Source organism: Melanotaenia boesemani, chromosome 15 (assembly GCF_017639745.1).
Source record: "Melanotaenia boesemani isolate fMelBoe1 chromosome 15, fMelBoe1.pri, whole genome shotgun sequence".
Classification (NCBI taxonomy): Eukaryota; Metazoa; Chordata; class Actinopteri; order Atheriniformes; family Melanotaeniidae; genus Melanotaenia; species Melanotaenia boesemani.
Genome location: NC_055696.1, coordinates 21,508,276 through 22,351,119, shown reverse-complemented (window position 1 = coordinate 22,351,119; position 842,844 = coordinate 21,508,276). Strand labels below are relative to the sequence as shown.

The 842,844-nt window shown below is 38.4% G+C and overlaps 12 protein-coding genes and 1 long non-coding RNA gene across 26 annotated transcripts; 5 read left to right on the top strand and 8 right to left on the bottom strand.

Moving 5' to 3' along the window:
* Window positions 1-57,624: 57,624 nt before the first annotated feature.
* ntm (neurotrimin) lies at window positions 57,625-605,394 on the bottom strand. 4 transcript variants are annotated; one of them, XM_042008016.1, is made up of 9 exons: window positions 605,223-605,394; window positions 217,591-217,681; window positions 110,570-110,802; window positions 88,854-88,979; window positions 68,363-68,491; window positions 64,597-64,717; window positions 64,316-64,467; window positions 62,402-62,437; window positions 57,625-59,218 (listed from the first exon to the last, which is right to left on the bottom strand). In XM_042008016.1, exons 1-9 carry the CDS (start codon window positions 605,281-605,283, stop codon window positions 59,118-59,120), a joined length of 1,050 nt encoding a protein of 349 aa, XP_041863950.1. In that variant the 5' UTR covers window positions 605,284-605,394; the 3' UTR covers window positions 57,625-59,117. The 4 variants fall into 4 exon arrangements, with proteins under 4 accessions (XP_041863950.1, XP_041863947.1, XP_041863948.1 ...); XM_042008013.1 differs by lacking the exon at window positions 605,223-605,394 and having other exon boundaries at window positions 217,591-217,950; XM_042008014.1 differs by lacking the exon at window positions 605,223-605,394 and having other exon boundaries at window positions 57,625-59,206; window positions 217,591-217,950.
* Window positions 407,698-410,044, top strand: LOC121654110. Its single transcript, XR_006012906.1, has 2 exons — window positions 407,698-408,235; window positions 409,784-410,044. It is a non-coding gene; the product is annotated as an uncharacterized LOC121654110 (long non-coding RNA).
* Window positions 605,395-684,357: 78,963 nt separating the features above from the next.
* lim2.1 (lens intrinsic membrane protein 2.1) lies at window positions 684,358-688,324 on the top strand. Its single transcript, XM_042007877.1, has 4 exons — window positions 684,358-684,532; window positions 686,059-686,208; window positions 686,604-686,738; window positions 688,263-688,324. The coding sequence occupies exons 1-4, from the start codon at window positions 684,358-684,360 to the stop codon at window positions 688,322-688,324; spliced, it is 522 nt and encodes a 173-aa protein (XP_041863811.1).
* Window positions 688,325-690,616: 2,292 nt separating this feature from the next.
* Window positions 690,617-692,219, top strand: bsx (brain-specific homeobox). The gene is made up of 3 exons (XM_042007876.1): window positions 690,617-690,975; window positions 691,449-691,639; window positions 691,895-692,219. The coding sequence occupies exons 1-3, from the start codon at window positions 690,735-690,737 to the stop codon at window positions 692,135-692,137; spliced, it is 675 nt and encodes a 224-aa protein (XP_041863810.1). The 5' UTR covers window positions 690,617-690,734; the 3' UTR covers window positions 692,138-692,219.
* A 6,528-nt stretch (window positions 692,220-698,747) lies between these two features.
* On the bottom strand, window positions 698,748-724,579 carry jhy (junctional cadherin complex regulator). The gene is made up of 9 exons (XM_042008850.1): window positions 724,511-724,579; window positions 723,522-723,872; window positions 718,795-719,425; window positions 714,266-714,352; window positions 712,104-712,459; window positions 710,369-710,666; window positions 706,970-707,062; window positions 704,124-704,246; window positions 698,748-699,224 (listed from the first exon to the last, which is right to left on the bottom strand). Exons 2-9 carry the CDS (start codon window positions 723,836-723,838, stop codon window positions 699,015-699,017), a joined length of 2,115 nt encoding a protein of 704 aa, XP_041864784.1. The 5' UTR covers window positions 723,839-723,872; window positions 724,511-724,579; the 3' UTR covers window positions 698,748-699,014.
* A 1,729-nt stretch (window positions 724,580-726,308) lies between these two features.
* Window positions 726,309-730,154, bottom strand: LOC121654029 (heat shock cognate 71 kDa protein-like). The gene is given in 10 exon segments (XM_042007871.1): window positions 726,309-726,631; window positions 726,633-726,737; window positions 726,828-727,060; window positions 727,132-727,330; window positions 727,531-727,733; window positions 727,821-728,376; window positions 728,470-728,622; window positions 728,716-728,921; window positions 729,061-729,274; window positions 730,070-730,154. Coding segments are annotated over 9 exon segments (1,980 nt in total). The 5' UTR covers window positions 729,266-729,274; window positions 730,070-730,154; the 3' UTR covers window positions 726,309-726,511.
* Window positions 730,155-731,273: 1,119 nt separating this feature from the next.
* On the bottom strand, window positions 731,274-741,399 carry LOC121654030 (cytotoxic and regulatory T-cell molecule). 4 transcript variants are annotated; one of them, XM_042007872.1, is made up of 11 exons: window positions 741,268-741,399; window positions 738,886-739,041; window positions 738,612-738,764; window positions 738,327-738,446; window positions 736,921-737,076; window positions 736,223-736,480; window positions 734,340-734,417; window positions 733,954-734,022; window positions 733,694-733,840; window positions 733,426-733,527; window positions 731,274-731,960 (listed from the first exon to the last, which is right to left on the bottom strand). In XM_042007872.1, exons 1-11 carry the CDS (start codon window positions 741,311-741,313, stop codon window positions 731,785-731,787), a joined length of 1,461 nt encoding a protein of 486 aa, XP_041863806.1. In that variant the 5' UTR covers window positions 741,314-741,399; the 3' UTR covers window positions 731,274-731,784. The 4 variants fall into 4 exon arrangements, with proteins under 4 accessions (XP_041863806.1, XP_041863807.1, XP_041863808.1 ...); XM_042007873.1 differs by having other exon boundaries at window positions 733,426-733,512; XM_042007874.1 differs by having other exon boundaries at window positions 738,904-739,041.
* A 5,878-nt stretch (window positions 741,400-747,277) lies between these two features.
* LOC121654035 (heat shock cognate 71 kDa protein) lies at window positions 747,278-752,106 on the top strand. Its single transcript, XM_042007879.1, has 8 exons — window positions 747,278-747,489; window positions 747,623-747,828; window positions 748,640-748,792; window positions 748,886-749,441; window positions 749,529-749,731; window positions 749,932-750,130; window positions 750,202-750,434; window positions 751,918-752,106. Exons 1-8 carry the CDS (start codon window positions 747,285-747,287, stop codon window positions 752,089-752,091), a joined length of 1,929 nt encoding a protein of 642 aa, XP_041863813.1. The 5' UTR covers window positions 747,278-747,284; the 3' UTR covers window positions 752,092-752,106.
* Window positions 752,107-752,869: 763 nt separating this feature from the next.
* Window positions 752,870-753,883, bottom strand: LOC121654033 (histone H2A). The gene has a single exon (XM_042007878.1). It carries the CDS (start codon window positions 753,621-753,623, stop codon window positions 753,237-753,239), a length of 387 nt encoding a protein of 128 aa, XP_041863812.1. The 5' UTR covers window positions 753,624-753,883; the 3' UTR covers window positions 752,870-753,236.
* A 4,515-nt stretch (window positions 753,884-758,398) lies between these two features.
* On the top strand, window positions 758,399-766,158 carry si:ch73-261i21.5 (zona pellucida-like domain-containing protein 1). Its single transcript, XM_042008849.1, has 10 exons — window positions 758,399-758,492; window positions 759,723-759,949; window positions 760,027-760,211; window positions 760,484-760,556; window positions 762,909-763,006; window positions 763,180-763,260; window positions 763,849-764,020; window positions 764,273-764,387; window positions 764,485-764,505; window positions 766,001-766,158. The coding sequence occupies exons 1-10, from the start codon at window positions 758,399-758,401 to the stop codon at window positions 766,156-766,158; spliced, it is 1,224 nt and encodes a 407-aa protein (XP_041864783.1).
* Window positions 766,159-770,241: 4,083 nt separating this feature from the next.
* hyou1 (hypoxia up-regulated 1) lies at window positions 770,242-788,858 on the bottom strand. 2 transcript variants are annotated; one of them, XM_042007867.1, is made up of 24 exons: window positions 788,664-788,858; window positions 785,884-785,967; window positions 785,549-785,642; window positions 785,394-785,472; window positions 785,116-785,270; window positions 781,953-782,029; window positions 781,668-781,849; window positions 781,095-781,210; window positions 780,784-780,970; window positions 780,322-780,456; window positions 780,072-780,154; window positions 779,639-779,771; window positions 778,768-778,952; window positions 778,536-778,674; window positions 778,179-778,236; window positions 777,435-777,511; window positions 777,174-777,332; window positions 776,931-777,082; window positions 776,764-776,851; window positions 775,193-775,449; window positions 774,355-774,439; window positions 774,010-774,274; window positions 772,606-772,716; window positions 770,242-771,043 (listed from the first exon to the last, which is right to left on the bottom strand). In XM_042007867.1, the coding sequence occupies exons 2-24, from the start codon at window positions 785,951-785,953 to the stop codon at window positions 770,994-770,996; spliced, it is 2,937 nt and encodes a 978-aa protein (XP_041863801.1). In that variant the 5' UTR covers window positions 785,954-785,967; window positions 788,664-788,858; the 3' UTR covers window positions 770,242-770,993. The 2 variants fall into 2 exon arrangements, with proteins under 2 accessions (XP_041863801.1, XP_041863802.1); XM_042007868.1 differs by having other exon boundaries at window positions 772,606-772,713.
* Window positions 788,859-791,056: 2,198 nt separating this feature from the next.
* On the bottom strand, window positions 791,057-802,361 carry vps11 (VPS11 core subunit of CORVET and HOPS complexes). Its single transcript, XM_042007869.1, has 16 exons — window positions 802,164-802,361; window positions 800,677-800,825; window positions 799,167-799,302; window positions 798,901-799,064; window positions 797,957-798,204; window positions 797,614-797,815; window positions 797,013-797,164; window positions 796,594-796,780; window positions 796,292-796,435; window positions 795,164-795,361; window positions 794,376-794,537; window positions 794,101-794,234; window positions 793,771-793,973; window positions 791,904-792,075; window positions 791,598-791,820; window positions 791,057-791,487 (listed from the first exon to the last, which is right to left on the bottom strand). The coding sequence occupies exons 1-16, from the start codon at window positions 802,345-802,347 to the stop codon at window positions 791,323-791,325; spliced, it is 2,823 nt and encodes a 940-aa protein (XP_041863803.1). The 5' UTR covers window positions 802,348-802,361; the 3' UTR covers window positions 791,057-791,322.
* A 6,454-nt stretch (window positions 802,362-808,815) lies between these two features.
* Window positions 808,816-840,432, bottom strand: LOC121653839 (HMG box transcription factor BBX). Of its 7 annotated transcripts, none has more exons than XM_042007526.1 (15): window positions 840,346-840,432; window positions 836,562-836,638; window positions 829,963-830,134; window positions 829,621-829,878; window positions 827,747-827,948; window positions 827,600-827,667; window positions 827,410-827,484; window positions 826,889-826,969; window positions 826,519-826,584; window positions 821,217-822,060; window positions 821,001-821,127; window positions 820,391-820,542; window positions 819,321-819,515; window positions 817,050-817,248; window positions 808,816-815,432 (listed from the first exon to the last, which is right to left on the bottom strand). In XM_042007526.1, the coding sequence occupies exons 3-15, from the start codon at window positions 830,119-830,121 to the stop codon at window positions 815,354-815,356; spliced, it is 2,505 nt and encodes an 834-aa protein (XP_041863460.1). In that variant the 5' UTR covers window positions 830,122-830,134; window positions 836,562-836,638; window positions 840,346-840,432; the 3' UTR covers window positions 808,816-815,353. The 7 variants fall into 7 exon arrangements, with proteins under 7 accessions (XP_041863460.1, XP_041863458.1, XP_041863464.1 ...); XM_042007524.1 differs by lacking the exon at window positions 840,346-840,432 and adding an exon at window positions 837,952-838,061; XM_042007530.1 differs by lacking the exon at window positions 840,346-840,432 and adding an exon at window positions 837,952-838,061 and having other exon boundaries at window positions 829,621-829,875.
* Between the last annotated feature and the right edge of the window lie 2,412 nt (window positions 840,433-842,844).

Sequence of the window (842,844 nt, the reverse complement as noted above, 5' to 3'; positions counted from 1 at the left end):
TATGAGAGAGGGTTTCCACAATTTGGAATACTAACTGTTTGACAACATTTATGAGTTATATATTCTTATATAGCAGCTAAACATTTAGTGGCATGTACACAGGTTTTTTTGTTTTTTTTTTTTGTTTTTTTGCAACTTTTTTTCAATTGAGATAAAGACAACTTAAAAAAGAACTGTTCTATTTGAGCTGTTAAGACAACATTATCTGAAACCCTTCTCCGAGGCGCATGCCTTCACCTGTTTTCCAACTGGCAATAAACCTGCCCAGATGTCTATCACTGCAGGTGGTGGTGGTACATAATTTCTGCCGCCACATGGCCCCAAGGATGATGGCCAAGACACCAGACACCGGATGTATAAAACTGTCTTTCATTACTAAAACTGTGTAAGCATCAAGGCAGAAATGTGGATGTATAGACTTTAATCAGATGTATATTGTGTACATCTGCCTGAACCTGATTTCCACTCCCATCTTTAGCCATGATTATAACCAGGAACTCCCTAATCTAATCATTTCCATTTAGAAAATATTTGACACCACAAAAAGGTCTAAAAAGACTTAAAAGTCCTGGCTATGAACGCATTGCGTGTATATAACAACCCCCCCAATGGAGATGACTGGGGGAGGCTGATTTATACAAGGAGCGTGCTATGTTGGCTGCTTTCTTAGTAAATCTCTGGAAGCCTAAAGCAGCTCATGAGTCACATGAACGTCAACATCAAAATGCTTTCCCAATGCTCATTGTTTTTATACAATCCTACAAGATGTTAACATCTTAACAACCATTATGTACAACCATGATGCACAGCTGTAGTGATTTGTAAGGAATGATAAATGTACTCTCATAGTTGGTGGAGATTCCTTCAGTTCCTTTAGCTAAACAATGGAATAATAATTTTGAATAGCTCCAAATCATGAAAGATATCTGGTGTGTTTTCATCACAAGATTTGGATAATAGACCTGACCATCTGCAAGGTTACATCAAGTGTACAAGACAAAATACCTCCCATGGTCAGTACAGCTAGTTCACCACAAGAAAGACGTCATGCAAGAGAAACTCAGAGATAAGAATCACTATAATAAAGCAATCATATAGACAATATTCGCCATAAAGACTAGCAGCATTTATGATAACTTGGCAGCATTTATATATTTCTTTTCTATTCTTGCTGATCATTTATAAAGGCTTCTTTTTTCCTCCTCTAATATATGAATAGTAATGAACACGCAAGGCATTGCTGCTTTGGCAAACATTTATAGTAAATAGAAAAATACAATGTTTCTGGAAGGCTGATTGCAGTTTGTTATTTATTTATTTAGTTTTTAATGAGGTGGTCATGTTTTTCTTTCAACATTTACATTTGTATTTGATGTTTTTTGGTACAGTTATTTGGAAATTTAACAAACTAACTTTGGAAAAATAATATTTAGCTGCCAAATTATTCTCTTTATGTGAGTATCCAAACAATGTGATTAAAGTAGAGCCGTTCTTTATTGATTTTAAAGAAAAAGAACATGGGGTCACCATTCAGACTGCTAGTTAACCAGCTAAGCTAGCTGCTAGTGGTGTTAGCATTCCGCATTTCTTGACAATTTGCCCAATCAATTGCTTTGTTTGACTGTATTCAAACAAAGTGATTGACTTCTTTGTAGAGATGCTGTAGATGTCTGTAGGTAAAATTTGAGCCTTCATATTCTGCTAAACTTTAATGTGCATTAATTTGATTATAAGTATTAGCAAAGTCGGACACAATGCATGTGTATGAGTTAATGGGAAAATATTGCCCTGGTGAGAATTATTGGCACCCATGAATTTAAACCCTTTGAGCTCTGTGCCTTTTCTTTTTATTTAGGCCTCTGCACATCCATAATAAAATGACTATATCTCCTTAACCACAAAGTCTACATGAATACTCTTGGAGTCAAGTAAAGGGAATGCTTGTGAGATTTGTTAAGATGTGTGTATGTTGTTGTGGAAAACTGAAGCTCTTTTAGAACAAAAGAGAGACTCAGTGTGCAGACAATCCTAGCAGCAGAAAGACCCTGTCAGAGTATTTTATTTATTAGGTAATATCAAAGTACAACATCCACTGAGGTCCTCCATCCTGCCTCCAGTCCCATGTTTTATAGAGTTTTAAAAACCCTTAGACCAAAGCCCTATTCTTACCCACTTTCCTATTAACGTGTCTGATCGAGGTCCCACCTGATCTGATGATAGCAGTGTATATTTTTACAATAGTTAATGCACCTCATGATCACTGACCATCCAATGAACTTGTGATTTTATATCATGTTAATCCAGCCTTATGAAGCATGCATATCTGCTTTGTCTTTAGGCTAGCACTATGATCTCACAACTATATCAGTATGTGTGTTACTGATGAAGAATAAATTAAAAAGGCACATCTTAAGGTTAAATAAAAACACTTTTTAATAATAATCTCTGCAAGGGCCTACTCTGATAAAGTGAAGTGGAACAAAATTAATCAGGTTTTAGTAAAGACACATGAGGCAAGGTCTCCCAAATGCCTTTTTTTCTAACACAGTTTGGCCATCTGTTCTCAAAGCCCCCCAACTGGGGCACCTCAGGTTTTAAAAAGTAATAAATCTAGAAAAAGAAATTAAATTCTTGTCACAATTGTGTGTCTTTGCAGACACAAACTGGTAGAAAAAAAATTATATATATATATATAAATGGCTAAAAACAACTGACAAGGACAAACAGAAAAAAATATTGTTTGTGTTTATGAAGAACAGAATTTTCATTTCATGCAAGCATTTATGTGTCAGAGTGGCAGAAAAGTTAAGATTAGAGGCTCTGCTGAAGCTGTTTGTCGGTATCAGCCTTGGATGAACAGGTAGCATGTTCATGATCCTTCTCCACAGTTAGTAGGTTGATCAACATCTGAACTGCATTTGAGCAAGACTCTCAACCTCACACTAGCCCTCATGATCATCAGTGAGACTTTATGGTACATAGCGTAAGCAAGGTTTCACTTAGTGTGGCTTTTTTATATGAGTAATTTTGCTGCTCCTGTAACATGTAATTGTCACCACAATTAGTTTCAAAGGATGGTAAAATAAATGCACTTGAGGCATTCTGGCTTTTTTCATGACTTTTATCTAACTTGCAGCAGGGATGTCCTGATTTATAGATTAAGCTTAACAAAACACACACTTCAGCTGTATGTAGCTTATCTCTGGTTTAAAGCAGAATAAGTGACAGTGTGAGTAAGCAGTGATGATGGTAGGCAGGACTAAAGTGGAAAGAAAAATTCTTCTTTTAGTATATTTTGACTTTAATTAAACTATCCCTGTTGTAAAAAGTTGTTTCATTTGCATCTATTCCTGAAAATATTTTGAATTCTGTAATTAAATGTAGAGAATAATCCTGAGCAGAAATGGCATAACATAGACTCCACACTGCTTCACGTGTGATCCGCCTCACAGCCCACACGCTTTATGTTAAATGTTCCCTTCCTATCTGAGCAGTCAAAGCTGAAAAGTTCCTGTCACTCTCTGTTAAATCTGTGCTGCTTCTGTTGTTGCTGCCCACTCCACTCTGCATGTTGCCTGCTTTTTCTTTTCAGCTTCCCACCAACCCAGCATCAGCCTGCAGGTTCTGAGAGCAAAAGCTCACTCATCAGTCCAATATCACACAGAGAAAATGTGTTTTTATTGGATTGATGGGATTGGAGTCTAGAAGCCACACTCTAAAAATCGCCCGGAACTTGACTTTACCATGGCTTGTCCTTGAAGGTCATCATTACTTTAGACTGTCTAGTCTGGAGTTTGAAACTCTCTGCTGCTATTCTTGCCCACTGTCCTATTAAGGTAACGTTGGCAGTGTCTATCATGATCCATCACTGTATATTTGAAAAAAAAAAAAAATTAAAAGCACACAAAAAAGTTTTACATCCAGAATAAGATCAGGATAACTAACTATAACCTGATGACTGATAATACATGATAGAATGCACTGTGCTATTCTTTATTTGACAATAAGCAAAAATGCAGAGGCAGAGTGTGAAAGACAAGGTTGATCCTTACTGCTTCCATCCATCCATCTTGTAATGTTTATGTGAGGGCAGGTTGCAGGGGGGAACAGCTTAAGCAGGAAAGCCCAGCCTTTCTTTTTCCCTTCTACTTCTTCCAGCTTGTCCAAGTGGACATAGTCCCATCAGCATGCCCTAGGTCTTCCACAGGACCTCCTCCCAGAACACCTCAACAGAGAGGCATCTAGGAGACTCATCTGGCTTATCTCGATGCGAAAGAGCAGCAGCTCTACTTTGAGCACCAGATAATAATAATTATTCAGATCCATATGTTGCTTTTCAAGGCACCAAAAGCACTTTGCAGTGATTCCATTATTCATTTAAACCACATCCATACTTGGTGATGGTAAAGCTACATGTGTAATTTTGCCCAAGCACATAACCACAGATTGTTTAGGATGAGTGGGATTCCACTTGCCAATCTTACTGTTATTGTAAGATCTTAGGCAGTGCCCAGACACCCATGCGGAGGAAACTCATTTTCAGTACCAAAATCTTGTTCTTCTGGTCACCACTCACAGCTTGTGGTCATAGGTGAGGGTAGGAATGTAGATGGACCAATAACTTCTTCACCATGACAGATCAACTCAGAGCCCTTACTGCTTCCATAGGAAATAAGAAAGTCAGTAGTACTTTTATAAAAGCAGATGTTTTGGCAGTTTGATGGTAGGGACGATTCAGGTGCGCGTTAACATGACTACATGACTTCAGGAAAAAATGTCTTTTAGACTGACAAGACCAAAATGGAAAGGATCGGTCATAATATGTTAGATAAAAAAAAAAAAAAACATATTATGTTCTATTTTAATTCAGTTTCTTTTTACAGCACCAGTTAACAATTAAATTTATCGTAAGACATTTTCATAAAACCAAATTCAAATTGTAAGCTCGTGAAATCTAATTGGGTTAGAATTTGATTATACAATTGGATTTAATTAGTTTATAATTGGATTGATTTGCATGGTTTTTTAAAGTGCCTTGCGATACCTTTTGTTTAGTCCAATTTAAAATTTTTGGGTGTCAGTGCCAAAGGCATTAAGCCACACTAATTCCTATTGCTTATAATTATTCCGCTTTTTACTAAGATTCTGTTTCCATCCCAAAATTCTGAGCATAAGTCATTGCGTAGCATTAAGGCAAAAGATTTGGTGTGCTAAGACTTTTGGTAGCCATTTAAGTTTACGAAAATAGATAAAAAGCAGTTAAATGTGTCCCCTAGATATACATGATATTGATATTTTTACAGTTTTAGTATGATTTGTATTTTATGTTTCATGAAATTTAAAGATTTTACATAATGATCACACTAAAGTGCAATGATGTCACGTACATTTTAGCCCTGAATTTTAAATTTTTTTCTTTTTAAAATTTTTTTGCACCTGGAGTTTCTCCTGTTCATGTACATATTATACATCAAAACGTAGGCTTTTTTTTTCCTGCTTCAACCCACTGTGAACGTAGCTGCAATAAACCATATGTTTTTCTATCAAATTGCCTCATAGCTCAGAGTCTCCACTCTAATTCTCATGGACTCCAATTGGGTTTGACCTAAGATTTTTCTTTTCAGATCAGGAGGTGAAGGGTCCTTTTAACCTGACATAAAATTACATATTAGATGGTACAATCATAGAAATTGCATCTATGTGTTTAAGATACATTTCTGATGCTCACAATCAGTGGCACAGCTCGACATTTATACATGAAGTATAATAAAATGAAACACCTTTACATTAGTAATATGGATCACAGGGTGGAAATATTTCCAAGAAGTTCAAAAAGTTCTATAGAAAAGTAATAAGGGTCTACCAGTTGGTCCCCTTTAACAGTAAAAGCTAGCAGTTCTGGTTTACTGGCTGGTGGGCAGTGGCAGACTCATTGGATCTTTGTGTCTGAGCACAATGACTTGCGTGGCTAGCTCCATGTAGCGATGGTGTGATGAAGCCCCAAACATCTAATTTGGGTGTTCTAACATCTGCTGGTTTGTTTATGTACTGCTTTCCTGTGATGTTACATTAATAATACATACCAATGGATCTGTAAACATAATGATGCATGTCAGAATACCCATATTGAGTATTGTAAAGTTAGATCATTGTGCTGAACATTGTGGTATCAATATATCAGTCATGGTACACCATATAATAAGATTGGTACTTCTATGTAGCTTCATACTAACATTAGTTTATATCTTTAAAGAATGACAAATTAGGTGTAAAACATTTGAGGTCCATGCATTTTCCTCCTCCAGTGACCTGAGGTGTCCATCAGATATGAGATGTGGCCAATGCTACCCCTCTAGCTACACCCTTGTCTAAGATTCATAATTTTTTTCTTTCATAACTTATATTACACTTGATATAGTGACTGTTTGTTTTAGGGGAAATACCTGGATCTCACCTCTACTTTTCTATGCTTCAGACAGCTTTTCTGAATGTTGCCCGTTCAGAAAACTGAACATGTTGGGGGTTGTGGGGGGGGCTTGCAGTCAAAGCATGTCATGGGATCAGCTCCTCAACCTAATATATGTTTATCAGACTGGGGAGATCTTTTTCCCCACAGTACTTCCTGTCAGGCAGCTATCATACAAAAGCTTGTTAATTCAACAGACTGTGAAGGCTTGTGTTCTCTGACTAACCAAAAGATCTGATTTAAGTACAGCCATTCTTTATTGATTTTGAAGGGGAAAAAAAGCGACATGACTGAATGCTCTTAATCCGTGGCTCCGACTGCAAGTTAAGCTGCTAGCTATGCTAGCTGCTATCACCATTAGCATTCCCCTCTTCCTGCCATTGTGACAATGAAGTGAAAGACCTCCCATCCCCTTATCCTATTTTCCAATTTGAACACACTATAGACATTTGACTCCTCTTTTTGTGTCTTTGTTTCTCGCGCAAGAAATGTGTTCAGAGTAATTGAGGACAAACATGGTGAAAGAGGATATGAGGTAAGACATAAGATGTTCTTACATCAGAGCATCATTTTTAACCATTTTCAGCTGAATATGGTATCTATTTTTAAGAAAAGGCTTCACTTTATTGGCAACATAATTTTATAATTATTGTTAACATTCCCTAAAAGCTAAACTTATGAAACACAGATAAGGAGAGGAAGGTAAAAATCTGAATTTGATGCCAGCAAAGAAAATTAATGAATAAATTAAACAAATTGTGATGCTTGTAACTAGTTCTGTAAATTGGCAGTATGTCCTCTCACAGAAAATCTGCAGGGAACTACATTCCCTACATTTAGCAAAACATTCCATATGGCCTCCTTATTGTTTTATTGCTATATAATATATTCTGCACTGGGGTGTAAAAGCTCTTATATTGTTTGCTGTATCCATCTGTACAGCTGTAAATATTTTTAAACTGTGTTTTATTTGCAGAGCTACAGTAAAGGCATCTAAAATTCTGTGCACATTTAAAATAACTACAACATGACTCCTGTCACAACTACTGGTGATTACACCTGTTGCCTTCTGAGTCAAAACAGCTGTAAACTGGAACTCTAAAAAAATCTGGTCCACAAAAATATATTTGAGTGCAGTCTTTCAATTTTTGAGAGGAAGCAGAGCAAATCTGTGAGTGTACCTGTCTGAAAGCCTATTCGTCTAAAGCCGTGATTAACGAAGTGTACCTGAACGCCCCATCACGTGAACTGTGCCTGACGAGTGCATGCAGAGCACCTCCGTTTTGACATGTGGGTATTATGAGAGCAGACACGGAGGAAAACCGTTCTTTGTTCGTGTGCGTTTTATGAACAACAAGTAAGTTGTATGTTACATGTTTAGGTACTTTACATGACTATTTGTAATTTTATTTGTTAACTTTACTTTAGTCTTTTCCCTAATTTCTTATTGATTAATAAGAGGCTGTATTTTGCTAGCTTGTGAAACGTGCTCACTGTGTACAATGGGTAGCTCGCTAAAGTAAGCTAATCCCTATTTGTTGTGTATTTGTACACATTTAGTGTATAACTGTTTATATTTACCGTGTTCACTAGCTTGAAAACTGCACTCCTGTAGTAGTTATGCTTGTTGATTAATGAAGAATTATAGGGTGATTTGAGGAGGCATTTCTTGTAGTAATGCCAGTTCTGTATTGTTTCAAAGCAATTTATCATCAGTCACACAAGTTATTTGCATTATTAACAAGTGTTATTACTTGCTCATTTGTTTATTGGCAAACAATATTCTAATTGTATTATCCTGTTTATCTTTCTGTTTAGACCACACACACATACACCCTCATCAACAAGCATTCTTATACTTAAGCATCTAACCTGCCAGAACCAACCTGTATCTGCTGCAATTGATGACCAGAATAATAAAGCTGATGAAGGATTCTCTGGCCGGAATCTGTCCATTGTGCTCCCATCCCAAAGTGAACCATTAATCCATATTTTACATTGGTCCTTCGAGCCGGATTGGGATCCCACAGACACTATGGAGTCAGCATCTGATGATGTGCAGAACCAGACGTCAGTCCGACCTAAGAGAGATCATCGTCCACCCCAGCATTTGGCCTCCTATGATGTCACGCTCCTTCCCTCTCAACAGCCTGTTGCCCAAGCCTCCTCAACCCCTGTAGGACAACCCGGCCAGGTTCAATTAAGCAGAGCTAGGAGTGTGGCTAGTCACTGGTCATCTGTACGTTCACGACGGTCCTCTCAGTCATCATATGGACCTCACCTGTTTAAGAGTACATCTGATGTCCAAGCAGCTGCGCTGGAAGAACAGATAATGGGGTTGGAGCTCGCTGAGCTACAACAGGAGATAGAGGAGGAAAGGAAAGCAGACTTGGAAGCTGCAGCATTGGATGCACAAGCCAGAGAGGGACAGCGGTTGCAGGAGGAAGCTCATCTGGCTAAAGAGAGAATGGCTAGAGAAATGACACGCCGGAGACGCTTGAAGAAGCTAGAGAAGGAGGTACACATTGCCGTTCTAGTTAAATCTTACCTATCCGAGGCAGATGAGGGTGACGCCTTGTCAACAGTGTCAGCTCCAGCCACATTTTCTCGTACGGAACTATTACAACATCATGAGCCATCTGTCCTCACTCAGCATCCACCAGTGCAACTGTCGAATCCCAGTCAGGCTCATGCACCCCCTCCGCCTCCTGCATCTTCAGCTCAGGTATTAGCACCACATGCTAATCCAGTCAGAAGTGTCCCGAACAGTGCTCCTGGTACTGCAGCACTTACAACAGCCCCAGTTTTAATCCTACCACCTACACCTGTCTTGGCTACAAGTCAAATGGTCCCTACTCTTCCCTCATCCATGATAACCATACAGGCAACTGGAACGCAACCGACTGCAGGATCCGCTGCCACCAACACTCTTCATTACTCAAGGGTCCCGGTCCCAGGCACAGACCTCCGTGTCCCCCCACAGCCAGCTACTGTTGCTCAGCCACCTCCAGCAGGACAGTACATTCCCCCCAGTTTGCCAGCTACAGTCCAGGTACCGGTAGCACCACCCTGGCCCTATCCTGGCCTGGAGACTCTGATTGCCACATCTTATGGCATCCCCAAACCGTCGCTCCCTTTCTTTGAGAGTGGTAAAGAAAGCGACTTTGCGCTTCTGAAAATGGCGCTCGACAACTTGATGAACAGCCACCCTCATCTTAGCGAGCACTATAAATACCAAGTTCTCCTGGGTCAGCTTAAACTCCGGAGTGCTCTGCAACTGGCCAAATCATACATGTATGACCCAGCACCCTACACAGCTGCGTTGGGAGCTCTGCAGGACGAATATGGTCAACCTAGACAACTGGTGCAAAGTGAATTGGGAGCAATACTTAATTCACCGGCCATCAAGTCAGGAGATGCTGAAGCATTTGATTCCTTTGCCTTGTCTGTTCAGTCACTAGTTGGCATGCTGAGAACCTTGGAGGGACCTGTTGGCTTTGAGCTGAAGTGTGGCTCCCACGTGGACCGTCTCCTTAGCAAAATGTCTCCTGCTCACAGAGATGGATTTGTGGAATATTGTCTGGTCCGTGGCATTCTTCAGCCAGGTACTGAGCTTACTTACACCCTGCCCGACCTTGCGGCATGGCTTCAGATGAAAGCTCAAGCCAAGCGACTTGCCAGCCGAGCTACTCTCTACTACGACCCCACCGGGCCTTCCCTGTCTAAAAGAGAGCAGTGTAATTCAAAACCTAAGGATAAGACGGCATCGGTCTTCCTCTGCTCGGGGGAGATGGCCACCAGCAAGGAGCCCACTCCGCCTAAATCTCAACCATTCAAACCCAGTCCATATTGTCCGTTCTGCAACAATAAGGAGCATTATCTCAATGCCTGCCCAAGCTTTAAGGAACTGACAACTGGAGATATTAAGAAATGGATTCAGGAAGGTGACCGATGTTGGAGATGCGGACGTGGACATAAAGCTACTGCCTGCACGCTGAAACGTCCATGCAAGAAATGCAAAGAGAAACATCTCACAATTCTGCATGATGCAATCCAAGAGTCAGCTCATCGAGTGCTAATGGTGAATGACAGGAAGCCCACTGTCTACATTGAACATCCCCGGAGCCCTCAGAGGGTATTGCTAAAGATTGCAAAAGTGCTCCTACATCATGGAGATTGTGCTCTGGAAACCTTCGCAGTGCTCGATGATGGTTCTGAGAGGACAATTATCCTGCCACAAGCAGTAGAACGTTTACAACTTGCCCAGCAGCCAGAAACGCTTCACCTGAGAACCGTACAGCAAGAGATTAAGGAGCTGAGAGGTTCGTCAGTCTGCATGTGTCATCTATCTTCAAGCCAAACAAGAAGTATTGGATTGAACATGCCTTCACTGCAGACGGCCTGAGTTTTACTGAACACACGTATCCAGTGGCAGCTCTCCAGAAACGGTATGAGCATCTCAAAGGACTTCCTTTGCCGCTGATCCACAGAGCTCAACCACTTCTCCTCATTGGCTCAGATATGCCGCACCTCCTCACTCCGACTCAGCCGGTTAAAGCAGGACTATCAGGTGGTCCAGTAGCCATTTGTACAAGGCTAGGTTGGTCTCTACAAGGTCCTACGGACATCATTCCAGCTTCCTCTCACCAGCCTTCCTGTCTGCACATCGCCACTGAGTCTTCATACACGGAGCTTCTAAAGAATGTGGAACGCCTTTGGCACATCGACACACTCCCATATGTTAGTGAGAAGACTGCATCTCGTTGTAAGCAAGACCAGCAGGCGCTGACACTTCTTCAGTCAGCTTCTGAACGTGTCACTGTCGATGGAGTCCAACGCTACGCAACTCCACTCTTACGTCGCCAACCAGTCGTCACACTACAGGCTCAGCAAGATGCAGTGTTAACCAATCTACGCAGCACTGAACGCAGATTGGTTAAGGACAGTACTCGAGCAGCTTCGTACAGCAAGGAGATTGACAAACTCATCCAGTCTGACTACGTTACTGAAATCTCTGCAGAGGAGGCATCAGAATCAGCAGAGTCGTGGTTTGTACCTCATCATATGGTACACCACAACGGAAAGAACAGAGTAGTCTTCAACTGTTCATTCTCCTTCAACGGTCTCTCCCTCAATGACCAGCTCCTGCCTGGACCCACCTTAGGTCCAACCATGATTGGAGTTCTGATGCGTTTCCGCTGTCATGCTGTGGCCATAAGTGGCGATATCAAGTCTATGTTCCACCAGATCCGCTTACTGCCAAATGACAAACCACTACTTCGATTTCTGTGGCGGGACATACAGAGGACATCAGCACCACGCATCTTCCAGTGGGAAGTGTTACCGTTTGGAACGACGTGCAGCCCCTGCTGCGCTGTTTATGTGCTGCAGCAGCACGTCAGGGACCACGAACCACCAGATTCTCTGCTCATCCGGGTGGTTGAGAACTCGTTCTATGTCGACAATTGCCTCCACAGTGTGAGTAAAGCTGAAGATGCTAAGGCCCTGATCGACAATCTACGAGCTCTTCTAAGTAAGGGAGGCTTTGAGATCCGGCAGTGGGCTTGCAATGTGCCGGAAGTAGTCGAACACTTACCTCCGGAGGCACAGTCAGCTAGCAGTGAGCTATGGCTATCCAAAGCTAGTGACAACCTCAATGAGCCCACACTTGGACTATGCTGGGACTGTTTGACTGACACCTTAAGCTACAAGCCTAGCCATCCTGAACCAGCAGATGCCACTCTCCGACATGTTTACAGTGTTCTGGCAAAACTCTATGACCCTTTGGGCTACATTGTTCCTTTCACGACGAGATGCAAAGTGTTGATCCAGGACATGTGGAAGTCCAACATTGGCTGGGATGATAAGATCCACCCTGCTGAGCTTCTGGCAAAATGGATGAGCTGGGTGCAGGAAATTCCCATTCTGCAACATCTCAAGCTGCCTCGTTCTTACACACCAGCCGCAGTTAACAGCGCCACGGCAACCAGTCGTATCCACATATTCTGCGATGCCTCGGAACGAGCGTACGGGTCAGTTGCTTACCTGCAGACAGTAGATGACAACCAGCATGTCTATGTCGCCTTTGTGATTGCCAGATCCAGAGTGGCGCCGCGAAAGCAGCTGTCTATCCCACGCTTGGAGCTCAGTGCCGCACTAACAGGCGCACAATTGGCCAAAGTAATCGAGACCGAGCTTGAAATACCTCCAGAGCTCATTACTCTTTGGTCAGACTCCACAACCGTGTTACACTGGATTAAGTCAGAATCCAGCCGCTTCAAAGTGTTTGTGGGGACACGTGTTGGGGAAATCCAGAACCTGACCGATCCCACACAATGGAGATATGTTGACACGCTGAGCAATCCAGCAGACGATATTACACGCGGGCTTTCTCTACAGGACATGGTCCGTGATCATCGCTGGAACAAAGGTCCACCTTTCCTCTACCTGCCTGATAGGGAGTGGCCCGCTATTCCCACATCTGACACTGAGCCAGACATCACAGAATTAAGAAAGTCTGTTTTCGTTGGAGCCACTTCCTGCTCCTTTCCAAGTCATCTTCCTGACCCCTGCACTTTCTCCACCTGGAAAGACCTTCTGCGGGAGACAGCTCGCTCCCTTCACGGGGCGGCTGATGACAATGCTACACTGACCAATTCAGTGGCTGACCATCTGCAAGCAGAGAAACTGGTGTTACAAAAGGTTCAGAATGACTGTTTTGCTGAAGAACAGAGAGCTCTCATGGCTGGACATGCTCTACCATCAGACAGTCGGCTTCTATCCCTGTCACCAGAATATGATGGAGCCACAAAGCTACTCAGAGTTGGTGGGAGGTTGCGGCATGCTGAAGGACTAGCTCTGGACACCATCCACCCTGTCATCCTGGATCCAAGCCACCCTGTGACAAAGCTTATCATAAAAGACATTGATGAGTCGCTACTGCACCCTGGGCCAGAAAGAGTCCTTGCTGAGCTCAGACGCCGGTTTTGGGTCCTACGGGGCAGAGAGGCCATTCGGAAACACCAGCATTCATGTCTGGAGTGTCAACGATGGAAAGCAAAACCTGCTATACCAAAGATGGCCGATTACCCCCCTGCTCGACTTCGGCTCCATAAGCCACCGTTTTATTCAACCGGAGTCGACTGCTTTGGACCTTTCCAAGTGAGGATTGGTCGCCGCACTGAAAAAAGGTGGGGCATCATCTATAAGTGCATGACAACTCGCTCAGTGCATCTGGAACTGCTGGAGAGCCTTGACTCAGATGCTTTCCTGTTATCACTGAGAAGGTTCATCTCCAGACGTGGCAAACCTTACGAACTCCTTTTGGATAATGGCACCAACTTCGTTGGGGGAGAGAGGGAGTTGCGTGAGGCAGTTGCTGCTATGGCACCTGAGTTGAGGGATCAACTTGCAGAGCAACAGATATCCTTTCAGTTTAATCCTCCAGGTGCACCTCACTTTGGGGGCACATGGGAAAGGGAAGTAAAATCCATTAAGACTGCTCTGCGTGTTGTGCTCAAAGACCAGACTGTTCCTGAACCGGTTCTGCTTACCACCCTGGTGGAGATCGAAGGCATAATGAATGCAAAACCTCTTGGCTACCTGTCTGCTGACGCCTCTGATCCAGACCCAGTCACGCCTAACCTCCTCCTAATGGGCCGTCATGACTCATCACTTCCTCAAGCAATCTATGACCCCAGTGATCTTGGAAGAAGGCGCTGGAGGCACAGCCAAGCCATCGCTGATCACTTCTGGTCATCGTTCACTAGTCATTATCTGCCAGCTCTGCAAGAGCGCAGCAAGTGGAAAACGGACCATGGTCAGAAGCCCTCAGCAGGTGATGTTGTCTTAATAGTGGATCCTCAACTCCCTCGAGCATCATGGCCTGTTGGCCGTATTTCTCAGACACATCCAGGACGAGACGGACGGGTCCGCACTGCGACTGTTCAAGTAAAGGACCGCACGTATGTTCGTCCTGTTGCCCGACTCATACTACTTCCAGCATTCGACGACGAGGATGAAGAAGAGCCCTCGAAATAGGCTTTCTGTGACTCTTTCAACTGCCATGCGGACAGTTGGGGGCGGCCTTGTCTGAAAGCCTATTCGTCTAAAGCCGTGATTAACGAAGTGTACCTGAACGCCCCATCACGTGAACTGTGCCTGACGAGTGCATGCAGAGCACCTCCTTTTTGACATGTGGGTATTATGAGAGCAGACACGGAGGAAAACCGTTCTTTGTTCGTGTGCGTTTTATGAACAACAAGTAAGTTGTATGTTACATGTTTAGGTACTTTACATGACTATTTGTAATTTTATTTGTTAACTTTACTTTAGTCTTTTCCCTAAATTTCTTATTGATTAATAAGAGGCTGTATTTTGCTAGCTTGTGAAACGTGCTCACTGTGTACAATGGGTAGCTCGCTAAAGTAAGCTAATCCCTATTTGTTGTGTATTTGTACACATTTAGTGTATAACTGTTTATATTTACCGTGTTCACTAGCTTGAAAACTGCACTCCTGTAGTAGTTATGCTTGTTGATTAATGAAGAATTATAGGGTGATTTGAGGAGGCATTTCTTGTAGTAATGCCAGTTCTGTATTGTTTCAAAGCAATTTATCATCAGTCACACAAGTTATTTGCATTATTAACAAGTGTTATTACTTGCTCATTTGTTTATTGGCAAACAATATTCTAATTGTATTATCCTGTTTATCTTTCTGTTTAGACCACACACACATACACGCTCATCAACAAGCATTCTTATACTTAAGCATCTAACCTGCCAGAACCAACCTGTATCTGCTGCAATTGATGACCAGAATAATAAAGCTGATGAAGGATTCTCTGGCCGGAATCTGTCCATTGTGCTCCCATCCCAAAGTGAACCATTAATCCATATTTTACAGTACCAAAGATAAAGGTCTTAAACCTCAGCTCAGGACATCTGTGCAAGTGATACTATATCTGTGGAGACAGTTTTGAATGTGAGAGGGAATATTCGAATATGGGGGGAAAGCAAATATGAGGGGAAATTGAAAAGAGTAGGATCTTGAATGAAAATAGAAAACAAAGTGTTCTTCAAAGATGACAGCCACTAAGTGTTGTTTCAACAACAACAACGCTGCACCTTAGCATGCATCTTATTTATGTGTAAAAACAACAATGAAAGCATTAAAGAGAGAAAGGGGAATTTACATGCAACATTTGCAGTCGATCTTTTAAATTTGTCACAATATATGAAGAAATCATCTTGTTATAATTACACATCAGTACCCTAAGCTGCTTAACTATAGATGCTTTGTAGTTAATGTTAGGATCTCAAACATCTGACAAGCTATAACTTAAGTAAAACAAACAATCCCATTGCATGAATTATTACTAGAACTTTGAACTTTACAAGCACATTTAGATTACAAAAATAGGTTCACTTGCTCAAGGCTACATCCCAGTTGGTATGCATCTAAACGCACAGAGTTGCAAAATAACTCAGACACAGCTCAATAACACACACAGATGAGAGCAAACTATGTGAAGAGAAACTGCTGATTGACCGAACAAGCACAGTTCTGGGGACAGCATGCCAGTTCTTTACAGGACTCGCATTGACTCGCTCATATGTGGCCAATCTGCTGCCTGACTTGGGTGGGTTGCGAGGAAGCAGGTGAGTCTGCAGATTTGTTATCATACTGTGAGACTTTTTTTTTGTAAAAAAAGTCATTAAATGGGCGTTTTATATATATATATATATAAAAAAAAAAAGAAATAAAAACATTTACCTTTTAAAATCTAAAATAGTTTCAGACTGGTTCTCAGGTTATTAGGATGACTTGATACTGCCTTTGTTTTTGTAGCAAACCTAACATTAGCAGCCTTGGCATCTTTGACGGAATGGTTGAATAGTCTATTGTGCTTTGAAAGGTTTCCAACTGGATTTAACTGCCTTTAAGTATCGAAACAGCAGCCATGATAAGACCTGGGAAGAAAGGAGCTCTGATGCTAGCTTTAGAATGTCCTTTAGCACAGAATACACCAGACAGGATTTAATGAAAGACAGAAGTTAAAGAAACTGTGGCAGCAACCTCTGTGGTAAATCTTTATTATGATTATTGTTGCTGTTGTAGGCAAATATAAGGGCAGTAGGGTAATTTACCTTTGGTGACTTTATTTTATCTTCAAATTTTCTGACTTTACATGCCTTTACATCCCTCATACCCCGTTTTCTGGGTGCCACCATGGGCAGGCAGAGGGAGGTGGTTGACCCATGGGCTTGGTCCAGGTTGGCTGCGCTGATCGGGGGCTGCTAGCCCTAGGGGCATACCCAGTCTGTAATTCTGGGCCCTGGATTGCCGGTGCCTGGCGGGGTTGGCAACTGCCGATTTTGGCGTGCTGGGGCCTGTGCCCTGTGTTCGCAGGGGGTCTGACTGGGGCCTTCGTCTGCCAACCTCTGGGTGGGTCCGGGGTTGTCTCCATGATGGGGTGGCTTGAGTTCGAGCTCCATGATTGCCGCATGTCGCCCAGGTCTCTGGGTTGCCTTAGTCTGCCTCTAGCCTATTGTAAATTTCATGTACAAGACACATAAAATATTAAAAACATTATGGATGGTGGAAAGAAAGCATTTAAAAGTAGTTAAAGGCAGCAACAAATTGCAAAAAATCCCAATAAAATAATAAAATCATAAATTGAATTAAGGCTGCTGCTCACATTGCTGAAAGAAATTAAAAGATCACCTGCATCATTTGGAATTTTTAATTTATTAATCGAATCAATTAAACAATGTTGACAAATTAATGCTGTTCTTTGTACGTAACATCAAGAACCTTATAAAAAATAAAATGTAAACTGAATGTGGGCTATTTTTAGAGCTTCCCCTTAGAGTTTCAGCTGAATATCTTTAGGGGAGCTCCTCTGCTTTTCAGTCAATCCCCCTTTAGCTCCCCTGTAATTTGAACGATATTCCTTCCAAATTTTTCCTACTGCCTTTCCTTAAGGCTTGACGTTTTCCAATGAAGTCAAGGAAAAGAGCAGGGAAATACAATAAAGTGCAGTGAACAAATAAGTTAGTGAGGAGCAGAAAACACATTCAGATATGATTTTAGAGGCTGAATCTACAATTTGTGCATAAAAACTACAACTCCTCAGACCAAGCTAGAAATATATTATGGCATTTGATAAAACTGACATATAATGTCAACTTTGCATTCTGTTTACAACCTATAATCTGCAGCACTTACAGACGTGTTCTTCTGTTTTGTCTGACAGCTCTAATGGATGCTGCAATAATGAACAAGAGCAGAAAGCGTGGATAATAAAACACACAGAGGGAGAGTGAAATCTTTTATAAAAAATGCAATTATGATGCTGATTAAAACTGATCTTAATTATTGCTTATTAAAAATCTACCAGCAGCACACTTTATAGACAAGAAACACAACTTGTAAAAGTAAATTCATTGGCTACAACCTCTAAAATAGAAACATGAGATAAAGGCTGGCCTTGATTGTGTCTTGCATTGTGTGAATTCTGATATAACATGATTGAAATCCAGCTCTTTACAATTAGAAAATTCAAAGGATATGTTTTCATAATCTTTATTTTCTGTCCCTCACATTTAATTACAATCAATTAAATATTGCCAGCCTCTCAGCTTTTAGTTTTTTAACCATAGCCTTCCTTTTTTAATAAATAAATAAAAAAAATCTTGCATGCACTGTTTTTGTACAATTTTTCATAATAGACATATTTATAATCATGTACACAGAACCTTAAGAGTGATGCAAAGATGTCATCAATTTTATTTACTCTAAAATTGCCACACAAAATACAATTATTATCACAGACAGATCGGAATTGGGCTGCTCAAACGATTACAGCTATCTTTTCTTTGGTCTCTTGCTAAATTTGGTTAAAAACAAAGACAGTTCAAGGATAAAGCTAGAAGGTTGAGATAGATAAATGTCCTGCACTAATTCTTATGTTCCCCAGTCGACCATATAGCTTTTTTCTCCCTGTATCATCGGCAAATTACGCTGTGTGCAAAGACAGCTGTCCCATCTTGAAGAAGGCTGCTTATGATCTTTGTCATTTTCCTCTCTGACATGAGCAAAATGGTGGGTGAGGTAGTGTAGGCCAATGCAGACAGGAGGTGTTCTACTGAAAATCATCCCAGTCATTTGTGCAAGCAGGTTATTATAACCTGTTATTACATTTTATTGCTAGTTGATGCCAAATATTCCAGCCATCCATCCATCCATCCATTTTCTGCCGCTTATCCGGAGTCGGTCATGGGGGTAGCTGCCTAAGCAGGGAAACTCAGACTTCCCTCTCCCCGGCCACATTCACCAGCTCATCTGGAGGGATTCCGAGACATTCCCAGGCCAGCCGAGAGATGTAGTCCGTCCAGCGTGTCCTAGGTCTTCCCCGGGGCCTCTTTCTGGTGGGATGTGCCCAGAACACCTCACCAGGGAGGCGTCCAGGAGGCATCTTAACTAGATGCCCAAACCACCTCATCTGGCTCCTCTCGATGCAGAGGAGCAGCGACTCTACTCTGAGCCCTTCCCGGATCACCAAGCTTCTCACCCTATCTCTAAGGGAGAGCCCGGCCACCCTGCAGAGAAAACTCATTTCGACCGCTTGTCTGTGTAAGGTTTAAGCAGTTTCACTAACCCCAACACGTGTTTACTTTTATTTCAGATTTTATTTGGTGTTTACGTTTGTGCCAATAAAACAAGATCTTTCACACCTGTCCCAACGTAATTTTATGTTGCGCCCAGTCATGCCCCTGATATGGGTCGTAACATAATGGGGGCTCATCCGAGAGATTTTCTTTCAGGTAGGGGGTAGACTCTCCTTTTTTACATCGCCTAGAAAGGTCCCTGGGTTGTTGTCACGTTGTGGGTTAGTTGGCCGTTTTGTCATGGATGTGGACACGAGTAAAATCTGTTATTTTGAAGGGCTTCCTTCCGGCGGTATCCTGTGCGGACCGTCAGGCTGGTCTCCTGGGGAGTGGGGAGTTCATTCTTTGTGTTTCGGGAGTTGGCACTCGGATATTGAGATGGCTCCATTGGAGGTGTGTGGGGTGGTGTTTCAGAACCTGTTGTCGTTGCAGCTATGAATGGGCGCTCTGGCCTAGGGGCGACCCAGTGTGTTTAGAGGGAAAATCCTCTTCGTCTGTCGGGTGTGAGCAGCAGGAGGAGTGCCTGCCTATCCTCCCCTGATTCGCACTGCTTTCCTTTTGTTGGATATCCCTGGAAGGGTGTAGAAAAGTTGGTGTTGCTGTTGACAAGCTGTGTGAGTTCGGACACCCCTCCCCCTTCGGCGGCTGTTGGCAGCGTTCGTTCACTTCTTTGTTGTGTTGCATCTTGAAGTGTCTGACTTCAGGGATGCAGAGATGAACTCGCCATCAGCTGTTTTGTGGATTTTGTGGTGGCCTGATGATTTAGGCAACTTATGTTTCATCCCTCTTTGTTTCTGTGGGGATGGCCGCTTTAGTGCTTATGTGCTTTGAGCACTTTGTAATAGTGGCCGTGTGTGTTTCCCTACCTTTGGTGAGGCAGAGGGATTCATATTAAGCCCTCGTAGAGGGATTCGTGAGGCTAAGAGGAGTTTTATATGCGTTGTGCACTTTGTGTGGGAGTGAATGGACTGATATGTTTTTGTTTCAAAATCCTTGAGAGAGGATTTTGAAACTTTAGGGGGGTCGTGTTATGAGTGCCACTCATTACAGACAGCTGGGGCTTGTTGTACATGCAAATCCCTGGCCCTCACATCCATTCTGAGTGTTTGGATCGGAGGCACTTCAGTCTCCTCCCCATTGATTGGCTCCATGCTCGACAAATAACTGCAGCTTCCTGGATAACCAGGAAATAAAGGGCTGCTGCAGTGTTGAGTCGGGAGGGAGAAGTGGGCGGCACTGGCTGTTTCCCCTCACTTTGTATGGGAGAGGCCGGTTAGCACAGACGGTCTCATCTCTCGGTTTGGCTGAATGGCAGCGATGCTTTTCTGGGTGTTTGTTGTGCTTAGTGGTAGTCCTTTTGGTATTGCACCATTTTTTTTTGTATTTACAGCGGGGTTACTCCTGGCTGTTCAGGATCTGTTAGCAGATTTAGTTGTGGTCTGTTTGGTTTGGGCTCACCTTTGTTGTTCACCCAATTTCTGTTCAGGCCTCGCTCTGCTTTAGTTTGTTTTCAGCCATGTTGTTATCTTTTGTTAGTTTGTGTTGGGTTGGTTAGGCTTTTGTTTGGGACGGACGTCTCTTAGTCTATGGGAACTGCTGCACCTTTGTTTTTAATTAAGTTTGCCAGTTTAAGTGCTCTTTTTTGTTTATTTTAGTTTGGTTAAACCGGCAGATTTTGTGTAAGGTTTTAATAATAACATTTTGACTTTTCTTTCAGCAGTTTCACTAACCCCAACACGCGTTTACTTTTGTTTCAGATTTTATTTGGTGTTTAGGTTTGTGCCAATAAAATGAGCTGTTTTCAACTTTCACACCTGTCCCAACGTGCTTTTATGTTGCGCCCAGTCATGCCCCTGATATGGGTCGTAACATCACGATCTTGTTCTTTCGGTCACTACCCATAGCTCATGACCATAGGTGACGGTGGGAACGTAGATTGAACGTAAATCGAGAGCTTTGCCTTTTGGCTCAGCTCCCTCTTCACCACGACAGACCGATGCAGAGTCCGCATCACTGCAGATGCCGCACCGATCCGCCTGTCGATCTCCCGCTCCATCTTTCCCTCACTTGTGAACAAGACCCCGTGATACGTGAACTCCTCCACTTGGTGCAGGACCCTACTGCAGACCCGGAGCGAGCACTCCACCCTTTTCCGGCTGAGGACCATGGTCTCGGACTTGGAGGTGCTGATTCTCATCCCAGCCGCTTCACACTCAGCTGTGAATCGCTCCAGTGAGAGCTGAAAATCACGGCCCGATGAGGCCAACAGAACCACATCATCCGCAAAGAGCAGAGACCCAATCCTGAGGCCACCAAACCAGATCCCCTCAACACTTCGGCTGCGCCTAGAAATTCTGTCCATAAAGGTTATGAACAGAATTGGTGACAGAGGGCAGCCTTGGAGGAGTCCAACCCGCACTGGACACGATTCTGATTTACTGCCGGCAATGCCGATCAAGCTGTGACAGGGAACAGACGGCTCTAACAAGCGAGTCCGGCACTCCATACTCCCTGAGTACCCCCCACAGGAGTCCCTGGGGAACACGGTCAAATGCCTTCTCCAAGTCCACAAAACACATGTAGATTGGTTGGGCAAACTCCCATGCCCCCTCAAAGACCCCGAAGATGGTGTAGAGCTGGTCCACTGTTCCATGACCGGGACGAAAACCACACTGCTCCTTCTCAATCCGAGGGTCAACTATCCAACGGACCCTCCTCTCAAGCACCCCTGAAAAGACCTTGCCGGGGAGGCTGAGGAGTGTGATCCCCCTGTAGTTAGAGCACACCCTCCGGTCCCCCTTTTTGAAGAGGGGGACCACCACCTCAGTCTGCCAGTCCACGTGATGCTGCAGAGGCGTGTCAACCAAGACAGCCCTACAGCATCCAGAGCCTTAAGAAACTCTGGGTGGACCTCATCTACCCCGGGACCTTGCCACCTAGGAGCTTTTTAACCACCTCAACGACCTCATCCCCAGAGATAGGAGAGCCAGCACCAGCTACACCAGACTCTGCATCCCCACTGTACAGTGTTGACGGAGCACTGCTTTCCCCTCCTGAGCCGCCGGATGGTGGACCAGAATCTCCAGAACGAGGGAGTCCCCGGAAGGAGTGCTCTCTAACACCCCCTCCAAGGACTCCAAAAAGGGTGGGTACTCTGAACTGCTATTTGCTTCATAAGCACAAACAACAGTCAGGACCTGTCCCCCCACCTGAAGGCGGAGGAAGGCTACCCTTTCCTCCACCGGGGTAAACCCCAACGTACAGGAGCCAAGTCAGGGGGCAATGAACATGCCCACACCTGCTCGGTGCCTCTCATCGGGAGCAACTCCAGAATGGAAGAGGGTCCAGCCCCTCTCAAGGACAGTGGTTCCAGAGCCCAAGCCGTGTGTTGAGGTGAGTCCAACTATATCTAGCCGGAACAGCTCAACCTCGCGCACCAGCTCAGGCTCCTTCCCCACCAGAGAGGTGACATTCCATGTCCCTAGATCTAGCGTTTGCAGTCGAGGATCAGACTGCCAGGGTCCCCGCCTCTGGCAGCCGCCCAGCTCATAATGCACCCGACCCCTATGGCCCCTCCTGCAGGGGGTGAGCCCACGGGAGGAGAGGCCCATGTCACCCTTTGGGCTGAGCCCGACCGGGCCCAATGGGCAATGGGCAAAGGCCCGGCCACCAAGCGCTCGCCTCAGTACCCCGCCTCCAGGCCTGGCTCCAGAAGGGGGCTCCGGTGACCCACATCCGGGCAAGGGAAACCTTGGTCCTTGCTTTCTCATCATCATAGGGGTGATTTGAGCCGCACTTCGTCTGGTCCCTCCCCTAGACACCTGTTTGCCATGGGTGACCCTACCAGGGGCATGAGCCCCCAACAACATAGCCGCTAGGATCGTCAGGATGTACAAACTCCTCCACCGCAATAATGTGGTAAACTGGTAACATTCTGATCATCCATCCATCCATTATCTACCGCTTATCCAGAGTCGGGTTGCAGGGGCAGCTGCCTAAGCAGAGAAACCCAGACTTTCCTCTCATCGGCCACATTTGCCAGCTCATCCGGGGGATCCCAAGGTGTTCCCAGGCCAGCCGCAAGATGCATTCTGATCAGACTGCATCATATAAAGTTTCTAAAGCGGGTCTAGTTCTCTGGATGAAGGGGTACATAGCAGAAGTGCTGGGCTAGCAAAGTGAAGTTTTGGCCAGTCTGCTGACACAATCTGAAGTCTGCGTTCTTCTAGAGCTGCTACCTCTGGGTGCACCAACATTGTTAGTCCTAGAACAGGCCTAGTTCCTGAAGCTAGCTACTTTTGTGGTACAGCAGACACTCTGATAACTTCTGGTTTAGCCTAGTTCCCAGCCCTTTTAATGCAGTGGTCCAAGTACTACCTGCAAGCACATAGCTAATTGACAACAGCTGGTGCACAACTTAAATATATTTGATATTTTGTGCTTTAACATCTGTGTCCTGAGGGTACAGCTATGTCTATATGAAAACTGACAGCATTTTATAATTCTTACAGCACAACCTTTCACAATCAGATGTGGTTGCTCACTTCAAATAATAGCTTTGGTGCTTCTCAGATTGTCTGCATTTTTTTTTCCTGTTGATGCAATTTCAGCATATTTTGGTAGGATGAAACAAGACACACAAACCACTAACAGCAATGTTATCCAGAGTTGATCCGTCTGTCCCTTACTAGTATCAAGGGAAAGTCAACTCAAACCCCAGAGAAATGAATTTGCCAGTCAGCTGCTGGCCTTTACTGATGCTACCCCACTTGAAGATGAGAGCAGAAGCAAGGGCAGAGAAATGACTGCACATATGGGATGTCTGAGTGGCTGGTGACTCAGTAGCTAAAAGGGAGAAATAATCATGATGCAGCAAGAAAAATGCTCTATTCTAAGATTTCATGTCCATTTTAATATTTATACATTTCTCACTAACACACAAAGTATAACATAATCTAACTTTTTATTTATAGTATTTCTTTTAATTCCAAATGTGATCCATTTAAACATTTGTGCAGTAAGAATTTAAAGGTTTTTAAAACAAAAGTCAAACAGTTCACATCTTCAAGGAGCTAAAATCTTGACAGTTTTTTCCACACCAAAGTAGGGTTTGAACTTAGTGTTTGTTTCACTAATTGTTTTTGTAAATTGTAAAATTTTACATTTTAATCACCTTTAAGCTGCAGTTTTGATTGGAATTAATGTTAGAAAAGCTGCTGTGAATACATTTTAAATGCATATGCACTTGACATGCCTTGTCAGTTTTTATCATACTCCGTGCAGAAACTTGCACATAAATATATGTTAAGTACTACTGCGTCACCGGCAATGCAAAATATTTGTCACTCTTTTTTTTTTTTTTTTTTTGGCCATTTTTTTATTTGAACAGTAAAAAACACACTTATATATTACATATTATAGCAGTTAAAGGGTTCCATTTAAGCAGCATGGTGCAGTAAGGCATACTCACAGGCTTTTTTGTACATGCATACTGTGATTTTTCACAGATCCACACTGTATTTGCTGAAGCTAACACTCCTCACAGTGCAGAGGTGTTCTATTCCCAACAATCCATCCCTGTAGTGCAGTGATAACACCTCTTCTGCTCCCTCCCACTCAGCATTGATTTGATGTCAAATTGAGCAACATAAATAAAAGAGTATGCACTGCATATGAATTAACATTTGACGCACATGTACTTGCTGGTACTATATGAACCAACATAATGTGTTAAATATGTGCAATAAAAAGTCTTAACTATATGTAACTGATGCATAAATTTGGTCCATCTCAGATCTCAGTGGACTCAAAGACAGTAAAAAGTTTGTTTTATGCACATGGTCGCCCATGACACAGATGACTGGACAGAGTATGCTTACTGCTTCTAGTCAGAGAACACTTTATGTGAACAGTGTTAAATTATGGACTGATAAAATACAGCCACCATGGCTGTGAACTCCATCTGGATATGACCATAAGCGAAAGACAGTTCCTTATAATGAAACCATGCTAGTACTTAATGGTTCTGTAAGTCAGCGAGTAGTTTTGCATCAAACTGAAATTTTCTTTTGGTCCATTTTCACATTTCAGTAAGGTATTTAGATCTTTCTTAGAACTTAAAAGTTAGAGAGGAAAAGATTACATAGTTAATGTAAAATTCATCTCGATGAAACAGAAAGCAGTTACATCCCAGCAGAGTGTATAGTGGCTTAGAATACTTAATGCATAATTATGCCTTATGTCACAGTTATTTCTCACTCTTATCCACAGAAATCTCAACCCTATGCAATTAAAACTCCTCGGATGGGTTTATTTGCATTTGTTTACCCCCGTATACAAGAGCTTTGCTTTGTAACTGTGTCATTGCAGCATATTTTGCTAAGGGGGATGGTTCCTTTGATATTACAAAAATACATGTGCACACAAAAGACAGCTGTTTGAATTTCTTTTCAGACTCACACTGGGAGGTGTAACCATTTCTAAGACTTTGTCTTTTGTTGCTGAAAGCACATTTATTGGCCTTGGATGAAAGCGGTGAAGACTGTGAAGGTTGATGTCTGTCAGCTCATTAATCATATTTTCAGGGGGAGGGTCGTCATGGTAGCTGCTTCACTATTCTGGCATGTCTTCCCACAAAGTAAATACACTGCCTGATACTGTGTGCACACATGGTAGACCAGCTGATTTTAGTTGATTAGATTAGATTGGTTTTTTTGTTTGTTTTTTTTTTTTTTTTGGTTTGTTTGTTTGTTTTTTTTCCTATTGCCTCTCCTGATTGAAGAATAGGTGATTCATGATTGTCTCTGCAACTCAGCAGGCTTGGGGACCAATTTGGCCAGAGCCCCAGAGAGTATTACTGAATGACATCTTACATAATAGAACTTTCTTAGTGAATCATAACCATCTCAGCTATGAAAGTGAAAGGGAAGGCTTGGTTGGTAACTGTAGATTCTTTTTTTCTTTTCTTTTTTTTTTTTGTAAATTAATTTTTATTTGACCATTCTTTAATCTCCAATATGGCAATTATTTCCCACAAATGATATTGTCTTTTACACAATAGCGTGTCATAAGCCGCTATGCATATAAGCAATTCAAGAAGAGAAGATAAAGGAGTATACATTACTGATGATGATCTACGTAAAAAAAAAAAAAAAAAAAAAAAAAAAAAAAACAATAACTATAACTACAACAACCAAGTAAACAAAAGGCTGTTAAATGATAAAATTTTTTAATGATATTAATCACAGCTTACAAATTAATCATGATTAATCACTATTCGAGACTATGCCTGATATGTATCAACAGAACAAGCCAATGCTACAAATATTTAGTGTTAACTGACCTTTCCTTCTATATGTTGTTCTAACTCATCTCCACCATGTTCTAAATCATAATTCAGAATTCACATATAATCCCACCAACCATCTCCATGGTGATAATTTCTGTAATCAAACCAGCAGATGTGACGACTAAAGTTTAACAGCCAACACTGATGAAGAAACTCTGACAAAAATAATGATCTGGAAAAAACAAAACAAAAAACAAAACAAAAAAAAAAAAAACATGTTTCCTGTCACAGTCTGTCCTGCCACTCCTCCAGCACTCCTCTGATCCTCCACACCTGTCCCTGATCCCAGCTCTCCAATCAACCCAACCTGTCACACCTGTCCCCCATTGACTCACCAGCCCTTATATACAGCAGCACCACAGTCACTCCCTGTCAGACCTTAAACCTGCATAATACATGGACACACCCCTTCTTCGTTCCTGGTTCCCGTCCTTCCTTCAGTCCTGTCTGAGTAAGCCCTTTACCTTGTGTTCCGTCTTAATAATAAAGTATTGTTAACCTGCGCTTGTCTCTGTGGAGTCCATATGTAACAGAAGGTCAGACCAACCAGCTCCTCTGCATTTCCTTTTATCATTGAAGTGTAGGTGTTTGTGCAGAAGCGATAAAAGCCCTACAGCAGCACCACCCAAAGTAAACAGCTGTAGATAAAATAGATCATTGGCTGTTTTACTTAAGTTTTTTTTTTCACTTTTTACATTAGTTGATCACATTAGTTGTAATAATCAGTTCAATATTTCATAAAATCTAGACCTAAAAGAAATGTGTGCCCCCCTTTTCCTGGTCAGTGCTCCTGCCTGGTCCCCCATCAGAACTTTTCTGGACCCGTTCCTGCATTGCTGAAGTATAAACCCTGTCTACCACCAGCCAGCTACTGTGTTAAAGAAGGTCCTGCCAAAAACAATATTTTGGGGTGAATATGTGACAGTGTGAACCATGAACTGCTAGTTTCCTCTTTCTCAGCTGAACGATAAACAAACACAACAAGAGAAAAAGCCAATCAGCTGATCACTGACAGCCATCATGTTTCATGGGACAACCTGAGAGGAGAGGGAGGAAGCAATTGCTGCACAGAGATGACCAGAGAGCCACTAGCGCAGACATGTTGGTGCAAAACGTTGGTGCAGGATAAGTTTAAAAAAAGATTGCAGGAAAAGTGCCGCTGTGGCTTATCTTTTCCATCTTGCCTCTCTGCATCCAGCCGTCATAACAGAGAAATAACGGATGCATGGGGCTTGTCATTTTTGACAATATATATATATATATATATATATACATATTACTGCCTGATACTGCGTGCACACATGGCAGACCAGCTGATTTTAATTGATTAGATCTGATTCTTTTTTTTTGTTTTTCTTTTTTCTTTCTCTCTTACTGCCTCACCTGATTGAAAAATAGGTGATTCATGATTGACTCTGCAACTCTGCAGACTTGAGGACCAATTTGGCCATATATATATATTAGGGCTGCAACTAATGACTATTCTGATTTTTGATTAGTCATCAACTATTAAAATGACTAGTCGACCAATCGGATTACATATCTCATAATTATTAAATGGCTCTTATTTCACTTTTCAGCTTTGAAATCTTGCATCAGGTTGTTTTGTAAGTCCGATGTGCCTCCTCTTTAAATGTTCAAGCATTGCAGACGTACTTCCATGGTATGCAAGGTCCACTTTACAAATCTCACATGTATTTAATTTATTTTATTAGTTTAACGTTAAGTTATCCCAGACTTTTGACGTCCTCTGCCGCCGTTTCCTTCCCTGGTCAGTTGCCATAGTTTAACTCTGGCTGACTTTACTGCACATGTGCAACTCTCATAAGAGAAAGGAAATAAGACAATGTCTCATTCTGTAGGTATTTCCCTTTTTTTCTTTTTTCTTTCTCTTTCTTTCTTTCTTTCTCTTTCTTTTTTTTTTTTTTTTTTTTTTTTGCCGACGGGTAAATTCGCTGTCGACTATTTTTTATTGTCGACTGTTGTTGACAACTTTGACTAGCCCTAATATAAATACATATATATATATATATTAGGGCCTCCATTACCCTTACCATCCGTCTATAAGGTAACTATGACTACTTACTAAAAAGTCATAGTAAATTACTAAATAGTCATTTTCTTTGCCTAATAACTAAAGTGACATTATTTTATCTTTCATACTAATTATGGAAAAAAGTAAGAATACGCAGCACCAAAGCAGAACTTTTGACATGGAGGCAGCTGTGTTACGGGTTGTTTTGCCGTGAGGGCTTCCACCCAACTCACAGATGCAAGCTGTGTCCCAATTAAGGGTCTGCACACTTCGGAGTGTGTAGACTACGTAGACCTGTGGTCAAGTAAAAATTCATTTTTTTTCCGGTAGACGTAAATGCATCACGCCCAGCCCCTGTTCAATAAGAACCCTTCACGAGCCCCAGATGTAAAGCAGAATTGAACAGAGGCGATTAGAAGTGTTTTCCATGTAAACCTCAATTCTGAAATACTATTTATATTAAAACGCTAAGGAGAATAATTTAATTCTGAATTGTTCGATTCTGAATAATTAATTCCAAGGGTAATGTCTGAAGCTGGGGTATGGCAGTCTTCTAATAACACACATTTTGTGATGTGCAACATCTCATTAGTCCTTCTCTGTGAAGGGCCATGTACAGCTTTGCTATGCAACCTTAAACACCATTTTTGAGAAGCAGAAATTAATGCATGCTTCTGTTCTAAACTTACTGAGTAAGGCCCACTAAAATCTGACAGGATAGTCACAGAGCTTAGCTGGTCACAGTGGAGTTCACTATTGCTGCAGAAAATAAACATAAAATACAAACAGGAGAGTATTTTTTTTTTTTTAATGATCTGCCCATTGACTCAAGGAAGCATGTAACCAGTACATCTGGCTGCTTTGTATTGTGGGTGTGATGCAAGCATGGATCATCTTAATCAATAATTAAGCCTAAAAATAGATTTTTTTCCCCCCAACAATTAGTAGCTGTGACAGGAAATGGAAGAAATGTTTTTTACAGAAAAACATACCAAATTTATTCTTCCACTCCCCACCCCTCACTACTGACAATCACAAGGAGCAACGGGCAGCCATGTTCTGGTTCCCTGGCCTTAGGGTTGTTACATAGTCTTGTAACATCATTTTGTATATATATATTAATAGTTTTTTGTAAGTCATTTTGTTTAAATACAAGATCACGAATTCATCAAACAATTTCATCTTGGGCATAAGTGCACACAGCTTCTTCAGTACTTTGTTGATCCAAAGAGCTAGACAAATCTTTCTAACTCAGTTAAGCTAAGTGCGTAAATGCTCCTTAAACAACTGAGTCTTTAGCTTGCTTTTAAAAGTGGGTAAGGACTCTATGGATCAGACGGAGTTCCACCACCGGGGAACAACAGAGGAGACTAGGCGTTTTTCGCTGGCAGAGCGTAACTGTCGAGAGGGAGTGTAGCTCTGGATTAAGGAGGGAAGGTAGACAGGAGCCGTTTGGGTTATTGTTTTGTAAGCCAGAAGCAGAGCACTGAATTTGATGCGTGCTGCAACTGGAAGCCAGTGAAGAACGATTAGCAGTGGAGTGACATGAGCTCTTTTGGGCTGGTTGAAGACCAGACGTGCTGCTGCGTTCTGGATCATCTGCAGAGGTTTAACTGAGCATGCAGGCAGGCCAGCCAGTAAGGAGTTGCAGTAGTCAATGCGTGAAATGACCAGAGCTGGACCAGGAGCTGTGCCATGTGTTCAGTCAGGTAGGGTCTGATCCTCCTGATGTTGTAGAGAGCAAATCAGCAAGATTGAGCAATGAGGCAACATCGTCCTTATAGGTCAGCTGGTTGTCTATGATGACACCAAGATTCTTGCTAGAAGACATAGGCACAAGCGTGATAGAGTCAAGCTGCACGCTTATCTGTGGCGGTAAGGAAGGATTGCCATTTCTGATTTTCCGCTGATGCCAAAGATGTAAGATGTAAAGTATGAAAATGTGAACTGCAGCAGTTCACATGTGTTTTTAAGAGCTACATTTTGGATTTTTTAAGTCAACATTTCCTGATGGCAGAAATCCAGTGACTTTTTCAGGCCATCAATTTGGATTGTTTTGTAATTAACGGCTTCGTATTTTGTAGCTCGTATAGAGACGGCTGGTCTTGTGAGTTTTTCCACTATATTTGCTTTGCTCTTTTTAGTTGGGTGCTTCACTGGTGTGTTCGGAGAGGAAGTGTACTGTTCCCTGGAGTTGATTTTGCAGGCATAAAAATGCATCTCCCAACATTTCACTTTTCTTTAAGATTACATTCCATAGTTTCCATCTGGGACAGTTCAGCATTATCCGAGTTTTCCATTGCTAACTTGTGGCCAATGCTGTATCCCCTTTGCTTGGTTATAATGTGGTTGCTGATGTAAATAGTAATAACGTTTTGTTGGTTATACGAAGGTTTCTTTAAACTTCCAGAAGCGTTTCCTCACGTTGAATGACAATAAATGATGTTCTGAAGACATTTTGGGCAGTAATTTCTACAATAATCTGCAAGTTCCTTAACGGTCGTCTAGATCTGTTGCCATCTTGAATCAACCGCCACCTGCGTAACTGACCTGACAGCCCAACATTTTTTAATAATAAAGGGAAAATATCTTTGCTTTAAATGAAGTAGTGTTCCTTTGGTTTGCAGATGACTCCAGCCACTGTGGTACACTACGTAAACATCCACCGGTAATTGTGAATCTTTCCAGAGCCTTGCAAGGGACCATGCAGGATGTTTTACACAACTGTGGAACTCTCCCCAGTTTCAGGCTCTGGTGGAACACCTGACCTGCTATCCCACACTGGTCTTCACAGGTCTTGAGAAGCCTTGAGCTGATTCCATCTGGACCTGCAGCCTTTCTTGCCTTGATCCTCCTGAGCTCTTTCCTCAGTTTGGTTTGTTGTGAGGGACAGGTACAGGCAGGGTGCAGGGGGTTGTAGGAGGAGGGGTGGCAAGCTGGACAGGAAGTGTAGCAGATGTGCAGGGTGGCTGTGGACTGAGGTTTGTGGTAAAGGAGGTGGAGGAGGGGGAAGAGCAGTATACAGTATACATTTGAATGAATTAAACCTCTGGTCTAGAGTTTGTTGGGTTTTGAGGTTGTTCATCATTAGTTAGATTGAGCTCCTTTAGACTCCTGGCTGCTAAGGACTGTGAATTGTCTCTTGAATGGATCCATGTTGTTATGCTAATGAAAACTCCAAACTAATGAAAAATACAAAACTATTATAACCTTGCTCTGGGCTGTATTATTGTATTTTGTAGTTCAATAAGTAATGTGAGATTTAGAATTAGAATTCTATTAGAATTAGAATCTGTGACCACAGGAGGTACGAGAGCATACATTTCTCTTCATGTACGTCTTAGACTACTATTTAAGTCTGAGTTCATTATAATGCTGGTACACATTCTGATGGCGATCTAAAATTGTGACCTAGATCACTCCTCCTATAGTCTGGATTCCTCTAACATAATATCCGATATTGTGGACAGCTGAGAGAATCAGAGGGGCCTCATAACAGGAGCAGGACAAGCCCCAATAAGCAACTACACTCAGAAAAAAAGACAAGCCCAAAAACCTGCTACTGACAATACTTTCAAGAGACTTAACAGAAAAACAAGCCCAACATCGCTGATACCAGGAAGATCTGCTGCCTCTCCAGTACAGTCGTCTTTATCCCTGCTTTGTTTGATCTTGCGGGCAGTTAACCGCCGCACCGGGAGCCTCACACACTGATTTGCTGAGTGCATCACGTGGGACGGCCTAACTCGCATGCAATTGGTCCACGTGTTTCCTTTCCGTTACCGTGAAGACTGCAAAAGTTGCGCCAGTCAGATTTATATAATAACTTATATAATTAGAGATAATGACAAAAATGACAATTTAATAATAATAATGAAAAACTATTAGGACAGAAAAGAAAAATAATAACCTAAAGCAAAAAAAACCCCAAAAAACAAGAAGCAAATAAATGTATACTTGTGTACCGTCACACCTGTCCTGACAACAGTCCAGGAGTACATGTCCAGTACAAGCAGTCCAGCAACAAGGAAAGACACTGCAAGACACCCCAAATGCTCCGGCCACAAATACCATCATCCCAGCAAGGCCACCACCAAGATGCCCATCCTAATCTACATGCTAATATTCCGTTAATAATAGTCTGTTAATAATGTTAATGTATAGTGCTGGGTGGAAGACTGCAGGTGGCATGGTCCAAGTGGTGTTCAGACCTCCATCATCTCTATGCCAAACAACCTGGACTGACAGTCACACGCCACCCTTGACCACTTCTATATTTGTGTGTCCCCCCCCCCCTCCACTCTCTCTCTCTCTCTTTGTGACCAGATTAATCTGACGCATTAAAAAGATACTCTAGTATGGTGACTGTCTGCACATTATGCAAAATATGGCAAGTTTTTAATTTTACACAACAGAAGCAGGCATATAATTATTTTGGAACCATGAAAATGTCACAATTTTTTCACTTTTTCTTTAGCCTATATTGTTTTGTGATATTTTGTGCTGTGATCCAACATACTCATTAGTCATTCTGATGTGAGATTGAAATAATACATCCTGTGATTTTCCACTCAACTGTAGACAGATTACTATTATTATTTTTTTATTTCATTGAAACTATAGTATGAAGAAAACATCCTTTTGGGGACTTGCTGCTTGTGTGAAGTCATGTCAGATTGGTACATAATCCTTTCAGTTTATATTTAAACTCTTACAAGAATCTAAGTGTTCCAGATTCCCCATGAATGCAGCCTGGACCACAAGTGTGAACATACAATTCATGAACTGTATGTTCCAAAAAAGGTCACTATCTTCCAAACATGCTTAATCTCTGAGGCCAGAGATGATCATCCTCAGTTTTAGCGTCACAGACAGATGCCCCATGATAGCTTTCTTGTGTTTCATTCCCTGTCTGCTATGATGAGTTTAGTTGTGCTGCTATGCAGCAATGGTTTGTGTGCAGTGGTCATGTGACTGCAAAGCTACATCTGATTGGTGAAACACAACAAGCAATTCTATGCGGTAAAAAGGTGCGTTTGAGTAAAAACTAGGACTGTCAAAAATAACGCGTTAATGGTGGTAACTAATTTATATAATTAATTGCATTAATATTTTTAACGCAATTAAAGCATGCACGGCATAAGAGGCCCAATACATCTGTCATTTCTCCGTTATGATGGCGGGACATGGAGGTGACGAGAGGCAAGATAAAAAAAGATGAGCCAGCTGTATCTATGGATGGATAAGAACATTGATGGAACAACACATGGGGGTCGCCCCATGGAGGATGACAGTGTTTTAACACACTTTTCTCGTTGAGAGGGTTTTCACCAGCACCAGTCTGGCTCTACATCATGAAAAAAAAACATGGTTTTATCCTGTAGGAGGCGTTATAAGCCATTTTTACCCACAAAATCCTGTAAAAAAAATAAATAAATAAAAAAAAAATATCAACAGTATAGGTGGTTTTCATCACAATTAAGTAAAACTGTTGTTTACACAAAAACACATTTTTGGGTTCACTACCTCTTCAAGGCAGCTAAGCCATGGTGCAACTAAGGTACAGCTGGACATTGCTATAGCTAGAGTTATTGAACTAGTGTGACAAAGGGGCTGAGACAGACTTGCATGAACTAAATTCAAAACAACATTCAAAACAATAAGATGACCACCATACAAAGTATAAACTAGGTCTTAGTCCTTCTTAATAAAGTTTATTTTATTTTGTTGCTTTAGCTTACAACCAGAAAGGAAATCACATTCTAGGTTTGATAAAACAAAAACTGCTAAAATGATCTGACTCATTCTTCATCCTTCTGTCATGTATACATCAGTATAGTTAATGTAATGAATGCTTTACGGCTTCTGTTTACTCTCTTATCAATTTTTCAAACTGAATTCTTTTAAAGAAGTCATGCCTAAATGATTGCCCCAAAAATAATTAATCTGGTTGCTTAATGTGTAAATGGACTAGTAGCAGATGAGAAATTTGTATGAGCTTACTTGTTCCCATGTACCTGTAGGTTCACTGCTTCCTCTTGTTCAGATCCAGTCAGATGTGTTGAAGTTGACCATCAACAATGGCTAAAAACATTCTGCAGAAGACGTCTATTCTGAAATGGCTTAGTAACTTTTCTGATAGAGCAGAAAGAACCACAAGCAAATAACAGATGAAGATGGTTGAAAACAAGGTAGTGCAAAGCATCACATTTTTTTATGAGTGACGTCAGGGATGGAAAAGAAACTCTTTCAGCCCTGGAAGGCTTGACAGATGGGGAAAAAAGTTTTATATTGGCAACTTTATTTTGGACATTTAAACAAAATCCAACAAAGTTTTGTCTGTAAAAATGTCAAATTGTAAACAACTTTTTAAGATCATTTTTGATTATGCAAGTGGTCCAGAAACTAGCAGAACATGTATCAAATATGATGCTTTTGTTCTCATGGGGTAATAAAGCCAACTGTAATTTTTAACATGCATTTTTTTCTTTTTTTTCTTTTTTATCTTTTTTTTTTTAAATTAAAAAGGTGTTTTTATAAAAAGCTTTTATTAAGTCTTATACCCTTTCCAAATTATGTAAACAGTAAGACTGAGCAAGTTAATGCCCTGAAGATTAATTAATGAACACATTAATTAACAGAAACATGTTATACCCATAGGTTTAGCACATTATTGTGCTGTTGGTTGGCTCTGAATGCACATGCAAACAAAGCATGGGTCATGGGGCTGGGGGTGGTAGTAATGACCTAGGATGGGCATCACTGCACATCTCAACTGTAGTGGAACCCCTAAGCCAGACCCATAAGACCTTAGGATTTATGACCTAAAACCCAAAACCTCCCATTCCCTCAACAGATGGTCAAAGTGCTGTTCAGGAAGATTTTCTCTGTCTGGTACCATCAGGTTCTGTCCTCTAAATAGGATTATGTCCAGATGCTAAGCGGCACTTCATCATATTAGAATACACAAAGGTTTGAAATACAAAGAGACCTCTGAATTTCAAGGGTCTTTCTGTCCTCTTTTGAAGACTAAAGCACTGCGTCTCCCATCACCCTTTTCTGACCCCTGCTGAGAAGATAAGATTTAAACAACCACTCCTAAGGTCCAGGCGGGGTTTTATTAACAAGACATACCAAGAAAGAACTTTTTTCTCTAAAACAGTGGTTTAAATACTGTGTGCTTAAACTAAAATTTAGTGGTTTCCTCATATTAACCTTGTTAAGTTGTTCTTTTCCTCAGAAAATACAAGTAGGAACTTCATTCACGATTCTGAGACAACTGTGATAGATGCAAGAGAGTAAATCCTGAAGGTAGTTAGAGTGCCTCCAAGTGGACAAGTCCTCCAGAGTCTTTGGTGTTATAAATGTACTTAACTTGCAATAAAAATAAAGAAATGTACATTTTTCAGGCATCAAGAAACCATCCTAATCATGGACTAAAAGAAAATATTCTGGTTTAAGTTTGCTATTCTTTTCAGGTTCTCGAACGACAGAACACTTTTACATGTGGAAAAATACTCAAATGTTTTTAACGAATGAATTAATGTTCTTTCACTGTTTGATGTTAACCATGTTGTCCTTGATCTACAGCTAAAGTCAAGAGTTGTTAATCATTTTCATAAGTATATGTGTGCTATATGATATTCTTAAAGGTTGAAGGAATGGAAGAGTTTAGTATTAAACTTACAGGTGCCATTCATTACATTTCTGCCCTTAAAAGTAAGGTCTACCTCCATTCCAAAATCCTTGTGGTTTGATTGGACAAAAGGCGTAAAGTCTACCCTGAGCCCAAAAGTATACTTAAACAGAAGAACAAAGATATCATGAAGAAGAAACACCGTAAAGTTCTTGTCTTGTTTTTATCTTGTCCATTGGTGCCTTGTCTTTGTTTATCGTCTTAGTTGTGTAAGTCTTTACTTTTCCCTCACCCCTTAAACCAGGAAGCCGTTGCTAAGCAACTGACACAAACTCTTTTCTTGTCAGCACGAGATATTCTGTTTTTGACTTTTTGTTTTTCTTTTTTTTCCATTTTGAGCAAACTTTGGCAAACCAGCCCAAAGTCTGCCAACCAGAGAAAGTGAAGTTAGAAGCATTTGGCCAGAAAATCTAAACTTTTAGTGACGGACTACCAGACCAGATGGAGAAGCAGCATTTAGCTGTTATGCTGCAAACAAGTGGAACAAAGTGCCAGTGGAGATTAAACTTTCCTCAAATGTAGCCACTTTTAAATCCAGGTAAATCCACCTATGGATGAAATATGCACGCTAGTGTTTTAACTTATCATTTTAATGTAATTTATCATTTTAGTGTGGATCTTGCTATTTGTTGCTGCCCTTTACTATTTCTTAATATCTTTAATGCTTTCAATGTTTTATGTAAAGCACTTTGAATTGTCCTGTACATATAATGTGCTATACAAATAAACTGCCTTGTCTTACCCACAAAATCACTCTGGTAAGAATCACAACTTGGAATTACTGCTTTACTGTAACCCCGTGCAGTCTCTCTTGGTGAGGAAAAAGGAGCGAGAACTGGGTCTCGGTTTTCCTTGAGACATCGAACCGAGACCCAGTTCCCTGCGGTGTTAACCAGAGAGAGAAGACCACCTTGATCTCTCCTTTTGACGACACCTCCAGTAACCCTAGCTTGCCCGGGCCTGCGTCCAACGACGCAAAGTAGGACTTTCCACAGCCTCTCTGCTAATTGCTTCTCTGCTTGATCATAGATGGTGTCTTAACAGTAGTTCACTAAACTTGTTTTTTAGTTAGAGTCCAAACCAATCCAAGTTAGATTCATCTCTTTAACTACTAATTGGCCAAATCTAAATTTCTAGGATAAAGTCTCTTAGTGTCACATTAGTCTTGGTCGGCTCTTAGCTAAATTTACAGAATAACTTAGTTCAAACTTTCCCATATTTTAAACTTTATCAGCGAATTCTTCTCTTCTTTGAAGTTATTCCCCTTCAAGTCTGCTGCAGAAGTTCCGCTGGTTACCGTCAAGTGCCGCAGAAGTATTGCCATACTTTTCCTTTTATACTGATGTCCTGTTAATATTTGATTAACAAGGTTTAATAAATTGTGGCATATCTTAATTTGTTGTTGTTTGTGTGGTTATTATGGAAGAGAAATGTTCCTTCAAACAAGAACTCACTAAATGTAGTGTTTAAATACTGATTTATTAAATATGTATCGGCCTGTTCCCTTTTGCAGTTTTATATATTTTAGAAGGGTGGTGTCCCCACATGAGTTTTATTCATTTTAATCATAATTCATTTTGAATATTAATATTTCATATGAATGTTGAGGTGCTATATTGCTACGCAGCCATTAAAAGCATTTGGGGTGAGCTCATGTAAACTGGTCTTTTAGAGGTCTGTTCGTCCACATGGAGGGAGGGAGAAGCGTGTGCTCGCTGGAGTGCTGTGCTCATGGAATTACTATGGAAAGTATAAAGCCCAATAATTCTATATTGCTACAGCATTTGATTTTACTTTAGGGTGTTACGCTTTTAAAAAACGAGAAACAAAAACAATTTTTTTCATGTTTTCAACAAACCTCTCATATACACAAAATTTTTATGAGGATTTAAAAGTTTTCACTTTGAAAGCAACATGTCATCACCTTGTTACTGATCATAATCAGGTTTTCTCCTACTGCTTAAGACACATTTATGTTCAACGCAGAATATATGCAGAAGACAGATACACAGTAGATGGACTGTTTTGTCATATGTCACTGCCATCATACTTCCACGTGTCTTTTATGTTTCCACGGGTAATAAGTCAGTTTATCCACAAGTGGGCAGTGCCGAGTTCAGAGTTCACTTCCGCATTTTGACCCCTGTTGGTGGCGGTAATGCGCCGCTATAAAGGTGTTTACAACTGCCCCAAAACACCAAAAGAAGAATAAGAAGAAAACCATGAAGAAGAAGCTGGTCGAATCCCAAATGGAACACTTGAGCACTCCTGCACTCACGGGCGCGCTCCCGCGAGGGGCTCAAGGGTTCAGTGGTATTCCAATTGGAATTGTGTGAGTGATCAAGGGATGATGGCGGACATTTTTGAGCCCTTTCTGCCCCCTTTCCATAAGTCAGCATCGATGCCAACTTTCGCTAAGGAATTACCCATAAATCACTGCGATGTCACGTGAAACACGGAGTTTACCGAGAGAAGCCGACGTGTGAAACATGTTCTTCAGTATTGTGGCGCTGGGTCGTTATATTTTTCGCCGTTTAATTTCCCCACGGCGGCGTTTACAGGAGCTTCCTGACCTCAACATCCTAGCGGAATGGGGTGGACGACAGGTAATTACTGTCAGATTGTGTATTTCTTTTATCCTGTTTATGTGCTGCTGATTAACTCATTGGTCATATCACCTTGAAATTTCAGAAATGTGACTTGAGGTGAATAAAGCTGCTACACAAAGATATTTATCAAGATCCAACATTTAAGATAATATTGCCCTCATGATTACCATGTGTGCTGTTCATGAAAGGTGCTTAAATAATGCTCAGGCCCATCTAAACAGTCATGTGCACAGACATTTAGGTGGAGGGAAGAGATGCAATGGTCATACACACAAATTTAATATAATTCAGAAGAAAGTCATTTATCCTCAAAGACACAACAGAAAGGCGAACTAAGTTGTTCACAGGCACACACAAACAATATATATATATATATGTATATATATATATATATATATATATATATATATGTGTGTATATATATATGTGTGTGTATATATATATATATATATATATATATATGTGTGTAAATATTTATATATATACAACAACCAACCCCCTGGGGGAAGCTGCTCAAATGAGGAGAATCCTGGTGGCCTTTCTCAAGCCTCAAATTAGTCAGAGATGGTGGAGAGGGATGTCAGAGGAAGGCCAATGATCTTGGAGCACAGCTTCCCCACACCAGACAACCGGTTTCTGCCACCTATACACTGCAAATGTGTCCATCTCAACCTTTATCATTATTATGATGTTATGAGAATTATTCGGCACATTTACATTTTCAGGTTGAGTGTTTGTTAGAATTGGTACAATAAATATCCTGTAAAATCCTCCTTTGTCCATTGCAATTACTTTGTTGCTTTTTTGTTCCAGGTCATCCGCTACGCTCGGCTTAATGTCAGGGTGCCTGTCCTCCGGGTCTACATGGATCCGGAGCAGGACATGAGGCCAAGCTTCAGGCTGACCAGGCGGTCGTTTAATGCCCTGCTGGCCATCCTTAATCAGGAGAGGGACCATGGTTGGGGCCATAGGCTGGAGGTCCTCATTTTTATCTACTGGCTGGCCCATGGTACCTCTTATCGGGTGACAGCTGAGGCATTTGACATCCCAAAATCCACCATCCACAGGGTTGTTCACCGCATTGGAAGGGAGATCAGAAAGGCCAGATCCAAGGTCATTTTCTTTCCCAGCCATGACACCTTGGATGAGGTTGGCCGTGGGTTTGGTGTGCTGGCTCAGCATTGTGCTTTCAATAAAGCAGTGGGGGCCATAGATGGCTGCCACATCAGGATCAAACCACCCAAACACAATAAACCGGATTACTTTAATTACAAGCAGTTTTATTCCATTCAACTCCAAGCTGTCTGTGATTCAGCCGGACGATTTCTGGACATTTTTGTTGGCTACGGCGGCTCTGTGCACGACACCCGCATTCTCAGAAACAGCCCCATTTATGTTCAGGCCTTGTACCCCCCACCTGGTTATTTTCTTTTGGGAGACGGAGGTTACCCCTGCCTTGAGGGGCCCATTGCTATTATTACCCCCTACCGACACCCCTTGCATGGAAGGATGCAGGAGCGCTTCAACCAGGCGCACAGCCGGGCCCGCTCCATTACTGAGCGGGCCTTTGGCATGATGAAGGCACGGTGGCGGGCCACCCTCTTCAAGGCCCTGGAGGTGAGGCCCCGCTTCTGCTCTGAAGTTGCCCTGGCATGTGCAGTCCTGCACAATTTGTGTCTGGCCCAAGGTGATGTTGTCGAAGAGCCAGAGCAGCAGCCACATGGCCCTGACCTCCCACCCCCACCACCCCCTCCCGAAGACCTCCAGGGGAGCAGTGGGTCCCACATCAGGGATAGGATCTCCGCCTGTCTCTCAGCACCCTCACATCTTGAGGCACCATTACAGGACCATAATTATTCATCTTTATGATATTTTTTTGGGCCTGTTCATTTGCATCAATGCCTGAGGAAGGCACAAGAATGTTTCATTTTTGCATCCTATTTTGTAGTTTTTAAGAATGCATGAGTGCCTTTTTAGTTTTGACTGACACATTGATGGTTGCCAGGATGGCTCATTTCAGTTTACATTCTTTTTGTTTTTACAGGCATACTACTTTCTCTGCCCCTAATGGATCACCACCTCATCGTGGTGGGGCAGTTTGTGTGTCTCCATGACCTTGAGAGCTATGTCGGCTGGAGTTTATACTCCTGGTAGGGACACCCATGCTGTATTGGTTGAAGGGTAGAGACCAGACGAAGAGTGATCCCATCACAATCATCCTTGGAAGATTTTCTCAGCTGGTTGACAATTCATTCTGTGGTAATAAAAATACTACATGTACTGCCTGTGACCTGTTTGCATGCATTTGTGTTACCACACATTGGTCTGCTGATTAAATGAAAACACTGTCAGTAACTTGTGTAAGACAATAGAGTGCAATTTGTCAACATGCATATGTGCAGCACAAACACCAACTTGCTAGTAAGTGGACTGTTTACCTTAATGAATATGGCAATGCATAAGTTGAAATTCAAAATGTTTTAATATCAGAGACCCAGGGGGTAGTGCTTAAACCTGCACTGTAATGACTGAATAAAAATAAAATAAAGTTAAAAAAAAAGTGTATAAAATAAAGACCTCAGAAAAAACAAATAGGCGGTCTATTTTTTGGCCGTCTGACTGTCGACAAGTTTCTCAAATACTCCCAAGAGCCGGTCCATTTGGGCCAGGTTTCTGGCCTCCCTGGCCTCCTCCCGGGCATCCATTTGGAGGTTCCTGGCCTCTCGTTTGGCAGCATCTTCTTTGAGGAACTCCAGGATGTCGCTGCTGCTGCTCTTCCTCCTCCTCTTCCTCCCTTTCCCTCCACCCTCTGGATTGTTGGAGAGTGGAGAGTGGGTAGAGGGTTCTGGTGGCTCTCCACTGGACCCCCAGGCAGTGCTGGTGGACGGCATTGCGCTGGTGGACGCGCCATTGTTGGGGTGTCTGGGACTCTCATCAGTATCCTCCTCAGCCTCTGTATCCACTGCAGTGGCTATGAGGCTGAGGGGCCTGATGGAGTCCCTCGCCCCCATGGCATCATGCATGGCCTCAAAAAAGGGCCATGTTGCAGCAGTGACCTGCCCACCCTCTGTGCCTGCACCAGTTCGTGGCAAGATGAGATCCTACAAGAAGAGCACATGACATCAGATTCACACATTCAATGTAGTGATACATAATTGCTGATATCTAATAAGACTGGAGAAAGCTCAGGAAGAGTCACCGTTGGTGTCAATTGAACCCACAGAACAACATCCAACATGTCACCCAGCAACCCATGTGCATAAACATTAAACAGGTTAACCCTATATTTCTTCTTTAAGTTTTCCCATTTCTTTGCAGCCTGGCTGGGGGTCACAACCTTCTGCAGACCCATTTCTGCAATGATAACACTATACACATACGCACACAGACACAAATGCTGCTCATCAACACTGGTTTTCTTTTGTTTTCAGCCCATTTACTTTTATATGGATTACAAGAACTCAACACTTACTCAAATCCTTGTAAGGACGCGTTGCGGAAGCCCGTAAATAGCGCTTCATGTTTTATCCTGAGACAAATTAATTTTTTGGTTTGGTCTTCAGACCCTGTTGATGGAGATATTACGTTGATATTAGCCACATTCTTTCAGACATTCATGACAATAAATCATGGCTGCAGTGTTTTATACTTACAGACAAATCGTCGCTGCAGCAACTTCTCTTCTGTCATTTTTTTTTTTTTTTTTAAAGAATTGTAATCCTCTCGTTTTGGCGTCTCTCTCCTTGCAGTGCAGGTCTCAAAGTGCTGTCCCAATCCTATTCAAAGCATTTCGAGCCCTTGTGGCCTGTCACCCTCGACTCCTCACGCAGGTGATGTCATTTAGTCATCAGGGGCTCAGGGCGAGTGCTCAAGTTTTCGGTTTGGGATTGGGGGGCTGTTTCTCTCAACTTCTTCTTCTTCTGGTGCTTTTTATTTGGTAGTTCTGTGTCATCCTCTTCTTCTCTGGTTTGTTCTTTTCACTGGTTGCGCGTAAGCTCAACACTGATTTCCAGTGCTATTGCTCCATCTTCGTAGAAGACAGTCGAAACTGTCCGTCAGTCTGCATATCCATCCTCTGCGTTGAGCATAAATGGGCCTTTATATGTCATGGCAGGACTTGTAGGAAAAAATGCTGAAAAAAAATAATTTTTTTTTTACAAGTTTAAGAGCATTTTCTTTCTGTTTTTTTTTTTTTTTTTTGCTTTCAAGCATCTCTATCATATATTCTGTGAGACTCTAATCCTGCTTTTTGTCTGTTCCAGAAGGGAAACACACCAGATGGCTGGAAACAGATCCCGCTTTGTTCAAAAGGAAGGCAGCTTCTCACAGCTTGTTACCTTTTACCAAACAAAACGTGATACAATATATATTGTATTCTGTTATATTATTGCTTAAGTTGGGATTTACAAGAAAAAAAAATTAACTGCTACTGTATTAAAGCAATATTGCCTTTAAAAAGCAACTTATTTGTTTCAAGTGTTTGAAAACAAAATGTTACAGCACAAACACTACTGGATTGACTATTGAATTCTGCACATAACAGTGTCATTAGTCATAATTAATTGCAGAAAATTACGTGATTAATCATGACTAAACATGTGTTTGTATGAATAACTATGTAAATAATATTCTTGATAACATATATATTAATTTTATTGAGTGTGACTTATTACTTTTGCATTTGCTGCAAAAACATGCAGTTTTCCCCAATGTAAGATTAATAAATCTGATTTTACCTTTGAAAAATATAGCAGTGACAAAACATACATTCATTACTGATTTATGCATTTACTCTTTCACTCAATTATTTAGACTAATGGCAGTTTTGGTCCCCCATTCTAAAGACTACAGGTATGTCACATGTTTAATTAACACTGCCATGTTCCTTGTACCTTGAGGTACCGTTTTTCTAAAGACCTTTGTATCTAATTTTAAGCCTTAATCTTTCTTTTTGTAAAAATTCAGACACATCTTGATTAGGGACCAAACCATTCTACATAAAAACATATTCCTTTAACATAATGACATCTAAAGACTTAAATTTTATTGGTTTATTCTTGCAAAATGTGCACAGAAGTGATGATAAAGTTGGACCACTTATCCAAGCTCTACCTCAGTGTAAGGACCCTTACAGCAGGCAGCTATTTCTATGCAATCATGTTAGCTCATTATGAGGTCTAATTCCCACTCAAAACTTCTTTCAGACTGCTGGACTCTCACTTACTTGCAATTAAACTTTCTGTGGACTTTGTATGGTGTCATTTCATCTAATCAGGGACATTAATTATAAATCGTTAAATAGCCACCCATGATTTCTCTCAAAGACATTGTAATATTGAACTTTGACAGATGCAAGGAAACAGAAGACTTCACATATATAAAAAAAGAGCCATGCCTTAAATAACATCAATCAAAATGACTATTTTCCTACTTTTAATAAAAAGTTTTTAGCTGGTTGAATCTCTTCATAAATTCTTAATACACATTATAGTGTTATATAATTAGAAAAATCAGACAATTAAGAGTTTAAATAGACTGTGGTGTAAAACATTCTTTTCGAAGGTATATTTAATCATGTATTCACTGAATAAGTTCTCTTCAACATTTCTTTTTAAATAGGCAAAACTTGTTGAATGAATCCTTCACAGCTGCCCTTTTACATTATCACTTGACTGTGCAGTGAGCAGTGCTTTCCAATGTGCTAATGCCACAAATCACTGAATTTAAAATGTAGTTTCTTCTGAATTTGCATGCATTAAGCTGCAGCCATTTTTCTGCACAGATGTCACCCTTGTTGGCTGTGAGTTTTGTCTGGTTCCTCTTCAGTTCCACTCAGCAGTATATCTTGCAAATCCTGTGCCAATCCAGAGACGTTTATCAGTCAATAAGATTGTCCACTCTGATAAGAGAAATAAAGAGAGTAAAAGGAGTAATCGTCAGCTATGATAAAAGATTATTAATTTATTCCAAAATTACTCCACAAGGTTAAAAATGTCAGTTTTGGGCCTTGAAGTTGATGCTGGAGCACAAATGCTGTTCTGTCTGGCAGCATTTACACAATGTTCTGTCACTGCAGGTGTCAAAATATGCTAACACTTTGGCATTCAATTACAACCAGTTTTATTTTTAAATACAAATTATAAATTAACTTAATTGCTGCTTAAATTGCATTTTCACCAGTTAATTTGAATCAAACCATTGCTAGCCTTTATTTTCTTCCTTTATATCTAATTATTCTATTTAATTTATTTATTTGCTTTCATTCACGCTTATGTGTTTGTTTCTATATTTTTTTCATTTATTGTTAACCATTATTTATAAATTATTTATTTAATATCAAATTAAATTTTATTTTATTTTTCCAGATTTTATTACCTGTATGTATTTATTTATTTTTTTTTCCTTTTTTCATGTAAATAAATTCAGACATTAGGGGTTAATTACAAAGCTAGCAAGCTGGATAATACTGATGGATCATCAGCACGATGACATGTCAGGGTGCTGGTTTTTACTACCAATTCTGTCCAATGGCAAAATTGATCCATTTTTATTTAAAACTATTTATTTATTAAAATACAGAGAAACAGGGTCTGATCAAAGAAACAAAACAAACAAAAAAAAAAAAAAACAGCACTTGGAGGTGAGGTGTGGATAGGTGTGAAGACACATGAGTGCTGTGCTGAAGACCGGGGCTCAAAGATCTGTAATGACCGCTGATATTTTACAGCGACTTCTGTATCTCCAGCTGCTCATCCACTGCTGAGCAGGTTGTCCAATGACCGGAAAGTTGGCAGTTCGAATCCTGCTTAATCCTAGTCAGTCTGCCACTCTGACCTTCACCCTTCTTGCCTCCAGTGTTGGCATCACTGTGTGGCAGTGGTCGGAGAGGCCGTTGCCATGGATTGGCTGCCCAAGACAGCTGTGGCAACACATGTACTTTTACAATCACCATTAAGTAGAGCGAATGAATAATGGATTCACTGTAAGGTACTTTGGGTGCTTTGAAAAGAGCTTTAGAAATCTAATCCATAAGTATTAATATTACCTACTGCAGAGGTCATAATGATGTTTCCAGAGGAGAGAGGGACTCGAGCTGTAATCACACAGGAAGGGTTATAATGGAGTAAATAGACTATGGGTCAGTTTTACCTTAACTCATTTAATCTAAAGTGTAGTTAAATGAAGTAAATTCTACATTTAAACATGTGGTTTGGAGAAATGAGGGATTAAACTACCAATCTTTCCATTAAGATCTACTGAGCCACAACTTCTACTACCATTGGACATTTTTCCCTTGTCTGAAACGAATGTATTTTGTTTGGCCCTGCACCCTCCTCAGAGAACCATCAATAATATTTAATGAACAAAGAAATGCATCAGAATTATGTGCATTATTTAGAAAGCTGGCGGCGTGACATACAATAGAGCAAACCAATTCTCTGCTCTTTAGTGAATGTTGAAGTCACTACAATATACATTATACAAGAGTTTGTGAGGATTTGTGTCTTTTTCTTTGCGTGTTGTATTTTTCTTGTGAGCATTTGTCCTGTGAGCATGTGTCATGGAGTCACTAACAACAGAACTATATCCTCAGGCTTCTGTGCAGGCAGCCACCAGATTTAGAGACCAAGCAATCAGGTTAATCTTCCTCTAACTGTTTTAATCAAAGAATAGAAAAATAGAAATGATCAGAATGACAGAATCACTTTAATTTGAACTGTTTTAGAAATTCCTCAGTAATAAATTAAAGGTTTTCTGGCCATAACCATGGGGATTTTTTTTTTTCTTTTATTTCAACTTAACATCTTTTATGTTTTCAGTGTCTTAGCTTCCCCGGTATGGCTAGTGAGGACGGCGCTTCTAGAGACACAATTTCATGCACATGTGTGTCAGTGTGTGAGTGCGTGTGTTGCATGTTGTGTATATGTGTGATCTGTGGGGTAGTTATCTGGGGATTTGATGGGTAAAAATGTTTGTTGTCTATTTTTTACTTTGTTTATTATGTTTTTAATGTAAAGCACTTTGCATTCCCTTTTTTTGTTGTTGTATGAAATGTGCTTTATAAATAAAGATTTATTGATTGATTGAAGTAGTCCAGTAAATACAAATATTGATTTTCTCTATTCTTCCTCCTCTTCCTTGTGGAATTTCTATTATCAATTATTCATGTACAGGAGAAGTGTTTTCTGTTTGGCCTTTAGGAAGAAAGAGACAGACACTGAAAGTCCTACGGCTAAGAAAAAGTTTTATCAGTGAAAGTTATAGATATTACTAAAAAAAAAACATGCAATAAATAAAGAAAAACATCTATTACGATGATCTTAAGGAGCTTATGCTTCCTTATCAGAGTGCTTTTCATGCTGAGGTTTCAAAGCTCACCCTACATTTTTAATGCATTCATTTAGTCTTTAGTTCAGGGGTTCAAATTTAAGAAAGTTACATGGACAAGTTTTGGTTAAAACTAAGATATAATGGTATGAAACTAAGAAATGTCTGCTTGATATTGAGAACATACCTATGCAGAGCTTGCATGGTTCTATATGCCCTTGAGTTTTGACTAGAGTAAAAGAAAGTTTAATTCCTCGCATATATTTCACTTTTATCAGTTACAACAACAGTTACAAGTTCAGGTTAAAAAAGAAGAAAGAAAACAAACCAAAACCAAAAAAGAAAAAAAAAAGAAAAAGAAAATAAAACAAAACAAAACTAAAGGAAAACTAAAGAAAAAACTACAAAAAACCTGGCATTCAAGCCTGCCGCAACACAGACTGATAAGCACTCCTTTCAGTTTGGCCTTGGAGTGGGAATGCACAGAACTTTAAACAACTTAAAAATGTGTATGAGACAATTATATAGAATAGTGCAGCATCTGTCATCAATATGACGTTTTTTTTAAATGAAAATGCTTTCAGCAAAGACTTTATCAACTTTTAGCTTTGTATCTTTGTAGAGAAGAGGTCAAGCATTCTTTAGAGAAATGAGATACAGCAGTATGACATGCTTTGGTTCATTGCTGTGCTATAAAGGCATTGGTTATTTGGAGAGAAACGGGCTTTGAATGACTTCTGAATGACTTTTTTCATGTTTGTTTAGAATTGCCCAGGAGTGAGCAGCTAGATTTGTTCTTTAAACTATAACACTGGGAGACAAAAGGTGTACCTAAACTCCTGCCTATCCTACTTCACCCACCACAACAAGAACTAAAATTACACATTTTTGGTCTAATATTTTTATATATATATATATATATATGCTGTATACAAAAAAGAAAAAAAAAATAGCAGCAATTAACACATCTTGCATCCTCTCTCTTCTCTTAGCCTTATGCAGTCAGTAAAAATCTGTCCAATGTTGACTCTTGTTCTGTCACTTTGTCTTTCCTTGAGTAATGTCCTCATTTCTTTGCTGTATTTTATGCTTTCATTCATCTGTTTCAGATGTGCAATACTTTGTTTCAGCTGTGACCGTTGTTAAAGCATTTGATAAATAGATCTTGATGAATAAGCCATGGTTCACGTTCAAAACAGCCTTTGTGTTGATATGCAGTTGCTGGCATTTGATGCAGTACTTTAAAGCAAAAAGCAGCTGTCACGTAATGAAGTGCGTACTCTCAGTCTTGGGGAACTGTGGGGCAATGATGGCTTTAGGAATGTGCATAATAAATGTCAGCGTGGCATCAAAATTAGTCAGAAGCACTGAGTTTTAAGGTTGGAAAATACATTTTCTGAGACTGTCCTTCCCAAACATGTCCATGTGGTGCATATGCATGCAGGTGTAATAGGAGTTAAAGTGGTTCACATTAAAATGAAAATGTCTGCTGGTAGGCAAATGAATCTGCATCAATTAATGAACTTGGCAAAAGATCTATGAATGTCTGTTAACAACAAAAAAAGGAAGCTAACAAAGAGATGAGGCAATGTCTTAGTATCCATGTGGAGACTGTTGCAGCACATTTCTCTTCACCCTTGTTAAATGTCTTCAGCTGTATTATTAACCTGTCAATGTTTGTTCATGCTGGGTTTTGGACCAGGGACTGGTTAATTGTGAAGGTAAAGTTTTGTGATACATTGCCAATGGAAACTAGCCATAACCAGTGGTAGCTTCTGGCCACTAAGTTTGCAGCTACATGCTACATGTAGAGTAACCAGATGCTCTCTTTTACTCAGACATGTCCTCTTTTTGAGAGCTAAAAAATGTATCTGGCAGGAATTTCTGGAATCTTCTGGGATTTTGCTCTATTTCTGTCTCTTATGTTATGTTTGCACTGAATTTGCATTGCATTTCACTCCCCTCGCTTTTGTATTATACACTTTCTCACAGCTGGTGTCATGTTTCAAGGAGCAACATTTAGGTCTAAACTTTATTTAACCTTTGGCCAGAAAAAAAAAAAGAAAGGAAAACGGAAAAAAAAAAAATATGTAGGCTATATAGATTGATTTAAAAAGTTCAAAAGCTCAGAGCAAAGTATAGGCCCAATGGCCAAAATGTTCATAAAGGTGAGTAAAGCTCATTGACATAGCACAGCACTTACTCCAATCTGGCCACCCTGCTTCCTGAGGGTTTACCCATGCTTTTTATGAATGAAGTATGAATGGTAAACTGTCCAAATGCCTGCCTAGAACACTTTAAAGAGTATTTCAAATCTTCATAATAATATCTTAGTGAGAAACAATGTTAGAAAAGGGTGTTCATTATTATTATTTTTTTAAATAGCATCACTGTATTCATTCTCTGGTGGAATAAGCAACACTCCATTGCAGAGAAAAGATGTATGCATGAATTAAAAATTTATCTAATGTTGCTGAAGAGCTGTAAACTGGTGCACTATCTACTGCTGAGCCATTTGACTGTCACAGCTTAAAAACAGCAATAAAAATGACAAAATATGAATTTCTGAACACACCATGGACACAGTTTTACATTATCTATCACACCACAGAGCACTGAAAGCATTGCTCCAGGTCACAGGCATCACCACCAAAGATAACTTACTGAGAAGCACAGGAAATCTCACTAAAGGAAATTACTTTTATGTGGTGTTACAGTACTGTGCTCAATTAGAATTCATGGAGGAGGAAGAGAAACAGATTCAGTGTTATGTTAGACCTCCTAGTGTGGTTGTACATAATTGATGTACCGGAACCCCTAAAATACAGAGCGTTCAGGCTGGGAGACACGTTGGTGTCATTTAGAGAACTGCAGTCAGTGGTTGCTGGTAATGTAGCGGACAGACCACAATGAGCTCAGCCCAAGGTCAGGACTTCTTAGGAAGAGGAAAATCAATAAGGTTGTCGTGTCCTGGATGGATGGCACAACATGGTACTCTGCAGCATATGATGGTAAAATAAAAATAAAAAACATTTGCAATAGATAAAACACACACAAAAAAAATGAGAACACAAGAGTGTAAGATACAACATTTTATTATTATCAGTCTTAAATATAAGCACACACTTTTCATCAAGAAAATACATATAAACCAACAATCCTTTACAATGTAGTGAGTTAAATAGCATGGTGTCCCTTACCACACTGGGAGCAAGCCAATCTCTAGAAGAGTCCTGTGAACTAGTAGCCAGGCAAAGGGCAGAGTTTTGGTTCTGTGAATTAAATCCCAACAGATTGTGAGTTTATGTCATGCCTCTGCTAAATTAACCTACTGGCAGCTGAGACAAAGGTTCACATCAAGGAATGATCTCTTCCAGACTCCAATGCAAATCACACAAATATCACAAAACACTTCAAATTAACAGCAATATCTGGTAGGTGCAATATAAATTCAGTTTTCTGGAATGGTGTGTCATTTTTCTTCAAAGACTGATTTCTGACTTTGAACATATGGAGGAAAAAAAAAAAAAAAAAAAAAAAATATATATATATATATATATATATATATATATATATATATATATATATATATATATATATAATATATATATATATAGCCGTAGCTCTTCATTTTCTTTACTCAGCCCAACTGGATCTAGGTTTACTTAGGCAGAGAGGAAGAATGACTTCTGCAATACTTCTGCAGTCCTCAAACAGACGATGGAATTGCTCATATCAACATAAATATACAACGCTACAGCCAAAATATAAGCCTTCATGGGCTGTGATTCAGAATTGGCTGGCTGGAGTCAGACAGAAAAAGTTGTGTGCAGCAATGCCTTTTCACTGCAGTTTCATAGATAAACTTTTGTTGAGGATCAGAAATATTTTATTAGTGTGTTTCCAAGATTCTTTCTCCAGTTTGCTAGACTTTATCATTATAAGTTTGGTTTGAATGGGACTTGCATATCCTTTTTAAAAGTCATGCTTGGTGGGAGTCGGAAACATTTGCATTTACTCTAACAAGTCGATGCAGAGTTTGACTTTGTAAATGCCATGCAGAAAGAGACTTCACCATGACTGTCTACTTTTTTCAATCTCCCTCTCTCTATGAGATGATGGATTATTTTCAATTACTATTTTGCTTATTTCCGTGCCATGTCAGCTCTTTAGATATTGAGATGTTGATGTGCAGCTGTTGCAAACACACATCCTGGACAAACATGATTAATTAATGTTAAGTTTCATAAACACACCGTTACTGCATTTAGAAAGAGTTTTAAAGAACATTCTCAACTGATTTATTTATTAGAATCTCTTTAAATAAGTGAGCCACAGCATGGCAAATAGTCACAGTTAAATTTCTCACCAAACATAAAGCAGATATGTTGCTTCTTTAACTATTTTTCTTTTTTTAACACTGAGGCAATGTAACTGAGAACACTGGTGGTAATGCAAGACATTATGTCATTAAACAAACAAACAACAACAAAAAAAAAGCCTTTAAAAAGGCAGTTTGTAAAGATTTTCTCCACATTGTTCTTTAAAAAAAGAAATTTCTATTAGCAGGCGTTTAAGGGCGCATTCACACCAGGATAGTCCGGACGACTCGATCTGATTTGGCAGGAAATTCAGAAAAATTTTACACCTTTGTTTAGTTTTGTTTGTTTCCACGCTGCACGTGAACAAACAACATAAAAACATTAGGTAGTTACAACAACTGCTTACAAGAACTGATATTACCTGAAACGGTCACTGACCTATAAGAAAGAAAAAAAATCTGGCTAATCGATAGGCAAGGACAGAAAATGGCTAGTTCACCGCAAACAAGCAATAAATTTATGCAGTTTTTTACTCTGATTTTACTCTGATATTCAAACAGTCTCGACCCAGGTAAATGGTCTGTATTTATGTAGCGTTTTTCTATACCTGGAATGATACCCAAAGCGCTTTACATTATACGTCACATTCACCCATTCACACACATTCACACACTGACGGGGGAAGCTGCCATGCAAGGCGCTAACCACGACCGGTCAGGAGCAGTTTGGGGTTTGGTGTCTTGCTCAAGGAAACCTCGGCATGAGCTTTACAGGCAGAAGATCGAACTGACAAGTTTCAGGCTACAAGACGACCACTCTACCCACTGAGCCACGCCATGGGTCGTGTGGGTCAGAATCCTTGACAAGAACGGAAATGAGGCAGATTTTCAACCAACTATAGCAACAGTATTTATAAAAAAATATAGAAATGCCCAACAAAACAAAGATATGAGGTGAGAGTAGGTAGTATCACTTTGTTGGCAGATGGATGAGTGTTAGATTGTGTCATGTAGTGATGAAAGTGCAACTGTGACCCATGGCCAGCCAAACAAACAGAAGGAAGGAAGGGAGGCAAAGATGTTCCATCAGCTGGTATTTAAAGATTGTTGGGAGAACTGGCCAGGTGCTCCTGATCACCCTAACTGACTCCAGCCACCAATCCCTACAAAAGAAAGCAAAACAAAAAAACAAAGCAAAGCCTGGCCCACCCAATAAGAGAGGTTCATCACAAAACAGTAAAAGCAACAGGATAGGCGACAAGCTTATCCAGCATGTTATACTAAGACACATCCTACATCACTTCCTCTCTTTGATTCACTGGATGGTCTGTTTGCTTTCACACTGCAGACAACTGCCCCAGGGTTCACTTGCAAATGAAGCAGACCAGAGTTTGCTTCTTTGGTCCAAACTAGCATGTGAATGCGCAATGATGCTACTCCAAATGAATTGTACTATCTGTGGAAGTGGACCGGTGTTCGTTTAAAGCAGAAAAAACTGTACCAGTGTGAATACGCCCTGAAAGCTCAGTTCCAACCAAAGACTGAAGCATTGTGAAAGCAAAGTGGAGTGGCTATACCGAGCTTTTGGCTGGGCGACCTGTCCCACCAGCAGTGTTTCAGAGCAGAGTGTCTATCATGGCTGGATTCTCCAATTCACTTGATTATGCAAGGATTACAACATTGCGCAATAGCTAGTGCACTTGTGGGCATTTAAAAAGAACAATAAACCAGCAAAAGGTTATTTAGCCACTCTGACCCATGTCTCATGTGTTTTATAGTCACATCTTTGTGTACAAAATGGTGTGATTATCCATCTTCAAGATAAACGTCTTGTTGTCCATAGTGTCAAGTATTATGTGAGACCCTCTCTCACCGGACGGCTTCATGCCCATGCTGTCGGTTCTGATGTAACGTTGATGTTTCAGAGTAAAATATGATCCAAAGCCTGCATGGTGTTTCATTTTTAAAATCAACCACGTCCACTTTGCTTTTCAACGACTGACTTCCTGCCTGAATGATCCGCTTTGTTCTAAAGTGACTAAGTTTCCAAGTGGAGAGCGTCAAAAATAAACAATTATCAGGGTTCTGAAATACCACCATAGGAATAGCTTGCAGTAATCCACCATCTTATGCCCGTGCACACGATTATTAGTATATTGCACTCCTCATTACATTAAGTAAAGTCTAAATGCAAAAGAAAAAGTATTTTGATAAGCGGCCCCCTGCCTGTGCTCTGACACTTAAAAGATACATCACACCAGTTTTGAAATCTTTACACTGGCTTCCAGTCAGTCACAGAATAGATTTTAAAACCCTTCTGATTGTTTACAAATCCCAGAATGGTTTAGGCCCAGAATACATCTGTAATATGTTCAGAGAATATAAACCTAGCAGAGCTCTTAGATCCAAAGACTCTGGTCAAGTAGTCCAGACCAGAGTCCAGACTAAACATGGAGAAGCAGCATTTAGCTGTTATGCTGCAAACAAGTGGAACAAACTGCCAGTGGAGATTAAACTTTCCCCAAATGTAGACATTTTTAAATCCAGGTTAAAAACATTTTTCTCATGCGCCTATGCATGAAATCTGCATGTTAACTTTTTTAACTTGCTTTTAATCATTTTAATGTAATTTATTATTTTATTGTGATTATGTGTTGACACCTTTTACTATTTCTAAATATCTGTAATGCTTTCGTTTTATGTAAAGCACTTTGAAATGTCCTGTACATGAAATGTGCTGTACAAATAAACTGCCTTGCCTTTAGAAGTAGGTGTGCTTGCCACTGTCTTGCATTTGATCTAAGGTAAAGCATAATCAATAATAATTACAAATCCAGCCTTGCATGAATTAAGACAAATCTGTCTGTTTATAAACCTGCAAATTGCTGTGATACTCCAGAAATACTGCAGTGCGGGTCCTCATTTTTTTTTTTTTAACCTCACACAAATGCACAAGGAGCTCTAAATTTTACATTATGGTGGTAATTTCTGCACCATTAAAATAAGTGAACAAACTGTTGAGCAGCTACTCAGAGGTAGTAATTATGACATAAATGAGCCTGTTTAAACGTGTGCCTTATGTTCTACAAAAGAAATGTAGGCAGTAATACTGTTTACAATAAAATGATACACCTACAGTTTGTGTGTTTAGTGTTTAGTGTGACAGAAAGAGAAGAAGTGATGTTTGTTGATATTTTCAGGTAACTATTAAGTAAGGTTTGTGCCCATGTTAACTCTGTTTTACCCTTTAAGGTGAACTGAAAGAGGTGAGGTTGTGGTTGCTTGTGCATACCAACAGCAGCTGCTTGATGTGAATTCTCCAATTTAAATATAAATATAAAGAGTACATAATTAAAATGTATGAAAAGAATTGTCTGAATGGTTAAGAAAATAGAGGCATCTGCTGGATGTATTTGTGTTTTAAGAATCTACTGTTGATGAGGCTGTCCTGTTCGTTTAGAAATGAGGATGGGGTAGGAGTTAATAAGATTAATTCTTCTTCCTACTCCAATTCTCTCTGTTTTTTTGTTTTTTTGTGTTTTTTTTTTTTTTTTCTCTCTTTCTATGGAATGTATTACAATTGTTGTATTTAAATTATTGTAATTATGAAATGTTTTGTTTTGAATTTGATGCATTAACGTGGGAAGAGGGGAAAGGAGAAGGGGGAAAGAAAGGAAAAAAAAAAAGGAGAAAAAAAAAGAAGAGAGAATAAATAAATAAAAGAAAGAAAGAAAAAAAAAGAACCCCGCCAAAGGGATCCCAGTTCAGACCTCCCTGGGAGGCGATCTAACTTCGCTTCATCTTTAATGTGGTTAATCGTGTGGCAGAATGACTGTGTGGGAAAGACGTAAGATCGTTTCCATCGTTCAAGCCAGGATGGAATAATTACCATGTCATTTCCAAACATCACTGTGAGATGATGATGATGAGCCTCTCTCTCTCTCTCTTCACGAGTGGAAACAAACCATGATTAGCCTGTCAGATTATGTTGATGATTACCCCGATCAATTTCAATAATGGCCCTATCTGTTTCATGCCTTTTTGATTTGGATAGGGGTTCGGTTTGTTACATCAAGGAGCACAAAGCTTGTTATTAATGTCACAAGGGGCCTGAGCTTAAAACAAAAAGAAAGTGGCCCATAGATGATGAACTAGCAGACTTGAGGGATGCCAGCTGAAAGATCAGGGTTTTACCTTCAGAGTTCAAACTGGGCATGAACGGTCCTATTTCATGCTGTTTCTTCACCCTTTCGGTTTAATTTCAGAAAAAACGTGAAAATGGAGTGGTGTCCTCGGGCAATGTACTTTCAGGCAGGTCACTGATTACATGTCTAAAGCTGCATTGAACTCATTGGATCATTTTATATATTAACAGGATGTCTCATATCAGCCCAACTACTTGGTAGCCAAGTATACAGGTGTAAACAAATATACTTCCTATACAACACAAGATCATTTTTCCATTATGTCAATGTAAATGCAAAACAAAGTCAGGAAATATTTCATTCTGTATGTCTTCATCGTGGAGAGCTTTGGATGGACGTGGAGCCAAAGCAGCCCACACGGAACAAAGATCATTTCTGAGTCACTTGTCTCACATCAAAGAAACAAATCAAATCTACGCGCTCATCATCTGTTTCCTCCATCTTCATTCTGAGAACATCAGAAAATAGATACTGGTTTGTTGCCTTTTTTTTAAATTTTGGTTTCGGAAACAGGAAAAATATATATTTGTTTTTTTCTGTTCTTTCATTGCCTGAAAATTAAGAAACCATACTCACTGCCACTGTTGCCTCAAAGGCGGATGATTCCTGGTTGGAAACTTATGGAGAGGCCTTTGATTTTGCTGTTTGTGTGTTCTTATTATGTCTGTGAGGGTTTCCTCACAGCTGGGCTGGGAATTGAAATTCAATTCTAATTGGGAATCAATAATTATGATCAATCAATACTTCCAGCTCATACATGTAAAAAGGGTTTAATTTCTTATTAATTACTGAGTCCAACAGAAGACCAGGAACAGGGTAATGCAGGTTCTACAACTCCATACTGATTCACCTTGTTCTCATAAATAAGTACTTTTTGCTCACCAAGTTATGTTGCATGCTAATAATAAGTCATTTTGTATTAGGGCACATCATTTACTGCCATGAGCTGACGCCCTGTGTTGACTTTGTAAAAAGAGACAGCTAAAGTTTAAACTTTAAGATTCATTAGGACTTGAGTAGGTGATGATATGCACCACTCTTAATAGTTATATAAATTCTGATTTATGTGAGGAGGTTCTCTATTATTGCAAAACAAACACTGAGTTTGAATGCTTGGAATAAACATTTAATTGGAATTGATATTCATGTTCTAATAATCCTCAATCCAACCTCTCATGGACCAAAGAACATGCCTATGTTGCATACTCTCATAACCCTGACCAGGAGAAATATGGTCCAGGTAATAAATGCAGAAAACAAACTCAAATATTTAAAAAGAGAAACACTTCATCACAAGTTAGACACACACCAACTAATCAAATAGTCCTGTTTGTGATGTAATTTAATGAATTCGCTCAAATGCAAGAAGATACAGAGTGTAGCTCTCTCAGTAAGGTCTGAATGCAGCTTCTCTGTCGTTGTCACTCAGCGCTACTCCACTGCTGGAGGGTTGGCTGACTGCCGGCTAACAGATGAAGATGAATTACCAGGTTTAATTCTGGCTGTCGTACTGTGAGAGGTTACTGATTTTTGCATAAAATTCTTACTCTCATAACAAAATGGAGTAAAGATCTGTGTCTTCTTCTGTTCCTCGAATATCACATCTGACACTGCCTGCACTGATCTTCCTGCAAGAACAAAAGAGACAGAATTCTTCTGTTTTTTTCTTTTTCTCATCTCTGATCGATCTCAGATGTGATGATTGGCTTACATGATGTACAGTAGCTCCTGTAATATCTTTGTTCTCAGTAAAATCCTTAAATGTCATGTAGAGGTGGACGTCTGACAATCCAACTTATACTCTGAATAGAGATGCACGATACCATCAGCACAATATCGGCCGATATCGGCATCAAAATAAAATATTGGACATCGGCTGTTGCAATGATACAAAAAAACAGGCCCTGGGAGAATATAATCTGTTTTAAGCAGGATAAGAAGCACATAAATTACTTGTTTTATTTAAAAACAATTTTCACGATTAAATTTGACATGTACATAATCCAAGTTGAAAAACTTTCATTTTGCACAAGAAGTGAATATGACATCATCATCCAGCGTTTGTTGATGTCTACATTTGCCAACAGGCCAACATGACAAAGAGTAGACAGAATAACACTGTATTTTAATTCCACAATAAAGGAAACTTGATCATTTCTTCAAATAAATGTGTGTGTGTGAAGGGGGGGGGGGGGGGGATTTGTCTCAGTATCAATATCAGTATCAGTATCGGTATCAGTATCGATCAAATGAGTAGTAAAAATATTGGCATATCTGATATCGGCCAAAAATCTAATATCGTGCATCCCTACTCTGAACATTTTGCCACCTCTTGTTTAGGAGAAAAAAACTTTTCAAAACAGAACAAAAAATACTTTGTTTTGTAAGAACTGTTTAAGTCTTTGGGTTATTTGTGTCTAAGTACATGCAAACACGTTTATTTTCTGTTAACAGGCTCTAACTGATCGGACTCAAACCCTCAAATGCCAGTTTAAAACATGAACAGGTTTTTTTTTTTCGTTTTTTTTTTTTTTTTTAAACAAGATGTCAAACAAGTAGCAACGGCATTAATTCATTTGCATTACTTTAGTTAACCTTTTCCCACTAGTTTAAATCTAACAGAATTATTTTCAACACCTTTGTTTTTTCTTTTTTGTGTACAACTGGTGCCGGTGAAGAAAAATCAAAAGACAACAAAGACAGAAAACTAGATAGTTTGTAAATAATTACAACTTCATATTTTCCCTTCCCAAACATATTTAAAACTAAATATATTTGAAAAATTAAAGTGAGAAAGATTAGCATAACACAACTTCAAATATATTACTATGACGTTGAGAAGGAAAATACTTTACGGTCAAAAACAGTTCTGCCTTTATCAAACAGACTGAATGATAATTATTATACATTAAAATATGCTAATACCAGGCTTTCAGTCTCAGGGTAACCTCAATTCCCTCTGCTTCACTGTCTTAGTCTGACTTTGAGGTTTTTCACATTCACCTCACACATTTGCAGTAAATTTGTCTTTTTCTTGGAGTTGAAATGACTATGTAACATGGTTCAAAGTAAGACATATCCATTTGAATACATTTGAATCATTAAGTCCACATTTAAAAAATATTTTGTATTTTGATATGTTCAGGATAACATTATTTTGAGGAGGATTTTGACAAATAAATTCAATTAAAGGGAGAAACATTCTTAAAATCTAGAAAGACAGAAACAATAGAAACGTATTCTGTACTTATTTAGTGGGTCAACATCAATGCAGGATGTTGCATGATGCTTCAGGATGCTTCATGCACTCACTGTGCATCAGTTCATGTTTCCGGTTCAAGAAAAAAAAAAAAAAAAAAAGAATCACACACACGCACTCACACTCCTGCACACAAACACTTGCACACAAAATACTGCTTTTCAAATCCAATCCTCTTCAAAACCAGAGCAGGAAGGGGATGAAGGCAATGAGGAGGAGACAGGTGTGAGAGTACACTCCCACTGCGCCACCGCTGCCATCCTGAACTGCTCTCGGTCCTGACAGGAAAAATAAAACAGGTAAGTTTCACCGCTGATAACAGCCTCTTCCTGTGTGTTACAACTTCCTGTCTGCAGTTAACAGTATAGCTTCACATGACATGTGACTAAAAATAGCCCTTAAATAAAAAGTGGTATGACTTACACAGTGGTTAATGATTGGCAAAATGTTATATTTATATGCTAAAATCTTTTCGCATCAAAGTGGGATGGCCAACTGTAACTATTAGAAATGAATTTAGGTGATAAAAGCTCATTTTCATGCTCACCTTCATCATCTTAGGATCTCAAGAAAACAAAGCTTGTAATTATGTCATTATTTTTTGGAATGGCTGATTTCTCAAATCAACGAGAAAATTTAACTTAAGTAAAAACGACCTCAATTATCTAAATAAAATGGCATCAAATCTAAAATAATTGCAGGATAGCCTCTCTTGGTTTCCGTAAAATGGGTTAATATGAGGTTTATAATATTTAAACCATAGACTACAAACTATAGACCTCTTGTCCTGCAGGTTTTCACTGCATCCCTGCTGCAACACATCTGGTTTAGTTGTATTTCAGGAGTTGGTGAGCCCTGATTTAAACTGTCATGCTGGCTAGAAAGTTAATCTACTGCTTCTACACTACAGAGTTCAGCTAGTTTGAGGCTAAATTCAAACAGTCATTGTGCATTGTGCAAACACAGGTCATTTTAATAACTTGACTTTTGTTTTTTTGCATTCTGTGTGCAACTTTTTTTTTTTTTTTTGTCCAGGACTGACAGGCGATCTTGTGACAGTATCCTGCCATTTAATGTAGAGGCAGAGCAGCTCAGTCAAATTTGATGGTGAGGTCCTGTGTGAAAATCCCCCCGACCTCAAAATGACCCCCCAAACCAGATGTTTGTCATTTAATGTAGCTGTGGACCCTGAAACATGTTCTGATCTATGAGTAAGTGGGTGGCAGTACATTTATCTGCAATCAATTAAAAAGTCCTGCTAGCAAGGTTAGCACCAGTGCTAATTAGCTAAGTTATCCATGTAAACACAGGGAAAATGTCACAAAAAAAAAAAAACCCAAACAAACTAACAAAAAAAAAAAGAAAAACATCCACTGTGTCCACCTGATGTTACAGTAAATATAAGTAAAAGTCCTCACCATGGAAGGTGTTTCCTAAAATGTTCAGTTTCAGTATGTAGACGACAGCTAATCTGCGGTTATTAAAAAGCCTGTGTTTGTAGCTCAGAGAAAATGACAGATAAATTACTTTTGCTTGCATTCAACTTAATTTTTAATTTAATGTTATGATTTAATGTCATGTGTTGTTCATATATTTCCTCAATGTCCAGAGATATTAAACAATACAACTAAAAATTATGCCCCTTTGTATACATGAACAAATATTATGCCATTTACTAAATACTTCTTTTTTTTTTCATGTTGTCAGTTCTTGTTTTCTCCAGCAGACCTGGCTGAATAGAAACAAATGTGTCACATTGGTTGATCATCGGATATGAAATCCTGGTGTGGAAGTGCGAGTATAATGAAAACCAAATTTACAGTAAACGCTGCCTTCCCTTAGGTAGCAGATACCAGCTGGTTTTGTTGAAAATGACAAGTTCTGCTACAATAACTGCAACACTGAGGTTTAAAGGGATTAAACTGAACTTATTATTAGTGACTTACAGATGGCTGCTTTTCTTCAGCAAGGACTTTGTCTCTAAAACTAATCAGCATGTTTAAATACAATCATTTTACTTCCAATTTGTGTTACTTTCAGGTTTTATTAGGCTTTAATCTCAGTATTGTTTCATGAACATTTGTTTGTACCCAGTAGTCTACAATATAATGCTTAATATTAATAAATATAGTAAATACTGTGTGAGCTTATGATATAAAATTATTTGATTGGAGAGATGTCGGGAAAATATTTTATAGCTACTTCAATAGAACATTAATTGGTTAAATTCTCTAAAGTTTTGTGCTTTAACCTTTTAAAGGCTTAACTCATGTTTCTTTTTATGCTAGTTTTGCTTGTATTTGTTGTTGTGTCTTCACGGTTGTGTGCTGGTGTAAGCTGCTGCCTAACTTGGCCAGTAAATGTTTAGAAAAGAGATTTTGAATCACAAGAATTTTATGAAGAAAATGAATATTATTGAAACAGGACATGAGGGATCTACATTAAAATTACATATTAAAACCATCTGTTTAGACTTATTTGGTTTTGGTAAAACCAAAAACAAATAAGTCTGGAAATTTCCAGTCATGTTAACTTTATGACATGACTGGAAATTTCCATCAAGCTCTGAATGAAAGTGCTTTGTCCATATTAAGGCCATTTTCTGTATGTTTTAACCTTGTACTTTGAAGCTTGTGTCAGTTACTTCTCATTTCTCTTCAATTTCTATGAGTTCACCAGAGTTTCCGTTGGGGCATCTCTGCAATTACTGTACCACAGTGGATTATCCCTAATCCTGCATATGGCTTATTAGAATAATTACATTTGCTCGTCGTCAAAATTAAAGCCATTAATACAGTTCTGCTGTCTTAATGAAGTGGGTTTGCTTACAAGATGTTGCAACCAGCAGTCACAAGGACACGCTGAATCACAAGGTGGTTGAGGTGTTTAGCTCGGCACTATTGCCACAACTTCATGTTTGTCAGTTCTAAAAACATCTGCAGGGTTACTATCTGTTTCAAATAAAACCAATTAATCTGCAAAATTGTCATTACAGGATGTACAGTTGAAATACTACAATATAAGTACAGGTACAACGAGTCACACAAATACAAACTATAGTAATGAAAGCTGATGAATACTTACATTAGGGGAAAGAGCATGCAAAAAATCAAAATGAAGCCAACGTCACACAGAGAGGCAGTTAGGTTTGCAAAGGAGAAAGACGAAACATGGTTAACAAAAACAAGTTGCATTTATCATTTTCACAAAGATTCAGTTTCCATTCTTTTTCTAAAGAGACAAATGTCAATCACTAAAACATGTTCATTCATAAAGCAAACCAAGGCTGGAAACACTGTAATTTTGACAGAAAGAAAGCCAAAGGATGATTATAAATTACAGCAGTGACGATGCAGCCAAGCTATCAGTTTGTGAAAATGACCATGTTTGATGTGTTACAGCATGCACTCAATGTTTTCACTCCACGGTAGTTGAAACGCATGCAGGGGGAGAATACTAACCTTGCAATAGTGTTGAGCTAGTGGGTTCAATTACCACTACACCGGGAAACAAATGGAACAGAGCAACAAGTCGGAAACAGACCAGCAACACATCAGTGGCAACACTTGAGAAAAGCATGAAAAGTAGCTGCTGAGTGGAATTTTAATATTGTAGATACACATTTTCATATTGGATGGTTCAAACTAAACCCTGAAATTACAGGTGATGTCAGAGGGCAAACCTACAAGCTGAACAACACTCATTACTACTCTCTCGATAAAATGATTATTCTATTATTTCAGTACCACCTTTCGTATTATGTGGTGGTGGGCTGTTGATGGAATCCGACTGGGAAATCGTAACTCATTCATGCACAGGTTGTGTATTCATGATGTTATTCAGACATAATAGGTTCGGAGTAGTTATTCAAATAACTGACAAGCCCCATAAATTATAGATTTTTACAAATGTATCATTGTTTTGAGAATTCTGATGCTTTTTAGAAATAAAGATCTGATGTAACCAAACTTCTGCCATTGCATTGTTAGTAAATTTACTTTATTATCTTTAATAACATCCTCTTTACTATAATGTGTCCATCTTCCCCTGCATACTGCTGAAGGGTTTATATAAATATGATTCTATCCAGCTCGGCAAACTTGGGCAAAATTTAGAAAATGTCCGGCCTGATGGCAAATTTTCAGTTTGAATTTGAATGTTTCTTGCAGTGGTTCCCAAACCTAAATCCAAACCCTAACCCCCCGTATCCCAAAGACAATTAGATTTATGGAGCTTCATGGCTTGCTTCTGTTGCGCAACTTTACGGACTTTAAAATATGAGTTGAATATTAATAATTTGCAATGGTTAGCAGAGTTAAAGATAAAGCTAAACACATCACCGCAGCATGGTGTTGTTTACGAGCAGCTGCTCGCTCTAAACCAAGTGGTGTGCAGAACGTAAAAGAATGGTGATATTTTGCAATCATACAAAAACCAAACTACAGGAACTGAGAACATTAAGAGTTGCACAGATTCAGATGGGAGTTAGGAAGGACTTTTTAGTTAAGATTATTGTTTGCTGTTTTTTATTTTTTTTACTTTGATACATCTTTGACTTCTGTTCAAATATTACAAAATGCTGGATGGCCAAAATTCTTTTTGTTATTAAAGTAATGATGTAAAAACTCCACTAAACTGAAGTTAAAAGTAAATCATTTTTCAAACAAACAATGTTATTTCTGCATTGACAAAATTCAGTTGTTTGGTATTTTCATAAAAAAGAAAGTCAAAAATTATTTAACATTTACAATTAAATACACTTATAATCTGGATTATTTGCCCTAAAAATGGGCTACTAGAAATACTCATTAGATGATATGTTTAGGACTGTAACAGTCACATGTGCTGGTGATTAAATAAAACAAAAATCCAAGCCCTGATGTCTAAATCTTTACATCTATTCACGTTACACCAACAGCTCATGTTAAGGCCACATGATTTCCACTCCTTCAACTTCAACTGCTCTTCAGGTGCAAATGATTCTGAGTAACCAATTGCCTTTAATTCATCTCCAACCACTTGAAACCATAAAGAACTCTTGGATAAGAAGTAAAATGTCACCAATAACTGCAAAGAAGTCTAGCTGCCTTCTCTTAAAGCATTTAGGATTATGATAATCTGGAGGATGGTGAATCTACATAGAATGGCAGTGCTGATGATGGGGTACTGTGGAGGTTGGGAACCACTGCGTTATAGCCTCAAACTATGGAAGCTGAAATACTGTTTTTTTTTTTTTTTCATACATTCATGATTTTATATTCTAAGTGCAGATCTCTAAACTGTACATGAGAGTCATAACACATGAATATGAAAGCATACTTTGCCTATGGCACTGAAGTTTTACTCCCTCTTTGTTCATGCAAAAATATACTCACCATACAGAAGAAAGTTTGTGTTTGAGCTCCCAAGTTTATTTATGGCGACACAGGTGTAGTTTCCATAATCGGCATCAGTCACATTAAAAAATGTGAGCTTTGACAGCGATCCAGTGTTGGCAATCTCCATGCCATCCAGACCACTGAAGATTCTAAATGAGAGGGGAAAAAATGCTAAATTTCTTAACAATTTATTAAATTCCTGACAAATATTAAGTCCTGTAAAACTGGCAAAACACTTTCATTTGCATACTTGAAAATGTATATGTAAAATCTATTACCTTCTGTCATCTTTGTACCATTCAAAATCTGCCTCAGGCACTGCATCGGCCTCACACTCCAGCACTCCTCTCTGGCCCAGAGTCACTCCAACATCTCTGCCCTCTGACACAGTTGGAGCATCTACAAGCAGACAGCAATAAACACAAGCTCTGTGTTTAGGCCTGCAAGGCAACATGAGTCAAGAGGTTGTAGCATTATCCCCTCGTGGGCCTCCACTTAGATTCAAAAAGTGACCTACACCACCACCTCAAGTGAGCAGAAATTATGAGTTCAATTTATGTGCAGTATTTATCACAATGGTGAAGTTTAGTGGTCTCTGGAAACAATGATGAGAAATTAACTGCAAGCTGTGATAAAAGTGCCTCTTTTTTCTTTCTCCTGCAGCAAGGACACACTATTAAACAGATTGGTACTGTTAGCAGTTTGGGGTAAATGTATGCACTTGTTGAGCATTCAGCGGTCAGGGCCATTACATACTAACATATTTCTCAGGGTGGGTGTAGCTATGATAAAATGGTAACAACAAAACCCTTTTTTAAAATTCTCAATCAGCTGATAACTGCTTATGAACTGATTTATGGCTTTTACTATAAAATATGATTTCTCCATTAAAAAATTATCATAATGTATTTTACGCCTTTCTATCCACTCTATAACATCCCACAATTTCATCTGTTTGCTTATTTACAAGACTTCTTGCAAATAAATTTCTCATACAACAAATTCAGAAATTTGCTTACAGTTTTAACTCATCTTTATATCTTTATGAGTTAAACTGTAGTGGAGATTATGTTTACCCTCATAAGCGACTTTATCAGGTCCACCTTGCTAGTACCGGGTTGGACCAGTTTTCCTCCAGAACTGCCTTAATTTTTGGTGTCATAGATTCAACAAGGTGTTGGAAACGTTCCTCTGAGATTTTTCTCCATACTAACATGACAGCATCACACAGTTGCTGCAGGTTTGTCGGCTGCATCCATGATGAGAATCTTCCGTTCCACCACATCCCAAAGCTGCTTTGCTGGACTGAGATCTGGTGACTGTGGATCCCGTTGGAGTCCAGTGAACTTATTGTGATGTTCGAGAAAGCATTTGGGGATGTTTTGAGCTTTGTGACATGGTGCATTATCCTGCTGGAAGTAGTCATCAGAAGATGCTACACTGTGGTTAGAAAGAGATGGACATGGTCAGCAGCAATACTCAGGTAGGCTGTGGTGGTTCAACCATGCCATATTCATACTAAATGATGCAAAGTGGGGCAAAAAAACATGCTCCACCATGTCAACTCAGTAAGGGGCCCTTACTTTTCTAATCTAGCAGCTAAACAGAAAAACAGGCTCAGAATTTCCACCAAATTCTGACCCTGCCATCTGAATGTTGCAGCTGAAATGGAGACTCATCAGACCAGGCAACATTTTTCTATCTTCTATTGCACTTAATTCAGTCCTACAAGGACCACAATCCTACAGGTTATCAATGTTTCCTGCTGCAACACACCTGACTCAAATTAAATGGACAACAGCCTATGAAGATCTGCACAATGACTCATTAATTTGAGTCAGGTGTGTTGGAGCAGGGAGACATTGAAATCCTGCAGAGCTGCAGCCTGAATAGAGTAGCCCTGATCTATTGTCCAGTGTTGGTGAGTCTGTGTGAATTGTAGCCTCAGTGTCCTGGTCTTAGCTGACAGGAGGCACCCGGTGTGGTCTTCTGCTGCTGTAGCCCATCTGCTTCAAGGTTGGACGTGTTGTGTGTTCAGAGATGATGTTCTGCAGACTTTGGTTGGAACCAGTGCTGATCTGACTTCCTGTTGCCTTTCTATCATCTCCAACCAGTCTGCCCATTCTCCTCTGACCTCTGACATCATGAAGACCTTCTGGTCCAGACAACTGATGCTCTGGATATTTTCTCTTCTTCAGACTATTGTTTGTAAACCCTAGAGATGGTTGTGTGTGAAAATCCCAGTAGATTAGCAGTTTCTGAAATACTCAGACCACCTAGCTGCATTCAATGTAACTTAAAGTTTCTTTCCTCCTCATTCTAAAGCTCAGTTTGAACTTCAGCAAGTCGTCTATTTGGAGAAATATATTGAGGTACTTTCATGTAAAAGCGCATCATCCCCAGCTTGAATGTTACATGGAAAGGCTGGATCATGGATGTTGGTGGGTAGAGAGGCTGGTCTGAGTTATTTTCACATCTCTGATCTCCTGGACTTTACCACTTAGTAAACAAGTTTAGTAAGAACTGCGTTATAAACTAAAACAAGTGAGATTTAGGTGGGTTGTTCATGAGCGGACGGAAGAAAATGACCCCACAATTTCAACTCTGCTGAACAGAACAGATGATCTCTCTTTCTCACTTTTTTTTCTTTATCTCTCACTCACTCAGGGGAACACCTTGTAGGTTTCACCTCTGACAGCCTAGAACAGACATCTGAGGCTTTGCTGTGCAGGTACACTAAAACTGGACAGTTACTGGACAGGAAAATGTAACCTGGTCTGATGACTCTGTGTCTGCAGAGGCTGCAGATAGTTGACTGCAGCTTGGCATCAGCCACATGATCCAAACCTGGTCTAATAATAGAGAGCAAGGTTTTATTTTGGCACACCTTGGCTCCTTTAACAGCAATCTGTTATGGTTTGAAAGCCACAGCTTTTAGACGGCATCTTAAAAAAAAAAAAAAATTCTTAAACTGGTTTCATGAACAAGGCAGTGAGATAACTTTAGAAGCCTCCATAGTCACCAGACTGTGTCCATAGCAGCTCCTCTGAGATGTGAAGGAACAGGAAATTGGCAGCATGTATTTGCAGTGATGTTAAGATGCATAGAGAAGAGTCTCCAGGACGAGACACCAAGAACAGAGATTATCTGAGGGAATCCACCTGAAGCTAGCGGCTCCTTTGGAAGTGGCTCTTAAATTTATAGTCTCCTCAGAAATGAGTCAAGCTTGATGGCTCAGTAAGGGTTAATGGGATTTTGTAAAAGTAAATATTTCATCTGATGGGGAAAATGCTGGTTTTGGTTTTAGACTAAATATTAAAGTTTACAAAATATCCTGGTTTACAAATAAAAATCTTATTCTTTCAGTTTTTTGTATGATGTTTGATATGAACATTTTAATACTGTTTTTTGTTCAAAGAAGAAATTCTTTTTCATTTAAATGTCTGATTGCAAAAATCAGATTTTGAAATTTTAGTTTTTATGAATTAACATGAATGAATCAGCATGTGATATTGTCTGATATTGAGCGCTGGATCCTAAATCGAATCCAAACAAAACTGTAACGTAAATTGTACAGAAACTGGCTGTAAAATGGCATAAAATATCTTTTTTTTCACATCTTTTAATGTTATTACTATTATTTTTTTTTTATCTTAAGTAATATATCAATATATTCAGAATGCACAAATAAAACATTAAATAAACTTAGCACAAAAAGAAAGGAAATTTCTGTTTAATTAATAAATTGGTAAATACATCATTTGAAAGCCTGACTAGTCACCTTTACAATGAGGTATAACTTTTAAGGATTGTGTTTTTGAGGAATGAGCAATGAAGCAAAACATTTAGGTAAAAAATGTACCAAAATCCTCTGAAATATTCTCCTGCTGGTATTCAATCTGCTTTAAAGTTTCTTGGATGACTGGATCCTCACCATCCTTACAAGTTATACCTCACTTTAAAGGTGACTAATCTGGCTTTCAAAATATATATATTGGTATTAGATTAGTCAGAAGTGACATTTCCAGCTGCAAATGAACTCACAGTTGACGGTGATGTCTACAGTCTGCACATCTGTGTCGATTTCATTGACAGCTGTGCATTCATACGTCCCTGCTCGCTGTCTGGAGATAGATGGGATTTCCAGGAACTCATCGTCTGACATCAGGTCCCCTGTGAAAGATCACATGCACAGAGTGGGAGAAAGTGGAGAGGGTCATTTAGAGTTAATGAGATGAGTCAACAGCTGTGGCCTCCTTGGGTGTTTTCAAACACTGCATCCCTGCATGGCCTCTCATCAACACTGCTGGATGAGAGCAAGTAGGAAGGTGTTGATTATGAGGGCTAATGGATGCTTCATAAAATCATAATTCATTTAATTCTTGGGGGAGTGCATGTTTTAGATGCAGAGCAGCCACAATTGTTCCAGTCTTTGTAAAATAAAGATCATTTAATTTAAGAGGATTTAGGTTTAGAAAGAGGAGTGGAAACATTTCTGTAAAGAAGGTACTATAATAACCTGATCGAGGGTGACACAAGGTATTTACACAGCAGCACGTATACGAAACAGAAAATCAACATTAATTTTAAGGTTTTATATCAAGCAAAATAAAAACAATCTCATTCTTAAAAGTCTTATAAATAGATGAATTCAACCTCAGATGAGCATCACCCAAACACAGAGGCAGTGTGTGAACAACATCTAACAGCATTAACTTGAAGTTATCATAATTTTGGAGGAATTTTGGTCCAATCTTCTTAACAATGTTTCTTCACTTCAGTGAGGTTTGCAGCATTTGTTTCTGCACATCTCTCTGAAGGCCCCACATAATTTCAGTCATGCTAAGTTCTGGACTTTGACTGGACCATGTAAACACCTTGATTCTTCTCTCTTTTAGTCATTCTATTGTAGATTTACTGCTGTGTTTGGAATCATTGTCCTGTTGCATGAATCAATTACAGCTAAGCTTTAGCAGCCAGACAGATGGACTCACATCTGACTCAAGAATACTTTGGTTTACAGATGGTCCACTCAATAACTGCAAGGTGTCCAGTTCCTGTGGCTGCAAGACAAGCATCCACCATGCTTGACAGCTGGTAAGTCTTTGCACAGATATGCTGTATTTGGTTTTCTCCAAACATGCGGCTGTGCACGCTGACCTACATGTCCACTTTGCTCTGCTTTGTCCAAATGACATTGCCCCAGAAGTCTTCAAGTTTGTTCAGATGCAACTTTGCAAACATAAGCTCTGCTTCCATGTTCTTTTTCGAGAGAAAAGGCTTCCTCCTGCAGTTCTTCCAAACAGGACATACTTGTTCAGTCTTTTTCTAATTATACTGTCACATACGTTATCATTTAAGATGCTATCTGAGGCCTGGAGAGTCTTACGGTTTTCTTTAGTTTCTCTTCACATTACACAGTGTGACCTTAGGATGAACTTCCAGGAAGACCGACAGCTGTCTCGAATGTTTTCCACTGTCGAAGAATGAACTCAGCATAGTTTGTAAATCACCTTATTGCCATTTTTTTAGATTGATGGGCAGCAATGGTTACATCTCTGCTGATGTCTTTCCTCCTTGGCAATGAACACTGCAAACCAGCACCGTGATAAATCTTCTGCTTTTGTCGAGGCGCTCACATTGATGATGGCCAGTTAGTCACGTGTTCGATTAACAGCTGCTTTGCTCCACTTTATTCCCAAAATTCCAATGAAAGCTGTAAGGTTGTAGCCTACTTGGTTTTTATTGATTCGCAGTATTTGCACTTTTAACCCTTAAATGTTCGAACTAAAAATAGCAACATGCAAATTATTCTTTGCATTTTTTCTTTTATTTTGGACAATAATAAAAAGAATAAACTTTGTCTACCAAATGGTTGTGATAACAGTTATTAAAATAGCAACAATAATTAAATGGTAAACACTTGAAACAGTAACAAACACTTAATGTCTGGTATTACATGCTCAAACCAGGTGGTAGATATGACTCAGGCAGATTTATTTTAACGCATTTTTTGAAAAGATTCATTGTAGTCGCTGACCAAAGTGCTCTACTAAATAGAAGGCAGTTAAAGTGTTCATTTCTAATGAAGCAGTAGAAATGTGCTTTGTTTCTTAGGCGCTACTTCTGCATTTTGGTTTAGTTTTTATTAAATTAATAGTAACACTGTGCATTTTGTCATCTGTTGTTGTTCATCGGAGGTTATTTCAACTTAATTAGAAAGAAAAAATAAAAGAAACAACCTGAAGAGGACCAAGTCATTGTTTTAAAGCAAGTACGGATACATAAAACCTTAGACCTTAGGTCCACTTTCTTTTTCACATGACTGAATATACTTGTCAGAACTTTCACTTGTAAACGTCATGTCATGGGTCTGATTATGTCTACCTCTCATGCTTGTGCATTGTTTCTTTCAGCATATAAAAGGCAGGTTCGTGAGCGCCGTGACATTTTCAGAAAATGTTACAACACTTGGTAAATAGTGCTTTGTTCAGCCCCCACTCATTATCATTTGTCTGTCAGATATTCCATATTTTGCTTGCTTTTTTCTTTCTTTTTTTGTCTGACTTTCAAACCTACAAGCCTTACAGGTCTGCTACTGAGATATGAGAACATGAACAGGGCAAAATGCCAGCCTCGCTTCTTTTCCTTGTATCAATATGACACGCTTGACAGAGGCACTTAATACAGCATTCAACATGCAGAACAAAAGACATAATTGACTTCAAGCCTCCTCCCAAGATGTCAGAAGGTGACAGTAATAAATTGCACGTGGATTTGCTTTGCTGGGTTTGGGCATATTACTGAATTGCACCTGGGAAGCTTATCATGGAGAAAAGTCCTAACTGAGACACCGATCACCTGATGAGGGGTATCAGGAGGGCTCGTATAGGTGTACAGGTTCTTTTTTCTGCTTGGATTTCTCTCAAAAGAGGATGCTTCAAGTTTCAAACAGAAACCACAGTGTCAGTTAAAGAGGCAGTGTAAAAATCCTCTGAGGAGAGCTAATCATGATGAGGCTGCCAGCTGATGTGCTCACATCATATTTCTGGCAGGTGGCTTCACATCAGCAGCAGAAGCAGCTGTTCCTCAGACTAATGCATGACGTCCACCTATCAGCAATGTGAGCGGCTTTAAAGGTTTATAGATCATAGAGAAATACAGTTATTGTGATACAAAATATTTTCTCCTGTATTTAGCATTTTACGAAAAAAAAAAAAATGCACTCAGTAACTGGCGTATGATTCCACAGGCAAGATAATTATTTACATATACGTAGATGCTTGAGTTATACATGAAGTTTTCTCTACTTGATTAAAGGAGTGGAGAAAGTAGGAACATGTCTCAGGTAATTTTATTCATCCAGCTCCAATCTTTTTGCACTGCCTTAAAGAAGAGGAATTATAGGCTTGTGATTTTTCTAAAATGAGTAACAAACTCCAGGAAGCCAGTTCAGTGAAACTTATTCACCTCATTTTTCTCTTTTTGCTTTTCTTTAATGAGTGTGAGCAGTAAGAAACCTTAAAAGGGGATAAAAATGAAAAAAAAAAAAAACTCAAAGGAAACGTATGTTTCCCCCAAAGCAGAAAACATAGATAACTGATGATATAATTGCTCTAATGAAGGTTTTTTGAATATGGCAGGGATCACACATCAAACAGACGTTGTTTCAGATATGCACAGAGGATAAACATATCATGTGAGGATTATAAAGGAAGCTAATCTGTAAAGATTAAAGCCAAAGATTACACTTGAGCAACACTATATGGATGTACAGTGGAAGCACATGATGGGAGGAATAAAGTTTCAGTTTCACAAAGTCCAAGTGTTCACAAAGAGATATTCAACTTTCTCATTAAATTTATACAAAAAAGAAAAGTAGATGGATATTTAAGTAGAATCATGCAGTGTTAATTCCTTTGTTAAAACATACTTTTACACACACATATATATATATATATATATATATATATATATATATATATATATACATACATATATACATATATATACATGAATATATATATATACACTACCGTTCAAAAGTTTGGGGTCACTTTGCCATGGGATTCAAAAGGGAAGTGACCCCAAACTTTTGAACAGTAGTGTATATATACATATATATATATATATATATATATATATATATATATATATATATATATATATATATATATATATAAATTATTAAAAACAATACCTCTATTTTAAAAACATTGCAAAACCTGTGGGTTTGAAAACACCTTAAACAAATAAACTGCTTTCCTTTCCACAGCATCAGTTAAAATATTTCTTTTTAAAAAAATCTGTGATAAAATTAACTATGTATGATAAAGAAGGATGAACATTTCAGGATTTATTTGTTTAAAGTAACGGAGCAGTGTGAATTTCAGTGTAACTGCCTTTCGGGTCTAATAACCATTTTCGTGACCATTGAAACTGCAGCTAGAGTTCCCTCCATATTCATTTAGAAAGTAAATTCTTCTTTTCTGCCTTTAATAATGGCTTAGAGTGTTTTTTGAGGTGGTTGTTGAGTGATGAAGGTCTTTGGTATTTGAAGTCAATCATATTTTTACATAACATAATCATAATTATTTAATATGGAATCTAAAGCTCATATTTTTGTGCTTATGGTTCCCTTTCCATGACCCTTAATTAGTCAACAGAAAAAAAGGAAGGATGATTTGGAAAATAAATAAAAAAACTGAGTCTTTGCTGAAAAACAGTATAAACCCATAATTTCATGATTCCTGCATTAACGCCTGGCTGTTTCTGTATTTCAGACCTGTAACATATGAATAAAAAAGTTGTATGGGAGCAAGTTAAAGCTAATAAGGAGGTGAAAATACGACAATAACGATAATGACCTTATTAAGAGAGCTGATTGGAGGTAGTAGAAATGTAGACTCCACAAATGGAAAAATTTTGGATCAAAGCTGGACAGAAGATTGATTTTCCTCTCTATGGGGAATTATATCTTTTTAAAGAATCAAAGGCTCTTCAGGAATCTTAGTGTATACTGGGAAAGATAGCAAGCCCCGACTGGAAACCTGTGAACTCTGATCCTTCAGGCAGCATCATTCATAGCAGCACCACCCCTCTCCTTAACGTATGTTTGCAGGTAGAATGGGACAAAACTAGACGTGAAATGCTTTATCGCTTGGTGCCTCTTATGTCTTATTAATATGAGTGACAACATTACAATTTAGTAAAAGCTTCACTGACTTAAGCTTTTACAATCTGTTGCCAAAATGGATATTATATTTTTCCACATAGTCCCAACCTCTTCTTTCATATAAGATGCTGAATTCATTTTCTCTCTCCATTTCTGTACATATGGGTTGTTGTTACACTTCACTTTCCACGCATTCAGGCATTAAAAACAGCACTGATGTTGGAGATTTCTATACCAACATAGTCATTAGTCAACTTATGGCTGATGTTTGGTTTAATACATTTTTTGTTTAAAAAAGAAAGTCAGCAGTTTACAGCACAATCTTCTTCAAATCATCAGTGTATCATGAAGTCAATCACTTCCCTATATTTCCAAACCAGTCATGCACCATTTCTCCATGCTTACTTCAGAGTCATGTAAAATATTTTAGTTTTTTTTTTCTTTAAACCCTCCATCTATCCATGTGATGGAGAGATACCTTATTAATCCAAATCAGGATTTCCTGGAGCCTTTTTTTGAGTTGGGGTACACCTCCATTTCAGTGCTCACAGAGAGATGTGGCTAACCACACACTGTCCCACTCAATTCCCAACACTATTCCACAACAGATTAAGATCTTACTGGAAAATCAACTATTTATTATTATTATTATTATTATTATTATTATTATTGTGGTTTTTTTTTAACTACCGCCACAAATCAAAGCTTTAACAGGCTCAACATCAGGTTACACCTCTTCAGCTTCATTATTAATCTCATTTATGGTGCTAAAAGATCAGATCGGACTTTTACATCACCTGGAACTGCGTTAGGTGTTTATATGTCTGCAAAAACTGCCTATATAACTAAGTCTTACATTTTATAATGAGCCAAAAAGTCTTTATGATCATGTTTTGTGTGCCTTTGTGTGTGTGTGTGTGTGTGTGTGTGTGTGTGTGTGTGTGTGTGTGTGTGTGTGTGTGTGAGAGAGAGATAAAAGAAAGTATGGTTGAATGCTTATGTTTCCTGAATTCTTCGAACTTGATGGCTTGTGTTTTTAACTTTCAAAACATTTAATTTGTTGTGAAAAGCAATTTGTGCTTCCTCTATGAAAAGTGTTTTATAAATAAAGTTAGATTTGATTTGAGAGTAATTTACTTGGCACAAGCAGAATGTGTAAGATCATTAATCTTGTTGTGAGAGTATATGTCTTGTTTCTTGCTGTAACTGGATCTTAAAATTGGTTAGTTTACATGCATATTAAGTTACATTTTCTCACTGTGATCACATTGTATTCAACACACCCAAATTTAGCTGTAAAAACATGTTTCAAGACCTCCCAGCATCAACTCACACACACAGATTTCCTGAAAAAAAAGAAACAAATCTAGACTTTAGACAAACACTTATGTCCTTCATTAAGTGAAAAAAAAATCCAGCCTGTCAAAGCTTTGTTTGAGTGTTGCTTTTTCCTCACAAAAAAGATAAAAATAAGAGCAACTAAACAGGAATTTAAAGTGTCCCCAATAGCAGAAATCAACCCAGGATTTTTCACAAACCCCTTTATTGATTTTAAATTGATCCTCTCAGATCAGCTTCTGCCAGAAACAAGCAGAATGAGACTCTTCCGCCCTGAGCCCCACCTCCTCCTGATGCAGGCTACCTCTGATTGGTCAACCACCGAGATTAGTTGTCGGGGGCGTGCATGTCTTTTTTTTTTAACTTGTCCTGTCCAGCATCACAGCAAGCAAAATGATAATCTGGTTGCTGTATCGTGCTGAACAAATTTGCTCTGCCAAGGGGAGGCCTATGGGTAAGGCTCCTCTTGATAATCTGATTCATTTATTTATTTATTTACTTTGAATCACGGAATCTATGTAATCTTGCTGGACCTGACCGGAGGGGACAGAAAAAGATGGAAAATAGCAAAAAGAGCAAAAGGGAAAGAAGAAAGGAGACAAAAAGATCACAGACAGAAGGAAACGACCCTTCAATCCACACCATAACCAGCCAACAAACTGTTACACCTGTACATGAACACACCAGAAAATGTCCTACAACTTTTACAAAAACAAAAACAGAAAGACACACACAGAAAAAACAGAGCTGCTATCATTAAAAGTTCTTTAAATAATAACCAAATCAAAAAGACATAACAGCGACCAGATACTCACAGGAAAAATTAAAAAATAAAAAAAATAAATTATCGCTTAGTATTAAAACCCACTGGACAACTCAGTGACTGTGTCAGCATGCAGAGCATGAGAAACAAGGAGTGATCAGTGATGAAGAGTGGTGAGTGAGATCATGCAAATGCGACCACGCCTCCACTGAGGCCAGAGGCAGACCAGGGCCAGAGGCCCGGGCCCTCAGCAGCAGACCCGGAGCACCAACCCAAGCCACCCCACCACGAAGACGACTCCAGCCCCACCCGAAGGGCGGCAGAGGAGAGCCCCAGCAAGAGCCCCCTGTTACATCCCTAGGAACGTGAGACAACTGGTGATCATTGCCGACAGCTGGGGCTCGTTCAGCCTGAAAAGGCTGGGCCCTGATGTCTCCTCGGACTGGCTAGTTCAGATGTCCATCAATCTCCTTCCTGCTGATTGGCTCTACAACCAGCCAACCACCTTGCAGCTCAGAGGAGTCCATGGAATATAGGACAGCTGCAGGGATCATTCAGGAGGGAGAGGCCAGGCCATGCGGGTGGCTTCCCCTCACATTCGGAGGGAGAGGCAGGACTGTGTGGCCTGTCTCCCCTCACGTTCGGAGGGAGAGGCAGGACTGTGTGGCCTGTCTACCCTCAAATTCGGAGGGAGAGGCAAGACTGTGTGGCTTGTCTCCCCTCACATTCGGAGGGAGAGGCTGGGCCATGTGGGCTGCCTCCCCTCACCTTTGGAGGGTGCTGTTTCCCCTCACCTCAGACCATCTGGGCAGACGTAGCTGGGTGTGTGCCAGCTGTGCTAATAGGTAGCCTTTTGTGTGTGGGACTATTTGAGCGTATGTAGCAGGATGACACCCCCATGATCCCGGGGCACAGGTCCCAGTGGGCCAAGATCAGCAGCCGCCGGCCCCGCCAGGGACTGGCCACCCAGGGCAGCCCAAGCGAAGGGCCCAGGGCCCCAGGAGCCCAGAGGCGGCCGCCCCACCCCCCAAAGGCAGAGTGCCCGCAACATGCCTAGGAGGACCTGGCCCCCCCAGACAGCCACCCGGCGTAGGCCAGCACACACCCCGATGTCCCAGCAGCACAGTGTGCATGGTTTTTGCCATTTAAACACCAGCAGAACTTGTAAACAAACCGAAGAAATATGAATACTCCGGAAACGTCAACACAAAACATATAGCCATACATGTTTTAGCCCGAATCGGACTCGAAATTGAGCGTGAACAACTCAGCAACCTGCAGCGACTCAGCAACACGCAGCGACTCAGCAACCTGCAGCAACTCAGCAAGACGCAATGACTCAGCAGTCTGCAGCGACTCAGCAACCTGAAGCGACTCTGCAACTTGCAGCGACTCAGCAACACGCAGCGACTTTGCAACCTGCAGCAGTGAATGCAGCAGGACGTATCTCTTTGGTAAATACCCTGCTTACCAGCTATAGTAGGATATAACGTTGTTTGCTATCCTTCAATTGCTTTATACAGTATCTCACAGAAGTGAGTACACCCTTTACATTTTTGCTAATATAAAATATTTGCATAAACGGGAGGGGTGTACTCACTTCTGTGAGATACTGTATTTGTACACGCCCCCGTTAATAGGTGTACATGTGGCAAATGTACCACGATGCCAACAGAGGTGGAAAACGTCTGCTGCCAAGAAATAGATAAGGTAATTATGCTATTTGCAAACACTTTCATGCATTGTTAAACTATAGTTAGCTGTATTTCTAGTCACTCCATGTACATCTAGTTTTTCACGTGGCTTATCAGCTGGATGTTTTTAACCTGGTTTAGCTAACTTTCTGGTCATCGTCTGGTAGAGATCAGGTAAAGTAAGTGTGGGTTAATTACTTTAGTTTGACCACTGCTCACACTTACTATCAAAACAAAGCAGAAAACTTGTTCGGTTTTACTCACTGCCTGTGGCTCAGGATCGGAAACGCGGTCCTTGATTGTAGGAACAGACCCTCCTTTCAGCTAAAGCCTGGTAGCAAATCCCTCGTGAATGTTAAGACACACTGGAAAACTTAAACATGCGTTTATGTGATAAAAGCTCAGAAAAGTCGAAATGGCATAGGGCCCCTCTAAGAGTTGGTAACAGGGCAGTGCACACACAGTAGTTGGTGGCAGTGACTCAGGTGGTATAGCGGGTTGTCTGGTAAACAGAGAGTTGGTCCTCCTGACAGATGGAACGTGGAATTTAGTTTTGCTTTGCTTTTGAGAGAGAATTGATATTCTCAAATAAATAAGTATCATTTTGTTTGAAGATTAGAAGAAACAACACTAAAAGGAAGCATCATCAGGATGGTGTTAAGGTTTTTTTCCACTTTATAAGGGACTTGAAATCAGTATTTTATAACTTGTTTTAAGATATTTCTCACTTGTCTATATATTTTTTCTTGCATCAGGAAATCGTGCAAAGTCTAGTTATCTTACTGGACAGATAATTTCACTTCATTATAGTCTGTATCTTCTCAATTAAATGTGTTTTTTTTTTATGTTATTTTTATATATATTAAGAAAATATACATATACATTAAGAACGCTCCGTTTTGCAGTGTGACTGGCTAATAATCTTTTGTGGATATTTTCTGATCCATGCAAACTGTTTTAAGTGTCTATCACTGAATCACAGGAGATGTAAGAAAACAAAAAAAAAGGTGAAGATTCCAGCTTCAGCAGCTTCAGGCAAGTTGGTACAGCTAGCAGCAATCACTGCCATTTCTGTAAAATTTCACTTTCCAGTGGGCGATTATTGTGTTGTCGGTCTACTTTCTGGTGTCCCACTGCTGTGTCTCTTCATGTGCTGCTGCTGTCATTTTGAACCCCATTCAGCCAACTGTGTGCGCACAGTCACTGAAAACAGCAGGCAGGAACTGACTGTACATATACAAGAGACAACAAACACCATCTTAGCAAAAGTGAGAGGTTCAAGGTTCACTTTAGTGCCCATGACACGGTCCAAACTCAGAAAACCACAACTCATAAAAGCATTTTAGAGTTTTGATGGGTAGATTTTCCAAAGACCAAACCGACATGACTTCTAAATCTGTTCTTTTTTAGGTTGCAGCCCAAGATAAAGTGTGTTAACTGTGCAACTGACTTCCAAAGTCTGATTTTTTGTTAAACAGGACTGCTGGGTTTGTGACCTAGTCATTAGTGAGATAGTACTGTGTCCAGCAGTGCCATCAAAGTGACATGGCAGGTCATCAGGGAGACTACGCAGAGGAAGGTGGTCATGAGAAGAAAGCGAAGAGAGGCAGGAAGTCTCTGGAGAGGCTGGGCAGAAGATAATGTACCCTTTCTGTGTCCCTGAAATGCCATGTTCAAACTCAAGGGCAAAGAAGAAACCGGGGTAGAAAATGGAAAGCGACAAAGATATTTGTGTGCAGGGCAAGGTGAACAACTTGGTAGGAGAAGAAAGAAAAAAAAGACAGTAGAGCAGATGCTTGAGGGATAGAGACATTTCAGGAAAGGGAACAAAGGGATACGGGGAGGTTGGATTTTAAATTGATGAATTCAAGCAGGCGGGGAAAAGAAATAGAAGCGGGGTGGCAGATAGGGTCTGTTAACAGACAGAATAACACACATAACCAAAGACAGAGTGGGAGCAGAGATGCTCTAACCAGTTCCTTCATAAAAAAAAGAAGTTGGAGGGAAATGTGTTGAAGAAGAGGCAGCAAAGCCGTCATTATTCAGACAAGCGCCGAGCGAGAACGCTTATTCAAATGATGTTCAAAAAGACAATGAAAAGGAAAGTACGGTAAAAACTCTTAAACTGCCCCTGTTAATGCTGCTGTATGGGCTAAATATATAGATACTTTTCCACTGATTATCAGCCTTTGGCATATGGAATTTTCTAATGTGCCAAGCTTCCTTTGATGCAACATCTTCTTTGAAGCAACCAAACATGAAAAGGGTGCCTAAAAAAATAGAATCATAGAAATATAGTGGCTCAGGGTTTTATGCATCACCAGCACAGCAGCTTCTATCCGATCGCAGATGTTTTCCAGTAAAAAGATTCTGTTGTGAATGTAGATTTGACCTGAGCATGTTTGTTATTGAGAATGAAAAAATGTAAGCCCTTTGCTCCATCTATAAACACTTTTTTAAATCTTGATTATACTTCAGGAGAATTCCTTTCATAGCCAGGGCCACTACTAGCCATTTAAGTGACCTAAGCACAACTGCATTGAGGTGCCCCCCATTTTTTAAAATCCAATAGCTATTACTAAATATAATTATACATTCTGTGATGTTTGGGTTTCCTTTTGAGAAATATTTGTATATAAGTTTTAATGTTCACCACTAAAATCAGTCCCATGACCGACCTATGCATTAAAAAAAAAAAAAATGAATGAAAAACCTTCTTATACGAAAAAGTAAATAAATAAATATGGCTATATGCACTAACACAGCCAAAATAAAAACCTGATTTAAAGGGGAAATTTGACTAAATGGATAAAATTGTTCAGTGATGCATAATTTAATGTTCTCCTAAAGCTCTCAAAGTAGAGTTTTAGATCCAGTCAGACCAGTAGCGCCAGTATAATAAAATCACACCAAACAAGATAAAATCCTAATAAATTAACAAAGCTACTTTTGATAAATAAAATACACAGAAAATTACAACAATAGTGAGCAACAAGAACAGGTTTTATCTTAAGCTATTAAATACCTTTTGCCTGTAAGACGAGTTTTAGACAGACATGATGACATTTATTCCAGGGAGAGTTGAAGGAATCACATGTGAACTTAACTTACGGTGCAGAACACACATCTGTTTGTTTTTGCCGTTGCCGCCCACGCCAGTCTGCGTCTTCCTATTAGTACATCGTCAACACCACTGGATCACACTTCGCCTTTCAGAGAGCTGTAAAATTTGTAACTTCAAATAAGCCATGATTATAACTGATCATGAGCCCGATTATTTTGGTGCCCCGCGGGAACTTGGTGCCCTACAAGCAGCGAGTGATGCATGTGGTGGGAGCGGCGGCATATGTATGAAAACTGTCAATGTGCAAGAATAAATCATATTGATTTATCTCTATACTTTATTATTACAAATGAAAAAATAAAAAAAACTATTAAATAAAAGCCCCACCTTAAATGTTGAACATTAAAAAAACTTTGTTAAAAGCTTGATAACTCCCATTGAGTTACATTCAGGTAAATCTATAAATCACTGATTTATGTTCTCTTTCCTTAGCAGCTACTGAATCTTTTATTAGTCTTGATTGTATTTTTAAGTGCCGACATGTTTGCCACTTAATCTTTTACAACTTTTTTTTTAATACCAGACGGCATCAAAAATACCAGACTGCTTTTATTAATACTAATGCAATGTTTCAACCCATTAGAGAATATGAAAAATCAATATTTAAGTCATGCACAGTCTTTTAATTCTGCTATTTGGTCTATATTAATCATCTCGATGCCATTTTTTTGCTGCATTGATCGCTTGTAGGAATAATAAGCATCACATTTATTCACATATTTGCATTAGTTTTAATAAAAATGAGTATTTCCTTACAATTTCAGCATCAACAAGCCAGGGTGAATATTTAAATTAGGTCATACACTTTAAAAATAGAACAGAAATAGCTGCCATCCATGCAGAATAAAAACCTTAACAACTCATTTAACATTTATTTTATTAGACAATTAATGGTTTATGTTGATATTTTAAAACCATTTGGGGGATCTTGGTAACAGACGGTGCCAACTTTGACCGTTTTGGAGACCTTGTCTGAACTATCTGTATGAAAACCTTGTTTATTTAGTTTTGATTCACTTTATCAGAGTCAACCTTTGCATAGATAATGTCCACATGCTGCGTTATGATCTAAAAGAGGTTTGGAGCTACAGCTGCATCATCCCAAAGGGATACTCATCCAAAAAAGGATTTTTATTTTTGTTTGTTTTATAGGCAAGCCTAATTTTTTTTCATTTGTGCTATGTGCCATCCTCCTTTATTCTCCAACAGTAACTCAGTCATGACGAGTAGCAGGGCCAGATTGTGAAGATGCTGTTTACTGAGGGAGGATTAAAGTAGTAATTAGAGATTTTCAGAAGCCTTCAGAAGAATATCAATAAATTCAATTTGATATCCTTGTTCTTGCACATGATAAACTCCCCCTGATACTGCCTTGCAAATGAAAGCTTTAATTGATTTCAGTTGTGCTCATCAGACTCTTCCTTTGCTGCAGTTCAGATGGAAATTAAAACTCTTTTCTTATGTAAAGATAGATCAGGAGGTTATATTGCTGATTTGGTTTAGTAATATTGACAGAATGTGTCAGAAGGGTTGAGGCTACTTGTAGTATGTTCTCTCATTTTTACTGAGGCTTCAAAAGTTAATTTATTATTGTGCTTGTTGATGATCTAGAATATTAGAGATGACATAACACATTTCTCTCTGTGCATTTTTGTTTCTGTAGATAAATGGTGTGAAAACTGCCCTCGAGCATCACCCTGGTGGGTGGAGGAGGAAAATGAAGAGTCTACAGATCTGCTCAATATGTCATTATTGGTTGGTTTGTTTATCTACATAAAACAACATTAGAACTGATGCAGGCCATTAACAGCAATTGAGGATAAAGTGAAGTTGCCATAACGACCCACAGGGGAAGTTTACTGTTGCTTTTCTAGCATGGGATATATTGAGTGCTCTTCAAGCTAAACAGCATAGCTAGATCAACTTTTCACAGAGCAAACAGAACTGACTGATGATAAGAAGGATAGGAGTAGGAGGATTTTTTGGAGCTAGCAATTTGTAAGAGATTTCTTTTTTTCTTCTCTTTTTAGCTTGCTGCTATAAAAATTCCAGAACATCCCTTTGGGAAAATTTCTAAGGTAGTGAACGAAAAACCAGACTTCAGATTCTGAATACCTGATATCAAACTTACCACTTCTTTTTTAAATAAAAAGCTGAACAAATGAACAAAACTTAGACATATTGATTCTGTTCACTAAGAACTGATCCACGTTCCCTCTGCCAGGAGCACTGAGACCCACATATTTGGGATCTTTGCTTTCAGTTTAAGAAAAATGAAAATAATGCCTCCAGCAAAGAATGTCTTCAATATAGGTTTGTGGAAGGAGATATTCTATACTACATCTAAACCAAGGACGAGGCTATTTGTATGGGTCTCACATGTGATTATATAGGTTTTACATGGAAATGTACATAGGGCTGGGAACTGACTCACATGCTACTGAATGGTGGACTACCACTCTATCACCTGAGCCACAGGAGCAAGAGCAGGACTGAAGTCCCCTCTCTAACCTTTAAAAGGTCAAAAACTTCATCTGCTACAACTTTAAATGAATCTTTCCAAGCAACTGGTGCTGTGCTAATACATTGCTCCCTGGCCAAACTCAATCTGTGCATGCTCATTCAGGCTGCCTTAATGTAGCCGGTGTCTGCTGGCCACCTGAGCAGGCAAACTTTGCAGTCAGGTTGTGTGGTCTGTGAGAGAAACCAAGAATCACTTCTGATCCACTACAAGCCCCTAAAGCCATCTATCTATCAAGGGTGAGGGGGGAGCTGGGTCATGGCTGTGTAAGAGCCCTGGCCTCAGTCTGAAATCATCCGTCACACACACACACACACACACACACACACACGTGCACACACACACACACACACACACACAGGGAGGTTATTTATTAAATTCAGTATTTTTTAACACCCTGGAGTACTTGCACTACCGAGGCCCACACTGGATAGCTTCAGGCTGGGAAAGAGTTGCACAGCAGCTTGGAGATACTGAAGCAGAATTTTGGACTTTAGCAAGACTGTGGATATTTTCTGCAGAGCAGCTCCAGAAAGTAAACTGAGTATTGTGTATTCCTGCAAAAACTACCTTGAAGAGCCTTCAGTTTGAAGCAGATAGAGAGAAAGTTAGCTAAACAAAGCAAGGCAACTTCATTTGCATAGAGCATCATGCACAAGACATTTCAAAGTGCTTTACATAAAACATTAAAAACATTACAGCAAGGGGCAAAAGACACATTAAAAATAGAAGAAATGAAAAGGAGAAATTAAAAAGCAAAACAAAATATGTCCATCTTGGCAGAAATTCCACACAGTGAAATCCTCCAGTGTCAAACATAAATCTCTCAAACTGGGCCTTCTAATGTTTTTATCATCACATTTACCACTTCATTTTTCTTTTCTTTCTATACACATATTTACCATTTCTGTTCTCCATCTGAACACAAACGTATTGTTCCTCATCTAAAGTTTTATTAAAACACAGATAAATGACTTTATTCATGCACATCAGTTGCAACAACAAAGAGCAACACATTCCGACAATACTTAAGCAATTAAATAGTTTCACCATGTTCAAGTGAAAATATTGAAATCACCACCAGACTTAAGCATCACATTGCTTTCCCCATGGTAACCATTGTCCATTTGCACTGGTACCAGCATGTGGCGAAGTTTTCCTTTGTTGCACTTACCTGGTGGTTGGCAAACAGCTTGACAAATTGATGTCACTTTGAGGTGGTAGTAACTCATTAGTAACAGGTGATGGTTAAAACAAGACAGTCACATTTAAAGATGATAGTCATAAAAGATTAAATTTACTACAATTAAATGCCTATTTGAATATCATTATGTTTTGGTCACACTGGTGTCATAAAGATGCACCACTGACTCAAACAGATGCTCTTCTGGGTCCAGTACAGACATGACATGAAGGAGTTTTGTTATCTGTGCAACAGCTGGACAGCTGCACATCCATACCACATTACAAACCCCTACATTTCCACAGATTTGCCCAAGAAAAGAGTCAGATTTGACATTTTAGGATTTTTTAATCAGAACAATAAAAAATAAATAATTTGACTTTACTATCATAGACTATTTTATTAAATGGTAAGTCTGCAAGACCAAGAGACTCCATATGTATAGCATGCTGACAAGAACAATATTGCTTCAACCAACTTGTGTTTCCATGGAAAATTGTAAAGCAATTAAAATAAAAGCATCAAAGAGCCAACAACCATACCAGCACACAAAACAAACCTCCCTGTCTGTCCATACACTCATGTGGAAACTGTAGTACAGGGATGAAACCAGCAAAGAGCGATGAACCATACCAGCACACAATCCAGGCTTCCTTTTCAGAAACCTGGATATAACTTAGAATACAGAAGGGAAACCAGCATGACAACAAATGACTCTGCCAAATAAACAAACATTATCCTGTATTTTGCACTTGCACGAAAGGTTAAAACATAACTATGCAACATTTGCTGAGCAGTGGAAACAATGGCTTCTGTGGCTACAAATCCTAATTACTGGATTCTTGTGCAGCTGCATGCTGGGAAAGGTTCTGGATCACAGCGTACAGCATAAACTACCAATGCAACAAATAAATTCACCATCACAATACGCAAAATTGGCCAATACATGAATTTGTAACATCTTTTTTCTTTCTTTTTTTTCCATTTCCCGGTGTGTGAAACTTAGTTTTAAAAAAGAAAGTAAAAAAAAAAAAAAAATTGTGCTGGCATTGGCCAGTTTAGTTGGCAGTTTACTGTATTTGCACCATGCCTCCCTCTTTACTCCAAACCAATGCCTGTTTCTTTTACTCCTCGTTAAACAACTCCACTGCACTTTACCTGACAATTCTTTGTTTTTAAGACTGTTCTAAATGTTGGACTTCGGTTTATATGGATTTAGATTTAATTTCATAATCTTTCTTTACATTTTAAATTTGCCAGCCACATTTTCAAACAATTCAGATTGTGATCACAAGCAAAATCTAACCTCCATTCAAGACGAATGGAACACCTGTCTGACTGTTCCAGCCTTCCTCTGTGTTCACAGAGCAGAAACCTTAAAACACAGTAGAGATGAAGTAAGACTCCATCCATCCCACATTAGCTGATATAAAGTGGATGGGAATACTGGGCCTCATTCACCAATTTCTTCTTACAAATTGTCTTAAATTTCTTCTTATGTTGTACTTATATATATTTCTTACTTATGTATGTATATATATATATATATATATATATATATATATATATACATATATATATATATATATACTGTATATACAAATTTTGGCTTAAGCATCACATGAAGACTGATTGAATTTGTTTTGTAAACCCTGGTTTGCTCTTCCTGCCGGTCGGGGTTACATGTGGAGTGTTTAACTATTTCACTTGATCATTGTCAAGTAATGATCTGCATTAAGAAGCATAATCAAAAAATGAAGAATATCTACAACTGAAGTCCATTCCAACAAGATTCTAAACATACATATTACTATATTTTCTCCTGAATGTAGCAGAAGAAGCCAAAGCCTGGGGAAAGTTTAATGCAGCTTTGGCACCAAAAATTCACTATCAGTCTACTTGTTTGTCCTATAAAAGGTAAAAACAATGAGTTGTTCATTTTATTGCTATATCAGCCTAGTATTAACAAATGACAGAAGATTCAAATGGCACAATAGTTAATGTAAGACTTTGATCTGACTGCGTTGTCCAGCTTTAAGTTGCATCTCCGATGGGACACCAAAGAGTCAAATCAATCATTTGTGGATTAAAACTTAAACTTTTGATAAGAAAGGGAATCACGTTTAATTCCAGTTAGCCACCCTTCACAACTTTAGAAAGAAGCCTCCAGGATTTCCTTCACTCTGTCTCTTTTCTGAATTACCTCCAACAAGGTAACATCTCTTTCTCTTTTAAATGAAAAACTTCTCCAGGCCTCCCCGGAGGACAAAACCTGGCAACTTCAGTTTGCTCTCCAACACCTTCAGGTCAGCCTGCCACAGGCAGCCATTCTTTTTCTGTTCTGTTTTGCAGCAGCAGCTCAGAATCTACAGAAAACTCCCATTCAAAGGGTTTTCCCTTCAAGAGAGCCGCATGGTTAACTTGCCTCCTAACCTCACCTGACCAAGAAGAAGGGACCAGTCTCCTTCTTCTGAAGAGCACACAACTAAACACAGGAGACACAACTGGATATAACTGGACCTTAGATGGACCAGCTCCCTTTTTTCTTTTTGAGGTTTGCTTTTAAATGTACTATTAATGTTTCTTCTGCACCCTGCTGTAAAGCTTTAAATGTTTTAAGCACTTTGAATTGTCTTCTACATGAAGTGTGCTATAAAAATAAACTTGCCTTGTCTCCTCTTCAAAGGCCAGCTGTTTACAACAGACTGGTAACAAAGACATGGGCTTTAACAGTTAGAATCCGTACCAGCATTAGCTAAACACAGCTAAAGAGCTAAACACAGAATTTCCCTTAAGGGCCATTTATGCTCCCTTTATGTAAATAGGTACAGAGAGTAGAGTTCACCAGTTTCAACAGCAAACATGGCGTCGGTGGAGGAGATCATTATAATGTACATTCTCAGAAACAAACATAGAAAGAGGCAGCAGTCAACAGTGGTGGTTGCAGTGATCTGTGCAGCCATTAGTTACATCCTGGCTTCTTCTTCTTTTTTTTTTTTTTTTTTTTTTGCGAGTCACTACTTAAAGCTACTTAAAGCTACAAGCTACTTAAAGCTTCCCCCATGGTTCACGGTGGTACTACCTCATTTGCTCCATCATGGTACCCATCTTAAAGGGCTCTTGTAACCAAATTATGCACGTACATGATGCAGAAGATGGAGAAAATGCTCCACATGCATCTTTAGCGCAAAGCATAAATATTACACCCACACATACTGAGTCATCGTCACACCAGCTCAGGGGATTTTTTTTTTCACTGTATATTTCCTAACATAATTGTACATAACATGACAGAACTACACTATAGTATGTATTAATTTCCATACCACTGATTAATAGTCATTGTTGGTACTTTAATAAATACAGATGTTCTATTTTTAAGAAGTTGTTTAGGATTCTTGTGTACGTGTGTTGTGATAACTGCTGGTTGTGAAGGTCAGTGCTCAGATTCATAGCCTTCATTGTGTTCTCTGTATGTCATATCCACCCATGATTCACACAAACAGACAGACCCTCCAGACTGGTATCAGTGTTTAGTTATTACTTTCCAAGAGTTCCTCCTTGGTGTTGCCCTGCAATTAACTTTTTACATGAATAATTTTTATTGAATATTAATAACTGTCCTTGGACACTTATTAATACTAACTGATGAGCAGAGTGGCTCCAACTCAACCCCAATGGAATTGAGCATGAGAAGTCCACTTACTGTTTATTTTAGCCTTTTTAGTCAATGTGCAATGTGTTGTGTTGTGGACCAAAGAAGCTTTTACACATTCTGTCATCATGAATTGTTGTTTATCTAAAGCTCTCTGGTTGCCTGAAGACAAACACAGACAGGAGTCTCACTGTGAACTGTGGCCTATGTTGTGAGAGTTAAGCATTGGTCTCCAAGCTCATGAAGTGAATCTTGCACTTCAGTCATTTCTGAGAAAATAAAAATAAAAACCTTTCAAGTAATCCAGCCGACCATTACAGCGCACCTGAATATAAGTGGGAAAAACAATTGACTCTAATTTCCAGGAGACAGGGTTGGCACAGGGGTGTTTGTACAGGCATGGAGTATTTCACAAACAGAAGCAACCCTTGTCCTTTCTCTGTGCTTATCTCCTTACAGACAGGTCAGTCACACTTTTCCATGTTACGATATCAATTCCCCAAATCCCAGCATCAACAAAGGACAGCAGGGAAGCTTGGGCCCTTGAACGAATATGAATGCGCACGTTTGGCCTGATTAAGCAAAGCATGGCTACACAGGCGTACATAAACACATTGTTTCCTTCAGTCTCCAGGAAGCAATAAAGGAATAATGCCATTGAGAATAAACAAAGCAGAAAGACACAGTTTTGGACATATTTGGCATAGCATGCTAGTCTTGTGCATAATTATTCTCGCTGTGTTAATCTTCACTGCATTAATCCTGCCATTCAAAGGGCCTCCACAACATTTACATCCATTCAATTATTCTAATTAATTACTCCAATTACAACAGGGTAACTTTATTTTCCTGTGAACAATCCTATTGCAAATGACAATCCAGATCCAGGTAATGATGGTTAATAAGTGGAGCAAGAAATCCATCAGGGGTCAAACAAAGTCACTGATAGGTGTGATAAACAGAGGGAGGGAGGGGAAGAGAAAGCTGTAAAGAGAGAGTGAAGCATAGCAAAAGTCTGATGCATTTAAGGAGCCAGAAAACTTCTCTGCAGGTTTACCCACTTTTGCAGACTAACAGCTTACCTAAATTGGAGATGAGTTTCCAGCTGACAGAAGGTTCTGGTTTGCCACTGGCTTGGCACAGCAGGGTGATGTTGGAGCCTTCGTTTACCACGATATCTCTGGACAGGTTGATGATTTTTGGTGGCACTGAATGAGAAGGAGACGAAAAATATCACATGAGATGAATATACTTAACCAAAATTAGAACTCATCTGAGGCCCAGTTTACTTACAAGCTGTTGCATTTGGCATGCAAATTTAAAAAAATATATATATTTTTGCATTTTTTTTTATGTTATTTTAAAATATTTTAATTTCACAATTTTAAAAAAAGGAGAAGAAAAAGATAAGATAGTATTTCAGAAACTGTAAGATACCTAACTTTCTTATAAAAAGACATACTGTGGTCTGTGTTCCATCTATTCTGTTATGCTCTTTGTATTATTTATCTTTTGGGAACTTTTTTAGGTGTAAACAATAACTACATCTCATGTGTGCTATGTACAAGTAGAAAAAGAAATGCTGGCCGTAGCAGCTAAAGCGATCCAGGAATTGCTGTACGAAATTCCTCTGGGAAAGGTTTTCAGTACAAGCCCAGCTTTAGGAATCTGCAGCAGAGATGTCTTACATTTTTAACTCTGAATAGACATACTCACTATGTAAAGTGTACACTAGATATAGTCTGATACAGTTTTTGACAGTAAAATATGAAAAATGGTGGCATTCCTATGTTTTTTTTTTTTTGTCAATGCAACTAATACATATCACTTTTAGATAAAGGCAAAGGTCAGAAAGCATCATAGCCCATACAACAAGAAGACACAGTTACAATATATTGTGTAATATATCCAAAACACTTTCCCATTAAATACAATGGAAAAGCGTGTCCAAACTTTTTACTGGTACTGTATATCCTTTTTAAAGTTTAATGCCTGCAGACTCAGACTTTGAACCCTTTGGTTCAAAAAGTATTGGAGACCTGAACTAGACCCCTGACCGACTTACATTATTTAGAAAGTGTTGGATGGTACAAAAAACACAGGTTTGTGCAGTTAAAAAGTTTTATGTTCCCTGATTCTTTCATGTTTTTCGAGAAGAAAAGAAGATTACAGTTTTGAAAGGCTGGGGAAAAAAAGACATGAAGGAGATGTTTCCAGAAATGTTGGAGGAATATATACCAGGCAAATAGTTCTCAAATGGCGGTACGAATATCACTGGTGGAGATTGGGCTCCCTCTAGTGGTACTCCAAAAAATATGCTCTGAGTATTCTATTAATTATGGATAATATTATCAATGTCAAACCATCGCATCTCTGGTTTTCCACAGTCCATCAATGTCAACATCAAATGGGAGAGAATTTTAGTTCCGAACTTTGGAGTGAAGATGAGAAGTTCAAGTGACCCAGTTTTTTTTTTGCTAAAGTGATGTGAAAATGTCACGTGGTCCAGTCATGCTGGCATGATCACAGACCCAAAGATAATGTCTTCCCTCACACACTGCATAATCCGTAAATTGCAAGACTGCCATAAAGGCTTCTCAAAAATGAAACAGAATCAGGCATCAGATATCAGGACTGTCTGTGTTCACAGAAGTAGGAGTATCCTTCTTATCTAATATCTTGACTCACTGACTTGCTGGTCAACTTAACATGATTTTTAAGCAAACAGATAAATAGCTACATTAGTTGTATATATAATAATGCGTTTTCAAATATTGTTCAATATCCCTTACATATGTCAATAGGGACATATGTCGTCGTCCTCATTCTTCCATTTGTCTTTTTTATAGCCAAGAATCAATTCCTCCACTAGTGGGCGGTGCTGAGTTTAGCGCTCACCCCTGGGAGCCGATGTCAGTTTCAGACATCATTTGGCAGCGATAATGCATCCTTACAAAGTTTTTTTCCAACTGCCCAACATGCCCTAAACATATAGTCTTTTTCAAAAGCTCACTGAATTTCTACAGTTGTGCTCGTTTTCATTCTTCTTCCGCTTTTTGTTCCTTTCCTGATCTTCTTCTCTGGTTCGTTTTGTTTTGCTGTTTGCCTGTCAGCACTGCCCCCGCAGTTTCTGGTGGTATTGCTTTGTTTTCTTTGTCAAGCAATGGACAGCTAAGCTTCCATGAAAATGGACCAAATCATGCATGTAACCGTTGCAAAAAAACGGACGAAATTGTGAAATCCGTCTTTTGCATCGAGCATAAAAGGGCCTTAAGAGGGCAGCGACAGCATGATTGGATCATGTGACATTTTTAAAGCACCATAACAAAAGAACTAGATCATCTGGAGAGCTGCTATCAGCTTCACTGGAAAGTGCAGATCTTAAACACTCCCCTAGTTTTTGTTTTACATTATTAGACCGTATAAAACTGAAGATAAGATAGTTCGAATTTAAAAATGGAAAAACATTTATTTGAGCATAAAACTGGGATACACAGGTGTTGTGTTTCTTTTAAACATAGCCATCATTTAAAAAAAATATATGCTTGTTGGTTTAATTGTAATAAATAACACTTTTTTAAAGAATTTCATTAGATGATTTTTTGTGTTTTTGGGTCCAGTATGTTAATGAAATAAACTTTAATGACAGTTATAATGAATATTGTATTAATATCAAAATGAATATCAGGTGAGATTGTGCTATAATAACATAATAACAGGGATACCATACATGGCTATGGTATACTTTAACTTTTTTTATGGGGTAAATAGAGACAAAATCAAAAGTATTCAAACAACAAAGATAGTCTCAGATCCCTCAGGATTAGAAGGACTTTGATCAACTGTGTGATAAAGTTTAAATGTCATTTCTGGTGATAAACCTCTATTACAATGCTAGCTGTTTGTAACGTGCTTGAGTGGAAAAGGGTAGGTCTCTACTATATTTTAATGTCAGTTATAAAGGTGGTACTTTGGAAAGCCTGATATTTTCTCAGGTGGTACTAAACATAAAAAAATGGAGAACCATAAATGCTGTGCAGTTTTCCAGAGGGTTGCAGTACAGTACTTTGCATCTGGTTGGAATTAAACTTCAAGTAGGAAAAAAACAACTGTAGTGAACATCCACAAAAAGAAAAGGGAGATTATTTTTGTAGGTGTTACTTAATGTCAAATCTGGGCACTCGGTGTGGAAACAGGTGGTCATTTTAATCGTCGTTAATTAAATGTGATTTGTTTTTAGTTTCCACCCACCCTGAGGCTGGGTTCACAGTAGGAGCATGATCTGTGCACAGGATGTGTGAAATGTGATGATTTTCATGTCATCCATGGCTGAGGTGTGAGCTGTGCATCTTCACTGGAAAACATCTAGAGTTTTGACAAAGTGCTGACAAAGAGATTTTCTGCAGGACATCCAACACTAAAATACAGCTTCTGACTGATGATGATTATGATGTTTAATTGATTTCAGCTAGAGAATGTGACGTAGTAATACAAGTCATGGATGACAAAAATCTCAGTGTATTAATAGTCATCAGGGCTGAAAGTAAGCTGATACGGTCCGGTACTCCGTACCACCAAGAGATTCACTGGCGGTAAGCAGTACCAGGAAGATGGGAGAGTGGTTGCCTGCTATAAAGGCCAGAACCAGTCACGACTGCATTCTGGGTCACACAATCCATTAGCAACATGCAGTTTTGAAAACCACTTTGTGTGTTTAAAAATTCCTTCATTCCGAATTGTTTCTGAACTGTCGGTGCTGACCGGGCAGCTCCCCCCCGCCCCCTCGGAGACAGCCCAGTGGCCTCCTCTGCGCCCAGCCTTCAAAACGTGAACCACACCTTATGTCTTTATGTTTCTTGCTGAATGCTCCGATTAAAATCAATAGTAAGGAGTTGTGTTTCATTTTTTTTTTTTGTTTTTTTTTTTTTTTTTTTATTTTTAACGGCACAGAACAAAAGTGCTTAATGACCAGAGATTTCACTGCTCATGCGCAACTGCTTCCTAAACACAGACAATGCTATGGAGATAAGTGTGTTCAATTTAATGCACTGGGACGTTTTCCACAATTGGTCAACAGACGTCAAGAGACGCTGCTTGTGCCGAAACAGGACAAATAATAAATTACACCAACGAAATTTCAACAAAATTTAAATATCTACAAGTTATCATTTACAGACATTTTAAATAAAAATGTACTCTCCATGTTTATTGTTTAAATTAAAATAAATAGTTCAACATATTGTCAAGTGTTTTTAATTTTTCCCTACACCATAGGCCTACATGTAGCCTACAGTAAAATATTGAAATGTTTTTGTTTCAGTTTTGAGTTTGTTATTTTAAAATGCATGAAGTGAGAAAGAGAGATAAAGGTTTTGGAAATAGTACCGGCAAGAATTTAAAACTACTTTCACCCCTGATAGTCATTCTTAGAAGCATGCTTAGAAGTAATGCATCAACACCGCAGCAGAAAGATTGTTTATGTGGATACACAGACACACACTTGCAACCCAGCGGTCTAGAAAAACTCATGCATTGCTCTTGGTATGAACACAGCATAATACACACAACATTTTCTTTAATAGGGCCTATACAGGGTGACATTTAGCTCAACTGGTTGAGCGGCAGTCTCATGTAGAGGCCATAGCTCCCAGACAAGGTCAGCCCATGTTAAAATCCAGGCCTGGGGCCTTTTGCTGACCCCTTTTTTATGGCAATGATCCAATAAAAATACACTCCTTGAAAAACAAAAACAGGGCAAAACATCTTTAAGAAAGTATGAAAATGCTTGCATTAGAGTAATTTTTATATGTTTAAGTAAGTATCTACAGATAAGATAGCTTGCAGTTAACTCAGGAGTTTACAGAGGAAAAAAAGCTAATCTTGATGCAGAGGTTAGAGTTTATTTATACCTTAGGCCATGAGAGGGTAGAGAATACATGTCCATGAACAAGCTGAGTTTACAATCAAGGACTGTGCTGAACAGTGAACTAATAATGATGTTTATTGTAATGGTTGGTCACTGGAAGCTTCAAATATAGAATGGGTAAAATGAGTCTGAGCTACAGTACAGCCATTTACTTTCAGGTGGATTTACAAGAAGATAAAGGGCTGAGATGGGAATTGTAGCTCAAAAGATATTTATAAAAAAAGTGATAATAGCAGTCATTATAGCAGTGAGGGCACTGCTACATTTACTGGTAGGTTCCTGGCAGGGACTTTTCATGTATACCTCCATATGGCCAAACCTATAACTACAAATACTTTCCCATCCACAGAAACATGCCAGGAGACTGTGAGCTTCCTTTTTACTTCAGAGCACCTCTCATTAAGTTCTGATCACACTCTCTTTAAACTTCAAACCTTCCTGTTTCTTAACAGAAATAATCTCTAAATAGCTTGGGATGGTTTCCAACACTGCTTCACCCATTAAAAAACAGGATTACAGAACTCCTGGTCAATTACTGACAAAGAAAAAATGCTAAAGCATTGAACTATTTTGTTTTTTCCAATGTCTGCTTTATAAGACAGAGCTACAAAAACGTATTGATTACTGAGGAGCCAGACAATTACATGGCTTTTTCTCACGAAAGACTGCTTAATCAAGCGGTCTTCTAAATGAGTTGTTGGACAAGGATCCTCCCAGACAACCACCTAAACTATCCCCAGTTCCTTAATCACAAAGCAGGAGGATAAGCAGTGCAGTCTCTTAGTAACTAAAGTTTGTGTGGTGGATCTCTGAGAGACAGCAGATCGTATTTTTAGCTTCTTGTCAAAAGCTCTCTATAATCAAGCTCCATTGTATTTTTTTTTTTACTGTAAAGCACTTTATTTATCTTTTGGTTGTTGTCAAGTGCTATGTAAATAAAAGTTGATTGATTTATTGTATTATAGAGATCTCATCGGTCCAAACTTACCCAACAGAGCGCCTCTCACTAAACTGCAGGTTTCCTTGTGGTTACAAGATACTTTAAAACTAAAATAGGAGGCAGAAGCTTCGATGATCAGCCCCCTCTCAGTGAAGCCACCAGTAACCAGACATCTTCTTTACCTTTAGAATTAGGCTTCAAATTTTCCTTATAACTTTCCTTATAAGTGATAACACTTCTACTTAGAGCTGGCTTGGTGACCCTTTGTTTTACCTTTATTTATGCAGCCATAGGCTGCATAAATAGCACCTCCCTGTATTTTTCTCTAATTGCTCTTTACTCCTCTCAAGTGTAAATATGTGACGTTGTTGTCATGTCAAATGTCAAATCAACAGTTTTGCAAACATCTGCTGTGAAGCTGTGGTAAGTGGTAGTGGTAAGATGTTTTCTTTTTTTTTTTTCACATGGGAACAAACTAATCTCTGATACAGACCTATGTAGAGTCTTTAGTGTGGGTTTTCAATATTTACAGATCTATTTGAAAAAACCCTAATTTGCTCTAACAAGATGACAGATTTAGTAATAAACAAAAAGTCCATTCACAGAAATGTAAATTATATGGCAAATATGTCAATTTAATGATAACGAAGCAGACCTGGGTCTACAGTAAACTCAGAATGATCATTTCTGCAAAGCTAGCTAATAATAACTAATGTATTTCAGCTGAAATGTGAGAATAACCATAAATCATCTTTTGAACACTTTTCTGGGGCAAAATTGCTGGTTATGCCTTTGTTGTGCAAGTCACTGACACTCATTAACATCATGGTGCAGTCAATACGCTCGTCTTTGATGTTTGTTTGTTTCAGTGAATCCGATCTTCACAGCTGACTCCAATCACAGCTGCAGTATGAGCACCAGGGTCCCCAGCAGAGTTCTTACACAATAAGAGGGGTTCAAAATGCAACATCCAAGTGTTGCTTCAGTCCCTGCTCTCTCATTTCTAGACTCCAGCCAAGGAAGCGCTGCAAAAAAAACACCCCACAATTTTCATATTTTTCTGTGTATGTTAATGATGTTTAAGCTCCACCACAAACTTGAAATGCTGATATATATCAGACATGACCTCATCTTCATTTGGAGGTGAAACTAAATTACACCACGCCTCTGAAGAACATTTTGCAGTGGAAATCTTCTATATCACCATGTCAGGAGCAGCCTTTGTCACCAAAATGGACATTTTTCATTAGGCTCAGCACACTAAAGCCAAGGTATCAATCCCACTGGAGAACCCTATCATGATCAACCAAACACCTCATTATCTGCACACCTGTTACAAAAAGGTGGATCAAATCGTTGTTTGTGCAAACTTTTCCTACACAAACACTTTTGTTAAAGTCAGACCTACAATATATATATATATATATATATATATATATATATATATATATATATATAATCTCATCTCTCACATATGACATTTGGGACTTTTTTTCCCCATATGGACCCATATTGTTTCGCACAAGCTCCCAAAATCATTTTGTATTTTTCACACTATGATGTCATATCAGACAAGGTGAAAACCATTTTCTGAAGCATAACTCAACACTGAAATCCCAACAGGTTTTCTGTGGAGATTTACAGATTTCAGTTGTCCATTTTACACATTTAAAGCCATTTATGTGATAAATTTAGTAACAAGGACTACAAATTGAATTATTTCAAGCAATAGTTTAGGGTTTGTTAAAAAAACACAAACATTGAAAGAAAATCTTGTGGCGCCATGTGATATGAATGTAGTGTATTCTCTGTTGTATCTTTTGGAATTTTAAGTCCGGTACACTTCATAGGTGTTAATGTTGTGTATGGTGGAAAAGCTAAATGAGCTATGCAAAATCCAAGTTATGACAACAATAATAATCAGCCTCCACTTAAAAAATATCACAAAAAGACACGGAACAAAAAAAGAGAGCAAGCAGACGCTAATCAAGTATCAGTCTGGAATGTGAAACTAGTTTCATTAACCTGCACACATTTAATACTTATGCACAAATTCTGTTATGAATAAAAAATGATTGCGTGCACTGATTTGTAAACCATGAAATCAGGTGTAGGCCAAGAATACTCTTGTTTTTTAACCTTGCATTTATGCATTCAACCTGCTTTGTCGTGAGCACAATTGCTCAAATATATACAATTGTTATTGGAGGATTGAAGAACTCTGACCAGAGCTAAATTTGTCGGGTGTGAACAAGAAAATAAGCATGGCCACAAAAGAGGAGGTTGGTATTTGACTAATTTTAAGATCATGGCAGAAAAAAACACAGTAGTGCTATTTTCAATGTTGGGAAAGTTCAGTTTGTACATGAACTAGTTCAAAGTTCAGTTCACACATTTTAAAATGAACTACTTCAGTTTATAGTTCATAATTCAAATGTTTGAGCTAAGTTCAAAGTTCTAAAAATGAACTAGTTATTTTAATGAAATACTTATTTCTTTCCCAACATGTTGCTGCAAGCTACTACCCTCAGAATACTGGCATTTTCCTATTGTTGCCACCCATTCAGTCCACGCTCATAGCCAGCAGCAGCTTTCACGCCCACAGTATAAAAACATGAGGAAAAACTTGCTTGAATGGTCTTTTTTTAATGAGGAAGTATTACGCTATCTGAGGTAGAAACCAGGCTGCGGTAGGAAACAAAGGATGTACATCAACATGCAAAACATTTAAACATTATTTATCTTTTCATTAAGTCACTTTTTAGTTTTTTGTAAATGTTTTTTTTTTTTTTACTTGTTTGTCCAAAGAAAACTTTTAAAACTTGGGTCATAAAAGTGCAATATTCAGCCCAAATAAATAAGTAAAAAACAAAACAAAAAAGACATTCAAGTCTTGCATTTATCAAGATTATGAAAGCTGAGGGTTTCGTTTCCCTCAAAGGCTGCAGGTCTCCAACAAAACTGCAAAAAGTTTTCCAGCTGCGGCTGGAGGGTTAGGAGCTGCTTCTTCTGTACGCCGTTATTTAGTTTTGGCTGGTAGAGGATCTGCTTTAGCACAACGTTGCCAAGTCTTTAGATTGTTGTTGTTGAAATGTAGTTCACATACCTTGGAAGGCGAGCCGGGTGCTTTATTTCAATCTACTGTTTCAGGTTTGCTGTTGATGTTGTTGATGTCTGGAGTTGCTTCTTGACACATGGCAGGCAAAGTTTACACAAAAAGGCCTCCTGGATCATCACTAACCTTTTAAAAAAAATTATTTTAAATGATGATATGAAGATGCTGTAGTGATCATTGGAGCAGAGTTGGTGTGGCTTTTTTTTGGATTTTGCCTCCATGTTTTGCAATTTGATGGTGCATGCGCGGTGCGGCCCTGTGGTGGCTGTGGTTGTCAGATTTAATGTTTTTCACCTATACATTAATGCCTGTTTACGATGTGTTTTAGCCAGGATTTTGCCTCGAAGGCTCCATGGCACTCTCTTAAACAAAGTTCAACTGTAGGAGAACGCCGTTCACAAATGCCAGAATGACCGCGTTCACAATAACGTTTATGTTCACTGAAAATATGAATGAGTTCATGAACAATCGTTCAATGAGTTTGTTCAGGTACAACACTGGCTATGGTAGATGGTATATAAGCCCCATAAAAAAGCATGCTGTGTCTTTTTAAAACCTTCCATAATTTTTACCACCCTTGATCATCTGATCTTATCTGCAGTATAATTATTCCTGACACTGCCCCCTAGTGGTTTCTATGCACATTGCAGCTTGTGAACATGTAAGGTTCATTTTTAAGGAAGTACACAAAAAGGCTGCAAACAAGCGCAAACTATACGAAGCATCCATGATAAACATGTATACGCAATTTACAGGGTCAGAGTAAAGTATGTGTTTTATAAAACAAAGCAATTTAATGCGACCACCCAAACGCCAACATTAAAATTGAGTGTGTTAAAAACCATAGTTGTGACTCATAAAACATATCTGAAGTTGTCATGACATGTAAACATAAATCACAGGGGAAGATATAGTTGATGGCTGTGTCACTGCAATGACTCATCTTCTAGAAACCCTGTACTTTTTTTAAAAAAATCTCTCTGTTTAAATTTATTTTACTCCTGACAGATCTGTCCAACAAAACATTAAGTCATTTCCATTTCAAAGCAAAAAAACATTTCTTTAAACATTTGAAAATCATTTGTGTATGAATAGTGTGCCACTAGTGCTTTGAGTTGTTTAGTCACATCAGACATAATTGTAATACAAAATATCTATGAATAACTTATTGGATGTCAGCTTAATCCCCATTTACCCTTTCAAAGTGACAAAAGCACAAAGCAAATGTGTCAGTAGCTTCTATTTAGTATTGGTTCAGGAGGCCAGTGATTCTCTATTTTCTAAAATAAATAACAAACACAAGCTGTCAGGTTATTAAACATCAAAACATTTTTGGCCTATTATCACTGATTCTAGTCGGCTGCAATGCAAGCAGTTTTTCATCTTTATAACTGACAGATCAGGGATTTGATTTGAATAAAACACAACTTAAAAAAGAAAAACTAATGCTCTGCAGGTGAAATGATGCACAGGATGTAAAGTATTATAGAACAGAATTTTAAATAAAACATGGCATACATGGGGATTTACTGATGATGCAGTGAAAAATATGTCTGCAAAAAATCATCCAAAAAGCTGAATTTGTTGGAATAATCCCTTATTGTACTGAACACTGTTTTAACAGCCAATGTGTTACAAAAGGACATATTTATACAGTAAATGCTTGTTTGTGTTGTACACAAATCTGTACAGAGAATGTACTTGCAATCATCAGACATGTAGCTGTACCATAAAAAAGATGCCCAGCCTAATGACTTGCAGTGCTTCACCAGGTGGAGAACACAAGATAAAATGATAAGGGGATGAGGGGACTCCACTTGACAGATGCCAGAAAAAAAGGGTTATCTTTATATAAACTTTTAAAAAGAGAAAACAGTGAAATGTGTTTCTGGAATTCATGAAGACAACTGCAATCCAGGTTCACAAACATGGATTTGCAGTGTAAATTGTGCATCAGTTATCTTAGATTTTTGGGTGAAAATTAAGAAAAAATTTGGACTATGTATATATATATATATATATATATTAATATATATAATAATTGATATACTAAAAGTTTTAATCAGATTAATCACAGCTCTCAAATTTATCACAAATTTCAAATAATTTCAAAATGATTAATCACAGCTTACAAATCAATCATGATTATTCACCATTCATTTTTTATATGCCTAAAATTTGCCCCTTTGTATTGTATTGTATCAACACAACGAGCCGATGCTACAAATATTTACTCATAACTGACCTTCTCTTGGGTAAATGTGAAATGTCCGAGGGTCAGTAAATGCAACATGTGATGTACTTCTATATGCTGTTCTAATGCAGAATTCATATATCATCATCTCACCAACCGTCCCCATGGTGATAAGTTCTGTCATAAAACCACTTGATGTGATGACTGAAGTTTAGCAGCCAGCATTGATGAAGAAACTCAAAACTTGAAACTCTGATAAAACTGATGATCTGGAGAAAAACATGCTTTTCCTTTTATCATTGAAGTGTCAATGTTTGTGCAGCAGTGATAAAAGTCCTACGGCGGCATCACCCAAAGTAAACACCTGTTGATAAAATAGATCGATGGCTGTTTATTTTACACATTTTCTAGACTTTTTTTTTCTGGCCAGTGCTCCTGCCTGGCACCCATCAGCACTTTTCTAGACCCGCCCCTGCAAAGCTGAAATATAAATCCTTTTTTTCAGCTACATCTTTTCTTCAGCCACTGTGTTTGAGAAGGTCCTGCCAAAAACATCACTTTGGGGTGAATATGTTACAGTATGAACCATGTTTTGCTAGTTTCCTCCTTCTCTGCTGAACTATAAACACGTCCAACGAGAGAGAAGCCGATCAGCTGATCACCGACAGCCTTCGCCACACAGAGACGACCAGAGATCCTCTAGAGCAGACATGTTGGTGCAAAACGCAGCTAGGCTGTCGCAAGTTTAAAAAATAATGCAGGAAAAGTGCGGGTGTAAAATCTTCTTAAAGAGTGTGTGTTAAAACACCCCCATTTTCCAAAGAAGTGACGTCCATGGGTTGCTCCATTAACACTGTGTTTATTCTCAAGTCCATTCGCCACCTGGCTCATTTTTCCATCGTGCTTCTCCACATCCCACCATCAGAGAAATGATGGTGTGGTGTGTGTGTGTGTGTGTGTGTGTGTGTGTGTGTGTGTGCGCGCAAGTTTGTTTCTTTATATCATGCACATTTGTAAATGTTGGACTTATATTCTACCCAACTGGTTGTGTTGTACACTGTGAAAATTTAATTTGATTTGGAGCTGAGTACATTGTTCAGCTAAATCCATTACTGTTTACAGTTTTACTGTTTACAGATCGTAGAGCCGAAGATGTTTTTATTTACTGGTGTAATTCTAAAATGTTAATAATGTAGTTTTTTGACACGGTATGCAACTGTTCATGCATTTACTCTGATTACCTTTTTTTTTCCCCTTTGGATATTTGTAGTTACACTGATGACAAAATGCTAATGCTGGTGGCAAATCTAACAAGCAGAAACTGAATTCAAATGAGTTTCTAGCAAAGGTTGGTCGAGACCAGAGAAAAGCCCACAGAAAAATAAAAATTTGAAATGTGCAGGGTAAGTATATATTCGGTACATGCAGCATTTCCCAAAAACTAGCATTGGAAAGTCTACTCATTACAGAGGATATAGTTGCATCATCTGTGTCAAATCTGGTCCAGCGGAGAAAAAAAAAAGAAAAAAAAAACAAATAGAAAACTTCCTCAGACAGAGCTTCACCAACACAATGAAAAAAAACAAAAAGAAGAAAAAACGACTGCAGTAACACTGTCAGTGTGGGAGTGATTTCTTAAAATTCAATCTTCATGAAACTCAGGGACACAGTTTATTTTCTGTCAGGGCTGTTCCAGCACACTGACTTTAGCAGAGAGTCTATTACAAATGAGTATAGCACTGAACTAATGAACCGATGACAAGAAAACCCTCGGGACTGTCCTTCTCTCCAAAACATGCCCATGGGTCATAAGTGCATGCAGCCAGATATGACCTATAATTACATTAGAAGAGTATTTGACCTCTAGTGATTGTAAGAAAAACCACATGTGAAATTGTGTATGTGTGTGACAATTTATATATATATGTGTGTGTGTGTGTGTGTGTGTGTGTGTGTGTGTGTGTGTGTGTGTGTGTGTGTGTGTACATCAGGCAACAGAATTAATGGCAAAGCACTGTTTAAATGATTTTTCTCTATTGTTCAAGACCAATCAGGTACAAACACAGATTTGACTTTAATAAAGGCTATAAATAAATAAAAAAAATACTATCTGTGATCGTAAAACCAGTAGAAACCTGAAAAAAGACTGCTTCTTCTCAACTATTTTAATCCACACAATAAGCTTTAATTTACATTAGGATGGTTTATATTAAAGATAAGAACAACATAACAGTGTTAAAATTTTCTGCTTAACTTTAAATTCCTGCCACTGTATTTACTCTGTAGGCATTCTGTAATATACTGTAGTTATTTTTCTAGAATGTAATTAGTAGACCATAAGAGACATGCAAACAACCCACAGAACAAAAGGCCCTTTTGGAAAAAAAAACCTGAAACAACCCTAAATTCGATTAAAACACATTTCCTGGCACCATAAAATAAAATAAAATGAAATAAAACTGTGCACTTTGTTTTTGGTGCATATTTGTCTGACACTACTGTGCTAACCTGCCTTTACTGCTTCCTGGGATTTCTTCTATTTATTTAAAACGTGTAAAAATTCAGCATTTTCTTCACATTCCAAATGATCTCTAGTAAATATTTGTTGATATGCAGCTGTCGGGTTGAGATTATGTGAGAAACATGTGGATATGTGCCTTTACAGCGAATAGACCTGGAGGCATCAGAATGTGCTGTTTGTGCAATCTGAGAAGATGATCTGCAAGGACAGTAACAGGGAAAAAGAAAATGACCTCAACATAAGCTCGTCTGAGAGGCAGAAACTAATACAACCAACCACGGAGAGGTCCCTCAAGGCTGCAAAGAGCGTCACAAATGATCACATTATTTTTGGATGTTTGTTTTACGGAAAAAGGCGATTACATTGTAAATTACTTGCTATTCTTTCAATTATATCCAGTCACAGTTCACTAACTTTTTCATCCTTTTTTGTGGAAGCTGCTAACAAACTGTCATGACAGCGAAACCAGTTGTGTATACTGTGACCTGTAGGGATGCAGCATAACCTCTTTCACCAGGACACACGAGTTATGGTCCACTGGGGGACATAGTTACATCGACGTTGTGTGCAATGAATAATGGATCTAAATTACCAATGAAACATCCACCCAGGGGTTAGAGAAAAATATCTGATTTTGAACACAGGTCATTTCTTCTACATTTCAATCCTAATTTGTTTAATATTTAACAAGACAATGAGTTCATGCACCATGCAGGTCTGCTAAGCAGCTCTGCTGGTGCTAAATAAAACTAAATCCAGTGTTTATGAAAACAATGTGGCTATGCACATATGAAGCTGCATATGCTTGAATATTAGCATTTAGTAGTTAGAACTTAACCATAATGCAGCTTTGTTTTATAGATATAGAGCAGAAATAAAATGAAATGGTTATGTGTAACTTTTCCAGTTGGGCGGAAACACAGGAGGCAACATCGTTCCTGTGGAACTTGTGCGATGAGGCGAATATCGCTGCCCTCCTCCAGCCAAGCGACAGGCGTGCATGTGAAAGGCTGCTTTCGTTCACGCAGACGTGCACACGCGGGCTTGCGACATGGCACAAGAAAGTAGAAAAATGTTCAATTTTTGTCACTGTTGCCTGGCACTACAACCAACCAGCGAGGGGAGACTGCACAGTCTACGAACACTTTCACCATGAAGGAACAGATCATTTTAGCATGTCCAACTTTCCCAGGCTTTACCATACTTCACGCAAACATTATAGAGATGTAAATAAAAGGCAGTCGCGTGGCGCCAGGGTGAATTTGTCCAAATGTAGGTCCTGGATTTCTTTGGATCAGCCTTGAGGTCCGCCATCAAATGATGATATTCACCATGCCGTTTCCTTGTTTGTAAAATAAAATGAACCCAGGGGTGTCTTTATCTTTTGTACAATAGAGTCAATAGTTAGATTTCTGTCAGTTCCAGCAAAATCTTCAGACTCTTCATCCTTCATGCCTTGTCTGTCATGGACTGCTTTGAAAATGTCAAAATTCCCTCCGATATCACAACCAATCAAATTTCTTGGAGAAAAGCAATCCAAGAACGCGATGCGCGACACTGCCGCTGTTGCTGCTGTTTGTCGCGTCCCGTGTGTTTGGTTTCACCTGGGTGGCGATGAGTTTCTCCTGTCGCTGTCGTTGGTCGCCTCCCGTGTGTCGACCCCATAAGACTTTGTACGCAATGGGAACTTCAAATAAATTTTTATTTAAAGGGCCAGAAAAGTTGGAAACATCGGGTCAGCATGGTTATCAACAATATTCTGGTAAGCTGTGGTGTTTAAATGGTGTTTAGCTGGTACTATCGGCCTAACACACACACACACATACACACACACACACACACTGCTGTGATAACTGTGGTTATTAGAGACATGAGAAATAAAACATCTTTACATTACTTTTCTCAGTAACTAAGTCTAAAATTTGGCGAATATTTGCAACAACTTAGTGAATTGGTTGTTTTTGGGAGCAGAATATGAAGCTTGGTGTGGTAGCAGGGGATCACTGACTTCTCTCTGAAGCAGTTCTGGTTTGCTGTGTGGTGATGGTGGTAGACTGGATCCTCCAATGCAGCTCCAGTGTGAAAAATCTTGAGTAGCTGAGCTGATATGTAGTCCCTAAATAAATTTACTGAAAATTAAATATGGCATGGTTTTCCCACATTATCTTAAAAGTAATCTCTGCATGAAAATCCCAGCAGATCAGCAGTTCCTGAAATACTCAGACGAACCTGTATGGTACCAACAACCATGGATCACTTCATGTATATAGTCACTGTGTTTACTTTTGGTGTACATACTTATTTTTACCCTTTATTTATTTATTTATTTATTTTACCCAACATCACTTTAGTTAATTTAATTACATTTCACTTGATTTCTTTTTATATATTTAGCTTGTTTTCTGTATTTGTTACTGGTGATTTTATGCTGCTGAGTCACCACATTTCATTTGGGATCATTTATGCATGTATGTACAAGTATCTATCTATTTATCTAAATACATGACTAAATGCATCTGTAAAAGCTATTAGAGGGAAAAACCTGCAGCAGACTGTCCAGAGGGTCCTGTTTCTTCCCCCCCCCCCTGCACTGTCTGCATCATTGATGAAGCACAAGAAGATAGGCATCTTTCAGGTGGTAAATTCTTTCATTCCCTGTGTTTGTGAGGTAGAAAGAGGCTGCAGCAGCACAGTGACCCCACACCTTGTATTGTGACTGGCCTTTACTGTTCAAGTGTTTTTCAGCTGCCTCAGTGAACTCAGTACTCTCCTACTTTTGGCTGTTGCCAAGGCAACAGTGAGTTAGCGATATGCTCAAGTTTTGGTTTTAAGTCAAAGTTGAAAGCTCATGCCACATTTGTGAGAAAAGGAAGCAGTAAAGAACATGTGCTCATACAATGCTGTGTGTATGTAACACTGCAAATCACTTGCTTCTGTGCATGTTTAAATGCAGTTAAACATTCTCAGATATTTGCATGAACAATGTTTTATATTTACAGTAGATGCTTAAAGGTCAAAGAACTAATTTGGACTAAATTAGTTGAACCATTTAACTGGCTAGACAAAGTATTCACACACTTGGCATTCTTTGTATGCTCTTGTATTACAACGTGGAATTAAAATGTTTGTTAGTTCTATCCTATTTATTTAGTTGCATAATTAGTAAAATAAAGTCTGCCCCTGTGCAAGTCTTTAAAGCCACAAATGTAGAGGTACCACCTACAAAGCAACACCAACGTCAAAAGCTCTCCTGACAGGTCAAGGTCCAAGTTGTACATAATAGCAGCCATATTTGTGCCACCACTTTTTAGGACAAAGTCTCTGAATAGACACACAACTCTGTGTGTTCAGTGAGAACCCTCTGAGCTTTAAAACTGCAGCACCAGGTTTGTTTGATAAGTGCTAAAGCACCATTTTGGATAAGTAACGCCTTAACACTTGAAGTCCCACAGCCACCTGGACACTGGTGTTACACGAAAATCTGTCACCCATCGGAATCTATCACCACAGGGGGCGACAGTGTACATTTCTCAGCATGTACGTTAGACGAGCAAAGTTTTGAAAACGCTTGTATTGAAGTCTAATACCGGTACAGTAAAGTCACACATTCTGATGGTGGCCTCTGTGATCCTGACTATTTGAGGGTCACATATTATGTTAGAAGAGAACACACTATAAAAGGAGTGACACAAGTAATTTTTGATAGCCATCAGAATTTAGATCCAGTGGTACAATAACCCTGAATGTACTGTAAAAGCAACATTTGAGTGTTTTAGGGAAACATATCATTGTGGTGGAATGGCCTCATCACAGCCGAGACGTCAGTCCAACTGAGAATCTGTGGCATGACTTGCAGACTGCTGTGTGGACACAAATTCCAGTGGCGTCCAGTGTACCAAACTAGTAGAGATTTACAGCTGTAATTGCTGCACAGAGGTGGCTCTATAAAGAATTTTTTTTTTTTTTAACTCAATTTTGAGAATTTTTTTGTAGTTTATTTCTAAATTGATTTTAGGGTTTTAACATAAAAAATTCCTTTTCCACAAAAAAACCCATTTGATTTACAGGTTGCCACATGACAAAACAGGAAAAATGCCAAGAGATTTAGCAAGAATTAATGTTTTTGCATTCCACTGTTATTAAATATATAAGCAGATATGAATGACTGAGTTAAAACGACTTCAGCTGTGCTGCTTATTCAGTTGACTTATTTAAGATCTTGTGTTTTTATGTAATTATCAATCATAAAAATTGTATTAAGTGAATTAATATATAATCTTTCGTGGATAAAGGCTAAAGACAGTGATGTAATGAGGATCTGAAGCACCCAAGTTCAAGGCTCTCCAGATGGCAAGTGCTGAGATATTCTGTGTTATTAAATAATTTATAATTCATCTGATCCAGATACCGCTGATTGACATCAGATGACTGCTTATAGCACGGTCGGTAAGACAGCCGTCAAGATGTTCTGATAAAATATTCCAACTGAGTAAACGAGAGGAGCTAGTTTTACATAATGCACTCTTTGTAAAACCACAAACAAAACTGACTCTCACTGTGCTCATAAAGCTACTCACATTGATCATATCATTAGCATTCCAGGCTTTTTTACACCGTAAACACAGTATACCGTTAGCATGGCTGTGAATGAATATGCATATATTAACATGGGAATGAAGTAAATGTCTAAGGTTGAAACTTTAGATTTTTCTTGAGAATCTTGTGTAAATAACCAAGTAAATGTTGTTAATCTGGCTGCATGGTGGTTAGATTTGCCTCACAGTAAGAAGGTCACTGGTTCAAGCCTTGGCTGGGGGGGAGGTTTGAACAGAGACCTTTCTGTGTGGAGTTTGTGAGATCTCCCCGTGTATGCGTGGGTTCTCTCCAGGTACTCTGGCTTCCTCCCACCATCCAAAGACATGCATGTTAGGTTTATTGGTCATTCTAAATTCTCCTAAGAGCAAGTGTGAGTGGTTGTTTGTCTTTCTGTGTTGACCTTGCAATGGACTAAGGTGTCCCCTGCCTAGGGTGTCTCCTGCCTCTCGCCTGTTAATTCCTGGGATAGGCTCTGGCTTCCCCGTGACCCTTAATTGGATGAAGCGGTACAGGAAATGAATGGATGAATGTCTTTAACCTGCAAGTATATTTATAACACTGTTTACTTTCTTATAAACAGTTAGGTAATCCAACACAGCTACTAATAACAGACATATATTGCAACACTAAAGCCATTTATGATGTTATTTTAGGCTGAAAGACTAGCGTAAAAAAACCTGAGACAATGAGACTAATACAATATTTAAATATACTTTAGATTGAACATGAAAAAGCATATTTTTAATACTGGTATCCATGGAGACAGACAAGAGAATGGTTGCACTGTTGGTTGAAGATACTGATGAAGCTTTGACCTGCAGGGTGACATCTACACCCTGCAGCATATGTGCTCATTCCTGCTCCTCAATCTACATCTACACACACTGTATATCGTTATTGCAGTTCTTTAGAAAATAAACACTTTATTAGAAATTACACTGCAATTGAGTTTTTTTTATTCATATTTTAACTGACTGAATTTTTTAAAGGTTTTTAAACAGTTTCTAAAATGTGTAAGTGGTTGAAATATTAGGAATTAGAAGTGAATGAGAATATAACTTGATAGGTAACCCAAGTCTCCTGCTCACCCTCAGTTTTACCTGATAGCCTCATGCAGATTCCCCAGCAGCACAGATTGAACTCAAGGGATGAACTGCAGAAATATCAGGTGACTCTGTAATTGTGGGGTGTGTCAGTGATGGATAAGAAGCTGAGTTGGACAGCCACTATGTGGCTTGTTGTGGAAACAATCACCTCATCTTACATTTAGGAAATATTTATAGATTTTGAGGACCAGGAATAAATCAAGGACAATTTCAATCATGAGAGAGGAGGATGTTGGGGAGTAGTACAAATACAATGGTGTACATCTCAGACTAAACTGGAAACATAACATTGAGTCTGTTTACATGAAGTGACAAAGCATTCTCTACTTCTTGAGTAAGTCAAGTTCCATCAATGTTTGCGGAATCAGCTGAATATTTTCTAAAAGCCTGTGGTGGCGAACGCAATCTTCTTTGCAGCCCTCTGTTAGGGCAGCAGCATCAGAGCAGAGACTTAAAGAAACCGAACAAACCGAACAAGAAGGATGGCTGAGGACAATTTTGGAGCTGCTAGAACAGATTGTGTAACGAATTGGGCACATGTTTTGAACATAATGGACATTCTTGGCACCCAATGATTTAAATTACTTTAAACATGGTATGGTTGTTGGTGCCAGACTGATGGCTTTCAGTATTTTTCAAAAGCTGCTGATCTACTGGGATTTTCACACACAACCATCTCTAGGCTTTATGGAGAATGGTCTGAAGAAGAGAAATTATGCAGTGAGTAGCAGTTGTTTGGACGAAAATGCCTTGTTGATGTCAGAAGAGAATGGGCACTGGTTCGAGATGAAAGCCAACAAAGTCAGATCAGCTCTTGTTCCAACCATGGTCTGTAGAATACCATCTCTGAATGTGCAACACGTCCAACTTTGAAGCAGATGGAGCTAAGTCCAGTGGTAAAGGACAGAGCATTTGTCAGTTTGAGCTAATGATCTATACAGTTGCTAAATATTGGTAGACAAAGGGTGAGTATGTATCTTAAATACTTTGGATATTATATTGCAGTGTCTAAAGCAGACCAGATGGCATGTGTTGCATGGCAGATAGCTCATTGCATCTAGCAGTGACTTGTGCATTGACTTGGACTTGGAAAAGAAGACTTGTGAACATCTCTGATTTGGTGTAAACACCATGAAAACATGGATCCATCCTGCCTTGTATCAACAGTTCAGGCTCCTGGTGGTATAATGGTGTGGGAGACATTTTCTTGTCACACTTTGGCTCCCTTAGTACAAACATGGCCTGGTTTAACCACCACAGCCTACCTGAGTATTGTTGCTGACCAAATCTCTGAGGAAGGTTTCCAACACTTTGTTGAATCTATGACACCAAGAATTAAGGCAGTTCTGAAGGGAAGAGGGTCCAACATGGTACAAGCAGAGTTGACTTCATAAAAAGGCTGGTGAAAATATAGTCATGAAATGTATGAAGTTATAGTTTATATATATATATATATATATATATATATATATATATATATATATATATATATATATAAAGTGTGTGCAGAATATAAGTGTAAGTAAATTTTTTTTAATAACATGTCTTTTTAAGAGAAGCTGTTAAAAAAGAACCTTAAAACACAACTTTGCTTGGAAATGCAGATGCTGTTGGATTATCCTCCTTTAATTGTCCTTGTCTGGTATTATCATTATGTAATAGAGAACACTAAAAATGATCCTGCCCACTCCTATTTAGACTTGAAGATTGCAAGTTCTGAGGAGCTCTCTAGTCTACATGGATCTGCATGTCAAACTGCCAGCCTTGAACTGCCTATTATCCTCCGTGCACAAAGCACTACAACCTGCATTTCTTCAAGACACTATCACAACTCCACACATCATTATAACATAAGCATCTTAACTTGTATTCTCAACTGACCTTCCATAACGTTGTGAATCAGGTCCAAATTTTCCTCCCCCTCCCTGAACAAGGCATTTAGGCTCTGATTGCTCCAGTGGTGCAACGAATGAGGAAATGAGATTTAGAAAAAGGCATCAGATGTGTGTTTTGATTCTCTGGCATGTTTGCTAAGGTTCTTATATGATTGCACTCTTGAATAAAGTGTGTAGACAAGCAGAAAAGGGGTAAAAAACATGTCTTGTGTGTGGAAGACAGCAATCTATCATCATTTGCAGTGATTTGCAAGGAAGAGTGGTGGAAAATTGCTCAGATTTATTTGCAGTGTTTGTAAGCTATGAAACCTATTTTAACAGTTGGGTACGCAAACGTGTGCACATGAAACTTTTTTCACATGCCACAATTAGTTACATTTTGTTGATTGACTTTTTAGCCAGAAAAACAATTAGAAAATCATGCAGCTGTTCACTCAAACTTCTTATTTGAGTTGCCATTAATACTACCAGTAGCAGTGACTGTTGTTTCTTCATCTTTAATTACCTTGGACAAGGATGTGAACTGAGGTTGTTCTTGGTCGACTGCTTGTCTGGACTGCGCACACATACTGCCCTTCATCTGTCATGTCCACGTTTTCAATCTTGATTGTAAACTCCTCCTGATTAAGGGTCACCAGACTCACTCTGGGATCCACGGACCACTTCTCTTCTCCGGCAAACAGTATACTCGACCGGTTTAGCCATGCTGTGTGCGTGACAACATCCTCCTGTTCACACCTGTGAAGAAATGAAAATAAAGTTGAAAACGCATCCTTTGCATCTCTTTTTTTTTTTTTTGCCTATTGTGTACAATCAAGCCTAGTATTTACTTCAATTACACACCTTCTTTACAGAACCAAAGGGCTTTAATATCAAATCTCTGGGATGAACAATCATTCCACTGATTAGCAACATTTCAAGAGGAGGAATAAACAGTGAAAATAGCTGGTGTTGTATCTAGTTACATGGGAAAAAGCAAGTCTTTGACTTTTATAGGATATTAGTTATGTTATTGCAATTTTATAAGATGTGAGATAATACGGGTCTTTGTAGCAGATTCATTACAAAAATGGAGGAGATTCTAAGGTAATATGAAATACATGTAAACTGCTAATATTAATAACAATCAGGGTTTGAGCACCATGTAGACCTGCTTGGAACACTGACAATTTTTTAATAATCATTGTAATGAAACACATTGTGTGTATGCAAATGCAACTCTTGAGCTGCCTTCAGGTCTCTTTGTTCATCAGCCCACACACTTGCGTTTGTGACATTTAAAACTGATTGAGAGAATGAGGACTACTGTGCCCTGTTGCAATCAAATTAAATTAATTTCTCCAGTCACATTGGTACAAGAAGCTCTGTCACTGATCTTTGACTCTTCTGACACAACTACACATTTGCTGTAGTTTCATAACTCATGTTTTAGTCAAAGTAATGCAGCCAGAAGTAAATCTTAGGAAGATATGCCTACATTGCATAAAAAGATCTCCTGTATAAAAAATAAACATGTTTAATCGCAGTTCAACTATGCGTAATGTTTGTTAGTGCACGAGTTCCTGGTATACCGATTTAACACACACATCAGCGCTTGGCTTACAACTCAGTAACTCTAGTGAGTTTTCAGACCTCTTTAGTGACTGTATATAAAAGGAATCGACTATCAACAAATCTAGCGACTTTTTCTGGTGTTATTAGGGACTTTTGGAGACTGACATGGAAGCACATATAGTTTACTCTTCTCAGGGAGTCACAGGCTCTGCTGCAGGCCCCTTGTGCATTTCTTGGTCATCATCTTAGATAGCTCATCCTTGTCTGATCTCTATGCTATAAACCTGCTCACATATCTGTCTTTGCCCATGTGGTATAAAAACTTATACATTAATTGCTGTAATTTGTTGACTCTGAGCTGCATCTGTACTTTGTGTCATTTTGGTGGCTCTTCTCTTCATGCTCTGTTCTGTATTTGATTTTACTATTTTACAAGCTTGATTTTACTGTAAGTTCCAGTGAAATCAAACTTGTCTTGGGGAGGGCACTGGTGAAGTTTGTGTTATTCAATGAATTTTAATCCTCTTTGTGCTGAATCCATGTTCAAACAATTTCAGATTTCCTTAACAGTGTTATTTTAATCTGATTATCATCTGTACATCTTAATGAGTTACTTAGTGTTACTTACAGTGGAATCATCTATTATTAAAGACAAGACTTGCAGCACAGCTTTGTTAATATCTTTTACACGTGTGGCTGTAACTGCTTGGTGCATTCTGGCAGACCTTTTTTTTTTATCCATGTAGCTATATATATATATATATATATATATATATATATATACACATATAATCTCCTGCTTCTCTGTCATATATATATATATATACATAAATGTATATATAGGACAGACAAGCAGGAGATGTGAGCGGCTTTGAATGGTGGCAGTGTAACAGGAGCTCAACACGGTGCAACTGAATGACTCTCAGCTCCATTTACGCCGCCACAGCTTTTGTTAAACCATCAGTCTCTTCCACTTCAGTGGCAGCAGAGGGGTCAATGACATCCTTGGGGCATTTGTGATGTTATGGCAGAGAGAAAACATTCATACACACTCCCAATCCCCCACAAAAAAGGGGGGAAAAAAAGGAAAGAAATGTATTATTCTTTTTTCATCATTTCTTATAGCTATAAAAACATGTGTTTAGCTGAGCTTTAAATGTATTTCACACTCTATACACAGTGCTAATGGTTAACCTTTAAAAACAATACCAACTAAAGCATCAGGGTTTGAACTGTGCTTTTACTAGAAGTGCCTGCTAAAGTGGCCAGAAAAAGTATAATAAATTAATTTGTCCATTTGTTTTAAGCTTAACAGCTTCACACTGAAACTTCTGCTACGTCTCCCTTGGCTGTTGTTTTCTTTAGGGCGGATTTCACCTGTTATGATGGATAAACTGCATCACAAGAATATCAAAGTGTACAAGCCTTGACCATGCCAGTTTCTTTAACTGGTTAAGTCTTTTTCTGTCATACAGACAAAACCATGCACATTATCATATCCATTAACATTTGACACTAAACATCCACAGGTGAGCGTGCTCTAGAAATGTAAGGAGTCAGAAGGAATAGGGGAGTAAAAATGAGCTGGGGACACTGCAGGAAGAGATTCAGATCAGGGACGTAAAGATCTCTAGCATAGGGTGTTTTTCCATTACAGTATGGTAAAGTATTCAACAGCACGACTAAGTATGGTTTTGTTTTCTACTATAAACAGTATCATCAACCAATCAACTGTTTAGTGTCTGAAGGGGCAGAAACAGAAACTAGATGTAAAATTTGCCCGTGCGTGTATTTATGACATGGCAAGTCTTTTATCCAAAGCAACTTAAATTTAATATTTAATTTAAAATTTTTTTAGCTGATTGGACCGTTGTTCTCAGATGCCACACAAGATAAAGGTTCTGCTCGGGTTGTCATGGACTCTGGGACTCTGGACTCTAGTGTCCGCCCTTCTGTTATTTTCCTTCTTTCCCCCATGTGTGTGTGTGGGCGTGGTGTTTCCTCAGACAGGTTCCTGCGGCACAGTTGCCATTCATCTAATCATCACAGCTTCCAGTCATCTACTCATCCACCAGCAGTGTATTTAGACCGCATCCTTCCTTCACTTGATGCCAGAGCGTCAAACTACCAACACTTGGTATCTGGTCTCCTGTATTTGAGAAATTTTGTCTTGCTCATGTTTCCTGGTTTAAAATCTGCATTGTCTTCCAGAGAATCCTGTTTAAGGCTCGTGACATTCCTAACCTGTTGGACTTACCACACTTCTGATCCAGAGCCATGCCTGCATAACTCTGCCCCAAGGATCAGCTGTCTGCCTGCTTGCTGTTTCCACCAGCTCACAAGACGCTTTTGGTCATTAAATAAACCTTTTTGTTCTCAGCCCTAGGACTCTGTCTCTTTGGGTCCACCATCTTGCCACCGTGACACGGGTGGTGTATCAGGAACAAGCTACAAGAACTCTCAAACCAGGGCGAGAACTTAATGACGTCATTAAATTTTTGCCCCCGCAAAAAATATTAACAAAGTTCCCTGTTCTTGTACATTCCATTGAAGGAAGTGAGTTGGTCTGTGCAGCTGTAGAGTTGTTTATATCCTCTGACCAATTAATGCTTTGCTGTGTTGGCATCATTGTATAGTATCAGGTTGCTTTGAACCTCTGCTGAGAAGGTACCAGAAAGGCAGTGGACATTATCAGCTACATGACACTCACTACACTGGAAAACAAACAAACAAACAAAGGAAGCCATACAGTACTTTAACTTATTGCTCTAGGCAGTGCAGAAGCAATAATCTAGTACCCTGCTATCATCTCCATCCTCCACATTCAAATTTCTGGCAAAGTGAACTCCAGAAACACAAAGGAAGTGGACTTCACCACGTATTAAGAGACAAGATGTCAATAAACTGACAAATTAAAGTTTAAGTTGTATCTCTGTACAGTAGGAACAAGATAACAATCTTCATTGTGGATCACTGTAGATATTTAACATTCTTACAAGCCTTAAGGAGACATTTTTAATTTCATTTAATTTAGCTTTATTTATATTGCGCTAATTCACAACAACCTCAAGTCAATTTAAACACAATTCAGTTTAAGCCAATTCACTGTGACCCAATTAAAACAAATCTATGTTAGTCCAGTCTATAGTAACAAGCCAATTAATAATAAATAATAATAATAAACAAAAAATTACAACTTGCAATCTAAAAAAACCTGGAACTTCTGTGAAACAGTGGAGACTTGGTGAGCTTCCAAAGCTCCTCATCCTATAAATCTTAAGGAATTAATCAATTCCTGTTTGCTGTCTTTAAGGTTGAGGCTGTGGTCAGTGCCTCCTGCGGAAATGTAGCTGTCACTGTTTTTCATTTCATTTAAGAGGGTCAGTGACACAGTTAACAGTTTCCTGGCACTGTGTTTACACTGACTACCAATTTCCCTTTCAGAAGAATCTGCAGTCGCATTGTTTGAGTGGGACTGCTGCTGCTTTGAGTGCGATAAAAGAGTACAAAGGAGGTTGTACGATATGGGAATGCAGCTGCTGGTTCGTTGGATAGTCATTAAATGAGGAGGAAAAAGGAAGAAAGATCCAGTGGCTCTATTGTTGAGTTGTGCAGTGCACACTCTACAAACAAAGTTTCTCATTCTTTTCATGCAAAATTGAATGAAACCTTGTGTTTAATCCACAACACCAGCTCTTTTACATCACAAGTGAAGATGCTCAGTGGGTTTGTGAAATGATCCTCTTCCATGTATTTTTAAAACTTTATTGGGAAAAAAAATCTGCTTTGGCTTGGGTTGTTATTATCATTATATACCTTACCAGCTAAATCCTTCAGAGAGCAACAAGCAGGAAATGAAGGGATAAATATTTTACATACCATATATACTACTCTTATCACCTCTGCACAGATGGTAAACACAATTTAATCCCAGTAAATTGCAGTCCTCTTAAAAGCACAAGCATAAGGGAGGTAAGGGGAGATGAGGGTTTGGGAAGTGAAACTGAATCCATCAGAAAACCAGCTCATACACTCGCCTCCCTGTGTGCTATAGGGTAATTATTAGGTCATTTAAAATACACACACCTGTTGTTCCTCAATTAGAAGTTGCCAGAAGACTTCGTTGACATCAGATCAGCTGATTTCATACTAAACTTACTGTTAGCAATAGCTTTGCTACCTAGAAGCCTCATCTGATTCCTCAAGACAGGAAAATAATCTCAAAATAAAGATGCTTGTAGAAATATGGCAACAAAAGAAAGAGAATACCTGTTTTTCTATAAAAAAAATAAAAAAAACTGGAATTATGCCCATAAGAAATGCTGATGTTTTTTTAATCAGTGACGTTTTATTTATGTATCTCTTCTCAAAGAAATATGCAGCTGACAGCACTTAACCACTAAATTGAAGAAACAAGCAAGGGCTCAAATAAAATACAAAATAATGTAAAAGTATGATGAAAACAAATTTGCAGATAAAGGGAAAATATAAATAAAATCAGCAAAAATGAATAAAACAGGCAAACTGATTAAAAGCTTGAAAGAAAAATGCATGCACAGACATACACCCATGTAATGTACAAAAGTCCAGTGAGTTAAACTTCAACTTCTTCACATAAAATTTGACATTTTCTTGTAGATTGTATCACACACTCCAAAAAGTGAAACTGGATGGAGTCTAAGATGTAATTTAAACAAAACATTGTCATGTTTCCAAATGGAAAATGATTAAATTCATATGCAATTTGCATGAACGTCAACAACTCAACACTTGTTAGATTCAGTCATGTTGCGATAACCTGATTTAACTAGCCATGACCAGAACGCTGGTCATGTGCCTTTATGACAGAAAGTCTTACCACATCTCAGAAAGAAGGCAGCAAACCGTAACAAAATAAATTTGACGGCATGTCTAAATGAAAGTTAAATTATGTGCACAAAGTCATCCCCAGTTTGTACTTAATTTTAAACGACATGTGTTCACAAGTTAATATGTTAATTGTACTTAATAAGCAGACTTATTTTTTTCAATGTTAGCTAGCTAACATGTGCACGGAAGGAAAACATTTTACATACTAAAGAAAATAATTTTCATTCAATTAAATTACTTTCTTTTAGAATAAAGCCATTTTCTTTTACTAACGTCAATTAACATGAGTAGGACTAACTGCATTTTTAGGAATATAACTGTATTATTAAAAAATAAGTATTAGCAACTATATTAAACTAAATTAGGACCAAAAACTTACAAGACTGAATTGGACCAAATTATTTGAAAAAGGATTAACTAAAGTTTATTAAATTAAGTCAAGTGGAAATATATAATTTCAATCATTATTTTTTAATGAAGTAGGTTTGATCCATGTACATTAAGTTGGAGTAACAGGGTTTAGTGTTAAAATAAAACAATACTTGTTTTATCAATACTGTAAATATTGCAAGAAAACACTTCATTAAAAAATTAAATGTGTCTGCACTGATTATAATAGGTCAGTTTTTTTCTGATAATAAAAAAAAATCAGAGCTTTAGCACAAGAAAGTCAGCTCCTGTCAGTCAGGAGATAAAAAGGTCCCTTTTTCACTCAGAAGCAGGGCTGCAGCATATGATTATCAACATAATTAAGTATTTAAATTGGTTATGAATTAATCAAGTAATTGTAAAAGAAATGTTTTTGCCTTTTTAAAGAGCAATAACTATTCAAAACAGGAAAAGGGTCTGAATGAGCCAATCTTTGGTTCCTTTTAGATAAAATGCAACAAATTACATTTTTGCATGGCCTTTTAAAAGAATAAAACCAATAAGTGCAGTTTGGCGACTTATTAACACAGTTTCTAAAACAAAACATTTTGTCTTCAAATCAGAAATCTTAGTAACTTGAAACAAGATTTTTCACTACGTTGTCGTATAACACTGTTGTTGGTGATGACTTTGTATTGACTGTGTTTGAACCTTCTTGTTGAATGACTGAGAATATTAGTTCACAATTAAAGTTTAGGCTGAAGCTATGCTAGCGGGTAAAAAAAAAAAAAAAATTAGGCTCCAACTTACCAGCACAAGTTACTTCTTTTGTTAACGTATGCAACAGAAATGAAGAAGTTGCTGCGCTTCCTGAACCAAGACTTAGCTAACATGTTTTTTTTTTTTTTTACCAACATCAACCACAATAAATAAAAAAAACTGATTTGAATTAATATAATAACATAAAACAATGGCTTGCATATGCTTTGCTCTGAGGACTAGATGTGAAAACTGGTTGCTTTCTGTAATGCAGTAAGCTAATTTTGTCTGAAACTGACCCAAACTTTACCTTGAGATACTTGGCACCTTTTTCTCTGACTTTGCTTCTTATTTCCTCTCATTTCCTTCAAATCTGCTGTAAATGCTAAGCTGCACATAAGAACATTGTGCAACAGTCATAATGGTGTGATCACTAAGAAAAAATATATTTCTGAAGCTAAAATGACGCATTAAAGCAGGCGTGTCCAAAGTCGGTCCTCGAGGGCCGCTGTACTGAAGGTTTTCAGTGTTTCCTGCTTCAACACACCTGACTCAAATAAAATGGCTCCAACAGCCAATTCAGTTTTGCACAATGACTCTTCAATTTGAGTCAGGAGGTTTTGGAGCAGGGACACAACGAAAACCTGCAGGATTGTGGCCCTCGAGAACCGGAGCTAGACACCCCTGCATTAAAACAAATGAATTGCATTGAATTTCTTGAGCTCCATTTGAAAGATCACTGAATCCATCCACAGCTTGACAGTCTACATGTCGACGTCCTCTTCACCATGAAGTACTTTGGATAAAAGCATTGGCTAGAAGTAAATACTGTAAAATTTTAGTAAAAATCTCATGTTTGTCTTCAGTTTTATGTCACTTTTTTCATAGAATCCCTTTTTAGAACATGGGTAAAGTTACAAAAAAGTCCCCATTTGGTCATTTACTGAAAGTAGATGATTAAAAAAAAAAACAAAAAAAAAACAGAGCAGCAAGACTTTATTCCCTGCTCTGATAAACTACTTCAGCCAAGCACCAACACTGATTACTACTCTGCCCACATGCAGATTTTCCTCCAACATCAGAGTCAGCACCTGGACAGGAGGCGTGCTCTGTGCTGCACTGCAGCTTTTACCCGACCACACTCCATCAGCCGAGCCACAGCTGCCCCATAACTGAGAGTTTGAAGAGTCCAAATTGCTGACAAACAACAAGAGCTTTGTTACCTCAGCGAGACAAAGACTGACTGAAGCCTTTCTGTATGAAGCGTACATGAATTCCCTGTGCACATATTTGCTCCAGCTTCCTTATGTCAGGTCCACTGCTGATTCTAAATTGGCCTTTCGCAGGTTTAAATGTACGCGTGCATGTTTGTCTGTGTGAGCTTGTGATGGTCTGACAGTCAGTCCAGAACAGAGCTCTCCTCTCCCTGAATATAAGTGGGGTATAAGTTTAGGAGTATAGGTATATGTAATTTTTCTGTAACAATTGATCAACAAGAACTAAGAAATAAAAGTCCAGTTGACTTCATTCAAGCTTGTACAATCATCGTGACTTGGACGACTGACAATCTACCAACATTCTGTATTCTTAGTTTTTCTCTGACTTTCAGTTCAGTTTCATTCAGCTTGGTTCGCATCATGCAACTTTAAAACATAGTGACCTCAAGGTACATTTAACTATACAGTCCAATCCAAATATTAACCAATTCCAATAATTCAATCAGAGTTCAATCAAATCAAATTATATAATTGTATGGTGACAATTAGTTCAATTCATAATAACATTTTTGATATAAGCAAATATATATGGACATAAAAAATCTGATTTGATTCTGAAGAATCTTCTTAATTCAAAGCCCTTCAAAGGAAATCTCAGAGTTTATTTAACCAAAATAACAATAAATTAGGATGAAATTTGAGTTACATTATTATTTAAAATTTTTAGAAATATGTAGGAATCAAAGCCGCAACTTAAAACTCGCTTATTGAATTGATTTATTTATGATGTTCATTTACATATGAAGAACTAAAGTCTGGTTCACACTACAAGACTCATTAATTAAATTCTATGTGAGGACTATAGGTAGGACTGGCTAACCAGTTTGATATCCTCAGTTAACAGGGGAAAAGTTGGAGAGTAAAGGCTCATTTATGCTCCCTTATGTATGTAAATAGCAACATCCGTTTCAAACGTCATACGTTATCGTCCTCACACCACTATACATCTTTTGTGTTGCCATGGTTGTTAAGTCAAATCCTCCACTAGTGGGCAGTGCTAAGTTCAGAGTTCACTCCCGTGAGCCAACGTCAGATTCAGACACCATTTAGCAGCAGTAATGCGTTGCTATGAAGTTGTTTTAAACCACCCAGCACACCCTAAACACTCACATATGGTCTTTCTTCAAAAGCTTGTGCAATTTTTACAGTTGTTATCCTCGTCATAATTCTTCTTCTGCATTTTTCCCCTTCCAGATCCTTTTCTTCTTCTCTGGTTTGTTTCTTTTGCTGGGCGCAGATTTTCTGCTCAACACCGCCCCCTGCAATTTCCGGTGGAATTGCTCCGTCTTCTGAGTGATGGATGGCTAAGCTCTGTGAAAACGGACCAAATTACGTGTGCAGAAGACAGACAAAACTGTCCATCCGTCTGCATATCCGTCATCTCTGCCGAGCATACATGGGCCTTAAAGATCTACAACAGGGATGGGCCAAATCCTGCAGGTTTTGGATGTTTCCTGCTGCAGCACCTGAATCAGATTAATGGGTCAACATGCTTGGACAGAACTTTACAATAAGCTGTTGAGGAGAGTCATTTAGTTTGAGTCAGGTGTGTTGGAGCAAGGAAACATCTAAAACCTGCAGGACTGTGGCCCTTGAGGACCGGAGCTGCCCATCACTGCCTATTGGAAAACTGGGAAAATGAAAATAACAAACACAAACTCAGGAAACTAAGCATAAATTGCTCAAAAGTTGGTGAAGACATCCATGCATTCCTTATGTTTCCTGCACGAAGTATCTAGACAAACTCCAGGTATTTCACGAACATTCAGGAACCAGGTGAGGGAAAACAGACTGACTCACCAGGACATACTTATATCATACTGCAACATTGATGATCAAAGAGGATTTGTTCCCAACACAGCTACAACTCAGCTCTGTGTGACACACCACTGCAAATTACACGAGGAGTATGCCATGTAATGACAACAAAACAACTCACTGGAACTGACAATATTCTTGCATGAAGTTGGTTTTCTAAATTATCCTCCCAAACCAGCATACCTACATTGAAAATAAATACACATAAACACTACTGTTTCTGTTCCAGACTGGAAATGTTCCAAAGACATATTTAATTAGTCTTGTTCATTAACTAATAAATGCATTAGATTAACAATCTGATTTATAAATATATTCCAACAAATAGGTCAAACTGACACTTATATCAGAAATTATTCCAGTATTGATTTTCTCCTTGTGAGTGGCAGTCTGTCGCTTCTCTGGGTTTAGTTCTTGTACCATGAGTGATCATTCCTGATTTCAACGTCTGTGTTGAACAAAGGAAAAAAAAAAAAAACAACCGAAAAGAAGCTCTGTCACAACTTGAAGGAAACGGAGCCACTCGGGCTGCCTAAAGTCTCACAATGATATATTAAGCCTAACCAGTAAAACTGACTGGGCCATTAATTTATCTGATCGACACATTTGTTGGGAACATGGCTTTGTCAACATCTTGGTGTGGGCACAACATGTGGGTGGAATAAATCTACTCTGTGAACGGTGAAGGACTCCTGTGATATTTGCATCAGAAAGGCTCTAACATGTAGCAACCACTTCAGGAAAGATGCAGAAATATCTCACAGCATAGGAACAAGCATCATGGAAATATCATAGGCATGAATATATAATTAATCCGGCTGGTTTAAGTGAGTTTTAAGTGATTTAAGCTGTTTTTATTAAGTCATATATTTCAAACTAATAATTAAATGCACTCCTGTTAAAAAAAGAAACAAAAAAAGACAAAAAACAAAGTTAGTAAAAATATTTCTAAGACTGTGTGAGCTGTCACATTGGTTAAAATTTGTCTAATTTATGTTCTGCTGATCAATGGCTCGTTTAACTTCACCCGACTGGATCAAGGTAGACCCACCTGGATAAAGACATTTAATCAACATCAAATCAAGCTGCATCTGTGGGACTAGTTGACAGCAGTTGGAAGCACAAATGACAACAAATTAGTGATGCTAACATTAGCATTTATTATCATACATTAAAAGAGGAAACAGTCAGGGTTATCTTGATTATGCTAAAAAAGAGAAAAGGTGCACAGCAGTTAATAAAATTGTCACTAAATATGATCTACTGATTCCTAATGTATTTAGCATTATTATCAATTTTTTAGACTTTCTTTTTTTGAGCTTGCCACAAAAAACGCTGTTAAAAACCATGAAATATATTAATAATACAGTATTAAAAGGACAAATCACAAGAAATAAGAAGACTGATATAATGAGGCAAATACATAATTTCCATTATATATCATTTCTGATCCAAGTAGTGCTGTACAGAGAGCTATGCAACCTTGAACCTTAACTTTGTATTCTACAGGACTTAAAGGTTGCATTTTATGCAAAATTCACTTTCTAAAGGTTTTCTAACAGTCATATATGTCCTCATAGCCTGTGTATGAGGCGCTAAAATGAGAAAATTATGTCTCCTCTCTCACTTGCTTGCTCCACTTTTTAGAAAGTACGTGCTCAAACTAGTGAGTCTGAGATCTTTCCCTTTGTGACCTCACGAAGGGAAATAACCACTACCCCCACTAACGGATACTGTCATTGACCAGCCCCCCGGTTAGCTGAGCCTGACCTCTAAAATCACTGAGAGGGCACCAGCAAAAGTCAGATCCTCTCCCAGAGAGGGGCGTGGAGGGGGCGTGGACAGGCACCACTCATGAACACTAAAAGGTTTAGAGACAGAAACAACCTGTTCTCAGTAGCGCTCACTAGAGCTACTTTTGGAACGGCTGGAATTAGGGGCCAAGGCTGAATTTGGCGTAACACACTTTGAAATCAATGTTGTTGGACTCTGACACCCATATGAAATACTTGAACAAAATGTATAGTGCAGGACCTCTAAATACCTTAAATGGATAAACAACACTGTTCTGAAAAAAATTCAACAACCTACAGTAAATGCCACTGTAATAAAAAATCCAACAAATCGTTAGGTGTCATCCTCCGATCTACTCCCTCAGCCCTACCATGTACCACTTACACCTAGGGGTGTGTTCACCCATCTTGCTCAAAAACCCTCCAACTGGTCAAACCTGCAAACCTGCTCAGAGCCACAGCAGAAAACTCTCCCCACAGGTCTGCTGATCATTTATATTCAGGTGTGTACAAAATAGTTTTTCGTGATTTTCTTTTTAACAGCAGTGATATGAAACATCAACCAACTAGAAAAAAAACCAGCCAGCTTGCTGAATGCAAAGCAGCAATACTTTCATTGCACTCTGAGCTCTGACTTATTGCCAAATGGTTGAGATGGATAACAGCAAAGCAACGAGGCGAAAGCAGAAAAACATGTTTTAACTTCACATGGACATGCATCATTCATCTATTTCTATACGTGCTTTAGCCTGCTCAGGGCAGCAGGTAGGCTGATGTCTATCAAAGCGTTTTAGCAATCATTTAATGGATAAACATCAAGGAGGAAAAAGAGTCTAATATTTGCTCACATAGGACTTTACAATCATCTACAGGGTCACAACCTTACTCTAACTAATAAAAATATAAGTCATGAGCATTGGTTCAGTTTAATTTCCTGCAGCTGAACAAAGGTTTAATCAAAAAATGAAAATAATGCTTAATATATATTTCAATAAATGGACATTACTGAACTTTATGTCAACATAACTTACCTTTCTCATTATCTCAAGATAAGATGTTTTCTAGAGATAACAGGTGAATTATTGTAGCCCACTCCCCCTGTGCGCCAGCTCACTGGGACACCTCTCTGCACCCCCTTGGGCTCTGCATTTTTTGTGTGAAGAAGTGGAGGCACTAGACACAGGACTGTGAATTGTGGATGAGACTTTGTGGTTTATTAATTCACAACTGCACTTCACTGCTGCACACCTCCGGGTAGTAAAAGTTGCCTCTTATAAGAAACATTCAGTTCCAAACGAGAGTAAAAGAATATACACTGCCTGGTCAAAAACAAAAGTAGCCACCTGGATTTAACTAAGCCGGGATTAATACTGGAATCCTAGAGTTGAATTTACTACCTTTTCTCTAATATATCTTTTACTACCAACAGGACATCGAGCAGCAGCTCAGGGTGGATGCACAGCAAGGTTATTATAGTTAACGAAAAAACGAAAACTAAAATTAAAAAAACATTCTCGTTAACTGAAATAAAAATAAAAACGAGAGTTTTTAAAAAAAACGAAAACTAACTGAAACTGTATTATGTGTTTACAAAACGAACTAAAATTAGAGCAAAAATGTCCTTCATTTTCGTTTGTTGTAAATTTATTTCATACATAAGGCCTCGGGGTTGATATGAAATCTGTCTACCCTTCTGCCGGATTTACGCCAGGTGTCTGCGTCGTACGGCCGTGACGTCACGTGTCAACAGCATGTCCGCCAGCGCCGCTAGCGTGATGCTACGGAGAAAGTTAGGAGAAAGCGAGGAGAGTCCTATTTGGGATTTCTTTCGTTATGACCATGTCAAAGATAAAGTGTCTTGTAGAAGAAGCAGGTGGTAAAATATGTGGAAGGAAAAACCACGAATCTGAAAGTTCATTTGAAAAGCTGCACATGAAGGCTAACCAGGAGTCCCTGGACCAGGTAGCCTTTCTGCCCCCCTCCACGGATTGATAAGCTTCAGCTAGGCCAAGCAGCATGGGGAGGGAACGTGAGTCACAGACACACTCTCAGTTACACACACACAGAGTCTCGCACACACACACGCGTGCAAAAACAGACCTACACACACAGTCACCTACACACACAGTCACCTACACACACAGTCACCTACAAAATCTTGAAAAGCTGAATTTGAGAGGCTTAAATTAGTTTTTGTTTACAATGTTGGACAGTAGGTTATGTATGTTTAGCAAAGAAGGAAAGGTAGTTTATTTGTACAGCACATTTCCTGTACAGGACAATTCAAAGTACTTTACATAAAACAAAAGCATTACAGATATTTAGAAGTAATAAAAGACAGGAACACATGGCAAGAATCACAATAAAATCATAAATTATATTAAAATGATTAAAAGCAAGATGACTTAAAAAAGTTAAGGGTAGATTTCATGCATAGGCGCATGAGAAAAGAAATGTTTTTTAACCTGGATTTAAAAATGTCTACATTTGGTGAAAGTTTAATCTCCACTGGCAGTTTGTTCCACTTGTTTGCAGCATAACAGCTAAATGCTGCTTCTCCATGTTTAGTCTGGACTCTGGTCTGGACCCTGGTCGGGACTCTGGTCTGGACTCTGGTCGGGACTCTGGTCGGGACTCTGGTTTGGACTAGTTGATCAGAGTCTTTGGATCTAAGAGCTCTGCTAGGTTTATATTCTCTGAACATATCATAGATGTATTCTGGGCCTAAACCATTCTGGGATTTGTAAACAATCAGAAGGGTTTTAAAATCTATTCTGTGACTGACAGGAAACCAGTATAAACTGGAAACCAGTGTAAAGATTTTAAAACTGGTGTGATGTGTCTCTTAGTCCTGGTTAAAACTCTAGCAGCAGCATTTTGGATGAGCTGCGAGTGTTTAATGCTCTTTTTAGGAAGTCCTGTACAGGAAGACCAGTACAGTAATCCAGCCTACTGGAGATGGATTCATGGATGATTTTCTCTTGGTCTTTCTGGGAGACTAAACTTTTAATTCTGAAAAGAAAAGCACATCAGCATCCAGCTGAGATAGACGAGTATCTTAACCAGCTGCTGGCTCTGTGTTCTATCAGACACGTTCACTTTCAGTGTGTAAAATATTCACTGCTTTATCATGTCCAGTATAACATGTGAGGTCCTGTACTGATAATCAGCTGCAGTGATTTGTACTAAAGCTGCTGCACCTTTAGTGCAATTCTTTATGTAGTTAATTGTGAATTGTTTCATCTGAATGCATTAAACCCCTGGTCTAGAGTTTGTTGGGTTTGTTGGGTTTTTCAGGTTGTTCATGATTAGTCAGATTTATCTCCTTTAGACTCCTGGCTGCCAAGAACTGTAAACTGTCTCTTGACTGGATTCATGTTATGTTGTTGTGTGTCTTTAGTATGTTGGTTATGTTGAGTTTTAGCTAGCACACTATCTCAGAAGCAGCATTGCACACATTAAGGCTGTTATCTTATGGGCTGTTGTATTTGATTTGTTGTTGGCTGTTCATGTTTTCTCCAGATACAGTTTTTAAAAATTGTATCTTAAGTTTTTATTATACAGTGCTTATTCTGATTATTTTGAATTTTGCACTTGGCAAATACTCTAATTTAGAAAAAACAAACAAAAAACTAAAACTAACACTAAAACTAATAAAAACTAAACTAAAACTAAGCATTTTTAAAAAACGAAAACTAATAAAAACTAGAAAACTTGCTCTAAAAACTAATTCAAACTAACTGAATTTGAAAAGAAAAAGTCAAAATGAAATAAAAACTAAAACTAATAAAAAATCCAAACCTATTATAGCCTTGATGCACAGCAATGACCCATGCGCAATGATCGCCCATCCCTCGCCCTAGACAAAACATTATCGCGCTTACTTGAAGGTATAATTGTGACGCTGTCTTGACTAAGACATCACACACATGACAAATATTTCAAACCAAATTCTAGAAGACTTGGGACATTTGGTTCTTTAAGGATATAAACAAAATGCTAATAAACATGTTTTGGAAAACCTCCCTGATACATTATTGGAAGAGTATGAGCAGGGCCGGACTGGGACAAAGAGTCAGTCCGGGAGTTGCACACTCATTCAGGTCGCTTTAACTCATTTACCGCACACATCGTTACACCTGCACCAAGCTCTGCCAGGGACACACCCACTCCTGCCAGGCTTCACCACAGTCAATCTCCAGAGTTCTGATTGATCACACCTGCATCCAATTCCCTACCTGGCCTCATATACCCCTGCTTCACACTCACACCTAATCGGACCACCTATCAGCAACGCTGGACCGTCCTCCTTCCTCTTTCCTGGCTCTGACTCATCTGGCTGTTATCTGAACTTCCAAGTTTATTCCCTCCTTTGCCTCCATCATACGCTGCCTGTTAATATCCAAGCTTGTAATTAAAATCCTGATTGAACCTGATCTGTCACAGAAAGGTCCTTCGTTACACACATATGCTCATATACTCAAGTACATACATGCATGTGCGCACACACACACGTACACACACACACACACACACACAAATTAATCACCAAAGCTCAATATTCTATATAGACCGACATTCACACTCAACTATAAGCCACCTGTTTGGAGCTTTTCTCGCTCCTACTCTCATCAAAAGACTCAACAGAGTCATGGCAGGACTCCATTATTAATATCATGATATTACGTTCATCTGAAACATGATTGAGTCATTTTGTCAGCACATAACTAAGATGCTGGTTTACAATTATTATTACATGTTAACATCAGTATTCTCTGCAGCAGTCAAAACAAGAAGTGGTCAACAGCAGCTTCACCTGATGTGATTCAACTAACATTAGAAAATGCAAAAGTTGGATCAAGTCAGATAAGAGACTGTCCAAACTTAAGAGGGGTTCCCAGACTTTTCCATGCAGCAGTCACCTGCGGAGGTATGCTTGGTCCAGCAGGACCCATCAAACATTTCATGCAGTAAAAAAAGCCAACAAGCATAAAATGCTGCAAACACATCATTTGCAACCAGATAAACACAAATCCCATATAGGACCTCCTGTATGTCCAAGGTAGGAATAACCATAAGTTTTTATGTTTGGGCTGATGAGCGATGTAACAGTACGGCAACAAACCACAGCAACATTAACAACAGAATAAAGTTTTGACAACATGTTTACCAAGATCGGTTGTTACAGCAGTAGTACCAGGGTCATTCTTACAGCTAGAATCTCAAATACTCATTATGTTATGTTCAGATGAAAGTTCGTAGCTTGTAACACACCAGCTGTCTCTCCTCTTTCACTCATTTATTAAACAATGAACTCAGGTGATGTCGCTGCTGCTGATTTGAAAATATCACAAACTTTCCAACACTTGCCTCCTTCTCCTCATCTGTCTTCCCTCTTTTATTTTTTTAATTACCATTTTGCCACCATGTTAGAGGTGATAACAGAATCTTACAGTATAGTAATGTTTCTTGATTTTTCTGCAATTTTTGCAGGCATTAAAATATAATTCAGTATGAACAATAAATTGTGATTGTTAATGACTAAAACACATGTTTTTGTCTCTGGTTTTTACTCTCGGGATGTAAATGTAAGCTAAAGATGCATTATGTAATTTTTTTTACCTTAAAACTTTGTATTCTGTACTCATCTGATGTCACTAGCCTGAGACATCAGAGAAGCTAGCTCTCTAAATTATTTTTATTCTTTAAAAATGACTCAGATCATACCTTCTCAAATTAGCATTAGACTTACAACACCTTTCTAATATGCTGTTCTTACTTACAGCTATTATCAACATTTCTGGAGCCGTCGCTGCTCAGCAGCATCCCAAGGCTGACAATACACACTATATAACGTTTTCATCTAGGAGGTCATGTGGCATTGCAGCCAAATTTTGCTTTACGCACCGCGTCACATGCTAGCAAGCAGATATAAACACACTGCCAACTGAAAGCACACCATGGCTGATTCAGCAAAAAATTGCAAGAAAGAGAAGATGGAACACACCAAGAGCTAAGACAAGTCAAGATAAGACTTTTACATGCTGGAGAGAGCTTACAGTAAAGGTCGGACCTTGGATGTCAAATTAGCCATAGATAGAGAAAATTGCAAAAGTTCTGCATCTTTAAAAAAGAAGCAGTCAGTCACCTTTCATGTGCCGTGGTTTCCTGCTCTGTGACTTCCAGTAATAAGATAATGTCAGACACTGTACAGCTGAGCTGAAGTAGATTGTATTATGGGTGTGTGTGTGTGTGTGTGTGTGTGTGTGTGTGTGTGTGTGTGTGTGTGTGTGTGTGTGTGTGTGTGTGTGAAGGTCAGGCAGTGTGAGATACATTAGAAAAATTGCCTAAATTGTTCCTGACTCGCTGCCAGCCGCTAACTGGGCATTAACAGGACAACCATGGTGTTAGAGGTCTCTGGACCACCTTAAAACTGCAGAGCTGTGTAGTCAAGGTGGAAATAGCGGGCATAACAAATAAAAATATGTTTTTTTCTTGTCCTTTATTTCTCAGCCTTTAGTGGATATATTCAGAACCATCTAAAAATCTAATTACACAAATATCTGGTTGTTACTGTAGTCCTCACTGTCCTAATAATTCATTCTATGCATATTTTGGGGAGATAAATAATGAAAATAGGGTTGTAAATTGCACCAAAGTCCTCTCATAGTTGGAATGAATCAATACAAAAACAGATTAAAGTCCTGACATTCGATGAGTGCTGATTACTTTAGCAGTGTCACAACCCAAAATAATGAAATTAGAAATAATGTTTTTAGAGGAAAATAAACTAAAAACTATTTAAATCTTCATGATAGTTCCTAAAAGTTGTCCTTCAATGCATTTCTATAAAGATTGAAAGTGACTGAAAAAATGTTTCTAAACAAGTAAAGCAAACAAGTATGTATTTATTTTTGTAGTTTTTCATACAAAACTATGCAGCTCAATGTGCCTGACAAAAAATGGCACATACATTTAACATAAATTATCTCAATATCTTTATTTCAATTATTTTTATTACAGGAAGTCTTTAGTAAAGCTGCAGTAGACACTTGCTGTGTTCTTGGAGTCACATAATTACAAAAAGCTTTATCTTTGTTCATTTAAGAGCTTTGTATGGAAGTAAAAGGACTTTAAAATCAGTTCAGAAACACAGGAAGCCAAAGTAGAGCTGCTAAATCTGGACTAATGGACTTTTTCCTTGGTTCTGGTTAGTGAGTGGGTTGCAGAGTTAAAAATCAGTTTGGAAGGCCCATAAAGAGTGAAGTGCAGAAGTCAAGTTGGCTTGACACAAATGCATAAAACAGTTCTTGTGTAATGTTTGAGTCCTAAGTGGCCAATATTTTGCCATATTTTTACAGTGAGGGAATGGTGACAGCTCCAATCTGAGTCTAAAACAATACCCAGAGGGAGATGGTAAAGACATATCAATATCAAACATAAATGTTTGATACAGCTCCACAATCAGACAAATATGGCAACTACAAGAGAAGCATTTTTCTAAATATAATTTTCATGTCATGAATTATAAGTAAATCTTTATGAGACTGAATCTGTCCATTTTATGTAGAACTGTTTAAATATAAGCAGTGATTGGACTTAGGGTGGAATAGCTGGCATGCAATATATAGAAACTCAGATTTTCTTATGAACAAAGTACTTTGTTTCCTTTTGCTCCTTTTTACAAAGTGAGGGGTAGAACATAAACCATATTGCGTAAAACTATTTTAATAGAGTCTCCTTAGCGTTTCAAGACCCAAACAACCTCCTCATCATTATTAAAAGCAGCTTCCAACTTCAATTTTCATACTGGAGTCTTAATGCATCAAAAATTTTGCAACTTAATTGCGTATGTGAGCTCTTAAACTTCATGTTTATTCCACCTTTAAGCAGAAGTGGCTGCCTTCCAAGCAGCAAGTCTTCTCCTTTATATATTTATTTAACCTAAGCAGGAATGATTAAGAACCACAGCACACAAGAGCAATAAATACTGTAGTTGTAATATATACGCTCGGGCATCTTCCAGGGTATATTACTCCATCAGACAGTCAACTCATCAATGCTGCACAGCATCCTTAATGTAACTGCCGAGCTGTTTGCCTAACAGTCCCATGTTGCCATTTACCATAGATTTGTAGTTATCCAGACATGTCAGTTCAGCTTAAAAAATGATAAACAGAGGCAGAATGTGAAAGGATGTATGCTGCTGAACATGATAACAAGACTGAATTACCCTTTTTTGGCACCGTTTGGTGACACTATTATAAAAATATTGAAGTGCTCATCGAGGAGAAGTCTTGGAAAGACATGTAGCAGTGCAGGAAGTGTGTTTTTTCTCATGCTAATTTCTGAATATGTGTGGTACTTCTGCAAGAAACAAACAAGAAAATACAACAATCGGCATTATTTGGTGGAACTCCACAATATTTTTATTTATTTATTTATTTTTATTGAAGCACAGTTTTACTAATAAGCATTGTGTAATGATAACCAAAGGTTTAACTTCGCATGATGAAAGCACAGGCTTATAGGCAGGAGCCTAGGGTGTAACGGGGAGCAGGTTATTGGTTGAACGTAGCCAAATCCCCATTGAATCAATCTGGTAAATAACAAAACATCTCAAATTGCCAACTGCCTGCAAACAACAGCAGAAGAACAATCCATCAAGACCAAAGACAGAGAAGCTAAAACATCAGAAAGAAAGACAAATAAAAAAAAAAACATATGAAACATCATGTGGTAAAGGTCTAGTCAAGTCAAGTGAAAAGACTTTAGCCAAGTTGGTGCGACAATACTTCACAACTATTCCACTCAGGTCAGACTGATGTAGTCTGATGCCACCACAACTCCAAAAATTATGATGGAACCTGCTACAGAAGAGGGAATACCAGGTAGTCAAAATCCTATTATCTCTGGGATTAAAACGGGACCTCGGGGGTTGGTTTAGCTCAACTAGTTGAGTGGCCACCCCACATGCAGAAACTACAGCTTCTTGGTGCAGCCAGCCCAGTACTGGCCTGGGGCCCTGTACTGCATGTCATTCCTCACTTTCTCTGACCCCCTTTCCTGTTGCGCTACTGTTAAATAAAGTCAACTAGAGCCCAAAAAATCCTTAAAAAAACTGAAAAAAGAACCCAACGCTTATCAGAAGGAAGATGCGAATAATACCAATTCAAAAAAAAAAAAGAACTGGTTAAAAAGAAACTGCCAGATGATGACACTATTAAGTAAAAAATTAAGCTACTGGCCCACGACTACCTTATCCACCCCTAGTTAGAATTCTCATTCCCCGAACTAAGATGGTGAACATGATCTTCAAACTTCTTTCTTGGTGCTTTATCTTGTTTTCCTGTACCTACATTTATTATTCTCTGTAATAGCCAAAAAAAAAAGAAAAAGAAAAAGAAAAAAAGATCAATAATGAAATACTGGTGCAGCTGCTAATTTTCATAGTTTGAACTTGATACAACTTTGAGTTTTGTACAATATACTACAGCACTTAGAGATGCAAGACACCCTCTGAGACATAAAACGCAATCAAAGCACCATGTAGCTATAAAAAAAAAGCCTCATATGTCAAGATAAGTATTATCTTGTTGTTTTTCATGGGCTGCTGCCAGGAGAAGAAGGCAGATAAGCTGTTGTGTTGATTAGAGATGCGCTTGGAGTTCAATACTGTGAGCCCTTATATAAAACAAACACTAAAGTGAAGATGGAAACACTGACAGGAGAACTCTCGTAAACAGGTTATGAGCACATTTGATTATCCACTCATGTTTGCCAAAAAAGCTGCAACAGAATTAAAAGTTCAGGCTGAAATTCTTTACCTGCAAACCAATGGCAAGTTATATTTACAGCCAATCTATTCAGATGTGTTGTAATGTAATGTAGGACCTCCACAGTTTGAATCTTCAGCTGAAGCTTTGAGGATACAGATTAAAAATGAATGTTAAAAATAAAAACAGCGGAGGCTGAGATAGCCTTCCGCAATGTGAATCCAGGCAGAACATCCTGTCTCAAACTGATGCAGAAAAAACTTCCCCATGTGTTTGTTATTTCAAGGTTTGAGTAATATCATTTCTTATTATTGAGAAAAGGTCTCAGAAAAGCCTCCAACTGGTTCAATATGCTGCAGCGAGAGTTCTGAAAGGAAGTAACAAGAGAGATCACATTTATCCAATCTCTTCAGCGTTTACAATCCTCGTCCTTGCATGTGAAGCTATTGATGACTAAGTTTTATTTTATTCCAACAGAGAGCTTTTTCTGAGTGCACTAACTTTTATTCCGCCCCCAGTTTAGTTTCTGGAGGAAGACACTGACATTACTTCAAACGCTAAGCAAAAAGAAATAAATACAATTTTAGATAGATCTTATAGTTAACCTGGACCATCCCTTAGTTCTCTTAGTTATCTTCAGCCACTCATTTAAACCCATAAACTATCCTCCTTAACTGACTGCTTGATCAACATCAGTGGTTAAATGTCAGTTACCTGACAGTAAAATCTGTCAGATTAAACATTATATTGGAGCATTAAGCCCATTTGTCCAGCCAAGCCTCGGGAATTTAGGAGACATTTTTTATTCAGCCGTGTGCCTGAAAACTCATTCCAGACATCTTGTCAGGAACTGCTTCTGTCCGCTGAGAAACATAGCAAAGCTGAGAACTTTGGTGTCAAAGACTGAACTTGAGATGGTGCTCCATGCTTTTATTTCTTCCCATTTGGAATACTGTAGCAGCCTTTTTACTTGTTTAAATAAGAAAGAGCTAAACTGTCTTCAGGCTGTACAATACAGTACTTTTGTGTACTGCAGCACTGCTTTCAACTCGCTCTCAAAAGAGAGTACATATCACCACGGTTTTAACATCTCTTCAGTGGTTACCTGTCCATTTTAGAAGGGTGTTATATAAATAGAATTTCATTCTTCCTTCCTTCCATTTTCGCGTGTGATTCATAAAGCATTAGTGGTTTCATCCATTAATGAAATTGATGGCATTCACTCATTTAGATGCTGGTCACTTTTCACTTTTCTAATGCTTCCTTCAGACATACCTGTGAAAATTATGAGTCAAGATGTGCACATAAAATTCCCAGTTCATGCAAGACGGGACAAGACTTAGATGCAGACATAATATAATATAACACTCTTTAACCCTTTAACCCTACACTAAGAAATAAGCAACGGTATTGTTTTCTTTGCATCACTTTTCATTATCTTGGGAATCTGGGACCACACACAGAAATTTGCTGGTGAATTTTATATATATATATACATATATATATATATGTATATATATATATATGTATATACTGTATTTATATATTTTTACACTGGAGCATTCACTTACAGGGTTAAAGAATGAAAGTTTTCTCATAACACCAGTTTATATAACCATAAAAATTAATGTTACCATGCTGACCAAGCAGTGGTTGAGTAAAACATTGTGTCATTGAAATGAAATGGATGAAAAAAATTACTTTTTTACATGTTTAAGATTGTTGAACAGTCAACTTTACAATAGTTAAGTGAAATTCAGCCCTTCATGGAGTATGTGGTTTTTAGTTACTAATGTATATGGACAGACATGTAATGTCTAAAAATCTAATAATATAGAAGAGCTGATGCTCACTTGAACAGCAAATTCCTGAAAGTTAACTTCAGCCAGTCAACTGATTTCATAACAAAAAGGAAATAGCACCAAAAATGGACTCTATTGACTGGGTTTTACTCTGTCGCAAAACAGCTTTGTCCACTTTGTGTTCAGTGTTTTTCATGGCAGAGCAAAGCTAAAGCAACAACACATCCATATTCATCCACAAATTTCAGATGTTTGCCTTCCAAGTGGCTGAATTGTGTTTAGAAATGTAGAAATACCTCCAATGTTTATTAATAGTACACAAAAGCACCAGGGGGGTAATTAAATATAATTCCGATTTGTCCAGTTGGCATCACATTGATGCAAATCAGAGCATCTGTGAAGGGGACTTTAGTAAGTCTGTCCCCAAGTCAGAACCCACATCTTCTCTTTGTGGTTCTTGAGTGGAAAGTAGCAAACCACAATTTGCGGGGATTTGGTAAATAAAAGCAGCCCATGATTACTTTACAAACCTAACAGGAAGAGAAGTCATTACAAGAATTCAAGCCCACTGTTTCTAAGATTTATCATCTGGAGCAGCTCGCTGTCTGAGGGGCGGAGCTGCAGAACTGTTTTGTAAAATGTAGGCATTGTGTGGGTCTAATGGAAAGCAGAAAATCACAGTGAGGATCTGGTTCTGCCAGAGGTGTACATCTATGTTGTAAAGTAATGGGAACAGATCTCAAGGGGATGATTTAATGTTTGCATGCATTCATTTTATTGCCTTAAAAGTTTGGAAACAGCCAGTGGATCTATGGACTATATTCTGGTCAAATATTTAATATTGATATTAAAGAATAACTTAAATTATACAAATGTTGTTGTAATTTATCTCCTATACATTATTCAGCTGTAGAATGCAAGTTAATGTAAGTCATTGACATTTTGCACAAATGGACATAATTATAAGTGTTCCACATGGCTACGCATTAGAAACACAGTAGATGGACTCTTCTTGTAAAATGCTTATAATTAAGACATAAAGCAAAGTATTAATATTCAATTTTAATTTACAGAATTTCTTATTATTATCTAAATCACATATCATAAAAGAAAATTAACTAAACACTGGCTAAGATAAAGAAAATGTGCTTTTTAAATGTGGAACTGAAACTGAACTACACTGTCAAATATCTTGAATATTTTGTAAAGGCCAACGGCTGGATAAAAGGAGGCTAAAGGGTGTTGGACTTGCATTTTTAGGGTTCAGACATGCCCAGGGGTCCATTGTCTCTTAATTGGTCCATGACCACAGTGCTGCTCCATTTTATCTTCCACTAGCTTGGAGAGGGCACTCATGGGTCATGTAGCAGAGTCAGATTTGGCTCCCTTCCTTGGGGAGGCCCTTAAATAAGAGGAAACACTTGCTTGGAGAGTAAAAGGATTTGTCCCAGTGGAGTTGAAGTAGAAACAGAGCAATTGACATGGCCAAGAATTATCCACACACAGGCACCCAATGTTTCCTGCTGTGTCCCACACTGGCACATGAAAATAGGCCAGTTAGCCACCGATATCCCATCCCTACCCGCCTCCTGCCCTTCTGTTTTCACAAAGTTAAAAGAAAGAGAAGATACAAGCTGGTGGGACAAGGCCACTGGCTCCTCTAATGCTAATCAAGGCTCAGTGTTTACAAAAGCTTTGCTTAATTAAGCTGGACACAAAGCTTAGCTGGGAATAAAAGTACCCCATGTAAATATCATCAGTGCTTTCAGTTCCACACATCAGGACTAATTTGTTGGAGCACTTGTGTTTGCACAGTGTACAGTAAATGCAGTAAATCAGATGACACAAACTCCATCCCCACCCCCGCCCCCACTGCAAAACTGTCAGACATTAAAGGGGTTCACTTAAGTGTTATGTTTGCTAATGGACAGATTATGTCAGGCCTTTTTCACTTCCACAGGATTCTCTTAGAGGCCCGTTTTACAGGAATTATTCAGTTCATTTATCAGCCCACTGCAGCCAAATTTCATTACAGGCTCATATTCTTATCTATTAGATAATTTAGCCTTGTCTGATGAAGTGGAACAAAACTGCAAAAATGCTCCATTAAGACAAGAGTCTAACCTTGTCATTAAAGAAAATGAAAATCCTGCCTATGCAAAGGCAGTAAAAATAACTTACATTGTCTCATTAAAAGGAGAAAATGCCTAATAGATTTTTTTTTATATATATTCTACAACTTTTAGAAATCATTGGAGTTCAAAAATTTAATATAAATAAATGTAAAGAATAAATGAAGATGGTACATAGCACTAATGAAATAAAGTTTCAGGATCAACTAAATAAGACAAAAAAAAAAAAACTTTCAGGATGAATATAAAGATCTTCTTGGAATGACACGACTAAAGTAGAATATGTTAAAATTTTCTATGCAAAGGCAAACTGATGAGGTGAAGCAGGATGAAATTAGAGAGGTTTTAGTACAGATAGTTCAGAGGAGATCTCCAAAATTTTAGCACAGTTTGGTCATCTGCTCTTAATATCCGCTGGTTGGGAGACTTCAGGCTTTAAAAGGTTAAAAAACTAGAGAAAACTGCATTTAACCCATAAGAGCTCGACGTGACATATTTGTCACATACAGTTTATGAGACATTTTGCTTCAATTTACGGTATAAACTTTGCTCAAAATCCTGTTGAACACAATCTGATACTCGTCTTCTGTCCACTAATAGACACCCAGAAGCTGAAAACCGCATTATAATATTTTTAATATATCACATGGTAATAAATGTTAGAAAAAAAACATGATTTGTGGCAACAAAAATAACAGTGTCACCAGATTCCGTCAACTTGCACGTCTGCAAAGCTGAAGAGCCGAGTTCGAGTCCTGTTTGAGTAAAACTAATGTCTCCAAGGAGAACAGTCAAATGGGGGAAAAAAATTATTATAATGTTTTGCTACTTTCTTTTTCTTTACTTTACACAATTACTATATCATATTAGTATGTTCAGATATATTATGAAATATTACTTAAAGGTTCATTAGAAGGGAAATAAAGAGGCAGTAAAGTTGAAAGTATCAGGCTGTTCACATTCACTCTGCTGTCCTCAGATTTATCCACATGAATCACATTTAGCATAACTGGATAAACACGATGCAAACTTTTTAAAACTAAATACTAAGAAGACAAAAGATTATCGATTTTAGGAGGAAGAAAGAGAATTCCTAATTAATTTTCATTAAAGGTCATCACCATGGGGTGGTTGAATCATACAAGTACTTTGGTGTTCTTCTGGATGATAAATTGCATTTTAAAACGAACACAGAGGTAGTTTCCAAGAAGGCTGAGACAAGCCTCGTCTTTATGGGGAAACTCAGATCTTTTAACTTGAGCAGAAACATGTGAAATGTCAGGGAATTTTCTATGCTGTGCTGCGCTGGGGGAGCAGCATTTGTGTAGATGACAAAAACAAGTTGATTAAAACAGCTGTGGCTGTGATCACACCAGACTCTCTGGACTTCACTCTGGCAAAAAGAAGGAGGTCCAAATTGAGAAGAATTCTATTCCTTGAAAACCATGATGTTTTTAAATGTCTTAAAAGCTGTTTTAGTGACCGTCTTGTCATGCCTCAGTGTTCTACTGAACGCTGCAGAAGGTCTTTTGTTCCTGTATGAATGAACAATTTTTTATGTTTCCATTATGAATGTATGTGATGTTTGATGGCAAAAAAATTTCCCATCTAGGGGATGAATAAAGCTTATCTACCTATCTTTGATCCCCATGACCCTTGATTGGAATAAGTGGGTATAGTTATCTATGGATGGATAAACATGATTGATCATCCCTTTGAAAGTTGTTGCAAAGAATTGTGGAATGAAGTTATCTCCTTTCCTTCCTTAAGGATGGTCTGGTGCATCCAAGGTGATAATAAAAGAAGCATCAAAGCTGCTTTTCTTAGTATTTGAAGAATTTAAACATGACCATAGAGCAATTAGCAACTAACAGTGTTTCCTGTTAAACTGTTACTTCTTATTTTCTCAAATTTTACACATTATAAACTATTTGATTATCCAAGGCACTTTAAAAATTATTATTATTAATATTTTTTTTTACTTTTTAAGGATAAAAGTACACATTTAAGGTTTGGAAAACAAGGCTTGTGTTAAACAGATGCCTTCAATAACACATTGGACCAAAACATATTTTTTTCTGGTATCACACTGACAGGCTGTGAAAAGACTGACTGACCTGTAATTTTCCATACAGTACTGCAGTGTGAAAGGAAATAATTACATATTTGGTTCACATACTAATCAAAAAAGACTTTAGCATGGAAGCTGATTGGCTAGCACTGTGGATCAGTGAATAAGAATAATAACAGCAGCCTAAAAAATCCCTGACAAATAAAATGGTATGTTACTGATATAACATTTTAACATCTATAAGTTACTTTAATATTAATTTATAGTGGTATAGCACCATTAAAGTTTTCAGAAATTACTTTAGAAATGAATTAGCTTGACCTTTATTAACAATGATTTAGTGTAATGTGGTTATATTGAGATGAGTGGGTATGATATGCTTCACACAAATGTGTCGGGCTAATGTTATCAGGGCTGCAGCTGGAGGTACATTCAGTGCACTACAGTGAAGAGCAGATTACTTATAATTTTCTGTTAAAGGTCGACCAGCTATCAAAATGTGGTCTGAATATTGACTGAAACAAAAGTATTTATTTCTTTTTCTCCGCATCACTGCAGTGTGTGTACAGTCTGTAAAGACAACCATTAAGCTGCTAGCTCAGCTAGAATCCATTTATTTAGTTTAAAACTAAAAGTCCAATTATGGTCAGAGACCAAAAACCTGGAAAAGCTACAGTATTCAGCAAGTTCTGATGATGGAAATGCAAACATGAGCTTTCTGGGTGGTAATGTGGCCATTATGTCTCTCAGATGCTAACAGAGTCATGACCGGCTTTAGTGATGGTGATGCTGTGTGTTTGACCTATAATATAGTTAACTGATTCAAAGAATTTAGAACAACTTTAATTCAAGTGGTATTGAGTAAAAACTGCAGTGGTACAATATCACTATAAACTCATCTGCCTTTTAGGACCGGGTAGAACCCCCTTCTCCTTTTTAACTGTCTTAATACTTTGTTACAAAGATTTAACAAGGTGTTGAAAACATTCCTCAGAGGTTTTGCTCCATATTGACATGACAGCATCACACAGTTGCTGCACATCCATGATGAGAATCTCCTGTTCCACCACATCCTAAAGCTGCTCTATTGGATTGAGATCTGGTGAGTGTGGAGGCCATTGGAGTCCAGTGAACTCATTGTCCTGTTCTAGAAAGCAGGTGGAGATGATCTGACCTTTGTGACATGGTGCATTATCCTGCTGGAAGTAGCCATCAGAAGATGCTACACTGTGGTCTTTCATGCGGTTTCCACCAAATTCCACCATCAGAATGTTGCAGCTGCAATGGAAACTCATCAGACCAGCTTTTCTAATCTTCTGTAGTCTAGTTTTGGTGCATTCGTGTGAACTGTAGCCTTAGCTTTTGGACCATTCTCTGTAAAGAGATGGTTGTGTGGGAAAATCCCAGTAGATCAGCAGTTTCTGATATACCCAGACCGACAACCATGCCACGTTCAAAGTCACTTAAATCCCCTTTCTTCCTCATTCTGATGCTCAGTTTGAAGTCATCTTCACTGTGTCTACATGACTAAATGCATTGAGTTGCTGCCATGTGATTGGTTGATTAGACATTTGTGTTGACAAGAGGCCTTAACAGGTGTATCTAATAAAGTGGGTGATAAATGTATATTATTGTATTAATGGTACCACGTTATAAGAGCAAGTATTAACACATGACACATATCTGAACATGTAATTTCATTGTAAATAATAATAATAATGATAAAGCAGCCGTATAATGTAATTTCCCTCTTTTCAGACACTTAAACTTTAAACATCCCATTAAACAGGCTGCTGAGACAATTGGCTCCATATTTATAAGGATCCTGCAGAAAAGAAAAAAAAAAAGCTAGGAAAGCTGGATCCTGCCCAAAATATCTGCTTCGTTTTAATTAGTCAACTTTACCAGCTTGAACTGGCACCAACTGCTATCTAAATCAATTTCAATCTAACTGGAAATTCTAGGAAATTAACTAAGTCAGGATGTATCATCCATCACTCCTTGATGTGAGTTATTCCAGTTAGCTATCTGAGATATTTTCCATAAAGACAACTGCATTAGCGTTCACACATAAAGACACACACTCACTACAAAGTGACATTTTTATTGCTTTGAAAAAGAATCTTTTGAACCTGAAACTGCTTCCAGCACCACGATGTTTGCTCAGTAATTCTCCTCTGTCAAAACCAAATCTTGTCTCTTTAGTCACTATCAGCAAAACACACACTGTTAGTGTCATTTCAGCATATTCACCATGTGGATGACCTCAGTTTCACACCAGCAGAAGGAAACATCAGATTAATGCCTCAGTCTCCAAATACACCAGAGTCTTGACATACAGAAAGACACATGCAAATCAAAATGGCTTTTGTCAATCATGCACACCAGCCTTTAATCAACTGGTGCAGTTACAGACTTCATGCCAGCATCTTTCAGACTGTAAAAGTTGAAATATGGCCTCAGCCATCTGTCAGAGTTACATCTCAAGTACTATATTACTGTTCATCTGTGTCTGCTGCTATCTAATCTGTGCTCTTTTGTCCTAAACTCGACATTTTGCTGAAATCATGTTTCTATACACCTTTCAAAAGAATATAAATAAGTATATAGATAACACTATTTAAGTCTAAAAGACTAAAACTATGCTCTCCACTCACTCGCTCTATTGTTCCTGAGACCAGTGCAGTACAGCAAATTCCTCATGGGTATCGGTCTGCTGAAGAAAGTAAACAGAGCAAATGCAATAAAAACTTCTTGACCTTTTAAGAGTCATTAGGTCATAAGCATGCAGCACTCCTCGCCTTACATCTTAGAAAAAATGTTTGTTGTAAGCAGATTTATCTTCTACTGTCTGTGTTCCTCTAATGGCTGTTTTTTAATTATTAATGATAGAAACCAGGCTGCATTCTAAACTAAACCTTGTACACTTGATCTGTAGAGGATCAGTTTGTCCTCTAGATGCATTTTAAATGCCAGCAGGTGGTATGAGAAATATTAAGAGTGCCCTGTATTTGTTTTGCTCTGTGAATAATAGCCCCTTAGAAAGTCTTAGTTTTGCACTGCTTACTTTGTTTGTGGTAGCTGTACAAGCAGGGATATAAGTACTTCCTCTGAAATTGATTGGCAATTTGTTTTGTGACTCAGATTTAGTTTAATAACTTTTGTTGTCTGTTTTAATGCTTCTTTCTTAAGAAATTATTCTTTTATTAAGTATAATAATTATTGTTCTTTTATTAATTAGAATAAATTGTTCTTTTAGAAAACAATCTTTCTTTCTTTTTTCTAAAATAAGATGTAAAGCCTGTCAGATTTGTAGAGAGGAATCTGGCAGGTGTTTTGTGTGTTGCACCACTGCTGTGTCGGTGATTCTTAAATACCTTTTCTGCTACAGCCTGCCGACATAGTGACATGGCTGACTGGACTGACAATGCGAGTCACGGGTCCACTTTACTGACAAAGGTATCTTATCTGGCAATCTCAAAGTTGTTGGTTTTCATATTAGTTAGACATCAGAGCAGTAATAGAAAGTATGCTTCATTTTACAGAAACTGATTTTAACACACTTGAAAATAAAACTTGAATATAAATCTTGTTCTAATTATCAAAATCTGGTAAAGGAATAACTTTAATCTTTTGCAAAGGCTGACAATTTTCCATTTTGTCCAATATGTGATATAATTGCGTTAGTCAGCAACATCTGTTGATGTTAATGACTCAATTTTTATTTTCTGATCACTACGGTGCCTTGATAAGAACAAATAATGTTACATTTCAAAATATCTATCAAATAAGTAATTCACTCTCTGCAACATCACAACTCCTTGTCTTTTAGTCCATTAACATTTACTATCATATCAAATTACCTGCTGCACTACGTTACGCTTGACAGCAACATGGTTGCTGCTGTTAAGCAGTTTTTCTTCTGGGGGTTATCATCATATTAATATAATTATTAATAATAAAAATAATAATTAGTTTGATTTATATAGTGTTTTTCAAGGCACCCAAAGCAGTTTACCACTGTGCCAATCTGCACCAACAGTTTTTGAGTAAAAAAAAAGTAGAACAGTCATTCAGATTCAAACACCAGCAATGCCAAAACTGGACACACCGACAGATTGACTGGGGAGGCGTGATTCGAACCAACACCACAGTCACTGGACGACATGCTCTACCACCTGAGCAGTTGCTGTCGAGGACATGTCATACTACCTGACCTACCCCAGAATGCCAAGTTAAAGGAATCACATAAGTCCTTTCAGAGTTATTGGACATCCTTAAGAAAATAGTATATATTCTCTTTTTTTCTGCTCTGACATGCAGAAAAATGCCAATGCAGCAATGGTGAAGGGTCTATTTTTCCTCGGATTCATCTGTTGATCTTGTGCAACATTCATCCATTCACCCATCCACCCATCAATCAAACTATCCATCCATCCTTCCACCCACTCATCCATCAATGGTCATCAGCAGCTATTATGTGAGAGGCAGAGTACACCCTGGACAGGTTGCCAGTCCATCACAGGTCTTCATGCAACGAGTCAGATGCAATAACAACTGAAGCTCATGCCATCAAGTAAAGGGGGAGGGAGGGGTGATGAGTTTCGCCTGTCATTGGTTGCCCCCATAAATGTGGGCCCGTGTCTGACATTGCCAGTCCAGTGTGTTTTTACATTAGTATTTTCGTGCAAAACATAATACAACACTGTTTAAAAAAAAAAAATAACAAGCTTCGGTTTGATTAATTTGATTAATTTCAATAATTATACTAATTTGTATTACTAATACTAAGTGAAGAGGCATTTGGGGGCTGAAAGGGCCGGCTCTTTCTGCTGATCTGAGCCAAATGAGCTTGTTCAGAATCCCATCACTACTTTATATGTGCCTCAGCAATTTGCAGCTCTGTGTGAAGCATTTTAATTGCACACAGTGTGTTGTGTTTATTTGTGCCCCTGTTTGCTTCAACATCCAGGTGGGGCAAGTAGATCACAAACACTGCAGCCCAGAGTAAATTTAGTGTGGATGGAGATAAATGAAATGAATGATTTCTACAATATAGGCTGGCTCACCATCCTCAATCTCCAGTTCTCTCTCGTCTGGCACACAGGAACAGTCAGTGGCAAAGGCTAAGTGGATAGTTGGGTCTAATGGCCTGGTGATCCTATAAATAATAGCTACACAGTCCCTCCTGATACCAGGGGTTGGTGTATGTTGCAGCTGACCTACGAGCACGCCTGGCTGCCTTTGCCTCCACATGCTTCTGCTGCATGATCTATCAAACTTGGCGCCTATACACCCCAAGAAATGACACAGCCTAATTGGCTACTATGAGAGGCCCATCATTTAAGGCTACTACAGATGTGGGAGGAAAGGACTGACTCTGGACAAGGTTAACTAACTCCACAGTTACATCTCTGGCCTTGAAAAGTTTCTTGGTTTAAGAAAGTGTGAACAAAGTCGAATTAGGACTTTAAAATAGGAAGTTCAGGCTCAATACAATTGAGGGCACTGAGTGACTTTCATTAAACTAGACTGCAAAGTTCATCAGAGGACTTAAGGTGTTTTTTTCTTTCTCTTTCATTTTTTTCTTTAAATCTGACATGTTAATTTGCTCACAGGGGTCAAAGACCCTCCACAAATCTATCTGAGGTGTGTTGATTTGCATTTAGAAATCACAGAGGTTGAGGAGACAGAAGGGCAAAGGCTGCATCATCATCTTAAGTACCGCAGCTTCTGCACTTTACAGCTGGGAGGGCTTCACTTCAGTAGGGATTTCAAACTGAAAAAGTGAAGCATAGTATGATACATCCACTCAGCTGTATCAGACATAACAGAAATAGGAAAAGATAGGCTTTAAGATATCATAAATTTGGGGTATCTTTTTTTTTTTTTTTTCAATGGCAGCTCAGTGGGAGTTAACTTGCCATGAATTTGTTTAAACGTACCCTTTGAGCAAAAGTTTTAAATGTGCAGGGTATTGATTTACTGGGCATGTCACATGTGGCATTGTTATAAGTGCATAAATGTTCTACAATGTGCAAATATATACTGTGCTTGCATTAAAATATGATACAATGCATCTAAAAACCCATCTCATGTAACATATAAATGTCTCAAATCCTAAAAGGACTATCTTACCACATAGCTGCATTTCCACTGGTAAACAATCAGATCAGGTATATGTGTTTGTGAAATTTTGGAATGACAGCTTATAAGAGAGGTCCATCGTCTTCAACAGAAACCTGGAGGTTTTCTATGACTGATTTAGAGAACTGATCCTCAGCTCTACCGATTCCTATAGATTTGGTGATTCTCTTAACTCTCTTAAGGCTGACGATGTCTCCTGACTTCTTGGCTGATAAACTGGGTGGGCTGCGATGAAGACACAAAGTAGATTAGGTTGAATGAGGCTTCATGTCTCTATTTTCTTTTTTGTCAGTCAGATGAGAAAAAATGTTTTTTACCTGGACATGTTTCGACTACATCTGGCAAGAGCGCAAAAAAAAAAAAAACAGCTGATGTAACAGCTGATAAGACACGTCACAGTAACATCATGTGACCTTTCTGAAGACTACAGATGTAGAAACATGTCAAGGTTAAAATAAAATAAAACTTTTTTTTTTTCTTATGTGTCTGAAAAAGACAAAAGAAAGAAAAAAAGAAAGATAGATAGAAAGAAAGAATAGAAAAAGAGGACTTGATCATTGAGGAGACAGTTGAACCTAATCGGACTGAATGCAGCTTATTTTGTTTCTGAAAGTGGGCGTGCCAGCGATCCCATCTGGATTTCCATTGTTCCTGATGCTGAGCATGCTGGCAATCTCATGAGACGTGCCAGCGCACCCGATATCAGGAGCAAATTTAGCACCATTGGTCTTGAAGGTTAAGGCCTTAACATCTGTAATTGTTGGCATAAACTGTCAGCATCAACATAGCTATGTTACAAATTTTCTTCATCTTTGTTTTTTTTTATTGGTGGTTTTCTGACAGTGCCAGAAATTCACAGATAAATAACAACAAACACTAACGTTGTGTAAAAATGTAGACTGAGGTAATGGGGGTATCCTTTGATGAAACTTAAAATTGAGAAACTTCCAAGTCTATCCATCAATCCATTTTCTATACCTGATTTTCAGCCTCTCTGTAGGTCACAGAGAGGCTGGAGCCTAGCCCAGCAGCTACTAGACAAGAGGCAGGGTACACCCTGGACTGGTCACCAGTCTCTCACTAAGTCATCACAGAGAGACAAACTTGCATGACATCAGATACCCATCAACCTAGTAAGTATTATTTTCTTTAAGGTGTGAAAGGAAGCTAGAGTATCCACACATACACAAGAAGGACATGCAAACTCCACACAAAAAGGCGCCAGCTAAGGTTTGAACCAGGAACCTGCTGCAGACCCAGCTCCCAACTCTAGGATTTTAATATTTTTGTTTTGCAGGCACTGTTTAGGCTTGTATCCCTATTTGGTTATCTTTAGCCAAAACAATCACTCTGGTCATTTCTGGCAAATAAATGGACGCCAATGCCTGGAATAGTTGATTTCTCCGTTGCCACATTTACGTCAGTCTGCCCCAGGAAAGCTCAAATTTTCACTGTTAAATATGGTGAGAATGGATTGCATTATGTCTAACGTTTCATGTTCAATGTCACAGATCGGTCAGCTTTTATAGCTGTTAAAAACACAAAGTGTTCAGGACAACAGAAAAAAAAAAATTAATTTTTGAAATGTTTGTTAACACAAACATCTAATCTTCCAATCACATGGCAGCAACTCAATGCATTTATACATGTAGACAAACCGAGCATCATAATAGGGAAGAAAAGGGATTTAATTGACTTTTAAAGGCCCCAAAAAGAGAAAATATTCGCTAAGTGGCAGTTCTCTGGATTAAAAAAAATGCCTCTTTGATGTCAGAGGTCTGATGAGAATGGAAAGACTGGTTGGAGATGATGTGGTGGAACGGAAGAGTCTCATCATGGATGTGCAGCAACTGTGTGACGCTATCATATCACGGAGCAAAATCTCTGAGGAATGTTTCCAACACTTCCAATCTATGACATGTTCTGAAGGCAAAAGGGGGTCCAACCTGGTTCTAGTTACCTTTACTCAATAAAGTGGCTGATGCGTGAATAAGCTTTTAACTATCATGATGGCAGCTTTAAAAAAATCCGAGTTTCATAAGTCATTTGCTTAAATATCTGTCTACCTGCAGAATGTAAACAAAGACCAAACCAATTGATGCTACTGCAGAGCTGACACAAACCAGCAACATAGTTTCAACACCTGACTACACCTCATTTAAGATTTATTTCTAAGAAAAAAATCAAGGACACATTCTAACTTTTTAAAATCTCAGGTGCTACACTGTCCCAAAAGTGTCAACGTCACTGCAGCAATGAAGGGTCTTAATTTAGAGGCTTTGGTCCATTAAAATGTGATGCCAACTAATTTCACATTTCCCACTGAAAACAATGTGGTTTAAACTTTTGCTGTACTTTTCTGATTTTTTCAACAATCTCTGCAGAGATTTCTTTAAATCATCACAACTATAATTATTTAAATATCTCATAGGCATCTTTATTCACAATATCAGTCATTAAAATGCTCGAACTTCTTTTTATGAACTGCATTGTCAAACTTCCCAAAGTACGACTATGAATGATAATTTAAAGTACACAATACACTGACAATGAAGTCAGCTTACAATATATTATCACTAAACCATAAAAAGGGTTTGCTTTCCTGTTTATCCCATTTCCTTTCAATCCTTTATTAAGATACTAAGATTTCAAGGTATTAGAAAGGTACTGTATATCCTCTTTTTATGTAGTATAAATGTGAAGATGAGCATAAATAAAAGATTTCAGTCTAGTTGTAGTTTAAGAAAAAGTAGTTTAATACGCTTAAAATGAAAAAAAAAAAACTATTGAATGTCACAACAAACAACAGATTTGGTTTCCTGCTGATAGAATAAATATTTTTTCACCTTTAATAAGTATATTTATGGAGGAGATGGTTTTAAATAGTTACACCCACAGAATATCTCTTGCATTGTTTGTCCACAGGGCATTCCTAATGGTTGGCTCTCCATTAAGTGACTCAGTCAACAGATGATAATGGAAGCCTGTTTTAATAAATAACTGTATTTGGTTTCACCTTGCAAGTCTTTTTAAAGTGATGTAACATGGCATTCATGGAACAATTCTTCAGCATCACAGAAACTTACATTGCAATATTTAAGAGTAAAGAAAAATTTTAATTAGTTAGTAATTCATATTGTTTAGTATTGCCTTTTAAGGTTTCACGATGCAAGATTCTTCATTATTTACATGCAAATAAACAAGTACACTGCCACTGTTCCATTTTGTGCATGATAAAAATACTAATAAAGTAAGATAAAAGATTAAAAAACAATGAAAAAGAAATCTAAATATTGATGCCCTATCCACTCAAATATAATAAATACAATCAGATTGTCCTACATTTGTCTTGGTGCGCACACAGGGGTGGAGCTAGAGAGGTGGCCAAGGTGGCAGTGGCCAACTCTGAAATCTGACTGGACACCTCAGGTGACATTTTACTGGATAAGTACAGGGCTGTCTTTCCTGTAATGTATGGATAACTAATGCCATTACACCAGTTTGAAGTAAATTTAAGCGATTTCCTAATGCATATACATATACAACTACTAATGTTATGGAGAATAAGTCTCTTACCCTAATGTTAGCTTGAAGCTACATAGCAATGCTAATCTGGTTCTTCAGAAGCACTCAATAAATTTTATTTTAATGTACAGAATCCATCACATATTTTTTTAGTGAGTGTATTTAGAGATTGCACATCAAATCAAGATTTTTACATTAGGCTGAACATATACCTGTATATTGGCAACTAACTCAGGTTTAAATGTAGAGGTAAAAAAAAAAAAAAATCACTACAGACACTCCTGCTGTCTTTACTGCAACAATACACAACAGTTTCTGTTGTGGCACTGCAAGTGCATGCTTTGACAAGACCCAGGAACCTTTTAGGAGAATACTCTAGTCTGTTTTGGCATTCTGAAGAATGATCAGAAGATGTATGCAAGTCTTTTCTACTTTGACAGGCCATAGTCCACTATTAGGGGGAGTGGTAGGCTAGTGGTTACAAAGGTGGGTTTGGGTCTGAAGAACCAGGGTCCCCAGAGTGCCAACAAAGGTGAACCACTGTGGGCCCTTGAGCAATGCCTTTCACCCCCCACAACTGCCCCCCAGGTGCAGTAACATGGCAGCCCACTGCTCTCTAGTGCTAGAGATGAGTTAACTACTCAGCTGAATTTCCAAATTAGGATTAATAAAGTAAACTGTTGTTACTATCATTATTAGAAGGATTAGGTAAACTACTGAATGCCAGATTTCATCCTATGACAATAAAATAGATATTTATGGCAGAATTTACCTGGAAAACAACTGCACAGCAATATTTCAGCATCTTATTTTATCCTGAAACATATTTATAATATAAAATACATGAAAAGACTGCAAATAAACATTGATAAAAATTGCTACAAAAATATAAAAAAAACATCGCTGATTTCTTTTTATCAGACAGCCAACAGTGAGCTGGTAAATCAGCCTTCACAGCCCAAGCAAATGACCTCTCTCCTCCTCTTGCAACATTTGCAGCAGGAGTTGTGTGTTCCATTTTGATTGCATTCTCCTCATGCCTGGCACCGCTTCTGTTGTGGTGTGTCCTGTGGTGCTCACTTCTGCTGCAGACTGGGACCTCATGCCAAGTGCCACGCTGCCCTTTTCCCCTCCATGAGCTCCCCTCAACTCCTCTGCCAGCTGCTGCATGAACTTCCTCCAGGTTTTCCTGCCATTGAGTCACTTTTTTAAACTTGTGGCAACTGATCCAAGTCATACAAAGGAAGTAATGGACTACTTCTTTGCCATAATATCAAGGATATCTGTGCCTACTTGATGTAATTATCAAGTATCAAAAGCTCTGATTTTGACCCATTGTTGATGCCATCTTTTATGTGTATATTGCTCAAAATCCACACTTTCTTTCTGGTAGAAGGTGAAGGTTAGTTATTAGACATTTAAGCCCCTTTGTGATCAACAGCTCTACATGCTCCTAAAGGAGAGGAGTAACTCTTGCTTTATTTCCCTCGATATGCCAACATAGCTTCTCTTTCTTCCTTACAAGGCTGTTGAGGTTTGGGAGAAGTGAGTAAATTATTGCAATATATCTTCCCTGCTCCAGTAAAATCTCCGCCAGTTCCAGCACTACAATCTCTCCTTCCAGCTGACCAATACTCAGTGTTTTCTTTCCAATATTCAAAGGCTTGTTAAGCCTTGTATTTTGATATCCACAGCCAGCCAAAGCTTTATGCCAAATTTGTCATGCTTATTCCTAATGTGCTGACTAAATTTGAACTGGATCAAGGTGTCAAAACGCTGCTCATTTATTTCAATGCTGGCACTGGGATTGCAGCAGGATATGCTCTACTGGACAATCTTGTTCCAAATTGGCCAAAACCAGGGTTACTGAGTAGTCAATTTAGTCTAATAATGTTGCCTTCATATGTTACCAAATTAGAAAAGTGATATCAATGGTGACAAAAATAAATAAAATAAATAGGGTATTGAAACCTCAAAAGTATGTTAAAGTAATAACCTCTACGGCCTACAACTACTCTGAACTACTTATTTCTAAGTATGTAAACATGTAATTGTATTTGAACACTAAAAACAAATCAAAGATTGTTTTAAGGCGTTTAATCTGCTTTTTTTTTTACAAAAAACAAAAAAGATGTCCCCCTGTATTGCTGCAGCTATGACAGTTGTCATTTATTAATAAATACATAAAAAATCTGTTTTGTGCTTCTTATATTGTGCAGCAAAGTACATGAATTTATCAGTAGCAATTACTACAATTATTCTATGTGCTTTGAAAGAAAGAGCAAGACCTTTTAATAGCAAGCCCTTTTGTACTGATTGTGTGCTCCCCTCTGAGGTCAGAGGGGGGCACACAATCTAAAGGTTTGCATATTACTGCAAGATTTTTGATAAAACCTTGTAGTTTAGTTATGCTGCTATAAGCTTAAGTCTAATTTATGCTCCCTTTATGTATGTAAATAGGTATGTTCGAGTCAAACTTCGTCCAGATTTGAGCATGTGTCTTTTCTGTGGGCATTACATCCACTAGAGGGCAGCGCAGAGTAAAATGCCAGTTAAGTGGACAATATTATGATAATGTATTTACTCAGAAAAAGACAAAAAGCGGAAGCACAGTAGACAGTAATCTGTGTGGCCATTGCAGCTTCTACTTCTTCTCTGTTCCCTTGGCTGGTCCAACGTGAGCTATACTACCTAACGTTGTCCCCACAGTTTCCAGTGTTACTGCTCTGTCTGGAGACGCATCCACAAGTACTGTGAAAATGGAGTGGACAACACATAAAAGACAGAGAAGATGACAGAAGGTTCCATCTGTGTGCATGTATGCATGTTAAATATGCACATACATTTATAACATAGAGCTTAAATGATGTTTTAGGCCGCTGGGGGACATCCACCATGAAATGAGCCCATCTCTGCACACTCCATGTACACACATTTGACATTACTCTTGTCATCAACTTGGGTTTCTCTTTTTCTTTCTCAGCAGGTATCCTTGGCCTAGAAATATGATGCTTGTTGACCTCTTTGCCCTGTCTTTCTCACTCTCAACTAGTGGAAGCAGATGGCCACCCTTCCTCAGTCTGGTTCTTCTCGAGGATTTCTTACTAACTAAAAGGAAGGTTTTTCTGCTTCATGGTCACCATCACAGGATGAGGGATAAAATCGAAGAGACAAATAGATCAGTCTTTATTTCTTATGCAAGGCTTTGTTTATTTTATTTAATTAATTGGATTTTATAGGAACACTGTTATGGCTTGTATAATTTAGTTGATTTGTTTGGATTACCTATTTCATCTACTTGGACTGAATGACTATATTTTAAAGTGGCTTGAAATGACTTGGTTATGAAGATAACAAAAAAAATCTGAAAAGAACTGATCTGAATATAGAAATAATCACGTAATTTAATCAGGATACACTGAATTGCAGCATCTTTTTAGTTCATGGTAGAAATAAAAGAAGAAAGAAAGTTGGCATGAAAAGTAAGGCAATGGGTCAAACATTCAGCTCAGAAAAAAACTAAAGTGTACTGATGTCAGACTAGAAACTAAAATAAAAACGTACTAAAACAACAGTTCAGTTAATCAAATATCATGGCAAAAAATGTGATGCCTTATCATACATTAACCCCTGCTAAAAAGCATTCATGGTCTGACAACACAAATATTGAATTGAAGCACCTCTAACTTTTTCAACTCTCAGAAAGTCCAAATATTGACAACGTCCCCACCAATACCGAGTTTGACAACATGGAGACACAGAAAAGGCAATAAATGTTGTTTGTCTGCATTCATCCTTTTATTCTACATCATGACCTCATTACCCAGCAGTCCATTATGGAGGAAGAGTTCAAACAAACAAGCGAGCAAGCAAACAAAAGGGCTGCTGGCAAATCGTTTTGTCAGGGATACCACAATCCTCTGTTGTCATTATCCAGCTTTCGGGGGATTCTCACACATGGCTCCGCCTATCAGCTGCCTGAGCCAACACACTGAATAGCAATGCTGAATCTGGGTCAGTACCGGGTGTATCAATAATGCCATATGCCGTTTAAATTAGTCTGCATGGATGCTAATCAATAGCATGCAATTACCAGGCCTTTACAGTCACCCCTGGCCCCTGCTGATGAACATTGATTCAGACTTAAGTGGACCTAAAAGCCATAGGGAGAAGAGGAATGGGTGTCTGGGGCGGGTAAACAAAAGTCCCAGAGTGTAAACATGGCAAGACTGGGAAGAGTTTTTGTATTTATCTGTTTTACACCAGTGTGTTCCATTATAATGAGAATCAAAGGAAAGAAGACGGTTGTAGTGAGGGGCAGCAGGAAGCTTTTTGAGCCACCAAAGACATACAAAAGATGTTCATATGGGTCCTTTGTTCACTGAGTTTCTTTAAATTTGGATAATTAGTTACCTTATCAGTCAAAGACAGATACTAATTCAGCGACAAGTCAGCGGTGAAAGCAGAATGAAATGAGTGATACACAATGAAAGAAAGAGATTCCATGTGTGAATTTTATTATGCCTGTACTTTATCAACTCTCTCTTCTGACAGATCACGCACAGCCATGTGTCCCTGATCTTTTTTCCAATCACGTTTATCAAAAGGCATGCTCGTACTGCCAACAACTTGCTTTGTTGGCTGGTGTTTGGCAATTCTTAGTGTCTATCCTTGAAAGTTTTATGTGAAATTCCTTCCTTCTCAGCACAACGGAGAAGGCAAACAATGCTTTCGGAAAGATAAGACATTTGAGAAAAATCAACAGAAACATTTTAAAATAACACTGGCATTGTAATAGTCGATATTTTGGAAGGATTATTATTTGAAATATATTCTAAATTAGAAAATGAAAAAGAAAAAAAAAACCCTGTGGTTCATCTATATAAGGAGTGGGGAGTGTCAGGATGCATTTGGGGTAACTGAGGTAGCTGGTATATCAACTCATGTAACAGCCCTGGTAGAGAGGTACTATTTGGTCATTATAATCTCAGGGGTAAGGACATTTCTAAATGTCAACCATTATCTGCATTTTATTTCCACGTTGCTCTTTAAGGCTACCTTCAGCTTAATTCCGATTTTTTTGCCATATGTGACTTATTGGATTTTTTTAATGAAAACCTGGACAATACAAAATCACTTTTTTATTTATTTATTTTTTTTTTTCTTTTTCTCTGACCCAGGTCACTCTCTTATTTGTGGTCCTAAATCTAATACATATCCTAACTGTCTCAAAATGACCTCGGTCTGAACGGTCATGTCGCATTTCATCTTTCATTGAAGTGCGACAGACATCACAAATCTGCGCTGGAGGAGGTGGGACACGGTAAGATCAAATGTGAACAAGGGACGGAGTAATGCTAACAATGTTAATTTTTTGGGGGGCTCTCACTGAACAGCAACCTCGAAACTGATACATGCACGTTACAGAGTGTAGCATCTATATTTACCTCAGTAAGCACAGCCCGCTGTGTGAGAAGTTTTGTTTTCCTCTAGGCATGCAGGTAAATCATCAAATCATCAAACTAAACTGTGATGAAGGTCACACTGGAATGTTAATGTGATTAACCACAAAAACAGTTGGATTTCCATAAAAAATAAAGGATTTAAGCACTAAGACCTGCATCGTTAACGTAGCCTAAGTGAGCTCAAGTTTAACATCCACAATAGCCCATAAAATGTGGTAACTTTAAAGTTGTAAAGTTGACCATCATAAATGATCACCACAAGGGGGCATAGTTTTAACAAATTAGATGTGAGTTTTCATTTTTTTTCTTCAACGTCCATTTACACATGTGTTTTTACTACAACAGTTCAAATCACTCTGATTTTCATCAACCGTCTCCACCCACTGTGTACTAGTGATGGGCAAACTGATCTAAATATCAATGATATCGATTCCAACATTGGTATCGACAACGCTTGATACTAGTGTAATAACATTGTACTTTAATGGAAGGCTTAAAAACCTTTAAAATCTTCATGAATAAGGAAGATATGTGGTTTTTGGGAGATTCAGTTCACCTCATGAGATGGCACCTATGCGCCCAAAATCAAATTCTCTCATCAAGATAATGCCAAATTTAGATTTTATGGTGTGAGTAAAAACTTTGTTGCTCATGCATTGATCCATTAAGAAATTAAGGATTATTTCCACAGAATATTCATTTTGCATTGATGTGCTAATTCTGACATCCCTATTAAAATGTATCTGTATCAGTATCGACAACACTGGAACTTTTTTACAAGGTATCGTCGATACCAAATCTTGCAGTATCGCACTCCCCTAACATTTGATGCCACCTTGTTAATTTGCTACTTCCTGTTGTTTACCTTTTGGCACTATGGACATATTTAACACTGCAGTGACTCACATTTCATCTAGTGGTACAAATTAGTAACACTATTTTATTTATTTATCTAATGTTACAGGTATGGCATTTTTTATGAGTCTTGTTGAATTTAAAATATTTTTTCTACAAGAACCCCCCTTAAGTTGGACTGCAACTGGACAGCTGCCATTTGTAAACACAACAGTCAATCTCAAACATGCATGCCATCATCAGCCAACCGAGCATCACGAGTTGTGGTGGTGGACATCCAAATCAATGAGAGAAAACTCAGACTATGGAGGAAAGTAGTGATATCAGAGCTCTAAAGTCAAGGTAGAATTTGAGAGCCAGAATCCCTGGAAATGTATAACAGGAACAGATTTAGAGTAAATATAAATGAAATGGACTTCCTTGTTTAAATGCTGTGGGCTGTTACACATGTGTAGTGTTGACACTTAAATAAGGATCATTGGGGATGAGTGACATACCCAAGTGGACTTTATTGGCCTAATCTACACTCTGTCTTAGACTTTCGCAGAAATGTAAAATGCTCAGGACTTAAATGACCTTTAAGTTTAAATATAGCTTTACAGTGATGAAAAGCACATCTGCATGCCTGGATGTCTTAGCCTGTTACATACTCCACAAGAAGCGCAAACTTTTTTCTTGTTCTTGAGGCCATAAGAAACAGAATATGTTATATTTGTTTTCAGTCCCCTTTCTTCCTAATTCTGATGCTCAGTTTGAACTTCAGCAAGTTGTCTTAACTATGTCCACATGTTTAATTATATTAAGTTACTGCCATGTGATGGCTAATTAGCAATTTGTGTTTATAAACAACTGAACAAATACCTAATAAAGTGGCTAGAGAGTGTGTATCAATTATAAATTATATTTATAATGAAAGCCTTATAATATATTTTTCTTTCAGGGATTTTTTTTTATTTTATTATTATTATTTAAAAAGTTTTTTTTTTATTGTTATTTCACACATCCCATAAAATTGCTGCACAAACAGAAATTAGCATTAAATTTCTAAAACTTTAAAATGTGATGATGTACCACTACCATTGCTATCCCAGTCGAGACAGAGTCTTTCTGGATGCTGGCTGCTGGTGTTACTCATTTAACCAGGATGACAGTAAAGCAACTGTTCCTTCATGACTCACTCTGGCAAGCAGAAGCTCAACAATTGGCAATGTCATTTATACTGTTAGCATGAGTAACTTCTTGATCTGTTTTCAGAATGCCAAGTCTTTGCTTTTTGATAAGTGAACAATACATTTCTATGTGGCTTTTTTCATAAAAATAAGACACTCCATATCCCACGTGTCCTAGGGTACAACAGTCACCTTGAAGGATTTATTTTAATATGGTGGTAAGTTACACTCAGTGCCTCAGGGTCATTGAATGCACTCATAAAGAAAAAGCTGCCGTTCTGGCAATTGAGTTTGGCAATGGGAATTGGTCAAGAGGGCCAACGTGTGCAGAGAGCTGATAGTGTGCAGCAGAGTGAAGAAGAAGAGAAAAATGTCATCACTAGTCAAAATAAGAGAAACATGGGAAGGTCCTTGAATACATCTTTAAAAATTTGTTTACTTTTTTAATCATCTGAAGGAAAAAAAAAAAATAAATAAATATATATATATATATATTGCTGTTTTTGTTTTTAATTTATTTATTTATTTTTTTAAGCTAACTAGTATAAGTGCTGAGGTTGCTAGCTTGAAAGCTATCTGAATGTTATGAATTGCATAGTAAAAATTAAAGCATGCTTTTCAATAATATGGCCCAGACGACCTAAACCAGGATATGGAAGGACTTTGTCACTGCCAAGAGTAACATGGCTCATATCCCAATATTAAATAACTTGACATCTGGCAAACATCATTGATCTACCTAAACTGTGACAGAGCACCACACATCCCAGATGCAAACAGAGTCCTCCATTTGTCCCTGGAGCCTGCTATGCTGTATCACGGTATGCTTATCAATTTGTGTTGGAGCCAGATCTCTGCAGAGATGTGTTCACAAATAGCTTGATTCCCAGTTGCTGCATCTGATCCCATCCACTCCATATTCCTGTGACCGAAAATCTGGTGATAGGCTGGATAGAGGAATAGCCCCAAGTCAAGGCTGACTTAGCTCAACCCTTATGCTGGCTTGTTTTGAGACTGTCCTCCTCAAAATGTGCCCATGTGGTGTCAGTAAGGCAAAGATTAACTAAGAGCCATCGCATTTGTGGGGGCAAAAGTAGCTACAGCAATTGTGATAGTCATGTTTTAAAATCCCTTTTGTAATCCTGACCTAGTCATTTTTAAATCTGACCATAACGCAGTGATGATACAGCCTAAATCCAATCAGGAAATTATATTTCTACTGGTCTCGTTATATTTTATCTAATGCCATCAGGCAGTGATATATGTGTTTTGGTAGTATTTTTATACCACTGTGAGACCACACACACACATACACTTCAAACACTTTTGCTCTGATGTGAAAACACAGAACTGAGTTGTATATATTCGTCTTGCCAATAATAGAGGTGGTACTTTAAAGCAGTGTCTCTCAGTCCTGGTCCTCAGGGACCACTGCCCTGCATGTTTTAGTTCTTTCAAACTCCAGCACACCTGCCGAGTTCTTTGCAAGCCTGCTAATGATTGGATAATTCATTGGAGTCAGGTGTGTTAAGGTATGGACACCTCTATAACATGGAGGGCAGTGGTCCCCAAGGACCAGGAATGAGAAACAGTGTTGTAAAGGGTTAAATTATTACCTGTATTAAAGGTTATTAAAGAAACTACAGATATTATGATTTCAGTTGGACAACTTGTTGTTTCCTGGCCACTCTTTCTGGTTCAATCGCTTTTCATGCTGTGATGTTGGGCTGACCTGGCTGGCCAATCAAAGTGCCATGAAAGCTATAATCATCTGGGGCTCCGATGGATTTAATTCAATCCACTTGTGCTACCTCTTTCAACACTGGCAGATTTATTCCTGTCTCAGGTAATCATAAGTAATATGTGTGTCAGTACAAAATTAAAACAACAATGAGGCAAAAAAGCAGATCCATACACTGCACCTAACACTGCATTTGGATGTCTGGCCGTTACCATGGTATCATGCTATTATTCTTTATTTATTGCAGTATCACTTAAGTTCATTTTTGGAGTTGAGCCACCTCTGTAGTAAATTCTTCTATTTGACCACATGCACTCCATAGCATGTGGTCACCTGTGTCCCTAGACGCCCCTACCCCCCCAACAGGTGAATTGTGATAATGTCTGGAGGACTCATGGCAATAGGCTAAGCAACTAATCACACCAGTCAATAAAAAAAATAATAAAATAAAAATCCAAAATGAAACCATTATCAATAACACAACAACATACCCTATGACTAAAATTACTGTTCTTAAATCCTCTCAGACTGGTAAAAAACACAAGAAAAAGTATAAACTCAATGCTGCAGGAAGAAATCATCATATCTCCACAAACGTCATAACAAAGTAGCAAAAGGCAGCTGTGACAGCTTGACAACCATGAATTTTCTGTCAATCCGCTGAGTTTGTGAAAGGTTTGTAAAAGCCCAAGAGGTCAACGCACCTTCTGAGCCCACAGAGTGTCTACACATCAGCAAGCTCGCAAGCCACATTTTCTGCTGTAGCTGGAAAGTTTCTTTAAAATTTCCTATATAGTCAGTTTATGTTGGATTACAACCACTATGGCAAAAAGTGTCTTTATTACTCTCATTTACAGAAGTTTAAGTATGGTCTGGGTACGGAGTGTTGATGTTTGTGTAGCGATTACGTCAAACTGGTCACAGCAGTATATGCATACATGCATACATGGAAAAAAAATGAATACATTATTATATCTAGTGTCTTAGTTTGAATAATCAGGAAACAAATTCCAGTGGGAGAGGTAATGTGAAATCTATGCAGACTTAGGAATATAGAATTGTTCATTTTCCATCATGTCACTTCTGAATCAAACAAATATTTGTTTTATCGCCACATTTTCTCAACTGCAGAAATCCTGTTGCAATATGGTCTGCAACACCATGTGGCAAAATGGACTACATCACATGGATAGTTTGTGTGAATGCTTCATGCAGCCGTGCAAAAATCCACAATAAGATCAATTCAAACCTCATTGACATCTTTGAGGTTTAGATGACATAAAACTCCCCTTTTAGATGGTCCCATTCTAAAGAGGTTTTGCCTGGTTCGCCCATCAGGGAACAATTCTCCACACTGAAAAAGCTCTGACCTCTGTCTGCTGCAGGTAAAACATTAAATACTGAAACCATGAAATCACTTTAATAAAAAACTATGATAAAACTATGTAAAGTATACCTGTCTATTGTTGCTGGTCTGCATCCCCATATGGCTACAGTTTACCAACAATCTCATGCCTACTTTCAGCATGAAACTGCATCATGTCACAAAGCAGAAGCCATCTCAGGCTGGTTTCATCACCACACCCGTGAGTTGATTGAATTTCACTGGCCTCCTGTGGAAGTATGAATTGACTGAAATTATATGATGCAATCATGGCAACAGAGAGCAGAATCTCAAAGAAATATTTCCAAGAAGTGGCAAAACACCAGAAACCGAAGCTGTTCCAGAGGAAAGGAAGGTCTTACCTAATATTAATATTTTTTCTTTCTTACATAGTTCAAGTTTCATTAAATTCAAGGTAAGCTTGTGGAAGATAATGTAACACTTACTGATATCTGATACTTTTAATACATAAGAGGGAACGGCCTGTGCAGAAATATTCAGCTCAGTACAAAATATTAATACAATCTGAGAGGTTCAGGTAAACGTCTTGAGAATTAAGACATAATTTAATACAGTATCAAGAAGAGTGCAAAGTCTTCCTGTAGAGAGACATTGCTGAGGTTTGGATGTCAAAGTCAACTCAGTCAACACTGATATTTCCATGCTAGTCTGCTTATTTGAGAAAAGTCTGCTTCATTTTGTTGTGAGGTGGTTATGCAGCTACAGCAAGACATTTGACAGCAGCTCCACAATAAGATAAAGAGAGAAAGGAGAACATGTGGGAAGAGGCAGGCAGAGAAAAACATCTTACAGCCTGAGCTTGAAATATTGCATTACTGATGCCTTTATTGATATGCAACACTGTGCCTCCTACATTTTCCTGTTGCAAAGTCCTGGTGCTGTGTGCTATAATGGCACACAGAGTGTTTTAACTTTTCCTCTCTGTGACCTATCACTACCAGCTATGCATTTATCTCTTTGACCCACTGCCACAGTCTGTGGCCTATAAATGTGCAATTTCGCTGACTGTTCCATTGACTCCTGTTTCCCAGTGTTATGTATCTACCTACTACTGAATTTCAGAAAATGAGATGGAAAACAAATTGGTTTGCAATTACTAGTGTATAAGCTTGGCAGGGTTTTCTGTTTCCCTGGAAATGGTTAAGATTCAAGAACTGAAATGTGATGTTGTGTTTATGAGCTTTGGAAGAACTCACTCAAAAGGGTCCCCCACTATGATCATAATTGAATCGCTACCCCTGTCATGTGGATAGTTTATCTGCCTGTGGGGATACCAGTTCTAACATCCATTTTACTACATGTCATTTGCCACTGGCTGATTGTGGGATTAAATTAAGACATAATCAAATTATGATTGCTTGTATACTGAACTCACAAACCCCAACAAAACATGATCACACAGGCACAGCACGACGATTTACAGAGAAGCATCAATTTAGCAAAATACTGATCCTTCTCTTCCTTAAGAACATCTAAAAATGATGTCTATTGGCATAAGGCAGAATTAAAGTGTGCTATATGGGAAGGTATCTGGATTCAGTCTGCATGCTGAGAGGTGGTGGTAGAAGTGAGATAATACTTGAGACAAGTTCTGCATTTGGTTTTCAGAATGACAGTCAAAATCCATCTAAGGTGAACTGAATTAAACTGAATTTAATCATACCTGATCAAGCCTTAAAGGGACATTGTATAGCTGAAGCATAAACAAAGTTATTGGATATGATTATTACTGTGGATTGACCTGTTCTGTTGTTTGATGTAGCATAGCTGAAGAAGCCTCTGACTGAACACACTGTTGTTAAATCAGCATAGTCTATGATGTTTAGTAGCTGTGTACAACTTTAAAATCCCTGAAGGGAGTGTTTTTCTGCTTAGGATATCAAAGCTAAAGAGTATTTCTTTGCTGAAAGAAAAGTTGTTTTCCCCTTTCTTTCATGTTTTGTCGGAAGTTTTAGCCTCTTGATCTGATTAGTTTAAAGCCTTATTTATGCTCTATGTTAAAAATGCTAACGCAAATCAATGGAGTCGTCTATCCACTTTGTGTGTCTTTTTTGTGCATATTTCAGTCTGTGTTCGTAGAGCTTGCAGGTGCATGCCAAGACTTAGCAAATGAAGTAATGCCACAAGAAACAACAGATAGAAGTTTTGCATAGTATAGTGAGCAGTGAAAAGAAGAAAAAAATGAAGCTGAAATTTATTTAACTCTGTAAGACCAATGATCTCACAATAGCACTAGATAATGTTTAGACCTTAAAAATATATGTTTCTGAATTGTTTTGATGGCACAATGGCATTTATTTCTAGAGCCTTCATTGCCCTGTAGCAGGCTGAGGCTGAAAAACCATGCTTTGCTTTTGTATTCCAACCTTATGTTCGCTTTACGCACTGCATCACACTGGCTGTTTTGAATATGTACCATGGACTGACTTTTACTGACTGGAGAGAGCTCAGAGTACATGTAGGATGAAAGGTAGATGATGAATTAGTCGTCATTAAGGTTGCCTTAACCAAACAAAAAAAAAAAGAAAAAAAGAAAACAATGCAAAAGTAACACTTCTTTGAAGTCGCTCTTGACATCAGGGGTACTGGCAGTCACTGACTCTAGTATAGGACTCCATGTCATTTTGAAATGCTTTGATAGCCCTTCCCAGATTGATGGGCAGCAACAATTGCTTCTTTCAGATCACTGCTGATGTCTTATCGTCCTTAGCATAGAGTTAACAGACTCATGAGTGCCACCAGCAAACTGCCAAAACATCTGCTTTTACATGCTAATGATGAACAGTATTTTAAGTGTGTTTGATTTGCAGAAGCTAGCTGCTACTTACCCTCAATTCCTATAGAAACAGCAAGGGTTTCACCTTCTTCTACATTTTGTCTCACTTGTTTGTCTGTTGTGTTTCATATCATTTGTAACTGTTCACAGGAGGTTATTTAAAGATCGGTTGATGGGCAGTTTCAAAAACTACAATAATTCTGTTCTAGACTTTAGAAAGAGCCTCTCACAACAAGGGGAGCTCACAAATCAACCCACACCTACAGAAGAGAACATTCCTCCTATTAGCATTATGGAGTGATGCCTGCAAGCTAGTGGAAGCAGTCAGCTCAAACTACTCTGCTGCTTCACACGTGATCTGCCTCAGATTCCACATGCTATAAATCAAGCGTAACCCCTTCCAGTCTGGGTGGTCTATTTAAGCTGTGAAATTCCTATCTTAGTCTTTGTCTTATCTGTGCCACTACCGTTGCTATACTGCCTCCTCCACTCTGCATGCTGTCTGCCTTTTCTTCCACCACTCCTGCCTCCACCTGCAGGCTTTCCAGGGCAGAAATTCACTCATGGCTCCAACATCATATTGAGAACATTTGTTTATATGGAGCAAAGGGATCAGGGAACTCCAATTATATTCTGCAATAAAGACAAGACATATGAGTATCTTAAACTGAGTTGTCTGGCTGATTCTTTGAATGTCTTCAAAGAATCATGAAAACTTCCATGAACATGATCTGCAGGAGATGATACACAGCAGCTTCAGTGACAGATAGCATCCAGCCCACTCTGCATAAGTAGAGGAAACATCACAAAAAAGAGAAATGAAGTAAAAAAAGTAAGGCCAACGGTAGTTGCATGGTATCACTTTGATGTGGTCAAAAAATATTAATTTCCCAATGCGTTAACAGAGCCAGTCAAATTAATTTGTGCTGGAAGACAAACACAATTAAAATGTATTTACTTTATCTTTCTAAGGGATTTATATTGAAAATAAAGGTTGACAAGTTTTATCATGAGTGCTACAAATAATGAGTCACTTGAGCAAAGTGAAATTTAAAGTCATTAGAGCCTTGAACATGCACAAGAATAATAACAACTGTTTGTTACTTAAATTGCTTGCGGGCTGGCACGGAGGCTCAGTGTAGACACAGTGCACTGAAGTAAAGCTCCTAGGGAAGCTGTTTGCTTCAAGTACATTAGAAAACATTGATTTTAAATTGATGCATTTTAGATTTAAGCCTGGAAGAGGATATGTTTCTTTCATTTTCTAATTTAGACTAATCATTTTATTTAAAAATTTGATATAGTTTGATTTGAGCTGAAATAAATGTGTATTGTACAGTTTCAACGGGTTCAGGAGTGAGGAATGGGTTAATTTAGGCTTTAAGGAAACAGATAAACAGGGAACGTGCTTGACACAGTCCAGGTTTGAAGGTAACTTCAGCTGCCCTCCTCTGCAGTAATTTCACAGAGGATTGTCTCCACATGCTAATTCTACCCTTTAATTCTCTCCCTCACTTTCATCCCTCTATTTAATAAGCTTGAAATTAAAATGGCAGCACATGCTGGCCCATTTTACTGAAGAAATGATAAGGCCCAACAATGTGAAGAGAATGAAGCGAGTCAGGGGGTTTCATCAAACAACAGTTATATCAAAGTAAAAAGGTATCAAGGCACAAACTGTGAGCGTGAGGACTGAACTTCAGGTTACCAAGATGCTGTTTCCATCTTTCCCTGTTCGAAATATCTCTTTTGTATTACATTATGTTTCACTCTAGCTGCAGCATCTTCAGTTATAACGGCACGCTTCCCAGGGAATATATTTATAATTCATGCCTGAACACAAATGTCAGCCAATGGTGGCTGGCCAGTAGACGGCACACATGCTTAATTCAGTATGCATAATAAATCACTTCATTATATAAGTAATTTAATTAATCTTCAAATTATATTCTAGTGGATGAAATCAGCTGCAGAAAATATATACTTTGCATTTTCAATTCTGTTGGAAACTTTAATGCTTTTTCATTAGTAGGTGCAGAAGCTTCACAAAAGACGGCTCCTAAAAGAAGGGAATTACTTATGAGTGATTTAAAAAGCAACTAATAAAGACTACACATAAGGAAGCTCAATGTTGACTTGCCTTCTGCACATCTCCAATGAGCTAGATGTTAATATTGGATGCTGCAGCACAGGAGCAAAATCTCAGATCAAAACAAACCCTTTTTCTGTTAGTCCATGGACGTAAAGGCAAAAAAATGTTCTAGCAGGTGTCATGGCTCTTTCTTAGTAGCCTTATGTGATGGGGAATGTTTATATGCAAGAGCGAAGCTTTATCCAACTCTACCTTGATTAAATAAAATGCTTTGTAAGACAAAAACTATATACAAAAAACTAAACAAAATCACAAAAATACAAAGAGAAACATTGATAATTTGGCTGCAGATAGGGGCAGTGCAACTGTAGCTGTGAATGCAAATTTCCATACAGTATTATGGAAACTAGGAGACTATTGGGTTAAAAAGAGAAAAAAAAAACATATTTATGAACATAACGAAGGTGAATCTAATGAATAAGATAAGGAATGCATTATGGAAAATTTGACGAACTGCCTGATACTATGATTGGACCTCTGAAAATAAATTAGCATTTTAATGAATGAAAATACAAAATACAAAAAGATCTGATAAAAAACGGAAAAAATCTGGAAGTTAGGTCTTTTAGAGTAGACATTGACATTGGAAGCAAGATGGTGCCAGTGTACATTGCTGCTCGTCTGTTGCTCTCCCTTTGGTTTGTGTTTTTGCTGATTTTATTCCTGGGCTCCCCGCTGTCGGAGTCTCTGTTGATGTATAATCGTCAGTCTCTTCTAGAATTTCAGTACAATGCTGGAGTTCCATCAACATTCTGCTATAGCCATCGTACAACTCTCCCCCCTGTAGCTAACGGGCATTCTGACTTACCTGTTCAGGACGTCAGAAACACCCCTGCAAACGTGGTGGTCATCTGGTGAGGCTGAAGGCATCCATTGCTCGTTCCTCATCGTTTTCCCAACTGGGATCTGGATCCTACATGGTGCCCTGGCATTCACTGGATCCTCCTGAGGTCTGCCTTGTACCTGTCGCTGGCTTTGGGGGCCAACCCTGCCACTCCTGTTCTCCTCGACTCCATTGGCATGGGGTGAATCCCAGGAATCTAAGGATTTGCCATGCCGTTGATCATGCTGTGTTAGCCAGCCTGGTTAGGTCGGTTAACCCTGTCACCACATTTAACTTTGGTGTGCTCAACATCCGTTGTCTTATGAACAAGGGGGAACTCATCCAGGATCTTATCTCAGACTGTAAGTTGGATTTTATCTGTTTAACTGAAACATGGAAACAGCCCAATGACTTTATTCATCTCAACGCATCCGCTCCACCTGAGTTTGTTTACATGTCTAAAGATTGCGGGTCTGGTAGGGGGGGTGGTCTTGCGATGATTACCACCAGGAGTAGAAAGTAAAGCAGCTTGAGGCTCTGGCACTTAATTCATTTGAATATATGGTCTCACAACTCTCTGTTTCAACTTCCAATATTGTGTACCAACCACATAAACCTAATAAGGACTTTTTGAATAACTTTGCAGCTCTTCTGGCTCACTCTCTCCAAATCTGATAATACTTTGTGACTTCAACATTCATATGGACAAGAACAAAATCCTCTTTTCTGAGACTTTGGATCCTGTCTAAACAGTTTTGGACTACAACAATACATACATTTCTCTACTCACTCCAAAAATCATATTCTGGACTTGGTTTGCTGCTCTGGTGTAATTCTTACTAATTCTATAGCCCATCACATTCACTTCTCAGTTCATAAATTAATCTCATTCAAATTAAGTGTGTCTCTTTATAAAACCCACCCTCCCCATTTCATTTCCTTCAGGAAAATCAAGGATATCAATCTCAACACATTTTCATCTGCCATAAATAACCTCCCCACTCCTTGCAATTATTTCCACTCCCAATAATTTAGTTTTTCACTACAACAATAACCTCAACAACCTTCTTAACATCTATGCTCCCCTGAAACACAGATGTGTTTCCTTCTCCCGCTCTGCTCCATGGTTCACTCCAGCTCTGCGCCAACTTAAAGCCAAAGGACGCCGGCTTGAACACCTTGCCAAGAAAACTGGACTCACCATTCATAAGGACATGTACAATAGCCACATTCTTCTATATAAGGACTGTATTGCTTCAGCAAAATCCACATACTATTCAGGCTTAATCTGTTCTAATTAAGGAAATTCTAAATCTCTCTTTTCACTGTTCAATTATAACGCAAAACCTCTGGACACGTTCCTCATCTTTACTCAGTTGACTTCTGCAATTCTCTTTTGTCCTTCTTTACCTCAAAAATCTCAAATATTCTTCAACAGCCTGCCACTGGAGGAGCTGCTGTCTCCATCACAGACCCTCTACCTCCATTTCTTTCCACACCCGTTCGTCACTCTTCCATCCCCAAATGATATTTCTGAACTGATTCAGAAATCCAAACCTTCCACCTGCCTGCTTGACCCTCTCCCTACAGTCCTAGTAAAAGCTTGTCTCCCTTCACTGGTTCCTCACATCACTGCCATTATTCATTCCTCCCTCAACACCGGATATGTTCCACTAGCCTTCAAGACTGCTGCTGTCCCTCCGATCATCAAAAAACCTGGTGCTGATCCGTCTGACTTCAATAACCTTCGTCCCATTTCTAATCTTCCCTTCATCTCCAAAATTCTCAAAAAGGTTGTTGCCTCTCAGCTCCACAAACACCTCACTAATAATAACCTTTAAGAACAATTCCAGTCTGGCTTCCATCCCTTTTACAGTACAGAATCTACTCTGTTAAAAATCACCAGCGACCTGTTGATGGCAGCTGACTCCAGTCTTCTCACAATCCTCATCCTCGTAGATCTCAGTGCAGCATTCGACACCATCTCACACAGCATCCTCCTAAATAGACTGGCGACCCTTGGTATTTCTCATACTCCTCTCACTTGGTTTTCCTTGTATCTCTCCAACCCCACACAGTTTATTCAACTCAAGGCCCACACTTCAGAGTCACTCCCCGTCTCGGCTGGTGTACCCCAGGGATCAGTCCTGGGCCCCATTCCGTTCATCACTTATCTTCTCCCCCTTGGCTACATTTTCCGTAAATATAATATCAACTTCCATTCCTATGCAGACGACACCCAGCTCTACATCTCCTCCAAACCGTACTCTTCTCTTCCACCTTCCTCTCTCTCTGACTGTCTCCAGGAAATCAAAGCATGGTTCTCCTCCAATTTTCTCAAACTCAACAGAAGAAAAACTGAGGTTCTACTTGTCGGCACGCCCTCCACTCTAACCAAGTCTCACAGTTTCTCCATCAACATTGACAGTTCTACCATTTTCCCCTCCCCTCAGGTCAAGAGGGTTCATTCTTGACAGCACCCTATCTTTTTAAGCCCACATCAATAGCATTACTCGGTCTGCTTACTTCCACCTTTGTAATATCAACCATCTGCGCTCATCACTCACTCCGCATGCTACTGCAATCCTTATCAATAGTCTTGTCACATCCCGCATTTACTACATGTGACTCCTCTTCGGTCTTCCCAATAAATCATTTCAAAAACTGCAGCTTCTCCAGAACTCTGCTGCTCGTATCCTGACTCACACCTCTTCCTTTAAACATATTTCCCCTGTACTTCAACAGCACCACTGGCGCCCAATAAAATATCGAATCAACTATAAATTACTGGTCCTCACTTTCAAAGGTATTAACAATCTGGCCCCTCCTTATCTATCTGATCTCCTCCATATTGCCACTCCCTCCCATGCTATCAGGTTATCCTCCTCCATTCACCTTACTGTTCCCCCGGCCCGTCTCTCTACCATGGGGAGCAGAGCAGCTCTGCTCCCCAGCTCTGGAACTCACTCCCATTCGAGATTTGGAACATCAATTCTCTTCCATCATTCACATCTGCACTCAAAACCCACCTGTTTAAACTGGTCTTCACCCTATAAATCATGTCACTGACTGTTTTATGTCATTTTTATCTCAGTGTCTTTTAATCTGTTTTTAACTCTTATGTACTTTTTATTTTATTTATTTATTCATTTATTTTTTATGTACGGTGACCTTGGGTGTAGAAAGGTGCCAAAAAAAATTAAATAAATAATAATAATAATAATGATAATAATAATATTAACAACCACAACAACAACAATAATAATAATTATCATTATTAATATTATTTAGGGCAATGGATCTTTAACTCAACTATACTTTAAATCTGTTTACAAAAAAAAAACACCTTTGGTAAAAGACTTTACCAGAGACGTTTTGTGTAAATTAATGACATGTGCTGCACGTTCCAAGGAGACTTTTGATTTGACATTTTCTTTATGCCAAAATAGGTTAGAATGAAAATCTGTCAGCTTTACAGCGGATTTGATTGCAAGTTCTGATATTTTTACACTCAATCATTTCTTATTCTTTCATAAAATAGATTTTACATAATTGATTTCTTTTTCAGGACTCACTCAACAAGCAGTGCAAATTTTATTTATTTCTTATGTTTCTTATGATGGGGGTTGCATCAGCTGAATTCTCTTTTCTGTGAAAAGACGATGTTTTGGTCGAGGATATAAATATGAATTGTTGGAATTCAACAGCAAGATCAGTACTACCAATCAAAATTTCCTTTGACTTTCTTTTAAAAAATGTTCATTTTGTGGGACTTTACTATTAGATTAGAATGTGCTTTTACACACATAAATAAAAATTATAAATAAAACAATCCATTTCAATACTTTTAACAAGTAAGACATAAAAGTTATGCAAAAAAAAATAATTAAGGACATATTGGCCAACACATTTAGATCTTTTAACGAAAAAAGCCTAAAAACACACACATATTTATAAATAGACCATATGTCCCCAATCTTATCAAAACTTATCAGATCCATTTGAAATAACATGGATCCAGATCAACATATATTAACTTTTTGGAGGAAACCATCCATAAAAGATAGACTTTTAAGATTTGCTTGGCCCTAAACAAACAACATTGCTATGCAAAGAACTTTTAGGGACTTTCAAGTGTGGTGCAAACAAGCTATTGTGAGAATATCATTCAAAGTGGGACATTCTGTGATTTATAAACACATAAAGAATATAAGATCAGTGCCTTCATCAACTATAACTATACAAATGTTGTGTACCATTGTTTATGTCCCTGTAGGTTCGATTAAGTAGGACAAAAAGTAAACTTTGCTGAACATAAATAAGCAATTTGAACCAATGACAAAGACTACATTGCGCTAAAAGTGAATAAGTAACAGTAAATCTTAAGAAAACAGCACATTTAAAATGTGACAGATTAAAGGTTAATTTCAATGTACATGTAAGAGAATCATTGGAGATGATGAGGAGGTGTTGCATAGGAAGAACATGAATAAGGAAGAACAGAAGGTGAACATATTTTAAGAAGAGGGACAACCATAGGGTGACACTAAGTGGAGAAAGCTGCACAGGTGGCCAAACGTAATGCAGAAGGCTCAATCTAAAGAAGATAGATGACTGCAAGGTGGTGTCAGGAGAGATTGTGGCCAGGCAGCATAAGATGGCAGTATGTAGGATGACTTTGGCAAAGCAGAATAAGAACAAGTGAGTGAAGGCAGAGCTTCGGATTAAATGGTGGAATTTAAAGAAGGAAGAATGTTGCGCAGAGTTGGGCAGAGAGAAGTTAAAAAATATGCTGTGGGTGGTGGAGAAAAGCTGCCAAATGACAGAAGAAATACAATTGAAGGGATGACAGAGACTGCCAAGAAGGTATTTGCTGAACATCTGGGCACACGGATGAAGAAGAAAGGGGTTCTTGTTAGGATAAAGAAATACAGGAAAGCAAGAGGGTTGCAAAGGAAAAAAATGTGGGAAAAAGAAAGAAGACATGAGTGCTAAGAGGCTAGACATAAGGCCAAGCTTAGACAAGCTGATGAATGAAGAAATAAGAGAGAAGAGAAGATGGACTGAATGAAGGTAGTGAATTGGGAAGTGCAGTAAGTTTATAAGGGGGGAGTAAGTGCAGCTAGGATAAGGATAAAGGGTGGAAAGGTACTGGTCCAGATGACATGTGTGGAGGTATGGAGATGTCTAGGAGAGAGATCTCTAGACCTTTTAACAAAATTGTTTAACACAGTCTTGGAGAGCAAGGGGATACCTGATGAAAAGAGCTGTAATGGCATCACTTTTCAAGGGAAGGAACTGATGTGCAGAGCTGAAGGGTAAGCAGAGGTAAGAAGTTAATGAGCTATGCCACAAAGACGTTTAAACAAAAGGTTGAAAGTAGGATAAGAGGAGAGGTGACGATTAGCAAACAGACTGTATAGCTTTATCACAAAAAAGTATCTAATAGAGCGATGTTTGATCGGAAAAGGATGATGGAGAGAAACAGGGACGGGCAGATGACAATTCCTTTGTGGATTCAGATTCGACCAACAGAATTCTCATTCACAAGACTTGCATCAGTTTTCAATGCACAGGCTACTGCTCTTTAAAGCTATCGCCCTGTTGCTGTAAATTATAAGTGTCAAACTTCCACTAGGACTGCTATCCTGCAGGTTTTTGTTGTTTCCCTGCTCCAACACAGTTGACTGAAATTAATGGGTCATTATGAAGAAGTTGACTTGTGCTGGACTTGTTTGATGGCACAGTGACATCTTTTAAAAATTGCATTAAAAGTTATTGGTTAAGATTAGAAGACAAAAAAAATATACTTGAGAATAAAAGCTTTGCCAATATTTTCCATGTCACCATGATGATTTTTCTTGCTCCTGTCATGTTACCAGCCCAGGAAACCAGGCATGTCCAAAAGTCATATTTCGGGAATATGTACCCTGTAAATTCAAAAGGCTTCTGACCAAACATTTGCATTTGAGTGAAACAGCTTTAGAAAGCTTATTTAGAGATGACAAGCAAGCTGGTACTGTATAACAACACTATGAATGGTAGAGATGTATGCAAGGTGGTGTAGGACATGCAGGAGGACAGCCAGGTACTAGTGAGATGTGTGGCTGGAGTGACAGATAAGGTTCAAGGTGGGGGCAGGACTACATTATAGATCAGCTTTGAGCCCCTTCTTGTTTGCAGTGGTGATGGACAGGTTGACAGATGTGGTCAGGCGGGAGCCTCCGTGGACTATGATGCTCACAGATGACACGGTGATCTGCAGCAAGAGCAGGTGGACGAGAGCCTGTGGAAGTGGTGGTATGCGATGGACAAAATGTAATTCAGCAGAAGCAAAACAGAATGCACACATGTTGATAAAAGAGAGGCAGGTGGAATGGTAACATAGATGGGATAGATGTCAAGAGGGTGAATTTCTTGGGTTAACCATCCAAAGCAATGAACAGTGCACAGGAGAGCTGAAGAATGTGGCAGAGTGAAAAAGGTGGACATGAGCGTTGTAAAAAAAGTCACTGTTATTCTGACAAAATTCCATATCCCAGCATTCCTTGCAGTCAAGTGCCAGTAGTGCAGATTGCTGCCACTGTCTGTAGATTGGCTCATTATGCAGCAGCGAGTATTTATGTTGCATTTGGTTTATGTTGCACTGCTTATGATATGAGTCAGTTCAAGTTGTTGATCAAGTTACTAAGCTGTCATGATCATTATAATTAGCCACATGTTTGGTAATTTCTCCTTGCATGGCTGATATGTAGCAGCATTTCTCATCTTTAATCTGCCATTGAATGTTTTTATTTTTTTTTTACGCCAAAGTAAAGTCTAACTCCATATTATTTAAGTCCATCAATGGTAGGGACAGCCCCACTGGTTAGCTGCAAAAGTATAGAGTGGATTCTTTCTCTTGGAGTGCCATGTAGTGTCATTTTGAGGAAGCAGTCTTATTTAGATGACGGTCTGACACTGTAAATTGATTATAATATGGTTGTTTTGTATTGATTCTGATTAATATGTTCAATTCCTTTTAATTGATTAGAAAACCACACAAAAATCTCTTTAATGCTGCTGTTGTATGGTAAATAAACCTGTAATATACAGTATAACTCTCTGAATGTGAGTCTCCTTCTGACAGAGGACACTGCAGCAGAAAGTTCCACCAGCTACCAGATGTGCATCATTCTCTACAAGTGTTGAGATGGACGGACAGCAGCAAGAGTTAAAAGTAGGGTTTACAAGATGGTTGTGAAACCAGCTTTGAAGTGTGTTGTTGAGATAGTAGCACTGACAAAGGTGGCAAAGTTGAAGACACAAAGATTTTCATTGGGAGTGACCAGGATGAAAATTACAAATGAGAATATATGGATGGGCAGCTGAGGTTGAACAGTTTAGAATGAATGAATGGACATATCAGAAAATAGATATTAGATATAATGGGCAAAGGATGTGGCTGTTGATAAAACAAAGCAAAGTGCTTTGTAGAACCTAGAAACATTATCAGGTTTGAAATGAAGATCAGTTTGACAGCTGTCTGTCATTTTTTAATTCAAATGACATTAATCATAGTTAATTCTTTGCAAAACACTAAATTTCTCCACATACTTAACATTGTTTTGTTAAAACACCACTTTCAAGTGAACGCAGGTTACTGAACCACTCTCCTGCTGTGTTCGGAATAATGTCATTTAGTCTTTTTTTCCAGCTCTTTGTTTTGGACACACAAATATTTTAACAGATTTTTGCTCCAAAAAATTTGTTCCAGGAAGAAGTTTAGTGAATTATGCCATTAATGATAAAATAAATAGATATTAATTTTACTCCCACCTCAAGTTTTCATGTTTAATCTAAATGTCCACTAGCTGTTAAGGTATGTGTGAAGCCTCTAAAATACTGAAAATAATTAACTAATTTTTATTTTGTTTTAAACATGAACTAACAGACAATATTACAACCAGTGGAAATAACTTGAGAGTTTAAGATACATTATAAAAACAGCTGAAAGTCAAACTCAAACATTTGCCCAAAAACAAACAATAATTACATTAAAACTATCCATCCATCCATCCATCCATCATTTATCTGAGATTGGGTCACAGGGCAGCTGTTTAAGCAGGGAAGTCCAGACTACCCTTGCCACGGCCAACTTCTTTCAGCTTTTCTATGGGGGATCCTCAGGCATTCTCAGGCTAGCTGAGAGACACAGTGACTCCAGCATGTCCTGGGTCTTCCCTGGGTCCTCCTCCTGATGGGACAGGCCAGGAAAAACTCACCAGGGAGGCATCCAGGGGGGCATCTAATCAGATGCCTGAGTCACCTCTCCTTGCTCCTCTTGATGCAGAGATTCTACTCTGAGTCCTTCTGGGATGACAGAGCTTCTCATCCTATCTCTAAGGAAGAGCCCAGACACCTTGTGAAAGAAACTCATTTTGGCCACTTGTATCTGTGACCATGTTCTATCAGTCACTACCCACAGCTCATGACCATAAATGAGGGTAGTAATGTAGATTGCTGGTAAATAAGAGAGCTTTGCCTTTTGGCTCAGTTCCTTTATCATCACAACAGACTGATGCAGAACTTGCATCACTGCGGACACTGCAATGATCTACCTGTCAATGCTTCATTCCCGAGTTACCTGAACACCTCCACACGGGGCAGGATCTGATTCCTGACCTGATGAACCACTGGCAGGTAAATAACATAGCACAGCTCATTTTACAGTACAATTTTCTGTTGGAAAACCCAGCATTCTCATATTCATATGGATGATAACATTTTTGTACTCTAATCACCCCTTGTGAGCCTGGAAATACTGTTTAGTAATGTCTAAAAGATTGTAAAAAGAGCTTAAGGTGTTCCTCTACCTTCAGACTGATTGCATTTGTAATAAGTAAAACCCATTCATAAATATCCCACCCTATAACCCATGGGACTAAAAGGATCTATTACAAACATCTTGGTTTCAGATACTCCAGGACATCCTCAGATGTTCTTTATACATGTCCTGACTGGTCGGAGCTCCTCTGGGATGGGCAGTCATAATGTTATGACGAGCAGTGGTTTCTAAAACAGAACAGATCAGATTTCTGCTCCAAAACCTTATAATTCATGGTTTAGGGTCCAATGACTGGCAAACGTAATTGAGCTGTGTAATAAGAAGCAGCTGCTAACATGATTTGTGGCTGCTGGGTAAAAAAAGAAAAAAAAAGCACCAATGATTATCAGGAATATATATTTTTTTCTAATTTTGCATGACTGCTCCAAAACTTATTTTCTATGTGAATGACAGGAGGTTAATGAAAGAGTCAATCTTTTCTGCCATGAAAGGTATCACTTCTAACAAAGTATGATAATGAAAACTCAGACAAGCAGGTGAAACCCACATAACCTCCTTACTACTTTTCTTTTCTTTTTTATTTTATTACCGGCACTGTGGTAAATGTCACATCGTTACAGCAGAGAGAGCAGACTGGCAGAGCCTGCCAGAATAAAACCACCTGAGAAATACAACACATCCAAGTCTTTACTGTTAACTGCCATCAGTTCCCTAAAAATGAAATTATTATACATCTTTGTTGGCTGCCTTTCACATTCCAGCGCAGTCTATCTGCTTAAACAGGTGCCAACATAGTTGAAATGATCCAGCTCATCAGACTGAGAGATTAACAGCAAAGCCAGGTTGTATACTTGAAAAAAATAAATCCTACTTGTGTTACTACACACAGTTATAGCTTTATTCCTTATAAGGCACCACATTGATAAACCTCTAAAATGTCTCATAATACCTCTAGTCTATAGTGCTTTTAAGAAGCCCTATAAATTCTAGGTGGATACCTCCCCAATCGCCTGGCTTTTTAGTTACTTAACAAACAGACCAGTTTGTGAGACTGAAAAGTTGAGTGTCTGAGATGGTCAGCAGCTCTGGAGCATCACAAGGGACTGTATCTGTTATCTGCTGAAATACCCTGTGAGGGGTGTATCAGTGATGGACCAGAAGCTGAGTACGGAGAACTGGGCAATTAGTTTGGGAGATGGTGTAAAAACGATCATCTCATCTTAAACACAAAATGAATAAATAAATAAATAAATAAAACAAAAGAGATGATTGTTGACTCCAGGAGCAACATGAGCAAGCAAAGCATTGTTTACATCATAGGAGAAATGGTAAAGGAGGTGGAAGAATTCAAGGAGTTCAGCTGGACAACAGACTGGACTGGAAATGCAGCATAGAATCATCTACAAGAAAGGACAAAGCAGATTACTTTTTAAGGAAGCTGATATCATTTAATGTCAGCACCAAGATGTTGCATATCTTCCATTAGTCTTGTGTGAATAGTATCATCAGCTTTGCAGCATTTGCAGAGCCAGAAACTTAAAGAAGAGAAATAAATGAATAAACTCTGGAGCTACTAAGGCTGATTGTTCAGAGAAGAATGATGCAAAAGCTGCTGAACATAATGGACAATTGTTCATACTCTCCACAAAACAGGGTGAGGAAACAACAGTGTTCAGCAGAAGCTTCTTATGCTGCAAGGCAGAAAGGTGAAGGAGATCGTTCCAGGCCTTGGAAAAAAGATTTTGACTGCCAAGTAATTATTAATTATTTCCAACAAAAAAAGAAGAAGAAAACCTACCAAATTACAATTTCCCTTGATTTCACTTGATTCACCAGTTCCTTGTAGTCACTGGGTCTTTTCCCAGTGTAGATACATAGCTTGCCATTTCATTTACTCATGGTGGGGTAACACTTGGCTGATGCAACTCAGAGTCTGATTTTAATGTGAAAAACGGTAATAGTGTTTTAAAAACCCTGGATGAAGTAGCTGGGATGCAGTCTGATCTTTGATGGTTCTATGAGTTCATGGACTAGCATGCAAAGGCATTTTGAATGTTCACTGAAGAGTGGTTCTTTGCCCAATAAAGGGTTCAAGTTGTATATTTAAACTACAGTCTTTGATGCAATGACCAAAGTTGTTAAAAGAAACTCCAACTCTTAAGCAAGGAGGTAGATCAATCATGATTTTGTATTGTGCTGCAGCCAATGGAACGAGCTGGATTCAGTTAAATCCGAGCAGATTCTAGAAGAAAACATCACAGTCATGCCCTCTGTTTTGACCTCCCTTTCTTTCCTAGCCAGGAGGCTCACTTTTCTTTATATGTGTCTTGCTATGTGCACTCATGTGCAACTGTAACCGACGACGGCTGACTTAATGCTTGACGTGAGCTTCAGGGAAGAAGTCTAAAAGGCCTCCAGCCAGAAAGAAATGTATCATCTTTAATTTAATCCTCTCAGGAAATCAGGTTATCCTATACTAAATATTCACAGCAACAGACGTTTCAACCAAAACTTTGTATGCTGCTGTATTCTGTGACTACAAATCAAAACTGTGGTGTACGCCTGTGCAGGAAATTAAATTGTAAATTCGTGTACTGTTCCCAGCACAGTGTTAATCAAAGCTAAATACACATGAAACAACCTGTAGCCCCTGATATAAAGTAATTTGCATTTGTCATGGAAAAAAAAGAAAAACTGAGGCAGAGCATTTATCAAAGGGAAGCATAACGAAGCGTAACATTTCACATTTACAGTTATTTGATTATCTCTCTAGCTCCTTCATGACTGTTATGCATTGCCGGGATTTTGCACAGCCACTGTGGCAGAACAAGCTCTATTTCAGATAGGTGGTACAGAACTAATGTGAAACTAATGACACTGCTCTAAAAATATTCTGATTTAAAAAGACCCTCAGACTCAGCCACATTACAAAGTTCAGAAGCAATTTATTCTTAAAATAACATAACTTTCAAATGCTATCCATTTTTTTGTCAGGTTTTGTGTCCTTTATTGTATAAAGTTTGACTCTTAGGATATACAGTACTGCATAAAAGTTTTGAGCAAGATCTAATTTATTTGGCCAAGAAAGAGCAAATACATGCAGCGATGGATTAAAACATACTAGCATACATAAATGGGCATATTGTACAAATGTAATGGGGTTGAAAGGGAAAATTTGGTCTGGGCAGCTTTATTCTTCAACACAGTCTGAACCTTCTTAGAGAAACTTTCTTTAAATTACTTTAACTGTAATTCCTTTAAGTAGTTTTCTTTCGGACGTTTCAGCCATTTTTTTTGTTCTCTGTCCAGATGATTCCACTCTGCTTCAATGATGTTGAGGTCCAGTCTCTGGGGAGGATTAATCCTCCATCAGACCTGTTGCCACTGTTTTTCAGTCCGGTCCATGGCATGTGACATACCCCAGCCTATTCTCCCTGCTTCCCTTCCTTGAGAAAGTTTTTTTGACAGCCACCCTTCCATGGAGACCATTTCTAATGAGGCTATAGCCAACCATAGATGGATCAGCTGAAGATCCAGACACATCTCCCAGGTCCTGTCAGGTCATTGCTGGATTTGTTCCTATTTCTTGAGGACATCAACTTCCACATCCTGTTTATTTGCTGTAGATAGTTCTTTCTTTATGCGTTGACACTTTTGTCCTCCACTTGTCCAGCTTCTTCAAATGTTTTAAGAACACACTGCACATCATGTGCTAGGTTTTCAGGTAATAGAGCTTTGAGAATCTCCTTTATTTTAAAAATACTGTTTTCTGTCAAACTGTGGTATCTTTGGTATTTTTCACCAACTGAACTAAAGAAATTGAGAACAAGTGATGTGCTTTTGTGACAGGCTGCTAGCAACAAAGTACCGAAAGATCCAATTCAAAATGGGTTCTTTGCTAAGTTGCCTTTCATTTCTAATTTATTGTCATTTAGCAGATGTGAAGATGGTTAGGCAGTAGCATTGAAGGACCCAACTGCAAGATGTTAATATTCAAACTCAGGTCCCTTGCAAGGGAAACAGATGGCCTGCTAACTGAGCTATACAGCTGCTCATTGGCAGAGACAACACTGATATCATCCCTTGGCCAAGGTGCATTTTCTATACTTGAACGATTCACAGGTCATGTTTAAGTTCCTTAACTAAACAAACAAAAGAACATTCATTTGAAAATGGTTATACAAGGAGTGGATTTACAATTAAAGTAAAAAATTCAATATCTAAAGTAAAGCATTGAAAATCTTTCATAAAGCCTGGGAAACCATGCTCAAGACCACTTTAAAGCATTATGAGAAAGTTCAGCTGATTAAAAGCAAAATACAAAAGCAATGAGTGTCGGATCAACTTTTCACACCGTTCTAAAATATACAAGTCCAAGTCCATGAGAGGATCTGAAGAGCTGCTGTCCTCAAACTACACTTCAAAACAAGTATCTATTATCTTAGGCCGAAATCCACTTGAGTTACTGTTGAAGAGGAAAGGGAATGTTTAGGTATCAGCAGAGAGTGCACGATTACTTTAAATGAGCAGTAGACTGAAAACAACGTTACACTTTACAAAAAATTATCTCAGTTTCTCTTTGCAGGTGAGAATCTTGTGTTTTACTTGCTGATAACCAAATAATATTTGATGTTCATTGCTCCTGTGCTACTTGTGACTGTATTTTAATATCAAGAAAAATGGTCAAAAATAAAGGAGAGTTTCAGTAAGTCTTTGAATTCATTTTACCTTTATTTGGCATTGCTTGCCATTACTAATACCAGTGCTTACTGATATCCATGTCTTCTTATTCATGCCAAGGTGGTATGCAGTATGTATATACTATGTTTTCATGTGGTGGTCAAGCACCAAATTTAGTTTCTGAACCTCCATGTCTCTATGATTCAGTGTTTGTGTTTGCTTAACATGAATAATGTCAGAATCCTGCAAGACACTGGATAAACTATTAGTCATAGTTATTTTGTGCCTTCAATGATGTAAATGTAATAATAATAATAATAAAAAAAAAAAAACAACTACAGACATTGGCTCAATCCTAAACTGCCCCCCACAAACTACCCCTTCACTCCCAATGTAGTCACACTCGCAGCTGTGGAGGGAACTTTAATTGGAGGGCAAGGGTGTGAATATGATGGACAGGAATGGGATGCCTTCTTCCCTTCACCGGAAAAGGAAAGCACCCAATTCTATGGTAACACAAAGATGCACTGACTTTCTTTTTTTAGTAAAAGAGCCATTGTATAAATTTTGAAGCAGCACGAGGATGCCTTGTTTTGCCTCTGCCCCTGAAACATCATAAATTCAGCAACCATTACAACGACAGAAGCCACATTATGTTTAAATTACATTTAAGTAATTCCACAAGTCAAATAAATAAATAAATGCTGCTAAATGTGCTCACATAAAATCAAAGATCTGCATAGAGTAAAATTTGCTAGTTTTGGTTTATCTTTCTAAACCTTTTGTGATTTTCTGACAAACCTGCAGGACACATGCGGAACTCACATTTTAAGGCTGTTTCCTCCATTTTGCTGTCGCACCAGCTGAAAAATTTGTTGCGAGTGTGAAACGTTGCAGACTTGCTATTTGAGGGTTGAACAGTCCACTCGCCTCCCCATGCTACATGGTTTGGGATGGCCCTTAATATGGCAGAGCTTCTGTGACAATGCACAAACAGAGGGTTAGTGTGCAAGGGTAGTGTGGGGGGGCAGGTTTGGGATTGAGCCATGGACTCAGCCCAGGTGGGTTAAATGACCATGCCTTAGACAGTTTAGCTCAATCCTCAGACCTCTCGGGTCGGAAAGATGAAAGGAAGAAAATTTTATTTATACAGCACCTTTCACAGATAAGAACCACAAAGTGCTCGGAATAATAAACATAAAATGCATAAAAAGACAACAAAAAAAAAAACACAGAAGAATACATACAACCAGTCATAAAATTTCTTGTTTAGCTAAAAAGACTTCTTGAAAAAAAATGTTTTTTTTTTAAAGAATCGACAGAATTGAAACGTAAAAGACATGCAGCACGTTCCATGGATAACATTTTACCTCTGCACTACATATGCACACCTCCACAGGACTTCTGGGAGCTAGATTGCCCTCATTCATGGTAAAATTATCACTGATTTGCGGCTATTGACTGGTAGAAATCCCAACACCATGCAGAAACATTTCAGCCATTATGAGCTCTGGTGGTCCTTTATTTCCCTACTTGCTTCTAAAGCCAAGAAGCAATCTGCTCCGAATCTGTGCTCTAAATCCATTTTATGACTTACTGAAAAGGGTCTATTACACATGGAATAAAGATTAATTCTTACAGTCCTGTTTGGGACTCTGAAATGTTAATAAAAACCTAAAAGTATGCAACGGTTTGTAAATTATTCTTGTAATGCTGTAGACAAGTGTTAGAAGGAGATGCTGAAAATTCAATACAAAATTATGATAAAAGGGTTTAAAGTGAGTAAACACTGCTAAACAATTCTTGTATATATTTACTTTAAAATATTTGAATGTGTATTGCATTTTCTATTAAAAATATATAGAGTCTATATCTGTAGAGGCTCTTTTATTAAGAAGTTTTCTGTTCATTGCAACAGAAATCTCAACATTAGTACAACCTACACGTAGTAAACCTTTCAGTTCTATATTTCCAAGGTCTTTTCCGAGAGAGCTGTTCATTCATCATTCATAGCCTAATTTTTTCCCCTTAAAACACTTTTTTTCTGGCTGTTTGCAGTATTTTCTGATTTATGGAATAATAAACAGAGATCTATAAACCCCCCCCCTGTAAAAATCTTTCCCTCCAAATATGTCAACAAACTATAACGAGAATTCAAAATGATTTTTAACCAAAGTTCACATTTTTGTTTGGAAACGATCATGCTAACTAGAGCAAACACCATTTGCATACTTTAACACAGAATTTCAGGAACCTACAATAAGTCTGTGTTTATATGTTTTATGGTAAGCTGCAGGGATCAAAGACATTACTGCTGTCAACAGCCATCTCAGGGACACCACCTTCAGATTGCTGTGTTAGGAATGATTATGAAAGCTTTGCCACAAACATGCTCAGAGTGTTAACACAACACTGCCTTGTTTCAAAAGAAAATGGGGACAATCTGCTGCTCTACAGATCACTAACAAATCTGTCCCACATTAATCTGCAATAAGATTAACTATTCATGATTGTCTTTTTGTTTTTTGTTTGTTTACTATTAAAAATTAGATTCAGAATTTTTTTATAGTTCCGAGTTTTATTGTAAAGGGCTGATGCTTCTTTAATGGCATTCCTATTGTTTTAATTTGACTGTATTTATTTGTTTACATGCAGATGGAAATTAGCATGTGGCCAAATCTGGTACAATGCATCGTTTCTCTTCTGAGATTAATGTTTTTTTGTTTTTTTTTTTTTGTTGTTGTTGTTTTTTTTGTGAATGGTCCCAGGCAAATAATCTCTTATATATATATATATATATAAGAAAAGATAAGATATGTTATTAGAACATAAAATATCAGTCAAGTCTGAAAACAAATGTTTGTTGTGGTTGTCTTAAAGTCCCAAGAAAGAAATGACCCCAATCTCTGCTGTTACAGCGCTTTCATTTAGCCTTGTTTTGCCTTTAGGGTTAAATTTGGCAACAGGCAACATCTGATGGTGTCCACAATGCAGTTGCGGTGGCTGGGTTGGCTGAGTGTCCATCTTCTTTGTGGGAGACCAGAGCTCAAATCCCACATGGCACGAAAATGAACTCTTTCCAGTTCTGTCTTTGGGCAAGACCCTTATTGCTACTGCCTAACCACTGTAAGTTGCTTTGGATGAACGTCTCTGCTATATTAATGTAATAAATTCCTATAAAATAAAATGTAATTCAATATAATTGAGGAACAGGTACACATACATGGTTGTGTGTCTGGGTATGGAACACATCCACCTCTTATTCTCTTGTTATTTGAAAACAGGCCGACGCAGTGGCTGTGCATGGACCTGGTTGTGGATATTATTGCACTACATGTTCATAGACGGACACTCTGTGTCTGGGTATGACAGAATCATTTTACACCATACAGAATAGTGTACATTGTTTTCTATCTGGAAAATTCAGGAAGGAAAAAATGTAAAATATCTAATGTCAGTCCAATGTTACTACTGCTATTAGTATTACTCCTTATGGAGAATGTATGCAGGTGTTTAAATGCGTTTCAGTTATTTAAATTTCCCTGATGTGGTGTGATTATTGTGAAATGCATGAATGTAGATTGCATTAAAAAATCGGGACAGCACACATACTGTAAGCGTTCTTGCTTCAACCTACTCCTCAGTTGTTTAATGTTATGAATTTTGCACTGGATGATGATGTGAACTAAACTAAACTAAACTAAACTAAACTTAAACGGCATCACATACCACTTTGTGATGTTTTCAGTTCAGATCAGCTTCAGTGCTCCAAGTTTACAAATCATCATTCTGGAGGTGTGATCACAACTCAAAAATATAACTGTTCAGTGGAAAGCGATATAATGTTGGCTGATGTTGCATTTTCTGCCACGATATAACTTTGATCTGATTTTTGTTCAGGAGCCAGTGATCCATAGGTGACCATATAACATGCTGAGTTAATACAATCACCTGGATGGAAGAATCTTTTTTAGCAAACTGAAATGAGAATTTTTGATTGTTAGAACAAAGAAAATGGAACCAATTCCACATGCTTTCTGAAGCATAACTTACAAATGATTGCTGTTCTGATTTTTAATTGATACTTTCAGCTTGGATAGATGCTTTTGGAACAATGATAGATGAATCAATGTACTGATGTAAGTCAGTGTATTGGTTCACCCCTCCTTCTTAGGACATGCAGTCATTTACTGAGACTTCTTTACAAAAGCCGCTTTTCCACCACCGGAACAAACCTTGGTGTATTTCCACCAACATTACCCAGGTTAAAAAAACTTTCCCTTACCCCCCAACATTCCCTGAAAGAAAAGCACCTAGTAGAGGTGTAGGACTTTTTGCGAGGCGTGGCTGTGTGCTGAGGACTGTGATCATAGCTGCAGTGTTCCACACATCCACACATGAGCTGATGTGCGACAGCAAACAGATTTATTTTACTTCTACCAACTTAATTCCATGTTTTGATTGTTTGACGATGAGGTCCAGGCTCTTCTGAACGTATTTACTGAGGTCGAGTCAGCAACTTATAGGACAGAATTTCTGGAAGAAAAGCTGACAAGCTGGCAGAAGAGAATGAAGAGGACACACATGAATAAATTCAAGAAGAGTTAAAGAAACTGAAACACGACTAAAGAAGCCAGAAGAACCACTACAGCCGAAGCTGGTCTGACCGCCATACCAGCAAGTATCAGGCTGATTAGAATAAATCATCTAGGACTTTGCGGTGTGGTGGAAATGTAAACCAGGAATTATTTTACCCTGGTAATTAAATTTCCAGGTAATAAAAATTCCCGGAAATGATGGTGGAAACCCGTTTAAGGATGGAGGAGTGGAGTCATGACTATTTCTTTTTAATATTGATTCTTATAGACCTAAACTTGCTTCACATAAGCTCCAACTCTGGTTTTATTGACACTGAGCTGGTCACTTCACACCATACACAGACTGTTAGATCCAGAGTTTCCATAGTTTTCATTTCTATTGGAAAATATCTGACTACCAATCATAATTATTGTTTCTGAGTCCAGTATTCAGTTGTTGCATGATGCTCCAGCATTTACAGCTTATTTGCAGTTGTTTGAGTTTGATTGAGGAGACGACACTGACTGCAGAGCAGAAAACAACAATCAGCATTCTGATGTTGGACTTGTTATTGTTTAATGTAGTTCTTATTTTGGCCATGAAGTCAGAGTGGAGACTGGAGGGCGGGGGCGATGGCATCCTCCAAGGATCTGCTGGACCTGAATGCAAACTCCCAATAAACACAAAGTTTATGTCCAACCATGTGGGGTGACGAGTTAAGACCTTGCATTAAAAGAGTATTGATTCGTCTGTCTGGAGCACTTTGAATTTAATTTTATTACTTTTAAAAATGGTCAGACAACCTCATTTTAACAGTGGTTCCAACAATAGACTGCAATGTGTATGTGAAACCACCATCTACCATCTGTTTTCTTTAAATGTGTGTTTTACTTGAACTATTTTATTCATGTTTTATTTGCTAAAGTCTTGAGCCACCACTTTTTTCTTCAGGTATTGACAAGAAAATAGTAAATAAAAGCAGTAAACTGAATATATATATATATTTATATATATATATATATATAGAAATAAAGCACAAACAGTTTGTAAAATTAAACCTTGAAAGTTAATATTTGGTCTAAGCTGTTTTATTCTTCAACAAAGCCTGAACCCTCTTCAGTTTCTTTAAGTTTTACATTTCCAAAATTCCTGAATAACTTTTAGAGATCTTCTTTGGATTTTTTTTCTGCCTTTTGTTCCATTCTCTGTCTAGATGATCCTGCACTGCTTCAATAATGATGAGGTCCAGACTCTGGGGAGGATCCATCCCTCCATCAGAGCTGTTACCACTGATTTTAAGTCTAGTTCTACTGTTATTTTGCATACTCCAGACTTTTCTCTCAGTTTCCCCTCTTTAAAAATGGCTTGTTGTCACTATGGGGACCTCCAAGAAGCCATGGAGACCATTCCTGATGACACATCAGACAACAGTAGATGGCCCAACTGAAGGTCCAGATGTCCCGACACTTATTTTGTTTGCCACTGGTCCAGTTTCCTTAAATAATTTAAGGGCACGCTGCACACCATGCTGAGATATGCCAAATTTTCAGCTACAAGCTCTGTGGGAATCACCTCAATGCTGCAAAAATCCTATTTTCTGTCTGTCAAATTGTGTTATCTTTGCTGTTTTACATAGATGCAACAAAAGAAATGGGAACAAATAGTGAGTCTTGACGACAGGCAGCTAAGAACAAAGTGCCAACATATCTGATTTAGACTAGGGGCTAAGTTGTCTGCTATGTGCAGACATAATGCTGGTTCATCCCTTAAATAAGAAGCCTATTTTTATTTCTGTATTTTTTTTATTTTTTGTTTTTTATTTTTTATATATATATTAGTGAGTCATATCTGTGTTATGTGGCATAACAAACAAAAGAATTTTTTTTTTCTTTCTTTTTCTTTTTTCTCTTTATGTACAATATTCCTGTGGCTCGAAATAAAAAAAAGAAACCAAATATGTTCCTTTGGACTGGTCAAGTATGAGGACTGGACTGAAAATGAGTGAAAAATAAGCCAATGTCCAAGGAAAAAATGATTAAAAATGCAGAAAGTTTAAAAAAAGTCTGGAAAATATTACTCAAGACCACTTTAATAGATTACAAGAAAATTTCAATTATAAATTATAAAAATGATAAAAAAGAGGAGTGAATCTAGACAGTGTATCTCACAATGCAAAATTACAGATTCTGACATGTTAACATATAAATTAATTAACTATTTATTGTTTTGTTACATGGACCTTGTTATGTTGCTGATGTTTTGGGCCAATTTCACAGGAAAATCTCCCTGTCACACAAACTATAAAGATGAATATAATTTATACTTTATATAATTGTGTGCATATAAATATACCTAAAAACTGTGCATGTGTATATATTTTTTATGAATGTATTTCATAAAACCCAAATAACAGAAAAAGGAGAGAAAATGGCCACAATGCTGTTGCAGAGCTGTCAGCACTATTCACAGAAAGTAGCATGTATCGAGCCACATTATACAGAATCTGATCTTTGTGTGTGTGTGTGTGTGTGTGTGTGTGTGTGTAGGAAAACAAACTGCAAGCAGATTTTACTTAAAAGTAGACAGACTAGAACTTGACCACTGGGGTGACATCAGGTTATGCCTCTGATAAAGAAATGTCAACAAGTTGGACTTCACTCCCCACCAGCCACAGTCCTGCACACCATGTTCTCACTGGGCTTGAAGCACATCTACCTGAATTACCTTCCAGCTGAAATATGGTCCCACTGTAAAGAACTGAAACTGCAGGTTTGGAAAACAATGGGAAAAAATAACTAACAAAGACAGATGCCTCATACATATTTAAATACAGGCAGAACAAAAGGTGAGAGCTAACCCCCTGGTGGAGCCCAAATTATACTGCTTTGAGGCTGCTGATCAGAAAATATTTAGTTAGTGAAAGGTGGGGTATGCATGAGCTGTTACAGAGCAGACTACAAAAACACTTTTTTGCACTTACATATTCCCTACAGCCATGTTTTCTTTACCGTTTTTACAAACCAGCATTCAGAACTCAATTTTAAAAAGCATCTTATGGCTCTGCTAAAAATCAAAAAGTTTCATTCATTACAGATGCCTTATGGTCCTGGTTAGCAATCACAATCAAGTGTTTGCCTTTCTTGTAGTCTCATCACATATCCCTTAGATTTTACAAGAAAATAAACTGTTAACGTATAGAAAGGCATTAGGACACAGTATTTTAACACACAAGTTGAGCTTCTGAAAGACTTCTCCTGCATTCTAGTCATGTTTTTACCAACCACATGCCAGAGTCTCTCGAGTTGACATGATCAAAGAATTCAAGTGCAGCTCTGTAAATGTTGAAATTCGAATGCTTTAATTTCTATCCTCTGTGGCAAAGCTGTTGGGTGCAAAAATCTTCAGACCATGGGAAAACCTAACCCTTTTACTGAAAACGGGAAATCCCTCAGTACTATTTATTGCAGAACAACTATTTTAATTGTTTGAAACAAACCAGAAAATATATCTTTCCTTCCTTTAACTTGCAATAATTTTCTTAAGGAAAGGAGTATGTCCTTTACCATGTACAGTTAAATTATTTCATAGCACCTGACATGACCTACACAATGTATTATACTACAAGATGAACAAAGTTCCTAAGTTAAACAAGGCATATTGGTTATTTGTACATATCCTTAAATATGACTCATAATGATGTCCTGTAAAATACACCCCTTACAAGCAATCAATGGAAAATATGACTCAAATGAGCTTTTTCACATCAGACGTCATTAAACATTTTCTTTAACAAGCCACTCAGGCCCCACAAGGTGTAATAGATGGATGGATGGATGGCAGGGTTAGCATGTTCAATCTTTAATCTTTTATAAAAGAAAATTGCATTATTCTGTACACTTCCAGGGGTTAGGCAACAGCATCACATGGTTAGAGTTGGAAGCTGAAACTATTTGATAGGATTAGAAAACCATCATGGTTTGGGGTAAAATCCATTCTTTTAATAAAGTATTATCACGCTCATGGATACCATTATGATGGTTGCCTTGGTTACTTGTAAACGCCATATAACATGACAAAACCTTCTGGTTAGTTTTAGGCTGTATCATCACTTTGTTAGGATTAAATATGGATCATGATTATGGGTAAAATACATTTCTTTTACAACACACCATCGCCCCCGCTGACATGTGCACAGTTCACACGACAACCACTAGAGGTCACTATCCTGTCCTAATTAGGTCAGTTTGGCTTACTTGAACTCTCCTCCCATGGTTCATGAGTGGATGACCCATGGGAGGAGAGCTTCATCAAACAAGTTTTTATAAACAAATTAATGAAGAAAAAAATCACCGTGCAATGAAGTACCGTGCTTAGTAAAGTAGTGCAAATTGTCTCACTTTGTGAATCATAGTGTGAAATAGAAAAACATCAATCAGGAAATAACCAGTTAAAAAATAACCAATAATTATTGTGACCATGCCAACAGACCAACTGAGATGCTGTAGCCAACACGTTCATACAAAACAGAACTTATGTCTATACCACAGATTGTGCTAGACTTTTTCACTTAAAAATTTTAACTGACAGGGTCATAAAATCCTGTCATAGTCTATTTTTACTGTTCACTTTCATTTTTTTTATATGATGATAATTTAATATTCAATAGCATTTCATTTTCATTCATTTTTAATTGGTATTCAGTCCGAACAAGCTGAACAGAAGATCCACACTGTGCCATCATACATCAAGCAGACAAATACATGGAACTTTTTCTCCGTAGTGACAAAAACCACTGACTGTGGCCGCAGTAGCTACATATGACCAATGAAATTTAACCATTGCACTTAAAATAGGAACAGTTCACCTGCTGTGGCCAGAACATCTCACACCTTCCTCCTGGTCTGCATGGACTTAAAACAGCACTCTCGCTTGTGAATGTCCAAATTTTGCTAAATCTGGATTGCTGCAGAGGCTGTTGTCATGAGATTGTGGCCTTTTGCCTCGGACCAACGACCTCTCATGTCTGTTTTCATGTTCTGAAAGCTGAATCTGAGCTGTGCTGCAACACTGGAGATTGGAGTTAGAAGCACCACCTCAACCAGAGTTTTGAAATCAGGGAGCATTTCTCCAAGTGAAGTGATCAGAAGTCGGCAAGGCTCTCAGAACAATGGGTTTCCTGATCCTGCAAGCTCTCGCTTCAGCGGAAGGAAATCCTGCAGCATGCACTCCCTCTGCACCGGTGGTTCAACTGCAATGGCCTGGGACCCTCAGAGGTCATTTTTCCAAGTGAAGCCAATGGGGTCATGCATCAAGAGAGATTATTGCTAATTATTACGCCCACTCGCTAAGAAGTGGTCAGGTGTGTATTGTAATCTGTCAAAATGACAGATGGCCTTCAGATTTTTCTGCCACAGTTTTAAAAAAATGGTCAACAATGGAAAAATTTCAATCATGCAACCCCTGGTCTATAGTCACGCCAGTTGTTGCTACTTTTAAGGTGACTTTTAAGTTGTTTCTTTACCCAGGAAACTCACCTGTCAGTCTCTTCTCATTCCTCTAATTTATGCCTCCATGTTTTTGTCTTCATGTGCCCTTCTGCTAGTGGCCTGGAGGTAAAAATCCTCAAAACATTTAAAAGAATTTCTCAATTTTTAAAATACACCTAAAGGAGACAGGAACCAGCAGAAAAGAGGCTTCTGGAGGAGCTATAAATGTGGAAGTTCGGGTGAACTGTCCTGACAACACTAGCAGAAGAAAAATGGCTTTTTATAGCAAAGTAATAAGAAACAGGACAGAATGCTCCACTGTTCCGGGTGTCAGTGATTAGAGACGTTCTGTTGGGCCTATCATCGTTTTTCATCAAATGTGTGTTTTGTGACCGTCTCAAGAGCTTCTGTGAAGAAAAACTGCTTGACAGATTTTTCTTTTGTCTGTCAACACTCTTCACACTGCTTCTTTCATAGAAGATGTTAGACATGAATTATAACTTAGATCTGAGATCTTTATTTGCAGACAGGGTCAATAAAAATGTACTTAGCTAACTGTGTTGAGAATTATTAAGTTAATTTTAGGTGCCATTGCTTTTCACAGTTTGAAGAGTGAGAATACCAAGGAAGGGCTTTTTACTGACTTGAAGGATTGAAATTAAAATGTACATCTTTTGACATTAGATTAACGGTTCCACATAAAATAAAAAATGAGTATTTATGCTCCCATGTCATAAAGAGAGACCAGTGGCACAGCATCCCAAATTCAATTAAGCATAAACAGCAATGACCTTGTTAGAAAATTGAACTGTGTAGGCAAACAAAAAGCAGATTTGCAAGGACTTTTTTTTAACCGGCAACCCTCTGGCTTCAAGATGACCACTCTACCTACTGAGCTCTACCTACTGAGCTCTACCCACTGAGGTGACAGTAGATTTTAGGAGTAGTAAGAATAAATGTAACACTTTACCCAAAGATCTGGTAGAGCTAACCAAATCAGACAAGATTAAATTCAAATCATCCATTCATCCACCTTTACATCCATTTTCTATCTGATTAATCAAATCAATTCCCAAAGAGCCATTCACTTCTGGTATATTTGCACTTATTGTGAAGTATGACTCAGCCCATTTTTGGTTAATTATCTAAAGATTTTGTAAGACAGTAATGTAATCTGTAATCAGGGATAAAAACAAAACAGCAACAAAAATATTTCGAAGGTCACAAAAAGCGTGTATCTGTATTTCTTTCTTAGAAAATGGTCATTTATCTATGTTTAAAAGCATGCCAGCAACTATAACACGGTCAACAACGTTTATAAGGACAGAGGGTGGATGGTTGGGTTTCTCCAGACTGCTATAGAACCAAGTTCAAGCCCCATCAGACCCAGTATCAGCACATGAATTTTCAGTCAGTGACAAAAAAAAAAAAAAAAAATAGAGAAAAGAATTTCAAAGTCAGCTTGTCTCAGGCTCTTGACTTTCACAAGGAGCACTGAATGACAGGTACCGCCATCAGAGACATGCCTCAACTCCACTGACAGCTCATCAAACTGGAGACCAGGCCTGAGAGAACACACCTTTCATTCAGTTTAGCATGCAAAACTATTGAGTCAGAAATGTGCTATATCAGGCAGTACTGACAGCAACCCTGATCTGATCTCTGACCTATCATGTGGAAAGTTTTTTTTTTATCAATTATCAATGTATTCATTGTGAAAAAAGAGAAATATGTGTAACAGTACTTGAAAACGTGGAGTGGCAGCCTGCATGTTATATTTTGTGTGTAGCTCCAGCACAAAATATGACTTCAGTTGTTCTCTCAGGATAAAATCTAGTGATTTGAGATTGAAATAAAACCTGACTAAGAATATTTACCAGGTATTATAATGCCCAGCCACAGATAAGTAAATAAATATCACGCACTCCAATATTTTGTTGGACCGCCCTTAGGAGAGGCCAAAATCCCACAAACAGGAGGACTAGAGAAGCTATCGGCACCTCCACACAAAAACAAATAGACACAATTCTGATTGGGGACTCTATAACACAGCACGTCAGGATGGCAAAGACGGAAAATTTAACACTTTTTGATACATCAGTCAGGGAACTGACAGAGATGTTGCCGACCATTCTGTCTTCACATCCAGATGGTATGAAGATTATTGTCCACACAGGGTCTTTTGATATTCTGAGGAGGAAAATTGGCTCTGAGATCCTTAAAAAAGACTTTTCTCTGCTGTTGGAGAGACTGTGTCAGTTGGGAGCACACCATGTTTACATTTCAGGACCCATTCCTACAGCGGGTAAAGGAATTGAACTTTTCAGTAGGCTTCTTGGCCTGAACACATGGTTATCAAACGCATGTATCACCCATGGGATAAAGTTCATTGATAACTTCAATATCTTTTGGAACTGTAAGGAGCGATTCAGACCCGATGGTGTGCATCCAAATCTAACTGGATGCAGATTACTTGGTGCACACTTGCGTCATGCTGTTGGGACGGCAAACCCAAACATGAGTGTACAGATAAGAGCGAAGGACACAGCAGAGAAGCGATCAACTGCCAGCTCTCCCCCCTCACCAGACCCTCTTCTCCACATCACCCAAGGTCTTAAAAGGATGTCTCTATCCAGGTCTGAACCCCAGCGACCACCATCTATCAAGAAATACAGGGCTCCCCCTCCTCCCCCTCCTCATCCTCCTATTAGATCATCTGTCCTGACCGAGCAGGGCATGGGAGGAGGTTCCCAGAGCAGCAGAATTCACAACAAAGATAACATGCCATGATGCGTTCAGGGTCCTTGCTGTAGTTTTGCTACTACTGACAGCTGTTCTGAGATCAAGCCTGGACCCAGTAGGATTCCTGTGTTAGTTAGTAAAATAAGGAATCGAACACGGTCAGCTTGTGGGGTGAATCGATCTAATCTGTTAACTGTACCTTGTATAACTCAGAATACAACAGAGACCAGTGTAAACTTCATAAACCTAGCTGTACTAAATGTTAGATCTCTGTCCAACAAGTCACTGTTAGTTAATGACTTCATCATTTCTCACAGTTTAGATTTTCTTTTTCTGACAGAAACATGGTTAACAGAAGACACAAGTGCTACAGTTCTTAATGAAACAGCACCCCCTCATTTTAGTTTCATGAATAAATGTCGAAACGGGAGGAAAGGGGGAGGAGAAGCTGCCTTATTTAAAGATTCATTCCAGTGTAAAGAAATGTCATTTGGTGATTTTACTTCTTTTGAATATCTTAGTTTTATTTTAAGGGGCATTCCTAAAATCCTATTTCTAATCATCTACAGACATCCAGGACACTGTGTAAATTTTATTGATGAATTTTCTGAATTATTGTCGGTTATCTCTACTGATTTTAACCATTTCATCTTAACTGGGGATTTTAACATTCACATAGATAACATGACGGATGGTAATGTCAAGGAATTTTGTTCCATATTGGACATGTTTGGTTTGTGGCAACATGTTAAACAACCGACCCACATTCGAGGTCACATTCTGGACCTGGTTATTTCAAAGGGTGTTGATATTTCTTCTGTTGCGGTCACTGACTTGGCCTTGTCTGACCATTTTTGTATTTTGTTTGATTTACTGATCACTCAGAATGTTCAACCAACCTGCTTCTCCGTTAGGAAGAGGTACATTAATGAAAGAACAAGTGCTAAGTTTGTGGAGGCCATAGCTATGTTACCAACAACCAGTGCAGAGTCAGTTGATAGACTCCTGGATAATTTCAATCTGAAAATCTTGAATGTAATGGATGCTGTTGCACCGATAAGAATCAAGAGCAACTTGAGCAAACAGAAAACACCATGGAGAAACACCACTGTGGTTACCAGCCTAAAAAGAGAATGCAGAAAAACTGAGCGGAAATGGCGGAAAAATAAACTTCAAATTTACTATGAGCTGTACAAACAAAGCCTGCGTAACTATAACAATGAGTTGTGCAAGGCCAGAGAGCTGCATTTATCTGAAATGATTAACAGGAATATCAACAATTCTCGCACTCTGTTTGCTATGATTGAAAAACTTACAAATCCTCCTAAACAGATAAGCCCAGAGCTCCTTTCCACTGAGAAATGCAACCAATTTGCAAACTTTTTTAGCCAAAAAATTAAAACAATTAGGCAAAATATTAATTCCACACAGTCAAACAAGAAAATTAGTCTGTGTCTAAAACCCGGAAATAATTCTGATGTCATGTCACAATTTAAAATGGTGAATTTAAAAGTCCTACAAGAAACAGTTTGGCATTTGAAATCAACAACATGCACTCTGGACATGATACCATCCGACTTTTTAAAAACAGTTTTTACCTCAGTAGAAAGTGATCTCCTACTGATAGTTAACAGCTCGCTGGCATCAGGCATTTTTCCCAAGTCACTAAAGATAGCTGCTATTAAGCCACTCCTAAAGAAAAGGACTCTAGACGCCTCTATAATGAACAACTATAGACCTGTCTCTAACCTCTCTTTTATTTCCAAGATTATTGAAAAAGTTGTATTTCACCAGCTTCATGACTTTTTAAATGAAAGTGGAAATCTTGATAAATTTCAGTCCGGCTTCCGACCTCATCACAGCACTGAAACAGCTCTGGTCAAAGTGTTAAATGACATTAGGTTGAATACCGATTCTGGTCAAGTATCAGTCCTGGTTCTGTTGGATCTCAGTGCTGCGTTTGATACTGTAGATCACAGAATCCTGTTGCACAGGCTGGAAAACTGGGTTGGACTTTCTGGAGCGGTCCTTAACTGGTTCAGGTCCTATTTAGAAGGCCGGAGTTATTTTGTCACGATCGGCAGCTATGAATCCGAGCGAGTGGCCATGACTTGTGGAGTCCCCCAGGGGTCAGTCCTTGGACCTCTTCTGTTCAACTTGTATATGCTCCCTTTGGGTAAAATATTACAAAACTATAGCATTAGTTATCAAAGTTATGCAGATGATACACAACTTTATGTGTCTCTGTCACCAGATGACTGCAGTCCAATAGACTTAATGTGTCAGTGTCTGGAGCAAATAAACACCTGGATGAGGGAGAATTTCCTACAATTAAATGAAGACAAAACTGAGATTATTCTGTTTGGTAGCAAAGAGAAGAGGGTCAGCATTGGCAAACACCTGGAGACTCGGGCTCTTAAAATTACCAACCAAGTTCGTAACCTGGGAGTGTTGATAGACTCAGATCTGACTTTCAGCAGCCACATCAAAGCTGTCACTAAGACAGCTTTTTACCAGCTCAGAAACATCAACAGAATTAAAAGTTTAGTCTCCCAGAAAGACCAAGAGAAACTCATCCATGCATTCATCTCCAGTAGACTGGATTACTGTAATGGTCTTTTAACAGGACTTCCTAAAAAGAGCATTAAACATCTGCAGCTCATCCAGAACGCTGCTGCTAGAGTTTTAACCAGGACTAAGAGATCTGAACACATCACACCAGTTTTAAAATCTTTACACTGGCTTCCAGTCAGTCACAGAATAGATTTTAAAACCCTTCTGATCATTTACAAATCCCAGAATGGTTTAGGCCCAGAATACATCTGTGATATGTTCAGAGAATATAAACCTAGCAGAGCTCTTAGATCCAAAGACTCTGGTCAACTAGTCCAGGCCAGAGTCCAGACTAAACATGGAGAAGCAGCATTTAGCTGTTATGCTGCAAACAAATGGAACAAACTGCCAGTGGAGATTAAACTTTCCCCAAATGTAGACATTTTTAAATCCAGGTTAAAAACTTTTCTTTTCTCATGCGCCTATGCATGAAATCTGCACGGTAACTTTTTTTTAACTTATCTTGCTTTTAATCATTTTAATGTAATTTATTATTTTATTGTGATTATGTGTTGATTATGTGTTGATGCCTTTTACTATTCTAAATATCTGTAATGTCTTTGTTTTATGTAAAGCACTTTGAATTGTCCTGTACATGAAATGTGCTATACAAATAAACTGCCTTGCCTTGCCTTGCCCTTGCCTTAGCTTTGATTAAAGCACACAAACATTGTGGCATCATTTCAATAAGCTCACATCAGTTGTTTCCATCCTGAGCTGCATTCCTATTTTTAGCCACAATCTCATATTGATGATGGGAGAGCATGAGGTCATTGCTTCTCACCATTGATGGTGAGTTTTGCATGACTCCAGTCCTGCCTGTAAGAGCCTGTTTCCAAATGGTTTTGCTGTGCACTTCACCCAGTCTCAGTTTGCTACTGTGTTAGATGGTCACTTCATCTCAGCCTATGTTTCCTGAATGATAAGTTTGTGGTCACCCCTTTCAGTTCAAAGTTGTTTTCACCCTCACAGTAGTGCTGCAAACACACAACAGACTCACTACACGCCACTAACTTCTTAAACACAGTGCATTCAAAATTTTCTTAGGTCATGTCTCTGGTCTTTAATTTGTATATTTTTGCTCTGGTCTTGACATGTTTTTCAGTTTAATTTAAAAAAGAGATGTAATTTATATCAAAGCATTTGGAGAGGTTTTCTTTTTTCTTTTACTAAAATGAGATACTTGCCATTGAGATTTGAAAAAAAAGACAAAGTGCTAACATATTCAGCAATAAGTGAACTTACTGCAGTAGCATTTCATTTTCATACTGGCTGACATGCAGAAAAAGGAAGATATGTACCAGTGGTGAATAAAGCAAGCTGAACTAAACGCTGCTCTCTACAACTGTCAGTACGTCATTTCATACTGTGTTACAGGAATAAACAGAAACACCAGGAGTGATTTTCCTTTTGGAAGAATAAGAAACTGCAGCACGACACTCACATCAGTCCTGCATGTTGTGTTACACAATGATCCAGATTCTCTTAGACATGTAGAAAAATCTCTGGGAACAAAAGTAGTGGTAAGCACCACCATGCCTGCCTTCCATATATATATATATATATATATATATATATATATATATATATATATATATATATATATATATATATATATATATATGCATTAAAGATGTGAAGTTGCTTAATCTTTATCAGACTGATCTCACTATGGAATCAGGCATCTGAGAACTTTAGGTAAATGAGGTGAAATGCTGCTCAGGGGAAGATAATCTACTTTGAATTCCACCGGATTTCTATTTATTCTAAGAGAAATAACTCTGCTTCTCTGGTTAGCTTCACAGTGATGCCCAGGAGGAAACATACAATACGCTTTTATGTAAATTGACTTGTAGCTCATGACATATCAGACTTATAAACTGCTTTAAATAGGCTACGATAAGCTGTGGTGTTGTACTACTGGAAATAGGATGTAAGCACATACAGTTAATTACATAAATACAGTATCAACACTGAAACAACTTTTGTTGTTTTTGCTCTTTGGAAACACAAAAAAAAAATAGAAAAAGAGTTCAGAATTTTATCTCTTTTGTGGCTAGCCCTTTTTCAGGAGTTCAAATGCTTTCAAACAGTTTCCTCAAAAGCTTTTTAATAATCATCTGTGATATAGTCTTTTATTTATTTCTAAAGCAAAGAAATGTAAAGTGTCCTTAAATGAAATGAAGTTAAGTAAAGAACTCTACTGAGCTCAACAAACCTTATAAAAAAAGGTCTGATTGGCCCCAACAAGCAGGTGGTGGATTATCTCAGAAGTCCTTTCAGGAAAATACATCTGTAACCTCCTGCCAAATGAACATCTCAGCATGCCACAGATAGTGGAAACATTTCAGTCCTGGTACTGCTAGATCTCAGTGCTGCATTTGACACTGTCGACCATAACATCTTACTTGACTGGCTGAAAAACTGAGTAGGACTTTTTGGCACTGCAATTAATTGGTTTAAGTCCTATTAAAAAGAAAGGAACTACTTTGTTTCTATAGATAACTATAAATATGAGCGAACCAAAATAACCCGTGGAGTTCCCCAAGGCTCCATCTTGGGCCCGCTGTGGTTCAACATCTACATGCTGCCACTCGCTCAAATTATGAAAAACAATTAAATATGTTACCACAGTTTCAATGATGACACACAAATCTACTTAACCATCTCACCAGGAGACTACAGTCCAACCAAGCCAGAAATCTGAGTGTAGTCATGGACTCAGACCTGAATTTTATCACTTAAACAACATATCAATGTTTAAAGGACTGATGGCTCAGCAGGATTAAAAATAAATAAATAAATAAATTAATTGCCCATGCATTTATCTTCAGTAGACTGGACTACTGTAATGCTATCCTATCCTTGCAGGTCTCCCTAAAAAGTCCATCAGACAGCTGCAGTTAGTCATTTTATTTTAGTTTTTTGCCTTTATTTAATTTCTTTGATTTTTATTAAAGTTAGTTTTAATTTACTTTTCAATCAGTCCTTGCTGTAATGCTTTTAATGTTGTAAGCACTTAGAATTGTCTTATGCATGTCTTGCAAAATGTACCATACAAATAAACTTGCCTTGCTTTAAGAAATGACAGACCTCACTAGATTTTGTGAAAGAAGAAGAAGAAGAAAGACAGACCAATCACGGAGCAACATTACTTGGATAGATGAAGTGAAATTTAACTCGAACTACAAAGCAAAGAAAAATAGAAAGGCCTCCAACTTGCAATGATCCAAAGAACTAAATCATGTCTTCTAAATCAAGTGGAGAGGCATGTGAGGCATGCAAGGCTCCCAATGTAACTTTAAGTGGTTCTGGACAATGTGATAGAACACAGCAGTCAGATGAATTTACTGTATTTTTTTTTTTTATTTTTATTATTTTTTTTTTTGGAATAAAAATGGCCGGTCAGATTCAACTTCCTGCAGCAAAGTTGGTGCAACTTTTCCGAACAGATGAATGCCAAACTAAAACTCAATGTAAAACCATCCAACCAAGAAGAAGATGGGAGAAATTCTCTGGAGGATGGGTTGGTCATCTGATTTTAACCTGAGTTAATTGCATTTTACCAGCAGAAAACAAAAACAAGAGTAGTTATCTGCAATGCAATGAACGCCTGGCAGAGCATCACAAAACATTCAACAGTCTCTGATGTTGTCTAAGCAACACAGACTTCAAGAATTTGTTTAGCAATGATTCTCAATTTTTAAATTTAATTAGAATTTTTTTCATTGTTTTATTATTACTAATGAGCTTTCTTGCAAGGACCGTGTAAACAAATCTTCATGAAATTTGCTCCAGCCGGGAGCTCTGATGCACCAAGGACACCACGGGCTTCGACAAAACAAAAGCATTTGACATCATAGGAATGAGAACAGGTTACATTATATTAGGAATGCAGTTAGAATGGACTCAGAAAAACAATTTAAACTTGATATCACTGTGGTTGCAAAGATGCACTCTTTCCCATGGTTCAATATAAAATTCTGACTTTCAAAGCAAGAGAGACATAAAGCAGCAAAGAGCCTCTCCATTATTGGCCTGTCTTACAGGAAATTCATCCTTCCCTTCCCATAAAGTCCTCCCACTCTGTCTCCATATTTTGATAACACTCCAAGTCCTGAAATTTCAACTGTGCCATAGATTGGCTGAAAAAGTGGAGTTTGCTCAATCTGGACTCATGACTTAATATGGCCTTTAACAATGAAATAACACTTTTTCTCAGTCAACTACATTAAAGTATAATATATCAATTCAGCGACATCACGAAGAAAACTAATTTCTTATCTGGTTATGGTGAAACCCCATCGATAAAATCAGCTTGGACACATTTGGAGCAAGTCAGGGACACACGGCAGTCGGAGCTCAGAGAAACATACAGTAAATCACACCGTGAAGAAAGATGTGCAGCCTATCATAACAGTGCACTGACCCTTGTTAGCTAATCTGTATATTAAATTTCTCTTCAATTCTAGAGCCAAATGAGATAACAAAAGCAAAATTTGGTAGTGTGTGTAAAACTAAACACAGTACAATATTACTGTGGATCCTCAGTGGAAACAAACCAGTCCAAGTAAAGGCTCAAAAATTGTAAAAACGACATTGTGGCATGTCAGCTTCACATTTTCAGTCTTAACTGTACCACTAATATGTTTGGTTCTGTAGACAAAATTGGCTATCCCATTCAGTTCAACTCAGCTTTACTTGTACAGTGCAAATTCACAACAAAGTCATCTGAAAGCACTTTGCAGACATAATCAACGTCCAGTTAAAATGAATCAAAATTATTTCAATTTATAATCACTGAGAAAAACAAACTTAATTCTTCGATCAAGAGTGATCTTGTTGAGCCCATGGTTGTATTGTACTAAATGTTCATGGACATCCAAACTAAACAGGGTTAAGATTATATATAAACTCTTTAAAAGTAGTTTGGAAATGATCATTCAGTCAATTATCTCACCATTTTAATAATATATATTGGAGTTGCATTATATACTATCAGAAAGCCTGATAAGTCTCCTTTACAAAATGGTATGAATTGTAATGATTGTCCTTCTATGGAATGAGCCACACACATGGGGGGGGGGGGGTAGTGCTGCTCAAAAATGGACCAAAATCTTATTCAATATCCACCATATTTCTGTGTAAGGTAATATAGCCTTAGTGACATACCTGTACAGGTGTAATTTAATATTCTGGTTATATTGCATGCTAGTGCATCACAAATAACCTATAATAAATAATCCAATAACCTGTCAAATAAATCTGCATGCGTATTGTATACAATATACATTTCATGTGATTTCATGTGAGGGACTTCTTCATATCCAACTTTTCCACTTATTACTGAGGTCAAATTAAAGAAGAGCTGCACTGAAGGAAGTACTACTAATGGATGCCTTAATTTAAGAGTGTAACTGCAGAAGGATGTGAAGGAAGGAGTACAATTCAGCAAATAAGCTGAACAAAATCATTCTATAGAAAAAAAGATTATTCAACCACTTACCAGGATTCAAGGTGAAGCTCTGGGAGCTATCGCACATTTATCATGTGGTCAGTGTGTGAGAAGTAGATGAGTAGCCATCATGGATTATTATAGTTATCAGAGTTTTAGTATCTGTGCCTGATAATTCCACATCCTGTTGTAAACCTGGCAAACCATTTAAAGTCATGCTAACCCTCATTCAAATCATAATCATTACATTATCTTTCAGAGAACAGATCTTAATCCCAAACTATAACCTCCTTTTTGTCTATTTTTTTAACATTTTGTAGGTTCTGGTGGCCTTTATTGTACAGTAGATAACAGAAGTGGGTCATGGAAAGAAGGGATGACATGCAGCAAAGGGATCCAGATTCAAACCAGGGCTGGTTTTTTCCACAAGCTGTAGCTTCTGTAAGGGACATCTGCTCTACTAGGTGGCAATGCTGAAAATACTTAACCTCTTCTTGACCACAGCCACATGTACAGGGGGTCAGCATGGGATACATGCAGTACATATGATCTTTGCACATACTAGAAAGTCCCAATCCAACATGCAGCATACCAAAATCACAAGGAGTTAAAAGACTCCATCACACATTGCTGTCAGAATGAAACACAGTTCAAACCCAAAGCAACTATACGGGAATGCAAGAAAAACATGAAAACAACACTGACCACTTTAGAGCTTCTGCTAATTTCTCCACTTCAAACAAACCACACAAACAAAGCAGAGACTCTGCTGATTACAAAGATGTCTGTCTCATCACTGTGGGACAAAAACTCTGGGAGCTAGCAGCCAGAATTCATAAATTATGTCTTACTTTTGCTGTTTTGTGGTCAAAAGTTGGTTCTAGCTCTAAAACCTCTGCTAATGTATTTTTCTTTGACTCTGGCTTTGTTTGAAATGGCTCATGAAGGTTCTGCTAGTTTCCATGGAGATGAAGGGAGTATCAAAGTGAAACAATCACTTTTCCTACGATTTATCTTGGGATTCACTTCTTACTGATTTTCCCTGAAAGTGATGTGCTTTTCCTTTCGTTGGTGATAACCATTTAAATTTTCTACTGTGTTCCAGGTAAATTTACTCTAACACATATCGTGATTCTCATGCGTCTCAGCTTTTTTAAAGACCAATACTATACATACAGCCCTTGTAGTTGTGAAGATAAACTTTATTTATATAATTTTTGGCGGGAAGCAGAAAAATACTCCTCATCAAGTGAAAAAATACCCTACATCAGAGGGTTACTATGATGCTGGAGGCTGTTTGCTGAACAAAAAGAGGAAAATCCCCCAAACGAGAACAAAAAGACGTTTAACTGTCAACAAAAAGTGTTTACAAGCAACAACCAGGGCTGTTAGCCACAACTGCCCATGCACAGAGCCCAAGTTTTTGCTTCAGGGCACTTTCCTTTTAAAATTATTAAAGAAGGAAACACAAAACTCATGCGGCTTGAAATAATCAAGAATGATGTCATTTTATAACCATTTATTTTCATTATCAGGTCATAGTTTGAAGACAGTAATGGAAACTTTATACTTCTGCATTACTGTAAGAACTGTATACTGTAAGAATAAAGATATCATCACCACCAGCAAATAAAACCTGAATACAAGAGAAAATTCTCTCTCACGCATGCACACACACACACACACACACACAGACACGTAGCAGTTTCTGATCAGTCATGGAGTGTGTTGGAGCTTTGCCTGGAGCCCTTTCTGTTCTGACTCTACTTCCTTCGTCTCTCTACTTTGAAATGGTAAGTCAGCTAAACTTTTTTTTTTTTTTTTTTTTTTTCCTGAGGACCAGTTTTTAGAGAGAATTATATCTAAAATAAATAAATAAAGCCGGCTTTTGGATGAAGTAAACTCTAAGGGTTTCTGTGTTCATTCAGTCGTTTGTTGTCACTAGCTGCTGATTGGAGGAGATAGACTCTGCAGTTTCATACGTTTACCTCTGGTGCTGCAGTGTATCATCACATCTGTGGGAACCCTTTAAAGATACGAGGACATGCTGTTAACTGGAAGAAGTCAGCTTGCTCATTTTCAGAACTGTTTGACATTTGGCGTCAAGGTACTGCAAAATTATCCATCCATCCATACAGGATGTCACATCTGCCTTATTATTTTGTGTAACATGAAGTGGTGGTCAGCTTTGCTCACTGCAGAGTGTGTGTGGTGAATGTGTTCTTGAATGCTGGAAAATGTCTTGTGTTTGTCATTTTTGGCCTTTCAAGTCATTCAAATCATGAAACTGATCAAACTTAGGGGTGGACAAAGAAAGGATTTTATTAAAAGACATTGAGAAAAGTAGCTCGCTAATCCTTTCTTGGAATCAAAAGGGGCTGAGTCAAAGAGTCACTGCAAAATTACAGAATTCTATTTAATAAGAGCCTCTGCTGTTAGATGTGATGAAGACTGCAGTTGCCAGCTGAAACATGTCAAGTTAAAACAAACATCTTCCACCTTAAACTTGTCTGAAAAAAGAAACTGTTAATACATTTTAAAAAGAAGAAAAAATGAACCTTTCTGAGCTATAAGACTACGGCTCTTTTACCATGTGACTAATATTATTGACAGTGAATCAAACACATCGATAAGCATCAGGTGACAGGAAGTAATGGTGCTAGCTTACCTGAAATGCAGAGAAATGCATAAAGATAATTACTGGCAACAGAATCTAAACTATAATATTCTTTTGTCCTCCAATAGGTCACATGTCCAACACCCCAACACTATGTCAAATATGGTATAAATAAGAAGCTAAAAGTAATCACTACTGCCAAACTTTTAAAGGATGTGTGGTATTTAAAATAAAAAATGATGGGATTAGTATTTTAGTTGCTGATTAACTTAAAGTGTTGTGGATTCTGCACTAGCCCACCAAAGCAGTTGAGAGATATATCCATAACTAATCCATGTTTTGGCAAAAAGCACGTCTGTCCGTGTAGGTGTGCATGAGCACTGTGCCCTGCAGTTTGCTGTCTTGGCAAGAAAGACAAGGTGGATTTTGTTTTTCTTTTCTTTTTTTTTTCTTCTAAGTACATAATCCTGAGCACTCCAACTCTCTCTCATCCATCTTCACTTAGATAGTGCTGGAGCCCTGCTTAAGTCAACAAGATGCTGCAGCTAAACCACATTTGAAGCTGCCCTTGGGCTAATCATACACTACACTGTTTACTCTGCAATAACACACTGAAGTTTTTATTAGCGTAATCCATCCATACACTATATATATATATATATATATATATATATTTGGAAAAAATAAACATGTTCCAAATCTAGCAACTGATTTTTTAACATCTAAGTATGCCTCCTGTCCAAAATGACATGCCCAAAATAAATGAGTAACATCTTCTAAACAACAAGGGCTGTATGTATGCTCCTGGTCTGTACAGAAAGCTGAGACATGTCAGATTACTACAGAAGTGTCAGAATCAAGATATGTGTTCCTGTGTCAGAGTAATATCACCTGGAACATAGTAGAATAGTTATCTCTAAAGAAAAAAAAAACTTTAAGGAATTAGTAATGTCTTATGAGGAACTGTGCAAACCTGAGCAGTTTTACAGGTGTGTAATATAAGTGTCACACAGATAAATATCTCAGAAAGCCATCAGCTAGTGTTGACATGCCACACACCTCTATCAATGATCAGAGTCAGGAAAATCCAGGGACAGTCCCTACACTCACCTTAAGCCAGGTACACACATGAAGATTATCGGGCTGTTTCTGTCCTGATTTTGCCTCCTTCCGACCAAGGAGAGCAAACACCTGATTATCGTGAGTCTTATGAGATTTCCCTGTACAATTATCTTTTGGTCTGAAGTGTGTTATGTGCAGATTTGTCCCGATAATCGGCTCCAAAACGGGTCATAGCCGAGAATGGGAAATATTGAACATTTACGACCCGACATCTTTATATATGTGTGGAAAGCCGACAACTCATGAATTGTGACTGTGTGAATGGTGACATGGTACAATCAGAGAGCGAGCTGACTGGGTAGCAAGAAAGGATATAAAATGTTCACACTGTCTCCAGTCTGTTGTTTTTATTTATTTATTTTAGGCCTGGCTTTGTCTGTTAACAATAGTTCCAAGTCCACCATCATTCCCTCGTTGTGTTTTCCAATTGTTACTATGTTTCTTCTTTGTTTTTGCCGGTTGTTGCTATGGTTCTTCTTCTACATTTCGATGTTGGTCTGGCTCGGAGGACTAGATTGTTGATCAGTTTTTTATCTTCACGTGTGAGGTCTCAACCAGATAAAAAATCTCATAACATTAAAAAATCCTTATGTGTGTACCAGGCGTGAGAAACACCATGAGGATCCCCAAGATAGTACAGAGGTAAAACATCAATAAAAAAAAAAAAACAAAAAAAAAACTTTATCTTATTGTAAACTAGAAGGACCATCATGGTTTATTTCAAAGTGGACAGTGCTGTTCTTGTGTTTTTGTTTCCCGTTTGACTGCTTGGGGTTGGAATTGTGTTTTATCTGTGTGTCAATCCTTATTTGGGTATTTTAGTTGAGGGGTTTCTGTTATTTTGGTATGCTGCATGTAACGATTGCTGCTTGCTAGCGAGCATGCGCAAAGATCATCTGTACTGCATGAGCCTTATTTGCTAACGCAATTGCAAAAGAAAACAAATACAAACATGATATTAAATACTCTGAGATATCATATAATCAAAAACCCAAGCTTTTTGGGGTAGGTCATATTTCAGTGTGGCTGCAGAGGTTTTCAGATGATGAAATAACCCATTTTTTAAGTGGAATATCATTTGTGATTAGGAGATAGGTCTGTCTGAAATGACTAAAATAGCTCTATGCAAAAGGTTTTCAACTCAAGAAAATTGGTATGAGGAAGCTTCAAATTGCTGCAGGATGGTTAGGATTATAAAAATACATCTTCACAATCAACCTTCCCAGTACTTGTCTCCAAATTCCTAAACAGCCATGAATGTTAACGCAAAGACATTTGTCAAATCAGTCACGCTTCATTACAGTGGCTTTGTCATTTCCAGGACAGCATTCAAGTCTGAATTAAATCACTTCAAAGAAATACCAATGTAAGAGGGGAAAGAGAGAGAAAAAGAAAAAGAAAAAAAAAAACATATATCTCCAAGAAATGACAAAAGATGAACCACTGCTGTTTCACAGTTCGGCAAGTCCTCACTCTCTAATCCACTGGAGATATGAGATTATTCTCATCAGTAATACAGAAAGATTGTGAATGTAGGCCAAGCTGTTTCCCAGAGCATCTCCACGAGTTAAAGTCATGAAATCCAACCCCACACGATTCCTCTTCGGTCCTATTAATTAACATTTGTGACTGAAATCTGATTGCAGAACCTGCAATGACCTGACAGTTTAAGCGTCGTGCACTTTAGCTGCTGGATTTCATACATTTTTATGAGGCTTTTCCAACTTTCAATTCTTTTAACTTGCTCAAGTTAGCACATGATTTCTTTAATGAGAGCCACATCACAAAACCAGGAAGAAATACTTAGATATAGCAAAATGAAATGAACTGTATTTCATTAAATGTGTCCCCTCATGGGATGTGGTGCATTCAAATGCCCATATTTGTGAGCAAAGTCCTGGTCCTGCTCTTGGAGAGGACAGAAGGAGAGAAAGATATCTGAGGTTGAAAAAAGTATGATGACTTTCATAGAGAAGCCAGGATTCATCCAAACATTAAGTGTGAAATTATAATTTTTTGATGCTATCAGCCTCTTACATTGTTGTGGAAGGATTTTGGCCGACTATTGTTTACAACTTTGCTCCAGCCCATTACAGTTTGAGATCATAATAAACTCCCTTAAGGGCCCTCCACAGCATTCTGGATGAGTTGAGGTCTGCACTTTAACTGGGCCATCACAAAGCCTTCATTATTTTATGTTTTTTGTCATTTTCTTGTTTGGGATCTTTGTCCTGTTGCATGACCTGATTTCAGCCAAGCTTCAGCTGTCAGACTTACATTTGACACTAGAAAATTATGGTATCAAGAGGAGTTCGTGGCCCAAACCATGATCCCTCCACCACTGTGCATTTATAGATGTAAAACATCCACAGCTGTTCATGTTCATTTAGTTATTCTTAGTTCCTGTTCCCAGGAAAAGGGACCTTTTTGTCAACAGAAAGTCCTGATTAGATACAGCCACACAAAGTCCCAAAGTTACCTACAATGAGAAAGGTTTTTGCTGAGTAAGTTTGCTTGTAGATACACGTGAGACAAGTAATTATTGACAGCTGTGTGAATAATTTTTTTTTTGCTACTACAACATTAAGTCATGGATTATGATCAGAATAAAAGAAACAGGAATCTGAAACAGAAAAGAAGCACCAGTTTATGTAAAAGCTAGGTGTTTTTTTCAGGTTATCCATGCACCTCACCTCCTCTGGATGTGGACTAAGTGTACCTCTGTAACGTTGCCACCTGAGTTTCTGCTTTACTGTTGTCCAGATTTCTGTAGCCATTTGAAAAAGCTGTCTGAAAGAAGCATACCTATGAGTCATAGTAAACTGCTTACAGGTTGCCATAGCTCTGCAACAGAGTGGTTGTAATGAGACAGTCTGATCCCTGGCTTTCCCATTTCACTTGCTAAGAGGAAAGACACTGGACCCCATTCTTCCTGTGATTGGTGTGTGAATGATGGAGATTAAGTTTTGTATTAAGACTACATATACCAAGTGCTGTGGGTGAATATGTCAAAAAGACCAGAAAAGCACAACATGGATGCAGTCTTTTTATCATTCCATTTACTGTATGTAGTGTGCTTCATAACCCTTTCCTGAAAACACCAATCACCCACAGTGTTAAAGTTTTCATTATAATGCAACAGTCTGCTAGTACACTTCTTAATCCTAATATCTGAATGGATGCTATCATCACAGGTACCTTTTCAGGGGGTGTGTCTGCCCCCCATTGCTTTTTAACTGCTTAGGACAGGGTTGTGCCCAAGTTCAGTGTTCAAAAGCTATCCTACAACTTTTAGATGCATCCCTTGTCCTCCAGGGGGCTCTACTGCCCTTTATTGTTCAGCAAGTAGATGAGAAAGTGGGCCAGGGAGACGTCTGGCTGCGCTTATGGGGCAGCCTCTTTGCCGGGTGAGCTAAACACATTGCCACAGAAACAACAAAAGCTACTTTCCCTATCTTTCCTTCTGGTATTTTTGCTCCTGAAGCAACATTTCTAAGGGTTTAGTCTGGTCTGTTGCCTTCAATTTTGGTGAAAACGCAGACAAAAACTGCTAAACTTTCCTGCTTCTCCCTCCAAACTGAGGTAGGGAGGCAGAGAAGAGGTGATTCCTCCTAGCTGAAGCTGCAGCTAGCCTCAGGGTTAGCTCCCTTCACTTTACCCAGCAGTGGTGAAGCAGACACGGGACTGTGCTGGAACTAGCAGAGCTGTGTGGTGTTTATTTCTAAAGCTTGTAGCAAAAAATTCACCACTAAACAGCAAATTTCTCACAGCTAAATGCATGTTACACCCGGAACAGGTTGTCGGTCCTTTGCAAGGCCAAAACACAGAAATAAACAACCTCTCACACTCATACTCACTCCTGTAGGGGTAATTTAGAAAGACCTAATGACCTAGCATGGCTGTCTTTGAACTGTGGGAGGAAACTCTGAAGGAAGCTGAAGTATCTGCAGGGAGAACTTGTGCATACACAGGGAGAACATGCAGACTCCAAACAAAAAGTCCCAGCTCGGACCAGGAACCTTGTTGCTATGAGGCAACGGTGCTAACCACCATGCAACCGTGGAGCACAGGTTGTATAACATCACTTAACACATATCAATTTTAAGTTTGCCACAAGCAATATAAACAGCAAACTTAGGTCAGATTTGTCATGGACATCTGGGGAATTACCATCTATTGATTTCATATGATCAGAAGAGATTTTCATACAGAAACCAAATACAGTCAAAAAGGAACATCCATGCAAGTTTAAACAATGCATGAAGGGCAGACAAGCAAAAACGTAACAAAACAAAAAAATAAAACAAAAATAAAAAATCACTATAGATGATCTGAGTACTTATCAATACTAACGAAAGCTGACAACCACAACAATCAGACTGTAATTGCCTTACCCAATGTGAAAATGTGGTTGGTACATCACAAAAATACATAGGAACAAAAGCTGAGGTATTGATTCAGCCTCTAAATTCCCCTACATCCCAGTCTTGTCAAAGACATGTGTGATGCAACAGAACAACCCTAACTCATGGAGGCCACACGCTGAGACCTGAAGGACCCAAAGGATCAGCTTCCAGAGCTTCAATGCCACACATCACACATCCCAACAGGTCCCATGTAAATACCCCAAAAAGAAAACCTGCACATTATTACACACTGGTTTAAATGTTTCATCTGAAAAGTTTTCCAATAGTACAGGAAAGAATAAAAGGTTAGAAGTGGTCAAAAACAATTTATCCAACTAACTTATAGTGAAATCAATATTTCATCCTAAAATCTATTCATACCGACAACTGAGAGAAGGAATCCATCACGTCAGGGCTGTGCATGTTTGTGCTGATTTTACTGACATCACAGGCTTATTTTCATCCTGCTCTGATAAACTGATGGTGAAAGTTTAAAAAGCCATCTTCTGATGCTTAATTAAATGAGAAACTGCTTCTAGCTGCAAGTCGATTAAAATAGCTTCAAATTAAATGGGGTGATGAAATTGTACAGTAATCCTGTTCTGCTGCCGTTCTCACCACCATAGTCTCGTTATTTTGATGGTGAAAAGCTTATTCTGGGTTGGTAACACTGGAAAGACAAAGGGTGGAAATGAATGCTAGTTAATTTAAGGGTAAAATAAAGTGGAATTACTGTACAGTCAGAATTGCTAGCATCTTGAAATGATGTGAAATGAAATGATGTGCTTTCCCATCATGGTATGACATATCAGCAATAAAAAGAATGCCCTCGGAAAGAAAGTATCAACAAGTGATGAGGACTGGATGAAAAGCCTTGCTGACAGTCATGCTTCGACCCTGATATGGCTAACATGTAAAGAAAACAAATTCAGAAATGTACTGAGGAAACATTTCTGCAAGCGAGCTAAATATCAAGGCAAAAATAAGCATCTCGCTGTTGGGAACAAAGCCTTGACATGACACATTTATCCTGAATGCCAGATGGATGATCAGGCAGCAAAGAGAGAAATAAATAAATGTTAACATGGTATGGCTGTAACACCAGCACGGTCTGTGCAGGTAGATAAGCGTCTCAGAGGGTTGTCAGCCATCCTTGGGCGCATTCATTAATCGCAGTCTCGGGAGACATTTTGTCTCTTTCTTAGTCTGGTTGAGGATGCAAAAAAAAAAAAAAGAAAAAAATCACCTCTGATTGAGTCCAGCTATTGTCTGCTTCATGTAAAGCAGAGTGCTTCAGTGCTACATGGTGTTGCAGCTACAAGTCCCTGACACAAAGCATAAAGCATAGTTCACCTATACAATGGTCTGAATTTGGTGGAGGAAAAAGAAAAAAAAAAAAAAAAAAATTTCATTACATTCATCATCTGTGCACTGAACTACAGTCCTTATATTTAATATAGATTGGACAGCATATTGGTCATAAATGGAGTTTTTTTTTTTAACAGCTTAGAAAAAAGCAGAAGAGGACAAAGAATGAAAAAAAAGAAAACTTAAATAAAACTAACTTTCCAGTTATCTAACAATGTAGAGGCTAATTTAAGGTGTAAGTTCAAGAATTTCATTTGTCACTTGCACAGAAAACCAGGGAGAAACATGCAGAGAAACAAAGCAATAAAAGCAAGAAGGAATGTAAGAAACTGGAATTTTAAAATAAAGTTTAGCAAAGAAAAAAAAGAGAAAACACGTAGAATCAAAAAGGAACAAAGTAGACGTAGGCAGCAGGGCTACAGTGGTGCAATAATATCAGATGAAAGTGTTGATTGCTGCAAAGACTAACAAATGAAAATGCTCTGACTAATGTAAGAAACAGGAGTTGAATGTTTTTCCTTTGTTTTTTAACTGTTGAAGTGTGTGTGTCGGAGTATCTGGATGGTCTGTGGATAAAAACTTATTCTCAAGGTCTCAGTGTGCCTGACCTCAGCAGCCTGAACACACCCTCGTGATGCGACATGTCCCAGATGATGTAGGGCTCAGTGATTTTTATGATGTGGAAAACAAAGCCGGCATCACAGAATCTGACAATGCAAAATAACATGGAGTTTGGTAATATGTGGGTGTGATCTGCTTCCCTGTTAAAGAGGGTTTTTTTTGTTTGTTTGTTTGTTTGTTTGTTTATTGTTGTTTTTGTGGCGTCTGCGCCAAATGAAAGAAAAGCTTGATGAGGGCCAAATATATTTTGACCACTGAGCCCCGTCTGTGTGATGAGACCTGCACTAACTGAGCTCAGGTTTCCTACAGAAGGTCAGCGATGGCTAAGATGCTGGCAGAAACACCTCCATTTTTCAAGATATTAAGAACTCTAACACTAAGTAGCTCAGTGTCTGTTTCTGGTGAAATGAAAGCAGCCTTTGTTAAACTTACTGACCCTTTGCATTTAAGCCACAGCGTGAGGCTACCCTGCAGGAATTGCATAAAAAATATCAGTTGTTGACTAGATTACTGATATGAATTGGAATTAATTCAAAAGAATTAGAATATTTAGGTTACATCCTATTGAAATTAATTAATATCCAAGTGATTATAGATGGAAGTACTGATGGGAGCAGAGCTTTAAGTTCTGGCAGGTTCAGGGTGAATACATGGTTTCTGCATCTGCATGCAAGAATCTGAGTCTACAGAACCACAGCTGTGCTAAAGCTTAAGATGCATATAGTGCATAGTATAGTGGTTCCTGTTCCTAAGAAGTCATCTCCATCTGGCCTCAGTGATTACCGTCCAGTTGCCCTTACATCACATGTGATGAAGGTGCTGGAGAGGCTGGTGTTGGCCCACCTGAGGCCGCTGGTGAAACCTTCTCTCGACCCTCTGCAGTTTGCCTACCGGCCACGTGTGGGGGTGGATGATGCTGTCATCTATCTGCTGCAGCGAGCTCACTCGCACCTGGATGGTAGTGGAGGCATTGTGAGAGTCACATTCTTTGACTTCTCCAGTGCCTTCAACACCATCCAGCCTTCTTTACTGAGTGGGAAGCTGCGGCTGATGGGTGTCGGCGGGTCCTCTGTCTCCTGGATCGCTGATTACCTGACGGACAGGCCGCAGTTTGTCCGGCTGGGCGGTGTCCTGTCTGATGTGGTGATGAGTGATGTAGGAGCCCCGCAGGGCACTGTGCTCTCTCCATTCCTGTTCACCTTATACACCACAGACTTTCAGTACAACTCAGAGTCATGTCACCTTCAGAAATATTCTGACGACTCTGCAGTTGTTGGGTGTATAAGTGGTGGACGGGAGGAGGAGTACAGGGGGCTGGTGGACGGATTTGTGGAGTGGGCGGGTAAGAATCGCCTGCTGCTTAATGTGGACAAGACCAAAGAGATGGTGTTAGACTTCAGGAAGAAGGGATCAGCTCCACAGCCCCTCTGCATCCTGGGTAGTGATGTGGACACGGTTGAGGAATATAAATACCTGGGAGTGACTATTGATAACAGACTGAGCTGGAAGACCAACAGCACAGCTGTGTACAAGAAGGCCTGCAGCAGACTCTACTTCCTGAGGAAGCTGCGGTCGTTCAACGTGTGCAGCAAGATGCTGGAAATCTTTTACCAGTCTGTTGTGGCCGGTGCCCTGTTCTCATCTGTGGTCTGCTGGGGGGGCAGCATTGCAGCCAGTGACACCAACAGACTGAACAAACTGATCAGGAAGGCTGGCTCTGTCATTGGCTGCAGACAGGACACTTTAGAAGCAGTGATGGAGAGGAGGACACTGAACAAACTGTTATCTATCTTGGATAACCCGGACCACCCTCTCCACCCTGTGCTGGACAGACAGCGGAGCTCCTTTTCCAAAAGGCTCAGACAGCTTCGCTGTCTCAAGGACCGCTTCAGGAAATCTTTCCTGCCACACGCAATAAGACTGTTTAACTCATCATCATGGTCTCAGAGATAACAATATGAGTGACTGTTGTAACTGGTGAATCCTTGCACTGACTGGATCAACCTTGCACAGTTAAACTCCTCATCTTCACTACTAATCATTGCACTGGACTATATTATTCGCTGGCTATTCTCACTCTTACTGTGTATAGATAAATACCTAATTGTATAAGTCTTGTAAATATTGAAATTTTTATACTGTTTTTCTTTTTTTTTTTTGCTACCTTAAGAAGCACAACTGCTAAATGACTGTACCGCTGCAACACCTAAATTTCCCAGCTTGGGATGAATAAAGTACTTCTATTCTATTCTATTCTATTCTATTCTATATAGGTGTGAAGAATAGTAATTATCCTGTAAAGTCACTATATTGCCCATCTGTTCCTCATGTTGATTTTCTAACAGGAGATTTATATAGATGTATATCAACTCAGCCTGTGGAGTTGCAAATATTTGTGGTGCATGTTAGTGCCAGCACGGGACTGTTTTGTTAATCCTGCTCCCACTGGATTTCTGATAGTTACCACACATTCTCATGTCATGGGTCCTGCGAGACTAGATCTCAATCCCAGCACAGCCCTCTAGTGGGAATCCTCTAAGAGCAGCTTTTTATAGCAACACAATGCAGCAGCAATAATAACAAAAAGGCACAGAATTATCTGCATTTATGCAATCAGGCCTTCAGATAACCTGATTTAGCACTAGCATAAAGCCACTGTTAGCAATATAAGTTTTGTTAGCTTTCTTAATTGCATGCAAGCAAAAGGAATCATTCAGTAAAGTAAAACAAAAAGCAAAATAATACTCAACAATATACTTAACATATATCAATACAAGAAAATAATAAGTTATGAACAACCACTGAAATAAGACGGGGAAGAGAGTTGTTTCTCCGGTTCTGCTTTTAGCTTAACACTGTGGTTAAAGCTAACCTGCTTGCTCCACTGCAACATTCACACAGTCAGCTTCTGTGAGATTTGCCTCAGGTCCTTCTGATTCTGCAGGACCTGCAAAATCTCAATCTGACTCCTGTACTTGAGTGCACGTGATCAACGACAGAGGGACACAATGGATTTCCCCTAACTGGTGAGAACAACTATATTTACATCACACATACTTACTGCACACACAGGCATGGAAACTGTGAATTGCTTCTTAGAAATCCCTCAACCCTAAGATTAAGGCTCAACTCTGGCCCACAAAGCCCCAGCTGCCTTTATGGAATTAACTGTAAGTTTGTAAGAGACAGGGAGAGGCGTTCTATCACTGGGCAGATTGGGGGATGTCCTATATATTACACAAAAGCAAACACAATAAAGTTTAAATGGTTGCCTCCAAACTTTTGACTGCTAATATACAATTTTTAAACCTTATTACAGCAGTAAACAATATAATCTACCTCCCTGTGAGCATGTCTTATTCCTTGCCAATGAATTATGTGTTGTGGCATCCAGTGTGGCCACGTATGCATAGTAAGTGCAGTACAGTGAATTCCATCCCATAGATAAACCCTGGACCTCCATCCAGGCTCAAACTTTGAGTCATTTTTAACACTGACTTATTAATGACTTATCCACTGATCCTGTTTTGCTCTCATAAAATCTTGATTTTATAACTGAAGCATCATCAGACAAGATGACAATCCAAATAAACTTAAGCCAATATCAGCTCCTATATATATGATAATCTTTCAAGATAGAAAGTTGGCAGCATCAGGACAGCTCATGCTTTATCACAGTCAGCTGCCTTATAAAACACCAAAAGGTCAGCACTAGGCATGTGCGAGTCACTTTCTGAGAGCTGCCTTTTGCAGGGCAGCAATGAACGCCTCTCCCTGCCTCAATCCAAATGATATGTTCCTTGTTCATGCTTTTAGATAATTATATATGGCTGAGAAAGTCTAAAAAAATTGTTAAATCTGCTGACAAAATGACAAGAGTTAGCAGCACTGACGGTGTCACTCTCTGCTTTTATATGCTCCATCAATGCATGATGCAAAAAAAGGTGCGAGGAGTGCGAATTGTGTCAGAGTTGCATTCAGTGTGCGAGATTTAAGAGCTCTTGATAAGACCATAGTCAGCTACAGTCTGGGATACAATGACCTGCCGGCTGCTTGAAGAGATCTCTTTTCTTTTTTAATATTTTTATACTCGAATTCTGCTGATTTTGTGCGTAATTCAGTCATATGTGGGATCTTTGCATAAATATTGGTTTTATATTCAGTGTGTATCTACAATATGTACTCATTTCACAGACACATTTCAGTTAGGAGGTTACAGCCAAGTCTAATTTAGACATCATCTCCAAAAATCAGGTTACAGAGCTGAAAATGAACAGAGACACAAGGGAAAATGGCACCTCTGACTTAGGGGAATTTAAAAAACAAGGAGCTTGCCAGCATTTGGGTTAGAGAAATGCAATATTATAATATTTCTTAAGGACTCTTAAGAGTCTTAAGGCAACATAAAATTAATTTAGCTGAAGGGATGGAAACACTCATGCTACTGCCTTTCCCTTGGGAAGCCAGTTAACGATATACTAACAGTGAGCAGGACTCTGCAGTGCATGTTGATGTGATGCTTGTTAGAAGCTGTCCTGGATGAGAGCAAAACAGAACCCAGTCTGGACTCGGGCTGGCAGGCAGCCGTATCGTACCAACTGTCCTACTTACAAAAGTGGTCAGGGATAAATGAAAGAAAAGCACAACTAGCCATTGTAAACTCACAAACAATGCTGAAAGAACTCCAAAATTTGATCAACATGATGTAGGTTAAGCTGAAAAAAGAGCTTTTTAAGGTTATCAAGAGTTTGATAAAAGTAGAAGTTCAGCATTAGAACAATATATAATAAGCCTTTTGTTACAACCCTGATTCCAAAAAAAGTTTAGTCGCTGTGTAAATTAAATTAGAAAATCAGAATGCAATGATTAAAAATTTAATAAACCCAAATTTTGTTCCTGATAGAACATAAGCTTCCACATGTGGAAACTACATCTTACTATTTCAGACATTTACCATTTTATCATATATTCATATCAGTTAACTTCCATTTTAACATTGGGGTGGGGGCAAGTGGTGGCCTAGTAGTCAGGGGTGTGGCAGCCTATAGGTGGGCTTGGGTCTGGACCTGTGTTCAAGTTCCTGGTGTGCAAACAGAGGTGAATGAACCACTCTGGGTCCCTGAGGCCTTTAAAGCCTTTAACCTGACTGCTCCCCAGGGACCATCGCCAAGTACGACACCTCGGTTGTGGGGCTCATGTCTGAGGGGATGAGTCTGCATAAAGGGCTGAGGTGGAGCAGCTGTGACTGGGTGGTACAGAGAGAACAGCCTGTTCATTAACAAATCAAAGACAAATGAGATTTTCATAGACTTTAGGGGGAAAAAAAACAGACATTCTACCACTATTCATCAGTGGGGACTGTGTGGAGAGGGTGGAGGACTTTTTGGGAATCCATATCGAGGAGGACCTGACCTGGACTGTGAACACCTCTGAGCTAATGACCCAGGAGAGACTGCACTTCTTAAGGATGGTCAAGATGAATAACATCACTCAGAGGCTGCTGGTATCCTTCTACAGGTGCACTAAGGAGAGCATCGTGGTGTACAAAATGTGTGTGTGGTACACCAGCTGCACGGTGGCTCAGAGGACATCACAGCAAAGGGTCATAAACACGGCCCAAAAGACCATTGGCTGCCCTCTCCTCACACTGGAAGAACTGCACTGTTCCTGCTGCCTCTGGAAGGCTGGCAGACTTATCCAGGACTCCTCTCAGCCTGGTCACCACATGTTTGATCTGTTACCATCAGGCAGGTGGTACAGATCAATCACTGCAAGGACAAACCGGTTCAGGAACAGCTTTTACCCAACAAGAGCCCTGAACAAATGGTTAATGAGTACTTGAAATTCCAACTCCTGTGCCTTAGTATGCTACATCATGTGTTTTTTATATTGCACTTAACACCTGTGCCTTAACTAAAATAAGGGGGCGTTGCAATAACTATATTATATATTATACATTATATATATTATACATTATACCCTGGCAGCTATTTTTTATCGTATTTTATCTTATTTTTTATTCATTGAATTCTGTCTTATTTATTATGTTGTTGCAATTATTCTATTTTCTTATTCTGTTTTGCACTGACTGGAGGGCTTTATAATTTCATTGCACTTTTGTTGCAATGACAATAAAGTTCTATTCTATTCTAAAACATGGTATGCAAGGAACAAAAGATGGTTAAAATGCAGAGGCTAATTTCCTAATTAGGATTAATAAAGTAAAAATTGTTGTTATTAGCATTTTATGGAAAACATGAGCTCATTTTGAATTGATGGCAATAACAAAAAGCTGCCAATCTATGGTGTGGGCAGCTTCTACATCTGTGAAGCTCCATCAATGCTGAAAAGTACATGGACGGTTTAGAGCAACATCTGCTCCCATCCAGACGATGTTTCTTTCAGGGAAGGCCTTACAGATTTTAGCAAGACACTCCTCAATCCCTCACAACAGCATGGCTTCACAGGAGAAGAGTTTGGTTGCTAAACTCCAGACCTTTCACCAATACTAAACATTTGGAGCATCACAAAAGCAAAATCCAGCGATGAAGGTCCAGGATTGTTTAGCAGCTAGAATCCTGCATCAGACCAGAATGGGACAACATTCCTCTCCTAAAACTCCAGCAGCTGGTCTCCTCACTTCCCAGACGTTTACAGACCATTGTTAAAAGAAGAGGGGATGCTTCACAACGATAAACACACTGGAGCTACTTTTTACAGACATGCTGCTGCCATCAGATTCAAAATGAGCTCACATAATAAAATGTCTCAGTTTCAACATCTGATATGTTGTTTATGTTCTACTGCAAATTAAATATGGGTTGATGGAATATGCTGATCATTACATTCTCCAAGACAAAAGAACACACACTGAAACTTTCATAACAGCTCAGCCTAGAGAACTGTTGCACATCTTTACAACTTCCCAGTCCAACCAACATGTGCGGGGCTGAGCACTGAATACTGTGGCTGCATACCAATTTATAGAAATGGGAGCAAAAAAAGAAAAAAAGGTCTGCTTACATTTAATTTAATTAATTTATTTTTTTATTTTATTTTGTTTTATTTTATGGTGTAACAAAACCAGGAAATATGGAAATGTTTCAAACATTTACCGGTGAGAGCCAAGACGCTGTCCATGGTGCTGAAGTGGGTCAGCAGGTCAGGCGCTTATCAAGGGTTCATTATAAATGATCCCAATGTAAAAAATGCAGTGCAAATAAACATGTTTGATTCATTGAAATGTAATAATAAACATCAACATTTTTTTTATCCTTACACCTTCTTTCAAGCCTGTCAAACCAAACCATAGAGAACGCCAAACTCCAAGTTTTAAGTCCCTATGTGAAAGTTAATAGCTTAATAGTTAATAGTCAACTGACCTTTAACTTTATTTATTTTTTACATTTTAAAGAGCCCATCTGTATACTTATGTGAATTTGATTTAGTCTTGCATGCTGAGCTGTTGTTGTGAAGCGTGTGAGCTAACGGTAGAGTCGCGTGAACTGATGCAAAAGAATGTTATTAGAAGTATTTGCTCAAAAGTAACTTTTGACGAATTCTCATATGACTTTCTGGACTTTTTTTTTTTTATCACTTTTTAGGACTTCTGAGAAGTTGCAATGCATGAAGAAAAAATGTCATCTGACATTTGGATGTTCAACCATGGCATCCCTACATGCCAAAGTGTCTTTGTGTAAGATCTGAACTCCCTGTGTCCTCTGATGTGCTCATCCAAAAGTGATAGTAAAAGCACAACGTAAGCTAAAACTAGGAGAAATATAACCTGTAGTGTACAAATGCACTGACAGATCAAAAAAGTGCTATATAAATAGCTACAGTCTGTTTACCATTCACTTCTTTCACAAATGTATTTTCTAATATTATTAGTTTGTTTGACTTGGATAATTTATAGCATTTAATTAGCTAAAAGCATATTTATAAATAATAAACGGTTGGACATTATTTCCTTTTAGCTTTGCTAAAACTAGCTGTCAAGCTAGGCTACATGGATACAGGTAAGATGTTTAGAAAAGCACATCCCTGCATTTCAGCAACAGTTAAACCGTCAACTGGCAGACAGGCACAATTCTGAACTAAATTTACTTCCCTGGACGTTTTGCTGTTGATGTCACGCTGGACTTTCCTGACTGCACTTGAAGGCAACTTAAATCTGTGTCCAGTAAGCCTTGGATGGGACAGAGGGAAAAGGTCAGCTCTGACAGTCTCCCGACCCGATGAACTGCCTGTCAATCTGTAATGACCGCAGGTTCTTTTCCCTCTTTCTCTCTCTATTTTTATTTTTTTATTTTTGTTTGCGCTCTTTTCCCACCTGCATCATCATCCCTCGGTCCAGAAACAAAATAGGTTACTTGACAACAGTTTTTTTGCTGTCTCCCTCTTTCTCTCGCTTTAGTTCTGCATCGCCAGGCAACAATTAACCACAAAGTCTCTAGTTAACGGCTGCAGAAGATTAGTAGAGTATCGCTTCTGAAGTTTGTGTTTTTCAGTCTAATCCGATGGAAATCCTCCCACCTTCCCTCCCAGTGATTTAACGGCATTTCCTACATGATAAAACAGAAAACTCTCGACTCATGCCCTCGTTAAATACTTCAATTACAGAAAAAGAAAAGAAAATATCAAAGGCAGAGCTCAAGTTAAGGAGCAGAACCCAGAAACAGAAGCCTGAAGCAAACAAACCATATGAATACAGATAAATGCATGTTGACTCACCTGAGAAAGACCGTTTCTCCTTGTCGGACGGTGATATTGTCCATCACTTTGTTGTCAGACTGAGAATCCCCTTGGCTGCGGACCGGCAACCCTGCAGGCATAAGAAGCAAAATCCTCAGAGAGACAAGAACTGTGCATTTGGAAAAAGCGACAAAGTATCTCCGGACAGGCATCGTCTGTTGTCCTCAGACGCGTGACAAGAAAAAAAAATCCCTCAGCGAGACAATGAGACGTCTCGTAAACACTCCCGTGGAGATTATTTTACCCCCAGTTCATTAGTCTTAATCCAAATCTTCTGACCAGGTAGTCGCGGTGTGCAAAGGACAGACACCCGACTCTATCTGGCTGTCACTGTCTCAATATTCACTGTTGACTGGTATAAAAAGAAATAAATAAAGGTAATAATTTAAAATATATATATATCACTCCCGCGCTGGTGGTGACTCTACTCCAGATTGCTTTTCCCCTCTCAACATAAAAGCACACATCTCTTTATGTTTAAACACTGCCGGACAGTTAAGGCGACCAATAAAAAGAGGCAGGAGTCATTTTAAAGGACAGGAAGGGAGATGCCAGGTTTGTTATTTGCATGAGTTGTCGGAGTTTGTTTCTCTCTCTCCCTCTTTCTCTCACTCTCTCTCACCCTCTCTCTCTTTCGTGTTATTTGTAGTTACTTTAGAGACTGATAGTAGGATAAGTGGTGGGAACATTAAATTCCGACTAACCTTCATAAAATGAAAAGGTTTTTGGTTTCCAATTATGTGCTTGTAATTTTAATTTAAAAAAATTGTCCTTTTTGTGACTTGTGGCAATATATCATACAAGCTGTATATATTTTACATTGTTTTGGTATTTAATTTATTTATCAGGTTTTAGTTTTTATATTTGTATCCTGTACAAAACTTGACATTTCTAATGTCTTTTCATAACTAGTGTATTTGTACAATTATATGGAGCAAATAAAGAGTCTTCAGTTTTGAATCCTTAGTCCAACCTTTAGTGATGTTGCAAATGCCAAGCCCATTAAAGTAGCACTATGTAGCTTTTTGACCCTAAAATTGTGTATTTGTGACTTGTTTTGATGGCAAAGTGACATTTATTATGTAGATTCCTGGAGTGTGTTCTGAGGCTGAGAAGCAGCCCTTCACAACTTTATATTCCAGCTTGGAACATCATGATGTGAGCTCTGCGTCACATGCTAGCAACTAGATATCAACACATTGGATGTTTTGAACGTGCACTGGGGCTGATTCAACAAAGAAATGCAAAGGACATTAGCAGAGGAAGAGAGGAAAAGAAAGAGAACGATTCAATTTAAAATAAAATAAGTAAAATAAAATAAGATAAAATAGGACACAGGAAAAATTAAATGGTAAAAATAGTATAAAAGACAAGAGTTAAATATTAAATCAAGTTCATTAATTATGTGGAAATAATGTGTTAAAAATAATTACAAAATAAAAATGGTAAAACACAAACACAAAATAATAAAACCAAATTTAACATGACACTTGGAGAGAAATAAATGCATTTAAAACAGAAATTATAAACACTAAAAAGATATCCAATTTAAAACTTTACTAAAAAGATAAGTCTTAAGTTTTAAAAAATATTAACATACTAATTTAATTATCATTCATTCATTTATTAATTTGAGTGTTCTGTTGGGAAGCCCTAAAAACTGTTGTTCACGTTTCTTGACACTTCTAACCGGCCCACGTCTTTCTGCAGAGCGGTCATGTTGCATCTCCTCCAGCAGCAGCTTCGCTCAGCAGGACAGCAGCACATCCAGCAGAAACAGCTTAGAAATGGTTCAAAGAACACAACAAAGTGTCTGAGGTGTTCAACCGGCCTCCAAATTCCCCAGATGCCAATCTGATGGGATCCGTGGGAAGCGAGCTCAATCCACAAAGATCTGACTCTACAACCCACATAGCCCAAAGAAAACCATTTCTAATGTCCCAGAAACTTTTCACATCAATTTCAGCCTTACAAAAGCAAATCCAGAGATCTGCATGTGAGCATGTTACATGTTGGCATGTTAAATATAATGTTGGGGAGTTGAGTTGTTACACACAGGCAGGTATTAAAGATAAGCAAAAGTCAACCCTTCCCCTATCCCCAGCATGTGAACAACAGGCCTGCGACAACATGTTAGCCTGCAACAAGCTAGTCAATAAAGTCTAAAAGAGAAGAAAATAATGTTCCTCCATGGCTGGAATAAAGCCAAGAAGAAGTTTATGATGCACTGCGGTGCCAGAATCAAGCTGAGCTGGAGTTGGTTTAGTAAGGATAGCAGGTAAATAGTAGCATCAATGACTGGAAATGAGGAAAAAGTGTAAATAAGTAAATAGTTTCTGTTGTGTGTTTGTTTCAATGCCAACATCTTTTCTCCTGGAAGCCAAGACTTGAGAGAATGACATGCAGATGAGAAAAGGCTTGGTCACTGTTGATCTGCGTGTTATTATTATTATTATTATTATTATTATTGGGAGGGCTTTAGTGGGGCTACAGTATATCTGTCTATATCCTTAAAAAGATTGAGGTTCTACATGCATTTTTACATTAAAAAAGCAGACTGACCAAAAATATAAAAATTAATAGCTTTGAGTTTTCAGGGTTAAGATAAATAGTGGATAAACCAGAGCAGCCATTAACGTCAAAGTGCTTTTTCAGGGAGGCGAGTGACCCACAGTTGAATTGAATTTATCACTGGGCACTTAAATACAATGAAATAAAAAAAAGAGAGAGAATGCAAATAATCTCAAGCATTGCATAGCTGTGGCTCATTTACACAGCCCATGCCTATATTCTATTTCAGTTCATGTTCAATCTGAAGACACACTGGCAGTAATACAGACACATGAATATGTGCAAATGCTGGCTGAGAATTCACCATATGCCACCTTGTGCTTAACATTTACAGTCTCATTTGTTTTCTCTTAAATCAGCTGGGCTGTGTGCACTTTGCATCAGGGCCAATCTGACTCTCTGAGTGCAATCAATGCTTTATTACTGGGATTTCATTTTTAACAACCTCTAAACATTCTGCTATTCATGGTTCATCATGTGCACAATAAAAGACCCTGACAGTGAAATAAGGTCTTACGTTTGGTTAGGGACGACTGCGACAGTGAGCAAATAAATGCTAATGTTCATCGTGACCCGTCTTTATTCTATAGTAAGAGACATATATGTCTATATAAACCCAAGGATACACAAAAAGTACAAAGAAAGTTATGATTTCTCCCATCCATCCATCCATCCATTTTCTGCCGCTTCTCCAGAGTCGGGTCGCGGGGGCAGCTGCCTAAGCAGGGAAACCCAGACTTCCCTCTCCCCGGACACATTCACCAGCTCATCCAGAGGGATCCAGAGGTGTCCCCATGCCAGCCGAGAGATGTAGTCCATCCAATGCATCCTAGGTCTTCCCAGCGGTCTCTTTCCGGTGGAACATGCCCAGAACACCTCACCAGGGAGGTGTCCAGGAGGCATCTTAACCAGATGCCCGAGCCACCTCATCTGGCTCCTCTCCATGTGGAGGAGCAGCGGCTCTACTCTGAGCCAATTCCCGGATCACCGAGCTTCTCACCCTATCTTTAAGGGAGAGCCCAGCCAACCTGCGGAAAAAACTCATTTCGGTAGTTTGTACTCGCGATCGTGTTCTTTCGGTCACTACCCACAGCTCATGACCATAGGTGAGGGTAGGAACGTAGATCGACCGGTAAATCGAGAGCTTTGCCTTTTGGCTCAGCTCCCTCTTCACCACGACAGACCGATGCAGAGTCCACATCACTGCAGATGCCGCACCAATCTGCCTGTCGATCTCCCGCTCCATCCTTCCCTCACTCGTGAACAAGACCCAGAGATACGTGAACTCCTCCACTTGGGCCAGGACCCTATTGCAGACCCGGAGAGAGCACTCCACCCTTTTCCGGCTGAGAACCATGGTCTCAGACCTGGAGGTGCTGATTCTCCTCCCAGCCGCTTCACACTCGGCTGCGAATCGCTCCAGTGAGAGCTGAAGATCATGGCCCGATGAAGCCAACAGAACCACATCACCTGCCAAGAGCAGAGACCCAATCCTGAGGACACCGAACCGGATCCCCTCAATGCCTAGGCTGCGCCTAGAAATTCTGTCCATAAAGGCTATGAAGAGGGGGACCACCACCCCAGTCTGCCAGTCCAGGGGAACTGACCCCGATGTCCACACGATGCTGCAAAGGCGTGTCAGCTAAGACAGCCCTACAGCATCCAGAGCCTAAAGGAACTCTGGGCGGACCTCATCCACCCCCGGGGCCTTGCCACCGAGGAGCTTTTTAACCACCTCAGCAACCTCAGCCCCAGAAATAGGAGAGCCAGCACCAGCTACCCCAGACTCTGCTTCCTCATCGGAAGACGTGTTGGTGGGATTGACAAGGTCCTTGAAGTATTCCTTCCACCGCCTCACAACGTCCCGAGTCGAGGTCAGCATCCCCCCCATTGATGGAGCACTGCTTTCCCCTCCTGAGCCGCCGGATGGTGGACCAGAATCTCCTCGAAGCCGTCCAGAAGTCATTCTCCATGGCCTCTCCAAACTCCTCCCATGCCCGAGTTTTTGCCTTAGCAACTGCCAAAGCTGCGCTCCGCTTTGCCCGCCGATACCTATCAGCTGCCTCTGGAGTCCCACAGGCCAAAAAGGCCTGATAGGACTCCTTCTTTGGCTTGACAGCATCCCTTACTGTCGGTGTCCACCAACAAGTTCAGGCACCGGCGACCTTACGATCACAGCTGCGGCTGGCCGCCTCGACAATAGAGGCACGGAACACAGCCCATTCGGACTCAATGTCCCCCGCCTCACCTGGGACATGGTTGAAGCTCTGCCGGAGATGGAAGTTGAAACTCTTTCTGACAGGGAACTCTGCCAGACGTTCCCAGCAGACCCTCACAACATGCTTGGGTCTGCCAGGCCTGATCGGCATCCTCCCCCACCATCTGAGCCAACTCACCACCAGGTGGTAATCAGTTGACAGCTCCGCCCCTCTCTTCACCAGAGTGTCCAGAACCTGCGGCCGCAAGTCCGACGACACGACTACAAAGTTGATCATTGAACAGCGGCCTATATTGTCCTGGTGCCAAGTGCAGATGTGGACACTCCTTTGTCTGAATAAGGTGTTCGTTATGGACAGTTCATGATGAGCACAGAAGTCCAACAACAAAACACCACTCGGATTTAGATTAGGGGGGCTGTTCCTCCCAATCACGCCCCTCCAGGTCTCGCTGTCATCGCCCACGTGAGCATTGAAGTCCCCCAGCAGAACGAGGGAGTCCCCGGAAGGAGTGCTCTCCAACACCCCCTCCAAGGACTCCAAAAAGAGTGGGTACGCTGAACTGCTATTTGGTGCATAAGCACAAACAACAGTAAGGATCTGTCCCCCCACCCAAAGGCGGAAGGAGACTACCCTTTCATCCACCGGGCTAAACTCCAACGTACAGGCGCCAAGTCGGGGGGCAATGAGCATGCCCACACCTGCTTGGCGCCTCTCACAGAGAGCAATTCCAGAATGGAACAGGGTCCAGCCCCTCTCAAGGACAGTGGTTCCAGAGTCCAAGCCGTGCGTCGACGTGAGTCCAACTATATCTAGCCGGAACCGCTCAACCTTGCGCACCAGCTCAGGCTCCTTCCCCCCAGAGAGGTGACATTCCACGTTCCTAGAGCTAGCTTTTGCAGCCGAGGATCAGTCCGCCAGGGTCCCCGCCTCTGGCAGCCACCCAGCTCACAATGTACCCGACCCCAATGGCCCCTCCTGCAGGTGGTGAGCCCACGGGAGGAGAGGCCCATGTCACCCTTTCGGGCTGAGCCTGACCGGGCCCCATGGGCAGAGGCCACCAGGCGCTCACCTCCATGCCCCACCTCCAAGCCTGGCTCCAGAGGGGGGCTCCAGTGACCCATGTCCGGGCAAGGGAACCCTTGGACCTTGCTTTCTCATCATCATAGGGGTGATTTGAGCCGGGTGACCCTACCAGGGGCATGAGCCCCCGACAACATAGCCGCTAGGATCGTCAGGACGCACAAACCCCTCCACCACGATAAGGTGGTGGCTCAGGGAGGATGATTTCTCCCTTAAAAGTTAAATGGAACATTTTATTGAATTTAATTTTATCATTTTAATGAATTATTTCACCTGGAAAATAATTTAAATTTAGACTAAATAGATTTGAGATTGGCACAGAGGAGCAAGAAAAGAGAGAGAATGCTACAATGGTTGTCATAGCATGTGTTGGGTATAATTGCAGTGGAGAAGTGAGGTGAGGTGCTTAATTATACTTTATCTAAGATTAGTAACCAACCTCAACAGTGAAGCAGGGAACATGACAAAGAGGCACCTGGTGCAATGTCTGACTTATAGCCATGCAGACTGCTATAAGCCAATGAGCCTGGCACCCCATATGGGTTATTTATATCCTGCTGTACAATATAGCCAGTTTCAGTCACAAAATTTCACAGAAGTTGGGAGGCTTGCATTGGCTAGTTGAGCAAAATATGATCAAGTCTGGCTGCAATAGAAAAAGTATGGGGATGACCTGAAGTTACAACTTGGGTTTTACATAATGAATTCACCCTGATTTTGGGTCACTGGCAAAACACTTGTTGCATCTCTTGTTTACAAAAAATAACAAAAGTAATAATTTGTAAGACATGTTTAAAACATTACATAAAAGAAACAACATGTCATTGAAAATAACTTCTGTGAACATATGTTGACATTTATACTGCAATCTAGTGATGCAACAAGAAACCTTTTTTATTGTTAAAATTCTACTTACATTTCCATAAAAAAAATAAATAAAATAATAATAATAATAATAATAATAATAATGTGTGTGTGTGTGTGTGTGGGGGGGGGGGGGGGGGGGGGGTATAATTATTTTACACTTAATATTGCTTATTATTAAACCAACTATTTATGGAGCACTGGATTGAAAGGAATTTAAATCTGGCTATAAAGTGTTTCATCTGTGGCAGATCTTCACATATAACAGTTTTCTCTTTATTTTCTTTTAATTCAGATTTTTTTCCACATACAGCACATGGCTGAATTGATGGTTGCCATGTCTTCATATTCCCAAGGCCGGTGTTATCAGAAAGTTACACGGACTGGGTTGGTGTAACATGGTCCATGGTGCCACAAGGGGCTTGCAGCCCTGTTCATGTTGAAACACAGATGTTCAGCACTTGAGAGAGTGTGGTGATAGAGTAAACTGTCTGATGAAGAAATGATGTAAAAACCCGCAATATAGTTCATGCTCAAGCCACTATGAAATTTTTCAGAAGGCCTCAGCCTCCCTGCTGAGGCAATTTTGGCTTGACTCAGCTGTCAGAATTTATTTCTGATTCTAAAGTTTCTGACTGCTGTGTACTACAAGTAAAATGCTGACTACTCATGGATATTTAATACATACAATATATATATATATATATATATATATATATATATATATATATATAGTAGCTATGTGGAGATTTGTTTGCTGAGGATAATGGGTTAGTACATTTGGTTAATAAGGCTAAGTAGAATCTCTTTTCATTGTAATTAGATTACAACAGATTAGATTGAAGCAGAATTGGTTATCTGGCCACAAACACTGCTGTTAATGCTCAAGAGCAAAATCTCACTGTTCTAGATCCTCCACAGCCACCATGAAGGAAACAATGAACCATGAAACTAGATGTTACCACAGGAAATATCCTTTTTCAAGCTCACCATCACCATCTCAAGTTCTTTAGAAAACAAAAGGCCATTTTGTTGAGATTACAAGGTAAATAAAGTAATCTCAGAAAAATGAGAGCTGTTATCCTGAGAAAACAGAAGAATGAAATAGTCATCTGGAGATGATGGCATCAGGTACAGTTTGTAAAAATGACTGTCACCTAGTGGTAAAGGTGAGCATAGAAATTACTTTAAATGCCAAACAGTTATGAATGGATGGTTACCATCAGTGACTCAAATTCTTCCAAACATGTTTTTATCTGAGTGGATCCAGTGTCTTCAGGTGCAGCAATTCCTGCACTACAGGGAACTACCTCAACATTGTGTATATGTTTACAGCCTTCTTCTAAGGTCCTTTTAAGGCGTTACTTATCCTAAATGGTGCCTGAGCACCTTAAAAGGTCAGAAGGTTCTCATTTCACACACAGAGTTGTTTGTCCATTCAGAGACACCATAGTAAAAATGGCAATATGGCAGCTTCTTTGTATGTGGACCCACAACAAGTAGACATAAATGGTTCATTCTGAGACAATAAAAACACAAGAGCCATTTCAAGTGATTAAATACAGTTTTTAATGATACAGTGGTCCTTCGCCATTTCGCGGTTTATCTTCTGTGGTCTCGCTGTTTTTTTTTTGTATGCAGCTCTGCATATTAAAGTATATGTAAATCCTATTTCAATCATTCTATATCCAAATTTTACTGTAGGAATCAGCCCACTGTGCTTTGTTTCTTGATTGGGTCGGTAAACAATAATGCGCTGTGCTCTGTGTCTTGATTGGCAGCAGAGAAGCTGTAATATATTTTACGGGGTGAGTAAGTATTTAAAAATTCACGTTGTTAAATATATGTAGGTTTCTGAGCGTGTATAAAGCATATGAGAATGTTGAAAATGTTCATTATAGTTTGGGAAAGATCTAGAAACACTCCGAGGAGGGATAATTAGGCCTTAACATGCATTTGAATTGTGAAAAATGAATAAAGTCATCATTTCGCAGATTTCATTTATCACATTGCATCTTTATTTTTTTATCATTATATAAAGAAGTTATAAGGTTAACTAGTTTGACCGTGGATTCAATATAAAGCAGCACAAGTTTGATCGATACAGCTCCAGATCCCGATGAATGTGCTTCAAGAACCCCAGGTCCAGCTACCACAAAGTAGTCCCTAAGATGCTGAACACATCCTTTAAAAGGTAAGAGCTGACTGTTAAAATGATATTAGGGAATATATTAGGAATATTAGCATTGATGTGGCTCTCTGGTGCAATGAAACACTAGATAATAAAACTTTCTCTATAGATAAACTAGGTGTGTTTCCACTTTAGAAAAAGTACCAGCCATTGGCTGTAAATATTGGTACAATTAGTCTGCTAAGATTTGCATTCTTTTCAACTTCAAACCTTTCCTTCTGAAACCAGTCACATGGAGTTCAGTTTGATGTTTGCAATGCTCATCTGTCTTTATTACTGTGATGCTCACTCATGTAAATACATAATGAAAAAAGTACGTAGTTTTGTTTACTTATTTTTAAAACATTCTTCCCACTGATAAATAAACTGGCTATATGTCTCATTGATGATACTGTTAGTCTTGACAAGAAAATCATTTTAGGTGGAAAAAGAAAGACAATTTTGTATTTAGCCATGGGTTATCAAACAGCGGTCGTAGGTCAGCAGCTGTCTCCAGTATATGTCAGTGAAATGAAATTTTTAGCTGGAAACCATTGGCCAGATGTGCATGAAAAGATTCATGCTGGTGCTTTGCACAGCAAGCTAAATGGTTATCTCCACCTCTCTGCACTGTGATCCCTCTTGATGACTTCCAGATGGCCATCCTCCATCTTTAAGAACCACTTTGACCACAAGGGATGCTCAGGTAATGGGATCTTAGTCATTGGCATTAGTGAAATATCACCTTACAGTTGGAAGAGAGCACCACAGTGAGAGGATCACAGCTCAAAGTCAGCTGGACACTTTCAGCTACTGTGTGTTGCCAGAACACCCCTGGACATATCTTTAGATGCTTAAAAAATTGCAGTAAAACAATTTAACATTTAATCCCACACATTTTTCCCAGTGCAAGTTATCAAGAGTCTCTGCTGGGAAATAATATGACAATTTAAATGTGTTTTTGCAAGATTTCCCCCCAGTATGCAAGTGATTGCATGTCTAAGTAATTACGCTGGAGTACTTACAGATGTGTGGACTGGAAGCACTTGACTTGGGGTTTTTTGGTGCTTTGAGAAAAACAATCATTAAGAGTAAACAAACACTGAGGATAACAGCTCCAGGAGAGGCTTTGTTTAGAAATGGCCATGGGGATGGCTGGTTGCTGTCCAGAAGATGCTTCCAGCTAGCTCCCATTCACAGGATTACTAACTCTGAAGCATTCATCAAGATTTTAATACGAGCAATCAATACCTAAACCATTTGGGGTTAGATATCCACAAATGAAAGTAGACATTTTTCTATACACTCAAGGAAATAATTAATTAAACGAACTTAAAAAAAAAAATGGAACTGATTTCTACACAATAACTTTACTGTTCTGTGACATTAAGCAGTTTTGTAGTTTTAATCCAATATAGTTCACTGGGGTCAACCTACTGTATTTGAAATCTCTCTCTCTCTCTCTCTCTCTCTCTCTCTCTCTCTCTCTCTCTATATATATATATATATATATATATATATATATATATATATATATATTGACACAGTTTAATTACACTGAAAAAAATATGAACACTTTTATGAATACTTTTGTTTATACTCTCATATTTAATGAGCTGAACTCAAAGATCTAAGACTTTTTCTATAAACACAAAAGGGGATCAGAAACCCAGTCAAACCAGTTAGTTGGTGTGACCACCATTTGCCTCACGCTGTGCAACACATCTCCTTCACATAGAGTGGATCAGGCTTTGGATTGCAGTCTGTGGGATGTTGATCCACTCCTCTTCAATGGCTGTTCAAAGTTGCTGGTATGGCAGGAACTGGAACGCGCTGCCGTATACGCTGATCCAGAGCATCCCGAACATGCTCAATGGGTGACATGCCTGGTGAGTACGCTGGCCATTCAAGGACTGGAATGTTTTCAGTTTCCAGGAATTATGTACAGATCCTAGCAACATGGGGCCGTGCATCATCATGCTGCAACATGAGGTGATGGTCATGGATGAATGACACAACAATGGACCTCAGGATCTTGTCACAGTATCTCTGTAAATTAAAAATACCATCAATAAAATGTACATGTGTTCGTTAACTCTACTGCCACCACGGGCCACTCGATTTACAACACCAGCATCAGCAAATAGCTCAACAACACAACACCATACTTCTGCCATCTGCCCTGTACAGTGAAAACTGGGATTCATCCATGAAGAGAACACCTCTGCAAAGTGCCAGATGTCATAGAATGTGAGTGTTTGCCCACTTAAGTCTGATGACAAATTGCAGTCAGGTTCAGAGGATGACGAGCATGTAGATGAGTTTCCCTGAGATGCTTTCTGACAGTTCTTGCAAAGGTTCTTTGGTTATGCAAAGCTATTGTTGCAGCGGCTGTCCATGTGGCTGGTCTCAGACGATCTTAGATGTGAAGATGCTGGATGTGGAGGTCCTGAGCTGGTGTGATTATACTTGATTGGACGACAGCTCTGGTGGACATTCCTACAGTCAGCATGCCAACATCTGTGGCATTGTGCTGTGTGATAAAACTGTACAATTTAAAGAGGCTTTTTTACTGTGGACAGCCTAAGGCACACCTGTGCAATAATCTTGCTGTCTAACCAGCATCTTGATATGCCACGCCTGAGGAGGATGGAATATCTCTAACATAGATTCAGACAGATTTGTGAACAATATTTGAGAGAAACAGGCCTTTTGTGTCAATAGAAAAATGGGAGCAAAAACAAAAATGTTGCGTTTATATTTTTGTTCAGTGTATATATTTGATGTGTTTTGCTTCAGGCAGTGAACAGACTAATTCACATAGGTCAAAGGCTCAGATGCACAATATAAAGAAAGCTTTTATCTTCAGGAGAGCTGTGGTGGAACGTAGTAATTTTTGACAGCAATTATGTGAGCTTGATTGTTCATTCATCTCATACCCCCTCACACAGCAGCTGTCTTAAGAGAACTCGCTCCCTGCACAAGCACACGCGCACACAAACAACTACCCTCAAATATAACCTACTGCGTTAAGTTCTTTCTTAACTAAAGTTTTACAAATGTGCCAGCTCAAGACAGGAAGGTGCACACATCTAATTATTTTGGTCGTTATCTTATTTTTCTGGACAAAAAGCGAGTTTCCTTAAGCACTGCTTTGGGAATGAAAAGAGGAGCTTACTTCACAAAGAAATAGTAGAAGTCTTGCGGTCAAGTAGATTAAGCACCTTTATCAGGCTGGATTTTCAGCAGTCTGTAAAAATGTTTAAAAGGATCTGTTACTGACAAATATTATAAGATTGTCTTAATTCTTTTACTGTAGTTGTTTAAAAAAAAAGAAGTAAAGAACATCCTTTTTCAGTTTTATAGTTTAGCAGGACAAAATAATATAATAATAATAATTTTATAATATTGTAATCTAAAAATAAAATACAAACTTAGATCAACTTGTACAAGTGGTGGAGACTTGATATTCTTTTTGACAAGATATGGAGCATCATGCAACAAACAAAAGGGAGAACACTGTAACATACGCCACAGAGAAACCTGCACACATTTGCGGAAGCTCAGAGCTAAAACTCATCTACATTGACCATTACTGATCTGTGTTTATACGAGTCACTCACTAAAGAGAATCAGAAGTTTAGTCATTTGAGTCTCTCAGTCTTAACTTAAAAAAATCTGATTGTTTTTCCACATGTGACAAAAATTTATTTTCCAAAGTTTATTTTAATAACTTGAAGTCAAAGGGCACATTGAGGGTACAGCACTTGGTGGATCAATAGAACTTAGGCATTAATTAAAAAATAAAATAAAAAAAGATGGTTATGCTCCTCGACGCAGCAGCTGTCTTCTTCTAAAAAAGATTTTTATTTTGGCTCCAGAGATCTTTATGATACACTTACTTGACAGGAAAGGGGGTCAAAGACATGGGAGGAGACCTGCAGCAAAGGCCTCCAGGCTGGGATTTGAACCTGCAGCAGCTGCATTGATGAGAATAAATATCTTTCTTTTTTCTTGTTTTCAATTATTATTGTTATTACCTCCGGCAAGGCTGAGGTGGTCTTTATGTTAACATCATAATTAAAAAAGTTATGGATGGATTTTTGATAAAATTTTCTGGAAATCTTGGAACTGGAATAAAGAATAAGTATTAGATTTTGTCCGGTGACTCGGCTCACCGCCTGGATCTGGTCAAGTCAAAAGTATGATGCAGTAAAATTACTCTTAGTGGTCATTATTTTTTCCATAAAAACTTACTCAAATTAATGTAATGGAGTGAAATAAATTCTTACTACCCACCTCTTCTCACAAGTCAGTAAAATGACTTGAGTTTGGAACATTTTGTTTAGGACTGAGACATCACTATCCATCATTTTCCCCTCAATGCCTGAATTTATTTACAATTACATTTAAACACAACAAACACAAGAAAAAAATCAGTAAAAAAATTTTTGTGAAAGAAAAAGAATGGGAAAAATAAAGTACAATTAAATATTTAATAAATTAATAATAAAGATAAATAAAAATAAATACATAAATGAGAGAAAATAAAATCAAAGAAATTAATTAAATAATTAATTAAGTTAGTTAAAAAGAAAAAACAATAAATGAAGGCCAGAAGTGGTTTGTTGCAAACTTATGAGAACAGGCATCAGGCGGTTAATGATGGACCGGCTGGGATTAAAGTTTTCATATTTTTCAAGCTGTGTCGATGAGTTTAAACCCGTTTTGATTGGTTGTAGCTCTGACCTCATTTTCTTCTTTGTGACAAGAGACTGGGATAAGAATTTGGGTATTTTTTGCTTTATTAACTACTGCAGTACAATAAAAACTGTGGATTCTTTAGTCCAGTCTGAAGAGACACTGTAAACTCTAAATGTAATGACCCATCAAATCAAATCAAAATCAGTGTCTCATGATTCAGCACTGACGATGTAAATCTCCGTAAATCTTTTTTTTTTTTTTAAATGCTGCAAAGACATTTTTGGAGCAGTGATGTCAAGACAGAAGAAACAACGTTGAAACAACTCTGATAAAAAATAACTAAAAACCAGTGACAGCTTTTCTCAACCACATACACAGACAAGCGCACAAATCCCAGACAGTTCTGGGTTACTCATCAATTTCCTTCTATCTAAAAATGATACAGCTGCTGTGTTGCTTGCATCTCGTGGATGGCAGGCGGAGGGGTCATTGAGATTAAATGCCAAGTTCAGACCTGCCTCTTTGCTGATGAGGCCTGTCAAGGCGGTGAGGGAGTGACGGGTTGGGTTGCAATTGGAGCACCAGCGCGTGAGATATTCTCAGTGTGACAAGAAACTGTGCAGCTTTGTGGTCTGAGCTGATGGCAGACATTTTGTCTGTATGTCAGACTTGACAGCAGCACATAGGTACTGAGAAGGATTAGGTAGTTAATTAAACTGGAAGTACTTTGTTTAAGGGGCTTCGAATCAATAAGTATCTTTAATCAATCCCTGTTGGGGAAAGGGTGTTCTCACATAAATCCACAAACTGCAGGTTTTATTTACAAATACTTTACTTTTCTTTTTATAAAAAGGTGGAATGGCAGCAAAATAAATAAATAAGTAAAATTATGTCACTCCTACACTTTCTGTTTGGGACAGATCAGAAGTGGAGGAACAATGCCCTGGTCTACCTCAGCCTTTTGTGATGAGTAAAGAATGTGGTTTTGAAGTGTCTTGTTGGAAAATGCATGGACGTCCCTGCTGCACATGGCAACTCGAAGGCAGCATAGCTGCTTTAAATCTCAATGACATTTTCTGCATTAATGCTGCCATCACAGAAGTAAGACAGATGAGTGACGCAACCAGATACAACCCCAATACCATCACAGAGACTGGACTTAATGCTAATGACAGTCTAAATGGTCCTTTTATTTGCTGGCCAAAATGTCCATCCATCCATCCATATATATATATATATATATATATATATATATATATATATATATATATATATATATACACATCAATTCAGGGTTATAAATGACTAAATAACTTATATGTAAAAGTTGGCTTGTATGAATAAGTCAGTCTTCGACATGTTTACTTCTTTACACATGCTCCCTCAACAGTATTTAAGGATTGTCACCCCATCCCCCCCTTTTTGCTGTGTCAGCAAACTGTCACAAAGCATGCCGCCCCTCCCCCCGAACACCCCCTGAAATAATCCTCTTGTTCAGTCAAGCAGTGAAGGGCAACTGGACATTGCCCGGGCAGCCGAGTTGGAGCGTGTTTGTTTTTGTCCTTCCTCTGTACAACAGAAGCTTAGAGAGTTTACTCAGTCTTTAGTCTGCCAAAACTAAAGGTGCATTTCCAACCTTATTTTCCAATGATGAAAGATTTTACTGTATTTAGTGGACAATGCCACCAAAACGGTCAGAGCAATGTCACAATGTTAAAACTCCTATTTAATACTGTCTGTTCACAGAGTGCCTCTAAAGTACTGCTGAGGCCACAAGTTTTATTTGGTCGTAAATTTAAAAAAAAGGCTGAATAAACCGAAATCTCAACCTGATGGTGGTGGTGGAGGAGAAAAAAGAAAGAAGGCTCACTAAGATTATAAGAAGATGGATTGCTGTAGATGAGTAAAACTACCCACATTAAAATAAATCCAAAATTATATAACTCAATGAATAAATTAACATACCAATAAATACCACAAAAAATGGCAGAATTTGGACAATATCTGAGATGAAAGATAAAATACTAGATATTTGAGCTTTAATTTTCATTAACCTCTGTGTTAGTCATTAATGTCTGCTTTGTTAGTTAAAGCTAGATATGTTGTAGCTCTCATGGTATATTAAACTGGAAAAACCCCTCAGCTAATCCTTAACTTCCCTACTCTATGTACCAAATATTTTTTTCTGTGTGTTCTAAAGTGTATAACTTTTTATCAGTAATACTTACAGTGATTCTGATTGCTGTGGGTGAAACTAGAGAGTGTTACCTTTACAAAGAGCCCAAGGCTGTACTTACAATCTAGAGGGTTCAATAACAGCACTAATTCTAATTTGGAGAGGTCATATTACAGGCGTTTTTGCCAAAATGACCCCGCTTGATAAGGGGTTAAGGAGAGATCAAGGTTACTGAGAAGCTGGATATATTTTTTTCTCATATCCTTAAAAAAGGGTAGTCATAGCATTGCTTATATCAGATGAAGGTCTTTAAATTCATGCTAGAAACTTTGCGGAAATGTTCTAACCTTTGTTCATTATTTCACTTTTTGCCTTAAATGCCATTTACACCATTGCTGTATAGGAGAACGAACAGAACCACAACTATCTGGGCAAAATATCAGATTTGTTATTATTATTATTATTATTCCTTTTTTGTGTAGACTGATCACTTGTGTGATGTGTGAATCTGCTATAAAAAATCTGTTATAAGACTGAAAATGGGCAGATAGCAAAAAAAAAAAAAAAAAAAAAAAGATACCTTTAAATGAAGAACCTTCAATTTTATTTGCACATTAATGAATGCTCCCAGCTTACTTGACATTTACTTTGTGAAAACATTTTTTGTTTGCAAGATATTATCAATATAGCCATAGAGACAAAGGGCAGCACCTTGTTTGGTGACATTTTCTTTCAAACTAACCAAAGGTGACCCAGCGCCTGCTGATAGCACCGCAGTTAAATCTAAACAATAACTAACTGAACACCACAAACAAGTCTGCTTCATGCAAAACACTGCTTCTACACAGCAAAGAGATCATTTCTGTTACACGTATAGAATATTTCAACAAAGCTTCACACAATCATTTCAGAAGTTTGTATATTTTATATCTTGGGTTGGTGACTGTACAACACTCCAGCAGAAAATCATGCATTTTGCAAACAACTGTTGAAAAGGTCAAACCCGAGAGCTGCAGCAACAAGAAACACCTCCTGTGTTACATATATGCTCCAACTAAACAAAAAACAATGGCGAGGCAAGCAGAGACTTGAGTTAACATAGTTTTCTTAAATAATAGAAGTAGTAGCTTTCAGTAATTACCTGATTTGCTGCCACTTTTGATTGACCTGTCATCTTCTGATACATTAAGCACTATGATTGGCTGAGACAGCTGTCCTAATGCTTTAACTGTTTTCTCTTTCATCATCTTTAATGGGCTCTAAATTTGTGTGAGCTGTTTGGTGTCCTTGAGTGTTCACACACCATCTGAGAGAAACAACAAAGCCTGCTTTAAATGGCATTTCAGAAAAAAACAAAACCAAAAAAACAAAAACCATAAATAAATAAATAAAACACAGGCTCATCCAGTTGTTACACTTTTACAGCTTATTTCCTCACTTAAGTCAACAGGAACAAGACGTGCTTTAAATGATGCTTCCCCTAGGCAAAAGATGCAGTAAATGTTACCTTTTATCCACAATTTAAATGGTCCCGTGGGTCACCGAGTGCAATTTCATAGAAATCACAGCTGCTGATTTCAGGCGTGTTAAATATCAACAACTAAAGAAAAAAAAAAATTGTTCTTCCTGTGAATTACATCAATGGTGGAGCTAGGGTGTGAGAAATAAAATATCCTTACATTAACAATCTGGATCATTAAGTGGAAATATTTACAACATCTTTAAAAAGGTCCATAGCAGGTAAGTTGGTCCTTTTGGGGTGCAGCATGTGAAGCTTAATGTGGTAGTAGGGAGAGCGATGACTTCTCCCTGAAGCAGTTCTGGTTTACTGTCTGGTGGTGGTAGTAAACTGGATCCTTATGTCTGACCACAGTGAATTGTGTGGCTAGCTCGGCATTGGGAGCTGTTGGGCTGCTGATACTGAGGCTGGGGTCTGGGTTCCTATTAAAAAATCAGACTGTTTGCATGATATATTTCTTAACATTTTCACACTGTAGTTTACTTTAAAATCAACTAGCAGCCTTGCTAACCTCCTGTTTAAATGATCATGTAGCTCTAGTTTAGACAGTGCTAAGTAACGTGGATACTGAGGTACTCTTTGAACATCTTTACAGTTTATTTTTAGCTACAATGTGAAAAACTTGATTAACAGAGTTGACGTGTAGTCCCTAAATACACTCACCAAAAACTAAATATGACCTGGTTTCCCCACATTATCTTAAAACTAATCGAGTGCTACCATATAACTAGATTAGCACTGTTATGTAGCATCAGGCTAACATTAGGTTAATAGCCTTACATAATATCAGTAGTCGTACTTGCACAGGGACAAAATCTCCTCTATAAATGTGTAGCCAAAGGTAAATATTTTTAAGTTCTCTTTTACATGCAAAATGCAAATATTTTTCTTTTGCAAAGAGGACCAGAAACGATGTAGTGCACATACCAGGCCTCTAGTGGGCAGTGAAACTTTGCAACGACACACAGCATCCTCATAAGACCACAAAACACAACACAACCACAGAAGTGTTACACGTCAAGTGCTGGCACATGTAACCTTTGGGTCTTTGCTGACAGCATAAATACTCTACCAGAAGCAGGTTTTGCTTCAACAGACCAAATAAATTAAATAGATGTAGCGGCACAAACATAACATAGATGTCCACAATTGTTGTTGTGCTTTTTGCGGGTTGAGTGCGGGGTCTGAGTGCATTGTCAAATCTTTGCAGTTTTATCCATCTAAAACTCTGTTGCCATGTAAACGAGAGAGATGATTAATTAGGAAATTCATAGCACTACTTAAACTACATTACAACCTTAAAACTTCATGCTTCTGACTAATTTGTACACTATTATTTGGTATGTACATTCCTGGAGCTGTCATTGCCCTGCACCAAAGACTGAGAACAGCACATCAAAACTTTTTCCCATCTCAGGGCATCATGTGACATGTTATACAGCAGCAAATAAACATAAACACATTAGCCATTTTGGATGTACACTGGCTGATTTAGCAAAGAAATTCAAGAAGACATAATCTAAGGGAGCAAGTAAAAGAAGGGGAGAAAGTGAGCAAGACATAAGACAAGAGTCATCATCTGACTGATTTTACTGGCTGGAGAGGTCTCAGAGAAGAGACAGGCTGCAGGACAAATGGCGAATTAACATTTGCTAGCAAGCTCCAGTTTGCAAAAATCTACCAAAGTCCATTAGTGCTGCTTTTTTACAAATCGCTAAGCAACTCAATACTGGCAGAATGGCTGGAAATGATAGAAAAGCAACAAGAAGTCCAATAAGCACTGGTTCCAACCAAGGTATGCAGAATAGCATCTCTGAACACACAACATGTCCAACCTTGAAGCAGATGGGCTGCAGCAGCAGAAGACCACACCGGGTGCGTCCTGTCTGCTAAGAACAGGAAACTGAGGCTACAATTCACACAGACTCACCAACACTGGACAATAGAAGATGGAAAATGTTGCTGGTCTGATGAGTCTCCATTTTGTCTCCACATTCAGATGGCAGACTCAGAATTTGGCATAAACAACATAAAATCATGGCCCATCCTGTCTTGTACTCATGCGCCAGGACGTCAATCCTGTATTGTCACAAACCATCATGTCTTTTTCTTCTGGGTCAGATTCAACCAAAAAGCTTTCATAAACACGAGGAGCAGGGTTATGGCACAACTGAAGTTTGTTTTTTTTTTTTTGTTTTTTTTTTTTTTTTAAAATTTAGCTGTCGAAGCAGTAACATCAGCGTAACCCCTTCATAATGAAGGTCTCAGAGAGAACTAAACAAAAAAAAAGATGTTTTATGCTTTAGTTAATTCATGTTATTTAATCAAAAACAGACAGCTGAGCTTTAGCCATTTCAAAACTTTTGTACAAAGAGTGAAGAGCACTTCATTGTAAAGGAGTTCATTTTACTTGGAATTAGACTGAATTTTTCTTTGCTAGGGTAAGTGGTCACATTCACAGTGACGCTGGATTCTTAGGTGTGATTCACTTCCGGTTAGATAAAGAAATCAATCCTCACTCACCTATTCTAACATTTTTCTGGAGCTACTCTATGTTTTGTGGCATCCACAGAAAAAAATGACATACCAAAATGTCCAGCACGGTGGAAAATTACAAATCCAGCAGTTGAAAGGTTTTTACTAGGGCAGCTATAGTCCTACACTTTAACTAAAGCTTCTGCAGAGATTTTTTAAGCTTTCTCAGAGCTTAAAGATAAAGTCAATTTCATTCAGGTTTTCTTTAAGCACAACAGGTTGACCTGAACAACTAATGCAATAGAAGTCAAAGTGTTAATTAATTTTAATTACATTATGAAACATAAAAATGAGGTTTTATTCTGTTACAACCACTTAGAATTATAAAGATCTGCAGGTGGGTTCAAATGGCCATTTAAACATGAATTGGGTAGGAGAATTATTTACTAATAAAGTAATATCAGGTCTTATCATTAGACACTATTTACTTAACATAATTTGGCATCTTATACTTTAAAACTGCTCTTTCCTTTCTCAAAACTCCACACTGTTTAGATGTGTCGGAAAACTGCTTTTAACCAGAATTCCCAATGAGGGAGATTCCATGTGTCCAAAACTCCAAATACCCTTCCAATGTCAATAAAAAGCATCCTCTCTATAAACTGTTTTAAAACATAGCTAAAGACATATTTGTTCTCCTTGACTTTGAACTGCATTTAACACATATTTTTATGCTAATTCTTCATTTGGACCCATTTTAGATAGAAAGTGGAAGATGGAAAATTCTGGTGTGTTTGTACACACATATTTTATATATATATATATATATATATATATATATATATATATATATACATATACACAAAGTTATTTTTCCTACTTAAAACCATATATCTGATGAAGTACTGACACTTTAATTAATTTTGCATCCCCATAAACTGGTTATATTAATGCTAATTATCGCCTAGCATTACCTTTCTGATAATTCTGCAGCTTTAAAGGTTGTTGTTCTCTGTTTTTGTCCTTTGATGCCATGCAGTAGCTACTGCACTGACTCTTGACTCAAACTGCACCCTGTTGGACTGGAGCTAGAAACAGTAGTCCCTGTTCTACTGACTCCTAGCAAACAGGAGAGCCAATCCAAGCAGAACCTGCAGCAGGTGGAGAACTACATCATGCGTTCTACTCATTGAGGCTACAAAGCAAGAGGCAACCAGTGTCAGTTGCAGTCCAAGACAGTGGAGATGGTGTCGGTCCACTGGAGCAAACACTCGAGGGAGAGGGAGCTGAATGACATCAAGAAAAGGCACCACAGGGATCCAGCAAGCACCTTTCAATTATATGGTAGGAAATGCTCTGCGACAAAAGGCCACAAATAAGGCTCCTTTTAAGTTCCCCTCCTAATCACAGGAATCCATGACAACAGAGCAGAGAACTGTTCAGCTTTAATGAGCTCCAACAGTAACATTTGCAGCTTATAGAGAAACGTCATCAAACATTTTCTCCAAGACAGTTGGAAAACAAAATCTATTGCACTATTACCACTCCCAAAAGAAAACAGGACTGCTGTAATTATTCTATTTCATTTGCATCCTTCCTGACTTTCCTTTTACCCCTTACAGATTGTTCATGCAGCCCCCTCCATCCACACTTGCAACCCTAGCATCGTTAGGAAGCTTGTTTGAAAACTGCACTGCTGTAAGGATGTAAAAACAGTCACTGTGATTAATTTTTTTACTGTAGACAATGTTATGAATCATATCCACAAGCAGCTCCTTGTTTTCATCTTAATAACTCACTGCAGGTTTGCTGGGAAATGCCAAATCTTTTTAATAAGCTTATGTGTTACGATAGAGGAGGTGAGGACACTCCTCTCCACCTCAAGTCAATCTTTTCTTATCTGTAGTATGTGCTGCACATCGAGTACAGGTTAACATGTGATGGGGCGGTTTAATGATTGCAGCCCGTGACTGGCAGTGGATACTCTAAAACACAGACATCAGCCCAGGAACATTGTTAGAAACACTATGAGTCCGATATGCATGTAGCACCGATGAACTGGGGGAGCTTTTACTACAGCATGTAATTAAATTCTCCCAGTGCAAAATAAAGATAAGGATTCCATTAGCCCCTTAAAGCATTCTGGGATAATGGATTTTTGTGGTTGATGGAGCACCTCATGTGGGACAGGTGGGATTTACTCCCAGGCCCGACTCAGGCAAACAGACAAGCGCCGCATCCAACCGCAGGAGCCGGCGCCGACATTTGATGCACCATTGGCACCAGAGGCAAATGAGATTACAGCACAGGGAATGGAACTGACTCTTTCCCTGACAGATTTACAGATCCCCACAGGATAGAATACAGGCGAAAAGGCTGTAAAACCCATCATCTGTGGGGTGAATTACACACAGCTTGGAACAACTTGTTTGGTTTGGGAAATCCACACAACAATCTCTTCTGATTTACCTGCACCCCCAACACTCTGCCACCCACTCTCCCATAACTTCTCATAGCATCCGGGAAGCATGCATGGATGGAGGTGTTTGGCTGTGGCTGTGATTCAAAGGGGATCTCATCTTTTCATCAGTTTGTTTCATCGCTGTGTGAAAGCATCCTTGGCCTTTGATCTGTTAGATGCTGAGAATGGAATAATTCCACCCTGTATTAATAACAGTACATTGCAGGAGGTGTAAGACGATCGATTTCTCTGTTATCCAAATAGATGGAATCTGAATATGAGCAACTAAGACTGTTGCCAGGTCCCTGGACAATAACATGTGAATGTCAAATACTGCTGCAGTCAATTCCGCAATAAAAAAAAATGTCTTTCATTCACATTGGAAATTGAAGGACCAGCCACAAAAGCTGGGAAGGAAAAGTTTAATTATCTCATCTTATAGCTGGTGTACACTTTTATCTTAATAAGATCCACCTGATTTATTTTTTTCAAACACTCAAAGATTTTATTAGTGTAGCATAAACAATACTTTATTAATTTTAGACTAATATATTATTATGTTATAGGAAGTCCTTCATGTTGTGCTACACTAGCTGGCCTCTATATCAGTCCCACCTTGCTAGTACCGCGTTGGACCCCTTTAAACTTTCAGAACTGCCTTAATCCAATAAGGTAATATAAATATTCCTCAGAGATTTTGCTCTATGTTGACATGACAGCATCACACAGTTGCTGCAGATTTGTCACTTGCATCCATGATGAGAATCTCCTGTTCCACCACATCCCAAAGCTGCTTTACTGGATTGAGTTCTGGTGACTGTGGAGGCTATTAGAGTCCAGTGAACTCATTGTCATGTTCAAAAAGTAGTTGGAAATAATTTGAGCTTTGTGACATGGTGCATTATCCTGCTGGAAGTAGCTATCAGAAGATGCTACACTGTGGTCATAAAGGGATGGACATGGTCAGCAACAGTACTCAGGTAGGCTGTGGTGGTTAAACCAGGCCATATTAGTCCTAAGGAGCCCAAACTGTGGCAAGAAAATATCCCTCACACCATTCCACCACCAGCAACCTGCAGCTTTGCTCTGAGGCAGGATGTTGTTTCCACCAAATTCTGACCCTATTATCTGAATGTGAAGCAGAGAAAAACATAGGACAGTAGGCCCATGTGATTGGCAAATTTGAGCAATTATTTGTGCTAGCAAAATTGGCCTTAATAAAGTGGCCAATGAGTGCTTAATTTTACACCTAAAGGAAAATTTACTTTATGAAAAATATCTTGTGTTTGTGTAGTTGAGAAGCTGTTGTCGCTCAGTCCATATTGTCATCCAGAACAAAGAAGACTATAAAAGAGCAGTCTTGCTTTTCTCTGCACAGCAAGCTTCACGCAAATGAGTTCACATTTCATTCACCAGAGATGATAGAAAGTCAACATGCTGTATTCAGCGATAAGAGGGTTGTGGTTGTGGTATAATGTGACTTGGAGGTTTCTCAGACACTTTGTGAAGGATCATCAGATCTGCTTCAAACAGTGAAATCAGATAAATGAATATAAAACCTATGCTACCTCAATGCCAAAATGACCCAATATAAACCTCAGTGTGATTGTAGTGACTTTTATTAAAAAAGAAAAAAATAGATTTCTTATTTTATTTGATCAAACAGAATGCTTAAATTAGTGAGGTTTTTCATCAGATGTACTTAGGGAACAACAGAACAAAGAGGAGGCAGCAGCAGTAATCAACAAAACAATGACAAATTGTTGTCATTTTCAGAGACAATTATGATTCATAGAATGCCGTATTCATATGGATACACTCATTACAATTACATTCCTGTCAGAATTTTTTCAATTCAGTGGATTTTCAACAAAGGGCCACATGATTTCTGAAATGATATCTTGCCTAAACAAATTTGAGGTGTGAAAAAATAGCCTTTAAAAAGCAAAAATGTTGGAGAAAAAAATTACTATTAGACGAAATAGAAACTTTGCTGAAAACTTCACACAAGTCAGGCAATTGTAAACAATGAAAATGTGACAAGGCAAACAGTCGACAACCCAATGTGCTGTACATGATCAAGGAAAACAGACAAGGGAACACGTACAGTAAGTTACCCATGGAACAAATACACATCACTGGGAAATACATCATGTTACACATCATCATCTTCATCATCACCATCAAGACCATTATCACTGTCATTATCATCATTACAATTAACATGTCATGGTAGGGCTGGGCAATTAATCGAAAATGAATAAAAACCGATATTTAGAACCAATAATCAATATTATCGTTTAAATAATCGCTTAGATATATTAAAAAAATATTCATTAAATGACGATATATATATATATATAGTAAAACTGTGTTGCTTTCCTTCACTTACATGATTATAAAATCAATATCTACTTTTCTATTATGAAAATATTTGCACCAAAAACGTTCAGTTAGCTATGAGGGCTAAAAATAAAACTATGCTAAAATAATTGCTAATTAATTGTAATTGAATTAACACGTTTAATTAATTGAGATATAGATTTGAGGTCATGTCACCCAGCCCTACGTCATTGTCATTGTCATTATCATCATCCCTCATCATTCTATTATAAACACCAGCATCTTCATTCTCATCATCATCATCATCAATGTTATCATCATAATAATCATCGCTATAATCATCACCATTAACATGTCATTGTCACTATCATCATCCCCATTATCAACACCACCATATTCATTGTCATCATTGCCAACACCATCATCATCATCTACAGCTTCTTTATTGTCATCATCATCATCTGCACCATCAACACCATCATCATCGTCATCATCAACACCGTGTTGTCATCATCATCATCATTAACTTCATCAATACCATGAATAGCATCATCATTTATAATTATTTCCATCAATGGCATCATCATCATCGCCATCAACGGCCTCATTGCAGATCATTATCATCATCATCACTATTACCATCGACACCTTTTTTTTAGGTCGAAAATGTACTTTAATCCCTAACGCATCATCATTTATAAACTTTCTGAGACTTTATGCATCAACACGTGATAAAAACTTCTCAAGTCCCTATTGTACACAATCTATCTATCTATCTATCTATCTATCTATCTATCTATCTATCTATCTATCTATCTATCTATCTATCTATCTATCTATCTGTCTGTCTGTCTGTCTGTCTGTCTGTCTGTCTGTCTGTCTGTGTATGTCTTTCTTTTGTAATAAAACTGGCCTCTACTCCTGAGGCTTCACAATGCACATAATGTATCATGATATCAATCACATCTGTTTCTACTAGGTAGAGTCATTTTCTCTTTTTCTTCTTTTTTTTTTACTGTAATAAAGTTAACCTTTTTTTTCTTCAAGTGCACTTCACTCAGCTTGGATATGTTTCAGTGACCCAGCTGGTCTCTGATTCTTTATAACAGTGAGAAGCAAAGTGCTGAAATGGATCCAGTAATGGCGACTGTAGCTTGTCAGTCAAGAGTTTGCTCAAGCTGTTCCAGTTCACACTAGAGCTGTTGCTGTGGTCTCTTATAGTCTTCACATTACCGCCTGAAAACACCGAAGTCTACATTTTCATATGTCATTTAATATTAGCTTGTGTCTTTTCTACCTCTGTTTTCTTTTCTGTGTTCATCCATGCTTGTGTTTCCTCTGAGTGTCATATTATCTCAGTGGGGTTCTTTATTAAAACATGGTTGTGCTGTGGCTTGCTTGCAGTTTTTAAATCTTCCATCAGGGCCAGATGTAGGTGGATTTAGCTTTATTTGCTGTACAGTACACTGCAGAGAAAGATCTGCCTTTAGATTTCTGTGCCTTGTATTGATTCAGCACATTTTCTTGTAATATTCAGACGAGGGATAAAAGCCGACAGTGCTTTACAGAGATGAAAAAGCTGCCAATTGCAGCAATCATCTTGTTTGTTTACAGGGGTAAAATGAAAAACGGGGGGAGTTTTGAAATGTCACACAAGGGCATTTGCAACCATAAACAGCTTTTATTAGAAGAAAACGTATGGATTTTTTTTTCTCTAAGAACAATAAAGAGAATACTTGTGTTTAAGTGGGTTAAAAGCAAAGCAAAAGCAAAAATAAATAAATAAATAAAATAGACAACATCTGCCTGCTGACATTACTTCAATTGTGCAGGCTCTTATGTGAAAGTGAACTTCAACATTTTCCCAGCTGAACTGATTTTATGTATGGATTTTTTTCAGTTGGGTTTACAAAGTACTTATTCACAACAATATCATGTCCAAGCCAATAATAATTCAACCCAATTCACTCTAATCCAATTATAATCCCAATAAAATTAGTTCATTACATCATCTGCATTAGTACGATTTATTAAAAATATTTATTCTTCCCTTCAATTCAGTCCCCCATCATTAACTCCACAGGTGGAGGGGAATAACTTCACCTCCAACACAACCAGAAGCAATTAGATGCCGTAATTACTATTTCATATAAAGATATTAAAACTAACCAACAGGTTACAACCTTGTCTAGGTAGTTTTTAATGCTTAAAGGTTATGTATGCTCCTTTACATACAGAAATAGGTGAGTCCATGAAGCAAACTCAATTAAGGAATGCATCTGTCAATGTTCCTCTACAGAAACAGTCTAGTTAAAGTTTAAATCTCATCCACAATGCAGACCAAATAGAAAGCTGTTTCTACACAAATCAAACTAAGTTTAATGCACAGATTAGAAATGGAAGATGCAGAGTAACCTAAAGCACAATTTATGCTCCCTTTACGCACATAAAAAGATTAGTCTGTCTCAAACGCTGTTAAACATCACTGTCCACCCATGCATGCTTTACATTGTCATGGTTATTAAGCTATACAACCACTAGAGGACAGTGCAGAGGACAGAGATCCCTTCTGACTTCCAAAATCAGTTTTATAGCAATAGGCTATATATGGCGACTGTGGAAGAGATCATGATAATGCACATTCTTATGGCCACAACACACGGGAGGCATTGTTGCTCCTTCATTTCCTATAGAACTTGTGCAATGAGGTGAAAATCGCTGCCCTCCTTGAGCCAAGCGACAGCTGACATTCTGCATGTGAAATGTTGTGCTCATTCACCTGGACATGCACACGGGTGCTTGCGATGCGACACAAGAAAATAGAAAAATTTTCAATTTTTGTTGCTATTGCATGGCACTACAACCAGTCAGCGAGGGTTTCATTGACTGACCGATAAGCTGGCAGGCTTAATGGCAGGCTAGACAGTGCAGTCTGCAAACACTTTCAACATGGAGGAACAGATCATTTAGCTGTGTCTGACATTCCCATACTTTACAATACGTCATTCAAAGATTATAGAGATGTAAATAAGAAGGCAGCCGCATGGCAGGGTGAATTTGTCCGAACGTAGGTTCTGGATTTATCTGGATCAGCCTTGAGGTTTGCCATCAGATACTGAAATTCACCATGCTGTTTCCTTGTAAAATAGGACGAACCCAGATTTGTCTTTTTCTTTTGTACAAAAGAGTGGACAGCAAGATTTCTGTCAATTCAAGCAACATCTCCTTCATCCTTCATGCCTTGTCTGTCATGGAGTGCTTTGAAAATGTCTAAATTCCCCCCAATATCATAACCAGTCAGATTTCTTGGACAAAAGCAATCCAAGAACGCAATGAAAGACACTTCAACCGTCGCTGCTGTTTGTCGTGTTCCATGTGTTGGGTTTCACCTGGGTGGCGGTGAGTTTCTCCTGTCGCTGGCATTGGTCGCCCTCCATATGTCGAGCCCATAATAGACATAAAAAGAGGCAGCACAGCAAACAGCGAGCTGTCTGTGTGACCACGAAAATTATCACCATCTTCTTCTTTGTTCATTTTGCTGGTTGCACATGCTTTTAGTTAGATTAGGGTTCTCTTGAGTGTGTGTATTTATATAGTTATATGTGTTTTATTGTATTTTATGTCTCTTGTTATGCATTTTTTTCTTATGTTAAGTAAAGCACGTTGTGGCTTTTATCTGTGAAAGTCAAATAAATAAACGGACAAAATAAACATTCCTTCTTTCATGAGCTATACTGCACAACACTGCCCCCACAATGTTTCTGGTGGTACTGCTCTATTTAACCACACATCTGCAAGCTATCCAAAAACAGACTAAAATACATTTGAAATGAAAGCGGAAGACGAACAGAAGGCTCTGTTCCTATGCATATTTAATGTTGAGCATGATTGAGCCTTAAAGATAACTTGGTTTTGTCTGTTTAAACCTAAGCCGTCACTACTGTAGCCTAATTTTCATTATAACATTTCTGTACTGACAAAATGAGGCCTGAAAGAGGAATGTGCAGCTGTTCTTGTAATATTTAGAATCAGTAAAGTCAACAGTCAATAACTGCATCCACTTTTGATCCATAAACAGAGCAAATATTTCCTGTTTGCATTGATGATGAAGAATAAATTAAGCTAGATTTGAGAAAATAAATGTAAGATCCAATCACATATTTACTTATTTCCATGTCACCGATTACAAATCTACTTATTGAGAAAAAATTAGCAGTGTAATTTTGCCGTAATTCTTCCTTGTGCACTTTCAACTGCCATCTCAAATAAATCAAAACCCATTTAATATTTGAGCAGCACTGTCTCGTCATCACATCTTTCACCTCGTGAACTCCTCCTGAACCTGCACAGAGCTTTGAAAAATGTTCAGATGATTCTGGGATGGAGCAGGAATCCAACCACACTAATACAACCATTAGATGGAAAAACCTTATCCAAATACTGGTGACAGTGACAGTGATGCTCTCTTATAAGAATCCTTTAAATTAATATAACAGTTGAAAGATTTTGTCACCCTTCATACCCTCACTTATCAAGCAATTAAACAATTCTCTTCCAAGGAATGTCTCCTATTGGCAAAGAGCTGAAAGCAGGAAAGGGTCATTAGTGTTAGAAAATAAGGCCAAGCTAATGAGGGTTAGTCAAATATCACTGCAGTCCCCTATACAAGACCTTGGTTTGAAGTTTTGAGGGTGCAACGTCTCCTGGAGATATTTCTGTCAAATATACATGAGGAGATAGAAAATGAGGTTTCCATGACTGCTGTTAAATTAGCTTAAACATAAACACAAATATACATAATATGCTTAGTACTCTAACTACTTTGTAATAATAGTCTCTATTTGGAATTTCTACCAAAAAACTAACATACTGGCCACAGACTGCATTAGCACGAGTGATGTTTCCAAGCCTGGATTCCAGTTCTTTCAGTGAACTTCAACTATCTGTTGGGCTCGCTTACGTTTTCTTTTAATTTGTAGAAGGGTAAATTGTTTTAGATATTTGGTTCAGTTCCTTGTGTTTTTAGAAAAACTAGAAAAAGTTACTCAAGCAATTATTTTAGGACGGTATGTGTATTTACCACAACTCTGTACAGTTATTTAAGAGCAGTCAATGGCTAGTATTAGATGTGAAGAAAAAATAGGAGACCTTATCTTAAAGATTATAGATCTTTTCCATGTTTGATGGAATTTGAGTTTTCAATTGCATCAAAGGGAAAAAAATAGAATAAGACTTAAGTAACTATGATTCTGTAGGTGAGCTGTGCACTCAGTGAGTATTGAAAAGCTGTCGCTCAACTCAGATTCATGGACAGCTCTTACGATAAAGTTTTATGCAGCCATCATGTCCTTATGTACTCAGCTGAAAAGTCCAACATGCTGTTCTGCAGATCAAAGCCATGAGAGAGGGGGATGCTGCTGAAAACTTGTATGCTTTTTAAGGCAGCTGAGCACTGGTCCTCCACATCCTGCTCGATGGGGTTCATTTTCTTAGCTAATAAATTTTAAGAATTGGTTTGTAATGAACTGTCACCATGAACTGAACTCATGAATTTAATTGTACAGTGATGATTGTACTGTGTAAATTGGTGAAATAGAATAGAATAGAAATACTTCATTAATCCCTTTGGAGAGTCCTCAGGGAAATTTGGGTATACACTTCATGAGTACATATAGCTTCCTGTTATCTTCTGGTCAGTCTATTTATTTCTTCTTAAAAATAACAGAAAAAAACAAATGTTTTAAAGACAAAAAAGTACACTGTGTCAGAAAGAGTGCAACTTTTAGCTGTAAAATGTCTGGAGATGACCTCATTTGTGCTGTACTACCATACAAAATCAGCTAGAAATATGAAAAGTGTGGGAAACAAAGTCAGAAAAAGTAAAAGAAACATGTCCTCTTCATTCCCAGAGGAATTTGCTTTCATTTATAAAAGAAAAAACAACCTAACAGTGAAAAACAGAGCTTGTGCTACAGCAGCTGAATGCAGCTGAACACAAAGTCCTATATATTTGTTCTGTGCTTGCACACTCTAGATTTTTTTCTTTGCATTTACCAAAATGGTTCCCAAATAATCACCAATGTTTTTTCTCATTCTCACCCACCTCTTCATAACAATTAACTTTGCAAACAATAATTAACTAAACACACAGACGGGCATCTTAGTTAAATCGTATGCACACATTTCTCCTTACATAGTGAGGCAGAGTGTTGGATATGACAGAAAACCAAATCAATTCTCATTAGTAATGCCATTTCAGTCTCCAGAGGCCACCCTCAGGTATGCCTTAATGCATATCTCTGTTTTAAAGTTCAAACAAAGCACTTCCAGTGACCTCCCACTGGACTATACTGTATTCTGATGAATCACAGAGCTTCCCAATGAGCTGCTAACCTTGGTTTTTCAAGAACAGAAAGGTACATGCTGATGCACTGAGCTGTGTCGGCGCTTATTGCAAAGCCGGGGTCAGGGCTGAGCATTTTCACTGAATAGCAGAATAGCTTCCTGCTGAATGAAATGAAATGAAATCACATCCAAGACCTCAGAATTAGAGATAAATGCCAACACAACAAAGCAGCAATAGCTTTTTTTTTTTATTTTTTAAGAATCACGATTAACAACACAACATGTCAAGAATACATTCAGGACAAAATGTGATTCCTTCTAATTCAGCAGCTCATAAAAGCAAAATCAATTGTGACACCATCAACCACAGAGCAAACCAATTTCCCTTTCCCACCAGTAACAAGCTCACATTTCATACCAGACTGGGGTCAGAAGAGCCTGCCCACTCTCATTGCATGTTGTTGATAAGCAGCTTTAAATATCTCCAGCAGGGAGAAATGTTACTCTTGCTTTTCCTAGCATCTGCTCAAATTGATCAGGCAGCTCAAGGTGGCAGGATGATCAAGTGGCTCGTTAAGCAGAGGAGGAATAAGGTCTGAGTGTGACAGATAGGAGAAAGTCCTAGTTTCCCCCACGGGCATCTGTGTGGTTTCCCTTTGCATGACATCTGTGCTTGTCCCCTGAAAATCGGGGCATCTTTCCTTAAAAACTGCCCCAGTGAAGGGGTTTGCACTCATTATGTTTGTACAGAGAAATAATATTTGAGCTTAGCATCTGAAGAAAGATACAATTTAAGATTAAAAAGGAAGCTTTTGAATTACTTAGTATAATTTATTTAAACAGACTATTGTTGCAATATCCTGCATTTAAGGACCCCTTTCCATGTCAACAATTGCTTCATAGGATGAGGTTAAATGAGAAACAGAAACATACTGTGGAGGGAAGGGAGGATTATTGTAGGATTAATACCAAGCTGCCCTGCAGGTCAGAGGTCTACTGCACCCTCTGTAAGACTCTCTGAGCTCAATCTCGAGGAGAAAGCTTTTCCAACATCCCCATTCAGGGTATCCATTATTTCTCCTCTTGCTGTTATTGGTAGTATTAACTGTGTGGATGATATTGGCTGCTGCTGCTGCTGCATCTCCTAACATCAATACTGGAACAAATTCTCTCAGCAATAAAAACATGACAGAGACTTAAACTTCTTTCAGTGCAACAACTTCCAGACCAATTGTACGTCTATGATACCTAGAGTAATATGAAGAGGAAGAGTGCTGTTGCAGAAATGCTACACAGGGAAGGTACTTTGTCAAGCAGCCTGAACTCGCTCTGATTCCCAGGGCATGAATTAATAACGTCCTATCAAATCTCCTTGGTATTTTTGAGATGTGAACAACATGTCACTTATGGACTGGCTGCAGCAAGAGTAAACAGAGACTGCAAACTTTTGTTTGGAAATTTTACTCTTAAAAAAGTCATTATGAGGATTATTGGGAATTGGGAAGTCTACAGACCTGATGAACTGAACTTAGTGATGGGACGTACTGTGGCAATACTTCGAAGCATGTGTTGATATATTAGGAAAGTGTTTAGCATTGATGCTTGTATTGTGTACATTGAACATTTTAAGAACTCGTAAGGAATTTATGTGACTATCAATGCTGTACATCAAACGAAAGCAGATTTTGTCCAATTCTAACAAGCTTGAATGTTACAATTTGGACTGAGAATGTCATCATCCATGATCAGAGATGAGGAGGATGGATCGATACACAGGACTATGATGAAGGAACCAGGATTTATTCAAAGGAAGTTAAATCAAGAAAATTAATAAGTATAACCAATAAAGTATGACTAGGAAATCCAAAGGTACAGATGTTCAATTACTTATTAACACAAAATGCTAATCCGCCAATCACATGGCAGCAACTTAATGCCTTTAGACATGTAGACATTGTCAAGATGACTTGCTGAAGTAAAAAAAAATGAGTATCAGAATAGGAAAGCAAAGACATGTGAGTGACTTTGAACGTGGAATGGTTACTGGTCTGACTGGGATTTTCACACACAACCATCTCTAGGGTTTACAGAGAATGGTCTGAAGAAGAGAAAATACCCAAGGAGCTGGACCAAAATGTCTTGTTGATGTCAGAGGTCAGAGGAAAATGGGCAGACAAAGTTCAATAAGCACTGGTTCCAACCAAGGTCTGCAGAATAGAATCTCTGAACACACAACACGTCCAAGCAGATGGGCTACAGCAGCAGAAGACCACACTGGGTGCCTCCTTTCAGCTAAGAACAGGAAACTGAGGCTACAATTCACACAGACTCACCAACACTGGCCAATAGAAGATGGAGAAATGCTACCTGGTTTGATGAGTTTCCATTTCAACTCCACATTCAGATGGTAGGGTCAGAATTTGGTATAAACGTGAAAAGATGGATTCATTCTGCCATGTATCCACACTTCATGTTGTTGGTGGTGTAATGTTGTGGAGGATATTTTCTTGGCACACGTTGGGCCACTTAGTAACAACGTGGCCTGGTTTACCCACAACAGCCTACCTGAGTATTGTTGCTAATAATGCACCATGTCACAAAGCTCATATGGTCTCAAAATTATTTCAGTCCAATAGAGCACCTCTTAGGTGGAGCGGAAGACTGTCATCAAAAAAATTTAGTCCATAAATCTGCAGTAACTCTGTGATACTATCATGTCAATATGGCCCAAAACCTTGGAGGAATCTTTTCAACAACTCGTTGAATCAATGCCATGAAGAATTTAGGCAGTGCTGAATGCAAAAGGGAGTTGAACCCATTACTAGCAAGGTGGCCCTAATAAAGTAGCCAATGAATCTATATAACAAATAAACTCATTGGTTTCTCTTTGAAGTGAGCTCATCTTGGCACCAACTATGACACATACTCATGAGAAAAAGAGGGCAGACAGTGTGGATCTAACTTCTCTCAGATATGGACACAGAAGCAGGAGGACAGCCAGCAGAGCCTGGTGCACTGTCATTCTCACTGTGACAACATGACTGATGTTTGCCCAAGATGTACAAAGGGTGGAGAGGCTCAATTCCTCAGGAGATGGGAAAAAATCAATTCTTCAAGCAAAAAGCTGTTGTTTTACAGAAGTTATACAACCTGTGAAGTGACCAAAATAGTTTGGATATGGAAGATATTGATTTCTGTAGCAGATTAAGTAACCCAAATTTTTCACTTATTCTTAAAAAAAAAAACAAAAAAAAAACTCTGAATAACAAAGTTTGTGTGCAATTTAATAGACTTTTTTTCCCCATTTGTGGGAAAAGCCATATTGTGTCCTGACTTGATTAAACAATTTTTAAAAAGAGTTTAAAGTGAATTAGTTACCTCAACAGAAAACATCCCATGGAAATCAGCATCCAAAATTTGCCTTATGTCAGGCTATGTTTAAATGAAGCAGGTTTAATCCAAGCTATGTGCTTTATGTTATCAGAACAGAATCTGAATGGGTTTAGGCAAGGCAAGGCAGTTTATTTGTATAGCACATTTCATGTACAGGGCAATTCAAAGTGCTTTACATAAAACATTAAAAGCATTACAGATCTTAAGAAAAATTAAAAGGCAGCAACAAATAGCAAGGATCACAATAAAATCATAAATTACATTAAATCATTAAAAGCAAAATAAGTAAAAAAGTTAGCGTGGAGATTTCATGCATAGGAGCATGAGAAATATTTTTTACCTGGATTTAAAAGTGTCTACATTTGGTGAAAGTTTAATCTCCACTGGCAGTTTGTTCCACTTGTTTGCAGCATAACAGCTAAATGCTGCTTCTCCATGTTTAATCTGGACTCTGGTTTGGACTAGTTGACCAGAGTCTTTGGATCTAAGAGCTCTGCTAGGTTTATATTCTCTGGACATATCACAGATGTATTCTGGGCCTAAACCATTCTGAGATTTATAAACGATCAGAAGGGTTTTAAAATCTATTCTGTGACTGACTGGAAGCCAGTGTAAAGATTTCAAAACTAGTGTGATGTGTTCAGATCTCTTAGTCCTGGTTAAAACTCTAGCAATAGCATTCTGGATGAGCTGTTTAATGTCCTTCTTAGTAAGCCCTGTTAAAAGATCGTGACAGTAATCCAGCCTACTGGAGATGAATACATGGATGAGTTTCTCCTGGTCTTTCTGGGAGACTAAACTTTTAATTCTGTTGATGTTTCTGAGCTGGTAAAAAGCTTTTTAGTGACAGCTTTGATGTGGCTGCTGAAAGTCAGGTCTGAGTCTATCAACACCCCAAGGTTACGAACTTGGCCGGTGATTTTAAGAGCCAGAGTCTCCAGGTGTTTGCCAATGCTGACCCTCTTCTCTTTGCTACCAAACAGAATAATCTCAGTTTTGTCTTCATTTAATTGTAGAAAATTCTCCCTCATCCAGGTGTTTATTTGCTCCAGACACTGACACAATAAGTCTATTGGGCTTCAGTTGTCTGGTGACAGAGACACACAAAGTTGTGTATCATCAGCATAACTGTAACAATTACTGCTGGAGTTCTGTAATACTTGACCCAAAGGTAGCATATACAAATTGAACAGAAGAGGTCCAAGGACTGACCCCTGGGGGACTCCACAAGTCATGGCCACTCGCTCAGATTCATAGCTGCCAATCATAACAAAATCACTCTGGCCTTCTAAATAGGACCTGAACCAGTTAAGGACTGCTCCAAAACGTCCAACCCAGTTTTCCAGCCTGTGCAACAGGATTCTGTGATCTACAGTATCAAATGCAGCACTGAGATCCAGCGGAACCAAGATTGATACTTGACCAGAATCAGTATTCAACCTAATGTCATTTAACACTTTGACCAGAGCTGTTTCAGTGCTGTGATGAGGTCGGAAGCCGGACTGAAATTTAGCAATATTTCCACTTTCATTTAAAAAGTCATTAAGCTGGTGAAATATAACTTTTTCAATAATCTTGGAAATAAAAGAGAGGTTAGAGACAGGTCTATAGTTGTTCATTATAGAGGCATCTAGAGTCCTTTTCTTTAGGAGTGGCTTAATAGCAGCTATCTTTAGTGACTTCAGAAAAATGCCTGATGCCAGTGAGCTGTTAACTACAAGTAGGAGATCACTTTCTACTGAGGTAAGTCAGACGGTATCATGTCCGGAGTGCATGTTCTTGATTTCAGATGCCAAACTATTTCTTGTAAGATTTTTAAATCGGTCATATTAAACTGTGACATCAAAATTATTTCCAGGTTTTAGACACAGATGAGTTTTCTTGTTTGACTGCGTGGAATTCATATTTTGCCTAATTGTTTTTTTTTTTTTTTTTTTTTTTTTTTTTGGCCAAAACATTTGGCAAATTGGTCGCATATCTCAGTGGAAAGGAGCTCTGGGCTTATTTGTATAGAAGAATTTGTACATTTTTCAATCATAACAGACAGAGTGCAAGAATCTTTTTATGTTCATTTGAATTATTTCAGATAAATGCAGCTCTCTGGCCTTCAGTCATTATTATAGTTATGCAGGCTTTTTTTGTATAGCTCAGGTTGAATTTGAAGTTTATTTTCAGCCATTTTCCTGCATTCTCTTATTAGGCTGGTGACCACAGTGGTGTTTCTCCATGGTGTTTACTCAAGGTGTTCTTGATTCTTATCAGTGCCACAGCATCCATTACATTCAAGATTTTCAGACTGAAATGATCCAGGAGTCCATCATCTGACTGCAGTGGTTGTTGGTACCATAGCTATGGCTTCCACGTACTTAGCACTTGTTCTTTCATTAATGTACCTCTTCCTAAATGAGTAGCAGGTTGTTTGGACATTCTAAGTGGTCAGTAAATCGAACAAAATTCAAAAATGGTCAGACAAGGCCAAGTGTGACCGCAGCAGAAGAAATATCAACACCTTTTGAAATACAAATTCCTTAAGATTACCATCCATCATATTATCTATGTGAATGTTAAAATCCCCAGTTACGATAAAATGGTTAAAATCAGTAGAGATAACTGACAATAATTCAGAAAATTCATTAATAAAATTTGCACAGTGTCCTGGATGCCACTCAGATTCCATTGCATGGGTTTAGGGGTTGTGATCTAGCCTTTGGAGAAACATTTCTGTGCATTGACCACAATATGTTACTATAGGTGGGATCCGATTGATACTGAATCATTCTTGCACATTCATCTGTTATTTGCAAGCTGAGTGTAAGTTAGCACTAGTATTGCATTTCAATATAAATCGGCCTCCAGTCAGATGGCTGGATAGGATGAAACACTGCTGCATGTGAAGAGGAGAGATTGTAGATATTCTTCCATTTATTTTTAAAGGTCTGACCTTTGTTAATGTCATTTCATTTTTCAAATATAAAACTGTGCAGTGGCAAGTTTGATTAATTTTAGCATGTCCGCTCTTATTCACTAAACTCACCACGTGGCCAGATTCAGCTGCTGAATGAACCCTTTTCTTTTGGTAGAGGCATATTCTCCAGCACTATACTCATAATGAAAGTTTTAAAAACCCATATAATGGTGCAAAGAATTAATTATATTTAATAAGTCACTGGAACATGATATAACATGTGGAAATAGCCCTCAGAGTGAATATTTGAAAGGTTACTGGAGACCCAGAAACAGAAAATAATTTTCAACTAAATTTAGCAGGTTATTGTATAAATTGCTTGGCAGCTTGAAAACTATACATTGCAAAGATCATTTTTATTTAAAGGACTGAGATTTCTACTAAACTGACACAACAGGCAGATAATTTCTAATATTAAATTTCTATCTATATTTTCTTCAGAGTCCAGCCACCATGAATCATTCTATGCCATGATTTGCTTCATAGCCATGCTATGTAAATTTCTACTGCATGGGATTGCTTGATCTCAAATGACTGGACATAATTAGAATAAAATAAATCATCACACTGACTATAAATAAAGGATGTTGCCACATCAACATTATGATTGGCTTTCTGTCTGAACTAAATAAATGACACAGCTCAGGGGTAGTGCAGTTAAAAGGGCATCATGAGCTGCTACAGGTATCTGTAGTAGTTATTTAAAAATATAACAGGCAAAAGAGATATTTTAAAAAGATGAAAGTTGGGAAAACGGGGCAGTTGCAGCAATCACCCTTATTCAAATAAACTACAAAAAAATAAATAAATAAAAACAAAGATCAGATCAGTGTGCATTAGATATATGAGATAAAGAGGAAGCAAATTTATTCTGTCAAAAACAACACACATGCATGTGGCAAATTATCAAAGATGCATTTCAACGAAGCAAACATACCCATCATCAGCAGTCATTACAGGGTCAATTTCCAGAGGGAGGTCACACAAGGAGCAGAGATAACAAGCTCTGCTCGCTGTCCTCAGTAGTAATAATGAATAAACCCTGATACATCTTCCTCTGGGAAGTGCAACAGATACCTGGCACCAGGCTTTGTATCTCCAGCTTTAGTAGAAAAAGGCAAAGCAATTCCCATTTGACAAGGAAACCGGCTTTGCCTGTCAAAGCTCAATAGCATTTCACATGTTACATTTATCTTTTATTACTTGCAGTGAGAAGAGAGAAGATAACTTTTCTGTGTCTTTCCCCAACATTATCATTATGCCAAATGTCCCTTTTCCAATAACCTTGGCCCATTTTTTTTTTTTTTTTCCATTGAATTGGCTTTGCTGGCTTCTGGCATTTCCAGCTGGGTGAGAGGTCGTACTAGTTCTCAATTATAAATATGAAGTTATGTGCAATCTCTCCACAATCGATCTGAAAACAAAGTCGACTCAAGGTGACAAACAACACCCTGCAGGCGTGTTTCGTAACTATTTTTTTCTGAACTGATCACAGCTACTTCTGAGTCACTGACCAGGTATGATCCCTGTCAATGAGAACAGTATCCTTTTGCTGCAAATTTTAAACAATTCAATATCTTCCACTTTCTTTTACAAGGACCCATTTAACCTCCCTGCTTACTCCATTTAAGTATCTTTTCATTATCAGAGGTTGTTTTCTGGTGCATCACTTCAATGAAAAATCCCTTGCATAGGGAATGTTGAGGGTATCTTTGAAGGGGGTGGTTGAGCATGCAAGCCTTGGTGTCTTGATGAATCACAAGGGCTTGGGGGCACGTTTTTCCCCTCCAGACACATCCTAGCAACACAGTCATGCCTCAGCAACTAATTGAATTTGATGTCCCTTCCTTGGTAAAGGTTTCCTGCTGCTGATAGATGGCAGTGAAAGAAGCTGGACTTGTATCTAAGCTCAGAGGAGGAGCCTATTTACATGATGCAGCCCCCCCCCCCACCGCCACCACTGTACATGGTTATTAGACAATTTGCAGAATGGAGGTGACTCAGTCAAGGTGACAGAAAGAGAATTACACATTCAGGGTGTATAGCAAGACAGAAACAGGCAGCCCCTTTTTGCAGATGAAGAACTTCTTGCATATCAGAAAGTCATCAGGGGCTGTTGCTGCTGCCGCAATGGATAGCTGCACGCAGTCATGCAGAGGAAAGTCACCTGCACTGCGAAACTAATCCAGGAGCTCCAAAGGTCACATGGGAGTAAGTGCATATCAGCAAGGCAAGCTGGATGAGAGGCTTCAGTTTAACCTTCTCTTTTAACCAAGATCTGGGTTCTTAAGAAATAAGAAGCTAAAAAGGCAGTAGTTAAAACAGTTTAATCATGCCAGGAAATGAAAAGAAATATGAAATATCATTTAGAATATTAAATGTGGCTGGAAATATTGATATAATAGAGAATAACTGGGCATCGTGAGCTCTTTCTGTATTAAAGGATTTCCCTTTTGGATTTTGAATCAGGATGGTGCCTCACACTCACACACAAAATATCCTACAATAACAAATTAATACTCTGTGACATTTGCTCTTTTTTCCTATTTGGGCAACAGCAGATCATTTTGTACCACTGTTCAACAATAATTACAGTAAAACCATCCAGCTAAATGAAAGCAAGAGCCCTGGGGCATTGTGTCTTTGTTCAAAATCTACATAACAGCTCCTCATTACAATGTCCAAAAGCAAATTAGAAATTCCTTGTGTCTACAAAGACCACAGTCACTGTGAAATCCATCAACACCCTGCAGCTTGCTGTACTATCACTGCTTTTTTGCTTCCAAACAAATATTTAATAATGAAAAAAGAACCATCATATGACACAGTGGACTGCCACTGTCTGCCCCATACATCATCTGTGATCATTTCAAATGTCCTGTTTAATTCATAGATCTCGAAGATCCACTGGCTCAGCCAAATGCGTTATTTTAGTCTCTTAGTACAAAAATCCCTGCACACTGAACTGGTTTTCTTAATAGTTTCCCCTCATCATTAGCCTAATCTTGAAATGTTAAAGTATTTCTGGAAAAGCATCAGTGGGAAGAATCTCTCCACAAAGGAAACTGGGTTTACAGAATGGCTCAAACCAAATATTTTAATAGCTTCTACGATCTTTTGTAGTTTTTAAATGGCCATAGACTGATACTTGCTGACATCTGGATTATAGCTTCATTCTCATAGTTTTGTCCCAAAAAGTATGAAAACATCAATCACGTAGTTGATATACATCCATCCAAAGGGTAAGCAGTGATTCTAGGACCACTTTCAACACACCCACATAATACAGCTCTTCCAGGGGGACATCAAGGGGTTTTCTTTGGAAATTAAGAGGTCAAATCCTCCAAGGGAGTCCTGCACCTGCCCTGAGATTTCTATCTGGTGGAACATTTTTCCAGCATCTCCCATGGGAAGTGTCCGGAAGGCAACAGATGCTCAAACCATCTCAAATGACTCTTTTCACCTTTCCCAAATCCCCCCCATTCGTAAGGGTGAGCCCATACAGTCATTTAGGTACTTGCATTTGCAGACTTATTCTTTAACTCCCTACCAACAGTTTTTCATCATATTTCAAGGCTGAACTATTCATTTTCTGGTAAATCATCTCTATCTCTGCCATGGATTACAAGAATGCTGCTCCAATCTGCTTATTATCGTCTAATGTTCTGTTCTACATCTTGTCATGAACAAGATCCCAAGATATAGTAAACTTCTAGCCTTGTGGCAGTAACTTGCTCCCAAGCCTATTACAATGAGGGCCCTTAAAGTAAAAGGAAATCAAATAAGAGTAAATTAAATCCATTTTAAACCCAAAAGGAAGGCAAATAACGCAATCAGCTAAACTATGAGACACTTTGACATGGACCGTTTGAATTTATAATGTATTGTTGTTTGTACAGTTTGGGGTAAACATTGTTTACAATGCACTCAGAAAATCTATTGGCTTAAACAGTGTTGTTGGTTTGCTTCAGCTTGGGATTTTTCTAGAATTCTCTCCAGGTTTGGTTCGATTTGTTGTTTTTCTGTCTTGACCTTACTTTATGTTACAAAGCTTAAAGTAAGGCTAGGAGTTTGGAAGGGTTCGTGCAGGAGAGAGGAACTTTAGCCCCTCTCACAAACAACAGGACTGGCTGACTAATCCTAACACTAAATAAACCATAGATGACTTATAACTACTATATATAACCCATCCAATTAATGTGCCTCTAAACAATTCTGAGGTTATGAGAACTAATAAGAATGACTAAAGGATATAACCTTCAAATTTCTCATATTACATGACTATATGACGATTTCATTTTCTTTAAAGACATTACCAGGTATTAGTTATTTGGAAGTTAGAAGCTATCAGTACTAAACGTATATTTATAAAAAGCTAAAAGTGGCATGGAAATACATAGACATGGTTTCTATTTGCCCAAACCAGAACACACCAAGACATACATTACACACACACACACAAAATACATGGTCGGAGCTCAGAGTGTGCACAGGTGCCGGACATCCCGCTTCCATACAGTGTTTGTGACAGTGACATGACAGCATTCTTTTATGACTCCCTTACACTCTGCTGCAGTGACAGCAGAGGAATGGAGAGAGCTGCCTGAATCATGGAGAGGAATCCCTGTCAAGCATCACCCCGAGGCTTCCCCTCCCTCGTGTCAAGATAGATAACCAGTAGAACCTCATGGGAGGTAAGGAGATAAAGAAAGGGAGACAGAAGCAGAAAGAAAGAGAAAAACAGAGCTGTACAAAAAAAAAAAAAAAGAAAGCCATGAAAGGTAATTTCAAGGAAGGTTCAGTTTTTCCTTTAGATAGTCTAAAAGTAAGTGCAAAAGGCAACAAGAAATGTACATATATATATACATATCATGATGCATCCTTGAATTGATCAAATCTGATCATTGAAAAGATAATCGCGATCAAATCAAATCGTGAGATCAATGAAAATGCACATCCCTATTACACTGCAATAAATATTAGCACACATAATACGAATTAAATTCACACACCAACACAGTTTGCAAAGCTTCATAAAACTAATAAAAGATAATCAGCACAGTAAGGAACCTTTCTCCAGTGTGTATGAGAATATTCATATTAAAGCCTTGGGCAAGATTTAGTCTAATTCCATATCTGTAAGGAAAAAAATCCACAATTTAAAGTAACAAAAAGTGGATTTTATGTTTTTGTCTATTATGGTTGATTTGATCAGAACATTGCAATCTACATGTCAACTGCAAAATCTGCAGACATAAGAGAGGTGGGGTGCACTGACAGGCTGGGACTGGATCTTAATCCGTCATGGTTGATTACACACCAAAGATGGGATAACCACCTAAGATTGATAGGATATAGAGTCCTCATTGTGTGATGATAATTTCACACAAACATTGAAGAAAATATGTTTCAACAAGGTTTATTTAGTTTAATTTTGAATATGCATAAAAACCCAAGCAAAAGACAAAAAGCAGAAAACAGTCCACCACATGCAAAACATAACGAACAGGAAAAACCAACCCAACCCATAAAATTTTATTTCATGTTCTTAGAAGAAATGGGAAGGAGTCTAAACTTATTATACTCCCATCCCCTCCACATCGACACAATTTACCAGTCAGTCAGCTTCCTGTTGAAAAAACCCAACATATACTGTATTTATTATTACATGTATAAGAAAAAATGTTAGAATCCACACCGTTGACTCACCAAGTAATCCTGGTAAACAGGTATTTGTACAGTCGTTACCACAAAACCAAGCAATTGGTTTCACTTACATCACCCTTAGCAGCAGATTAGCGCCATCTGAATATCACATGGATCAACAGGAACAATCCATTCACTTTGCCTCCACACTTGTTGCCAAACACTGAATGGGTCAATAACCCATCATTATAGAGCGTCGCACTTCACTGGCTGCAAACTGACTGCCTGAAGGATTAACGGGAAAGGCAATGACGCCAAACCTGGAAATGAGAGTGTTGCTCATCTTCTCTACCTCTTAAAAAAAGGAAAGGAAAAAAGCATCAGGGTACTCTGAAAACACAGTAGCTCAGATACAGCTAGAGAACATAATCCCATCACTATTAGTGATGTTAATAAAATGTGAAGGCACTTCATGATAAAGGGCTAGGGATTTGAACTGTGTTATGCTGATAATAGACCCTTATATGTTTCTTTTATTTCTCACTTAATATGCACTTTCAAGAACCATTGATCGTACTTAACCTGACATCATCTCAATAAATATTTTTCTTGTATTTTTGCAAGACATTCATATCTACCCTCAGAGAATAATAGAAAATTGTTAGCTGTTCCTCTACTATGAAATCACAGTTCTGATTCCATGGTACTCAAAGTATTCATATGTGCTCATGATTAAAGACATTTTGATCCTCACATCGTAGGATAAAAAGACAACCACCCATCAAATATGCAATGTCGGAGTGCAGCTGACAGCTGTGTGATGATGTCTGTGCAAAACCTGTGATTACATATCTAAGCTTGGCTTTTTTTTTCCTCTAACCATATAGAAAAGCAGCTTGTGTGAGGGGGAAGAAGCAGAAATATTTCATTTGGAGGGGGAAATATGACAGGACAGAGGAAAAAAGTAATGTCAGTCAATGTTGGTTTGATACAGCAGAATATCCCTGGGGGAGTCAGAGGGAGTGGCAGTGGTTGGAGCTGTTGTGTTCGCTGATACGATTTTATTATCTCTTTGAGTCCAGAACAAGGTGCTGACTGGCTGGCTGGATGGCTGGCTGGATGGCTGGGCTGTCTGGTGGTGTAGCCAGGGCTGATGGGGCTAATGGAATTCGAATGGCGGGGCCTCATCTCTCTGTTGTGATGGCTTGGTGACAGGCACTGATGGATCGCTGGAGCTGAAGGTTCGGCTGACAGTCACGCTTGGTTGATGAATTGTGAAATGAGACAGACATACAAAAGCTGTGGGCAGCCCAGACCTGATCTGAGCCCCCAATTCATACCCCTCTCCCCCTCTCCTTGGTCAACCAGTATGCTCTATATGACATTAAGAGCTGAAACACTTCCATCCATCTTCCTTGCAGACTTGTTGCTTTGGGAATGTGGGTACTGCTGCTTAGGGAATGGAGACACAGGGACCAGCCTTGGGACCCGACCGAGTTTTGAAGTCTTTTTCTGATGGACTTTAGGGATCTATCATGCCGACATTTCTCCTGAAATCCCTCCTGGAAGGATCAAATTATGTACTCCACATTACCACTTACATCAGCGTTGATACCCATGTGGATGGGGTTTATATCTTCTTTGAAGGCATGCTGATGGGCTGAAGAGCCTTTTTTCCCTTAAATAATCAGCCTATACTAAATTTTACCACTTGATTAAAAAAAAAAATAATAAATCTTTCTGATAATCTTCAAATCTAAATCATGTTTTGGACTGCATCTTCGTACTTTTCAGAGGTCAGTCAGAATTGTATCCTTTTGTCTGTAGGAGCCTTTTAAGCTGCTTGTTTATTGAATGGAGGGAAATCTGGAGGGTTGATGGGTCCTGACTGATTTAAGAGTTTTCAGAGTTTTTTAAAAGAAAATGACTAGTTAACGTTCAGTGTTCACCACAGAGTTCAGTTAATTTAATTTTTAAGTTAGAACTGAAAATGAAAGACTAAACTTGAGAAACTGCTAACTAACCGACTAACCTGTTGCTGGGACGTCATACCCCTGAAGGCTGCAGGCAGTGTGATCTGGGCGTTTGGGACTGTTTGCAGAGGGTCTTGCCCTTTCCTAATGGCTTTTTATTTTAATGGCGAGGACTTCATAATGAATCATTAGATCCTAATCAGGAATTAAAATAAGGTAAATAAAACCTCAGCTGAACAATGCATTTTATATTAGAGCATATTCTTATCTATTTAACATAAGCTAAGCTTGTAGGGCTACTTAAGCAGCAATAACTTGAAGCAACTGTTTCTATATGATAAGATAACATAGATGCTGGTGTAGATTCTCATTCATATAGGTCATGGTAATCCTAATCAGTTGCATTTGCCACATGGTTGATGCTTAGCCTCTTAATCCTTAATTTCTTCCATATGATTTAACTTAGTTTTTCCTCACACTGGTTCTACATTTCGGCCCAGTTTTTTTCTAAATATGTAATGACACATTGTGTGTTGTAAGACCTGAGAAGGAACCAGATGATTTATTTATCATTTCCTCATACTTAACATCTCAGAACTGAAGAGAGATTGTCTTTGTTTTCTCATGACCAAAGGTCTTAGAGTCTGTGAAACTAAAGAAAACTAGAGAATTCAAAAACAATCATTAAGCTTATCAAAAGGAATATTTTATCCATAATCTTCCAACTGTAAGCCTTTTTCTCTTCCTCTCAGGCGTTATTTAAAATATGACTAGAACAATGGAAGAAACAGTTTTTTGAAGAGTATCACTTAGCTGTGGAGGATGATCTTATTGCAAATAGAGGCCTTAGGAAAAAAAAATTTGAAAGCTCACATTCCTACAACACAGACACAGAAAGCTCTGAAGTTTTCTAGACATGTTCAAGAGGAGATGCATGTAAGAATGAAAATGCATGTACTATACACCCCTGCAGCTTACTGGTTATAAGTACTATAAGTCCACTATAAGTACTGGTTATAAAACTATTGATTGCGTATTCTGATAACACTTGCTGCTTTATAACATATTTAAATTGTGTACTATTTGAACAATGCCATGTGGTATACCATGAGCATCACTCCAGAGTATTTTCAAATGTTCATACACATTTCATGCAGAGAATGAGGTGTTTGTATATAAACACTGCAGAATATGTTCACACATGTTGAAAATGAGCTCTCTCATTGGAAGAGGATATAAAAAAGCTAACGAAGTATTTCATTTTAAGCACTGATGAGAGTGATGGGACTGAGTCAACCAGAGGGCTGTAGACAGAACTAATGTGCCTTCACAATCGTAAAAAGGCATCGTTTAACTGTTTGATGGTTTTGCTTTTATTAGCCAATATGCACAGATGGCAGCTAAGTATCCCAGATGTGTTTGTGTTTTCTTTCCTATTCTTCTCTTTTTTCTTTACTGTTCTTGATTAGGATGAATGGAAATACTTTAGAGAGCTGGAGATGTTGGCATCATAGCGTTGTGGGCATTTATTGGAAGGTATATTATGTTTCATTATTCACATGTTTGCATAACTGCCTGTTTTAACCAACTACACACTGGCACCTTTGGTGTGAATGTGACCTATACCCTGGTTTAGCTACTTTTTTAAAGATGTGACGTTCTTGAACGAATTGATTCTTTTGAACGGCTCTTTTAAATGAACGATGAGAACTGAGTCACAGTTGTGAGCTGTTCTTTTGCAAACCATTCTTTTTTGTCGCTTAGGTTTATTTTTTAATATTTTTACTGTATTTTTCTGTATTTGTTTTTATCTTGTATAGTAGATTTTATACAAGTACAGATTCATTATTATTTATTATTCTTACACACCTGACATTACTAAAATGTTCTTATGTGGAAAATTAAAAATTGTTCAGATTGGTTTGCATGGAAGTTAATTGTAGCTGTTTCGTTTTTGTTGTGCCACAAAGGTTTTTGGTGGGGATATGGAGCCAGCTTTTGGAACCGTTACAATAACAACACAAGTCAAATGAAATTATAATCAATATTTCAGAAAACGGAGTTGACATTGGTCAGGTGTGTAAGTTTGAATTATTCTGAGCCAAATCTTTCCTTATAATTGCTATTAGTGATTATTTCCTTGATAAAAATGAGTAACCCCTGACTGAATTATAAAATGAATAATAAATAAATAAGAACGAGTCAGTCTTTTGAATGGCTCCTTGAAAGGAACAGTTCCTCAAGTTCCTGCTCTTTTTAAAGAGCTATGAATCCCATCTCCATTATGTGTCCTAATTATAAAGTCCTCCTCTGACTAGTAAACAAGGCCTTTACAGAGCAGAGTAACATAGTAGTCCTACAGGGTAAGGGTTAGGAACCATTAAAGGGTTTTTATTTATTTAATTGGTTAGTTAGATTCTTTTAGCTTGGTGCATATGAAAATTATTGTTCTTCTACTGTTTTTTCTTTTCAATAAAAACTGTCTTGAAAGTTTTTTGTTTCTCTTTAGACAGCAGTACAGAAATATCCTTTGATTCCATATGTGTGGAAGGCTCAGCAACTTGCTGGGTTGAAATTTTTTCGGATCAATGATCTAATCACATTTTAATCACCTATGTGAGGTCTGTACATCTGCTTTGCTTCGACTTCTATTTGAACTGTAATTTATTAATCCCGCTCAAAAGCTCAGGTGAGGCGTTTACTGATGCTCGAGAAGAGTTTAACAGATGTTTCTAATTAAAAAAAAATGCATTTCCAAGGCTTTTTCATGATGCAAACCAAATTTTTAAAGACTGAGAGCGACCTTGGAAATGCTTCAGTGGAGCATCTGGGAACTAATTATTTGAGCCACTCCTGATTTCCGGATGTTTTGCAATGAAGATGTTGTTCTTTCCTAAATCTTTCTGTATAGATATATCTCTGGCTTATTGATCGTGTCAGATTCTCTTTTTATGTTTGAATAACTAATTGGTCAATGTAAAGTGGCTAAACAAATAATGCTTTTAAAAGGTACAGTACAAGAAAGGAACTTTAAAGAATGAAAAAAGAAGCTTATAGAAAAACTGTGGAAGACCTTCAGAAATCCTGTAGAATTATTACTCAAGATCTCTTTGAAAGATTACAACAAAGGGACAGCTAGGAAGAAAAGTAAAAAAGCATGAGACTTCTGCACAACACTGTAAAAAAGGATGAACATTTGCTTGAGGTAGCGACATAATAATGTCCTAAATAGGCGCCTGGAAGACAGAGGACTCTTTTGGAATTTTGACAGATGTTTATTTGGAATATTATGTTATTAAGCAGATGGGAAATCTGAACAAGCAGAAATATGCTATTTAAGGACATGAAATTAACCACTTAAATTAATTAACTTCCTGAAATCTTGAAGTAAAATGTGCTCATTAAAAGAAAAATTACAAACACGGTGTTAAACGTGGTTACGGTCCATCATCAGCCTTAAAGTTGTGATCATTTCGAAAGAAAAAAAAAAGTCTCACCACAGTTGTTTAGACTTTGTAATAATAGTGAATGTTGATTTTTACATCATTATCAGAAAACATGTTAAATTATTATGATGCATTTTTTGAAGGAATGAAATGATCAAGCAGCAGTGAAAGTGAGGCATTGGTGGTTCTGAGGTGGTTTAGAGGGGACCCCTTGGTAAATTCCGCTGAAAGCTCTGCTGATCTTTAAGCCGTTTGTTAATGAATAATGCTAAAGAAAAGTCATGATTTGCTGTCCCTACAGTTCTCTGCCCACAAAACGCCTGAAGTCACAATGTTCTCAGAAAAGATGAGCCGTCTGAGATGCAAGCATTACCTGCTGCTTGGTTTTGTCAAGAGTAGGGCACGCTTATTTTACTGAGATGAGTGTGATCTGACATAATTAATGCATTTACAAACCACACCATGTACTTTTTATCTATATAACTTGTAACATATGCAGGAGAATAACTGACTACCCAAAGACAAGCTAAACTCCTTGTCAAAAAATTCAGATTCTGCCTTTGTATCATTTTATCACCCTAAATTGATCTCCTGCAGCAGCTGCTTGTTAAACTGTTTCCTTCAGGTGTCATCCAGTCTCTGATCCCACTGCACAGAACAGCTGTGATCTGTCTTAAGGAGTAACTAAGCAGCAGAATCGGCTTTAAAAGGCAGGAAGTGACTTAAAAATCAGGTGGGCTGTCATTCCCTCACATTGAAAGGTCGAGTGCCTTGATCTCTGCTGAACTGCTCTTTCATCAGCATGCTGCCTTCATCTGATAAAACATGGCTGTAGATCATGTTCACTGTCAACCAAGTCCTCAACAGCATTCAAGTCAGCTGAGTAAATGAAGACAGGAAATAACTCCCTGCCTGAGCTGATGAAAATTTCATGAAATATATAAGAAAGAGGAATACAAGAAGAGGGCTAGGCAGTTTAGACGACAGTTCAATTATTGTAGTTGATGGGATGGCAACCTGACCCTTCATCTGCATGCCAGCGAGACCGTATTGATGGTGATCGCCATACCTCATGTGTCAGGTCCTGGGAAAAAATGCTCAGCCAAGGATATTTATCATTTATTACAGCTCATCCACTCTGCCTGTCCTAGTTTCACTGCTGCTTTCTCCTGATCAATGCAGGGTTCGTATAAGGCAGGAAGAATCAGACTTCGATGTCTAATGCGAACAGTGGTTAGGATAGGATGGTGGGAGAATGATATCTTTATAAGAGGATTTGTCAGATTGGCTTTTTCAGTGTGAGGACAGGAGAGACTGCAAAGACATATGCCCTCTATTCAGACACTTTAATGAGGATCATCTGCTCTCAAAGAGTCCAGAGACAAGGATGAGGACATGTAATACCCCAGAGGAAAAGTCTCCGATGATGAGTCATGGTCAGGTTGGAAGGCACACAAAATCCAGGAGCAAGTAATTCAGAATCAGACATTCATGTTGCTCCAAAAGCAAAACAAAGAACAAATGAAAGTCTACATTATGTTATTTTAAATTTAATTTATATGATTAAATTGTAATTGCTCAAGTTGTTCCATTCATTTCTGTCATGAATTGTAGGATAATGAAGATTTGTATTTAGTTGAATGAGGAGGTTTTTAGCTCAGTGTAACATTGCAATTCATTTTGAAACCTTTAACTTGATATTTTTGTTTATTTCTGCTTGTTACGGCAAATAAAAAGTGTTGGAATTTTAAACAAACAAATTAAACAACAGAAAAAAAATTAAAGCTACTATAAAATGTGAAAAGGAGCAGCCGGAAGTAAAAACCTGTAGGGTGAAATGAAAATTATTATTATGGAGTAATATGTAAAAAGAAACAAATTAAAAAATAACATCATTTTATGGCTTCCTTGACAACCTTTGCCTTCAGAGGTTTTCCTTTTTTTTTTTTTTTTTTTTTAGCAAAACAGACACTTAAACATGTTTTTGGTCACCATATTGAGCTAATGTCAACAATAATCCACCTTTTTACCACAGGTGGATGATAAAAATGATTGATTTTTCAGTTCTTATTTGCAGTGTCATTTGACTGGGAATCCCTGTGTTTGAAACAATTAAACTGGTAGCTGCTGCACCAAGACAGAAAAAACACTGCTAATTTAAGTTCTACCAACTCAAAATATTCCATCTACCTGTACTCAGTTACTCAAGTTAACAAAACTTCTTTTTTGTTTTGTTTTTTGCATCTTGTTTTAAGTAGAGCCACGTCAGATTTCAAAGTGCGTTTGTTACACATGGTAGATTCATTTTGTGAAGGATCTGCATCGCAACGTGGAGGTCAGATCAGTCTAGAACTCAGGGGTCTGGAGTAATTATGATAAACTGACAAAGAATAGACTGATTTTCTGTAGAGAGAAGTAAAAAGTTACAGATCATGACCAACACCTGTTATTTTTTTCCACCTTCTACTTAAAGTTTTATTGGAAACAAATGGTTGATTGATGAATGTACTGGTAGGTAAGCTGCTTTTCTCATGCTTTGAATGTTTTTGATAACTTAGCCCAAAGCTAATAGGCAATCATAATACTTTATACCAGCTGCATTTTTTTTTTTCCACATCTAAGCACCTCGCATAGGGCAAAACCATAGACTGTATATAAAAGATGGACGGAGCCTCCGTGACTTCATCCGTAGATTTCTGAGCAGCAAAAGTAAAGCTTGTTGGGTTGTTTCCACCGTTGCCATCTTGGTAGCGTCACACATGCCGTCGCTCCCAGAAAATACAAAAATGAGCAAAGTGGCGTAGCGGAGAGGGGCGCTGTGAACGTGGGGGTGGATGATTGACATCAAACTCCGAGCTGCCCGTAGCTAAGAGCTAACTGAACCAACTCGAATCTAAAGTGAGCTAACCTGATAATAAATGTAGGTGGGCTAAAGCTAAGGCGCACTGTTAGCCGGCTAAAAAAACACGTTTATGCTACACTCTCCCTTCTTTTCACGGATATTGGATACATGTCAGTCTAAAGGACACGCCCCTAATTATGCCAAATATTAAAATTAAATAACATCCAAACGGATGAGTTAGAAAAAACTTCACCCCCCTCACTGTTGTCATGAAGGTAAACTTGACCTATTAATCCTAAAATGGATTTTTGTACCAGGCGTTAAATATGTTTATTTCTGTTGTGAAGTTGGTCTTTTTAACATGGGAGTCTATAGAGATGTGCACTGTTTTGGCGCCAGCTCCTGGTGGACGAGGGGTGAACTGCAATTTTTTTGCACTTCCGCATAGGCTTCATATTTTACCGCCGGAGGTTGCCGCTTGGGCAAAACTTGCTGATTGCCCTGTTGTGTGGTTCATTTAAGCTAATCTGGGATATATCCATCAGTGTTTGAAATACATATGTCTTCAGAGTTTCAAAGCAGGAAAAAAATGGTCATTTTCATATGCTTCTGAAATGGCATTTTATTTACCGGGCGACTGTTTCAACCATTTATGCCTAGCTTGTTAATAAATTTTTTCTCTCTGCTTTTCTGATGTTTTAAGAACAAACCAGATCTTGTTTACTCCAGAAAGCTGAGTGTATGCAGAACACTTCTTTGCAAGTAAATACACCAAATATCCTGATCCATGTGCTAACACTACTCAGATGACAATGAAAACATCCAATCTGTCACAGAGTTTCTGCAGTGTGGCTGCACGAATGTCTATGCAAAACCAATTAAAGCTGCCTAAAGTGCTTAGTCTGCTTAGAAATCACAGGATCGAAGTTCATACCATTATGTTGCTAAGTCTCCCTTAACTTTGAGTTTACAAGCCCAAAGGGATCAATTAAAAACTTGATGTATAATCTGTCAGAGCATAAACAGAAAACACTGGATATTCATAAAGGGAACTAATGAGTGGGGTGTTGATGGTAGGTGGTAATGGGTGAAATCTTCTGGCTTTTGCTGTTTTGTTTCCTGATGTTGAGAGGGGGTAAACCAATTGGGCTCCATTTCATTTGCAAACTAGTCCTAAACAGACTTTTTCTACATAAAACGCTAATTAAATATTTTTTTATCCACCACAGAGGAGGGACTTATCCCTTACCTTTTCAGTTTTTATAACAACTACCTTCAGTTGTGCTTTGTCAGACGACCCTTTGGAAAGACGAGCTGTGATCAACTCGATCTGTTAGCTTGCCTCAACAGAGCATAGCCACTGGCAACGTCTTTAAGCAGCTGCTGCTGTCAAACCGGAGGTTTTCAAGACCCACTCAGTGCTGCATTACTTAAGAGAGAAATGACTAGCCACATTCAATTGGAGCAAAGCGTGCAATGCATGAAGAGCTTTTGTGATTTCACAGTTGTTCAGATAAGTGAGTGGAAATTCACACAAAGTGTCAGAACTTGCATCGTTTGAGGATACTTAGGCTGGCTTCAAGAAGCCCTGTCAAGACAGATTTGACTGTAGTAAACAACAGCACAGAGCAGGGATGTGACTAATTTGAGGAATCAGACAACACCTCCTATGTGTGGACAAACACTGAGCCTGAGCTGAATATTTCCAGATGTTTTACATGGACATTGTGCATTATATTAAAGCATCATAAAATTGATTCACTTATTGATTATAACAAAATCAATCAGTGTATAACCGTATGGTTATAAATGGCACAATTAATAATCTTAGTCTTAAGTCCTAGTTTGTCAGCTTTCAGAGAGATTTTGTTAACTACACTGTGAAAAATAAATGATTAAAGCAATCATTACCTAAAAAAAACTTCTTTGAGACATCATGGGGTTTTAGGCTAAAGACTGGTGAACCACAATGATTACAGATACAGCAGATATTTAAGATTTTCTTTTAGCTGTACACTAATTTATCAGCTTTGTCAAAATGTGCCAATTATATTCTGGTGGTAGGGACGCTGCTCAGAGGAAACAGCGGCCATAGATCTGCAGTGTGAGAACACCAGAGGGGTATGGAGACTTAATCTTCATGTTGTAGTATAGATTGATCCTTTGTCATTTTTATGCATCACATAAAAATGAAATTGTTTTACACAGCCACTGCTCAGTATTCAGACCACAATAAAAACCATAAAAATTATAATAAAAGTTTGTAAAACTTTTCCTAAAATTATCTTAAGCACAGTCTGTTTTTACAGTTTGCATTCTGTTGTTTATTAACATGACTTCTGTAGAAAAGAAGCTCTGAGTTGATCTTGTTGTGTTGTTTCTGTACCTTTTCCCTTGCTGCATTATTTTGTGCTTGCCATGAATAGGAGTAGACTAGAGAGTACTCTATGATGCTGTCTGCTCTGTGCAGATGTCCTGCAGATTCTGTAGTGAGGCACCAATGATTTTTTTAGCAGTTCTCACTGTCACGTTGAGCTTGTCCTTGCTCAGCTGTGCTGTTGCCAAACCAGGAGGTGATACATACAGGAAGTGAGAAAAGCTCTTAACTGCACCTTTGAAAAAGACAAATCTTTTAATTTAAATTTAAATACTTTTAATAACAGCAGTGGTACCGTCTCTGGAGGTCTACTCATCCATCAGATGTAACCCCAGGAACTTGGTAGTTTGGACCTGTTTTACCTCTGAATCAAACACAGTTAGTTTAGGATTGTACTGGTAGATCCATTAACATCTCCTTGGTGTTATTGGTGTTGAGGTCAAGACTATGTGTGCTAAACACAGGCTACCACTTGCTCAACCTCTTTTGTTGTATGCCAACTTGTTCTTGTTTGCAACAAGGCCAACAACAGCGGTGTCATCTGCTATCTTTATGATGTAATTGCCATAGAAACTAGAAGAGTAGTCATGCCTCTGGTGTAAACAGTAAAGGGTTTAAAAGTGAACCTGTGCTCAATGTAGTCATTTAAGATCTGATGCTGCCAACTCTGGCTGGCTGCCGTCTCTCCATCAGAAAATTCATTATCCACCAAAACATATATGGACCCACATCCAGCAGCAAGGGCTTCAACACCTGATAATCACAACTGTCTTTGGTAAAACCTTGTAAAAGTAACAGGCAGAAAAAAAGGCAGGCATTGGTAATGATCTTCAGCCGGCTATCACCATGGATTTATGAATTAACACAGAATCAATCCTCTGTACTACATCTGGCTATAGTTACTCCTAAAAATTCAGATATCATGATAGGTGTGCAGCACTCTGACCTCAGCTGTGGGGTGCTTGCTCTTGACAAATTTAATCCATGTGTAACTCCAGAATGTGTGCAGTCTCTTAAAACTGCAGATGACTAACTTAGTCCCTCAATCCCCTGAGCTATATCTGATTGTCTCCTACTTATCAGATACATGATTAGCTAGTTTAAGTGCCATGGATTGTATTAAGCCTGTTTGTGATGTGACAGTTTTAGAGGTGCAGTTTGCTTTTCCTTACCTTGAATACCCCCTCTATCATGGTGTGGTCTGTTTGTTTACCTCTAAGTCCAAAGCAGAAAATAAAAAAAAAAAAAAGTTTAACTGCTGTACTCCAGGATTCAGATCAAGATAAATCTTAGCCATATAACATATTTTAAGGAGCTGTTATCTAACATTTGTAACATGTGTCCATGCAAATCCTTTAATTTCCTTTTTGTTGACTTTATTTATCAAGGAGATAGAGGTTAGCAAAAGTAATCGTTCTGTGAGGGAGATGCAGACACCCCCTCACTAAGCAGGTCACACACATTTACACCCCATATACACCCTGATGTCATTTATATATGTATTTATTTTGTTAATGTATTGAGCCACTAAAGACGGTTGATTGATACATTGATTTGTTTATATTCAGTATATGTTTTGGTTTGCCTCTAATCTCTGTCTCTCTCTCTGGGGTGATTTTGGAGATCAGCACTATCATGGAGGTGCGCCCAGGTGTTGCTAACCAGGGACTGGTGTGTTTAATTAGCTGGAATGGCACTAACCAATTGGCCGGAGGTGAGGGGGGAAGATTGGGGAAGTTGTGGTTATATTTTCTTCTGTTGCTTTATTAGTTGTTTTGATTTAAGTAGATGGTTAAAGAGTGATGTAATTTTGAATTTTGTGCGATGGTGATTAAAGCTAATTTGTAGTGAATGTTTTTAATGGATCACAACTGTAAATACGCCCATATTTTTAATGACTGGTTCTGGCTGTAGTCTTTATATACTTGTTGAGAAAGAGAAATGAGAGACTATACTGGATGTACATGGACAGTGATGTGAGTAAAAACCTGAGCTCAATCAAGACTGGAGTTGGATGTGGTTTTTTCCCTTTTTGGTTGTATACCTCAGTGGACGTTGGCATTCTGCAATTCTTAAGGTTTAAACCTTACACTTTCCAATAGAGTATGCAGCAAGGCTCTTTGTGATGTGACCAAAGCATTTTTTATAAAGATGTCAATGATGTAAACATGTTTGATTTTTTTTCTGTTAATAGCACAATCATGTAAATGCACTTCAACTAAATGTTCAACAAAATCATGACTGTTTAAAAAGACTGAAACAGATTTTTGCTAAAATAAAGATGTGTTTGCAAGCTGTCCATTCTGAAATACCCTCCCACTGACCTCCGATGTCCACAACCATCATTTTCAGATTCATTCCTCAGTGATATTTAGCTAAGTCTTTCCCACTGCCCTTCCCCAAATCTGGGTGCTGCTGACTCGTAAAGCCATAATAAAGAACAGCTTGTTGATGTTTAAGCACAGCACCAGTAGGTTTTACAATTGTGTGGACAGCATGAAACAGAAACAGAATACAGGTGATGTTGCAGTAAACTGCATCATCAGGCATATGTTGGCTATTCCCCTAAGATACCATTTGGATCCCCAGGAGCTCTGGCAAGCTGATCTGCTGTGGAAGAGTTGGCCAGCTGTGGCTCAGCCATATGTTTTCATGTCATTAGAGGGACTGCCCTGGATATACTTTATGTAGTACACAGCTAGCATTTCATCCCAGCACTCACTATAAACTAGTTCATATTTCAGATGAAGGTTGTGGTTCTGAATCTAAAATTAATTTAAATAAGTCAGAAATGTCCAGTCTTGTATGGCACTTTTTCTATGAGTCAGACAGAAGTGTGACATTCACTGGTGTGTGCTTACTGTATGGTCTATTATGATTTGGGCTTGTGCTGTGGCATCAATTCAGTATACTGCCAATTCTTTTTAGCTTCTGAAAGCTAAAGATATGGACGACCCTCAGAGGCACAAAATGAAGGTCTGGCCTCAGTTCCTGCACTTAAACATGGCCGCAAATCTATGGATGCGCCTTATAAGAAATCTGTGTATGTAAAATGACCCAGGAAACGTACAGAACTGAACCTCATGTAGGGATTTGTGCACAAATATCCTGCATACTAAAAAAAAAAAAAAAAAAGAAATACTAGAAGAAAAGTAAAGTATCTTTATTATTCCTGCAAAAAAGGAATTGAAAGACCAGCCACTTTCATGATGAGTTACAATAACTAAACAGGTCGAGAGCTACTTGATGCTGTTTACCTCTTACTTATCATTTCATTAATGTGCATAAACTTCTATGTGGTTGACAAACAATTCTTTTCTGTTTAGAAGATGTTTTTTTTACATTTTATAAAAGATATTCTCTATGCACTGACAAAGATTGCATTCAGTGCTATTGTCCATTCATTGTCCAGGTAGAATGTCATAAACTGATTAAATTTTATCCAATATTTGTTAGTAGACCTTAAAATTAATCTTTTTGCAGGTATTCGTGCAGTTTCATCGTCAAACATTTGTACTCTGGCAGAAAGACGTCGTTAGAATTAAAATGGGACATTTTCCATGTTTATAATATTAAATTAGCAAATCAAGGACATGGCCATCAAAACTATTATTTGAATTGTACAGATAATTACAACAACTGGAAATTCAAAGCTGCATTTCATCTCAGAATAAACCCTTTTACATCTATAACTGTTGTGTCAGAAATAATGGAAGGAAATATTCAGTGGGGGAAATTACACTATAAACACATAAATGCAACATTCATGGTTTATTATCGACCTAAAGATATGCACAACTAATTGATCAGTAAGAAATGTGCACAAAGTATTTTTGAGAGTCAATTTTTATTTGGAGCAGGAGGAAATATGTTTCACTACGCAGCGATAGGGAACTAATGTTTACAGCATTGTTACTGCTGCAGTTTACACCTAAAGCTGAAGCAACAGACTCAACTGGACAACAACGTGGAATCCACATTTTGCAGGATGAAGCTAGCTTCGCACGGTTCTACCAGCGCAATGAGGACTCTCTTACGTAACTTTTGCAAAAATGTTTAAGAGCAACAAGACCAGACGGAACGATGATGAAAAACTGGAATTTTTTATTTGAACAAAATCCATTAAGCTCACCTGGTGGAAAAGCCGCCTCATATACAGAGACTACAACTCCTCGACACAGCTGGCCCAGGTTTAAATCCAGGCCGAAATACAGCAAAGTCTCTAAGACGCCCCCCCCCCCCCCACTTATCTATCTACTGCACAATTAAGGCCACTACAGCCCACAGAACAAACTGTTATTTTATTAATTTTATTAATGTTATTTTTTAATATTTAAATAGCTTCGAATTTGTTTACAGAAATCTAGAAAAAAAAGTCTTTGTGGAACAAGTTTGACTTTCTTCTGATTGTGCATGTTAAAAACATGAAGAACCAAAACTGTTACCCAGATCCACACAATAAATACCGAAAAGCATAAATGAAATGAAAATGAAATACACTGCCATAAATGTTTAATATGCATAAAAATGTAGACGTTTCTGACTTTTTTCATCCATAACGTGATCACACTGCTGTACACATGTAAGGCATTTTCTTTTATTTTTGGTAGATAATGAGGATCCGGTTTTAACCACCTCCGGAGCCCAGCAGTCAAGTTAACGACACCGCTGACATTTCACAAAGACCTGTTTTCGAATTTTCTCCCTTGAGGTGTCACTGGCCACTGCAAGACTTCGGCTTGTGCAACATTGTCTGGAGAAGGTGGGGAATTTAGAGTTGCTTCATCAGCAAATATGTGGTGTGTCCATCATAGCTTCCTATATATAAAACACCTCTGTAGGTAGGTGTAAAGCCCCATAGGTATATGTCTGCAGCCTCGACTGAGCACCACAGAAAGATTATTAATCTTCAGAGATGTAAATGCTCTCAACTGGTCCCTGAGCCGATTGGCCGGGATCAAATTGCCTCCACTGTTTAGTATGCAGAGGCTGATACGCATGTTGTTAGTGGAGTGAAAAGCTCTTCTCTGTCTCACGCTGTCTCTGTCTTGGCTAATTGACTGTAAAGAAATGGCTGAGGATAATCATGAGAACACTCCTAATTGATAAAAGGATTCATGAAAATGAAAATAAAAAAGAAAAGGAGAGAAAAAAAGAAGGTGACAGGATGCGGAGGCTTTTGTAGAATCCTGATGACATTTCTCTCTATCTTTGTGAAAATAATTGCATCTGCCTCTGTGCATATGAGATTGGAGGTGTTGAGGGGTGGTGGTGACGGTGAGGTGGTTGGTGTTGGCTGTAGGGGAGTGGTGGTGGTGTGTGTGTGTGTGTTCCAAAATCTGCTTTGACAAACAGAAAGTGTTTTAAACAAACAGCAAGCTTTCAGCCACAAGTAAATGAAAGCTGTTTATCTTACAGTACAAGAGCTCTTGTTACTCGTGTCAAGCGATTATCACTGGTATCTGTCAAAAACATGTTTTCATGCAGACTGGGAGGGAAACTGTAAAGCAATATCACATTTCTGCCACAAGAAGAGATAAGCTTGGTTTAATTAATCTTAACCATATTGTCTTAGAAAATATATTTATTAATAATTGATTTAGCAGTCAAAGTAAAACCTTGAAACTATTGTTAAACCAGTCTGGTTCTAGTATGACTGGTACAATCCTTCCATCCATCCATCCATCCATCCATCCATCCATTAATTAATTAATTCATTTACTTATGTTTTAACTTGGATGTTTTGGAGCCCATAAATATTTTTAAATAGATTAATACAGAAAAATAAGATAAAATATATATTTTAAAAAATATATATTTTTAAAAATATATAAAACGCAAATATTTCTTTTTAAAAAATATAAATATGTACATACATAAATGAAAAACTACATATGACAAGTAAGTTAAAAATACATGTTAAAGCTTTTATGTTCAGTAATTTTTTTATTAAATAATTAATTTATTAATTATCTTGTCTTTTACTAATTTATTAATTTAATTGTGTATTTCTAGACCTCCTTTCATTGTGGACCATTGAAAACAAAACATTAAAAACCTAATACTGAACAAGGTCTGTCACTTGCCAAGTTGCCATGGTTACTATCACTTGACATAGGTTCATAGGTATGTATGTAACACTAGTGTTATTAACACCTACCGAACACTGGCACTGTTTAGATAAATCCGGTTGCTCACAGAAATTATTCTCATAAATAAAAGCTATCCAAAGATAAATGAAATCATTAGCACATTGGTGATGTATAAACCACTCCCCTATCTATAACAGGTCTTTTTTTTAGATATATTTTATGTTATAGGAAATTTTTCCTCAACAACCATCTCTCAACTCCAGAGGGTATCCCAACTCGCAGATCCCTGAACTTCTCTACCTCATCCTCAGTCCTCAGTAGCCCTGTTAAACAGGTACGGTGATGGCTGCAGCCTCCTACTTTACTCTGGCCGGGTGATCACTTGAATAAGGTCAACACAAAGAGCTCGGAGCTGCCAATGCGGTGGCTGCAGGAACATCTGTGATGGGAAGCCATCGCAGTTGGCAGGGGCCGGTGCCAGCTGTGTAGACCCAAGAATCCGACTGTCCCCTCGGAGCGCCGGGCCACAATGCTGCAGAACTGCAACGCGAGCCGACTGTCATCTCATCAGAATATCACTCTGCTGCCATGCAAGCTGCTCTATGCCAACACCTGAGCTCCTCTGTGCTCAGGGAATAAAGGGAAGAAGAAACACAACCATGGCAGCCAAAAGCAGCTTCAAGCGAGCCAAGTGGACCCCGGGAAAAGTTTGGAATGTCGCTCTCCCTTGCCTGACAGTACAGCTGCTTGGTAACACAGAATAAAGCAGTTTTAAGGGGTTATTAAGGCCAAGAGCACAGACAGTTGATCAATTTGTGCATTCTGACAAGCACTAACATATAATTATATATTAGAAAGACCACTTGAGCCCTCCAGTCACTGTTTTAGTTATTGCTTTAAAGAAAAAAAAATTCTGAGAAGGTGAGGATGCTGATTAGTCAGACGTGGGATATTCCTTCTCACAGCAGTTCAAAAACTCATCAACACTCGACTATCAACCCTCAATTCATCACAGCCTCCCTGAGAGTAAAGTGTGATGGCTCACCTTAGAGGCTATTACACGCAGTAAGTGATTGCCACCCGGAAGTCATTCATTTTCAACGAGAAATGAACGGGCGGGGGAAGCGCTGCAGGCAACGTGGTTTATAAAGCCGGGCTCACTCATCAAACAGCGACAGAAGCACCGTGGCGTTAGTATAAATGCCTTTTACTTTTGGTCTTGGAAGAAAAGTGGAAGCTCATTGTGCAGCTTCTGTGAGTCTCAGCAAATATTTTAGTAGCCAGGATGCAGATTTTAGAGTTCAGCCTCAGTCATGACTCTGTTAGCAGTTGCTAAACGAAAACTAAAGGCAACAGCTGACTTGACTTTAAATGTGAGACTCAACTCATAAACACCCTCCTGAGGTGAGAATTTCTCAAACAGATAAATAATGTCCATTATGCAATCTATCCAGGATTTTATACTGCTCAGGCCCATGCCCTTCATCGGTAATGACATTAAGCTACAGAAGAAAATGCACCTGAGGGAAAATTTGCCTTGAAGTGCTTCTGTGAAGATGAGTCTCCTGCCAGTGTTTTGCCTTAGACAGAGTTTATAACTCACTTTGGGACACTTGACTCAGGCCTGGTGAAATCACAGTACACGGGGAAAACTATTCAGCCGTTTGGTAGAGCAGATGTGAATCAAAGTCTTCTTAAAATGTGCTGGAAGTAAATCTGCTAAGCTATACACACTGTCACATTTTAAACAATTTGCTTAGAATAAAAAAAAAACTAAAACTAATTCCAAGAAATTAAAGCTGTGCAACAATTTGCGGTTTTCTCTGTAAGTATTAAATACTTGAAGCAACCTATTCGTGTGTCTCCATGCTGTAAGAAAATAAAACATCATCAGTGTGATTGAACTGCTCATCAAATGTGCTCAAGAGTGAATGTAAAATACTGATTTTAACGCATGAGTGAGGGCCTACTTATTTATATAGATGAGAAGCTCTTCATTGTTTCTGATGTCTCTAACAAAAAAGATACGAGTGGGAGACAATGAAGCTGGCCGGGGACAAATTTCTTTATTAGAACATATGCTTTAATGCTGTGGCAACAAGGTCGCACAGCTTGCAGAGATGTAGGACAAAGAAAGAGAAGGTAGCATCTTCAGGTATTGACAAGTAGATCCCTAAAGAACAAAAAGACAAAGTCTGTCAGATATTTTGGCACCTGGTTGTCACGTAGGTAAACACCTTTTAAGCTCTAGAAAGTACCTCAGATTAGCACCATATAGTGAAATAATTTGGTTTATAGAATTTTAAAAACTATTACTGCATGTTTTCCTTAGAGAATGTGTTGGCTGAGAAAAAAAACTGCATTCCTGACTAAAATTACACTGACCTAAAGTGGCATGCATCTCTTGGTGCGGTTACTACACATAGCTTGGGATTCCCCAGAGGTGAACTGTAATGTTAATTTACCATCATGTAAGGTGGTAAAAGGCAAAAACACCAAAGGGAAAGACTGCAAAAAGAAAACACGACACATTCAGGCACTGGTCTGTTCCACTGGTTAGTTTTTGACTAAAGAAAAGGAGTGTTAAAGGATGCTAGTTAGAGTGATGGAAATGGCTTTGTGATCCTCCATTATCAGTCTTCCTTTCTTCATAATATACCTTTCCCTCTGCCCCATCGATTGCGGCCACTGGATGTTGTCATTAAATCAATTCTTCCCAGAAGAGAAATGGTTTGTGTATGAACAGTCCTTGCCCTTACTATCAATGACAGCAGTGGCAGCAGCGCAGAAATGAATAAGGATGAAACCAGAAACAACCAGTGTGCACAGAGCAGGAAATTTATTTTTGGCTTGCTCGAGCTGTTCTATTAGGCATGCACGCTTGTTTCCAAATAGGACGGCATACACGTGAGCCACTATGCACAATACTTCCTGACAGTCACTTATTCTTCCCCCTTTTCAAGGATGAAAGTTATATAGAGAGGAAAACATACCCCCCCAAACATAAAATCCACTGAGGAAAGACTTTCAGTTTGTTTGTGAAACGACAAACACAAACTTTGAAGTGGCTCAAGAAATGTTAACACTAATTATCAACTCCTGCTTTTTATAGTGGCTTAAATAAGAGATCCTTAAACGTCAAAATGTATGAATTATATGACATATATTACATAAAGCCTTCAGTAATGGAGAGATACTTTTAACTCCCAAGCATCATTACTGCAATCATGCTATTGGCTTCAAGTCCTTAATGGATCTGCTATAAGTTTCATTTCAAAGGTACGTTAGAATTAGCTGCTGCCATTACCTCTCCACTTGAAGTACCTTAAGGATTAATTAAGGAAGTGATATTCACAATAATTCAGACACAAGCACTCACAGAATACCTTCATGGAGAGAAAATGCCATTCTAGGCATACCAGCAGTTTTGCTTCTATGGTTTTCTAACATCTTGTCATGTAATCCCAACAGGAAGATTTTTGTTTTTATCCTCTGCAAGAAACTTCAGCTTATTTGACATAATAAAAAAAGCAAAGTGGGTACACCAGTCTGAGCCCAACCTTTGTCTCCCTGTTTTAGTGGTGCATTGTTTCTTTTTCCCACCCAGAGAGACGTACCATCCAGTAGAACTCTTCTGCCACCAAGTGGACAAATACATTAAGGCTCAGATGATCTCACACATGCCTTTGATAGACACATAAAGAGAAACATAATTTGGCAGGATCATTGTGCAAAATCATCCTTTTTAAGTTTTAATATAGCCAGAGGTAAGATATATCTGCTGCACCCGCTGAAGGTGCAAAAGAGCCACACAAAGTCTTGAAACAGAAGCAGCAACATTAGCCAGGCTTTTATTTTACCATGAAAACCTAAAGGTTTCACTGACTGTGTGCAATCTGCCGACTCCCCCCTTGCTTTTAATTAGTGCATCTCGAGGGGACCCTTATCAGTATTAGACTGGGCTCTAAATGAGGCTGTTATGAAGTTGTTTTCTCCGGGGTTGATAGACTCGCCATCACCTATGGCATGTAGGCTGATAATACCGAACCTCATTTAATTCCAGCTCCTTTTTTTTCTTTTTCTAAACTGGAGTTTTTTTGTTTTTTTTTTTCTCTTTCCTTTATTTCCCATGGCCAAACTGCACCAGGCAAATAGCCACATTTTCAGAAGAGTGGGAAGTTGTGTGGGAAAAAAAATCTATAAGAATAATAGCCGGGGAGAAGTAATGAGTTTCTTCCCCTCCTTTGCACTGTTCATGTATGGGAGGAGATTTTGTTCTGATAGCTGAAGAAGAGGAAGCTCAGTTTGGCTCACTTGGCCTTTCAGAGACCCGGCTTCCTGGCTCACGGGTGGTATGATCTGCTCTAATGAACAGCACTTGAAGTGACTGGGTGCTTCCAATGATTTATGGTGGGAGGGCTTCTACCTCTCGGTCAAAGTGCTGGGGCTAGAAGTAAAAACAGATCGACCCACCTAATACGGCTACATTCTGACCTCATCTAGGTTTTACAAAGAGCTATATGACCTGGTTCTTCTCATATATTTGCTTATTATACATTTGAAATTGTACAAATCTCATTTAGTATTTAGTTTATTTTTGTATTTTTAGTCCACTTGTCCATTAAATTCCACTCCATTGGATAAGCACAACTTATTGGCTGGTTACCAGCTACACTGTAAAAAGAAAAAATTTAAACCAATTTAAATTCATTTCTTAAATTGGTAACAAGTGACTGAATTAAGTTAATCCAAATTCAGTTAAGTTCTATTTTATTTTGCCAACTTTATTTTTATTCCCATATTTTTATTTATTTCCACAGCAATTTATTATTTTTACACTTGTTTTTTATTTTCAGGTTTTTTTTTTATTTCCACATTTATTTTTTTTTTCCTATGTCCCTTTTCTTAATTCTTCACCCAATCATTTTATTACCTGTTTATTTATTTATGCATTTATTTTTACCTTCCTACATTTCCACTTTTCCTAATGCACACATTTACTTTGCCTCACTCCTCCACATTTTTACTTTTCATCACGTATTATTCCCTTAAGTGTATGCTGATGAGGTGGGAGTTTCTAACCTCTGTGTCAACCAATCAGCTCTCATGCTCTGCTCTGTGTCCTTGCGTAAACCTGCCCGCTGAATCAAGCTAACTTTGGTACACTAGCTTGGAGTGATTCCGTGATCTTTGGTGACTGTGGTTGTAAGCGCTGCCAAGAATGGTTGCAACTTCTCCGACCGTGGTTGCAAACACTCTCTGAGAGGTCAGAACAACACAACCTTCAGTGTGAGGTGGTGATGGTCGTCTCTCTCTGCACTGTCCTTTATACTTACAGTGCCAACTTTTTGAACTTTTAAACAGAACAAAGGATCCCAACTGCATTTTATAAATGCAAACATAACAGAGACAGTAAAGAGCATTACTCAAATTTATAGGTTATAATTAGCTAAAGGTTAAATTTCCAATGAATGTTCATTTACCACAAGTCTTTGTGGTCTTTGCACAATTGGTACTAAATTATTTGAGAGGGTCTGGCTGTTGCATTGAACTAACTTTATTGATTAAGCTGGATGAAGTCTATTCAATCAATTGTTACAAAATGAAGCAATTCATTTAAATTGGTTCAACAATTTTCTTTATTTCAAGTTAACTGAATCAACAACAAGGACTTTTTTTATCACTAAGCAACTGAGTTAAGTGGGATTCATTTGAAAAGTGCTTTAGGTCACCTACAACCCAAACCTTTTTTTTTTTTAAATGTAAAGCAAACATATCAGGTTAATGCATTATTCAGTCTATATGCGATACTTTTTTTCTCTACATTCAGAAATATAGAAGCATTTAGGGAAACATAGGGATTCTCAGTCTCGGCCATGCACACTTCAACAAAAGAAAGCGCGGTTGATTGAAACATCAATCTTCCAGCTGGAAGACAACCACTCTTCCACCTGTGCCTGAGAAGGTTGTGTTACAATAGAGCAGATTACAGTATTTCTATATAACCCCAGTGAGCTGTAGGCTATGTGAAACATCTGTCCACAAATCTCTTAACAACAGCTAAATCATACTGAACAACCTTGGGCTCGCTGGACAAAATACACCTGGGATTATTTCTAATATAATATGTCTCTTTATCATTTTCACCAGGCAAGAGTAGGATTTGAACAACTGCAGCAAAAACAGATGTCTCTGCTTTAGTCTAATCAAAACTGTAAATCAGAGAGCAAATAACACTCAAGTGATGTAATGGAAACTGCTTTAAAAATATATTCTCAACTATAAGGCCGCCACATCTATTGCATCAGAAATTAAGCATCTCTGGAGTACACAGGGAATTTGCTTTAATTGGAAACTTTTGTGAAAAGGGACTGGGTATGTTTTCATCAGAAAGTACAGCAGATAAGAGTCGCCAAATGGACAAATACTATGGAGTATTGTTCAACGTAATGTGTGTGAAATGAAGTCAAGTCAGCTTTGGACTTTTCAGATGTCTTTGAATATTGATTCCCTCATGGCACTAAATAATTCAACAATTTTATTACTGATAGGCTTATATAGATATATCAGGACATATCAGGGGAGAAAAATGCTGAAGTGATTATTGGTTTATCAGCCAATTGTCCTGAATTTAATCCCAGGATGCAGTGACACTGCATAATAGCATCAGAGGAAACTTTATATAGAACATAAATACAGTGAATAAACAAGCAGGCTTGCAATGCACAACCAATTTTTATCAAAGATTGTCATTGTTGCCTGCTGAGACAGTTTGTTCATGCTGCAGAGAAGTTTAAAAAATTATAACTTGCAGATTGTGGACAGAGAAAAGAATGCTCTATTTAGTCTATCAGACATCAAAAAAAGAAGCCACCGGGCATGCATCGCTAGTATGGCTTGACTGATTAATTGGTTCATCTGAGATTAAAAAAAAAATCTTTCTGCTGGCAGTCTTCACCTCTTCCACACGACTGCTCTCAGTAAACATAACACCACTGCTGGCACATAGTTCAGTCTGATGTCATTACTGTGGACCACACACCTGCTAAAGGGCAGCTGGCGTGTTTGCAAAATAGATGAGATGGTGTCTGTAAAGAGGTCCATTTTTAAAGACATTCTGCAGTCCACCGGTGTGGAAGCAAAAGGTCTTCCAGCTGGTACAGCCGGCATGGAATGAGATTATTGCAACAACTGGAACGCTGCAGAAAAATGTGTAAAACCACCATTGTGAAGGTTTTAAACATTAACCATATTTATTGTGTTTAAAAAAAATTACATACACACACACAATATATTTATCTATCTATCTATCTATCTATCTATCTATCTATCTATCTATCTATCTATCTATCTATCTATATATATATATATATATATATATATATATATATATATATAGACACACATATAAGCAATGGGAATCGATTATAAAATAAATTGAAATTAATACATTTTTTTTATGTTAGATGGATTTTTGTGGATGACTGTTTATGGATGACAGTAGTAAAAAAAATAAAATACTTTGGGTAACTAGCAGCTCCAGCTGTTCTCTAATTAAGAGTTTACCACATGTTACAGTACTTCTAACTTTTTAAATGTTCTCCAATAACACCAGAGAAATGTTTTAAGATTTGTCGCTGCTCGCTTCTTTAAAATAAAATCACTAGATGGGTCTGAAAACACGCTAAATATAGCGCCAGAGTTTTAGCTGAGCTTTGACGTGTGTCTCAGTTTAATCTTTGTACGGAAATCATCAAATCAAATCACATCAATTTTGTGCTTTACACAACAAAAACAAAACAACAACAAAAACAACAAACAACAAAATATCTGGCTTGATGCTGCTGTGGGGAAACGATGTCTTGGGGATCCGATCACACCAGGAGCCCCCCCCCCCCCCCATGTCCACAGATGCCTGCTACAGCAACCAACCACACAAGGGTAGTCCAGAGGTCCACACCACAGCCGTAGGGCTGCAGTGCAGGACCCAATCATTGGTGATAGCCGTGGCAACGACCTCCAGACTGAGCATATATATATATATATATATATATAATATATTCAAAAGTTTGGGGTCACTTTGCCATGGGATTCAATAGGGAAGTGACCCCAAACTTTTGAACAGTAGTGTAAATATATACATATATATATATATATATATATGTATATATTTACATATATGTGTGTGTGTGTTTTTAAAAAGAGGCTTAAGCTACTTTTTGCATGAAAAGTGCTTTATAAATAAAGGTTGAGATAGATAGATAGATAGATAGATAGATAGATAGATAGATAGATAGATAGATAGATAGATAGATAGATAGATAGATAGATAGATAGATAGATAGATAGATAGATAGAAACTACATCCTGATCAGGTCCAAAATTAGCTAATTCATGCTAATTCAGGTCTGTGTTAAGTATTTCTTTAGACTAATTCTATCACAGCAAACCTGGATCACAACAAATCCATGCAAAAAAATCCCATCTCATTCACCATGTTTAGGTAATGCAATGTTAACTGCGAGGCTGACAGAGCTTACACTCAGCTGATAGATCTCTATTTACACAAATACCTAGAAATGTTTGATTTACTGTCTTTCCATGTTAGTGCATGAATAAAATGATATGATATTGATCTTTCACGGATTAATGGAATACTAAAACCAGACTGACAGCAAAATAACATCCATTTTTCATGCTGTGATCCTAGACAGCTGCATTTTTTTGTTTTTTTTGGTTTTTGTTTTTCTTTTTTTTTTGGCTCATGGAAGGAAATCAGAAGAACTGCTTTTACCAGGCAGAGACAGAGGATGGGGCTGCTGCTCTGTGTGAATCCTCCCTTCTCTCAGACATGTTTCTAGCAGCTTTTCTGCAGGGTTTGTAATAGTATGTGCTTGTCTTTTAGGCCATAGCTATCAATCAAAGCTCAAGTGTGTCTCTAACCAGCAATAAGAATTTGCAGACTACAATCGATGGTTTCTTTAAAGAAAAAATGCTCGGTTCACCCTGTCATTGGATAAATGTACACAGACAAGCAGCTTTCATTCTCAGGGTCAAATAGCTGTAAGGGACTGGGGTGTGTGCTCCAATCCAACACCTAACACCCTCTTCTATGTAAATTCTATGAATAAAAGAATAAGTGTGTGCTCGTTTGCTCTGACTTTTTTTTTTCAAAGGCAGACAAACTGCATTTATTAACATGAAATTCAGCTGAAGCACTGTGCTCTGCAGAAAGTCCTGAATAATATCAGCCTTGAATAAACAACATTTTGGAGTTTTAAATACATGGAAGCAATATGATGACCAAAAGAAGAGAGAGAGAGAAAATTAGTGCCCAATTAGCATTAGCAGTGTCCATGATGGGCATGATCCTGTGAAAACGACAAATCTGGGTTTCTTCATCTATAATATAAACAAAATAATCAAAATAATCGAATAAAAAAAATTTCAGTACTTCTGCTTAAGTACTTTTTACATAGTTGTTGCTTTCTGCTTCATGAAATTTCATAGCAGCTGTGAATGTAAAGCTTCTTCATCTGCCCATATCCTCAAACAAACAGCTAATTTTCCTTGAAGATTTCAGATTTACATGCTATGTAGTCTTTTATTTGCCACTCAACGTTCATTAAACACTCACAGACTTCAACAGAACTGATTTGATATTTGATTGAATAATTTCATTATAAAAAACAAACAAAATAAACGTACATCAGTAAAGTACACATTAGCATCTTCTAACGTTCATATTCGCCCCATTGTAATAGGTCCCCCTGTGGGATTTTAACCTGGGTCTCCCACCTGAAAGAGTGATGCCTTGCAAAACTGAGCTATCCCGCTGTAATGACTAGAATTCAACCCCAAATCTAGATGAGTGGAAGTGATGTTGTGGATGTAGAGTGGGATCAAAATGGACAGCGAAGAGGAGAAACCACCTATTCTCTTAAAAAATGTGAGATTACAAAAAAAAAAAAAGGTGGATGAGCGCTAAATGACGAGGTTACAACAGGATTATCAGAAATGCAGGATTTCCCTGATACATGAATATCTTAGATGCCTTTCCGTTAGGCAGACAGCAACTGCAGATGGAGTGGTACGAATAAAGGAGGAGGAACTGCAGTACTTGGAAGATAAAGGAAAGATGATGTTGTGGAAATACATATAAAATAAACTTTTCGTGTGACATTAATAGATTATTTTAACTTTTTTGGTTATTTTGGGCAAATTTGGGGGCTTATTTTACACCATTAAAATAAGCAGCCTAATGCTGAAGTTAAAGTCCAGGGAAGGACCATCAGCAGATGTTGGATATAGCATATTAAACTACAAAACGCATGTTTATAGCACAGGAACTGACTTATAATACAAAAACTAGGGCTATAAATCAATCATTTGATAATGATACAAGATTATATCAGCTAAATGTACGATTTAGTGTTTGCAGATATCAAAATTTCTCAGACATTTAAATGAAAAACAATCTGTTTGTTCAGGAAAAATAAATAATGATATTCTGTATATTGAGCTTTCAAATGTGTTGCACAAATGTTAGATTGATATTTTCATTTGGAGCTGGCTCATTGATAGTTAAATTGATGCAACAATGTAGATTGATGCACTGCTGCATGCCAGGCAATAAGAACACTTTTTGACATGACTAGATTGTAAATTGAAGGAAGGAGCCTGTCTCCACCTTAGATACTGAGCTGTTAGATGAAAGTGAAAGGTTTGGACACACTGTCTCTTTAATTTTTATGAGAAAGTGTCTAAACTTTTCATTGGTGCTGTGAGTTTCTGTCCATGTTGTCTATTGAGAGAGTTGACCTGAGTTTGCTGCTGATGCTTGAACTCATCACCAGCTCGGTTGTTGCCAGGCTACAAACACAACTCTGTGCTGTGTTTACTGACATCTCTGGATATTTCAATAACACTTCTCTCGGCCAAACTTCCAATTTTCTAACAGTCTGGCAAGTCTTTTTTTGTTTTTCATTACACAGTCATTTTTCTGCATAAAAGGTAAATAATCCCCCTTTAAGGAAATAAAAAAATTAATTCAATTATATATAAGTCATTTAAATTAATGTCAATTCAAAACAAGGCACAGTCACATTTTAAGTCAATCCTTTTTTAAGGACATTTACCAGAAAATTTAAAAAAGTTGGGTTTACATTTTTTCTTAACAGTTGAGGGACAGATTGTCATTTTTAGTGTTAATACCTGATTCTGTGACTTTATAAGTCTTATTTCATTATTTGGTTCAGCATGTATTCAGTTATGATTTTATGTGTTATAAAAAATTGAAAACCTGAATGAGCCATCACCAGCATTTAGTTTACATATGTAAAGCTATGCATATGCATCTGTCACGCCAGTATCTAAACTTTACCATGAAGCATCACATTTATAACTCTTGAGAAAAATATTAAACTTTATCATTTGCTCAAGAAAATTAAGAAAATGTCAAGAAACATGTTTATATGACTTTTTTCTCTGGGACTTCCATGATAGTTTAGCTTATGAATGTTTTTTTTTTTTTTTTTTTTTTACTTTAATGAAACCCTTGAAATAAATCTAGTTTATTATGGAGCTAAATGAAACTACTTTTTTCTGCTTTCAGATGAACCTGAGTCATTTAAAGCAACATCACTGTTTTAATCACATTTTATATCCCTACAACTCAAATCTCGGCAACCGTGTCAAACGACTTTAGATTTCAACAAATTCCAATTTCCACGAATTCTGGGAAGAGACAGTGGCACATTCAGTGCATATTCAACTTCATCCCCTTTAGTCCTGCCGCAGGGCTACAACCCAGAGCTTTCTGAGTTATTTAAATTGGAAGAGTTGCTTTTACTGCACCACTGGAAAGTGAAAAGCACTGATGGAAATGGATTTACGAAAGAGAGGAAAATGTTCCTGCGATGCCTCTGGCAAAACTATCTTCCTCTAACATCTTTTATTACCTACATGCCAGTCAGTCAAAACAGACCTCTACCTAATCTCAAGCATTGGTAGTCCATTTTCATACATTTGAGTCAAAGTTTATCAGCCGGGCCTTTTTAGATTTTCCTTGTGGACTGTGGGGTGCATATTGGGATTGACCTTATCACTGCTTCTGCAGATGTAGCCAGTGGAAGCTATGGTGATTGCAAATCTCTATGGCAAGAATTATCTTCCCTTCCTTTGTGACAAAAATTAGCATATTGTTCCTTTTGTTTGTTTCCCTGTCACGGAGAAATCCCACTGGGAGATACTGAAAGAGAAAAAGAGAGTTTCTGAGTGGGGGAAGAGACATGACACATATTACAATGCAATCCAGCAGCATTAAAATGCACATTGTGAGAATGTCTGGTCCCAAACTTTGCTTGCTGCACACCCACTCCTGGAGCACTTCAGAAAAGAGGGGAGGGAAGCACACCCTGGCTAAAGAAGTAATAGGAGGCTGCCAACACTAATGCACCTGGATTTTCACACTTTTAGCCTTTGTGTCTCACACTCTGCTCTCTGAACCGAGTGATAACACACTTAAAAAAGGACAACATGTTTTGGGAAAAGTGACAAAAAAGACAATAAAAACTGATCTGATAAAACAGAAAAGCTTGAACAAGGTTGTCATTTACTTTGAGAGGGCGAGAAGACAACTTGCGGTCCTCGATACATAGAAATGAAATCACTGCTTGGTAAAATGTTCCACTCTTAACAAAGGCCTGCTTTTTTGGATTTACAGAATTATATGATGATGCCTCTTTTTGATGGTCTACATAAAACACCACTTACACTATTAATATCTTGACCTAAAATCATTTCTCCCTTATTCTTTGAATACAATTTCTAAGAACAATAAAAGGAATTATAGTGCTTTTGATCTTTTTTTTTTTTTTTTTTTTTACTTTATCTGCCATTGTCTCACATCAGAATATGAAATAGCTAGGTCGATTTACAGCACAAATCAGAATAGAGGCTCTAAATTAGTGATATTTCACATCTGGGCAACAATATCATTACAAGGTCACATTCGCAGACTTTTGAGGTTTTCTGCACCATTATTTTCTTCCAACATGTTAGCACTCCCTGAAAACATTCACCTCAGACACTAAAGGAGGCCTCTAAAGATAGTCCACTGTTAGGTTATAATTAATTTTATTTTCCATAAAGTCTCTAATGTTTAAATTAAATGAATGCTTTAATTTGTCAGCGTTGTGTGTTTATTCATTTAATACACTACGTTTTCGAATAATGCATGTGATTCATTGCATTTATTTAATCACCTGAACCGTAGTTTTACTTGTTAGTTGTGCACCGTGAGCTGCCCAACCAGCGACCGCTTTATTTGTTGCTTTTTGTGGTGAACTTTACATCCCTACATGAGATATTTCTTAATGTGTCAGCAGCATACAGTAGCAGAATGTTTTTTGAGAGTCACGCTGATTTTGACCATGCTAATGAGCACCAATATGTGCTTGCACATGACTTGCAAAGTAGCAATGTAGACCTGAAAATAAGGTTCCTCAAAAACCCTTTTGTAAACCGGGCCATGCTGTGGAGGCCATTGGAGTAGAGTGAACTTTTTGTGATGTTCAAGAAAGCAGTTGGAGATGATCTGAGCTTTGTGACATGGCGCATTATCCTGCTGGAAGTATCCATCAGAAGATGCTACACAGTGGTCATAAAGGTCAGCAACAAAACTCAGGCGTTTACATGACGCCCTCATTGGTTCTATGGAGTCCAAGGTATACCAATAAAATAACCCCCACACCATTACACCACAACCAGCAAGCTGAACTGTTGATATAAGGCAAGATAAATCCATGCTTTCATGTTGTTTCCATCAAATTCCGATCCTACCATCCAAATGTTGCAGCTGAAAAGGAGACTCATCAGAACAGGACATGTTTTTCCAATGAGCCTGTGTTAAATGTAGCCTCAGTTTCCTGTTCTTTGCAGACGGGAGTAGTCCTTCTTCGTAGTCTTCATAGTCCTCCTGCTGTAGCCAAGCTGCATATCTTGTTTGTAACAAGTAGTTATTTGAGTTCCTGTTGCCTTTATATAATCTCCAACCATATAAACCTTAGAGATGGCTGTGTGTGAAAATCCCAGTAGATCAGATGTTTCTGAAATACTCAACAACCATGCCATGTTCAAAGTCACTTAAATGCCCCTTTGTCCTCATTCTCATGCTTGGTTTGGACTTCACTAAGTCATATTGGTCATGTCTACATGTCAAAAGGCATAGAGTTCCTGGGCATCTCATTAGCTTGATTAGATAATGTTAACAAGCAGTTACACAGGTGTACCTAAAAAAGTGACTTCAGATAGTATTTTAAATCAAAACATTTTAAACTTATTATATTATACACAAGAATTTTGTTTAATAGACTGACTTAATGAGTTCAGTTTAAGTCCTATGAGGCTATGAAGTTTAAAATTGATCTGTAAGGACTTCAACTAAATGACTCTGAGATAACGGAGAATGGAGATGAATAGAGGAAGATCTAAAAATCCTTTTTTTTTGCTTTACATAACCTAAACTTCATCACTCACAAAACGACATTGATTACAATTCAATGTTTTCTCTGTGAAGCCGTCAGTGTGCAGAATGTTCTATTCAAGGAAAGCTCTCTACAGAAACAACACTTTCTGACAGCAGCAGAGAGTATAGCACTCTGAAAACACTGCTTAGAAACAGCAAAGGGAAATCACAAAGAGCCCAAGGCTTCAAGATGGCCTCCAAATTCTAAATATCCCGATCTGATTGAACATCTGTGGGATAATGCCCTGAATGTGCAACTCAGCCCCTACAAATCCGAGGCCAAAGGAAAAAGGTGGAACACTTCCTCTGGAACAGGGATGAGTCTCTGCCTCAAGCAGAGGAGTTTAAACATGTCAGGATCTTGTCAATGAGTGAAGAGGGGAAGGAGCAAGAGATGGACAGATGGATTGGTGCTTTGTTAGCAGTAATGAGGGTGTTGCATCAGCCCATTGTGGTGAAGAGGGAGCTGAGCAAAAAGGGCAAACTTTCAATTTACAGATCCATTTTTGTTGCATTGCTCACCAAGAACTTGATGGTGAGTGAAAGAATGAGATTACTGATACAAGCAACTGAATTACAATCAGCCTAAGAGAAGCTTGTACATCCACACGAGTTTTAAATAGAACCACGGTTCCTCCACATCAAAAAATGGAGTCAGATCAGTTGGTCAAAACATCAGGCTAGGACACCTTGTGATTACGTCCCTTTAAAGCTTTTTTTGTAGCAAAATGAACTGTGAGGAGACCCTATGGCTACTTTCCTAAACCCATGCATTACCCCTTTAATTTTTGTAGACTAGACTACTGTAACGCTTTCCTTACAGGTCTTCGTAAACAGTCCATCAGACAGCTCCAGTTAGTCCAGAACACTGTGGCTCGAGTCCTCACTAAAACCAAGAAAGTGGATCATATAACTCCAGTCCTGAGATCTTTACACTGGCTTCCTGTCTGTCAAACAACTGACTCTAAAATTGTTACTTTACAAAGAACTGAATGGTTGAGGGCCAAAATACAGTCAAGATCTTCTGGTTTGTTATGAACCAAATGGTAAATGGTCTGTACTAATATAGCGCTTTTATCCAAAGCGCTTTATACGTCACATTCACCCATTCACACACGTTTACACACTGATGCTGCAAGGTGCTCAACCATAACCAATCAGGAGCAAGTAGGGGTTCGGTGTCTTGCTCAGGGACACCTCGACATGAGCTCTCCGGGCCGGGATCAAACCGTCAACCCGTGGGCTACAGGACGACCACTCTACCCACTGAGCCATACAGCCCCTATACCAACCAGATAATTCTCTATAACGACCTGATTTTCATTTCAAAATCATTTGGTAATAATTTCAATAATAAAACAAAATTTCTAGAAGCTAAGCCACCTCTTACTGATATTTAAAGATAGCCACTTTCAGCTGCTATCATTGGTGACCTCCCCGTTTCCCTGTGGAAAATGTGGATCAAACAGAGCCTGCAGCAGTTTCTACCTAACAGAGAGCAAAACAAGCAGGAGCCCCACTGAGCAGACGACCTGATCAAATGGCAGCATTTACCACAGCCTCAGGAATAAGGTCTCTCACTAGCTTCTCACCTGCAAACACAGCAAATTGCTGAAATGGACCACTGCTGGGAGCTGGATCTGGGGCTCTGCAGGTGACTTTTCTTTCTGCTTGCCCATGACCAAAGTCATTGTGTCGCTCAGAAACCACTCCCTCCCCATGCTGTACATGAACATGAATATATGGATGTGATATAGTGATCCTATGATATCCACAAAATGTTAATTATTTAATGATCTTGCAATTTTTTACCTGACTCTTCCATTTCTTGCATTTCCTTTTTTCCTCTGTTTGCAAGAATGACAGCATTTTTTCAGTTTTCCTCATGTCGTCACCTGCTGTATTGAATGTTATTTAGAATATAATCCACTAATGCATTAGAGAGCAGGGAAGGGACAGGGAGAAAACTATTCTTAATACTTATTTTTACTGTTTTCACTGCGTTTATTGTCTTTTGCTGAAACACTTTGAGCTACAATCAGTATTGTAAGAGACGTCTTATACAAATAAAGTCTGATTAACTGTTTATTTGCCTACATGCTTTGTAAGGCTGACAAGAAATATTACAACACAAAGCTCAGCAAATATACTGATGTTGGCTAGAACATGGTGGCATTATAGTGGCTTCTTGTTTTTTTCACTTGTAACTGTAAGAGTAAACTTCAGCACCCAGTTGCTGCTGAAAGCATCTCTATGAAGTAACAACAGTGAATTTTAGAGAAATAACTTTATCTTTGTTCTGTTCCCACAAATGACTGATGATATTTAGCAGCTGGCACAAAAACAAATAGATTTTATTAGGAAACAAACATGAACACACAACATGAACTCCACATGCTGAGCTAGTCATAAAACATAAAGTTTACATTCTTGAATAAATGCTTGTAGGCATTTTAGTTAAATTACTACTTCAAAGGGATGTTTTGAGCATGAATGCTCTTCACCAAACACCTCTGAGAAATTTTAATCCAAGTAGGTTCAATGACAATCAAACCAATACTTCATGTTTTTAAATAAAAAAATAATTGAAAGTCCCAAAAAAATGCACAATATGTACAAACAGTTTGAATTACAGGGGAACTAAAGGGAGCTTGACTCCCCTAAAAAGCAGATTAACTCTCCTGAAAGGAGGGAGCTCTATAAAACGTCCACTTCCAGGTTTCATTGACGGTTTGTTGCTTTTTGTCTTTAGTGTTTTTGTCTCCTCTTTCTGCTTTCCCTTTTACTTCTTTTTGCTATCTTCCTTCTTTGTCTGTCCCCTTCGTTTAGGGAGATAGATTCCATGATTCAATATAAACAAATAAATAAATGAATGAATCAGATTATCAGGAGGAGCCTTATACCCATAAGCCTCCCCTTGGCAAAGCAAACAAGGCTTTATCTTCAACAGCAAACTGTAAGCGGTCTTAAAATTCATCTCGTATTTATAATTTCTCACTGACTCCATGATGTAAGTGTCATTAAGTGACAAATACACAATTAAACTGTGACGAAATTAGCGAGACAATAACAAGCAGATACATGTGGGAGCTTGAGACTCTATATGGTGGTCCATTAAGTCACCCCCCCACTTCCAAACACCCCCCACCCCTTTCAGCCTATATCCCTACAGCTCTGATCCACTTAGCCAGGCTGTTGCTAAGCTACAAAGGCTATGAGAGGCTTTGAGGCAGAGGCGGTAAGTAGCATTGTTCTGCAAAGTCTCGTCCATTGATCTGTCAGAGAATTTGACATAAACTGCACATACTTTCAATGTGTCTTAAATTAGCAGAAAGATAAAGGCTCTGAGCTTATAGAGCTGCTATTTATAATATAAAGGAGAGACATAAAACACTTTTGGAGACAAAAAAGAATGAAAAATAAAAAAATAAAAAGACAGAAATGAAAAAGTTTTTGCTGCAAAGAAAAGTGCTCATGAAAAGTTTGGTTTCACGTACTCCTTCATGTAGGCCATCCAGGTGTGTTCAAAACTCTGCATGTTTTCTAAAAGATAAATGAACATCAGTCACAGCCCAACTGTTTGAGCTAGCACGTCTCTGACCTCTGTCAGCTGGAATTACCAGCCTGCCATGACACATGTAAAATGATTGAATCTGGTCCATCTCAAACCTGCAGGACAGTAATAAAAATATACGCAAGTCTTTTCAGATCATGTACACAAATAGTCTTAATCACCAAGGACACAATGCTTTAAAAAGACACTTTCTTTACATCTAGATGATTCCCAGTTCGAACTAATAATTAAAAGTCTTTGCAGCCTGATTAACAGTCCCTCTCTGAGATTCACATGGGCTGTCATGCTGCTGATAGGTTGTGATGTACCTTGTTCTCCTCTAGAGGACGGTAGAGTTGCAAATAATTTAATCCTTAAGACTGCCAAGTGCAAGAGTTCACCATAAAAAAAAAAAAAGTATCTCGTCACTTTTTGCTTACTCACCCCAAACTTGAGTGTTTATCAGTCGGTTTCAGATTTTGCCCTTGAATCCTTGTGATTGGCTGTGCATGTTATCATTTGGATTTCCTGTCATTTTATCTGCAATGACATTAAATATGTATGGGCGGCATCAGCCAACTAATGTTGCAACTAAATCCTCAGATGTCAAGCTGTGTTGATGTGTTTAAGAAGATCAACATAAGCAAAGAGGGAAGCTAAAACTGACTCATGTTCAAAGCAGCTTCCAAAACTCTGTGTTGTCCTCTGTTTACCTCAACATGCTTGACAGTATTAGTGAGATTTTTTATGTCGAGCAACTAGTTTTCCATTAATCCAAACTATAACAGCGAGACAAGGCCATTGGTCTAAAGTTTCCCAGACTCTGTTTCTCTGCTGTCTTCTAATCAAGAGGATTAATGCCAAGGTTACAGTGAGTCTGGTATACATTCATTCAACTCTCAACCACAGAAGGGTTAGAAAAAGAAAAAAAAGCTGTTTTCCACACACTTTTATTCCTTCAAAAGACAAAAAAATAGGAAAGCTCAAGGGATGCATTTGTTCACTGACAGTGGAGAAAGCCAAGACAAAGGAACAAGGGGATCAATTTTCTCCCCTAAGACCTGTGTGGTGTCCCCAGTTTAATGCAGAGAGATTGTTAGAGTGCAAGGGTGGAATAGCTGTGTTTTGCCATCTTAGAGTGGGGTGGATTGCAGGGTCTGTTGCAGCTTAAGTATGGATATTCACCTTGAAAGAAGAGGAGCAGACATAAGCAGAGCATCATTTGTGCAGCACAAAGCCAAAGAGGCGAAAGTCAGAGATTCATCGAGATTCTTCAGGGCTTCTCACATCAAACAATTCCATCTATTCTCAGCTGAATAACCTGCTTTATCGACCTTTCACTGTCTTTTGCTTACATGAGGCCAATATGTGTTGAAATACTTACATCTTATTCAGTAAAACTAAGATAAATGAATAAATAAATAATGTTGCCACTTGATTTATTCGGAATAGGTCATCTTCATTTTACTCTAATGAAGCTGATACAGAGAGGCACATCTTTGACTCTCAATGGGTTTTAAATATCAGAACAAAATTTTTAAAAAATTGCTGGATGTTCACACAAAAACAAACCTGATACATCACACGTTTATTTACATAAACAAGCATGGAAGAGACAGGAAATATGTTGTTTACTTGATGAAGATCTGATACTGAAATGTTGCAAATGTGTGTGTTTTTTTTTTAACTTAGAGAAAATTACCAAGTCTTTAATTAAGTAAATACAACTTCTGATAAACAGGATCACTTCAGATTACAGTGTCTGTATTTATTAAGGAAACCCTACAACAACTTGCAGTAGAAGTGTGTAAATCAAATCTCATGATTTAATCCCAGTTAAAACCAATTTTAGAAACAGAACTTATCTCATCATGTTCCGCATGAAATTATCTGAACCTTCGCCCACTGTGGGGCCGAATTTCCATCCTCCTTCTTATTTACATTGTTGTTTTGGTCCTTTGAGGTTTGCAGCATTAGTCTTCGTACAGCCTTCTGAGGGTTCTTCCACAGAGTTTTAGTTTAGTTGCAAGTCTGAACTTTGACTGGATCATGTGTTTGGTTTTCTGCAGACATGCAGCTGTGCATTCTGACCAAACATTTCCACTTCAGCCTGCTCTGTCCAAAGGACATCGGATCTTACTCACCTACTGCTCTTATGGGCAAAGTTGTTGTCAAGTCCTGCTTTCAATTTGTAAGATGGAGCAGAAACAATCACCTCATCTTGAACACAAACAAAACAAAAGAGATGATAGTTGACTTTAGGAGGAACAGGAGTAAACAAAACACTGGTTGCATCCTGGGAGAAGAGGTGGAGGAATACAAGTACCTCAAAGATCAGCTGGACAAGAGACTAGACAGGAAATGCTACACAGACGCATCCACAAAAAGGGACAGAGCAGACTCTACTTCTTTAGGAAACTGAGATCCTTCAACGTCTGCACCAAGATGTTGCATATCTTCTAAGTGCAATCAGCTTTGCAGCATCTGTTGGCGCAGCAGCATCACAGCCAGATATTAAAAGAAGCTGAACAAACTCAAGAAGGCTGGCTCTGTGCTGGGGATAATTCTGGAGCGGATGTCTAGAACAGAATGCTGCGCAAGCTGCTGAAGATAATGGACGATTCTTCACATCCTCGACACAATACAGTGATGAAGCAACAGTGTGTGTTCAGTGTGAAGCTTTGTCAAGTCCAATCCAAAACAGAAAGATATCGGAGATCCTTTTTTGGGAGCTAAAAAATGCATCTGGTCAGAATTTCAAAACCATCCGGGCTTCTGCTCTATCTCAGCCTCGGTTGTGTTTATTCATTCCCCCTAATTGCTTATTTTTGTTATCCAGTTTCTCAGACAACCAGCAACTGGAGATTGAGGGGAAGAGGAGGGAGCCACAGCACAGAGATGACAGAGTAAGTTGGTGTTTGTGCAGAAGTGCAGAGAAAGTGTGTGACTTTCCCTCCTCATATAGTCTGGGATGGGTTTTGCACCCGTGGGGGATGCAAAGCCATTCAAACTTTTCCCGGTGAGAGGTTTCCACTCCACTTTCTCCGTCGTTTTGCACAAACACCTTAATAAGACGAATTGAAGACGAGGTTTATGTTTTGCACTGTTGGCTTTGACAGCTTGAGTGAAGAGGCTGTTCAGGAATTTTAGATCTGAGTGTCCAGTAAAGCTAGAAAAAGCACAAACGTAAATGTAAATTCATGGATGAACTACAGACAAAATCCCATTTTCATCTTGGTGGTGATGCATGGGAAGCTCAGTGGATGACATGCAAAGCAGTTTGCTGGAGGCTCACATCAGTTCTGCATGAAGACAAGTTTCCTTTTTTTCTGTTTGTGTGTGTTTATATATATATTTATTACATTATTGCTTTATAAAAGGACAAAAACCCACCAGAAAGACAGTCGGTTGAAATTTATTTTCTCCACCACACTGAAAGTGGACTGAATGCCACAGGATTTGTTTCACACATTTAGGCCTGCGCTTTATTAAATCTTTGAGAAAAAAATTGTTTTAGTTTTACGCAGACAATATAAATTCAGTAAAAAATGTCAAAGGATCAGTGCAAGGTAGCCCACTGGCTACAGTGTCCTTATGGGTGAATTAAGCTCTTCATCATATTGTAGCCTTGAATCTGGATACATTTGTATTTATTGACACAATCATGATGACACATACGATAAACTACACTAAACCCAAAGAAACTATTTTCATCTCTAAGCTCATAAGCACTTACTTGACTTTGCTGTCTGTAAAAAAAACTAAATCAAAAAATAGTAGCAGCTATACATAAAACACTTGTGTGTTTTATTGGTGCTTTTTTTATTTTGATTTATGCAGATGTATCGGGTGTGAACCCAGCCATCACGTAAAATGATAACTGAGCCAAACACTAAAGTTTACTGCAGTACTTCAATTAAAAGCCTTAAATATCTCCATTATAAAAAAGATAATTACACAGGTCCTGACATAAACACGGAGCATATTAATGACAGATGCTTGCTTAATAAAAACACTGTTTTGCTGAAGAAACATGTGGTTGCACACGTTCACTGTGTTTTCTGTATAAATGTCTGCCGACCTTGATAAATTAATCCCACTGTGCCTGTTTTCTACATCTAGATGGAAAGCAGGTAACTGCATCACTCCAATATACAATGAGTCTACTGTACTGTTAACACAATAGGACTGAATGGTGGTGGGAGTTTATGTACAGACAGAACAAAATGTAAATGTTATGAATGTCTATCAAGAACACAGACAATAGCGCATTTTCTACTTTAATCTCAGAGTTAATGTCATGAGTAATGTACCTTTAATTAGCTTATTATCCTAATAAAATAGGTAATGGAATAGTGTGTGGTGTGAACACTTATTTTACTTTAAGTATAATAAAAGTGAGTGGAGAGAGTCTGCAAAGCTTGTTTAAGTATATTGACACTTGATAGTGAAGAAAGCTACAAAGATCTTATTAAAAGAAACTTCTCATCATTGGCTGTGTTTCCATTACCCCTAGAATTGCATAAAACCTAAATATCGCGATAAAAAAATGATAATGGTAAACGTCTCAATTTCAAAAAACCTCTCAAATATCACCACCAAATTTTTACACTCTCATAAAGTGGTTTTTCAGACGTGTCTAAATAGAAGTAAAAGTGTAACAGAAACACTTTTTACACGTCACTGAACATGACGTAGTGGGTCATGTGACCAGATCACTTCAAATAAAGATGGTGCGGTATGTATGCTCGAAGGAGGAGGAAATCTTTTGAGAAATAATTAAAGAGAAAAATATAACCAAAATATGACGTACATAAATGTAACCGCCATCCATTCATCTGTCCACCCCCATACATACTTTGCCTCTGAACTATTACCTGTTATTTCGTCTACTGATGAGGACAGCGGCAACAGCAGCCAAAATATCTGCTCCAAAATACTCAATGTTTTGTATCTCCATCCTCATCGTGGGGCTAGATTTTACGAGAATTACAGCTTATGCGCTCAACACTGCTCAATGGGAACACATCACACCAGTTTTGAAATCTTTACACTGGCTTCCTGTCAGTCACAGAATAGATTTTAAAACCCTTCTGATTGTTTACAAATCCCAGAATGGTTTAGGCCCAGAATCCATCTATGATATGTTCAGAGAATATAAACCTAGCAGAGCTCTTAGATCCAAAGACTCTGGTCAACTAGTCCAGACCAGAGTCCAGACCAGAGTCCCGACCAGGGTCCAGACTAAACATGGAGAAGCAGCATTTAGCTGTTATGCCGCAAACAAGTGGAACAAACTGCCAGTGGAGATTAAACTTTCCCCAAATGTAGACATTTTTAAATCCAGGTTAAAAACATTTTTCTCATGCGCCTATGCATGAAATCTGAATGTTAACTTTTTTAACTTATCTTGCTTATAATCATTTTAATGTAATTTATTACTTTATTGTGATTATATGTTGATACCTTTTACTATTTCCAAATATCTGTAATGCCTTTCTTTTATGTAAAGCACTTTGAATTGTCCTGTACATGAAATGTGCTATGCAAATAAACTGCCTTGCCTTTGTCAAAATTTAAGAAATATCGCTTTTATTTTGCAAAAAACTAATGAAAATACAGCTACTATTTTCCAAGCAAGAGATGCGTCTTCCAGTTTTTTGTTTTCCACCCAATTTTTCTTTTCCTTTTTATTTCAACTTGCATTGAATTCCTTCACTTTACTGCTGCAGCCTATGACTTCATTAGGCCCTGAAAGTACTTGGTAAAGATCAGAGAGGCGTTGAAAGACTCAATGAGATACATCTGATTGCAAAAAGTTTCATCATTTTGCCATGGTGACACATCCTGCAAATGTTTAGTTACTAGCTCGGAAAACCCAGCATGCCCCACCAATTCATGATCAGCACAGACTCCTGCATCGATCGGGGTGAGGATGGGTTCTGATTTCATTTTAAGTAGGAAAATCTTTATAGTTTTTACAAACCAGTAGCAGTAAACCAGCTGGTTGAGTGGGGTACTCTAGTCCTTTGCCAAGAAAAAAGAAAAACAAATGTTGTGAAATTCAGAAGTTGCCAGTTCGGAGTTAAAATAAAAGCCTAAATTCAAAGTAAATAAGCTAAATCTGGGCTACTAATAAAACACTATGATATAAAAAATGCTACTATAATAGTGAGCTAAAAGCCATTTAACTAAAATCTCTAAACAACCACCCATTCTGTACTATTTTCAGTGCAATGGTAGCAAAGGCACAAACACAATCTTTAGTTCAAACAACAATAAATGTTTGAAGCTCTGATAGCTGCTCACAGAAAAACGAGACAAACAGAAAGTAAACACCATGTTGGGTGACTGCTGATGTCTCTTGTTAACAGAGTTGAATAAACGTCTATGACTTCTTACTTAAACTCTTCAAAGGCTGAAATTTTTATGAAGTTGTTTATTCTTTCTGCATCTCGATTGAGATGCTTTTTTATCCACTGATTAATCTTCTTTTTGTTTGTTTTTTTTTTTTAATACAGCTCTCACTAAAACTGAGCACTGTGAAAGTGCCACATAAAAACAAATATCTTTATTTTAAAAAATCTATTTCTCTAAGGATTAAAAATGTAATGTAATAAATAAATGAGACATGGACATTTCCCAAACGTGCATGTTGTGTCAGAGAGTGCGATGGAGATCTGAGGTGATTTCAGTGCAATAAATAAAAACAGAAGGGGGGATATTTATCATTTCTAAAAGGTCTGGAAGCCACTAGAATTTTTTTTCGGTGTCACAGTAACATATGTTTATTACTAAACACGATGGAACATAGCAGCTTCAGCTTACTATAGAAATGATAAAGTCCCAGTATACTGGAAAAAAGCCATTTAGGTTGTCTTCAGTTTATGTTGATGAATCGACTAAGAGACACTGTAAATAAGTACTTTGCAGCAGTAGCAGAGGTTCTGTTTATCAATCTGCAGCCATCTTAAGGTTGGTAGCAGAAACCTGTGTATATGTTTCTTTATGTATTGCCACAAAAATGAAAACTGGGTGCAGTGATTTATTAAAATAAGTGCATAAATTAAATTATATGGACAGTGCATGAGGTAAAAACAGAGTTTGGAGAAGTCTAACATGAGTGAAAGTCAGCATTGGTACAGAGCCGTTGAATTCTTCACCACAGTCTGAACCCTCTTAGACTTTACGTAGTCTTCAGGAATAGTTCTCCAAGCTTCTTAAAGGACTTTCCAAAGCTCTTCTTTAGAAGTTTGTATCTGTTGTATTGTTGTCTTTCCAGATGATCCCACACTGCTTCAGTAATGTTGAGGTCTGGGTTCTGGGAAGGATCCATCCCTCCATCAGACCTGTTGCCACTGATTTTCAGTCCAATTCTTGTGTCATTTACCTCAGCTTTGCCAAATTCTATAAATCCACTCTCATTTCTTAGTATCTGATCAGTTATGCAAATACAAAGGTACAAATTATGAGTATTTACCTGAACAGCCATTATTAATGTTCTACTTCTTTTTTCCCTAAGGAAGCATTGTTACTAAGAGTTTCCCCTTCTGTATTAGTAAAGTATTCTCATTTCTCCCCATTTCCCTTCCTTAAGAACGGCTTCTTGACAGCTTCCATTTTTCCATGGAGACCATTTCTAATGAGGCGTTAGCCAACAGTAGATGGATCAGCTGAAGGTCCAGATGCATCTCTCAGGTTGTGGTTCAGGTCTTTGCTGGATTTGTTCCTATTTCTTCAGGATCCTATTCTTTCAGATCTGTATAGTTGTTTTTTCCAGCTATATCTTCTTTTTTTCCCTCCACTTGTCCAGTTTCAGTTAAATCTCTTTTTGAAAAGCACACTGCACACAACTAAAATACTTACAACACTGACCGGGTAAAAATACTGTTTTTTGTCTGTCAAACTGTTATCTTTAGTGTTTTTTTTTTTTTTTTTGTGCAGACAAAAATAAAGAAATTGGAACAAATTATATTCTTGTAACAGGCTGCTGGAAATAAAGTTACTAAATATCCAATTTAAACTGGTTTGCTTGCTAAGTTGTCTGTTATGTGTTGACACAGCACTGGTTCGTATAGGGTTGGGAGCTTTCTTTATGCTTGACTAACAGAAAATGCTACATAAACAGAACAAAACACAAAAAAGAAGAACAAGAAAAATGAAAAGGTGCAATGACTGGAATAAAAATGAAAAAAGCAGACAGATATCAAAGGACAAATGTTAAAGTCCATCAGATAGCCTGGAGAAGTATTACTCAGCATTAAATGGCAGATGACAAGAAAGACTGGCTCATTACCTGAAAGCAAAATATAATGAAGTTAAGACTCGTCCTAATTTCCTTGTCATGTTGTTGCAAAATAGTGAATGCAAAGATTTTACCATTCCAACCACATACATGGCAAACTGAGCAACATAAGGAGCAGAAATGTTATGCTGCCAGGGATCATTACTTCGGTTCTGGGGGGGAGACAGGTTGGTGGTCTCAGCATTGGAAAGCTGTCAGACCACAACAGAGAAAACCCCGGCCGGGCTGAGCATGCCTTGGGAACAAGCCATGAAAGAACAGAGTGAAAAGCAAACATCTATTTATTTGTGTCATCCCCTCTTGGGGTGTACAGAGTTACCTCCAACAGAGATGCAGCTCTGGCCTAAACTGTCTACTGTGAGCAGGACATTCCCAGCAGAGCACCTTGGATCAATTCCACGCTCAGGTGAGTTAAACATCAATTGATTTTTGGTCGGAGAATTTCTTTTCCCTTCCTCATCGAAATAGTTGCAAAGAGGAAGGCAGACAGTGATCCTTAAATCAGTACGTTTAATTTTTCTTAAGTCTTGAAGTTCCGGCAAGCTGGAAATTTTATTAAAAAACCTGAGTTAAATGAAATGATTTGACAAGTAAATAACCTTTAACAGTGCAGCAAGGCTTCATCTTCTCACAGCCCAAGAAGGAAAGTTTTATTCTCTCTTCAAATATACCATCACTACACATCTTATGAGGAGTGTTTTGAGAGAAATTATGTCAAAGATTCTGTATAAGAGCTTCACATACACACTTAAATCTACATTTTATATGATCTGTTGATATAATTATGAGTTTTGAGGCCAGTAAATGATCCAATGTCCTGGTTTGACTTTCTTATTCTGCCCTTTAACATTTTGTTTGCATGTGCAAATGTTGGGCACTGCTGCTGCTGATGATGATCACACTGTGACATACATATCTTAGTATTCTCTCTAAGAGACAGGAAGAGCTGGAAGTGACTTAAAAATTAACCACCATCAGCCACAAGAACAATCCTGGAACAGATGTTCTGGCCCCAACAGAACCCAGAAAACAACATCATGTAGACATAATAATGACAGAGCTCAACAAACAATAGTCAGGCTGTTTTCAGGAAGCGCATTTCAAGCAAACCGCTAAGAGGTATTCAACCATTCTTCCAGTAGCTCACCTACTGTATCATCTCTTGATGGGACTGTAGACTCAGGCTCAGCTGATTCCATCAAACTTCCAAAGCCTTCACCTTCAAACAAACTGATGGGAAGCAGGTTTTTAGCTATCATCTTTGACATGAGGTCCGCTGTTTGCTCTACAAGTCTAACACTAAGCTAACACTAAGCTAACACTAAGCTAGCTTTGACCGCTGATTTGTAGATGGACCTCCTGTTGGATGCAGTTTAATGATTGTTCATAATCATGGTAGAATTAAAATGTGCTAGCTTTACCTGGAAGAGGTTGCACTGGACCTCACTTTCATTGATTTCCTAGATAGAATTTTTGCTGGTTGTCATGCTCTTTATGTCTGTTCTCTACTTGGTATCAAATCTCACAGCACGACACACTTTGTATCAGAGCCTGGCAACAGTGAAGTATCCTCCTCTTGTTTCTTTCATCTTGGAAGATGGCAAACAGCTTGGTATCCTGTGCCGATAGTAAGACTTTCCTACTAGTAGCTGGTTAGAAGAAAACAGTGACAGATTGAGATGATGGTCACATAAACTATTTAATTTCTCATAATTAAATGACTATTTGAAAAAAAAAATATGGAATCATTACTCATTCCTAAGGCTGTCTTTGGTTTTATATCTGATTAGACAAGGATTTTAAACTCATTTAGGCTGTCCAGGGTCTTGGGCAGCAACTCCATTATACAGTAGAGTTGGCCAAATGGCAAAAACACCTTGTTTGCCAAGGATTGCCTTTTAAATTAATATACTACACATAAAAAGCAACACATAAAATAGATGTTCTTGAGGTATTTATAACAGCCTAAAACGATGGCTTGATATCAAATTTATGATTAGCTACATTAGGTTCAAATGTTGTATTAAAGTTAAGTGACTGAACAAAAGCAGAGTGAGACAGAGCAGGTTTTTCCTGCAAAAGACGGCAGTCAATGTCAGACATTATTTCATTTCAGTTAAAAACTTTAATATCTCATCTACACATGTTCTTTTTTTTGCTTTTCTTTTATTATCTTTAACTTGTCCTGCAGACATGTACTGTTATGTTGGGTCAAACAGGGATATGCAAAAGAAATGCACATGTTTAATGCCACATGCAGGCAAAGCGTGACAAATTGGCCCAATTTAGTCTGTTTATTAAAAATACAATTGCAGCTGGTCATTGTCATCCATCTTAGATGCAGTGTTGACTGTAAAACCCACCTTAAGGCATGTCTCTTCCAGCCTTAAGACATTAACAAAAGAAGAAAATTATACCAGCATGTTTCCAGATTCCCTGAGAAAATAAATTAATGTGCATGAATGCAGGATTCCCTCTGTGGGCTCCAACTGTGGCACCAAAAAATTCTGTTTAAAGGAAAGACAACTTTTTGTTATTAAAATGACACAATAATAACAATAGATTATTTATGTGAGCTTTAAGGATTAAATATAATAATTTCAAGGAAAATATATTTTTTTAGAAAAAAAGAAATTCATTTTATTTTGAGTAGACTGTATGTTTTATTTATTTACAACACCTTACAACACCTTAAAAATCTGTGTAATCTATAATCCAAATTGTTAAACATCAATTACTTTTTTCTAAAATGTTCATTTTTACATGAAAATATCTTATATTTTGCAAGATATATATTATTGTACGTTACCTAAATAAACAAATATTTTTAATTTGTCTTTTATTTTGTTACAAACCTTAAATCTTAATTAAAGACTAAACAGCAAGTCAGATATTTGTTTGTTTATAAAAGTGTCTTCTTTAAAGAGTGAAAGTGGAATTAGATGCAACTTTTTAAGATTACTGAAAGTATCCAGCTGAAGTAAAAAATGGACCAGCGCAGAGGCCTGGTACCTGTTTCCTGATGAAGGTGCAACCTACTGCAGGGCAGCACTGCAGAAGGTCAAACTCATCCCAGCAGGTGTAAATGCAGAATTAACCCCCTACTAGACTTCATCAGCATCAAAATGAAACAAAAGCCCAAAGTAAGAAAGACCAACAGAGAGGTACAATAAGGACAAAGAATTTGTATCTTTTCTAATATATTGTTTTTGTTTTCTCTCTTTAAATCACTGTCAGTAGAAGCACATGGACTATACCACAGATAGAATTGAATAAATATATTTAATAAATAAATCAACAAGAAAAAAAATAGATACATATAAAAAAATAATATGATAAACAAGTGACAATATATAATAAAAACAGATAAAAATATTAATATTAAAATGTTGTTTATTGTGTTTATTAATTCTTAATTAATTATTAATTCATTCAGTCTCTGCACCGGTTAGTCCATTACGGGTCACAGGTTGGCTGGGGCCTATCCCAGCATTTAACAGGTGAGACCTTAGATTGGTCACCAGTCCAACACAGATAGAGACAAACAACCATTCGCGCACACACTCACTCCTAGGGAGAATTTAGAGTGACTATTTAACCTAACATTCATGTCTTTGGATGGTGGGAGGAAGCCGGAGAACCCGAAGAGAACCTAAGCATACATGGGGAGAACATGCAAACTCTGCACAGAAAGGCCGCCACCCCCTCCAGGTTCGAACCTCCCCCCAGCTGAGGCTCGAACCAGCAACCTTTGTGCTGTGAGGCTGTGATACTAACCACCACACCACCAAGCAGCCCTATAAATAAATTAATTGTTCATTTTTTGTTCATTTTTGCAGTCTGTTGTTTAAAGTGTTTTAAAGTGCTTTACATAAAACATTAAAAGCATTACAGATGATGTAAAGAAAGCATTAAAAACAGTAAACGGAAGCTAAAAATATCAAAAGTCGCGACAGAGTCATAGAATCATAATAAATCACAATAGAATCATAATAAATTATTAATCATAATAAATTAAATATGTGTATTTTATGCTTATGAAGCATGTTTTGTTTATTTAATTTATTTAATTTTTGATGCTATAGCTAAACTCAGCTGCTATAATACATATTCACTAATATGTTTGTTTAACTGAAGTTAAAATGTGAGATAAAAATCACAAAAGATCTATTTCTAGTGTTCTAATTATGCTTAAATGCTATTCCCTGTGTTTGCTCCTATTTTTACGTCTTCATTTTAAAATCACTTATTCTGTACGTAGATGGCTTCAGTTTATTAGGAAAGCTAATACAGAGAACTGAATTTATTATACTTTTAAACCACTTCATAATCTCATCATGCCCCCATTAAGTAGTATTTCCTGCTTTGAAATGTCAATACTGTAAATATTTAATAATAATATATATAATATATGCTGCACCTCATGCCTTTTAAATTGCCCCTCAGGGATAATAAAGTGTTGAAATAAAATATTAGTTGAAATACTGTTGAACAGTTATCCTCAGTAAAACAGTGAAAACATATATTTTTTTCTAAATAATATAAGTATTATTAAATAAAGAATAGTTATAGCTTGTGTTTGAACAACTATAATCTAAAAACTCTGTTTCTTTATTTAAAAACACCAACTCAGGGGCACAGCACCGATGTTTGGCATCTAACATACGCACTCTTCACCTGTTAAACACTTGTGACAGTTTGATATTCAAACTAAGCGCTCCAGTCTGACGGCCCATCCACCTTGTGCAGCAGAGTGCAGCTGACGACAATACTGAGCCAAACTAAAGCAGACTGGAACACGGCTTTAACCTCAAACCTCGCTGTAGCAATCTGCAGTCATAGTGCTGCAGCATGGAAACAGGACACATCAAACTGCACCTTCCCTTGTGCTGCTTAGAGTTTGTAGATCAACATGTCCTTGTCAGCAGATAAAACTAGCAGCGTGAGTAAAGCTCATGAATATAATTATGAGTTCGTGTGAGGTAAAAGAGAATACAGGGAACAATAACCTGCACATCCAGATGATCAGAAAGAGGATCTTGAAAAAGGTGGCCTCTTTTTTTCAAGACGAAAATAGGAATATGGACTTTAGGAGGACTATGAATAAGCCAAATGCTATCTCAAAACATGGGCAAAGAGGTCCAGGTCTACAGATAACTGTTTCTATGTGAACAACAGACTAGACTGGAAATGCAACTCTGAGGCAGAAGAGGGGGCAGAACTTGTCCTCTTAAGGATGTATATGTCATTCAGTGTTTGCAAGAAGATCCTGCATATTGTCGCTATCGGGCACAAACCTCCTATGTCCAAAATTTGTGATATATATATATTTTTCCTTCATAAATCAGTACTATCGGTCACCATTTATGTCTGTCTAAAACCATACAGTTTTATTCATTTCTTGGAAAATAACAGTTTTGGACATAGGAGGTTTGTGCCCAACAGCAGCGATATCTTCTTAAGATCTGTTGAGGAGAGTAAAATCTACTTTGCAGCTCTGTTGGTGCAGCAGCTTTAGAGTCGGTGACTAAAAGAAACCAAACAGACTAATAAAGTGGGTTGGCTCAGTGCTGAGGAATTATCTGTAGGGCTTCTTTTGAGTTTCTGAAGCCGATGGAAACAAGGATGCTGCAACATAATGGACATTTCTTCACACCCTCTGCACAACATAGTGAGTAAAGCGTGTTCAGTCAGAGGCTTCTTCAGTTTGGATGGAGCAGTGAACGGTATAGGAAGCCATTCCTGCCCAAATCGCTGACTGACACAAACAATAATTAATGGTTATTGTTTGTGTATTTAGACAGCACCATAATAAACCTTTTTGGGATTATAAAGCATCACTCAGTATTACTCAGTGTAATACTGAAACACGGAGTTGACAGAATTTTAGTTGCAGTACTACTTTCGGTTTACTTTGGTTAAAGTAAATATACTCTGACACATACAAGAGCCATTCAGATCAAAACTAATGGAACATACTCACTGGCGACTTCATTATGTGCAAGTACTTAGTAACTGAGCATCAGTATAAGGAAGAAAAGGGATTTAAGTGACTTAGAACATAGCATGGTTGTTTTTCTGAATATTCACTGGGACTTTCACACACATCCATCTTTAGGGTTTACAGAGAATGGTCTGAAGAAGAGAAAATATCCAGTGAGCAGCAGTTGTCTGGACCAGAATGTCTGGTTGATGTCAGTGGTCAGAGGAGAATGAGCAAACTGGTTGGAGATGATAGAAAGACAATAGGAAGTCCAATAAGCACTGGTTCCAACCAAGGTATATGCAGAATAGCGTCTCTGAACACACAATTCGTCCAACCTTGAAGCAGATGGATAGATAGAACTTTATTCATCTCCAAAGGTAAATTCAAATTGTCTGGCATTTCAATAAAACACTCACTCTTCTATCTTTCTTAAATTAGTACTTAAAACTAAATAAATAAATAAATGAATTGAACAAGCATGAGTTTAAATCTTAATAAAATCACAACAAATAAAAAAATAAATAAATAATAAGCAATGAACTACACATAAACAAACTTTCCCTGAGATGATGTGTGTACATGTTAAATTCAGGAGATGTTATTAAATAGTCTAATAGCCGTGAGGATAAAAGCTCTCCTAAAATGCGTTGTTCTGCAGCAGACCACACATTTCAGTGAAGAACCGGAAACTGAGCCTACAATTCACACAGATGCACCAAATTTGACAACATAGTTTTGGAAAAACATGTCCTGGTCGGATGAGTCTTGACTTCAGCTGCTATGTACAGATAGTAGGGTCAGAATTTGGCATAAAGAACATGAAAGCATGAATCCATCTTGCCTTGTAACGTAATGGGCTGCTCGGGGTGTAATAGTGAGGGATATATTTTATTTTATTTCATTTATTATTTTTTTTTTTTCTTAAGCCAGTGATGACAAAAGTGCAAGAGTGCTTCTGATTTAATAGCACACACTGTTACCATGTAGGGCACATGTGTCAAACTCAAGGCCTCGGGGCCACATCCAGCCCGTGAAGTCATTATTTTTTACTGATAGAGTGCATTCACCACAATAATACTACAAGTCCCACAATGCTCTACCAGTGCGTTAATCATGGCCCGTGAGCGCGTACTTCACTCATTCTCTAGCAGCCTGACGGAGCTACTCATCTTTGTCAACGACCCCTCTCCCAAAAAAAAAAAATGGAGAAAATGGAAAACAGGAAAAGTGGACTTTGTAAACAGAGTTTATATTTATGGATGTAAAGAACAAAGCTGCGAGTTTTAAAGTTTTTAAGGGAAACTGTAGGTGAAAAAAAAAAATGTTGAATGTGAACCTTTGGCTGTTGTTTGCCTGTAGAAAATGTTTTCCATTGCAATTTACTCTCAAAAGGAAAAATGCATATAGAGCCATAAGAAGTAAATACAACAGATTTGAACACTTTTTTATGTATTTAATGATTAATGTTGTTTTATAGGCAATAACTAACAGGCTTTGTTAGTTCCGGGTGCAATATGTGCAATAAGGTCATTTTAAAAAACTTTTTAATAAACATTGAACCAGTCCGGCCCTCAACTTGTTCCAATTTTTTTCATTTTGGCCTGCTGCGTATTTAGGTTTGACACCCCTGGTGTAGAGAATGATTTATAAAAGGTAAGTTGGCGTGAGTTGACCATCTGCGGTGATTACTGTAAAGTAAATATAATGAAGGTTTTAGCAGAAACAAAAGCAGATTTACAAAAAAATGGGTTTGTTTTACCGATAATTAAAGTCAGGTGCCAGAGTAGTCTACCATCTGGCCATTTGTTTTTATAGAAATTGGTGGGGGGAAAAAATATAATTTCCCCATGTGAAAATGGGGCATTTCATAGATCCAAATCATATATACTTTAGGCTTTGCAATTACCAACAATTTCTGCACCACCAAAACAAGTCTCATCCATCAGCAGCGTCTACAGAGGCAAAGATTAATCACTGAGGAAGAAAAATGAGCCCCACATTTCCACATTCTCCGTTACAGAATGTGTACTCTATTCTTGGACAAGTCTAAATTAACGGACAAATGAGCCTAATTTATTCATATTAAGTGTGTCTAAGCGTGGGAGGGGGAGGACTTGCCATATGGCAGTTGGGTAAATGTGACATGAAGTGCAGAGACACTGTACACACAGTCATGTTCAAGTACAGAGGCAGACACTCACCTGGTTGGTTCCCTCTGACAACATGAATGTGCTTCATTTACTTTGAAAAGCAAGTGCTTGCACTGGCTGTGATGTATAATGCATATATGTAAGTGTGTGCTTAATTTTCTTTTTTTTTATCATATTGCCTAAAATTTAAGAATATTGATTTGCTTTACAGATACTGAGATTTTATGTTAAGTCAACATATGTGCAAATTTGTTCTGAATACACACACACACACACAAACACACACACAGACACAGACATATAGATATATATATAGTCACTCATGAATGCTTAAGTTGCATATTTAGAAACTAATAAATATACAGACTTGATTGTTAATATTTCTATCAATACTAAATTAATCTACAGCTACACTAACAAAAAGACTTAGGTGGTACCCTTAAAGGTACTGTTATTGTACCCTCGATAGTAGTAGTTTTTTGTGCACTAGTAGTTTGTACCTTTTAAAGAGCATTGAGTCTCTGGTGGTCACCGTGTATCCTAATTTGAAAGCAGAAAAAATCTGTATCATTCTACAGGTCAAAAAGTAGATCAGACATTTTATTTCTCTATCAGACACATTCACATGCCAAGAAACGCATCAGAGCTTCAGTATCTTGGCCAAGGACATTTTGACATGTTGTCTGGGAAAAACTGGGCTGAAACCACCAACCTTCTGACTGGCATATGGCTGCTCTTCCCACTGAGCTACAGTCAAGATGTGGATACAAATGCAGACTTTTGAATGAAATAGAATTGTAAAGCCTTCAAAACAATGAGTAAACCTTCTTCTTTAACTATTTCTTTTTTTTTTAACCAACACACACTCTTAATATTGCACGCTGACATTTAGAGGAAACTGTAAATCATTAACCTCAATATTTTGTCCAAATTGTGACATCCGCCTAACTCCACTGTCCTAACATTGTGATTACCTATGTATTATTATTTCTGAAAACATTTAAATATGACTTAAGTATTTAAGCTATGAGGCTAACGATATATATGTACCATTTAGTACTTATGAACATAAATGTAAAGGTCCAGTAAAGGGTAGATTTAAGCCCCGTTTCTAGCAACAGGTCTGCGTCAGTACACATTTGTTTGTTATGCCACAAGGAAAAAGTAGAACATTGATCTTTCTGTTGGCGCCCCAATCCCATCGATTCAACCCTAAAGGGTATAGCACACTACACTCTGGTGATTGGTAGAAAAAAATCACAGTGTGACTCAAAAATAAAAACAAAGCGGGAACAACATTGTGTTTGAATATATTTTTGCTAGATCCCTTGGTGGAAACGGGGCTAGAGTTACCTTGAGGTCCATATATACGCCATATTGTGTACAAACATCCAGATTGTACTTTAAGGTACATAAATGTATTCCTACTCCCCTTTTTACTTGAAAAAGATGGGTAGCAAGTCTGGATACAAGCCTAAACACTGGTATTAATCATTTATACTAGTATATTATTCAGTTTTATCTCTACCACAGATTCTCTCCACCATCTTTATTCATACTAACTCAAGATTTAAACCATCTCTGACCTCTGCAGGAGGGAACCTCAAAAGTTGGCATTACTTGACTTGAATGAAATTAGAAAGAAAATTCCAGACCAATAACTGTCATAGGTGATCTAGTTATATCTGCTCTGTGTACTTTTCAGGTAAGAAAAAAGAACACGAGAAACTGCTTTTAGAGGAACCCTAATTTTACTTAATAGGCTGCTATTAATTTAGAGATTAATGCAAGATTTTTTCCAACATGTGTGCACATCCATGCCTTTAGCTGTTAAGGCTGTGCCAGAATGCCTGGCAGGGTATACAAACTTCAGATTTGTGCAAACAGTTCTTGAAGATTTCTGAAGGTGTTTAAGGACACACTCATACCAATCTTTTGGATTCAAATCCTAGTCCGTTTGCTCGGAAAGTCCACTTTTTGAGGGGTATTGTGATTGTGCAAACAAATGCTGATTTGAATCAAAGAAGCGGACATGGTCCGCTTACAAACGCAGGTCTTGCTCCTTTCAAAAGGACCAAATACATTAAGTGGACTACAAAACAAAATGCATTATGGGTTCAGCGCATGGTATCATAGGTAAACACAACCTAAACATACATGCCTGTAGGGTGAAAGGCTGCTCTGGGTCAAAGAGATGACTCACGATCAGATGTGGAAGAATTCTAATCAACCCAAGACCGCTAGGATCTGATGCAGCTGCACATTTATCTCTTATGTACTAGAAACCAATGTTTTTTTGCATTGAGTAAAAGATGAAGAGTTTTCTTCTTCATTGTGTGTCTCGTCTTCTCTTTCAGTACAAATCCCACAATGATTTAGGCCCGACACTTTTAAATCCAGGTTAAAATAATTTCTTTGCTAATGCGCCTATGCATGAAATCTGCACAGTAACCTTTTAATTTATCTTGCATTTAATCATTTTAATGTAATTTATGGTTTTATTGTGATTCTTGCTATGTGTTGCTGCCTTTTACTATTTCTTAATATCTGCAATGCTTTTGTTTTATGTAAAGCACTTTGAGTTGTCCTGTACATGAAATGTGCTATACAAATAAACTGCCTTGCCTTGCCTTCAGTAAATTTTGGTGCAGTGCTGCCTCTGGCGAAGGGTGGAACATGCTATTTAAAAGGTAGAATATTGCACCCCCAAACTGAACCAAATCCCCAATCAAACAGAGTCTAGCAGACTTTGTTGGTGTGAATGTACCCTCAAAGCTTCTTCTTTTTTTTTTTTTTTTTTAACACTTTTTCATTCATTTTTAGTCTAATCCTTGTACCTGATCATTTTGCTAAAAAATAAAAACAAAAACAACAAAACACAATATTGACCCATGACTCATTGAGTATAACACTTTTGCCTGTTCAGTCAAGCCCTCAAATGCTGCAACATGTCAAACACTCAACTCAGAAGTGTGCAGTGCACAAACAGACACAGGAAGCTAAGAGCCTGTGAGTTCAGGACATGCAGAACATTAACAGACTTTGTCATCTGCTCTGCTTCCCTGTTGTCTCCATGAGATATGCCCACTCACTCTCTCTTCAGCTTCGACCTTGACAAATCTTCCACTCTCACAAGTAAATGAGCAAGAGTGTGAGTGGACGTGTGTGTGTGTGTGAAAATTAATTTCCTCGTACATTACGCCAGCGAGTTCGATGGCAAAAGAAGAAAAGCACTCCTCGCATAATTTGCCAGGAGAATCTGCCTTCGTTGTTATCTGTGATTGGAAAGGAGGATCACATGGCACTCGTTAGAAGATAGATTGCTCCGATGAAGTCACAGTGGCAGCCCTGCCGGTTGTTTAAAGGGCCATTCGAATGCAATCTGAGGAATTTCAGCCTGGATTTATGCATCCCCTGATGCTGAGGCTCCTCACTTCCAAGCTATGGTAAATGGGAAAGAATTATAGTGCCAGGAAGCAGACGTCCCCTTCTCACTCTTCTAGCTAATGTGGACCTGAGCGAGCAGCCGAGCTTGTGCATTTCATTAACACTCTGCAGCACTTCACTTGCAGGTTTGACTCCCATTAACACTGACATTAGAGGAGCTCGGTTTGTGTCATGTTGAGGCCAGATGTGTCCCCTTAACAGAGAAAACAGACAAAGGGACATTTATTTGTTGAGATTGATCCCATTTGTTGTGCCACTTGTAGTTATTAAAAAAAACAAACAAAAAAAAAAACTGCTCAGTGCTCACTTCAATGTGGACTTAAAAATGAACATGGGATGCCAAATAATAATATTTATCATAGTACAAACATTAGTTTTATGACAGTATCTGGCTTGCCAAGCTAAGATGGGCAGTAATCCAAAGCAACTTACTGGAGGATCGTTATTGGTTTTGGAATTTGTTGCATGAGTTAGAAACTGTTTAAGTCCAGTAAGTACCCAGGTTCAATGGGATGCAAATTCAGCCAAGAGCAAGGTCAAGCACAAACAGAGCTATAGTAAAAAGTGCCTTTGGGCATCTTTTAAATCGGTACATAGCAGCAGCATCCTTGTGTGAATTTGCTCTCCTGCAGTGCTCACTTGAGAAACACTCAACCAAAACAGTGATAAAAAGACAGCAATCATAGCTTCCAACAAAGAAAATCACTTTCAGTGTTCACAGAAGTTTACAATAAACAAATACTAAAAGGGCAGGAAGGACCAAAAACAGGATTTTTAGAAAATCTGGCCTTGAGTCACCATCTGACATCAAATGTTGCACAAAGCACACCTGATGACACAACACCTCAGAAAAATGCCAAGTGATATTTTCTTCAAAGCATATATGTCTGTTCACTTTTCCACTGGTGACTGCCCTGAAAAACAAACAAACAAAAAAAAGATCTCCTAATTAAAGGAAACAATTGGGCTCAGCAAGAGGTGTTGTCAAGTTCCCTGCAAAACAGAAAGGTACAGGAGCAAAAGCTCCACCAGAGCAAAAAGGGGCTAAAGGCATCTCTATCAATGGAAAGATGAAAGAAACTGGTATTTTATTGTCCACCCCTCTATTATAACTATGACGATCTTGCACAGAAAAAGTTAGAAATGGTGGTATGTCTTCCAACATTCTCTCACACAGTCCACATCATTACAGTACAAAGCATACTCAAACGAAAAACTTAATTTCTTTACTCTGCATATAGCGGGACAAGGATGGTGGTGGAACTCCAACTGTAACTCAACTCAACAGGGTATATAACTACACTGCTTCTGGTGTGAGTCTGCTGCATGTTTACCATGCATCACCCCCAACCAGTCAAACTAGATGGATTAGATTAAAAGGGAGCTTTGCCTCTCTGTGGCCTTCTGCACACTAAGGATAGTTGATTGAAGAGAAGATTCAAAATGATCCACTGATTTCTTTACTTGGCAGCTGTTACATACGCCAAGACAGAGGTTGTGTTTTTGGCAGCGTTGGTTTGTCTGTCTGTTAGCAACATAATTTAAAAAGTTATGAACAGATTTGAATTAAATGCTCAGAAATGGAATAATATTCCAGAAATTAGATTTTAGGGATGATCTGGATTATCACATGGATCCAGAAATTTTTTTTTAAAGCATTTTTTACTATGGGGAGATTGGGATAATTTTGCCATTAGAGCCTCTAATTCTAACTAAAAAATATTGCCCACAATCAGATAAAGAAAGAAAGAAAGAAAGAAAGAAAGAAAGAAAGAAAGAAAGAAAGAAAGAAAGAAAGAAAGAACCGCACGAATAAAGGGTCACAGGTAAGAGTACAGAACTCAGTCTTTTCTATATATTTCATAATACATAACCATCTACATAGTGGTATTTGCATTGCTTGTTTATTTGCACTTTTACAAACCTCTACTTTCCCTGGGGATCATATTGCAATTTGCATAAATCGGCTGAAGAAAGGCACCAGGTTTAACACCTTCATGTTCATATTTGCTCCTGGCCCAGTGAAATGCCCGCAATTTATATAAAGTAAAAATTGAAGATGTATTTGGGCATAACTACATTAAAAAAAATGTTAAATAGCTCATTTTTATTCATATCAAATTCAAAACTACATGACTTAGGCTTGGAAACATAGCTCTTCATTACATGGAAGATGACCCTAAGAAACCTCACCAGCACTGCATCTCATCTTATTTGTCATATCATTTGTTAGTTTGATACCCCCATACTGATGTTAAAGAAGACAGTAAACAAAAGACAATATTTTTCAATCTTTCCTTAAGACACCAAGCAGTCCACCTCCAACCATCCTTATTATCAGCGAGAAACTGAGAATGTAATACATTTCACACTTGCAGAAGTTTGAGAAATACCAGCTCTGTTTGACTTGGCATCACTGAGGAGTTGTGTATGCACTGTAATACTGTTTCAAGAAGCCAAAATGTGCTCAGAACTGAATTCAGATGTCCACACTATTAAAGGCTTTGCTTGCAAATCACACAAGATGGAATGAAAATGATGCCTGCTGGAGTGAGACCATAAAATGACATCCTGCAGCACTCTGCAATCACTCCATCTCCTCCAAAAACACAATGTCAGTGCAAAGCTTTGAGAGGGACCCCTGCTGAGAAACCAATGCCTTGTGCTCCACTGTATTTTACTCTGAAGAGGCAAACATAAGCACACTAAAAGGCTGTCATCATTTCTTTATGAGCCGTGAATTTAGGTACATTTATGACCCTAAAATTCTGCCCCTCGCCCCAGTTAAGATGATTGACTTATAGATGTGGAAACCTTTCATAAATCCCATACCTACCTTTTAAATCTCAATAATATGTCCTGACAGATATATTAACTAAAAAAAAGAAGCATTGAATGCCTGTTTGTCGCAGAATTTGAGTATTAGATTTTTATCCGAATGTCTGTATAAAAATGTAGTCATCATTCCAGTCGATGAAAAAATCTAAAGCCATCCAATGCTACAAATCAAATTAGATGACAGTAATTAATCACATTTCATGGTTGTTGCAAATAAAGAGTCTCTAAAAAGCATGCTCTCTGCTAATATTGATTACAGGAAAATGTTTTTCTCTACACCTTTTGCTTTCCAGAGATTACAACATAGTTTTGGGTCTGTGCTGGCTCATTTTCCCTCATGAACACCAAGCTTAAAGTATTATGGCGTATTAATTAAGCTGATAAAACAATATGACGGCATGCACTAAATGCATATCCCTGAACTTCATTATAAACTCTGCCACAGCCATTCTAATCAAAGATTTACTGATGCTTCATTCTGGGAAGCTTCCTAAGGGGCTCAGTGTAATTGTACCATCAACTGCACTAAGCCATCCAACCCAGAGTTTCTCTCTACCACATGGGGAGCATTCCAAGCTCAGCTCAGATAAGGGCAAGCCCCTTTGTGAATGAAGCTGAAAAAACACTGATCTAGAAACTGCTAAGGGGGACGAGCTGCAGCTGGGCGGTTTAATCTCAACACAAGTGTGAGCTAAATCAGAGTAAAACAAATATTGCTCATAAACACATCATGCTTATTGTTTTGTGGTTAATTATTATGACAACTCATTTAAATGAGAAATGAAAAGGACTAATCTTCTAAAGCAAGAAAATAAACAAACACTGAATCCACGTCACTTTCTGCTCCCTTCAGAAAAGGACTGGAAACGTGACTGCAATGTGTCTACATCTCCGACATGAATGCAAATGAACAATTCTGCAAAGCCTGAGGTGCTTCTGTTGAGTACCTGGTAGAGCATGCACACCCTACAGAGGATGACATCCCTGCTGCATACTCTGATAGGTAGCCAAAAAACTGTGCAAAAGTATTGCGGCATACTTTATTTCTTTATGTTTTTTTTGTGAAGAAATGAGGAATGACTCCTTGGCCTCTTCCATAGAGGATCTCTGCTTGTAATCTTTGAAAGACTTACAAAAAGTCTTGAAAAATATTGCTGAAAACCACAAGAAGGTTTTCTTTGGGTATTGGCTGTATTTTTTTTTTTACTGATTTTTAGTCCAGTCCTTTTACCTGACCATTTTCAAAATAATTTGTTTATTGCCACTTAACGCTGACCTAGAAATCATCCAAACACAAATAACACTTTGAACTAAAGGGAGTTGTATTGGCATTGGCATCAACAATACTAGTCCTTTATTTACTTGGTATGTGATCAATAAACAATCTTGCAGTTTTGCACACCCCTACTAACAACGATGCCGACGTTAAAGGACACATGAAAGTATGACAGCATTGAGGTTTGAAACGGATGTTTTCAGGGGAGATTGCTTTTTAGGGGAGGTGAACTCCCTTGGATTTCCCCGTAATTTTAACCATAGTCTCCAGGGAACAGAAATCCTTTGCTTACCCTTAAGGAAGGGAAATAGGGAGAAAAAGGTTGAAGTATGTCAAGTTATACAAGAACTGTACTGAAAGTCAGACCAAATTTAGAATTTCAAATGTACTAGAGTTGTAAAAAACTCTGCTTTTACTATATATATTAAAGTCACCGGCACACCATTTGTGTGTTATCATGTTTTGATAAATTGCTGGACTTTTTTCATGTTTTATTGAAAACATAAAAAAATAAGGATTAGCTCAGGATGTCTGCACAGTGCTGTAAGTCGTTCTGTTTTGACTTACTTTAAAATGTGCTTGCTGCAGTTGCATGAAAAGTTGGAAGTGCTTCTAAATGGTGATGGGGGAAATTATCCAATATTTTACATAATTTCTGACATATTGCAAAGAATTATGGTTGAAACTGGAGAAAGCTAACAGCTATGTGTGTCTTCAACCACTGGGTTTAGCCAATCAAATGACAGGAGCAGAGTCTGTGGGCAAATTCTCAAAAGTCAGTCAAGGGAAGAGTGAAAACATGTTTTACCCAGAAAAGTCTTTGCACTATCATTAATGAAGGACCCTTCAGTCAGGAGGGTTGCAGAATATGAGAGTGCATATTGTCTTTAAATCAGGCTGGAGTTAAATTGTGAAAACGGCATTAAATAAAAGAGATTTTTGTGGTTGTGTTTTTTTTTTTAACTATTTCAAAACCCAGTAATGGTTGGTCTTTACACCAACCCTAATATGACCAAATTTTGGGGTAAGCCATGTGTGATCCACTATCAAAATTTGATTAAGGCCATTTAGTTTTTAAACAGTAAGTTAAATCAGAATGACTGATTACCTTTTGTTTCTTTTAGTCAATGAGTGTATATTCATTCGGAAAATGCTAACAAGCTGCTGACAGTATGTAAAACAGTAGTGGCCTTTTCAATTATTTCAGAGTAAATAGATGCAATTTCATTCATTCCTTTATTCATTTATGCATTCAGTGCGACATTAGCGGTTAGTGTGCGGCTCTTGGGAAGATATATTACTGTAGAGGTGCATATTTTCAGCTAAGCTGCTGCATTTTAAAGTCTAAAGCACTGGAACATGTTCTCGGTTTAACCCTTTAAACCCTGTGCTCATTTTCTAAGCCTTTGCTTGAAGGTTGTATACCGATAATTGAGTATTTCTCTGTAACTAAAAAGTATATCTGAAAACTTTTAGAGTCATGTAAAGGAAAAACTTGAGAGAGTTGTAAGTAAATGAAAATGGCACATAGCACAAATGAAAAACATTTTAGTCTTGCCTAAAAATGGCAAACACTTTCAGGATGAATATGAATATTCCTTTAGAATGATGCGCTAAACACCTATAAACCATTGTACAATATGGAAACATAATCACTATGAATGCTGACTTTTATAAAGTAAAGCAGAACTAAATTTGAGAGGTTTTAGTGCAGGCAGTTCAGTCGAGATCTCCAAATTGGCTGTTTTTGGCACAGTTTGGCCCACTGTTTTCAGCATTCTCCAGTTGGGGACCTCAGGTTTTAAATGGGTAATTCAGCAGTTGCCATTGCTCTTAATTCAAAACAGGCTGCAATGTCATCAAATAACAAATAAGTTACACTCAACCCAGAACAAGCTACCAATGCTAAGCAAATTCTGACTCTAGCTCCATTTATAAACAAAAAGCAGACATTGTCTTCTAGCACAATAACTCAAACAAGTAGCTAAAGATAAAACTTATAAATCATGGTAAACAATAAACACAGACATCGCTTACAGGTGAAATGTTGCTTTTCTTGTGAATCTGTATTCACCCCTATCAGCCTGTGAAGCTAAATCAGTGTAAGCTGCTATTTAACTGCCGTTTGTCCCTTTCTGTCCATTTAATTATCTGTCATTGATTTGTGTTGAGTGGCAGAGGTTTATGTGACTCTTTTCCACCTATAATTTCACCATGTTTCCACCTAAAACAGAAGAAGAAATGTAGCTCTGTCAAAACACAGAGAGCTGCTTTTTAAAAAGATTTCCAAGTAGAGTTAGCATGCCCTGTGAGCCACAGCGTGCCCCAAACATAGGGTAAACAATTCTAAACCCATCAAGTTAGCTTTACTAATGATAGGTCTTTAGCAGGGAAAACATTTTTAATTAATGATTTTATCACTGAGCACTACCTTGATTTTATGTTGTTAACTGAAACTTGGTTAAACCGAAATAACAGTGCAGCCACTCTTATCGAATCAACCCCCCCAACTTTAGTTTTATCATTGAGGTCAGACTGAGTAAGAGAGGAGGGGGGTTGCAGTTTTATTTAATGAATAATTTCAGCAACAGTTTAAAAGTTTAAAAGCAATTATCTCTTGGAAGTTTTCCTCTTTTAACACCTGCCCTGTCAGGGGGTTCAGTCAATGAGCTTGTCACTAGTGTTAGTGCTAAAATGTTAAATATTATGGATGCCATTGCTCCTATTAAGGCGAAGGCTGTCTCTGGAAGGAACAAGTCTCCATGGAGAAATTCCACACTGGTCAAAAACGAAAAATGAGAGTGTAGGACAGCCAAGGGCAGATGGTAAAAAACAGATCTACAGATTCATTATGACATGTATAAAGAGAAACTTCACTCTTATAATTTACAAGTTAGGAATGCAAGCAAGTATTATTTCTCTGACATTAATAGCAAAACCTATCATAATGCTTGGGCCTTATTCACTGCTGTCGAGAGGATAACAAACCGTCCTGTGTCAGTAGCACCTGAACTTTGTTCCACCAAGGCCTGCAATGAGTTTGCCAAATGTTTCACAGAAAAAATCCAGAATATCAGACAAGCAGCTGGTTCATCAACAGCAGGTTCAAGAGACATACTGTGTCCAATGAAAACCAGTTTTAACAACATGACACAGTTTAATGTCAGCTGAACTCCTCTGTTTTGGACATCCTGCCCTCAGGTTTTGTCAAAAAGGTCTCAAAGACTCTGGCGCCAGATCTGTTACAGATTGTGAACTTGTCTTTAATTTACGGTATCTTTCAAGAACTTCTAAAAACAGCTGTAATCAAGTCTCTGCTAAAAAGGGACGATCTAGACAAGACAAAAATTACAAACTACAGGCCAATCTCAAATCGTCATTTTCTAAGTAGGATCATCAAAAAAGCCGTTTTTCATCAGCTAAATGACTTTTTAATGCAAAACAACTGCTATATCTTCCAGTCAGATTTTAGACAGCACCACAGCACTGAGACTGCTCTGACCACAGTCATTAATGACGTGTGAATACAGACGATGGAAAAATGTCAGTCTTAGTATTACTGAACCTCGGCTGCATTTGATACAGTCAACCACAATATATTGCTTAAAAGACTGGAGAACTGGGTTGGCCTCTCTGGCACTGCACTGGTTAAAATCTTATTTAGAGAACAGAAAGTACTTTGTGTCAATAGGTACCTTTACAAATGAGCAGACAAAAATTACATGTGGAGTTCCCCAAGGTTCCATCCTGCGGCCTCGTTTGTTTAACATCTACATGCCCTGATTGGCACAGGTCATAAAGAAAAAATTAGTTACCATAGCTATGCAGATGACACGCAAATATATATCACGATGTCACCAGGAGACCGAGGCCCCATACAGTCTCTTGGTAAAAGCATTAAGGAGATTAATTACTGAATGTAGCTGAACTTTCTTTAGTTAGACAGAAACTTAGATTATTGGAACTCCTGCACGTTTGTTATCTAGATAAGTACGCCGGTTTATGTTCACTCTTTTGTTTGTGTAATCTTGGTTTTGTTTAACCGGCAGGTTTTGAGTTTAGGCATTAGTGATAACATTTTGTTTTTCAGCAGTTTCACAAACCCCAACACTGGTTTGTGTTTGCCACCTATTAGTTTCATCTCTATTTTTGCTCACAACAATAAAAACAGGTTTATTTAACTTTAAAACCTGTCCACCGCTTGCTTTTTTGTTACGCCCTCCCACACCCCAAAGTGGGACGTAACAGGTCTATACACCTAAAAACCACCAACCAGGCCAGAAATCTGGGTGTATTGATGGACTCAGACCTAAAATGTGAAAAACACATTAAGAGTATCATAAAGTCAGCCTACTATCACCTTAAGAATATATCAAGGGTAAAAGATCTTGTATCTCAGCAAGACCTGGAAAAACTAGTCCCTGCTTTCCTCTTTAGTCCCAGAAAGCCTCAGATCACCTGAAACGCTCAGTTTATTTAAATCCAAATTAAAGACCCACCGGCTCTCTGCTGCTTTTCAATAGTTTTTATTTAGAAGTCCAAATTTGCATGTGTTTCTTTTAAGCTTGATCATGTTTTAATACTGTTTTTAATCCAGTGTTCTGTCTTTTTTTCTCTTGTTTTTAATATTAAATTATGCTTCTTGTATTCTGTAAAGCACTTTGAATCACCCTGTCATTGAATTGTATTATACAGATAAACTTGCCTTAACTGCCATGATGCACTCTAAAAAATAATTGTACATTTAAGGGTCATTCTCTCCCACTGTGGAGGTTTATTTTGATTTCCACTAAACTCACCCTGGACTGATGCATACTGCCAATTATTTTCATTAGCAAAAGCCGGGCGGTGTGTGCATGGCACCATGCCCTCTTGATTGGATATCCTGTTAAGATTAAGTTATTGGATTGCTGGAGATTTGTCAATGCTTTCCATTGCCCAGAAAATTACATGTAATTTCCATCTTGGTTTTCTGATGGAAGATTTGCAATTTCCAAGAAAATGAAGCATTAGCCTATCAGCATGAGGATATCATATACTTACTGCACAGTAAGTTGGCAAGCTGTTTTGACAATGCTAACAGATTATCAGCCCTTTACATCAAACAGCTCAATAATTAGAAAAATGTATTACTCTCAGACCTGGGCAGATTTGTTGTCGGTGGAGTCTCTAAACCCCTGGATGAGGTCTGATGAGCATGTAGATATGATTGTGCAACCAACAGTAAACAACAGTTTAGATTTTAAGAGAAAATACCTACCTATTACTGTGTGTTTTTTTCAACTCAGTTATTAGAATGGTATGTTTAGAACACTCATAGTACGCCAGGAATTGGCCTTTCTGTACTAGTTAAACTGGCACATTTAAAAAGCTTTCCTGATCCCACTTTAATGTTGTTTCACTTAGTCTGAGTCTGTGCAGTCCTGGATTAAGCTGCTTGTGGTGATAAAAATCCAGAAGGGGGTCAAAAACAACATTAAACTATTGTGAATCCAAAGTTAAAACCATGGCAAAAAAATCAAAAATCAAAATAAGTCTTAAAAAACTGTAGTAACTATAAAAAGTTGTTATTTCCACAAATTGTGTTAAACTATGTAATTATTGAAAGTAAAAACTATAGAAAAAAGCAGCTGGGCAGAAATTAGTTCTTAACAACTTCAGGTAAGTCACTTTATCTATTCCATACTTATATACTTATATATTATACTATGACATCATTTCCATTAAATTATACCTGCCTTTAAAGATTTGGTGTATGAAACTGAAGCTGGCATTAAAAGAGGGAAAGGCAGAAATCAGAAGAGAGCAATTTGATACTGGTGGTGGACCACCAAGACAAAACTACTGATGAATCACTCAAAGGATTCAAACCCAAGTTCTCCAGACCCAAGCCCACCTCTGTAACCACTAGACTACCACTCCTCTAATGGCACAATTCCTGTGTTGCAGCTGTGTCATGTGGTTTCTTTTCTCTTTTGAGATGGGAGTTTCTGGTAGTCCAGTTTTTGGCTTTGGTTCTTTAGGTTTGGTTTGGACTTTATTTTATTTGTTTTGTTTTTTTTTACATTAAACTTCTTTTGCTGCTTGTTGGTGGTCCTATATGCTATGGTCTCTTTTGTATCAAGCTGAGTTTTCATTCAGAGAAACAACTGTAAACAGAAAGATGACAGGAATCTGTATTACTGAGACAGAATTATACCATAAATTATTTTATTTCAGCTCATTTGAGATCTTGGGGCTTTGTACATCTACAGTCCTCCTGCAGCCTTTGTTGCAGTAAGTCCTTCATGCAGTTATTTGAAAAAACATCCCAAAGAAGTCCAAAACAAGTACATTTCATAAAAACATTTATTAACGTTTATTGTGGTTCGCTCTGTCATGGCTAAGAGTCCCTCCTGTGCACAAGTTCAGTTTTCTTTGTTGAATTCTAATCACTTGTTAAAGATAAGGCAGCAGCAGCGACCAGTACAGCTGCACAACTGATGGAACTGGAGTTTAAATCTAATTAATTAATCCTTGAAGGTAATGAGTCATACGGCTGAGTGGCAGACTCTTGTAACATAGATGATTGTGTTACAAGGTGATAATAATGTAGAGTATAATTGCTGGTAATTTACAAGATTTTTTTCTTTAACACTTTGTCATCAATTCACATAATATGAAGCCCTATCAACAAATAAATCCCATGAAACATACATACCATAAAATTCTGTTCAACAAACTAGGGAAAGCCCCTCATGCAAAATAAGAATATAAATTAGGACCTTAATTAAATATTTGATTATGAGTCAATTAGTTGAGTGAAGTGGTACAGGGCTATGGAAGCTGCCTTTCATGCTGCAGGTGATATAATAAAGCCCCTCTCCTAATGCAGCAGTCTGTAAACTGTGCATCTTCCAAGTAATTTTTTCATTCTCTAATGAGCCCTTTCAAAAAGCAATGACAAGTTTTCATAACTTGTACTACTCCAGACGTTCCAGAAAATGAGTCATTTGTTCATTTGTCCACTTATCTGATATGTGGTAGGGCCTAGTGGGTGCACACTGTCAGATGGTAACACCCCATTTCCCTAAGACAATGCTCGGAAGCTCTTATGTAACATGATTGGAATCCTACTACATGAATCCAAAATGTGCAAACTGTAGCTCCACCTCATGTAGCTCTCTGCAACTATATAACCATGTATTTAATTTGTTTTCAGATCTGAACTTTTTCTGTTAGGCCCCCTTTTCATTGACAAAAATAATATCAAGCCCTCCAAATCCCACTATCACATGCACCCCAATGCTTACAGAAAAATGAACAATGAAATGTGCCACAAAATGGTCTTTTGTTTATAAGCTGCTACTTCATTAATTATAGTTTAAACAATGTCAGTGGCAGAAGGAATGATCAATTCCCCTGATAGTGTGAGGCATTCAAGCCACAAAACTGCAAACTACTTCAGGTAAGTTGAACATTTCACAACACAGATTTAGTAATTTAGTACTGTGTTTTAGTAAAATAACTGCTATTTAAAGCAGTAAAGTCATTTATTTCTAAAGTTATTTGTGTTCAGGCTAAGAAGGTCCCAAGTGGGGTTGTAACTTATTTGGCTTCATACTGTCAGATTCTGATATTTTCAGACAATCAACGAACTGTGGTCTCTCTTGATCACCCATGTTTTCTCCTTCTTTTTATTCAGTTTTAGTTTTTAATTTTTTTTTTCATTCTTTTTTTTGTTTTTGTTTTTTGTTTTGGTAGTTGAAATGTCTGTTGTTAATTCATCATTTTTTTGCCCATTGGTACTTTCACAAATGTGTCCATATTTTACTGGCAGTGCAAAACCTATAGGTTTCATTTAGCCTTGCAGTAACAAACTAACCATAGGCTTTTGTTTGGGTGGAGTTCAGTCTCTTTTAGGACAAGGATTTAACATGTCTTCAAATCAAAACCTCTATCTGTACTATACTTTATGGTTTTGTAATTAAACAGGTAAAATTATCATTTCTTTTGAAGAAAGAAAATAAGTTCACAGTTTCTTGTGGACTTTTTATTCATGTTATGTAATTTTATGTATTTTTTGCTCCAGCAACCATGAGCTAAGGGGATTGCAATACAATGTACTAATTTATTCAAATACACTTGACACAAAATGCTTATTTAGAGAATCACATGGGCCCAAGGCAAACAATCCAAGAGTATGTTAGATAAGTCATCACAACCACAATGATGTCAATGAAAAAAATGTCACAAATGCAAACAGATGTGTGTTTGGGAGATGCGTGTGGAAGATGGATGCTGGTTGGAGGGGCTCCCCGTGAAATATTGCCAAGGGCCCCAAGAGCCTCTGGGATCACCTCTGATTACTTAGTTCACCACATAATGGTGATGAAAAAATATGGACAGACAGACAGGAGCAGCAAACAAAACAAAAAAAGACATGCAAGACCACATGTCTGCATTTGTTAGGTTTATGAAAGCTGAGGGTTCCTCTTTCCTCAAAGGGTGCAGGTCTCCAACAAAATACTGCAAAAGGTTTTCCAGCTGCGGCTGGAGATGAAGACAACAGAGCTGCTGCTACTGTACGCCGTTACTTAGTTTTAGCTGGTAGTGAATCTGCTTTAGTACAACGTTGACAAGTCTTTAGATTGTTTGTAGCGTCATTTAGTTCACATACCTTGGAAGGCGAGCCGGGTGCTTTATTTCAATATGCTGTTTCAGGTTTGCCGTTGACGTTGTTGATGTCCGGAGTTGCTTCTTGACACCCGGCAGGCAAAGTTTACCCAAATAGGCACTGACCTTTTCAGAAAATTATTTTAAGTGATTATTATTTGATGATGCATGCGCTGAGCGGCTCTGTGGTGGCTGGTGTTGCCAGAACTGGCGTTTTTCTCTGATATATTCAGGCCTGTTCATGATGTGTTTTAGCCAAGAATTTGCCTGGAAGACTCCATGGAAATCTGGCACTCTTTTGAACAAATTACTAACTGTACAGCACTAACTCTATGTATTGTTGTCTTTTATGTATCTCCTTAATCGTTCTAAAGCCACATCTCACACACCATAATTATACAATTTTGAGATAGGAATGGAATGCCGTATAATGTCAAAGGCCTCCTTTAAATCAATAAAAACACTGACTGAATATTTTTTTATATTTTAGTTATTCTGTTATTTTCAATAACGCCATGGTTGTGGACCTGTTGTTTCGAAAACCATACTGACTCTTACTTAGCAGGTTCTTATTGTCTATAAACTTTTCTAATTTCTTGGAAAACAGTTTCTCAAGTACTTTTGAAAACTGTCCATAATTATTGAATTCTTATTTATCACCTGCTTTAAAAGTGGAATGACCTTTGCTGTTTCAATCCTCACAGGTAAAGCCCCTGTGCAACAGGGATCCAAGTAAAACACCTAAACACAGCCGACTAGCTTGGTTAGTTAAAGCAGAGAAAGGGTATAAAATGATCTAAAAGAACAGGCTAAGCTAGGGGTGGGATGAACCAGAAGACGGCTGACTGAGAAATATTATTTCTAATATAAATTACTTTTCCAGTGAAGAAAGAAAGAACATTTTCACAGTTAATGTCTGGTAAGATGGGAACAGCAGGTGAAGCAGGGAAACAACATGACTGTGTTAAATAGCACCTTGGGGTTACCCCTGCTTTTAGCAACCAGGTTGGAGAAGTAGGCCCTCACTTCTCTAACAGAATTATTAAAAGGTGTCAAAAGATCTTTAAAATAAATTAAATGCACCTGTTATTGACTTTTCAACAAGAATGCTTTAAAGAGCGGATCAGTGTCATTAATCCACAGCGAGGATTTTAAAACATAAACTAATCTTGTTTTAAAAGGGCAGATTTAAAAAAGAAAGGCAATAGCTATTAAAATGATTAGTAAAGATATTTGCGTCACTAGAGGGACATAACAGAGGAGTTTAAGCGAGAGTTGACCCCACAGCGAGCAGATGACTCATGCAGCCAGAGATAACAATAACGATTCATGTACTTCTTCATTTAAAAAAAATTCAAGTGTATTTTTATTTTATGCTCATTGTTTATTTATTTACCCAGTCATTCACAATTACAGCTGACAGTAAAATAGACGAGTGAAAAATTATTCAACAATATCACTTTAACTTGTTTTAACATGTAATAGGTTCACACTCCAGGAACAGCTTTGTTCCTGCCGCTGCTTTGTGCACGTTTTAGTCTTTTACATAAATATTTTCTGATTGATTAATTAATTACAGTTTGACTTCTTCTTTGTCCTTTTATCTTATGTTAACTTATTGTGATCAAGCTTTTATAATAGCCTTTTTAATGGTTTAATGTTTTTTTTAAAGTGTTTTGAAAGTTATTTTATTGTTTTTCTGGTCTTTCATGCACTTACTCCCAAGCCTCAGTGGAGTACTTTCTGTTTGTGTGCATTTTGGATTGTCTTTCTGTGTTTGGTTTTATTTCTGGTTTAATAGGTTTTTGTTTGTTTGTTTTCATTGTTGCTGTTTGCAATGGATGGCCCTCCAATTTTACTGCAGAACAAACAGCAAATTTTCAGTTATTAATTAAGTTACTTTGACATTTAGCAGATGAGAAATACCACATATTGACAATTTAATGCAATTAACATTTTAAGCATGTCAGAGCTTGTTGTATCAATATTATTTATAGCCCAGAAAGTGCAGTATACTTACCAAATGTTGAGCCTTTTTGTGGAATTGCAGATTAGTTTATTTTTATTTATTTTTTGCATAAATTATTCTTCATAAATCTAACTAAAATTGCTAAAACATATGCCAGATTTATTTAGATTTTTCCCTAATAATCTGTTTAGCAACAGTAATTTTTGTTCTTGTAATTTATTTGTTAGTGCATTTCTTTTCTAATACCATATTTGATATTACACACTAAAACTAAAATATATATTCTTGTCCTCAGTGTTAAACACTGTTTTCAAAAAAGGCTAAATGTGTTAAAACTAGATGCTGAAAGTATTCTGTTCTATTATACAGTCATTTATCAAACGCTTTATCCAAAGCGACTTACATTTGAGAGTAAGAACAACACAAACAAGAATTCCAACAAGATGGAACATCATAATTAAGTGATAGTCAGACTGCTGTGAGTCCAGCTGGACCGAGGTGCTGTCATGTAGTGCTAGAGGCAGTGATGAGTGCACGCAGCTTATTCAGTACTGAGTTGAGCCAAAGAGCTGGACAAATCTTTCTAACTCATTCCGACAAGTAGAAGTGTTGAGCTAAGTGTGGAAATGTTCCGTAAACAACTGAGTCTTTAGTTTGCTCATAAAAGTGGATAAGGACTCTGCGGATCGGACAGAGTTCAGTAGATCGTTCCACCGCTGGGGACGTTGTGGTGGGAGTACTAGGCGTCTTTCACTGGCAGAGTGAAACTGAAACTAAAGCTCTGGATTAAGGATTGAAGGTAGACAGGAGCCGTTTAGGGTATTGTTTTGTAAGCCAGAAGCAGCACTTTGAATTTGATGCACTCTGCAACTGGAAGTGAGTGAAGATTGATTAACAGCGAAGTGACATGAACTCTTTTGGGCTGGTTGAAGACCAGACATGCCAGTGCATTCTGAATCATTTGCAGAGGTTTAACTGAACATGCAGGCAGGCCTGCCAGTAAGGAGTTGCAGTAGTCAATGCGTGAAATGACCTGAGCCTGGACCAGAAGCTGTGCCATGTGTTCTGTCAGGTAGGGTCTAATCCTCCTGATGTTGTAGAGAGCAAATCGGCAAGACCGAGCAACGAGGCAACATGGTCCTTAAAGGTCAGCTGGTTGTCTACCATGACACCAAGATTCCTGGTAGAAGACGTAGGCACAAGGGTGATAGAGTCAAGCTGCACGCTTATCTGTGGCGGTAAGGAAGGATTGGCTGGAAAGACAATAAGCTTGGTCTTGGACAAATTTAGCTGGAGGTGGCGATCCTTCATCCGTGCTGAGGGATCAGCAAGGCATGCTGATATCCGCATTGAGACAGTTGTGTCATCAGGTGGGAAGGAAAAGAAAATCTGAGTGTCATCTGCATAACAATGGTAGGAGAAACCATAAGAGCTAATGACTGCACCGAATGAGGAGGTGTATAGTGAAAAGAGAAGAGGGGCACGCACTAAGCCCTGAGGCACCCCTGGCATCAGCCCATGTGATCTGGACACTACTCCCTGCCAAGATACTCTAAAGGATCTTCCTGTGAGGTAGGACATAAACCACGAGAGGACAGACCCTGATATGCCAACCCCGAGAGTATGGGGAAGAGGATCTGATGGTTGATCTTGTCAAAGGCAGCGTCCTGCAGTATAAGGATTTAGGATTGACCAGCAGATCTGGCAAGCTGTAGGGAATCAGCAACTGACAGGAGAGCAGTTTCAGGGGAGTGGCCTTGTCTAAATCTAGACTAATATGGATTGAACAGGGTGTTGTCTTTGAGAACTGTGAGACCTGAAGAAGGCACACTCTAGTAGTTTAGACATGAACGGAAGCAGTGAGATTGGCCAGTAGTTGAAACTGTTTTTTCAAAATATCCTAGATAGGAATTAAACTTATAACGTCTTCATGTCCGTACAGTTTAAAAAGTTTTTGTGTCTCAGTTTGTGGAACAGATGGAGTCAAATGTGCATATGTATTTGTAAATAAGCATAGATTATGGTTAGTTTACTGGGTTTACACATATACACACACACACACACACACACACACACACACACATATATATATATATATATTAGTGCTGGGCACTTTAATGCATTAATTGCACGTTAACACTTAATTAACGGCGTTCATTTTTTTTTTGTTTGTTGTGTGTTTTGTTTTTTTTGTTTTTTTTGCTGGCCGCTAGCTTTAATCACAGAAACATGACGTCCATGTCTCCCTGCCCTGCTGCAGTGGTGCGTCTAATGTAATCACGAGAGAGTGGGTTTATCAAAATGAAGAGACGTGTTCTGTCTGGACCTTAAGAAAGAAGAAAAAGAACCAACAATTCTCTTTGACTGTCAAAACTCATACAGATGGACAGAACGTCGTGATTTTTGGACGGGAAACTTTTTATTTATTATTGTTTTTTTAATAAATGCAGTTTTAATTTAGGCAAGACAGCAAAGGTAAGACATGTTTTCTGACTTTTACAAATGTAAAGCATAAATCGGGTCTTCTTCTGCTTATGGTTTGGTGAAACTTCCAGCTGTGGAATCTGTGAGATGTGAGCTTTCAGTAGGGGAGCCGTTTGTCCATGTTCATGCCGTCAGGTGGACATGGGGAGACATCATCTCTGACTTTTTACCTTTTAGTTAGTAAATCCTAATCATTTCATATTTGATTTTATAAATATATATATGAATAAATATTTTAATTGTTGCTGTTTAAAGAGAAAACTGCTGCTAAATCTGTTTGTGTTTAGTGCAGGGGTCTGCACCCTTTCCAATCCAAAGAGCCATTTTTCCCTCAGCCAGCTAAATAAAACATCTTTAGAGATGCAAATGTTACGAGACCTTTTGGAAAAGGCAACTTTATATATATATATATATATATATATATATATATATATATATATATATATATATATATATATTAATAAAGAGCAACCATAGGATATTTGTTATTTTTGAAGAACCACATTTTTATTTCCATTTTTAGGTTTTAAAATAAAGAAAAACATAAAACCTTTATATAAAGAGGATAAACAGACTTTATTCTAACGGATGCAGATATTTTATGGAAAATTATGTAAAAGAAAAAAAAAGTCCCTGGTTTCCAACCTAATGACAAAAAAGATAGATTTAAAAAATATTTTAGCCACGTATTTAGAGACAATGTGGAAGGTCCAGAGAGCCACTTGCGGCTCCAGAGTCGCAGGTTGAACACCCCTGATGTAGTGTTTGTAAACCTAAATTTACTGCATTTTCTTTATAAAGCCATAGGCCTTCTTTTAAAGGAAAGAGACAGTTTGCGCATAACAATGCGATTAATCTTGATTAATTGCAGCATGCGATTAATTGTGATTAAAAATTTTAATTGTTGCCCAGCACTATTATACACACAAATATTTGTTAACAAATAAATTAAAGAACTTATAAAAGTTTGCTCTATATTATAATATATATTGGGCAAAACTGTTATTGTCTTAAAATAATCTGAGGACTAAGATTGCTGGATAAAATGCCAATTTTATATTGGAATTCTAAGCTTATGAGAAATAATGTTTGGTTTTCTTTTTCAAGAAATATCTTTTGAAAGTCATTTTTGTTTAATATATATATATATATATATATATATATATATATATATATATATATATATATATATATATATATGTTACGTCCCGTTATAGGGGTACGAGTGGGACGCAACACAAGAGACAAAAGCAGACAGTTGTGAAGGTGGAAAACATCATTTTATTGTGGAGGGAATAAAACAAAGGGGTAAAACAGGAAGTTAACTGAAATCCGAGTGTTGGGGTTAGCGGGACTGCTGAAAGAAACAAACAAAACATTAAAAGTAGCAAACCATAGACAAAGAACCACCAAGTAAACCATCTCAAATGAAACAAACAAAAGGGTGCCCTCAACTTGGTTAGATAACCTACTAGCAAAAGGCAGCAGTCCCATTAAACTAAGTGCGAACAAAAACACATGACCTAACTAGCTCAACACAAACACACCCGAACTTCAACTCAAAAGAACTAAAGGACTAAAGGGCAGAGCACACACAAATGGGTAACGTTGCTTAAAACCTAGCCTGCGCCTTAAATGTTCCCCACAGGGAAACACAGAGGTAAGCCAAACCTTCGATGACTATTTTACCGTCCCCGACTAGGGACAACAATCCGGTAGGAGTCATCCTGCTACATACGCTCAAATAGTCCAGCAAACAAAAGGCTACCTATTAGCACAGCTGGCACACAACCAGCAACACCCCCATACGTCTGCCCAGATGGTCTGAGGTGAGGGGAAACAGCACCCTCCAAAAGTGAGGGGAGGCAGCCCACATGGCCCAGCCTCTCCCTCCAAAAGTGAGGGGAGGCAGCCCACACGGCCCAGCCTCTCCCTCCAAATGTGAGGGGAAGCCACCCGCATGGCCCGGCCTCTCCCTCCAGAATGATCCCTGCAGCTGTCCTTTATTTCATGGACTTCTGAGCTGCAAGGTGATTGGCAGGTTGTAGAGCCAATCAGCAGGAAGGAGATTGATGGACATCTGAACTAGCCAGTCCGAGGAGACATCAGGGCCCAGCCTTTTCACGCTGAACGAGCCCCAGCTGTCGGCAATGATCACCAGTTGTCTCACGTTCCTAGGGACGTAACAATACATATATATAACATCTTCCTATGCCAGTATTTTCTTTTACTTCAGAAGCTCTCAATACAAAATAGATAATTCAGATATTTCACACAAACTCTTACATATACAGTGCTACACATGCACACACACACACACACACACACACACAACATACACTCAACTCATTAAAAGTCTATACGGAGAGAAGAGAAGCCTAACTTTGTTATACTGTGATCAGCTCAGAAATTGTCAGCACTTTTGCAGTAAACTTGTATCAGCTGTGGCTTGCTTTTCACTTCTCCTCTGAGCTAAATTGATCCATTAGTGTAACCAATTGGTCGGAGAATGCAGTCATTCATCGCTCTGGGCTGTGCCTCTTTTTCAAGGCCTGAAAAAGCAACAAAATAAACATCACTCCACACTCTAAGGACCACGCTAACTCATTCTGGCACCTTGTATTTTCTCTTGCATATAAGTGTTAAAACTGCTGCACCTAATTCTGTCAAGCACGTCTGGGCAAAGCTGAGGGCAAATTTACCTTGAGTTGGATCCTGTAAGCAAGAAAACACTTTTTTCTGCAGATGCATTGTATTAGCTTAATATCCAGCATAATGCATCACTGAAGAGGCGCTGGAGTGCAGCTTGTGAGAAGAAGTTTTCATTGAAAAGAATGAAGGCTGCATATTTTAGTCAAATCTTTAACTGCTTCAACAACAAAGATAAAATAAAACAAAATGCACACAAATGTATGAAAAAGTCAGTAACTCAGAAACAGGGAAGATCAGTCAGTTAGAGTGATATACATTACAGGAATTGGATCAAATAAGAATAAACAGTACAGTCTGAAGAATGCAAGAAGCACAAAAGACACTATGTAATGATGTGCTGTAATGGTTTCACAACATTTATATCTTGATGAAATATGGAAGTAAGTGGCAATATAAATAATTATTTACTTGAAACATGCAAATGTATATTTTTGAGTGAAATATAATACAACCTGTGCTTGCTGCTCTCTATAAAAGAATACTTGTAAGGTTAGGGTAAGGAGGAATGGTGATACCATCATGGTTTTGCAGTAATTACGAAGTATAATTAAGATCAATATATAAGACGTATGAAAGAAATATCACAAAGAAATGTGCAAGTACAGGTATATTCATCTGTGTTGAATATCAATTAGAGGAATTATATGCACATGTATGTACAGTATATATATGAATAACATGCATAATGAATATGTGCATGTTAAGCAACCGACTAGTATGCACAGCTATAGAAGTGGAATGCAGCCTTTGTTAAAAAAAAAAAAAAAAAAAAAAAACATATTCAAGTATTTATATTAAAAATCATATTGCCATCAAAATTTTCAACAATTATGATGAATTATTTCCTAACTGCAGGTATTCAATCATGGGACTTTTTGAGGTTTACATCCTTCCAATGAACAAAGTGGTGGTAAAGCAAGTCAAAATGGCAAATGTGCAACATTTGCATGTGAGTTCATGCAGAAAATAATATGGGAAGGAAAAAAGGTTATACCTGTGTCATATTTGATTTTCAAGTTGCTTAGAAACTTTTGTTATTCCAGATCTTGTCACTGCAGTGGTTGACAAGGTTTAGTTAATGTTCTCCTAACTTCTTAGTGCAGAAAATATCAATTTAGTGTCAATGTTTAAAGCAGGGGTCCCCAATCCTGGTCCTCAAGGCCCACTATCCTGCAGGTCTTAGATGTCTCCCTGCTCCAACATACCTGATTCAAATTAATGGAATCATTAGCAGACTTGTGCAGAGCTTGTCAGAGAGCTGTTTAATTTGAATCAGGTGTGTTGGAGCAGGGAGACATCTAAGACCTGCAGCATAGTGGGCCTTGAGGACCAGGGTTGGGGACATCTTGATTAGAGGATGTATAACTTGCATAAAATGGGTAAGATACCTTTGTTTTCTTTCACTCTTTGGAATTATAGAATCAAAACCTGTTGCTAGTCTCCTAATGAAGCATCTCATTGGGGTAAAACCACACGAAACACATACAGCTCTACAGCTGAATGCCTCTTTTCACTTTCATAACACTGTAATATGTGTTACAGAATGTATGTTCTTCTTTCACCCACTTCCACAACACTTTTGACTATTACCGCCCACACTTGTCACGTCTTTATTTTCTACCCACTCCCGCAAACATCTGAACCTTTCTTACAATGGTTCCATTGATTTGTGCGCCTTTGCTTACCATCTGTTTAATGTGATTGACATGTTCACAACAGAATAATTTGTCCAGATGTGGGATGTCACTTGCTTTGCTGCATTCTTCCGTAAAGCCCTGGGTTGATGCTCTGCTTGAGTTAATTTGTTTCCTCAAATTCTGTGTCTAAAGCTAACTAATTGCAGGTTAACCTGTGATTGCCCAGCCCTAACCTAAGCAATACTAAAGGATTATGCTCTAGCAATATTTTGGAGGCATCTTCATGTTCCTGTAAAGGCAAATCACTGTATCCAAGACCTCAAACTGCTGTTGTTATTGTTTTTAAGTACAATCTCAAGTGAGGTTCCAGGGGAGATATACCAATACTACACAGTGACTTTGGCTGGGGATTGGTTGGTCAGATAGAGTACCACCAGGGGGTGTAAATATGTCTGCAAATCTATTTTTTTAATAAAGTCTTTGGAGACAAGCAGGTTACATATTTTGTGAACAGCTAATGAATACATGAAAATGTTTATCAATCACGAGTACAAAATGATATACTTACAAACTTTTTTTCCACACTACAGACAGGTGATCCTGCCCATATTGACGGGATATTAATAAAACTGCAATGGGAAGTGAAACATCAAAACATCAAGTCATAAGTTGAACCATGAAAGGCTTGAAGAAACTTTCTGTTCATATTATCAACCCGAGGAGTAAATGTTTGCCTTTGGTAGCGGTTTACACCCCGCCTAATGCTACTGCTGATACCACATATGATGCCATTAGGTCAGTAGCTGCGTACATTAAACCTGTTGCATTGAAATTGGTTGTGCAAGGAAGAACACTGCACAAGCACCTCAGTGTAATCAACACTACGCACACTTGTGTAACTCATGTTGATACTTATGCCACTATGTCGGTGGTTCTTGTGTAGCCAATAGCATGCTCATGTATGGGGTCAATCAGTGTTCAATATACTGATATATTAACATTTCTCTATGTTTATTGTATTATGTGTCACTTGCAAATTGCTTATCTTTGGGCCTCCCTGTGTTGCGTGTGACACTGAGAAGAAACTGTAACCTTTGGTGAATGAAGGGTGATTGTGTCAGCTGTGCACTGGGTACTATGTGAAACTGAATTGCCTTTTAGGGATAAACAATGTTGTCTGAATTGAACTGAACTGAACCCTGTACATCATATACTTGCCAAACAACAATGTTGTTTTTCTGTTAGGAGTCTCTTTTATCTCCTCTGCAATAAGTACCAGCTTTACCTGCCTTCTACATACCCAGTAATAGAAAATATGCTAATCAGACAATAATTTAGTACAGGGTTACTGACGACCCAAGACTTAAGTCTTGTGTTGTTGCAAACTATTTATGCTCTTGGTGTTGAACAATGACAATAATCAAGTGTTTTGAGTATATGCTTACCTTCATCACAGCTTTAATAAAAAAATAAAAAAATCTAATACTTCTATGATACTGGTAAAGAGTTCAGTTTGTCCTTGACTCTCATATAGTCAGTTTCAAGGTAATCTTATTAAGCTACTCTATATTCTCTGTTTCAGTCTGAGCAATTTGTCCTCTGAGCTGTACTATGGTGTTCCAAAAAAGCAGACTGCATTGATCCGGATTCATGTCAGGTTAGACATCTCTCATCTCTCATTCAGTGATGTTTAATAAAGCATTTGACAAAAGGAAAATGTTCTAGCATCCATTAATTTGTGGGTGTTATTTAATTCAAATTTAAATGTTTGAGGTTTATGCTGTACTTGTAGAAAGCCTTCTTGTGTTGTTTTCTTTTGGGGTGTTTATAATTTTGATAAGGTAAATATATTTTAAAAAGAAAAAATATAGAGGATTTTAAACTTCATACTTTTTCCCTCAGTTTCACAAACTATTTGAAATTGAAAAGCTGGTTTGAATGCTGTCTCCCTCTTCATGCTGTATAAAAGGCTGCCTCAGACGCTGTCAAATTTGTAAGGTAATAGAACACCGGATAATCCAAGTAGTTGGCCGCTTTTGGCAGTGTTGCATTTTAAATCGAAGGCAAAACTACTGTTCACTTGTCACGGATCATTGATGTAAAAGATTATGAAAGCACCAGAGACAGCCTGAGAACAAATTTCAGCCCTGACATGTCTGGTCTGGACTAGATCCAACTTTTAATAAAAATATAGAGGTACATTTAATTATATTTGTTGTTCTAGAAACTACGAAGAACTACTACGATCGCTTCTCTCTTTTGCTCCCCAGAGTTTCACCTCTTACTGGGGGAATTTTCCATCTATGCTTCCTTTGCTGGGTTTTGTAAAGCCCTAGCATATCTTATCTAAAATGATCTTTCCCCATAGCAAAGGTGACAGTTAACTCCACTATCCTCTGCAACTGGCCTTTATTACATAAATATGCAACTATTAAAATATGTAAATATTACATATGGATGCACCTTATTCCTTAACTCTGTCTGCTTTGATTTGATTACTCACTACTAGTCTTTGATATTACCATCGATTGATCCACATAATGGGTGGGGCAAGGTAATTTCAGCAGTTACTGCATTTATAACATCACATGGACACTGTATTGGACTCAGGTCAGCGGTTGCCATGTCAAGATAGCTGAAAAAATGGCAATAGAGCACGTTGTCCAATAACTGGAAGGATGGTGTTTGGAATCCTGCTTCATCTCCTCTGTCTTTGTCTTCATGGCCAATGTCCTTGAGCATCACCAACACTGAAGGTGGTGGTTGGCAAGGATTGGATGTGCCAGGGCACCTGTGGCTACTTGTAGCCTTACCATCATTCTTGATGAGTATGAATGTGGTGTGAATGAATAATGGATTTACTTTGAAACACTTTGGATGCTATGAAAAGTGCTTTATAAATTTAATCCATAATTATTATAAAAAACTTGGCTGATTTTTCAACTTTTTTTTTCTGCATATTGCTGGTGGAGATTTGGACCACTGTGTTGTCGTGATGGCATATGTAAAAACTCTTCGATTGCCAGTTATAGTCTTGACAAGATGGTGTTTTCAGAAATCTGCAATGAGAACTAGAGCCAATTCAGACATTAGCCTTCAATTCTAACAGTTTATGAAAAGCAGTGAATTTATCAGAAGCAATAATTTCCTGCAATTGCACATTTAATGTGGCAAGTCCTCATCTTCTGTTTCCTCAAAATCACTCTCTTCCTGATCCCCTGGTCTTGTCAATAAATTGCCACAGTAATCCGTTGAGCTGTAGACCACACAAGCCAAGGTCGTTTAGAACTGGGGTTCTTAGCCTTTTTCACACCTTTCTAATACAAAGTGGTCTGGGGCCCATTCAAATATTAACATGGTTTTGGTTTGATTGATCTAACTTTTAGTTAAATTTGTATTTAAAAACTAAACCAAATCCACTGCAGTTTAACATCTAAAACCTTGTAAAATATGAAACGATGAAAAATATCTAAGAAAGAAAAAAGTCATGATAGATTCATGACATTTATATGTCATGAACAAATTTAAAAGCTTGAGTACTTATAGACAAAATCTACTAAATATTAGGTTTTACTACAGCAACAGAAGGATGGACTTGGAAAAACTAATGGAAAAAGACAGACATTTAATCAATAAAATGATGCAGTGATAAAATACATTTAAATTAATTAAAGGTTTAAATTAAATAAATAAAAGTGGAAAAAAGTATAGTTTATCTAGATATTTAAATAGCATTTCTGTAAATTATTTATTTATTAAACTTTTATATGTTTTCTTTTTTTATTTGTCAGACATGACAGGCATTTTCTGCATCTGTAGCTCTTTCTTTCTTTTTCTCATTGTCTTTCTTTCTTTCTTTCTTTGTACTACATATTTCACTGGTTTTCCCATAAGGGTTGGATGATTGGCTGCTAGATGCTGATTTTGTGTTGAAGGCTTTAGAGCTTAAGTGATGGCTAGCTTTAGCTAACACTCCATACAGATCTCTCTGCTTTGCCTTCATACCTCTGTTTAAAAAACTGTACTTAATTAATTCATTGTTCTTATGCAATATTTTGCCTTTTAGGAGGAGTTGGCACCTTTTTTTCCTCCTTTTTTGTTGTTTTAAATGCATTGTCATAACTTTCACTACAGCCTAACAGTTAGCTAAGTGTCTTCCTCTGCTTATTGGAGTTTACTGAACTGACACAAAACCACCACCAAGTGGTAGGAAGCTGCACTGAAACCAAGCTTATCATGGATTGCAGCGATATCTCTTGTGTCCTCAGCTGAAAAATTACACAGTCCCACGGCCCTCACGGCCCACAGGCGCAAATTTGAAAGTATTTTTGGCTCTCTAGGTGGCGCTCCAGGCCCAAACATGGGTCACAGCTCCATGGTCAAGAATCACTGGTTTAGAAAGCAATCACAAGATGAAGGATGATGCTATCCGGTTTAATTTTTCTGTCAAAATAGCACAGGTCCCTATGCCTTAATACCAAAATAGGTTACTTAGTAGAGTAAAAACTGGTGAAAATACTATTTAAAACCTTGGGTAATACATTGGACTACATGGGACATGCACACATGATTAGAAGTAGACAGTAGGGCCTGCGAGGGACTTCCGCTTCTGGTAGTATAATGTAAGAAGACAAACTACCTAAAAAAAACTCCTTTAATGGTATCAAAGGGGACAAAAATTAAGAAGAGCTGATGAAAACACAACAGGGTGGGAAAAGTAAAAAGTGTACAAAGATGAAAGAGGCGCGTGAAGAGGTTTGAGGGCCACAGCTGGAGGTAAACCCGGAGAGTAGCCAGCCACAGCAAGGCGAGCTGGACTTACTGGGCGAGATACGCTCCCTCAGACAAGAACATAAACAAGCAGCGATGGAGTACAAGCAAGGAATAACGAGTGGAAAAAAGTATTAAAGAGATTATTAATCAAATGTCCGCGGTGGAAACATGAATGACTGAGTTGGAGGAACAAGTGGGACATACTGAAGAACGGGAAGAACGGGTGACCTTAAATAAAATTTTGCTTGAATATGGGAATATTTCAGGTTATGTAAACAATGAATCAAAGTCAGTAGCTATGGTTATTTCAGGGAAATGTCCATCAGACATAAAAGAAAAAGTGAAATTTAAATGGACAGAAGAGGGATTTAGATACTTGGGCATTACTATAACACTAAAACCATAACATCTATTTGCATCTAATTATATAAAGGTAATAGATGAAATTGGTAAAGATTTGATAAGATGGGATATACTCCTCCTGACATTAATGGGACAAATAGAAGTGATAAGGATGAATGTTTTACCAAGGTTATTGTTTTTGTTTCAGTATCTTTTATTCTGCTCTCAAAAGAAACTTTTACGAAAATAAACAAAATTATATCAAAATTTATTTGGAGACACAAAAAACCAAGAATAACGTATACATTACTTTAAAGCCCTAAAGAAAAGGGTGATTTAAATCTACCAAATATAAAGAAATATTATTGGGCATCACATTTAAAAGCTCTAAAAGTATGGCTAGATAAAGATGATGAGACTGGATTGAAGGAAATGGAACAAAATTCATGCCCTAAGATACCATTAGAAACATTGCCATTTGTAACAAAGAAAACTTAAAACAATTTAAAAATTACAAATGAATGGGTTAAAGGAACATTGAATATATGGGAAACAGTTAGAAGAAAATTAAATATGTCTACTTCAATTTGTAGGGCCACTAGAATAGCCTTAAACCCAGACTTTACACCTTCAATGGAAGGGGGATTCCAGAAATGGAAAGAGAAGGGATTAATATACATTGGACAGCTTTTTGAAAATGAAAATATGAAATCTTTTGAACAATAAAAAAAATAACTTAATTTAACTGTACAAGATTTTTATAAATTTCTACAAATAAGAATATATTTGGCCAAGCAAAGAGAATGGGAATACATTTGTAAAAGACCAAACTCTTTGGAAGAACTACTAATGACAAATTCAGGTACCAATAAAAGTTCATTTCAAAAATGTATAAAACCATGCAGATGAAAGTAGATAACAGTTGGGATATAAAAGATAAATGGGAGAAAGAGAGCGATATAAAGATCTTGGGAGAGAGTTGGGAGGAATCCTGTAAAACTGGACATACAATGTTGCATAGTGTTTCATGGTGAGAGTTTGAATGGAAATCTAAAATGTGATACTTCATTGTCCCAACTAATACATCAAAAGACAGTAAAATGTCTGACAAGTGCTGGAGAGGTTGTGGCCAATCAGGAGACTATACACATATATTTTGGGATTGTCCCATAATCAAAGAATATTGGGGTAAGGAGAAAGATTGAAAACATGTGTAAGGAAAAACAAAATGCAGACATTCTTATTGGGAATTATACCAAAAACTGTGTTAACCAAAAATAAGAAAATAATTCAAATACTGATTACAATTGCAAAAAAATTAATAACAGTCTCTTGGCTAAAACCACAATCCCCTAGCAAAAATCTTTGGTGGGAAAGGGTGAAATATGTGATTTGAATGGAAAAAATAACAGCAAAATTACAGTTTAAAGATAAAACATTTCAAGAAACATGGACACCGGTACTTCAGGAAATAGAAAAACTACAACTACCCTAGAGCTTACATATATATGTATATATTTAATTGTTTGGATATGTAGGTATATGGGTGTATGTATGGGTCACTTTGCCATGGGATTCAATAGGAAAGTGACCCCAAACTTTTGAATGGTAGTGTATATATATATATATATATATATACCCTTTCTGGGTTAAAAAAAATTTATATTTTTCTGGGGGGGGGGAGTCATGGTGTCTCTGATTTTGAGAGTGTCATTTGTTGTTTATGTAAATAAATGTTGTGTTATGAAAATAAAAAAATAAAAATAAAAAAGAAGACCTGAGACAAACAAAATAAGACCTTGGTTTTTATCCATGACTACCTTTGTTTAGAGACAGATGATGAGCTATGATGGAGACTTTAGATTTTTAAAAACCGAATTCAGTTTAAACACAAAACTCTAACTTCAAAAGAAAAGATTGGCACTGAGGAAAAAAAAGAAAGAAAACAAAAAACCTACTGACTCCAATAAGAGTTTTACCAAAAAATAAATTATTGATTTTTTATGCTTTTCAAAAAAAGAGCTTGTTTTTTTTTCTTTTTTAATCTGATTTGATCTGTCTTTTCAATAACAATTGCCAGATTTTATTCTTTCCTTCACATAACTTTGTTGTTGACAGTTGCTTTTTAGAGACAGGAATTTTAGCTTTCACTTCTTTGCTGAGGAAAGCACTGTTCTCCAAAACAGAGAGCATAGCACCACCCAAGGTTCACTTTGAAGCAACTCCCAAAACATTCTTACAACAATGGCTCCCATAACTTCACCTCAAACTTCTTTTGAAACCATTTGTTCATTTGTACATTTATTTTTCTGTGAGCTTGGGTAGGCCTTGAATTAATTCATGAGGTGTTGGACCGTGAGGCTGCCAAATATTCTGCGCTGAAACTATCCAGAGAACAGAAGCCATAGAAGGGTTGGACACCGTGACACTTAGCTAGGAATTATGAGTTAGCATTAATTAGCATCAGCGCTTATTCTGAGATCTCAGTTTAATCAAACTCTTTAGAATTATTTGAGTTATTTTTTTAAGTAAAACCATTAATTTTCAGTCATTTTAATTCACTTCCGTTTTGTTTTGAGTCTTTTTTATGTAAATATCAAAAGTTATGTCCTGTGACCAGGGTGCTCTTTTTTTAATAGCACTGTCTTAAAGCGAGAGGAAAACACAGAAGACAATTAAGGCTTTATTGATCCTATACTCAAAGAGGAAATTCTGGCTTTATTTTTGATGAAGGCCTGCCAGATGACCGTAAAGGCCCATTTATGCTTATCTCCTTCCATAAACAGGTATATCTGTTAACCTGTCATTGCTCAAATAGTTCCATGTGTCCTTTACATTGGCATAGTTGTTAGGCAATACATCCAACAGAGGGAAGGGCAGAGTTTAGAGCTCACCTCTGAGTTTCAACATCAGTTTTAGTCAATATTAAACATAATGACAGAGGATGAGATCATGGTAATGCACACTGTCAGAAAGAGGCATAAAGAGGCAGCACAGTGTCAGGTGGTCTGTGCAGTCATTAAGTACATTGCAGCTTCTTTTTCTTTGTTCCTTTCACCAGCCTCATGTAAGCTATACTGTTCTACATTGTCCCAGTGATTTCCATGATAATACTTTATTTGCTTTGTCAGAGAATGGATCTGAAAGAACCCCAAAAACGTTCCAAAGCACACATGTAAACGATATAGAAGATGGATGAAAACCTCTGTATCTGTCTTTTGCATAAAGTATATATGGGCCTTCATACTAATTCAACAGTCCTATCTGCAATACAGTATTTTAACAGCCTGGGGAGGTTTATGGCATGTGCCCAAATAAAAGGATTGACACCTACTATCCATACAGTAGTAGCGGTTTAAAAGTTCCCATCCAAGCTGAAAGCCAGCCGAATACCTGCCGGCTTCCAGCCCAGTTCCATTCCAGTTCCAGCCAGCTGCCTTCCAACTTCCAGCCGCCAGAGAGGCCCCCTCCTTCTCCTGGGAGTGTCGATGTTTTAATCAAACTCCACCCATTCCTTGTAATATAGGGTAGACCCAGAAGATGGCGCTTCTCTCACAGACTTCTCATCGCCCGTAGTCTGTCAGATTTTATCTGAATTTACACTGACCGGCAGAGGCGCCACTCAAAGCACCTCTGATGGCCAGTCACAATTCATAAAAATGCATAAAACTTAATACATAATCATCGTTTGACGTGGAATGTGAAATTGTAACATGCTTGTGCGCTGCCAATTGTTTTATTCAGAAATGAATGCTAGTAGGTTAATAAAACCTTTCAAATACTGGATCACAGCCCCTAGCTCTATTCTCAATAGGATGTATTTATCATACTGATTAATCTTTTAATATTAGCATTATTAACATAGACAAATCAGATTTGGATCAAGCAACACAGAATCTGTTTGAGGTAGCTAGGAAGGGTTATTTTATTCTCATATTATTTATTTCACATCCATAAGAAGACAGGGCGACAGATAAAAGCCCCACGCAGGATCGGAGATAATTTCTTCCACTTCAATGTGTCTAATCGCGGGGGGACATCCAACACTCGCTGTGCTGCGACTTCCTGCTCGCCGGGAATCCCGATTACGTCACCCCTCCAGGTGGGCTATTCCCCGACACGCTCTGATTACCATTCCAAAAGGTACTGTATGCAGCCCCCAACTTGAACATGCGCCTTCTTCAACATTCGCACTTGCTCCAGAAAATTACCATCTCTTAGGCTCCTCCACCACCACTTTGACTGTGGATTGATACGTAAATGAGCCGCAATGAGGCAGCTGAACAAGTGACCCAGTTTTGTGATTGTTGCACATTGGGTAAGAGTGGTAGTCAAACGAGTCCAGTTTGTGTTGTCATGCTACCAGAAATTCAGTATGGCTAGTCGGTCCTAATGCAGTGAATTTCCATGTTAATGTTGCCAAATTCAATAGCATAGCAAGAGATGAAAAAAGAAACAACGATATTTCTTCAACATGTTAACCAAAATATTTACCTCTTAAAGCATAAACCAAGTATTTACAACAAGCAGTGTGCTTTTTAACGTTAACGTGTGCCATAGCCTACTGCACCGCTGTTCCTCCTTCCAAGTCTTCTTTTTTATTATATTGTTGTTTTATCATCTGAATATACTACAACAACACAGAGAAAATATATGAAAGTTTATTTTACGCTGGTATTTGCGCAGCAGAGTTTTCTGCCGCCGGATTTGTAGTCCAGGAACGGAGAACACAGCTGCTGCCAGGAAAGGTGGATTACATTTTGTTAAAGCACAGCAATCTCCGAGTAGCCTATTATAAATACCCTCTCAGTGGCAAAATAAAACACACTGGTCTGGTTTAGTCTTCACTCTGAAATGGTTCAGTCAGAGGAATATAAAGCTGTTTTAAAAATGTTGAGCAAGCTTAAAATAAACATTCATAGGCTATCTATGTGTTTTAGATTAACACAATGATAAAACAACAATAGGCTATAATAATGGAAAAGAAGCGGTGCAGCATGGCAATGATGCGTTAATGGCTCAGGTCGCGGGTTAAACATCAGTCTGGTTCGGATTTAAATGGAATAAATACATTGGTGACGAGTCAGGTTCGGGAGTCATTCTAACGGGTTAGAGCAGGTATGCGTAGCAAAACGGAACCGTGCAGGACTCTGCTCTAAGCAGTTCGGACTTGGTTGACCTGGAACCATTTGACAATAAAATCTGGAGCCATCCTGCAACGCGCTCGCTTAGGCGTCCAGTTAAACCGTGTTTATTCAACCAGTCCCTACTTCATTGCATTCATTCTTTCCTCATAGCCTACGTGCACATTTTTTTCAAGATTGTTTATGTCAGTTTTGTTTTGGAAAATGAAAAAGGAGTCTTTGCGCAGAACTTATAACATTATTCTAATCTTACCACTTGCCTATTTTATTATTGTGTATTTTTGTAATAACATGTAAATTCACTGCATAGGAACCAACTAGTCTACTGAATTTTGTGTGACAACACTAACAGAACTGTTTTGACAATGCAACAATTACAAAACTGCGGCTCATTTACTTATCAATCCATAGTCAAAGTGGTGGTGGAGGAGCCTTGGAGATGGTAATTTTATGGAGCAAGTGCGAATGTTGAGGAATTTAGCCTTTGTTCAAGTTGTGGGCTGCATACCTTTCAGAATGATAATAAACAGAACAAGACACACCAAACCAGGAGCTAAGACCACGAAGTTCAGCATCATGCTTATCTATCTTTGGCGTTTTTACACCAACATTTTTATACACTGGATAATGATAATAATTATCGATTAAAGTCACGGATAAAACTGCTGTTGTTAAAACACACCCATCTCTTACAAAATCTAAAATGTAAAACAAAAAAAACAACAAACAAAAAATCTGGATCACTGTAGAAATATCTTTATTCATTGCTGATCATCTGGCCATTGAAGCGTTTTTATTTGGAATTGGGAACAAATATTTTCCACCCTGTTATATTCTGTTCCACTCTGTTATGTTCCATTCCACCCTGTTAGTAAGGTGTTTTTTAATTCTTTTTTTTTTTACTAAAAACATTGAGGACTGTGAACCTTGTTGCACCATATTAGGAAGTGAGGAACATTAAATTGATTTTGCTTTTCTGTTCCCAGGTCAAAAGGAATGTAATTATCTCTCATTTGAAATACTTGATTATGCTTTCCTTTTGGCCTTTGTGGAAACAGAAACGTGATAATCTCTCACTTGAAAGCAAGCTGGGCGTACAATAGTGTGATGACGATGAAAACTCACATGACCAATGCTCAATAAAGGGTACATGAAAATGTGAGAAATGGTCAAAAGCACAAATACCGTTTGTGGTGAGTGAAACTATACAGCACAGTCCACAAGGCTCTTTTCAAGCACACTCCTCCCCCCAAGGAGTATGCTTGAACAGCTAACGGCAGGTAATGGCTGTGTTTACAAATGTAAAGGTGCTAATTGTTGGCCATTGAATTGTTAATTTCAAACCGGGCAGCCTTTTGGTTGTACTCTGGGCATGGTAGAGGGATAAGAAATCTCTGGGTTTTCTAGTGTTAAACACTGGAAGCGTCGCCAGCGGTCTTTTGATGACCGCCAGTCACGCTACCATGCTTATAGTGTATTAAAAACTAAACGGCTGAACCTGGTATTTTAGGACTTTTATTATATAGTTGTTGTCTATAGTTTTACCTGCTTACTTGTTTGGAAAAGTAAACACATCAATATTTACGAGCAGTTTAGCACGTCTAAACTTCCACAGAGCCGCTCAGGGAGACTCTTTCTCAGCCAAACTGTCGTATATCACGGCTATGGAGTTGTAATAAATGGCCGCCCTACTCTGCTTCTGATTGGCTGTAAGATCACAAACCCTGTGTGATGATAGGCTGCTGGTTCCTGTCATTCCTACCAGCCTTTGCGCATGTGCCTGCTTCAGACAGCGGGCAGGCAGCTGTCCCACCGCTGAGACACAGTTGTATGACGTTTTATCACGTTTTATCACTAGATCGCTATGAATAAAATCCAGGGACACTTCATTTCACAGTATAAACCATTTATTTACTTATCTACTTAGGATAATAGCACTTTGAGGCCTAATTCAGAATATAGGTTGGGCTGGGTCCGGACTTTTGTGATCCCTGCTTTACACATTATCAGTATTATGTTATTTTTACCTGCCGTTATTACGTTATGATTTTGTCAATATTCAGTTATGCAGCAGCTGTATCAACCCCCACTGTGAATAACTTACGTTGCAGTCAAATGACCGCTGGCAGCGCTCCTCGGGATGTTTAGAAAGCTCGCTGCTAGTGACATTCACCACTTAGCCGACTTGAGGAGGTTGTGCTTTGCCTCATAACACCATTAGCTACACATGTCGGCTTTTTTGATACATTTATTTGACGCCATTTTCAAATCAAATCATTTTTTAAATGTTGGCAAAAATGCAACAAATGAGCGACACAGCTCATTATAAACTGTTTAGAGAGCAGCAAGATCAAATCACTGCTCCTCCCCGTGGACAAAAGAGGGATTGCAGCTGTTTTTTCACTTGGGCTGCTTAGGGGCAGAGCCTCGCTGACGACGTCATTGCGGGGGATTACATTACCCCCACAGACCTGTGAAGGATCGGCCAAGGATCAGTCAAGGACCAGTCAAGGACCAGTCAAGAACCAGTCAAGGACCCATCATGGAAACAGGGGAACTTTTAAACCGCTACTACTGTAGCAGAACTGCAAACAAGGGAGACCCAAGTACTTTGTATGTGGCAATGTGAGCTTTGATGGTTGTGTGCTAGTGCGAGGTGTCAGGCTATTCTTTGTTTGTTCCCTCATGTAGCTGAAAGTCTGGCTCTTTTTGAAGATTTGCCTTTTTCAGTTGACAAATGCCTCTATCCAATGTCCTTTCTTTTTCCTTTTTCTTCTACTTTTAATGTTAAATTATGCTTCTTGTATTCTGTAAAACACTTTGAATCACCCTATCATTAAATTGTGGTATACAAATCCGTTTTCAGACTACCTTAGCTTTGATGAATATTGGTAAACAACTTTTTTGTTGTTTGTTTCATAAAATGTCTATTTTTAATGCTTTTTTTAATTAAAAAAGTATTGTTACAATTTAATATTTTAATCAAACCTTTAAATGAAATGAACATAGAAAAAAAAAAAAAAAATCAAATAAATAAAAGCCAACGTCGGAACATTATGAAACTTTAGATTAATTTAGGGATAAAAGATAGGGAAAAAAGGAAATGAGATGCAAAAAAACTTTCAGATTTATAAAAGAGTGCACACACATATCCCACATCTGTTTCTGTTTATCAATCAGAATCTACTCTAAAGTTAGTGCATGTGAGGGAGCCCCTTGCCACGCCCACATGGTGGCTTTAAAAGGTCAGGTGTAAGCCTGTAATAAATATTCATCACATCACATTATAGCACAGGAGGGGAAAAGAGGGAAGAAGTGGATTTTTTTGGAATGTGAGACTGAGATATTTATAGACTATGTTGAAAAACGTAAAAAGGTTTTATTTGGTGGGCATAGCGTGGGCATTACCAGTGTCAGAAAGGCAGAGGAGGACAGCAGGTGGGAGATGCTGTCAACACTGTGTCAGAAGGCAAGACACGCCAGAGTCATTGGATGGTGCGGCTGGCTATCTCAGTTGGCAGGGCATCCATCTCCCATGCAGCAGAGCAAAGTTCAAGTCTAACATATTAACACCTTCCAGTTGGGGCCGTTGGCCCCACTACAGCCCATGATAAATTGTTTTGGAGAAAAGCATCTGCTATATGACAGTAATGATGCTGGTAATTTAATAATTTGTTTAAATTTATAAAAAATAAATATGTACAGATACACCTGAGATTGGCTGCAGTTTATTTAATGTTAAATAATAATTCTTTATAGTTCCTGGGTGTTCCAGCTGGGTCGGCAGTGCTGCATCTATGGTTGGAGAGGGTGAGGCTAGAGACTCCACGCAGCACCGCAGGTGCAGAGGGACACAATCACTGCTATTAATGAGGTGGCTAAGAAGTTGCGGGAAATAGATACTGTCTGGACAGCATTATGTATGAATATATCAATAAAAGAAAATCCACCTTTTGTGTTTCATAAGCGTTACATCACTCCATGCTCCAGCTTCCAGTCTGCGTCCCACTCTGCATTCTTGCATTTTCTTTTACTGATTGGTACTTGTTGGTAGCAGACTGTCCACCTTTTTTAGCTGAGTGTATTTTATGACATGTAAGTTTTGTTTCACAATGACAGAACATATTTTAGTGGTTAAGGTTCTTAATAATATCATCTTCCTTTCTCTTGTAAATCCTGTTTTGTTTCTGAGCATGTACTCTTAGGAGTTTTAATATCGAATGTGCCTCTTTATTAATTTTTACAAACAGCTTTAATATATAACATATGGTGTGAAAAAAGTAGTATTTCTCACCTTTCACGTCATTGCCTTGATTTTTCGTTTCTGTACCATTGGTGTCACAGTTTCCTGTTTTTCCCAGCAAGTTTGGCTTTTATTCATCCCAGAAGTTGACTATAATTTGGAGTATGCTGGTTTTTGTGTCTAAGCCAGCTTTATAAATGAGGCCCGTGGTCAGTACACTAGACTTCCTGTCCTGAGGATCTGCCCTCTTCCTTTCTTTACATAATGGTATAATCATAGTCTTTCCTTGCATGTGATTGGCCACATTTTTTTTTTTTTCTTTATGTTCAAATAAACTTAATTTAACAATAATAGCATTAACAAGTATACAACAAGTATACAACACAAGGGAGTATGAGGTATACAACATTATGAACAAAATTACATTAAGATTACCTGGGGTGAAGAGAAAAAGATTAAAAAAGAAAAAAAAAATTATAAAAGCAAATAAAGAGATTTACATATATAAATGGTTTTCAAAGCCTTCTTGTTATTTGAGTCTGATATTGACTTGATATACTTTTTTATGTCTTCAAAGTAATAAGTGAAAAATGGCACTTTACAAGTAAATTTACATTTATGTATGAAAAATTTTGCTAACAAAATTAAAAGGTTTATAAAAAAGAAATATTTGTCATCCTTTTTGGGAATATTATAGAAACAGAACAACACATTTTCCCATTGCAGTGAAAAGTTCTTAAAAAGATGATCAATGATGAATCTGCTGAATTCTTGCATTTGACGTGTTTACTGTGGTAATGCCGACTAGTTTCTTTCCACCAGGTCCCCATAGCTATTGTTTGTCTCAGACCAGCAGCTATGTTCCGCCTGGTGTGATCTGGAAAAAAATAGTCTGGAGACATTTTGTTTTCACGTTGAAATCCACGTCAATAAAATGTAGTGCGACATTTCTATATGGCTCTGGTGCGGCTTTACCACAGGTCCGTAGCGGTGGCGAAACACCGGACTGTCGCCACGTCTTTTACAACACCTTCACTACACTCATCATACAGGGCAGAGAAAGACACTCCACTAAAATGGTGTTGAGCGGTGATGCCGTTTGTCCAACGTGTTGATGAGTTTCTTAAATCCCGGATTGTTCACTGTGTTAACTGAGAAAAAAGTTCTGTTTGTTTATAACGTTTGTCTCTCTGTGACTCTGGGAGCTGGTGTATTATTTAGTTGCGACTCACAAAAGTTGAACATTTTTCTATTTTTTTTTTTGTGTTGCGTCACAAGCCCCCGTGTGCACGTCTGCGTGCACGAACGCAACATTTTACATGCACGACTGTCGCCTGTCGCTTGGCTGGAGGAGGGCAGCGATTTTCGCTTCCGAGCACAAGTTTACATAGAAAATGATGGGGAAGGAGCGGCGCCGCCTCCCGTGTGTCCAGGGGTCTGCAACTCGTTCTGAATTAAACTAAATCGGTCGGGGCTGTGGGAGGAGTCTGCAGCAAAGCACTGCAATGACAGCTGCACTTGATTTGAAAACAGCACAAATCGAAGGACAAAAAAAAATCGGACCATTTCATTTTTATGATTGTTGAAAACTACTAATTGCGATTAAAATTTGATTAATTGCCCAGCCCTAACCTGAAGGTATGGCATTAAGTACAAATGAAAATTCTTTGGGGCTGACCGTAAAGTTATAAAGTGACAGGAACTCATTGTACGTGAGAAGTTGTCCGTCGTTGTTAATCAACTGACCCACCAGTATAATCCCATTCTTAACCCAGTTTTCAATAAAAAGTGATGTATTTCTAAATAAGATGTCTCTGTTGTTCCAGATGAGGTATTTATGCGGTGAAAAATTATGCTTATAAATCAGGGACCATGCTAAAAGGACCTGCTTATGGAAGTAAGAAAACTTCACAGGAAGTTTGTCAACATTATAATTGCAATTCAAAATAAAGTTAAAGCCAACAAAACGAGAGAAAATGAAATGTGGTATAAAGTTCCAGATAGAAGAAGGATTTTTTAGAAAATGTTTGGCCCAAGTAATTTTAAATGTGTTATTTAAAGTGGTGAAGTCTAGAAAGTTAAGCCCACCTGATTCATAATTATTAATTACAATAGCTTTCCTTATGTAATGAGTTCGGTTTTTCCATATAAAGTTAAATAGCATACGCTCAATGTCTTTATTAATTTTTTTATCAACATGTAGAGAGAAAGCAGCATATGTTAGACGGGATTTATAGCTTTTTAAATGAGGTCCGTGGTCTGTACACTAGACTTCCTTTCCTGAGGATCTGCCCTCTTCCTTTCTTTACATAATGGTATAATCATAGTCTTTCCTTGCATGTGATTGTCCACATGGTGTGCCCATTAAAATAAAGTCCTGGCCCTGTTGAAGATCCAGTTTTTCCAAATGGGAGTCGGCTTTTCGTTCACTGCAAAGAATCGGCTCTTAGAGCCGGGTTGTTCTTAAGCAACACATCTAGTACACCATGGAGAGGAAAGGAATGGGATGAAGTGGCTCCAAAACAAATAGACACCCAGTCAGCCATGTCACAGTAATTGGAAAAGCTTGAATAAAGGTAACTGGACCTCTTTTTCTTTAAAATGTTTTCAGCTTTAATGGTAAAATTTGTGTTATTGTACAACCTTCCAGTTGAATAACACATTTCACATAAATTTAATTAAAAATGAAACTGTGTCAGCTTCAGAGAAACAAGTACAAGAAAAATGGACTTTTGACCTTTTGCCTCAGCTCAACATACAATAGCAGGAAGCCTAAATTGATTAATGGGGTTTGAGTTTATATTTATTAGTTTGAACATATTTGATTCACTTCTGTTTTTTTTTTTTTTTTGTTTGCTTTTTTTTTACACATAAAATAATATTATTCTAGTTTGCCACTGTTGTCTTGCAAATTCTGCAATCTCTCATTATACACCCTGATCAAACAGGCTTTATAAAGGGCAGATATTCCACTGTTAACATGCGGAGACTAATTAATATAACAGATTATTCTACCATCAATAACCTGGAAACAATAATAGTTTCTTTAGATGCAGAGAAAGCTTTTGATCGTGTTAACTGGAAATATTTACTAGCTACTCTAAACAGATTCGGCTTTGGCCCATCTTTCATTAACTGGATTAAAATCTTATACAGTTCTCCTAATGCGAGTGTTAGAACAAACGACCAGACCTCTCCAAGTTTTAATCTACAAAGGGGTACCAGACAAGGTTGTCCACTATCTCCCTCACTTTTTGCTATATTTATTAAACCGCTAGCCGCTGCAATTAGACAAAATAAAGCTATTAAAGGCATTCAGTCAAAAAATATATTTCATAAAATAAGTCTTTATGCTGGTGACGTTTTACTATTCCTCCAGAACTCACAAACCTCTCTATCTGAAACAATCTCACTAATTAATAAATTCTCATCACTGTCGGACTACTCCGTTAACTGGTCTAAGAGTACAGTTCTACCCATCAACTGTAGCTTTCAAAATCTACCCAGCATCACCTTAAAATCAGGTAACATTAGATACCTGGGTGTAAATATTCCCTCCAGGCTCTCAGAACTAACAAAACTTAATCACACTCACCTTCTTAAGACTATAGAAGATGATCTTGCTCGCTGGAAATCTCTACCCATTTCACTCATGGGGAGAGTCGCCACCATAAAAATGATGGTTCTACCCAAAATCAACTATTTGTTTTCTATGATTCCTATGAAACCCCCCTCTACCTGGTTTAAATCGCTAGAATCACACATCTCCCGATTTCTCTGGAAAAATAAACCACCCCGGATCAGTTTAAAAACTTTACAGAAGCCGAAAGATAGAGGAGGATTAGACTTGCCTAACTTTCAACATTACTTCCTAGCTAATAGATTGCAATATGTCCTAAAATGGCTCAAACCTAGTCCACTAGATGACATGTGGATAGACATAGAACAAACATTTTGTGACAATTTGGAAATTTCTGATCTTCCTTTTTTCAGCTTAAGTATAAAAAAGCAAAAGTGCTTTAAAAGTGTCAACATCAGCACTTCTCTGACAGCCTGGTGGGAATTTCTCAATGAAACCAACTCCTCAATAATACCATGTAAACTCACACCCATCTGGAACAATCCTGATATTCTACTAAACAAAAATATGCTAAACTTTAACCAATGGATTAACCAAGGAATTAAATACTTTGAACATATTATCCATAATAGAAACATGTTATCTTTTAATACACTCTCATCACAATATGGGATTAACAGCAACAGATTCTTAGAATATCAACAGCTCAAAACCGTAATACACACAAAATTCCCCCTTCACCGAACAGATCTGGAACTTCCTCCAATAGTAGCAGATTTTATGGACCTCTGTACCCCCAAATTACTTTCAAAAATATACAGATTAATGTTAAAAATAGATGACTCAAATTCCCTACCTACTTCAAAATGGGAGATAGATTTATCCATCAATCCTAGTCAACCATTTTGGTTACAAATATGTCTTAATGCCTTTAATATGACAGACAGCCCAAATTTACAACTCATACAATACAAAGTCCTCCATAGAACGCATTATACAGGACAAAGGATGTTCAAGATTGGTCTTAATCACTCCGATATCTGCACACAGTGCACAGGTAACACAGCAGATGATTACTTACACGCTTTATGGCTTTGTGCACCTGTCCAGAAGTTCTGGAATAAGGTCTGTGAGGATTTATCAACATGGGTTAGATGTAACATTCCTGCATGTCCAAAACTTTGTTTACTGGGTGACCTAAGTGACATTAATATAGACACTAACAAAGCACATATGGTCCTCACGGCCTTATGTATCGCAAAGAAAACTATTCTAGTGAACTGGAAGTCTAAAAACAATCTAAATATTAACCAGTACAGAAATCTCCTGTTGGATCACATCAGTCTAGAGTCTGTATCGGCATCCATTAAACACCAATCAGTTAACTCTCAGTCTTCCTGGACCCCGCTGATTAGTCACATCACGTAGTGGGAAGGGGTGCTGGGGTCTAGTCGTTCTGTGGGGGTCAGGGGTGGGGCTGGCTGGGGGGCCTTGGGGGTCCATCGGCCCTGGCCGTTTCTCTGGGTCGGTGGTCGGGGGGCCATTGAGTAGGGGACGGTGTGGCTGACTGGCTCCGGGGCCTTGGGGCCTGGGGGCTGGTGCTCACTGGGGGCGGGCCGGGGGGCGACTGGGGGTCCGGGGCGGTTGGGGGGCTGGCCTGGGGCTGGGCGGCCGGGTTGCTGGGGTGGGGGCCGGGCGGGGGGCGGGTGCCCCGGGGTCTGGGGGCTGCCTCCCTCCAGCTCGGTGGGCCCTTCCTGGGCCTCGGGGGGGCTTGGTCGCCCTGGGCATGCCATCGGGGTCGGGCTGATCCGATGCCGGGCAGGTACCCTTGGGATTACAATGTGTCCGTTGGGTCTAAGGGAGGGGTAGGGGGAAGGGGGGCGGCGGGAGTCCTGGTGGGCAGTGGGGATGGAGTCTGCTCTCCTTCTTGCTCTCTCCCCTCCCGCCGGGGGCTCCTTCGGGGAGGATGGGGGCGCTGTGCCTTGGACCCGACCAGGATGCGTGTGTGCGGCCTGGGGTTCTCTGGTCCCCTGGTGTGGTGGCGTGGGCTGCCGTGGGTGGGTGGGCGTCCGGGGCGCTCGTGCGCTGGGCTCTTGGCGGGGCCGGGCCTTTGCCCCTCTTCCCTCGGGTGGTCTTGGGGGGGGCGGGGGCGCCTACAGCGGCCAGCTGGGGAGTTGGCTGCCTGGGACGGGGATCTCTCTCCCAGTTGTGCCCCTCCCCGAGCCCCTCTCCTCCCCCGCCACCCCACATCACACACACTACACATAGGGCACTGTGGGGCAGGTGGAGGCGGTGGGTTTGGCTGGGGGGTCCCCATTGCGGGATCCCCCGGTGGACCCCTGTGACTGCCCGCCCCACTAGATTTTAATCACAACCTAGACATCAATATACATTTAGGGCCTCGGGGGGATGGGCACATGGGCTATGGGTGGGCGGAAAGGAGCCACCGAGGTGGCCCTTCCTCCATCCCCTCCCTTTGTGACCTCTCTCCCCCCGATTTTATTTACATGTTAGACACTACCACATTTAACAGTACTGCACTACACACATAACACACACTCACACACACTGAGGGAGTCCTGAGGGGGTCCTGCTGCCTGGCAGCAGTGGGACCCATCACCATCTCATGGCTCCTTCCAGTTTTTAATTGCATTATAAATAGCCCATACTCATGCACACACAACTCAGGCTGGGGGGCAGGGGGGCCGGGGTCTTCCTATGCCCTCGTGTCCCGGGATGCACTCGGGGCTGCGGGGGGGTGGAGGTTCGGTGCCTGCCTGGAGTCCTGTGTGGGGTGCTGCTGGGCACCATCTGCCCTGGGGGCTGCCCTCGGTGCCGCATCGGGGGGCTGGTGAGACCCCAGGGAGAATGTATGTGGTTGTGTGGGTGTGTGTATGTGGAGAGGGTCGGGTCTGGGGCGGGGGGACCTGCGGACATGTTCTTGTCCCTGGGGTGCCTAGCCTTGGTGTTGGGTTGGCGTGGCCCACGGTGGTTTTGCCTGGGGCGGTCGGGCCCCGTCGGTTCCTGGGTGGGGCTTTGCTGGGGGGAAAGGGTGGCCCTTGGGCCTGTGGGGCGCCTGCCCTCCGTGTGGCCCGCGCCGCAGCGCCCGGCGCCCGCTGGGCCTGCTCGCCATTGCCCTGGGCTGCCCGGTGCCCCTGCCCCGTCGCGCCGGGGGTTCAGGTCTGCGGACCCCTCTGCTCTGGTCCGGGTGGGCCGCTGCTCTGTCTGCTTTGGCTGTCCCGGGCTTGGTACTCTGTGGATCTGCTTGGCCTTTGGGGCCTCGGGCTCCCCCCGTCCCCCGCTGATGCTTCGGGGTGCGGCGTGATCGCAGCCCCCTTGCGGGTACACATTTCCTCCCTGTTGCATGGCCACACATGCATATTAACACGTGCATGCTCACAAACGTGCTCGTCTCTCCATCTGCTTCTCACTAGATGTAGCTGATGTTTGTGTGTTGGTACGTTCATCTGCAGGTACGTTTGATGACTATTGTAATTTTTTATATTATCACCATTCTATCTTTCTTTCGGTATCATGTAGTACTGTGGTAGTTTATGTTGTTGTTTTTTTTTTTTGTGATATGTTCTGGGCAGCATAGACAACTGTTATTTCCACATTTTAATCCTGTCCTTTTCTCCCTTTTTTTTTTTCTCTCTCTCTCTCTTCCTCTATCTCCCTGTCAGGTTCGGCACTGACATATAAGACTAAAGAAAATGAGATTACAATAAAAATAATAAAAATATCAAGGGCAGCCATGTATATAACATGTCTCCCTTGGTAGAGCAAATCTGTCAAGCAAAATATGGCACACAGACCACCGTTCTGTATGTTAGGATGCTGGACAGGACAGGGTAAAAAAAAAAAAAATAAAAAATTCTGCAATCTGAATAGAGCCTTTATGGACATGCACACTTTGGATTATCATGCCAAAAAAGACTTTATTCAGTTCTTCACTTTGATCTTTGCTGAATCAGGCAGCTGCAAATATTTAGAGCAGGAATTTGCAACGTTTACTTGCCTATTTCAGCTGCTATGGCAGCAATCATCCAGCTGCAGACTTTCATTTTGCTACATTCACACCCTTCCTCCCTGACATTTTGTGTGATTTCAGCAGAAAATATGAACTTTCACCGCATCATGTTTTACTTGGCTGAACCATACCTATTGTATTCCATTAAAGCTGATGTATCCATTTCCTAGCTCAGCCCCAGGTGAGTTACACAGGGCTGTTATTGAAGCCGATGTGCTGAAACACATGGCTGACTCCTCATTACATTAGAGACATATTTGTGTAGTGAGTGTAGGGATGACTCTACAGGTATGCCTTGTATTTTACACTGAGTGACAGCACAGGGGTACATACATTATATGCTAATGTGACATTATCCACAGCTACTCTGTTTAAAAAAAAAAAAAAAAAAAAAAAAATCACACTCACACATCCAGAGAAGGGTGGAGAGGTGATGAAACTGTTACTGATTAATTTTTCTGTCTGCCTCTACCAGTGACATTCTGTCAGGCAAAAACACATATTTTTGTTCTATGTAATTACTTAATCAGTCACTCTCTACTCTAAAAACCCAAACTGTCTACAGCTCATACTCTCTTGTGTTGTCTTTTAAAACATAAGCAGTAGGTTTTTTGTAACAGATAGTCATGATAATAATAAAGATAATACATAATCTGTTGTTAATATTATAATGTGTAAAATAAACAATATATGTTTTAAGACAGGATGAAATAAGATAATACTTTATTCATCTCATAGACGAATGCAAAAGCAGAGAAGAAAAAAATTATTAATCTTGTGTTACCTGTCAACATTACTTAATGCTAATTAGCATATCAATACAAATAGTAAATGGACTTGTACTTATATAGCCCTTTTCCAGTCAGACCACTCAATGGTTTACACTATCTGTCACATTCACACACACACACACACACACACTCGTACCCCGATAGGCACATCGGGAGGAAAATGGGGTTAAGTGTCTTGCTCAATGAGAGAGCATGTTTCAGTAAAGCTTGTAACACAGGTAGACTCCGACCTACAACTTCTACCGCCTCATTCCCTTGTTTTCTCAGGCACAATTGCATGATGTGGATGATATCGGTGTTGCAGAAAGAAAGAAAAGAAATTATTATGTGAAATGTGATTTAGAGAGGGTGTTTTGCTTTGATGATTCAACTGACTTAATATATATATAATTTTTTTTCCAACCTACCTCTTGTGTTTTGTGCAGCTCAACTTAGGGCTGGGCGATTAATCAAATGTTAATCTCAGTTACAATCTGGGTTTTCAACAATCATAAAAATGAAATGATCCGATTTTTTGCTCCTTCTCAGTTTACTCTTGTGCTGTTTTTTGTTTGTTTGTAAATCGAGCACCACTGGCGTTGCAGCGCTCTGCTGCGGACTCCTCCCACAGCCCCAACTGCTTTGGTGTCGCAAACACCTCTCAAGATAGACTGAAAAGTTGCGACTAAATAATCCACCAGCCCTCAGAGACACAAAGAGATAACAAATGTTATACATAAACATAACTTTTTTTTCTCACCAAAGACCAGTGGTCAATTAACACAGTGAACAACCCGGGATTTAAGAAACTCATCAACACTTGGGACAATTGGTATCCCTGCTATGTTGTCACCATTTTAATGGAGTGTCTCTCCCTGCCCTGTATGATGAATGTCATGAGGGTATTGTGAAGGACGTGGCTACAGTCCATTGTTTCACCACCACTACGGACATGTAGTCAAGCCGCATATGCTACATGCTACATTTTATTGACGTGGATTTCAAGGTGAAAACAAAATGTCTCCAGACTATTTTTTCCAGATCACACCGGGCAGAACTGGTCTGAGACAAACAATAGCTACGTGGGACCTGGTTGCAAAGAAAATAGTCTGTATTACCACAGACACTGGCTGGCTCTCTCTCTGTCTATCTCTCTTGCGAGATAGATAGACAGACAGACAGACAGACAGACAGACAGACAGACAGACAGACAGATAGATAGATAGATAGATAGATAGATAGATAGATAGATAGATAGATAGATAGATAGATAGATAGATAGATAGATAGACAGACAGAGACAGACAGACAGACAGATCGATAGATAGTAGCATTTACAATGGGACAGGTGTGTCACAACACATTTGGATGGCAGACTATATGTGCAGTTTTAATGCCTAGACTATTTAGACAACAAATTAGCTCTAAGTATTTTCAGCGTATAGTAATTTATTCATATTGTTCTTACTTGCCTGTAGATGAGTTTCATCCCCTCTGTACCTTTACATTTGGAATTTCGTGCATGAGCAAAATTAGCCATCTAAGTTTAAGTACAAAACTCTACAACAGGATATTAGCCTTCCTCAAAAAGACCTCAGAGAGTTAAGAGAGGTAAGACAGCTAAGACCCTCATCATCATGTGGATTACAAGCAGTGATGAAACTAAAAAATCAACTAAATCAGAGAGCTGATCAGCTTTTAGATAGAAATAAGAAGATGAAGATACACCACCCTGCTTTACATTAGTGGAGCTGAGGTGGGGCAGGAGATCAGTTTTAGGGTCTCTCTTTGTGAATAAGCATATAGAGAAACTGATCACACATTTCCACTGGTAACAACAACATTTCCTCTGGAACTAAAATGACTAAATTCCAATGTAAACTGTATGATAGCAACTAGGTTGGGTTAAATGCAAAGAAAGAATTTCTGTTGGACTAATAAAGGATGATGATGATGATGATGATTGTTATTATTATTATTATTATAACCTCTAGATGCCTTCAATTTGTACCAATTGAAGGCATCTAAGATAGAAACATCATAAACTGATATTAGATGCACACGGTACAAGGTGGCAGGTGATTTAACCTGCCCAAAACATAATCTGTACCCACCACAATCAGAGATATCCATGAGATATAGGTGCATCCTGCTTTGTATTTGCACTTCTGAAACAACAAACAGGGTTTATTACATTTGAATAAGAGTCATTCTCAAACCTGAGCCTATCGAGACGTTTTATGGCTGGTAATTATCTCTGCATGGACTTCATAGCTGCTGCTTCTGCTCTGCTTCATCTTTCCAATGATAACTCTCTAATAATTTCCCAAAATTAACCACTGCTAGGCCAGATTACCATTAAGGCATTGAAATTACCATTAAAATTAATACAATTTATTCCCTATTTTGTCCTATACCGTCTCAAGGTAAAACTAATCTGCCTTTGTACAGCAGCTTTATAAATGCCTTTGACTTGTATAGAATTCCTTCTTGATGTGTGTGTGTGAGAGAGTGAGTGACACACTTGGTTTGACTGTTGTGCTGCATTTCCACTGAAAGGGCTGCTCAGTATTCATGTCTTTTTTTTCATGTATTATGTTTTTCTTTTTCCATTGGCCATCCCAGAGTCAATTCCACTCTTAGATCTTGTCTTTCACAGAGCTGTGAGCACATGTGCAGCACTGTTGCTCTAAATGGAGTGTCTGTCGCAGGTAGAGACACCTTGGCAATGCATTTGTGAAATGGACACATGTTTGAAAGAATCAGACCGAGACTTCTGCTGGATGATTTACCACAGTTGGCAATTTGGCAAGAATTCACTCAATTAATTTCTACTCATTATACCAACAAATCATTTCAACAGCATTGCCTTCCACATTAGCTTAATGACAATCCCAATGGAGCATAATGTATTAGAAAGGAATTATTATATTATTATTATATTATCATGTACTCAAATAGTCTTCTTATTGCTTGTTACTATGGGGATTTTCATCTTTATATCCATATTTAATCATGAAGCAAAAATTTCATGTTAGGACCTCTGGAAACCACATCTACTGCTTTGGTAAGAGCAATGAAGCCTGGGCTACAATGCTTCCTTTGTGTTCTGCAGCAGAGGCTTCTGAGTCATGCCTCAATCGTGTTGTGATGCTGATATAAAGCAAAACAAAGTGCTCTCATTGTGTGGCCAGCGGCAGAGCCAACGCAACCTCTTTGTCGGGGGAGGTCATAATGCCTCAGAGAAAACAGAAGCACACCAATATGAGAGGCTGATAAAAGACAGAAAACAGAAACGCCTAACAGAAGTGAAACAGTGATATGTTTTCCATGGCAGACATATTCTGTTTCTCCGTAGATTTAAAATTCAAACATTTCGGAGTCTGCTAGCATAGCATTGCATTGGATTTTCCATTTGAGAACACTGCTGTTTGTATACAAGCCATTTCCAAAAATAATTAAGATGTTATGTGAAGCATAAATAAAGAAAAGGGCAATGTACTAATATGCAACTCCTTTGACCTCTTGGTGGTGATGAGTACTACTGGCGTTGGCTGTTCTCAGATCTTAACAGCTTATAGAACCACAAGGTGCAAACATTACTTCACATAAAGGAATGAATTCACATTATCCTGCATTCATAATAGTAAAGCTACAAATCCTTACATGCTGGACCAGTAGATCAAAACAAGAAAAAACTCAATTTGCAAAAGTGCAGAAATTCATTAACTGAAATCCATTTGATGGGAAATAATGAGGAGACCACAAGCAAACTATCCCTCTGTCTCAAATGACCAAGCTGAGGAGAGTTATCAAGAGCTTGAATCAGTGGTTGGGTAATGACCAAATACTTGGGAGACTTGTCTCCACATGCCCTCACAAGACAAACTCGAATCCTCCATTAATTGCATTGATTGGTAGCTTATATTCAATTTGAACTTGATTATGCTGTATGACACACTGCAGTGGTGGGGGACAGTAAAATAGCAAATACAGGGGCTTCACCTCAGAGCCTATGGGTATTGACTGAGAGATGACTTTGGAAGCACATGCACTCAGTGGTTGGCAATTATAGGAAAGTAATTAGAAGAGGTCAAGGCTCAAAATAAAGGAGTCTAGTTTTGAATATTGCAGTGATCCATTATTCCATACTAATTATTTAAAAACGAATGCCACTTTGGACTGCACCTTTATTAAAGCCAAGATAGTCTGGGTTCGAATCTGTGGGAATTCCAAAAAGTTTTGCACCTTCCTTTGGATTTGGTTTGCTTTTGCACACCACTTTATTCAAGCGGACCAAACCACTTGGACAGCAAAAAGCAGCTGCAACATGTCCTTGCTAGGAGTGATATTCCCCAAAACAACCACCGACCAAGAAGAAAGTACAAAATCTGGCAAAATTGCTTGTGCACTAGAAGTAAACAATGGAGCCACAATAAATTTATACAGTCTTGAGGTTTCTTTTTTACTTTAGTGTTCAAGTCTCATGCAGTTATACAAGAAGCTGTCCAGTGCAAGCAGCAGAAGAGGCAGTCAGATATCCAGCATGGTGTACTGAGACATATCTTCACACATAACTTCCTTTCTTTGGTTCACCGGATGGTCAGTTTGCTTTCACATTGTAAGCGAACCACATCTGGGGGAAAACTGGAAACTGGAAAACTGCCACTGCGTGGCTGATTAATGTAGCGTTTGTTTACAATCTATTTTATGCTAACGTAAATGAGCGCATGAAATTAGCGCTAGCATTGCAAAGCATAGCAACTTACTGTGTGTGTGTGAATCATCTTCGCTCGTCATCATGATGTTTGCTAACGCTATGTTCTCCGTCCTTCATAGACTTTATATAAAAGTGTGTCCTCTCACAAACTGGCAACCTCGTGAAACTCTCCGAGGGGGAGGGGGGAAGAACGCTCTCCGTGTTTTTCTCTTTCAACTGCAGTTCTGATTTGAAGCACTAGGTGTCAATGCTACTTATTTTGCCTTTAAAGTTCTGCTGATGGTCTATAAAGCTCTGAATGATGTAGGACCAAAATACATCAGTGACCTCTTGACCTAGTATGAACCTACCAGAACCCTCAGGTTGTCTGGATGCAGTTTCTGCTCAGTTCCCAGAGTCAGAACCAGACATCCAGGTTATCCATGGTTCCAGGTTAAAGACCCACCTGTTCTCTGCTGCATTTCAGTAGTTTTAACTTAGAAGTCCAAATCTGCAGCTGGTTCTTTTAAGCTTAAATTTCTAAACTTAAATCATGTTTCAATACTGTTTTATCCAATGTTCTTTTTCCTTTTTTTTTTAATGTTATAAAACACAAAATGATGCTTCTTCTATTCTGTAAAGCACTTTGAATCACCCTTTTGATGAATTGTGCTACAAATAAACTTGCCTTGCCATATGTGCGCCACAGCATGTGGTTGTATGTGGTTGCACGTGGTTTTGGAACATTTTCATGTGATCATGTGAAGTACATGTGGACCACATTTTCATGCCAATGTGAACCACGTGGTCTACAAGTGTTTCACCTTTAGTTTACATGTGCTAAACATGTTTTTAATATGGTTGATACACATGGTTTACATGTGGTTCACATGTTACACATGGTGTTTTTGTTTTTCACATGTGGTCCACATGTGGAATGTGTGGTCACATTTGTTCACATGAACAACATGTGATCATTTGTGGTTTGCATGTGTTTTTCTGTGAGGGTGTCTGGTAAACAAAGTGGCTAAAAGTTTAAATTAGCTTAACTCACACGCTGTTGTCCACTTCTTAACTTAGCAATTGTAACCTTGGAGAATCAGACAAGGAACAGCAACAGCTCCATGAGTTTTAATTTACCCTCAACATAGTGGAAGCTACCAGAGAAAGACTCTAAGCAACTAAAGTGATTTACAAATATCTAACAAAGTGATCCCAGCAAATGCTGAGATGCTTCTTGCAATGCGAATAAAACCTTCCTCAAACCACTTTTTTCAACCTCTTTTTGTAAAATCCCTTGCTCTCCCTCATTCGTGGCTTCACTGGGGACCCCAAAGTAACCTCAAACAATTTCATAATTTAAACAAATGGAACAACTGAAAACAATTCAAATATTTTCAAGCAATCCAGAACACATTCTCCACACACTCTGGTCTACAATGAATTAGGCTGTCCCCCACTTTTACACAGGTAATGAGGCAGATGTGACATCACCATTTTTATGGCTGCAGTGATAAAGACACATTAGAGGAGTTATGAAATCATTTACAGTACAGTACACAGAGCAAATGTTTAGAAAATGCTATACTTTTTTGTTTAACCTTGAATCTCCTCATTTTTATAACACACAAAAGAATATATATCCTGCAAGTGTTCAATGCCTCATCTGAATGCACAAGTTGCACAACATAAAAGTCAGGCAACTGATTATTTAGACTATTTTGCACCTTTTCTTCTTCAGTCTTCACTGAATCACAACAAAAAAGCAGATTCGCTGCATGATCTGCACAGCAGCTGTTTTGAGCCATAAAGGAAAAAATGCTTGAATTTCATCACATATCTCCAAATAACCCCAATTTTGCAATCAAAATGTGCCAAAAAAAAAAAAAAAAAAAAAAACTGTCTATAACATTCTGCCATTTGATTTGCAGCCAGTTTGTTAACTGGGAAAAACAATAGACTGCATCAGTATGAAGGCTGAGTACTGTACCAGAGCACGGTGAGATGTTGAATGTGACACCCCAAGGCAGTCCACTTTCAATCAGCTTGAACAATTTGTTTCACTTACCTAGAGAGAGAGTGAGAAAAGAGAAATAACAAACAATTATATCATTCATTCAGAGAGTATGCTGCTTTAGCTCAAGGAGTGGATTCATTTATTGGTGCTCTACGTTCTTCTCTGCCACTGACTGGCCAAAGGGGACGTACAATTTGATTAAAGTGAAATATCATTCAGAATGTGGTGGTATGTGACACACCGCTATTTGAATCTGAATAAATGAAGCTACAGTACTCTGCATGGCAGTTCAGCTGCTTGAGAATGCAACATAGCATGCAGAAGAATGTATTCTTCCGCACCTCTGTCAAGGTCATGAATTCATTTATTTGCGATAAAACCATAGGTACACATATCATTAAATGAATTTAAAGCAATTGTGATCTATAACTGTCTTATTAAAAGAATGATAGCAGAAATGTTAAAGCCGTAGGAAGCAAAGCAGCAATGCCTTTTCGGTCAGGAAACATTGGAAATTTTTTTATTATCATACAGCCTGTAGGGGCATCCTCAGAGCTAACACTCAATGAGGTGCCAGGAAGGGAACTTGGTTCATCTAACACATTGCTCCTGGATTATGTTGGGTCACTACACCCTACTGAAACAACACTTTACTGAAGAACCTAAGTTAAATGTCACTTCAGAGTTGAGTTCAGGGCCAGGGTTGTCCAAGTTCAGTCCTTGAGGGCCACTGCCCTACAGGTTTTAGCTTTTCTCTACTCTTACACACCTAATCAAATTAAATTGTTCTCCTCAATAATTTGTCCTAAATTCTATACAAGCCTGTTAATGAGCAAATAATATGAGTAAACTGAATGAAAGTTCGGAAACACCTAAAACCTGCAGGGAAATGGCCTTTAAGGAATCTACTCTAGAGTCGTAACATGTGTGAGAGCCTTGTACTGCATGGGCCTGATCTGCTAAACGTTTGCATGTATATAAACATGTGCAAACTTGGTGGCACATGCATTAACATGTTGCAGTTGATCTACTAACCAGGCGCACCGAGGATTGCGTCTGTTCAATGGACAAAATAATGCCCGCAATCCATTTAGTGTGTTAGCCCTAGATGAATATGCAATATGAGCATCTCTGCCAGAAAGCACAAAATATTAAGAGGAGCAGATGCAAATAGATCAATGTGGCACACACAATGTGATTTACCAAACATGAAACTGATTGCACTGGCTAATTTAGCATCTATATTTAGCACTCTGAAAAGGAACTGGCACAACTTTACGCACAAATAGCTGCAGGTATTGTTGCAAGGAGGAGGCTAGACGGATCAAAGGTGATGGAGAGACCACATCTTTTCTGATTGTGTAAATATTTTTACACAATCACAAAAGGCAAAGATTACTGAAACGTGGCTGTGTTGCTGTGTTGAGTGCTATGTTACGCAGGATGGGCTGTTGCTGCTGCGCTCTGGGTCTGCTGGCATTCAGAGCCCTCACCACCGCCTGTACCCCATCTTCCATCCCTCTCTTAAGGGCAATACTGACCATCATCAGCCCAGATACGGCACTGACCAGAAGCGTGTGCATAATAAACAGTGTCACAGGAGGCATGTTTATTAGATCAATATGTCTTGGGCTTTTATTTCATCAATAAAAACTATTGTTTTATCTCTGCAGTCAGCTCTAGTTCGTCATGCCTGGGATTTGCTAAATATTGGTCAGAGGCATCTCCTATGCCGGCCCCCACCTGTCTTATTATAAGCAATTTGTTTTAGAACTTCATCCTATATCTCGTCACCTCCTCTTAACCTCATCTGGTGTTCATGGGGTTTTACCAACTGCATTTACTGTTTAGCAAATACTCTTCCATGTTGAAGTGATTCTGGTGAAGTTTAGATGTCTTTGGCAGAGCTCAGCAATATTTTTATTTGCCTTATCTACTAGAATCAGTATCTCCATCGGGTTGAATTTCATTTTGTGTTTGTGACCTTCCTGCTCTGCTTCTAAACTCTCCATGGCAACACCACAACACAGGCTAAATCCTCATTTAAATACTGCTGTTTGTGCCTGTTATCAATGACACCAACATTCTTGGTTGATCACACGCAAATCATAAACAACACTGCAATCTATTTGTGTGTGCACACAATTTAGCGCTCTGTATCAGGGATCTTAGTAAATCAGGCCCTATGTGTGGTGTGGTAAGGGTGTCTTTTTCTGAACTATTGTGGGAACTGACTTCTGTGATTGGCTAACTGGCACTATTCATTCAGATTTGAAACACCTGGAGCCTTAGGATATAAAGCTCCAGCATTTCAGGCAATTCTCTCTGCTCTCTGTGACCAGGGGCCTTATTTATCAAACTGTGTGTAGCAAAGCAGACAACAGGTGGAGTCTGCTGCACAAAAAGCATATGCTGCGCACTTCTACTTTCAGATTTATCAAAGCGTGCGCACGCACATCCTACACCTGTTTCCATCATAAATCAAAATCAACTCTAATGCGAGCACACGTGAGGGAACAACTTCCCACGCCCACATGGTGGCTATAAATGGTCAGGTGGACGCCTGTAATACATATTCATCACATTATTTGCATGATGGCTCGGGACGTAAAGAGAGTTAAGTGGACATTTTCGAGGCGTGAGACTGAGATCCTGATGGACCATGTTGACAAACGTAAAAATGTTTAATTGGTGGGTACGGCGTGGGTATTACTTGTGTCAGAAAGGCATAATAGTGGTAGCAGGTGGCAGATGCTGTCATCACAGAGTCAGAAAACAAGACACCAGAGGCATCAGAACATGCAGCTGGATTTCTCAGTCGGTAGATCATCCGTCTCCCATTCGGGAGATCGAAGTTCGAATCCCACAGGGGTGAATTGCTTTGGAGAACAGTGTCTGCTAAATGACAGTAATGATGTCGGTAATTTAGTCATTTGTTTTATTTAAAAATAAATATGTACAGATACATCTGAGATTGGTAGAAGTTTATTTGGTGTTAAATAATATTTCTTTCTAGTTGCTGGGTGTTCCAGCTGGGTGGGCGGTGCAGACGGACACAATCACCTCTATTAATGAGGTGGACAAGGACTTGCGGGAAATAAAATCCATCTGGACAGAAATTGGGACAACAATAAAAAAAGCATTGTGTAAAAATAAATAAATAAAAGGAAATCCACCTCTTGTGTGTTTCATTAGTGTTGCATCACTTCTAGACCTCCAGCCTCCAGCCTGTGTCCTGCTCTGAATGACCAAAGCTACTTTTCTCACTGGTTGCTACATGCTGGCAGCAGACTGTCCACCTTATTTAGCTGGACGGAGCTTTGTTTCAAAATGACAGAACATATTTTAGTGGTTGAGTTTCTTGTTTATATCATCTCCCTTTTTCCTGAAAGTCCGTTTTTTTACCCCCGAGCATGCGCTCTCAGATTAAATATCGAATATTTGTTCATTTATTTATTTGAATCCCCATTAGCACAGCAAAGCTGTAGCTATTCTTCCTGGGGTCCAGAAAAAGAGTTACACCTTTAAAATGACATGATCAAAATAATTATACAACACATTGCATACATTTCATTGCCATGCACAAATAATGTAAAACGATACTCAGCAATATTAAAACCATATTCTTACAATAATAAACCTCATATCATTTTTAAATAACAATTTTCACATTCATTATTAAAATATTTATAATAATAAAAAAAATACATTTTCAATCATAGGTCAGTCTGGACAATTGTGCTAATGATTCACTTGAATTTTGTAGAATTAACTTTTTTAATTGAATCTTGAAATTCAGTCTGTTTTCTATTTGTGTTATTTGTTTAGGGAGTAAGTTCCATTCCTACATTGCTCTATAACTGAATGTTTTCTTTCAATAATTTGTTTCTACTTTGGGTAAAATAAATTTATTTACGGAGGCATGTCTAGTATCATACTTATGTATGTCTACACTAAACCGTAGATTTTGGTAGAGGATCTGAGAAGTTTTAGTGACCGAAATATTCCTAACAAATGTCAACAATGAATATAAAAGTCTGTCATAAACCAACAGCCAGTTTAATTTCTCATGCATGAGTTTTACACTGGTGTAATAGTCACAATGAAGAACCATTCTTGCTGCTCTGTTCTGCATTATTTGTAATTTTCTTATCTTTTCAGCTGTTGCATTTGACCATACAGTTGGGCAATAGTCGAGATTTGACAATATTAGTGCTTGTGAAATTACTTTGAATGTTTTAAATGTTAAAAACTTTGAACATCTTTTAATTATTGTTACTGCCCTACCCATTTTGGCACACATGCTATCTATATGTTTTGACCAAGATAACCTATCATCTACTATGATTCCTAAAAGCTTAGTCTCGTAGACTTGTTCAATATGGGTTTCTTGGACATTTATATTCAGGGATTGATTTTTGATTTATTGTATAGTTAGAACCAAACATCATGCATTGTGTGTTTAATAAATTTAGAATTAAATGGTTCTTATTAATCCAATCCACCATAGCATTTAACTCCGTTTGTAGGACCGGATTTAGCTCATGCATGGTCGTTGCTGATGCATAGATTGTTGAGTCATCAGCGTACATTACTGTTTTTGTCTTTGTCAAAACAAGTGGTAAATCGTTAGTGTAAATATATAAAGGACCAAGGCTGCTTCCTTGGGGAACTCCACAAGTCACAAAATGTGCGTCTTTATTTCTGCAAACAGCTTTAATTTGTTACATGTGGTGTGAAAGGTAATAGTGGATTGTGCACAAATGTCTCACATTTCACAGCATTTCCTCAATTAGTTTCTGTACCGTTGGTGTCGCCGTTTCCCATTTTCCCAGATTCTGTGCGTATGCCTGAGTCAGAATTGACGTATAGGAACATTTTCCTGTCAAGTCTGGTTTTTATAAATTCCAAAAGTTGACTATATCTGGCATACGGTGGTTTTTGTTCCTATGCCAGCTTTATAAACAAGGCCCCAGGGTACGATACTTGCACTCATACATCTTTACATTGCTGAATTTACTGACCATCCACATTTGTTTGTTTTGTTTTTTGCTTTAATAAATTTATTTATTGATTGGCTTTTGGCATCCATTCTTGTTTTTGTCAGGCAGATTTCTGATTGCCTTGGTGATATTTAAATTTGATAACACCATAAAAAAGTCAAAACACGTTTCTCTATTGGCAGTAACATCACCTGCTGTGGGTTAAGTTCGAAAAACATCATGGCCTGCCTGACCACTAAAAATGCCACAGACTCAAATTTTTTTGGACCATGTTTATGTGTGAATGCAGCCTACATTTACTGTAGCATCATTCGGATCAGATTATCTAGCGTATCCCCTCTCCTGTCACCAAGTTATTGTCGAATACATGTAAAGTCATCTCAAACATACTGCAAAAATTCTTAAAGGGGTTGAGGTCTGGACTGAATGTTGGGTTAGTGTGTAACAATGATGTCTCCGAACTACTTTTTAACCATTTAATTCCAATGAATCCTGGTGTCATTTTAAGGGATGCCTTGATTAAAAAAATAAAAAATAGAAAAAAAAAAGTCTACTGATTGACAAAACTCAGTATATTCAGGTGATCAGCTGAACTGAGCTCATTTTATGGGCAACTGCCACAATAAAAGATCATTTAAGTTAATCTTCTTAAACAGGAGGTCCCTCAGTTAGGGACATTGAGAACATAAGGCCAAAATGGGCCAAAATGACCATTTTGGAGATCTCACGTTAACTGTCTGTATTAAATTTTCTAATTTTGCTCTGCTTTACTTTGTCAATGTTCAGATATATTAATAGAGGTTTAGATCTGTGTGATTCCAATGAGATATTCATATTCATCCTATTTTTTCTTTGTTTTCTTTGTTTTCTTTTTTTATTCAGGCAAGCCTAAAACTTTTTCAGTTTGTGCTGTGTGCCATCTTCATTTATTCATCACCAGGAACACATTTACAGATATTTACACATCTTCACAAGCAAGTGTTCCCTTTACTATGATTCTAAAACTATTTAAATAGACCCTGTGGTTGTAGGGTTTTATTAATTTCATTATGGGGATGCAATTTTCAAACAGAATCCTAAAAATGGTTTTAAATAATTTCATATTGTATTATTTGATTCTTTTCATCTTTATTTTTTAAACTTTATTTGCTTATTTTAATTTATTGCTTGATGAGGCAGGCAGAACAGATTCTTTGTAGTGTCCTCATTTTAGCATCGCCGTGTATCTGAAACTACACATGCAGTTGTCGACAATCGAAGATGCATATTCTCTAAATATAAATAAAACCTGTTATGTTACTGTTGCTGGCGTAAACAAAAGACCCGTGAGGTCACATTTATGAGGACGACTAACTAAATGACATTCAGAATGGAAATGTCTCGAGGAACATTATAAAGAAGCCAAAACATCCACTTGCCTCTGAACTTTTCATGTCCAATTTACTAAATGTCCTACATCAACATCCTGTAAGACAGGGATCTGATGGGGATATGATGTCCCATCTTGTTTGAATTCTTGCTTGTGTTGTTCTTACTCTCAAATATAAGTCGCTTTGGATAAAAGCATCTGCTAAATGACTGTAGAATAGAATAGAATAGAATAGAATCTTCTGTGGCTGATCTTCTGTATGTTGTGATTAATATTTCCCATCCCTTTTGATAGACATGGTGGAAAGTCACACCTCTATTTTAACACCCCACAAAGCATGCTGACTGGTGTTTCACTGACAGCAGGTCATTCATCTGTTCTTAAAAGATATTATGTGAATTATTCTAAACTAAATTTCTGAAATTGCTTTTTGCTTTATGTGCCCATATCTCTAGAGCCAATAAAGATAAGTTTAATACAATAGATTTAAATGTCAAACAATCTCTAACCTTTCTACTTTTGCTTTGCGACCTCTTTATTTGGTGATTCAATCTTCATATTTCTTGTGCTATTACTCTACTTTCTGTGTTACACACAAATATACAGCACAACCACACAAGCTGTAATGATAACCCGATCCACCGTGGGCTCATGCTGGAGGCAGCCCTGAGGCTTTGTTGCGCATCCTGATGTTGTGACTTTTTTGTACTCTGCAATAAACAGATTTTTTTTAATTACGTGCAAAGGTGGTTATTTAAACAAGCACAGTTCCAGCAGCAGCCAGTTTCTCTTCTCTGTGTGGAAATAAAAGCTGTTGATCTGATCTTGTTTAAAGGAAGAGCAGGAAATGTACCTGGATATAAACACTTCATTTGTTTCTGACGCCCTCTGTAACTTCTTTGCCATTTAGGCTGTTAATGTCTTTTTTTTTCTTTATTTTAAACCAACAGGTCCATGCTAACATAGTAATACCATAATTTGTTCAACAGTATGAATGAGGGTTCCAGTCCTCCCCTTCCTGTGATTAACAAAGCTGACAACTGCATCATTCCATTGAAAGCAAAACTATTCTACTATTAATAATTTAGTATTCATTAAACGTATTGAACTGCAAATATCAGAAGTAAAACAAACCCTTAAAAAGTTTGGATTAATTCGGATTGCCCTTTTTATTCTTCACGGTGGCTGGGTCCAGTGCTTGTCTGGGAGACCAAATGCACAGTAAAGTAAAAATACCACTTCTACGGTACATTGAACGTTGCACAAAGTGGGAGTTAAAGAGGTGTGGCAACCCAACAACATCTAGAAATTCAATAATTAACAATCCAGTAGCAGTGCTCCATCTAAAATGTTAATTAAACACAGATACATAAATCTTGCTAAGGAAAGAAAATGTGGAATTCTGTCAACCCAACTATTTTTGTTGTTGTTGTTGTTTATTTATTTATTTAATTAAAGAGAAAAATGTTGATATCCAATGGTGCAGTGCATAAGTCTATAAAGTCAGACTGTACTACTTCGGTTATTAAAACTAAATTCTACAAATATTTGGTTTGAGACCTCAAATATGAATAAGATTTACTCTCATTGCTTTAACAAAAGGAAATGCATTCTGTTTTTATTTCATGATGTAAACATCTCAAAGCTCAACATATAAAATTAAACAGTATATTTTTGTAAAAAAAAGAGAGAGATTTTTATTTAAATGTCTAATTAAGCTCAGAAATAAAATACTATGACATTTTAGTTACATTTTGTACTTTGAGGTGAATGAAGTGATTGTGTTAAATCAACATATGACGCTGTCTCATATTGATCGCTGGCTCTTCAATCATATTGTGGCAGAATTTGATCATATCTGCAACACTGAATCATCGTCCACTGAATCCATGTAACACTGCAACCTGATCAACAATGTGCTCTGGACCCTTAATAATACAATGGCCGCCCTCAGCTCCGGTTTATTGCTTAACTATTAACAACTTTATTGAAAAACAGCAACACAGGTCACTTGAAAGAAGAAAAACATGAGCTAAAATGGTCCAAAGGTGCTTTTTTTTAATAAATTAAAAAAAGGAAGGATTAAAAGAACTCAAAGTTTTGGATGCTAGATCCAAATAGATCGAATGTGGCTGCAGTTATTTCATTTCTTTGCAAACATTTGAAATCATGCTTTTATGATAATGATTTTACTTTAAAAAAAGCATTTAAAAGAATTAAAATACATAATTTTTATAGTTTTTAGATATATGTAGTGAGATTCTTTTGTTCTCCAAGCAGCTCTTAACTTCCACTTCATGGCAAGATTTATAGTTTAGGTTTTAGTTTTTAATAAATATGGCTGAAGCATTACTTAGAGGCTACTTTGCAAACAAAACATGCTTATAAAATATTGCTTTACTTCACTTAACTCTCTGAAACAACACAGATCAATCATAAGGTACTTTACTCAAGCCTTTCCTTATTATCAGTTTTGGGCCATAATTTAGAAATCGAACCCCACCATTCTGCATCAAGAAACATTTGAAGTCAAAAACCCAACTGAGGATAAGAAGCATTTTCTCATGGACATCTTTTTGAACAGCTTGGCTCAAAATTACAAATGATTATGGATAATGCTATGGATTGAGCTATTACTGCATACTGGGCAGAAATTATCCAAAGTCTGTCATTGATCGTCTGATTTGCATGTGAAAAAGAACCAACGCCACTGAATTCCAAGTAGTCAATTTTAACTTGAAAGATTTTCTAAATCTTTGACTTTAAATCAAACTCATTGTCTGGGTCCATGTAGATTGTCAGATTACTGAACCACTTGATGACTACTTGATGGTTTTGTTGAGCAGAAGCAGGAAAAATAAGAAAAAAAAAACCTCCTCCTACCTTCTGTTGCTTCACACACTTAAAAGGTTGTAATGATACATGTTGGAGGTAAAAGCATCATTATGCTGACAGTATTAACCATTCCAGCTCTTTTTCATAATGACAGTGTAATTAGATGGGAATTCAGTGTAATGAAATTTGCAAAAGCTGATTCTATTGTTACAAAAAGGCCTCGAGTGAACTTTCACTTCTCCCAACACAGAGGTCACCAGTGGATTATTACATAACACATTGTGTTCTCCAATGGTATATGATAATTACAAACCTAATGCAGTTTGCAGAGGTGCAATTTGAAGGGTCAGAAAGAAATCCTGTGTGTTCAATTAAAAAATATTGCAGGCTGTAATAATGCCCACGAGATGACAACAAGAGCAGCTACTGATATGTGTTTTTTCCACACACATATGGCATGGTAGCCCATGAGTGGATGTTATATCATGTGCATTGAACAAGCATTTTTAAATCCCCCCGTCTGTTCATTGGTGGCATTAACTTACTTGAGTAAACACTGTTTATGCAGATAGTATGCAGACCATATGTGCGAGCAGGTGTTGATGCATATCCTAAACACATGACGTAACAGGTCAAGTAAAGGCATCACGCAGGAAGTGCAATGAGCTGATATTAAAACATAGCTGCTTTACACCTCGTTTTCTTCACCAGTACTGAAGGGATGGCTAGACACGGCAGCAGCAGCAGTCCTGCAGGCTGGGTATGTGGTCAGACTCAAACCATGAAGCAAGCTGGGCACCACATCACTTCAGCTGCAAGAGCTCCAGGAAAAATTTGCATTTTATGTGAAAGACATTATGATTCAGGGCACAAAGATGGAGGCTTTTCTGGGTAACTATTCTCAATAGTTTATTAGTCAGATCTAGAGAAAATAATTAAACCATTATCAACATGTGATAAAACTACTGAAGAAGAACAACAAATAATTATTTGACAACTTCCACACTGATTCTATAGAAATTAGATGAGGAAAGCAAACTGTATCCTGGTCTGACTCTTACTAGAGACAGCTATGGAATATTCACAAACGAAACATGAGGGAGGTAGATAATGTAGATTAAAGGGGCTTTCACATAGGATGCAGTGGGCTCTGAGCTCTGCTTCCAAAACCATTCATGTCTGCGTGTTGAAGGAAACAAGGATAAAACTGCACAGCACTCAGTAGGTGCAATGCAAGGTCAGGTCCACCTTCTGTGTGCTGAAGTTAATATAATTTGAATATGGGTGCAGTGATTATAAAAACGCATTAAAAAAAAAGGGCAGATCTTTGCAAATCACCCGTCTCGGACAAACTGCCAGACAAATTAGGAGTCTATGTGCAATTCTCCCCAACAGGCTGTGATGGGAATTAGTTTCACAACTGTCATAAACCAAAGCACTAAATAGAAATTTAAAATGATCTCTTTTCATCTCAAGGGGACACATGTCAAATTGTCAAATTAGAAAATGTCATGACAAATAAATGCATCCAATAGGTGATGGGCGATGATAGCGTTGATGGTGATTCAAATAATGACTAATGACAGATTCTCACTCAGGGACACGGGAAGATATGAAAAATATTTAAACAAAAAATTTTTAAAAAATCAACGAATTGCTATTTTTTTCATCTTCAGTTCTTCATTACAATACAGTTTGTTTTGTGAAAGGCAGGTGAGGATGAAATACCATACCTGTCATACTCTGGGAGGCGTTAAGTATCACAACACTATATGGCGATTAGTCAAAGCTTGTTTCAGACAGCACCAACCATTTCATCGTTCTTGTGACTATTTTTGGAAATTCTCTACTGTGAAACGACTGCGTGATGATTGCTCATAACAATGTAATCAAGCTGTGATTGTAAAGACAATATAATGCTACAGTAATTGTTTGAACATACAAGCACTACTTTGGAATCTACCAGTACACAAATATGAAACAAAACATAGAAGAACAGATGGAAAACAGGGTTTTATTGTGTCTACACATTGACAGGGATTGCAACGTAATAATTACATTATGTTACTTAAGCATTTCTCTCTGCAGAGGATATGCAATAACAGAAAACACACACGCACATTACCCAAAATTGGTATCAACGGTTTACGTCAGGGGTGCCCCAGTCCAGTCCTAGAGAGCCATTTATTCAATTCAAGTGCATTGGAGACGGGATGCACAAGAGTTGCAGGATAGTAGCTCTTGATGTCTGGACTGGGGCACCCCTGGTGTATGTTATGTTTGTGCAGCTAAAGTTTATATTTGTACTGTTTCTGTTTTAAAGACATTAAAGAAGGTTTAGGGTCAAAAAGTCAACCAGCCACTCGCATCTCCCAAATAAAAAAAATGGTGTCAAATGTCCTGGCTTGTTTTTGCCACCTTAATTTAAAATATATTAAAGTTTAAAAGTTCTTGAAAGGTTCAAAGCCTTTGAGTAGCAGCAAATTATTGGCTGTATGTAGTGCAAGTCAAGAAACCTGACCAATCAGTTGTTGAATACAGCAGTGAATATAAAATATATATTACACACACACACACACACACATACATATACATATACATACATTTATATATATATATATATATATATATATATAACAATAAAACAAAACTTTTAGTCAACACTAAATAAACATCTAACAACAGAAATATAGCACATTTATCATATTTAAGTAATTTGATGACTTTAATGATCCAACCTTCAACTTTTATTAATATCTTCCAAACGATAACAGTTCAAACAGAAATCTTAGCTACTCAAACACTGCACATTTGACTGATACCAATTTTGTTTGTTTGGGAAATGTGGGAGGGCTCGTTGGCCTTTCGACCTTTGAACTTTCATACAGAAGCAGCACAAGCATAAACTTCACCCACACAAAGATGCACAAACTTACCACAAACTGTTCACACCAGATTTGTTTGATTTGAAGAATGTTTAGGGGCCAACTTCACTCAAGTCCCCATTCGCCATATTCTTTCAGAGAACCCCGAAGTTGTTTGGAGCGAGCATTTATCAGAAACATCGATCATGTCTAATTACTTCCACAGTCAGTGAAATTGCTACTAGAAGAAGTAGACCCCACAGTCCAAATATTGGTGTTTCTGTTTAATAGTGCATTAAAGTCAAGATATTTGCATCATGAACTTAGAGGGGGGAAAAAAAAGAAAAGAACAAATTTAAAAAGCAGAGGATGATGATTCATAGTCAAGCCAAACACGCAGAGTGGCAGTAGACATGTTGGACATGTGTTCTGTTACCACACATGATGATCATGAAAGAAAAATCAAGTGACAAATCCCTGCTGTGGATGACAGATCATCACTACAGTGAATACTAGCTTTCCTACATGAGTCGCTCTCCATACACTGTCTGGAAAATTAATTTTATGCCTGATTTAGTGCATATTTGCGCTTGAATGCACCTGTGGTAGATATCAACATCCAGTCCACTTCATCTTATATTCCCAATGTGACACAGGAAATAACAGTTTTGTTTGTTTGTTTTTTTTAAGAATACATGGAGACCGTTGCTAAGCTGAGCAACAGGTGCAACATTTCTCAGAAGGTGATTGGTCTTACTGAGACATGACGTTTCTACATTGTGAGTGTTCGAAGAAGCTTTCATATTGACGTGATTGTTAAAGGAATGGCTGTCCTGTATCACCACCTGTATTTTTAGTGAACTATATTCAGCTCATCTCTGAACCTTAAGTTCCTCTGGAGGAAGTTTGGATTTCTTGTCAGCACAAGATAGAAAACTAACTTCATTTTTCTGTCTGTGTATAAGAAAACAGGTCATAGATCTTACCAGAGAAACTGAGAAATTGTCAGTCATCTTATTCCTCTTGTATTCATGTCAGATGAAGACTGACTTTCCTCTGCAGTTTTAGGGCTTCGTCACTATAATACTCTAAGTTTACACATTAAAATTCAGAGAGAGTATAACCCTCTTAGAATTAAGGGATCTGAGCCATCAATAAAAAATGGTTGAACCTCATGGGGATGTAAAGCTACTCATGACAGATTAGGCCGAGTTTCAAACATCATTTGCAGTCAGTCAAGCAAATCTATGGATGAGAGGTTAAGTCATGACAGGTATATTTCCCTCTTCTGTTTCTCCATAGCTCCACTTGGAACGAGTGTTATGGGTGTTCAGTGTGATTTGGGAGGGGATGTCTTCTTTTAGCTTCAGGCTGGGTTTTGTACACAATGCACCTCATACCAAATTAATAAAAACATGTTTGTTTTTACTTTATAGCATTACGGAGCAGAAAACATATGTTATAATGTTCACAATTAATTTAATAATCACCAGTGTGAGACCTCTCTGCATTGTGTTTTCACTTTTCTAAAAGACAATCCAAGAAGAGCATGTCAAAGTTCAGTCTATCACATTAATCATTTCTGGAAGTAAGCTTGTTGTTCCATTTAGGAGGCTACAGTTTTATTATTTATTTAATATCAGGGAATAAACCTGTAAGAACAGGATCACTGATCTTTGATACAAACCCAACAAACACGTCCGTGCAAAGCATTTTGGCCTATCCCTACCTCAGAGAAAGTATAGGCAACTCTAGGAAGTTTGCCTCAGAGCCAAGGTTAAACAGAATTGAACATCCACAGCAGGTGATTAATGCAAAGAATAAATGTCAGGCTAACTTATTGGCCAGTCAAGAAATAATATGAACCTTTAAGATGAAGGATGAGCCCATTCAGCTAATGCTACATAATAATGGCTTGCATGTGCGCTCTGTAGAGCTGACTGGAAAAGGTCTGGATGGGAAAAAAGTACTTTCTCCTCTAGGTGTAAGCCAGCACTTGGGCTTACTTTGCAAATTCCCATTGCATTCCAGTGCATGCTGTTTCTCAAGCATGTCTAACAATGTACTACTGTGTGTATGTTTGAATGATATTTCCTATTTGGATTGATATTATTATTATTATCGATGTTATCAATGTAGACTAATGTGTTGTTAACACTGCTACTGTGAATGTACAGCACATTTGTTCTAAGAAGACAGTTTGTAACTTATGATGGACTGAGGGAAAATTCAGATCTGATCACTGAGGCCACGTAAAGAAAAAAAAAGATGCTTATGCCCACATGTCTTTAGCACATTGAAGTGTATGTGTCCTGGGACACACTGAAGGATACTGTGATCTGCTGAGCTAACATGACACCAGACAGCAATGTTTTCTGTTCTTCTTGAAAGTCAGCTTGCTGGCCTTGACCTGAACAAATGCCATAGGCCTATTATAATGCAATTATGAATGTTTTCCCACTAAATGAACTGCTTATTTGGCAGCTATAAAATGCCCCAAAAGTCATTAATTTTAAGAGTTACTGAAGTGGGTGTGGCCACATGGCAGCCCCTCCCACTACTTTCATTTACAAGTATGACACTTTGTACACATGCAGAACTTTCCACAACCAACAAAAAGCCTTGTGAAGTGTGCAGAAAATCAGCCCTTCTGGTTCAAAAATGCTGTTTTAGCATTTCTAATAGGCATTCAGCCACTGCAGGCCCCCAAAGTTGGATTTCCCAAAAAAGAAAATTAATATAAGTCCTACATACAACAACCAGTCTGCACCAAATTCAGCATGCTTGATGACAGTCCCATTCTGACATCTTCATGTCAAGATTTTGTGCGCTGGCAGCAGGAAGTCATATATTTCACTTACTAACTTATTTTTCTTGTTGAAATGTGGTCAGTAAGCAGAAAACACATTTCTTCATTGTGAAAACTGACTTTGTGGCGTGGTAAAACAGAATTTCTAAATTATGCCATGACATCAAAACTCTCACAAATTACTAATATTTCCTCTGAGCCCTCTTATTTATCCGACTTGCTTTTAAATTATGAAACCTCGTGGACTCTGAGGTCTTCTGGTACCAACCTTTTAGGCGTTCCAAGAGTGAGGAGCAAGATACATGGCGAGGCCGCTTTCCATAGTTATGGCCCTCTTCTGTGGAGCAGCCTGCCAGAGAAACTCAGGGCTGCAGAGACCATTGATGTTTTTAAAAAGAGGCTTAAGACCTTTCTTTTTAGTTTAGCTTTTAACAAAATTTTATTTGATCTGAATTTATATTACATCATTTTATTTAACTTTTTTTTATTTTCATTTTACTCAACTGTATCACTTTTATTTATTTTTTTTTATTTATCCATCCATCCATCCATCCATCCATTTATTCATTCAGAGCTGTTCTTATTGTTTCTTAAGGTTATTTGATCTTTGTTTTAACTCCAATGTTTTTCCTCATGGGGGATCCTTCACGCTAGGGGTTTTGCTTGTTTGGTCTTGGGGTTGTTGCCGCGGGGATCGCCCTTGTCCTGGTGGTTGGGGCCCTGTACTGCAGCCTTATGGCTGTGGAGTGGGCCCCAGTCTGCCCTGATCGGGGTGGTTGCTGTGGCGGCCTCTGTGGACATGGGTGGACTGGCTCCTGTTGTAGATGGATCCCCACAATATTGTTTCCTCACAGCAGCATCAAGCCAGATGTTTATCACTTTTAGTGTTTAACACCTACCTACATTCAGTTTGGATACAGAAATTAGAGTCATGTTTGTACAGAATTGGAGGGAGGGGGCTGCTTTGTGTACGTGTATGCATGTGTATACATGTGTGTGTATTTTGATGTGTGTAAAGGCTTGTTTTCATTTGATTTGATTTGAAGTTTACACTGTTCAATCAGGGTCCCACCTTAAACACATCTTCATGACTTGATGTTGTCAACACCCTAGCCCCGCCCACTGCTGCATTCAGAGTTAGGCACCGCAGAGACTGAACACCAGCTTCCATGAGCTGTGATGCATTTTGTTCCGCTTCCCTCAGGGTGTGTTTTATTAATGCTTGATCTACTGTACTTTAATTAAGCAGTTAAACTGATTTTCTATTTGAATACATTCAATGAAGTCACACTCTGAGGACTCTAAATTTGGCTCCATACAATCATTGATGTATGTTAAGCAAATTGTTTTGATATTTCATTTTTGGCCTTAATAATAGAAGAGTCTCAAAAAGTTAGGTAACACTGTATATTATCATTCCAAGTTAGAAGAATCTTTGATTTCATATTTTTTTTAAACTTTGTTCTGCCCTTAAAATTTTCTGCTGGTTAACGTAATTTCCCAAAAGAAACTAAATTAACTGCCATTAGTGGCCATTAGCATTTTAATATTCAACAGCTCATGATGAAAAGTCAGTTTCAAAAAGAAGGGAGCAACATGACTGCAATTTGTGCCTCAGTATGTTACGAGCTCTAATGTGGTGTTCTGCTGTCACAGCCAGGCAATGTGGGCTTTTCAAGTCGCAGCCCAGCTGTTAAACTGATCCAACACAAAGAGTTCTTTCAATCCTTTGTTTAATTGGTCTCCACACTTATTTATATTTTTTAAATAAAATTTTAATGCAGCTATCCAAAATCTAAGCGAATTAATTAACATTAACTAACATGATAAATCTAAGAACAGAAACTTATTCTTTAACTTCTGTGTCTGCATTCTTGGTTGATATGATTTTAATAGGGAGCTTTACATTTTGAACAAATCTATCTCAATTTTCAAAACATATGACAATGTACTAAAAACCCTTCAGGTGGAAATATGATTTATGGCAAAGTCGTAGGTGGATTATTAATCACCCTATGCTTTAGAAATGGAGAGTGCTCTGCTCTTTATGAATGAGTTATATTGGCCAGGTTTCTGGGCTCGTGATCATGTGGGTTAGATTGTTTGTCTTCTTATAGACTATTTTCAAGATTCACTTTATTGTTATTTCATGTGAAAACTACTTTAGTTGTCATATGGGTCCAAACCTTAAGATTAAAAGAAATAATAATAAAAAAAAAAAAAAAAAAAAAAAAAAACTTGCCATGAGCTTGATCTTGCATTTCTTTCACCATCAGCTCCCAATACACCCGTTCTACTGCCTTGCAAAGTTTTACTCAACATCTTCACTAAAGTCTGTCTTCCTCTGGTTTCTGGCTTTCTGTCTATTAAATTAGAGTTAATACATTTGGTCACACAACAAGAGCAGAAACTCTTGCGACCTGAGTTGACAAATGAAAATTTAAATAATGACTTTCATGAATGTTAAGGTTCAAACTTCTTCAGTGTTTTACTTGCTGGTAAATGGCTAATAATTATAGTGTTATAATAATCATTATACTCATACTGTTTTAATTTAATTTAATTACAAATTATGCAAATGTCATAAAAAAAAATCCAAAGAATCGTGCTTTGGATTAAGCCCTAACCATTCCTAGATCCCCCGGCCCTTAGAACGTTAGTTAAGAATCCAAATTAGGAAGTTTGAAAGTGTTTAATGTTTAAAAAATATAAAAAGGTAAATATATTTATGTAATAATAAGAATAATAATGGATTAGATTTGTATAGCACTTTTTCAAGGCACTCAAAGCTCTTTACATTGTATCCATTATTCATCCACTCCTCACTCATACCTGGTGATGGTAAGCTACATGTGTAGCCACAGCTGCCCTGGGACAGACTGACGGAAATGTGGCAGCCAATCCGCCTCTCTGACCACCACATTCATCCTCATTCATTCACGAGCAATGCCAACACTTGAGGCAAGGAGGGTGAAGTGTCTTGCCCAAGGACACAAGAACAGATGACTGGGGAAGTGGGAATCGAACCGTTAACCTTACGGTTGTTTGACAACCCACTCTACCGCCTAAACCACTGCCGGCCAGGTCATTTCCTGTCATTTCTATATGATCTTTATTGAAATATAATTAAAATATAATATAATTAAAATCAAGACAAGAGTCAAGAGTTATATAATTTGTCATTTTAAGAGTATGTGAGCTAAACTTATTGGACAGAGAAAGTACACTCAAAGAAAATGGTTAAAAGGGTGTTATATTAAATTGGAAATGTATAAGAGCTTTCCTACTGATGAGGCTGTTTGTAGTACCATTCGCCTGCTGAGACAGGATTTGTGTTATTTTAGTGTATTAAATCTCACTTTGTGTTGCTCTGCTGGAATTAAACTGCAGACAACCAAAAAAAAGGGACTGAGAAAAAAAAAATCATCAGTGACTGGCATTTTCAGCTTGTGCATCAGAAACCAACCTGCTGCATTTCCTAACAGAGCTTAAGAAGAAACTGCATTATTTAGTGCACAAGTGTTTTGTGTCAGTTTTGGCTGACCTCAATCTTTTTCCTTTTCTTTCGCAAGAACAGTGCCTTTCATCTAAGTTTCCTTATCTTCAGTGTGAAGCTGCAAACTGTACAATATGTGTTATTATCCCACATGCTAGGTATATATATAAAAAAAGTGCAACCAGCCACATCAGTGGAAACCATGTAAATATGATTCATTTAATTAGGTCACATTTACAGTGGAGGCTTTTTTTTTTTTTTTTTTTCGGCATAGTGAAAGTAGGCAGGGTGTAGACAGAAGCTAGTAGCTTATAAAATGCCTACCCATTACTAAAACAATGTTACCAATTTACCATAATCAACTAAACTAACATTGAAACAAGATTTACATCATCACCACAATTGGTAGTAAGAGCAACATGTAAAAATTACCCACACAATCTTTTGTATGTCATTTATCATGATACTTCATTATTATATCATTTATGTACTTTCTTTTAAGTGATTTCAAAGTAGAACTCATTTTTAAGTCATCAGAACAACTGTTCCACAGTTTGACACCAGTGACAGATATACAGTGAAACTTTACATTTGTCCGTACCTTGGGTTTGCTAAACATTTAATTTCCTCTAAGTTCATAACATTTCTCCCTCTTTGTAAACAGCCCCTGGATACATAGTGGCAATTGATTAGTATTAACTTTATATATCATTTGAATTGTGTTGTAATCTACTAGATTTCTAAATTTCAGTATGTGTAACTGAATGAATAGTGGATTTGTTGGTTCACAAAACTTTTTTTTTTTTTTTTTTTTTTTACAAATTATACGAATGGCCTTTTTTTGCAGTAAGAAAACTGAATTTATGTTTGTGTGATAAGTGTTTCCCCAAATCCCTACACATGTCAGGATTGTGTTTTACTGTTATGTTGTCATATATTCTTTTTGTACCTTGTAAGTCAGAGATCCCACTGGGCATGGTGGTGTTAATTGGAGATTCTCCTCACCTGGCAGTAATGGGAGATGCCACGCACCTGCTGCTGTCTGGCCTTACCAGCCTATTTAAGAGCCAGTCTGCAGTCTACTCGTTGCCAGATCGTTGCCTTACCTAGTGGTACAACACCGGCCATTAAGAGATTTATTGACTGTTGTATGCAGTGTCGTTCGTAACAGTTTTTTGTCTTGTTTCCCTACCCTACAGTGGAATGCTGTTTTCTCCAGTTGGAAGGACCTACCACAAGCTCTTCATTCTGGCCTGCTGCCCTGCAACCACCCTCTGCCTCAGTGACTTTCAAGGACTCTGTGACAACCCAAAATAAACTTGTTACTGCTTAACTAACTCCACCATCTGCTCCATCCTGGTTCCTGCCTGTCTTCCCACAAACCTTAACAACACAATAGGTCATATATGAAACAATCAATGAATTATATAGAATAAAAAGTGATTTCTGACACAGACAATCCTTTACTTTATACAGTATTGCTATAGATTTTGACATCTTGGTTTTAACATAATTTATATGTGATTTCCAGTTTAGATTATGGTCTACAATAACACCTAAAAACTTAATTTCTGTAACTATGTCAATTTCATGATTTATTATTTTAATTTTTTCGTAACTATTTGATGTACGTTTTGCAAATATAATACATTTTGTTTTCCCAAAGTGAATAGATAATTTGTTGACAACAAACCATTGGTAAATAAACTCAAACTCATTTTTCACTGTGTCTAAAAGCTGCACTTTAATAACTTGGAAACAAGACACAAATCATTTATAAACAGTATAAACAATAAAGGGCCTAGTACAGAGCCCTGTGGTACCCCACCTGTAATAACTCAGAATCCATATTATTTACATGTACAAATTGATATTGGTTCTCTAAATAACTCCGTAACCATTCAAGTGTAACACCTCTGATTCCATACACACAAAAAAATGTTGGGTTATTTTTTTAACCCAACAGCTGGGTTGAGACTGTTAGGTAGTTTAATTGGGTTGTTTTCATTAAGTTGGGTAATCTAAGAACCCAACTTGCCGGGTTATTGTTGTTGGTAGTTGAGTTATTAGCTGTTGGGTTGAATTTCCCATTATACTGTGTTGGGTCATTTGGGACTACCAAACATGTTGGGTCGATGTTCGCGCATGCGCGACAAACAGTACCGTTACCCCACCGGTTGCAGCCGTTTGGCCAGAGTCCTGGGTGAAGGGAAGGAGAAGCCCGAGAATATCTTACCGGAGCGACACTACTTTACACAGCGAGGTTTGTTACATTTTCACTATTGTTTCATGTATATTAATCATATGTATAAAGTTTATTTTAGTAACCGTGTATATTTGTAATATGAACGTCTGTAGCAGTGATTGTTAGCTCTCGGTCATTTGTAGTTAGCGATAGCTTGTGAGAAACGTTTTTTAACGGTTAGCACGCGCCGCATTAGCCAGCTTGAGTTTGCCAGAGGCAAACGGAAACTTTCTAATTTGCTCAAGTCGAAGTTAAAGACCGTAGAGAAGTTAAATGATAATTTCTTTTTTTTTTTAAACCTGGGGTCTGTTGTCATCCTTCCTTTCATACATGTGAACGTGATGAGCAGCCTAGCTCAAGTATTGGGAAACTCGCTCTGCATCTCAGTTCGCCCTAAAACATGCTTGTTTTCCACACTGAAGTGCTCTGATGGTCTCAACGAGTGTCCGACAACGTACTAGAGAGGGGAAATGAATGAGTTGCCCAATACTTATCATAAGCTGGCCTGCTAGCTGCGTGCCCAGCTAAACAGTGGAGCGATCTTGAACATTCCTTACCTCATCACGTTCACATTTATGAAATGACAGCTGACAACAGACCCCCAGGTTAAAAAAAAAGCGAGATTCTGCTTTAATTGGCTTTATGCACAGCTCTGCTACTTCCTGAACTCATAGCAGCCTCTTTGTGTTCCGTCTTTAATTACTGGACGAACTGATCAATCCAAGTGTGCCCATCGTCAGTAACGGCAATGGCAACGGCCAGTCACACCTGGATTAATCAGGTTGACTGTAATGAAAGACGGGAAACAAAGGAGCTACCTTAAGTTCAGTAAGTAGTTTCAACATTTTTACAACATTGAAAATACCTTTTTGGTTTAACGTTACTGAATGAGTAATTTATGATACGTTTGTTTTATTTTAATTCTTTGTGTGTGTTTTGCAGCTTGATTCTCATGGATGACTTTGTCAAGTCCAAGTTAGTTGAGTGGCAGCTTCCACATCTTATTGACAGGTTTAGTGGTAAGTCAATGTTAGTTGTTTCCATGTCACATTATTTTATTATTAGTAACGTGGTAGCTACTACTATTATAAATAAATTGGGATAATTATTTACTGAGCCTTATCTGCTAAAGGACCACTTTTTTCCCATATTAATTTTAAGGAAGAAAATATTTTGATTGTTGTACCCGATAGATACGCTATCAACCTCAGTGAAATTAAGTTGTCAGCTCCTCGTTTTTTTTCTTTGCCTCTGTGTGCATAATGTCTGTTTTTTATGGTTGGTTAAATTTCAAAATTATAACTACTGATGGAAAAATACCTTGAAGCTAAATCTGGGATGTTTACAACAATTTTGTCCCTTAAATTTGAACATTTTACAATATTTCTACTGCAGTGAAATGTGTACAATAAAACAGAATGTCTGTAACACCTGCAGGTGCCATGGCCATATCATAACAGGTCCATATTAGATAATGAAACCAGGTGCAAGGCATGAATAGCAAGGAACACACAAGCATTAAAAATATTATGGTGTGTTGATTTTGTTTTTTTCTGTGTTTCAGAAGAGGCAATTGATGAAGAGAGCTTTGGCTACCTTGATCTTCCAACCATCGCCACCTTAATTCCCAGAATAGGCGACAGGCTCAAGTTCATTAAAAAACATAATGAATTTGTAAGTTATGCAGTTGAATGAACATAGTCACCACATCCTAAATCAAGACAAAGTGATCAACACAAAACTTTACTCTTTCGACCGCTTTTCTTTTTAGAGTATATACAAACCATGGGATTCAATTGCTTTAGATGTAAAGCTCGAATTCCTGGGGATGTGAGAAGTCTTTTTATTCATTTACGTGCCGTGCATCATGTTAGTCATGCTGCAAACTACTTTCAGTGTTGTGAACATGGCTGTGGAAGAACATTTAGCTACATACGATCATTTAGAAGACACTTACAGCAGCATGAAAATGTTGAGGATGTGCCTCCTGTACTTGCTCAAGATCCTGTCCAGCCAGAATTCATTAATGCTGAAGACCAGTCGGCAGAGGAAGTTGAAGAGTGGGATGAGATTGAGCCAGAGGATATTACAAATCGAGTAGCCACATTCCTGGCTCATTTGAAGTCTGTTCCTTCACAAACCTGGTCCGGCATTCGTTTCTTTGTTGAACAGACCTCTAGTTTAGTTTCTGACATTGTGGGAGGGCTACAATCAAAGACCATGGCAATTTTCAGTCGTTTAGGACATGATCAAAGACTAGAGGTACAACAACTCATGGTGGAGTTCCAAAGCTGTGCTGAGCTCTTCCGAGATTTGGAAACTGAATATAAACAAAAGCAATATTTTGTGAAATCTGGAGGGTTCATTGAACCTGTACAGGAAACTTTTTCTGGGGATTCTTATGTCCAGCAGAGGGACTCTGCCACTGGCACTGTCAAACAAGTCGCAGTTCTCGACTCTTTTCAACGTATTCCTCTTAAATTTCTTTTGGAAAAGGTCCTTCAAATGCCTGGCGTCTTACAGAAAATCATTGATTGGCAGCAAAGAACAGATGGTGGAGTTCTTAAGGATGTCTTTGATGGGGAGTACTGCAAAACACATCCGCTCTTCCTGAAAGAGACTTCTATCCCACTTCTTCTTTACAATGATGACTGTGAAACAGTCAACCCCCTTGGATCGAAGACTGGAACACACAAGCTAGGGTTTATTTACCTTCAAATCAAGAGCCTACCACCAGATCTGCTGTCCAGTTTAAGGTCACACTTCCTGCTTGCAGTGTACAAGTCAGATGATGCCAAAACATATGGCCTTGATGTTGTTCTGCGCCCCATTGTTGAAGAGCTGCAGTTGCTAGAGAAAGAAGGCCTCCCTCTTCAGATCCCTACATTTCAAGGTGTTGTGAAGTTCTCTGTTCTGCAAGTAGTTGGGGACAATTTGGGCTTAAATGCAATCCTTGGTTACTCTGAAAGTTTCGCAGCTAACCATATGTGCCGGTGGTGCAAAGTGCATAAACGAGTCTCGGCGCAGCAAACATTGGAAGATCCAGCACAACTGCGTAATGCTCACACCCATCAGGCAGATCTGCAACTTGCAAGCATTTCAGACACAGGGTTGAAGAGAAACAGTGAGTTAAATAACCTCTCTTTCTATCATATCACTGACAATGTGGCACCAGACATTATGCACGACATTTTAGAAGGAGTTGGTCCTTACGAGATAAAACTTGTTTTGAGCTCTCTGATTGAGCAAAAACATGTCACACTTGACCAGATAAACTACAGGATCACAAGCTTCGATTACGGCTTTTGTGACAAGGCTAACAAGCCCTCTGTCATTACCAAAAATGACTTGAGAAACCCTGAAACATCTATGCGACAGTCAGCAGCTCAAATGTGGTGCCTTATTAGGCTACTCCCAACCATGATAGGTGACCTGATCCCTGAGGGAAACAAAGAATGGGAACTTCTCCTCTTGTTGCTGCTGTGCATGGAGTTCATTTTCTCTCCCTCTATTACTGTCGCTGGAACACTGTTTTTGGCCAAGATCATTGAGGAGCATCACTCCCTCTTCCTTGAACTTTTTCCAACTTTACACTTGTGTCCCAAGCACCACTTCATGGTTCATTATCCAAGAGCTATCAGAAAACTAGGACCCTTGGTGCATTTTTGGTCAATGCGGTTTGAAGCAAAACACAACTTCTTTAAAAATGTCAGTCACATCACATGCAATTTTCGCAATATTTGTAAGACAATGGCTTATCGCCATCAGATGCAACTTTGTTACAACTTGCGCTCTGGCACTGTGTTCAGTCAGAATACAGAGGTTGGCCCAGGGCAAAGCTTCTTTCTTTCAACCATTGATGGATATAAAGAAATCCAAAAAGATCTTTCAGATTTCCCTGCCTTCAGTGAGATTCTTGTGCCATCTTGGGTCACCTTCAAGGGCACAAAATACAGACCAGGCATGACGTTGTTCCTCTCTTATGACCCTGATGGTGAACCCCAGTTTGGCCTCATTAAGTCCATCATACTTCTTGATCTGATGACAAACACTCCAACAATCAAGTTTGTTGTACAGAGTTGGGAAACACAAGGGTTTGAAAGACATTTTCATGCCTACAGTGTGATCCAGACGCAAACTTTGGCAGCTGTTGATCCAAGCAAACTGGTTGACCATCATCCATTACATGCTGTAAAACCATACAAAGAACATTCTGACTATTTATACATTTCTCTTCGCTACAGAGTATTCTAGGGGGTGGAGTCAGTGGGGGTGGTTTCAGATCTGCCCTGATGCTTTAATGCTAGTTATATTTAACTCTGGGCCATCTTCCAGTTTTTTTCCACTTATTTTGATACCCTGCAGGACCACACAATTTGCTTATTACTGCAGAATCATTTTACTAGATTTGATTAGGGATGTAGTAGGCTGCATAGAAGTTAAAATGTTCAAGCTTTATCAACTAATAAGTTCAGCTTAAAGCTACGAAGAACTGCCCTGTACAGGTTGGGCAAATGGTGTGCTCACAAGCCACACCCCCAGGACCCCAATTGCCACCTTCATCCAATGACCTCCAAGAAATGACTGCACCTGCACCCACAGAGATGACTGCAAATTCAACCCCTGAGATGATTGCACCTCCAAGCACAATTGTGCTTCAGACAGTTCCAACATTTGTAAGTAATCTCTAAATAAATTACCTTTGTGTTGGTGTCCTCTTTAGCACTGAAGCTGGACAATAGCGATGCATTTAGTATATTTGCCTACTTTGTCCGTATTCTTTCAGGATATCCGCACTATCCTTTCAGACGTTGTTGAGGGCAGGGCCATTGTTCAAAGCCTGGACACGGACCAGTTGATAACAATTAAACAGAGGCGTGCCATGGTCAGAATTTTGGTGTCCCACCTTATTGAAAAGTGTGGAGAAACGTGAGTAAAATCTGATGAAAGTTGTTGTGGGTTTTTTATGTTTCTATCCTGACCTTGAGACGTCATATGTTTGATTCCTGACCAAATAATACCATAGACTTTTAAAAAGGGTACCTGATATGTCCCTGCTCTTGTTCAGAATAAATGGCAGGATTTTTAGATAAAGTACATACAGAGGAAATCAGCCCCTGGCCAAAGATCGCAATATTTGATCGTGATTGAGGAAGAGAATCTGTGAATGCAATGCTGTAGGTATAGTTTGAGAAATGGTAAACCACTATACCAATGAAATTATTTTTTTCAGAAAGTTGATTATAAAAAAGTGAAGCTCAATATGATAAATCATTAACCATTTTAGATAATGCTAGTTGTCTTATCACTGTAAATGGAATTTCACTACATTTATAAGTGACAAAAAGCAAATAATTTAGTTTTTCACAGTGTGACAACTTATATTATTTGTATATGTTTGCCATTTTCAGACCATCAGCTGTGACAAAAACTGCCATGAGTTCAGCTTTGATCAATTCCTTCCCCTGCTTAAAAGATGCAAGTACCAGTGGTTTTGTGAGTATTTTGTGTGGCGTTAAACCAAATGCATCCTAAAAGATTAAGATTTTTGTAATTTAAATTAAATGTCAGAGTCAAGAAGATGTTTAGGCTTACGGACTTAAATGTTTATTTTTATCTTGTAAGGATACGTGGTACACCCATGGGCGCTCTAAGTACCCAGCCACTGGGTTTCTGGAGGAGAGGCTCAGGAACATAAGAAAGCGACTGCGGAGCTCGGGCGGGCCCAGGCCACAGATGTCTCTGCCTCCCTCTGTGCCAAGGACAACAGTAATACCAGGTAATACAATGTCTTTGCCTGATTTTTCATGTAAGATGTGTGTTGAAGTGTGAAGGTATTGTCTGTGACATCACATTGATGATGCAGCTTGTAGTGCTGCATCGTCCTGTCTGTGCAGGAGTCAGAGATAATATTCTGATAGTTGTATTTTCTGTGAAACCATCTTATTGGACATGTTTTAAATCTTCTTGTGCAGGCCACCCAAGTTAAGTCTATTTAGGGGAAATGCTTAACATCACCGGGGATGCATTGTATAATTAAACATAAATGTTAACAGTGTGAATTTTATGTTTTACAGCCCCCGCCATTCCGGAGGAGCGGGCGGTGCAGTGTGCGGAGTGGCTAAAAAATAACACCCAGCCAATCACCCAGGTGAATGAGTACATGAGAGATACTTGCAGCTTCAGGGCAGCCTGGATAAGGGCCGACCATTCAAAGACTGTCGATGAGGTTCTGGCTCAGTTCCCCAGACTTCTGACCCCAGGCATGGTATGTCAAAACTCAGAGGGAGCGACACTTGTGCCCACTAAGCTTTCAACAGTTATTTATAAAATCTTGTAAACACCTTATATCATTTTCATCTCTCCTCACGTGTTTTTTTTGTTTGTATTCAAACTGCCATTTATTCATTTAAAGTATGTACGAAGCAGCCTACCACTTCTCTGAAGTAGACGAGCTAGTCTCTATTTATTCCTGTGAACAATTTCTAATGTATTGTCACAAGAGTAAAGTTATGAATTCAAAAATGCCTAAAGCTTGGCATTGCCTAAATTTTACTTTCATTAACTAAGCATTTTTTTAAATTTTAAAGCACAGCCATTGTAGTTTTTGTTGTTATTGTTCTTCTTTTTTTTAAATCAGCCAAAATGAGTCTATTTTTTTGTCCTCTTTAACAGTTGTTTCATTTTTGGTCAGGAAAATTTTCTTTTTTGTTTTGGACAAGAAATGTGGGTATACTGACATATTGTTTAAATGACTTTGTTTTTCAATGTCACCATCTTGTAGATTGCGCAGGACTTTGCGATCCTTCATGGTGAGGCTGCCCCAAAGTTCTTTGAGAAGTGGGTTCCTCTTTATGCCGACAAAATAATAAATCTTGCCAAACGCGAAGGGAAATTCACCGACGTGGATGAACGGAGAACTCAGGGTAATTTTATATGTTGTGCAAATATCAGATTTCATACCATGATTTTCTTGTAACCTAATGATACTTAAAAGAACAGAAATTACTTCAGCATTGTTACGGCCCCTGGCCTTTTGGATTGGCCTCCAGCCTGTCACTCCAGACTTGGATATGCAAATGCTGCTGAGCCAGTGCTGCTTCGGGATTGGCTGTGGACCAGAAGCTGCAGTTCCTCCCCTTCGCCTCACCGATTGGTCGCTACTGCTCCCGCTCATCCCAGCTGGAAATCATTGAGAGATGCCTCGCCCTTAAATAGGAGGACCTGTCATTATTCATGGCAGCTGTGTCACTAGGACGCAGTTCGCCTCGTGTTGGGTTCTCTGAATAGTTTGTACGTTGTGTGGTTTCTTGAGCTGTTTGTATGGGTTATGTGTCTGAGGACACTTGGTGGCTCTTGAACCTTTAGAATTCTGACTGGACTGTTCAACAGACGGATTGCAATTTCAGTAATTATAGTGATTGAGTGTTTGGGAGTTTTCTCATTAGGAGAAACTCCCCTCCTTTTGTTATTTAGGATTATTTGTTAAGTTATATGGATTTTTGTTTGACTCTATAGTTTCTTGTTTGGTTAAGTTTCCTTTGTGTTTTTTGTAAGCGAGTTATTTGCCGCCGGTTAGCGTGCGTTTTCCTTTTATAGGTCATCTTTTGTTTATTATTGTTGTAAGTTACCTGATAAGGACACTTTAAGTTTTTGTAAATATAGAACATTTGTGTAAATAAATTATTGTTATTTCTGATAACACCGGCTTGTTGTGTTACTCAACCCCTTCCACCCCTAGACCAGAAGGGGTCCGTAACAAGCATACCTTGTTTCACGGGTGCGTCGGAGTGAGGTGCCACCTATACTGAATCAAAAGTAGACATAATTTTTACTCCCTTCAGTTGATTGTCATGATGACACTTCCCTGTTTTATCATATTTAAATAACTTGTACGTAGTTATTTATTTTTCCATTTCTCTGCTTTTGTATTTTCTTCCATTTTTAATTTTAATGTATGTGTACAAAGAAGTAGCCATTGGAATCAGCTGAACTGATCCCATTGGCTGTATTCATTGTACTGTACTGTGTGTGTGTGTGTGTGAAAGTTGCCCGTGTAAACTGCAGAAGAAAGGAAAAAGAGAGGGGGATGCTCAGATGATTGTTGCAAGTTAGCTTGATGGGATTTTATTTTATTTATAGATGGATATGAATGGCAATTGCTGCCAATTTGGAGGCATTTTGACTTTATTTTTAATTGTATTTTGTTCTCCTATAGAGGTCGCAGCCCTGGCACTGCTGCCAACATTGCTCCCTCCACCAGTGTACAAAAAAGGCAGACGACTGGTCCGGGCCAGCATTGAAGAATCGAGGAGAGCATTCATGGATGTGCAGCCTGTAAGTAAATCACCTTTGAGCATAAATCAAAACATAAATACATTTAAAAACAACCACCGTTGTTTAAAAAATTGAAGAGAAACATTCAGTTTTATATAGCAAAGGCCCGGTGAAAATGTTACATCCTTGGAATGAGTCTCAGTGCAACATTAGAAAATGTTACCTAATTTCACAAAGCACAATTCTTAAAAGTTAAACTCACAGAAGACTGCACATGCCAGATGATTTCATTATTAAAGACACTACGACAAACATATTTTTGCTTATTAAATAAGTCGTGTGGATGAGTCTCTGTTATCCACACTTATCAAAGTGCCTTGTGAAAGTATTGATACCCCTTGAACTTATCCGCCCCTTGTCACGTTACACCCAAGTTTCCTGTATTTTGTTTTATTCGCGCTTCATGTCAGGATGTCTGCCAAGTCTGTCAAGTTTATTTCAGAGTTTAGAGGAGATGAACAGTCACTTAAACCAAATATGTACTAACTGCTTGATGCTAGAGTAATTATGTTAAAAGGAGTGGGATCATCAGATCGTTTTCCCTTCTTTCTTGCTTCTTTTATATATAAACATGAGATCGTTTTTTTCCACAATAATATAAAACACAACTCCTTCATACTCCCAGTTAAAATAAGTAAAGCTAAACAAGCTAACTAACCTGAACACCATCATGTTGAGCTGATTCCAGCCAGGTGAGCTTACCTTTGCAGTGACTACGTGTTGTCCCGTCCCGCGGTGGACATGTGGACAGATCTGCATCCAGCCTTCATCAAGTGTCCATGAGCTTTACACATTTATAGTTTCTGAACTCTCCACATGTGTAAAGCGCTGGTTCCATACACAGTTTGTTCTGTCCAGCCATGAGGTGGAGGCAGTCATGTGGAGTCCGAGCTGCAGTCTCAGTCCGACCTCTCTGTGTTTCTGACTGACTGCAGTTTAGCCGAATCCCGATCCCTGGCCTCTCTGATAAGTTTGTCCCTGTACAGTATCCTCCCATCCTTCCTTTCCTCTGCAGATTGGCAGCTGAGTACAGTTAAAACGGTTAAAAAACTCACTAACTAATCAATCCTCCAGCTCAGTTTTGTTTACATCTGCGGCGCGGCCACTATGGTGCTGAGGCTGTGACCGCTAGCTAAAACACGCAGCTGATCAAGCTGGATCGTATTTATCTAAGCATCCATCTATTCATCCATGTTGAAAGCCAGCCAAGATTATGTATATGAATTAAATGTACTTACCAAAATAAAATGAAGGTTGAACTTTTACAGAAAGCATATTTCACACTTTGAAATAACTGAAGAAAATCCAGATGACCCAGCTTTCCACAGCACTTAAACGCACCATCTACGCAGAAATCTTTCTAGCTTGCAGACGTGTGAAAAGAGTCTCACTACCACTCAAGCGCATTTAAACCAGTTTGTGTGTAAATAGAGGTTTGTTTATGTGCATCAGGGGATTCGTGCACACGTATTTAAGGATTTGAAAATGCGTAAGAGCCTTTTTGAACACACAGCCACTGGGTTTGAGAGGTGGAAGGTAAAATATTTGTGTGTAAAATATTAATCTGTGTGCATTTTTGTAATTTGTGAATGTGTAAATATATTTTGTGTGTATAATTTGTTAGTATTTGTGAATGCATTTGAACACGCATTTGCAAGTACTTAAATTTACACACAAAATGGTTTACACAGTTTACAAATCATGTATTGCACACACACAATTCAAATGAGACCATTTTCTCTCCATGTTACCTTGTGTTTGTTGATCACTGACAACCCCAATAAAAAAATATTTTAGTTTGTGAACAGACAAAAATGCAGTGTATAGATTTACAAAGCTGGAGATGCCCCAGAATACTTGTGATGTAACTTCAGTGGAAGGGGTTTCATCAAAGTTTGTGAAGGAATGGGTTGAAAGAGCTTGAGTTGTTTGTTGCTTTGTCCCTGTAGAGATATTTACCTACTTTCATTTCTCATCATAGGTCGGAATCAACATGGTTGAATACTTGGACCAGGCAAAAACATCAAGATCCTGCCCCTATGTCCTCCTGCTGGACAGCGGGACGCAGTATTCCCAAGCGTTCTCGGTTATCTTGGGGAGGACAATTGAGGCAGAAACAGCTCTTGCAGCAGTCGATACCTGTTTCAAAAGTTTTTATGTACTGGACTTGCACTACCCAAAAGAGTGCACGCCAACATGGCAGTTCCTCCAAATGGAGATTTTTGAAATGGAGGGAACTGTTTCGCCAGCAGTAGGCTTTCTCAGGAGCCAGCTGCAAACACTGGCCTCCACTTAGGACAAAACACCCCTTTTTTTCTGGAGATATTGTGTTTAGATAGTATAGTTTTTTTGTTCTGAAAAGATTAAGTACCTGTTCCCCTGTTTTTAGATAGAAATTACTTAGTGTTATGATAAGATATATGTGTATTACAATTTAAGATATTTATAAGAAAATATCCAATGTTTTAAAATATTTAATGTTAATAAGTTTGTGGTATTTATTGGGTTAAGTATTCACTGTTCTCTATTTTAATAGAAAATTTTGTTGCTTAAAATATTTTGTGGACTCTAAAGTTTAATAAAAAAAAAATGAATTTTTTGTGTCAATATATTTAATCAATATATAATGACCATAATATTTAATTATATTGATTAGAAATTGGCAACCCAAATGATTGGGTAGAAAGAACCCAGCAGTAAAGTCAAATTGACCCTATGGTTGGGTTATTAGAACAACCCAACTGTTGGTTTAGGGAAACCAACTCAACTTGTTGGGTCAAAATAACCCAGCATGTGTTCTGTCCAATATTTAACCAGTGTTGGGTTAAAAAATAACCCATTTTGGGTTGTTTTTAACCCAACATTTTTTAGTGTGTAGCCATGTAATTTATCAAGAAGTAAATTATGATCAACCGTATCAAACGCCTTCTGCAAATCCAAAAATACACCAACTGTATATTCTCTTCTATATATTATTTTCTTCTTCTGTATATTCCCTGAGGGCTCTCCGAAGGGATTAATAAAGTATTTCTATTCTATTCTATCAATTGCATCTGTTATCTGTTCAATAAATTTCATTAACGCCAGTGAAGTGTTCCAATTTTTTTCTAAAACCATGTTGTTGTTCACACAGTAAACTGTACTTATCAACGAAGTCATTAAGTCTTATGGAAAATATTTTTTCCAGTATTTTAGAAAATTGAGGTAACAAGGATATGGGTCTATAATTCAGCAGCAAATGTTTATCACCAGTTTTATATAAGGGAATGACTTTTGCTATTTTCATTTTTTCTGGGAATTTCCCAGCAGTTAGTGACAGGAACATACTGTGATCATTCCAATCTGCTGATTTTTTATTCTTGAATTTATCAACAATATTAATAATTTCCTGCTTATCAGTTTGTTTGATGAACATTGAGTTTTCATTCCTGCTAACTATGTTTTTAACCACATCAGCATTGGCTGGAGCTTCAGTGGAGTCAGATATCTCTTTACCAATATTAACAAAATATTCATTAAATTTGTTAGAAATCATACTACTTTCAGTTATGACATCATTTCCAGAATATAAATAAGGGATAGAATTACAATTTGATTCACCATTTGTTGGAATATCTTTTAACACCTTCCATGTATTATTCATATTGTTTGTTATTTTCTAATAATTTACTGTAATACTTTTTTGTTTCATATCTTAATATACTTGTGAGTTGGTTTTATATTTCTGGTACTTGTTTTCAGCCTCCACTGTTCTTTGTTTGAGAAACATTTTATACAATGAATTTTTCTTTTTACAAGCAATCTTTACACCATTGGTCAACCAAGGCTTGTCTCTGTGTTTGGTTTTACCCATTTTAATCAACAAAGGGCAATTTGTATTATATAAATTGGATAATATGGATATAAAGTCCTCATATGCATTGTCAATGTTATCAACATAAATTTTACCCCAATCTTGAGTTTCCAAACCATTTTTAAGTTGGTTTATAGAAGTTTCTGTTACATTACTGGTAAAATACATTGAGTCTGTTTCAGGTGTTTGTTTTCAGCAAACATCTGCAGAAATAAAAACTGGCAGATGATCACTCAATCATTTATGATGAGACCAGCTGTTATATTCCTCCCAATAACGTTTGTGAAGATATTGTCAATAAGTGTAGTAGAATGTGTAGTTATCCTACTAGGGTACGTTATGGAGGGCTACAGTACCATACAAAACATAGAATTAATAAACTCAGTTATTTGTATTTGATCATGAGGATTTAAAAGATCGATATTAAAAGTCTCCACAAATGAAAAATAACTTATTACTGATTGAACTGAATATTTCAGACAATTTCTCTTTAAATATTTCAATGTTTGTACCTGGAGCCCTATAAACACAACTTATAATGATGTTTTTTTGTGTTTTTAGTAGCTATTTTCACAGTAACACATTCCATTACATTTTCAATTTCAAAAGACATATTTTCTAGGATTTGACTCTGATAACTTGACCTAATATACAAAGCAACCCCACCGCCTCTCTTCTTGGACCTATTGGTGGTATACAGATCATAACCACTCATTTGCACCATGTTAACTTGATCATCATTTAACCATGTTTCAGAAACTGCAACAGCAGAAAATTTTGTTCTATATTGTTGCAAACAGTTTTGGATTTTTAAAAAAAAATTGTAATAAGACTTCTACTTTTGAAATGTATCATTGATAGTGTTTGTTCAGGAATATTTTTACTTGGTCACCATTATAGTACTGGCTATCATGTTTTATGTTGTAAAAAAAAAATGGTTTTCAGGATCAATGTCATTTTCTGTACTGTTTGGTCTGTGCTCTGTGTATTCAAATCCTTTAAAACGTAAATCATTTTCCATAATGTCACTTTCATGATCAATTATACTATGCTCTATAGCTGTGTTGGTTGTAATCATTCTGTCATTCATCATACACAATAAACCCTTTACAGGACACCATCCTGACTGGTTAGATAACCAGTTTCATGTAGAAGGTTATCACTGGTATTTTTCCAGTCCTGTTATCTCTCTGATGACTAGAATCTTTGCCTGCTCTGGAGCCCCATTCAGTGTAATGTATACCTTAAAATCTGAAGTCTATGTTGACTGCATTTTTTTCTGTTTTCTCATTAGCCGTGCCTGTCTTGCGATGTCTGTATTTTTTTTTATGAGGTGTTCATTAACATAAACATTAGTTCCTTTCAGCTTTCTTCCCTGTTTGAGCGCTTTTTTTTTTTTGTTTGTTTGTTTTCTGTTAGTGAAGCGGCTAATGATAGCTGGTTTTTCATTTTTGTTTTTTTCTTGGAAGAGGGTAACATGCCTCTATATCCTTACTTTCCACCTTTATGCCCTTGCTGTCAAAGTAGGCAATAACTTGTTGTTCTAAAGAGAGTTGTTCTTGCTCTGGTGGGTCCCCAGTTTCCGTTGCAGTTACCCTTGCATATGACCGGTGTGTGGTTTCCAGACCACTGATTATCACATAATTTATTCCGGAGTACTGTTCCAGTTCTGACACTCAAAATTCCAGGAAGGCAATTTTTTTATCCTTTTCATCATTTTGGCTTTTCAGGTCTTTTATTTCTCCCATTTGATTCATAATCACTTTTTGTTGTTTTGAAATTGTTGATATTTCTTGAGACATAGAGTTATGAGACTTTTTTATTTCTTCAATTTCCTCATCAGTGACATTTCTTTTAGGTGGCATATTGAAAACAAACTCACCAGTGGTACAGGAGACCAGGTGGCTGTAAGCTGATGTAAACCTAGCCTAATGGCTAATACCCATTAGTCTCAGCCAGGCTCCTCTTGGTGGACCCAGTGGCTAGTGGTGGTACCTGGGCCTGATGGCTGCTGATCCCTCCTGGGACTGTTGGCTGCTGGTAGCTCCCAGGCCTGGTGGCTGCTGATCCCTCCTGGGCCTGGTGACTGCTGGTAGCTCCTGGGCCTGGTGGTTGCTTATCCCTCCTGAGACTGTTGGCTGCTGGTAGCTACCAGGCCTCCAACTTCTGAACCAGGAAATCAGGTCACCAAATCTGAACCTTTTGAAACTATCCTCTTAGTTTCCTCTCAAAACCTGAAGTCCCCTCCATGTGTAGCAGGTTAAGTAGTGCTTCAGGAACTGGACATCCATGGCAATAACCATTAACTGAAACCAGTAATAGTCCCAGTGATTTGTTTTCAATAATTTTCAATTGATTTCAATCTTTCTAGTGTTCCTGAATGTGCTATTGTTAGTTTATCTTCTTAATAAGCACAATTTATGCTCATCTGGAGAATTTTCTAGTTGAAAATGCTTTGATGTGTTTTCATAAGGTAACTGAGAGATGCAAGACTTGAAGGAGCCCAACAAAGTGAGCTAAAGCTTGATTTTTGCTTCCATGCTAGATCAGCATACAGCCAAGTGCATAGACAGGCATGTATCATAGCAATGCTGGACCCTGATGTGCACATCCACAGAAGTCAGAGCCATCACTGGCTGTGCATAAAGTGCATTTGCAGAGGGCCTTGCACTTCATGGGGCCCCACATTTAGCCGACTCTCATCACATCTTAATGTGAGGATGTAAACAAACCCGATATCGTTCATAAAATTAGGATAATTAAATGATTATTTTAAAAAGCCCCTCTAATTTTCCTCATAACATTTCTCTCTCCCTAACTTTGACATTCTCTCAAGATCCATCACTGACTGTAACAGTAACCATGGTAACCAAGCTACTCAAAGCTGAAACCTATTAACCAACATTTGTGCATCTCAGACCATGTGGCATTGCTTTTTTCTCAGTTTAAAGACCCTGCATTAAATTTAAATCTTAGAATTTAAGCTGAGTTTGGCCTGTAAGGATGAAGATATTCACTTTTTTTTTCTTTGAAATACAATACAGAGCATAGGCAGTGTTTATCATGTATGTTTGTCATGAAGAACCCAAATGCAGGAAAAGTAGACGGACAGTTTACAGAACTGAAGACTTAAATGACACAAACCAAAGATGCTACTGCGGCAAAGGAATCCAAAAACTGAACTCCAAACACACTGGTGTATAGCAGCTATGAAAGACCTTAAAAAGTAAAATGAAATCCAAGGAATAGAAATACTGATGGATATAACAAGTAATGCACAGCAGGCTTGGCAATTAGCCACAGAAACCAGGTGTGACTCAAGGGAAGGAAGCAAAACTGACAGCACTGAGCAAAGGAAGCACAAAACTGATGAGAGTATATTAAACACGGCAAAAGTGAAATAACTGAACAGAGACGGGAGCAAGGTGAGAGTTGATCACTGAACAAAACCCAGTCTGAATAAACTAGACTGAATTAATACAAAATAATGAATTCATGAAACCAAAAAAAAACATCTTTTTAAGGAAATTAAAACAGAAACTCAAAGACTGATGCGGTATAATTTACTGACAGGCTATAAATGCAACCAAGTCATAATGATAAGTCTGAATTCAAGCTTTAGACTTGCGACACTCAGCATGTCAAAGCAACATGTAATGAGAGAATGTAATTGAGAGCAAAGTTGTAGTAGGATTTGCTTTTATTTAGCTAATTTACGCTGTTGACTTCTTTTTTTTTTTTTAAACAATTGTGTGATAAAAGGGGAAAACCGCATTTTATTATTTACATTGTTGATGTTTTATATTGTTTACACACAAAAAAGCCTAAATTCTTAAGTCTCAGTTCTGCCATTTAGTTTGTTAATAAAAATGTTTTATTTGACAAAAATTATTTTATTCTGATCATATATTATCATTAAAGGCAAAATCATTAAATGATAGGGAAATTTCAACCAAAAAGTATCTATATTGGTGATACTTGCCCTGGATTTACTTAGGCCCAGCTTCATTTTCAAAACACATGACGATTTAAAGTTCACCTTAAAGTAACCGATAGACTCAAAATTGTCGTTCCTTTGCAACAGGAATTTGCTGTGGGCGGGTTTCTGCTAAAATTATCGTCAGACCACAGACGTCTTTGTGACGGTGCATTAGCTGCCTGGATTACTGGTTTTAAACACAGGGACGACCGGTAACTGGAGGGCAGTCACGTGGCAATACCAATTTATTGATCCCTCATTTTAATCATCAATCATCATTCTAACAGGTAAAGTTTATTTTCATGTATAGATCATGCCGTCTATACGGGAGGCTAGAACATGTTTTCCTCTCAGTTTAGCTGAAAACTAAATAAATATTTAAACCAAGTAAAAAAATAAAAACAAATAAAGTATTTTCAAAAATGTCATTTCAGCTATTACTAATCTGCAAAAGTAAAAGTGTAAGGTATCATTGTGGGAAATTCTGCTCCCATATGCTTACCCTAATTACACTCAGTCAACTTAAGTACACACATATTTTCAACATTCTACCCTCCAAAGTTTGTATAACTTATTTGTTTATTTTTTATTTATTTGAAGTATTTGACAGGAACATTGCATTTTTACAAAGTCACAAAACTTTGCCATGCAGAGTTTTTAGCCAAAGCTAGTTCTCAACTCTTGTCCCTGGTTGGGCCTTTCTACAGTACACTACATTAAGATTAGTATTACTAACAACTAAATTAAAATAAAGCATATCCACTAGATATATTTTATTAAAACTAACAGATGATCCTGTGATTTTCTACATAATGAACTGTACTGAAATCAGCAGAACATGTTACTGTGACTCATTCACAGACGTGCGTTCCAGCAAATGCCCTGAATCTCTGTGCAGGGCATTGTTCTCCAACTCCTGATAGAAAACTCAGTATGTGTTGATGGAAAATAGAAATAACAGACTGATCAGCTTTATATGCTGTATTTAGAAGGAATGGTCTTTTTCTCACTTATAATACATGAATACAAGTTTCTGTCATCACTGTGTCAAGCTTGTCCACATTGTTAGCACATCAGTGTGAGTAATAGCTGTTCTTTTGTTGTTAAACACTCACAAATATGATTTTACACACAGATCCATCTCTTCTGTCAGCCTTATTGTCTGTATGCAGCAGTTTAAGTTAAATTAACTGTTCAATGATACGCTAAGTTAATTAGCTCTCCTCATAATCTTCTATAGGCTTTCAGCTTAGTTGTCATATTTATTCTCGACCCATTGGTCAAATACAGACATTTTTCACCTGATTAAATAGCTTATTAAACTGTGACTAAAACAAATGGTAAACAGCATCTTTAAAAAAAAAAAAACTATATAAGGATAAAAAAGGATATCCCAAAACTGGTTACATGTTTCTGCTCTCACATCAGAAATCCTAGTTTCTTCTTTTAAGCTTATAAAAGACGGTATTGTCATTTTTGGAAAGCTAAAGAATACAAAAATAAATTTCTGTTGGCATTTAACGTTGCAGCAGCTGGTGCATCCAGGCGTCAACGCCAAAGGACACCTTGTGTATTTATAAGATTTCACAGGCTAAGAAAAAAGAAATTTAGTATAGCTGGTTATAAAGTTCTGACTGACCATTGAGAAAGATTAAAACGTGTAATATTGTGTAATGTTGCAAGAGCTTATTTGGAATAAAAGTATTTCTAGAATTTTTTTGTAATATTTAAAAAGAAGATACGTAGTAAATATAAACAACTAAAGCCGCCTAAAATATCACAACCCTGTCTCTTTGTTTGGGTCCAGCAAGGTTCAAACCTCACATTCAAGAGCTGTTCAGCTGGTAATCTTATGTCACTATATCAACTTAGAGTACAATCACCCAGCCTCTAAATCTTTATCTACACCTGCAACCTGCTACAACCAGAAGTCACATCTTTATCTTTTGTTTACAGCCTACACTCATCAGCTGCTCTCAAGAAGAACTTCAACAACAATTATTTGCCAACTTTTAATCAGAAGTGATTCTGTCAAAAGTAGGAAAATAAAATGCAAGCTAGGTTCCCATTAGCTTGTTTGAAGCAAATAAATAAATAAGTAGCATCAGCAGAGGGTGGTGGTTTAAAATGTGTTTTCAGTAGCTGTAATTCAGTATAAGAAATAGTTAAAAATAGAAACAACCTTACTGTTTGTGAAAATCTGAAGTTGATATCCACAAAAAGAAAATAGGGAGTTACAGTGCATTGATTTTTGGGAATATCTGGAATATTTGAGCAAGTCTGATTGATTCATTTGAGTTTATTTAGTTGGAAACGGTTAATTAGTTACATAATTCCAATTTTTTCCAGGTTAAACGTGATTGGCCAAAGTCATTTTCATTATTACACACCTGTGGCTCACACCAACCTAAAAAATGACCACACAGTTGCATCAACCCTCTTCCATTAGGCATTCAAATAAAGCCAACAACAAGGGTAGATCTTAATAAAATGTTCATATAACTAAAACACAGTCATTTATATTCAAAATTAATGAGATAAATTGCAGCTGGAGGGCTTTTATTTCTTTTTTCTAAATCCACCACAAGATTACAGCAAAACTAGAAGGTGACACTACCCACAGCCTTTTTTTTTGTTTTTTCCAGAAGCAGATGAGGTAATCCGTCTTCACAGCATATCAAATCTATACCTCAGAAAGAAAAGAACTGGTGCTGCTGTTTCTCCATACCTGCAGGTGTAATACTGTTCACCAATCTACACTTCGACACTTTGTTCCCCCAAGAGTCATGGCTGTATGACACCTGGTGTGCCATCGTTAAACTGAAGGCTTCATGTATGTTCTTCTTTACAGGTTATTCTTTCTGTCACATAGTTTTCATTCTCATGGAGCAGAAACAGTGAGTTGAAAATGAATGAGCTCCCTCTTCCAGGCAGAATACATCAACACTTTAATCCAATTTTTTGAATTCCTTCAGGAGCCCAGATTTTATTGCAAGGAAGAATTGTTGGGGAAAAATATATAGGTAAAATATTTTCTGCAACAGTAAGAAAATTGCACTGAAAACAAAGTTATTTTGTGCCCAGCATGCAAGTGTCTTTTTAAGAAGCTATAAAATATAAGTTAACAGTCAACAGGGAATGGGGAGGTCGATCTATATTAGCCAGGAGGTGCTGGAAAAACAACTTGACATTTATGTATCCAAATTAGCTGACTTCTCAGCTCTGTTAGTCACATTAATATTTACGCATTTCCTGAACAGCCTGAATTCTTCTAATTCATCATTTCTGTGCTATAACACAGATGAGACTAGATTCAAACATGCACAAAACTGTGACAAACAAAAGGAAACCAACATAATGAATGTTGTGTTGCTCAGAAACAGATTGCGTCTCAAAGATTGATTCTATTGTAAGGACATCTTGAGGTTCAAGGGCCATGTACTCACATTAGACACTAAAAGTCCTTAATGAATGAAGTTATTCATTTGAACAGCACAAGTAAAGACTGAAAAGATGTCATTATCCAACAATTTTAGATTAAATAATGAGGAACTGACTTTACCAGTTTGGTTTACAATTCTAATTTCTGTACTTGAACCAGAAATTCAAACTTCACATTTGCATGGAGGCTCAAACCTAATTCCAACCTTGAGTCCCTGACCACAAAGAGTTTAGGTGATCTGCTTCAGTTGTTTATCATTTGGACTTTTTTTCCACAATGAACCCGCATTGTGGGAGTCCAAAACTGTGGCTCATTAACAAAAGAGAATAGCTTTGCAAATGCCACCTTTCTCTGTTCTGTGTGTACAACCTAGACACATCTTTTTTTAATCGGTCCAGTTTAGCCAAATGCAACTAAACTTCCTGATTTTTTATTTTCTCCTTTCTGTAGAATTTATTTTTGTATATTTCATTCTCATTTATTTGCTCTGTTTTGCAAAATAATTTTCTTTATTAGATTATTTATATGTCTGTCAAGTATGTTTTGTCAGTCTTTTACTTTAATGGTTAAAACTATGGGCACTCGCATCCGATTGGCTGGGGGAAGTAGATCCCGCCTCCTTACATGGATGAGGCTGCAGCAGATCGAGTGAGGTTGAGCAAGCATATGCCCATTGCTGAGGAGAAAGTTGTCCAGAGGGAAATAGTGTGTCCTGTAACCGAGGATTTGGTTCAGGAGGAAAAGGGAACGAGCAAGACGACCAGGGATTGTTAAGTCCTGAGTTTTCTTACATCTCACCATCCTGGTGAGTTAAGTGAAAGTTAGCGCAGCTAGCTTAAGTAGCAAGAATGGCAGCCATGCTCCATTTCCCCTAGTGTCTGTGTTTGTATCACACATGCATGGACTAAGTTGTCAAAACAAAATGTTTTGGATTATTTAATTGTTATTTAATTAAGATTTTGAGAGTATCTTTTATGTTTAACACAACAGTGTAATGTTACAACTTAAGCAAAAGCTATTTATTATTTTCTTTTTCTCCCTGATGATTTAATAACACCGACCATGTCGGCGCCGACAGATGTTTACATGCGTTGTTCTAACTACCGTAATTCCTAGACCATTTGTGCTATAAAAATCATTCAAACAGTTCCTGAAAGTAGAGAGAATGGCCTTTGCACTCATATAAGGCTTATTACAGTAGGCTGCTGCAATCGCGAGATACGACAGGTCAAACACAGACGAGACTTTACTTTGCTGAGTCACACAGCGCAACAGCGGAAAAGAGCAGAAAGAGGACAAAAGAGGACAAAAGAGGACGAAACGAGTGGACTTTTGGAGAACTTTTTCAACAATAAGATCTTATTTGTGAGAGAAAATGTCAAGAAAATCATCTAGGGTTATAAAAACCCCCAAAAGGTTGATTGAGGACGATCGTGACCACAATGGCGCATTTTCATCCGAAGCAGAGTAAGTAATAAGTTGTGTACAAGCAATATGTCTTAGTAAACCTACAGTGGATGTTTATATGGCTAAAAGTGAAATTTTATGTCTTTATTACTTTTAGCATTCCTTCTGGTGATGGGCCACCCACACAGTCAGTACCAGGCAGCAGTTACAGTCGGGACCGTAGTAACTTTCTCTGCCGTGGTCCGGGCCACGGAGGTGCTGGTGATGCCTTTCGTTGTCGGTCACCATTACGTCCAACTACAAGTGGATGGAAAACGGAAGAAGACCCAGATGTAGTTCCTCCACCACTAAGGTTTACCCCAAAACGACATCCTGGTGTTCAACCCCCCCTAAATGTTGGTAAACCATCACCACTTGATATATTTTCACATTTTTTTGATTTGGAAGTCCTCAAAATCTTGTCTGCAAACACTAACAAGAATGCAGCTAAAAAATTGGATAAAGAAATGAAATTCACCTGGAGAGAAGTCACCACACAAGAAATGCAGAAGTACCTGGGCATGTTGCTGTATGTGGCAGTGATGAACCTTCCAAAGATTACAGACTTCTGGAGGAGAAAAACAAATTTTCATGTTTCCTTTCCCTCCACTGTTATGCCCAGAGATCGTTTCCTGGCAATTTCTGCTAATTTGCACATAAGTGATCCATCAGAAGATCCAAAAAATGACCAAAAAAGGGGCACAGAGGACTATGACCCACTCCATCGGGTCAGACCTCTCTTAGACATCATGAGGAACCGCTGCATGACCATTTACCATCCAAAACAGCACATTTCAGTTGAAGAGAGGATGGTTGCTACCAAGGCCAGGTTATCATTCAAGCAGTACATGAAGGCCAAACCCACCAAGTGGGGACTAAAATTTTTTGTGCTGGCTGATGTAAATGGTTACACGGTTGACTTCAAGCTCTACACAGGGAAATCTAAATTCACATCAGGGCAGGGGCTCTCCTATGATGTGGTGACATCCCTTGTCAGCAAAGCCTTCCTGGGGTCGGGCTACATCGTGTACTGTGACAACTTCTACACAAGCCCCCTCCTCTTCCGACACTTGGGCCAGCAGGGATTTGGGGCTTGTGGGACATACAGGCAGGGAAGAGTTGGTGTTCCATCCACTGAAGAAAATGCTTTAGATAAAAAGTCACCAAGAGGCTCAATTCGCTGGATCAGGGACAGTGATCTTTTATTTGTGAAGTGGATGGACACCAGAGAAGTCTCCATTTGTACCAACATCCACTCTGTGTACAGTGGGGAGACAGTGTTGAGCTGGCAGAAGACTGATGACGGGCATCAGAAGATCCCTGTCCCCAGACCTACGGCAGTAGGAGAATATAACAAATACATGGGAGGAGTGGACACATCGGATCAAATGCTGGGTACCAATTCAGTCCACCGCAAAACCAGAAGATGGTACATTACTGTTTTCCAGCATTTTCTGGACATTGCTGTAACTAACAGTTACATAATTCACAAAGAATTATGTGCCAGCCAGAAGCAGAAGCACATGAGTCGCCAGGACTTCCAGGAAGAGCTCTCCGCACAGCTTCTAGGAGTACCATTGGATGCCAAGCCTGAGGTGACCGCCTGTCATGACCACTTCCCTGTTCCTACAAGCAGTGGTCATGAAACATCACAGAGAGCCAGTATGGGGCGGCGACAATGTACTCTCTGCAAAAGGAGCACTCCCTGGCAGTGTGAGGAGTGCAATGTGGGCCTGTGTCTGCAGCTACAGAGGAACTGCTTCAGGGAGTACCACAAAGGCCAAAAAACGCCTGGACTTTCTTAAAGAAAATGGATTATAAAACAAAAACTTAAAGTCCAAGGCTCCCAAACTTTCTGGGGCAGATGTATAATAGTTGAACTTTCACATTTGACATGTGTAACCTTTTGTCTAATGGCATTCAGAGTTTCTCATTTCATAAAAACCTTGAAAATCTAGTTTCGTTTTTGTTTTTTTCCCTATTTGAATTCTTATTACACACTGACAATATGCAGTAATGTTAAACAACTGCCAGATATTGAAAGCAGAGGTAATCCTGGAAAAAGGTGTAAAAGCATTTATTTATAGCACATTTTCTGACACATTTACAGCCAAAACAACTAAATATATCCAGGCGGCCTGTTTGAGGCTTAGGTGTTAAAGGGTTAAGTGGTTAAATTTGATTGTAAATTGAGTTTTAATTCATGATTCAACAAGACTTGGAAGATACTTCTCTGATCAGAATTCACAAATGATGGTTAAAAACATTCCATTTGCACTGAGAAGATGAAAATTTACCAGACCATTGTGTTAAATGCAGTGTAGAAAAATTAAGGGTGCACCTGATATATATATATATATATATACATATATATATATATATGTATATATATTTCTTCTCTCTTGTCTGAGAGCAAGCTACTCGATAAGACATTGTTTTTTGACTTTTTGACTTGAGACACTTGAACAATTGACTTGACACCTCTGGGATATTCAAAGACAGTGCACACAGGTTATCTGTTTAAGCTCTTGATTGTTTTGCTGGCTATTGTCTGTTATTAGTGTTCTATTGTCTGTTGTTAGTCTTCTAATTGTTATTAATATGCAGCACTCTCTTCACGTCGTCTGTCTCCCGCCAGTTATTTACAAGTTGTTACATTGCCTCACAAATCTAGAGCTGGTCCACAGGAGGCTACATTGAGGCCCCAGTTACACCAGTCTTGCCTATTTATGCTCCCTTTACATACATTAATAGATACGTCCATGTCAAAGGTCACTGCCTTCACTCTTTCATGTTTTCCTTTCATAAGCATGATTGTTCGCCAATACAACCACCAGAGGACAGCGTTCACCTCAGAGCTCTGATGTCAATTTCAGATAATAGTAAACATGGCGATGGTGGAAGAGATAATGATAATGACCATTCTCAGAGAGAGACATAAAAGGAGGGCACGCAGTAGAAAGCACTAGTCTCTTCAGCCATTAAATCCACTGTGGTGGCAATGTCTTCTTTGTTTATTCCGCAGGATGCATGTAAGCTATACTGCTCAGAGCTGCCCCCGTGGTTTTACCCTGGTACTACTCAGTTTGCTCCATCAGGATATGCATCCTCAAGGGCACAGATCCAAAAACTGTATGTAAATAACACAGAAGACGAACAACATGCTCTGTATCCGTCTTTTGTGTAGAACATAAATGGGTCTTTAGAAAATACAGAGCTTCCTCTTCTTCTTTTACTTCTTTAATGCGGTTGCTGCGGAGGCTCCACGTCTTCTCAGTTTTTGGTTCATTTATGTGGTAGTGTTATAGCACCACTTACAGGCCTGGCGTTGATAATACAGCATTTTTAGTGGAATTGAGTGTACACAAACCTATCTGGAAAAGCTTCTATTTGTACAAAGCACTTTCTAAAAAACAAATTAGTTTAGTCTGTGTGGATATGGCCATAGTCATACCCTTCAATTTTGTAGAATTGAGGTTTCCTTTCTCTTCTAAGAAATAAGGATTGGTAATAATCCAGCTCTTCATTGGGCATTAGGGGCAGTTTAAGTGCTTTTATGGTCACTGCTTCTCAAGTTCTAAAAGAAGCAGCCATACTTTCTACAGAAATTAAAAAATGGAAGGGTAGGACCAATGGCGAGCAACCACTCAGGCTGTGGCAAAGACTCAATCAAATCCCTTCTCATGGCTCTACTCCTGTTTTGGTCATATAGCCACTGTATCTCATTAGCTTTCACCACCCTGGCTAAAGGGCTAGATGTCTACTACCCCTTGATCCTTAAAATGAAGAATTGGAGGGGGAAAGCCAAGTGGTAGAGGAATTAGGATGGAGCTTTATGGGCTTATGCTTTGAACCATGATACGGTATGTGAATTTGTTTCTCTTTCCGAGGGTGTGGAAGTAGGTTCTGAGGAATCAAGACGTTGAAAGCATTCCCTTAGGACTCAGTTTAGACCTTCAGCTGAGTAACAGGTTTACAGTTGATTGCCTCTTCACTTTGGTCAACATCAAGTCCCACATCATTAAAACTGATAGTAACTGACCATAACAGCTGGCCAAAAGAAAGCAATCAGACTTAGTGGAGCAAGACATAACCTTTAAAAACACCACACGTTTTGAACTGTGCTTTAAAGACAGAATGCATGTGTGGGAGAGCAATTTGTTTTCAATCATCAGGGTCTGAACGCAGGACAGAAAACTCACGACAATATTCAAAGGAATTTTTCATCTGCTCCCTCACTAGCTTAATGTCATCACACCGCTTTCTCTATTTTAACTGTAAATATAGATACATATAAGGCAAGATGAAACAAAAGAGAAGGCTTCTCCTCCTTCTCCTCATGTAGCATTGACCATTTCACATCCTCTGCTGTAAGCCACCTGACCTTGACTTCTGTGCCACTTCTCTCTACAGGCAGCCTTTGTGATAGTAGGCTGAAAGTGCTTAAGAAACGCTCGGAGTACCATACAAGGAAAACCAGGTGTTTTAGAGACTTTGTTCTGCACACTGTGTGGTCCATAACTTTTTTTCCATGTGTCCAAACTAGACTCTGATCAGTAAATGAACATTTCTATAACCCTTTCCCAATTTCATTAACAATCTGAGCCTTTGTTTTATAAATTATTAAAAATAAAGAAATGGATCATTATGCAGAATTAGGGGCCTTTTGTTTAAAGAACAGATCTGCTTTAATTTCATGCTTGTGTCTCTGGGACAAGAGTTTTGCATTAACAAATCCTGGACATCAGAATTTAAACTCTAAGATAATTTGCAATGCCTGTCCTGAGATGGGCTTTGCATGCTATCAAGTTCATAGTTGCGTCCTTTAACCCAGCGGTTCCTGACCTATTTTTCTTCAAGACCCACATTCATGTAACTACAAAAAAGCTTCTGCTGAGATTGAAGAACTGTTGTTACTTCTTATCTGGTGTATTCTTGTCTCTTCTTTTTTCCTTCTTCTCTTCACTTATTTGTTTACTTTCTCCTGTCCCTTGAAGACCCCCAGTGTCTTTGGGGGCCCCCTTCATGTATCAGGGACCCCATGTTGGGAAACACTACTTCAACTTAAAGCCCCCTACATGAGGCTGGAGGGGAAATATGAGTCATATAAGCATCTCCATCAGGGCAAATGTAATTCTTAAGAGGTTCCTTTTACAAGCCAATAACTGGGATGAAAGGTGCAATAACTGGCAGTTTTTAGGACACATGTTTAAATAAAAACTTAACTTCTGAGTTATGTCAAAAACTTAACAATTTCTTTTTGGTTTAAACAATATACTTAATAGCAGTTGAAAATTATCACGACTGGGGCTAAAATACCTTTATGCCACTTTTAGGGATGTCATTTTGATACATTTTATAAATGCAGTTTCCCTCACCATCACTTGAGATCACCTATATTCTGAATGTAATTATAAATCAGTAATGTGTGCATGAACAACTGACATGTGGGGTTGTTAGTTTGGAAGGACGGTTGCTTTCAGTTATATAAAACTTAAATGATTATTATCTTTTTTTTTTTCTTCAGTTTATTTCTTTCCTGTAGAATTTTACTTTCAGCTCTTTAATCACATCTTTAGCTCCATGATTGTTTCACACCTTTGTTTGGTTAGTTGTTGACCCTCCAGCTCACAGTTCTATTTGTTAATTATCATGTCATATTAACTCCACTTTTTTCTGTTCTGCCTGTTCTTGGGATTTATTATTTTAGACTTTTAAGATTTCCTCAATTGTAGCACCCCCCCCCCCAAGTTCTTGAGGTTAATTTCATTCATTATCTGTCTGCCTCTTGGGTGTGTGTCCACACTTGGTCCTTAACTCCATGCACAGTGATAAAAAAAAAGGCCATGTCTGAGGCTGGAACTGTTTTAAAATGTGATAAAATGTTACATGAAGGTCTTGCTGATGTTGGCTGAACACTGGTCCACTTTCTGTACATTTACATTGAATAAATGACAAAGCAATCAGTGCTCTGTGGTGACTGATCTTAGCCAAGAAATGAGCAATAGCTCAATTTCCCCCTTTTTGGGACGCAAACATCACATCAAGAATGTGACCTTCAAGATGGCGAGATTATGCTAAATTTTTTAAAAAAAAAACCTCTTCAATTATTCATGAAACTTTGCTCTCAAACATTTTCCTCACCAGGTTTTTTTCTGATAGGTAGCTAGGTTCACTGGAAGCCTTTATAAACTTGTTGTATTATTCATCAAAGGATGTCCCCATCCACATCGTAATGCTGCTCGACACAGCCCCGATGCAATTACATGACAAATACCTTAATATGTACTTGGCATAGCTTGGACTGCATGCTCAGACACAAACTTCCCAACACATACACACCAGTATATTATGCCTGTTTGTTGCACCCATTTTCTGCAAGACTTGAGGGAAATATGAAGCTATTATGCTTTGACAGCCCATGTGAAAGTGTGAGAACGTGGCAATACAAAGAAACCCGTGCATGCACATATGTCTTCATTCTGAATACACAAGAGCTTCACTGCCACTCAGTCGTGTCAAAGATGCCACCTCTTTGGTTTCCTCTTCTGCTTTTCATTTAAAGCTTACCTTGAGCAATGGGAAAATTATTGTTATTTTCTAGCAGATGGAAACCCATCACAGACAAGCAAAATCCTTGTTTCTTGCTGTGACAGAATTTGATAGTAAGCTGTCACTGATGTGGTGATTGTGCATTGCATTTTCAAGAGCTCATCTTTCAGCCAAACAATGTGTCCATTGATGTTATGTATTTTTGAAAGGGATTTTCTATTTTTTTATACATACTTACCCTATTGAGGTTTAAACAAACCAGCAAGGATTTTTTTTCCACTGGTGAATGTTTACTCTGTTTTGTGCAAAGATGAACAAAATCGACAGAGTGGCATACACATCTTTTACAATTATTACCTCCGGTAAGGCGCATCATGGCAGATAAAAGAATGACAGCAGCGGTACTGTACATTGTATATAAGGTCTCTAAACCAAGTCTACCATGTCTGTCACTGTCGACCCCTTACATCTGGTCAAATTAGTCCCAACACTGACCCAACAGGTTACTTGTATATTGCAGCTTGTGAAGGCGTAGCATTAATGTCTAAGGACATGCAAAAACAACACTTCAAACAAGCAAAAAATACACAAAGCAGCTATAATAAACATGCATAATTAAAAGCCAGGTTTATTGTCAGCTTTAAGGTTCTTACAAACAACTTCCTTCCTTCATTTTGCCATCTTGTATTTACTCCTTAACGTGGATTTGGCGTGATCATTTCCACTAATCTTTGGTACCTGTTGAACATACACTGCAAAAGACCATCATTCAGTGAGATGCTTTACTCATGTTGTTAAAGTAAATAAATCCATCAATGTCACCAAAATGACATTTCTTTTCATGCATGGTTATCCAAGATAGCCATATGTCTGGGGAACAGTGACAGAATGACAGAGTGCCCTGAAATATAGTTTCTATTTTTCTATTTACTTAATACTCAATCACTCGTTTTTGTGTCTTCATTTCTGACTGAAACAAAGGTGCCCAAATTCATCTTCAGACTGTTTTGTGACAGCATCACATAAGACAATGCCAACGCATTGCTGGACCACAACCATCTTCAAAGCTGACCCTCATATCAAAGTTCTGTGAATGCATCTTCTACAGCTGAAACACACTTTTTTTTTGACAAGATCCGATCAGACAGACATCCAAGTCGACAAATGGCACTGCATAACCACCTCCGTCATGGTTTCTGCTACAGTAGGTTTCTCCAGAACTACTTTGTGCTCACAAGGCAAAACCAATACCAGTCCGAACGTGTAAGGTCATGCTCAAAAACCTTGGGCTTGGTGGATGAGACATTTGAGAAAACTTTTAAATTCTGTACATCCCTCTGTGTAAAACAGTAAAGATGTCAATTTTGACTTTTGCCAGACACATTGAAAGTGGTGGTGAAGTAGAACTGGAGGAATTGAAGCTGAAATAAGAAAGATGAGTGGTAGCTCAAGGAAAGTTACCTCAGGTATCAACATTGAAGGAGACCAACTGTGGACAAGCAAAGATTGAACCCAAATTGGTTTTATACCTCAAACATTGCCTGTTTTTGCACTAGACTAGCTGCTTTATTCATTTTCAAAACACAATGAAAAATAATTATAACTCCAGCAAACTGCCATCCCATCTGCTTCATCTTTGTATGCTTTCATGGTTTTTGTCACAAGGTATGAAGACAGTTGTAGGGAAAATACTTTGCAAATTACACCATAAATAAGAAAAAGTAATAATGAACTAATTTATATTCAACAAAACTCAAAACTCTACATTCACGGGTTTTTATGGGTCAGTGTGCATAGAGTTGTTATATTCACCAAGGAATAAATCTATCCGAGTAACAGTTGTAACGCATCAGTTAAATAAGAGCAACAACCTAAAATTTAATTAGCTAATTAGCACAAAAATATTGCATTTTTTAAGCAAAATGATCAATGTTCAGTACTTCTAAGTTTTAAAGTAAAATTGTGTGTTGTTAATGTTGCTTCCTTATGACTGTTAGGATGTTTTGCACTGTCATTTCAAAATGTCACTTTACACTGTAAATTGTTTTTATATTTTACAATCCTTTAAAGTGTTTCTCAAAACCTCTGAGCTCATTTTTCTTAAATATAAGTTTGTTTTACATATCTTTTCCAAAACTACACATACAGGGCATGCAGTAGACTGTAGTATGATGAAGATCCACCTTGACTAGAAAGCTACCACGCAACTAGTTACAGAAATAAAGGGTTAAATCGAGAGGCACCCAACTGCAGTTATAATGGGGGACAACAGCGCTGCCATACCTCAACTCTATTCCGGAATGCAAGGAGACCTCGACACCGGAAAGTTTTCTTCTTTGTGGGGCAGCAACACGCGCTTGCGTCCAGAACCCAACGAAGATGTTCTTCTTCTACTGGCAGTAAGACGTGACGGAGAAAGAACGTACGTAAAAGAGTATTTTGATTATCATCTAACAAGTGGTATCGTCTCTAACATGCATTTTTTTGCTATCTACAAATACAATATATAAAATTTTTAGAGGTCATTAGCTGCTGTTTCTCCGCCAAGTCCGCCTTTGACATTTATGCAACAATGCGGGTTAACGTTAGCTTTGCTAAGAAGCTGTCCTTTTAATCAGAAGCGTGGCAACATTGTATGGGAATTTAATATGCCTTTTGGTGCATTGCGGTGTAAAATATATTTGTGCCCAGTCTCTTCCAGTACCTGACCCTAATCGGTGTAAACAAATAGCATAACAGTCACTGCTAATGGCAGTTTTAATAATTTTGTGGATACACAGAGTTGTAATTCCTCCTCCATTTGCTTTCTATATTGGTAAAGGATTCTCAACCTGTCAGCTTGTATTACAAGTCTTCTGTTGACCTTCTCTTGTCCAGATGACCCCTCTGGAGTGAAACCTATTGTCTGGGTTTGGGTGTCCTCTATGTCTGCAAGTGATGGGGTGATCGAGAGGCGCTTAAGGAACCACACTGCTACTGCAGTAAATTTCCAGGGTATGTTGATAAGGAATATCTGTTTCTGGTCTTTTACATTTACATGTATCTGTTATGTTGAATTGGTATATTTGTTATTGCTTGTGTAAGGCTGTCATATTTTAACTGTTGTTATTGCTTTGAGTTCTAAGCTTGCTATTCTAATCACCACAGATTAAAAACAAACCAGGTGTCCTCATTTAGTCCCACTTACCTTACTCCAGGACTCCACAGTCAAGACTAACTCAACCAAATCTAAACTATATTTATGAAAACCAGTTAAACATTCCACTTTAAATAGTTTGAATTAAGTACTACTCATGTTTTAAAGTCCCTTTTGTGCAAGATGTCAGTAATATAAACATGTTTAAGACAAATTACTTTACTTTTACAGAAAACGTCATCTGCAGGTGCAATTTGTCCTGCCGAGTTGGAGGTCACTTCCATTGTGCTTTTTGTGACAAGACTGTAATACGTAAGGATGACACAACATTACATCTGATGGAATGTAAATAAAAAACCTCTTGCTTTAACATTATTGCAACAGAAAGGACAGTTGCCTGTGTTGCCATTAAAATGAAGTGCTTTCAAACTGACTCTTCTCAGTTTTTATTCAGTTATTGCTTTTGACAGATTTGTCATTGTTTACACTGAGCTTGCTGTGCAAGCATAACAATGTATTGTGTATGTGTGTTTAATTTCAAAATCATAAATTGCTCTTTCTTTTTATGTGGTTAGACTGCTGTACCCAGATGTGGAGTCTCTGGAGTGACTGCAGTGCCAAAAGTGCAAGGGCTGGCTGCACAAAGATTGTGCAGGAAAATGTCACAAACTATAAAAAAAATGAGCCATTTATCTGGATGCGCAGATTCCAGTGACAGGACAAGGAACAACACCATTTTCTTGTTAATGTCTTTGGTGTCACATCAGAATAACAGAAGCAAAAAGCAGCAAAAGATGAACATTTTGCTGGTGTACTGCACTTCTTTAAGAAAATCTGAATGAATGTTGATTGAAACATAGTAAAATGCCAGCTTGGGAGCATTACTAATCCTAAATCCTTGTCATCTTTACAAAAAAAAGTGTCTTTCAGTTGTCTAAAACCTTGTCTTTTCAAGACAGTCATTAAACATAAAATAATTTGGAGGTATTGTAAATCTGATATGAGCATTAGTCAATTTTGAAAAACACGAAAACCAGTATTATCTGTTAGTACTATAAAATTACATTTAAAAAAAAATGACTGGCCATGTAGTTTATAAAGTCACTACAGTCATGTAATCTTTCATTTTTGCACGTGCAGCCTGAAATTCTTTTTTTTAAATATATATATCATTATTGTTTGCAGGATTGTAGATACCGTTGAGAGAGGAGGGGTTCTGGCAGTGTTTTCCCAGGATCAGATAAAGGTAATTATTAAACATATTTCGCTGTTAATAATTACATCATCTTTCACTGATTACATGTTCACCTTTTACTTTTTTCTTTCAGACATTGCATGACGATCTGATGAATGGAAAGACGCATTCGACCAGACTGTATCTGTGGCAGAATCCATCTACCTCTCTCCAGCTAAAACAGCACCTAAACCTAAGGGCGCTGAATTTAAGTGGCCAGCTGGTATATGAAAATGTTATCAGTGACGTGTACACATGTGTGTTTACATTTATAATGTATTTAAAGATGGATTTTTTTGTTTTGCACTTTTCCCCAACAGATCTTTGAGCTTCTGAGGGTGATAGAGGAGGTCACGGGTCTGGGAGCCAGGATAAGGAAAGGGGAGATCAAACTTCTAGGCTTCGTGTTTGATGTCATGCATCCCAGAGGTAATATGGTCAGTTTTGCTGGCTTGGAAAATGAGAGCAAATTATTGGTTGAGTTTGGTCAATATTTTATAAGAAAAAAACAAAGAAGTGAATTTTTTAGAGCACCACAAGGTACGATTGGATCATTTAACTGTTCTTCAGATCCTTATAAGCATCCTGAACGATGAAGGACTGACCCAGCTACAAACTCGGTTCATAATGGCCAGTGGCAGACTTCTTTAAGTGCAAACCTCCATTTTTTTTATTCATTGCTCATTTTTGACTCCTAATTTTGGAATATTCAGTTTTATTTGCTCATCATTTTTGTTTAAGCTTTTGCCTTTTTTTTCTTTGTTCTTAAAAGATTTAGTGATGGAAAATAAAGTTAATTCTAAGTCAATTTCTTAATGGTACCAGTGTGATGGTGTCAACAAAATACTTCATTAATTTCAAAAAGTCACTTCAATGTTGTGACAGGGTGTTTGTTTTGTTAAGGAAGCAATTATGACGATGATTAATTACTTAATCTAGAGGACGATGGCTACTGGCTGTAATGATCTCTTATACTTTTCTGCGTTCAAGCAAACCCGAAGAAGATTGAACATACTGTTTCCTCAGTGTTGTGTAGAGGGTGTGTAGTTGTCCTTTATGTCCAGCAGCTTATGCAGTATTTTCCTCTGGACAGTCATATCAGCAGAACTAATCGGGTTGATCACTTTCTTTAGGGCTCAGGTTCTGGTTCTGCTGCCCCAGCAGATGCTGGAAAGCAGATTGCACTTTCTACAACAGACTTACAGAAGACATAAAACAATCAGACATCGAATGATTTTAGCTTCCTTAAGACGTACGCTCAGTCCCTTCCTCTAGACAACTTTACTGTAGGCTACTTAATTTGGGCCCACAAGGGACACAGCCTTGCAGGGTTTCAATGTCTCCATAATTGAATCAGCTGTTTTGGAGCAGGGAATCCAGGGAGGTATCTTCCTGGAGTTTATGGACCTTCTCACAACAGAGCAGCTGAATTTTATCAAAAGCTATTGAGAAACTGAAAAATATGATCCTCAAAGTGCTGCCTGATTGGTTCAGGTGAGAGTGGGCTCTGAAGCAGGTAGATGATGGCGTCTTCAACACCAAGAACAGTACGATAGGCAAACTGTAATCAGTCCTGAAAGTTGTTGACTTGCTTGGAGGTGAGTTTATAAAAGCCCTAAGGAGTGATATGCTGTCAAGTTGAGTTTAACTGGATTATAGGAATAACAGGCTAATAATATGAAAATGCAATGGTTACCTGGATACCATGTCTCGTATATATGCATATATACATACTATTCACTAGTTAGGAATATTCAACTTTCTGGTGAAAGTGACACAAACTGTCTGTAGTTCACAAAACAATGATATCTCATGAATGTAGGATATTTAAGTACAACCCAAAATGGTAATTTCTTCAAAACAATTTATAGATAGAACAGTTAACAGTGGTGGGTATATGCTACATAAACAGTGTCATGGGTTGGGTGTTGCCTGGTCTGACGGTGTCTAAATATACTGTTTACATACAAGCTGACCCAGAATATTTTCTGGTCCATTCATGGTTCAGACACTTCTTTTGGTTTATTTGTGGTTAATAATCTTAATTAAGATAATTAATTAAGATCTTAATTAATTAAGATTGTGCAATAAATACATAAGTTTATTAATAAAGGTTATAGTGCAACACAGACACATTCTGACATCAAAATTCAAATATCCTTAATTTGTAAGTTTATTTCTTTTAATGTTGTGTAAATATTGGAATGTTTTAATATTTGAATAAGCACATTGGCGATCAGTAAAGATACACGTGCTCATTAAATGTCAGTTTTGAAGCATTTCAAGAGTATTAGAGTAATGACAGTCAACTCTAACCGTTTCATGTTTGATTCCAGATGAATTACATTCTCTTATGGGTGCAATGGTGTATGAAAAGTGTTTTGCTGCTTAATTTAAGCAGGCCTTTTAAATCTGAGAAATATAATGATTATGTTAATAATAGGCCTAATAATAATTATCTTTAGTATTAAACGGACAACCACATCTACTTTTGATTGAAACATTGATTTTTTTTTTCCATTCATTATGTAATCAACTTACTGTAAAACACTGTTGAACATCTGTCTGTGATTATTATTGAACAATTACATAGCAGTTGTTTATTTTTTCCACCATAAATTTGAAAATGACAAAGAAAACAACAAACAAACCCAGTCAGCTACAAAATTCATAAACATTTTATCCCATTTTAATGCCACAACTGTCCACTGCTCTCTTGCCATGACCAATATGGCAGACGCATCGATCGTATCGTATCAATGGGCCGAAGCTGCATCTGTTTTTGCCGAAGAAGAACAATTTCCAGTGGCGAGGTCAGGTGACTTCCGGAATAGAGTTTAGATGTGGCGGCGCTGTTTTCAGCCATCTTAACTGCAGTTGGGTACGCTTGGTTAAATCTACAATATTTCACTCAAAGATTTGATCCGGAAACCACTTCTAGATTGCAACTGAGTAGTTTTAACATCTCTTTCATGTCTGCTACATTACACCCTCCAGAGATACATCTCCCAATAACTGAAATCATTCATTTTAATTTTTACTATTAAAAAGATGTTTGTTGGAAGCAAACAGGGCTCTGAATGGACTTTTCTGATCATCAGCCAATGTGGCTAGTTAATCTTTCATTTTACCAGCTAATCAGAGTTACCACTAGCCAAAGTTTTTCACAGGTAAAATAATCCAGATTAGTGCAGCTGTGTGCATTTATTAATAAATGTTTCTCTTTTTTTTTTTCTTTGACTTTCATTGACATTGAAAATGCAAAAAAAAAAAAAAAAAAAAATCTCTAAAAAATTTTGTTTTCCAGCAAGGAACAAAGTAGCTTACCAGTCACTTAATAACCAGCCTAGTTATTTCTACCACACAGCCAATGCAGTGTTTATGGGAAATGCTGTGATTTGCTTCAGTCATCATATTGATTTGAGGTCCGGCTCGTTTCAAACATTCAGCTCCTTGACAAGAGCTGGCTCTTCCAGCTCCCAAATGGCTTTTCATTTGGTCTCAGGAGCTTCTATTTTTGCCTAATAAAGTTACCATTGCTACAATCTCATCCTTAAATCAACGGCTGATCAATAAGCAACAACAACAAAATCAAAGACCAAAGTGTAAACATTCTCACACACGATAGATGAGTTTCAGGAAGACTTGAACAATGGCGGCAGCCCCATTATATAATTCCTCCCAACTAGTAGGCACTGTGCATGTCAAAACTGATCAGATCACTTTGTCTAGTGCCCATGTAAACATGAGAGCAGGAATCTCTGATCAGATTGTTTTCAGATAGATAAAATATTTGTCCACGTAAATGTAGCTAGTGTCTTCAGAGCATCTTCCCTTTTCCTTCTTTCAAGTCCCACCCCCGCCTTCTGAGTAACAGTGGCTGAGCATTTGGCTCTACATCACTAGTAAGATTTTAATTATACAGGTCAAACCCACATTCTGCAGGTTTGCAGGCTTTAATTTAGAGCGCTAGAGAGAAAGTCCAAAGTTGAACTGATGTATTGCTTCTATATTTGCACATGAGCAAATCTTGAGGTTATGGCTCCGTCTGGAGAGACGGGTCTTTGTTACCTGAGTTTGTCTGTTAAACATACCAATATGCTTCAGGCTAATTTAGAGGGTAGAGGGGTAAGGCTGCAATTTTACTTTGCACTAGGTGCATCCATGAATGTTTCTGGGAAACGCTTAGGCAGATTACATCTAAGTAGTTCCAAGCATAGGCATCTTGGTGATTTACAAGGCACATTTGTATTTCTAGTATTTAATCGTGAGAAATGTTTTTGCTGCCCCATTGGTCCAGAATAGCAGAAGGAAATTAACTGATGATTCAAAAAGAAAAAAAGACAATACAGTAAACCTCACACCTTACTAGAAAAAAAAAGAATAAATAAATAAATGAATAAATAAATTGTCACCACAGACTCCTCCACAGCTTTCTTTCGTGGTAAGTGGAAAGATACTGGAACAAGTGGCAAGACTGAGCACGAAGAAAAGCTGAGATCAATGGACGACTTCTGAGACACATCTGCGCTGCATCCCTCTGAGACAATCACATTAATTTCAGTCTACAGACTGAGCACTGCCAACTGTGACAATCCTTTTTCCCAATAATCAAATCACGAGAATCGAGATCAAACAAGTAAATATTCTCATTTCACCCCCCCCAAATCCTCCCTGCTCACCCTCTCCTCTACCATCGGTCTGCCCTGAAACCTTGTTGATCTAACGTTTGACATAATAAGCTTCATCGCTGGTGGATCCTGTGATCATGACAATGATAATACTAGTGGTAATATGGTTTTATGAAGCCTCTCATCCTCCCATCTGCTCACTTCTTTTCCCCCAGCTCTGGGTGCTCAGGACTCCATCTAAACTCCCTCTCTCAGCCATCTGGCCTCTTTGGCTAATCCCTTCATCAGTTTGTCTCCTTATTGTTCCCTGTTAACCCTCCAACTCCACTCTACTCTAAGAAAAAAAAGAAAAGAAAAACTGACTTGGGTCTTAATGAAGTCATTCCGTGGTAGTGTTGCTTTAGATTTTATTTATTATATGACTAATGTGTGCTCAGTGAATAGGATGGATGGATGGATGGATGGATGGGTGGGTGGGTTCATGGAGGGATGAATAGAAAGATGGAAATAACCCCAAAGCTTTATTTCATTTTCTAAGAACTACACATATTGAGGTTGCTATTAATCATGCAATATGTTGAGTTTCTACATACAATAGAGGGATTCATTGATTTAATTTTAGTTTTTTTTTTATCATGCTTTTTAAATCTGATCAATTTTCCACTCTTTATTTGGTCTACATAGCTTGCTTTTGCTTAGAAACCCATTTACCTCAGCAATAACAATTCAACTGTGGCAGGGGATGTTTTAATGAGCAACTTGCAAGATGTGAAGGGGGGTGGGGGTGGTGGGGCTGCAGGAAAAAAAAAACAAAAAACTGGGCTGTACTACAGATGGCAAACCATGTATGGAATGACTTCATTAAGAGCTGAGCCGAGTTACGGCTTGCAAAAGTTCGTTAATGTCTTTAATGAGAGTGGAAATACACCTCCAACAGTATTGACATAATGAGTGATGGCCGCTCCCATAGGCAAACAAGTGGAGCATCTCAAATGGCTCAAACATTTGCAAATGTAGCGGCTCTATCCTGCATGTTGGGGTAAATGAGAGAAAGAAGTGAGGTTGGTTAAATAAATAAATTTAAAAAAAAGAAAAAAATGCAAATCCTTCTCTTTATATTCTAGATTATGGAAAATTTATGTAAGTAGACTCGTAAAATGTCACAAATCTTTATAATCACTGCCACACTTGCTGGTTCAAGTCTACAAATTTTCTGTAACAAGATTATTTTCATAGCTATGGAGGACAGGAACTAAAGAAATAAGCAAGACACATCTTGTCGGTTTAGGACATCTGAGTCTAAACACTAAGGGGAAAAAAAATCCCCATAGGAGGCAGAAACAACCAATATTGTTCAAATAATATGTAAACTCTTACAGATGTTATTGAAACTGCATGTAAAAATGCCATCCATTAATGTGACCACAGTAAGAATAAATACAGCATTTCCGTTCTAACTACAGTGTTTCTCAACCTTAAACAGTTCATGATTTCTACACGCTACACAGAGCAGGGCAAACTAAGCTAATGTTTCACCATCTTAAACAACTCTAAACAATTTCATGATGCCAAGGATCAAATATTAGGATATTTACTAGCTGAGGGGTTTTAACACATTCATTGCAATTAATTAATTACAAGAAAAAAAAATACAGCATTAAAAAATAGTTTGGAGCTTGGCTAAGACAGTGTCAACAGCTTAACGAGTTTGGTGGTAGAGTTTTCAGACCCCTCCATTGACTTTATTAAAAAAAAAAAGAATCAAATAGCAACAAATCTAGTGACTGTTTTTGGTGTTATTGGAGACTTTAGGAGACTGACGCGAAAGCATGTATTATTTTACTTCTTCTGCAGCGGGTGCTGCCGCAAGCCCCTCCCCCATCCATAGGCGCTCACTAGTGCCTCGGTCCTCATGCAGCTTCAGCACCCAGTTTCCAGCTGCATTCAGACCTCCATGACCAGACTGAAAATGGAACATGCAAAGTTTCCACTGGCTGATCCTGCCTTAGCTTACAGTCAGATACTATGAAGGGTGTAAATGACTACATTTAAAAAGTTAAAAGCACTCTAACATGTTTTAGACTTTTAATTACAGAACAGCCGGAGCTGTTAGTTAAATTACTTAAAATGGCACTTTAACATCAGGTCTGTACAGTTTTGGTCAGGGATATTTTCTATTTATTTTTCTCCTGTTTTGAATTGACATACAATTAAATGCATTTTTTCCATTACTAGAGCCTAATTTTACACTATTAATGTCTGAGTCTATTACTTGAATTAGTCGTCCACTAAAATCCATTAAAATTAAATAATGTTGCTTTTGGGGGCAAATATTGTTATGCAAATAAAATGTGATTAATTGAGATTAATTAATTACAAAGCCTCTAATTAATTAGATTTTTTTTTTTTTTATTTGAGTCCCACCCATAAGATTTACATCTTATCACTTCTGCATCGAAGTTGTTCACATCCTGTAACGTTGTAATATTGCGGTGCGTTTAAAATAAAACCTGTTGAATTATGTTCCATGGCCTCAGTACTTGCACCTGCGAAAGAAGTGTTGCACAATATAGCTCTTTCTTAATCTTTCCCTTTCTCTGAAAGTTTACAGTTCATGCTGTTTTAGTTGGATAAAAATGTATTTCTTAAGAAATAACTTTTTGCATGAGCTTGCTGTCAGGACTCCATCTTGTTGTGCAAAAAGAGTGTGCTCAGACTGCAGGTAAAATACTGATTAAATCTCCGTTCAAAGAGATGAATAAATGTTCCATTTATTTGATTTGATAAGGGAACTTCAAAGATTGGGCATGCATTTTAAAATTTTCTTTTTTAAAGGTCCAGGTACACTCATCAAGATATGGTGCTGCCACAAACAGAGCAAAACTCCCACAAACATATCTGATAAGCTCACTGTTTAAAGCTAAGGAAAATTCCAACATACCATTGAGCCTTTCCCCCCCAATCTCTGATATAATAAACACTCGAAATGCTTGTCAGCTCCGTGCACACAGCCAGCATGAAGCTGATCAGCATGCATGGTATGAGTGTGCTGTGTTGCAAGAATCACACCTTAAAATGTTGGCTTCACTGTGAAGTGGGGTTGCACTTTCATCCTAAAGAATCTAGGTAAATAGAGCAAAAAGAGTCTGACTAAAATGCAAAAAGACTTGCTGTTTTACTTTTCAGAAATCTTGACTCATAATGGGAGGTAATTGATAAGCCTTCTTTAACTGTAGGAACACAGTTTACAGCCTAACAAGAAACATTAGTATGTCATGCCATTCCCCTCAAAAGCCAAAAATCAACCTGTTCAGTCAAAGGTCAGGCATTCCAATCAGCTAACCCTGAGAACTGTCAGACAACATTCTCCATGAACTGATGAGGCTGCACTTGAGCTGGACAGAACCACAGTTTGTTTTCTTAATGGCTCCAGTCATGAGAAGAAAGACTATTTAGCATGTTGTTTTGACATTAACCATCAACCGAGCAGCTCAACAGAAAACAGAGCGTGATTAGAGCTTTATTTGTAGTACATAACATGTCAGTGTCACTTATGGCATCTCAGAGTGAAACACTGCATGGGCGAGTGAGATTAAAGCAAACATCTGATGACAGGTGAAGATGGGATTTGCATGAACAAATTCACGCCTGCTTTAAAAAGTAAAGGAGCTGATGCACAGCAGAGGTAGGGAAGTACTGTGATAATGCTAATAAATAAAACAAAGACCTCTTGAATCTAGATAGACATTTTCTGAGAGCCTGAAAATAAGACAAATACACCGTTTACAAAACGACTCAAATAAAGTGCCCGGCAAACACGCTAGGTCTTGGTCACACAGTAGTCTAATAATAATGATAATAATAATAATAATAATAATAATAATAATAATAATAATAATAATAATAATAATAATAATAATAATAATCAGTGATGACTGGAGGCCTTTAAACAATATAAGACTTTTTAACTTTGTTACTGAACTAATAATTAGCTGTATTTGCACCCTGTCACCACGTGTTTTTAGCTCTCTGCTGCATGTCAGTTTATTTAACCACGGCAAAAACATCCCTATTCCATCAAGACGCAGCCATTTTTGTTTAAGACATAGAATAATAGATGGATGCTGCAGCCAGGTTATATAAAAACTATCTGTGAGTATGTTTGGTTGTATGGATGGTCTGGTACCACAGAGACCTGATCTTAACATGACAAAGTCAAGTCGAGAATCATATGAATAGACGGGTTTATTGTTGTAAATGCAGTAACAATGTGGGACAGTTATGAGCGACTCGTAACGTTGTCTGCCTGCAGGTAGTAAAACCGTGCGCGCATGTGTGTAATACTCTTGAGCATGAACCACGGGGAGAATAAAGTTGCCACCGTGTCTGATAGAAGGTTCCAGTGTCAACATTATCACCGCATCATCCAAAAGTAACAGCAGAATGTGTCACGTTCTAACATTAAAACGTACCACATAAATTTTATACTTTTACAATAGTCAAGAAATAAGCAGTATCAAGCAGAAAATGACCCGATTCTCTTCAGAATTACTTATGACATACATACAAGTGCCACCGCAAAAATGGCGGACGGTCTGCTTCCAGTATTTGCTCGGGTTAGTCTATACATTGGACTCTTTCAAGACCTGTTCTAAAAGTATCCATAGCAACAAGAAAGTTGTTAACAGCAGAATCAACCGCTTAAGCTCGCCAACCAAATGAATAAATGAGCGAGATAACACACCAAATCCAAAACGAGTTAAACAGGAAATGAAGAGGTTGCCGGGATGGAGTAAAGCAGAGAGAAAAACTTTTCCAATGGGTAAAATGAGATTCTAAATGAATAAATGGGATGAGCTCAAATTACTGAGACGGTCTCAAAGAGAATACAGTGAAAGCAAATGTGTTTCAAATGTGTCTGTACACTGCCTAAAGACTAAACATGCAGACCATGACAATAAAGTTAGCGGAAAGCTAAAGGAAAGTGGAACTGCAGTGCTTTTTAACCACTGTTGGTGCCATCCTGGACATATCACTGTACAGGAGATCTGCACACACGGCATTGAACTGTTAGCTCCATATCATTTACCATGGAGCTGATTTTCCAGACAAGATGCTGCAAAAGCTGCTGAACATAATGGAAAATTCTTCACATCCTCTCAACAGCGTAGGAAACAACAAGGCAAGGCAAGTCTGTATAGCACATTTCATGCACAATTAAAAGTTCTTTACATAAAACAAAAACATGACAGCAGGGTGCAAAGGAAGCATTTAAAAAGTACATAGTATACAGAAAACAAAGTGTGTTCAGACAGAAGCATCCTTAAGACAGAAAAGTACAGGAATCATTCCTGCCAGTAACCTTCGGAACAAGACATTTACTGTTAATTATTAATTATAATATATTATCATTCGCTTAAGAAAAAAAAAAACATGTCAACATTAATTTTCATTTCATGTCATTTAAAAAATAACTGCTCATGGTTTTGTTTTGAAATTGTTCTCATTTCATTTTGTTCTGCTCATACTTTCTGCTCAGCTCTAAATAATTTTTGGCACAAACAAAATGAAATGAAACTGTTTAACTGCCACCTTTTTTATTGCAAGTGTACAGTGTGGAAAAAATGTTACTTAACATGCTCTATATATAATATTATAATCACAACTATAATTACTTCCTTTACTATATTAATTTATAAATTGTATTTACACTGATTGTTACTATATTACACTTTTTTACATTGTACATTTTTACTCATCATGCTCTTATTTTAAGGTTTATTCTCTTCATATACATGCTGTGTTAAAAAGTTGACTACAAGGGTAAGATGACCTTTATCTGGTCCTGCCCCAGACTTTAGTCAGACTGGTTCTGGTGGAGACACAACTATGTGAGGTTGTTTTGACACCAGCTCTTGGAGTTGTGTGTCCACCCAAGGTCTTCAGGAAGGAGGATTCTTTCTACAGAAAATTATAACTATTGTTTTTCCTCTTGCCTCCCCAGAGTCTCTCTCGACTTCACGCGAGTCGGGCCGACCACTCTCATTACTTGCAAGTAATTCTGTATTCAATAATTCTCCTGTAAAAAACTTTTTTTTATACTTTTACTCATTCCAGACTCTTGGTAATTTTTCTACAACAACAGAATTTCCTGAGGTCTGTGACATGCATTGGTCCAATTACCACAGAAAGTGGTACAGCAGCTCCTTTATCCAATATACATCTCTGTTCACATTGACCTGTTTTAGGATCTGGACTTACATTCTCAGTCCTCCACTTTTTGATCTGCAGAATCCGCATCTTGTTAAGAAAAACAGCTGTCCCAGTCCTGACTCAGGACTTATATCCCTTATATCCCAGGACTTATATATTTTACTGGAATTCAAAAGCCCCTAAATCATGGGAGCCAAAAATGCAATGGAGATGATCAGACTGGAGCCAGTCCAAGTTTATTATCATTCAGGCAAGACTCAGTAAATCCTGATTCCTTTCCAGAGAAAACTGAATTCTCTGCTGTTTTACACTGTAAGAAGAACACATTTCTCCTATTTTAGCTTCACTGCACTGGCTGCCGTTTTAGAGTTTATTTTATTTGTTTTTAAGTCTTTGAATGTTCACTGCTTTTCCACATCCAGAGGAGCCAGATGAGGTGCCTCAAGCATCTGGTCAGGAAGCCTCTCTGGTGAGGTGTTCCAGGCACGTCCCACCGAGAGGAGACCCTGAGGAAGACCCCGGACACTCTGGAGGGACTACATCTCTCGGCTGGCCTGGGAACGCCTCAGGATCACCCCGGACGAGCTGGTGAATGTGGTCAGGGAGAGGGAAGTCTGGGTTTACCTGCTTAGGCAGCTGCCTCTGTGACCCGACCCCAGATATGCAGTAGAAAATGGATGGATGGATGGAAGTCTTTGAATGGTCTCGCCCCGTCCCACCTTCATGAGCTCTGCATGTTTACTCTCCTTCACAGTCGCTTAGGTCAGCTGACCAGCTGCTCCCGGATGTGCCAAAAACATGGGGGGAGCTCAGATGGGACGGAGCTCCTGCAGTGGCAGCTCCTGGGTTGTTAGACACACCTCCCTGTCCATCTTTAACTCTTTACTAAAAACCCACCACTTCTCATTGGCCTTTGGCCCAGTTAATTGCATTATTTACATTTTAATTAGGTGATTTTTTTTATTTTTACATCGTATTTAGTACGGTCGTCTTTAGTCCTATTTTAGATTTTACCTTGTTTTATTGTGTTTTATTGGCAGATTTAATTTTATGTTATTTATTTAAAGTTTTCTGTACAGGTATCCTCAGTGTTCAGCACTTTGACGAGTACTCACTGTATTTTCTGTATATTTTCTTTATATTCTCTCAATCTGTGCCTGAGCCCTGCCTTATTTGAAAAAATAAATAAAAAAAATATAGAATAATAACTTGGCAATTAGGGTGTTAATCCAATTTTCCTCTTGCTGACTTCTGGCTAATGCTTCTCCCACTGTATTCAGGTGGACAATCCTGATGTCAAAGTAGTGTTGAGTTTGGGCAGGTTGATCCATCATTATTGACGAGCTGAACACATCAGCATTCTCTAAAAAATGTTCATGCTTAAGTATTTACATTTGTTATACAATCAACCTAATGCAACATATCTGCAGGTTATTTTAATGAAATGTTTAATTTCCTAATGATTATACAGTACATATAGATATAAAGTATATAATTTAACTTAATGACCATATTATGCTCACAGTAATGCTGTTCAGGAAGATTTTATGGTTTGTTTAAAGCAGACCAAACAGGGCCACTGTTGCACCCTAAAATAGAACACTGATGAAATCACTGGCCAGCCGGCAGGTTTATACTCCAGTCAAAGCTTCAATAGTTATTCCTCCATCACATCAGTCACACATCATTTTTCAGTGGCTTAAGTAAAAAACAGTTGCACATATGGGAAACTTTTCTAAGTTTAAAAGTTTTAGTGATGACTCAACCTCTGATGAGAAATGCAGAGTTTCTCTGTTGTTGCAAGTAACTGAAGCTGGTGCACATTTCCATAAAGCAGGAGGAAGCAATTCCCCCGTTGTTTGTCTTCTCGGGACCAAAAATATCCGAGCACGGGGAACATTTGTTCACATAAGTAGTTTTCATAACATAAAATTTCATGTATGTATAAGAGACTATGGAGACAGTTTTAATGCCGCTCTTCACACATACATTTCAGAGCAGGATATTTTACGTTAGAGAGGAAGTTCACAATGGGAACTACTCCAGAGTGAGCCAAGGCGCAGGAGGCAAGACATGATGCAAAAAGCACACCACGGGAATTCCAGCATTTTGTTTACAGCACATTGAAAATGGTGGCTTATACTTCCTGCCGATATGTATTTATGACAAGAACACTAAATGTGTTTGGACTCATCCATAATATCAACAAAAAGTGGAAAGCAGCATGCAGGTCAGCAGAAAAGAGCATGAATCAGCACATTGCACAACTCATAATTGCTCTGGAGGATTACCTGCTGTATGCACACAGACTCACTCAGTCATTTTCAAGAGGTGGCAGCTGGGTAATCTCTGCAAGATGTCCAGAGCGAGTTCTGCAAACATATGAGCTCTCACATGCCGCAACTCTAGAAAATGTGTTCAAGTAGACCTTTACTGCATAGGCCTGAACAGAATGCTAGACTAAATACGAGATAAATACTAGTGCAATATTCTTACATGTAAATTTGCAGCGCTCATAAATTGACTATTTTTTATTTCATTTGCCATTTTATTTTTGTCTGAATAGTATATATGAATATATATAAGATATTCTAATACTGATAAAGATACAGCTGCTGCTGTGGATGTATTGATGCTGACTTAACCTCTATATGTTCTTGTATTTCTGTGGGTGTTACTTTTATCAGGGTTAATGGGTCAACAATATTCACTGACATTATCATAATAAGTAAAGCAACCTACATGTTGTGTCAAGGGCAATGTACAGCCTCTAAGGAGACACCAGCTCATTGTTTCCCATTTTATTCCTTTTTGCAGTCCTCAGGGACTGAGCCCCATCCCAGCACTAACACAGACCGACAGACTAAGACGCACATTTTCAACTCTGGCTAATGTAATGGCTGCAATCCATCTCTATTAAATGCTATTGCCAGGGAAATATGCAGGGAAGCCGAATGGACTAATATCAGAGGGGATAACCATTCTAGCATAAAAGTAGAAGAAGAAAATAATTCCAAAAATAAATACAGAAAGAAGAAAATATTCTTTAAGCCTGGGCTTTAGTGTAACCCTGTGTGCCCACATGGAAATTTCCTATTTCTCTGGGACTACTTTGCGTCGATACTACAGATCCTGCTCGTGTTTGGCCATGCCTGCTATGGATGTTGCTTACAGATTACAAAGAGAGTTACATCCACAAGAAGCAACTTCATTTGACATTTTTGTCCCATTATCTACTCTTTCAAAACAAAGAGTGGAAAGACTGACCAAAATAACTCATAGAAAAAGGGGAAGGGGGAGTATTTCATGTCTAAAGGGATGGAAAATAGAGCTTGAACTAAAATGACAAATACTCAGTTTCTAACAAACTTATGAAAGATGGCTTTACCTTCCCAGGGCTCAAAGTCAGAGCATCAGAGACTGGATTTTCTTCTTTAGCTCTTGTCACTGTTGGTTTTTGCTGCCCTATATGACAGTGAAGGTGATTTCGCTTTATCCAACTACCACTGGGGAGCCCATTGGTGGCATTTAAACCAAAGGTTTACAGTGAAAAGAACAATAACGAAAAGGTAAGTGAACCGCAGAGTGTTTTGGACAAAAGCTGCATGTCTCTGTTCATGCATTTAATATTTATGTCTGGTTTAATGGGAACATGCCTGTCATTTTATATTAAACTCAAAGTCTTTTTTATTTCCCCCCTCTTCTTTTCGCATGATAAATGATTCTATATTTGTCTAATTCTTTGATTATCTTTTTTTTTTTGTCTCCTCTTTTCTTCTTGGAAATTGAATCATTTTAAAATATGAAAAGATATATTAAAAAACCCCAACCAAACCAGTAAAATAAAGAACAACTTTAAAAGTGTTTTGTAGAACATAAACAGGCTTAAAATATGCTACAAATGTGTGGATAAATGTTAAACATCATGGGACAGAAGACTAACCAAAGAACAGAGAAATACATTTACCAGTTACCATTTATTAACTCCGCCTATTCAATTTATTAACAATAATATTAATGGTCTAGTCTCATGGCAGCAACTTTACACATCTAGTCACGTAGACATGGTGGAGACAACTTGTTCAAGTTCAAACTGAGCATCAGGTTGAGGAAGAAAGGGGATTTAAAAGACTTTGAACATGGCTTGGTTGTTGGTCTAAGTATTTCAGAAATGGCTGATCTACTGGGATTTTCACACACAACCATCTCTAGAGTTTACAGAAAATGGTCTGAAGAAGAGAAAATATCCAGTGAGCAGCAGTTGTCTGGACCAGAATGACTTGTTAATGTCAGAGATCAGAGGTCAGAGGAGAATGGGCAGACTGATTGGAGATGATAGAAAGGCAACAGGAAATCTGATCAGCACTGGTTCCAACCAAGGTCTGCAGAACATCATCTCTGAACACACAAAACGTCCAGCCTTGAAGCAGATGGGCTACAGCAGCAGAAGACCACACCGGATGCCTCCTGTCAGGTAAGTTCAGGAAACTGAGGCTACAATTCACACACACTCGCCAACACTGGACAATAGAAGATGGAAAAATGTTGACCACAGTTTAGTAATACAGAAGTTTTTTTATCAAATTTTAACATCCTCATCAGGCTTCGAGCACCACAGTACACCAATACCATAAGGCTACTTTTAAAGGGCAAGATTGGATTTTAAGGACATGATGGTTTTTTTTCACTTTCAAGTGTCCCTTAAAACATGGCATATGTATGAGAGGAAGTCTTAGTGACCATAACCATCCTTATTTGCCATAAAGCTTTTCCACTCATCACAATCACACTAGAAATGAACTTCATTCATTGAATGCAAAACTGCACTAAGCTGTTACATATACAAACTTTCTGCTGTTCTAAGAAGCAAAATCAAGTTTGCATCTGTCAAAGCCGGAGTCTAATTTATGCAAATAGCTCTTTTTGTCTTGTCAGAGAAAAGTTTTGTTCTTGCAGTTTCATAATGTATTTGAAATTTCCGTTTCATTTGTTTATTTATTAAAGGAACAAAAAAATAGGTCAGAAGTGTGTTGTCACTTTAAATAAAAAATAAATTCAAGAGAGCTGATAGTGATTTAACTTGAGAAAAATACTGTAAAACAAAAGAAAACAAAAGAAAGTAAATGTTTGACTGTAGTAAAATACCATGAGTATTTCAGCAGCTGCCGGAGTTTAGTGTTTCCTAGAAATGTTTCATCCAAGATGTAACTGGGGGTCAAACTATTGTCAACTACTCTATCATCTAGACAACAATGATAAATAAATGTCAGTCAGCAGCCAAATGAAAAATAACAAAAACCCCTATAATATAAAAACAAAAACAAAAAAAAAACCAAAAAAAAAAACAAGAAAACAACAAGTATCTGTGTGTGTTTACAAAACATACAAACATGAAATAACCCACAGTTAGCAGAAGCACACACAGCAGTTTCACAATGAAAGGCCATAAAATGAAACGCCAGCACAAATTCAATGCTTGGAAATCTTTCCATACCTACATGAACAGGAAACATTAGCTGATTGGAAAATGTAGTCATTAAGAGTTAGTAATTAGACTTAACATCTACAACAACAATAAAAGCAACAGCCATCATAACTATAACAACAGCAAAATACCATAACAACAATTACAACAACAGGGAAAACAACAACACTGAAAATAATAACGATGACAGCAGTTACAATAACAAAAACAATAATAACTATGTAACTATAGCAACACTAGTGATACAGCAATAACATTAAGAATAAAAACAATGACGATGACGACAACAAACTGGTTATCAACCACAACAGTAAATATGGCAACAATAACAACATCAATTGTGATAGAAATAACATCAATGATGGCGACAACAGCTGCAATAACAATAACTAATGAGACTGCGAAATGTTGGCATTAATAATGTAGCTGTTACACCTTCTGGAGCGTCTCCTAGCAACAAGTTTTACAGTGAGATTAAGATGAATCTTAGAACAGCTGGATAGACTGGGAATCTGCTCAGTGGCTTAACTGGAATGAACTGAATAGCTGTTTACTGGCACAGCAATGTTACAAGAAGGGACAACCAAGGAGATATAACTAAGACTAAAGTGTATGTTCCCCTAGACCCAGTTTCCTGACAGTGTTTGTCCAGAAACCCTCACAATGGGAGGTCTCTCTCATGAATTGTTCCACAAATTTATTTTCTCTCATACTTATCAATCAATCAATCAGTCTTTATTTATAAAGCACTTTTCATACAATAATGCAGCACAAAGTGCTTTCCATGGTTAAAACAATGAAAGAACCCGCAGGACAGAGAGCCGCAGCAGCCACAACCGATGAAAGCCCCCGGTGCAGAGAGCCCCCTTTGAGGAAACACTGGAGAAATAACCTGAAAATAATCTAAATAAAATAAAAGCATAGACGGTTGGTTACATTTAAAAACCAGCCTTCAACCACTGAACCCTTTTCAACTGATCCTTTTGAGATCTGCAGCAGCCAGTGCACCCCCCCACAAGAAAAAAATAGGCAAATGTCCTGTTGATCAATGCATTATTTTCAGTCCCAGTCATTCATGCTGTGTTTTGTGTGATGCCTTTACTTGACAAGGTGACATTGACCCACCTGGACCCCAGCTGTTGTCCATAAGCTTCACTGAGTTATGAAATTAACATGAATTTATTATGTCTTTTTTTCAGAAAACTCCATTAAAAAGACTTGCAAGAGAAAAATAATTAAAAACTTAATTGTAAACTGTTGATGCCTGAATCTATTAAAATACCTATTTATGAAAAAAGAAAAACAAATAGTGAGGCAGACAAAAATGTTGTTAATACTTGTTAATACTAATAAATATTGTTCATTTTTGGCATTAACATCTCCCACTAAAAAGCTCTGGAACACTCTGCCCATCATTCACATGAACACAATCAACTGAGCATTTTAAGTCCCTTTTAAAGATGCACTGATTTTCTCTGGCTTTTAAAGGCTGAATAATTAGGATTTTTACTGTAAAAATAATTTAAAATGTTGTCATTTGTTGCGAGGAATGAAGGGAAGCTTCCCTATAAACGATCTGTCTCCTACATTAACAATGTTTTGGTCAAGTTTTTCTTCTTTCAGAGTAAGACTTAACTTCGGAATAACTACGGCGCTCTGTGAAGCTCATTCCTACTTCCTGGTTCCTTAACCAATCATATGCGACTCCCCACGGTTGCCAAACAATGGTATTTTATGGCGGCAAAAGAGCAGCAGCGTGCAGGTATGGAAGCTAGTACAAGAAGCAGAAAAAGCCTCGGCATCCTGCTAAAAAAGCAAACAACCAAAAACAGATCATAACGAGAATCAGTATTGGAAAATCTTTTGAGAGGTGGAGAAGTCCCAGATGAATTTCAAGATGGATGCAGAGCTGGCAAAGTTTTTCCTCGGCAGGTAAACACCGGAAGTTTACTTATATTAACCAAAAAGTTTAACTTGATTTACAAAGATTTTACTCTAATTTATTTCTTGGCACTTATTAAATTAATTTGTGTGACTGTATGAATATATTAGCTGAGTAAATTGGTGGCCTATTAGTTTACAACTACAAATGTAATGATATTTTGGCCGAGTGAAAAATAAAAGTGACAAACCAGCAACCTGCGTGAAACTCTCCGAGGTTTAGAGGGGGAGGGAGGAAGCACACTCTTTGTGTTTTTCTCTTTCAACTGCAGTTCTGATTTGAAACACTAGGTGTCAATGCTACTTATTTCACCTTTAATACAAATATGTCACTTTTATAGTGTGGGGCTTTATTATTATTGTATCTATCGTCTAACTGTGTGTTCAGATGCTATTTATAATTTATATATCTGTTGTATATTTAGTTGACATTTATTTTTATTTTTTTTAAATACTATTTGGCTGCAGATTTGTGCAGAAATTTGGCCATGTTGCAATCTTTAAATATTGACTTGTAAATAAACTAATCTTTAAAATGAATGTGGTTCGAGTTAATAATAAATTGGGCAAAAATACTTTTTGCGTTACCGTCACTAGTTTCTCCTGAACACAAGTAGAATTTACATTATGTTTGGTATGGCGTTTTGTTGCCTGCGTGAAAAAAATTATTTGCTTCTTTATTATTTCTTAATTTAAAAAAAAATGTGTGCCTGCTCTTTTTAATTCTATACATAATTTTTTCTTTTTGTATGTTTTCTTATAATGTCTTACATTCCCTCTTCTTTTTTGTGCACATAATCTCTTTCTTTCTCTCTCTCTCTCTCTCACACACACACACACACACACACACATACAAAGATTAAAAGATTCATTGGACTGGGTTCTTTTGAAGTGGAAGAGTAGAAAAAAATAACTTCATTAAATTAAATCAAATAAAGTTAAAATAAACTTTTAATTATTCAAATTAGAGTAAATGAATAAAGAAATAAAATTTCTGGGAGAAGTGTTTAAAAGTAATCAGTTTGTGGCGATCATTCCAGCTAATTAAAACTTATCATGTCACAGACTAAACAAAAAAAATACTAAAAACCACATATTAAGACTACATTTCCCTCTACAGTGGAAGATATTTAGACTTATTGTTTACCATGTGACCTTTTACAGTTTAAACACATGAATCATTAGAGCAGCAAAGGTTTGCAATCAATATGAGAGGAAGAAAGGCCAGACAGTTAAAAAAGTGGGTGGAGGAGAAAAAAATGGGATTATGATTTACTTCTGTGTCATTAAAACAGCAGTAAATGGAAATGTTCAACTACTGTGTGTGAAAACTGCCAACAAGGGATGTTAAATAAGAAAAAAATCAAAAGGCTAATGAACTTTTTTGAATAACTTAACTAAAATTGCTGCATAGTAAAAAAGAAAAGAAAAACTAATCTGAGGCAATACCAGCTTAATCAGTTATCTTATTTCAAGCCCAAAGCAGGTCAGCATAAAGGTGAAATAACTTTCCAGCAAACGAGACAATGCAAATAAAACTCCTGGTATTTGTCGAGAACATAACTTACACTTAGTTTATACTATAGGCGTGGCTTAAACAGCATGCTGGCACCGCAGCAGTGTCATTTAAATATGACAAAGGAATAAATGCATACCTAATGTTGCATTTAAAGTAACCTGTAAAGCTGAAATAGTTAAAATAGAAGTAAAATTTTCTGTTACACCTTTAAGGCTCAAATCTTCCTGCATGACTTTGTGTGCTGAGAATAAATGAGCCACATCTGTGTCTCAAGTAACAAAGGCTGACTCCATGCTGGAGACCCTGGAGCTGATAGGAAACTTGCAACATGCTTCTCTGCACAAACACGAATAATGTGGCAAATGCAGTGTGTTCAGTCAGAGGCTTCTTCAGTACAGTACAGGTCAGTAGCCTTATTAATGATTAAATACTTATGTATGACAATGTATACATACACAAGTCATACAAACGTATGTAGGACTTGTGTATGTATGAATTGTATGACAAAAAAATAATTTCCTTCTTTTGTGTATAATGAATGTCATTCTGATTTAAAGTTTTGCAGCGATTTCCATGAACACAAACAAAAGTAATGATAAATTTAAATCTGAAATTTGAATCATGTGTTCTCATTTAAATCAGTGGAAACAATGTGGAAAAAACAGGAACATAAGGACTGTAAATCGGTCTAATTTCGTCAACAACTAGATGTGAATGATTATCACCATTTCTGTGTTCACAGCTGCTCCTTCTTCGTTTTGTTCAATCCTTATTTTTTAAGGCATTTAAATCCTGTCAAAGTACAATGCCATTAAGCAGCCAAAACGTGCAAACAACCCCTTTTCTCCTTATGCTCCCATATTTTATTCTTAAAATGGGTATTTCAGTACAAACACAGCTGTCTCACCTTCTGTAACATGATGTAATTGATCGGTTCGATTACCGTACATCAGCCTCTCCAGCTATAACGTCTTGGCACCACCTAAGAATTAATGGAATCGTTTTGTGAAGATGGCTTTGAGTGATACAGAGCACTCCTGTATTGCGTCAGTGAATGTACATCTACTTTTTTTTCTCCCCTTTTTGCAATTTATTCAGCAACCTAAGCACAGACAGAAAAGTAATGAAATGCAGTTATAGTCAGGATTACTGCTAAGGGCATTTTGGGCCATGTATATGCATTCTAATCACCCCACAAGTGGGTTTTCCTATTTGTGTTTAAACAAGACATGAATTAAGACCTGTTTTTAGACTGAAGCATATGCGGTAATTGGGCAAATTGTTACAAGAATCATCAGTGTCTATAATGTCACCATATACTGCCACTAGGTGTTAGCAAAAGAAGAAAACAAAACCGCTTACAAGGTTTCCAGTGAAAAGTCTTTTCTACCAACACTGATTTTCTTAGTTTGTTTGTAGAAGCATGAGAACAGTTCCCTATTTTCAGCTAATTAAGATGCAAAATTACACAACTGACTGTGAAGTTTGACAGCTTACTTTTAGCTCTAACCTAATTAAATGAGCAAAATAAGTAAAACAGCTAAAGGTGAAAGGTCATATTAGATGAAAAGCAACATGTGTGTGGTAAGTAAGTTTGCAGTGAGACTCAGTGCTACTTCCAGGTAGTGGTGGTTTTTCAGCTTTAAGCATTTTAAGCTTGGAATTAACCATATTTTCCTGGGCTATAAGTTGCACTTTTTTTCATTGCTTGGAATGTCCTGCGGCTTATAATATATATAATTTAACATGTTTTTGAATGTTAATTCATGTTGACTGAGATGAACCACAAAGTAAACATTAACCTACAACAATGAGAGGGTACTCTAGGCTTGTGACAACCATTAGCGACACAGAGGATGAAGAATTCAGTGGCTTCAGTGATGTGAAATGAGATCGTGAGCTTGGTAAACTTCTTTAATGGAACCTTGCTTGTTGGAGTCGCTGGCTTGTGATGTTAACTTCCCAGGTATGTTCTTTATGCTATTGTGTAGTTAAATAACTGTTGTGTAGTTGAAAAAACTTGCCTTTCCAAATTAAATATCTGTTCTTGGTTTTGGATTTTGTGGAAGAAATTTCTAAATAAAGACTACTTATAGTCCAGAAAATATGGTAATATGAAGTCAGTTCTACTTACATTCATTAGTCTCCCTCGTGTATCTAAACTATACAAGAGCCCTGTATCTGAAAATAAGCTACATACCTGATTTTCACAGCAGGTCTATTTTCTTAATCCAAATTCCCTCTCTGAAGATATGATTTGGTGTGAAATGTGATTATGGGCCAAGATGAACCATAACAAAGGACACAGGGATGCCAAATCCAGGTATGGCCACAAAGCATCTGAGTGGCAAAGCAAGAGTGGCAGGAACAACTTTAAAATACATTAACTGGAGTCCAGTGAACTCATTGTCATGTTCAAGAAAGCAGCTGGAGGTGATCTGAGCTTTGTGACATGGTGCATTATCCTGCTGGAAGTAGCATCAGAAAATGTTACACTGGGGTCATAAAAGGATGGACATGGTCAGCAATAATACTCAGGTACAGTAGGCTGTGGTGGTTAAACCAGGCCACATTGGTACTGAGGGGCCCAAAGTGGGCCAAGAAAATATTCCCCACACCATTACACCACTATTGATGGATCCATGTTTTCATGATGTCTAACCAAATTCTGAGCCTAGCATCTGAATGTGGAGCTGAAATGGAGACTCATCAGACCAGCAATGTTTCTCCATCTTCTATTGTCCAGTGTTGGGGAGTCTGTGTGAATTGTAGCCTCAGTTTCCTGTTCTTAGCTGACAGGAGGCACACAGTGTGGTCTTCTGCTGCTGTAGCCCATCTGCTTCAAGGTTGGACGTGTTGTGTGTTCAGAGACGTTTTAAAATTTCCAAACGAGGTCCAACCAAGTACTAGCAATGTGTACCTAATAAAGTTGCTGGTCAGTGTAGATATTTGATAGCGTGCAATGTCTCACTTTGCATCAGCATGGCGTTGTTGAAGTCTTTTAAAAGAAACAGTTACAGCATCAAACTACACCAGCGGATGTATTTTTAAGGCACAAGGCAGAAAAGCTTCCTCCCTTAACTGGCTTTACAATTCTCCTACAAAAGAAGAATTTAGGCATGTGCTGCTGTTGCTGCCTCTTTGGTGCTAGAATTTCTACCAGCTTCTATATGAATACTTTCTGTTATCAACTGAAAAATAAAAAGAAATTGAGCATAATACCCAAGCAAGGCCAAAACCCAGTATGATGAAAACACACCTCTGCTGCGGCACTGGCTTCAACAGAGAAAAGGCTGTGGCATGAAAAGAAGGCTGCCCATCTTTAATTTAAAAAATTGTGGATCTTGTGAGTCTGAACAGGATTTTTCTTTGCCTCTTGTTGAACTTGCGCTGCACCTCTTCACAACGTAGTGTTTAACCTGCAGATGGAAACGTTCCAACTTTGTGGTTAGGAAATTACCCTGTGGAATTCATCTGACAGGATGGACACGCTTCAGAGGGCCGGTATCCATTTTAAGGTTTAGCTGCACTAAAGTGAGTAAGAGGAGATGTGATCTAATGAAACGTGTTAAGTCAAAGAAAAAGAACAAGTGTCAGAAAAAGGATTTTTATCTTATCCTCTTCTATTGTCCATGAAATATATATTAAAGATCTGGAATGCGATCAAATGTGAATAAAATCCAGGTCTATTTCTCTAAATATTGAAAATTGTTCAGTTAATCTGCATTTGTGTCTGATAATCTGCAACAATAACCTGATAAAAATGGATTGACTTGTTCCGACTGAACCGTGAAACAGGTAAAAAAAAAAAAAAAGATTTAGCTGGATGTTTTTCCAATGATGTGATGCTTTACATTTTCATTGATGCACTGAAACTCATGAATGTACTGCATTAAAATTAAAGATCGTGCTTGATAAAAATAATCTGAAACATTTGCTTGTTTAATAACATCAATCATTTTTGTAATTTCGTTGCACTTGTTGCAATGACAATAAAGTTCTATTCTATCTGCGTGAGATGAAAATCTTTGCTTTTCTGAGAGATGATTATGACTCACTAACTACTGTGTTGTTTGGAGCCATGCCTCTTTTCTTACCACGAAAACAAGAAACGGGTGCAAACATAACCAGAAATCCAGTATACGAGGTAAAAACATGGTGTTCAACTCTAATATTTGTGAAGGTAAATATTTATTTTTTATTTATTGCTTTTTCTGTTTTATTCTTCAACACAGCCTGAATCCTCTCAGACAAGCTTTGTTATAATTTCTTCTATCTGTTCTCTTTTTATTCTGTTCTCTGTCCGGCTCTAGGAAAGATCCATCCCTCCATCAGAGCGGTTGCCTCTGATTTTAAGACCAGTTCTTGTGTCATGTGACATAACTCAGCTGTTTCTCCCTGTTTCCCTTCCTCAAGAATGGCTTCTTGACAGCCACGTTTCCATGGAGACCATTTCTAATGAAACATTAGCCAACTGTAGATGGATCAGATGAAGGTTTTAAGGACACACTGCACGTCATGCTGAGATATACCAAGGTTTTAGCAAGTTAACTTTGGGAATAATCTTCCCAGATAACAGACATGTTTGGGCCGGATTCGAGCTACTTTTGGCAATTGTGGTGCAGTTACAGCACTGGCAAGCATTGTGTGGGCCAGATGTCAGTTCCCAGCTGGCTTGAAGCATGGCAAGTCTCCTGTGGGCCACATGAGGTCCAGATGTCAGTTGTTGGCCTGGATGTGGGTCACGGCAAGTATTTTGTGGGCCAGAATTGGTCCTAATACAAGAAGCCTGCCTGGACACCGATTAGGGGAATTGTGGGAAGCATCTGGAGGCCATGTGGCTGAGTTTTGGCAGCTACGCTCACATTTAGTTAACACCAAGTTAAGGCCAAGACTGGATGATACCAATATGCCAATTAATTTTCATATATGCAACAAAAGAAATGGAAACAGGATTATGGGTCTTTGTGAGACTGCTGGTAACAAATTTCTTAAAGACCTTAAAGCTTTTAAATAGTTCCTTTTTAGTTGAAGGTTTCTTCCAATAGCTTGAATGGGCTATTTCACAGATATTATAAAGTGGCTTCAAAGCATCTGCAAGGAATAAAAATGTGTGAAAAAGATCCCAATAACCAAAGAAAAACTTTGAAAGACCTTAAGAAAGTTATAGAACTATTTCTCATGACCGCTGTAAAACGTTTACTATAAAGTCTGGTTGTTAGGAAGAAAAATAAGAAGGAAATAAAAGACTTTAGCATGAAACTATAGCTGAATAACTAAAGAAATAAATTAATTAAAAGAAAAAAGCATCTCCTGACTTAAAGGACGAAACATGTTCAGCAGACAAAAAAAATGGAAAAGTAAAGCAGGGAGCTGTGTGGACTTTGAAGGCTTAAACATATCGACATGTTCTAATAGAGACTCACCAGAAGCTGCAGCATGGCTCTGGGCTGTAGCTTTTAGAAAACATAGCACCCACAGAAAAAAATCTTTCTTTTCAGCTTTTCACAAGGAGAAGCAAAACCAAATTACCTGGAACAAAAATGCTTTGTATGTGCCTTCCGATAAATGAAGACAAGAATGTGGGGACCGCTAACTGTTAAAAAAAAAAAAAGAAAGAAAAAGTAGATTTAATTACTTTAAAAATACCGTTTCTACTCACCTGCATCTACAAGCCAGTTTCCATTAGGAGGCGATGTGTTATCTTTAGTGATAATAAACCTAATTTGAATTGCTAAATTATTTTCAGAAAAGGTGACATGTTTTCGGTGCTCTGCTTCATCCCCTGCATGTCAGAAAAAGGATATTTGAAACATAGTAAATATTTAAGTAGAAAAAAAAACAACTTCTTTTGTTTTTATTTGTTTACTTGAAGAAGAAGAAAAGTAGGAAAACAGAGTTGCTACATGGAGATGTGTCAATCAATTCATGTCTGGTTTGGAGGCAATAAGCTAGAGGAATTTGTCAGGGTTGAAGGTATTGTGAAAAAGAAGGGGGTCTGCTTTGAACTTTAATAACTAGGAAACAAACAGCAAAGGATCAGTAGCAAAGACCAAGGCAGCTGTGACGCAGCTGAAAATAAAGTTGTGCACGAATCATGTGCATTAACAAAAAAAAAAGAAAAGGAAAAAAAAAAAAAAAAACAATCCAGTCCTTCACTGCAATGATTTGATAAAACAGCAGAATACATTAGCAACAGGCTTCCACATGGTACATTTAAAAATAAATAAATACATAAAAACAATGTTTTTGTGGCCACTTTTTGTTCTTGCACCATTTTGATTTAGAACAAAAAAAAAAAAAAGAGAAAGAAAAAGTAAACCAAGATTCACATGTCCTGGATGAACATGTCGATCATGGAGTTTCTGAATAAAAAATGTCTCTTTCCAGGTTGAAATGGTAAAGTTAGGTAAGCTTTGAGGATGCCAGATCTTCTTCTTCTAACCTTTCCAAACGTGAGGTCCCCTCAGGTGATCCAAACTGTCCCAAAACAGCGTCTCTGAAGGCCCCACCTGAACTGTCCTAAAACCTCTCTGATCTTATCAGAGTCCACCTTTGCAGAGATAATGTTCTATGATCCAATGGAGGTTTAGAGCTACAGCTGCATCATTCCAAAGAGATATTCATATTCCTGAGAGTTTGAAATATTTTTCATTTAGCTTTTTTTCCATATTCAATTCTTCACCAGTGACACATGTTCTTTACAAGTCTCACACGTGTTTCCTTCACTATGCCTCCAAAAGCATTTAAATAGACGTCATGGCTGCAGAGATATACTCATTTCATTATGGGTATGTCATTTTCAAGCAGAGTCCAAAAATGGTTACAAAATGGGTTAATAATGTCATGAAAAATTTACACAGGAATAAAACTGGTAAGACCATGAAATGATGAAGAAACTCAAACCAGAGTTCACTGTTATTGAAAGAAAGGCACTAAGAACAAACAAGAAAGGACAATTATATATATATATATATATACATATATATATTTATATACAGCAAAAGCTTTTCAACTGAAAATAGATTCCTGCAGACGCTGTAAGTTATGGATGCACATCAGAGAACAAAGAAAGTCTAAATATGATCCACATCAGCAGCAAGTTTCTGGCTTTCCAGAACAGCAGCAGGTAGGTTTTTAGTAGTCATCCAGAAGAAGAAATATAGAGATTGTCTTTTACCCTCAGAGCTAAATGTAAAGAGTGATGTTCCAGTTAAATTCTCCTGTTGAGACAAAACTTCTGAGTGACAGAAAATTCCAGATGGAAATCACAGCTGATGTTTGTTTTACATCCAGTTAGAGCTGTAGTATTTTAAAGCTTGAGGCAGCACACTTCCTCACACACTCCCAGAGATGTACCACACACCCTGTTTTTTGTCAATCAAACAAGCTACTATGGATAAAAACTGGTCTACTGGGTGTGATTTCAGGCTTTCAGTGGATCAAACAAGAGAAAGAACAAAATATTTGGTTTATGAAATTCTGCCAAAACCAGATTTTCTGCTTCCTGACATGAGAACATGTGGACATGAGGACATGTGGACATGAGGACATGATGACATGCATGAGCAAATTCGACTCTGGTGGAAATTCTGATACCGGTGAGGTAAAATGTTCATTATGAACCTGAGACTTATGAGACAGGGATGGGCTCATTGGAAGGAATCAAAATCAGATTCCAGACAGGTTTGAGGCAGCTTGGAGGGTCCAACAGTGTCTTTGATAATATGTGTGAGGAGCACAAGGGAAGCATCATGCTGTCCATGTTACATCAACTCTGTTTTACCGTCCCCTGGTTACAGCAACAATGGCTCCATGGAGCCAAAACCTGCATCCTGCATCTCCAAATGGCTTGTAAAGGTAAAGTCAGACAACTAATGAGGTGATAAAGTGAACAAACAGCCAACATGCTTGATATTTGAGTTTAAATCTACCAGTATTTATGCCACAGTGGAAGCATAAAGTTTTTATTTGATCCATGCTGATGTTCTCCCACAAGTAACCAAACACCTTTCCAAACAATGTGAAAACCAAAAGAAAAATAAAAAAAACAACATAACTGTCACGGTTTCTGGGTTTTGGTGGGTGTTTTGATTGTTTAGGATTTTGGTTTTTGTCATGATTAGTTTGGTCATGTTCTTGGTTTGTAGTTCTTATGTTCATGCTTTAGTTTTCAGTTTTGTCATGCTTGGTTTTCCCTCTTGTGTTCCTGTGGTTTTCTGTTCCTGCCTCGTTAGTTCACCTGGTCTGATTAGTCATCCACTTCACCTGTGTCTTGTTACTCCCTCTGTGTATAAGTACTCCCGGTTTTCAGTCATTCATTGTCAGATCCTCATTTTGTCATGTTTGGTTTTTGTTCTCTGGAGTTTATCCCCGTCGTCTATGGTTGCCTGTCTTGTGTTCCTGGGAAATAAACCTTTTTACCTGCACCAGTTCTGCCTCCTGCCTGCATTTGGGTCCTCACCTCCGCCGCCATTCGTGACAATAACAGAAAAAGCTGATTATCAAACCTATCCTCAGTATTATAATCTTAAATAAGTAAAAGTGAATGAAGGAAGTCATGTAGTTATTGTTATTAACTGCTCAGGCCGAAACATTTTGGTAAAAAAAAATGAATATTTTAATACACAACATGATGTCAGACTTATTTCTGCTCAGATTTTGAGGAGATTTTTTTTATTCTAGACTATTGACATGATTTGTTTCTGATAACTTGACTTCTCTACAGCTGAAACCAAAAAGTCATATGTTTTATAAGAAATATTGAGTCAGGAGCGTAATGATTAACCAAAGATGGTTTGAGGACAATTTTAAAGTCTGAACCATGCAAAGTAAAAATGAAAGAATCGTGGTAGCAGTAGGCTCTTAGTGCTTTGTGTGAAGGAAAAAACTCTCATGAACTCATATTTATATTTTTTATTGAAGTTAAAAAAGACTTTGGTGTGCTGGTAAAGCTTTATGTGTAAAAACACAGCTGATGTTTAGTGTCATAATTTAAAATGTTATTGATCGTCCAGTTGGTCCAGAAATTATTGCTGATTTTTCCTTTTCGTGTTCATGGATGATGCTACACAAATGTTTTGCTGAAAGATAAAGCAGCCTGAGTCCTTTTAAATATAAAATTTACATTTGTATGTAGGTGTAAGTGGTCTTTATGATTCTTTAAAAGATGGGATACGAGAGTGTTTGCTATGTGTGTGATGACATTTCTGTTTGATTACTATGTGGTAAACAAGATAATATACTTAAAACATCTACATATGTTACAGCATCTGTATTATTATAATAATAATTATTATTATTATTAACTGGCTATGTTATCAACAACCAATGAGATAAATAATCCTACTTGTGTTTCATCTTTTCATCTCATTGCATTGTTAGCACAGATCCTGGAAAAAGACTTTCAGTATGATACTGTGCAGTCCAATAACTTCAGCTGTGTTTTACATTTTCAGTCATTTTTACAGTTTATGCTTGTACTGTCAGATTAAAGCTGGTGAAACATTAGAGTCATACGGTGGTTAGGAAGCATGCACTGACTTCATCTGCCAGGATGGCCTTCACTACACATCATAATGGTCCTTTAAGATGTCTAGTACATTAGAAAAGTCAAAATAAAGATTTTATTATTTTTTTATTTTATTATAATTTATTAATCCCAGCTAGGAAAGCCCTTCTCTGCATTTTAAGCCATCCCAGTTGGAGCAGGGGGCTGCCAGACCAGATTCTGGTGACCAGGGAGCAGTTGGGGGTTCAGGTTTTGCTCAGGGCTCCCAGCCCAGGGGTTTCAACCCAGACTATTACTGTTGTTTTACTCCTAAAAGACTGATTTTGAGCTCATTACTGTTTGGTACTGGTATTTTGAGAATAGTGTGCAGAACAGCCTGTTGGTCTTTTGTGGTGTTTTATCCGATTCAGTGTTTTATGCACTTGTTTGAAATAAACACATCATTCATTTACTGAATTATTGTTGGCATTATCCATCTAACATGCTCATCCTGATGACAAAATATGTCATACATATATTTGTCCTGTAGGGCTCTCAATAAATACATGGGTCAGCTTTGTTTTAGCTTAAGCACTAGATAATGAATAAGATCTGAATCCTTGAGTTTAGCTTCATTTAGCCTCCTGAGACCCAGCATCCTCATACAAGGACATCCCGTTTGGTTTTCTGCACCATAATAGTAAATTCTGGGTAACTGGAACCTGTTAAACACTTACACTGCCATTCAGTGCTGTTTGAAGAGATTTTGTTATTCAATTTAAAAATATATTTATATCTTCGTCACATTTAATAAAATAATCATAAACGATAAAATTCTATTTATTGGTTCCTTCTAATCCCAGATAGCTAGAAGAAATTTCTAATCCAAGTCAAACTAAAACTGGGGTTTCAGGTTAAAGGACAGATTAAAGCCATGTTTCATTGACATGTTCTGTGAGTGGTTTTTGGACTTTGATGGGGGGACAGAAGCTGGGTTTCCAGCTACTAACAAGACAAATCTGAAATAATCCATTAAAAAGCTGCAAAAGAAACACGAATCTGATATCTCTCCATTGACTGCTAGGAAATAAAAGCTTCTCCTCCTTCTCCTCCATTTTAGACACAAGATGTCATTCTTTGTTCTTTTGGAATTATTTACATACACCATGATATTTAGAATATTTTATGTTGTGTGTGTGTTTTTTAATAACTTTTTCTTTTGTTCTAAATAAATAAAGCGGGCTGACTAGATCACAGGGTCGGGCGTTTGCTAGCAGTTGTAGTTTAATTAAAGTTTTTATCAGAAAAAAACAACTGCAGTTGACATCTACAAGAGGATAATAGAAATAAATGCTCCAGAGGGATGATGTTTATGTCTTTTTTATCTTGGAAGCTTCCAGACTGTCAGGGATCTGACTGTAAAAACCTGGATGAGTCATGTGTTTTTAATCTTTGCTAGGTTACATACGTTTTAAGTAGCTTCAGATCTAAAGTTTATACATTTTTCTTCATGTTTGAATGTTTTCTTTTTCTTCTTCTTCTTCCTTTTGGGGATTATTCTCCTATAACAGTTATATATTATCATTTACTTCAAGTATAAGAGTTTAATAGAAGAGGCTTTTCATGATTATCAGCCCAAGAAAAACTATAATTACATTTTAAACAGTTATGAAGTCATTGGTGAGCTACTGTACTCAGTCTTGCCAACAAATCTGAGTTATATAAAGATAAAAATGTAAAGTGATTTTACTTCTTTTAGATAAATGAAGTAAAGGCCACCTATACAGTGTAAAATGGGTGGTATTAATGTTTTGGCTGATTCACTTCAACATGTTTCACACTGCTGAGGGAGAAAGCTTTAATGATGCTGTAGAAAGCCCATTAAGAAACCAGGCCAACCTGATCAACCTGATTTTAAATGTACAAGATCTTGATGAAAAGAAGGACAGAATTTGCCCTTCTCCTGGTATGTTGTGGAACTGTCAGTGAGCGTCCTTGCTCTCGCCAGAACAGCAACTCTTTAGTATCTTCTGTGCACTCTGTGTGCCTTTACAAGCACAAGCATCGTCCTTACACCTAAAAAGGTCAAGCTAATTTTGTAGACAACTTCCTGATAGATCAGCAGCTGGTCTTGCTTCAGCTGTTACTTCTCTGGCTTCTTACACAAATACTGTATGTATAAGATAAAATGACCGGAACTGTGATTCTCAGACTGCATTTTTACTCTGTCAATTACAGTGTTTTTACCTTAAAAGCTGTCTTGTAGTCACAAAACACACCATAACCACTGTAACCATGACTACTTTTATATGTCAGAAATGGTTCAGTGTTGTTTTAAATGAGTTTATACTAAAATGATGAGAACTTTACATTAAATCCCAGCAGGATAAGGAAAGCCTGCAAAACTAAGTCTGGAGTTAATTGCATGGAAATGACATGGATTAGTGGTACTCACAATTACTGTTATTAACTTTGTAATTTCTGTCTTTCTTTCTCGCTCTTACAGAATTAGCTTTAGTCTCAGCTAAAACTTAGACTTTGTAGATGTCTAAGGACCTTCAATTTTAAAAATTTTACTGTTTACAGGCCCCACACCCATATGACAAGCAATGTCATTATCTGGTCCTTACCAGGTAATAAAATGAGGTGAAGATAAACTGATAAATACTGGAGCAGTATGTTAGAAATTAAAGCCATCCAAAGTGTTTCATATGTTGATACTTTGATCCTGGGCTCACCCTTTAAATAGCATCGATCCAAACAGAACATATGAAACACAGAGAAATTAATAATTTTCTGTGATTTGTTTTGAATGGAAGTAATTGTGTTGAATCAGCATGTGATAACATCTAATATGGCTTCCAAAACAAATTAAACTTAAATCATAGTGTTCTAGATTTTAGGATTTCAGCCAACATCATATTGTTTTCCGTTCTATTGATAATATATCATGATCAAACTTGTGATTTACACCTCTGCTGCTTTAATAGACATTAAGTGGGCAGAAAGCAGCTGGGTGCTGCTAATCCAATGCACTTGATTAATCAATCATCATCATCAGTGTGAGCAGCTCTACAAAAGCTGATGTTTTGTCAGTTTCCTGGCATGCAACATTCAGGTGAACATCATCAACATCAATGCAATGGAGGTAAGACATCAGCAATTGTTGCAGCACAGCAGTGTGGGAAGGGTTATAAGGCTATTTTTGGATTTGGAGTCCATCATTCTACAATAGGACTGATTATTCATTAGTGGAAGACAATGAAGACAGCTGCCATCTCTCTGTGGGACTAGATGTCCCTTAATGTAAAACCCTATAATGCTTTCTTCTTTTTTCAGTCAGCAAACAGCAAAGATTGTATTTTCACTTTAGAACATCAAGCTGACCCTAACATCCAATAAATGGTGTGATTGTACACCCTGGTCATCACCTCTGTTTATAGACCCGATTACTACCATGCAGATTTGTTGCAAGATTAATCAGCCAGAATGTATTTTTTTCTCAAATGCTTTCTTATCCATTAATTTATTGATCTGGGATCTGAGATAATTCCCTCTGAAAAGTGCCTCCTCTCTACCTTTCAAAAACATTGGCTGTATATTTATCAGTTGGAGAAAAATCCCCAAATACAAGACAGAGATTCATGTGAAACTTCAACATTCCCTTTGTGTTTTCTTATCTCATGCAAATGATTTTAGGCACTAGGGAAGCTTTCATCCAGACTCTGTTTACTCTTCCACCGCATGTGCGCTATTGTTTTTTTATTCCAATGCATCTTCATGCCGTTGATGCCGTTGACTGAGGTCTTGCAAACTCTCGGAGAGTGGGACAAGGCTGGGCAACAATGAATAACGAGCAGGTGGTTCATGCAGACGCTTGTTCAACACTAGTCAAATAATTGGTGGTGCTTGAGAAAAAGAGTGGAAAGAGAGATGACAGTAATAGGAGGAGTGGTATTACAAGGGTTATTTAAAATTCCCCAACAATTTCCATATAAAGAACGGAAAGAAAAAAACTTCAGGGAGTCACACTGTTTGTTATGCTGCGCAGCACTGCAGAAGGCCCCACACAATGCATATTAAATTCACTTTCAAACAGAATGGCCGACGAGAAAATTGTAAGTAGACTTCTGTCTGCTGAGAGCTCAGCCAGGGTGTGTTTATTAGCTATGAACGTCACTATCCTGGTGGATCAGGCTTTCAGGTGTGACAGGGGTCAAGGTGCACTTCTTTTCTCTTCTCTTTGCTCATTGAATCCATTGAATTAGTGGAATAAACAATCAGATTTTAACTGCAAAACATTACTCAGTCAAATAACCAAGGGCCAAAGAATGGGGAAAGTGATGCCATTAAAGTCCATTACTAAGCAGCTCTTTATGTTTTACTAAATATGTCAACAATAGAATTACTATTGACTGAAACTTTAGTTTCACTTTAAACATGTTGCATATTTCTTCATGTCAGACCAGTGGTCTTATGGCTCATAGGAAAAACAAATGATTGAAAAGGGAAATGGTAGTGGGCTTTCTGTTGTTGTGCATTATTTTTCTTGGAAACCTGCTATAAGAAAGGGTAAAAGTTTGCCCCCCAAAAATAATAAACAACAAGTTCACCAATTAAAATGACCAAAGTTCTTTGTTCATACCCTTTAACAGGACACACATGGTCATATCCTGGCTAAACTAAGGATATAGAAATATTAATGGAGTTTTATGTTATTTTATTTTTTTTCCCAGATTTTCTCATATTATTCCATTGCAAAGGGCTGAAGTCTGTCCTTCTAGGCTGGAGGCAGGCTAGACCCAGGTCAGCTTGCCAGTCCATTGTGGTTTTCTTTTGTTTATTTAATCATGTTTTTATTTATTTATTTATTTGTGTGTATATGTGTGTGTGTGTCCCACTTATTCCATAATGTGGGACACAAGTTACACCTCCCGAAACAAGACTGCTGTCATCTTTAAGTTATGACCAGCATGACCTATTCTTCTCCTATATAAAGCTTTCCATGACCAGGCTCCATTATATATCAAAGAGCTCATAGTTCCATATATTCCCAACAGAGCAATTCGCTCTCAGACTGCAGGTTTATTTGTGGTTCCCAGAGTCTCTAAGAGTAGAATAGAAGGCAGAGCCTTGGGCTATTAGGCCCCATGGAGTCATCTCCCAGTTTGGGTTTGGGAGACAGTCGCCCTCACTATAGATGAAAATCTTCCTTCGTTGATCTTATAGTTAGGCCTGGTCTAGTCATCCTTTGGTTATGCTGCCGGAGGATTACACTGCTGAGGGATGTTCCATGATGCACTGAGCTCTTCCTTTACATCTCCCTATTCTTTTGTTTCCGTATAAACTTATGACAGTATTGGTGTTATTAACTTGTATTTCTCCTCTCCCCGCAGGCCTTCCTGGCTAAAAGTTGTGGTGTCTGTTGTTCTCTCCACCCCAACCGATCGAGACAGATGGCTGCTCTCCCTGAGCCGGGTTCTGCTGGAGGTTTTTCCTTCCTGTTTAAAAGGAAGTTTGTTTCACTCTCCACTGTCACCCAACGACCCACGCAGCCCAGGATGGGGATTGAACCAAAGTCAATATTTGATGCAATCTGTTGATTTTCCTTAGCCAGGCTGTTCTTTATTATGAATTGACTTGTATGAATATTGATTGGATCACAATGGATTGGCTCGAACTGATTTGTCTGCAATGTGCCCCGACATGACGTTGTTGTAAATTGGCACTATACAAACAAAGCTGGATTGAATTAAATAACTTACAAACATTTTACCAAAACACTTTTGTCATTTTAATGGGTTAGTTTAGACACTGACGTTACCATCTTGAGGTTAAAAATCATAATTATTGGGTTAGGATTAAAGAACTGTCACATCTATGGCAGCCACGTTTACATCTCATATCGCTGTTGAATTCCATCGTCTCTGAATGTAATAATTGGTGGACATTGCCTGCATGAAAAAATGACCAGTGAGGTTGTTTTTAAAATATAAATAGTTTTGTAAAACATGTGTGGAAAATCAAGCTGTAATCTAAGTGTTCTTAAGAAAAAAAAAAAAAAAAAAAAAAAAAAAGTCAGATTAGCTAGCACGCTATGAAGCACGCTGTGTAGCATACTATGTAGCACAATACTGTATGTGGGTCCACTTCACCCACTTCGATTCAAATCGATTCCCTCCCAGAAGTTATGTATACATCACATTATGAATAAGACTGAAATATGAAACATTTAACTACTAATATTTTCTTTAAAGTATAACATTGACATTGTAGTAATTTATATTGCATTAATTGAATATTAAATGAACATGGAGCAGAGAGTCCTGGGTCCTATCCTATTCTTATTCCTCCTAAATGATTATTTGGAACCACAGTTGAAGCAATAGCTTTCATTAATGCAACCAAATAATAACAAACCTGGAGTAGCACCATATGAAAATAGTAGATTTTATGGGCTGCTTGTAAATGATTATTTATTAGAGAGTACATCCAAGGAGATCATTTCCTTCCACTGGACCAGTGTGCTTCACAAGACTGTGTTGGCAACCCAGCCTGTCTGTGAGAAAATGTGTTTATATGCAACAGATTTCCAATTTATATCTTGCAAATTGCTAATAGGAAATGATAAAGTGTTATTTCCTGTCAACATATTTTATGTTTAAGTAAATGTAATGTAGTATTTGCATTTTTTAAATAGTGTGGGAGCTGACATCAGTTTGTAGCTGCGTGTGCTTAATGTTAAAAATAGATGCTGATCTGCTTTCAGGAGAGTTCACAGCCACTAAAGCAACAGTGACTGAATCAGAAATTGTATTTGAAAGTTACTTGAAGACATTAGTGGCCAAGAACAAACGTACTCAAGTCTTCCACTTGGTGCATGATTGTGTGGCACCATCCTGCATCAACTCGACCTCCAAATGTGGAATTTTTAATGTCACTCAACAGACAAAATATGAGTATTTTACTAAAGACTTTAGACCAGGGCTACTCAATTCGGTCCTACGAGGGCCGCAATCCAGCAGGTTTTCCATGTATCTCTGCACCAACACACCTGAGTCAAATTAGGTGGCTCTAACAGCCAATCAGGTTCTACACAATGACTCATTAATTTGACTCAGGTGTGTTGGTGCAGGGATACATGGAAAACCTGCTGGATTGCGGCCCTCGTAGGACCGAATTGAGTAGCCCTGCTTTAGACTATCCATGTTCAGTTGCAGAAAAAAACATTTAAAAAGAAACATCTGAGCATAATCAAGCCACCATTGGACCTAAACTTGGTAAAATATTTCTGTAATAAACATGAAGACAAGGAGTCAGGGTAGAATGACAGTGAATGAAAATGTCAGAGAAGAACGGGTAATCTGGTTGGAGGTGATAGAAAATGCAGATTATACAAAACAAGACCATAAATAATCACTTGTTTCAACCAAGGTACACAAAATAAAATCTGTGAACACTGAGGCTACAATTCACACAGACTCACCAACACTGGACAATAGAGGCTGAAAAAATGTTGCCGGTCTCATGAGTCTCCATTTCAGCTCCACATTCAGATGCTAAGCTCAGAATTTGGTGGAAACATCATGAAAACATGGATCCATCCTTCTTTGTATCAATGCTTAAGGCTGCTGGTGGTGTAATGGTGTGGGGGATATTTTTTCTTGGCCCACTTTGAGCCCCTTAGTACCAACATGGCCTGGTTTAACTACCACAGCCTACCTGAGTATTGTTGCTGACCATGTCCATCTCTTTATAACCACAGTGTAGCATCTTCTGATGCTCCTTCCAGCAAGATAATGCACCATGTCATAAAGCTCAAATCAGCTCTAACTGCTTTCTAGAACATGACAATGAGTTCACTGGACTCCAACGGCCTCCACAGCCACCAGATCTCAGTCCGGTAGAGCAGCTTTAGGATGTGGTGGAACGGGAGATTCTCATCGTGGATGCAGCCGACAAACCTGCAGCAACTGTGTGATGCTGTTATGTCAATATGGAGCAAAAACTCAGAGGAACGTTTCCAACACCCTGTTGAATCTATGACACCAAGAACTAAGGCAGTTCTGAAAGAAACAGGGGGTCCATCCAGGTACTAGCAGCTTTATGGATGTTCAGCAAACTTCCCTGAATAATTCCCACATCTGACATTTAATTGACCAAAATACTGTTTGACATAAATGTCACGGAGTTTTTCATTAAATCTAGTTTTGATTGCTAAATAGGTCTTAACCAGATGTTAACGACAAAGTGCTTTTGTTGGGTTGTTGCTAAAAGAAAAATTGCATTTTTTATGGATAAAAAAAAGAAAAACAATTAACTAGCTTCTATCCTTCTATGTGTCAACATATCTGTGCACATATGAGCTGTTCTGTACAAGAGGTACACATCTGTTGCTTGTTGAACATCTGGACTCATTTGCATATTAATGAATAATTATGTTAATTTGATTGTCATTGGCTCCTGCATTACAAAAGATTAAAGATGTGCCCATGCTTAGTTTCACTCATTATAATGATTTATTTTGCCCCTTTTTGTAACAAGAAGAAGTGAAAGGAAGAAATCTGTGTGTGTTGTTGTGTTGTGAGACATGTGAGGAGTGTCAGCTAAACAAGAATGTTCTAATTTATGACAGACTCTGATATCTCAATGAGGAGATGCTGTAAAACTTTTCTGTTATTTGACACATGTAGCAGGTGAGAGATCTACAGGTATAAAGGCCTAAAATTTGACTTCATAAAGAAAGACCTTTCTGTAGATGGAAACTAAATATATAGACGTATATACATATAAATATATAATCATTACTAAAACTTACTGTTTTCTAATTATGAAAGGAGGTCTTATATTGAAGATATCTAATATGTATAATTAAAATAAAAGTACTTTATATTTTTTAAAACTGGAAAATGTTGATCAAGATCCAATTAAATGTTGATTTTTTGGTCAATCAAGAAAGACAAGATGTTGTCACCAACCATTTATATACTAATTTACTTAATTTCAAGTTACTAGAAACAAATGTATTTTAGAGTTGTGTGAAGTAATTTAGTCAGTTTCAGAACCTGAAATAGAAACACAGTGAACTTATAAAAATAAACAGATATGCCCAACGTGACATTTAATATTGATTTGTAAAATAATATTTTAAGGTCTTGAGTTCTTTTTGTGCCTTTTGGGTAGAGACCTGTAACTCTAACGTCTCCCAGTCCCGAAGCTTACTAAGCTGAATAATCAATTTAGCTGAGTGAATGTGTTAAAAAATAATATTGTGCAGTCAAACTAACATTTAAGGCTATAAACTCATTAAATATATATTTCAAGGAATTATTTTCAGCTATCATTTTGCCATTAATTTATTATAAACACACAGTACTGTATTTACTATTTTATACTAAAAGAAGTATATTTTAATGTTTTACTTGTGTTTAAGTAAACCCACTAAACTAAGGTAATAAAGTCCTGAAGACCACTGCGAACAGAAGCATGTTTATCCTCATCGCTATGAGGACCATGATAAGAGAAAAGTAAACTGTTCCCACTCTTGTAGGCCAGAGTGCAGCGCCCTCAGTGAGACAGCAGGTGGATCTGGATGTGTGTTCCTGTCAACGTTGATTGGAGCTGAAATCAATAAATACAGACCAATGGAGAATATTTGGAAGAGAAACCGAAAGCTAATAAAAGATTGTCCCCTTGAACTCAAAAGCCAGAAGCTGCAGTAGATTTTTGTTTGCTTGTTTGTTTGTTTTTTTAATAAAAAAAAAAGTGCTTTATGAAACTCAAACACTCACAGTCAATTTCCTCCATTTACAGATAAATTTCTTCTTTTCTCATCATTGACTAGAACCAGTGAGGCAGATAACGGAGCATGCAGAGCTGAAACAGCCACAGGACTGGCGAGTCAGAACAAAAGACCTAGGTATGGAGGCCATTACTACCAATAGAACCAAATTACAGCTTCATGATGAGGAACAACTGATTATTGCAGTTGATTCCTACAAAATAATGTTTTGGATTATTATTTAATTCAAATTACACTGATAAATATCTCAAAACATGAGCATAGACCTCATATATATATATATATATATATATATATATATATATATATATATATATATATATATATATTCCCCGAGGGGAAAAACATTGGGAACCACTGCTCTAGAGACAAGTCTGCACTCCCAAAAACCATAGAAATAGGTCTTGTCTGATTTACGCTTAATGCAAATAGTGCTACTTTATGCTAAATCTATGAAGTACCGTACACTGAGTTTCCCTTAGCCTGTTACTGGTAGATTTTAATATTTCCTTGTTGAGCTGGGAGTGGGACAGAGCAATTGAGGACCTTACTAAAACACATTTCAAATCAAGGGAACTCCAAAGAAAGTGTCACGGTTTTGGGGAGATTTTAGGTGTTTTCAGTTGAGTGCAACCTTAGATGCCAAACTGCAATATTTCATCTGAAAATGAGAAAAAAGTCTCATCCATCTTCTGTGCCAGCACGGCACAAGTGCAACGTAAGCACTTTATGTATAGGCGGTGCAGCGTAACCTCCGTACACCATTATTATATTTCTGTTTACTTTTTTTCAGACCATCACAATCCCTGTCTGCAGGTACTAAAAGAGTGATTTCATAAAAGGTTGGTATAAAAATCCAGTCATGCAATATCTAAATTGGTATGTGACTTAAATGGCATTTCAATCTTTAATAATCCTAAAAGGCAAACATTTAATTATTTGGCTAAATTTGACGTCTATAACATAATCCCAACTAAAAGATGAGAAATGCTGAAAGTTTATTTCACAAAAAATGCCTCCAATGTCAATTTCATATATACAATCTAAAAATGAAGCATATCCTTCATGTAAAGTTTAAGTAAATTTATAAATGGTCTTTTTTTCTCTGAGTCCCTTCCCTGATGTTACTGAACAACAATGGCCTTAGTCTACAAGGGTCTCAAGTCTCTCTAATCAACTTTTTGTCTAATTTTGAACCCTTGATTAGGTTTGCATCAAATTTGGTTTTATAATGTTCATCAACTTTGCATTTAATATGAGAAGTAGAGTGATCAAGGTAAACAGAGGATATATCAACCACTTCGCTAAAAGCAGAACAGAGCACTGAGACCTAACCCTGGTCCTCAAGGCCCATTATCCTACATGTTTAAGATGTTTCCCTGCTGATTCAAATGAAATGGATCTCTAACAAGCTCTGCATGAGTCTGCTATTGAGCCATTAAGGTGTGTTGAAGCAGGGAAACATTGAAAGTCTATGGGACAGTGGACCTCGAGGACCAGAGTTAGGGATCCCTGGACTAGAATATATCATCATATCATAAAAAACAACTCCAAGTCATTACAGAGAAGGTACAGCCACCGATCGGCCACTTTATTAGGTACTCCAGCAAGTCGTCTTCACCACGTCTACATGACTAAATGTATTGAACTGCTGCCGTGTGATTGCCTGGCTAGATATCTGTATTAATATTGAAATTGAATTGAACTGAATTATATTGAATTGAGGTGAATTGAATTGAAATGAATTGAATTAAAATGGTGGAAAAGTGGAAATAGATTAAAAATGAATCAAATACCTAACCAGGTGAGAAACTTTATAAAAAAAAAACAAAGAAAAAGAAAAGTGGACATGATGTGAGGTTATTATAATGCAGGCCACAGACAGATGTTTGATTTGCACCTCTTCTGTCTCTCTGGCTAATTTTAACTGGACCACCATCAATGATTATTGTGGTGGAGCTGGCATTACTACAGCTTCCATTAATCCCCCCCCTTTTCATCCACCACTTCAGTCCCTCTCCCTTCTTCCCCATGTGTATTAAAGCTTGGCTGAAGAGTTCCTCCCATGTAAGAGTTTTTTTTCTTTTTCTGGGCCATTTCATGTCCTCAGTTTGCTATCACAAAACCCATTTTTTTATTTTTATTCATTTATTTCAAAGGGACAATGCATATTCATGAACATATAAATGTAAATATGCCAGAATTAGCCCGAAGGCTACTTTACATCTGTAGTCCCTGGCAGGTCAAAGAAATAAAAACATCATATGACATTACAACAAATGCGATAAAAAGGTTTGGATGTTAAGCAAATACACATTTACACATTCATAAACCAATATTTTATCCATAACACAACATAAAACATATGAAATGGTGAATTAAGGAATTTTGCTCCTCATGAATGTCATAGTTACATACTTAGTGAAACTTTGTGTCAAGGGCAGTAGATCCATCACAGAGTCGTAGGTTCTGGTTCCTGCTTTCCTGTAATCCAGTACTTTCCCCTACACAAAACATTTGCTAAATTATCCAGGACTCTTGAGCAGCTAGAATCCTCCATCAAACCAGAATAGGACCGCATTCCTCTCTCTAAAGGTCCAGCTGTTGGTCTCCTCAGTTCCCAGATGTTTACCAGCTGGGGATGCTACACAGTGGTAAACCAGTCCCAACTTCATCTTGCTGCCATCACATTAAAGGATGAGTTAATATTTCCCATCTCATGGTAGAACGTCTCACTTATTTTTCTTTATTGTTTAACATTTTTTGGGAAGAATTTTCTCTGAAAACAACTCTGAGCTCATCTCGTGTTTTGTAATAATGCTGCACCGTAGCTCCCAAATGAAGGTGATTATATTTGTCTGCAATTAACAATATCTTTCTTTTTCATCCTCTTTTCTTTTTGTTTGTTTCTTTCTTTCTCCCTGGCAGCGTCTCTCATTGTACAATTGTCAGGTGGCCCAAATGGAGGCTTTAAGGCGGTGATTGATGTCGCTCCTCATTTCGAGCTGACAGAAGGAGGAGAAAATGAGAACAATTTAACCAATTTAGTTTTCCTCTGTTATTAAACTGAGCGATGATGACCATGCTCATTTCAAAACATTATGGTAAGAATTTGAATGTGTTTGTGATCAAAATAGAACAAGTGAGAATAAAGTTAAGGTTGGTGAAGATAATATTTTATCTTCTTAAAGGAAAATATGTAAAAATGCTCAGAAATATGTAGGCTAACCTTTAAAAGTACTACAGTACAGAATTAAACCTGATTCAGTGTTATATCATGTTATGGTTCACTTTTTCCAGAGTTTTATCAGTAAAACTGTGCAAATAAATCATTTAGTTTCTGATGGAGAGATGGACTGAAGATGGAAAGATGGAAAGAGAGAGAGATACCGGTAAGAGGGATGAAAGAAGTAAGAAATCTTGTTCCTGGTTTTGCGGTAAATGTGTTAAAAGACCTTTTCATGTCTGAAAACTTTTCCAGCAGACAGTATGAAGCCCAACAAATTAAATCTTGACATCACATCCCTTAAGCCAGTCGAGATTTTTCAAGGTGAAACTTCTAAGATGAGAGATGAGAACTGACCACAAGCAGCAGAACCAGAGATAAATTTGGGAAGTTGAATGAAATCTCCAGCTACGAGCACAGGTCCAGTTTCTCCAACCCACAACCCACATCGTCATGATAACTACCCGCGGCTATCTCTGGACTCGACCAGATCCATGACCCGCACATAAACTGATCTTTGGAGGTTTATTTTAGCTGAACTTGCTCTGAACTCTAAACAGTCCCTGGTTGAGTTCCTATTTTCTTTCATGGATCACAGATCCAGCTGCAGAAAAGCTGTCCGTTCTTCTCCAGCTCCTGATACGCCGGGATGCTGCTTTCTGGGAGATCCAAAAACACAACGCAGTTCTCCATCTACAAAAATTCCCATCCGTGGTCCATGGGTGTGATTCTTTTTTTTAACTCATAGGTAACTTTTCTACAGGCAACCTGCAGGTCTCCTGTGGTACCAGACATGTCAGAGAGCCTTGCAGCTCTAGCTCATACTTGCAAAAATACTTTGGCAAAAATGAGCGGTTTTATGTTGACTGTTGTCTCATCTCTTGATCTCTCTGTCTCTCTTTTGTTTCTTCTCTTCCTCCAATAAAAAAACGTTTCTTTGCTGAATGAGCCACTGTTTGCGTTTAAAATGGCCGCGTCCCGGATGAAAAAGTTGCATAGAGCGATTTCTCAGCCGCAGGACGCGGCTGGACAGCGACGGCTTCAGAAATGCACTTAACAGATGTCACTGTGCAATTAAACAAGTCTGGAAAACAAAGTTTTAATGTTGAAAAGTTACAGGGTGGGTTGTTAAAAGTAAATATATGAAAAATATTTCTGTTAATTATTGTTTGCCTCTTAAGAGGCTAAATAAAGACTTCAGACTGAAAAAAAATTAGAGTTTTCTTGACACCTTCTTCTTGGGTCGGGCTTTAAAGACTTAAGGAAAATGGATGAAGAACAATTGGACATTTGTTCCTGCTGTTTGAGCTCTTTGTACCTGTTATTTTCCTTAAACCTTGTTTTTACTGCACTGCTGTCTGTGTTTCATACTGACTTCTACATTAATCCCAGTTAGATTTTAATGATGATGATGATGATGATATTAAACTTTCATCAGTGATGACGTTTAAAATAAACCATTTTTATTTATGTAAGAAATAGTTTTTGGGGTCAGTTTTTAGGTTTTATTCATAAATGGTTTTATTCTGCTAAAACATTCTGCCCTCAACTTAAAACAACTGTGTGTTTTAAAGTAAAATATGTGAATGCATTTTCACTAAAAACAAGCCTGCCTGGACAACCCTGTTGGATATACAATGCCCCCTTTATCACTCAGAAAAAGAAACTATAACTATGTTAAAAATGACTCTAATCTGCTCTAAAATCGCCACTCAGCTTTCCCTGGATAAATAAGGCCTAAAAAGAAATGGCTTTATGCATTTATTTCCTGCTCTCTTGGGGGCTGAATGTAATGGGAAACAATAAAGATCTCATTCATTCATTTATCACCGTTGGGAACACTGACCTCGTTCCTCTGCACTGAGGGTTCGGGCGCGTGAACTGAATGGAAGAATCAATGCAGATTTGGCTTAATGCTCCGACTTCTTCTTGCCTCACACTATGCAAATATTCCAAATAAATTTTAATATATGCTCTGATTTTTTAAGATTTATTGAAGATTTAACATGTCAAATAAAACCAAAGGCCGTTTGAATAGGAGTTTTGATAAAAAGCCATTCTGGCTTGTTTGTACAGCATGATGAAACTCACACTTGTTAATTAGTTGGAGTTGCTCGTCCTGAAAGCCTCTAATGGAACAACTGCATGTAATAGCCTTGCATGCTGTGGAGAGAATACGGATAAAATTATCACCAAGCAGGATTTCTTCACAAAAAGGTCTGCACGGTATGTTAAGAGATCACATCGACCCTCTCTGCATTATAATTTGATGACAAAATTTCAACTTTCTTTAAAGGGGGGAGAATAAAAACTCAATTTTACTTTCCCTCCAGCACTGTTTTAAGAACAGAGCAGCTGTCACCGAAAAGATGAAAGTTGAGGGCTTTTATTTCCAAGTGCTTTCATTTTTTTCCCACAATCCAAAAATGACTACACCTTATCATCGCTGCTCCGTACTGCCAAAAGCAGTTTCAATTATCTAAAATACTCATCATTCAGGAGTCTTATTGTAACATACTCTTTGAAATGTTTGATTAACTTGTTTGTGTCTATATGCACGACTAAGCGTTCATCCATGTGCTTGTATGAGTGTTACCATCACTGCACCAAGCAGACTCCCTTTGATCATGTACTAAGGACGTCCAAATTCCCATTGTTTGCTGGCAGCATATCAAAGCTTTCTTATTGTGATGCAAATGTGTTTTTAAGGGCAGCCACTGTGGAATACAGGAATAACTCAGATATGCATGCTAACTGTAATCCACAGACAGGAAGAGACAACTAAATTTCTTATGTGAAATAAAATCTGTCAGGGAAAAAAGTGTCTTTTTCATGTGGCAAATATAACTGTCTTTCAGTTCTAAGATGCTGCATGTCAGGACATTTTAATTTAACAAAATGAAGCCCTAGTCTAAAAGCCGCGTGTGAAAAACTACACTCTCACTCCGTCTACTGGACTTATGAGGTTAAGTAGCAGCCAGGTGCTGCTAATCCGATGCATTTGATTAATTGCTTAACATTAGTGTAAGAACCTTTTAAGTCAAGTTTTTTTCTGAATGCTACTGTGTTTATACAAAAATACTAAGGAGGAAAGACATTAGCATTGATTTCAAAGAAGCAAATGTGGCTTTTGATTAATTTGGGAGGGGTTAAAGGGCATTTCCAAACTGGAGTCCATCATTCTACAGAAACATTATTACAAGTGGAAAACATTTAGTCAGCTGCTGATCTTCCCAGGAGTGGATGTCCCAGAGTCAGATCTTAAAATGTTTAGAGAAACTGTAAAATGTTAAAGTTCAGGACAGTCCAGTTACAAAGAGGCTGAACGAGTATGCCTTGTTTGGAAGGGTTGCAGGAGAAAGTCTCTTCTCTCTAAAAAGAACATAGCAACACAGCTTAGGTTTGCAAAGCTGCATCTGAACAATCCACTGGGCTTCTGGAACAATGTCCTTTAGACAGACCAGACCAAAGTGGACATGTTTGGTCAGAATGCTGAAAAACAAACAAACACAGCATTTCAGCTCAAACACCTCTGTGTGGGGTTTATTCCTTGGGCTTGTTTTGCAGCTACAGGACCTGGGCACCTTGCAACCATGAACTCCTCTGTAGACCAAAGCTTCCTAGAGTCAGATGTGAGGCTTTGGCTAAAACTGGCTGATGCTACAGGATGATGGCTCTTGTGAGACGCTGTGTTTTAGTGAATGCTGCAAACCTCAATGAACTGAAGCAACACTGTAAAGCAGAGTGGGAAAAAATCCTTCCACATCCATGTGAGAGAATAATAAAGTAAAAAAAAAAAAAAAAAAAAAAAAAAAAAAACCTACCTGTTGTTTTGCAGTTTATATTCTGATACTTAGAGACCTTGGGGTCATTCTGCAATAAGTAAGTGAGTAAGTAAGTAAGTAAGTAAATAAATAAATAAAGCAAAGAAATCAACCTAAAGGAGACCTGGACTATTGCAAAGCATCACATCATACTTCATGCCTGTGAATTAGCCAGCATACTACACTAGAGTGAAAACTTTGGCTGCATGTCCCTTCTCATCCCTCCACTTGGCTCTCCGTCAGTCTGCTGTTTGATTGGTTGTGCGTTTAATAAAAACTGGAAACTACTGCATGCATTCATATGACATTGTAAGCCTGTGCATCAGATGGTGCTCAATCTCATTTGGCATGATGTGCAGCACCTTAATCTCCTTCTTAACACCCTTGCAGTGTGATGGCAACCCCTCCCGCCTCCGCCGCCGTCACCACTTTAAACCTAGATAAGTGTATCAGTGCTGCCAGGAGGATGAATCCCCAGCCTGCCAAGAACACAAGCTTGCCTTTCTCATCAATCAATTTGACAAGGCCAGCCACAGAGCAGAGCCTCCTGGCAACCTACCCCTCCCTTCTCCCTCCACCCAGACATCCCTCTCTCCTCATTGCCCCTTCTCCTCCGTCTGATCTGTTTTTGAAAATACTGCACTGTACTATAGCAGAACAAACGTGGTGAAGGAGAAGAAGAAACACTAAGGTCAAATGGAAAATAGAAAACTTTGAGTGAGGGGTCTGCACTGATTTTATAAAGTGGGTTTTGGTGACCCCACAGCAATGGAGGAGAAAAGAAGGTTAAAGACAGGGCAAACTATGAAAAAGTGCCTATGAACCCAAACCCTGTTGATGTTAGTGCTGCATGCAGGAGACGGATAAGATGTCGAGGCCAGCTCTAAGCTTTGTGATGCGTGGTGTTGCAGGAAAGCTGCTTCCCATGTCTGTTGGAACATGTCAGGATGAAAGCGGGGGTGTATGTGGTGACAGAGAGGCAGACAGCCCAAACTGAGAGTGATAACAAGACATGCTGACGAGAATGGCACACAGGCAGGCAGGCTGTATCTGATCTTCTGCTTCACCCCTTTGTGGAGGAGCGAAGATTTGTTGTGGACGTGTGCTGGGATGCTATCGCCGATCCTGTGATATTTCCTCAAGTAGAGACATCACAGATGCATGCACCTATGGATAGATATGAATCCAGGGTGAAATTGCTATCAGACTGCATCTGATGTAGCGTATTTATTTTGACAGCTGCAGGAGAGAAGCCTGTAAAACTCTAGAGATGCATAAGATGAGAGCACAACGATCTGTGGCAGTAGAGACTACACACAGGTGAGGATACTGAGCTGCACAGGGATGACTGCTGTCTTACAATCATGTTCCCTAAATGAGAGGTGTGTTCGGAATAGGCATGTTCAGACTAATGGTTTCCCTCAGCAGTATGTGATGCTGTCACAATCAAAGAGAATGAAGTTAAAAATAAACAAATGAATAAAAATAAAAAGACCAAGTCAAATGTGGCTCTGCTAGGAGCAGACAGTCAAATTCTTCATGCAACCTCAGCGTAGATAGATTACATAAGCTGAAACTGTGACAGAAGCACAAACAAGCATGCAAAGTCAAACATAAATATAACATAGCATATTTTCGTGTCTGTTGGGCACATGTTCCACAGCCTGGCAGCCGAGCTAATATAATAATCCCTACAAATTCAAACGGGTACTAATCTGCCAATCACACTTACAGTCGGTTGACAGTACAATGCACAGCTAATAATCCTCTGCTAATGTGTTTGTGTATTAAACATTTGCATTCATTCCCAGGGACTGCAGAGTAATCTGTATTGCAGCCACTGTCTCAACCTCAAACATCACATATGTGCGATTGCACGGTTGGAAACACGAACACACAGGGGGATAGGTATGGGTCGTAACATACAAATATTGCTTTATGAAGATTAGTGTTTACTTTCATAACATCAATGTCAAAGTTTGCTTTAATTCATGACTATGTGCCAAGAACAAGAATTTTGCTAGGTCAATACGGAAGAGATAAGAAACCCTGTAGTAATATTTGCATTTTCTGGGCAGCTGAAAGCTGGGGAAGGAAAACTCATTTTCACTTGATAGCTCCAGAACAAATGGAGTAAAATATTCATAGCAGGATAGAAAGAGAGACAGAGAGAGAGAGAGAGAGAGAGAGATAACTTTGCACTACCATTTAGTCGAGTTCAAACCGGGATACTGCCTACAGTCAAGTAAAGATTGATTTAGAAGTCAGCAGTCTTAAAACTGCAGATGTCTTACTGTGTACTTTGGCTCCCTGGATGGAACTGTTGACAATTAATGGCAGATATTACAACAGTTTCAAGCCGACGGTGGATTAATCAACAAGCATTCATAGAGCAAACACTGTGTTCCAACTTATTATGCATTGTGATTTTGCTCATTTATCTTAAGTAATGTGAATGACAACTTTTAATTGTCAAATATAAATTATACAATAATCTTACTTTTTTTACAGTCACTCAAAATATAGTGTTCTAAATTATTCTGTATGACAGTTTCAAAACATTAAACATCTTATAATTAAATAAAAATGTAAACCTGCCATGTTTTATTGATTATGTAAATTATTTTAATCTAGTTTCAGGTTTACATTCTTTGATTTGGCCTTAACTCTCTCATCTATTGAACTGAAACAAAGGCCATGGATAGTTTCTGTCTGGATCTCATTGAGGAGACCGAAATTACCTCCGAAGTTGCCGTTTGGAGGTCTACTGTCCCCCCACCCTCATAGATCTGCTTTTAAAGGACGTTCCACAGGTTCTTCATAGATGGTGGCCACACTATGAGATTTTTTTCCTCATTCCTCAGCCAAAGTTTTAATGATATGTATATATTTTTTACCATACTGGTCAGTTAAACACTAGATGTATTTAGAAGAAGTCATTTTGACACCCTGAGGGGTCCAACTATCTCACTCCCTATAATTCCAGCCAAACCATCACTTCACCACCACCTTGCTGACATGGCAGCTTTGTTAAGGCATGGTGGCCATCCACCAACCATCCAGAATGCCATCCATCTGGACCATCCATTGTAGCACGGAGGTCATTAGTCAAAAAAATCTGTTCTCAGCCCACTGCAAAAGTAGAGAGCATTGATTAAAGGAGGCCCAGAGACACCAGCAGCTTTAACCACCTGAGCCTCAGCTGTTCCTGACACCAAACACCAATGACACCAATACTTTCACACATTTTTGTTGGAAGTATCTTTCTCTAACCAACTCACTATAACTCTATGAAAGAGATGCTGAAGAACCAGGACGTCTGCACTAAATTTGGAGTTGAGGTAATAAAAGAGTCTGCGCACCAAGATTATGACAGAGTGGACCTTTAATTTAGCTTTCAGACAGCACAGAGGGGTCTGTGCTCTACGTTAGCTGGATTTTGCCGTTTAATAACACACCTCTTGAAACTTTTCAACAACTGTGGCTCTTTGACAACCCCTCTGAAAATCATTTAAAGTGTGTCTCCTAAACCCTTCCCAAAGCTATGCACACTTATAGGGATGCAGCCATACCACTTTTCTTTCAAACTGAGTACAAGTACTTACATTGGAATACTTGCTGATACTGAGCACTGATATGAAGACTAATAAATTCCATTACAGTTTACTGGTAAGGAGGGTGGACCAGAACGTCCGACGCAATGACTGAGTGGTTAATTGTGTGATAAATCAAACGGGTCATCCTGCAGACGTTGTGTAAATGTAAGGCTTGAAAACTCAGAATCTTCATAGATCAGGAGGATAAAGCGGTTTTTGGAGCATCATGTTAACAGCTGTTACAAAGCACCTACATCAGGTATCAGGTTTTGTAGTATCGGAACACTTTTATTAATAGAGAGTCAGAGTAGAATAGTACAAATACCGATACCGGTGTCTGTGTTTAGTGTGTCGGTGCATCCATACACACTCACAAACTACAGGTACAAACATATACACAAAGTTTCCCAACAAATGGAAGAGAAATGTGTTAATAGGAGGAGGGTAGAACAACTTGGTAGTTCTGTGATGCTGGTCTGAGTACAGTTTCTGAGGAATATGTGATAAAAGTAAACATTAATCTTTTTAAAAGTCAATTTGAAGATTTTGCACCAATTTCTCAAACTGCAAAGTCATTACAATAAGTAGAGAGAAAAATGCAGAAATCTGTTTACTGATTGTAGATGATGTAATTCTGTCTATATTTCCATCTTTTCCAAGCATTTTAGATGATGATAGAAGTCTGATAGCAACCCTAAAAATCTGCCTCTATTACAGAAATCGTATGAAATAACTTTTTTTTTCTGCCTCGTTCTTTTATCTTTTGAGGGCATAACATTTTAGAAAATGCCCCAAGCCAGATATGGTACTTTGCTCGAAATGCTAGAAAATGAACTCATAGGAGAACTGATTCTTTTACTGTGTCGTCTTTGCATATTCTAGGTCTGAATGAGTTTAGGCTTTAAATAACACTTTCCACAACAAAGTTTCAACACCTTTTCTGCAAGTGCAGAGACACCTTCTGAGCCCTGCTCACCTTAATCTTTAAGCACTAAGAGTATTAACATAATTACATTGAAAGACACTAAGCAAGATTTAAAAAATGGCCTTTTGACAAAGTGAAATGTGGTTTCATTCTTTTTTTATATATTTTCCATTAGAGGCATAGTTTCAAAGAGCATCTGTGCCTGAATTAGAGAAACATTACATCAGGTCTTATAACTTTGTGCCTTCAAATGGGTAAAACTTGCTCTTTTTTCTTTAAGAACTGTCTTTATTCTGTTTAGTGTGCACTGGTCAATGTTAACTATCCAGCAGAGGTGCTAATAAAAGAACCATATCATCCAGATCTCAGGAAAGGTATGTCTAACACTAGAGCTGAGTGTGAAAGAGAAATTATTTCAGTTGGGTGCTGGGAAAAAGTAACAATCATCCATTGTGGCCTAAGAAAGGAAATAATCACACTGTGTCAATGCATTAGAAAGTGGTGTTTGAAAAGAGCAGCAAGGAAATTTTAACAATTTTGAGAAAGTTGGAAAAATAACAGTGCATTGTGTTGAAACAGTACTAGGTGGTGCCTGGAACCCAACCTTGTGGGTATGGTGACTGTGGTGCGATGACTACAGGAACCACCAGCAGCTGAACTTTTGTGTCCATTAAGTGCTCAAACAGCGACACAACACTCATCAGAGAGGCAGCCGCATGACAATTCACTCTTCAGCTTTTCAGTGCCAGCGCTCTTATAACGAGGTGAAAAGAACGAGAGTCATGGTGGCTGACCTTGACGTGGAAAACAGACGAAAACAAATAAAACTGATTTGTCTGGACACAGAGTCGTCTTTGTGTGTGATGATTTGATAGGATAAAAATAAAACAAAATGTTTAGCAAAAAGTTAAATTGTTGGTTTTTCCCCTCCTATAATTCAGCTTCATTGTTCAAATATTAATGGGAAATATGAATTTGATGGTTAAATCTAAAAATGTTTTCTATAAAACCGACTGCATTATTAACCTTTAGGGTGTTTATGATCATATCGGCCTGATTAGATCACATGATGTTGATGGACCATATGAAATTGGAGATATTATATTTTTAAATTTAATTATCCAAGCAGAAAAATTAATGGTATGGGTAGCAGTTTCATCATTTTACAAAACAGGTTTGACGTGGACTGGGTGGAGGAATCACAGTCACTGCTTTAAGTCAATGGCTTTGTGTGTTTCATGGTAAAAATTTATTTAGTTTTTTTAAATTAAAACTTTTCCATGTAATATGTTCATATGTGTAACCTATGTTTACTTTTTAAAGTTCCAAAACAGTAGAATAAGCATGATTCTGTTTTCATTGTTGTGAATTTGTCCTGTTCATATTTGATTATTTTTGTATATTTTTGGGTCTAAAACTCCCAAAAAAGACCCCACGCTAAAACAAACTGTTTCTAATGTAAAAAAAAAAAAAAAAAGTATAAACAGACACGTGTCTTGGCACTGATGAACCAGGTGAACCAAGGGGTCCATCCACATTAAAAGCCAAAATGACCACACCCAGATCAAGGTAGACCAAGTCCACACCCCAATCAAAGGGCTGCAGTGCAGGGCCCCGACTACCCAAACAGACACCATGGCAACAACCACACAGTCTGGGTAGGCATAGCTCCCAATGTGGAGGACCCCCATGAGGAAAGCACAGAAGTGGAAAAAATAAACACAATGATCAAATCTAAGAACAGTAACAAATAAGACCAACATGTTTGAAAATATGCATAAAAGAGTAAACTGAACACACCACTTTTATGGGCAAAATGTTTTACTAAACTGGATTGTTAGGACCATTTTTTTTGGGAAATCATCAGTAATTATCAGGAGGGATTTTGGGTGAGTTGTTGATAATGTTTGTTTTGCTTGCTTCTACCACTGACAATACAAAAATAGCTGATGCATTCTGTTACAGCAGATTAAATTTGAATATGTCATTACTTGTGTTTATTTCTGTCAAAAACAAATACAAACAAAGGTAAACTCTACCAGGCAAGGTTGCAAATGGTGCCTCACAGAGGCAAATTCTTGAATACAGACGGGTAAATAATGACAGTTTGATGAGAACAAATTATGGGGAAGAAGAGAGGAAAATGGGGGACATACGAGCACAAAAAATATGAGACAAAAGACTGAAAGAGGAGTAAATGTGGAGATATTTTCTGACCGACAGTTTTTCATCAGTGTTGCTGAATATTGCTGCAGCTGTGATGCATCTTTGCCTGCGTGCTTGGGATGCACGGCCACACCGCCCTCCACCAGAAGAAATGAATACAACCTGTCTGCAAATTTTCATCTCTCATAAAAGGACAATGAAAACCTGCAGGGCCCTGTTATAGTAACGAAGGAACAGATGTGATAACAGATGAATCAGTATAGAGGATGGCTGACAGACAGGAGATGGAGGAGTTTTGTAGGTGGGGAGGGGATCTGTAACATGAGCTGGTGATGGCGTTACAAGGGCTGGAAATATATAAATATATATAATAGCTTGAACAGTTGATAAAGGAGACAAAAGGATATAGTTTTGGTTCTGAACTTGTTCAATCATCTCACCACTGTATCCAGAAATCCACACACAGGGAAATTAATTACGTTAGGGCCACTTGCATCCAGGGAATAGTGAAATGAGCGACAACGTGACTTTGTTAGCAGACAGCAGAACAGGAAGCCAATAATGTCCCTTTTTGATTCAGAGCCATATTTTGGTTTGCTCTAATTGGCTCATAATCACCATCATAAGGACTGGTAAGAAACGGAAAAAAACTGAATATTAAAATGAACTATTTCTTATACTGGTCATTACATCGCATGCCAGGTGTCACTATGGATTTAAATTGTTTCCCAAATCAGACATGTGCTGATTTCTGTCACTGGTGCAGGTTTATGGTGAGATAAGAGGTTAAATGGTGCAAAGAACTTCCTTCTCTTTCATTTTAAACTGTTTTATTACTCAAGCATAGACTCTGCTTGTAAGAACTGAGTCCAACAGCCAAACATAAAGTTTATATGTTGAATTTGAAGTCTAAATTTAGAAAATTTGACTGTATTTTATTCAAATAAATAAAATAATCTTTGAGGGCCACCGTTCTGCAGGTTTTCCATCAGAATCGGGTGTAAATTAGTTACATCCCTGATCTACACCAAAACACAGTTCGAACATTGAAGTCCAAATGCTGAATAAAAAGCTTGACATTTTACGTGTGCTTTCATAGCCGGAGACATGGAATGAGCTGAGTGACAATTAGCATCATTGCTGGAGTGGCGAGTCCCACAATGCCGGCTTAGAGGGCCTCTTTCACCTCTATTACTACCTTCCTTCCTCGCTTTGAGGCATAACACACGCAAATAAATAAACAAACACCCTGTACTTGTTCTTCATGATAGGTTTTAGTAACAAGTGAATTATTTCTGTTTTAGAATAGAAGCTTGGTGGGGATACAGTGGGCTTCTTTACAAAAAATTGTGTGAAAAATTGTTTGTTTAAAGGAAGGAAATAAACTAATCTGCAAGATGAAGCATTCTACAAGCTGACATAGCTGATAATGGACAGATAGTCATGGATATGTTGTATAATAGAAAAGAATAAAGTTGTTTTTACACATTCAGTAGAGTTCTAGAGATGTTCTAGCAGAATGGCATGTGTGAATGCAAATGTCCAGGACATCCGTTAATAAAGTATTTCCAGCCATCCCCTTTGTAAAATCTGAACATGAGTGGGTTGCAGCATATATTCCAGTCATTGCCTTTGCTGAGCGAGCATGCTTATGATGCTTGTTGCTATTTCACATGCATTGTGATATTGTGGGTTTTTTTCATCTGCACAACAATGGAACTCACTTGCTATTTCTTATTAGCTGGAAAGACAAATAGAAATTTCCACACTGTACTTTTTGCATTGCGTTTTGCCTCTGTGCTCTAGACCCTCGCCCTCAGGCCCTCCCTCACATTTCCAGCTGTGAGAGCCCTTCTCCAGCAGAAAGCCTCCCACTGTGAGAACAACTACTAAAAAAGATGGAAACAAACTGCACATTTTCACAAACCTTTCTGGTGGTTATGTGATAAGATTATGACAGTTGATGCCAAGACATATGGATTCTTATGGCATGCTGCAGCCAGGTGGCATTCCCATTAACAGTTTACTGGTTTTAGTTACCATGTCATGTAAATGGAAAACACTTAATATCCTTGCTTCTTCATCCTGTGCTTGTACAGTAATTATCTAGACTTATGGTGTCCCTTTTCCTTTTAATACTTTATTCTAAATACGGTTCTAATTAAATCCAAACATTTCAGCCAACACAACACACTCATGCAGTCCACCGTGAGGTGAAGTGGAGTCTGAAGTCCTGCAGTTTTCAGCCCTTTCTCTGCATTTGAGGCCTCACTCCTTTCCACCTTCATTGTTATTTTGCTCAGCAGGGCTCTTAATACTTAACGGCCAGACTATTGGGAACACTGTAGTCTAGAGAAAGAAAGAGAGAGTCCACACACACACCTGTTTTTCTACATCAGAACACTTCTTCACATACTGCATTCTTCAGCCACTCATCCTAACCATCAGCATCCAAACGGAGTGTTTCACCTTAACTTTCAGTTTAAAGGCAAACAAAGCCATAGATGTTGGTTACTGCTTTGACTCTCAACAACCTTCAAACTTTGCTTGTGCTCCCTTGCTCAAAAAGCACAAGAGGCAAAGTGGAATCCTTCATAATGGCTTAGCTGAGCTATACTATAGTATATATACACCAATGCCACTTGACTAAAACGAATAATTGAATGATGAACCATTAAGGTTGGCCAATAATTTATGCCATTACGCTTATTGCTTTCCAATATGATTGAGTCGACTATGTAATTCTAAAATATTACATTAAAGGCTAATTTCCACCAGGTTCGTGTGCACCGCGTTCCAGCTGCGCCAAAGACTCTGGAGCTACTTGATGCCAGGCATGCTGGGCACGCCGGGTGCATCAAATGCATCCCAAAAGCGCCTTGTCACAGCCCTCTGCTAAACATAAGCGTCAGGTCTGTTTTTGATGGCGCATGCTTTCAGAACACATCAAGCTCAGCAGTCCAGATAGGACCTGACAGGAAATCAGACATGGGAGAAATGTAAAGTAGCCAGTAAACTTTCAAAATAAAAGCCCTCTTGCAGATTTGCAATTGCTGAACTATGTACACATTACGTCATTAATCGGTTAGCAGGGTTGCGGTGTTATGGACGATGAGATGTTTATCCTAAAGGTAGAGAATTACAAGATTCACCACTTCTCCTGTGATTTGGTGGCCTCGTGGATCCAGCTACACAAACTGTACTTGTGTACGAGTTGACTCACCACGGTGATCGGAAAGAAAACATGGCACAGCCGGAAAGCATCACACACAGACCCGGTGGAAACTGACCGCGAGAGCTGAAAGCTCAGGTTCAATTCAAGTGTAACCTATTGAGTTAAAAAGTAAAAAAAAAATTGTAAAAGTTAACAAAGTTTTAACAATGTTTTTTCCCCACATAGCAACCGGGATGGGTGTGCACCGAACCATAACAGACAAGCTGATGCTGGGACTAAATGTTCAGGTAGTTGATGCTTCCCCTTGAGGTGAAAAAAAAAAAAAAAACTTAAAACTGCTTGTTTGAACAATTTCCTTTAGGCTAAACCAATAAGAACAATTATGATCTGTTACCTAGTTTCAAAAATTTTGTGACAAGTCATGGGCCCTGGAAGTATCTCTACTGTGCTGTGTTGACTTTGCACCCACCGCTATGTTGAACCTATTTGATCAACATGATAACAAAATGCAGTTTTTCCTTACTCTGCTTTACATGTGCATTACAAAAATAATTTTATATGATACACAATGTTTTTGTTTCCACAGAGACGGAGCAGCTGAATGGCTAGTTTATGGTTACGCCATCTGTGGGTGCTTGCCGCCTGAGTTGAGTCTAGTACTTGAGTAGTCATACAGCTAATGACTATCACAAGTTGTAATATCGGGCTGCACAGTGGTTGCCGGTTCGAACCTCGGCTGGGGGGATGTTCGAAACTGGGGGCGGTGGCCTTTCTGTGTGGAGTTTGCACGCTCTCCCAGTGTATGCATGGGTTCTCTCCGACTTCCTCCCACCGTCCAAAGACATGCATATTAGGTTAATTGGGCATTCTAAATTCTCCCTATGTTTCTCCATATGTTGGCCCTGCGACACACTGGTGACCTGTACCCTTCTTTTCACCTGCGGGTAAGCTGGGATAGGCTCCAGCATCTATCCAGACACCACCTTAAAAAACCTTGCTGTTATCTCTGACTTTGGAGCAACATTCAGAAGAATTAATTAGGAACTGCTTCTTTTCAATTCAGAAATATCTCTAAACTATGGGGATGTCTGTCTAAAATGCAGCTGGAGATGATTATCCATGCTTTTATCTAATCTTTTTTGGACTATTATAACAGCTGTTTTACCAGTTTTAATAGGAAGGAGGTTGGCTGGTTGGTTAGTTCTCATGTTTAGAGCCCTATCTGGTCAAGCTTCAGCATATATCACTGATCGATTAGATATCCATACCCCTTCTCAGTCTGAGGCCAGCTGGTTAAGAACAGCTAGTGGCTCCACGGACACATTTTAAGCCTCAAGGGGACAGGGTTTTTAAAGCTGTGGAACCCAGACTGTGGAATGCTTTGCTGGTCCCTTTTATTTCAGCATTTTTTAATTGGATCTTGGTCTGATGTTTTTTTGTCATTTGGCTGTATGCCATATTTTATATTTGCTCTTATCTGACCCCTGTCTTATCTCTTGTGTTCAAATATAATTACATGTGCTTTCCCATGAAAAGTGACATATAAACAAACTGTACATTTTTACAGCATGCACATATCATTTTGGTAACAAATGAATATCAGTTTCTTGACAGGAATCTTTGTGAACTGCCAAAGAATTTGTTGACCACAGATATAAGCATCTGACCAGAAAAGAAGCGCTTTGCATGCTGGGAGAATTCCCAAAGCAAAGATTGCAAGTTGGTAGAAGTCTGGCTATCTGCTCACACTTCACAGTGGGATGCTTCACCGAAATATAAGTGATTAAGAAAGAAAAGAAGTCATGCGATATGAAGAGTTTCACATCATTGGATCTTTATATCAGATCTCAGGTTGTAATCATGTCAAACTTAATTTTTTTTATAATCTCATCTGAAAAGGCCAATAGATAAAACTGTTTGATTTTATTAGGTTTGTTAAGAAAATCAGCTGACTGAGAAAAAGGTGAAGAGATGATGAACAGTACGGCAACAGAATGGCAATTCCAGTGCTGAGCTATGTCTTCTCCTTTAAACCAAAGCTTCTATAAATTTAGACTAATTTAACATTAGGATACTTCTGTACTGTTGCCAGAGTAGTTATATGCTGTGCCAAGATGGAGGCAAGGATAGGTTTATATTTCTATCCTAGAAATAAAAAAGATCATAAAAGGCAAGAATCTGCTCTTGGTCTGAATCTAGGCAGCATTAAGGCACTTCTTCCTAGCCAAACAAACAGACAAAAGGTTGATTATTATACAGTCTGCAGTCAGTTTGTTTCTTGTAAGCTTTCACATCACATCAGCGTTTTTTCTTTTTTTTTTTTTTAGGTTTCTTTGCCGCCACAGAGATGTCATCTTCTGGAGACAAGGGTTCAAGCCGCCTTCATTATGCTCATGAAATTATACAACACTGTTTGATTTGAGGCAGAACATCATCCACATGCCTCTCTGGAGGTTCCGGACCCTAGGTAAACACTGCTTGATTATTTAGATAATGAAGAGCTTTGCACATGTCTCAGTGGAAGATGGATCTTTGAAGATTTAATAGAATATAGAATGAATGGCCAGGCAATACCACTGAGAGTCCAGAGAATGAACAGTGAGAGAATGCGGGGCTTTACACATAAGGACTCTTAAAGGCCCATAAAAATTCCTAAAAAATGAGTCTAAAACAAGACAGAGAGTTATTTGTTTTTTCATGTACATGCATGAAGCCAATCGATTTAGTTCCTGATAGTCATCATCATCTACAATCTGCTGAAATCTATGAAAGTGCACAAAAGAAAAAAAAAAAAAAAAGCACTGGTTTAGACACACAAACACACACACACACACACACACACACACCGAGAGAAGCCACAGGCAGGATTTCCTGTGGTTAAGTTGCTTTAATCTTTTTCATCTTTTATTTATGGTTTGTGTTTCTGCCAAAGTCCTGCCATTTTACACTGAGGGTGTCTGGGTTTATTGCTGCCTTTCGTCTAGCTTCCAAAGAATTTTGAAGTATGAAATTATTTATGAAGTATATATAAATTGGCATATATATTAATCATCATAATGCTGCTGTTATTATTCGGTTCCCCCTAAATCTAGTTATAAGATTAATAAACTGTACATTTTTAGTACCATTATTGCCTTATTTCTGCCTATAGCCCTTATAATTCATCATAAATGCAAATTAGTACGGTGCCCTATCCAGGAGCTTGTACTACAAAACTGCATCAGTGTCTAAGTGAAGCAACGTCAGGTTCAGCTCTGGGTGCTGGTCCACTTCTTAGTGGGTTATTATGCTGTTACTGTACTGGTTTGGCTCTGTATGTGGCCCCTGAAGTATAATGAGTTTGACACCCCTTGTCTACATGAAAACAGACATGCTGCACAACCAGTTAGCCAATCAGAAGGCTGAAAAAATTTGACAGATTATAGCAAATCCAGTATTCCCACTATCTGCAGTATTACATTGTGAAACAACCATTCTTGAGTGTAGTCGGTGGCTAACTTGACATTTACATGCAAACATGTAGAATAGAAAATAGAGCATGCACAATCTAGGTGACATCCACCAGTAAACACAGAAGTTAACAGAGCATATTGTGATGCAAGCCACAGAGATGGTAACGCACAATCTGATGCTACAAGCCAAAAACTCCAGTTATCCATGCAAACATAAACGGCACAACTGGATTATCCAACAATCTTCACCCTGGAAGGTGTTTGCCTAAAAGTTTATTTTGAGTGAGTCTCAAGGGCTGGTAGAGCTCTTTGACTCTAATACTGGGTATAATTGGACTAAGAGCTAGAAAAATATTCGTGCTGTTCCTGGTGATTTGATGGTATATCATCAGCTGAACTCATGCTTTAATGATATATTAGTAATATTGATTATATAACGTGACATTATTCCTGCTTTGGCTGCAGTAGCTGAGTTGACTTTCAGCCTGCTACTGTAATTTGTCATCTGTTGCCAACTTCCTCAGTTTTATATGAACGCCTCACACCCAGAGTGAGAACACCTGGGTTCAATTACAGAGTTGATAACCAGCACCGCAATGCTGTTTAGTGAGAGCTCCACTGTTGGTCAGGCTAGGTTAGCAAAGTTTTCTCTAAAATGTTGAACCTGCCTCTTAATATAGACCCCTGGATGAGTGATTGCCTGACGCCCTGACCCACAGTCTTACCACTCATTCCTCTTTTCACCTGTTTCTCTGTCTCACTGAGCTGTTTCACAGTTTCCTGCTCCAATCAACATCCAGCAATTATCTTATCCTGGTTTAAAGCTGCAGCTAATCTTTCAGTCTGGTTGGCTATAATTTAATATAAGCAGTTTGCCTCAGTGGGACTCATACAGGTAATCATTAGTTAGTGTATAGTGATTTTTTCTTTTTCTTTTGTAATCGCTTTCCTGCTGTTACTCGGTGAGATCCACCTGGAACTTTGTGCTCATCTCTGTCGTCCTGCTAGTGCTAACTCATCTCTGTGTGTCTTCTATCCAATTTTCTTATGGCTCCTCGTATTGTAGCTTTGAGCTTTGGTGTGTTGTTCTGTAGCTGTTCCTCTACAGACTGGAAATGGGACCAGGCCTAATTTTCTAAAACAAACTCGGCTATTTTCTTCTTCAAAGCAGCAGAAGCCCGGGTGTTGTTGCTTTTGTATTTTAGTTTGAGTAGGAAGTTAAGCTGTTTACATATTCCTTTCTTTGACTTGACAAAACCAACAATCCTATTTTTCCTTTTTGAGCTTGTGGGTTTTGCAGACTTACCTTCCAGTATGTTTAGAAATCAGAATAATTGCAAACTTATTGAGGCACAAATATGATGTGATAAAAGGCTTTACATTGTGTCCAAATATAATTTCTAAAAACAGGAAATTCTTAAATTCTCAAGACATTATTTTAAGATATGATTAAACACAGGAGCATGCAGAGGCCAGAGCCCATCCAAATTTACTGTATACTAAGGTGGAGGCAAAGTACATAAATCCATCACAAAGCTGACCAAGTGGCAAATTTACAGTGTTCAGTCAACCTAAAACTCTGTCTTTGGATTGTAGAAGGACGTAAGCATACAGCAGAAAATCCAAGGTCCAAACAGGCACAAGAAAATCATGCAACCTCTACAACTCCCCCCAAAAAAGGTCAGAATAGACCAGCAAGTTATCTCCATAGAAGAATTATCCACTGTTCCATTATGCTGTTCTGCAAAGAAATGTTATTTTTGATCTTTCAGAGAACAGCTAAACTAAAATCATTGCCAATATGGCTCCCATTTGGTCCAACACAGCAATCAGAGAGCTGTTATCATTTCAAGCTGCTGACAAGATAATGGCTGCAAGTGTCTAATGAATCATATCTTACTTCCAGAGCTGTCTTGTCTAACATGTTGGATCTCAATATCACCCATGTTGTACCCTTTTCTCTAACAGCCCATGGATGTCTGAAGTGAACTCTGGGGAGCATAAAGGTCGCCTTCATCTTGATGACACAAAGCTGAAACTTTAACAGCTTATCAAGGTCATCAGTCATACTGTATATACTCCATGTCTGAAAAGGACTTTTTGATAACGTCACATGAACCAAGATGCAGTGCAAACACATAACTACACTGAATCTGTTTATCTTTATGCGAGGGTTTGGATGAAGGCACAATAAATAGTTTAAATTGCTTTTCTTTGACTTCATTGGAAAACATCACAAGATTAAGTAAACATGGTAAAAATACAAAAGGAGGAAAAAACTTAACAAGCATCCAATAAGACTGAACACTAAGCAATCATGTGTTTGGTTCTGCAGTACAGAATCCTCAGTGCTCCAGAACTGGTCTCCCTTCCTTTAATACAACATTATCCATTGTTTTGAATGCTAAAGGTGAATATAAAAAGAAGCATCAAAGCTTTTTTCCTACGCATTTAGAGAATTTGACCAGCTCTTAACATGGTTGCTACTTTACTCAGGAATCTGAGTGGCAAAAAAAACACAAATATCACCTAACTGGATCCCTACTGTTAGAGCAGTGAATGGCCCATTTTTAACCTGCACCTAAGATGCTTCTATCTAAATCTATTTTACATAATCTTTTGCTCTCTAATCATCAATTTTCTACATCCCTTCATTTTTTCTTATTCCGGGGTCACAATGAATTTCATTTATTCAGATTTTTATTTATTATCAAAACAAATGTGCAAATGCTGCAAAAAAGCTAAACATGAAGTTTTGATGCAAATAAACTGGGCCATGCAGTCACCACAAGGTGGCAGTATAAGCTACATGGCAAGTGGTTGTAATTAAGTAGGAGAAGTAGTTGTTGTCACCTGCAGAAAAACATTTTAGAGGACATCAAAAAAATGAAAATAGAAAGAGCCCTTCTTTAAGAATCTTAAGGAATATCTGGGATATTTTATCTTATCTGGGAAGCTGCAGGTTTGTTTGGCCAGAGACGGGTACAGAGTCACATCATCTCTCAATCTTTGAAACTGTGAATGAAGTCTTCTTTGAAACTTTATTTTCGACCACTGAAATAACCTTTTCCCATTTCCAGCTCTAACTGCAAATGAAAAATGATAATAGAAGTCTGGATATTAGGGTGTGTGGCTGGTACTCCATGGTGCATATAACACATCTCATCACACTGTCCTGAAATATCTGAAATACAATGATTGATGTATTGTACCAGAGCACAAAACAAAAGAAACTGCAAAATAAAATGGTAAAAGAAACACGTCAAAAATGAAGAAAGGCACCTTTTCATTTACCTTATGAGAACAGAGTAGGGACATGTTGATAGATTGTTCAATCTAAGTAATATACATTGTTAAAGAAGACTGATGGTCTTGGCTGAAGAAGGTCAGTTTTTTCCCCACTTCCACTGCTCAAATAAAGTTAAAATACCTGAAGGGCTGTTTTTCATAATGGTACATTATACGGCCCAGTATCAGCACCACATGGATGCCGCTTCAATTTCACCATGTGATCAAATGAGAATGTGGCAACATTTGGGGGTTATCATGAGTTTCTCATTTTCTTTAGTTGCCACAGTGAGTGTGTTGATAGCTGGCTGCAAGGTGAAGGAGAGGTATAGCTGAGAGAGATACAATGCTGAAATATTAAAAGGTTCAACAGACCAGAAATCCTTTGTTTAGGACAGTAAATTTTCATCCAACATCAGTTTGAATAACACAGAAGTGTTTCTTTAACAAGAAATAATAGGGCAGCCACACAGATGTAGCTTTTTCTTTGAAAGCTTATATTGATTTTATCCTTAATCAGAAATAACAGATTCATGTCCTTAGGAGAGTAACAGGAAAAAAAAATCTCATACTGCTTTTCCAATCAGAGTGTACTTCAGTGTTATATGGAATCACTGCAGGGTTTCCTCGTTTTACCTCGAAGTTCCAATATATGACCAAGAAAAATGCAATGTGATAACTAGATTATAAGCTTGGAAACACATGGATAAAGGGTGACTCTAAGGTGGGAGTATTCATTTGGTGTCATGCTGCCACTGGATCAATGAGAAGAGCTAAAACAGACAGTTAGGCACAAAAATATTTGGACAATAACACAATTTTCAGGATTTGGGCTCTGCATGCCACCACAGATCTGAGATTTAACTGAAGTGCAGACTTTCAGGTTTAATTCAAAGGGGTGAACAAAAATATCATATAAAGCATTTAGGAATTGCAACCATTTTTATCCGGGCTCCTCATTTCAGGGGCCCAAAAGTAACTGGACAATCAACATTACTGTGAATTAAAAAGGTTATTTTTAATACTTTGTTGAGAATGTTGCAGGCAATGACTGAAGTCTGGAACCTATAAACATCACCAAACACTGGCTTTCCTGCTCTGTGATCTGTTGCTCAACATTTGCTGCAGATGTCTTCAGTTGTTGCTTGTTTGTGGGTCTTTCTGCCCACCCCAATGCTGTAAGCTGCTTGTTACTGATATTCTTAGATGTTCTGAATATCTGCTGAGCAAATAGGCATCCTGAATAATGTCAAGCATTACATGGATCATCTCATTTTCTGTCTCAGATGCAGGATTTGAGAAATGTTTATATGTATATATGTATATATACATATATATATATATATATATACATATATATATATATATATATATATATATATATATATATATATATATATATATACATACATATATATATATATATATATATATATATATATATATATATATATATATATATATATATATATATATATATATATATATATGCAATGTTTGGTCACAGTGATTGTTAGTAACATTACTTCTAAATATATTTAGTTCCGTTGGGCTATTGCTTTATCATGGACAGCTGCTGAGAGAAATAAGGGGCTTCATAACAGCAGCAGGAAGAGCCCAAATAAGCAACTACACTCAAGAAAATAAGCCGAAAACCCACAACAAGCGACTTCACAGAAAAACAAGCCTAACGTTGCTCATCACAGTCAGACTTGGCAACACCGCTGCCTTTCTCTGGCACAGTAGTCTTCATATATCCCTTTGTTTCATCTAGATGGCTTTCTTTGTCCTTCTACCATCTTGTTACCTGTCTCTTGAACTCTGTCTGTGCTGTGGTGTCGAGAGCATCAAATACTTCCATTGGTTAAGGGTATTTTGTAGGATGGTGTAACTTACATGCAATTGGTCTGCGTGTTTCCTAGCCACTACTATGACGACTGCAAAAATAGTTCCAGTTTTAAAAAAAGCACTGCATCAGATTTTATATTCTAGGTCAAGATCTGGACCATGGTCCGCTTGACCTCTGCTCTGAAGCTTAAACATTATATACAGTACTGCCTTCATGAGTAAGAAGAAAACTGGACAATCAGCACCGTTTTGATTTTCTATTGGAGAGGGACTTTGTACAGTTAAAAGCAGATTTCATGAAATGTGGTCAAACGAAGGGAAAGCAAAGCCGAAATAACAAGCAAACTCAAACTTTTAATAAGTTACTGGATAGAAGCAAAAAGTCAGTGCTGCTGCAGCAGGTTAGTCAACACAGTTCACAATCCAAAAACAAGGGGAAATGAGGAACAGGAACTGGAAAAATGACAATGATTTGGCAAAGCAAGGAACCAGGTCAGAATACAAACTGAAGGAGGAGACATGAGTAACACAATACAGGTGAATGACAATCCGCAAAGCGCTGGTGTGTGACGAGGGGAGGAATACACTAACAGAAGAAAACAAAAGAACTTCCAAAACAGGAAGATAAAAACACAGAACAGGGCAAATAAATAAATAAATAAATGAATAAATAAATAGACATGGGTAAGTCAACAGATATATAACCAGGAGATATTAGCAAAACTAGACATAAACTTTAAACCAATTCACAATAACCCCCCCAACCCCGAAAAAATGAAAAAAAAATAAAAAATCCATACACAGCAGGTTTAATCTTCGTACTGAAGCTGGTGCAGAGTGATTCTTGTCGCCCTGCAGTGATTTGCCATCTTTATTAGTGCTGTGTGATTTTCAAGGGCATACTGTGGACTGAATCAAACTTGAATATATTAAAAGCATGTAGGTGGAATGAACATTATTTCTCATTCGATCAAAGGGCAGTCGTCTTAATCAAATAAGGAATTCTTTAAAAAAAAAATTTTTGTTTTAAAAAGGATTTAGACTTTACAAGGAGACTCAAGTGATGTATTATTCACTTATGTTTTTATACCTACGGCTCAGTGGGTCTGAACTGAAGTGTGTGGAGGAGAGTAAAGAGAAAAAGGATGAGGTGAGGATGCCTTGACACCGACAGTAGTTTGAAAACATTTTTGGTAACACTGTCTGTACACTACCAGTAATGTTGGATGAATAGATCTGCAAACATTTCATGTATAAGAAACAGCCTTCATTTTTACAGTTTTCATTCATCCAGTTAGTTTTTGGAAAGTAATATCAATGAAATGAGAATCACAGAATCTGCCACCCATGGCATTTTGTAAACGGGGCTTTTGAACTGAATAATTTTTTAAGCCTGGCAAAGACACCATCTTCTCACTGCAACATGGTTACAATGTTACGGCTAAGCAGCATTTTTAAGATCTGAGTCCAAAACTTGACAAAGAGCTGGCAATTACACCAAAAAAGAAATGCACATTTCTTCTTTTGAATTTCACTTCCTGCCTACTCTATTCTTTCATCTAGGTTCCTTTTCATCATAACTAGCCAAGCCAAAGGAGAAGTGTTGTAACTTTACTCTCTTTACTGCTTTTACTTGAAAAAGTTAGCCAATCCTCTTCTTCTTCGTGCTGCAAAAAACATTGCACTCATTTAGTAATTAAAACAAAATTACACTTAAACAATGCACCTATACATATAGAAATCTGTAATAGTGGAGCATATTGAATTTCCTTCTAAAGTTATTTTACATATAAAGTTGTTGCTTTCCTCTGAACCCATTCAAACTGTGTTTTTAAAGGGTTTCTGCACAGTGCAAGTATTTTCTCATAAGAACATAATACATGTCTTGACACGCCTACTCCTCTGGCAGAGGCAGCGTTGGTCCCCATTAGCAGAGGTACAGAGCTCCCGAGAGAGCTGACAGTTGGGATGCTGAGTTGTTTGACAAGGTTATCAGTAGGCAGCCTGCAGGGGTTCCTGATACTCTTACAGATACATTACAAATGAAAAGCAGCAGAAGGCAAGTATGAGACAGAAACATTTAAGAAGGCCAAGAAAGTGAGCTGAAATAAATAAAAGATAAAAAAGAGATTTAAATAAATAAAATCAAAACTTGTTCAAAAAGAATAAAGCTGTGACAGTCATATGAAGTATATGTGAATAAGGGTGCATTCACCGGTCTTTTTTGTTTGAATCAGAAGTCCGTTTGCTCGGAAAGTCCGCTATGTTTGAGGTATTTAAAATGCGCAAACAAATTCTGACTCTGATCAAAGAAGCGGACTCGGTCCTCCAACAAATGCAGGTCATGGCCCACTTAAAGTGAACTGTGACAGCCCTTGGCCTGCCAGGTTGTCGGGCGAGTATGTAAATGAAACTGTGTCAGTGCTTGCAGGTGATTGGCTGCTGATCCTGTACCTGCGGTCCTGCCCTCCTTCTCCAGGATTGGTTGCCTTCAATCGGCAACCTATGACAGTGAAATGTGAAGCCTATGCAGAAGTGCAAAAAATTGCAGTTCACCCCTCATTTGCTAGTGGCTGGCTCCAAAACAGTCAGTCCCCATAGACTTCCATGTTAATAAGGCCAACATCACAGCACAAATAAACATGTTGCCTGGTACAAAAAATCATTTTAGGATTAATAGGTCAAGTTCACCTTCATGACAGCTGTGAGGGGGTGATTTTTTTTTTTCTAACTCATCCGTTTCGATGTTATTTAACCTTGAAATTCTGCACAATTAGGGGCGTATCCTTTTCCGTATGCAGCACAACCGCGGTTTTTGGTCGGCTAACAGTAAGCCTTAGCTTTAGCCTGCCTACCTCCGTTAGCTGGTTAGGTACCGTTAACTCCGGGTTAGCTCGGTTAGCTCTTAGCTATAGGCAGCTCCGAGTTGATGGGTGTCAATAATCCACCCCCACCTTCAGTCTCCCTCTCAGCTCCACCTCTTTGCCCATTTTTGTATTTTTCAGGAATGACAACACATGTGACGCTACCTAGATGGCAATGGTGGGAACCGCCCAATGAGCTTCAATTCAGCTCTTCAAATCTATGGGTGACATCATGGAGGCTCTGTCCATCTTTTATATACAGTCTATGGTTGCCCGCTCATGCTTCCTCTGTGGCTGGCCAATCATGAAGACTCCCCCCTTTATAAGCTCCTGATCACCTTCATTCTGTGCAGCTGTGTCAGATTGGTGCACAGTTTGCCTCTGAGGACTTGGTTTTGTGGTCCTGGAGTGTGTTTATTGCAGAGTGACAGATCTTGGTCTTTGTTGGAGCTTGTAGCTGTAGATTTACAGATCTGTGTCTTTTTGTTCCCCTTTGTTGTTGTTAACTGCCGTTGTGGGCTTATTATTTACTCTAGTTACAGGACACTTTATGTTGATTGTTGTACATGGGCTTTGGGATACTTTTGTTTATTTGATGATTGATTCCTTTTGTTATATATTAACACTTATTGTTAATAAATCTACTTTTATTGAGAGTATCTGACTCCGGCACTTTGTCTTACCACCCCTTTTTCCCTGGACTTGGTCCATGGTTGTAACATGGACCAAATACAGGAAGTTGCCTATAAAACAAATGGATTGTGGGTTCAGCTAACAGCGTTGTGGGTAAACACCAGTGTTTCACAGCATACAGAGTGCAGCAACGGGAGAGAGGCAGGGCCTAATTAGGCTTCACTGGTTAAGCCCACAGGCGAGGTAAACTTCGAGAGCACCTGACAAGCTAATCTCATGTGGAGTCCAGAGAGAGAAAACATAGCTGCTGATGAGTTGCTATAGATTTTATGAGTTAAACAGACATTCCGATACAGATATTGATGATGAACAGCAAACAAAATACTATATGTTATTATGTAACTGATCCTCTCAAAATGAACGGGGTACTCCTGAGGACCTTCTGTGAGTCTGTGGTGGCATCAGCTATCCTGTACGGTGTGGTCTGTTGGAGCAGCAGCATCACAGAGAGGGAGAAGCTGGACAAAGTTCTCAGGAAGTCCAGCTCTGTCCTGGGTTGTTCTCTGGACTCAGTGTGGGAGATAGCTGACAAAAGGTTTCCTGGATAAAACTGGCATCCATGCTGGACCATGAATCCTACCCCCTGCAGGATGCCCTGTCTGCTCTGAAGAGCAGCTTCAGTGACAGACTGATGCATCCTCGCCGAGTGAGGGTGAGATATCACAGGTCTTTCCTCCTTGTCAAACCATATACTGTACACATTATTATTTATTATTTGAGTGTGTGTTTTTTTTTATGTAACCTGCGTGCTTCTGCTTACTGCACCTGTACTGTTGCAACAAAGCAATTTCCCCACTGCGGGACTAATAAAGGTTTTCTTATTCTTATTCTAACGCTACCGTAAGCTAATGAAGTTGACACTGGTCAGCTTAAACAATGTAGGTGCTAATTTCCGTATCGTAATGTATTAACCGCTGGTTGAACTTGGACACAAACACAAACTTAGTCCGGAAGTATTACTTATCAAAATGAGTGTTATACAGTTTTTCAACTTATTAAAGAAGTGACCATTTCTATTGGGAACTTTACCCCCATAGTAGTAGAACATCTATTATCAAGTAATTAAAAAAAAATAAAAAAAAAACTCTCTTCAAGGACTTACGGCAATGTCTTATAACATTTTACATTATATCTACACAAATGTAATTAACTGTAATGAGATTAATTAAAATTAATTGGATTTAATTTAAATGTGTCCAAGTGGACTGCATTGAAATGCACATTGAGATGACTTTCAGTGTTAGGGATTTTTTTTTTATTGCTTACTATGGTATTTCTTTTAAACTTCCATATAATATGTAGCTGTTTATCTTGCCGCGCTCTCCATATGTCTTCTGTCTCCATCCACTATATCGACCTCTGCCTGATGGAGCTAACGTGGCACAGTTTGTCCTCTTATAGCAGGACCTGTCATGATTCCACTCCCTCCACCTCTCCTTCTCCCGTCAGCGAGTGAGACACATCAAAATTGCGTGATTGATGTGGTGTTTATGCATACATTGCTAAATGCGCCTGGAGCACAATGTGCAAAAATATACAAATTGTGGCAGAAAGAAAGTCAATGAAATAAACAGTTTTAACCTTGTGTAAGCTATAGAGTGCAGATAGTCTGAAAGACAAGAAAAAAAGGTGAGCAGAAGGTTGGTGAAGGAGTATTACCAAATCTGGTTGCTCTCTATTTGTCAAGTGTTGTAAAAATACTTTGATTAATTTTGGTACGACTACTTTTAATTAGGGGGATTTTGAATGCAGGAATTTAAAGAGAAGCTATACTTTTATACTTTATATATTATTGCGATATTTTATAAAAAGGATTTAATTACTTTTTCCAGCATCAAATGCTCCATGCATGTTCTTCTTCGGCAGGGATATTATTAATTAATTGATCATTTGTCATTGTTGCTGACCAGTTGATCACCATATACATCAATCCAATGGCCTGTCTCTTCACTAAGTGGTCGATAAGGTAACCTATTTTAGACTCCTTTTATTAGATTTTTGTTGATTGCTTTTGTGCTTGTTTTCATAGATGTGACTGCTTGTTTTCTGGCAACACCATTTTAAAACAATGACCCACCTGCAGGCAATGTAAGGTTTTGAGTAAATTATTAACAACGTGCATCAATAATCAGTCAAGACTAATAGAACTAAATAGCATCATATAACAAGATTTGTTTCAGGTCAATGGATCTAACAAGAGATAATGTATGTAATAGAAAAATAAAAAGGAATTTCTTCCCAGCATGTCTTTGCTTTTATTTAAAATGGACAACCTGCAGCCATGAAGGTGGTTTTCAAGCACTGACTACTGGTGTTTCCATTTATCTCCCCTTCCATTCAGCCTTTTGGCTTTGTTTTATATTCTGTAGACAGCACACTGGGAAACACAGGCAGCACTAAGGTGTCTCAGCAATCAGTGATGAACTCTGTTTGAGCATCAAACCTTGAGAATATGCCCCCAAGAGGACAAACGTGAGGAGCAGCAGCGGGAATGGAGTATTGACGGCACAAAGTTTTTACCCTGTTCTGGTTCTGCATTTTTAAAAATAGCTGAAAAATTCAAAGGAGCATGGAGCTGAATTGGAGGATGCACAAGTAGATTATCTATTTTTTGTGTTCAGATAAAATATGAGGTGAAGTATCTGATTATTGCTCATGTGAATGAGGTGATTTTTCATCTTCGATTATGATGCAATCAATCTTGACAGTGATGGGCAGGATATATCTTTACAGAAAAGTGCGGCGTTATCCCTTACACACACACGCACACAAACACACCTGTCAGTCCATATTCAACAATGTGACACTTGAGCCATTCCCATTGATGAAACAACATTGATGGATAGGTAGCCTTCTGGCCTTCTGTTTGTTGTGCTGTTGTGTCTGTATTGGCTGCAGATTTTCATCTCACAGTTGCTGATGTCCCCAGCTCCCCATGCTGTTTTACTTGTGTGATGCTAGCTTTGGCATGGCAGCCTTTGATAGCACAGTGCTTACTGATGCCAGGCTAATCACCAGACTCACTGCCAGCACTCAACTTATCATCCCTGCTCTTTTCTCAAAACAGGAAACGACTGATCCACTAGCTGACTGCTGAAAGAGCAGCCAGAAGTGGTTCTGTGAAAGAGGTATAGCAACCATAATGAATTAAGCAGTTACATAGCACATATGGCCTGGAACGAGGGCCAATATTTCACAACATTTTTATGATAAGTATACCATCCTCGTTCAAGTACACAAAAATATATCAAAGCTTTTGTTAAAGTAATATTATGTAAATTTCTATATTCTTTAAAAATGAATTAATGACTTGTTTAGACTGTACAGTGATATTTATTTTGTACATTGCTAGAGCTATCGTTACCCAGCAGGCTGAGAAACCACTTTTGCTTTACATACTTTGTCACACAGTATCAACTGGATATCAACATACTGGCCGTTTTGAAAGTGCACCTCAGCTGATTCAGCAAGGAAACATAAAAGGAAATTATCAGAGGAAAGAGGAGAGTAAAGGAAAGGAAGAGAAAAGACAACAGTCACGTTCAGGTTGGATGCAAGATGGATGCCGAATTAGCTGTTGTTAGAGAACGCCTCAATGAGAAAATCTGCTGAAGTTTTGTAGTGCTTTTTAAAGTGCCTTTTCTCCAAAAAAGATGTTTTCTACAACATGAAACCCCCTTTGTGATTTCTACATTGATTAGAAGAAATTAATCAAGTTCATTACATGACTAATTAAATACTGTCAAAATCAATCCAGTTCTACTCAATTTCATAAAAACTTAACAGATCTTTATTCTATCCCCCTTCGTGCATGGGTTGGGGGTTCATGTGCAATCTCAACATTCCACCATCCAAGCTATGTAATGTATAATCCAGGCACCCCTGGAACAACAAGGCATGCATGGTTTGCTTTTCCTTTTATAGTATTTGCCGGACCAGGATGGACGTCCTGAGCAGCTGCCATAAGAGTTGGAAGGAAGGCTGCTAAGGCTGACAATATTAACCTGCAACAGTAGCTTGTGCATCCACCTACCTTGTAAGAAAATTACTTTCCAATGAGTCCAGGGTGTCATCAGGTATCTTTGCTACAGAGACTGACTGACATCTGCATACACTGATATTCCCTGACAATCTTATGTACAACAGTATGTACTATACGTTTCGAAAGCCATAAGCGTAGACAAAAGAATAATCTACATAGAGGATTGCACTGCTGAAGCTGTACATTTTAAGTAGTATGAAACATCTGATGTGAGAGCCTTCCAGGAAGGTTGACATGAACAATTTGCACTGCAGAGTACATCAATTTGTGGCAGCTCTTATTATCAAGTCGTTGCATTTATTTCTTATAGAAGGAAAGGGTGACTCCTGTAAATACTCTTAATGAACATCTCAGTATTATCCTTTATGAAACTTATTACAGTCTCTAAATTCCACATGAGAGTCACATTTCCCTCCTGCCACCTGTAGGGGGCGGTAGTTTACTGAATGACCCAATGGGTCACATTTCAGGGTATTAGGAATGACCTCCATCCATCCATCCATTTTCTGCCCCTTATCCGGTGTTGGGTCGCAGGGGCAGCTGCCTAAGCAGGGAAACCCAGACTTCCCTCTCCCCGGCCACATTCACCAACTCATCCGGAGGGATCCCAAGGCGTTCCCAGTCCAGCCGAGAGATGTAGCAACTCTACTCTAATCCCCTCCCGGATCAACAAGTTTCTCACCCTATCTCCAAAGGAGAGCCCGGCCACCCTGCGGAGAAAACTCATTTCGGCCGCTTGTATTCGCGATCTTGTTCTTTGGGTCACTACCCATAGCTCGTGACCATAGGCGAGGGTGGGAACGTAGATCAACTGGTAAATCGAGAGCTTTGCCTTTTGGCTCAGCCCCTTCTTCACCACAACAGACCGATGCAGCATCCGCATTGCTGCAGACGCCGCACCGATCTGCCTGTCGATCCCCAGCTCCATCCTTCCCTCACTCGTGTACAAGACCCCGAGATACGTGAACTCTTCCACTTGGGGCAGGACCCTATTGCAGACCCGGATAGAGCACTCCACCCTTTTCCGGCTGAGGACCATGGTCTCGGATTTGGAGGTGCTGGCTCTCATCCCAGCCGCTTCACACTCGGCTGCGAATTGCTCCAGTGAGAGCTGAAGATCGCGGCCCGATGAAGCCAACAGAACCACATTATCTGCAAAGAGCAGAGACCCAATTCTGAGGCCTTAGGAATGATCTACTTTTTTTTTTTTTTTTTTTTTTTTTTTGAAGACATATTGTTTAAAAAAAATGAAAAACAATTCCATACTGTTCCATGAAAAAATAATTCAGTGCTTTGGAAGAGGAAGTTGGAGTTATTCACTGCTTACTTATAGCCTGAGTCTTTCGGTTCGTTTTAGCAACTCAGCTGTGCTACTATGCTACTTCTTAATCAAGCGTTTCTTTTTTTCTGATTCTCTGATATTGTAAGATTTTAGGTTCATAATATACTAGAGACACCTATTTGTTTGCTTTCAGATATGTAACACTGAACCTCATTATGTCTTTCAAAGAAATGTCAGACAATGGATCTCTTTGAAATTAACTGAAAGAGCCATTTGTGTGAACTGCAGCTGATATTCATATTTTACTTTGATTAGACCGTGGAAACAGTTTATCTGTTATTCAGACCACTTTATTTGTACAACTTTGGTTACACTAATTGGCAACCCTGGACTTTATAAATTTATAAATTAGCTTTAGAAATAAATAACTAAATGAAATTTAAAAAAAAAAAAAAAAAAAAACTTTTCTTTTTATCATTTTTTTTAAATGTCCAAGGTTCATGACCATGGTGATGTGTGCTCATTTAACGGCTCTTTTTCAAAATTTCATCTCCAAAAGCTATCCTATTAGGAAGTTGCCTTGAGGTTATGTGCTTGTAGCACTAAACATTTCTGATTGGCTGAGAACTCCCATAATTTCATTTATCCTTAGCTTATGAAGCCTGTTACCTTTAAATTAACAAGTGGTTGAGGCTGATGACGACCCTCCCTAAACCGGGTTCTGACGGAGGTTTTCGCCACCCTGTGCATGCTCAGGAAGTGGGATTCACTCGAAGTCAAGATTAGATGCAATACTTCGATTTCCTTAGCAAGGCTATTGTTTTTTATTTATTTATGTATTTATTTTATTATGTTTTTATTTCAACTGGCTTGTATAAATCCCGACTGAATCAAATGATTTGGTTTGAATTAATTTTGTCTAAGGTAACCTGGGGCCTGAGATCACTTTGTAGTGGCACAGTAGAAATAAGGCTAAATTGAACGGAAGTTGTGCCACAGAGACAGTTGTTAGTCTTTTAAACATAATGTTCAACTATGACAATCCCATAATGAAGTTCGGTCAGTTCAGATTGCGACAAGAAATAGGTGTATCTAAGCAGTGAAATGATAGTGTTTGATTGTTTCACATTGGCTACCTTTAAAGGCACAAATACAAAACACCATCATCAAAAGATTTAGCATATACTCAATAAAGAAGATTTTCTGTTTTAAGGTTATTTGCAGGTTTCTTTGCAACGAACACATCAACTCTGACACTCCAACTTGGACCATCATAGGCATTTGCATATAAACAGATTTTAGTACCAACATTATGTGAACACAGGGCAAAAAGGTAGCTAAACATGGAGCTAGTCAGACAAGCAACTATAGTTTCCATTTACCAGTCAGCTCCAGGCACTTTACCCAATGTGTACAAAGGAAACCTATAAGCAACACAGATAGACCTGTCACGATACCAAATTTTGCCGTACGATAAATTATCGTGATAAACGATAATATTGCGCAAAGCAATAATGTCATTTTGAGACAATTTTCAACTAATATAATGACAATGTCATAATAATGCAAGTACACCCTTTCAAAGATCAATAAACTTTCATTTCTAAAAAACATTTTACACTGCAACTGGAAGAAATATTAAATAACAAAACAAAACAATAAATAGAATGGACTCTCAGTCTCATTAACAACGAATGAAAACCAAACACAACCAAAAACAATAAGTATGATAGATGAGTCTCTGTTCTGTAAACAAAAATTGCTCTTCAAAAAAATATATATAAAAAAATAAATAAACAAACACGGGGTTAGTACTGCCAGTTAGTACCATTGTATTTAAAAAAATATGTATATATATATATATATATACATATTTTTATATACATATATATATATATATATATATATACATATTTTTATATACATATATATATATATATATATATATATATATATATATATATATAAAACGTGCATCATTACTGTTTGTGAAGCTGAACTATCTCTCCTCATCACTGCGTGTCAGACTGATCTCTGAGCAGTGAGTGAACCGTGCTGCTGCAAAGCAACTCTGCGCCTTTTCCACATACGCCAGAACACGGGCCCAAAAGTAATGCGGCCCACTGGGAATCCTCCCGAACCTCTCCATTAGCTGATTGATGTGTATTTCAGCGTTAGAAATCGGAGGTTTAGTGCGAGAGTGTAAGAAGCCACTGAAATGCTCAAGTCTCACAGCCGATGCATGAGAGTTGGCAGTCCTGTAAATAAATGCGGCATACCAGCTTGCACAGCTTAAGTGCTTCACCATGGTCCCGCGCTGCAACATGCTCCAGTCAAGTATGACACGAGAGAGATCACTGCGCAAGAAACAAGAGCGTTCATTCGGGAAACTCCATAGTGAAACCTGCTGTCATACACAGTCTATGGTAAAGAAAAAAAAAGAAAGAAAATGATCGCAGCTGGCAAACTTATCGCACTCATTTTTTCTTACCGTGCAATTAATTGACTTACTGCTTATCGCGACAGGCCTAAACATAGACTTGTGAAAAAACTGGGGACTGTGTAAGCATCACTACCTTTCTACCTTGGGATTTTAGCACATTTCTGAACTAAATTAAGAAGTATACAAAGAAAAAAAGTTTACTTGTAATTGTTTTGTCTTGCTGCATAGTTTCATATTGTGGACCTGATTTTAGATCAAACATGCATGCCTGGATTTCAGGTGATGTCATGCTTGAAAATATATCTCTTGTACTCTGAGTAAACCCTCCAAAATTACAAATGATGAGAAGACACTTCTTCCTGATCCTTCCATTTTCAGCGAATACAGAGCTATCCAAGATTAAATTAACTCCGTTCTTGGGAATGATCATGCGATGTCCACCTTTAAGAATTAGATTTCAAGATCTTGGGTACTTGTCAAGCAGTTTTTAATCATTTTTTTATTAATGATAATATTTCTAACTCAGAGGTTTGACAAATCTTTGCAACTGTGAGAAAGTACAGTGAACTACCCAGTACAGCTCCTGTCTCATTTCATTACCTTCCTTAAGTTTAAAAGATGTCTTAGGATATTTTTATGGTAATAATCCCATTATAATGAGGTGAGCACTTAATTACTGCATATTTTTAGAGGGTCTCTAGGGAAACCCAACCACGGTGGCATGGCTATTTGAGACAGTTCAGTTCTGTTGCTGATAATTGTGTTGAAACACTGCTTAGTTTTTAATCCCCTCATTTAAACACCAATAGGGCCTGGAATATTAAACACAGAATCAGGTTCTAACAGCTGGAGCTGAGCTTCTTTTTTGATTTGGAGTTATCGGATTAACTTGGTTTATTCTTGTTTTGACAGATTTTAGTTGTGAAACATTTGAGGGGGAACTGAATGTTTTCTGCCTCTGAAGTCAAGACTTTTTTTTTTCTTCTTTTTTTCTTTTTGGCTGAGAGTAGGGAAGGGGAGAAGGAGCAGGGGAAGCACAGAACAAACCAGAAAATCACCAGGGTTTCATTGTGAAACAAAGCGCACACTAGACAAAAATATTGATAGCCTCCAACAGGATTAAGCATACTCATCACTAAGATGTAATAAAATAATATTAAGGTGGTTGTGGGTTGATGTGGTGGGTGCAGAGGGGTTGGGGGAAGGCACAGCACAGAGGTTTTTGAGCTAGAGGTCAATTAGGTATGCTAAATGGTCTGGGCATCAGTCCTCCCGGCTGCTGATCTGTATTCCGGGCCTTACTCCACAGCTGATCTCGAAGTCTCCCTGCATTCCCAAGTCCGACGATAACACAGAATGAGTGGAAGAGCTGAGGGTGTTGGGGGGGCGCAAAAGAGGAGAGTGTTCTTTTATCCTCTGTGGCTTAATGCCGAAAAAGAGACAATGTTCTCCTCCCATGGTAGCTCCCCTCAATGAAGCGCACATTTAGTCTGTTTTGGAGGTGTGCAAGAAATAAATCACTAGCAGCCAGAATGGGATGAACAAAGGTCAACACAGTGTCACATAGTCAATCTGTCAGGTAAAACCAAAGCTACTTGTTCAATCCCACATTGGAACAACCTCTGAATTTGTACAAAGACAGAGGGGATGTGGCTTCAAACATTGGCCATGATTCTCTATTAATCTGCTGTGGCACTTTGATTGTTTCCCTTCTTCCTGAAAGAGAGACAAAACATTTCAACGGAGCGCTGGCGAACAGGGGTGGACATCACTTCTCATGTTACAAAACAGTAACTATTTAAATTTGTACACATGAACTGTAATCATGCAGCCAAAAATCAGTGCCTTCAATCTATTTCCCCAAGCTTAGGCAAGTAGGCGAGGTAAATGGGCTATTACCGAGCTTTCCATATTCTATTTTTTCATATACCAGTGGTGCAATATGTTCATGTTTGGGGACTCGTCTTCAATTTGGAGCAATTTAGCCAAGTGATGGGTGCAATTTGTTTCCCCCGTCAAGATGCCATTTGCATTTAAATTCATCATTACCAAACATGCTTGCAGAGATTTCCCCAGATTGTAGGTGTCAGGACACTCCAGAGACTCCACAGAAAAGCTGCACGATGAGTGTTGGAGCGCGATTCTTATTCTTTTGCAAAGAACACAGAATGGAAAGGTAGGAGAAATTAGTGGAAAATTAGGGCAAAAAAGAAGGAGAATTAAAGGAGGTGGGAAAAAAGGCCAGACTGATGCTATCCCTGCATGGAGTCTGACTCCCTCCTCCTCCCCTCCTTCATGTTTTTTGTCAGAGCCAACTAATAAGTATGCAACTTGTGAAACAAACATTTTCTGAAATCATACAGCTTGCTGAATCACCAAGAGATTTTCCCAGCGACATTTTAACACCAGCAGTTCTACTTTATATTGAGTGTGCTTCTCTCAAGTGTGAAATGATCTTTCTGTAATGTGAGCAAAGAAATGAGAGATGTAGTATGAAATAAGCACATGGTAGTGAGACCAAAAAATCCAGGACTACAAGAGACTTAACAGCACACATTTTGCACAAATCATATAAATGACTCAGAAAAAAAATTGAGCAGATAACAAAACAATCTTGACATACAGATATATTACCATGCCTTATTCTGTAAAAGTAATAAGCATTTACAGAATAACAGGTTCCTTAGAGAACGTGATTTTTATTTCCACACTGTGCACATTAATGTTGTCCTGGATATTGAATTAGGACCACGTGCAGCACAGTGGAGCAGAGGTGCATGCTGGTTCTATAAGCCTCAATTCGATGGATCAAAACATCCTCTGAAATGCTTTGCCAAGTGCCCCGTTTGATCATTAATATTTCATGCAATCTCGCTAATTTTTTTTCTCTCTGTAATCAGAAATATGGAACAACAAAGAAACTGCATTTAGCAGCTTCCCTTGTTTCGTAGGGAACTGTTTCTGAAAACTAATTGAGTGGAGTGGTACCACTAGAAACAGCAGCTTTTGTGAAGGCTTTTTAACTCCAGAAGGCTTGGACTTTTCTTACATGTCTCTGCCTAATGTGTCGTAGAAAGCTTTGGGTCACATGTATATATTTCCTAAAAAAGAAAATAAGTTGAGAGAGCATCGTTCTTGCCTCAAAAGTGGTAAGCTTTCTGTAGCAGCAATTATTTTAGCCGTGATTTTGCTTACTTCACTGTTTTACCCAAAGGTTTTTGCAAATTGGGGGGAGCGATAAAGTGAATTTCAGTGAATTATGTTCACAGCTGTGACAAAGCAACTACATGAAAAGGCATATCTTGCCCTGGTCATGACCAGGTTATGGACAACTAATGGTAATGGTATGGTAGGTAATAAAGAAAGACCACAGTGTGCCATGTCACAAAATATAAAGTTATAACACTACTTGGGGACTTTCCATCCTGAACACAAAGAAAAGCCTGTTGATTACATTAGAAATAAACTACTCAACTGTCATAATAAAGTTGTTTTACGCAGCATCCAACTTGTCAAATGCTCAACTTACCTCATAAAATAACGTGCAGAATTTCCAAGTCTAAAGAAAACTCACCATATTGCAGAGGAAATATTAGGCGTCTTACCTCTGCCACTGATATGGTTTTAAGTATAAAACCTATAAAGTAAGGACTATTTTCTTTTTTTTAAACAATCCTATTTCGTGGCGTATTTCTTCATATGTTTCATTCTGGGGTGCATGTGGTAGTGGGATGAGGGGGCTTGGCATTATAATTGCAGATGAAAATAGGGTGCAGAAAAAGTTTGGGAACCACTGGTTTAACCTGACTCACTGTGCTTTATATCCTGCCTGCTGAACTAGTAAAGAATTGCCCTGTGTAATGTAATATGTGCTTCTATCACTACGACAAGTCATGCTTGTATGTGTATGCATGTATAAATGTGAATCTATGTATTTGGTTGCTTCTACATAATTCATCTTGTCTGTGTTTATGTATAAATGTTGCTTTGTCTTTTGTGTTCAGCACAGTGAGTTTGCACATACTGTAATGTGTTGTGTAAATAAAATTTCTAATAATTTATTTGCTTTGTACCATCTTGTCTGAAGTGGTTTAAACACACAGCTTGTACTGTGATCAATTATTGCAGGTTGTGCTATTCCCAGGTTATGTACATTATCTAAAACTATTTTGAAGAGACATGTTTGAAAAGAAACTTAAGTTACTTGTGAAACATAAGTTCAGAAATCCAGCAGCAAAGGAGTCTTTCAGAGCACATTTGCCCCCTCAGCTCTTTTCCAATACTGTCCACAGTACAGATGAAATTAAGCTTTTGTAGTTCTGATAAAGACTTTTTGTTGTTTTTCATTCAGGAATGAAGGGGGGTGGTGGGGGGATGATAGCAAATCACCAATAGATGATAGTATTGTGTATCCAGATACTTTTTATTGAGTTCCTAATCAGATTCCGAAACTTGCAGAATCGTGAAAGGCTGTTGGCAGATTGCACTTTTATCCATGCAGCCCCTTCTAGAGTCTGTCTCAGCTGTCTACCGCTGGTATATGAAACCTCATGGCCAACACTGAAGGAGTACTAACATACAGGCCAAACGAAATGTAAGCTGCACGCTGTGAGTTTGTTTTCCAATTTAATCAGTTTAATTTCTAATTCACCTATCTCACTTATCTGTTGTACTGTGAAATGTAGCATTGGTTAGTTTGTTATTTGGCTAAGAACACACAAACTAAACCTTTGTCATCAGGTTCTGTCCGATGTCTTGATTATTAGTGAAATAGAAATGGGCCATGTTCGTTTTTGTTGTTTCCACAAACTTGAGGGTAAACTTCACAGAAATAAACAAACAAGTTAGAATCATTAGCTTATCTTGCTAATTCAGCAGATGCTCAGTTCTCTACTGGTTCTCCTGATCCTTGCCTTTCTGTGGTGTCTTCAACACCAATCAGGTTCATGATAATAAGGCTGATGTCTAACTTGCATTTACATTATTGTGAAGATCCACATTTCTTTTTGTGAAATGCACTAGCTTGGAGTCTCCTCCGTGTGCAATGTCAAAGCAGAGGTAAATTGATAAAGCTATGAAAGTTTTTGTAGTGCATACACAAGCATCTGCACAGTGGAAAGCTCTCTGCACACTCACACCACCCTTCTGAAGTTAACAATATAATGTATTTGCATGCATACCATTACTGTTTGCTTATAAAGTCTAACCCATCTCTGAATGTGGTCTCTTCAGTGGGCTCTCAGTGCATTATTAATGCATCTTCAGGTAGACATGGACCTCTCGTTAGAGCTGTCAACTTGTGATTGGATCACCCAAGAAGCATGCTAATGCCAGATGTGAACATAGCAGAGTACATCAGGTTTCTGACTATTTATCTTCTGTGTAGGTTTCTCTGACTCACTCTTCTTACATCCCCCTTGATTCCCTTCACATGCCGGTAAAACTGATCAAAACTCTTAATCCTGCCAGGCCGCATCCGTCATAGATCCCTGCTGGTTTTGCTTTGGTGTGAATGTGGAGATGGAGAGGCAGTAGGTGAAGGAATCACAAAATCTTTTCTTTACAGATTTATCTTTTTCATTTTGTCCATTTTATGCCCCCAACAAGCTGATGCTGATACTTTGTGAATATGTTCAGGTTAGGTAATTACTGAGTTTGTGTGCACTCTGATGACTTGTGCTGTGATTTGGTGCTAAAAAAAACTAATAAATCAAAATCATTAATTCTAATACATTCATTATGATGCTGAAAGGCTGAGAATTTGAAAGGAAATAATAAAAGAAAAAGAAAGCTTAGTTTTTTTTTGTTTTTTTTTATCTGTGTTTTTAGGGCCCATTCTTGTTTTGAGCTTTAATTTACAGCTGATTTGTTGGAGCCACTGGCATTTTGTATCAACGCAGATGGTAGCCTTTGGCATCACTTTTCAGTGCAGCTGATAAATATAATTAAACTGGGCATTAAATTTCAAGCCTGGTGGATCAAAGTTTATGAGGCAACAGATTAAAACAAACAGGAAAACAGGGCCGAAAAAAGCCAATCCATAAAGAAATGAATAAAAAAACAGGCGCTGCTTCTTTATTAGACCTTGTATACACTGAATAAGATCAATACTCTTGCATTTGACTGCTCACATTTGATGTTGACATGCATCCTTGGTGATTCATCACAAGTGGACACCATTAAATACACGTCTTGGGGAATGTTCTGGGACCACAAACTTATCAGATGTCCACTTTGGATATTTACATACCAACAAAAATGATCATATAGCATATGCTTCATGAAGCACCAATTGTTCAAGGATGCAACAACAATCTCTGATTATACTGATGAAACTAGTTTTAGATGTAGTTCTTTTGAAAGTGTTTTTTTAAAATCCTTTTTAAAAAAACAAAGAAAAACCTCCATAAGTAGACCACTGCGAGGCTTTTTTGGTTTATATTGTTTTTGGCATTGATTGTACCAACTGTGGTGACAGCATCTTTGAAATGCTTTGCATCAGTCAAATCACAGAAATTTCCGTTTTCCAACAGAATGTTGCATCAGCAACCCATTAAAGGTGCATTTGAACTTCTGCTGTTTGGTCTACTTTTAAAAAACCCTGGTCTGCTTTCACGGATAGTACGGTTTGTTTGACGTAGCGTAAATGGTCATTTGCAATCTGGTTTTAACCAAAGAAGCAAACTCTGGTCCGCATAACAATCTGGGATCTTTTGCTAAATCACCTGACTTGTAATTTTCATGATGTAAAATAAATCCTAAAAATGTGTCTAAGAGCTCACAGTGGTGTGCTATAAGTATACAGTCAATGATTAGGCACACATATTGCATCTTAACACAAATGACTAATCAACCAATCACATGACAGCAACTCAATACATGATCAAGACGACAAATGGAAGTTCAAACCAATTATTGGACTGAGGAAGAAAAAGGATTTAAGTAACTTTGAACATACCATGGCTGCTGCATGAAAGCAAAGGCTGCTGGTGGTGTGTCGGTGGCGGGGGATATCCGAGTCCGTCTGCTAGGAAAGTCTGCTTCGTTGGGGGTATTGAAAATGTGCAAACTCATTCTTATTTGGAAGTGGACTCGGCCCACCTACAAATGCAGATCTTGGTTCACATCAAGGGGACCAAATACAGAAAGTGGACTAAAAGGCAAAGTGCACTGTGGGTTCAGCACACGGCATTGTGGGTAAACATAACTAAAACATATATGCGTGTGGGGCGATGGGTGGCTCTGGACGGGAGAAATGACTCGCGGTCAGATGTTGAACTTGGTAGAAGTTCTGACAGAAATATGATCAACCCAAGACCACTAGGATATGGTGCAGCTCCATGTTTAGCTATACTGGGGTAGAGACCCAAGTTGTTCTTCATTAACCAGTAGATGAAAAACTTTTCTTCTTTGTTGTGTCTCATCTTCTTCTTCAGTAATCCTTGTTGCAGCGCCGCATCTGGCAGAGTGTGGAACACGTTATTAAGAAAGTCTGACTCTTTTGAGCAATCCACTAAGTCCCCAATCAGACAGTCTAGCAGACTATCCTGGTGTGAGTGCATCCTTAACCACCACAGCCTACCAGAGTATTGTTGCTGACCATGTCCTTCCCTTTATGACCACAGTGTAGCATCTTCTGATGGCTACTTCCAGCAGGATAATGCACCATGTCACCAAGCTCAGATCATTTCCACCTGCTTTCTAGAACATAACAATGAGTTCACTGGACTCCAACGGCCTCCACAACCACCAGATCTCAATTCTGTAGAGCAGCTTTGGGAAGTGGTGGAATGGGAGATTCTTATCATGGATGCAGCCGACAAACCGACAACAACTTTGTGATGCTGTCATGTCAATACGGAGCAAAACCACTGAGGAAGGTTTCCAACACCTTGTTGAATCTATGCTTTTTAAGGCAGTTCTGATCCAAGTCAGTACCAGTAAGGTGTACCTAATGAAGTTTATATGCTATGGAATTATGTGGCTTGATAACTACAGCATGTGTGACACTAAGCTCTGCAAGATCACAGATTATTTGTTCTTTGTTTCCTTACTTTTTCAATAACTGAATATTTTTAACGTAACTGAGCTTATTGAGATGTCTGTAAATAATGATTTAGAGTCTGAATAATGACAGTCCAATTACTGAGTGTAATCATGCAGAAACTTCAATAGATCTGATCAGCTGTTTCTTACACAGAAAATAGACTGTGTGACGTCAGGTGCACATCTGTGTGCATACGGAGGTTACAGAGATTTGATCATGAATGTTCGGATACGTGGTGGTACTTAAAGCTATCTTATGACCAAGAACGAATGATAATACAAAATGTGAATGAGGCCTTACTGTCACCAGGAAATTTTCACCAGAGGAAGGATTTAAGGACCTGGAAATTAGAGTGATTTGGTTGATTTTGCTTGTGGCCACTCGGTTTCTAATGTCAGGGTAAACAAAGTGTTTCTTATGACTTCGAAAAGGACAGTTAAATTATGGACTTTGTTCTCAAGCCTCCCCAAACAAAAGCCTCTGCTGCTTCTCAGATTCTCGTTAAATTCGTTTCACTTTTTGATATTTGAAGTGTTGAAAGTGTACTTTGATTTTTAGAGCAGAAAATCACAACAGCAGTTATCTCAGGTCTGTCAGAAACCCAGCTATTACCTCTGAGGCAGCAGACAACAACAGTGAGGACAAGGAAGCTCATCCAGCAGATTTTACAATCAGTTTAAATGTTTAACCCTTAAAACTCTCTTTCTCAGGAATAGTAGTGTGTAACTGTGGGGAAAAATTTGATTGATAGTTTACCCTTTAGGTGATTTACAGAGGGTTTCTTGGCATTTTTATCCTGGCCAGGGGATTTTTAGTTGGAGAATCTATATGGTAAATCCACAATGAGGCACCCGTGATTACATTTTCATAAAAAAAAAAAGAAGAAGAAACAATCGATCTCACTGACAAAAGCAAAAACCAAAATCAAAATGGACCAAAAGTAGCTAAAAGTATTTTGGAATTTTGAGGGTTATTCCCAAATGGCAAATTACCAGATCAAATATTTAAACTCCTTTTCTCCCACAATCATAATTGGTAAATCAATACAAAACAAATTTGCAGATTTATGACGTGAAAGCAGCAGAGGAACGACTGAGTGAAAAATGGCTTCAGATTTTTAGACTTCTTCCCTAATTGATTCTCTCATGCAGGTTTGGGCTCAGTCATAAACAGCTAAAAGAAATAAGTATTTAATATTGATTGTCTCTTCAGCCTTAGCTCATCAGTTCTGCTGCACTTGTTTTAAAAACCTGTCACCTTTTTGCAACTCAAGACGATTATGCAAAAGCCTGATTTTAATGCACAGAAATGATCCATGGCCACCTTGGACACTGAGCCCCTGTAGCAGGGTCATAAGCAAAATGTTTGTATCTGGAATTTCCTCTAATCATTGGTTTATAAGAACAAAGTTACAGATCTGCCACCCATGTCGCCCCTCCTAAGAACCCGCTATCGCTTCTCATGAGACTTGGCAAACTGCAGAAAGATCCCCTGGGTGTTGCAAATGAACACGGCTGTTACCTCAAATGAAGGAAAAAAAAAAAAAACAGAAAATGGAAAAAGAAAAAGGAAAGAAAGCCTGGGGCTAAAGAAGTGAATCACTCTTTGAATTCAGCATCTCTTCTGTCTCTTTGTGCTGTTTTACTCTGGTCTATTTTTGGACCCTAATTAGACTCAAGAGGTACACAGACTTACAGGAGTTAAAAAACATAGGAAGCGATTCTTTTACATCGCAGTTTTTCTAAACAAGCGTTGAAAGGAGATGAGGGCTGGAAAAGAAATCCATATAAATATCCTATTTAAAAATATCTTGATGTTTCTGAATTCCCCAGAAATCAAGAGCCCCTCCTTGTTCTTTAATGTTACTTTGGTAAGAAGTTAAAAAGAAAAACTACTGGTGACTTTTAACTTAAATGAAATGTACAACGTTAAAGTCATCTGTCACAAACTTTACTTCAAAACTTCACCAGCAAATCTTAGAAATTGAATCTGACAGAAAATTCACATCAAGACAAGACAGACGCCACAAGCGCTGAGATGCAACACTAAATGTATGCTCAGCAGCTCACATGTGATCATACATTCATACTTGTTTTTAAGTTGAACTCAATATCATCAGATGGCCAAGGAAGGACATGGCACTTATAGCTTGACGTGTACAAAACTTTAAACTTATGTCTCTTTACCCAGTTTGTGATATTCCACCCTTTAATTTCACAAGCTCGTCGAAAATCTGATTTCCTTTAATTCACTTCGAGATTTTCCTGGTTGAAAATGAAATATTTAACAGAAAACATCTCTTTACACATTTTTCTTGCTTGTGTTTATTTCCCAGAGTCCAAAAACATAAATGATGGACCTATGGTGTGTCTGTCAGCGTCTACAATATGCCAACCTGTTGCACCTTACCCCTAAATGCTAGTTCTTTAACATTACCAGGCTGAAGTGACTCAAATCTGATTTTGGAGGGATTTAGGGGATGCTGCAGGCTTGGAGAGATCATCTTTCTTGTTGTTGCAGCACTTTGAGTCTCTCTATCTGACTTTTTTCCATTTTTAAAGCAATTAACCAATTTTGTGAATGCAGCACATGGACTGATGTTAGAAAAGACGCCATCCTTTATTCTGATTTATCTGTAAAAACCGTGCAAATTTGATATGCATCCTTTAGCAGGCATATGAGTTATGCCTGCTAATGGAATGATCAATGTTTCTTGAAAAGCCCTGTGTCTCCAGGTGTGTTATATATAGGAACTGACAAGTGGAAGATAAACAATGCCACAGCTGAATGGTTGTATAAATCTAAGATTTCAAAAGATTCCTCCAGTGAAAAACATCCATACGCCCAAGCCTTATTCTTTAAAGATTCACACAACATAAAATAAATGTGTTCTAACACCTGAAGTGAAGCATGTCACTGTTTGTTGTTGTCTGAACCAATGTGACAACAAAAACTAATGTTAGATAACTTAGATGTTTGACCATTAAGCCCTTAAAGTTGAGACACTGCAGGGCCAACATGATTTTCTGATCACCTTAGCTCAAAGGAGGTCACAATGAGAGCGAGCAATATACAAATGAAGCTGTGTGGAATGACGCAAATCATGCATTTCTTTATCGTGCTTCATCATTGTATCTAAACACACACATATACACACACTACTGATTTACAGTGTTGATCCAGAGCATAATGGCTGTGGGTAAAAAGATGACATTTTGGGGGTGAAGAAGAAACTCTTTACCCACTGGACACTTTATTAGGTACAACTGTTCAGTTCCTTTTACAATTAGCTAATCAGCCAATCACAGCACATTAACTCAACACGTGCTCATGCAGACATGGTGAAGACGACTTGCTGAAGTTGAAGAACAAACAGGATTTAAGTGACTGAATAAAACATGGTTGTTGGTTTGAGTGTTTCAGAAACTGCTGATCTGTTGGGATTATTTACTGCGACCAGCTCTAGAGTTTACAGAGAATGGTCTGAAGAAGAGAAAATATCCATGTCAGAGGTCAAAGGAGAATGGGCTGACTGGTTGGATGATAGTTGATAATGGATCCATCCCGTCTTGCATCAAAGTCTCAGGACGAGGTGTAATAGTGTGTGTGTTTGTGTATGTCTTATATACACAGAAAAGTGAGAGCGAATTTATCAAAAAGAAGACGTTTTCTGTCTGGGAAGAGCAAAAAAAAAAAAAAAAAAAAAAAGAAATGGGAAGAGCAAGTGCAGATAATACTGAAGCTACTTTAACTCCGAGCAGCTCGGTCTGTCATGAGGCTGAAAAATAAAAACATAACTAAAGAAAATGTCCAAGTTATCTAATTAAATCTCTATCCAGTTAAGCTAAACTGTCTATGAAAGCTGAGCTATAGAATGTAATGTTTTACTAAGTTACAAGGATGGCAGTTACTGTGTGCTGTTTATATTTTATTTTTCACATGTGTCCAGTCATCTTTTGCTTCTGAAACCTGTATTTATATATGTTCTGTATTATATTGTAAATGTAATCCTAAATAGTCATAATGCTTGGGCACATAGTTTATTTTTCTGCATAATTAATTATGATAAATAATATTGTTCCTGTTAAAGAAAATGAAAATTGTAAATAATGACGTAGAAGTAGCAAAAGTTGCCAAAGAACTTTTAAAGTTGCATTTCAGGAATTTAGATTAACACTTTACTAACACACAATAACAATATAAGTGTGGTGAAAGCTGGTTAAAGGCGACCCTTTGCAATTTTGGGCCCCAAGTGACTCTAGAATCTTCTCTGGTGGGGGGTTTTTCTGGCATACTTGCTGAACATCTCTTTACGACAGTGTACCATAATGACTTATTATTATTCGGTGGAGTGCAGTGAATAGTGAGTTCACTGGACTCCAACGGTCTCAACAGTCACCAGATCTCAAACCAGAAGAGCAGCTTTGGGATGTGGTGGAACAAGAGATTCTCATCATGGATGCAGCCAACAAACCTGCAGCAACTGTGTGATACTGTCATGTCAATATGGAGAAAACCTCTGAGAAATGTTTCCAACACATTGTTCCATCTATGACACCAGGAATTAAGGCAGTTCTGGAGGAAAAAAAGGTCCAACTAGGTACTAGAAGGTGGACCTGATAAACTGGCTGGTGAATGTATGAGAGCCAGTATTGGTTGCCATAACAACAACATTTATGTGACAACTCTGGACAGTTAACACTGCAAACACATTGAAGCTGAAAATACCCAGAAATGACATTATTTTCTGAGCAGTGATTAAGTCTAAACAAAATTACATTTTCATTCCCTGAAGACAGAAAGTGACCCGGGCGCCTGGTCTTACTGCCTGTTTCAAACATCTTCTGCTACTTTCTGCTCTTCAGCCACATACACAATAATAATATTAAAAAGTTAACTGGCATGAAGATATTTAGTTTATTTTATCAGAAAAGTTTTATTCTTGAACTTTTCTATTTGCCGCCTTTTATCAAAACAACTTCATTCCTCCCACTGGAACTTTTATTTCTCGCGTTTTATCATATTTTATTTTAGTTTTTCTGGCTTTAATTTCTTTTATTTCATCTTGATGTTTGTTTTTAATGTACTTTTGAATTCTTCCTTTGCACCACGCTGAGAAGCTTTAATGTTTTATGTAAAGGACTTCGTCTTTGTATAGTCTTGTTCATGAAATGTGTTACAGAAATAAACCCGCCCGGCCTTTAACAGAGTTAGGGCAGTTCTGAAGAGAAGAGGGGGTCTATACCTAATAAAGTGGTTGGGGACAACATACATAATAAAGAAATAAATGTAAAAATTTTACTCAAATATTTAAATTTAATTTATTTACATTTATATTTTATAGATTTATTCTTTTTTGCGGCACTCCTTTCATCCCGTACTTCAGTTTCATTGCAATAAGTAGTAAAGGAGATTATATACCTTACATAATTAGTCTCTATAAAGACCATTTCCTCTTTTATTATTTATGTTTGCATTTTTTGACTTGCAATAAATAATAGGAAAACATCTCATTTCCCCTTGGAATTAATCAAAAATTCATTTCAACACAATACAAAAGACAAAACCACAAAAATAAAGATAGAAACATAAAAGTGACCTTCATTTCTGTTTTCTTGTGTCTGCAGAAAGCCTGGTGACAAATTCCAGTGTTTATGTGGCTTGTTCTGAATTCTCTCAACTTGTTTTGGTCCTGGCCCAAAATAATCAACACCAAAGTAGAAAAAGACAGCTGGATCAATACAATTAAGCAACTCCGACTGCAGGAGAGTAAAATGCTGAGAGATGGTGTATAAGCCGTGACCTGAACACTACTCTGTGTTCCCTGCACGCATTTTTCACCATGACGTTTTACAGCTAACACCATTATCTGTCCTTCTATTTCTTTTAGCTTTTAATTAATCTTTATTGAATCAACGCGGATACGAATTTACAAAAGCTATAGAGCATAAAAGGTCCAACCACAACAAGAATGGGGCTGAAATAAGCCGCTAAACCTACAATAATGAGAATGATACATGCAGCCTTTCTCTCTCTTTTTTGTTAAAAATGTTCATTTCTATGTTACTGTTGGTTGTCTGTCCACATCTGGTTCTCTAGTTTTACACAAATAATATTAATGATTATTAACAAGCCATGAATAACACAGTTGTTCAGGTTCGAAATGATCCTAAAGCTTTTCAATGATTACATTATTATGGTTATTATGTAGTGTGCAGGAAAATTTGCAATCCAGCGCTGATCTTGGTCTTCTAATTGTTTTTGTCTTGTTTGTTTATGACTTTCTTTTTATTTATTTCTTTAACCAAAACTCTTCATTGCACAAATAAAACTTCTTTAACATGAAGGTTCATACAGAAACAACCATATCAAGCACCAGGCTGATTATTTTTGACAGCATCATTGACTTCAGCTGTGAAAGCAAACGGCAGCAACTTTGTGCTCCTGACGTGCGGCTGTCACTGTTAATTCTTGAGATTTAAGGACTTATTTTTAAAATGTAGAGAGCAGCGTTTAAATGACAGCTCTGCTTCATTACTTTTTCCACCTCAGAAGATTCAATTAGAACTCAATTGACTTTCCCACACAGAGAATTTAACATATAAACTGTAGGAACAAAATATTCATCATAGCCCAGATACAGAATGCAGGTTTTATCTAGACATGAAATTAAAAGAGAATTTTTTTTATTTTTGTCTCAGGTTTATACAGGAGATTTTCTTGGAAATGTAAAGTACATTAACTTTTTTTTTTTTTTTATCTGAAACCTTCATCTAAAAACATTTGTTCATAATAATGAATAAAATGTGCTTTGATAGTTTTATCACTTGTCCTTAGTAATAAACAATGAATGGAATGAGCTGCTGTGCAGATCTTTATCAGCTGGCAGGACATTTAATTCATCATCTATAGAAAAATAAAGCTGTTTGCAGAGAACTTCACAACAGTGGCTCCCAACCTGTTTCTGCAAGGCCCCTTTTTCATTAACAACAATGTGTAGCCCCCCCATCCTACCGCTGCTACCACATGCACCCAAACCCTTATGGTGAACCAGCGTCATGCTGCGAGGCCATGGTGCCAGCCACCACACCGCCGTGCAGCCCAGTTTATTTTACCTGTTTTCCCATCACTGACCTCATGGCTGCATGAAACTATTGACGTCTCCTCTCATCTTTTTACAGGACATGGGGTCAGCATCTTTATTTTCCATGAATTTTATAACTATTTTAAAGCAGCATTTGTCCTAGTTTCAGAGTATGAACCAAATTTCCTCTTTCATCTACATCAGGTTCTTTGAAAATATCATATGACTCATAATTCTAAGTTTATTTGTGATTTTATACTTGACAATATTTCTTTTCTGGTGTGGATTTTTTCTATCTTTTATTTCAACTTGTTGTATTAATTGTTTAGGTTACACCTTCAAATTCTAATTAATTTCCCCTAAAACACTAATCCATAGATTACCAGTGAATTCAGTTAGGATTTAGAAACATGCAGAGTAATTACTTAATTTTTTGTAGAGGAGTCTATTTTCTATTTTTATTTTTCCAGTATGAGTGGCTGTGTTACTAGGACTGATTAACAAATGTCAGATACTGTATAGATTAAATAAATAAGTAAATATAATAAATTGTTTTTTAACCAAGCATGTCCAAATCTTTTTAATCTTTTTTAAAATATTTATTTCATCATATTTTTTCACCACTTATTTATTTATTTAGTAAGGATATGTCTAGATGACTACATTTATAAGCTAAGTGTTATGTCCAGAAAACATGGACCACAGTGTTATAGTCAACTAGCTTTATTTAGCCTCATGGCCACACATCACAACAACAACTTCCGATGGGAAGTTTCCTCACACAGGTGTGTCACACCATTCCGGTGCCGTGCAGAACCGTACACCACACTAAGAGCTTGCATTTCTTTGCTGAATCAGCTGCAGTGTGTGTTTAAAACAGCTTTTTTTTATCTGCTAGCATGCAAAGCGGTGTGTAAAGCAGAACTCAGCTGCAATGTCACACAGCTCCAGAAATGCTCCAGATGTCACTGTGCCATCAAACTAGAGCTGGGTTAAAAAACAAAAAGGAAAAGATCTATTAATCTTGACATGTCATGCGTGCAACCGCTTGTGCACACAGCAAAGTTGTGCATGAAACAGCTCTGTGCACTTATTGACGAATCCTCTACAGATGGGGCCTCCAGAAGGCAAAGATGTCTTTACCATGAGATTTCTAGACAACTCATTAACGACTGTCCCATAATGAATTACTTTAAATTCTGTCAATATGGTTCCTGAGTCAAACCTAGTAAAAAAAAAAAAAAAAAAAGTAAAAAATAGAAAAAAATCACTTCCTTACAGACACACTGTAATGCTGTTACTGACTGTAGTTAACCTCTTTTGCTGTTGGTGTCCTGTTGGGTTTGCGGTCTTCTCCAAGGTGAACCTTCATGTGGGAATAACCATTAAACCTTTCATTAACCATTAAAATGATAAGACCATGAATAAGACTGTGCATCGACAAATTCTTGGGTCAAACCTCATAACATTATATTTTGTGTCTAAGCAGCCAGGCGTTCTTATAATCTTTTAAAGTTGTCATATACAATAGCAAACTATTTGAAGGTCTTTAAAAGTTTCTTTTTGGACATTTTCACAAAAATGTGTGTCTTGTGGGTTCTTGGGCAAGACCCTTAACGCTAATGCCTACTTACAGATGTAAGTTGCTTTGGAGAAAAACATCTGCTAAATAACTGTAATGTAATGTCACTTAACACTGACTCAGGAATCATTAAAGCAAAGGAACGGCTCCAAACTCAAGTGCTGAACCACTGTTGTGTCTACACATAGCAGACAACTTAGCAAAAAACATATTTTAAATTGATAATCTGATTCATTTACTTATTTATTTACTTTGAATCATGGGATCTATGTAATTATTATTATTATTATTATTATTATCATTATTATTTACTGCATAACTCCATCATTCTAATAAATTATTATAAACTTACAGATCATATAAACAGAATATTATCATCACTATATCGGCATCAGTATTATCATTGCTGTTGTTGGTACAGTTATTATTATTGTATAACTCCATGACAAAAATGTATTCTTTAGGGGTTTACTGATTATATATTCTGAGTATTGTTATTATTATTATTTTAATACATGATTATGTAATGCCTAGTACTTAATGGTGATTGTGATCATGGTAAAATGACTAAAAACTGATTACATAAGCTTATGCTTCCACACACTCATTTTAAAAATTTGTAGCTTGCTTGATTTTCTTTTTATTTCTGTTTTTTTTTTCTATTTATGTTCAAATAAACTTTTCATTCATTTATTCAAGATCTACACAGGCCTCTTATTATCAGGTGTGTTGAAGCAGGGAAACATCTAAAACCTGCAGGACCCTGGCCCAACGGGTCTGGAGCTGGTGATCTGGAGACTCTAAGCGAGCCAACTGATGATGAATGAAGCCTCATCAGATACGGTCTCTAAGGAAGGGTGGCTGTCAAAAAGCCATTAAAGAGATAGGTTTCTAACCGATTTTGATGACACAGTGACATTCATTATGAACATGACTAACAGTGGCTGAGAAACCACAAAACTTTTTCTTTCGGGAATGCCACATTACTTTACAGCTAAGTTTCACTTTACTAGCAACTCACTATCAACACACTGGCTGTTTTCAACGTGCACCATGGCTGATTCATCAAAGAAATGTAAAGGGACAATACTGAAATAAACCAGAAAGGGACAGAGCAGGAAATAAGACAAGAGTCAATACGGACTGACTTATACAGACTGTAAAGAGCTCAGAGTAAATACAGGATGCGAGATGGATGAATTAGCCGTCGCTAGAGGGCGCCTCTCTGACTAAATCCGCCGAAGCTTATTAGTAGTGCTTCCTTAGAAAGGACAAACAGGGAGAAAGGGCTGAGGTGTGCCAAATGTCACAAGAACTGGACTAAAAATCAGTGGCAACTGGTCTGATAGAGGGATGACCTCTCCCCAGAGTCTGGAACTCAACATTAGTGAAGCAGGGTGGGATCATTTTCAAGGCAGCCACCAGCAAAAGAAGAAGTTTGGAAGAGAAAGTTGGAAAGAAGCCTGGAGAATTTCCCAGAAGACTATTTAATGAAACTACAAAGAAGTTTGCCTAAGAGTTTTCAGATTATGTTGAAGAATAAAACTGACTTCCAAGGTCATTACTAGTTTTTGTCCTACATGCTGTATCTCTATGTGTATGTATATTCTTAAATAAATCGCTGCACTGATTTTCCATTCTCCTGGAAACATATAAGGAAATAATAGGCGGTTCAATACCCCCTGTCTTTATGTCTATCTATATTTATATACTCAACAGTGGTCAAATCCAACCCCATAAGCAGGATAGACCATGACTAATATGAGCAAAAGTTCTGTCAAAATAACCAATATCTTCCAGTTGAGAGCATCGTGATGGGAGTGGAGCTTTAATTACAGATTTGTTCCCCTGGGACAAATCTGAAATTCATGCACATCTGCAGCAGTGACCTGAGCTGATAAGCATCCATATGCTGTATGCAGGGTGACCTCAGCACAAAAAGTGATGAGCAGCAAGGTTAACTGAGGAGATACGAGCAGTAAGCTGGCTTATTAAAGGGTTAAATTAAAAATGTTCCAAAAACTGAAGAATCAAGTAAAAATATAAATAAAGAAAACACTTCAGTTATTAAATAAAGGAAAAGAGATGTAAGTTAACAGTAATGCTAACTCTGTCCACATTTACATTTGGAATTATTTTAATTATTGTCATTTATGGGTAGTACGTCCCTTTTGGAGAAATAAATAAAAAATTAAACAGAGTTGAGTATAAAATGTGTCCTTGAGACGTACAAGTCAGTATTGCTGAATAAAAGTAGTCATTCTACTTTTTCTTTTTATCTGTACTCTGGTAAATTAATTATTATGCTATTAGCTGCAAGGTTTTAATCATTATTTGAATAAACTCTAAGACCTAGCACAAGTCAAGGTTTAAATTCTTGGACTGAAAGGAGCCAATTGACTCTCTTTGTGGTATTTTCACCAAAGCCTCCCACAGACATTACATCAACACCTTAGAATATTGTGTGAACTTGCAAAAAATTAATAAATAAATAAAAAAATGTCAGAATAAAAATGTCTTTTTTGCAATATGAAGGACTAATATTGTGGCCGGATCACTGTCCCACTTTACACTAAGCTTGACCGTGTTGGAAGGGATAAACCCCGGCTCTGTGGATGCAGCCAAAGAGGATCCCAGAAGCTCCAGGGAGCAGAGAAGCTTTGATTTTGATGGCGAGGCAGCTAAGTTACCTTTACTGCCCTCAATTGTTTTTCTCATCTATCCGAGCTAACCTTAAATTCACTGTACTGCTTGTGCAAAGGCTCTGAAGAATTTCACCCTGAGAGAGCTGGGGAGAAACGTCGGCAGATGTAATTGAAAGTTAACACCGACATCCAGAAATTTTAGATGAAATCTTTTTTTTTTTTCTTTTTTTTGCTTCATCCTACAACTCCTGCCTCAGATTTATATCACCACACTCCTCCGTAGTGAGCTCCAGCTCCATGCGTTCTTACTCTTCATCCGGATTTTTATCCTCTGCTAACACATCTGCTGACTTCCACTGTATATAAACTTGCAAATTCAACTATTAATGCTAACTGCTGTTACCTCAGTAAGCTGCACATGTACTTTGTCATGATATTTGTGTCCATGATGGTGGGTTTAAGATTTCTAAACTATTCATATATTTAAATATAATAATTAAACTGATCTCAACAGTTGGTTGTCAAATTCTGCAAAAGCCTGTTAATAACCCATTAATGTGAGTCAGGTGTGTTGAAGCAGGAAACATCTAAAACCGGTGGCCTTTGAGAACTAGTATTGGACATCATGAAACCCTCTAAACTCCAGTCCTTGAGGACCGGTATCCTACATGTATTGGAAGTTTCCCTACTGCAACACCTGATTCAAATAAAATGGATTGACAACAACTTGTTGTCAAGTTCTGCACAAGTCTGTTAATGACCCACTCATTTGAATCAGGTGTGTTGCTGCAGGGAAACTTAATACCTGAAGGACACCGGCCCTCAAGGCCCGGAGTTGGTGATCCCTGCTAACCTCTAAGGTGGAGTTTAACAGGACCTGTATGACATAAAATGTGTAATGAGGCTCTGATTTAAACACAATCATCTGAAACAATAGGTAATGAATAACATCTCCACATATGATTAACATACAGAATGTTGCTTCTTTGTACTGAGCTGAACGGAACTGTAAAAGATGGACGACTTCATAACACATCTCATCTGTAAATGCTTAAGTCGTATGACTAGATATTCAGTGACTTCAGTGCCTTTTGTGTTGAATGATGTAATCTCAGGAAACAACAATTACAGGACAAAAAGACACACGTCTGTCTTTGCATCTGTGTCAGCCAGCTCTAAATTAAGTTTAACAATTGTCAGGTCATAATTGCTGTATAAGCGTTTTAAATTCATGCTAGGCAGCAGACAAGGACAAAGTGGAAGGTCAGAGTGAAAAAAAATCAACCCAGAGGCAACCTTTCTTTGCTAAAGCGTATAATTCCTTTCATTATTGTCAAGGCGGACACTGGGGAGCCTCGCTCTTTGGCCTGAAAAACCTTTATTAAAAGTTTCTCATCATTATAGAGAAACTTTGTATAATTCAGCAACCATGACGGTCATATTCAGTCTATCATACATAATATCAATGTAAATAGCTGAAACTACCATGTTTTTTGTTTCTTAGATCCTTGAATTTCTAAAGTTAGCAATAATGACAGGAGAAAAGCAAAAACCTAGCAGCAGCAAGCTGAGCAAATTGTCAACTAGCTCCTCACTGCACTGAATAAAAACCCACTAACACCTACTAACCTCTCACTTTTCACTTAACAGGGAAAGAGTTTAATTGACATTCTGTCCATTTTAGTCAAATGAAAATGTTTCCAGCATTTGCTGGTTTTAATCGGCTCCAGCTCAACTTGGCACTAATGGAAACACAACATCTGGGTGTGCATGCTAACTTTTACTGAGGATGCTAAAAATAGGGCTACAGGAATGGACACATTCCCTTTACAATAACAGGCATCTGTTTGTTGCAGTGTGTGTATGCATGCTTAAAAAACCTGTTCAGATTCACCAATTTTTTTCTAAAAACTGTATCATCTGTTAGCATTTAGGTGTGGAGTCTGTTTAATTTTGACCTAGACCATGCAAGAATTACTGCTTTGCTTTGTTATTTTAAGAAGGGTAAATGCAGTGTGAAAAAATAATCAATAACCTAAAAATCTCCTGGATGGATGCTGTATTTTGATATTTGTGTTCATTTTTATTCAGTAATACCTACCTGACATTAAACACAGACCACAGCGCAGGCCGACGATCAATTTTCCCCTTAAAAATGTGATGGGCTGCTGGCATTAAATGGGATTCAGCGTGTAGCCTTCATTAAAGTGTGCCACTAACATGTGTTCAAACTGTGATTGAGGCACCATTCCAGCTTTGATGTATTTGAGATATTTCTGTGCTGATCCAGAGGACAGAAACAACCTCTATACTGCATGAAGTCTTACTGTGACAGGGCTTGACCTGCACCTTCTTAAATTGACATCTGTACTAAATCTTTGATCATTGTGGTCATTTATGAGCACTGCATGAGAATGAAATCTCCATAAACATACAAATCAATAATAATAGTACTTTGCAATATTACATCATAGTTTTTAGTTGCAGTTGTTTTATTTCTATCCCTCTATTCTTGGAAGATTCATCTGTCACACTGGTTTCAAGCAATGAAAGACTAACTAATTATGTCCATGGTGGTATAATAGAATAAATCTACTTGCTACATTATACTTAAAGAAATAAGTAAATGAGAGTTATAATGACGTGTCTCTTTACCTTTTTTTAAATTTAGATGTTCAAAAGATACAAGAACACTTCATCACTCGTAAATCAACTGTAACATGTTGGTAGAAACTGTTAATTACATGAAACCTTTAATTATCCTACTTTGATAAGCTGTAATCAGAATACATTAACATTTCGCCATGTTTTGCTCTGTTCCAGGGTTTAAATTTCAACTGAGGCTTTTAAGTTTCCCTGTGCCTGCATGAGTTTTTAATGTCAACATGTAACATCCAAGGCCATGAATGCTGGTTTCATTGACCACAGAAAACTTGAATATGAGCCAAAATGTGGATGACTGATTAGAAATTATCTAATTTGCTCTAAATGCAGCCATGCACAGTAACACATTGAACTACAGCATTTAGCTGGTGACCTACAGGATGTAGCTCGCCTCTTGCCTGATGGGTAGCAATGCCCTTTGTGACCCTGAGTTGGAAAAAGTGGTTAAAAAAAATAAATAAAAAATAGATGGATAGATGCATTCAGCTCTTTCTAGCTTTTACAGCCTGTTTCATTTGTGCTAAGATTAGAATTTATAATTTCAATTTAAATTACAGGGAATCATGTGATTAAGCACATTGTTACATGCAAAATTAACCCTTATGTCTTCCTCTGGACATTTTTGTCCCTTTTTTGGCTGTGTGAGGCTAGTGGCATACATATTTTGCAATAACTTCTTTTTAGATTTTTTTTTATCCTTTTTCTTTTACATCTGTTATGCTCTATTGATGAATCTAGTACTCTCTGGTGAACTTCGTGGCCAAAAGCATCCACACACAAATACTTCGTAATGAATGAGCCAGTAATTCAAATATTCAAACTGGCATTTAAAGAGTTAAAATACTAAATACTACTAAAGTACTACTAAAAATAATACAAAAAAGAGCAGAACATTTAAAAACTGGATTAAGTTCATAGAAACAAGAAGAATAACAGCAATCTGTCAGGAAGGAAGGAAACAAGACCACATCAAATCTAAAAACTAATCATGGACAAGGACTTCATCGAGTGTGGGATTCAGTGCTTGTTTCCCACGTCTCTTTCAGTATTCAGAGCAAGTGAGCAATGGCCTATAAAAAAAATGTGTTAAGGCATTAAGAGATCGTCTGGCTCAAAGGTAAAAATCCATGACATAATAATAAAAGATGTCAGCATGAAAACCAGCCACACATGTCACCTCTTAAATTTTGAGAGCCCCAAATCTAACTGCTTATATACACACCTTGAAAACACACCTGTTGTGATTTAGACTACACCATTTCCCAAAAGATTAATTTACCCAGTGACCTTATTTCACACAAACATTGATGAACTAATTGAAAACTAATAAACAAATCAAACTATCTGAAAAAGATACCACTTCCAATAAACTACTTCAAAATAAATTAAACATACAAACTTAAGGAAACTAATCCACCTGATGTTAGTCAACGGTTTAATCAGTGATGTCACCCACATCTGACATCAGGACTGAGTTGGCCGTTTCCAGGGATTGTAATTGTAACATAATGCAAACACAAACAAACCCAGGACAGTTAGTGTCTCCAGGTTGCATAGCAACGGAAATGGTCAAGGTAAATGAAGAAATCTGGAATTTGGGTTAATGGACAAGGGCTAAACAGATCCAATCTCACCCACTTTGTCATACGCAGGAAATAACTGTCCGCATTAAATTTTAAATATTTTCAGCTAGTTTAAATACTTATATTAACTTTTTTACCATCTCAAGGTTCATAAATTTATACAAATGCGCATGTTGTCCTTCTTTTCTATATGCACTTCATAAATACAGCACTTATATCTGTACCATGATAAACCAATTAGCTTATTGAGGACAATGAGTCAGTGTTTAGTCCAAGGACAAGCTGGCATGTGGAGAGGCTGGGGATCAAACCGCTACACTCCCATTTGAAAACGATCTCCTAAACATGAAATTTAATTTACCCAAGTAAGAATCTCATTGCTAGTATAATGGGTATAAATAACACTGTTACATTGTGGTCTTTATCTAGGTTTTTATAACGAAATTATGTCTGCAGGTGCAGTGTTTCTAAACATGTAGTAAAGTGTAAATGATGGATATGTTAAGAGTATTTTAGATATTCACAAATTATTGATGTCTCGGGTGGTTTTTCATTTGATATCTAAAATGAAATTCCTGACTCGTTCCAGCGGAGTTATAGATATCTGAAATTGGAAGGTTTTTTTTTTTTTTTTTTTACCCAAGTATGGATTTTATGAGCAGAATATATTTGGTAGACATCAAATTTGACTGATGACATTAAGAACGAAACCACAGACATCTGGAATAATCATTTTGAGTAGGAAGAAATAAATGACAGATATCAGAGAAGCACGCCCAGTCCTGCCGTTACATGTTAAAACAGCATGAAACGAAAAGATGATTCATAAATGAGCTGGATGTCAGTTTGGTTTTATCATATCATTTTGGACATTGAGCTCATTGAGGGATACTGAGTTTGGACTTGAGTAGCCTCTGTCCTTTCCCTTAATGGCAGTTTGAGACCGTCCTTTTGAAGAAAAAATAAAAGTTCCACAAAGAAACACTAAAAGGAATTTATAATTCCCAACAAGCTCTTCTTCTTTCATGTGAGTTATATTCCCTTTGAAAGGCAAATTTCTAACAATCCTTACTTTTCATACATATCTGTTACATTCTCTTTGAAGGGATGATTTTGCCTCCAGTCTTAACATGGCCATGGCCATTTTATCTCATAGCTTATACGTAGTGAAATCCTCTTAACTGAGAATGAAGTCAGCGAACGTGAATAGAGAAACTGATGTGCACATGAATCAGAAAAGCATGTTTCAGTAATGTATAAGGTTTCACATACAGACAGATAGAAATCCAGATTCGGTGCCAGTGTTTTTATTTAGAATCAGCTTGTTTAGAAAATTAAACACGTTGACCTTCAGTGTCATGAGAACAGTAAATGACCTAAAACCCTTTTCATACATGTGTTTCTTTCCAGTAATCTGCTGGAAACTAATAGGGTTAATATCTGTGTCAATTTAAAATTAGACAAAATGATAATGATTATAAAGAAAATGATAATAATTATAATAATAATAATAATAATAAAATAAATGAATAAATAAATAAAAAATGTCTAGGATAAAATGTTTAAAAAACATGTAAAGTGGATACTGATTAAAATTAGAAAAAATTATAAGAACCATTATTTAAAAAATCCTGATATAGATAGGACTAATGATAATGGAAAAAAAAAAATAATGGTAAGATAATGATGATTACAAAAAAATAAAAATTGTATTTAGGGGGAAACTGTTTTTAAAAAAAAAAACAAGTAAATATAGTTTAAAATTAGAGAAAATAATAACAATTATAAAATAATAATACAGCTATTAAGTATATTGCTAATAATATTTATGCTTAAAAGATTATTTTAGTAATTCAATGAATGAAGGAATGAATGAACTTCCTGTTAGCATCCACATACGTATTATGGCTGCCATGCATTCCTACCATTCGTTTGGCACGTAGGCCAAACATAGCAGAAAGCTGACGTGCAGGCTTGGATTCAGGGTAAGTACATCCCAGCCCTTATAAAACTGGCCCGATCCTTTTCCTTTCAGCACTCTGTGAACTGCTGCAGCCACATTAATGAACCGACATGCACAGTAGCAGGAAACTGACATGGCTTCTTTAATTTGGATAAATCTGAAACATGGCATCTGGAAATAAATCAAAAAATAAATAAATATTAACAGAACTGTTCAAACTTCCCTTCTTTGTGGTTTTACCTCATTAGCTGCAGCACAGAGTCTTTATATTAGCATTGGAGCAAAAGAGTCGTAGCTGAAGCTTCTTCTCTTTTTGATCATATGTCTTTTTTTTTCCATCCCTGTTTAGTTCAAGACAAAATTCTATGTTTATTTTTCTTATGTAAAAGCAACATGTTTTGAGGAAACTGTAACACAACAATATAGAGAGAGTGCCTCCATGAAGATGTTTTTCTTTAACTTCTAACAGCTATGCTGTTCCTGTAGTAGATACAGCAAGCTAAAACATGTGCAGAAGTCATCGTTTACGTTGCTTGTAACACTAAAATGAAGGTAGTATGAAATATTTTGAGAAACCTGCATCTTTAGGAGGACCTATTATATTAGACCTCACTATATGCAGTCCAGTATTATGAAAAAGCAAGTTTAGTCTTTTTATGTCACTTTAAGAAGCATGCCTGAAGGAAGCATGAGGCTTTGTCTACAGGTAAGGGGGAAACTGTACAATTCTAATCATGTAGATAGAGAAAGAACTTAAATAAAAAAAGAAAAAAGTCCTAAACCTCTTATTGTTAAGCAGTTCAAATCCCCACAAAAGCAGTGAGGTGAGTCCTGTCAGCATAAATCTGGCAAACTCCACCGTTGGAGCCACTCAGCTTCATTAGGGCTTCCCTGAGTCAACCCGGCTTGCTGCATCAAGACACAACAGAACCTGAACCACACTGATCAATACATTGATTGCTTAGCTGCCAATACAAAACAGCAGCTTAAGAAATTAAGCTGTGTTTCACTGCACCAAGTTTCTATATGACAAAGGGAAATAATGTTTGAAAGTTTCAAAGTCGTCTAAGAAAACGTTATTCACCACCTCCAGCAGAGTCGCTTCTGAACCTGCAAACAATGCTGTAATAACAGAGAAGGAATGAGAGAGCAGCTCACTGATCTCCAGAATCAGAATATTAATGATACTTTGAAGCCCCCAGCTGGTAGGAATGATCTATGATTTCAATATGCTCAGATAATTCCCTCAGCCAAAGCCCAACGGGTAAAGCAGACAGCACACGCAGTTACATTTATTTGTTCAATGAAGTGCCACCCTGAAACAAGACTGGAGATAACAAACGGCCAGGGAGACAAAAAGTCATTAGGCAGTTAATAATGCAAGGATATCTATCTCTGTTGTGGAAATACTTTTCAAAGCCATATCACAGTTTAGAGGCGGCCTTTCTGATTCTGTGCAAGTTTCATACGGAGGCTGATTAATGTAAACAAATCAACTTTAGAGGATCTTTTTGTAAAACAAAAGCTTTACCTTAAATGTAAACATTAATGACTCTTTAAGTGAATATGTGTGAAGCTCATATCTATGACCATTAGGAGCACTAGAATTAAACTATATTTATGGTGTAGTTCTTACTAAAAGGCAATTGTATTACTACGTTTATACTATATGAACACATGCTTTGCATATATATATATATATATATATATATATATATATATATATATATATATATATATAGACATATATATATATATATATATATATATATATATATAGACTAGACCAAAGTGGAGCTGACATCAGCACAAACACCTCATATCAACTGTCAAGCACGGTGGTGGAGAGCTGATAATTTGGGCTTGTTTCTCAACATCAAAATGAGTTAGAGAATTAAAACAATAAGCAGATCCATTCAATTATTTGTTTAAAAACAACCATACAGGTCTAAAATTTCACAATCAGTTCTATCTGTGATAACCAACAGGACATGCAAGATTTTTGATATGTAATAAAAAAGGAGGTCCAGACGTAACAGCACAAAGACATGAAGTCAAGCCTCATCGCACACAAATGAAAATATCATTTATACATTCATTTTCTATACTGCTTCATAGTCCAATTCAGGGTTGCTGGGAAGCTGGAGTCTATCCCAGGAATTAGCAGTCAAGAGGCACTGTACACCTGGACAGGTCACCAGGCCTAGGGAGAATAAGAAGGTCTAATTAACCTAACATCAATGTCTTTGGAGTTGGGGAGGAAGCCGGAGTACCCAGAGAGAACCCATGCATACACCCGGAGAACATGCAAACTCCAGACAAAAAGGCCACTGTTGGAACCTCACCCCAGCCGAGGCTCAAACCAGTGACCTTGCTGTAAGGCTGCTGTCTGTGGTTGTTATGAAAGAAACTGCCAAGTGAAAAAATCATACATAAAAGAGATTAGCATCAGAGATTGTAAAAGTAGTCGATTTTCAAATACTGAAGAATCTTTAAACATTTAAATGATGAATTTAAGTAACTTGGCAGCTGACAAATACATTGGTTAGGACACTTCAACATCTAGTCTGTGGAATCAAACCAGCAAATGAAGGACAATTATTTCACCCTTCGAAATTACCGAAACTCTGAAGGTGGCATGCGACATGCAAAAGAAGGTTAGCAGACGAGAATTTCCTGACACAGCTTGTTCAACCTGGAAGAACAAGCTCTGAAGATAATTATTTCCAGGAATCGTCAGGAGCTTTCTTCTAAAATGCAACAAAAAATGACAAAAGTAGACGTGACAAGGGAAAAGGGCTTAAAGATCTACATATTGTAGCAGCAGATATTAACTTTAACGTTGATCTTTTTTAGACATTGAATTCATTTCAATATTAACTAAAAATCTGCACTGAATTAAAAGGAATACCAAATGGAGAAAAAACAGGAATTACTCTAACAAAGACTGGCAAAACCCTCACATGGCAACAAGTTTTTAAATTGAAACCGGATAAAATGGTGGTTTCTAAATCTACGTCCAGAGGAGGTAAAGAGATTTTTCAAATCCTTGCATCTGTGATTTACAACAGCGGGGTGGTTAAGGACATCTCCTGAATATCAACACTGTACAACCGAGACTCTGGGCTCATGCTCCCCTCCTTTTTATCTACCACGCTTCCATTAATCCCACTATAATCCTCAACTAAATTTTAAAGTCCAGTGTGTTTCGCTGCTGAATTTGACGAAGGAAGAACATTATACTCCTCATTGTTCCGTAAAGTTATGCTGAAAGCAATCCGATAGCCACTTTTAGTTGGATAAAAATTTTCAGGCGCTTCCTTTTTTGAAGTTTTCTTGTCCTCAGAGATGCCTCAAGGTGATTTCATATTTAGGTCTTCTTTTGAAGAGAGTTGTGAGCAAGATTTTGTGATTCCTGTGTTTACATAGAAAGGAGCATTTCTATAGATTCTTGCAGATATCAGAAGCGTCAACCTGCACCATAAAAAGGTGCCTTTGAGAGCTCTGAATAAATAAAAAAAATGAAAGATGAAAAAGTATTCTGCCTTCACATGAGCTGGATGTTTTCAGTGACTTTCACAAATGAGAGTTTGATTACAATGTTTTACCCATAAAGCACCCCGTATTCACCTCCAGGCTTTGAAAATGAGAAACAAATTATGAGGGAGCTCTGCTATCCTGCTGAAATGAAATATATCTATATTTTTCAAAGCCTCAGATCTGTTTTTATTTTTTTATTCATGCTCAAGAGCTGTGGGTGGTGACCGAAAGAACAAGATCGCAAATACAAGCAACCAAAATGAGTTTTCTCCGCAGGGTGGCCGGGCTCTCCCTTAGAGATAGGGTGAGAAGCTCTGTAATCCGGGAGGGGCTCAGAGTAGAGGCCCTGCTCCTCCGCATCGAGAGGAGCCAGATGAGGTGGCTCGGGCATCTGGTTAGGATGCCTCCTGGACGTCTCCCTGGTGAGGTGTTCCAGGCACGTCCCACCGTAAAGAGGTCCCGGGGAAGACCCAGGACACGCTGGACGGACTACATCTCTCTGGCCTGGGAACGCCTTGGGAACCCCCCGGTTGAGCTGGTGAATGTGGCCGGGGAGAGGGAAGTCTGGGTTTCCCTGCTTAGGCAGCTGCCCCCACGACCCGACTCCAGATAAGCGGTAGAAAATGGATGGATGGATGGATGTCTTAAGGCTCATTTATGTTCCCTTATGTACGTAAATAGAGGCGTCCATTTCAAACCCGATCATACCTCGCCGTCCTCATACTTCCATGAGTGCTAAGTTCAGAGTTTATTCCCACAATTCCACGTCAGTTTCAGACACCAGTTGGTGGCGGTAATGCTTCACTATAAAGTTGTTTCCAACAACCCAAAACGCCCTAAACACTTGCATTGCCTTTCTTTAAAAAGTTTGTTCAATTTTGACAGTTGTTCTCTGCTTTTTTTTTTTTTTTTCTTTCATTTTTCTTCTCTGGTTTGTTTCATCGCTGGTCGCATGTCAGCTATTCTGCTCAGTACTGCCCCGAGATTTCTGGTGGTATTGCTCCCTTTTCTGCATCAAGCAACGGATAGCTAAGTTCCCTAAAAAAAGGAACAAATTACGTCCATGCATCTTTGTATCCATCTTCTGCATCTAGCAGAAATTGGCCTTTGCCAGCTGAAGTAATTAAATTAAGTTTTTTGTTTTTTTTTCCATGTGGTTAAAACGCTCAAAACAACCAACCTTCCTCCTCCTAGGAAACACTTATTTTCGCACACATGGTAACATTATTGGGTGTTTCCCAACAGCCGTGTGTATTGGCTGTAGCTAAGAGGATGCTGTTACAGTATTGTAATGTATGAACAAATAACCTCTTTAGTTTGAAGGATTAATTGCATAGTTTTTTTCTCAGAGGAAATAAGTTAACTCAACAAATAGAAAAACTCTGAATAAATCACAACCAGGGATTATGGTTAAAAATTCTGAGTAAATATTAGCTTACCTGAAAGAGCTCTGTATATTATGACTGCTTGATCAAGGTTATCTTATATTTACCAGCTGGTACACACACCTCTGTCCCAGAATATTATTCTTCATAATCTAATTTCCTCTAAGTGGTTAATTTGTTTTTGTTTCTTTTTTTTTTTTTTCTTGGCTTTCTCCGACATGAGAAGCAGGTTCAACATCAGTTCTGAAGGCTCAGTGAATAGAATTGGACCAAGAGACCAAGAAAAAAGAAAAAGGAAAGTCTGAAGCTAAACAAACAGACATTAACTTAAACCAAAGACCGCGTCTCCGAGTGCCATTTATTCTGCTTAGATCTGGCAATGTATCACCGATGGAGCTTTACAATTCACTCTGCTTTAACAACAGTGTGGGTACAATTAGTTCAAATATGCATCAGAAGTCATTCTGTGACCTAGCTGTAGTTTTCCACAGATCAATACATCATTTTCTGGTGAGATTGATGCCTATAATATGCTGTAATCAATCTGTAATAAACGCACCTTACCATGAAGGCACATACAGTGGTGGGATGTGAAAACAGAGTAAAGAATCAAATTCTTCAGCGTCATGGTTTGAAGTTTTATGATAATTTCCTCTTTTATCTAAAAAAGATTCAATCTTTCTATGAATTTCTTTCCTGGTTTTGCATACCTGTAAATATACCCCCCAGGTTTCTTTGCTCCGTTCCTGATCTGCTGCTCGGCTTCCTGGTTAGCATCTCTGCTGTTTCTCTGATCCTATGACTTTGCTAATGGATGTCACCACATCAGCCTGCTTTAACAGCCTTGAGCAAAACTTTGCCTTTGCTCCATCACCAACCTGACTCGTATGGTGTGTGCATGCATTTCCATTCTCATTTAAATATGCACACACACTGCAATTACAGAAGACAAATATTATATATATAAATCCATCCATCTAATATTTATAAGTTCAGTCACAATAGCATCAGCATGGGGTGAGGAAGATGCTGGAAACTCCTTTTCAACATTCAACAGAAATACAGCAGAAGGAAAAATCCACCAGAATTAACTCAGAATCTAATAACTACCTTCAAGAAACAGTGTCAAGAAAAGCAGAGACTAAAATGTTTTGACTGAGTAACATTTACACAGGAAATTAATATTTAGAAAATTGACAGAAAATGGGGAGAAAATCTGATTAAAATTTTTCATCCAACTCTTTCAACCAAAGGATGTAAATCTTTGAGGTCGTCTGGTTTCTGTTCATTTTTGAGAAAATCAAAAGAAAGTTAAAATTATAAGACTCAGTCTGAATAATTGTATTTAAAAAAAATTTATTAGATTTTCAGCTTATACATATTAACTAAAGTAACACGCACATACATACACACACACACGCATACACACATGCATACATAGCACCATTACGCCTGATATTGGGATTGGGGTTTATCTGTGGGATATGTAATACTGGTTGGGCAGGTAGGTGGAGGTGCTTTTGTGTGCTTCAACTGTGTGAGTGTGTTAGAGATAATGATTGGATGTGTATTTTTGTTTTTTCTTTGGCTGAGTTATATGCTTGGGTATGTTAGGACTTATCTTTAATTTTGTTCTGTTGTTGATATTTAGTTGTTACTGTTGTGTAAAGCACTCTGTTTTGCGCTTTTGCATGAAAAGCGCTATATAAATAAAATTTTGATTGGTATTTTATAAACTCTTTCCGGGGTGGCTGTTTATCTCAAACTCGGGTCCTCTACGAGAGTCCTGGGAGCTTGAGGGTCCTATGCAGTATCTTAGCTGTTCCTAGGATTGCACTCTTATGGATGGAGATGTCTCCATGGAGACACAAAACTATCCTGTTTTCTTCGAACTATAGTTATAGCTGTTCATTAAAACTATTCGTTGAACCGCTCATCTGGAGAAATGTGGAAGCCACAACTTTACGCTTTATTCTTTTTTTTACGTTTACAACACCCACTCAAATGTCAAACCAATCAAACAATATTCTCAGAGCCCCATGAGAAGAAAGTTCTGCTCGTCCGACGTATGTTATTACTGGACTACTGTAACAACGCAATTTCCCTTCGGGGATAAATAAAGTTGTCTGTCTGTCTGTCTGTATAGAGAACTGTCCCCATTCACGTCCACAAGAGCAAAATAATATCATTTTGTTCTCATGGCCTCAAGAACAAGAAAAAGTTCTAGCTTCTTACAGAGTTTGTAACAGACTTAAGTCAAATGAGCACTGGTTCCAACCAAGGTCTGCAGAACATCATCTCTGAACACACAACACGTCCAACCTTGAAGCAGATGGGCTACAGCAGCAGAAGACCACACCGGGTGCCTCCTGTCAGCTAAGAACAGGAAACTGAGGCTACAATTCACACAGACTCACCAACACTGGACAATAGAAGATGGAGAAACGTTGCTGGTCTAATTAGTCTCCTTTCAGCTCCACTTTCAGATACTAGGTTCAGAATTTGGTGGAAACATCATGAAAACATGGATCCATCCTGCCTTGGATCAACGCTTCAGGCTGCTGCTGGTGTAATGGTGTGGGGGTTATCTTCTTGGCCCACTTTGGACCCCTTAGTGCAAATGTGGCCTGGTTTAACCACCACAGCCTACCTGAGTATTGTTGCTGACCATGTCCATCTGTTTATGACCACAGTGTAGCATCTTCTGATGGCTACTTCCAGCAGGATAATGCACCATGTCACAAAGCTCAGATCATCTCCACCTGTTTTCTAGAACATGACAATGAGTTCACTGGACTCCAATGACCTCCACAGTTACCAGATCTCAATCCAGTCGAGCAGCTTTGGGATGTGTTGGAACAGGAGATTTTCATCATGGAAGTGCAGCAACTGTGTGATGCTGTCATGTCAATATGGAGCAAAATCTTGAGGAATGTTTCCGGCACCTTGTTGAATCTATGTAACAAAGAATTAAGGCAGTTCTGAAGCAGAAAGGGGGTCCAGCAAGGTGGGCCTGCTAAACTGGGTGGTGAATGTATGAGGGCTAGTATTCATTGCCATAACAAGCAACATTTGTGTGACAACTCTAAAAGTTTCCACAGCAAATACATTTAAGCTGAAAATGCCCAGAAATTACATTATTTTTTCAAAAGTGGTCAAGTCTAAACATAATTACATTTTCATTCCCTTAAGAGAGAAACTAAATTGACCCAGGCGCCGTGGTCTTTCTGCCAGTTGCAAATATCATCTGCTACTTTCTGCTCGGCAGCCACATACTTAGTAATAATTTATTAAAACGTTAAGTGGCATGAAGAAATTCAGTTTATTTTATCAGGCAATTTTTACTCTGCCTCGTATCGTAAGTCAAGACTTGAGCCTTCAAACCAGCTGAGGATTTAAATTAAGAATTAATGGCTGTTTTGGTTATGACATAAAAGGTGTGTGACTTTTTCTTTGATTAACAGAAAAAAATAATATAAAACCAAAGCTTTATCCTAATCTAAGAGAGTGGATTAGTGAAAGCAGTCATTTTTCTGCAACCCAAGGCTATGTGATTGTAAATCTTCTTGTTCCACTTTTTGCCAAACACATAGCCAATAAGGATAACACCAATCTGCAGCCTCGAATGTCATCTGCAGATTGTCCTGCCTTACGGCGAAGATGAAATTCATAAAAAGGAAGAAAGAGATATCTAATAGATGCCCCCAGTAAAATGTCATTTGTCCACTGAAATTTACAGGCTGCATTTCAAATAGTCTGTACAGGTATAAAACATTACAAATTATTTCCACTAGTGCAAATAGGGGCCATCAATGAAAAAGCTCTTCTTGCATTTGTGGACGTTACATCTTTCCAAAAATAGCCAAACAGTTGGTTTAATCCAAATGTATGATGCTCATTCACAGGCTTCCTTTTGAGACTGAACACTGTGAATTTCTATGAGATTTCAGTGATCCTTGCAGGACCAGTCCATCACTGGGAGTCTGTAATGCCATTACATGAATTATTCAAAGTGGTTTCAGTGCATTGTTGCAATATGTATCGCAGGCCATTATTAAGGATGAAGGAAAAAACAGGGATGAGCCTCAATCTGCACCAACCACACTCTGATGCTATCTGCTCTGCTCTAATTATAACAGGCACAATAAGATATTTGCCTTCCTCTGTCTTATTGGGGGGTCGGCTCACAGACAGGACTTTTCATTATGCAGCTGATAATGTAACTTTTTGACATTTTCCTTCTCTGTTGCGGCATAATTTATTCCCATTAGTCTGAGACGTGCAGGAAAAAAAGTGGTGGGAAAAGCATTTAAAAGTTGGCGTTAGCAACAAATGCCTACAAGGATATAAAAGCAGGGCAAGGCATGTTTATTTGTATAGCACATTTCACATGCAAGACAACTCCAGGTGATTTACACATCACATTAAAATAAGGTGCAAAAAGAAACATTTTTTAAGGTTAAAATAAAGAAATTAAAACAGACTAAAAAGAACAAACTACATTACAGAGAAACAGACAGAATACATACCGTAGTACATGATGTAGACATCATCATCAATGTCAATTTGCATATGAAACAAGATGTTTTCAGGAGAAAAAAAAGTTAATTAAAGTGGCAGGAAAAAAAAAGAGCTTTAAGACCGGACTTAAAAGAACTGAGGTTTGAAGCAGACTTCAGGTTTTCTGCCAGTTTATTCCAGATATTAGGAACATAAAAACTAAACACTGATTCCTTTTGTTTTGTCATTGAAAGCAAAAGTGACCCAGATGATCTGAGAAGTCTTACTGGCTAATAAGACGTCAGCAGGTCAGATGTATATTTTGGAGCAGAACCAATCAGAGCCTTATACACAAACAGCAACATTTTAAAATCAATTCTTCGGGTTACAAGAAGCCAGTGCAAAGATGTGAGAACCGGAGTGATATCTTACCTTCGTTTTTTTTTTGTTTTGTTTTGTTTTTTTTTTGTTTTTTTTTGCTTTGTGGTGACATGAGCAGCAGCATTCTGGATTAGTTGCAGTTGTCTTAGTGATTTTCTAGAGCAGGGGTCGGCAACCTTTGTGACATGGATTGCCAGTTTGATTCAAATTTTCTTCTCACCGAGTGTGCCATTATCAGCTATAATGCAAAGTAAAATTATGACACAAAATACTAAAACTGTATTCCATCTATGTGTAGCACATCCAACAAAAGCCATCCATGTCTCAAACATGTCCACAACAGTTTGTCCTGCACTTTGCAGTCTGAGATTGAGTCCATTCAGGTATCCCGTAATGCTCAAGAGAAATATAACTATGCACTGTCCATCTCCTCCAGCAGGTACTGAAACTGCTGGTGCATCAGTGTGGATTGCTTCACTTTCAAGTTAATAATCTTTGCCACTGTGGCCATAACTTCACTGAGATCCAAATTTGACATTTTTGCACACAGATTTTCTTGATGTATTGCAGCGGAGTTTCATGATGGGGTGGCTGACTTTTTCGGGTTTTTTTTCCCATTTTGTTTGAAATGATCAGTAGCTACCAGTTAACACTAGAAGTCCCAGGAATTTTGATATCTCCCTAAAGTCCCAGAGAAGGGTCGAAAGACCTTTAGTCCAAACTGACGACTCTGCTGGCAAAAATTAGCATCTCTTCATTTGTAAATGCAGCCATTACCTGAGGAATGCACCCATTGCATCCAGCCCCTCCTTGTTACCTTGAAACGTCTGGTAAATTCTGTGGCAGTGGGGGATGGTGGGCTGAGGGGGATAAATAGTAGCTAGCTTCACCTCCAACAAATAGAAGGAAGCAAAATGCAGAGGCGGCTTACAACTCAGCAGGCATTGGACCTGATCTTCAGCGATACAAACCCTTGTGACTCAGATGGAGAAGAGATACAAATTCAGCTGGATTCGGACTCTGACTCTGAGCAGTCTTCAGGTAAGATTTGAAACTATTATTGAACTTTTTGGTATGACAAATTTCTTTCTTTCTGCTTTGTCCTGTACTGTGAGTTGCAACACTGGAATTTCTCCATTTTGGTACAAATAAAGGATTTTTTTAATCTTATTTCCAAAACATCCTATTTTCGTCCTCTGAAATTGTGAAATTGTTTACCTTGCAGATGATGAGACTGCTCCACTGCCAGAAAAGAGGGCTCGGTTGGGAAGTGAGAGGACAGAGATGGCTAAAGATGGCACAGTGTGGCATGAAGAACAGCTGGGGACATGTCTCAATTTCACCCCAATAGAACCATACGGCACAGATGGAGAGCCAACTGCTAAGGCCAGAAGAAGTATCCGGACTCGTCTTCAAAGCTTCTTCTGTTTTATAACACTTGAAATGCTTCGTAGCATTCAAGAATGGACCATTCAGCATGCACGGCAAAAGGAGCAGGCAGATTGGTTCATGAACCTCCCAGAACTAATGGCATTTATTGCAATTATTATCTTGCGGGGGGTGAAGAAAGTTCCATCACTACGTGTCAATTGGTCAGCAGAGCTGGGAAACCCACGAATCATTGCTACTATGGCCCGAAACCGCTTCCAAAACATCATGCAACACCTACGCTTTGATAACATGTTCACACGCAGTGAGCGAGTGGAGACAAATAAGTTTGCTGCAATTTCTAATCTGTGGGAATCTTTTGTCAATAACTGCATCAGATCTTATAACCCTGGTCGACACATCACTATTGATCAACAGCTTTTCCCGACAAAGACTCGCTGCAGTTTTCTGCAGTACATTGCAACAAAACCGGACAAATTTGGCATTAAGTTTTGGCTGGCTTGTGACTTGAAATCAAAGTACATTTGCAATATCCTGCCATATCTTGGCAAGGACCCCAGTCGTCCCAGTGGAGAGAGACTCTCTGAGAGTGTAGTGATGAGGCTGATGGAGCCGTTCATGGATAAGGGCAGAACTGTAACAACAGACAATTTTTTTACATCGCTGTCCCTTGCGCAACGACTGCTTAGCCGGAAAACCACCATCCTTGGCACAGTCAACAAGATTCACCGGGAAATTCCTCAGTCAACTAGACAGAAGGACCACACTAAATTCACCACTCGAGTGTTTTCCACCACTGGTGCAACACTCACAGTATATGCGCCGAAACGGAAAAAGACTGTCTATCTTCTCAGCAGCATGCACAATGTGGTTGAGACTGAGAATACCACCAAAAGGAAGCCAAACACTGTCACACAATACAACACCACAAAGTGTGGTGTGGATGTGATGGACCAGATGGTGCGGGAGTACAGCGTGCGTGCAGGAACACGGAGATGGCCAGTCGCCGTGTTCTACAACATGATCGACATGGCGGCACTGAACGCTCATGTTCTTCATAAGGAATGCACCGGAGTGCAGGAGAGAAGAGTGGACTTCCTGGTTGAGCTCGCGAAAGAGTTGGCCAACTCTCATGTGAGTCAGAAGAAGGCACATAAGGAGCAACTGCTTCAGCAGCAACCTCCCACACCTAGCCCTGGGAAAAGGGCAAAATGTCAGGTCAACCATCGATGCAAGAACAATTGCGCAACTGTAAGATGTGTTGACTGCTACAAATACACATGTGGCAAATGCAGGATGGAGATACCATGGAAGTGCCAAGCATGTTTGGACTTAGCACAGACGGACTGCTGAAAGAGCAGAAAAGCCATTCACACAAGGGCATGCCACTGTAGCCTTGTGTAAATATTTGTGAAATTGTTTCATTACTTGCATTATTTTAACTGTTTTGTTGTTTTTTTTATGACAAAAATAAAAAGCATTGGAAAAAATTCACAGTTGTTCTTTTATATCTTTGTCATGTTGACATTTATGCCCTCTTGACTTAGACACTAATGCTTCTGGACATTTTACTCACAGACCCTGCCTGTACCACCACAATCAAAAAATGTTCATTTTAAATATTCAAAATTGTTCATTGCTTGGGCTTTTTGGACATAAGGTACATGAACATTGGGTTAGAAAGTTTGAAAAATTGGTCAAAAATTTTGAAAAATTTGTATTTTTTCATTTGTATGAAAAGAGGAGAGCTGGACCTTTTAAAGTGATTTTTAAAAAAAATATGAATTCATCATTTTGTCATATCATTCTAAATTGTTTGCTTTTTTATTGAAGGCCCACAATGATTATCTTTTTTTTTTCTTCTAAAAGCACACAAATGTGTCGAGGAGGTATATATCATATATCATATCAAATATATTTTTAATTATTTGAAATATACCAGAATGCAGGAAAACCTTTCTGAATCTGTTTGAGGTCTACTCCAATCTCATACTCAGGGGACCAAGCAGTGTCTCAAGCCAAGCTTTGGGCAAAAGTTGACAGTCCGGTTTCAAGAGTCTACAGTGTCTCCCCTAAGTATGCGCCCTCCTGGGGTGTGCCAGTAATTGACTCGTCTACAAACAAAAGAAGCTGTTCGCAGCTTAAGACAGGATTTTAGCTAAAATCCTACTGGTCAATCGACCCATCTCTGGGTTGTAAAGGTAGAAAGGTCCATTGACCCCTCTCTGGGACTTCTAGTGTTAATATGAAGTATTAAGGTACATATTAAGTATTAAGTATTAAGGATTCAAACCATTTCAGTACTGGTCCAGAGATTCCAGAGCCATTTTCCAGTCAGTCTAATAAGATGTTATGAATGACTGTGTCAAAAGTAGCCCTGTTTCCATCAAGGGGTATGGCTTGAGAAAACAGGACTGTTTGGTTCAGTAAACCCCAATTTCTGTTTTATTTCCACAGCCAACTGTACTCTTAACTGGTAGGGAGGGTATAAGCCAGATGGTGATATTGTGTCAGCTATGTAATAGCTCCTTACTTAAATTATAATGAACATACACATAAATAAATTGTCTCTTCTCAGCATGTGGCTTTATGTAACAAAAATCCATGGCATTTCGACCAATCAACAGATTGCAGTGTGTCAAGCTCCACCCTTAAGGATTGGGTCTGTAAGACTGGGACCCCGGGGGAAGGTTCTCTAAAAAGCAGGATGTTTTCTTCTGGCACCCTTCCCAGTTTTTGCCTGTGGATATAAAAAGAAATGTGTACCGACTCGTCCTGTAACAGCCTGGACCCATTGGTGGAAAAAGGACTTAACCAAATCAAAACCAAACTTCTGTCACTATCTGTCTTTAGATGGATGTCATTTAAGACTTTGATGAAGCCAGTTTCAGTGCTGTGGTGTGGTCAAAGTCCCGAGTAAAAGTAATCAAAACAACTGCAAACTGGCAAAAATTTTCAAAGTTGTTGAAAAAGAAAATGAAGAATAAACATAATTAAATCATTTTCTACCCTCAATGTATGAAAATATAAACTGTTGACTCTAACGTGTCACACTACTACTTCATTTGTGTGCTATATTCGAGCTCAAACCGCTGAAGCACTGGCTGATCTTAGGTCCTTGCTATGAGTGCTGTAGGAGTACTGGCAGCACTTAATGTAATGCCCATTGAGAGAAAGCTCTCGGTGGATGACATGCATTCTGCTGTGACCCAGACCACCAAGGCCCCGGGGAGCAAGCTGCAATTTCCACAAGGTCAACAGTTAAAGAAATAACTAGGGCACTCGACAGAGAGCAAAAAGCAGAACGAGTGTTCAACATTTCTGCCAGCTGTCTTCCTAAAACCATTTTCCCCCTGGCTTGACAGTCACTGGTGTTTCTATCAGTCGGTTTTTCAATTGAGAAAGACAGTAGGGGGAAAAAGGACAAGAAATGACCTCTAGAGAGAATAATATGTGAAACAAGCTTGTGGTATTCCAGGTTGATATTCAGAGACTTTTAAAATCGCAGTGACTTCAACTCTGTGATGTGGGACACAGCTTGTCATCTGCAGTACATTTTCTCTCAGATGATGATGCTGTTGCTAGTTGTAATGCAGGAATCACCAACTCCGGTCCTCGAGGGCTGCTGTCCAACTGGTTTCGGATATTTTCCTGCTGCATTACATCCGACTCAAATTATTTGGGAGATTAACAGGCTGGTGCAGAACTTCGCAGGATGTGCTGGAGAACCATTTCATTTGAATCATTACCCGTTTCTTAAATTAATGGGGTGACATATAGTTTGGATTGAATATATATTTTGTTTGAAAATTTAAAATAAATATATCTGTTGCAGAAGACCTAAACTGAGATGTCTGAGAGTGTGACTGAGGAACTACAAATACCAAGTAGATCAAACAATCTGATGATGTTTTGACGATAATCATGAAGAACCAACAACCTTCTGAGGACATTATTTATTTGGTCAAAGTATCTTGTTTGAAGGAGAAAAAAACTCAAATGGGAAAATCTGAAGAGCTAAAAGCTTATTTGAAAGTGAAGATACTCCAGGTAGAAGTGTAACAAAGGATGGAGATCTGAAATAAATCGTGCTCCAAAAAGTCACATTAGCTGTCTTTGGTACTGAAAGTATTAAAAGTGTAGAATAAAATTAAAAGAAACAAAAAGCAACTTATAAGTAGTGACATCTGGATTGTACTTCTGGATCTTGGAGAATTTGCACATCCATGTTTTAAAAAAGAGCAGTTGCAGTAAAGACGATGACGATCATGCAGCATCTTTTTGGTTTGAAGTGATGTGTAAGGTGAAATCCACTTTTCAAAGCAGCAAATGTGCTTTACTAGGCCCTAAAGCCCAGGAGGTCTAAGTTAAAACTAAATTTAATCCTGGAGTAGCTCTGATCTTTCTCCCTTCAGGGAATCAGCTTAGTTTATTCAGGACTGATCTAAGTCTAGCTGTGATAAATTCCCATTTAGTCAGTTATTTGACATTGTTTTAACTAATTTAGACTGCAGGACACTGTGTACAAGAGCTGTTAGTTTTACTGACTGAACTATTTTTGTTTGGTCACAACATTGCCCTGAAAAGAGCAAATAACATTTCACAATATCTCCCAAATTAGTCACTACCTCTCAGCAACGCCGCAGTCCCTTGTCTCTTAGTCCGTTAGCATTAACTAGCATAACAAACTTCACCTGCTGTTTTGTTTTAAGCTGGACGGCAACATGGATACGTGCAGGTTGAGGACTTGTTACCAAAATTGCCCATGTTTTTGTTGTTGGCAATAAAATCCAGTGTTTCCTCCGCCATGACAGCATGATATTTCTCCTCTGCTCTCCATATGTCCGGTGTTCCGCCCAGATGTGAACACACCGCCATCAGCGAAGTGTTGCCCTTCACCGTGTCACACAGACAAGCTCAGACAGCAACACTCTTCATGAAGAAAAGCTCTGTGTTCCTCACATTCAATTTTTAACCACAATTAAAGATTTACACTGCTGTTCGAACAGCTGAGAACTGCACAAATCCTCCCAGATTTCCTCGACATTGTTGAAAAGAATAGTCTGATTCTCTTCTGTTATTCTCTGACATGCACAGACATGCCACCACAACAATGATGGAGGATCTTCTTCAGTTGTTTGCCCGGATAAGTCTATAAGAGACTCACTATCCACACTGTGTGTCATCCATCCCGGATTGTGTTTATGGTAAAAAACTCTGCAGTTAAAACTCCTGCAATAACTGTTTCCGATGAAAATATCAACTTAGTGTTGATTGTGTGTTTCACAGCCTTAATTCACATCACTGTGCAATTCAGTTGAGGAAGAAAATTAAATGTACAAAGACTATTTTCAAAAAGCTATTTAGTAAAATGCTGCTGAAAGAAGGCACAGTTGCTAAAACATTATACATATAAAAAAAGAACATAGCTAATTTAAAATAATGATGAAGGAAATCTCTCTTAAAATGTGTACTGTGTTTCTCAGTTTGATTCTGTATTTTTGTCAAAGGGGATCTTAAGTTTAGACCATGTTATCAGGAAAAGCATGAATAATGACCACTACTGAACCCGCTGATACTTTTATTGCTAATAGTATCAACATCTGCTTCTTCCCCTGCAACATCCCTTAGTCCTGAAGATAACATCCATTCCAATTTCAGCTTCTACTTTCTCTCTACAGAAACAATTTCTCATTAGATTGGTGGTGGTCTGAACTCCGATTTGTTATGAAAATCAGAGATCAAGGCTTAAAGCTGCAAATGAAGTGTCAGCAAAAGCCAAGTTTCAGGATAGATTTTCTATTTCATTTACAGAGTACTGTCTGTTGTCTTGAATAACAATAAAAATAAAATTGTTTTTGTAGCTTTTGTATCTTATGTGGCTGACTTTAACTGCCACTTTTCCTCCTGAATGAGCCTGTTTTTCTATCAGACATGTTTGTCTAAGCAGAACAAAAACGACTAGTGTTTTTGATTGAAACAAAAATGTACTCTACATTAACAAAATACTTAAGTTATACATTTCTACTTCTACATTTCTAAGAAATATAAAACTAAAGCATAAGGGTTGACATTGCATCACGGCATCCTATACAGAAAGTATGAATAAATGCATGATTTAAAGACATAAATACATTCCTCCACTGTCTTGACCATGCCCTCCTGCTTTCGTCCTGCTCTCAGCAGCTTCAGAGGTTGCATACACCACCCTTTTCCTCTGACACAAATCAATCACAATTTCTTCAGAGACGAATTGCCAAAAGTTCAGGCTTCAGTGTAATGTTAATGCGAACCGGATTGCCTGACTTTCAACTTTGGCGAGGACCTTTACAAGCCCATCTTCATGCAAAAACCCGACACAAGCTTTACGCCAACCACAATCTGACTGACGTGGCTCTGAACACCAAAGAAGAGTGCTGGAGCTGCACACGTTGCATAACACACTGATGATCTTGCCTCTTTTTTTGAGATGGTAAGTCAGAGATAGTAAAAGCATGTTCTCCACGTCTTTCACTTTCAAATGTACAGAGCTGTCATTGAATCACTCTTCCACTGACAGTAAGCTCTGAGAACTGATTATAAAAGTTAATCAAGTTTTAGAATTATCTCTGTAGCCTGCCCTATGGAGAAAAACATTCAAAAAGGCTTATAATATGCAGCTAACACGGTACTTCAATCATTTCCAAATGAAGGGCTAAATAAATGTCTGCAATATCCCCAGAATGTGCATAAATATGCTTTCTTTCCCTTATAAACCTTTGCTTTCATTTATATTGCATAAATGGTTCTCATGCATTGTATCTTCAGGCTACATTTAAAAAATAATTACAATGACACCTTTAAATTTTTATGTTTTTGGCATTTTATGACTTTCTGAGATCCTGTAGAAACAGACAGGAAGTGTTACTCTAGTTTAAATAGACGTTAAAGCAAAACTACATACATTTCAGACCTAAAAATTCTGTGCTTCTGACTTCATTTGGTGGCACCCTGATACTTATTATTGTACATTCCTGGAGCCGTAATTGCCCTGCAGCATCCTAAGGCTGAGAAACCATGCTTTTACCAAGCTGGAGCATCACGCTTGGACTCATAAGGAGTTTCTGCTGTTATGACAGTGCTGTATCAAACTGCATGCTCAACCAAAGTTTTTAAACCTCTTTTCACTCTCAGTAAATACTCTTGTGCAACAAAGAAGCAATACAAAGATATTCGGTAAAAATCACTGTGTGTGTGAGCAGACATAGCTATATTAATACACACATCAGCAACCTATACAATATTTCCAAAACTTTACTAAATAGCATTTTTAATTAGAAAGCAACTGAGTCAAACAAAGGGCTACACTGGGCAGCTGATAAGCTATTGACACTAATGTGCTGCCATTATCTACAATCACACTTTCAATTTTGAGTTTTTATGCATTATGACAAAAACGTATTTTTTTAAAAGATACAGTATGTATAATCAACATAAACAAATGCACATTTTAAAGAGACCATGTGAAAATTAGATGCTTTTTCATGTCCTTAAAACTGAAAGGTGTACTTTCTTTCTTTCCCTTGATGAAAAATAAATTTGATATGAAGTTTACTTCCTGAAAAGAAAAGCCTATTTAAAGGTGCACCAGCTGTAATGATCACAATCAGATGTCAGCAGCTTCTGTAGGATCCATCTGCCAAGGGCAAGCTTCACTCTGTTGTGCTCTATAAGGATGGAATGTATGTCATAACAACGCTGTGAAACTGGGACTCTGCTACTGTTGAAGGGCATCTGTTCTGCTGAGCAAGAAGAAACTATTAACAAAAAGGGTCAACAAGGCCTCTGAGTGGAAAAGCTGTTGAGATATATCTAATCCCCAGAGATTATCTCATAAAAAAATCTCATAAGGCTTCATGTCCAGTCTAAGAGAGATGTCCTTGCTGTTAGGGGTCCTCCATGTAAAATTTAAACAAACTCTTAATGTTAAAGTATCTAAGTAGGAGCCCGGGGTTAGTTCAACAGCTCCTGAAGCCTATTTTCAACGCTTTTCGATTAAAACCAGGCAAAAGAGAGTAGGGCAGATAAATCCCCCTGCTTGATGAATGAATGTAGCTCTTGGCTGCCGGGTGCAGCAGCCTGAACATGCAATAAAAAAATTAAAAAAATATCACCACAGCATTGTTTTGGGCCAGGCTGTCTTATTTGCCTGTATTTGGAATATCATCAGCGTCGCCCTTCTCCTGCTTTGGGAGCATCAGTTCTGTGCACCCCAGCTAGCTGTGAAATTGTTAACATGTTCATGTTTTCAGCTTAAAATTGTGTGTCTACCAGTGGGTCCACTGCAATATCCTTAGAAATTAGAATTGCAAACATGGCATTGGCAGCTGGGAATTTATTCAGCTGCATATTTGATTTTGTTCTTTTTTTTCTTTCTTTCTTTCTTTCTTTTCCCTCTAGCAATAGCTGTTATACAGAGCAGATATTTCTTCAGGCATTTTATGCATTAGTGAGAACAGTTCATTTGTTTAAGTTCATTATTGATGCAAATTTAGGTAACAGCTCAATTAAGGCGCTACAGCAGATAGTAATTTGTACTATAATTACACTCAACTGTACTCTGACAGTTTGGAATCCTAGGCATGACCGCACTAAAATAACTCTTAGAGATTTTATTGCTTCGATATACAACACTGTATTACCACCTCTTGACTCTTTGGAAGCATCTACATCACCATCATGTTTAGCTAAAGCATTTTTCTAACAACATCATCACTCTCAGAACCCAAATCAGCCAACAAAAAAACGTTATAAAGACAAAGCTTGGCTTATTTTTCAGGAAAAGAATTCTTAAGTGAAAGATAATCTGCCATTTACATATGAATTTAACCACCAATCTACCTGTTGTTGTACCACGGCCACATCACTTATACCCTTTAATGTCCGAGAAAAAACTCAATAAAATAGTTTTATTGTCTTTTTCCAGTTCCTTAGGACAATATCAATAATAATAAAACCTTTTTAAATACTTACTTTAATACTTACAATCCTAGCAGCTAATATGAAAAGACTATGACAAAAGGAATGCAGCCAGCTTTTGGTTAAGAAAACCAAAACTGAGACTTTTAAATAATTTTGCTGCTTATGATGATGTTGCATTTAAGATGTATACACAACACTACATACATTTCTCGCGATGGGTGTCCTAAAGCAAAAGTCTGAGGTAAAAGAGTAGGTCACTGGATCCTAGTTAGGGTGGAGGCTTAGCTTAAGGTTGAAGTTTGGGTCATGATTTAATTGTATATGGTTAAGGCTGGGGTGAGTTTGGGTTCAGAGGTCCACAGTAAATAGACTTCATTGCAGCATACTTATACTGATCACTCTGCAAGCTTGTCTCTCTGTGTGTGTGCATTTATTACATTCAGGACCTCAACTTTCTCCTAAAATAAAAATATTGCAGTTTTAGTGCCAGTTAATAATGGCATAAACTGATTTAAAGTGCTATGTTAGACAGTAAGTTCTCTATACATTTTAGTAAAGCACTAAAAGACTGTTGTTGGAAAATGATTAAGTCTGCTCAGCCCAACAAAAGAAGTTTTAATTTTCTTAAAATGCATAGGGTTGCCAGTCATGATTATTGGACAAATAATCAAATGGTCCACACTTGTGGAGATGTGATATGTGATTTGCTGATGTTTCTCAATCACCAATTCACACACAGAAACATAAACATGTATGCTACTTAAGATTTACTGAGTTAATATGCAGCGCTTTTTTCTCTACAGTCACACTCCGATGCGCTTCATCTGCAGTGTGAAAGTAAATGGATCATCCAGTATACCAAAGAGAAGAAGTGAGGTAGAACTCATGATAGATACCATGATATGTTTTTGATGGTTGCAAACTTTAACACACCTGACTCAGATATGGCTCATTAGCATGCTTACAGCGAGCTTGTCGAGCAGTTTAGTTAATCTGCATCAGGTGTGCTGGAGCTGGGAAGAACTAAAACATGCAGAGCTGTGGTTCCCAAGGGCCATGACGGAGAAACAGTGTAGTAGAGCAACTCGTTGGATGACCCACTGCCTCTCGTGCTGCTCACACTGGGCAGATTCTTGTAAAAACCAAAAACTTCAAGAGTGCATCGATTAATGTTGCTTCATTGTTTTCTTGGGGTAAAAAAAGCTGTTTTCAGCCATGGCCAAACATTGACCCAGCTTTTCTTCTTCTTCTTGTTCTTTTCTTCTTGGTCAGTGGCTGCTGAAGGGAATATCGCCCCCTAGTGACCAGTTGTTGTAATTGTTGTAACACTACATTCCCAGACTAATCAAACCTCACTATCCTGGTGTGAATGTGTCCTTGATGTGCTTGATATTCTTTATACAGCCATTGGAGACCACTGTTGTTTTATTTTGGTAGTTTGCACAAACCACCCCCCTTTAAGAAACATTCTGGATTATGTCAAAAACTAAAGACAAAAGAGCAGAATCCAGCCTAAGAAATGTGGCCTTCCATTATTTAAATAAAGATAATTGTTTGACAATAATTTAGAAAGCCTAGATAGACTATTTAGCATAACATATTTATAATCCATATCTGTATATCTGTTTTTGCAAGATTTCTATGAAAAACCAAAACTGGATGCTCATCAGCTGTTAGCTGAAGGGTGCTTACAGAGTTTTAATTACCAAAAACCTGTCCATAATCAACTAGAATATTGATTGAGATCTTCTTCATTTTATTAAACTAGCAAAATGTTACTTTGAGCTAAAACTGGGTGCTAAGATTTTAAGATATTTTCAGAATTTACCTTGTAATTAGAAATGAATCCCACATAAATCACAAGAACTCTCCAGCCAGATGTTAATGTTTACTGAGCAAACAAAACAGCTGCCTCTATAAGCGCATAAGGATGCAGACAACACTCATGACAAACTCAAGATGAAAACCGCCAGCCCTTATGTCAGTCCTTCAGCATCTTAACTAAGATCAAAGTATTGGACCTTCTTGCGCCAGTCAATGCCAAACAAAACTGAAAACTCCCCCAGTAAGGAAATGTTGCCCATGGGATTTCTCAGACACAGACATTTATACGACCATTAACCTTGTCAAGACAGCTGAAATAGATAGTGTTAGATAAAATGAGGCGGATGCCTGAAAGGAGCGCGGCAGTAAGGAAAGATGCCCGGCAAACAAAGATTAATGTCTACTGACAGCTGGATGTTTACAAAAGGGCGAGATAACTTCTGAAAGTTTAAATGACATTCATAAAAGTGCTCGGGTCACATGTAGTGTTGATATGAGATGGAGAAGTATCCATTTTTAAAACCATGAAATTTCCATTATTCTAACAACTAACACTTTCAGTATAATAAGACCAAAAGGTGACAAGATTTTGGAGATTAATCTAAAGCTGATGAGTTTCTACCATTTTCCTCACAACCTATTCAAAGTGCATTTGGTGTAATATCCAGTTATGTAAATCAGACAGCACACTGTTTTGAGTAATCATATCTACAAGTTTCCATGGTTGCTGTGTTTCCCAAAACAGCCATTATCTCATCTTGTTCCTTGTGAAAGTCAATACGCATTGTTAGTAAAGCCATAATTTGAGTGTCTCCATGACTGTAATACGAACACACAGAAATTCATCCACTTATTGTTACTTGTCTTTTTTTTCTTTGTTTTTATGGGCCTTAAATCTTCTCTTATGCACCATCTACATTCATTGCATCTGTCCATTTATTCTTAGAATTTTCCTTAAAATACATAAAATAATCATATGCTTTATGTCTAACTTGATATTGATGGATGTCATCTTAGACAAAAATAGTCTTTGTTGAGGCAAACAGGTCCTAAAGTCGCTTACAAATAAATGGCAACTAATTTAAGATTTTAGAGAATCGTGCAACTGACCAAGTTCCGACCCTCTGAGGAAAACCATCTCGAAACAGATTTAAAGCAATATCCTGTAATAAAACAGCACCAATCCTGTTGCTTTGTTCTTTACTTTCCTCAGGCCTTCAACAGTGGAGAGAACTGACAGTATCTTCTTGCTACGATCTAACCACCCACCCTGCTTTGACCTTTCCATTAATAATAGGCTTTTCAGTAAGAGCTTGCACTGCACAGTGTGAAAGACTCCTCCAAATGGTGTACAGCAAAGGGCTTTAGCCACAGCTTCAGAGAAAGTAGCCTTAGATGGAAAATTAGCCTCTTCTTGCACTATCCTCTAAAGCCCAGCAATCCTCTACACAGACATGAAGGTTACAGGTGATTGAGGAGGCTTAACAAATGAAAAAGGACAGGCGAAGAAGTGAGAAAAAAGGCTCTGGAAACTTTGGATAAATTAAATTCACTGAAGTATACACTGGTTGCTCCAGCTTACATTTGAAGGCAATTTTAGTTAACTGTATGTCCACGTGGAGTTTTGGCGCTAGTTTACAATGATTTTGTGCCAAGTGCTGTTGGGTTTTTTTAAAGTGGCACTACTGAACTGTGGCACATTTTTGTACTTTAGCGCCCCCTGTGGAGGGCTACTTCAGCATGTCTTGAATTCTGTCGCTTCACTGAGTTCTCTCCAGCCAGCAAAAGTTAAGTTGAAAGTTTACACTTCCTTCCTTTTTCTCTCTTTCTCCAATAATGTCCTCTAGTGTTTCTTTGCTGAATCTGTCATAGGCCATTATTAAAATGACCGTTGTGTTGATATCCAGTTGCTGGTGTGTTGTAAAGTACAGTTTCCCAGCCACTGGTTGATACATGGCAACAACCACTCCAAGAATGTGCATCATAAATATTAGTGTGCCATCAAAATGAGTCAGAAGCACAAAATTATAAGATTGAAAAGTGATGTAGCATTGCTTTAATGACTGTTAAGTTAGAGCCTGAAAGGACTGGACAATGGGACTTCCTCCTGCAGTATGGTTTCTGTATTTATAGGAGTTTCACTTCCATAGCACACAATTAACTGATGAGAATATTTAAATTAACTAAGTACCCCATTTTCAGCATTAATTTAAAAAAAAAAAAAAGGAAAATCTGCATTTGTCCAATTCATAAGAACTGTGTTCATACAAGCTGATTCAAGAAAAAAGCTTGGCTAGGTTAACTATAGCCTACCCTTTGCACTTGAGGGGAGTGTGTGAAGGGAAAATATCATCAATGCATCTAAATTTTGATAATTAGACAATTGATGATTTTAGAACGCAACCATTGCCTCATCATATTATTACCAACTGACAGCAAGAAATTAAGGCTGTCCTGGAGCCTCAAATAAGTAGAAGTCAAGAAACACCCACTGCAACAACTCTTTTTGCAGCTCTTTTTTTTTTTTTATTTAAATTGTGTTCATTTGTCTGTTTTCTTTGAATTGACAAGTAATTTTACAGTCACCATTTTTGTTCACATGACTACTCTTAATCCTTCTATATGTAAAATGAGACCAGCTTTTTATGTTTTTTAAGGATTTATCATGTATTACTTCCTTTATTTGTATTACATTTTTTATTTCTTGCCTTTTATTTTTTGTGCCTTGTGAGTCGATTTTCTAAAGTGACACTGACAATAAAAAGATCCATCTACTTATCTATCAAATATTTAATATTTACATGCTTTCATTTTCTTGTCTGAAAGCTGTTCCTGAACATCCTTCTTTTAAAGAAATCATTTTACAACTAATTGTTTGCCTACGTATTCCTGGGTAATGTGCACTGTTGAAATCTTGAACAGTTTAAGACTAATTTAAATATAGCTGCATTGAAGATTGAAATCTAACGACACTCAAGGAGATGTTACTGATCAAAGCGCTATGGATAAAGTCTTCTTTATGATGTTTATGAAAGTAGGCTAATATAGGCATTTCCCAGTAGAATACTTCGGTCAATATTAAGATGTTGTAAGTGTTTTATAGATCAGTCCAATTTTGATGCATCAGCTAAATAACTGAACAGTTCACAGTTTGCGTCTACATGCTAATTTACCCAGTTTAGACATTGTGACCCTCGTTATCTGTCGGTCAGTGCAGGACAGGGCAATGCACTTTTTTTTAGTTTCTACAGGAAAAAATGAGAAGGGTGCCAAAATATAAAATCTGACACATCCTACTTTTTTGGATCCCTTTACTGGGGTCTCAGTCTTACTGATTTGACCCTAATCGTTGCAGTATGTGATGCTCGACACGCTGCAATCTGTTGATTGTTTGAAAGAATCAACACTTCCCGTGAAACTCTCTTCCATGGAGGAACCAGGACTTAACCCACCAGTGATGCATTTGTAAGGAAAATGTGAACAGCTTCCATAAACTTTATGTCTAATTCATGCAATTTTCTGCACCAGACATCAAAACAAAAACAAATCAACTCTATGTGAAACAACCAAACATAAAAGACACAAATCCTAAGAGACAAGGATGGGCAAATTTACTAGAGGGTAGGTTCATGCTTATTATAAAAATATATATAAATGTTACAAAAAAAGGACTCATGTTTTGCATGTTATTAAAATCTTCCCCGTTGGCCCAATATAATCAAATTTTATGTGTGACATGACATTTCAACATATGCTGCATCCCCAAAACATACCAGCAGCTACGCCAAAGCACTGTCAAAATTGAAAAATGATGGTGGTGGAAACCTGAAATGTCACAGCATGTAAAGCCATGTTTCTGTCTTTTTACATCAGAAGCTCGTTTTGTATATAAAATGCTCCTTGGATAATATTAATCTCCAAACATCCATGTGTGCACACGCCGTCTGTGTTCCCATTTCCAATTATTCCACCATTTTCTTCATTGCATTGTGATGCAGTCAAGTGGCGTTTTCTCAGAATTTTATTTTACAGGTAATTTGTACCTAGATAGTTTTTAAATTTCCAAGCACTGAAGCAGATTAGGAACCAGCATGCTCACTCTTTAAATGATTTACCCAAACAGCAACAACAAAATGTTGCTTTTAGGAAAGCTTAACCGGGAAAATCAGTTGAATCTGCATCTTTTCTTCCCAAAAGTCCTACTTTAAGGTCCTTAAAATGAAGTTTAAAGAATATTTCAACAAAGTAATATTTGTTTTGATCATTCGTTATCTTTCAGGTCATTCAGGTTCAATGTTGAAATTCAAAATGTAGGGGGTTAAGCAGAAATTTGCAAGTCTGGTATGTGGATGGCTCCAACAGTGCAGTGTCAAATCACAATGCCTTCCTTTACCCGGCATTTATCCGATGAGTGGCTGATGACTAGGAAATGTGCTATAAGTGGGAACCTCTTTTGCTTTTATTAATCCTCTGAATGATCATTGAGCAAAATATTAAATTATGGCACGGAAGGCTGGAGTGACAGGAGGTAATCATGCTGTCTGAATGATATGTAATTGTTTTCTGAATTGTAATTACAGGGTGAGAGAAAACATTGGCCGACTATAATTAGTGGTGAAGAGCAAAGTTTTTCAGTGGAAAATTGGAATTCTCGGGGGATGGAAGCCGGCAATATGAGCAGAGAGAAAGCAGTGTGTAAGAAAACCTCCTACCTGCTACAAGCCTTCATTTTATGAGTGTTTATACAAACATGCACATGTGGATGATAAATGTGAGCAATTCTTCAGAGGCAGGGTTCTTTATATAAGAGGACAAAAAGCTTCTTAGCTGGCCTTATTGTACTTGCACCATTAAAAAGGTCATTATAATGACATTTTTCTGCGGGTTGATGTTACAGATAGCAGGGAAAACCACTTTATCGTAGCCAGACTTTCATTTGATTGCAAAGCTGACTTTGAAGCCATCTTTTAACCCTCACCTACTTTTCTGGTCAAATCTGACCCATTTCACATTTGACAGCAGTAAAATTAGCCTAAATATAATTCTTTCAGCCTGAAATTTGATGACTTTTCCTGAAGTGACTTGAAAGACAGAAATTTAAAAAAATGTATAATTGTTTATTTTTGTATAGATGGTAATGAAAATGACAGTTTTAGGGAATCTTGAAACTGTGAAACACAACAGGTCAGGGTTTTTGAGTATTCTGCATATTTTTTTTAAATGGAACAGTGGTGACAGAGTTTAAGGAGGATCTGGACACACACACAGGAGTTGTTTGTGTGCAAACAGAGACAGATCTGCTGGCCATTCAGGAGGCATGATGGTTTATCTAGAAATGGTTAAATAATGAAACAGCATAGGAGTAATCAAGTAGACTGTATATAAAAGATGGACGGAGCCTCTGTGACGTCACCTGTAAGTTTCTGAAGAGCTGAATTGAAGCTCATTGGGCAGTTCCCACCATCATCATCTTGGCACCGTCGCCATCTCGGTCCGGGTCAAAATTAACTCTAACCATACTATGAAAGCACAAAATATATATAGCGGTTAAAACCCCTGAACAGTTTCAAGCAAAAAACAAAGTTCCCAGAAGGTGGCTGGGGAGGCAACTCTGCTCGTTAATGCAATTCAGCAGAAGTAACTTTAAACCAGAAAAAAATCCTCCAGGAGAAAAATAAAATATAATAAAATATATATATATATATTTTTTTTAAGAAAGAGTAAGTTCACCTCTGAGAATATCTGGAATATTGTACCATATCTGGTCAGACTGAAAACAGCTTGTCAGTCAGATTGTTTTATATTCTTTGTAGGTTAGATGTTACGTGCAAAGTCATTTGTGCTCTTCTTAATGCACATTACAATTTCATCAAAACAAGGGGGAACAAAGCTACCTCAAGTTAGTGTATCAACTTTCCTGCTTCAGCGCACTTTTAAATTTTAAACACGACCATCCACCTTTACCTTATTCACATCCTCTAAATATAAATTAAAAGCAACAATGAAAAAACAGCAACAAATTACATAAACATGTTAAAACATTAATGATGCTCAGTTTTAGATCCAAACATGTTGGAAATGAATCACTGTGATAAATATTTTGTGATTGAGTGTATCTGAAAAGATATTTTCTGCTACAAGGCATGTAACTTTCCTCTACATACCACTAAATAGGATTTAAAAGCAATTGTGTTTGGCTGATATTCGTTCATTTGCATGAATGTAAGTTATAACCTTATGTTCCCATAACACAAGCCCAGCAGCAGCACAAAAACCAAGGCTTAATAAAGTGTTTGTAGAGAAATATGTTCATTTTCAGTGAGTTTAACTATATAAGTGATGGAAATAAAGGCTCCCGTGTTCCCTTCATGCACTGCGGTCGATTTGTAAATTATAACGTTATAATATAAAGCTCCTTTAACTGAGCTGAACTCTAAATAACCCTGTTAAAACCTATCCTGCATTTTCATTTTTAAACTGCGCATGCCCAGTTTGAACTGGCTTAGGATGACCATATACTCATCAATCTAGGTTTTTTGGGACCTTGTACAAACTTACAATTAATGCCAATGCCACAGGGGAATTTAAAAGAGCATGAAAGCATCACGTAACTCTGACTTCAAAGACTAAAAAACACAGACTAAGTTGATAGAAGCAGCATGTGTGAATCCTGGTAAGGGGGGGAAAGAGGTAGGAAGGCTCAAAGGAATGCTGATATCCACCTTTTGGTTGGCAGCCCAAATCTGAGCCTGGTCGCTTTAGGCTATTGGGAAGAGGAGCCATGTGAAACAGTGTGGAGCATAGTAATCATAACTCTCCAGCTTTCCCTCACCTTGCTCCATCCTATTTTCCTCTTTCACCCTACCACTGCTCACTTGCCTTTCCCTTTCCCCACTCTTTTAAATCTTTACCTCCTCTATCTCATCTTTTCTGTCCATGTATCCTTCCTGTACCTCATCAGTGGTCCTGTAAACATTCAGTGAGCAGGACACCCCCCCCCCTTTATGAAAAACCCTTTATCTTAAGAATAAATAGGTTGAGTCCCATGTGGGAGAAACAAATCAGCATGAAACACAGATGGGCCTCTGTGTTTTGAGAATAAGCATGTTGGATGTGTGCTTCTGATTACAACATTTCCTTTTTATCTCTTTTAACCAAACCCTGCACCACCTGACATCTACAGCTGTGATTAATAAACTCTTCTGGCCATCCTTTCACCATAAATACGACTGCTGTCTTATAGCAACTGCCTTGTATTTCTTTAAGGGTGGATAGAGGATGTTATATTGTAGTAATAAAGCAATCCCTTGGGCAAGGAAATCTCATCATCTATAACCCAGTTATTACTTTTCAATGTCATGCAGTGCAGATCAATAACCTTCGAGGTTCTCTGAGATTTACAAAACAAATAGCACCTCCATGAAGAACATCTACATCTGACCTTTGAGTCATTTCCATTCTGTACTTCACAGATTGGTAGATCTATTTGTGCAAATATAAATGACTTTGGAGCGTGCAGGAATTGAAGTGATACATGACATTGTGTTCTGTTTACTGGCGTCATTATTGGCATCTTTGCTGAGCACCTTCACCTAATAGGAAGACAGTTTTAATCTCTATACGTGTTAAAGATGAGTCTGTCAAGCATAAATTCTATTAAAAGACGCTACAATATTTCTTCAAATACAGTTTCTTCAGTTTTATGCTAATTCTTTTTTTCTTGATGGGTCTGGAAACTTAGTTTCAACAAAGTCCAATAAACCCCAAAAAGCTTCACCTTAACAGATTTGATTGTATGATATATCTTTAGCTATCATCCTTGAGATGAGGAAACAGCTAGCCACTGACGGGTGGATTATAGGTGGACCTTCTGTTAGATACTTTGTTCTCAGAAGACCATGTCAGATCTCTAAATTTATCTGATCACCAGCTAACGTGGCTGGTAGATTCCACTGGAAAAAATCTTTGCTTTTCCCGTTGTATACATACGATAGTCTGTACAGTACAGAACTTTTTTTTTCTTTGTCTCACCTTCTCATCTTCTCTATCTCCATTCTTTACTTCTAACTAGCTTCTTTCTACACATCGTTAATGCAGAACCCTTGACTCTGCATAAACATGGTAGACTTCAGATATGGTTTTACTGGTTAAAGGTTGCTGTTGTTGGCTCTGCATGTTTTTATATAATTCTACTCCATTCACATTGAAGCTCACAGCGCTACATACCTGGTACCAGAGCTGAGGAATAACTGTTCTTCTATGGTTTTTATTCTGGTGGTTGGCAATTTTGGCCACCTTACCAAGTTACTACTCGATAATAACATAAATTGAGTTCCCACAGCTAAATGACAATTCAAGAAATTGAAAAAACTTTATCCAACACTGACATATTTATCAGGGATGAGTAACGCTTTTCTAAAGAAGAAGACATAGATAAATTAGTGTGATTGTGCATCTATGACATTGACCTTTAACCTCTCTCTGGAAGATGAGGACAAAGTAATCTGAAAGTTTGCCACAAGCACAGTGGATGCTATTTAGCATTCTGCCATGTGTTGAATGTCTCTTCTGCTCAGTCTGCTCATTCATGGCTAATAAGCTCATTATATGAAATACTCCAATGAAGGACAACTTACAGTAGCATGCCACCTGAATAACTCATTCAGAAGGTATACGAGCACCACAACATAATATACACCAACACATTTCAATGTGTCAAGAGTCTTTGTGTTTCAAATGGAAAGAAAAGCAGCCTCACAACCTGTAATGCAGACTTATTTGTAAACCTGCTAAAATTAAAATTAAATTATAACTGAATCAAATGTTTACCGTCAGAAATAGAAGCTGCTCATGTTTAGAGACTTTGATATTTTCCTCAACGTGCTTGTGTAGCAAATATATAAATTGCAGTGCTGAACTTTAACTGGTGTGTAGCTGAGATCAAACTGATGAAAGACTATAGTTGCCAGCTAAGTGCTGGAAGACTGGAGGCCTTGTTCATAGACTGAAGTGTCTGCTTAGCCTGTTGGTACCTATGACTTTCTGCTAAACTTCACATGAAAGTTTACATCCTAAAACTCTCAGAAGTAAAAATAAATTGCATGTTTTGTATTTGCATAGTGGTATCTTGATATTCTTAAGAGTATCAAATCTGATATTTATTTATTAACTTATCTTTTTGTTTATTATAAACATAGAGTCTGATAAGGAATTTAATCACGCAGGTAAAGTTTTTTTTAGTTTTTTTTAGAAACTTCCTGTTTCATGGAAAACACTGTAGTTTACTATTTGCAAGGGGAACAGTAAACCACCCAAATATGATGTTTAATCAATTGTTTTTAAAGGAGTATTGCTTCAAAAACAGTATGGCTTTTTACGGCTATCAAATATTTTAAACTACTGAAAGGTCACATGACTCCATAGTACTAATAATTAATTGCAAAGTTCTTTAATAATACTAAAGGTTGAAATCATTCCTAATTGTAAGATTTCACATGGAAATAGGCTCTAAACCACTGCACTGTTAATGGCTGAGCATTAAGAGTATGGCCCTGAGTGACCTGGTGCTTACACAGTGAGAATTGGGGCCCAGCAAAGCACGACCTGGCTGCAGCTGAGAAATGCCAGCAGTGTTCATTCGATTACCTTAAGTCATCCATTAAATGTCTAGATAGGGCCATGTTCTGATAAAACTGTTGTTTAAATGCCAAACAGCAGCCAAGTTTATGCAAAGTTCCCTGTCTGAAACTCCTTGACACTGCAAAATTGGTTTAGACAGTGAAAGCAAGTTATCAGCTTCCAGACAGGCTGCAGTAAAGGCACCGTTCTTTATTCTGGACCCAGTCTCTGCCAAAGGCCACAGGAGAGAGTACAGTACTGAACACTATCAAGTAACTGGAACCTTGTTTGTTTGCTGAAGTTTGACACATTTCTGGTTATCGCAGAGGAATGTCATGTTTGGTTTGGATTAATACTGGAAGAATTTGATAAGTACTTGGCTGCATAACTGGTGGCAGGATGTCTTGGCGATAACTAATTTAACTAACAACAGTATAGAGCAATCTTCCTTCATATTTTTATGGTGCACTGGCAGTCCTTCACTGTAAGACGTGGCTATTAAATTTTATATGTGTAGCTGGATACAGCCTACTGCAAGGTCTATTTCAGTGAAATTTTCCAGCATGCACTATGACCTCACTATAACACACCCAGTCCTTAGACCCACATCAGGTGGCATGTTAACACTGCTGACACTTCTGTGTCTGGTTATGGGAGTTTCTGAACATCCCGTACAGCAGGGGTGTTCAAAGTAGATCCTGGAGGGCTGCAGTCCTGCAGGATTTGGATGTTTTCTGCTGCAGCTCACCTGAATCAGATTGATGGGTCAGCACTGACCCATCAAGCTGCAGAGGATGTGTTAGGTTTGGTTTTTTGTTGTTTTTGTTTCAAGGGATGAGGGGAAAATAAATTTAAAAGTGACATAAGTTGTGGTTCATGTGGACTAAGCCTCACAGTGGACTTTCAGGACTTTTCTTCAGGAACAAATTTAGGTGAAATTACATGCTCACTGACAACAACATAACAAATATAACACCAAACACACCGCTGTAATACTTATTCCACCTCACAAATTAACCAAATGTGTGATTTTCCCTGAAGGGCTTGAAGTTTTGCAAACAAGTGCATCCTAACAACCCCTCCAATCCCAAACACAAAAGGGGGGTTAAAAAAAAAAAAGAATGAGAGCACACAGCATTGGGTGAGAAAATGTAATCGGCATCCCACAGTCAGAACCCCTCGGCAGCTTCCTCTGAACAATTTTAATTCTCCTTTTTTTTAACAGGCACCAGCAGAGCACACTGCGATCCATAACCTGAACCAGTCTGCTTTCAGGGTGGATATGCATTTGTTTATTTCTGTCTGTTTTTTCAGTTTTATATCATGAATGGAATGAAAAAGCTGTCAGGACACCAACTGATTTGGGTTGAGGAATAATTTGAGGACATACTGGTACAGCTACTGTTGCTACGTATAGTGTCTCTACCTTCTATTTGAATTACAGAAGCAATTTTCTCTGTTTCCCCTACCTATTCTATCCCTGAGGAGTGACAGATGCTCTATTTCTCTTCTGTGCAACTTGAATTATATGAATAGCAGGGTAAACAACCAAAGATCAGGGAGACTCCAGTAAAAGGCATCTTAAGACCCCTTTTATTCCATCTTCTCTCTCCATTTCACCAATAAGGATTTACACATCTCCATTTCCATTTTGTCCTGCTAATCCCCCTCTGCTCCACTGTGCAGTGAGCAGCTTGCCAACCCTTTGTGCAAGAACTGTATTTAAAGGGTTTTCCATGATAATGACCAGAGATTGAGATTTCACTCTATTCCTATTCACTTTGGTAAACCAAACCAGGTAAAGTCATCTCAGGACTAATACTGGTGCATCACAATATGGCGACATGACTTGGTATGCACCGCTTACACTCACATACACAGCCACACACACACCCAATAATCTTTGACTTAATTAGAAAATAGATAGAAGCTGCAATAGTTATCTCCAGTCTAATGCAATAACCACAAATCATAACCAACATCAGCAACACTCAAGAAAGCAATCTCGTATAAAGTCCCTATCATGCTACTATTTTCACAACTTAATTAATAATGAAAATAATCAATGTTAGGGTGATAATATATTCATGTGCATGGAAGCTCATTGTCTCTGTGAACCAATGCAGATGCAATCACTGCACACAGAACTGAAGCGGAGCTTCTGTGTTACCCTGTTTACACGTATTAAAAAGACAATATATGGTAGTTTGCACATTTAATTCATGCAAGATGCCAGAACATTGCAAAAGTAACATTAATAAGGAAGTCAGCCAATGTCAATTTAACCACATATGAAAACCAAGTGGCTGACTGCTAGGACTGTGTCTGTCTAGCACTAAACAGATTATTCTAAAAATGCATGAACTATGTACAATCTAAACTGGAGAAAAAAAATGTGTTCAAACTCATTGAGGATAATTTGACCATTCTTAAAATAACCCCACCTCTGGCATGTAATTGGAGTTGGCTAACATTATCTTCTTAGCTTTTGACTGTTACTTTTTTATTTAGTCCACAGTGTTCAGTAGCTATGGAAACCATATTGATGAGGTTTTCATCTCCTTCGTGGCTTTGGTCTGCAGAACAGCTCTGTGCATTCTGAAAAAGTAACGACGGTTACATGCTACTCTGTCTTAAGTGCTCTCCATGAAAGAGAGCTTTTTAACATTCACAGAGTGCAGAGTTCTCCTACAATATCATCATACACACAGCAACTGAGTCCCAACAGATTCTATCACACTCTAACATCAAACTTAATCTGGTGCTGCTTGCGACTGCTGATTTCTGGATGAACCCTCTGTTGGACACTTAGCTCTCCAATGACTGATCATAGTTGTGGCAGACTTTTGATATGCTAGCTTTACCGTGAAGAGATTGAATTGGACTTCATTTTTATATATATTTTTCCTGGTAACTGGCAAACAGATTGATTGGTGCCACTTTCTAGTGGTGGTGATGCATTACTACCTAAAACAATACAGCCGCATATCAAGATGAATTTTTTTTACAACTACGTCTAAAATGTGTTAACCATCCCTAATTTCAGGACTCAGAAAAAAGCTACAGTTATAATCAAAACTGGGTTTCTTTATCACTTCTAATTTAACAATCTCAGGTCCACAATCAACAACAAATATAAACTGACTAAACGATTAAATATTGTGAAAAAGCAACCATTTACTAAACATGACAAACTTTGTGAAACAGTCTGTAAGTATATTGTGCAGAGTTAAAGGTGCATTGTGCAGAAGAAGTTGAGTGAACTGCAACAGCCACATGAATGAACAAATCTAAGAATTTACCAACAGCCCAAGTTAAGAATCACATAATGGGGGTCCAGTGATGTTATAGCCCCTCAACTGTAAGTCCATGCAAGCACATGCTAGCACAGCAATGCAATTATCTTCTTGCTTTTTTAACACAATCAGCCATTTTACTGGAGGACCATTTAATGTCCTGGTCCTTAGCTAATTTGCTAAATCTCTATTTAATTGAGCTAATCCCTGAATTTCTCCTTTTGAGCAAAATATAACTATTCCTCCAATGAAACATGGACAAATCTAAAAACATAAGGGAATGTCTTGCATCTATGTTGTAACTAAGTATAATCTAATAGCTTTTGACTATTTAAAAGGAGCTGATTCTGACAGGAAAATAAAATATCAGCCTTTTGCTAACATAGCTATTTGCCAGCCCTTTTATGACACCAGTGGTTGGTGGAACTGAGGGCAGACTGAGCTTTTCATGGATTAAAAAGGCTCTCTGACTCGTAGTTTACATGGCAGGATATTCAGTGGCTATTGTGCACAGGTTAAAAGGATCCATCTCACTTAAAGGAACTGACAGAAAGAGCAAAGTACACTCTGTGACTATTTTCAAGAGAAGCTTGAAAAATACAGTTTCCCAGCAATCACATTGGTCTTTAGTTAGGTAAGAAGAAAGTGCTTAATCTTTTCCTGTGGAGTGCTATCTATTAGTTTTGCAGGATTAGTCTGTTTGTGTATGTGAACTGCATTTGGATGAAGCCAAATTAAATAGTGATCACCACCTCGAATTGCCCTTTTAAACTCCAGTAGTGAAAATAGTAATCTCATCCCCAAAGAAATCAGTCTTATTTGACTTCTATTTTAGAGCAGCACCATGGTGTAATTATGTCAGATTTACAAATGTGCCAAACAGCCACTCACACACACAAATTTGTTGAACAGATTGGTTTTTTCATGAGGTGCTTTGCCAAGTTAGCTCTATTAGCTCTCTTGATTTGCTGTTTCTGGGGTTGAAGCCAGTTGGTTTTCTTCCTTTCTTTGTGTCTCCTGCACCTGACCTCCTTATGTAATAGGCACATTTAACTCACACAAATGCACGTAGGCAGCACTGGGTGTGGTGATTTTAAATATGAGCCTCATAAGACAATTACCTGAGTCATACTTTGGCCAAATTCTGACATCTACCTAATTCTAGACTCCCAACACTGCAGATTCATCATGCATCATCAGTTTTAAAAAACCGAAAATATGACTTAGCAGATTATGCTGAGGCTCACGATATTTTATATATCTAATATATATAGATGCATAGATAAGTCTTGTTTGATCAACCTAGTTTTTATTTCCACCTCTGATACTCTGAACACACTCAGCAACATTCGGATAACAGTCAGTCTGGGATCTGGGTCTATTCAGTAACTTAATGGCTGATTGTCAGTACCTCCGTCAGCATTTATTTGCTACATCCCTCAACTGATCTCTCACTCACTTATTTAAATTTACAATTTCACCTGTAAGTCCACGATGCATCTCTCTGGAAAGTAAAACCTGGTAACATTTGTATCAAGCATATTTAATTTAATTTCAATAAATTAGGAAAAGGCTTATTATTTGCTGGCCATATGTAAATCATATTAAGACTTTTCTACTTTTTTGTTGTTGTTTTTTTATTTTTGGAGCACCCAAAAAACATTTGATTGGGCAAAACAGTTGCACATTTGATTTGATTGGTTAACAAATTTGACTCATAACATTGTTATTATTAGACTTTAAAGGTCCCATATTATACACTTTATTCCCAATCTGAGACCATTCATTAATATCTAAATGAAATATTTCCGCCATGGTATGGACAAATCGACCCTCAGTTTGAGTGCAGCGGCTTCTCTTCACCTCCCTCTTTTTAGCAGCTTCAGAAATGTGCCGTTTATGGTGGGCGGAACCCTGGTGGAGCAGCTCAGCTGTTGGCTCCGCCCATCGCATCGCCCGTCATGAGGTGATTGACAGGTTAATATATTTTCAAGCTATCAGACTAATAAGGCCGAAACGATAAAATAACTGCCAGCTCTTACCTCTCCAGCTGTGTCACGGACAGTTGGTATTGAACCTGGCTTCAGCTTCAAACGGTTGGCGAAGCCTGCTTTCCATGCCCCCATGTTGTGGAAACAGTCCTCTTTGAAATGCTGGCCACAGACATGCAAAACCTTTGGAAGTTTTCCGGGTACATTTCCTCCAAAAATAAAATTAATCCACTCAGTCCTCGTGGGTTCAGTGGATGGAAGTAAAAAAAACGTTTTCGTGTTCATTTATGCAGCCACAAACAGAACAGTGCTTCTGTCGCTTAGCCATGTCCGCTAACGAGGGTTGCCGAAAAGGAAAAACACTGGGCGCTAGGTGATTTTTAGAGGGCGGGCTTTGAGAGCCGGTAGACGGGTCCATCGCTCTGTGGGGAGTGGTTATTGTCCCTTATGACGTCATAACGTACACGCTTTCAAACAAGCTCATTTCAGCGCTTACTTCCCTAGAGGTGGAGCAGGGGGGAGAGAGAGCGCCTGAAAGAGTTTCACACTTACGGGTCTCCTACACATGCGGGGGGACCAGTATGACTGTTCCAAAACCATTAAAAAGTGAATTTTGCATAATATGGGACCTTTAACACTTATTCTCACTATATTAGTAGCCTATATTAGTAAAATCTGATTAATTTTACTGAAATAGATTTGTGTTGCAAGATGAATGAATGCAGATTATACATGCAGATTAAGACTGGATTACAACATTGTTTGAAAGGGTCGCCATCACAACGGAGCAGCATTCTTTAAAGGAGTCATCAACTTCCCTGAAAGTCTTTCTTTAGAAGATGGTCGAGTTTTTCCGTCTAGGCCCTTTGTTCACAGCAGAACCGCCAACAAGGGTAAACTTTCGCAAACGCATGATTTTAGTTTGCTACCGGAATTTCGTCATCACAGGAGGCTATTTGAATAAGCCAGCCTCTCTTCCATGCCTAAAGAATGATATGATATAAAGTCATGCTTTACTGCTGATGCAGCTAATGCTAACACTAATACTAAGGGACAAGCCTAAAAGTTTAACCCCCTGCAATGTACAAAAGGGCCCCGTGTTTTCATTTTTATAAGTGGGGTGAAGTGCTCTGCCACGAAAATTTTTGTAAACATTTTGTTGTAAACGTGCAGCTTCCACCATCTTGGTATCTTCACTCACAGGCTCGGAGTCTGGTTCAAACATAAATGGCTGAATTCCTTAAGCTGCTGCTTGGTCAGGTTCGCTCGCCATCACTAAGCTGTTGATGTTTTGGAGTCGGACACACTGTGCATGCACTGGGCCAGCCCCCCCTTCCCACTCTGGCATGTGGCCAATCAGCACACACCTCATTAACATTAGTCAAAAGCTTGCATGAACTCTAATGAGACAAAGTTGTGGTATGAGCAATATGTTTGATTTGTTTTTTGTTTTTTTTGTTTAATAAGTTTTCAAAAAATATTTAAAGACACTTAGAGGACAGTGGATACATCAAAAGACCAGGTGATGACACCTTTAAACCCAGAGTCTCTCATATGTGGCATACTTTGACATTTTTTACGTCATGGCCTGATCACAACAAGTTAAAACATAATTTATGTCTGAGCTTTGCTTTGTCTGTGGGCTCCTACCAGACGGTCAGCCAGTTAATCCAGATAAACCCTGAACTGCTCTGTCCACGGATTTTGCTTATAAGACGTGGATGCTCAATACGAGCCAGTGTATTTACAGCCATGCCTTTTCATTTCTGCCTCCATGAAAGTTGCATCACACATGCAGAATGCACGAGTTGGCATGCCCACTATGCCTGCAGGGAGTGGAAGCAGAGTGCCACACATGAGACAGTGGCCCTCTCTCACATCCACTCTGCTCAAGGGAAATAAGTTTCTTATTAAAACTCTGCCACTCTTAAGGCACCAGCATGAAGGAAATGGGTTACAGTAACATTTTTCATGAAGAGGTTGACACTTTTTTTGTGATTTCTGTACCATTAAACACACCGTCACAGATTCATCGGTGCTTTTGAATCCCTCCAAACTGCATGTGAAGAACTGGTTTTGTTGATTAATTTCTCTGGGATGTCAGTATAAGAAACCATCAGAGGTGACTTTAGTCTTTATAATTAAATTTTCACACAGCTTCAGGGAAAATCCGGGCAAAGTAAAAGCTGTAGGAAGAGAAAATGTTGGAGTCTGGACTCTACACCTCGGCTAAATGACAAAACACCTCTCCTGAAGAATAAGTGCTTATTGTGTTACTCGGAGTTGCTGGAAATGGGAAAAACTCTGGGATGTTGTTGCCAGCGTTTACTGAAACACGTTCTGATAATTGGTGATATCGATCTGGTACTCTCTGCAACAGAAACCCCCGACCTTCAGCATTCAGTCCTGATGAAGACTATGCATGCACGGAAAGAAAATCCCATTATAACCCATACAAACTTTCTCCTTCACAGCCACACTATTCCTCCTGATTAGGCTATATGCTGTTAAGCTCTTTCCAGACCTGAAAAGGTCTGTCAACACTATCTGGGTGTGTGTGTGTGTGTGAGTGTGTGTGTCTCGGACCAGAACACAAAATTGGTTTGAAAGAAAAATAGAAAGAAAGCTCTCCCGGTTCACGAAGAACACAAAGAGGATAACAAATTTCAATTTAATCTGGACAAAGACATCATGTGCATATAGGAATGGGATGAGAACATATTGATCGTTTTATGTGCTCATCTTCCGCTTTGTGGAAAAAGATAAACGAAACATAAAAACAGTGCATGAATCCCTTGTAGTGACTCATATTCAGGACTATAAGAGGGTTTCAGCTGAGTGTGAGATATCAGGATTGATCTGACGCTGAGATTGTAATTACTGACAGAAAACAGGCTTGTCCCCCCCCCCCCCCATTCCTTCTCTCATTCGTATCTAAACAAGATAATCTCTTGTTTCAAACATGACATTACCACAGCCTGTGCAGATCCTCCAGTGATCTTCTATTCAGCTTTTAGAATTAAAATAAAGCTTAGAAGGCCAAGGGCTCCTGGTTCCTCAGTTTCCTTTTTCAATCTCTAATCCTTCTTTTACCTCCTTCTCAGCAGTCACACAGAGAACAAAGATGGTGGAAAGATAGACATTCTGACTTCTAAGAGTTATCTGTGACTATAAAAAGATTATCCAAGAAATTTTGAGCAAAAACCAAAATCCCACAGTTCAAAGCTAATCTGATTTGTTTTACCTTCAAAATTTAAAACACCAGAAAATATCATCTACCTTTTGGATTTCTGATCTTAAGTCTTATTACAAATTGGCAATAGTGGTCTCAAAATACAGCCACCATTGATCAGAAAAATATTCACAAAGGTCATGGCTTAGAAGAAAATTGCCCAAGCTGCTTTAGAGCAATCCAGATTAAATTCATTGAGACATCCGGTGCTATCTCCTGTACACACATGGTGACTTTGCTTGGCTTAGTGGAGTCTGGAAATCACTTTCTGCTGCTTGTGACTAACTTTAAGTGACTGACTTGCTTCCCTTTGGTGAGCGCAAAAAGAATGAGGAGAATTGCAGCTTGCAATTATATTTACACTGCCATGCACTGGTTAAATTTACATTATTGAGAACATTTTACTTGTTGAACCACCAGGTTGAACTAATCTCCTAAAGGCATTAACATCGTAACACTCAGTCAGATTAGCATAATGCATGTCTATGTTAAACCGAGAGCTATTTCAAAGAAAAATAACAGCTTTTCTAAAATAAAATAAAAAAAAACATCCTCAAGTTTAGCTTAGTGTGGGTAATAGATTGTTACAAATTCATCTGAATTTCTGAATTAAAAGAGCTGTAGATGACCGTAGACCCTGAGAGGGGGGTCCCAACTAAGTTAAGTAAAATGTATAGTTTTTGCCCTTCTAGTAAAACAAATTTGTATAAGTATTTATAGCCAAACGATGATGAAACCACAGACATTTCAACAAGCAAACAATATGCCAAACAATATTATTTTACAGCACATTTCTTCATACATGTCATGTCATGTTGGGGTGCATGTGGGCTCGACATTACTGTTCCTAATTCCTAAAAGAGGGCCCTGCAGAAAAAGTTGAGAAACCACTGTATTAGAAAGCTTTCATCCACTACCAATAACATCTCTTACAATGAATATTTTAGACAAGTGTTTCTCGCTGTATCTCAACTGACTGTTTATCAATTATTAAGTAATAATGCCTAAATATTTTGTATTTATGGCCCTTTTAGTCTTAAAAACTCAGAAATTCTAAACAAGGTAAACAAAAAGACTGGCATTAGTGAGTTTAAGGGATGCTCTTGAATAAAGAGACTTTGGTTTCATTGTGGACTCTGGTTAACTTTTGTAGCCTACAGAAAAGATACAAATATGTGTTCAACAGCTAAGAAAGTTGACTATATTTTAAGAATAAAATGTAATTTTTAGGTTACACATAAGAGGGAGTTAACAGAAAAAATATTGTACATATCAGCCAACGATCAGCTAATTCTTAGTGATGCAATAGAATTCCATGGAAATTCTCTACTGATGTAATGATGTTTATTTTCCTGACTCATCGTGTTACAGGAATGGATTGTTTTAACTTTATTATAGACAAAAAGACAGTTTGAGGAATAATTAGTGGATTATAATGACTCTTCAGCGGTGAGTACTACATCTCAAGAATGTGGCCTTTTCTGAACGAGATGACACTGATGTGTCTGTTAACATATTGTAGCAGCCAAATTCTGTCAGTCAAACAACTGATGGTCCACCACAGGCTGGTGAGCAAATAAGAGTAAGATAATTCACTTTTTAAAAAAAAATACACTATACGCTAGGTTTGTATTCATTTCTGTTTTTGGAATCGATGTTTTAAATGAATATTAAAGAACCCATATTATACTTTTTTTCAGCTATTTCACATGGGTGTAAGAGGTACAACAACATTGTTTTCCAAGTGTATTATCCTCAAATTCAGCCTTGGTCCTTCATTTCAGCCATTCCAAAAGTAGCTCTAGTGAGCTCTAATGAGATCAGGCTGTTTCTGTGTCTTAATCTTTAAATGGTCATGAGTGATGCCTGTCCACGCCCCTCTCCAGGAGAGGATCCGGCTTTCACTGGTGCCCAATCTGTGATTTTAGAGGGCAGTGTCAGCTAGCCGGGGGTTGCGGGTCAAAGTCAGTATCCACAACTGGGGGTAGTGGTTATTTTCTTTCGCAAAATGCTTGTGGCTGAAACACAAAAGTTTAAACTAATCAGCATCCAGCACTGGTTGCTATAGGTGGATTTTATGTGTAAAAACAACCAACTTCAACCAGTTCTGTAAGATGTTGTTTGGCTTAGGTGGTTGAAGTTTGCTCAAGCAATTATTTTTAAAATTCCTCCCCTTCTCCAAACAGTTTCAGCCCAGACGGTTCTGTGAATCAGACCATCATTGCCATATGTATTTACACATATTGCCATGTTTTCCTTTTGGAAGACAAAAAAGGTTTATATTCAACTTTCATGTTTTTATTAATAATGGTTTTTATATAGCAATCGAGGGGTGGAGAAGTATGTTCTTGTCCTAACAACATACAACATTTTAAAGCCTCAATCATGTTGTGAACTGTGATTAACAATAAAAAATTGAAATGTTATCAATTTAAAGACCGATATCTAATGTCGGAGTAGAAGCTCATCGAAATGAAATGGGACATGTGAAAATTAAACCAGACTCTCAGGATAACGACATAAAATAAGGCTGGAATATCCAACACTTTTTTTTTTTTGCCTTTAAATGAGCCAAATTCTCAACACCACCAAGGCCATAAAGTAAAAAACTCAAGAAGTGATGCCTGATGTGATGGTTTATGTTTTCCTCTGCTTGATATTCATCCAGACTTTCTGGACCAATAATGATTTTATTCTTTGCATGGTCCGCATGATAACTAAAAATAACATATATCCCTCAAGACTGATGTGTTTTCTGAGCTTTGCAGTTTCTAAAGACCTTAGTTTTTTAGGTTTTCAGTCCCACTTCTCCATCTGCAACTGCAAATGTGTTTAACTTTTTTTTTCCTGTTTTCTTTTAACATTGATTATTGTGTCAATGTGATGGCATTTTTGCCATTTCAGTTATAAATATCTATGTTTTGCTTTTTTGTTGTTTTTTGTTGTTTTTTGTGTGTTTGAAATAAAGAATTATTACAATAACAATGATAATCAGTATAAATAAATGATTGAGCTTAGAAAAGTTTCATTTTAAGAGTCGTGTTCACATTCAATAATGTATTTTCACAGGATGTTTGACTCAAAGCTCAGTATTATGTGGTGCATCCAGCTTATCTAATAAAGCAATAATCTGTCTGGTTCAAGATTGATGCTGAAGGAAGGCAAAGAGGGCCAAAGAGAATTTGATGGCCAAGCTTTCACCTCCAGCCTGACCTGGGAAACAGACAGATGACTGATTGCTTAGCAACGCACTAAAGTCACTTCTACTTTATCCCCTTGGTGGAAACTGGTTCAGTGTGAGAGGGTTTTGCATCACCGGCAGTGCAGGATGATATCATCGCATCTTGAAGGAGAGTATTTTTAAACGTGGCTTTAGCAAAGCAGATTTGCTCCTGCATAGGCTTGGGTTGGGATTTGATGTGGAAGCCAAAATGAAGCAGTGACTCAAAGCATGTAGGTGGGAGATCCTAATCAGAAACTTACCCTCCAGCTTCCTGAAGGGGGGCGTGTGGGAACAGGGGGGGTTGAACATTGCAACCACTTAAGAGCTGCTGTTAATGAACTTTAAAACTAACTTGACTATGTCAAAGACATGCAAACAGCATCATACAAAAAGCATTCAGCTGTAATTTATTGCATGATTTTGTAATGCTGATTGGTTCTATATATACAGCAGAGAGGATCCGCTGGGGCCCTCTGGGCTCTCAGAGTGACTAATGTATTTGAGAGATTATTTGTGGAACATCCAGAATTGTAATATAATGTAAATTCCTCATTTTAATGACAAAAAAGAAAGTTTGAGGCTGAATTAGTTGATTTAGTTTCTGCTGGAATGTGAAGTTTGAACCTAAAGAAGACAGTTTGTCAGATTATTTTCAGCTCTGGGTTTGACAGGAAGACAACGTTTTTAGGTCTGAGATTGGTCAGGCCACTTTCTAATCACAGATGGCAGCAAAAGAGAAATTTAAGGATCTATTTGAAATAACAGTGAAACTCACTAATAGTTTCTATCTCTGAAACCCAAGAATCACAGCTGGTTGACATTGGTGGGCGTCTTTGATAGTGAGAAGGACAATGTTGCTAATTTCTTAGCTGTGTCATTCTCAACATACATTCTCTAATGAAAAGGTGGAGGTAATGACCAGAGGAGACCCACAGTGGAATCCTTTTGGAAGTATTTTGATTCCAGCAGCTACAACATGGCCCTTTTGGAGGAGAGATTAATGCAAAAGCACTTTTAAAACTAGGACTGGATGCTATGGGCAGAGAGGGATCTTGGACCAGAGATGGGTTTTACGATTTAAGAAGCTTGTCCAAGTCAACCAATCAGTTTTAAAAAAAAAAAGAAAAACGGCACCATCAAATGGTAAAAAAAAAACAGACATATTCTGGACATTTCTGACAGGCAAGGCAGGTTTATTTGTTCAGCACAATTCAACGACAGGGTGATTCAAAGTGCTTTACAGAAACACTGAAACATCAGAAAACAAGAGGCATATTTTAAAATTTAAGAAAAATAACATTGGATAAAAACAGCAATAAAACATGATCAAGTTTAAAAATTTAAGTTTAAAAGAAACAGAAGCAGATTTGTACTATTAAATAAAAACTACTGAAAAGCAGTAGAGAACAGGTGGGTCTTTAACCTGGATTTGGGTACACTGACTTTCTGGGAGTTTGTTCCAGACATGTGGGGCATAGAAGCTGAATGCAGCTTCTCCATGTCTGGTGCTGACTCTGGGAACTGATAAGAAATTGGATCCAGATGACCTGAGGGTTCTGGTAGGTTCATACTGAGTCAAGGGGTCACTGATGTATTTTGGTCCTAAACCATTCAGAGCTTTATAGACCAGCTATACTGACAGCTAAATATAGGTCTCTACTCCTTTGTCACAGGTTGTTTGGTTGTTGTGCATTTTAAACCCTGGTTTGTTATCAGGACTCAGCACCATATTGCATGTACAGCTACTGGGATATGGGTTTTATTGGTTTATTGGAGGATTTACTTTACTTTTTCATGATTGCCCTTTCAGGGCATTGTCTTAATTCTTCACTATTGTGGTTATTTTTAGAGTTTGACAACTCCACTAGAGGACAATAACAAAACTAATATTGGTCAGAACAAGGTCAAGGTTCTGTATGCCATTCCAGTTTAAAGTCTCAAACCAATCCAGAATGGCTGGATAGGTGTATCTATGGTGACCACTTCACTCCAATAAGATGACCAAACATGTTCTGAGAGCTGAGAAGCACCAAGAAGCAACAAATTAACCAAGAAGAGTCAGTAAAATTACCTGGAACAGAGTCAAGTATTTCCAGTAAACAAAGCTTCAAAGATCCCTTCAGTACCAGCTCTTCAGAGGACAAGCAGTGAAGGCCTCTCTATCATTACCTGAGTGCAGCATATCTGTTCTGACCTTGAGATTTAATGACGTTCTCCTCCTGCTCAGGTTGAAAGAGTCTAAAAAGGTCAATCTTTCCTGAGTAGGGTCTAGTAATAATCTTGTGTGATATATCTTGACATACTGTCCCTGTATTCTCTGGCCAAGTACAAAGTGTGCAATTATTTCCATCAATTCTTTGGGCTAAAGGTATGTCAGCGTTCTATTAGCTTCTTGTGAGCTAATAATCAGATGTCTGGAGATGAAGAGGATGGTTGTTAAGACAAATAAATAGAGAGTAATGGGGAAGATGTGATCAAAGATGGAATTTGAATTAATACTTAAGGGTATAAAATGTGGGCATCAATCATTTGCATGATAACATTACCACTCTAAAAAGGTAACTGATTTTATGCTGAAAGATATTTCTGTCATTTCTTAAGAAAGCATGTTGCAAGCTGCAAACTTAAAAGACAGAAGAGCAAGAGAGACTGGTCAAGTTTTTTCTTCTTATACTGGTTTAATTTGATGTTTAAGCAATAAATGAGTCAACATATTGCTCACTGTGTGAAGTCACATTAGCTTGTTTATTTTTCAGTGCATGGAACCGCCTAGACGATGCTTTTTTTTTTTCCTTTGGCTACTCTTTCGCTCATTTTCAGTCGAGTCCTGACCATTTTCAGAGAATGGCTTGCTTTGTTTAAATTTAACCCCACTAAACACTGAAATATGTAACATTTAAGCAAAAATAAAACTTAACCGTTGTGGGAGCTAGTCTTACAAAACTTAACCAAAAAATATATATAAATCATTAAAATTGGGATCTTTAGACATTTAGCAGGACATCATATGTTCTCATTTCTATAGTAGCAGCTGCAAAACACAAAATCAAATTAAACAAAGATGAAAAGACATGAATTTGTATTTTTGCCATTACAATAACAGTATGTCGTGGTATTATAAAACATTTGAGGAAACTGGACAAGTAGGGGACAAAAAAAAAAAAAAGATCTACAGCTTTGCCCAGTTTCGACTAATCGATCAGTCGATTAGTCGTGCACATCTCTAGTTAACATAACTACTGACTACGGCCTATGGTCCCATAATTCCTACATTTTTATCGATCTCTCCGTTGGCATGCTGCATGTTTCGAATGTAAAGTCAGAAGTCTCCCAGGATGCCAAATGAACACAAGAACTGGATGCCCAATCACAGCAGATTTTATACAATATTGATTGTGTTCTTGTAATCTTTTGCCACATATGAAGCTCAGATTTGAATTAACCACTTTCATGAGCCATAAAACTTGACTGAGTCAGAGAGAACAAGAATGCTAAGTGAATTCTGGTGCTTTTCTAGGACCAACCACATTCATCTGTTCCCACGCACATTCAACACATTCAGAGCAAATCCCTATCATAGACGCGTTGACGAATGCAGAGTGGACAATGTCTGGTTCAGGGTCTCACCCAAGGACACTTGGACATTGACTGAAGAAGGCAGGGATCAGTCCTCCAACTTCACAGATTGGTGGACGATTCTTTTATCACCTAAGTCACAACCACTCACAAGCATGAGGTTTCTGAACTTAGAATAAGTTTGCATACTAATGTTAGTACAATCTTTTTACCTAGTTGTGAAGCAAAAAACATCCCCCGTGAAAATAACTTCCAAGAGAGCCACCATCTGCTGCAAGAGATACAGTCTGTCAGGATTTTCAAAGAGGTGATGAAGAAAATGCTATGAGACAGGACTGATTCATTTCTGTCTTCCATTTGCTGGAATTTCCTTATTTAGATATCATTTTAACCTCTCTGTTCCACTGTGACTGTGTGTGTCTGCTCATTGACAATCCCACTGTGGGTTTGCCTTATTTTAGAACACACAGATGAATTTGTCCACCTCATTCACTCTGTGTGGGAGAGCATACAGGAAAGAAAAAAAAATCTGGCATCATCAGGATGCATTACACCGTCCATGATAAGAGCATACGTGCCTCTTGGAATGGGTTTCAGCTGATAGTTGCTGATAGGGAAACATAGGGGTTGCAAGCAGAAGGAGGATATTAGACAACCTTCAGCTAATCAGCCGTAATACAGCAACAAGCAAAGCAGCCATTATAATAATAGCAAATAGGCCTCTGTCTGTTAGATGAGTTAGATGAATACACAAAAGGCGAGTGCTTGAGCCTTTGTTTTCGTGTGCTGCCTGAGACACTCAAGCGGAATAAAGTACGAATGTCGCCGGCTGGTGTCCACCTTCCCTCAGGGAACTACCAATGCACAGCCGTCCGAATAGCCGCAGGTTAGCCTAAAAGACAACATCTGTTTCAAACAGAATTCTTCATCGGCCTTGTTTGTGAGTTACTTCACATGCTGCAGTTATTTATGTATGCGTGTATGTAGTTATTTATAAATTTAGCGGGCTTTTTTTATCATTGTGAGAAAATGTGCTTTTAAAATTCAAAGGGAACATTGGGTGTCGAGATAAGTTATACTAACATACAGTAGTAAAAAAGAAAAAGAAGATAAAGAGAGAGAAAGAAAGAAAAACAAGCAAATAAACAGAGAAACATCTACATCTCATGCAATTGAAGGCTGATTTTATTTGGCCTGACATCTTTTATTGGCACTTGAGAACAGAGTGGAACTGGCAAATCGCCACAACAAATGACATGAGATTGCAGGTTACGCGCATTGTACTCGCATATTTAACGACCCGCACCGCCCACCTGAAATTAAAATGAAAATTTCTTGATCCAACCCACGGGCAACCCACAGAACCCGGGTATCACATAGAGTCCTTAACGGTGCAGCAGAAATAATGATATATAGTGGTAAAGATCGCAATAGCAATGACTTCAAATACCAAACATAGTTGAGAATGGACGGTGTCCATCAGTGGCCAAATTCTTCCAGATATGTTTTCATATGAGTGGATCCAGGGGTCTCAGGTGCAACAATGACTGCAGCAGGGGTAGCTATGTTAACACTGGGTACATATGCACTTCCTTCTCCTATGGTCCTTTTAAGGATTTACTTATTCCAAACGGTGCTCTAGCACCTGTCAAACAAAGCTGGTAATTTAGTTTTAACGCTCTGGTGGCTCTTACTTTACACGCATTGTTGTTTGTCCATTCAGAGACACTGTAGTAAAAATGGTGGCACAAATATGGCTGCTGTTCTGTATGAGAACACGGCAGCAGCCATGTATCTACTTGCCATGTAAGTAAATATTAACACGGCAAGTAGATACTGTATAAAGAAAGGAAAAAACAGAACAGTTACACTTAAGTAAAGTGATTAAATAAAAGCTTTTAATGATCTATTACAGTGTTTTGTTATTAACCTTTTATATGCACCACCTTTGTGACAGCAAAAAAGGAAATTAAAAACTAGGATAATTTAGACACTGGTAGTGTTTAAGATAGTGATACCAAGATAGTTATAGTGATAACAACAATACTACTAATAATAATAATACTTATAACATTGCAATAATAAGCCAGTCAAGCTCATTGGAGGAAGGTTAAATTAGCCAAGGAGGAAGTCACACTTCCTCAGCCCCACCCCTATCATGACACCTTAATCTCTAAATATATTATTTAGCCATTTTTATTTCTGAAATTTAATAGTTTATTTTCTTGTAATCATAAATTTATTCAACTTTGTGTTGTTTTTTTTTTTGTTTTTTTTTTTTGCCTGGGGAGCAAATGAATTCCAGGCTTCAACAAGCAATACGGATCAGAGATTTCCCTCTATATGTTCTTCTCTCAGATCATTTATCATCTCTGTGCTCTGGTAATCTATTGCACAAAACTTACAAAAGGTTGGAGCAACTCTGCATGTAAATACTGTGCATATGAGGAATGCAAAAAGAGACCCATCCATGCAATAAAGTACCAGTATTTAATAATTCTGCAAAGATTGTGATCAACTTGTTTTTGTTCTTTTAGTGCTCTCAGTCTGACTTGACTCATCTGTTACAAGGTCTGTCACAATTTCCATTTAATCACATGATTGCAATAATATGAGATAATTTGATTATATCTGCTCTATTGTCGAAATCATCTTCAGTGGCTTTTATGAAAACATAACATTTCATTATACCCAGTCTTTGTATTAGCTAAGTTCTTTTTTAATTTTGCTTTGAAAGCCTGAAAGGAAAAAAAAATAAAAAGATGTCTGATATTTTCATATCTGGGTTTCAGAATAAATAAATGCCCATTACTCTTTGTAATCTGAGTTATGGAATTATCATTATTAGGCTTTTGCAATAACAGACATAAAAACAGGAAAAATATCTTTATCTTTATATGAATATTAATTAACTCAAATTTTTATAATGGTTACATCCCATTTGTAACAAAAAGAAGTTTGTAAATGGGTTTTTAAGAAGATCAGCCTGTTTCACCATTGAAGATTTAAAATATCTGATGACAACCGAGCATAAGGTACATGTCTTTTTTCTTAAACCTTAAAACCTGATCGGCCCTTATAGTGGCTACAAAAATTCAGACATAATCACTGGCTATGAAAAAACAGCAAAACGGGACAACTGTGTTTAACTGTTGCTTTCATACTAAACATAATTTTGAACCAACTAACGTGCTCAAACTGGAAAACTTTGGTTTGAAACCTGAAGTGTCTTCTCAGCTGGCAACAGTGGTTCTTGGATGCAAACTTTGACATCAGTGGGCAAAAGATGGGTTCACCTGAACACCAGACCACATAATCAATAAGCCATCGACCGCCAAACCAGGTAATGGCCACAGAATTCATTCACAGCGATGGCCCCTGGGTTTTCCACAAATAAAGACATTAGGTTGAATACATACAGGTGAAAATTGGCAGATAAAGAAGATATGCAACTTTGCTTCCACATTTACTTCCGCAATGTAAAGTCCTCCAACTTTGGTTCCAGTTTAACTGGTGGGAATACAGGCCGGTTCAACAGGAAACACCAAGGTTCTGAGACTCCAGAACACAGACAACCAGCGTCGGAACAAGAGTGGAAGCCGAATCGAGAGCAGGAAACAGCCAGAACCAGAGCCGGACCCGGAGCTGGAGCCGGAGCTGGACCCGAAGCCAGGGTTTAGCCGTAGGAGCCAGAGCCAGACCTACAGCCAGAACTGTAGCAAGAGTGGAAGCAACAGCAGGAGCCAGAACAGTGTCTGTCTAAAAGCACTAGGTCAGACAAGACTAATGTTCACAAAACAAGACCAATGATGTACTTTAGTGCAAACAGTGTTTAGACATGATTTATTCAAGAAGCTGCTACAGGTGATCAATGACATCTGTGTGCATAGACTCATCAAGCAAAGACAGGTGAGGACTTTACTCAAATAATAATGGGGACTAAATTTATGACAGTGGGAATACATTCTCCGATCCCTACATGTCTCTAGACACAGAGAACATGCATATGAACCTTATTATTGTGGAACAATCCTTTTAATTACTTTGGGAACATCTTTTTAGTAATTTTTTCTCGGATGTAGTGCCAGAACTTAGCAGGTTAAGCAGTTTTTGCAGAAGATAAATGCAAGTTTCTGTAGATGCTGCTTTGTACTGCTTTGTTGGGAAATAAGTTTTTCTTGTCTCAACAATGATTTAAAATCAAAATAGTCATTATCAGCAGCAACAGGCATGCTGCATAAAGTATAAAAAGGTGCCCTGATGTGCTGTAGCACACCTGCCAGCAACAGTTCGACATATCACTCTGCAGAGAAAAGAAAAAAAATTTAATACTACTTGTTGAAATGCAAAGAAAAAGCTAGACTCACTAAATTCACTCAAATTGAAGCCTAAATTCAAGAGAAACTGACACATGAAATAATATTTGAGTTACTGCAGATAAATTCAATCTTTTTGACTGAAAAAGAAAGCAGATGAAAAGATGAAGCCACAGGCCAGCTGTCTTTTACGACTGATGTGTGAAGCAGATAATATGAAATATTACATGATGCCATCTGTTTGCTTTTACCTTTCGAGCCTGAGGCATAAGCTGCAGCAACTTTATTTTTCCAAGCTCTGCATAAACATAAGGGCAAAGTTTAATTACTATCTATAAAAGTTCAAAATTGAAGCTCTAGAATTATTTTCATTCATGTCTGCCCTCAAATTTTACATGGCTTTTGTTTCTTTTAACTAAGCATAAGGTCTAAATAAGTTCAATCAAAATGCAACTAACTCAATATTTTTAATTTCTGTTTGAAATAAAAGCTAAACAATCTGTTAATAATGTATAGATTAAATAATTTGGGAATCTAAAATTGTCACAATATGCAAGTGGAAGCAAAAAATATATATATTTTATAGAACGCTGAAACAACTATGCAGATCCTGGATTGTTTTTTAACATTCATTAACAAGTTTAATATTCTGAAAAACTCCTTCGTCCTTGTTTGGCATGAATTTGAAAGGAAGGCTAAAACCTTCATGTCTATGCATCTGATATGAAGCTGCAGCCACACTGTTATCCCTGCCCAGAGGAAATATAATCCACTCTTTGTCTTCAGCTTAGGACAGAGAATTGAGCCGGATCGCCTCCCCATCTTTTCGAATGTCAGTTGCTAAGCTAAGCTAATAGCTAGCTTGTTGTATCTTTATATAAGACAAGAAACACACTCAGAAAACACACTCAGCCCCTTTCAGACAAGAAATGTCTTTATTTTTATGTGATATGCAGTTAAATCAAGTTAACTTAAAAACGTTAAGTAAATACTTTGATAGTGAGCACACCAGAAAAATGTTAAAGATGAGCATTCATACTAACTCTTTCAGCCTTAAAGCACAACAGATTCTTACGTTTTTTGTGTTGTGACACCTAACACTATAAAATAAAGGTGATAGTTTAATTTTATACAGTTACATGTGGTGCAACTATGTTAATTTGACCAAAACTACCACCTTTCCCCAAGTTTTTGTTGCCTAAAGCCCAGATTGGAGTAAAATATGAACCCACATGTTTTAGCTAGTAGCATGCTCAACACAGCCAGGCTGTGGATTATCTGGCTTGACAAAACATTTCATAATTGAGTATACAGAAACTTATGAGAAATACATATGAGAAGAATGGGCAGATTAGTTGGGGCAATAGGTAATAGGGTAATAGGCAACAGAACAGTTACTTTAAGTAACAGCTGGTTGCAAACAGGGTGTACAGAACACCGTCTCTAAATACACATCAGGTAGAACCTTGAAGATTATAGGCTACAGCAGCTAAATAGAGTACCTTAGGGATGTGGTGAAACAAGAGATTCTCATCCTGGACATGCAGCTGACAAATCTGCAGCAACTATTTGACGCTATTAAGGCGGTTCTGAAGGCAAAAGGGGGTCCAACCCGACACTAGCAAGGCAGCCCTAATAAAGTGGCCGGTGAGTGTGCATCACCCAGGAATTTATTTGAACTGTGGTGCTTTTATCCAGCTGATTTAATAGAAAATTTTAAACATAACCTCCCCTGGAGGTTACCATGGTGATCTATCATGTGAAAAGCAAACCACTTTTGTGGCACTTTGTGGCAGCTAATATACCATCCAACAAAAATATATGAGAGAGGAGGTGCGAGTAAACATCCCTTACTGGTGTTTTGATCCTTCTCCTAAGATGACTCCAAGTAAGTCAAAGGAATAGCCCATGTGGAGCAGTTAGAGGATAATGTTTCCTACTGGGTTTGAAATAGGCGCTAGATGGCCAAAAAATAAGACAGGTCAAACGTATGAGACATGATAATGCTTTAAATTCTTGGCCGTGTCTTGTGAAAGAAAAGTTCATATAAAACTATGTTTTACTGAAAATATTTTCATTCACATCTTAACTCAGTTGTTAAATATTATTTACGTCAGTTAGAAGAAGCATGTGAGGAATACAGAAAGCACATCGTTAAAATAGTCAAATGTGAAGCTTTTCTGTTTGGCTGCTCTGTAAACCCCAACTGATTTAGGTTTTTCTGTTAGTTTTCAACATAACTAACTGCAAAGCCGTAATCCTGGAATCAGGTGGATGTCCAACAAGAAAACTGAAACTGAGAGAATCTCTGTGGGACAAAATGGTACTTTTCTCCTGAGATGATGCATCAAAGTTCAATCAGCAAATAAGTTTGTTTTAAATTTTTGTAACTTTTGTACATCAAGAAAAATTCGTCACATATTTTCAGTTCATTTCTTTTTATTTTATCCGGACTATTCTTTTCCACTGAACTGGTATTAACTGGATTAAACAATTTATTAAATTGACTGAGTTGGTCTATGATTTAATAAAATTTCATTTTAATTAATTGGAGTTCTATTAAAATTTGTCTGTACAGTGTTCTGATGGGACTTTTCCTTTAAACTGACATTATACAAATAAACCAAACCAGTTTGTCCTTACAGGAGTCTTAAATTATTTTGTATTCATGTTATGAATTTACATTCAAATATAGATTTCACTCAGATATGTGTTGGTAATGCTGTTATATCTCTTCCTGAATGACCAGCATAGAGTATGTCATACTCATACTCAGTATTGTTTCTATTATATCTGTTTTTATTCATACAACTATACTGACGCACATAGCAAAGAAAAAGTACTCAACCACATGACATTTTCAAGTTTGTTTCACTGAATATTGTTAACCAAACCCATTTACATAAATATGATACAACAGAGCTGCTTATTGTGGAAAGAAAGCCATGATTATGTGGACATGTGTTTCATGTTTATCCTTTAAGCTTATTCAACAAGTTATTTTTATTAGTGTAATTAATTCTTATGCAGCCAAAGCTAATTTCCATGTGTTGAAGTTACATTAAAACTGATGGTGATGTATACATGATGGCATATAGGATATTAACTAAAAACTACATATCAAAACAGTTTTTTTTCTCTCCATATTTATTGACTACACTGCTCCAGTACATTTTTTCAGACGTATAAAATATTAATGCACAGACAATATATTCAGTTAGTTAGTCCATGCAAAACATATTAAGCATCACTTGGAAGAACAAATACTGATTTATTACACTAACAACACAAGCTACATGGTTTAACACAAATGTGTGGCTCTTAAAGTCTGCAGAGCTACAAAATATCTGTATTTGCATGTATCATTGAGCTGCTTTTTCATTAGACAGGTTATTTTTGGTCCTACATCATTACATCATCATATATGGAGTCAGAGTTCATCCAGCAAAGATCTCACTGCTGCTAAAAGGTTTTCATTTATAGGCAAATAATAATAACTGCTGTCTGTAAGATTTGATAACACAGAAACAGAACGGACAAGGATCATTTGAACAACTTACAGTGATGTATAAGTTGTCAGTGCTACCATGAGGATGAAGTAGAGAGCATTTGTTTATTTAAACTAAACAAATCCAACATTCAAACTCACTAAAAATAAGCTCAAACAGTGGTGCATCCCAGCAGAGGCAGGAAAAGTCAGCATTTCTGCAGGCTCCCTGTTATTCAGAAGCAAGTTGTACGTTAAGAGCAGCGGAGCCTTGCAGAAAGACATCTGTCCTGATGATGTGGCATCTGTTTCACTTGGACATGTTGCACATTACAGTGAATCATTTTCTTAGTCTGGTGGATCAGCATCCTCCAACCAGTAGCAGAACTTTAAGTGGTGAGTAAAAGTCTTGACTAAATGTTTAAATATTCCTCACAAACAAAACAAGTGTAAACTGCTAAAAAACTGTCTGCAACTATTAATGTGATTCCACTTTAAGGTCTGTAAAACAGCTTTCACAAATCTAATAACTTGCAGCTGCTCATGTGTGATCAGTCATAAACAAGCAATATTTCTGCTCTGCTATTTCTATCTCAGTCTTACATCCTGATGTGAATCATGCAGCAGCTTTAATGAGCAAAACTAATCTAAAGCCATGCTCAGAAGTGTAATTCCATGATCAAATGTACAAGCTGCAGTTTTGATTCTCTTACAAACTTGCCTGTTAGCCAGGAGGAATTTGGGATTTTTCAAGCAGGAACCAGTGCACTTTAGTGGGTTACAGAAACCATGAAACCATGAGTAACAGGGCACATGTGTGTTTGGTCAATCACGTTTCGGGTGTCTACACTTCTTTAGACTTGTCTGAAGAAGCGCAGACACCCTATGGGTGATCCCCGCCACACGCCATCCTTACTTGAAATGAACTGATCACATGAGCCCCTAGGTCACGTCTGGGGACATGTAAATGCAAAAAAAGTGTTTCCATTACACTTCTGCAACCAGCTCATGAGAGCATAAAATCTTTTTAGCAATATTTTGAGAGTTTCGAAATTTAGGTGTTTCCATGACCAGTTTTTATTGCAATATTTAGGTTTTGGGCAATTCTTGTGGTTACGGAAACACGGCTATGAATAATTTATGGGAGCTTAGTTAGTTCTTTTTGAAAGTACTTTTTTAAACTTCATTAATTTGGTTGATCAGTAATTCAGATGACAGAAAAGTTTATAATGATTTCACCAAGAGGTAAAAGTAGAAAACCATACTGTATGTCGTGTCCATTCTCTAATCATACAAACTACAATGACTCAGTTTTTCTTGTTTATTTATTTATTGATTGATTTATTGATTTGTTTATTTATTTGTGTGTTTCTTTCTTTCTGTTATGATGAACAGGTTATTTAGGAATAATAAAATGCAAGGAAAAAAACATCACTTGAGTTTTACATTTAAAACACCCTGTGTGAGGATTTTTTCAGCAAAACAGAGACAAAAACCTTTTTCGGTTACCATATTGACTTAATATGTGCAGTAATCCACCTTTCACCATAGTTTCAGTGTAAAGACAACATGTTCTAGACATGGAAATACAGGTTACCTGTTGATTTTTAATTAATTTTGGTTGAAGTTACTGAGCATCTATGTAGTCTGACCACACCAGATTTCTCTTGCAAAGCATGAGCGATTTTGAATTAATCACTGCAGTAAGGTAGGGCTGGACGGCTAATCGAATTTTAATCACAATTATGATCTGGGTTTTTAACGATCATAAAAATTAAATGATTGACCTGATTATTTTTGTCCTTCGCAGTTTCCTCTTGTGCCGTTTTCAGTTGCAAATCGAGCGCCACTGGCATTGCAGCGCTGTGGTGCAGACTCCTCCGACAGCCCAACTGCTTTGGTTTTATTCAGCACGAGTTGCAAACACCTCGCCAGTTAAGGGCTGGACACACGGGAGGTGACGTTACACCTTCTCCATTTATTTTCTATGGAACTTGCGAGGTGAGGCGAAAACCGCTGCCCTACAAGCGACAGGCGACATCCGTGCATTTGAAATGTTGTGTTCGTTCACGCAGACGTGTACACGGGGGCTTGCGATGGGACAAAATAGAAAAATGTTAAATTTTTGTGAGTTGCGACTAAATAATCCACCAGCTCCCACACCATTTTAGTGACGTGAGTGTGGTGAGGGCAAAGGACGAGGCTACAGTCCAATGTTTCGCCACCACTTTGGATCTTGGTCAAGCCGCACCATAGAGTCATATATAAATGTTGCGCTTCATTTTATGGACATGGATTTCAACGTGAAAACAAAATGTCTCCAGACTCACTGTTTCCAGATCACACCGGGCAGAACGTAGCTGCTGGTCGGAGACAAATAATAGCTATGGGGACCTGGTGGAAAGAAACTAGTCTGTATTACAACAGAAAACGCTTCAGATATCACACCGGACACCGATTATCATTTTTCCCATAATGGAGCAGCCCTACAGTAAGGTAAACTTGAAATCATCATGTGTGTTCAAAATAAAAAGATTTTCTCTAAGATTCTAATTTATGTGTAATTTTCAAGTTACTTCCACTACTTAAAGTTGTACAATCCCGAATTATTCCAGTAAATTTTGCTCTCAAGTTAACAAACCCTTTTTCTTTTAGGCAACAAGTTTGTTTTTTCAGCAAAGCCAACCTGTTAGATTTTACAGTGTACCCGAAGGCAGAGGAGTGGGGGCAGTATTCACAACAAGTACCCAAGCAGACTAAAAATTACTTTGGTTTTGGAAAACCTCAATGGGGAAAAGGCACAAGACTGCCAGGCATATTGATGACCGGGTAATTTGCTAACTGGTTCACATTATTTGATTTTCCATAAACAACTATACAATACAAACAACCAACTCCATAAGGCCTGTAAACCCAATGAATCAAAAAATTATCATGCAGGAGGGGAAGGATTTCTCAAATCTGAGCAGACTCTTACGCCACCTCTGCTGCTTGATTTAGCACCCGACTTTTTTCTTTTTAACAAAAAAAAAAAATGAAAAATGAGAAAATCTAGTGAATTTATGGAAAAGCCTTATCTTTCTGTAGAGGACAGTCACAAGCACAGCCGGTTTGTCTTCCTCACTGCAGGCACGGAGAAGAAAACTCTGAAGTTGATGCATTTGTAAAAGAGGTCAGACTGTGGACACACTTCAGATTCAGAAGTTAAGTAGGTTAAATATGAAGATGCAGCAGCTGATGTAGACATGACACAGGGTGTGGAAACTGCAAAGTGAGACTAAACTGGCATATCCAAAACTAACAAGACAGCAGATACTGTACTAAAAATAAAAGTATAAAAGAAATGACTCCTTTCTCTTTTTGTTATCTCTCCAAGTGTTCTCAGAACAAAATGGCTGAAGTTTTTTGGGGTTTCTTTGTGGCTTTGAATTAAGCAACCTTGAATATTTTCTCTTAACTTTCTGCTTAAACAAAGCTAAATGACTTCATTACTAGAAAATCAAAAATGAATGAATCAGGGAGCTGTCTGAAAATGGCAATGATGTCAGAACCAAAGCATATTTTCAATTACATCATTAGTCCAAATGACTGAAGTCCCTGATGATTTATATGGCTTCCAGTCATGGCCTAAAGTCACGATGTTTCCCTGTAGATTCTCAGTCATCGAGGTACCGGCCATCTTAAAGCAACACTACAGATTTTCACAGTTTGGCTCCCCCTAATGAAAATTTACTTAGCATCTGTCTTGCATCGTGTCTCTTATCCGAGCCCCTTACAACCAGAAAAAGTCAGACAAATATTGACTTTTGTCTTATCACTTGCTATGTCACCTTCCTCAAGATTGAGTTTTAAAGCTTGAAAGTTATGTAGTATTACTTTAACCCTATAAGCCCCGTGCCCAACTTTTGGCCTTTGCTCAAAACTTGAATATGCATAAGGAAATGAGAATACATCTCTGCAACCAAAAGGTCTATTTCACTACTTTTGGAGTCATGATAAACAGAAAATGTGAGATTTGTTGACATATGTAAATATGAGTAAATATGTTACTGGTGACGGATAAATAAAGATGGCACATTTCACAAATGAAAAAGTTGTGGGCTTCCTTAAAGAAAAAAAACTTTCAGGATTATTATAAATATCTCTGACATGACACAGCTGTAAATAGACTTCTTTTGTTGTTGATGTTTCACCTCATCTGAAAAGCTTCCTCAATGTTAACAGAACAGTGCGACGGCAATCAAAAGGTAAGACTTCATGTTATGTTGGTTTTTTTTTTCCTAACAGAAGCAACAATATCATTATTCTATATAACGAGGTTATCTGAGAGATTTTTACCCTTTAAAGCCCAACCCAAATCACGATTCATGAGCCATGGATCAATTTAATTTCATAAATTACCTATTTTTTGTTGTTTTGTATTCATTGTAAAAAGAAAAAAACTGGCAAATGAAACAGTATTTTCTGTTTTTATAGAAATAATCTTGGTAAGTGCGTCACACGAAGGATGTCTCCTAGAGGAGCGTTCCTGCAGCCAATGTAATCAAACAGTTAAGTTCTTCGCAGCCTCTAAATGGATAAGGTTTACCTACAGGGCTGCCAGCTCTCAAAGATAACACAGAAAGAGCAGCACTGTGCAGCAGTTTTTCAAACCAATTCAAACTTTTAATTTCTTTGATGAATGCTTTTGCTAATTCAGCGTTTCCTCGTAATAGCTCTTTTAGACTGACTTTTTCTGTTTTCCATGAACTACTGAAATCTTATTTTTGCTTATTCTGATTTAAATATCTTACATTTTTTATATATGTAAACATTATATCATATGTCAGTTGCTTGTTAAGAGACCCAGAAATATAGTTTATTTCTCCTATCATGTATCTAAAATTTATGCATACTATACTTTGTGTATTTTTGCATGGTTAGACCATACAGTCTGAAATGTACAAAAATGAATGCTGACATTTTCTCTGGATATTTCCTTTATATCTCACTTGAACACAAAGGAAGACTTAGCAATCTGCCATATTGTTTTTCTGTCCTGCTCTATTTGAAATATTTAATTATTCGCAAACCCCAGAATGATGGGAGAATAAAGTTATTTCTTCATCAGCCTTTATAATCCAACAAACATACAATGAACATGGGAAGGCAATAAAAAAGGCTCTGAAATAATGGGACATAAAAATGGGATTTTGATTAATGAGAAACACTCAATTTTGTGTTGACCATTTAAAAGACTATTACGATTGCCACTCAAGCATTGAGCATTAATCATAAGGCACGCAGAAATAAGCTTCCATGAAATTTAATGAGCATTGTAAAGCATGGAGTAATGCGAGGAGCTCTGTACAGGATGCAAATGAAGTTCTGAAACAGGGAGACTTTACTTTTCTTGCCAGATCTGGTTTTAGTGCACTAATTATGACAGAAAAATACTCATCCGGTCTGTATTAGAATAAAATAATAATTAAAAAAAAGAAAAATGAGAGAAAGAAGCTATATAAAGAAAATGCAGTAAATTTTAGTTTACAAACTCTAAATCAGGGGTCTCCATCCTGCAACTCTGGAGCTGCAAGTGGCTCTCTGGACCTTCCACAATGCCTCTAAATACGTGGCTAAACTTTAAATCTATCTTTCTTGGTTGGAAACCATGGACTTTTTTTTTCTTTCACTTTACATCATTTTCCACAAATATCTACATCCCTTAGAAGAAAGTCTGTTTATCCTGTTTTTATAAAGGTTTTATGTTTTTCTTTATTTTAAAACCTAAAAATGGAAATAAAAATGTGGTTCTTCAAAAATAACAAATATCCTATGGTGGCTCTTCATTAAAAATATATCTATTAAGTTGCCTTTTTGCAGCTCTAAAGGAGTTTTATTTAGCTGGCTGAGGGAAAAATGGCTCCTTGGATTGGAAAGGTTGCAGACCCCTGCACTAAACACATAAACAGATTTAGCAGCAGTTTTGTCTTTAAACAGCAACAGTTAAAATATTTCTTCATGATAAATGGACTTGTACTTATACAGCGCTTTTCCAGCCAGTTTGACCACTCAAAGCGCTTTACACTACTTATCACATTCACCCATTCACACACACATTCACACCCGGATAGGCACATCGGGAGGCAACGTGGGGTTAAGTGTCTTGCCCAAGGACACTTCGGCATGTAGTCAGTGGAAGCCTGGAATGGATCCGCCTACCTACCAGTCGAAAGACGACTGCTCTTCCTCCTGACCTACAGCCGCCTATATATATTTATAAAATCAAATATTTATGAGAAAGAGGGATGAAATGCTCAGGATTTACTAACTAAAAAGTAAAAAGTCAGCAGGAAAAATTCTAAACACAGAAGGAACAATATGTGATGAATATCAGCATCAGGTGAACAGGCAGAAAGCAGGATTAGAATCTCACAGCTTCTAGATGGTGAGAAGAGAGAAATATTCACAATATGCACAATAACTTTCCATCCATGCACCTTCAGTGCTTCATTATCCAGATTTCTGGCCTATAATTTCTCTAAACTTTCATTTTTAGCTTGACTGCACCTGCACCCTTCACTACCAGGAGTTAAGGGGTTACATCTCATTTCCGGGTGTAGCGTCAGGTCTGTAGATGTAACTATAAACGTGTGTTATCCACAGAAACTCCAGAATCTCAGCTACCAGCTCAGCAAAACCATTTCTATGACCAACAAACACAGTTAGGACAACAAATAGTTCAAAAACCAGCTACACAAAATCCGAAAAATATGTAAACACAGATGATGTGTCCCCATGAACACGAACTAACGACTCCTCCACTGAAAGCTCACATCTCTCAGATTCCACAGCTGGAAGTTTCATCTCGTTATGACCAAGATTCACCGGACCAGAGGCAGAAAAAGGCCCAACTTAGACTTTACGTTTGTAAAAGTCGGAAAACATGTCTTACCTTCGCTGTCTTGCCTAAATTAAAACTGCATTTTTTAAAAAAATAAGAATAAATAAAAAGTTTCTCATTGTCTTTTGGGAGCAGTTTCCCATCCAAAAATCCCAATGTTCTGTCAATCTGCATGGGTTTTGACAGACAAAGGGAAACGTCGGTTCTTCTTCTTTAAGTTTCAGACAGAAAACGTCTCTTCATTTTAATAAACCCGCTCTCTCCTGATTACATCAGACACACCGCGGCAGCGGGGAAGGGAAACATGGACGTCACGTTTCTGTCATGAAAGCCAGCGGCCAGCAAAAATTAAAAAAAAAAAAAAATTACCGCGTGATTTAAAAAATTAACGGCGTTAACATGCCCAGCACTAATATATATAGATATATAGATATATAGATATATAGATATATAGATATATAGATATATCTATATATCGATAGATCGATAGATAGATGTGTAGGGATGCTCATTGCCCCCCGACTTGGCGCCTGTACGTTGGGGTTTACCCCGGTGGATGAAATGGTAGCCTCCCTCCGCCTTCAGGTGGGGGGACGGTTCCCGACTGTTGTTTGTGCTTATGCACCAAACAGCAGTTCAGAGTACCCACCCTTTTTGGAGTCCTTGGAGGGGGTGTTGGAGAGCACTCCTTCTGCTGGGGGACTTCAATGCACACGTGGGCAATGACAGCGAGACCTGGAGAGGTGTGACTGGGAGGAATGGCCCCCCTGATCTGAATCCTAGTGGTGTTTTGTTGTTGGACTTCTGTGCTCGTCTGTGCACTTGGCACTAGGACACTCTAGGCCCCAGTTCGATGATCGACTTTGTAGTCGTATCGTCGGACTTGCAGCCACATGTCTTGGATCAATTGATCACCACCTGGTGGTGAGTTGGCTCAGATGGTGGGGGAGGATGCCGGTCAGGCCTGGCAAACCCAAGCATGTTGTGAGGGTCTGCTGGGGACGTCTGGCGGAGTACCCTGTCAGCAAGAGTTTTAACTCCCATCTCCGGCAAAGCTTCAACCATGTCCCGGGTGAGGTGGGGGACATTGAGTCCGACTGGGCTGTGTCCCGTGCCTCTATTGCTGAGGCAGCCAGCCGCAACTGTGGCCGCAAGGTCGTCGGTGCCTGTCGTGGCGATAACCCCCAAACTTGTTGGTGGACACCAGCAGTAAGGGATGCTGTCAAGCTGAAACAATAGAGGCACGGAATAGAGGCAGCTGATGAGTATCGGCAGGCTAAGCAGAATGCAGCTTCAGCGGTCGCTAAGGCAAAAACTGGGGCATAGGAGGAGTTTAACAGGTGGCAGTCCCCCCCTCTCCAAAAAGGGGACCGAAGGGTGTGCTCCAACTACAGGGGGATCACACTCCTCAGCCTACCTGGTAAGGTCTGTTTAGGGGTGCTGGAGAGGAGGGTCCGTGTTGTTTCAGAGTGGGCTGTGTTCCATGCCTCTATTGTTGAGGCGGCCAACCGGAGTTGTGGCAGTAGGATCGTCTGTGCCTGTCGCGGCAGAAATTCCAGAACTTGTTGATGAACACCAGAGGTGGGTAGTAACGCGCTACATTTACTCCGTTACATTTACTTGAGTAACTTTTTAAAAAAAATTACTTCTATGAGTATTTTTAATGGCTTGTACTTTTTACTCTTACTTAAGTAAATTTATGAGCAAATAACGCTACTCTTACTCCACTACATTGGGCAAAAGTGGACTCGTTACTTCTCTTTATAACGTTTGTTTTTCTCCCGTGGATAACCATATGACCATGTTCCGCCAGTCAAATGTAGCACCAATAATCACATGACTCCGTCTGACCTATCAGACGTACCCATGCTGCAACTCGCACGGAAACAAAATATTAGCGGCAGAAAGTATTTTCTTCCGAAGACGAACTATGGCGAAAAACTAGTGAAAAATGGCAGCAGCAAATGTCTGAATTGAATAAGAGGACACAACAGAAGACGGCGAAGTTGGCGAACATCCCTGGCCTCATATTCAAAGCATGTTTCGCTTGCGCAAAACGCAAAAGAACAGCTGTGTAATGCGGTGTCTTCTGTGCCTACCAAAACAAACCGACATTTCAGCATTCAAAAACTCGACGTCTAATTTGAGGAAACACGTTGCGGTAAGTATAACGTTATTTTTTTTTTTTTACATATCATTATCATTAGCCTACATATCAGTCATAATTCATCCAACAGTTCTTTCATCTGGGCTGCATCTAACGTTAAGGTTAGTACATCTAATAACCACATTAACAATAATAAAAAAGGCACCCATCACTAATGTTTTAAAAGTGTTATTGTTCTCATTGTATACTATTCGTGCACAAGAAATATTGTAAGTTAAACCTTTTTTCAGAGGCGTAAATTCAGCACCAGTACATAAATCACACAACTAAAGTGCAACTACAACACACTATTTACCACTCTTCCCGTATATAAAACTTTATGACTTAATATGTTATACTTTGAAGCCTCATTTATATTTTTCTGTCAACAGAGGGTTCACACCAACAGCATGAAGAAATACACAGACCTAATTGAGTCCCACAGAAAACGAAGGTCCTTCACTACAAGTGAACCACCTGCAAAAAGTGCAAAGCTCTCAGGCCCCTTCTCAAGCCCACAACGAGTATCCAAGGCAACATTTGATCATCTTGTAATCAGATTTGTCTGTGAGGCCAACTTACCTTTTTCTGTGGTGGAGACACCATCGTTTAAGACTATGATGGGAACAATACTGCCTAAGCATACAGTAATGACAAGAAAAACATTGTGCTCAAAAATACAGGAAGCTGCCAAAACAATGAAGAACACTATTATAAAAACGCTCAGTACTGTTAACTATGTTGCAACAACCACAGACTGCTGGTCAGCCCGACAGCGCAGCTACTTAGGAGTGACCTGCCACTGGATTCATGACAGCACCTTAGAAAGGCACGCTGCTGCACTGGCTTGTAGGCCTCTTAAAGGCTCACACACCTTTGATGTGCTTGCAGCAGCATTAGAAGAGATACATTCTGAATATCAAATAAGAGATAAGGTGACAAGGACAACCACTGACAGTGGTTCCAACTTTCTGAAAGCTTTTCGAATATATGGCGAAGATGAAGAAGTCACCAATGAAGAGGAGGAGATGGACATCACCAATGATGAGGCATCAGAGGATGAGTGTGAGTCGGAGGTGGAGATCCAGGATGTCTCTGCTGTGTTGAATGATAATACAGGCCTTGAATACCAACTTCCGAGGCACCAAAAGTGTGCCTGCCATCTCCTAAACCTGATGTCTACAGTAGACGCTGCCGCCACGGCAGCGACCAATGACACATACAAAAGGCTGTCTCGATCTGCTTTTGCAAAGTGTTCTGCTCTATGGAACAAAACCAGTAGGTCAACCATGGCCTTTGAAATAGTGGAACGTGAATGGAAGCTGCAGTTCCTCCAACCAACTCAAACACGTTGGAGCTCCCTGTTCCTGGCTGTGGAGAGAGTTGTAAGCATTCAGAAAGAGCAAGGAGAGGCAGCAATTCAGAATGTCTGCACAGCACTGAAGATAAAGATGTAAGTTGACTTATGACATGTTTTAAACACAATTATGCATACAACCCATGGTTAATTCCACTGTTAATCCATTTAAACTGGTTTAGTCTGAGTTTAGTTTTAGTTTAATTCTGGTTTAGTACTGGTTTATTCTAGATTTAGTTTTGCATTCAATAAACTAGTTTGTGGAGAGCAAACTATTTCTGAGGTGGTCCTCTGTGTGAACAGTTTGAAAACCACTAAACTAATTTAATTTCTGATCTGTGTGGGTTTTTTCTTTTAGGTTTAATCCTGCTGAATTTGGATTTTTGGCTGAGTACACTGCTGTCATGAAACCTGTTGCCATGGCCCTCAACATACTTCAAGGGGAAACGTCTGTGCACATGGGATTTTTGCTGCCAACACTTTACCAGTTGCAGGAGAAGCTAAACAGGCTGGAGTTATCCTGCAAAGTCTGAAGATCTCTAGTAGATGCCCTGCTCAATGGGATTCAGAAACGTTTTGGAGGCGCCATGGAGGACCCTGAGCTGATTCCAGCAGCAATACTCTTACCTCTTATACTCTTAAGATTTCGAACATTGTGGACAACAAAGGAGTGCATCTTAAAAGCTGGTATCTATCTATATTTTTTGTTAATTTAAATTTGAGCTTGTAAACTCTGACTTGTCAGCTTTTGAAGTCCATGGTTAAGAATTGTATGCTGACCTATTTATTTTAAACAATTTCCGCAGGACTTGACTTCATTAGAAATCACCTAGACACAGACTCCGATGATGGCAGCACAAACAGCAGTCCCTCTGATGAAGATGACTTCTTTGCATCCATGAAATCAGGAAAACCACAAGCAGGAGAGCTGGAGAGGTACCTTTCATGTCCATCCTCTGAAGGTATGGATCTACTGCACACCTTTCCTCACATCAAGAAGCTATCACTGAAACTCAACACTGGTCTTCCTGCATCTGCAGCCTGCGAGAGACTTTTCAGTCATGCAGGACTTATGTTTACTGCTAAACGATCACAGCTTCACAGCAAGAATCTTGAGAGCCAGCTACTGTTGAAGCTTAACCGTCAGTTCACTGAGTGATTCTAAGGGACAGAACAAGCACCACACATGCACAGACTCAAAAGTGGCATGTACAACAAAAACACTCCCCCTAGCACACACACAGTGTCTTCTGTCATGTCCTCTTCTTCATATCAGACATTTGCCATAACAGTGTTGTTTTAATGTTATTTTCTGGTTGTGAAGCATGCTGAGCCATTTGGAGGGCAAAAGTTAATCAGAAGTTTGTTTTGTGACTTGGAATAGTTTGCAGGGTTCTCACATACAGTACATACAATATGTTGTATGTTTTTTGTTGCTGTTAAAAAGCTTTTGTTTGAAGGCTTGTACAAGTTATTTATAAAGATGTCATTTATTTTGTTTTTTACTGATTGTTTAGTTTATTTTTGAAAATACAAGAATTTGCACATTTTATTTATTTTATTGTCTGATTTTATAAATACAAAGAAATAAATCCGATGTTACATTTAAACAGTTACTCAGTACTTGAGTAGTTTTTTCAATAAGTAATTTTTTACTCTTACTTGAGTAATTTTTTTAGGTCTACTTTTTACTTTTACTTGAGTAAAAATATTTTGAAGTAACTGTACTCTTACTTGAGTAAAATGTTTGGCTACTCTACCCACCTCTGATGAACACCAGCAGTGAGGGATGCCGTCAAGCTAAAGAAGGAGTCCTATCGCGCCTTTTTGGCCTGTAGGACTCTGGAGGAAGCTGATGGGTATCGCCATGCTAAGCGGAATGTGGCTTTAGCAGTCACTGAGGCAAAAACTTGATAGGAGTTTGGAGAGGCCATGGAGAATGGCTTCTGGACGGCCTCGAGGAGATTCTGGTCCACCATCTGACATGTCTTGTTTTTTTTATACCCATGGGTGGCATTCCCAGCTTACACTGGGAATGAGCCATTATACTCCCTGGACAGGTCATCAGTTCATAATAAATCACACAAACAACAAACAACACTGCTCCCACTCACGTGGCAAAATTAGAAACAATAATTTACATGCATGCATGTTTCTCGACTGTGGGAGGAAACCAGAGGTCCAGAAGAAAGCCCGACACATGCAGTCCGCACAGGAAGGCACCATCAGACCAGCAGGTTATGAACTCTAGTTTTTGTAGCGCTGACCACAGCACATTAATAAAAAAAAGAATAAATAAATAGAAAGGAAAAGCAAACTACAAAAAGAGAGTCAGGAAAGAAAATAAAAAGTCAGTGTTTACAGTGAAGTTTATGGTTAATTCCTGTAAATAACGTGGCACCCTTAACATGTTTTCCCTTTTGCTACCATTCACGATATGACATTGTACAAGAATGACAATAATCCAGGACAATCAGTTTTCCAGAAATTCTACATTCATTAAAAATTGCACCCTATTTATATTATTTACAAAATCGCCCCCAAAATTGTCCTTTATCTTTTTAATACTGTCATATATGTGTAATAGAATGGAAAATACTGCAACATCATTGTCATGCGATGCTTCTTTAAGCTCATAACTCCTCTCTGCTGTCTTTCTTTATCAGGTCTTTGTGACACTGCCAGAGCCTGTAGGTCCTTTCGGAGATGATTAAAGTTTTATCAGCTGAATTTGATCTGTTAACTTTGCATTCATCAATTACAAGGTTAGATGGATGATTCAGATGGCTTGGTCTTCCTTCAGAAAGTTAATGCCTCTGTCTTAATTCAGACTCCTTCTGTTGGGAAGACTGTCACCTTCAAAGGCAGCTCATCACATACCAGGAGAAAGTAAGATAATCAGACGATAAGCTGCTCACAGGTCTGAAATTGGTCAGATATCTTTGCACTTCCAGTATTAGGCTTTACAAGAAGAAAAAAAATATATGACTAAATCTTTAATAGAGATTTTTGCTCCTAGAAGGCTTAACTGCTTCCTATTAACACTAGCACAAAGGCATCTGCCAAGACGCTGCCAGCACCATCAACGAAGGCAGTAATTGAAATATTATCTCATGTGCTTTACTGAAATGCCCAGGCAAGCCCCCAGTAATATCACACAGATTATTCCTCATACCATGTGCTTGCTAACACCAACTCTGCCATCTGCCCCAAAATTACAACCACACAACTGCATTAATTAAGCACCTCCAGTGCGCACCAACTCCCCGACCGTGAGGTTTCTTTTGCAGTCGATGCACAAGGGCAGGCCAACTCTCATGTGACCTCCTTATCACAGTGTTGGTGTCAGGGATCCGGGCAGGTGGTGACGTATGATTGATATCTGCGTCTACTGCCTGTCTAGCTGAATTAGATCTATTTCCCTCTCTGGACACTTTGAACACGTTAAAATAAAAATAAACAGATGGGAGATATAAGAAATTATTAAGCTGTGAATGATCCTGCAAAGCAAGGAAGGATCTGCAACCAAGTAGGTTAGAACAAGTTACAAAAATAGGTGAGATTTTTCCTTGATCTAGACACAAGGACAGCAGGTAAGCTGATTATGAGACAATGGATTGACTAGTCAATGGTAAGGTCATCCTGAGCATTACAAACATGAGAGGAAACAGTCATTTGAATTGGAAGGCCAGACAAAAAGCTGCTTTTGTTCATCAAATGATTCATGTTGGGGATTTTCTCTGCTATTTTGACTGCATCCACTTTGTTTTATGTTAAATGAGTTGCTTTTACAACCAGCTTAATTATCCACTGGCTACCAAATCAAACTCTGGATTCTTGATTGTTTCTTGTAATTGTATTGTATAAATTGTGTTGTCTTGTTGGCTTTAGCTTGCTGAGGGACTAAAGATGGAAATTAGCTTTGGCTATAATCTTGCATGTTTACATGTACTACATGTTAATCAATGTGCATTGTCTGTTTATATATAAGTAAATACAAATCAATGTGGCTCAATTTATCATTTCACTCTTAACCTAAAGTTTCATATGCAAATTCCCACAGTTCAAATACAAGAAATAACTTCAATCACTGTATGAAACAGGACTACAGAGGCTCCAGTGTTTAGCTAGCGCTACAGCACTGTGGCTTGAGCTGCATGTGATCCATAATGAGTTCATTTTTGGTCTTGCTGACACAGACAGCAGCCCTTAATGCCATGGCCATTCACACAGAATCATAAAAGAATAATAAAATCCCCTGAAAATGCACTGAGAAGTTTTCACTGAGTGTGAGGGATTTGTGTTTAAGTCATGTGTTGTGCTCTTCTACTGACTTCAGACTGTAGGTCATTTCTTGAAGCCACCTGCTAACTCGCTAACAGCCGACTACTTGCTGCAGAAATAAAATGAGGAATAAGGATCTCTTAGCTGATTGTACTTGCTGCTATAGTTGGAACTGATCCGATCCAAAGATTAGTGTCAGGCTCCGATACTAAACACATTCTCAGATATTGGGCTTACATCCCCAGTCTTTGTCACCAATTCACATACTGATAATTATATATATGTGGATGTATAAGCTTAATCCATCCAACAGTTCCCCAGTAGTGCTGTACAATCACATAAATATGCCTGCCAACCTGTTGCCATAGGGAAATGGTCTGTTTGCTACAAAGAAAGCTCAGCATGTATTCATTTGGAGATATTTTATGGTAGAAACATAATGCATTTGCTTGTGAGGCAAATGTTACAAAGTTTTGGATGTTGTGTTGAACAGCACTAACTTCCAAGAAAACACTAACAGCAGATGCCGATGCTTTCGAGGCAGCGATGACCTTCAGCAAACAGCACAAACACTAAATGGATTGTACAAAAGTTGCTTTATGTCATCACAATGAAGATCAACCACAATCTGTCGTGGATAACATTGGATATTTGCAGATTAGTGGAAATCTTTGAGCCTTTGTTTACCATCAGGAAATAACCAATCTGTACAACAAGCATTGTTGCTGTTAGCTTTTACTTTAAAATATATTTAGAGAGCTTAAAAATGTCAAAACCAGGTTTTTTTTTTTTTGTTTGTTTTTTTACTATACAAAATAGCAACTTAACACTATATCTTTCATGCACATGTAATATCGCCCACACTCTTTATACACACCAGAGCAATTAAACATGCATGGGAAAAAGGTCTTCAGCATTTTTCTGTTTAATTTAGTTTCTTTTCAGATCATTTCAACACATTTTCTTAAACAAACCACCTAGTGCAACTCTTAGAAACTTTCTTTCTACAGCTTTGATTTGATATGAAAGTTTAATTGAGCATAAAGGGGAAAAAACAAGTTAAGGAAGCCAAAAACAAGAATTACTCAAAAGGAGTGGAAATATAGATACTATAATCACATTTTTATCAATAAACACTGCAACATCATAATATACATAATATGCATTATTATTATTATTATTAGTAGGAGTAGTAGTAGTAGTAGTAGTAGTATTAATAATAATAATAATAATAATAATAATAATAATAATAATATAATAATAGTGGAAATAATTTGGTATACATGGTATGGTATAATGTAATTATATGTATAAATATAAATATTGCCATTACAGTCATTGTGCATAACTTTCATTCATTATTAGCATTTGTTATTAGTAATAATTGTTCTTGGAGCTCTACAGTGGTGCCAAAGAAATTATTTTAAAATGTTGCTGCCACTGTGAAAGGCTCTGATTGGTTCTGGTCCAAATATTTAACTGATCTGCTGACGCCATCAGAGACGCCAAGATTTTTTAAGATCAAGTTTGTTTTCCGGAGATAAAACTACAAAAAGAGAATCAGCGTTAAGTTTTTATTTTCATGATATCTGGAACAAATGAGATTTCTTTAAATTCAGAAATTAGGTCTGTTTGCCACCACTTTTAATAAAGAAAAATTTTCAAGAAAGAAAATAAATAAATAAAAATGGCCTTTTGTTATCTTTTGAATTATATTTTCTCTCTATGTAGATTGACAATGATGATGATGCTGATGATGCTGATGATGACGACATCGGTTTGTATGTACCCACTATTCTGTTCTGTATGCGTTTTTACTTGAGCTTGTTTGCTTTAATTCTTCTACTTTTAATTAACTTCTTGTTTCTTTCGCCCCTATTTTTTGGTGTAAAGCTTTTGGTTGTTTTATGTAAAGCTGATGAAATGTGCTATTAAAATAAACCATCTTGTCTAATTACTGGGAATCTTACAATATATCATATCACATATACGGTAAAAATAACATTAATGATGATAATTATAAGTTTAAGTCTAAATTTAACAAAACAAAAACACTGCTAACCATACTAACCTGTAGAATAACTAGTCTTCACCTTTGAGTCATTTCCTCTTTATTCCAGCTTCTCTGAACTCTTCAGAAATATTCCTTCTGTGTCAAAAGTCAAAAACCTTAGAAAAAGTTTTGAATGCTTCATGTAACTCTGCCAAACAGCCTTTGGCAGTCATTCTCCTCCAGAGGACGACGTACATATCCTGCACACATCCTGCAGCGTTTCCATGAAGCTGTTAACACAGAAACAAATAGTGCAGAGTGCAAACTGTGAGTCTCTAAAGGAGGCATTCCTCAGACACGACAGCCTGGTGAATGGACTCAATCTGAAGTCACCATCCCTGTTGCTTATTAATCAGCCAACTCTGGCAAGGTCCCCTGTGACCACCGCGTCACGTGACCACCTCCCTGTGACTTGGCAAGCTTTGTGGGAGAGGAAAAAGCTTTTCAATAACCTAAACTTAGCTTTGCTTTTGTTGCAGCTGCAGGCATTGCTTTGATATTTAGGAAATGAAAGTGAAGCCAGACGTGCTTCATGCATTTCTAAAACTTACAGAATGAAAGATTAAGACTGAGACCAGTTGCATTTCAGCCCCGGTCAACAGATTTTCCAAGAAACCTCAATCTATTTGTCCGTTAACACCTCTCCACATGGGCCACTCGTCATGTTATGCTGCAGGCATAAAAAGGGAGCGCACGGTAAAAATTTTATTCCAATTAAGTTCAAGAAATGTCTTTTCCTGAGTTTCCCCTGAGATTTATTGTTTCCCTTTCTCTGTCTGCTGAATTCTCAGTGTTGTGCACTTGCAGCCTCAGTACTAAAAGCCCTTGATGAAATTCCAGCACAGAAAATTGATTGTCAAACAAAACTCAGTGTGAGGAAATCAATCAGGTTTTCATTAAACTTGTACAACAATCTTTCTTAAAACCTCAGCATAATGAAACTGAAGAAATGGCCATTACGCGTAAAAATGAAAACTTGGAGCTTATCATACAACTAGAAAGTGATAGGAAATTGCTTTCTACCACAGGAAGGAAAGAAGCAACTGGTAAACAATTACTACCAATTTGCAATTTTAGGGCCTCTCATTGTTTCCATAAAACAGGCAAATTGTCCATTTTATCTTCTGGTAAAACAAATTCTGAGTCACACTCATCTCATAATAAATTTTCTTATTATATTTTGAAGAAAATTGGAATTTCTTTAAAAAAAATCCAATTTAAAGTTTTTATGTATCAAGACATAACAGACAAAAAAGAAATATTACCGGTCTGTGCCTGGTCTTAAAATTAGATAATTACAATCTTAGCTAAACAACAACACAACTCATTGAACAAAAGCAAAGCTCAAATGCCAAGGCAGTGTTTAAAATACATCCCATCCTATGAATGTGCAGCTTGTAGAACCAACTGTAGCAGCAAAGACCGCCATGCTGATGGGCTGTGTTTTCACCAAATGTTCTGTTGAAATTATAACCACGTCTCTACTTGGGTCTGCTCTGTCCAGAGGACATAGTTATAGAACTCCTGTAATTTGCTCAGATGCAACTTTGCAAATATTTTTATAGAGGAGCTTTCTCCAGCATCCCTTGCAAACCAGCCATACTTGTTCTGTTCTTTTCTAATTGTGGCATCATGAACTTTAACATTTAACATGATAATTGAGGTCTGTAGGGTCTGATGAATTCCCTGGGTTTTCTTCACTTTCTTTGAGTGATGTATTGTAATGGCATTTAGGTGATCTTGCTGGAAAGTTGGCATCAGGCCCTGACATGTAAAATCTTATAAGTAAACAGGGTATACTTTATTTTTCACATGACAGTAAGTTTTATAGTGCAATTCTATAGCTACATCTCAGAATTCTCACTTTATTTAACACCATTGTTATAAAAAGCTGACTTTAGATGTGGACTCTGTAGTCATCATTCTGTAAATTCTATTTCTATAATAGTCATAGTCTGTTTTCTACCTTAGTTGTGGAAAAAGTGCCAGAAATAAATTAAACTCTAGTGAAGTGGTTCCCAACCTGGGGTCCCTAACCCCCTTAGGTTGTCCCCAAAGATCACATGGGGTCTTGCAAGGTTTTGACTGTACCTGTGCAATTGTTAAATTTAATGCATTGCCAACACAAAGATAAGTTGAGGTGTATCTGTCTTAGTTTTTATCAATTAAACATGGAACTGGTGTTTTGGAGCCTGAAAATAATACAGTTTTAAACCAGGTCCCAAAGTGAATACATGGGGGGGCTGGCTACTTATTTCTTGGGTATCCGATCGATTTTCATCCATGTGTTGTGTGGTTTATGAAGCTTCCTGTCCCCATTAAAAATAACAACAGTAAGGCTATGTGTCGATAATTACCTTAACTTTGGTTAGGACTCAGCCTGAATGTAGCCTGTGTTGTGAGAAGCTCGTTACAGAAATCATAAAGCCAGGCATGGTTGGTTTCAGCACAAGACAGATGGGGGGTGAGGGTCCACAGCTTTTTTGGTAGCTGCATGGAAGGGTTACTCAGGAAAAGTAGGTTGGGAACCACTGCTAGTCATTGTGGTGTTCTTCCAAAAAACTTATCAGCAGCGTGACTAAAGGATCCAGGATTTAGAGTTTGTAGCCTCAATCCAACATTTATACCCCATCCCCTTTTATGTTTGGTTTTTATATATTTCCTTCATATGTGTATGTCTTAGTAAAGTTATACCTGTCACAAATAAGACACATTAAAATTACTTCAACATAGAAACTTAACTACCAACTAGTATCTGTCCACTTACTGTATGCTCACTAGTTACAGTGAGGAGGGCTAAATTGTTAATTGCTGTATGCGAAGGGTGCTAACTGGGGTAGGGTAGGGAGGTTAATCACCGTCTGCAGTAAAAATAGAAAAAGGCAGGTTGAGGCAGAGTGAAACAGTACTTTACAATACTTCATTTTCAAATATGCAGCATTAACATGAGGAAGTCTGAGGGTGGGTTTCATGCAGAAGCCACCAACACGGCTTTCTTTGATCCCATTTAAATATCACAGCACTGTGCACAGGTGGCAGCATCTACCTGTCTTTGTGGGCCATCTGTCTGCTCTCTCTGCACATGCGAATGTGGACTGCATACGGGGAGAAGAGGCACTAACATTTTTTTACAGCAACGACTCTTCCTCCTCTGGCTCGACATCCCTACAGAGTAGCTGGGGTCCTGCGATAAGAACACACTCTACCCATCAACAATGATCTCAATGTCTTCAACAAAAGGCTGCAAACAACAAGCATAACACGGCTCCTCACCACCACCTCTATTTCTGTCCTTTCTCAGCTGGTCATTCAGTAACAGCTGTTGCTCCAAATTTCGCTCAGACCGGCTATAACTCTCATCTGTGTCTGACACAGGTTGATGGAAGAAGGAAAAAAAGGCCACAGTGCAGTCCTGCAAGAGTCTAAGCCAAACTAACCTTAGGAGTTTGTGTTGAATCCTGGCAACGCAGCCGGCAGTGCCTTCTCCCAACCACATACAGAGAAAAAGGAGGGAGGGAGCCCGCTCAAACAATGAGGCTGCCTATTACCAGCATTTATCTTAAGCTGGATTAATACTCCAGAAGGAAACGTTCTTATTCTCTGTGTCAGAAAATAAACATGCCCTGCATCTTTTGGGGCAGTTTGAAATTCCAGTGTTTTTCCTCCATCTTCTTCTTGTTGCTGGTAAATGTTCTATTGTTAGTCTGGTTCTTTTGCAACTGTATTTTTCTCGCATACAAAATCAACATCTCTTTGTGAACAACTGATAACTTAATATTCCTACTATCCTATATATATGTAAATGTTGGAATTCTGATGACTTGCAAGATGATCCTCAGTTAGAGGTCAGATCATTCCCAGTTTAGGGAAATAAAGTTTGCATGTTCAATCAACAGACATAGACAGCGAAGAAAATCAGATCTTTTTAAAAGCAACAAAAGGAAAAATCTGTCATTTCCAGAACTGATTTGAAGTACAACAAATCATAGTTAGTGTCACCACAAGGTGGTGGTATAGGCTACATCAATCATGGCTGCAATACTGTAAGTACTTGTCCGAAATGGAAACAAACCTGGTGAAGGAAGAAAAATACGGGAATAGCTGATGGACAACCACCATTTTTTAGCCTCTTGAAATACGTACTCAAAATAAATTAATTTCATCATATATATATATATATATATATATATATATATATATATATATATATGTGTGTGTGTGTGTGTGTACGTCTGTATGGTTGAGACGTGAGATTATTACAGAACTGACTGTCTGAGTCAATTCACCTGGAACACTGTAGAAATAAAACATTTTATACTTGCCTAAAAACATAAAAGGTAAAATAAATAAATAAATAAAAACCTTTGTATAATGAGATAGCAGAATTAGTAAATTATTATCTAATGAGTATAACTGTGTAAAACATGACCTAAACAAAAGTGAACCTGGGCAGTTTTAACACAGGTATATCCAGGCGGGAAACCTAGAAGTGTGCCATTTGACCTTTCTCAGGGACCAGACTAGTGTTGTCAATAAAATCGATTCTCAGATACTAATCGATTCTAAATCGATTAGTATCGAGTTAGATATTAGTTAGGTAGGTAGTTAGGTATCGATACTTAAATGCCACTTTGCTGTCTGCAGGGTTCATGGAAAAAACAAGCTGCCTCTACCCATTTTAAACAGGCACTGCAGTGGGCAGCCCCATCCCTACAGCATCTCCCCTGCAGGACCCACATTGTTGCCAACTTAGCAACTTGTCACCATAATTAGCCAGTTTTTAGACCTTTTTTAGTTGCAATTTTTTTTTTTTAAAGTGACTAGTGACAAATTTAGCAGTTTTTTGTTTTTTTTTTTTGTTTTTTTTGTTTTTGCTTGTTTGTTTTGTTTTTTTTATGTTATTAGATACTTTGAGACTGATGTGAAAACACTTATCGTTTCCTCTTCCTAATGAGTTGCGGACGCTACCGCAGGCCCCTCTACCCTCTAGAAGCGCTCACAGGAGGTTCGCGCTTGAGCTGCAGGAAGAGCAGAGTTGTCTTCTGCTCCATAACCAGCCTGAAAATGAACTGCACGAAGCTGCTACTGGCTGATCAAGCCCTGCTGTGACCAGTCAGAAAACAGCAAAATGTAAAATGTACTTTATGGCTTTGTTTTTTGCCCCTCTACCTGCTAGCTCACCCACTTTTTGTCCCATAGTGATAAAACAGGCACCTTTGTAATCAGCAGATGCTCTGCTTTTACATTATGTCTTGTGTGGTTTGCTTAAAGCTGACAAATTAGCTGAGGCTATACAGAGGACAGTGCATTATATTTTTATAAGATTGCTTGGGGTTTTAATTGTATTTTGTTTGGATGACAATGCTTACTAGGGTCTTTTAGCTGAGTTTCTCCCCATCAGTTTGGTATGCTACATGTTAGGATTGCTGCTTCCTAGTGTGTGCAATGATTGTTTATGCTGCTCAGATCTCACTCGGCCCCTATACAGGGGAAAAGGTTATCTGTGAGGACACCTATCAGTCACATGAGTTTTTTCATTTTATCACTCAGAATGGAAAAAGTTGGTGAGTCATCATTGTAGAGGCCAATTTTACTCTTGCATATGGATCCATCTATGTAACCCTCAGCACCCACAGACAGAGGGATTCTGGGTAATCTTTCAACACAAACAGATGGACATGCAGTCCTTCAAAAAGTAAACAACACAGAGCTAGCAAAGGTGACAGTACACATTGATTGTATGCTGATTGTTTGAAAGTTACCTCCAGCTAGAAAGGTCTGACTCTGGTCAACAACAACCACTTTCATAATACACAGGATGAAGCACAATAATAGACATTTTTTTCATTTTTTGCTGTTTCCGTTCACCATTTCTATTTCATATCTTTTAAGTGCAAATTGAGCACAGCTTGTAAAAGCTGTTGTAGAGAAGCAGAGGCGCTCTTTGTGCTCCAACCTCCAGTTATGGCAACACAAGAATCACTTCAAACACCTTCTTTGTACTACAACTTGTCTAGGATGAATAACTTCCATCATGGGCAGCTCACACAATTGTCCGTGGCAAATATATTTGATGGTACAACATGACCTCCATATTCAGTGGAGGGCGCTGTGAAGCCGACCTTGACATATTCCCACATGTTTTCCCATTGTGCATGAGACAGCCAAAGGAGAGCACAACACTCTGATGTATTGTAAAAGATTGTTTGGTCTCCTTGAGTTTATTACTGGTGGGAAGAACAGAAAGAAAGAAAAAAAAAACAAAGTATTGCCACGGGAAACTGAACTCATGTCTACCAAGGACAAAGCCTCTCACCCTCATTGAGCTGTCACAGCCCCACAACAATTCTAGCCTGTGGTTCATCCCCTCAAGGTGCCCAAAGAAGCACATCAAGTACTTATTGGTGTCAGCTGCCATCCAGTTGTACACTACTCCCTGCCACTGCTACTACATCCTCAGCCAGCTAGCTCTAACCTGAGCACTTCTTTCTGTCTCTAGAAATCAGTGCAAATTCTTTTCATCTGCTCTTCTTTCACATCAACCTTTCCAAAATTCCCTCCTGACTGATCACAACGTGCACAGGCTGCTTCCTTATTGATTACAGTCAGATCAGGTAACACAAGCTCCTGTACCAACTTAATTCTGTATTAAAAATTGCTACACAGCCTTGCCTGACTAAATAATCATAAAAGCTACTTGGCAGGTTTATCAGGGTAATGGGGAAAGTACATATATTGAATTATTTAAAATCAACATTCCTGAAAGAAAAAACACTAAATATTGAGTCAGAAAAAGGAATTCATTCAATCCTGCTTAATGACTCACTAGAAGTGTACGGTGGTGCTATTTCTGCTTATTATTCACTTGTTTAATCTATGAGGGGATTCTTACCACCCCTTGTGAATCAAATCAGTTTGTTAGGTCAAAGTCTGGCTCGTCTGAGGAGACGTAAACTCTGATCCACTTGAAAACATAGGCCTCGGTTTGCTCCATGTGAACCAAATGCAACAACTCATGTGAAAACTTGTCCAATAGATGGACGAGTTTTCTTCAGTAATTCGTGATACAGTGGAAGGAAGGTAATGCATTATTAGAAAGTTTCAGTTTGATTAAGGGCCCATTCACACCAGCCTTTTTGATTGGAATCCAAGTCTGTTTGCTCGGAAAGTCTGCTTTGTTTGCGGTATTGTGAACACGCAAATTAATTCTGATTCGGATCAAAGAAGTGGACTCAGTCCGCCTACAAACGCAGGTCTCGGCCCGCTTCAAGCGCACCAAATACAGGAAGCGGACTAGAAAATAAAGTGTATTGTGGGTTCAGCGCACAGCACTGTAGGTAAACACAACCATGTGGCAATGGCCGGCTCTGGACGGGAGAAGAAGCTCGCAGTCAGACATGGAACAATTCTTTAAAAGTTCTGATCGACCCAAAATCACTAAGATCTGATGCAGCTCCATATTTATCTGTTATGTTGTAGAAATAGCAGTTCTACATAAATCAAGAGAGGAGTTTTCTTCTTCATTGTGTCCCGTTTCCTCTTTCAGTAATTATTGGTGCAGCGCCACCTCAGGCGGAGAGTGGAACACATTCTTTCAAAAGGTCCAATTTGTTTAAAAAAATGCAGTGTGAATGCAATCTCAGTTCAGGAGAAAACTGCACCCCCAAACTGAATCGAGTTCTCAATCGGACCGAGTGTAGTGGACTGTCCTGGTGTGAATGCACACCAAGTGAAATGTGAAAACAAAAATCAGACCAGAAGAATTCTGCAGCCAAACGTACCAAGTATGAGCGACTTTCTTCTTGTCCTGATGTTTTACTCTGAATGTCACCGTTCCATCCAGGCATCTTTGTTTCTCATTCACATCAAAGTAACTTTGTGGGCATAAAGCCTAAATACCTTGTTAGGGACAGGAAATAAAATAATGGTTAATTACTGAACATCAAGTATTTGGTCGCGGTTTGAGAAATATGGGTTATGCTGTATCAAATTCCAGCTAGCTTGCAATGAAAGGAAGCAAATACCTATCCATGTTTTTAAAAAAGCATGAAATAGTTTCGTACTGTATGAATCAGAACAAAATTGCACACTTTTCTTTGAAAGGATTTTTATTTAATATATTAAGTGTGAGTATTTGATTGTGAATTGCCACTAAATAAATAAAAGTGAAGTTAAATTAGTTTAATCAGAATCTTTATTTTAGCTACACATGCTTACATGTGTTAAGTTTAGTAAGTTAAAGATACTCAGTGGAAGACTATAAACCTACAGTTAGCTTAAATAAATCTGTTCATGTGTAAGCTATCACTCCCGTTTCCAACATACTCTTCCACCCATCAACCTGCCTGCCTTTACTCACTCACTTGTGTTCTTTGGCCCTGTTTTCTAGATTTCTTGTCAAAAAATGTTTGTATAAGCAAATAAATCCAACGTACATCATCTGCATCATCCGTATTCGTGCTCTACTCTGATGCAGCAAAGACCCAATTTCCCCATGGGAACTATTTAAGTTCCATCTAATCTTATCAAGCACACCTCTGATTTTGTTGGAGATCTGCTGATATGCAAATGTTTTGAGCACAATTTTAGTACTTGTCTGGAGAATGGATTGGACTTGAAATGAAAAGAAGGGGTGGTGGAATTATTTATGTGTATTAAAAGCACAAGCATCCTGGCAATATGACATTAAACAAAACACTGTCTCCTCTTGCAGCTTGTTCCAGCTATTATTTGTGTATTTTTCAGAATGTTATCAGGTATTCACAGGGTTTGCCTCACTTGACATTATTCCTGCAAAATAATGACTGTACTCGTCAACATAAGTGATAAACGGTTTTAGTGGCTACAAAATGTGCTGAATATCATTAAGTAGGGGATAAAACAAGCTTCTTTTGGTCCTCTAAACCACGCTCAGTGATTAATTTATTCATTTCATATACCACGGATAGATCTAAAATACACAATTGGTTGGAATTGAAGAGTCTTTAGACACATCATAAAGCATTTCTACTTGATACCAGTATGGTATAAAAATCTGTGGTCTCTCATAAAAAGAATAAAAATATGTAGAGTGCCTGGTAAAGAGCTTGGTATTGGATAGCAAAAATCATCATCAGAGAAGAAAAAATTTATTAATTTAAATTAAATAATGTTTGTTGGAGTAGAAATAAATAATTTTCTTTCCTTCAAAAATATTCAGCCATTTCATGTTAAATCTTGTGTTGATGTGTGAAGTAGGCAACTTGGTAGGAAAATATGCTTTAGAGAAAAAACCTTTATCTTTCACCAACTCAGCTTCCATAACAATTTCAGTTATGATTTTGTGTGTTTTTATTGATAATCATTACTAACTTTAATTCTAAAATGGTAAGAGAAAAAATAAGAGTAATGTTTGGGACACAAAAAGGAACAGAAATCTTTTTTTTTTATTATTATTATTATTATTTTGTATTAATGGAAAACGTTCTCACATAAATCATCAATTACTGATGAGGACAGTAATCACTACCAGTCCTTTTTTCACTTTATCAAGGCAACACACCAAATGGTTGCGGTAAAATCACCGGACGGGGCACCATCCTCAACGTACACAGAGTTAAACGCTACACAAAAACATACACTAATCACACGTAATAACTTTGCCCTTTTATGAGAACAGCTGCTCAGGCAGGTTTGGTGTAATCACATGCACAGGTCCTGACAGCACACCCTTTATTTGCCAAACAGCAGCCAGACGGAGATGCTTGGACCTACATATGTCTCTGCCAGGACCTGTCTGCGGGTGCATCCTGGTATTAACAAGAATTTAAACTCTTTTTGAGTCTGAGTATGCAGGACTGCAGATTTTTATATTAATTCTATGTGGAATTGAATTTTGATGCCCAAACTGACCAAATAGCTTTTAATCCTCACCCTAAATCTGGCCATGTGAAAAAAAAGGGAAAGGATGAATATAGTAAAGGAAAAAAAGAAGAAATTGTATCGTCATATAAAATTGCTCTGGCTCCATGGTGATTTCATCTCAGTGGAACAAAGTTACGGTTTATCAGTTTACATTCAACTGCCACAGGAACAGGAAACGGCCGAGCTTACATGAAGCACCACAGAAGAAGACTACTTACATGATCGCTCTAACATGACGTTACAGCTGGGTACTGTGATTGGTGAAGTGAAGGAAAGTGATTTAAGTAGACACGTTGGATTCATGAGATCTTATAAGAAAAGAAAGGCACACTTGAAGTCATTGTGAAAAATTTACCTCAGAAAATTGCATTATCCTTAATAAGCTAACTAAAAATGGAGAAGCATGTTAGCTTTCTCCCTGACCTTCACCACAAGTTAAAAAAGCTTCGGCAGAAACAACTCTGAGCTGGAAGAAAATCAGCTTTCATAGCTGAGTACAGATACATACACCCCTACAAAGTAAAGCCTGGTTAAAGGACTTTGAAAATATCTAAGTCAAAAGCAGAGATGTCAAGTGAAAAAGTACAAATACTTCAATCCCTTACTTAAGTAGAAACATTGGGTATCTAAACTTTACTGGAATAATTGTTTTTCACCCCAATTTTACTTCTACTCCTTACATTTTCATGCAATTATCTGTACTTTCTACTCCTTCCATCTTAAAAATAGCCTCATTTCTCCTATTTTCTTCTGGCTTGAAGTCGTTCAAAAAGCAAACTATCCAAATAAATCACATCAATGAGATGGAGTGAATTTTATTGTGGTTGGATGAGAAGTATAAACATATACCATTCCACCGCCCTATTGGTTTGTGTGCAATCCATCACACCTGCACATGAAATAAATCATGTCGCAGTCCAGTGAGGACGTAGCAGACATACGTACCCTACTACAAATATGTCGGTGGCACGGACTTAAGAGCACAGGTAGCATCCCAAAATTAACATTTCAATATAAAATTGTAGTTATTGTAGAGCCAGTGGCTCCCAATAAAATACCGAATCAACTACAAGTTACTGGTCCTCACTTTCAAAGGTATTCACAATCTGGCCCCTCCTTATCTGTCTGATCTCCTCCATATTGCCACTCCCTCCCATGCTCTTAGGTCATCCTCCTTCGTTCACCTTACTGTTCCCCCGGCCCGTCTCTCTACCATGGGGAGCAGAGCGACTGAAGGCTCTGCTCCCCAGCTCTGGAACTCACTCCCATCCGAGATTCAGAACATCGATTCTCTTCCATCATTCACATCTGCACTCAAAACCCACCTGTTTAAACTGCTCCTACTCCCTATAAATCATGTCACTGATTGTTTTATGTCATTTTTATATCAATGTCTTTTAATCTATTTTTAACTTATGTTATTTGTTTATTTATTTTTCCTTTTGTGTACAATGACCTTGGGTGTAGAAAGGCGCCAAGAAATAAAATGTATTATTATTATTATTATTATTATTATGATGATGATCTTTAGAATAATGTCTTTTTGGGGAGGTGGGGTGGTGCACTATAGACACCTGTGGAGCACCTAAGTTTTTGTCCTTAATGGCATTACTTTCCATTACTTTTACTTTTATACTTTTAGTTTTGAAACCAGTACTTTTACACTTTTACTTCAGTAAAAACCTTGACTAGATACTTCAGCTTCTACATCTTTGTAAACCCTAGTATCTATACTTCTACCCGAGTAATGAATGGAAATACTTTTGACACCTCTGATCAAAAGATTAAGTTTTTTATTTAAAACCACTCAAATAAGGCCACTCATCCACTGATCCTGAAATATGCTACAAAAGCCGCTAACTGTTTTTCCAAACACGCAATATAAAAAGGGATTTCAGACAGCATAGTATAAAGGTCTTGAGTCACCGTTCATTTCTTCACATACCACAAGGCAAATCTGGCTCGTTGCTAAATTGTCTGTTTTATGCAGACGCAACACTGGTTGTGGTTCCTTGAGATAGCTGCCTTTTTATGCCTACATGAATCAGGTTAATGTTAAGAGGCTTAAACAAAAAACATTCCTCTGAAAATGGTCAGGTACAAGGATTGGGCAGAAGATGAGTGGAAAAGGCTGCCAACATCCAAAGAAAAACCTGAGGAACTATTGCTCAAGAGCACTTTAAAAAGATTACAAGAAAGTATGGCTGCTTGGAGGAAAAATATAAAGAGAAGAGAGGTGGCTCAAGACTTTTGCCAAGATGCATCTTTAGATGAGGTGATGGAGAGTGGAGCACTACTTCAGCTCCTCATGCAAAAAAAAAAAAAAAAATCAGTCAGTCATCTTTGATTAAGCTGTGCAAGAGTTTGATTCATCACAAGAGTGAAAATGATACTTTTAGCATCTCAAGAGGCATATACATGAGCCACCTGCCAAAAAGATGTGGTCTGCAGACTTGGTTTATTTATTTTATGCAACATGAGTGGTCATTTGATTCTGCCTTTTTAAGGGTAATTATCAGAAGGACAAGGAGGATTTAGAGAATTAATCTTTCCTGAGTCCCAGCCTCATTGTACACTGACGATGGAGCTTAAAAAGAAAAAAAAAAAATAGTAAAAAATTTTTTTAATTTGGATTGGTTAAGGAGCACTTTGATAACTGGTCTTTATGTGCTGATTTTAAGAGAAAGCTCCATATGTATCTCGAGCTTTGATACCAGGTGTAAACAAGGTTAGAAAAAGCCTGAGCTGCTCCTCCTCTCCAACGTGAAGCTCTACTGCCTGTCCGGAGAATATATGGCTTAACTTCTATGACCTGACCGCGCAGTCAATGTGGATTAAGAACTAATTCTTAATAAACTTCGCAGCAGAGACCTCCAGTCCGGGAGATTTCCAATGCGTCAAGATGATCCGCGGGCAGCAGGAGCCACAAGCGCAAAGGGGGAAAAAGGACAACTGCACAGAGCAGGTGCATTACGCTACAGAGCTGAATGACTGAAGCCTCAAGCTCCCTTTTCCCCCTCTTTTTTAGACGCAAAAAATACAAAAACAAAGCCAAACTTGGCTACAAAATAGCAGCCCCAGCAGGATTAAACTTTCACAGACGAGATAAAGCTGAAGCCGAACATAACCAGAGTAAAAATACACTCCAAGCAAACCGCTCCAGTACTTGAAGACAAGCCGTTGGCACAAAGCGCGCTCGGCTGCACTTCACTAATCGCTTAATTTAAGCTGCGGCTTAGATAACAAGCACCCTGGCGTCAAATGTTGGGGGGCAAACACCGTCTGCGACATGAATAAGGCACTTAAGCCAAACTCACCAACACGGGGGTCGAAGGTGGCAATAACAAGTGCTCAAAGGATGTCCAAATAAATGTACAAAAAGATGCATCACTTACCTTGCTCCATCAACAGGATGGTCAGTCCGATCAGCATAGCCCAGTACAGAGGATTCTTCATGTTTATCGATCTGTTGTGTCTCGGTGTTGAGCCAGAAATGAGTCTGCGAGTCTCTGAAATTCCGAAAAGTGCTTTTCTCCAAGTCCCCGGTTCCTCTGGTGTGACTGTAAAGCATCCACCAACGCAGCGCACAGCCAAGTCCCACCTTCAACTGTGAGGATATTGGTGACAGCGGAAAGCTAGCGGCAACGATAACATGTTTTTCCGGTTATGTTCTTTTCAAATAAAAGTGCCTGCTAATAATTACATGTTCGTACAGTAACATTAACTTCTGCTGCTTTTATTTTGGAGCTGATCTCAACCTACATCCGGTATAAATCCTGTGAAACTTTTGTAAAGAAGTAATTAGCGGCTGCTGCTTGTGGCGGCGCTGCGTCCAGTTGGTGTTTCGCTGATTAAAACCGTCTGATTTACTCCTTTATCTTCTGTCCTTGTTACCTGTCCCCAGATGATCGCTGGTGTCGCTTTGTTCGGGTCTGTCTCTGTTTTTATGTGTGGGAAAATATATTCAATGAGTCGTGCTGTCACCGGAACTACGGGCGCTTTTGAGTGTTGTGGCAGGTGTTTTATTGTCTGTGGTCAGACTGCTACTGTTGACATGATGGCACTGCAAGAAGCCGGACTGGAAAACTGTTTATAGAGCGTCAGATTATGTATTATGACATGTCTGCATAATAAGGATTCAATATGTTCATGCAACGCATTAAAAAGCAGGTTGCGAGGCTGCTGGAGTGAATACATCATTACTTTGTAAACCAGAATATGTATAAAAAATTATAAAAGAAAAAAAAACTCTCTTGAACCAGATGCTATTTATTTAATTTCTATTCCATCTTTTAAACGTGCTCCGATATAAAGTTCTCCAGATTTTCTAAAGGTTTTTCAATTTAATTTTTTCATTAGGCAAATTTTAAAACAAAATTTTCATTAAGAAGAATGGGTTCTTTGTTAAGCTACCTGCCACTAACCTGTGAATCATTCAAGCATTTAAACTCACCTAATTCAAAAGATGAACAGGTGTTGTGTCAAACTGATCATTTAACAGAGAACAAATTATAAGATTGACAAAGTTTGAGAGAAAATAGAATTTTTACAGCTACAAGGAGCTGTTAGCTGAAAATGTGGCACAGCTCAGCATGGTGTGCAGGAACTGGACAAGTAGAGTACAAAAGTAGAATCAGGACAAAAAAATATATCTACAACAGATGATCAGAATACAGAAGTGATGCCGAATGGAGCAAACATAGCTAAACAAGGATTTTTCAACCCCGTCCTCTGTTATAAAAGAACCATGTTTGTTTTGTAATCTTTCATTAAAGTTGTCATGAACCCAATTTTTTGAATTATATCTTTAGGCACTTTGCACAAAGATGCGTAGTTTATTCCCAGTTCTTTAGCTGCATCTTTGTAGAACAGCAAAGACAACACAGTTTGACAGACAGAAAATAGGATTTTTTTCAGCAACAAGGTGATTCTCAAAGAGCTCAGCTGGAAACTTGACATGTCTCAGCATGGTGTGCAGTGTGTCCTTAAAATAAACTAAGCAAACTCTGGAGGAAAAGTGTGAGACCTTAAAAACTATATACAGCAGATGAATAGTATATTTTCTGGGGAAAAAACTGCAGCAAAGAACTGACACAGGACATCTGGACGATCTGTTGATCCATGTTGGCAGAAGCCTCATCAGAAATAGTCTCCATGGAAACGTGGTTGTCAAGAAGCCATTCTTCATAGGAAACGGGGAGAAAAGGCTGAGGAGGGTCACATGACACAAGAACTGGACTGAAAATCAGAGGAAACAGGTCTGATGGAGGGATGGATCCTCCCCAGAACCTGGACCTCAGCGTGGGATCATCTTCAAGGCAGAAGTATCCAAAGAAGAAATTTTAAAAGACCTTTACAAAGTCTGGAGAACTATTCAACTACTTAAAGAAATAACAGAAAGCTTCTCTGGACAGGGCTCAAGTTATTTGACGTATATTGCATTGATACAAAAGATTTCAGAAAATGTATTAAATATTGAACATACAGCCTTTAAAGGTTGAATATATAATATGTAAAGAAATGATGAGTTTCTCAACACTTTGGCAAAGTGCTATAATTCTCCTACAACTGTCATATTTTTTTCAGCCCTTTCCAGATGGCAGAAGGATGATCAGGCTGTATCTGGGGATAGTTTTTCCTTTTAATGGGTTATTCTTTGGGGTCTGTGCAAACATCTCACTAACATAACAGCTTTTCCAGTGTGTGCACTCAAAACAGTCCATGCAAGAGCTTAGATATCTGAGACTTAGAACCATCAGAGCTGAAGAAGAATTAGGATAAGAGAATGATAATAAAGGGAAAAGGCCAACTGGGGACCAGTCCCAACAAATTTCTGGCTTCCATTCAAGACGTATTAACTCTTTAATTTTTTGTTTCCTTTTTTTTAGATTGGGTGGCTTGTCTTGTTTACATTCTTTAAAGTTTTAGTTAACAATTATATAAAAATAAAATAATAAATACAGTAAAGAAAAAAATATTTTTTAAAGACCAGAATAAAATACATTCAAATATTAAATGAATAATTACTAAATAGAAATTACTTAAATACTATTTAAAAATACATAGAGTCAACAAAAACAAATGATTAGAAGAAAACAATACATTAAAGGGCCAGAAGTCCTTCGTACCAGATTAGCAACAACAGGTGTGCAGGAGTTAACTTGATGCTTTCTTTGCTTGGTTTTGGGGAGAATTTCATTTGGGTAATAAAGTTGCATTGATGAAAGGTTACCATGAAGAGGGTGTTGTACACTTAAAGAGAATAAAAGTCTGAAATTTGACCAAAATCTTCAGAGATGTAAGTAGGAAGCAAACATACAGGTACAATTTAAGTTAAAGGAAATCAAAGCAGATATTAAGTTGAGCTCAAGCAGTTCCTGAGGTGCTTTTTTTTTCTAGTTTCCATGTGCAGGACTGTAAACAGCAGTAAGACACTGGTTCTTTGGAGATATAACCTAGTCTGCAACTTAACATCGAAATTTTATCATGCAGGAACCGTTGTCCATCCACGACTCTGAGCACCAAACACCATTTGATGTAAACAGAGAACCCCCCTGCTCTCACCTTATCAGTCAGTCAGCATGAAACAGTGTGTTCACAAAGTGGGATCCAGAACGCTTTGATGTGAACGCACCTCTGTTAAAAAATAAAGGAAAAAACATTTCTGATTTCCCAGTCTGCGCTGTTGTGCAGCATAAACCATAGGTGTTTCTACACCTGTGGATGAAGTATTTAATCTCTTTGTGTTCATTGAACTGGAATTTAAACAAGTGCTCTAACTAAAACAGTCTTAGACTGTAGGTTGTTGACTCATCCCCCCACCATATGTGCCTTAACCACATCTGCAGTGAAGCACTGCCTCCTATCGGTAAAGCTCTGTTACAAATTTCCCAAAAGGAGATAAGATGGAGGTTGGATGACATAATATCATTCAGTGCCTTCAAACATTCACACGTTTGAATTGCTACCACAAGTTTCTGACTTTAAAACGGCTTCTGGCAGGTTTTGCTGCCACACTGACGTTCATTACACACATTCCTGGAGCCATCGTTGCCCTGCAGATTCCCGAGGTTGAAGAACACCATTTTTTTCTGTCCTTTATGGAGCATCACATGAAAGCTGCATTGTGCTTTATGGCACCATGTCACGCGGTAGCAACTGGATATCAACACACTGGCGGAAGTCGATTCAGTAAAGAAGCCAAACACTACATTGTTGAAGGAAGTGAGATGAAGTAAGAGAAGAAGTGACAGAGCAAGATATGACAAGACTCTCCATCAGACTGACTTTCACTGGCTAGAGAGATCTCAGAGTGGTGACAGGATTAAAGATACAAGGATACATGGAAAACCTGCTGGAAGGCGGCTCTCGTGGAACCGATTTGAGTAGCCCTGTCTTATAGGATAATCTTATAAGACTTAAGATCATCGGACATTTACCACCCTTGATCAGGAAGGGGAAAAATCAGGGCAAAAAGCAATCCGATAAAATCTACCAAAATTCAGCTTTTAGTGCAACTTTAACACCAACAGTTTGTTATGATTGGTTAAAAACACAAAAACAACTTACAAAACATTTCTTGCCACTTTCTAATTTGAAAAAAATCTAAACTAATTGGCTAGGGTAACAATAAAACTATCGTTCTGACTATGCATGACTATCGCTCCCCTGGACACCATATGCCTTAAACACGCACGACAAGGCTTTGTCATTTTCCGATTGGGTTTAGCTAAAAAACCTAATTTGTTCAGGATTAGAAAGTGATCATGGTCAGGACTGTGTTGCAGTTTTTCCAACATGACCATCATCCATATGGTCATTGTTTATCTACCTGCGGTGTTACAATTAAATGCAACATGTTACAATGAGACTTCCTCACTTCCTGGTTTGGTTTAGCCAAAAATGTAATTTGGTTAAAATTAGAAATAAAAACTACCTAATAAAGGTTAGAAAATTTTCATAATTAAGACTAAAATATATCATTTTTATAATGCTACAACTATCTCAATAGATGGCATCTTAACAATTCACATGCAATTGCTGCCGTGGCCACTAGAGGTCGCATTTTAAGTACACATAATTATAAGTATTCTGGTCTTTATGAACAAATGAGATATGGGAGGAAAACATCAGACACTGACCAGGCAGATCATTGGCCTCACATACATGACATAGCTAACCTGTTAACCCAGGACTCTTCTCTCCATTTCTGAACTGGGCTTCCAGGTATTGTTTGGAAGCTACATAGGACAGATTAAATCCCTGCACTTACCTGTTTCTTTTATTTAAAGAGTAGTTTTTGATCACATGTCACCAAATGAAGAAATAAAAATTAAAAATTGATGTGGTATAACCCACAGCTACTAATTAAAGGTCCATTAGATCCTTTTTTTTTAAAAAAAATCTGCATGTATACCAGTGATTCCAGCTGGATTCAGCAGTCTAAAGTCAAGGATCTGTTATCAGCTACAGCAAAAGTGTGCACCTTTAAAAAAATAACTGCTGTATTTTTAACATTTAACGCAACAAAACAAATCCCCAAGCACTGATATTGTCACTCTTTGATTATTGCCCAGCAGGTCCTGTGCTTCCAGTCCAGTTCAGAATCGAGCAGCAGGCGCAACACTAGGATGTAATTATATGGCAGGGAATTTACATAGGTTATTTATTAAAGATAAATTAGTTTATTCATTGTTAGTATTTCTTTAGGAACATAACTGTAACTAAAACCCATAATAAATTAAATCTGAATTGAGAACTTGGCAAAGATAAACTATCACATGGTGAGGCATGCAGAAGCCAATAGCTTGACTTTACCGATTGTAAAAAGTCATTTTATTAAAATAAGTTTTATTTAGAGGAAAGTATGAATGGAATGCACTTCCCATACAGTTTTAATCTACTAGCACTAAATTTCAGATTTGTACTTAAAAGATACTTTTTAATGTCCCAATAAATTACAAGATAATAAATTATGATAATTTGCTGTTAGTTTATATGGATTTGTTTTAGCTCTGTTATCATTATTATTATATTATTATTATTATTATAGACATCACTATTTTTGTAAGTTACTGTACTGATGCTAGTTCTATGTGTATGCTGCTAAAATATCTCCAAGGCTGCTGTTGTCTTTATTATTATTATTATTATTATTATTATCTGTAGATAGCACCTATATTAACTGCTTTTGAATCATCATAAGTCTTTACATTACATGTGTTTTTGGATTATTATCTGTTTTTAAACATGATGTGACCACAAGAAGAATAGCTGCAGCTTCCTGTTGTTGCTAATGGGGATCCTAATAAAAAGGGGAATAAAAAGAAAGAAACTATGGAAAACACTGCAGCTCCTCTGTGCCTCTCTGCAGCTTCCTACATCTTTAAAGTAATCAAAAGTGACTTTAAGAAGAAAAAGCACTATGCTGTTCAAACACAATAAAGTTTGATGTACTCTTCATTTAAGCTCTTTTTCTGATTTAAAACAGCTACTGGCAGCCTTACAGGATAAAAGAATAACACAAATTCCCAACTCAGCCAATCTCCCCAACATGTCGTCTTTCTCTCTCTAACAGGATCAGTTCATAAACAAGAAGACACACTTTACTGTAATGTTTTATATTTATAAATTTACATTTAGTTTCCTATCTAATATAAAACAAATACAGTTTCAATTTTATCAAAAGATGTTGCATTAAACTCAGAATGTACTGAATTTTTTATTTATATTACACACACCTTTTTTATTTATTGTAAACAAACAATTTGCTTCTCAGGCTAGTTTGGGTCCTTGTTGTGTGTTATCAGGTAGGATTGCATCCTGGTGGTTATATTGCTGCTACAGACTTTATCAAATCTATCTTGTCCCACTGAGCAATCTTCTAGCTCTTCTCATTTCTATTTTTTGTGCCACGTCATTTCCTCTCCATTCCCCCTCCTGCCTGTGACAAGGACGTTCATCTTAGCACGACACCTTGAATGATGTCTCAATTCCTGAAGAGCAGGAGCTTGTGCCAGAAGAGTGATAAGCAAGGATGGATCTACAGGTGTATTTTGTACAGGAGCCGTTTTTTACCCCCTTTTTAGCACACGACCACCCCAGAGCAGGACGAAGAATAGAACTCAGTTAATGACTGAACTTAACCATGTTCTTTGATGACATTCCACCTACGTGAATGGGACTTTGTTAATACGTTTAGCGAACAGAGGAGTCTGGCATCGTTATATTGTATTTGAAAACAATATTTTTTCTATCTTGTGTAGCAAGGAACAGGTCAGTTTTGCAGGATGATGGACTTTTTTTTCTCAAAATTTTAGCATAAGTTTTCATATGGATTGAGATCCAATAGAAAATTTGCAGAGAAAAAATTTGAATGCTCTTTGCTCTGTGATAAGATGCATTATTACCCCGAAGAACAACTTCATCATAATCAAACCTACTTTTATTGATGGAAAGAAAAAAAAATTCCAAATGTGCATTTACTGTAGAGATAATAATGGCCATCTTCATCAGTTTTTCCCTGACATCACCCTCATATCTTCAAATCTCTTTCCTTCAGACAGTCCTCTTTAGACGTTCTGACATACACCAAAAAAGAAAAAAGTCCCAGCATCACTTCCTTGCCTGATGTACATCAGTGATTCATCACTACTTTTCCTTTTCTCCTCTTTAACACACTGGAACTTTGTTTTGGCTTTCCTGGAAGTGAACTCTATTTTCTTCATCTGGGTTCATAGCGTTCAGTCACAAACACTGACTTCTGTTTCTGTGCATAGTTTTGTTTTAATCAATCAACCAATCAATCAAACTACATTTTTATATAACACTTTTCATGCAATTTTACAATTAATTTTACATAAAAAGAAAAAAACCAAAGTCTCTGTCACTCACAAACACACACATACACACACACGCACACACGCACACATACACAGAAATCTTCTGTTTTAAACCCACACTATCATGTTAACTGAGGAAACTGGAGATGAGATAAATAAGATAAAAAAAAAGTAAAAAAGGCTAAATAGGATTTTTTTTAACTAAAAGGAAATAGAAAATAAAGAAAAGAAATTAGATTAAACTGAAATAAACAAATGAAAATAGAATAAAAAAATAATGATGTTAAAAAGCCAAAAGCCTAAAAAGCTGAGTTAAAAAGGTGAGTGTTTAGTTTTTATCCTGTCCTGAGCCAGTTGTTCAACAGATTTAATCCAGATAAAAGTTTCACAGATTGGATCAAGTCTTGAAAACCAGTTGTTCAAAGGAAAAAAGGATTCTGCAATTCAATTAGATTTCAGAAAACTGGTGGTTTGATCCAGATTTATATTTAATCTGGATCAAACCACCAGTTTTCTTCAAAACTTTTTGGTAAAATTGTGACACATTTGATCTAAAAAAGCTGGATTATTCTGATCCCAGGGGAAGGGTGGATTCAATGTGGAACAGAAAATGTAAGAAAATGAACTTAAAACCACATAATTTCTTGTATCATGTAGTGTTTATATACACTTTCAGTTTTAATTTGCTATTGGTTTGTTCAGCCATTACAAAGACTCATTAGATAGAGAAAGAAGGCCTGAAAGTCAGTTGTCAAGGCAACAGGAGCTCAGAAAAGAGGCTCAAAGAGTTCTTTACCAACCGGACAGGATGATGACGCCCACAAGTTGCTTCCTACACGAGAAACTGGAAGAGTAGAAGTCCAGATTCGTCTAGCAGAGGAACAAATCGCTCATTAAGCTACAGTTTCAGAATACAGCTGTCGTCATGAATGAAGAGTTTTAAATCTACTTTATCTTCTATCTATTGGACATTTGTCATTTGTTGTAATTACAAGACACACAAATTATAAATATATCTGTAAAAAAAATAACTTCATTTTTATTGGGTCAGATGACTGTTTAAAAGAAGTGTTTGAGTTTTCTCTCTTTTCAACTAAAATCTTAGTGACTCCATATTAGTCTCCCTGTTATTCTTATGGAATATTTAGTCTCATTTAGAGCACTTTTTATCTGGATTTGGTATTCCTGGAACGTCTGTATCTGGATCAGAGTTGTCCAGTCCAATGTTGCTTGGAACGACCAGGGTAAAATAAGATGGATTACGTGATCCTCCATCATGTAAAATGGGATTCCCTTTTATCTGGATTAAATCTTGTGACCAACCAGGTCTTCAGGAAGGTTTCTCCACAAATGTGGACTACAAGAAGAGAAAGCTCTGTCCACATGGATTTTAGTTTTTACAGCTTTGGCACCTTCCTGGGTCCACCAAAGCTGACTGGGAACAGCCAACATCTCTGGCCCACCTGAGTTTAATTAGCTTCGTGAAGGAGTTTTCTACAGTAATCCTTTCTGTTGTCTCCACTGACAGCTCTCATCAGTTTCCTGTCAATCACTCTAGTGCAACAGTTTACAGAGTACAATTTCATGTCAGTTTAGCACATTTTTAAATCTGAAGTACTTATGAGTAGTGTAAGTCTGCTGAATACAAAGAGTCTAAACATAATAATTTGAATTTAATACCTAACTAGTAAAAATACATACAGCTGCCAATTCCTGTAAGCAGGAGTCAAACTTGGACTATTCAGTCCTTAAATTCCTGCTATGAGACACTTTAACTATAATATTACAGCTAATGTTACAATAAAATAGGAATATTTTCCAGCAACATTCACATGGTTGAAAATATTTGCTTCTGAAATGAGATTTTTCTTTTTAGTAATGTATTGTCAGACAATATTTTTCTTTAAAAATAATCATCCTCATCAATTATTCAGCCTTTATCCATTTTATCCAATATGTTTTTTATTTGCGTTATAAACAGAGAAGGACGGCTAAGCCTCCATAGAAAGAAGTGATAATGCATGAACCGGATGTACAAAGAGGGTGTGGGTGGTAGTAAAAATGGCTTTATTCAGAAATGGGAACACTTAAAATAGGACAGTCTTAAGTGTTGAAGGGTGACGCATGCAGTTATTTGGAAGTTAATCCTGCAGTTGTGTTTGCATGAGAACTTTCTGCCTGTCTAAAGCAGAACATTTAGAAGTATGAGGAGCTGCTATGCTGTAAATGCATTGGAACTGGGATTACAATGGACATGCTTCAAACCAACATCAAACACATATTACATCATAAATGACAGATGCCGTCATAATGAGGTCTGAGTGCTTCAAAGCTAAGATTTTGAGATTTCAATGTAGATGAAAACAGAAATATACTAAGACTGAGTGGGTATCTGTAGACTTTTACAGAAAGTATTGTGTAATTGTTAATGAACCATTAATAAATGTTATAAACTACATATCACCATGATGAGCCTACTCATCTTACTTTTGAAATTTCAAAAGGGCCTTTATTGATAACCTTCGTCTTAAACGCACCATCATCCAAACACCAATTAGATTTGAAGCGCAGTTTTGTAATTGAACCCATTTTTTTAAATAACATCCTGAGTAGCTTATTATGTTAGAATGAGCATAATTGATTAATGCTTCCAAGCTCCTCTGCCTCTGTTTTCAGATGGAGCGCGCAGTGCTGTGCAGTCACTGTTTGGCTCTGTAATACATCATCAGTCTTAGGTTAATGTACAAGGCATGGGGCTCTGTTTCTATTACTTTCAAAACCTAAAACAGGCTGCCTGGCTGCCTTAGGAGCATAACAGCAATCCCTTAGTTGTAGAGGAGTGGAGATCCAGCAGAAGCATAAATAAGAATCTCACCATTGATGTATTGTTAAAAGAATTCTGTTGTGGGATTTGCTTTTGCTCGTTTATTTGTGTCCTATAATTAACTTTGTGCTTGTTTAGTTGCTGCTTGTCTAAATGTAAAGGACAGATATTAGATCTTAAAAACACTCAGTTAACTAAAATGACTGAATCATTATTTGTTTCTATGTAAATAACCCCTTAATGAAAATTAATATTAATGACCTAGGTGCAACTTAGCTGTAACTGTAGGTGTTTTGAGGAATCTTTGGGGGGAAATGCAGGTTTAGCTGCACCCGTCTCCTCTGAGAATCATTAGTCCTGCTCACATTATAACTTTACAGCAACAAGGAAGCTGAGGCAGACACAATGATAGTCATTGCTGGAGGAAGTTATGACATTTCAATCAAAAACAAAACCTAAATTGTAGCTTCAGAGTGGCAATGCATTTTTTTTACTTCAGCAAATTAACATTTATCTGAAAAAAAGCAACAGTCTGCAGAGCACTTACAAATTGATCAGATATATCCTCTTCTTGTTATGCATGTGTCTGCTTTGGTCAACTCCTCTTTGTGTTTCTGTTGTTCCCTAAAAATTAAAAATTAAAAGGAAAAGAAAAAGAAAAGGCAGAGATGTTGCAAGACATCCATATGTTGCTAGGGAAAATCCTCTGAGGTCACGGCCCTGCATGCATGATGTAGAAAACAACTCACTTAGAAGCTTTCTCAAGCTGAACTGCAGTAAAGTCCAATACCAGAGAAAATGAGAAGAAACAAGCACAAAACAACAGCTGAAACAAGTGCACATAGATAATATTCACCTCCCATTTGCTTGTGTTAGCACATCGCTAATAATTTGTTACATAAATGTTACTTTAGTTTCATCCCCAATGGCTGCAAATCATCCTCTAAAGTTTCTCATATTTGTTGGGTATGAAAGTCTGACAGTTTAATTCTGGGATTTTGAGACTGTTTTTATTTACAACCCGTAATTTAAATTACTATGCCTTGGGATTTTAATGTAATGGAGCACAAGAAAATACTCCAAACTGATGAAGCAAAATTAAAAGAGAAAAACAAGTCTGGAAAGATAAAAGTAAACAAAATAAAAACTATTTAAATAAACTGAGATGATATACATTTGTATCGTTTCCTCTCAAGCCCTAAATTATGACCTTATGCTTCTAATTACCTTCTGAAGTCACATAATTAGGTCAGCTGAGTCTACTTTTGTGTAATTTAAGTGTCACAATTATACACACTTCTTTTAAGAGACCCCAGAGTCAGGGACTCCACAAAGAACACAATGAACACCAGGGAGAGCTCTCCAAATAGATCAAAGTTCTGAACAAGCAAACTTTAGTTTTGAACTATAAAACAAAAAGAAAAATACTTGAACATCCCAGGAATGCTAAGAAATGACAGACTAGCAACACTGATAGAAGATGCATGGAAAGCAGTCATCAGAGGGGTGTCTATGGCAGCCCACTACATGTGTGGGATGCACAGGATTTATCGATTGGTCAATAAATCAGAACCTTTTTTGGTACCAATTCAGCAGTAATTGTTTGGTAGAGGCTTTTAGCAGAGTTACTCTGAAGCATTTTGGAATGCTACATGATAAGATTGGTGCTTCTTAGCATGCACATAGATTGTACCACAGTCAGCCAGGTCCTCTGGATGCAACCTAGGTGCAGCAACTTTTTCGCTCACCTGGTGGAGCACACATCGTATACACCGCTCCTTAGCTTAGCCAGTCCTGGTTAGAATCTTAGCTTTCAGCTGCATGCCACCAACTGGTCTCTAAAGGCCACCAGACCCACAAAATCATTTTTAAAAAGTACCACAATTACTTGGATTTGGCAACTTCTGCAAAACCTGAGGTGAAAAAGAACCATCAAACACAGAGCTCACACTGACGTAATGTGATTCATGTGCAGCAGAATCATCGATTTCTATTGGACGGTTGTGATAAATAAGATCTACTTGGGTTTTCATGTTGCTAAGCACTGCATATGTCATTTCTCTTCAATAAAATATTTATTTTTATTTATTAATTAGTTTATTTGATAGAGACAGTGTATTAATGAACACCTATAAAAACAGATGTAAACATTATTGCTGCCAAGCTAATTTGCATCTGCAGTCTGTAGGGAGGTGATAAGAGAATACACAACACAATAAAAAAAAAATAAAATAAAATGTTGGTACAATGATCTGAGCAACCACTCAGTGCGAATGTAGCCTTAAAGGTAGGGGGAGCTCTAGCTTAATAAAGGTTGAGAGGCACTGGTTTAGAAAGTATAACGAGCTTCACAAGTACCGATCTTTTTAAAATTATGTAGGTTCAATTTTACTGTTCTTGACACCCTTTTAACATGATTCCTAAAGTTTAATGTTGGGTCCAGTGTCACACCAAGATACGGACATTTGTTTACAATTTTGAGTTCCTCACCGCTCATTTAACTCGGAACCCTCAACATTAATTATTCTGGGAAACTACATTTACAATGCAAATAAATATAACCTTTTTGTGCATTTGTTATCTATATCTTTTTTTGTTTCTTTGTTTGTCAGATTTTTCTAAACCAGACCCAGTCTGCTTTCTGTCATCCCAAATCAGATCCATATCTGTTGTTTAAGAACCATAAACCTGTGTGTTCACTGTAACAAAACAATAAAACTTTGTCACCTTTAATTTACATGCACACTGACATGCAGCATCCATATTTACTTCCATAAACAGAGCACGCTACATGTGATGTGACATCATTATCTGTGCACGTGATGTCACTTTAGGGCTTTAGACTGTTCACACTGGAGTCTGATGGAGGTCATGTTCAAATTAGAATGTAAGCAACCAGTGTGAATGTAGCCTTATCCTACATTTTAATGGTGTGGGGTGGTAGGGGACCTAGATAAAAGATAGGGAGGCACTAGTTCAATAAAGGTTGAGAGGCACTGGTTTAGACAGTATAATGAGCTTCACAAGTTGCAAGCAGAGATTTTAAGAGTAACACATGAATTTGTTCAACCAGGGGGGCAATTACAGAGAGTTGTAAGATTAATATCAACCAAAAACAATTTGTTAAAAAGGTTAGGAATTAAAGCAAATTGTTTTAGTCTTTATTTCATCTTTTCTGTACTTTAAATACATGTACTACTGGTTCCTTTAGGAGTAATCAGGAGTTGATATGTTAATCCTGCTGCATTAGAGCTGCAGGATTAACATGAGGAACGTTTATCTTTACTTAGTCCTCACAAAACTGAGGCCAAAAAGTGGTGTTGAGAAATTTTGGTACCTTAGATTCAGTAGATCTATGGATGTGCATATTTACTTCAGTGACATTGGTTCTTAGTAGCAGAGCCACCTCAGGCACATTTTGCATGTCATGTTAAGGCATCACACAAAATAATAAAAGTAAAAGTTTAGTTGTGGTTTTATTCCTCACAGAGTGCATTGGCTAAATTGATAGAAATACTGTAGGGGCTGCTGTACCTGAGGTTGAGCAGTGCAAGGTCAACGGTTCAATCCTCAGTCCTCTGCGTGTTGAAGTGTCCTTGGGCAACATGCCAAACCCCACAATCCTCTGCTGTCACCCCAAAAGTTCATTTTCTTAGTTTTATTTATTTATTTATTTTTGTAAACCGCAGCCTTTCTCTGCTGGCGGATTGCAACCAGGTTGCAAGCAGAGGTTCAAAATACAGTAAGTAAACAGTATGAACAGACACAATTTAAACAGCAAATGACATGTTACTGCTTTTAAATTCAAACAGCTGATCAAATGTTTAAGACCATAGCCCCAAGAAAACCAAAACAGAACTCAAAGTGTCAAAGGACTCAGTAGCGAATAGCTCTAACATTCTTGTTGAGGACAAAAATTTGTTTAGGGATGCTCGATATTAGTGTTAGGAGGGTGGTGGGAATATTGCTCCTTGTGGTGAAAATAGCATCACGAAGGCCGTCCACTGTCCTTTCTTGTAAACTTCCCTTGCCATCCATACCCAAAACATTCTCAATGGGATTTAAATCAGTGGAACATGCAGGATGGTCCAAAAGAGTGACTCTCCTGGAAGAAGTCCTTTATGGGGTGGACGTTGTACACTGCAGCTTTGCCCTGTTGAAAGACCCAGCCATTACCACACAGACGAGGGTACTCAGTCAAGAGGGATGCTCGCTGCAACATCTCTACATAGCCAGCGGCAGTTTGATACTCTAAACATCCTGAAGCTCCATTGTTCCATTGAAGGAAAAAGCACCCCAGACCATGATAGAGTCTCCTCCTCTGTGCTGTGTAGAAAACATCTCCAGTGGGATCTCCTAGTCATGCCAATAACGCTGGATGCCATCAGGACCATCCAGGTTAAGTTTTTACTCAGAGAATAAAACTTTACTCCACCTTTAAGTGTCTCATGTTTGGTGGTCCCTTGCAAAGTCAAAATGGGCAAGTTTGTTCAAAAGGACGTTCAAAAGGAAGACAGTCTTTTTGCCTTTGCCATATCATCATATTTAGTTAAGGTGAAAAGCAAGTGCTTAGAGCATTGTTGTTTTTAATGGCAGGTCTTCGTCAAGATAGCCTTTTATCAGGCAATCATTGAAATACTTTGAAATTTAAAATTTCAACCATAGAAAAAAGTGTTATTATAATACTGAAGGATATTACAAGACTTAAAACTTGTATTTTTTTCTGAAATAACAAGTTATACAGTAGAAAGTGGTCAGTACTAACAGTTTTCAATAAATATCTAAAAGGAAAATGATGAATAAAAACAGAAAACAGAGCTATTTGTTGAGCAGAGCAATGGCAGCAGCATTTTTATGCTGAAGACCAATTTCAAAGTAGCTGGGATATAGCTTGATATTTGATGATTGCTGTGGAAAACTCAGTGTGATTCTATGATTTCATGGACTAGAATGCAGAGGCATATTGTATGTCCAGTGAAGTGTACAAATACAGTCCTTCGCCCAGCCAAGAGTTAATCTAAAACTGTTTTGCATGAAAAAAAAAGCCACTGTGCATAGATTACTTTTTGGGACATTGACATCAAAAAGAAAAATATTTGACCAAGAAAGAAGTTTTTAAATAGCAAAAACACTTCAAACAAGAAAAAAAGTTGAAGTTAAAATTTAAGCATATATTGCTATTTAATTTGAAGTGTTTAAAGCCTCAAGAAATAGCTCAGTTCATTTTCATCATAAAATTTGATCCCCAAGACATAATGGTAGAATAAAAAGAATATTAAACATCTCATTTATGTTCTTATTGAATAAACATAGTCAGAAACACATTAGAAAGGAGTATTGGGAACCCCTGGGTACTACAGAGGAAAATGTTTTGCTAATGAGCACTTACTCTGTCAAACATGAGGTTGCACTCTACTAATGAGCAATATTCACTGACAGTAGTTTGTCCTTGCCTGAGATAAATTGTGTCTTACAGTATATGAATCTGGTGTCTGTTCCACAAAGTCTGTCTGTTCTCATTCTCAGGGTTTAAAACCCTGCTGTTCCGTCAATGTCTGCGGTGATCCTTGGATTTGAGCAAGGTGTCCTTTGGTATCAATGCCCTGATGTACCTGCTGCAGAAACATGAGACAACAACAGCAAATATACACATCTATTTTGGAGTGTCTATTTGAGAATGTCTTTCAAGTAACTGTAAGAAAATTTGGGTAAAGTTACAGCTTGTAGAAACACTTAAAATCAATTTTTTTGTTGTCTGTTTGCTTTTAGTTTAGGTATCACGACTAGTTTGTTAGGTTTAGTGGGGTTTAATATAACCAACTTCATAAGATCACAAATCTGAGCATCTTACCGAGATTTTCCATCTAAATGTAAGGAAAATTTTTAAGGCACATTTATGCTAATGACAAATACAGAGCCTTGCGTCCGTCTCCTGCGCCTTTATGTAATTTAGTTTGTTTCCAAGGCGCTTGCAGATGCATCCCCTGGCAGCCAATGGAGAAGTACCACTGGAAACAGTGGGGGGCAACCAACAAGAACAAAGAAGAAAAAGCAGCCAAGACGTATTTAATGGCATACCTTAGTGGCACCATCTTCTGTGTGGCCTCCTTTTATGGCTCTCTTTCTACCAACACTCTCAAGACAGCCATACAATGTGCAGATGCCACCTCCTGTTTGGAACTTCTTTCATCGACTCCAAGGACCAAGACATCAGACCGTATCTGTTTTTATACTATCGTCTGGCGGTGGAACACGGAGGTGAACTTTAAATTTTGCCCTGCTCCTTGGAGGATGCTTTGCTCAACAACCATGCTAATGTAAAGGCAATGGTCAAGCTAAACTTTAAAACATGGGGTGACCAGAGGTTGCGCAACACTTTATGAAGGTGGTCCTAAACATAAGAAAGAAAATGATAATGTTCCTCTCTTTAACACACACTCACATACACTGTTGTAATAACTGTGGTCACAGTAGAGAAACATGAGAAATAAAACATCTTTACATTAATAATCTGGATCACCAAGTGGAAATGGCATAGCCAAAAAGGTCCATAGAAAGGTAAGTTAGTTGTTTTGGGAGCATGTGGAGCTTGATGTGGTAGTAAGGAGATCAATGACTTTCCTCTGTAGAAGGTCTGGTTTACTGCCTGGTGGTGGTGTTAGACTGGATCTTTGTGTCTGACCACCACAACCTGTGTGGCTAGCTCCATGTAGGGAGCTGTTGGGACTGCCAATACTGGGACTGGGATCTGTCTCAGTGTCCTTCTGTGATCCTTTTTTGTCACAAAATTTAGTCAGAAAAATCTCCTTTCTTTCTTTGATCTAATGTCTTTCTATGCAAAATCAGACTGGTTACAGACTTTATTTCTACAGTATTTATTTTTATTTATTTAAACATTTTCATTCTGTTTTTCCATTCTTAAACTTTCCTTTTAAAGGGCCAACAGCATTCTTCCATCCCAGTGTGGTCACAATCAGCCATTACGTAGATCAGGGCTACTCAATTCGGTCCTACGAGGGCCGCAATCCAGCAGGTTTTCCATGTATCCCTGCACCAACACACCTGAGTCAAATTAGGTGGCTCTAACAGCCAATCAGGTTCTACACAATAACTCATTAATTTGACTCAGGTGTGTTGGTGCAGGGATACATGGAAAACCTGCTGGATTGCGGCCCTCGTAGGACCGAATTGAGTAGCCCTGACGTAGATGATGATAATGAGGATTCTTCTTCTTCTTCTTCTTCTTCTTGACAGTTGGTACAGAACAATTCAGTATATTACTGCCACCAAGTGTTAAGTAATATGGACCATAACACCAGATGGGATGACTGAGCGGATAATTGTGTGATAGCTATATCAAATGGGTCATCCTGCGCATACATTAAAATATTAACATGTTGATTCTACAAATGAATCACTTTTAACATGTTCATTTTGACATCATCAGTTAACAGAACTGCATAATAATAATAGCTGTACTTGCAAAGGGACCAAATCTCTTTTATTGCACAAAAGGTACAACCAAATATCTATATTTTTAAAGGCTGACTAATTAGGAAACCACTTTAAAATTTACTTTAAACCGATGTAGTGATACTGGGGACCCATGCCTGTCTGGAAAGATGTTTCTGTCCTCCTCCAGTGACCTGTCAATCATCTGAGGTCACCTAAGGTGTCCAATCAGGTTTCATTGGTGGCCAGCACCACCCTGGCTGCACCTCTCTGCCCTTGTGTAAAGGAAGCATTGGAGTATGAGGGCAGTGACTTTTGAAATAGACATACCTTCTTACATATGTAAAGTGAGAATAAATGAGCCTTTAGATGGCAATATACGAATGTAGTAGTGAATCTTTTGGAGCATTTACTGTGAGTTAATAAGGGTGCAAGAGTGGCTGCTTCTTTCACTTTCCTGCTGATGTGTATGTTGCTTTCCTTTCCTTCTCCTCTCTGTTGTGGATACATTCATGTACATGCAGCATTGATATCCACACAAAGATCCCATCGGTGTTCTAAAGAAAACAGAAATTTGCACACCCTACTTTCTGTATCATGTCCTGCCTACTGTGTGCTCGAGATAGACACTCTCATGCACCTCCTCCTTCACGTTTCCAGCTGTGAGGGCTCAGCTCCAGCAGAAAATCTCCTGCTGTGCAGCTCTGTATGAACAGCAAGAGCAGAAAAAGTCAGGAGGAAATTCTCCTTACATTCTCCCGAACATCTGTATTGTTCATATGTGAACACGTCTCGGGTTTATCCACACATGGAAACTTTGGTACCATGGCATCCCGACAAAATAGCTCAAAAACTATTAGGCAACATTTTTAAACCATTTATCATGCATTTGACTTGAACTTTTCTTTATACTAGATGAAGCTGAAATCCTGCAGAAATACTCTCCTATATTACACAGATTTTTAATTTTTATATAATTTAATGCATATTTGTTTGTGAACAAGGCATATTCATATAATAAATAGCAAAAAAGCAAAAAAAAAAAAAAAAAAAAAACTTTCTGGAGCGAGCGTGGAGAGTGAAGAACATTTCATTCAGCATTTATCTGTGATGTGCTTATTTTTGTGTCTTTAATTTAAAATGATTTAAAATAATAAAACAGGTATAATTTCACACTTTATTCATGATCAGTTTCATTAAATCTGCCTGCAGATGTCAGGTACACTTAAGAAAAGTAAGTTATTATCCATCCATATTTTTTGACTTAATCATTTAATTTAATTTCTTTATTTATATATATTTAACAAAGATAAATTAACAACCACTCTTTCGAGGGCTCCTCCTGTTGATGCTGTTATTGATGCCAGCCTTCAAAAAGCAAGAACTGATCTAATAAATAAAGTCTGTTGCATGTGCACCATTTCCATTCCATCAATATGCAGTTTCAACTGAATTCATTTGTGTTTTTTAATGGTGAGATTTGAGCTATTTGCAAATCCACCAGCACAGTAATAAAACACAAAAAAAATTAAAGGTTTTCAACAAAAAGCTGATGTTGCACTCTAAGAGATCAAACAGTAGGAATAATGCATCAAAGGTGCTGATGATTGGTCACTGCAGCCATGCCCAAGCCAGGTCCAAGCTCTTTCATTTAAAAATTGGTGTGTTTTTGTACCCCGTCTTTCGCATTAATAATAAATCTGCGCAATCTGCTGAAAACAGATCTACAGTCAGTTTAGTATCAGCAGTTAACACAATATGTTTGCTTTGGTAGGTCAGAAGAAGCTGCAGTAACAGAAAAGAACTCATGCAGGCGAAGGGAAGGCGTGCACGTCAGAAAGATTAAAGACAAAATTCAAAACAGGAAACTTCTTACTCAATGTGAAATAACCACCTCATCACCACTGATATGTCAACAGTTCATTTTTTTTCTCTGTAACTCAAGGTTATCAAAGGTATTCAGTATTCAGAGATGATTTTTCAGAAAGTAATTTATTAACTTTGAAATCAAACAAAGATCCGGACTACTTACATTACGGATGGTTTCTATTAAAAATGATCAATTTACCAGTGTTTAACTCATGCAGCCTGGTTTGTTCTTACATAATCTGAAGTAATCTTTGAAAACAGCACAATGGCATTTTTTTTCAGCTGCTGCTCAGAGTTCAGACCCTAGTGTTTACCTAATAAGCAGAAACTGCATTTTAGTGCAAACAATGTTCTAAAATTATGTTGCTGAAGGTGATCAGTGGCAACTGTGTGCCTGAAATTATTGTTAGCATGGTGCCATCCTCTGTTAAATAGGGGGAAAAAACAGATGAGGAAAGAATTTTTTACATTTCTCCTCTATATTATTGCAAATTACTTGCCATGGTAACAGAAAAAAAAGTAATTGATCCTAAGAATGCATTCTCTGAAGCCCCAAGACACCAAGAACATGAATATGAACCTCACTGTGGAGCCATTTTTCATTTATTTTGAGTATGTCTTTTTAGCTTTTTTTGCCGAAAACATGTCCTGACTTTAACAGGTTAAATCAACACAAGATATATAAGATACAAGTGATCCACTGTCAGCTGTTTTCACATGTTCAGTGCTATAAAGAAGAATGCAGCATGGTGATGTGGGGTTAAATCACAACTGTAATGTATGAATTCGTATTAGCAGAACAAAAAGATGTTCATTTTTCTGAAATATTAGTTTTTATTTGGGCTCTTGCATTCCTTCCACACTCCCCCACTCACTCTGTGCTGGTGTCTGTCATTTTTGTTCATTTGTGAGGCCACCAGATAAATTATTGATGCACTATTAGTAGCACTCAGCTTTGAAAAGCACAGCCATCTCAGTAGATAAATATGCGACGAAAAGAAATCATTAAGCGGCTCAGCCATGCCTGGCTGCCATAGAGTTCACTAAAGTGCAACAGCAGTCAAGCCCATGTGTCTATAAAATCTCCTGGATCAATTGAAGAAATCAGAGACAAATCCCGATAGGAATGGCATGGCTGCTGTACAAAAAATAAGTCAGTGGGGCAAAATTGATTATTTGACAGTCCTGCTTAACTCCAGGTGTCAAGCCAAGCCTCATAGATTATCATTACATTCATGGATAGTCATTCACACGAACAGCGTGCTGGCAAACCTGTGCATCAGAAAGAGTTTGGTGGACGACTGGTGTCCAATACTCTCCCCTCTACAAGTTTAATTAATCCCAAACAACCAGCGTAATCCTCAGTATCAGCCTCTTTCCAGCCTCCCTAGAGCAGCTCACAGCTGTTTGAACAATTATCTTCCTATCTCACTTGAACCATTGCATAAGCCTCCTCCAATTTCCCCCACCTACTCACAGAATCCATTTTTCTTCTGCCATCATCAAAATTGAAATGACAGCATCAGTCATCTTAGTCTGCCAGTAACATCTGTTTTTGACTTTAGAGACATGTCTAAAAGCCATCTAGAAAAATGCCAACCACCCAACTCTCTGCCAGTCTGACACACAGAGAAGAAAAACACATAACCAGCTTGTTATATTTCTAGATAGCCCTTATATCTTGCATGGTGGTAGTTTATATGAGTGTTTGGGGATCTGTCCAGACCAAAACAAACCTACGTCAATGTCTTTCTGAGAACTGCTATACGTCCAGATTGGAAAGGGATCCTTTAATTTTTTTAACACGTTTGTGCCAAGCATTAATGAGTCATTAAATGTCTCACCTGCAGTAGGCGGTGAGCTGTGTTTGGAGAGTTGAATACTAATTCTGATGGGTAAGATGCAATCATTACAAGCACAGTGGTTGATCAATGCATCCTGCTGCTGGTCATCTCAGTCCATTCGGAGTATTAGTTTTGTTACTGCTAGGCATTTCATTTCTAAAGATTGGAAAGATGGTAAATGTTTCTGCCTTTTTTAAGATATTTTACTCATTTTGACTGGATTGTTTACAGAATTTTGGAATTACAATGGCAAATATGTTGAATCACAGCTAATCCACAGGAGAATACACCAACTGGCCAACACTTTACACTTACTGGTCCCCTTATTTGGTACACCTGTTTAGTTGCTTGTTAACACAAATATCTAATCAACCAATTACATGACAGCAATGCAACACATCTAGTCATGCAGACATGGTAAAGATGACTTACTGAAGTTCATACTGAGCATCAGAATGAGGAAGAAAATAGTTTTAAGTCACTTTGAGCTGGTTGTTGGTCTGAGTATTTCAGAAACTGCTGATCTACTGGGATTTTCACACACAACCATCTCTAGGGTTTACAGAGAAAGGTCTGAAGAAGAGAAAATATTCAGTGAGCAGCAGTTGTCTGGACCAGAATGTCTGGTTGATGTCAGAGGTCAGAGGAGAATGGGCAGACTGGTTGGAGAAGATAGAAAGACAACAGGAAGTCAGATCAGCACTGGTTCCAACCAAGGTCTGCAGAATATCATCTTTGAACACACAACACGTCCAACCTTGAAGCAGATGGGCTACAGCAGCAGAAGACCACACCGGGTGCCTCCTGTCAGCTAAGAACAGGAAACTGAGGCTACAATTCACACAGACTCACCAACACTGGACAAAAGAAGATGGAGAAACGTTACTGGTCTGATGAGTCTCCATTTCAGCTCCTCATTTATAAACTAGGCTCATAATTCAGTGGAAACATCATGAAAACATGGATCTGCTTTGGATCAACGATTCAGGATGCTGGTGGTGTGATGGTGTGAGGGATATTTTCTTGGCCCACTTTGGGCCCCTTAGTACCAACATGGCCTGGTTTAACCACCACAGCCTACCTGAGTATTGTTGCTGACCATGTCCATCCCTTTATGTCCACAGTGTAGCATCTTCTGATGCTCCTTCCAGCAGGATAATGCACCATGTCACAAAGCTCAGATCATCTCCACCTGCTTTGTAGAACAGACAATGAATTCCCTGGACTCCAACGGCCTCCACAGCCACCAGCCGACAAAGCTGCAGCAACTGTGTGACGCTGTCATGTCAATATGGAGCAAAACCTCTGAGTAATGTTTTCAACACCTTGTTCAATCCATGACAACAAGAATTAAGGCAGTTTTGAAGGAAAAAGGGGTCCAATCCGGTTCTAGCAACATGGCCCTAATGAAGTGGCTAGATAATATAAATACTATATTATCTTTATATTTTATTTTTTCAGGTTCAAATCATTTTAGACTTCAGCAAGGCTCACCTTTCTCATTTATTATCCCCTTTGAATGGAATGACATGTCACGCTGCCAAGTTAAATTCTTCACAAAACCAGTCCAGCTTATTTAAGCAGCAGCAGAGGCACCAACCAGTAAAATCAGCTAATTGTATGTCTGATCTTGTGATTGATTATGGCTGCAGTTCCAAGCTTCAGGCTCATCCACCAGCTTTGAAGCATTGTATTTGTGTGAGATGCGCTTCTGTTGCTTTTAAAGAATAGATTTTTTTTCTTTTTATTAATGGTGGAAGGGGGTTGTCTTTTAAGACCCTTAACATGATAATAATCGCTGCTCCCTGTAGTCTGTCATCAAGAGGACAAGTTTGACCTTGGATATAATAGTTCAAGGCTCTGATGAAAGTAGTCTTAAAATTTGACAATTTTTGCACGTTTAGTCTGGTGAAGAACACCAATTTTATGTATTCTGCATCCCTAAAATGAGTGTGTTGAGCACTTTATTTGCATGTACCACCGTGCACCTTTACAGAGCAGTTGTCATGCAGCAGCAGTTCATGCTACCAGTGCTTTTTTTTTATCATCATTGAACAAATTCCTTACAGCACAACTTCCAGTGTTTCAAATGATTTGCTTTTTTTGTCAAAAGATCCACCAGCTTTCTACACATGCTTTTTTCATAAGCTTTAGGAAAAAATTTTTAGCTTTGTGGTATCTTTGCTGAAATCCACAGAGAGAGAAAGGGGAGAGGGGGTGGGTAACAAAAAGGCTTCTTTAACCGATTAATTTAGTCAGGAACTGTGAGTAAGTGAGCAAAAGATGAATATGCCAGAGGGTCCGATGTTGGCAAACTGTGAGAAGAGAGCAGCATATTTAATGCCTTCATTTTCATGCATTTTTATTCACCAGCAGCACCTCTTCTTCTGCATACAAAAGCAACCCCCCCACCCCGAGTTTTATTAATCCACATGTAAATTTCAGTGTCAGTTTTATTTCATTGGGACTGCACAGTGATTTACAATGACTCTAAAGGGAAAATGGCAGATGTGAGGGTAGGGAACTGTAAAAGTATGTCCGCGTACACTCTAGGGCTTAAAAAAAAAGGAATCCAAAACCTGGAGCTGGAAAGTGAAGTTTGGTTTGTATAGTTTAGAATAAAAACAGCACCTGGGATGGATAGTGGAGGTTGAGGGTTTTGGGGGTTATTGGGATAAGTGATGTATTTGTGTTGCAGAGCGCAGCAAAGGCAGGCTGGTTGCCTGCTAATGTACCCCTCAATTGCTTTTTATGTGGGGATGGCTATGGTGTTTATGTGCTTGAACGTTCTCCAGTCATAGTTAATCTTTTTCATGGTAAAAGACGATTCTGCCTTAGAGAGACAGATGAATGGCTTGACTTTTACTGACATTTATAAGCGTAGCTGTTTGGCATGATAATGACCACTGGTCATCTGATAGGCCTACTACTGTATCACACCTAGCCACAAGTGAGAACCCACAAAGAGAAATTAAAAAAAAAAATCCTGTCAACTTACTGCGAGTCAATACCTGTGCTGAAAGGAGTATGAGCTCATAAATGAAAAAGTAATAATGTGTGTAAAGAAGGCTGTCATCTGACATCAAGCTGCCTGCGAGCGTCCATCCACAAATGACAACAGAAATCCAAGACTGTCTTCTAGCTAAAGCTCAGCTAAAGGCTATGGTAGTGATATAAATTCTAAATTATCTTCCTTATGCTCTACTCTACATGAGAGATGAGAGTCCAAGAGCAACGTGAGGATAACTGTTTTAATATTTTAGCATTAATATTCAGTATAATTTGGTTCACAATCTTTCTCTATTTGGTCCACTTTCCTTTACTCCATATTAAAGTATTGTCGCCCCAAAAGGATTATGAAATCATAAGCAGAATTTAACCCCTATTACTCAAGCAGCAAGACTTTATGTTCCAAGATTACAAATCTTCAAGTTTTTGTCAATGCGTAGTCGAGGACGCTTTCAGAAATAAGTTTGGGGTGAAGCTAATCTTTAAGATCCAAATAGCAAAGATCAATTACAGTTAGAGACCTAAATGCGAACCATGAAAAATCAAGGTGAAGCTTCCTGTCTTTGTTTTTCTTTATGCTCTCTAACAGCATTCATTACAGCATTTCATTACTACTCCCTCCACAAAATGCTGAAACAACCTTTTCTGACTTCCTAAGCAAGGCTCACGCAAATGTAAATCAAGACAACGAAGAACTTCAAGACAGAGATAGAAATGAAGGATCAAACACAGGAAATATAGTAAAACTTGTTCCATTTAAACAGGATTTCCTCAAAATCATTAATTCTTTTTTATACCGCTTAGTCTAATTAAGGGTCTATCCCAGTAATAAGCAGGTGTGAGGCAGGCTACACCCTGGACAGGTCACCAGTCCATCGCAGGGCCAACACAGAGAGAAACCACTCACACTCACTCCTAAATTGTGTTTTTCCCTTTTTATAATTACATATGGCTGCCATCCTGTGGCTGCATTTGCTTAAAAGTGTTTGCTTCTCTTGCTTTCATACAGCTGAATTTTCCTGAAGAAGAAAAAGAAAACTGTTGTCAGAAGGGAAACAAATAAGCCAGAAAAGCAGAGCATAAAGACTAAATGTTAGCCCCAATCACTATCAGACTAGTACGATAAAATGATCAAGTACAGCATCCTCATATAAAACCAGCCAAGGGATGCCTTGCTCATAAGGGACACTACTGGGCATATTTATTAGAAGTCCCTAGATTTGTCAGTAGTTGTTTTTTGGGGGGTGGTCACTGAGGGGTTTGAACAGTTACTAAATCTCATAACAAATTTGCCAAGTTGGCAACATTTTGTGGAGTTTCACACCAGTTATCAGTTTGTGCAGGTAAGCTCATTTAATTTGAGGAAAGAAAATTAGATCTGGTTGGAAAGAGAACTCTTTGTTTCAAATGTCTTACTAAATGATCTGTGCTTCAGATCTGCAGGCTCTGTTGTAATTTAAATAAAAAAGACTAGCTGAAAATAACTGGTTTAGGTCAGGACATACCTATTTACACAGCTTGGTTTTAATCAAAACATGATGAATGTGGACATTTCCCATGCATTTAGAAAGTGTAAAATATCCTGGTGTCGAATTTAAACATTGCACATATTGTTTTGTTTAGAGAAATTAACAGTTGAAACATATTTTGACTATGCATGCACAACCTGCTCTGATTATTTACAACCCCAGGTCCTGTGCAACATATAAAAACATGCAAGACGTGGCGTCCATAGTTTCCTAAATTAATTTTAAATTTTGATTAATCTTTTCCAGCCTTTTCTTGCCACCATTCCATCTGAAATGGTTTGTTATATATGGACAACAAAAGAATTATCTTTCCTTAAATTTGACTTAAGAGTATTTTTCCTAAAAAATTTCAAGTCATGTTCTACCTGAAAGCAAACTCATATCTGTAACTGATTGGCTAGTCTGATTAAGCTTGAAATTATGTGATGACAGAAAAATGAGTCTTTTTATATTATTCTAAGCCCCTGGCTCAATTATAATATAAAAATGCCACCAGGTTTTGCCCATTTCAAACACAGTAATTCAACGGTTCAATTATCTTTGCAAATACCCTTCTGTATGATCAGCTGGTTAAATGAACAGTGCCCATCACTTAAAAAAATGAATGGGGGAAAATTAAGGAGTGAAGTCATAAGGAGGAAGATTAAAAATTATATTTTGCCTTTGATAAGTTCAAAAGCACTGTGGTGGATCATTTTAAAAAAAAAAGTTATCTATGAAGTGGATACAAGTTCGGACTGATGCATACGAATAAAACTAAGTCCTTACTTAAAATGTTCGTCTTTGTGATTAATAATTAAGTTGTCTCTGTATGTCACTTACTGTATCGTACAATGGATCCATTAACAAAGGCCTCAGAGCAAAGTATTACAATGTGCTCCTGCTGAATCCTAATGCAGTGACAACTCAGATCTACATCCATCAAATGAAAGATGTGCAGAGTATAAAAGCCTCCACCATTGAGGGGGCTAATGGAAAGAGCAGCAGTGTTTCCAACTTAACATTCAGTAGTATGAGTAGCTTCAAGCTAAAAAATGCTGCCGCAACTTTTCCTCATGAGTTCCAGTTAAGCCTGCAGTCATGTTTCCTGCCTGAAGAACCTGAACTCAACAAAATACCTGAAATAAGTGCTGTATTTTGATCATTGCGCCTCAGGTGTTACAGTTATATTCTGGCAAAGTCACTCATATTGGAGGTTTGAACCAGCCCAATCAAACTAGTGTTAACGCTTAACAGCAATTCTGTAACAAACATTAGTTATCTCTAATTATTTCAGAAATTAGCTTGTAATTCTTCATTAGATTGATCCAAAGCTTTCACTGTAGCAAACATACAGCACTAAACAAATCTTTTTCTACCTCTGTTTTCTTTATTTTGCTTCCTAAGAGTCAGACTATCTTGTAATCTTTTATTAAAGTGGTTTTGAGGAATAGTTCAAGGGTTTCTGAAGGTCTTTCAAAGTTTTTCTTTGGAAATTGCTGTTTCATTTTTCTGCCCAGTTCTTGTACCAACTTAAAAATGTTTCGTTTTTCCTCCACCAAATGACCTGTGATCCAATATTAAATTCTCACCTAACTCAAGAGATTAATCAGTTTTGTGTCAACACATAAGACAATTCAGCATCTACCAATTTTAAACATTTTTAGGTATGTTTTTAAACTAGCAAGCTGTCCCACCATGCACTAAATCTAGGCCTGTTGAATGGATGTGAGCTGATCTCAGAGACACATTTCACTCCAAGCTGAACTCATATAGATATTTTCTTATTTCATAATTATATTTAAGACTGTACGTTAAAAAGGATGCAGTAGTCTTAAGAAAACTCCTGGGTGACCCCCATTTCCACAGGCTTTTATTTTGAAAAACACCAGAAGTTTTTACACAGCTCCCGTGTCTGATTTGCTGTCTGCCTCTATCTGAACTGTAGAATTTGCATTCTGGGTGCGTGCTCCGTCAAAAATAGATTCGGCATGTAAATTTAGCAGAGAGCCGCAATGCTTCTGATACGCCATGCGGCACACCCGGTGGAAACTAAGCCACTGACTAAAACGCAATGAGGATGGAAATGAGGAGTGTGAGAGATGCGCTGCTGCACCGCTACGCTGGGCCATTTCATGTATGACTATGGTAGGCAGAGGAAAAAGTAGTTCCTGCCAACTGGGTATAATTTAGAGAAGATCCTGACATTATAGCTACTTTTACTGTATTACAGTTTGTGATTAATGACATTTTTACCGCAAATCACACTTACACACTTAGCCCCTCCTTTACACCAGGTGCGTGTGCTCAACATTACGGCTGCACCACAGTTTTGTTCCGACCTCTGACGCAGCAAAACACACTGGGAGCGTGTCAAAAAACACTGAGACCTCCTGATCGGTTAAACACTTAATTTTTATATGGTTCAGGGGCACAAATCTGTGGGGTTATATGGGGTGAAGATTGGAGTAGGTGGAGGGTGGGGGAGGGAGGTCGATGGTGCCCTGGTACCCGGGGCGTGCGGCTGGAACATCGGCTTGTTTGTTGGCCGAAGCCGGGTGGTTGTGGGGGCCCGGTTCTCCTAGGCATGGTGCGAGCCCTCTACCTTGGGAGCTGGGGGGGCCACCTCTGGGCTCCTGGGGCCCTGAACCCTTCGCTCAGGCTGCCTTGGATGACCGGTCCCTGGCGGGGCTGGTGGCTGCCGATCTCGGCTCACTGGGGCCTGTGCCCCAAGTCCGCGGGGGCTCTGGCTGGGGCTCTCCTATGCCACCCTCCGGGTGGCGCTGGAGTCATTTTCGGGGTGGGGTAGTTTAGGTTAGTGCTCCGGGGTTGCTGCTGAAGGCCCGGGTCTCTGGGCTGCCCTGGTCTGCCTCTGACCTCCATAGGGGCGTGGCCACATTTGCACGATCTCACTCACCACTCTTCATCACTGATCACTCCTTATTCCTCATCCTCTGCATGCTGACACAGTCACTGAGTTGTCCAGTGGGTTTATACACTAAGAGATCATTCTTTTTTTTCCTGTGAATTAGTATCTGGTTGTTGTTGTGATACTTTTGTGATATGTCTTTTTGATTAATCTTAATCACTGGCAGCTCTATTTTTCTGTAAAAGCCGTAGGAAATTTTCTGGTTTTGTTTATGTACAGGTGTAACAGTTTGTTGTCTGGTGATAGTGTGGATCGAAGGGTCATTGCCTTCTGTCTGTGGTGTTTTTGTCTCCTCTTTCTTCTTTCCCTTTCACTTCTTTTTGCTGTCTTCCTTCTTTATCTGTCCCTTCCGGTCAGGCCAAGCAAGATTACATAGATTCCTTGATTAAAAGTAAACAAATAAATAAATTAATTAATCAGATTATCAAGAGGAGCCTAATACCCATAAGCCTCCCCTTGGCAGAGCAAATTTGTTCAGCACGATACAGCAACCAGACTATCATTCTGCTTGCTATGATGCTGGACAGGACAGGTTAAAAAAATTTTATAAAAAATAAATAAATTTAGTGGAGAGCCGTGACAATGCATTTCTGGATTGCTTCTGATACATGCTGCGGCGCACCCGGTGGAAACCAAACCATTGATAAAATGACCGCGAATAGCAGCAGAGGCCATGGCGCAGCCGTAATGTGGCGCAGACGCACCCGATGTAAAGGAGGAGTAAGATTAATAGGGACATTTTTTTTGCATTATTGAAATAATAGAGTCCTTAAGAAGCTATTCTTCAAGAAGGTAAACAGGGAGAAAAGGCAGAGGGTTGCCAAATGACACAAGAACTGGAATGAAAATCAGCATGGGGAGATTATTAATGGTGAACAAGTCACTTTTACTTAAACAGACTTTAAAGTGATGGAGGTGTGTTTGACCACTGAATGAGAGTCTTCAGAGCAAACAGCAAACAGGTTTGGGAAGAATACTCTATTATTTTAGCATTACAAGCACAACATGTGCTGCACGGGTGCATTATGTTTTAGCAAAGCAACTTGTTATAACACAGATTAATTTATCTTTAATTTAGAAACACTTGATTTATCATTTGCACAGCTTAAGCTCAGGTTTCAATAACACCTGTTCAAAATCGGTGGAAACAGTTTCCAGATTTTCCCTGGGCAGACATCCTCACTATTAAGATTCGGCTTCCAGTTTTAGTTTTTTCATAAAAGCTTATCAACAGAGCATGCTTGGTTACCGTGAACAATGCCTGTTAAATCTTTTTTCTCCATGCATTTGTATGCCATAACTGTATGTTTTTATCCTGCAGCCTCTCTAGTTTGTTCTTTTTCCTCTTACATTTTAGCTCCAGGGCTGCATGTTTTCTAGTCTGTGCTTACTTACCTGATCAATGTGGCCAGTGTTTGTTGGTCCTCTCTCAGTCCTGTTCTCCTTGTCTCTTTGGCTTTCTGTTCCCCATTGAGGCAAATGGCAGCCTTAGAAAGATTTCTGTCAGCTTTTCTTTTTCCCTGTCACCAAATGATTGCTCAGAGTTGGGTTTTTCTTCTCTGTAAACTACTCTGAGATGGCTATGTTGTGAACTTGCATTATGTGGATAAAATGAAAGATTCGATATTGCTTTCTATTTGAATGGGAATTCTATTTTAATGCAAGAAGCACAACGTCAATAAAATGCTGCTTTTTCTTAACAAACATCCATCAGGCAACTTTTGTCCTCTGTCTGCTGTGCTGGTAAAGTGACTACAAATAACTTTTATTAAATTAGAGTGTTCAGAGTGTAGCAGACTTTCCACTGAGAGGAAGCCCAGTCCAATAAGGTTTCCCTCATCTGATTCTACTATAACACAAACAGTGTTTTGCTGCCACACACCCACAGCAGTAGTCGATAGAGCTGATTAGAAAACTGTCTGATGAGGATGAAGGATGAGCCTCGAGACTTCTATCATGTGGAAAGAGCTCGCAGACAAATCCACTGAACTTTATAAACAAACTCAATCAATCGAAATGCGAAGACCATCTGAGTGACCCTGCTCTTTCAGCACAACACAGGAAACCATTAGCTGCCTTTACACGTTTCAAATTAAGCAATAATGTAATGAGCAAAATAAGATTTAACAATAATTTCTTAGTCAGTAAAGGTTTTGAGGGAGTATTAAGGCCTGTACGCAGAAAAATGGATCGTTTGATAAGATTTTTCTGTACATTTACACAGGTTTTTACACACATAGCTAACTTTTTATGAATACCCCCCCAAGTAGAAGATTCTCCTTTACTCTGACGTTTTTGACCTTCACCTTCAGATTGTGAGCTTCTATGACTTTGACTTATAATAAATATGCACCAATCTCCCGTTTGTTAGCAGGCCAACAGTGGTCCTAGCCAAGTAAGGCTTTTATTAATATACTGATGAATTCTTTAAAGAACAGAGCCATCAGAATGCACAATGGAGTACAGGACTGCATTAAAAACTCCAATAACACAGAACCCGACACCAATATTGCCAGGTTTGGACCATCCGTGATTGGAGCTGGTGTTAGTGGCGCAACAACTGCCAACCTTCAACTGCCCGGCTTAGGTCGTGGTTTTAATTAGCCAAGTTTATTTCATATTGCCTGAATTACACAGCCAAGTCTACCCACTTCAAAGTGTTACGTGGAGAAAAAACTTTTAATTGGATTGTTTTTGTTGTTGTTGTTTTAGTGAAATGAATATGAAAAATAATCACTGCTTCTTTTTTCTCGCACTTACTTTTATTTCATGCATTTTATCTTATTTTATTTTACTTTTTTCTATATTTAATTTCTTTTATTTCTCTTTAAACTTAAAACTTTAATGTACTTTTTAATGGTTCTTCTGCATCCCACTGTAATGTGGTTAAGGTTTTATGCGAAGCGAAATGTGCCATACAAATACACGTTCCTTTCCAAACAGACTGTTCATAATAAGTAATTCCATGAATCAGAACTGTTGTATTGGACACTGATTTTTGCTGAAATATGTGACTGCCATAAAATTGCTGTTCCAGCTGTTTTTCAGATCTGTAGCATAATGACTTGAATACTGAGAAGTTTTCCACATCTGAATGCTGCATTAGCACACAATGAAAACTGACAGTCTGCAGCCAGCAGAATATTTAGTGCGATAGGACACTGGTGACTTCCCATCCAGGACTGAAATTATTTCCAGTTTAGCTCAGTGAATGAGAAGATGCAATAAAAGAAAATGTCTTCAGACTTTTCTGGGTCTAGAAATGTATGAAAATAAATTCAGGCAAGGTCTTTCATTGACCATTTTTCTGTCTCTGATTACTGATTAGCTTCACTGCTTGTAGAGGGAGAACTGCACTGTATTACATTATGGAAGTACAAAATTGGGAGTCATGTGGAAGAGCAGCTTATCTAAACGCTGTTTCAGAAGCCAAAATAAACAGAATATTCCTTTTTTTTAAAAAAAGCAACAACAAAAAGGAGAAAAGCAGTAGGACAACTGACAAACACTGTTATCCCCAAATCCACGCTAAAATAAGCTTTGTAAGAGACGGGGAATAAAATCTATTTACACAGACAGAAATTACCCACTGAGTTTACATTATGAATTATTCTGATGTTTCATCTGCCTGTAAAAGAAAAATCATGTATTTATTTGGCTGTCCTGGTTTAACTTGAATTCAAGCAATGGCTTTAATTTCTCAAGAATCTTTTGGAAAGAGTCTTTTCGATTGAGAGGTTAGAGGTTAACCTGATCAGATTGTGAAGCTGTGAACAGCTGCGATCAATCTTGTGCTCTTTTTAAGGAGACCTATGAGCAACACAAGAGACAGGTTTGCCTGTTCAGGTTAGAATGAACAACAAAGATTACCTGCAACTTTCTTTCTTGCCATCAGTCTTTTTCTGGAACTGTAAGAAACCCCACTAACAATAAGTAGTTTCCCCACCACCACCACCTCATAGGTAGGGATGACAAACAGAGCTAGACATGAAACGGATGATGCGAGGAAGTCGTGCAGTACTGAGTGGCAGAACTGGACCTGGATCAATTGTGAGTCATTGGGTTTTCTCATCTGCCACAAGAAGAAATCCTTTCTTGAGTTTTCTTAATTAAACTGATGATGTTCTCATTTAAAGGAGTCGGTGATGTTGGACATTTAAAATCTGAGCGGCTTTGCTAAAGTTTCAAGTGAGTAATTTTATCTGTACTATAAGCACTTTACACCTCAGAAATCCAAACATAAAAATCATTATGTTCTTATAATCCTCCCATATTTTCTTCAGGATTACTTGTGGGTTTCTATTTGCTTTGCTTGAGGAAGCTAAGTCTCACATCACAAAACTGCTACAGATGTATTCGTACAGTAAATGGCAGAGTGAAAACACACTAAAATGAATGCAGTGTTTTTTTTTGTTTGTTCAAGAAAACAGCTCTAAGGTTTCTGAATACATCTTTTCAATTGAGATCACCACTCTCATGGTCACTCCGAGGAACAGCAGGCTTTTCAAAGCAAAAGCTCAGAGGAAAATCCAGCTGCAGACTGTTTGCTTGGATGTAAACACTCAGATACAATTAGACACCAGCTTGGCAACATAGTGGAGCATCAACTCACTAAACAGTCAGATATTTATTCTGAAACTGGTAGAGAAAAATAATAGTTAAAAACTGAGTGAATGTCAGACTTACATTCACAAGATGGACACAAACATGACTTCAAATGAATGATAATGTTGCAATATAGTGTCTGGATGAACAGCTGGTAACTAATAAATTCACAGAATCAGTATGAAATGTTATGGAGCAGAATCTCACACCTCAATAAGCACATTTGGGACTGAGGATGGCTGTTAAGACTCCCATCTTGTCACTTAGACTGACACATTTATTCAACTGAATGAGAAAAATAGACAGATCAAACCCCTGTGGAAGGATTTCTGGAGATACTCAGCTATGAGAGCTTCCCTTCATAAAAAGATGGGAAATTTTCGAAAATACTACGTAAAACGTAAGCTTAATTAATTTGTTTGTTTGAACATTTATATATTTAAACAAATGAAAGTTTGATACAGCAGAGGTTCCAGGTAACTCGGCTTACTGAGCAGGTGCAGAAGCTCAAGCTAACCTGGGTAGCTGCATTGAGGAGCTAACCCAAGTTAGCTTGACCCCAGGTTAAGGGTCCCAGCCTGAAGCCCTTTGTTCCATGTCTTCCTCCTATGTTTCTCTAACCCCTCATCAGCCAAAACCCTTTGAAATATATTATGCTGGTGCCCAAAAATCCACAGAAATAAAAAGTGAAATAAAAAGAGTTGAGATAAAAATAAATAAATAAATAAATGAAAAGAACAGCAAAAGGAACAAACCAGATAAGAAGAAGAGGATGAATGGTAAGAAAGAGCTAAAAAGACGACTAGGACAACAACCGTAGAGATGGAGGAAGCGTTTGAAGAAAGGCTGTGTAAGTGTCGGGCGTATTGGACAGTTGCAAACAACATTATACCAGTGGCTGAAACTGATGTCAGAATGCTCTGCCTGCTCAGTTTGGGGGTTGTTGCTGCGGTGATTGTCCGGGTGGCTGGGGCCCTATACTGCAGCCCTATGGCTGTGGTGTGGGCCCCAGTCTGCCCTGATCGGGGTGGTTGCCGTGATGGCGGCCTCTGTAGGACATGGGTGGACTTGCTCCTGGTGTGGATGGATCCCCATGATATTTTTTCCTCACAGCAACATCAAGCCAGATGGTTATCAATTTTAGTGTTTTATACTACTTTTAGTACAGAGAAAGAAATCAAGGACTCGTGTGCTGAATGGGGTGGGGTGGGGTGTGTGTGTGTGTGTGTGGGGGGGGGGGGGGTATCTGCTTTGTGAGTATATATGCATGTTCCTGTGTGCAACTGTAACTTTTTTTTTACTGTTATGTAGTTTCTTTTTGTTTTAATATGCATAAATTGATTTTTCATGTAAAGCACTTTGTGTTGCCCCAGCTTGAAAAGTGCTTTATAAATAAAGTTTGATTGATTGATTGATTGATTGATTGATTGATTGATTGATATGCAAAATTAAAGTAATTTAGTAATGAAGTGAAATGGAATGTGTGGTATTTAGACTCAGGGCTGCAAATAAAATTAAAGTAGATCCACACTTGTGGAGAGGTGTGGATATTACCATATGTGGTGGGCAATTACAACGGGGTCGGGAGGCGGGAGGTGGAACAGTTGGTCCACCTGTGTTGTCAGAACCATCTGAGCTGAACTTGTTTAAGACTGAAGAGATGACAGTGGACTTAAGGAGAACACCTGTCCCCCTCACCATCCTTCTCTGATTGGTTTTAATATGGATTTTTGTGTTGGTTTTAAACTACATCCAGTGCACATTCAACACCAGTGAGTCAATTATTATTGAAACAAAGAATAATTGGCTTATAGGAAGTTTTTTTTTTTTTTTATCAGGACAAATACAGTTCCATCACATCCACATGTTCTTGATTCCTGCAGTCTAACAAATGAGTTAGTTGCAGCAGACTAACAGCTGTCATGGCTGAAGTAACTACCCCAGCATCAGGAGGGCCCTATGATTTCTGCAACACAGAAAAACAAAGACACAATCACAGAATTTGACAATGAGACTGGAGTCAACTCTAAAAAGGTGGCGTTATGTTATGCCCACTGAAATGATGAGAAGTTCAGCAGTGGTGAGGCCGACAGAAACACCTCAGCTGTCCAAAAATGTAAGAAATTCAACACAACATGTCATTTATTACATCATTCTTGTTCACAATAGCGCTGTGAAAATTTAGGTGCACGAGTGCAAACAAAGCAAAAAGTTAGAGCCTGCATTCCCTCTAGAGAAAACACAAGTTTACATAATAAAGGATCAAATTCAGAAGAAAAATGGAATTTGTGAAAAAATAACAGAATCTAGATAAAATTTTCCAACATTTCTGGAAATGAGGTTGGAAATTGATCACTACTCATTAGCATCGGTCTGCCTTGAACATGGGCTCATGATTAGTGGTCAGACCTCCATGTTGCAGTTATCCCCAGCCTGTAGTTCGACAGGCGGTTGACAGGTGGTGCAGCCATTGATTCATGTGGTGACAGAGCTGGCGGGGGAGGAATCCATGATATATGTGAGCTCACATCTATGCCAGGGGAGCTCGGAACTGACCCGTTTCATCGGTAGCAGACACTGGATTTGATTCCCAGCTTCAGTCATTTTACAGCGAAGTCTAATGTAATGGTCACTCATTTGTTTCCAGACTCCTGAAATGTATAAGTCAGGTTTTACAGGCTTCTTTTATAGCATTCTGTGTTGTGTGTATGCACTTCACAGTGTGTTTATGTGTTGACATTTCACTGCTTCAGATATTTGCCTTCATTTCCCCAGCTATATAATTGACAAGTCTCCTTTTCATGCAACGCGCTATGTATAGAAGAAAAAAAAATGCCTCTTCTTTGTTAGCAACAGGAACATTATTCGCTTCTCATTTGTCCCAAAAAAGTTGTGTTCTGCTGAGGCGCTGCCAGGGTTATTGTCTTGTAATGTCTCAAACGCATTTAAAAATCCTAATGAGGTGCCTCATTTAACTCATTTTATTTAACGGGAATATGATTCTTTTGGTAGGTAGGGTTTTTTTCTCATTCATTAGCATCACAAAATAGGAGTGTGGGTCAACATATTAATTTATTAATAACTAATAGGAGTATGTGAAGGTCTGTGAAGGATTTCAGATCACCGTTACTGAAAAGGGTTTTTGCTACATGTCTCAGATTATTACCAGAACATCAACGTTAAGGTCACTCTTTGTTTATGTTTAATAACTTGTGTTTTTACAACTATACCACAGGATGCTGGACTGCTGCATAGCATCTGTGACACCGTGGCATTTCATTAAAAAAGGAGAGAAGCAGTTTGTGATAATTATGTAGAAAATAACAAAAAGAAACAATGACCTGAGAAGGTCATTCACATTGGTGAAAGCCTGTTATTTTAAGCCTTGGTCTGGATAAGAGTCAGTTGTTTTGACATATAGTGAGAATTCCTACAATAAACAGAAATATTGCACACATGTGTTTGGCTGGAAGATGAGGTTAAAATCAATCAAAAATAAATTTTTGTTATAAAAAAAGAACAACTTCTCAGCCCTGACTCTGGGTTTATGATATAGAACATAGATGTCAAACTCTCAGGTGGGTCCAGGGTCCTACAGGTTTGAGATGTTTCCCTACTGCAATACACCTGATTCAAATTAATGAATCATTAACAGGCTTGTGCAGAGCTTAACCATCTTTTGAGTAGATCCGTTTAATCTAAATCAGGTGTGTTGAAGAAGGGAAACTAAAACCTGTTGGACAGCAGCCCTTCATCCCTGGTGAAGAAGAAGTATTGGGAATCACATAGGAAATTTAGATGCATCAGATTTAATAGTTAATAATATCAGAGAAGACATGGAACTGCTCATACAAGAAGAATATAAAAAGTCCTGTTCCTCTAATCAATTAGAATAAACTGGAACCCACACCCACTGTGTTTAGAGTAAGGTCGCACCAGGGGCTGCTATTTTCAAAGACTGAATCTGTGGTGCCCTCTGTTGCCTTTTTGAAAAACAGCACCTTTCAAAAGAATACATCTCAATAAAAATATGCTTTTTTTCTTTAAGCATTCCACCAAAATATGGATGGCTTTGGTAAAATACCTGTTTTAAGTAGCATGATGTACTTCTCCCTATTCCTGCATGCATTCATTGATGGAGGTAAACTATCAGATGCAGCACTAGGATCACAGTGATGAATGGGGGTTTACAAAACTTCCCATGAAAGTGTTTTTTTGTCAATTTGCATTGTCTGTACATGCTTTTGTTTTTAACTTTTGTACCTTCACATTTCCCTTCCTTAAAAAATAATCTAAAAAAATAAAAAAAATAAAATCAGACATACAGTAGAATCTCTGTAACATTGTTATTTGACATGTTGGTATCCATTCCTGCTGTTCTCGTTTTTTAAAGAAAATAATTCAGAGATGTCATTGAACTTCCTACTACTCTAAAGAACTTGCCGGCTTTTATTTCTAGGAGGATTTTTAACTTTCGGTACTTTTTGAGATAAACTACAGGGGAGCTGGGAGGGACACAAAAGGGATTAGATGAAAAAATTTGGATGAATTAATACATTTAATTTGCTGCTGAAGGGAATAGCAGGTGGCAGAGAAGAGAATATCATTAAGAAGAAAAAACAAAAACAGGGGCCCTTCTGGGTTCAGACTTTTAGTTTCTAATGTGACTAAAAACTGTTAACCCTTCTTGTTAAAAATACATGTTTCATTGGGTCATATGTTTTTCTGTTATTTTCTTCATTTATTTACAGTCCTGATCATTTTTATTCCCATTTTTATAGTAACTACTACTCACTACTAGCAAGTGAACAGAGAAAATGTCTATGAAGCTGTTAAACTCCTTTTACAATAACAAACCAATATTCAAAAAGATAGACTACTGGTCAAAAGTTTTCACACACTTCCCCATAAAATGCACTGGGTAAATGTGGTAAATGGCATTGTTCACACTGGTCTATTATTGTGCTTGGCAGTAAACCTAATAATACCAAAAGGCATTTATTTATTTCTGTTTTATGAAATTTTCTTACCCCACAGCCATAGTAAACTGCCTAAACAATGCTGGAAACATAGTGCAAACAGTTTGTGGGGGACCTTTTTGACAGCTGCACCAATAAACATGCATGTGGCAGAGCAGCTGTGTTATTAAAGGTGTTGAAAATCGATGGAGAAAGTTCAGAAATGAAATGTTGTGTTGTGTTGTACTAGTCACGAATTGTTCAATACTCAGAATGGCTAGCTAACTGTAGCGCTAACTAAAGAGACCATTGTGTAACTGCACCTTTAGAAACATATCAAGCTAATCACTGTAATTGCAGGGAAAAGCAAAAGTTTGAGTTTCTTTACTAAACTCCTAATTTCCCTGGTACACCATCACTATTTCCTTCCCTGCTATGAGCTGTGAATGAAGGAAAAACACTCAGTACATAGCTCACAGCAGCCCGGCCCCACTCACAACACAAGACAACCACTCACTAGCTCACAATATGTAGCATCACCAGACTCACAGCACGTACGAGTCACTCACTATCATATCATGGTAGCTCACAGTATCGTGGTGCTGACTTGTAGCATGAACGAACGACTCAGTTCACACAGCCCAGCCCCATTCACAGCACGTACGAATCACTGCTGCTGTGCTCAGAAAGTTTGTCGCCATAGGAAGGAATTCAGTCTAAATGTTATGTTTGTATCACAAATATAATAAAACAGGGTGTCCAGCTCCGGTCCTTGAGGGCCACAATCCTGCAGGTTTTCACACCTGACTCAAATCAACGAGTCATTGTGCAGAACTTCACAGGTTGTTGGTGAGTCAGGTGTGTGGACAACGTCCTTTTGTATTTCTCTGCTGAATCAGTCATGGTTCACATTCAGAATGGTTAGTGCGTTTGATGTCCAGTTGCTAGAGTGTGATTTGGTGCCGTAAAGTAAAATGCATGTGATGCAACATCACATGATGTTCTGGGCTGGAAATAAAAATAAAAAAAAAAGGTTTTGAAGTGCAGTTTCTCAGATTTGGATATGCTGCAGGGATGCGATGAGTTCAGGAATGTCCGTAATTAACACCAGGTGGCATGGAGTTAGTCACATGCACAGAGTTTAAGGTAAAAACTTTGTACCTGTACCTTTGAAAACATTAAAAACAGTATAATTTTAAAAATTATGACTAAAATGATGACATATCATTTTAGTCATGCCGCCCAGCACCAGGCAATTGCCTTATACATAATTTTTATTTCTATTTTTTATTTATTTTTTTTTTTTTTTGGTTGTTTTGTTTTGTTTTTTTGTTTTTTTGTTTTTTTTTTTTAATATTGCATACTAACGTGAAATATAATTCTGTGGAGGATAATCAAAGGTCAAGCTCATACAACATATTATTTATGACCATAAATTTGTAAATCATCTCTCTGCTGACCACGTGAAACCAATAATACAATAATTTTCTCTTATATATTGACTGTTTTATTATAAAACTACCTGACTGAGACGGCCTGTCTTTGGCCTGCCATGGATAATTAGTATATTTAAGCAGCAGAAACACTATTATTTAGTTTTTGCTAAATTTAGATGTCACAACATTAAAATAGTTTTTGAGCAAACACCAAACGTAGTCTCCTCACAAGAATAAAAGGACTCACTTACAACTCACTGGGTTCACTGGAACAGTTTTAAAATCCTCACTGTTGTTTGAAACATCAACCTGTAGGCTGCATCGTGCGGGTCCACAGGACAGTGCTGCGTTCAGGTGAACTACGGAACAATTCATTAGTTCGTGTTTTGTGTCTTTATTCAGTTTTGGGGAAATTTATTGCAGACCTCTGCCAAGCCATAGGGTCACTGAGAAAAAAAACTAAAAAACCTAAGAGCCCACCCAACACTCCCTAAATTTCTAACCTACGGATCACCAGAATATCAACAAGACCCGGGTCAGGCAATGTCGGATTATAACATCTACCAAGATGTCATCTTGTAATTTTTTTTTTTTTTTTTGGCCAATTATCTGTTGAGTTAGATGTTTTAAAGGCAAAATGATCCCTTTCTCCCAATAGTAAAGCATCCTTTAAAAAATTCCTAGAAACACACAGTAATCCGGGTCACCCCCAAAATGTAATCATTTGTTCCATATGTATTTATTCCTGAAAATTTTATCAAAATCTGTCCATAGTTTTTTGGTAAATGGACTTGTACTTTTGCAGTGCTTTCCCACTCAAAGCACTCACACATCCACACACACACACTGGTAGGCAGCATTGGGTTAGGTGTCTTGCCCAAAGACACTTCATTATGTATTCAGGGGAAGCCTGGAATTGATCCACCAACCATCCCAGTTGGACGACGACTGCTCTTCCTCCTGAGCTACAGCCATCCTTGAGTTATGTTGCAAACAGACAGACTAATACCATATGAGAAAACAAAAAAATTAACAAACACAGAAGAATGAATGCAGAATGAAAGCTTTGGCTATGCTCCAACAAATGAAGGAGGAAGACTCAAATGGGGGAGAAATGATCAGTTTCTCTTACTACAATAGGACCAAGTTCAGACATCCTTGACAAGCTGCAACAAGAAGATGGCCTGTTGTATCGTTTATATTGTTTTGGACATGGCTGCACTGAAGGTATGGGTCCTCTATTAGAATTACCTTGATGCTAAAATGACTTGGCATGCATTTATTGTTGATACAATAAATCAGTCAGCTGACATTCAGTACTCTGTTTCCTTACTTTAGCATTATATGAGGCTTTTTTGCTAATTGTTCCCCCTCAAATAAGTGATGAAAAATATAAATACATTTTTAAAAGTATTTAATTTTTTGTTATGTTTAATTAATTATTTATTGAAGCGTTGTCTACATGATATGATGAAAAAAAAGATTCAAACAAAGAAAGAAATCGCCTCTGTAAACACCACCTATGTCATTATTTTAATGCTGCATTGGCAAGGTGTCAAAATGAGCCCCTCTGATGGTTCTAGAGGGTGTTCAAAGAAATTCCTGGATCCAGGTAGTGGATCTAATCACTTATTCCTCATTAAATTTCAGAAATTTCCAGAAGATTTAATCAAAATTTGAACAGTACTTTTTGAGCTATGTTGCTAAAAGACAGAAAGACAAACACCCCTGAAAACAGGAACTCTGCCTTGGCAGAGTTAATAAATCCAGCTTTTTAGAGTTTATAAGTGCTGTTGAGAACTACAATCCTTCCGAATGTGATGGGCACCTTGCTCAGTTCCCACCCAACAAGTTAGAAAATCCATATAAGAAAGTGTCAAACCCACTTCACCCCAGTGTTTCCATCTGTGTGAGTGTGTAAGATGGAGAAAATAAACTGCAAGGTTAAGATGGTGCTGAGTGAATGTGTGTGAACAGGTGAAGGTGGCTTGTAATATAAAGCACTTTGAGTGGACAAAGTAGAGTAGGTAGAAAACCACAACATGAATATGAATTACTTTAATCTATTAGGCCTGTAAAAATGGATCATTCCGAATAAAAAAGAGAGGATTGTACAGTCTATTTAAGTTTAATTTCTTAAACTTCTTCTAGTTCTATATGAACATAAATACTAACCATTCCCAATGCCTTTATAGACTGTGAAAGTATTGTCAAAATCAAAAAATGCATCTTCAGATTAAATTAGAAAACACTTTCAGAGGAAACAACTGAAAAGGAAAACAAATTACATAAATATCTGATTCCAATTTAATTTGCATCAGAATATTTTGCAAGAAAAGGGCATGAAACGCTAAAAGAACCACCAACATTAACTGAAGTTATGGTCATTGCAGAATCTATAAACCTACATTCGCCAGGTGTGTAAGACAGATCGTGTGCAGTGTAATCAGGCTGTGGATTGCAGCTCAGGAATTATCCACGAACAGGAGGTCGATGCAAATGTCAAAGTTTACCTCTGGAGGATATTGAATCAGTAATTGATGAGATGTATATGTAAAATAAAAAGCTCTTTAGGTGTGTAAATACATAAATGGGCTTCGTAGTGTAAAGGAGCGTTAAATAATACAGTAAAAGTGCTTATTAAAGCAACTGTTTCAGGTTTAATATGGTAGCCAGGTAAGTGCAGGTTTAGGGAATCCCTGGGAAGCTAATGTGCGAAGAGCAGGCCTTTCTCCATTCTGGCCCATCACCCAGGTAGAATCAACTGATTCAATAAACTATAACTTTTGCTAAAGGCCTTCTCTAGATGCCCTGCAGCATGCATGTATTCAGAGTGAAAATCAACAACCATGTGTATGATTTTCTTTTATACTGTCCCATTAGTATAAAAGTTTACCATTGCTATTAATTTATCAGCCCATGAAAACAGAATCAGTTTTCTCATTATATATTTTATCTGTTACTTTATCTCAATTAAGCAGCCGATTGCTGACTAAGTGGTTGCTGTTCCCACAAGTGAACAGCAGAGGTCGATAAAACTGTCTTAAAGTGCTCACTGACCTGAGTTCCTCAATGAAGAGGACAAAGAAGGTAACCTGCTTCATTGTATTTAATCAAATGTTAAGATGCAGTAAAATGTTCAAATTCACCAAGAGTAAGGTTTATTAACATCCAGCCAGTCACTGTAAATGTAAAGCTTTTCCAGCCCATGAAAAAGAACAGTTTCAAAGATACAGAGGAGCATATTTCTCTCTTGCCTGCTCTCATATACAACCACGACTCTTTATTAGGTCCACCAAATGCTGGAGATATTTTCCTTCCGAAACTTCTTGATTCTTGGTGACATAGATTCAGCAAGGTTTTGGAAACCATCCTCAGAGATCTTGCTCCATATTGACATGACAGCATCACACAGTTGCTGCAGATTTGTCAGCTGCATCCATGATGAGAATCTCCCGTTCCACCACATCTCAAAGCTGCTCTACTGGACTGAGATCTGGTGACTGTGGAGGTCATTGGAGTCCAGTGAACTCAAATGACCTCCACAGTCACCAGATCTCAGTCCAGTAGAGCAGCTTTGAGATGTGGTGGAACGGGAGATTCTCATCATGGATGCAGCTGACAAATCTGCAGCAACTGTGTGAATTGTAGCCTTAGTTTCCTGTTCTTAGCTGACAGGAGGCACTCGGTGTGATCTTTTGCTGCTGTAGCCCATCTGCTTCTCCAACCAGTCTGCCCATTCTCCTCTGACCTCTGACATCAACAAGACATTCTGGTCCAGAAAACTGCTGCTCACTGGATATTTTCTCTTCTTCAGACCATTCTCTGTAAACCCTAGAGATGGTTGTGTGTGAAAATCCCAGGACATCAGCAGTCTCTGAAATAATCAGACCAACAACCATGCCACATTTTACAGTCACTTAAATCTTCTTTGTTCCTCATTCGGATGCTCGGTTAAGATTGAGAAGAAATTTACATTGACTATTTAAAGTCTATGTAGATTTCTAAAAAGTCTAATGTTTTTTTATTTTCACAATCTGATTGGACAATTTAAAGTTGCTTAAAAACTACAGAGCAGTCCTACAGTAGTTTTAAGTCAGCTATGCAATAAATGGTGTACTTTTTCTGATAAAACCAAGAGTAATCTGATTAAAAAACATTAGGACACCTTTGCTGATTGTACCCATACTGAAAACAAAGAAAAAAAGAATAATGGATAAACACTACTAAAACAAGGAAATGGTCACATCTATAACCAGACTAATTAATGCATGCTTGACTTGAATCAAACCAAAATCCTTTGAGGTATTTTCAGTACAAATACTCACAAATATCTAGAGTAAACTGACCTTTATTTTGTTAAACCGCAGATGTCCATGAACAAGTAAACATGTAATGTTCTCTGAAAACATGCCCTTTTGTTAAAGGTGCATAAGGGCACAGGGTGGAAATAGTCATTTCAGCATGAGAATGAAAATAAACATGCAACTAAGTAAATTAAGTTTGATTTTGCTTGCATGTTTAATGGTATGGAATATTATGATGTGTTAAGTAGCTCTAACATAGGACATTGCTTTTGTTCAGGACACTAATCATAAATCACATTTACAATATAATACAGTGTTATCCCTCCAATTGCTTATATGCATATAATTTTTCTGTCCAGACAGTTTACATTTTATGAAGAGGAGGTAAAATCCTAATACCACTAGATCTAAATTGGCTTTGCAATGCTGAATAACACTGATGAAACTACTGACTGGGCTCAAAGCTGTTATTTTCCCTCATAATCAGTGCCTCTGCATAATGGTCAGGAAAATCTCAAATAACACTAACAATGACTATTTGTTTTTACTCATTTTAGCCATTTTGCCAACATTTTGCATAAGATGACCATATGAATTGTAATGATAACTTTTTCTTCTTTTGGGGGGGGGAGTCCCACAGCTTCTCTCAGAAAACAAAGTAGGCAATCATCAGGAGCACCTACAGGAAGAAAAACCGAAAAAAAAATGTGAAGAAAAATACCAGCAGCAGTTTTATTTGATTTCATATTAATTAAAACTCACTTCTTGAAGCATACTAAAAAAATTATAGTATCCTTTAGATGAAGGAAGACACTATTTTTTATTGAAAGAAACTTTATTCTTCTTCAATAACTCCAGAGAACTTCAAACAATAAAATACACATTAAGGAAATGAGAATCCATATAAACACTTCATCCTCAATAAAAGAGCAGTCTGGATGACTAAATGCAGTATAATTAGAGTGCAGATGCTGGCTGATGGGGGTGAAAGAAGGTCTACATGAATGTTGGATTCCTGTCTGAGCCGGATCCACAGAAAAGCAGATCACTGCAGAGAAGCCTTGACTAAAGGGATTTGAAAGAGCGTCACGCACGGACATCTTATCCCTCTGCTTTCATGCTGGATGCCCACTTAGCTCATCATTGTTCGTTTTAACAGGCATCTCTGCATTTCTGAGTTGGCTGAAATGTTTGAGGACCTGTCCTTACATGGAGAATTGTTGTGTTTTATCATATGGTCAGGCACCGATTTTCAAGGTAATCAGCGGACACTTCCAAGATGTGTCTGTAGAGCAGATTCACAAAATTAGCTCTCAAAATTAATTTGTAGTGCATCAACATTGCCTCAACCACAGTGATATATGAGATGATGTGTTTTGCAGATGTTTGTATAACTTGTTTTTCTATTCCATTTTTTATGGACAGGATGTGCTAGATCAGTGGTTCCCAATCTGGGAAACAGCACTCCCCAAGGGGGTCCCCCAAGGAGCACAAGAGGCTTTACACATTCAGAGCCATTGTGATTAATATACACACATTACCCCCACTTTAAGAAAAAAAAAGGAAAGGTTAAACGTTGCTATTTTAACTTAGGCTTTGTGAAAGGAAAGGACTCAGCCAGAATACACTATTTATGGTGAAAACCTCACTTTTGAAAGCATAAAACAAAGCATGGTTTCAGGATGGGTTCAGGCAGGGGGTCCATGACATTTTAGTATTTGTATGGAGGGGGTCCACAAGGAAAATAGGTTGGGAACCGTTGTGCTAGATGGAGAGTACCTCCCATGGGTGAACATTTTTAAATAGGAATATACCTTGTGGAAGAATAAGGGGAAACCCTGTTTCTACACTTAATGTGTGGCAAATTAATATTGTTATAAAGACTGACAGACATGATAAATGAATGGTTATTAGATTTGGAGTAAATGTTCAGTTAGGTCCATTTCGGCCTCTGAGTATAAGAGCTGAGACTACACATCTACTATCTTTAAGAGTTTAATAGGTTTTCTGTTAAAAAATTCTGAATGTTATTCTCCCTTTTGTTAGGTACCATCAAACAAACTGGAATTTAGATATATTCAATTATCTGAATTTGATCTAAGAACATTTTAAAAGTAAGGAGCATGCATGAGCAAGATGTCATCCCTTAGCGGCATACCCACTAATGTGAGCATGATTTAAGATGGCAGATCCATGAATTAAATCCTAATCAGGCCCAGTAATAAACACATGAAATTCCTAATATGTGTTTTTTGCTGATCACAGTTTTGTTGTGAACTAACCTGACTTGTTCCATTTACACTGACTCTGCACCAGAGGGCACTCCTGTCAAAGCTTTCCATTTTGATGCTCGACACCGCAGCATACTCTTCATCACTTGCTTTTATGTCATGGACCAATTCAATAATCCTGATCATTCTGTGTGTTTTTCACAGGCTCTAGGATTTGATCTGAGTTATTATAACTGCATCTAAAAGTGATCGAGATCTTGATACGATTATCAACTAAATTATAAAAGGACCCACTGATGGACAAATACATCAAAGAAGAGGTGAAACTCAATTTATTCACTTTTCTTGTTTTAACATTTAACAAATATTCCAGATTAATAAATGACTTACAAAAAGTCCTTTAAATCCTAAAAAGTCATTTAAAATTAAGTTTATGTTGAAAACTTTGGACCCATTTCACTTTAATGAGCCCATTTTAAATCCATTCAAGTTAATTTTATTAAAATAAATGTTGCACTAATTTAGTTAATTTACATAAGAGTTCAGTCGCATTTGAGAACATTTATTTTCTCAATTTTAAATACATTTATTCAGATTTTGAAACACTGATTGGACTCAAGCATCTTTAAATCTATTACAATTCTTCATTTTAATGCCAGATGTGACATTTTTCTGACTTCATTGTTTATTTTAAATAAGTCAAATTATCAAAATTATCTTAAAATGTGCATTTATTTCCAGAGTTAAACAAAAAAATATAAAACGCAAAAATGAAGCAATTAAATTAGTAACTTTACTAGATTTTTAACTGAGGACTATATTTAATTGTTACTGTGCATCATGTTCGGGACAACACCAGAATCTGGTGTAGAAACATGCATCTGTCTGATTCCGATGATGGTGAGCTCTGCTGCAAAGGAAGGAGGTCTTATGCTCACAAGGAAGGCTAATTAAAAGTATTTATAGCACAGATATATTTTCACCCAAGTCATTTTCATACATTCAAGGAGAGAGTAAAGGTGAATGCAACAGCTTGAATAATCCAACCACAGCTTCCAAACTGTATGGCCAATTGTTAAATAACCATAGCAACCTATCTGCATCCTCTTTAAGAGCTGGGAACAATTCATGCAAGAAGAAGCTGTATTGTGAAGCCAAGCCAGACAGAGCAGTGACGGTGGTGGAAGGGGGTCGTCTGTGGGTTTGGTGGCGGGTTAGAGGTACATTATGCGGACTAAGAGAGCACTTAACAGTGCTGAGGGGGGGCTGGTCTGAGTGAGGGCACAAAACTGTCTCGCAATAATAGCACAAAAGCAGAAGAAATGGCGTTTCAGTGCTGTTCCTGCCATTCATGCTAAGACTTTTTCTGTTGTCTGGATGACATAAAATGATCTGGACCCATGTGGTTATGGGCATTTGAAATGAAGGCAGACTGCGTGTAGCCAGCACAGCTGGCAGCACAGGTTTAAGTCCCCGGCTTTTCCAGTGGACACACATAACCCAGACAACAGCAGAGGTGAGCGTGCCGTTTGGGCAAGCTGCTCCAGTCTGGCCCATGACAGACAGCTCTGCTCATCCCCATGCCTGTATCGACTCCCCTCCAACACATAACTCTATTAATCAGTCCAATTTCCCTGTGGGCAGTGGTTTATTTCCGTCATCAAATGCCTGATGAAATCTTTAGCCACTGCGTATTAGGGAACAATCCCTACAAATAGCTGATAGTGTTAACCAGTCACATGCTGCGCCGAGGCATCGCTCAGCTCTAATTTGAAAGGAAGTGAGGTGATAATGCGATGTGTCATCCTTTTGTGGGCGTGCATTAATGGCACCAGCCAAGATGGCAATTGATGGCAAATCAACTTCTTCCAGCGGGAAAGGAAGATAGAAGGGAGAGATGGGCGGGGGTGGTCGGGTTGGAGGAGAGCTAAAGAACATTGACTGGCAAACTGCAGAGCCACAGCGGCCTTTAATCCATTATTTCTCCTGATGGGGAAGGTTTAATGCATCTCAGCCGTAGATGGCATGTGCATTTCAGCCTCTCCTCTCTCTCCTGCTCTCTCCCTCGATGAGCCACCTGTTACTATGACAGTTCTAGGGTTGGATGTGCTGTATCCACATAAATGCTCTTTATTCATCCCTTTTTATTCTTCATGTGTTTTTCTTAGTGGACATGTTTGGAAATCTCTGACAGCAATGGATGACCATGTTGACAGCTGCACTGGACTTTTTGGAAAATACTTCAATCTTATCACAAATCATTTTCTTAAATAAATTGATTAAAAAATAAATAAATAAATAAATAAATAAATAAATAAAAAGCATCCTGTGAACCCAAAACCACCAAAGAAATCAATATTCATTGTAACAGCATGGTTCTAACTAAGTGTATAGTAGAGTAAAACCCTACATCTTGTAACAGACCAAGTCTTGCTGCTTCCTATATGCTCATGATAATCCATTATGCATCTCTCAGGTTTCTTTAAGTGCCATTTGAAGGATAATGTTTTGAATATATATTCATATGAATACAAATGATGGCCCAAAATATACATGCATCTAAAACTAAGACAAAACCGAAACACCTGGCACCCAAATATGCTTGGAAATAAATATAACAGCACATCTAGCACCTCTAGAACTTTATCTTGAGGGTTACTGAAATGTTCAGTAACACTTAGGGAGAATTTAGAGTGACCAATTAGCTTAACATGCATGTCTTTGGACGATGGGAGGAAGCCAGAGTACCCAGAAAGAACCCACGCATACACGGGAGAACATGCAAACTCCACACAGAACGGCCACCTCCCCCCAGCCGAGACTTGAAAAAGCAGCCTTCTTGCTGTGAGGCTGTGCAGCCCACAAGCAGAGTTTGCATCGGCAAAATAATTTTATCTCAACAGCCTTCTCCATTGTTTTGAGCCCTGTGTAGGAGTAAGGAATACCTCCTGTACAGATTAGCTGAGTTGTGGTGAACCACAGGGCTCAGTCCTGGGACACTTGCTGTCCTCTATTTAAATGCTGCCTCTTATTCAAGACCATAATGCAAATTATTGCTTTGTGCTGATTATACTCAGCTGTGCATACCAGTAAAACGTACAAATCCCAGCAACAACACAAGTCTTACAGATTGAGTTTCTGACATTAAATTTTGTTTAGAGGTTTTTTGTTTGGTCCCCTGAACTCTTTCAGTGCTGTTGTTTGTAATTTCATCATTTTTTTGAATAATGCCAGAAAATATTGCCAAATAATTCCTTGTCTAGGCTACAACGATTTTTTACATTAAAGGAAAGTGCATTACAAATGGTGTTATTCTCATTTTAACACAGTCCTGTAAATTAACCCCTCTACATATAGTGCGGGGAAAATGCAACTCGTGAGTATTTCCTCACCAACGCACAGATCAATTTCAAGTATTTCCTTTAACAAGCTACAAAATACTCTTGAAAAGCAGGAGGGGTGGCTGGATTACATGTAAGTATAAGTTCATATGAATAATAACCGTTTATTTGCTTCTAAACTGCACTAATTTGATAATACAACAATGCTTTAGTAAACCTTATTTGTTACTTCCTGTTTGGGATGAAGCAGCAGTATCATCTGGTTAGACTGCTGTGTTTTGGACTGCATGCGGTATTTTTCAAAACAGAATAAGTGTAGATTTTCAAAGTGGTTTTATTCCCCAGAACTTTTCTTACATGTTTTTTTTAACTGGTTTTCAGTTTTTCGTGGTCACGTCTTCTGAAAATGAAAACTGGGCCGCTGTTATCACGTCTCCTGTGTTCTGACATCAAAACAATGTATTTTTCAGCCTTTTGGTCAACAATAACCCTCTCAAAAGATACATTTCATCTTATACTGGCTGAACAATTGCCAAATAGTGATGATCTATGAAAGAGATTTGCTGTATCTTATTGAGACTTCCTGAGGTCAGGATTTTCTCAGCTCCAGGGTCCGCAGAGCATTTGGTCGATGTGTTTTGTTGTGTGAGCAGCATATTATTTTAAGTGATTCATACCTCTCCAAAGGCTCCTTATCTTCCAGCCACCCAAACACCCTCAATGGTGTTTTCATTGTAACTGCTGGGGCAGCTGCCATCCCTCACCTCTGTGTTTCCTCCTCCCAGCTGGGTCATCACACAGCATCATATAAATATATTGAATCTGTAAATGTGCATCTTTACCTGGGCCCACAGTTGTGAGTTACTTTGCAAATTAAATTATCTGCTTCTATGATGTGCTGCATATGTACTTAACATAATGCATGCCTTATACACGCAGGTTAAAGGTAAGACTGTTAATATTTTGTTTTTTTATGCTGTTGGACTACATTGTTGAACAAAACAAACTTCAAGTTTTTCAAGTTTATTCATAGTGACTTATTAGGCTCCAGCTTCCCCGCAACCCTTAATAGACAAAGCGGTACAGATAATAAAACCGCCTTGTCTTGCATCAACAGTTCAGGCTGCTGGTGGTGGAATGGTGTTGGGGACATTTTCTTGGCCCACTTTGGACTCCACAATTAACCACCACAGCCTACCTGAGTATTATGACCACAGTGTAGCATCTTCTGATGGCTACTTCCACCACTATAATGCACCATGTCAAAAGCTCAGATCATCTCCACCTGCTTTCTAGAACATGACATTGAGTTTACTGGACTCCAATGGCCTCCACGTCACCAGATCTCAGTCCAGTAGAGCAGCTTTGGGATGTTGTGGAACGGGAGATTCTTATCATGGATGTGGCCAACAAACCTGCAGTAACTGTGTGATGATGTCATGTCAATATGGAGCAAAACCTCTGTGAAATGTTTCCAACACTTTGTCGAATTAAGGCAGTTCTGAAAATAAAAGGGGGTCCAACCTGGTACTAGCATGGTTTATCTTAAGTGATGAGTGCATGTTAACAAGGAAGTTACTGCTTCTTTCTTTCTTTCAATAACAGAACCTGGATCTTGGATTGTTTCTTCCTTCTTGTTGTATTTCAATACAACCCAACACAAATTTTAGTTCTGTACCAAACAAACTCTCTCTGAGTCTGTCTCTAAATGCAAGACTAAAACTCATTGAAAATAAAATTTGTTGACTAAATTAGAAAACCAATTTATGCTTTAATATGAGAGGATGCATAGCATTGACATAATACCACATAATGGAACATGTACAGAGTGTATTGGGTATTGAGGTGTATATTTGTCAGCTCAGATGGTTAAAAATACTTTACATGACTGCCAGAGTTGCTAATGAATGGACATATCGCACATCTGTTCTGTGTGATTAGAATCGGACCAATCCAATCACTGAGGACTGGGACAACAAACTGTCAGTGCATCCAACAATTGGATCTTCATATTGGCATTAATATATATACATATATATATTTTCAGATCACAGGGCCCACACTTCATATAGCTATCTCTGCTATTTCCAATGTACACACAGGCTTCTTATTTCCCTATGAGAGGCATCTTTATAATAGCCAATTGTTTCTCCATGACAACAAATGCCCAGACCTCAGCCAATAACGGAATGACTGAGTAACCCTATGCACATTTCATCACACAGCCACCCCGAGTGTCCTCACAGTATACCATCACTGATAGGCAGGAGTCTGCGATGCACAATGAAAGTAATATGCGCAGGTCCTGCCCCTAATTTGTACATACATTCTTCTGCATTTACACAAAAAGCAGATGATGGAGCTTCACTAGGATTCTCTTCCCTGGCAGCTCGACGCTGAGAAAGGCAACAGCTGTTCATTTGATGCCGCCTCCACCTTTGCTGACCCCATTTCCGTCTGCGCGGTGGCTGAGACTGAAAAGAAATTAGTTGCATTACCCGCTCCCTACCGCGGCAGGTCTAGCTGTGATTCTGCCCAGATTCTGTCCATTACAGTGGCCCCTCTGTCTGATTAGCCCCAACACACTCACTAACATGCTAAATCACTGCTTCACCCAGCCGTCAGAAAGCTCCATTCACACACAAACAGACGAAGAAGACAGCAACGCCATGGCAGAGCTGTCTGGATCAAACACAAACAGACACACCTGGGCTGTGTTTACACCAGTACAAGGACATTTTGATTTAAGCGTTAATCTAGATTAAGGTGTGGTTTGAATTCATAATAAATCAAAGAAAGAATTTCTGTAGCTCAATATCATAAAACCTGAAAAGATGTTTAAAAATCCAGATAATTATTAGTCGCATGACACTGAAAAGAAGATGATTTTTATATATTTTGATTATTAGAAAATTGGTATTAATACCTCTTAATAAGCATTTTACACATTTTTCTGACACATAGTAAATTATATATTCATTTTGTTGTGGATTAGCTCTTTATTTACAGCAAATCTAAATCAAATTATTCTATTCTATTCTAATTATTCTAATAGTCACAGCAAAAATAATGTAATTCTATTAATTTCAGCCCATTTTTAAAGCAGTTTTATTCATTTTCCCTTTCAAAACTAAGAAATTGCAAACATATTCATATATCCACATTCAGTTATAATTATTTTGTTTTAAATGGATGACTTGCAGCTAATTTTATCATAATATTTAAATAAATTTCATCTTTCTTTTTTGATACTTGCTTCTTCCTATTCAGGGATGCAGATGCTGATTCTTCTCATCACTGGGTGAGAGGAAGGCTGCATCCAGTCCATTACAGAAACAAATAATCATGCATGCACACACTCGCTCCTTTGGACAATTTACAATCATCAGTTAACCCTAACATGTTTCTTTTTGAGCTGTGGAAGAAATCGCACTGGCAACATGTGAGAACATGCAAATTTCCAGCTGAGATCTGAGCCAGAAATTGTCATGTGGCAGCAAAAATAAGGGACCCAAGCTAAGAATAACAAACAGAAGGCAGACAGATTACCTCAAATTAAAACTTTATTAAACAAAGATATCATAAAGTTCTGCTACAGCAGAATAAACAAATTGTATGACTCAAAACTATTATAAAGTCTATCCCAGCAGTTAGCAGGCGAAAGGCAGGGTACACCCTGGACAGGTCGCCAAACTATCACAGACTCAAAATTAACAAGCAACAAAAACTCAAGAATAAACAAGTCTGACAGAAGAAGTTATGCAAAAATAAACCAGGTTAGGACAGACGATGTATAACGAGGAAACCACAGAGTCTTCATACTAAGCTAACTGCAAACAAGGATCAGGTGAAACAATCAGCAACTAACAAGCAGGAAATTAAAAGTAACCACAATAGACATGGTGCAGACCAAAGGAGGTTAAATACTCAGAAAGACCAGAGAAATAATCATCTTTATTTCTCGCAGCGCCAGTTTGGGGGCAGTGTTGCCAAGTCAGCTTGTTATAAACAACCTTGTGCTTGTTTTTGTGATGCAGGTGTGATGCAGCAGGGAGACATCTAAGAGGATGGTGGGCCTTGAGGACCATGCTTGGGGACCTCTGCCTTACAGGATGTATTGTAAACATTCTTGTAAACCAGCGGTTCCTTAACGACAAAGATCAAGACTTAGAACAGAAATCCAACAAGAATTAAATGAAAATAAGTCCTATAGATCATGACAGGAACTCTTGTGTCATGACAACACCACCTTACAGCCATGTGTACGCATCTTTAATGCCTTAATTCATTATAAATTTATTGGAGGAGATCATAAAAACCAGATGAAAAGTCAAGAAAATTCAGAGTATTTACTAAATGATTAAAATAGTTTCATATTTAAGGAAAAAATATAAAAATGTTACCCAGCCTTGTTTAAAAATAATTATTTGGTGTGATATTTTAATGGTGTTAAATGACACACTAAAATCTTAAAATGAGCACAAATCCATCCATGCATTGGCTATACCCCCTTTTTCCAAAGCAGGTTTGCACTGGGACTGAACTGTGGGAGAAACGCATGCATGCATGGGGAGAACATGGCAACTCTACACAGAAAGGCTCCAGCTGAAGCCTTGAACCAGGAACCTTCTTAGTTTAAGGTTACCGTGCTAACCACAACACCACTGTCCAGTCTGAACACACATAAAAAAAAAGCACATGAAAATGACCTAAAGTGGTGTGTAATGTAAATACATTCCCATTAGATCACATTGTTGTACAATGACCTCATGCTACATGAAAAGTTTGCATTAAAAAATGATACAGTTAAATATTGTCCGTCCTCTCTGTAATGACACCATGTTCCAGAAGAGGTATTCAGTATCTACTTTTATATAAACTGTAAGAAATTAAATTGTTTCAGTTATGAGTTTAATGACAGCAAGGCTTTGTAAATCAAAAAACAATCATAAGAATCGGTTGTCATTCACACAAGATTATAATGATTATTTCCTCTTCCCCCTCCCCCAAGGAAAACGAATGCAGGTCCAACAGATTACATGTAGACCTGCAGCACAGAGAGTATGGTCTCCAGTCCTGTGTACCCCCCTCTCTGTTTTTATCGACCTCATACACAAGAGACATTTGAACTGAACCAGCCTATTTTTAATATTCACTTCCAACACAACGGCAGCCTAAGTCATATCGATTGTGGTTGAATTAAAACTACCTGATGCAGGGCGTCACTAATCCGTGGGGTCTTTTAAGAGTCACCTGGCCTGACAAATGGGCCCTTTTAAAGGAGTATAATGTGTTTTTAAATTATTTTATTGATGGGAGGGGGGCAGCCACTCCAGGTGCCCATACAAAGTGACTTAACACGCTGTGAAAGGGTCAATTTGGCCTCCATTTTCCATTTCTTCCTTATCTGCATTTAGAGCCATGCTGAGAGGCTCTGTGTGAGCTCAGATGGGCTTTGAGGAGATTTGGCAAATTTCAGTATTTGCTTGCATTTAAGAGGCTCTTCCATTGCACGAGATATTTGCAAGGACTTTTTTTGCATTTTGTGTGGTGGGCAATTGTTCTGTTAATTGATTGTTTGACCTCACATAAGTGTCACATACATGCATATCTGCTATTATATATTTGAAAGGAAGAAGACAAATTCTATTTCGTTTTTGGTAAATTTGCTCCCTAATCTCTGTTTATGGCATCAACATACATAAAAAAAAAAACCTTCATAGCAGGAAAATTAAGATTTCTTCAAGGTTGATTGTTCTGATTTTGTCCACAAAGTCCTCTCACATGTTACACAAAGCTTTCAAGCTCTCCCCTGTTTGTCTAATAAATCCCGTCCAAGAAACCACATGCAGCGCCCAACCCAGAATTACATTTAGTCTCTTATAAGCCTGGCCTGAAAATGACTGATTAATGTTGAATGGTGGTGAAAAAGGTGTGTAACACTTCGAAAATGAAGCAGACTCTGTAAAAGGGAGAGTGCTAATTACACTGCAATTTGTATGACCTCTGCTTAAGTACATGAAAGCCTCCTGCAAGCGTCAGGTGAAATTGCATTTTCAGGGAACATTTTAGCGTCCGTGTGGGCGTTCTGCCCAATAAAGCCATTTGTAAATGACTCCTCTTTTAGACTCCATTAAGAAGTGGAGCGAGGAACATTTCATCGTTGGATTCAGAGTCAATAAGCGTGTAATCAGGACGTCCAGAGAATGTAGTAACCAGTGAAGGGGATAATTAATAAGATTGGCTTGTGAACTGCTTAATTACCGACTACTGGCCTCTTCAGTCGTCCCTCCAAGTGTAGCTTTTGTTCCCTTGTTGCCATTATGCCCCTTACTAACAGAGATGTCAACCATGGGAGAGATTCAAGGCATCTGAAGGTGCATTAATTGGCTATTTACAAATGGAAACCAGGCTGGCAATTACTTAGAACAGTGATTATTACTGTGTGTCTGATTAATAGCGGGCAGGGAGCAGTGAAGAAGCTTTGCACTGTAAACATGATGAGTAGGTGGTCCACAATTAACCCACATCCACATGATAAAAATGACAGGATACAGATAATCTGCCTGATCTGATTTAGTAGTTATTTATTTAAAACCTGATATGATGCACATAGGAAACTAATCACTGTAACTTAAGATTATTTGAGGTAGGTGAAGGTGAGAAAAGAGATAAAGAGAAATACAGAGCTGTGCAAAAGTATTGAGCCCACCCCCATTTCTTTTTGTTAGATAACTGAGAACATGTCCAAAGATTAACAGAAATCTAATAAGGCAAAATAAAAGTTTGTGCAGTTTATGAAGGGTTGAAAGTGAATATTTGGTCTGAGCAGCTTTATTCTTCAGCACAGTCTGAACCCTCTTAGATGAGCTTTAGTGTAATTTCTTTATTAATCTTGAGGCTTCTCCAGGCTTCTTGAAGGACTTTCGACACCTCTTTTATGGATTTTGGCTGCTTATTGTTCAATAATGTTGAGATCCAGGCTCTGAAGAGGATCCATCCCTCCAGACTTGTTGCCACTGAATTTCATTCCAGTTCTTGTGTCGTACCTCAGACTTTTCTATCCATTTCCCTTCCTCAAGAATGTCTTCTTGACATGGCAACCATTCTGATGAGGTTTCGGCTTTGATGGATCAACTTATAGTCCAGATGCATCTTTCAGATCTTGTTTATCTGCACTAGATAGTCCTGTTTCTTTGTCCTCCTCAAATCAAATCAAATTTTATTTATAAAGCCCTTTTCATACCAAAGAACACCACTGGGATGCAGTGCATGTCATGATTTCTTCGCTGCAATGATCACTGCCTGCAGGAACCTCCACTCCCTCATTAAGTTCATCTGTTCCACCTGCCCTGATTACTCACTCTCTCCACCTGCTCCCCGCCCTACTTAAACACACTCCGGTCGCTGCTTCCCTGCCAGATGGTCAACATTGCTAACGCTGTTGATATCCAGCGTTTATCTCTTGTTTGTAGACTCCTGTTGCCGACCTTGCCACGTCTCCTGGATTTCTCTGTACCTGATTCCCTGTTGGATTTTCCTGCCGTCTGCCTTCTCTGACCACTGAGCCTTGCCTGTCACTGATAAGTAACCTGTTTTCTGCCTTCCCGTGTATGACCCTGCCTGCCTTATTACAACTTTTCTGGATTATTGGATTTTCCCTGTTCATGTCTGGAGTCCCTTTTTCAGGATCCTGCACCCCACAGCATATAAGGACCTTGTTGTCACTCCCCGCTGGACTGTCTCTGGATATTGCCTTGGAGCCCCTGTTTCAATAAACACATTCCTTGTTTAATACTCCATCACTGTGTGTGGCTGAATTTCAGGGTCCCCCCTTGACAACTCATTACAGTGCAGGGACCCACCAACCACTCAACATGAGGTGATCAGCGCAGCAGCAACCCTGCAGAATGAGCAGGAATAGTTTCCGGTGTGGCGGATCCTCCTGAGCAAAACACTGGGGTTTAAATAAAATTTAAAAAAAATATACCAACATTAACCTAAAAGATTTTTCAAAATAAATACCTAAGAGCAACAATGAATATTTTAAAGAATTTATAAAACTAAAAACCAGAACAGAGAAAGCCAAATGAATAGGTTGTGTTCAAAATAAGTACATTATTTAACACAGAAAAAATAGTAAAATGAATGAATTTAAAAATAAGTTTTCCTCCATTTTTCTCTTTGATCTCTATGTATAAACACATGATATTGCTTTGGTCATTAATTTGTGCTTTTCTTTTCCTACAGGTTTGGAATAATCTCAGGATTGATAGTTCTTAGTGACTCATCTTTCCTGTGAAGTCCATCCTTTCCGGATTCTGCTCCGGCTGGAGCTTTTCGTTCCTTTTGAAAGGAAAGTTTTTTTTCTCTCCACTGTAACCTCACATGCTGTTCAGGATGGGGAACTGAACTGAAGAAAGGATTTTTAACTGGAATATAATAGTGAATTGTTTTGAACTGGCCTTGTGGTTTTGTTTTGTATTATTTTTTTTAAACAAAAGTACATCACTTTCAGGTCCTGTTATTCTACTGCTTTTTTTTGCTTCTTTTGTCCTCCACTTGTCCAGTTTCCTCAAATGTCAAGTTTTAAGCTAATTTGTTTTTCTGTCAGTCAAACTGTCTTATCTATGCTGTTTTCATAGATGCAACTATAGAAGAACAAAACATGTGTTTTGCGACAGGCTTCAGTTTTACAAAGTGTCCAAAGATCCGATTTGTTTATGTGTCAACACAGTGGATCGCTTTGAGTCAGGAGCCTTTTTGAATGATTCATAGACAATGATTAAGTGGCTAAACATATAAAATAGAAAAAAAATACATTCCTCTGAAAACAGTCAAGTATAAGAACTGGACTGAAAATTATTGGGAAAAAGCATCCAAAGAAAAACTTTGAAAGACCTTTAAAAAACTTAGAATTATTGATTTTTAAACAACCCTGTCTGGCTGCTGGAAGCAAAATACTGTACAAAGAAATGAGGCTGGATCAAGACTTTAAAAACATTAATTCAAAATGGGGAAAATTGCATAATTTAGCATGCTGGATTATAAAAACAAGGAACAAAAAATCAGACTGCATTTTCAGCCCAATAGCTAATATTTTTTACTAAATGTTGATATCTGCCCAACTTTACTTTCCTAACATTGCAGATTGACTGTGTATCATTGCTTATAAAACCTTAAAATATGAATTAGGCTGTCGTGTTATGACGGTAACGATATGGAGTCATTTTAGAGGCTTTAACATCAGTCAGTACTATATACACAAAAATAAGTTTGGGTATTTCATATTTATTCTTTACATTGTGAAATGTGTCTTACCAGTCAACAGTTTTTGGTGATATGCACTCAAAATTAATGTCTGAGTGTGTCCAAACCTTTGACTTAACAATGAAACTAGAAAAAAATGCCATTAAATATTAATGGTTTTAACATATAAAGCTTAACTGTACACGTTATACAGAGACTACAATAGTGCATTATAATGTAAAACATAGTGTTGTAATACTATAAAACAAACACATGCACACCAAAACACATATCTTCCTTTCTTGTTTCATTGTGTCTTTAATACTGATGAATGGATATAGAACAAGTAGTGGGTCGTATCAGAGGGGGAAAAGGAGGTAAAAGCCTGAGAGAGTCAGGTAAGAGGACCACTCCCAGGTTTTAGAGTGTATTTGCAATGTGGACAGAGGCAGGATTTATTCAGAGCCACATGACTCCCCACATGGTTGGGGTCCCACCCCTCCCTACCCTACAATAAGTAGGAGGGGCCAGTTGTTCATGCCATCAGCAGGGGCAAAACTCAAAAACAACAAAAAAAAAAAAAAAACTTCCATCAAGAAAATCCACACAAAACACACACACATGTATGGTGCGTTAAAGGGTGTGTGTGTGTCCACTGACCCGATATGACCCATCTTTTCTGAAGCCAACAAAGGTGGGAGTGAAAGAGGCGTGAGATCACACACATTTAAATCAACTGGATGAGTGCTCTTATTCATGCAATACCCACTAGGGCGAATGCTAACAATGTGCTGCTTGTTCACAGCCTCTGTATTAGTCCTGGACTCGCTGAAGAGGCTGCAGTAACTGCTGCACCGCTCATTATTAACCCATCACTTTTACAATGTGGGCATCCTCACTGCGTAATTAGTTCAATACCTGTTGTGTAGACTCAGATAATTGACTGATTGATTACCAGTCTATGAACATCATGATCCACAAACTGCCCATTTCTTTTAAACGAGGCTTCTCTGTAGAACTCTGCATTTTGTAAAATTATACATACATTTTACAAAATTGTAACTTCCCAAATAATCCAATGGAAAAAAAGACCTTAGAAAAATTTGATAGAATATAAAAAGAAAAAAATTTTGTTTAAAATCAGAAGAACAAGAGCCCAATTTACTGTGAACGCGGGGTTATATATGGAAGACTGAAACTGACAAAATTAGGGGGGAAATGGTTTCTTGAATAAAATTATTTAGTAACTACCATAACAAAAACACGTGGAATATTTGTAATAAACTGATTTCTAAGTTTTAAAGTTCAACTGTATTAATTCAACTTTTTAAAAGTCATTTTAAATTCAATTATTTTAACTCTTATGGGAAATGTTGGACTTTTTTGTCCTTTCAGGGGACTATTCTCTCAATTTTGGCCACATTTTAGTTGTGTTACCCCATGTAGGAGAACTTTATTTTGTTTTATTTCTTTTAAAAGTGTGTCTCTTAAAAACTTTAAAATTCCAAATTAACCCTTTAAGATTGATGCTCCCATTTGCATATCAGTGTTTGAATGCCCGTAGAATTGCAACCACATAACACAGAGTGATATAACTTTCTGCATATAAATCCACAGGAATTATACTTAAATATCACACATTCAACATGTCCCGGAGAGCTGTTTCTTTCACTTACTGGACTTCAGAAAGTTGGTAAAATGTGTTTTATGAAAAAGCATTATGGATCTAATCTAGTGTTCACAGCCTTTTTTACGTTAGGACATACACCCCCATGTTTTGAGCATGATGTATCGCGTTGTTTTCTTGCACATGAATGACGACATTTTACCCGTAGTAGTTTTTACAGTAAAATCTTATTTTTGTTTGAGGTTGTCCTGGCACGCTATCTCGTTTTTTGTTTTTGTTTTTTTCTTATACTTATACAGATTCACAAAGCCCACACACTCTCTACACACTCCCACTCCCGTAACCACATGGTCGCACCAAACAGTATTACATCTGGCGCAGAGCTATCAGCTGATCATAGCGTCAGATGAAGACCCCGTTTCTGTCATATCGCCTGATCTGATCTGTTATCAGTTAAAGCTGACTTCATCTGATCTGTTCAGGTTTGTTTATATTTATGAAATAATGTTTTGTTTTTTAGTTACAGAAAAGTTAGTAAAATGCACCAAATACCCCTCATTATTTTATTACTGTCATGCTGAACACGACTAAAGGCCCATTTATGCTCAATGCAGAAGACAGCATCTAATATGTTTCCATGGGTAATAAGTCAGTTCATCCAGAGTTCACTTCCATGCTTTGACCTTGGTTGGTGGTGGTAATGCACCTCTATAAAATTATTTACAACCATCCAAAAACACCCAGCTGTTATTTAAAATATGCTTATTCCTGTGCCCTGGCTATGTGACATAAATATGGTATTTTTGGACACACTCAAACAGCCTCTCTTTAAATCCTCCACCCATGTCTACAGTTGTGTCTGTAAATGTGAATGTTGTTCATCTTTCTATGCGTCTTCTTCTGGTGCTTTTTATTTGGCGGCTCTGCGTCATCTTCACAATCCTCTTCTTCTTCTCTGGTTTGTTCCTTTCGCTAGTTGTGTGTTAGCTTAACATTGCCACGCGATTTCTGGTGGTTTTGTGTCATGCGACGGATAGCTAAGCTCCCAGAAAACAGACCAAATTCTGTGTGCAGTGATGAAGATGTTGATGAGGAGAAAACTGAGGTCTTCTGCTCCCCTAAAGCCCCCTGTACCCAGGAGGAATGCAGAGGGAGAGGAAGAAGTCAGCTTCCATCAAACAGAAGCTGCAGCGGTGAGTCCCAGAGTTTCAGCCTTGTAATGTTGCTGACTGGAAAAGTCAAACTGAACCTCACAACTCACCTCATCCCCTCACCCCATTTCTTTAGATATTTTTGCTCGATTATATATGTAGTTTTATTTAAAAAATATTTTATACAGAATTTAAAATTTGATGCAATCTGTTCTGAAGTTCCAGTGTAGTCAAAACTATTTAATTTTTTTGTTATTTATTGCACTTTATTGGATGAATGTGGTCTTATACAAAAATATGTATGCCCATAAGTATCTGGTACACTCAGCGATTTGATTGTATTTCTGTAAATAATTTATTTTGATGTACATGCTGTACTTTTGCAGATTGTGCATTTAATTTTTGTTACTGTTTGCACAAAATGAGTATCTCAAAAACTAAGTTATAAACAAACTTAAAATACATTTTGTGTGGTTTGAAAGGCAAATTAAGATGCTCCAAAAAATGACAAAAGAAATATGCTTGTTCTATGGTAGGTCTTAAAGGATTAAAGATCAACAGAACACCAGGGACAAATTTACAACCCTTTCAGGTTTCTGTGTTGCCCCTGTGATAAACTAGCGACCTCGCTAGGGTACACTGTGGACAGGTCGCTAGTCCATCACAGGGCTGGAACAGAGAGACAAACCACCACTCACACACACTTCTAAGGAGAATTTTGTGACTAATTAACTTAACATGCATGTCTTTGGATGGTGGGAGGAAGCCGGAGTACCTGGGTAAAGCCCACATATACACAGGGAGAACATGCAAAATCCACAAAGAAAGGCCACTGTTTGAACGTCCCCCCAGCTAAGGCTCGAACCAGTGACCTTCTCAGGGGCGTTAACCACCACACCACCATGCAGCCTTAAAAATCTATTTTAATAGAAAATAACTACTTTTTTATATATATAAGAAAAAGCATCACATCACCAAACTAACATTTAAATGGTTAAAATAATATGAATAGTTAAGAAAAGAAATCTCCCTACAACTTCTAACATTAGATCAATCATAAACATAGATTCAGCTGTGAGAAAGCACAGGTACAATTGTTATGGTCTCATATTTGCTCCATGGACTTTGGGCTCATTTGAAGGAATTTATAATTCTCCAGATCTTTTCAAATAGCTTTAATAAAGTTATTTAGTTAAATGTTTATATATAAATCAGGAAAGCTCCTCACCCCCCATCTCTTCACCAAATTCTAATAAAAACGTACATTTCCCTTGCCAGAAACTGCATATTAAGTTAAAAAGGAAACAGGCACAAAGAACATGATGAATGTTCTGATTTATCCATGAAAGCGGGAACATTGACTTAATTCTTCTCAGTTTCAGAGCCATCGCTGCCAGCGACAGGAAGTGGTGGACTTAAGGGGCTGCATGTTGCTTGAATGGGAGTGATTGCTCTTGGAGTCGGAGGTCCTCGTCGCTGTGTGGATCCCCGCTGGAGCAACCAAGCAGGCCTAAGCCCTTTTTTTCTCCCTGCCTTCCCCTATGGATTAAACAGCTTTCATTGGCTTGTTTTTTTTCTCCCTTTTCTCTTGTCACAGAAAAGGGAAGGCATTTCACATCTCCTTCCCATGGCCTTAGCAGATGAGGCAGCAGTTTTCTGTTTTTCTTTTTGCTCACTTGCAAGGAACAAATGGCCAGCAAGAACTCAATTAGCAACATGTTCCTCGCGGTCCAGGGGGCTCCAAGCCGACACTTGTTCATCCTGCAGAGATCAGGGTGGCTTTACAGAGCAGTCGTGGCAGCAAGCTAGAGAAAAGGGGAAACGAAGTGTGTGTGCTGGGGGTGGACGGTGACGGACTGGGCGGCATCTGCCCCCATACAGATTTGCTTAATTGGGTTTGACTCCCACAATTACAGGGTAATAATGGCCTTTTCATCCCAAACACGCTGAAGTGAAAGCAGTTGTTCCGCACACCCGCATGCTGTCAGATGGTTTATAGCAGAGAGCAAGCAACCAAGAGGGAGGGCAGAGGGAGATAGGGAATTGGCAATGGACTTTGGTTAAGCAGTGGTTATTGAGTCTTTGATAGGACTCCAGGAGGCCGGGGCAGCAACAATGACAGAATTAATGGGCAAGGCACGATGAGAATGTCAGCTTAGCGGGAGGCTGCTGTGGCCTTTGAGTTGCCTTCTGACGCCTCTGTGATTGGGCTCTCCACAACACAACAAGGCTTGACCTGTTTGTTGGTATATCTGTAAAAGATTTTTTTCTTTAACTACCCGTTGTGTTTATCGCTGCACAAAACACAAAAGCAGAACAATGAGGTCACGATCAAGTGGGAATAAGTTTGCTAATGGGCACATATGGATTGCTATATATTTGCATGTTAAATGTACTCCAGAAATGGGAACAACAGCAAAGGAAGATAAGTAATTGTAAGGCAACTAAAACAGATTCAAGGAATCTCAAGGAATCTCAAGGAGGCAATTTTATTATTGTAATTAAATTAATTTGTTTCATACCTAAACAGCATAAAAAGCTGTTTTTACGGGGGACCTTTTTCACAGCTGTATCACTAAAACATGCATGCAGCAGAGCAACTGTGTTTTTGGAGATGTTGAGCTGGGCAAAAGGATGGAGAGAGTTCAGAAAGTCAAGCTGTAGCAGATGAAGTTAAACGTGATGACTGATTCAGCAAAAAATACGGGACTATCTGAGAAAGCAAGGAAAAGAAAGAGAAAGTCAACATCACTCTGACTTTTACTGGCTGAAGAGAGCTCAGAGAAGAGACAGGATGCAAGACTAATTACCCTCCATTAAGTGCAAAAATCTGCCAGAGTTCTGTAGTGCTTCTTGTCTCAGTAACAAAGATTAATTTTCATATTATTTATCCTTCATTAAACCTGATAAAACCTCACAGAGGTAAGGAATCGCTTTACGAAGAGTGACCTGGCCAAGAAGGCAGTGCAACCACCAGTTTACAACATAACAGAAAACAAACAGACAACAATTATCAAGCCAGACCAACTGTAGCCAAGCCAACATTATTTATAAAGCATTTTATGACAGCATCCACTGAACAAAATGCTGAACATAAAATAACTAAAAACAATAAAACATTAAAAAATAAAAGACAAGAGAATATCAAACACAAAGCTAAAAAAAAAAACACAAAGGTAACAGCCAACTGTAGGTTAATGAAATATAGCATGGGATGAATAATGCAAAGATGTTTCCAATCGTCACATTGGCCAAGGGAGTTTTCTTCTCTAGGCCTTAACAAAAAGTTGATGGTCTGGCTAAGCTAAACTATCAAGCTAAGAATTATAATTATTACTAACGTCCATGCATGGAAGTTATTGTGCGTTGTGTGCAAGTGACGTTTATATTTTATTTTCCATATGTTTTCAATAGCTTTTATACTTCAGAAAACTGTTTCTATTTATTTATATTCTGTATAATGTTATACATGTTATCTTAAAGATTCATAATGCTTCAATACATAATTTAATATTTTATATTGGAACCAAATCATATTGTCCCTGTTTAAATAAATGAAAACAGTGAATAATCAAAGTTGAAAAAGTATTTTTTTTAATCAATTTAAGTGATGAGATCTTCTGCCTTGCACACAGTAAAACCAAGAACTCCACCCATCTGTTCACAACAGGAGCTTCTCATTTTGGACATATTTTACTATTCCTGGTGACAGTGGAAATAATCTTTTATACAACATCATCCCATGGTTTGATGAATTGGTCACAGTTCCCGTATTGTCCCAGTCAGTAAATGTTACAAAAGAAATGTTTACTTTTAAATTCATTGAACAGATGGCAAACATTTTTGTGTTTGGATTTTCCAAACCAGTGGTTCCTAACTTCGAGCACCAAACAGCAAGATCCCAGAGGCTTTCACTGTACAGAACCTGTGTGATTGTCCAAATCAAGGTCATTCTTTTTAGATAAAATTATAAAATCTTCTTAACTAGATCATCAAAATCTTCTAGAGGCTAAAAAATTTTTAAAACATATATCCTTTTTTTAAAAAATTAAAAAGCTACTTTGTAGGCTATACCTCAGTGATATCAATTTTCCACTATGCACTGTGTGGTTTGGTGAGGTCAGCTAGCTAGTGGAGTTTTGGTAGTGGAGAAATTCATGTCTATCCTGGTAACTGAACCATTTCAGTCATGAAACATGTCTGAGAAAAATGCCATGGTGCAAATGACTCATCCCAATCCCTTTACTTCAGTTTTATGAAAGGACAAACACTTGAATAGAAAAGTATCATTTGTCGCTAGAAGCTAGCATTTTAAGCTAGCTCATGACTGCATGAAGCCAAATTAAATTAAAAAATGCCAAGAAACAAAACACATAGAGAAAGAGATAAAGAGTTAAGAAAGAGATAGAGAAGGAGATAAGATTATTAGGCCCGAGCACCGAAGGCGGTGCGAAGGCCTATTGTAATTGCTCCGTTTCTTCCTTATTAGGCCCGAGCACCGAAGGCGGTGCGAAGGCCTATTGTAATTGCTCCGTTTCTTCCTTATTCTTCTTCTTCTTGTCAAAAGTAAATTGCATTTTAGGGGACCTGAACATGCACGAAAACGTGCCTAATTTTGCGTACCCCCCCAAGGGAATGTGTAAATTTACGTATTTTGTGGTGATTGGGACTGTTCGGGCAAAATTGAATGAGAGCGCCACCTATTTATGATGCCCCGCCACTGCACCTCATCAATCTTTATGAAAATCGCTACATGTATTCCAAATGTTTGGGCGAACAAAAAATCCTCTTGGAATAACAGCCTAAAACCAACAGGAAGTCGGCCATTTTTGGTCAAAGTCGCCATTTTGGCGTTTTACTGACATTTTCAAAATCTATCTCCTCCCAGAGATTTCTTCGTACCGCTACCAAAATAGCTCAGGATGTCCAGAAGACATGTCTCTTTAAAAGTTATTGAAAGTTTTCTAATAGGAGAAAGGGCATGGAGGGGGTGGGGCCTCAAAGTTTGACGTCTCGCCGTGAAGAACGAAAGTGATATAACTTCCACATAAAACAATGTATCTGAACCAAAATGGCCATGTATGATGCCAGTCCCATCCTGAACACATCTACATGTCAATATTTGGGTTATGAATTGGCCACGCCCCCTGGCGACAGAAAGTCATGGTTTTTACTTGGAGACCGACTTATCTGAAGTTTTGGACACAACCAGGTCCAAACTGGGTCAGACAGCAGAAAACAAGTTGGTGATGATATCCAGTGAAAACTGTTGCTCTACGCTGCAGGGCGAGACTGTGGCGCCATGGCGAACTTCGATAAGACGCCATGACATCATAAATCACTATAAATCCCTCAATTCTGATCCAATCCCCATCAGACTTGCAGGGATTAATCAGGGTCCGGCCCTGAACAGATTCATATCACCAATTCTGGTCTAGCCCTAAGCCCCGCCCACTTTCAACAGGAAGTGCTTTTTTTCAGAGGCCGGGGTCCATCTCCTCAGGAATGACACTTACACACTTGAAACTGCTTCAGAACAGGTCAAACCCTTTCATGATACCACAATGAAAATCTCAAATTCCTTCGCCAAACGTAACCATGGCGAATAGTGGCCCGACGCCATCAAACAGGAAGTACTTGTGACTGAACCATTGTACTGCTTATCTCCACCAAACTTGGCAAGGAGGAGCGCGGACAGGTCGGGAACTCAGCCACATTGACATATGCTGCAAAAATTTGAAATCCGGCTGTATAGCGCCCCCTACAAATATTTAATTGATCATAACTGCCCACTACATTGACCGATATGGCTGAAATCCAGTATATTGATAGAACTTGGGAGGATGTACAAAAAAGCCTCTTGGACCTATATGATAACTTCAACAGGAAGTCGGCCATTTTGAAAAAAGTGTCATTTTTGGGGTCATTTTTGCATGTTTCTTTGCCTTGCATTTGAACGAACTCCTCCTACAGATTTTAGCGTATTTACCTCAAACTCAGTCTGAACACTCCAGAGGCATGTGTGGTTAAAAGTTATTGAAAATTTTCTAATAGGAGGTGGCGTTCAGCAGCGGCGCCTCATCATCAAGCACTGAATCCAATATTTGTGAAATACAACACTCATTTTGTACCAAACTTCCCATGTTTCACTTCAGTTCCATGCCGACCACATCTACAAGTCCTGATGTTGTCATCTGGACTTTGCTCAACGCTGCATGGTGAGACCGTGGCGCCATGACAAGGTTGGATAAGACACCATGACATCATTAATGAGTATAAATCCCTCAATTTTCATCCAATCAGTATCACACTTACAGGGATTATTCAGGGTCTGCTCCTTAACAGATACATGTAACTACTTCTGGTCTTAGCCTAAGCCCCGCCTACTTGAAACAGGAAGTGCATTTTTCCTGCAGCGGGGTCACTCTCGTGCGGGATTAACCTCAGACACTCAAAAGTGCTTGGGATCAGGTCAAACCCTTTCATGATATTACAGAAAAAAAAGCTCAAGTTTGTTTCTCAAGCAAAACATGGCGAATGGCGTCCACCGCCATGAAACAGGAAGTACTTGTAACTGACCCAATGTACTCCTAATCTCCACCAAACTCGGCAGGGAGGACAGTGGTCAGACCTGGAACTGATTCAAATACACATATGCTGGTTATGTGGCTCTATAGCGCCCCCTGTAAATATTTAATCTATCAGCTCCAACCACTGCTTTGAACGACATGATGAAATGTGGCATATTTATGTAACATGCCAGGACAAACAAAAAAGTCTCTTCATGTCCTGATGTTCTCAACACCATAGCCCGGCCCCCTGGGAACAGGGAGTCCCATAATTTTAATAATTTATCCTCTGTATAACTAATTCAAACTCATTAATATCATCCTTCATGAACTTATTGTTCAAACTATCACTGACTTCTTACAGCAGCATGATTAAAATGGATTCCTGTGATGGTTTAAATCATTCGCCATTATACAGGAAGTGGCACAAACCCTGCTGTCAGTTGACCAATTGAGCTAATATTTTCCTGTTCTCAATAGAGTTCCAACCTGAACATGGTTCTACATTAAAACAACTTTACCACCACCTAGTGGCCACGTGGAATTTTCCTCTTGATGAAATCATGCTCCAGTTTGTGGGAATTCAACACAGGTTGTAAGAAATAAGGTCATGAATGGTTCAGATGTCATCACTGGACAGGCTGAGTTGCAAGTTGATCCTCTCATGCCGACAATCGCCTCTTGATGGAGATAAACTCTGGAAGAATGGGTATATGGCTGTGGGCGAGAGCGGCCGCACTGCTGGAGGGAGGTTGCTAGGTGATGGGGCGGTGCAATAGGCCGAAGCGGCGCCAGAGGTGCGAGGGCCTCCAACGCTGCTTGCAGCTTTAATTCTTCTTCTTCTTCTTCTTCTTCTTCTTCTTAAACATTGGAGGCATTTTTGGGGACCTGAACATGCACGAAAACGCGCCTATTTTTGTGTACCCCCCCAAAGGAATGTGAAAAATTTGATATTTTGGGGTGCTTGGGACTGTTCGGGCAAAATTGAATGAGAGCGCCACCTATTTACGATGCCCCGCCACTGCACGTCATCAATCTTTATGAAAATTGCTACAAATATTCTAAATGTTCGGGCGAACAAAAAATCCTCTTGGAGCAACAGCCTAAAACCAACAGGAAGTCGGCCATTTTGGGTCAAAGTCGCCATTTTGGCGTTTTACTGACATTTTCAAAATCTATCTCCTCCTAGAGATTTTATCGTACCGCTACCAAAATAGCTCAGGATGTCCAGAAGGCATGTGTCTTTAAAAGTTATTGAAAGTTTTCTAATAGGAGAAAGGGCATGGAGGGGGTGGGGCCTCAAATTTTGATGTGTCGCCGTGAAGAACGAAAGTGATATAGCTTCCACATAAAACAATGTATCTGAACCAAAATGGCCATGTATGATGCCAGTCCCATCCTGAACACATCTACATGTCAATATTTGGGTTATGAATTGGCCACGCCCCCTGGCGACAGTAAGTCATGGTTTTTACTTGGAGACCATCTTATCTGACATTTTGAACACAACCAGGTCCAAACTGGGTCAGACAGCAGAAAACAAGTTGGTGATGATAACCAGTGAAAACTGTTGCTCTATGCTGCAGGGCGAGACCGTGGCGCCATGGCGAACTTTGATAAGACGCCATGACATCATAAATCACTATAAATCCCTCAATTCTGATCCAATCCCCATCAGACTTGCAGGGATTAATCAGGGTCCGGCCCTGAACAGATTCATATCACCAATTCCGGTCTAGCCCTAAGCCCCGCCCACTTCCAACAGGAAGTGCTTTTTTTCAGACGCAGGGGTCCATCTCCTCAGGAATAAAACGTGCACACTTGAAAGTACTTCACAACAGGTCAAACCCTTTCATGATACCACAATAAAAATCTCAAGCTCCTTCGCCAAACGTAACCATGGCGAATAGCGGTCCGACGCCATCAAACAGGAAGTACTTGTAACTGACCCATTGTACTGCTGATCTACACCAAACCTGGCAGGGAGGAGCGCGGACCAGCCGAGAACTCAGCCACATTGACATATGTTGGAAAAATTGCAATATGGCTCTATAGCGCCACCTACAAATATTTAATTGATCATATCTGCCCACTACATTGACTGATATGGCTGAAATCCAGTATATTGATAGAACTTGGAAGGATGTACAAAAAAGCCTCTTGGACCTATATGATAGCTACAACAGGAAGTCGGCCATTTTGAAAAAGGTGTCATTTTTGGGGTCATTTTTGCATGTTTTTTGGTTTGCATTTGAACGAACTCCTCCTACAGATTTTATCGTATTTACCTCAAACGAAGTCTGAACATTCCAGAGGCATGTGTGGTCAAAAGTTATTGAAAATTTTCTAATAGGAGGTGGCGTTCAGCGGCGGCTCGTCATCAAGTTTTCATGTTGAGCCATCAAGCACGGAATCCATTATTTCTGAAATACAACACTCATTCTGTACCAAACTGCACAGGTTTCACTTCAGTTCCATGCCAACCACATCTACATGTCCAGATGTTGTCATCTGGACATTGCTGAACGCTGCATGGCGAGACCGTGGCGCCATGACACACTTGGAAAAGACGCCATGACATCATTAATCTGTATAAATCCCTCAATTTTCATCCAATTAATATGACACTTACACTGATTAATCAGGGGCTGCTCCTGAACAGATACATGTTACTACTTCTGGTCTTGGCCTAAGCCCCGCCCACTTGAAACAGGAAGTGCAATTTTCAGACAGCGGGGTCCCTCTCTTCAGGGATTAACCTCACACACTCTACAGTGCTTGAGATCAGGTCAAACCCTTTAATGGAACTATAGAAAAAAACCTCAAGTTCCTTCCTCAGGCAAAACCATGGCGAATGGCGTCCACCGCCATTAAACAGGAAGTACTTGTAACTGACCCAATGTACTCCTGATCTCCACCAAACTTGACAGAGAGGACAGTGGTCAGACCCTGGAACTGATTAAAGTACACATATGCTGGTTATGTGGCTCTATAGCGCCCCCTATAAATATTTAATCTATCAGCTCCAACCACTGCTTTGAACGACATGATAAAATGTGGCATATTTATGTAACATGCCAGGATAAACAAAAAAGTTTCTTCATGTCCTGATGTTCTCAACACCATAGCCCCGCCCCCTGGGAACAGGGAGTCCCACCATTTTAACCCTTTATCCTCTGTATAACTAATTCTAACTCATTAATATCCTTCATGAACTCATGCTTGAAAATATCACTGACTTCTTACAGCAGCTTGATTAAAATGGCTTCCTGTGATGGTTTAAATCATTCGCCATTATACAGGAAGTGGCACTAACCCTGCTGTCAGTTAACCAATTGAGCTAATATTTTCCTGTTCTCAACAGAGTTCCAACCTGAACATGGTTCTACATTAAAACAACTTTACCACCACGTACTGGCCATGTGGAATTTTCCTCTTGATGAAATCATGCTCCAGTTTGTGGGAATTCAACACAGTTTGTAAGAAACAAGGTGATGAATGCTTCAGATGTCGTGACTGGACAGGCTGAGTTGCAAGTTGATCCTCTCATGCCGAAAATCGCCTCTTGATGGAGATAAACTCTGCTGGAGGGAGGCTGCTAGGTGATGGGGCAGTGCAATAGGCCGAAGCGGCGCCAGAGGTGCGAGGGCCTCCAACGCTGCTTGCAGCTTTAATATTAGATTATATTTTATAACATTTACAACAGATGTTAAGAACTGGCTGGAAGTTTTCTATTTCTTATTCCTCCTTGAAATGTCAGGGACATGAGTTGTGAATAAGCTTAATGCTATTGGCAAGGCAAGGCAAACTTTTTTGTATTGCACATTTCATGTACAAGACAATTCAAAGTGCTTTACATAAAACATTAGAAGCATTGCAGCGGGGTGCAGGAAGCAATAACAAGCATTGAAAAACAAACATTAAAACTATACACTTCTTATGCAAAACATCAGTTATTCTTTAGGTCTTAGATGCTTCTTAGCATTGTCAGCTGATTAAAATGGAAAAATTAGAATGGAAAAAATAATTGGAACTATCAAAATGATCCACAGACATTAGCAGAGTATTTTAAAGAGGAAAAACTGAACCACAATTGTTAAACCTAAAAAGCTGCACAATATTGGAGAGTACTGGTAGTCATGGCTTCTTGGAGGCTGCATTAATTTCCAGTTAAAAACAGGTTGAGAACCATTGGTCTAAACCACCTGTCATGACAGTTTTTTCTTCTTTTGCTGCCCATTATCAGCAGTACTCAATTTCCTCCTCATCTGACAACAACAAAGAGTTTTTTCAAGACAGCATGATGTAAAAGGACATGCAAGAAACAAGAAAAATAAGAAAGAAAAGGTCAAATGGTGTGACTTGAATTGTTCCTTACACACTATTTCATGACACATTGCTAGGATAAAAAAAAAAATCAATGTGTATAAAACAGCATGTGGGCAGAAATAAAAACTAAAACCACAGGTCTGACACACACACACACACACACATACACACACACACACAAAAGTTTCCAGTGTGGGCCAACTTGTATGGACTTTAAAGCACCCTGCTGTCAGTCATGATTAGCTGTAACGATGGTCCCATTTTGACACTTCAGAATCAAGTCTCGGCAAATAGCCCTGGGAAGGGGAGCCACATGCTACAAGATGGCTTTTCCCTGATATAATTTGTGGCTGCAAATTACAAAACAGAGACAGAAATAATGTGTAAAGTCAAGTTTGGTGAGGGAGAAAATGGAAAAATTTAGGGCTGTGTGCCACTCTAATGGATATCCTTGTGGCTGGGAGAAAATGGGACTCAATAATGTGTCCTTAATGTCTGCCAGCGCTGTTTCAGGGAACGTATCAGAAGAAATGTCCCCCTGCCATTTCTGCACGCAATCACTTAATGGGACGGGCAAATCACAACAAAATGGATGCACTGATCTATTTCTGGGCTAAACAGATGGAGTGAATCTGCAGCTCTTGGAAGACAAAAAATAAAAGAAAAGGTAAGCTGGTAAAGAAAAAAGCAGGTGACAAACAAGCAAAAGATAAAAACAAGCCTTTCATGATTCACTCTGCCAGACGGCATGCCTGCAATGTTTGTGTGTGGTTTGAGTGCAGATGCTGACAAGAATTTCAATTATTTAATTAGGGCGGAAATGAAAAGACTTAAGTGTTGTGATTTCTGCAGTCTTTCATAGATCAATCTAATGTGTGCTCACATTGGAAATCAACCAAGATGGAAGAGGGGCAAGTGAAGTAGCGTCTTCCTAAATCATGCAATTAAAATGGCAAATTAGTTTCTTGATATATTCATTTAAGTGGTTAAGTGGAAAGGTTTTTCTCCCCGTCCACGCGGCTGTCTCGCGGGTAGATGTGGAGAGTCTCCGCCATCCACATGCTCTTATGATTAGAGCTGCCGTTTATTTGCAGAGAAAACGCTGAAAGCACTTTCTGCACAAATTAGCCATTTGAAGGCTTGAAAATTCAATTCAGTGGAGTTGATTTAAGCATTTAGGCAAAGCATACCTGGAACGTAAAGCTTTAGAAGCATTTTGTCCGCTAATGTCGATAACTTTCAGGGGCCATTATAGGTTGTCTGATAAGTTTTTTTGACCTTGTGCCTTTTTAACAGCAGAGCTGGAAAATGTCAGTGTTTCTCACTTTTTTAGCTCATTCCTGTCACCTAACATGTGTTTTTCTTACATGATATTTAGTCCCAAAGCTCTTCCTGTTTGCACAAAGATTTCAATTTAAATTTATGATTGATAGGATGAGATCTTTCTGGCCCGGTTTCACTGCAGAACATATGAGAGTTATATTTGTTCACAGCACAAAAACATAATAATTTCACATAAAATATGATAAAGATTGTGAAATTGCTGTGTTTTATGTTATCTTTTGTTTTAAGACATTTAAGACATCATGATCACAATACAATGGTATAATAGCAAACCTCAACCTTTTACATTTGTATTTAGATCTTCCATTTATAACCACGTATAGTTTATACCTTAACCACCTAGCCTACTCTCATCAGCCACTTTATTAGGTGCACCTCATCAACTGCTTAACACAAATATCTAACCAGCCAATCACATGGCAGCAACTCAGCAGATTTAGTTATGTAGACATGGTGAAGATGACTTCAAACTGAGCATCAGAATGAGGAAGAAATTACTTTGAATGTGGCATGGTTGTTGGTCTGAGTATTTACTGAGATTTTCACACACAACCATCTCTAGGGTTTACAGAGAATGGTCTGAAGAAGAGAAAATATCCAGTGAGCAGCAGTTGTCTGGACCAGAATGTCTGGTTGATGTCAGAGGTCAGGGGAGAATGGGTAGACTGGTTGGAGATGATAGAAAGACAACAGGAAGTCAGATCAGCACTGGTTCCAACCAAAGTCTGCAGAATATTATCTCTGAACACACAACACGTCCAACCTTGAAGCAGATGGACTGCAGTAGTAGAAGACCACACTGGGTGCCTCCTGTCAGCTAAGAACAGGAAACTGAGGCTACAATTCACACAGACTCACCAACACTGGACAATAGAAGATGGAGAAACGTTACTGGTCTGATGAGTCTTCATTTCAACTCCACATTCAGGTACTAGGCTCAGAATTTGGTGGAAACATCATGAAAACATGGATCCATCCCACCTTTGATCAACACCTCAGGATGCTGCTTGTGTAATGGTGGGGGGATACTTTCTTTGCCCACTTTGGGCCCCTTAGTACCAACATGACCAGGTTTAACCACCACAGCCTACCTGAGTATTGTTGCTGACCATGTCCATCCCTTTATGATCACAGTGTAGTGTTTTCTGATGGCTACTTCAGTAGGATAATGTTATGGTGGAACGGGAGATTCTCATTATGGAAGCAACTGACAAATCTGCAGTAACTGTGTGATGCTATTATGTCAATATGGAGCAAAACCTCTGAGGAATGTTTCCTAACACCTTGTTGAATCTATGACAGCAAGAATTAAGGCAGTTCTACAGGAAAAAGGGATTCCAACATGGTACCAGCAAGGTGGACCTGATAAAGTGGCCAGTGAGTGTATTTTTAAAGGTAACACCAACAAATCCCAGAACTTTTGAGGTGATGAAGAACACCTTTGACTAATGGCTGAGATATCAAACGCTTTTAATTTTTAAATTCAGTTATTTGGGTTGGACTGACCCAGTCATATCTATAGTAAACCACCATAAGTACCCAAACATATTTTCCTCAGTAAAGTACCAGTAAAGTCTGTAAACCTGTAGCTATAACATTCACAGTCACTCTTTCTGACAAAGCCTTTAAACAGCTTCCAATACGACAACAAAAAGCGACACGAGTGTTTGCATCATCACGTTTGTGAGGGAGGATTCCAAACGTGTCCATAAGCTTACTGACTATACCACAACAATGCAGGGAGTCCAGACACACACACTCTTTGTAATTACTCCTGTCACATTACCTTCCCTCCTTACCTCCCCATGATACCACGCAAATGGAGACTTTCCATAACAAAATTAATCTCTGAAAAGCTGGATGGATTCAAGAAAACATGGATTTGCTCTTCTATCACAGTGGCATATTGTCCACTTTGATGGTGCATGGGAGGATATAAAATGCCCTCCTGGCTGCCACGCTCCAGATGGAAGAAAATAGGCTGTGGTCTATAAAAATGAAGTTAGATGTAAGTACAGCACTCAAATATCAGGGAGAAAAAAAATGCTTTTTCTGGGGCATTTTGTTGTTGTCAATTGGTCTGAGCAACTTGCTGTAATGCAGGTAATAGAGCTACTCTTCTCCTTTCATCTTCGGGTTTACAGCGTGTATGTGTGGCAAAGCGGGAGGTGGGTGGAGGGGGGTTGAAACAGGAGCAAATACTGGCAGATGATGGTCAGAATGAAGAAAACATCATGTCAGAGCACCACAAAAGTATCTGCAGCGGTGTGAGCTTCTTCATTTACCTTCAAAGCTTCCAATACTGAAAATGGAATTTCAGCCAGTCTTGAAAAATATTTGGCACTCTGGTTAATGATTAACACCTAATTTTGTAGATTTAGATACTTGTTAACCTTTTGCAATTAGATGCATCTCGTGTTCAGATTCTACATCCTTCGATTGTTTACACTAAAGACAAACAGGGGATGATGCTTCATACTGCTGCACCAGAACACCCTGGAGGCCATGTTCCACAGAAGCCAGCAGAACCATGTCCATGTTAACAGAAATGATAACCGATACCCTCGTCCAGCTGGATGCATTCTGAGATCCTGTCAGTGAAAATCACAGAGCCTCAGAGAAAAGACACCATACGGTGTATTTCTACTTAGAGATGTACTTTCTGTTCATCTGCACTTAAACATGATTGTTTTCATGATTGTAAAGATGTTTGACTCATGCTCAGGATGACAAAGAACCAGGTAGATAGAAGCATGTATGCTGAAGCCTACGTTTCTTTGTCCTATAAATGAGAGAGAGAAGATTCTTCGAGTGTGAATTTACAGATAAAAAGCATAAAAAGGCACTCTGTAATGTCTGATCGATCAGTCTGATAAATCTCAGAAAGGCTATTTGTTTGACTTGAAACTCATTCACTAAAGTTTTTTTTTTGGTAATAACAAATAATTTCCTTATTTCCAAATGCAGATTCTCTGAAAATGGGCCTGACTTCATGGTGTAAATGAGATTCTCGGATCGATATAACCAAGTCTTGTCTTCCCGTCCTGAACCGGTTTGAGAGGACTTCCTCCAGGCTGACCAGACTTTCCAAACCCAAATGACAAGGCTTGTTCCTAGAATAATAACATTTTATTATTCATTTCTTATTCATTCATTTTTATTTGATATTTAGAATAAATTGGCAACCACTAAAGATTTTTTAAGTAAACTGATAATCAATTAATAATTAATTAGTTTCCTTTTCCTTCTTTTTTTCTTTCTTTGTCTTTTTCTTTCTTTCTTTCTTTCTTTCTTTCTTTGTTTTTGTGTTTTAATTCAATCTTAACCACTTTGCTCATCAGTTTAAATATTTTATTGTGTGTGTGTGTAAGGGATGATATGTGAGTGTGGGTTTAGGGGGGATCTGGGATTTGGGAGGTCTCTGAGTGTGTGTTATTATGCTGTTATATTTTTCTGTATGTGGGTCACAGAACAACGGTTATAATAGAAGGATTAATATGTTGATAAAATCAGCTAACTGCCCATATATTAATAACACAAATAGATTTCACATTACATTTACCGTTGCGGGATTTAAATCCATTATAACATATTTACTTGATTCTTTTTCTATTTCTGAAATGATGACGTTTTTACTGTTGTTTTAAGTCTTAGTATTTTTGAGCTCTGAAATAATATTTTCTTTCATAAATAGTAAAAAAAAACACATATAGAGGAGTCCAAGAGTAATTTAATGCCTTGCTTGTCCTGTGTTAAAGCCAGTTCAGCCTTCCACTTTCAATTAAAACCATGCAGTCATCACTATTACTTCAGCTTGCCAAGCTTGGCCATTTCTGTTTTTTCAGCAGATTCCCAAACCACAAAACGACTGGGTGCTGATTGGCCAGCGTTGGGCCTGGCCTATTGTCTCAGCAGTGTGTTTGTTGTAGCCCCATTTTCCCCCTATTCACCCCATCAAACGCTAGTGCTATTAGCCTGCTGGGAATCTGCAAGTCTTGGTATTATAGGACCTTGTTCTATTTGTCAGGGCAGCTTTTCTTGTCTTCATAAAGGGAGGTAATTAAGGTAAGACTATGTTAAATCTGATTTAATAACTGTCATTTTGTATGTTAATGTTTGTGTTTTGGTTTGCTCTGATGTTTTTGTTATCACTCTTTATGAAAATGTGCACCTTGTCATTTAAAAGCATCTTTACACCCTCAAATGTTCCCATGAGACACACATTTGCTTTCCAAAGCTGATACGAGTCAGTTTTTCTGCTATGTGAAGAGTGAATCTCTTCCAGAAGCTTCCTCAAAGTATGTAGCTATAAAGAAGTGAAAAACAAAGATGGGGAAATGTTAAATGTCCTTAAGTTTACATGAAATTTGTCAGGCTGACTGATTAGTGACCAAAACTATTCAGCTGTATCTTAGCATGGACATTCTGAGACAATGTTTTTGCTGCTTGCTCAGGATCAAATGGTTTTTAAGTGTTTTGGTTTGGATTGAGACATCTGTTGGAACTCACCAGAGAGGCTGCTCAGAGGGAGATGTGATCCAGCAAAAATATAGAACTCTTCAATGAATGCACAAAGCTCTTCAACAAGCAACCTGTTCAGGTCTCAGACATAACAAGATATATCTCTCATCCTTTACCCAACACCCCCCTTCACAAAGAAAAAATCCACAACAACTCTTCATGAGAAAGAGAGGATGGCTGCAGGATATTGCATCCAGGTGGAACAATGGGCAATAGATGTATCAAGTATCAAAGCATCACTGGACTTAATAGAAGCTGGATGTGCATGTGTGTTTTAGAGTGTGTGTATTGCTGGTATGGGTGTATGTAAAGCCCATTTGCAGAGACTGATCTTCCAGAGAACAAAGTGGGGCATACAGGTGACCTGACGCCTCAATCCAGCAGAACTAATTTGTTCATAACAATGCATTTCCTGGCACTTAGACACCCCTTTCCCAGACGTGTGTTTGTGCATGTGCTTATGTGTGTGTGTGTGTGTGTGAGAGAGAGAGAGAGAGAGAGAGAGAGATGGAGAAGAAGATGCCCTGCCACTGACTGGTGATGCTAAGTGACCTCCTATGTGTGTCTGTGTGTCTGCAGGTGCAGGATGTACAGCTTTATGGGTGGAGGGTTGTTCTGTGCAGGTGTAGGGAACATCCTGTTGATTGTTTCCACAGCAACCGATTATTGGATGCAGTATCGGCAGTCCAGCAACTACATGCACCAGGGCCTGTGGCGCCACTGTACGCCGGGGAAATGCTTCCCACACAGCGACGGCATCGGTAAGAAAAGCCGCAGCGTGCTTGTATGAGCTGACTTTGTTAGTTTTGGGCTTCAGTATCTAACAGATTGAAATCTTTCAGGGGTTGACTCAGTGTCCAAATCAACGCATTTTTAAATAATAGAACATGTTTTCTTTGCATGGATAAAACAACCCAGACTCATATGAACATGTGAAATAGAAAGATTTGTTGAAACTAAACCCAAATCTAGTCATGGCTATTTTGCTCTCACTCAGACAATTAACATGTGGAAGTCAAATACGATAGTGAGTAAAGTTGGACAAAGAATTGACAGGTGAAAACAATGCGCAGGATTGACATTATAACATCATAATGTCGTCATTAGTTACACAGTAGGGGTCAAAATGTAAAATATGACCAGACTAAATAGAAAACACCTACACTGGCTCAATTTTTGAGCCATTGCTATGGATCAGTACTGGGATCCAGTTCACACAGCTGATGACATTTCCATACATTCAAGTAACATGATTACATGGATAACAGTCAATGCTAAATGAGACAACAAGTGCCCTGTGAAGAGCCATTAAGGCCCCAAACTTTGCATCTCTACTTCTGACATTACTTATTGTTTTAGTTTATTCTCACCTGTTAAAGGTTACTGTTGGGATCTTAAAAAAACACATATCTAGGGTTAGAAAACCATTAATTAATGGCAACATAATGGGCGGGTGCCTTGAAACATATGCTGCTCTGACTTATATATATATATATATATATATATATATATATATATATATATATATATATATATATATATATATATACAGTTTTATTTAAATAGTTTTAATTGTGTCCTTTTATGTTGTCTCTGTAAAGCCGTCTAGGTTGCTCTTATACATATTAGATTTATAAAAATACATTCAATTTAAACCTGTGTTTTCATAAATGGTGAATGAAGGTGACAATAAATGTTAATGTTATATATTTAGCTAACTTTAGTGTGAAATATGGGAAGACTTGGGACTGGCTCAGTGGGGTTTGAGGGTTTTGTGGGTAACCCTCTGTTACCCTTGTGTGAATTTGTGTGAACATCATTCCTCTTTATTCTGCAATATGAGTAATGCTTCTTTTTTCTTTTCTTTTTTTCTATGTGAGATTGAGAACTTTGTTTCATGATTATATCAATTAGCTTCTTTTATAAGTTTATAAGTTTATATCTTGTAACACCAAAGAATTTCTGTAGATTCTAACTAAAGTTAATAATGTCCCTGTTGGACATTTCAGTAAATGTATTAAAAGGGCACGCCACACGAATTTTTATCTTATTTCAGCCACCCCATTATAAATCTGCTGGATACGCCCCTGCAAACAAAAGATTTCCACCATATGGCTTAGCACTTCTAAGAGTGTTTGTGGTGATTAATTTAACACTTTTAATTCAATTCTTCATCTTATTGTCTAGTTAATGTGACCTGAAAGGAGTCACACCTCAGATGGTTTACCTCAGCTGACATGAACTCATCCCCACCCTGACCTCTGTTGACCTCTGACCTTGTCTGCAGCCCACTTAGATGCCACCCGTGCCTTCATGATCCTCTCTCTGCTGGCCTGTTTCATTGGAATCATTATTGGCATCATGGCCTTCATCCATTACTCCTCCTTCGACAGGTTTGACAAAACCTTTGCTGCAGGCATTTTGTTTTTCATCTCATGTAAGTCTTTATTTATTTATTTATTTATTGCTTAATTTCTTGGATTTGTCTTGCTTTGATACAAGCTCTAAATGAATTAGACTAACTGCAACAGCCAAGCATAGAAAATAGAAGCAGGTTCATTTATGTTGTAATTAAAGGAATGTGCTTATTGTGAATTAATTGCACTTTAATTATTCATTATCTGCACAATTTCACAACAAAGAACATCTGCTTATTCTGTCAGAAAAAGATCTGATTTCTAAGGCTGAGAGACGTCATTTAGTTTATGTTTTAAATGCTTTGCTTTCCATCAATGATATCATTTACTGTTGTATTTTCATCAGATTAAATCTGTGGTAAAACAATATTTTTGAATCCTTTGTTCGATATTTTCATGACTTTTCCTCCTGCAGGCTTTTTAGTGTTTCTTGCTATGGCTGTGTACACTGGTGTGACTCTAAACTACTATGGGAAACGCTATGGAAACTGGAGGTTCTCCTGGTCATATATCATTGGCTGGGTGTCGGTGGTTCTTACCTTCTTTTCAGGTAAACATGCATCCCATCAAAGAAAACTACATGGAGCTTTCTTTTGTTAACATCGGTGATCATTCAGTGTCATCTTGAGGTGTAAATCACAATACCGATTCAGTGTATAACGATAGCAGACATCACAAATTCGGTCTACACTTGATTCGATTCAGGATTCAGCGATCAGTATGAGACGACATCATCTTGCTGACTTTGCATGATCACCTCCATTCAGAAAAAGCAACTAAATATCCAAATCTTTTCTTTTTTTTTTTTTCCTGATCAGTCAGACATTTAAATGAAAAACAATCAGTTCTGTGAACAAAAACAGACTCAGCTTTAAGATGTTTACATCATGGAAAAGAAAACTAAAAAACACATTTCTGTTTTTACACATTAAAGCAGGATGTAGTTTAAATCTTACTCCTATTTAAAGTCTCAAACCTCATATTTGTAGACCTTGCCTATATTAACCACATTATTCCAGTCTGACTTCACCATAATTACACATCACACTGTTAGATTTTCACATTTTCCTCATAACGTTTGCATTTTGGCTGTTGGAACAAATAAAATGGAAACACTTCATCATGTTCTTACTGAAGTATGTCTTGTAAATTATTTCTGTACTGTTGTTTTCTACGTGTTTTTTATTTGCATTGATGCTACCGGAACAATGAATCGACCTCTTGATGTAGACCCATCTATTTTTACCCCCTTAGAGTCACCTACGCTGCTGGAAACACATGTTTTATGATCGCACAACTGTCCCAAGAATTAATACTTTAGATTAATGATAAATTTTATTCTATAAGACTATGAACCCTCATAAAATTCAGGTATGCACAGATGCAGTATGCAAATAAATGCATATGTGCTCAACTGCACCTATATTTTCTTTAGAAAAGAAACCTGGAAATTTTATATCATTAATATTTAATATCTCAAACTAAAATGTCTCACTTCCTCTGTGGCTGTCACATTTTGGTGCCATCAGCAGCAAAATCAATGATGCATCATGCTGTGTGGTTTCTGCTGATCACATTTTTCACTGAACTGAAGATGAAATGATGTTAGGCTGTTTTTCTAAGTAGCAACTAAAGTGGGAAACAAATACTTACACATGCAATGCTAGATAGTTTCAAAATTTACATGTTTTGGGACCAAATAAAAGCCTGGGCTGTGCAACGTGGAGATCTTCCTTTCAATGCAGAGTCTCAACAAAACAAATAACCTAAGTTGCTTTAATGAACTCAAGCACTGATAAAATAAACAACAATCACAATTACATGTTTAAAACTTACACTGAGGCAAATTTAATAACCTCATGTTCTTTGTGAAGTAAATAAATAAGCAGCATGATCTGCTCCCTTGGAAAAAATCAAATAAATATCATCAATAAAATAAAAACTGCACATTTTATAACTTAAAGCATCTAAAATGGGTTCTACCAAAACAAAATTAGATAATTTAGAATCGTAAAGATTCGGTGTGGGTTCAATTTCCCGAAGAATAACAGACACTAAACTCTGCTTCTTTCAGGTATTTTCTACATGTGCGCCTATCGGATGCATGAGTGCCCCAGAAGCGGCAGCTCGCATTAGAAGACTTGAAACATCATCCAGGAATAAGCTATGGATTCCCACCAGGAGAGCTGCAGCTTTTTAGCAGGAATAATAAAGAGTTATTCCTCTGGAGCATCAATGATCAAATTATAAACCGTTTCAATAAAAATACAATGAAAGAAAATGAACATTGCGCATGTAACTCTGATTTTCCCATTTTACAGTGTTTAGCTGATGCGCTCAGCTTTTTTAAAAGTTTTAAAAGCTGAAAAGCAGTTTATTTTTAAACAACTGTGAAATAACATGCGAGCCACAGCACCAACAATGTCCTTTACGATCATATAATTAAAAAAAAGTCTAGTTAAAACTTTTTTGTTGTAATTTGCCATTTTTGACGTCATTATAAAGAAACATTACAGAAGAAGAATGACTTGTGAAGACAAGTGATGTTGCAGACATGCCTGTTATTTATTGATGCTACTGTACTTTGTACTTTGTAACATCGTTCATAATTGGTCTCATATTAGCCGGTCAGGCAGTGCAGCGCAAAAAGATGCAAAACTGTAAAATTATTGCACTTAACTGGTTTCAAAATTCGTAGATGCCGAAGCTTTGCGCCAAAGAAAAACTATTACATCTTCAAAAAGAAAAAAGGCTTTTACGATTTCTGTTGCCAACAGTTACAAATTTAGACTTTTCTCTTCTAAAACTGTCACGTGTGATATTTTTCTGACTGTTTCTGGGTCGTAAATGGAGCACTACCTTTTAAACATGTGGACATTTTCCTGTCAGACTGGGATGATTATTCCTTCCCTTTGGTGCGGCTGCTCTGAGGGCCACAAAGTCTTAAGCAATCCCGCAAACCCTTTTATCCAAACGCGCCACTTGAGGGAGTGACGCACTGCCTGACCGGCTCAGAATTTCACTTAATGAAATGGCCACAAAAAGCCGCTTAACCGCGTCTCAAGAACGGATCCTTAAGACGATTTCATCACCATTTGTTTCATTTACTTTCTAATTTTCCTCTAAAAGCAGCTTGTTATCCTGGTGCGTTGCATAGGAGGGATTGACACACATCAAACTGCGGCAGGGTTGACTCCATCCATCAGCCTTAAAGTCACAGGAAATGTGCTTTATCTTATTTGGGGGAAATTGTGCGCATTTTTCTTTTGGTTTTGGGGGTTAAAATATGAGGTAACTGGATGTGCATTCTCAGTGAAGCCATAAAACGTTTGCTAATCCAACTCTGCTAATCATAATTTGCATTTTGAGCGCCCGTATAACAAAAACCTATGCAAACTAATGCAGCGCTTTTGTAGCGTAACTGACTCCCAGTAATTAATTTGTTCTCCCTCCATCTCATCAAATGGAAATCCTGTCCTCCAGCCAAAGGATTACAACTTCCGCTCTAACATCTCCCTTAATTGCCTAATAGCATTGCAGCTTGAATTCTGTCTACATTAAGACACTTTCACATTAAGCGGGCTGATTGGAAATGTGATGACAACACCGTATCAGCAAATTACGGCGCACAGCTTTCTTTCATAAATGGCCGCAGGAGCGGCACTTGTACCCTCCCAGATTTTAATACTGACAATTACTGCCAATTTGGGCAGAATTACTAGACAGACCTGTAGCAGCCTAATCCTCCTGTGAGACAGGCTGCATCACTTGATTTAAAACATTTCCAACACGAAGGAAGCGTGCAGAAATTAGTCCACTCAATAACCATTTTTATGTTTAGGTTTCAAGAAAGTCGATAAAAAGTACAACTTCAATTTTCAAAATTGTGTTGAGTTGTATATAGATATATATAATGTCCATTCTGGTAGACCTAAGTACCCTGGAGAGCGCCACACTACAGAGTAAATCGACTAATTCTTAAATTTAAATCTAATTTAGGTAGCTGCTGTTAACCAACAAGTTTGGGATTCACATATGTCCCAGAAGGTTCCATAAGACCCTATATTTGCCTTTTTAATGGAAACTTTGACTGAAGAACTCTTCCATGCGGACATATAGTCTGAAACGCCGCTAGAAGCGCAGCTATCCGGGGGCGAACTTGTTTTTATTACTTTGCTTTTCAAATGAATTTCGTTGCGGTCACAGGTGCACTGCTTATCTGAAATCAGTTTACTTTCTTCACTGGCTTTGAGAGCTTCTAAACCAATCAGAGCGCAGAGCCGGAGCATCGCGGCTGCCTCCCGCCCCGTCTGCAACCCTAATTGGCTGACGCGTAAATCAATTTCCCCCAATCCGCAACTCTCCCTGAATAAATACTTGTTGGAAAGATGCCCTCCCACCGATATCTGGGTAATGCAAAGACTTTGGTGTCATTCACTGATTCACACTCAGGGACTGCTTTTTAAGCCTGGAAGAGTTTAAAGGGAAAAGGCAGATGCTGATGCAGGTTTAAGAGGGGAAAAAACAATCAACCCAAACTAACATCATGAGTATGAGCTATGCGTCTGCGGCGCCCACGCAGAGATCCACGTCGTTTTTCATTGAGGACATCTTATTACACAAACCCAAGCCGCTAAGAGAAGTCATACCTTCGCCTTTTTGTGGCTCCTTGGCCTCCCGGATGCCCATTCTGGAGTACGGATACCCTCTGATGCCAACCCCGATACTGGCTCCGCATCCTCATCCTCTCCACAAGCCGGAGCATCACCAGTACTTCTTCACATCTGGTAAGAAAAAAATAAAAGGTCAAGAAGAAAACTTCTGTCATGTTTGCAGGATTTCGTGGAGGGAAAAATGCAGTAAAACGTTTTATTTGAAGAACATATCACTAAGTTGGAAATTCAACCTTGATCTTAGCAACCAGTTTGGTGGATTAGTGGAATGGTTTGTCACTTTGGAGTGAAAACATACATACATACACACACACACACACACACACAAATATATATATATATATATGTTTTCCTATAAACAATTTTAAGGTATTTTGAATCAGTCCAAAAAACATTAACATCACTTGACTGTTAACTTGCAGATCTTAAATTTAGCTTTGTCCAACTCCTATTTCTCCTCATCATGGCTAAACAGCCAGATTTATGTTTTGATGAAAAATAATACACATATTTGACTTTCTTTATGAGTGAAGAGTTTTTGTGTTGGTTTTCTTTAAAGGTTTGCCTTTTTATTTACCCCTCTGCAGGGATGCAGATGCCGGCCTTGTTCCAGCACCACGCAGAGCTACCGGGAAAACATTGCAGACGCAGGAAGGCCCGAACGGTGTTCTCCGACTCCCAGTTGTCCGGCCTGGAAAAGCGGTTCGAAATCCAGCGGTACCTTTCCACGCCGGAGAGAGTGGAGCTGGCCACGGCGCTCAGCCTGTCGGAGACGCAGGTGGGATGTGCGCTCTTTGGTTCCTCCTCATTCTGAAGAAAAATCCCACAAATCAACAGCAAAGATATTTAAATTTATTATTAATACACGGCTGGAGATATTCTCATTAATAAATATGAATTTTAGAAAAATGGAATATATTTTATAAGCCATGTGAATTATGTGCTATCCCAAGCTATAACTAAAAATTAAAATCGGTTTTATACTCACATAATAAACACAAGCAGGTGTTTTAACAGCACTGTCCTCGCGCAGGTAAAAACGTGGTTTCAGAACAGACGGATGAAGCACAAGAAGCAGCTGAGGAAAGCGCAGGACGAGCGCAAGACGCCCGGAGAGCTCGAGCGCTCGGCGGAGAACTCCAGCGAGAGCGACCTTAACGAGAAGAGCGCGGAGGAGCTGAAGCACGGCCTGGAGCCGGACTCGTACATGCTGGAGGAAAACGACGACGACGTGGACATCGAGGACGACATTTGCTCCCCGGATCATCTACTATAGTAGGCTGCAGAGTTCCTCTGGAGGCTTTTCAGCATTTTAAATGTAGATTTCTGTACAAAGTCCCCCACTTCTTACACATAGAACAATAAATACACTATACAGTTTTTATTATTATTATTGCTATTATTATTATTATTATTATTATTATTATTGAGTCTAAACAACCTGCGTTTTTTTGTTAGGTTTTTTTGTTTGTTTGTTTTGTTTTGTTTTTTTTGTTTTTTTGTTTTGTTTTGTTTTTTTTGTATTTGCAGACGGATAATCTGCAATATCCTACAAATAGGCCTGAGCTCTTTATCGTGTTGCCCCATAAATTTGCACTTTTCCCCCCAAACGAAACTCTCTTTAGAAGCATTTTTCTCTTCTTTTTTAGTTATTATAATATACCTTATCTATGTGTCGACCTCTGATGTTATTTGCAGTTTGTCCATATTGTTGGATGCTTTGTAAATCAAGTTTCGGACACTGTGGTTGAATGACTGCTATTTCTATTACTGTGTGTAAATATATACATATATAAATACAATATACTGTATAATGAATCGGAACTCGACTCCCTTCATTCATCTGTAAGGCTTTTAATAGTTTAGAAATTTAACTGCTTAAAAATAACAATAAAAATAAACATAATGCAGTGTTATTAAGTTGAGCGCGTGATTGTGACGCTATAGCAGGTTATAACTCAGCACGCGAGTTTGCTCGCTGCGCTTTGAGACAACAAAGAATAACAGCAAGAAATGACCAGCTCCTACCTTTTATTTTATTAGCCTATATTAAAAAATAAACATCTAAACATTTATTCATCCTCTGGGATGAATTAAATATTCTATTTTAATTCTCATTGATTTATTTCTAATTGTGTTTTTTAAACGTTTTTTCCTGGTTTATTTACTTTCTATTTAATGCTATTATTTTTCTGTTTTGTTTTATGTTGACACTTACAGATTTATTGACAAATAGTTCAATCCTCGTTAACAAAGGGCTGTAATTGGACTATTGTTACGTGCAAACTAACTGTATTTAGCAAAGAAAAAAATAGATCCTTTCACTTTTCTAACAATTCACATCTAGATTTTAACATTTGCATTGCTGGTAATGTTCAAATATACAGCACTTGTCCATGAGGCAATAAAGAAGTGCATTTCCACTTGGTTGATAAATTGTGTTATTTCAGAGAAATATTTGAATTTTCTGATTCGGTTAATAAAATCAGGAGTCTACCTTAAACACTTCCAGTTCCTGTAGTTTAGTGTTTCTGATGTTTAAGATTTAATGCAAAATATTCAGCTATGATAACTTTCAGAAACAAAACCTTTAGATTTGTGTCATTTTTTTCTGATTATAAAACAAAATGAGCATATTTATTAAAATAAATATTTAATTTAAGCCCGAATATTACATGAATTTAATGTGCCTCAGTGCATTTTGGAAGGAAATTCCATTAATTTGTCTTCAAACATCGACAGTTTTTGCACAGTTCTGTTAAATATGATTATTTTTTTAATCAACTGGTGCAAATTCAAAGTTCAGTTTAAGACATCCTTTGTGGATTGTTCACTGAAAAAATATTACAAAATAAGGAAAAAGCCTATAAAGTATCTACATCTAAATCGTATTATTCATAATTACAGGAAAAAGGACATTTTTGTCCATGTTCACTTTGTTGGCTTCTTAAATTTGTCATGTGGTTCTGGAATTTACAGCAGGGACAATTTCCTGAGTTCTAGCAAAAAAAAGTAATTTGAAAATTGATGAGCAGAGGCGGATTCAAAAGGTGGCCAGGGGGGTCATTGCCCCATAGCCAATAATGGAATCCTTTAGGCAACTCACGCCCTCATCAAACTGGACATCTATCTAGACATTCCTATTTTATAGATCAGTCACATTTTATTTGTAGAATACTTCTTTAAAATGAATTGAACACAAATACTTTTGTGTTACAAAACGAAACTTCTCTACACCCAAAGCACTTAAAAACTGTGCTCTGAATTTAACAAATAAAAATACTATTTTCTATATATCTATAAATCTCTGAGATGTGCAATGAACAAATACTAGATGCCATTTCCAAAATTCTAAAAGGGCATAAACATAAATAGAATAACCCATTACAATTAAAAAAATAATTTAGACTAGAGAAAAATGCAAAAGTAATAACAGATAAGTAAAATGTATAATCAGACAAATAATTAAAAATTAACAGAGCAATGCATACGTGTTGTTTTATGTATTTCTTTTATCAGCAAAAGATTCGAACTAGAAACTGCTTCTGATCTAATTAGACCAATCAAGAGTAACATCAACATGGCGTTCTTCAACAGGATAGTCATTTTTATGCATGTAAATTAGAGTGACCAAAATAAACAACTTCATATTCCGGAAGTAAAAAAGATAATAATGAGTCACCTGTTTCTGTGAATAACCCTAATGAGAGTCAGGGCCTGGCCACCCTGACAAACATTTTTTGGCTCCACCACTGCAGATACTGCATATGAGGGAGGTCCAGTGGAGTGGTGGATAGTGAGGTCTAAGTCCTAGTTTCTGTGGGCACACTGGTTTCTGTTATCAGTTCAAAGACATGTTAGTTTACCAGGTGATTCCAATTTGGTTGCAGGTGTGATATTGCATGCCTCTCTGTGGATTCGTGTAATGAATCAGGACCTGGGTGGGGTGTGTCTCAGTTCTTGTCCAAACCCCCTGAAACCCTCTGTGGAATAAAGCAGGTGTAGCTACTGGTTCAACAGATGATCGTGCAAAAGCAAATCCACTTTACTATATTTCAGTGTGCTTGCTCTGGTCCAGGTGTGAGGTCTTTCAAGACCATAAAGGTAAAAAAAAGAAGCTTGTTTTCCTTTTTGAAGTGAACTTTACTGACCTCTTACAGCTGAAAACAATACATAATAGATAAGGCAATAACAAAAGGAACAAATAGCTTACTATTTTATCATTTATTTGATATCACAGATAAGATCTTTAAACAGCTCCTAGGGTGTGTCAATTATGGTTAATTTGCATGATCACGTAAAAAATTCACTCTTGTCCTTCGTGCTGGATTCACTGCTCTTTCTTGCCTTTTGAAAAGCGATTCACGTCATCTCCGAAATGTGATTCTCATTAACAAGCAGTGAGGAGGGAAAAAAAAAGCTATGTGGGAGAACAGGCCATGCAGAAGGTGATCAATTAAAAGATTAAGTGTTTTGCAACACATGGACGCATCTGCATTTGGGCCTAATAGCAGGGCCATCAGCTCATTTTCAGGAAGGCTGCTGCCAACTGAAAGCCTGCTTCTCACATCAAAGCATCCACGTCTGCCTTAGCTTCCCAATGGGCAGAAAGGGATGCTAATTTGGCCCCCTTCATGTAGAGCGGTGAAAGACTCCTTCAATTAACTGGATTTCAATGGCAAAAAACGAGTAGGTGGGAGGAAAAAAAAGATGCAAAGAGAGACAGTCTGGATAGGCAGTGATTCTCATTAAATTAAAAAGGACTCGGCCATTTGTTTCCAACCGCGCATCTGAGGACTTAACACTAAAAACACAGAGCTTCAAAGAGTCCATGATGGGTTAAATAGAGACTATAATCTAATTAAAATACTGCACAGAGGTAAATAGTGCTTTGATTATGATCTGAGGGTTCAATTAGTAAAATGAGCTGCGTTACAGTTTTTGTGTCAGGGTGGAGTTACCGCTTAAAAAAAATTGGTGCAAAATGTAGGAGTGGGACCATCAGTAATGCTTCATTTCATGAAGTTATATACCAGAGAAAATGAAAAAGAACATCCACAACAAAAAGTCAATGGGTCATTTTTAAAAAAATTTTTTTGTTATATTATTATTTCAACTCCATTTTCAATTGTGTCTCGGTTCAGTCCACATAGCTGACTGATGGAAGCTGGAAACGTGCATCATGTCTGAAAATCTGCCCGATCAGGCAGATTCCCAAATCTGAAAAAAGCCTAAATAGCATGTTATCATCGAACAATGTTTCATCTGGTGTGTTTTACACAAACAGACCTATAAAAATGTTTTTTCTTGTTTACGTTCTCAACAGAGGAAGAAATACCCTGGATATAAAGAAATTCATAATATGATGCAAAGATGCTTATAAAAAGTTTTTAGAGAGTCGTTGGTCTCTATCAGCTTCCCTTTAATGAGACTTATTAATATTTTGGGAACCAATGACACTCATGGCTTTTCGGTGGAATCTGTGTCTATTTTTGCTAAATCCAAGATTTCAGCTGCTCATCGGTCCATGGTTATCGTAGCCTGATTCTCCTTTTCGTGATGCAGCATAAATTTTCATTTTCAATCAAACATTCTGTGTTCGAAGCCACAAAGTTCGAAGTCATGTAGAGTGAAGTGTGGCATTGGGTGGTATTCCCAGGAAAAGATGTCACCTTAATCATAACATGTCTCCCCAAAATTCCAGTAAATGCATCTGCATTAATGGTACTCTCACACATGAGGTCATTCATGCCATGGACACTGATGCACCCCGATACCATCACAGACGCTGGCTTTTACACCTGTCTTTGATAGCATGCTGGTTGGTCTTTCTTGTCATTACCACATAAAACCAGGTGTCAGTTTTTCACAAAAGCAGCAGAAATGTGGATTCATCTGACCACAGAACATGTCCACTGTCTTTCTGTCCATCTGAGATGAACTAATGTGCAGAGAATGGTTTCCTTACTGTGTCATTCAGTTTCAGGTTACGTTTCTGGATGAGGCGGTGGACTGTGTTGATGATGGCAGAAGAACAATATTTCAGCCATCACAGGTTCCCACAGACTTGTCCAGCTCTGAGGCTGAAAACCTAAAGTTTATTATTATACTTTCTGTGAAAAATATGTTTTTGTAGTTATTCATTACTCTCTGATGGAGTTTGGTGCAAAGCAGTGAGGCACAATCTATCCTCGCTTGGAAAGACTAAATCTTGGGTGGATCCTGCTTTTATACCCAGTCCTGACACCCTCACCATTCATCAATTAATCTGCTGACTGGAGAATCTTCCAGAGCACTGTCTGCTGTTCTTTGCTTTTTAAACTAACTTTTTTTTTCTTTACTTCAAAATTAATGTACCATGAAGTTGGTTTGTAAACAAATAAAAAATAATTTCATGCTGCTATGTTTATTAAAAAATGGTTAAAGATAAAATTAAACTGAATAATTTTTTTAATGTCATAAAAATAACAATAAAATGAAGATTACTTGATTCTCACAGAGGAACATTATTGTCATTTCAGTTTTTCTTTTTTCTTTCTCAGTAGGTTTCTCAGGCTTAGTTATGGTGCTTGCTGACCCTGCTAGCCTGCCCTCTTCCAAACAGATCGAGGCAGACGGCTACTCTTCATGAGTCTTGTTCTGTTTGAGGGCTTTCTTCTTGTTAAAAGGGAGTTTTTCCTCTTCGCTGTCACCCTGTGCATGCTCAGGATGGGAGATTGGATCAAAGAGAAAATTTATTGGTTTCCTTAACGAGGCATCTTTGTTTATTACTGCTTATTTGAACATAATTATTAAAAATTGGACTAATATGGATTATATAATGGATTTTTTTTTAATTATAACTACAATTAATCTATCTGAACTGTGTAAAAGTGCCTTCAAATGACTTTGTTATCAATGATGCAATACAAAAGAAACTAATCTGAAATTAATTTACAATACTTCACAGAAGTGCAACAAAGAAAATAGTTTAAATGTTGGTATAAGATATTGTTTACTGCATGTGTTTGGAATAATTTAGGTCAATGCATGATAAAAGTAACCATCCTGCAGGTCAATTTTCCATATTAAGCTGCTTTATGGTCAATTTAAAGTAATATAGACAATATTTGTTTTCTGATCATGCATGGCATTAACATTACTAAGAACAGGGATCAACAAATGCAACTTTTTTTCCCCCTTTTACTTTAAGAGTTTGTAAAACTCTGACTCACAACAATATAAATTTGCAATGTCATAAAACTGGAGTCAATGGGAACCTGTGGGTGACATTCCCATTATCAAGTTTTTAATCAAACTGCCATTGGAAATCTGCTTTTCCTGATGTCATACTGGGGTATAAATGGTACACTGAGCAACTTGGAGAAAAATAAACCAGCTTTTTAGTTTGGGTCAGTGACCTTTTGACCCAGTATAAACCTACCAGAACCCTCAGGTCATCTGGATCCAGTTTCTTTTTAGTTCCCAGAGTCAAAACCAGCTGAATTCATCTTCTATGCTCCACATGTCTGGAACAAACTCCCAGAAAGCCTCAGATCATCTGAAACACTCAGTTTATTTAAGTCAAGGTTGAAGACCCACCTGTTCTCTGCTGCATTTTACTAGTTTTTATTTAGAAGTCCAGATCTGCATCTGGTTCTTTTACACTGAAATCTTAACTTTATTTCTTTATGTGAGCTTTTTTTCTTTGTTTTTATGTAATCAATTTTATCTTTTTTTTAATCTTTGTTTTTCTAATACACTCGTATTTTTTCTGCACCTTGCTGTAATGTTTTTATGTTTTGTGTAAAGCACTTTGAATTGTCTTGTGCTTGAAATGTACTATACAAATAAATTTAAAACATCTTACACAGATGACAAAGTCAGCATGAAATGAACTACAGAAATGGGAACATTACATTTATCAGCTGTATTATTTTGACACAGTAAAGTGTGATTGTCTACATCTTAAAACATAGATAAAATTACTTCTCATCATCCTCAGCTAAAACTACAAATCCTACTGGCTTATTTCATAAGCTGGTCTTGTTTTTGTTTTCTGTTGAGTTTCTGTACATTCTTGCATGAACATCTTACTAATTATTCTCCCGTCAAGTTGTCAGTTTTTATGACCATCTTCACCGGCAAGTTTAAAAAGTTTACGTCTGTGCACATCAGACGGCATGAACTTTTCTAAATTGTGCCACAGCCTGCCTTTCTTCCAGATGTCGTTGTCGTAGGAGCTCCAATGTAGCCAGCTCTGACGTACCCAAGCCGTCTAAGTAAGGAGTTTTCTCGAAATCTTCAGGCTGATGTTTCAGTCTCTGTTTTGACTGAGAATGCGATGCCAGAGGTTTGACAATGGTCTTGGCATAATCCAATGCCTAAGATCAAAATAGAAAACGATATGTTATATGTTATATGACATACAGTAAATAAAATATACGAAAAACACAAACGTCTAAAACATGTGATATCGTTATGTTTCTTTAAAGTAAAGAGGAATAAAGTACACATCTTTTCCATTTTAATGTTATACAAATCAGGACACAAGCAAAAATGATCTGGTTCTTACCAGGTTTTAAAAATCTGTAGATATGAGCACACGTTAAACAATACCTGGCATATGATACAAAAACTGAGTGTGCAACGGTGCACTGTTCCATCCCATGATTCAGTAGCTCGTAGAACCACCTTTAATAACTTTTAGTAATGGTTTTCTGTATAATGCTATTACATAGTTGTGGAGGAAAGAATTTTGGTCCACTCTTCTTTTATTTCATTTTATCTATTTACTTAAAAAGGGGCAACTGCACAATAATTAGCATATGTACAAAGGCACAAATGTTCATGTGCTACAGAGTTAGCCTAGCAGCTAATTTGCATCAGATTGTCCCTTCAAACCCGTTACAGTAATATTGTATACAGTGCATGAGTTAAGTGCATACTTCAAGTCCATGAGGCTGGAGTGTAATATTAGAAATACAAGATGAACACTAAGATAAAAATGACTACCTTTCACTCACAAAGTAATAAAGCATGCAAACAAAGAGTGCAGCACATGTATAAATATGTATACTGCTCAAATAAAAGGAGGGGGGGGGGGGGGGGGGGGGGGGGGGGGCTAGTATAATCATTACCATGTAACTCAGTCCCACTTCTGGGATATCAATCTATCCAGTTAGGAAGTAACAGTGATTGCAAATCAATGTTTCCTGCTGTTATTTAGATGGAACAGACAACAGGTGGAAATGAGAGACGATTATTTAAAGGAATGGTCCTGCAGGTGTTGGCCACAGACTATTTCCCTGTCTTTATCTTTTCTGGCCGATTTATGGTCATGTTTCCATCTTGCTAGTGCCCTCACTACTAGAGGTAACATGAAACAGTGTCTGCAACCCACAGAGGTTGCTCAGGTAGTGCAGCTCATCCATGATGGCGAATCAATGCACGCTGTGGTAGGAAGGTTGTGTCTCTCAGTACAGTGTGCAGAGCACAGAAAAAATACCAGGAGACAGGCCAGTATACCAGGAGACATAGAGGGGGCCAAAGGAGGACAACAACCCAGCAGAAGGACCACTATCTGCTCCTATGTGCAAGGAGGAACAGGAGCACTGCCTAAGCCCTATTACCTCCAGCAGGCCACTAATGTGGATTTTTCTGCTCCGACTGTCAGAAACAGACTCCATGAGGTGGTATGAGGGCCCAACATCCACAAGTGGGGCCTGTGCTCACAGCCCAGCACCGTGCAGCCAGACTGGCATTTGACCGAGAACACCTGGACTGGCAGATTGGCCATTAGTGCCCTGTGCTGTTTATGGATGAAATGTTCACATTGAAATGTCAACCTGCTCTCGTGCACGTGTGACAGATGTGAGTCTGGAGAGGCCGTGGAGAATGTTCTGCCGCCTCCAACATCCTCCAGCACGACTGGTTTCATTAAGTACCAGGAGGAGATCATCAGACCCATCGTCAGACAATATGCTGCTGCAGTGGGATCTGGGTTCCTTTTGATGCAGAACAACGCTAAGCCTCATGTGGCTGGAGTGTGTCACCAGTTCCTACATGATGGAAACATTGATGCTATGGACTGGTCTGCCTGTTCATCAGACCAGAGTCCAATCCAGCACCTCTGACACATCACGTCTCGTCCTATCTACCGCCACCACGTCGCATCACAGACTGTCCAGGGGTTGACTGATGCCCTGATCCAGGTCTGGGAGGAGATTCCTCAGGAAAACATCCGTGGTCTCATCAGGAGCCCAGACGTTGTAGGGAGTGCATACAGACACGTGGAGGCCACACACACTACTGAACCTCATTCTGAATTGTCTTGAGGAATTTACACAGAAGTTGGCTGTAATAATAATAATAATAATAATAATAATAATTGCTTTTCAAAGCACCCAATGCATTCACATTGATGATGTAACCTACATGGAAACATGGCAGCCAAGCCACGCCTACGCCCTCTCTCCAACCACCACCGACCATTTATACACAAGTGTCTTGTCCAAGAACACAACAGATGACTGGGGGAGTAGGAACTGCCAACCTTCCGATTATTGCTCTACATGCTCTACCACCTGAGCCACTGCCACCCCCCTCATTTTTAACATGATTTTGAATCCAGGCTTCCATGGCTTGATGATTTCATTTCTTTGGATTATTCTTGTGTTATTTTGTTCTCAACACATACCACTATGTAATGGATAAATATATTTCATTCATCAAGATCTAAAATGTGTTGTTTAAGTGTTCCCATTGTTTTAAGCAGGAACCATATAAACATGCCAGCACATGACAAGACCCCAAATAGAGAAGTAGGGCAGATGTATACAGCACACCTACATACATATGTACCTGTGTACTGCAGAGCATCTATTTATCTGGACTAGCTGGACTTTACATTGTTGCTTCATTTCATTAAGGTTTGCAGCATTTGTTACAGCACAGCTCTCTGAGGGTCCCACCACAGAGTTTCAATCAGGCTGGGGTCTGGATTTTAACTGGATCATGTCAACACCTTGATTCTTTTATTTTTCAGTCATTCTGTTATAGATCTGCTGCTGTGTTTGGGATCATTGTCCTGTTACTGGAACCAATTTCAGTCAAGAGTCATTTGACATGTCCTTTAGAAAAGAAGTCCCCAACCCTGGTCCTCAAGGCCCACTATCCTGCATTTATTAGATGTCTCCCTGCTTCAACACACCTGACTTAAATTAATGGCTCATCAGCAGACTTGTGCAGCGCTTGTCAGAGAGTCATTTCATTTGAATCAGGTGTGTTGCAGCAGGGATACATCTAAGACCTGCAGGATAGTGGGCCTTGAACCAGGGTTAGGGACCTCTGCTCTAGAACAGTGTTTTGTAAATCCACATCCTCATGACCCACTGCCCTGCATGTTTTAGACATGTTCCTACTCCAACACACCTAATTCAGAATAATTAACTTCCTTATTAAGTTCTATGCAAGCCTGTAAACAAGCCATTTAATTCAGGCTTGTTAAAGTAGAGTTACCTCCAACCATGCAGGGCAGTGGGTCCTAAGGTCTCTAGAATGCTAGAGTGCTCTAGAATACTCTACAGAGGAGTCCATGGTTCAATCAATGACTGCAAAGTGTCCAGGACCTGCAGCTGCAGAACAAGCCCAGATCATCATCCTTCCACCACTGTGTTGACAGTTGGTATGAGGTGTTTGTATGAGGGGCCATTTTAAACCCCGTTTTCACCAATGGGTAAGAGTTGGAAAGCATTTTTTTCATGTTTCCACATGCGAAAACTGGGGCGGGTACCCTAATATTTGACCCAACCCATCCTACATTTTTTTTTTTTTTTTTTTTTTACCCCATCGTTGGGGTACCAATTAAACCGATGCAACCTGAAAAAGTGGAGCTTGACACACTGCAATTCCTTGATTGGTTAAGAAAAAAAAGTCACTTCACATGCAACCTATCAAAAAGCAAAGCAGGAACAGTTCCTTGTTTAGAGCAACATATTTTCTTTTTGTTTATTAAATCTCTGTTTAAAATGGAATTACAAACCACCGCCAAGGAGAAAGAACAAAAACTGTTGGATGACCGCCATTCTCCTCCTTTGTTTCTGAGTCATGGTTTGGTTCTGCTTTAAGGAAGGAGCTACACTATTATGCTGTTGTGAAGCTGAGGCATCTATAGCCTCTCAGGTAAGGTTACGGTTGACTGTGGGATCGCAACGAGATCACAGTTTACAGACCATATCGGCTCCCTACCCATCCTGTTCCGACCCACACCTGTTGGTGAAACGTTTCAGTATAGTGTACAATTTCAGTATGATATACAAGAAGTTTTAGTATAATGTGTGAATGACTTTGACGTGTCTGTGAAAGGGTCATTCTAAATGACTCAAACGGCCCCTCATATATTTAGGCCTGGAGAGTCTGCGATGTACTGTAGCTCTTGGGCCTTTTATAGTTCTGATCTTGGGCTGAACTTGTTGAGTAGTCCACTCCTGAGAAGACTGAAAACTTGTCTTGGATATTTTCCACTTGTAATAATATTTCTTTCGGCAAAATGATGGACTTCAAATAGTTTGAAAATGTCATTTTAACCCTTCCCAGATTTATGAGCAGCAACAGTTGCTTCTCTAAGATAATTGCTGATGTCTTTCCTTCTTGGCATTAAGCTACCACACCTGAATGCTGAGAAAACATTTTCTTTTATAAAAGGAGCTTACACTGATGATGAGTTAATAAAGTGAATGAGATTAGCAGCACCCGGCAGCAACTTACCCTCTTCTATACAAACAGTATGGAAGCACTTTGTTTTCCACACACTGCTTCTGGATCTTTGCTTGTTCAAAAAAGGTCATGTGATATTGTTCATCTGAGATTGCATCCAGTATTTTACCCATAAAACCTTGTAATGAAAAGACAGTAAACTTTTTTTTTTGTATATAATTGGTGATAAAATGGAAACAGATTCTTCTCCAATCAAACCAAAGTTGGAGAATTATGTTTTGCACACACACAGGCAAATTCAAACATGGAAATACAATTTCATTATAACATCACAAATAATGGTTTAATTTTACTTATTGAATTTGTGGGTTTAGATATTTTTTAAATAATATCATACATCAATTTGGAAATGACTCAATGATCAACAATGTGATGCTCAATGAGTCTAGATAACTCCAACATGGGGATTTTAACTAAACAAATACTCTTTTTTTGTCACAGCTTTTCTTTTTTAAACAACACACTTAAACACACAAATCCATTTACAAAGAAACACGCACACACACCTTCATCCTGAGAACTTTCTTGTCGTTGCCTTCTGGGTCCTTGGTCAGAGGAAAGGGAATCCTACTTATCTTTTTGTTCTGCTCGCGGATCACATTTGAATACAGCTTCTGTCGTTTCATTTTCTCAACATGTTGGTGAAAGAGGGAGAGAGGGAGTGAAAATAGAGAAACAGAGGCAGATTATAAAAGGGGGTTTTAATTAACTGAGCCATTTCTCCCTTAAGGCCCCGCTCTTGTCTATCCCCTCGGCAGAGCCTCTCCACGAAGCCCCACAAAACCAAACACTGCAGGCCTTTCAGCAAGCCTATCAACATTTACACATATCATTCACTAATAGACTCGGTCCTGGAGATGCACAGGGCTCAATTTAGTGGAAATTAGCCAAACATGCTCACTTTTTACAGCAGGGGATTAACAAAAGACATATCAAAGCACAAAGAGCACTTAACTTCTTGAAGATACTTTCATTTGCTTTGTAAATGTAATTTCATCTGTGCAACAGCCTGGGAGCCTCCAAATGATGAACTCGGCCGACCGGAGGGGGGCCGATGGCGAACACTGAGAGACAATCAACCATCTCAACAAATTCTCATCACATATTTTTCCTCTATGACTCACTTCCTCAAGATGATGTTTCAATTTACTAACAGAGCAGAAATTAATCTTAAATCATGGTATACCAGGCAACTGTGTGTAATTTTCTATTCTGAGGTTCAAAACACTGACTAAAGAATAGAAAAAAAAAAGCTATATTCAAGAATTGTTCCCTCATATTAGCAAAAACTATGTAAACGCCTCCAGAAGATGGTTAAATGCAAGTTGGCTATGCTGGTGTGTGTCTATCAGTTTTTGTGGCTTAGTTTTTAGTTTGTTTTGTTTTCAGCTTTACTATTTTTTTACTTTGTCATATTAAATTGAAGCCTCTCTTTGTCCTCCAGCTGTGGGTCTTATTGTGCAGTTCATTTGGATCAATAATCAGTTAATTGTTTACATAATTAATGTCTTCCAGATAAGCCTTTATTGACTGAAAAGTTGTGATTACATTCAACACATATGATTCAGCTCATCATCATTGTTTCCACTGTTTCTGAGGAAATTTGTGTTTGTAGATTTTTGATTGTTGTAAATTATGCTGTAATTTCCGATGTTGGCCAGTAAAAAATTTCAGGACAGTGAGAGGTAAAAAACGACCGAAAGCAGTTCATAATAAAGGAAATGGTTTCATTTTACAAAGAAATGTCAGAATAACCTAAATGAAGAGAGCTGTAGCCTTAAAACTCTTATTATTTCCCCACAATATAGATTCTTTCAAAAGGAAATTCACATTTCTGCCATACTGCTAAAGAAAAACACAAAAGTATATGTAAAAAAATCTATTCTGAACCTTAACCAGGTCTGAGTTACAAAACACTGACTAAAGGAAAGAAAATGAGGTATATACATCCTAAGATGATGAACAGCGTATGACCAATACAGAAGCAGTTTGTGAAAAATTAAGTCCACCCTCACTGCTTTGATAGTAATGAAGAGGGCAAGTAGCAGCCAGGTGCTGTCAATCAAATGCATTTGATTAACTGATTATTGTGTGAGCGCCTCTACAAAAGCAGAGGTTTTGGCAACTTGTTGGTCAGTTGTGTGAGACCAGACCAGAGTGGAGATGTTTGGTCAGAATGCTCAAAAAAACCAAACACAGCATGTTAGCATAAATATCTATAACTGTCAAGCATGGTGATGGAGGGATGATGATCTGGTCTGGTACTGCAGATAAAAGACCTGGACACCTTGCAGGCATTAAGTGAACCATGAAGTATTCTAGAGTAAGATGAGAGTCCATCTGTCAGACAGCTAAGGCTTGGCCCCACTTGGGTCATGTAACAGGGCAATGATCCCAAACACAGTCGAACATTCTGTTGTAGCTAATCTACAACAGAATGAAAAATAAAATAATTAAGGTGTTGCAACAATCGAGCCCAAGTGCAGACCTCGACCTGATAAAAATGCTGGGGTGGGACCCTAAGAACACAGTGCTGAAAGAAATGCTCCAAAACCACAATGAGCTACAGCAACATTATACAAAAGACACTAAAAATAACCAGAATCCTTCCAAATCCATTCCTTCTATTACTGCTGAATCACAGGATGGACTTAGTTTTTCACACGCTGCTTCTGCATTTTAACATAGCTTTTGTTCAGTAAATAGGGACATAGTGTAATATGTGGTCTTGTTTTCTGTCTGAGGAAAAGACCAGATAATTAAATAAGTCTTGATATGTAAAACCTGACAACTGAAGGAAGCTGTATTTACTCGTTTCATATCATTGTACCTGCTGGATTTTATGGCAACTCTTGTGCAGATAAAAACTAAATTCACTGTCTTATACTCTTTCACACTACTTTTTATCACCTGATTTTTTTTTTTTTTTTTTTTTACACAAAACACTTTATGTGAGGTTCATATTAATGGAACAAAATAAGATCTGTAGTCAACACTGTTTCTACTATTTGGACTAGAAAATGTTAAACTTTATGTTAATATTTCACATTTCTTTTAACTTGACATTTGTTTTGACAATGAGTTTAATTACTTGGTTAAGGTTAGTGAAACTTCATGGTTGTCCTTAGAATAGACGGTCAGAGTTTATCATGTTGATGTTAGAAATATCTATTTTCTAATATGAAAAATGTGCTGTTGGTACAAAAGATAATGGAAAAGATGTACAACTAAAAGGCCACAAATAAAAACATTCCCTTTGCATCAGTTCCTCAATTTACTATAAAATACAGTGACGTAGGTCAAAGATTCAGTGGTCATCTTGTATGTAACTGTTTGACAGTAATGTAAAAACACTTACTGCCTTTTTCTTGGCTGTGTAGTCAGGACCTAAGCCTTGGAGCTTTATATCCAACTCCAGCTGCTTGTAGTCTTTCAAAGTGTAGGCCTGAAAGAAAGAGGTAGAAAGTCTACAGTTTGAAAGTTAACATTGTTGCTCTATGATGCTGTCAAACTGAACATTTCTGTATAACTCAACATCATTGATAGACAAAAATCTAGGAATATTGCTGTTGTTTTTGTATGTTTTTATGTTTTGTGTAAAGCTAGGAGACAACATGGTGGGGTCAAGGTTTAACCTGTCACGTTAACTACACATGTGATCACACACTCCAGCAAAAAACAAATGACTTCATGTAAGTATCTGGTTAGGTCTTGACATGAACAAATCAGATTGTGTTTGATTCTCCACCACATATATGGATATCATTTAGGTCAGGATATTTGATTTTAACCAAGATTATCATGGCCAAAACAATAATAATAACCCAATATTAATAAAAAAAATCAAAAAAACAAATCAAAATATTTTTTCTTTTTGATATTTAGCATAAACAACATGAAGGAATGGATCCATTCAGGCTGATGGTGGTGTAATGGTGTAGGGGATATTTTCACGGCACACTTGGGTATCCTTAGTACGAACGTGGCCTGGTTTGAACCACCACAGCCTATCTGAGTATTGTTGCTGACCATGTCCATCCCTTTATGACCACAGTGTAGCATCTTCTGATGGCTACTTCCAGCAGGATAACCAGTCACCAGATCTCAATCCAGTAGAGCAGCTTTGGGAAGTGGTGGAAATTCTCTTTTGGACCAAAATCAATGAGGAATGTTTCCACACCTTGTTGAATCTATGCCACCAAAAATTAAGGCAGTTCCAAAGGAAAAAGTGGGCTCAACCCAGTACTAAAAACGTGGTTGAGTGTATATGCTAATAAAATGAACACTAATGGTGAATCTGTGTGTTAACGTGTCAGTTCACACAAAGAATGATTGTGGTGGTCATGTTGATGATCACATCATCACACACACACACACACACACATACACGATGATGGTGCGTGTGTATAAAAGATTATGTGTACATGGGTGCATGCCGTCTACAAGCTGTCCCAGACAAAAGGGAGCTAATCGCTCCAGATTGTTCTGGCTGCTCTTTGGAAGAAGGATTTCAGTTTCCTACAGCCGCTGGCAAAGGACACAACAGGGTACCTTTTCTTTCAAAGCCCTTTCCCCTCTCTCTGACCCTCAAGTCACGCTCATCTGCTTTTATGCCCAGGCTCTGCAGTCAGACTGCTTTACAAACTGATCTTATAATCTCGTCAGACATGATGTGTAACATGGTGGGAAAGATGGGAAGTCAAGGAATGAGGCATCCAATGTTGATTGATCCCTTTTGTCTTTTCTGTTTCAAAAACTATCTGTTCACTTCTGAATTTTACACTTTGTCTGCAGCTAGCATCCTTATTTTGATGGGGATACTTTGTGTGCACTGTGCAGCTACTGAGTATGAATCATTTAAAATCTTTGATACCAAGAACTGAGCCAGAAATCTGACCAGTTTCTTGTATTATATCTCTTACAGCACGCTGAGCTTTGTTTCACTGCTGAGAATAGTCTATTACTACCGCAGTGTTTGGTATTGTTTTATGCAGAGTTATTGATATTTGCAGTAAACACTACTACAAACTGATGTGAGTACCTAAGACCCACCTGAATAGCCCAGCCTGACAAACCAGAACAACAAGAACATCTAAATCATTAAATGCAAATCGGCATCTTTAGTGGCCCTGCACCTCACAGGCTCCCTCTCTTCTAATCACTTTATCCTCTAACACATCTTCAAATGGCTTCTCAAAGCCTGCAGCTCTGCGGTTTATGTAGTCATCATCTTATAGCAATTAAGTGTATCTTAGTGGAGCTAGACAATTAACCTGATGTTTTGTGCCCTCAGTCACCAGAACACTCCGGCTGGATTAAGGAGTCCCCACATGGAGACAGCTGAGGGGATTATTTGGGACTTCAAAGGGACATTTATTTATGTAACCCCTTATGTACGTGGGGATTAAAGGGCAACACCACACAATTGAAGAATTCATGTGTCACTTTTGTTTGGTGAAACTGCATAATGTGTTCTTTTCTTCCAATGTAAATGCAGTTATCAAGTATGTGTTGAGTGTGTTTTAGGACCCGAGTTTAAAACTCACATGAACAGATGAGTAAATAACCGCAAAGTAAATGTTTTGTCTCGTTATGGGTTTTATATATGCATAAGGTAATTTTCCAGCTGGACAAATTGTAAACTTTAGAAGTTAAGGTCATTTGAGACAACATATTTTCCATAAATATGTTTCCACATTTGCAGTGTTATACGTTGTAGCTGAGTGACACCTTTTATCTTGCAGTGATAAGCCAAAGCATTCAAACATAGAACTGCATGTAAATACAGTATACGAGTTAAAAACAGTTTGCACAAGTCTAACCAAGCTGCGAGTCAATATTTACACTGAGCCTCGAGGAGTATTTCTCCCAGCTTCTTCAAGGACTTTGGATGTTTCAGCTTTATGTCCTGTTCTCTGTCCAAATGGTCCCACAGTGCTTCAGTAATGTTGAGGTCCAGGATCTGGGGAGGATTCATCCCTCCATCACACCTGTTGCCACTGATTTTCAGTCCAGTTTGTGTACACAGTTTCCCTTCCTTCAGAATGGCTGCTTGACAGCCACCTTTCATGGAGATCATTTCTGATGAGGCTTCGGCCAACAGTAGATGGATCAACTGAAGGTCCAGATGCATCTCTCAGGTCCTGGTTCAGGTCTTAGCTGGATTTGTCCCCATTTCTTCAGGACACCATTTTATTTTCAGACCCTGTTCATAGTTTTTTTTTTTAGTCCTGACACTTCTTCTTTTGTCCTCCACTTTCTGCACACCATCCTGAGATATGCCAGGTTTTCAGCTAACAGCTCTTTGGGAATCACCTTGTTGCTGCTAAAATCCTGTTTTCTATTAAACTGTGTTTTCTTTTCTGTTTTTTAGAGATGCCGCTCTATAAAGATAGTCTTTTTGTGCTTGAGTGATTCATAGATCAGTGGTAAGTAGCTTAAACAAGAGCACATTCCTCTGAAAATGTTCAGGTACAAGGACTGGACTGAAAACAAGTGAAAGACCATCAGAAAGCTGGAGAACTATTGCTCAAGACTATTTTAAAAGATTAAAAGAAATTCTTGCTGCTTAGAGGCTAACTATATTTAAGAAAAAAGGAACAAAACATTTTCACTTTTGTATCATCATGTATGAATGATTTTTTATGTGTATGATATTGAGATTAACTGGCAGATAAACATTATTATGAGACTACTCCGGAGCTGAGGAAACATCTCAATATTCTCTCATTTGAAATACACCGATACTCACCTTATAAGTGACCCCTGCTCTCGTCTGCTTCTGTTTCTCCATCTGTAGCAGGTAGCTCTCAGAGTTGTCTCTAGGTATCGAGTGGGTGGTGTTCACACTCTGACCTCTGCACAGCTCAGACCCTTCTTCTGTAGTCACCTTTCTGATGGGGGGCAGAACTGGGTAAGGGCTTGAAGACTGTGATAATGTGGTGGTGGGTCTCTCAGGGAGGTTCTGAACAAATTCCTTCATCTGAGTCTCACTTGGACACTTCTGGCCCGCCATTTCACAGGATAATGGACACTTCACTGGAGAAATCCTAAAACACAAAATTATCATTGCATAAATATTAAAGAGGCTTTTATTAATAGATTATAGAGTAAATGTATTTCTTAATTACGTTACTATTTTATAAAAAAAAAAAAAAAAAAAACATGTGGGAGTGATCAAAACTGTTAATTGCAATTAAACATGTGACCCTGCCTGATTAATTAGAAATTAAACCCATAATGTTTCATTTTCTAACAATTTAACTAAATGAAGGATTTTGATCTGCAGAGCTATTCTACACACATGCACTACTACCAGCGGGCACTATCGGTAGTCTGTTTGTAACTTGGGAAACAATGCAACACAGCTGTTTCTGAAAATGTGGGAGAAAAAATTGCAGAGCATAACTACCTGGCAGAGGTTTGTGAAAATGTGTGTCGAGGGAGGTCAATAGATGACTTATAGTCTAATAATGAGGCCAGATTTACTAACATTTTGCACCTGTTAGAAAACCCTGTTTTGCTGTTAAAAATGTTACTCCTTTCTGTCATGGTGGCTGCTCTGCTGGGCTTCCAGTCCAGTTATTAGGCTCATTGGCTCCACCTGCAGTTCCCTGATCACTCCCTTGTCTCACCTGTGCTCTGCTCTACTTATACCCTCTCCAGTCTTTGCTTCCCTGCCAGATGGTCAACTGCTCTTGCCTTGTTGATATCCAGCCTTGCTTCGTGTTCCTGATTTCCTGTCTTCGACCCTTTTACGCCACGGATTTCTCTTGCCTGACCCTCATCGGATTATCTTGCCCAAAGTCTACCTGGATATCGAACCCTGTTTTGGACCAACCACGGATTCTGACCTGCCCTGAATAAGTAGTCTCTTTCCTGCCACTCTGTGTATGACCTCTGCCTGCTATATTGACCACGCTGTTTGGATTTTGGATTTATGCCCTTACATTTGGAGTTTTTGCAGATTACTGTATGCCACAATCTTCTTGGATCCTCCCTCCTCATCCTGTCAGACTGTCCCAGTTTCCCTGCACTACCACCTATACAATAAATCACTTTTGCCTTATCCTACTCCTGTTGTGGTCGATTATCGGGTCCTCTGGGAAAACCATTACACTTTTCTTTTCTTTAGTTTTATTTTATTTTTAAAAGAATGTTACTGGTAATATTTACTAATACAGCACTATTGTAAACTTAAACCTACACCTTGGCCGTTATTTAAACAAATTTAACAGTCGAGCCACGTCTGTCACACATTACCAGTATTAATGGTGTTGGTATTAGTGAAAGTTTAACCGTTGATCAAACATCTAAACAAATAATCACTTGCATCAATGAAATAATTTCCACAGTATTACAGAATGATTGCTTCATCATCCCTGATGTTAGTCAGAATGAATAAACAGTAAACAATGAATGAATGGTTCATTTTTCCACTGTTCAAGATAATTTTCCAATTTCTGGAGAGGAATTTATGCACTTACTGAGATATTCCAGGATTTGTTGGATGTGCGGATGACAAGGCAGCTTCAGGTTGAGAACCCCAGTGGGTATGACTGTGTAGAGATGCTAAGTTGATGAAAGCATCTTGGCTCGTCTGCTGGAGTACAGGAAGGAGATCAGACGCAGAATTGAGGAAGATGTTGAGGTGGACTGCAGGTTGCTGTGAGGAAGTCTTCTGCTGTGGTACTGGATGAGTTAAACATGTTGGTTTTGCTGATGGAGAGCTTAGACTGTCTCCATTTTCAGCTTTGACCACAAAGGGAGGAGGCTGCTGCAGTCTGGAGGGATTCCGATGTTCCTTCTGCTGGAATTTCTCCTCTTTGCTGATTTGACCGACCTGAGATTAAAAGCAGGATTAACAGTTTGAGAATATCATTCTTCAATGGCGTAAAATGTCAAAGCAACATGCACTGATAATATGACATTTTAATGCCTTGTATTAAATGATTTACAGTGTTTAGGTTTGTAATTCATGTATATAAAGAAATTTGTTTAAATCTTTTTTTTTGATGGGCACATGGGGCTCAACCATTTAGATGATGAAGGAGTACATAGTAAAATTCTGAAAAGCAAGTGAATTCAGGCTAGGGTTGCCACAATATCCGAATTTCAGCGCATGATTATTATGGCCAAAAGCATTCACAATAATACAAAAAGCTGAAAAAAAAGGAAAATTAAACTTCGTTTCATATTTTTGGATCATTGATTTGGACTTAAAACAGGAAGTAAGGAACTGTGAAAATATGACACCCCGATCTGTAATCTATAATGTTTTTGATTAATAAAGTGAGCATAAATAAAATAACGTGTCATTGATATTCCTCTCCTTACACACCTGTATATTGCAACCCCCCTAATCCAGACTGATTGTGGCTATTATAATATCCATTTGTGTTGTTGTACAATACTACAACAAACTGACAGGAAGGTACATAAAAAATAAACCCAATAATTCAAAAGTGCATAAACCATTTCAACTCTGTGCTTAATCTCTCAATAAATTTAAATTTCCAATCAGTTTTGCAACTACCTTTTATTTCAGATTTTCATGCATCACTTCTTATTCACATGCTTCAATTTAGCAATGATTGACATTAGCGCGTCATTGTTTTATGGATTTAAATGTAAAATCTGTATATAAATATTCTGACTCTTGGAGGATTTTCCAAGATATAAATATATTTGAGGTGTTCATAAGTCTCAATCCACAGCATAAAATATAACTAATTGTTCTACTTTGATTCATAAACCATGTCATGGGAATATGACGGATAATTGTCCCTGCTGGCACAAATCAATTTCATTACATTTATCCAGCATATTACTGCCATTCAACTATTATTTGTGAAAGATGGTATGGAAAAACATGGACACAAAGGTAATACTAAAAACTATCAGTGTACTGAACTGGAAAAGCTTAAAGTAATGCCAGAAAATTATCTCTAAAAATGTGTCTGACCGTCATATTAAACATTTGACATTTGCCTAACAGACTTGTCAGCGGTTTACTCTCCGTACGGCTGAAATTGCATCGCTAATATGCACTTCAGTTTGTAAGCTCCTCTCCATATACGAGATGTACTAACTTCTAAAGCAGAGCGAGGCCTTTCTCTAAAAGGTGGTGTGGATACAACAGCAGCAGCAGCTCTAAATCAGCCCATTTACACCACAAAAACAACAACAGAGCAACATGATCTCCTAGTTAAGAGGAACAATTCTTTCCCAAGGGTAAGAAGGGCTGTGGTGCCTCTTTGCATGATCTGGCCAAATTATTTAGCCGAGGGTCTGTGAGTGTGTTTCTCATGCATCTAATGCCACTGATTTAGCAAAAACCAGCTTTGCCCATTGCACAGAGAAAATATTTATACTTCTCCGTTTGGCAACATTAAGGTGGCCGCTCAAGAGCTCAAGATAATGATGTTTTTCCAGTCTTTTCCATTTCTACTCCAACTACACTCTTTATTTGAATAATCTCTGGCAAGGCCTACTGCTATAATTCCAACAGTGATTGCTTCCACATTCCCTGAAAGTAATTTGTGCAGCAGCTAGGTAGCCCATGCTAGTTTAAATTCAGCTTTCATAAATACAACATGGCAATAAAAACTAGATTTTCCTTCATTTTTACACCACTGTCGACTTGTACCTGTTGTGTTTTCTGGACTGTTTGACCAGATGGTGAACTTTCTTTTGGGCTTTCTGAGCTTACAGTCTCCTTAAGGCTTCTGTGCACCTTTAGATGGACACAAAGCGAAAAGCAACATGTTAACACAGACAAGTACAGATCTAAACATCTTTTATGTCTTTATTGTTTCTTGACTGCGAGGAAAATAAGTACTATGGCCCATTAAAATCAGCACCTCCTTCCGGGATATCAATATCTCACCATTTCCATCCATGCCTGCCTTCTTCAACCACATCATATTACATCAATTTACTCTTTCACTTGTTGCTAATGTATCCGTTTGAAGCATTCTGTTAACACTGTAATGAAAATCATTTAGTTAACTTCAGGGCTCCCCTCAGTGACAAAGGACCATCTGAGTGGATCGATGGTATTGACAGGCTGAAGAGGGTTTTTTTTTTTCCTTTACTGAATGTCACTAATTCTCTGAGCTGGAGCAGGTGAAGGTCAGAAGGAATGATAGAATTCAGATTTAACATATCAGTCAATAGTTATATCAATAATACTTTTAGACAAGCAACTTAAAGCTGACGTTTCATTGTGTGACAACATGCTCTCACCGGCCTTTTTATAAGGTACACCAATTGAGATGTTTGCATTAAACAGTTAATTAGCCAATCACATGACAGCAACTTAATGCATTTAGGCATGCAGACACAGTCAAGACTACATGCTGAAGTTCAAAGCGTTCATCAGAATGGGGAACAAAGAGGATTTAAAGTAGCACTGTTGAACTTTGGCAGATTTTCTCACTATGGCGCCCCCTATGACAACGAATTTGGCATCCATCTTGCATCCTGTCTCTTCTTTAAGCTCTTTCAGGCAATGAAAGTCAGTCTGATGTTGATTCTTCTTATCTCTTGCTCTGTACTGTGCTCTCATTTCCTGTAATAAAGTCCTCTTGCGTTTGTTTGATGAATTAGCCACAGCATGCTCAAAACAGCCACTGTGTTGATATCCATTTGCTGGCATGTGACACGGTGCTGTTAAACAAAATGTCATCCCAGAAAAAGAGTAGTTACTCAGCCTCAGGGCGGTGCTGTCCGAAACGCATATTTTTAGGTTCATAAATTTACACGGTGCTACTTAAAGTGACTTTGAACATGGCATGATTGTTGGTCTGAGTATTTCAGAAACTGCTGATCTACTGGGATTTTTACACACAACCAACTCTAGGGTTTACAGAGAATGATCTGAAGAAGAGAAAATATCCAGTGAGCAGCAGTTGTCTGGACCAGAATGTCTTGTTGATGTCAGAGGTCAGAGGAGAATGGACAGACTGGTTGGAGATGATAGAAAGGACACAGGTAGTCATATCAGCACTGGTTCCAACCAAGGTCTGCAGAATATCATCTCTGAACACACAACACGTCCAACCTTGAAGCAGATGGGCTACAGCAGCAGAAGACCACACCGGGTGCCTCCTGTCAGCTAAGAACAGGAAACTGAGGCTACAATTCACACAGACTCACCAACACTGGACAATAGAAGATGGAGAAACACTGCTGGTCTGATGAGTCTCCATTTCAGCTCCACATTCAGATGGTAAAATCAGAATTTGGATATTTTCTTGGCCCACTTTGTCCCCTTAGTACCAACGTGGCCTGGTTTAACCACCACAGGTTACCTGAGTATTGCTGCTGACCATGTCCATCCATCTTTTTGTGACGCTGACACCTCTGATAATGTCACCAACATCCTCACATGAACAGATCATATTATGAACTGTTCATGTGAGGATGTTGGTGACATTATCAGAGGTGTCAGCGTCACAATAAGACAGTTTAAAAAAAAATCATTCTTGTAAAAAAATGACTTCGGCCATTACTTTAGGAAGGTGACAATATCCAAAATCAGAGCTCCATAACTTCTGCTCACCTCTCAAGGGAAAATCTCTTTCTCTACCTTTAAACAAATTGTTACTCATTTGGTAATGAGTAACAATTTGTAAACAAACACACGTGAACTCATTATCCAGATCTTTTAGGTATTTCTGGGCCATTACAGATGGCAGGTGTCTGAAGATCAGGCACAGATACAACTGACTACTTTATGTCCGGCAGAGTACAGACACACACACACACAGACACACACATGCTCTGTACCTCTCACCTTTACTCATTCGCCTCTGCCATTGCCGTTTGACAGCCATTACAAAAAATCCCAATCAACTGGAACAAATGATCAAGTAAGAATTGCATTATGAGCTCGGTAAGCTGTGTAATATCTTCTCTAGGAAATTGGGAGGTCCGTAATTGCTTCTCTGCAAGAGGATGTCACAACAAAGTCTGGCAATTGCAGCTAGCTATATTACCTCCTGTACCCGGGAAACATCAGCTTTTTGCAATGAAGACTTCAAAGGCTCTGTGGATCTTGAATTGCATTTAGCTGCTATTGTGGCCAGCCCAGGTAATCTTGATTAGGTGTTTAGACTGAGGCAGGGTATACAGTGGCAGAGAGCTTCCAAGAGCTTTGGTCTAAAGCTATTAAAAGATTGTACATTATGTTCCCCTGGCTTTGAAGTGAGGGCCTGCGAAAGGAGAAGGGACTCTGAGGGCCGAGTGCAATAGCAGAAGATTGATCTGCTACTTCTGTCTTATAATATCAAAGGAGGCCTGAACCCCGATGAAGCCAATCATTTCTACTGCCACTCTCCCACTTGGCTGGGCTAAACATTTGCTGCATTAGGAAATTGTGTACATTTAATAACACGTCTAATTATCACAACTTGCCTTCAGATTGCTGCTCTCCTCAAAAGACCTAATGGGGTATCTTGAAAAGGCCCAGTAACAACTAGCCTGTGTGTCCTGCACTGATTTGTAAAGCTGATGCTCTTTGAACACATGATGTTGCAGGGAAAAGAAGTACAGTGGATGAAAAGATATCAGGTTACTCTAAACACGAAAATTACTCTTTTTTTTTAAACATTTACTCTGATATTACATTTCCTAATAATATAATACTGAAAATTTGATCAATGTTGGAATTTTGAATGTGTGAAACCAAACAGTCCTTTTACTAAGAAAAAAAAACTCAAATGCATCTCACCTTTTTGCTAAATCCAGATTTGTTTCTACAAAGTAACTTTATTTATTGTTTTCTATCAACGTTGTCATAAAATGTTGTTTTTATTCATTAGTAATTTGCATTGAGACTAGTTTATCTACTTATTTTAACCTGGTTTTGTCCCAACAAACTCAACACAAGATTAGGCTTTATGCAAGTAACTGCCCCTTCTTTTATGCCTTATGTCCCCGTTTAAGTGAAATATTTGTGGAGATAAGGCAGTTGAAAACTAATGGGTGAATTCAGTGAAGACGAGGAAAAAAAAACACAGGTTAAAGAGTGAAAAAAGGCTCTGGCTCTGTTTACCACTGCACACAGCTAACAGCTCTTGACTATGTAAATGGTGATGATATGAGACATTGTAGAGGGTTGGGGCTCAGATGGGTGAACAAGGGGTGTGGGGGGGTTATATCTAGCAAACAATGTTGTGGCCTGACAAATGGGGAGTGTAGGCCATCCTGACCAATTATGCCACTGTGCCAGGTGCAGGGATGCCTAAGAGCCCATTGCTAACCATCCGTCTCTGATGTTCTTGGTGTACACATCAACTCATAATAAGCGCTGCATAGCCAGGCATGTCTGTTTATGTGGGGATGGCAGACACAAACAGCTCCGATCCTTTGTCAAATAAAATTTCCAGACTAGGTAAAAGAAAAACAACATAGGATAGCCTGCTACTTGTTATTGGAGATGGCAATAAAATGCATACATCGTAGAAAGAATCCATATTATTAAATGAGCAAAGGCTTAGCTGGTGCAAAAGGGGGAAGAAGGAGAGAAGAAGAAACTGCTCTTTTATAATGTCACCAACAATAATAATAATAGTTATTATTATTATTATTATTATTATAAATAATATAATATATGCAATTATAAATAGAATGCACTGTATCTTTGTTTTGTTTTTTTGTGCATATGCATCCAGTCATCACTATTGTTTACTAACACACCACCAGCAGCTTTCATTTGGTCAACTTTGGACTCAGGAACAACTGCAAACATATTTTCCTTTGTTCACATCCAAAACAATCCCGACCTAAATGAGACCAGGAGATGTGTCCAATAGATAGTGTCCAATAGATGAAGAATAATCAGTTCATATAACACAATAATACTCTGGAAAACTGTCTGGAATTTACCAAGCAGCATACTAAATCATTACTCTAATGTTTAAGTCTATATTGATATTCCTAATACCTTATTTACTCCTAAATGTGTGGAAGTCAGTAACAAGCCAAATGCAATCTAAAGTCATGTTAAGGTAACAATACCTCGTGGCCCTGAACTCATCATCAGTGCTTGTGCAGCTCCTGGTGTCCGTTTCTATAACTGCAACTTGTTTGAGGAAACCTGCCTTTTGCTTTATGCTGATATGCCAACATGTTTCAGAGATGAATTGTTATTCAGCGAGTTTATATACGCACCTTTTTCCCATCAGGAGACGTCTCCAGCATTAGCGCCAGGGCCCTTGCGTAGGAGCCACCTTTGCACATGTTACGTCCGAGGGTGATTTTGTTGCTTTCTACTATGTTCTTCACCACACTTCCTGGCTTTTTCTTTGATAAAACCTTGGGTACCGTTTGCTGTGTTTGAACGATTCCTCCTTGTGTTGTGTGTCTCAGTTCTTGCTGGTAGCGGTTCTGAAAGTCTTGAATGTGCACAGCCTCTGAATCGTTTGTGGTCTCCGAAGTCCTGCTAATATTTTCATCACTGCTACCACAACTCTTCTCATCCTTTTCTCTCCGTAAAGTCTGATTACTTTCATTTTGAGTCCTTAATGTCTCTGTAAGCTCTGCTTCTGGTGATCTTGGTTGCAAAGTGAAGTTGGTGTAGAATGGAGATGTTATGGAGCTAATTTGATCACTTTGTGGGTGCACATGGTACAGCTTGTGACTTGTGTCACCAACGTATCTGTAGCCTCCTTTAATGACCAGTCCCTTTCCATATTTGAGGTTTTGGTGTTGTTCTCCAACAGAATGGCCGGCTCCCTTTAGCCTCGTCTTCCAGCTGGGATCGTAGCGGAGATGAGAATAGGCATCCTCAGAGAGCAGCTGGCTGCAAGGTTAAAGAAAGACAAACATCATCTGACCATCACAGAATGTTGAGGCGCTTTTGTTTTGCTCAGTCAATAATGTCTCCATATATACAGAACACTCTTAATTATTAGTAATTAATTTAATTGTCAGCAACCATTTTATTAATGACATTTTCAAGTCCAAACAGAGTTTTATAGACACCTGAAAGCCCTGTAGGTCTGTACTGAGAGGTCAAAGGAGCAAGGGGCATTACACCATTATTAAAATTATGATGTCCTCAAACAAAGAGAGCTGGGCTTTATAAGAGACTTTGAAATTGAAACAGATGAGGGGGATTATGAGCCTGTATTTACAGATAATTTTCGTATTTTCACCTCCAGGCACACTAATGAGAGAGGATTTGAGAGCTACTAGCGAGGGAATGGTTCACAAACGGCAATTTTCAGCTTATAAAATGGCCCGAAAATTGCGGACTAAAATGCTCTTTCTGATGGTGATGAAAAGATCTCATTAAAATAAATAGCAGAGAGCCTCTTTGTTGTGCTTACTGGGAGGACGAGGGGAGTCTAATTCTCCTGCCGTGGTGTTGTGCATTGCAGTGGGTGTGTGGGGTGGGGGGGGGGGGGTGTTGCAATGGTGTAGGGCCCTTCACTTGGATGAGGCCAAAAGGGTAAGGGATGTCTCTCTAATGACTCAGACTCAAACAAGTAGGAGAATGCATTACAGACGACATGCAGCTGGGCGTGATGCCCCAAACACTGGCAGAACACCACAGCCTATTATTTCCCGCCCAAGATACACACACCTAAATACAAAAGCAAGTGAAATATTTTGACAAACAGTGAATGGGAAAACGAAAAAACTGGTCGATGCGCAACAATCCTGCTGCAATATTTCAAGTGAGATGGGTGTAAATTATAGCCAGGAGAGATGAATGGAGTTGCCTAAATAGGAATCTTCTGCTTGAATGAGGGATGCCCAGTGGATTTGTAAACTGTGGAGTGGCATTGTGTGAAAAGGCTTACTCGCTTTGAGAAGGTGGTAGAGAGGGCTGTGATGGGAAAGGGGCTGCGTCCGCTACTTTGCCGCTATGAAGCAGAGCCTTTTGTGAGAATATGTCATGGTCATTTTCTTCTGAAACAATGTGCGTTGGGGGCAGACTCAACACTTGCTGGGCATCGGCGAGGGTTAACGACAGGAAAAATTGAGAATGACCCTTTTCTATTTGGAGACAAATGACTATCTGTCAGGAACTGGAGGAAAGAGACAAAACAACAGAGCCCAACAGGATGTGGAGTCCTCACCACAGATGCTAGTCCCTTAAAAAAAATACATAAATAAATAAATAAAAAAGAGAGAGAAAGAAAGATATCCTACAACATCAACAATAATCCTCGCTAACGGCCCATGAATGACCACTTACTGTGATCAGCACAACAAAACAAAAATGTAATTTCCCTCAAACAAAAACATCAGAATTAGGTCGCGCTCCCTAAATATACCATCAATGCCCGCGTCTCACTGAATTACAAACATGTTTTTATTGTTAAGTGATGAATGAAGGTTATTCATCCTTTATCATCCCTTTGTTGTTTAAAAGTAAAAGGTTTGATTGTTGCTTTCATTTGCTTTGTTGTACTCCATCTAAACAATACTCTTATCTGCTTAATTTGATTTCATTTGGATCTGCCAGGGAAAGTGCCGATCCATTTAAATGGAAAATTGAACAAGGTCAATCAACAACCTATATAATTGCATGCTTTTGGTTTTGTTTTTTGTTGTTGTTGTTTTTTAGGTTTACTGTAAAATACAGTTTTTAAAGACAATATTCGATTCATATTTTCTGGTGCATCTACTTTAACCACCATGTTTGACAATAACTTCTGCAAAAGACATATATTGGCCTTTTTCTCACCTAAAACCTGATGGATTAAGAATAACGCAACACAGCTGTCATCTAGTGGTCAAATTATGTAACTGCATATGAAATTGAACCAACACTGGCCACTTTATTAGGTCCATATGCCTAGCATTGTTTTTTTCTTCAGAAAATTCTTGGTGTCATAGATTCAACAAGGTGTTGGAAACATTCCTCAGAGATTTTGCTCCCTATTAACACGACAGCATCGCACAGTTGCTGCACATCCATAATGAGAATCTCCCGTTCCACAACATCCCGAAGCTGCTCTATTGGATTGAGATCTGGTGACTGTGGAGGCCGTTGGAGTCCAGTGAATTCATTTTCATTTTCTGGAAAGGTGGAGATGATCTGAGCTTTGTGACATGGTGCATTATCCAGCAGGAAGTAGCCATCAGAAGATGCTACACTGTGGTCATAAAGGGATGGACATGGTCGGCATCTGCTGAACTGCTGCTCACTGGATATTTCCTCTTTTCCCTGTAAACCCTAGAGATGGTTATGTGTGAAAATCCCTGTAGATCAGCAGTTTCTGAAATACTTTGAAATAAAATCTCCTTTCTTCCCCTTTCTGATGCTCAGTTTGAATTTCAGCATGTCTACATGACTAAATGCATTGAATTGCTGCCATGCGATTGGCTGATTAAACATTTGCATTAATAAGCATTTTGACAAGTGAGTCAGGTTATAAAACAAAGAATAAACTTTATTATCTTTAAAATTTTATGCTTGAGGACACAATAAAAATTATCTGGGATCAACTATACAAAACGTCTGTGTTTTTCTCCTTAAATCTCACCTTACCTGAGGAATTTATTTAATTATGTTCCACAAAATCTCTCAAAAGGTGTCCTTAGATGAGAAAAATCATGAAGATATTTTCTGTATTTTAAGAGATTTTGCATAATTAAAATTGTACCAGTTCCATGAAGACTATTCTATTTCCCAGTTTTCATACTTCATGCTAGGCAGACCTGTTGGTACTCTAATCTTTACACTGACTACAGAAAACATGACTGGACGATGATTCCTTCTGTTCATGCAATGACCTTCATGGTGACCAACAACTGATGTGTGAGCTGTCAATCATTCCACACACTGCTGGGAAGCTGAGAGCTTAACCGAAGCTCTGTAAATGATGCAGGACACTGTCTACTTGTGGAGATCAAATCACTCATCAATAAATGAGTGGAAATTTCTGGCAGCTTAAATCTTTAAAGCAATCGTTCAGTGTGAAGTGGCCAAAAGACCTAATAAGAGCATTCTGACTATAAATGGTCAGTTCAGTCAAGTTAAGATTCAAGCTGGAATTTACCTCTGGGATAAATAAAGTATTATTCATTCCTTAATTCATTTAGTTTGAGAGATTCCTTACAGTTTTTTACTATAAGCTCACTGGTGAGCATGAGCATTACTTAAAGGGAAATAGGAAACTTTAAACACTTTTCGAGGAAATCTAAAAGCCTTTGGCTGTTTTGTGTAACCAGTTGTATGAGTTAGAATTGTAGGACCTTTCTATTTCAGTTCAGGTTACTTTAGATGCATGGTTTGATCCTGTTATCTTTATAGCTAAGTTCTTTTGTGTTTTGTTTTACTTATGGAGACCAATTTGATGTTTGGGGGTATGCATCTATGAGTAGGTGAGCCGATATACAACCAGCATGCAACACGGTGAGTGTATAGTTACTTTCAAGACCCCCTCAGAGAAAAATAAAGTTTTTATTTTAAAATTAATTTAACTATAAAGAGGCAACAGGAGGCAGGAAGTTTGTTTTTTGGCTTGCTTTCTTGCTTGCTTGTGATGGATGGATAAACTACTAAAACTGTGCAGAAGATATTTTTGATGCATCTGTGGTGCTTTTGAATTTGTTGATTTATCTTTAAGAAGAAGTGCCTCATCTGGATTCCTTAACTTGGAATTTAAGGAATATCTTAAGATGATTTGGGCAACTGGCCTCTGGTCTTTATCATGTGTTAAACAACCTCCAATCAACAATAAAATCTAAGCTAAAACATAAAAACTAAACTCATCCTCAGTGCTTACACAGAAATTAAAATGTAGTATTTATATGGGAAATTTTGCTGCACACTGAATTCAACTGCGGTGAACATTGCTAATTTTGTGTTTTGGTTAAAAGCTTTAAAATCACTTTGCCTGCAGTAAAATTGCACAGCAACACTAAATTAGCAAATTTACCTTATTCTGCCTCCATCATCCATTTGTGTTTCCAAATATTCAGTCTGGAAGGCGTTGGGATTCTTCTCGTCTTGGAAATGTGCTGCAACTTCAAGGCTATCATACAACTGAAGATCTTCGGCCTCATCTTCGTTTGCATCCTCGTTCCCTTTGTGTTCCTGTGGTAAACTGTTGGCTTTCTTCTTTTGATGGTGGTTAGTATGTTGGTATGCTTTCTCCTGAGCCAAGCTCTCTGTATCTGACTGACAATCCAATGGAGAAGAAAGCCTCTCTTCTTCGGTCTTCAACATCTTTCCACAGTTGAGTTCTGCATCCATGTTTTAGGTGAACAAAAAGATTTTATTTCTGTAACTGTCGAAAATAAAGAAGAGAAGTTATGTTGCAGTTATAACTTAGAAATGTTGGACATTTTTATATTTGTTTCCTGACTTGTGTCCCTGCTTTTTGTAACATAATTGTCCCAAGTCTTCTCTACTCACATCTCAGGTGAGGATTGAGACACAAGAAGAGGAGACCAGGAAAAGAATGGACAAAATGAGTAAAGGACCTGTCTCTTTTCTGGCTGTTTCAAGAGAAAGTGAAACAAAAACAAAAGATTTGGCAACTGAATCATCCATCTTACCCCATGAGCTACACCTGCGTTTGACATGTCCATTTAAAATTTAACAGCCTCAAACCTTCATTAAACAAGCAACAAAAGGGATTCCCTCCATTAAACAGCTAGTGTTTTTTTAAAGAAAAACTAAGGGGGAAATTACATAGTGACACTGTCAACTATCAATGCTAAGCAACGTTTACGGCTGTGCTGGTTTAGAACTTTGCATAATGTAGCCCAACGTGTTAGCATTCAGAGTACACGTTTCAGTTAAAAAAAAATTCATAAAATATGCAATATGTTACATTTTTTATGGATTTGTGATGAGAAATATCATTAAATTTGACCGTAACTGTTAAACAGTCACGCTGAGTTAACTTCTCAAACAACTCACTTGTTTTCTTCCGTTGCCTCCATGGAAACGACTCTGTGTGCTGCGTTCAAGTGCTCCATCCAATGCTCTGACTTTTACATATCAACCCGGTGTTTTTAAAGCGCCAAGAGAAATATTGGTAAGTTATTATTATTTTTCTCTTCTACTTCTTCCTCTTGACTACAAATCTAGGAACAAGAAGCTTTTCGGATAATATAAGCTGGACTCTATATGTGTATCCTTATCCTTTTTTGTTTTTTTGTTTTTTGTTTTTTGTTTGCTATTCATGGTAAGAGCAAAAAACAAACTGAGTTAAAAGTTGCCTCTGGCTTCCCTTACCATGTCAACATCGATTTAAGACAAAAAAAAAACACTTGAGATACTGGATACCAGAAAGAGAAAAAAGAAAAGACAAAATATTAAAGGACAAGGCAACAATTTATGGATATTAATTAAAATTATTGCAAATAGGTTGCTTATGGAGTCGAATGGGGTCAGTATTGGTTCTTTTTTATCCTACAATATCACTGAATGAACGAATGAATATATGAATGAATGAATGAATGAATGAATGAATGAATGAATGAATGAATGAATGAATATTTTAAGAACTTTTGGATGTGATCAATGAAGTCACACAAATCTCTTGGTGTGAAAACAGACCACAACGTTTGTTGAAAATTCAATTAAATAAAAAATCGCCTGAGGGAATTCATAATTTTGCTGCTGGGTTTCTTTTTTGTTTCCTTGTTTTTTCTTAGAAATATTTAATAATTCCATATCATGTCTTGTTCCAGAGAGTGATGACTGTTGGCAGGGAGTACCACATTTAACGACATAGTTGAAAATGCCTCTGACTGAACACACTGGTGTTTCCTCTGTGTTGAGTAGAGGGTGTAAAGAATTGTCCATTGTGTCCAGCAGCTCATGCAGCATTCTTCTATAAACTCCAGCAGCTCTAGTTATCCCAGCACAGAAGCAGCCTTTTTGATCAGTTTGTTCATCTGCTGCCCCAGCAGATGGCAGCAGATGGCTCCACATCAGTTAGAGACTATGCAACATTTTCATGCAGATGCTCAAGTTCTCAGCTTACCCAAGAAATAAAGGCTGAACCTTCAGTCTAAACTACCAAAAGGCATCACCATTAAGAGTAGAGCAAGGCACTTTTTACTATTTTCATGTTACAATTTAGATTTTTACAACTACTTTTTACAAAAACAGCACTAACAAAGGTTAATCGGGTAGTTTTCAGAGCATGTTTCCATTATTATAATTGTCATAGTAAATGGATCTCATACCAAAATACTTAAGTGCTGTACTAGGCTGTAAATAACCTAAGAAAATGTGCATAAAATATATTTAAACAAGTCATAACCTGAGTGAGTTTTATTTAAACTTGAAATAGATATTTTGTGTAGAGTTGTGAGTGTCCTAACAGTTTCATTTTTAAAATTAACTTTTAGTAATGTCCTTGGAAAGTAGGCAAGATGGTAGAGTTTATAGTTCCTTTTAGACTAATAGAAAGTAGATACAAGTTCTACTCTGGCCAAATACAGCAATACGGTCTCTTTGAATATGTTAGATTTTTTACACAACTCATTTTATCTAGGCAGGATGGTAATGTATAGTGTACAAAAGATAATCCCATCAAGTTATGCAATTACATAATTTTATACTTTTAAGGTTATAGGCCAGTCATCCCCATACGGCATCATCTTATCCAATTTTATGCATCACAAACACCAATTTTGGTCCACTTTGATTAAAGTATTGCATTTGTGAGGCTCTACAAAGCAGGATTAAAATAAAAAGACTTGCAAAGGGTTTCAAGATTTATTGTCAAGGCAGTGACATGTCTGTATACAAAACACTTCATGTGAAGCGAGTGCTTAGATGTGCAGACAAGTTTATCCCGCTTGTGTCCCAAACAAAATAAAATTGATCCCCATTTAATTTATTAAATTACACTCTTTAGCTAGTTGAAACGTGCGCCGTAAGAGGGTTTCTTTCTTAGAAAAGATCTCAGGAGGTAGGTGAAGTGCAGGAATGTTTAATCAACCTCCTCGATGGTTGGGCCAGAGGATCCACCACCAGGAGCAGCACCGCCAGCTCCAGGGAAGCCACCTGGCATGCCCTCTGGCATTCCACCAGGCATACCGCCAGCACTCTGGTACAGCTTGGTGATGATGGGGTTGCACACCTTCTCCAGCTCCTTCTGTTGATGTTCATACTCATCCCTCTCTGCAGTCTAAGAACAAATCATACAAGGTTAGAGAAAGTGACAATTTAGGGGAGGAGGAGAGAAAAGGGGGGAAATATAAAAATTGACAACATTTACCTGGTTCTTGTCCAGCCAGCTGATGACCTCGTTGCACTTCTCCAAGATCTTCTGCTTGTCGTCATCGCTGATCTTGCCAGCAAGCTTCTCGTCCTCCACGGTTGACTTCATGTTGAAAGCGTACGACTCCAGGCCGTTCTTTGCAGACACCTTGTCACGCTGGACGTCATCCTCGGCCTTGTACTTCTCAGCTTCCTGAACCATACGCTCAATGTCCTCCTTGCTGAGACGACCTGGAAGAAAACTGAAGTCAGAAACCCAGCAGAAGTGTAACTGACTCTACTGACGTTTGACTTAAACTCACCCTTGTCATTGGTGATGGTGATCTTGTTCTCCTTGCCGGTGCTCTTGTCAACAGCTGAGACATTCATGATACCGTTGGCATCAATATCAAATGTCACCTCAATCTGAGGAACACCACGAGGAGCAGGAGGGATGCCCGTCAGCTCAAACTTGCCCAGCAGGTTGTTGTCCTTTGTCATGGCACGCTCACCCTCGTAAACCTGTTTGAAATACAAAGGGTTAACAAACAACCCAAACAGCTAAAAGTCCAGATCTCTGCAGACTTTATTTCGCTCAGATATCCAAGGAAGGTCGGGGCCATCTTTGGTCTTTCGACCTCTGGTGGAAACTACGAATGGCAGGAATAAACGTCATCACAGCGAAACACTAAAGAGGTGAATGTGATGTGCATTATCCTCACCTGGATGAGGACACCAGGCTGGTTGTCGGAATATGTGGTGAAGGTCTGGGTCTGCTTGGTGGGAATGGTGGTGTTACGTTTGATCAGAACTGTCATGACACCTCCGGCCGTCTCGATACCCAGAGACAGGGGGGTGACGTCCAGAAGCAGCAGGTCCTGCACGTTCTCCGACTTGTCACCAGAGAGGATGGCAGCCTGGACAGCTAGAAATACAAAAAACAGGTTTAATCCAACAATGACAGAAACACTGATGGTGAACTGTTCAAGAAAAGTTAGCTCTGAACTCTTACCAGCTCCATAGGCCACAGCCTCATCTGGGTTGATGCTCTTGTTGAGCTCCTTCCCATTGAAGAAATCCTGGAGCAGTTTCTGGATCTTGGGGATACGGGTGGAGCCACCGACCAGCACGATGTCATGGATCTGGCCCTTGTCCATCTTGGCGTCACGGAGGGATTTCTCCACGGGGTCCAGGGTGCCACGGAAGAGGTCAGCGTTGAGCTCCTCAAAGCGAGCCCTGGTGATGGAGGTGTAGAAGTCCACTCCCTCGTACAGAGAGTCGATTTCGATGCTGGCCTGGGTGCTGGAAGACAGGGTGCGCTTCGCTCTCTCACAAGCGGTGCGCAGACGGCGGACGGCCCTCTTGTTGTCGCTGATGTCCTTCTTGTACTTGCGCTTGAACTCTGCGATGAAGTGGTTCACCATGCGGTTGTCAAAGTCCTCCCCACCAAGATGAGTGTCTCCAGCTGTGGACTTGACCTCAAAGATGCCATCTTCAATGGTCAAGATGGACACATCGAAGGTGCCGCCACCCAGATCAAAGATGAGGACGTTTCTCTCTGATCCAACCTGAAATTAAATTACAAGATTTAGAACAATCAGCAACAACGACTTGCCTCAATTTGGTTCTTCACATGAGAATTTCACACATGACTAATTTACCTTCTTGTCCAACCCGTAGGCGATCGCAGCTGCAGTGGGCTCATTGATGATACGCAGAACATTGAGGCCAGAGATCGTACCAGCATCCTTGGTGGCCTGACGCTGGGAGTCGTTGAAGTAGGCAGGTACTGTGATTACAGCATTGTTGACAGTCTGAAAATGAAAACACAACCATCAGCATGTCCTGTATATTATGTATGTATGCATGCATGTTTGTATGTATATATAAAATAAATCAAAACACACTTTTCCAAGGTAGGCTTCAGCAATTTCCTTCATCTTTGTCAGAACCATGGAAGAGACCTCCTCGGGGTAGAAGGACTTTGATTCTCCCTTGTATTCAACTTGGACCTTAGGGCGACTGTTGTCATTGATAACATTGAATGGCCAGTGCTTCATGTCAGACTGGACAACTGGGTCGTCGAATCTGCGGCCAATCAGTCGTTTGGCATCTGGAAAGCATAATTTTATTTTATTTATTTTTTTTTTTATTGGCCCCTAAAGGCTTTAAATAGATAGAAAATGTTTTTTCAGATTATGACGCAGAATTATCAAAAGAACATTGAGACAACTGATAAAAAAATGACTTACCAAAGACTGTGTTGGTGGGGTTCATGGCAACCTGGTTCTTGGCTGCATCTCCTATCAGCCGCTCTGTGTCTGTAAATGCCACGTAGCTGGGTGTGGTTCTGTTGCCCTGGTCGTTGGCGATGATTTCCACCTTGCCATGCTGGAACACACCAACACAGGAGTAGGTGGTTCCCAGATCAATTCCGACTGCTGGCCCCTTAGACATGTTTCCCTGCCGAACAAAAAACAAAGTTAATTAAGGGACACAATATTTAAGGCTTAGAGCACAATTTTAATTGTTATTGCTGCAGCATGTCAAGCTGAACAAACTACTTAATCAGGAGTTTTAAATAAAAAAAAATTGATAGGATACAACACCAAAATAGCAAAGTTTGCTAATTATTTAGTTAGATTTTGGGATAAATCATTTTAAAGCCCAAGAACTGCGTTAGAAAACAAAAAGGGATAAATGTGAGGGGGGAGGAAAAGCCCGCATTGAAATAAGATGGCGCCCATCATAGCCATGTGACAATGAAACGGCAGCTTTACAGCGAACCGTCCAAGAAAAGATCGAATCCTTTATTTACATACAAATAATTAAAAAAGTAGTTCGTGTTCATCTCCAGGTTGTATTTGGGATAAGAAAAAAACCCATCACTTCTAAAATAAAAAAAAAGGAACAAAATACGTAACCGGAAGTCTGTTCCTTACAGGAAGCTTGACTGAGGTTGTTCGAGAACATTCTGGAAGATACTGGAATCCCCACCCCCCTCACCCGGCTCATTAGCTACGCTGACTAAAGCACGATGCACGTGCGACTGCGGCCCTCAAGGCAGACACATTTCCATCTGCATCCATATTTACTCAACACCCTTTGTTACCACTAATCAAGACCATTTAAAATTGAAGGTTAAATCCGTTCAACAGCATACAGCACTGGATAAATGGTAAAATACGAACACCGACAGTAAAAATATAAAAAGCTTAACTAGTACAATATTACAACTGCTGAATTTATAGGATAACTTACCGAATTGTTGACCTGTGCTGAATGTATGTGTTGATATGGAATGGACAACGGCGAGAGGACGTCCAACCTTGCCGGGATGAGAAGGGAAAGGAAGCCTACTGAACAGCGGAACGTTTTATATTACCGGCACAGCAGCCAATCAGCGTTGAATCTTTGAGTCAGTCTTCAACGGCCCACCAATAAGATTTAACATATCCGATGCCGCTAATAACGACCCATCCTACTTCCTGCTTCGTGAGCTGTATTTCATAATCTCAGTGAATGACCGCTTGGCTTGAGGTTAAGGCTTTGTCTCAAGATACAAAATATAGTTCGATAAAGGATTTTCTTCGTTACTAACTATTAATGTTAAGTATTAGTACTCTTACTTTTTTTAATAATTAATACAAAAATTCTAGGACTCTTTCGCTCATTGCATCATTAGAAATATTAAGTATGTTAATGCTGCAGTATCTCTTAGTTGCAGCCCATAACGCCTTTCATTTATGCAATATTGAATGCATCTGAAGTCGTTTCCAAGCATTTAAATTAGTTCTAGATTGAAATAGTCTTAACACAGATTAAGCTCAATCGTCTTATTCAGTCATGGTGTAAAAGTGTCAGAGATCTAGCCTTGTCCTGCATTAAACTAAGATGATTCCTTAAAGGAAGATCAGAGCTACTTCAGGATTAAATAGCGGTTTAACTTTAACCTCCCAATATGCAGGTTGCGTTGATGATGAAGGGTCTAGTACAGTGCATGCCTGGTGTTTTGTAAGGTGTTTTAATTTAGGAAAACACTAAATTTCAGAACATGCTGCATCACCATAAGTACAGTAACCCTTTCAAAACGGCCCAAAACAAACATGACACCATAATCTTCCAAGTGAATGTACTACAGTTTACATCGGACCAGGTTAGGGTATTTTGATTTTCTAAGATTGTTTCTTTTGTTTGATATACTAAAGAATGCCTAGACCGCCAGAGATGTCTACTTCTCCATAATTCATGTCAGGAAATCCTCAAACTGCTTGGTATCTATCATTTGTTGTTCTTCAATCAGACTTAGACCTCTTTCTTTGGATTTGTGCAACAGTCCATTTAGGTTTTGTCTTAAGTAAAGTTGTATTGTTCTTTTAGATGTTTGATTAATTTAAATGTAGTCCTTTTCCCCATTTCCATTCAATTTAAGATTTTTCCACATTGAAACACAGTATATTCTAGCAAAATAGCATTTATTGGTACAAAATGTATACATTTATACAGTATTTATATTGTACAAAACACATTCATTTAACTTTCATTCCACAAGCAATTCATCAGGAACACATGTAAATCTGCTTATTTATGCAGCTATCCATTCAACAGTCACATGGCAACAGTGCATACATTACACTACACATTAAATTTCCACACCAAATATCAGAAACGGGTAAAATTGGTGGCAGTGTGGATACTTCTGAAACTGCTGAGCTTATGGATTTAAATACAGTAGATGACTACATACCATGTTTTTATAAATCTCCATTATTGCTGAGAAATGTGGAGACAGGTGTGGAGACCTTCCAGGCTGCTGGTGGTGGCCTTGGCACATTTTTGGGCACCTTGTTAATGTTCACGGTGATATAAACATGGATGGAAATATTTAGAAAGTGCATAAGACATCTTCAAGTGTAACATTTTACAAGTGCAGTTTAGATAAAAAGCTAAACTGTGATGGCGACTTTTTATGGCTGTCAAAGTGATGTCTCTTTTATGTCAATTTTGGCTGAAGTTTGTGTCTGGATTTGAGGCTGAGAGGTCTGCTGTCTTGTTGCTCTTTCTTCTGGCGTCATTGCTGCTGTGTTTACAACTGAAGTTATCGTTGTGGGTTCCTCAACAACATACTGTGTGAATGCTGTGTTGAGGATTCCTGGGAGACAGATACACATAGAGAAATCACAATTAGTGATATTTTGTGGAAACAGGTTGCATAATGGCAACATTTCTGATGGCAGAGGAGAGTCACCAAGATTCGAGATTCAAAATCTTTATTTTCATTATGCAAGCACATTGAAATTTTAAGGACCACCAGAGTCTAAAACTGAAAAGGTATGAAGCGACCTTCAAGGCGAAAATTATAGTAGTTTAACATTTGTTTAAATTAGCTTATAAACTAAATGCATTACATTAGTTCTCATAGCAAATGGTAGATTTTCTCTACCAAAGTGATGTGGTGTTTGCAACAAAACAATAAATTGAACAATAAACATCTACCAGCCAATAAGCACTGAAAATATATAAATGTTTCATACAAATACAGACAAAAATAGACACTATTTTTTTAAAAATACCTTAGTGAAAATATATTTTTTTGATTAAATGGAAAAGAGAAGGTTAATATTTGCAGAAATCACAAATTCTGCCACAATGCAAATTCAATTAGATTCAGGACCCATTGATCAATATGAGACAATTTAAAGTTGATTTAACACAAGCATTTCCATTCATATCTAATCACAAAGAGAAATTAAGGGCAGATTCACACCAGCATAGTCTCACTTCGATTGGGTGAGAAATGCAGAGAAATATACATTTATTTTGGTTGGTTTGGTCCTAGAGAGTCCTGCAGGTTTTCAGTGTTTCAATGCTCCAACACACCTGATTCAAATTAAATGGATCCAGCAGCTTATCACATTCTGCTCAGTGACTCATTCATTTGAGTCAGGTGTGTTGAAACAGTAAAACATCAAAAACCTGCAGGACTTTCTAGGACTGAACATGCATATCCCTGACCCAAGAGGACTACACCATCTGGACAATGCCATGCAGTTACAACAATGTCTTGTTTGCAGCGGTAATGATTAATGACCACGAAGAAAAATAGCAAGAAGAAAAAAAATGGCTCGCTGATTACCCAGGACCAAAAATGGAAATCCTTCCCCTTCAGTCGACTGATTCACCGCAACTAAACAATGGAGCCAAACACCAAGTTTCTGCAGTCTTGGAGTTTCTGTTTTGACTTTAGTATTCAAACCTAACGCAGATGAACGTATTGTCACATCCCTAACTTCCTTCCTAACATGGACCCAAATGGCATTTATTTCACGACTCACGAGTTATTAAAATATAATTCACCATTTTCTCAGAGATTTCTACCACTGTGCCTTCTCCAACCCAGTCAAACTGGGCAGCATTCCTTCTCTAAAACTAAAAATTATGAGCCATAATATTCAAATGAAGTCTCAACCCACAATATAAAATGTAAGTAGATTGTTCTGTTTTCATTCATAAAGTGTTAAATTAATATATAAGACTGGTTCTGCAGGCACAAATCATTTTCAGTAGATATGTAAAAAAGAAAAGCGGAAAATAAGGAAAATAATTTGCTGAATTACCTCTTCGCCTTTGTCCTTGGGCATTTTTCTCTTCCTGGCTTGATTTTGATTTGCTGCTTTCCTCTGACGGGTTAGAGTCTTCATTTTCTGTAACAATAAAAACTGTAAGATGTTTTCAACGTGAATGTCTTGAAAAAGAAAAAAAAATCTAGTTCCATTGTGTGACCCAGTAGTTCATCATCCTTGTAAATTCATGAATTTTAATCTAATGCTGCTGATGTGTTTCCACACAGAAAAATAAATACATAAAAAAATGTGGCTTGCTTACCTTTCTTCCAGGCAACATGAGCTCTTCTCAGCTTGATGCCAAAGAAAATGACCACCACCAGAAGGCTGAAGATGAGGGACGTAACCAGGGTGACCAATAAGTAGGAATTTCCTTGACTTTCTTTTTGCTTTTGTTGGTTGAAATTTTCTGGAGATGGACAGAATATGGCATGTTACTTATAACCAATCACATATTTTAGTTGTAGTATGCAGAAGACAGCTATGTCTCTGGGTTTTTTGTAAGTGCAGTGTTGTGTCTACCTTGTGTAGTTGTCTCTGTACTGTTATCGAAGCTGATGTCCTCTGTTGTTTCTGGGACAAATATGTCACCTATAAGAAATTGTAGAGGGTACACAATTAAAAAAGCTGCAAGATTGGATCTGTGGTGGTTTATAGGTGTTCATAATATAAACCCATGTGTTTAAGTACATTTTTATTCTAAATTCCCCGTAAGAATGAGACTGGTTAGCTGTGTCTGTCTAAGTTAGTTTTATGATGGACTGCAGGTCTTTCTAGCTGTGTCCTTCCCCTACATCCAGGGTCTTTAGGATAAAGGGAGGTATATAATAGGTGTAGTATTACCACTAGATGGCAGCTAAAACATATCAAGAATCCTACATCAAACCATCATACAGATCATGTCGTACCTGTGGTGTTTGCCTCCTCAGTGATGGTGACATTGCTCGTCACAGTTGAGTCTGGTAACACAGAGGATCCTGAACCATCTGCAGCAAATAAAGATATTTAATCGATTAAGCTCATGGGAAATTAGAAATAAATAGATATGAAGAAGGGGTGACAAAGTTGAAATGTTGTATGAACGTTCACATAAAATGGATTTATCTTTGACTGTCCTTTGGTTTTCAGAGGGGAAAAAATATTTGAGCGAACAGATGTATAGTCAAATTTGGGGGGGAGGGATTAAGTCCTTGATGCTGAACTTTACTGTTCCATTCTCAGAGTTGATGAATGCATTTACCATGACAGAGTTTCACATTACATTTTAAACTCTCCGACACAGGAAACACATCTCGTAGCATCATAACCACAGCACATTGTGAGAGTTTGATAGTTTCCATCTCACAGGCCCACTGCTTGTGATATTAAGTATTGAGTTAAAATGTTGCGCGACCCCTCACTTCTTCATATGTTTCTCCCAAGCACCCTGATATTTTCTTGAAATCTTTAAAAGCAGTCTTGATCAGCAGTTTTTAAATAGAGATGCATGATGTTACTGGCATGATATCAACATCGATATATATATATTTATATATATATATATATATATATAGGATAGGATGCACATATCTGACTTGTTTCATTTAAAATTACATGTTGTATATAATGCAAGTTGAGATATTTTTCATATTTTGCACAAGAAGTGAATATTACATAATTTTTCAACTGTTTTTTTTTTTTTTTTTGTTGCCAACAAGCCAACCTGACAAAGAGTATGCAGAATAATATTGTAATCTATGCAATTAGATGTGGAGGTGGGAAATATCGGTATCGGCCAAACGAGTTGTAAAATATCGGCATATTGGATATTGGCAAAAAATCCAATATCCTGTACCCCTATTTTTAAACCTCCTTAAACTAAAAGGCAAAGCATTAAAAAGGCTCCTAGTTCAAGGGATGAACCAGTGTTGTGTCTGCATGCAACAGACAACTTAGAAAAAAACCCATTTAAAATGGATCTTTAGGCTCTTTGTTACCATCAGCTTGTCACAAAAACATTATTTCTTTAGTTACATCTATTAAAAGCACCAAATAAAACATAGTTTGAGAGTTTTGTTTTGGGCAAGAAATGACTACCAAGTGCTGCAAGCTGAAAACTTGGCTTATCTCAGCATGGTTTGCAGTTTGTCCTTAAAATATTTGAGAAAACTGGACAAATGGAGGACAAAAGAAGATATTTCAGGATTAAAGGAAATTATCTATAGCAGATGAACAGTATCTGAAAGTAATGTCCCGAAGAAAAAGGAGCAAATCCAGCAAAGACCTGAATCAGCACCTGAAAGATTTATTTGGACCCTCAGTTGTTGGCCAAAGCCTTATCAGAAATGGTCTCCATGGAAGGAAACTTACTGAAGGGAAACAGGGAGAAAAGGCTGAGGTATGTCATATAAGAACTGGACTAAAAATTGGTGCCAACAGGTCTGAATGAGGAATGAATGAAGGCAAAAACATCCAGAGAAGAGCTTTGAAAAGTCCTTCAAGAGAGAACTGTTCCTGAAGAAAAGACAGAAAGCTTGTCCAAGAGGGTTCAGACTGTGTTGAAGAATAAAAGTGGTCAGATCAGGCGAATCATTCATCGTTTTATCTTGACAGTCAGATGTGGCTATTTTCAGCTTTGTGTGCTGATAATCTTACATACACTTTGTTATCTGTTAAGTTCTTGACTTTTTGGTACATAGATTTATTTACAAGATCAACTGTTGTGTCATTTGTTCCCCAAATTGTCTTTCAAACAACTTGTTGCTGTTGTTAATCTGACAGTTTATTTTTCTGTCTCAAGTAAAACACTCACCAGTAGCGCTAATATGTGGCCCTGGAGATGTAACAGGGTTCAGAGGCAGTCCAGAGGGTGCTGCCACAGTCTTTGAAACCCACTGATTTGAAGTAACAGTTGACTCCTCGGTTGATGGGCCACTCAGATCTATGGTTGTAGAGGATTCTGCTGTTCTACCACGTATGAGCCATGTCGTTGTTGTGCCTGGTACCTCTGTTGACCCTTGCGGTTGAACCGTGGGCGGACCAGCCGTGGTAGTTAGGAGGGGCTTTTTCACTGCAATAGAAACAGGATTCAGTTCAGGGAAACTCTCTGAAAAGTCAGGCTGACATTTGGAGAATCTGCAAATCACATGTTGGTTTCGTCACATAATCCAGGAAGCTAGACTATTTACAACTCAACAAACAGGAAGTAGCACAGGGCTGTCTTTTTTTGGTCTTTGGTCAGTGAAGTTTCACACTTGGATGCTGTGGACGGTGGAACAGAGCAACTCATGAGAAAAATAGAAGTTCCAGTGCTTTCCCTGTTTTGTGACGACACAACCAAACTATCACCGTTCCTCAAAAAAAAACCACCTCAAAGCAGAAGTCATTTAGAGTAAACAACTTTTTTGTAAAACAAGAGCCAGTTTCAGTCATTCTCTCTCTGGTGAGTATTTCACAGACTGTAAAAGGTATGGTTGAAATTAAAGATTAAATAAAAAATAAACTACTCACCATCTACTCCAATTTTGACAAACGTTATCAAAGTTCTTGTGTGCAGGGCCGGATGGCGAACGAGGCATTTCAAGGTGACCCTCTTGTTTCCAGGTAAGACAGTCAACATTCCATTGGAAACTATTTTTTTACCTTCACGGTAAATATTTGTATGAACTGTGGAACAAGATAAATATCATAAACATTCACTTTAAACAGGCGAAGCAACTAAAATCAATCAGTAAATATGGAAATTAGTTTAAACGGTAAAATCTTCCCCCACTATGAGTCAAGATGAAATAAACTGTGGTGGGTAACATGTTTTTGACTTGAGCCCACTCTGTGGTTGTTTAGTCTAATTTGATAAAATCATTGAAGGTGCAGCTGCAAAGACCAAAGTGATGCAACCTCAGAAGTACAGTATCACAGGTGCAAAAGCATCAGGCTATCTTTAGTCTTCAGCTTCAAATCATCGAATTCAGGAAATTCTAATTGTCCATTTTCAGACTATCTGAAAAGTTTAAAATACGTTTGTTATTCAGCATGCTACTCAACAGCCTTTGTTTAAATGGGTTAAAATGGTTGATTAAGTCCTCCAATTGAGTCATCTGTTATTTGTTTATGCTTAAATAAGACTTCAATAGCCCACCAGTGAAATATTGCTCCATCGTCTGTAACATCACTAGGTTCAAATTGTAAAAGGATTATAGTTAGGACTAAAACTCAGTTAAATTAATTTATTTATTTGAAGTGAATCTAGTGAATTTCAAATAGTAGCACTTTTAAAAACACATTCCCATCCAATTATAATCTCTTTTATCCAATTGTCTGTAATTTAATTATAATCCAATTAAATGAAATTGATTCTATGATGCACATTAGTACAATTCATAATAATTACATTGTAAGGAAATCATTAGATTGCACTGAATATTGTCTTCAATTCAATCTTCTGTCCTGAACATCCAGTTAGAGCAACAATGGAGAGCTAATAATTATATTCTTCAAACATAATTTTAAACTATATGTGACTTTGTGCTCATATGCCACATTTGGAGGAGGACAACTTCATCTTCCTACTATTATTAAACTTGAATATTCTTGGTTTTGGCTCATATAAGAAAAAAAAAGATTTTTTAAAAATTGCCTAGCTAAGGGAACCATAGGATTGCAGCAAATCTTCCCTTCGATTCAATTCCCTTTCCTGAACATCCACAGAAGAGTGGGCAACAGAGATGAAAAATTCCTTTTTAACAAGAAGGAAATCCTCCAGCAGAACCAGACTTAAGAAGGGCATATAGCTCATGCAACCAATTCAGGGTAAAATACATTCTTATTTAAATGCATCCGCCATGGACGTCATTTTTGCCTTCATGTGTGTTATTGTCCTTAAGTAAAGTTAACAGTTTCAGTTCCTTTCAACCTACCATGAAATTCAGGCTTATGATCAAATTTCCAGTCGATCTGGGGTGCATGTTGGTTTCCCTCAGCAGTACATTTTATGACACTTCTTCCTTCATGTTTTGTTACTGACATCCTGGGAAAACCTTTAAAATGAATGGACACCACACAAAATATTATTTAAGGATCATGAAATACTTAATAATATAAAGTTTATACCAAACTTTATAAAGGTTGCAGGGCTGGTAATAAATCAAAGAAATTATTGTCAATATCAGATGTTTGGCTCACTAAGCTGCCATTATACTCACTTAACACAGTCACCTCCACTTTCCTCTCCGTCGGTTCTTTGCCATAGTGTGTGCAGGTGTAATTGCCTCCATCATTAAAAGTGACATCGGAAATGCTAATGGAGAATTCGGACTGAGAGAGCTTGGTGATGCTGTATCGTTTGTCCCTTAATACTGCAAACAAATTAAAAAGACATTTAGTACCCCTCATTCACATGATGGCTGCAAGTGTGTCATTTTAAGGATCTGCTCATTGGAACTTTTTTTCAATTTTCTTGTGGAGTGCATCACGTACAAGTTGCACCATTTGCACCTTTGGTCCGATGGAAGAACATTATTTGTTGTTCTGGGTTCTTCCATTCCACGCTGGTCCTGTGATCACTGATGGGGCAGGTTAAGTGAAGTGTGTCACCCTTCATCACAGTCACATGCTGCCATACCGCGAGGGAAACTGCAATGATATAAATAGGAACTTTGATTTCCTTGAAAACTCAACCTAAAAACTGTACAACTCTGAGTACTTTTTTTTTTTTTTTTTTAGTGGTGTCCAGATTGCTCAATATTACAGGAACAAACAAGAACCATCTTTTGGTATGAAAAAAAAGTTAACTCTAGGGCAGTGGAAGTTTGTTTCCCTCCCTCGCACAGAAGTGTCCACATGTGAAACCTTGTTACTCATTGTTCGACTCATCTGTTCCCATATCACTATGGAGGTGGGGTGACATGAAAAAAACAAAAGCTGTACTGCAGCCCCCCCAACCATATTTAATGCTTCTGTACTGTGACAGGAAATAATGTGGTCAGTGCTCATACGCCGAAAGAGAAAGTAGAAAGAGAAAGGCGGGTGTGAAAGAAAATATAGACTTGGTGTAGGTTGTTAACGGGGGCTTTGGCTGATTATTCTTTCCTGTGGGGGGAAGATGACGAGTCGTTTGGAAAACACATTTGTGGGAACTTGACACCACTGCGGAGGGCAGTGGGCTTAAAGGGTCAAGAATGAATTCACTTTTTCTCACCTCTGCATTTAAGATTTTCCATCACTTATGATATAAAAGTTTAGTAGAAAATAAACTGATGAAAGTGTACTGCAGAGCAAACTGTTGAAGGGTGTTTTAAGCCTGATTACAAAATATGTAGACACTGATCAGATATAACATTAAAACCACCTGAATGACATTGTGTATTGACTTTATGTCAGGACCCCGGGGACAAGGACTTGTTGTCTCATAATAAAATGTTGTCAGCTAATAAAGAACCAATTTGTACTTTTAGGGGTACAAAGATTTGTCACTGTGGAGCTACTCACAAAGGTACTGCTGTTGCACCCTCAGCAGTGGGACTGTCTGAATCTAAGATTGCCAATCTCAGCAGTTTCAATGATAATAGTTCATTAACACTTTCTGAGCTAAAACACATCATGTGTCTTGTTTAGCATGGCATGGAACTGGCAAACAGGCTCAGAAATTTGTTTGTTAAGTAAAATTTTCATAGAAAATAAAAGATGTTACATGCCTGTGTTTTCTATGGATGCCGAGAGCAGCAGTTATTGGCTATTATCGTTTTTTGTTTTATCTTTGTCTCGAGATACCGAGTTAATTTTTTCTTTATCTTGAGATAATTAGGACAGTTTACTTGTAATAACGCGATAATTTGTATACCTAAAATTGGATGTATTGATCATTGATGAATGCTGCTTGATCTGATGTCAGCTTGCTGATGTCAGCTTGCTGTACTGAAGCATCCCAGTACAGAACAGCTCTGTACTGGGATGGCCCTTGGATCCACCAGTTTTGGTGATGGGAGAGAAGAAGATAATGGCTAAGCTCTCATCCCCATCCCCCCCCAAACACTGACAGCCCTGCAGAGCTCCTTCAGAGCCAGACTGCTGCATACAAAGCATGAAGGAGCGCTTGAAGGAGCTCTGTGATTCTCCCAGTACACCACAAACACACTCAACACAAACCTGTCACTAGTATGATTTTGCACAACCTCTTATAAACAGAAAATAGAGGATGTGTGAAGGTGTTACACCACAGATTGTCATGTAAGAAAGTCAATCCCAAAGTTGATCAATGTTGGTTAAATGTGGTTGTTTTAAACAAGCCTCATGAATAAACTTGATTTGACAAAACTGGTAAAGGTTCGAAATATAAAACACATGTTGGGCTTCAGTATCAATAAGTACATAATTACAGGTCTGCATCACCTCGTCTGCACACATAAACGTAACCATCTCACCTGGTTTTGCAGAACTGCAACTATTTTCTTAGTGAAAAAAAGCTAAATGCATTTTCTTTAAATTTATAAAGAAGCAAAAAATATCATTTCCACACTCCTGTCAGAGTGAGCAGTAATAACACCAAATCTAAAACATATATGTAAAAATGACTTTAAAAACAGTTTTTAAGTCTTTAACTCATGAAATTTAGCAAAGATAACATCTAAATTAAAATTCAAAGAACCAAAACTTGTATTTCCCTTTAAGTTTCTCTTTGAAAAAAATCCCACAAAAGAAAAGAGAAACTTTCTAGAAGAAGCTGTTTTATATTTAGAATTAAAAGTCATTTCCTCCCGTAACTTCAGTCATACTTCAGTAATCATAACCTGCTACTTTTTATTTTAGTATCTTTTATAATAAACTCTGCCAGTCAAAATGCCTTGAAAAGTAAAAACTTACCCTGAATGTGTAGCAAAAAGACACTGAGCTGCAGCTTCACTTCCATTTCTGTCACTAACGCTTACAGTTCGACTCTACATTGTTTCCCTTTTCACCACTTATATGCACTCGACTGTGGGACCTTCCATGACATCACCCTTCTGTCTGTGGTTTCCCCAAAGTTCTCATTTTAAAGGCTGTTTGTGCTCGTGATTCAACCAAATATGGGCATTATGTCTATTTTTGGAGTTACAAGTAGTAACTTAATTAGAGAATTAATATTGTTTATGCTTGTACTTATTCTGCTTTTGTCAACTAGTAAGCAAACTGTTACTATCCTTTATGCTGGTGAAGAGGTGATGGTGGTGGTGGTTGGAGGGTGGGTTTACCTATTAAAGTAGTAAAGTAAATGAGCAAAGGGGCTGCAATTTTAAACACCACCTTCATTTGTTAATGGAACTAAACTATTTGAGTGGGAGCTTTTCACAAAACACCAATGGAAATTTGGTACAGTACGAAGGTGTGAAGATTGGTGGGAAGATATTAACTGAATAAAGGTTACAGCTGCATTTAACTTTTAAATTAAACTGTGGGTTTCATTTGTTGACACAATGAGTCATGTAAGAAATAACTCAGCCTGATGATACAAGGGGTTAAAGAAGAAGAGAGCTAACCAAAAGTAAGTGGGTAAGATCTGATATCAATGATTAGCAGGGCTCTGAATTAACACCCATTAGCCTTCAATTCAAGATTCATTTGGGATAACTCAACTCTAAAAAAAAAATAAATAAATAATAATAATAATAATGGCCAGAATGGCCAGAATAAAAACAAATTCTGCATATTAAAAACTAAAGCCTTCACACACTAGAGTATATAACAGGAAATTAAAGCACTTCAGTTTTGTAGTCTCTTTCACGCATAATCTCACACACACGCATTCACACACATACAAAGCACATGTATCCTCCCCCCCACCCGCCCACATCCCATTCTGTACAAACATGAACTCCCATCCCTAGGTACTGTCTCTTAACTAAATGTAAGTATAAAAAAACAATAGAATGAAAACATCTGGTTTGATGCTGCTGTGAGGAAATGATATCTTGGGGATCCAGTCACACCAGAAGCCAGACCACCCATGACCACAAAGGGCGCCATCACAGGAATCACCCAGGCCAGGGTAGGCCAGTGTCTACACCACAGCCACAGGGCTGCAGTGCAGAACCCCCAGCCACCCAGACAAGGGCAGTCACCATGGCAACAACCCCACAGACAAAGCTGGTAGAGATACCAGTGTGGAGGATCCGTAGTAGGAAACACTGGAGTTAAACAGTAAAAACAAGATGAGGCCTTACCATAAGTTTTGGTTCTGACTTTGGGAACAACTAAGAGGCCGGTACCAGAGGATCTCAGGGTCCACAGGGGTTCATAATTTAAAAGTAGGTCTGATAAATAAGAAAGCCCACGGCCATTAAGACATTTATAAACCACTAAAAGAACCTTAAAATCAATCTTCAAATGCACAGGGAGCTAATGCAGCGATTTAAAAACTGGTGTAATGTGTTCCCTCTGGTCCTCATCAGAATATGTGCTACTGAGTTCTGGAGTAAATGCACATTTGAAACAGACTTTTTGGGAACAACAGAGAGCAGGGCATTACAGTAATCTATATTAGAAACAAAAGCATTAGCACCTTGGTGCTGGCAAAAGAGAGAAAAGAGCGGACTCTGGTGATGTTTTAAGATGTTAAAAACCTGTCTTTGTGACATTTCTAATGTGTGGAACAAAATTCAGCTCAGAGTCACAAATGATGCCCAGATTTCTCACACACTGAAAATATTTAAAGTTTTGTCATTTTGGTAAGAGGTGGGGCACGGAGGTGAGCCTTTGCCCCTGGGGCTCAGTCGGGCTCAGCCCAAAGGGTGACATGGGCCCCCCTTCCCGTGGGCTTACTACCTGCAGGAGGGGCCATAGGGGTCGGGTGCAGTGTGAGCTGGGCAGCTGCCAGAGGCGGGGACCCTGGCAGTCTGATCCTCGGCTGCAGAAGCTAGATCTAGGGACGTGGAGCCTGAGCGTAGGCATGTTCGTTGCCCCCTACTTGGCGCCTTTGCATTGGGGTTTACCCCGGTGGATGAAAGGGTAGACACCCTCCGCCTTCAGGTAGGGGGATGGGTCCTGACTGTTGTTTGTGTTTATGCACCAAACAGCAGTTCAGAGTACCCACCCTTTTTGGAGTCCTTGGAGGGGGTGTTGGAGAGCACTCCTTCTGCTGGGGGACTTCAATGCCCATGTGGGCCACAGGACAGCGAGATCTGGAGGGGGCGTGATTGGGAGGAATGGCCCCCCTGATATGAATCCGAGTGGTGTTATGTTGTTGGACTTCTGTGCTCGTCATGGATTGTCCATAACAAACACCTTGTTCGGGCATAAGAGTGTACACATGTGCACATGGCACCAGGACAATCTAGGCCACAGTTCGATGATTGATTTTGTAGTCGTATCATCGGACTTGCGGCTGCATGTCTTGGACACTCGGGTGAAGAGAGGGGCAGAGCTGTCAACTGATCACCACCTGGTGGTGGGTTTGCTCAGATGGTGGAGGAGGATGCCGGTTAGGCCTGGCAGACCCAAGTGTGTTGTGAAGGTCTGCTGGGAAGGTCTGGCTGAGTCCCCTGTCAGAAAGAGTTTCAACTCCCATCTCTGGCAGAGCTTCAACCATGTCCTGGGTGAGGCGGGGGACATTGAGTCTGAGTGGGCTGTGTTCTATGCCTCTATTGTTGAGGCGACCAGCTGCAGCTGTGGCCCCAAGGTCGTCGGTGCCTGTCTTGGCATTAAGCCCCGAACTCGTTGCTGGACACCAGCAATGAGGGATGCCGTCATGCTGAAGAAGGAGTCCTATCTGGCCTTTTTGGCCTGTGGGACTCCAGAGGCAGCTGATGGGTATCGGCAGGCTAAGTGGAACACAGCTTTGGCGGTCGCTAAGGCAAAAACTCAGGCATAAGAGGAGTTTGGAGAGGCCATTGAGATTGACTTCCGGACGGCTTCGAGAAGATTCTGGTTCACCATCCGGTGGCTCAGCAGTGGAAAGCAGTGCTCCATCAACACTGTGTACAGTGGGGATGGGGGCTGCTGACCTCGACTTGGGACGTTGTGAAGCGGAGGAGGGCATACTTCGAAGACCGTCTCAATCCCACCAACATGTCTTCCGATAAGGAAGCAGAGTCTGGGGACCCTGGTGTTGGCTCTCCCATTTCTGGGGCTGAGGTCGCTGAGGTGGTTACAAAGCTCCTCAGTGGCAGGGCCCCAGGGGTGAATGACATCCGCCCAGAGTTCCTTAAGGCTCTGGATGATATAGGGCTGTCTTGGCTGACATGCCTCCGCAGCAACGCGTGGACATTGGGGACAGTTCCCCTGGACTGGCAGACTGGGGTGCTGGTCCCCCTCTTAAAGAAGGGGGACCGGAGGGTGTGCTGCATCTACAGGGGGATCACAGTCCTCAGCCTACCTGGTAAGATCTATTCAGGGGTGCTGAAGAGGAGGGTCCATAGGATAGTCAAACCTTGGATTGAGGAGGAGCAATGTGGTTTTCGTCCCTGTCGTGGAACAGTGGACCAGCTCTACACCCTCTTCAGGGTCTTTGAGGGGGCATGGGAGTTTGCCCAACCAATCTACATGTGCTTTGTGGACTTGGAGAAGGCATCCACCGTGTCCCTCAGGGACTCCAGTGGGGGGTACTCTTGGAATATAGAGTGTCGGACCTGCTTGTACGAGCTGTCCGGTCCCTATACGACCGGTGTCAGAGCTTGGTCCGCATTGCTGGCAGTAAATCAGAATCATTTCCGGTGCAGGTTGGACTCCCCCAAGCCTGCCCTTTGTCACCGATTCTGTTCATAACTTTTATGGACAGAATTTCTAGGCGCAGCCAAGGTGTTGAGGGGATCTAGTTTAGTGGCCTAAGGATTAGGTCTCTGCTTTTTGAGGATGATGTGGTTCTGTTGGCTTCATCGGGCCGTGATCTTCAGCTCTCAGTGGAGCGATTCACAGCCGAGTGTGAAGCGGCTGGGATGAGAATCAGCACCTCCAAATCCGAGACCATGGTCATCAGCCGGAAAAGAGTGGAGTGCCTTCTCCGGGTCTGCAATGAGGTCCTGCCCCAAGTGGAGGAGTTCACGTATCTCGGGGTCTTGTTCATGAGTGAGAGAAGGATGGAGCGGGAGATCAACAGGCAGATCGGTGCAGCGTCTGCAGTGATGCGGACTTCAGAAAAAAATAGTCATTCACAATCAGGAATTTACCTTTTTTTTTTTTTTAAAGAGCAAGTCTGGAATTTATATTGATAATTTGGGGCCTTAATGTCTATGAAAGACATTGTCAATTTAACAGAGGGTTACAACATTTTGTGACACTTCGAGTAAATAATGTGAATAAATGATCATAATACATTATATTTTTGTTTATTACACTTGGTTTGTTTAGGTAGTGCACGTTTATGTTTTTTTTCCAAGCAAACAATGATACAGGCTTCTTCCTAGAGTTGCCTGTTCTTCAGTAAAAATCTTACCTTTGCACTAAAAGGAAACCCTGGAACTTTCTTTCTCCAGCTATTTCTATCCAACTACGTACTAAGAGGCATCTTTTCTTTTTCTTTTCTTTTTTTCCCCAGCAGTCCAGGTTTAAGCCAGTCAGAGGAAGATGGATTAAAGGTAACAGGAGGACTGAGCTGGAACGTGCTGGAAGCTCGCTGCTGCCCTGTAAGCTGATTGGCTCGCAGGCTTCTGGGCAGCTTATACAGAAGCAGGGGAGGCCAGCATCCTCTGACTGTGCTCATTTTGTTGAGAAGAGAGAGTGGGGGAAAGAGAGACAGACGACATCATCCCTGGACTGTAGCATCATCCAGGTAGGACGAGAATATCTGTCACTGCACTCATGCCTCAGCTGACCAGCCTTTCGCGCGTGACATAAGTGATTATTCCTTATGTCTGCAACAGTAAACATAATAACGCAGATATTAATTGTGCATCATTATCTTATGCGACGCCATCATATCACGAAAACTTTATCTTATAAGTGGGATGTAGAATGAAGTTGAAGAAGAATCGGAACAGTGTCACGCAACTTTGACGTATAGATGCTAATGCATTGAAATACTGCGGCAGGGCAACTTTTCTTCAGTCACAGTGGAGGGGGTAGAGGATGATCAGCTGGATGGTCAGCGGTTTTATGATTGACATGATGCAGCAGAGTGACGGAAAATACGCGCTGTAGTCTGTAAATAAACAAGCGTAAAAGTGCAGAAAGCAGCACCAAAACCGCAGCAAAGACTGAAATAACAGTTTAATGACCCAAACAAACTACAGCTCAGAGTTTTGAATTTAATCTGGCTCCACTCGGCTGATATCTGATCCGTGATCTATTCTGTTCTTATAATGTATTAATAAGATGTGTAACTGGCGTGAGCGAAGACAGAAGAATTCTGGCCAAACATTTCTTCTTATTCAGTTTCATCAGAAGTTAGCTCTTTGGAAATCACTTCGTGGCTACAAAAATCTTATTTTCTGTCACACTGTGTTATTTTTGGTCATTGTCATAGATTAATTAAAGAAATTAGAGCAAATAATGTGTCTCTGTGGCAGGCTACTGTAACAAAGAGCCTGGTCCATCCCTTGAATTACAGGAGCATTTTCTAAGAATTAATGTGTCATGGGTCTCTGTTAAGTGGCTTAACAAAGAAAACATTATCCTCTGTAAATAAAAGGATGCAAAGAATGGACTAGAAATGAGTAGAAAAGTAGCCACAGTCTAAAGAAAAGATTTTGAAGACCTCCAGAAAGTCTGGGGAACTTTTCCTTGAGACCACTTTAATAGATTAAATAAAAGTCAGACTGTTTGGAAGCAAATACAAAGAAAAGGGGGGACAGACAAAGACTCTTAAAGAAAATGCATTCTCATTCTTTATAACATATGCAGACTTTACCTGTGCTGCCCCCTGCTGGAATCTCATAAACCATGAATTGTTTCAATTTGCCAGACCAACCATGTCCAAAGGGCCGGCTGTTGGGATCGATCTTGGGACCACCTACTCCTGTGTTGGTGTGTTCCAGCATGGCAAGGTGGAAATCATCGCCAACGACCAGGGCAACAGAACCACACCCAGCTACGTGGCATTTACAGACACAGAGCGGCTGATAGGAGATGCAGCCAAGAACCAGGTTGCCATGAACCCCACCAACACAGTTTTTGGTAAGCCCTCAGGAGATCAGTGCATTCCCAAAACATCACGATTATCTTCAGCTGCCAGAGACATGTCTGAATAAAACTGTTTTTTTTTTTGTTTGTTTGTTTGTTGTTGTTTTTTTTTCCCTGGTCATTGCAGATGCTAAACGCTTGATTGGCAGACGATTTGAGGACCCAGTGGTTCAGTCTGACATGAAACACTGGCCGTTCAATATAATCAGTGATAGTGGGCGCCCCAAAGTAGAGGTTGAGTACAAAGGTGAAAGAAAAACCTTCTACCCCGAGGAGATCTCATCCATGGTGCTGACAAAGATGAAGGAGATTGCTGAAGCCTACCTAGGAAAGGTAAATTTACAGCATATGTTGAGCAGCTGTCTACAAAACTGCCTCAGTATGCTGTGCAAGTCATTCCACAAGACAGTACAAACTGGACTTCCACATGATGTCAACTAAAGGGTTAAAACAACAGGGAACGAGTGTGACAGGGTTGGGATTTTAGCTAAAAATGACCACTGCTTTGTAATGCCAGAGAGAGAACATGGCATCCATGATATATTCAGAACTATGATAGATTCTTGAAATAACACAAATCTTATTAATAAATAATAGTTTTTTTATCCTATGTAATAATGCTGAGTCATTAAGTTTGACGACCACAGTATCACAAGATAAATGACTGAAATGTTGCCTCTGTTGTCCTGATGCTGATTGTCAGTGTTCATGCTCATATGGATCATACTATTGTTTTTCTGAGGGGGAGGACTTTTTGTGGTACAGAACTAAGTAATGTTATTTTAATTAATAATCATCCATTTATTTTGAAAAAATCATTACTTGCAAAACAAAATACAAATAGATGTTTATGTTGATATCAAAATGTGTGGACTTTTGTAGAGTTTAATTTATTATAATCCAACTACAGTTTTATTGAAGGCTACAAGAGACATGAAAAAATAGGGAAAAAACAATAAAAGAAAAAAATAATTAATGTGTTTTACACTGTATTAAAGGAGACATTTCAATGTATATATAAAATTTTTAAATATAGATTTTTGGAGACCCAGTACATTAAATACAGCCAAAAATGTCAGAGGAACTTAAATTGCACCAATTTCATGTAATAAACCTTTTAATCTTTTTTTCTATTTCATGTCAGTCTGTGTCCAACGCTGTAATCACAGTACCTGCCTACTTCAACGACTCCCAGCGTCAGGCCACCAAGGATGCTGGTACGATCTCTGGCCTCAATGTTCTGCGTATCATCAATGAGCCCACTGCAGCTGCGATCGCCTACGGGCTGGACAAGAAGGTAAATTAGTCATGTGTGAAATTCTCATGTGAAGAACCAAATTGAGGCAAGTTGTTGTTGCTGATTGTTCTAAATCTTGTAATTTAATTTCAGGTTGGATCAGAGAGAAACGTCCTCATCTTTGATCTGGGTGGCGGCACCTTCGATGTGTCCATCTTGACCATTGAAGATGGCATCTTTGAGGTCAAGTCCACAGCTGGAGACACTCATCTTGGTGGGGAGGACTTTGACAACCGCATGGTGAACCACTTCATCGCAGAGTTCAAGCGCAAGTACAAGAAGGACATCAGCGACAACAAGAGGGCCGTCCGCCGTCTGCGCACCGCTTGTGAGAGAGCGAAGCGCACCCTGTCTTCCAGCACCCAGGCCAGCATCGAAATCGACTCTCTGTACGAGGGAGTGGACTTCTACACCTCCATCACCAGGGCTCGCTTTGAGGAGCTCAACGCTGACCTCTTCCGTGGCACCCTGGACCCCGTGGAGAAATCCCTCCGTGACGCCAAGATGGACAAGGGCCAGATCCATGACATCGTGCTGGTCGGTGGCTCCACCCGTATCCCCAAGATCCAGAAACTGCTCCAGGATTTCTTCAATGGGAAGGAGCTCAACAAGAGCATCAACCCAGATGAGGCTGTGGCCTATGGAGCTGGTAAGAGTTCAGAGCTAACTTTTCTTGAACAGTTCACCATCAGTGTTTCTGTCATTGTTGGATTAAACCTGTTTTTTGTATTTCTAGCTGTCCAGGCTGCCATCCTCTCTGGTGACAAGTCGGAGAACGTGCAGGACCTGCTGCTTCTGGACGTCACCCCCCTGTCTCTGGGTATCGAGACGGCCGGAGGTGTCATGACAGTTCTGATCAAACGTAACACCACCATTCCCACCAAGCAGACCCAGACCTTCACCACATATTCCGATAACCAGCCTGGTGTCCTCATCCAGGTGAGGATAATGCACATCACATTCACCTCTTTAGTGTTTCGCTGTGATGACGTTTATTCCTGCCATTCGTAGTTTCCACCAGAGGTCGAAAGACCAAAGATGGCCCCGACCTTCCTTGGATATCTGAGCGAAATAAAGTCTGCAGAGATCTGGACTTTTAGCTGTTTGGGTTGTTTGTTAACCCTTTGTATTTCAAACAGGTTTACGAGGGTGAGCGTGCCATGACAAAGGACAACAACCTGCTGGGCAAGTTTGAGCTGACGGGCATCCCTCCTGCTCCTCGTGGTGTTCCTCAGATTGAGGTGACATTTGATATTGATGCCAACGGTATCATGAATGTCTCAGCTGTTGACAAGAGCACCGGCAAGGAGAACAAGATCACCATCACCAATGACAAGGGTGAGTTTAAGTCAAACGTCAGTAGAGTCTGTTACACGTCTGCAGGGTTTCTGACTTCAGTTTTCTTCCAGGTCGTCTCAGCAAGGAGGACATTGAGCGTATGGTTCAGGAAGCTGAGACGTACAAGGCCGAGGATGACGTCCAGCGTGACAAGGTGTCTGCAAAGAACGGCCTGGAGTCGTACGCTTTCAACATGAAGTCAACCGTGGAGGACGAGAAGCTTGCTGGCAAGATCAGCGATGACGACAAGCAGAAGATCTTGGAGAAGTGCAACGAGGTCATCAGCTGGCTGGACAAGAACCAGGTTAGAAATGATGCTGGTTAATGGACTTTATTTCAGCTCTGAAATTAGTCATATTTTCCAACCATCTTTTAGTGGTCAGAGAAAACTGTTCGCAAATGTTTTAGACACACCTCATCAATATTTATAATAAAACTGGAAATCAGTGCAATAATTTTCTTAATCATGTGCAAATAAATAGTAAATGTAAATGCAGTCTGAACCCTCTTAGACAAGCTTCCTGTCATTTCTTCAAGTAGCCTCCTTGGATAGTTCTCCAGACTTCTTGAAAGTATGTTTCTGCCTTTTGTTCTGATCTCTGTCCAGATGATCCCACACTGCTTCAGTAATGTTGAGGTTCGGGTTCTGGGGAGGATTCATTCCTCCATCAGACCTTTTTGCCACAGATTTTCAGTCTAGTTCTTGGGTCATGTGACATACCTCAGCCTTTTCTCCCTGTTTCCCTTTTTAAATGGCTTTTTGACAACCACATTTCCAAAGAGACCATTTCTGATGAGGCTTTTACCTACAGTAGATGGATCAACTGAAGGTCCAGATGCACCACCCAGGCTTTTTTTTTTTTTTTAGGCCTGACTCCTCTTTTGTTTTCCACTTGTCCAGTTTACTCAAAAATTGTAAGAATACGTTGCACATCATGCTGAAATAAGTTTTAAGCTAACAGCTCTGTGTGAATCACCTTGTTGCAGCGTAAATTCTGTTTTCTTTAAAACTGTGTTATCTTTGGCATTGTTCATAGACGTATCTAAAGAAATGGGAACAAAAGATGTGCCTCTGTGACAGGCTGCTGGTAACAAAGTGCATAACATCCCATTTAGAAACAGTTGTTTTGCTAAGTTTGTGTCGATTGGTTCATCCGTTTTGTTAGGAGCATTACTTTGTCGGCCACGTTTAAGCAGCTTAAAATAAACAGATGTCTTTGAAAGTGGTCAGATACAAGGACTGGACTGAAATGGGTGAAAAATAACAGTCAATATCTAAAGAAAGATTTTTAAACTTTAAAAAGCCTGGAGTTTTTAAATGAGAAATAAGTCTGGCTTTTTGGAAGCCAAATATGAAGAAATGAGAGCTGGATCAAGACCTTTGCACAGTACTTTATGCCTTTTTAGAACATTTGAAGGAAATGAAAACAAGATACTATAGCATTTTTACTTGTAATAAATTAGGTATTGGGATTCATGTCAGAGTAAAGAATGCTTTTGATGAAGAAAGTGGAAACCTTAGAAGTAAACAATATTGATCAGCATGTAAAGCAAACTTTTAAAAGCCTCTAAAATTAAACATGTTTATCCATCTCATTTACTACACTGGTATTCTTCAGAGATTGAAGATTTATCATGCATTACTTGTGTTTAGTAGAGCTATAATGTTCCAATCCACGGAGCAGCAACTAAATAAAAGCTTTGACCTGAATCTTTAAAATAAAAGTTCAGATTAAAGCTATTACTCCTGAATATGTGATTATATAAACTGAATTTTTTTATATCAGACTGCAGAGAGGGATGAATATGAACATCAGCAGCAGGAGCTGGAGAAGGTGTGTAACCCCATCATCACCAATCTGTACCAGAGTGCTGGTGGGATGCCAGGCGACTTCCCCAGAGCGGGAGGTGCCCCAGCAGGTGGAGGATCCTCTGGACCGACCATCGAGGAAGTTGATTAATTGCAGCACCTGCAGCTCTTCAACATCCCCAAACAATAAGCAAGCATGAACAACCCAGAGGCCAAATGTGTTCAAGTCAGTCTCATATCCACATGTAAAAAGCATGATAATAAAGCAAACACTGTTTTACCGGAGTCCTGAAAAATAAGTTTTGACTGAAACATCCTCTGTCTTGGCAGATGTTTTTGTTGTTGTCCAGTGGATAAAGAACAAGTAACCTCTTTTTTTGGCCCCAGATATTTCCTGTGTCTGGAGAATAAATATTAGGAATTTAAATTAAATCGTAAAGCTTGATCTAAATTCATTAAAGAATGAGCCCCTTTTTATAATAGTATTAATGAGGCTTCTGTCCATTCATTTAATTAATGGATTTTCATAAATGATAAATGAGTACATGTTTTTTAAGTTTATATTGCAAAAGCATTACCTATGTCAATTGGGCCTCTCCACTTCCATTGATATCATTTAATTAAAGGACAACACCGTATTTAAAGGGAATGTATTTTTAAAAAAAAACATGTCTACAGTAAACTGGTTTTTCAAGGCTACATGTTTACGTCAGGAAGAACAAAAACCGGATTTAAGTTAAGCCACTAATTAGAAAATTCTCTTATTATTGTGAGGTGAGGCCCAGATAAACACAACAAAGTCTAACAAAGTAAAATGGATCAAAGAAATCAGCTTGTAAACCATAAAACTCTTCCTGTAAACACCAGAAAGGCCGCAGCTCATCTGACGCCTGTTAAACAGACTGGAAACCCGGATGACAACACAAACATACAGTTTCCTACAAGCCTTTAATGGAAACAGCACAACATAATAAACAACATCACAATATTTTTTCAACAAAGCTAAAGAAAAACCGACCCCCATCCATATTAAAAAAAGGATTTCTTTCTTTATGTCTCCAAGCTTCAGAGAGCGCCTCCATTTTCCGAGCGGATGGGGCAGTCTGTGAATAGTCCCGATGAGAAGCCGATTAGGCTCATGTTTTATTATAGAAACAGCAAAAACCAAAACAACGTCTATTCTAAAGAATGTTATTAAAAACAAAACAAAATAGAAAACACTGATGTGGAAAAGTTGCTGGCTTCGGGGATAGCCGTCCGCCCCGCCTGACTCCAGCCCGGCCTCGGTCCTTTCTCCTACTTGCTCTTGGCCGGTTTCTCCGTCTTTTTTGGCAGAAGCACAGCCTGGATGTTTGGTAGCACTCCTCCCTGTGCGATAGTCACACCTCCCAGCAGCTTGTTCAGCTCCTCGTCGTTACGCACTGCCAGCTGGAGATGTCGGGGGATGATCCTGGTCTTCTTGTTGTCCCTGGCCGCGTTTCCTGCCAGCTCCAGGATCTCAGCCGTCAGGTACTCCAGCACGGCCGCCAGATACACAGGAGCCCCGGCGCCGACGCGCTCCGCGTAGTTGCCTTTGCGCAGCAGCCTGTGAACGCGACCTACCGGGAACTGAAGTCCGGCCCGGGAGGATCGGGATTTCGCCTTTGCTCTAGCTTTGCCTCCGGTTTTCCCTCTACCAGACATGTTGATTTAAAGCAGCAGTGATCGGTGAACAATAAACAGATGACGCGAGTGGAGCGACGCGCGTGAACCTTTATGTGATTATTCGTGACTGTGCGGACGGATGTCGTAAAGGTTTTTCCTATTGGAGGCGTGAAGCTGAGACGCATGAGCCAATGGCGCAGCGCGACCTGCAGTAATGATTGTCCTCTGGTAAACGATGCGCCAATCCCAGAGAAGAGACGGCGCATAGGACTTTGCACAGGAACCTTATAAATACAGGACTCACGAGAGAAAGTGATTTAATTAGCGGAGACGACAGATCTTGTAATATTAACCCCTGTACCTGAAACATGTTCAAAATAATTTGCTACAAGGACAGAACAGAGAGAGAGAGAAAAACAAATAAAAAAAAATAATAAAACGCTGTAAGCAAACAGAAAAGAATGATATTCCTTCCATAACCCCAATTCTAAAGAATTTTGGATGTTGTGTAAAATGTAAATGAAAACAGAAAACAATGCTTTCCAAATCTCATCAACCCATTTTATTCCAAATAGAACATAAACAAAATGTCAGTTGTTGAAACTGAGATATTTTATTATTTAATAGAAAATTTTAGCTGATTTTAAATGTAATTGCGGCAGCACATCTGTAACAACAAATTATTCAATAAACTCTGAATGAGTAAGTTGGTGTTCAGGACTTTAAGGTTGTGTTTATATGTTGGTGGAGATTCTCAGTCATCCAGGTCATAGTAATCCTATAGTAGCCTGAGTAAAGGCAAATGGGCTTTGTTTTGGTACTTGGAGATGTTTCACCTCCTTCTTCTTCAGTTCTAATACCCACTGCTCAGGCATTTTGGACAGAGATGATAGATTGTTGATGAGGTGTCAAGGAAACCATCTATGTTCATCTGGAAAAACAACAGAAGATGTGGCCTCAAATCACCTTTCCTGCACCTACAAAGCAGCCATGCCTCCCCTCCCCAGGAGTTTCACAACAGTTCACACATTGCACCTTGCACAACTGCTTTGTTTGTGTGTATGCATGTGTGTGTGCGACTGTGTGTGTGAAAGAGACTTTAATGAGTGTTTTTTGTTTGTTTGTTTTACTTCTATGTTATCTATTTTTATGAGTGTAAAGGCTTCTTTTATTTTAATATGCATGAATTGCTTTTTTTTTTTATCATATAAATGTTAGGGTTCCTGTCTGTCTCCCCTGTGTGTGTTCCTGGATAGCCCTAGTGTGTGCGTCTGGCTCCCTCTGTCTGTCTTGTGCGTCATGTTTGTTCCCAGCCAGGAGAATTACAACAGCAGCAATCACCTCACCTGGGCTGATCTTCACACCAGGACCTCATCCACCAATCAACCACCACAATACTTAAACACCGGACCTTTCTTCATTCATTCCCTGCATCGTCCAGTTACTTACCTGGTATATCTTGGCCTCTCTAGTTCTCTACCTTTATCCAACTTGTGTCTCATAACCCTGTCTTGTGTCTAGATTCCTGGTTCTCCGGATTCTGTCAGTCCTGCCTACCACACCAACCTCCTGGACTGTTTCCCTCCCGCTCTGATTCACTCCCATCTCCAGCTCAAGCCGGCTCCACACAACGCTCTGCCTGCCATCCCCTCTGTCAGCCGTGAACCACCGTGATCCCTGGATCCTGCTCGTGGATTAAAACTGCTCTCCAAATTCTGCTCAGAAACTCTATTAAATCCCTTTTCTAAAACTAACCATTCTCTGCTCTTTTGGTTGCTCAGCGTTTGTATCTTGGAGTCCAGAAATCATTCCTGCCTGACTCACTGTAACAATAAAACACTTTGTGTTGCCTTTGGCCTGAAAAGCACTTTATGAATAAAGTTTGATTTGACATTTCTGATTCAGTCTGGTGTTAACTGCAGCCTTTCAGTTAAACACTGAACTGGCTGCTCCCTCTAATCATAATTGGGCACAAAAATAACTGATTATGGTGAAAAAATGTATTTTTTATAACATTATCCCTGTTTGTGAGGAAAAAACACTTGGGCCTATATTGTAAGTTTGTTTACGCCACAATTTTTCCATGCAAAATGCACAATTTTGTCCTTGGTGTGTTTGAAAAATATTACATTTATTCAACATTGAAATGAAAACTTTCTCTCTGCAGGGGAAAATTCAGAGAGGTCCAGAAACGATGTAGTGGGTAGCCAGGCCTCTTGTAGGCGATTAAACTTTTGCAACGACACACCCAGATGTGCACCGCATCCTCATTAAGAAGGGAAAACAGAGCACAACAACAAAAGGGTCGCATGCCAACCTCCATACCTGCTTGTCAACAACGCCATTCTCAAAATGACCCACCAGCAACTTTTTTGTCTTATCCAGAGTTGTTCTCATCAAGAGACCACATGAATTAAAACGATGCAGCAGCACAGACATGACACAGAGGTCCACCATTGTTGTTGTTGTGCTTTTCGGGGATTAAGCAGGGTCGGAGTTTACAAGTGCAAGAAGATGAGCAGATGTCATTGTTGCTGAAAGATTCCAGGTTTAAGGGTTTAAGTTCGTTGTTTTAAACAAAGCTTTAGGTCTGAAGGGATTAAAAATTCAATCTCAGAGGTATTATCTGAAACAAATAACACATTAAGCACAGCCAAAAAGAACGTCTTCATGCTAAGCTCAGTGTAAGCTCATCTACCCTCCATTGTGTGGTCTGTCCTGATCAGGTCCCCAGGATTGCTGGAGGGGAATCTGAGGGGGTATTTGTGGTTCAGGTGACGGTTGCAGGAGGTTTTGTTCAACAAGGTGTGTCTTTCTCTTTAAGTCTGAGATGATGTGCAGGAGACCTAGTTTTCTAACAAAGAGTATTTGCCCCCGGCAAATAGGGGGCACTTAAACGAAGCAAAGGTCACAACAGAGCTCTCATGGCTCCCTCATGTAAATATGTCTGAAACAAATGATCAGGTATTAATATTTTAATTATGTAATGCTTTCAGGTTGTGCAAGATTAGATCCAACGACAAAGCTTAAAAGTTTTTGCATCTTCTTGCTGTTTTTGTATTATTTGCATATGTCTGGTAATCATAAACAGACTTGTGACTATGTGAGTTTCAGAAAAACCTAAAAAAAAAAAAAAAAAAGAACAAAAAGAAAAAAAAAACATGAAAACTTCTCATCTGTTACCAATAAAATGAGTAAAATAATGACAATTAAGATGTGGAAACCCAGAGAGGATTATGTAGCATCATTATATTTCTGGCTTGGTTACCAGACATGTTGGCAGCCAAAGTGCCAACATGATGAGTTAAATTCAGTTTCTTAGTATAAAGTCACACCAAACCAAAGAACCACCATATACATTTACCTATTGTTCATAGTCTGTCAGATGATCAGCCGGCTTGTGTTGCTTTCCCCTCTCAGTGGGCTTCCTGTGAACTCTTTATCTGGAAAGGAGGCCAGTATAAAGGGCTGAAAGTCATGAAGTAAGAGCAGACACGCTAAAAGATATAGTAAGAACCGGAGGTGGAGCAGCACTCTCTGTTTAAGGTGAGATGTGACTTTTATAAGCTTTGAACTAAAACATTGGTTTTCAATACTGTTGTTAATAGTGATAATTCAGTCATTATCAACATATTGTCATTTTCATTGTCATTTCATTGTCATATATACACACACACACACACTCATATATATATATATATATGTGTGTGTGTGTGTGTGTGTGTGTGTGTGTGTGTGTGTGTGTGTGTGTGTGTGTGTGTGTGTGTGTGTGTGTGTGTGAAGTGCATATTAAATGCACTCCAACAGTCACTAATTATCAGTCAAAGGATGTATGTTTAGAATTAGACACCTTAATAATAATTTAATATTATTGCAAAGAGTAAATTAAATTTAACTGTAGCTGCTACAGGATCAATTAGTATCATAATGGCAAAGTATTATAATTTTATGTCTTAAAATGTGTTAACAGATGCATTTTATTGGTTGGAAACCATTTATAACAGTCTCATTGATTGTCATCACTGGTAAATAAATTGCCAACTGTAGGAGTTATGAGTAATTTAAGGTACTTCTGCTTTACCTGAAAACTTTAGTACTATCATCCTGTTGATTCCTGCTTTTAGGGGAATATGATTTCAATATAACATATTTAACAAGGCCATGCAGTGTAATGCATTCTTATGATAATGCATAAAAGGCTAATCTAATCTAAGCTAATCTCTATTTGTTTCAATTCAAGCTGCTGCTTGAATATCAAATGAAGGAGATTGGGGTCAATTAAAAGAACCTGACCAATGCTTCAGACCAATAGGTTAATAAGTAAACTGATAAAATGTAATTAGACTTAGATTAAAAATTAAAACTAGCTGCTTGTACTCTGATGAATCCAGTCACCCTGAATAAAAGGTCATTTCTATGACAGGGAACATCTTACACCAGAAGCACCTAAGTTCCAATAAAATTACATTTGATGACAGTGTTGTTAAACTATTTGTCCTATACTATATGTCCTATTAGTATCTGTCCTCACATGCACATGTCATTTTGCAAGTATTCTTCATGGTATTTATGTTTGCTATATCTTGCAAAATTATTAAAAAATGCTGACGACCTGTCCTGCACTAGTGGAGGGGGGGGGCTCATATTCAACACAGTATATTGGAATTAGCCTCTGGGGTAAATTTTAGAGGGACTGTGAATTAAAAACCTTCCTGAGTGTCTCCCATTGCATTTTTAGGTTCTGAACAGGACTTCTTATGGAGGAAATTATGTGCATTTCTAATTCCTGTTTATTCTCCAGCAGCTGCAGAACAATGTGGCTGGTTCTTCTCACATATCAACTTGCCAAAATTCTTCTTGTCAATGGCCAAAATGCCTGTCCCGGACAGCCCACGTACAGGAGTCCAGGTAAGTGGGGATCTTATGAAATGAAATACAGTAGCTAAATGTAATTAATCAATGTAGAACAGTATTTTTCTGACAAATGGACCTCACCTACACTATGCGAGTAGTAGGCTGCTAGACTAATGTTAATCCCCATTGTCACCCAGATTTGTACATTTTAAAATCAGACCTTTAAACACCAATCAAAAAACATGTCAACACCTGGTTCCTGCTGTGGATAAGTGTCTTATTAGTATTCAGTCACATGTCAAAGTTATTTTATTGGCTCTGGCTCCGACCAGTATTGATGGGAACTCAACACATCCTTATTTTCAAAGAGGATGCTGCATTCAGGGTTGCAAGAGTGGATGCAGGTGAATGCTTCTTTACAGAAACACGTTCAGTGACCGCAACATCTCACACAGAGAAGTCGAGCAACATCTGCAAATCAGTTGAGAAAAATAAACAAATTTTTCTCAGAAAGGTGTGGTTTTCAGACTTTGTAGCCCTCCACACCCCCTTGAAAACGAGATGCTGCATCTCAAGGGGTTTTCCATTAAATAAATTTCAAATAAACAGGAGACCTTGTACAGCAGGGTGTCCAAAGTCGGGCCTCAAGGGCCACTATCCTGCAGGTTTTCAGTGTTTCCTGCTACAACAAATTAAATGGATCCAACAGCCTATAAAGCTCTGCACAATGACTCGTTCATTTGAGCCAGGGGTGTAGAAGCAGGGACACATCAAAAACCTGCAGGGTTTTGGTCTACAAGGACCGGAGCTGGACACTGTGTGGCATCCCAGGTTTGTACCATGGGGGGGAAATGGTATTACTGGGCTTAATTCATAGTCCTCAGAGCACTGAGGGTAAATGCACGACTACTGACAACGGAAAAGCTTGTTCTAGCCAGTGTGCCTGCATTTAAAAACATCTATAAACAGATCAAAATCAACACAGTTTGCTCTCCAGGAAGAGAAATTCTCAAATAAATTATACTCTTAAGAAATAAAATTACCACCACAATGCTGACTTCAAGCTATAAAGTGATGACATTTATGTAACTGAATTAAAATCAGTGAGTAATCTAAAGGGGAGACTCATCACATAAAATTGTGGTGTTTATGTGTCTCATCAACATAAATATGTTGGTTTCTTTTTGTTGAAAACCCTTTCATCATCATTTGCTTTCTCTGTCTTAATCCTCCAGAGGTCTAGAAGGCATTGCTGATTTTGACCTCCTGCTCTCTCTGTTTCAGCTAACTCAGATATCGACGTCATTTGTGGAAGTCAGACAGTGAACCTCCAGATCCTCCTGTGTCCACTCTATTTCAGCGGATACAATGAGTCACTACTGGCCCTCAATGCACAGCACTCTAAAAGCCAGTGTAGAGGCACAGCAGACTGGACAGCCAACCCGCCTGTTGTCAAGTTCAACTTTTCCATCACAGAACGTGCCATCGCTGACTGCTCCAGCACAATGACTGTAAGGTAACAGAGCTCGAAAAAACCATGCAAGGTGCTACCTACAACACATTCTCACTAAACTCTTCTTTCTCAAAGATTACTGAGGAGGTAGGAAGTGGGATGTTTGCAGCTTACTCCAATGTTCAGTACGTCAACATCTCAGGCATGGTCTGCTCTGAGGACCAAACCGCAGGAACCATCACTTACCACCTAGAGGCGATATACAAGTTCTCCTGTCGCTACCCACTGCAGTACCTGGTCAACAACACCAAGATGAGCGTGTAAGTGAAACTTTACTTTAACAAAAACTTGAAATGTAAGAATTAAGCCAAGGTGGTTGTAAATGATTCTTTATAAGAAAGATTAAATTTGCCAGACAGTGGCTTTAGAGGTGTGTGTTACTTTTGAGTCTAGTTTCAGGAGAAAATAAATCTCACCTGAAACTGTTGTTCTCTCTTGTATCAAATAAATGATGACCTGGTTGCTTACAAGTTGGCTTCTCAACCCCCTCGACTGATTTTCAGCTGCTGACAGAATCTTTTCTGCCCAACAGAACTGGAACCAAAGTGGCAATCCGAGACAATAACGGGAGCTTTATCAGCACACTGAGCATGCGACTCTACTCGGTAAGAACAGGCATGTGCCAACAGGAAATGGTTTTATGTTTAAGAAAACAGTACCAGTGATCTACATATTCAACGAAATGACATCAGCGTCAAGTTGGCTAAGTAGTGGCTCAGGGGCAGTGTTTCTGCCCTCGGCACATGTGGCAGAATAACAACAGTATCAGGATTCAAATAAAGTATTCAAAGCTACAACGTACCACACACGTGTGAGGGTGCAGGATGTTGCAGATTGCTTTGGGTGCAAGTATGTATTGTCTGAGATGCAACACAGTAACACAACAATGTCTTTGTGTTTTTATGATCCACTATCAAAATACAGTATTATTAAAATTTTAAGCAGTATTGAGTAACCCATTTATTTCAATTTCACATCCAAGGAGCCAGACTTTTTTTTTTGTCTTCAACAAAAGTTGCAGTTTTTGCACAGCTAGCATAACATGGACACATTTGGGAAAGTACCAACAGCTAAACATTAGGTCAGCAATGATGAATCAACAGACATTTCAATGACAGAAAAGAAGAAATGGGGGAAAAAAAGACAAGAAAATATGAGGAGGCATTTCTGACCATTGGCTTCCCCAGTACGCCGTCGGTTAAAGAAGAAAGGCCTGTAAGAGGTGCTCTAATGCTGCCACAGAAATACACTAAAAGCAGAAACAAAGAAAGCTAGAAAATGCAAAAACATGAATGTAAATTCACAAACTACAGAAACAATTCCAATGTTCGTCTTGGTAGTGATTCATGGGAAGCTCAGTGCACGACATGCAAAGCAGGGAGCTGGAAACTTATAATAACAATGATAATGGATTAGATTTATATAGCGCTTTTCAAGGCACCCAAAGCGCTTTACATTGTGTGAATCCATTATTCATCCACTCCTCACTCATACCTGGTGATGGTAAGCTACGTGTGTAGCCACAGCTGCCCTGGGGCAAGCTGACGGAAACGTGGCTGCCAGTCTGCGCCTACGGCCTCTCCGACCATCACCCACCATTCATCCACACATTCATACACCAGCGATGCCAACACTGGAGGCAAGGAGGGTTAAGTGTCTTGCCCAAGGACACAACGACAGATGACTGCGGGAGCGGGAATCGAACCGCCGACCTTCCGATCATTGGACGACCTGCTCTACCGCCTGAGCCACTGCCGCCCCTAAACTTACATCAGTTCTGCACAAAGACATAGGTTTCTTTTTCCTTTCTGTGTTTGTGTTAATATATATTTATTACATTATTGCTTTATAATGGGACAAACACTGGACAGAAAGACACTTGATCAAAATTTATCTTTACTGAATGCCAGAGTATTTTAGCCACTACTACTGTTTTATGTAGTCTAGATAATATAAATTCTGTAAAAATGTCAAAAGAAGTGTGAAGTAGGCCTCCACATCATAATGAAGTAGCATTGAATGTGGACACATTTGTGTCTATCAACACAGATAGCTACCTTACTACTACGTAACAAGCTAAAAGATGCTAGTAATTTTTCTGTCCATGCAAATACACAGCTGATGTTCCAGTTAGTCACTGCATCAGTTGAATGAGTTGCTGCCCAGGCTGAAGTAATTTAGCTTTCTCATTTGCCACAGCTGGCAGCTCAGCTCCTACTTCCTAGTACCAGCTTGTTATACATTTTCAGATCAGTAGCTGCCTTAGGCAGGGATGTAGCCTCCTGCTGCAAGTCTAGATCCATGTCTTAGCTCTATCCCTGTTACTGGAACAGACAATAGGAAATGATTGTATTACAAATGAGAGGCCATTAAGTGCAGCAGCTCACACAAAGACACACGCCAGGATTACGGCGGGTGCAGCTAAGGAACAACCCAGAAAAGCCTAAGTAGCCTGAGTCAGCTTTCATGTGGTTGCAGAAGACAAGCACGAATTTTTTAAAGTTTGCACAACCAAGAACGTCCAACATTAGAGAAACCAACCTTGGTGTGGCTACACCTATTTTCTAGCACCCATGAGTGAAATTAGATGCATCTAGTTGTTTGTTTGTTGTGATTGTATTTTGACTGCACTGTAACTGAGTTATACTATAGATACACTGTCTTATTACTTAGGACTTACTTACCACAAAATAATGGGATTTAATGTTTTCTTTTTACATTATTCCATACGTGGCTTGAGTCTCACTGCCTTTTCTTTTTTTATATTAGTTTAAGCAAGAATCAACATAATAATATCCACCACCCTCCCCCCGAAGACAGCTACACAGTACAGAAAAAAAAGATATTAATAAATTATGGGTCCAAACATGATCTATTTTTAACTTTTTTTTTCATATCTAAATGTGTTATTTTTAGTTTGTAAATAACAATCCTCTCGTGTGTTAATGGGCCTGAAGGACAGAAACTTCACCACCATGATGCAGATCCCTCCGACTGGCCTGGAGCTAAAGACCAGGATCTTTGTAAAAGTATTAGCATCCAACCTCACCAGCAGGTACTTCACATTTTACACTGGTTTCAGTGGTTTGAGAAGTTTATTGAGTTTTATCTATTAAAAAATTAAATCAACTTTTTTTTTATCCTCTTTACTCTGCCATTGACAATATCTTCATGCAGATATAATCACATTGGAAAATACTGCTATCTTTTATGACATTGTTCTTACAGGTTCTATGTGCACCTCGACCGATGTTGGGCCACGACCTCTCTGTACCCCGTCAACGTCTCATCTTATGATCTTTTTGTTGGGTAGGTTACTGCAAAGTACAAAAAAATTAATTAACTTGTCTTAGATATTGATAGCTTGTATTTTTATACACATAAAAGAGGAAAAAGCAAGTTTTCCCTCATTTAGTTATGAGGTTTTATGTGTCAGGAGAAATATTTTAAATAATACAGTCTTTAACATTTTAATGTCACATGTATTATATTTAATAGCTTTTGTATCACTTTATGGTAAAAAAAAAATTGGTTCAAACCCTGTTGTACACAATCTGATACCTGTCTTCTGCCCCCTGGTGGACACAATAACGCACTACAATAATTTTGGCATATCACATGGTAAATAACGGTAAATATACAAAAATATTTTTGGTAATTATTGTCTTAGATTTTGTTAAAGGACCAAATAAAGACTTCATAAAAAAATAAATAAATTTCTCACCATTTTTTCTTGAGTTGGGCTTCAAAACTTTGACAGGTAATGTGGTGGATTTAGTTTCTCCATCACATCTTTTTAATTTTGTTTTCATTCTCTCCTGAAACAAAAACCTTACAACTGAAAGAGGGTGTTCTGTGGTTTTCACATGACTGTATATGATCTTTATCCTCTTCAAGATGTCATCGGGATGGTCAGACAGTGATCACCACCAATGGAGAGCAGCAGGAGGCCCGTTTCTCTTTTGAGGCTTTCCGCTTTGTCCAAAACACAAATGCAGTGATTTCCACCTATTATGTTCACTGTGCCACCAGGCTGTGTGTTAACACCATCTGCCCAACACTCTCTCAGGTTTTTATATTTTCCTGCATTACATTTAACAGCAGAGACAAAGAGGAAGCTTTAGTGATATGCAGATAACACACAGCTCTCCATCTGTGCTTTATCTGATGGTTCCAACATTTATCCATTAATCTGGATTTCAGAAATATTTTATTAGATAACTTAGAACTGTTTTGCTATAAATATTGTAATTATTGGAGATGGTTATTTAACACTACATCCAATGTTTGTGTCTTCACCAAATGACCGAATCGCCTGCAGAACTGCACCTCTAACGGCTTGAGAAGGCGGCGCAGCGGCAACAACGACCAGGCAACGGATGTAAGCGATGAGGCCACCGTCAGCTCCGGCCCCATCACCATGCACATCGAAAACGGTGAGGATGCTGCAGTCGTAGATTCAACGCTGTCCCAGCTTTCACAAGCTTTCTGTTCATCATGAATGAGCTGATTTCTGTCTCTTTCTTTTTCTAGGGTACGTGCTGACATCTGGAGGTGTGTACTCATCTTTTTTCTTTCTTATATTTAACCATAGTTAGAACATTTCAGACAATTATGTCGTTTGGTTTACCTTACCCTATAAATATGTCATATTTTAGAGTGTATAAGGGTTGAGTATTAAAGTATAATTTAAAAGTCAAATTAAAGGCCAGAAAAAGTCCCCTGAGAACACGGATATGCAATAAATGAGAATAAATGTTATAAAGCTTTTATTATAAAAAAATAACAATAAAAAAAGAAGAAAAGAAGAAAAGTGGGAACATTCTATTAAATGGTAGTGATGGTACCAAATTTTAAATTGAATTCAGTGAAATTGCTCAATTCATGCTTCATTTGGACGTATGGCTGTTATATAAAAGCTCAAAGACATTAACTAATGACATCATTTTGAGTTTCCCTTGCTGGAAATAGTGTTTGTAGTTTAAATTTTTTATTAATTTTCACTGTCTCCAATATAGAGGACCAAACCTGCCACAAATAAATATATTTTTAATCTATACTTGGATTTATTTATTTATATATGGATTAATACACTTTATTTTGGCCTTTCCATATATTAATATATTTATTTTTAATTGACTTTATAATTTAATGACACATTTTTCTATTTACACATGTATTCATTTTAACATGCATTAATTAACTTATTTCAACATTTTCTATTTGTCCCTTTGTATGGTGGGGTCGGCTTTTGGGATCAGAAATTATCTTAATTATTTTAATTGTACGATATCGAACAGTTTAAACAAATATTACCATATTATGCAACATTTTTCTTTTCAACCATCACTAGGAACTACAGGGTGGCTTCAGTTTACCTACCACCAGGAAAACAATGGTAAAAGAATGTTTTGCTGTTGCTAGGCAACAATATAAAGCGTATGGGGCTGTGAGATTTTACGTTAATGTGGAACAAATCCACTAATCACGAAAGACTATAGTGATGTTGCATATCAAATTAAACACCAGAACCTGCGCTAAAAGTCTGTATAAATATTTTTTACATGCCTAAAAAACAACCCAGATCATTTCTACATATTAAATTTTACACAGAGCCATTTTGCTAACCTACTTGCGAGATTTCTGGCTTTACTGCTGCAGAACTTGTGATAAACTCCAAATAAAAGCAGAGATTTCACAAAAATTGGAACATATGTTAAAGCACTCCACACCAAAATAGAAAATGTTCCACCAAATGACAAAATTTCTCTCATCTTCGCCTAAAAAAGTTTAGTTTCACCGTTCAGTCTACACTCTATTATACAGCTGAAAACCTCAGAAATCTGCTTACCACAAATACAGGGGCATGAAATGGAAAACAGTATGTTCCCAAGACAATGTTAGCCACACAGTGCTAGCTAACATCAAATACATGCCAAGAGAAGGAGCACATATAAATAATGGTCAAATAACTTGCAGAATAATTCTCTTAGGCTTACATACAAAAATTATAAAATGTTTTTATTCATCGTGTTTCTTTTCTTTCAAGATGCTAAACAAACTGCCTGGAGCGATACTTTGGTGGCCGTTGCAGTTGCAGCAGGAATCATTGGAGCCATCTGCCTCTCTCTGGTGGCTTTCATAGTTTATCAGAGGTTCAACTCTAAAGCCATATTCAACAAGACAAGTCTGTACACACAGGAGTGACAGTGGCTCAGAACGGCTACAGTCATTCAAGAATAAATGCCACCGTGTGAAAACTAAAGTCAGATCTCATTTCAAACCTTTGTATTTTTGAAGCTACATTCACATTTCTTGTAGGCATTAGTTAAGTACAGATCAGATGTGACGGTTCTCAACTGTTTAGGTAATTGTTTTGTCTATGACGACAACAATTAGCTCACATATTAGCAAAAGCATAGCTTGAAATCCAAACATTTTCTCTCATGTTGCATTGCAACGTATAAACATGCATCTGATTTAGCAAGACATACTGAAGTGACACAATAGCTGTGTTTACATAGAGCACTTTTGATCCAATCAAACCTCCAATCAGAACAAAAATGCATCATGTAAACATGTCATGATCAGCCTCGAGAGGGGTGTTTAATCCTTTTTCTGATTGGATCAGCAGGAAAAAATAAGCACATCTACACCCATTCTGATGGTTTCTGTGGTGCATGTTTCTGATCACATACAACATAGCTACTCTCAGTTGAAAATCAGAACTGATGACCAACTAACAATGTAAAGATACTTGCTGTTAAGCCTCCACTGAGATTGAATTGTTCACATCCTTGCTTTGTGTGCTTCACTTGTTACTGGAGGATTTCACTAGAGGGCGCATTAGAGTTTACAAAAAACAAAATTTTCAGCTTAAACAAGACGATAAACATGGCGACATGGAGGAGACTAGAGAGGCTTAAGAATATAAGGCCCTTAATAACAAGCATGCGTGTATTGTTCTAGAAACTTAGTTCGTTTTACCGCTATCAACATTGTGACCATATTTTTCAGTCAAATCGCTTGCAATACCTGGCGCCCTTAGTGCTTTCTGTCGTATTGCAGCTTGCGAAGGCAAAGCGTTAATTTCTGAGGATGTGCACAAACGTCTCAAACAAACGCAAAGCTCACAAGGCATGAATTATTATCATGGATATGCGTAAATGAAAGCAGGTAAATATTCGGCCAAAAGTAAAATAATTTCAGCCAAAGTTCAGAGCCGTTCAGATCCTATGATTAATAATAAAATCAGTAATGAGTGTACGCCTCCACCAACGGACAGAACCAAACAGCTCAAACCTACAAACACATTCATCATCACAGAAACAATCACACGTCAGTTAATGAAGCACTACAACCTTTACATGCCTTTTCGTAACCTTTTTAGACTCATTGGTATATTGGGTAAATCAGCTGTTGGCAGGTTTTTTATGTGTTACTTAAACAGGGTAATGATTTTTATAGCTCATACTTGGGTCAGTTTTTCTAAGGCTTTTATATCCATTAAAGGCTCAGATGTTTTGTATTTCTTTCCAATAAAGACGTTCAACAACATTTTTTGATTTTTCATGATTTTGTATATAATAGTTATTCTGCTGTAGTTTAACAACAGTGTGTTTGATTCAGAATTAAACTTAGCTCAAGAGCAGTAAATAAAGTCAAAGTCTAATGCCTTGTGACACTTTAGACCACCTCAGGCAACTGCGGTTATTTCGCTTACTAATTCACGGTACCTCTTTAGTCATTTGTGTATCTGACCTTTGGACAAACAACCAGAACAAGAAGGTCCTCATCAAGCTGGCAATGTTGCATCCCGTTATGCAAAACTGCTTTTGGAAAAATCAACTTTTTCATACAAAGCCATAACACAACGGAACAAGTTCCCCACTGAACGGACTTCTCACCAGAGACAAAGAAATAGATGTTTAGAAATCAAGCCTGTTAGCATTAATGTCTTTCCATTCATTTTATTAATGCTTTTAAATTACTTTTTTTTTTTTGGATCGAGTGTGTGCTAGATTTGCGATGTTCTTTCTGCCTACAGGTAGAAATTAGAGAGAACGCTATAATTTGGTACAGAGCATGTAAGTTATTTTACGTGTTAAACAATCACAGAAGGGCTCTCTCTCTCTCTCTCTCTCTCTCTCTCTCTCTCTCTCTCTCTATATATATATATATATATATATATATATACACATATATATGTATATAAACATTTTAAGGATATATGTTGTTAATTGAACTTAGGCTTTTTTGAAGGACAGGACTCAGCCAGAATACATCATTCTCACTTTTGAAAGCATAAAACCAAGGATGGTTCCAGGAAGGGGTGGGTCCATGTTTTTTTTAAGTATTTGCATGAAGGGGGTCCTCAAGGGAAATGGGTTTAGAAAGACCATTTTACTGTGCTCGGTGACAACCGATTTTTTAGGTTCTGAACAACTTTGTCTCAAAGTGAGATCAAATCATGTTAAAAAATGAACAAAATGTCAAATAAAAAAACTTTTATTATCAGTTTAGAAATAAACTTTGTTTACTTCTTTTACAGTTTTGTTTCCCATCCCACAGAATTACAAAGCAGACCCAAGGTCCTGATCCAAACCCCCCAGCTTTCCTGTTCCAGTGAAACACGTACGAATCTGGTTGTTATACAGTAAAGATCAGTGACAATCCTACCACACCAGGGCTACTGGCAGCTTGTGAACATTTTTCCCCTGTACAAACATTTGAGCACTTCTCAATGTTAGAGTATTGAGAAAATCCAACGGGAAGCAGATATGTGGAGCCGGTGTTAAAACATCCCCATTTTGGGAGCTGGTTTTCTAACTTTTCCCAGAAGTGACTGAGCACAGCAACCATACTTAGAGCTGGATGATGGAGCCCAGCTTGCTTATACAGAAGAAGAGGATGCAAACTTTAGAGTGTAATGCTGGAATGTTTGCCAGTAAACATATTCCATAAATTAAGATGGACTTAAAAAAGATTAACAGAAGCTGACTGTACTTGAGGACGTCCCACTACCTGCACAACACGAGACACAATGATACCAGCATTTTACACCAGGCTTCTGCATAATTTACACATCTGAGAGGAAATCAGAAAGTCTAACTGAAATAAAACGTTAAGCGGTGTCGTGTTGCCATCTGTTAAGCTATGTCAGCTTAATATTCAACATCATGGTTCAAAAGACACATTAAACAACCGTTGATGTGCTGAATTGGATCTCATTTCCATTTTTCTAGAAGTTTTCTGCAAATAAAACCTATGCAGCCAAATCGTTTTCAAATTGGCACACAAATCTAGGAGAGTCCTGAAACTTCACCCTGGCTGTGAGCAGAGATGCCAGTAACGCGTTACAAAGTAACGCGTTACAGTAATCTGACTACATATTTTAACAAAATATAATCTAACGCGTTAGGATGTCCTACAATGTAATCAAATTACCGTTACTCTTCATATTCGTCCTGCGTTACTTCGGCACTCCCCACTCCTTTCACATATGATTTGAAATCAAGCGCCGTGGACGAAAGTGTATTTATCTAACTCAACACACCTTCTCATTAACGGTGGTACAGAAATTTTATGTACTCGTAAGCATGCAGCTACCTTTCTTCGCTGAAACTTGACCTTTTTTAAATCGACAAACACAAATCATTCACTGCACATGACTTTAGAAAAAAATATGATATAGAAACTTATTATCCTGGTGCATGATGGGAGGTCCGCCTCTCCACTTCCCTCATCAGAACCTATTCCAAACCGAATTGATTTTTTTTTTTAATAAGTCCGTTACTATTTCATTATTTTCTCATGTGTAAACGTAAAACATAATGCAGATTTGTCTTATGCTTTTTTTTTTTTTTTTTTTTCGTTTTTTTTTTACCCCGTAATTTTCAAAACTTGCAAGCTGCCTCTGGAACTGAGGTGGACGTTAAAGTCCGGTTATCGGAGAACGTGACATGAACTCATGTATTTACTTATGATGGTAGGGAAGAAGCACTGAATGATTTACAAAGTTAATAAGAGACTGACTATGTTCATAGAAGGTGAAAAACAATTAAAAGTTACAAGTTGCAAAACATTGTAAAGTCACCATTCGTAACTAATGCACTTTCAGTAAAGTATATGCGAAAAAAAATCGATTGTCATTTTTTTGTTTGGGGGGTTTTAACTAATAAAGTAACTAGTAATCTAACTTAGTTACTTCTAAACCTTAGTAATCAGTAAAGTAACTAGATTACTTTTTAAAGAAGTAATCAGTAATCAGTGGTCAGATTACTTTTTCAAGTAATCTGTGGCATCACTGGCTGTGAGTAACACCGTTAACTCAGCGGAGCTCAGAAGGATGCTAAGCTAGCAGCACCGCACCACTGTTAACTCATTCAGACCTAAAGCTTCGTTTAAAAAGAGCTTTTTCACCAAGTTCACTAAAACTTTGTATCTCACAGCCTCTGGAGAAATTAGAAAAGGCAAAAATAAAAACCATTGGAGAGGTTAAACCTTCAGTTTTTATTGTAAATTCCTGACTTTATCCTCCAGTTTGTCAGTATAAAAAATAAGTGTTTTTGAAATGCTGATGCGTGTCACACAGGCATGAAAGCTAAAAGTACACATTTGTAGCATCAGGTCTGAATGGGTTAAGGAAATTAAGTGCTAGCAACAGATCAGTGCTCAGCTAACAATTCCATTAAGATCCCAATGGTGGACACAAGGAAGCATCTTTTCCTCTTTTTTGTACTCTGCTTTTATCTTTGCACAGATGCAGTCTGGGGCTTTGTTTTGGTTGAACTGTTTCTCTGTCATGTCCGCCGCTTAAACACTCCATGAAAGACAAAAAGAGGAGATGCACGGGAAGACAAGGGAGGGGATAATAAGAGGATTCTTCAGTATTCATCCAATCAGCTTCCAGAAATTCAACAGAGAGAGAAAGAGAGAGAGAGAAAATAAAAAAGAAATCAAGAAAGAGAAAGAGAGAGGGAACTTGAACATTTCACACTGTCAATAAATAGTGATTTTTTTTTCCCCCACAGTTCCAGCTGTTATAATTCATCCTCTATGTGGTTTTCAGGTTGAGCCTTCTCTGTTGATTCTGCAAACAAAAACAGAAGAATTATTCAGGATCGCATGAACTCATCCTTCAATCAGTAATGTTCCCTTCTCTATATGTGTGTCATTGGCTTATACTGTGCTTATACTGTGGTAAAGTCCTGATCCAGCCGTCATTCCTTTATATTTTGCTCCCAAGTAGCCAGACTTTGTTGTAATCCTTAATCCTGTATCACATTTGATACATACCATTTGAGAGCTATTGCACCACTTTATGGTAAAAACTTGCCTCAAAACCCTGTTGTACACAATGTGATACTGGTCATCTGCCCCCTGGTGGATACATTTTGCATTACAACAATTCTGACATTTACGAGGTAATAAATCATACATAAATGCAAAGATTTTTGTTTACATTTTGTTAAAAGAGCCAAATAAAAACTGCTCATTATTCCTTAGACCAGACATTAAGTGGTTAAAAGTGGTCTTTTTTCACTCATTGCAGTCCAGATAACATCCATGAACGTTTTCAGAGGAATGTGTTTCTGGTTTGTTAAGCCACTTAACGCTGACCTATGAATCATTCAAACATTACAAATTCTCCTGACCAGTGTTGTGTCAACACTTAACTTTTTAAAGAACTGATTTTAAATTTGATCTTGAGGCTATAATTAGCATCCTGTCACAAGGACACATTTGTTCCTATTTATTTAACAGCCTCTACGAAAAATGCCAAAGACAACACAGTCTAACAGAAAATAAGGTTTTTGCAGCAACAAGCTGATTCCCAAAGAGCTGTTAATTGAAAACTTGGCATCTCAGCATGGTTTGCAGCATGTCCCTAAAAGATTTGAGGGAAACTGGACAAATGGAGGACAAAGAAAGAAGAGTCAGAACAAAACAATAAAGGTGGCTGTCAGGAAGCCATTTCTAAGGAAGGGAAACAGGGAGAAAGGGCTGAGGTACGAGACATGACACAAGAACTGGACTGAAAATCAGTGGCAACAGGTCTGATGGAGAGATGGATCTTCCCCAGATCCTGATGCATTACTGAAGCAGCGTGAGATAATCTGGACACAGAACAAAACAAATAAAACAAACAGAAAACAGAACAAAAGGCAAAAACGTCTAAAGAAGCCTGGAGAACTTTTCCTGAAAACGACTTAAATAACAGAAAACTTGTCAAAAAGGGTTCAGACTGAGATGAAGAATAAAGCTTTTCAGACTTTGAAGCTGCTTATGATTGAACAAGCTCAGTTTTTGCTTCATATACAGTGCTGTGTTTGCTGAAATTTGCTGTTTTCTGGCAGTTTATACAGGAATGAGGGCTGGCTCCAAACTCTTACACAGAGCTAAAAGATGACGGATATAATAAACGTTGACGAAACACATGAAAACTGAAATCTGACTGTGATTAACACGTCAGGGGATACTTCAAAGACATTTAAGTTAATCATGTATTATTGTAAACCATCATATTATATTTTTACAGATGGAATATTCCATCTGTAAGTCTTGGTTCCACTGCAGTCGTTACTGATCTGTAATTTCCATCTCTGTGTTTTAGTTATTTTGAAGGAAATTGTGGCAGCTTGAAAGACAGACCTGTGGTTATCGTTTCTTCTGTGGGCTCTGATTGGCTGTCTGAGTTTGACTGTTGAGGGGTCTCCTCAGTGGGTGGAGTTTCACCAGCCGGGACGTCTTCTGGGCTTCCTGCTTTTTGGAGAAACACACACTAATTATACAAAACCCTAGAAACATTTATAGAAAAGCTGAAAAATGTATTCGAACTGTAAATCTGTCATTTGTTTGAACCTTTAATAGACAAATCCAAATAGATGCCTTTTTAGTGTCTTCACTGACCTGATTACATTTAAAAAAATATACTTTAAAATTAGATTTTTGAGTTTAAAAAGTCCCGAAAAGATATTTTTTTCCAATTAAAAACACTTGGTCTTCTAACATCTATTGTAAAAACACTAAAAACATTCAGGGAATCCAGAGAAAACTGGCTGTCATGTCACTGTTAAGGTACTCCCTTGGAAAATCTCTTGGACTAGTACCTGTTACAAAATGGTTCAAATAAGGGCTGCAGTGATTGTTTAGGTAAACGGGTATTTTATTGATTATTCCACTAATAAATTAGATAAATACTTTTTTTCCTCATCAAAGAGTAATAACTATTCTAAAGGGGAACAAAGATCTTAACATAAACCAGTCTTTAGCTTCTTCATCACTGAGCTGCAAGTCAGAAGTACAAAAACGGTTTTGAAGGTTTCAAAGCAAAAAAATTAAAATATTTTAAACCTACTTCTAATAAAATTTCTGAAAGTTATTAAGTTGTTTGATTAAGTCACTGTAAGCAACGTTGATTTTGGGCCGAACTTTCATGTAAGATGACAAAATATTGGTTAACTTTCACAGCTTACAGGAGGAAACTGCTCAGACGGGCAGACAGAGATAAGATAAAACTACGATGGAGAGGTTCTGGCAACACTTATACAAAATTTAGGCTCCACTTGTCCAATATAAAAAACGCGAGCTGCTTATTTAGGAAAAAAAAAAAAAAAAAAAAAAAGAGGTAATACCACCCGAACCAGGCGTCTGATAACATATTTTTTACTTGCATCCATCAAAACTAACAATCATACTGATTAGCATTACAAAGCTGAAGCGTTAGCTTGTGCTGGTTCTGAAGTGCTGCAGCACTAAAGTTGTGCTAATCTGGTAAAATAATCCAGTTTTAAATGGACACACTGTACAGTATTTTCACTTCTCTTTTGCTTTTGGACTTAAACTTTAGACCGTTTTTGTCCTATTTATGTTTCTTTCATCACAGTCAAATCAAGCTTTTGCATCGATGCAAATAATTTGCATCAAGGACTTTTTATAATCCGGTTAGTGAAGAAACTGTTTAAGCCCTTAACCTAAAACTCCAGATTTAAGTTTTTATTGCATTTTAAAGCCCTGAGATAAGAGCAAATGCCACATTTGCTGTTATTGACCCACCACTCTTTGCGTCTGCGTCGTCTTCTGTCGGTGGGACGTCTTTTTCCCCTGCTGTGTTATTGGCCTTGCTGCTGCTTTTATCTGTATTTGTGCTGTTCTTGGGCTTAGCTTTAGCCTTGGGCTTGGCAAACTTGGCTTTGTTGAGCAAATAGTTGAGCTCTCGATCCAGAAGTGCCACCTTGGACTCAATGTCTTTAGACAGCAGGACGGGACGCTCTTGAGGAGAACGTTTCTCCTGCTCTGCTACAGTCTCATTCTTCCAAGTCTGAAACAAGAAACGTTAAACATGAATCAGAATGAAAATAGAAAAGAGTTGACACCCCTCGTTGTTTGTTCATTGCTTACTGTTGTTTCATTGATGACTTTTTCCAACATGTTCAGTTCAACTTCAGTAAAAATCTGGTCGTCCTCTGGGATCAGTTTGGCGCTCCTGTGCAAAAGAAAAAGGTGTCCTCAAGTTTAGTACTGTCTGTTAACTTTTAACACAAAAAACTGCTATAAAATCATCATATTAATTGTTTTTCTGCTTGCTTATTATTTTTTTTTTTTTTAAAAATCACTTAAACAACTTCAGAATCACCAGACATTCAATAATTTTTAGGATTTTAAACCTTTAAATGCCAGTTTGATTATTTCAATTATTAATTATTAATAAAAAAAAAAAAAAAAAACACACAAAACATGAATTATTTTCCTCATAATAAATATCGGGGGATGTCTTGGTTTAGTAAAACATTAGCCTGACTTAGATTTCATTCATATTTTACATGTGGTGTAAGATACTCCCTCTGGGGACCTTGATAGCCAAAAATGCCTCATTGACTTCCATTAAAACTACATTTTGTTTTTATCTCACAATCATTACAGTTTACATTATAGGTGCTCAAGTGACTTATGAAAAGAAAAAAAGCAGAAATATTATTTGATGCAAGATGATTTTACAGCATTTTTTTTGCTCATGGACGTCTTCGGCTAGAAAGGTCACCAGAGGGTGCAAAATACATCCACAGACTATAACAAACACTGGTTTAGAGAATAAAGCCTAAGAAGAAGAGTTACTGCGCAAATTCATGCTACTAGCTGCAACACACCCAAAATGATCACCCAAAAAAAAAAAAAAGCAAAAAAACCTGATAAGGGCAAACAAGTTAAACTTCTCTTCTCCATCCTTCTGTCCACTCACCTCAAAAAGAAGCTGGAGGTGTTGAGCTGGCTGTCGAGAGCAGCCAGGCGGTCCGGCCACTTGCGTCGCTCCTCCACCCTGAAGAACATGTCCTTGCAGAGGCTCTTAAGCTGAGACAGCTTCTCTCTCAGCTGTTTGGTGGTGGCGGTGTAGCCTTCCTCGTCCATCCACTCCGACGCCTCGCTCAGCTTGGCTGAGATCTGCTCCTTCTCCTCCTCAGTCACCACCAGCAGGTAGTCCTCCTGGTACAGCTTGTCCTGGAAACACAGAGCAGGTGTGGTGTTTTTTTTTTTTTTACTTTAATCAGATTAGTTCATCGTAATTAATAACACATAAATGTGACATAACGGGGGAGGGGTCTTGTAGTTTTTCTGCAGAACCTAATCCAATGTGCTCTGCATGCCAAACCCCCCATAAAACTACCCCTTATTTGCATTTTCACAATGTGCTGTAATAAAAGGTTTCACAATTAAAAACTGAACTGCATGGAAATTAATCTTTGCGCTCTGTAGAATAATTCAGTCCAGATTCAAACACCCTAAACGGTAGTTGTTTTTCACCAGGACCAGGTCTAATGTGGTCTGGGTCCCTAAAACCGAGTGGATTCACCCTTTTTGTATATCGCAGATCAGAGGCTAACTTCATCAAGGTCAGGCTGTCTGAACATTTCTTCCATCTACGCTCATAGACACAGTTAAAAGTTATTTACCTTATTTAAATGACAGCATGTAATTTCAGACTCTACATGGCCACGCACTCATAACTCACCTCCGCCCTGATGTGCAGACAGGTGTGTACGCTCATGCAGGTGAATCCACTACCACCAGTGGACAAAGACCATAAATACATGAAAATACATAAAAACATGTTGCATAAATATCGGGTAATAACCAGGCTTCACAAGCTCACCCTCCATCCACCAAGAAAACTAAGGTACCGGCGTTTACAGCTACAGTTTGACTGTTTCTGCTCTGTCGTATCCAAAGAGCCGATTGCGTGGATCTAAACTGCAGCTGGATCTCAGCCACACTATTTCCAAGGCCCCGCTCAACTTCTGATTGGTTAGGAAAACGTTTGAATCAGCGCTCATACCATTGGTAGATGAGCTCAATGCGACAACATTACCAAACACATCTAGTTATTAAATTGTTTCTCCTTTTCTTGTCACCACGAAAACTCTGCACGCAAGAGATCCAGCACGGTGCCGGAATACTTCAAGCCCTGTTAAAGCCATAACCTGATGTGTTTCAACCTTTGCTGTTTAACAAAAATGTTTCAGGTTTTTAAATTTAGCACAGATTTTAAAAAAAAATCTTGTTTCTATTGAGAGAAAAGGTAATATTAGATAAAACAGCAGGCCACTTTATTTCATTAATCAATGTTCTTGTCAGGAACTGGTTTAATTTGCCTACATGCTGTCGTTTCATTAAATAATATACAAACCTGCCTGGAATTTGCATCTAAGTTGCAATGATTTAGTAAAAAATTAAACAATGAGTGTTTTAATAAAAACTGGGTGCTCTAAAGAGAAGATGAGATGGATTATGGGACATAAAGCCTCTGCTGCTTACCTGCGTCTCAAAGATGAACGCCTCCAGGGTGTTCAGAGTTTTTTCTCTCTCCTGTTTGGCTAAATCTCTGTCTGTCAAATCCTGCAGCCTGAAAAGAGACAAAGACTTTAGCAGATAAAGCTGAGAATCTGACTAAATGTGGCCTGAAAAGTCATTCAAGTCTTTACTTCTTTTTAGAGGCGGTCAGGTGATCAGCGGTGGGGTCGATGATGTCGTTGATGAGGAGCTCCACCGTGATGTCTTCAGAGATTTTGCTTTTTTTCTGAGGTTTTGTCTTCTCTGCCTCTGTGTTGTCAGATTTCTCTCCATCCTTTTCCTCCTTAACCAGCAAAGATATATAAAAAAAAAAGCCGTCAGACCACCTGCAGTAACAGTCAGTACGAGCTGCGAATTCCCAGCAGAGATTGTACCGTGGCCTCCGTCTTGCTGCCTGCCTCCTCCGTCTTCTCCGGACTCTTCTCTTCGTCTGCTTTTTTCTCTGAATCATCCTGCGTCTCTTTGGCCTCTTTGTCCTTCTGGTCCTCGTCCTTGTCGTCCTTCCCGGACTCTGGAGGTACCTCTTCCTCATCCTAGACAGGAAAAAGAAAACAGCATTGTTAGCTAGCACCTAGAATCAGATGTAAAACTTCTGGAAGTGAGCTACACATCTCAGAGGAGCAGATATTTGTTACCTGGGCAGGTTCAGTTACATTCGGAGCAGGTTCAGAGGATCCTCCTCCAAACAAAGTGGAAATTGTGTTTCCCAGCTCTGAAATGCAGCAGATATATAGACCAGTTAAATAAAGATTAATCAAATATGCATCAACACAGCTTGTAAAATGATTTAATTTGTTTAAAGATGCAGTTTTATGAGTTTTATACCTGCTGCAGAACATAGACTTCTAACACACCAGCCTGGATTTCATTAACGTGATTTCATTTAATTACATTTAAATTTAAATAACTGAGCACTTTGACGCCCAAAGTATGTTTGTTTGTTTATAATAATTATATTATAAAATAAAATATATAAATTATATTTTAAGAAATCCCAATGTTGTATTTCAGTGATATTTTACTGATTTTATTATGTTAAACTTTAGTAGACCATACTTTATATACATGATTTATATTATAATTTTTTTTTAAATAGTACAAATATTTCTAACAAATCTATAACCCACTCTAAAGAGTTCTGTTGTTTTTTTATGCATGTAAACTACTGGGCTGCCATTCAGCTTAAACATTTAGTATAAAAGGAATTAAAACGATTAAATTAAAAGCTGCATTTTAAAAACTAAACCCAATAATAACATTAACAATAATAACAGCAGTTTCCTAAACAAATGTTACAAAGTACATCATAGCTATGTGTGTGTGTGTATATATATATATATATATATATATATATATATAGTTCAGACTGAAAAACATACTAGTTAATGTAGATTCCTCTTCTTTCTCCTCCACAACCGTTTCAAAGACAGACTCCACCTGTGGATGGAAAAAAACATTTTAATTTTACTTACTGGCAAAAATCAAGTTATGTGTTTAATCAAAGCAAAGATGCAGATGGAGCACATAAAAGTTGTCCTGTTTATCCGATGAAACAGATAGAAACTCTTTTAATCTTCCAGATGCACTTTCGTTCCTTTGACAGCTTCAGTGAGCAGCACTAGTTAATCAGATTAGTGCTGTGTGCAGATTTTATCTGAAAATTATTTAAATTTTCCTTTTTCAATGCCAGATATCAGCTGGAGTCTGTGAATCTTTACCGTGGAAACTGAACTCACCCGGTCTAGCAGGAGCACCCCGCTTTCATCCATGTTGAAATGAGCTTTGATCCCTTTGGACTCGGCATCTGTGTGCTTCTGGAAGCTGTTTCCCACTCCAGACAGCTTGACTGTGGTCAGGTTCAGAGAGCCAAACACACTGCAACACACCAGGACAGGAATACACTTTACCACCAACAAACAGCAGGGACACACAGTGACTGTCACATAGATAATGATGAGGCAACTGTACCTGAGTTCATCTTGACTCAGGAAGCTGAGGTCGCCGTAGTTGATGTTGAAGGAGAAGTCGTCGTTGTAGCGGTTGAACGTGATGACTTTCCGCTGGGGGTACGGCGCCATCCTCTGGAACAGGATGCGCTTGTTGTGTTTCTGGGTTTTGACGCCTTCTTCCTCCATCTCCCGGGAAAACTCCACCTACCACACCGAAGCATTGCGTAACATTTAGAGTTTTGACATCTATCCCATTGAAATGTTCTTTTACTAAACTAATCTTCCCCTTCTGCACACATCATCGAGCCATCATACTATATAGGATGTACACTTGGAAATTGGTGGAAATTGGGAATTTAAGAATAAATGCCTCAACCAGAACCTTCCATGCGGGAGAATAACATAGTTCTGCATGTTGGATGTGTCAAAAAATAAAACCTTTTTTGGAAAGACCAAGCATGAGCTGGAAAAGGTTTTACTTTTGTGTATTTTCACATGAAAAGGTACAGAGGGATGATGAATATTTTTATAAAATGTTAACAGTGGCTTACAAAAAAAAAAAAAAAAAGAAAAAAAAAAAAAGAAGGTGGAACCAGGCAGACCCAATGACTCTGGACCAATGGATTCAAACTGTTGAGGAAATCTACATGATACAAAAACCGACACCCACAAGACCCTAGAAAACCTGTATGGAAAAGAAATGGAGGAAATCGTCTACATCTGGGAAGAAGACTAGCAACGCTGAGAACTGGAAGGCCTCTGAGATAAAGCTACCAGCATCACCCATGTAGTTCAGTGTTTAACTATGTTTGTGTTACGTAAAAGTACCACAAATCATCATTTTCCGCTTGATTGTGGTTTAATCTCTGCGGTGAAAGCTTTGGACCGACCTGAATGGGGAAGACAGCTGCATCTCGAACGAGGAAAGTTTTGACTTTGAAGGCCTTGCTGAGGGCAGCAGCCTGGTACACAGCACCCATGGCTGCTGCCTCATCTGCATTGATGTTCTTCCCCAGCTCCTCTCTGCAAACAACACAAAATCACTTTTCTGTAATTAACCACAAAAACAACATCTGCATCATTTTGGTGCTTCATTTAAGCCCCTAAAATTGTGTGTTCCTAAAATACAACACAAATAATTAACGAATAACGAATAGTTAATTCGTTTTTCTTTTAGAACACAGCAAATGATTTAATTGGATTTAAAGAGGTTTACGCTAATGAACTAATTACCAGCATGACTTTTTATTGCATTGTAGAGATGGAGTTTGTATATTTTTGAAAATGAAAGTGAAAGAAGAAATTGCCCTGGGTAACACTTACTTCCCCACAGCCTTGAGCAGCACTTCCTGAACTTTGGGGACGCGAGTAGCGCCTCCGACTAAAATCACCTGCTCAATATCCTCCTGTCGACACAAGAACAATAAGTCAGAATCAGTTTATGTTCAGCATCTGTGACAGATACCATAATATCTTTATGTTGTTTTGACCAAACAATGTCAGATACTTAAGACTTCAGGAAATTTGTCAACTTGCAAAAAACATGGCATAATGCTTCTGTAAAAATACCAACCAGTTTCATTTCTGCAGCCGTGAGAGCACCCTGGACTGGGAGAGGGACTCTCTCAAAGAGATCTGCACACAGCTCTTCAAACTCAGCCCTGGTCACCTTAGCTTTGAAGTCAATGTCATCCATCAGGCCTTCCACCTGCGGGGCAGAGACAACCGGCGTGGATCAGTTTTATGTCAATGTTGCCAACTTACAGGTAGTTACAAGTCTTAACTTACAGTCTGATAAAGCATAATCTGATTATGCTGTCTACATAATAACTTGTATAATCTGATTACTCCAGAAATTACATAATAATCAGAGTTTTGGTGTGAATGCAAACAGGCTCAGTATTTAATTATCTGAAAAACTGGCAAAGCCATATTTTCCAAAAGGTGCCATCTGTCACCTTTATTTTATTTCTGGGGGAAAAAAAAAAAACAAGCTGAACTGAGGGGGTGGGGGTTTTAAGTCTGATGGACTCACCTGGGCCATGAAGTCCACATTTGCACTTAGCACAGTCTTAAGTCTCTGGGCCTCTTTGAGGAGCTTGGCCATAGCTCGGTGGTTCTCCCTCACATCCTTCTTGGACTTCTTCTGCTCATTGAAAAGTTTTGCCAGGTGATCCCGCAGTCGCAGGTCCATCTCAAAGCCTCCCAGCCCACGGTCGTATCTAGAACCAGACCACAAGAAGCACACATTTTCCTGAATGTCAGTGTCAGCAGGAGGTCAGCTGTGCCACAGTGATGCATTGTCACAATTGCTTTTTTTTTTTCTTTTTAAAACTAAGTACTCACCCAACACCTTGGATCTGCAGCTGGGGCTGGCTGCCAGAGTCCTTGGTTTTGATGGTCTGATAGGTGACGATGGTGGCAGTGGTGCTGCCTGAGCCCATATCATAAAACATGATATTCTGGAAAAGAAACAGATCAGACTTAACTGTGTGTCAACATAACCTCAAACTTGTGGCTCATTTACAGACAAGGAAACATATCAGGCTTTTAACAAACAACCCAAAACAATCTACAGAAGGAAAAGTTCTTGAGTCCAAACTAATCTACTTTATTTATATAGCACATGGTAAAAACACACGGCTACCTACATGCTGCACATATCCTGTCGTACAAAGAGACAAAGACATTCCACACACAGCCAGAAATTCTGAACTCTAAAAGACATTAAGAGACTTGAAAAACATAATACACTAGAAAGTAGAAGATTACACTCTGCCTGAAAGAAACTACAATAAATTAAAAGATTAGTAAGTAAGTTAATTAGAAGTAAATTAGAAAAGGTGGAATACACTAAAAGAAATTAAAACCAGTTTTGACAGGAACAATGTGATAAATAAGGCTGATACATATGGTCACCTTAGCTGTGTTGTCAATATCTTTCCTCCTAAACACGCCATAGTTCAAGGCCACGGCTGTGTTGTCGTTGATGAGCTGAAGGACCTTTAGACCTGCCATCTGTGCAGCGTGCAGGACTGCCCTGCGCTCTGCCTGGTTGAAAAAGGCTGGGACGGTGATTACTGCATCTTTGATTTGCTGTTCTGTGATTGGACAGAATCATTAGGATTTCAGAGGAAAAAAATGACCAACATGTTGATCTACAGAATCTCAGATTATTGCAGCTCATTTATCAGCCAAACAGACCTGCAAAGTCCTGAGCCAGTCCACATGAATAATTGAGCATCATTGCAAGGAGTTCCTCAGGTGTGTACTGCAATTCTCTGCCAGGAAAGAAGATCGTGTTTGCATGGAAACATGTCAATAGCTGCTTAAAACAAAAAGAAAAACAACTAAATACAATGTTGTGTTGAATTGTGGAGTTGTGTGACACGACACAGTGGTGTGGGCATTAAGGAGTTGAAGCCAATCTTTATCCTAATTTATCCAACCATGCCATCTAGCCATTCATCTGGAAACTGGCTAGCTATCTGCTCTTCCTTTATAATGGAAATCCATTTTGCCTGGATGCCAGTAACTACTTAATGAAGAAACTGATTTATTTTGTGAAATATACTGATGTTGGAACTTTTGTTTAATTTAGTAAAGAAACTAATTTAAACCAGAGGTCAGAAGTATGCACTTACTAAGAGAACCAAAGTTAAGAGTCCAGTGGATGCTCTGCAGCACGGATCCAACTCTGGCCTTCGTGACCCACCATCCTGCAGGTTTTAGATGTTTCTCTATTAGAACATACCTTACTCAAATGAAAAGTTCAGCATCAGCTGGTGAATGATCCATTGATTTGAGTCAGGTATGTCGCAAATATCTAAAACCTGCAGGACAGTAGCTCACGAGGACCGGATTTGGAGATATCTGGTTTACTGCAGTACAGAGAGCTGATGATCTCCACCAACACCAGGCTAATTTTTTAACCTGCTAGTTTTACACGAACGGGGCCAGAACACTGACAACTCAAACTGGTGCTAAAAATAAAATTGGGCTTTTTTTAAAAAATAAATAAATAAATAAATAAAATGTATACTTAAACAGAAGAACTGTTACTAAATCATGAATATTGAACATTTCTATTGAGACTGGAAAAAGTTGCACTGAAAAGGTTAAAAATAGAGATATTAAGAAAATAAATCAATGTTAAATTTAAAGTGTTTATGCTGACAGTTTTCTTTCAATGATGTGATTTTCAATTTCAACTGAAACCTTTCGATGGAGGGGCGGGGCTTAGGAGAGTCTGCCTCCTCTCCAGGTCTGATGTCCCCAGGTGTTAAAACAGCATCCACTGACACTATGGCAGCAGCTAGTTCAGGTGGAACACCAAAACAGCAGCTACATCTCTTTCTTTTTATAACTGGACTAAGTAACTAGGTTCAGTTTAAACAGTTTAATACAGGATGTTGGTCTGGCAGAGGTCTGCTGGAGAAAGCTGACTTTAGCCAATACGATGTGGATTTGCAAGCATATCTGCAGTATGTGATTATGGATCTGGCTGTCGCAATAATACCAGCATTTTACTCATAAAAAGGCTAAATTAATCCCAAAACTTGAGATTTAAACAAAGTGCAGGTTAGCAAGCTAATACACATAAGCTAAAATTAGCTCTCTCCATAAAAGGTCAGCATAAACACTTTAAATTTGACATGGAGTTATTTTCTTAATATCGCTATTTTAACTTTTAAGCGCAACTTCCATCAGTCTCAAAATAATTGTACAATAAAGTTTCTGTTTTAGATTCAAGTATTATTTTTCAAAGCCAAAGCTTATTTTCAGCATCAGTTTGAGCTGTCAGTGTTTTAGCCCCATATACGCGCTTTTACTGGTTCAAGGATGCACCACTCCAACAGCTCAAGGCTGGTCTGATTCTCTTGTTCCCGTGGCAACATCCTCCTCTTATCAATCTGACAACTTGGCTGCATCGTCCAGAAGACTATATGTGGAATATGGGGGCGGGTTTCACAGGTCTTTTTCATGTTAGCAACTTATCTTTAGAGCTAGAAGACAACTAAGATGCACGATGAAGCAGCCTGGTTATGAAAAAATTGGCTTAGTTTGATTATTTTGTGCAGTTCATTTGAGATAATTTAAGATGTGTTGGACACACTCCTAGCATCTAAGAGTATAATCTTCATTTACTTTATAAAATTAAAATTAATTTTATTCCCTTTCCCAATGCGACTATAGTTCTGTTTGTTTTATTTCTTAGTTACGTACTTAAAAGCATTCAGTGCAGCAGTCTAGAAGCAGAGATGATTCCTGACAAGCAAGTTAGCCTAAACGCTTACACTGAATATCCCAAATCAGATCAGTAGAATCCAAACAAAAAACTTCCAGACTTGTATAAAAAAAAGCCAATATTTATGAGTAATCCACCAGAGAGATGAAGACCAACACATGCTGATGCTCTTCATCTGGGCACACAAAATAATGGAGGTCATGATTGTTTATAGAGGAAGAAGCAGGTGACTGGTTGGCAAAGGGTCAAATGATCATTAACGTTCTGAAGCCACATGTTTTATAATTCTGAAAAAGGCATGTGACCTTGAAAATCCAACATCATGGAAATTAAATTAAATTTCATGGTATCATTTATTAAGAAGACGATGAAACTTGCAGCCCCAGTTACTTCATATTACTGAAAAGAAATAAACTCCAGAAAGTTTAATGTCTGTACTTCTAATCTGTTGTTGAATATTCAGCAACTGAATAGACTGAATTTAGTTTAACGTCCAAAATAAAAAGCACTGGGATAACGCATCTTATAAGCCCTAAAAACCTTAAAGCCAGTTTTAATGGTTTGGTATTTGAAGTATAAAAATACATGTAGAAGCTCAACCATTTTAATACCAGTCAGCATGCAGACATGATGTTTCCAGGACAGTCTCAGTTGTCAGATTATGAGGATAAAATTATGTAAAATCAATGTATTAATACATATAGAAGCATAAATGCCAACCAAAACGAGAAAACACAATTTACAGGTCATAATAGAGGTCTCTTAGCAACACAGTAGTGATAGTAGTAGTTTATGATAAAATTGTGATCAATAACAGTGTTACCATGGATCACACATTGTGGATTTACCATAGAGTCACTGAATAAAGACTATACTTTTATTGTAAACCTCTTGGATGGGATAAAAATTCCTGGAATATTCCCATATATCGCCTAAAGGTTAAACTATCCATCACAATTCACCTGACTGAGCCACACACTACTGTTCCTAAGAAACTAATAGAAGGAACAGTGCTCAGGGACGCCTGATATCTAGCAGAGTTTAAAGGGTTAAGGGTGAAACGTAAAGAGAATTAAAACAATAAAAAAAGGTACAAATAATAATAAAAAAAAGACTCACTCTGAGCTTTTAAAGGAAACTGTTCCTCTCATGGTGTCCTCCTGGAGCTGATGCTCAGGAAAATGTTTCCGGTAGAGCTCCACCTGGAGGTTGTCGTGCTTTTTACCCAGGAGGCTTTGGAGGTGTCTATAGACCGTTTTAGGGTTCTTCACAGACTGAAATGTAGAACATGTGTGACCATTAACAGCACACAACGATGACCCGTGATGAGGAGCAACTGATTTTTTGCACATGAAGATGAAACCATGTCAAAAATCAATGTTGAGCAGAGGTCATACCACGCCTAATGCACTTTCTCCAAAAAGTCTCTCGTTTTCCTTCAGACAAACAGCTATGGGCGTTTTCCTCCTCGACTCCCTGGGGGAAAAAAACAAGACAGTCACTTCCAGTAGTTTAGCATTCCTTATTTACTCAAATAAAACCTCACACTCACTTGTTGAGAACTATCTCCATCGGCACACCAGGTTTCACGATGGCAATTTTCATCCACTCGCTGCCAAGGTCAACCGACATGACCGCCACGGTCTCTGCAAACGCAAACTTATGTGAATCTGATGAAAAGTAGCACCATCTGTGTCACAGCACAGCTGAATTATTCATAAAGTCCCCCGTTAGCTGCTTCTAATAATCAGAGAGGTTGTTTGGTAAAATTACACCGCAGCCGGAGGGTCAACCTGCTGTCCCCACTTCCATCTTTTATAACCGACTCATCAACAATAATCCAGACTTCGAGTTACAGAAATCCGTCTCACGCTGAGGAATTATTACCTGTGTAAGGAGGCAGCATGGCCAGCACGAGGCAGCTGAGAGAAACCAGCAGCAGACTCCTGGTCCCCATGATGAGCTGTCAAACTAAACACATTAAACACTTATTAATAACCAATAACAAACAAAAAGCATACATGTTTATTTCTTTGTCCTTCTCTGCAGTAAAGTACTGCTAAAAAGTCTTGATCCAACAATCATTTCTTTATATTTCTCTGCACTGTTCATCCACAATTTTGTGTTATTTCTGCATACCGTTTATTTGTGTTTACATTTTTTATATTTGTTCTTTTATTTGTGTTACATCTAATAGCTGCGGTGACTCACTGGATTATTTAAGTGCACTTCTATCCATCCATCTTTTCTTGCAAGCAGCTTAAAGAGATTTTTGTCATCATTTAAAGTGATCCTGATCAATAGTTCTCAAAATTGAAGTTTTTCTTTGAGTGAAAAAGCAGCCAGTCTCCATTCATTAATGGCCATTTTTTATTTGTTTATTTTTTGTAAGTGCTGAGCAATGATTTAATCATGATTAAGCTCACTGTTAAAAGCAAAAATTCAATAATGCTTAAAAAGCATCTTTTTTGAAAATGCTTGTTGAAATATAGCAACTTAGTTTAGTTTACTGTTTCTTTTTCAGACACTTTAAATAAAATGCTTTAAACAGTATTTTTCTCTTTACACGCAGCAGTTAAAATATTTCTTGTAAATCTCAACTTAAACATTAACGTAATAAAACCAAATCTATAAACACAGATGGAATAATGTGAATTTCCAGTCTTTTCCTGCTCTAACAAAGTGCAGGTTTACAATCTCAGCACTTCCAGATTAAGAGAAATACCATTTTAAATAACCTTTTTTTTTAATAAAAAGTTTAAAAATGATAAGGAACACTTTAAAAGATCATTTTTGGGTTTTATACTTTCCGTAGTAACTCCAGTACGTAACAATGGCTAATTCAGTCTCTTCTCTGAGCTCTCTCCAACCCTTAAAAATTAGTCTAATATTAACTCTCGTCTTAGCTCCTGCTCTGTTCTCTTTTTCCTCTTCCTCCAATAATGTCCTGTTGCATGTCTTTGCTGAATCAGCCATGGTGTGAATTCAAACACAGCCAGTTTGTTGATATCCAGTTGCTAGCATGTGACAAGGTGCCATAAAGCAAAAAGCAGCTGTCACACGATGCTTCAGGCTGACACATAATTTATTTCCATTTCTTTAGTTGCATCTATGAAAAACACCAAATATAACACTTTGATATTGGGTATATCATTTGTTCCCATTTCTTTTTTTTAAATCAGTGAAAAACAAAACAAGGTGATTCCCAAAGAACTGTTAGCTGGAAATCTCAGTGTGGTAGCAGAAACTGTACAAGTTGACGACAAAAAAAAAAAAAAAAAAGAGGCGCTTGGACTAAAAGCTATCTACAGCAGATGAACAGGATCTGACATCCAGCAAAGACCTGAACCAGGACCTGAGAGATGGTTCTGGATCTTCGGTTGCTCCGTCTACTGTTGGCCAAAGCCTTATCAGAAATGGTCTCCGTGGAAGTATGGCTGTCAAGAAGCCTATATTAAGCAAGGGAAATGGAAAAAAGAGGCTGAGGTATGCTACATGACACAAGAACTAGACTAAAAATAAGTGGCACCAGGTCTGATGGAGGGATAGATCCTTCCCAGAACCCAACATTACTGAATCAATGTGGGATCATCTGAACAGAGAATAGAACAAAAGCCGGCCAACATCCAAAGTAAAGCTTGTGAAGTCCTTCAAGAAGTCTGGAAAACTATTCCTGGAGGCTACTTAAAGAAATAGCAGGAAGCTTATCAAAGAGGGTTCAGACTGTGTTGAGGTATGAAGCTGCTCAAACCAAATATTAGATTTCAAGTTCTGAATTTACATGTATTTCCTGGTAATACATAAAGTAATGAGAGGTGGCTCAAGGTTTCTGCACTGGACTGCTGTCAAAACATGCTCTGAAATGGTCCCAGGACCAGTTTTGTTCTTTCTTCAGAACCGGACTGCATGCATTTTATAATCTCGTTCTACTTTTTCTCCCCTTTAATTTTAGAAGCTGTCAATTTATAGAAGTAAATCAGTGTTTACATTTTCTTATGGCTCTTCAGTGTTACACTGACTTCATGTGAGATCAGTGAGCCACTGCCAGGCTTTACTCAATCATGTGCAAACCACCAAGTTTATCTGATCACACCCAGGTGTACACTTAACAAACACGTGGCATTGCTATCATTAACACTAACACTTTCAATCAGCTCTAATCTTTTCACTGAGACGAAACTATATATTTTATGTAGGAGGGTGCACGTGCATGCGGAAGCCTGACCTCTAAATCCACATCGTAAACCAGAAAAACAATGAGCAACCTGCATAGAAACTTCTGGCTCCACGTCAGACAATGACGCAAGAGTGCAAAACAGATGCAAACCCTTCCTCTTGTTATCACCACCGCGCTCACTTTGCTGTGTTTTTCCAAAAACAAGTCTTCTAGCTTCTAGAAAACACTAGTGTGGGCTGGTTAGACAAAAAATAAGTTACGGATGTGCAGCCAAGTTAGACTCAACTATTAGTGTTTAGCATTAAACCTATAACTAGTAACCGTTCAATTTAGGCTAAACTTGCTCATTTGTAGCCCTTCCCAAATAATTAAGCGGCATTGTTAAGCTTAAACGGACACCATGACTATATGCTGACACCCACTGTTAGCTAGCCGCTGCCTGACAAACATCAAGCATGAATGACATATTATCGCTGCAGCAGGAACTTACCTTTCCTTCCTTGAGTCAGGACAAACTGAACCTTTAAGAGATCGGCGCCAACTGAGCTTCTCCCTGCAAGCTGTGGGCTAAGTTTACCTGCCTTGATTCACAACCTCTGTGCTCTAACACTCGGCAGTTTTAGTTCCCCCTTATCACCGGCTTGTTCTCGGCAGTCGGGCCCGGAACGCGGCGACACCTCATTGGATCCACTGAAGATGCTGCCACGAGAAAACGCTCATCAAGCTAGTTGCGATCAACCAAAGCACTTCCGGTTAGCATTCAAGAGAAAAACACCGCTTTCACAGAGCCTTAATTTAATTTAATTTAATTTAATTTAATTTAATTTAATTTAATTTAATTTAATTTAATTTAATTTAATTTAATTTAATGTATCATGTAATCCAAACAGAGAAAAACACGACTATAATTATTATTTGCAATGCATTTTCCTCTTGGGTCACTCCATAAATGAAGTACAATTAATAATAATAATAATAATAATAATAATAATAATAATAATAATAATAATAATGAGAAGAAGAAGAGTTTCAAGTTGTTTATTTGCATATATACATGCACATACAAGATGGCAGTGAAATGCAATGGTACATGCGTCCGAGGCTGTGCACACCTATCTTCCACCAGTAAAAAACAACACAGTAATAAACTCGTTAATTATACAAAAATACAAAACAAGGCGGAAAAAGCAGATTTTAAAGATATTTTTCAATAAATTCATGAAGTCACGTGAATCAACAGACCCCCTCCTTCTGAAGGAGAGGTTCAGTCTCAGTCTCAACGTAGTTTAAACCATGAAGGTAAATCAATTTCAAAGATATTGGAAATTTATCTGGCCGACCTCTTCAGAGTCGCCAACATTATAATTAATTTATTTAAATTGTAATTTGAGGCTTTATTTCCACTTTCTTCTGCTCTTGTTATGAAAGGTAAACCATGTTACTTCCGGTATTTAAGTCCTGCTGCTTTGACGCTGCTGCAACAGCCGGCAATGACCCCTACAACTCAGGACCCGCCCACATTATTCCACGCACTGCTCCATGATTGGTCCACGCGAGATAAGCGACGCAAAAAGTCATTTTGGCTTAATCCGATTGGTCCACGTGCAGCTATTGGGCGTGTAAGTGATGACGACACTTCCAGGTAACGTCTGAAGAAACCACATGCACCCTACCAAAATTAATTCAGAGTTTTTGCAGAGTTTGCTATATTATGTCACCTATCCATTCACTCTAATGTAATACTTTTATTACTGATAAAGAAACACGTCAGATTCACACAGAAATAAAACCTAAAACTAAACAAACTATTTTCTTAAAATTTTAGATTTATATTGTACAGAAAACCTGCATTGGTTCAATGTTTTTAGTAGGGTTGTATAAATTTTCCCCGTTATTCTAAAATACATGATAGGGTGTATGTGTGTCTGTGTATATATATATATATATATATAGAGAGAGAGAGAGAGAGAGAGAGAGAGAGAGAGAGATGCATACACTTGTTCCACTCTTCTTCATATCACTTCATTTCACTATTTGTGGACTTCGACTGGATCATTTCAAGATCCTGACTCTTTACCACTTCAGTCATTCTCTTATAAACATGCTGCTGTGTTTGGGATCATTGTCCTGTTGAATAAACTAGTTTTAAGATGTCCTCACATTTGATGCTACAATCCTTTGGTTAGAAATGGACCAAAGTTGAGTAGACCATGAATTCATTAGGTTAATGGTCCACTCAAACTGCAGAATAGCCCAGATCATTAGCCCTCCACCACCATGCTGACAACTGGTATGTGGTGTTTGTGCTGAAATGCTGTGTTTGGTGTTTTTGTTCATTCTGACCCAACATCTCCACTTTGGACTAGTGTTCCAAAGGACATCGTCCCACAAGTTGTGTGCTTTATTTAGAGGCAGCCGTCCAAATCTAAGCTGTGCTGCTATGTTCTTCTTAGAGAAAGGAGGCTTTTTCCTGCAATGCTTCAAAACCATCCAGTCTTTTTCTAATTGTTCTATCATGAACATTAACATGCTGGGGCCTGGAGTCTGAGATGTAACTTAGTTTTTGTGTTTTTTTTTTTTGCAGTTTTTATAAACATTACATGGTCTGATCTTGGAGCAAATTTGCTGGAACATCCACTTCTGAGACAATTGGCAGCTGTCTTGAATCTTTTCCACTGTGGGAATAATCTTTCTCTCTGTAGAATGGATTTAAGATAGTTTGGAAATTACCTTTAAACCATTCCCAGAGTGATGTGCAGCAACAGTTTCTTCTCTAAAATCATTGCTGATGTCTTTCCTCCTTGACATTCGTAAACACGGCTGAGTGCTGCAAAGCAACAAACTAGAAAAAATCTATACACACACTTTGTTCAAGTTATGTTTTACACACACAGAAACAAAACACTTAACTTTTCACAGTTTTAATCATTGTGTGTTAATCATTAAGAGTGTCAGGGATAATTTTATTAATATCAGATGAATGACTGATTCTTCAGTGTTACTTCAGGATTTACAGACATTATTATCTTGAGTCAAAGACAAGTCAAAGTATCACATTAATGCAGAACGGTCCACTTTACGGGAAACTGAGCAGATAAAATAATCAGCATGTTGTGCCCTGAAGCAGAACATCATTACAGGCTGAGATTTTAGTTGTTTCTCTTGGTGTGGATGAGAAGGTCCCTCTGCAGGTTCACCTCCAGGTTCCCAACAGTTTTGCTACCAGGGGGATCAGTGACCAGAGTCAGTTTGTTAAACACTCCTCGGCCAAAATAATCGGCCACGACTGAGAAACCGTCGTTAGAGCCGCGTAACTGAAGAGAGAAGGTACAAGATGAAGAAATAACAAGACAGAACGGGATGCTTGATTAGTCTGAATTGTTTTAGATTATGACTCCAAGAAAGGAAATGAAGTTTGTTTTACCTGTCGGTTGAAGTGGTCATGGAGGTCACGCTTCTGGTCCTGAGCGCGCAGCATGTCCATGACTTTACGGTTCTCTGGAGTGCAGGTCGGACACTCGGCCTCACTCTCTGCGTAGCTTTCGAAGCAGTGTTGGTGAAAGGAGTGGCTGCACAAGAAGTGGACAGATGGAAGCTCCAAGGGGCTGTTGCACATGTTGCACTTGGTCTTCTGGAATATCTTGGCACTGTGAAAACGTTTAGGTCAGTTTTTTTTAAACCATAATGTGCCAAGTCTCTATGACGCTGGTGGAGTCTTCATGTGACTCACCTTGTTTTAAGCTCCTGGATCTCAGAACGAAGATGAGCTGTTTCCTCTTGGTACTGGCAGATTTTCCGCTCGTCGTCCTCGATCTGTTTGCTCTCCCTCTGCAGCTTGTTGATGAGGTAGTCCTTGATGACCGAGAGAGTGGCCGTCGAGTTGTGGGCCAGCGTCTGCACAACTACACAGACAAAAAAGACAAATGTAAAGCTGATCAAACGTCCTTTTAAGGAGAAACTACATCCTAATAACAAGCACAGATCAATGTACAGTTCCCTCCAAAAATACAAATTCATTCCAAAAACAAACAAAAAAAAAAAATCACATTCTGCAACAAATTTCTGTTTTAAGTAAATTTGATGGATATAAAGAAAATATAACTACAGTAAACAATGCAAGGAAAGATAAAATTCACTGCTACAGACAACAGATCCCTGACCTCATGTTTGGATAAGAATTCTGCAAACTCTTGGTAGGAAGTTTTTAAAGGTACAATACATAAAAATGCCTCAAACCACCTTTATTTATTTATAGATAGGTCCAACAATTTAACATTTAAATACAATATATAAAGCAAAAGCAGTTTATTAAATTCTAATGAGTTTGAAAGTCCAGATGAGTAATGCTGAGGTCTGGGTTCTGGGGAGGATCCATCCCTCCACCAGACCTGTTGCTACTGATCTTCAGTCCAGTTCTTAAGTCATGTGACATACCTTGGTCTTTTATTCGCGTTTCTCTAGCGGCTTCTTGACAGCCACGTTTCTATGGAGACCATTTCTGATGAGGCTTTGGCCAACAGTAGATGGACCAACTGAAGGTCCAGATGCATCTCTCAGGTCCTGGTGAATGTTTTGCTGGATTTCAGATCCTGTTCATCTGCTGTAGATATATTTTTTAATCCAAAAACTTCTTTTGTCTTCCACGTGTCCAGTTTCTGCCATCATGCTGAAATAAGCCAAGTTTCCAGCTAATAGCTCTTTGGGATTCACCTTGTTGCTGCTGAAATCCTGTTTTCTTTTTCATGGATGAAACCAAAGAAATGGGAACAAATGATGTCGCTGTGACAGGCTGCTGGTAACAAAAAGCCTAAAGATCCAATTTAATTCTGGTTCTCTGCTAAGTTTTGTGTTATGTGTTCACACGACACTGGTTCATCTGGTTTGAATGATTCATAGCTCAGTGCAAGTGGCTTAACAAACATATTCCAGACAAAATGATCAGGTATTATAACTGGAGTGAAAGTGAGTGAAAAAACTACTAATGTCCAAAGATAAACTGTTGATCATAACCACTTTAAAAGATGACAACACAGTCTGGTTGCTTATAAGCAAGATAGAAAGAAATGAGGAAAGAATCAGGACTTTTTCATTGACTCGCCTTCTGCAGTCTCTCTTAAGAAAACTTCTTGAGGGTTTTGTGATTCTGCTGACTGGTTTAAACCCCTCAGTCACCCCAAACAAGTGTTACGGAGCTGAGATCAGGTGGCTGGAGTGTGAATGACATTACTGACAGCACAGGAATCTTCTCTTTCTTTTCCAAAAAGAGTTTTTATGGCGTAAAGGTGAGCTTGAGGTCTTGCTGCACGACAACGCTGTGACCCATTAAATGAGCATGACATTGCAAGATGGAACGTTTCATGATGGTTATTGGTTCAATTACACTGAACTGTGTTGGAGATTTATGAATTTCTTTCTAAAAACTCTGCCATACAAGCATACAACCTGAAGCTGTCCCCAGACAATTGATACAACCAAATAAATAAACAATGAAGTGTAATAAATAATGCTTCAGAACTTAGACGAAAGCTCAACTGTAAAACTTGCAAACTTTCAGATCGATTTGTATTTCTGGAAATGTAAAATATCGACTGGCTCACCGAGTAATGGAGGCATCAGGTTTTTCTGATCGATGTGATGCAGGACCTCACTGATGTAGGCCTTACAGTCCTCCTCCTTTCTGGCAAAATATCCCAACGCCTGCTCCCAAAGGCAACCCTCCTGGTCTCCGTAACGTTTGCAGGCTTCCACAACTTTTCCATACTCCTCGTTCTGCATGTGGTAGTGCATAATTTGTTGGTACCTGCAACATAGATTTCAGGCACGATTTAAATCAAACTTTAGTTTCTATTTTAACAGCAGATAATGACAGGTGATGGTACATTACAAAGTGTTTCATATATTTTGAGCGTCTTCGATCTCTTACGTACAGTTTGCCCTTCTCATAAAGGTAGAGGACACCTTCTTTAAAGTTGTGCATCTGGCAAAGGACCAGGGCTTTATCAAACACGGTGTTATCGCTCCTCAGCAGCGACAGCGCTTCCCCCTGCAGGACCTTTTTTCTCTGCCAAACAAATGCATGAAAATAATTATTAAAACAGACTTTCTCTTATTAGATTTTTACTTTTCAGAGTGACATAACAATTACTATATCACCCACTGATTAAAACAGCATTCTTAACAAGTTAGCATGTTTTGTACCGACCTCCAGGTCTTGTTCGTGTGCCCAGTCCTGCAGTCGGAGCTCCAAAAGTGTGTCATACACACCCTGAGGAGAACAGGGTTCCACCTCGATCATATGCTCCAGGAAGGCTTTCAGCTCTCGAGGGTTGTTGGCAAAAATTGGGATGAATTCCTCTGAGTTGGCCTGAATTCAGAAGGAATTTATGAGAAAACTTTGAACAAAATGTTTTCAATACATAATCTAATTAAAAGAGGTGGGATTTGATTAAAAAATGTTTCAAAATAATTAGAGGCTAATAGTCTAACAGTAAGCCAGGGCGAGATCAGCCTGCAGCAGCTTCGAGTCTGGTCAGGGAGTAGAGGGAAACATCTGGGTACAGCTGGGTACAGCATGAGGACCGAGCCTCTTGCGTGCTCTTTTGTACGAGAGAGGGGCCTGTGGCAGCACTGAGGTTCATTGAGAAAAGTAAACTATACGTGCTTTTACGACACTCTCCCAAGCCTCCAATACCACCAGAAAAAGTCGCTAAATTTGTTGCTAGTCACTTATTTGAAAAAGAGTCGCTAGAGGGGTGTGAACATTAAATATAGCGCCAAAGTCTGTAAGTCTAATAGCCGAGCTCTGACGTGTACATCAGTCTAAATAGTGTACTAGAAACCATGCACCGACAACCGTTCCATGCTTTTTGGAATTCAAACTGTGCTTAAATGCATTAATTTTTTTAACGCATCAATTTTTTTTGTAATTGAAGTTCCACCCCTACTAATTAGTTTTAATAGTAAAGGAGGAAAGCGGCACTACTGGCTGACCTTGTTCACCCGACTCCTGTCCATGCTGTCTTTTTCTGCTGCATCTTCGCTGGGTTGGTAGTTGGTACATAAGCCTTTGAGAAGCAGCGTGGTGCCTTCAGGGACATGGTGCATCAGTGTCTTGCCATAACGCTTCATGTTGCTTTCAGCTTGCTCGAAAGGCAGACGTCCAATGTAGCGCAGCCCCTCCTGATAGTTCTGGTTTGAGAAGGGGAACAGGATATGTGAGTTTCCATGGAAACCAGATGGTGCTGATACTGAGATGAATGAAATTTCTGCAACTCTTTATGTAGCATAAAATGGATCAGAGCCCATCTTAGAGGTACATGTGTGCTCTCATCATATTTACTGTAAGCTTTAATAATGTGCCTCAAAGGAAACTGAGGACTGAGTGGAATATGTAGCAGGTGGGACAGCTGATGTCTGTTTAAACCTCTGTGGAGACTTTGGTCATTTGAGCTTCACTGGTTTAGTAACTGTGTGTAAACACTCACATAACCCAAACAGCAAAAAATGTTGGGCCCAAATTTGGCCTCAACTTACAGCGTTGATTTAATGTGAGTCTTATTTACATGTTTGTAAAAAAGTAATGGTTCTCATTTTACCTGGAAAAATAATGGTTAAAAAAAACATAGGAGCCAAAAGTAGCCCGAAGTTGGCCCAAACATGTCTGCTATCTCAGAATATTCTGCCTTTTACAGACTATTCTGCCCTTAGTCTGTAAAATCTCAGCAAAATTTCAGTCAGCCAGATTTTAATGGTAGAATTGGGCCACAGGCTGGTTTATGACATATTTTATTTAGTTGAGGAGTCTGAGCACCAATTTAATGTTAAACTTAAGCTCCTGTTCATGTCAGTTAATCTTTAAATTACTAGGTATACCTTTACAATCCTTGTTTTCATCTTCAATCATTTGCATTTCATCCACTCAGTTTACAATCATATCTAAAAATCTACTGTAATAAACAGTATTTCAGCTGCATTGTCTATTAAAAACTGAGCCAGAGGAGCAGAAGCTGTGCAACTATCAGCTACAGGATCATGCCAACTTTAATAGTTTGTAAACTGTATTTAAAAGCAGATTAATCTGCTAAACCAATCGATCATTCAGGCTCTACCAAACCCTACCTTGAGGTCCTCCAGCTGGATCTTCAGGTACCATTCATGGTGCTTGTGTCTTTCAGCCAGGAACACAGCATGGCTGTGGTAGCCGGCCTGACGAAGAACCTTGATGGCGATCTCAACATCAAAGTGGACCTCGGTTTCATTGCTCTGTGGAAATACAGGAAGATGAAAACATTATAACATTGACAGCCTTTAGTTACTGTTTAGATTTGTTCTGTCATAAAAGCCACAAAAAATATTTTTTGTCACATATTTTGAGTGAAAAAAAAAAAAAAAAATCCTCAGTGCTCAGTGTCTCAAGTCACCTTGATGAACTCCTCCAGCTTGGAGCTGTCCTTCAGTTTGGTGTAACAGTTTAGCAGCAGAGTGGTGTGGTCTGCGTTGGCCAGCGACTGCCTGTGAAGGGCCTGAAGATAAGCCGTCATGTTGTGGATCCTCTGCGCATCCAGGAATTTCCTGATGACGTACGAAGGCTCCAGTTTTCCAATTGTGCTACGGGAAAAACAGCAGTGTTAAGAGTGCGCCATCGATGGGCAAAATGACAAACAAACCAGTGTCTGAAAGCTTAACAACTACTCAGCTATTAGCTGAAGTAACTGAGTCCAAATCACAGTATTTCTCCTCTGTTTTTATCTAAAACTACCAAAGTGTCAAAGTGCACATCAGTCACACTCAATCTGAGACAGTAAGTGCTTCAGCAGGAAATGTTTAGCCATGTAAATACCGAATGTACTGCTGGATAGCGCCATCGTGATCTCCCTTCAAGTACAGGTGATCACCATACTGTCGGAAGATCTCTGAGAGTCCGTCACTGTCGAGGTGCTGGCTCTTAGCCAGGTTTATGGCCATCACAAACAGGTTCTTCTTAAACAGCATCTTTATAGACAAACAGGAGACAACACTGGTTTTATTAACACAGATAGAAGTCATTTTAATTATCAGGGATTCAACTGTTCATGACTGTTCCCAAATCAAGGAAAGTTGGGAAATAATAAAAAAATACAATATAAAATTTAATCTATAATTTGTTTATAGATAATTATGTGACAGTTTGAAAAAAATGAATCCTTTCTCATAAAGACTGAACTTTTAGAGGATTCTATTTTTTATACTCAATGCTGACACCCTCACCTGTCACTGCTGATTAGAGAATCTTCCAGAAAGCTGTTAGTTTATATTCTGTCAACTTTCCCATCTTTGTTTCTTTAAATAAAGTTAAATAAAGTTTTAAATACATAAACAATAGATTTAATGCTATTTTTTTTTTTACATTTGAGAAAACTTTGTCTCAGAAATGAGCTTTGTTGACCGTTTCCTTATCTCACCTCCAGTTTGGTCTGCGTGTCTTTTTCCTGGAGAACCAGCATTTTTCCGTCTCTGGTCAGAATGTAGAAGAAGCCCCACTCCGCCACCACGTCGATGACATCATCGAAACAGGCGCTGTAGGCGATGAACTTGTTGTCCAGGTCGTAGACGGTTAAAAGCTGTTTTTCTGACGGGGACGTCTCACCGCTGCCAAAACTTGTTCTGGGTTCAAAATAAACATCGTCAGCAGTCTCAAAGGACACTTTCTGTCTTTCCGTGGGACTTTTGTTAGCTGTTATTGACATGACCATCTGAAGTGGTCATGTGATCAGGTAATGATTTCTGTAGAGTACATCAGCTTACTTGTTGGGTGACTTCACGTCTCTGATGAGTAAGAATAAATATCCACGGTGCCAGTGGGCCAACAGTTTGTGACCATCAAAAGCAAAGCAGGGTCCTCGTTCATCCGGCTGGTAGAGATACACACACTCATCACCAGCCACGATGAACTGGGAGTCCTGGGACGGATCTGCCAAAGATGAGCAGCGCAGCCCACAACCATGTGAGTCCAGCTCTACTTTAGGATACTCCTTGATGGACAGAGTGTAACACTATGGAGGACGAAAAGAGAAATGGCGAGGGGTCAGAAAAGGCCGGATTATAGATAACTTGCTGGATAATCTGACAAGCACATAGCCCCAACTTTAAATGTAATTATTTTAAAAGTATTTTCTGGGTCTGTAGACACATCTCTCGCACTAGTTTTCTTTCCAGGGTCTTTGACATCTTCCACTTCCTACCTCTGCCAGGCTTGTTCTGTACTGTGAGGCTCTCTTAGCATTTCTTGGTGAATCTTCTCAGTCCAGCTCTTGATACTTTGAAACGTAACAATAACTTAGTTTATCCTTTACCTGCTTTGTGAGAACGAATAATTCTTGTTCTTAAGTCTGGATTGATTTCTTCTGTTTTTGACCTGATGCTTTCTAAAGCGACAGCTCAAACTCACACTGAGGTTTTTAGTGTGTGTAAATTGGGAGATTACTCTCAGTTTTATCTTCATTTGACAACTTTACACATAAAGTTAAAGCAAATCAGTGCACTGGCTTGTTCTATGGCTCAGTTCATAACATTGACCCTGATCATTTTTGCTTTTCCTGAATTAATTCTATTGTGTGAAAATAGAAATAATTTATGTTTTCTAAAGACAACTTGTATATTAAGGAATTCTTTGTTCTGTTAAATAAAAAGTACTAAATTTCAAATGGGTGGGGGCTTATAATTTTGTCCTCAGGAACAATAAGACTTACAAAGACTTTCTCCAGAGTGGCAACAAACAAATGTGTAACTTTTGCTATCTGGCGGAAGGCGAGGCCGGTGACTGGACTGCTGCCCTCGTGCAGAGTCAGAGTTTTACTGTGACGATCTCTGGTGATGTCGCCTTTGGTCAGAACCACGCTGCCGTCTGTGAAGCCTGTCAAGAAGAACTTTCATGAGCTGTGAAAGGAAAACCTTCCAGTCTAAATGTGATGACTGGGCCAACAAGCAGGAGGCAGACTGTTTGTTTTTGTCTCACCAATAGCCATGAAGTTGAGATTCTCATGGACGCTGATGCATGACACTTCAGTCGGTTTGTTGCCGGGAATTGCAGGAAAAATTCGGGTGCAGAGCGGATTTCCACTGTCACGTTTGTCCAGGTTCCAAACCTTTACCTTCGGAAATAATGATAGATTCAAATTATTCAGACCATCCAGAATATGTGTGTGTGTCTCTCAGATCAGAAGAATGTATCAGAAATAAAGATTAATGACTTATGTTGAACCTTAAGTCAGTTTTCAGTGTCACAGCCGTAAACTAAGGCTGAACATGTACCTGCTGCAGAAACATTTCCCAGGTCGAGGTGAAGGGCTTTTATTATCTCTGAATGTCTGTCTGCATATTCTGTGTTCATTCCCTCCTTACCCCAAAGAAGAATAAAACTATAATAAGCCTGAAGAAGGGGTGTGCCTCCACCTCTGATTGGCTCTTATCCACAGTTGTACACCGTGTTGTGTGTTGGTTTAAGATTAACTGGTTTGATCCCAAAATTTTCCCTGCAAAATAAATACATGCATTTTATTCCTTAGACTATCCCCAAACATATGTATTTTTTTTTCATGTCAGTTATGTTAGTCAAAACGTTTGTTGTCTGTTGTTGTCCTCTGTTCTCCCCCGGTGGTGGAACGATCTACCAAACTCCATCCGATCCGCAGAGTCCTTATCCACTTTTAAAAGCAAGCTAAAGACTCAGTGTTTAAGGAGCATTACCGCACTTAGCGTCACTCTTCTACTCAACAGAAAAAGTTAGAAAGATTTGTCCAGCTCTTTGGCTCAACCAAGTACTGAATAAGCTGTGTGCACTTATGCCCAAGATGATATTGTTTGATGAAATCGTGATATTGTATTAAAACAAAATGACTTACAAAAAACTACAAAAAAAAAAATAAAAAAAAAATTATATGCACGCCCTCTAGCACTACATGACAGCACCTGGGTCCAATTGGACTCACAGCAGTCTGACTACCACTTGAGTATAATGTCCCATCTTGTTTGAATTCCTGCTTGTGTTGTTCTTACTCTCAAATGTAAGTCGCTTAGAATAAAAGCGTCTGCTAAATGACTGTAGAATAGAATAGAATAGAATTATACCCAGCAACAACTGTTGATGGTAGGAAACTGCATATTCTACACAAATTCTTCCATTTTGGAAGATAGTCAAATGTTGGCATTTTAATCAGAAAAGAAGACATCTTTTCAGATTTTCATTTATTAAATAATTGGTAATCATTTTTCAAGCCAACAGTCTTTGAAGATACATTACAACAAACTGCAAACTGTGCATCCCGTTACCATGGGAAACATGCATTTAGTCAATTAATCAGAATTAAACAGTTCTCTTAATGGACGGTTTTATGGTTATTTTCCAGAAAACTCTCAGGTTTTAGAAGACAGGTTTAAGATTATTTTTCTCCCAACAACGCCTTGGGCCTTAATTGGTCAAAGTCATTTTACACAGCTGCATTTTGTTTGTAAAAAGCCAGACTTACAAGGGGGTTTATTCCATGTTCGTCCTGTCCAACCGATACAAGGATGCTGTGCTGCTTCAGCTGGAAGAGGTGTGTTACCCGCAACTTGTAGGCCTGAAACGACATCAGCTGCAGGGAGCGCGTCAGGAGCCAGATCTTCCCGTCCATATGTAAGATTACAGAGGTCAAGAACAACTACCATCAGTGGTTGCTAGAGGTGTAGTAGTATGGTACTTAAAGCCAGAGGGAAGACTTAGTAATTTAGGGTGACCAATTAATCTAACATGCAGGTCTTTAGACGGTGGGAGGAAGCCAGAGTACCCGGAGAGAACCCAAGCATACATGGGGAGAACATGCAAATTCCACACAGAAAGTCCCCTGTTTGAACCACCCCCCAGCCCCAGCTAAGCCTCGAACCAGCAACTCTATGCTGTGAGGCCGCGATTCTAACCACCACACCATCGTGCAGCCCACTGCAAAGCACCACTGTATACAAAAGGCCAGAGGAAGCTGCCAGGAAGAAAATTATGGATCAGCATGTTAAAGGTAAAGGCTGTAAGTCAATATCACCACCTCTTCAGGCTCCAAATCTACATAGTTTTTTACAAATAAAATTATCTGCAAAATAATTCAGTCCAGATTTGAACAACCTAAAGTAGGCAGAATCACTTTTTAAAGATGTGAGTCAGAATCCAACATAATCCATATTTATACACATATAAGCCAACCAGCATTTTATCAATGCCATTTTCGTTTCTTTTATTTATTTTTCTTATTTAATTTTACTATGATCAGTAATCGTGTTAAACATGATAGAAATAATGATGGATGCTATTAACTAATGACCGGAAGTGGTTTATAGAGGACGGATTCATTCAACAAATGTCCTCAATTAACCCATAAGAGCCCGGTGTGACATATATCTCACATACAGTTTCTGAGACATTTTGCTTCAATTTATGGTATAAACTTTGCTTAAAATCCTGTTGAACACAATCTGATACTCGTCTTCTGTCCAATAATAGATACCCAGAAGCAGAAAACCATATTATAATCTTTTTTTTCCTACATTTTGTTAAAGGGCCAAATAAAGACCTCATATTTAAAAAATTGGACTTTTCTTATCATTTTTTCATGGGTCGGGCCTTAACGGATTAAAAGTGGATCATTCTGTTTAACATAGCCGATAAAAGTCTGAAGTCAGAGTTAATAGGGAAGACTGTTCAGTGATTCCTACTTATTATAATTTAGCTAGTTGTGAAGTGAAAGCAAACTGAGAAGAAATGTAGCTGAAAATGTTTCCTAAACACAATGTCAATGAATAATGCTAACATTTTTAAACAGAAGATACATATATGCTTCCTTGTATTGTTAAACTACCAATCACTAAACGCATTTACTTTGGTTTGATGTCTGTTTCCACATTTGCTGAGTCCGAGTTAGCATCAGCTGTCAACAACCTGACAAAGTATTGGCTAAAACAGCTAATTATTGCAGATGAAGGATATCTCCAAGAACAATGTGACCCCGTCCGGAATCACTGGTCGATATTCCTTTGGGAAGAACAAAGTTTTTTCCATTATCCACGGGATCCTTCACTGTATCTTTATCGAAAAAAACAAATTTTCTCCACTGTAAGAACGCTGCCATATTGTTAGCATTAGCAAGTCCGAGTAGCCAGGGCGTTGTCATGTGACATGTTGTCACGTGACACAAAAGTGGGCGCATTCCATTGCCAGCATCATTAAAGTCGCATGTGCATCCAGCATGATGAGGTTTTAGAGCAGCTTCAGCATAATCAGTTCAAAAGACAGTCTATTGTTGTTTTTCCCCCTTTTATAGCAAACGCTTATTTATAACGTTTAACACACTAGAAACAATAACATACAATATACAGTTTACCGAATAATAGTCATGGCAAAGTCAGTCTTCCTTTAAATAAAATAAACAATGGAGAAAAAAACAGTAAAATTAGTGCAGCCCACTAAGGACAGAGAGAGTTTTACAAGGAATCCAGACAGCTCCTATGAACAGGAGTAATGATTAAAGTAATAAAAATCCCTCTAGCAATCTGACTAGTCCCTAAACGAGGTGAAAGGGTGGATGAGGGTTTCAACTGCAGGAAATGAGAGAGATGTACGGAGACACGTGATGCTCTTCAGGTGGTAGAATGCAGCTCAGGTGATTTTGATTGATGTGTTGCTCAAAAGAGAAGTAGGGATGGGGCCACATGAAACATGGAGTCAACATGACTCAACTGCCTGAAATCGTCTGACGGTGTCAAAACATTTGACAGGGTCAAAGAGCTCCATCTGCTGGCTGTGTGTTTGATGTACCAGAGGGTAAGCGTTGACAAGGTTTCCTGCACCCTATCCCATCTGTGATAGTGTTCAATAAAATATATGTTTTGTTAATATCTTCTTCTGTCTTTCAAATGATAAAGGTGGCTGTTAGGTAACATTGGTTTAGGTAATGAGATTATAGTCTAATTTAAAGTATACCAATCCTGCCGCTACATAAATAAAACATATGGGGGAAGGGGTGCTTGTGCAACAGGGATAGTGACTGTGTTACTGATTTCATACAGTTGCATTAAAATTCATTAGAGAAGTGTCATAGATTTTTATTTTTAAAAAGTATTTTCTCAATAATGTTAGGCTTCAGTTTGCTCCTCTTCTGGCACACTACCCCTCCAGCTTTGGAGAGGTTGCACCTGAAAGAAACACAAGAATTAAATTGCAATTAACCAACTTTAAAAGAATAAAAAATCTCTCCTTATGGTGATTAGCAACCAGCTCGGCTGTTGAAGGTCCCACAGCTTGTTGTGCTCCTCTGCAGCTGCAGACTGAGACGTTTCATCTAATGTTTCCAGATTAAGTTTATGTGATTAACTTTAAAGTCTGCTTTTTGCAAGGCTATTTAAAAAAACAACAATATAAAGTAAAGGAAATATAGCCTACCAGTGATGTTGAAGGCACCATCTGCTCCGTTCTCACACTCTTATACCCTCCGAAGCCAATATCATTCAAATGTGAGGCTTTCCTTCAGTCCAAAATAATGAAAGGTTGCCAGCAAAATCTCCTCTCACAAACTTTCGTTTACAATGTGATTGAATCCATTTAAAAGCATGGACTAATTAACAACTTCAGTCCCTTTGAAAAAAGATGTGGACAAATTCTTTACCATTTGTGAGATAAAATTTCATCCATGTGAGTGCTGATGTATAAACCCTGTTTCCATAATAGAAAAATTCTGAAATTTTGACAGGAAAGGGACATTAGCAATGGGACAGAAATTATTCATGTCACCGAAGTTTAGACCAGATTTCTTGAGAGTGACAGCAGTTACTTTGAGTCCCGGTGGAGCCACATGTGTGTAAGAAGTTAACGATAAGAGGTGGAAGAACACAGGAAAGCAGGTGGTTTGGGTGGCTTCTTTTAAAGGTTGTTGTTGGGTACAATGTGAAATATACATTTTTCTGTTTGCTTTGTTTATTTCTTTTGTTTGTTAATAGTTGTTGTCAGCTTCCATAAATTCTAGACAGTTCCTGTTTTTGTTCACCTTCCAGGTGAGGTATGGTTTTTTAAGGGTCATAAAAATTTGCCTACCTCCCCCACCATCCCCCTGCCATCTTTGTAGCACCACCAGGCATTTTTCTTCCCATTGTTGCCTCGTTATTTTTCTTTGTTTTATCTTGAATGAAAGTTTATATGAATTATTAACGAGACAAAGTTATTTTTCTTGCGGGAGCCACTACTCTTAGGTTGCCATTTGGTGTGGTGACGTCACCGGAACCCTGTTTTCCTTCCATCATTTCCCTTCTTTCCTTCTTTCACTTGCTGTTTTCTATCTTTACCCCCTACTACTTTTTCAGTAGTATAGCCTAGTTTAAATCAGTGCTATACTCTGATTTTTACTTCCCAGCCTCGAACACCCCTGTCACACACATACAAGAACCACCAACCTCATTAATACATAAAGTATACACCCACACAAAGGTGAGACCATGAAAGACTGGTTTTGTATTTCAAATATAAATGTACTGTGAGCAACATAAAATGTAAAACACTCGTTAAAACTCTTTAACTACTGACCAGCCAGTGACCTGGAGGCAAACAAAAACATCAGTAAATAACATAATAAAGCTGTTCTTTATTTATCTATATTTAAACTAAAGCAGCATCTAGAAACCAAACATCCAGCACTAATGGGAAAGCCGTTTCCATCTACTACAACACACACACACACACACTCACAGCAGCAGGTATACCATCGAAATATGTAGACTTCACCACTGGATTTAATGTAAATGTGTAGAACAGAAAAGGGCAAGGCTAACGGTTTAGTACAGCAAGCTTAACCTTCGAAGTATCAAGTACTGTCATGAATGATCTGCCTAACGTTCATTTAATTTTAGGACATACAGGGTTTAAATTATTTGTGGTTTACCTGTTTCGTGTGTTGGCCAGAGTCTTGATGCCCATTGGCAGCGACCACAACTGAAGAGTGTCTCTCTTCTATAAATAAAAAAAACGTCTGATGTCCATTTTTGACCGCTAATAATGACCGCTCAAAATAAAACCAGACTTTAGATTAGGTATAAAACGCCAGGCAGTCAGCCAACACAGGGGATTCCCCGCTTCCAGAAAATTCCTCTGTGATTGGTCATATTGTACCTGTGCTGCATTCACATAAGCCAGAAAATTAAAAAACTACCATCTTCTTTAATGACATAAAGTGGCTGAGGGAATGTAAACTTATTCCTTCTAGGATGAAAAAACATTCGGGGCTTGATGTGAAATGTTCGGGGCTAGAGCCGCGAATGCCCAGGCCAGGGAGTGTAGTGGTACAGGCCAGGTTCACAAAGTGATATAGAGATAGCAGCTCTTGAGGACTGGACGCGAGGCACCCCTGATCTAAAGTGATATAATAGTGTATAACCTACTACAACATTACAACTTCACTCTGTAATAAAGTATTTTTCATTTAGACTTTTGCCTTATTTTATTTCATTTGATTTGTTTTTGTGGTTTTATGTTCAGTTGTTCATTTAGGCTAAAGGTTTGATTAAAATATTAAATAATAACTGTATATCTAAAAAACAAACAAAAACAAAACAAAACAAAAACATAAAAATGAGGCTTTTATGAAAATACTAGCCTAATTAAAAATAAGATAAAATAGTTTACACTAGAATTTTGACCAGTTTTGTCTTCCATACCAGAAACAAACTGAGCTTCTTGACCCAAACTACCTGAACTCTAACAGCAGCTCGACCAGCACCCGTCCCGTTACTATTCAAGAGACCGGTGCTGGATTGGATCCGCCGTGGAGACCATCTGCTGTGATTGGTGTAGAGAGTTAGACCAGGTTCAAGGATTGGTTCGTCGGACTGGGAAGGCTGGGTCTGACGGTGCATCGTGCGCCATCTTCGGCGTCTGTTGTGCAGCAGACAGGAATTTAAAAAATGGGTAAAAATAAGGATTTAAGTGACTTTGAAAAGGGTCAGATAGTGATGGCAAGACGGCTCGGCCACAGCATCTCTAGGACGGCAGCTCTTGTAGGATGCTCCCGGTTCGCGGTGGTTAGCACGTACCAGAAGTGGTCCAAGGAAGGACCACCGGTGAACCGGCGGCAGGGTCATGGGCGGCCAAGGCTCATTGATACCCGAGGGGAGCGGAGGCTGGCCCGGGTGGTCCAGCTCCACAGAAGAGCCACCGTTGCACAGATTGCGGAGAAGCTAAACGCCAGTAACGACAGGAAGGTGTCGGAGCACACAGTCCACCGCAGCCTGCTGAGGATGGGGCTGCGCAGCCACAGACCGGCCAAAGTGCCGGAGCTGACCCCCGTCCTTCGCCGGCAGCGCCTGCAGTGGGCGCGTGAGCGTCAGAACTGGACCTTGGAGCACTGGAAGAAGGTTGCCTGGTCCGGGGAGTCTCGTTTTTGTTTACATAACGTGGACGACCGGGTGTGTGTGCGTCGTTTGCCGCGGGAAGAGGACGCGGCAGGATGCGTCGTGGAAAGAAGGCAGGACGGCGCAGACAGTGTGATGCTCTGGGCCATGTTCTGCTGGGACACTCTGGGTCCTGTTGTTCACGTGCATGCCCCACTAACACGAACCTCCTACTTAAACATTATCGCAGACCACGTACACCCCTTCTTTCTGACTGTTTTCCCTGATGCTACTGGCCTCTTTCAGCAGGACAATGTGCCATGCCACGCAGCAAAAATGGTTCAGGAATGGTTTGAGGAACATGATGACGTGTTTAGGGTTCTCACCTGTCCTCCCAACTCTGCAGATCTCAATCCGATCCACCAGCTGTGGGATACTCTGGAACAACAAGTGAGCTCCATGAAGACCCCACCTCAAAACTTAGAGGACTTGAAGGATCAGCTCTTAAAGTCTTGGTGCCTGATACCACAGGACACCTTCAGAGGTCTGGTGGAGGCCATGCCTCGAAGAGTCAAAGCTGTTTTGGCTGAACAAGGCGGGCTGACACCATATCAGACAGACTGAAGATATAAAGAGATCATTTAAAATGAATTTTACATTCCCTCATGTATGTAAAATTAGTTTTGTGCAGAAGTCTACAGCCACCTCATTTCTTTCTACATTACCTGAAAACAAGAAATACTTGCAGTGATTTATTAAAACACAAATAAAAATACAGAATATAGGACAAAAGCAGACTTTATATAGTTCTAAAGAACTGGAAACATCTTCAGGAATACTTCTCAAGGCTTTCCAAAAGCTCTTCTTTAGATGTTTCTGAGCTTAGCTCCGTTCTCTGTCCAGATGATCCCACACTGCTTCACTGATGTTGAGGTCCAGTTCTGGGGAGGATCCATACCTCCATCAGACCTGTTTCCACTGATCTTCAGTCCAGTTCTTGTGTCATGTGACATACCTCAGACTTTTCTTCCTTAAGCATGGCTTCTTGACAGCCATGTGTCCATGGAGACCATTTCTGATGAGGCTTCAGCCAACAGTACATGGATTCAGATGCATCTCTCAGATCCTGCCCATCTGCTGTGGATAGTTTTTTCTTTTTTGGCCCTGATACTTCTTAGGTTGTTTACTTGTCCAGTTTCCTCAGATGTTTTAAGAACATACTGCACACGATGCTGAGATGTGCCCAGTTTTCAGCCAGCACCTTTTTGTGAACCACCTGGTAGCAGCTAAAAACCAACTTCCTGTCTTTCAAACTGTCTTTAGTGTTTTCAGATGCAACAAAACTAGATGCAAATTTCCCCAGTTGCTTGTTATGTGTCAACACGCATGCTGGTTCAGGAGCCCTTTTTTTTAATGCTTGAATTCTGAATTTTAAGTGGCTTTAAAACACATCCCAGTGTAAATGACCCTGTCCCTGGACTAGAAATGTGTGGAAAAAGCAGCCAATACAGGAAGAAAAACCATCACAAGGCCTGAAGAACTGTTGCTCCAAAAACTTTAAGAGAGAACGTAAAAAACTGACTGCTTGGAAACAAAATCTAAAGAAACGATGCGAGGTTCAAACATAGATGCAACTAAAGAAATGAGAACTGATAATGTGTCTTTGTGACAGGCTGCTACAAAAAGTGGCCAAAAATTTCTTATGAGTTGACACGTTTCTGGTTCATCCCTTGAGTTAGGAGCCTTTTTTACGCTTGAATGATTCATAGGTCAGTCATAAGTGGTTTAAATACAAAAACACATTCCTCAGAAAATGTTGAGGTACGAGAACTAGACTGAAAATGAGGGAAAAAGCAGACAGACCTGCAGAAAGCCCAGAACTATGACTAATACCACTTTAAAAGGTAACAAAAAGTCTAATTAGAGGCTTTTGTACAGTTCTGTGCCTCATCATTTTAGTGCTTTTTAATTCTTTTTAAAGTGGCCTATCCAGTCAGGAATAAACAGCCTCATAAGTGCTTCAACAAAGTCAGTTTTCATATTAACTCGTCTCATAAATTGCTGCGAGTTTTTTGCACATTATCACATATCAGCTGTTCTTATAAGTATGAAGTTAGCGCCCCATTTTTAATGACTAATCCTAACCAAACTATGATAAGAACCTAAATGAAGAATAAACAAGAAATATGAATATTTCTATTATCTTGGACACAAACAGAATAAGGATCCTTGCTGCACAACAAAGTTGTCAGACACAGATGCACAGATGTAATAGATGTTATTTTAATAGGTGTTGAAGAAGTAATAGTTGCATCAGCAAACAGTGTTATGACAGAGTCGTGGGTAAGGTTTGGGGAGGGTGGGTGGCTGAGGGATCCCACACTATGCAGGGAATCCAGTAAGGCAAGGCTGCATTAAACGAGTGGGGTTCAACAATCAAAAATGCATATGTCATGATGAACACCGATTACATAAATTATAGAAAGCACATGATGAACAAACGTCACGTGACGTACAAACTATCAGAGGAAGGAGACTTAGAATATGTGGAATAACTTCTTCATCACAAAAATAAGGAGGCAATAATCTACATTCCAGTAAAGGGCAGATAATCTTATACAAGTTCATGTATAAACGGATGCATATCGAGTCAGTTTTCATTGTTTTTTGTCTTTTTTTATTTGACTAAACTTTTAAAAAGGAACAGTAATAAATAAGTCGAAACTCAAGCATTCAATCGCCTCTGATTGCAGGAGTGTCCCTGTTTTATAAGCGGTCCTGAACAGACGTTTCACTTTTACTGCAAAAAAAACAAAAAGAAAAAAGGAAAAAGCAAACCAGGGAATGATATCGCCCCCTCACCGCTCAAAAAATGCAACAAATCTCTCAGTTATCAGTCTCATGGATGCTCACGTGGTACGATTATAGTCCTTTGGACTTAAAAACCTCCACTCATTTCCACTGAGATCACAGCGCAGCAGCTAACCTGTCGTGAAAACTGTTGTAACAAACTACGCACCTAAGGAACAGTATACCGTCATAGCATACCTACAGTACAATCAAGACTGAATTAGAAAAATACAGGTACAAAAATGATTACATTCAAGAAGACAGTACTAGCACAAAAGGGTATTATAGTCATTTTGGTAACTAATATAGGAATTTAAACATTATATAAGCATTTTCTAGATAGAAAAAGGAAGGGGTTCAGGGGTATGACAGGAATATGGCTGCTCTATAGATGTGTGGTTTTATTGACTGGATTCTCAGGTACGTATATAATAATTAAAATGGATCATTTACATAGTGGGTAAAAATGATAATTTTTCTTTAAAGACCATGATCATTTTGGTTTGGGTCATAAGGTGCAAATACTTTTATTTATTTATTAAAAGAGGCATTATGTGGTGCCGTTTTTGTTGCCCTCTGGGTTCAAACACAAAGAATATCCCATCGGATGCAGGATGAGTTGTGCTGATAGTGTTACCTGAAGATTCAAACACCTAGAAAATCCAGTACAAGTTACTCTAGCTTTCTTTTTTTTTTCCTTATACCTTTTCATTTCTTTGGCAAATGTCAATAAACTCACTTGCTCTAAGCAAATATATCAATTTACCTTTTTTTTTTTGTGGGGGAAGACGATTTCTTTGTCTCTGCAAAGAATCACACTTCTTTCTCGGTGGAAGAAGAACTAAACCAATCGGATGCTTGCATCCTGAACGCGACTTTCTCTCATATCTGAAAATATATATGTTTTTTTTTTCTTTTTTAAATAAAGTTATCACAAAGCACACTGGTTCCCTTTAGATTAAATGGGAAACATGCAGTTTGTTAGATTTTAAACACAAATTCAGAGAAGTTACAGTTTGTTGCATGTACAACACTATTTGCACACAAGGGCCTACGTAAGCAAAATGTTATCAATGCTTTGATTTAGGAAAAATACTCTATATTTCAGGAATAATTAGCTCTCTAAGACCCACATGTTTATCTGTTGTGTCATTACGTATGAAGAAAGCCTTCTGAACATATAACAGAGAGATGGACAGTCTCCATCTAGCATACTTAACCTCAAGAAAAAAAAAAACAATTTCATAAACCGTGAAAAAAAGATGGTAAATGTACACACCTAAAACAAGAAATAATCAGATAGAAAACAATTAAAGTTAGAAATGTGAAAATCTAAGTATTGGTCTACGCAGAGGAGCACAAGGCTGCTGGGTCAGGAGGTGAGGGGGTATTGCTGGGGAGTCTGGCTGCAGCTCTTCCTAGCGCCTGCAGCTTCGGGGAAGACGACGAACCTGTAGCTTTACTGCATCTGACAACATGAGCATGGCTATGAATGAGGCAGATGGAATGACTGACCAAACACGGACAAAAAAAAGAAAAAAAGCAAAAATATAAACACGAGTTTAAATCGATATATAAATACTTCTAAAAAGCTAAAAATTATTATTAACACGTGACCTCTGGGTAGACCATTACTGAGGGGAATTAAATCTCAGAAGGCCAACGGGAAATAATGAAGGTGGTTATTAAAATGCCTCATCTGCATGAGCGCTGGGAGGAGCCAGAGCACAGCGCCGTCTGATCTCCAAACATTCCAACAAGATTTCATTTTCATTTCTGCATAAAAGCAGGAAAAAATAGATCAAATTTGCTGCGCAGAGCCGCTCTTCATCTTTTTATATATGAGCTTGGAAACAAGAACAAGGTGCTGCGATTCATTGAAATGAGTTGCAGAAGTTGTAGAAGTCCTACAAAGCTTAAAAGTGAATATTTGGTCTGAGCTGCTTTATTGAACCCTCTTACAGAAGCTTTCAGTCATCTCTTTATAATTCACAAGTATTCTTCAGGAAGTTCTCCAGGCTTCTTGAAGGACTTTCCAAAGCTCTTCTTTGGATATTGGCTCCCCTCCCCCCCATTCTCTGTTCAAGGTCTGGGCTCTGGGGAGGATTCATCCCTCCATCAGACCTGTTGCACAAATCAATCAGTCTTTTCCTCATTTCCTTTCCTTAACCCTTTTAACACCATAAGTATCATATTTGATACGTACAGTTTCTGAGACCTATTGCATAACTTTATGGTAAAAAATTTGTTCAAAACCCTGTTGTATAAACAATCTGGTACTTGTCTTCTGCCCCCTTGTGAACACCTTTTGCACTACAATCATTTTGACATATAATAAAAGGTGCATATAAACTTGAGGATGAAATTATTAGCCCCCTATAAAATTTAAGTTTTTTTTCTAAATGATCCCAAGTGCTTTTTTTTAACAGGAAAAAGAATCGTCAGTATGTGATTTCTAAATATAAAAGATGTCTTTAGAAAACATACATTAATTCTATTTTCACACAATAACAGAACTCAGGAAACATAAAAGTGACCAGGGTCAACATTATTAACCCTCTTATGTGCCAATCTTTTCACTTAGCCATAGAAAAAAACCACTGTTGTGCAAAGATCGTATTTAACTTTGTTATGCTCAAAGCTTATAAAATCATGAAAAAGTGAGGGTTTTCTCCCAATTTACACACAGTATAAAAGCTTCACTGAGGGTTTGAGCCGTCACTTGACACTATACTTTCAAAACAATTAAACTCTCTTAAGGGGGCTAATAATTTTGTCCTCGAGTGTGTGTATGTGTATTTGAATTAGAATTTTCTACCCATTACTTATTGGGTTAGGTTTAAAAGGGTTAAAAATGGCTTTTTGACAGCCACCCTTCCATGGAAACCATCTCTGATGAGGCTTCGGCCAACAGTAGACTGATCAACTGAAGGTCCAGATGCATCTGTTAGGTCCTGGTTCAGGCCTTTTCTAGATTTCAGATCCTGTTCATCTGCTGTAGATAGTTTATTCCTGACTCTTCCTATTTTGTCCCTGATGTGTCCAGTTTCTGCCTCCATGCTGCGATATGCCAAGTTTCCAGCTAACAGCTTTTTAGCCTCATTTCCACCAACAGGTGTGAGTCAGGATGGGACGGTTAGGGTGTGGATATGGTCTGTAAACTGTAATCTCGTTGCGTTCCCACAGCCAACAGTAACCTTACCTGAGAGGCGGAGTATCAGTCAGATGGGGATAGATGCCTCAGCTACGTAATAACAGAACGCCTTTGCAGCGCCCTTCTTAAAGTATGACCAAAACACAAATCTGTTGTTCTAAACAAGGAGCTGTTCCTGCTTTGTTTTTATGCAAGGTTGCACGGGAAGTGACTTTTTTTTCTCAATCAATCCACAGATTGCAGTGTGTCAAACTTTGGGTCGGGTCAGTTAGACTGGTACCCCAATGGAAGGGTCCCAAAAAAGTAGGACGGGTCGGGTCAGATATTAGGGGATCCTTCCCAGTTTTCGTGTGTGGAAACAAAAAAAAGCTTCTCAGCCCGACTTGCACTCGTTGGTAGAAATGGGGCTTATGTGTCAGCATCTTGTTGCTGCTGAAATTATATATTTTTTTTAATCAAACTGTCTTGTCTTTGCTGTTTTTCAGTAATGCAACTAAACTTAACTAGACGCAAATTTCACAAGTTCCTTGTTATGTGTCGACACACATGCTGGGTCATCCCTTGAGTTAGAACCCATTTTAATACTTGAATTTCTGAATTTTAAGTTGCTTTTAAACACATTCCAGTGAAAATGGTCCCATCTTTGGACTAGAAATGTGTGAAAAAGCAGCCAATGTAGAAAGAAAAACCCTCAGAAGGTCTGGAGAACTTTTACTTAAAACCACTTTAAAAGATAGTGTGAAAGATTGTGACAGCTTGGAAACAAAACCTAAAGAAACTAAGAGAGTTTCATAGATGGACCTAAAGAAATGGGAAGAAATAACTTGTCTTTGTGACAGGCGTCAACACAGCACTAGTTCATCCCTTCAGTTATGAACCTTTTTACAGACTGAATGATTTACAGGTCTGTGTTCAGTGGTTTAAACAAAAAATAACATTCCTTTGAAAATGTTCAGGTAAATGAACTGGACTGAAAATGAGGGGGAAAAAGCAAAGATTTCCTTCAGAAAGTCTGGAGAACTATTGCTCCAGACCATTAGAAAAGATTCCAACAAAGTCTGGCTGCTTGGAAGCAAAACCTAAAGAAATGAGTGGATGAAGACTTTTGCACGGCTCTATAATACTGTATTGTTTTTAACAATCTGCTCATTTTATGAGACATGTAGCATAAAGCGTTGAATTAAACAAAGCCTTCCTACAGGAGCAATTAAACACTGCGACCAGCAAAGACGAGGCATTTCGTCAACCTTCCACAAGCAACTCAAACATCCGCTACGAATTAGTGCAGTCTTTATGGAATCAACAACAAAAACACCTATTCAATTAAAAAAAACAACCTTTTTAACAGCTATGCAAACTGCAACAGAAATCAAGTAATGACAAAAACTGCATTCATCTATTTAGAAAGGTTTACGCCGACTGAGGCTGAGATGACGCAGCGAGAGAAGCCGGTTTGTGGTAGCAAACGTAAGGGGGAGGGGGGGTTAAGGCTATATCTGTATCGCTTTCACTCGAGCTCGCCGTGATGAGAAGCGGTTTTTAAGCAGATTTACTATCACTGACGCTGTGAACACACAAACAGGACAAACACCCTTTGCAATAATTACTTATATTTCAGATGCAAAGGGGACGCACGTCTACTCTTCACATTCAGTCCAACATCAGCTGTCACCACCACATACTGAGACTAAAGTAGCTTCATCTTAAAATACATATAAAAAACAAAGCGCATCCATGATTTTTCTACAGTCTGAGTACACAGGGAAAAACTGTATGGGTTGGTTATGGAAGCCTATCCATCATAATTTACCCTGGTTAAAGTCATTTTGGGTTGAAGCTGGAGGGAATGGAAGTGACAGGAGCTACGCAAACACACAGGTGGAGGGAGTGCAGGTGTGCGTGAGGTAAAATAAAAACAGTGATAGAAAGCTGCATTTGTCTACGAAAAAAATGCACTATTTGTGTCCCCCCCCTCACATAAAGTAATTTCTTGACTTGCAAGGCTTGACCTTAAAAATGGCCTCTGCTGGACAAAACAGTAAATCAACCATATCTGGATGCCATGCACTGGGGATGGAGGGGGGGGCAGCTTCCATGTGTCCTGATGGAGCGTCAACAGGGGCTTACAGGGATTTCTTCGCAAGGATATGAAGCTCTCATCCATAGTCAACCCTGGTTGGAAACCCTCTTTAGAGAAGCAAGCACAGAAACTAAGTGATGCACTGCTGCTAATGGTTTAAGTGCATAGACGTAGCTGAAGTGGAGATATGACTACTTTAGGAATGGAAGAAGTTATATTGCCGTCTTCAAAGCCAAAAAAGTTGGGTTGCTGGCCAAATTTAAAACACAGATACATAAAAACACAAAACACTGGACCAGCTCTCGTGCTTTTAAATGATTGCTTTTGTTAATGAAATCTGGTGCTTGATAAAAGAAATGACGTAATAGCTTCTATAAAATGTGTTTTAATGCTGCTTCTCCAAGAAGAGGGTCACGCCACTAACTATAGAGAAGTGCCTCATTTAACTCAGCTTCAAAGAAACTCAACTATCCCTGGAGAAAGGCATCCTCCTTAAAACCAAAAGGAAGGCTTCAGGAGAAACACTGAGACACCATCAAGCAGGGAGAGGGAGGAAGAGGAGGAGGAGGTTTTCTTTCCCCCACAGATCCTGACTCAAACCAAATTCTCTCCAAGGGGGGGAGTTGGAGTCCATCCAATCCCTCCTGTTCAAGTGAGTACTGAGGAAAGTAAAGCTCTGCTGCCGCCGTTCACGTCATCTTCTCATTGCAGCAGCAGAAGTTCACTGGTCGGCACAGGAGATGAGAACTGGAGTCTGAGCCAGCTCTTTCTTCTGAGTCTGAGACAAGCGACTCTGGCCTCTGAAACAAGACAGGAGAGAAGATTTTAGAGCTGATCAGGTTAAAAAAATGGCCGTGGTTGTTCTGGTTTTCACCTTGCGAGACTGATGGGTTTGTCTGGGAGTCGACTGCTTCTGAAGCAGCAACAAACACAAAAGTTGTGAAAATGTCTGTTTGGATGTTGTTTTTGTTAACATCTTTGCATGTGTGTAGGTGTCAGTGGGTGGTACACCTGTAACTCCAAATATAAACCGATCAACTGCTTGTTAACACAATATATAATCAGTCAATCACGTGGCAGCAACTCGACACATCTAGTCATGTAGATGTGGTCAGGACGACTTACTTAAGTTTAAACTGAGCATCAGAATGAGAAAGAAACAGAATTTAAGTGACTTTGAACGTGGCATGGTTGGTGCTCTGAGTATTTACTGGGATTTTCACACACAACCATCTCTAGGGTTTACAGAGAATGGTCTGAAGAAGAGAAAATATCCAGTGAGCAGCAGTTGTCTGGACCAGAATGTCTGGTTGATGTCAGAGGTCAGAGGAGAATGGGCAGACTGGTTGGAGATGATAGAAAGCCAACAGGAAGTCAGATCAGCACTGGTTCCAACCAAAGTCTGCAGAATATCATCTCTGAACACACAACACGTCCAACCTTGAAGCAGATGGGCTACAGCAGCAGAAGACCACACCGGGTGCCTCCTGTCAGCTAAGAACAGGAAACTGAGGCTACAATTCACACAGACTCACCAACACTGGACAATAGAAGATGGAGAAACGTTGCTGGTCTGATGAGTCTTTCAGCTCCACATTCAGATGCTAGACTCAGTATTTAGTGGAAACATCATGAAAACATGGATCCATCCTGCCTTGGATCAACGTTTTAGGCTGCTGCTGGTGTAATGGTGTGGGGGATATTTTCTTGGCCCACTTTGGGCTCCTTAGTACCAACATGACCTGGTTTAACCACCACAGCCTACCTAAGTATTGTTGCTGACCATGTCCATCCCTTTATGATCACAGTGTAGCATATTCTGATGGCTACTTCCAGCAGGATAATGCACCATGTCACAAAGCTCAGATCATCTCCACCAGCTTTCTAGAACATGACAATGAGTTCACTGGACTCCAACGGCCTCCACAGTCACCAGATCTCAGTCCAGTAGAGCAGCTTTGGGATGTGGTGGAACAGGAGATTCTCATCATGGATGTGCAGTAACTGTGTGATGCTGTCATGTCAATATGGAGCAAAACCCCTGAGGAATGTTTCCAACACCTGGTTCAATCTATGACACCAAGAATTAAGACAGTTCTGGAGGAAAAATGGTACTAGCAAGGTGGACCTGATAAAGTGGCTGGTGAGTGTATATTAACATATATATAAATATATTTATATAAGCTATATATATATAATCCCACTGTGGCATTCAAACTAAATTACAGCAAACAATAAGAAACACCCAAATAGAAAATGTCAAAACTTCCAATTAAAACAAATCTCCTCATAATCCACTGAACAATCATGAAAATATCAACGTTAATATTTAACATGTTGATTCAGATAACAAGAAAAGTCCCTTATTTGAGCACACAGCATATTCTGCAGACGTAAAAAGGCCTGGGAGTGTTTACCTGTGAACGTTTTCCATGGCGGCGACCTCAGCGAGGGCGGCCAAGCTGAAGAAAGCAGGTAGCTCTTGTGGTACGGTGCTCCTCTCTGCCTCCTCCGCTCTGGGACTGCTGTAGCACCTTTTTTCATTGCATAAATTCTGTTGGGGTAATGGCTTCTTATCCTGTTCCTGGTTCAGGTCCCTAGTTTTGTCCTCTGTAGCTAAAAAAAAAAAAGAAAAAAATCACAAACATGAACTCACACATGATTTTACTACACTACATTTTAACAAAGACATCACAGTCTAACATCCAAGTGAACATTATCATTGCTGAATTATTTCACATTTTCTTCTACATCTCTATTAATTTTTCAGTATTCAGGTGGCTTCCAGACTTTAACTAATCCTCAGTCCAAACAGAAATAATGACAAAAACTAAAGACAAATATTGCTTTAGGGTCCTTTACTCACTGTTGTTATACATGGCTATCCCATCAAGATATGCATTTATTGTCTATGTACTCATCAGGTTCTAACAGCAAACTTTTAGCTCCATTTTTATTTAACAATCATTGTGGTTTTAAGACTATTTATTTTATTATATAGTGAGCAGAAATGATCAGACTTAAAGCTGTGTGGAAGCTGTAAGTAAGTAGGACTATGTAGGCATAATCGTAGAGACATAGATAACCACTCACAAGTGGAGGCCACATAAATGTAAATTTAGTTTTCTTTCTGTTGGTGTTTTTGTAAATGAAAAGATTTCATTTTTATATCCTTACAATCTGATCTTTGTTCTATAAAATATATGTCATGATCTTTGTTTACGATCTTGGTTTTTGTTTTTTTTGGTTTTGTGATTAGTTCTGTTTCCTGTTTTATTTCTGTAGTTCCTTCCCTTGTGTAGTCTGTTTTGCTTTTTGTTTTCTGTTCATTAGTTCACCTGGTTTGATTTGTTTCATCTGTTTCTCATTAGCCCTCTGTGCATATATACCCCTCGGTTTCATTTAGTCTCTGCCAATCTGTTCGTAGTCTTCATGCCATGAAACGTAGGGCCTGGGGGCCAAAACCGGCCTGTGGGATGAATTATGTACATTTGGAAACAACACAGAAGACATGAACTGCAATCTTTCGAAAAAAAAACTGTAATTCCTCATTAGTTCATGTTATGTTAGATTTTTTCTGTTTAAGTATAAAATATTTCGAAGGCCAGGGGATAAATTATGTTTTTCTTAATCGCTCTTTAGTTTGTGTTATGAGGTGAGTCAGTTCAGGTGGTCAGGATTACTGCACACAAAATGATCTTAAACTGGCTCTTCAGACTTTCTGAAGGTCTCTCAGTTTTTATTTGGGCATTTTCTACTTTTTAACTGATTTTCTGTCCAGTCCTTGTACATGACCATTTTCATGGAATGTGTTTTTTGTATTTAAGCAATGTCACGGCCCCTTCTTCTTTGTGGCCGTGTTCTTTAATTATGTGTGTGTGCAGGTGAAGCTGGAGTGTACCTGGCTGTGTGTGCGTGCGTCAAGGGCCGGACCCATTGCGTGTATAAAAGACCCGCCTACGGCCGGCCTCATCCCTCTCTTTTCCTCGCTCCGCTCCCAGGCTGCACCTGCGCTCGCTGCACCTTGCCTTTTGCTTTACTTTTAGTTTAGCTTTACACCATACAACACTGCACTCATTACATTCTACACACAACCATGCACGCACCTACACTTCTGATTTTGCAGACAGCCACACTTCATGGTTATCTTTTTTTGCCTTAGTTTTGGTTCATCTTTCGTTAATAAATTATCATAATTGGCCTTATCTGTTGTTTGGCGTAATTTTGTTATAGCCGTGAGCCGGGTTATGACAGCAACTTAACACTGACCTAAAAATCATTCAAGCATAAAAAGGCTCCAAACTCAAGGGATGAACCAGTGTTGTCTCAACACAGAACTGATAATTTAGCTAGGAACTAATATTAAATGTGATCTTTAGGCTCTTTGTTACCAGCAGCTTGTCAAAAACACACATTTGTTTCTGTTTCTTTAGTTGCACCTATAAAAATGACCAAAGATATCATCTGACAGACACAAAATAGGGATTTTGTCCCGAACAAATAAATCCAGCAATTCCATTTATGTTTCTTTTCAATTCAACTCAATTCAAAATTCCATTCAAAATACGTTATCCCAGAGGGGCAATTAAAGGGACACAGGCAGTTTTTTGTTTATATTTCCCAGATTCCTGACAGTAAATAAGGAAACAAGGTATGACTCAAGACTTTTCCAGCCATCTGGGACTCACCTTCAGCTGGAGACACACTGCCATCAGCTGTGCGCACCAAGTGTGTGATCTTGGTCTTTCGAGCCTTCCTCTTCTGGCTGCCGACCAGCATCTCCATACTCGTGGTGCCCTGGACATCTGGGAACATTATGGCAAGGGGGGCACATGATTTGGCTTTTGAAGCTGAATCCAGTGTGGTGGAATCACTCTGAGCCACTGCAGTGAAGAAAAAAACATTTAACTACCGCACAGTAATGAACATCTACACAAAAATTCTTCAGTCCTGTTATCAGAAATTTTAATTTCTAAGGAAATGTGTCTGTAATGAATGTTTTAAAGTCCTCAGCGGATGATTCATGAGTATTTCCTAAAAAAAATGTGAAGTTGATTTGATGCATCGGTTTGTTTAGACATAATATTGACCCTTATTTCCAACTTCAGGACAATATTTTTAAACTCAAAATGTTGGATCAGCCTCTAAAATTAAATTTCAGATCACTTCTAATCCTCATAATCAAATGTTAAACACATCTGTTCACTGCAAGTTGAAGGATACACATATTAAAATAATTTTAAATAGTGAAACACATCTTTATTAACCATATAGTGATTCTAAAAAAATGGGCCAGATTTTGTGGAGGATGAAAATTTTGACATCATTGGCTTATGAATAGCAGATTGTGCATTTAGTAGTATAATTCAACTGTTTCCAATAATATCTGAATACGTTTTCCATCTCTTATCCACTAGATTAGATGTTTTTTAGCCAAACAAAACTTAATGAAAATAGGCCATGACCCAGCATGCAACATGGTGTAACATACCTTCACATCCTCTGTAAACTGATCACCTATCTTATTGTACAAGTAGTTGAAGGGAAGTCAGAAGAGGAAAGAGTTGAACTATTAGAAAGTGCTGTTTGTTATAAATGATGCTTGTTTTGTTGTGTAAATGTCAATGTATCCTGCCAAAAACCATCTGTACTGGAAATCTATGGGATATCTCACACCTCTGATAATAGATGAAATGAGAAGATATGATTCAGTCTATATTTTTACTCAGAGGGGTCACCTTTTGTTAGTCATTCCTACCTTTTCCAGCTTTAGACGTGTCCTCTTGGTTAGCAGAGCCGTCGTTCTTCTTTTTCCTGGTGACAGCTGACCCCTTCTTATCGAAGGTCACTGGGCTGTACTGTGGCAGGCTGTTGAACTTCTTTTCAAACTCCTCCTCCAGTTTCCCTAGTCTGAAAAAAGAAGTGATCAGGTTATAAAAAGGCCAAACTGAAACCTATCCCAGTTTTCAGATATGATTTTGGGGGGGGGGGGGGGATGATTAAGATTGCTGCAAACAATCTTTAGCCTCTGAGCTCAGTTTGCTGCGTGGCATAGTCTGAGCTTAATTGGCTGTGTGGGTCTGAGCTCTCAGACCATTTACTGCATGCTTTATCACATTATTACAATGTGCTTTGTATGTTATTGACTGCTCTGAGGAAGAGGTAGATGCTGAGGAGGGAAGGGGTGGAGTGGGTAACTTCAGATCCAAAAACATGTTAGTGTGAACAGAGGTGCAAATGCATGATGGAAATACCAGCACCTAAAATTAAAAAAACATTAAAAAAAAGAACCAAAATAATCTGTTCTGCTGCTATTCTGGAAAACTACTGTGTACTCTGTCACCATAACAGGAGGAAACATGACTAACCCCTGTGAAGACTCATCTTTGGACTTGGACTTTTTTAGCTTCTTGGGATTAGGTCCAATCTGTGAGACTGTCCAGCTGTCATGACTCCAGTTAGCATCATCAAAGGCACGGAAAGCGCCTCTTTTACCTGTTTACAAGTCAGTCAAACAAGATAAAATCATCCATATTTATTAACTACATGTATTAATTACTGTGCTGTCGAGTCAAAAAGGATACCTCGGTCAATGTTGGCTCTCAGTGAAGTCAGCATTCCCTCAGAGACAAGAGTTTTATACAAGGCGCCTTTACAACTGCGCTCTGATTTCCTGGAGCCTCGGTTCTCTGTGTTAAACTCGCAGGCCATGTCGGCTGCCCTCTCCTTCCCCTTGTCCTCCTCTTTGAGCTTAGTGGGTGAAGAGTCGCGGTGAAAGTCTGGAGGTTCTGGAGTGTCACCCTGGCGGTCTGTGCTTTCTGTATTAGCTTCTTCTGATTTCGTCTTGGTGTTAATGTCAGCCATCCATTCCTTAAGCTCCACATCAGCGGAGCCATACTGCCCACCGCTGTCCTCCACCTCCTCTTCTTTCTCTTTCACTAGTGTCTTAGCTTTGGTCTTACTTTTCTTTTTAGGCAAACCAGTATTTCCACCCGTCAGACCAGCATGGATCCTCTTCTTGGACTTGTCCTCAGTATCCATCCAGGTTCCTCTGGCCACCGCCTCAATCGTAGTAAAGACACTGTCCACGTTTGATTCTGAATGGTTACACTTCTTACTGATCCTCTTTGCTGGGATCTCATCGCCGTCATTCGACTCGGCCGCCTCTTTCTTCTTGTTCTTCTTTTTGACACGTGCACTTTGGCTGCTCTGTTGTTGGGGAATGGCATCAGTGGAGGTAGAAGTAACAGAGGGAAGAGAAGGAAAGAGGGCTGATGTGTGAGCAGAGGGAGGACAGTAGTCAGTGTCGGATTTCTCCTCTTTGATCTCTGGCTTGATGGTAGTTTGCTGGAGAGAGGCTGTAGAGGAGCTGTCCTCTGGCTGAGACACAACTGCGTCCATTTTTCCAGCTTCAGATGCTAAACACATCTGAACAACAGAAAGAAAAATGTGTTAAATCTTGAAAATAAGCCTATTCCACACTGCAAAACCAATCCCATTTTGTTAAGCTAATTTCAAGGATGTTCAGTCAGCGAAGCTGTCTCTCTTTGCGCCAACTTTCAAAACTTACACATTTTCATCTGTCAGATGGAGCCTTTTATATGTGGAGTAAATATGGGATCTCCTCCCTGCAGGAACTCTGTCTAGACAATTATTTGGTCTCTTCCTTGAAGATTTCCTAATTGGAAAACTGGTAGCGATGCTAGATGCGCACACCGATATCTTTGGTTTAAGAGATCTGAACACACACCAGTTTTGAAATCTTTACACTGCCTTTCAGTCAGTTACAGAATAGATTTTAAAACCCTTCTGATACATCAAGAATCCATCTGTGATATGTTCAGAGAACATAAACCTAGCAGAGCTCTTAGATCCAAACACTGGTCAACTAGGCCAGACCAGAGTCCAGATTAAACATGGAGAAGCAGCATTTAGCCGTTATGCTGCAAACGAGTGGAACAAACTGTCAGTGGAGATTAAACTTTCACCAAATGTAGACATTTTTAAATCCAGGTTTTGTCTTGCGCCGCATGAAAACTGCACGCAAACTGTTTAACTTATCTTACTTTCAATCATATAAATGTAATTTATGATTTTATTGTAATTTTTGCTATTTGTTACTGCCTTTTACGGTTTCTGAATGCTTTCTTTTAACCAGTTGTGATGCTTTTAATGTTTTATGTAAAGCACTTTGAATTGTTTTGTACATGAAATGTGCTGTACAAATAAACTGCCTTGCCTTAATGTTACAAATATGCATGATCTCCCCTTTGGTTAACTACAGTAGTAATGGTATTAATCTCTGTTTGACAGTCTTCTGCAGCACACAAGATGTTTACTGCCACCTAGTGTTAGTGTTATCGTAACTGCATTCTGCTCATTTGTTAAAATCAATTCAACAATTTCACTTCTAAGCCAAACACTGCAGTGTTATATATGCAAATATCACTAATCTGAAAACTTATCTCTGCATCCTCCACCCAGTTCAATGGAATTAAAGCTGCAGACCTCTCTCTGTAACTCGCTGTTGTAGACGCTTTTCAGTCAGTGGCTAATGTAAAATGTGACAGCATGGTGACAATGAAATATAATAAATTTTCCAGTCTGGCACCTCTGAAAGGTTAATGGCATATATGGTCCCAAAATGGCTCATCTGGTGGTTCTGTCAGGACATATCGGTGTTAAAACGTGTAAAACTACACAGATTAACTTTTTTGGCATCTACTTTTGCACAATGCTCATCAGAGATTGCTTCACTAAATCCTAGATTAATTGGGCTGCTATTCTCTGATTTAAAGGTGTTTTTCATTCTAAATTATGTTTTTTAGACATATATATACACTACCGTTCAAAAGTTTGGGATCACTTTGCCATGGGATTCAATAGGGAAGTGACCCCAAACTTTTGAACGGTAGTATATATATACATATACACACACATATATATATGTATATATATATATATATATATATATATATATATATATATATATATATATATATATATAGATATATATGTATATGTATACTGTACTGCAGATGGATTTACTTCAACACAACAGCACATATTTTGATTCTGATACTTCTGTAGTAATCTCACATTTTGGATTTGGTTTGAGTCAAAGATTATACATATAGACTAAGACATATGAATTACCAGGAAATATATTCTTCTCAAAAACTGCAATGCCCAACTTGTACCAGTAAATGAAGACTGACATTCTCAAGGATTTGAAACAAATATTTAAATCAGCTTGAACAGATAATTAAATCAATAACCGTTTAAACTCAAAGCCATTTTTTGCTATATTTGGTCTGTATATGTTTTTAATATCTCATCTGCATATCATTCATTCAAATCTTGACTTTCAGGAAAAGAAAATATTGGCACTGAAACAAACACACGACAGAAACTGTTAACATATTTACACTTGTTCCTCCAGGTGTTATGTTACTTATTTACCTGCTCTCTTTATTAAACCAACTCCAACCCAACTTGCTTTTGGTGCCACTCTGTGTGAACAATGTCTTCTTGGCTTTATTCCAGCCATTGAGGAGCAATATTTTTCTTCTTTTCTGACACACACAGACCTTTCTGCTCATTTGTTATCTTTGGCTGCTCCTGATTGGACATTACTGTCAATTTAAGCTCTCTGATTGGTGGAAAGTTTCACAGGAATTGGCTTCATCATCATTTCCAGGTCAAAATCGAGATCGCTTAGCAACATCGTAGTAACTGTGATAATTTTTTATGATGATGTAAATAAATAAATAAATAATGATATTATCATGGATCACTCATTGTGGATTTACCATAGTCTCTCTGAATAGACACTTCAGTGTGTGCAGAATTATTAGGCAAATGAGTATTTTGATCACATCATCCTCTTTATGTTGTTCTACTCCAACCGGTACAGGCTTGAAAGCCTACTACCAATTAAGCATATCAGGTGATGTGCATCACTGTAATGAGAAGGGGTGTGGTCAAATGACATCAACACCCTATATCAGGTGTGCATAATTATTAGGCAACTTCCATTCCTTTGGCAAAATGGGTCAGAAGAGAGATTTGACGGACTCTGAAAAGTCAAAAATAGTGAGATGTCTTGCAGAGGGATGCAGCACTCTTAAAATTGCCAAGCTTTTGAGGCGTGATCATCGAACAATCAATCAAGCGTTTCATTCAAAATAGTCAACAGGGTCGCAAGAAGCATGTTGAAAAAACAAGGCGCAAAGTAACTGCCCATGAACTGAGGAAAATCAAGCGTGAAGCTGCCAAGATGCCATTGGCCACTAGTTTTGCCATATTTCAGAGCTGCAACATCACTGGAGAGCCAAGAAGCACAAGGTGTGCAATACTCAGGGACATGGCCAAGGTAAGGAAGGCTGAAAAACGACCATCACTGAACAAGACACACAAGATAAAACGTCAAGACTGGGCCAAGAAATATCATAAGACTGATTTTTCTAAGGTTTTATGGACTGATGAAATGAGAGTGAGTCTTGATGGGCCAGATGGATGGGCCCGTGGCTGGATCAGTACAGGGCAGAGAGCTCCACTCCGACTCAGACGCCAGCAAGGTGGAGGTGGGATACTGGTATGGGCTGGTATCATCAAAGATGAGCTTGTGGGATCTTTTCGGGTTGAGGATGGAGTCAAGCTCAACTCCCAGTCCTACTGCCAGTTTCTGGAAGACACCTTCTTCAAGCAGTGGTACAGGAAGAAGTCAGCATCGTTCAAGAAAAACATGACTTTCATGCAGGACAATGCTCCATCACACGCATCCAAGTACTCCACTGCGTGGCTGGCCAGAAAAGGTCTAAAAGAAGAAAAAATAATGACATGGCCTCCTTGTTCACCTGATCTTAACCTCATAGAGAACCTGTGGTCCCTCATCAAATGTGAGATCTACAGGGAGGGAAAACAGTACACCTCTCTGAACAGTGTCTGGGAGGCTGTGGTTGCTGCTGCACGCAATGTTGATCGTGAACAGATCAAGACACTGACAGAATCTATGGATGGCAGGCTTTTGAGTGTCCTCGCAAAGAAAGGTGGTTATATTGGTCACTGATTTGTTTTTGTTTTGTTTTTGAATGCCAAAAATGTATATTTGTAAATTTTGAGTTGTTATATTGGTTTCCCTGGTGAAAATAAATAAGTGAAATGGGTATATATTTCGTTTTTGTTAAGTTGCTTAATAATTATGCACAGTAATAGTCACCTGCACACACAGAAATCCTCCTAAGATACTAAAACTAAAAAAGCCCCACTCCAACTTTCAAAAATATTCAGCTTTGATATTTGAGTCTTTTGTGTTCATTGCGAACATAGTTGTTCTATAATAAAATGAATCCTCAAAAAAACAACTTGCCTAATAATTCTGCACACACTGTACATTTACAACTGGATTATCAATCTTCTGGATGGGATATAAATGTCTACAAAACTTCTGTAGATCACCTAAAGCAGGGGTGCCCAAATTCGGTCCTCGAGATCTACCATCCTGCAGCTTTTAGATGCAACCCTTCTCCAACACGCTTGAATCAGATGTCATCTGCATATCACGCAGCTCTGCAGAGGCCTGGTAACGAGCCAGTCATTTAATTTAAGTATGTTCGAGAAGGGTTGCAGGATGGTAGATCTCGAGGACCGGACTTGGTCACCCCTGACCAAAAGGGTAAACTATCCATCACTCTTTCCCCTACAGTTGCACACTACCGAAATTGTTGACAATGTCAGTGATAACACTGGCAATTTAGTGGAGTTTAAAGGGTTTTAATTGCAATTAATTTATAATAATCACTGATTATAATTTCATAACCGTGAGTTGTGAGGTAGCTTTCTTTTTTACATTCAAGTCTTTATATTAAATGATAATTTTCTTACCTCAGCCAGCTGGAAGAGAGCAGACTGTCTGCATGGTTTTCCTTCAGCAGCCACTGACGGCGATGACTGTGAACACACCACAACATTATGATTAGCATGCCGCAGGGCCTGTTGATACAGAACAAGATTAACTTTAGACAACAAATTCATAAGTTTTAAGTTTCTTGTAGGAAAGAAGAAAAGCTTGTACAATTAAGTACTTTCAGCAGAGTCTGACTCCTTCAGTGTTACCTGGCTTCCCCGCTTATCTGCATCATGTTTACAGCCTCAGTGCACTTCAATTTGTATCTACAAAAGTTTCAATAAATTGTTGCACCTTTGTCCAGTTTTCTGGACAACGTATACTAAGAACCAGAGCATCAGTTCCTACCTCTGCCACCGGGGAAAGGGCAGACTTGACCCTGCTTTCAGTTATGTCAGGCACTCTGTTTGGTGTTGTCTGAGACAAAATCTGCAGAAGTCAAGAGAACAAGACAGTCCTGCATGAAGTGGATCCAGCCAACTACAATTCAAAGCATTTATTCAACTGAAGCTGTTTGAACTTTTATTTTTAAACGATCAAAAGCACCAAAGACAAAAGTGCGCACAGTGCACGACACATTAACATAAAACCTTTATACCACCAGCTGGATGGTTCATTAATGTGCAAAATTAAGAAAGCAAGCACCATTTTAATGCTGCAGATGCCTTTCTATGACAGTCCAGGATAATCTAAGGTAACACATGCAATAAGTAGTATTTGTGGAATATTTTTTTCAAATTATCTAAATCTGTAAATAAATTGGTATCTATAGCCTTCAGTGTCACAGTAACCACTTCAGGGACACATCTTTCTTGAATATTTGATCAGGTATATATTGAAATCTGTGGAGAAATAGACCCAGGACACACCTCATCCTTATCCTGTGGAAAGGAGTTTCCCTCATCAGCTATGTCAGGTAAACTAGGTTTAGTGCTTGGAGGGACCTAGAGAAGTAAACAAAACCAAGGTCATTTAGCCTATTTAAAAAGCAGAGACTCATGATGGGAGAGACTGGACATTAAAAAGATGCATGTATCTGTAGTTTAAATAGGGACGCACCTCTCTGTTTGTGAGGGCATGTTCACCAGCTAACAGCAGCATGCTAAGGCCTCCCATCTTTGTTGGATCTTAAACAGAAGAAGTTACAAAAATAACTCAACTCGTCACCACATCACTGTGAAATAATATTGTTTACCACACACATACCTGCCATGGCAAAGTTTAACTGTGGCAAGCTGTCGGTTTTGGGCACTTTTTTGGCAGTGGAGTCCTTGGGTGAGTTGCAGGAGATGGACCAAACTTTTTTGCGAGGATTGCTGACTGGCTGACAGGAAGGGCTCTTCACTGGTTTGCTGGTAGTAGGACACCACTTGTAGCCTGGGTTCGCCTTCATAAAGGCATCCTTGTACTAAGAAAAACAAGACAAAGTTAATCTGGTTACAGTAAAAAAAACTTTTATCACTGCAGACTATAACATTTAAATAAAGACATTTAACTTTAAGGAGTACTCAAGGTCAAAGTTCAGATGGACTTCCTTATGTTCTTCAACTGCCAAAAACTTCAGTTATTAAAACAATTGGAAAACAGGAGAGCCAGCAATGATATTATTTGTCCTACTATTCATCCAAACTACCACTTAAAGTAAAGTAAACATCTGAGGCTAAAACTGCCAGTGAAGTCTTCCTTAACTCTGGTGTGGTCTGAGCCGGGTTTGCTGTGCATGCTACTATAAGATAATCCTGTTATTTACTGTAGACTATGTAGTAATGTACTTCACTGGTTATTGAATACTATTGACCTTGAAATATTTATCACAGTAACAGAGCCAAACTGATGACTTTTGAGAACCGTTAGTGGCTAGATATTTGTAGAAGGAGTCTATATCCTTTCTGAAGCCTACTAATAACCTAATTCATTGATCTACTGACCAATGAGAGGCCCACACCAGTAACTAAGCAAGTGGTGGTAGCAAATGTGAAGGCGACTACGCAATCTACCTGGCTGGTAATTTCTGCACCAAGGCCAACTACTTAGTGGATTATCTATTATCTCGGATGTGTTGTGATGTGTGTGAATTGAAGAGGCTAGCAACTGGCTCACTGGTTTAGACACTTCCTCTGGTGTCTGTAAGCAAGTAGATGCTGTGTTAACACTGGAGAGGCTAACAACTAGCCCTGACCTACTAGCAATGACCCACTGGACCAGACATTGCCAGTAGTATGGATAGGCTGACCATTTGCACAGTGAGGCTACCAACCATTGTACTGAAACTAACAATCCAACACATCGTCTACTGTTTTTGGTGACTAGCATGACAGAACTATTTGGATTGACCACATATCTTTTTTTCTATTTTACAGCAAATTGTGCAGTATGCTGATGCCACAGATCGTTGACCTAGTTGTTACATTACTGGCTCCCACCCTGAAATAGAAATAAAATGCTACAACTTCTCCCTGGCAAGACATCTGACCTCAGCAGGATTTCCTGGTAAAACATTTTTTAAAGACATTCTTTCACTTCCGGTCTGGGTCTTTTGTAGTACTGTATGCTGTCACTGACAGGTACTCAATATTCTTAATTTTATCTCATTTGCTGTGATATACGCAGACAGAGGACAGGTGTAGCGTAGTGAGTGAGCAACCCCATTTTCTAAAATAGGTCAATGTGAACAGAGGTAGAAATTCGTGGTGGAAAAAGGAGCTGTTGTACTGTCTCTGTTGTGCTTTGACCAAAGCATGTCAAAAGCCTCAAGAAATTATCAACATTGGAAAAAGAAATGTGCAGAACATGACTTTTTTAAAGACAAGAGAATTTTCCTTTTGCACACTCGTACAGTTAGACCCAAAACAGAATGAATTAAGAGACAGTAATGTCACCTATTTTTCATAGTTTGCTTGTATTTCTATGTTCTATGAATATTGTTATAATTTATTTAGACAAAGATAAATCTAGTGAAAATCTAATACTGTGACAGAAGTGCTTGGTATTGAATATATAAATATTGAATATTCCTGCTACTGTAAGAGAGAGCTGAAAGCAATGAGAGTACAGAGGCAGTAGTGTTGGTGGAGTCTCACCTCCTTGGCCATGTCAGTGTATTTCTGCTTCTCTTTGGGCTCCAGTACAGCCCACCAGTCGGCCAGGATTTTGGTAGCTCCGCGGTTGTCGAGGCGCGGGTGTTCCTGCCGCACCAGGGAACGGTGACGTTTGCAGAAGAGGAGGAAGGCATTCATTGGCCGGCGGGCTCGCTGTTCATTAGAGTCCTCCTCAACTTCCTCTGTTGTGCTTCCACTCTGCACCTGTGGATCTCGGTCCTGACTGCACAGCACTGGCTGCTGATAACAAACTCAGAAATTACAACACTGCGCCATAGTCACACGATAAAAACATATGACCTGTGGTACCAGTAAAACACTCACCTTCTCCAGCTCTTCTTCATCTTCTTCTTCTTCCTCCTCAGAGAAATCCAGAGCCTTTTTGGAGAGAAGAGGATGCCACTGCAGGCATTTGCGTTTGGGGCGTTTGCCGGTGACCTCCCCTGCAACAGGTGGCTCCTTGCCCCTTCCTCCACTCTTCATGGTACTACCGCACCTAAAACAAAACAGTCAATTTAATATTAGACAGTATAAATACAGACTTAAATAAAGAGGGGATGCTACACAATGGTAAACATCGCCCAATTCCAACTTTAGAGATGTGTTGTTGCAATCAAATTCACAATGACCTAATATTTTCCATTAAATAGTACAATGTCTCAGTTTTAAAATCTGATATGTTGTTTATGTTCTATTGGGAATAAAATATGGGTTTACCAGATTCATAAATAATTGTATTCCGTTTTTATTTACATTTAAACAGTGACCCAACTTTTTTTCAGCTGAGGTTGCACAAGAGTTTGAGTTTTTTTAAACAATTTATCAGAAAGAACTGACAAACATTTGTGTTATGATTCCTGCAACTGAGCATTGGTGATCCTGCTTCTTTGAACAGTCCTTAAGATGCTTCAACAACCCAGTTGGATTCATGAAATGGTTGAAGTACAACCTGGAATTTCTTATCATTTACATATATTCATAAGTTCTCTCGTGAAACAACGCTGATCAGTCTACATGTAAATCTTGCCATGTTCTTGGTGGTGGCATATTTTAAGCTTCAGGCTATGGATGTGCTGTAGCTGACTGTGTCAAACAGCAGGAAGATGCTGAACATCTGACAAAACTAGCAGGTAACTCTACAGATTGTGGCCTCAAACTCCAAAATAGTCTCAAATACCTCATGTTAGTTTATTAGGTGTTTCAATTGCTTTAGAACAACCTGTCGTGGTCCACCAGCCTTGCTGGCTGTTTCTCCTTCATTAACTCGCTCTAAGTTGCTTTGCCAGCTGCTGTAGAAACCTCCTCTGAGTCCATTTTGTAAAATACAACAATGATCCATCTCTACATATACATGTTTTACAGAATACTTCAATGCCATCTAATCCAGAATGACAGGAAACTAAAAATGTGTGGTCAAAATAACCACATTAGTCTTGCAGATCGGTCCAAAGTTCACATTTTACCTTTTGCCTAAATTGCATTTGTCATTCTTTATAACGTCGAGGTATTGTAAATATTGGCTGGGTAAACTATGTAGTAACAAGCATATTTCTAAAATGCCTAAAAATGCCCGGTACAATGCCGTCATTTTACACCTTACAGTAATATAGCTATAAAATATGCTCATAATCAGGACGTCATTAAGTTAAATGCTGCAGCCCGCGTTAACACACCAGTGCTTGAATTCTTGTTACTCATCAATTTTGCAGTGAGGATAAATTATCTATATAGTGTAACCTTAACTTACAGCAGCTAGAATGGAATATTTATGTTAGTAATAATCATGTTAATCCTATAACAGGCAAAATTATTAGAAAAATTATATAAACCACACATTATGTTTGAAAATACTAGAGTATAATGATTTTGTACAGTTTGGGCAACTGCACTTTAAATATCACTGAACATACAAACAATCTGCAGGAAATTAAAACTATTAATTCAAATACCTTTAAAAAGTCTGAAATATCATATTTCCAGATTACAAATTACAGATAGAAGATTAATATTGGATTCAATGTGCTGACTGTGTGAGGTATTTTACTGGCATTTAAAGAACTTCTGAATACCAAAATGAGGGAGGTGAAAATAAACCAAGACATTGAAATCTTTTCAAAGGTCTCAATAGCAGCTTCAATCTATATTTGGTTTGACAGGAGCAACAGAGCAGGGAGCGAAGCCAAATTATCCCTCCACTGACCATCACTTTATTTGGCCTCCATTTATTATGCTAATTTATTGCTCAGCTGCCTTGGAGGACCACCCCCCCCTTTTAATATAGGAGCCATAAGCAGCCTCGAGAAATTCATTTACTTATTTTTGCTCGTTGGGTTCAAATTTTTAATATCAGCTTAAAGGAATAAATTAAACTGGGAATATAAAATAAGTCAGGCTTGAGGAAAATAAATCAAGAGGAAAAGGTCATCATCTTCTAACCGACTCCAAATTCTTCAAACGAGCCATGATGGAAATGAAATGACAGGAATTAAAGCAAGCATTAGCACCACGCAGAGTCCCCACACCTCTGAAACCTGATGAAAAAACCTTCAAGGATCCATTTACATCACCATCATTTAACTGGGTACTTCAGAACAGTGAAAACCACCCATCTTAGTGAAAAGCTTTCTGAAAGACAGACTGCTTCAAGCACAGAGAGGAAGACTCCACCACCATAATAACCAGAATACAGACGCACTACACATATAGCAGCAGCCAATTTTAACCAAATAACTCTAAACATGGAGGTGAGACAGAGAAAGGATGAAGCTGCACCACCTTTAGCTTCGATGATAAACATTCACAGAGGCATCGTTTCCCTCAGTCTCATAATTCGACCAGATGATAATTGTCCTGAATGTTTTCCACTTGGGAACAATCTTTCTTGGTGTATAATGACTAATTCTTGAAATGGATTTATAACCTTTCCCAGATCTAAAATTTTTCTTTCTTTGGGAGGATTTCTCTCAGACTGTTTCAAGATTTGTTTTATGTATTGATAGATAAAATGTTAAAACTAAAAAGTGGAATTACAGCACCACTCTGAGGTTCTCCTCCACCTGCTCCGCTACGGATAAATGATGGAGGTGGGTGGGTGTTGGTTCCCGGCTTCAATCAACTATCTTCGGTTGCTCTGTACGGGTTGCTCTCAACAACCTGTACAATGGATTAACGGACTTGGAGTTGAGGTAATGACGGGTTGCAGCCCACTCTTCAGTATCTTCAACCTAGTACCAGGTTGGACATCCTTTTTCCTCCAGAACATTCTTAATTTTTGGTGTCATAGATTCAACAAGGTGCTGGAAACCTTCCTCAGAGGTTTTGCTCCATATTGACATGACAACATCACACAGTTGCTGCAGGTTTGTCGGCTGCATCCATGATGAGAATCTTCCGTTCCACCACATCCCAAAGCTGCTCTACTGGACTGAGATCTGGTGACTGTGGAGGCCGTTGGAGTCATTGTCATGTTCTAGAAAGCAGGTGGAGATGATCTGAGCTTTGTGACATGGTGCATTATCACCATGCACCAGCAGCAGCCTGAAACGTTGATCCAAGGCAGGATGGATCCACGTTTTCATGATGTTTCCACTAAATACTGAGTCTAGCATCTGAATGTGGAGCTGAAATGGAGACTCATCAGACCAGCAACGTTTCTCCATCTTCTATTGTCCAGTGTTGGTGAGTCTGTGTGAATTGTAGCCTCAGTTTCCTATTCTTAGCTGACAGGAGGCTCCCGGTGTGGTCTTTTGCTGCTGTAGCCCATCTGCTTCAAGGTTGGACGTGTTGTGTGTTCAGAGATGCTGTTCTGCAGACTTTGGTTGGAACCAGTGCTGATCTGACTTCCTGTTTCCTTTCTATCATCTCCAACCAGTCTGCCCATTTTATATATATATAAAATTTGTGTGTGTGTATACACATATATTCATACACACACATATATATATATACACATTATATATATATATATATATATATATATATATATATATATATATATATATATATATATATATATATATATAAAAATAAAGGCCCAGATTTATCGGCTGGCCGATTAAATCGGCTGATATTAGCCCTTTTCAAAATGGCCGATATCGGCTGTTGTTTTGCCGATTAAACACAGATCTATTCTTAATTCTCTCATAAAACATTAGATGTTAAGTGTCGGAGTCGTGCAGAATGATGTCCTTGCGGCGTTTGTCCACTAGATGGAGCTCTGACTCCGTTCAATCCCACAGTCTTTTCAACGGGGTAGCTAGTAGCTACAGCCAGGTTACAACAAAGAGTGGAGCTTGCCGACAGGTAAGTTTATAATAATGTTGTGAAATTAATGACTCAGCATGTCTCCAGTCTCAGTTTAACTCTGTTCGCCATGTGTAATGACGCTGCTTCATTGTGTCGGTCAGCTTTTTATTTACGCTGCATTGCTAAAGTTGTGCTAAATTAGCTTAAGGCGCTCCCGTTTATCTTAGCAATAACATGGCTGTTGTTATCCCAACCTAGCATAGCATTAGCTAAGTAGCTAGTAACTGCAGAAATAACGCAAGTGTACAGAATATCTGAGAGTACAGAAGGAGTGTTCATCACTCCCTCAGCTGCAGGTGTATTTTAGGAAAGATGTAAATGCAGAGGGGAGGAGGGTTCTTCAATGCAGCACCGAAAACTTAACATTATTAATATTACAGTCTGTCTTTAGCCACCGTCATGAACTCACGCCCCCCCTTAGTTTGACTTTGTCAGAAAATACTAACGCGACACAGGCTGTAACAGCAACTCCCTGTGTTACAATTAGTGCCAGACCATTATATATAAAAAACAGCTCTATCAAAGATTACATTACATTTGAGAAAAGCATATCTGTTTTTTATTTTGGTTCATATATGATATATTTCATGGCAAAAAAAAAAAAAAAAAAAAACATACTGGAGTAAAGAAAATGTTATTTAACATTAAAGGGCATCTGAAGGCTGCATAACTAATGTTAGTTATGTAAGGCATACACCTTTGTATATATTTTCCTACCTGTACTTTAACCTACTTCTAATTTGCATCAGCAAGAACTACAAAACAAGATATACTTAATTAATTCACCATTCATTTATACAATTCATTTATAGATAGACTTTTTTAAGGTTAAATAATTTCCCATTTATGTAATGCTTTGTTGCATATTTTGGTGTATACATGTATATATATATATATATATACACATTTATTTGGGCTGGGCGATTAATCGATAAGATTGATAAATCGAATTTTCCATTTTAGGAGATTTATTTTTATGAAAATCTTGATTTTTTTCCATAGTTAGTTAGCAGCAGACTTGGCCTTCCCTACACACCAGAACGGTGTTTGTCTGACAGATTTTCAGTGAAGTGACCCTTCACTCATGCCTGGGATTTAGCTGTGCGTATAACTGCAGTGAGAAATGCTGCTCTCTATGAGATGCAGAAGTCAACTTTAGCCCACAAACCCTCGTTAAGAGACAACCTTCATCAGGGGAATTATTTCTGCAGTGGATCCTGTATGATAAGGATCCAGATGGAAAAAGATCACGGATGCATTGTGTCGCATATTTCTATGTAAGATATGAAGTCTTTTTTTTATGGTGGAAAAACTATGACATTATATGCTTTATTTTTGCTGCCATTCATCTATATAAACAAATAAATGTTTTTAATAAGTTTATTTATGTTTTGTAAAAAAAAAAAAAAGAAATAGAATTGATTAAAATCGGACATCAGATTTGGTTCTAAAAAACCAGAGGTTTTATTTTTAGGCCATATCGCCCAGCCCTACATATATACATATACACACACATACACACACAGATATATCTATATATATATATATATATCTATATATATATATATATATATATATATATAGATATATATATATATATATATATAAAGAGAGAGAGACGTGTTCTTTATTGGATTTTTACAGTGACAATAAAATCTCTCTACTCTATATTAATGGAGAACCGTCCTTGTCCTAGTATATATGCACACAAGAAGGAAATGGGTTATTGACTGAATTATGTTGGATACTGTGATGATAGAAGGAGATATGAACACTTTTATCTTATTAGTTTTTGGCTTCTTCCAGCTGACCAATTACGTCATGGTTCAAAACAACTAACAAACAAACGAGCTGGTGTCAAATTATTACCATGTCGACCAATGAACTGGATGGTTTTACACTTCTGTACACTTGTAATTCTTTATTCTCTGTATTTGATCTTTTACTTTGTGAGAACAGGGACCATGGGGCACCAAAGCCAGATGGACTGTAACTCAGTGTTTACATGTAGAGTTCATTCTAAACCCATTGCGCATTTATCTGGATTTTTTTTTAAGTCTGACTTTCAACTTTCATTTGGTTCATGTTTTTTTAATGCTGTGTAGTTTTATCTAATAAGTTCACTCTGAGTCTGGATGAGCGGCAGGCATCCAAACAAGGTGTGTATGATGTACCGTGACTGTACGATGATGATTATGCCTGGCAAATGGTGCAGATAAACATGGATGCATAGTGTTGACAAGACTACCAAGGTGTGTAATAACACATTCAGTAGTTACCCACTCGCTCAGGATTCCTCTACCGTTTTCTTTCCACGCTACATCCTCCATTTCACGGTATCTAAACTCTTCTGGTTTTTGCACATAACTCTATGTTAGTTACACATTTATATACTAAATTTCTGACAGTGTCAGAATTTAGTTGCTGGTGGGAAAAACTTTACAAAGCCAGTCTTTGAACCTCCAAAAACACACACAAAAAAGAAATATAATAATTATGCAGTATACATGTTTGGACTCATTCTGTGTCAAAATTATCAATCAATGAATGGATGAATGATCTAATGATTGATCAATGTAATTGTCTGCATGTATGAGTGGAAAAACAGGGATACTTACTGAAGAAAAACTATGGAAATGCTGTATGAATGATGAAGATGAATCTGCCACAGCCTTTGTCATACAATGACGATGACCTATAAAAATACAAGACACTGCTCTCAGTCATGTTTACACTGTTATCGCTGCAACCACTGGGCCAGAAAACATGCAACTTGACTTAAACATCAGTGAGAGAGACATCGATCAGCAAAAAGACCTCAGAAAAGTAACCGTGGGACATTTTGTCAGACTTATCGTGCAGCCGATCCGATCAGATCCGATCCGCCCTTGTGGCCAAAAGCTAAACATGTAGGCCAAATAAATAAATAAAAAAAAGATAAATAAAAACCACTGGATGCATTTCATCCAGTATTGAACGAACCTAATCAAACAAACGGCAGAAGCGTTGAGCTGCGCAGAGGTTTAGATGTGATCTCAGGTAAAACTGCTGACCCTCGATCGGACTGTTCCGTCTCGTGCTGTTACATCGAGCTTCAATAACGGTACAAAACATGACAGATGTGCCATTAAAAGACACGTTCGCCCAACAGTTCCTACCTCTAAGCACACATTTTTCTTTTATCTCTCAGCAAAATGTCGATCTAAGCTGTGACGAGACAGACAAGCCGAATGAGAGTCCATCTTGCTTTGGTTTGGAGGAGAAAACCCGAAGTACAGTAGTGGGAATTTCACTCCTGTCAAACTCTCCGATGACAATGTCGCCGATTCGTCTTCCCACTCCGAGCACAAAAACATCCAGGGTGGTTAATTAAACTGGTGATCTTCTGGCCTGCCACATGCATATGTGGAGAATGTTTTGCAGAGCAGCAGCTCCATTTCCTAGCAGGGTTACTGGGAATAAAGTAGCTAGTTAGCTTGCTAGCTCTGCCTCCTGCTAACTGGACGTGTCACGGTTTTTTAAGATGCAACCGTTTCCGAAACAGCGTAAAGCTTCATGACCAATCTATGACACAAGTCACTGGTTAAACTGGGATAGAAATTCTCGTTTGGGCTGTTGCAACTGTACCGTTTGCATGCAGGTCTGGGTTTATGATGCGGATAGAAAAGGGAAGAGAGGGGGTGGCGAGGAAGAGAGACGGGGAGACAAGTCATACCACCTTAGTGAGAAACAGTTGTTTTGACATTTATTTGACACGGCACTTTCAGCGAAGAGGGGATATTTAACCGTGATAGGAACAAGCGCCCCGTTTAACTCGGGTTATCAATGCGGTGTCGATGGGAAACTAATTCAGAGGGTAAAGCCAGCAGGCGGACATCATGTCCAGAGTAGCGATAATAACAAATTTTCAGCGGCTGAAAGGCTGGCAAAAAGCGACCGGGTTTTAACGAAAAATCGATGAAAGCGTAAGTTTTCTGTCATGAACGTTTCCTTCACCCCTGAACATACCTCTAGTGTTCTCCTCAAGAACCAAGGGGGGCCTCTCATCATTGGTCGTCCACCTTTTTTTAAACTTATTAACACATGATAACAGTTCAGCACTTGCTGTACAGAGATCAGCTTCGTCAAGTGCGCGACAGTGAGACAGAAACTACCCGGAAGTAAGGAGGATTTTTATCAAATTAAGAGTTTTTGCTCTGGTTGTTCAGGAGACAAACATCCAAGACGCTTGACTAAGACACTTTTCAAAACAGCATGTTAGACTATAAATACTTAAACACTAAACATTTGTACAAGTGCATTCAAAAGTTTAGAGAAAGTCAAATTAAGTTCACCTGTACATAATATAGTCTATTTTAGATACATTCTGCCATCAAACACAAGAAGAATATTGCTAAATTTTTGTCAGTAGAGTACAATATACAAATATGTACAATGTTTATACAAATATTTTAAATATGGAAACATTAATAGAAAGCCAGTATATGAGGCAAAAACAGAGTTGATGCAATTCTAACAACACAGTTTAAACCCTCTTAAATTATCTTTCTTGTAATTTCTTCAGAAATAGCTCTCAAGACTCCTTGAAGTAATTTTCAAAGCTCTTCTTTGGATGTTTCTATGTTTTTGTTCCATTCTCTGTCTACATAATCCCACACTGCTTCTCTAGGGAATACTCATCCCTCTATCAGACCTGTTGCCACTGATTATTGGTCCAGTTCTTGTTTGACACCGTTCCCTTTCTTATGAATGGCTTCTTGACAGTCATCCTTCCATGGAGACCATTTCTGATGAGGCTTCGGCCAACAGCAGATGGACCAACTGAAGGTCCAGATGTATCTTTCAGATCCTGTTCATCTGGTGAAGACAGCTTTTCAGCCCAGACTCTTCTGTCCTTTACTTGTCTAGTTTCCTGAGATGTTTTAAGGACACACTGCACGCTAAGCTTAAGTGTTTTCAGCTAGTAGCTATTTGTGAATCACCTTGTTGCTGCAAAAGAAAAAATCCTATTTTTTGTTAAATGGTTATCGTTGCTGTTTTTCATGGATGGAATGCAAATAAGATAGATGCAACTATTGCTAAAAAAATTTTATCTGTAGATGCAACACTGGTTCATCCCATGAGTTGAGTTCTTGGTCACCTATAAGAACTGGACTAAAATGAGTGAAAAATGCAAAAAAAAAAAAAAAAAAAAAGTCTAGAGAACCTTAGATCAAAACCACTTAAAAGGATTACTGCTTTAAAGTAATATAAAGAAATAACGGGTAGACTGAGACTTTTGCATAGAACTGTAGAATACAACAATATCTTTAAAGGCTGTGGCAACAATTGTGTCCCAATTCAACACTTTTATTTAAAATGAGCATTTGAATTTTTCATAGATCAGTGTAAATAGGGCTTAAATAAAATAACCTATTCTTCTGACAATGATAAAGAACAAGACTGAAAATAAATAAAAAAGCTGCCAATATTTGAAGTAGAACTTTGAACCACCTTCAAAAAGCCTGGAGAATTACTGCTGAAGACCACTTTAAAAAATGAAGAAGTTAAATTTAGCCATAAAAGTAAGGACAATGTGTTTGAGTGATTATGCCTTTGTTATAACAATCATTTTTGGGAATGAAACTTATATACCTGGAAAGGTTGTTTATTTCCCTTTTAAATAGTGCCACGTTTATACAGAAAATGCATTTGTGGGATGAGCAGCAGAGTTGAGTATGTGGGCTGCACCCATGAAACAAATGGCAATTTATTTTTTTTTCCATTTGAACCATTACTATAAAAGTATGACAGCTTGGAAGTAAAATATAAAGAAATAACTGCTGTATGGATACTTGAGCACAGAACTGTAGGGTAAAACGGAAATCACTGTCCCATTTAAGTTTTATTTAAACACGCACACCGGAAGTGGTCGTGGTAACTGTGTGGGGATTTACATTGGCACGGAAACGCAGCTTCTGGGAGATGATGAATGTTATTGTCGGCGAAGACGACACATTAAACGACCTCAACCCCCCAAAGTAACAACATTATGAGTTAATTCTCACTAAAAAACACACTTGTTCAGTCACACAATGTAACAGAAATTACTTTCGTTTTCCTCGAGGTGGGAGTAAATTCTCATCTCAGCTCTCCCCTCCCCCGGTTTGCAAAGTGCTCTCACCCAGACAGCGTTCCCTTCCCAACTCCATCCCTGACTTAACTTAATTTTTTCGCGTAATCTCGCGAACAAACGACACCGAAACGTTGATGGATACATCAGAAAAGTCCGATAACGACAAACCACTGTTACAGTCAGCTGAGTGATTAGTCGTTTTATGCTTCCTGGGTGTTCAGCGAATGAAAACTGATTTAAAACTAACATGTTACTGAAATTTATACCAGCAGTTTAACAGCACTTACCAGTCCGGACACAAAGGCTAAAGGCGGATAGATGTTTAAATCCTTTAGGATAGAAAATTTTCAACAGTTCAGAAGCATACTGTACACATTGAGAAAACCCGCCCAACACACGAAAGGTTAGATCTGATTGGTTTTTCATATTGATTGACAGTTTGTCTTCACCTATCAGAGGACTCCTTAGATTGTAATGGTCGGAAGTGGCAGTCCTAAAAGTTTGTGTTCAGAAAACAGATGTGGTTAGGTTTCAAAATGTCAGAAGAGCTTGTTTTGTATTTACAGATTGAAAATGTGCGCTGATTTAGTTGTTTATTTGTTTTATTCTCGGTATAACTTACAAAACTAGTAAATAATGCTGCTACATTGTGCAGGTTGCGCGTTACCTTATAACAGTGACTGAGTTTACATTATGGTCCACAGTTGGTTTTGACTCGGAGAGAATGAGATGACCTAAATTCACCTTCATAGCCATATCACGTTGCCCAAATTTCCATTTTCCATGGGCTGCTGAGGGTTTTACAACACATGCCATAATTCATGTCAAAGCCACAGCCACACAGCATAACTCAAGTTTTAGATTTTCTCAATGAGGCACCTCCCCACGACTACTGAGTCAGCATTCATCTTCATCCTGTCTCTTCTCTAAGATCTCTACAGCTGGTAAAAGTCACCCTGATGTTGAGTCTGGTCTTACCTCTTGCGCTATCGCTTTCTCTCTTTTCATTTCTTCCTCTGATGATGTTCTCTTCGGTTTATTTGACGAATCGGCCATGATGCATGTTCAAAAGAGCTGTTGGGTTGATATTCAGTTGCTAGCGTATGAAGTGATGTCGTAAAGCAAAATGCTGTAAAGTGATGATCCTGGATGGAAAAAAAATTGTGAAGTGCAGTTTCTCAGCCACAGGATGCTGCAGGGCAATAACGACTCCGGGAATGTACATAATTAATGTCAGTATGCCATCAACATGAGTCAGAAACACAGTTCTAAACGTGGAAAGTTATGTAGTGCTACTTTAAGCCCACTTCACCAGTGGCTTATCAAGGAAATTTTAAATTGGGCTGGCCAAACAACAAATATCACTATGTCCAGCAGATCATTATCAACTTTGTCAAAGTCAGTATGTGAAATACAGGGATTCTTGATTGTCTGGAAACTCCTGAATAACAGCTTTAAACTCTTCTCAAAGTAAAAAATAAAATCTTGTTCAAGCCAAGCCCTTAGGTTCATATCCCAAGAGACGACTGCAGCTGCTACAAAAGAAGACTTTAAACTTCTGATTTGGGGTGAATACAGACTTCCAAGTTTCCTGTTTGTTCTTAAATGCAAATATTTTGCACCTTAAAAGTAGCAGGTGTTAATTTAATAAAAAAGAAAAAAAGAGAGCAGAACAAAACACTAATTCCAGGGCATAATGTATCAAAACAGGAAAAAGTTGAATACTTGTTCAAAGTATGCTAACATTGTTAAACTGTGCAAAGTACAGTTGCAGATGGGCATGTCCTGACCCCCAGGTAAAAAACGAGTCAGGTGTTGGTGGTGATCCTCAGCTCTCCATCAGCAGCAGAAAATCAAGCTGCCAACTCCAGTAACTCCAGCAACACATTCTCTGAAAAGGTGCATAATCCTCCAATGTCTGCATTGCAGACAAACTGGCTTGTCACAAACTTAAACCATTGTTTAAATCTTCAGTATGTTCATTCACAGCTTGGCCCTTCAGGTTCTGCCACAGTATCTGCACTGCTCCATTTCAGTTTTCCTCTTTCTAAAATAAATAGTCTTTCTTGTCATTTCTTGGCAGTTTAAGTAAAAATACTATGTTGTTCTACAAAATCTTGTTTAGTTTATTAACAAAAACCCATCTGTATCCATAACTTCTAAATTTCATTAGAAGTATGAATAACTCATTCATAGGGTTTTATCACAAAATTCAGTTCCAACTAAAAGAAATTGTAGTTTTACTACCTAAAATAAATGTAAATGCTGAAACATACTAAGAAGTTACCGCTTACATAAGTGATTTTATTGAGTTTTTAAATAGAAACAAGTCTGAGTAAATGGTTGAGATTTGGAAGTGGATCACATCCCGACATCCAGCAGGCACCTCAAGGCTCCAGTTGTGTTGAAGTTCGTACATCGAGAAGAAGCAGGAGGCGGTTGCAACTTGTATTTGTCGGACACCTTTTGCATTTCCATAAAAACAATAAAAACAAGTGGCCGATACATTTTCTGGGTAATAACACTCATTATGACTTTGGAAAGTTTTGAATAAGAACACTTTACTTGTTGATTTTAGAACACAGTCAAGTCTGAGTATCTTTATTTAGCTCTACCAGTACAAGGTACAAACAAATAATGACATGCTCTTTAGAAGTAATTCTGCCTTCATAAAGTACAGTATTTGGCAAAAGTCCTGATCCATCATTTCTTTATTATATTTAGCTACAATGAGCCAGACTTCTTTAAAAGTTTTAAAGTGGTCTTGAGCAATTGTTCTCCAGGCT

What these genes read in the sequence shown, in the direction of transcription:
- hyou1 (XM_042007867.1), bottom strand. Translation starts at nt 785,953, where the DNA reads ATGGGGACCAGGAGTCTGCTGCTGGTTTCTCTCAGCTGCCTCGTGCTG. An exon ending in CTGCAGATCCAAGGTGTTGG is followed by an intron (nt 780,971 to 781,094) that starts GTGAGTACTTAG and finishes GTCTGGTTCTAG; the next exon opens with ATACGACCGTGGGCTGGGAG. An exon ending in CGTTCATCTTTGAGACGCAG is followed by an intron (nt 775,450 to 776,763) that starts GTAAGCAGCAGA and finishes CTGTGTTTCCAG; the next exon opens with GACAAGCTGTACCAGGAGGA.
- LOC121654033 (XM_042007878.1), bottom strand. Translation starts at nt 753,623, where the DNA reads ATGTCTGGTAGAGGGAAAACCGGAGGCAAAGCTAGAGCAAAGGCGAAA.
- LOC121654030 (XM_042007872.1), bottom strand. Translation starts at nt 741,313, where the DNA reads ATGGAAGTGAAGCTGCAGCTCAGTGTCTTTTTGCTACACATTCAGG. An exon ending in AGGTGCAAATGGTGCAACTT is followed by an intron (nt 738,765 to 738,885) that starts GTACGTGATGCA and finishes ATTTGTTTGCAG; the next exon opens with TATTAAGGGACAAACGATAC. An exon ending in TGAGGAGGCAAACACCACAG is followed by an intron (nt 734,023 to 734,339) that starts GTACGACATGAT and finishes AATTTCTTATAG; the next exon opens with GTGACATATTTGTCCCAGAA.
- ntm (XM_042008013.1), bottom strand. Translation starts at nt 217,763, where the DNA reads ATGCCTGTCCGGAGATACTTTGTCGCTTTTTCCAAATGCACAGTTCTT. An exon ending in TGTAGACATCACCGTCAACT is followed by an intron (nt 64,718 to 68,362) that starts GTGAGTTCATTT and finishes GTCTGCTTGTAG; the next exon opens with ATGCTCCAACTGTGTCAGAG. An exon ending in CACAAACTTTCTTCTGTATG is followed by an intron (nt 62,438 to 64,315) that starts GTGAGTATATTT and finishes TTCCCGGTGTAG; the next exon opens with TGGTAATTGAACCCACTAGC.
- bsx (XM_042007876.1), top strand. Translation starts at nt 690,735, where the DNA reads ATGAGTATGAGCTATGCGTCTGCGGCGCCCACGCAGAGATCCACGTCG. An exon ending in CCAGTACTTCTTCACATCTG is followed by an intron (nt 690,976 to 691,448) that starts GTAAGAAAAAAA and finishes ACCCCTCTGCAG; the next exon opens with GGATGCAGATGCCGGCCTTG. An exon ending in TCAGCCTGTCGGAGACGCAG is followed by an intron (nt 691,640 to 691,894) that starts GTGGGATGTGCG and finishes GTCCTCGCGCAG; the next exon opens with GTAAAAACGTGGTTTCAGAA.
- vps11 (XM_042007869.1), bottom strand. Translation starts at nt 802,347, where the DNA reads ATGACAACGCCCTGGCTACTCGGACTTGCTAATGCTAACAATATGGCA. An exon ending in AGCTGGAGGAGTTCATCAAG is followed by an intron (nt 796,436 to 796,593) that starts GTGACTTGAGAC and finishes GTATTTCCACAG; the next exon opens with AGCAATGAAACCGAGGTCCA. An exon ending in CTTTATGAGAAGGGCAAACT is followed by an intron (nt 793,974 to 794,100) that starts GTACGTAAGAGA and finishes TCTATGTTGCAG; the next exon opens with GTACCAACAAATTATGCACT.
- LOC121654035 (XM_042007879.1), top strand. Translation starts at nt 747,285, where the DNA reads ATGTCCAAAGGGCCGGCTGTTGGGATCGATCTTGGGACCACCTACTCC. An exon ending in CACCATCACCAATGACAAGG is followed by an intron (nt 750,131 to 750,201) that starts GTGAGTTTAAGT and finishes GTTTTCTTCCAG; the next exon opens with GTCGTCTCAGCAAGGAGGAC. An exon ending in GCTGGCTGGACAAGAACCAG is followed by an intron (nt 750,435 to 751,917) that starts GTTAGAAATGAT and finishes TTTTTATATCAG; the next exon opens with ACTGCAGAGAGGGATGAATA.
- lim2.1 (XM_042007877.1), top strand. Translation starts at nt 684,358, where the DNA reads ATGTACAGCTTTATGGGTGGAGGGTTGTTCTGTGCAGGTGTAGGGAAC. An exon ending in CATTTTGTTTTTCATCTCAT is followed by an intron (nt 686,209 to 686,603) that starts GTAAGTCTTTAT and finishes TTCCTCCTGCAG; the next exon opens with GCTTTTTAGTGTTTCTTGCT. An exon ending in GGTTCTTACCTTCTTTTCAG is followed by an intron (nt 686,739 to 688,262) that starts GTAAACATGCAT and finishes TGCTTCTTTCAG; the next exon opens with GTATTTTCTACATGTGCGCC.
- jhy (XM_042008850.1), bottom strand. Translation starts at nt 723,838, where the DNA reads ATGGATGCAGAACTCAACTGTGGAAAGATGTTGAAGACCGAAGAAGAG. An exon ending in GATGATGGAGGCAGAATAAG is followed by an intron (nt 719,426 to 723,521) that starts GTAAATTTGCTA and finishes TTAACCTTGCAG; the next exon opens with CCAGCTGCTCTCTGAGGATG. An exon ending in AGAAAGTTCTCAGGATGAAG is followed by an intron (nt 699,225 to 704,123) that starts GTGTGTGTGCGT and finishes TTTTGATCTTAG; the next exon opens with GCATTGGATTATGCCAAGAC.
- LOC121653839 (XM_042007526.1), bottom strand. Translation starts at nt 830,121, where the DNA reads ATGAAGAGTGGAGGAAGGGGCAAGGAGCCACCTGTTGCAGGGGAGGTC. An exon ending in AAAGATGAGTCTTCACAGGG is followed by an intron (nt 820,543 to 821,000) that starts GTTAGTCATGTT and finishes TTCTTTTTTCAG; the next exon opens with ACTAGGGAAACTGGAGGAGG. An exon ending in CAGTGTGTCTCCAGCTGAAG is followed by an intron (nt 817,249 to 819,320) that starts GTGAGTCCCAGA and finishes TTTTTTTTTTAG; the next exon opens with CTACAGAGGACAAAACTAGG.
- si:ch73-261i21.5 (XM_042008849.1), top strand. Translation starts at nt 758,399, where the DNA reads ATGTGGCTGGTTCTTCTCACATATCAACTTGCCAAAATTCTTCTTGTC. An exon ending in GCCCACGTACAGGAGTCCAG is followed by an intron (nt 758,493 to 759,722) that starts GTAAGTGGGGAT and finishes TCTCTGTTTCAG; the next exon opens with CTAACTCAGATATCGACGTC. An exon ending in AACAACACCAAGATGAGCGT is followed by an intron (nt 760,212 to 760,483) that starts GTAAGTGAAACT and finishes TCTGCCCAACAG; the next exon opens with AACTGGAACCAAAGTGGCAA.